The sequence below is a fragment of the Rhineura floridana genome, chromosome 3 (genome assembly GCF_030035675.1).
Source record: "Rhineura floridana isolate rRhiFlo1 chromosome 3, rRhiFlo1.hap2, whole genome shotgun sequence".
Classification (NCBI taxonomy): Eukaryota; Metazoa; Chordata; class Lepidosauria; order Squamata; family Rhineuridae; genus Rhineura; species Rhineura floridana.
Window position 1 is genome coordinate 165,816,646 of NC_084482.1, and position 1,153,433 is coordinate 166,970,078.

Consider the following 1,153,433-nt stretch of genomic DNA (forward strand, 5'->3'; position numbering starts at 1 on the left):
AAATGTACTAAGATGCTGTAAGGTAAGGAAATTATTTTGCTGAGTTTCCCTTCTTGGTTGTCATACTAAGACTCAGATTAACTGCATTTGGCCAGAGCCCATGAGTTTTAGGAGGAAACCTAAGCATGGAAATTCCTGATCCTATCCTCTGGTATTGGCTGCACCTCACACACATACACTCTTAGGCATATTCATTTGCATTTCCCCATACCATGCACAACACATACACACATACAGAACATCTTTAAAAGCTGAAACACCATCACACACATACACACTTTCTCTCCCCTCTTGCCTTGAAAGAATTTTTTCTCTTTCACTCTTCCTCCCCTATTACTCCTGGATACTACTCCCCCCCTTTCTTTCTTTTGCTGCTGGATTGATAATAAAGTCCCTGTTAAAAAACAAACTAGAGGTTATGCAGCAGAGAGAGAGAGAGAGAGAGAGAGAGAGAGAGAGACCTTCAGCCTAAGTATTTCCCTCCCCAATGTCCTTTTTCACTTTCCCTTGCTTGCTTGCTCTCTGTTGTCATATCCACACACCTCAGTCCTTCCCACTCATGCCTTCTCCCATAGCAATAAATGCACCTAGGGGCCAATCAGCATGAAAGGGGAGTGTGTTAGCTACTAAGAAGAGTCTTCTCAGTGGCTAACTTGCCCCCTTTCACTGTGATTCATTCCAATCATCAGGAAAGAACTCTGGAGACATAGGGACCCTGCTTCCAAAAAAATTAAGGGTCTAAGACATACACACCCCAGACCCTTGGCAACTACATCCCTCCAGGAAGGTGCTCATTACTGAAGCCAGAGCAGATCCATATGCACATGTCAGACAAGCTTTATGGCACAAGTCTCATTTGAAAACACATGGAAAGACCTTGATGTCTTGCTTATGACTTTAGACCAACTTTTGGATAGGTGGAGCAAACTCAATTCCATGCATTATAAGAGGAATTTGGTTTAGCAAACACAACTAATCGACACCTCAGATCCATTTTTGGGCCAACTGCCTGGGCAGCATCTGCGGCTCCAGAGCTCCTGGGAAATCTGAGTGGATTACCTGGTCTACCAAGGCCAATAGCCTGCTTATATAGGTGGTTCTCAGATAGATTTAAGATGCATAAAACATATCTCTGTAAGGAATGGAATAGGGAGTTGGGCTGGCCCACTCAACCCAAGCAGTGGTCCATAGCACTCCCATCCAGTCAAAGATACTCTCTTGATCCAATGATCAATCTTATTCAACAAAAATGAATGGTATAGGCTTATTGTTGCCCTAGGCTCCTTTGGGAGGAAAGGCAGGACACAAATTTAATTTAAAAATATTTTTAGATGCTGCAGAAGCTGTAGCACAAATTGCTATCTCCTAGAGGTGTTGACAAGATCCTCCATGGTGCAGAGTGGTAAGTGGCAGTAACGCAGCTGAAGCTCTGCTCACGGCCGGAGTTCGATTCCAACGAAAGGAGGAAGTCGAATCTCCGGTAAAAGGGATCGAGGTCCACTCAGCCTTCCATCCATCTGTGGTCAGTAAAATGAGTACCTGGCATATGCTGGGGGGTAAAGAAAGGCCGGGGACGGAACTGGCAATCCCACCCCATATATACGGTCTGCCTAGTAAACGTCGTAAGACATCACCCTAAGAGTCGGAAATGACTTGCACTACAAGTGCGGGGACACCTTTACCTTTTTAGAGGTGTTGGCAATGTGGAATAGAAATTGGATCCCTTGTTTTGGTAATTAATCAGTCATCGAATCCTCACTACAGTTCAAAGAAGTACATGAATTGCATCCCCAATGCTTGGAATTTACCACTGGGCCATGAACAGTCATGCATGCACCAGGGTAATCAAACACATGGTGCTTCAACACTGGAAGGAGAAGTCGCTGTCTTCCATACAACAATGGATTAACAATTTGCACTCCCTGTCCTTATTTCAGCTTGCAATGAATCAACTGGAGTGCAAATGAGAGAAATACAAGAATATTTGGTCAGCATTTCTTGAGACTTAATGTATCATAGTTGGCAGTCTGTATATTTATATTAATTTATATTGTCAAAACACCTTAACCCAGCTCCCTCTTTCCTATTTTGACTTTCCCTTTTTATTTTTTGCTGTGTATTGCCACAATTTCATTGTTTAATAACTGTAATAAAATCTTTGTTGAAAAAAAGTGTGAGGAGATTATAGCTTATCAGTTCTAAAAAGGTGGGGAGAGTGTTTTTGTTAAAATTTAATCCAGGTCCATTTTCTACAAAAGCTAAATTTAGCAACTGAATGGATAAATCTCCTTTTGTATATTAAATAAAAGATTGCCTTATGGGACATTAAAGGTGATTGCATAGCACTGCAAATTGAATCACAACTGATCTTTGGCTATTTATTTTGCTAAAGACAATTCAATTAACAAGAGAAATGTAGAAGTTTAAGTTTTGGAAGGTGATGATTCACTTTTATTTTCATCTCCTTTTTTCTGTTCATGGTGGTGGGAAGAACAAATTGCATTGCTGATTTGATGGCTATGAATAATAGCAAGCAGCTGTGCTCCTATGTTTGGAGCAGACGAGATCACAGGCAGGGACATTTTGACAGGACCTTGTCATACCTTTTAAAACTTATGGAAGGAAGAAGCCTACTGTTATTCTTACTTGATCTCTCAGCGGCTTTTGGTATCAGATACTTATCGGGACATAGTATGTAGAAATATTTTTTATACCAAATTTCATCAGCATTTTAGTGTGAATTTCTCCTAATATACATATTTACATGCAATTTTGCCTAATGTAGGCATGTTTGAAAGGCATTTTCCCCAATATCATTCATTTTTGTCTGTCACTTTCACTAATACATGCATTTTTGTCCACATTATTTGGATGGAGAACTGCATTGCAAAATTCAGAGACGTGCAAATTTCAAAACAAGTTTTGGTTCTCAGATTATTTCAGAAAATGTAAATTAGGTAGATTTGCCTTTAAATGCAAACTGAATCAAATCCTCCCCCATCCCAAGTGATGGGTATCTAATCTGTTTTAGGTAATCAAATCTGACCTTTGAAAAATGTCCTGTCTGTAACTGTATTCTTAGAACCTGACTTCTTTTACAGTCCTGTGTAAGACCTAATGTTTCTCAAAGATTGGGTGTTTGGAAATAAAAATGGAGGACCTTTTAATGTATGCTGCTCAAGATCAACCATGTAATGGTTGTATCCTTTCCTTCCTAAACAAAAGTGGCCCCATATGTATGAGAGAAGTGGCTTAAAAGATTTGCTCTGGTGACTTTCTTGTAACAGAAATGTTAATTCTAGCCACAAACTCCATGGTCATTTTTCAAAGATTTATCATTCATCTTCAAAAGCTATTCCCAAGTGTATGATCTCACCAGGTAGCCAAGAAGCAAGGATGTTTATCATTTTAAAAGATTAAATGAGCAAGAGTGAAAAGTGTTTGCCTTTGCTAACAAATAATTTCATTTATGGGTTGCACCAGTGGTGGCAAACAATCCTGATTTTAAGCTATAATTGTCTTTCTATTATAAGCTTCTCACTAACACCCACAGAGAGATGTACCTACAGTGCACTCGCACTACCTCCAACTTCCATGAGAGTCATTGTTTTTCAAAGACTGAATTTCTTCTTAGCTCACATTGGTCTTTAACGGCAATGAAGTTCCATTTTTGCCTTTGGAAATTTCCCCCTGAGGAGGATGAACGCCTTGGACTTTCAGAAGACTGAAGCAGTAATCCTCATACAATCTATTCAAGTTGTTTCACTGGTGCAAACAGACTCCATTTGTTCCAGGAAGCTTGAACTCACATAGAAGAGAGAACTTCTGTGTAAACATATGCAGAAGCTGCAAGTTAATCAACTGCTTAAAGTTTACAAACAGAGCTTCGACACTGAGCAGGGGGCTGGATTTCCAACTCTACTATTCTATGATTCTACAAGCTTTCCCCCCTAAAAAAAGACATGCACATAGAGGTTTCCCAGACAAACTGCTGTGCCCAAGGCCAGCACAAGAGCCTACACTCCCTGAGCTATTATTGCCACTGCCACTAACTCCCCTTCCGTACATCTCTCCCCTGCATCTGCCACCCTTCCTTCTCTTTACTGTGGTGGTGGATGCCCCCCCGCTTATTTATTTATTATTTATTTATTATTTCAATTTATATACCGCCCTTAGCGAAATAGCTCTCAGGGCGGTGAACAAACACTTACTTTTATTTTGTTTACTTTGGTGGTGGCAAGGTCCTCCATCTCCTCCCTGACTCACTGTAAGGAGGAGGGGAGGTCCTTCCCTCAGAGTGCTGACTTCTGGGTGGGGTGGCTATAAAGTGTCCACACTGCTGCAGTAGCAAATGATTCCTAAAATAAGGGCAGGGGGAGCTTAAAGTTAAAGCAAAGTTAACCCTGCCCCATTTTAGACATAATTAGCCACTGCAGCAAACTACAGCAGTGGCACAGGCACTTTAGTAGCTACCCTATCCGGAATGCCTTGTTCTGAGGGAAGGATACTCCCCCAGGTCCTTCTTAGGGTGACACAGGGAAAGATGAGGCAAAAAGTAGGGCTGGCCAGCAGAGGCAAGTGGCAGGCCTGGAAGGTGCCAATTCACTGTCTTAGGGTTGCCAGATCAGAAGCATCCCAAACCCTGAGATTTTGGGGGCAGGCCCTAGTGATGTCATAGGGACATGTCTGAGTGATGTTATAAGGCAAGCCTCAGTGATGTCATTAAGCATGATACATAAAGCATCAACCACAGTTGCTTGGAGCATACAATTCAAACAAAAACATTTCTCTGATTAGAAATGAAGATAGAAATCTTAGCTAAAAGATGGAGCCTGGGTAGGGGACATTTAATCTAGTCAACTTGCTTCTGGCAAAAAGGGTTTAAGTGCCCTCAGGCCAGCCCAGTCACCAAAAGGCCATTGTAGGAGCCTAGTGTTGTGGAGATGATAGATGGGAGCACTCAGGAGTAAAGGTGGATGCAATTCTAAACACATGTACTAAGGGACTAATCCCCATAGAACTCAATAGGACATACTTGTCAGTAGATATGGTTTGGATTCTGTTGTTGGTAAAGCTTGACTGGGGATTATCTGCAAAGATATCCATATTCAAGCAGGGTTGGCAATCCCCTGCCTGAAATACCCTGCCCCTACCTTTTAACATGGCTGCTCCAAATTTCTTTACAGATTTGACCCTTCACTTCAAAAAGAGATCTGAGAAATGAGTAAGAGTAAGAAGAGTTTCTACTCTTTTCTTTTCTAACTTCCCTGTGGCCTGCTATAAACTCACTTTGACCAGCAACCCAGTTCCAGTGAATAATAATCTACAGAGAGAAAACACACATGGTTTGGTCTACCTTCATAGGCAACGGCTTGGGAAAAACAACAATTGCAGCTACGCTGCCCAGTATGTGAATTCTCTTTTACCACTACTTTGCAAGAAACAAACCATCATGCAAACAACAAGGTGCATCATCAGTGGGTTTAAGGGGGTTGAGCCGAGTGCATGGAACCACTGTTGTTGCTTCTATGGATGAAAAGGAGTGAGGATAAACGTAAATGAAATGCAAACAGAAAAAGAAAAATGAAATACAGTGATGATTTCCTAAATGCAATACCATACCAACCACAACAAGATCCCTATGAGTGAAGCAGAAAACTCAGCATCCCACAACCTGTCAGGATTCCTAACCAAAAACCAAAACTAAAAAAATCCTGGCAGCCAGTCAGCCAAAGTCACAGAAATCCCCATGCACCACAACCTGACCCGGGGGCTGCAGTTAGTGCAGAATGCTGTGGCATGATTTTGACATGTGTGAGACCCTCTCAGCACATAATATCTCTGCTCTGAAATCTGCACTGGTTGCTGATTTGCTACCAGGCCAAGTTCAAGGTGTTTTCAATGTTATGAGTGCCATATAGTACTTGTTCTGCTCTTATAAGAAATCAGCCCTTTAGTGTGGCAGCACCTATGCTTTGGAACCCTCTGTCTTTTGACATTAGCAGGTGCCTTCATTGTAATCTTTTTGACACCTGCTAAAAACATTTTTGTTTAGGCAAGTCTACCCAGGCATGTGAAGCTATTATGTTTTTATCTATTTTTAACTCATTCTTGGTTTTATTATTTTGAATATTTTAAAATAACAGTCTAACTGTTTTTGCCAATAATTTTATTGTTTTAATTCTTTTTTACAATAATTTTTTACAATAAAGTGGCATATAAATGTTGTAATCAAAATACATAAATAGATTTTAGAGTCACTGTGGCCCTTGGGTCTCTATCCATTTTTAGGAACAAAGGAATCTGCTGTAGGCTACTGGACAGTGTAGTATGCTAGCTTTTCCAGAAAGACAGGAAAGGGTTAACATGTGCAGCAGCTCAAGGACAGCTCACAGGAGAAGCTGCAGCTGGCACAGAGCGAACCGTGTGTATAAAGCCTTGGAAAAAGAAACCGCAAGGTGTGGGGGGTGTTGATAGAAGTAAGAGAGTTGAATCATTGAGTACTTTGCCTAAAGAAACAGTAAAGATCCTTTCTACATGACTCGCTGTAGTCTGTCTTTATTCTGTTCGGCTGTGGTCATAAGGGTACACTGGACACCGGGCATTTAGCTTCGGTATTAACATGCTACGCAACAAGGGTTATGGGCCCAGAGTGCCCAGAGTGAGACAAGAGTGCCTAACTGGATTAACAAACGACCAGAGTCAAGGAGGGCTGCTGGAGAGGACGTATCCGGAGAACTTGTCTGCAAGGATGGCAGTTTTGCTTTCAGCCGGGATGCCTCTCGAATGGCTGACAGAAACAAATTACTTGAGTTGGCGTTTGAGAATGCAAGCATTTCTGACAAAGGAGGATTTATGGCAAGTGGTGATACACGAACCCCCATCTGTTCCACAACCAGAGCAGTGGATTCAACTGGAAGAAAAGGCAAGGTCATATCTAATCTTAGCAGTAGATGATTCCCAGTTACTGCACATACAAGATAAGCCGACAGCAAGGCTTATTTGGACTGCTCTGAACGAGGTGCACGTAAGGAAAACAGCCAGTAGTAAAATTCATTTAGCGAGAAAGCTCTACCAAATGAGGCTAACCGATCATGTAAAAATGTCAGCACATTTATTAGAAATAAAGAAACTGTTTGCTGACTTGCAAGAAAGGAACATGGTTCACTCGCAATTGCAACAAGTGTATATCATTCTGTCTTCATTGAACACTTCCTGGGACCCGGTGGTCTGTTCTTTGGAAGCCGTTCCAGATGAAGCACTGACTGTCCAATACGTATCAGGAAAGCTGATTCAAGAATGGGAGAGGCGAAAGGAAGCAGAGGATGGAAATCGAGAATCTGAGACAAAAGAAAGGAGAGAAAGAAGAACAGAAAGAACCGAGACGAGTACAAGGATTTTTGGGATAAAAGCATGTTATATCTGTGGTTCACATGCACATCTACAAAGGGACTGTGAGTTGAGACAAAGGGGGCGAGGAAGAAAGCCGTCACAAGTACAGCTAGTGAGCTCCGACATATACAAGGACAAAAGCAGTGGAAACAGAGACAATATTGAGTGGGTAGTAGACTCAGGGGCTACCCACAGTATGATCACAGACAGAACATTGTTCAAAACCATGATTCCCACGAAAGAGGATGTGGTTCTTGCAGATGGTACACACAAACAGGTACAGGGAAGGGGAACCATACAATTATGTGAATTAAATACTGTAATGACTGATGTATTATATGTACCTGAATTGGAAAATCATATATTGTCTGTTACGAAATTGAATTCCATGGGTTATGGAGTAATATTTGAACATGGAATATGTACGATAAGAAAAGGGGATAGAGTTTGTTTACAAGGTTATTTAAAGAATTCACTGTTTTATGTAACTTTGAGACCCAAAAGGGATAGTAAGAGGGTGGAAGAGGAAGTAAAACCACACAAGGCTAACAGCAAGAGCCCAGACCGTGCAACGATGATGTGCCCGGTGATAGAGCCATCTCTGGCATTCACCGCTGCCATAAGCACACCTGATGCGATACAGGAGGAACCCTCCTGCATCGATGATATCAGGCGGTTGCCTGAAACCGAGCAGGCCAAATGGCAGGAAGCCATGCAAGAGGAGCTAAAGGCCATAGATAAGAACGGTACATGGATGCTAGGGAGCCTTCCCACAGGAAAGAAAGCGATTGGCTGCAAGTGGATGTTCAAGAGAAAAAGAACTGATTCAGGAAAGGTGCAAAAATACAGAGCACGCCTGGTAGCAAAGGGGTTTAAACAGCAATACGGTATTGACTATGATGCTGTCTTTGCCCCTGTTATAAAGCATGAGTCCATTAGAATACTGCTAAAGATAGCTGCAATGAAACACATGACGGTATATCATTATGATATAGGGACTGCGTTCCTGCATGGAGACCTGCAGGAAGAGATATACATGGAGCAACCTCCAGGGTTTATATCAAAACCAGGCCTAGTGTGCAGGTTGCACAAATCTTTATACGGTCTCCGCCAGAGTGCGAGGTGCTGGAACACGAAGTTGGACGAAGTCTTAAGGTCTATGGGTTTTAGACGATGCATTGGAGACACATGTGTGTATGTGAAAAAACATGGAACAAAAACCATGTATTGTTCTGTGTATGTGGATGATATACTATATGTATTCCAAGATGAGAAAGATGAGGTTGACTTCCATGATAGCCTATGACAACTCGTAGATATGAAATGTTTGGGGCCAGTGAAGCATTACTTAGGGACTGATATCATACGTAGTGACGATGGTAGCTTTATGTTGCGACAGGAAATAAAAATAAAGCAGCTACTAGCTGAATGTGGGATGTCAGATTGTAAACCAGTAAGGACACCCATGACTGTCTCGTTCCAACAAGAAACACACGAGACACAATGTGTAGACCCAAACCTATACAGACACATCTTAGGCAAACTACAATACTTAGTAAAGGTAACACGCCCGGATGTATGTAACGCAGTCAGTATCCTAAGCAGGAAGGTGGAGAAACCCACAGAAAAAGACTGGCAAGGGGTCAAGAGAGTGCTCAGATACCTCAAGGGCTCCAGCAAGAAGGGGTTGATTCTTTCCGTGCAGGGAAAGGGTGGCATGGAATGTTTTGTTGATGCAGACCATGCGGGTGAACCAATGAGCCGAAAGTCAACCACTGGACTGGTTATGCTATTACACGGGTCAGTGATTGACTGGTGTAGCAGAACATCCAGCTCAGAAGCTGAGTACATTGGTTTGTCAACCGCGTGCAACGAACTGCAATGGTTCGAGCACCTAACACAAGAAGTAGGTATAGAGGTCAAAAAGCCTATAAGGGTATATGAAGACAATCAAACATGCATACAAATGGCGACGTCTGAAGCAAGCACCAAGCAAACAAAACATATTAGCGTTAGATATCACCATGTCAGAGAATGCATACAGCAAGGGTTCATCACTTTGATTTACTGTAACACTGCTGACATGTTGGCGGACGTCATGACCAAACCACTATGTGAAGAGAAATACAGTAAAATGATTACCATGCTTGGCATGTTTGACTGTATTGACAACTGTATAAAACCATACCATTGAAAGTGCATTATGTAACATGAACAAACGTGTAATGATATGTCTTTATGGAAAAGGTGGGAGCTGTAGGCTACTGGACAGTGTAGTATGCTAGCTTTTCCAGAAAGACAGGGAAGGGTTAACATGTGCAGCAGCTCAAGGACAGCTCACAGGAGAAGCTGCAGCTGGCACAGAGCGAACCGTGTGTATAAAGCCTTGGAAAAAGAAACCGCAAGGTGTGGGGGTGTTGATAGAAGTAAGAGAGTTGAATCATTGAGTACTTTGCCTAAAGAAACAGTAAAGATCCTTGCTACATGACTCGCTGTAGTCCGTCTTTATTCTGTTTGGCTGTGGTCATAAGGGTACGCTGGACACCGGGCATTTAGCTTAGGCATTAACACGCTACGCAACATCTGCCTTATACCAACTCAGGCCATTTTGTGCCTTCTAGCTGAGTACTGGTGACATAGACTAGCATTGGCTTTCCAGGATTCCAGACAATAGTCTTTTCCAGAAATTGAATTTTGGACCTTTGCATGCAAAGCATATGACCTACCACTGAGCTACAGCCCTTCCCCTGTTTAAATGTTTTAATTTTTTTTCAATTCATTAATGAATGCACATCATACCTAGTGCAGATCCACATCATTCATTTAAAGCATATTCAACACATATTTGAAGCACATGAGTCACACTACAGAATCATGAGAACTGTAGTTTGTTAAGGGTGGTGGGAACTATAACTGTGATGGTGAAACTGCACTTCCCAGGATTGTTTAGGGGAGGTCATATTCTTTAAATGCAGGTTGGATGTGCCTTAAATGTATTATGTGGATCTACTCAATAAACGTTGCCTGCATGTAAATTGTTTTAATTAATTTTTTTAAATGGAAATGAGATATAAAGTTTACCGGGCAACCATGGGCTACTCACCATCTCTCAGCCTAATCTGCCCCTCAGGATGAAAATCACAGAGGGGAACCATGACCACCCCAGGGAAGAAGGGCATACTTAAAATGTAGAGGTAATAATAATGTATAACCATAGAGTGAAATCAGGTACTTATTGGGACAGAGTATGAAGAAATATTTATATAAGCATGACTGTCAAAGATGTTTATTGTTTACACAACCTGTAAAGATATTTATATGCAACCCTATGTTTGTTTACTCAGAAGCAAGTCCCAATGTATTTAATGGGGCTTATTCAAACAAGGAAGTGAGCAGAGAACTGTAACCTCAAGTGATAAGGAGCTTCACTCACCCAACCCAACATTCATCATGTCTCTTTAAGCTGTTTTGCAACTGTTTATGCTTTTTTTAATGCATTTTAAAGGGATTTATTTCTTGTTATGAGCTGTCTTGGTTTCCAGTCAGCAACCTACTTCATAGGGTTGTTGCAAAAACTCCATATACACACACACTGGAGATTAAAAAAAAATGCATTCACCCCATATAGTAGTTTATTGTCAAAACCAGTTGGTCATTGCAGAACATTTGTTAAAAAAAATAAATATTAGTTTCCTACATAATAAAAGCAGTGATACCTAAGTAAGCCCTCCCAGCTTTAAAAAATAGGATTGGAGAGGGAGAGAAAGATTTACAACATAAAGACAATTCTTTGCTATGTTCACTCAAAAGTCCCATTAATTTATAGCACAATTCCAACCATGTCTACTCAAAAGTAAGTCCTATTGAATTCAGTGTGGTTTACTTTGGGTATGTGGGATTAGCATTGCAGCTTTACTCCCAGAAAAATGAGTATAGGTGTAAAGCTTCATATTGGGAAGGTTTTCAAAACAGTGCCCCCTTCAACAGCCCAGGAAAATTAAACTTGTTTGACTCCTGCACACAAGAGAGGAAAAGACTGAATGCTATATACTTACTCAATTGATGAGATTTTCAGAAAAGCAGGAAAAAGCATTTTTCTGACTTGAAAAGGGCTCTAGTTACTGCCTTGTCAAGTAGCATATACCCTGACTTCACTTAGTGGCTACAAACCTGAAAGGGCAGGATTAGAGCAGCCAGCTACATGCTCATTTAACGGAAGTTGCAGGGGCAGCTGATGTTTTGATGCATATCTCGGGAACCAGACCACCTAGAAAGTTTAAAAAAAAAAATGAAAGCTGAGAGTCAGGAGATTAAGGTGACTCACCTGGAGACCTGGAGAGCACCCCAAAAATCTGGAGTCTCCCGACAAAAACTGGAGACCTGTCAGCCCTATGTTCCATGCATGTACAAACTGAAGAACTTGCCTCAGTTTGCCTAATAGAAGTGCTGGCCCTACCTACACTGGGAGAAAGAGGGTCCACACTTTTTCTTGGGAGAGAATTGTGGCTGAGTGCTTTGCTGCAGAAGGTCCCAGTGTTGTGACCCAGGACAGGGAGGAGGACTCTGACCTTGAGGACTTGACTGAGGATTTGAGGGAGGAGGGCTTGCAGCATCCCCAACTCCCCACTCTCCCTGTGGAAGCACAAAGAGAGCTGTCAGCAGTCGCTGCCGAGAGCACGCCCCCTTCTCCAGTGGTGCAGGAACCACCTGAATAACTGGTAGATTCCCATCCGGGTGCCCAGCAGATTCCCACATCTGCCCAGGCTACCAGCCCCTCTCAGTCAGAGGGGGAAGTCAAGGTCCAGCCCTTCTCCCCTCGCTCTCGCAGAATCCAGAGGTGCAAAGAGCAATGGCCGGCAGTTTGAAGGAGCAAACATTTGCGCATGAAAGAGAAACCAACTTAAGTGGGTGGTGACAAGGAGGGGGTGCTGAGTCAACATCTGTGACTGGAGAGAAGTTTAGACAGCATCAGTCAGGGAAATAGTTCCTAGAAAGTGTAGTTAGTTGATTGAGTCATAAGGCTTTTAAGATTGATGTAACATTAAGGGAAAACATTACTGAACTGTGTGTGTCTGCGTTGCTCAGCTACAAATGGGACAGTTTGACTCAGCCAACGTCTTCTCCCTCCGGCGCCCCCATGACCGAAAGGATGGAAGCAAATGGAGGAGCAGGGGAGGACTTTCAGCAAGCCATGCAAACCATCCTAACAAACTTTCAAAGCCTTAAGACAGAAACCCAGTCTCTTTGAGCCAAGAATCAAGCCTTGCGCTCCCAGATGACTCAGCTGGCTGCTCAGGGACTCCCTATGCAACAGCCAGCGCCCAGGAGCAAACCCCCAGTCAGAATGCCAGCCCGTTATGGGGGGAAAGTCGAGCTTGCCTAGTGTGAACTGTATATGTGTGTATGACAGTTGGAATTCCTCAATGACGATGTGAAGGTGGCATTCATCATCAGTCTACTAGAGGGGGAGGCTGCTCAGTGGGAACCCCGCTACTGCTTTGAAATGATCCTGTCCTGACCAAGCATACTGCCTTTGTTAATGCCATGGCCGAGATTTTCAAGGACCCCCAGTGCAAGGAAACGGTGTCCAGCCAGTTGGGGTGCCTGAGACAAGGAAAAAATTCAGTGGGAACTTACACCAACTGTTTTCGCATCCTGGCTCAGGAGACAGATTTCAATGACTTTGGACTGATATTTTTATACCTCCAGGGACTCAGCTCAGAGGTTTTGGATGAGTTGGCTCGAGCCCCTCCACCAAGCACTTTTGCAGAACTCATGCAGCTTTGTTTCCAGATCAACAGCCAGCTAGAGGGTTGCTGCCAGGAACATAGAGCAAAGGCGGCTTGATCCTTGCCCCCTTTAACGCTTCCCCACATCAGCAATCCACCTAGCGTGGGAACCCCCTTACAATCAGGGGGGAGAGACCATGCAAATTGGAGGGGTGCAGCCTCATTTGTCAGAAGAAGAGAAAGAGAAGAGATGCAAGGAGGACTTATGTCTGTACTGCAGGAGGTCGTGCCATATGACCAGGTCCTGCCCCTCCAAAATGGAAAGGGTGTTGTTGCAGGAAAACTACAAACCCCAGCCCTTGTAGAGGTCCAAGAACTGGGATCGACTGTCAGCCAACAACCTCAAGTTAAGCCACTCCCTTCTAGATCTGCCTTTCTACTACCTGTCTGCTTGGGTTAGCCTGCTGGGGAGGACCTTCAGGTGCTTGCCATGGTTGATTCGGGGACTTCCGCAAGTTTATAGACCTGGACTATGCTCATAAGCACAAAGTGCCTATTACTAAGCTCCAGACTCCCCTCCTGGTGGAAACCATAGACAGAAAGCCACTGAAGTCAGGAGTGGTAGCCAAGGCTACTGTACTGTTGAGGGTAGAAGTGCCTGGGCATGTAGAATGAATGGCTTTTTATCTAGCTGCTTTACCCCATTTCCCAGTGGTGCTGGGTATGCCCTGGCTGGTTAAACACAGCCCTGTCATTTCCTGGAAGGAGGCAACTGTGATGTTTCAGTCAGATTATTGTGAGCAGCATTGCCAGCCCCCTGAGAGTTCTGCGCCTCTGTTACTTTCTGCCACGATGCTGTTGGCAGAGACACCCCTGCCTACAAAGTATCAGGAGTTCAGGGATGTGTTTGACAAGAAAGAAGCTGACCAACTGCCCCCTCACTGCCCCTATGACTGTGCCATAGACTTGGTGCTGGGGGCATGCATCCCATCGGGGCATATCTACTCCCTGTCAGAGCCAGAGTTAGCAGCACTGTGAGAGTTTCTGGATACCAATCTACAGCGAGGCTTCATCCGGCCATCTAAATCCCCCGTGGGGGCGTTGCTGTTGTTTGTCAACAAAAAAGTGGGGAGCTTCATCCATGTAAGGATTACCGGGAACTCAATAAAATCACCATTCCCAACCGGTACCCTCTCCCTTTGATTGGGGAGATGCTGGAACGTCTGAACTCTGCAAAAATTTACACCAAATTGGATTTACGTGGAATTTACAATTTGGTCCGAATTAAGGAAGGCGATGAGTGGAAGACGGCTTTCAAGACATGCTATGGGCACTTTCAGTACTTAGTAATGCCATTTGGACTTTCGAATGCTCCTAGTGTCTTTAATGAACAACATATTTTGGGACTATCTGGACCATTTCGTGATAGTTTATTTAGATGACATCGTCATTTTTTCAGACTCCTGCAAGCAGCATGAAGCACATGTAAAGGAGGTGTTACAGAGACTCCAAGAGCATCATCTGTACGCCAAGCTAGAGAAGTGCGAGTTTTATTTGACCACTTTGGACTTTTTGGGTTACCACATTTCCCCCGCTGGAGTCGAGATGGATCCAGAGAAAGTGTTTTGTGTGCTTTCATGGCACCCCCCCTAAAACCAAGAAGGACCTTCAGTGTTTTTTGGGCTTTGCCAACTACTATTGATGTTTCACCACAGCTTTTTCCCACAAGACAGCCCTCCTTACGGACTGCCTAAAGGGCCAGGGCCATTTCACTGGTCTGAAGCAGCGCAGAAAGTGTTTGAGGAGTCGAAACAGTTGTTCACCTCAGAGCCAGTACTCCAACATGCAGACCCTCACCAGCCTTTCATGGTAGAAAGCAATACGTCAGACGTAGCCATTGGAGCAGTGTTGTTGCAGCCAGCTCAGAGTGGGGGGGTGTCCCTGCGCCTACTTTTCTAGAAAGCTGTGAAGTGCTAAGGGCAATTACACTGTGGGAGAAAGGGCTCCTGGCTATTTGGGATGCTTTTGAGACTTGGTGATATCTGTTGGAGGGAGCGCAGCACGAAGTGGAGGTTCGCCCAGTCTCTAATCTTCCATTCTTGGGCAAGGTGATTGAGCGAGTGGTGGCCAAACAGTTACAGACACACTTGGATGAAGCAGATTATTTAGATCCATTCCAATTGGGCTTCAGGACTGGTCATGGAACTGAAACAGCCTTGGTCGCTCTGGTGGATGATTTGAGGAGGGCGTTGGATAGGGGAGAACACACATTCCTCGTCCTCCTGGATCTCTCAGCGGCTTTCGATACCGTCGACCACGGTATCCTTTTAGATTGCCTGGAGGGAATGGGAATAGGGGGCACTGTTTTACGGTGGTTCCATTCCTATCTCTCAGAAAGGCATCAAAGGGTAGCATTGGGAGATGAGGTTTCAGACCCTTGGCCTCTCAACTGTGGTGTGCCACAGGGATCTATCCTCTCCCCCATGCTATTTAACATCTATGTAAAGCCGCTGGGAGCCATCATCAGGAGATTTGGGTTGCAGTGTCACCAATATGCGGATGACACTCAGCTCTATCTCTCGTTTAAGTCCTTACCAGAGGTGGCTGTGGATACCATTTCCAAGTGCCTGAAGTCCGTAAGTGAATGGATGGGAGGTAATAGGCTGAAGCTGAACCCTGACAAGACCGAGGTGCTGCTTGTGGGAGACAAGAGAAGGCTAGGAGATATAGACCTGGTGTTTAATGGGGTAAGATTACCCCTGAAGGACCAGGTCTGCAGCCTCGGAGTCATTCTTGACTCCCAGCTGTCCATGGAGGCTCAGGTCTTGGCAGTGAGCCGGGAAGCTTGGTATCAATTACATCTTATACAGAGACTGCGACCCTACCTTCCTGTCCATCTGCTCCCACAGGTGGTACATGCCCTGGTCTCCTCTCGCTTGGACTACTGTAATGCGCTCTATATTGGGTTACCCTTGAAAACGGTCCGGAAATTACAGCTGGTGCACAATGCGGCGGCACGTTTGATTAAGAACTGCCATCGCTGGGATCACATCACTCCGGTGTTAGAAGATCTTCACTGGTTACCAGTTGTTTACCGGGCCCGATTCAAGGTGTTGGTACTGACCTTTAAAGCCCTAAATGGTTTTGGCCCAGTTTATCTGAAGGAGCACCTCCGGCATCACCAAATATGCCACCTGACGAGATCAGCCTCACAAGACCTTCTCTCGGTCCCACCAGTTAAAACAGCTAGGCTGGTGCGGACCAGAGAGAGGGCGTTTTCGATCGTGGCCCCTACCCTTTGGAATTCCCTGCCCTATGACCTTCGCCATGCCCCCTCCCTGCCAAGTTTTCGTCGAGCCTTAAAAACCTGGCTATTCAGGCAGGCATACAAGATTCCTGGGCTGGACTAGTTTTATTGTGATACAGTTGCGGATGGTTTTGATTAATTATAGTCTGAGGTTTATGACTTATGTTGTATTTTATATGTTGTATTTTTATCTTATTTTGTACGTCGCCTAGAGTGGCCGTTAATTCGGCCAGATAGGCGACTCAAAAATAAATTATTATTATTATTATTATTATTATTATTATTATTATTATTATTATTATTATGGACCATTGGAATTTGGACAGCCTTCAGATGGCCCATTAGTTGAATCAGCATCAGGTGCATTGGGCGTAGTTCTTTGCCAGGTTTCACTTTCGTATCCACTACATCCCATAAGCACAAAACAATCAAGCGGATGCCTTGTCTCACAAGCCTGAGTTCAGGGAGGATCAACCTGTTGATATGTTATGTCACATTATTCGGCTGGAGAAAATGGTGATTGCAGGTTGCCCCGATTCTTGGGTGAAGGAGTTGCACAGTGCTCAGGAAAAAGACCAGTTCGCACAGGAGTGTGTAAATGGAGCCCGAAATGGAGCAAGCTGCACAGAATTCCCCCCACCCCCAGATACTCCAAGAGGGGAAGGTCTGCTCTATCACTATGAGGCATTGAATGTGCCTCCCAGAGAACTGCGATCTAAGGTCCTCCACCAATGTCATGACATCCCTACTGCTGGTCATTTTGGGGTCTTTAAAACCTTGCAGACTGTCGCATGAGACTTTTGGTGGCCTAAAGTCAAACATGATGTGGAGAGGTACACCCAGTCCTGCCCAACTTGCATGAGGGCTAAGCACCCACCATGCCTGAGGGACCGTGGCAAATGGTGACTCTCAACTTCATCGCAGACCTTTCCACTTCAAGGGGAAAGATGACAATTTGGTGGTTGTGGATGCCTTTAGTAAAATGGCTCACTTTATCCCTTGCTTAGGCCTGAGAGACCACCCTACTCTTTGTAGAGCACATTTTCCAGCTCTATGGACTCCCCTCTAGTTTGGTCTCAGATCAAGAATCTCAGTTTACAGCCCAATTTTGGCAAGCATTATGGCATTTGTTGGGAAATGAGTTAAGACTGTCATCTGCACATCATCCTCAGACAGATGGTCAGACAGAGAAGGCGAATGCTACTCTAGAACAGTATCTCCATTGTTATGTAAACTCTCAGTAAGATGACTGGGTAAAACTGCTACCTTTGGTGGAGTTTGCTTACAACAATTCTGTACATGCTTCAACGCAATAGACTCCCTTCTTTGCTAACATGGGGTACCATCCATGCACTTTTGGACATCCCAGGGCCACCCCGATTGTACCAGCGGTAGCTGAGTTTGTGCAGGAGCTGCAGGCTATGCGTAGAAAAAGGGGTCAAAGACCAGAATGCTGAGGTTTTTTTGGGAAACTGGTTTTATTGCAAAAAAACCTCAGCATTCTGGTCTTTGACCCCTTTTTCTACACGTTGTATTGGATGCTCACCACTCCTTATCGACGCTGCAGGCTATGCAACAGCTGCTACAGAAACAGCTAATGTGGATGAAAGTGGCAGGCAAATCGGCACCACCAGCCTGGCCCAGAGATTCAGGTGGGGGACAAGGTGTCGCTGTCCACATGATATTTGCCCACATGGGTTCCTAGCCAAAAGCTGCAATCCCGAAGATTGGGATCTTTTGAAGTGGAAGCCCAGATTAACCCAGTGGTGTTTTGTTTACGTCTTCCCCCCTCATTGAGGGTTCATCCTGTCTTTCACCGCTCTTTGTTTCCTTCCAAGCAGCCGCCAGATGCACATTGCACAGTGGAAGCACCACCCCCACTGGTGTTGGTGAATGATCAGGAAGAGTATGAAGTGGAGCAGATCCTGGACTCCCGACAGCATCGGGGAAAACTACAGTACTTAATTCAGTGGTTGGGGTATGCACCAGAGGATCATTGTTGGGAGTCGACGACTAATGTACACTCACTGGATTTGGTGAGAGAATTTCATGAAAACTACCCAAACAAGCCCAGGCCATCAGGGTGGGGGGAGTCTGGGCATGAAGGGGGGATGATGTTGTGACCCAGGACAGGGAGGAGGGCTCTGACTTTGATGACTTGACTGAGGGTTTGAGGGAGGAGGGCTTGCAGCATCCCCAACTTTGCACTCTCCCTGTGGAAGCGCAGTGGCGCAGGAACCACCTGACCAACTGGTAGATTCCCATCTGGGCACACAGCAGATTCCCACACCTGCCCAGGCTACCAGCCCCCCTCAGTCGGAGGAGGAAGTTGAGGTGCAGCCCTTCTCCCTCTGCTCTCGCAGAATCCAGAGGCACAAAGAGCAAAGGCTGGCAGTTCGATGGAGCAAATGTTTGCATGCAAAAGTGGGTGGTGACAAGGAGGGGGTGCTGAGTCAACGTCTATGACCAGAGAGAAGTTTAGACAGCATCAGTCAGGGAAATAGTTCCTAGAAAGTGTAGTTAGTTGAGTGTGTGGTAAGGCTTTTAACATTGATGTAATGTTAATAAAAAGGGAAAACCTTACTGAACTGTGTGTGCCTGCATTCCTCAGCTCCAAACATGGCACCCAGGTTCATTGCCCAACTGCCCATCCTCTCACATAGGACTGGGAAAATACTCCAATCTGAAACCCTGGAAAGCTGCTGCCAGTCAGTGTAGACAATCCTGAGCTTCGTGGACCAAAGTTCTGACTCATTATAAGGCAACATCCTATATTCCCCCACTCAAGGTTTGGCACTCCAACACAAAGTTATTTTGAAAAAACAACTGCCACCAATTCCTGGGGCTAAGAAGACTGGAAAACTGTTGCCCAACACATGTGGTTGGGCCCCACCATTGGCCATGCTAGCTAGGGCTGATGGGAGTTGGAATCCAGCAACCTCTGGAGAGGTGCAGGTTCTCCATCCCTGATTTAAAGTATCCAGTTCTGATAAAGACTGAAGAGTCATGCTGCATTCCTATCTTCCATGCCAGCTATGACACCACAGCATGGGGCTGTGCTTGGATTCCAACCAACATTCAGATATAGTGAACAGGACCTCTCCTCCATATCCTAAGATTTCTGGACTGCTTTTCACCTTTGTATCAAGCCCACAAGCTTTAATAAGTTAACTTGCCACCTGATCCTATGTAAGTTTACACTTCTTCTCCACTCCTCCAATTTCAATGGGTCTTGGCAAGCATCTAATTACCACTTAAAATATTAATATCTGTGACTGATAACAATAAAAGACTGAGATTTGGGAGTCATAAATGGATTCCTACTGTACAGGCTGAGTAGATATGCGGGTCCCTTCTTCCGTGCACCAAATGTAATTAAGTTAAAGTGTGCTTTTTCTTTCAGAGCTAGCACATCGTTGAACAAAGCTTTGGCTTCCTTTGAACAATAAGGATTACACTGAAGCAGATGATGCTCAGTTGAAGTCAATGTCAATGCATATTTTTATCTGGCTCTTCCACACTACTGGTGACTGTTAACATTTATTTTAAGCCATTCTGGTGTGTTACTGTAATGGGGATATTATCTATACTCCCAATTTTGATGAAGGAAATTATAAAGTTTACCGGTCCACATAGCAATGCAGGAGCATTTCCATATTAAACTGGAAAATAACTGAGACTCAAGAACAATTGATCCTTTCTCTCTGGATCCATTATAAGATTATCAGATACCCTTTATAAATTTATCCAGCTTATTTTTTGAATTTTGTAAGGTTATTTGCCCCAACAATTGTTCCAGATAAACCATTTTACCTTTTTAGTACCATATTCCGACTTCCAAGCAATATTTTGGAAGTCCAGTATACCATTCTTAGATTATGATTATTTCTCACCTGCCCTTCTCCACAAGGTCCCATGGTGGGTTACATTCATTTTAAAATTATTTAAAACAAATGCAATCAAGAGAATAGTGTGGGTCCTAAAATATCTCTCTCTCAGGTGTCAAAGGCTAGGGTTAAAAGGTGAGTCTTCATCATGTGATATAAACTACAAAATGAAGGTGCCAGGAACATCTCTGTGGCCATGATACCAATAGCCTTCTGTAAGCTAAATAGGTCTTCCACCTCTCCTATACAGGCATACCCCACTTAATGTCGCTTCACTTAACATCGCCTCACTATAACGTACATGCTTCATATGCCTGTATTTCTCCAGAAACGCAGCGCAGCAGCAGAGGCTTTAGCGCGCAGGGGTGGAAATAGACGCAATCGTGTTGGATGTTGTATCTGGCGCAAGCAGATGCCCAGGATGCAGAACAGTATAGTGACAGGCTGGATGCCAGTTGAAGCAATGAGCCGGACAAGCAATAAGTTTTAAGAGTCACTTTACTGACAATATATCACAAGCTCTCTCTGTACAAACTCCTCGACCCCCACACCGACTGGCCAGATCTGCTAAGTCTTATAGATAAGGCCAGCTGGTTGCCTTGGATACTTGTCCTTGAGATCTGCACGGACTCTGTGCTTCTTGGCCTTGTAACTCTGCTGTGGAAAAATACATTCAGGCACTCTTTCTTTGCCAACACCCCCCACCTATTTTTCCATAGCATAAACCTTTATCATTTACATTACATCTTTCATGTTTCTTCCAACTTTTGTTATCACAATTACAGTTACATTTCTTGCAGTCACTTAAATTACATTTCTCCACATGATACATTTCTTTTCTTCAGTTTACATCAGCATCATTTGTAATACAGTTACTCCATTGCAATCTCAGCATCATTTTTATTACATTTATTTCAGCAATTATTTTTCATGATTCCCATCATCCCACTTTTTTCAGTTACTGAAGTCTATATGTTTAATGGAATTTATTTTAAATCTAACAGGTGGAATACCTTTGGTTGTTCTCTCTGATCTGCGTGGTTGTATTTCTGCCTTAGTGTCTGTGTCTGTGTCAGGCGATTCCTCTGTTTCTCTCTCAGAGCTAGAACTTGATTCACTACTGCTACCTGTTTCTTCTTGTTTTATTGGTACTGTGTCTGCCTGTTCTTGTTCATTACTACCTTCAGTGTTTCCCAACTCCACATATGTTTTCTCTTCCCAATCCTGCTCTATTGCTTGCACGCTTCTGCTTAACACTACAGACCTTTGTTTTGGCAGCCATATTCTGTAATATGTGTTTTCAAATCCCAGCATGTACCCTTTGTCTGCTCTCCTTTGCAGCTTCCCTGTCCTTTTATTTTTGGGAACATGTACCCAGCATTCTGCTCCAAACCTAATCAAATGGTTTAATCTGGGTTTTCTGTCATACAATTTCTGGTAAGGAGACATTCCAGTGGCCTTATGGAATATTCTGTTTTGAATGTAAGCTGAATACAGAACACACTCTCCCCAGAAACCTTGTGTTAAAGAGGAGTCACATAGCATTGATCTTATTGAGTCCTGAAGCAACCTGTTCCAGCGTTCAGCTAACCTGTTCTGATGAGGACTATAAGGGGCTGTTAACTCCTGTTTTATTCCTCTTTTATCCAAGTATTCAGTAAAAGAGTGTCCTAAGAACTCTCCTCCTTGATCTGATCTTATTCTCTGTATTTTGACACCAAACTGCACTTCAATTTTTGTAATAAATCTTTTCCGTTTCTCTGCAGCTTCACTTTTAGCTTTTAGTAAATAAACAGTGCAGAATTTTGAAAAATCATCAACTATTGTCAGGAAATATCTTGCACCCCCCTGAGTAGGTTGAAATGGCCCCACTAAGTCCACATGTATTAATTGATAAGGTGCATTTGTACTGGGCATGGCTTCTTTGTTCTTTGCAGCCACAACTGCCTTAGTTTGTTTACACACGTGGCAGTCTACATATTTTTCACAGTTTCTCAATGTCACATCATTACTGTTCTCTGTTGTTTTCACCACATTTTCATATCCTATATGGCCTAGTTTTCTGTGCCATAAATGAACACAATTATTATGGGGTTTCTTATTAGCACACATGAGTACATGATTTGTTTGTTTCACATGTAAGAAGAACAATGAGTCCCTCACTATTCCTTTCATGAATATTTTTTCTCCTCTCATTACATGCACTGAACCCCTTTTGAACATTACTGTGAACCCCATTTCATTGAGTTTCGACACAGCCATAATGTTACATTTGATATCAGGAACAAACAGCACATCTGTCATAATGGTATTGAAACCTGCTAATTTCACTGTACCCCTATTTTTTATCTGTTTCTTAGATCCATCAGCCATTATTACATGATCCTCTTCATCACAAAATGTATGAAACATAGATTTATCTTTGATTATACTATTTGTTGCCCCACTGTCAATTGCCCATAAATCTTTACAGTTATTTCCCTGCTTATTGTTAATACATTGCTTATTCTTACTAGCATAGATCACCTGTACACATGGTTTTCTTCCTCTTTCTCTTCTTCTTGCTTCACAATTCCTTTGAAGATGTTGTTTGGAACCACAAAAGTAACATGCTTTTTGTCCATACAGTCTCTCTTGTGCAGCTTTGTTGTTCTGTTTTTCCACGTTGTCTTTAGACTCAGTCTTTTCCTGCTTTGCCATTTCCTGTCTCCTTTGGAATTCTTGTAAAAGTTTGCCTTCTATATAATCCATATTGAGATTTGCATCGTCCATTGCTTCCAAAGAGCTCACCAGACTATCATAACTTGAATCTAGGGAAGCTAATGTGATATACACTTTTTGCGTTTGAGAATGTTCAATTTCACGTTCTGACAACTCAGTAAACAGTCTGTTTATTTCCAACAAATGCTCTGACATGGTTGTATCTCCAGATAAGCGCATCTGATACAATCTTCTGGCAAGATATATTTTAGAACTGGCAGTCTTTTTCACATGAATATTTCTTAAAGTTTCCCAGGTTTCTTTTGCCGTTGTTGCATCACGCACGTGCAGTAGTTGAGAATCATCAATAGCAAGAACAATTAACGCCTTTGCCCTCTCATCCAGCCTTCTCCAATCTGCTGGAATAGGCACCCCGGCGGGTGGGTCTTCTGCGATAGCTTTCCACAGGTCTTCTTTCACTAGAAAAGCCTGCATTCTCTGTTTCCAAGTGCCATAATTTTTCCCTGTCAGCCTTTCCAAGGGAATCCCGGCTGATAATGTAACAGACATACTTTCACTTTTCACAGTTCACCGCCTTTGTAATTAGAGCTTCTCACCTCTGTCCTTCAGTCAGGTTTTTTTTTTCCCCACGGCTCTCTCACAGCTTTCAGCTCAGCTTTCGGTTTCTCCGTCTCTCTGCTGTTTTACTCGCTGGTCTGCAGTTCTGGCTTTTCTCTGCCGTTTTTCTGCAATCCTCCACTCCAGGTAATCCTCAGCACCAGGTAATCCTCAGCACCAGGTAACCCTCAGCACCAGGTAACCATCAGCACCAGGTAACCATCAGCACCAGGTAACCATCAGCACCAGGTAACCATCCTCTGCTACCACTTGTTGGATGTTGTATCTGGCGCAAGCAGATGCCCAGGATGCAGAACAGTATAGTGACAGGCTGGATGCCAGTTGAAGCAATGAGCCGGACAAGCAATAAGTTTTAAGAGTCACTTTACTGACAATATATCACAAGCTCTCTCTGTACAAACTCCTCGACCCCCACACCGACTGGCCAGATCTGCTAAGTCTTATAGATAAGGCCAGCTGGTTGCCTTGGATACTTGTCCTTGAGATCTGCACGGACTCTGAGCGTCTTGGCCTTGTAACTCTGCCATGGAAAAAATACTCTCAGGAACCCTTTACTTGCCAACAAATCGCACCACCACAAATCAGCTGGGAGGCGCGGCAGCGCAGCAGCAGAGGCTTTAGCGTGCGGCTTTGAGGCTCCACATGAAGGAGAGGGAGAAAAAGTTTTAAAAGGTAGTGCTTCGCTTTAATAACATTTTCAGTTTACGTACTCGCTCTGGTCCCATTGAGTACGTTAATGTGAGGTATTACTGTATCGTATCTTTTGATATTTATAAACAGATATCGAATCCTCTCTCATATTACTTATTTTCAAGTTTAACTGGAAAAATGACTCCTGTTTTAAGTACCTGTAATTGTTCTTTTTGAATCAACTCAAAAAGTGAATAAATTTTAACCTGGATATAGGTCCAACAAGCATTAAAAAAGAGCAGGGCCTGGTGTGATTTTTCCCAATGAGAGGATTCTTTGGACATATGCCTAGGTTCTTGGGAAACCACATTTCTTTTTATGATCTTGTGAGGGATGAGATCTTTATTTTGGATAAAGTGGCTGAATGAGGTTTCAGCACTTAGGGTAGGTCCAGAGTCTGTCGCTATTTTGTGGGAGGGATTCAAGCACATACCAGAGGTTTTGCACAATGAAAATGTTCTGTCATCCTAACACAACAAAAAAATTTTTAAAAATACTTTTTGTGGTTATGAAAGTGATGGGGTAATGCCAGAGCTTGGAAGTAACTCGTTATTTTTAACGAGTTACTTGTAATTAGTTACAATTTTAAATAATGAGTGGGTAATTCCATTACATTTGGCAAGTAACGGAATGACTAGTAATTTCCCTACTTTTCAGCTGCAACTTTAACATTTCCACGTTAGGTTGGACGTTACTTGGGGGCGGGAACAAGGGGAAGTCAGCTCCTGGCTGTGATTGGTTAACACAAGACATGTGCCTCACACTGATTGGACCTCTGCGCAGACTGTCTCTTCCCTCGTGATCTGTGTTAGGAGGCACGAGGGAAGAGGTGAATAGGCAGGGCCTGCTAGCATCTGAGAGGAAAAAATGGATGCCGGAGGAAAAAGCCAGGGCAAGGACAACGGAGGAGAAGGCAGCAGCAGAATGGCGAAGAGCTGTGGAGGTGAGTGACGATGATTTGTGTGTGTGTGTGTGTGCCCCCTGTGGCCCCTTCCGCCACTCCGTGGCATTTTTGCCCCCCTGCCCCCCCACGGCCCCTTCTGCCCCTCCCACTGCCTCTCCTTGCCTTGCTGCCACCCCCCCATCAATCACAAGGCACTTCTGAAACTTCGGCCTACAGCTTGGAAAAGTTACTTTTTTGAACTACAACTCCCATCAGCCATAGGCAACATGGCCACTGGATTAGGCTGATGGGAGCTGTAGTTCAAAAAAGTAACTTTTCCAAGCTCTGGCCTACTTCTCTTCCTTCCCCCCCTTTTTGAACTCTCCCCCTTGTTCCGATGCATACCTGTGTGCTGTATTTATCCAGACAGAGCACTCCTGCCTTTTAAAATGCCGGCTAGCTTTTTATTGTATATTTATTTGAACTCCATCTTTCTTTTTATTTGTATTTTTGTCCTGTTTAATCACAAGACTGAATTGTATGTGGGACAAAAACTGTCTCAGTAATAATAATAAAAATAATAAATCATTAGGCGTATAATAAATGGCTTAAGGCTGATTTTTTGTTCTTGGCAGAGATGAGGTGAGAAGTAGGGTCCTTGCAGCTCCTCCTCTCAGTCCCCCAGCTCTCAAACTCATGTTCTGTGAGAAAGAGAGAGATTCCCAGTCCCAGAGAGAGATAGACTGTTGACAATCTCTGCTAATATCTATACAAATGTACATAACATGCATCACCTGAACTCACATGATCTAGAGTTACCTTAGATCTTGCAAGATTTGCAAATGAGAAGCAATAGGGTTTTATATTAGTTCTGATTGTCTATTGGGCTATCATAGGTTATATGTTTTTTTCATTTTCTATGGCAAAAACTCCAACTTCAGTGGAATTTATGTGATGTGTTCTAATCATTTGAATTTGGCTAATGAATGCTTTATTCTTTCATCAGAACTTTAGCAGTAGTACTAAAATATTAATAAAAAAGAAAAGGGAAAGAAAAAATACTTTACATACATCATTCAGCTGTATTGCTAATTATAAATATAGATATAAAAGATAAATGGCATTTTGTCAAAAGTATTTTTGTCTACATTTTATACCTCATCCTTGGTTTTCCAAGCTTGGCATGGAATGCTTCTCATACAGAATTAATTTGAAATGCTGCATATTTATTATCATAATCATCATATTCAAAATAAAAAATATATGTACCGCCTTCAAGTTGATTCCAACTTATGGTGACCATATGAATAGGGTTTTCATGAGGCTGAGAGGCAGTGACTGGCCCAAGGTCACCCAGTGAGCTTCATGGCTATGTGGGGATTTGAACCCTAGTCTCATTTTGTTCTCACAACAACCCTGTGAGATAGTAGGTTAGACTGGCCCAGCCAGGGTTATTCAGTGAGCAAAAATGATGCAAATAGGATCTCTTTTAATTGTGCTATCGACCTGCTTACTTCCACTCTGACTGGGGCATCTTGCAGCATGGGGAAGAGATGGGGGCACATCACAGCTGAAGTTCACCCATATAGGAGCATTATCTCTTGTTTATTACAGAGACGCCTGTTGCAGGTTTTGCTGCTGAGAGCAGCAGTCAGTTAGTGCGGCCACTTGAGTCACAGCTTGTTGATCCTGAGGAGGCAAAACTAGAAAGTGAGGTTCAGAAAGGAGGCCCTGTGCATGAGGAGGAGGAGGGCATGAAGCAGTGCCAGTTGCCCACAGCCACATCTGCAGAACAGCAAGTACCATGGTTTGGCTTTGAGAAAGCTTGTACATTTGTGAGCCAGAGTGGGAAAAATGTTGTTGTACGATGCAATCACTGCCTTCCAAGGATCAAAAATCTGAGATCAGCTGTTTCCTCCTCATCCAATGTGAAGAAACATTTTGAGGTAAGCCTTTGTCATGCTGGTCCTCAAAGAGTGTCCATTGTCTATTTATGTTTAAATTGTGAAGTTCCTCTTCCATTTTTTCTTGGATTCATGCTTTGTTCGTCCTCAGAGGGCACTGTGAGGCGTCCTTCCATGGCTCTCCTTGTCAGGGTCCTACCTGCGCGTGGTTACTGCCTGTCTCTAGGCACCACCAGGGACTCCACCAGTCCGGACCGCACTCTCTTCTGGTTTACCTATCCGCTCTAGCACAGATCTCAACAGATCCCCCTGCTAGGCGATCACCAGTCACGTCCCAATACTAGTATTCCCAGAGACTCTGAATACTGGTATTGTTATTCTCTTCACCACTGCCACCATTTGTTACAGTTCCCCTTCAGCCTTGGTCATTACCTTACCCTCCCTTCTGGTCTGTGAAACCCCAGCCAAGGATCAGGCCTTTGGTAAACCAAATTAAGTATTTATTAAAGATAACAAAGCTAACAAGATTAACAAGATTTCTTCTTAAGGCACATAAGCATATGGTTTTACTCAATACTAATCCGAACTCCACCCCCCTCCTGGTAAACAACTCTCTAAACCCCACCAAGCAATCCACTCTTTCTCTTCTCCCCCCCGATTCCACTCTCACTTGTCCTTTTATACATTCAGCCATTTTAAACACTCAGCCAATCATCTCGCACTCTACTGCCCATTCACTCCCCCTCCTCTTTCACTCCACTTACCATGTATCTTCTAAAACAACAACACTTACCATATATACATTAATATAGGAACATCACATTTCCCCCCCCCTTAAACAACAGCAGAGTATTATTCCTGTTCCAGGATTTATACGTCGCGTTAACAAATAAAAGTCTCTATGGGGAAAATGTCTTTCTTTGTTCCTCTGTCTGGTCACGTCACTGCAGTCCCAGCCACTTGCCTGGAAAGTCCATCGGCCAGTACATTGTCCTTGCCTTTGATGAACTGGAAGTCCACTTGATAGTCCTGTAGGGCCCAGGACCACCTCTGCAGCATAGTGTTATGGTTTTTCATAGTCTGCAACCATAACAAGGCCCGATGATCCGTAGTCACTGTGAATCTTCGTCCCCACACGTATGGGCGCAACTTGTTCAGTCCCCACACGACCGCTAGGCACTCCTTCTGGACCGACGAATAGTTTTTCTCCGTCGGCGTCAGCTTGCGACTCAGGTACGCCACTGGATGTCTGGTGCCTTCTCTCTCCTGCAGCAAGACGACTCCCAGTGCCAGGTCCGATGCATCTGTAGCCACGATGAATGGTTTCTCATAGTCTGGTGCTATTAATATGGGTCCTTGGCACAAGGCTTGCTTCAGTAGATCAAAAGCCTTCTGACATTCATCCGTCCATACCACACGCTCAGAATACTTCTTCTTTGTTAATTCATGCAAGGGGGTTGCTATTTCCCCAAAATTTCTCACAAACTTCCTATAAAATCCAGCCACACCCAGAAATGCCCTTACTTGTTTTTTGGTTAAGGGGATTGGCCATGCTTGTATTGCCTCCACCTTGCTCCATAAGGGGGTGATTTTCCCACTCCCCACCTTATGTCCTAAATAGATTACTTCCTTTAGTCCAAACTGGCATTTCTTAGCTTTTATTGTGAGGCCTGCTTTTCTTAAGGCCTCCAATACTGTTGTCAGGTGTTGGACATGCTCAGGCACCGACTTGCTAAAAATGGCCACGTCATCGATATAGGCCACTGCAAAATCTGACATGCCTCGCAACACAGTATTGATTAGCCTCTGAAATGAACTTGGTGAGTTCCTTAGTCCCATGGGTAAGGTCACAAACTCATATAACCCATCTGGTGTACTGAAGGCAGTTTTGGCTCTGGATTGCTCGTCTAGTTCCATTTGCCAAAATCCTTTACAGACATCTAGTGTAGAGATAATGGTTGCTGCCCCCAATAACTCTAACATAGCGTCTACCCTAGGCATAGGATACGCATCTGAGACAGTAATTTTATTGATTAGCCGATAATCAATGCAAAACCTTGTCGTTCCATCTTTTTTCGGAACCAGGACAATACTTGAGGCCAAGGGACTGATGGATTCCCTGATCACTCCTAATTCCAGCATATCTTCCACCTCCTTTTTGATCTCATTCAAAACTTTCCCATTCACATGGTACGGAACAGATCTGATTGGGGCATGATCTCCAGTATCAATGGAATGTATGACTATACTGGTTCGGCCAGGTTTGTTGCTAAAGAGATTCCTATAGGTTTTCAAAACTCTCAGAATCTCCTCTTTTACTTCCTCCTTCACCTCCTCTGACCATTCCACTTGATCTACCCCTCCTTTGTCTTTGCTTTCCTGTACCAAATGTGGAAGTTCAGGCCCACTTCCCTCAGGGAATAAGGTAACTTGCAACACCTGTGCATCCCTGGTATGGTAGGGCTTCAACATATTTACATGAACCACTTTGCTTTTGTTTAATTGGTCTGTGGTAATTACATACATCACTGTGTCAAGCCTTTCTCTGATGGTATATGGTCCTTCCCAGTTAGCCTGTAATTTTTCATGTTTCCTGGGTATGAACGCCATAACCATATCTCCCACATCATACACACGTTCTCTGGCTGTTCTGTCATACCAGTAACTTTGCTTCTCCTGTGCATGACTCAAATTCTCTTTCACTACTTCCATCATTGATGTTAATTTATTGCAGAATTCCAATACAAAATCTACTACAGAAGTTTTGTACTCTCCCAGAGTTCCTTCCCATGAATTTTTTAGCAGTTTCAAAGGTCACCTCACTTTTCTAGTAAACATTAGTTCAAAGGGTGAGAAGCCTGTTGACTCCTGAGGGACTTCTCTGTATGCAAATAAGAAGCATCCCAAACGTTCATCCCAGTCTTGTGGGTGATCTTGAACATAGCTTCTGATCATGCCCTTCAAAACTCCATTGAATCTCTCAGTTAGCCCATTAGTGGCGGGATGGTAAGTAGTGGTCTTTAGATGTTTTAGACCACAACATTTCCACATACATTGCATCACTTCTCCCATGAATACACTGCCTTGATCTGTCAGCACTTCATGAGGGAAACCCAGCCTCATAAAGATTTTTAATAAAGCCTCTGCCACTACAGGGGCTTCTACAGATCTCAGTGCTTCTGCGTCTGGGTACCTGGTGGCAAAATCCACCACCACCAATAGATATTTCTTGCCATGCCTTGTGGGTTTGGAAAAAGGGCCCACCAAATCTATTCCCACTCTATAAAAGGGTTGTCCAATTATAGGAAGGGGCTTTAAGGGTGCCTTGGTCTTTACTCCACTCTTTCCCACCTTTTGGCATATTCCACAAGATAGACAATGTTGTTTTACATCCTTGGAGATATTTGGCCAATAATAATGTGTAGCCAATCTCCTCTTGGTCTTTTTTATTCCCAGATGTCCTGCACATGGGACATCGTGGGCTACCTCTAGCAATCTGGTTCTGTATTTGCTAGGTACTATCAATTGCTTCACTGGTTCACATTCATCCTTTCTCTCAGCAGGCATCCACAGTCTATATAAAATCCCATTCTCACACACAACTTGATTCCTCAGTTTGTCAGTGAAAGGAATCTGTTGGGTCAGGGCTTGTTCCTTTATCTGCTTCAAATTTATATCTTTATGCAGCTCTTCCCTGAATTGATCTGCTTCTTCCCCAGAGACCACTTGATACAGTTTGTCTTCTTCAGCAGGCCTGCTAGTGGTTGCTATGGTGACCTGAGGCTGGTTAACAGATTCCACCCTGTTTGTTTCAGCCCCCCTTAATATGGCTTCTTTTTCTCTGCCAATTTGCTGTCTGGTCACTACACATATTTTCCCCTGTGCCCCCATAACATCTCTTCCCAGTATTACTGGTTCTTGTTGCTGGGCATTAATACCAACTTTATATTGGCCCTTTCGGCCTCTCCATTCCATTTTCACTAGGGCCACAGGCAAACTCTCTGGTTGACCCCTCACTCCTTGGATAGTCACTGTTTCCTGAGGTAATATTTCTTCAGATTTTATTAAATCTGGCCTCAGTAACGTCTGAGCGGCACCAGTGTCAAGCAATGCCCAATAATTTGCCCCTTGTACACTCACTTCCTCTCTCAGACTTGAATCAAGGTCTGTTACTTCTGTCCAGTTTATCTGGCAAAACTGAACCTTTTTCGCTGTTTCTAAAGCCTTGGGCTCTGTTTTCACTGCCCTTGTCTGAGCAGGATTACTAATGGGGTTGGCAACCTCACATTGAAAACATAGGTGCCCCTGTCTACCACATTTGTAGCATAATTTCTCCTCACTTTTAGGGTACACAGATCCACTCTGGGGTGTCCTGTGCCCTTCAGATTTTAATGGAGGACTCACTCGCTGTGGTACCACATCCCTTCTGCCAGCACTATATGGTCTGGGTTTAAACTCTCTTGATGTTTTCCCCACCCAGCCAGTTCTATTGGAGGCGAAGTGATCCGCCATCTCTGCGGCCTCCTGCACAGATGTAGGGGAACGGTCTTTGACCAGGAGCCTTATTTCTGGTGGTAACTGATGGTATAATTGATCCAGTATCATGAGGCTTTTCACCTCTTCCACTGACTGAGCTTTGGCACTACTCATCCACTTTCCAAATATATCCATCAACTTTGCTCCCAGTTCCACAAAAGACCTCCCTGTCTGTATCTGGCAGTTTCTGAAAAGCTTTCTAAAATAATCAGGCCCCAGTCTGAATCTTTTAAACACTGCTTCTTTGAATTCAGCATAGGTGACGGGCCTGTCTGAGGGGAAATATTGGTATACCTCAGCCAACTCCCCTTTAATCAGGTTTGATAAATACTGCATGTATTTATCTTCAGGTAGCCCCCACAACTGAGCTGCTTTTTCAAAGGTGCTGAGGTAAATTTCAGGATCTTGACCAGGCTCATAGACAGCAAAGTCCTTTGGAGTAATTTTTATTTTTGCTCCATCTCTGTCCTTTCTTGTTTCATCAGAATGAAACTTCTCTCTTTCAAATTTTAACTTTTCTACTTGTAATTTGGCATCCACTGCTCATTGCTTCTCCCTCTCCTCAAACCCCAATCTCATTCTCTCAGCTTCCATCTTCAATCTCTCAGCTTCCAACTCCCTCTGCTTGTCTTTTTCCTCAGCCTCCCATCTTAACTTCTCTCTCAAGTACTCTATATAAGCGGGATTGCTTAAATATCCTTCTGGGGTCTCTTCTCTGACAGGTTGTTTTTGCTGGGCAGTTGCAAATCCTATAAGTGCTACCCTCAATTCATCTACCCCTTTACCCTCGTGAGGTAAATTGAATGTTATGCACTTCTCCACCAGCTCCTCTCTTTTCATTTTTATGTATTCAGCCATGGTGTTTGAGTTCACTCACTCTTTGCCACACACTCTTTGCCAGTCACTCTCACAAGTAATCTTGTTTTGTTATTTCTGTTTGCCACACCACTGTATCTGGATTCTCTGTTGTTCATATCCCACCGCTAGGAACATCACAGGCACACCCTGAGAAGCTGAGAGCAATTGAAGAAGCAATAAAGGCAAGGAGACGTGGCCTTCCTGAACCAATGCATGACACCCCTCCTCCCAAAATGCTGAAGCAGCAGCAGACAACCCTTGAGAGGTGGGGATCTGGCAGGGAGCTTGTCACCCAGAGCAATCTCGACAGGAGAATCATTGATTTCATTGTAGAGGAGACATTACCACTTCAGACTGTGGACAAACCATCATTCATTAATCTGGTTCGCATTGGACTCCCCAAAGATCTCACCATCATATGTGCCAAGACTCTGAGAGACAGAATTGAGAAGAGAGCATGCCACATGAGAGAAACTCTTGCAAACCGAATGGGTGCTGTGGCATATATAGCAACCACTGCAGATTGTTGGACCAATGGCAAGAAGCGTTACTTTGGGGTAACAGCCCACTGGATCAACCCAACTACCCTGAAACGTGAGGTCGGGGCCTTGGCTTGTAAGCATCTGAAGGGGCGCCATACATACGATGTCCTTTCAAAAGCACTGCATGATGTACATGTGCAGTACAGGATCCACAACAAAGTTATGTGCACTACTACAGACAATGGCTCCAACTTTGTGACAGCGTTCAGAGTTTTCATGGCCAAAGAACCAGTGGAAGCTGCAGGCACCAGTGACGATGATGGTGATAACCAGGAGGAGGAGGAGGCTGAGGTGGAGTTTGTGCCTATCTGTGAGATCCTGGACACAGGATCTGAGGCAGAGGAAGAAGCTGCAGACTCAGGAGAGGATTTTGTTTTACCACCACACCAGAGATGTGCTAGCCACACCCTCAACCTTGTGGCAACACAAGACATAGAGGCCATGCTTTCTGACTCCTCCAAAAGTAGTCTTCTTGGTCCTTTCAAGAAACAGTTTCGTTCCTTGATGGGAAAGTGCAGCAAGTTGTGGTTCAAGCAGAACCAGTCAGCACAGATTGCTGAGTATATCCGTGCGCAATGTGGTGTGTATCTGAAGGTACCGAATAAGACCAGGTGGAATTCCACCTTTGATGCGTTGAAGCAACTACATGAGCTCCTGTCAACTGTGCCACTAAAAATGCATGCCATAATGGACCGCTGCTCCTTGTCCAGGATCACAGCTGCTGAGATTGAAGTGGTACAGGAATACACAGAGATTATGGAGCCACTAGCCCAGTCCCTAGATATCCTGCAATGGGAGAACGGTATGTTCATGGGGTATTTGCTACCAACGCTCTGCAATCTGGACCGCAAGTTAGAAGGACTGGAAAACAAACCTGAGAGGTACACATACTGTTTTCAGCTGCTGAGAGGTGTGCGCGAAGTCCTAAGAAAGTGGTTTGCAGCTATCTGGGAGGACAAGAGGCTTCTTCTGGCAGCCTGCCTACACCCTCGCTTCAAACTAGATTGGCTGCAATTGTGTCAGGTCACCACCCATACCAACAAGTAAGAACACTAGGGAAGCCCTTTGGGTGGATTACTCCAAGGGAAATGTTGTCTCAAGGGAGGCATCAGAGGGCTTAAGGTGGTAGGCAGGGGCTGGGCCTTTTCTTCCTGGGGCTCCTCATCACAACCTTGGGTTGCTGCAGGTAATCCTTAAGGGTCTGCTGTGCTGCCCCATGAGTGTGGTGACTTCGTCACCTTCCTACCTTCCATGTCATCATCCACAGGCTCAGGCTGGACCCTGAACCAGGGGACATGACAAGCATCAGGAAATGAAGAGCAGATGATGGTTTCCTAACATATATGTGTTAACATATCCTCTCTCTTTCTTAGATACACAATGGAAGCCTTGTTGAAAGCTGAAATAAAGATGGGTGTACTTAATGAGGACAGTGATCAGTCTTCAGATAAAGACCAGGAAGGAGATGACTTAGAAGATGACTTCTTTAACTTTCTGCCCCAGGGCAAGAAGTCAGCAGTGGACACTGCTGAGGAGGAACTGGTGAGGTACCTGAGGTCTCCCAGCAGGGAAGTGTCATCACTCCATGGCTTTCCACGTGTGCTGCGGTGTTTTTTGCAGCACAACACAGGCATGCCTTCAAGCGCCGCAGTGGAACGCCTGTTCAGTACTGGTGGCAACGTAATGACTGTAAAAAGACATTCCTTGTCTGACATGCTCTTTGAGCATCTTGTTCTTTTGAGACATAACAGAAACATATTATAAAAGCATTTCAAGTGTAAAATTTGATTTCAAGAGTTGGGGTATCTTCATTGCTTGGGGGGATGTGAGATTCTGTTATGCCATTATGTTAATCTTATGGATAAAATTTTTTATTGTACTACCCCCTGTGTGTGTGTGTTTATTTTTAATATTGTTTTAGGCTTCTTAGATGTGCAGCAGCCAAGGCCAGCACCTTGTAGGAGTTTTTTTAAAAAAGTAACTGAAATGTAATTGTAGTGATTACTTTTGAGAAAAAGTAAAGTAATCAGTTACTTTCAGAGCAATTGTAATTGTAACGGTAATTACTACTTTTTGGGCCAAGTAATTGTAACTGTAATTTATTACTTTTTAAAAGTAATCTTCCAAGCTCTGGGAAATGCACTCAATGAATGAAGAATGTGAAGCTATGAAAACATCCTGCAAGGAAAATGCTAAATAAAGATCTTAAACTTAGTAAGAAAGAAATGAATCGCAATGGGCTTTTAAATGAAGGCTTTAAAATATTTTAATCCATGAAATGTATGATGTAATAGGTGAACTTTTTTTGATGTTTTAAAGTGTTTTTAGCATTTCTGTTTGCTGCCCTGGGCTCCTGCTGGGAGGAAGGGCAGGATATAAATCAAATAATAAATAAAATAAATAAATAAACTTAAAGACTGCTCACAAACAAGATTTTGGATTCTTTGAAAGTAGCCTTTAGCAAATGGATGCAGTCATTTCTATGGTTATGCCACTTCAAGAGACAGGAAAAGACTACACAAATTCTGCCAAAGTCAATAAAATCATTTAATGTTGCAGTAATTATTAGGAGTCTCATTAAAATGCAGTTTAGCGACAAACCAAGATATTTAATGCTATTGTGACATCATCAAAGCAACGCAAATCCAGATAAAGCCAGTTTTCTAATTTGACTTCTGTGCTTTGAAATAAATCTTCAGAGCCTCAGTTATTTTATCTGTGTTAGAACAATTACAATCAGCTTCCATCATTTTCCCTTTTACACATTTAAATTGAGTTATTAATTCTTCATTTAAATGTGAGGATAAGGGTTTTACTGACTCACTCCTCCCATTCAGTAATTTGTTTTAGAAAAAGATTCAAAATGATCTATAAAACGAGTACTTGCATTCTCTCTTAAGCAAGTTTTTAGACTGGTGTATAATCAAGCACAGCATTTGGGAGACAGATTAACAGGTTGTTAATTCCTAGTGGTCATTACTGAAAGGAAATTTAATCTGGAGAGTTCATTTAAAATTTTGACTATGTGCTGGTATCCTGGGTTTTAAAAAGGAATGCAGGAAGACAACTTGATATACTAGTTTCTAATTTCCCTTGGACCTCTAGGCAGTACAAACATAGCCCACATCTACTATTTAATTGAAAAATTGATTTTATAGATCATAAACATTTAGTCAACACATTCAGAATTTTCTTCTGTTCCCAGTAGCTTTTTCTTGGAATAATATTGCTCACTTAAGTATCTTAAAAGAACAGACAGAAGAGTGAATTCATTCTATCCTGGTAATACAACCATCCAGGAATACAGTAGGGCCCCACTCATATGGCAGGTTACATTCCGGACCCCCACTGAAAAGCGAAAACCTCTGAAAAGCAGAACTCATCTAATAGAATGGTGTGCGATGCCCGAAAACCGCCATAAAAGCAGAACAAGTGCTATATGAGTGGGGCTTTAGTCTAATTGCGTCTAATTGAGACTGCTGCATTAGCGAACCGCCGTAAAGCGAAGCGCTGTAAAGCGGGGCCCTACTGTACATGAATAGGCCCCAGGTCTCCTCCTGGGCCAATCAGGGTGAGGAACTCCTTTCACATGGCTGCCAAATGTGTGGCCTGTGCACATGGCAGTGGGGAGTGGGTTTATACAGTGCAACCCCCTCATGTGTTCAAATGAAAGGGTGTGAGAGGTTGTGTATACATCCCTATCATGTACCACAGTATGCTATGAGATGAAATAGAGAAAAAGAAAGAAATTCTGTAAAAGTTCTTTTTATTACTTTTTGTTTTCCCCAATGTGTAACTGAGGAAGTACTTCTTCATATAATGCATAGCTAGACTGTGGAATTTGCTCCTACAGGATGTAGTGGTGCTGACCTACTTAGATGGCTTTAAAATTGGTTTAGACATATTCATGGAAGATTAGGCTATCAAAGACTGGTATTCAATGTCTCTGAATACCAGTTGCTAAGAACAGTGGGTAGAACTCTGTTACACTCATGTCCTGCTTGGGGGCTTCCCATGGGCAGCTGGTTGGCCACTATGAGAACAGGATGATGGGCTAGTTGGGCCTTTGGTCTGATCCACCCAGGCTCTTCTTATGCTCTTAATTCTGGCATAACAACTTTCAGTAAGGATCAGTGATTTGTTTGTATAAGAGCTGTAACAAACATCACAGCATTGATTTCTAGGCAAAGTAGGATAATTTATGAAAGATGTTGCTTTAATTTTCAATAGTTTTGATGGCTGGGTCTAACTAATCACCATATGTAAGGTCAGGAGGGTCCTGTCCTTCAGACAGCTTGGCTACCAGCCTGTAGCAAAAAGTCAGGAGACTTTTTGTGGGTGGATATCTTTGCATCCAATATTTAGAATAAGGAGACATTCCAGATCCTTTGACACTGTGCATCTGTTATCTTGTTTGCTCTTGCTCTCTGCTTGTGCCATGCTACCATTTGAATGACACAGATTCATCTAAGGCAGGTAGTGGGAAATGATTTGTGGATAGAGTTGCCAGCTCTCCAGGTTTTGCCTGGAGACTTCAGATTTTTGGGTTCCTCTCTGGGTTTCTGAGTGAGTCACCTTAATCCCCAGACTTTCAGCTTTCATTTTGTTAAAAAATTAAGTTTCTAGGTGGTCTGGTTCAAGATATATACACCAAAATGTAAGCCCCCCCCCAACTTCTGTAAAATGAGTTCATAGCTGGCTGTTCTAACCCCACACTTTCAGGTTTGTAGCCAATAAGTGAAGTCAGGGCTGTGATTGACAAGGCAATAGCTAGACCCCATTGCAAGGTCAGAAAACTGTTGTTGTTTTTCCTGCTTATCTGAAAATCTCATAAACTGAATAAGCATATAGCTTTCAGTCTTTTTCTCTCTTGTGTGCATGAGTCAAACAAATTTAAAATTTCCTCAGCTGTTGAAGAGGGCACTGTTTTGAAAACCTTCCCAATATGAAGCTTTAAACCTATACTTGCTTTTCTGGGAGTAAAGCTGCAATACTAATCCCACATACCCAAAGTAAACCACACTGAATTCAATAGGACTTACTTTTGAGTAGACATGGTTGGGATTGTGCTGTAAATTAATGGGACTTTTGAGTGAACATAGCAAAGAATTGTCTTTAAGTTGTAAATCTTTCTCTCCCTCCACCAGTCCTATTTTTTCAAGCAATTAGGCAGGACTTACTTAGGTATCACTACTTTTATTTTGTAGGAAGCTAATACTGATTTTATTTATTTTTAAAAATGTTCTGCAATGACCAACTGGTTTTGACAATATACTATTATATGGGTCGTATATATTTTTACATCTTGAATGTGTGTGTGTATATATATGGAGTCTTTCCAACAACCCTATGAGGTAGGGTTGCTGACTGGAAACCAAGGCAGCTCACAATACAAAATAAATCTCTTTAAAATCCAATAACCATAAAACAAGTATAAACAGTTGCAAAACTGCTTAAAGAGACATAATTCTGAATTTTGGGTTGGGTGAATGAAGTTTCTTATCCCTTGAGGTTGCAGTTCTCTGCACACTTCCCTATTTGAATAAACCCCATTGAATACATTGGGACTTGCTTCTATGTAAACATGTATAGGATTGCACTATAAATATCTTTACAAGTTGTGTAAATAATAAATATCTTTGACAGCTTATATAAATATTTCTTCACACTATGTTTTGATAACAATCTGATTTCATACTATGGTTGTACATGATTATTTCCTCTACATTTTAAGTGTGCCCTTCTTCCTTGCAGCGGTCATGGTTCCCATCTGTTGTTTTTATCCTGAGGGGTCCATTAGGCTGAGAGATGGTGAGTAGTCCATGGTCACCCAGTAAACTTTATAGCTTATTTCCATTTTTAAAAATTAATTAAATAATATACATGCAGGCAAAGTTTATTAAGGAGATCTACACAATACATTTAAAGCACATCCAACTGCCATTTCAAGCATATGACTTCCCCTAAAGAATCCTGGGAAGTATAGTTTCTCCATCACAGTTATAGTTCCCACCACCCTTAACAAACTACAGTTCTCATGATTCTGTAGTGTGATTTGTGTGCGTCAAATATGTGTTGAATGTGCTTTAAGTGAATAGTGTGGATCTGCACTAGGTATGATGTGCATTCATTAGTGAATTGAAAAAAACTTAAACAATTTTTTTAAACAGGGGAAGGGCTGTAGCAGTGTGCTTTAAATGAATGTGCTTTAATTGAATGGTGTGGATCTGCCCTTGGTATGATGTGCATTCCTTAGTGAATGAATACTCCATGTATTGAGCTAGATGGTACTAAATGACTGTCTGTATAAGGCAGATTCCTTTGTTCCTAAAAATGGAAAGAGACGCAAGGGCCACAGTGACTCTAAAATGTATTTATGTATTTTATTTACAACATTTATATACTGCTTTATTGTAAAAAATCTCAAAGCAGTTTACAGAAAAAATTGAAACAATAAAATTATTGGCAAAAACAGTTAGACAGGTATTTAAAAACATTCAAATAATAAAACCAACAATGAGTTAAAAACAGATTAAAAACACAATAGCTTCTACATCCCTGGGTAGGTTAAACAAACATGTTTTTAGCAGGTGCCAAAAAGAGTACAATGAAGGCATCTGATGTCACTAGGGAGGGAGTTCCAAAGCATAAGAGCTACCACACTAAAGGACTGATTTCTTACAAGAGCAGAACAAGTACTATGTGGCACCTGTAACATGGAAAGCACATCTTGAACTTGGTCTGGTAGCAAATCAGCAACCAGTGCAGATTTCAGAGCAGAGGTATTATGTGCTGAGACGGTCTCTCTCATGTCAGCAATCGTGCGACAGCAGTCTGCACTAACTGCAGCCCCAGGGTCAGGTTGTGCTGCATGGGGATTTCTGTGACCTTGGCTGGCTAGCTGCGTGGATTTTTTTTAGTTTTGGTTTTTGGTTAGGACTCCTGACTGGTTTTGGGATGCTGAGTTTTCTGCCTTACTCATAGGAATCTTGTTGTGGTTGGTTTGGTATTGCATTTATGAAATCATCACTGTCATTTCTTTTTCTATTTGCATTTCATTTACCTTTAACTTCACTTCCTTTCATCCATAGAAGCAACAACAGTGGTTCCATGTGATCTGCTCAACCCCCTTAAACCACTGATGATGCACCTTGTTGGTTGTGTGGCAGATTTGTTTGTTGCCCAGTAGTGGTAAAAGAGAATTCACACACGGGGCAGCATGGCTGCAATTGTTGTTCCCAAGCTGTTGCCTATGAAGGTAGACCAAACCATGTGTGCTTTCTTTCTGTAGATTATTATTCACTGGAATTGGGTTGGCTGTCAAAGTAATCTTAGGGTAGACAGAAAAGAGTAGAGAATCCTCTGTTCTTACTGATTTCTCACACCTCTTTCTCAAGTCAAGGGTCAAATCTGTAAAGAAATTTGAAGCAGCCATGTTAAAAGGTAGGGGCAGGAGCTTGCCAACCCTGCTTGGATATGGATAGTCAAGCTTTACCAACAACCAGGGCCAGCTCCAGGAATGCTGGGGCCATTGGGCATCAGCTTGCCCTGCCCCCCCACACATGCGCACGTGCATGCACGCACACACATGGCCCCCCACCTACCTGTCGGCTGTCTTTTACCATTGCCCTTAATGAAGATGGAGGCCACAGTTTCCCTAAGGCGTGCTACATGTGTGCATCTCTGCCATCAACTAAAATGGAGGCAGGTGCTTCAGTACCTTAGGGAAACCGCAGCCACCATCTTCGTTAAGGGCAATGGTAAAAGACAGCAGACAGGTAGGTGGGGTGCATGGGGGGTGGATCACGGAAGGGGAGCGGAGGGGTGGCTGAGGGCCCTCTGTAGCTCCAGGGGCCGTCGGGCCAGTGCCCCACCTGGCCACCCTTTAGAACCTGCCCTGCTAACAACACAATCCAAACCATATTTACTGAGAAGTAAGTCCTATTGAGTTCTATGGGGCTTAGTCCCTTAGTAAGTGTGTTCAGAATTGCAGCCTTGGGGGGGGATCCATTGTTACTCCTGAGTGTTCCCATCTAACATCTCCACACTAGGCTCCTTTCTTCCTACTATGGCCTTCTGGTGACTGGCCTGGCCTGAAGGCACTTAAACCCTTGCCAGAAGCAAGTTGCCTAGATTAAATGTTCCCTATCCAGGCTCCATCTTTTAGCTAAGATTTCTGTCTTCTCCATTCAGATAAATGTTTTTGTTTGAATTGTATGCTCCAAGCAACTGTGGTTGATGCTTAATGTATAATACTTAATGAGATCACTTGGACCCAACCCCTGACATCACTCGGGCCCACCCAATGACATCACTCAAGCCCACCCCCAAAATATCAGGTTTTGGGATGCTTTTGACCTGGCAACCCCATGTGTGGAAGATAACATCTAGGGCAAGGGTTTGAGGTACATGACTTGCAGTCTCCTTGCAGTCTTATGATTCTATTTTGCTTTTGTCTATTAATTTTTTTACCAAAAGATATGAAAAATGAAACAAAAATTGCAAACAGAGAAGCTGTCTGGCATGTGCATGGGTGTAATGTTACCAAATAAGAGACAATGAATGGGAAGTGGGGTGGGTGAGTGTGGGTTGACAAATTATATTCATTTTTGTAGTGCTTTGTTGAGCAACAGACAATTGTTACTAAGAGAATAATAAGAGATTTCCAACCATGCTTTCTAGAGTCTCACACATAATAAATGGTAAATTCTCAAACACTCTTGAGACCCAGCAGGGCAGGAAACAGGATGGACAAGCCCCAGAATTGAATGCTGATAGTTAAAGCTGGCTCCAGTTTTTGAGCAGGTCCTTGTTAGACTGCCTTTCATGGACACTCCTGCAATGTAAGCCCCTCCCTTTTTGCCACCTTTTAAATGTTCTTTAAAAATATTTTGCTGCAGACACTGAAGGCAAATGCAGTGGCAGAGCTCTTGGTGGTCTCCAGATGGCTTTCTTCCATTGTTCCCCCTCCCCCAGCTTTGAACGTTTTGCTATTAGTGGTTATGGTGGAGGGTTCTGCAGTGGCAGCAACAAAGCAGAGGTCTCTGACCTGCCATGCTGGTTTCCCCACAATGCACCAGGAATCCAACCCTGTGCATTGTGGGGAAACCAACATGGTGGCTAGAAGCAGGCAAAACAAGAACTCTGCTTCTGCCTTTGGCAGTGGCAGCAAAAAGTTCACAAAGGGGTCAGATGTGATAGAAAGCTATATGAGGCTGCTGAGAATTGTGGCAGCACCAAAGGTTTTTTTTTTTTTTTTAAGAAAAGGAAAGAGTGGCTTTTGGCAAACATCACTAGGATCACCTCAGGGTGCTGAGTCCCTGGCATCTGCCCAAAGAAGGGAATCCAGGAGGCACCAAGAATAAGTGTGACCAGGCCTTTTCCCAGACCTGATCTGGATGTGTTGTTTGTTGAACCTTGACTGGAGAATTCAGATTGTGCACGGATATTGGCAACTTAACTGTTTTATTTACAAGATTGTATACAGCTCTCTTCAAGGCACCTGGTTGGCCACTGTGAGAACAGGATGCTGGACTAGATGGGCCACTGGCCTGATCCAGCAGGCTCTTCTTATGTTCTTATGTTCTTAAGGCATCTGCACACTAGAATTTCTCCTAACCTATAGAAAGGAGGAGGAGGAAAACTGAGAGTCTGTGCTTAAGGAGACATGCACAATTAATATATTGGCCTGAAAACAACACGGAATCTTTTATAGTTCTACCAGTTCCATTCAGTTTTGTCAGCAGAGGAACACTGAGTTTATTGTTAAAGTGATAGCATTCTGTTTGCCTGGACCTCTTTTTGTCTCTTCTTTCAACCATAGAATTTGCCATATCATGGTGATTAGCTCCAAAAGGCAGCAGAACAGAGTAACAGAACCCAGATAAGTCCTTATTTCTCAGTATAGTACCTGAACACTATTCCATACCTCACCACTCAGTGGAGAGAGGTGTACCCTCACTTTTTTGGAATTCTATGGGTTGTTTCTATGCAGATCTGCTGGCATCTCAAACAAGGATTTATTGGGCACTGCAGAGTCTTGGGCAGTTAATTAATTGCTTTTCCAGAGTCCCTTAGCCATATAACTAGGATAAAGGTCTGGATTCAACACTAGGTATTCTACCTTGAAGCATATTCCATCATATTATCCTCAGATAATACCATTTGTTTCCCTCGGAACTTGCAAGTTTCCTGATGTTGCCTTCTTGGGCTCATTTTCCAACTTGCTGCTCAAGGAGGAAGTCAAGATAGACTGCCAGTATTATTTGCCTATTACCCATGCTAGCATCAGCAGCCTGGTAGAGGGGATACTGACATGGGTAAAACCTGTATGACCCATCCACTCAATTCCAGGGGGCAAATGCTAGCAGCCACAAGAAAACAGTGATACTTTAATTGGACTATACTCTGACATATTTATTACTACTTGTGCTGACAGCACTTTCCATGAATAAAATATATATTGTTGTACAATCCCAACTTCTCCAAAGGTGAAAGGTTCCGGGGTGAATCAATCACTTGGGAGTTTTTCTAATATTTGCTTTATTTATCAACATACATGACAAACATACATAGAAGCAAAGAGCAACTGCTACAAGGCAGCAGATCCACTACCCAGAAATCATTTGTTTGTTTATTATGTACTTTTATAATTAACTTATTCCTCTAAGTGGCATACAATGATTTAGTCAACAAAAACTGAAGCAAAATCAAATTAGGCAAAATACACTAACAGCTGTGGTGCTTCCAGCCATTAGCTACCTTCAGGTCCCTCACTCTAAATCTTTTTCCGTCTTCCAAAAGGATCGGCTATTCTTCTCTCTCTCTCTCTCTCTCTCTCTCTCTCTCTCTCTCTTTCTCTTTCTCTCTCTCTCTCTCTCTCTCTCTCTCTCTCTCTCTCTCACACACACACACACACACACACACACACTTTTCTCTCTCTCTCACACACACACACACTCCTGCCCTTCCCTTTTGCTGTGGGCTTACCTTCTCCAGATCCTGATGGCTTTGTCTTTCAAAACACACAAGGGATCTCCAGCTATCAAAAGATCATCTAACACTCAGGCCCCATCTGCACTATACACTGAAAGCAGTATTATACCACTTTAAACAATCATGGCTTCTCCCAAAGAATCCTGGGGACAGTAGTTTGTTAAGGGTGCTGAGAGTTGTTAAGAGACTCCAGTTCCCATCACAGAGCTACAGTTCCCCAAGTGGTCTAACAACCAATCCCTCTTCCCAGGGAACTCTTGGGAATTGTAAGTGAATTGTATACTTTAGAATAATATACTTTTTTCCTTTATATATATACCTTTGGGAAAGGCTGTAGCTCAGTGGTAGAGCATCTGTTTTACTTGCAGAAGATCACAGGCTCAATCCCCGTCATTTCCTGGAAGAGCTGGGAATCTCCTAGTCAAGTGTAGACAGTACAGAGATAGCTTCCTATTCCTTCCTAAAAAACCTCTTGGAGATTTTATTCCTCAGAAAGAAGCTGTATGAAACCTCACATGAAGCAGTTAGACTTTGTTGCCAAAAGAGATAAAGAACCTTATAACCATACACTAAAAACTAAAAGCTAATCAAGGAATAGATAGAAATGGATGAAGATCTAAATCCCTGACATTGGTGTTGAAGGAAAAAATATCCCAGAGGTACTTTGTGTGATATTTAATCTGTTGGGTTTTTTTAACCAAACAAATAGAATTTGTAGCATGCAAACTAAATTAAACACTCTTTCAGTTAGTGGGGGAAAGAGTTTGAAGTGTGAGCAAGCATGAAATGAAATGCTACTAATGAGTTTCCATTTAGGAGCTAAATACATAATCAAATCATTTTTTACCTGATACACAGAAGCAAGAAAATCAATTTTTTCATCATAAGTGTTACTTTGTGTATTGATGTTCTCTATGTGTCTAAAACTGGCTACACTGAATGAACAGTTTCATTTTTGCTTATACACTAATGTTTGCTTAATAATTTTCTTAGAAACCAGTGGTGATTGTTGCTGAACTGAAAAATTGTATCTGCTGAAATGTGTTGTTTTCTAAATATGCAAAATGCCCAAAGCTAGTTTTTGGAGGTACATACAAATGTTGTCCTACTTTCAATCCTTCTGGGTTATAAGAACATACAAAGAACCTGCTGGACCAGGCCAATGGCCCATCTAATCCAGCATCGTGTTCTCATAGAAACCAACCAGATGCCTATGTGAAGCCCGCAATCAGGACTAGAGTACAACAGCACACTACCTCACCATAGATTTGTAAAATGGCATTATGATATTGGCAGTTTTATTTTCTATTCTTTTCCTAATGATTCTTAGCATGGAATTTGCCTTTTTAGCTGCTGCACACTCGCTCAACTACACTGAACTATCCATTCCACGATGACCCCAAGGTCTTGTTCCTGGTTATTTCTAGGGTTGCCAGGTGTCTGGTTTTCACCCAGAGATGACAGATTTTGGGGTGGTGTCTGGGTCTCCAGGTGAGTCATCTTAATCTCTGGACTCTCAGCTTTCATTTTTTAAAAAAAGTTTCTAGGTGGTCCGGTTCCCGAGATATACACCAAAATGTCAGCCCCCCCCCAAATTCAGTTAAATAAGCTCTTAGCTGGCTACTCTAATCCTGCCCTTTCAGGTTTGTAGTCACTAAGTGAAGTCAGGGTTGTGATTGACAAGGCAGTAACTAGAGCCCTTTGCAAGTCAGAAAACTTATTTTTTTCCCTGCTTTTCTGAAAATATCATCAATTGGGTAAGTATATAGCTTTCAGTCTTTTTCTCTCTTGTGTGCAGGAGTCAAACAAGTTTAAATTTTGCTGGGCTATTGAAAAGGGCACTGTTTTGAAAACCTTCCCAATATGAAGCTTTAATTCAGTACTTGCTTTTCTGGGAGTAAAGCTACAATGCTAATCCCACATATCCAGAGTAAACCCCATTGAAATCAATAGGACTTACTTTTGAGTAGACATGATTGGGATTGTGCTGTAAATTGATGGGACTTTTGAGAGGACATAGCAAAGAATTGTCTTTGTGTTGTAAATCTTTCTCTTCCACTCCAATCCTATTTTTAAAGCAGTTAGGGAGGGCTTACTTAGGTATCACTGCTTTTATTATGTAGGAAACTAATACTGATTTTATTTATTTTTAAAAATGTTCTGCAATGACCAACTGGTTTTGACAATAAACTATTATATGGGGTGCATGTATTTTTACATCTCCAGAGTGGGTGTGTATATGGAGTCTTTCCAACAACCCTATGAGTAGGGTTGCAGACTAGAAGCTAAGGCAGCTCACAATAAGAAATACATCCATTTAAAATCCAATAACCATAAAACAAGTATAAACAGTTGCAAAACAGCTTAAAGTGGCATGATTCTGAATGCTGGGTTGGGTGAATGAGTTCCTTATCACTTGAGGTTGCAGGTCTGTGCATGCTTCCCTGTTTGAGTAAGCCCCACTGAATACATTGGGGCTTGCTTCTGAGTAAACAAACATAGGATTGCAGTATAAATATCTTTACAGGTTGTGTAAATAATAAACATTTGATACTCATGCTTTTACAAATATTTCTTCATACTATGTCCCAATAAGTATCTGCTTCAACACCATGGTTGTACATCATTATTTACTCTACATTTTAAGCATGCCCTTCTTCTTTGGGGTGGTCATGGTTCCCCTCTGTTGTTTATATCCTGAGAGGTAGATTAGGCTGAGAGATGGTGAGTAGCCCATGGTTACTGTTGTGGAATTTATGACTAGGTTCTTTTTGAAGGAGACTTAAGAATGAAGCCAAAGCCTGTTTTAACGTTGTTTATTCAGCCAAGCGCTTAGCTGGAGCAAAGTACAGGACACAACTAAAATGGTGGTCAGTTACAGACATATATATACCCCCATATTAGTCATGACAATGGCAACAGTTTCATCCGATTGTTCTATGCTACAGTGCTACTCTGGCAGCTGCCCTCCTCTATGCATTTCTGCAATATCAGTATCCTTGGCACATATTCATTCTGTTACAGCAGTGCTATTCATTATTGTCTACGTGATTCCCCTGCTTGCAGGGAATGGAAGTCAGAATCAATCAGAATCCTCCTCATTACCCAGTAAACCTTATAGTACATTTCAATTTTTAAAAAATAATTAAAATGATTCACATGCAGGCAAAGTTTATTAAGTAGATTCACACAATACATTTAAGGCACATCCAACTTGCATTTAAAGCACATGACTTCCCCTAAAGAATCCTGGGAAATGTAGTTTCCCCATCACAGTTAAAGTTCCCACCACCCTTAACAAACTACAGTTCCCATGATCGTGTGGTGTGATTCAGGTGCTTCAAATATGTGTTGAATGTGCTTTAAATGAATGGTGTGGATCTGCACTAGGTATGATGTGCATTCATTAGTGAATTGGGAAGAACAATTGTAAAAGATTTTTTTAAAAACGGGAAGGGTTGTAGCTCAGTGGTAGGTCATATGCTTTGCACGCAAAGGTCCAAAATTCAATTTCTGGAAAAGCCTATTGCCTAGAATCGTGGAGAGCCAATGCTAGTCCATGTCATCAGTGCTAGTCCATGTCATCAGTACTCAGCTAGATGGCACCAAATGGCCTGAGTTGGTATAAGACAGATTCCTTTGACCCTAAAAATGGAGAGACCCAAGGGCCACAGGGACTTTAAAATTTATTTATGTATTTTAATTACATTTATATGCCACTTTATTGTCAAAAATCTCAAAGCAGTTTACAGAAAGAATTAAATTGTTGGCAAAAACAGTTTAAAGACAGGTATTTAAAACATTCAAAATAATAAAGACAAAAATGAGTTAAAAACATATAAAAACACAATAGTTTCTACATGCCTGGGTAGGCTTGCCTAAACAAAAATGTTTTTAGCAGGTGCCAAAAAGAGTACAATGAAGGTCCCTGCCTAATGTCAATAGGAAGGGAGTTCCAAAGTGTAAGTGCTGCCACACTAAAGGACTAATTTCTTACAAGAGCAGAACAAGTACTATGTGGCAAACACAATTTGGGTTCGTCTTTCATAGTCCAATCTACTTCTTGTATAGGTTGGAAGAATTTGGTAACATGTGCCTCTGAGCATATGGTGAGTGGTGGCAACACCTGCAGTCAGCCCCAATAACAGAAACAAGACATGTGCTGTGTTGATCTTGTTTTAGTAGGGAGGAAGCAACTATATTAGATATTGTTCAGATAGTCACTTTAAATAGGTTTGACTTACTTTGCAATTTTAGTGAAGTTTCCTATAGTAAATCATTCTCTTTTGCTTCTGTTTCTATGAATATGTGAACTATAGCAACACTTTGCAACACACACACACAAAGTCCAAAAACAATTGAATAATGGCACTGGCTGTTCTGCAGAATAGTTTCCAATGGACATGAGGAGTGTCTCAGTTTGCACAAGATAAAACAGTGGGAGGTGAAATATATTCTAGCAAAATTGGAAGGGGGGAGGGGTGAAGGAAGGGAGAGGGAAGGGGCAAAAGGGAGGTGATGGGAGGGAGGAGGAGGGGAGGGCAGGGTTGATCATTTGCATGCTTATTGAGTTCAGTGGGATTTACTCCGGTGCAATCATGCTTGAAAATTAAATGGACTGCCTTCAAGTAGATTCCGACTTATGGCGACCCTATGAATAGGGTTTTCAGGGTAAGCGGTATTCAGAGGTGGTTTACCATTGCCTTCCTCTGAGGCTGAGAGGCAGTGACTGGCCCAAGGTCACCCAGTGAGCATCATGGTTGTGTGGTGTTTTGAACCCTGGTCTCCCAGGTCATAGACCTAGGATAGGTAAAACTGACCATGGGGGAGCTGGGAGGAGGGTGGAGGGGAGGGGGGAAGAAGGGGAGGGTAAGGGAGGGGTGAAGGAAGGGAGAGGCAAGGGGCAAGAGGGAGGGGATAGAAGGGAGGGAGGAGGGGAGGGCAGGTTTGATAATTTGCATGCTTTTTGAGTTCAGTGGGATTGACTCCTGTGCGATGATGCTTAGGAGAGGTGAAACTGACCTGGGGGAGGGGTGGGGAGGAAGAGGAGGGGAGGAGATTGGATGGGTGGGCACTGGGCAGAGGGGAAGCCTCTTTCCAAAAGGAAAACATTGTGAATAGTATCATTGCTTTTCAGCAATTCCCCCACCTTTTTATTCTACAGCAGGCACATATAGCCTCCCACCCAAATGTAAACCAAAGCTGTCCCTGGCCACATCCACACCAGACTGTTATTTCTCTTTAGGCAGTCACAGCTTCTCCCAAAGAATCCTGGGAAGCGCAGTTAGTGAAGGGTGCTGAGAGTTGTTAGGAAATGCTAACACTCACAGAGCTTCAATCAGAGTGGCTGACTGTTAAACCACTCTGACTACTGGAGCTCTCTCAGGGGAATAGGTGTCTACTCTCAGCACCCTTCACAAACTATACTTCCCAGGATTCCCTGGGGGAAGCCATGACTGTTGCCTCTACCCTTTCTACATCCAGGTTAGACATCTGGCCTTTCTCACTCTATATATGGTAAGAGCCTTTGTTGTAGAATCTTGAGCATTACTTTACTTGCATGGGATATTAAGGCAATAGTTTGATAATTACTTCATTCCCTGGGATCCCCTTTCTTTGGAATTGGGATATTGAACTCTTCCAGTCTGTGGGCCATTGTTTTCTTTTCCATGTTTGTTGACAATGTTTTGTCAAAATTTGGATAGATTCCATCTCAGTAACTTGTAGCAACTCTATTGTAAAAGAATAAGAATTACTGCACCTCTCATACTATGATTAAAAAAACTAGGGAGGCCAAAATGCAGAGAAAAATATTCATGTCTTAGTGCAAATTTTAAGTCAGTCTATATGTTTAAAATGGTAAGAGTTTCCTCCTAGAGAGGGAGCACAGCTCAGTAGCAGGGTATGTGCTTTGCATGTAGAAGGTTTCAGGCTCAATGTATGGGATCTTCACTGAAAAGTTTGGATAGGGGTAAGTCTCTGTACCATCCTGCCACCACCATGCCCTCAGAAAACCCCATTCTGGGGAACCTAACTCCAACCTCTGCTTAGCCGGCTCATCTCTTGAGAATTTTTCCATTGTCACATATCTGTAGTTAATTCCATAGATTTTTTCTATGTCAAGCTCCATCACATCATTCCAGTCCAGAAAATTATCCAAGACATTGATAACTTTATCTCTAATATCTTCATTAATTTCTTCAGAGACAACGTTGAATTCCAAACAGTAAACTTTGTTTCTAATATCCATAAACTGTTTCTAATATCCATAGCCGAGATTTTCTCAATCATTAAGCATTATTTTAAAACTTTCAGTTCCTACAACATCTACCTTATACCATCTTGTCTGTCCATATGGTGATATAATTTTGTTTTGTGTACTGCCTGCTCCTGAAGAAAAACAGGAAGTCCTGTGGATTTCTCTTCTTGGCCAATCCTTAAGAAGGAAACACCTGGTTGCCCATCTGGCTAAGTCAATCTGTTTCTTCACTTCACTGGGTGGGTGTTGTAATTTGAGGAAAGCCGAATGTAAACTTTTTCTGGTGTGAATTATGGCCAAAGGAACTGGAACAGATGCCTTTGTATCATAGAGCTTGATTATATTGTTTTATTTTTTAAGGTTATAAGCTGTTCTGAGGAAATTGGTGGAAGAGCAGGGTACAAGTAATACATTATTGTTACTACTACTACTACTATTAATAGTAGCAGCAGTAGCAGTGGATGATAATGCACTTTGCTCTGACAGAGGAGATACATGTAATCTCACTAGGGCCACATCTGCACCATGCATTTTGTTGTTGTTATGTTCCTTCAAGTCAATTATGATTTATGGCGACCCTATGAATCAGCGACCTCCAGTAGCATCTGTCATGAACCACCCTGTTCAGATCTTGTAAATTCAGGTCTGTGGCTTCCATGCATTTAAAACATAATTATACTACTTTAACACTTATGGCTTCCACCAACTAATCCTGGGTGTAGTTTGTTAAAGGTGCTGAGAGTTGTTAGGAGACCCCTATTCCCCTCACAGATCTGCAAATCTCAGAGTTCCTTGGGAAGAAGGATTGATTGTTAAACCACTCTGAAAATTATAGCTCTGTGAGGACAAAAAAGGTCTTCTAACAACTCTCAGCACCCATACAAACTATAGTTCCCTGGATTTTGGGGGGTGAGTAAGCCATCACTATTAAAGTAGTATTATAATGTATGGTGTGGAGGTGGCCTGGGTTTCTAGTATAATGTGGTGTTTGTGTATCCATTGCATAGATACACTGTGGTGTCTAGAAAGTAAATCTACTGCTTGGTCTGTCATTATAAGTCATACTGAGACCCTGCAATTTATCTGAGCATGCCATGTGCAGACTTCAGGCCAGCAATATGGTTCCTAGGTTTGCCCGGTTTGTATTTCGGATAGTGGCAAGAGAATCTTGCTCATGATTCACCTGGTGTATATGTGCAAACTCCTTGTTGTTGGCTTTAATGAAACAGACCAGTATCTTTCTGGAATTATGTATGGCAGTTTATACCTTCCCCCCCCCATATTCATTACAGTGAAAACTGTGTTTTACTCTCATCTGTTTATATAATCTTTCCTGAAGTTCTGAACAGACTCTCTTCCAGTTTAGCTTGTCAAAATTGATGAAATCCCCAGCACGGATGATTTGATTATAGAGTATAATTGAATCCCATGCAAAACACACACATACACACAAATAAACCCACAAGTATCACCCATGTACTATGCTCTGATATAGGCTTGGATTTTTGTGAACTATATATATATATTTCAGTACATGTATTAACTGATCTACAGAGAAGAAAGCTTCCCTTACTGCCTGCCTGCCACCCACTGGAAAACTCCAAGTGAAATGGTTGTGAATAGGATCGTACTAGTGAAATATAGCTTCATAGAAAAATGTTTTAGCAATATTATCTTTGTTAAGGAACGTCACACAGAATATGCATTCTAGACGTGTTCTCAATGTGATTTTCTTTGATATTGGCACCATAAGACAATATAAATGTGGGAAAATTCAGTGTAGTTTATTTCATCATAAAAATGTCAAGTGTGTAGTTATATAAATCACAGTTTTATATTAGCAGCTGCCTACTTTGGCTGTAATTCAATTTTAATAAAGATTTTTGATCTATGAAACTCAATTTTTTACATTTTGTTTGTGTATTGGAATACTTTGAAGAAAAGAATTCTGTGACAGCATTCAATGAATATTTTGAAAGCTCTGTATTTGATCAACTGTTGATGCAATTTGTGTTTTCACCAAATCCTCCTTGCAATTATAGCCAGTCAGATTTCATTCCCTTCAGTAAAATGGTTGGATGAATCAAAAGCATGAATCAATCCCAGCAGCAGTTAGACTTTCAGTGTTCCTTCTATTGCTGTTTAAACTTTCACTGTATTTTTAATCAACAGCAATCACTTGGCGCATTTTAAATAACAGTTCAGAACTTTGAATTATGTAGGTTTCCCCCCCAGCAATACTACTTTGTCTTCCTCCAGAGAATAGTATCATAAATGGGAGTATTTTGTATAATTCCTGCACCTATTTAGGCTAATAAATTTCCTACTGACTTGAACTATATGCAGAGGAGGGACTGTAGCTCATTGTTAGGCTAGGTGTCTTGTATGCAGAAGGTCAAAGGTACAATCCCTGGTGCATCTAGATTTTTAAAAAAATCAGATAGTAAATGTTGTGAAAGACTTCTGCCTAGTGCCTAGAGGTACTAGGCTTAAATCTATAGCCAGTCAGAACAGACAGTATTTATTTATAAATATATTTGTATACCACTATTTCGTTAAAAACATCAAAGCGGTTTACAAGTTTAAAAAACTACAACCATACAATAAAAACATTAACAATGCAATAAAAACAAAGGTCAACTATTGCAAAAAGACATCTTATTATTATTATTACTACATTTATCTCCCACCTTCCCTTCAAAGAGCTCAAAGTAGCCTACATGGTTCTCCTCCCTGTCCTTTTTATCCTTACAATAACCCTGAGAGGTTAGTCTGAGAGTCTGTGATTGGCCTAAGGTCAGCTAGGAAACTTCATGGCTGCATGGGGATTTGAACCTAGTCCAATACTCTAACCACTGGCTCTCTTCATTGCCTGCATAAGCCTGGCAGAACAGAAGGGTTTTCAGCAGGCGTTAAAAAGTTAAAAGAGAAGGTGCCTGCTGAATCTCTGTTGGCAGAGCATGACACTGGGCCACATGATGCTGAAGGCTTAAATTTGTGTGTTAAATGAGCCTTGCCAACTTGGGGAATGGCCAAAGCAGCTCCTGAAGATATCTCAGTGATCGAGCTGTGATATGAGGGGTCAGGAGGTCCCTAAGTACTGGACTATAGGGATGAATAGTCTGATTTGGGCAACTTCTTCTGTTTAAGATGGCTACCTTGGAAAATATCCTTCTTTATAAATTGCTTGATAATATACAATGGTGTGAAACATGCACTATGTCCACTCACCAATTAACACTCTACCCCGCCCCAGCCAATCCTTTATAAATACATGGCGTGCACTTACTGGATTATAGACTTGCTCCGTTTGCACAGCAGATGTGACTCCAAATGTGCTTCTAACTTAAATTTGCTGAATAAAGAGCTTAAGCTGCCAATAAAGAAGCAAGAATCTCTCATTAGTATTTTATTGTACTCCCTGTTTTTCTTTGCCTGAAGAGGGAGATAAACTGCAATTCTCAGCAAAGGGAGAGTAATTGGGAGAAACCTTAATAGATGAACCATGTTTTTCCTTGGGGATCTCATTGATCAATTTAGCAGGAACGTTTTTTTCTTGTCATCCCAAATGGGCTGAAATTAATTTAAAAAGACTACTTGGACTGAGGCCTATTTCTAGCTACTGATGCCCCATTGTGGTTAATGGGATGCAGTTGACTTAATAATGCATACAAAACAGCTGTAAAGAACTTTAAAGCTGAACTTCTGATATATTATTTTGCTATCATCTTCAAACCAAGCCTGTAGGGAATGCCAGTACTGTTATCCCCATATTGCAGATAGGAGGTTGCCTGAGACTGAAAGAACAGTGGCCAGTGCACCTAGTGAATTCATGGAAGATTCAGCCGAATAACCTTCTCATTTATAGGCTCAAGATCACAGCTCTTACTAGTTGTACCAAAGCACTGCAGGTGAAGCAAGTCTTGAGTCTCACACTCAGCCTGACCCCCCCCCCAATTCTCACCGCTGTCATTGGCATTTGCGTTTGCCACCCAATTTTTAATGGTTGGTATCCAGCGAGCTTGTTCTGAAAGTGCAAGGATATTTTCTTGTGCAATGGAACTTCCCCCTCCTCCCCAAATCTGCTCTGGACAATTGAGGGAACCCCCAGAAGAGATTTAAGGAGCACATGGAGAGAGGAGAAGGGGGAAGTGGCTTAAGCAGAAATCCTTGTGCTGGCAGAACAAGTTATCTAGATATTGCACAATGTTGGTGAATTGGGGAAGGGCATTTTCTGTTGCCTGCTGCTTGGCCCCCAAATGATGTCTGCATTTTTCATAGATCTGGAGGCAGTTCTTCCTTCCCTACCCCTCTTTAACCAAGGAGGAAAGAAATATAGCAGGCAGAGCTTAATTCTGGTTGCTACAGTCCAACAGGCTGTTAAATAGATATTTTTAGTTTTAAAAAAGAGAAAAGAGCTACTTCAGCCCACCCAGCCCCAGAGTAAGCACCTTCTTCCCTCCCAGCCATCCCAAAATGGTTTGGGGGGCAATACCCCCTGAAATCACACCCCTCCATTTTCCATGGGCTGAAATAAACCCTCACATATTTGGCCAAAACAATAGTTTCAGTCAAGTTCAGTACAGGCCTACTTCATACACTGCTAGTTCAATTTATCATTAAACCAGAAAGGCACTAATCCGTACTAAGGGAATAACCTCATTTGGACTGTGATGACTATTGTGTGCCCCTTAAAGGTTCAATCAAATACTGAAGATCCACCCATTAAGGGGCTATAGGATTTAGTGTAAGCCCTATCCAACTCTAACCCTCTCTTGCTTAAAACGTCGTCCTTAGCTGGTATGATCACTAAAAGTAAGGATGGGATGTAAATGAAAATAAAATTTGTTAACATTAATAAGGGTCATCACAAAATTAGTACAGGACAGGAAAGGTGAGTGGATGGTATATCATCCTCATACCTGAGGCTTCTTTTCCCTGGTGGCAGACTACTCATCTTAGGTTGGGTCAGGTTGATATACAAAGCTCTAAACCAGGGCTGTGGAGTCGGTACGCCAAACCTTCGACTCCGACTCCTCTATTTTTCTACTGTCCGACTCCTACTCCACCCAAAGTTGCTTCCAACTCCACAGCCCTGCAAAGGGCTGTAAAAGTCTTTTTAAATTGGAAGTTCTCATAGGAGCATTTTTATCGCTGCCTGAATATGCGCTGATCTTGGCATCACAGCATTTGTCTTCATCTGGGTCCTGTGTCATACACTGACACACAAAATGTTTTCCATCTTGAGTTATGGTGAAATGCTCAACTACAGCTGACTTAATGGGAAGCTTCTTTGACATTTTGAATTTATATTTTAAAAAATTTGTCAGTCAAAATTTATTTTAAAGCCGGAGTCGGAGTTGGTACATTTCTACCGACTCCGACTCCACCCAAAATTGTTTCCGACTCCGACTCTCCGACTCCACAGCCCTGCTCTAAACACCAATATCTGAAGGAGTGCCTCTTCCCATGATCTTCAGGTCAACAGGGGAAATCCTATTAGTGGTACCACCACCACCCCTGTCTGGTTTGAGGAGTGATCGTACAGGAGGTGCCCTCTCTGTGGTGGTCCCCTGGTTGTGGAATGCCCTTGTTTCCAAGGTGCACCTTGTGCCATCATTGTATACCTTTCAGTGACAGATCAAGATTAATTTATTTACCCAGGCCTTTGGGTGAATGGATATGTTCAGTTCTGCTATACTGTTGTATTATTGCTCTGGTGATTTTTGTCAGTTCTGAGATCTTTGAATTTAATAGTTTTAATGAAAGTTGCATGTTGTTTTAAACTATGATAGTTTATGTAACCCACCCTGGGACCATGCATGAAAGGTGGGCTATAAGTAAATGATAAATAAATAACTTTATTTAGTTATTTATTTAAGTATAAACCAGCTTTTAACCTCATCATTTATTGCAATGTCTCTATTTGCTTAATGGCCATAGAAATTATATATAATCGTTATCTACTTTGGTAGAAAATAGGGGGAAATATCTTGTATCACAATTTAATTCTGAAGACATATACTTGCAGTTTATCAGCAGTGCAACTTGATCAAGGACATTCCCAAGACATTATGTTTCTACACTGAACTTAAGACTGATGATTTCTGCCAAGATGCAGCAAAGTGAAGGGGATAAAAAGTATATAGAGAGCTGTAAACTGGAAAGGAATTGACTGGATAAATAACATCATTTGCACTTTGGGGTGCCATGAGAAATGGAGTAATAAGCACTCTCTTCTGCCAGACAGAGCAAAATATATTGAGTGATAGTATATTCCACTAAACCTATTCATTCACAGTTTTTAAAATGTTATTACCTTTAAATGAGGAAAGAAACACAATATGTACTCTTGATAAATAATCAATATGGCACTTTCATTTGCTTTACAGATGTGAAAAATTTATCTGACATTCTTAGTGTCACTTGTGGTGGAAAATCCCACTGATTTTTATTAGTCCCTACCAGGGAAAAATCAACCTGCTGATTATTCTCAGACCTTTCCAGCTGTTTTCTGAGAACTTAGAGGTAGACTGTCAGTCTATATCTTTTGTTACACATATTGGGTGGAGTTTATGGGAGATTTATAGCAAATTCAGGCAAAGTAAAGCACCTTCATCAACAATAGTAACAATCTATTCTCTTTCTCACCAACCTCTTTTCAAGCAACGTTTATGAATATTATTAATATTTAGGATGGTATCCAACACACTCATTCTGTTAGCACAGGAAGTTATGCTTACACAATGGAACTTTGGAGTTCCGCCCCTTCTCCTCCCCCTGCGCATATCATGCACCCTCCCAAAGCTGCTCTGGAGGGTTGGGGGGAAACCCAGAACAGACGCAGGGTCGTGCAGGGGAGGAGAGGAGGGAAAGTTCCTTCATGCAAGTATAAATCTATGTCCTAATGGAACAAATTACTCAGTGCTATATTGGATACAAGCCTTAATGTATCAGTTCAGATCATGTTTTAACCATAATACGTGTAAGAAAAACTGATATTCACATGGTGGTATGTTTTTATCTTTAAGGAATCATTTAAAAACTCTCTTTTAAAATGCCCAAAATGGTTGTGCACATCAGGTCCATGTCCTTTAGTTACCTCTTTTTTGTTGTTATAACTTAGAAACCAGCTACTTTTCCCCAGTGCCGTTAAATACGATTGCAAAGAACTATAAATAGTTAGTGTATAGAAAATGATAAACAACCTGCTGTGGAGAAGGATTAAGAGATCAACAGCAGAAAGGAGACTGAAACAAAGATGAGATGTCATATACTGGCAACACAGGCTGCTGATAAAGCCAGTTTCCAGTGTGGTTTTAAGAGGCTGTAGGTAACTTTATTAACACCATTGGCTCTCTGGTCAGATTGCAAAAGATTTGGGATAGCCCTGAAGCAGAGAAAATATATTTTTGCTGCCTAGAAAAGAAACTGTCACCGTGTCTTGAAGAAAAAAGATGAGAAAAGTAAAAATAATTCCAGCACAAATATCAGTAAACGTTAAGAATCCACTACAGAACTTTGGCCTTAAGGCAGCAAAATAAAGGTGTTACCCTGTTTTGACAAAAGAATAGTATACCCCAGAAAAGGCTAGAAGGGCAGATGATACAGAAGAATCCAAGGGATAAGAAAAGATTAGTCTTCCAAACATCCCTGCCTCAGCTTGATTCAGATGATCATGTTTGCCATTGTACATTGGCCATATGTTGCATTATGTGCAGGGATTCAGCATTATTTGAATTGTTTGAATCTGTCCATTTTCCAGTGTATTCAAACTATTCTGACTCTTGCCAGATTCACCTTGGAAAAAGAGAGAGAATGTGTTTGTGGTCAGACATGTTTTTCAACTATTGTACCTAGGTTATCATTACGAAAAAAATCTAGGTAAATGAATGCATGTATGCTAGGATAGAATATTTCACAACTGACAAAGCTGAATGTGCGCATATGGTGGGGTCTGTTCTTGCAGCCAAGGAATTCCTTTGATGCTTCTACTGGATTTCAACATTTAACCTGAAAGGTTGCTTGTGTGTTCATCATAATATCATAGAAATTTCCATTATGTTCTTGGGGGTGCTCTAAATATGCACTAGGGACCACCACTATACTGTTTCAGTATACAAAAAACTATAAATTTACAAAGATTGGACACATACTTTACATAAACAAGACTATAAGAGAGTCATTGCACAAAGTAACAAAAATAGTCAAAGTTGTGGTCTCCAGTTGTTTCTACATGGAAAAGTTGAGCTTCCTGGCAGAATCTTTTTTAAAATCAGGACAGGCTGATCTAGGAAAAATAGGGAGGAGAATAATTTAGAACAATTTGGAAATCTACAGTTGTGAACTTTATATTGCTGGATCCTGCGTTAAACATGCAAAAGCATTGCTTCCTACATGCAGAAATTGGTCTTTCTTCTTGATTGCTCTCTAAAATGCATTTATTTATTTATTATTTGATTTATATCCCACCCTTCCTCCCAGCAGCAGCCCAGGACAACAAACAAAAGCACCAAACACACTTTAAAACATCATAAAAACAGACCTTAAAATACATTAAAACAAAACAACTTTAAAAACATTTTTAAAAAGCTTTGAAGACATCTTTAAAGAAAAGGTTAAAAAACATATTGTTTTTAAAAAAACATATTAAAAGCAATTCCAACACATACACAGACTGGGATAGGTCTTAACTTAAAAGGCTTGTTGAAAGAGGAAAGTCTTCAAAAGGCGCCGACAAGATAACAAAGATGGTGCCTGCCTAATATTTAAGGGGAGGGAATTCCACAGGATAGGTGCTGCCACACTAAAGGTCCATCTCCTATGTTGTGCGGAACGGACCTTCTGATAAGATGGTATCTGCAGGAGGCCCTCACCTGCAGAGTGCAGTGATTGACTGGGTATATAAGGGGTAAGACGGTCTTTCAGGTATCCTGGTCCTGAGCTGTATAGGGCTTTGTACACCAAAACTAGAACCTTGAACTTGGCCCGGTAGCAAATGGGCAGCCAGTGCAATTCTTTCAGCAGTGGCCTGCCCCAGTGAGCAGTCTCTGGGCACATCTGGGCAGTCTCGCTGCCACATTTTGCACCAGCAGCAGCTTCTGGACCAACCTCAAGGGCAGCCCCACAGTAATTACAGTAATCCAGCCTGGAGGTTACCAGTGCATGGACAACAGTGGCCAGGCTATCCCGGTCACCATCTTTGAGACACAGTTCAACAGCCATATCCTGCCTAGTGGGGACTACTACAATGATGACCATTTGTAATGCAAACAGCGATAGTCTATAGTTTTTCCTGGCTTGGATTTGCTTCTCTTGGCTTGAAATCGAGCAAATATCACTAAGATGACATCCTGAAGTTGCCTCAGTCAAGATGATGATCGACATAGTAGGTTGCTGATTGTTGCACCTAAACTGTTGAATTCCCAATAAAAGATCTGGGGAAGGAAAGAGCTGGGGTGTGGTGGCTTCAAAACTAGGAGAATATGAAACCTGGGAAATTTCACTCATCTTCAAGATGCCCTTTTGGGTTCCCTGATTTTTTCTCAAATATGTAGAACCTTCCAATCTTCTTCAGATTTCATTTCAGGTGAAGAATTGCCTGCCTCTACATCAGTTAGCCTTGTACAAGATCATCACTGGATAGGCGCCCCCACTGAATAGAGTAAGGCCACTGGTTGTGTCCCTTCTAGGGAATGCTTGCACCCACAGAGACTTTCCTGGAGCCTGCATTCTCATCTTTTGGGTGCCAGCATGACTTTTCTATTTCCCCAGGTTTTTTATCTTGCAGGCATGGAAGATATGGCTATCAATTGCTGCTAGCCATTGTGGCTATGTTCTGCCTCCACAGTCAGTGGCAGTATGCTTCTGAAAACAAGTTTCCAGTAGCCACAGGAGGGCAGAGTGCTCTTGCACTCAGGTCCCACTTGTGGGCTTCCCATAGGCATCTGTCTGGCCACTGTGAGGACAGGATGTTGGACTAGATGGGCCACTGGCCTGATCCAGCAAGCTCTTCTTGGGTTCCTATGGTTTGTTTTTTAAACACCAAACACATTTTAGATGTGAAAGTTTTTCTGCTGGCTTACCTTTTAATTGTTGCAATTTAGTATTTTGTTTTATTGATATTTGTAAGCTGTCTTACCAGCCAAAGCTGGTGGTAAAAGGCACTCCTAGCCACTGAGGTCATCCGGGCCTTTAGTGACAAACATGGATCCAGGAGCACCTCCAGACTATGGACCTGCTTTTTCAGAGGGAGTACGACCCCATCCAAAGCAGGCAACCGACCAATTATCCAAACTTGGGAATCACCAACCCACAGCATCTCCATCTTGCTAGAATTCAGACTCAGTTTATTGGCCCTCATCCAGCCCACCAACGAGTCCAGGCAGTGGTCCAGGGCTTGCACGGCCTCTCCCGATTCAGATGTTAAAGAGAAATAGAGCTGGGTATCGTCAATGTAGTGCTGACACCTCACCCCCAATGTCCTGATGATCGCTCCCAAGGGCTTCATATAGATGTTAAACAGCATGGGGGACAAGACGATACCCTGCAGCACCCCACAGCTCAACTGCCAGGAGGCCAAAAGACAGTCATCCAATGCTATTCTCTGAAAATGACCTTGGAGATAGGATTGGAACCACTGTAAAACAGTGCCTCCGGTACCCATCTCACCAAGCTGGCCCATAAGGATACCATGGTCAATGGTATCAAAAGCTACTGAGAGATCAAGTAAGAGTGACAGGGTTGTACTCCCTTTGTCCTTCTCCCAATAAAGGTCATCCATCTGGGCGACCAAGGCCGATTCAGTCCCATAACCATTGGATCTGTATCTTTAAAAGTTGTGCAGGGGGAAGGGAGAATTTCACCTTGTGGTTCTTCCCATTACAGTGTTGCAAGAAAACCTGCACTTGGCTGAATTTTCTCTTCTCTTAAAGGTACAGAATAATTCTCAGGCCCTGAGCCTAGCAACCCGTGACTAGTGTGTTTACAGCCTGATATGCAACACTGTAGAAATTTACCGGCATTCTTCTGAGAGCTGCAGTAACAGATAGTAGGCAGGGGGGGCAATGCAATTATTTGTCAGGGGCATGATTTTTTTTTTTTACACATACTTTTGTAAATGCTTCTGTTTGAAATGTTTTTGGCATAGTACTTCTCTAAATAAGTTGGGAGCTATTCACAGTCTCCCGAAACTAAGTGAAGAAGCAAGGGCACCATCTGGTGGTAAATGTTTGGGTGCAATACCTTTACATTTTTAGATTTTGCAAAGACTGTAAACCTCTGCAATTAAAACAATGCAGCTTCAGTTTCCCAGGGTCTCATACATCAATAGCAAAATGCCAGTCAACTTCGAAGATGCAGAATTTGGTCTGTATAGAATACCACCGTGCCACAGTGTTGCATCAATTTTCCATTCCCATATTCTCAAATTGTGAATCCAAATTCTCCTGTATATGTTCTGTATTCTAATTTTTTTGGGAATCATTCCAGATTATTTCTTTATAATTCACCATAAATCACTTTTGTTCTCACATGAGTTGTTCCCACACCAGGATACCACACACAACTAGGTTATGTATTTTAAGCATTTATATCTCACTTTTCAATAAAAAATATTCCAAGGTGTTACAATAAAAGATATAAATAAAAATAGTAAAAAGTCATAAAAGAACAATATCATCAATAAAACAGTAAGATTGATTAGGATTTAAAACCTTGAACCTGCAGTCATACACACTTACTTGGGAGTAAGATCTATTGAATACACTGGGACCTTATTTTGAGTAATCATCCACAGGATCACTCTGCGTATTTCCATTGTTATTTTCTCTGCAAAATTACTCACTATATTGCCAATGTTTTAATCATATCATCTTAGGTTCTTTCTCCCAGAAAGTTAAGCCATCCTTTGAGGAAAGTGTGAGAGTTACAAGCACATATATTCTGTGGAACTCCACTGTCACTGCCCCAAAGAAGTGTGGTCTAAATGTTGCACAAAGTTCCCCCTCTTCCCAGCCTTCCAGTATCATGAAGCCCAAATGTGGCATAAACATTTGTGGACCACAACTCTCTTCAGATTCAAGTGACTAATGAAAACTTGTGCCACAATAAATCTTAGAGAATACCCACGGAGTGTTCCCTGGGAAGAAGGATTGATTTTTAAACCACTCTGAAAACTGCAGTGAGGGGAGTAGGGATCTCCGAACAACTCTCAGTGTTCTTAACAAACTACAGCTCCCAGGACTATTTGGGTGAAGTCACAAGTGCTTAAACTGGTATGATACTGCTTAAAATGCGTAATGCAGATTGTGCCTTATAGAGTTGGAAGGGATCTTAGGGTCATCAAGTCCAGTGGTTCCCAACCTGGGGACTGTGACCCCCAGAGGGGCCGTGAAGTAATCCTGAGGGGGCTGTGAACAGTAAAGAAATGAATTATATATTAATTTTGTTTAAAAAGTCTTCATTCCCTGGACACTGTCTGCTCCCCACTGCCACTGGAGACGATACCTCTCCCTTGCTCCAAACTAGAGGGGAGGACCTTTGCTGAAGCGCCAGAGTGTGTTCCAGGCGCACTGAGGGCAGGCATGTGCCTATAAAACATGTGGCAGATGCCAAAGGAGGCTGAGGGTGGAGCTACCAGGTAGAAGAGGGGATTACTATCACCGACTCCCATTTCCTCACACTGCTGCTGCTGCTAACACTGCTGCCCTTGCACAGAATGAGAGGAGAGGGCTTTTTATGAAGCAAAAAGAAGCAAGGCTGTGAGGAAAGGCTGCTTTTTCCCTTCCTTCCTGGCAGCTACTCTGCCTGCTTTCTTGGCTCCTGATTCACTGCCATCTCCTTTTAAAAATTATTCTTATTTGCGAGGCTGCCCAGATTATTTATTTATTTATTTAATTCAATTTTTATACCGCCCATAGCAAAGCTCTCTGGGCGGTGTACATTGATCTTGCCTTCAGCCCAGACAAAGCCAAGAAACAGCGAGGAAGCTCAGGACTTCCTCACCCCCCCATCTCTGAGGCTAAGTATGTGTGTCAGCATCCCCCCTTTCTTCCACCTCTGTTTCCCCATCTTGCAAGATGCTTCGGCAATTGAGGGCTTCCCCCCTCCCATATGCCCAGAATGCATGCATGCCTGCAGATGCTTGCAGGAGGGGCAGATGTGTTTGTGTGTGCATGTGCGCTGATCTGTCTTCTGCTCCACTCTCATTCCCCAAGTGCACGCTAACCAAATCATCAGTTCTGATGTTCATCCCAAGGCCTAAAAGCACTAACCCCCTCCTCAGTCTATCTACCTTTTTGTCTTCACAATCTAGCATCCCCACTACTACTACATTTCTGCTTCATTATTATTATTATTATTATTAAAACAGCAGGGTGGCTGAGGCTGGGGTCCACATACTGCAGCTGAAATGTATTTATTTATTTAATTATTATTACATTTATATCCCACCTTTCCTCCAAGTTGCTCAAGGTGGTGCACATAGTCCCCCAACTTTCCATTTTATCCTTACAACAACCCTGTGAGATAGGTGAGACTGAGAGACTGTGTCTGTCCCAAGTTCACGCAGTGGGTTTCAAGGCTGGGTGGGGATCTGAGCCTGGATCTTAGTTCAGCACTGTAACACATTAGTAAGTAAGTAAGTAAGTAAAGTTTTTATTACAGTCATAGACCAAACAACATTAATATAATTATACAAACGTCATTTATCATTAAAATACAACTTTAAAAGACCAAGTACTTCTATAAAAAAAGAATTCTTTTTTTTTTTAATCTTAAAATTATGTTTGACGTTTCAGCAAAAGTAAGGATTTATAGTCTGGCTAGAAGCAACAGCACCAAGAGGCACATTGGTTTCGCTAAGATAATTTAGAGGGCAGGCATCGCCAGGAACAGTTTAGGAAGATTACACTCTATAGATGGAAAGGCCAGTGAAAATCTTAAGTGAGTTAAGAGGCTACCAAAGACTTTCTGGAACGGATGGCGGCAGCACAAAAGCTGGCTACCTTAGCTGTTACAAAAGAAATACGGTCAGACAGGAGATGATCCACATAAAAGGTTTCATCTCTAGCAGAAATTCTTTGCAAAATTGGAGTAATTAAAGCAGCTCGGAGGTCATGATAAAAAGGGCAATAGAGTAGAACATGACTAACTGACTCCGCTGCATCATTATCACAAGGACATAACCGCTCAGCGTATTTGGTTTTTTTAAACCTACCCTCCAGAAGTGCAGATAGTAATATATTAAATTTTGCAAGGGTAAACGCCATCCTAAGTTTAGGGACAGTCAGATTAAACAAATAACAAGCCGGAGCAAATAACCTTGTATTATACCTGAAGTCGGGATATGCTATCACTCTGGTTAAATGGGTTTGTAATTCCATGTCGTAAATTCGTTGGAAAATAAGGGATTTTGCTTTGGAAAAGCCCAGTGTCAAGATCATAGGGAGGGAGAACCCTAGAGATAATAATTTAGTTGTTAAGGACTTTTTCCATTTTGAGCAGAAAATATCGGTTAGCGTTAATGGGGCCAAACCCACAAGTACAAACAGCAGTTTTAACCATAGTCTAAGTTTGGGCAACCATATGTGGGCCTCCATCGTAATGAGCCTCGCTTCTAGGCGTAGAACGGAATTGGGGACACAAGATGGAATGCCGAAAATCGATCTCAAAAATTTTGTCTGAACTATTTCGAAGGGTGTGTAATTATTATAAGTACCTATTTGGGCACCATATAATAGTTGGGCAATTACTTTGTCCACAAAAATCTGAATAGCAGAAGGAACATGCTGTCCTCCTTTGTTGTAATAAAAAGAAAGGAGCACCTTTGCAGTTCTATGTGCGTTGGCAGTAGCATTTTTTATTTGGGGTCGCCATGATCCTGAGGAATGAAATATCATCCCAAGGTATCTAAAAGATGAGACCTGCTCTATAGGATGATCAATGATCTGCCAGCAATGTTTTAATCTTCTCCTGGTAAAAACCATGACTTTCGATTTGTCATAGTTAATTTCCAGGAGCTCTTTTTTGCAGTAGGTAGCAAGGGCGCTCAATAGTCGTCTCAACCCAACGGAAGTCAGCAAAAGAAGGACAACATCATTGGCATATAAGAGGATGGATAGAGGCCTCTTAGACAAACTGGGATAATGAGTTCCTATAGGTGATAAAATTTTAACCAGGGAGTTGAGGTATTAATTAAACAACATGGGTGGCAAAATGCATCCCTGTTTAACACCTTTAAAGGTTGGGATGGACTTGGATAGATGACCAGCTCTATTGCATCTAATACGTAGATAGGTGGATTCATATAAACAGAGTATTAGGGCAAGCAGGCATCTATCAATATTAGTGGACTCTAATTTTTCCCAAAGTTTGTGTATGGGTATCAAATCAAAGGCTGATTTAAAATTGATAAATGCTGTATAGAGGGCTCCACCAGGGGATGTTGTATATTTTTCTATCAAATGGTATAAAACAAGACCATGATCCATCATAGAACGGCCAGTTCTAAATCCTGCCTGCTCTTCTACTAGAATGTTTTCTTGTTCCATCCAAGTTTGGAGTTTATCACTTAGGTGGCTGGCATAAATCTTGCTGATAGTATTTAACAAGCTAATCGGTCTATAATTGGCCGGGTCAGATCTAGTACCTTTTTTAAAAATTGGAATAATTATTGCCAGTCCCAAATCATCTGGAATAACAATGTCAGAATCAATACATGTAAATAAGGTAGCTAGAACCGGCGCTCATGTCAGCTCTACACTGAGTCAGCAGTGCCGGTGGGGGCTGGAAATTCCTGGGTCGTTAGCAGGGAAGGGAAGCCCTTAGCCGGCAGTCTGGTTGTAAATCTGCCAGGCCAACGAGGAGGGAACCTGATAAGGGCCAGGCCTGTCTGAAGCTTACTTGCCAAGTCAGAAGTCCAGAAGCGAGGTCAGTAGAGATCCGGGATCAATTGCCAAGGGGTCAGTCCAAGAGATGCTGCAGGGAAACTAGGAATACACGAAGCCACGCCTGACGTTGCAGTCAGCAACAAGCTGAAGCCAAGGTGTGCCATATAAGGAGCAGGTTTGACAGCAGGTGTGAGCCCTCAGCATTTTGGCCTTAAGGGGACAGGCCTGCCTCTCTTCTGCCTGACCTTCTGCTGTCTACGTTCTGCAGGTGAGGGGGGAGTATCCTGTTCACTGTCTGCATCTGGCTGCAGGGCCTCCGCTGTATCTGGGGTGCTCTGCAGCTGAGGGGGAGAAGGAGCTGGATTCTCAGGAGTCTCCTCCGTGTCTCCTTCTGGGTCTGCTGCTCCTGGGTCTGCTGCTGTTACTCCCGAGTCGTCCTCATCTGAGGAGTCCTCTGACGGGGCCATGACAGCTCACCAGTCAACATTAGTTTTAAAGACCTCGGATGGAATATTATCCGACCCAGGTGCTTTACCTATTTTCAATTTGGCAATTAGACTGATGATTTCCTTAGGAGTAACAGGCGGCCATTCAGGAAAATTATGACCCTGAGACTTAGTTGGTTGATGGTATATCTGTTCTCTTGCATAAATTTTAGTAAAATGATATTCCCAAGTAGACACAGATATATGGTAATCCAGGTTGAGTGAAGGATTGGGTCATCCCTTTGTGACCATTTTCCAAAAAGTAGATGAATCCTTTGCTCTAGATGCTTTTAACAGGCATTGCCAGTCTTCTTTTTGTGCTAGAGATTTTTTTACTTTAATTAAATGTTTGTATCGTTTCTTCTCCTCCAGCCATTGTAGGAATAGTGGAGGGGAGTTAGTATCTCTATAAGCTCTATACTTTGCAATAAGAAGTTTCTTCTGAGCTACACAATCGTGATCAAACCAAGATTTGGAATGAAAAGTAGATCTAGAGAGCTTGGGTGCCGATTTGGATAATAAACTCTTCTGAAGAACCAAAATCAATTGTTGGAATATATCTAAAGCAAAATCAGTGGAGGTTGCGTCTATAAGTGCTTTGTGCAATAAAAGGCAACAATCAGAGTTTAGTAGCCCTTTTAGATCAATTTCCAAATTGGCCGACCATCTGATACGTGCTGCTCGTACTTCAAATTCTTCGTCAAGAGTTGGTCTTTGGTCAGTATAGGTGGTTTGGTTGCCACAAGACAGGGCAAGAACTAGTGGTAAATGGTCGCTTTCAGGGCGATTATCCACAAAACAGGTAGATACAGCATGGAAGAGCTCCTGGGAGACGGTAAAAAAATCAATAGTAGAGACTCTAGCTCCAGATAGAAAGGTAAGTTCGCCATTGTTATCTCCATTGGCTTGCCCATTTACCAGAGTCAGGTTCAAATTATTCAGCATCTGCATCAGGCAAAGCCCGGGATAGTTGATGCCTTTTCCTTTAGAGTGTCTAACCGGGATATCAAACATTCCCACTGTTATTGGCAGGAGTTCTTTAAAGCGGGAATAAAGGGCTTCATCAGTCGAGCCTATCCTTGCATTAAAATCTCCCGCTAGAATCACCATAGCAGCCGGGAATAGGGTTGACAACTTGGCAATATAGTCCTCTACTCTTAGCATCGCTGTCTTCGCAGGGTTTTTTTGACGGCATGGAGGTAAATAGACGTTTACGATCAATATCAGAGCCCACGTAAAATTGAGAACTATTGAGACGACCAACCCCCGAGGGGGTCTGGGTTGATGGTGAAAGCTCGTAGGGTGGTAGAAATGAGCAAACACAGGCCTCCTTTGGGACGTCCGCCTTTAATACTTGGGGTTGCAGCCAGCGAATAAGACGCATACCCATTCAGGTGGATTTCCCTACATGACCATGTCTCCTGTAACAGGATGATATCATGTTTTTTGAGATAGTCCAGAAAATTTGGATCAGAGGATTTGTTCTTCCAACCAGAGATATTCCATGACAAGAATACCAATTTTGCAGTAAGTTGCTTAGCTGATTGTCAAGTTAAAGTGGATTGAATAAGTGGGTAATACAGCCTTGTTGTTGAAGCAGATGGTAATTCCAACAAGGACTCAATAGGGGTAATTTTCTCTAAAGATGGATCAATCCTACTTATGTTAGATATTACTGGCTTCCAAGTAGTTGGTAAGCAGTTCCTAAGGCTGCCTACCTTCTGTGGAGAACCCACTTCATTATCGTCAAGCCTTCTCATATCCGTCCATGAAGGAGGAACAGCTTCCACATTGGCAGGAGAAAGCAATTTCCATTTAAGTTGGGGCCGTATCGTATTTAGGGCAGTTAGGTTCATTTCAGCGGAGATCAAAATAGGGCGGACACTTTTTTAACTTCAGTTGATCCAAATGCTCCGTCCTTTAGATCTTTAGGGTGATCAGCATGAAGATTTACGGCGTCCTCCTTCTTGGTATGTACTATCTTGTTATTAACCTCGTTCATCGGAGGGGTCATTCTGCTTTCCAGAAGGGATTTTAAAGTGTTAAGTCTTGTTATGATTTCAGTTTGATCTACTGAAGGCAAGCTAGAAAAAGAGTTAAGTAGCATTTTCTCCTCATCAATGAGAGGTATCATCACCTTTTGGTTTGCTGACCCAGATTGTATCTTTAAGAGCCGTGGGCTATGGAGTTTGGTGAGGGGGCAGCATTCCTCCGTTTCAAGATCAATTAAATTTATATCCGAAATTTTATGAGGGTTTGTCGTTATTCCAGTCTTACCAGTTGGTGAATGAATAAATAGCGCTTGGGGTGGTGTGAGGTTCACAAACATTCTCGATATTAGTATGCTTCTGGCATCTCTATTGTCAAAAAGCATTTTGGCTTTGCTCGATTCATTAAAAGTCACCACCATACGAGCATTGATAGTTGTAAAATAAATATTCTATTTGAGATATATCTTCGATGGTGATTGAACCCAAAGTAGTGCTTTCTTTTTTTTTTTTCAATTAATTTTTATTCTAATTTTCAAAACCAAAATAATACAAAAAGAAAACAACACAAATCAATAACTAATACAATACAAAAAAAATACATAAATATAAATATATTGACTTCCAATTTGTCATAGTTCAGCTATAAATATATAATATATAACAAACCTATCTCTTAATAGATTATAAAATCACCTTCCTCCAGCGGTTATCTTAGTTGGTTTCAAATCTCATTAACATCATATCATTTTAATATTCCACAAAAAGTCAAAGAGAAGTTTCCAATCCTTGAGATATATATCAATCAATTTTTTTTCTAAATAAACATGCCAATTAATCCAGCTCATCAAATCTACTAAATCCAGTAATTTCAAAACACTATAATTCAACTATAAATCTATAATATATAACAGACCTATCTCTTAATAGATTATAAAATCACCTTCCTCCAGCAGTTATCTTAGTTGGTTTCAAATCTCATTAACAACATACCATTTTAATCTTCCACAAAAAGTCAAAGAGAAGTTTCCAATCCTTGAGATATATGTCAATCATTTTTTTTTCTAAATAAACATGTCAATTAATCCAACTCATCAAATCTACTGAGTCCAGTAGTTTCAAATCGCTCTTCTGTCATTATCCATACTGGGTCCATCTTCCATCTTTACGCACCCAAAAATCTTGCTGTCATAGTCATATAATAAAGGTCTGATAGGAATTTCCTCCATCACAGATATTTTCTTACCATCAAATCCAAACGTAACACTGAAGTATTGTTTCAAAGCCGCATCTCTGCTCCTCTTTTCCACATGATACACTAGTACATTTCTTGAAGGTTTTTCCATTGACACAAAACAGGGATTAATTCTATTAACTTTCTCCATTTCAAGTTCCATCAAATCCTTCCAGTCCAGGAATTTTTTTGAACCAATAATATCTTTATCTCCAATCTCTTCAATTCCTTCAGAGACAGCGCTGTATTCCAAACTGTAATATTTATCTCCAGGATCCGTCACAACCAGGAAATCCAAATCTTTTTTCATGTCCATATTTAAGCCAATCTCCATAGATTGAACCTTGCCTTTAATTTCTCTTTCATCCTTTTTTTGTTTTCCAGATCTATCTTTATTCTCCTTTCTCATAGAATCCTGAGTTTCTTTCAGCTCCTGTCTCATTTCATGAAATTCAGTTCTCCATGCTTGTCTATTATTTCTCAGTTCTTGTTTTATTGAGTTAATCCCATCCATTATTTTCTGAAGCATGTCTAGAAATAAAGTCCCTTCTTGTACATCCATGATCTTCTTAATTGCCATTCTTAAAACCAAAAGAACAAAACTCCTTCAATTTTCAATGTCCCAAGCAAAGAGCAGTTTATTTCTTTATCCAGTTACAAAGGAGTTAATCTTTCCAACCAACTAACGTCACACGCTAGACAGTCCTTATCTCTTAAATGTCCAGAAGTGCAAAAACAGCTTTTAGTTCACAGCATTCAAATAACTAGTAGCAGAGAGAATGAGCAGATTCGTCAACAACAACAACAACAAAAAGTAGATCAGAAAAAATAGTCCCTTATATATATTACACAAAAGTCTTGTAAATCAAAAAGATTTCTTATCTCTCCCAATCAGAAAGCTCTCATCCGTTGTAATCTTTAAAAAGCAATTTTCCATGTCAGCTTTTTGCAATTAAAAAAAAAGATAAGCTATTTATATTTTCTTCCCCCTTAGTTCCGTAAATAAAGAAGGAAAGTCTTACCTCATCTAGGTTATCTTAATTGCTGTTACTTTGACAAATCTCTTTAGCTATATAGATAAGAAAATGATAAATGTAGACAGGAGGTTTGCCTGCTAGTCCGTTAAAAAAAAAGGGTCACTTATCCAGCTGAGCTAGCATAAAATCCTCGCTCTGTCTGAACTGCTGGAAGACAGACAATTCTGACGAATTCCAGGCTCCAACAATCGAAACAAAACTATGTGGCAGATCTCACGCTTCTTCCTTATCCGGAATAAATCATCCCCAGTCAGAAAAAACCCTTCTGACTGAATTTAAAACTGGATAAGTTTCATCCAAGACGGGAGCCCGTCTCAGAGGCAGCACAGGCGGAGGGATCCTCCTGGGAAGTCTCGAACCCAAAGTAGTGCTTCCGATGATTTGTAAAAGGTGGATTTTACGCTCTTTTTGGGATAAAAACCCTTTAGGTTTAGGGTAGTTCGATAGGACCAATTTGCATTTATTAAGTACAAGACACCAATTTGGGTCTTTCCTCGACTTCTGAGTTATTTTCAATTCTGACGGTATAGACGTCCAAGGGTCCTGTTGATCCGATGCCCATGACAGAGGCTTGGTATTGATAATAGGAGGTGGCGGGGGGGCTACAGAGTTGTCACAAGGCGTATTATTATATCCATCCTTACTTAAATTAGACTTAGTTCGTTTAGGCTTAACTGCGTTCTTAGAGGCCAACTTCTTGTTTATTTTATTATTTATTTATTTATTGTACTTTTAGACCGCCCTTTAGCGACAAGCTCTCAGGGCGGTGTACAACAGAATAAAACCACATTAAAATACAGGTGAATGAGGGTACAATACAACTATAAAAACATTTTAAAAGCAAGGTGAAGACAAAGATTAAAATAAGATTACAATTAAAATTAAAATTAAGATTAAAATGTCTGTGCAAAGAGGTAGGTCTTTACCTGGCGCCGAAAAGATAACAAAGAAGGCGCCAGGCGTATCTCGTCAGGGAGGGCGTTCCATAATTCGGGGGCCACCACTGAGAAGGCCCTAGATCTAGTTATTGCTCTCCGGGCCTCCCTATGAGTTGGAACCCGGAGAAGGGCCTTCGACGTTGAGCGTAGCGAACGGGTAGGTACATAGCGGGAGAGGCATTCCACCAGGTATTGCGGTCCGATGCCATTAAGGGCTTTATAGGTAAGAACCAACACTTTGAATCTGGCCCGGAAACATATTGGTAGCCAGTGCAGTTGGGCCAGGACAGGTGTTATATGGTCAGATTTTTTAGTCCAAGTAAGAACTCTGGCCGCAGCATTCTGCACCAGCTGAAGTTTCCGAACCGTCTTCAAAGGTAACCCAACGTAGAGTGCATTACAGTAGTCCAATCTAGAGGTTACCAGAGCATGGATAACTGTGGCGAGGTTCTCCCTGTCCAGATAGGGTCGTAGTTGGGCTACCAGCCGAAGCTGGTAGAACGCATTCCGTGCCACCGAGGCTACCTGAGCCTCCAGTGACAGGAGCGGATCTAATAAGACCCCCAAACTATGGACCTGCTCCTTTAGGGGGAGTGTAACCCCATCTAGGGTAGGTTGGACATCAACCATCTGGGCAGAGAGCCCCCCGACCAACAGCATCTCAGTCTTGTCAGGATTGAGTCTCAGTTTATTAGCTCTCATCCAGTCCATTATCGTGGCCAGGCAGCGGTTTAGTACATTAACAGCCTCACCTGAAGAAGATGAAAAGGAGAAGTAGAGTTGCGTATCATCAGCATATTGCTGGAAACGCACTCCAAATCTCCTAATGACCTCACCCAGCGGCTTCATATAGATATTAAAGAGCATGGGGGACAGAACTGAACCCTGCGGGACCCCATATTGGAGTACCCAGGAATTCGAGTAATGCTCCCCAAGCACCACCTTCTGGAGACGATTCTCGAGGTAGGAGCACAGCCACTGCCAAGCAGTGCCTCCAACTCCTAAGTCCGCAAGTCGCCCCAGAAGGATACCATGGTCGATGGTATCAAAAGCCATTTTAGAGCAGTATCTATTACTTTATACAACTTCTGAAAGAATAATTTATTGGTATTATGCTGGATTTTTATACGTTTAACGTTTTTACTCTTCTTATGGGACTTTGAATGGCTACTCTGGTTCGTTATAATTTTTCTCTTGGGTTTTTTATTATCTCTCAGTGCTGAATTTTTAATTTGTCCAGATTGCAAAGGGACAACGGTAGAGACTGACCTTGAGTTCACATCCTCACTCATTCGCCCAAACTTAATATACGCCTTGGCCACAGTAGTTAAAAGTTGGCTGGTCCTTTCAGCTAGGAATGTTTTAATACTTTCTATTTCCCTTGCAATCATGAGTATCCACAGTTCCATTAAAGGGGCTGTTCCTTCATGTGGAGCAATTGTGACCTTGGGAGGCTCACTATAAGGAGAGGGATTGATGCTTGGGTTCATTTCGCAACCAAAATGATCCAAGGCTTTTGGGAATTGATTAGGACTCCTGCCCAATTCTTCAGTTTCTTCCACTGGACTGCCATTCTTGGGTAAGTTAGTTGAACCATGCAGATCAGTACGTTCCGCCCACGCTATATCTTGTGCCAAATTTGTGGGAGCCAGGGCATAGACATCAGTTTGCAGACCCCCAAAGTTGTCCAATGACCAGTCCAGTACTGGGGTTGAATGATGGGAATTTTCTCCAACTAGCTCTATAGCTTTCTTTCTTACTTACTTACTTTCAAAACTCTCCTTAGGGAAATAAAAATGAGTAATTTTCAACTGCTCAGGTTGTCCCTTTTGAGAAGTAAGTTCAAGTGAGAGAACAATCCCCAGGTTCTTATAATCATTTCTGGTGAACACCATCTTGCAGCCTTACCACCTTAAGAATTACTTTAGAGGCAGCTCTGGAGGCCGTTACAACAGCACGACAACAAGCTAGATCTAATGAGAAGGCACTCATAAATATCAGGCTGCGTCAGCTTGTAATCTTAACAATGTTGTCAACATCCAGTAGCAGGAGAGATAATTTATGCTGATAACTTACTTAGAGTGGCTCTAGAAGACACTGGTCAAGACGGAGAGAGCTGATAGCAGTAAAGCGTTATCATAAAGAAAACATAAAGTAAACAATCTTTCAGGGCAGCAGTTTCGTGTAAGTATGTGGTTGTTATAAAATTCTCCGACGAAGATAAACTAAAGGAGCTTGGTCTTGAAGTAAAAGTCCTTGGTCAATAAAATGCAGAGCTCCAAACTTAACGTCCTTCTAGCTTGCCATCTTGGCCGTAACACATTAGTTTACAGTGTACATCTTCAGACTGTGTGTATGTGGGGGGGAGGGGATACCAATTTGATGAACCTTTGCATTAAGAAAAGAAAGCAATCTGCAGGGAGCTTTTTATGGAAGGCGATATCTGGAGATGTGATTTTGCCATGCACCACTTTTTCAATTAAGAGAGGCTAAAATTACAATTAGTGTGGGGGGTGTCACAAAAATGTTTGAGATTAAAAAGGGGGTCCCATACTCATGAGGGTTGGGAACCACTGATCTAGTCTAAATCCCTGCACAGTATTGGATCTGCAATGCAGGGTGCAACTATAGCATCCCTGACAGATAGCCATCCACCTGTGCTTTAATATCTCCAGTGAAGGACAACCCACCAACACTTGAGGCAGTCAGTTGCACTGTCAAACAGCCCTTGCTATTTCTCCTAAGGTTTGATGGCAATCTGCTTCCCTGCAATTTCCACCCATCATGCAGTGGCAGGAGGGCCAGCTTGGAATCTAACAGATCCCAGGGCAGTTTAGCCCCTGCCCTCCTCTCCCCTGAAAAGCCCCTTTTGGTGGGCAGAAGCTCCATGTCTGCTGAGTGACACTGATGCCACTCTGTAGGCAGTGGCCAGCAGGAGGCTTACAGAGTTTGAAGGGCTGGGCAGATGGATACCTTCGCCCAATCCAACCCATGCTCCAGCTCAGCACAAAGGTTTTGTTTATTGCTGTGCCAACTTTTCTTTAATCCCCCCCCCAACACTGCTTCATTCTGCTTTGGACTTTCTGAGGCTGTGGGCACACTAGTCGCTTCAAAAGCAGCCAAAATGGTTTTTCTGGCAGCACTTTGCAGTGACTCTTCCCTTCCCCACTGCTGACTTCAGACCTTTCAGGACCACCCATAGCAAAGTGTCAGGCCAATCACTGTCTCTGCCTGAGCCTACAGCAAAATGTTTCTATTGGCTACACCTGAAAGGCAAATGGGTTGATCTACCAATCATTTGTGAAATATGCCTGAAGCTGAATTAAAAATAAAAGTACTCAAGCTGATCCAACCAGAATTTTAGAGTAAAACAAGGCGCAGTTTGACTAGGGTTTTGTGCCCATTTTCTGAAAAGAGAGGTGGAGGCGCACTAGAACAGGCACAACAGTAAGTGTGCCTCTATTCTAAAAGTAATCTGATTAATGTCTATTGATAGTAGATGGATATTTCTGAAATCCCTGAAATAGTTAGTTGCAAGAGCCTAACCTGCACTGTATAAAGTCTCATTAGGGTTATTTCCCAGATAACACAAATAACTATTATTTGTAGGGTTTATTAAATTCATTATTTATTTCCCCCCCTAACCACCCTTCAGCCTAATAGAATCCAAGATGGTGTATAATAATAATAATAATAATAATGAAATAACAACACAACATTATTCATGCAACAATAAATCTGAGAGGCAACAAATGATAAAACTTGTGGAAGACAAGAGGAAGCTGGGGGATGTTGACCTGGTGCTCAATGGGGTACAATTGCCCCTGAAAGACCAGGGCCGCGGCCTGGGGGTCATTCATGACTCCCAGCTGTCCATGCAGGCTCAGGTCTCGGCTCTGAGCCGGGCGGCGCTGTATCAACTCCATCTGATATGGAGGCTGTGCCCCTACCTACCTTCCCAACCATCTGCTCCCAGTGGTGGTACATGCCCTGGTCTCCTCTCACCTAGTCTCCTGCAATGCGCTCTACGTGGGGTTACCCTTGAAAACGGTCCAGAAGCTGCAACTGGTACAGAATGCGGTGGCTCGCCTGATTAAGGGCAGCCGCCTGCGAGATCACATTACTCCAGTGCTGAAGGAGTTGCACTGGTTACCAGTTGCTTTCCGGGCCCAATTCAAGGTGTTGGTTTTGACCTTTAAAACCCTGCACGGTTTCGGCCCAGTCTATCTGAAAGAGTGCCTCCAGCATCATCAGCGATGCCGCTCAATAAGATCAGCCTCAAAAGACCTTCACTCTATCCCACCAGTTAAAACAGCTAGATTGGTGAGGACCGAGAGGGCTTTTTCAATTGTGGCCCCCACTCTGTGGAATTCCATCCCAAATGATCTCCACCATGCCCCCTCTATGATGAGCTTCCGCCGGGCCTGCCTGTTCTTTAAGATCAGCAAAGAAGGCCTTTTAATTGTGCCCCCGTTGAGGATAATAGTGGCATCTCTGAAACTCTGGAGATGTGTCTTGCTCCATCATTGCTTTCATTTAGATGGAAACCCTTTTCTGCCAGACCTTTGGTAGAGAAGTGTGATATTGAATATAGGTGTGTAGATATTGTGGAATTATATACTGTAATTGTTGGAACTGCAGGTGTTTCACTTATGTTCTTGTCATTTCAGTTTGCTGTGTTGTTTTAATGTTTTATCTTGTATTGTTATGACATTTTTAATTTGTAAACTATCTTGTACCCATTTGAGAAATCCATAAAAAAGGACGTGTCTCCCTCCCCCCCAAAAAGAACACTCAAGATGGGTGTGTGTGAATAGTAGCCACTGATAGCCTTAACCTCCATGAATTTTTCTTGGTCCTTTTTAAAGCCATCCAAACTAGTCATCATGACTATATCTTGTGGCACTGATTTGTGTAGTTTAATTATGTGTTATATAAAGAAATACTTATTTTCTGAAGCTGTAATTCTTGTATCAGGCAGCCAAAATAAAATATTGAAATATTGAAAGATGCTTTAGAAGACAGTTTTATTTCTTGAAGACCGAGAACAAGTTCTTTTTGTTAACTTGCTTTTTGTCTCTACTAGAAAGTAAGTGAACAAAGGAACCTGATTTTCTCTAGAAAAGAGTAACAAAGTACTCTGAAGAAGGAAAAGGCATACAACAGCAATTCTCTGAAAATAATTGCAGCCTTCTATATCACTTTAGGTTATTTTCCTATTGTTTTTAACTGGGGAAGGCAAAAGTGCCATAGGTAAAAACCTTCTAACGGTTCATTAACATCATTGGCCTTCTCATGTTCAACACTACAAGTCATTCATAATTTGAAATATTCAAGCAACCAGTGTGTTGAGATAAGAAGCTATTTAAGATGTATTATTTCAACTGTCATCAGCTATTATTAAACATAGATCATTCAGTAAACCAAGCTGTGATAAAAGTCTTTTTGGTGATTTAAAATATTTGAGTTAGAATTAAAAACAGTGAAAGTAAGAAGTATTAGAGTAATTTTTACATAAAGTGTCTTATTCACAAATGTGATCTAGAGATAGATGAAAATGGAAATGGATTGCCTTCTAGTCGATTCTGACTTATGGCGACCCTATGAATAGGCTTTTCATAGTAAGCGGCATTCAGAGGTGGTTTACCATTGCCTTCCTCTGAGGCTGAAAGGCAGTGACTGGCCCAAGGGCACCCAGTGAGCTTCATGGCTGTGTGGGGATTTGAACCCTGGTCTTCCAGGTCGTAGTCCAACACTCTAACCACTACACCACACTGGCTCTCTGGATATAATTGTCTGTTGTCTTTTTGGTGCCTACTGAAGATGTGCCTCTTTCAACAATCCTTTTAAGTAGAGATGTTATCCCAGTTTGCATCTGTGTTGGAATTTTTTGGTCAATTTGACCAATATGCTAAGGTCAGGAGTCACTACAGCTAATCAGCAGTCAGTATGAATCCCCTTGCAAGCTAATTGGCTCCCACCATCTATTGTTGTGGGGAGGACAGAAACATGAGGAGGGAGAGAGTCAACAGGAGTCAAGAGAGGGAAGATTACTGAGGAGAGGAGGGACAGCCAAGCCTGATTTAAGATGGGGTTTGCATCAGAATCTTACTAAAAGGAAGGGCTTTCAAAGAGTCTTATGCAGAACCATAGCAGCCAATGCAGAGGGTAGGCGAAGACAGCCACACTGGGGGGGAAGGGAGGATGGGGCTAAGAGTGAGGCAAAGCAGCATTTTCTCACAGAGAAGGGGGATGAAGGAAGGAAGGGTGAAAGAAGGAAGGCTGCTTGCAAAATACAAGGTACATTGCTTGTAAAGCATTTTTCCCCTCAGTGGTGCTTTTTGCAGAGTGTCTGGGAGAAAGTGGAGGGTGAGGGGAGAGAAACAAAGGGCTCAGAAGAGTGGGGGTATTTTACAGACATCACTGCATAAGACAGAACTCCATCTCACAGCAGATCTACAAAAAACAGGTTTCTTCCCCTTGTAAAATATACAGAGCCTCATTCTTCCTGGCCCTTTGCTGTTTCTGTCTCACCCTCTGTGAGGCTCGCTGTCTCCCCCCTCCCCTTTCTCACCGACAATCTGCAAAAAGCACAATCGAGGGGGAAAACTGCTTAACAAGCAATTCCCCTTGTATTTTGCAGGCATCCTCCCTTTCCTCAGCCTTCCTTTGTCCCCTTCTTTGTAAGGAAATGCTACCTCACCTTGCTCTCCACTCACTCTTCTTAGCCCTCTTTCTCTCTCTCCCCATGCACCCTCCATTTTGGCTTCAGTGAGTCTCTGCAAGGAGAAAGAAACATTTGTCAAGCAATGCTTGTATTTTACAGGTATCATGTACAAGAGAGAAATCCTTCTCTCAGCTGATATGCAAAACTCAGGGGGAAGAAACCTGCTTTTTGCAGATCAGCTGGGAGAGGTGCCTTCCTTGCAGGCAGCAATTCCTGTAAAATACCAGCTTTTCTGTAAAATACCAGCTTCTTTGTCCCCACCTTCATGGGGAGGGGAGAAACAACCACTTTTCTATGTCTATGGTTTTTTGGGAAGCACCGAGCACAGAACTATCAACGTCCCATGTACAGTGATTTCCAAGCACCTGATTGCCAGCAGGATATTGTGGCTTGGGAACCCCCTGCAAGGGATTTTGATAAGTGCATTGGATAATGATGTTATGTGATTGACAGATGGGTGCCCCCAGTAAGTTGTCAAATTTGGCCTGTGAGGCCGATCCTGCTGACTCATGAAAGGACCCTGGACTTCTAAATTTGCCACTACACTGCTGATTATCAGCACGAGTACGTGACGGACAGCATTTAAAAAGCATTCATTCACAGAATTAAAGAAGTCCATATGCTAGTTTTCCCCAATTCTATTGTAACTTCTCCCATCTTTGCTTGACAGTTGAAATTGCCAAGTGCCAACAACTACTGTAGAGAAGTACATGAAATGATTCAACCCTAAGACCTTTAATATATAACACACCAGATTTACTGTGAAATTCCGTGGAGGATTACAGCAAATAATAGAAGCTTTGGAAGTAATCAATACTTTCCAGTTGCATTGACATACAAGTTGACATAAGAAGGCATTTAATATCTTTCTTTATTATAGTCATCTTCTAGATTTAACCACTTCAACTTGAATCAATAATGATAACAGAAAACAATGCAAGTTTTTAAAATGCACAAAGCTTTTGATAAGACTTAACTTGCATCTTGCAGCTAATATTAGATTGCACTTAAATATGGAAGACAGAAGTTCAAATTAGAATCAAAAGAAATTACTAACTTGATGTAAAAGTGCCAAAAACTGTGATCTTGTCAGCTGAGTTTGAAGCAAGATTGGCCCTGCTTTTGTTTATAATAAAAGCTCAAAATGGAAAGAAAGAAAGAAAGAAAGAAAGAAAGAAAGAAAGAAAGAAAGAAAGAAAGAAAGAAAGAAAATCTGGGGGCCTGATTGTAACTGTGCCATGTAAGTATTTCAGCAGGACTCATTCATAATGTTGTTATATGCCTTCAATTATGACTTATGGCGACCCTATGAATCAGCAACCTCCAATAGCATCTGTTATAAACCACCCTGTTCAGATATTGTAAGTTCAGGTCAGGGCCAGCTCCAAAGGGCGGACAAGTGGGGCCCTGGCTGAGGGCCCCGTGGCCCACAGGAGCCCCTGAAGGGCCCCTCATTATGGTGGGGGAGTAGTGCAGGATTCCTGCCGCGGATCGCAGGGAGGGAGCTGCCTTCCGTCTCGCTTGCTCTCCCCCACCCGCCTGCCCACTCTGTCTCTCCGCCCCACCTGCTCGCTTGCTTGCTTGCTCTCCTCCCTCCCCCCACCTGCTCTCCCTTCCCTGGCCGCTCGCTCTCCTTCCCCCTACCCACTCCCCCTCCCCCTGCCCACTCACCCTCCCTCTGCCCACTTGCCCTCCCCCTGCCTACTCACTCACCCTCTCCCCCTGCTCACTCACCCTCCACACCTCCCCTGCCCCCCACTCATTTGCCATCCCACTTCCCCACTTGTCCACTGTCCCACCCCCACCTGGTAGGTAGGTAAGTAGGTAGGTAGGTGGGGTGTGTGGGTGTGCAGGTGCCAGGGTCCAGGGCAGGCTGGTGCCCAAGGGCCCCGGTTTAGGTCTGTGGCTTCCTTTATGGAATCAATCCATCTCTTGTTTGGCCTTCCTCTTTTTCTACTTCCTTCTGTTTTTCCTAGAATTATTGTCTTTTCTAGTGAATCATGTCTTCTCATTATGTGTCCAAAGTATGATAACCTCAGTTTCATCATTTTAGCTTCTAGTTATAGTTCTGGTTTAATATGTCCTAACACCCAATTATTTGTCTTTTTTGCAGTCCTTGGTATGTGCAAAACTCACCTCCAATACCACTTTTCAAATGAGTTGATTTTTCTCTTATCTGCTTGTTTCACTGTCCAACTTTCACATCCATACATAGACATTGGGAATACCATGGTCTGAATGATCCTGACTTCAGTGTTCAGCAATACATCTTTGCATTTGAGGACCTTTTCTAGTTCTCTCATAGCTGCCCTCCCCAGTCCTAGCCTTCTTCTGATTTCTTGACTATTGTCTTCCTTTTGGTTAATGACTGTGCCAAGGTATTGATAATCCTTGACAAGTTCAATGTCCTCATTGTCAACTTTAAAGTTACATAAATCTTCTGTTGTCATTACTTTAGTCTTCTTGATGTTCAGCTGTAGTCCTGCTTCTGTGCTTTCCTCTTTAACTTTCATCAGCATTCGGTACAAACCATTACTGGTTTCTGCTAAGAGTATGGTATCGTCTGCGTATCTTAAATTATTGATGTTTCTCCCTCTAACTTTCACACCTCCTTCATCTTGGTCCAATCCCGCTTTCCGTATGATATGTTCTGCGTACAGATTAAACAAATAGGGTGATAACATACACCCATGTCTCACATCCTTTCCGATGGGGAACCAATCAGCTTCCCCTTATTCTGTCCTTACAGTAGCCTCTTGTCCAGAGTATAGGTTGCACATCAGGACAATCAGATGCTGTGGCACCCCCATTTCTTTTAAAGCATTCCATAGTTTTTCATGATCTACATAGTCAAAGGCTTTTCTGTAATCTATAAAGCACAAGATGATATTCTTCTGAAATGCCTTGGTCCTTTCCATTATCCAACGTATGTTTGCAATATGATCTCTGGTTCCCCTTGCCTTTCTAAATCCACCTTGGTCATCAGCATTTCTCGCTCCATATATGGTAAGAGCCTTTGTTGTAGAATCTTGAGCAGGGCACTCACGCCAAGTATTCTAATGTTGATATGTTCCATTTCTTGCTTGACAATTTTTAACTTTCCCTGGTTCATGCTTCTCACATTCCATGTTCCTATTGTGTACGTCATACAACTCCTGACTCTCCTTTTGCATCTGTGCACATCAGCCTTTGAGCTTCCTTTTGGCTTTGACCCAGATGTGTCATTAGTCACAGCGCTATTCATACTTGTCCTTTGTTCTTCCTCAGTAGCTGGGTGAGCGCCTTCTGACCTGGGGGTCTCATCTTCCAGCACTATCTCGTGTTGCATTTTGGATACTCTTTTCATAAAGTTTTCATGGTAAGTTGCCTTCCTCTGAGTTTGGATGCATCTTAGTCTGGTGTCTCAGCTTTGACCATTACTCCTTGGGTGCCCCTGCCAGGAGTCTAGCTTTTAGTCTAGTCTCCTGACAGCATTGCTCTCAGCTTCTTCAACATTCTCAACCACGTTAAGGTGTACATCCCAGAGGGGGCTCATTCATAATATGGGGAAAAAATTATAAGCACCTAACCATCATGTGCTACTTTCTTTCTTGTAATATATGAAAAGTGGCAGAGAGGTTAGCCAGCTAGGAAATTCAGAATTATGCTGAGATTCTAGCAGATCTTATGTACAAATGTAACCCACTCATATATGCTACTTGAGAGGAGAAGCACTGACAAATCTAGCAGCTTTGTTACACAGTTTTAAGTCAGTCAGTAAAGCATCAGGGATACCTTATGTCTGATAATGCAATCTGTTATCGTTAGGTCTGCTTACTGCTGCAATTTGCTTCATGTTTGAACACATGCACATGTTCAAACAATTGATGCTAATTAGCTATAGAGCATATTATCTATCCGATGATTGCTGGAATTCTTACTAAATGAAAACAAGTGTTGAAAGTGTGTCTCAGGTTCATGTACTAATTGTCATTGCCCTCTTACTGAGATCCAATTAAAAAAATGATTCCATCATAGTTGTTGTGATAGTAAGTACTTTTATTTTACTATATATTAATATATATTATGTAGTAAAATAAAAGTACTTTCTGTTACAACTATGATGGAATCATTTTTTAAATTGAATCTCAGTAAGACGGCAATGACATTTAATATATATTAAAGAGCCAGTGTGGCATAGTGGTTAAGGTGTTGGGCTACGACCTGGGAGACCAGGGTTCAAATCCCCACACAACCATGCAGCTCACTGGGTGACCCTGGGCCAGTCACTGCCTCTCAGCCTCATAGGAAGGCAATGGTAAACCACCACTGAATATCCTTACCATGAAAGCCCTATTCGTAGGGTCGCCATAAGTCAGAATTGACTTGAAGGTAGTCCATTTCCATCAATATATATTAGCAAAATGACTGTTGTTACTAAGGGAGAATATACTGAAGGTTTTAGTGGGCACACAGAGACAATTTGAATCCTGTCCCACTGTGGAATCACTCTCAGTACAAGCCAGACCACCTAATCTTAGGGGTAGCCCCAGTTATGTTCCCAAGTGTACTGCTATTATTAGAGAATTTCCTCTTTTGGATGCCTCCTTGATTTCATTTTCCATCTCAATATCATCCTGAGAATTGTGGTGATTTCTAACTTGTTTAACTCTATGTCCTGTTTGACACACACCACCCCCAGTATCTGCTTCCCTGTCTTTCCTATAGAGTTTGTATCCAGAGATAACGGTGCCCAACTGGTTCTCTCCTGTCCACCAGGTTTCCTTTATGCCCACTATATGTATGGTCGCATTGTGTGGCCCCAGCACACCTTCTTTCGACATGAACATTTATTTATGTATTTATAAAAGTATTTAAAAAGTGTTTATACACCACCAATTCACATAATACAAAATGGTGGTATACAACAGTATATACAATAAAAGTATATATATTATATATACACTTTAAAAACAGTAAAAATGATACTTAAAATGACTGGGTGATGTACACAGTTACAGAGACCTATCTACATAAAAAAAAGTCTTCAAGAGATGCCTGAAAATCAAAAGAGTGGGTGGCTGCTGAATCACTGCTGGAAGAGTGCTCCATGGCACAGGAGCGGCAACATTAAATGCCCGACTTCTAGTGAAGGCTAGTTGGGCAAAGTGCTCTTCAGATGATCTCAGTGATTAAACTGGCATATACTATCCATTGGCACCCTCTGGAAATCAAATAGCTTTGTTCCCCACTGTCATTGCTCAGCACCAGCAGCTCAGTACTCAATGCCCTTCCATGTGCAAACATGAATACATTCAGAAATTGCAATGATCTGCAAATACCAGACATCAAATTGATGCTTACATCTACAGAGCAGTTAGCTAAATATCCAGCTACTATTTGACTAGGCAATTATTTGTGTAAAATGCAGATATATTTATATCTGCCAATCATATCTCCTTGATCTCGATAGCACACAGAAAATGATGACACATTTTTCATATGTTATTTTAGAAAAGGGATGCAAAGCTGTCTTTCAAGTGACAAATGACAGAGGAACTTCAGGGAAAAGAAAAGAGGAAGGAAGGAAGACCCACATGTTTAGAAAAGCCAATGTGACAGGCAGATAAATACTTATACTAATCTGTATTATCCTATAAAGTGGCAATAGAAAACATTACCAGTTGTATTCAACAAAGTTATTCTGTTACATTAGGATTCTTCTAAAGAATGCTGGACTAGGTGAAGGCTGGTCAACTCAACAAGGCACTTTTTGTGTTCTTAAACAAGAGTGCCTATTCAGGACTACTGTTCAGTTATGTTATGCCTTAACTGTTTATAAATCCCAAGTATGTCCTCCTGTTTGGTAAATTTAAAACACAGTAGTGGACCATGGTTTTCTCTGAAAAGAAAGATCACACAAGATCAAAGTCAGCCCAGCCCTTATATTCATATTGTAATAATATTGGGGTCAGACTAAATGGACTCTTGAGTTCCTGCCACTCCTGTGATCTTGTAGCTCTAAGAAAAAGAGGTATCAGAAAAAGAGGTCAAACTGCATGGACAAGCTTAGCTTGGCAGATACCCTTTTGTTGGGAGAGTGGACGTTTATATAACTAAAGAGTTTCACAAGTACACATGATTTGTTGTCACAGGAACTAATGGTTGGAGATCCTTCTGGAAGGGGGTATGCCTTTCTTCATTCATCACTTGCTGGAGGTGATATCATTAAAGTTTCTATGTGTGCAAGAAAGAGAACAAAAAACTGGCAGCCTTGTAGACTAGATGGAAAAAGACAGAGGCCTGATTTGTTCTCTGTGCAGAATCCTATGGCTTTGGTGACGCTTCTCCCACTCAAAAAAACAAACAAAAAGAAACCTATTGGGAAAGCAGGATGTGGTGGAGTATTAATGCTGTAAAACTTTCATCTTATGCTTAGCCTGTATAAATGTAAACCATATATTAAAGAAATACCATCATTCTCCAGGAACCTTCATCTGAAGAAAGCAAAGTCCTGGGTATGCACTAGAACCCTTGAAACTTCTCACCATTCAGCAATAGCAGTGTGCAAAGCAATATTCAGCATTACTCATCCCCAAATAACCACAGAAGTGAAGAAAATGTTTCCCTTTATGCAGAAAACGTTTTCTTTGCTCTTAGCTCATCTCAGCTTCATATTTTATTTACTTTTTCATTGTGTAAATTATAGGTTGAAGCAAGTTATGGGGCTGACAGCTCATGATAAGAGATTATTAACATGTTTTAAAATATATTTTGTTTAAATGTATTTTAAAGTCTGCTTTTATGCTATTTTAGAATGTTTTTAGTGTTTCTGTTTGCCGCCCTGGGAGGAAGGGAGCAATATAAATTAAATAAAAAATAAAATAATTTAAATGAACTCTGAATTTTTTTACCATTGTTCCACATGTCTGTAACTGTGTGTCTGTCTATTTTCTCCTTTGCTGCTGAGAGAGACAATAGCTGTCATGGTTCCCTTTGAGCCCTCGAATTCAGATCTGGAGTTGGAGGCACTTGAGCGTGAGGACGAGGACTCAAAATGGAGGAGGGGGGATGCAGCAGGACCTGCTTGATAAGCCCTTCCTCCAGACGCACCAGGGCATGATGAGGTGGGAGACCCTCAGATCCAGGGGCTGCCCCTTCTCAACCTGTGGAGGACGAGTGGAGCTCAGGGGTGTGGCCTGCTGTGACAGAGTGAGAAAGCTGAGAGGAGGAGGCACATCCAGCGATGTCTCTCAGGGAGAGGTGCCACATGTAGAGAAGGAAGGAGACTTGTGACCCTAGGAGAAGCGCTCACCTTCTGGTGAGAAATTTCCATAAGTATAGGGAATCTTGCGAGTAGCTGAGCCTTCTCTGCCTCTGCTTAAAAGCTTGGCAGGAGGCAGGGAAAATTGTTGGAACAACTTTGCAGCCCTCTTGTGCAGTCTTGCAACTCTTGCTACTAATCTTAGATTCTTGACCATGGCCTTTGCTCTTAGAATGGACTTATTGTTGCTACTCCTTTGCCTGGTGAGAGCACCTAAGAAGATAAGAAGAGCCTGCTGAATCAGGCCAGTGACCCATCAAGTCCAGGATCCTGTTCTCACAGGGCCAACCAGATGTCCATGGAAAACCTGCAAGCAGGACCTGAGTGCAAGAGCACTCTCCTCTCCTGTGGCTTCTGGCAATTGGTTTTCAAAAACATACTGTCTCTGACTATGGTGCCAGAGCACAGCACAGATTCTGCTCTTTCCTAGACATTGAGTTTGTACCGCTAGACTGCTATAATAAACATTTACTTCTTTATTTAATTGAAGTAAAACAGCTCAGAGCAATAACTAATAAGGGCAGCCCAAGGTCACCCTGAGCTAGGAGCCAAATCCTGAAAGAACCTATATCTTAGGAGACAGATCCTAGGAGAAGGAAGCGTATAGAAAGCTAGTTTTCAACACCACCCTAGCAGAAAAGCTTCAGGGGACACTGTAAACAAGGCTAAATTCCAGTCGGAGAGAAGGGGGAAAAGGAAACTCCACCGATACATACAGGGAGAGAGTCAGCTCAGTCCTTGCTAAAAAGGGCAGCTTCAGCCTTCCTGAAACACAACCACAAGCTCTGTTTCCCTAGGTTAAAGAAAGGTCAGGCTGTTCTAGGTGGGAAAACAACAAACACAAAAGACTTGCCTGGAAGGCGCAGCCCCTTGCTGAGATTAAAAGCAGCCAAAAGCTTAAACAGCCCCGCCCCTCGCTCAGGAAGGAAGCCTGAGAGAATACTAAAGAGTTAAGCCCTAGCTGATAGCCATCAGCCTCAAGTAACACTGGCAGCAGTAGCTGGGAGGAACCAGCCACACATATAAAGTCAGAGCACCCTAGCGAGGGAGCCTGCTCCACGAGCTAGAGGGAGCCCCAGCTGACGAAGCGTCAAGGCGAGTTAAGCAGCAGAGCGAGTTCGGCAGCAGGGCGAGGAGGCCAGGGCCCCCCACTCTGCCCGTCTGTTCCCTGACCTCAACTAAACCGCAGTCTCCAACCCATTGATGTAATAAACCTTAAACAAAACTATGCAGGTAAGAAGCCAGCAGGGGTGTGGGGGCTTTCCAGTGTTTTGCACCGCCTGCAGCATGTACGACTATCTGCCTGTTGGACAGAAGTCGTGGGTGTGCTCTCGGTGCAATGAGCTCCTGGCTCTCCGGGAACGACTTCATTTCCTTGAGGCCAAGGTGGCGAACCTGGAAAAGCTGAGAGAGGCAGAGAGGTGTGTGGAGGAGGCCTTCAGGGACGTTATAGCTGTGTCCCACTCCAACGATGATAGCTCTCCTGCTATCATGGAGAACGATGGTCTCGGGGAAGGAGAGCATCCAGCTGAGGAAGAGGGAAACGATCCCTTAGAAGGGACCCATTCCTTGGGGGATGAGCAGCTATCCTCTTGTGCCGAGGATATATCTCCAGGGGGTGGAGGGATCCTTGTAGTGGGTGATTCGATCATTAGGAACATAGACAGTGGGGTGTGTGATGGGCGTGTAGACCGCAAGGTGTTTTGCCTGCCTGGTGCGAAGGTTGCGGATATCGCCCATCGTTTAGATAGTTTGGTAGACAGTGCTGGGAAGGAGTCAGTGGTCGTGGTGCACGTTGGCACCAACGACATGGGGAAATGCAGCCGTGAGGTCCTGGAAGCAAAATTTAGGTTGCTAGGTAGGAGGCTGAAAGCCAGGACCTCCAAGGTGGCTTTCTCTGAAATGCTACCAGTTCCACGCGCAGGACCAGCCAGACAGGCCCAGCTTCGCAGTCTCAATGCGTGGATGAGACGATGGTGTCGGGTGGAAGGGTTTGGATTTGTTAGGCACTGGGGAACATTTTGGGACAAGCCGGGCCTGTACAAAAGGGATGGGCTCCACTTGAACCAAAATGGAACCAGACTGCTGGCACTTAAAATTAAAAAGGTGGCAGAGCAGCTTTTAAACTGACTGAGGGGGGAAACCCGACAGGAGCTGAGAAAGATCCGGTTCGGAATAAACCTCCCCCCTGGGATAAAAACCAAAGAAATGATGAAATTTTAAAAGGGGTAGGCCTAGAAGTAGGCATTGTGAGAGCAGGGGCACAGGATATAAATTCAGAAGAGCAAAATTACCACAGGCCTAACCACAAGTGCCAAAGACACTTGAAGAGAGACACTGCTTACAAGTGCCTGTACGCTAATGCTAGGAGCCTGCGAACCAAGATGGGAGAACTGGAGTGCTTGGTCTTAGAGGAGAGCATTGATATAGTGAGCATAACCGAGACCTGGTGGAATGGAGAAAACCAGTGGGATACGGTTATCCCTGGATATAAACTATATCGGAAGGACAGGGAAGGACGTATTGGTGGCGGAGTCGCTCTATACGTGAAAGAAGGCATTGAATCCAGCAAGCTCGAAAACCCCAAAGAGGCAGACTCCTCCACAGAATCGTTGTGGGTGGTGATACCGTGCCCCAGGAGGGACTTAATACTGGGAACGATCTATCGTCCCCCTGATCAAAATGCTCAGGGAGACCTTGAGATGAGATATGAAATTGAGGAAGCACCCAAACTAGGAAATGTGGTAGTAATGGGTGACTTCAACTACCCGGACATAGACTGGCTGCATATGTGTTCCAGTCATGACAAAGAAGCAAAGTTTCTAGATATTCTAAATGACTATTCCCTAGATCAGTTGGTCATGGAACCGACCAGAGGGACGGCAACCCTGGACTTAATCCTCAGTGGGGACCGGGACCTGGTGCGAGATGTAAGTGTTGTTGAACCGATTGGGAGCAGTGACCACAGTGCTATTAAATTAAACATACATGTAACTGGCCAATTGCCAAGAAAATCCAACACGGTCACATTTGACTTCAAAAGAGGAAACTTCACAAAAATGAGGGGATTGGTAAAAAGAAAGCTGAAAAACAAAGTCCAGAGGGTCACATCACTCGAAAATGCTTGGAAGTTGTTTAAAAACACTATATTAGAAGCTCAACTGGAGTGCATACCGCAGATCAGAAAAGGTACCGCCACGGCCAAGAAGATGCCAGCATGGTTAACGAACAAAGTCAAGGAAGCTCTTAGAGGCAAAAAGTCTTCCTTCAAAAAATGGAAGTCTTGTCCGAATGAAGAAAATAAAAAAGAACACAAACTCTGGCAAAAGAAATGCAAGAAGACAATAAGGGATGCTAAAAAAGAATTTGAGGAGCACATTGCTAAGAACATAAAAACCAACAACAAAAAATTCTATAAATACATTCAAAGCAGGAGACCATCTAGGGAGACGATTGGACCCTTGGATGATAAGGGAGTCAAAGGTGTACTAAAGAACGATAAGGAGATTGCAGAGAAGCTAAATGAATTCTTTGCATCTGTCTTCACAGTGGAAGATATAGGGCAGATCCCTGAACCTGAACTAACATTTGCAGGAAGGGATTCTGAGGAACTGAGACAAATAGTGGTAACGAGAGAGGAAGTTCTAAGCTTAATGGACAATATAAAAACTGACAAATCACCGGGCCCGGATGGCATCCACCCGAGAGTTCTCAAAGAACTCAAATGTGAAATTGCTGATCTCCTAACTAAAATATGTAACTTGTCCCTTGGGTCCTCCTCCGTGCCTGAGGACTGGAAAGTGGCAAATGTAACGCCAATCTTCAAAAAGGGATCCAGAGGGGATCCCGGAAATTACAGGCCAGTTAGCTTAACTTCTGTCCCTGGAAAACTGGTAGAAAGTATGATTAAAGCTATATTAACTAAGCACATAGAAGAACAAGCCTTGCTGAAGCAGAGCCAGCATGGCTTCTGCAAGGAAAAGTCCTGTCTCAGTAACCTATTAGAATTCTTTGAGAGTGTCAACAAGCATATAGATAGAGGTGATCCAGTGGACATAGTGTACTTAGACTTTCAAAAAGCGTTTGACAAGGTACCTCACCAAAGGCTTCTGAGGAAGCTTAGAGTCATGGAATAAGAGGAGAGGTCCTCTTGTGGATAAGGAATTGGTTAAGAAGCAGAAAGCAGAGAGTAGGAATAAACGGACAGTTCTCCCAATGGAGGGCTGTAGAAAGTGGAGTCCCTCAAGGGTCGGTATTGGGACCTGTACTTTTCAACTTGTTCATTAATGACCTAGAATTAGGAGTGAGCAGTGAAGTGGCCAAGTTTGCTGACGACACCAAATTGTTCAGGGTTGTTAAAACAAAAAGGGATTGCGAACAGCTCCAAAAAGACCTCTCCAAACTGAGTGAATGGGCAGAAAAATGGCAAATGCAATTCAATATAAACAAGTGTAAAATTATGCATATTGGAGCAAAAAATCTTAATTTCACATATACGCTCATGGGGTCTGAACTGGCGGTGACCGACCAGGAGAGAGACCTCGGGGTTGTAGTGGACAGCACAATGAAAATGTCGACCCAGTGTGTGGCAGCTGTGAAAAAGGCAAATTCCATGCTAGCGATAATTAGGAAAGGTATTGAAAATAAAACAGCCGATATCATAATGCCGTTGTATAAATCTATGGTGCGGCCGCATTTGGAATACTGTGTACAGTTCTGGTCGCCTCATCTCAAAAAGGATATTATAGAGTTGGAAAAGGTTCAGAAGAGGGCAACCAGAATGATCAAGGGGATGGAGCGACTCCCTTACGAGGAAAGGTTGCAGCATTTGGGGCTTTTTAGTTTAGAGAAAAGGCGGGTCAGAGGAGACATGATAGAAGTGTATAAAATGATGCATGGCATTGAGAAAGTGGATAGAGAAAAGTTCTTCTCCCTCTCTCATAATACTAGAACTCGTGGACATTCAAAGAAGCTGAATGTTGGAAGATTCAGGACAGACAAAAGGAAGTACTTCTTTACTCAGTGCATAGTGAAACTATGGAATTTGCTCCCACAAGATGCAGTAATGGCCACCAGCTTGGATGGCTTTAAAAGAAGATTAGACAAATTCATGGAGGACAGGACTATCAATGGCTACTAGCTGTGATGGCTGTGCTCTGCCACCCTAGTCAGAGGCAGCATGCTTCTGAAAACCAGTTGCTGGAAGCCTCAGGAGGGGAGAGTGTTCTTGCACTTGGGTCCTGCTTGCGGGCTTCCCCCAGGCACCTGGTTGGCCACTGTGAGAACAGGATGCTGGACTAGATGGGCCACTGGCCTGATCCAGCAGGCTCTTCTTATGTTCTTATGTTCTTATTTACAAGTAAACTTATCTGTTGTTTGGTTTTGGGCGGGAGCCAGGACAGAGCAATACGTACATTGTTTCAGGAGCCCTCAGCTGCCCTTTCTATTTTTCTAAATGCCCAAGGTATTAAAATACTGTTATGAGCATGGGGGTTGGGATGGATGATTCCTGTGGGTTTCCTTTGCAGCCTCTGATTTGGAATCCTATGCCCTGGGGGCTGGCTCTGCTAGCCAGATGAATTTCCTTTGTTAATCAAATAGAGTGGCCAGGTAAGATAATGGCCTCTATCAGTTGCCCAGCAACGGAGAATAGGCCAGGAAGACCCTTTTGTCATTTAAACTCTGCAGGAGAGCCTCCCCCCCCACTCCTGGCAGCTAGCAGAATTGTGCTTGTAGTTTTAGTGTGCCTAGAGAGTTGCTGGGAACTGGAAGGCAGTCAGAGAGACTGGTTCTCTGCACCATGGCCTTTGGGGTGCCTCTTTCAACCCAGATGAAAAAGCTGGATATTGGACTGCTGATGCCTTGAACCCCTCCATCCTTGAGCTCAGGTTGGAATGTGTGTAAATAAATAAACCATATTTCATAAAGACACCGCAGTCTCCACTGACCTTCTTCCCAAAGGAAACCAAACCCTGGAGGAGCGCAGGGACCCCCGAAATCTCACCACTCAAAGATTGGGGGAGGACCGCAACACTACACAATAAAAACAATCCAAGGCAACTAGAATAAGGTAAACATTGGATTTAAAAACCGCTGCAGCAGTTATGTCTCTACCTTACACTGAAGATCTGCCAGTTGGGTCTATAGGATTCATCAGAAGCTCTGCAAGGCTGGTGGAATCCCTGATATGATAACGCTGTGACAAATAAGTTGGTGGAATGCTCCCCAAACACTGTGGAACCATTCTACTTGCAGAACAACTGAAATGGGTCAGAATTGTGATGGCACAGGGGAAGACCACACTTATACCACAGTCTGTACAACTTCAATCCATATCTACACCTCCCATACAGGAAATGGAGTGGAGCAATTGAAAAAAAGCTTCCCACATTGATGACTGCCTCACCAATGTTGCCACAACAGAGTATAGGATATTTTGTAACTCAATATCTAGTCACACCAGCACCAGTGTATAAACTCCACACAAGGAGACCACAGCTCAGATGATTGGGCAAATAGCAACATATGGAGTGTCTTCTCAGGTATGAACCCCATGACAACTGAAATCTTCTGGGGAGGTGGTGCTCCAAAGGCTGTATCTTTAAAGGTTTTACAGTTGTAACTTGTCCTGGGGACTAAAAAAAAGATAAAAAATATATGTATCTGGCCTCAGGTCACACACAGGACTGTAGCCAGCCTTCCTTATTAGGCAGGGCAGCCACATATCTAGGTGGGGTATTTGGGGGGGGGGAGGCACATAGCACTAGTCAGTGCCTGGCTGCAACAATGGACTGGATGAGGGCTAATAAACTGAGGCTCAATCAAGACAAGACTGAGATGCTGCTAGTGGGTGGTTCTTCTGACCAGATGGTGGATGTCCAACCTGTCCTGGATGGGGTTGCACTCCCCCTGAAGGAGCAGGTTCGTAGCTTGAGGGTTCTCCTAGAACCGTCTCTGTCACTTGAGGCTCAGGTAGCCTCGGTGGCACGGAGTGCCTTCTACCAACTTTGGTTGATGGCCCAACTACGTCCCTATCTGGACAGAGATAACCTGGCTTCAGTTGTCCATGCTCTGGTAACCTCCAAATTAGATTACTGCAATGCACTCTACATGGGGCTGCCTTTGAAGATGGTTTGGAAACTGCAGCTTGTGCAAAATGCAGCAGCCAGATTGGTAACAGGGACCAGATGGTCCGAACATATAAAACTGATTCTGGCCAGCTTGCGTTGGCAGCCTGTATATTTCCGAGCTTGATTCAAGGTGCTGGTTTTGACCTATAAAGCCTTACATGGCTTGGGACCACAATACTTGATGGAACGCCTCTCCTGATACGAACCCACCCGTACACTATGTTCAAGATCAAAGGCCCTCCTCCGGGTGCCTACTCCGAGGGAAGCTGGGAGTCTGGCAACAAGGGAGAGGGCCTTCTCAGTGGTGGCCCCAAAATTATGGAATGATCTCCCTGATGAGGTACGCCTGGTGCCAACACTGTTATCTTTTCGGCACCAGGTCAAGACTTTTTAAATTGTGTTATAAATTGTTCTTAAAAGATGTGTTTTTAAATTTGTATATTTGTTTTAATGTTTTTAGTTACTGTAAACCACCCAGAGAGATTCGGCTGTGGGGCGGTATATAAATACAATAAATAAATAAATTCCTCCTCCCACTTACTGGTGGAGAGAATGTGGCCAGGCCACGGGAAGAGAAAGGCGGTGACCTTTCCCCTTACTCCTCCTTCATGAAGAGAGTATGTTAATGCATAATGGACTATGTAAAGGTCAGGTTAACAGTAAATTTAGTATGAATCAAATGACTGGCATATTTTTTGTTTCATAAGAAAAAGGATGTTAAGGATATAGTGAACAAAGGGATATTAAAAGGTGTCCACTCCTCGAGGGTCCCTCCTTCTAGCCTTATTTTATATATATATATACATACACACACACACACACACACACCGCCCCATAGCCGAAGCTCTCTGGGCAGTTTACAGCAATTAAAAACATTAAAAACAAATATACAAATTTTAAAACACAAAAAACAATTTAAAAACACAATTTTAAAAATTGCACCGGATCTGTACACAGACGGCCAGGCTGTTTTTTTAGGATCACTTAAGTAATTATAGGGTGACTGTGATAATGAAAAATCCACCTTCAGTCAGGGAACGTCTTGAGTGAACAGACTTTAGGGGGCTCTTCCAGATGAGATTTTTGTTGTGTACTTGCCCTGCCTTATTCACTGAATTTTTCCGAGGGTCCTATTCTTACAATGTTTGTCTTCTTAAAACAAGCTATAATTCTTTTAATGGAGGCTGTCATTGTCTGTCATGTGGCAAATTAAAAGAAAATTTAAAAAAAAAATCAAAAGGGGGAAAAGCAGAGCTCTAGTGGGTGGTGCACCCATTTGCCCCACCCTGGCCACAGGGCTAGTCACACATACAAGGGCCTTCTATCACAGTTGGTTTAAACCACAGTTTTGTGTTATCTTTGAACTGAAAACTGTGGTTCAGTCTCAACTTACTAACCATATGAAACCAGGATTTGAGCTATGGTTTATTAAGCTGAGATTGTCATGTCTGAACAGCATTTTCAAAAGCCTGACAGAACTGAACAGGTTTTTCATGTTTTTCTATAACTTGAGGCCCGTTCACAGGCCTTGAATTCTTGTGATGTGGTTCTCTGGATGGAGAAGAAGCCTGAGGGCTTCATTCTCTTCTGGGTGACTTTCTGGGGGCCTCATGCCAGTGGTGGGCAGGGCCAAAGGCAACACTGGGCAGAACAACGAATGTAAAGTTTGTCTTTGTACAGTAGGCATATTCGCTCATCCCTTTCTATTCTCCATCCAGGCAAGGAGAGTATTATCAGAGTTCAAGGGCACAGTCCAGCCAAAAACATGGAATGCGACTGTGATATAGAGGCAGTAGGGGTATGACCTGGTGAGAGTCCCGAAGCCCAGAGAGAACAGCTTCGAGGGCCACATTTGGTTTCTGGGCCTGAAGTTACCCACTCATGCCTGACCGAGATTAGCAGGGAGGATTAATGAAACAACTACTGTAAATCATTTTGCATGCTTCAACAATTCTGTTGGAACTAATGAAATATCCTGTTTAGGATTTCCACGTATGTCCATCTGTCCTCCCCTCCCCTACCGACTCGTATGCCTCCACGGAGTTCTAAGAATTCAATGGTAAATTACCTGATACTAGAAGTATCAGCAACGTGAAAGGCTTCACTGATTGGATTTCTGTCTGTGATGCAGACCTTAAAGATATAGAAGTGACGTGCTGGAGGTGGAGTGATAACATTCCTTCCACTACAAGCAGAAAAGGGTGCTGAGACTCTAATGCTATAAATTTCTGTTGATTAAAGCCCACTTCCTTAGTTAGATGCCTGAAGTCTTACCCGCACTTCCAAGGTAAGTGCGCGCACACTCAGCATCCATACGAATACACGAATGCAGAGGAAGAAAGGGCTACGAAACAGAAGAAAAGTGGTTTTTGCAAATACAAAGCAGCGCAAAGTTGAATCGTACTCAAGTGCCTTTTTTGCAGTCCCTGTACCGCTCCCATTCCAGGAAGAAGCAGTTTTCAGAGAGGCTGCAGAGTTCCCTCAGGCCCCTAGAAGCCGCTGTGGGGCAGCTGTCGCCGCCGGAACAGAGACTCTTCAAAGTGCCACCTCCTTCGCTTCCCTCCCCACCTCACGGCGCCTTCCCAGGCTCCTCTGCGGGTAAACAGCGATGGCCGCAGATGAAGGAGGCGGAGAACAAGATAACAACATGGGGAACCACTTGCAGCTCATTCCTGGTAATGGCCGGTCCTACGGCGTGCCTCAGGGAGGGAAAGAGGGAGGAAGCAGGGGACGTCAGATCTCCTCAGTCGGCGGCGAAGACGGGGAAGGCAGGGAAGACAGGAGGGCGGAGGGGGTCTCCCTGGGCTATGTGGGGCATTTGGTGGGCGCGCGACAGAGAGGAAGCGGGCCGCCGGTGGTTGTAGAGACGGGGAGACGCCTAGGAAATAAGCTACTGGTGGGTTAAGATCCCGAAGCGCTGAAGGGAGAGGCGTGGGTTAGGGAGAGGGGGACAGGGATTTGTGACGCTGGAGTGTGGGAGGGGGCGGGACATGGGTAGTACGTGGGGTCGAGAGGAATAGGGGCGTCTGGAGCATAGGAAGGAAAGGAATGGGAGCGGGGACTTTTCAGAAAATAAAACATGGGGAGGGACTGTTAAGGAAGAGAAACTGGGTTTGGTGGTCGTGGGGTGGGAGTGAGAAGGGTATGGATGCGGGAAGCAGTTTCAGGGGTGTGGGGAAAAGGTGCATGATGCACTCAGCGGGGGGGGGGGGGAGAAGTAGGGCCGAGACACTGAGAGTTCCCGACACTGGAGCCCTGGACGTACGAGGGAAGAGGGACTAGGATTTGTGGCTTGGAGGTGGAAAGGTGGGATGTGTCTGGAGCATGTTAGATTTGGTGACAAGAGAAAGCCTGACACCGTAAAAGGCGGGAACGGGATGAGGTGGGACGACTTTGAAGATGTTAGCTAATGTTGTTGTCTGTCCATATAAATGGAATGGCTCCTGACCTCATTATAAATAACACTGTTGACAGGTAGAAAACCAAAGATACAATGTTTTTATTGTATCTTATTGTATAAGGATGCAGTGATGTGGTAAAATTTACCGGTTAAGTTTCTGTCCACCTCCAGTGTTGTTCAAGGCATAAGAGCTGTGCTAGGAAACCCAGGTGGCAGTGGTTTCAAAGGTGAGGGTGGCAGTGGAGACAGTGGTCTGGAAAAAAAACACCAAGAAATGAAAAGGAAAGTGTCCGCAATGCAACAAGGAACTGGGGTGTAGGGACACAAAGGGAGATGTAGGGATTTGTGGCACTGAGAGTGTGGGAGATGAGAGGTGGGAAGGAAGGAAAGGGGAAATATTTTGGGGTACTGATTAAGAGGGCCACAGGAACCTGTGGTAACAGGAACAAGAGTGGAATGTGATGTTTTGGAACTGAAACTAATGGTGGGAACACTGGTGGAGTTTGTGACATTGGGGTGGAGAGGCATCTGGGACATGGAACATTGGAGTCAGGAAGGGGATATTGTATCACTTGGGGTAGAAAGGGAATAAGGGGTATGGTACTGCAAAGCTGATGGAGGTGCTGAGGATAAGAACTAAAATAGGGGCCTGAGGCATAGGTCATTGAGATATAAGGAACTGGGATAAGGAAGAAACATATGGAGACTTGTGGCAAGTATTCACTAATATGCTACTGCTGCTATATAAATGTGTTATAGTAGTAGTAAGGATTTGCAAGGTAACGGCATTAAAATGTGATTTTTTTTTGTCAAACAATAGCTAGCCAAATGTCTCCATATCTGCCTCCAAAAGGTTACTTGGAATGAAGAGGTGCTTTTTTTAAGCTATCATAATTAATCCTTGTTATGTTTGTCAGTGATTGAGAAGTCCAAGTAATACTAGTGACAGTCGCAATATCCTGTGGCTAACAAGGACAGAATGATGAACTAGATGGGCCTTAGTCTGATCAAACAGGATGATTCTTATATTCTTAAGGAGAGCCTAGACCAACCTTGAAAATAGGTTAATCTATTTACTAGAATTTACTAGCCTGCTAAGAGAATAGTGTCAAGTACTGTCCTAGTGTATATGCAGTTAAATGGGTGTTTTTTACTTTATGTAATGTATGTTGAAGTCCATTTGTTCTTTTGTCCATTTAACCAGTTTGGCCTCTTGGAGCTTTTTAGTCTACTTGGATTTTCATCATCCTAAATAAAAAATCTTGGGTGCCTCACTGCTCTCTTCAGATATGTTTGAAAAAGTCAAATAGCACTGATTCCAGTTGTTTTGTTTTGTTATATGCCTTCAAGACAATTACAACTTATGGCGACCCTCTGAATCAGTGACCTCCAGTAGCATATGTTATAAACCACCCTGTTCAGATCTTGTAAATTCAGGTCGGTAGCTTCCTTTATGGAATCAATCCATCTCTTATTTGGTCTTCCTCTTTTTCTACTCCCTTCTGTTTTTCCCAGCATTATTGTCTTTTCTAGTGAATCATGTCTTCTCATTATGTGTCCAAAGTATGAAAACCTCAGTTTCATCATTTTAGCTTCTAGTGATAGTTCTGGTTTAATATGTCCTAACACCCAATTATTTGTCTTTTTTGCAGTCCATGATATGCACAAAGCTCTCCTCCAATACCACATTTCAAATGAGTTGATTTTTCTCTTACCCGTTTTTTTCACTGTCCAACTTTCACATCCATAGATAGAGATCAGGAATACCATGGTCTGAATGATCTTGACTTTAGTGTTTAGTGCCACATGTTTGAATTTGAGGACCTTTTCTAATTCTCTCATAGCTGCCCTCCCCAGTCCTAGCCTTGAGCCTGGTAGTGGGGACACTACTTCCTTCCATAAATGCAGATACTTGTATGATACAACCTTCATGTATACTTTAAAATGTACTTTCAGTAGCAGAATCTCTCCATTTGAAAAATGCACATCAGGAGGAAGGCTTTTGGTGTAGGAAGAGACGTGCATAACTGTGACATGGGGGCTTTGGACATTGGAACAATAACGGCTTAGACCTGTGTCTGCATGGTTGTGTGCTAGCATTTCTGAAGTAGAGAGAGGGACTACAGCAGTAGGAAGTACGGTTGTTCTGTTGCCATTTCTATAATAACTTGAAGGTAGTTGTATGTAAAGTTAGGAAAAAGACCCCTGATAATGCTAGGCCCTTTTAATGTGGTCACTGTTTTCTTTTGGTATTTTGCCATGCCAATTGATTATTCTCACATAATGGAAGTAGGAGGATAGATTGCTTTGCTAGACATGTAGGAGATAGTGTGTGCTCGCAGGCTACAAAGAAAAAAGAGGAAAGCTGTTTACATTCAAAATGGCACAGACAGGTGTGGAAATCATTGTAATGTGCCTTGCGAAGGTGTCGCAGGCACTAATGAATAAGTGCTTGTAACACTAATTTAAGTGCCAACCCCACAACAGGCACCATTTCTAGTTGGGCTTGCTAGGGCACAAATCGCATGTTATGAGCAATTGAACTTACTTTTTTTATTACATTTATATCCTGCCTTTCCCTCCATAGAGTTCAGTGTGGATGCATAGGTTTCCCTTGTCCAAACTCAGAGCAGACCCAGGGCTGCTTAGCTTTAATATGATGCCTGACTGATGTACGTGCCCAGTTTGATTGATTTGAGCACTGATATAGTGATTGTTTCCTGCCTCTGCCATCGCATGCAGCAGGTGTGCTTGCTGGGGCTATGCCATTTGACAGTTATTTGATGATTGTGCCGCTCTCATGGCTAGGGCTTCTACTTGAACAAGATGCTTAAGGGAACAGAGGATACATGAGGAGAATAATGTATGGATATGTCATGGCTCAGGAGTTATGGAAGGATAGGATAGTTGCCTGGGTGGTGGGGTAAATACGGGGATCTTTGGAGGAATTGAGTATTGGGAAGAAAATACATTTCTTATGGGAAGATTGATTATATATGTTAACAACATAGAGAATTTCTAATTGCTGTTAATCATTTTATGTTGTTATATGCCTTCAAGTCAATTATGACTTATGGTGATCCTATGAATTAGTGACCTCCAATAGCATCTGTTATAAACCACCCTGTTCTGATCTTGTAAGTTCTTAATCATTTATACATCTAAAATGTTCTAGGCACTACAGAGATTTAAGAACAAGAGTTCTGACCCACAGGCTCACAATCAAATAGACATAGTAAAAATGGAAAAAGGAATGGGAAGCAAAAGTAAAACAAAAAAATTAATATGCTATTTCTTGAAGTTAAAATAAGCTACATAATTTTTCTTTTAGTGATCAGCTGAAGTGGCTGCTGAGGAGATAGATTAAGATGGCTGTTCAGTGAGAAACGAGGAGAGAAAATGAGGTGCTATGAATTTGGCTATAATGAATATGGGTGTTCTGTAGTCATAGCTTAGTATACATTTTGATTCTTTAAAAAAAAAAAAACCCAAACAATTAAAAGCCAAGAACGTTTAAAATGTCTGTAGCAAGCCATGTATAGTTGATATGAATGGCTTTTGGTTAGATGTGCTGCAGTGGTAAGCTAGCCTAGGGTAATAATTGCTGGCTTACTTTGGTAAGAGAAGCCATATCTGCTGTCTACATTCATTTTTATGTTCCGTTGACTGAACCTTTAATGTTATATGTGCATGATTTTGTGGCTGTTGGATGGGTGGTTCTGTCACCCAGGGCAATGCAAGCATGGTATGTCTCTGGATGAATGCACACACTAATAGCAAAATGTCAAGTGAGCCTCCATTAGAAGTAGGGAGGAGTTAAATTTCTGAATGTTTCAAACTGAGCAATGACTAAAAGGCCAAAGTTCTGGCCACCTCTAACTGGAAAAAGCAGAGCATTATCTCTTTTATTTTTGTGCAAATAGTAGAAAGGTGGGGCTGGCTGGAAAAAGTGAGATTCATGTACTGTGCCATCAGAGGTACTAGCAAAGCAGTTTATAAGTTTATGACATGCATCTTGGCATGTTTCAGTAAATGCCCCCTTCCTCCCCTTCATGGCATAACTGGCAAGCTATTCCTTGACACCCATACTGCATCATATGCAATAGGGGTGGGGCTTGCTACTTACTATGATGCCCTGTTTTGCAGGGCCTGCCAGCTTTCAGCTAAAAGCTCCACCCATTTACCCCAGTTGTATCCTGTCACAATAGGTAGTGGGGTGACGGCTGAGTCACTCTAATGCTGCTTCAGTTGTAAGCATCTGCTCATCCTTTCAGACTTTCATTTATTTTGGTTTTATGTAAGGGATGTTTTCTCTGCCTGTCATCAGATTTCCAGGGAGACTTTCAGGCTTGCAAAAAAACAGACCAACCCCAAATTATTAATTATTAGCAGTAAAGTGTGCGTTTTTGATGCAGGACAAATCTTACTGCCTTCTCCTAGGCAGACTATAAAAAAATACAAAACCTTTTCTATATGTGGAATTAGTTACGAGATATTGAACACAGTCAAATTTAACATACAGATCACAATAAAACCAAGATTAAAATAATTTTCTTCAGTGGGTTGGAAATCAACATTGTTTCTAGAACAGAGTGATTCCTTATTGTATTTTAAAAGCCGGCTAGCAATAGTAGTATATGTTCTTTTGTTGAATGGTCTCATTTCCTGAAAAACTTTCACTTGGAATATACTACAGAGAAGGAAACAAACAAGGTGAACAGCTGGGCATATTGAGATGGTTGCGAGCATTGTGGGTTGCAAATGTTTTTGGAGAGGAAATGAGGAAGGATGTAGGTAGGAAACAGTGTACTGTGCTTAGTCATGAGCAATAGGCTGGTTGCATGGACATTGTGGGAGATGTAACCCTTAAAACAGTGGTTCCTAAACTTTTTTCCCCACAGGTCACTTGAATATTGCTGAGGGTGTTGGCAGACCACTTAATGATTTTTCTGATGTAACAATTGTAATGCACTGTGCTAGATGTGGTATGATTTTTAATTTTATTTTTTAATTTCTTTTATTGCACTCAGATTGTAATACAATAAAATACAGTCTAAAGAAGCAATAAAAATGCAATTAAAATTAATATGAATATTTAACGTGGACATGCCATGGACCACCTGAATGAAGCTTGTGTAAAGAATTAAACTGAAAGCAAATATCGTGACTACAAAGATATTTTTCCAACTGTTTTCTGGTAGTATGTTGGTTGCAAGAATTAGGATGTCTTATGTTAATAAGATTCATTAGTCCAGTGTTCAGGGAGGAATGCTCAGTTCATATACTATATGCATATAGAGAAGGTGGATTGCTTTTGTATAAGACATGGGTGGAAATAGGGATAACTTGGCTTTCTCTGCAGTATGTAGTTTGACTTTAGGCTTTATTCCTTGAACTATTTGTATTACTAAACTATTTTTGGCTACCAGCATCCCTGGCATGGTAGAGTTTGCTTTCCTCCTGATCTCTTCTAATTTGGATGTTTTGGTTAATCTCTGTACAGTTGATATGTGGGGATTTAGCCATAGGGAAGATGATTTACTTTGTATCGGTGTTTTAAGATCTGGGATCCACTTTTTTGCTCAACTGAAAGCATGAGGTCGTTTAGTTGTTTTTCTATACATATCTATCACTGTTCTTTTCTAATACTTTCTCATTCACAATAAAAGAAAAGAAAATGTTTTAATCATTTTGCTGGCTCTACCCACCTGAGATTGGTATGTTACCCAGTTACAGGTCATGCATCAAACTTAAAAACCTACTACCAAAAATGTTCAGGACCTTTGGATCCCTGTTCTGTGTTTAGAGATGTACAATCAAATCCTGTATCTGTGGCCTTGCTATAAGCTGTGACTCTCACAGGTGTCCAACTTAAAATTGCTATTCCCCAGAAGTAAAAAGGAGATCTTTAGGATCACAAGATGGTTGACAAATTAACATCTTAATCCAGATCCCAATGTTTCAAATATAATTAAAATACCTTATTTTGGAAAACCACAACAAAGAGCGTGGATCTGAAAGACTAACAAACTTAGTTTTTGCTGCAATGACTAACTACTCCTCTAGAAATTATCTTGGATGTTTGCCTTAATTTGATATATTTAAATGTATGATAGATGATAGAAAGCAAGATGTTATCTTCATCCATCTATATTTGTCTTGCGAATAAGAAAGAAGATTGAAGTGATAGTTTTTTCCAGTGTGCTACTGCAGTAAAATGAGTCATCACTCTTCACAGGCTTTAGGCTCCCTTAGCCAAAATGCAGCATGGTTAGGCTGCCGCTTCTTTTCTTGTAAAAATAAATGAAAATGAGGAAACAGAGCAAAACATAAGGCAGACTTAAGAATGAAACACAACTTAATGCTAAAAGTAAATGGCAACTTACTTTAAAATGTTGCATCCACTATAAGATCAAGTATGGAGAGAAAAGGGTAAGTTTCAAAATGGAATGCAGATAAAATTGCCTCCTCCAAATGAACATTTTGCCTGAAAATATAGTGAAAGGTGACACAGCTTGATAAAGTATTTATGAAATGTGAAAGTTGATGATGATGTTGCACTGTGTTCAGACAGTATTAAAAGTATATTAGAGCAACATTTTCAGATTTTGAAAGCATTAAGTGTATGGCTGTAGCTGCAGCAGTGTAGTGAAGAAGCACCAGTTCGATGGTCTTGCAATTTCAACACCATGCTAACATTGTGTGTAGGATATACCACAATACTGTTCATATTGTTTATGGATATAGGAGTGTTAAGGCAAAGTGGACTCATTCATCACCATCCTCATGATCCTAGATGAGGGGTAGCCAGTGTGCTGTTCTTCCAGTGTTATTGGACTTCCAGCATGGCCAGTGGTCAGAGATGATGGAAGCTGTAGCCCAGCATTATCTGGAGGGTACTGAGTTGCCTATCCCTGATCTAGATATCTCTTTGTGTTTGGGGGATGGTACAAGAACTGTACCCAGAGTGGTAAATTGCAGCATGATCTATATTTTGAAGAATGTGACTGTTTTAAAGGGTATGGATTGACCTATGCTTCATGTTATAGCATTGTCCACTTTAGTAAAAAAAAATGCCATCCATGTTTCATGATGCACTCCTACTGCACCACACAGCTATACCTGCCCTTGTACTATTATGAACTGTACTTTTTGTGTAATAATTTGCCTGTTTACCTAATAGCTGAGCAAGTGTGTATTTTTGAAAGTAATTGTACTGAGGGATTGTTTACATCATGTTAATTTGCTGTAACCCAAGGGATTACATTGCAAGTAACAACATGAATTGCAACTAAATAAGCCTTTCAAATGAAATACTGAGCAATGAAGAGATTGTTTTCCTATTTGTCTCCCCATCACCTGAAGTAAGTTGGGCGGGCACAAGGGATGTTGGAATGCCCCGCTTTAGAAAATGTTCTATGGGATAGGTAATCCTTTTCACCCTAAGGGTTTTTTAAATAAGTGAGGAATCCCCAGTTATAGAGGCGGCTCCCTGCTCCAGACTTTTCCTTCATACTTATGGAGGTGGCATAGGTGACACAATGGAGTGGGCAGGGCTTGGCATCAACACCCATTCTTGTGTGTGTTACATGTGAGTAGAACTAACACCAGAATAGAACTAGTACAAAGAGGAAATGTGTTAATTCACCCTACAAATAAAGTTCAGAGTCCATAAATCAGCTGCAAATATTGTAGTTTCTGTACTTCAGGATATTCAGGCTTGCTGATTTATTTATTTATTTTGAAAGGGACATACAATTACAGGAAGCTTTAGAAAAAGTTGTATAAACATATTAAATAAAAATGAAGAGATGTAAATCTTCATTGATTTCTACTCCCTAGTAATAATGCATGAATGGATGTAAGTGCATTGACTAGTCAAGCTACAACCACTCCAGGGCTTGTTGTGTAAATCTATATAGATATTAGCAGAGATTGTCAGTGGTCTGAGATGCTGTGTGCCAATGTGTGTGTTTACCTAAGAAAGCAGGCTTTTACACTGCATTGAGATCACTGAGACTTAAGACTTAGTAAAATAAGAAAAGCTACTTTATTTATAGAAATACATAGTATTAATAAAAGCATAGTAAAGGCATAGTAAAGGCATACCTAGTTCTAACTAACTAAGTTGGAGGTGCAACGCCCAGGTTTGGGAGTTGCCCTCATGGCTCAGGAGGGAGAGAGCAGAGACAAAGGGATGTCTCCTCTCTCTTGGACAGTCGAAGAAGAGAAGAGAGGAAGGACGGAAGGAGGAGGAGCAGATAAGCTTCCCTAAGCATATCAGTCTAACGACGGAAGGAAGTCAGTCAGAGCATCACAGGTAAAGGTAGTCAAGCCTAGCCATCTGAAGGACCCTAACTCTATCTCCCTTCTGGAACATAAATAAAAGAACCCGAACAGGAGTTGCTCTTGCACTATTTCCAACAGGTCTGAGGGCCAAACTAGATGTGATTTTTATCATTCAGTTTGGCATTTCATAAACCAAATGGAGCTTCTGATCAGAACCATGATGGAAGTAAAAGGTTAAATCTTTTCTCACCTACATGCAGTGATCCTAAGCTGGCATGCCTGTTGTGCCAGCTATATGCTAAACAAAAAATAGGCACACAACACCAAACTACACAATAAAAGGCATGTCTAAGTTTGGCCCTGGTCATCTTTCCATATCTGTCTTATTCACCTGATTTTGGACTCTGATTTCTGTCAGAAACTGAAAATCATCTGCATGGCACATTTTTCTAACTCTAGAAAACGAACTCTAAAAACTAAAGTGATACGGTTAGTAAAGTATTGTTACAACAACAAGGTGACTTTGAAGGCGAGACATTAGTGTGGGAAATGTCTAACTTTTGTTTTAAGAGTCCATTGTGTATAAAAAATCATGAAAACATATTTATGAATGGAGGTTCAAAGAAAATCTTTTGACTAAACATCATACAGGCCAGAGTTCCACTATCCTGTTATATGTATTTGCTTAGATCTTCTTTTAGAAACTGAAAGTTGCTTTTAATATGGTTTTGATACTGTTTTTTGTAGGAATCAAAATATGGATAATTATCATCACCTTTTCATATAACTGTAACATTTATAAACATGGCAGATGCAAAATAGCACTCTGCAGATATGTTGTTTATTCAGCAACATGAGTGGTCCTTTTTTTGTGCTATCTCTTTCATTTCTTGCTGAAAAACGTGAAGACAATTCATGAAAGCTTAAATATATCTGATTTGGGCTTATGTACTTGTTTCTTTTATATATTAGCATTTTGAGTCCGTCGTTCAGAGGTCTGTATTTTTTATGGGCCAGCCTCTTTTTCCTGTAAAAATAGCAGTATTTCCCCTGTGAATGTGTGTCATAGGTGCTTACAAGCCTAGCAGCTGTAGGAGTTAAGTTTCTTTCACTCCTTCCTCCTCCCTTTCTGAAGACTGGGTGATCTCCCACCCCTCTCTCTTTACCTAGCTGTTAGAAGACTGCTACTGAGTCTGGGAAGACAGCCAAGAGGGAGAGGAGAAAAATGCGGAGATGAGGTCTTTTTAAATATCTACAGCTCATGCCCTGTCGCTTTTTAAAAGTGACAGGAACTAAATTAGTCAAGCCTTAGTGGGAGCCCACACCTCAGGTGCAGCCTTGAGACTGCCTATAAAAAAGCCACAACAGAACTGTTCATGGCCAGTCTACAGAACTGTGCTGAAGACACGAGAAGAAGCAAGACTGCTGAATGAAGGATATTGAAGTAAGTCCCTTTAAGAGGCTGAAGATAAGTTTGCAAAGCCACAGAAGCACAGAAGAAAAGTAATGAAGGCTATTGAAGTAAGTCTGCTAATGACAGCTGAAGATAACGAAGCCAGTCCTTGAGATGAAAGCAAAGACATTGCCTGATGTTGAAGCCCAGCAACCTGTGCCATTTTATAGAATTGCATAAAGAAGTTAGAGCATTCCTTTTAGTAGGTATTTAACACAGTAAAGAGAATATTAAGTAAAGTTTCCAAAATCCTTTAACTGAGGCTAAAGAGGAGCATTAAGTAAAGTTTAAGACTCTTTTTCCAAAGCCCAGAAAGAGAATATAAGTATTGAAGTTTAGCAGGTACTTAGCACCGCAAAGAGAATTGAAATAGAGAATATTATGCAAAGAATGTAAGAAATATATATATCCCCGTGTGTGGTGGATAATTTCAAACTCCTTTTTCTGAAATAAAAAAGCGAATATTATATAAAGTTTAAAACCCTTTGGATAAGGCCAAAGAGAGTCTTGTTTATACTACTAAGAAACATCTAAGGATGTTTGTATGAATAAGAAATGCATAAAACTGTTGGCATAAAGTTGTTTGCATAAAGCTATTTATCATTAGACAAATGTTTAAAGAATAAGGCTGCTTGTTTGAATAACAATCTTGTATAAGATTGTTTTTAGTAATTAATGTTTGCATATATAAGGCACCTTCTATTTGCCTTGAAGCCAGTCACTGCTATAGTGCACTATTGTGTTATTTGTCAGCCGCAATAAGGCACTGTATAATTTCCTCACAAATATAGGAATTACTGTAAATTCATTAAAGCCAGCTATGAGTTTTAACCCTTTTGTTACCAGTTTAACCCTTACAAGTTAATGCTAGCTCTATGTGCCCATTAACTTATGCTGTGTGCCTGTCTAACCCATGTAATGTAAGATAGAGCTTGTTTAAACAATGCATGGCCTGCCTACAGCTAGCAATACATTTCTATTTAACTGTTAAGTTACTGGCTAAGGGCAGAGTTTCTCTACAATTATGTATACATAATTTCTGTACTGGCTGAGGCCAGCTATTTGTATTTCTAGTCTAAACCAGACTTTAGTATAGAAATAAAGAAATATATTTGTATTTTCTGCTGTGGAATTCTACTTTTATATTTCCTGATATATCCTCAGCCCCAAGGAGTCTCTTGGGTAGGATTTATTTTTCTTGGTTTACCTAGCCAGTTGTCTGCTTTAGATAACTTCATCATTAGATGAGGACATTTTACATATAAATCTCTAACTAGATATACATCTAGAAAGAATGTGTAGAACCCTTATCTTTATGCATCCATGAGACAAGAGTCTGGCTAGTGACATACTGTGTGTGTACGACTCTGTACACAGAACTTCTGTTCTATTCAGGGGGTTGGATCCAGACTTTTTTTATTGCCGTTTACAGAAGGAACCAGGATACTACAGAGGCTCCCTGTGGGTGAAGAGAGGGCAGTGATTTTCATCAATTCCTTCTTCCCCTAGTGCCACTTTCCACACTGCTTCAGAAGTCGCCCAACTCTGTGGAATAGTTTTTTCAGTTAGCATGGGGGGAGGGGGAGTTGTCAATTCCTTCCATCCACAGGAGTCTAGTTTGTGGAATTCGGCTCCACATAACTCTGGACCCAGCCCTGTGAAACAGCAAGTGAATGTGTAAAGGGAAAAAAATGCCCATGTGCACGTGGAACATCCTTTACCATCTTAAGGGGTTGTATATCGTGCTGGTACAAGTTCAAAGTATTGTACATTCATTCTCGATCATCTTATTTAACAGATCTTGGAAAGACATTTACTTGAGTTGGACAGTTGTTGCCAGACAGTGCGGCTTATATTAGCCCAACTGCTTATATTCTGCCAAAAGAAAATTAAAGTTCTGCCATATATATATCTTAATCTGTCAGTGTACAGTGCAAGTGGAAAACTTCTTGTCATCTTGTTCTCAAAACTTTTCCTAACATTTAGTATTTCAGACATTTTAACATTCTGTTTTTTGTTAACTTGTGTTTTTGGACTTGTTAGCAGAGAGTGAAGAAGATGATGACGTTGAAATGGAAGTTGAAGATCAAGACAGCAAGGAGGCTGAAAAGCCAAACATTAATTTTGATACCAGTCTGCCAACTTCACATATGGTATGTGTGAAGTGTTGCTCTTCTCCTCAGCATCTTTGTTCCATGTTGGATATTTAGAGCACCAGGGAGATGATCTTTGTGTTTAGAACTAGTGCATGGAGATTTTAATACCCTACTGTAATAGTGTAGACACCCTATATTTGGGATATAATATAACATACAGTCTCAACTAGTTGGAATTGTTCTTACTGCTAGTACTTACTATATAATTTGGCTGAATCTGAATATATAAGTAGGTAAGGAATATAAATTCTATCTAGGCTAACGCTATACAGGCATACCCCGCTTAACGTTGCTTCACTTAATGTTTCCTCGCTATAACGTACATGCTCCATACGTCCCCATACCCAGCTTAACGTTTGCGCGCTTTGCAATAACGTACATTTTATTGGCATGACGCCGCTGCCATCTAGTGGTGATTGCGTGCAGTACAAGTGAAGACAATTGCTTCACTTAAAGTAGATTTTCACTTAAAGTATACTCTCCGGTCCCATTGCGAACTTTAAAGCGGGGTATGCCTGTACTGTAACCTACCCTACTCCTGCTCCAAGTATTTAATCCATGTGAGGTCTTCATTTGCCTTCTCATGTATGCAGGATGGGTGCAACACCACCTTCCTACCCACCACTTTTTAGCACCTGGTAGAAAAAGGGCAAATCCTGCAGGAGACATGTGGAATAGATTTATAATTTACATCTGGCTCTCTTTCCAGAAACTGGAAAAATTGGAGAGCTGGCTTAAAGCTAATTGCTTAAGGCATTCACAAATTAAAAGCAAAAACATTTTGTTTTTGGAAGAACCCAGAGCCTTCATTAAACATTCTAAATCTATTGGCCTAATCACAAATTGTGAGAATTCTAACCATTGAGTCTGATCAAAAGGTATCTTCCACTCACAAAGAGGCAGCAATTTTACCTGCGATTTGTAATTTTATCTTATGATAGTAACAAAGTGAAGCTAAATCCAGTCATGTTCTCCTTGTGCAAACTTTTGCATAATCGTGACATCTGTTACAGGAAAATATCTTACTATAGGATTGTGCACACTTTTCCACTTTGGAAAACGCTAGTGGCTATTCTTGTTTCTATTAGGGTTCCTTAGATCTAGCCCATTCATTCCAGAGCTGCTATTGTAATTTTTTTCATTTCTTAATTGTGAACAAATCCAAAAGTTCTCTCACTGAATTGTGACTTTAGCATTTATTTACTTATTATTTTGGAAAGTATTTAGGATCTGACATGGAAGAGTTTCATGGAAGGACTGTCCATGATGATGACAGTTGTCAAACAATTCCAGTCTTACCCCATGTGATGGTAATGCTGATTCCTGGACAAACACTGCCTCTTCAGCTCTTTCGCCCCCAAGAAGTTAGCATGGTGCGAAATTTAATACAGAAAGACAGAACCTTTGCTGTTCTTGCATACAGGTAAATACATAAATAGATTTGCAGTTCTGTGAAATTTATGCTGTAGTTGTAGAAACTGTAAATAGAATGTTATGACTTGCTGTTATGACTAGCATTGCTGTTTCATTTTGTAAGGCTCATTGTTTATAATTCACAGCTCCTTGGGGAGCAGCCACACTTATTCTGAACTGCACCCGAACAGGAGTTGCCTGTTCTCTTAAGTATCGGGAAGTGATTTGAACAGCTAGTCAGTTTACATACATAAATAATTACCAAAAGCTAAAGTGAGTAGGCAGTCCCTACTTTTGCAGAACACTCAGGGCACCAGAGCAGCTGAAACCATGGGTCACTTTTTCCCATATAAAAAAAATGTTGGTTGTGTCTACACATCATCTTTCAAATCAATTAAGTCACAGTAAAATAGATAACATGCTGTGCATTCCTAAATGTTTTGATTAACACACTGGCCATAGTTTCACATTATTGGATCCTGAATGTTATATGAACACTTTGTATTTCTTTTAAGACTGCATATTGAATAGCACAGCAGGATAAATTTTTCAGATGGTAAAGATAAGGAAATTTGGGTTTTGGGGAAAACTGATTGAGGATTATTGGTGGCAGTTGCAGTAGGTAACAAGCTGTAAGATAGCTTTTTATGTTTCTGTTTTCTCCTAGCGATATACTTGAAAGAGAAGCACATTTTGGAACAACAGCTGAAATTTATGCCTATCGAGAAGAACAGGAGTATGGAATTGAAACAGTTAAAGTAAAGGCAGTGGGAAGGCAGAGGTTTAAGGTTCTTGAAATAAGGACACAATCAGATGGGTAAGAAAATAAGGAATATGTGCTATTGTTGAACAGGAGTATCTGTTCATATCCAGCAGTATGAAATTCTCTTCTTTCTTTTCACAATTTTGTGTTACAGCAGTGCAAGGTCTTTAGGTCCCTGACTGACTCTGTGTGGTTGTTACATTTGCTGCTGTATCTAAATATTTGGTAATAAGCAATGTAAATATCCTAACATAATTTTTTAAAATTTTGCTTTGTTCTGCAGCTGATTGACGTCACTATTCACAGCTTTGTGAGCAAGGCAAGAACGGTTAGTGAGAGACTAGACTACACTGCTGCTTTTATTTGAGATTCACCTGGGCACATTTCAAATTTGGAGAGTGCTGGGGGCACCAGTCACAAAATGTCTGCCATGGAGTGTGGCACAATACAAAATTAGAGAGTAGTCATGGTGAACTTTTCCCATAATTGTATTTCTATTATGGCTTGAACTTTTGAATTTCTGCCTGCCATACACCTGTTAAAGCCACAAGAACCCGATTTTTCCCAGTGTCAACCTTAAACCAAAGCCTAGTCTGCCATTCTGTACCCGCTTACCTGGAAGTAAGCCCCATTAAACACAAACTGAGTAGACATGCATTCCATTGTGCTGTAAGCTAACTAGACAGTAAAAGTGAATTCTTATTGAGTATCTCTTTGCAAAGTTTTCACATTTGCTTTTTGGGGGGTGGGGGATCCTTTAATATTCATCCCCACTTATTGTGTAGTAATATTTGCAAAAATAACTTCTAGGCAGTACCTGATCTCAGGTGAATCCAGCACAGGAAAGATGCATCCTGGTTGCTAGGGAAAAAGGAATGCCAAACTATGGAAATTCCAAGGAATGGGGGGGGAGAGAGACATAAGCAGGAAAAGTACATTAAAAAGGAGGGCAAAACAGCAGCTCTTTAGGACCACAGCAATTGCTGTAGACACGTGTCCAAACAACTCACTTATCGATCACAGCTCTGACTTCACTAATTGGCTAGTAACACTGACAGGCAAGAATAGTCAGGCTGGTTCATTTCACAGGGTGCCTGCACATTTCGCTCAGTAACCTTTTTTTCTAGGAGGGCAAGAGACGTGATTTTTTTTTTTTTAAAGTAAGCTCAGATTCTGGGCTGCTTGCTGGGGGTACCACTTGGCACTCATAGGGATGCATTGGAGACCCTTGATCTAGACTGACCTAGATAATTGGTATGCTGAAATTTTATCTCTGTGTATACAATACCTTTTTCTCATGACAGAAAAACCTCTGTATTCTCTCTGTTTTGGAGATCATCAGGAAGTGTCTGGCCGTTCTGAAAATACTACTTTACTTTAATGATTCAATTTAGTCAGGGGTGGGGAACTTTTTTCACATTGACAGCCACATTGCATCATTGGCAATCTTTGGGGGTGGGAACATGCTGGTGATCAGGACCAGAGGCAAAAAGCAGGCAGGGTCAGAAGCAAAAGCGGGCAAAGCAATAGATGTGACTTACCTTTTAGAACCATTAGATCAAATTAAAATCCATTCTAGATGATGTATCTACCGATCTCAAAACCAGTCCAGATAAAATAGTAGACTGTTGAACAGTTCCTGAATACAAAACCTCTACCTCCTTTGCCTCCTGCATGCTTGTTTACACACTCAAAACTGCCAAAAATCTCTTGCATGGCAATCGACCAATGTCAAGCCCCATCCAGTGAGCATTGTAATTTGTGTTGCAAATGCTCTGTACATACATCCAGTTTGTGCAATTCTCTCCAAATTGAAGACCATGTTACCTTGTGTGTGTAGAAGTGTATGGTATGCAGTTGCTTCTTTGTCATGTGAAGATGATTTTGCTGGTCATTGTGTGAACTAGTCCAGAGTGTGTTTTAATATGCTAAATAAATTCAAACCTCTAAAATCATGTAATATGTCTTTATGCAGCAGTCCATTTTTTCTCTTCAGCAATTTTAAAAAACTGTTGCTACTTTGTGGTACAACTGATATATTTTGCGTTAGGGATTTTGTTAACTAATTTACTTATGGTAGTGTTAAAACAGATTTATTACTACATGTATCTCTTCACACTACAGACGTATGGGAGAATGAACAGTAATAAAATATTTATATTGAACAGATGATGATTCATCTACAGGGAGCAACGTGATGAATAGTTAGTAACAGGCTACTTAGTTAATGTGGAAGTAATGTTAAAAACTGTCTTCCAATTTCAAGCAACAAACTCCAGAATAAAGTTCTTGCAGTGCTAACATTTATGGCCACCTGTAACTCCTTGGTTCTGCTAGCTCATAGGGTGGCATGGGGAATGTTGCGTAAGTGGGGCTGCTTTTTTTTCTTTGCTAGAGAATTGTTTTCTCTGAATTTTTAAGGGAATCATTGTATCGGATGGCTGGAACTGATCATCTAATGGGATTCCTGCCATTTCCAGGATTGTCCTGGTATCAGGCCTTACCTGTTACACAAATCCCCTCTACTTTAGTCTGGATAATTGCCACAGTATTTAGCAGGACTGAATAAGGTGCCCTGTGCTAAAGGTGCCTGGTTAGTTCAAGGTATAATTTAGTTACCAATCAACACTGTGCATGTGACACAGCAAGGAGACCTCATTGAATGTGTAATATGAGAATAATCTGATAAACACATTTCCTGCCTCGATGGCATATTATTTGGGATGTACTTTTAGCTTCAGTGAAGGTTCATTTTTCTGAAGTTCTTTGTTGTGAGGAGTAGAAAATCTAACAGCCTCAGTAAGACAGCTGGAGGAGCCAATAACAGGTTTCTTATTAGGTTTCTACAGCTTAGATAGGGGGTCTCCTTTGGGTTCCACATCAGTAGTCCTGGGGGATGATAAGAACATAAGAACAGCCTGCTGGATTAGGCCAGTGGCCCATCTAATCCAACTAGTTGCCCATGGGAAACCCACATGAGTAACAGTACTCTGAGTAACAAGTCTTACTTGCAGGGGAAAGATAAGAGGTGGATGTTAAGCAAGTAGAGCAAAGCATGAAAACACTTCTCGGACCTAACTATATGCCAACACACACACGCTTCTACCAGATTTAGATATTTTGCAGTTATTTCATTGATAGCTGGAATATTTTTCTTAAAATTGGCTAAAACAATTTTTAAAAGCTACCATTTGGGAGGTACTGTTGCTTTTCTGGCACTCCAGAACTGTTGTTCAGAACTGAAGAACAGCAGTTTACAAACGTTGGCCTATCCATAACAAAAAAAAAATGCATGGCTTGACTTTAATTCAGGAACCTTTTCCTGCATAATTGTTATCTTGTCCTTTGGCAAATTTCCCTCACCCACAGTGAATCCCATTGTTTGTTAGGAGCCTTAGTTTTCAGGGTCAGTTAGAGATACACACACACATACACAACATCACCAGACTTTCATACCCTCCTTGGCAGGAGGGGGAGAGAGGAAAAAAGTATTTTAAAACCAAGGCTTGAAGGTTAAAAAAAAGGGAAGAGAGGAAGAAAGAGGAAGGGGGGCTGAGGAACATCAGAGCTCCGACACACATGTACTAGGCTCTCAAGGAACGCATCAAGGACTGCAGGGACAGAACCGGGGAGACTCTGGGTCTCGGTGCAAAAAAACCTTGAGACCAAGAGATTCCTTCCTGGTTTTGGATCAGAGCTCTTCCACATAGCTTCAGCTGTATTCAACCGCCCACTCCGGGCATAGGATAGGTAATCTCTCTCTTACCTTTCACCTCTTATAGTAATAGGGTCCTTTGATTTCTTAACTTTAAAGTTATGAATGGGTTAGGATATTAATGATAAATGCTGCCACACACCCAAGTAATTCTGTAATGCTTTCCTACTCTTTCAATAAAATCAAGCTTTTCTTTATTTTGGTTTGGACCTGCATTTCTTGGGTTGTGAAAGCAGTTCAGTCTTTATTAGGGTAATATCCAAACAGAGGCTGCGCCTTCTCATGAAGGAACACAGTACACGTGTCCAGCGACATGCAAGAGAGTTGACAGAACGAGGAATTCCTGCCCCCCCTTATCCTTATAAAGGGGGCTTTTTGGCGCGAATTCTCTCACTCCGCCTTAGAGTGCTCTCTTCCCCACCCCTCCTCTTTGCTTGTTTTTGTTTTCTCCGGGTTCTTGGTGAAGGGGGAGGCTCTGCCCCCTCCTCTTCTGATGATTTTACCTCTGGTATTGGGGAGAGAGGGGGGTGAACGTCATGCCCATCAGGCGGGCTTTTCTCTGGCTGTTGAGGGAGTTGAATCCCCCCTCCTTCTTGTTCTAACTGCTCTGACTCGGGAAGGGGGGCTAGTGTGGGAAATTCCTGAGAAGAGTCTGTATCTGTGTCTGACGGAGTTCCAAGGCCACTGCTGCTGGGCAACACTATCTCAGAGTTCTCCCTCCCCCTCTTCACACAACTCTGGGAAAATGATCTCATCCTCTGAAGTGCCAGGGTCCCAATCCTGCATCCTGACACCTAGACTTGATCCAACTGCATACAGCTGAAGGATTCTGAAGTTTCCCCCCTTTAACTTTTAGTATTTATATATATATATTTCATATTATAACTTCCTGGTATTCAGTTGTGTTTGTGATTCTTTACCCGGAGTTATCACAAATTGCTTACACAGTGACTTTGAGCAGGAATTTCATCATGTATGAAGTGGTTCTAAATGTTAAAGATGTGTTTTAAGTTCTCTAGAATCATTATGACATTAGGAGAAAAACAGGCTGCCCCAGGGAATAGGTCTCCTAAAATCAGCACTTGAGTCCTTCTACACTAGTCTTCCCCAACTTTGTACTCTCCAAATATTATGGAGTACAATTTATGTTATCCCTAACCATCAACAACCAATGCAGGCTGAGGCTCATGAACATAAAAAATAACCTCCTCAATCAGGCCAAGGGCCCATCTAGTAAAGCATCCTGTTCACACCGTGGCCAACCAGATACCTATGGGAAGCCTGAAAGCAGGACCGGAGCACAACAGTGCTCTCCCCACTTGCTAATAGCCATGATAGCCTTATTCTCAATGAATCTGTCTAATAATACTCTTTTAAAGCCATCCAGGGAGTTCTAGTCAAGACATCTGGAGGGCATCAGGTTGGGAAGGCTGTTCTACACTGATCCCAGGCCAGATACGAATTTTAGTGGAATTCTTAAGTCATTTCCAGGATGCATTAGAGACTGAAAAGATTCTTTGAAATTTGCTTTTCATGCTAATTTCTGCTGTAAAAGCTGCTATTTTAAAAAAGGCATCTAGTTATACATCAGGCATGGCCCTGCCAGACACACCGCCATTCAGGGCTCCCCAATGACTTAGTTCATTCATGCCTTACTTTAAGTACACACAAACGTCCCATTTTTTCCCCTGATTACTTTTTTTTTTAACCTGGAATAGTTTTGATCTGAAGGTGTGAGCTGATGGGGCATCTTCTGGAAAGGAAACTTGGGGGAAAATATGCTATGTGAGTTTCTGTCTTTTTTGCAGAAAGTGGTGTGCATATAATGAAAATGATTGAAAGGTGGTTGTTCATGTTTGAGTAATAAATTCAAATTCTCTACTTGGAAAGTAGCAGTTTGAACACAAGATGGCAGCACAATTAATATCAGCAGCTGCATGTATTATGAAAATATTTTGAAACAATAAAAACATTTATTCTATAACTGTGCCATGACATTTGTAATCGGTCCACTATGGGCTAGAATAAGTGCAACCAGGAAAAAAGAGGAATATTAAGGAATAAAGTTCTCTATCTAGACCTATCTGATATTTGGCATGTTTTCCTTTGAAGTATGCAAAATGTGCTGCTCCGTTTCTTGAATTGAACATTACAATATGGACAATATCCCATTGGCCCTGGAAATCCCCCAACCCTCTGGAGATTTTTGGAGCACATGGGGGCAGTGGGGGGGGGATGAGAGGAAGGGAAAGTCCCAAGGGCCGACTGTTCAATGCCATCCTATAGATTTTGTGAACTCAGTTATGGAAAGATTACTGGCTGTGTTCTCTTCTGATTCTGAGTTAAGGCTAATCTTATAACACTTTGTGGTTTACTGGTACTGCTATTCAGCTAAAATGCGTTTTCTTCTGATTGAATATTATTTGCAGAGTGTTGGCTGAATAACAAAAACAAACAAACAGGATGAAAGAAGCTTTAAAGTCTAGTTCTGTGATGACAAAAAATGTTGCTTAAGGCTTGAAAGTTTCTGTCCTTTTTGACTTTAGTGTCGTTCCTATTTTAAAAGAACAGGTTGATATTCAAAAGCATGTCTGTGGAACCTTTGGGTTTAATTAGTGTTGGGAGGGGGGAATCCAAACACAGAGGTATTTATAGACTGACTGCAAAAGTAAAATGCAAAATTGAGATTTAAAAATCCACTAAAAACTTGAAACCTTTTTGGTAGTGCTCTCTTTTCAGACATTTATGCAGCTAAAGGGGATGAGTAAATAATCATGTTTACGTAGCCCATAGAAGCCACACGAGCACTATTTTCATACCTATATGAAATCTCTTTATCAGAATACAACAGGCAAAAGTACAAATCCTTCCTGAGCGAGTGCTGCCTTCAACTATGTCAGCAGTGCAACTGGAGTCCCGCAGCAGATGCCACGTATTTCCTTCTTCCAAGCCTGCAGCATGGCAGGATCAACATATACATCAATGGCGGCAGAAATATCAAAAGGTTGGAAGCTAATTGTATTATTATTTTTGCTATGACATTTCAAAAATCAGTATGAATTCCATCTGCGTGTCTCTTTTTAAAGAAAGATGTGCGAAATGGGGTTGTGTCTTGTCAACCCCCTGCTGCTGCAGATTGTTTGTGTGGCTTATCAGTTCACTACAGTGGGCAGCTACACATTTTATATTAAATAAGTTATAATTGATTCCAATTAACTTTTATCTACTTTTTTTTTTGAAGGACAAATGCTTTTTTCTTTGAGAAGGAAGGAAGGGGTGAGAGATTAATTTGAGAGGATTGAGTCAAAATGTGTGTGAAGGTATATGCTACTGGTTACATACCTTCTGGAAATGGAACATGCTGGCACCATGAAGACATATGTAATCAGTGGGATAATGCAGGATCAATCCTTGCTGTCTGTTTTTCCTACATACTAATAGCAAACTCCATGTATGGATCTTTATGTAGTCAAAATTGCACCATCCATGCACAAGGAGGAAGTTTCGACAAGCTTAGGGAGGCCCTGAGGTTTGTAGAAGTTCAAAAAATTGTCGGGGGGACAAATCCTAAAGGCAGGGATGTGGGTGTGTGCGAAATAGCCTAATGAGAACTATGCATGTTCGGTTGGCATAGATAGCAGACTGACTTTAGATAGAAAAGGAATACTGGTGGTGGGTAGAGAGAATATCTCACATGGTTAGGTAGCTGAAGCCATGCCAAGGAGCACTCCGTACTGCAACACTTAGTTGCAGGTTCCACTTGTGTAATTGTATCGGTGACCATGGAGAAAGTTTAGATAAGTCAGATTAGCTAGTGGCCTTAATGCATAAGAACATAAGAAGAGCCCTGCTGGATCAGTACAAAGATCCATCAGTCTATTCTCAAGGTGGCCAACTAGATGTCCAAGTGCAGTCAGAGGTGCTGTTAGTGCAGGAACTTGCTCAGCAGAACACCCCCAAAACATGCTGATCTCTTTTTCCAAGTGACTTGTTTGGGAAAAGAGTGCTTTTAATCTCTCTGTAGAAACTCAGGACTAACTAAAGAGGAGTGGTAGAAGCTAATGACCCAACCCTTTTCAAATAATTAGTGATTTGGGACAAATCTTCCAGTTACTCATCATTGCCGTGATAAACGGAATTCACTGGAATGCTCTTGCCCTGCGGACTTTGTAAATAATAATAATAAAATGGCCATATCCTACTGTATTGAAAAAGTTGTTCCCAGACGATCACCATAACTTCCTCAACTTAATGCTAAAGCATGTTTAAGCCTTAGCAAGTTCCTGACTCTTGCCAGTCTTCAAAGCAAGGTAGTTCATGGGAAAATATTTTTAAAAGATTCATTCAATCTGATGAATGGATGCAAGGAGAATTAAGTTTAAAAGTGGTATGAAGACTTGAAGGTGATTGATCTTTGGTCAGAAGAAGGTTGATTCTATTCTTGCTAGGTCCAGTTCAGGTTCTCTGTTTGAATTCATTGTGATACTTGTGTGCCATTCTTTGGCATTTTGTGACCACACAGCTCACAATTACATATATACTCTCTCTGGTTCTAACTGATCTCTTTACACCTCTTACAGACGCACAGTGACTACTGCCTAGCTATTTGCCTAGCTAAGCTTCTTTCTGCTATCCTTTCCATTGCTAGCCAGGCTACTCCCAAATTTGTTTCACCCTCAGTGTAAAGCAGTCACATCCTTCTTGTAAAGAAATGTGTTTATATTAAACTTCACTTGTTTGGGTAGCTGCTGTGATAACCTCTTTCAGTGTGGAGCACAGGTTTATTTATCATGAAACACAATTTTACCCACAAGCCCTTGTTTAACAAAACTTTTTTAAAAGTCTCAGAATTATTTCCCAACACTAAACTTCTTCAGTGCTTAGCTTATTATTAAAAAGTCTGTATTAAGCCACTCATATTTATCACTTGGTACTGACTTGCTAGCCTTGGGACTGGGTTGAAGGGCCGGTTCATCCATGTAGCACTATCACCGAGATTTCCATGTCCTTGGAGTTCCACCTATCACAGGACCACAAATTTACAATTATGTGGAGGCACTACTTCGAATTGCCATTCAGAGGCAATGTGTGTCTGAATACTAGTTACAGGGGGACAAAAGGCACACAGCTATTGCCTCCATGTCCTACTTATGGGCTTCCCAGAACTATCTGGCTGGCCATCAGTAGAAAATGGGCTAATAAGGAAAGAACAGTTAACACTCCAAATAAAATGTGGTGCATTATAGAAAATGAAAATGGGTACTGGCATCAGCCTTTGTACCACTGTTTAGAGTCAATCTGGTAATTCTAAAATGGCCTTAGGTGAATGTTTAGAAGATTGTAACTATAGTCCCTAATTTTTAGGGTAACTTAAAATGACTGTTGTATCTTCAAGGAATATTGTTAGCTTTCCTTCTCTTTTGTGATCTCTTGCATCCTTTTTAACCTTTGAGGTCTAGTTTTTCTTCATAAATGCTGTTTCAGTTAATAACTTTTATAGAGATCAAACACTAGAGTTCTGAAACGGTTGTGACTGGTCGGATTTATACAAGCATTTTGCAGCACTGTAAGCGGTGTGCAGCAGTGTAGGCACAGCTTCACTGACCAAGCCATTGTTTAAAGTGGTTTTCTGTGTGCTGCAGCAGTTTGAAGCACATCAGTGCAAATGCTAGGCCAAGGTTGCTTTGGCATGGGCAAAATGAGGGCCCTCTGCATAAATGCTAAACTCTTTACTACTTTCAAAATGTGTTTATTATAATTCAGGCGTATATTACACTAGCTACTTAGGGCAGTATGCAACTAACATGTTCATTCAGTGCAAGGATTTATGCTTGAGCAATGGAACTTTCTGCCATGCCCCCTAAATCTGTTCTTGGTTTTCCCCAACCCTCTGGAGCAGAGGGTGTGGGGCACACATGAGTGTGGAGAGGGGAAGTTGCATTGCACAAGTGTCAGTCCTTGCACTGACAGAACAAGTTAGTTGGATACTGCCCTTAAGTTGGAGTAATATATTTCAACAAATTTGACAGGTATTGTTGAGACACTGATATGCTGGAAGAAACAAGCAGGAAGCATTTTTTTAAAAAATATTGGCTTGTATCCTTGGGAGGTATTGTGCTAAACTGCTCATGCAAAGGATAAATTCCTCATTGTGCTAAAATACTCATGCAACTCAGTTTTTGCTGATTTCGCTCAACATCCCCTTGCAATTTCTGAAAAGTTGCTTCTGAGGGTTGGGGCACAGTATGGGCTATGACCCAGAGATTTGCAGTAGGTAGGAGCATTGGCAAAAAATGGGTGCCCCACCTTTCTCAGCATAAGCTCTTTTCACTAGTGCAAAGTCATTTTTGGATAGAACCATAGGGTTTAGTTTAATTAGTTTTATCAGTCTAATCTGTAATTGATTATGCTGCCTTTAAGGAGTGGGAGTTATACAGGAACCTTCAGGGGTGATAGTAGTACAGGCTACCTTCAGGACCATTCAAATTATATAAGTGAGGCTACACTTTTGAACTACTGAGTTGACAGGCAGCACATTCAGGAAACCAGTTGTAGTCGGCTATTTGAATTTAAGCTAATGTTTCCATTACTGAAAATGGAAATGGACTGCCTTCAAGTCGATCTGGACTTACGGCAACCCTATGAATAGGGTTTTCATGGTAAGCGGTATTCAGAGGGGGTTTACCATTGCCTCCCTCTGAGGCTACTCCTCCCCAGCTGGCTAGGGCCTGCTCAGCTTGCCATAGCTGCACAAGCCAGCCCCTTCCTTGTCCGCAACTGCCAGCTAGGGGGCAACCGGGCTTCTTGGGACTATGCAGCTTGCCCACGGCTGCACAGGTGGCAGGGCACGTAACCCCTGTGGGGCTGATCTTTAGCTGGCCCTTGACACCCAGGAGACACAAGCGGGGATTTGAACTCACAGGCTCTGGACTTCTAGCCAGGCTCTCCCCACTGTGCTATACCAGCCTCTTCCATTACTGAAGTCGGTGTGATAAATAAACTTAAAAATGTTTGATATAAAACACATTTCTCTTTACTCACCTTAGCATTTGTTCTGAGGTTCAAAGGTGTGTATTGTACCTTGATCATAATAATGCTAGTGAGGAATGTATTGGGAAGGAGTAGGGAGATTTACTTGATCAAATATTGAGAGCGGTGTCTAGTATCTGAAAAACAGCATTTATTCCTTAGCATTTTTAAAAATATATATATCTTGTTTTGTGTTGCAGCGCAAGTTTCACTGTGCTAGTCTGACCTCCTGGCCATCTTGGTTGTATTCTTTATATGATGCTGTAAGTATTATTAAGGTCATGATCTTGGTTTTATGTTGCTCTCAACTTTGTATGCTCTTTGTATCCAAGGGAACAATCTGTTTTATAATAACACACAGTGTTATAACTGTACTTTTCAGTGTTATAACTGTACTTTTCAATTCACTTCCTGCTTTATTGTTCCCCAGTGAAGTGTTTCTGGTATGCATTTTTTCATTACACATATGTTTTATGACCAGTGTCTTTTGACACTGGATTTTAAGATGATTTCATATTCACTTCATTTTGAATTTAACTAACGTGATCTTGTGTCAGATAAGCTGTGCAGATGTTGCCTATGGACTTGGCATTGTGATTGCACCATGCCATTAAATAATGAACATATAGATGAATGTATTTGTGGGATTGGAATGTTAACTTCTATAAATTTCAGACAGCTATGTTGGTATTTGTTTTAATTATTCTTCTGGCCCCTGACTTCATTGGAGTGAAAAATTACACAAGCAAAATTCATGTTTTGTTTCATTGCTATATTATGTTTAATAGTTCTGCCATACACTTTACTCTTAATATACTCTTTAATTTTTTTCTGTTGACTACCTGTGTGGGATATTTTCTTACAACACAGGACCAATTTTAACATTTGTTCGCAAAACTAGATATATAACCAGTTTTGTGTGTATGAACCAATCCACTTACATCATAGAACCTTGCTGTAGACAACTATTTCTAGTACACAAAGCTAGTAATCCTCCGTCTTTCATGAAAATAACTAGTATGAATTCACATGTTTGTTAACTAACAACTGAAGCTTCATTGGGCATTATTTGCTAAATGTAGGAGATCTGTGGTGATTGATAACCATTCCACATCTTTATGCTATCAACTGATAAGTGTTAAGATCGCTAAATGGATTGTATCTAAGGATGATTCCTTTCTGTGAGTGAAAGTGCCTTCTGTTAATAAAGTGAGAACATAAGATGCATTCTATTTTAAGTTGCCATCCCTCCCTCCCTGCCCTCTCTTCAGCGACTTACAGAGAATAAATTAGTTGCCATACATACATTTTGTAGAAGAAAAGTATACTATATGCCCATCTTACCCATGGAAAAAGTATTCTAATTCATATTTGTACACTGTATAATATGGGTCAATGTTGAGAATATTGCACTTTCTTTTAATGAATTACTGCAAAGAATATAGTCAGATAACCTTTCTACTTTATTCCTCATTCTTATTTTATAAAGAAAAAGGAGTTTTTATGTTTAAATTAGGTTTTTCTTCTAACACAAGGAAACCCTGATGGACAGAGTCAAGCAGCAACTGCATGAGTGGGATGAAAATCTTAAAGATGAATCACTTCCATCAAATCCAATAGGTATTCTGATAAATAACTATCCCTTGAATCTTGTTTTTGTATGCTCCTCTCTGCACTTTCTTTAACCAATATTGCATAACTTGGAAGAATAGTTAAATTTGCCTAACAGACTAAGCTCTGACCCATGAAACCTGATGGCTTCATTACAACAAGCACATTTTCTACTTCTCCAAACTATGGTATAGAGGATTGGGAATGAATTGTGTGTATACACTAGAGGCATCCACAGACCACAAGATTCAGTTCAGATTTCAGTTCAGACAGATTCAGAGTCTGCCTCGTGTGGAAAACTTGAAACTTTGTTTATACACTATTATTCAGATTTTTTCTTCAAAAGAAACCAGTGAACCTTTTTCTGTGTGACAGAATTGGATGGAATTTGTAGCCCCTTCTGAATGGATGAAATTTGCAGGCATAGTAGCCCTTTTAAAGGGATGAATACTGCCAAAATTGAGAAGGATAACTGCAGTGGTTTTCCTGCGAGATGAGCCTTTGCAGTTTTGAATCAGTGCAGAAATGATCAGCAAATCCACCCTATTGTTTAATGAGAAATTTGTCCCAAAATAGCATAGAACAGAGAGGTGTCCCTAGGTAAGAAACTGACATTTTCCTTATATAGGTAGCTTTGGGGAAAAGGTTTTGCTTTTGGCAGGCACACTGTTCGCAGTATTGTTCACTGTCTGAATCTCAATGCATAAAATGCTTTGGTGATCCCTCACGTCAGCGCATTTTGAAGAGATCCTGCTTTGGTACTGAAAAATCCCAAATCTTTATAAAGCAATCTGCTTTGATTCAAGTTTCAACTTTGAATCCAAAGCATCCCCTTCACCCCGTCCCCTCTGCACTTAGTATAAAAGACTATGTTCTGGTTTACTAAACCGCAGTTTGTTGTGAAATCTCAACCAACAAACTGTGGCTTTGGGAATCCCTCCAAACTGGAATTGTAAACCAAGGTCAAGCTATGGCTTACAGGAGGACCTCTGAATGCAGGTAATGCTGCATAATTTTTTTTTAGTCGTTAAGGTGCCACCCAACTCTGTTGTTTTCCTTTTAAGTCCACTGAGGTTTTAAACATCACTTAAGAGTGTCTCCTCTCTACATTGTAGAATTTCTGTGAGGAATCCACTTGAAATGGCTTATCTGTGGCTTTAGCATGTTGAGTAACACACAATGTGGATTACCACCATCATGTGGAGCCCCAGCAGCACAACATGCATCAAGCAGAAACTTTCATGACTATACAGATGAGCAAGCATGCAGAGAGAAGGGAAAAGAGCCCCTGTTGCTGTGGGGATGGATTTGCTCTATGTGTGTTAAACACTGTCTTGGTTCTTCCCGTAATTTACTGATTGAGTAACGCAAGCTGAGATTGTTGCATTTAAAAAAATCCCACCAAAATTGTATTCCTCTTAAAGTCATACCTTTTCTGTAATATTAGTAGGTATATTGTTTACCATGCCACTAGTGCAGTTAGAGCACACAAACTCCAGTGAATGAAATATAGTTTAATAAGAGCATAGTTATATGCATCTGCTAAAAAGCATGTGGAAGAAATAGTCACTTCATTCCAACTGAGTTAACACAAAAAAGTTGCTGGTAGAGTGTAACTGATTCCTTTTCATGGTAATGCACTGATTAACTGGGAACTAATAAGGTGGCATGTATCTGATTCACCTTCTTCTAAATACATGAAATTGAATTTCATTCTTCAGATTTTTCATACAGAGTTGCCGCTTGTCTGCCCATTGATGATACATTGCGAATTCAGCTGCTCAAAATTGGTAGCGCTGTTCAGAGACTGCGATGTGAACTAGATATAATGAACAAAGTAAGTATACAGAACTTCTTTACTAAGCCTTTGAATCGTATATCGCTTACCTAGGAGCAAGTCCCCAGTTAAGGCTTTTGAGTAGACACAAGGCTACCAATGGCTTCTAGTTACGAGTGCTATATATGCTACCTCCAGGATCAGAAACAGAATACCTCTGGATATAGTTGCTTGGACACAATGGTAGAGTGCTATTGTGTTCATATCCTGCTTTTGAACATCCCATAGCCATTAGGTTGGCAATTGTGGGAAACAGGATTCTAACTAAGTAGGCCTGTTGTCTGATCCAGTGTGACTCTTTTGCTCTTACTTGCATAGGATTGCAGTTGAGCTGATCATCCTAATACTAATAGCCAAAATAGTACTTTCTGTGCAGAAGGTGGGGTGGGTATTGGCAGACTTGGGAGAACCCCAAGGTTTGCAGAAGTGTAAATAACTTTATTTTTTAAAAAAACTATGAAGGGGGAGGGAACCCAAACACAGCACATTGAGGACTCTTGAGTATTTAGAGGGAGGGGAGAGAAAATTGGGGTGTGAAGTGGATAGAATGGTGTCTCCTGAAGATGGCATGGCTGACTGGCTGAAACCCTGAACAGGAGCATTTAGCATGGCAAACCTAGCAGCAGTGTAGGTTTAATCAAGGATAAAACCTCTTCATCTTAAACAGTTTTCTTGGGGCTTTTTTAATAGTCAGATCAAGAATCATTTTTTTGAGAGAAGATGGGTTAATGCTCTTGTTCAACATGGTAGTTTCAGCAGCCGTTTCCAGTACTCTTTCCTAACATTGGGTGTTATAGCATCATAACATTATATGGTTGGGTTATGATTAGCAAAAAGGCTTCCTGTTTTGCTATAGTTTTTAATATAATGGCTACAAACCAGAGAGATTGTGTGCTACCCACATGTGTAACTTAATTTTTTTTCTCAGAATTTTGCTGAAGAAGACCTTTCTCCTGAGCTGCATAACCAGGCAGGGATAGCATGTGGAGCCTGAGGAGTGGACACAGGGTGGGCCATATCAGCAGAGCAGACAGGCCCCTGGCTGACTGAGGAAAGAATGGGCATGAAGCCAGGCTTTTTAAACAGGCCCCACCCCAGTGATTGGCAATTGGATCTTTTTATCAAGCTGCACTCCATCTCCTTTGATTGTGTACATTTCCCTGAGAATAACTGGCTGCCTTTTGGGGACCAGGAAGGAATCGTGCACCTTTTGCTAGATTGGCAGAGCAGGACATGATTTTCACCTTCACCTTGGCAATGGGCTGGAGTGGGGAGGCATATTGGCTAATCTGGTTTCTGTTTTTGTCACAACTTGGCAGGTGTACCAGAAAAGTGTCAATAGGGCAGGTATTAGAGGTAGGGCAGAGGAAATGTACAATCAGGACACAGCAGCCGTTGTTTTAGGATTGTGTGGTTATCTGGATGGCAGATGCCTGGACAGGGAATATTCAGTGCTGAGATTGCCTCTGTGGTTAACTCATGAGGCAGTCATGTTAGGCCCCAGGAGCATCAGGGTATCTGTGGCTCTCCTCCATCAGTTTCCAGTTTTGCAAGTTTTAGGTGTTTATTGCTTTTCAATAAAACTATAGTCAATTTTTATTCCAGTTAATATGTATATTTCTTCATTGCCCTTGCATACTAGGTTTTCCAGAAAGCATTTCTGGAACTCAGCGTGACAACTTCTTAAAGGGAAAATCAGTGTATGATTTAAAAAGCTCCAATGTTAAATCTTCCATGCTTGCTACTTAAAGTTTTAAAATAAACATGTCTGTGCATTCGCCTTTGTGCTAGTTGAAAATAAGTTCATTTTCCCCTTTGATGTTTGCTTTATTACTTTTATAGTGTACATCTCTATGTTGTAAGCATTGTCAAGACACAGAAATAACTACTAAAAATGAAATATTCAGGTGAGTTTGTAAAGGGCTTAAATTGTGAGAACTTGACTTAAAATAAGAGATTTATATCCTCTTAGCTTCTAAACTGCATTTGTACATTTTATTACTTTAGCAAGCAATTGGTTGGTACAGATTGCATTGTAGGTAAAGATTGATCCCAAAACTAATTTACGTTTAAAATTTATATTGCTGTAGGACTACAAATGTTTGGCACTAGATAGATTTCGCAGATACACGTGAAAGCATCAGAAACTGCCCTTGTGTTCTCTTGTATAATTTTTGAAGTCTTTAAAACTTTAACAAAATCATGTTAATGGTAAAAGCAGTGACCGGTTATGTGGCTAATTGGCTGAAGAGTCACAGCAGTCCAGGCTCCCCATCGCTGTTTAGCATGTTCCTGCATTTCCATGTTTCTGTGCGTTCCCCCTTCCAGTGATGAATAGAAATGTTTTTTTAAATTAAATATTCACCGTGTCAAATTTCTTACCAGGCACCGGTGTCAGTTTGCTCAGTAAAGTCATGCATGTGTGAAATACACACAGCCTAGTTTCATATCACAAACACTCTTGGATTCTTCATCTTTTTCAAAATTGACTTTTTTTGTAGTTTATCCCTTGGAGGGCCTATGGCTGCATATGTGAATCCTCATGGATATGTGCATGAGACCCTTACTGTGTACAAAGCTTGCAACCTGAATCTGAATGGCAGATCTTCCACAGAGCACAGCTGGTTTCCTGGGTAATAAAATGTATCTGATTAACACTTGTAGGTTCAGGTATTAATATGCTGCTTGAGTGCCTTGCTTTTTTACTGTACCAAAGTTCCACTGGGTGTGTACAACTCTGAAATAGTTGAATAAAAGTAACTTGGAAGTTTTTTGTTCCAGGAGGCATTTTAAGTTAGTGTTTGGTTTTATGATGCTTCTATTGTTTTATGTATGATTTCTTTTTATGTACACTGCTTAGAAATGCAAATGATTAAGCAGTATATAAATGTTTTAAATGACAATAAATAATAATAAAAAAATCCAGACCCCGAAGTCTGAGTTGAGCTGAAGGGAGGCACAAACTGCCAAGACACCTTTACCAGATGCACAAGGTATTTATTCCATATTCATCACAAAGATCCTTGTGACTCAGGCATTTCTTTGATTTATACACACCATTCCTAGTTGCAAATAACTAATTTTGATAACTCTGGGGCGTAGAATACAGTTGTTTCTGCTGGTGTGGTACCTCCAAATGCATACTGGATTGTTACTTTTTTGGAAACATTCATATGGACTTTATTTGTCAGGGGAAGGATTCTACCCAAACCATTTGAATAACCTCTAAGCAAATGTCTTAACTTGTATGCTAAAAGTCACTACTGTAATTTTAGTTCATTATACTTCACACTCTTAGTATAAATTTGTGATTTATGATATTCTATCTGGGCTCATGCAAATGATTCCTCTTACTGAAGTACTGTAATGATTTTGCTACTCTGAGCTTCAGTGACAATAAGGGCTGTTGTAAGGTGGTGCTCTCTTAGTGAGTTTTTAGTTAAGTCTTGCTCATAAAGGCTGATGTGATGCTGTTAACTTCTAGGTACGCATGGACTATAGCCCAGTGCAGAATCTGTGGAAGCCATATGGGCTGGAAGTTTACTTCAACAAAGAAGGATATGTCACCTCAAAAATTCTGGGGATTAACTCGTTCTGCCCTATTGCCAAGGATTCCAGAAACAGAGAATGAATCTGGTAAAAGATCACTATTGCTTTGCCTGTGATCTGATAACCTTACTTTTGGATGAACTAGATGCAGGTGATGTCTTCTTTTTTTTTAATCTACTAAGTCCTGCATCTGATGTCTGATTATATAAAAGATCAGTATGTCTGAGCTTTGTGCAGTGAAAAGGCACCATTGCTTCCCAGAGCCCTGAAAAAATGCTTTAAATTTAGACTTCTGGAGGAAGATACCAAATGTGAGATGGAGACCAGGAAAAGGAGATTTTTTTCAGATTATCTTACAAACACTGAAACAAACAGCTCAAACTTGGAGCTATCCTGTAATAATGTAATAACACATGTACTATTGTTGGGGAGATAAAACTGTTGAGTAGGAATGAAGACTGAGTATAACTCAACTTGTGCATAATGATAGACAGAACCTGTTGCCTGTTGTTTTAATATATTTGCCTGTAGAATGTTGTGAATTTGTAAGAAGCCCTGTTTTCTAACTGTGTGAAATAAGCTTACAGGTATTAGTATTTGCTTGAATAAGCCTTAAAAGAGGACAAGGATTAAACCTGATATGATGATGGTAAGACGCAAGTCACAAGGTTGTTGCTGGCAGAAGAGAGCGCTGAAGCCTGATATTAACATTTTTATGTGTAAATCCTTTGTAAAGAATCCCTATAGAATTGTTTTGTTCTATCATTTTTACCTGCTTTCACTCCAGTTGGCAAGTTCTGATGCTTGGAAACATAAATTATTCATATTAATTACAGGACTATGATAAAATATAATTTTCTCCGTTAATATCTTAAGTATGTTTGAGTCTATCATATTACAAATGTATGTACTTGACAATTTAAATCTTCTGATACATAGTGTACCTTTTTACATGTCTAAAATTCTGTAGGGTCCTTGGCAGTGCAGTTGCTCATAAACTGTATCCTTGGCATTGGAAAGTAGCAGCTGTCATAATTTGAAAGGCTGTGATGTAATTATCACTTGTTCTTAAGAACAACGCTTCCCATTGGGACAGGGTTTTTTTTATGAGATTGTCTCGGTTACAGAAATAAGACTAGAAACAGGCTTTCTGTCTTGTTTTCCCAGAATGCACTTTGGTAAGCAAAATCTGCAGATGACAGACTTCTTATATATATTGATATTTTTCCCCTCAAGACCATTTTTGTCCGCACTTGTTCAGAGTATATTGTAGTGTGGCTGGCTAGTTAGTTGAAGTAACATTGCTGATTTTGTAAACACCAATGTATTTATTTGTTGTGTGAGTTGCTTTAAAAAAGCAAGCCCCTAAGTTTAGTGATACTGCCATGGCTTCTTCGCTTTGCAGTGCTGGCAATAAATGGCATTAGACACAGAAAGGATGTTAGGAACTCAGTGTGCTAGATAGCTAGGAACAATCAGCTCTGTAATCCAGGGTTAGTTCCTTGAAGTCTTCTACCTCTGTAGTACTATGTTTTTATTTTTCATTCTAGTCACAATTGAATGATCACCTTTATTGTGTGCTGCAACACTATCTTTGCTGAGCTGTGAAAAGCAATATTAGCTAAAACCTCGTCTTGAACAAAGTGAGATGGAGGTCATTTTATTAGAGAGAGCATTTTAGCTTTTTGCTTTTTATTTTTTCCAAAAGGAGGTTGCACTATTAAAACATAAATATGAAAGCACAGGACTGTAATGACTTGCCTGCACTAAACTGAGTTGGGAAACGAGAGCTTTTCCCTAAGTGAGTAAAATGTTGTGGCCTCAGTTTTTTAAGGGGCTGGATTCTTCCAGTTTGCCATCAGTGGGATTTGTGGATGAGAAGAATTTAAAAAAGAAAGGACATTAGTTTGTGTGTAAAGCTGGCATGTGGGTTGAGGGGATGAGTTTTAAACATTTGGTAGCTATGGAATAATGCTACTGTGACTTAACCAGCACATTCTAAAATCCCATCCTTTCGTCTCTTATATGATGAACTTTACTATGTGCCCATCCGCAGGACCAGTCTACATTCCACTTCTGTCTCTTCACCTCCTAATCCTGATGAGATCCAGGAGCAGGTCTGACTTGCCCTATGTGCCATAAGTAAAAGCTAATGATTGTAACAGGAGACAACTTTTTTTTAAAAAAAGGATCTCTTTACTACCTCTGCCCAACCATCAACCCACCATATAACTTTTCTATCTACCACAGTGTCATGGGATCAAGGAGGCCCCACATCTTAAAAAATAATTAAAAAGATCTTTTTGCTAAATTAAACAGACCCAGTACATACAGAATGTATATGCCAAGACTTATTCCTGATCTTCCTTGCAAAGAGGTGAAGGAACAGAATCACCAGCCACATCCTTTCTTAATATCAACTATGTTTCTGTGCAGGACCATTTCCAAGAAATAAGAGGCTGTGCAACAGTGGAGCTTGATGAATTGTTCCCAACATATTTTATTGGCTCTGTTATGCAGTTGGCACAACAAAATAGTTATGAGATGACACCAAGCTTGAAATATGTCCTATTTGGGTATGGTGGAAGTGTATGTAAACAAAAAGCTCTGTGTTTTTTAAAAATTGAGAAACCAATATAATCAAGTGAAATCAGCAAGAAACAAATGTTCCACTATTTTCTTTTAATATTGACTATTGTTTCTCCCTTCTGCCCTACTCTTGATATTATCAAGCTCATAGCATTTTCTGACTTAAAAATCAGTGTGATTTTAAGTAATTGCTAAAATCATATGTTCTGCTGCTGTGCAACTGGCTATTGTGCTCTCAATGAAAATTCTTTATGTAGAATATATACTTCATAGCTCTGGTATAAAACCATTAATGCTTCTCTGTGTTGGCTTGGTTTTTCTGTGCTCATATACTGTGGACATCCAGCAACTGGAGAAAAGGGAAACTCAGGGAGTTAAGGTCTATAACTTAATGCTTAAACAGATGATAAAATGATGGAATCAGTTTTTCCATCTCAGTACCAAACACTAGAAAACTAAATTTGTCACAGTGCAAACCTATACATAGGACCGGCACCAAAGGGCGGCCAGGTTGGGCCCTGGCTGAGGGCCCCTGTGGCCCAGAGGGACCCCTGAAGGGCCCCTTGTTAGGGTGGGAATAGTGCTCCCCTACTGCAGATTGCAAGGGCAGAGTTTCCAGGCTGCCTGTCCGTTCACTCACTCCACCTACCTCCTGTCTTCTGCTGCTGCACGTGCTGTATGTGCAGGGATACCATCAACCAAGATGGCAGCGGAGGCTTCTTTAAGGGGCTGATGCCATCTTGGTTGATGGCAGGCATGTGCTGGCACGTAGCATACCATGTATGCATGCCATCAACCAAGATGGTGGCAGGGGCACGAGCCCCTTAGAGAAGCCTCTGCAGCCATCTTGGTTGATGGCAACCCTGTACATGCAGCGCGCACAGCAGCAAAAGACAAGAGAGAGGTAGGTGGAACAGGCAGGTGCCGTGCATCCGGAGCAGGCAGGTGCCCAAGGGCCCAATCATGCCTGTCGCTGGCCCTGTCAGAAACAAGCCCCACTGAATTGAATGAGACTTATTACCTGGTAAGTGTGTAAGATTGCAGCCTTGATTTTCTAACATTAATACACATACCGCTACATATTTGAAATCTTTATTTTCACACACAGCCATACAAAACATTTTTTTTGCTTGTCATCATTTATGTGGAAGTGCATTTTAGTTTGTGTGTCTAGCCTTTTTAGTAATGCTGTTTACAGAGAAAACTTTGTTCATCCAGAGGTGGTTTTTACCCAGCTGTTCAAACAGCTTTGTGAAAGCTGCAGTAAGGAAAGCACACTGTGCCTGTAACCGCTCCTTTGTTTGCCTTTTGCAAAAATCTTGATCTTCCATTGGGAAAAACTTACGTGAAGAATAAAATATATTTCTACTATATTTCAAAACAAGGCTCAATTTAGACAAATGGTAAGAACAAAAAGAGAAGTGCTTTTGGTTTGGTATACTTGCAAGTTCCTATTGTCGTGTCATAATGTGTCAGATCTGAAGAAAAAGTAATTGTACAACATATGCCAGTTCAACCTTCTGCAATATCCTGATTCCTCACAGTTAAACAATTTGCAGGCAGTTGAACTTCTGATTTCCACTAAATCCTCTCCTGCCCCCCCACCCCCAAAAAATTAAGCAGATCTCTGCAGCTTTCTTGATTAGGCTTGCAGGACAGCTCAGCTGTTCCTTGGAATCTAAACTGAACCAGTTCCCCTACTGTTTGAGCAAGGTCGTTTTATAATAGTCCTTCTACTGGGAGGGTGGGATATACATAATTTCTATTAAACCAATGCATCAGCCGTTATTAGAAATGGCTAACTGATGGATTTTGAATTCCCACCACCATAATAGCAATCCCTATCAGAATCAGCTAGTTTATCTTTTATTTTTCAGTCATAAATCTCTGAATATTCTTCTTGGAACATAGTGACTAAGTCCATACCAAGTCAAAGCTCACCAAGACAAGACACTGGGCTGCTATAACTATCCTATGTCTTGTGTATAGTACTTCTGTTTGTCCATGACAATGGGGAAGGCAAATAGCATTTTTGCAGAGCACCACATTGCTGGCTCATACTTTGACTGTAACTCAAATTTAAAAGTTTCTTCCCACTTCGTATTTCTACTGTAGTTTTCTTATTCCCATTACTTTACAGTTGGCTTTTTGAATTTCAATTTTGTTTTGAAAATGTTCACTATTTCTTTTTCAAGGTTCTCCACAGATTTTGGGCTCCTCCAAAGGAACGTATTGCTTACTTTAAATTTTGTGTCTGAGCTTGACATATGGTCTCATTCAGAGAAAAGAAAGAAATCACAAGTGAGGTGACAAAATAGTATTCTTAGGTTTCCTTTTTTAAATGTTTGGAATGTCTTTTTTTAATGCATGTTGAAAAACATTTTTAAATATAACTTTGGAAGTTAAAAAGTTCTGCAAAATATTTTTTCAACTTGACAAATTTTGATTTGATTAGAACTTTATATTGGTTACTTTAAGCATTTCATATTAAAGACAAAGTGCATTCAAGAGCAAAGAAAGCAGTGCCTTCATTCTAAGAAAATTTCGGTTATGCTAAATATTCTTCAAAAGGCCAAACTTCTATGTATTTTAGAGTGTTTTATGCATTTGTATGAGAAAATGTTAAACACAGCCTATTGTAAGGTGGGTAACCTTTTTGGCTCCACAGACCAGATACTTACCAGGATTGGGCTTGTGGGACAAATGTAACCCTCATGGGCCAGAGGTTCCCCACTTCTGCCCTATTGTATACTGCAAATACGGAAATGTTTACTGCTTGATGAATAGTAGTCTTTATTTTAATGGGGTCTTCTGCTACATGAGACCTCCTAAAATAAATAGAAATGGCATATTAAACTTGCAGTAACAAAACTTTTGTCTAAAGTCTCTCTTGAAAAACATTGTCCTGGTTGGTCAATAGAAATTTTTTAAAAATGAACTGGTATCATTATGTGCATACTATGTTGCAGCCAATTGAAATATCAGCTACTTGTCCAAACAGAGATCAACAAGTTCCTACGGGCTCAAGGAAAAGTTGATAAAAATGAATCTAGGACCCCAGTATATAGGATCCAGAATTATGTCAGGTCAAAATAGCTTTTTTTTTTAAAAAAAATGGAAGAATGAAATAAAATCAAAATAAAAAAAACTGCCATCTATTCAAAACTGTTAACGAGCCTAGGCTCAAAAAGACTGGCTTTGGGGGAAATGGGCACAAGCAACCTCAAAAACGGATGGACAAGGGCTAGGTAAGAAATCCCTTCTCTCAAAGAGAAGGCAAAAAGGCAAGGTGGGCTGCAAAAGACTCAGAACAAGCAAAGACGTGATAGCACAACTGGCCCTAGTGCACTGAAGAAGTGAGTTTTACAACTGAGATGCTGACTCTTTTTCTAAGAACATAAGAAGGGCCTGTTGTATCAGGCCATTAACACATCTAGTTCAGCATCCCATTCTCACAGTGGCCAACCAGATGCCTGTGGGAAACCCGCAAACAGGACTTAAGCACAAGAACAGATGGTACAAAATTGGGCGGCATAGCTAATACCATGGAAGACTGAAACAAAATTCAAAGGGACCTTGATAGGCTGGAGCATTGCGCTGAAAACATCAGAATGAAATTCAACAGGGATAAATGCAAAGTTCTACACTTAGGAAAAAGAAACCAAATGCACAGTTATAAGATGGGGGATACTTGGCTCAGCAATATGACATGAGAGAAGGATCTTGGAATTGTCGTTGATCACAAGCTGAATATGAGCCAACAGTGTGATGTGGCTGCAAAAAAGGCAAATGCTATTTTAGGCTGCATTAATAGAAGTATAGTTTCCAAATCACATGAAGTATTAGTTCCCCTCGATTCAGCACTGGTTAGGCCTCATCTTGAGTACTGCATCCAGTTCTGGTCTTCGCACTTCAAGAAGGATGCAGACAAACAAACAGGTTCAGAGGAGGGCAACAAGGATGATCAGGGGACTGGAAACCAAGACCTATGAGGAGAGACTGAAAGAACTGGGCATGTTTAGCCTGGAGAAAAGAAGACTGAGGGGAGATATGATAGCACTCTTCAAGTACATGAAAGGTTGTCACATAGAGGAGGTCCAAGATCTCTTCTCGATTGTCCCAGAGTGCAGGACATGGAATAATGGGCTCAAGTTGCAGGCAGACAGATTTCGACTGGACATCAGGAAAAACGGCCTAACTGTTGAAGCCATATGACAATGGAATCAATTACCTAGAGAGGTAGTGGGCTCTCCAACACTGGAGGCATTTAAGAGGCAGCTGGACAGCCATCTGTCGGGAATGCTTTGATTTGGATTCCTGCATTGAGCAGGGGGTTGGACTTGATGGCCTTATAGGCCCCTTCCAACTCTACTATTCTATGATTCTATGAACACTCCCTTCCTGCAGTTTCCAGCAACTAGTATTCAGAAGCATACTACCTCCGAAAATTGAGGCAGGGCATAGCCATAATGGCTAGTAGCCTTTGATAGTCTTATTCTCCATGAATTTGTCTAATCGTTTTTTTAAGTCCTCCAAATTGGTGGCCTTCACTGCCTCCTCTGGGAGCGAGTTCCATAGTTTTAACTATGTGCTGTGTGAAGAAGTACTTGCTTTTATCTGTCCTGAATCTTGCAGCATGTAGCTTCATTGGATGTCCATGAGTTCTATTGTTATGAGAGGGAGAAAAACTCTCTATCCACTCTCTCCATGCCATGCATGATTTTATAAACTTGTATCATGTCACCTCTTACTTGCTTTCAAACTAGCCACTGAGAAGAGTCTTCTAGCATGCTGCCTTGTCATTTCCTGCTGATTGGAGCCAATTGGGGTGAAAGGAGGTGAGTCAGCCACTGAGAAAACTCTTCTGAGAAGTTAACACACTCCCTTTCATGCTCATTGGTTTCTAGGGACGTATGTTGTGAGAGAAGGCATTAACAAGGACAGAGACGCAGAAAGCAGTATTCAGACCCTGCCAGGTTATTCTATAATACTAGGTTACAGGTTGCATATCTTAGAAGGGATGTGGCCACGAGGGGTTTGTAGCTGTGATTATCATGAAGGCACCCTGCACTTCTGAATTTGCCACTACTGTACACTACTGGAATGGAGTAACAAATTCTGCATCTTCACACTGGTACATTGTCTTGAAAAGGCCTTAGTCAAGCTATATGCTTCTCACCTTCCAAAGCCCAGATTAGTTGATGTTTCTGCCCTTGGAAAGGCATAGACCAGTTTAAACCATGAACCACAAAATTTCTTGACCAAAGTTTGCTTCAGTTGCACTCTAGCTCTCTAGGGCTTATTGCCTTCCCTATGCACACAGATCTCTCTCCACCGTCCCACCACTGAGAAATGCATAGCTCTCCAGCCATTTTAACTTGATGAGAAAATATTAAATGGACTCCTGACCTCTCATCTGAAAGGGCTTGTACAGCACAAGGTGTTCTTTGAATTACGCAAATCACAAGCCAGGAATGGCTTTCAGAATCAGTGCCAGTAGTTAAAATTGGGCCTGTGCCACAGTTGTGGGAGATGCCTCTTCTGCCTTAGGAAGTAGAATTTAGAAGGTAAAATGCTCTTACCGTTTTAGCAATGGCATGGCTATTAACACAATATGTTGCCCTTTCAGCTTCTCAGGTTGAACAGTAAAAGTATTAGAAAACTCCAAACCCTCCCACTACATCCAAAAAAAGATATTCCCTCAACTGCTACATCTACATCATTCTTTTAGGCCAAAATAAAAAGTAAACCCTCTACATAACTGCATTTGATTTAATTTGGACTTGACACTGCTTGTTGAACAGCAATCCTACTGGCAATATTTGCTTATCAAATTTATTTCAAGGATATTACACAGAAATGTAACTCTTTGGGAGTGCATGTTGAATAGGAACAACAAAAGTCACTTTCCTTACCCCCTGTGCATGGATAACTGAACCTTAAAAAATAGCTGCCAGTAGACCTTTTACTCAGTTTGAACTGTATCAAAGAGGGATTTTTTGCTTGGATTGTGACTGGAGAAGGAAGGGTAAAACTTCCCATGTACTGCTTCCTGTTAAAATGTGGAGTGCAGTGTACCTGCTATATTAAATAATTTTAAAATTCTGATGTGATTTCTAATTACATGTTTTAAGTTCATCATCCGCAGGCAGTAAGGTAACATCACACAATCTAAATGTGCATAGATGCAGGAACTGTTATCTTCCTGCTGTTACCAGTAACCATGCTGGCTAGAGCTGATGGGAATTGTCCGCTAGCATCTGGACAAACAGTCATTCTGATGATGTGGAGTCTGCACAGGCACTTCTCCAGAAATCACAGCTGTGGCACCTATGGCCCTCTGACTGCTGTTGGCTTTCAACTCCCTTGGTTAACATGGCCATTGATCAGCCATGATGGGAGCTGTAATCCAACAACATCTGGAGGGCAACTATTTTCCTGTCTGTGCCCTGGTGAAGGGTGTTCCTGCACTTGAAGTGCAGCACTGAACAGCTTAACAGTCAAGTCAACTCTGTTCACTGAGGAAACATTCTTTTTTTGCTTTCCCTGACTAAAAGTGCTACTGGCCCAGTCATCTTTTTGGAAACACATAATGCAGCCTGCAAGATATCCATGGACCAGGCATGTGCATTTTCATCAGCTGTAATGCATGTAGAAAGTAGTAAATAACTACTTGAAATTAACCTTTGCTGATTCTTCACTCTGGAAGTGGTAAAGAATGAAAAATATGAATGCAGAGCCATGTTCATTGTGGAAATGAAAAAGGACTCTGTGATGTTCCTGTATCTCTGGGATTACCACATCCTGATTCCCAAATGCTTGGATCAGGAAATCCCCAGCAACTCTGCCTCAACCTTGGTCCAATATGTCCTCTGAACCACAAGCTTCAGCTGCACCATCTTTTCCCCAAAAGGTGACTACTGTTGTAATCTGTCTGTAAAATTGGTATAGGTATAGGTACAGAATAGGACCTTAATATGGTAGCAGTCTTGACCAAACTGACATACGGGGTTTTGGATCAAATTTTAATATATACAAGATGCTAAATGTGCTAATAAATGAGTCAGTTGTCCCCATCCTACCTACATGCCCTACCTCACTAATCCCAATGAAATCCTCCCCCAAAGCCACAGCCCTTCCAACTAGATGTTCTCTTCTTGATCCCTAATCCTATCTAATTCTAACTTAAACCCCAACGGTTTTTCTCTTCAAAACTCCCCTTGGAATTCTCACTCATCCCCCCCCCCAACTGTCAGTCATACCTCATCTGCGTCTAACATTCTACTAACACTTTCTTACCTGAACACAATTTCAAAACAGTTTTAAACATATAAATCTGATTTTGTTACAGGGTCTAATACTCAATGCAGCTTGAGGACAGAGATAATCTCACCAGAGAAATTAGATTTAGTTTCTATGCAAGACAGAGCTAACAGCTGCAGCACTGGGGGACTGAAGAAGACCTGCCCTGGGAGTGAATATCAGAGCATCTAGTTGCCTGCTGCTCACTCCTTTGGGTTGCTGTCCCTTGAGACAGCTGAAGTCCCTGGTAAGTGCTGCAAGGACTGGGACCCCCTGCCTGACTCTGATTCCAGAGAGAGACTGCAGTCAATCTTGCAGCTTCTTGCATCAGCTGCTGGCTGGGCCAGAAGGCATAAAAGCCCAGCTGCCCTTGGGCGGCGGGTCTGCTGCCGGGGGGGGGGGTTCACCATCGAAGGAGTGACACCAAAGGGGTTTCCCCTTGGGGAGTCGTGACGGTGCTACCCCCCCTTCTATTACCTTTTTCTTTTTAATTTGTTTCCTGTTAAACTAATCTAGAGGAGATTGGTGGTGGGGAGGGTGTGTGGTGCATGTGTAGTTCCTACACAGGGTGAGAGCATGTGCAATGAACTGAATGATAGAAAAAAGTCACCACATGCCTTCAGAGTGAGAGTCTGTAAATGGCAGAAGACTGGCCCTCCCTCAGTGTGAGACAGGAGTAGATGGGCCCTGTGTGAAAAAGTTTGAATGGGTTTAACAGTTCCCAATTCTCACAGAGGCCTGCTGGAATAATTGGCTCTGAAAGGTTTTGTTGGTGGGCTCGTGTTGGGTCCATATTAAGAGTTTAGGAGGAGTCTTAGTATGGAGGAACATGGGTGATGCCACCCCAATTTCAGTGATCACGGGTAGACGGAAATATAGCCATGGGGATGTGGTGAATTACCATAGAAGATGAGGGCAAGGCTGTCTGCACCTTGTTCCTTGCTGCCACTCCTCTCATGGATGGGTTCCTGTTGCTCATCTGCTTTGCCCACTGGCCTGTGTGTGTTGTTGTTTAACACCAGATTGGTACACAATATGACCACTCTCATCAATGATTTGATCGTAGATGAAGGTGCTGATTTGGTGTGCATTACCGAGACCTGGGTAGGTGAGCTGGGAGGAGTTGATCTGACCCAGCTTTACCCATGTGAATATTTGGTGCAACACCAGTACAGGCTGCAGGAATGGGGGGGGGAGTTGCTGTGGTCTACAGAACTTCCATCTCTGTCATCAGGAAACCACTCTGTCTTGGAGCTGGCTGTGAGGGTCTGCACCTGGGGTCGGGCTGAGGAGACAGAAAACTAGGTTGCTGCTGGTGTACCATCCACCCTGCTGCCCGCCAGCTTCTCTGACTGAGCTGGGGGAGGCTGTCTCAGCTGTGGGAGGAGCTCAGAACGATAGTGCTGGGTGATTTCAATGTCCATGCGGAGACTGCCTCAAGTGTTCTGGCTCAGGACTTCATGGCCTTCATGACGACCATGGGGCTGTCACAAGTTGTCACTGGCCCAACTCATAGGCAGGGCACACCCTCGATTTGGTTTTTGCTCCAGATGGAGGAATGGGTGGTCTGGGGATGGGGGAGTGTATGTCACCCCATTGTCATGGTCAGATCAATTCTTGGTGAAGTTTAGACTTATGGCTCCAATCCTTCCCTGCAGGGGTGATGGACAGATTAAGATGGTCCGCCCCTGGAGACTAATGGATTCTTGAATGCCCTGAGGGAGTTCCCAGTAGATAGAGCAAGTGACCCTGTTGAAGCCCTGGTCACGCTGTGAAAAAGCAAGGCGCTTTGGGCTCTTGACACGGTTGCCCCCAAGTTCCCTCTCCGGCATTGTGGAGCCGGGTTTGCACCTTGGTACACCAGTGAGCTAAGGGCAATGAAACAGGCTGGACGACGGCTAGAGTGCAAGTGGTGAAAGACATGCTGTGAGGCTGATTAGGCACAAGTAAAACATCATAAACGTGCCTACTGTGTGGTGGTGAGGGCGTCGAAGAAGGCCCACTTCTGTGCCTCCATCGCATCCTCAAGTAGCCATCCAGTGGAGCTTTTCCGTATTGTCAGGGGTCTGTTGACATCATCTCCAGGAAATGGAGTTTTAGACCCATCGGAGGCCTACTGTGAATTGTTTGCAAGGCACTTTGAGGGTAAAGTTGCTCACCTCTGTAGCAGTCTTTTTTTTTTTTTTTTTTCAATAATTTTTATTCAGATTTTCATAAAACATACAAGACGAAATCATAAAACATTCAAAGACAAAAAACAAAATCAAAAATAATTAAACAAAAAAAAAAAGAAAAAAAAAACAAAAATAAAAAATAAAGAGTAAAATATTGACTTCCCATTTGTCAAAGATCAAATCAGTTATAAGTCTATAATATATAACAATCCTGTCTCTTAAGTCATATTATAAAATCACTTTCCTCCAGTAGTTATCTTACTTAATCATCAAATCTCATAAACATTACTTTATTCTTTCCACAAAAAGTCAAAGAGAGGTTTCAATTCTTTAAGAAATATATCTATCAATTTTTTTTTCCAGATAAGCATATCGATTAATCCATCTCATTACTAATTATGATAATCTTATTGTCATAACCATAGTCAAAATAAACATTTCAATTAATCCATCACATCAGAATCTGTTAGGTTCAGTAATTTCAGTAGCCATTGTTCTATTATCCCTATTAGTTCCATTTTCCATCTTCCATCTTCAGTAGTCTTGTTAAGTCCAGTAATTTCAGTATCCAATCTTCCATTATCAGTATTCCATAATAATCTTGCTGTCAAAGCCATAGTCATATAGTAAGAGTCTGATGGGAATTACCTCTATCCCAAATATTTTCTTGCCATCCATTCTGAATAGGTTGCTGAAATACTGCTGTAAAATCATATCTCTGTTCTTTTTTTCAAAATACACTGGGTCATCTCTTGAAAGTTTTTCCATTGTCACATGGCTGCAGTTAATTCCATAGATTTTCTCTATATTGGGCTCCATCACATCAATCCAGTCCAGAAGATTATCCATGCCATTGATAACTTTATCTCTAGAATCTTCATTAATTTCTTCAGAGATAACATTGAGTTCCAAACAATAGATTTTATTTCTAAAGTCCATAGACTCCAAATCTTGTTCCTGTTCCACGTTTGTTCCAATCTCCGGGATCTCCTCTCTCACAGGGACCCCTGTTCCAGTCTCCAGGGTCTCCTCTCTCACAGGGACCCCTGTTCCAGTCTCCAGGGTCTCCTCTCTCACAAGGACCCCTATGTCTTTAATCTCCTGTGTCTCCAAACAATAGATTTTGTTTCTAAAGTCCATAGACTCCAAATCTTTTTCCTGTTCCACGTTTGTTCCAATCTCCGGGGTCTCCTCTCTCACAGGGACCCCTTCCAGGGTCACCTCTCTCACAGGGACCCCTATATCTTTAATCTCCTGCTTCATTTTACTCAATTCAATTTTCAGCTCCTTACAACCCTGTCGCAGGTTTTGTTTCGTTATCTCAATCTCATCCATTATTTTCTGAAACATAGTTATTTCCAGATTCTCAGCCACTTTCTTAATTGCCATTTTAAAAGAAAAATATAGGAAAACCACTTCTTATTTCAGCAACAATTGGGTTAATACTCCAAACTTGGTGACATCACAGTATAAACAGAGCAGACAGCCTTATCTCTCCATGCTTAAGTAAACAAAATGCAGTTCCCAGGATCGAAACAATTAATGGCGGTCGTCAGGAAACAGATTCGTCAAAATAAAATAGACCAAAAAGAGAGTAGTCTCAGACAATATAATATTCTTCAAAATAAAAATCTGGAATAGAAATCCCTCTTCTGTGTATATCTTTAGAATGCAAATCCAGGACAGCTTTTTGCAACAAAAACAGAGATAAGCTATTAATTAGTGAGTAGCAGAGAGAAGTTATGGCTCCCCAGTGAGATGTCAAAAACCGATCAATCTGGCAAATCTCTTTTAAACAGCAACAATTTAAGTCAAGTAAAAGAAAAATATAGAAAGAAGGGTGCTTGCCTGTTAGTGCGTTCTCTCTTAGAAGGTAAGATGAACGTTCGCTTTATCAGATAGAGCTTGTTGTTGAAAATCCGTCCCACCTTCGTCGGCTGGACCTCGTCCCATAAATTAATGAGATCTGGTCGTCCCAACAAAAATAGGCTTTGAGGTTAATCTCTTCGTTTCTCCCTACCCGGGAGAAGTTTAATCAGTCAAAAAAAAAAAAAAATCTGACTGATATATCTGAATAAGCTTCTTTTGAGGCAGGAGCCCGTCTCAAAAGCAGGCACAGGCTAAGTCACCCTTCCCGGAAGTCACCTCTGTAGCAGTCTTGATGCCCCATCCACATGTACTGTAGACCCCAATGAAGTGTCCACTGCAACGTCTGCTGCAATTTCTTGGGAACGGTTTCAGTTGATGTGGCCTGATGACATAGACAAGGTGCTTGCGATGATGTGGCCAACTCTTGACCTTTGCCCTTATTAAAGCTTGCCGAGGGGATTTGACCGAGTAGGTCCAGGGGGTGGTCAATGCATCATTGCGGGTGGGAGTAGTTCCAGCAGCCTTGAAAGAGGCGGTGATCCGACCACTCCTGAAAAAGCCCACTCTGGACCCATTGGTTTGTGACATTTACCGACTGGTTGCAAATACCCCCTTTTTAGGGAAGGTGATTGAGAGGGTTGTGGTAAACAGTTGCAGTACTCTTGGATGAAACAGATTATCTTGACCCATTCCAGTCTGGGTTCAGGCCTCCTTATGGGACTGAATTGGCCTTGGTCGCCCTGATGGATGACATTTATCGGGAGAAGGACAGGGGGAGTGCGACCCTGTTATTCTTACTTGATCTCTCAGCGGCTTTTGATACCATTGACCATGGTATCCTGCTGGGCTGACTTGGTGAGATGGGTATTGGAGGCACTGTTTTACGGTGGTTCCAGTCCTATCTCCTAGGTCACTCTCAGAGTGACAGTCTTTCAGCCCCCTGGCAATTGTTCTGTGGGGTGCCACAGGGTACCGTCTTGTCCCCCATGCTGTTTAACATCTATATGAAGCCCTTGGGAGCGGTCATCAGGAGATTTGGGGCGAGGTGTCAGCAGTACGCTGATGATACCCAGCTCTATTTCTTTGTAACATCTGAATCGAGAAAGGCCATGCAAGCCCTTGACTGCTGCCTGGACTCGGTGGTGGGCTGGATGAGGGCCAATAAACTGAGCCTGAATCCTAGCAAGATGGAGGCACTGTGGGTTGGTGGTTCCTGAGTTCGGATAATTGGTCAGTTGCCTGCTTTGGATGGGGTCGTACTCCTTCTGAAAGAGCAGGTCCGTAGCCTGGGGGTGCTTCTGGATCCATGTTTGTCGCTAGTAGGCCCAGGTGACCTCAGTGGCTAGGAGTACCTTTTACCAACTTCAGCAGATAAGACAACTGTGGCCGTTTCTGGACTGGGAAAGCCTGTCTATGCACTGGTAACCTCCAGGTTGGATTACTGTAATGTGCTCTATGTGGGGCTGCCCTTGAGGTTGGTCCAGAAGCTGCAGCTGATGCAAAATGTAGTGGCGAGACTGCTCACTGGGGCAGGGTATCACCGACATGTCACCCCGCTACTGAAAGAATTCCACTGGCTGCCCATTTGCTACCGGGCCAAGTTCAAGTTCTAGTTTTGGTGTACAAAGCCCTATACAGCTTGGGACCAGGATACCTGAAAGACCGTCTTACTCCTTATATACCCACTCGATCACTGCGCTCTGCAGGTGAGGAGCTCCTGCAGATACCATCTTATCAGGAGGTATGTTCCACACAACATAGGAAATGGACCTTTAGTGTGGTGGCACCTACCCTGTGGAATTCCCTCCCCTTAAATATTAGGCAGGCGCCATCTCTGTTATCTTTTCAGCGCCTTTTGAAGACTTTACTCTTTCAACAAGCCTTTTGAGACCTATCGCGGTCTGTGTTTGTGTTGGAATTGCTTTTTAATATGTTTTTTAAAAAACAATATTTTTTTAACCCTGTTTTAAAGATGTTTTTAAAGCTTTTTAAAAAAATGTTTTTAAAGTTGTTTTGTTTTGGTGTATTTTAGGGTCTGTTTTTATGATGTTTTGATGTGTTTTTAGTGCTTTTGCTTGCCACCCTGGGCTCCTGCTGGGAAGAAGGGCGGGATATAAATCAAATAAATAAATAAATAAATAAACATTGTTGTCATCTTCATATTAGCTGACACAAGTTCAGGTTGGGAGTTAACCTATAGGGAAAACTGCTCTCTTGCAGGTTGCATTTCAGATTTAATCTGTTGCCTGAATTACTTAATAATGAAATGTATGTATAGCCTTCCCATTCCGGGCCCCTATTATAATTAAATTTACAAACCATTATAAAATGCTACTTCGTGCAGGATGGCTATCATATAAACCAGTCAGTTCCATTGACTTTCAGAGTTTCATGTTTTTTTGCTGATCCCGAAGGAGATAAATTATTTATTATCTTTTAATATGCAAGTAGCTAATTAATATTCTAACAGCTCTGTCCTTGCCAATATGAACAGTCAAACTGGCAGGGAAGCGAATCTTCCTGGATGGCTTGCAACAGTTGTAGCTGGTTGGCACTTCAACCAAAAAACTAGTAAGTGGGTTTTAAAAAAACTTATTTTTGCCCCTGGAAAAGGCAAAACACCAACACATTTTTCTGCTCCCAATATATTGTTTCACTTACTGTGGACATATAAGCATGCCTGGAATGAATGACCAAAATATAGAACAATTTTTTTATTCCTGAAGGTGATACACAGTGGACAGCTGTCTTTTTCATTAGTTTTTTTCTCCTGTCATTGCATTGCTCAAGCTTCACCTTTCTTCTTTGGTTTCAAATTTCCTTGGTGCTAAGCCCTTTTTTCCTACTTGTCCTTCAAAACCAAACCATGTCTTTAAAACTGAAAACATACATGGGATGGTAAGAGAGGTTATGTTACAAAAGGTTGCCAGTGCAGTTTCTGCAGGGATACAGACTACTGCAGACTGTGGCATCTAAGATGGGGTAACTTACCTTTTGGGGTACATTTGCAAACTGAAGACATTGTCATGGGCACCAGCCAACCCCACCCCCCGCCAGCAATTAGGATTAGAAAGAGAGAGAGAGAGTGGGTGGGTGGCCTCCCCAGATGCATTTTCCAGGAAGATCACTCCCCTCCCTGCAACCATTAAGACTTGGGGGCGGGGCTCCCTTCTATTGGATCAAACAAAAGAATTTTTTGCAAGCCTTTATTTGTTTGATTTATATCCTGCCCTTCGTCCCAGCAGGAGCCCAGGGTGGGGGGCTACAGCCAGGGAAAGATACCTTCAATCACCCCTTCTCCTCAGCAATTAGGCTATAATAGAAGTATCTTTTCAAGCCTAATTTCAGCAGGAGGGGGCAGGGTTAATTCAGCAGCTTGGAGAAGGCAAAGTGAGTTCTTAAAAAAAAAAAAAAAACCGCCACAAACTTTTATGGTTCAGGGTTGGTGACAAAGAGGTTTGGGGAAGAATGCAGCATTTGGGGCTTCTGTTTGCTGCACCTTGTGATGTTCTTATATATTAGTGTATATATGGTAAGTGCTGGTTGTTTAGAGTATACATGGTAAGTAGTGAAAGAGGAGGGGGAGTGAATGGGCAATAGAATGCTTGATGATTGGCTGAATGTTTAAAATGGCTGACAGTATAAATGAAAGGATGACAGGTAAATCTGGGTGAATGTGAGGTGGTGAATTGTGGAATCTGTGGGGAGAAGAGAAAGTGGATTGCTTGGTGGGGTTTAGAGAGTTGTTTACCAGGAAGGAGGTGGAGTTCGGATTAGTATTGAGTAAAACCATATGCTTATGTGCCTTAAGAAGAAATCTTGTTAATCTTGTTAGCTTTGTTATCTGTAATAAATACTTAATTTGGTTTACCAAAGGCCTGATCCTTGGCTGGGGTTTCACAGACCAGAAGGGAGGGTAAGGTAATGACCAAGGCTGAAGGGGAACTGTAACAAATGGTGGCAGCGGTGAAGAGAATAACAATACCAGTATTCAGAGTCTCTGGGAATACTAGTATTGGGACGTTACTGGTGGTTGCCTAGCAGGGGGATCTGTTGAGATCTGTGCTAGAGCGGGGAGAGAAATCATAAGAGAGAGCGGTCCGGACTGGTGGAGTCCCTGGTGGTGCCTAGAGACAGGCAGTAACCACGAGCCAGGGAAGGACTCCTCACACACCTCTTAATTATGTTTGGCCCACATCAGTACTTCCCTTTCCCATGAAATGGCATGTTCATAAAAGCATATATTTACAGTAAATAAAAATAAGATAGAAGGGCACAATTTCTACAGTGAAGAGTACAGGAACTTGCAACTTGCCCTGCAACGTTGTCTCCTAATTTACAGCAATGAATATTAAATAAATTTGATCAATGTTGTTGCATAGAAAGAGACAGCTGTGTGTATATGTTAACGAAACTACTGCCCTATGACGTTTCCAAAAGGAAATGGAAGTAGAAAATGTTCTTAATGATTAGCAACGCAGAAGCCACGCTCAGCAAAATTGTTTTTGCCATACAGAGAATACTAGGCTAGTTTTATGGTACATTGGGAAAGAAAGGAACCACACTAGCTTGAGCAGCCCCTTAAATCCATCGAAGTAGTAGGCCACCATCTTGACATACTGTATGTTAATATTCTTCAAGGAACACTGCAGGCTCTGTACAATACAGCAAACTATCAAAAAACAGAGGCCACAATTTTGGAACTCCCTTCAAGCTTGGAGCTTGTTAAAAAGTCTTAAGTGTACATCAGAAATATTCTAAACGTATAATAGAGTTCAGTGTCCCGGATTAAATTTATACACTTATTAGCATTGTTATCAAACTAAATAATATCTTGGCCTGCTTAACACTATCAAATCTTGACTTGTATAATAACACTGTCTACATTGCAGCAGAAGCTAATCAGAATTTCTCTCCCCAGATTTACTGTATACATAAAAGTCAAAAGCCATACAATATTGTGTGCAGCTATAAATGGTTCCTATGTACTGCCACCTAGCGAGCAGATGCTATTCTCATACCACTATTCAAACTTGAACTAAACCTAAAAGGGAACATTTATATATACTACTCCCCATTAAAGGACAGAGAAAAGGGAGAGGTAGACCAGAGATGTACATGAGAAGTGAGGTGAACAGGCTTGTATTTATTATGTGGCATATTTCAGTCACCCATCCTGTCCCCGTAGTTTACATATGCCATTTCTTAATTTAAAAAAATTAGCAGAGCAAGCTAGTTAACATAGTGCCTGTGTGAACATTTCCTAGTGGCTACATTCTGAAAATGCCGTGAAGGAAGAATTGAGCAAATAGGACGAAATGGGTGTAACAGCAGTGAGCAACAGCAGATGCTTCTTGCATCCTCTGGAATCGATCCATCGACACCTTGGGTCTGGAGACTTCCCAATCTGAGTCTCACCCTTCTAAAGGAAGTAGGAAGAGCAACCCAAGTTAGGGATAATCTCCACTATAGGAATATTAAGCGGGAAGCTCGCACGTTACAGCTGAGTAGGGCCCCACTTTCTGGCGGTTTTAGCTTTTCAAAGGGGGACCGGAACGGAACCTGCCGTATGAGTGGGGCGCTACTGTATTGTTAGAAGCTGGGTGGGGGAGATACAAAGGGGAAGAAAGATAGTGCCAAGAAGTAACAGGCAGTTGTGGCTAAATGCCACAAAAGGTTTTTGAGGCAAGAGGCAGGGTGCTATTGGGAGAAAAGGAACAAGAAATTCAGTTCTGCAGGGGGGAGGGATGGGGAAGCCAGGGAAAAAACAGGGAGAGGGATTGGAAGGAGAGGTAGATGGGCTGGCCAAATCTCAGGCTGAAAAATACAGTTCAAGTTTATACCTAGTTACCACACCAAAAAGACGTATGAGAAGTCTCCAGCTAAACAAAAATATTGAGTAGTATTTTACTCAAGCTTGTTTTATAATTAAATATTAAGTGTTTAAACCTTTAGAAGTTGCAGGTTGCTGTCCATAATGTAGGTGGTTTGTGAATCAGTAAAGTGACCATTTCTACTGATACTCAACTCTATTCAACAATAATTTTAGATCTTTGTCTCCCCTAGAGGTTTACATCCCAAGGTAAAGTGAGAGCATGAAAAACATTTTTATTTGTAATCAGTAGTGTAGTGGCACATTGAGAAGTGCAGAGTCCCTTCATGATAGTCACAGCCATACCATCTTCTAGGATTATACAATCTTCTAAGATTATAGAATATGGCCAGGCCGGAATACTGCTTTCTGCTTCTCTATCGCCGTCACTTTTTAATGTCCTTTCTCACTGTCAGAGATATTGCTTGAATTACTGAATTCAATGTCTACATGTTTTTCTCTTGCTGCTAGCAAACTGCTTGATGATGTAGATGGGATGTTGTCATCAGGATTCAATGTCTCTTCTACAATTACAGAATTTTCACTCTCCACAACTTGGCTTGGCATTTTGAAGTAGGAGCTAATAAAGGCTTGCATGCAATTGATACTCATTGGGAGTCTTCTAAAATGTTTATACACTTCCCTTTGGCTCATAGGACACTGTAGACATAGGGACCCTGCTGGGACCTGGCTCCCATAAATGTAAGGGGTCTAAGACCCACCAGGACCCTAGATGACTACACCCATTTGTAAATTGGAAGTTAATCCCCGCTTACTCTACAGGAGCGTTACCCAACCTTTTTTGACCCAACACCCCTTTGCAAAATCTTTTTGTGCCCAACGCCCCCTCAGATTAAGTATATGCCAATGCTTCCTATTCTTCCCTTAAAATATGAGTAATGCATAAAAAGTATTTTCAATTATTATTACTCATCATTTTTATCATGCCTTTTTATTGCACTTAGATTACACATTGAATTCCTAGTATGATTTATTAATATACATACATAGTTATAGAAAAGTAAATAAAATGAGATTTATTATAAAATACTAGTGTGATCCTTGAGCTCGATGAGTTTTGGCTAACTTCACAATATCTGGAGTATACTTGTATAGTAATAGTCTTAAGTCACCACGACTAACAATATCCAAACGGTTTCGATTCTTCACTAGTATGCAATCAGTTTACCGGCATTGTTTCGTTAAACAAATTCATTTAAACATCACAGAAACAACAGGTAGCAAGTGTGTCCCATTCCTGAAGAAAACCAGCGAATAACTGATTGCGTCACCCGTTTGCACACGGCACTCATCCGTTGGAAGAATGCGCCCTCCACCAATACACCCAGCTTATCAAACACTCTCTCGTGATTGGTTCCAACATCCCTCAAGACAGCATGGGAACATTACCTAGTGCCAGGGCATGGCTAATATCCCCATTCCTTGATATGACACTGGACGCTATTCAGAATTTCTTTACTAAAGAGCACACACTATTTATAGTGTTATTTCCATGAATTGAGACTATTAAATACATTCTAACGGGGGACAAAACAGTTTAAAAATTAATGATTTGTGTATTAAATAAAATTAAACTTAAATGCTTCAACTGTTGCATCAGACCACCAAATGCCAACGCCCCCCTAAAGTTTGTAGTCATGCCAACGCCCCCCTGAAAGGCTGTAATGCCCCTCAGGAGGGCACTACCACCCACGTTAGGAATCACTGCTCTACAGCAAAATAAATAAATCTGTAGGTCATCACAACTTGAACTTAGCACCACGCTATCTTTAATAGTTCAGTAAAAATATACAGAATACATTCCTTGACTTGGTAAACATAATTATACATTACCACAAGGACACAAAGAGTTGCTTGTGAAACATTTTGCATTTTAATTGTAAAAAAATAAGAATCACCAAAAATAATAATCCTGATGGATTTCAAAAAACCTTGAAAACAGATTACCATGGTGAGTAAAATAATTACATGCAGAGTTTGATACAATTTTATGCACTAAATTTACATTTTTAATCACAATTGTTATACCTTGTTTACATAGCTTAATAGTTCTTCCTTATCCATTTGGTATCCACTGTTTTTCCATTTATCCCGTAACTGCTGTAAGAGTATTCCAATTTCTTTCCCAGATGAAATTCCCATTTTCCTTAGGTCATGGCCACTTACAGGAAAAGTAGGAACAGACCACTGTTGCATTTCTTTCAGAAGAAGTTCTTCCCCTTGGTACTTCAGAAGCTCACAGATTCTGGATGCTGTGTCAACCTCCCTTGACTTCACACACACACAAAATCATAACATGAGAAATCTGAACAAAAAACATCCACAGCATCACAGCAGAGTGGGCCTATGCGGCTCACCAGAACTTTGTCTAGCTGAGTCCCTGCAGCAGGACAGAGAGTGGGGAGAAGCATGTTGACACCATGCAAACATGCTGGCAGGAGTGCCCATGTAGCTATGGTGATGCACTTTCACCATGCCAACCTCACCATTCCATCCTGGAATGCTTCAGTGATTCAACTGGACAGAGTTCAGGTGAGCACTGCAATCCCACGCCATCCACTGCTGATCCACAGCAATTCTTACTAAACAGGTACAAATTTCAAACACACCACCACCACAAACATCAGTCTTCCTGGCAGTGCAAGCATTACTGGTTTCATTTCCTTAATACGGTGCACAAGCCAACATTCTTCTTAGTGCTTAGCCAAGGACAGGGAAGGAAAAGAGTAAATTAAATGTGGAAAAAGTAAGTTTGCCTTCAGTAAATGTGTATTTCGACATGGTATTCCTGCTTCCAACAACTTGCAATAAAACTTTGGCTCATTGACAGTGGATAGATAACTGTCACAACCTATCCCTAAATATGTTAACTATGTAGAATCTCAGTGTGTTTTATGGGGTTTACTTCCTAGCAAAAGATGTATAGGATGACAGCTTTTCAATCATCTTTTTGGAACAGCTACTTTACCTACAACAAAGTCTATTCTGAAAACATCTTTAGACTACTGAGTTTCTGACTCTACAGGCAATATTTATTGCATGACCAAAAGTGTGCTGTCTAAAATTAGCTTTACATTAGCTACTTGATGTAACAGAAAACTGAAGAACTGGGCATTATCAAAAAAAAAACCCTCTGGTGCAATAACAGCATAATATATATAATATAGCACTTACATCTATAATGAAGTCTTGATATGGTTTGAGTGGTTCTGCGGTATCAGTAGCTTTGACCAAGTCTCTCCTGTGCTTCAGTAAAAACAACCCAAGGTTTTTTTCATCTTTTGAAATTTTCAGCCTTAAATCCACTTTCAAGATGTCATCTGGCACCTTTAATAGTGATGTTAGAACGGTCATTGGATTTGGAAAGAGATTCTGAACATTTTTACAGACTGTGTCAAACTCCTGTAAGCTCCCATTTATAGGTAATCCTGAGGGAGAGAACAATGAAACCAGGAAATCAGAAAACTATTTAGAAGACAACAGACAGGGATGCAGTAGCAGTGGCAACATTAATTCCAAACCACAACTGGTCTCCTTGCACCAGCACAATTTTTGGCCTTCCAGATGCTGGTGAACTACAACTCCCATCATCCCTGGCCATTGACCATGCTTGCTGGGGCTGATGGGAACTGTAGTTCAGCAACATCTCGAGGGCTAAGCGTTCCCGACACATGTACTACAGCATGAATGATGGTCCACAATCAATAAACAGCAGGGTTATCAACACAAGGGATTTGGCTTACATCTGGCAAGCAAAGCTAGCCTCTTCTGCATTGTCTTAAGAGCTATCAGAGCAGCTTCAGAGCAAAACGCCTTTTAGAACAGTTACTGGTATGTCCCCACATGAGTGCCATTATGTTCACGTCCTGATTGTGGGCTTCCCTCAAGCATCTGGCTGGCTACTGCAGAACAGAATGCTGACTAGATATGTCTTTGGCCTGATCCAGCAGGGCTCTTTTTGTGTTCAAACAAAAGTTGCAGATGTTCACTGCAGGTGGTGTCAATGAAATGACAATTTCCTCACTGCTAGTGTTATGCTCTAGAGAAATACTACTGCTATATAAACGTTGCACTTCACCTATATAGCCAGCCACATCAAGCTCATACATAAGCCGGATGAGGTTATTAACATGGTTCCCAACGAGAATTTTTTTCAGCTCCATCCAGATCCTCTCGCCCGATATTCCAGCCAAACCTTTGGCATTTTCTTTGATTGCTTCCAGAGTTTTAGAGTCATGGTCACCAGGCTTTTCTGCAATACGCCCATAAAATCTAGGGAGGGGAATACCAGTTTTAGTACACACAGCAAATTGGTTTTTAGTAAATGTCAAGTTGTAAATGTACTTTGAAATACTGATTGCCATCCTTTTGAGAGTGTAGGCATTTGATATGCAAGTGCCAGGCATGGATACTGAGGACCTCAACGACAGAGTAAGGGACAGCTATATGAAGAATGTGTTGGTGAGTGAAGAAACGGGACTGTGCTGAAGTATATGGCAATCTGTCCATGTGGTATCAGATCATGCCCTATTTAGAAATATTATTCAGTTTCTTATCCACCTTTCACCATAAGGTCCCAGAGTGGGTTATAGCAATTTAAAAATATAACATTAAAAACAGTTTAAAATAATTTACACTCACAAGAATGGGGTGGGTCCCAAAAATATGGATTTCAGGTGTCAAAGGCCAGGGTAAAGAGATGCCTCTTCAGTATACAATAGAAACTACATAATGAAGTTACCAGATGCACCTCTGTGGGGAGGGAATTCCACAACTTAGGAGTTGCCATAGGGCCACACACACCCCTCAAATTTCAAAGGGCAGTGGTACTACCAAGAAGGCCCCATCTACCTTAGAGGGTCTGAGGGGAATGAGGTGATCTTTCAGATATTTGGAGCATGAATTGTTTAGGGCTTTGGATGCCAATGTGAGCACCTTAAATTGTGCCTGGAAACAAACTGGCACTCAGTGAAGCTGTTTTAAGAAAGGGGTTAATAGGAGTTCTAAGTGGAACCCCAGCCAGTAATCTGGCTGCTACATTTTGGGACAGATGAAGTTTTGAGTTGTCTTCAAGGGCACTCCCATGTACAGTGCACTGCAATAATCCAGTCTGGAAGTTGCCCAAACTACCTGAAGTATCGTAGAATTCTTAAGTAATCCTCTTGTATTCTCTGGTTTGCATGTCCTACAAATCTGACCCTGTTGTTTTTTAAATCATCATAGCCATTGAAATAATCATAAAGTGTTCCATCCAAGCCTATAAAGCAAATAGACATTTTAGCAAAAATCACCCAGATTTTCATTTAAGGGCATACTTTCATATGAATATGGCAAGCATAAGTTCGACATCCATTCTGCCACCTGTTCACATTCCAGCATCCACTTTGTAAGATATAATCATATCTTAGTTTTACTTTCTATCACACTGTAACTGTTGATGGCAAGTGCAATTTTAAAGTGCAGAACATTGTAATACATCCCTCACATCTGCCTTAATCGAGATAAACATCCTTAATGCAAGCAGATTTTTATTTACCATTAGTCTTACTAAGGCATGAAAACAACTTCTTCCCTTCTTTGCTCCACAGAGGAGGATCACAGGAAAAAGGGAAGGAACAATGCCTATGGGAAAAGGGGCTTGCACATTTTGTTTCCCACACTGGCAATCAATGCAAAAAAAGTCACAGTCTCCAGCATTGTATCGACTGGGAAAGGCTGAAGTCAGTGGGAAAAGACAAAATACGAAGGAGTCGCAATGAAGTTTACAAGTGTGTTAGCATCTGCCCACCACATCCAGGGAACTGACATAGGCTGCCATCCTACACACACACTTTTCTGGGAATATGTCACTTTAAATTCAGTGAGGCTACTTCTCAATAGACCTGTGAAACATGACACTGATAGTTCTTAACTTTACTTCAGTCAAGGATTTTGATAGTGGTAGGATGCTAGAATGATCTACTATAGTTAGGTACATGCCACAGTGTTGTGGGGCCAAAAACAGCTCAATGAGAATTGAGCATGCTCAGTGGCCACAGAACACCAAGTGTTTGTTGTGGGGAATAAGACAATAGGGAAGCAGAGCTGGGGAATGGAGTGGAGTCTCCTGGAAAAGGGCAAGGCTGATAGCTAAAACTCTCAATGGGAGCACTCCACACTAAAGCTTTTGTGGCAGATGACAATTGCACATGTCAAACAATCTAGTCAAAGAAATATTCCTATATATTGTTGATATATTACATTTGTATCACACCTCCCCACCACATATATGTGGGTCCCAAGCAGTTTCCAATCCATTCACTGACCAAGGAAAGTCCAGGTGAAAAGCAGTGGGAATGGTCTGGATTTAAACCAAATGCTACTTCAGAGCGTGGGCTGGGGGAGTTACCTAAGAACATAGAATTGATTGTGAGATCTCTCCTCTCAGCATCTTTTTCCCAGTCAGTTGTGAATTCCACTTCTGCATGTCTCCCATCAGTAACCAGGTCAATTCTAAGTGTGGTAATTTCAAAGTTCTCCTGATGGAGCTAGAAGAGAGTTTTTGTGAAAGTGTTAATTCATCTTTTGATAATTCCCCATGGGAAAAAAACTAAATTTCTATGCCCCACCAGATTGCATGCAAAAAGAAAAAAAATCATATCTAAAAGATGGTTTCCTTGGGGAAGAATTCCTTGCCCTGTCTCCAGCTTTCCTGTTCATAGCACACATGCCTCCTATAAACATGATTTCCCCATTCAGATACCCTAGCTAGTCTCTAATTACCTGCTTTTTTTGTTCCCATTTTCCATAAACTTCTGCTCCTCAATTCATTGATTTCTTAGGTCCCTATTTTATAATGAATTGCCTATTCTCCCCTCACCCTTTGGCTTCCCTGCTTCCTGGGTTCTGTTCCCACTCAGTATCCTAGCTGTATGGACTCCCATCTCTGTCATTTCCCACCAACAGCACACACTCCTTCCTGCCTCCAGCTGAATGGTGACCAACCTACTCAGCAGGTGTGCCATGGTCAAGTAAAAAATATGCAATATAGTGCATGCTACAGTTTACACGCAGTTTCCCAGTGCACTGGGCTAGATTTGCCTCTAAGTCTTTTGAGGCAAGGAGCAGGTAGCACAGGGCTAGAGAGGCAAGAGGGAGTCCAGGACTGACTCAACATCACAGCCAGTCCTGCAGGTATAGTTCTACTCTTGCCCAGTCCACCAGAAATTCCTGCTGCATTTAACATTTACAGCACTTGTACAGCAGGTCGGCCTCCTATGCTCTAGGCCAGGATGGAAAAATTTCAGGCTTGTCAGACCTATTTTGATTTTTACTATAACCCCATGATCTACCAATCAGGAACAGGTGCGAGATATTATTAGAATGAAAGAACAGCATGCCTCTGAGCACCTTCTGAGCCTAGGAATTTGTGTTCAGTACCTGCTATGAGCTCACAATCCTTTCACACAAAAGCCCACCCTTAGGCTACTGAAATGAAGAAACTTAACTAACAAAAAGATATTTGGTGCTCCTATTGTGAAACAATTAAGAGTCAGTAACCCTTTCTGAGCTATTGCAAATCACCTAGAGATCTACTAGCAGATCCCAGTCTACCTTCTCCCAGCCTCTGCTCTAAGAATTTTGCAGGATTCTATTTTCCAGTCAAAATATCCCTTTCACGACAGGCAAGCATCTTCACAGAACCTGAACTATTTATCAACTTTTGCTTTACATTTATAGAAAGAATTATACATTTATAGAAAGAATTTAAAAGGAAAATAAATATCTATATCTTTGAGAACACAGGTTATAGAGCAGGCTTCCCTAGCTTGGCTGTTGGAAGTGGGGCAAGAGCAACTCGTTTGGGTTCGTTTGTATTCCAGAAGGAAGATAGAGTTAGGGTCTGTTGGCTATTAAACCGAGGAAGCAGAGGTTAAATTTCCACAAGTGAGCTACGTGGATTAGAAGCGAAAGTTGGCAGAGCTCGAGCCATCTTCAAGGACACGTTGCTATGCAACCTAGGCTCGGGCAGCTGGCCTTATCTATATAGAGGGCCAGCAGACACTTGCAGAGTGTGGGGGTCGAGGAGTTTGTACAGAGAGAGCTTGTGATATATTGTCAGTAAAGTGACTCTTAAAACTTATTGCTTGTCCGGCTCATGGCTTCAACTGGCATCTAGCCTGTCACTATACTGTTCTGCATCCTGGGCATGTGCTTGCGCCAGATACAACATCCAACAGGGTCCTCCAGCTGGCTAGGCTTGCTTACCTTTACCTGTGCTCTTCTCTACCTAACTTCCTTATGCTGTAAACTGATATGCTCAGGGAAGCTTATCTGGCCCTCCTTCCTTTGGCTTTTTCTTCAACTGTCCGAGGACAGAGGAGACATCTCTGTCTTTGCTCTCTCTCCTGAGCCATGAGGGCAATACCCACGTATGGGCTTTGCGCTTCCAACTTAGTTAGTGAGAACTAGGCATGCCTTTCCTATCTACTATGTATTTCTATAAATAAAGTAGCTTTTCTTATATCACTAAGTCTTAAGTCTCAGTGATCTCAATGCAGGGTAAATGCACACACTGGCACACATGCAGCTCAGATGCTGAAGATCTCTGCATATATACAAATTTCCATAACACTGGCATCCTCCACATGTTTTGAAATACAATTCTCATTGCCCTTGATGACTGGCCATGCTGGCTGGATCTGATGGGAGCTGTAGTCCAACTATCTGGTGGACTGGGTTGGGGAAGGCTGGTATGGAGGAAGGGATCCTCTCCAACACACTTGTCCAGATCTTTTTACCCTGGCAGTGATGGTTCCATGTTTTTCTCCTCTGCTGTTGATCATTCGGACACCTGCAGCCTGGAGCATTTCCTTCATCTGAATAGGAGTGGCAGTGGTGGCAAAGTCAATATCCTGTGGTTTCATTCCACTGAGTAAGTCTCTAACAGCACCACCTGCTATTCTTAGTTCATACTTTGCTTTGTCAAATAATTCTGGGCGGGGGGGAGAAAATACATAATTAGATAAACTTTTTTAAAAAAAATCTTGAGAGTATGAATTGCCACTTGTACCAATTCAGTCCCACTTAAGTTAATGTGACTTTAGTAGTAGAAATGGTAAATGAAGGCACTCAAGTTGGGAAAATAATTAGGTAGTCTAATAACTGCAAGATAACCTAAAATGATTTACTGTGGATTTAGCAGACCACATTTGGCTGACATGACTAACATTCCAAACCTAAACATTACTTCCTGAATGCTCCATTTATTTTGGTAGTGCTTGCTTCCAAGTAGTTGTCATAGAATGGGAGTTTATTCTTTAACCTATTTTAGATACACGGATTCTAAGACCGCATAAATAAGCCTTGGCATTATTAAGGCAGCTGAATGCCTAACTGATCACAGAAGGATGCAAATAATCCCAAACACATTGGAAAATAAAAAAGCATGCAATTGCATGTCTGGATGGACCAAAGCTTGCATGCTTCTGAACATCTCTCTTGGGTTATCATGGCCAAGGCCATGACAACTTAAGTTCTACTGAAATCAATAAGCCCTGCTTTCATGAAATGCATTTAGAGATGGGCTTTTAGAGCAGCACGTATATCATCCTTTGGACTGTGCACACTGATGTTTAGTTTGGAAAGATACACATATTTTTCCAAGCTGAACAAAATACTAACACAGGTATAAAATAACATCTCTCAAGTGAGACCAAGGGAAGAATTAAATTTGACTTCCAAGTGAACAGTTACTTTGGTAGTTAAAATTATTCTACTTGAACATTTATCATAATCCGTTTAAAATACAGTAATCTAATTCCTTGCAGGTTCCATTCTGTTTTCACAGATCTTTCTCAGTCAGAGTGAAATATATGTTCTTTGCACCAAGATAAAAAAGAAAAAGAAACTGGAGAAATCACACTCACACAAGAAGTTTTCTTCATTCAACAAAACAAGCCAAGATATCTTGGGTGCATTTGTACCCTCTCAGAACAGAAATAGCTTACTTCTGCTCTAAAGGATATCTCGTGTACTGACCATGCTGCCAATGCAGTGAGGAATAACCTATCTGGTTCACTTTGGTGCATGCTCACTTCCTGCTGAAGTCACTACTGGAGTAAACCAATGCTACTGAGAGGGCTGGTTCAAACACAATCCCTCCCTCAACAAAATCCCCATTAGAGGAATACTCCAAATATGTTTATTAATGTCAATTAACACTCTTGCTAGGTGTTTTTCTACATGCTGCTGCTATCCAGAGTCCTGAACCATCTCAAAAGAGAGAGAGAGAGAGAGAGAGAGAGAGAGAGAGAGAGAGAGAGAGAGAGAGAGAGAGAGAGAGAGAGAGAGAGAGAGAGAGAGAGAAAAGAAGTATTCATACCTGCAATGCTGTTCAGTCCTGGCGTGAAGAGGGACTGGAATTCTGAAGATTCAAGTTTCATTGTAAATAAAGATTGCCACAGGATTTTAACCCCTGTGCTGTGGCGGGGGGAGAGGGGAAAACCTGCCTTATAGCCCAAAAGGAACAGATGACTCCACATCTAAAGAAAAAGGCACAGGTGAATGGTATATTTTTTATTTATTTAATAATATTTATATGCTGCTTACATTAAAAGAAATCTCAAAGTGGTTTACAAAAGTAAAAAAAACCCAACAATTTAAAAGAGAGAAAACAAATCACATATAATTGGGCAGAAATATACAAGGATCAGGTTTTTACTAAATGAAAGGGAAAAAATAGCAACAGAAGGTGGTAGAAATGGCATTCCAGATAGTAATAAACCCCAAATGTTTTATCCTGTTGATAAATGAGACAAATGACAGAAAACCTCATCATCCTAGCGCATCTCAACAAGGGAGAAAAACTACTGCAAAATGAATCTTGTGTTTGAATGCTTCAGAAACAGGAATGACATGTAGGATCTAGACATGAACCCATCACATTCTAAAATGTGTCAAACAGCTCAAATAGTTTGTTTTTGGACACATTTCTCTCTCTTGTGACTTTCATCCCCACACAAACAGTACTCGTCAATGGGAAAGGAATTTGGCATGTGATCGTCCCCAGTGGAAATAGTTGGTTTAATCAATCCAATGGGTACATTATGACTACTCAAAGCACTATTTAAATCAGCGTGCATAGTGGTATCCTACCCATCCGCAGGTGCCACCATATACAGCAGGAAGGGGGAACCTGTGGCCCTTCAGATATTGTTGGACTCCTACTCTCATCAGCTCCAGCCAGCATGGTTACTAGGGATAACAGAAATTGCAGTCAACATCTGGAGGACCATACTTTCCCTGTTCATGACCTACAGCTGGTTTGTGTCACGTCATCTCAACCCACACTAAATATGGGTTTAGTAGGATTTGGTAACTGGTCCTTGCTAATTATTCCCCCCCCCCTCTAAACTAGAAACGTTTGTGGCCTTATTTACAAGGCTAGAAAAATAATACTGACTTACTTTACAAGGTTGTTGGCAGGATTAAAACTAGCTAACGTGTGAGGTGCACTGAATACAGTATTTGAAAACACCATACAAGTAGTAAGTATTATTATTATCATCATTAAATCTAAGAAATGCACAGAAACATCTCAGTCAGCCTCCTGCATTATTATGCAATGTGCCCCCATCCCAAAGATAAGATACAGCTTCAGCCAGCTGGAAAGACAAACTGCAGCCAAGGAGTGATTGTAGGTCAACAGCAGAGCATGTGTTTTGTATGCAGAAGGTCTCAGATTCAATTCCCAGTGCTGGCTCTGTGTTTTGGAAGGTCTTTTGGCAAGATGCCCCTTTCCTAAGCGGCCATCCTCCTCTTCACTGATGTTGCCACTGCTCATCTTTCGTTCTCTCTGGTATCTGGTGTCCTGTAGTAGTTGTAGACTACTCCCATCATCTCTGACCATGCAGGCTGGGTCTGATGGGAGCTGTAGTCCAACATCTCGAGGGCGCCGGGTTGAGGAAACCCGACCTAGAGGAAGAACGCATGTGACGGCATGGAGGCTGCTGCATCTTCTCACTCGCTTGCATCCTCAGAAAAGGCAGCGCCAGCGAGGGCAGGGAACGGTAGAGCCAGGAGACTCTGAGGGTCTGCAGTGGACCCTCTGAAGAGGCGTAGGCAGGTGCCTAACGGATGCCTATTTCTAATTTCCGCCCCATATCCCTAATTAAACGCTAGGACGACTGGGAAAGGGCTTTGCCACCGGCCTGGATCACGGGTCACTGTGCGGGACCGAGGAACGACCTGACGCCGCGTAAGCCAGCTACGCTTCGGCAAAGGTTGGCTGAGAGAAGGGACGAGAACCAGCACTGGGCGCACTCACGAGGCTTTGAACCCAGCGCCTAGGTAAGCTCTGCGTTCGGACCGCTTCCTTTTCTCCAACATGCCCAGCAAGAGGAAGACGGAAGGTGCTCCTGGGAAGAAGAAACGGCCACACTCACCCAGGTATTCGCTGCTTGCACCGGCTAGCGCCTTCTGTCGTCACAGCTTCCAGGACAAGGCGCCCTGTGAGCTCAAAATAACGCGACGGCGGCGGCAGGGTTCAGGGCGAGCTCCTCCCTGGAGGCGGGCGAGGGAGTGGGTTATCCCTCGCTGGTGCTCTGAGTGTTGTCCAGGGAGGGGCGGTGTTTTGGCGTGTGGTCTCTTTCTCGCTGACCAAGGCTTGGTTTGTGTTTGGGCCCCTCCGCTCTTCTTTGGCGCGCTTTTGTCTCCACCCACCGCGACATCATTACTCTTCTGAAACCTGTAGCTTCCCATTTTAGGATTTTGCTTTCCAAAAAGGCTAGCTGGGATTGCCTGCATGTATTCCTTTCGATATGGGCCGTATTTAATAAGGTTAATTCTCCCAGATTCTGGGAGCGGCTTCGTATGCGATCTCTTGATCTTCAATTCTGTCTGTATTAGACAGCCACGAGAGTGGCTATATACTATGGCCAGGGTGGATTTTTCGCATTCTGAAATGTAAAACTGAAAATACCCCCCTATGCCATTCTGCTGCTCCCATAAGCACATTTCAGAACAAAACCTTACAAAATGATAGTCCTGAACTCAGAAACGCTTGCTTAACAACCCTGTTAAGTTTTCGTCGTGATACAAAACACTCAGCACTGAGAATTCAAAGTTTTACTTTGGGGGGGAAATCCAGACCCCTGTTGGACTTGTATATGTAATTCACTAATAGGCAAAAAACCTTGCGCTTTAAGAATGTACCTATAGCCCACAGCTATTTCTATCAAACTTTAAAAAGCAGGGAAATTGGGCAGCTATAGTGAATGCACCAGGGAAGCAGGAGACCTGACCTCCTGTCTGAGATACTGTACTGCCCTACAAATTGGTCAAAATGCAAACACCATTTGAGTTGGTCTTTCACAGTCCAGTCCACTTCCTGTGTACCTTGGAAGAATTTGGCAACATGTGCCTCTGAGCATATGGTGAGTGGTGGCAACACCTGCCATCTCCAAAGATGGAGAATTATATTCTTGTATGTTTGTTGCTGTTCTTCTTACTTTGCTTCTTTCCTGTGTTACTAATGTTTCTACAGAGAATCTAAACCAGAAATTTCACCCCCTCCTTATTAATCCTAGAAATCTGTGTCAAATGTATTTTTATTAATTTCATTGGTCATTGTTATGTGATGGTGATCTACAGAGAATATAAACCAGAAAAATTTCCCCCTCATTCATCCTAGAAATCTGTGTCAAATGTATTTTTATTAATTTCAAAGCCTTTTTATTGGTCAATGTAATATGATGGTGAAGACAGCCTTTTGTGTTTTATATTGAAGGTTATGTTCTATTTCTATTTTGGATGCATTAATAATTGAATCTGAAACTGCAGTTTGATGTAAAATCAGACTGATTACAATATGTTGCTGCTTCAGCAATGACTAGCTGTTGGAAAAAAGAGAATGCATGTTTTCAGCCTGCTGTGTTTAAACCACTCTATTTAAGGCAAGGTGTTCACGGTCAATTAAAAACATAGAGCACATCTACCATTTTGCTAGAATATATTTCACCTCCCACTGTTTTATCATGTGCAAATTGAGACACTCCTGAGGTCCACTGGAGACTATTCTGCAGAAGTTAGTGCCATTATTATGTTTGGAGTTTTTTTAGTGTAAATTTTGCAAAGTGTTGCTGTACTTCACATATTCACAGAAATAGAAACAAAACAAAATGATTTCCTATAGGAAACTTCACTAAAATTGCAAAGGAAATCAGACATATTCAAAGTGACCATCTGAACTATATCAACTGTCTTCATGTTGGTTCCTCTCTGCTAAAACAAGATCAACACAGCACATGTCTTGTTTCTGTTATTTGGGCTGGTTGCAGGTGTTGCCACCACTCACCATATGCTCAGAGGCACATGTTACCAAATTCTTCCAAGCTACACAGGAAGTGGACTGGACTGTGAAAGACCCAACTCAAATGGTGTTTGCATTTTGACCAATTTGTAGGGCAGTACAGTATCTCAGAGAGGAGGTCAGGTCTCCTGCTCCCCTGGTGCATTCACTATAGCTGCCCAATTTCCCTTCTTTTTAAAGTTTGATAGAAATAGCTGTGGGCTATAGGTACATTCTTAAACCACAAGGTTTTTTTTGCCTATTAGTGAATTTCCCTGCTTTTTAATCCGGGAGGTAAGAAATGGGATCCGGTCCTGTCCAAGTTTGCTGAGAATGGATTGATCATTTGCATGCTTATTGAGTTCAATGGGATTTACTCCCCTGCAATCATGCTTAGGATAGGTGAAACTGACCACACAGGATGGGGAGGGAAGGAGAAGGGAGGGGAGGAAACGCAGAGGGGAGGAGGGGGATGGGAGCAGGAAGGAGGGGGAGGGGTGGAGAAAGACAGGTTTGATCATTTGCATGTTTATTGAATTTAGTGTGATTTACTCCCGTGCAATCATGCTTAAGATAGGTAAAACTCACCAGGGGGGGAGGGAGGGAGCCCTGGAGTGGGCAGGGGAGGAAGAAGGAGGAGGAGGGGAGGGGAGAAGGAAGGGAGAGGAGAGGGGAAGGAGAGAAAAAGCAGGTCTGATCATTTGCATGCTTATTGAGTTCAATGGGATTTACTCCTATGCAACGATGGTTAGGGTAGGAAAAACTGACCATGGGGGAAAAGGGGGGGAAGGAGTATATTGGAGGGGGGCAAAGGAAGGGGGAGAGGAGGGCAGGTTTAATCATTCACATGCTTATATAGTTCAATTGTATTTACTTCCATGCAGTCATGCTTAAGATAGGTAAAACTGACCATGGGGAGGAGGAAGGGGAGGGGGAGGAGAGGATTGGAAGGGGATGGGAATGGGGAAGGAGGGGCAAAGGAAAGGGGAGCAAAGGGGCAAGTGGGAGAGGATAGGAGGGAGAATGGAGGTTGGGTTTGATCATTTGCATACTTTTTGAGTTCAATGGGATTTATTTCTATGCAATCACATTTGAAAATGGAAATGGACTGCCTTCAAGTCAACCAGACTTATGGTGACCCTTTGAATAGGGTTTTCATGGTAAATGTTATTCAGATGTGGTTTTACCATTGCCTTCCTCTGATGCTGAGAGGCAGTGACTGGCCCAAGGTCACCCAGTCAGCTTAATGGCTGTGTGGGGATTTGAACCCTGGTCTCCCAGGTCATAATCCAACACTTACCCAGGGGAGGGGCAGGGAGGGGAAGAGGAGGGGGAGGAGAGGATATTGGATGGGTGGGCACTGGGCAGAGGGGAAGCCCCTTTCCTTTCCAAATGGAAAACCTTGGGAAAACCTTGTGAATACCGTGGAAGACAAACAAAATTCAAAGGGACCTTGATAGGCTGGAGCATTGGGCTGAAAACAACAGAATGAAATTCAACCAGGATAAATGCAAAGTTCTACACTTGGGAAAAAGAAATCAAATGCACAGTTATAAGATAGGGAATAGTTGCAAGAAGGATCTTGGAATTGTCATTGATCACAAGCGGAATATGAGCCAATAGTGTGATGTGGCTGCAAAAAACACAAATGCTATTTTAGGCTGCATTAACAGAAGTATAGTTTCCAAATCGCATAAAGTATTAGTTCCCCTCTATTCAGCACTGGTTAGGCCTCATCTTGAATATCGCATCCAGTTCTGGTCTCCGCACTTCAAGAAGGATGCAGACAAACTGGAACGTTCATTACATTCATTACATGCCCCAGGGGGTTTGGAGCAAGTTTAAAGCAGACTTTTTGGAATCTATTTGTGGCACTATCCTTTTTTTTTTTTTTTTTTCAATAATTTTTATTCAGATTTTCATAAAACATACAAGACAAAATCATAAAACATTCAAAGACAAAAAACAAAATCAAAAATAGTTAAACAAAAAGAGAAAAAGAAAAGAAGAAAGAAAAAAAAAAAACAAAAATAAAAAATAAAGAGTAAAATATTGACTTCCCATTTGTCAAAGATCAAATCAGTTATAAGTCTATAATATATAGCAATCCTGTCTCTTAAGTCATATTATAAAATCACTTTCCTCCAGTAGTTATCTTACTTAATCATCAAATCTCATAAACATTACTTTATTCTTTCCACAAAAAGTCAGAGAGGTTTCAATTCTTTAAGAAATATATCTATCAATTTTTTTTTCCAGATAAGCATATCGATTAATCCATCTCATTACTAATTATGATAATCTTATTGTCATAACCATAGTCAAAATAAACATTTCAATTAATCCATCACATCAGAATCTGTTAGGTTCAGTAATTTCAGTAGCCATTGTTCTATTATCTCTATTAGTTCCATTTTCCATCTTCCATCTTCAGTAGTCTTGTTAAGTCCAGTAATTTCAATATCCAATCTTCCATTATCAGTATTCCATAATAATCTTGCTGTCAAAGCCATAGTCATATAATAAGAGTCTGATGGGAATTACCTCTATCCCAAATATTTTCTTGCCATCCATTCTGAATAAGTTGCTGAAATACTGCTGTAAAATCATATCTCTGTTCTTTTTTTCAAAATACACTGGGTCATCTCTTAAAAGTTTTTCCATTGTCACATGGCTGCAGTTAATTCCATAGATTTTCTCTATATTGGGCTCCATCACATCATTCCAGTCCAGAAGATAATCCATGCCATTGATAACTTTATCTCTAGAATCTTCATTAATTTCTTCAGAGATAACATTGAGTTCCAAACAATAGATTTTATTTCTAAAGTCCATAGACTCCAAATCTTGTTCCTGTTCCACGTTTGTTCCAATCTCCGGGATCTCCTCTCTCACAGGGACCCCTATTCCAGTCTCCAGGGTCTCCTCTCTCACAGGGACCCCTATTCCAATCTCCGGGGTCTCCTCTCTCACAGGGACCCCTTCCAGGGTCACCTCTCTCACAGGGACCCTTATATCTTTAATCTCCTGCTTCATTTTACTCAATTCAATTTTCGTTATCTCAATCTCATTCATTATTCTCTGAAACATAGTTATTTCCAGATTCTCAGCCACTTTCTTAATTGCCATTTTAAAAGAAAAATATAGGAAAACCACTTCTTATTTCAGCAACAATTGGGTTAATACTCCAAACTTGGTGACGTCACAGTATAAACAGAGCAGACAGCCTTATCTCTCCAATAGTTAAGTAAACAAAATGCAGTTCCCAGGATCGAAGCAATTAATGGCAATCGTCAAGAAACAGATTCGTCAAAATAAAATAGACCAAAAAGAGAGTAGTCTCAAAACAGTATAATATTTTTCAAAATAAAAATCTGGAATAGAAATCCCTCTTCTGTGTGTATCTTTAGAATGCAAATCCAGGACAGCTTTTTGCAACAAAAACAGAGATAAGCTATTAATTAGTGCGTAGCAGAGAGAAGTTACGGCTCCCCAGTGAGATGTCAAAAACCGATCAATCTGGCAAATCTCTTTTAAACAGCAACAATTTAAATCAAGTAAAAGAAAAATATAGAAAGAAGGGTGCTTGCCTGTTAGTGCGTTCTCTCTTAGAAGATAAGATGAACGTTCGCTTTAACAGATAGAGCTTGCTGTTGAAAATCCGTCCCACCTTCGTCGGCTGGACCTCGTCCCATAAATTAATGAGATCTGGTCGTCCCAACAAAAATAGGCTTTGAGGTTAATCTCTTCGTTTCTCCCTACCCGGGAGAAGTTTAATCAGTCAAAAAAAAAAGAAAAAACTGACTGATATATCTGAATAAGCTTCTTTTGAGGCAGGAGCCCGTCTCAAAAGCAGGCACAGGCTAAGTCACCCTTCCCGGAAGTCTATTTGTGGCACTATCCTGAAGAGCAGGTGTTTAACAAGCAACAATAAGAGTCACATGATGACACACTGAACATTTAACAGACATAAATTTTATAATATTTATTGATAAATCACCTAGTATTTAAAGGAAAGGACTGAATTTAGAAGTTAAAGGCTGTAATTCTATGTTCACTTTCACTTCAGGAATAAGCCGCAATAAACTCAGTGAAACTTACTTCTGATTAAACATGGTTAGGACTGCACTGTAACTTCAGATTCCTAAGTCTTTCTCCCCATGCCCTTTACTAGAATGCTGGTACATTCTCCCACCTTCTCTCAAGATAGCAATTTTCACTTGTCTCAGCCCCCAGGGACCACACAAGTTCTGCTTCAGTCTTAGGGTCCCCCCCTGCAAGCCTTTTCTCTCTTCATTACCTCTGTTGTTCTTTCACCTCTTCCTACATTCCCCTCAAAATGATGCTGCAATCCTATCCCAACCCCACTTACCTGGGAGTAAGTTCCACTGAGCTCAGTGGGATTCACTTCTGACCATGGGAGACCAGGGTTCGAATCCTCACACAGACATGAAGCTCACTGGGTGACCTTGGGCCAGTCACTGCCTCTCAGCCGCAGAGGAAGGCAATGATAAACCCCCTCTGAATACTGCTTACCATGAAAACCCTATTCATAGGGTTGCCATAAGTCTGGATCAATTTGAAGGCAGTCCAACACAACAACATGAGCAGACACATAGGCAAACTCCCCTCCTTTTCTCTGCCCCCCCCAACTGTTTCTTCTAAGGGGCTGGAATCCTAATCCTTCTTACCTGGGACTAAGTCCCACCGAACTGAATCGGATTTACTTTAGACTAGGTTTGGGGTTAGGATTGTACTATGAATGTAATCAAATTTAATTTTGTAAAAATTGATTGGGTGTTAGAAGAAATTAAACCAGAACTGTCACTAGAAGCTCAAATGAGGAAACTGAGGTGATCATACTTTGGACACAAAATGAGAAGACATCACTAAAAAAAGACAATAATGCTGGGAAAAACAGAAGGGAGTAGAAAAAGAGGAAGGCCAAACAAGAGATGGATTGATTTCATGAAGGAAGCCACAGACCTGAACTTACACGATCTGAAGAGGGTGGTTCATGACAGATGCTGTTGGAGGTCACTGACTTGAAGGCACATAACAACAACAAGCCCCATTGAATAAGTGAGATTTACTTCTGAGTAGACATTTTTAGAATTACAGTGCGAGCCCTCAATCTTTCCCCCTTCTCTCTCTTCTGCCCTTCTCTCAAAATAGCACTCCACTTACCTGGGAGTAAGCCCCACTGAATTCAGTGTGATTTACTTCTGAGTAGACATTTTCCTCCTTCCCTTCAAAAGCATTGCATGCATACAGAAGCTCTGCTCCACTTACCTGGGAGTAAGCCCCACTGAACTCAATGGGATTTACTTCTGAGTAGACAATTTTCCTCCTTCCTTCCCTGAAGCTCATTGCTAGCACACAGAAGCACCGCTCCACTTACCTGGGAGTAAGCCCCACTGCACTCAATGGGACTTACTTCTGAGTAGACTTTTAAAAAATTGCAGAGTCCTTCAAAGCTCCCCCCCCATTTTTTGACTCTTTCCTTCCCTCAAGCTTGATTGAGCGAGTGGGGAAGGCAGGCAGTGGGAGAGAGTGCGGGTGGGGGAAGGGCAATTGAGCCAATGGAAAGGGCAGGCTGTGGGAAATTCCCTTTTCAGCACGGCAATGATCCCAAGCACAAGGCCAATGCAACATTGGAGTGGCTCAAGAATATAAAGGTGAATGTCCTACAGTGGCCCAGTCAAAGTCCTGATCTCAGTCCCATAGAGAATCTGTGGCGCTCTTTGAAAATTGCTGTCCACAGGCCAAAAAGAATGGGCCAAACCCCTCCGACATTGTGCAAACCTAGTACATACCCACCCCAAAAGACTTAAAGCTGTTATTGTAGCAAAAGGTGTCTCTACCAAATATTAATGTGTGTGGGTTGAAAACTTATGCAAGCAAACGTTTCCCAACATAAAACCAATGTCACCTTACAATAACTGATTTTGAGTTTTAGTGTTCAAAATAAAATATACAGAACGAAATTACAATGTACCATTTCTAATTCAGTAATATGAGAGCATTGGTCAGGGGTCTGATTACTTTTGCAAGGCACTGTATGTTTTGCTGAGTCTTACATTCTGCATTCAGATTGCCCCAACATGCTGTTGATGTTTAGTATTGGTAGTTGTTGAGGCAGCTACAATTTCAAGCAAGTCAAGATATTGGAGGAGGCTTTGAAGATGCTGTCTGTTGGGTATGAACTTAAAAGCAACAAAGCAAAGAGGAATCAAGCAGCAGTAAAGTTTTTCGTTGAATTACCTGATCTGAAAGGAGAACCGGATAAAGAGAGCTCAGTAAATACAGAGTGTTTTTGAAAAAGGCACATGATTGCTAATGTTATAGCTGAACTAACCAGCTATGCATTGGAACACAAATCATAAGACAAATTGATTAATACTTTAATTAGATATTAAATTATACAGCCAAAAAAAAAAAGACAAATTGATTAATACTTTAATGAGCATTATCCTGAGAATGGTCCCATGGCTTTACAGCAAATAATGAAGATAGATAGATATAAAAGCAATTTCTCAGCTTTATCTGGTTTAGAATAGTTGGTTGTAAAATCTAAGGGCATTGACTAACAGTGTAAACAGTTTTACAAGAGATAGAGTCATCAGTTAGGATGTACTGTCATAAAAATAAATGTCAAAGAAAGAAAAATTGGTCTGCATTCTCTGTGACTAGACCATCTCTCTCTCATTGATGCTATTTTTGTCTGGGTGAGCAAACACAACTGCTTTGTTGTGATCCTTTGGAGTACACGTGACTGTTTCTTGCATTGTTCCAGTAACATTAGAAGGACAGAGATCATATAGGCAACCATTTTGATACTTCTTTGTAAACCCTGCATCCTGTTCTTCCTATTACTTATATCCGAAAGCACTTCTGCTTGCAAAGACAGGTCCTCCAATTTCCACCCATCCTTCAAGAGCAGTAGACACAAGGCTGTAATGAGAAGGCAGCACCGGCAAAATATGAGAACCCCACCATGCTCCAGTAGACATGTTTTCTGTTTGAACAAAAGCACCTTTGCATACAAACCAGTACTTCTGTGCTCCTATTATAAAATGAAATGTTCCTGTACTTTTTCAGATTCCAGGGCTGTAGTTGACGGTGTTAGAAGATGGTCTACTCTCACTCTGCCTTTTCTCTAGATTCTGGCATTGACTCTCCTGTTAAATGCGGCATGAATGTAGCAAGAATCAGAGTCTGAAGAGGTTTAAGCACTAGTGAATAATGTAAAGAAATCAAAAGCAATGCTGAAGATTTTAGAAGATAGTTTGAAAAGCTCTGCTCTATTGCCTTTGAAAATTCTTCAGTCTGATATTAATGTAGATTAGTACAATGTTGAAACTGATATAAAAATAAACTACTAAATTAAAGAACGTCAGCATTGCTTAATATTGTGCAGTTGTACAAATCGGTATTTTCAAATATGCCCCTTTCAGCTAAATTCTGTCAAGAACGATTTTAAAGATATGTTACCATTGTGGACAGAAACAGTACAAGATGAGCAAAACCATCACAAAGGTTCATTGTTCCTAATGTTGCATTCTTGCAAGCAAATCATGGAGGCAAAGCAAATCATTGAAACTGATTGGCAGGAAATAAGCCCAAAAGAAAGTACTCCCCCCTGCCTCAGAATAACGTAATTGATTTGTAGAATGCACTGTCACAAAGCTGTGGTCGTCACTACTTAAATATCTTTAACAATTTGATTATAGCTCCATAACAAAAGATTTGAAAAAAATGTGATTTAGCACAGAATCTGGCATGCTGAAGCTTAATAAGTTCAATCATGGCCTTGATTGGTTTCCATTAAAAACGTAACTCCCAAAACCAAAAGAATAAAGCCATGCTAGATCAGACCAAAGGTCCATCTAGCGCTGCATCCTGCTCTACATAGTGGTCAGTTTGATGACTCCAGGAAGTCCACAAATAAGGCACGACAGCAATTGTCTTTTCCCATGTTTGTTTCCAAACTCCAGATGCTCAGTGGCATTCTACTTCTGAAATGTGGATGTTCCATAAAGTTAAAATGGAAAAAAAAAACTTTCCTCTTGTAATTTGTTGAATTAGTATTTAAAGCTATTGTGGTCTTTCACCTCTTTTATCATGTTGAAAAAAATGGAAATGGACTACCTTCAAGTCGATCCCAACTTATGGCTACCCTCTGAATAGGGTTTTCATGGTAAGCAGTATTCAGAGGGCCTTTACCATTGCTAGTCTTCCCCAGCTGGCTAGGGCCTGCTCAGCTTGCCACAGCTGCATAAGCCAGCTCCTTCCTTGTTGCAACTGGGAAGCAACTGGGCTCCTTGGGACTATGCAGCTTGCCCACGGCTGCACAGGTGGCAGGGCACGTAACCTCTGAGCCACTCTCTGTGGGGGTGATCTTTACACCCAGGAGACACAGGGGGGGTTGAACTCACAGACTCTGGACTCCGGACTCCCAGCCAGGCTCTCCTACCCACTGTGCTATATCATGTTAAGTATGGCATAAGAAATAATATCCATGAAGGTCCCCCTGTGCTGTAGAAAAGATGGCAAATCACAGTGCATGAATGAAGAGCAACAGTCCAGTTTCCACCTTTACACAAAACTTTTTTAAAAATGGAATATATTCTTTTTATTTTATACTGAAAACATTTTTATTTCACTCTTCATCCTCTGTCAATTTCAGGGCACTTTACAATAATAGCAGCAATAATAAAACAATAAATAAAATTCATAACATTAATTTATAGCAGATTAAAATTTCTGCATAAACAATTTTTGTTTCCTGCTGCTGCAGCAAAACACCAAAAACACCTTCCACAATTCATCACAGTATAAGAACAACAGCACATGTATTGCAAAGTACTGAAAATATTCATGCCAGGGTCTTTGGGTCTATAATGCTAAAGCAGGGCAACCAGTGGTCTGTTTTGTTGGTTTCTGAGAAAAAATCTTGGGTACTGCTCTGTTTATTCTTTTAATACAGCCTTTAACATTCTGTATATTTTAAACTTTATTTTATTTGACCTATGGTGGTACTTGGATTCCATGCCATGGTCATCATCTGTTTCCCCTTTGTATAATCCATAGATCCCGCTATGATTCGAATGACCTAAACGGCTACATTTGAGGATTTGTGCTGCTATTTTAACATCTGGCAGCAACTGAATTCTTTCCCACACTGTTCTAGTGATAGTGTTGCTGTTTTATTTGCAAGTGATAGATACTATGTGCAAATTATCTACAATTCCAGAATCACCATCCACACATTTAGGCACCAGAATATAGTGTGAGCCCTTCCCTTCTACCATGCAGATATAAACCAGATTCTCTCCTTTTTTTTCAAGAAGGAAAAATAATGTAACCTGGGTCTCTGTGCAAAAGGACATTCACATGAAGGGCAAGTTATAGGTAACACTTCTCTTGTGCTAAAAGCAATACAGGAATAGAGCAGAGCTGATGCTATGGATGCATCTTCATTTTGTTTTGTGCCTCAAATACTTTGTATGAGCACGCTAATCCATGTTTCAGCTGTAGACGAGCTTTAATTGAGTGAGTGCATGTGAGCATGTGTAGTCACACGCATATACATGACACTGCATTACATCAGCCTTAATGATTAGAAACTCTATTCACTTATAGGCAAAAAACCTTGTGGTTTAAGAATGTACCTATAGCCCACAGATATTTCTATCAAACTTTAAAAAGCAGGGAAATTGGACAGCTATAGTGAATGCACCAGGGGAGCAGGAGACCTGACCTCCTCTCTGAGATATTGTACTGCCCTACAAACTTGTCAAAATGCAAACACAATTTGGGTTGGTCTTTCACAGTCCAATCCACTTGCTGTGTAGCTTGGAAGAATTTAGTAACATCACGTGCCTCTGAGCATATAGTGAGTGGTGGCAACACCTGCCATCTCAAAAGATAATTATATTTTTGTATGTGTGTTGGTGTTCTTATTTTGCTTCTTTCCTGTGTTACTGATGTTTCTACAGAGAATCTAAACTAGAAAATTTTATTTCCCTCATTATTCATCCTAGAAATCTGTGACAAATGTATTTTTATTAATTTCAAAGCCTTTTTATTGGTCAATGTAATATGATGGTGAAGACAGCCTTTTTTGTTTTATATTGAAGTTTATGTTCTATTTCTATTTTGGGTGCATTAATAGTTGAATCTGAAACTGCAGTTTGATGTAAAATCAGACTGATTACAATATGTTGCTACTTCAGCAATGACTCTAGCTGTTGGGAAAAAGAGGATGCATGTTTTCAGCCTGCTATGTTTAAACCACTTCATTTAAAGCAAGGTGGGCACAGTCAATTAAAAACAGAAAGCAAACCTAGAAGTTTGCTGGAATATATTTCACTGCCCACTTTTTTATCTTGTGCAAATTGAGACACTCCTGAGGTCCACTGGACACTATTCTGCAGACGCCAGTGCCATTATTCCACAATTATGTTTAGAGTTTTTTTAGTGTAAATTTTGCAAAGTGTTGCTGTACTTCACATATTCACAGAAATAGAAACAAAAGAAAATGATTTCCTATAGGAAACTTCACTAAAATTGCAAAGGAAATCAGACATATTTAAAGTGACCATCTGGACTATATCAACTGTCTTAATAATGTTGCTACCTCCCTGCTAAAACAAGATCAGCACAGCACATGTCTTCTTTCTGTTATTTGGGCGGATTGCAGGTGTTGCCACCACTCACCATATGCTCAGAGGCACATGTTACCAAATTCTTCCAAGCTACACAGCAAGTGGATTGGACTGTGAAAGATCAAGCCAAATTGTTTGCATTTTGACAAATTTGTAGGGCAGTCCAATATCTCAGAGAGGAGGTCAGGTCTCCTGCTCCCCTTGTGCATTCACTATAGCTGCCCAATTTCCCTTCTTTTTAAAGTTTGATAGAAATATCTGTGGGCTATAGGTACGTTCTTAAACTGCAAGGTTTTTTTTGCCTATTAGTGAATTTCCCTGCTTTTTAATCCGGGAGGTAAGAAATGTTATCCTGTGCAAGTTTGCTGTACATGGTTACTCTCCTTTTCAAATTATGACTGGTAGACAAATAAGAATGCCAGAATCCTGGTGGTTGGGTACAGAATTACCTAGCTCCTGGGAAACGAAGGTGGTCTCAGATGCATGGGTTCAGTCTTTGCTTGAGGAATTGGCACAACTCCACAAGCAAGCAGCAATTAATTTGAAACAAATACAACAGGCTATGGACAAAAGGCTTGGCTGGGTATGCAATCCTTGTGTGTGGGAAATAGGACAGCCAGTGATGTACAGGAAATTTTCTCTGAAGGAGCATGCATTGACTCATAAGTGGGAAGGACCTATACTAATCGTAGACAGAGTTAGCCCAGGAGGTAAGCGGGGAAATACTTTCATTGTTCTCAGTTGAAGGAATGGAAGGGAATTCCTCCAACTATGTGCCAGTCAAAGAGTTAAATTAAGTAGTATCCTATGTTTGCATTACAGAATGGAGCGATCCAGACCCCCAATCGGAGGAGTTATTCCCCTAGGTTCATTAAAGGAGAAGGTGTTGAATCACAGTAAAGTAAGAATTATAGTTTCCCTTTTTCTTCAAGAATTAAACCCTAGGATGTTTTATTATCACCCATATGAAGACAGTAGATATCCAGGGAAAAGAATAAGACACCCTATATTGATTGGGAAAGCTACTTGGGGTGTGAAGGATCCCAAGAGTTTGACTCAGTCGATGTAAAGTTCTATTGGGACAGATCTTCAGCATGGCGAGTTACTTTTCAGGATGGCTCTGTTTGGGAGTTCTGCACAGGATGAGCAAGTCTCCACTATGAAGGGGGTTCAATCTTCCTAGTATTGTTGCAGGAAACCCCTCAAAGTGCTAACTGGGTTATTCGTAATCCAGCAGACTTTGATGTTTTAATTGGTTATGTAAATAATGAGGATTAAATTTGTATATAGATTTGCCCTCACTTGAGAACCTGTCTAAGCTACTTTTCATGTAAGAACTCTGTGTATGGTCAGGAGCCATGGAGGTCTCAAGGTTTTAGAATGTATGTTAAATGTATGTATATATGTTGTTTGTTTATCTATTGTTTACCAAAAAGGGCGGATCCTGAAGGACCTCTGGAAGAGAGAAATACAAAAGGCAATCTAGTCGAGTTACCTCTAGAGGGCTCCAGTAATAGCGGCAAATGCTTTCTGGATTCCAAGGTAGAAGCCTTGGAGGATACCCAATTGGAGTAAAATGGGGTCAGGCTTATGAATGGGTTACCCTTTGCCTTTTAAGGCAATCTAAATTTTAAGTTGGCTTAATTGGAAACATTTGTGTAAAATCCTAAAATTTTGGAAGGTGAGGGTGCATGAGAGCAGATAAAAACTGGGGTAAAGAACGAACCCAGAAGGCTTCGCTGCATGGGTATTTGCAAGTACAAAGAAATGCATTTTTACTCTAGGCTGGGTGCGTGCTTGATTAACATATGACAGAGGTCACAAAGGCATGAAGCACTAGCTTCTGAAAGAGAATACGCCATTTACAGATGTTGCATAAGCGTGTGGGGTTTGAAGTCCTGGAAATGGTGGAACTCATTTGCAGTGCTAATGAAGTAGCTATGCAAATGAAGGAAGCTGAAAAATACAGTTTTGGGGCAGGGGTAGGGTGTTTTTAATATATCCTTGTCACTTTATTATGCACAGACGATGCTCATCATATGGCTAGTATTGATAGGAGGAGCAGTATGAGGAAACGCTGAATGGGTCGCCAGCATACCAGACAATTCACATTCAGGGCTCGCTGTGATGGGGAATCCATGGATGTGCCAGGAGGGTCGAGACACAGATTCAATGCTGATGTGTTACATCTCATCGATAATGGGTAGTGCTCCAAGGTTAATAGGGAGGAACCCTCCCTATTTGTTCCCAATTAAGAACACCACATCCTGTGATTCAAACCAAGTTATTTCCTGTACAGTTGACAACAGCACAGATACCCGTACCTTTTGTCATGCTCCAATTTATGATGCCCTGGGACTACTAATTTTCTGCACCCCAAGATTGGGATTTTTGTTTGATAAAGACGTGGTACAAGAAACATCATGCAATATACTGAGGATCTCAGCAGTCACATGGACACCTGGCTCTCCACTGCATTTTCAACTGTTTTTGTTTAGTGAGACTGAAAAAAGCTCCACAAATGGGTTTTCTTTTACTTTCATTTCAGCAGAAGGACAAGAATATCCAAGAATTATTAAGGAATGGAAGAAGTTTGATGGATTAATAAAGAAGGACAAAGTGGGGGGAAGGACCATCTAACTGGATATTTCCGATAAGGGAAGCATTTTGTAAATCTGGGGATATTCAATACCAATCATTTGGATCAGTGTCAATATGGAAAAAATTAGTGCTGAAGGACCTTATATACTGGAAATGGGTATGCTGTCTAAAATTCGAGTAGAATTGGATCTTTTATTTAATTTGTCCAATATTAAGGATACAGAATACCCAATAGTAGGTTCTCATATATTGAAATATAACCAACCCCAACAATTAATAATCCAACTGAAAACCTCATTAAAGGAAGTCTTAGTCTCTCTGGAAAAATTGAATATATCCCAGGAATTTCTTCAATGTGCACCTTATTTAAAAACTAGTCAGCAGGGATGGTACCAATGGATTGGTTTATGGAATGTGAAAAAGAATACTGTGAGGAGAAGAAGGGATGTGTCAGGATAGTTAGGAACAGGGATTTCATTTTTAGATGCCACCAATATAGAGATTTTGGCCAATAAATTGCACTATGTAACTGAGGAGTTGGATAGGATGGCAGAGCCTATTACCAAGGCTTTGGCTAAAACTGTAGATACAGTACTGCGCAAATGATTTCAGCTATATTGCCATCATGGGAAAGCCTGATAGAAAAAGACAATCAGGCTATAGTGAGTGTGGCACAGACATTACAACAAAACATATCCCTGGTTATGGCATGTTCTCAGGCTCAAAATATAGCACAAATGATTACATTTAATTTAATACAAATGACTGACAATGGGATAATACCAAGAGAAGTTAGGAATTTATTAAAGGATAAGGTTACAATATGAGAATACATCTTAAAGGACTGGTGGGTTCTGGTAAATGCTACATATGATATTGAACAGAATTCACTGAAAATGTATATTGCGATGATGGAAGCAGTGGAGTTAAAAGCAATCTTTCCAGTAGTGCCTTTAGGTATTGCTATAGATCAAAACTTGGTTATGTGCGCACAAGAGGTCTAACACTGGGCACATTTGAAAAGGAAAAGGGGATGGGAAACTATAAATGTGGAAGGATGTACACACTATAAAAATTTGGGGTTTGCATGTGAAGATTATAGTTTTGAATCATATCAGGATTGCCTGTCATATAAAATGAGTAATGTTTCTTATTGTTCTTTTATAGTTAGAAATGAGTCTAGTTCAGTAGTGGTTTAAATAGGGGACGGATGTGTATGTAAGAACTATTTGTGATTATGTTGTAATAAATGGACAATTATACAGCCTTTTAAAAATATATTAATAGGTGTTTTTGTAGGATTAATAGAGTAGTTGGATGTGACTTTTCAAGTCCCTCTTTGGACACTTCAAAAGATTCAGTTACGCCCAGAGTTTTACAATAGAATCATTCCAGTGTCTCTAGGATATGGCCTTAAAGGTTTACAGGGGTTGCTGTCACACCCTACATTTCAGACACAATTGGACACAGTTAAAAAGATGGGGGAGCAAGCTACATTACAGGTAAAGCATGAAAATCAAGCTGTTACTGGAATGGCAGCCACAATTAAAGATATAGGAGATGCTGGGATGCATTGTTTGGATGGAGATAAGATTCTTCTGGGGCTTTGACTATTATGATGCATCTAATTGTGGTCATATTAATTGGACAATGTGTGGCAATAATTGGAATGCTATTTTTGATCAAATCGATGATATCGTAGGCTCGAAATCTGAGGAAGTTGGAGGAATGTATCAAGTTCTGGTACAAGTTAAGAGAGTGTTAATTAAGCGTGATTGAACACGCTCATTAACGGGGGGAGCTGTAATGAGAAATCAAATATTGGGGATTTTAAATCTTTGATTCACCTCAGTGAACCAGAGTTTGGAAAGCCTGCAACAGCAAAGATTCCTGGGAGACAGCCCCTCTGTGACCCCTGAGTACATATCTTGAAAGCCTGAAGGTATAGACTACCTGACTCCTATGGAAATTTGGGGAATGTCACCCAGTAAGAACAGGCGCTCCTTTCAAACAAGGAAATGTTTATGATAATCTAAGTCTTTAGGAGGAGGCAGAATAGCTCAAACTAAGAAATGTTATGCATATCTAAGCCTTTAGAGGAGACAGGATAGCTCCTTTCAAACTAGGAAATGGTCTGCATAACCGTTATGATAATCTTAAAGGAAGAGACAGAATATTAGGAGTTCACAGGTAGGAGATTGCAGTCATTATCTGGGAATTCCACAAAGAATGGTTTCTGGAAAAACAACAAATTCCTTGACTGATGATCCTAAATTCTGTCATTGTTCTTATTTGTCACATCGACATCTTCCTGGAGACATTTACATTGGGTTTACATTGGGGTCAGTTTAGTTAGGAAAAGGTATAAAACATGAGGGGTTGGAAGGGGTTGGCAGCAGTTCCTCTTCTGGAGGGCTCCAACAGCTGCTTTTCTTATCAACGCCCCCTAGCATCTTCAGGACAATTGCACAGCTTCAGAGCTAAGGATTTGGGTGAGAACTTTCAAATCTAGCGCTGGTTACAAAGGGCGGAGCTTTGGCTCATTGGGCTAGATACGAAAGTCTCTCTCTCTCAGCCTTAGTCTTGCAGCATTTCTCCAGGAAAGGTATATGCAACTTCTGGGCCTTTTCTTTCCTTTTTCTTTCTGTGTGGGTGAGCTTAATATGAAAGTGTTCATAGGGTTAGTCTCTTTGCTTTAGTCTATCCAGTGTTGCTGAATGAATGAATAATAGTTAGAAAGCTGCTCATTGTTAACTGTAATTGTAAACTGCAATATTTTTCCTTGTTTCTTCTCTTAATAAAACCACTCTTTATTTTACTTTCAGTGTATGTGTCATTGGGTTAAGGGTAAAATTATACATCCTCTGGGGTGATGTGCGGGTAACTCCAGCCAAAGATACTGCTGCACTCCTGATAGGGGAACTTGAAGTTCAAGGTCCATTTGTAACATTTACTCCTGTGCAATCATGCTTAGGATATGTAAAACTGATGGGGGAGAGAGGGAGGGAGGGCTGGAGTGGGCAGGGGAGGAGGAAGAAGGAACAGGGGAGGGGAGGAAGAAGATAGAGGAGAGGGGAAGGAGGGGAAAGGCAGGTCTGATCATTTGCATGCTTATTGAGTTCAATGGGATTTACTCCTATGCAATCATGGTTAGGATAGGAAAAACTGACCATGGGGGAGGAGGAGGGGGAGGGGGAAGGGGAAGGAGCATATTAGAGGGGGCAAAGGAAGGGGGAGAGGAGGGCAAGTTTGGTCATTTGCATGCTTATAGATTTCAGTGGTATTTACTTCCGTGCAACCATGCTTAAAATAGGTAAAACTGACCATGGGGAGGAGGGGAGGAGGGGATTGGAAGGGGAGGAGCAGGGGATTGGAAGGGGAGGGGGAGGGGCAAAGGAAGGGGCAAGAGGGAGGGGATAGGAAGGAGAAGGGAGGGTAGGTTTGACCATTTGCATACTTTTTGTATTCAATGGGATTTATTTCTGTGCAATCATGTTTGAAAATGGAAATGGACTGCCTTCAAGTCTATCCCAACTTATGGCGACCCTATGAATAGGGTTTTCATGGTAAACGGTATTCAGAGGAGGTTTACCACTGCCTTCCTCTGAGGCTGAGAGGCAGTTACTGGCCCAAGGTTACCCAGTCAGCTTCATGGCTGTGTGGGGATTTGAACCCTGGTGCCCAGGTTGTAGTCCAACACTGACCCGGGGGAGGGAGAGGGAGGTGAGGGGGAGGGAGAGGGGAGGAGATTGGGTGGGTGGGTACGGGGCAGAGGCAAAAACCCTTTCCGTTCCAAAAGGAAAACATTGTGAGCAGTATCATTGCTTTTCAGGGTTTCCCTACCTTTTTATTCTACAGCAGGCACCCAAATTTAAACCAAACCTGTCCCTGTCCACATCCACACCAGGCCTTTGTTTCACTTTGGACAGTCATGGCTTCTCTCAAAGAATCCTGGGAAGTGTAGTTAGTGAAGGGTGCTGAGAGTTGCTAGGAGACGCCCTGTTCCTCTCACAGACCTTCACTCAGAGTGGCTGACTGTTAAACCAGTCTGGTCACTGGAGCTCTTTCAGGGGAATAGGAGTTTCCTCTCAGCACCCTTCACAAACGACACTTCCCAGGATTCTCTGAGAGAAGCCAAGACTGTCTCAAGTGAAACCAAGGGGTGGTGAGGGTGTGGCCCCGATTATGGCAATGAGCTTATGGGAAGCATCAGAATGGCATGGGTGTCTTTTCCATTTAACTTTGCAGAATGTGAAAAATCCATACTGGCTATAGTATAGAGCCACTCTTGTGGCTCTATAATAACGCTTAGCACTTAACTGTCATGCTGGCTGCATAACCACAGAATATGATAAAATATGAAATATAATGTATAATAGCTTGGTTCAGTTAGTCAAATGCTTGTGCTTCTGATTTTTGTTGTTGTTACAAGCTTTCAAGTCGATTACGACTTACGGCAACCCTATGAATCTTTTGGATGTATTCATAGGGTTTTCATAGTAAGAGGTGTTCAGAGGTAGTTTACCATTGCCTTCCTCTAAGCCTATGGCACCTGGTTTTCCCAGGCGGTCTCCCATCCAAGTACTAACCAGGCCTGACCCTGCTTAGCTTGCAAGATCAGACGAGATCGGGGATGTTCAGGGTAGTATGGTCATAGCCAACGTGCTTTTGATTAATGTCTCACAAATATAAATGAAAGACAGTCACTGACAACAGCCAGATGGACATTGACTCAGCAGGAAATTATCTAAACAGTTACCACAACTTTTTTGTGTGTGATGGCGGCACTCTAAAGGATAGTAGCAGTGCAGACGTGCATTTTGAACAGGAAGGGTTATTGACAGTTTGAAGGCTTATTCTTGGTATTGCTATGTTTACAAACTAGTGCTTCTGATGGTGATCATCAGTGGCCATACTCTGCCAGTACAAAGTAATGTTTTACAGAGACCCCAAGATGATACAATAGTGCAACAGTGCTACTTCCGCAGGCACGGAATCTTGAATCTTGTAAGGGACAAAGTAACATTGCACAAAGCTGTGAGGTGGCTTAGATGAGGATGGAAAGGGGGCGTGTTTGGATCATGGAGAGAGAACTGGGAAAAACACAAGTGTCTGCCATTCTCAAGGCATTTTGGTCAAACATATTGGAGGGAAAGGACATATTGTTTCATAACTTGCTATCCTCACAGCTCCTTCCTTTCCCAACCTCACACCTAGTAGATACATTCCGTACCCCTCCCCCCATTTTTATTACAGTAGGTCTGATAATGGTGAGTTTCCATGGTCTGATAATCTTTTGCTTAAGAAATCTCATATCACACAGTAAACCATTTTGTCTCTAGAGAGTGACATTCCAGGTATGTTGGCTGCAATGTACACACATGGAGCTTAGCATAAGAAATGGCCACTTCCATCAGTGCATTCCTTTCTGGATATGTTCTCTATTTAAATGAATGGGAAACCATTATGAATGGAAGGTGAAATTGTTTAGGGCATTATCTGCTAATAGATATTGAGAATCCACAATCTTTTTCCAGATATCTTTCAATGGGCATTGAATCAGGTTGCTAGATTTCATGCCTTGGAGCAAATTTAAAAGATGCTCTTCACTTTGCACCCTAAAGATAGTTAGAAGGGAGGAAAAATGAAGCAGCATGTAACCAATTGATCCACTTGCAGTGCAATCCTATACTCGTCTACTCAGAATCTTAATGGGTCTTGCTCCTAGATAAGTGGGGATATGATGTATCATTTATGTATCACCAGGTAAGTTGCTCAGCCAACCAAACAAATGGTGTATCTTGGCTAGCGAGGGGCTGAAGTCTGAAATAGGGCACAGTTCAGGTTCAGCTCTTTTTGAGCCACTGCTTGAACTTTTGCAGCTGCTCCTTTTTATCATTCCATAACTTACTTGATGAGGAGAGCTAACAGTGAGTCTCTGCCTGGCCCCTGAGGATTGCTACAAGCATATACAGAAGCATCCATGGATATCAAGAATACTTGGAAATGTAGTTCATAGGGTTTCTGACATCCCCAGAAGGGGTACCAGGATCACTGGGAATGGTCACTGGGAACCTTACAGATGTCAGGAAATATGGAAGTACATTTCCAATAGTTGTTATGGCCCTGAAGGTCCAGAGAGTTTCAGCTGCCATCAATAGTTAAGTTTGGGAATGAGGAAGGAGTGTGTGTGTGTGTGTGTGGGGGGCTTGCAGTGAAGATCTCATGGGAGGGGTTGAGGAGGGGAAGCCTCTAGATCCTGCCACAATTTCAGTTATGACCTTGGCATCGGCTTTTAATTAGAAATTAAAATAAATTATTTTTGAGTTATTTTAAAATAATGAATTTTAATTGGGTTTGTGGAAATTTGTCCACCATCAATCCTGGGTGTTTCATAATCCATGCTATAATTGAAACAGATGCTGTGCCACAGAAATGTTGGAGATTAAGAATGTCATGGAGCTATTTTTCACAAAGAACCACCAGTGATGCAGGAAAAATGCCCCTAAAGACAGAAATCTTTACAAATAACAGAATATTTATTACCAATAACTTTAAAAAAGATTACATCTGCTAGATCACTGATAAATATCATTTACACCGGGGAGAAAAACTACAAAGGCTTTTTTTCTTTCATTTTTTTACTTTTGTGGGTTTTTTTGTTTTGTTTTTGTTTTTACATAGAAGTAACCATATCAAACTAAGAAAGGAACACAGCTTGAAATACTGACAATATTTCTCTGGTTAACACCCCTGACTTACACAAGTGGAATCCTGATTACGACTTAAGAAATATATTTTGTAAGGTTTAAAAGTTAGCTTGTATTGTTCTGGAAGCAAAAAAGACAAGTTACAGGCAAATGTAAGCTATCAGGAAGAACAAATTATAAACTTCTGCTGTGCATTTTTAAACTTTGGGGAAAAGTAACAGAAAGTTTCATGGGCATTTTAATTATTTTTCCATCTGAGCATATTTACAAAATCTTACCACAGTAACAAACAAACCTTTTGTATTAATATATGTTTTTCTTTGAAACGTTGGGCATGGTCCAGTACTCTCCTACACACTGGTGAACACATGGAGCAAAGCATGTATGGAGCTCTGCATGAGCAGAGAACTTCACACGTGCATTGAAGCCCTGTATGCACACCCAAGTCAATGGATGGAGCATTCACCAAACTGCTCGGCACAAACTTTAATGGAATGAATGACAGCTTCATGAGAAAATGGCATGGCACTCACTGTCATATTTGAATGGGATTTTATGAGTGTGCCAGATATGCATAAAGAGCTTGTCAAGAAAATTAAACCTTGATCTTCACAACACTCTTAAGATTGTAGGTTCTATTCACTTGTGCTAGCAGAAAGCCAAGAGGATTTGAAATGTTAAAATAAAGGCGCTAGTTAGAAGTGCATAGAGACACCCAGACATACATACAAACTTTTAATGATAGAAGCCTTTTTACAGAAGTCTTAACTAAACATAGATAAATTTGTAATTCAATTTATGAAACCATTCTATAGAGAGAATTACAGTTAACATGTACCTGACAAAAGAAATATATGTTCAAACACAGAAATCAACATAATTATGTTTCATTTAAAGTCTCAGAAACTTCCTGATTAAAATGGTGCAAATCCAGAATTAGCTAAATAGTTCAATGTCAGATTTTCACCACATTCAGCATCTTGTCCTTTGCTATAGCAAAGTCTGTTCTACATTACTATAGAGTGATGACAACCTAATGGAATTAATGCCAACTTAATATTTTTTAAATTTTAGAGAAATATGAATTAATACATTCAAATAAAAATCTTGCTATGAATCATTAAAATATTAACCAGATGATACTATGCAGTTGACTTACACAAACCTGACAGTAAATGCATTAAAAGTTAATTTAGATTTGTGTTTGTAATTTGATAAGTGAAATATTTTATGTCAAAAGTACTGGATTAAAGCAAAACTGTTCTACCTGCTTTAGCAGCATGATCCATCCTCTTTTAAACATATCAGTGGTTTTTTGGGGGGAGGGGAGGAATCCTCAAAGGTATTCTAATGAACCTTCCTCTTCCTGTCCCAGACCCCCAGATGGTTGTACTGCTGATACCAGATTCCTTTCCCCTGTGCCACATGTATTTTTTTTTCCTATCAGCCCACCTCTATCTCTTCCTGTTCATCAGGGGTCTGGAAAGGAATGAGCCAATAGATAAGGTCCTCATTTTATCGGCAATGTCCATGAGCACTGGTCAGTGTGCTGTGCAAGGCAGCAGCAAACCTGACTTAGAGCCAGCAGGGGGGGGTGCAGGGAAGGGAAGATTTCATATAATGCCTGTAGGGATCCTTCCTGTGCTCAGTACACCCAGATGCCTTGAAGGAAGGATCAAGGTCAAAAGAGTTCTGCCAGAGTGCACTCTTGTAAAACTATACAATCAATTTGAAACTGATGTACTGCAAACTTTGACCTTCTGGCCATAAAATATTCCAAAATAATGGTTGGGTTCTTTTTGCAATGATAATGTCATCAATAGCATTTTATAGCAGAGGGAAAAACAAATTAATATCTACATCATATGTTAACTTTAAAAAAGTCTATAAAACACTAAATATATAATAAAAATATGCATATAAGGACATATGTAAACTGCTTTGGTAACATCATATTACAGATGTTTTCAGTGCATTGCAGAGTTTCCAAAGAAACTTCAGACAAAGCTATATTTGCTTTGAGGAAGTACTGTATAATGCCATTCCTAGAGAAGCATAAAACATTTTTTTCCAGTAGTAAGATGTACTTGAACAACAATATTACTTAGTACTGGGTGTCTTCAAACAACTAGCTAAATGTTGCTTAGTTATATTATAAACAGGAAGTCCTTTAGATATTTTTTGTCATAAACTTGATCTAGCTGTGAGGGAAATCATTATTGTGCTGATAGCTGACAACGTACAAGCATTTGAAGTAGAAGCGCCTGACCCTCTCGCATAGGCATCTAGGAGAAGAAAAAAGAAGTCACAGGGTTTATTATTTTGCAGTTTCACATACATGAACAAGCCATCATATTCGCCTTAAATTAATGCTCATCCTACATTCAATAACATGAAAAATTTCTTTGGTGTTGATTCAAATAAAACTATTTTATATTAAGACAGAAATTCTAAATATCAGGCCAGAAAGGCATGGGGAGGAGATGGCTCTAGTCCAGAGTTCCAGTGCCCATGCAGAAATTCTGCATAAAAAGACTTTCCATTTTCACTGACTTGACTTGACTTGACTGTAATGGAAGGGTATCTCCATTACACAGAACGTTTTATATTTAATATGTTTATTTCCTACTCAAGGTGGCATACATGGTTCCCCTCTGCTATTTTTATTCTCACAACCTTGTGAGGTAGGTTAGGCTGAGAGACTGCGACTAGCTCAAGATCATACCCAGTGAGCTTCATAGCCAAGCAGGGATTTGAACCCTGGTCTTCAAGGTCTGAAGTCCAACACTCTAACCATTATACCACACTGACTCATTGAGTTCTCCCATCTACCAAAGTGCTTTATTTTATGGATTACATAAAGTGCTTTGTTTTTCTAGAGCTTAACAACAACAACAAGTCCTAGAAAAGTAGCTGTGCTAGTCTGTTGTGGCAAAAGCAACAAAAAGCACCTTACTCATATTGATTTATTATGACACAAACTTCATCACATCCACTTTATTGGATACATGAAGTATTATCCTCAGGGGTAATTATTGGCAGGGGCAGAGAAAAAAGTAAACATTAGGATTAATATAGCAAAAAACCCCAAGGAGTACAGTCTGTGACAATTCAATTATAGCTTATGACACCAGCCACAAATTCAGGGGCTCATTCACCTTTTCCTCTTCCATTGGGGTATATGCTACTGCCTGCAAAGGACAAACAGGACACTCTCTACACAAAATAATAAAATGGACACAAATCTGACATCAAAAAAAGAGAACATTTCAGTCTCTCTGGAAACTCTGGTGAGTGTTGACCTGAAAATTGTCCATGTCCAATAGAGGAATTTAAGAGGAAGACTTAGGGCTTAGGATAGGTGAAACTGACCACGGGAGGAGGGGGAGGAGAAGGGGGAGGATAGGGCTGGAGTGGGGAGGATAGGAGCAGGAGGGGAGAGGGGAAGGAAAAGAGGAGGGGGAGGAAGAAGAGGAGAGGGGAAGGAGAGAGAGAGGGGAGGGAAAAGGGTTGATCATTTGCATGTTTATTGAGTTCAGTGGGATTTACTCTTGTTTAAGATAGGTGAAATTGACCACAGGGGAGGAGAAGAAGGGAGGAGGGAGCTCTGGAGTGGGGAGGGGAAAAGAAGGAAGGTAGAGGAGGGGAGGGGGGACAGGAGGGGAGGGGAAAGGGGAGGGAGGGGGGGAGAGGTGGAGGGGGAAGGAAGGGGGAAGGAAGGGGGAAGGGAGGGACAAGAGGGAGGGGATAGGAAAGAGGAGGGGGGTAGGTTAGGTTTGATCATTGGCAGGCTTATTGAGTTCAATGGGATTTACTCCTGTGCAATAATGGTTAGGATAGGTGAAACTGACCTGGGGGAAGGGACGAGATTGGGTGGGTTGGCACTGGCAGAGGGAAAGCCCCTTTCCTTTCCAAAAACCTAATTAACAGTATCACTATTTTTCAGGTGTCCCCCCACCTTTTTATTCTACAGCAGACACATGTAGTCTGCCATCCAAATTTAAACCAAAGCTGTCCCTGGCCACATCCACACCAGACATTTATTTCACTTTAAACAGTCACGTCTCCCCAAAGAATCCTGGGAAGTGTAGTTTGTGATGAGTGCTGAGAGTTGTTAGGAGACGCTTTATTTCCCTCACAGAGCTACAGTCACCAGAAGAGGGGCTGACTGTTAAACCATTCTGGCCACAGGAGCTCTGTCAGGGAAATAGAAATCTCCTAACAGTTCTCAGTACCCTTCACAAACTATACTTTTCAGGATTCTCTGTGGGAAGCCATTACTGTTTAATGTGAAATCAATGTCTGGCGTGGGTGTGGTCTTCTCATTAGTCAAGCTAAACTGCTGTTAGTCTGGCTTTTAGAACACTGACAGCTGTTTCTTACCAAGCATGCCTGCACTATCATGGACTTCAATGTTAAATTTCTTAAATTAATTAAAAATCAGCCAGGCATTTTTTAAACTTTTAAACTGCAGAAGATGAAGGTCAGAATATGGGGCACGGTCAGTAACAGGAATACAGGTACTCTGTGAACATGGCTGATTTTAAATCAATTTCAACAAATTATGAGACAACTGACAGAAAAAATTCTAACGGGTCTGGATTATTTTACTCTGGTTTTAGACTCTGAACTCTAGATTTTCTCTGAGTGTTTTGTGTATCACCATGAAAACTCAGAGGGTTGTTAAGCAAGCATTTCTGAGTTCAGGACTCTAAGTTTTGTAAGATTTTGTTTTGTTTGTAGCTGTATAATCAAGGTAATTAAAACCTTCATTATGATTTTAAATCATTAAGAAGATGGGGACTTTTTGCCAAACCTTATTCAAAGTGATTATTGTAAAATTGAGAGGGACATCTCCTGTTCTAACTGTAGCAAGTTGCTCTGGCTAAAACTCATGAGTGCATGTAGTGCATGAAGTATATAATGAGTGCATCAAGTATACGATTTACAAAACTGAGGAATTATGAATCAAGCCACTTGGATGACAGATTCATTAAGAAACTTTATGTAAAATAAAATCTAACAAGAATACTTTTCTGTTGTTATTTGTTAAATTTTTAAAGCACTCTACGGGAAAGCTGTATAAATGGAGACAGAGATTTAGGTCTGAGTCATTCATGACCAGAGACTGAAGCACCTTCACATGGAAGAGAACAATACTGGCTCTTACTTGATATCTTTGGAATTCGGATCTGCTCGCTGCTACTGCCATCTCCTCCGTCACTAAATGGCTTTATTTCTATGAGATAATCTTCATCAAAAGGCAGTGAAAGCTCCACAGATGTTTTATTAGTTTCTATAACTGACATGCTGCTTTGTCTATTCCATCTGTATAAAACCTAGGCCATATATTTAACCGAGGTGGGAGGGGGAGAGAGAGAGAAAAAAAAGAGAAAAAAGAAGAGCTTTAGATTGTTTATAGAAACAGCTTCTATTTCTAGGCCTACAATAATAGCTAATCAACCCTTATAGTTCCTAGAGAGAATATATGCTTTCTTATCAAAAGTCAAGAGGCTTCTTGTCTTACTCTACCTAAGTTGTGTATGCATTAGGAGGCATTACTTTCATTTTCTCATTGGCTTTATGAAGTCAGAGCTATTCATGCAGCTATTCATCCCTGAGCTCAAAATATTTGCTGGAATTTCACCAAATGAATGATGTCCTTCACACTGAGGAGGCCTGGCTCTCATTCTTTCCATTTCAGTTCTGAACCGAGTTTTGAAATCTGATCTTAAAGCTCTGTCCTGGAGCAAGACAAAGGATCTTATTAGGTGCAAATGCCTCTACATCTGGCATTGTTGTGAGGTGTACAGTTGTACTAACATCACAACGGCTACAACTCAGCCTCTTGAAAGACCTTGCCTGTACTAGATGAGGGTGGAGAGGCAGCCAGACAAGGTGGCGGACTGAAATATTAAGCAAAACTAAGTCAACAGGATACCCCCCTCCTTGCCAATGCAGTACTGCAGACATTGTTAATATCTTATGAGACTAAGTAGCAAAGTATGAAGCTCACACTTCATACAGGCATAGGATACTGAGTAGTAGTAGGAAGCTAGGTAGCTTGCACTGGTACGAGTGCTAATGCTGCATTTTGCCCTGGAATCAGGGCAATAGTTATACAATATTTTGTGTAAATTAGACTTGCATTATTTAGGCTTTAGAGAACCATTGTTAATTCTTGATCAGATGTGAATGCTCTAATGCCATTGTAGCCACAGATGAAACACAGTTATTAGATCATCACCTTCATCCTATACACTGTATAGTACACATATTTAGGCAATGACACATTTCTACAGAACATTACTAAGGTTGCTTTAGATCACAGCCCAAGTGAAATTTATCTCAGTTTCTGATCACGTACAATTTAAATTTTTCATAATTCCTTTGGTGATTATTTAATTCAATATTGTGGTACTGCTCAATGCCTCATAACAATGACAAATAATGGCATTCATTGGTGTCCATTACATACTTTGTATCCTTTCACCTCTGATTCATTGTTCTGTGCTTTTACTTGATCCCAGTTCAATATAATCTTAGAGTCCGATGAATTCCATATGATGTTTCCAGGCGGTTGACTTGGTGCTAAATTCAAAACATAGGAAGGTGAATGTTAAGTAGCAATATTTTCCTTCTTCAGGTGCTAACACGCCTTCTATCATAGTTTCTGAGGAGCTCACTGTGAACTCTTATTTTTGGTAAGTTAATGAGCTGCTGGGCAAGCATGCATCTTCAAAGTCAGCAGCAGATCTGACATGACAAAATGCTATAGGTGAAAAGGGAATTGAATTCAGTATGCTAGTGACTAGTACAGGAAGACCCTGCTTTGAACAGAAATACAAATCTTTCTTGGCCAGCTAGGGTTTAAATTTTCTGTGCAATGATTAATAAGATTAGGGATGTTGGAACATTTGAATAGGGGTAATCAGAGATTTTATTATTGATTGATTGATTGATTGATTGATTGATTGATTTCTATCCCGCTCTTCCTCCCAGCAGGAGCCCAAGGTGGCACAGAGTAGTGATACATAGTAGAATAAAAGAAGTGCTCCTCCCCAACTCACGTGGCTTTTTGGTTGTCACATTGACTACTGAACTAGAAGGTCCCATCCCTGCTGTGTTGTAAGCTTTGACAGCCAAGTGGTACAAAGCATTGCCTTTCAAGCTGGTGAGTTCTGCAGAGGTCTGATTGGTAATAGTTTTCATTCTTCCAGCCTGTTCTTCCTTATCCCCATGTTTCCAGTATCTAACCTGCACAAATAAAATGTATGCTTATGGATTAAAGTTCACATCTGAATTTCTACTTTCTTTAGAATTCCAAGTGGCTGAAAATAGCCTTTGAGGAAACCTCATACATTCCCACCAAAGGGTAAGATTTGCACCTGGAAAAATGACAAAAGCATTCCTTAAGTAATTGCCCCATATTCCTATCATCCAGTTTTCCATTCCATTCCATGTTTGTTTTTTACCATGTAAATAGTGGACAAATCTCTCCTTGGGGCAATCCTGCTTTGGGCCAATCAGGTGCCATAGCTGAATTCATTGAGGTTCTTCCCAGGTGGAGGCAGGATTCTAACCTGCCAAAGTCACATGGCATCTGATGAATGACTTTTGCCCAAAATTGTATTGGTTAAAATGAGTGGTAAGCTGAGGACCTAGGATTTTTTTGCTGGATTAGTGTTGTCACATTACACTTCTATGTGAAATGAGATACACTGATATCAATATGACCTTGACTGTAGAAAAAAACATTAAGGTGACTTAGTTCCTGGAGGAGCTTGTCTCTGTAGGATTTTTGGATCAGCACCTCTCCATAAATCCTGCCACTGCCTTCATTTCAAGGGACTGCAGTAATTCAAAATAGTCCTTCCATGCATGAAACCAGCAGTCAGCACATCTAACAACTGTAGCAATCTTTTTGATGGGCATCTTTATAGCCCTTAACATTCCACTTAACTCACTGATTGCAGGATATGCTATCTACAGACCCGTAAGAGAGGAAGATTCCTCTAACAGGAGCCTTTTCCCATTTTTATTTCTAAGTCTATGACTTTTAAAAATTGGTATGAAACTTTTTGTTGTACTGTGTGTGAGAAAGAACATTCACATCTAAAACACAGTATATGGTAAATTGGCATTTTGACTTGCCCTGTGGCTGGCTACCATAGATTTCTATTATATGGTTGGAGTAAATATCTGATAGTTTGTGGAATTTGCTCAAATCTAGGCCTGCATGAGGATTTCCACCTTGTAGTAAAATTATAATCAAATGTTCTTAATGCTCATTGATACCAAGTGGATTTGGCATGTCCTCAAGTGCATTGTTATACATATATAAAAAAGAGGCAGATTTTCAGCTGTCGATTTAAAACAAATTCTTTATGCATGCAAGACCATTGAGACTAAACATGACAAACAGTGTGAACAATTAGGTTGCAGAACAGAGCTGTCTGTTTCAGGTTAGTGATGCCTCTTAACACTCCTACCTCATAGCCCTGTATCCTTCCTTTGCTCTGGGTCTCTGGCAAAGACCAAAATACTTGTACTTCTGACGCAGAAAGGCTTTTGGCGGAGACATTGGTTGGAGCTCTGGTGGGTTCTAAAAAGGAGCAACAGTGGTTAGCTGTAGGTTCATCTTTATGGTCACACCTTATCCATTGGTTAGAATGAAGAAAAAGTCAGCTTTGGCTTTCAAAGCTGTGGATGAATTTAGGCAAGTCACCCTTCATCTCTCACCTTTTGATAAGAGCTAGACATTACGGCAGGTGTTGGTCTGCCATCAGAAACAACAGTCCCATCTGGCCATTTACAGACTGCCACTATTTTGCAGGTATGTGCCAATCATATCCTGGCAAATTGAGGTTGCACAGTTAAAGTGGATTTGATGCTCTTGTGCAATAAACACACTTTTAAAAAATCCCTTCAAGTTTTGTGGGGACAGAAAAATGTAGTGGAAAGTGTGGGGAAATTGTGTCATATAACCTCTGTGTGAACAAAACAGCACTGTAATACCTCTGTGCAAATTTTGTGCCAACAAATCAGGATGAATGCTCAATAAGCATTCATTTCTGGAAGAAATTTTAAGTTCCAGGTCCACAACAAATCTGCAGCTGTTAGAGACAGCCCAGGGATAGGATAGAAAGGTGTAGCTTGCATGTGTTCGTATACATCAGGGGTGGGGAACTTTTCTAGCCCTGTGGGCTAGATTGTTTTTTCTCCCACTCCTCATTGGCCAAATTTGACAGATGGGTGAAGCAGCTCACCTGTCTATCACATGATCTCAGGTGACCCTTTTTGCCTGTTGTTTCCTCAGGGCTTTGAATGGGGCTTTTGAAGATCTGACAAAGCACTATGCAAAATAGTGCTATGAGACGGGCCTCTGAAGACATCTTCAGAAGCCCCTTTCAAAGTGCTGTCTTACCCTGCACTTTGCAAATGCCCTTTCAGCCTTGCTTTTACCTATACATGATGTCATATATGCAGGTGGGCATGGCTTGGCTGAAATGGCTTTGAAGGTCAAATGGGGAGGCCTGGCAGGCCTAATTAGACCTGTGGGATGGTATACAGGTTAAAGAAACTCTATTCAGATCTTTGAAAAACTGGGTACAATCAACAGATGAAGGGAGAATCAGAATTGTGGTGGCAGATCTGAATTGGAAGTTCTTTGTGCACAGAGGCTAACTGTGTGCATTCTGTACATAGGCTCGTGTGCACAATATTGTACCCTACAAAATGGAGATATAGTTTACATTGCAGAGTCAATGTGCATATACCTTGTATTGATGTAGCCTGTCAGGGCTGGCAACAAGCTTAACTGGGTCCTTGGGCACCAGCCTGCCCCGGGCCCGCAGTGCTGTAAGGCTGAACACCCACCCCATCTACCATAACCTGTTGCATCATCACACAGCCCCCACGTGCTCTGTGCATGCACCTGCCATCACCCAGGATGGCGGCGGGGGTGTCACCCCTTTAGGGGTGCTCATGCCGCCATCTTTGGTGATAGCAGACATGCACGCACACACCCCTGCTTTGCAGTCCACAGCAGCATCTGGTAGCTGATTCCAGCAACTTGACGCTATCAGGGGCCCAGCAGAAGCTTCACCGTCCAACCCTCAAGTAGGACCCCTTAGGGACCCCTCTGAGCTACAGGGGCCCTCAGCCAGCATCTGGCATTGGACCTGTAGCCCCTGCTCATGGAAGAAATATCAAGATGTGAAAGAGTTAGCAAGTGCTGACGGGATCCAGTTTTTGGAACATGTAAATACAGCTATAACCAGCCTGTGAAGCTCAAGATTTACAAACTTGCCTGGCAGCAGCTCTCCAGGGACTTAGTCAAAGGCCTTTCCTAACCATTGTAACCAAAAATCATTTAATTAGAGGCAGAAGTAACTAGATTTGGGTCTTTGCAGTTGAAACCTGCAAATTTATGTATTTATAAATATATTTGTATACCACTACTGCCTTAAAAACATCAAAGCATTTTGCAAGTTTAAAAAAAGTCATGCTTTTTAACTGAGTCATGACCATTCCCTTTGTGTGGAATATCAGTTTTATTACAAATAATGCATAAAAAGACATCTTTGCTAAATTTTATCAGGTACCATGTACTGATAACACTAAGATAAAATAGAGCAATTTGCAATGAAAGGATATTCATTCATGCTAAATATTAATACAGTTCTTCAGAGAATACATGCTACGGAGAGAGAGAGAGTCAAATGACTTTTTATATAATGTAAACATACAAGATATGTTACTACAATTCTAATATAATCTCAGAACAGACTTAAACTCAATATATAAACCTGCTACTGGGCATATTGCCGATCCTGGTAGAATTCCAAGTGCCCTGTGAGGAAGAAAAGGAGCCACAGGCAGTGAGGGACTGCCACCTCCCCTCGCTGCTGCTCTCAACAACTGGGCCAGGTCCTTCCTCTCCCTCACAGAGGATTTCAGCTCCAACTGCTCTGTGACCAAATGCAGCAGACCGTTGCTCTGAGGGCGAGAGTATCAACCTGTGAGACTATCTGCTGTAGCAAAAAAGCTGGCAGATTCACCTAGGCCCCAGAAGGCCAAGTTTCCTCCCTAAAGGTTATCAGTATCTGGCTGCATTACAGGTGCTTCAAGGAAGAGCTGGATATAAATGGTTTGAATGAATGAATAAATAAAGTAGCATGGTGCCATTAAACATCAAAATCAGAAATTAAATTTCAAAGGATTTAGACATAAATAGTCTTCTTCAGCTGCTTAAATGAATGACCTCATTCTTCTTGATGCACAATATAATGTCAACATGTTACTAATTTACTAAACCTGGACACATGCCATTTATTACAAGCAGGCCTGGACATTAGCAGAATGTGCCAATAATATACAGATGCACATCTCTTCCAGAAACAGTCAGGTTGTGACATGCAAGAGATTACTAAGATGTGCTCAATCAGGACACTACCTTCATCAGCCGAATAAACAATTGTAACGGGGCTGAAAGAACCTTCTCCTTTGTTGTTGTACACCCCCACTCTGACTTCATAAGGTGAAAATGGTGGTAAACTCTCATTCCGGAACACATATTTGGAGGCGTCAGGAGAAACCACTACAGTCTGCATCCAACTTATTGTACCAACTGGACGGAAGGCAACCACATAACCAAACCCACCTCCATTTTGTAATTCTTCAGGCACTGTCTGTAAACAAGAGAAGACACATGGAAACAGCCTGATAGGTAAGGCAAATTTACAAAGAGTAAATTTGTGTCTGAGAAATTTAATGGATCCATATAATCTGATTTGGAAACACGCTGTCTGGCAAAAGAAATTAAGCACTCAACTTGAAAAGCATTTTATGTTTCAATGCTAATTTGTTTCAGAGATCTGACATGCTTTTTATAGTCTATTTGCTCTTTTGAAAACATCTAGTCTTAAAAATAGCACAAGTCAGAAAAGGAACCAACTACAGCTCTAAATATCATGGACAGCTAGTAATCAAGGCTGAAGCATGCAAGGCAGCTCCTAGAATCTGAATCTCTCTAACAGACACATAGATTGTGATCTAAATAAGGGATATGTTCCTGCAGGAGAGAATTGCACATTTGGAACTTTAAAAAAATGTAAATGTACTGCCTTCAAGTCGATTCCGACTTATGGTGACCCTATGAATAGGGTTTTCATGAGGCTGAGAGGCTGTGACTGGCCCAAGGTCACCCAGTGAGCTTCATGGCTATGTGGGGATTTGAACCCTGGTCTCCCAGGTCATAGTCCAACACCTTAACCACTACACCACACTGGCTCTCTATTTGGAACTTTACTTTCTGTTTTTTGCTGCAGCAATTCCCACTGATTCCCGAAGAAGCCACTTTATAAGCTGTGTATGTCGTTTCTTTACATCTGGATCATAAACATGTTGTGAGTGAGATGTTGCAATATTTGTGTAGTGGAAAAGGAAAAGTGCTTTAACAACTTTGGGTGGATCAGTATAGGCGGGTGGTCCACAGGCAGACTTTTTTTCTTTCTGAAAGCTTCTTTGCAGAGCTTTAAAAAGGTTTCTGATTTCTAGAACCATCACACTTTAGAAAATCACAGGTCTTGAGATTTTTCAGTCCTGCCCCTTTGTATTCTGTCACATTACAGTGTTAAAACTATCTACATTCAGGAAACTTACCTGTTGCACTTTCAGTTGCAAGGGGGGGATGTCTCCCAGTCTTGCCCAAAATGAGAATATACTATAGAATGTTCAGAACAACTCACCAATTGTACTGCAAGCAAAGACTAAAAATGGTGGACAAATTGTCTCCTTGTCAACCATTACCAATTAAGAAAACAAGGAACATCTGCTAAGTTTCCTGGAACTCCAGAGTGATCTAGAGCAGAGTTAAAAAAACACTGTTGAAGCATGTGGTGGATAATGGGAAGCTTGACCAATATAAAACATAATTATTAAGACTATCTAATGCTTTGTTGGCACTAGTGCCTGCTGAACTTTCCAACTGTGAAATTTTAGTGCAAATTGGGCAGGGGTTCCTGGGTAAAATCTCACTTCTCTTTGCATTTTTTGAGGGGGTGAATTATAGCGGGTGGGACTTACCAGAATTCTCTCACTCTTCTGTGAATAGTAGTAGCAGTAGTAGTAATAATAATAATAATAACTTTATTACCTGTCCTTCACCAGTAGGTCCCAGGGTGGGTCACAACATACACATTTTAAAACAAATTACATTAACAGCTAAAATGGGTCCTAACAATATTTCTCTTGTGTCAAAAGCTAGGATGAAGAAGCGCATCTTCAGCATATGACGAAAGATGTTCAGTGGAGATGTCAGATGTACCTCTGTGGGGAAGGAATTTCACAACTTGGGGGCTGCCACAGAGAATGCTCTCTTCTGGGCCACCACCACCTGAACTTCTGTGGGTGGTGGAACTACCAAGAGGGCCCTTTCTGCCAATCTCAACACCTGAGAGGGTCTGTAGGGAAGGAGACAGTCTTGCAACATTTGGGGCCTAAGTCGTTTAGTGCTTGAAACAAACTTGAGCGCCTGGAATTGTACCCGGAAATGAATTGGCAACCAATTGTGCATCTCATCCCCAGAAATAGTTGGAATGTGGTCCCAGCTATGAAATGGGCCACAAAATTGTGAGGGCCATTTCAGCCCAGCCTTAGCTGGCACATACCAATAAATAGAAATTTGCTATGATGAGACTGAAGGAAAGTTTAATACACTGGGGTCCTGCTTTTTGGCGGCCTGCTTTTCAGAGTTCCACTAATGTGGCGGTCTCAGTTAGACTAAATTAGAGTAAGGCCCCACTCATACGGTGCTTGTCCCGCTTTTACGGCGTTTTTCGGGTGTCAGGCACCATTTTATTGATGGAGTTCCGCTTTTTGGCGGGTTTCACTTTTCGGCAGGGGTCTGGATCATAACCTGCCATATGAGTGGCGCCCTACTGTATTAATTTCTTATCCTCCACATGCATACAACAGCACTCTTACTTCTGATCTACACCAATGTTTCATAGGACCTGGTTCCAGGAGCACACGATTGAGCTGTGCAAAGAAGTCACACAAAGATAGGAAGGATAAAGGTAGCAGTGGCACAAGGGTCACTGTTGTATCTTTTCTGCTCTAATCTGATATGTTAGGAAGAAGACTAACAACTCCATGGAACTCCTGTTCCCTCCCCCTCTTCTCAGCACTCTCACCTTAAACCTGTATTTATTTCATATCAACACCTGGTTCCTCTTTTTAGAGGCAGTTAATGCTATGGTTTTAAAGTGATTCAGACTGCTAGCTCACAAAGGCTCTCCATGGCTTTGACCAATGTCCCACTCTGTTCCCTTCTATGCTGTTTCTACCTTACCAGGCACAGTAAGTAGCTAGTTTTGAAGCAAAGGGCATGGCCTACTTTAAGTATGGTATGAACTTCAACATGGCAGGGAGTGCACTTTGAAGGGTGATACAGATGTGCTGTCTGATGCCTGAAACAGTCACATCACATTCAGGTCACTGGTGCACATACTCCAATTATCTAGTTTCAACATATTTGGAGCATTAGTAAGGAAGCTGAAGAAATGATAACCCTCATTCCAGGGAATATCCATATTCAGACTGCCACTTAAGCATGTCCTTAGGTTTCACTGAAGCCAATTGGATTAGCATGTGCTCAAGTGCTATCTTTGAACTGGAAGAGCAACCTGACTCTATTTCTAATGGATTTTAGTGGGGGGGGGGCAGGGAGATATTTTTGTGCATTTGTAGTCAGATTAAAAAACTCTGAATTTTACTTCTTGAAAATTAGGGATTACAGATAAGACACTGCATTTTAAACAGATTTGTGGAAGGCATGGAGTGAAACTAATTCTAGGCAGGGTGAAATTCAGCACACTAAAAATGAGGCAAATAGTGAAAAACAAAATACTGCCTTCTATTAAGTCTCAGTAAGGGAGTTGAAGAAGCAAGAATGTACTTATAAAGCAATCATGCAACTTTCCTTCTGTAAGGATGTAGAAAATATAAGTCAGAAATGAGGATCCTTTTCCTGGCTGCAGTCCATAGGGTCAGTTTGAAATTGTTCCAAATTGTTCCACAGGTATTTATTTATTTAACAGCGTTTATATGTGGCTTAATATTTCAAAATTCTCAAAGCAGCATATGCCAAACATGAATGTATGCATGCTTTCTCTTCCATAGAGACAGCTACAAACAAACTGCCAGATTCGTGTTTTATGCTACAGATACAGATTCTGCTACTTTGAAAGGCAACAAAATACTAGAGCCAGATTCCTTTATGCCATGACTGCCAGAGGGCTCCTGTTTGGTTGGAGGGTCATTGAAACATGTGATTGTGTAAAGTAGATTGTCAGCAAGTGCTGTGTCTTGAGATTTTGATAACTGGGTAGTTTGGCTCTGAGCTGTAGCAAAGCAGTTTTTCACCACTGTTCTTTTCCCCCATCCCTCCTATTTTATTATCATGTGGAAAAGGTTAGACTGAAAAAGGATGGCTGGCCAAAGGTCACCCAGTTAGTTTAAGGAAGAGTGGAGATTTGAAGATGGGCTTCCCCACTCCTAGCTCAACCACCAGTAGTGGCTGAGATGCTACTGGTGTACTGGGATGGAGAGGGGGAAGTGACATCGTCCCCGCTTGTTCCTCCCAATCTTCACTCCAGTATGCAGCAGTAACTCAGCTGGAGGGAGGTCAGGTGAGCAGCGCAGCCCCACCATGCCATCACTTACTGCTAACCACTACACTACATCACACTGTGCCTCCCATTCTCCTCTGCACTCCTGCAGAGCTGACGATTACACTTCATGTACTAATACTCACTGGCATTTTGTGCTGGCACCTACAGCACTTTTATCAAGATATGAGTACTAGCACCTCATATTTTTTTTACCAAAAAAGCAATGTGCATGTGTGTGTCTTTAAGGTTCCACAAGATTCGGCTGCTTTAGCTCAGGGAAAGTCTGTGGCCTCTAATCCTCATCAGCCCCAACCAGCATGGACATTGGTTAAGGATGATGGGCATTGTAGTCGATCAACATGTGGAAGGCCACAGGTTCCCCATCCCTGCTTTAGCTTCTCCCAGTTAATCCTCTGAACTGTAGTTTGGTGACATGTAGAGAATTACCAGAGCTTGAAAGTAATTAGGGCTTATCTACACAGGAGCCTAACTTCGTACTAAAGACGCTGCTTTTACCAGCATAACAGATTTTCAAGGTCCACACTTCTTGCTCAATGGTAGCTTCCAATCCACTGTTTTCCATTCACACAAGTAGGATGCAGTTGTTCCAGCTTCAAGGCTGAAGCAGGGAGAGTGCCTCAGTGTGCAATTGAATAGAAACATGACACTGACTAGAGATCAACCTCAAAAGCCTGTTTTTGTTGGGAGGACTGGATTTCATTAATTTATGAGATAAGGTCCAGCCAACAATGCCGGACGGACTTTCGAACAAGCTCTATCTGTTTAAGCGATACGTTTATCTTTTCTTTAAAGAGAGAACGGACTAACAGGCAAGCACCCTTCTTTCTATTATTTTTTTTACTTGGTTTAAATTGTTGCAGCCAAAGGAGATTTGTCAGATTGATCGGCTTTGGACAACTTCTGGGTGAGCTATAACTCTTCTCTGTTATTCACGAAATTAACAGCTTATCTCTGTTTCTGTCGCAAAAAGCTGTCCTGGAAGTGCATTCTAAAGATATAAACAGAAGAGGGATTTCTATTCCTGATTTCTGTTCCGAGGAATATTATATTGTCTGGGACTATTCTCTTTTTGGTCTATTTTATTTTGACGAATCTGCTTCTTCACGACGCCACTAAGCTGTTTTGATGCTGGGAACTAAATTTGTTTTGCATTCTTGAACATAGAGAGATAAGGCAGGCTGCTCTGTTTATACTGTGATGTCATCAAGCCTGGAATATTAACCCAATTGTTGCTGAAATAAGAAGTGGTTTTTCTTTATTTTTGTTTTGCTTTGTTTTCGTGGTTTTAAAAATGGCAATCAAGAAAGTGGCTGAGAATCTGGAAGTAACTATGTTTCAGAAAATAATGGATGAGATTGAGATAACGAAACAAACCCTGCGACAGGGTAGTAAGGAGCTGAAAATTGAACTGAGCAAAATGACGCAGGAGCTTAAAGAAATAGGGGATCCTGTGAGAGAGGAGAATGAGATCAGAGATGAGAAAAGAAAAAATAAAGGGAAGATACAAGCCCTGGAGATTGGAACAAATGTGGAATTAGAAAAAGATCTGGAGTTTATGGATTTTAGAAATAAAATCTACTGTTTGGAATTTAACGTTATCTCTGAAGAAATTAATGAAGATATTAGAGATAAAGTTATCAATAGCTTGGATAATCTTTTGGACTGGAATGACGTGATGGAGTTTGATATAGAGAAAATCTATGGAATCAACTGCAGCCATGTGACAATGGAAAAACTCTCAAGAGATGAGCCAGTGCATTTTGTAAAAAAGAAGAACACAGATATGACTTTACAACAGTATTTCAGCAACTTATTCAGAATGGATGGCAAGAAAATATTTGGGATAGAGGAAATTCCCATCAGACTCTTATTATATGACTATGGCTACGACAGCAAGATTATTATGGAATACTGATAATGGAAGATTGGACACTGAAATTACTGGACTTAACAGGACTATTGAAGATGGAAGATGGAACTAATAGGGATAATGGAATAATGGCTATTGAAATTATTGAACCTAACAGATTCTGATGAGATGGATTAATCGAAATGTTTATTTGGACTATGGTTATGACAATAAGATTATTATAATTATTAACGAGATGGATTAATTGACATGTTTATTTGGAGAAAAATTGATAGATATATTTCTTAAAGAATTGAAACCTCTCTTTGACTTTTTGTGGAAAGAATAAAGTAATGTTTATGAGATTTGATGATTAATTAAGATAACTACTGGAGGAAAGTGATTTTATAATATGATTTAAGAGACAGGATTGTTATATATTGTAGACCTATAACTGATTTGATCTGTGACAAATGGGAAGTCAATATTTTATTTTTTTTGTTTAATTATTTTTGTTTTGTTTTGTTTTTTGTCTTTGAATGTTTTATGATTTTGTTTTGTATGTTTTATGAAAATTTGAATAAAAATTATTGTAAAAAAAAAAAAAAAGAAACATGACACTGACTAGACCTCCCCTCCTCTTCTCTCAATGAAAGCATCCCGGGGAAAAGGCTGGGGGAGAAAGGGGGATTAGATACTCTGGAAACAGAGCCCATCATTTGCAAATAATAAACTCACTTGATCAAAATAATAATGAGGAGACAGGGATGGAGGGTTTTTTTTTTTAAAGTGGCTCTTGCTGTGAATGATTTAGACTTTAATTCCCCCCCCCCAGACATTCTTTCTCCACCCCACCCCTCTTTCTTGTCTGGGACGTTGCTCTTCAGCCCAGAGGATATGAAATGAATGAAGGGAGGAGGAGGGAGTGGGTATGGAGAGGGGAACAATTGACACATCCACCTAACAGCATCAGAGCAAAGTATCTGCAAGCCCTACAGATATGAAATGCAGACATTTTTTCCTTCCTTTTCGGATTATATCAGGATTGGGTTAATATGGGTTTAAAGGGGAAAACTGCATGATAGCTTCTACTTGCCTGCAACATCATGTGAACCATGCAATTTAAAAGAGGATGCAAGTAGCACCAGATACACAGCAAATCGCCATGTGGATAAGCCCCAAGTTAGGAAAAAATAATTACTTGTAATTTATTAAGTTTTTGAGGAACAAGTGGGTAATTTCTTTACATTTTGATTGTAATGGAACGAGGAGTAATTTTATTAATTTGGAGGTGTAATTGTAATGTTTCCAGCATTACCTTTGGGCATTACTCGGGTGGGGAGCAGAGGAAGTCTTCTGCTCTTCTGATTTATGGATGAAAATCATGTGCCTCAAACTGGGCTTCTGTGCAGCGTCGCTCTTCCCTCGTGCTCTGTGGGTATTTAGGAGGCGACGAGGGAGGAGGTGGAGAGAGAGATGGGGTGGAGTGGAGAGAGAAAAAATGTTAAAATGGATGATGGTGGAGAAGAATGGAGTGGAGGGAGAAAGCAGCCGGAGGGCAAGAATGTGTATGTTGGAGGCACAAGTGGAATGGAGATGAAGAACTGTGGAGGTGAGAGACGATGATGTTTGTGCGTGTTAATATTGTGTTTTCACTTTGTGCACAAAGTGACCTCCGCTGCCCTCCCTGGCTACTTTGCTGTATTTGCAGTGTTTTACCTTTTTTGCAACTCAGGGGAAAATGTTTGCTTGGGCGGATGTGCCTTAGTTGATGGCAAAGCAGGTTCTGGGGGATGCTTGAGTGAGAGAGACAAGGCTTGCTGGCTTGTGTGGGGGGGGGGTTGCACTTGATTTGGTGTGTGAAGCTCTGAGTGATGGCCTCTGCTTCCCTCCCTACTTCCCTTAGAGAAGTGGAGAGACCACCACTGCTATCTTAAGCATTAAAAAAAAGATTCTACTATCCTCTCTGTGTGTGCATGTATGTGTTTATTTTTAATGTTGTTTTAGGTGACTTAGGGGTGCAGCAGGCAAGGCCAGCACCTTGTGGGCACTCTAGTGTTTTTTTTAAACGTAACGTAACTGTAACTGTAGTAATTTCTTTTGAGTAACAGTAAAGTAATCAATTCCTTTCAGAATAATTGTGATTGTAATGGTAATTTCCCCCTTTTTGGGGCCATGTAACAGTAATTGTAATTTATTCCTTTTTAAAAGTAATCTTCCAAGCTTTGAGAATTACCTGTTGGGGAACCCTCCCTAACCCCATTTGCCACCTCAGAAGAACAGTTCCTAGCTACTGGAATGTTGGAAGAGAATGTTGGGCAAGATGGGCTTTTTGTCTAATCCTGCAAGGGTCTTCCAATGTTCTTACACTGGGAAGAGAAAATGACTGTGAAACCAGTTGGGGTATGTAGCAAGGGTATGTTTCCTTTCCCCTTGCTTCTCCTTATTTGCCATGTTTCAAAGCTGCAGCCCCTTCAAAGGTGGCCATCTGTTTTCACCTTCAAATTCAGAAGCACAGGAAGGGGTGACATCATTTTAAAAATTGCCACTCCCTTTGCAAAATGCCGCCTGATGCAATAGCCTTAAGTTTGTGGCAGGTTTGGCACAAAAAGAGAACAATTAATTCCCCCCTCCCCAAATTCACAGGTCACTTACCTCCCAGGTTATGACCAACTCACTCTTAGTACCACCACCTCCACTGACATTAGCTGGGGTGACTTCAGGAACTGCAGAAAAGAGAAGAAAAATGTGGTGACTAATCCAAGGTAGAAACAGCTGGTCTGATGTTTATACCAGGGAACTTATCTTGGTGAGTTTGAACTTTTAGGAATATATCAGCAAACATTTCAGACAAAAACAATTTCTGAGTTTCAGGGAAGTAATATTTGCATAAGAAAAGTTGCTGTTGCTAGATGTTTCTTTCCAGTTTGAGAATGTTTTTAAGTTTTTGCACCTTTTATTAAGATGGATATGCCATTTTTTATGTATCGTTTCCTTTTATTTGCTGTGATTTTTCTACATAACTTTGTCTTGTCATTGAGATTTCAAAGCAAATCTTTTTCTTTTTGAAACACCATTTTAAAAAATGGAGAGTGGAGGAATCCCAAAGATCTCAATGTCTGCATTGTAATGCAAAATAGAAGTATTAATCAGAATATTGATTAAAATGCTTTGCAGCAGGTTTTTATGAGGCACTTTGAGAGCACATAATACATAATTTTGAAAATGAGATGGCCAAACAGCATATTTATGAGCTAATTACCTGTTGCAAATAGTTTTTAAAATTATTTCTACAACAGGTTTCATTTATTTATAATCATGAAACTGACTGCTACTAACAAAGGTCTACAGCATTCAGTAAATATGCAAGTGAATAATAAGACTGAGTCAACAGTAGCTAATTTAATGAACTGGATACTTTATATGTCTTGTGGTTCCTTTGCAGATATTAGACAAATTAAGGTCACAAGACCACAAGAGTTACCTATTTCTTTAGACTCAATTAAAAAATGCTTGAACATCCTTTTTTCATATTAAGACGTGCACATCCAAATGCACATTAAAGGAAATTCATTAATACAAGAATATGTGTGTGTGATCTTCCTACCATGGAAGATCACTTAGTACTGAAATTGTGACCTTTGTCCCTGCCCCCAGCCCTACAGAGCACATTGGGGCATGTGTAATGGGAGGAGAGGAGGGGAAGTTCCTTTGCACAGGCAGAAGTCAGTCTGCTTGCACAATCACTTTGTTGGATTCAAGCCTGAGTAATGTACCAGATGTAGTATGTGAGATTCCAAGTAGTGCATGTAGGAACTTATTTTGGACTATATTCAGTTTGTTTCTACTAGCGCAACCCCAGATTGCTGTACCACATAATAAACAAAATACATTTTTAGCAACAAAAACTTTTGTCATTGGTTCTAACAAATGAAGACTTTTAGTATAATAGAATCTTTATAACTCGCAATGAATGGGCAGATTTTATTGCATCCAAATGGGCATGCCATAGGGTGTTTTCACAAAATGAAGCCCTTAGGTGAGTGGAACTGTTAGATTAAATAACCATGCAGGATCCATTTATGCCACTTCTGCCTTTTGGCAAACACCACCACCATTTTGGTCATATAGTACTTTAAATAAGTTGTTTACAATAAGTTCCCAATTTAGAGAGTAATCGTCTCGTACCTACTTGGAATACTAAAGTAAGAGCCATATCTGCATAAAGTAGCACCCCAATTGAGAAGATTCTTTTCATGTGCTGTGGGATAGGATATGGCAGTCCCAACAGTGCCCTTCAGAAGTTTTGGACTATAAGCCTCAGTCATTGAGGCCAGTAGTTAGGGGTTATGAAAGTTGTAGGCCCAAACTGTAGGAGGGCAATAGGTTGGGGAAGGCTGGGGTATGGTGTCAACACAACAGCACTCAGAATCATGTTGATCTGTATGGCACGAATCATTGGTCATGCCTCCACACTTCCTGTTTCAACAGGAGGAGGTGCTATTTAATTGAAAGGCTTCAATTAAATGCATTTCTCTCTTACACATACAAACTATATTTACCCAGTAAAAGTTGTTATTCAACAAAAGTGTCAAATATTGATTGAAATGCCAAAATGGAGGGTTTCAGTTTCTACTACTTACGAGCCTCTTCAGTTCTCCGTTTGTCTGATGGTTTGCTTGGCTCTCCAATCCCAATAAGGCTGGCAGCAACTACCCGGAATTCATACTCAACCCATGGGTTTAAACCCACCACTGTTGCTGTAAATGTATTTCCATCTATGACATCAGGTACTAGGGGGGAAAGTGTAGATTAAGAAAGTAAGAGTTGTCTGAAGCTTTAGGTTAAAGCAAAACATATGGCAGCAGGACAGAATACAGACTACGAATATGAGCCTTTAGCTGGCTACTCTTTCTTTTGGGTGTTTTTTTTTTGGGGGGGGGTGACAAATCATGCTTCATTCAGTCATAAGAACACAAGAACTGGATCAGACCAGGGCCGGATTAAGCTGAGGAGGACCCCTACGGCTGATTGGTGTTTGGGCCCCCTTCTCCTCTTAGGCAATATCAGGAGGGATCGCAGGACAGGAGCTTCTGAGCCACCCGCCGTCCCATCCCATTCCACCCCCCCGCCCCGCTTCACCTACCTTTTCACTTTTTTTTGCGGCTGCGCGCACTGCGTGCACAGGTTTGCCATCAATCAAGATGGCTGCCGAGGTTTCCCTAAGGGGCTTAAGCCTCTGCCACCATCTTCATTGATGGCAGCAATGCGCGCGTGTAGTACGCATGCGTGCCATCAACCAAGATGGCGGCAGAGGCTTCAGCCCCTTAGGGAAACCTTGGCTGCCATCTTGATTGATGGCAAACCGCAAAAAAACAGCGGAGAAAAAGGTAAGTGAAGCGGCGGGATGGCAGGCGGTATTGTAATTTTTTTTAGCTTATGCACAGGCCCCCAAGAGCTCCAGGCCCCTAGGCTTCAGCCTACTAAGCCTAATGGATAATCCAGCCCTGGATCAGACCACCTCTTTCTTCCTTTGTCCCATACCTGGGCTGGTGCAGTAGTGGTGGGGCCAGCAGCAGATCTCCACATGCTCCCTTCACCTAAATACGATTAAGGCAACAACATGTAGATCTCCCATCCTTCCTTCCATCCTTCCTTTGTGCTATAGTGATCCATATACAAATGTCTTCTTTTTAATATTGTAACAATGACAACAACAATAATATAGCAGTGACCCAGGCAACATGGATCCTGAGAAATGAAATTTGCTGAGGGACCTGATTTTGATGAAAGCCAAAAGCAACATATACAACAACACACACTCCATTGTGGGATCATTGCATTTAAACACAAATCCCATGGGTTCAAGGGAAACTCTTTAAGAAAACTGCAAGTTCTAGGATATCTATTTACCTGTGTTAACTGCTTGCCATCCTACAGAAAATGGTGTCCTTGCTTGAACAACATACATTGTAATGGGACTGCGATTATCTGCTCCTGGCCTCCAAGACACCTGAGCAGTAGTGTCTGTGATTTCATCAATTGTCACAGCTTCAGGTGGACCTGGTGGACCTGTTAAGAAACAGACACAATACTTGTTTCAAATCTTATCAATGAGACATAACCAATATATAAGATTCTGCAGAAATATCTCACATTTAAGATTAAGAAGTCATCTGACATTACCTTTCAGCTCAAGGTATAAGTAAATAGCTTTCAGGATACAGGGAAGTCATATAAAACAGATTAAACACTGAAATCAATGGGCTACTTGGGACAATATGTTTTGAATTTAGATCACCTATAGCTTCCTCTACCACAAATGAATTTCCATCATGTGCAAAAAAAATTCTAAGTTTATCATTGCACTACAATGGCTAAAGTTACATTTTCCATTTTTAGAGGGTTATAAACTTGCATAATTGCTTTAACACATGGAACATGCTCTTGGAAGCTCACATTTATTTCATTTAGATTATGAGTTGCTTGCGACTCCTTGCACATTAAAAAAAACCTTTAGGAAATTAACAGAAAATGACCCCAAATGCACAGTGAATTCTAAGGAAAGTCCTAGAAGATTTGTGAGATGTCTGCTTCAGGATTATGTTAAATAAATGCTTGTGTTTCAGTGCAATCCTATGCATGTTCATTCTGAAATAAGCCCCATTATGTTCAACACTTGCAATTAAGCATTTTACTGTTATATGGGTTTCAGAAAGCAGCATGCTTATCAATCTAGTCACCTATTTTTACTGCCTAAATAGTTCAATAAAAAAACATCACAGCCTGCTTGGCAACCCTAGAGTAAATTAAGTCATTTTAAAACCATAATTTGAAATGCAACCACTCTGGTATAACCTCAGCACACTATGAAATCAGTTCTGAATAATGTTGTACTGTGCGCCTCCAGCAAGAATACTTAGAAATACTCACTTTCACTTCTAGTCAGTCTTCCTAAAGCTGCCAGTTCAAAGGCAGCATGGTGTAATATTATAGTGTTACCTAGCATGATATACTTTAAAACAATGAGATCTTCCTAAGGGTCAGTAGAAGGAACTGTTACAGGGAAAGATGAGGCACCTCAAACTAAAATTTACTAATACTTTCATTTCAGAGTCTTCTCATTGAATTCTCACTGGAATTAAATTGGATAAGTTTACCTTGTTCTGCAGTGGATGGTCCAACTTATTTATTTAACTGCTAGCCAGAACAATATTTCAGGATGACATTGCCAAAATATGCTTTTATTGAACAACCTAGACAACTATATTACATCTAAAATGGCCGTCTTTGCAGCAACAGCCAGAAACATCAGAACATTTTGTGAAACTGTATGCAGTTTGCAGCAACAGACACTCTCTGATCAAAAGCTCTACATTCTGTGACAGCCCTATTAATACTTGGCTTGTCTATTCTGTATTTTGTATATTAAGCAGTGTTGCCAGCCTACACAACCCATTGTATAAAACAAATAAAAATTGACTGACTGAGACTGCAGTCTTAAGCATACTTACTAGGGAGTAAGCCCATTAGAGACAGTGGTACTTCTCAGAGCTTGGAAGTAATTTGTTACAAGTAATTACTTGTAATTTATTACTTTTTTGAGGACCAAGTGGGTAATTCCTTTACATCTTGATTGTAATAGGAGTAATTTTATTACTTTTGTGGAGTAACTGTAATGTTTCCCGAATTACTTTGGGGCATTACTGGGGGGGAAGAAAGGGCAGTCTTCTGGTCCTCTGATTTGTGGATGAAAATCATGTGCCTCAAACTGGGCTTCTGTGCAGCATCATTCTTCCCTCATGCTCTGTGGGTGGGTAGGAGGCGATGAGGGAGGAGGTGGAGAGCAAAACGGGTAGAATGGAGAAAACAATAGATGGAGGTAGAGAAGAATAGAGTGGAGGGAGAAAGGAGCCAGAGGGCAAGAACATGGATAAAGGAGAAGGAGACAGCATCAGAACGGAGATAAAGAACTGTGGAGGTTAAAGATGACGTGTGTGTGGGTATGGATGTGTGGATGTGTGAGTACTGTGTTTATACTTGGTACACAAAGTGACCTCCACCACCCTTTCTGGCTACTGTGCTGCATCTGCAGTATTTTAACTTTTTTGCATCTCGGGAAAATGCTTGCTTGGGTGAGTGTGCCTTAGTTGATGGCAGGGCAGGGTCCGGGAGGTGGTCGAGTGAAAGAGATTATGCTTGCTGGCTGAGTGGGGGGGTTGCACTTGGTTTGACGTGCAAAGATCTGAGTAGTGGCCTCTGCCTCCCTCCCCACCTCTCTTACCAACAGAGAGACCACCATTGCTATCTTATGGATAAAAAAGAATTATTCTACTACCTCTGTATGTGTGTTTATTTTTAATGTTGTTTTAGGCTACTTAGATGTGCAGCAACCAAGGCCAGAACCTTGTAGGCATTTTTTTTTAAAAAACTGAAATGTAATTGTAATGATTACTTTTGAGAAAAAGTAAAGTACTTTCAGAGCAATTGTCATTTTAATGGTAATTACTACTTTTTTGGGCCATGTAATTGTAACTGCAATTTATTACTTTTTAAAAGTAATCTTCCAAGCTCTGGTACTTCTGAATAAATTTGTATAGAATTATGCTGTGAATGATGCAGTCTTATTCACACTGACCTGGGAGTAAGTCCCATTGTACGTGCATAGGATTGCACTGTTTTGGCATATTTGTTTTTAAGCCTGTTTATAATTAAAGGTTAAAAGGAGGTTTCAAAACACACCTCAGAATATTTTTAATAATAGCAGCTTAAAAAAAAATCATTGGCTTGGATTTTAACTACCATGAGCAGAACAGAGTTTTCTCACCTTGTTTTTCCTGCTACAGTGATGGATAATCTCCCCAAAACAAGTCAATTCAGATTGGGTCCAAATTCATTTGGGTCTATTTTGGAAGAGGCACCATCTCTTCCCTGTTGCTCAAACTCCACTGAAAGCCCCCTTCCCTTTACAAATTTCCTTTCTTGTTAGTCTGACTAATTAAGCATGACTAACTAAGTGAGCATGTTTAGATATTACTGTTTAAAATGGACATAAATAAAAAAAATAAAGTATTTACTATTCAATGATTTTCAGTGTGTGAAAAAAATATATGCTTTTCGGTTGTTACAGTCTTGCTGGAGCCTCAATTCCACATAATAGCCAGGCATCTAAGAGGAAAACCACATATTTCCTTTAAACCTTCAGTGCAGCTCCGCTGGCATTGTTATGGGATTGAGGGATGAGATAGATGATATCTTTGTGTCTCCTTCAAGCCTGTAATCTTGTATCTAAAGTTGGGATATGTGTGTTACGTGCCTTCAGGTAGATGACGACATATGGCGACCCTATGGATCAGCAATATCCAGTAGCATCTGTTGTAAACCACCCTGTTCAGATCTTGTAAGTTCAGGTTTGTGGCTTCCTTTATGGAATCAATCCATCTCTTGTTTGGTCTTCCTCTTTTTCTACTCCCTTCTGTCTTTCCCAGCATTATTGTCTTTTCTAGTGAATCATGTCTTCTCATGATGTGTCCAAAGTATGATAACCTCAGTTTCATCATTTCAGCTTCTAGTGATAGTTCTGGTTTAATTTGTTCTAACACCCAATTATTTGTCTTTTTCGTGCTCCATGGCATCCGCAAAGCTCTCCTCCAACATCACATTTCAAATGAGTGGATTTTTCTCTTATCCACCTTTTTCACTGTCCAACTTTCACATCCATACATAGAGATCAGGAATACCATGGTCTGAATGATCCTGACTTTAGTGTTCAGTGACACATCTTTGCATTTGAGGAACTTTTCTAGTTCTCTCATAGCTACCCTCCCCAGTCCTAGCCTTCTTCTGATTTCTTGACTATTGTCCCCATTTTGGTTAATGACTGCACCAAGGTATTGATAATCCTTGATAAGTTCAATGTCCTCATTATTAACTTTGAATTTACCTAAATCTTCTGTTATTATTTTAGTCTTCTTCATGTTCAGCTGTAGTCCTGCTTTTGTGCTTTCCTCTTTAACTTTCATCAGGATTCATTTCAGATCATGACTGGTTTCTGCTAGTAGTGTGGTATCATCTGCATACCTTAAATTATTGATATTTCTCCCTCCAATTCTTAAAACTTCCTTCGTCTTGGTCTAACCCCACTTTCCGTATGATATGTTCTGCATATAGATTAAACAAATAGGGTGATAAAATACACCCCTGTCTCACCCCTTTTCCGATGGAGAACCAGTTGGTTTTGTCATGAACCTGTATATGTTCATGAGTTATTAAAAATCTCATAAGTAATATCTTGGCTCAAGCAAGGGACTCTGGGAGATTCTACAGTTAGGAAAAGTCAGGCCTCTGACAAAGCAAAATCCTGAGTTTCACTTTCCAGCTGAGGACAGTTAAGAAGAAGCCTAAACATGAACACCTGGCTATCTGTGCTGATTAGCAAGTGCCTAGCACCCAAGGTCATTCATGGCCTGTGAAGTTTGAAACACAGTTGGGAGGGGGGCCTGAAGGTGCGCAAAAGGGAGAAACATCTAGAAAGGGGTTACATCAGCCCATTCCTGATTGGATAATTAATCTGGGACCGTTAGGATCTTTTCCCTTAAGTATAGGGCTGGAATCTCAAAGCTTTTGTTCCCTGAAGTTGACCTAAAGGGTTCCTGGTTCCCTAAGAGTTGCCTATGGGAGGCAACTACGCAGGGTTCCATTCTTGTTGTTCTGATGCCAACCTCTCTTAGGAGAGTAGTCATTGCAACCATCTACCTCATGTGTAAGTATTAGGCTAGAAAAGGTTGTTATTTTCTTGTTGTGTCTGTGAATCCTCTTGTTTGTACCAAAATCCCTGTTTGGGTGTATGGTCTTAAAGGATTACTTGCTGCTATATAGGTGATGTGCACTTATATATTTTAATAAAGCTACTTCTATTTAACCTGGTGTGTTCATTGAGAGAAAGGGTGGTTCTGAATTCAGCACCTTGACCATCTCAGTCACGTAACTACCAAAGAGGGAGAAAGAAGTTAAAAGCTTAACTCTAAATTGAGGTATTAAACCAGAGGTTCCTGGCAAGGAGTGTAACTGTGGCTCTTGCCTCATAGGATCTTGGTTTTACCTATTGCCTGGGCTCAGAGATCCCCTGGCTCTGAGTGGACCAGTAACAGGGGTGGTGGCAGCCTACCTTCTACCTTTCAGGGTTGGTGTTGGATTGCACAGCCTTGGCAGGGGTGAATTGGTATTTTTCAGTTCCAGTCCCATTTCCTTAAGGGTGGGGTTTGGGTCTGATGCATGGTCCCTGTGCCTTGACGGTAGGGATTCATGACATGGTTGGCAGTGGTTGGGATCAAGACCATTCTTGCTCTTAGTGAACACACTGCATGAGATAAGTGCCTTGCAGCAAGCTATAAATTAAAAAGAGACTTCTGACACAACCGTTTATTACTTTGGGTAGTGAGGCTAGTGCAGAATGTCGCAGAAAATTCAAACCAGATCCCAAAAGAATGGGGCTACTGAAGTCACAGAAGTGGCAGAGAGGGCAGAAAGAGAGCTACCTCGACGGCTTGAACAGCTGGAGGAAGGCGCGTCTGCTCCGATAGTTACAGCTCAGCCTCCTGCGTATGAGGAGGATACCGTGATTAAACAAGTTGAGGAAAGTGAGGAGGAGGAAGAAGCCTCTGATGAGGAAGAGGAAGAACTGCCCAAAAGTCTGCAACGTTATCTAGCAAAACAAATGCAGTTGCTGACTCTACAATTTAAGGTTATGAAGGAAGACCGCCTGAGTCGAGAGAGTTTTGCTCGTGAGCAGAGACAACCGCGAGATGGGAGACCAGACCTCTATAAAAAGGCTTTTCCGACCTTCCGTGAGACGGATGACATCTTTACCTATTTTCAAGTTTTTACCCATGCTTGCAGAGATCAAGGCATAGCAAAAAGGCATTGGATGAGCGCATTAAGAATTAATGCTGAAGGTGAGCTTCGCGAACTTTTAAATTCCGTTCCTGAGGAATTTGCTGATGACTTTGATCATTTTTACACCTTAGCTAGATCACATTTTGCTATGACTACTGAAGACTGCTTTCGGCGCTTGGAAGCAGACCAGAAGAAGCCCAAGGAGAGCTTTGCAGCATTTTCAGCCAGGATGGGCAGAAATGCAGAGCGCTGGGCTAATACTGCAGACGCTATGACCCGAGGCCAAGTTTTAGACCTGTTTGCTAAAGAAATGTTTTTTAAACGACTTCCTCGAGAGCTGGCAGCTTTGGTCAGGGATCAGCAATATAAGAACATAAGAACATAAGAAGAGCCTGCTGGATCAGGCCAGTGGCCCATCTAGTCCAGCATCCTGTTCTCACAGTGGCCAACCAGGTGCCTGGGGGAAGCCCGCAAGCAGGACCCGAGTGCAAGAACACTCTCCCCTCCTGAGGCTTCCGGCAACTGGTTTTCAGAAGCATGCTGCCTCTGACTAGGGTGGCAGAGCACAGCCATCATGGCTAGTAGCCATTGATAGTCCTGTCCTCCATGAACGCTTGCTGAAGCTGGCACCTTAGCGGACAGAATGTTTAAAAACAGAGCGGGAGGTGAGCAGTTTGCTCCATTTCGGAAACCTGAGAATGTTCCTGCCAAGCCGCTTGGGCGAGAGACTTCAGGAATGCAGAAACCATGGCAACCATCAGGAGGGGCGAGATTCCCCAAAGCAGCCTCTACCTTGTCGGTGCCTGGATTACAAAAGAACTCTTTAGAGGTAATAAAGTGCTTTAAATACGGAAAAGAGGTACATCAAGCTAATTTCTGTGCTGAGGTTTTGCCTAAACCTAACCCCACTGTGAGGAAGAATCCAAAGGTTGCGCCGGTCGTACGTGTGAGAGACTTGGACGCACCTGGGGAAGAGCCTCCAGAAATTTCATCTTGGTCATCAGTGGAAGAGAATGATGGGGAAGAGTCAGACTTTGTATTCTTCGCCCCAAGCTCACAAGACCGCCCTGAAACTCCTCGGGGACCAGTGGTCAAAACCATCTCGGTGAGTGTTGTTCGAAATACAGACATGGGAATGGAGGGAGGAGCAAATAATAGCTCTTCTCCTGAGAAAAACTCCACCAGCTTCCTTTCCCCTGAATGTAAAGAATGGGCTCAAACGCAGTTCTCAGAGCCCATATATGTTAATTGTATTAAGGTCATGGGGAGAGTGGACACGGGGAGTGAGATAACAAGCGTGGCTGAACATTTAATAAAGCCAGAACAATATGTTCCTGGACTTAAATTGACTGTTACCACTTATGGTCAAAAGACAGTTCAAGTTCCCGTGGCTGATGTGGTGCTCTCATATAAGAATTGGACTGGGCGCCATAGAGTTATAGTCCATTCGGACAATCAGTTATGGGACACTTTGATAGGAGTTGACCTACTTTTTCTGAGTCAGCAAGAGACTGCACGTAGGGCTGAAATAAATGCTCTTACCAGGTCTCAAACTCTTTTGAAACCCTTGGAGTACAATGTGGAGAAATTGCCCCAGGATGGGAAAGAAGTAGGAGCTTCAGAAGAGAGAGATGTGAGCCTGCCTGAGCAACAGGAAAAAAGTTCCCCTTTGCAGCCCAGAGCGGGGGGGGCAGTGGAATGTAAGCTACCGGTGGCCAGCTCTCAGGAATTTAAGACAGCTTTGATGTGAGTTTGCAAAGCTGCAGGGAAGAAGCTGAAAGAAGCCCTCCTGCTTTATCAGAGACTGTAAAAGTGAGATTTTATTGGGACAAAGGTTTGCTCTACCAAGAACATATTCCCCGTGGGAACTCCATGGACTGGCAACCGGCTAGCCAGCTGGTTGTCCCAAAGCCATTTCGATTGGATGTATTGCGGCTGGCCCATGATGTTGTGACTGCAGGTCACTTAGGGGTTAAACGAACCTTGTTTTCTGTTACCCAACACTTCTATTGGCCCTCAGTCGCTAAAACTGTCAAGGAATACGTGAAATCCTGTCATATTTGTCAGTATGTAGGGTTTGCGCGTGATCACCCCAAAGCACCCCTACAAGTGTCCCAGATTGTGGCAGACCCCTTTGCTTGAGTGGCCGTGGATGTGATCGGCCCTTTCAATCCGACCAAGACTGGGAGAAGATTTATTCTGACAGTAATTGACTTTGCCACGAGATTTGCTGAAGCTATTCCTTTAAGCTCCATCACTGCTCCAGTTATCGCCAAAACTCTGCTGGAGTTATTTTCTCGTTGGGGTTTCCCTAAGACTATCCTGTCTGACCAAGGACCTGGCTTTGTTGCCAAGTTAATTAAAAAACTTTGGGAACTTGCTGGCATGGAGCACCACGTCACGACTGCTGGAAATCATGCCTCGAATGGTTTATGTGAAAAAATTAATTCCACCATTAATAGGATGTTAAGAGCTTATGTGTTAGAACATCCTAAAGATTGGGATGTAGCTTTACCTTTTCTGATGTTTGCCTATAGGGCTACACCTTCTGCCAGCTTGGGCTACAGTCCCAACCAACTAGTTTTTGGGAGGGATTTGGTGGGGCCTTTGTCGTTGCTCAAGACTGAGTGGGAGGGAAGGTTGGAGTCTGTATCTGTGCCTGTGGTGTCCTACCTGCAAAATCTGCAGAATATTCTGAGGGATGTTTTGGCCGTTGCTCATGAGAATTTGGGGGAGGCTCAACAACAACAGAAGGCCCATTATGATACCCAGGCAAAGGCAAGGCAATTTGCTGAGGGGTGAGAAGTTCTGGTATTGAAGGCCCAAGTGGACAATAAGTTATCTGTGGCCTGGGAAGGTCCCCTTATTGTCAAGGCCCAGTTGAGTGACACCAATTATCTGCTTGTTGACCCTAACTCCCATAAGAAACCTAAGGTTTATCATGTCAATATGATGAAGCAGTATTTTTCTAGGAAACACCTGGTTCTGACTTGCACTCATGCTCATGAGACTGCTGAGGATGCCTTATCTTGTCTATCTGTTCCAGTTGACTGATATTCCTGTTTATACCTATCCCACTGACTGATTCCCGGCTATGATGACCTTTGGACTGTTTTTAGACGTTGTTTTACTCTTTTATGCTTTTAACATGGCTTTTTGGTTCCCTATTTGATTTTATGGCTTATGACCTTTTTTGGATTTTGGACCAGCTTCTGGATTACCCCATTTTTTATCTTATCTCTTTATTCATTTAATAAAGTCTTCTTTTTTACTGTCTCACATTTTTGGGTATTTTAAGGGTCCCTTAATTTTTCTCTTAGGTGTTATTTTGTACTATTTTCTTTATAGCTTTTGAAACCTATGTAGAAGGCATAAGTCAAGAAGTAGCTCACTTGCTTTATTGTATTATTGATATATTTTTCTTTTAATGATGTATATTGTGCATTTTGATGTATTGATTGTAAATTTCTGATGCTTTTTTTTTTATCCCTGGTTGCTGTGGCGATGAAGCAGAACTGTTCAGAGTTCTGACATCATCTTCCCGAAAAGGGGCGTGTCATGAACCTGTATATGTTCATGAGTTATTAAAAATCTCATAAGTAATATCTTGGCTCTAGCAAGGGACTCTGGGAGATTCTACAGTTAGGAAAAGTCAGGCCTCTGACAAAGCAAAATCCTGAGTTTCACTTTCCAGCTGAGGACAGTTAAAAAGAAGCCTAAACATGAACACCTGGCTATCTGTGCTGATTAGCAAGTGCCTAGCACCCAAGGTCATTCTTGGCCTGTGAAGTTTGAAACACAGTTGGGAGGGGGGCCTGAAGGCACGCAAAAGGGAGAAACATCTAGAAAGGGGTTACATCAGCCCATTCCTGATTGGATAATTAATCTGGGACCATTAGGATCTTTTCCCTTAAGTATAGGGCTGGAATCCCAAAGCTTTTGTTCCCTGAAGTTGACCTAAAGGGTTCCTGGTTCCCTAAGAGTTGCCTATGGGAGGCAACTATGCAGAGTTCCATTCTTGTTGTTCTGATGCCAACCTCTCTTAGGAGAGTAGTCATTGCAACCATCTACCTCATGTGTAAGTATTAGGCTAGAAAAGGTTGTTATTTTCTTGTTGTGTCTGTGAATCCTCTTGTTTGTACCAAAATCCCTGTTTGGGTGTATGGTCTTAAAGGATTACTTGCTGCTATATAGGTGATGTGCACTTATATATTTTAATAAAGCTACTTCTATTTAACCTGGTGTGTTCATTGAGAGAAAGGGTGGTTCTGAATTCAGCACCTTGACCATCTCAGTCACGTAACTACCAAAGAGGGAGAAAGAAGTTAAAAGCTTAACTCTAAATTGAGGTATTAAACCAGAGGTTCCTGGCAAGGAGTGTAACTGTGGCTCTTGCCTCATAGGATCTTGGTTTTACCTATTGCCTGGGCTCAGAGATCCCCTGGCTCTGAGTGGACCAGTAACAGGGGTGGTGGCAGCCTACCTTCTACCTTTCAGGGTTGGTGTTGGATTGCACAGCCTTGGCAGGGGTGAATTGGTATTTTTCGGTTCCAGTCCCATTTCCTTAAGGGTGGGGTTTGGGTCTGACGCATGGTCCCTGTGCCTTGACGGTAGGGATTCATGACAGGTTTGTCCATATTTTGTCCTTAAAGTTGGGATATGCAAGCAAAAGACCGGCTCTACTGGTCAGGCTAGTTTATTTCTTAAGCTAGCCTGTGAATTAATGGCTTATTGAGTGGTCCTGTAGATCCTATAGATCTTGGAACTCTTTTCAGTAGGGGGCTCCTCCTTTCCCCATCCTAGAGCCAAGGCTGTGAAAGACCACCCCAAATTGTGTTTGCTTTTTTACAGATTTGTAGGGCACTACAATATCTCAAAGATTTCTCTGCTGTTTAATCTGGGAGGTAAGAAATAGCAAGTTTGCTGAGAATTGATCATTTGCATGCTTATTGAGTTCAATGGGATTTACTCCCCTGCAATCATGCTTAGGATAGGTGAAACTGACCACAGGGGATGGGGAGGGGAGGAGGGTGGGGAGGAAGGGCAGAGGGGAGGAGGGGGATGGGAGCAGGCACAAGTAGGAGGGGAGGAGGACAGGTTTGATCATTTGCATGTTTATTGAGTTCAGTGGTATTTTCTCCTGTGCAATCATGCTTAGGATCAGTAAAACTGACCAGGGGGGAGGGAGGGATGGCTGGAGTAGGCAGGGGAGGAGTAAGAGGGGAGGGGAGGAGTAAGGGAGAGGAGAGGGGAAGGAGGGGAAAGGCAGGTATGATCATTTGCATGCTTATTGAGATCTATGGGATTTACTCCTATGCAATCATGGTTAGGATACGTAAAACTGACCATGGGAAGGTGGAAGGGGAGGGGGAGGAGGGGGAAGGAGGGGATTGGAAGCGGATGGGGAAGGAGGGGCAAAGAAAGGGGAAAGTAAGGGGCAAGAGGGAGGGGATAGGAGGGAGGAGAAGGGAGGGTGGGTTTGATCATTTGCATACTTTTTGAGTTCAATGGAATTTATTTCTGTGCAATCATGTTTGAAAATGGAAATGGACTGCCTTCAAGTCAATCTCGACTTATGGTGACTGTATGAATAGTGTTTTCATGGTAAATGGTATTCAGAGGTGGTTTTACCATTGCCTTCCACTGACGCTGAGAGGCAGTGACTGGCCCAAGGTCACCCTGTGAGCTTCATGGCTCTGTGGGGATTCAAACCCTGGTCTCCCAGGTCCAACACTGACCCAGGGGAGGGGCAGGGGGTAGGAGGAGGGGAAAGGGAGGAGATTGGGTGGGTGGGCACTGAGCAGAGGGGATGCCCCTTTCCTTTCCAAAAGGAAAATATTGTGAACAGTATCATTGCTTTTCAGGGTTTCCCCCACCTTTTTATTCTACAGCAGACACATGAAGCCTCCCACCCAAATTTAAATGAAAGCTGTCCCTGGCCACATCCACACCAGGCCTTTATTTCACTTTGGATAGCCATGACTTCTCTCAAAGAATCCTGGGAAGTATAGTTAGTGAAGGGTGCTGACAGTTGCTAGGAGAGGCCCTGTTTCTCTCACAGAGCTTCAGTCAGAGTGGCTGACTGTTAAACCAGTCTGGCCACTGGAGCTCTGTCAGGGGAATAGGAGTCTCCTCTCAGCACCCTTCACTAACTACACTTCCCAGGATTCATTGGGGGAAGCCATGACTGTCTGAAGTGAAATCAAAGTCTGGTGTGATTGTGACCCCCCGATTAGCCGAGCCCAGCAGCTGTGACTCTGGCTTTTAGAACACTGACAGTTGGTTCTTACTGATCATGCCCAACACTATCATTGGGTTCAAGCCAAAAGTTCTTAAATTAATGAAAAATCAGCCAGGCATTTTTTTTTACTTTTAAACTGCAGAAGATTAAGATCAGAGTATGGGGCAAGGCCAGTAATAGAATTACAGGTACTCTGTGAACATGGCTGATTTTTATTGAATTTCAACAGATTATGAGAACTCTGACAGAAAAAAGTCCAAAAGGGCTCTGGGTGTTTTCTCCTCTCTTTTTAGACTTTGAACTCTCTATTCTCTCTGTTTTGTGTATCGCCATGAAAATTTAGAGGGTTGTTAAGCAAGCGTTTCTGAGTTCAGGACTAAACGTTTTGTAAGGTTTTGTTTTGAAATGAGCTTATGCAATGAGCATCAGAATGGGATGGGAGGTATTTTCAATTTAACATTGAGGAATGCAAAAAGTCCATGCTGACTATAGTATACAGCCACTCTTGTGGCTGCATAGTAACGTAAGCAAGGGCTAAAGAAGCAAGCATGCTAGTTTTAAAGAAAATATTGGCCTGTGATCTCAAGACAAAACCTCCAGAAAACCTTGGTGGCCATATTAAGAAAAGTTATAGAAAGGTGGCTTTCTAACTGACCCTGCTTTAAAACTGTTTCAAAGCAGGGTAGTGGCTCAGATTTTGTGTATGTGGCTGGGATGATTCTTAAATTGTTAATTTGGAACCTGTTCTTTTGAAAAAAAGAAAAAAAAAGAGGCTGGTTCTGCCCCCAGTACTTCATCAGCTTGAATTCATACAGAAGTTGGATTTTCTTCAATTATGAGTCAAGCCCACATGCTATATAATTATATTAACTATTTTTTAAAACAAACCTAGAAAACTGCTCTTTCTAAATTGTGTCATCTCAGGTTACAGAATTGTAAGGACTGGGGCTCCAGATATAATAAGATACTTGGATCTCTGTACACACTTTGGTCATCCCAAACGCACATGTTATATTTAGAGAGAGGATTTTTAAGGAAAGCACATTATCTGATAAAATTACAGCTCTAAGTTCAACATTTTCTAGGTGGTTTTTGCTATATAAAAATTATTAGCATAGCATAGTTTATTAATTGCAGGGCCATAGGCCAACGCAATATACACAAAGATATAATATTTGATACAAAAAATACAATGAATATACTTACATATGTATATGTATATATATGTGCAAAAAAAAGGAATAAGCTAAAATGTTTATAACAGCAGGTCAGTAAATAACAGTAACAATAATCATGTTCTTATATTATCATTTATTATATTCGTAGCATTTATGGAAGATGATTCTGCGATAAATTTAACTCTCAGTTTCTGAGCTATTAAAGCAAATAAAGCTACCTTACATGTTATTTGAAAATTTTGATCTGACATTAAAAAGACTATTTTTTCCTCATCCGTAATCAACCCATCTACATCCAACAATTCCTGCAAAAGGTGAAGCCTAAGATTCTAATATATTGGGCAATATAGCAAAATGTGCGGGAGATCTTCCTTCACGTTTAAATCGCATACACATTTTCTCAAATTCTTAGGAACGTTTGCTATTGAGCCCAGTCTGTCAGCATTAGGAAGAGTGAAAAATCGAAGTGCAGTGAATGCATGTCTTAAATTAATGTGAAGCGGGTGCAGAAGATATTGGGAACAAATAGGGTCCGTTTTAAATCTCCAATACCATGGGGCTGCATGAGAATTAAGTAAAGTAAGTCTGTCTAAATATTTACAATGGTTAAAAATCGTTTCTCGAAGCGTCTTATTTGAGCCTATAGTATAAAATTGCTGAGGAGTTAGGTGGTATCTGTGCAATAATTCTTCTATTTTGCTGCCCCAGATTTTGTTTGAGAAGGGGTGGCAAAAACAACATTTTAGTAATTCTTTACCTTGTATCGCGGTAAAGGTTCTTGCAAATCTCAGAAGAGCTAGGTGTATGTGGGCGCTGAGCGGAGGGATACCGATCTCTGCCCGAAGCATAGCTGCAGAAGTTCCAGGAGGGAGAAATAATAGGCGCTTAAGAAAGTTTGTCTGGATGGTCTCTAGGGTTGTGATAGATGCAGCTTCCCATCCCCAGAACGGTGCGCCATATATAACATGTGAAATTACTTTGGCCTCGAATATCTTTAAGGCTGGCAGAATCAGGTTGCCCCCGGGGGATCGGTAGAATTTTAAGATTGCCCCCACAGTTTTTATTGCTAGTTGCTTTATGGAGTAAAGGTGGTGTTTCCAGGAGAGGCTGTCTGAGAAGGTCACCCCCAGATACTTAAAGTTTCGGCACTGTTCTAGATTGTGATTTTCCAGAGACCAGCGATGAATCACGGGTCTTTTGCCGAAAACCATAATTTTTGTTTTTCCATAATTTATATTCAATCTTTCTGTTTTGCAAAGAGCATGTAGGCTTTTTATCATCTTTCTCATGCCAGTAGGGGCCAAAGAGAGCAAAACCATGTCATCAGCATAGAATAATGTAGCTACTTTCCTTTGCCCGATAGAGGGAGGGAAGTATTGCTGATCTGAAAGATTTAGAATTATTTTATTTACGAACAGATTGAATAATAAGGGAGCTAATGGGCAACCCTGCTTGACACCCCTCTCTGCCACTATCGGGGGGGGTCATGTTTCCCTGATGGTCAATCCTGACCTGAGCATTAGTATCATTATATAAGGCTCTTATAAGAAATAACAGCCGTCGGTCAATTCCCATGTTAAATAGTTTTAACCATAAGGTATTTCTATCCACTGAATCGAATGCTGCAGCCAGGTCTACGAAAGCTGCATAAAGATGTTTTACTGGGCCCATAATATTCTTTTTTGCCAGAAAATATAATGTGAGACAATGGTCTATCGCTGAAGACCCTTTCCTGAATCCAATCTGTTCAGGGGATATGAGCTGGTTTGTTTCCGCCCACTGTTCTAGTTTCTGGAGAAGGAATTTACCGTACATCTTGGCTATCACATTTATTAAACTGATGGGATGATAGATGCTGAGGTAGAAGATCTTCTGCATTACATCTTATTTTGTATCCCTGTTTTAAGTTTCTGGATACAATTTTATTTGGAATTATACTCAAAAATTGTCTCAGAAAAGATATTTGTTGTCAGATATTGGTCTCTGCACTGGGTGTTGCAAGGATCCATACAAACATGCTTTCAGACATAGCTATAAATTGTCATGGTCATGACATGACTTTAGGATAATTTTACTATCTATTTTATTCGTTGTTTTTCTTATCCCTTGTTTTATTTTTTAAAAACTTGATTCTGGATTTTATTTAGTCTGTTTTACGTACCTAGTATATTTGTATTTGCAAATGTGATTTGTTGTATACCTTTGAGCCTATCTGAATTTTTGCAATGGCCATTGGCCTCGAGCAGTAAAAGTTTGACCTGAGCTGATCTTGGATGTTGCAAGACTTTCTGCCTCCTTAATCCACCACTAACTGTGTGTAGTTATGAAAGACTACTGGCAAACGTTTGGGAGTGCCCATCCAAATGTGTGTCCCATTGAAAGTAATTCAGTACAGATAGAGGGCACACTTGTTTGGACACATATCTGAATGCAGATATTCACTCACATTATTTTAGTTTCATTGGATGGGCATTTGGATATTTATTCAAACACATATGACATTCAGAATCCAAAAGAGTGTTAAAAATGATGGAGCTAAAAGGCTGTGGTAGCTAAAACCTAACTGATTTATTTGGTGGTGAGTTTCTACAGGCAACAACACAACATATTGCTTGCCATCCTGGGCTTTTGTTTGCCGCCCTGGGCTCCTGCTGGGAGGAAGGGCAGGATATAAATCAAATAATAAAAAACGAATTCAGAAAGCTTATGCTAAACTAAAGATCCGAGTTAATAAGGTGTCACAGACTTATTTGCTTTTTTATCATCTGCAGGTTTATTTCAGTCATATGTAATGGTGCCGTGAAGGCGATATACTTAAAATGTATGCAGTCAGTATAACAGAAAGGAAATTTTAGTGACAACTAGTTTTTCTGCTCAAGTCAAGTTCTACGATAGAATATTTGACTGAACAGGCCATATGCCTTTCCATCACTAGCTGTCACCAGCAAGTGAGGAAAAAGCTCAAATGTTGCTTTCTTCTATCCAGTAGATGGTGCCATGGGCTAGGAATATGCCTTTTGAAAGAAGGGCGGGGGGGGAGGAAATTCAAAATGCAGGAATAAAGTCATTAACCGAATTCACTGGCTTCTTGCAATACATTTTCTTCTAACACACTCCTTGTAAAATTTAAGATTTCCTATAAAATGATGCATATACTTTCAGTTAAGAACTTCAAGTATTACAGATTTTAAATATTTAGCAGCCTAATTTATTGGTATTTAAACTGCTCATTGGGTCTTGTCCTCATTAAATTGAGTGTGCATTTAGTGCAGCAACAATATATCTTGCTCCCATGAGGGAACAGCTGATAAACCACTGCTGTCTTCTTAAATGGACAATGATCACATTTCCCATTCTCCCTCCTCCTCTCTCCTGGCTAGAGTTGGATGGCTTCTTCTCTGAATTTCTGGAGGTTAAGAACGGACCACAGCATTCATAATCCAAAAGCATAACATTTTAGACAAAAAGCATAGGACAATGAAATAACAGTGATGTTAGCAATTTCAGTCTACTTAAGACAGTAAACTGGGAATAAAAACAAAGTGACCAAACTCTCCTTGCCTAAAGGTAAAAGGGCTCAATTTGGCCATCATATTATTATACATTAGATAACTAGTCCTTCCTCTAATGTGAGTGGAATTCCCAGGCAATCATCTATTCCGGAAAAAAAACAGCAAACCTAAACTGAATGTACTTAATTCAGGCATATCCAAACCACTCCCTGGTCCCCCATCATTTTCAAGACTGTCTCTTTCTATATGAGCTCACCTGGGCACTGTGATTAACACAGAGGCTCTGTTATCTGTTGCTCTGTCATTTGAAGTATAGTCAGAGGGGGAAAGAGACACCGCTTTCTGGTTGTGGTGCCTAAGCTGTGGAACACCAAATGGTTCTGTCTACCTGTTTCACTGTTTGCCTTGCAGCATGAAGCATATGGGGTTTTGGACAGGGACTTGGACTGTGGTCATTGAAATTCTCTATACTGATTTTGCCTTGCCCCCTGCTGGTGCTCTATCTCTTGCTTTATGTAATATCTCTGTGGTGAGGAACCTCCTGTAGATCTAATTAGGCCTACAAGGCTTTACCACTTGGCCCGTAAGGCTGTTTCAGCCAAGCCATGCCACCTGTCCTACACCTGATATCCTATATTGTTCCATGCCAAAAGTGAGGCTTGTTAGTGCTTGCAAAGCCCTGTGGCTTTGGAAGTGCCACCATGATAATCAGTGCTGCAAAGACACAGGGCTTTGCCAGCACCACCAATCAGCTGATTGTCAGCACTGGCAAAGCCCTGTGCCTTTGCCCACACAGTTTGATTTCAAAATAAGTCACCTAATTTCACTGTGACATCAGGTGATTTATGGTATTGGTGGCCCCACCCAACTGTCAAAGTTGGGTTGTGGGGGTGGGTAAGTACTGGGCGACTGGCAGGATCCAGCTGTAACTACTGTGCTTATGCTTATTTGCCTTGAAGGTCTCAATTATAAAAGGTTGCATAAAAATGCTTAAATAAGTGAATATTGTCACAGTGCAGACTGGGGGGAAAAGGTTTTCTAATAGATGGCAGTTAAGAAAGTTAGGTTCTAAGCACATGACAAATATAGCATTATGGTTGTCATAGCATCTGCCAAAGAATCCTGGGATCTATAATTTAATGAGTAATAAAGATTCTGTGTTGGATATCTTTACCCTTTCTCACAGCACCACACTTCCCTGAGTTCTATGGGTGGTGGGAATGATCATTAAACCAGCTTAAGTTTGTACTGTGGTTATGCCCTAGTTTATGTCTTTGTAAGCCACCTTGAGGACCTTTTTGGCTGAAAGGTGGGCTAGAAATAAACTCTAACTAAAATAAATAAATCTTGTAACAACCAACATGAAAACCAACAAAAGCAGGAAATATGTAGGGACACACTATATCCTGAAATCTGACATTCTTTTTAGTGAACTAACATCTCACTGTCCCTAGTCAATAGTGCCATAACATTTTCTGGACAGAGCAAAATGTCAGAAAACAGAATTTAGTCTACTAGCACTGGACTATGACAAAATCACTGCAAATTTAGTGTTCAGCTCTCAACTACAAATCCATCTATATATTGATCAGCTTTAACTCTACCAGCAACCAGTTACAATTTGATTGAGCTTGGCTACTTGAATAATCCAGGCATGACCACCCTTAGACAACTGTTTAGCTGAAGTAGCCAATGTATGGCACAAAGGTTACTGGTTTTCAATTTTCTGTGTAAGCCATTATTTGCACATTACACCATCTGTACATTTAAGAAGCACTGACTGAAGTGGCCATTGCATGGGACAAAAATCATTAGTTTCTGTTGACATTTATTTCCTATGATGAGCCATCATTTGTACATTATAGCAGATATACATTCACGGAAGAATGCTTAAACTAGGGAAAGCAGAAGAACAGAGTCTTTATCCCTACCCCCCTTTGCTCAATAAAGTGACCCACTGAAGTGCCATAAAAAGTCTGATGAAGGCAGTATGTGCACATACACATGCAAATATGTGAAAGCGCAAAGCCTGCAAGGAAATTGTTGCTGCCTGACTCTTCCACAACCCCAGCTGAAATCACATAAGGGGAAACTCTGTGTTCACATGAAGCATGGATGTCAAAGTTTCCTTCCCACGGGTGAGTATAGGCAACCTCAGGATTTCTGAGAAAGCATATTGTTACATAAAAAGCTGCTTCTGTATACATCAAAATTCAGCAGATTAATGCTGACATCAATACTTAAATTGCCTACATAATTAATAAATTATTAATTATGCATATTGTTACAATTCTAGGTTGACTGTAAGACACACACCCCCTTGTAGTTTGTACAGTGGTACTTTGCGGTTTACTAGTTAGAGTGACAGTGAACTCTTTCAATTGGTACTTTATGTTATTATTATCCACAGCAGCAGTTGATGAACAGTAGTTTTGCAACAACAGCAACAAAATTCAAATACCTCTTACAATCAGGTCTGCAGCAGCTGATAGCTTGTCCACACTTGTTTGCACCATGCAGACATATTTTCCAGCATGATTCAGCTGGATACTTCTGATCATCAAATCACCAGCTGAATCCTGCTGATAAAGTAGTGGAAAGTGGTTACAATTACTTTTTAATGAGCTCTAAACATCATTATCACATGAAGGACACTGTGACTAATGGATTTATTTTACATCAACTGATGAAAACGATCACAATGAATACCATGGCCTATTTAGTATATGTGAACTTTCCTTGAAGATAAGAGCTGAAAGGATGGTTGCCTGTAAGGGACACAGGAACTTCAGCTCAGTCAAACTGTTACTGCAAATGTGTTTTGACAAAATGTAGGCTTTGCTGTGCCATGCTCCAGACTCCAATTTATAGCCTTCATTGGTATTCAGATGTCTGTATTCCTCCTATGTCCATTTAACAAGTGAACACCAGCCAAAATTAGGAGCATTGGCAGTTGCTTCCACAGCCAGCATTTCGATTGCCTGGTTTTTGTATTAAAAGGTCGTGAGGGCAGTGCTCTCTGAGGATACTTGCACCACCTAGCATGGAACAAGGATAATTTGTTTCTCCAAATGCCAAATGCTCATGTCTGATTGCCAATTGTATGTAACTAATTATGGTTCTGCATGATTGTGTGCCTCCAAAAATGTTTCCTCAGTCCACTAGGCACTGTGCTTAACAAGTCAGAAATCTTAGCATAAGATTGCAGTTGCAGTCTTTTAATTGAAGAATATTAATACAGAACACATTTCTGGGTTTGGGGATACAATTATGTGTAATTGCAAGTAACAGCTGTCGTTGCTGCTGCTATGCCCCCTGCAGGGCAGAACTTTTAAGTGATTCATTTTATCTTCCACAGCTTTTAGCTTTTCAACACCTGTCTTGACAGTCAAGGGATGGCAGCTAATGTTTGCAACTACAATTTCCTCTCCTGCTTACAGGATGAAAATCAGTCTGGCCCAGTGGGTACAGAATTTATCATGGATCTGGGATGGCTGAGTTCAAGTAACACCTGTTTTACATGGTAGCTTTAGGCAAATTACAAGCTCTCAGTCTCAGCTCATCTTAAAATGGCTGATGACCATTCAACATGAGGACTGTGAGGTTTAAAAAAAACACCCTGCAGGTGGTAAAGCTTTTTGCCAAAAAATAGTGCTTTATAAGTAATTGCCAACAACAGTGACAGCTGACATCTAGCTGATATTTGTTTTCTCACAATATTACAGAAATGCAGGTACAACTCTTGACCCCTTTCTTTTGGCAAATTCTACTGGGGCAGGTTAGAGGATGAGAAAGGGGAAAGGATTACAAGGTTTCTGCTGGAACCTTTTTATTTCTTATTTTCTGTTTTTAGCCTGAACATTTCTTATATGTGGGCTTTTTTTTTTTAACTTTCTGAAATCTACACATTTTCTACGAAGTTAAATGTTTGTGAAATTTTTTTTAAGAAAAGCTTTAAAATGAATAATATAGATTTAAAATATTTGACCAGCAAGACATTAAAGGCAAGAAAAACAGCCTGCTGTGGTCCAGCTGTATTATACCCATTTCCTATTTACATGCACATATAATTTAACATAGGCAAACAGAATAGAAAGATAGTTCAGATCTAACCTAAACCATAGTTTACTGCCACATGCCTGTGCTTCAGTAAGCCTCAAACTCATGTTCTCTCGCCTCCTTTCTTCTCTGATGCAGTAGCAAGGAGATCAGAAGCTTTCATTTCTTCTTTTAAACAAATCAGTTTCTCATCATGCACAAATTCAAGGAACTCTGGTTAGCTCAAATCATGGTTTGAGAACAAGCCATGATCATAAACCAAAGTTTGATTATGGCCTTTTCTCAGTAACCATAGTTCCCCTGAGTTCAGATGTAACAAGGAATTCTGGTTAGTTTAAAAAGGAAGTGAATGCTTCTGATCTCATGGTTGTGCCAGAGAAGAGATATTGGAGGAAGCATGCAAGCACATAGGGCTATAACTATAGTAAACTCAAACAGCATTGCATAATGTGGAGTAGGATAAACTAGATAGTGGCTAGGTTCCAAAAAGCTTCTTAGGATCAGGAAAGGTCCTTGTACTAGACCAGTGAAAGTTTTGACTTTCTGCCATTTCAACAGCTGTGTCTTTGGTTAAAAAGCAGTTTGCCATGCATGGAAAGCAGAGAGACGGTAGCTGATTGATGAGTGTAAAATCTCTTTGTAGTTCTATAACTAGCTCTACAGTTCTTTAAATTCTGGCCCAAGTTTCTCAAATGTTTCTGAATCCCCCATTCCCTTAGGAGACAGGAGTAAGGGATGGTGAAGAGAACGGCTTGGCTCTTCAGTGGAACCACAAGCATGGCTGAAAGTCTGCATCTGACAGACAGCTACAACAGAAGCAGGGGTTAAAACAGAGCCCAGTTATGTGGGCAAGCTTGATTATTCTGTGTTCTGATGAGAAGGGTAAAGACAAGGTGATGAGCAGTGGGCTCTCATGTATCTCCTATTACGCCATGAGAGCAACACATTTCCATATAGTAGTGACATGCCTTTTATGTGATATAGAACATTTCAACTTCAAAGAACAGCTTGCCATGTGCCATTTGTGATTATTGTAGTATATTATCCTAAATATAGTTGATCTCCATGATACAGAAGAGGTGGCAATCTGCCTCTCAGTCACCATCTTTGACTTCATGCTTAGCAAAAATATTTTTTTTAAACTGGAGAATGTGATGATGACAAATAACACAGTATACCGACAAATGATAAAGACAACTTCCCATTTGTTTCTATGTGAGTGCAAAGGCTAACATTTGTTACATTTTGCTAATGAGCTGCTTCTTCTGAAAAGCAAAGATTTCTGAGAAATTACTCTTTGAACAATGCAACTAACATGCAAAAATTGTCAGCCAAGTGAACCAACTAGAAAGAACCTTTCTAAAGAATTAGGCTGCAATCCTATCCCCCACCTCGACATTGCCTGGGGTGCAGTGTAGGATGTGCATACTATCTCCTCCATTGGTCTATACTAGTGGAGAGGAGTACTGGTGTTGGATTCCATTGCAGCAGAAGGCCCCAGCTGCAGCCAAATAGGTGGTATGCTACTACTGGCAGTCTTCCAGCAGTCAGTAGAAAGGCCCTAACACAGGATGTTTTGAAGGAGAGCATTGGAAGGTTGGGATCTGCTTGATCCTAAGCTCCATGGATTGCCCAAAGGATATGACCTATAGGGTCCTCAGCTACACCAGCCTGGAACTGGTGTTGCAAAAAACCTCTCCCACCTTCCATCCTGGTGGTAGCAGCTGGCAGGGTTTTGGATGCAGCAGAGGATCCACTGATCCATGCCTCCCTGGCCTCTCATTAGGATTGGTCAGTTAAATATATGTTTGTTTTCACAAAAGGCTGCTCTGTTCAATGCATGCATTCACATACATTCTTGAACAACTGTCAGCTTAAGGGAAAGAACTAAAATGGCACTATAAGCAATACAAAAGTGAACTATCTTACTGCTGAAGTTATTCTGTTGCAAACTACTACAGTTTGATGGTATAGGTATGTACAAACCCAGTGATGGACCCTGTCAAGACAGATAACAGAGTTGTGAATGCATAACTATTTCCATAAGCATATCTTGCTCACTGCTGAAATGCTCAGCATTCATGAAGAATAGCCTTGGTGGATTACTAATAGTGATACTTACCCCGCCAACTCTTTCAAAGTGATCCCCATCTTTTTCAAAGTCTATCTGGTGTCCATTAAATGACCAAGTAAACATAATATCTAGCGGGTGATCATGAGATACCTGGCAAGGCAGAAGAATACTTTCGCCAGCAGTAACATCCATGCTGTTAGGCGCCACCATAAACCGTGTTGGATCTGTAAATAATGAAGGATACCAAAGAGAATAACTCGCCTGATACAGCATTGATTACAGATTTTAAGTAAAACTCTTACACTGCTTTGAAGCTGGGTCAATGTAATATGATTTTAAGTCCTATTAATGACATCTGTCTTAACTGGTCCTTAACTGGAACAGTTGTAGTAGGAATAAAGTTTTGTATACTTAGTTTACCCCAGCAGTACGGGCATTAATAAAGTTTCTCCATACTGTACTGTCCACATTGGCAAGTAGAGAATAAACTGAGCCAGTAGTTTGGGCACCACAGAGATAAAAACGGAAATTCCTACTGTGAATTTCTATTCCCCTGTGGTTTCTGGAGGACAATCATTGGCCTTGGGAATGGCGCCTCCCTCTGGATCAGTGGGCTGGATCCACTTCAGATGGCTTCACCCTGGGGGAGGGGCCATCTCGCTCTCTCCAGACAAGCAAGATCACCCCTTCACACAAACCCGGATCACCTGACTCGAGTATTGGAGTGCATCCTTCTGATGTTCCCTGACTTGAACATAAATTGAAGGAGTAGAAAATTGCCAGGAAATCCCCTGGTGGCCATAACTACCACCCCACGTGTAAGGCGCTGGCAGAAGCTGCTAGCCCCTGACCTGCATTGCCTGAAAAACCCTGGAATGAAGCGGCGGGGGCTGTCCTCCAGGAACCCTCAGGAATAGAAATTCACAGTAAGAATGTCCGTTTTTCCCTGGAGGTTCGTGGAGACCAGACATTGGCCTTGGGATATATCAGAGCCCTTAACTAGAGTGGGATTCCGGGAGTACAGGTCACATCCTAATCACCCTCTGCAGTACTTTCCGCCCAAAGGCTGCATCAGCAGAGGCCTGTCTAGCAAACATGTGAACTGAAGCCCATGTGGCTGCCCTACAAATGTCTAGTATGGGGAAGCTACCCTTATATGCTGCTGAGGTAGAAGCCCCCCTCAAAGAATGTGATGTTAAACCCCCCAGGGGAGATTTTCCCAATGACTGGTAGGCCTGAACTATTGCCTCCTTAAGCCAGCAGGAAATCAAGGATGGGGAAGCCTTACATCCTTGGGAGGTCCCTCCAAAGGATACAAACAGTGCCTCTGATTTTCTGAACCCTGACGTCCTGTCCAGGTATAAACGGAGAGCCCTATCTAGGGTGTGCCATGCCTTCTCCCTACGGGAAGGATTCGGGCAAAATGATGGCAAAACCACCTCCTGAGCCCTGTGAAAAAGCGAATTGATCTTGGAAACGAAGGAGGGGTCTGTCCTCAAAATCACTCTATCTGCATGAAAAATACACAGCTGAGAATCAGAAGAGAGAGCCCCGAGCTCTGAGACTCATCGATCTGAGGTAATTGCCACCAGGAAAACCGTCTTCAGGGTTAGTAATTTTAAGCTGCATGTGGCTACTGGTTCAAAAGGACCCGCCCTGAAAGCTATAAGGACCCAGTTGAGGTTCCACAAGGGGAAACAATGGACCACCGGAGGGTTCCTCAGGCCCATCCCTCTGATAAACCATTAAAGAGTGGGTGTGAAGAAACAGAGAAATCTCCCCTGCATCCTAGTACACTGCAAAGGGCTGATGCCTGTTGTTTAATTGTGCTGGTGCTAAGACCCTTGTCCAAACCTGACTGCAGAAATCTCTGCAGATATCTGCCATGTTCCTGGAAGATGGGTCCCTCCTCTTCACCTGACATCAGATAAGAAAGGCCCTCCATGTGGAACTATATGCCATGTTAGTTGAAGCCTTTCTGGAGGCTAGTAAGGTGTCCAACACAGCCCCTAGGAAAATCCAGCTCCTTCAACCAGAACCGCTCAACCACCATGCTGTCAGTCGAAAGAGTTCTGGCCTGCGATGAACCACTAGGCCTTGCCTCAACAGGTCCTTCCTGTGAGGCAGTGTCCATGGCTTCCTTGAGGCCAAATGCATTAGTTCTGGGAACCATAGCCTCCTTGGCCAAAAGGGTGCTATCAGGATCACCTCTGCCCTCAACATCCTGATCCTCTTGCTAGTTTGTAGTAAGAGATTGAAGGGGGGAAAGGCATACAATAGGCCCTCCGGCCAATCCACTAGTAAGGCATCCACTCCTTGTATCCCTTGGGTCTGATACCAAGAGAAAAAACAGGTTGACCTGAGCATTGTGTCTACGAAGAGGCTGATGACTGGACAACCAAATCATTCGGTCACCTAATGAAAAACCTCCGGATGCAACTACCACTCCGAGTCGGAGATCCTGGTCTGACTCAGCCAGTCCGCCTTCACATTCCAAAGCCCCGCCATGTGTTCCACCTGCAGGGACAGCAAGTCCAGTTGAAAATGCGCTGTGCCGCTTCCATCAGGGTCCTTGACCTGGTCCCTCCCTGAGATATGCTTTCAATGAAATGTTGGTCCGAACAAGGACGTGGCAACCCCTGATGTGCGGTGCAAAGGTCAGCAATGCTAGCTGCACTGCCCAAAGCTCTAGCCAGTTGATGCTCTGCTTGGTTTCGTTGGTAGACCACATCCCTTGAGCCACATGCGTATCCAAGTGTGCTCCCCAGCCGAACATGCTTGCATCCATCATCACTATTTTGCGAACTGGGGATTGTAGACTCACCCCCTGTGCCAATCGATGGGAGTCCAGCCACCATCTCAATTGTTGGCGTAGGTTCTGAGGAACTGGTATCAACATGTGTTTTGACTGGGAGATCTGGAGTTGAAATGGAATTAGCCTTTGAAGTAACAGGCAGGAGTGGAACCAGGACCAGCTTACTAAGTCCTGACAGGACACCAGCATGCCATGTAGCTTGGCCAAGGTCCTCAGATTTATCGACTCTGAGGCGACCACCTTCTGTGTTAGAGTCTGAATCTTGGAGACCCTCTCTTTGGTGAGCCGGTTCTGGAAGTTCTTTGAGTCTATCAACACCCCTAGAAACGAAATCACCTGCAACGGTACCAACATGGTCTTGTCCATGTTTACGACGAACCCGTGCATCTGAAGGCACTCCAGAGTGGTTTCCACATTCTTGTGGCACTGAACTCGTGATGGTGCCGTGATCAATAGGTCATCTAGGTAAGGGTGTAGCCTCACCCCAAGAGTTCTCAGATGCACCACCAGAGCCACCAGGAGCTTTGTGAAAACCCTGGGGGAAGAGGTGAGCCCAAAGGGGAGTGCTCTGTATTGAAAATGGTTCTGACCATAGCAGAAGCACAGGTATTTTCTGTGTTCCCTGTGGATAGGAATATGAAGATAGGCCTCTGACAAGTCTATGGACGCCATCCAGTCGTTCTGCGTGATGGCCTCCAAGATGGACTTGACCGTTTCCATCTGGAAGCGTTTGTAAGCCACTTTCTTGTTGAGCCACTTGAGGTCAAGTATTGCCCTGGTACTCCCATTTTTCTTCAAAACTAGAAAGAAAATGGTATACACTCCTTTCCCGTTCCTGACTTAGGATAGGTTCTATTGCTTGGTTCACCAATAGGTGACTGATGTCCACTGTGAAGTTCTGGTGCTTGTGTGGATTCCTGGACCTTGGTGTGGCTATAAATTTTTCCCTTGGTTGTTTGGAAAACTCTAGGGAGTATCCGTAGGAAACAGTTTTGAGGACCGATCTGTCTGTTGTTGTTTCTGCCCCCAATGGTGCCCTGAACTGAAGACGTGACTTCATGCCGAGGGGTCTTTCTTTGCTCCTTTCTGGAACTTGCTTCCAGTGGAGTAGGTGGATGTGTGTTGGGTGAGTGAGAATGATGCTCCTGAAGGTTTATCCGACTTCCCCCAGCATTACTTGTAGCCTCCAGATGAACACTGTTTGCTATAAGACTTGAAGCTCCAAAAGGACTGCTGATGCCTGTGCTTGCAGTAGTCCTTCTTGGTGCTCAGGTGAGCTTTCTGCTTGTCTTTAGTTTCAACCAGCACCCTATCCAGAGGGTCCCTGAATAGCCTGGACCCATTAAAGGGGTAACTTGCCAAACAACTCTGGGAGCCCTGATCCACCTCCCAGCTTCGTAGCTAGATGTTGTGTCGTGCTACTATGCTGGCTGCCATTGCTCTAGCATTAAACTATAGGGCATCCCTAGAGGCATCTGCTTGAAAAGCTGATGCTATTGAGAGCTTCTTCAGCCCATCCTTGATGTCCTTGGGAACATCCTCTCTGGACGCAAAGTATGCAGGCCCGAGCCATCACTGATGTAGCTGCAGAAGCTCGGAACACAGCTGCCTCCGCTTTGAAGCCCCTTCTCAGTACCACTTCCACACGCTTGTCACAAGAGTCTCTGGGACCCCCTTCTCTCTCCGACGGGATGACCAATGAAGATGATAAGGCAGCCACAGGTAAGTCCACCACTGGAGTTCTCAACTGTTCCATCACTTTGACTGGAAAGGAGTAGTGCTTGTTGACAAGCCTGTGTGTCGGTTTATGTTTAGTGGGGTTTACCCATTCCTGTTTCCACAAATCATGAAAGGAATCTGGAAAAGCAGATCTTGAGCCTTTTGAAGTAGAGCGTGTTGAAGTTTCCAGGTTCTTCTCATTTTCTTCTGGGAGTTCCAGTATCCGCCTAGCCTTAGCCATTAAAGGTGGGTAAAATTCAGCTTCGAACAGCCTGCCCTTGCAAGGTGGTGCTTCCAGCTCTTCCTCTGAACGTTTCCCCTCCTCCCTGTCGTCAGAAGAATACTGCCCCTCTGAATCTGATAGTCCCAAAGCAGTGACCACTGCCTTACTATGTCCCCTTTTCCTAATCATTTTCCCCTTGGTTGTATGTTTGGTCTCAGAAGAGCACTTCTGGCCTTTGCCATGGCTCTTCATTGGCTCTGGGGATGACTGAGAAGAATGGGGGAATGGGGCGAAGGGTAAGCTGATGAGGAAGAGGAGGAGGAAACTTGAGAAGGGGACCTAGTTTGCCTCCTCTTCACCTGAACCCTCTTCTTTGAAGGCTTCCTCTTTTTCTTTTCATGAGGAGGGGCACTGGGCCATAAGGAATCTACTCCCTGTACTTCCTTGGCCACTATGCCCTTAATCCAGTGTAGGAATTTAGGGAACTCCTGTTCCCCTGGAAAAGGCAAAAAATAATTACTCACCCCCTCCATTTGCATTTTGCACATGTTTGGCGCTGAAACCTGTCCACGTCCCTCTTCGATAAGTCTGTGGTTAGAGGCCTCAGGCTCCTCCGAGAGGCAGCCTAGATCTGTCTCCTCCATGGCACCTCTGTGCATTGCAACCCACCTGATCCTATGGTGAGGGTTGGGGGGAATGGGGTCGATAAAGCTGCTCTTCCCTCTTCAGCTGAGAAATAGAGCTCCTCTGCGCTATGCGCAGTGGCGGGAAAAATCTCGGCGGCACAGCAGCTGCTTGTCTGGGGAGCAGTCACGCCTCTGCGAGGGTAGAGACATGACCTGCTACAGAAAACCTCCCTCCTTGCGCTGACCCGCCTAAGTGGTTTCCAGCCCCCACATTCAGCTAAGTATGGCGGGCGGGGAGGGGGAGAAAGGGAGGGCAAAAAGAAAAAAACTGAAAGGAAAAGAAAAACAAAGAAAGGAGGGGGAAAGGGTGAAGTTTTAAACACTGAAACTGCTGAGCTCTTATGGAGCACAGCAAGACCCAACCTAATGCGGCAGCACGCAGGGCTGGTCTAGAGAGAGCAGGATGGCCCCTCCCCCAGGGTGAAGCTTTACTTTGGCTGGTTGCTGTTGAGCAGATTTCTTGTTGCATAAGCTTTGGTAATCATAATTAGATGTATGAAGTGAACTAAGAATATACATACTTATATACATATACTGGGGTGAAGTACAATTGCAGTTAAATTAAATTAACAAGATAAGAATGAAATATAAAGAGTATTTTCAGTTGTTCTGAAGTTTAGTTTGTTGCTAGTGGCAACACAGTAAAGGTTAAAAAAGGCAGATTTGCTCAACTTTAATTTGCATGGTTATAAACAGAGCTTGGAAAAGTTACTTTTTTGAACTACAACTCCCATCAGCCCAATCCAGTGGCCATGCTGGCTGGGGCCGATGGGAGTTGTAGTTTAAAAAAAGTAACTTTTCCAAGCTCTGGTTATAAAGTATGGGCAGTATCTTTTTGAAACTGCTCACATGCACACATACTCTCTATATGTTTTATTATATTTTACTGGTTTTTTTTAAAAAAAACTTGCCGAAGTGGAATGAACCTTCTACAGCCCAGAAACATGTTACCAGATCGGAAAAAAATTAATGTCCTGCCAATATACAGTAAATGGTGGATTATTACAAAGACTGCCAGAGGCTCAAAACCTAAAACAGACCACACTGCCATGGCTTCTCCAATAATAACTCCATGGAATTTATTAATTTATTTTATTAACATATACTATTGACATCTAGCCAATAGACACACAATCCAGGCAGCCTACTCAGAAGCTATATTTTCAAAGCATAGGCAACAGCATACAGTGACTTCATTTAGCACCTAGTGGAATAATACTTTATTAACAGTGAAATCTTTTACAAGTAACTGAGTTTTCCATTTATCGTCTTGTTCCCATAGTACAAGCAAAATGATGGTGTAGAGGGATGAGCGATGGTCATATTATGCAAGCTCCAAACTCCCCATCTGTGCCTAAGAACTCTCAATGCTTTCCAAGTTGCCATTTCATTTTAATTTCAGTTGATGAAAATATAGTAAATTTTGTTAACATGTTATCAAGAGGAAAAAATGGTGTTAACCAGTGAGCCCAATAGGTGTAAAACTAAATTTATTTTGAAGTCCTTTCCACAGAGCAGTGGTAGGGAAAAAAATAGTACCAAAGCTATTGTTGATTCAGCCAGCTATACAGAATACAAACAAAGCAGTACAGCTCAACCCAGTGATACTTTATAAAAACAAATAATACAAGCTAGGCTAAAATATAAGGGTGGAACTGCATAATAAAAGAAAACTAGATCCATTTGCCCAAATGGAAGCTTCATGGCAAATTCTCCCTTCTATAATGTGTAGTGCAATACACCTCATGGCTTAGTGTCATGAAACTGAGAATCTCCCCATCTTCCCAGCGACAGGCAAGTTGTACTACACATTTCAGACATGGATACATGACAAGAGCTGCCACTTCAGCAATATCCCAAGTCTCTTCTAACACATAATCTTCACCCAGGGAAAGGAAGGAATCAACAAGTATTTTATGCTATATGTCAGTCCTTCAACCCTCCTATCATATGTTTACTCGTTACAACAACCACTTCTTGGTTTGATGATAACTTGCAATATAGATGGTGACATACTACCTCCAGTATAAGAGGCAATATGTTCATATAGAAACACAGCATGCTGCCTTATACCAAATCAGACAATTGGTCCATCTAGCTCAGTATTGTCTACATTGACTGACTGTGGTTCTCCAACATTTCATTTACAGGTCCCTCCCAGCCCTACCAGGAGATGCCAAGGATTAAATCCGGGGACTTCTGCAAGCAAAATATGTGCTCTACCACTCAGTCACTGTGGGCTATTGTGAGAACAGAAAGCTGAGCTAGATAGGTTGTTGGTCTATATAGAAGAGCCCAATAGGACTCTTCTTGGAATCATGCCATTTCTGAATATGTTCTGATTTTCCCACTTCTAACAGGTTCTATTTGTTTCCCTACCATCTCTTTTTTAAGGAAGTACAAGTGGATTCAGATAAAATTAGGCCTTTTAAACCTTGGAAGAGGTAAGTAACTGTGTTCTACTGAAGTCTGAAAACTGATTACAAATAATTTAATGAGTTTCACTATATTTACAGAGGAAAAGTACACAAAGGAAAGATGGATCTCAGGAGGCAAGAGATGCTTTCTTATCAAGGTCTCTCTTGTCTATAAGGGCCTCATCTAAGCTAAGGGAAGTTTAAGGGCAAGTCTTCTGATGAATTCCGAGTGATTTGTTGTATTGCTTGCAGCAAGTAAGTTAATTGCAATTTTCCTCAGTTTCTCCTGCAGCACAAGGAAGCTGCATTTATCCACTTGACATGATTTAATGAGACTTAGTTAACAAATATGAACAGGGTAATAAGTTTCTCTAATGATTTTAGAAAACAGAAATGGCCTAGGTGAGGCACCCAGTAGAGAAGAGGTCCAGAATTCATCACTCAGCACATGGATTCCAGATGTAGATTGTTTGTCATTACAGAAATAATTCCACTTCTTCTCCTACTCCTGTCACTTTCCAGCAGTTTCAACTCTTTTCTTAGTCAATACCAAAAGAACAGCAATGGCAACACACTACAGATTCTTAATATAAGGAACAATTGTGCTAATTACATTACCAATTAGCATCAAGTACCATTGTGAACATTTTTTGTGGTTTATATATTTTGCTCCTATCCTTTGTGGTTCTATTACAGCCAGCCATTTTTACTCAGAATTAAACATGAAGTAAAAGTAAAAATATGTTTTTGATATTTAAAATATTGCTTTGGAACATTTTATTTCATTTATTTAAAGTGTGCAACAATCTAGATTTAGACTGAGCTGCATTCTTAAATTAGTTCTTTAAGATCGATCTAAAACATTTATTTGCAAATATGTCTGTATCACCAAACATTTAAAAAATCAAGATGGTAAAATAAAATCATCAATAAAATTACATCAATTTGTTTTTAAAAAAATACCAGTAGCAAATCAATGAATCAGATTAATAACTCAGCTGGATCATCCCTCAGCGAAAGCTGGGTTTTAAGCAGGCACCTTAACACCAGTACTATAGGGCACCTGTGTGATATTTACTGGGAGCACATTTCAAATGACCGTACTAATAAAACTACTAAGAGTGTCTGTCCTGAGGAACTCATTGACTGGGGAGGTGTATAAGGTGGTCTTGAAATGATTGTTCAGGAATATCTCAAACCTGGCCTGGTACCATATTGGCAGCCAATGCATTCATTCATTCAACATGTTGTCAAAAGGACATCCCCCCCATTCACCAACCTTGCTAGATCATTCTGCAACTTCCAGAGCAGCTTTTAACGACCCCCCCCACACACAGAGTGTGTTGCAATAATCCAATCTGGAGGTTACCAATGCCTGAACTACTGTGGCCAAGATATCCCAATCCAAGAATGGTCATAACTGTTACAGCAGCTGAATCTGGCAGAAGCTGCTACTAGTCACTGAAGCCTGTCCAGAACAGGAAACTGAGATATTTTTCTTGATCTGGGAACTGCTCATCCAACTGGGAATGTTCTTCAGAATATATGTTTGTATACTGTTCCTTGTACTGACCAGATCGTACATAACACCAAGCCAAACTATGTCTTAGTGAGAACAAGCAAGTGTGCAGGTAAATAGCAGCAGCAGCAGCAACAACAACTTTGCTGATCCCCTGGTCCTGCTGCTGCACTACCCAGATCTAAATCAGTGTTATGTGCAAACCTGGACTCACCATTTGTCTCACTCCCAATCAACCATGAGGTATAATCAAGGTTTGTTCTTGGTTTACTATTCATGTTTTTTTTGGAGGGGGGGCACAAACCATATACTATGACTTAGAACAGTGGCATCAGGTTTTGCCCTAGGTACCCACATGCTTGCTTAAAAAAATCATTCTTTATTAATTTTACAACATTATTAAACATAATCAAAACATCATATATAAATCATATAACATTAACAAACTTAAATACTCAAAATTAATGTTTTAAATAAATTCATATTGGTTGGTGTTACACTGCATGTCCAATTCATGTCAAATTTTCAGTATACTGTATATTTTACTGGTGCTTAAACTTTCCCTTTTCTTTTTGGGTATGGGATAAACCAGAAAAGAGTGGGGAAAAGACCCACTTAAAGAAACCATATCTATTTACATTCTGGCAAAGGAACTTGATCATGTTCTTCCTGGTGTGTGTATTGTACAAAATCATACAAAGTAAAAATAAATGTATCTTTTACTGTTACCAATAGAGACTCTGAGTTTTTGTGTTAGTTTATCTAACAAGGCTTCATTCCAGACCAGCTTATATTAGTGTGTTAGTTCTGGATAGATTCTTCCAAAAGCATGCCACTGTGAAATGTGGCATGTGTAACTAATGCTTTATTTTGCAGATCTGAATCATAATCTATGAACAAATTTAGGATAGCCAATTGTGGAGTAGCATTAGTTTGTTGATTTGTTATTTTGTTTATTTCCTGGACTACTTACGAATAGTCGCCGCCGAGATCACATCACACCAGTGTTGTTCGACCTACACTGGCTTCCAGTTGTTTTCCGAGCCCAATTCAAGGTGTTGGTATTGACCTTTAAATCCCTATACGGTTTTGGCCCAGTTTATCTCACGGAGCGCCTTCAACGCCACCAATTATGCCGCCCGACAAGATCGGCCACACAGGGCCTTCTCTCAATCCCGCCAACAAAAACAGCCAGATTGGCGGGTACAAGAGAGAGGGCATTCTCAGTGGCGGCCCCCACTCTTTGGAACTCCCTCCCACAAGATCTCCGGCATGCCTCTTCCCTAAATGTATTTCGGAAAGCCTTAAAGACCTGGCTTTTTCAGCAGGCCTTCGGGGTATCCGGGGAGGGTTAATTGATATAATTGTAATGCCTCCTGCCCAGTTTTAATATTGTTGTTGCAGATCTATTGTTTTATATTGTATTACTGTATTTTATTAATTGTATTTTAATAATTTTGTAAGTCGCCTAGAGTGGCCATTGGCCAGATAGGCGACGAAGAAATTAAATTTTATTATTATTATTATTACATTGGTCCAAAATATTTGTACTCTAGGGCATTCCCACCACAGACGTAAATATGTACTCATCATATTACAGCCCTTCCAACAATATGACAATGAGCTTGAGTTAATTAATGATAATTTTTGTGGGGTCAAATGTAACTGGTACATTATTTTTTAGGAAAAGTTCCTTATTTCTAACTGAAATTGACCTGTATGGGAGTTTTACCCACTGCACCCTCCAGTCATCTGGATCTATTTTGATTTGTAATTCAAGTTCCCAATTTTTTTTGAAACTTTCTGTTGAGTTGTAGGATGCATTTAACATTATTTTATGTACTGCTAAAGTTTACCCTTTTGAGTCACCCTCTGTGAACACTAATTCCTCAGAGCGTACTTGTTCTCACTAAGTTATGGTTTGGCTTAGAAGCCACAGAAAATATATTTCATATTCTCCTGGAGTCTTTAACCTCTCTCTCCCAGAAACAAAATATAAGTTCATTGTTGTACTGGTAATTATTCTCTACAAAATGCTGTCTGTCCAGTTAAGACATTTTGTAAAAGTCTTGGACAATCTCTCAATGGGGCAGTAACTTTTCCATTATATCTAATGATCACTGCCTTTCCCACACTTGAAATGTCTGCCTCAACATTAGGGATTTGTGAACAAGCATATTGTGAGCTCCAGCTGCACTGTCAGTCTTAGCTTCTTCAGTTGTAACATACCAGTGCAACACTGATATAATTCCATAGATTCCTGGTGTACTAATGTTACACGTGTAGGGCCTTGTTGCTCAATTTAAACAGGAAGCCAGTAACCTGCAGGCTGAAGCACAGAATAAATAAGGGATTTTCTGGCAACCTGCTTCATATGGAAATCAGGCCCTAGATGTAGGCAGGTAGGTGGGAGGGTAAGGTTCTGTAAACATTCCTCACTGTAACTGAAATATTACTGTTTGGAGCAGAGAACAAGCAGCTCAAGACCAAAACCTGTGGGGGCAAATTATTTGTGATAATGCAGAGAACTATGGAAGAAGCACATGGGTACATCAGAGTGAAAGTCAAGAACCAGCAGCAGAACTCATGCTAAGAAAAGCTTCAGATAGCCAGTGCTTTTATTTTTCATCTATCCCACTTGTAGGATGGCATTTTGTAGATGACTGAGTTGATTTATGGACACAACATACGTTAAGACATGTGATAAGGTAGCCAATTTGGCTTGCAAAATGACTGTCATTAAAAGGATACCAAAATATGGGTGGAATCCAATTGTACTCTTCTAAAAATGGAATGGTTTTTGATTCACTGGATGCCTCCACTAACTGAGGAGCCCTCCCCACCCTGAACATCTGCTCCAGAAGGGTGGGAGAAGATGGTGCAGGGAGTTGCAGGGGAGAGCTGGAATCACAAAAACACACTTCCCATCCACTCCCATTAGTGTAGACCTCCACTAGATCAGACTATTCTAGGAATGGAAGGACACAATTGGATATAACCCTTCAGCTTTAAGTAGCTAATTGTGAATCATGCAAAGATGAAAATGTACATACAAAATGCAACCACTGATTTAGCTAAAATGATTTAGCTTTTTTTGAAATATTATGTTATAGTAGAATTTATTTTCACTACAGTTTCATCTCAGACATTTGAACACCTCATCCAGCTGAACTCAAGAAATGCCTAATGTATGCAAAATTGCTAAATGTTTTGTAAAAGCCAGGCAGGGATATAGTTTGACATGTTGTATTTCTGTGAATGGCTGAAACAACCTGATGAAAAATGACATCTGAGTGTAACTCTGATGAAACTTTTTCTAGTTGTATTTACCATGAGCTTAAGCCTTCTGCAAAGCAATTTACAAATCACCCCCAAGGAGAATGCTTACCAATCTGTTTTCAAGGACTTGGGGGGGATTAAAAGACCTATTTAATGACCTTACTGTAGCAGCAAATGAAAAGTGCAATAGAGAAACCAAATAAGGGTAGCCAAGTGTGCCTGGATATAATGAAGCCAAATTACAATCACACATATTAGATCTTCATTGTCAAAAGTCTTAGTCAGAACCAAATATTTAATTACGGAGGTGCCTTTTATAGAATCCAACATTGTTCTGGCTATCTTCCATATTTCAAAATTGGTTACAAATACCAATCAAGGATGATTATTTTTAGAAGTTCACCATTAAATTATAAAGAGACCTGGATCATCCACTTAAGAGTCTTAGACATTCTCTATTGGTTCAGAATATCTGTGAAAGAATCTTCAGAGAGTAACTTAAATTTCTTCTCGACATGAAAGACGGTACATAAATTATTTTAATAATCGAAAATAAGTAAATGGTGACTGCATCACAGAACATTTTTAACTACACTTTTAGTATACATTCTGTTCTGAAATCTTCACGTGGGCTAGCGAACAGTACCCTCTCCACCCAAAATTATTTGAATGCATAAATGAAAATAACTAGTCTTACCCTTTTATCCCCCTTTTGTACATAGGACGTTTCCAAAACCCCTCCTCATCTCTCCCAGCTGCCTTAAACTGCTTTAAACTGAGGATATAACTAAAGAAATAGTATTTCCTCTATTCCTCCTCCTTCCAAAACAATCCTTGCAAGGGGGCTGCACAGCCAGCTGTAGCTATAACCTATCAAATTGTAAGCTAAGCAGGTTTTGCAGCTGGCAAAGTTGGATTGCACCTGCTCATAACGATGATTAGATATCGAGCCTGTTTACACAATGGGTTACCTAGGGAAAACAACTGTTTAGCTCATTTCAGACTTTGATTTTTTTTTTGGAAATCAGAGTAAGTAATGGTTCAAGAGATAAAATGAAAGAGAGTTAAAAACTTCTGGCAAAATAAGGGACTGTTGAATTACTTATCTTTCATCCCACATAAATTATGTAAACAATAATAAGTTTGGTTAGGCAAAGCTGTGGAGTCTAGAATTTCTTAGAAGCACAGAGTGACCTAAGTGATTCATAAATCATCAATATTGTGTGTGGTTGAAATACAGTGAAATTCCTTGAATTTATGGGCATATATATATACACACACACATATACACACACACACATATACACACACACACACACACACACACATTAGACTATTAAGTCTGGTGCAGGGGTGGGGTGGGGAAATCTGAATCCTTGATTATGGAATTAAACTTGTTTGTGTATTAATGTCGTTTTAAAAAATAGAATATATTTATTTTATTATTTATAAAAGTATGTATATGCTGTCTTTGGGCATAGCCCACCCAAAGTAGCAGACTATATTAAATATGTTAACATCCATAGAACTAAGTGCACCAATAGCAGCAATCTAACATCCAATTTAAAAGATTTAAAAAACATATTATTTATTTATTTATTAGATTTATATCCCGCCCTTCCTCCCAGTATAGGACAGTTGAAACAATTAAAAGCAGTACATTTGACATCACTATCGGGACTCTCTCTGTCAAAACCGGTTCCTAGAAAGGCATTAATTATCAAAAGCAATCCCAAAGAGATGTGTTTTTATCATCCACTGAAAACTTTGTTGCATTGGAGAGTTACACAACATTTGTAGGAAGGGAATTACACAATATTGAAAAGCTTACAAAACTACTTTTAAGTATGACATTGCGTTTTATTGCATTCAGTAGTACATGTTAGGATGTCATCTTAGCCATGTCTACTCAGAAGTAAGTACCACTGAATTTAATGAGGCTTCAGAACCAAATTGATTTATAATATGGCCTTTCAGTTTTTACTCTCCATAAGAGACTGTAGCTCTCTTAACTGTAGGTGTCACTGGAACATCATAAGAATTTTACTTCTGCCTCTGTCAGCAATTTCCTGTACTGCAGCTGTAACTCTTATCCAAAGAAGAAAACAACAGTGGTTTTTTTTGTGTTGCATATCAACAAAAGCAACAACAGGGAACCTACTAGGTAAATTTTAACTCTCTCTTGGAATCTGAACTGTTCCAAACTGACAATAGACAAACAGATTCATCTTGCTAGCAAGAGAACCATTTCTCTGCTGGTATAAATAAGCACATATACAAGACAAAGAAGACAGGTAACACTGGCAAATGCTGGTCCTCTGCATCACCAGGCTTGATTTGTTTTATCCATTTATTATTTAAATATTTATAAACTGCACTTTCATATAAAATATCACTAGGCAGTATACAGCCTAAAACCTCAGTATTACAACAAAAACATTAAAAGCATCAGGAAGAGCTGCTTCCTGCCTCTTCTTTTTCAGCACCCTCCCAGATCTGTGATTTATTTATTTATTTATTACATTTATACCCCACCTTTCTTTTCATGATAGAAACCCAAAGCGGCTTACTTATGGTTCCCAGGTGGTCTCCCATCCAGCACTGACCAGACCTGACCCGAAGCTGGCCTTATGTGCCTTCAGAGACATACTTAATTCCAGTACCTGTTCCCTTCACCAACACTTCACTCAGTTCTATCTTCAGACAAACTGCTATATTAGGAGCCTCAAAGCTGTGTTAAATTCACTGAAAGAAGAACATGAAATTTTCCTAATCTGTTCAGTTTTGCTGTCTCTTCAATCTGTGTGCTCTGGCAGGGCTGTTGTCAGGAGTAAGCACTGTTGGGCACCTGTTCAGGCACATACCCCTGCAAGGGGCTGACTGCTGACCTCTGGAGCTGCCTGGCTCTCCCCTTCCTCCTTGCTTCACTGCTTGTTCATCTGCAGTCTCTGAGGCTGTGACAAGAATAAGGAAGAACAGCATCCTCCACTTGCCTTGCACTTTCTTTCTAGATGGCTGTGTGGACTGAGGGAGGGGAAAGTGAATGGTCAGCAGTCCACAGTTGACCCCCCCCCAAAACTTCAGCCAGCACTGTGTTCTACTTTGATGTTTCCCATTCTAGCCAACGTACAAGTATATTCAAACTTCAGGAGTTACACCTGTCCTGCATCTTCTTCCTTTCTAGAGACCATCATGGGGTTAGGACAGTTGGAGTCACATTATTCTTGCTTGTAAGAGAAGCAAATTCCATAGTGACTATTACTCTCTCTTTCAGAAGAATTCAGCTGCAAACAGGAATTAATTATCCAGAGGTGCAGATTACTTGGATTTGCTTCCTATGTTTATTTTACTCAAGGTTTTCCTTTCCAAAGTGAAAAGAGTTGGAATAGGTGACAATTGCTATCAGTATGAACACTGCGGTTGTCAGGAAGCTGCAATGATTTCTTTAGAATTACAAGCTATTTAGCTGCCTAACTCTGGGAGTAACAAATTATCAAATCTGAAAACAAAAACCACCCTGGTTTTATATTGATTGTGTGTCCATTAGGAAGCATTGTTTAGAATAAGCAGCTCTGCATTGTCTTATTTACTTGTTGTAGATCATGCAGAGCAGTGTTGTGTCATGTTAATCTAGAGTACATGACACAGTGAGACACTTATCTGCTCGGGACTGAAACCAACCAACAGAAAATAAATCACAAGTAACTCAAATCACTCAATAAATCACTCAAGAGGCAGACGCCTTTTCAACCCTGGCTTGAAATGTAATAAAAAAAGCTACAGAATGAAGAGTAGGAAGCAAATGAGCAATTTCAGAGGAAACAAAAGATCCACCATGAAGTTATTGTAGATAGTTTTAAGGTAAATCGAGAATGAGTTCCTATCAAGAACTGGGTTGCTTTCCTCATTTGTCATCCAGCTAAGTATAATTCACTGGAGAAAAACATGCCTGACAATTTAAATGTCTAATATGATGTTTGAAAAGCATATCAACACAAAATGAATTTGAAATTGAAAAGTAACTCTATTGCATTGTGTCTAGAACTTTTTGATTGTTAAATATTTAGGGCATAATTAAAGCACTTTATTTATTTATTATTTTATTTATACCCCACCTTTCCTTCCAGCAGGAGCCCAGGGCTGCAAACAGAAACGCTAAAAACACTTTAAAACATCATTAAAAGACCTTAAAATACATTAAAACAAAACAATGTTAAAAACATTAAAAAAACTTTAAAAACATCTTTTTAAAAAAGGGTTAAATATATTAAAAGACATATTAAAAGCAATTCTAACACAGACACAGACCGGGATAGGTCTCAACTTAAAAGCCTTGTTGGAAGAGGAAAGTCTTCAAAAGATGTCAGAAAGATAGCAGAGATGGCTCCTGCCTAATATTTAAGGGGAGGGAATTCCACAGGGTAGGTGCTGCCACACTAAAGGTCCATTTCCTATATAGTACAGAAGGAGCCTCCTGATAAGATGGTATCTGCAGGAGGCCCTCACCTGCAGAACGCAGTGATCGGCTGGGTATATAAGGGGTAAGACGGTCTTTCAGGTATCCTGGTCCTGAGCTGTATAGGGCTTTGTACACCAAAACTAGAACCTTGAACTTGGCCCGGTAGCAAATGGGCAGCCAGTGCAGTTCTTTCAGCAGTGGGGTGACATATTGGCAATACCCTGCTCCAGTGAGCAGTCTCGCTGCCGCATTTTGCACCAGCTGCAGCTTTCGGACCAACCTCAAGGGAAGCCCCACACAGAGAGCATTACAGTAATCCAGCCTGGAGGTTACCAGTGCATGGACAACAGTGGTCAGGCTATCCCGGTCCAGAAACGGCCGCAGCTGCTTTTAAAATCCTATCGATTTTACTGGTAGATCTGATCATCATAGACTCCAACTGTCCCATTTCAGCTGGTCTCCTGTCCTAGGGAAAACCTTGTCCTAACTCTCGCAGTCTTGTTTCCATGGACTTTTAGTTCTCACTTTCTACTTGTGGCACACTTGTAGTCTCACTATTGTCTACCAGGACATGCTGTTGGCTGATCAGACTCTGCCATACCCCCACCCACACATGGACAAGAACGTCTTTGTTTTCAGTGTAAATATTGGAAGGCATAAAGGACACACTTCAGTCTCTGACTGACATCAGTGGGACATAAAAGTACTACAGTGTGAGGTCTATTCACACAACCACCAAGGGCATGATGGACACATGGAAATTATTTTAGATCTACACTTGGTTGCCAACAATCTTTTGTGAGATGGCAGTTTGTAAGCAGACTTTGCCAACCTGATGCCTTCCAGAAGTTTTGGTCAACTTCCATCAGCTCCAGCCAGCAAAACCACAGAAAAGTATTGTGAAATATTTCTTTGGAGGAATCTTTAGGCTGAAACACATACCTGACAAGTACTTCATGTTTCTAAACTACCAGTATTGTTAGGTGTTTCAAAGAAGAATTCGACAGATGGCACCAGAATGGCCGAAGGCCATATGATCTACGATTTGAATCTAGACCTCTTCAATCCAGCCACAACAGATTTAGCATTCATGCTTGCTTCCAGAAGAACTCAATTTCTCCTAAAGGAGTAATTTTCCATTCCCCCAACATCCACAATGGAATTAGTATTCCTTGAAAGGATCTCTCTCTCTCTCTCTCTTTCACACACACACACACACACACACACACGAGTTAGAGAAGCATTAAAGAAGTTCAAGGGGGGATGCAATATGGTCAGACAGGAGGACGTCATGTAAATAGAGTATTAAGGGTGAACAGCAGGAAATATATTAGGGCAAAATATCAGGGATTTTTTTAGAAAAACACTTAATGCTCTCTAACATTTGACAGTTTTATGTGTGTATGCTTTTTAAATGGTCAGAGCCTTCACATATGCCTCAATTTCCATCTTCTTGCAGCTGTATTAGTTTTTTCTTATAAAAGAGTTTCTGTACTGCTTCAATTTTGTTGTTGTTAATGGAAGCTAATAGAATTGCTAAGAAGGGCTCTATTTCCACTCTAACAAAGCATTGTAGGTATCTATATGGCTTGAGGGAATAACAAACCCAAGTTAATTGTCAAGTGGCTGATGGGGGTGGAAAGAGGGCTTGCCTATGGAACTGAAAGAAAAGACAAAAGTGCATATACATTTCCTTCTGGACAATTGGTTCAATTTGAATTAACATAATGTATATGGCCCTTCAGCAACACTGGGATAAATGAAAGGCTAAGCCAAAGCTACTCACTGGTTTTAAAGAATTGGGGGGGATGGGGGACAGTTGCAATACCACATATTTTAGCTAAGCCTGCAAAAATATTCAGCTAGTCATTTATATTAGGGATGCAGAACCTCAGGCCTGGGGACAAATGCAACCTACCAGGCCTCTCTGTCTGGTCCTTGGAATTCTCCCTAGGTGATATTCCCTTCCCAGCCACACACTCTTTCCCTAGGCCACACCTTTGCCAGCCTTGCTTCACAACTTCCACGGGTGCTTTTGCCTGGCTGGAATGTGTCTTTGAACTTTGAGCATGATTCTTGTATGAATATATATATATGGGGGGGGTGAGTTTGTGCGCAGAAAATAGCTTACTATACAAAGATAAATGTATATTCATTGCTCTACCCACTTTTCTTCTGGTCCCACCTACCACTGCCATGTGGCACCTGAAAGTTTGTACAGAAAATAATGTGGCCCCAAAGCTGAAAAGGTTCCCCATCTCTGATTTACAGTGACTTTTTCTGCTCTTTGTCTCAATTGGCTTTACTGTCAGTGACATTGCCGTATAATGTGGCATCATCTAGTTCACTACATGATCTCTAGTTGACTGGGATCACCTATGTAACTGATCCAGGATGCCATCACCCTGAATTGACTTTTTTTGTCCTTACAGATGTCATCACATAGCTAAAACTGATTGATTTTATAATGTTGAGACATAATCTTATTTACTACATGGTCCTCTATTGCCTGTGATTGCCCATGTGACTAATCAAGGAAAAAGACAGAAGTGGTAACCACCACCACTAACAAAAAAGGCACAGAAGCAGCAGCTAACAGGAGAATCAATGGCACCAAACAGAATTAAAAAAAAAAAAAGATAAATCCTCTTACAGTCAAAGGGATTTTCAGAAAATATTTTTGTCTCTCACCTCCAAAAATCACTATTTTTGATCTAGAAAATAAATGGAAAAATATCCAGGTAGAATGTTCTTCATATTATTCTTCTTGGAAATTTAAACGGGCATTCAATAATAGGCAAAAAAACCTTGCGGTTTAAGAATGTATCTATAGCCAACAGATATTTCTATCAATCTTTTCTATCAAAAGCAGGGAAACTGGGCAGCTATAGTGAAAGGACCAGGAGAGCAGGAGACCCGACTTCCTCTCTGAGATATTGCCGGGCCTGGCAACCAAGAGGTCTTCTGTATCTTTAAAAGGTGTGCAGGGGGAAGGGAGAATTCCACCTTGTGGTTTGTAATGTGTTGCAAGAACACCTGCACTTGGCTGACTTTCTGTTCTCCTAAAGATACAGGAAGGAAAAGTGGGCATGGTCAACTAAAAACCGAGCACACCTAGAATTTTGCAAGAATATATTTCACCTCCCACTGTTTTATCTTGTGCAAACTGAGACACACTTCATGTCCATTGGAAACTACTCTGCAGAACAGTCAGTGCCATTATTCCACAATTGTTTTTGGATCTTTTTTTAGCGTTGCAAAGTGTTGCTGTAGTTCACATATTCACAGAAACAGAAACAAAAGAAAATGATTTACTATAGGAAAGTTCACTAAAATTGCAAAGTAAATCAAATAGATTTAAAGTGACAATCTGAACAATATCAACTATTTTAATATTGTTGCTTCCTCTGCTACAAGATCAGCACAGCACATACCTTATTTCTGTTATTTGGGCTGACTGCAAGTATTGCCACCACTCACCATATGCTCAGAGGCACATGTTACCAAATTCTTCCAAGCTACACAGCAAGTGGATTGGACTGTGAAAGACCAACCCAAACTGTATTTTCATTTTTACAGATTTGTAGGGCAGTACAATGTCTCAGAGAGGAGTTCAGGTCTCCTGCTCCCCTGGGGCATTCACTATAGCTGCCCAATTTCCCTGCTTTTTAAAGTTTGATAGCAATATCTGTTGACTATAGGTATATTCTTAAACCGCAAGTGAATTTCCCTGCTTTTTAGTCCAGGAGGTAAGAAATGGGATCCTGTGCAAGTTTGCTGAGAATGGAATGATCATTTGCATGCTTATTGAGTTCAGTGGGATTTACTCCCCTGTAATCATGCTTAGGATAGGTAAAACTGACTGGGGTGGAGGGAGGGCTGGAGTGGGCAGAGGAGGAGGAAGAAGGAAGAGGGGAGGGGAGGGGAGGAGGAAGGGAGAGGAGAGGAGAAGGAGGGAAAAGGCAGGTCTGATTATTTGCATGCTTGTTGAGTTCAATGGGATTTCCTCCTGTGCAATCGTGACTAGAGTAGGTAAAACTGACCATGAGGGAGGAGGAGAGGGAGGAGGAGAGGGAGGGGAGAGTAAAGGAAGAAGGGGGAGAGGGGAGCAGAAGGAGTGGGAGGGGTGAAGGAAGGGGGAAGGAAGGAGTAAAAGGGAGGTGATGGGAGGGAGGAGGAGGGGAGATTTAATCATTTGCATACTAATTTAATTCAGTGGGATTTACTCCCATGCAATCATGCTTGAAAATGTAATGGACTGCCTTCAAGTTGATTCCAACTTATGGCGACCCTATGAATAGGGTTTTTAATGGTAAGCGGTATTCAGAGGTGGTTTACCATTGCCTTCCTCTGAGGCTGAGAGGCAGTGAATGGCCCAAGGTCACCCAGCCAGCTTCATAGCTATGTGGGGTTTTGAACCCTGGTCTCCAAGTTCGTAGTCCTAGGATAGGTAAAATTGACCATAGGGGAGGAGGGGGGAGGGTGGATGGGAGGGGGAGGAGGAGGAGGAGGGGAAAAAGATGGGATTGAAATGGGATGGGGAGGGGAATAGAGGGAGAGGGAAGGGGCAAGAGGGAGGCGATAGGAGGGAGGAGGGAGGAGGAAGGGAGGGCAGGTTTGATTATTTGCATGTTTTTTTAGTTCAGTGGGATTTACTCCTGTGCAATGATGCTTAGAAGAGATGAAACTGACATGGGGAAGGGGTGGGGGGAGGAGGAAGGCAGGAAGGAGATGGGAGGGGGATGGGAAGATTGGGTGGGTAGGCACTGGGCCAGAGCTTGGAAAAGTTACTTTTTTGAACTACAGCTCCCATCAGCCTAATCCAGTGGCCATGTTGCCTAGGGCTGATGGGAGTTGTAGTTCAAAAAAGTAACTTTTCCAAGCTCTGCACTGGGCAGAGGGGAAGCCCCTTTCCTTTCCACCAGGAAAACATTGTGAACAGTATTATTCTTTTTCAGCGCCTCCCCCACCTTTTTATTCTACAGCAGGCACATGTAGCCTTCCATCCAAATTTAAACCAAAGCTGTCCCTGGCCACATCCACATCAGACCTTTATTTCACTTTAGACAGTGATGGCTTCTCCCAAAGAATCCTGGGAAGTGTAGTTAGTGAAGGGTGCTGAGATTTGCTAGGAGACGCTCTATTCCCCTCACAGAGCTACAATCAGAGCAGCTGACTATTAAACCCCTCTGGACACTGGAGCTCTGTCAGGGGAATAGGAGTCTCCTCTCAGCACCCTTCACAACCTATACTTCCCATGATTCTCTGGGGGAAGCCATGACTGTCTCACGTGAAATCAAAGTCTGGTGTGGGTGTGGCCCCCTGATTAGGCAAGCCCAGCAGCTGTGAGTCTGGCTTTTAGAACACTGACAGTTGTTCTTACTGAGCATGCCTGACATTATCATTGAGTTCAATGCAAAATTTCTTAAATTAATGAAAGATCAGCCAGGCATTTTTTAAACTTTTAAACTGCAGACAGTGAAGGCCAGAGTATTGGGCAAGGGCAGTAATAGGATTACTGGTACTCTGTGAACATGGCTGATTTTTAATTAATTTCAAGAGATTATGAGAACTCTTGACAGAAAAACAGTCCAAAAAGGGCTGGTTTTTCTCTCTCTTTTTACACTTTGAACTCTGTATTCTCTCTGACTGTTTTGTGTATCGCCATGAAAATTGAGAGGGTTGTTAAGCAAGCGTTTCTGAGTTCAGGACTATAATTGTTGTAAGGTTTTGTTTTGAAATGAGCTTATGGGAAGCATCAGAATGGCATTGGGGGTATTTTCAATTTAACATTGGGGAATGCAAAACCCCCCATGATGACTATAGTATACAGCCACTCTTGTGGCTGTCTAATACTGTAATATTTTAAGCTGACTATGCCTTCTCTATTCACACTGCAGCCATGAGACTGGTATCACACAGAGATCCCAGTATTCCTATTTATCTCCACCATATTTAGCATAATAATTAATCCAATTTTGATTTTGAGCATTAGCTGGGGAAGCAACATTCAGACAGACAAAGGGAAGACTTTTTGCTGGCAAACACAACACCGAAGCCACTTATTCTGAGCTGGAAAGAAAGGAACCATGTAGTCCAAAGCCATTTCAGCACACGAGGGGGAAAATGGCGTTCTGCACCATGTGGTGCAGCTGAAACCAGAAAGGATGAGAAGGTACTTTCAGGTTAAGCATGAATGGTTGGGTGGAGAGGTTTATGTTTACCAGATGCTTCAGACAAGCAAACAGAACAAAAGGAAGCAAATGCCAAACACAGAAGGCTTGTCAGTGAAAAGGGACAGCACGTTCTTTTGCCCAAAGATAAAGGAACCTTACCAAGGCAGTATACGTATATGGCAACTTTTATTTGGATTTGTGGCTGTAAAAAGAAGGCGGTGAGTAGAAGATATAGATAGTATCATGCATGTGAATTCTGTTTGCTAAGTTTTTCATATATTTTTAAAAATATTTCCTTGACATAGTGGTATATGAAATAAGTGCCGTTAAAATGGCTAGGTTTTGGATTTTGGTGATTTAGAGGAGAGAATGGGCACGCTGAATTAAAAATACTAGAAGACCAGGAGGATTCACTTTGCGGTTAGTTGAGACGTTTGTAGAGAGAAGTCCTTGAAATTACCTATTGTCAAGGCTTTTATTTGTTTGTTTGGTAGTTTGCTGCCCATGGCAACCATTTTGTGCTGGCATCCAGAATAATATTATCAAGGTATGAGTACAAGCACCTTGAGTTTTACACACACACACACACACACACACACACACACACACACACACACACACACACACACACAAACAGTGTGTATCATTATTCCTATACTTGCACCTTTTTTGTGCTTTTGCCCATTTGTGCTTGTGCTGCTATACCTATATTGACTTGCAACCATGACCATGCATATGCCAGATAAAACAGATTGTTATTTTATATCATCATAGTGAACAGATGAAGTTAGGCTGCAATAGAGGGAGCAAGGCCCATATAACTCAATGGTGCTTACTTCTAGATGGTTGGTTAGTTAGTTAGTTAGCTAGCTACAAAAAGTGGGATGAGCAAGCCGTTCCCATGGGTTCTATTGATTGGAACAAGTGTTTTGCTTTAAAAACTCATTTTGCTTTTTTTAAATAAAAGGATCAACTTTTGCTCCATATTTCTGTTTTGCACATATTTTAACATTTATAAAACACACCTTAAAATGATGTCACACAATTCTTCATCCAAGATATTATAGTTTTTAGAATTTCACAATGCGTTAGCAAAGTTGTAGATTTTATATAAATTCAATACGAACTTAAAACAGAAATCCAGGAGGTCACTTACGTGAGGCCTATCATTATACATAAATTACACTGGAGCCATTATCTCAAGCAATTTTAGTGTTCTTAAAGGCCAGCACCAGGAATGACTGGACGCTTAGCGCTAGCCTGCCCTGGGCCCACAGCTCCCGCCTGCCTGGCCCACCTACCTTTTGCATTGCTTCGAATGCTGTGCATGCTCTATGTGCATACCTACCATCAACCAAGATGGCGGTGGGGACGTCAGCCCCTTAGGGAAGCCCCTGCCACCTTCTTAGCTGATGGTAGGCATGCAAGCGCAGCACACATGACATTCACAATGACAGAAGAGGTAGGTGGGGCATGTGTGAGGGCTTTTTGAAGTCTGCACTATCTGTATGCTGGAAGTGTCTGGGAGCTCCCTCTCCTCAATATGCAGCAGGGTTGGGAGCCACCACTGCCACAGATTGCGGAATGAGAGCACTATCCTCTCACCCTCAGGAAGGGCCTTCAGGGGCCCTTCTGGGCCACAGGGGCCATTGGCCAGGGCCCAACCTGGCCACCCTCTGGCACCAGCCCTGCTCATAGCCATAACGTTATGTAGTGTAGAGGGAAGTGGATACTAGATGTGAAGGACTGAAACTGAAAATGTGGCACTTGACACAGGTTTCTTCATCTACTGTAGTTTCACGTGGAACCTCCACCAAATCTGGATTAACAGAAGCCTCTGTAAGAGCATCAGGTAAGGTGATGGGCTGGGGGAAATTGCTTGGACCCTTCACCAAGCCAAGTGGATGAATAGCTACAGTATGAATACAGTAGGGCCCTGCTTCTCGGCGTCCCACGGCTTTCCGCTAATACGGTACCAGGAGGGCAATCAGCTAGAGCAGGGGCTGGAGCTGCCTGCACTCCAGCTGATCTCGCTGGAGGAGAGGAAGATCAGCTGTAGCGCGCTCCAGCTGATCTTCTCCTCTTCCTGCGGGATCAGACCCCCATGCTACAGCTGATCCCACTGAAGAAGGGGAAGATCAGGTATGGCGCAGTACAGCTGATCTTCTCCTCTGGTGCGATCAGCGGGTTAGGTTCCAGACCCCCACAATATAGCTGATCTCCTCCTCCCGTGCGATCAGCAGGTTAGGTTCCAGACCCCCACACTACAGCTGATCTGCTTTTCGGGAGGGGTCTGGAACCTAACCTGCTGTATGAGTGGGGTCCTACTGTACTCAGATTGGGCGGGAAGATTGGATATAAATAATATTTCTTGGGTAGGGTGACACACAGATGATTCAATGGTTCAAAGTGGTGAGCTGTTTTGTGCAGCATGACCATGATATGGAAAGGAAAAGTGGGCTGCTGGCTGGAGAGAATTGCATGGTGTTATAATAGTCTGTGTTGTAATGATTGACCCCAAAGTGGCTTGTAATTTATCAAAGACCACATATGATTTCTTTTGAATCTGATTAACCTTTTCTGTAAGATGCCCATCATTTCTGCAATGGCGGTAGATTAATCTTTTATTGAAGAGATGAATATTGGCTGTAAATGATGACACCTTGAATTTGTTGGATTATCCATAAAGCCTACAATAGATACTGCTTTGATTTGCCATCATGCCAATTTAATTTAAGACACCCCTGAAATGATATGTGCTCTGTTTTGCTGCTAAACACACAGTGACACAGAACAGTAAAACTGCATGCTTTGTTTTCATAGAATAATCAGGCAGTAGTGCGGATGCTATAAAATGACAATAAATCATCTGACAATAAATCAAATGACAATAAATCAGAAAATAAAAGTTTTGTCGAATGACAGATTTTTATTGTCATTTTCAGACCCCATTTCATATTATTCTTTTTGTCATATTTATATGCGGAAAAACTTGACTTAATAAGATGGCAATCCATTCTATAAAGTGGTGGTTAAAATATATCATTAAGCCGCTGTTACTGTTTACAGGAGGAGCACCGGCACCCCCTTTTTCTTTTCTTTTGACCTCCTAGGTTTTCATTTGTTTAGTCTTCACTGCAATCTCTGTGAGTATCCTTCCCTGGCACCCTTTGATGCTATTCCATTTCCTAATAAGTTTTCAGATTTAAATTAACCTTCATTTATTATTCAGCCATGAAACAAACACCTATTTCAGCATGCAGGATTGCTGTCTAGTGACTGAATGCCTTGTCCCTTTGTTCGGAGATAGGACCTGTTGATTTATGGGAAGGAGGCTCTTACATCAAGGGTTGGCTTCAGTATATACTGCAAAACAGTATATTAATGGATGAGAGTGGTTTTATTATAAACTGACCTGGTGTTCAAAAGAAGGACCACTAGACTGGCAGGCTGAATGACAGGGAACCCCAAATCTTGCCAGGTGCAGCAAGGACCAAGAACAATAAATTTCAACGATCTGAACCCTCTTCTCCTTATCTAGGCTATCTCTTGTCCAGTGCCATATCTCCCTTTGCCCATGATTGCTGTAATACAATTGCTTAGGCACATAGTAACAACCATGTGCATAAAACACACACCCTCTGCTGCTCTGTAACACAAATGCAGGCCGTTGGACTAATCAAATACTACTCAGAAGTCAGGACCCAAAGTGCACAATAGGCATGGTATATACAGGTAGTGCTCAACAATCATAATTACAAGGAAAGGCCATGGCTCAGTGGTAGAGCATTTGCACTGCAGGCAGGAAGTCCCAGATTCAATGTCTGGCATCTCCAGGTAGGGCTGGGAAAGCTCCTGATATGACACCATGGAGAACTACTGCCAGGCAGTATGGATAATACCAAACTAGATGGACCAATGGTCTGATTTCGTATAAGGCAGTTTCCTATGTTTTCAGCTGGCCAAACAACTTATAGATAGTACAACTTCACTCCTACTATCCACAATAGATCTTATACATCCTGTCTCTCATGCAGCTAACAATGTTCAGCACCTTCACCATCCCCTCTCACTTGGGGGGCTGTTACGAGTAACATCAAGGCTCCCCATGGGCACAGAGAAAGGCTACACCTAAACCTATGAAGAAGGAGGGGATGAGAGAAAACAGGAGGGAGGGAGGTGGGACAGCCTCACTCATGTGGTAGCCCTAGGCAGTAGCTGAGTGAAGTGCTGGTGTCCATTTTGCTGCAAACATGTATGCTTCTACATGTGCCTGTAAGTGCATCCCTGTGCTGCTGTATTGTGCACACAGGTCTTTCTGTACTTTATCACCAGAGTGACTGAATTTGGAACCTAGGCATTGGCTCTTTGTTTAGGATATGAGTTCCTAGCCAACAAAATCAAAGCAGATCCTAAGGTGTTTAAATGTAGCAGAATTTGTGTTTAAAACCTCCACAATACTGTCCAGAAAAATAAGAGTCTTTACCAAATAAGGATAAATCAGTCAATTTGCACAACCCTTTGGCAGGGCAGTGTGAGGATACAATACTTAACCTCTGCTTGGTTCACAACTCTGCTTTACCATGTTTCTGCAAAACTCCCTAAGTGGCTGAATGGTTGCTTAGTATATTCATATAAACCCAGAGCTTGGAAGTAATTCGTTACAAGTAACAAATTACCTGTAATTCATTACTTTTTTGAGGAATGAGTGGGTAATTCCTTTACATTTTGATTGTAATAGAACCAGGAGTAACTTTATTACTTTCGTGGAGTAATTGTAATGTTTCCAGCATTACTTTTGGGGATTGCTTCGGAGTGGGGGAAGCAGGGGAAGTCTTCTGCTCCTCTGATTTGTGGATGAAAATCATGTGCATTAAACTGGGCTTCTGTGCAGCATCGCTCTTGTTCTGTGGGTGGGTAGGAGGCGACGAGGGAGGAGGTGGAGAGTGAGACGGGGTGGAGTGGAGAAAACAATTGTTTTAAAAATGGATGGTGGTGGTGAAGAATGGAGTGGAGGGCAAAAGGAGCTGGAGGGCAAGAGCATGGATAAAGGAGAAGGAGGCAGCAGCAGAATGGAGATAAAGAACTATGGAGGTGAAAGATGACAATGTGTGTGTGTGTGTGTGAATATTGTGTTTGCACTTGGCACACAAAGTGGCCTCCACCACCCTCTGGCTACTGTGCTGCATTTGCAGTATTTTAACTTTTGCATCTCAGGGGGAAATGTTTGCTTGGTCAGTGTCCCTTAGTTGGTGGCAGGGCAGGGTCCAGGAGGTGGTTAAGTGAGAGAGATTATGCTTGCTGGCTGAGTGGGGGGTGGGGTTGTACTTGGTTTGATGTACAAAGATCTGAGTAGTGGCCTCCATCTCCCTCTCCACCTCCCTTACCAGCGGAGAGACCACCATTGCTATCTTATGGATAAAAAGAATTATTCTACCTTTGTATGTGTGTATTTTTAATGTTGTTTTAGGCTACTTAGATGTGCAGCAGCCAAGGCCAGCACCTTTTAGGCATTGTTTTTTAAAAAAGTAACTGAAATATAATTGTATTTGAGAATTATTGTATTGTATTTGAAAATTATATTTGAAAATTGAGAAAAAGTAACGTAGAGCAATTGCAATTGTAACGGTAATTACTACTTTTGGGGGGCCATGTAATTGTAACTGTAATTTATTACTTTTAAAAAGTAATCTTCCAAGCTCTGTATAAACAAATACATGCCGATATTACACCCATTTTCTGAATGGCTAGGGGAAAGATATAACAAACATGCAAATATCCATGTAATACATTCTGAATATTAGAAAAAAAACATGGAGATTCTATTGTGCCTGAGATATTCAAGCGTCTCTCCTTTTGAAAAACACAACTAAACTTTGTTTTGGCCTCTTCCTCACTCTGTACTAAATGAGTTTTGGTTATGCCCCATAAATTACTCAAACAATCCATTAAAATACCTTCAGAAATTAGAACAGCACAGTACATGGGTGACTTTAGTTATTCATCGGCTATTAATTTCAGCTCAGGGTCATGATTTCCTATCTTCAGCATTTTTCAGTGCCTCTTGTTGTCCAAAATAACAGAGGCCCCAGAAACTATGACAGTAGTTAAACTACATGCATTTAAAAAAATAATTTTGTACAATCATCATTCTTTGTTATTGTTTCATTGAAACAGCCTTGGTCACCCTGTATGATGACCTCTGTTGGGAGAAAGACAGGGGGAGTGTGACTCTGTTGATTCCCCTTGATCTTTCAGCGGCTTTCGATACCATCAACCATGGTATCCTTCTGGGGAGACTAGCTGAGTTGGGAGTGGGAGGGACTGCATGGTGGTGGTTCCGCTCCTACTTGGCAGGCAGGCTCCAAAAGGTGGTGCTTGGGGAACATTGTTCGGCACCCTGGAATCTCCAGTATGGGGTTCCAAAGGGGTCAGTTCTGTCCCCCATGCTGTTCAACATCTACATGAAACTGTTGGGTTCGGTCATCCGGCGCTTTGGAGTGCATTGCCATCAGTATGCTGATGACACACAGCTCTATTTCTCCTTTTCATCTTCTTCAGGTGAGGCTGTCAATGTGCTGAACCGGTGCCTGGCTGCGACAATGGACTGGATGAGGGCTAATAAACTGAGGCTCAATCCAGACAGGACTGAGATGCTGCTAGTGGGTGGTTCTTCTGACCAGATGGTGGATGTCCAACCTGTCCTGGATGGGGTTGCACTCCCCCTGAAGGAGCAGGTTCGTAGCTTAGGGGTTCTCCTAGAATCATCTACTTGGGGCTGGCTTTGAAGACGGTTTGGAAGCTGCAGGTTGTGCAAAATGCAGCGGCCAGATTGGTAACAGGGACCAGACGGTTCGCACATATAACACCGATTCTGGCCCGCTTGCATTGGCTGCCTGTATGTTTCCGAACTTGATTCAAGGTGCTAGTTTTAACCTATAAAGCCTTACATGGCTTAGGACCACAATACCTGATGGAACGCCTCTCCTGACATGAACCCACCCATCCACTATGCTCAACATCCAAGGCCCTCCTCCGGGTGCCTACTGGAAGGGAATCTGGGAGGGTGGCAACAAGGGAGAGGGCCTTCTCAGTGGTGGCCCCCAAATTATGGAATGATTTTTATGATGAGGTGCACCTGGTGCCAACACTGTTATCTTTTAGGTGCCAGGTCAAGACTTTCCTCTTCTCCCAGGCATTTTACCATGTGTTTTTAAAATTGTTTTTAAATTGTGTTTTTAAATGGTTTTTTGTGTTTTAAAATTTGTATATTTCTTTTTAAAGTTTTTAATTGCTGTAAACCGCCCAGAGAGCTTCGGCTATGGGACGGTATATAAATGTAATAAATAAATAAATATTTGGAATTCTTTAAGTATTACTCTCAAAAATAAGAAAAGAATTTGAATATCTGCATGTGTCTCAGGAAAGTTAAAATTTATCATAGCCAGTGAATGGTGCACTAAGTATCATTGATGTAATTGAGTATCACTGACATAAATGCATGTAACTTCCTCAACAGTGGACAACAGGATCCACTTTATATGTTACACTTTGTTCAAAGTAACATATACACTTTGAAACAAATTACTTTAAAAGTAATTTAGTTTGATTTTATTCAAATGTCACCAAAATAGTAAGATTTCCTTTAATATTCATACACTATGAGTGTAAATAACTACAATTTGTCATGATCCAGAAGGTTCATGAGCAAGATCCATTTCTGATTGCTACATTAAAAAGAAAGCATTTGGAAGCATGTTTTTCCATTGTAGTACTACAATGCTGCACCTGGAGAAATTCTCCCTTCTGTACAGTTAAAACCTGATCGCATGGTAACAGTAGAATGTTTCTAACTCTAAAATGTTACCTTATTTATATAGACTTTAAAAACAATTCAGTACAAGTGCTCGTAACTCCCATTCTGGAACAAAATAATAATCTGAAGACAAGGACAAATCCTTTTCATGTCTAGCAGCATCACTTTTTTGCCTTTTGTTGAACACTCAGCCTGAGAAAAACTACTATTTTAAATCAAAAGTTTCAATGCTAAAGTTTGAATACTATTAGTCCTATTATTATTTTACTAGCTTTGTGCTCTTTATTCTGTTGGAAAAAGCTAGAATGTTAATACTCTTTTGTTTTGCTGTCGTGGTTCTGCCTTATATTGACAGGCCTATGCTACTAGCATTCAAAACAACTCTTGAAATACTAGTACTTACACAGGACCAGAGAAAGAACTGGAAGAAATCTGGCAGCTTCTGGTGTGTGGAGCTGAGTACAAAAACTTACCTGCCACCAGGCATACCATCCTCCTAGAGATGATAACATAATAGAAACTACAGCTGTACCATAATCAGAAAACAGAAACTAATAATGTGCTTGCCTCTTTCTATCTAGTATGCAAACAGTAACTCCAGCAAATGGCCAGAACATTGAAAAACAAAAGCAAGTCAAACAGGAGTGGGAGAAGCTTCTCAATGGCTGGGAACTTCAATTCCATCCACATACTCAGACCTCCCTTCCCTCCAGTCCTATGTATATCTACCCAGAAATGTCAACTGAGTTCAACGGGATTTACTCCGAGTCCCAGGTAAGTATGTTTAGAATTCCAGCCTGCAAGTAAATACCACTTAACATCCTTTCTGAGCAGATATACACAGGATTGTGCTATGCATCTTTTTCCTTCTTAGTTTGACACAACTCTTTAGCAACTACAGCTGATTTTAGAATATCATTTTTCATAAATATAAAAGCCATTAGTTAAATTTCATCTAGGCTAATCTATGCTTGAATTTTGGAAGACAATCTCACCATGGTGAATTAAAAACTACTACAGTTGTCCTCTCACCCATTAAAAGTTATGTATCAAACCCACTGTTAAAGCCAATGATCACTAAACATTTAAAAATAAATGTTATCTTTAGGGATGCTAGAAACCTGCAGGTAGAATTCCACTTTCAGTTGGGTTCTATCATCCCAAAACAACAGATTCATATAACAGAAAACTATCCACTTCTAAAAGAAATATGTAGCTGTTATGGACTGTCCCCATATATTCATATATTTAGTGCATTTACTGTGAATTTGCACTCCAAGTATCCTGAAAATGTATATATTAATCCTTATGTTAAAGTCGGAGGCTCTCCTTTTGTAGCATAATGCAAAAAACATATTTTTAAAAGATTTCTTTCTTTTTGCTTCCCCTCCCTTTTTGGATATTCTGGGAAGACACCCAGGTTTCTCTCTGTTCTAGATACAAAAGTTGATAACACATAGCTGCCAGCTACAGTTGCCCTTATATGGAATTCCAGATCTGTAACACCTGTTTATAACTAACTAGTTTTACTAGGTTATCAGTTGCCATCCAGGATGGAGCTCAGAGATGGTTCTCAGGGAGGGAGCTCAGACAGTTATTGAGCAAGGTCATAGCCTTGGACACTCCTATAAAAGGAGGTGATTTTGTACAGGAAGTGGCCAGTCCTTCTGGAGATTTGGTCAAAGATACATTGTTGCTATGCTTGCTGTTGCTGATAGCCAGAGGTCTGCTCCCACAACATAGGTAAAGTAACTCAGTTTTCTTTCTGTATAAGAGATAAAAGTTATTGAAATGTACTAACAGGAAAATGTAACTTGTTTGCTGTTGATTACTTGCAATATAACATCACAAATATTGCAGTGTAACTTGTATAATGTATAAGTCTGAATTATTAGAATATTATACTTTAAGATATGTTAATTGTATACTGTAATGTATACCGATGTATAAGCCTGATATGTAATCCTCAGCTATAACAAATAAGAGACATATGGGCTAAGGCCAAGTATATAATTTCGAACTACTGGCTAAGGCCGCTGTAAGCATTATGTATGCTATTATGTGCTTGTAACCAGTCAGGACTTTGATCCTGACTTATGTGATTCTGTTCTACTGGCTGAGGCCAGACATATTTATAATTTGTTAAATCATGAAATAAATGTTGAAAGAATAAATATGAGAATTATAAAGACAATTCACTGTTGAACTCCCAGTTATTTTTTCCTGATATTTCCTACACACCAAGAAGTCTTGGGTGGGAGCTCCAACCTTAGCCTGCCTGTTCAGATGACTGCTGTTGGAGACTATAAGATCAGGGGTACACAACTTTTGACACAAAAGGACTCTGAATCGCCAAAGGGCAATGGGGAAAACATAAAACCCCCTCAATCCTATGCATTCATAAGAAAAAGACTGTCTTGCCGGTTTCATAGCAGATGCAAAATTAAAATTATCAATATTTTATGCATTTCTAGCAAAAACATGCTCTTTATGATGGCTTATTTAGTTTAGACAAAATGTCTTGATCCAGCCATAACTGCATAGCTCATGCATAAAGGTTATTTGTGTTTTTGTCTGTTGACTATGCAAGACAACCCTTGGGAAATCTCTCTGTTCAAATATTGTCCTCAAGTTTAAATTGTTTAATTTAACAAGTCTAAATTGTCCTCAAGTTTTAGCAACATGTTTCATGGTGATGGTAGGAAAGTTTTTAAAAAGTAGCATTATTGTGTTGTATCACTATAACAATCTTTAATTGAAGTGTATTTCATTTTTAATACTTTTAAAAATAGATAAGTGTTTTACTACAATTTAAATATTGATTAAGCAAGTAAACAGAGTAATAAATTGTTTTAAAGTTTTAAATTGTGTTTTAAATTGTTTTTAAAAGATGTGTTTTTAAATTTGTATATTTGTTTTAATGTTTTTAGTTACTGTAAACCGCCCAGAGAGCTTTGGCTATGGGGCGGTATATAAGTACAATAAATAAATAAATAAATAAATAATAAAATAGTGCTTACCATAGAAGTTACAATAAGTATGTGCAGAGCTTCAAATGGCCATGCAGGTCACTCCCCTTCCTCACTCACAACAACTATGTCACACCCACTGGCATGAGCAAAAAATAGTGGGATGAACATGCAGGAAAAGTGCAATATTCCCAATAGTGTTTAAACGTCAACTGCAATTCTATTTGTCATTTACTGTGGAAGAACAATGATTAGCAGTCACCTTTATGAAAGCAGCCTACATTTATTATCTACTTACCTGTTTGTCAGTCAGTCAGTCTCTCCATTCTTTACAATCTAGTGTGACCAAGAAACAACCCCAAGAAGGAGCTATGCAGACAAGAGGAGACTTGATTCAGTGGGGTCCCCAGGAGCAGGTAGTGCATTTAGTGCCACCCCAATGATGTTCACAGTTGGACCCAGAGCTTGGAAATAACTCGTTATTTTTAACGAGTTACTTGTAATTAGTTACAATTTTAAATAATGAGTGGGTAATTCCATTACATTTGGCAAGTAACGGAACGACTAGTAATTTCCCTACTTTTCAGCTGCAACTTTAATGTTTCCACATTAGGTTGGACGTTACTAAGGGGCGGGAACAAGGGGAAGTCAGCTCCTGGCTGTGATTGGTTAACACAAGACATGTGCCTCACACTGATTGGACCTCTGCGCAGACTGTCTCTTCCCTCGTGATCTGTGTTAGGAGGCACGAGGGAAGAGGTGAATAGGCAGGGCCTGCTAGCGTCTGAGAGGAAAAAATGGACGCCGGAGGAAAAAGCCAGGGCAAGGACAACGGAGAAGGCAGCAGCAGAATGGCGAAGAGCTGTGGAGGTGAGTGATGATGATTTTTGTGTGTGTGTGTGTGTGTGTGTGCCCCCCCGTGGCCCCTTCCACCCCAATGGCATTTTTGCCCCCCCGCCCCCCCATGGCCCCTTCTGCCCCCCCACTGCCTCTCCTTGCCTCATTGCCACCCCCTCCATCAATCACAAGGCACTTCTGAAACTTCGGCCTACTCAGAGCTTGGAAAAGTTACTTTTTTGAACTACAACTCCCATCAGCCCTAGGCAACATGGCCACTGGATTAGGCTGATGGGAGCTGTAGTTCAAAAAAGTAACTTTTCCAAGCTCTGGCCTACTTCTCTTCCTTCCCCCCCTTTTTGAACTCTCCCCCTTGTTTCCATGCATACTGTGCTGTATTTATCCAGACAGAGCACTCCTGCCTTTTAAAATGCCGGCTAGCTTTTTATTGTATATTTATTTGAACTCCATCTTTCTTTTTATTTGTATTTTTGTCCTGTTTAATCACAAGACTGAATTGTATGTGGGACAAAAACTGTCTCAGTAATAATAATAATAAAAATAAAAAATCATTAGGCGTATAATAAATGGCTTAAGGCTGATTTTTTTGTTCTTGGCAGAGATGAGGTGAAAAGTAGGGTCCTTGCAGCTCCTCCTCTCAGTCCCCCAGCTCTCAAACTCATGTTCTGTGAGAAAGAGAGAGATTCCCAGTCCCAGAGAGAGATAGACTGTTGACAATCTCTGCTAATATCTATACAAATGTACATAACATGCATCACCTGAACTCACATGATCTAGAGTTACCTTAGATCTTGCAAGATTTGCAAATGAGAAGCAATAGGGTTTTATATTAGTTCTGATTGTCTATTGGGCTATCATAGGTTATATGTTTTTTTCATTTTCTATGGCAAAAACTCCAACTTCAGTGGAATTTATGTGATGTGTTCTAATCATTTGAATTTGGCTAATGAATGCTTTATTCTTTCATCAGAACTTTAGCAGTAGTACTAAAATATTAATAAAAAAGAAAAGGGAAAGAAAAAATACTTTACATACATCATTCAGCTGTATTGCTAATTATAGATATAGATATAAAAGATAAACGGCATTTTGTCAAAAGTATTTTTGTCTACATTTTATACCTCATCCTTGGTTTTCCAAGCTTGGCATGGAATGCTTCTCATACAGAATTAATTTGAAATGCTGCATATTTATTATAATCATCACATTCAAAATAAAAAATATATGTACCGCCTTCAAGTTGATTCCAACTTATGGTGACCCTATGAATAGGGTTTTCATGAGGCTGAGAGGCAGTGACTGGCCCAAGGTCACCCAGTGAGCTTCATGGCTATGTGGGGATTTGAACCCTAGTCTCATTTTGTTCTCACAACGACCCTGTGAGATAGTAGGTTAGACTGGCCCAGGCAGGGTTATTCAGTGAGCAAAAATGATGCAAACAGGATCTCTTTTAATTGTGCTATCGACCTGCTTACTTCCACTCTGACTGGGGGATCTTGCAGCATGGGGAAGAGATGGGGGCACATCACAGCTGAAGTTCACCCATATAGGAGCATTATCTCTTGTTTATTACAGAGACGCCTGTTGCAGGTTTTGCTGCTGAGAGCAGCAGTCAGTTAGTGCGGCCACTTGAGTCACAGCTTGTTGATCTTGAGGAGGCAAAACTAGAAAGTGAGGTTCAGAAAGGAGGCCCTGTGCATGAGGAGGAGGAAGGCATGAAGCAGTGCCAGTTGCCCACAGCCACATCTGCAGAACAGCAAGTACCATGGTTTGGCTTTGAGAAAGCTTGTACATTTGTGAGCCAGAGTGGGAAAAATGTTGTTGTACGATGCAATTACTGCCTTCCAAGGATCAAAAATCTGAGATCAGCTGTTTCCTCCTCATCCAATGTGAAGAAACATTTTGAAGTAAGCCTTTGTCATGCTGGTCCTCAAAGAGTGTCCATTGTCTATTTATGTTTAAATTGTGAAGTTCCTCTTCCATTTTTTCTTGGATTCATGCTTTGTTCTTCTTCCTCAGAGGGCACACTCTGAGAAGCTGAGAGCAATTGAAGAAGCAATAAAGGCAAGGAGACGTGGCCTTCCTGAACCAATGCATGACACCCCTCCTCCCAAAATGCTGAAGCAGCAGCAGACAACCCTTGAGAGGTGGGGATCTGGCAGGGAGCCTGTCACCCAGAGCAATCTCGACAGGAGAATCATTGATTTCATTGTAGAGGAGACATTACCACTTCAGACTGTGGACAAACCATCATTCATTAATCTGGTTCGCATTGGACTCCCCAAAGATCTCACCATCATATGTGCCAAGACTCTGAGAGACAGAATTGAGAAGAGAGCGTGCCACATGAGAGAAACTCTTGCAAACCGAATGGGTGCTGTGGCATATATAGCAACCACTGCAGATTGTTGGACCAATGGCAAGAAGCGTTACTTTGGGGTAACAGCCCACTGGATCAACCCAACTACCCTGAAACGTGAGGTCGGGGCCTTGGCTTGTAAGCGTCTGAAGGGGCGCCATACATACGATGTCCTTTCAAAAGCACTGCATGATGTACATGTGCAGTACAGGATCCACAACAAAGTTATGTGCACTACTACAGACAATGGCTCCAACTTTGTGAAAGCGTTCAGAGTTTTCATGGCCAAAGAACCAGTGGAAGCTGCAGGCACCAGTGACGATGATGGTGATAACCAGGAGGAGGAGGAGGCTGAGGTGGAGTTTGTGCCTATTTGTGAGATCCTGGACACAGGATCTGAGGCAGAGGAAGAAGCTGCAGACTCAGGAGAGGATTTTGTTTTACCACCACACCAGAGATGTGCTAGCCACACCCTCAACCTTGTGGCAACACAAGACATAGAGGCCATGCTTTCTGACTCCTCCAAAAGTAGTCTTCTTGGTCCTTTCAAGAAACAGTTTTGTTCCTTGATGGGAAAGTGCAGCAAGTTGTGGTCCAAGCAGAACCAGTCAGCACAGATTGCTGAGTATATCCGTGCGCAATGTGGTGTGTATCTGAAGGTACCGAATAAGACCAGGTGGAATTCCACCTTTGATGCATTGAAGCAACTACATGAGCTCCTGTCAACTGTGCCACTAAAAATGCATGCCATAATGGACCGCTGCTCCTTGTCCAGGATCACAGCTGCTGAGATTGAAGTGGTACAGGAATACACAGAGATTATGGAGCCACTAGCCCAGTCCCTAGATATCCTGCAACGGGAGAACGGTATGTTCATGGGGTATTTGCTACCAATGCTCTGCAATCTGGACCGCAAGTTAGAAGGACTGGAAAACAAACCTGAGAGGTACACATACTGTTTTCAGCTGCTGAGAGGTGTGCGCGAAGCCCTAAGAAAGCGGTTTGCAGCTATCTGGGAGGACAAGAGGCTTCTTCTGGCAGCCTGCCTACACCCTCGCTTCAAACTAGATTGGCTGGAATCGTGTCAGGCCACCACCCATACCAACAAGTAAGAACATTAGGGAAGCCCTTTGGGTGGATTACTCCAAGGGAAATGTTGTCTCAAGGGAGGCATCAGAGGGCTTAAGGTGGTAGGCAGGGGCTGGGCCTTTTCTTCCTGGGGCTCCTCATCACAACCTTGGGTTGCTGCAGGTAATCCTTAAGGGTCTGCTGTGCTGCCCCATGAGTGTGGTGACTTCGTCACCTTCCTACCTTCCATGTCATCATCCACAGGCTTAGGCTGGACCCTGAACCAGGGGACATGACAAGCATCAGGAAATGAAGAGCAGATGATGGTTTCCTAACATATATGTGTTAACATATCCTCTCTCTTTCTTAGATACACAATGGAAGCCTTGTTGAAAGCTGAAATAAAGATGGGTGTACTTAATGAGGACAGTGATCAGTCTTCAGATAAAGACCAGGAAGGAGATGACTTAGAAGATGACTTCTTTAACTTTCTGCCTCAGGGCAAGAAGTCAGCAGTGGACACTGCTGAGGAGGAACTGGTGAGGTACCTGAGGTCTCCCAGCAGGGAAGTGTCATCACTCCATGGCTTTCCACGTGTGCTGCGGTGTTTTTTGCAGCACAACACAGGCATGCCTTCAAGCGCCGCAGTAGAACGCCTGTTCAGTACTGGTGGCAACGTAATGACTGTAAAAAGACATTCCTTGTCTGACATGCTCTTTGAGCATCTTGTTCTTTTGAGACATAACAGAAACATATTATAAAAGCATTTCAAGTGTAAAATTTGATTTCAAGTGTTGGGGTATCTTCATTGCTTGGGGGGATGTGAGATTCTGTTATGCCATTATGTTAATCTTAAGGATAATTTTTTTTATTCTACTACCCCCTGTCTGTGTGTGTTTATTTTTAATATTGTTTTAGGCTTCTTAGATGTGCAGCAGCCAAGGCCAGCACCTTGTAGGAGTTTTTTTAAAAAAGTAACTGAAATGTAACTGTAGTGATTACTTTTGAGAAAAAGTAAAGTAATCAGTTACTTTCAGAGCAATTGTGATTGTAACGGTAATTACTACATTTTTGGGCCAAGTAATTGTAACTGTAATTTATTACTTTTTAAAAGTAATCTTCCAAGCTCTGGTTGGACCCCTCTACATTCTGCCATATAAGAGAATGGCTGCTAGTCATTTCTATGAAACGTGCAGCATTTAGGAATAACACTGTGGTTAGGGTCTCCTCTATTCTTGACACTGGATTGCCTGGCTGGTTTGGGGGGAGGTTAAAAGACAACACAAATTATCATGAAGACATACATTTTGTTAACATTTAAGAATGATGAAAGATGTGTCAGAAACACATAGAGCGTCCTCATTCTTAGGGGCCAAATTAGATAGTTAATTGCCCCAAATGGACTTCCTATCTCCTGTCCTGCCCTTGCTGTCAATAGTGTATAGGTTTATATGCCTCTAACTTAATATTATCATATAATGTATTTCCTCACCCTAATAATGTAGAGGAGGCAAGAAAATACACAACAAGCAATGTCACTTGAGGGCTAAGTGAAACTACACATTATGGGGAGAATGCAACAGGGGAAAATTATTTTGGGAACCATCCCATGTCTGCCATAATGTGTAGATTGGCCCAAATAATACCTTCCATGCATAGGCAAAAACTAACATGCATCACAGTTTTTATCCAGCAACTCCAGACTTAGATCCTGACATAAAGTGGCATAAGGTACCACGGTGATAAGAGCAATAAAGTAACTAAAAGTCTGCTGGAAACTTAAATAACCACCTGCAAAGGAGGTTGCCTGTTGTGTCTCTGCATGATTCGCTGGCCTGGCTTAACATCCTTTCAATTAGCCTGGTTGGGAGCATGTAAATATTTGGGGTTGTATCCAGGCCTCTGTCTACAGAAGGCCTTGAAAGGGGGGGTGCCTTTTGCCCTTTGCCCCTCCACCTTTAGCCCCCAGTGCTATTCCCACACTGTTCCAGCAGGCTTTTGAACCCTCCAGAGATTTGACAACAGTTGTCTCCCCTCTTCTGCGGGCAGGAATGAGTCTGGAAACAAGCCATAGCATCTCTGTATATGATTAGATAATTCATGATGCAGAGACTCAGCAGAAAACATGCCATGCCCTCAGAAGAGGTTGTTCACTATATCACTACATTTGCCACTGCTCTGGGGCTGACTCCTTGGGATGTAAGGGTAAAGTATTTCTCCAATTTTAATTCTGAGAAAAAGTGTGTCATCATTCAGCAGTATGACCAGCATTATCCTCTGATCATGCAATTTTCATGTATCTGCCATTTTAACAATTTCAGATATCTTGCAAGCCAAAATCTATAGCATCTTATAAGATGACAATCATGCTGAATGAGGAACATTATATTATGATTTACAGCTTTAACATGAATTGTATGAAAATGTGAACATTCCAGTTTTTGGAAGTGTTTGTAAAACACTTCAAACAATAAGTGGACAATTAGGTTTCATTGATTTTTACTGCAAACCAAATTCTACATGTTGTTAAACAGCTTGAAGCTACAAAGAAATACACCAGACGGAGTGGATAAGGAGAAATCAAACCATTTAACATAGAGAGGTCCGCACAGTTATTTCTCGTCAGGAGAAAAAATTACTAACTTCATTTTCAGCACAGACGGCTGTTCATGGGGACATTTTGCCTTCTGGCTGGCTGTTCCTCTAAAAGCAACAGCTGCCCCTCTGTTTTATTGCCCACCCTTCAGACCAGGTCTCAGGATGGGTTACAGCAGTCTAAAATTAAGTACTAAAAGAAAAATTTAAAAATATAGTCACAAGAGTAGGGTGGGTCCTGAAAACACACATCTCAAGTGCCAAAGTCCAGGGTAAAGAGGTACATCTTTAGCATTTGCCGAAAAATGTAGAGTGAAGGTGCCAGGTGCACCTCTATGGGGAGGCAACTTAGAGGATGCCATAGAGAATGCCCTCTCCCATGACATCACCCCCTGAACCTCTGAGGGTGGTGGAGCTACTAAGAAGGCCCCCTTTGCTGATCTTACACCTGAGGGTCTCTCAGATATTTGGGGCCTGAGTCATTTAGGGCTTTATACACAAGCGTAAGTACCTTAAATTGGGCCCAGAAATGAACTGGCACCAATGCAACTATTTTAGAACAGGAATTATATGAATTCTAAAAGCAAACCCAACCAGTAATCTGGTCGCTGCATTTTGGATCAGTTGAAGTTTCTGACTCATCTTCAAGGGCAGCCCCACAAATAATGCATTACAATAATCCAACCTGGAATACTGTGACCAAGTTGTCTCTGACCAAACGGGGCCATAGCTGGTTAATCAGCAGGAGCTGGGAATAGGCACTCCAAGCCACCGAGGCCACCTGGGCAAGTGACAATGTTGGATCGAGAAGTATATTCCGGCGTATAAGACGACTGGGCGTATAAGACGACCCCCAACTTTTCCAGTTAAAATATAGAGTTTGGGATATACTCGCCGTATAAGACTACCCCTACTTATGACATGCAGGTACTTAGCAGGAAAACTGTCACTTATAAACATAAGGTGCTGGTGCTGTACTGTATGTGGTACCCAGTATACAACAACCAGCCAATCACGGCAAGCGATGTACCTTACTGATGATTGGCTGGTTGTTGTATACAAAGCCTGCTTGGATTGGTCATCTCTCCCTCCCTGCCCAGCCCTCCCTGTCTCCAAGACTATCAGAGCGGTAGTGCAAACACGCCTCTTTCACCCGTCTGGCCTGCCCTTGTATCCTATTACCTCCTTCTCTGCCTCTCAGATCTCGCACATGCGCGCCTGCGCCGCTTCACTGCAGTCCTCAGGAGTCATCGGGACTGCGTTAAGTCACTTCTTTCCACAAATCCTGGTGAGTGGATTTTCTTCTACCGTACTTGTACAGCGCCGCCCTTGCTGCTTTCATACGGTCGCCGCATACGGCGGGGATGCGGCCGCGGCCGTTTTTGAGCTCCCCCCACCATATGCGGTGACCGCAGATTCTCCAGTCCGGCTCGGAAGTTTCAGCACCCGCCCTATAAGACGACACCCGGCGTATAAGACGACCCCCGACTTTTGAGAAGATTTTCCTGGGTTAAAAAGTCGCCTTATACGCCGGAAAATACGGTACTCTCAAGCTATGAACCTGCTCCTTCCAGGGGAGTGCAGCCCAATCCTGAACACGCCATTTCCCCATCTCCTACAATTGAGAACCTGGAACACATAACACCTATGTCTTTTTAGGATCCATATCCAGTCCATCACTGCCTCAGTTTATTGGCCCATATCCAGCCCATCACTGCCTCCAAACTCCTGCCTAGCACCTCAGATACCTCCGCCGATTCAGATGCAACAACAGCGATAGAGCTGGGTGTTATCTGCATATTGATGACACTTCAAAACTCCTGATTATAGCTCCCAACAGCTTCATACAGATATTAAATAGCATGGGGGACAGAATGAAACTTTGTGGAACACCACATGAAAGCTCCCATGGTGTTGAATAGTAGCCTCCCATAGTTTCTTCCTGGAAACATCCCTGTGGGTAGGAGCAGAACCACTGAAGCACAGTCCCCCCAACCCTACCTCCCCGAGCCACTCCATAATGGTACCATGGTTGATGGGATCAAAAGCCTGAGAATCACTGTAAACTTCTAAGTCTTTTTTTTTTTAAATGGGGGAGGTTGTAAGAGCAGAGCCTTCACATCTACAAAAAGCATTTGCTCTTGAGCCCACATGAAACATACCAGTAAATGAAAATATGAAATACACAGAATGAAGCACTTCTCTCTTTTTGTGCAGTGTATTTGGTTGTGAGGGCTCACCTCTTTTAAAAAGAACATGTTTTGTCATGTTTTAACCTAGTGAAACAAATATTTAGGAACATCAGACACTTTGTTCTGTCTTCCTTTCCTTATTTATGTGAGCAATTACATCTTTTAAAACCACTTAACTGACTGAAACAGTAAACAGCAAGGGAAATAAAATGTGTTGAATGTAACATTTTATACTGTATTTCAGAGTATCCAGTTTCTCATTTAATCAGTTTTCTATAGGCAAGTTAACAAATGCAACTGAAGTAGATGTGCACAGCCAGCAGATCCATTTTAATCTCTCTCTCCACAAACACACACACACACACACACACACACACACACACACACACACCCCTCTTTAATACAGCGAGAGGTAAGCTCTGAAACGTCCAAGAATTGTAGGTCAGAGATCTATGCTTTTTAATATCTAGCTGTTCTTCAGTAAGCCTTTCATCACATTAATGACTAAGTCATACTGATTGTAATGCAGTTGTAATGAGGCAATTAGTAAGGCCAATGACAACCATGGAGAATGAAATGAACAAGGCTTTCAACACAAACCAGATGGATATCTTCAATATATTTCTTGTTATCAGCTTGTAGTGTTATGCTAAATTACATTGAATCAGTACTCAAGAAGACCATTTGAATTGGCTAATAAACAACATAAACAAAAACAAGATGTCTGTTCCAAATTTAAAGAAGCAAAATGGTCATATTATGAACATATGCATTGTTCTATATGGTCAGAACATCTTTTGGGGCGATCGTTAATTACTTTATCGACAACACAATTCTATGCATAGGAATATAGCTAGTTACCTTATAGTAAATCAGACCATTGGCCTATCTAGCTCAGGATTGTCTGCACTGACTGGCAGAAACTCTCCAGGGTTTCAGATGGTCTTTCACAGCCCTGCTTGGAGATACCAAGGTTTGCACCTAGGACCTTTTGCATGTAACACATGCTCTACCACCGAGCAATGGCCCTTCTCGTTCCACACGTATGCATGTTTACATAGAAATAGGTTCCACTGTGTTCAGATAGACTAACCCCCTTGTAATTGTGCAGAGGGCTGCAGCCTCATCAATATTTTTCTAAGTTCCAACGACCTGTGTCTTTTTGCAGTGTGCTCCATTTGGTATTTTCCGAAGTTTAACCAAAAATCCCTGTGTAGTCTTCTAAGTAGCTAAGGTCTCATAAAAGGAAGGGGGTCCTGCTGACGTTAGATGGATGAAAGTGGGTTACCAGGTTCAGCAGCCCCAGAAAATAAGTCCTGATAGTGAAAGGTCATCTGTGCTGTAATGGTTGTTGACACTGCTTTGAAACTGAAAGCTATGCTATCTAGGTGGAAATGAGTTGCTACTACTTTTTTTTAATAGGGTCTCTATTAAATATTCAGATTAGTATAAATTAGTCTTCTTGTCACCTGCTACTATACTTATGGCTTTATTCACTAACTGGGGGAAAAAAGCCTTTGCGGTTTAAGAACACATCTATAGCAACGGATATGTCTATCAAACTTCAAAAAGCAGGGAAATTGGGCAGCTATGGTGAATGCACCAGGGGAACAGGAGACCTGACCTCCTCTCTGAGATATTGGACTGCAAAGATGCAAACAACATTTGGGTTGTTCTTTCACAGTCCAATCCACTTCCTGTGTAGCTTGAAAGAATTTGGTAACATGTGCCTCTGAGCATATAGTGAGTGATGTAAGTTCAGGATTTTGTTTTGAAATGAGGTCATGGGAAGCAGCAGAATGGCATGGGGGTATTTTCAATTTAACATGGCGGAGTGTGAAAAATCCATGCTTGCTATAGTATATAGCCACTCTTGTGGTTGTATAATAAAATACAATTTAGCAGGCATTCAACAGCATATAGCTAATAATTCTTACATTATTTTCTATGGAAGGATTTTTATTTATTTACTTTTCACCATGGAAGAAATTGAACACTTTGCTTGAGGTACTGTAAAAATGGAGAAATGACTGGCAAATTAGTTTTTAAATGCTATATGCAAAAACTGCTTATGTTCTACATGTCACCTCATACTTTTTGCTGTTTTGCCTCATTTTTCAAATGTAATTTCTTGTAATTTAACAGATAGGTATAAATTTTATAACAATAAAAGATGATATGATGATATGATGAAAAGATAGCCCATGATGTCTAATCTCTTGACACTGTTGACGTTTTGCTTTAAAAGTTAAAATCAACAATTAGATTTGAAAAACTCACATTGTTAATGCAAGAACATTTAAATTAGGATAAAAATCTCTTCTGATGCATGACTTTCATGGCATTTTAATCAATGACATATATCAAGATCTAAAAGAAATATATCTTATGGTCAGAGAAACCTTCATATGCTAAATTAGTCTTTTTGTAGTCCACAAAACTGAATAATAATATGACACCCAGTTATCATTCTATGGTTCCCCCCAAACTAATATACATCTCAGTTAAGACACTGACATATCCATGCAAAATAGAGTACTTCCACAGTTCATTTAGAGTTCACAACAGTTTTCTGCATTTTATATCTTTCATTATGGGACAGAATTTTAACACTGTGATTCTCAGGTTGCAGTTAATATATGCCTTAGCCCTACAGGGTATATTCTCTGCTTCATGCACACATGTAGCTCCCATTAATGCTAATGGGATTGAGTCAAAACTGAGCACGGGGGAAAATAAAAGTACTTTTTAATATCCTCCTGACCTTATCTCAAAGTGAAGGAAATCTTACGCCATGTGAACAAACCATGAAGTGAAGTTTATATCAACTATTGTAATTGGTAGGAAACAGAGTTCTTAAAAAAATCTGAGATCAGCCAGACACTGAAATGTCAATTTAGTAGATGCTAATATTGCAAAGGTGCACATTTTCCAATGGCTGTGCAACACTTGTGAACAACAGGCCAGTATGCAAGATGCACAGTCCATTATACTTATACTAAAGATCAAAGAGAAGATCTTCCTATCACCTGCAATAGATTTGCTTCTTTTCATTTTTACAGGGTACATCAAAGGGTCCCAGGTTTGTTTGTTTTTTAAAAAAAGCTGTGTAAAATAGCTAAGACATGACAATGAAGACCCAGAGTTTTAATTCGCAACAGCTCTTGATGTGTTCACTAGAGAATACTAAAAAAAAGTTGTCAACCTTTACAGCAATAGAAATGAAATGACTTTCTTTCTAATAAATCCTTACAAATGAACATATATGTGCATTATATGCTTTCTTTATCAGATTTCCTAAATTTGGCCTTGTTTGCTTCACTCTTACAGTTGATGAAAATTGTTATTTAAATATGTGGCAAGCCACTTCAGAAAGCCTTTGAAAAAAATATTGGCCAGGAAAGGCTGAAAACTGGGTCCATCCATCTATGCTGGTGTTTGCCAGAATTAAACTGACAGGGTTAGTATGCTGTGATTGATTACAAAGCAATAAATCCACCTCTTTTGATCTATTCTTCAATAGAGGATTTTCCCGCCACCAATAAGAGAGAGCGAGAGAGATGAACAATGTTTATCAATGTGATAATCTATGTCTCTGTTGAGTAAAAAATCATCAGATGCAAGACTACTCATAAAAAGTGCATAATTTAATTTAAAACATTTGTTAGTGTCAGCACATAGAATCATAGAGTTGGAAGGGACCCATAAGGCCATCGCGTCCAACCCCTTGCTCAATGCAGGAATCCAAATTAAAGCATATCTGACAGGTGGCTGTCCAGCTGCCTCTTGAATGCCTCGGAGAGCTCACCAACTCTATAGGTAGTTGGACCCATTGTTGTACCACTTTAATAGTTAGGAAGTTTTTCCTGATGTTCAGCCGAAATCTGGCTTCCTGCAACTTGAGTCCATTATTCTGTGTCCTTCACACTGGGATGATCAAGAAGAGATCCTGGCCCTCCTCTGTGTGGCAATCTCTCAAGTACTTGAAGAGTGCTATCATATCTCAGTCTTCTGTTCTGAAGGCTAAACATGCCCAATTCTTTCAGTCTCTCCTCACAAAGCTGTTTCCAGTCCCCTGATCCTCCTCCTTGCCCTTCTCTGAACCTGTTCCAGTTTGTCTGCATCCTTCTTAAAGTGTGGTGTCCAGAACTGGATGCAGCACTCAAGATGAGGCCTAACCAGTGCCAAATAGAGGGGAACTAATACTTCACGCGATTTGGAAGTGATACTTCTGTTAAGGCAGCCTAAAATAGCACTTGCCTTTTTTTGCAGCCACATCACATTGTGGGCTCATATTCAGCTTGTGATCAATTGCAATCCCAAGATCCTTCTTGCATGTAGTATTGCTGAGCCAAGTATCTCCCATCTAATAACTGTGCGCTTGGTTTCTTTTTCCTAGGTGCAGAACTTTGCACTTACCCCTGTTAAATTTCATTCTGTTGTTTTCCGCCCAATGCTCCAGCCTATCCAGTTCCCTTTGAATTTTGTTTCTGTCTTCCAAGGTATTAGCTATTCCTCCCAATTTTGTATCATTCACAAATTTGATAAGCATTCCCTGCACCTCCTCACCAAGTCATTATTGAAAATGTTGAAGAGGCCTGGGCCCAGGAATGAGCCCTGTGGTACTCTGCTCTTACCTCCCTCCAGTTTGAGAAGGAACCATTGAGAAGTCCTCATTGAGAAGCACATCTAACAAATTACAACACCAAATGTTGCTGCTGACGTTTTATTATTACGTTTAGTCTGGTGATAGAGAATTTCTGGGCATACACTGAGATATTTTTTTTAAATGAACAGTGTGTAAAAGTATTAAATCATGCACTGATTATATCTTGGGGAAAATAAGACTGGTGTTGCAAGGGCAACAAGAATTAAGGGCACAATCCAACTCATATTTCTGCTGGACTGGGGGGAGTTGGATGCAGCGGACCCTTGGCTGAGCTGGCAGGCTCCCGTAAGCCACCTGCAGTAGCTGAGCCGTGGTACAGCCAGAACCTTACTGGGGTGTTCCAAGGGCATGGCAAGGGAGGAACCACAGGTGGGAACTTGTGTGATTTCCAAGTCCCCCTCAGAGCGCTCCCCCGGTTCCCAATCCCCACAATAATTCCACCGGCTAATACGCTGGCACAGTAAAAAAACAACAATGGTGGTGTATGGGATTGCTTACTCCCCGGTAGGCCTGTTTATGGGAGCCAGCTCTTCTCTTCCGGCTCCTGTGCGCAGCTCCAACGGAGCTGGCGCTCACCTGGGTTGGCAACTCCCAAGTAGCAAGTGGATGCCGCAGAGCTTTCTGCCAGCTCCTCCTCTACCATACCCCATCCGCCGGATTCCCATCATTTGAATTGCTCTGTAAGACACTAATTTTCTCTGAACATGACAAATTATACTGAAGCACTTAACAGAATTTTTAATATAGTCATTGAGACAAGAGCAAGTATATCCACTGCTGGGACAGGAAAGTCAGAGATCCAGTACTGCTTGGCAGACTGCTGGATCTAGGCTGAAATTACACATTATGTTAATTGTGTGGCTAGTAATTTTTGTTTTGAATTTACACTTTTAAATTGTATTTTTATTATTTTAACTTTTGTGAGCTGAACAAGGAAAGTATGTTACTGTGTGGCCATACAACCATAATTAATAAATGAATTATAAAATAATTCTAGGCAGTGTGTGTGTGTGTGTGTGTGTGTGCATCATTTTCATCAGGCCACACACTGCTAGCCATACAATTAATGTAACATGTTGTTTGACTCACTGCTTGCATTTCACTAGTGCTCTTTGCCTTACAACATTGATCTAATGATTAATGGAGGTGGGGAAAATTATTGTACAGCACTTCTGCCTGCCAAAGTCACAATCCTAAAACAGTTCAGCTGTGTACAGGATTGGAGCCTTTACCTTTTAAAGACTATTCTTTCTGAAGAAGAACACAAGAAGTGATTCCCCCTCTTATTATTGTAATGGCACTATCCCAGCACCAGTAGCTTGGTAAATGTATCTGCGTAATGGAGGGAAAAAAGGAGAGGGAACCTCATAGTAGGAGGGGGAGGGAAATCCACAGTGTTCACTCTGTTTTCTTAACTGCAGCAATTTCCCCTGGTAGTTCCATAAAAAGAAAACAAATGAATTGGTGAAACCGATTAAACTGCATGTAGCCCTTGGTTAGTTATTCTCATAAAGGAAACTTTGCACTTTTGTCTATAAAGTGCTACATAAGCACATATGTGAATATACAAGGTGAAGGCACATGATGGAGTATGTTTGCTGAAGCTGTGTCAGGCTGAGCACCAACCCCAGCTTTTATAATGTTTCTGAATACACGAAAGAGGCAGGCTGCGTCCAGACGACCTGTTTATTCAGTATTCATCCTGACTGGCTTGCACAAAGTTTGTGGGGAGGTTAGATTACATTGGCTATTTACTGAACATTCATTTTTATTTGTTTGCAGGGAGGTTAGATGATGATGAATCAAACAACTGGTATCCCAGTTTCCAGACAAGTAAGTTTGTTGCGCAAGAGTGCCAATCAACTTTAATTGCACAACCTGAACTTACCAGTACAGCAACAGTCTGGAAGTAGCCACATTTTCCCACTGATGTGCTCAGGGAAGGTACTCACCACAGAGAGCAAAGCAAGGCCCCATGGTAAGCACCTGGGCTCAAACAGCCCAGCAGATCCACTATGGCAAGGCATACTCACCACAAAATGAGCCCCTCTTTGAGCAAAGGAGTTAGGTGTACAATCTCTTGCTTCTATAGGCAAAAGATCAGGACTAGGTTCTAACAGTGGAACCACTGACGCAGTGGTGGATAACCTTTTTTGCCACAGCAGGTACTTATATGGTCTATTTCCATGGGACAGCTTTGACAGGTAGGTGGGACAACCCACCTGTCAATCACCTGTCATTATGATGTCAGATGACTGACAGACAGGCTGTTCCACCCTTCTGTCAACATTTGTTGCACAGTACTTGGGAACAAAGTGCAAGGGCTTGGCTGCTCCAATAGTAGTAAGCGATTTTGATGGAAACCACTTGGTGCTAATGAAGCAAGGTGTGCTTCCTTATCCATCAGCTGGTGGTGATGGGAGGTGGTGGGAGTAGAGCTTGGAAGATTCCTTTTAAAAAGTAATAAAGTACCATTACTGTTACATGGCCCCAAAAAGGAATACATTATCATTACAATTACAATTGTTCTGAAAGGAATTGATTACTTTACCATTACTTAATTTTTTTTTAATGCTGTACCAACTACAGCTGCCAATTGCTGCTTATGTACATATATTGTCTCAGCCTAAGCTACCTCACAGGGTTCTTACAAAGATAAACAGGGGGAGGAAATGGCAATGGTCATGGCATTCACAAATCAAAATTAAATCGGGGGAGTGGGGCGCACACAGGTAATAAGATGTCTGATAGACAGAATGTTAACAGATGAAGCTTTCCCCATAATTGTATTTCCATACAAAAAAAGGTTACTCCATTTAATTTCTACCTGCCCCACAGCTGTCCACAAGAGCCTGATCTCCTGCAATGCCATCCCTAAACCATGCAAAGAACTCAAGTAAAAAAAAACAGCCACCACAGAATTTGGGCAATGTTTTTTAAAAAAAACAACATCTGTAACTGTATGAAATACGACATTCCCAGGCAAAAAGTGATGAGACAGTAGACATAACACACACAAAGCCTTGACAAACAGCAACAAAAATACTCTAAGCATGAGCATTTTCATATTTTAAATTTTAACTCATCATTGTTTTTGATCTTATTTACTGCCTTGGGCCAGTCCCTAATTCTCAGCCTAACCTACCTCACAGAAGGCAGAATTAAAATGGCTACAATCCAATACATGTCTCCTCAGAAGTAAGTTCCATTGGGTTCAATGAGACTTACTCCAAGGTAAGTGTGTACCAATACACACTTCCCTGGGAGTAAGTCCCATTAAACCCAATGGAACTTACTTCTGAGGAGACATGTACTGGATTGGACGTTAGTCCTTGTATTATGTGTGTGTGCATGTTACGTGCCTTCAAGTCCTGCTTTTGTGCTTTCCTTTTTAACTTTCATCAGCATTTGTTTCAAATAATTACTGATTTCTGCTAGTAGTGTGGTATTGTCTCCATATCTTAAATCATTGAAATTTCTTGCTCCAGTTTTCACACCTCCTTCATCTTGGTCCAATCCCACTTTCCTTATGATATGTTCTGTGTATAGATTAAACAAGTAGGATGATAAAATACACCCATCTCACACCTTTTCTGTTGGGTAACCAATTGGTTTTCCATATTCTGTCCTTATAGTAGCCTCTTCTCCAGCATATATGTTGCACATCAGGACCATCAGGTGCTGTGGCACCCCCATTTCTTTTACACCATTCCATAGTTTTTCATGATCTACACCAGCCTTTCCCAACCAGTGTGCCTCCAGATGTTGTTGAACCACAACTCCCATCAGCCTCAGCCTGCATTGCCAATGGCTGAGGCTGATGGGAGTTGTGGTCCAACAACATCTGCAGGCACACTGGTTGGGAAAGGCTGATCTACACAGTCACAGGCTTTGCTGTAATCTATAAAGCACAGAGTGATTTTGTTCTAAAATTCCTTGGTCTGCTCCATTATCCAACGTATGTTTGCAATATAATCTCTGGTGCCTATTCCCTTTCTAAATCCAGCTTGGACATCTGGCACTTCTCGCTCATCACCTTGCTCATCCCGAAGCCAAGGCTGTGGGAGGCTTTTGGCTCTGCTCATTGCTCACTCAGCAACTAGTGACTAGTCAGTGGCGGAAGCTAGATAGCAGCGGTGGTAAGACTGAGAAGGGGAGGAAGGCAGAGGTCACTGCTCAGAGCTTTGAGCGCCAGACCACATGCAACCCCCCCACTCTCTCTCAGCCAGCAAGTATAGTCTCTCTCACTCAACCACCTCCCAGACGCTGCCATGCCACAAAGTAAACATTTTCCCCTAGGGTGCAAAAAGTTAAAACATTGCAAATGCAGCAAAGAAGCCAGGGAGGGCTTCTCCCTCGTACCAAGTAGAAACACAATATCCTCTCTCTCTCTCTCTCTCACACACACACAATTGTTTCTCACCTCCTTCATGTCCATTCTGCTGCTGCCTCCTTACCCTCCAGCTCCTTTCTCCCTCCATTCCATTCTTTTCCACCACTGTCCATTTTTTAAACAATTGTTTTCTCCATTCCACCCCATCTTGCTCTCCACCTCCTCTCTCATCACCTCCTAAATAACCCCAGTGCACGAGGGAAGAGCAATGCTGCGCAGAAGCCCAATTTGAGGCATATGATTTTCATCCACGAATCAGAGGAGCAGAATGCTTCCTATACTCCTTCCCCCTCGGTATCACTCAAAAATAATGCTGGAAACATTACAGTTACAGCTCAAAAGTAATACAATTACTGCTCGTTTTATTACAATCAGAATGTAAAGAAATTACCCACTCGTTCCTTAAAAAAGTAATAAATTACAAGTAATTCATTTTTCCTAATGAATTACTTCCAAGCTCTGGGTGGAAGCAGGGCTTGCTCTGGCAAAATAACCATCGGGAGCTCACTTTAAGTTTCCAATTGTTCCTTTGTAGCCATGTCAGCACCTGCCCCATCGTTGATGTCCCAGGGGGGCATAATTTAGGGACAAAATAGGAGGGCTGGTGGGCCAAACGCAGCCCATGGGCTAAGGATTCTCTACTCCTGCACTAAACTAAACATAGGCATGTAGAAAATCAAATATGAATGGAACAACACAATGTTTTGAGTTACAGGTTTCATGCCTCAGATAATATAGTTTGTATTGAGTAGTTTGCTGGAGATGTTTGTGGTGCCAAAATGTGCTTTGCTGCTAAAACAAACCTTCCAGCCATTTTGTTAGCATGGTTCAATTTAGCAATTTCGAATATGAAAATCTGGCTCATTTTTCATTTCAGCACTTTTATGTAGGGTCAGAAAGAAATTTCACACCTGGATATGCTAATTTTAAGGGAAAAACTTAATATGCACAACAACAAATGTGAGCTCAGGGATTTTGCTTTAGGGAACCATATAACAAACTGCAATGGCATTTTTTCTGAAGAATCGCTTGCCTATATTTATTTATATGTTTCAGTATAGTAGTTAAATGGAAATGGACTGCCTTCAAGTCAATTCTGACTTATGGTGACCCTATGAATAGGGTTTTCAGGGTAAGTGGTATTCAGAGAAGGTTTACCATTGCCTTCCTCTGAGGCTGAGAGGCAGTGACTGGCCCAAGGTCACCCAGTGAGCTTCATGGTTGTGTGGGGATTCGAACCCTGGTCTCCCAGGTCATAGTCCAACACTCTAACCACTATGCCACACTGGCTCTCCAGTAGCTAAATATAATTTTAAAAAAAATCTTACATCCTGATCTTAAGCATACTCTGGAAAAAAAAAACACCCTCGCCCTCCAGGAAGATCATTATGGGAGACCAACCTGGCCCCATCCATCAACTGCATCAGCTGCAGGAAACTGTACCTTCCTCCTGCATGAAGTAACACATTGTTTCAATTGCCATTTACCTGGGACTGCAGAGCTGAAAGGAGGCATATTCTGGCCTCTGCCACTAGTCAGGTGACTTATGCCAGTCAGTTGATCTATGCTCCCTCCCCTCTCTCCCAGTAAGAACATCATAGTAAGGGAGAAAGGCCATAGCTCAGTGGCCAAGCATCTGCTTTGCATGCAGAAGGCCCCAGGTTCAATCCCTGGCATCTCCAGGTGGGGTTGGGAGAAACCCTGGCCTGAAGCCCTGGAGAGCTGCTGCCAGTCAGTGTAGACAATACAGAGTTAGATGGACCAATGATCTGACTTTCTGTATGTCTTATCTGCCATGGAAAAAAACGTATTAATCAAAATGTGTTTGGCTACAGATACTGGCTTTGGGTAATGTTTGATTTGTGCAAAGGAACATGTTATTTTATTTTGATTAGTATTGTATTCTTTACAACAGATGCTATTGGAGGTCGCTGATTCATAGGGTCACCATAGGTCATGATCGTCTTGAAAGCACATAACAACAGTATTGTATTCAGTTTGTCAATGTTACTGCATGTAACTGGAGATGAATATATTGGCCATAGGGCTATGATACTGTTTTTATGAAGTTATTATTTTAAAGGTGTTTTATGTATGTAATTGATGTGTATTTAATTCAGAGGCTACCTTGACTATTGTATCTATATACTATTGGTCAAGGAGCATATTCTCTTGTTTGTTCTTGATTACTGAGAGGCAAATACCATTGGGTTCAAATGGGAATTCTCCCAGGTAAGTGGCCTTAAGAATCCAGCCTAAATTGTCTATTTTTCCCCAGCAGCAACTACTTCATATTAAACTTGCCCAAGATCTAAAATGCAAGACACCTGCCCCGTTAGAGCTGATGCATCAGAACTGTGTGGGAAGAAATGCATTACCTTTCACCACCAGGTTTCCAGTGCTGCTGGCTGCCCCGAAAAGATTTGTTGCTATGCACGTGTAACTTCCAGCATCAGCTTTAGTAACATTGGTAATCTTCAGAGTTCCATCTTCCAAAATAGTGTATCTGAGGAACATAATGGAGAAATACAGGTTAGAAGACAAAGAAGAACAAGTAGTGTTACACTCAACATTTATTATTTACAATTTGAACATCTGAGAAACCACTGCCAGCTCTAACAGAAGGGGACTTGAGATACTGAATAATATGGTATGGAATAATGAGGATAATGAAATACATTAATACAAAATGGACAATTTGCCTGACTTCTCAATGTCTCTTCTGGAGGATAACTCTACATAACACAATGAGAAATGGACAGGCTTTGTGGGAATGTTTCTTTGCTACCCAGTGTTCACTGTGATATGGCACATTCATTTTTTTTTAAATATTTTCTTTCCAATTGGGAGAAATTCCTTAGTGTTGTTTAATTTTTGGTCTACTGGATTCAGGTAGTGGCACTAAGAGATATTTGAATTTTAGCTTTGGACAGACATGATAGTTGACCATGGCATATAAGAACATGTAGCCAAAAGCCCATCTTATTTAGCTCTCTATCCTCAAGAATGGCCACCAGCAAGGTGCCCCTAAGAATCTCACAAACAGGAATAGAGACTCTTGTTTTCTTATATATATACTGCCTTTTTTCTGTCATGGGACCCAAGGAAGTGTGTTCCCCGGCAATCACCCATCCAGGCACTGACCTAACCCAGACTTGCTTAGCTTCAGCAAGGTGGTGGCCTCATGAGCTTTCAAACCATACCCTGGGACCACCTGGGAGATTACCACCCACTATAGGTTGTCTCTGGGAAGCAAAATTGCACTAGCTCAGAAGAATATTTTCTTCTCAGATTCTCAAACTGCGTAAGTTTTCACTAACAGAGAAGATGCAACTAGAGATATTATAATACACTGCCAGAGCTATATCAAGCATTCTTCTCATACTATACATTGTTGAGGGAAGATATTGCTTATTACTGGTGTTCGGGACAATAAGGCTTTCTAGATGCTAATGTAGATATTTATTCCTATTTTACATTTTGTTGTCTGATATCTTTATAGTACACTGCTTTGGAAATATTTGTTGGGGATCGGCTTATACATTCTTACACAAATAAATAAATAAAATGGCATAATTCTGAAGTAACCTTTATTGGTACTAGAATCCCACTTATTGTACTTTTTACAAAAAGAATATATAGCATTCATCTTGTTATTTCAATCTAATTAATCATCTAACCTTTTAAGTTATCATTTGGTGATCCACAGGCTTAGGTCATTTGCATGGTTACCTTATGGAAGATATGTGTGGTGAAAAGAACATCTATATCCAATTCATTTCTATCTGATTCTATACAATTCATTGATGTATAAAAGCAGGCCATTACTATGCCTTTTGAGTCATTGTGGAAATTCTGTAACATAGTTTTCCTATAAAAGAATGATTAACAGACAATGATACCCTGCCAAGGTAGGGCCATTTACCATGTCTTCTTGTATAACTAAAACTTTCTAATATGTTCTGAAGTGTGATCTCTGTAAAAGGTTGACCTGAGTGTTTCAACATACATCCTTCAAGTGGTTTTCTAATATTGAACTCAGATGATGATGATGATGATTTTATGTAGTTTCTGCTAGCATGTGCCTAAATACTTTCCATTGAGTTACTTTGTTCCAGTCAATCACCTGTGTTTTGTTTGTGACTGTAATTCCAATATCCACAGATGCTGTTGTGTAGAGATTATCACCTACAATTTGGGCTGTACCACTTTAGAGTATGGGTGCTTGCATATTCCTCCTGCTAAAAATTATATCTATGTAGAATACTAACATGCAATGGAGAAGGCAAGGTTAGGACCCTTCTCCCTGCATACAGTTTCCTATGTGGATTAGAGGGTTGTTTTTTTATAAGGAAGTATTCATTTACATGAGCCCGCCTGCACTGTGAAGTAGTAAAACTAAAAGAAGTTTTTTCATCTCAGTGAGAAACAGGTCTAAAAAGTTAAATAGGTTTGTAGAATGCTATGAGCTACGGCCATACTACCAACATGCCCAAGCTCGTCTGATCTCAGAAGCTAAGAAGGGTCAGGCCTCGTTAGAGCGTGGATGGGAGACCGCCTGGGAATACCAGGTGCTGTATGCTTAGAGGAAGGCAATGGTAAACCACCTCTGAATACCTCTTGCCATGAAAACCCTATGGATATATCCAAAAGATTCATAGGGTCACCATAAGTAGTAATCGACATGAAGGCATATAACAAAAACAATGCTATGTGAGTCTGAGTGTTTAACAAAGTAAACATATATTCAGATATCAATCGAGAACATAAGCTTAGTCCTGTATGGCCAGAGAGCAAGATTCTGTCACAGAGAACCTTGTTGACTTAAACTGTTTTCCTTTTCAATGTGAGCTAGAAGAGATATAGCTATGTGGGGTAAATAAAGTTGCGAGCCCTCTTTTGATTGACACAGACAAGGATGTGGCCCACCCACTATTCAACTAGTATGGGACCTCCTAAGATCATTATTTATTTATTATTTGATTTATATCCCGCCCTTTCTCCCAGCAGGAGCCAACCATTCATCTTGTTCTAATCTAATACATGTTGCACTGTTGAATTGGCCACTGGGAGCCCTAAAAAATAGAGAAAATCCTCTGCAATCTAGACATCTTCTACAACAGACCTTCCAGAACCATGATTTGATAAGCCTTTCAGCACTCAAACCTATAACTGGGTTGGAACATCAGCTGTTGGACTACAACCTGGGAGACCAGGGTTCAAATCCCCACATAGCCATGAAGCTCACTGGGTGACCTTGGGCCAGTCACTGCCTCTCAACTTCAGAGGAAGGCAATGGTAAACCACCTCTGAATACTGCTTATCATGAAAACCCTATTCATAGGGTCGCCATAAGTCGGAATCGACCTGAAGGTAGTCTATTTCCATTTACATGAGTCTCTGATTTCTGTCTCCTGAGTTTGTGGGTGACCTTCATAGAGTTCCCTTCACCCTTTAAGAAGTTGTTGTTTCCTGCATCTTACATCCCATGGCTGGATGTCCATGCTTGGACCCTTGGATTGTCACCCATTTTGTGGTGTTCAAAAAAAATACAAAGAAGGATCAGCAATAATTTTATTTCCTTTAAAATCTCTTTTTTTTGCTTCTCTAAAGCTCTGTTTGGGCATCCAAGGGCATTCAAGTATGAGGGGTACAGGTGCACACACAGTAGACTCATTGCACAAGTTCCTGATTACATGGAGGCTTCTAATCACATCCAGCTGAATGGCTCTTCCAACCTTCATGCTCAGTGTACAAAGAACTCCCAGGGGGATTGAGGGTGGGACTTGTACATGTGACCACTTTGCCCTCTTCATGTGTTCAAAGAGGGTGTAAGTACTACTGCAAATTCCACCATTCCTCCTCAGAAGCCAATGTCACACTGCACAACTGTATCACAAACTCACCTTCAGCCCCCACTTCTCTTCCTGAAAAGCCTTCAGTAATTAACAATTTAATTACTATTGTGTTACATTCTCTTAACAAGCCTTTATTTCTGGAAAAAAGCTCTGGTATTGTCTCTATTGCTCCCTAAATACCTTACATGACGGTGGGTGATATTCAATGCCAGTCCTAAGAGTAGACCCATTGAAGTTAAGAGACATGACTGACTTAGGTACATTAATTTCAATGCGTCTACTTTGAGTAGGGCTTAATTGCATACAACCCTAAATGTTCCAAAGTTACATGCTTGGCTCCTTTATATTCTGGTTAACATGTTCTTAGTCTACTGGGCCAGCTCTACAAGACAGACAGCAGCCTGTCCTTTGGCAGAAGCCAGGGTTACAATGGGAATTGGTTTCCCTAGCATACATCTGAGCTAACTTTTCCCCAAGCATTCATGTTTGTTCCTAGAAATTTATGTCCCAAGTAAGCATGGTAACACCTGCTTACAGCACAATCATAAGCATGCTTACTTAGAAGGAAGTCCAACTGTGTTCAATGAACTCTTTTCCAAGGAAGTGCGTACAGGATTGCAATCTTAAGCATGTTGGGCACAAAAAGCTATGGAAAATAAAAAGTGCTGTTGATATTGCTTCATGAATGTGACTATCAGCATAGATGCCTTTCCTCCTCCATCCTCCCAGATATTTTCAGACGGCTGAAATTAGAATTATTTTGTTTTTTTGCAGAGTTCCTTTGCCTGAAGATGAAGGGAAATTGGCAAGCACTGCTACTGAACAATCTCCATTTTTCTTAATGGGGTTCTCACAGACTTCATTCTGACATGAATGAACACAGCCTTTGGTGTTCGTAGGGCTGCAAACCTAACAGCTCAATTTTCTACATGCTTACTCAGAAGTAAGTCATTAATTTCAATGAGGCTTTCTCCCAGATAAGTGGGTATAGGATTGCAGCCAAGGTATTGCAATTTAAGAGTAAACTCCATTAAAATAAATGACCCTCTCCCACAATGAGATGAATCAATATGTAAATGATTATTTGCTAAAAAGTGGTATACAAATACTTGATAAATAATACCATCCAAGATCTGTGCTTCTTTATTTTGGTAACACTTGCTGAATACTGGTTAATGAAATCTTATTTTACCCAGGTTTTATTTTAAATAGTTTCTGGCATGTCTTTTTCCTCAATATCCAAATGCCCCTGCATTTTCTATCATTTTTACTTTGTGATGTAGGGTTAGGCTGTTGATTACTTTAAAGGATTTCAGGATTTCCAATTCCAAGGACGTGATGCTGGTAATTCTGGTATCAGAATTCTGTGAGCCTCAGGGTGTGTGTGTTAGCATTACTGTACAGAATACAAATCTGGCTTGCTTGTGTCCGTGAACTTGAAGTGTGAATCTAGATCTCAATACCGAGTGGATGTCAGTATGTATCTTATGGCAGATATTAAGGCTGTGAACAGGCAACCAGATCATTTCATGAATCTGCAACCATATTCTAGAACTTAATCTTCATTTAAGCTGAAGGATTTGCAATAAAACTGACAAATACCTGCCTAAAACAGCTGCCATTTTTTATCTATCTATCTATCTATCTATCTATCTATCTATCTATCTATCTATCTATCTATCTATCTATCTATCTATCTATCTATCTATCTATCTATCTATCTATCTGAGCCTTGATTTTCCTCTTTGAACTATGACTCACTGATGAAAGGGCTTCAGGGTCACTGATCTAACCATTCATTTTTGCTGACGGTACTTTTTTAAAGCTATACTTACATTTTGAAGCTGATGAGGCAGATGTTAACATAAGTAATTATTTTAGCACTTTGAAATCTGGTGAAAGGGAGTTCAGGAAACAGGAATAGCGTGTACTCATTTGCATTGCCTCAGAAATTTCCTCTGTTAAACTTAAAGCAGGGGGAAAGGCCATATGAGGCTACTGAATTGCTAACTGAGTTGAAAGAGAACATCCCTTGATCAACCCATGTCAAGTGGCTGCATGAAAAATGGTTTTTTAAGGTGAGAAGTTCAAACAAATTAAATTAAGAATTATCCAGTTTACTGAGAATCATATTTTTCAACTGGCAGACTGTAAGCAATTTCATTGGGTCAATCCAAGAAACAGTGCTGTTGCAGCGTTTATGTTAAAATCCCAAAATTGGGAAATCCAGTATCTTGTGCGTTACAACTAGATGGATAATAGTGTGGATTGATAATCTCCATTAGACTTAGTGCTCATTTACTTCTAATGCTCTGGAGGAAAATTCTCAGTTATGATGTCAAGTCATTAGCAGCAGCATTAGAAAATGTGAAGATTTTTCTGAAATGTCTCCTTGTTTACCATAATCAGTGTGATTAGTTTTTCAGTTGCCATCAGTTATTTCCAAAATTGCCATAAATAATAAGCAATACATAAATATTAGTCTTAAAAATACCACCCATTAAAAAAACCCTGCTACATTTTTGCACAGCTAATTTTCAGTAAAAGATATTAATTTTGTTATCTTTCCATCTTCTACTTTCTTCTTATTTTAAAGGCATAAATAGATGCTTTTAAAAATTTGCTTCAGTTTTTAAACCAGTTTTCTCATTCCAGCTGTAAATCCATTTCCTTGGGACTAATACTGGTTACCCAGAGCCAAATCTTACTGTTTTATCCACTACAAGTTATTTCTCTCTCACTTCATGTCTATATATCTGCCGGTCTTGTTAATTTTTCAATATGTATACAGTTACCACAAGAATCTAGATTTGTAATGTCTGATGATAAGACATTAACCATTAAGAAAAGTGGGGCACTTGCAGATATCAATCATAGGGTGAATTAAAAATCAACTTGTAGCAGAAAACTGGCATACTGTATTAATGTTTGGGGCCTCCTTCTAAGTACATGTGCTAAGGATGGCAGCTTTTAGCAGGATTTTCTGAAGTCTGGATTAATAGTACAGATATATATATATAGGAGTAACTTTACTATCTTGCAATGCAATCCTATACAGAAATAAGCCTCACTGAACTTACCGCAGATATGGGTGTATAGGATTGCAGCCTTAATCTAGAATTCAACAATGTGGCTTTTTAGAGGAATTAAGAAATTAGAAAAAATACAAGTTTATTTGCATGGTTTATAATTTTCAGTGATAGATAACAAATTCCATAAAGGAAGTAATAGACGGTATGATATGCTACTCTTATAGCAAACTAATATATTTTAATGGATTTTAAGGATAGTGTTTGTTTAAGAATAGTAAACTAGTAAGCATGCCTATTGGTTGGTACAGTCAGTAAGAATATTTCCAATGAATTCTGGCTCAGGATATTACAGCACAATCCTAACCCTCTTCTGAGCACAGCTGGAAAGGATTAGGAGTAAGCAAAGGTATTGTTGTGCCAGGCTCCACCCCCTGCTGCACCCACTGCATGTGTGAATAATGAAGAAGCCACCACCAGCAGTGTTCTTGCCAGTGATCAGGGCCGGCACCAAAGGGCAGCCAGGGCAAGCCCTGGCCAAGGGCCGCTACAGCCCAGAGGGGGCCCTGAAGGGCTCCTCCTTAGGGTGTGGAGTTTGCACTCCCCTTCAACTTCCGACCCTGACACAGATCACAGAGAAGGAGCTCGCAGGCCCCTCCCCTACAGACCGTGCAGACCGATGGCACCTGCCCACTCCATCTACCTCTCCTCCCTTTTTGTGAATGCCCTGCTTGCTGCATGCGCAATTGCCATCAACCAAGATGGCAACAGAAGCTTCTCTAAGGGGCTGATTCCCCTACCGCCATCTTGATTGATCGCAGGCATATGCACGCACACAGCGTAGCACACACGTGTGCCATCAATCAAGATGGCTGCAGGGGTATCAGCCCCTTAGAGAAGCCTCTGCCGCCATCGTCGGAGGAGGAGGAATATCAAGGAGAGCTGCTATTGCCGACGTTGCACAGAGTACAGGACTATGTCTGATGTGTTGGTTTGAATTGGAGGAGTGAGTGTGCATATGAGTGTGTGTTGTGAATGAGTGTGTATGTTTGCATTTATAAATTGTTTGCACATATAAGTGGATAGTTTGTGATTTAAACTATTTCATTTTTACTGCAGTCCTAAAGGAGTGGCTGGTAGTCTCCGGGGTATATGGGGTGGGTCTTGCTTTTATTATTGTCTTAGGTAGGCCTGTCCATTAGGCTGCAGGGATAGGGGCATGTGTAAACCAAGGGGGGATGGAACAGAGAAGGATGGGGGCCAAGTTATACCAAGATTGGGCGGCAGGCGCTGGACTGATGCTAAGGGCAAACCACGTCAATCCAGAAGAACAGGGGATAGATGCATAATACCCATCCCCTGTTCTGGGTCCGCCCAAAACTAGAAGTTAACTGGGGGATGCAGGATTCCTACTGACCTTCGACTGCTGCTATGTAATGCCAGGTCTGTGACACAAAAAACATCTGTCATCCATGATATGATACTGGATGAGTGCGCAGACCTGGTATGTATTACGGAGACCTGGCTGGACGAGGCCTCAGCTCCCACTCTTGAGGCCATGTGTCCGCCAGGTTTCCGCTATGCACAGCAACCGAGGGTGGGAAGGCGGGGAGGGGGAGTGGCAGTCATCTATCGGGAGTCCTTGATGTTCACCAGGCCTCCACTCCCAAGGACCAAGTTTGTTGACTGCATGTACTGGAGGTTGGGCCCAAAGGGCAGTCTGGGGATCCTGCTTGTGTACTGCCCGCCCCGCTGCACGGCAGACTCCCTGACCGAGGTGCTGGAGGTGGTCTCGGATGTGCGAACGTTGACCCCAGAACTGTTAGTACTGGGGGATTTTAACGTACACGCTGAGACCACTCTCATTGCAGCCCCTCGGGATTTCCTGGAAACCATGGCTTCCTGGGAACTGCACCTTAGTAACACTGAGCCCACCCATGTAGCCGGTCATGCTCTCGACCTTGTATTTGTCCTGGGAGTGGTGGGGAGTGTTCTGAAGTTGGGGGCCATTTCTTTTACCCCCGTGTCATGGTCAGATCACTATCTGGTGAATTTTGACTTCTCGATGCCACACACCCTCCGCAGGGGTAAAGGACCTATTAGAATGGTCCGCCCCAGGCGCCTGATGGATCCGGATGGATTCCTGACTGCGCTGGGGGAATTGGAACCTGCTGAAGGTCGTCCGGTCGAAACCCTGGTGACGGAGTGGAACGAGGGAATCACCAGGGCATTAGACCGGGTGGCTCCGAAACGTCCTCTCCCCCTGAACAGAACTCAGACAGCACCGTGGTATACACCTCGGTTGCGAAGTCTGAGACAGGAGGTGAGACGACTAGAACACCGGTGGCGGAAATCCCGCTCTGAAGATGCTCGAACACAGGTTAGAGCAGCAATAGCTGCCTACCAGGTGGCAATAAAGGCAACAAAGAAAGATTTCTTTGCTGCTTCTATTGCATCCGCAGAGTGCTGTCCCAGGAAGCTGTTCCAAGTGGTCCGAAGCCTGGTCGGTCCAGTCGCTCAGGAACCCTTGGAGCATTCAAAGGCTTCCTGTGACAAATTGGCAAGGCACTTTGCCGATAAAGTCGAACACCTGAAGAACTCGATTCCGTATGCTGTGGATGCAGTAGATGATCCAGAGTTAACCAGTTGCAATCCGGTTCAGTGGGATCGGTTCCGGCCTCTTCCTTCTGAGGATGTGGACAAGGTACTTTCAACGGTGAAGCCTGTCTGACTGATCCTTGCCCATCATGGTTCCTTATGAACTGCAAGGAGAAATTGGGCGAAGGGATCAGGGCGGTGGTAAATGCATCCTTGAAGGAGGGTGTAATGCCACCGGCCCTCAAGGAGGCAATTATAAAACCCATTCTAAAAAAGTCCTCCTTGGATCCCCAAGTTTTGAACAACTTTCGCCCCATTTCGAATTTGCCATTTTTAGGCAAGATCATTGAGCGAGTGGTGGCTAACCAGTTGTCAGCACACTTGGATGAAACGGATTATTTAGATCCATACCAATCGGGTTTCAGGACTGGACATGGTACTGAAACAGCCTTGGTCGCTCTGGTAGATGATATGAGGAGGGCATTAGACAGGGGAGAATTCACCTTTCTTGTCCTCCTGGATCTCTCAGCGGCTTTTAATACCGTCGACCACGGTATCCTGTTAGATCACCTGGGGGAATTAGGAATAGGAGGCACTGTTTTACAGTGGTTCCGTTCCTTTCTCTCTGACAGGCATCAACAGGTAGCATTGGGAGATGAGGTTTCAGACCCTTGGCCCCTCACTTGTGGAGTACCACAGGGTTCTATCCTCTCTCCCATGCTATTTAACATCTATGTAAAACCGCTGGGAGCTATCATCAGGGGTTTTGGACTGCGGTGTCACCAATATGCTGATGACACGCAGCTCTATCTCTCCTTTAAATCTTCACCGGAGTTGGCTGTAGAGACCTTGTCCAAGTGCCTTGAATCCGTGAGTGAGTGGATGGGAAGAAACAGGCTGAAGCTCAATCCTGATAAGACCGAGGTGCTACTTGTGGGTGACAGGGGAAGGTTGGGTGTTGCTGACCTGAATCTTAATGGGGTAAAATTGCCCCTGAAGGATCAGGTCTGCAGCCTCGGGGTTGTTCTTGATTCCAAGCTGTCCATGGAGGCTCAGATTTCGGCAGTGAGCCGGGCAGCTTGGTATCAACTACACCTCATACGGAGGTTGCAACCCTACCTTCCTATTCATCAGCTCCCACTGGTGGTACATGCCCTGGTCACCTCTCGATTAGACTACTGCAATGCGCTCTACGTGGGGTTACCATTGAAAACGGTCCGGAAACTACAACTGGTGCAGAATGCGGTGGCATGCCTGCTTACAAACAGCCGCCGCAGTGATCACATCCCGCCGGTGTTATTTCATCTACATTGGCTTCCAGTTGTTTTCCGGGCCCAATTCAAGGTGTTGGTCTTAACCTTTAAATCCCTATACGGTCTCGGCCCAGTTTACCTGAAGGAGCACCTCCAGTACCACCAACTAAGCCGCCCGACCAGATCAGCCACACAGGGCCTTCTCTCCATCCCACCAACGAAAACAGCTAGGTTGGTGGGGACTAGAGAGAGGGCATTCTCAGTGGCGGCCCCCACTCTCTGGAACTCCCTCCCGTTCGATCTTCGCCATGCCCCTTCCCTAGATACATTTCGCCGAGCCTTAAAAACATGGCTCTTTGGACAGGCCTTTGGGGTCCCCGGGGTGGGCTAATTTCTTTATATTGTTTTAAAATTGTCTATTGATGGCCCTGTACTGCCGCTTTTTAAAATGGTTATTGTTGACTGCATTGTATTTTATTATGTATTGTATTATTATGTATTGTTGAATTTAATGTTGTACGTCGCCTAGAGTGGTTTTGGCCAGATAGGCGACACAAAAATTAAATTTATTATTATTATTATTATTATTATTATCTTGGTTGATTGCAGTGACCTGCGTCTCCAGTGCTCAGGGCATTCACAGAAAGAGGGAAGAGGTAGGTGGAGAGGTCCCACACGGTCTGTAGGGAGGGCTGGGAATAGGGGGCCCAGGGCAGGCTGGCACTCAAGGGCCCAGTCATGCTTGGTGCCAGCCCTGCCAGTGATAGCCAGTATAGACCCCCGAAACAGCATTATGCAGGCAGAGGGTGAAACAGAGCCAGCCATGGATATGCCAGATGAAAAGCTGCTCCACCCCCCAGAGAGGAACCCAATGTGGGCTCCTCTGCTGTACCAGACTGGTATATGTGCAATAACAAATAAAAAAAGAAAACACCTTTATGATTTTGAATCCATAAGGTGAACCGTTAGATAATTTTATGCAGATTAGCATACTGGAGTATTTGGAATCAAATCACTATAAAATACCAACATGAAAAACTGCATATACTGTCTTTTATTTAATAAAAAGTTAAACTGCTTTTGTTACAATGGGTATTGGAGGCTTTTTTTTTAAGTATACATTTTCAAAGTAAGAAATCAGGTAGTAAATGTTTAAATTTTAAACCTTTTTCCAAATAACGTTTTCCTCCGGTGAGCTAAATATACAATTCTGCTAATTGAAACAAAGAGAAAAACTAATTTAGTCAGCAAAAACATGGATGGTTTGTCTGATGGAATGTTTTGTGAAGGAACTGCCCACAGGATTCTTCTGGGTGAACTCATGGGGGAAAAAGTAGTTTATATATAACCTCTAATAGTTATGAGGCATCTGCTTTTTAGTAACTTACATCCTTGTGTCCAAACCAAAAAACAACAAAACAAAAGTTTTCTTCAGTGTAAATTCCTACAGTTCATTCCACATTTTTAGAATCTGTTATCATGGATGTCACTTGTACAAAATATTCAAAGGAGACATAGCAGACATGTTAAATGCTTTTCTAATAAAAGTAGCCTTTCAGGCCAATTCACATGAGGACAATACAGGATGTTGTATTCTGTTCTTTCAGCCTTTTGGAATTTTCTAAAAATTGTAACTATTACCTATCTCAGCATGAGGGCCCCATATGCCCTCTTCATCCTGAGTGACAAGAAATCTGGTTTTTTTAAAAAAAGGAATAGACCAACATGACCTTGGTGGCATTCAGATTCCACAAATGTCAGTTATCTACCTTATTGGTAGGGTGACTTCACACATTATCTGATGTGGCAGAAAGCAAAAGCCTTAGTGCAATTGGGCATTTGCTTGTCAGTGAATTATTATGCAAAGTAGCCCTTAAAACCCTTTTCTTTTGACGCACGCTTATTATACTGGTTCACTTTTCCAGGCTCCACTGTCAAAATGTGTCAGAATTTACTTATGTTAGCTATTTATCTATCATTGAACATGGGGTCCTCTGCTAATAGCTATGATTTTTGACAAAACTTGATAAGAACTGAAGATGTAAATCTGCTCATTCTACTTAGGCTTGCACAAATGAGCTCCATTTGGGCTTCTTTTTTATCAGCAGAGAGAGAGAGAGAGTTACATTGAAAAAAATAAAGGTAATAAAAGACATTGCTACATCCCTATAGAGATAGGTCATCTTATCTACCATGTGCTACATTATCTATAACATACAGCAGCTGTTGATCTTTGCTGTGAACAGATCCACAGAGACTAAGAACGCATCTGGGTTTTACAGATACTGAAACACTTTCTTTTTAAAAGTTTTTTATGTCTGGGTCTTCAAAATGGTTGGGCACCTCATTTCTGGAGACCTGTAATGCTGAATCTGACTTTTAAAAAGTTGTATGTATAATTATGTCTGGTTTCAGTTTTAAAATATAAACACTTCTAAAACTCTTCCCTTATATTGCTGAGCAAAGAAACTGTTTTGTCTTTGAAAAAATGTAATGCATGAAAGCATTTTCTGATTGTCTATCACTTTCTATTTTGCCATTTGCAAAATGGAATATACAAAACACCTACAGAGGTTGGTCAGTCAGTAGCTAAAATGGCAATATGACTTGGACTTACGGTTTATCATCCATAAACATCAACACAGTTTCACGAAACAATCTTAAAGTTGGTTCAGTGATTCCCCTTCCCCATAAACTTCCATAGATCTACCAAGACTGCTTTCACTCCATGCTTTTAAACTTAAATTGACTTTGATCTAGTCTTGTTTGTCTCTGACCTTTGATTCACTTTGAAATATTTACTTTCACCTGTTTACTGTGTATGTTCAGCTATAAGAAGAATGATAAAAAGAAAACACCTTTAAATCTGCAGTAAGGTGGTGCATTGGAAGAACACAAACCCACCCTAGAACCGGCTAGTTTCTTTCTTTTAGGCAAGGAATGGTCTAGCCACAATAATCCATTCTTTGGTGACATTAAGACTGGATTACTTTAATGTACTCAATGTGGGTCTCCTTTTGATAAATTATCAGAAGCCATAACTGGTTCAGAATGTGGCCACCAGAGTTTTGTCTGGGGCCGGCCACAGGGAACATATCCCCAGTGTCTCCAGGTAGGGCTGGGAGGGATTCTTTACCTGAAACCCTGGAGAGCTGCTGCCAGTCAGTGTAGACAACACTGAGCTAGATGGACCAAGGTTCTGACTCAGTAGAAGGCAGCTTCCAATGTTCCTACGTTGTTCCATATAATGCCACTTTTAAAACAACTTCACTGGCTTCTAGTTGCTTTCTGGGCTGAAATCCTATTATTGATTTTGAGCTTTAAAGTTCTATGCTATCTTGGCCCAGGGTATTTAAGAGCTACCTTTATCCATACAAGAGTATCCATAAGACAGGAATGTGATACCTGTGGCCCTCCAGATGGGTAAAGGTCAGGGATGATGGGAGTTATAGTCCAACAATATCTGGAGGGTGACAGATCCCTGTCCTTGCTTTTAAGAGGTTCCTAAAGCTCCTGCTCTAGGTTCCTCTGCCATCAAAATATAACCATTTTGATAGTAGCACCAAAGTTACTCTCTCCCAGCAGAAGTTCATTTCATTCCCACTTCTAGTTTCAGGTGGTTGATGAAGGTGACTCTTGATTTATTATTGTTTTGGTTGGAATCGTTTACTTGTTTTTATAACTGTAAGCATCTTAATCTGTTTTTATAACTGTGTATTATGTTGTTGTAACTTGCCTTGGAACTTTATGGTGAAGAGCGAGTAAGAAATCTTATAAAGTAAACATATTTTAACAAATAAATTGAAGTACCGTTCAAACACCATAGTTACAATAGTGTGAAAAATAATAGTGTTATAAATGTGCAAATTAGTGCTAACATACTTTGTAAATGCTGCTTCCTTTGTAATTTATAAGGTAAGTATTCCTGATAAAAATTGGCTTTGTGTGATAGCACTGCATATGTTAGTAGAAGCAACATGTGTTGGCACCTGGACTGAGAAAAGCTAAATAGTATCCTTCTGCCAACATCAGAGTTTTATATAGTAAATGTCTGTAATCTTGAAAATTAGCCTTCAAAAGATTAGAAATCATATCATTTATCTCATCAAAATTCTGAGCACATATACGTGGATAAATCTCCCTAACATCTAATGACAACATGCTGGTGACTCATATCTATGGAGGTAGACAGATACAGAATTTATAGAACAGATTCATCACATTTAACTCAGGCAAACCTTTTCTTCAGTGAAATTGCCCATTCTGCTTTGCAGAGGCAAAAGAGGGAAGGGGAATTCATCCAATTCATTCTCCTCCCTCCCCTGAGAATGGTACTTTCTCCTAGGTAATGATGGAGGAAATTCAATGCAGCTAGGAAATTCTAGAGAAGAGTAAGAGTGAGAGGCTAAATGAAACCAGCGAGACTGAATCTGAGCAGAGCATTCTCAGTCTTATTCTCTCTGTCCCTCACCATATAGACACACAAAAGATTTAGTTTCCTGCTGGAGGAAGAATGGGAGATACCTGTCAGGGGAGAAAAAATCTATACATGAGTATATGGAATATGGGGGCAGAGTGAACAGAAGGAATTTCTAGTCTTCAGTGTGGAGGCAGGTGAGAGAGAGCAGCATTTTGAAATGTTAAGGTGCTTTCCATCACCTTTAACAAAAGTGTAAGTCTGTGATGGCAGGATTCTGTGTCTGATAAGCCAAGCTAAAGGACTTGTTTCAGTACTTTTTAAAAAAATTACATCTGTTTTACACTAAGTGTTCAGACTGCTCACATTTACATATCTTGTCACTGGCAGAAGCCCTTGGTGAGTTGGTCTCATGCAATTGACAACTCTAGCCATCTGGATCTCCCACCGCAGCTGAGTTTCAGTGGCAGCCATATATATTGTTGTGGGCCCTTCTGTGAAATACATTTTGGGGGACCTCTTCCAGTTTAGTCTGATGATACACCAGTATTGAATTGTACACCTCCTGATGGGAGATGAAGTATTAATTTGAGAATAATTTTATTTAAATATTCAGAAAGTATATATTTGTAGATGCATCTTGAGACATAATATTAATTACTGGATTTGGTGGGCTCTTATGCATCACATGCTAATTCACAAATAGCTGTTTTTGTCTACAAATAGCCCTTTTTATATGAAGCACACTCCTAAGAGGTTTTTCAAGTTTTGGTCACATACCTAGTTAATATTAATATATTAGCCACATTTAATATCCTTATAAAATAGCTCTTTGAGGCAAAATATAGTATGTCTTTGACTACATCATTGGTGGGGAACCTGTGGCTTTCCCGATATTGCTGAACTCTAATTCCCATCAATCCTAGCCATCATGGCCAACAGCCAGGGGTGATGGGAACCATAGTCCAACAACATCTGGAGGATTACAGATTCCCCATCACTGGCCTACATCTCCAGAAGTAAATATTATTATGGTGCAGATTACACTATGCTGAAGCCGAATATCTATCAGCAATACAATAAATTATGCCACTACATACCTGATATTAACAATTTACTAGATGCAAACAAATCTAACAGATTTTGACAGTTGATTAGGCATACAAGTCAGAAATATTTCATGCTTAGCTGAGCAACTTTTTTAATTTTCATTTTCCAGGAAAGCTTCTTAATGTCTGATGTTTTATAAGTAAAATATCTTAAAACCAAGAAGTTAAATGCCATTTGTGAAAGTTTCAGAATTTTTCTCTGCAAATTTTATGTAGCCATTGTTATGACTGGTGAAAAGGGTATGCACTGATTCTGAATATCTACCAAGAATTAATATTTCTTCTGTGAGAAAATACAGGTTAACCGTACTGGCAAATGCAATACTCATTATAGCTGTTACCATTGCCACCATTTGCTATTTCTTAAAAAAAAGACACATAAGCACGATATGGAAAAATGCCAATGCTTAACGGATCATTTCTTGTAATCTTCTTTACAGATAATGGCCAGTTATTTTTCTCTACTACACAAGCTTATTCAGTGATTGGCAAACAATCTGGAGACAGCTGTGAAATCAACCAGGTAATATGCTGTAATGACTGATTCATCTGCAGGAGCTGATGAAACTTTTTGCTCAAGAGATTAATCTTCTGAATGAATGCAAATGTTTTATAATGACAAATATTTAAGGGAAGTGGAGAATGAACGATTCAATTCCGATTATTATAAAGAAATTACCACGATATAGGAAGTAACAAATCTAAGTCTTTTGTTCATTCCAATATTATCTGTGTGCATGAACTGCATGCATGATTTCCAACACAGGATTGCAATTATGCACATAGTGCCCAAAACACAAAATCGATACAGTTGAATCAAAATGTCCACCAACACATATGGTCCCTATCAGCATTACATAGCACTGATGGAAATGAATCATGTTATCAATTATCTGGAGAAATGGAATATATTTCTAGTCACATCTTGCTACCTGCAAGTATCGCAGGATATAGGACATGCTGTTCCTAAGTTTATTCCTTCTAACTTGTTTCTTTTTCTTCTTCAAAGTAACAGGGTCTCAGGAGAAGTATATGGTCAGTCACAAAACTAGTTTAATATTACCAATTTACAAACACAACTGATTCTAAAAACTTTGGGTGGTATTCAATGCTAGTCCTACTCAGAGTAGACCAATTGAAGTTAATGGACATGGCTAACTTAGGTTAGTGAGTCTACTCTGCATAGGACTTATTTGAATACAACCCTGTGATCTATAGAAATGAATGATTTTAAAAAAGCAACTGTATTTTTGGAACAAGCAGTAATAAATCTCTAACAGGCAAAAACTTTTGTGGTTTAAGAACGTACCTATAGACCACAGACAGGGCTGTCTCCAGGCATGACGGGGCCCTTGGGCATCAGCCATTCCTCCACTCTACTCACCTTTCTCTGTGCTGTTTTTGCGGCGGTGCGCCTACATGCGCAGGTTTGCCATCAATCAAGATGGTGGCCGAGGTTTCCTTAAGGGGCTGAAGCCTCTGCCGCCATCTTGGTTGATGGCACACATGCATGCTACACGCACACATTGCTGCCATCAACCAAGATGATGGCAGAGGCTTCAGCCCCTTAGGGAAACTTTGGCAGCCATCTTGACTGATGGCAAACCTGAATGCGCAGTGCGCACAGCCACAAAAAGCAGCAGAGAGAAAGGTAGGTGAAGCAGGGAATGGTGGGTGGCTCTGAAGCTCTTGCCCTGCTATCCGCAGCAGCAATCCTGCTGTGGATTGTGGAAGGGGAGCGCAGGGGCCCCCAGGGGACCCTGTACCCCAGGGGCCCTCGGGCAGTGCCCCACCTGGCTGCCGTTTACAACTGGCCCTGCCCACAGATATTTTTATCAAACTTTAAAAAGCATGGAAATTGGGCAGCTATAGTGAATGCACCAAGGAGCAGGAGACCTGACCTCCTCTCTGAGATACTGTACTGCCCTACAAATTTGTCAAAATGCAAAGGCAAATTGGGTTCATCTTTCATAGTCCAATCCACTTCCTGTGTAGCTGGGAAGAATTTGGTAACATGTGCCTCTGAGGATATGGTGAGTGGTGGCAAGTTTGACAGAAATAGCTGTTGGCTATGGGTACATTCTTAACCGCAATGGATTTTTGCCTATTAGTGCATTTTTCTGTTTTTTTTATCTGGGAGGTAAGAAATGTGATCCTGTGCAAGTTTGCTGAGAATGGATTGATTATTTGCATATTGATTGAGTTCAATGGGCTTACTCCCCTGCAATCATGCTTAGGATAGGTAAAACTCACAATGGGAGAAGAGAAGGGGGAGGGGAGAGGAGAGGGAAGGAAGGGGGAATTCAAAGGGGTGGGGGAGGGGTGAAGGAAGGGAGGGGGAAGGGACAAGAGGGAGGGGATAGGAGGAGGGGAGGGCAGGTTTGATCATTTGCATGCCTAGGATAGGTGAAACTGACCTGGGGGAGGGGCAGGGAGGGGAAGGGGAGGAGATTGGGTGGGCGGGCACTGGGCAGAGGGAAAGCCCCTTTACTTTCCAAAAGGAAAACACTGTGAACAATATCATGGTTTTTCAGGGTTTTCCCCACCTTTTTATTCAACCACAGGAAATATGACTTCATAGGGATAACAGAGACTTGGTGGGATGACTCCCATGATTGGAATATAGCCATTCAAGGATATAAACTCTACAGAAAGAATAGAAGCAACAGAAAAGGAGGGGGAGTAGCGTTATACGTCAAAGACAAATACACCTCTATGGAAATCCAAGAGAGCGAACAAAGTGGTCCGGTAGAGACCATTTGGGTAAAAATAAATGGAGAAACAAACAAAACCGACATGGTAGTAGGTGTCTACTACAGACCCCCTGGCCAAGAAGAGGTGGTAGATGAGGCCTTCCTCAAACAAATCTCTGAAATCTCAAGGAGGCAAGAAGTAGTAGTGACGGGGGACTTCAACTACCCGGATATCTGCTGGGAGACAAACTCTGCGAAGCACAAAGCCTCCAACAAATTCCTGATGGGCCTTGCTGATAATTTCCTCTTTCAAAAAGTAGAAGAAGGAACAAGGGGGTCGGCAATCCTGGACCTGATCTTAACTAACAGGGACGAATTGGTCACGGGAATTAAAGCAGTCGGTACCATGGGGGAAAGTGACCATGTAATGCTGGAATTCGTGATTCTGGGGAAAGTCAAATATGGACCTTGGATTTCAGGAAAGCCGATTTTAGCAAGCTCAGGGAAATGATGGGTAGGATCCCATGGCTAGATAGACTAAAGAAAAAAGGAGCCCAAGAAGCGTGGGAGTTCATGAAGAACGTATTACGAAAAGCGCAATCGCAAACAATTCCAAAGAGGAAGAGAAACGGAAGACATCGGAAAAAGCCAATGTGGCTACACGGAAGACTGGTGGAGGAGGTAAAAATAAAAAAGAGCATGTATAAAGAATGGAAGGAAGGACGCATCACCAAGGAAGAGTACCGACGAGCGGCTCGGCCTTGCAGGAATAGCGTAAGGAAAGCTAAAACCCAGAATGAGCTAAGGCTGGCGAGGGAAGCGAGGAACAACAAAAAGGGGTTTTTCAGATATGTTCAAAGCAAGAGAAAGACCAAGGACATGGTGGGACTGCTGCTCAATGAGGATGGCAAAATGTTGACAGATAACAAGGAAAAGGCAGAACTGCTCAACGCCTATTTTGCCTCCGTTTTCTCCCAAAAAGGGAACAGTGTGCAACCTTGCATCGGTAGCAATCTCAGGAAGGGGTCGGGATTGCAGTTCAAGATTGATAAGGAGATAGTCAGGAAATACCTAGTTAACCTAAATGAGTTCAAATCTCCAGGGCCTGATGAACTGCATCCCAGAGTATTGAAGGAACTTGCAGATGTACTCTCGGAACCTCTTGCCATCATCTTTGAGAAATCCTGGAGAACGGGAGAGGTGCTGGACGATTGGAGACGGGCAAACGTCGTCCCGCTCTTTAAAAAGGGTAAAAAAGAAGATCCGGGGAATTACAGGTCGGTCAGTCTGACTTCAATACCGGGAAAGATATTAGAACGGATAATAAAAGAGTCCATTGGCAACTATCTAGATGACAATGCTCTGATTAGTAGGAGCCAGCATGGGTTTGTCAAGAAAAAATCCTGTCAAACTAATCTCATCCCTTTTTTTGATCCGGTCACTAGCTTAGTAGATGGTGGAAATGCTGTAGATGTCATCTATCTAGATTTCAGCAAAGCATTTGACAAAGTCCCTCACGACCTTCCGATTAGCAAACTGGTCAAATGCGGACTAGATGGAAATACTGTCAGGTGGATTCACAACTGGTTGGAAAACCGTACTCAAAGAGTGGTCGTCGGTGGCTCTGCTTCGGACTGGAAGGAGGTTTTGAGTGGAGTGCCACAGGGTTCTGTCCTGGGGCCAATACTCTTCAACATTTTTATCAATGACTTAGATGATGGGGTGGAGGGAAGCCTTATGAAGTTTGCGGATGATACGAAACTGGGAGGGATAGCTAACACAATGGAAGACAGGAATAAAATCCAAAGGGACCTGGATAGACTAGGAAATTGGGCTGAAATTAATAAAATGACATTCAATAAAGACAAATGCAAGATTCTGCATTTAGGCCACAAAAACAAAATGCACGGGTACAGGATGGGAAATACCCGGCTTAGCAGTAGTGCGTGTGAGAAGGACCTTGGAATTGTAGTGGATCGCAAGTTGAACATGACCCAGCAGTGTGATGCTGCGGCAAAAAAAGGCAAACGCGGTTTTGGGCTGCATAAACAGAGCTATAGTTTCCAGGTCGAGGGAAGTAATAGTCCCACTATATTCTGCATTAGTCAGGCCTCATCTGGAATACTGTGTTCAGTTCTGGGCGACTCATTTTAAGAAAGATATAGACAAGTAAGAGCGAGTTCAGAAGAGGGCGATGAGGATGATAGCCGGTATGGAGAACAAGTCTTATGAGGAAAGGTTGAGGGAACTTGGCATGTTCAGTCTGGTGAAGAGAAAGCTGAGGGGTGACATGATTGCACTCTTTAAGTACCTGAAGGGCTGTCACATAGTGGAGGGTACAGATTTGTTCTCTGCTGCCCCAGAGGGTAGGACTAGGTCTAATGGTTTTAAGTTGCAGGAGCGTAGATTCAGATTGGACATTAGAAGGAACTTCTTGACAGTAAGGGCAGTTCGGCAATGGAACCGACTGCCTAGGGAGGTGGTGGGATCCCCTTTGCTGGATGTCTTCAAGCAGAGGCTGGACAGCTATCCGCGGGAGATGCTCTAGCTGTGGATTTCCTGCTGTGAGCAAGGGGTTGGACTCGATGGCCTACAAGGCCCCTTCCAACTCTATGATTCTAGGAATATGTAGTCTCCCACCCAAATTTAAACCAAAGCTGTCCCTGGCCACATCCACACCAGACCTTTATTTCACTTCAGACAGTCATGGCTTCCCCTAAAGAATCCTGGGAAGTGTAGTTTGTGATGGGCGCTGAGAGTTGCCAGGAGATGCCCTGTTCCCCTCACAGAGCTACAATCCCCGGAAGAGGGGCTGCCTGTTAAGCCTCTCTGGCCACTGGAGCTCTGTCAGGGGAAGAGGAGTCTCCTAACAACTCTCAGCACCCTTCACAAAGTACACTTCCCAGAATTCTTTGGGGGAAGCCATGACTGTCTCAAGTGAAATCCAAGTCTGGTGTGGGTGTGGCCCCCTGATTAGGCAAGCCCAGCAGCTGTGAGTGTGGCTTTTAGAACACTGACAATTGGTTCTTATTGAGCATGCCCATGCTTTTCTTTGACTTCAATGTTAAATTTCTTTAATTAATTAAAAATCAGCCAGGCATTTTTTAAACTTCTAAACTGCAGAATATCAAAGTCAGAGTATGGGGCAAGAACAGTAATAGGATTACAGGTACTCTGTTAACATGGCTGATTTTTAATTAATTTCAATAAATTATGAGACCACTGACAAAAAAATCCAATAGGGGTCTGGATTTTTTTCTCTTGCTTTACACTTTGAATTCTCGATTGTCTCTGGGTGTTTTGTGTATTGCCATGTAAGCCAAAGGGTTGTTAAGCAAGCATATCTGAGTTCAGGCCTATACATTTTGTAAGGTTTTGTTTTGAAATGAGCTTATGGGAAGCAGCAGAATTCTGGACATGGGTGTGTGTGCCTTAGAACGTTTTGTGATTATATTGTTATTGATAAGTATTATATGCAACCTATGCTAAGATATATTAATAGATTCTTTTGTGGTATTGAGGAATTAGTAGGATGTGATTTTTCATTTAAGGTCCCAGTGTAACCATTCAGAGAATATTAGTTAATCCAAATTTATTTCAAAATCTCTGATCCATTGCATTAGGCTACGGCCTCGCTGATCTCCAACAGTTACTTTCTCACCCTATGTTACAGAAAAATTAGAAGCAGTGAAACACATGGGAGAGCAACCCACGCTCCAGATAACACATGAATGCCATGCCATCACCAACAGAGCAGCCAAGATTAAACAGACAGGGACACACAGGTGGTGGGACGGACTACTCAGCTGGAGTGAAGGAACAAAAGGAAGTTTATACCTTTTTTAATACACCCCATTGTGGTGATTGTAAAGTTTCAAGTGATTCTGGTCATTGTCTTAATGGCGCTTTTAAGATGGATCCGGTCCCAAATGGCACAGTGATGCCAGATAGAAGTTAGCATGAGAGCCCAAGGGTAAGACAGTGAAGTCTGAGGTGTGAAAAGACATCCGTATATGCATATTCAGATGTTTTTCAATGGGGGGAGTGTTTATTTATTTATTTATTTATTTATTTGTTAAATTTTTATACCGCCCCACTAGCATAGCTCTCTGGGTGGTGTACAACAGAAAGCATATACAATAAAATCACATAAATCGGTACAAAAACATATATATAAAAATCCACAGATCTAAAACCAATTTGAACATATTAAACTAAAATTTGAACATATTAAACTAAAATGATTTATTTAGCACAGAATTCTGTCTAGCAAGAGATTCTTTCAGATAATTAGGCAAAATTATGCCAGATTTTTCTGGGGCATTGGAGTCGTCCTATTGTTGACTCCACTTAAAAGCTTTCAGGGGCTGGGTGGCCATAGAACACACAATGGTACCCTCTGATCATTCCTGGTCTGTCATCTATAGATTTTGTCTTCCGTGGCTGGTCCTGCTGTCAAACCCTCTTTCACACAAAGAAAATGAATCATTTGTTCAAGGTCACAGAGGATATCAATAGAAAAGCTTATGTTATGACTGCTTGGCTAACCCCATTTTGGTTCAAGTGGAATCAAGGAGGTGCAAGGCCCTGGAGCATAATTCCTACCCCACACCTCCTTGTCTTGATGGTTATGTGTTCCTGAGGTACTGTGAGAGGACAGCACAAGGCCATCCTGTGAGCAACAAAAATAACCAAGAGAAACTGAAATAAAGGTTATCTACTTCCTTGGCAGACTGCCCTCAAGCCCAGCAGAACGATCCCATTGTTCAAAGAAATCTGAGTTTTCTCAGTGTCAGCTAGAAACACACACACACACACACACACACACACACACACACACATACAAAGTCACCTCATACCCAGACCCCTCCTTTTTCAGGAGAGTTGGAAGAGGAAAAGTGTATTTAAAAAGCAAGGCTTGAGATGCAAAAGGGGGGTTCATGGTGATCTGAGCTCCAACACGTGTAACTACGCTCTCAAAGAACTCAACGAGGGACTGCAGGGACAAAACAGGCAGGGATTCTGTCTTGGCACAAGCCTTGAGGCAAACAGATTCTTTCCTGGTTTGGGGCCAGAGATCCTTCACATCACTTCCACTGCCCACTCCTGGGCCTAGGATAGGTAATCTCTCCTATCTGTCACTCCTTATAGTAATAGGGTCCTTTGATCTCTTTAGTTTAAAGTCATGAATGGGGTAGGATATTAATGATTAATGCTGCCACGCACCCAGTAATTCTGTAATGCTATTCTTCTCTTCTCTCTCAATAAAAGAAAGCTTTGCTTTAGTCTGGTTTGGACATGCATTTCTTGGGTTATACATGCACCATTTAGGCACATTTCAGGGCAAAGCACTTGTTTTATCCCTAGCAAAAGATCCCCCTCCTCTCAAGGAGGTGTATTTCATGGGACATGTGGGTGGCAGGTTCACACACTCAGGTTCCCAAGAACACATGTTATAACAGTAGCTTCCTGCTTCATTTCTGATATCCTGGGTTGAAACAAATATATTTGTTATATGCAAAATTGAAATAAAGCTCCCATGACTGGAAAAAAAAATCTATGTGTGATCCTGTTCATGGTGGTATCTGGTAATCAGGAAGCTTATACATTTTGTTTTGCATTCTTTTTGGAACTAAGCCTTTCCTTTCCTGACAGCACCAAAAATAAAATAAAAACGATTGCTCTTCTTCTCAATTTCAACGGGGGATGGGATTAACTTTGATACCAAATACAGAAATATAATTATTACAGAGGAATCCATTATCACAAGAAATGATCATAAATGACAGTCTAAAGGGAAGAACTGGCCTTCTATAATTAGCAACTGTGAGCCACTATCACTTGGAAGAGTGATTCAATTTTGTAAGAAGTAAATTGCTTATAAAACTCAGAGGTAGATGGAATCCTGTGTGACTGGAAGAAAGGTGGCTTTGGGAATGCATCACATCCGCAGGAGAAGAACAAAGTTAAAATAAAATGAAACCTCAGGAGGTCTTTATAATTGCCAATCACATTGAGCTGCATTTAAAAAAATGGGCAATTAGATTTTTTCATCTCACTACTTCATAGCTAATTCTTAATATTAATCTCATATAGAATGTTAAATGTACTCCATTCAAAGAAGCAAATTGCTGTCTGCTACCTGTTTCCAGTATTCTCACCAGGGACCTTCTAACCAAGTCTGAGATAGGCACAAATTAGTTTTTTGGAAGACTACAAAATGCTAATTAGTACCATAAAACAAAATGCACAATTTGTTCTACTAAAAATGTACTTCTTTCAGCTATTTCTTTTGTATTAAGAGTTGTCCGAGTGGGTATGCTTCCTAATAGTGTTTATTATACAGCCACAAGAATAACTGTATACTACAGTCAGCATGGATTTTTTTCATTCCGCAATGTTAAATTGAAAATATCCCCCCATGCCATTCTGATGCTTCCCATAAGCTCAGTTCAAAACAAAACCTTACAAAACTGAACTCAGGAACGCTTGCTTAATGACCCTCTAAATTTTCATGGCAATACACAAAGCAGTCAGAGAATTGAGAGTTCAAAGTGTTAAAAAAAGAGAGAGAGAAACCAGGCTCCTTTTGGACTTTTTTCTGTCAGAGTTCTCATAACCTGTTGAAATTCATTAAAAATCAGCCATGTTCACAGAGTACCTGTAATCCTATTACTGACCTTGCTCCACACTCTGACCTTCATCTTCTGTAGTTTAAAAGTTAAAAAATAATGCATGGCTGATGTTTAATTCATTAAAGAAATTTAGCATTGAACTGAATGATAAGGATGGGCATGTTCAGCAAGAACCAACTGTCAGTGTTCTAAAAGTCAGACTCACAGCTGCTAGGCTAATTGGGGACACACCCACATCAGACCTTTATTTCACTTTAGACAGTCATGGCTTTCCCCAAAGAATCCTGGGAAGTGTAGTTTGTGAAGGGTGCTGAGAGGAGACTACTCTTCCCCTGACAGAGCTCCAGTGGCCAAAGTGGTTTAACAGTCAGCCACTCTGATTGAAGCTCTGTGAAGAGAACAGGACATCTCCTAGCAACTCCTGCCTCTGAGCATATGGTGAGTGGTGGTTACACCTGCAATCAGCTCAAATAACAGAAACAAGACATGTGCTGTGCTAATCCTGTTTTAGCATGGAGGAAGCAACAATATTAAAAGAGTTGATATAGTTCAGATAGTCATTTTAAATATGTTAGATTTACTTTGCAATTTTAGTGACGTTTCCTTTAGTAAATGTGAAGTTTGAAAAATCTAAAGGTCACAGTATTGCCTATATGCGTAAATACTGCTTGTATCTGTCTGTTTGCTTAAAAGCTTAAGGCTTGCATTTTGAAATAAGCATGGTCAGTAGACTGTGACCCACTGTTTAACATATGCTTGCAAAAGTAAGGATTAACCATTTGACCTTAGGAAAGAGTAACTATACTATTGATTAAGCAGAGCATAATAAATGATGGGTGTAAAATGAACCTGTTTTTGGGGGTTTGGGGCTCTCTCATGCCTCACCCCTTGTGTGAAGTGTATGGTTTGCCTTTACTGCAGTAAATAAATAAGGAGCCTTGAACTCGATTTTACCCCCGTGTGTGTTATTATTCTCCACCTGGGAGTACTTGTAGCATTTTTGCTACAACAGTAAATCATTCTCTTTTGCTTCTGTTTGTATGGATATGTGAATATGTGAAGGACAGCAACACTTTGCAACACTAATATATATATATATATTCTAGCAAAATTCTAGGTGTGCTCTATGTTTTTAATTGACCACGCCCACCTTTCCTTAAGTAGAGTAGTTTAAGCATAGCAGGCTGAAAACATGTATCTTAGGCAGGCCAAGTTTGTTTTTTCCAACAGCTAGAGTCATTGCTGAAGTAGCAACATATTGTAATAAGTCTGATTTTACATCAAACTGCAGTTTCAGATTCCACTGTTAATGCACCCAAAATAGAAATAGAGCATAGCCTCCAGTTTGAAACACAAAAGGCTGTCTTCACCATCATATGACATTGACCAATAAAAAGGCTTTGAAATTAATAAAAATAAGTTTGACACAGATTTCTAAGATGAATAACAAGAGAAATATAATTTTCTAGGTTAGATTCTCTGTAGAAACAGTAGTAACACAGGAAAGAAGCAAAGTAAGAACACCAACAAACATACAGAAATGTAATTCTCCATCTTTGGAGATGGCAGGTGTTGCCACCACTCATCATATGCTCAGAGGCACATGTTACCAAATTCTTCCAAGCTACACAGCAAGTGGATTGGATTGTGAAAGACCAACCCAAATTGTGTTTGCATTTTGACAAATTTGTAGGGCAGCACAATATCTCAGAGAGGAGGTCAGGTCTCCTGCTCCCCTGTGCATTCACTATAGCTGCCCAACTTTCCTGCTTTTTAAAATTTGATAGAAATATCTGTGGGCTAGAGCTATGTTCTTAAACTGCAATGTTTTTTGCCTATTAGTGAATTAATATCTGTGCACCAAGGAAAACTATGTGAGATCTTCATTTGAACTTTTATTCCACAGTACAATTTCATATTTTCAAGGTAAGCGTGAAACTGATGGAACATCATCTTGAAAGGGCTGAGGGGAAGCATTTATAGTTATTAATGATTTTCATGTAGTTACAAGATTATTGAGGTCAAACTTGTATAAATATCTCTGGGTTATATTGGAGGAGGTAACTGCAAATATATTGTTTTTTACAGGTTACTGATAACTAAGGTAAAAACAGGTCAAATCATTCTGGGAACCACAAAGAAAAAGAAATTGATGCTATGATTGGGGCAGCAGGGGAGGGTAGAACAGCTCTGTTGACTTTGTTCACACAATGCATTGTACAAATGAAAGCAAATTAGCTTTGTGGAAACTGACCGCAAATTACTCTTTTAGTGCCCTTTCATTGATCACTGTTGCCATGTCCAAACTGTGTCTAATCGTCCAAGCCTTATATACTAGCTGTACACAATAGGCATCATTATCTCCACAGGTTTTATCTGTGCTATTCTTCCATCACTTTTCTATAGAAACTGAGATAGAAAATAGTATTTTCAGGGGTGTAGTGACAGGGGTGTGTGAGAGAGAATGCCTCCCAAATGATAATTCTGCCCTCCAAATCAGTCCCCAAATGTCTAGTATTACAGTAACTTAAAACTTCACTTGAGCTTTTAGAAATACAGTTGATGCATCCAAAGAAAGGGGCAGGGCAAAGTTACCAAGGGAATGTGAACACAGCAAATACGAGAGTTAAAAGTGTGGCTGAACACAAATCTTGATGGATGGGGGAGTTGGCAAGCATAAGGATTTGCAACTGAAGGAAGTAAAGGCAGGAAGGACAGTATAGTTATGTACTGCAGAACATCTCCCCCTCCCCTGTTGTGCTCAGCCAGCCTCTGTAGGTGGTTGGTGTTATTAATGCATCTGGTGGGTGTGCCTAGGCTTTGGGGGCTAGACTGTGCAGCAGCCAAGCCTAGTCCTGGGCAGGACCTGAGAAGAAGCAGAGAGGTGAATGAGCTGGCTCTCCAAGGCCCAGGAAGCCCAATGAGACCTTACTAATGTAGTCCAGGCAATGGGGAGCTGGAATATTGTTGGGGGGCATTTTTTCCTAGTTTGTTGAAAAAGTTGAAAAAATATCCTGCTGATTCTTTCAAGCTGGTTCCATTTCAAAATGGTTTTGAAGAGTATAACATAGCTAGCGCCTTAGTTGCAACAGTTTTTTTTACCTCCACCCAACTGTGCAAATGATCATTATAAATAATTCACCTTATTTAACTTTTCTCATGCGAACCTATGTACTACCAAAATAAGGTGTGTGAGATTTGCTGGTAGAGCCATAAGAAACAGTTTTAGTTGGCTGACCCAGGGCCTTTCTGTAGAACAGAGATTGTGTGCTTGTACAGTTGATTTTAGCACCCATAGTTCAGAGAGATGTATAGTTCCTATATGACATGGTGTCAAGCATTTCTTTATGAAAAATAATGTTTACAGACCTTAATTTAATTTTGAAGGTGAAACTTCTCTTAATTGCTTTGCTGGTATTGTTGGCAGGCTGGCTACAAGCCTATAAACCTGGAAGACACTCCACCCCAACATGGCCTATATGATTTTTAAAATGGTTTCAGTCTGGTGGTTCACTTTGAAAAGAGGCTGCTTGAGACCTCTCATTTGAGAGAATGTTGCCAGTCATATGTACAGGACATGCCTTTGGCAATCCAATCAATGCAATCTCAAAAGCAATTGTAAATGTTTGGCCCTCAGGAGGGGAGCCCATTGTTCTAATCTTATCAAGTTAGCTAAAAAGTGAATGCCACCACCTGTCTTCACAAAAAAAAAGCCCATTTCTTAACCATATGACTCATAATTCTATGCTAGGCATTCTCTGGTTTGTGATTGGACAAATCAGGCCAATGGACTCACAGAGGAAAGCAGGACTTGTATAGGCCAGGGAGGATGGGGCAGTTTGCAATGACACCGCCTGAGCGCAAGATAGGAGATTATCCAATGAGATAGCAGGAACTTATTTATTTATTTATTTTATTATTTAATTATTATTCTGCCCTTTCTCCCAGCAGGAGCCCAGTGTGGCAAACAAAAACACTACAAACACTTTAAAAACATCATAAAAACAGACCTTAAAATACATTAAACTGAACCAATTTTAAAAACATTTTTAAAAAAGCTTTAAAAACATCTTCAATAAAAAGGTTAAAAAACATATCGTTAGACAAATTTAAAAAAAAAAAAAATTAAAAAGCAATTCCAACACAGACACAGACTGGGATAGGTCTCAACTTAAAAGTCTTGTTGAAAGAGGAAAGTCTTCAATAGGTGTCAAAAAGATAGCAGAGATGGCGTCTGTCTAATATTTAAGGGAGGGAATTCCACAGGGTAGGTGCTGCCACACTAAAGGTCCATTTCCTATATTGTGCAGAACGGACCTCCTGATAAGATGGTATCTGCAGGAGGCCCTCACCTGTAGAGCGCAGTGATCGACTGGGTATATAAGGGATAAGCTACTTGCCGTAGCTGCTTTGATTTTAGGTTTGTTTCTTCCTTGGAACATCTTAAAGAGTTGATGCTGCACGGTATGCCTTTAGTGTAATATGGCAGCGGCATGAGGAACGGTGTGAATGGGTTCCTTCAGGGTTCCTGCAAGGTTGCAAGAAGATAGAGGAGAGAGAGCAGCACGCAAGCTTCTGGTGCTTTATTTTGAACACCATTGCCACTTGGGACCTGTTCAGAGCAGAGTTACTGGGAGAGGTGCAGTTGTGCCATGTTTATTTTCGAAAAGCTCCAGAACTATTGAACACTGCCCTCTCATCTCCACCTCTGCGCCTTCCTTGCCGCCGCCCTCCCTGCTGGGCTTTTTGTTGTCAAGTTCGGTTGTGCCATTTTGAAAGCCCCAGAGCCACCAAGCACCGCCTGCCCGTCTTAGCCACCACATCTTTTTTTGCTGCTGCCCTCCATGCTAGGCCTCTCGTCATCCAGCCTGGCCGTGATGGCAGACCCATAGGCAGATCCATCTACTATATATTTTCCACTACCTGATCAAGATTGATGCAATAATATTTATACAGAACACAGCTAAGAAAATGGTCAACTCCATAAACTAGCTACACAAGATCAACAGCTTGAGGCTCAGATCTCCTCGGTGGCATGGGGTGCTTTTTACCAACTCCGGCTGGTGGCCCAGCTACGCCCCTATCTGGACAGAGAGAACCTCGCCTCCGTAGTTCATGCGCTGGTAACCTCGAAACTAGACTACTGCAATGCGCTCTACGTGGGGCTGCCTTTGAAGACGGTTCGGAAACTGCAACTTGTGCAGAATGCAGCGGCCAGATTGTTAACGGGGACTAGACGGTCCGACCACATTACACCGGTTCTGGCCCACCTGCATTGGCTGCCTATATGTTTCTGGGCCCGGTTCAAAGTGCTGGTTTTAACCTACAAAGCCTTACACGGCACAGGACCACAATACCTGTTGGAACGCCTCTCCCGATATGAACCTGCCCGTACACTACGCTCATCATCGAAGACCCTCCTCCGAGTCCCTACTTATAGGGAAGCTCGGAGGGCGGCAACACAGAAAAGGGCCTTTTCAGTGGTGGCCCCCGAATTGTGGAACAACCTCCCAGAGTAGATACGCCTGGCGCCAACGTTACTATCTTTTCGGCGCCAGGTTAAAACTTTCCTCTTCGCCCAGGCATTTTAATTATTTTAATCATTTTAACCATGCTTGTATGTATGTATTGGAATTGTTTTAATTTAATATTTTGAATTTAATTGCATTTTAATGTGTTATATGGTATTGTGTTCTTATGTTGTTCTTGTTCTTGTTAACCGCCCAGAGAGCTTCAGCTATGGGGCGGTCTATAAGTTTAATGAAATAAATAAATAAATAAATAAACAGTTGCTTCCTGACAACAACCATATAGTTTATCTTGATCAGGGAAGGCTATTTTCACCTGCCTTGCCTCACCCTCCAGCCCTGGAAGCCTTCAAAAGGGAGCTGCCTTCTGGAGAAGGACTATGAGGGGAGAGACTCGGTTTGTCATTACGGGAGGCTATTCCCATTTGCCTTGTCCACTCTCCAGCCCTAGAAGCCTTCAAACTCAGCTTCTCTCAGAAGACTTTCTGGCCCTTTGAGTTGAGCTATGGGGGTCGGGGGGATAGAAGAGATTTTTGTATCAGCTTGGGGTTTCGTTTTTAAATATTTTTGACTTGGCTTTGTTGTTGAGCTTTATGCTCATTTATACTTTGACGTATATATATATTTTCTTAATATTGTAGTGATTATACTTTTTATTATGTGTTGTTCTACAGCGTTTGGATTGTTTGTGTGAACCGCTTTGAGCACATGTGTATTTATGGAAAATGTGGTATATAAACAACAACAACAACAACAATACTCTGGCAACAACCTAGTCTCCTGATGTTATTTTCAGCAGCCTAGCCAAGGTCCACAATAAAAATCATTTTTCCTGCCCAAAATTCTCCAATGTTTTATGGTGGTCTCTGTTACTGTGTACTGACTGTGTCTAGGTAACCAAATCACACAAAGGAGAAGGCTATGATTTTAATCCTAAATCTACTAATTCTGTGACAATCTTTTCAGTTTGAATTTTCTTCACATGTAGTGCGAGTGTCCAGCAATCAGACTTGTTTGGAAGATGGGTCTGAAGTGTATTATACCAGTGGTTCCCAACCTGGGGGCCATGACCCCCAGGAAGGCCGTGAAGTAATCCAGAGGGGGCCGCGAACAGTAAAAAAAAAATGATTTATTAATTTTTTTTTAAAAAGTCTTCACTCCCTGAACACTGCCTGCTCCCCACTGCCACAGCAGACGAGCCCTCCCCTTGCTCCAAATGAGAGAGGAGAACTTTTGCTGAAGCACTAGAGCATTTTTCAGGCATCTGCCTATAAAACACGTGGCAGACTGCAAAGGAGGCTGAGGGTGGAGCTACCAGGAAGAAGAGGGGATTACTATCACTGATTCCTGTCTCCTTGCACTGCCACTACTGGCAACGTCCTTACTTAGAATGAGAAGAGACGGGTTTTTGTGAAGCAAAAAGAAGCAAGGCTGCAAGGAAAGGTTGCTTTTCCCCTTCCTGGCAGACAGCCCACCTGCCTTTCTTGGCTTCTGATTTACTGCTATTTCTTATTTAAAAATATTCTAATTTGCAAAGCTGCCCAGATCTCACCTTTGGCCCAGACACAGCCAAGTAGCAGTGAGGAATCTCAGGACTTGCTCGCCCCCCATTTCTGAGGCTAAGTGTGTGTGCCAGCCTCTCTCCTTTCTTCCACCTACTTTCTGTCTCCCCCAATCTCTCTCTCCAAGATGCTGCGGCAGTTGAGGGCTTCCCCCCTCCCAGGTGCCCAAATGCATGCACCCTTGCAGATGCACGCTGGAGGGGCAGGTGGTTGTGTAGGTGCATGCACTGATCTGTCTTCTGCTCCACTCTCATTCCCCCAGCGCACGCTAACCAAGTCATCAGTTCTGATGATCATCCCAAATCCTGAAAGCACTAACCCTCCTCCTCAATCTATCCACCCTTTTGTCTTCACAATCTAGCATCCCCACCACTACCACACTGCTGCCTCTTTATTATTGTTGTTGTTGTTGTTATAAAAAATCTCAGCAGGTTGGCTGAGGCTGGGGTCCACATACTGCAGCTGAAATGTATTTAATTATTTCATTTGTATCCCACCTTTCCTCCAAGTCGCTCAAGGTTGTGCACATGGTTCCCCCCTCCTTTCCATTTTATCCTTACACTAACTCTGTGAGATAGGTCAGGAGGAGAGACTGTGTCTGGCCCAAGGTCAGCCAGTGGGCTTCATGGCTGGGTGGCGATTTGAACCTGGATCTTAGTCTCACACTGTAACCCATTGGTGTTGGGAGACAGGACTGTACATCTTTAGACTGTGTGAGTGGGAGAGGGGGTACCAAATTGATGAACCTTTGCATTAAGAAAAGAAATCAACAGCAGGGAACTTTTTATGGAAAGGGATATTTGGAGATGTGATATTGCCACGCACCGTTTTTTCACTTAACAGAGGCTAAAATTACAATTAGTGTGGGAGGGGGTCACAAATATTTTTGAGCTTTTAATGGGGGTCCCGTACTCATAAAGGTTGGCAACCACTGTATTAAACAATTGGTGTCCCTCCACCAACAGAAGTGGAGCCTTCTGCCAGTGAAACAGGGAGTGATGACCTCTTTAAGCAATTCCCCTTTCCCTCTCGGCAGCCCCCTGTGCCACTTCCTGCACTGAACTGGTAAAGATTGCCTTGGTCCCTCTTCTACTGATGGAAGGCTCAGATGGATCAAAGAGCCTTTCGTCAGCAGAGGCCAATTGAATAAAGCTCCATGTAAGTAATTGCTAAAATTGTCAAGAGGTCTTTGAGTTTTGATCCTGTGGTGACTTTACTTGGATATTTAGTTCAGTATGTTGACTGAAAATACCAAGAGATCATGAGGAGTATGTTGGTGGCTGGTAAAATCTTGGTGGCAGAAAATGCCATAACTCTGAGTCTCATGCCCTAAACCAGGATATGGACTTCCCCCCCCCCAATGGACCACTTTGATAGGTGGGTGGTGACACCCACCTGTCAATCACCTGATGTCACCACAACATGATAAAACTTCAAATGAAAGAATTGGCAGCACACTCCAAGTGCATTCTTGATTCTCCCTTTGGAAGCACAACTTGATTTCCAGCTGCACCTGAAAATGATGGTTTTTCCATTGCAGTCCACCTTAAATTTTCACCAGGTCAGAGTGGTTTGCTCTAAACAGCACACGATGAGACTAATTAGGACAGTGGACCACAGGTTACCCATCATTCTTCTAAAGCAATGTATCCACAGTTGGCTACAGAATTTTACTCAGAGTTCTTATCAGTGGTTCCTTCTCAGACTTGGGGGGAGGTAACAAGTAGGTACCACAGGGCTCAGTCCAGGGCCTAGTGCTCTTCAACATTTTTATTAATGACTTGGATGAGGAAGTGCAGGGAATGCTTATCAAATCTTCAGATGATACAAAATTGAGAGGGCTAACTATTACCCTGGAGCAGTGGTTCCCAACCTGGGGGCCGTGACCCCCAGGGGGGCCACAAAGTAATCAGAGGGGGCCACAAATAGTAAAGAAATGCATTATTGCTTTTTTAGTCTTCACTCCCTGGACACTTTCTGCTTCCCACTGCAGCTGCAGATGACACCTCCCCCTTGCCCCAAACAAGAGGGGAGGATTTTTGCTGAAGTGCCAGAGTGTCTTTCAGTCACACCAAGGGCAGGCATCTGCCTTTAGAACACATGTTAGATGCCAAAGGGGGCTGAGGGTGGAGCTACCAGGAAGAAGAGGGGAATACTATCACTGACTCCCATCTCCTTGCACTGCTGCTGCTGACGACACCCTTACTCAGAATGAGAGAAGACGGCTTTTTTGTGAAGCAAAAAGAAGCAAGGCTGCAAGGAAAGGCTGCTTTCCCCCTTCCTTCCTGGCAGCCAGCCCGCCTCCCTGGGGGGAGGGGGTCACAAAAGGTTTTAAGCTTATAAGGGGGGTCCCATACTCATAAAGGTTGGGAACCACTGCCCTGGAGGACAGAAACAAAACTGAAAGTGATCTTGATAGGCTGGAACATTGTGTTGAAAACAACAGCATAACATTTAACAGGGATAAGTGCAAAGTTCTACACCTAGGAAAAAGAAACCAAATGCACAATTATAAGATGGGGGATACTTGGCTCATCAATACTATATGCAAGAAGGACCTTGGGATTGTTGTTGATCACAAACTGAATATAAGCCAACAGTGAGATGTGGCTGCAAAAATAGCAAATGCTATTTTAGGCTGCATTAACAGAGTATAGTTTCCAAATCGCACGAAGTACTAGTTCCCCTCTATTCAGCACTGGTTAGGTCTCATCTTGAGCACTGTGTCCAGTTCTGGACACTGCACTTTAAGAAGGATGCAGACAAACTGCAACAGAAAGGCAACAAGAATGATTAGGGGACTGGAAACAAAACCCTGTGAGGAAAGACTGAAAGAACAGGGCATAGTTAGCCTTGAGAAGAGGTGAGATATGATAGCACTCTTCAAGTACTTGAAAGGTTGTCACAGAAAGGAGGACTAGGATATCTTCTCCATTGTCCCAGTGCTCAGGACACTGAATAGTGGGCTCAAGTTACAGGAAGCTAGATTTTGGCTGAACATCAGGAAAACTTCCTAGCTGTTAGAGTGGTATGACAATGAAACCAATTGCCTAGGGAGGTGGTGGAATCTTCAGCACTAAAGGCATTCAAGAGGCAGCTGGACATCCACCTGTCAAGTATGTTTTAATTTGGATTCCTACATTGAGCAGGGGGTTGGGCTCGATGGCCTTATAGGCCCCTTCCAACTCTACTATTCTATGATTCTATGACTAGATGGGCTATTGGCCTGATCCAGCAGGCTCTTCTTACATTCTTATGTGGAGGTAGAATATAGCTAATGTGACATTTGGGGTAATATTTTAAAATTAAACTGTAAGTACATTTCTTATCTTTATAGTGAAATTCTGTTTGTGTGGGTATATATGTGTGTATTATATAAATACAAGTATACATATATACATTTATTTGTAATGCTGTGGAGAGTTACAATGGCTAGATATTCTTATCGCTTGTGGAAGGCAGTTCTGACATTGCTCAAAGAAAGCCACACAATAAATTAAGTGATATTGATATGGAAAATTGGGAAGTTACATTTCTGGCCTTACACTGAATTAACTTAATTAATTTAATGAAAATGCTAGTTTTCCTCTCCATTCCCTCTCTAGCCAGGGGGCTAAAAGTAGTGGTTGGAAAATGACACCTGAGATTCCCAGGAATCTAAATCCTGTTCCTTGGAAGTGGGTGGGGAGCAGTTTCGATATGGTGCAGCTTACATAAAGACCTGAGTAATGTGAACACCTCACTCTATGATTTCATGTTTTGTTAGCATAGGAGACAAAATTACACCTGGCGTACTCACTGAAGAACTGAGCAGTGATTCCTGAACACTGCCTTCCTCAATAAGCCATCCAAGTTAAGAACAGAAGCACTGTAAGATGGTACCTCCAATTCTCAAGCCAGATGGCCTATTCAGAAAGTTATAACGGTTGATTAACTGCTCAGAGGTCCAGGAAAATAAACAGAGTTTCATTCTCTCATCTCTTTTCTAGCATGGGTTAGAATGACCAAGGCAATTTCTGTAACAGAACCTGCCCTAAGGGTTTGTTGAAATGGATTGAGAAAATTAGTGTCAGCCAAGAGTGCACCCAAGTGCTTGAGCACGTTGCTCAGGAACGGGAAGTTGGCAATTGGCTGGTAGTTCTTTAAATCTTTTAGATCCAAGGTAGGCTTCTTCAGGAGAGTTTTATCACTGACTCTGTTAAGGTGGCTGAGACCTCTCTAGAAGAATATGATACCTCCTTGACACAGTCAATGAGACCTTTCTAGTTCAATGTAAGCTGAGAAGGGAAAGGGTCAAGAATACATGTGGTAAACCAGACTTCTCCAAGCACCTAGTCAACATTCTCAGACCTCAGCAACTGAAACTTAACAATCAATATAGGACCATAGGGGTCTCTGGATACCTCCACAGACTGCCCACCAGTTGTAGCATCCACATCACAGTAGATTATTCTCAAAATGCCTTGCAAACATGTTACAGCATGCTTTTGAAGGTTTCTTCAAATTCCAAAATGAGCATGATTGCAAAAGACCCTGGACAAAGGGTGGCAAAGAAAAATCACTTAGTGACATCACTGACACGGATGAGTGTCTGGTCACTTGCAATGAGTTTTCTGCCACTTGTATTCCACCCACATCTCTTCCTGCTTTATTGTCAACTGAGCTCGGCAGGAAGGGAGAGGGTGCTTAATATCCAAGTCATCTCTGTATTCTACAGCATGACCAGAGCATTGACAGGAGTGTCAGTCATGCCAAACAGAAACCCTCCAAAGACTCTCTGGAATCCCTCAAATTCCCTAAGCCACCAGGGATGGACCATTTCAATGCCTGCAGAGGATATAGCCGCTGTCATCCTGAACCTGAACAGGACTTGGATCCAACCATAAAGGATTAGAGAAAAGTCTCCCTGTACTGCACTATTATCTTGAGAAAACCAGAGTGTATCCTGTCATGTGCATTGGAACAATAACATTTTTGTCCAATGGCTGTCATAGGGGCTATGATGTTCTGAGCTGCTCCAGTCAAGGCACCCAGGACCATTATTGAAGGACAATACAAAATCTGAGAACACTGCAGTCAGCATGGAAGGAGACTTGATTTTCAGTGTGGTGGGCAGTGTACCATCAGTGTTGGAAATGTGATAGTGCAATTCAGTTTAAAGCCTAGGAGGGCATTGTATGCTACATGGGGAGTGGAGAGATAGAGAGAAGTTCTCCTAGATTCCTGGACTGTTCTGTTCATTCTCACCTAAGCTGACCTTTCCTTCCAGGTGGAAACTGATATTCTCAGGGGGAAACTGATCTCCTTCCCTGTTCCTTCTCTGATCTCAGTCGTCCTTTGTTCTTCTGACCAGCATGGCTTCCTGAGGAGGCACATAGATGCAGCAGATGTTTCTTCTGCAGCATCTCCTATCTAGTCAGTCAGATGTAGGTCTTTTCTGTCTAAATGTATTTCCTACAATAAACTTAGTTTATTTTATCTTTTCCTATACTAGAGCCTCAGTGTAATTTCTACCAAGCTAAAGTGTAGCTACTGCTTAGTGGTTACTGCACATAATTCTGCAAAACACCATTATAATCCATAGATCCTAATAATCAGAACCCCAAATCTGTCTGAATTGTCTGGCACCAGGTACAAACATCCCAAAACAGCACTCACCTGGACAGGAAGCCTGCAATGGGAGAGGGTATCCCTAAAAAACCCTTATTCCCCAGTCCTCAAATCTATGTTGGTGCTGAACCAAATACCTGGGCAGACATAGCTAGGAGAGATTAGTTCCATTATTTCATTTTCATATTTTCAGTTCCTGGTTGGACTTACAGTATAAAAGTTACTTTTTAAAACTACAACTCCCATCCGCCCCAGCCAGAATGGCCAATGGATTGGGCTGATGGCAGTTGTAGTTCAAAAAAGTAACTTTTCCGAGCTCTGATCCTATCCATGTTGACATGTTTTGATGTGTTTTTAGTGGTTTTGTTTGCCGCCCTAGGCTCCTGCTGGGAGGAAGGACAGGATATAAGTCTAATAATAAATAAATAAATAAATAAAATAAGTCCCATTCTATTCAGTGGGGTTTCCTCCCAAATAACTACGAACAGGATCACAGCTTTAGTTCATTTCAACTCTGTTCTGCTCTAAAATAGTTAAAATAACTTGGCACTCAAGTTATTTCAGATGTCCAAACAAAAGCAAAAATGCTCCATTTAATAAGTTGTGTCTTCAAGAACAAAGATAATACTGCAATGCCACTTCAGACTTCAGATAGCATTTTACATGTGGTGATTATTCACTCCACCAAGGCAGGAAGTAATGATGAAAATGATGTTATTGATGAGTTGACTGTATCTCTTCCTGAAAGAAATGGCAAAATCAAGTCCTATATTCTTTAAAAAAAGAATTAATACAACAATCCTTTTAGGGTCTAAATGTTTCATTCTGTGGAACCTTAAAAAAAATCTGTCAGTATAATTCCATTAATGTAGATTGGAATTAACAAAGAGCACCCCAAGTATTTTTTTCTGATTGATGTCCTCTTTTACAAAACAATTAATCTGAGGACACACACACACACACACACACACACACACACACACACACACACACACACACACACACACACACACACACACACACACACACACACACACACACACACACACACACACACACACACACACACACACACACACACACACACACACACACACACACACACACACACACACACACACACACACACACACACACACACACACACACACACACACACACACACACACACACACACACACACACACACACACACACACACACACACACACACACACACACACACACACACACACACACACACACACACACACACACACACACACACACACACACACACACACACACACACACACACACACACACACACACACACACACACACACGGAGGAGGAAGAGGAACCATGCTCTTGATCTTCATATATCCCCTGGCCCAGCCTCTGGTCTCCAAATTCTTGTGCTTGGCATCTCTTTCTGATGCTCTGCTAAGGGTGCAGAGGAATGGGTGAGGCTGAGGTCATGTTGAAGGTGGGATCAGTGACAGCAACCCCACTTGATCCTCTATACATAAGGCAACTTTCCTCAATCTAGTGACCTCCAAATGTTGTTGGACATCAGTCCCACTCAGAATGGCCAGTAGTCAAGTAGGGTAGAGGACTCCAGGTTGGGGAAGGTTGTGTTAGGTAGCCTGATCAAGCAGTGTGCGAACAGCCCTTGCGTGGGGGTTCAAATGGCCATGTTTCAAAATAACATATGACCATGATAGCTCTAGTTACCTGAAACGCCCATGAAGTGTCAGTTGTGAATACCAGCTCATTGGACGGGAGACAGGGAAAATGTGATAAACCTATGGTGAGATCATTACCATCATTACTGTGAGACCTACATTCAGACTAAGATCTATTCTATGGTACAAATTATTTAGCGCAAGAAGTTCAAGTATCAGTGTTCACACTGTGCCCTTCTTTTAATGTTCTCTGCCTCTATAGGTAAAGAAATAAAACCAGCAAATTGTATTCTTGTTCTGTAATAACTAGGTAGAGGGAAGGAGGCATCAACCCTAAAAGCTTGCCTTCCTATTGGTTTTCATGTATAACTTGTCTCAGCTCAAAACAGTCTAGGTCCATGCAAGAAAAAAATACCTATATACCAAGAAGCTTGTAAGCTGTACAGTACAATGGTGTGTGTGTGTGTGTGGGGGGGGGTTCTCATGAAGTGAGTGAAAGCATCTAGCATATCTAGGTCAAACTGTACTGCAACCAAGAGGATGACATATGTCTCCTTATATAGGGACTTGCTATTATACAAGTTCAGCTGTGTAGTAGTATACCTTTATAATCTTCAAATGTAGGAGGTGAAATTCATTAATGGCCTTAAAAAGAGTTAAACAAAACAAACAATACAGACACTGTGCAAGAGTGCAAAAGAGACCCTTGCAGTACAAGAGCTGAAGATGAGCGAGAATGGAAGAAACATTTGAAAGACATTTTTATCCCCTTTGTTACAACAGTATCACACATCTGGCAGGAGATACCGGCTGAGAAATATGAAGAAATGAGATTCTTTTGAGTGTGTATTTTAAACAGTCATTACTTTATGAAAATGGCCTGGAGAGGAGGAAGCAATGGCTTTTGATGGCAAAGGAGATAACTGGCAGCAAACTCCAGGGCTGAACAGAAATGATGCGATATAAGGAGGGAAGAGATGAATGGCAATGTTGAGACAAGACTTAGCATGGGGCCTTGTCATTTCTTCCACATAATGCACAGTTGGATATACTGCAAATGAAGACAGTATTTTTCACTTGTCTGAACTTCAACAAATACATTTTATCTGAAGCAGCTTTGGGAACAGTTTTTGCAGTACCCTGTGTGGGCCAAATATTCTCTAAACTTAATTGTTATGAAAATAAGACCATATCTGTTAAGATCATTAATTTATTTCTGTATATTTGCTATACTGAAGCCATTTCAGAAGGTCTCATTTGGAACACAGGCTTGGGTGATTTGGTCTAGTTCCAGTCTATGCCACTTTCAAATATGTTCATCCATAAATCCATTCTGTCATATTTGTGCACAGATTTTTTTTTATTAATCTGCCTGAAAATTTGCATTCAGATGCATATTTTTAAATGTAATGTCTCTCAAAATTTGAATTTTTCATTTAAAAATGTATTTTGAGCCACAAGGACAAGTGCAAAAGCCAGTGGATAACTGTGTTCCAATTTGCACATTAGTCAGATAGGTATGGATCTGAGTTTGCATCAAAATCTATAAAAGTCAAATTCCTATTAGAAAAGAAGCCCTTTTCAAAGGCAGTCAGTGTATACATCAAAGTGTTGATTTCTTGTCCTAAAGAAATAACACAAAATCTCTTTACTGAGAAATCTTCTGAAAGCTAAAAGGGTGATTGTTACGTGTCATCTAGCTTCTTTTCCTGCCATTACTGTGACGGATCCTTTAAGGGACACATGTATCAACCATTTTCATATATTGAAAAGGATATTAAAAAAAAGAAAAATAAGGTAGGGTGAGCAGCAATGAATTTAATTTGCAGAAAAGCAAAATCTAAAGGAAGGTTAACAATTGAATAATCTGCATATGGAGAGATTTCTAGAGGAATGGAGTTCTGAAGAGGGGAAGTGGCCATAGACAGAATTTCCATGCATTCTTAGAATCCACATGGACAACACCACCAAGAAGACTCCCTAAACTGACTGACTCTCTCTCTCCCTGTATGCAATACATATACACATACACACCACCCATCTCCATTTAATAGCTATAGAAAATCAATGCAACACAATGGCCCTCTTCACTTGCAAAAAGAGTCCTGCTGTAACAAACACTGTTTTACTGCAAGGAAAATAAAATATAGATTATCCTTTGGGAAAGAAAGAAAAATGTGTAGTTTAGGCAGAAAATTAATAATAATATTAATTATTGGCTACTCTGAAGGTGAATGCAATTTGAAAGTCAGTAGGAATTTATTAGGGAGGAGCCAAAGCTAAGTGGTACAACTATGCAGACAGTCCCAGGTTCAGTTTGTATCATATCCAGTTAAAAACAGAGCAGGTAGTGTAAAAGAACGTTCCTGAGGCCCTGAAGAGCTGCTGCCAGTCAGAATAGAAAATACAGGGTGAGATGGAAAAATAGTCGAACTTTGTATTATAAAACAGGTTCCTATTTTTATGCTCAATTAAGTACTCTGAATGGGAAGAAAGACAGGTGGAACTTGTGGCATATAAGTAGACAACAGCAGAGGAAAGGGACTGAGGTGTCATGGCCCCTTCGGAGGACTCGTCAGACAAGCACGACTCAGGAGTAACAGCCACAGACCCAGAAGGGGAAACAGAGGAAACTCCTGAAAATGCAGCTTCTACTCCCCCTCAGCTGGAGAGCGTCCAAGATACAGCTGAAGCTCTTCAGCCCGAATCAGGCAGTGACCAGGAGGCTCCCCTCCCACCTGCAGAGCGGAGGCGACAGAAAGTCAGGCAGCAGAGGGGCTGGCCTGTCTGTTTAAGGCTGGCACGCTTGCAGAAGCCAGAGGGATGATTGTTCCCACCTGTCTGCAGAGGTGTTCTTTAAAAGACAGACCCTGGCTTCAGCGTGTTGCTGACTACAACATCGGGCGTGACCTCCATGTGAAACGTAGTTCGCAGACTCCAGACCCTTCGGACTGAACCCCTGGCTTTCTGAACCTAGCTTCCCCACCTTGACGACGCTTACGGACACTGCTACTGGTACAGTTGCTAGAGGCATTCCTTTCTCCAGCCGGCTCCTGTTATCTGCTGGCCTTGGCAGATTTGTGACCTAGCTAGCTGCCGGCTGCTTAGTTAAAGCCCAGCTCCCAGCCCCGAAGCTGACATGAGGAGAAGCAGAGAATGTAAAAGTGTGAAAGAGACCTCAAAATCCAGAAGGCCATCAAAGTCTTCAGCAGACATTGTTTCAAATTTTGATTAATCTTCAAAGCTTGACAGTTATCAGGTTTTAAAAAAAGGTTTTTTAAAGAAAGCTTGTGTTCTCAAGTTATTATGTATGTGATAAAAGGAAGATTATGCAATTCACACCTAGAGTCCATTTCTTTGATTAACCAAAAAAAGTGTTGGGTTTGAATATTGAAGACCTGGGTTCACATCATTGCTTGATCCTGAAGATGTTTGTGTAGACTAGACCAAGTCACTATCTGCTTGGTGGTGCTTATCATTTATATATAGTTTGTTCAATCTCCAATCAGATAAGAATGGTAAAGTACATTATACGATGGCTCAACATCATGATCATGTGATTCCAGACAAACATATGAACATAACAGCCTGCTGGATCAGGCCATTGGCCCATTGGTCCAGCATCCTGTTCTCACAGTGGCCAACCAGTTGCCCATGGGAAATGCACAAGCAGGACTTGAGTGAAAAAGGACTCTGCCCTTCTGCGGTTTTCAGCAACTGGCATTCGGAAGCATACTGCCTCCTACTATGGAGGCAGAGCATCACCATAATGGCTAATAGCTACTGATAATCTTATCCTTCATGAATTTGTCTAATTCCCTTTTAAAGCCATCCAAGTTGGTGGCCATCACTGCCTCTTGTTTGAGCAAATTCCACAGTTTAACTGTGCACTGTGTGAAGAAGTACTTGCTTTTATCTGTCCTGAATCTTCCAGCATTTAGCTTCATTGGATGTCCACAAGTTCTAGTATTATGCGAGAGGAAGAAAAACTTCTCTTTGTCCACTTTCTCCACGCCCTGCATAATTTTACACACCTCTATCATGTCACCTCTTATTCACCTTTTCTCTAAACTAAAAGCCCCATATGCTGCAACTTCTCCTCATAGGGGAGTCATTCCCTTAATCATTTTGCTTAATCATTTTGTCTGAACCTTTTTCAACTCTACAATATCCTTTTTGAAGTGAGACAACCAGAACTGTACACAGCATACCAAAGGTGGTCTCACCATAGATTTGTATAACGGCATTATGATATCCGCAGTTTTATTTTCAAGTCTTTTCCTAAGGATGCCTAGCATGGATTTTGCCATTTTCACACCTGCCACACACTGGTCAACATCTTCATCGAGCTACCCACTATGACTTCAAGGTCTCATTTCTGGTCAGTCACCACCAGTTCAGAACCTATGAACATATATGTGAAATTATTTTTTTTGCCCCAAAATTCATAACTTTACACTTGTTTAAATTGAATTGCATTTGCCATTTTACTGCCCGGTCACTCAGTTTAGAGAGGTCCTTTTTGGAGCTCTTCGCAATCCCTTTTTGTTTTAACAACGCTGAGCAATTTAGTATCATCAGCAAACCTGGCCACTTCACTGCTCCCTCCAACTCTAGATCATTAAAAAGCACAGGTCCCAACACCGATACTTGGGGGACTTCACTTTCTACAGTCTTCCACTGGGAAAACTGTCCATTTATTCCTACTCTCTGCTTCCTGTTCCTTAACCATTTCCTGATCCACAAAAGGACCTATCTGCACATGGCCTAAAACTGAGCTCTGAGATGTGAAACTTCAGATTACTTGTATGCCACAATCAAGGCCATGAATTTAAACCGGAATGAACCACAGTCCTACTTCTATGTTGCATTTTCCCAGCATGGAAGAATGTGCACTTGATTCTGAATGAATGCCAATGGGATTTTCCTTTTGGTCCAAGGTACACGTACTGGGAAGCCCGCATACTTTAATTTGTGCATCACACAATAAAAGGCACTGTTTTTCCAACATGGAAATTAATTAATGTATGGTCACAAGTCTAGAAGTGCTTGTCAAAGGAGTTCCAGAACACAAAAATCTCTGGGGTCTGCATACCAGCGGTGGGTGGGCTACTTTATAAACTAGATATATGCTCTCATATGCACATGCACACACGACAGATAGATTCATACAAGACACACAAGACACATACATAAATGATAGACGCAGGACACACACAAACAAGCTTGGTGAAGTTGGCCAGACATGAGCAAAGCTTTTGTTCTCAGTCGGCGTCTGTGCTTATGCTTAACAAAAATATAAAGACAGGTGAAATATGACAGCCATGTTGCTAATAACATCAATGCCGACTAGTTTATATTTTTGTAAAGACAGGTGAAATACGACAGCCATGCTGCTGATAGCATCAATGCTGACTAGTTGATATTTCAACTAAATTAAGAAAGGTCATGCAAAGTTGGCAGAACTTGGAATGAACAAAAGGAAGAAATACCATGTGTGTGTGCACGTGTGTGTGTGTATGTGAAGTGTCAAGAGAACAATGGGGGATATGCAAGCTAGATGGTCAGGGCTATTTGGAGATTAAGGATCAAGGTTTTTTTCCATATTTGAGGGAGATTTCTTTGACACGCATGTTTATACAGAGATCATAACATGTAGGAAGCAGCTGAAGAAATAATACAAAGATATAATGAGGTCCTCAGTCAAGTCTTGCAAGCACAGGAGATGGAAAATTCTAGTATAAGGAGAAAAGAAGGTATAAAGAGGGGTCAGAAAAAGAGAAAGCTAAGTGGATTTGAACATCTAATACAATTAGTTCCAGCTGCATTGACTGCAGATGGGCTTTGACAACAGATTGCAGGATGGTCTGCCCATTCCATTGGTGAAACCTTGTATTGGACTGACTAGAAATGGTCCAATACTTGTTTCAGCCTGAAAATATGAGGACTGAACATCCACCTTTGCTGAAGGTGCAATTTTGATTTCAGTGAGCCATCTTTGATTAGTAATTATATGTCTTGTTGTGGTTGAAGCATTGTGGGCATTTGCTTTTGTTCTGTACTCAATAAAATCAAACTGTTCCTTTTCCCTTTTGTGGTCTATATTTTTCTTCCTGATACACTGTCTGTAGAACCCTGGTAAAATGTTACACTGACTTGTGTTACTGCACACACACACAAAGGCACATACACAACCTCCCCTTCTCAGCAGATCTGTGTAGATCAGATCAGAAGGGGACTGTTATCCTCCCCTCGTCCTCATTTAATGATTGCTCTGATCAGTGGGGATCCGTCATTGCTGTGATTTGTGATGAAAATCACATCCTCTCGAATAAAGTGATTTTCTTCCATCCCCATTGTGAAGGAGCAGATCAGAGCAGCCGGCAAGCGACAGAGAGGTGTTGAGCCGCTCTTGGAGTGCCCAGGGGCAATATACTGCTCCCTCCTCCCTATGAGGAAAAGCACTCCGGAATGGAAACTGTCATAAATGAGCACTCTGGAAGCACTTCTTCAAAAAGTAGCAAATGCTCAAGAAGATAGAAGTGGTAGCATATTCAACCTGGAGATGCTGCTATGATCACCTTATCAAAGACTCCCAAAACTGATCCCTCAGGGATGATCCTTAGACCTCCACACACCTTCAGGGCCCTGATGCACTTCATGAACTGTTCCCCCTTGTGCTACTGTCAGGAAATACTGGGGGAGGGCACAGAAAAATCACTGGTGGGGGAACAACAACCTTCTGGGGCAGAGGTTCACCATTCCTGCTTAGATCATTGCTATGGGCTAAGAAAGGGGTTTCAATAAGTTGAGAAATTTTATTATGTAGGATGATATGCCCTTGAATGTAAACACTGACAGCCCAGAGACCTGCTGGGGAGCTTTCCACAGTTGTATTCTAGCATATAATATATCTAAATCTATTCCATGGCAATACATAATTTACCTTCTGGAGCGAGGCTTCTAAGCTTCACTTTGATGCAGTTATGCCTCCAAGAGAGGATTTCCATTATTATGGAGATGAAGTATCTTTAATGACTGCAATAACGTAATTGTACCCCAGGGCAACATTCCTAATAATGCAATTGTACAGCTTTCAAGCACCAGGAAGAGACACCTTCAGGGCAGGTTATTCATTAAGGGTGCAGTCTACAGTAGCTCTGCTTCACTAGAAGAATAAGAAAGCTAAAGCAATAAAACTCTTTTTTTCAAGATAGGCTTTGTCTCCTGGGCAAGCATCTAACATCACACTTGGTTCTGCTTCACTGTCAGTGGCAGCCTGCAGAGGAAGATCCCCAGCAGCACAATAAGATTCACCTTATTACTTCTCTAGCCACTCTGTACAAATATAACCCATGACTGTATGTATCCCAAAGAAGATGCTGACAAGTTTTTCACAAAACAGCTACATCCCTAAGACTTAGGTCTAACGTAAGTCCCCCCAAATACTGGGATGCATATGTATGTTGTTTTGTTTGGCATGATTGCTTTAAAAACATAAATAAACCCTTTCTGGATCAGACCAAAGACCCATCTAGTCTAGTGTCCAGTTCTCACAACGGCCACCAAAATGCCTATGGGAAGCTTGTGATGTTCCTGTATTAATGTATATATGGTAAGTGCTGTTTGTATAGAAGATACATGGTAAGTGGAATGAAAGAGGAGGGGGGAGTAAATGAGCAGTAGAATGCTGGATGATTGGCTGAGTGTTTGGATGGCTGACAGTATAAATGGAAGGATGACAGTTGAATCTGGGTGGACGTTGGTGGGTTTTAGAGGTGTTTGAGAGGTGTTTGGAGCTGGGTGTTTGGAGGTGGATGTGGGGAGAGTGTGGAGTTCGGATTAATACTAAGACAAGTATCACAGGAATAGATGAAACCATATGCTTATGTGCCTTTATAAAGTAATCTTGTTATTTCTAATATTTAATAAACACTATTTTGGTTTACCGGAGGCCTGATCCTTGGCTGGGGAATATACAGACCAGAGGGGAGGGCAAGGTACTTACCAAGGCTGAAGGGAAACTGTAACAATTGGTGGCAGCGGTGAAGGGAAGAATATAACACCACAAGTATCCAGAACAACCCAGAATTATATGCATTCTATATAGATCAAAGGGATTGGGACAGCTTAAGCACGCAGTCACAGAGGTAACCTGATTGAGAGAGACTCAGGCAGAGTCTCTGGGAATACTGGTTATAGGACGTAACTGGTGGTGCTGCCTAGCAGGGGGATCTGGTGAGGTCTGTGCTAGAGCGGAGAGAGAAACCATAAGAAAGGACAGTCCGGACTGGTGGAGTCCCTGGTGGTGCCTAGTGACGAGCGGGTAGGAACCTGACAGGGAGAGCCAGGGAAGGGCGTCACAAAGCCCACAAGCAGGACCTGAGTGCACAATAGAACTCTTCCCACTTGTGCTCCTTAGCAACTGGTATTCAGTGGTATACTGCCTTCAGTGCTGGAGGTGGTACACAGCCATCATGGCTAGCAGCTACAGAGCTTTCTGCAATGGACCTTGACAACTCTGGATACAATATTCAGGTGCCTTTTAAAGATCCAATGAGCTTTAAATTCTGATGAAATGTTAAGTGTTACTGAGACCTTCCAGTACTTTACATATGGGAGTTTAGCACTGACATACCTTCCAGAAAAAGATAGCAATAGAGGAATCAGATAAGAAGATAACTTTTTTGCCTTTTTAAAAGGAAAATCTTTCATCTGATATCGTTTTATTATGAACCTTCATACAGTGAGCCCGATATCCTCACCCCCACCCCTTGATAGAGATAAACTTCTCACCAATACCAATTGCCATGGACATTTGCAGGATTTTTTCTAGGGAGTGGGGCAAAGCAAATACTTCCCCACAAAAAATAAAGTGGCAGACATATGTAACTACAACCAAAGAACAGGTCTGCCATTCCTGGTGACTGAGCACTGCCAAGGCCAGGGTTGATATGACCTCTGAAAAACATATTTCCTAGTTCTATCCTTGCTGTCCGTCTACCTGGAACCCAGACATTTTTCCACCCACAGCTGAAAGCCTGCATTCTTTCTCTGGCTCCCCTCACCTTTTCCAGCCCTTAATTAATTACACTGCTCCTACCATCTACACACATCTCTGCATTCCTCCATCTCCTCAAAATGCCCCAACATGGCAGGTTAAGAACACCACACAACACTGCAAGGTTGTCATACACTACTCTAACTCAGCCACCACCACCACCCCTGCTGCCACGGCAAAATGACAAGCCAAGCATTGCAATTGCCCAATTGATTCCTAAATAAGTTGTTTACCCAGACTCTTAAGAATTACAATGATGGGAAGGTTTCCCTAAAATGGCATTTTGTCTTGAACATATTCAAAGCAAAAATACTGCTGTCTGTGAAGAGGGCGGAACAGGGTGTAGTGAGTTCAGGAATCTACCTTCAGACTGAACACCTGTACTTTTCACATTCATTTTCAACCCAGTAGTCATGGAAAGGATAAAAACTTCACTAGTCACAAAATGCAAGCAATAGTTATTTTCAGATATTACCTCTCATTTTCTTTTAGGATCTCTTTTGCTTTCTTCCAAGTAAAGGTAGGCCTCGGGGAAGCTTTAGGCTTACACTCGATAGTTGCATCACCACCAACTTTAACAAAAGTCAATCTTTTCAAGAAGTTTTTTGAAAAATCTGGACCCACAGCTGAAAGACAACAGGGAAGAGGGCTTAGAACAAATGAGAACCATCGTCAAACTTCTTTTTTTAAAAAGGTTGAATTTTTAGCTGAATCCCCTCACTATTAAACATACATACAAGCAAATGTCATAGTTGTCATGGCCCCGTCAGAGGACTCCTCAGATGAGGATGACTCGGGAGTAACAGCAGCAGACCCAGGAGCAGCAGGAGACACGGAGGAGCCTCCTGAGAATCCAGCTCCTTCTGCCCCTCAGCTGCAGAGCACCCCAGGGACAGCAGAGGCCCTGCAGCCAGACACAGACAGTGAACAGGATACTCCCCCCTCACCTGCAGAACGTAGACAGCAGAAGGTCAGGCAGAAGAGAGGCAGGCCTGTCTCCTTAAGGCCCAAACGCTGAGGGCTCACACCTGCTGTCCATCCTGCTCTTTATAAGGCACACCTTGGCTGCAGCTTGTTGCTGACTGCAATGTCAGGCGTGGCTTTGTGTAGACCTAGTTTCCCTGCAGCATCTCTTTGACTGACCTCCTTGGCAATTGATCCCGGACCTCCACTGACCTCGCTTCTGGACTTCTGACTTGGCAAGTACGCTTCGGATAGGCCTGGCAGATTTACAACCCGACTGCTGGCTAAGGACTTTCCTTCCCTGCCAAAGACCCAGGAATTTCCAGCCCCCCCTGACACTGCTGATGCAGTGTAGAGCTGACAATAGTGCCTCTATATGAGTGATAGCCAACGGGGCCCTCCAGACTCTCAGCAGCCCCAGACAGCATGGTCAGTGGTTGGTCAATTGTAGTCCAACAATATCTGGAGGGTGCCACATTGGAGACCACCATGTTGGCTACCAGTGAGGAGGGCAGACGTGCCAAATAAACACATGAATGAAACAATGGCTTTCATCCAAATATGTCATTGCACAAATGCAAAGTTCTTGTGTTCCTGAGGGAGGCCTCTGGAATGGCATGAAAATGTGGGGAGAGCTGAACCAAGAAGGGAGACTCCGTGAAAATCTGGTCCCCTTTCTTGCATAAGAAGCAGTATTTTCCATTCACATAACGAACCCTCTGGATCCCAGCCAGATCTACACTATGATTGAAATGATGCTACAGATATTGGATTTTATGTAAGTGCTCTCATCCAGACTGATCTGGCTATGGTGACACATGCCTTAGTTACATCCCGCTTAGACTACTGTAACACGCTCTACGTGGGGCTGCCTTTGAAGACTGTTCGGAAACTTCAGTTGGTGCAACGAGCTGCAGCCAGAATGTTAACTGGGGCTGGTTACAGGGACCATACAACTCCCCTGCTGCAACAGTTCCACTGGGTGCCAGTGTGTTTCCGGACACAATTCAAAGTGCTGGTTATGACCTTTAAAGCCCTATATGGCTTAGGTCCAGGCTATTTGTCAGACCGTATCTCCTTATATGAACCTGCCCGCGCCCTGAGATCTTCAGGAGAGACCCTTCTCACGATCCCAGCACCTTCACAAGTGCGACTGGTGGGGACACGAGATAGGGCCTTTTCGGTGGCTGCCCCTAGGCTCTGGAACTCCCTCCCTAGGGAGGCAAGAATGGCCTCCTCTGTGCAGTCCTTCCACCGACAGCTAAAGACTTTTTTCTTCCGGCAGGCCTTTGGAACTGAAGGCTTTAAGGGTAGTGACTGAAGAGGATGCTGTATGTTGTTGTTTTACTTGTATGCTCCTAAACTGGGTTGCAGTATTTTAAGTGTATATCTAATTGGTTTTAACATCTTAATAGTTTAATCCTGTTTTAATGCTGATTTTATATGTTTAGATGTTTTATATGTTTATAGGTTCTTAATGATATGTACTTATTTTTATCTGGAAGCCGCCTTGAGTTCCAGTTTGGAAAAAGCGCGGGGTATAAATAAAGACAATAATAATAATGTGCCACTCTTCTCACAAACTGATACTATCTGTATGTCAGCCTGAACAACTAGAGTGCATCTATACTGGAGGTCTTAGTTTGCAGGATTGTTACAAAGGCACTATAAGTCTCAAGTCCCCTGTCCTCTAAAGGAGACCTATACTGTGAAGGCTAACTTGAACTCTCTGTCATGCTTAGGAAAGGTGGAGCATGAAACAATGTGGCTCTCCCTAGAAGCTGAATGGCTTCCATTAATGCTCATCATACCATGTCTGCAACATTAAGTGATATCTTGCATGTGTAAAACTGCTATCCCTAATAAAATCCCAAAGCCAGACCTTCCATCTCACCTGACATCTCCTCATACATGCTATTTTCAATAGAGGCAGCGTACACATATACTTGAGAGTCACTGAAGGATAAGTCTTCAAATGATGAGACAGAAAAAAGGTGCACGTGTATGTGTGAATCAGCACTAACGTAAATGGCGACTTCTTGAGAATAAAGTCTGTCTGCAAATCGATTAAAGTATGAGGATTCTACTATATTGTCTCCACACAATTTACATATATGTATAATTCAAAGTCAAGCATACTGTTACAGAGCAAGACTGAAACTGTGCCACCCTTTACTAGACTATCCACATCCTTCTCTGTTGTAGAAAATCTTGGGTTTTTACAGCCCCTTGTGCCACTTCTCCCACATCCAGTGTATATCTTCTAGCACTTCACTCATCTTCATTTATTTATTTATTTATTATTTGATTTATATCCCGCCCTTCCTCCCGGCAGAAGCCCAGGGCAGTCAACAACATGGAAAAGCTCCACTGGACGGCTACTTGAGGATGTGATGGAGGCAGAGAAGTGGGCATTCTTCGCTGCCCTCACCGCTGCACAGTAGGCACGGTTCTAATGTTTTACTCATGCCCAATCAGCCTCACAGCACGTCTTTTGCCACTTGCACTCTAGCCATCACCCAGTCTGTTTCATTGCTCTTAGTTCACTGGTGTACCAAGGAGCAAACAGGGCCCCACAATGCTGGAGAGGGTGCTCAGGGGCAACTGTGTCAAGAGCCCGACACATCTCACTGTTCCACAGTGTGACAAGGGCTTCAACAGGGTCACCTGCTCTATCTACTGGGAACTCCCCCAGGGCAGTCTTCATACCTAGACTGGCCTCACAACTGAGCAACCTTAGATCAGTGCCTGCAGAAGAGAGGTCTTGAGTGGATACCAGGCCCTGTGATGTTCAGCATTTTTATCTATGATTTGGATGACAGTGTAGAGGGATGTTTCTCAAATTTGACACAAAAAACGAAGTTGAGAATGCTAGCCAACAGGAATATGAATTGACTCTGTATGAAGGCTAAATAATGACGTGAATCAGGGTGAATCACGGTCTCCCTCTCCAAATTAAAGTGCAATAAATCTGTCAAGTCAGATCAGGCCCTCCACAAAGCCTCATGTTACTCTATTGTTTCTGCCCTTTTTTTGTACCTTATGTTTCTATGTTTTTCTTTATCACCTCTTAATTGTTTTAAGGTAAGAGAGAGCAAGAGACCAATATGCACTCTCCATTCAGCAAAAAGGATTATGGAAGAAAGTGAATCATTTTGACTTCCTCCACAAAAGCCCCTAGACCTTTTTGTCTCCAATTTTGCAAGTTTAGTTTGTAGAGGACCCCTGTGCCTGAAATTTTTATCTACTTTGGCCAAAAGGCATAAACCGTATAGCTATTTTAGGTTCCCCATTATATTGAGCTTTGTTTTATACAGAGCAGCTCAGAACCTGAAACACATATGGAAGCAAACAGAGCACAGAGAAACTCAGAAACATTTTTTTAAATTGCAAGGCACCCCCCCCCAATAGCTAACACCACAGAAGAAAAGTCAAGCCAGATTCAAAATGATCTTAATAGTCTGGAACCCTGGGCTGAAACCAAAAAGATGAAATTCAGCAGAGAAAAATGTAAAGGCCCACATTTACTTACACCCCCACCCCCAGACATAAGTTCAGGGTGGGGGAGACCTGGGCTTGACAGCTGTAGATGAAAAAGGATCTAGATGTCTTAGTGGATCACAAGCTAAACATGAGCCAGCAATGTGATGTGGCTACAAAATCTTAGGCAGCATTAACAGAAGCAAAATGTCTAGATCAAAGGATGTTCCACTCTATTCTGTGCTGATCAGACCACATCTGCAGTACTGTGTTCAGTTCTGAGAGCCACATGTTAAGAAATGCACCGTCAAACTGGAGTGTGTCCACAGAAGGGTGACAATAATGGTGAGGGGTCTGGATACCGTGTCCTATAAAGAATGGTTGAAAGAGCTGACTATGTTTAGCCTGGATAAGAGAAAATTAAGGTCTTCAAATATCTGAAGGATTATCATGCAAGATGGAGGAGACTTATTCTCTGTTACTCTGAAGGCAGGACTAGGACCAATGGGTGGAAATTGCAGGGAATCAGATTTTCAGCTAAAAGTTAGGGCACATTTCGTTATGGTAATAATTGTTCAATATGGGATCAGACTGCTTCAGAAGATGGTGGGCTCTCCTATTTAAGGAGAAGCTGGACAACCACATGTCAAGGATGCTGTTATTGCATCCAGCATTGCAGATCCTGCATTGAGCAAGGATTTGGAGTAGATTACCTCCAAGGCCCCTTCCAACTCTATTTGCTATTGCAATAGACAGGACAGCCCTTTCATCTGTAGTACTATTTCTCCTACTGCAAGAAAGGGCGGAATATAAACAAATAATATTATCTGATATTCTACAACAGCTGGGGAGGGGAGAAGAGGAATCTAATGCTAGAGGAGAGAAAGGAATAGGCAACACATGGCAGAATTCCTTCAGCTGTGGAAGAGGTGGGAAAGGAGTCCAGCTTCAGGAGGCAAGGAGAGATGGCACTGACATTTGTCAAGATGTGAGAGACATGGAGAAGCAACTGTTCCTCAAAATGAGCAGAAATGGGATAGGAAGAATCAAGGTGGTTCCCTAAGGGCTCAAAAGACACAAGGCCAATAGTGATGAGTGAAGGGGTGCCATAACTAAGCTTTCCAGGGTAAGGGTAAAACCAAAATAAAATCTTATCCTTACTGGATTGCAAGAATAAATAATCATAATAAGATCCAATAAAAAATCCATTACAAAACTTGAAATCAACTCTGTTTTCCATCTAACTCACTTCCCCATACGGCAAGTAATCTGTCTGACCATCATAGTATTGCTTAGTACTCTAGAAAACATATAGTGACTGAACTCAAGTGGCAAACGTGAGGTTTGTGAATAATAGGATGAAAGAACATAATATAAAAGAATTATAATTAAGTCTTTCTTTCCTGCCTGCATTAAAAATTATCAGTAAAAGGCAGGTACCAGTATTCCTAGTAGGGAATATAGCTGTTTAATTCAAAGTAAAGGAGAGTGTATTATTATATGAGAGCTCTAATTAAAGAATGTTCTAATTATAGCAGACTTAGCAATGAATTTGTTGGACAGCAATACTTCATGTTTCACTTTTAATATATTTTGGACATCTATTCATTCCACATTCAGTATCGTCTCTTGGCACTGTGGCAACTTTTTGGAGGAACAAAACATACTACTTTAAAATAAAATAAAATAAATGTAGCTAAACATAACAAGGGCTCATTTTTTGAAGTTTTCTGCAGATTAGAAAGACACCACCATCTTGAACAAAGGAATCAAGCCCTACTTCTGGATCAGCACTTCCCTTGCAACAGTGGCTTGGATTTGTCAACAAACAGTGCTCCTTCCACTCATGAAAGGTCCTTTGATCCAGTGAAGATAGAAGGGGGGGGAGGAAAGGCATTTCCCCCCAATTCCTCCTTCCCCTTACAACTGCCCACTCCACTTCCCATGCTACTCCAGAGTGTTCCCCAACATCTTGACTACTCTTTAAGGGGTCACAAGATGCAGAGGAACCCCATTGCCATTCTGTCTGGGGGACTATCCCATGAATGGAACTCAACTCCTAGGATTTCTTGATCCAAGTCAATGTTTCCTTCCAATTCACTCAAGAATAATACATATTCAAACATATTTTCTTGATCAATCCCCAGAACAATGGACAACGGAACATCTTTTGGGGGGATAGCCAACTAATAGTGCCTCTCCTTTTAGCCAACCAACCAGGGCTCATTGTCCATTCTTTCTTGGACAATGGCTATGCTTCTGAGAGTCCCCCACATCTGCTAGCGCTTAAGTTTGACCATGTTAGGAAATCCTGGTGCGTCTGTATGCCTTCTTTTGCGAAATACCTTTCCACAGGCCTTTTAAATGGAGCTGTGTATTGAAACTATTTGAACTCTTTTATATATGGAGCTGTTTTTAATTGTTGTTGCACTTTTCTTGTTTAATGGTTGTAACTGTTTTATTTGCATTATAATTGTATATTTTATTGTAGCTCATCCTGGGACCTTATGGCAAAGGGCAGGTAAGAAATCTAATAGATTAATGCTACATAAGTAACTGATGTTCTGGTCATGTTGACACTGACAGGGGGCAGAATCGATGCTGCATAGAAACTATCTGCTCTGATAGGTATATAGTGGTGGATGAATCTAATGTGTGGGCTCATTTTTTCAAATTTCATCCCAATTCTAGCCCTGGCACAAATTAGTGAAATTGACCATCACCCGCTGTCTTGAGAATATACTTCCTTAGTACAGTGGCTAGAGAGAAAGGCTTGAATTTTAGTCACAAGTCACTGTCCCTGACAGATGCCTGCACAAAATACCTCCACTGCCTAGTGATCCTTCGGGAATTATAGATGTTTGGCAGCCTGAGATGGAAACACAACAAGATTTCACCCAGACCCTGGAGAGAATTGGTGCTATAGGACATGGCCAGAAACTGTTCAGAGAAGACAAGGTGCACAGCATGTTATGCAGTCCTTACACTGTAAAAGAATACCAAACATAAGATTTGGCAAATCCAAACCTGCAGTTCCTCAAGGGCTTAGGATATAGCCAGCACATCCATTACAAGGTATTAAGTCAGTCCTTAGCAGGCACAATTCACATTCATCCTGGCTTCACACTGATCCCATGAGCAAAGCAGCAACTTCCTTATCCATTTTGGTGTAATAATTCACAGCTATAAGTGAGCTCTTGATTCTACTAGGAACTCACTGTTCCCCGCAACCTCAGCACAGCAATGCGAGGGAACGTTCCATGGCTCATATGTGATCGCAAACATAGCTGAAGCTATAAGGCCTACAAGATCCCTGGGGCAGCCTAATTTCATCGGCTATAGCTGTAGGTGGTTTTAGTTTAATTTTATATCAAAGTTCTTGGGTTATATGTGTATTTTATATGTTGTATTTTACTTGATTTTGTACGCCGCCTAGAGTGCCCGCTGACACGGCCAGATAGGCGGCCTAGAAATAAAATTTATTATTATTATTATTATTTTGGCCTTTCATTATGACAATGCTAAAATGAAATAATTTCTTTTGTGGAAGTGTGTACAAAACTGTCAATGACAGATTCAGAAATGAAAGAAAAAATAAGAGAAAAGCAAAAAATTAAGAAGGCTTGTTTCAGAAGATGCAGATAGACAAGGATTCAATGTATTTATACCTTCTTTTCCTACACTCTTTTAAAATAGCGGTGCTGTGAAGGTTGCAGTCTTTTGATGAGTACTGAACAAAGACACTGGCTCAAAAATCAAATAATAATGATAGATTCTCACAACAAAACAATGTTGCTACTTCATTGCTCACTTTTCTTTGTTATGGCATATAGATAAATCAGAAATGGAAAAAGATAATATTAGCTCTTGCTTATAGATGCCCAGTGGACAGCTCTTAATTTTGTTGGGGTTTGTTATATGTTTGGTCTGTTATTGTTTATTGAAGAGGTGTGTTTTTTTCTTTTTAACCACAGAATAAGCCATCTCATGTGCAGATAAAAATACATTTTAATGTATTATTGTTATTATTATTATTACCACCGACACCAGTACATCTCCCCTCCTGTACATATACTTGTTTAAAATGTAAAACACAGAATTCCCCATTCTCTCTTTTTAAATGTTCATCCCACTGAATTTATTTTTACAGCTATGGGAAAACTTTCAATAAATATATAGTTATAGAAATGATCACAGGGACTTGAATAGCTGCTGCACAAAAGACAAAGAATAAAACAGATGGAAATGTTCTAACGTGTTTTGGAAATTGCTTCTTTATCAAGGGAACATTTTGCATGGAGAACCACACTGAAATACACAAACGTGTTGAGCTTTTTTATGTATGTATAAAATCATTATTCGCTTCCCATGCAAAATGCCTTGATTTGTTTTTATAGACAAACCTTTGGTTGAGTGGCTTTTCCCCCCTTCTGCTGCACTGATGTGCTGCACTGATGTTTCATAGAATCATAGAATAGTAGAGTTGGAAAGGGTCTACAAGGCCATCGGGTCCAACCCCCTGCTCAATGCAGGAATCCTGCATTGTTAATGTTTTATTAACTTTATTATTGGTTAGTTTTAATTGTGATATTTTACCTGACCTGGGACCATTTGGTGAAAGATGAGCTATAAATACAAGTAATAAACAAAACATTCCCTGAATAAATAAATGTTTGGTCATGGCTAGAGCCTAGTTACTGTGGAGTTGTGGTTGCCCATTGATTTGTTGTGATCATACATGCCCCTCTCTACAGCCATACACAACCTCCTCCAAGACCCATCTCCTTATTGCTAGCATCTGGATGAGATATGAGGGGTTTCATTCATTTAGTAGATATACTCGGCTAGATGGAACTCAAAACCAGTCAGAAGGTCACATTTCCTCTGACAGCACGTTAAGTGCTTCCTCCACTCTTGCCCTTATCTATTCAGAGACCTTCAGGTATTCTGGGTACAAGTAATATTCTTTAGATGTTCTATGATCAGTCTAGTACAAGACAAAATAGAAGTCCTTGATTTTATGCTATAATTTGCAATCAGTGCAAGGCAAACTTGTACAGTAGCTGCTGAGCAGCGTGAAGAAGAATCTATGGCTTTACTCGGATTTCTTTTATATGAAAGGTAACATGTCTAATAGATCTTGACGCGATGGATTCTAATTTGTTGAACATTACTTTTCTTTCCTCCAATAGCAACAATGGCAAGATGACCTCCCTCTCTCTCTCTCTCTCTCTCTCTCTGTGTGTGTGTGTGTATGTGTGTAAGCATCTAACCTTATTAATAAAAGATGCCTAACAAAGAAAACTAAAAAAAAAACAACAAAAAACTCCCACCTTAAACCCTTTTCTTCAGATGAGATCAGAATTACACTATGGAACATTCTCTTTGAAATATATCAAAAACAACACTATCTAATCACAAATTGTATTCACTCTTTTGAAAAGAAACCTGTGTATTGATTCTCAGTTTTGTTTCATATAAGAGGTTTCTTACAGTAGTACAAGTGAGCAGAACATCTGATAGCAGCAGAAAGAAAGATGGTTTGGCAAGGAAGGCCAGGGGAAGGGGCAATTGGATATATTATTCTTGATCCAGAAAAGCATTATGCTGACAACAATTTTGTGGAGAATTCTTTAGCACCGATTCACCAACAAACAATCCAAGTGTGTACATTTGATATGTGTGAATGTGTAGAAGCAAGATTTGTGCTCGCACAGTACATTTAGCATGTGTATTTAGCACTTAGCATTTAGCACTAAACCCTACACGTGCTTGATTCCTTCCCTTATTTTATGTCAACATCAGACACGTTATCAGAGTTTCAGTTCATGAGGAAGTGTATGCAGATTTTCTCCAACATGCCCCTTCACCATGAGAAGCACCTTCAGACTGGATGGGGATGAAGCACGACTGCAAATTGTGGGTGGGGGAGGAATTGCTGAAAGCAGGAGGGACACAACTAACCACAGGAGTCATTTTCTGTGGCAAGCACCATTTATCCCCCAGAATGCCCTGGAATAACACTACATCCCAGGCATTAGTGGTGGGGGGTGAGATTACATCTTTCAGCTTGTGGTTGCTAAACTGAGTCATGCCACTGCCTTTGGCAGTGGCACTTTAGAAACTATTAAAGAAAGCTCCACTACATCCACTACAAACCTCTCAGCAATTTCCCCCTCTCCCCCCCCAAAATACTCCTGCAATTGCTGCCTGCAAATGGAGTGGTAAAATTGTGTGTATGTACTATTTTCATTCAGCAGCCTTTGCAGAAATATAGGCTAGCGTAGAAAGTGGTGGAGGACAAGCTCTTAACTATGGAGGTCTCACAGAGGTCAAGTAACACCAAATGAAGCCTGGGGAAACGTGCACAAAGGATTATTACACCTTTTTCTGAATCCTTCCTTAGTAGCAATATACAACTCATTCTGCACATAGGTTATTTATGCTATAATTTTACTTCAGAGGAATCAGAATTTTTGTGAACATCCAGTGAAATCACTATAGCGGCTAAGGCATGAATTATCATTTTAGAAAAACATAAGCTAGAACTCTGGCACCTTAAATCTGCATACTTCTGTGATATCAGAGCAGTTCAGTCAGTAGCTAAAGAGTTCACAGTGGTAGATAACAGCTAGCTTGCATTTTCCCACACTTTTTGCAAGCTCCTGTGAGGGTGTGTGTGTGTATGTGCTGCTAATTGGAAAGAACTGCTATTTTTTCAGGGAAGGCATATAGGTTCTGCGCTCTAATCTGAGATCTTATTCTTCTCTGTTGGAGGAAGCTCCTCTGGATTCTACCCATAGTTTACCCATTTGACTACTTCTTAAAACCTATGTAAGCAAGTGGCAATCACTACATCATGTGGTGGTGAATTCTGGAAGCTGGTTATGCACCATGTTTAGATGGTCAGTAAATGAATGCCACATCCACATTTTTGCTAGTGAATGTTTCAGAAAATCCCAGTTGAAAGACACACCAACAGATCAGGATTATGTCATACTCCCTGCTTTTCCAAGCTTCCAAGGCAACTTCACAGGGCTAGATTCCGTGTGAGGAGAGACTACTAGAGACATTGGGTGTTTTATAATACTTTTTTATTTACCAATATACAGATTGGCCAGGAGGGAAGCAAGAAGCACAGACAGTACCAGACCGAAAGCAGCATTAGTTTCCAGAAGATATAGCAGCATTCTAGCAGCTTCCCATGACTGCTTCTTGCTAGCCAGTTCCAGAAACAAACTGCATGGACTGCTTCTTTCAGCCCCCACGATGCCCCCACCATGCATGCACGTGTGTCTTTCGCATATTCCCTAAAAGGTTATTAAAAACAAATGAACAGCCATAAGTGGCCATCAAGGAAATACCTACAGCTTACTATCTAGAAAGAGAAGGGCATCTTCTCACTTTGGTCTAGTAGAACAGCATGGTCCATAACAGGGGGAAAAAAATTGCTGTGGGACATTCACTTTTTTTAAAAGCAGGGTAATTAGTCTTATGATCATGCTCATTTTCATCACCTATTGTTCAAGAAAGATTCAATCACAGCCAGGAGATACTAAGACACCAAAGGCTATTTTCTTCCTTCTGAAAAAAATGTCACGAAATGGTACCCGCTACATTTAGGAATATAGGAAGCTGCCTCACATTGAGCCCATCTAGCTCAGTATAGTGTACACAACTGGCAGCAGCTTTCTAGGATTTCAGACAGGAGATTTTCAGAGTACTACCGGAGATGTCAAGGATTGAACATGGGACCTTCTGCATGCAAAGCATATGCTCTGCCAGTGAGCTACAGCCCTTGCCTGAGTCTAAAGTTCCATCTGGTCCAAACAGCTTAGATACAGATGCTCAGGAGAAAATAAGAAGCAGCTCTACCAACCCAGGAAACCTTAGTCACTTGTACATCACTTAGAGAACTTTTTGATCAAGTGGTTTATGTATTTTCTAAATAAATAAAATGCAAAATCCTATATTTATACCATACACAGTTACTACAGAGTGCTGTTTCTACTGCACAAAACTGGAAACTGGTTGAATCAATTAAAGCTCAAGGGCCAAGTTCAAGGTTCTAGTTTTGGTGTACAAAGCCCTATACAGCTCAGGACCAGGATACCTGAAAGACCGTCTTACTCCTTATATACCCAGTTGATCACTGCACTCTGCAGGTGAGGGCCTCCTGCAGATACCATCTTATCAGGAGGTCCGTTCTGCACAATATAGGAAATGGACCTTTAGTGTGGCAGCACCTACCCTGTGGAATTCCCTCCTCTTAAATATTAGACAGGCGCCATCTGTTATCTTTTCAGTGCCTTTTGAAGACTTTCCTCTTTCAGCAAGCCTTTTAAGTTGAGAGCTATCACAGTCTGTGTCTGTGTCAGAATTGCTTAATACGTTTTTAATAATGTTTTTAACCCTTTTTAAAAAGTTTTTAAAATGTTTTTAACGCTGTTTTGTCTTAATGTATTTTAAGATTTGTTTTTATGACGTTTTAAAGTGTTTTAGTGCCTTGTTTGCCGCCCTGCGCTCCTGCTGGGAGGACGGGCAGGAGACAAATTAAATAAATAATAATAATAATAAAGCTACTGTTTATATTAGTGGTTTTCAGACTGTGTTCTTGGAACTCTGGAGTTCTTCAGTGAGACGATCAGTAATGGCAGACAAGACAGAAAGTTTGTTCAACACTCTCATGTCTTCCTGCATAGAGGTCCACTGTGAGGCCCCAAAGGTCCAGTTAGCATTCTGGGAGAAGTGAGTGTGTACCTTAGACAGGGACAGGCAGAAGGATCTGGTGGTTGATCTCTGAGTGATTTGCAATACATCTTTAAAAGTTCCTGACTGCCAACAGTTTAAGAAGAGCAATTAACACAAAGGGCTTTCTCCTTTCCAAAATTAGGCTGCTGAAATGAATAAATGAGTGGGGATGGAGGGAAGCCAGTAGATTTTTATATGTGAAAGGACTGTGAGCTGAGTTTTGGTAAAGAAAACAATTTCCTGGGCAGAACATGTGCCCCTCCAGTGTTTGCTCCCCACCCAACCTCAAAGTTTCTATTGCACCTGAATTTGACTACTGGGCCTCAAGGTTTTACTAAAAAAAGATCTTGTAGAAGTGAAACATGTCAGTCCCTGTCCTACAACATTTCCCCAGAATATGCAATATGCCTGGATTTCCTGATGGTGGGAAGTTCAGAACCTTTCCTGCTTTACATCAACTATTTCTTATACTAGACAACGTACATTTACATGGTCATCTGTCTCCCCCACCCCTCCAAAAAGGTATATATTTGAACAGGTAAAGCAAAACAACACCAATGGCAGCAAATATGTTGTATTTATGACTTGTTCATATATGTGGACAATTAGTATGATATGAACACAGCAAGAGCTCAAGCTGCTCTGAGTGAGCCTTGTGCCTAGACTGGTGGGATATAAATGTTGATAAAAAGTAATATTAATTGTTTGTGGACTTCATTAGAGATAGCAAAAACACTTAGGCTAACAGAGGTTTTTCAATAATTGTTAAGAAAAAGGAGCCCACCAATTACGCTCAGTTCTGCGCTGACATAAATGGTCCCATGCCTATTTTCTGCCACGCACTGATACATGCCGGTGTCTGACAGGTTCACGCTGGTTATGGTGAGTGTTCCATGTTCTATCAGAATTCTTTCCTGTAAAATGGCAAATGAGTAACAGTCATTAAAAAACCCTTCGTAATTCAGAATTTATTCATTGCTGTAATCATATCAATATTTTAACATGGTAGGCAGAATCAATATCAAAGTTTTAAAAAAGCAAAGTTATGAACTGCCTTTCCCAACCTATGGGTCCCCAGATGTTGCTAGTCTACAGTTCCTATAACTCTTGACAATTGGACATGCTGGCTGGGGCTGATGAATGTTGTAGTCTAGCAACATGTGGGGGCAGGGGAGGCCTGTCCATATAGGCAAACTAGGTAGTTGCCTAAGGTGCCAAGTTAAGGGGAGGGCCAAATTTGAGGAAAAAACACAAATGTGTAAAAATACAAGTAAAATAATGAAGATGTCATTCTTTCAATTCTATGTAGCCCTAATGAGATCATTCTGCCAGCACAAACATTTTTGCTTGCCTGATGGAGTAATCTCCACTCTCTTCCCCTGTGCGCTGTGGGGCCAATGGTCAAGGTGAGGGGGGAAGCCATGTTCCACTAGCAGGAATCCTTCCAATGGCTCCTGCTAGCTGGATGGTTAGTTGAATCTGTCATTATTCTAATTCCCATGTGTCTACAGAAGGAACATGAATTACAATAATAATAAATAAGGTGGTCCATAAGAGCCTTTTAAAGGGGGGCACAGAGGACAATTGCCCTGGGCCTTACATATGAGGGGGCTCATGCATGTAGGGGTCCACATGAATGTTGGCACTGCTGTATTGCTGCCAACTCTTTTCTTTCAGAATTCCACCAACTCGAGCATCATAAACCTTATGGAAAAAAATCACAAAACAAACTCTACTGGTGGTAGAGTCCTTTTGTCAAGTCAGTGTGGTTGCAGCCACAGGCAGGGTAGTAATAGCAACCCAGCCCAACCATAATCAGACTTTTTTAAAAAAAAATAGTGTTATGAGCATGGGGGTGGGGATGGATGATTCCTGTGGGTCCTCTTTCCAGCCTCTGATTTGGAATCCTGTGCCTTGGAATGAGGAACTCTCTGCTGGTCAAATGAGTCTTTTGTTAACCAAGTAGAATGGCCAGGTTAGATAATGGGCCGGTCAGTTGCCTAGCAACGGTGAATGGGCCAGGGAGATCCTTTTGTCATTGAAACTCTTCAGGAGAGCCTCCTTCCCCCCCTCCTGGAGCCCAGGAGAGTTTTATGTTTTTAGTATGTCTAGAGAATTGCTGGGAACTGGAAGGCAGGGCAGGGAGAGACTGGCTCTCTGCCCCATGGCCCTTGGGGTGCCTCCTGCAACCCAGATGGAAAGACTGGATATTAGACTGCTGATGCCTTGAACCCCTCCATCCTTGAGCTCAGGTTGGAATGTGTGTAAATAAACAAACCATATTTCATAAAGACACAGCAGTCTCCGCTGACCTTCTTCCCAAAGGAAACCAAACCCTGGATGGGCGCAGGGACCCCTGAAATCTCACCGCTCGGAGATTGGGGGAGGCGTGCAACACTGGTGTCAGAAGCGGGACTGAGTTTCCTGGGAGAAGCATTAGGAGCAAGGTGTGCCTGAATCAAGATGGAAGAGATAACAGCAACTCTCCTTGAACAGATGAGATTGATGTTCCAGCAGCAAGCAGAGCTAAGGTGACAAGAGCGCCAGGAGCATTGGCAATGAATGGGAGAGATATCTGAAAGCATCTTTGGAGAGGAAAAGGAGACCCCATGTGAGGAGATGAGAGCCCTGCATGATCAGCCGCTACAAGCGGTCGAGAGTGACCTAGGAGTTTAGCTGCAGAGCACCCAGACTGGGGTGGCTAAACAGATCCAGAAAGTAGATGGGCAGCTGGAGGGTTTGGACTGTAAAGAGTTGCAGTCAGTAGCGGAGAAGGAAGAAGCTTTGATTGTCCAGGAGCCTGCCAGGGGGGAAGATAGTAGAAAGCTGGAAATAAAGCCCCAAGAGTTGAAGGAGGACAGGTTGGAAAGTGAAGAGGAAGAGGCCTCGGAAGAAAGTGAGGTAGAGCCTGGAGAAGAGATGCTGCTGATAGATTTCTCTGCTCCCTGTGTGCCTGTTAAGGAAGTAGTGCAGGAGGACGAAAAAGCCTTGGAGAAAGATGAACTAGAGGCTGGAGAAAAACAGCTGTTAATGGATTTCTTCATTCCATGTGTGCCAGCTGTGGAAGTGAAAGTGCAGGAGAGCCCTGAGGTGGGCGTACAAGTCCAAGAGGAGCTCACAGCGCCTGGAGAGATGGGTGAGATAAAATCCCCAATTGACTTTGCCCCTTGGGTGCCCCATGATGGTCTTATGGGGTGGGATGTGGCTCCTATGATGGGTGCAGTCCCTGGGCAAATTACAGCAGTGAGAGGCACCCAGCGCCTGTGGGTTTGGAGGGCAAGAGACACTGGGAGGGTTACCTGCCTCTGTTTGGGCCCATGATTTACACTGGAGATTGTGAGGGAGAACAGAGATTCCTTTCTGCCAACCTGGGTGGGCTAGGCCAGCTAATCCTGAAGAAGATCCCCCAAGATAAAGACTTGTGGCAGAACTTTGATTTGGAGTTTGGGGCAGGAGACCAAGTGGACTGGCTTACAGACTTCTCCCAGGGCAGAGAGTGGAAAGAAAATGGCTACAGTCTGCCATGTGCTGATGAGGAAACAAATCTGTTCCTGGAGATGAGTCCCAACCCCCTGCAGGCAGCAGCAGGGATCAGCCTGGACTGGGAACTCCATGAAGCCCCAAGACAAAGCACCATGTGGCCGACCGCATGGTTTGGGGGTAGGCTTTGTGCTTATGGGACTGTGTACTGATGGGACTGTGTGCTGATTTGCTGTAGAAATTCTTCTGATGGGTTTAGTATTGCCTTTTGAAATGCTGTTGATTTGTGCTTTTTGCATGAGTGTGGGGATATGAGCTGTTTAATGATTTTTTAGGAATTATGTTGATAGGTTTTTGCAATAAGGTTTTAATGTTAAGGTTTACTATTCTGTGATTGTTGCATTGTGGGTTTATGTACCACTGTTTAGGGGAGCAAGGAAAAATGTGCGTGTGCTTGAGGGCATGCTTAAACATGCCAGGAACTCAGTATCTTGGCCACTGCCGAATTATGAGGACTGGGTAAGCTGTTGGATGCAGAACTGTGACTGGGAGCTCCAAGAAAGAAGAGGAAGCCTAAAGAGAGAGCAGTTAATTGAAGATGTGCTGTAAGGGAATGGACTGTTTTTGTACTTTTGTGGAAATGAGACTGTAATATGACTATGCTTTTAATGATGTATATTTCAATGTCTATTTATTTAATCTATACACAGAACATATCATACGGAAAGCGGGATTGGACCAAGCTGAAGGAGGTGTGAAAATTGGAGGGAGAAATATCAATAATTTAAGATATGCAGACGATACCATGCTACTAGCAGAAACCAGTAATGATTTGAAACAAATGCTGATGAAAGTTAAAGAGGAAAGCACAAAAGCAGGACTACAGCTGAACATCAAAAAGACTAAAGTAATGACAACAGAAGATTTATGCAACTTTACAGTTGACAATGAGGACATTGAACTTGTCAAGGATTATCAATACCTTGGCACAATCATTAACCAAAATGGAGACAATAGTCAAGAAATCAGAAGAAGGCTAGGACTGGGGACGGCAGCTGTGAGAGAACTACAAAAGGTCCTCAAATGCAAAGATGTATCACTGAACACTAAAGTCAGATCATTCAGACCATGGTATTCCCGATCTCTATGTATGGATGTGAAAGTTGGACAGTGAAAAAAGTGGATAAGAGAAAAATCAATGCATTTGAAATGTGGTGTTGGAGAAGAGCTTTGTGCATACCATGGACTGCAAAAAAGACAAATAATTGGATGTTAGAACAAATCAAACCAGAACTATCACTAGAAGCTAAAATGATGAAACTGAGGTTATCATACTTTGGACACATAATGAGAAGACATGATTCATTAGAAAATATAATAATGCTTGGAAAAACAGAAGGAAGTAGAAAAAGAGGAAGGCCAAACAAGAGATGGATTGATTCCATAAAGGAAGCCACAGACCTGAACTTACAAGATCTGAACAGGGTGGTTCATGACAGATGCTCTTGGAGGTCACTGATTCATTGGGTTGCCATAAGTCGTCATCGACTTGGAGGCACATAACAACAACTAACCTGTACCTGTTATTTCTTTGTAGGAAAAGCGGTTATTCTGTTGTTTGTTTGCAGGTCTGGGACAGACCTTTTTCAGAGAAGGGTGTTGTGTTATGAGCATGGGGGTGGGGATGGATGATTCCTGTGGGTCCCCTTTCCAGCCTCTGATTTGGAATCCTGTGCCTTGGAATGAGGAACTCTCTGCTGGTCAAATGAGTCTTTTGTTAACCAAGTAGAATGGCCAGGTTAGATAATGGGCCGGTCAGTTGCCTAGCAACGGTGAATGGGCCAGGGAGATCCTTTTGTCATTGAAACTCTTCAGGAGAGCCTCCTTCCCCCCTCCTGGAGCCCAGGAGAGTTTTGTGTTTTTAGTGTGTCCAGAGAATTGCTGGGAACTGGAAGGCAGGGCAGGGAGAGACTGTCTCTCTGCCCCATGGTCCTTGGGGTGCCTCCTGCAACCTAGATGGAAAGACTGGATATTGAACTGCTGATGCCTTGAACCCCTCCATCCTTAAGCTCAGGTTGGGATGTGTGTAAATAAACAAACCATATTTCATAAAGACACTGCAGTCTCCACTGACCTTCTTCCCAAAGGAAACCAAACCCTGGATGGGCACAGGGACCCCCGAAATCTCACCGCTCGGAGATTAGGGGAGGCGCGCAACAATATTGTTTACATCTTACATTTTTCCTCCAAGGAACCCAAGGCAGCCTACATAATCCTTCTCCTCCTCGATTTTATCCTCACAATAACCTGTGAGGTAGGTCAGGTTGAGAGTCAGTGACTGACCCAAAGTCAGCCAGTGAGCAGGGACTAGAATCTGGATTTCCCCAGTCCAGCACTCTTAACTACTATACCACACTGACCCAGCATACACTACAGGTCCAGAGTCCTCAATACACAGCCTAAAGGCACTGGTGTGCTCACAGTAGGGTTGCCAGGCTCAGGGCCTGAGACTGATCCTGTATCTTTAGGAGAAGAGAAAGTCAGCCAAGTGCAGGTGTTCTTGCAACACTGTAGTGAGAAAAACCACAAGGTGGAATTCTCCCTCCCCCCTGCACATTTAAAGATACAGAAGACCTCTTGGTTGCCAGGTACAAGGTGACGAGGTGCGCCTGGCACCAACACTGTTATCTTTTCGGCACCAGGTCAAGACTTTCCTCTTCTCCCAGGCATTTTAGCATGTGTTTTTTAAATTGTTTTTATATTGTTTTGAATTTTAAAATTGTATTTTAAATTGTTTTTAAAATATGTTTTTAAATTGTTTATTTGTTTTAATGTTTTTGATTGCTGTAAACCGCCAAGAGAGCTTCGGCTATGGGGCGGTATACAAGTGCAATAAATAAATAAATAAATATAGTGTTGCAAGAACACCTGCAATTGGCTGACTTTCTCTTCTCCTAAAGATACAGGATCAGTCTCAGGCCCTGAACCTGGCAACCCTAGCTCACAGAGGTCTTCCAGAGTGCCCTCCGTGGTCTCTGCTCCCTTCATTGCACAATTATAAATTATAATGGGCACCAGCTTTTCTCAACTGTCACTGACACAGTTTTCTTAGGCCCTCTACCATTATAATTGGTCACAGGATCAGAAATGTACACTACCAGCAGAGAGACCAGTTAAAACTATGCCTTTCTTCTCCAATGAGTACACTAATTAGAATTGAGAGAACAGTTCTAATTGGACAGGACCAGCAGAGAGAAGGGAGAGAATAGTTCAAACTGGACACTGCCAGCAGAAGAACATGTGGATTCCAAGGTGAGGAAAGGAGAGGTATGGAGATGGTAAATTAGCAGCTGTACCTGTGCCTCAGTGGACAAAGGAAAGGTAATTACTATGGATGATCTAAGCCACGGTCTGGGGGAGGAATAAAAAATGGAGGACCCAGGGCCTGTGTGGAAGGGAAAGGGTGTGCATGATGGTATAGGTGGTGTATTTTATTTAGTTTGGGGAAATGACTTGCCTTCTGTAAAATAGATGTTATGTTGGAACAGAAGACTGTGGATTGAAAGGAATGGCTTTATGTTTGGGGGTTCATATGCCCCACCTCAGCCTTTTACTAAGGTTCTTGGGCAAGTTACTTGTCTTTAAGCCTTCTGTGAAATGAATGTTTTGTTTGCAGTAGGGATTGTATTTGCAGTAGGGATTGTATTTACATGGCAGCCATTTCATGACTGGTTCTGCCCTGTCCTGCCTATGGCAGCCCTTTTGTGGCAGTGCCCATGACACTTTCTCAAAAGTTGTCTGTGGGCCCAAGAGGGTGGAGACCCCATACATAGTTGTTTATTTAAGTATTGCTTTTACTGTTTTAAAGGCACACATAGAATTCAACTTCCCACCCACCTTGTAAGTCACTCTCTCTGTAAATGTGTGACTTTAAGAGAGATGGTTGATTAATACTGAAGAAGTAATGAAGTTTGTTTGTGAAAATAAACTCCCAGACAGTTTTCCAAACATTTTTATAGCTCTATGGATTCTTTTAACTTTGATCAAGTTAAAATTGATAAAAACATATCTGTGCTCAACAAGAGAGGCTTGTTGGACTTGCTACAATGTTAACAGAACAGTGACTGAACTTTCAAAACTTAAAGCAAGAAAAGTCCTAATTTAAGAGCACAGAGTGTTTTTTATCCAGAGTAGTTTGAAATTACAGGTTAAAGTTCATTGAAGAGTTTTCTTAGTTCTTTCTGTATTGGATGTAATGGCAGTTAAAGCAGGATAGTTTAATGGACGATTTTGGATTTGTAATCAAACATTTATAATTAATTTTTAATCCATTTTTATTTGAAATTGGACTGAAATATCATCTAGCTGTTGTGTAAAAATCTATTCAGAAAATTTTGTGTCTCTATTTTATCTGGTCTCAGAAATATTGGTTGGACAGATGGATGGATGGCCAAACTGAATAATTATGCCTCAGTTTAAATAAATATGCTTTAAACACATTAAACAGAATATAAAGGGCAAAATGTTTCTCACTTTACCAAAAACCTCATCTAAGATCTGCCCTTGGGGTTTGGGGTTTGGATCATCGATTGCACTATTTGCCTAGGGCGCCAGTTGCTGGCAGCCAGTGTAGGGTTGCCCCTATCTGGAGACCCAAAGATTGGGAAAAGATAATTTACATGATGCAATCTATTTATTAAGTACTTTTTTATAATAAATTCTGAATGGAAAAACCAACACCAGAATTGATATATGCCATTTAAGCAGGATCCCCCCCCCACTCTCTCCCATTCTTACTGAGTGAACATCTAAACCATTTGGATTAATAATCTCTTCAAGCAGATAAACTTGCATCTAAAACTACTTCTATACTGCATTATAGTCTAAAACAGCCAGGAAAGTCCTTTAGAACATTTGGAACAGCAGAACTATTAGCTTTCAGCTCCCTTGAAGGTTAATGGGAACAATCACATTCAGTGGTGGTGCAAAGCAATTGTATGCAGTTCATCCCACCAGAATAAAGAGAAAAAAAACCCTAAAGATGTAAATCATTTAACAATCCTTACTTTAGTCTGATACAATTTAAGTTCAAGACCATCTGCTAGTGACCAGCATGAAGCCAGTGAAATTAGCATGTGGAACAAAGGACCCTGAAATCATTTGTCAGCCTACGGATATCGAACTCATGTTATCAGTTTTAATAAGTACAGCAATGTGTTTCCCTGCTCAGTAGGAGTTTGGCTATATTTTAACAGCCAAACATATATCACTAATATAATATAACAAGTGACTGGCTTTCTCCTTGTCTGTGAGGTTGCAATTTGATGTGTGCAGAATCTTTATTAGAGTTTGATTGAAACTAAGCAACTAGACACTGTCAAAGTGGAGGTAAGAAATGCTGGTCACTATAATGGAGAGTGAATAATGTGCTCAGTTTGCCTACATAATTGAAACATTCAAAGCCTGAAAGGATCTCCTCTAGTGAGACATGGAATGGAAAGGGTGCTAATGAGATTTCCTTCTTTTCCATAGATCATTAATCTTTAGGCAGTTTATTCTGCCACTGCTAATGGTAGGTCAACTCCCTTGTTGTCGGTTCTAGCAGAGATCTAAAGAAGTGGAATGGAGTTACAATTACAAGCCAAAGGGCTTGTTTACCTCCCATTAAGTTCAATTAAAAATTAGAAGCTAAAAAATGGAATGCAGGGAACATGTTTTATAGCCTGAATATTCCTATTTACTCTTTTCAAAGTTCACACTTAACTAGTGTTTCTATTATTAGTTATACTTTTCTTCCTCTGGAGAGTTGTAAAAAAATATACAGCCATTTTATGTACCCTTCTTATAATAAATGTCCTCTGGAAATGAGTCCCACAGCTTCTAACTTCCACTCGATTCAGAGAAATGCTTGTCAAAGGCAGAAAACGGCACTTAAATGCCTAACTTTCATTGAACGTTTGGTTGGGAATTAGATGCCTGAGGGTCATTTCTCCCTTTGAAAAGTATGGCTTGAAGTGTCATTGTTTTAACTACAAGGAAAGCTCAAGGTGATTCTGTGACATTCACTCAGCAGGGAAGTAAGTCTGCAATGGGACAGATGGAATTTTAAGGCCATGTGGTTTCATCAATTTCTGTTTTCAACCACAACAAACTATACAGAGGTGAGAGGGGTCACATCGGAACAAATCCTGTCACCAAATTCAAAGCACCAAGGACAAAGCCTGAACATTACTCATACCTGAGGGAGAAGCAGTTCACCATCCTTCAGCCAGCTGTAAGAAGGCTTTGGTCTCCCATTTGCCTTACACTCCCAGTGGATGCTTTCCTCTATAGCCACATGAGCATCACTTATTTTCTGAATCCAGTTTGGAGGAGCTGCAAGGAGGACAGCAACACTTGCTAAGTAAGAGTTTATTTTCTGTGTGCCTTTAACCTTCAAATGCCTTTCCTCTTACACATACTTTTTTTTTGAATGAATGCAAGGTATCATATTGTTGTGTTTTTTTAAAAGGGGATCATATCTATTCTCTAAACATTAAAAACATAGCAATAAAAATAAGGAAAGATGTTTTCCTTTTGCATATTCTATTTGTATCAGGTAACAAGAATATTTAGCTTGAGGACTTCCCCACCGTATTCATCAAGTATATGCATTTGTTTAAATGAACTGGACATATCTAGGCTGCTAACTAATAGTTATTCCCTTCCCCCTGGAAACCCTGAAATTCAGAGGTCTAGGGGTCAGTAAAAATGAGAATTCCTGGCACCAGCACCAAATTGAAACTCCCAACTCCTTTGGAAAAGTTATGACATGCAATCTAGTTAACTAATATTTGTGTTCATGGATTCACTGTTTCGAAGGATAGTAATATGTGTCTGAAATAGGGTTGTCAGGTTCATGGCCTGAGACTGATCCTGTATCTTTAGGAGAAGAGAAAGTCAGCCAAATGCAGGTGTTTTTGCAACACTCTAATGGGAAAAACCACAAGGTGGAATTCTCCCTTCCCCCTGCACAACTTTTAAAGATACAGAAGACCTCTTGGTTGCCAGGCCCAGACTCCAAAAGGTCTTCTGTATCTTTAAAAGTTGAGCAGGGGGAAGAGAGAATTCCACCTTGTGGTTTTTCCCATTATAGTGTTGCAAGAACACCTGCACTTGGCTGACTTTCTCTTCTCCTAAAGATACAGGATCAGTCTCAGGCCATGAATCTGGCAAGCCTAGTCTGAAATGACCTGCCAACATAGAGAATCAAAAAGAAGCCCAGTCCACATGTTAAATATGTTAATATCTAAAAACAAACAACAAAAAGACAAAGGCCCCACTGCAATTTATCATACGTTTGCACACTACATGTATCAAATTCCAGAAGAGTTTAACTGTCAACCTGCAGAAACCACAAGACAGACATTGAACCACTTCTTTAACTTTCTCACTGAAATCAGTGAGATTTGGATGGTACCCCAGGAATGTTTTTTGTAGCTTCCAACAAGATGTATTTCAAGTTTACAACATTGGTATCACCAGTGCTTTTTTGGTAAAAAATGAGGTGCCAGTACTCATACCTTGATAAAAGTACCATGTGTACCAGCACAAAATGGCTGGCATGGCCAGAAAAAAAAGAGGCGCTGGTACTACTGTCACAAAAAAAGCCATGGGTGTTACCTTCTTTTCAGGTAACAAACACATGCTTTACTGAATGGTCTGGGGACATCTCAGGCTGCCACATCAGAGAAGCTAGACAGCTAAACCATCCCTGGGATGGGAAACCACTGGTAGCCCCATACAAGAGCTTTGAGTATAACAAATAACTGAATATAACAAATAATGAGTGAAAATTACATACACAATTGCCCAAAGTTTAAAGTATCTGTATATACCAGCAGAGGTCTCTATGAACCGGTGTATTTTACAATACTCTGCCTCTATATAATAAGATAAAACAATTTCAGATTTCTTCAACAAAGGACAACCACTTTTAAAATCCCTCAGGGATTTAGATGAGATCAGAGGAAGGTTTGCAAGGGTAAAATTAAACAGAAAAGGCTTGATAAACAAGAAGTGTCAGCTTGAATATCAACAAGATGCTGCTACTTTTAAATCCATCTCTGCTATCAGCATTTCTTTCTGATAAACCTAACAAGGCACAAGTAGCAAGGATATATTTGAATAGTTCAGACTCTTTTGTGTGAATTAATCATAACAAGAATTAATGTTAATGGCAGATGAACACCCAATTCCAAATGTTTGGTACAAATTCTCCCACATCCAGAAGCAAGAAAAAGAAAGATAAGTTGAAGGTCTTTAGCTCAGAATCTTAAATATGTCAAGGAAGTAGAATAAGAGGTTTCATGACAAACATAATGAAAAATGAATAGGGTTTTTAAATAAGAAAGCAGCACACTGCAATGGATAGATTTAGCATCATAGAAGGCTTATTATCACCTCATCTCTTATGTATTATAAAAAGAACAATTCTTGAGACAACATAAAGATCTGCATTAAACAAAGCATTACATGGATTCAAAGATATGTCTGAAGATGCTTGTTAAAACAATCACTTCTACATTCAAGATTATCTCCCAGCTACTGCTAAGTGTACAACAGTAGCCATGCTTGTCTGTGAAAGCACTGTTACAACCTGATGTCCTTGGATGTAAAAATAACTTTTTTGAAAAAATACACATTCTCAGCTTCAGAAATCTTCCCCCACAACTAGTGACAACACCTATGCCTTTGAGTCATGTATCTAAATTTGTTCTATATTTAAACAGAAGGAAAAAATGAAAGTAATTCCAGTATACAAAGGAAACATACAATCAAAATAGGATGCTTTTTGATAGTAATACTAACATAAATGTCAAACCATATGAAACCATCCATTTATTTTTATTTTTTATTTGACTTATTTGTCATTCACTACAGAGAAGTCTCTAAGCGATTTAAAAAAGGTTAAGAGAACAAAAAATTCATTTCATTTATTAAATTTGTATCATGCATAGCATAAAAACAACAACATTCCAGTAAAACCACATTTCAATAACCCATAAAGGAAGCCAGAAAAAAGAACAAAAACTCCAGCAGCAAGAACATTTCCTTAAAACTATCAGCCAACTTAATCATACTCTGTCAAATGCTTGGAAGAAGAGATAAGTTTTAACCTCACACCAAAAAGATGTTAATGGTGGTGCCTGGTGGACCTCACTAGGGAGAGTATTCCACAGATGGGATCCACAGCTGAGAAACATTTCTTTTGTCATCACCGTCCCAAACATCCCTCAGAGGGCTACTTGAACCTCATATGAAAACCAAAGGGTCTGGGTAGGATCATATTGGGAGAGATACTCCAAAACATATTGGGGACCTGAGCCATAAAGGGCTTTATAGGTTAAAACCAGCACTTTGAATTGGGCCCAGAAACATACAAGAAGCCAGTGCAACTGTGCCAGGATCATAGTGTTGGTTGGTGAGGCACACTCTCCCCCCCTCTGTAACCAGCAGTGACACATGGTATTGGGAAGCCAGATTAGCAATGGAGCCCTACCTTCACCCCCCCTGCCACTTACACCAGGACTCATGTTATGTGATCGGCTTGCCTCAAGCCTATCAGCAATTGAGCAGACACATTTTGAACTCACTGCAGTACATTGAGCAGGGATACAACATGGATCAATTAATTAACCTGATTAATTTATAAAAAATTAGGTTTCAATTAAACATGTGGTCTGATTAATTGCTTCCTCTCCACCAAACCTGCTCACAACAGTCAACATCCTTTTTCTTTATTCCCTCTTGGTTCTGTAGCTCTGCTGGCCCAGCCAGAAGCAGCAAGGCACCACAGAGTTCTCCTCTTTAAACAACAAAGAATCTGGTAGAGGGTGTAGAATATTCACAAAATTGGATTTGGTATCAAATTCTGGGAAAATCTGCATGTTCGTTTCATTGTCAACCAGGCTCTCACTCTTTGTGTGTGTTCAAGGCGGTTAGCAACACCATATTTTTTAAAAAAAATCTGTGGTGAGAATTACATAATTATTTTTGTAATCTGCTGCTGCTGTATACATTATATAAATATACAACAGCATAAAGAATAATGGAGAAAATTACATATTTTTTTTGGAAAAAATAACAAAAAAGGGAGAACTGGGAATTGCAATAACTAGTGGAACAAAATTTATAGCAGATAGGAATTGGCAGCCCATTTGATGAAATGAAAAATAACAGAATCAGATACTAAACCCCAACCCTACTGGTAGTGTTTATTTTAAAAACTAACACATTTATGATGGCATGAGCTTTCATGGACTACATACAGACATCAGATCTTCTGTTTAAAGTTTGGTTTGAGTTTCTCTCTTCCTGGCTAAACACAGAACCAACAAATTGTCTCTAGGATCTCTTGCCTGTTTAAACAGACTATGGATCCCTTGGAAGAGTGACAATGCTGTCTTTGTAGGGAAGTGTGTGTTTGTGTGGGGGAGAGGAGAAGTGTGGCAACATTAAAGAGTGAAGCAAGGTCCCATACTTGCTCTGTGTCTGGGCACTGGTAGGAAATGAAGCCTCACTCACCGTGTAACTGATGAGTGGGGCCTAGTTGCAGTCGGAGGCGAAGCTACTACCTCCATCTTCTGTAAGGGCAAAGTCGCGCGTCGCATCTATTACGCACGCACGACGTGCAGCGTGAGGGGGTGGGGCTTAAGGGCCTATTTAAGCCCAGCCGCCCTATCCTACCCCCTCTTTGCTCGTGCGACGTGGACGGCGAGGGACAGAGCAGCTGGGAGACGGAGCTGCAGAACAGCAGTTTTTTTGCGGCGCAAGGAGCCTTTTGCGGGCCGATTTTGGCCTCCTTATTTCCCCATTAGGGGTGTGGGCTGCAGGCAGGGTGGTCGCGTGCCTGGAGGAGCAGCTGCGGCTGGAGTAGGCCTTGTTAAAGGGGCCTACTCAGCCAAACGTGGCTGGCACACGCACACACGGCTGGTGGGGGAGGGAGACGCCTGTACTCTCCAGCAGCACCACCTCAAGGCTGCCTTGGCAGCCAGTTAAACAAGAACTCAACACAATTATAATCTGAATTACATGATTAGATTCTGTTGAATATAAATAAATTATAGGTGCTGCATGGCTTATGATTAGGGGTTTTATACATTAAGCAGTGTCTTTAGTTTAATAATAATAATATTGGTATTGGTAATTGCCAGGGACGGAGTGTAACCTTTCTGGAATTCTTCCCTATAGTGGTGGCTGTTTATTTATTGGCCGAGAGGCTGAGGAACTCTACGGTCCATTTTTGGTGTGATAACATGGCCACGGTCCATGTTATCAACTCCCTTACATCTAGGAACGCCAGGGTTATGAGCCTTGTCTGGGCTTTTGTTCTCCAGTGCCTGCGTTTCAATATGCTTTTTTGGGCACGGCATGTTCCTGGCATTGACAATAGTTAGACAGCCACAAAAACGCCCTCCCACGGCACCTGGCTCCTCGGATTTGGAGACGGCGCCGCCATGGGCTGCCATCTTGACGCGCCTGGAGGCTTTAGAACAGCTGACTCACTTGCTATCACTGATCAGCTCCAATCAGCAGGAAAGGTCAACGAAGCAAGTTATAAGACTCTTCTCAGTGGCTAACACACTCCCCTTTCATGCTGATTGGCTTATATGATGCTGGAGATAGGGTCCCTGCTGGGAAAGGACTTCCCTGGACTGGTAACCCATGGGCCTTGAAAAGTCCACCCCCAGCCTGGCGACCCAGTGGCCAGAGCAGGCCTGGCAGACTCACCTGTTCTCACCAGCGGCGCAGCCAAACCAGCAACGGGGCAGTCCACCATAGCTGTTGATGTCACTCCAGTCTGGGGTGTCGCTGTGACGCCCTTCCCTGGCTCTCCCTGTCAGGTTCCTACCTGCCCGTGGTTACTGCCTGTCACTAGGCACCACCAGGGACTCCACCAGTCCGGACTGTCCTTTTTTATGGTTTCTCTCCCCGCTCTAGCACAGATCTCAACAGATCCCCCTGCTAGGCAGCACCACCAGTCACGTCCTATAACCAGTATTCCCAGAGACTCTGCCTGAGTCTCTCTATCAGGTTACCTCTGTGACTGAGTGCTTAAGCTGTCCCCAATCCCTTTGTATCAATGCAGATAATCCTGGTTTGCTCTGAATACTTGTGGTGTTATTCTTCCCTTCCCCGCTGCCACCATTTGTCACTCTTCAGCCTTGGTATTTACCTTACCCTCCCTTCTGGTCTGTGAAACCCCAGCCAAGGATCAGGCCTTTGGTAAACCAAATATATTTATTAAATAACAAAGATAACAAGATTTCTTTATAAAGGCACTTAAGCATATGGTTTCATCTATTCCTGAGGTACTGGTCTTAGTATAAATCCGAACTCCACCCTCTCCTCACATCCACCAACTCTCCACACAATCTCCTCTCAAAAACCCACCAAAACAACCCACAACGTCCACCCAGATTCAACTGTCATCCTTCCATTTATACTCTCAGCCATCCAAACACTCAGCCAATCATCCAGCATTCTACTGCCCATTTACTCCCCCTCCTCTTTCATTCCACTTACCATGTATCTCCTATCCAAACAGCACTTACCATATATACATTAATACAGGAACATCACAGTCGCCACATCTCCTCCAGTCCCTATTGCCGCTATTGGCACAGGGGGAGCCACTGGCCCATCACTCACCATCTGGGTAGAGTCAGGGCAGGTCTCAAGAGCGTCAAGCCTCGCTAAACTCAAAGCAAGGATATTACTGTGAGCCCCTTGCCGCTGCCCCACATTTGAGCCACCTGGAGCCTTTGCTTTTGTTTGCTTTGGCCTGGTAGTCCCCCCAGTGGAAGTCCCCGGAGTGGCTTCCTGCTCTGAAACTGGCCATGATAACCCAGGAGCCGGGGTTGGTGTCACCCTCCTCCGCTGTCATTCTTAGCAAAGGCAGGTGGTTTTCAGGATTATGCAGGGGACTTTAGGGTCTGCCGCATGTTGGCAGGGTGGGCTAGGGAGCATCCTGCCACGCCTGATTCCCGTCGACCTATTTCAGTTGACATTTTAATAGCCTTGAGTGGCCAGTGGGACAAACTTTGCTCCTCCAACTATGAAGCCTTACTATTTCAGGCAGTGGCCCTCACACTGTTTTTTGGTGCCTTTCGAATTGGAGAAGTGGTAGCTGGCTCCAAGCGAGACTTATCTCGTCGTGCCCTTCATTTGGCAGATATTACCATGGAAGGGGGTTGTGCTTGCATAAATCTGAGAAGGTCTAAGATGGACCAGAAGTGTAAGGGACGACGCGTCAGGCTGGCCCCATCCACAGTGCCTACCCTCTGCCCAGTGCGGGCTTTACAAGCATTTTTGGCAGATTGGGGACCGGGGGATGGATATTTATTTACCCTCACAAAATACCAGTTTTGGGCATTAACAAAGCAAGCATTGCATAAGCTGGGGTTTGACCCCTCACAGTTTGGAACCCATTCATTCAGAATTGGAGCTGCTTCTCCGGCAGCAGGTATTGGTTTTCCCCAAACAAGAGTACAGGCAGTTGGACGTTGGTCCTCTGGTGCCTTTAAGGGCTACATTCGCCCCTTTTAGAGGGCTTGGGAATGCGGAAGCCTAATAAGTTTTATTTGTTTTGACAGGTTGCTGGACGGGGAGGGAGCAGACGCGCATCCTCATATGCGGCCACAGCATGATCTTCTGGGCAGCCCGGAGGGCAGCAAGGTCGAGCATGGGCTCGCAGCTGGGCCTCAGTCATTGGGCTACGGTACAGTGGCTTGGCCGGCGAGGAATGCATTGGGAGGGGCTCCTACCAACTCTGTTCCAGCAGGATGTAGTGCGGACGGCCCCGCAAGTGGTGGTCATTCACCTGGGTGGTAATGACCTTGGTTTGCTGCAGGGCAAGGCCCTCAGGGTTCAGGCATGTAAGGACATGCAGGTGATAAGGCAAAGGTGGCCTTCGGTACATCTGCTATGGTCAGACTTGCTCCCACATAGGGTGTGGTGTGGGGTATGGAATCCATGGGCGCTCGATAGAGCACGGAAGAAGGTCAACCGGCATATTTGGTTGGCTCTTCTTGGGCATGGGGATTTAGCCATTCCGCATCCCCATATTCAGCATTCAGAGGTTGAACTATACAGGGCCGATGGCGTTCACCTGTCTGATGCAGGTAACGACTTCTTCCTGAAAGACTTGCAGAGGTGTCTGTGACAGGTTCTTCTCGGCAGTGGGGTAAAGGGGGACTAAATAGAGATTTGTCCCCCTTTTTGTGGCAGGAAGGTGCGGGAAGGGAAATAGGTAAGGACAGCTAGGTGGCCCCCTTAGGCACCTTTGGAGGTGATTGGCGGTTTTGGAGGCCTGTCTGTCAGGGCTTTTCCGGCTCGAGGACAGGATATGGGCTGCCTCTGGGGCCAACTTATCTCATCTACCCAAGGGTTATCCGGCCCTGGGTGGGGATGACGTAGGAAGGCCCCCCTACTCACCTACTAGGTGTGGCTGGGTAAAGGGTAAGCAGATGGGCTTGCCCTTCCTCCGGCAGGGGCTGGTCGCCCGAGAGCTGTATGGCAAGATACTTGCTTATAGACAGTTCCCGCACCTAGGTTTTCCTTCTGTAGGTCACTTTAAATTGAGTTTTTGTTTAATGTAATTTAATAAAGTGGCCCTTGTTCAACCCAAGCTGACGTCTCTGTGTTTTATTTCGCCCCTCGACTGCAACAGGCTCTACAAAGTACCCTCCTCAAGTTAATATATGTTGGGATCAAGACTATTCTTGCATTTGTTGGAATGACACCTATCTGGCCATAGCGGGAACAGGAATCTATACCATGTGGTTTTGTGTGTGCCTTTGTGTGCATTCATGGAACCTGGATGTGTGTGCTTCCCAATGTTAGCTGGGGGCGAACGGATGAGCCATGTCTTGACAGCCCACTGGTTTCTTGTGCAGGAGAATGGTTACTTGAAGTGCCTGGTGCCACTGAAGGGATGCTATACCAGATTCATATTTGCTTTCATATAGCAAAGGAGTTCTTATGCTCTTTAATAACCTTGATAGTAAACAATAAGACAGTGTATCTCTGAATACTAGATCCTGGAGATAAAAATAGGGAGTCATGGCCATTATATCTTAATCCTTCCTTGATGCATAACATTAGCGTGTGGAGAGAAATGTAGTACAATGAATGTTGATTCTCTTTCTATTTCTCTCAAACCTTAGTTTTATGTAAATGCAAAGAATGGATAGAGTTTTTGTTAATCAAATAAATCAAATAAATAATGATTCACTGATTGAAATTTCTTTAGTTGGATTGCAGAGCAACTACTGACTGAAAGGGATGCTAGCTTCACTAGGCTCCATGGATGTCATCAGGAAAACTTTAGTACTGCCAAAGAATGTAGCTACTTCAGTAGGAATAAGTCTGCCAACAATGTAAACCTATTAAAAACATGCTGATTTTTGACTGCTTCTCAATTTATATGCATCTATGCACAAAGGGTAGGAAATTTCATTACACCAGTCACACTTCATAATGTTGCATACTCTCATCACATATGTGTGAGCTATACTGACTTTTGTGAAACTGTAGCCAGAGATATAACCAGTTCTTTCCCCCTTTGGAATATATATTTTAAATCACAGCAGTTCAAATGACTTCATTACTCTGATGCTGTTTTGCAAGATCGGGATCAGCTCTTTTTGAATTAGCTCAGATAGTTCCCATAAGCCTAATAAGGGGTCCCATTGTACTTCTAAATGAGATACAAACCTTTGCTTTATTGCACAGGATCACCAAGGTTAAATTTTGTGTTCAGGCCGACTAAAAATAGAGTTGAGGTTAGAGTATGTTTTTCAGAAATATGGTGTAGATGAAAATTCAAGGCTTTGCCTACTTGGAGGAACCTTCCTTTTTCAGACCAGAAGAATATATAAAAGTGAAGACAATATAAAACCATATAATTTGACAGTAATGGATTCCTATTATTTCAGAACATTAGATTTAGTAATAGCCTTAACTTTGAAGAGCTAGAAAGCTTAAGAGGAAAAGACTCTTACATAGAATCTCCATGAGCAGAAATACCAGTCTCAAAAAGCAATTTAGTATTAGGGACATATCTGACCAAAATGCTGAGGGTGATCTTAAGATGGAGAAAGAAACCAGAGAGATATCCAGAATAGAAAATGTTGTAACGATAGGTGACTTCACAATTTCCTTCATACAGACTAACGCATGCTCCAGTCACGAGAAAGAGGTAAAACTCCTAGACACCCTAAAAGATGGTGCCCTAGAACAGAGGGTTATGGAAATATTCCACTCCATTCTCCCTTCCCCCAGGGTTTCTGCTGTTTCTACCAACAGCCAGTCTTAATTCTGTACCACTAATCATGCTCAGTCTTTGTTGGCTGTTTTGCAGGCAGCAACATTCCTGAGGATGCTTAATCACTGCTGCTAAGTGATCAGAGGAAGGAATGCTGACCATCCCCATGTGGGACTTGGGACAGGGGACTCTCAGAGAAGCAGAACAAAACAAGAAAAACTTGTTGCTGCTGCTGCTAGCTTGACGCTGTATGAAAATAGAGGCTCTGACTGTTTAAGCACTGTCTTTTGTGTCCATGTTATCTCACACATTCTCCAAATGTGCTGCCTTTACAGTGTAAAAACACAATCAGCTGGCTTTGGTATGTTTTACTTTGAAGTAACTACCTTGAAATAAATGAGGTGTCCTTCCTTCCTATGAAGGCAAAAATGTGATACTGTAATGTCCCCCCCCCCAATTCCATGTCCCTCACATAGCCACAACTGGTCTGCTTGTTGTCACTGGGCTTTTATATATTAATATTTACTAACAGGCAAAAGACCTTGCGGTTTAAGAATGTACCCATAGCCCACAGCTATTTCTATCAAACTTTAAAAAGCAGGGAAATTGGGCAGCTATAGTGAATGCACCAGGGGAGCAGGAGACCTGACCTCCTCTCTGACATATTTTACTGCTCTACAAATTTATCAAAATGCAAACACAATTTGGGTTGGTCTTTCACAGTCCAATCCACTTGCTGTGTAGCTTGGAAGAATTTGGTAACATGTGCCTTTGAGCATATGGTGAGTGGTGGCAATACCTGCCATCTCCAGAGATGGAGAATTACATTTTTGTATGTTTGTTGGTGTTCTTCTTACTTTGCTTCATTCCTGTGGGCCCTCTTTGTCGCCCTCATCACCGCACAGCAGGCCTGGTTATGATGTTTTACTTGTGCCTGATCAGTCTCACAGCACGTCTTGTGCCACTTCTGCTCTAGCTGTCATTCAACCTGCTTCACTGCCCTGAGTTTACTAGTGAACAAGGTGCAAACCGGGCTCCACAATGCTGGAGAGGCTGCTCAGAGGCAACAGTGTTAAGAGCCTGACATGCCTCATTGTTTCATAGTGCAACAAGGGCTTCAACAGGGCCATTTGCTCTATCTTCTGGAAACTCCCCCAGGGCATGCAGGAATCCAGTGGATTCCATTAATCCCCACGTGCAGACCATCTTAATCTTTCCACCACCCCTGCAGGGAAGAATTGGAACCATAAGTCTAAATTTCATCAGGAAGTGGTCTGACCACTACAATATTCATTCCCCTATTTTCAGACCACCCCTTCATCTGGAGCAAAAACCAAACCGAGGTTATGCCCTGCCTTATGTGTCTGACTGGTGACAACTTGAGACAGTGCCATGGTTGTCATGGAGGCCATGAAGTCCCGAGCCAGGACGCTAGAGGCAGCCTCAGCATGGACACTGAAATCACCCAGGACTATTGTTCTGGGCTCCTCCAATACGACAGCTGAGATGGCTTCTACCAGCTCAGTCAAAGAAGCTGCTGGGCAGAAGGGTGGACAGTACACCAGCAGCAATCCTATGTGTTTGTTTCCTTGCTCCAACATCAGATGCAGGCCCTCACAGCCAGCTCCAAAACAGAGTGGTTTCCTGGTGACAGAGATGGAAGTTCTGTAGATCACAGCAACTTCTCCCCCCCCGCCCCCCATCCCTGCAGCCTGTGCTAATATTGCACCGAGTATCCAGGTGGGCAAAGCTGGGTCAGATCAACTCCTCTCAGCTCACCCACCCAGGTCTCAGTAACGCACACCAAATTGGAACCTTCATCCACAATCAAATCATGAATGAGAGTGGTCTTATTGTGTACCAATCTGCTGTTAAACAACATCACACACAGATCAGTGGTCACTGCAGATGAACAACGAGGAACCTGTGCATGGGTGGGCGTGAGGAAAAAGGCGCAGATAGCCTTGCTCTCATCTTCCATGGTAGCTGATCCCCTCCCCATGGCTATACCTTCCTCTACCCATGATCACTATAATTGGGGTGACATCACACGTACCCTTCCTTTTCAAGACTCCTCCTAAGTACATGATATAGATACAAGAGCCCACCAACAAAACCTACCAGAACCAGTTATCCCAGTATGCCTCTGAGAGAATAGATAGATAGATAGAGGTGATCCAGTGGACATAGTGTACTTAGACTTTCAAAAAGCGTTTGACAAGGTACCTCACCAAAGACTTCTGAGGAAGCTTAGCAGTCATGGAATAAGAGGAGAGGTCCTCTTGTGGATAAGGAATTGGTTAAGAAGCAGAAAGCAGAGAGTAGGAATAAACGGACAGTTCTCCCAATGGAGGGCTGTAGAAAGTGGAGTCCCTCAAGGATTGGTATTGGGACCTGTACTTTTCAACTTGTTCATTAATGACCTAGAATTAGGAGTGAGCAGTGAAGTGGCCAAGTTTGCTGACGACACTAAATTGTTCAGGGTTGTTAAAACAAAAAGGGATTGTGAAGAGCTCCAAAAAGACCTCTCCAAACTGAGTGAATGGGCGGAAAAATGGCAAATGCAATTCAATATAAACAAGTGTAAAATTATGCATATTGGAGCAAAAAATCTGAATTTCACATATACGCTCATGGGGTCTGAACTGGCGGTGACCGACCAGGAGAGAGACCTCGGGGTTGTAGTGGACAGCACGATGAAAATGTCGACCCAGTGTGCGGCAGCTATGAAAAAGGCAAATTCCATGCTAGCGATCATTAGGAAAGGTATTGAAAATAAAACAGCCGATATCATAATGCCGTTGTATAAATCTATGGTGCGGCCGCATTTGGAATACTGTGTACAGTTCTGGTCGCCTCATCTCAAAAAGGATATTCTAGAGTTGGAAAAGGTTCAGAAGAGCGCAACCAGAATGATCAAGGGGATGGAGCGACTCCCTTACGAGGAAAGGTTGCAGCATTTGGGGCTTTTTAGTTTAGAGAAAAGGCGGGTCAGAGGAGACATGATAGAAGTGTATAAAATTATGCATGGCACTGAGAAAGTGGATAGAGAAAAGTTTTTCTCCCTCTCTCATAATACTAGAACTTGTGGACATTCAAAGAAGCTGAATGTTGGAAGATTCAGGACAGACAAAAGGAAGTACTTCTTTACTCAGTGCATAGTTAAACTATGGAATTTGCTCCCACAAGATGCAGTAATGGCCACCAGCTTGGACGGCTTTAAAAGAAGATTAGACAAATTCATGGAGGACAGGGCTATCAATGGCTACTAGCCGTGATGGCTGTGCTGTGCCACCCTAGTCAGAGGCAGCATGCTTCTGAAAACCAGTTGCCGGAAGCCTCAGGAGGGGAGAGTGTTCTTGCACTCGGGTCCTGCTTGCGGGCTTCCCCCAGGCACCTGGTTGGCCACTGTGAGAACAGGATGCTGGACTAGATGGGCCACTGGCCTGATCCAGCAGGCTCTTCTTATGTTCTTATGTTCTTATGAGAATTGGGAACAACCATACCCACCCAATAACTTTCACACAGGGCACATCTACCCCCCTGTCTCACGCCCAGGGAGGGCCAGCCTTCTGCCAGTTGTAGATTCTCATTCTGAAAGTATCTGGTGACTTTCCCCTTTCACACAGTTCACTGCACAGGCTCTCATCCTGCACAGGAGCCACACATGCACCTTATACTCTCCCCACTACCAATCTCATGTAGATTGGTTTAAATATAATATAAAATAATAAAAATAGAAGAGGGTAGTACCCTTGCCCTCAGGACTCCCTAAGGCGCTCTCCAAGGTGTTGCCTCTTCAGTGGCGACCCCACTGGTGGCAGACCTGCTGCCCAAGGGCAGCTGGTCTTTTATGTCCCCTGACCCAGGCAGGAGCTGATGCAAGATGCAAGTTTGAGTGCAGCCTCTCCCTGGATTCTGGGTCAGGCAGGGGATCCCAGTCTTTACAGCCCTTACCAGGGATTCAGCTGTCCCAAGAGACAGAAACCCGGGGGAGCAAGCAAACAAGCACCCAGATGTTCGAATACTGACTTCCAGGGCAGGTCTTCTCCAGTGCCCCAGGGCTGCAGCTGTTCCCCTTGCCAAATGAAATCTCTTTGCCACCTACTGAAATGTGAAATGGTACCTTTGCTCATGATTTTAAACAGAGGACATGAAATAACTCTCAGATCTGTCATAAGTACCACAGTTCTTTCTGACTTTTGAGTGTTCCTTCCAGGTGTACCATTTGCGAGACAATCACAGATGGTAAGCCAAACAGATTGCTACATTTCAGTCAGTTCCAGGCCCTCTTATGGCTTTTAAGGCAGGAGAAGCAAATAGGAATTTCCTGCCATGCCTCAAGCAGAAGAATCCTAACCAGTCTTAAAGAGTCTATGCCCTCCTTTCTCAAACCATCCTGAAATGTTAAAGTATCCCAGTGTTATAACCTAACTTGATTTGCCTTTACATAATGCTACTTAGAATGGAGTCTGTGGCTCTTCTTTTAAGTACCTTATTTCTGGGTGGGTTGTGACATTGTACAACTGAGGTGGGAGAAGAGAGGTTAAATTGTCTACCCCTGATTTAACCTGTTTAATAGTACTGAACATGAAGCATGTTGATGCCACTGATACTACAGCAGAGGGTTTATTTTTTTAAAAAAAAATAAAAAGCACAAAAGGAAACTAGAGTCAGCATAACAGCAATAAACAAACAAAGCAAACCTCTTTTAACAACTTTACCAAGTGCTGAATAATATGGTTGGTGACAAAAAGAAGATGCCCTGGTTTATCCGCAGCAAGCAGGCAAATTTGAATTTAATTTTTCTTTGCTTTCTTTGCTATTCACAGAGGCAGATAACTCAGTTTAAAACAGTAACACTGTTAGGGCCAGATTTTAATCTTTGGGGATGCATTATGATAGAACATTTCACAGAGAAAGGCTGCAAGTAAGTGACAAGTTTGATTTTCCATATCAAATACTTTAGACTGTTCCTTTCTTTGGTTGTGAACTTTTGACTCAGTAGAAACAACTTGGAAAAACAATGCCAGCACTGCAGTTTTTCCCCCTAACAAAGATAAATTTCACACATTAAAAAAAGATTACAGATGTTACCATTCAGCTTTTGTTGCTATTACAAGATATTATATGTATATATTATAACAAACTGCTTTCATAATAATAGATTTGGAATGGCTATTTTGATGAAACTCAGGGGCTATTTTCATGGTTTATATTTTCAAAACAAATGCCCATTTCACATTTAAAAGGCAGCCAAAGTAAAGTTATTCATGTGATGGGACACTCCAAATCACAAGTTTATCATCTTGAACAATATACTAGTGAGACATCACCTCTAGACAAGGTTAACTTTTAAAAATATGACACAGGAATATAGTCGTAGTTGAGATGACAATAGAAACTTATTTGCCCATTTAGCCAATGCTAATGTACATAGCCAATGTGATTCTGTTTTGGTCTACATTATTTTATTTTGTTACATTTAAAATTGCCTACAAGCTCAAACCAACTTATTAATGTAAAAATATAATCAACTTTATTAAGAAACTGTTCATCCCGAGATCTGCTTCTAATTAGCCTTCCCAAACCTTGGGTTCTCTGATGTTTGTTGGACCACAACCCCCATCATCCTCAGCCAGCATGGCCAATGGTGAAGGATGATGGGATTGTAATCTAGCAACATCTGGAGACACAAAGTTGGGAAAGGCTGGTCTAAAGGAAACACACTGATATTCTTCAAACCACTCACATGGCCAGTATCCATTGGAGTTAAAAAGAGTCTTATGCTATTTCACATGTGAATGTTTATCTCTTCATTGCCATAATTTATTGTTTCTATAATGCTTAACATGTGCTAAACACTTTATATATTTTTCTTAAATCACAACAGGCACTGCCCAGAAAACTTAATCTAGTAAAATGAAGACTTGCAATCTAATAAAATGGAGGATGTGGGAGAGTGAGAGAATAAGAAGAAGCTATATATCAACCTTGGGTAAAGAAGGATAACATCAGAAAGAAGCACAATCTATCAATAAACTTCCCAAGAAAAATCATACTGGAGGGAGGGAAGAAGTCAAATAAAAGATGGAAGAGAATTCGATAGGAATGGAACAGGACATCAAGACTGATGTGTGAGAGCACACACAAAAAAGAAAGGTTGCAACCCTACATCCACTTACCTGGGAGTAAGCACCATTGAGAAGTAATGGGACTTACAAGTATACATGTATAGGACTGCATTGTAACATAGTACTGGAAGACTGAAGGTTATATGGAGGAAATTACAGGGAAAGAGGAGTTCCACAGCTAGAAGACAAGAGCAAAGGGACATATACATGAAGAACATAAGGTAGTTTGTATGGAAGCCCATACCAGGACATTAATACCACTGATTTTTGAAAAGAGGATGGTACAGCATCTTCTCTTTCTTCCCTAGGTATACCTGGGTGCCCTGAGAGGGTAGAAGGGGAGAGGCCAGGTCAGCAACCTCCCATCAAGTCCTAAAAATACTATCCATGACCTGAGAAAATTCTGCCATATTTATTGTTTTATCTTCTTTAGTTATTTAAAATTGAACACTGCTCTGAATAGAAAGACAGAAAGGCAGTATTCAAATGCAATAACTAAGTAAATGCATCTAACTCAAGAAGGAACATCTAGAATAAAAGGTGAAATTCAGGATATGGCAAACAACACATGTTCAGATATCAGAGAGTAAGGGTGCCTCCGGACTGGCGGTATTTTTTGGGAGTGATTCAGCTGCATACCAGAACTTCAGGTTTGCATATTTCAAGTGGATTATAGCATTCTGTCAACCTAGCGCAACAAATCCACTTAAAAACAACAACCCCAAAACAGACTTTTTGCTGTTGGGAAAGTGATGATAATATGGATTGAAAAGTTTCAGCTGAATGAATGAATGACTAACGGGAAGACATGTAAATACCCCATAAACAAATCAGGATGAATGCAGGATGAATGTTGATTGTTGTATAATAGGCCCACAAACAACTCAGAACTAATGCTTAATAAAGATGGGATTCAATCTAACCTAAGCTTTGTGCAAGCAAAACAGGATGAATGCTCAATAAATAGAATTTCCTGGAAGGACCCTTAGACTAAAAGAGAAGAAATGGTTGAGGGATCCAAAAGCTGTAATCCCATAGGAATGCTTATCTGGAAGCAATCCCCATTGAACACGGTTTGATATACTTCTGAGGAAATAATGTTTACACAAAATGGAACAAATGAGGAAAGAAAAAGAGTAAGCCATGATTCAGAAAGTATAACAGGAAACAAGATGATAAATAACAGTACTATTTAAACTAAATTGAGAATAAAGACAGTTCACAAGACTGTCAAAGATAGAAAATACATGAAATAGAGGTAAAACCAATCTTAATATGCTTTCCATCCCCCACCCCCTGACTGGAATATATGCTAATCTGCCATAGGATGTGGAGAAAAAAGTAAGTGATCCATTTGAGAAATAAACAATATTAGTGATATGAAAGGAAAGATAACCAAGTTTCTGTGAATATGAATAAAGAAAAAGTATAAAAAAGGAAAAGGTCACAAATCACAACAGATTTGGTAACTGCTACTAATAAGCAAACCAAACATTATCAAAACAGCAAGGGAGACAGTGAAAAGGAACAGTATGATGTTAGGATTTGGAGAAATGATTGAAAGTCAGAAGATGAAAAGAACAAGCAGCATGATTGACAACAATCAGAGCAGCCCAGCAATGACCAATAGATTTTACACCACTTCTGAAAAGATGGGGGCCTGATGGCATGACAGTCTCTCCTTCCAAAGTTGAAGGCAGGTAGGTCTATGTCCTGCCTATGAGGAAGTGGAAGCAGGGGTTGGAGCAAAGGTCTTAGGTTTGATAGTACATCAATCTCTCTCTCCAAAGTTCAAGGCAGATATTTCTTTGCTGTAGTGCCTCTGGAAAGTTGTAAGCCTGCAGCAGCTGTGGCTCTTCAAGTTTGATGGTATACCAGCTTCCAGTGCTGGCCTGAGCAGAGTCCAAATGGTGTCCTCTCTCTGCTAGGGCCAATACTTTAAAAAGGTCTTCCTGCACATTCAGGCACTTCATTCATTGCTATTTCATGTGATCACTTGAAATGGGTACTTCACCCTATTGCATGGCTGGGCTGGCTCTGACAGCCTCTCACTCCAAGTCCAAGACAGGGAGTTATTTGACAGTGCATTACTGCACACACTTTTGTGAATCTGGATGACCTACAACAGGGATAGCCAATGTGGTGCTTTCCAGATGTTGTGGGACTCATGAGCCCTAGCCAGCATGGCCAAAGGTCAGGGAGTTGTAGTCCAGAAACATCTAAAGGCTAGCTTTGACCTAGAATAAACCTAGATGAGCAGAAATGAAACATACTCCTGGTGTTGTTGGGGTATTTTTGGATGGGACTTCCTTCAGAACAAGAACATAACATGGTGCTGGAAATAGTCTAGCTATCCAACACGTTATTGAGAAAGAATATTCTCTTCAAATCATTAAAAGTAGCACAAACCCTTCTAATTGTAAACATAATTCATTTTCAAAAGTGTAGTGTAATTTGAAAGATGGTGCTAAATTTGCAATAGAACATGGACTTTAAATGGTTCTGTCAGGATCAGTGGTACTGATAACACACTTCATAGGAGTCCCACACATATGTGATTTTATGTTCTATCTTGTACCTGAATGTACTCACCCATAAGAGTTTTAGAAAGGATCTGATATGATATGGAAATAGTACGATATGATCTAATGTAGGGTCAAAATGGACGTAACATTAATTGTGTTGCTGAAATTAACATGCATGTGTTTTGTTATGTAAATAGCAGTTATGGACAAGCCTCAGCAGCCTTAAGGCTGAGGGTGAATGTGGGATAAAGAAGTGTAACCCTTTGTCTCTCTCTCCCATGGTCTCAACAAAAACCACCCCTCTGAAACTGCTGTCTGCATTTCAAGGGAAGCATCCCTTGATGTGAATGGGAACTTCTCTTGAAATGAAAACAGCATCTGGAAAAGAGATCTTTGTTGAGATGGGGGCAGGGAGAAATAGAGTTAAGCTGTTTCACCCATGGTCCTGAGGATGTTCAGGTTTCCCTGTAGTTCTTATTTACATAACAAAACACATACACATGGATTGTGTTTATGAGTTTGGTACTTATACAGTATTTTTCAGACGTATTTCCAAAGATATTAGCATGAGAAGAGTGTGGCAACCATTTCTTCAGCATTATCACATCTGAAGTACAGTTACCACCTATCTCTTCTGCAGAACTTGGTGTAACCCAGAATTTAACATTGTTTACTCAATGCCAATATTGGGCAAGTGTGTTCACAAATTCCAGACAACCTTCAATGACTTGACCCAGGAATAGCCTAGCCCTAGCCATTCTCATATGGCTACCGGATGTTCAAGAGGACACTGGTGGCCCTGAGTTGTACTGGCCACAGGCTACTATCCCAACAATTTAAAGGAGTCTTGGAACTGGCTAAGTCCAAAGGAACTTGGAACACACCTACTTACCTTTTTTCTGGGCCCACTCCAACTAATTCACATTTATATGGGGGGAGGGAACCTGGAGGTCTGAATCTTCACATGTAGTGCTTAGAAATGCATATCCAGATGTTCAAATTTGCAGTAGACTTGCACTGAATTTTTGTGGGGCTTTGTTGGGCTTTTTGCAGCGACATACTGTGTGTGTGCATAGAACAGTTTTTGTGAAAAAAAGCAGCATATTCCTTGAACTAAATATTACCTTTAGTAAAAAATCAAGATCACTCCCTTCTCTTGTTAGGAGAAGTGAAGGGTTTATGCTATGAATTTCAACCTTTAAAGTAGCTGCAACAGCCACTTCAGGGGAGGCAATGCAATAGGGTGAAGCACCCCATTTCAAATGATCACATGAAATGGCAATGAATGAAGTGTCTGAATGTGCAGGAAGACTTTTTTAAAGTATTGACCCTAGCAGAAAGGGCAAGGGCCAGGCTACATATACTGGTGTAGATTGCCTTCTCTAAAGTGGCTGATGCACTGTTATTCTCAATAAGTTCCTTCCTCTCTTTTCAACAGAGGAAGAGGACCACTCTTTACAGATTGTTTACTTCATATGCAAACATTTTCACCCCTGTTCATATCATTTGCAGGCAGATATACAGATAAAGCCCATAATTATTTTTGCACAAGAACTACTCTTTGGCTAATGATAAAACTTCCTGAATTCAGTATAAGTGGACACTGAGACAAAAGGTTGTCCAGATTAAATGCTAGCCAGAAATGAGAACTCTACTTATTAAGGAACAATCAGTCCTAAAATGAAATCATAGGCCAAAACAGTCAAAGTTTTTCAGAAGAGCATGTGGTTTTCCACCAGATGTAGGAGAAAGACAGATAAATTGCTTTACAACTGCTTTTTATATCTTACCAGACCAATCTCCTTCTTCCAACATACATTTTTATTTCTCCCTCACTTCCCAGCCTCAATCAATATGCCTGTCTCAGAGGTTTTTATTTTATATAAAATTACACTTGCTGAACAGTCCTATTTGCAAGACAAATATGAAGAGAAAAATCAACATTGACACTGCAACAAAGCATTTACCAATTTTGGCCTCAGTTATAATGAAAAACAGGTGAGTAAATAATCTGGGTACCATAAAACGTCAGCTGGCCTCTGGCCACGTTCTTCCCTCTCACATTTTCAGCCACACACTCATATAGGCCAGCATCTTCCTGTTGAAAGTTTGGGATTTCAAGAATGCTGCTTGATTTGTGCCTCCGAGTTTTTCTGGGGATTTGTTTTCCATCTGCTCTTCTCCAGCTGATTGTAGGAACTGGGCTGTTTATCAACAACAAAAGGGGGGGGAGCCTGATGGTAAAGGCTACATTCTTTGAACTAGGCTGCTATTGATAGATAATTTATTTTCTTTAAAACATGCAATCTATCATTTCAAATATGTTCATAAAACAACTAGCCCACAAAGTTTCTAGCAAAAAATATATGTAATATCTGTGGTATAAGAGGAACCCAACATTTGTAAAGTTTTTCAGCCTAATTACTTGGACCTCAAGAGAATTACAGAGTAATCCAAATGGTTTCCAAATTGTGGAAAGCTGGCAGGGCAATGGTGGAGGAGGAGCCAGTGGAGAGCTCCATAGCATCCACTTCCTACTTGGGAGCCACTGGCCTGATGGGGCACCAGCTTCATCAGGAGCTGCATGCACGAGCGGGAAGGAAAAAGCCAGCTCCACGAATCAGCCTCCTGAGCAGTTAAGCATTCCCTATAGATGGCCATTACAATTGTTTTTTTACTGTGCTAGTATTTTGGCGGGTGGAGTTTCCAGGGACATCAGGACCGGGGGGGCTCCAAACGCAAGGCTCTTGCATAAGTTCCCCCCCATGGCTCTGCCATGCCACACCCTCATCTCCAACACCGGCCCTCCACCTGCCAGGCTGGCCATCCCTGGCAGGCATTCAGTAGTGCCGGGAGCCTGCCAGCACAGCTGGGGGGCTGTGGCATCCAACTCCCCCCAGCCTAGCAGAAAGGTCTGTTGGATTGCTCCCTTAGTTCAAATTCCCCTGAAATACTTTATCCACACACATTTTCTAGTTAAAACTGCTCTTATTATCTGATATTCAGAACCTATGCCTTCAGTTAGCTGCCTCCGAACTCAGGTCTTTACTGCTTATGGCTATGGTTATTCTTCTCAGAAGAACTGTGTTGCTTATTCTCTGGAATAAAACTAAGATCCTGTATGACCTAAGGCATGTTCATAGGTGTGTATGATTAGCTGAAATAGCAAACATTTATTTATAATAAGTGGTACCTGCCAACTATATAATCAATTCTATAGTGATTTTTAACTGCTGTCTAAATCAGTCTTGTAGATCCTTTGTCTTCCTCCAATCTCCACCCTTTCACTTGGAGTTAATTTAACTTTGCCTTACGCAAAAGCCTCCCAGAATAACAAGTTTGGCAAATCTGGGCAGTTCGGCCCTTGGACGATAGACATTTCCTCCCTTGTTCAAGCAGAAGTACTTTTAATTTGAATAAAGATACATGTTTCATGTTTCTCCCAGCAATAATTTGTCACTGGCCTAATGTAAAAGTCACAGTATGTGGAGCCTACCCAGCAGTTGCTTCAGGAATAAACCACTGCCAAGCTGTCGGTGCAAATGTACCCAAAATAAGGAGGGAGTTCCTCACGAATGAGCACCAAGCAACTTCTAAGATTGGACAATCAGGGGTCTGGGAAATGCTGCTAAAGAATTTTGGAATGTAATACAGATATTAAAGCAAATACATTGTTCATCATTATATGCTCCTCCACTTCTTAAATATTAGTTTTTAAATACTCTAAATTTCAGAATTAGGCATATGCCAACAAACTTGTAACATCTGTAATGTCTAAATCATGTAATTTTATAATTGCATTTAACTTAAGAAATATATATTAACAACATAGGAATAAGCTTTCTGGATCAAAACAAAGGTCTGTCCACTCCATCTAGTTCAGCAGCCAGTTTGATGTCTCTGGGAGATCACAGGCAAGGTATAAGGTAAAGGCTTACTCTATTATTTACTCACATCAGCTTATACCTGAAGGTCAACTTTTTGGATCAGTTTACTATAATTATACCCTGTAATCCAAATCTATAACACAGATTTATATAATGGAATTATGATACCTCATTTATATTAAGTACCGAACACTTATTTTTTTTCAATTGAATAACTTACCATGACATCAATTTTTATTTCTTGAGTGGCTGCAGCCAATATAGATATTATCAATTTATATGTTAAGGTGTTTTTTTTTTCTCAAGGGGCAGGGAGAGAAATTGTCTTGACTTACCTCACATGCATGCACCAAACCGCATCAGTAACTTTTCTTACTAAACACACAGCAGACAAAACTAAGCCAAGTGATCTTAATTTGGAGTAACAATGTACATGTACATTTGTATAGCACTGCAAAATGAACAGTCCACAGAGCATGGCTATTCATTTAAAAGGGGTGTGAGTGAGTGCCTTAAGCTAAGAGAAATAATGGAGGTTGTGTAAAACGGAAAATCCACATTTTAGTTAATTGTGCCCTAACTCTCTGGAAACTGTTTTATTTCAGCTGAATAAGTGAAAAGCAAAAACTTACTTTCCCAATGCAAAACATTCCAGTCTCACAGTTGTTCCTTTTGCAGATGGAACCATTTCTGGGAATTGCACTTCTATTTTTGGCTCGTATTCACCCATCACTCCTGTGAACATATAATAGATGCTAAATTGGCTTGAATTGTGCATTACATACCCTCAAGTATTCCTGAGTTAACCCAGGGCAGTTTTATACATCATTATGTCCCCAATTAATCTGTTCATTTCAAACAGGACCTCATCTCCAACAGCCGCACACAGTGAGCTCCTTTTCCCATTTACTGCCAGAGGAAAATTTGTTTTTCAGCTCTCAGCCATCTGCCTAAGATTACATCTCATCATGGCTCCTTGCTTTTTTCATTTTTCTGCATTCTTCTTGTGAAAAGGAAAGCACTAATAAAGTACAATCAATGCCTTTTGGAGAAAGTAATGCAGAGCAAACAACTGTTGCAAAAACTGTTGATAAAGCACTGCGGGCTAATCAAAGCTCCTATTAACTATACGGTGCAATATCCTCTGCGCTGCTATACTGGTTGAGTGGTTTCCTTAACTTTTACTGTGTCAGTAAATCATCATCATTCATTGTGTTTTTTTTTAAATTATATTAAAGAAATGGTACACATAAAACAATTATATTTATGCTAAATCAACACATTTCTTACAAACCAAGCAGCTTCCAAAACTGTGTAAATAATATTTCTTGAAGATCAGTTACAGTCAAATACATGAGCATGGTTTCATGATCCAGTCCCTTTTTTTGAGCATTTGTTTATTCTCAGCTCAAGTAAGACTAAAAGTTTAAATACAGTAGGAGTTGGGCAAGCCTGTAGCTATCAGAAAGCAGTAATTATATGTAAATTAGATCCAAAATGACAACCTTCGGGAATGTAGTTGAGGAGCTAGATGGCTATACTGTGCCTGGGATTGCAGCCCACTATTTAGACAATGTACTGTCATGGATTTTGCATGATTATTCCTGTCTTTGCTGGATGACTGGCTTATATACCAGGTCGTCAGTTGAAGCTAATGACAGGAGCGAAGATGATAGCTGGGAATTGTTTTCATCTTTTGAAACAAACTACCAGTTCAGGTTTCCAGAAGACAACACTCCTCTGGCAGAAGAAGGGGACCGCTAAATACAGTTTGAATAGAGAGAAGCACATAGAGAGGGCCCAGAGTTTTAAAGATAGAATTAGCTAGAAACTGTGGCACAGAGGGATCTACAGAAGTTGCATTCTGCAATTCTAATGCACACTGTGCTATCTGCTTATTGAAGTATATTTGATTTCATGATGCTTTGCTTTTATATTTGTAACTAAAGCAAATTTGATAAAGACAAAATGAATCACTGATGCTATAGCATCCAAGGAAAATGAATACCAGGAGTATTGCCCCCTTTCACTGTTTATGGAAACGTGGCACACATAATAGTACTTTCAGAATTAAGCCATGGTCCCACACTCAACAGATACTTATAGCTGTTCCTACTGTCCCTTTCTTGCTATGTACATAGAAGAGAGTTCACTCCAAATCCAATACCAGAGGCACTATAACATGGTTTGTAGTTTTCTTCTGCTGCAAGTATTTCTGCAACAATGACAATGGAAATGACAATAACAAACTCTTACTACTGGTACTACCAGTATTAAATATTTATAACAACAATGAACTAGATCCTCAACTGAACAGAGAATGGCATATAAAACAAGGATGGGAATGAAAAGAGAACAGAGGCATCAAGTAGTAGCAGATGAGCAAGCAAGATGAAACTAGTGTGCTTAAGGACGTGAAGGAGAAAAGGCAAGGGGTATAATGAATTGGAGAAGAAAACACTCTTTTCTGAATCTATTGTATATGGTAGCCTCCCTTTCTCACCCCCAAATAAGCTTTTGGAACATTTTCCAAAAATGCATTTAGAGAATCTCATTAACAGGTGTGTGCAGTCTCCTCCTGCTGCACACAAGGATTTATATACTGGAGTAAGTAAAATCTATATTTGGGGAAGGAAGAGAAATAGGACATACCTGATCTCCTCTGAAAAAATGCACAGAACATAAGCACCAGCTTTTCCTGAGCTTCTGAAATCTGGTTGGGATTGGACATGTGCATACCTATGCAGGCACCTCTCCAATTCAATGTAGTTCAAGATTTTCTACCATGGGGCATTCAACCTATCTAGGTCTTCACTGGTTAGGGAATGAAGATTTCTCCTGCCTCAGGATCTCTTCCTTTCCTTGAACTTTGGGTAACTCAGGTATCCTGTGCTGCCTAAGGTAAGGCCACCCCAAAGTTTGAGAATTGTCATTATTGCTGAAGAGATTTCCTACAACTTTGAAAAAATAAAATACAATATGATACATATTTAGATATAACAACAAAAATATATCTAGATACCTCTTTACTTTTTTCTTGTCCTCATACCCCTGGTTAGGTAAGTCCTTTTATAGGCATAGATTTCTCAGAATGAATGTAAGTTAATGCTTATATCAGTTTTACTTTCTGTTCTGCTTCAGCATAATAACAGTTTGCATCTTTTTTTAATTCAATTTGCTTCAAAGACACTCCGTCTGTATGATATAAAGTGCAACTGCCACATAAAGTCAGTCATCCAAACAAAATGTGCTAAAGATACTTGTGTGGATTGCATCCTAAACAGCCAGAAAACACCAGTCACTGTTAGTATTCTATTTCTGTCAACGGGCTATCTAAAGGGAGCATATGTTTCTCCAAGCTTTTTAGCATTCATCACCTCAAAGTATTTTTTAAAAAGTGCTGTAAGCAAAACATGTGCTAGCTCCACACAGACCTGGCCTCTTGGACTCTGCAGACTGAGGGTGCTAGCACACAGGCCATGTGGTTGTGATGGAAGTCTACAAAAGGATGGGATACAAAAGGACTGCAGTTCACCTACCCATGTGGCAGAATTACTCATGTTATGGGAGTGTGAATGATGAGACCCTAATGATCTCTCCAAACTGGTTGAATGGGCAGTAAAATGGCAAGCACAATTCAATGTAAGCAAGTCTAACGTGATGCACATTGGGGCAAAAAATCTTACGGGGTCTGAAATGGCAGCGACTAATCAGGAACAAGACCTTTGGGTCATCATGGATAGCTCAATGAAGATATTGACCTACTGTGCTGTGAAAATGATAAATTCCACATCAGGGAACATTAGGAAAGTGATTGAAAATAAAACTGCCAATATCATAATGCTGTTATACAAATCTATGGTGAGATCGCACTTGGAGTACTATGTACAGTTCTGGCTGCCTCCCCTCAAAAAGGATATTGCAGAGCTGGAAAAGGGCGATCAAAATGATCAAGGGGATAGAGCAATTCCCCTATGAGGAAAGTGGCTTTTTAGATTAGGGAAATGGTAAGAGGGGACATGATTAAGGTTTATAAAATTATGCATGATGTGGATAAAGTAGATAGGGAGTTTTTCTCCCTCTCCCATACTAGAACTTGGGGCCACCTGCTGAAGCTGAATGTTGGAAGATTCAGGGTAGACCAAAGAAAGTACTTCTTTGCACAGTGTCGTGTTAACCCCTGGAATTAATAGATTCTATGTTCCTCATAGGAAAAAGACCCAAGGCACAATGGCAGGAAAGTCCAAGAAAAGTCTGAAGAAAACACTGCGTCTGGGAGAGCTGGACAGTGCCATTACGCCCTTCAGTGTGAGAGGTACAGGCTCACAGGAAGCAGACTGCATAGCTTACCATTCCAGACCAATTATCTGGAACCTCCTTGTTTCAGGCTCTAGGACTGGATAGATTCCACAGGTAATGTAAGATGATAAACAAACAGGTCATGGCACCCAAGATATTTTGCTGCCTGAGGCAAAGGACAAGATGCCACCTTCCTCCCACAATTTCACATACAGAAGCCGACTGGGGGTTGAATTTTACTTCCATACTGGCAATAGGACAGCATCCTCTACTGCACCTGAGTGGAGCTGAGGGAATCCCACTTGCTTTGGAGGTCATCACAGATGAAAGTGGCCAAGGGGCTCAGTAGAAATGGCTGGGGTGAGGGGTGTTTCCCCAGGTCACCTGAGGTGATTGCCTCACTCTGCCTAATGGTAGGACATGTCCTGATGATGCCTGTAGAAGAGTCTGCCACCAGCACTGAATAAGAGATCTATGTAAAAATCAGCAGTAATACTGGCAACCAATCAAGAAAAAGCAGCGTACAGCCAGGCCAAGGCTTTTTGCTCCCTGGCTAGTTGCTAGAAAAGCAAGAGAACAAGGACATTTTCCACTTCTCTCCTTCCCCATTTTAATATTGTATATCTAAAGTTTGTCCCATTTGTGCTAGGCTTCACCCTAGAGTTGACTATCAAAAATGCCAGCTCTGCCTTTGGAAGGAATTAATGTATTGATGGACAAATTAAAAGAATTTGGACCGTTAGCAGGATTTAAGATCAACAATCAAAAAACAAAGATGTTGGTGAAAAATTTAACTTTAAGGGAACAGAAAGAGTTAATGGACAAGACAGATTTTACAATAGAGAAAAAGTTGAAATATTTAGGTATCATTATGACAAATAAAAATTCAAAGTTGTTTCATAATAATTATGAAAAATTATGGACAGAGATTAAGAAAGATCTGCTAAGATGGGATAAACTACAATTGTCATTAATGGGTAGAATATCTGTGATAAAAATGAATGTATTACCGAGAATGATGTTTTTGTTTCAAACAATACCTGTAATATCCTCTGATTTACCTTTTAAACAATGGCAAAAAGAAATCTCTAAATTTGTATGGCAAGGAAAAAAACCAAGAGTTAAATTTAAATTACTACAAGACGCCAAAAAAAGAGGAGGACTGGGATTACCAAATCTGAGACTTTATTTTGCTGCCTGCTGTTTAGTCTGGATAAAGGAATGGATTTTATTGAGGAATAAAAGACTATTGGATTTGGAGGGCCATAACCTGAAGTGGGGATGGCATGGATATCTATGGTATGACAAAGTAAAAGTAAATGTAGACTTTAATAATCATTTTATAAGACGTCCTCTGTTGAAAATATGGAATAGATATAAACCAAGGTTCTATTCGAAAATACCATTATGTGTCTCAAGTCAAGAAGCGTTTTACAGAAGAGAAATGGCTGGAAAAGAGAAATGGTTAACTTATCAAGAACTATTAGAAAATGTACATGGAGAATATATAATGAAAGAGAGAGAACAACTGATAAAGGAAGGATATAGTTCTCAATGGTTTGCCTATTTACAATTGTTAGAAAGATATAAAATGGACAAGAAAATGTATGGGTTTGAAATAAGTAAATCTGATTTTGAAATAGGTTTGTGTACAAATGATGAAAATATAATTGCGAAAATGTATAAACTCTTACTGAAAATGGATATGGAAGAAGAACAAGTAAAAGAGTGTATGGTAAAGTGGGCAAAAATTTTTGGTTATAACATACAAATGGATCAATGGGAAAATATGTGGAAAAAAGGCTTGAGATTTACATTATGCTATAATTTTAAAGAAAATTTCTATAAAATGATGTACCGTTGGTACATGACTCCAGAAAAGTTGTCAAAAATGTATAGTAATGTTTCTAATGTTTGTTGGAAATGTAAACAACAAGAAGGATCATTTTATCATATGTGGTGGCTGTGTAAAAAGGCAAAACCATTTTGGGCACAGATAGGTAGGATGATGCAAAAAATTCTAAAGATAAATATTCAGTCAAAACCAGAATTTTTTTTACTGGGTTTTATGGATAAACAAATAGAAAAGAAATATGGAAGAATAATATTATATATGATTACGGCAGCAAGATTATTATATGCACAAAAGTGGAAAATGGAATCAACACCAACAACGGAAGAATGGCTATTGAAATTAATGGACTTAGTAGAGATGGATAAATTGACATGTCTACTTAGAGAAAAATCGACAGACACATTTCTTAAGGAATGGAAGCCTCTCTTAGACTTTTTGTTGAAAGATCAAAATAAAATGATGATATTGGGATTTGACGATTAACTAAGATAGCCTATGGAGAAAAGTGATCCTGTATGTATATATTAAGGGACAGGTTTGATGTATATTATATACTTATAGCTGATCTGCGACAAATCGGAAGTCAACTATTTTATTTTTATTTTTTTTGTTGTTATGTTTTTTGACTTTGTTTTGTTTGTCTTTTGAAAAATTTGAATAAAAATTATTAAAAAAAAAAAGCCAGCTCTGCCCCAAGATTTGCCATTCAGGGAAGCTTGGCTAAACATATATGCTTGAAAGAGGTGTTTAGAGGTCACCACTGTCATTGTCTCACAAATTATCTGGGGGATGGCATTCCAGAGAGTGGATGCTATCACTGAGAAAGCCCACTTCTCCCTTATCACCAAGTGACACTCCACTGGTCAGATCAGCAGGGTCTCTTTGGAAGTTTGATCTGTACTAGGGGAAGCAGTCTGCTAGGTAACCTCATCCTGAATGTCATTACCAAACCTGGAACTTGGCTCGGTAGCTGATATGCAGCCAGAGCAGGTCTTTATAATATGTATAAAGCTGGGTGTCCCACTAAGCAGTCTAGCAACTGCATTTTGCAATAGCTGCAGCTTCTGAACCAGGCACTACATAGCCTCATATACAACATATTACTGTGAAGTTACCAATGTATGGACTACTGCCAAGGCTATCTTTGGTCATAGTAGGTACACTAACCAAATTTGGTAATGGGTGCTCCAAGCTACTGAGGTCACCTGAGCTTCTAGGGACAGCAAAGGAACTAGGAACACCAGCTCTTTAAGAGAGAGTGCAACCTCACTCGCTGTTGGTGCACAACCCAATTCCTCGACCTGGGAACCACTCATCCATATGGTCTCCAACTTGTCAGGATTCAGATGCAGTTTTGTTTATTTGTAAAAATATTTATATGCCACCAACTCATATAAAATATCAAGGCAGTGTGCAACAATATCTACAAGTACAATAAAACATAAAAAATAATACACTACAAAATAAGCTTTAAAATGATTGTTTATATCCCACTCTTCCTCCTAAAGGAGCCCAGGGTGGCAAACACACAAATGACAAAACAATGAACACACAAATGACAAATCTGTTTTTAAACAGTTACAGTAGGGCCCCACTCACACGGCAGAGGTTCCAGATCCCTGCCAAAAAGAGAAAATCGCCGAAAAGTGGAACATAGCCGCGGGGGGGGGAGACACGTCAAGGAAAAGATGCTGCTGCAGCCTCTCTCTGTTCCCTGGGTAGGCCTTGGGATCTGGGGCGGCACATCATTTGCTGTTGGTTGCCCTTCTTATGTCTCGTTTGTGGGGGGGAAGAACTTTCCTGAGGCAGCAAGTATGGGTGAAGCTGGAGGGAGAGGATCCCACAGGGCTTTGAGCCCAGGCGATTCCATTTAGAAGCTTACTTTGCTGAGGCAGTCGGGATATCCTCGGCCCCGTGCCGCCTCTCGTTCCTGTAGCAGCAGGACTGTGCCTGGGAGGCCGAAGGGCACAGCTGCTGGACCCTCATGCTCAGGCCGGTGCAGAATGCATCTCTGGTAAGGCACCCTCAGCTTTATGCAGGCACCAAGTCCTTGCAAGACCTGAGACCACCTAGCAGCTCATGTTTAGTCAAGTCTTTCTTCAGCTCCTTGTAAATAAGCTCAGTTGAAATACTTAGTCCTCCTGCAGGCCTCCGGAGTTTCCCTCCGTGCGGCCCAGTGCACCCGAGGGGGCGTAGGCAGAGGCTGGGCCCTCCCAGCGTCCATCGAGGAACGGCGGTGAGACCTTGGCAAGAAGGCCCCATGAACACTGGCCAGTCACATTTGCTTGCCTGGGCCCCGGCCCTGGGACAACAAAACGCAACCACCCGCGACTGCTCGGTGGTCAAGTCTGAGGGCCGCACTGCATGAGCCCCACCGGTCCCATGGGGGGGAACCTGGCCGCTTCCCATGCGTCGGCACATCCGTCCTCCCCGCCGTATTAGCGGAGTGCTGAGAAGTGGGACCCTACTGTATAATACAGATGCAGACTGTTTAAACAGCAAACAGCTGTATAGGCCAATCAGCATAAAAAGGTCTTCAAGAAACACCTGAAAGTTAACAGTGAGGATGTCTGTTGAATCTCCCAAAGAGTATTCAACAAAATGGGACCTGCAACACTAAATGCCTGATTCTACTTGAAGATACTCAAGCCTCTGTAATATGAGGACAACTAACAGCACTCCTCTGGATTATCACAATGATCGAGCTGGGATATAAGGGCTCAGGTGGTTCTTAAGATCCTTATTAGCCTTCATCCAGTCTATCACTGCAACCAGACATCAGTTTAGGAAATGCAGAACCTCTCCTGATTCAGATATTACAGAGAAATAGAGCTGGGTATCAGCATACTGGTGGTATCTTGTGCCAAATCTTAAATAGTACTAGGACCAAGAAATATTGTGGGCAAATATATATATTAAACAGCACTGCGGCCTTGCATAATATGAGCCTAGAGCAAGCACTCTAGACCCAGAGTCCCAGTTTACAACTCTGTTTTTCCCTTTTCTCAGAATGGGTGAAAAATGAACAGCTTTGCTATCTGCATGCCCAGAATGAACACATACAGGAAATCAAGAGAGAAGCACTGCCAACAGGTTTTGTGCAGTGAAAGGTAAGAAGGGTACTTTGACTGAAGAGAACAGACTACAAGTTGTAAACTCTTTTTAAAGCTATAACTCCCACTCCCATTTTTAGGGACAGGTTGTAGAAGAGAAGTCCAAACATGAAGACAATTCTTACTATGGAAAGACAAGAGCAAAGGTTATTTTAAAAAAGGTTTTATACCACACAGATTGCCTTTTTATATTCTTCTTGTCACAATGAAATAAATACAGTTTCTACAAAGCAGTAACAAACTGGTCTTATATTGATCCAGGGAACTGCTTAAACAAAGTCTACTTTTACCATTGCTTGGCTGTCCCTGTTTTTGATATGTTTTAGTTCCCTGAGGAGAACATGCTACCTGGTATTGAAAACACTTGACCAATGGGTTAAAGAGCACTTTCTGATTGTACCATGCAATAGAAACAGCCCAATTTAAGTTAACAAGAGAATGAACTATTGCTTTCAGAAAGTACTAAAGCATCTGAAGTTTTACATTTTAGCAGCCTTGAGAGGCAGGTTAGGGTGCAGAATTAAAAGGAAAATGAAACATGCAGGTATGCAATACAACTTTTTGTAGATGTCTTGTCTTGCAGAGAGGCCGAGGAAGGAAGGGGCGAAGAGGGGGCAGGCATTTAACAGACTTAAAAATACTGATATTTTAAACAACTTCCCATTGCTTTCTCTAGACGTCAAGTACCTACTTTTCAAGTATTCCAAAGAAAAATGTCTACGTATCTAAAATGTCTACAACCTCTATTTGTTTAGCATTTATTTTTGACATTTTCTCCAAGGAGTTTAAGGTGGCATATGACATTCTCCCTCTCCATTTTAACCTCAAAACAACATGTGAGAAGGTTAGACTGGGAGACTGTGACTGGCCAAAGTCACCCACTGAGCTTCATGGCTGAGTGGGGATCTAAACCCTGGCCTTCCAGGTTCTACTCCAACACTCCAACCATTACACCACACTGACTCTCATTATGCTGACATTACATGGTCCAACACACACCAATTCTGTTTTGTATATCTTTGGGCCAAGTTAGACGTATTAACTGTGTAGTTTGACCTTCCATGTCAGTTTCCACCACCCCCATTTAAAACAGCACCTCTGGCTTATAATCATGACTATGGTGCATAGGGAGGAGGGTTACTCATTTGTCCACAGATGCAGTCCCAACAAAAAAATCTTCCCTTCCCCAGCTGCTATTTGACAGGGGTCAAAAGCTGCCATGACCACCAATGGCATCTTCCCTCCACTGTCAAATCACACCTTTGGGGGGAGCAATTTCCACTAGGGCCATGGTGTGGAAGGAAAGGGTTTTCAAAAGCTTCTCCTTGGGCTATGCCCCCAATCTTGGATAGCTCCCCCATCAAGCTGCTTTTTTAAAAGGACAAACAAAAATTCAAAAGGAAAAACTGGGCATGTAGCACTCATACAAATTTGTGGGATACTTTTGGACCCCAGGTGCACTATTCATTGTATAATTTACACATATGTAGACCTACAGAGATGTCCTTCTAGGCCATTGTCACAAAGTTTAATACATTTCAGCCAGTTACCACATTTCCTTCTGGAAACAAAAAACCACTGGGGGCCAAAAATAACCCAGCAAAAAGCCTTAGGGGAAAATTTCTGCCTCACACACACTTTTATTGTGTAATTTATACATGAGTAGACCTGCAGAGTTGTTCTTCTAGGACATTTCCACAAACCTGTACGACTTCCCCAAATTTCATCCAGTTACTACTTTCCATTTTGCTTCTGGAAACAAAACAAAAACCCATTGGGGTCAAAATATACCCCCAAACTGTGTTGTTTACTCAATATGCATGGGGAAGGGATTAACATATACTACTTAGAACAAGTCTACCTCCTCTGAATAAGGTGTTGTTGTTTTTGGCTCAAGGTTCTTGGTATTGTTAAGCACACTTGTGCTGATGACACAGACAAAAATGGTCTCTGGGGGACAAAGTTACCTCATCCTTCCACTGGAAATCTTATGGGGGTCCAAATATACCCCAGTCAGCCAGTTTTTGCCTGGTCATGTGGTTTTGCTCTTATTTGTTGGGTAATAAGGAAACATCTACCTACTGCCAGACCAATGAAAAATAACTAATTTTTTGATACTTAAAAAGTTTCCAAATATTTGTATTGTGCATGGAACATAGGGATAGGAAAGGATGATTCCCCGCCAATAGTGTAATTTCATCAACAAGAATGCATTTTTGTTATTGTCTCCCTTGCTACACCTGTCACAACTATTTTATATTTTACATTGTTTTAAATTTTTAAATTGTGTTCTAAATTGTTTTTTAAAAGATGTATCTTAAAATGTATTTGTTTTTAGTTACTGTAAACCGCCCAGAGAGCTTCGGCTATGGGGTGGTGTACAAGTATAATAAATAAATAAAATAAATAAACTAAGAGATGAAAACAATTCTAAGCTGCCATGACTAGCATCAAAGTGATGGATTACACCATTAATGTATATTTTACATTAAATTAGAGAAGAACATTATGAAATTTCTCTATGTAACACTTATTCATGTAATTGGAACATTAAATGTTGATGAATTTGCCTGTTAGTGTGCTAATTGAATGATGAAATGCTCTAATGAAAATAATCTGTCATATATATTGAGATGTACTGGACATGCCAAACTCAATTTTTTAAAAAGAGAATCCAGATGTTTCTATCAGCCTCTTAGAACATGCATGCTTTGCAATTTACACATTTGATTGCAAGAAATGCAAGCTGCAATTCACTTCTGAAAGAGCAACTCTTGCCAGTTAGCCTCTCAATATACTAGAGTGTATGAACAGTCAAGAGTAAATTGCATTTAAACATGTGAGTTATCAGAAACGGAGAGTTGTAATATGAAAATTATAAATAGAGGTCTCAGGCTGTTTTGTGACAAGCCTAATACAAATTTAACATGTCTTCAGCTATATTAACTCTTTAACCCCAGAGAAACCTGATCATCTTGTGCTTAAATGAATGTTGTTGATCTTTCCTGTTGAACTCAGCAATGTCTTCCACATACCTATAATAAACACTAGTATGCACTTTAAGTGCATTTCCAATACATTTTATGTGAATGACTTCGGTAAGGTAACTGTAAATATGCTAGAATTGATACAAAGCAAGAATTCATCAGAGACACACTCATGGTAACATACTTTATAGTCACCACCATCACCAATCATTATATTAAAGCATTATATCAAGCCTTTCATCAAGTATGAGACCCAGGGCTTATCCAAACGGAGCGGGATAATCCACGGTTTCCATATTCGGTTTGTCATCTGATAGTCCTCACTTTGCCTATTAGTTCGCTCTTTCCCAATTAAAAAAATGCTTTTTTGCACCCGCACCGGTAAGACCCCTACATTCTTTTTGCTTTTTCAAAGATCCACCTCTAAAACCTCCCCCTATCAACCAATTGGTCAGCAAAAACATTACGTACGCTCCTCTCCCCCTTTGCAATGAAGCACAATATGGCTGTAAAGGAGTTCTCGCCTCGGAAGGGAAGGCTGCTGGTCGGTTTCACGCCTGCCTTGTTTGTATTTGCGATATTATGCTTAAATGAATGTATGCTTTTCTGCCTTTATTGATATTTAAGGAGATACACACGCTGGCAATTGCACTTATTTCTCCAAAAAAGCAAGAAACGTGTCACACACACCCTTCTCCCTTTCCTTCCCACGGAGAATGAAATTGACAAAGCTTTCCGGAGCAGGCTTGAAACCAACCAGCAGCCCTTTTCTTGTTTGTATTTGCGATATTACACTTAAACGAATGTATGCTTTTCTGCCTTTATTGATATTTAAGGAGATACACACGCTGGCAATTGCACTTATTTCTCCAAAAAAGCAAGAAACGTGTCACACACCCCTCCTTCTCCCTTTCCTTCCCACGGAGAATGAAATTGACAAAGCTTTCAGGAGCAGGCCTGAAACCGACCAGCAGCCCTTTTCTTGTTTGTATTTGCGATATTACACTTAAACAAATGTATGCTTTTCTGATTTGAAGCAAAAACCCCAGCAAGTAGAATGAAATTGACAAAGCTTTCGGGAGGCATGCTGAAACCGACCACCACCCCCTTTCTCGCTTGCTGTGCATTGCAGATCTCACCCAGAGTGGCCGCCCAGTTTGCAGGCTGGCAAAAAATAAAATGCATCTGCGCAGTAGTTGCAGACCCCCCCAACACCCCACCATTGCAATGATTGGTTCAATATTCCCTGGCTTATTCTCGCACATGCAAAAGTGCAGATATGTGATTGGCTGGAATGTGGAGAAGGGGCAAGGGGAAACGCCCAAGAACCGCTCATCAGCTGTTAAGTCCACGGTATTGCATCCTAACTCCTGAAGGCACAGCAGATGATTCCCGATTTTAAACAGCAAATCACATTTTTGCCAGCATTGCAAGGAGCGGATTTAACCCGCGAAAATGCGTAACAGCGCGAGATGTCATCTTGGATGACCGAAAAATAATGAACACACAGTGGGCGTGTCACACATTTTGCAGTCGTCTGGATGAACTCCCAGTGTGGCTGTCTTAGAAATAAATACTTAGATTCACAGAAATGCAAGGGGAGAAAGTGATTCAGGCCCATACTTATAAAACTATACACCAACCACAATTCAAATTCTCCACTGTGCCATTAGACTCCAGTGCACATTCAGAGATCCATAAGCAGATATCCATAAAACACATTTTTTCTGAATATTGAGATAATGTATGCCCAGAACTGTGGGGTCAGGGTGGTTCTGAAGCTATTAGGAACTCATGTCTGGTTTTGAAGAGGGTAGGTGTGACCAAAAAAGAGAAGCAGCAGTGAGTGGAGGAAATGGAAATTCAGAATGAAAGTTTCAATAAGTTTGGAACAAAAATTCTCTGCCAGTTCCTTGTGACATCTCATAATGCCAAGAGGCCTGTGTTTAATTTTTTTTAAGGAAATTGTTTATATATTATAATGCTATTCTAGTTCAGATTCCTTTTTTCATGCCAGAGAGTGCCAGAGCTGTTGCTGTCACTGCCCTCTGTACACATGACCGCTATGGAGAGTGGCACCTCCCTGCTCCCCTCATTATTTGAAGTAATCAATGGATTTGTCTGCAGTGATTATCCTTTTCCTTTTGCATATTGCAAGTAGATTCCAGTTCTTGTGTATGATATAGAATAGCAGTCTCTGGGTCAAAATCACTCCAGTTCTTTCTTTCTAAGCCTGTCTGGTACCGCTTTCCTTTGGTGGATGATAAGACAGTGTTTGCAAGGGACTCAGATGACACTCTACATTATAGTCCTTTGGTCACTGAGCTCATCATGGACGGGCTGCTGCTCAACGGGACTCCAAGAAGAAATAATCCCCAGCTTCAGGATACCCCTTGTCTAGCTTGTAAACCTTGAGAAGCTTGGTTGGTCACTTCCTGGAGGAGCTGTTTCACTGCTCTTGGAAACCCAAACAGCAAGCCATTCCCCCTGAAATTTCACTTCTGCAGTCTTACTGACTGCTTGTGGCAGTTTCAAGACTCCCGTTGGTCTCATATATAAATGATACACCTTGCTGGTTCTGGAAGATGTCACCAAATATCTGTTGATTTCTCTAGATCAGTGGCTCATCCTGAACAGGAATGTTGATAACACCTTGCATATATGTTTGTTAGGTAAATATACCTCCTCTAAGATGCACACCTTAACGTGGTGAGGGAGTTTGAGAGTGTTGACGAAGCTGAGAGAAATGCTGACAGGAGTCTAGACAAAGAGGCTAGACTCCCAAGGCAGAATGGTCAAAGCTGAGACACCAGACTAAGATGCATCCAAACTCAGAGGAAGGCAATGGTAAACCATCTCTGAACACCTCTTACCATGAAAGCCCTATGAACGGAGTATCCAAAATGCAACACGAGATGGTGCTAGAAGATGAGACCCCCAGGGCAGAAGGCACTCATTGAGTTACTGGGGAAGAACAATGGACAAGTACGAGTAGCACTGTGACTAATGATGCAACCAGGTCAAAGCTGAAAGGAAGCCCGGAGGCTGATGTGCACAGATGTGAAACTAGCGTTTGGAGTTGTACGACATACACAACAGGAACGTGGAATATGAGAAGCATGAACCAGGGAAAGTGAGAAATTGTCAAGCAAGAAATGGAATGCATCAACATTACAATACTTGGTGTGAGTGAAATGGATGGGAATGGGACATTTTCAATCACGCAACTACAAGATATTTTATGCAGGAAATGAGAAAGTAAGAAGAAACGGGGTTGCTTTAAAAGTGAGAAGTGATGTAGCAAAAGCAATTAGGAGCTATAATGCAAGGTCTGAGCAAGTGATATCAATGAGATTTAACGGGAAACCTATTAACATAACCATCATCCAAGTCTACGCTCCAATAGCAAACACAGAAGAAGATTTACACAGAAGTACAGGAAGAAATTGATCACACACCAAAACAAGATGTGCTGATAATCATGGGGGACTGGAATGCAAAAGCAGGGAACAGAGAAGAAATAGAAATTGTGGGAAAATGGGGCTTAGGAGATAAAAATGAAGCAGGAGAGAGACTCATTGAATTCTGTGAAGCCAATAATTTGTTTCTCGCAAACACATTTTTTGAGCAACTGAAAAGATGACTGTACATGTGGACATCACCAAATGGTCAATATAGAAATCAAATCAATTATATAATTGGTAGCAGAGGATCGAGAAGTGCCATACTTTCTGTGAAAACAAGACCAAGAGCAAACTGCGGTACAGATCATGAGCTGGTAATATCAAAAATCAGAGTAAAGCTAAAGAAGAACAACAAAGCAATCATAATGCCAAAATACAATTTAAAAAACATCCCAGAAGAACATAAAGGTCAAATAAGGAACAGATTTCAGGCTTTAAACTTAGTTAATAGAGAACCAGAAGAACTATGGAGTGAAGTCAGAGACATTATCAGGGAAGAATGCAAAAAGACAATACCACTAGTTAAAAAGAGAGAAAGACCTCAATGGATGACTGAAGAAACTCTTAAAACTCTTAAAATGGTTAAAGAGGGAAAGAAAAGCAAAAGCAAAAGGAGAAAGAAACACAGCCACAACCCTACAGGCAATAATACAGTGACTAGTAGGGACAAGGAGAAGTATTACAATAGTTATTGTACAGAAATAGAAGAGGACAACAAAAAAGGAAGAACAAGAACCCTATTCCAAAAGATTAGAGAAATTAAAGGGAAATTTAAACCAAGAGTAGGGATGTTGAATTATCAACAGGGGAACACACTGACTGACCGTGATGAAATAAAAGGAAGATGGAAGCAATACACTGAAGAACTCTATAAAAGAGATGCAAAAATGACAGATTCATTCATGGAGGAACCGTATGATGAACCAGGAATTTTAGAAAGGTGAAAGCTGCTCGTAAAATGTTTGGAGAAACAAATCACCAGGAACAGATGGCATATCAGTAGAGTACCTACAAGTTACTAAGACTGAATCTGTCCACATTTTGACAAAAAGTTTTCAACAAATATGGAAAACTAAACAATGGCCCACAGACTGGAAGCGTTCAATATATATCCTAATTCCAAATAAAGGGGATCCCAGGGAATGCAGTAATTATTGAACTATTGCCTTAATCTCCCATGCAAGTAAATTAACGCTTAAGATTCTACAACAAAGGCTCTTACCATACATGGAGTGAGATATGCCAGATGTCCAAGCTGGATTTAGAAAAGGAAGAGGTACCAGAGATCATTATTGCAAACATACGTTTGATAATGGAACAGACAGAGGAATTTCAGAAGGAAATCAGCCTCTGCTTTATAGATTACAGCAAAACCTTTGATTGTGTAGATCATGAAAAACTATGGAATGGTTTAAAAGAAATGGGGGTGCCACAGCATCTGATTGTCCTGATGTGCAACTTATACTCTGGACAAGAGGCTACTGCAAGGACAGAATATGGACAAATCAATTGGTTCCCAATCAGAAAGGGTGTGAGATGGGTGTATTTTATCACCTTGTTTGTTTAATTTATATGCAGAACATACCATACGGAAAGCAGGATTGGACCAAGATGAAGGAGGTGTGAAAATTGGAGGGAGAAATATCAATAATTTAAGATATGCAGATGATACCATACTCTTAGCAGAAACCAGTAATGATTTGAAAAGAATGCTGATGAAAGTTAAAGAGGAAAGCACAAAAGCAGGACTATAACTGAACATCAAGAAGAACTAAAGTAATGACAACAGAAGATTTATGTAACTTTAAAGCTGACAATGAGGACATTGAACTTGTCAAGGATTATCAATACCATGGCACAGTCATTAACCAAAATGGAGACAATAGTCAGGAAATCAGAAGAAGTCTAGGACTGGGGAGGGCAGCTGTGAGAGAACTAGAAAAGGTCCTCAAATGCAAAGATGTATCACTGAACACTAAAGTCAGGATCTTTCAGACCATGGTATTCCCGATCTCTATGTATGGATGTGAAAGTTGGACGGTGAAAAAAACAGATAAGAGAAAAATCAACTTATTTGAAATGTGGTGTTTGAGGAGAGCTTTCAGATACCATGGACAGCGAAAAAGACAAATTGGGTGTTAGAACAGATTAAAGCAGAAGTATCATTAGAAGCTAAAATGATGAAACTGAGGTTATCATATTTTGGACACATAATGAGAAGACATGATTCACTAGAAAATATAATCATGCTGGGAAAAGCAGAAGGGGGTAGAAAAAGAAGAGGACCAAAGAAGAGATTGATTGTTTCCATAAAGGAAGCCACAGACTTGAACGTACAATATCTGAACAGGGTGGTTTATGCTAATGGAGGTTGCTTATTCATAGGGTCGTCATAAGTTGGAATTGACCTGAAGGCACATAACAACAACAACAGGTAGATATAAAGGCTCAACTATAGCTCTTCTACAGTCACTGCGGTCAGATTCCCATTCTGGGTTATAATGCTGGCAGTGTATGTGAACACTAATGGGCCCTGCTAAACTTGCATCATGGTCAGCCTCTGCTAAAACCTGCGAGTTGGAAAAGGTTTCCTGACACAAAATATTTCATTGTGGATACAGGGACTTTGGAAAGGTGGCTGGAGGCTAGACCTGCACTTTGCAGAAGAGGTCAAATATAAGGAAAGAGAGGAGGACAAATAAGAGAACAATGACAGAAACAGAAAAGGGCTTTGCACAGTTTTGCTGAGGATCTCTTTAATTTGCTTGCATATCTATATATGAGGCTTCACATTCAAAGTACCATGTGTGCAGTCCCATAATACACATATTTTTGAATAATGAGATGATGTAAGTGAAGTTCTCTGGGTAGTCTGACATGCTATATAAATGCAAGGCATTATCATCATAAAGCATGACTGATCCATATTACTCATTGAGTTTCATGGTGAGTGAGGATTTGAACTCAGCTCTGCCATTCCATGGACAAAATTCTGATCACTACACCCCATTGACTCTTTATAGCATATAACTATATTATAGTTGAGTTTGGAAAGACCAGCTTTTATAATTACCTCCATTTCCCTTTTCCTACATGGAAGCCAACTCTACACAGAACAACAGGAAATCTTACCATCATTTCTCAGGATTAAAGGTGTAGGGGGTCCCAGGACTCTGTTGTTGGTTACAGTGTTTGTCACAACACATGTGTAATTCCCCACATCAGATTTCTCCACTTTTGCTATGTACAAATTTCCAGTCTCTTGAGAAACAAAACGGCGATCCTCCTGATGCACAAAAGATGGATATTCATTGAAGATCCAGGCATAAATCAGTTCTGAGAATAATAATAAAAGATTTTTAATATCATTGTTACAAATATTGTAAAACTATAATTGTGCATGCGAAAGTAGCTGCAAACCTCTGGCTGACATTTGGAAACACATAGTCATTTGAAGTAGTTGCCAAGCGGCCCAAGATAATGTGAATCAACTTTGAGCTTTTCCAAATCATATCAGTTTAGATGCTTGAAAAGGTTAAATGTTTAAGCAGGGAGAAACAAGACATTTAAGAATATAAGAGCATTGCCAGATCAAACAAATATAGTCTAGCATCCTGGTCTCAGTGACCAACCAGATGCCTATAGGAAGCTTGCAAGCAGAGACTGAATGCAAGACCTCTGTCCCCAGGTGCTTCCCAGCAACTGGTATTCAGCAGCTGGCAGTCACAAATATCCTTCAGAAATTTGTATGATCTCCTTTTAAAGCTGTGATAGGAGGTGGTCATCATTATATCTTGTAGAAGCAAATTCCATAGTTTAACAATGTGCTGTGAAAAGAAATACTTTCTCTCCTGAATCTTCCCACATTCAGGTTCACTGGATGGCCCCAAGTTCTATTATTATGAGGGAGGGAGAAAAGCTTCTGTTTCTTCATAAAAATGAAAACTGAAACCAAGACTTAAGGTTCAACACACACACACACACACACACACACACACACACACACACACACACACACACACACACACACACACACACACACACACACACACACACACACTGCAACTGTTCTCAAAGATGTTCAGGCTTCTGAGTTACCATCCACCTGGATAGTGCAAACCTGTACAAATTGAGTTCACTAAATTTCCAAGCATCTGAATGAAGAAAACAAGTTGGACGCATTGCCAGAGACCAGTTGTGATTATGCCTCATACTGAATTAAAAGCTCTTGGATAGAAGAGTAGCTGATTTACAATTCTTTGCTCCTCCCACTCCAACAGTCAGCCAAGTCAGCTATTTGTGATATGGCTGAGGTCCTACCAGCCCCATGCCTTCTGAAATGGATGGGGCAAAGCTGTCCCCACCCCATTCCCACTCATAATGATTGGGCAAACTTCTGTAGTCTGTTCATGAATGGGAGAAGATGCATCTGCTCAGTCTCTTTCTCCAGGTCTATAATCAGTTCCTTGCCCACTTTTTTTCCTCCCTGGTGCTCCAGAGACTTGCTACAATGATTGTAGGAAAAGTGTGAGCATAATAAGCAGTGGTTCTACTGCATTCTTTCCTCTGCACCAGAACACATAACTGGTGCAGAATTACTTACAGAAACCAACTGAACTGGCCACATCCAGTTTTGAAAGCCAACATTTAAAACATCCACCATTTCCCTAAACACACATGGAAAGTGTTTTGAGTATACAGACATTTGTTGTGTAGGCATCTATTGACTGTTTGGAAATTTACGTATTTCAGAGATAATGCACCTGGTTTTCTATGGTTAAAATCACCAACTGATTGTCCTATGCAGCTCATCTTCTTGGATTAAAAAATAAACAGTCTTTAGGGCATATATTTATTTATATATGGTTCGGTTCGGAAACTGCAGCTTGTGCAAAAGGCAGCAGCCAGATTGGTAACAGGGACCAGACGGTCTGAACATATAAAACCGATTCTGGTCCGCTTGCACTGGCTGCCTGTATGTTTCTGAGCTCGATTCAAGGTGCTGGTTTTGACCTATAAAGCCTTACATGGCTTGGGACCACAATACCTGATGGAACGCCTCTCCCGATACGAGCCCACCCGTACACTACGTTCAAGATCAAAGGCACTCCTCCGGTGCCTACTCCAAGGGAAACTTGGAGGATGGCAACAAGGGAGAGGGCCTTCTCAGTGGTGGCCCCCAAATTATGGAATGATGTTACTGACGAGGTGTGCCTGGCGCCAACACTGTTATTTTTTTGGTGCCATGTCAAGACTTTCCTCTTCTCCCAGGCATTTTAGCATGTGTTTTATACTGTTTAAATTTTTAAATTGTGTTTTAAATTGTTTTTATAAGATCTGTTTTAAATTGTATTGTTTTAATGTTTTTAGTTACTGTAAACCGCCCAGAGAGCTTTGGGTATGGGGCGGTATACAAGTACAATAAAATAAATAAATAAATAAATTTATTTCCCCTCTACTAACAAGGCTTCTTGTACAGATTTGACTTGGCATACTCTGGAGGACAAGGCAAAAACAAACCTGTATAGTAAATGATGTCATAATCAACCGCATTATGTATGACAAATTAGATAATACTCCCAAATTTATAAAACATCTTTGGAAAATATCCAAGAACAAATCGGAAGTCAACTATTTTATTTTCATTTTTTGTTGTTGTATTGTTATGTTTTTTTGACTTTGTTTTGTTTGTTTTTGGAAAAATTTGAATAAAAATTATATATAATAAAAAAAAAGGAAAATATCCAAGAAGGAATAAGAGGGACAAATTTTGCAAGCAGATGGTGTAGCACTTAGGATATTTTACTATATTACCTCATTGTATGAATATAAAACTAACACCCCAAACACCCTGGAAATAGTAAAGAAATTAGAGAAAAACAAGATGATGCTTCTTGTAGGAGGAACACTAATTATAGTGAAAAAATGTATTTTTACTTTAATACTCTCTAATGAGCCATCATTTTAATGGACCTCAGCTATTGTGATGCAATTTAGGAATATACTGGGCTCAATCCACCATACTAATTTGCTGCACAACCGCCATTCATTTCATTGTGACTTGTGTGGGACCATTATGATCTAATGTTCCATTGTTTACCAACATAAGATTAAGGCATGTAGATCGTTGGGCTTTTATAATAACAAAAACCCCACAGGGCTAGAGACCCTCTTCATAGACATTTTTGGAAGATATTATAATTATGTTTATGTGGGACTATCTAATCATTGTATTTACACATGTGCATCTAATTATCAGTAACCTCATGCTGATGTCAAGAGGATACTCAGAGTAAACAAGGTAACACTTCTCAGCAGGCTTATATTTTTCAGCAAGTAATTAGCATTCATTTTTGTTTTAATTTACACTAGCCAAACAATTAACTTGTTTCCCTATAATGCAGGCAACAGTAGGCAGCTATTCCTACGTTAGCATGCATAGAGGATTTTTTTAGCTTTCAGTTAAAAAACAGACCCTATGCTTCCCATCACAAAACAAGGAAGAATCAAGCAACATAAACCTCTTCTCTAAAACAAGAGAATTCATCACCCTCCTTCACATGCATGTCCTGTCGCACTGGGGAGGCACTTTAATGTGGTGCAGTGGTTAGAGTGTTGGACTACGAACTGGGAGACCAGGGTTCGAATCCCCACACAGCCATGAAGCTCACTGGGTGACCTTGGGCCAGTCACTGCCTCTCAGCCTCAGAGGGAGGCAATGGTAAAACCACCTCTGAATACCACTTACCATGAAAATCCTTTTCACAGGGTCGCCATAAGTCGGAAACGACTTGAAGGCAGTCCATTTCCATTTCAATCCCATACAGCAACAGAACTTAGTCATATGGATTTTACCCATGGAATTGGCATCCCACTGGGAATTAGGGTGCTTACTCTGTGGGGTGCATGCAACTGGTGCCACCTATGCAGTTCCTTTTTTCACACATGTGCTCTTGCAAAGTTGGAACAAACTGCACTGAAATATATCCCATGCTGGAGGACATTTTGTATGACATTCTGCTTCTGAAATGCAAATATTTACGGTTTTGCTTGGGCACCACATTAAGCTGAGCACAAGATATTTGTTGGAGAATAGGTGCTGCATGAAAGCTATTTCAACAGTGAATTCACATGTTCACATTGAGAGCATCACCCACATGCAACATAGTGAGTCACTGCAGATCATTGCCTTTTATCATCTCTCATTTACATTCCTCTTTTAGAGTTTTTATCAATAAGATAACACAAGTTCTGCTGCAATGGTGACTCAGTGCATAGTGACTGATACAGGAAGTGATAAGTGTACATACCACATGGATTACTGTTGTGTGAATGTCTCATGTAAACTGTGTTCTTTTTAAAATTGGCACTAATTGGGGTGGACATCAATACTGTCTATTATAACTAATTATTCAAAATCTGATGTGGAATTTGTAAACGAACATGAATAAAAATCAACACACTTACCTTGCCCTAATAGAGATTTTATAAATGGTTTTCTTTTGTCTCAGTTAACACAACATCACACTATTTAAAAGCAAAAAACTGAAGCAACCAAGTATCCTATGCTACTGATTTCTATTTTTATATACATATCTAGATTGTTTACATTTTAATTAGCACAATATGAAGCCAGCAATATTTTCCTAGATACTGTATAATCTGTATAGGACCAGGGTACCAAAATGATAAATATTTATATTATTCAATCAAGAGGAATGCATGAATGTGTATGGTAAAATATGACTCAATGCAGTAACAGCAGCATGTAAATATATACTGCAAAATACTCATTTTGATTTCCTTAGAGATCCCAATGTGCTATTTGTGTCTGTTCAGACTTGACGGATTTCTTTTGATAAGACTTCACATACTAATTGCTCTGGAAGTGACAGGCAGCTCCTGTCCCATAGGCAATTTGTAACAACTGAGTAAACAGACACTTAAAATACAGCATGAAATGGCTTTTGGCAAGTCTTGTGAACAACTGAAACACTATTAGAACTTATAACAACAAGGTGTCTGCCAGCGCTGAGGATGTATGCACTGCAGAAAGGCGATTTATGGCTTCTCAAATAGAAAGCACCAGATGTGCTGTAAAACTCCCAGAAAAAAATCTGGGAATTTAGCCTAGTAGAAACTTATGGCGTCGGTTTTTTAGCAAATAAAAAGTGTGCTTGTTGGAACTAGCTGTTTCATTCCTGAAATAACATTTATGTATTATTTTTTATATGTGCCACTTGTTCAGCTAGTCACATCGTTGTTGTCATATCCTTGTCCTATAAACTTCCCTTGCCCTAGCCATTGAACATTTAAGTCTATATTTAATCAACCCTCCCTTTCAGTCCTATGCCTTAAGAATCCAAATTCTACATGCAAAATTATATTAATCCTGAAGAAGGGCCACAGTTCATTGCTGGCAGACACCCTTTTATACACAATATACTTGGTTCAATCCCTTGAACATCCAGTTACAACAGTGGTGGTGAACATCCCTTCTACAAGCCTAATTAGGCCCACCAGGCCTCCACATTTGGTCTGCAACATACCTTGATCCAAACCATGTCCAACTCTCAATCAACTTTCAGTAAATGTCATTCAACACAGAACACTGACACTCTTAAGTGTACTCCTTATGCTTTCTTTCAAGCTGCTGGTACAATTCAGCACCTGTTGAATTTGGTGTCAAATTCAAAAGGCACCAAATTACAGCTTGGTTCAAGCTGTGCCAGCAAAGGAAGAAAGGAATTATTGGGAGCATACCTAGAGTGAGCTCTTGATTCTTCCTTTAAAGTCAAATGACCTGTGATTCACAGGTGGACAGCCCTGCCCACCTATTAAAAGTCACCCAAGGGAGTAGGGAACTTTTGGATTTGGCCCCCCAACCCAATCCCATGCCTGATCATAAGGGATACCAGTATGGTATGCCCCTAGATTGAAGAAACCTACTCAAATCTCTGCTCAGCCATGGAGCTCATTGGGTGGTCTTGGCCAACCATCATTAGGCCTGCTTAATCTGCCAGGAGAGTGGCCATTTACCTGTTCTGGACAGGGTGTTCTCCCTCTTAAAGAACAAGTTCATTGCCTGGGGGTGCTCCTGGATCCATCTCTGTCTCTTGAGGCTCAGGTAGCCTCACTAGCTATAGGTGCCTTTTACCTGCTATGGGTGGCATGCCAACTGTGGGCATTCTTGGGCAGGGATTGCCTGGCCACAGTGATTCATGGATTGATAATCGCAATACTTGATTATTGGATTATTCTGTGTGGGGCTAACCTTGGAAAGCTCCATCTGGTGCAAAATGCTGTGGCTACACTATTGGTGGGGACAGACCACCGCCAGCACATTTCTGGTGCTTAAAAGCTTTCACTGGCTGCCCATATGTTCAGAATTCTTCTTTTAATTTACAAGACTCTTAATAACTTGGGTCCAGGATACCTTAAGGACTGTCTGTTCCCTTATATCCCTACCTGGTCCCCGAGATCTTTGGGGGAGTGTCTGCTAGTGGTCCCCCATGGCTCATATGCATTGTGGGCCTGATTCTGTAGAAGTCTTTCCCAGTTGTGATCAGACAGGCACCCAATAAAGACTTTTATTTTTCAGGAGACATTTTAAGGAGGTTTTCTGGTATTTATGACTAATTTTGATTGACTTTATCTATTGTATGCTTTTTATAATTGTTATGTACACTGCTTAGAAACTTCACTAATTATGAATAATCAAGTGATTTATGTTGGCAAGAGAAAACTGGGGAAAACAGAACTATTTTTAGTTTAGAGTAAAGGCGAGTAAGAGGTGATATGATAAAAGTGTATAAAATTATTCATGGCATGGAGAAAGTAGATAGAGGAAAAATTTTCTCCCTCTCTCATAACACTAGAACTCATGGAGATTCAATGAATATGAACGTTGGAAGATTCAGAACAAACAAAAGAAAATACTTCTTCATGCAGTGCATCGGTAAACTATGGAATTCACTCTGACAGGAGGCAGTTATGGCCACCAACTGGAATGGCTTTAAAAAAGGATTAGACATTGAGGAAAAGGCTTTCAGTGGCTGCTAGTTATGTTGACCATGCTCAGAGGCAGCATGTTTCTGATACCAGTTGCTGGAAACTGCAGGAGGGGAGAGTGCTGTTGCACTCAGGTTCTGCCTGTGGGCTTCCCATGGGCATCTGGTTGGCCACTGTGAGAAAAGGAAGCTGAACTAGATAGGCCAACGGCCTGATCTAACAGGCTCTTTTTATGTTATTATATACACTACCTTGTGCTCTTTGTTCGGTAACATTGGACACTAAGCAAAATTATACCCTCAATTAAAAGCAAAATGAAATAAATCATGTAGGGTCTGCCTAAACCATAAAAAGAGGGGGGAATAATATTTCCCAAGGGAAGGAGTTCCACAGTTGTGGGGCCACCATTGAAAAAAACCTCCTCTCTTGTGTCTGCCAACGTAACCTTCCCTTCCTGGCAGGTACAGGAGAAGGGCCTTTGCAGTTAATCACAATGCTTTGGCAGGTTCATAGGTTTAAGTGGACCTTTAAGTAACCATTAAGGCAGGGGTAACGAATCTCATTCAACCTGACAGCCACATTTCATCTGAGGTTCCTCGCAATGAGAACCCTTGATTCTCCAGGGGAAGGAAATTCATCCAGATTTCATTTACATACAGGGACACACACACAATGCACATGCACACGCACACAGACGTGTGTGTGTATGCACTGATATTCTTAAATAAAGATTTATCATCTGTCTTTGTTTCTTCCCTTTGAGTCTATCTTCTTCCATATATCTCTCAGGACATCCATTCCTTTTTATAAATCTTATACCCAAGCATGATACAAAGGACATGTATAGCTTTGGTTGGTTGGAGGAATTTAGATTTCATCATTTTTGTTAATTAAAAGATGAGAATCTGCATTCATTTGAATGTAGGTGCTCTCTGAATATACTCCCAAAACAATACTGTGGCATATTTCTGCATAAGTTGAAGGTTTCATTTTAAAGAAAGTAAAATTGAATTTTGAAGCAATAGATATCACTTGTGGCATGCAACAAACTGAGAAGGAAATGTTTAACCTAAGATATTATTTTAAATAGATGATTTGTTAAAGTAATGTTCTTGGAGACCTCTGAGTCTCATATATTCCTTTACTGTTTTTTCTTAAGAAAAGTAGTGTACACACATGTACTTTTTTCCCCTGTGGAACTAACAGCATCTTTTAACATCTTGTTGCTATATGCCTTCAAGCTGATTACGACTTATGATGACCCTATGAATCTTTTGGATATATTCATAGTTTTCATGTTAAGAGATATTCAGAGGTGGTTTACCATTGCCTCCCTCTAAGCCAGCCTTTCCCAACCAGTGTGTCTCCAGATGCTGTTGGACCACAACTCCCATCAGCCTCAGCCAGCATTGCCAATGGCCAGGAAAGATGGGAACTGTGGTCCAACAACATCTGGAGGCACACTGGTTGGGAAAGGCTGCTCTAAGCCTATGGCACCTGGTATTCCTAGGCGGTCTTCCATTCAAGTACTAACCAGGCCTGACCCTGCTTAGCTTTCGAGATCAGACGAGATGGGGAGTGTTTAGGGTAACATGGCTGTAGGCTTATAACGTCTAGTAAAATAATAAATTTTCCATAAAAATGGAACTGCCACTAAGCACATTTGTTAGGATATGAAAAGCTATTAAAACATCATGATTAAATTCATTATAAACTAAATGGAAGATTGAAAATGTAAAAATTAATATCATCAACAAAAAGGAAGCATTCATACTTTTTATTAAAAATGAAATATTGCAATATGTAATTTTGGGTTTTACAAGGTTTCTTGAAGCAAAAAAAAATCAGCTCATTAATAACACCTTTAATCTGTAGATTATCATCCATTAATATTTTACCCTTCAACAAGTACAAAAAAGTGATGCCATTTAAAGAGAGAAGTTTTAGTTTTATAAAATACCAAATGTAAGATGAAGCATAGCAAAAGCATACACATAAAATTAATCAATTAACCCTATTCTGTACCTACCAATTGCCAGTCTTGAATAACGTCTGATTATGTTGAGACTATATTATCTCTCTCTTTGTCTATAGCAGAAAAGAAATTTGTTGTGCAATGTCAGCTCTTACAAGATCCAACACTGTTGTAATATTTTATTAGAATAAGATATGAATAACAATGTATTGCAAATAGAAAAGTAACCCCTTACAGATTTATTCTAAGAACCACATAGAGAAGTTTGAGCCCCACCACCCAACCATATGTGGGCTTCCCCAATCTCCTTTTGCATAAAGGAGTACATATTGTTACAGCTTCAAGCTGCACATACACCATAGCGGAATACATAAACAACCAGCCTGTTTCTTATAACATCTATTGCAACCACAACCATGAAATAAAGAGACATAACTAGGGTTGCCAGGTGTCTGGTTGTTGCCTGGAGACTCTAGTTTTTGGGGGTCCTCTCCAGGTCTCCAGATGACTCACCTTAATCTCTGGACTCTTAGCTTTCATTAAAAAATGTTTCTAGGTGGTCTGGTTCAAAAGATATAACCCAAAATGTCAGGCGGGTCCCCTCTCCTGCAACTTCTGTTATTACCGGCTGCTCTAATCCCTGTCCTTTCAGGTTTTTAGCCAATAAGTGAAGTCAGAGTTGTGATTGACAAAATTTGTTGACCCAAGGCAATAGCTAAACTAACAGTTTTCTTTTCCTGCTTGTCTCACATCAGGAATTCAGTAAATATATAGGTTTCAGCACCATAAAGACAGAGCTTGGAAAGGTTACTTTTTTGAACTACAACTCCCATCAGCCCCAGCCAGCATGGCCACTGGATTGGGCTGATGGGAGCTGTAGTTCAAAAAAGTAACTTTTCCAAGCTCTGCATAAAGAGTACTTTCTCTGTACAGGATTGGGACTTGCTTCTGAGTAAACACGCACAGGATTGCACTACAACAGCCATCATAGCAGGATCTTGGTAGGCATAAAAGTGCACATGCAGGATTTTCTGAATTACGTGCAAAAATGGCATATATATATTTTATCTTCCAAATAATTTTTGAACAGAAGTTTTAAAAAGTGTACATGATGCAGCATTATATTTTTCTAATTAAGGAATCAAACAAGTTTAAATTTAACTGGAACAGGGCAATTTATTTGTCTTATTCATAACCTGTTTTGAAACCTTTTCAATACGAAGCTTTTCTGGGAGTAAAGCTGCAATGCTAATGCCACATACCTGGGAGCTAACCCCATTGAATTCAGTAGGACTTACTTATGAGTAGACATGGTTAGGATTGTTCTGAAAATCAGTGGGACTTTTGAGTGAACATAAAAAAGGATTGTGTTGTAAATCCTTCTCTCCCCCTCTGATCCTTTTGTTTTAAGCAGTTAGGCAGGGCTTACTTAGGTGTCACTGCTTTTATTTGGCAGGAAACTAATACTTATTTTTTTTTAAAAAAAAAGTTCTGCAATGGCCAACTGGTTTTAACAACAAACTGTTATATGGGGTGCATGTATTTTTACATCTCCAGTGTGTGTGTGTGTGTGTGTGTGTGTGTGTGTGTGTGTGTGTGTGCAGTCTTTCCAACAACCCTGTGAGGTAGGGTTGGAAACCAAGGCAGCTCACAACAAGAAATAAAGCCATGTAAAACCCAATAACCATAAAACAAGTGTAAAACAGTTGCAAAACAGCTTAACGTGGCATGATTCTGAATTTTGGATTGGGTGAGTGAAGTTCATTATCATTGAGTGGCAGTCCTGTGCATGCTTCCCTGTCTAAGTAAGCCCCATTAAATACATTGGGACTTGCTTCTCTGTAAACATGCATAGGATTGCACCTTGTGGTGGTCATGGTCCCCCTCTGGTGTTTTTACCCTGAGGGGCAGATTAGGCTGAGAGATGGTGAGTAGCCCATGGTCACCCAGTAAACTTTGTATCTTATTTCCATTTTAAAATTTAATTGAAATGATCTATATGCAGGCAAAGTGCAGTGTCCAGAACTGGACGCACAGCTCAAGATAAGAGACCTAACCAGTGCTGAATAGAGGGGAACTAGTACTTCGTGCGATTTGGAAACTATACTCTGTTAATGCAGCCTAAAATAGCATTTGCTATTTTTGCAGCCACATCACACTGCTGGCTTATATTCAGCTTGTGATCAACAACAATCCCAAGGTCCTTCTTGCATATAGTATTGCTGAGCCAAGTATCCCCCATCTTATAATTGTGCATTTGGTTTCTGTTTCCTAGGTGTAGAACCTTGCACTTATGACTGTTAAATTTCATTCTGTTGTTTTCAGCCCACTGCTCCAGCCTATCAACATCTGTTTGAATTTTGTTTCTGCCTTCCAAGGTATTGGTTATCCCTCCCAATTTTGTATCATTTGCAAATTTGATAAGCATTCCCTGCACTTCCTCATCCAAGTCATTACTAAAAATGTTGAAGAGCACTGGGCCCAGACTGAGCCCTGCGGTACCCTATTCGTTACCTCCCCCTGGTCTGAGAACGAACCACTGATAAGCACTCTTTGAGTACGATTCCATGGGTAACAGTGGATTTTGACAATCTTAGTTTTTTAAAAAATTGTTGGGTGAATAATTTAAGAGTTTATTTATTTATTATTTATTAATTGTGCTTTTATACCACCCTTTAGCAATAAGCTCTCAGGGCGGTGTACAACAATAAAAACAGGTTAAAATACAAGTGAGTATAAATAAAATGTACTATAAAACATATGTGAAAACAAGATTGCAACCAAAAAAAAATTAAAATTAACATTTGAAATTTAAAATTTAAATTTAAAAAGCCTGGGCAAAGAGGTAGGTCTTTACCTGGCGCCGAAAAGATAACAAAGAAGGCGCCAGGCGTATCTCGTCAGGGAGGTCGTTCCATAATTCGGGGGCCACTACTGAGAAGGCCCTAGTTCTAGTTAGATCAGCCACGTTGGTAACTAAATACTCGAAAAGCGGAAAACTGGCATAATTTGACAAATGGTGTAGGAACCTCTAGCATATCATGATTATGTTGAAGATTTTGAAACTGGCTGCCATTTCGAAGGCACATGACGACCAGAACAAAGCCACTATTTCTGTTTTAAAAACTTTGGAAGAAGTTTGTGCTCTTCTGGAATAATAGGTATTGACAAGATACATTTTGTTCGGGCAGAACAATCCTATGGACGTCCGCCGGTGGCAGGGGGGGGGCAGTTTGAAAGTCTATGGCTTAGAAAACATCACTTCCTAGGCTGTGTCAGATTTGAGCTGGGCCCAAAGGTGGAAGGCAGCTTCCTATTGCCTTTTTTTTGGTACATAATTGTTAGTTTTTCACCTCCTATTGGTTTTAATAAGGGGTGAAATAACTAAGCTCCAGGATGGATGTAATCTTTCTTCCTTGTTGGGAGTGTATCAGGGGCAAAGAGGGTTTTGTATCTTGTGGATCCAAGATCTCCCCCAATTCACTACAACTTGCCCGTACCACTGTCTGAGCAATGGCAGCAGAGCTTTCTGTAGCTGCAACAAGGAAGCCATTGGTAGCACAACTGGTAGGAGAACCCACTACAGTAGGCAAAGCAATACTTTGGACCTTCAGCAACAGGAGGACTCCGTTTCACTGAACTGCCTCTCATGGGATTCTCTCTTATTCCACAGCCATTATGATGACAAAATCAAAGGTGTATACACACCATACTATTACAGTACATTTCCCCTGCCTCCAAGAATCTTGGGAAGTATAGTTTGTTAAGGATGCTGGGAATGATAGCTCTGTGCAGGGGGAAATACAGTTTCCAGAATTCTTGGGTTGGGTTGGGGATATGCTTTGCATGTGCTTTAAAAGTATGGTATGTACGCAGCCCAAGCCTCAGCACACACCTCTCACTTGGGGATAAGCTGACGTGTTTATTTTAAAATATCAACCTCTCTTTCACTAAGGGTGCAATCCAACTTACCTTTCTGCTGGGCGGGGGGGGGAATTGGATGCCGTGGCACCCTGGCTGTGCTAGCAGGCTCTTGGTGCTGCAGCCCTCTACTGCAGCTCAAAACAGTTAGCCCACTGGATGGAGAGCCAGTGGAAGCCGGCTGAAGCCCTGAAAGCAGTGCATTCTGGGGCCATTGTAGGGGCAGAACCGCAGGTGGAGGACTTACATGAGATTGTTCTAGCATTCGGAGCTTTCTCTCAGGTCGCAATCTACCCAGAATCTACACTGGCCAAAAGGCCAGCACAGTAAAAAAAATGTAACGGATGTCTACAGGGAGTGCTTACTCCCTGGGGGGGGCAATTCATGGGAGCTGGCTTCTTTCTTCCTACTTGTGCGTGCAGCTCCCAACAGAGCTGGCACTCAACTGGGCCAGTGGCTCCCGAGCAGGAAGTGGATGCCACTGAGCTTTCTGCCAGCTCCTCCTCTGCTGGCTTCCCACTATTTGGATTGCTCTGTTACTCTGCTAAATCCTGCTTATTCAGACCTCTAAACCATCTCAGCTTCACAGTACTTGGAGAGGAGATGGGGTTTTGACAGATATATGTTATACATTCTAACAGTTTCTGGGGGGGGTTGTTCCTAAATACAGAGGGAAAATAAGGTCTTGGCCCAGTTTGACAACAGAAAAGAATTCTGGTAGCAGCTCCAAATGGAGGTATACTATTGAACTAGAGGGTATGGGAAATAATGCTGACGTTGTAAGATATGAATTTTATTTATTAATTAATTTTATTTTAATTACATTTTTAAACCGCCCTATAGCAACAAGCTCTCAGGGCGGTGTACAAAAGATAAAAACAGGTTAAAACACAAATAAACATGAAAACAATACAGTATAAAAATATATAAACAAAATTAAGACAAAGACAAATTAAAGTAGAATGTTCCTTTCTTATATTAGAATGGAAGTTGATATACACCATGGATGAGAGAGCAATGTAGTTCTACAGAGCACAAATAAGGTCGGTAGTACAATGGCTTTATAAATAAGCATTTTGGTCTCCCTGTGGATATCTGGATCCTCAAACACTCTATGCTTCATTTGGGAGAATGTGGCACTCGCAGAGCTCAGACGATGTTGAATTCCAGCATCGATGTCAGCTTTTACAGAGAGATGGCTGCTGAGATAGGGAAAGTGATAAACGTTCTCCAATGTCACACCATTAAGCTGGATTGATGGTGCTACAGAGGGACTAGTTCACACCTGTTGATGAAGCACTTTGGTTTTTTTAATATTAAGCAAGAGCCCAAGCTTGCCATATGCTTCTGCGAAGACATTTGGGATAGTTTGAAGATCTTTGAATGTGCAGAGACTATCATCGGCATATTGAAGTTCTACGACAGAGGTTGACATTACCTTACTTTTAGCTTTCAGCCTACTGAGATTAAAAAGCTTTCCATCTGTTCAATATATTATTTCTACACCAGTAGGAAGTTTCCCCTCAATAAGGTGTAGAAACATAGCAATGAAGATAGCAAGTAAGGTAGGATCAATGTCACACCCCTGTTTTATGCCTGATCTGACTCTGAATGGATTGCTCTGAAAGCCATTGTTGTCCAAAATTGTTGCTGTCATGTTGTCATGAAGGAGTCACAAAATATTCACAAATTTATCAGGGCATGCAGTTTTCAGAAGGATGGTCCAGAGAGCGGTTTGATTCACAGTGTCAAAAGCCTTAGTCAGATTAATAAATGCCATATATAAAGGTTGATTCTGCTCCCAGCATTTTTCTTGAAGCTGTCGTGCAGTGAAGATCGTGTCCACTGTCCCCCTGGAAGGGCAGAAACCATTTTGAGATTCGGGGAGGACATCCTCTGAGATCAGCAGGAGGCGATTTGCGAGGATCGTTGAAAGGATTTTACCTGTGGTAGCAAGAAGAGAGATACCTCGATAGTTCCAGCAATCTGTTTTATCACCCTTCTTAAAAAGGGTGATAATTATGGCATCCCTAAAGTCTTCCGGGATCTCCTCCCTCATCCAGATTTTTTCGATGAGCTTATGAAGTTGTTGTGTAAGTTCAGGCCCACCTTCTTTAAAGACTTCAGCAGGAATTTTATCAGGTCCACTAGCTTCGTTGTTCTTCATTTGATTGATGGCTTACTTTTTTTTTTTTTTGAGCTAAAGCCACCAAATCTTTATTTCCTTAGGCTCAGCCTTTGAGAAGTTGGCTGAGTATTTAAAATGAATAAGCTACCAAATATATTGATACTGAGACATTTCTCCACAAGATCTCACATACATAAATGAGCATTTCACTGCTTACTGCTATTACTTTTCTGCAAAATGAGAATTTGAGACAGAATGGCTGTGGGCTACATTGCCCTGTGTGTTTTTTTTTTTTGATATAAATTTTTTATTCAGATTTCTAAAACAAAACAAAACAAAAACAAAAAAAGAACAAATTAATAACTAATACAATAAAAATATTGACTTCCGATTTGTCTTAAATCAGCTATAGGTCTATAGTATATAACAAATCTGTCCCTTAATATATTACAAAATCACTTTCCTCCAGTGGTTATCTTGGTTAATCATTATATCTCATTAACATCATATCATTTTATTCTTTCCACAAAAAGTCAAAGAGAGGTTTCCAGTTCTTGAGAAATATTTCTATCGATTTTTCTCCAAGTAGACATGTCAATTAATCCATCTATTCAAGTCTAATAAATCCAGTAGTTTCAACAGCTATTCTTCCATTATCAATGTTAGTTCCATCTTCCATCGTCCATCCTTGCACACATAATTCTGCTGTCATAGTCATATATTAAGAGTCTAATAGGAATTTCCTTCATCACAAACATTTTCTTGCCATCAATTCTGACTGTGTTACTGAAATATTGTTGTAAAGTCATATCTCTGTTCTTTTTTACGGGGTGCACTAGCACATCTCTTGAGAGTTTTTCCATTGTCACATATCTGGAATTAATTCTATAAACTTTCTCTATCTCAGGTTCCATCAAATCATTCCAGTGATCATTCCATCTCGCTTAGTCAGTTTGAGCTTGCTTGAATTCCCTGACTCCGTCAGACGCTGCTGGCTACACCTTCGTTCATAGGCGATCCTGATGAATTCCAGTCCCCAACAAACACAACGAAGCTTCTGTGGGTGATCTCTTCGTTTCTCCCTTGCCTGGGAGAAAGTTTTTACCAGTCAAAAAATTCTTCTGACTGGTTTTAAAACTGAAAAAGCTTCCTCTGAGATGGGAGCTCGTCTCAGAGGCAGTCACAGGCGGAGCAATCCTCCTGGGAAGGCCTATGATGGCTTACTGACTTCATCCAAATTAGGGGATAGTGCAAGCTTGTCTCTAGTTTGTTGTTGTGGAATTTATGAGAAGACCTCATCAGCCACAATAGAGTTATGATTAAGGAGGTCATGGTAATGCTCTTTCCAGCACAGTGCAATAGACTCTTTACCCTTAAGAAGTTTGCTACCATCCATTGAACGTAAGGGATTTGTACCATAATTTGTTGGTCGATAGATGACCTTTGTGACATTAAAAAAGCCCCATGCATCGTAAGCGTCTGCAAAGTGCTGGATTTCTTGATCTTTCTTTATCCACGAGGTGTTCTTAAGTTCTCTAGTTCTTCTTTGGACCTCAGCCTTTGCACTGTTATAGATTTTTTTCTTAGCAGCACAGTTAGTGTCTTTCTGCCATATCTGGAAGGCTTTCCTTTTCTTGTCAATGATATGTTCAATCTCACTATCATTCTCATCAAACCAATCCTGATGTTTCTTACTTTGGTATCCAATAGTTCGTGCACATGCTGCAATAATGGATGTCTTCAGTTTAATCCAGTGTTCCTCGACATTTTCAGGGAGTTCCATAGGTAGATGTTTCTTGAGAGTTGTTTGAAAGCAGGCTCGCTTAATAGGATCTTGAAGGACATGGATGTTCATTTTATGCCTTGGTTTTCTTCCTTGGAGCCTACATTGAGGAACAATATTAATAGCCATAGTGGATCAAATTAATCGGTGATCTTGTCCAGCAGTCATCAGCACTCATCATGGCCCTAGCGAAGAGTAAATCACAATGATCTCTGGCATGGACAATTACATAATCCAGGAGATGCCAGTGTTTTGACCGAGGGTGCTTCCATGATGTTTTAAATTTATTTTTCTGATGAAAGAGTGTGTTTGTAATAACAAGATTATGTTCTGCATATTTAGTCAGAAGTAGAATGCCATTCAGGTTGCTATTGCCAACTCCTTTCCCAATGGTTTCTGGCCATAAATCGAAATCACGCCCAGCTCTTGGATTGAAATCACCCAAGAGGATAATGTTATCCTCCTTAGGTATCTCTGATAAAATGGTGTCCAGCCGCTTAAAAAAACTTTCCTTGATGTCTTCATTTTATTTATTTATTTATTTATTAAACTTGTATACTGCCCCATAGCCAAAGCTCTCTGGGCGGTTTACAATAACTAAAAACAAATACAATTTAAAATACATCTTTTAAAAAACAATTTAAAACACAATTAAAAAATTTAAAACAATATAGAACACATGCTAAAATGCCGGGAGAAGAGGAAAGTCTTGACCTGGCACTGAAAAGATAACAGTGTTGGCACCAGGCGCACCTCATCACAAATGTCATTTCATAATATGGGGGCCACCACTGAGAAGGCCCTCTCCCTTGTTGCCAGACTTCCAGCTTCCCTCGGAGTAGGACCCAGACGAGGGCCTTTGATCTTGAACATAGTGTACAGGTGGGTTCGTATCGTGAGAGGCGTTCCATCAGGTATTGTGGTCCCAAGCCGTGTAAAGCTTTATAGGTCAATACCAGCATCTTGAATCGAGCTTGGAAACATAAAGGCAGCCAGTGCAAGCGGGCCAGAATCGGTTTTATTTGTTCGGACCATCTGGTCCCTGTTACCAATCTGTCCACTGCATTTTGCACAAGCTGCAGTTTCTGAACCGTCTTCAAAGGCAGCCCCACGTAGAGTGCATTGCAGTAATCTAATTTAGAGGTTACCAGAGCATGGACAACTGAAGCCAGGTTATCCCTGTCCAGATAGGGACATAGTTGGGCCATCAACCGAAGTTGGTAGAAGGCACTCCGTGCCACCGAGGCTGCCTGAGCCTCAAGTGACAGAGATGATTCTAGGAGAACCTCCAAGCTACGAACCTGCTCCTTCAGGGGGAGTGCAACCCCATCCAGGACAGGTTGGACATCCACCATCTGGTCAGAAGAACCACCCACTAGCAGCATCTCAGTCTTGTCAAATGTTGGTGCATAAGCACTTAGAATAATTGCCTGCTGGTTTTTGGCAAGTTTTAACTGGAGAATTGAGAGTCACTCATTAATGCCAATAGGAACTTCTGACAAGAGCTTCATAAGATTATTGTTAATAGCAAAGCCTACTCCATATATTCATCATTCTTGTTCAGGCAGTCCTTTCCAGAAGAAGGTATGACCTCCTTTTTCTTCCTTCAGTTGTCCTTCTCCTGCTCTTTGAGTTTCTTGGAGTGCTGCTCTGTCAATATTAAAACGTCTCAACTCCCTTGCGATGATGGCAGTCCTGCATTCAAGACGTTCACTATCTGTATTGTCCAGCAATGTCCATATATTTGCAACCGCTAAGTGGTGACCCCACTGGATGCGGTAATCCAGTCAGGGAGAGAGATGAGGTAGACTATGTTTAGGGCACCTTTTCTAGCCCCCTCCCCATACGGGGTGAGCAGAGTGGATCCTGAATTGGACAGCTCAGTCATGGATATAGCTACCGAACTACTCAACTGCCTCGGTCCTTGAGCCAGGATGACTGAGTCTGTATCCACCGCTGATGTGCCGGTCCATGACTAGGGGCTTTCGGATTTCACAGTCCTGCCCCTGTTGCCATTCGCCGATCGCCATGGGACTTTTGGTTTGGTTTGGTTTGGTTTGCTTGGAAGATGCCTGTGCGTGAGTTTGTTTTATGTGAGGAGATCGGTGCACAACGATCAACACACAATCTTGACAGAAAAAGGCTTTGATCCATTGGCATTGGATACCATGACGATTGGAAGTCTTTTATCTGCTGCAGCCTTCATCCGCCTTCACAGCAGCTGTAACGTACACATTGTTATCCTCCACCCGTTCTGCTGTTGAGGACTTTCTTGGATCGTTCTTTGTCTGGTTCCTCTCCCTTGACCTTACTGCCATGGGTGACCCTGCTGGGAGTACATGACTCCCGACGCCATCGTTCACAGGGTTCATTAGAACACGCAAGCCCACTCACCACTACAAGGTGACAATCCAGCGAGGGGTTGCATTATCTACCCGCAAAAGTATATACTGTATGCATTTTAGGTGACTTCCATAGCACCCACTTACTTTTCCTCTCTCAAGTGCTGTTATTCTTCACTTTTATTTCTTTACACTACAATCCATTTTGTTAGGGTATTTAAAAAAAGAGGATTGACAAGGGCCCCAAAGCAGAATGGAATAACCATCTGTCAACTGCTAGAGATTTGCTGAAAAAGTCTGCTTGTAAGAAACTACTTCCTCCAAAATAGTGCCATTAAAGTTTAGAACTATGATTGACTGCCAACATGATTCAGAACAAAGAAAGTGGGGAAGAGCCCAAACCCAAACCATCACAAAAACATAAAAAAGGGGTGGGCATAAGTCTCTAGGTGATTTGCAGTAGATTGACTCCCAGCTTGTTAACCATAGAAGCAGCAAAATGACCCTTCCCCCAAATTATAATGCTGAAATGAAGGGGGGGTATAACCAGGGATGTTGCGTGTGTGGAAGGAGTGTGTACACCTTTTAATCACAGTATCCAAAACAAATTCCTGAGTTCAGAAGTCTTTACCTCTATATTTTTGCACCAGACTCCAGTTTGTGGATCTTAGAGTTCTAATAAAATCAAAGAAATATCCTGCAAGCCTGACATCTGCCCACTCTTGGTCTTTATAGATTCCTATAAAAATGTTATGTGGAAGGAAGGATAATTCCAACCTGCTATTATAGAGCTGCATCTTTCAATTATTCAATTTCTATAATGTTTTAACCTAAAAGATTTGGAACTTGTTATACTTATTCAAAAGCAGCCCCTCCCCCCAAAAAGGTAAAACCATGAAAGTAAAATGATAAATTCGGGTTTGCACATCACATTAAGGTTTGGCTGACATGCTAAACCAAACCTTGGCCTACTAAGGCCGCAAAAATGTTCAGACTCCGGTAGGGGCAGAAAGCTCCTCTCTGGGAGCCTGCACATTTGTGTGGCATGCTAAACCAAACTTTGGTGTCGTATGTCATGTGAACGAGGCCAATATCATGGTTTAGTGAGAGGTTCATGAGTAGGAAGGAGCTGCAAAAGGTCTTGAGCTTCTGCACTTCCTCCTCCCCTCTTTCCTTCCGCACAGCCAGTAAGATAAATTTGGCACCTTTTCTCTCTCCGCTCTCTTTCCCTGCTAGGGCTGCCAGGTCAGAAGCATCCCAAACCCTGAGATATCAGGGGTGGATCCTAGTGATATCATAGGGGGTGTGCCCTGGTGATGTCATATGGACAGGCCCTAGTGATGCCATAGGGGCGGGCCCTAGTGATATCATGGGCTGGGCCCTAGTGACATCATTAAGCATGATACATTAAGCATCAACCACACTTGCTTGGAGCATAGCACGTGAACAAAAAAAAATCTCTGATTGGAAATTAAGAAATCTTAGCTAAATGAAGGTGTTCCCAGGTGCAGCTGAAGTGATGGGATCATTCCTTCTTACGTGCTTAGAGATCAAGGGTAAGGAACATTTAATCTAGCCTACTTGCTTCTAGCAAGAAAGGTTTAAGTACTCTTGGGCCACACCAGTAACCAGAAGGCCATTGTAGGAAGAAAGTCTAGTGTTGTGGAGATGTTAGATGGGAGCACTCAGGAGTAAGGATGGATGCCCCTGAATGGTGCAATTCTAAACACATTTACTAAGAGACTAAGCCCCACAGAATTCAACAGGATTTACTTCTTGGTAGACATCGTTAGGATTGTGCTGTTGGTAAGTCTTGATTAGGGATCCTCTGCAACAATATCCATATCAAAGCAGGATTGGTAATCCCCTGCCTGGAATGCCCTGCCTACCTTTTAATGTTGCTGCTCCAAACTTCTTTACAGACTTGACCCTTCACTGCAGAGAGGGGTTTGAGAAATGAGTAAGCGTTAAGAAGATTCTCTACTCTTTCCTGCCTACTCTGCGGGTTGCTATAAACTCACTTTGACAGCCAACCCAATTCCAGTGAGTAATAATTGACAGAGAGAAAAAACACATGGCTTGGTTGACCTTCACAGGCAATAGATGAGGAACAACAGCAATTGCAGCCACACTTCCCAGTATGTGAATTCTCTTTTACCACTATTGGGCAAGAAACAAACCATTATGCAAATAACAAGGTGCATCATCAGTGAGTTTAAGAGGGTTGAGCTGACCACATGGAACCACTGTTGTCGCTTCTATGGATGTAAGGGAGTAAGGTCAGAGGTAAATGAAATGCAAATAGGAAAAGAAAAAGAACAGACAGTGATGATTTCTTAAATGACCAACCACAAGATTCCTATGTGCAAGACAAAAAAGTCAGCATCCCACAACCAGTCAGGGTTCCTAACCAAAACTAAAAAAATCCTGGCAGCCAGACAGCCAAGGTCACAGAAATCCTCATGCAGCACAGCCTGACCCCGGGGCTGCAATTAGTGCAGAATGCTGCAGCATGACTGCTGACATGAGTGAGACCTTATCAGCACATAATACCTCTGCACTGAAATCTGCACTGCTTGCTGATATGCTACCAAGCCAAGTTCAAGGTGTACTTTCCATGTTACAGGTTCCACATAGTACTTGTTCTCTCTTGTAAGAAATTGATCCTTTAGTTTGGCAGTATCTATGCTTTGGAACTCCCTGCCTATTTGCAGTAGGCAGGCACCTTCAGTGTACTCATTTTGGCACCTCCTAAAACATGTTTGTTTAGGCAAGCCTAGTGGTTAAGGTCTAGGACCTGGGAGACCAAGGTTTGAATCCCCACACAGCCATGAAGCTCACTGGGTGACCTTGGGCCAGTCACTGCCTCAGCCTCAGAGGAAGGCAATGGTAAACCACCTCTGAATATCGCTTACCATGAAAACCCTATTCATAGGGTCGCCATAAGTCGGGATCGACTTGAAGGCAGTCTATTTCTATTTTACCCAGGCATGTAGAAGCTATTTTTCCCCAGCTTTTAACTCAGTGTTGGTTTTATTACTTTGAATGTTTTTAAATTGTGCCAAAGACACTTGAAGAGAGACACTGCTTACAAGTGCCTGTACGCTAATGCTAGGAGCCTCCGAACCAAGATGGGAGAACTGGAGTGCTTGGTCTTAGAGAAGAGCATTGATATAGTGAGCATAACCGAGACCTGGTGGAATGGAGAAAACCAGTGGGATACGGTTATTCCTGGATATAAACTATATCGGAAGGACAGGGAAGGACGTATTGGTGGCGGAGTCGCTCTATACGTGAAAGAAGGCATTGAATCCAGCAAGCTCAAAACCCCAAAAGAGGCAGACTCCTCCACAGAATCGTTGTGGGTGGTGATACCGTGCCCCAGGAGGGACTTAATACTGGGAACGATCTATCGTCCCCCTGATCAAAATGCTCAGGGAGACCTTGAGATGAGATATGAAATTGAGGAAGCATCCAAACTAGGAAATGTGGTAGTAATGGGTGACTTCAACTACCTGGACATAGACTGGCTGCATATGTGTTCCAGTCATGACAAAGAAGCAAAGTTTCTAGATATTCTAAATGACTATTCCCTAGATCAGTTGGTCATGGAACCGACCAGAGGGATGGCAACCCTGGACTTAATCCTCAGTGGGGACCGGGACCTGGTGCGAGATGTAAGTGTTGTTGAACCGATTGGGAGCAGTGACCACAGTGCTATTAAATTAAACATACATGTAACTGGCCAATTGCCACGAAAATCCAACACGGTCACATTTGACTTCAAAAGAGGAAACTTCACAAAAATGAGGGGATTGGTAAAAAGAAAGCTGAAAAACAAAGTCCAGAGGGTCACATCACTCGAAAATGCTTGGAAGTTGTTTAAAAACACTATATTAGAAGCTCAACTGGAGTGCATACCGCAGATCAGAAAAGGTACCGCCAGGGCCAAGAAGATGCCAGCATGGTTAACGAGCAAAGTCAAGGAAGCTCTTAGAGGCAAAAAGTCTTCCTTCAGAAAATGGAAGTCTTGTCCAAATGAAGAAAATAAAAAAGAACACAAACTCTGGCAAAAGAAATGCAAGAAGACAATAAGGGATGCTAAAAAAGAATTTGAGGAGCACATTGCTAAGAACATAAAAACCAACAACAAAAAATTCTATAAATACATTCAAAGCAGGAGACCATCTAGGGAGACAATTGGACCCTTGGATGATAAGGGAGTCAAAGGTGTCCTAAAGAACGATAAGGAGATTGCAGAGAAGCTAAATGAATTCTTTGCATCTGTCTTCACAGTGGAAGATATAGGGCAGATCCCTGAACCTGAACTAACATTTGCAGGAGGGGATTCTGAGGAACTAAGACAAATAGTGGTAACGAGAGAGGAAGTTCTAAGCTTAACGGACAATATAAAAACTGACAAATCACCGGGCCCGGATGGCATCCACCCGAGAGTTCTCAAAGAACTCAAAGGTGAAATTGCTGATCTGCTAACTAAAATATGTAACTTGTCCCTCGGGTCCTCCTCCGTGCCTGAGGACTGGAAAGTGGCAAATGTAACGCCAATCTTCAAAAAGGGATCCAGAGGGGATCCTGGAAATTACAGGCCAGTTAGCTTAACTTCTGTCCCTGGAAAACTGGTAGAAAGTATTATTAAAGCTAGATTAACTAAGCACATAGAAGAACAAGCCTTGCTGAAGCAGAGCCAGCATGGCTTCTGCAAGGGAAAGTCCTGTCTCAGTAACCTATTAGAATTCTTTGAGAGTGTCAACAAGCATATAGATAGAGGTGATCCAGTGGACATAGTGTACTTAGACTTTCAAAAAGCGTTTGACAAGGTACCTCACCAAAGGCTTCTGAGGAAGCTTAGCAGTCATGGAATAAGAGGAGAGGTCCTCTTGTGGATAAGGAATTGGTTAAGAAGCAGAAAGCAGAGAGTAGGAATAAACGGACAGTTCTCCCAATGGAGGGCTGTAGAAAGTGGAGTCCCTCAAGGATCGGTATTGGGACCTGTACTTTTCAACTTGTTCATTAATGACCTAGAATTAGGAGTGAGCAGTGAAGTGGCCAAGTTTGCTGACGACACTAAATTGTTCAGGGTTGTTAAAACAAAAAGGGATTGCGAAGAGCTCCAAAAAGACCTCTCCAAACTGAGTGAATGGGCAGAAAAATGGCAAATGCAATTCAATATAAACAAGTGTAAAATTATGCATATTGGAGCAAAAAATCTGAATTTCACATATACGCTCATGGGGTCTGAACTGGCAGTGACCGACCAGGAGAGAGACCTCGGGGTTGTGGTGGACAGCACGATGAAAATGTTGACCCAGTGTGCGGCAGCTGTGAAAAAGGCGAATTCCATGCTAGCAATAATTAGGAAAGGTATTGAAAATAAAACAGCCGATATCATAATGCCGTTGTATAAATCTATGGTGCGACCGCATTTGGAATACTGTGTACAGTTCTGGTCACCTCATCTCAGAAAGGATATTATAGAGTTGGAAAAGGTTCAGAAGAGGGCAACCAGAATGATCAAGGGGATGGAGCGACTCCCTTACGAGGAAAGGTTGCAGCATTTGGGGCTTTTTATTTTAGAGAAAAGGCGGGTCAGAGGAGACATGATAGAAGTGTATAAAATTATGCATGGCATTGAGAAAGTGGATAGAGAAAAGTTCTTCTCCCTCTCTCATAATACTAGAACTCGTGGACATTCAAAGAAGCTGAATGTTGGACGATTCAGGACAGACAAAAGGAAGTACTTCTTTACTCAGCGCATAGTTAAACTATGGAATTTGCTCCCACAAGATGCAGTAATGGCCACCAGCTTGGATGGCTTTAAAAGAAGATTAGACAAATTCATGGAGGACAGGGCTATCAATGGCTACTAGCCATGATGGCTGTGCTCTGCCACCCTAGTTAGAGGCAGCATGCTTCTGAAAACCAGTTGCCGGAAGCCTCAGGAGGGGAGAGTGTTCTTGCACTCGGGTCCTGCTTGCGGGCTTCCCCCAGGCACCTGGTAGGCCACTGTGAGAACAGGATGCTGGACTAGATGGGCCACTGGCCTGATCCAGCAGGCTCTTCTTATGTTCTTATGTTCTTAAATACCTGTCTTTAACTGTTTTTGCCAATAATTTTATTGTTTTAATTCCTTCTATAAACCACTCTGAGGGTTTTTTTTTTTTACAATAAAGCAGTATATAAATATAAAATATATTAAAAAAATTCTGAGTCACTGTGGCCCTTGGGTCTCTTTATTCTTTTATACTGAGTTGGGCCATTTGGTACCATCTAGCTTAGTACTGCTGATATGGATTAGCATTGGCTGTCCAGGATTCCAGGCAATAGTCTCTTCCAGAGACTAAAGTTTGGACCTTTGCATGGAAAGCGTATGCCCTACCACTGAGCTACAGCCCTGTTTTAAAAAGTATATTTTTAAATTGTTCTTTTTATTTCACTAATGAATGCATAGCATACTAGGGCAGATCCACATAATACATTTAAAGCACATGAATCCTACCACAGAATCCTGGGGATTGCAGTTTGTTAAGGGTGATGGGAACTATAACTGTAAGGAGGAAACTGCACTTCCCAGGATTCTTTGGGGGAAGTCATGCTCTTTATATGTGGGTTGGATGTGCTTTCAATGCATTATGCATTACTTCATAAATGTTGCCTGCATATAGATCATTTCAATTAAATTTTAAAATGGAAATAAGATACAAAGTTTACTGGTGACCATGGGCTACGTACCATCTCTCAGCCTAATCTGCCCCTCAGGATGAAAACACCAGAGGGGAACCATGACCTCCACAAGGTGCAATCTTATGCATGTTTTCTCAGAAGCAAGTCCCAGTGTATTTTATAGGGCTTACTCAGACAGGGAAGCATGCACAGGACTGCAATTCAGTGATAAGGAACTTCATTCACCCAATCCAAAATTTGGATCCATGCCACGTTAAGCTGTTTTGCAACTGTTTTCTACTTGTTTTGTGGTTATTGGATTTTACATGACTTTATTTCTTGTTGTGAGCTGCCTTGGTTTCCAACCCTACCTTACAGGGTTGTTGGAAAGACTCCACACACACACATACAAACACACACATGCACGCGTGCACACACACATACACTGGAGATGTAAAAATTCATACACCCCATATAATAGTTTATTGTCAAAACCAGTTGGCCACTGCAGAACATTTTTTTAAAAAAATATTAGTTTTCTGCCAAATAAAAGCAGTGACACCTAAGTAAGCCCTGCCTAACTGCTTAAAACAAAAGGATCAGAGGGGGAGAGAAAGATTTACAACACAATCCTTTTCTATGTTCACTCAAAAGTCCCACTGATTTTCAGAACAATCCTAACCATGTCTACTCATAAGTAAGTCCTACTCAATTCAATGGGGTTAGCTCCCAGGTATGTGGCATTAGCATTGCAGCTTTACTCCCAGAAAAGCTTCATAATTTAATAGGTTATGAATAAGACAAATGAATTTCCCTCTTCCAGTAAAATTTAGACTTGATTGACCCCTTAATTAGAAAAGTATAACACTGCAGCATGTACACTTTTTAAAACTTCTGTTCAAAAATTATTTGAAATATAAAATATATATGCCATTTTTGCAAGGAATTAAAAAAACCCTGCATGTACACTTTTATGCCTACCAAGATCCTGCTGTGATCTTCTGTTGTAGTGCAATCCTATGTATGTTTACTCAGAATCAAGTCCCAATCCTGTACAGAGAAAGTACTCTTTATGGTGCTGAAATCTATATATTTACTGAATTCCTGATGTGAGACAAGAAGGAAAACAAAATTGTGAGTTTAGCTATTGCGAAAAAATCTTGTCAATCACAACTCTGACTTCACTTATTGGCTAAAAACCTGAAAGGGCAGGGATTAGAGCATAAGTTGTCGGGGGCGGTGGCTGACATTTTGGTTTATATCTTTTGAACCAGACCACCTACAATTTTTTTAAAAAATTAAACCTAAGAGTCCAGAGATCAAGATGAGCCACCTAGAGAGGACCTGAAAAAACAGAGTCTCCGGGTGAAAACCGGACACCTGGCAACCCTATTCCCTGCACTTGTTATGTGGTCTACATTAGGGATCATGTTTTATAACTAGCTCTGGTCAGTTTCAAAACAAGCTAACTTCAAACCCAGTCAACTTTAAATCAGAAGTTTATTGAGCTGATTTGTAGAGTTTATAATCCCTAGTCTCAGCAACATAACAAGCTGAGCTTCAGGGAACATACAGGCAAAACATTCCTTCCGGCTGTGCTGGAAGGATGAGTGGGGAGCACATGATTCTAAGGCTGGCTATGGCTCTTTCCTGTTCATACGTGCATAGCTAAACTGTGGTTTAGTGTGACATACAAACTGGGCCACTAACAAGATTACTGTGCATTGCATTTCACAACCAAGCAGTCACTACTGAAAAGGCCTTCTTGCTAGTAACCACCCGCCTCATCTCATTTGGTTGGGGCCCCTGGAGAAAGGCCTCTGACAATGATCTTAGGATCTTGGCAGGTACGTATGGGAGGATGCAATCTGTCAACTAATGTGGCCCCAAGCCATTTAGGGCTGTAAAGGTTAATAACAGGACTTTGATTTGGGTCTGGAAACACAATGGGAACCAAGGATGATGGCCAAGAAGTGGCCATACATGTGTTCAGAATTTTGAGCAATATAACCAGGTCTAAAAATGCAATCCTAAAAAAACCTTCCTTGGGAGTAAGCTGCAATGAGCACAGTGGGACTTGCATCTAAATAAGGATGCAAAGGATTGTGCTGCATGGCTGTAATCCTATGCACACTTACTTTGGAATAAGTACCGCTGAGCACACTATGATTTATTTCTGAGTAAGCATGCATCGGACTGGGCTGCAAGTCATGAACAGACATAAATAAAATAATTATAATGCTATTATTTTTGAAACAGAGTGACTAGCGGGTGATTTGTGTTATACCAGACTAGCACTTCACCCAACAGTTTCATTATTGTCCACAACAGCAACTGAGGCCCGTTTTGGTGTATGTACGTATACCCACGATGACACAGAACAATGTAAATGTGAGCCAGGATTATATAGAGCCAATGCGAATAAACAGGGCAAGATTGATCTTCCAACATCTCAAGCTCTGAACATATTTATATATTTATTTGATTTATATCCCACCATTCCTCCCAGCAGGAGCCCTTTTATGAAAAAGCAGATCACAAATTGAACTGAATATTGGCAATTTTGACAGCAGATTGTGTTGAAAACACATCAGAGAGAGCATTAGATGCCTCAGGGCAAAGACATTCTAAAGTGTGATGGAAGTGGTTTGAAGAAAACACAGGGGCAACATTCCAAGACATTCATTTCCAAAGTAATATGTGTTCAAATCACTTCCACAGTACTTTAAAATGGCTGTCTGTCTTAACCCTTTGTCCTGCCAGATGGAAACTGGCAGGACCCACCAGGATATTCATCACCCAGAAAAGCTTCCCTGGATGACAAGTGAGGCGGCAGTAGAGAAGAAGGATTTCACTGGCAGAACTGCAGCCAGGGCAAAATCTTTTAGAAATGCTTTATGCAGTGACTAGTCAGCTTCAATGAAAATGCCTTGGTTAGGTTTCTGTCCTATAAACTGAAACATTTTAGTTGTGATCAATGTAGTTCAGACAGCATTTTTTCCTGTTTATCTGCAGTCTTGATAGCTACTTTTCAGCTGAGGGATGCATTTCTCTAGACTCCTGAGAGCCCCACAGTTTCCTCATTATCTCTCATGTGAATATTGTGGTGGGAGTGCATAATAATGTAAATTATTCATTACGTCTAATATTCGGTGTGATCTTGCTTAGCTCATTTCTTTCTTCACAAATCATGCAAGAGCTGTTCCTAGCATCTAAAACCTTTTTTTTTTTTTTAAATGCTCTTAAATATACAATAAATAATTTAGCAGAACAAACTGAATTCACCAAGCTACTTTCCTTGCCTTTTTATTTCACAGAATAAGACATGGGATCCAAGAAGCCCATGAAAGTTGTTTCCAATTTCTCTTTCCAAGGACATGGAAAGTAAAGTGTAAATAATAATCAGCAAAATTGTATTCTCAAAAGAATAGTTTCATGTGATAAAAATTCTGAATATCTAGAAATAATGCTAAATTAGATGTACTTTACACATTCTTCAGCTGTGCAGGAGCCTGCGGTCCATGAACCCATGTAGTTGGGATAACTTTTAAATAAACCAGCTACATGGGTGGGTTCTGGTAGCATGGTATATTCCTGTGGAATTGGCACTGCTCCAGCTAGATGATGTGAGGCACCCATAACCCCCTCCCCCCACTTTCCACTTTCCACTGAGTGCCAGTGTATGTGTTTGGGTAGGACTACACTCTATTACATCCCAGGAGGGGATCCCTCCAGGTAATTATGGAAATAACTTTGTTTAGGTGTACATGAGTGCATGATTAAGTTTTTTTTTTAAAAAAATACTGCAGTACAAAGAAACATGTCTATAAGAAACATGTTCAAATCTCTAATTGTATGGGTATCTCATCAGGCACCATTTAATGCACCAAAGAGTAATTAACCACAGCCACAAAGCTGAACCATAGTCTGGGAGACAAGCCTTGTGAACTCACTGGACGATGTATTTTTGTATATAGCAATTCTATATTCAATTACATGGAAGTAAGTCCTACTGAACTCAGAGAGTTGACCATGGCACAATGCGGCCCTCAGACCAAACAGAGATTAGCTACTCCCAGCCTACACAAACCTTATATTGCTTACCCTATGAAATACACCACCTACAACAGAATTTCAATATGCCAATGATAATGTAGTCTCTGCACATTCAGATCTTCAAACTATCCTAAATGTCTTCGCAGAGGCATATGGAAAGCTTGACCTCTCACTTAATTTTAGAAAAACCAAAATGCTTCATCAACAGGTGCAAACTAGTCCCTCTGTAGCACCATTGATCCAGCTTAATGGTGTGATGCTGGAGAACATTGATCACTTTCCCTATCTCGGCAGCCATCTCTCCGTAAAAGCTGACATGGATGCTGAAATTCAACATCGTCTGAGCTCTGCGAGTGCCGCATTCTCCCAAATGAAGCATAGAGTGTTCGAGGATCAGGATATTCGCAGGGAGATCAAAATGCTTATTTATAAAGCCATTGTACTACCGACCTTACTGTATGCCTGTGAAACATGGCCGATTATAAACACCACTCCCAACTTCTTGAAAGATTCCACCAACGCTGCCTCCAGAAAATTCTGCAAATTACTTGGGAAGACAGATGGATTAATGTTAGCGTTTTGGAAGAATCAAAGACTACCAGTGTTGAAACAAAGATCCTTCAACATCAACTTTGCTGGACCGGCCATGTTGTTCGATTGCCTGATCACTGTCTTCCAAAGCAGCTACTTTACTCCCAACTTAAGGATGGAAAACAGAATATTGGAGGACAGCAAAAGAGGTTTAAAAATGTTCTTAAAGCGAGTCTAAAAATATGTAACATGAGCATTGAGAACTGTGAAGTCTTGCCCCATGAATGTCCCAAATGGAGGTCGGCTATTATCAAAGGCGCTATGGACTTTGAAGAAGCACGAATACAGGGCGAATAGGACAAACGAGCTAAGTGGAAGGCACTTATCATGACCATCTTCCATCTGGAAACCTATGTCCTCACTGTGGGAGGCTGCGTGGATCCAGAATTGGCTTCCACAGTCACTTATGGACCCACTGTTAAAGACCTGATCTTGGAAGACAATATTGCTCGGCCATGAGTGATCACCAATGAATGAATTGCACAATAGTGCTTAAATTGTAACAAAACTAATAAATAATCACTGATAGGCAAAAAATCTTTTGCAGTTTAAGACCGTACCTATAGCCCACAGATATTTCTATCAAATTTTAAAAAGCAGGGAAATTAGGCAGCTATAGTGAATGCACCAGGGGAGCAGGAGACCGGACATCCTCTCTGAGATATTGTACTGCCCTACAAATTTGTCAAAATGCAAACACCCTTTGAGTTAGTCTTTCACAGTCCAATCCACTTTTTAACACTGACTGTAGGTACTTACTGAGAATGCCCCATGTTATCAATTGATTCAAGCCAAAATTTCTTAAATTAATTAAAAATCAGCCAGGCATTTTTTTAACTTTTAAACTGCAGAAGATGAAGTTCAGAGTATGGGGCAAGGTCAGTAATAGGATTACAGGTACTCTGTGAACATGGCTGATTTTTAATGAATTTCAACAGCTTATGAGAACTCTGAGAGAGAAAAGTCCAAAAGGGCTTTGAACTCTCTATTCTCTCTGAGTGTTTTGTGTATCACCATGAAAATTTAGAGGGTTGTTAAGTTCAGGACTATAAGTTTTGTAAGGTTTTGTTTTGAAACGAGCTTATGGGAAGCAGAAGAATGGCATGGGGGTATTTTCAATTTAACATTGCGGAATGTGAAAAATCCACGCTGGCTATAGTATACAGCCACTCTTGTGGCTGTATAATCGCCATAGATTATGATGGCCTATGTTACTAATCACATTACCCAATCCTCATGCCAGACAAAATATGCTTGCATCAATGAATATGAGTGCACTCTCTACCAATTACTTTTTAAAAAAAAAATAAAGCTACTATTATTGTATTTGGACCATTGTATGCTGGTGGATTGAAATAAGCACTCCCTCTCTCTCTCTGCCTCTATTTTTAAAACTGTTAAAGATTTGACAGCTGTTCAATAATTGCCCCAGCTTATCTCCTACAAACAGATTCCTTTTCCAGTCAATTGCTAGCTATCATAGTTGCTATAGCAACTGTAAACATTAATGATTACCCCAACATGCTATTGGGAATTTCAGCACATTCTTAACTTAAATTGCCTTGGGGAAGAAATAGCAGCAGCAGCTTCTATCTGTGACAGAAGGAGATACTGCAAGACTGAAATCCCACTGTTTCGGTATATATGGCAGTTAAACCAAAACCTGTCTCAGAGGTGTTGGAAGGAAGCAGCCAATTGAGTTTTGTTTGAATTAAATGTTTACAAATTTTGTTAGTTATGGGAAATAAAAGATTGCTTCCTGCTAGCGGTGGAAAGATCTGTCAGTTTCAGTTCTCTCAGTTTCTCATTTTTCCAATCTTAAATTCAGCTATCCACATTTCTGCAGCGATGTGCAATTTTTTTAAAAAAAAATCCTCATGAAAATTCTCCAACATTTTAATGCAAACATCTCTTAATAAACACATTTTAGGCAGTTTTGACTAATGTATATACCTTTTTTATGAGCGATATGTTGTCGTATAATGCATTTTTGTATGTTTTTTTCACTCATATATTCATTTTTATGCACACTTTCCCCTAACATATGCATGTTTGTAAACATTGTTTAGTTGGTAAACTGCACTGCAAAATTCAAATCAATGTGAATTCGAAGGTTGGCTCTGGTTTGGCTCTCATATTGTTTCCAAAAGTGAAGATTTGATAGATTCAACTTGAAATGTGAACTGAATCAAATTTTCACCCATCCCTGCCCATAATAGAACAATTAGGAAATTATGGGAATGGGCACAGCATAGTAGCTAAGAGATTGGGCTATGAATCGGGAAGTCCTTCATTCAAGTCTTTCACCTGCTATGATCTCATTAGGTGACCATAGGAAAGCCACTCTTCCTTGCCCACTCCCATCTGCAAGGGCTGTGAAATAAGATAATGCATATGAAGAGTTTTGAAAGCACCATATAAATGCAAAGCATTTTAATTAAGGCTGCAAAACTATACTTCAGTGGTGGAATGTGCTGTATGATTGGCATACCTAAGGTCCCAGGTTCATTCCTCCCTCATCTACAGTTAGGCTGGGGAATGCCCTCTCTCTGAAACACTGGAGGGCTGGTACAGTCAGTGTAAACAATAGAGCTAGATGGACCAATGGTCTGACACAGTATAAGGCAGCTTCCTATGTCCCAATTAATCAAGCTCTTTGCATAAGGAGATGGCCAGTTGTCAAGGTCTGCAGCCATTGCCTGGTCAACTACGCAGGTGGAAGAAGCAAATGCCAGTGTTGCTAATGCTAGGAGATGTGATGTCTAGTAGGAGATAGTTCTCTATCTGTCCCTCTCTCCAGGTGCCACTATATTGGGTGCAAAGCCAAAGGAGACAGAACTTTCCATGCAAATAGAGGACTTCCTGGTGTTACTAAAGTGGCATAGGGGAGCAGCTGCTATCTAAGGAGGCTGCCTGGTGGTAGATATGGATGATCATGGGACTTGGTGGAGGATCATACAAGAGTATATGTGAGGGAGGAGAAACGGAAGGGAGATAGCTATGTTTCTGAGCTCCCATTAAACACAAAGGTTGCTGTCATATCCATCGCTGTTCAGGGAAGGAGAGCCATCTGCTGCTGCTGTTTGCCAGCCTGCCTGCTGGCTTTCTACTGCTGCTGCTGCTGCTTGGCTACCACCACCCTCTCCCTGTTGGACTTCTGCTTGGCCGGTGTCACGCCCTGCAGGACCAGGCCTGAAGTACTCAGCCACCTGCTGATGATGATTTCTTCCACCTGTCCCTTCTTTGGAGGGGATACATAAGCTGGCTGGCTGAGGTGGCTCCTGCTTTGTCTGCCTTTTTCTGGGTCTTGAGTCATGTGCCTGGGAGAGAGGACTCAGAGCCAAGTGGGGAGATTTGAGGGGGTCCCAATTAGCGTAGTGACGGGTAGAGGGAGATATGGCATTGTGAGGAGGACTTGCCAGGTAAGGGGAACGCAGCCCAGGCACTTAATGACTGTGCCTTGTTCTGGTCCTCCCCACACCCACAGGTTTGTTGGTTGCCCTATCAGCCAGCTCTCAGGCCTCTGTATGCTGCTCCTAAATGCGAGATCGGTGCATAATAAGATCTTCCTCGTTCACTATTTAATAGTGGATGAGGCAGCCGACCCGGCATGTATAAACGAGACCTGGCTGGGTGAGCAGGGCGGAGTCAGTCTCTCCCGGCTATGCCCGCCAGGGTACCTGGTCCAGCATCAGGGTAGACCTGAGGGCCGGGGAGGGGGGGTTGCTGTGGTCTATAGGAGCTCCATCTCCCTTTGCAATCACCCTGTTCATGTGACTACTGGTCTGGAGTATCTGCACCTTATGTTGGGTCAGCGGGACAGACTGGGGATTCTGTTGGTGTACCGCCCACCCCACTGCCCAACCGACTCCCTAGCTGAGCTGACAGAGGTGGTCTCGGGTGTACTGTTAAGATCCCCCAGACTGTTGGTTCTGGAGGATGTCAACATCCATGCCAAGGCCACCTTATCCGGGATGGTTCAGGATTTCATGGTCTGCATGACAACCACGGGACTGTCCCAATATACCATTGGCACAACACATGTAGCAGGGCATACTCTAGATTTGGTTTTTGCAACTGGACATGGAGTTGGTGATCTGAATGTGGGGGGCCTTGCATCAGTCCCTCTGTAATGGACAGATCACTGCTTGCTGAAGTTTAGACTTACAGTGGCTTTTCCTCTCTGCAAGGGTGGGGGACCTGTTAAGTTGGTCTGCCCCCAGAGACTAATGGATCCGGATGGTTTCCAAAGGGCTCTGGGGAGTTTTCTGGCTGACAGGGCTGGCGCTTCTGTCAAAACCCTGGTTGAACTGTGGAATACAGAAATGACCCGGGAGGTTGACATGATTGCTCCTGAGCGCCCTCTCCTGTGTAGAGCTCATACGGCTCCATGGTATACCCCAGCGCTGAGAGTGATGAAACAATATAGAAGACAGCTTGAGTGTAGATGGAGACGAACTCCTAGTGGATGCAATTACACACTGGTAAGTGCCTATGGTAAGCTGTATTTAGGGGCAGTGAGGGCAGCAAAAAAACAATATTTTGCTGCCACTATCAAATCATCAATCTGCCGCCCAGTGGAGCTCTTCAGAATTGTCCGGGGGCTATTACACTCTGGCCCCAGGGACATGGTAGAACCATCTGAGGCCCGCTGTAATGAATTTGCTAGGCACTTCCAGGATAAAATCTTTAGCATCCGCCAGGACTTAGACTCCAGTGTTATAGCAGGTGAATCAAGCGAGGTATCCAGAGCACAGCCTTGTCCCGATTTCTTGGATGAGTTTCAGTTGGTACAGTTTGAGGACGTTGACAAGGGGCTTGGACAGGTTCGTGCAACCACTTCTGTGCTGGATACTTGCCCTTCTTGGCTAATAAAAGCTAGCAGGGATGGAACAGGAGGCTGGGCCAGGGAAGTGATTAATGCCTCTCTGTGGGAGGGAGTGGTCCCTGGCTGCCTGAAAGAGCCAGTAGTGAGACCACTCCTGAAGAGACCCTCCTTGGACCCAGAAAATCTTAATAACTATAGGCTGGTAGCAAATGTTCCATTCCTGGGCAAGGTCCTTGAACGAGTGGTTGCGGGCCAGCTCAAGACACTCCTGGATGAGACCGATTATCTGGATCCATTTCAGTCGGGTTTCAGGCCTAGTTTTGGCACAGAAACAGCCTTGGTCGCCCTGTAAGATGACCTTTGTCGGGAGAGATACAGGGGGAGTGTGACTCTGTTGATTCTTCTTGATCTCTCAGCAGCTTTCAATACCATTGACCATGGTATCCTTCTGGGAAGACTGGCTGAGTTGGGAGTGGGAGGGACTGCATGGTGATGGTTCCGCTCCTACTTGGCAGGTCACCTCCAGAAGGTGGTGGTTGGGGAACATTGCTCGGCACCCTGGATTCTCCAGTATGGGGTTCCACAGAGGTCAGTTCTGTCCCCCATGCTGTACAACATCTACATGAAACCGTTGGGTTCGGTCATCCAGAGCTCTGGAGTGCGTTGCCATCAGTATGCTGATGACACGCAGCTCTATTTCTCCTTTTCATCTTCTTCAGGTGAGGCTGTCAATGTGCTGAACCTGTGCCTGGCTGCGACAATGGACTGGATGAGGGCTAATAAACTGAGGCTCAATCCAGACAAGACTGAGATGCTGCTAGTGGGTGGTTCTTCTGACCAGATGGTGGATGTCCAACCTGTCCTGGATGGGGTTGCACTCCCCCTGAAGGAGCAGGTTCGTAGCTTGGGGGTTCTCCTAGAACCATCTCTGTCACTTGAGGCTCAGGTAGCCTCGGTGGCATGGAGTGCCTTCTACCAACTTCAGTTGATGGCCCAACTACGTCCCTATCTGGACAGGGATAACCTGGCTTCAGTTGTCCATGCTCTGGTAACCTCCAAATTAGATTACTGCAATGCATTCTACATGGGGCTGCCTTTGAAGACGGTTTGGAAACTGCAGCTTGTGCAAAATGCAGCGGCCAGATTGGTAACAGGGACCAGATGGTCCGAACATATAAAACCGATTCTGGCCAGCTTGCATTGGCAGTCTGTATGTTTCCGAGCTTGATTCAAGGTGCTGGTTTTGACCTATAGAGCCTTACATGGCTTGGGACCACAATACCTGATGGAACACCTCTCACGATACGAACCCACCCGTACACTATGTTCAAGATCAAAGGCCCTCCTCCGGGTGCCTACTCAGAGGGAAGCTGGGAGTCTGGCAACAAGGGAGAGGGCCTTCTCAGTGGTGGCCCCCAAATTATGGAATGATCTCCCTGATGAGGTACGCCTGGTGCCAACACTGTTATCTTTTTGGCACCAGGTCAAGACTTTCCTCTTCTCCCAGGCATTTTAGCATGTGTTTTAAATTTTTTAATTGTGTTATAAATTGTTCTTAAAAGATGTGTTTTTAAATTTGCATATTTGTTTTAATGTTTTTAGTTACTATAAACCGCTCAGAGAGCTTCAGCTATGGGGCAGTATACAAATACAATAAATACAAAAAAATAATTAATAATAAAGAAGATAAGGGCCAGTGGCCCACCTGTTCAGCATCCTGTCCTCACACTGGCCAACTAGTTGCCTGTGAGAAATCCAGCAGCAGGACCTGAGTGCAAAGAGCCCTCTCTCTTCCTGCAGTTTCCAGCAACTAGAATTTGGAAGTATACTGTCACCGCCTATGGAGCCAGAGAATAGCCATCATGGCTAGTAGCCATTGATAGCCTTTTCCTCCATGAATTTGTCTTTTAAATCCATCCAAGTTGGTGGCTATCACTGCCTCCTGTGGGAGTGAATTCTATAGTTTAAGTATGCACTATGTGAAGGAGTACACAGTATTCCTGAATCTTCAAACATTTAGCTTCATTGGATGACCACAGGTTCTTCTAGTGTTATGAAAGAGGGAGAAAACTTATCTCTATCCACTTTCTCCATGTGAGGCATAGTTTTATATACTTCTATCATGTCATCTCTTTTTCGCTTTTTCTCAAACCTAAAAAGCTCCACATGCTGCAACCTTTCCTTACAGGGGAGTTGCTCCATCTCCGTGATCATTTTGGTTGTCCTTTTCTGAACCTTTTCCAATTCTACAACATCGTTTTTGAAGCGAGGCAACCAAAAGTGTACACAGTGCACTACACAGTGGAGTAGTGTCATACACACATTTAGCTTATGCAAATTCAACTATGCTCGGCAAAAAAAAATGGTATTACTGACTAAGGGGCCATTATTCTCTGATGAAAATCCATGCTGCCTGCACCCAGAAATCACTTTCAGCTGATTGGAGAGAGAAGCCTGTTAGGGCCACAGTACCAAAGCTCGATTTTTGCCTTACTAGGTGACTTTAGAATATAAGATGCAACTCCACCGTATTCCTAATGCGGACACACCATAGATTTATATAACAGCATTATGATATCAGCAGTTTTATTTTCAATACTTTTCCTAATGATTCCTAGCAGGGAATTTGCCTTTTTCACAGCTGCTGCGCACTGGGTCAACATCTTCATCGCGCTTTCCACTATGACCCTTGGCTCTAATTCCTGGTCAGTCACTGCCAGCTCGGACCCCATGAGCGTACATGTGAAATTATTATTTTTTGCTCCAATATGCATAACATGATACTTGTTTACATTGAATTACATTTGCATTTTATCACCCATTCACTCAGTTTTAAGAGGCCCTTTTAGAGCTCTTCACAATCAATTTTTGTTTTAAACAATCCTGAACAATTTAATATCATCAGCAGACTTGGGCACCTTACTGCTCACCCCTAACTCTAGAACATTTATGAACAAGTTAAAAAACACAGGTCCCAATACGAATCCTTAGCAGACTCCACTTTCTACATCCCTCCATTAGGAGAACTGTCCATTAATTCCTGATCCAGTTCCTGATCCACAAGAGGACTGCTCCTCTTCTTCCATGACTGCTAAGCTTACTCAGGAGTCTTTGGTGAAGTACCTTATTGAAAACTTTTTGAAAGTCCAAGTACACTATGTCAACCACATCACCTCTATCTACATGTTTGTTGACACTCTCAAATACTCTATTAGGCTACTAAAACAGGACTTACCCTTACAGAAGCCATGCTGGTTCTGCTTCAGCAAGGCTCATTCTTCTATATGCTTGGTTATTTTATCTTTAACAATCCTTCCTACCAGTTTTCCCAGGACAGATGTTAAGGTAATGAACCTGTAATTTCCAGGATCTCCCCAGATCTCATTTTAAAGATTGGTGTTACATTGCCTGCTTTCTAGTCCTCAGATATGGAAGCGCATCTGAGGGACAAGTTACATATTTTCGTTAGAAGATTAACAATCTCACATTATTAGAGAACTCTTGGGTGGATGCCATTCGGACCTGGTGATCTGTCAGGATTGATTTGAGGAAGGGCTATAACTCAGTGGCACAGCATCTGCCTTAGATACAGAAGGTTCCAGGTTCAATCCCCGGAATTTCTAGATAGAGCTCAAAGTGACTGCTGCCTGAAACCCTGGAGAGCTGCTGCCAGCCAGTGTGAACAAAACTGAGCTAGATGGTCTGACTCAGTATAAGACATCTTCCTATGTTTCTATTTTGTCTATTAAGCACAGAACTTCATCTATCGTCACTACTGTTTGCCTCAGTTCTTTAGACTCCCTTTCTGCACAAATTAGTTCAGGCGCAGGGATCTGCCCTATATCCTCCATTGTGAAGACAGATGCAAAAAATTCATTTAGCTTCTCTGCAATCTCATCCTTCTTTAGCACAAATTTAACTCCCTTGTTATCCAAGGGCCCAACTATCTCCCTAGATGGTCTCCTGCTTTGAATATATAAAGATTTCTTTCCTTGGTTTTTATGTTTTTAGCAATGAGCTCTTCAAATTCTTTTTTAGCATCTCTTATTTTATGCTTGCATTTCTTTTGCAACTTTTTATTTTTATTTTCCTCATTTGGACAAGACTTTCATTTTTTGAAGGAAGCTTCTTGTCTGTTATAGCTTCTTTGACTATACTCTTTAACCATAATGTCATTCTCTTGGCTCTGGTGCTACCTTTCATGATCTACAGTGTACACTCCAGTTGAGCTTATAATATTGTGCTTTTTAACAACTCTCAATCATTTTGGAGTGATTTGACTCTCTGGACTTTGCCTTTCAACTTTGTTTTCTCATTTTGGGGAAGTTATCTCATTTGAACTCAAATGTGACTGTGTTGGATTTTCTTGGCAATTGGCCATTTACATGTATGTTTAATTTAATAGAACTATGGTCATGGTTAAAGAAGAAAAGCAAAGCAAAAGGAGATAGAAACACGGTCAGAACGCTAAATGCAATAATACAGCGACTAGTATGTCGACACAAAGAGAACTATTACAATAGTTATTGTATATATATAGAAGAGGACAACAAAAAAGGTAGAACAAGAGCCCTATTCCAAAAGATTAGAGAAATGAAAGGGAAATTTAAACCAAGAGTAGGGATGTTGAATAATCAACGGGGGAACACACTGACTGACCGAGATGAAATAAAAGGAAGATGGAAGCAATACACTGAAGAACTCTATAAAAGAGATCCAAAGATGACAGATTCATTCACGGAGGAACCAGAAATTTTAGAATGTGAGGTGAAAGCTGCTCTTAAAATTCTTGGAAGAAACAAATCAGGAACGGATGGCATACCAATAGAGTTGCTACAAGCTACTGAGACTCAATCTGTCCAAATTTTGAAAAAAATTGTCAACAAATATGGAACAGTAAACAATGGCCCACAGACTGGAAGTGTTCAATATATATCCCAATTCCAAAGAAAGGGGATCCCAGGGAATGAAGTAATTATCAAACGATTGCTTTAATATCTCATGTAATGCTCAAGATTCTACAACAAAGGCTGTTACCATATATGGAGCAAGAAGTGCCAGACGTTCAAGCTCGATTTAGAAAGGGAAGAGGCACCAGAGATCATATCGCAAACATACATTGGATAATGGAATGGACCAAGGAATTTCAGAAGAAAATCACCCTGTGCTTTATAGATTACAGCAAAGTATTTGATTGTGTAAAACATGAAAACTATCGAATGCTTTAAAAGAAAAGGAGTGCCACAGCATCTGATTGTCCTGATGCGCAACCTATATTCTGCACAAGAGGCTCCTGTAAGAACAGAATACGGAGAAACCAATTGGTTCCCCACTGGAAAGGGTGTGAGACAGGGGTGTATTTTATCACCCAATTTGTTTAATTTATATGCAGAACATATCATACAGAAAGCAGGATTGGACCAAGATGAAGGAGTTGTGAAAATTGGAGGGAGAAATATCAATAATTTAAGATATGCAGATGATACCATACTACTAGCAGAAAACAGTAATGATTTAAAACAAATGCTGATGAAAGTTAAAGAAGAAAGCACAAAAGCAGGACTGTGGCTGAATGTCAAGAACACTAAACCAGCCTTTCCCAACCAGTGTGCCTCCAGATGTTGCTGGACTACAATTCTCATCTTTCCTGACCATTGGCAATGCTGGCTGAGGCTGATGGGAGTTGTGGTCCAACAACATCTGGAGGCACACTAAAAGGCTGCACTAAACTAATGACAACAGAAGATTTATGTAACTTTAAAGCTGACAATGAGGATATTGAACTTGTTGAGGATTATCAATACCTCGGCATAGTCATTAACCAAAAGAGAGACAATAGGCAAGAAATTAGAAGAAGGCCAGGACTGGCGAGGGCAGCTATGAGAGAATGAGAAAAGGTCCTCAAATGCAAAGATTTATCACTGAATACTAAAGTCAGGATCATTCAGACCATCGTATTCCCAATCTCTAGGTATAGATGTGAAAGTTGGACAGTGAAAATAGTGGATTAAGAGAAAAATCATCTCATTTGAAATGTAGTGTTGGAGGAGCACTTTGTGCATACTATGGCCTGCAAAAAAGACAAATAATTGGGTGTTAGAACAAATTAAACCAGAACTATCACTAGAAGTTAAAATGATGAAACTGAGGTTATCATATTTTGGACACATCATGAGAAGACATGATTTACTAGAAAAAACAATAATGCTGGGGAAAAAACAGAAGGAAGTAGAAAAAGAGGAAGGCCAAACAAGAGATGGATTGATTCCATAAAGGAAGCCACAGACCTGAGCTTACAAGATCTGAACAGGGTGGTCATGACAGATGCTATTGGAGGTTGCTGATTCATAGGGTCGCCATAAGTCATAATCGACTTGAAGGCACACAACCCAATCAGTTTAACAACCTTTATATTTTGTATCAGGTGCTGGAACCCACTTAAGATTATGTCTAGGGTGCTGGCTCTCTAAGGCACACTTATTTAAAGTATCTAGAAATTTCACCTCTTTGTCACGGCTGGAATGGATATGTAGCCATTCTATGTCAGAGTTGTTGGAGTCACCCACTGCTACAACATTCCCTAGTTTGGATGCTTCCTTGATTACATTTTTCATCTCAAGATCTCCCTCAGCATTTTGGTCAGGGGGACAATAAAATGTCCCCAGTACTAAATTACTCTTGTGGCTTGATATCACCATCCACAACTATTCCGTGGGAGGAGTCTGCCTCTTTTGGGGCTTCTAATTTGTGGAGTCGATGCCCTCTTTCACATATAGAGCAAAACCACCTGTAATACATCCCTCCAATGCAGTTTATATCCAGGGATAACTGTGTCCCACTGTTTTTCTCTGTTCCATCAGATTTCCATTACACTCATTTTACTTATTTATTTATTTGATTTATATCCCTCCCTTCCTCCCAGTAGGAGCCCAGGGTGGCAAATTATATTAATGCTGTCCTGTAAGACCAAGCACTCTACTTCTCCATCTTGGCTCAGAGGCTTCTAGCATTAGTGTATGAACACTGGTATCAGTGTCTCTCTTCAACTGTCTTTGAAGGAGGGTGTGAGTTGGAACAAATCTCCCCCTGGCCTGTGGTACTTGGCCTCTCTAATTTGCTATCCTCTGCCCCTGCCCTCTCAATGCCTAGTTCTGGGCTTACCCATTTAAATTTTCATCTTTTTTGTTTGTTTGTTTTTATCCCAGGAGGGAGATTTGTTTCAACCTGGACCCTTCTCAGCTCCTGTCAGCTTTCCTTTTTTGTTACCTTTTTGCTTTAAAGCACCAGCAGTCTGGTTCTATCCCAGTTCAAGTGGATCCTATCACTTTTGTAAAGGCCTGGCTTGTCCCAAAATGTTTCCCAGTGCCTCCCGACACCATCGTCTCATCCACACATTGAGACTACAAAGCTATGCCTATCTAGCTGGCTCTGCATGTGGAACTCCAAGTAAGCTGCCTTGGAGGTCCTGGCTTTCAGCATCCCGCCTAGCAACCTAAATTTTACTTCCAGGACCTCACAACTACATTTTCCCATGACATTGGTGCCAATGAGCACCATGGCCACTGACTCCTCCCTGGCACTATATACCAAGCTATCTAGATGATGTGTGACATCTGTAATTTTCACACCAGGCAAGCTAATCACCCTGCGGTGGGCATGCCCATCACATACCTTGTCCCAGTGATTCAAAGCAAGGTAAACACATGCTTTCTCTCATGTAGACCACAGAATGCTGAGAGAGTGACACTCGGCTAAACTGCTAATTTTACCAATACTCCAACATTTTCTACCCCATGGACAAATATCCTTGGCATGAAAAGCTATCTGTTTGTTCCCCAAGGAATGGGCCCCTTGTAAGGAAACATTTCCCTCTTCCTCAGATAGATGCTCTCCTTCCTTGAGGATCCCATTCTCCATGATAGCAGGAAAGCTATCCTCCTGGGAGATACAGCTATAATGTCCCCAAAGACCTCATCCACAAACCTCTTTGTCTCTTTCAGCTTCTCCAGATGAGCCATCTTGACCTCAAGGAAGCAAATTTGTTCCTGGAGAGCCAGGAGCTCACTGTATCAAGGGCAGACCCATGACTTCTGTCCGGCAGATAGTCATACATTTTATTTATTTATTTAATATCTCAGCCTTTCTCCCAGAAGGAGCTCAGGGCAGCAAACAAAAACACTAATAACACTTTAAAACATCTTAAAAACAAAATACTATAAAACATATTGGGACAGACTGGGATAAGGTGTCTACTTAAAAGGCTTATTGAAAGAGGAAGGTCTTCTATAGGCACCAAAAAGATAACAGAGCTGGTGCCTGTCTAATATTTAAGGGGAAGGAATTCCAAAGTGTCAGTGCCACAACTCTAACAGACCTCCTGATAAGATGGTGTTTGCAGGAGGCCCACACCTGCAGAGCGCAATGATTGACTGGGCATATAAGGGGTAAGACGGTCTTTCAGTATCCTGGTACCAAACTGCAAAGGGCTTTGTACACCAAAACTGGAACCTTGAACTTGGCCTGGTAGCTAATGAACAACCAGTGCAATTCTTTCAGCAGTGAGGCAACGTGCGGCAATCCCCTGCCCCAGTAAGTAGTCACACTGCCGCATTTTGTTGGGATAAGCAAGCTTACATGCTTTTAATAGGGAGATGTCCCTTCTAGCCAGAATTTGAGGACACCTCTATGCTTGTTTACTGTGATATAACTTCCTATTGACCATGTGTATTTTTTATCCTCTTCCTCTTTCTTTGTTAAGAGAGTTGTTGTTCTATTTTGCATAATCTCAATTAAGGCACAGGTGAGAGAAGCCTCCACAGGTTTCTATCCCAGACTATCCCAGCTATGGACTAAAATCTACTACAAACTTCTATCTTTTTCTCTCTAAGCTAGAGCCTATGTTTCCTGAACATATGAAAGGGCGTAAGTAAACATTCTTAATACTTTTTATCAAAGAAGACTGTCTCTGTTGCTTTTGTTCAGCTAGTCTGTATGAGGGGAAGGTGGGCTGGTTAATATATATTCTGATAAGAGATGGAACTACTAAACTGTTCCTATTTCCTTTAAACCAAACACATTTTGCAAAATATATATTCTGTTAAGAGATGGAACTACTAAACTGTTCCTATTTCATTTAAACCAAACACATTTTGCACCAGCTGCAACTTCTGGACCAACCTCAAAGGCAGCCTCACATGGATCACATTACAATAATCCAGCCTGGAGCTTAACAACACATGGACAACAGTCATGCTATTCCTGTCCAGAAACTGCTGCTGGCTTCCTACCTGCATAATTGTTTTCATAGTATACCGAGTTAATTTATTGAAAGCTTAGGTTTGGTTTTGTTGAGAACAGGAAACAGACGGGCAGCGTGGGGTGCCATGGCCTTCTCGCCCTGCTGCCAAACTTGCCCTGCTGCTTATCTCACCTTGACATTTTGTCAGCTGGGGCCATGGGGCAGGCTCCCTTGCTAGGCTGTTCTGATACAAATAAGTTAAGGCTGCAGTTCTAAACACACTGACCTGGGAGTGAGTTCCACTGAACTCAATAAGTCTGACTTCCAAGGAGACGTGCCTGGGGATTGCAGTGTCAGCCTGTGGTTCCCTATGAATGAGTTGTCTTCCACTTTCACACTTGAGAGTAAGTTTGCTCAAACCCTGTAAATTGTTTCAAACAAAACTATGAGGAGCTGCAGAGGGTATTTGAAACTGACTGGCAGTTCGTGGGAATAGGATGCTATCAGCGCTGGGCAGTTGCAAGTGGGGAGAGAAAGAATAAACCTAATGGCTGGGACCAAGACAGACTGCAACTTTCTTGTGGGAATGTAGGTCTCCATCAGCCAAGAACAGTGTGGAGGAACTGGTTCTAATCCATCCTGAAGAGTTGTTCAGGAAGCCTAGCATAGCTAGCCAGCTACAATGTCTGCCTGACATTGAGGTTTTATCCTGAACTATACCTGAATTGGTGGTAACCCATTGTCTTTGTATGGTGACACAGTTGTGAGCAATCTAAAACTCAGCTTGTTGGACCCTAGCTTTACAGAACCACTTCTCAGCCACTCCAACCTTGTCAGGGACCTGCTATCCCATATCTCAACCAACATCTATCTCACAGGCTCTTTCCTACTCTCATTATAGTGGTCCTTCTGCCAATGTTGTGACAAATAAGAAGCAATGTAGAAAGTCAAATTTAACCAAAACTCATAAACCATACCTAGAAGAAGTAACATCCAAGGGAAGGCAAAAACAGAAACAGAAACAGAAACAGCACCCTGAAAGTCAACCTGGGCTTAAACATTCCTTCTTGTCTCCCACAGAGTAACTAGCCACAGTCTAGTGATTTCCTCTGCCCACATGAGTGGATTTGTGGGCTGCCTATCTGCTCCAACAGACTAGACTAGAAAGGGACATTTACAAGAGACATTCCTGCCTCTTATTCAGTGTGAAAGCTTGGGCCCAAATTGGCATTTTTGCTATACTTCAGCCCTACAAATGAGATGCAGCTGAAGCGAGCTGCCTTTCCTTCTGGCTCAGGGCAAAGTTCCCTCCAGGGTTTGCCTTTTAGAGGAGGGGTAATTAGTCTTACATTTTTATCAGCACCTAAACCCCACTGATTAGCTTCTTTTACTTTCCTGAAGAATATGCCTACATTTTTTTTAAAAAAAACTCAACTTTCCTTATAAATCAAGAACAGTGGCTCCCAACCTTTATGAGTACAGGACCCCTCTATGAAACCTCAAAAAACTGCATGACCCCTACATGTTAATTGTTGCTCCTCCTGCTACTCTGGCTATCACCATGATTTGCATGCAGGTAGAAAAACAGAGGTGGAAGAGAGAGAGGATTTCTGTCTGGCAGGAAATTAGAGCCCAATAAATATATAATAAATTCAAACACACAGTTCGTGCAAGACTACAGTATATGCAAAATCAAAACAGGAGAAAACTTGGACACCAGAGGTGGGGGCAGCAAGTGTAAATGGCCAGAGAAAGAAGAAAAAGAGAGACAGACATAATGTGAAGGACGGGGGCAGAGTTAAAGGCAGGAAAGACATGTCAAGTTGTGGGTAGGGGAGAGGTTCAGTGGGTCAAAAGAAGGCAGCAAGTAAGAGGTGGCAGAAGCTGGAAGTGAAGAGGAGCAGCCATGTGGGGGCAGTCGGGACATGAGGACAGGGAGGGGAGGGAGGGTTGGAGTAAAGTGGGCTGTGTATCCATTCTAGGTGCTTCCTGTTTTTTGAGTGACCTGTGGTGGCAGTGAGACCTCAAAACACTCACTCCCCTGCCTGTCTCCTTACACCAAAAGGAGGGTGTCCCACAAGAGGGGGAAGAGGGAATTAGACACTGAGTGTGAGGGTGGAATCCTCCTCAACCGCCACCTTCCTCTCCCCCTCTTTCTGAGGCAATGGGATGAGGGGTGACCTCCCCTTCTTTTCTCTCCCTCACCCCCCTCTGTAACCACCACCTTCCCCTTAGCCTGGTAATTGCCCTGTGGGACTACATGAAAATGCACAGGGAGCGGAGAGTGTGTTGTCACTGCTACGTGCCTCTTTCTGTGTCGTTCGCATTGCAGGAGTCTGGTGGCACATACACACACACACACACCCCTCCCACTCAGTATATGTTCACCGCCATATCTGCGCTCTCCTTCTGCTATTGCTGCTGCAGCCGTCTGTCCATGCACCATGCAAAGGCTGGGACTACTTTTCTCTAACCTGGGAGCTCAGGGAGAACAATCAGCAGCTGGTCTCCTTGAGGAGCAGGGTGAGGAACCAGGAATGAAAGTCACTCGCACTAGCGCAGTCTGTTTTAGCTGTCCTGAAGACTTTTTAAAAGACAAATTAATAAATAATTCCTCTCTTGGCTCTTTTCGGCCCCCTCAGGATGACTTCCCGCCCCCTCTGGTTGAGAACTATTGATCTAGAATATATTCCCATACAAATGTAATTGATTAATCATCTAAAACACTGAGATTTCTGTTATATAGATCTTCAGAATAAACTGGTCTTTGGCACCACCAAATAAGAGGATTTGCATTACCAGACAAGAGGACAAAAGATTATACAAATTTACACAAAATTTGCATATACTATTAGATATGTATAAATACCAATTACAAATAATTGCTAGAATTAAAAAAATATTAATTTGGGGAAAAGCCATAGGTCAAGGGCAGAGCATCTGCTTTGCATGTAGAAGGTCCCAAATTCAGTCCCCAGCATCTCCAGGTAGAGCTAGGAGAGATCCCTGTCTGAAACCCTGGAGAGCTGCTGCTAGTCATTGAACACAATACTGATCTAGATGGACAAATGGTCTGACTCATTATAAGGCAGATTTTGCAAAATGTATTATTTAAGTTTTTTAAAAATTGTATTTTGAATGCCAAGGTGAACAAAACTGACACTGGAAGCCCTGACATGAATTTTGTGTCTAAAATTTCATTTGACTTTGAAAACAAATACATTTCTGCAAACAACTTCTTTAAATTTGGCATGTTTACTAATGTTTCCATTGACATAGTTAAAGTGAACCTTGTTTCTTCATGTTGATATAATAGGGTTGCCTAATGACTTCTGAAATTATACAACACTTTCACCAAAGCATATTATGCCATCAATTTTCAGGTCATTCATCACTTCTGATTTCAGAGGAGAGTTCTCTTTTAAAACAAAAATACCCTAGGCTGACACTATCCAAGGAACAACATTGACAGGTTTATAAAATCTACTCAGCTCAAACTGTAAAGCTGAGATAAGGTACCTCAGTGGCAGATGTTATCAGCAGAAAATAAAAAGGAGATGCAACAGTGAAAAGACAGCACAGAACAAAATATTATGTTGACCAGATATTAGTGCTAATTACTTGCATTCAACCTCCAGATACTTATGCATATCATACTGAAGCTGATTTCCCCTTTTAAAATACCTATCCTATTATTCTGTTCTATTAATTTAAGAATTATTTACAATACTAACATTTTAATGCATATTAATATCATATTAAGGGACAGAGATTTAATCTAGCTGGTTGCTTTTTGTTTAAAAGTCAAGCCAAGTTAGCCTAAAAGCCTTCTGTTATGTTTGCTTCAACAAAGCTAAAATACCCTGTGATTGTTTGGAAAAGTATTTTGGTGTGACCCAGCTAATCCTTTAATACCATGCTTTTACTAACTTTGATCAACCTTTTACTATACCTAAAAGAGATTAGATCAAACTGGGTTTTCTTTAAATAGTGTTTGTGAACTTCCTTTCTGAAGTGCATTAAGATTATGTAGTCATCTCTAAAGAAGGAATGTCATCGAAGCCAAGATGTCCCTTTGAGGCATAACGGAGCATGAATAAATATTTAGTGTTCCTGTCTGTAACTATGTCATTACTATTATAATACAGTGTTCACGGAAACTGAATTTTATAGCCAACAGAATAAAAAAGTGAGATATTATTTAAGTAACTTCCAGGAATCAAAGTTTATTATCAAGTGATAATGTGTATTCAAGTCTCAGTATGAAACATTAAATAAATAAATAAATATACTTAGAAAGTATAGAGATGAAAGCAGAAAGGTGTTGTAAGTTTTTTTATCATTAATTTTTATTCAAATTTTCAAAAACAAAACAAAACAAAACAAAAACACAAACTAAACAACAAAATAAAATGTTGACTTCCGATTTGTCACAAATCAGTTATAGGTCTACAATATATAACAAACCTGTCTCTTAAATTATATTACAAAATCACTTTCCTCCAGTAGTTATCTTAATTAATCATCAAATCTCATAAACATCACTTTATTCTTTCCACAAAAAGTCAAAGAGAGGTTTCAACTCCTTGAGAAATATATCTATCACTTTTTCTCCAAATAAGCATGTCAATTAATCCATCTCATCAAATCTATTGTCCAATAATTTCAATAGCCATTCTTCCATTATCAGTGTTAATTCCATCTTCCATCTTCCATCCTTGCATCCATAATAATCCTGTTAAGTCCAGTAATTTCAATAGCCATTCTTCCATTATCAGTGTCCCATAGGTCCCGTAATTTCAGTAGCCATTCTTCCATTATCAGTGTCCCATAATAATCTTGCTGTCATAGCCATAGTCATATAATAAGAGTCTGATGGGAATTTCCTTCATCACAAATAATTCCTTGCCATCAATTCTGAATGTGTTGCTGAAATATTGTTGTAAAATCATATATCTGTTCTTCTTTTTTACAAAATGCACTGGCACATCTCTTGAGAGTTTTTCCATTGTCACATATCTGTAATTAATTCTGTAGATTTTTTCTATGTCAAGCTCCATCACATCATTCCAGTCCAGAGGTTTATCCAAGACATTGATAACTTTATTTCTGATATCTTCATTAATTTCTTCAAGGACAACGCTGAATTCCAAACAGTAAACTTTATCTCTAATATCCATAAACTCCAAATCTTTTTCCAGTTCCACATTTGATCCAATCTCCAGGGCTTGCATCTTCCCTTTAATTTTTCTTTTTTCATTTTCTGATGCTTGTCCAGTTATATCTCTGATCTCATCAACCTCCCCTTTCACAAAATCCTCTATTTGTTTAAGCTCCTGCTTTATTATGCCAAATTCAATTTTCATCTCCTGTCTACCCTGTCTCAGGGTTTGTTTCATTATCTCAATCTCATCCATTATTTTCTGAAACATATTTACTTCCAGGCTCTCAGCTTTCTTGATTGCCATTTTTAAAACCACGAAGAAAAAAAACCCCACTTCTTATTCCAGCAACAAAGGGGTTAATATTCCAAGCTTGATGACATCATAGTGTAGACAGCACAGCCTGCCTTATCTCTTATATGTTCAGGAACGCAAAACAAATTTAGTTCACAGCATCAAAACAGCTAGTGGCGTCGAGAACAAGCAGATTCGTCAAAATGAAATAAAATAGTCCCAGACATATAATATTCAAAAGTTCATAAATCAGATTTATTTATTTTTTTTCTCCTCGGAATAAAAATCCCTCATCCATTTATATCTTTAAAATGCACATTCCAGGCCAGCTTTTTGCAATAAAAACAAAGATAAGCTGTTTCGATTTCTTTCCTCCTTAATTTCGTGAACGAAAGAGAAGAGTTATAACTCGAAAGGTGTTGTAAGTTAAATGTGAATGTGGCATATACAAACTTGAACCAAATAGAAATTTTGCAGTAATCAGAGTTTTAAGGCCCAAACCTCTACTCAGATTCCACTGATTTAAGTGAGCTTTATTTCTTGGTAAGTGCATATAGAACTGTTGCCTTTGGCAGAATGGGGCTGAAACATCACAATCCTAACCCACAGTACATACCTGACAATAAATCCCATTGAGTTTGGTGAAGCTTACTTCTCTCTCTTTCTCTCTGTCGCTATATGACACATGTAAAATGACTGAGAAAAGAAGTATTAAATGTTTACAAAATTGGGGATTGATTAGTCAATCAGAAATATTGTAATCAATTACTCTAACTGATTCATCACCTAAATGTTACAACCCGTTTCTTGTGGAAGTATTTTATAGCTACATGCCACTGATATTGCCTTACTGCCCATAATGATTTAAACTCATGATTTATTATGTATTAGTGCAAAAAGAAAGAAAGAAAAAGCTTTCAAATGTGCTACCTATATGATGATACTGAGAAATTAATATGTGGATTGATGTATAAATAGTCAATACAATTATTCTTACATATCAAGTTTCTTGATATTATAAAAACATAAGGTTGTATCCAATAGTGTCCTTCCACTCATGGAAGACTTCTTGATCCAGCAGAGGGTTCCATAAATGGAAGAGGGAGAGACAATTTTCACTAAATCTCCCTTCCCTCTGCACCCTACAAAATCTGCTCCAGAGAACTGGAAAACCCTACAAAATGGCATGGGAGGTGATGTGGTGGGCTGTAGAAACAGGGGAGAATTTGTAAAATTGCACTCTTCCTTCCATTTGCAGAAGCCTCTGCTGGATCAAACAGCCATCTGTGCATGGAAGTACAGCACTGAACACAACTCATAAGATATGGCTTGCTGGCTCAGACCAATGCCCATTTTGTCCAGCAAGATCCCTCCAAAACCTCACAATTATGGATGAAAGTGAGAACTATCCCGTTTATCTGGGAGACACTGTATCTGGAGGAGCCACTGTTTAGCGATCATGGCTAAAATCCATTGACAAAACAAATTCTTATTGTAATGATGAGATCTGGGAAAAGGGGGGAATGATGTGTTATTAGCTATAGAGCTCCCACTTTAGTTTCACTATTCTGAAATACCATATTTGCCAGTGGTTAAGAAGTTGTAGATTTCCAAAAATAACAATTATAAGTAGAAATACAGATACCACATGATGCTTGAGTACATGCCTTATTTAAAAAATTATTTGCATGCCACAAACTGTCAGTCAGGAAAGCAACATAATTAATGACATATTTCAAATACTTTCAGTATTCCCAGGGTCTCTTCAGAGTGAGGATACTATTAAAATTCTGATTCCATGAATGAAGCATGAGTTACAAATGTCAGATGACTTTCCCTTGACTGTCTATCATGCGGCAGCCCAACTGGCATCTAAAGGTAAAATAGTAGGTGGTTGCTTGGAAACTTGCAGTTTTCAAAGATTTAGTCAGGTATTAATGGGGAAAGTCTCTGAGTACTTAATGCACACATGTCAGGGTTTCAAATTTTAGTGCAAATCCCTAGGGAAAGCCACAGTGACAGATGTGTTCTAAGACAGAATTGCAAGTGGGCTAAGCAGTCAGATGGAGATCATTAGTCAGTGTGAAAAGTCACAATTCTTGAGTGATTAAGTGACAACAATCACCAGTAATAATATATAAGTTATATATGGTTTGGTTAGCACACCATACATTTTCATATATAAAAATATATATATACATACATATTTGTATGCTACATGCAAAGGTAAATAAAAAATTGTGAGAAGGAATACTGGAAGAATTGCTTAACCATCTTACTGATAGAACTGCTTAGCCATCTCAGCTGCATAAATAGGTTTTAAGGTAAGCAACTTCTCTGAAGGGCCTGGTGGCTTAGAGAAGCATTGGTGGCCAAATTATATTCTCACTGGAATATGGATTATTAAAGAATGTGACTGTTCTGGAACTATGACTTGCAGAAGCCCCATATCATTGCCATGTGCAGAGATTGCAAAACTGTTTCAAGGATTTAAATTCTAGTGGTATACAACATATTGCATAAACACTGCAGAAAGACTGACAACCTCCATGATTTCATAGATTCTTTTATTTACACTCTAAATAAATCTTGTGCCAACTTAATAGAACACAAGGCATTCCCTCCTGCCCCATTTGAACTGCCTGATCACCTTCATCAGACATCCTACTCACAGATTAGACAGTTGGGAGACAACTGTCTTTTGTTTAATAAGCATTGGATGAGGACTACCATATTCTCCTAGGCTTTCACCTGACTGCATTTTTTTTCCAATTAATTTTTATTCTAATTTTCAAAACCAAAATAATACAAAAAGAAAACAACACAAATCAATAACTAATACAATACAAAAAAAATACATATATATAAAAATATTGACTTCCAATTTGTCATAGTTCAGCTATAAATCTATAATATATAACAAACCTATCTCTTAATAGATTATAAAATCACCTTCCTCCAGCGGTTATCTTAGTTGGTTTCAAATCTCATTAACATCATATCATTTTAATATTCCACAAAAAGTCAAAGAGAAGTTTCCAATCCTTGAGATATATATCAATCAATTTTTTTTCTAAATAAACATGCCAATTAATCCAGCTCATCAAATCTACTAAATCCAGTAATTTCAAAACACTATAATTCAACTATAAATCTATAATATATAACAGACCTATCTCTTAATAGATTATAAAATCACCTTCCTCCAGCAGTTATCTTAGTTGGTTTCAAATCTCATTAACATCATATCATTTTAATCTTCCACAAAAAGTCAAAGAGAAGTTTCCAATCCTTGAGATATATGTCAATCAATTTTTTTTCTAAATAAACATGTCAATTAATCCAACTCATCAAATCTACTGAGTCCAGTAGTTTCAAATCGCTCTTCTGTCATTATCCATATTGGGTCCATCTTCCATCTTTACGCACCCAAAAATCTTGCTGTCATAGTCATATAATAAAAGTCTGATAGGAATTTCCTCCATCACAGATATTTTCTTACCATCAAATCCAAACGTAACACTGAAGTATTGTTTCAAAGCCGTATCTCTGCTCCTCTTTTCCACATGATACACTAGTACATTTCTTGAAGGTTTTTCCATTGACACAAAACAGGGATTAATTCTATTAACTTTCTCCATTTCAAGTTCCATCAAATCCTTCCAGTCCAGGAATTTTTTTGAACCGATAATATCTTTATCTCCAATCTCTTCAATTCCTTCAGAGACAGCGCTGTATTCCAAACTGTAATATTTATCTCCAGGATCCGTCACAACCAGGAAATCCAAATCTTTTTTCATGTCCATATTTAAGCCAATCTCCATAGATTGAACCTTGCCTTTAATTTCTCTTTCATCCTTTTTTTGTTTTCCAGATCTATCTTTATTCTCCTTTCTCATAGAATCCTGAGTTTCTTTCAGCTCCTGTCTCATTTCATGAAATTCAGTTCTCCACGCTTGTCTATTATTTCTCAGTTCTTGTTTTATTGAGTTAATCCCATCCATTATTTTCTGAAGCATGTCTAGAAATAAAGTCCCTTCTTGTACATCCATGATCTTCTTAATTGCCATTCTTAAAACCAAAAGAACAAAACTCCTTCAATTTTCAATGTCCCAAGCAAAGAGCAGTTTATTTCTTTATCCAGTTACAAAGGAGTTAATCTTTCCAACCAACTAACGTCACACGCTAGACAGTCCTTATCTCTTAAATGTCCAGAAGTGCAAAAACAGCTTTTAGTTCACAGTGTTCAAATAACTAGTAGCAGAGAGAATGAGCAGATTCGTCAACAACAACCAAAAAAAAGTAGATCAGAAAAAATAGTCCCTTATATATATTACACAAAAGTCTTGTAAATCAAAAAGATTTCTTATCTCTCCCAATCAGAAAGCTCTCATCCGTTGTAATCTTTCAAACGCAATTTTCCATGTCAGCTTTTTGCAATAATAAAAAAAAAAGATAAGCTATTTATATTTTCTTCCCCCTTAGTTCCGTAAATAAAGAAGGAAAGTCTTACCTCATCTAGGTTATCTTAATTGCTGTTACTTTGACAAATCTCTTTAGCTATATAGATAAGAAAATGATAAATGTAGACAGGAGGTTTGCCTGCTAGTCCGTTAAAAAAAAACGGGTCACTTATCCAGCTGAGCTAGCATAAAATCCTCGCTCTGTCTGAACTGCTGGAAGACAGACAATTCTGATGAATTCCAGGCTCCAACAATCAAAACAAAACTATGCGGCAGATCTCACGCTTCTTCCTTATCCGGAAGAAATCATCCCCAGTCAGAAAAATCCCTTCTGACTGAATTTAAAACTGGATAAGTTTCATCCAAGACGGGAGCCCGTCTCAGAGGCAGCACAGGCGGAGGGATCCTCCTGGGAAGTCCCACCTGACTGCATTTTCACTGCTTCTGTGTGTGCATAACTTTGATAGTGGTTTGTTTTTGTTTGTAATTTTTCTTACTATTCTCAGGGCTGCTGGCAGCAAAGGCGGTCAAGAAGAGCCACCTGCCACTAGTCCCTTGGGTTCAGAGGGCCCACTACTGCCAACTTGTCAAAGCTGCATGTCTCTCTGGGACCATTCCAAGTTCCTTCTCCTTTGCAGCAAAGGAAGTACTTAAGATAGTGTGTTCGCGGCTTATGTATTTACACTTGCTTTCCATTTTCAAGACTGGATGTGTAAGCACAGCTCAGGCTGTATCTGTACACAGCATGCCAAGCTAATCCTGCATGTGCATCACAATGAAATCTAGAGACAGCAGTAGAACAGCAGGAAGAGCATCATCACTTTGACCACACAAACAGCAAGAGCATGCTGACCAAAGCTAAAGGGTGAAGTGGAAGGAGGGGAAGGGAGGCTGAGTGCTAGTTGGCCCATGCAAGACAGCAACACAGGTTCAGTGGCTACAGCTACTGCCACACTGAGCACATGCCAATAGCCATTCATCAAGCCGCACTGCAGTGCCTGCATGAGGAAGTGCACCAGTGGCTGATAAGCTGCCCATAATCTGTGCCTTAACAGGCTGCTACATCAAACTGTGAATGCCAAGAGGCAAGGGAGAGGAGAGGACAGCATCATCATCAGGATATCAAAGAAAGTTAAGTTGCAAGTAGAGTGTTGCATGCCTCCCCAATCTCCGAGCAGTGAGATTTCCAGGGTCCCTGTGCTCATCCAGGGTTGGGAAGCAGGTCAGCGGAGACTGTGGTGACTTTATGAAATATGGTTTATTTATTTACACACATTCCAACCTGAGCTTAAGATGGAGGGGTTCAAGCCATCAGCAGTCCAATATGCAGCTTTTCCATCAGTGTTACAGGGGGCACCCCAAATGCCATGGTGCAGAGAGCCAGTCTCTTTGCTGCCTCCAGTCCCCAGCAATTCTTCCTCACAACTAAAACTACAAGCCTCTCCTGGGCTCCAGGAAAGGGGGGGGATGCTCTCCTGAAGAGTTTCAATGACAAAAGGGACTTCCTGACCCATTCACCAGTTGCTGGGCAACCAATAATCCCATCATCCTCTCTGGCTACTCTGTTTAACAAAGGAGAGACACATCTGACCAGCAGAGAGAGTTTCTTTTCCCCCAGGCACAAGTCTCCAAATCAGAGGCTGGAAAGGGGACCCACAGAGATAATCCATTCCAACCCCCCAAACTCATAACAAGAGTAAGTGATGTATTTTTAACACCACATTTTCCAACCCTTTTTGTACAAGGTCTATGTCTGGCATTTAATTATTCTTTACACTTTTACTATACTGTAATATCTGAGCAGGTCCTAAGGGATTTAAATGACAAACATTTAAAGATATGGAATCAAGATTAAAAATATCAATATCTATCAGATATGAAGATCAAGAATGAGCTCATACAAACAAGTCTGTGCTAAGGGAAGAACAGATCTGGTTTCCACTTTTCTTTTCTTGTGTAATACTGTTAAGAAAAGTTGGAAATAGCCTTTCTGTGAGTAGAAGAGGACATTCATGACTGAAAGGCAGTACTGTAGTGATCAGTTTTGAAGTTCATTACAGCTGCCATAACCATATCACCAAAGAGTCCTAGAGCTGTGCTCCCCCATGCTTCCCCTCCACTGCATCACTTGTGAAACAGAACTTCTGTATCAAAACCCATAGTATCCTGGCTCCCAACCAGAGAAGCAGACACAGGACTTGAAGACTGGGTATAAGACTTTATTGGGCATAAGACTTTATTACAGAAATCAGAACAGGGACAAAGCATCAAAACATATGAGGCATATCCAGATGCATAACAGGTGCAAAGTGGGCATGAAAGTAGCAACGAAGAGTTGTTGCAACAATCTTTATCACACCCAGACACTCTAAATAAAAGAGAGATGGGTAGACACTTTATTTGCCTGAGTTAAATCTAGCATTTTCCAATCTTAAAAGCGAGGCAGGGACTTCTCCTGGGAAGACCTACAAATTTCTTTAACTGAATCCACCTTTTCTCCAGTCTGCGTGATCTTGGAGAAACTCTTATTTCAGGCTCTGTTAAACTATCCTCATTGTTATCTCTCTGGAAAAGTCCAGTTGGTTCATTAGAGTCTATCTGTTCAAAGGCTAAGTCTGACCTGGATGCCAGTGAGGGTTCCTCATGCTCTGTCACAGGCGAAGGGTAGATTACTGACATTCAGACTCACTAGGCACAAATCAACGGGGGAACACACTGACTGACTGAGATTAAATAAAAGGAAGATGGAAGAAATACACTGAAGAACTCTACAAAAGAGATGCCTGGATGAAAGATTCATTCATGGAGGAACCGTATGATGAAGAACCAGAAATTTTAGAATGCGAGGTGAAAGCTGCTCTTAAAATTCTTGGAAGAAACAAATCAGGAATAGATGGCATACCAATAGGGTTGCTACAAGCTACTGAGACTGAATCTGTCCAAATTTTGACAAAAATCTGTCAAGAAATATGGAAAACTAAACAATGCCCCACAGACTGGAAGCGTTCCATATACATCCCAATTCCAAAGAAAGGATACCCCAGGGAGTGCAGTAATTATCGAACTATTGCCTTAATATCCCATGCAAGTGAAGTAATGCTCAAGATTCTACAACAAAGGCTCTTACCATGTATGGAGCGAGAAATGCCAGACATCCAAGCTCGATTTAGAAAGGGAAGAGGCACCAGAGATCACATCACAAACATGCATTGGATAATGGAATGGGCCAAGGAATTTCAGAAGAAAATCACCCTGTGCTTTATGGATTACAGCAAAGTATTTGATTGTGTAAAACATGAAAACTATTGAATGCTTTAAAAGAAAAGGAGTGCCACAGCACTTAGCAACACAGCAATTAGTTGTAATTGACTTGAAGGCACATAACAACAAACAACAATATATTTTACACAATTCTTTTTCTAACTGTTCACCATGCTTTAAGAGGTGGTGGTCTGACCACCCCTGAAAAAGCCCAATATGGACCCATTGGTTTGTGACAACTACCGCCTAGTTAAAAATACCCCCTTTTTTAGGGAAGGTGATTGAGAGTGTTGCAAGCATTCTTGGATGAAACAAATCTTTGACCCATTCCAATCTGGGTTCAGGCCTGTTTATGGAACCAAATCAGCTTAGTCACCCTGATGGGCCATCTTTATAGGGAGAAGGACAGGGCAAGTGTATCCCATTTATTCTTACTTGATCTTTCAGTGGCTTTTGATATCATTGACTATAGTATCCTTCTGAGCCAACTTAGTGAGATGGGTATCGGAGGCAGTGTTTAACAGTGGTTCTGATCCTACATCCAGGGTTCATTTCAGAGAACAGCAGTGAGTGATTGTCTTTCAGTTCCCTGGCAGTTGTGCTGTGTGGTGCTGTAGGCTATCATATTCTCCCCAATGCTGTTTAACATCTACATGAAGCCATTGGGAGTAGTCATTAGGGGATTTGGGACAAGGTATCAGCAAAACACTGATGACACCTAGCTCTATTTCTCGGTAGCCAATAATCTCAATCTGAATCCTAGCAAGATGGGGATGGGTAGGTATTTCCGAGTCAACTGCCTGCTTTGGATGGGGTTGTATTCCTTCTGAAAAAGCAGGATTGTAGTCTGAGGCTGTTTCTAGATCTATCTTTGTCTCTAGAGGCCCAGGTGACTTCAGTGGCTAGGAGTGCCTTTTTCCAGCTTTGACTGGTAAGACAGCTGCAGCTGTTTCTGGACTGGGATAGCATGACCACTGTTGGCCATGCACTGGTAACTAATTTATTTATTTATTTATACCCTGCATATATGTGGTTCCCAGGCAGTTTCCTATCCAGGCACTGACCAGACCCAGACCTGCTTAGCTTCAGCAAGGTGGTGGCCTCATGTGCCTTCAGACCATAGCCTGGGACCTAATGTGCTCTATGTGAGGCTGCACTTGAAGTTGGTCTGGAAGCTGCAGTTGGTGCAAAATGTAACAGTGTGACTGCTCATTGGAGCAGGACGTCACCAATATGTTATCCCACTGCTGAAAGAATTACACTGATTGTTCATTAGCTACTGGGCTAAGTTCAAGGTGCTGGTTTTAGTGTATCAGGCCAATACAGTTTGGGACTGGGGTACCTGAAATATTGTGCTACCCCTTATATACCCAGTTGATCACTGTGCTCTGAAGGTGAAGGCCTCCTGCTGATACCATCTCATCAGGAGGGCTGTTCCATACAGCATAGGAAGTGGACCTTTAGTGTAGTGGCACCTACCCTTTGGAATTGCCTCTCCTTAGGCACCATCTCTGTTATCTTTTTGGAGCCTACTGAATACAGTCCTCTTTCAACAAGCCTTTTAAGTAGAGACCTTATCCCAGTCTGCTTCTGTGATTGAATTGTTCTTAAGATATTTTAAAAGATGTTTTAAAAGATATGTTTAGTGTTTTATCACTTGTTTGCCACCTAGGGCTCCTTCTCAAAGGATGGATGGATGGATGGATAAATACATAAATAAATAAAGTAAGTAAGTAAGTAAGTAAATGCAGCATCTCAGTAACTGTCACTACCACCTGGTAGGACAGACTGTTATTATTACCATATTACAAATACCATACACATGGCTCAGGGATCATATCTTGTCTAGGTTATTTGCTTAACTAGTTGCCATCCTGTGCAAGGTTATGCGGTGGGGAGAGGGATTCCCTCTGTATGAGTGTCAGTATATTGAATTTATGGGAGTTGCCTTTTTTTTAGGGGAGAAGGAGAAGTTTATATTGTAATAATTTGGCTGATGATTTTGATCTAGTGTTCCTGAAAACATTCAACTCGAAACATTTCAAGGAACTGTAATGTGTACCTTTGTCATTAATATATATATATAAAACTTAAAGTTGCCTGAGTTTCAGATGTGATAAAAACTGAATGATTAAGGAAGCAATCCTAACTCCTGATCCACACTGCTGGAAGGGGTAGGGTTCAGTGGAGGTAGCCCTGCCCTGTGTTCCCACAACAGGAGCATCAGGCTATTTTGGAGCTCCTGCAAGTGCATTTTGTAAGCAAGGCAAGACAGAGTAGAGCCAGCCAAGGTATACTGAATCCTAATCTATCTCATTTGTTAGAGAAGGAGCCAACATAGGCCTTCTGCTTTGCCAGTCTGGAACTGCTACCTCTTTTCACCTTGACAGGCAGTACACAGCAGGGCTTCTGATGTGGTGGTGGTTCTGCCACTCTGATTGATCCCAGGATACAGTTAGGATTGCTCTGCTCAGAATGGAATAATAATAACAGTAGAAATATTATTGTGGTACATGCATTACCAATGAACCCTGAGCTGCTGGTTGAAACTATTGAATTCAGACTCCACATGAGTATTGGTAAATTAAATAGCTTATTTACAAGGTTAAGTATAGCTACCCGTTAGAGGTTTTAGTACAACCCTAAAGCAGGACTTCTCCCAGGCAAAGCCAACCAGTGGTGGGAAGTCTGGAGCTCGGTTATACATTAGATAACAGTGCACAGTTAATTCCCTGTTCAATGCAACACACATATAACAACCACTTTCTCTAATCTTCCTCTGAATTCCCAAGACATTTCCTGGTATACTGAACTCATGAAAGAGGCTCATATGAAATATATAGATGCTTGCTCAGTTGTTCTTGAAATGCTCACTTGCTGGTAGGTTAATAACAGGAGTATATTTGTTACGAATCTCTCAGGACATTGTTTTATAAACCACATTTCCCTATTCAGATGTGATTATGTGAACAGAAAACAAGCTATCAGCATCTCTTCAATATCAGCAACGTAATTACACTGAAATAGTCCAGTAGGGAAAGTAAAATGCAAAACCAAGGAACTTTTGCTTAAAAATGAAAGCCTGGAATGAATAGATGAATATTCTGACCATATGGTAAACATAAGTGGCTAAATACATCCAAATCTGGGGGTTAAAACTGAATGTCTGAGAAAACTGGAAATTCTTACCGTGAATTTCTATTTCTGGGGGGTTCCTGGAGGCCAGTCATTGGCCTTGGGATGGTGCCTCCTCTGGGTCAAAAGGCAGGGTCCACTTCAGATGACCTCATCCTGGGGGGAGGGCCCATCCTACTCTCTCCAGACTAGCTAGATGAGCCAGGATCACCCCTCAACCCCCTCAACAGCTCCATCCATGCCTGGCAGACCAACTACTCATCGTTCCCCCACAATGACAGAGCTGAATAAAAAACAGGGCAAAAACAGCCCGTGTGGCCCATAGGAGATGCCTGGTTCTAGAAAACATGAAAAACAATAACAAATAATAAACTGCCAGGAAATCCCCAGATGGCCCTAACTACCACCCCACATGTATGGTGCTGGCAGAAGACACTCAGACAGAGAGAGATGACCAGACACCCGGAATGAAGAGGAAGGGACTGTCCTCCTGTAACCCCTGGGAATAGAAATTAATGGTAAGAATTTCCAGTTCCCCCCAGAGGTTCCTGAAGGCCAATCATTGGCCTCGGGACATACCAACGCTCCTACAACTGGGTGGGATTCCAGAATACCGGCCAAGTCCGAGCCACCCTCTGTAGGAACTTCTGACTGAAAGCTGCATCAGCAAAAGTCTAAAATTCAACCTTATAATGTTTAAAGAAGGTGTGCATGGATGCTCAAGTAGCCCTACAGATGTCTAGGATAGGGAAGTTTCCCTTGCACGACGGTGAAGTAGAAACCCCCCTCAACAAATGAGCAGTTAAGTGCCCAGGTGGGAGTTTCCCAGAGCCTGGTAAGCCTGAACTATGGTCTCCATAAGCCGATGAGAAATTGAGGAGGATGAAGCCTTCCACCCTGGGACTGTCCCCCCAAATGACACATAGAAAGCTTCAGACTTCCTAAAACAGATGTCCTATCCAAGTATATCCGAAGTATGCCAGGCCTTATGCTAGGAGAAGAAGGATTCAGACAAAAAGGTGGTAGAACCTCCTCCTGTGACCTATAAAACAGGGAGTTAACCTTGGGAATGAAAGAAGGATCTCTTTTAAGAACCACTTTATCTTTATGAAAGACACACAAATGAGCATCCAAGGAGAGAGCCCCGAGCTCAGACACGTGACAAACTGATACAATTGCCACCAGAAAAAACCTCTTCAGTGTGAGAAACTTTAGTTCAAACATAGCCAAGGGCTCACAACTGATGAGTCTTCTAAAAAGTGGGTGTGAAGCTACTTAGAAATCTCCCTTACACCCCAAGACACTGCCTAAGGCTGCTGCTTGATGTTTAATTAGTGTATTAGTGCTCAGGCTCTTGTCTAACCCAAACTGAAGAAACCTAAGAACATTTGCCATGGCCCTAGAAGAAGGGTCCCTCCCCTGACACCACAAAAGAAAGGCCCTCCATATAGAACAGTATTTATTTATTTATTATTTGATTTATATCCCACCCTTCCTCTCAGCAGGAGCCCACTAAAGGGGTAGATAGCCAGACAACTCTAGGACCTGGGCTCCACATCCTAGCTGCGCAACCTAATGCTGTGGCATCCCACTGTACTCTAGTGCTGAACTGCATGGTATCCCTGGATGTGTCTACTTGGAAAGACGATGCTAAAGAAAGCTTATTCAACCCTTCCTTAATGTGCTTAGGAACATCCTCCTTGGAAGCAAGCTCTGCTGCCCAAAGAATGCAGGTAAGTGCCCTCATTGAGGTAGCTGCCGAGGCCCTAAAGCCTGATGCCTCTGCCTCAAAATCCCTTCATAGAGCCACTTCTACATGTTTGTTGCATACATCTCTTGGACCCCCCTCTCCTTCTGATGGAATGACTGCTGACAATAAGGCTGCCACAAATGGATCCACTGCTGGCATCCTCAGTTGCTCCATCACTTTGACAGGGAAGGAATAGCGCTTGTTGACGAGTCTGTGTTACCAGTGAGTAAATGTTTTAGATCCTCCAGGAAAACAGGAGAGGAATGAGTTAACGGGAAGGCTGAGCGATTAACCTTGGCACGTTACAGACACAGCTGCGGGAGATTAGCTCTTCACACTTTAGCCCATAAAGCCGAGAGCTAGAGAGCAGCCTGTGTGGGGGTGTAAAAGGAGACAAAGGTGTTGATGCGGAGCGGTATGCTGGTAACTTTGTTGGTGACTTGTGCTAGTGAGTGTTTGAACTCTACTAATAGGACCTGTTGGTGCTACTTGCCAATAAAAAGTCCTTCTTACTTGAAGTGCTTCTGTGTGTGACTGGCATTTACTCTACATTACTGGTACTTGGCTATAGACCTCATAAATACACGCTAACATTTAGGGTTATGGGCCCAGAATTTGAGGGCTAACCCACAGTACCAGTAAGCCAGAACACGCTGGAAGAAAGGAAGAACCAGCAGGACGACCGTGGTCAAGCTAAACACCTGGAGAAACCAATATGGCAATGTCCTACACCTCAGGTATGCCATTGGAGCGTCTAAATGACACGAATTACACAAGCTGGCGGATAAAGATGCAGATGCTGCTAATCCGAGAGGACCTGTGGAACGTCATTGAGGCAGATGCACCTTCTAACCCCATGGAGGAATGGCTACGCCAAGACCAGAAGGCAAGAGCTACTATTATACTTGGTGTACAAGACTCTCAGCTACTGTACGTAAGAGAAACAGAAACTGCAAGAGAGGTCTGGGAGGAGCTGCGGAGTGCTCATATTAAAACCACAGCTGGAAGTAAAGTTCTACTCGCGAGAAAGCTATTCCAAACGTGCTTAACAGAGGGAATAAGCATGCGTGAACACATACAAACTATTCGAGGCTTGTTTGTACAGTTACAAGAAAGAAATGTGGAATACTCGGACTTACAGCAAGTTTTTGTGTTACTTTCCTCATTGGATAAATCCTACGATGCTCTCATTTGCACGTTGGAAGCTATGTCCGAATGCGAGCTCACAATGAGTTATGTCTCTGATAAACTTTTGCGTGAGGTGGAACGTCGCACAGAAAGTTTGCAACATTCCACAAAAGGCACAGCACAGAGGAGAGAAGACACCAGAGAAACATCGGTAAAGAAATGTTTCAGATGCGGTTCTGAGAAACATTTACGCAAAGACTGCAAGTCACAAAGAAAAGCCAAGCGAGGTAAAGAGACTATGTTTGTACGAGTCGTAACAGCAAAAGACAAAGAAGAAGGAGAGAACGAAAATGCGGAATGGACTATCGATTCTGGATCATCTCATTTTTTATGCAACAACAAAGCTATGTTTAGAGAGCTTAATGCCACTTCTGAACAAGTTTACTTAGCGGATGGAAAAACGCGTGAGGTACTTGGGAGGGGTGTTATATATCTACACTGTCTTAAAACGTTAGTCACAAACGTATTATATGCTCCTACTATTTCATCAAATTTAATGTCAGTTTCTAAACTGAATGCAATGCAATATGATGTATTATTTTCTAATGGAGTGTGTGAAATAAGGAAACAAGGGAAAGTATTAGTAAAGGGATATCTAAAGAACTCACTTTACGTAATAGAGCAAATCCCTAAGGTGTCTGTTAATGTAACAAGAAACAAACCTAAACATGAAGGATGCATTCATGATTTAAAATGGGTAGAAGCTAAGCACAATGTTAAGGTAGTGCAGCTTCATTCTGATAGAGGAGGTGAATTCCTTTCAGGATCATTTCAGAGATACCTTAAAGAAAGGGGCGTTAAGCATTCCTTAACGGCTCCAGGCTCACCACACCAGAACGGATCGGCGGAACGCTGTAACCAGAGCCTTCAGGATATGATGCGTGCTATGATGCATGGCTGTAATCTATCATCCGGGTTTTGGGGTGAAGCAATTATGTATGCGAATTATGTTTTAAATCGACTGTATTCAAGCCCTATAATGAAAACACCCTACGAAATGCTGTATGGTAAAATGCCGAAACATGCACACATAAAAGAATTCGGCGCAACATGCTGGGCTCACGTGCAGGAGGCACGAGATGAAGATGAATGTGAACCATGTAAATGGGTTAAAGGGAACATTCTGGGATGTGAAAGAGCAGCATACAGAGTGTGGGTAGCAGGCTCACATAGAGTAGTACTAAGCAGGAAAGTAAGTAACAAACCACTCAGAGGTGGTGCATACAGAAAGGAAATTAATGTAACCACTGAAGTTCACAGGATGACATAGTGATTTTTCATAATGGAACGCTGACACACAGTCATGATGCTAACCAGATGCAGCACGCACGCGTAAATGAATCTGAGTCTGATTCAGAAACAGAGACCGACACAGAGAATAGCAATAATGAGGAAGAGAGTATAGAACAAGTACAGAGTACAGAGCATGACAGAACGTTGATAAAACAAGAAACAGTTAATGTAAAGGTAGAAGGGGAAATGGAAAGCCAGACAGAAACAGAAACAGAAACCGAGCCGAGTCAGTCAGAAACTGAGCCCCGAAGATCACAAAGGGCAACCCGGGGTAAGCCACCTGACAGGTTTACGGTAGCTAAAGTAAATACCCAGACAACCGTAGAACCGGCACAGTCCGATGAAGAAGAGGATGATTGGACTGCGCAGGATTATAAACTGTGGTTTGCTATGTTAGACGGGGGGAGAAATTGGATGGATCATATGGATGAAAATGTACCTTGATTGATTTACTGTATGTAACAATGTAACAGAAATGTATCTGGATCAAAATGTATGTTAAAAATGTATGTTAAAAATGTGACAAACAAAAGAAGTTATTATGTAACAAAACCTGTATTTCCTTGTGAATCCAAAAGTGGGGGAATGTTACCAGTGAGTAAATGTTTTAGATCCTCCAGGAAAACAGGAGAGGAATGAGTTAACGGGAAGGCTGAGTGATTAACCTTGGCACGTTACAGACACAGCTGCGGGAGATTAGCTCTTCACACTTTAGCCCATAAAGCCGAGAGCTAGAGAGCAGCCTGTGTGGGGGTGTAAAAGGAGACAAAGGTGTTGATGCGGAGCGGTATGCTGGTAACTTTGTTGGTGACTTGTGCTAGTGAGTGTTTGAACTCTACTAATAGGACCTGTTGGTGCTACTTGCCAATAAAAAGTCCTTCTTACTTGAAGTGCTTCTGTGTGTGACTGGCATTTACTCTACATTACTGGTACTTGGCTATAGACCTCATAAATACACGCTAACAGTCTGTGTGCTGCTTGTGTTTTGTGGGGGTTGCCCATTCTTGTCTCCAAAGGTCATGTAAAGAATCTGGTAAAGGAAGATAGCCAGACGTGGTTGACCATCTGGAGAAGCTGACTTAGAGCCCTTTGAAGTAGAAGGTGTTGAAGCTTCCATGTCCTCCTGTTCTTCTGGAAGTTCCAGAATGCGTCATCCTTTAGCCACTAATGCTGGAGAGAATTCTGCCTGGAACAGCCTGCCCTTGGGGGGTGGGGCCTCTAGTTCTTCTTTGGAGAGCTTCCGCTCCTCCCTGTCCACAGAGGGTGACCAGCACTCTGAGTCAGACAGTAAGCCCAGAGCCATGGCCACCGCCTTACTATGTTACCCCTGCCCTGTGAGCTTTTCCCCTTGGCAGGCTGCTTACCCTTTGCCCTGTGCTTATGCCTCCTACTCCATCTGCTACCCCTCTTGGGCTTGGGGGATGAACAGGAGGGAGATGAGGAATGGGAGGAAGAAGAGGGTGAAGAAGAGGAGGAGGAAATGGGTGGAGGAGACCTAGTCCGCCTCCTCTTAGCATGGATACTCTTTTGGGAATGCTTCCTCTTCCCGCTGTTCTCCCATGAGGGAGGGCATGGGGGGAACGCATAGTGGAGGAAGGACCTGGTGCCTGTATAGATTCTACTCCCTGTACTTCCCGGACTACTATGCCTTTAATCCACTGAAAAAACTTAGGAAACTTAGGAAAGGTTAGGAGCTGAAGCCTCTCGTTCCTCTGAAAGACAGCCTAGGTCTGAAGAGGCGGCCTCATCTGCCATAGCACCTCCACAGGTTGCAGCCCCACCTGATCCTATGGGGGGCTGGGGGGGCTGAAAAAACTACTGAGATACTCCGTGGCTGATGTAAGATCCTCTTCTTCCCACTCAGTGCAAAGGTGGGAAAAGGCACAATATTGCAGCTGCTGCCATTTGATCTAAGAGCGGCTGCATTTTTGCTGAGGAGAAGATGCAGACTCCAGCACCAGTGCCTAAGTGGAATCCCCTCCCCATTCTTAACTAGGAAGAGCTGGACAGGAAGTGTAGGGAGGAGGAAGCAAAAGAAAGAAATTAAAATAAAAAATGGTAAGGTTTGAAAACTGAGAAGCAGCTGAGCTCTTAAAGAGCTCAGCAGGACCTGACTGACTGCTGCAGCAGGCAGAGCCAGTCTGGAGAGAGTGGGATGCCCCCTCCCCCCAGGGTGAGGTCATCTGAAGTAGACTCTGCCTGCTGACCCAGAAGAGGGCACCATCCTGAGACCAATGACTGGCCTCCAGGAACCTCCAGGGAGTGATCACTTCTTCATACAGTAATTCGTGAATGATTTGGAAAGAAAAAAAATACTGTACAGACAAAGGGAGCCAAAGACTTTCATAGGAAAGGGAGAAACATGTTTTTGGAAGGAAATTTGGATATATGTTGCATCCTGTGTTATAGCTTAGGTACTTCAGAACAAAGAGAATCCATTTCCCCCTGTATTCTCTAATCACCTAAATGGTGTTTTCTTACAAATGCAGAATGAATATAGGTTCTTCCATGGTTCAGAGTCTTCTTTCATTAAGGGCATCTTGTCACATATTAGAGATGAGGTTGCCACCATGCCCTTTACCAGCAGTCATTTAACATCCAGTGTAAGGATTCTTTACGCTATGAAATGTGAAAGCTAGCCTAGTGCTCTGTGTTGTAACTTTAAGTGGTACCCATAATGAAAAGTAATGCTGCTGCTGTTTGGATTTCCCAATGGACAAATATAGCTACCTATATTTTGTATCCATTTTTTAAAATGAAAAATAAATGGGAAGAGAGCTATAATATCCCTGAAATGAGCAGAGTCCTGCAAGAGTCTTATCATCTTGGCAACAATACTCAGTAGACCTTGATTAAGAATGTAATCTCTGCTGCAATCTAAAATTTAAAGTTGAACATAGGGCCAGAGATTGGTCCATGAAATTTAGTGTTGTCTACTCTGACTGGGAGTGGCTCTCCAAGGCCTCAGGAATAGTTATTTCGTAGCCCCCTTATCTAAGATCAGGTAACTCATGTCATGCTTGTGGGCCTCCATAGGAATCTATTTGGCCATTGTGGGAACAAAATGCTGTACTAGATTAGCCTCTGGGCATAATCCTACAGCCATTTTCTTATGCTCTTATCTGGTGATGCCAAAGTTTAATGCAGACCTTTCTGTATGATTTCACAGCCATTTTATGTGTTCCCAAGCACCTTGACTCCAAAAGGTTCTCTTTTACCTGAGGAGTCAGCAAAGCAGAGGCTTGGCTGCACAGGAAAAATCAAGCTGTGAGTTTCCTGCTGAAAATTTTCTACTGGCATGGACAAGGAATTGGTCCCCACCAACTATTCAGCTAATGAGGCACCTCCTGACATAGGAAATGCCCCAATTTTCCTCTGGTTCTAATCTAATCAAGCATCACTAGAGTGACTTTTAATAGGCTACTTAGAACCCCGAGAAGTAAAGGGCACTGTACAAGAAGTACTATAAAATCTACTGTAAAATTCAACAAAAAATCTGTCACCTCTTTGTTAAATAAGAAGATAATAATCTTTCTTTGTGGGCTTGGAAACCCCCCTTCCAGGACCACCCTTGTTTTAAATCAAACCTTTTCCAACCCAAGTTGGACATTTCTGTCAGGCCAGAGTTTCCCTCAGTACCTGACTTTGCATTTGCTCTCTACAGAGTCCCCCTACCTGCTGAAACTCTCCTTCCCTTCTGGAATTCAAGTCCTTTCCCCTAATATCTTCCTCTGAGCTCCAGATCTCCTCCTTCCCTTTTCTTCCTTCCCATTTCTCCTTCAATTCCAAACTCACAAACTCCCAGTTGGTTTCTGATATTGCACCACTGAATAAAAGTCCCCTTCTCCAAATCCCAGGCAGAACAAGAGCTCACCTGTCCTACTCTCATCTTGCTTCCTCCAAGTCCCACCGGAATCTCCCCCTTCCCACCACCTCATCTGAAGCCAAAAGCTGCACCAATCAGTTGCATGACTCAGCCCACAACCCCTTCTTCTTTCCCCATCTGTCTCTTTCTAGGAAACTCTCGTTTACTTACTATTTGTTATATATATTTCCAATAAAAACTCATGTTTGGAAAGGTCTCCATAATCTTCCATGGGTACCTTATGTGGACTCGCCTCTCTCTATAGGCCATAGCTATCTGCCATAAACCACATGGAAACAGTCTACACATGAAGCAGCTTGAAGGAGCCACCATGTACTTGCTGTTGATAGTTGCTCAAGCTAGTTATGGTAGCATTTCCATTAGGTATTTTTGCAATATTGATATAGATAATTTGAACTCTGCGTTAACATAATGACAACATTTCACATTATATTTAGGCAACAGAGAACATTGTTTTGTTATGCTCTTAGCTATAATTGTTTTTGCAGAAAATCCTCTTTGAAACATGATCATTTTGTTTGTCTATTCATATTGCCATCTGTCACTAAGAAAACATTGACTTTTTGACTGCTGCTAAAGCAACTTCCTTGTTAACTTCATTTTCTGAGCGCCAGCATCAATGAAGTTGACTCCAGTTACAGAACAGGTTTTGATAAACATCCCGTATCCGCAGAAGACACATTTTACATTGTGCACAGTGATTGGTTCCTTTGAATAAGAGTCCTGGTTGTATTTAGGATCTAGAAGACATTAAATACTAGGTATGTGAATCAGTCTATTTTTTTCCAGTTCTGTCAACCACAGAACATCCTTTTATGGCTTAAAGAAAAAATCAGAGTTTAACAAAACAATATGACCGCCTCTTAAAGAGAAACTCACAGAAATACAGGAACCTTCATACACAAATGGAGTCAAGAAGACACAGGAATAAAAATACAACTTATTAGGAATCTGCCAAATAAAAGCTGTGTGAATAGGTAAATTAGGAAGATTTTTTTATAGTCACTAGGTACAAATTTGAGAGATCAAGCACTGAGCTGCCTGAAATAATAATTTTACTACAACAAAGAAATCATTGGACGTGTGCTGCCCAATCCATCTGATTAATATGATAATTCTCAAGACCATTATTTATTATACTTATTTTGAGGGCTTTTTTTGTGATGGCACACACTGGCATGGAGTACCGGCACCTCTTTTGTTGCTGCCCAAGGGAACCATTGGGTGCTGGCACCCATCCATATTTATCAATGAAACATCATTTTTTACCTAAAAAAAACACTGCTTATTTTATACAACCCTTCAATCATATTTTCAGGGCAGTTTACAAGAAGATAGTGCTCAATTTGCCTCAGGAATTGGGAAGCTCTCCAGAAGTTGCTGGACTACAACTTCCATTGTTCCTAACCATTGGACATACTGACTGGGACTGATGAGAGTTGGAGTCCAACAATATATGGATGGTCACAGACCTTAAAGACTGGGTCAGGGAAATAGAGAGAAGGTACTGTCTAAACTATTTATTGTCTGATCTTTTCTAATGTGAACTGTCTTTTATTAGCTTGTCCAGAATAAACTTTAAGTATCCTCACACTTAGATGTGAGCACTGAAAAATATTTGCTCCTGCTCTTCATTTTTATCATGAGGCAGTTGTTAAAATTATTATTAAACATACATGAAATATATGCAAGATTTTGTTACAAAAAGTACCACCCAATAAAGGCAAAAATTTGCATCAATGCCCAAAGCAGCAGATTTGTCATGATTCAGTTTGGCAGCATGTCTAGTTGACAGATCATTGACAGTATTTACTCGTATTTAAATCCCATTCCTTATAGTTGGGCTTACATGCATTTTACTAGTATGAAGAACTGCTGAATTTATTTGCTTTCCAAACAGCAAGGAAGTTTAGACTGATGTCATTTATACTACTCACCGCCAGAATGTGGTGGTGGTCCACACAGCAGCACCATTCCCTGTCCTTGTCGTACTGACACTGTACTTCTTGTCCTAGTTTTGAAACTTTCAAGATCTGTTGGGAGTAGATAAATAAATTATAATTACATGTCATGGTGTTCACTTTCCTAATAAGAAGGGATAGAATATCAATCTGTTAGCTTTACTAGAAGAAATTAAAGAATGCCATGCAAGAGAACAACTGATGGGCAGGAAAGCCTACCCAGCCCCATAAAAGTCTGAAATCCAACAAAGCAGTCAATCACCACATGTGGCAAAATGGCTATTGACCTATGGGGAATTGGTGCTTTATTTTTACTACCTATTTTTTAAAATAACACTTTTAACAAAATTTGTTTATACATGTGCCAGTTGAAAAAAGTCTGATTCTGATTTTATGCCTGATTTCCCTGCATTACATAATAAAAACATACATCAGATTTCTTACCAATTCTTTCAAAACATTACTGTGTATTTTTCTATCCTCAAAAACACAGGGTTTTTGTCATGTGCCAAAAATGTCAACACATTCACCACAATTTTGGCAAGTATGACAAACTGTTGGATACCACTGCCATAAAGAAACCTCTTCCCTCAAGGGGATGGTTTTTTCCCCACTAGTCATGTTCAGGTTGCAGGCTGCTTACCTCAGTGCTTGGCACAACCAGAATTCATCTGTGTGAAGCAGTGTGTGTGTGTGCGTGTGCGCGTGTGCGTGTGTGAACTGAAAACATAAACTTGGAAGGGGCCTTGTAAACTGTCTAGTCCACTCACCTTGCTCAGTGGGAGATCCAGAGCTAGAGCATCCTCAAGAGATGACTGTCCAGTCTCTGCTTAAGACATCCAGCAGTGGATACCACCACCCCTTTAGGAAATTGGTTCCATTGTTAAACCATCTTACCATCAAGACGTTTCTCCTAATGATTAATTGAAATCTACTCATCAGTAACCTAAGAACCTAAGAACAGTCTGCCTGATCAGGCCAGTAGCCCATCTAGTCAAGCAACCTGTTCTCACAGCGGCCAACCAGATGCCCATGGGAAGTTTCCAGCAACTGGTATTCAGAAGCATACTGCCTCCAACTGTCCTGTAATTTATGGGACCTCCCTGGATCCCTTTCTAAAGATTGATGTTACATTGGCCACTTTCCAGTCCTCAGGTATGGAGGAAGACCTAAGGGACAAGCTCTTGGAAAATCAGCTATCTCACGTTTGAGTTCTTTGAAAACTCTCAAGTGAATGTCATCTGGACCCAATGATTTGTCAGTTTTATTTTTTCTATTAAGCCTAGGACTTCATCTCTTGTCACCATTATCTACCTATTGGACTCAGACTCCCTTCCTGCATAAGTAAGTTCAGGTACAGGGATCTGCCCTGTATCCTCCCATGTGAAGACAGATGCAAATAATTCATTTAGCTTCTCTGCAATCTCCTTATCCTGCTTGAGTACGCCTTTGACTCTCTTTTCCTCCAAGGGTCCAACCACCTCCCTAGATCATATCCTGATTTGAATGCATTAAATAATGTTTTGTTATTGGTTTTTATGTTTTTAGGAATGTGCTCCTCAAGTTCTTTTTTTAGCATCCTTTATTATCCTTGAAGTTCTTTTGCCAAAGTTTTTTATTTTTATTTTCCTCATACGGACAAGACTTCCATTTTTTGAAGGAAGCCTTCTTGTCTCGAATAGTTTCTTTGACTATACTCTTTAACCATAATGGCATTCTCTTGGCCCTCATGGTATCTTTCATGATCTGCAGTGTACACTTTGGTTGAGCGTCTAATATTGTGTTTTTAAACAATTCCCAATCATTTTGGAGTGATTTGACCCTCTGGACTTTGCCTTTTAACTTTCTTTTTACCAATCCTCTAATTTTAGGGAAGTTACCTCTTTTGAACTCTAATGTGACTGTGTTGGATTTTCTTGGCAATTGGCCATTTACATGTAAGTTTAATTTAGTAGCACTGTGGTCACCAGGGCTGTGAAGTCGGAGTCGTGGAGTCAGAAGCAATTTTGGGTGGAGTCGGACTCGGTAGAAATGTACCGACTCCAACTTCAAAATAAATTTTGATTGATAAATTTTTTAAAATATAAATTCAAAATGTCAAAGAAGCTTCCCATGAAGTCAGCTGTAGTTGAGCATTTCACCATAACTCAAGATGGAAAACATTTTGTGTGTCAGTGTATGACACAGGACCCAGATGAAGACAAATGCTGTGATGCCAAGATCAGCGCATATTCAGGCAGCAATAAAAATGCTCCTATGAGAGCTTCCAATTTAAAAAGACATTTACAGCCCTTTCCAGGGCTGTGGAGTTGGAAGCAATTTTGGGTGGAGTTGGAGTCGGACAGTAGAAAAATAGAGGAGTCGGAGTCGGAGTAGGAGTCGAAGGTTTGGTGTACTGACTCCACAGCCCTGGTGGTCACTGCTTCCAGTTGGCTCAACAACACTTGCACCTCTCACCAGGACTTAAGTCCAGAGTCATTACCCCCCCCCCCGGTTCATTCAATGACACAGTCATTCAAGGGCACAGTCATTTAGGGTATCTAGAAATGTCACCTCTTTATCATGACTGGAACACATACGTATGCAGTCTATATCAGGGTAGTTGAAGTCACCCATTGCTACAATATTTCCTAGTTTGGATGCTTCCTCTATTTCATTTTTTATCTCAAAATCTTCCTGATCATTTTGATCAGGGGACAATAGAACATCCCCAATACTAAGTTACTCTTGGGGCCCAGTATCACCACCCACAACCATTTTGTAGAGGAGTCTGCCCCTTTGGTTTTTTTTTTTTTGGCATACTGGATTCTATGCCCTTTTTCACATATAGAGCAATACCATCTCCGATGTTTCCTTCTCTGTCCTTCCAATACAGTTTATTTCCAGGGATAACCATTCCTACTGGTTTTCTCCATTTCACCAGTTTTCCATTATGATCACTATATCAATTTTGTCCTCTATGACCAAACACTCCAGTCTCCCTTCTTGGCTTGGAGGCTTTTAGCATTAGCATATAAACACTTGTATAGAGTGTCTCTCTTCAAGTGTCTTTAGCACTTTTGGTTTGGCCTTTGGTCTCTCTGAATTGCTATCCTGTTCCCCTGCCCTCACAATGCCTAGTTGAGACCTTATCCTAGTCTGCATCTGTGTTTAAATTGCTTTTTTTTTTTAACCTTATTAATGTATATTAAAGTCTGTTTTAAAGTGTTTTTAGTGCTTTTGTTTGCTGTCTTGGGCTTCTGCTGGGAGGAAGGGCAGGATATAAATAAATAAATAACATAGTTACAAGTCTGTCCAATTTAAGTTTTCAGCATATTTTTGTCTTTATCCCAGGGAGAGATTTGTTCCGAACCAGACCCTCATCAGCTCCTGTCAGCTTTTCCCCCTCTAGCCGCCATTGCCCGCAGGAAAAAGTTGGCCTAGTGATTTTAAAAGGTTTTATTAGTTTTGGTGGACTGCCATTTTGTAATTATACATTTTATGATTATGTTGTCTACTTTCTATTTGCTGGTCTTTGACCGAAATAAACTTATTTACATTTACATTTGCTTTCCCCCCCTCTATCAGTTTAAAAAGCTGCTCTGCCAACTTTTTGATTTTAAGTGCCAGCAGCCTGGTTCTATCCTGGTTCAAGTGGAGCCCATCAATTTTGAACAGGCCCAGCTTGTCCCAAAATGTTCCCCAGTGTCTAACAAATCCAAACATCTCCCCGTGACATCATCGTCTCATCTATATCATTATTTTAAGTTGGCTTTTATCCTCTTTTAGCTATCAGTTTGAATGGTTTTAATATTGGATATAGTTTAATTCTGTTTTAATATAGATTTTGTATGTTTTAATTATATGTGTTTTTATCTGGAAGCCGCCACGAGTTCCAGTGTTGGAAGGATGGTGGGATATAAATAAATAAATAAATAAATAAATAATCCATGCATTGAGACCTCAAATCTGTGCCTGTCTAGCTGGCCCTGCATGTGGAACTGGTAGCATTTCAGAGAAAGCCCCCTTGGAGGTCCTGGCTTTCAGCATCCTACCAAGCAATTTTGGTTCCAGGACCTCATGACTGCATTTCTCCATGTCATTGGTGCCACCATGCACCATGGCCACTGACTCCTCCCGGCATTATCTACCAAGCAATCAAGATGATGGGTGTCATCTGGAATCTTCGTGCCAGGCAGGCAAATCATCCTGCTGTCTGTACACCCACTTCACATCCCCCTATTTATGTTCCCAATGATAGAATTACCATTACCAGGATCCTTTCATCCCCAGAAAAGTATCATCAACACAAGAGGATATCTGCTGATTTTCCAAGGAACAGGTCCCTTCTAAGGGATTGCTTCCCTTCTCCTTCCCTGAGGCCCTCATTTTCCATGATAGCAAGGGAGCTATCGCCCTGGGGGTGGGACACAACTATAATGTTCCAGAAGGCCTCATCCACAAACCTCTCTGCCTCTCCTTTTTTCCAGGTCAGCCACCTTGGCCTAAAGGAAACAAACTTATTACTGGACAGCCAGAAGCTCATTGCACCCAGGGCCCACCCAAGACTTCTGTCCAATAGGCAGATCATCATGCATGTTACAGACAGTGAAAACACTGGAAATCCCCCACACCCCTGCTGGCATCCTACCTGCATACTGTTGAATGAACTTATTGAAAGCTAATGTTTTGTTTAGCTCCAGGGACAATCAGGCAGAATGGTGTGTCCTGGACTCCTCACTCTGCTGCTTAACTTTCCTTGATAGTTTGTCGGCTATGGCAAAGATGCTTTGTAGCTTGTAGCTTGTAGATGCCTTAGCTTGTAGAGAAGGCTTCCTTGCTAGGCTATTGTAGACCTAGTTCCATTCTATCTAGTCATGACTTCTGGGGCAGCAGGAAACAAAACACTGCCGCCTCCTATGTGTTCGCCCTTCTTGTATTTGAAGAGTGCTATCGTGTCGCCCCTCAGTCTTTTCACTAGGCTTAACATACCCATGTCATCCATCCTTTATTTTTAAGACTTGTTTTCCATACTACTGACCATGTTCATTGCTCTCATCTAAACTTGATCCAATTTTTTATTTCGTTCTTAACGGGTGGTACGTAGAACAGAATGAGATACTTAAGATTAGTCTGACTAATGCAAAATAAAGTGAAAATTCATTATTGCCAAATGGTAGATGTGCATGTGTGTGCAGAATCTGGGTTGGCCCATAATCCAAGTCACTCTCCCAAAAGCAAGAAATAGCATATTTCTGAGTCAATCCACCATGAGTCATGGGCAGCTCTTTATCCCTTATTATCCAAGTATCTCTCCTCCCCCCCACCTGAATGTAAAAGGCAGACTGGATGAAGCAGAAGGGATTCTCAGGAAATTGTACTTTTAGGAAACAAAGGGAGGAAATGCTCTTCCACACACATAAGCTTGCACAAACACACACAAGAAGCTGATGATCATAGATAGGAAGTTTAACATACTTCAGCTATACTGTGCTTTTTGAACTCAAAAGTTGGTGTTCCATTTCTCAGAAATTCAGTTCATATACTATCTGAATAAGTTCTCTGATGAGTTTAACTGCTTCCATGAGTAGTCTACCCTGCATGAGCGGGAAAGCACTGGAGGGCAGATCTCACAGAAAATTACACACTGATGATGGGTAGCTGACCAATAAATGGGTGTTTTTGTGTGTACTGCAGAAATGGAAAAATTCATTCATGGAAACTGAACTGCAATATTACAGTAATTGTGTGAACAGATATTTCACACACACAATTAAATGCATAAAAGTGGTGACTCAGATTAACGCTTGAACTACTTTGTGCACTAAACTTTCTCATCACAAAAGGGCCCCCAACAAGTCACTGTCATGATAAAAATGAAAAGATGCCGAGGACTTATACTTGTGTCTCCTTGTAACTTGGACATGGATATACTGAGCTCATGAACTGATGCAACTAAAAATCCTTTTTGTGTATTGTATTTATCATCCCAACAGTAAGTTGCAATAATAATCGTATGAAGAAAAACTGCAAAATAGTAAATCCTGTCTCCACCAACACCAGGCACTCGGAAACATTCCTTCTTTTTCTCTGCCTTGTACAATAAGCTGAAGTTTATTAATCGCCAAGGTTACTTTTGATGACCCAGCCAATGGCACCAGTTATTGATCAGCAACTTCAGCTGTCAAGGGAATTCAGTGCAAATGCTCCAACAGCATAGAGTCACCTCAGTGGCCTTTATCTCATATAGTTGTTTGCTTTTACATTCTCAGATTGTTTTATTTTTAGGTTTTTTGGAGGAAAAAACTTTTACAGCAGCTGAGCCTTTGTTTGCTGAACTCAAAATTGTTGTTCAGCACAGCTAAAAACCCAGAAAATACCAAGAAGATAAATGTATCGAACAGCTGGAAAGTAATTATATTGTTATAAAAGTGATAAATTAGACTTTGATTTTTATCCTTCTTTGATTTCTTGTTCCTATTAAAAGTTAAGAACATAGTTGCACTGACAAGACTTCTTAGCTGTACCTCCCACATGTCTCTCTCACACCCCACCCTCATTAAGCTAAACTGTTCTTTGGTCCGATAAAACAAAAAACTACAGACACCAAAGTCACACACCAATATGACACAAAGTTAGGATCTGTGTACTTTCTCACCTTCCTTTGCTCCCTCACAGGCTTAGGAAGAATTTACATACTATGTTAAATGTGTGGTTTATATTCCACCCTTTTTTTTTAACCGTGGGGGGAGCAGAATTTACTTCCATGTAGCCCCATGCCACTCTCCCAGTTTTCCTTAACTTGCTATTTCCCCCAATATGTAAGATCAACAGCATATATATATATTCAGGACAGTTCCATAGGGAAAAGGGATTACCCTACCCGTAATCCCCACATTGGTGCCTCTTTTTTTTTCTTTTTTTAAGACACAAGTACACGCTATGCATTTAATGTGGTTTGGTTCTTATAAAGGAATGTCTGAACTAGCAGATATATTTATTTAAATACAGCTTTTCCTTTATCTGGACATTAAATTTGCTTTCTGCATGTGGTGAAAGAAGCAGGACAGCAAAGAAAGGAAGTAGTACATAACCCTGAAGATCACTCATGATCCCATTTCATGTGTGAGTGGCAAGACAGAAAAGCTGAAACAGTCCCAATATATGGACAAAGCATAGTCTCATTTTCATTCTTCATGTGATCCCTTTTTTCTCCCTCTCTCATAACACTGGAATTTGGAAAAACCCAATACAGCTGAATGTTGAAAAATTAAGGACAAACAAAAGAAAGTACTTCTTCATGTACCATATAGTTAAACTACGGAGTTCACCCCCACAAGAAGTAGTGATGACCACCAACTAGGACAGCTTTAAAAGAGGATTAGACAAATTCATAGAGGATAAGGTTACTTCCACTGTCAATGACTACTTCCACTGACGAAGGCAGTGTGCCTCTGAATACCAGTTGGTGGGACCTGCCAGTGGGGAAAGCACTGTTGCACTCAGTTCCCTCTATTTTTCTCATTTCACAGGTGGTGCACTGAGGAAGAGTTCAATGTTTCCATAGAAGAAGTGAAAACTAGCTCTTCCAAACCCAAGTCCAATTGGGCACTGCAAACATATCTTTAGGTATCTGAACAAAAAGCTCACGATATAGAGAGACATGAAATGCAGGAAAGTAAAATAATGGCATGTATCACAAAAGATTGATGTTACCTTTTTAGTAAGGAAAAAAAGAGAAAGGGAGGGGAGATGAGAGACGGAGCAAGAAATCTGAGGCCAAGTACAGGAAGAGTGAACAGCACTCAGTGGAATGTACTAAGAAATCAGAGGCAACATATAAAGAGCAGCCAGGCTATTCAAGGCTTTCAAAGTAAGAAGGAAAAGATTAAACTAGATAATAAAAGATAATAGTACAGAAAAGACTGATATGATCAAAGCTCCATGACAGGTTAATTATGCTGGCAGCAGAATTCTGAAGAGAAATTAAGGCTGCAATCCAATCCCCATTTACCTGGAGTAAGAGCCATTGAACTCAGTTGGAATTACTTCTAACTAGACATGTATGCAATTGTGCTGTAAAAGATTTGAAGTTGAAACCAGGGCGCGCGGGCGGGCTCTACAATAGCCAAACAAATACAAATAAAAGCCTTAACCAGTATCTGAGCAGCAACTTAAAACAACAACTAAGTTAGTTAGTTAGTTAGTTAGTTAGTTAGTTAGTTAAGATAGATAGATAGATAGATAGATAGATAGATAGATAGATAGATAGATAGATAGATAGATAGATAGATAGATAGATAGATAGATAGATAGATAGATAGATAGATAGATAGATAGATAGATAGATAGATAGATAGGCCTGGAGAAATCTGCATGAAAGAATGAAGTACAAATGTTTGTTGGTATTGGCTTGAAGTATGGTCCAACATCTCCTCTCAACAAGCCCCTGGATATATTGGCTGAATCTGGAGATGGGGACAGTACAGGACTCATGGCCATCAAGTTTCCTTGGCATATGTGGAACTATCTGAAATCTGAGAAGGAAGTGGTGGATAGCTGCTCACACCAAACAGGTAAAAACACAACGATGATGTTAGGTTACACATCCAAAAATCAAAGCATCATTAGCTGGAGTAAAGGGCAAGTGTCATAATGCCATTAGAATACTCTGTGAAGTTCTAATCGCTCCATCACAAACAGGATACTATAATGTTTTAGCTTGTATAGAAAAGCATAATTTAAATTATCAACAGGTTGGAGTATCTTCAAATAAAGAAAACTTTCCTAATTTGAGGAAGCAGGACAAGTACGACATAAAAGGAAGACAGAGGGAGGGGACTAAATAAGGAGAAAGGATCTACCATCTAAAAAACGATGCAAGAACTCAGGAACCTCCCCCCTTCAAGAAAGTGATTAACTGTAGTTTCAGGGGGAAAACAAATTGAAATATTTCTTCATCAAATACAGAATAAGCTAAAGGGACTTGTTTAACTAAATGTGAGTGAAAGCAGTTTGGATACCTTCAAAAATGTTTAGACAAATCAGGTCTATCAATGGTTGTAAGCCATGGAAGCTCAGCTGAAACATCCACATTCATAGTACATCTGTGATTACCAAATGCTGGTGGCAATGTGAGTTTCCCAGGTGAAAGCACTAGACTAGCGGGAGAGATCTTTCTTTTGATACAGAAAATAACATATGAGCTACCTTCACTTCCATTCAGGGATGTAGCCATCCAGGGTGGAGGGTTGTTGTACATCCTTTACTTTTTGGAAGAAGACTCCCAACGGACTCCCTATGTATGAACCAATCAGCATAAAAGGTGTCGTGAAATTTATGACCGGGTTCTTTTTGGAGGAGACTCAAAGATGAAGCTAAAGCCTGTTTTAAGGTGATTTATTCAGCAAAGTGCTTCGCTGGAGCAAAGTACAAAACTCAACTAAGAAAATGGTGGTTAGGTACACATATATATACCCCTACATACTTCATTGCCATAGCAACAGTCTTATTCAATCAGTCTATGCCACCACAATCGTTTGTCCCAATACTAACTATGCCCCCCTAAGCATTCTCACAAGACTTATGTCTCTGCACATGCTCAGTCTGCTAGAGAAGCTCTAATTACTACTGCCTACGTGTCTTCCCTGCTTAGAAGGAATGGCAGCCAGAATCCGCATCAAAGGGAAGCATGTTAGTCACTGAGAAGAGTCTTAGGGCTCATTCACACAGGAACTGACCACTGTATTAAAGACACAGCTTTTCCCATCGTGACAGAGTTGCAAGGTTCACACTTCCTACCTTCAGATCCACTGTTTTCCATTCACATTAGTCAGCATTCCTCTAGGAAGGATGTTTACTCTCTCTGGAGTATGGCTATTGCTAATGGAGAAGGGGATGGGTTTTTTTTGTCAGTTTCATTGTTTCTTGTCAATTGCACACCTCTCCCAGCTGAAGGGTGGTGGTGCAATTGACACAAAACTGATTAGAGGGGGGAGTGAAGTAGGCAAACAGAACTCGGATGAGAGAGGACAGAGTGAGGCAGAAGTGGCTGGTTAAGCCACTTTTCAAATTATCAGTGAAATGGGTTGATACGAATTTAAAGGGGAAAACTTCGTTATAGCTTCTCCTTGCCCGCAACGTCATGTGAACCATGCAAATTAAACAGGGATTCATGATTTAAATCTGGTAAACTAATTTCATTCAAAAGTAGATCACAGGGTGTAAATTAAAATGTTTCCCATAATGTTTCATATAGTTCCCATTAATGAAAGTCAGTAGTCTCAAATTATGATCAAACAACTATTTTAAAAGTTGTATCTTGACTGTTCATAGCTACATTTAATATCACATTTGATTGTTGTCAGAGACTGATATAGTTGCATTAACAGAAAGTATTGATTTCTTCAACCGATTTGTTGTGTGACCTCGGGTAAGTCATTTAGCTCCTCTGTGTCAAAGTTTGCTCATTTGAAATGGTAAGTTCAATGATGCTTGAACTATTTCTGCCTCTGAAGAGGCCCAGTTAATTAATTTATGCTAAGAGTTTTGACACTCTAAAATGAAAGGTACTAGATAAGTGCAAAGTATCACATGCATCTGAGCCAAAATTCTCTTTCTGGTATGAACTTTGTTTTCTCTCTAGTTCTGTGTTAACTTTTTAAAGTCACCTTCATTATGAAGTCAACAATTCTTAACTTGCACAACAGCAACTTCTAAGGAACATGTCAGCCTGAAATAGATCAGCCCCGATTAAAATCTCTGTATATTTTCTAAGGCAAGAGTGATTGCCAGCAGCTCTATCCAACAGAATACGTCTCATATTTTCTCTAACTTGTAATCTTTTGTGTAGGATGTTCTATGACTCTCTTCTGGAATATGTCACATCAGATATAGAAAATCAAAAAAAGTAAAATCCTGACAATCCACCAGTCACGGCAGAGTGCTAAATATGAACATTGTAACCTGCAGCATATGGCATTTAATGTTAGCAATCATCCATGTTTAGCTTGAATAAGCAATGCTTTTCACACATTTTAAAATTAACAAGAAATGCAAACATCAATATTTTACAGTCCATGAACATTGAATTATATGGCAAACTGGGGCTGCGTTATTCCTCCTTCTCAATTATGGCTCATATTTCCAGGGATGAAAGAACATAAGAACATAAGAAGAGCCTGCTGGATCAGGCCAGTGGCCCATCTAGTCCAGCATCCTGTTCTCACAGTGGCCTACCAGGTGCCTGGGGGAAGCCCGCAAGCAGGACCCGAGTGCAAGAACACTCTCCCCTCCTGAGGTTTCCGGCAACTGGTTTTCAGAAGCATGCTGCCTCTAACTAGGGTGGCAGAGCACAGACATCATGGCTAGTAGCCATTGATAGCCCTGTCCTCCATGAATTTGTCTAATCTTCTTTTAAAGCCATCCAAGCTCGTGGCCATTACTGCATCTTGTGGGAGCAAATTCCATAGTTTAACTATGCGCTGAGTAAAGAAGTACTTCCTTTTGTCTGTCCTGAATCTTCCAACATTCAGCTTCTTTGAATGTCCACGAGTTCTAGTATTATGAGAGAGGGAGAAGAACTTTTCTCTATCCACTTTCTCAATGCCATGCATAATTTTATACACTTCTATCATGTCTCCTCTGACCCGCCTTTTCTCTAAACTAAAAAGCCCCAAATGCTGCAACCTTTCCTCGTAAGGGAGTCGCTCCATCCCCTTGATCATTCTGGTTGCCCTCTTCTGAACCTTTTCCAACTCTATAATATCCTTTCTGAGATGAGGTGACCAGAACTGTACACAGTATTCCAAATGCGGTCGCACCATAGATTTATACAACGGCATTATGATATCGGCTGTTTTATTTTCAATACCTTTCCTAATTATTGCTAGCATGGAATTTGCCTTTTTCACAGCTGCTGCACACTGGGTCAACATTTTCATCGTGCTGTCCACCACAACCCCGAGGTCTCTCTCCTGGTCGGTCACTGCCAGTTCAGACCCCATGAGCGTATATGTGAAATTAAGATTTTTTGCTCCAATATGCATAATTTTACACTTGTTTATATTGAATTGCATTTGCCATTTTTCTGCCCATTCACTCAGTTTGGAGAGGTCTTTTTGGAGCTCTTCGCAATCCCTTTTTGTTTTAACAACCCTGAACAATTTAGTGTCGTCAGCAAACTTGGCCACTTCATTGCTCACTCCTAATTCTAGGTCATTAATGAACAAGTTGAAAAGTACAGGTCCCAATACCGATCCTTGAGGGACTCCACTTTCTACAGCCCTCCATTGGGAGAACTGTCCGTTTATTCCTACTCTCTGCTTTCTGCTTCTTAACCAATTCCTTATCCACAAGAGGACCTCTCCTCTTATTCCATGACTGCTAAGCTTCCTCAGAAGCCTTTGGTGAGGTACCTTGTCAAACGCTTTTTGAAAGTCTAAGTACACTATGTCCACTGGATCACCTCTATCTATATGCTTGTTGACACTCTCAAAGAATTCTAATAGGTTACTGAGACAGGACTTTCCCTTGCAGAAGCCATGCTGGCTCTGCTTCAGCAAGGCTTGTTCTTCTATGTGCTTAGTTAATCTAGCTTTAATAATACTTTCTACCAGTTTTCCAGGGACAGAAGTTAAGCTAACTGGCCTGTAATTTCCGGGATCCCCTCTGGATCCCTTTTTGAAGATTGGCGTTACATTTGCCACTTTCCAGTCCTCAGGCACGGAGGAGGACCCGAGGGACAAGTTACATATTTTAGTTAGCAGATCAGCAATTTCACCTTTGAGTTCTTTGAGAACTCTCGGGTGGATGCCATCTGGGCCCGGTGATTTGTCAGTTTTTATATTGTCCATTAAGCTTAGAACTTCCTCTCTCGTTACCACTATTTGTCTCAGTTCCTCAGAATCCCTTCCTGCAAATGTTAGTTCAGGTTCAGGGATCTGCCCTATATCTTCCACTGTGAAGACAGATGCAAAGAATTCATTTAGCTTCTCTGCAATCTCCTTATCGTTCTTTAGTACACCTTTGACTCCCTTATCATCCAAGGGTCCAATCGTCTCCCTAGATGGTCTCCTGCTTTGAATGTATTTATAGAATTTTTTGTTGTTGGTTTTTATGTTCTTTGCAATGTGCTCCTCAAATTCTTTTTTAGCATCCCTTATTGTCTTCTTGCATTTCTTTTGCCAGAGTTTGTGTTCTTTTTTATTTTCTTCATTTGGACAAGACTTCCATTTTCTGAAGGAAGACTTTTTGCCTCTAAGAGCTTCCTTGACTTTGCTCGTTAACCATGCTGGTATCTTCTTGGCCCTGGCGGTACCTTTTCTGATCTGCGGTATGCACTCCAGTTGAGCTTCTAATATAGTGTTTTTAAACAACTTCCAAGCATTTTCGAGTGATGTGACCCTCTGGACTTTGTTTTTCAGCTTTCTTTTTACCAATCCCCTCATTTTTGTGAAGTTTCCTCTTTTGAAGTCAAATGTGACCGTGTTGGATTTTCTTGGCAATTGGCCAGTTACATGTATGTTTAATTTAATAGCACTATGGTCACTGCTCCCAATCGGTTCAACAACACTTACATCTCGCACCAGGTCCTGGTCCCCACTGAGGATTAAGTCCAGGGTTGCCGTTCCTCTGGTCGGTTCCATGACCAACTGATCTAGGGAATAGTCATTTAGAATATCTAGAAACTTTGCTTCTTTGTCATGACTGGAACACATATGCAGCCAGTCTATGTCCGGGTAGTTGAAGTCACCCATTACTACCACATTTCCTAGTTTGGATGCTTCCTCAATTTCATATCTCATCTCAAGGTCTCCCTGAGCATTTTGATCAGGGGGACAATAGATCGTTCCCAGTATTAAGTCCCTCCTGGGGCACGGTATCACCACCCACAACGATTCTGTGGAGGAGTCTGCCTCTTTTGGGGTTTCGAGCTTGCTGGATTCAATGCCTTCTTTCACGTATAGAGCGACTCCACCACCAATACGTCCTTCCCTGTCCTTCCGATATAGTTTATATCCAGGGATAACCGTATCCCACTGGTTTTCTCCATTCCACCAGGTCTCGGTTATGCTCACTATATCAATGCTCTTCTCTAAGACCAAGCACTCCAGTTCTCCCATCTTGGTTCGGAGACTCCTAGCATTAGCGTACAGGCACTTGTAAGCAGTGTCTCTCTTCAAGTGTCTTTGGCACTTGTGGTTAGGCCTGTGGTAATTTTGCTCTTCTGAATTTATATCCTGTGCCCCTGCTCTCACAATGCCTACTTCTAGGCCTACCCCTTTTAAAATTTCATCATTTCTTTGGTTTTTATCCCAGGGGGGAGGTTTATTCCGAACCGGACCTTTCTCAGCTCCTGTCGGGAGTTCAATTTATAAATTGGGACAGGCTGAAAGTAACATGCAAACGTTACAAGAACTCTTGGACCAACAAAACCTTCTCTCCTTAAATACATGGGTTTGATTTGTATTGTGTTGATTATGTCTCTATTCACTAATAGGCAAAAAAAACCTTGCGGTTTAAGAATGTACCTATAGCCCATAGATATTTCTATCAAACTTTAAAAAGCAGGGAAATTGGGCAGCTATAGTGAATGCACCAGGGGAGCAGGAGACCTGACCTTCTCTCTGAGATATTGGACTGCCCTACAAAGTTGTCAAAATGCAAACACTATTTGGGTTGGTCTTTCACAGTCCAATCCACTTGCTGTGTAGCTTGGAAGAATTTGGTAACATGTGCCTCTGAGCATATGGTGAGTGGTGGCAATACCTGCCATCTTCAAAGATGGAGAATTATATTTTTGTATGTTTGTTGGTGTTCTTACTTTGCTTCATTCTTGTGTTACTATTTCTACAGAGAATCTAACATAGAAAATGTCATTTCTCTCATTATTCATTCTAGAAACCTGTGTCAAACTTATTTTTATTAATTTCAAAGCCTTTTTATTGGTCAGGGTCATATGATGGTGAAGACAGCCTTTTGTGTTTCAAATTGGAGGTTATTTCTCTTTCTATTTTGGGTGCATTAACAGTTGAATCTGACAGGCACAGGACAAAGATGGCGGCCGAGCCTGTAGAATTATCAAGCTTTCTCATGTAAGCGACTATTCTTGTTTTCCCTGGACTAATAATTTTTCTCACCCTGACGGGTTTATCTTTAGAGAACCTTTGGGAGTAGTTAACCTTCACTTTTAAACTCAGCTGGACTGATAAGCCTAATTTATTACCTTCTTTCCAGCAGGCATTCCCAGTCCAAATCTTTTTTCAGCAAAATATTAGCCTCTTTCACTGAGAAACCCTGGTTAAGGGAAAGTATTTATCTGTCTGAAACAGGAACGCCGAAGTCAAATATATAAACAAACAGCTTCAGCAGTTTTTCAGCTAAGGCTTATAAATTGAGTCTTTTATTCACCTTTTGAGCGGGACTGGTAAAATGGTATTGACAAGGCAAAGATGTAGAGAGTTGGCAGAGAGCCAACAGGAAAAGCTTCACTCTCAACGAGCCTTTCAGACAAAAATCACCACCTTCTTTTCCCAAGAGCTGGCGACCGGCACACAGAAGCAGGGAAGTTTACCGAGGGACCCAAGCAATGTGACGTCACCTTTAGTTATGGATTGGTCAATAAATTACATTAGTGACTTTATTCTCCTGAGAGAGGACACTCATTCTACTCCTCTTAATGTCGAGTTGGCAGAGGCAGACTTATTAACCAGAGGAAACTCGTCAAACAGTCTTCTACCACAGCGATCTCAGACTCCTCAGGCATCTCCCATTGTAACTTCCTTTTTAAATAAGAGTGTGGAGAAGGAGGATACTGCACCATCTTTACTTCCGACCAGCAACATGGGACTATTACTTATGGTCCTTGACGAACTTAATTCAATGAAGCTTTTTTTTGCGGAATGTAATGCTTTATTGGAGACTTTGACTCTAATTGCAAAAAAAACTCGTGACAAATAATTCAACTTATTTAGCGGCTAATTCTAATACACACAGTGAAGTGGATCGGGTAACGAACGAGGACCTTGTTATTCAATCAATGCAACAAAAGAAACGTAAGAAGCGTAAGAAAGAAGGAAAGAAACCTAAGAAATCAAAGAATGTTAAAAAATTTAAGCATTCTTCCTATAAGAAATTAAATTTTAAACCTTTATTTGAAATTTTGAAAGCAATAGATTCTATAGTATGGCACTCTTCAACTAAGTTACCCCCCCTGGAACCCACTATAAGTAATGCTAGTAGAAGGTTGGAATGTTTGCAAAAATGTGTTTCCCCTTCTTCCCAGAAGCCCCAAACTTCTCATCCTAATGTAAATTTGGGGGCTGACCTACCAGTAAGAAATAATTTAACAGCCTTGCCACCTAGGCAATTTATATGCCAAAAGGCTTGTGAAACTGATCTTTCGAAGTGCCACGCGAATTTAGTAATAGAACAGAATAAAGTGGTTCTCCTCAATTATCCCAACTTTTTGAGGAAACGTGGACACTACCCTAATAAATCTCAGTTTTGTGAGTTTTTAAGCCCATTTTTACCAACACAATTTGCCTTAACGGATATAAGAAGCATTTTATTTCTTTATAGTAACCAACGAACGACTAGAGCAGTAATTTCTTTCAGAAGTTGGGAGGTATCAAAGAAGTTTTATTCTTTAAAATCATACCTGGCTGGTCATGGTTTATTTATAGTTCACTGTTTTAAAAATATGGCACCCCCGATACCTTTTGTTACCAGGTCACCCTTATCAAGAATATCTATAAGTGAGTCTTTTAATCTGCCAATTGATCCAGCTGCTTCTGTACAACCCCTAGACTCAGAGCATAAATACACTCCAAAAAGTATAAATAATGAATCTCAGGAGTCAGAAGACCTTCAATTGATAGAAGTGTTTTCTGACCTACCCCTAGAAGAACAAACTAAAATAATTAATAGGCTTGATCATTTGAAGGCTGATCTACACCAACAATAAAAGCTGACCTTTTCTTCTTTTCTTTGACCTAATTTGATTTCCAACTCTGACTGTATATTAGTACAGACAGGAGCAGCAGCTCCAACCTCTCCTTCTTGGACGGAAAGGCGTTATTTGGCCCCAAACGAGATAGAATTAACTTCTCAGCCTACTCGGTTGCCCCGTTCCCCTTTTCGGACAGGGCAACTACCTATTTCTAATGTTAGTGTGATAAGGCCAAAACTTGATCAAATTCACTCTTTAAATGATTCAAAAAATTGAAAATCTAGGACCCGGGATGACGGAATTTCAATACAGTCAGGCCTAACAGATTCTTTAGCACCTCTTATTCCACCTTTCGCTAGCATTGTATATTGGAACATAGCTGGTTGGAATAATGCCACAGATTCAGAGCTTTTAACCTTTTTTCGGCAGTTTGATATCTTATGCCTCCAAGAGACCTGGCTAACAGAAGAACATAAGTTGTTAGTAGATGGATTTAAATGCTGGACTAAGCATGCAAAACGCTTGGCCTTGAAAGGGTGTGGTAGTGGAGGTCTGGCCATCCTAATCTCTACTGAACTTAATGTTTCAGTTTCTGAGGTACTGTGTTCAATTCCAGAGACTTGTCAAGCCTTAATTATAACACCTAAACCACCACACCACCCTCTCATATGCATTAATGTCTACTTTCCTCCTTATGGCCCTAGACTAAGAACCCAAGCCTGGCAGGACTACGATGAATTTATTGAGTCAATTTATCAAAAATACCCCATGTATAGTTTAATTATTGGAGGAGATTTTAATGCCAGGATGGGCTCTAGTTTCCCTCGATCTCCTGACTTTTCAGATCTATTTACAGGGGATTTGATATCACTTCCTCGTATTTCTCGAGATAAAGTGATAAATAAAAATGGACATGCCTTATACAGGAGCTTGATCAGCGCACATTTGTTATGTTTAAACGGATCAAGTTTTGACTCTTCAAATGGATTTTATACTTTTATTTCAAAACGAGGAGCCAGTGTGGTGGATTATATTTTGATCTCCCCACAAATCTTGGATTTTGTAAAAGGGTTTTCCGTAGCTGATAGGCCCGATAGTGACCACCTACCCTTGATTCTGAAACTGTCAATTCCAACTCTACAGTCGACTCAATCCTTGATAGTACCAGATTTAGCGGTATATCAAGGGCTGAGACGCCGAAGATGGTCTTCTCTATTACTGGAAGACGTCAAAATGATTTTAATGTCCCCCGGGATGTTGGAGCTGCGCCACAAAGCCTCTCTTTCGATTAATGATATACGGAAGGTATTTGAACAGATTATCATTCGGCTCCAATCGGCAGTTACTACATCTAACTCCAAGTTACCTAGTTTTCGACCTGGCTCTAAGCCATGGTTTGATAAGTTTTGTTTGGCTAAAAAGAAGCAAATTTGCTTCCAAACCAGATTCGCTAGACGCCATTTCTCGGAAACAGCAATTGCTAAACTCCTAAAACTAAAAAAAGAATATAATAATCTTTTGAAACAAAAAAAATTATATATTACCACATTTTGGCAATGCCTTGGTCAGGCAGTGCTTCAAGGGAAACATGGGGAGTTTTGGAGCCTGGTCCATGGTAATTTAGCTGAAAGACTGTTTATTTCAATTCCCCCAATACTTCCAGAAACGTGGGTCACGTATTTTCAAACCATCTTTGGGGATTTATCCCCACTGCGACATTGCTCATTATGGCCCCCGGTCACAGGTGTGGAAATTGACAATTTAATCAAGTCATTACGTCCGGGGAAAGCCCCTGGTCAAGACATGATTCCACCAGATTTATATCAAGCGTTCTCCTTATGGTGGCGCCCTATCTTAGCAGTTTTATTTACTAAAACCAATGAAACAGGCTGCATTCCCCAAGGTTGGAGAACAAGTATAGTGATTCCTATCTTTAAAAAATGTGATACGTCCAATTATAGACCTATTAGTCTTTTGGATGTAGCTGCAAAGCTTTATAGACGATACCTCTTAAATAAACTTCTAGATTGGGAAAGGGAACAAGCCATTATAACTGATGTTCAGGCAGGATTCAGGGAAGGGACTAGCACGATTGACCAAATGTTTATTTTACAGCATTTTATAAGGAAAATAAAAAAGGTCCGCTTCAATCACTTTATCTAGCGTTTATCGACTTTGCGGCGGCATTTGATTCGATAGACCACCCTCTCCTTTGGAAGAAACTCAATAAGGCAGGCATTGATAAGAGACTACTATGGCTTCTTCAAATATTACATCATGATACTGTTATAAGAGTTCGTTTAGGTTTAAATGGCTCTCTGTCTCAAAAGATCACAGTGAGAACAGGAGTCAAACAAGGGTGTATTTTGGCCACTTTTTATTTAATTTTTTTATTAATGATATTGTCTCAGCAATGGCCTCGCCTGCTTTTTTTCCACCGTCGATTAAGGAGAGGAAGATCCCGGTCCTTCTTTATGCAGATGATCTAGTCCTGCTATCCCAGAATAAGATAGGTCTTAAACGAATGCTCCTCTGCCTTCAAGAATATAGCGATTCACAACTCCTACAAATTAATTATACAAAATCTAAAATAATGGTCTGTGGGAAATACAGCAGATCCAAAACATCTTGGTATTTAAATGGCCATAGTATAGAACAGGTACACACTTTTAAATATGTAGGAATACACATTAATAATAGATTGATTTGGTCTCAGCATTTAGCTTATATTAAAATACAAGCTCTTAGGGCCCTGGGGCAATTGAAAAAATTGGTGAGACCTATGTCCAAACTTTATGCAGTTAAAATACTCCCTACAATTATGTATGGTTATGAGATCTGGGGCCCTTCCTTACGTTTAGCTCTTGAGCCACTTCAAAACAAAATTTTTAAACAAATTTTAGGCCTACCTAAGGGTACCCCCGCGACCCATCTGACAGCTGAACTCAATTTTCCTTCTATAACAGCTAGGATAGATCTAGCGTTTCTACGTTATTGGAAGAAATTTTTAGTAGCTGAGTCTCTCTCGCTGGCTAAATTATGTTGGGAAGATCAGATGGAAAATGGGGTTGGGCTGCAAATTTTTCTGTTTTAGGTTCTCTCTACCATTTAACCCCCAATTTGCTTAGAAACCTTAATTCAAAGGCTTTGCGTAATCGGATCTTTGATTACGATGCACAATATGATAGAGCAACAATTGTCACATCGCATTTTTCCAGCTGGTTTTCTTCTATTAAACCTAACCATGCATGGCCTTTATATTTGGATGTATTGACGAAGGCCCCTCTCCGCAGAGCCTATACAGAATTAAGATTTCATGTCATACCTCAGCGTATCTACAAGGCAGATATTTGTGTATCCCCTTTGCTGAACGTCTATGTATAGCAGGTTGTAAGGTGCCTGAAGACTTGATTCATTATATGTTAGATTGCCCATTGTTTCATCTTCCGAGAATAAAATTTTTACTTCCATTGACTCACAAGAATAAAGACCTAAGCAGGGCCCAGACAGTGATTTTCCTATTATCATCTGATCATCCATACACAATAATGTCCACCGCTAACTTTGCGCTGGCAGCAAAGAAGATTAGAGCTAGTCATGTCAAAGATTGTTGATGTATATAATGTTTTAAAATTGTTCTATTTTAATCCTGAGTGGTTATTCTTTTATGATATTATGCATATACGTTTGTAATGTTTTTGTAATGCTTTTGTAACAGCCAATGGCTATATACAGATTACTAATGAACAAACAAACAAACAGTTGAATCTGAAACTGCAGTTTGATGTAAATCAGATGGATTACAATATGTTGCTACTTCAGGAATGACTCTAGCTGTTGGAAAAAAACAAACTTAGCCTGCCCAAGATGCATGTTTTCAACCTGCTATGCTTAAACAACTTTATTTAAGGAAAGGTGGGCATCATCAATTAAAAATATAGAGCACACCTAGAATTTTGCTAGAACATATTTCACCTCCCATTGTTTTATCTAATGCAAACTGAGACACTCCTGATGTCCACTGGACACTATTCTGCAGAACAGTCAGTGCAATCATTCCACAAATATTTTTGGAGTTTTCTTAGTGTAAATTTTGCAAACTGTTGTTGTACTTCACATATTCACAGAAATGTGAATCAATATTAGCACAATGATGAACTTTGTAGTATGTCATGGCCCCCTCAGAGGACTCCTCTGATGAGGACGACTTGGGAGTAACAGCAGAAGACCCAGGAGCAGCAGACCCAGAAGGAGACACGGAAGAGACTCCTGAGAATCCAGCTCCTCCCCCTCAGCTGCAGAGCACCCCAGATACAGCGGAGGCCCTGCAGCCAGATGCAGACAGTGAACAGGATACTCCCCCCTCACCTGCAGAACGTAGACAGCAGAAGGTCAGGCAGAAGAGAGGCAGGCCTGTCCCCTTAAGGCCCAAATGCTGAGGGCTCACACCTGCTGTCAACCCTGCTCTTTATAAGGCACACCTTGGCTGCAGCTTGTTGCTGACTGCAACGTCAGGCGTGGCTTCGTGTATTCCCAGTTTCCCTGCAGCATCTCTTGGACTGACCCCTTGGCAATTGATCCCGGACCTCTACTGACCTCGCTTCTGGACTTGTGACTTGGCAAGTAAGCTTCAGACAGGCCTGGCCCTTATCAGGTTCCCTCCTCGTTGGCCTGGCAGATTTACAACCAGTCTGCCGGCTAAGGACTTCCCTTCCCTGCTAACGACCCAGGAATTTCCAACCCCCACTGCTGACTCAGTGCAGAGCTGACATAGTACCTGCCTAATTGCATGTGCAAACATGAATGGTTCTCTTCTGGATTTCATGGCCCATATGCTTTCTAGCTATTGCACATTCTTATCTTGGCAGCAACATCTTGAGACCACTCAAGATAAAATGGAACCATGACAGAGTAAAGAAAAACAAAAGAACTTGATTTAAGTTGAAATATGAAACCTGTGAGAATTCAGTCTGCCCTACTTTTACTCCCTATGACAGATGGACAGTCATTTCTCCCCCAAATATTCTTCAGAAGCAACCTCTGAGATACACCAGACCTAACTGCTTTCAATTTATGTCAGCAATATCCAGCAATAAGAAATAGCAGCAAATAGAGTCCTTCTGCTTCTCATACTGAACGGCAAGCTCAGTAATTCTTCTTAGAGGTCAGACCTTATCACTTGATGTGATATGAATGTGAAAGGGTCATCTTTCATTAGCTAGACTGGTAGTTGTGTTGATTTTATTGTTTGACGAGAGGCCTTTTGGCAGCACACAACCTCAATTCCTGTCTAATATATCCGAGGCCCAGATTCAAGGACCAAATGTACATTCACATTGTGACATAATAGGCCATTCTCTGATCTTTCTTCATACTATTCACATGAGCTGCAATTGATGCAAGAACACACATTGTTGCTAGGTTAGAACTTTTCTCCCTGACCTCACATTGTCTATGTGGAAGGGTTTCTGTATCATCATAATCATCATAAACATTCAGCCATAACTGAAGTCCTGATCACCAGCTCCCACAAGTGGTACACGCCCTGGTCACCTCTCGTTTGGACTACTGTAATGCGCTCTATGTGGGGTTACCCTTGAAAACGGTACGGAAATTACAACTTATACAAAATGCGGCGGCTCGATTACTTACGAATAGTCGCTGCTGGGATCACATCACACCAGTGTTGTTCGATCTACACTGGCTTCCAGTTGTTTTCTGAGCCCAATTCAAGGTGTTGGTATTGACCTTTAAATCCCTACACGGTTTCGGCCCAGTTTATCTCATGGAGCGCCTTCAACGCCACCAATTATGCCGCCCGACAAGATCAGCCACACAGGGCCTTCTCTCAATCCCGCCAACAAAAACAGCCAGATTGGCGGGTACTAGAGAGAGGGCATTCTCAGTGGCGGCCCCCACTCTTTGGAACTCCCTCCCACAAGATCTCCGGCACGCCTCTTCCCTAAATGTATTTCGGAAAGCCTTAAAGACCTGGCTCTTTCAACAGGCCTTCGGGGTTTCTGGGGAGGGTTAACTGCTATAACTGTAATGCCTCCTGCCCTCTTTTAATACTGTTGTTGCAGATTTATTGATTTTACACTGTTTTATATTGTATCACTGTATTTTATTAATTGTATTTTAATGATTTTGTACGTCGCCTAGAGTGGCCATTGGCCAGATAGGCGACACAGAAATTAAATTTATTTATTTATTTATTTAACGTGAGTTTTCTTATTAAATTTAACTGGTAGCTACAAAATGAAACTCCATTTAGGATACACACATTAACATGGAGAAGGAGTTTGAGAGTGTTGAAGAAGCTAAGAGCAATGCCATCAGGAGTCTAGACCAAGAGGCTAGACTCCTAGCAGGGGCACCCAAGGAGGAATGGTCAAAGCTGAGACACCAGACTAAAATGTATCCAACCTCAGAGGAAGGCAATGGTAAACTACCTCTGAATACCTCTTACCACGAAAACCCTATGAACAGAGTATCCAAAATGCAACATGAGATAGTGCTGGAAGATGAGACCCCCAGGTCAGAAGACATTCACCGAGCTACTGGGGAAGAACAAAGGACAAGTATGAGTAGCGCTGTGACTAATGACACAGCTGGGTCAAAGCCAAAAGGAATCCCAGAGGCTGACGCACACAGATGTGAAAGAAGAGTCCAGAGTTGTACGACGCACACAATAGGATCATGGAATGTGAGAAGCATGAAACAGGGAAAGTTAGAAATTGTCAAGCAAGAAATGGAACATATCAACATACTTGGCGTGAGTGAATTAAAATGCATGGGAATTTTCAATCAGACAACTACAAAATATTTTATGAAGGAAATGAGAAATTAAGAAGAAACAGGGCTGTTTTAATAGTGAGAAGTGATATAGCAAAAGCAATTAGGAGCTACAACGCAAGGTCTGAGCAAGTGATATCAATGAGATTAAACGGGAAACCTATTAACATAACCACCCTCCAAGTCTATGCTTCAATGGGAAATGCAGAAGAAGAGGAATTGGAGAAATTTTATCCAGAAGTACAGGAGGAAATTGATCACACACCAAAACAAGATGTCCTGATAATCATGGGAGATTGGAATGCAAAAATAGGGAACAGAGAAGAAGTAGGAATTGTGGGGAAATGGGGCTAAGGAGACAGAAATGAAGCAGGAGAAAGACTTATTGAATTCTGTGAAGCCAATAATTTGTTTCTTGCAAACACATTTTTTGAATAATCGAAAAGAGGACTGTACACATGGACATCATCAAATGGTCAGTATAGGAATCAAATTGATTATATAATTGGTAGAGGAAGATGGAGAAGTTCCATACTTTCTGTGAAAACAAGACCAGGCACAGACTGCAGTACAGATCACAAACTGGTTGTATCGAAAATCAGAGTTCAGCTAAAGAAGAACAACAAAGCAATCATAATGCCAAAATACAATTTAAATAACATCCCAGAAGAATATAAAGATCAAATAAGGAACAGATTTGAGGCTTTAAACTTAGTTGATAGAGAACCAGAAGAACAATGGAGTGAAGTCAGAGAAATTATCAAGGAAGAAAGCAAAAAGACAATACCTATACTTAAAAAGAGAGAAAGCGTTCAATGGATGACTGACGAATCTCTTAAAATGGTTAAAGAGAGAAGGAAAGTAAAAGCAAGAGGAGATAGCAACACAGTCAGAATCATAAATGCAATAAGACAGCGACTAGTACAAAGGGACAAAGAGAACTATTACAATAATTATTGTATAGAAATAGAAGAGGACAACAAAAAGGGAAGAACAAGAGCCCTATTCCAAAAGATTAGAGAAATGAAAGGGAAATTTAAACCAAGAGTAGGGATGTTGAATAATCAACAGGGGAACACACTGACTGACCGAGATGAAATAAAAGGAAGAAGGAAGCAATACACTGAAGAACTCTATAAAAGAGATGCAAGGATGACAGATTCATTCATTGAGGAACCATATGATGAAGAACCAGAAATTTTAGAATCTGAGGTGAAAGCTGCTCTTAAAATACTTGAAAGAAACAAATCACCAGGAACAGATGGCATACCAACAGAGTTGCTATAATCTACTGAGAGTGAATCTGTCCAAATTGTGACAAAAATTTGTCAAGAAATATGGAAAACAATAATGGCCCACAGACTGGAAATGTTCAATATATATCCCAATTCCAAAGAAAGGGGATCCCAGGGAATGAAGTAATTATCGAACTATTGCCTTAATATCCCATACAAGTAAATTAATGCTGAAGATTCTACAACAAAGGCTCTTACCATATATGGAGCGAGAAATGCCAGACATCCAAGCTGGATTTACAAAAGGGAAGAGGCACCAGAGATCATATCACAAACATACGTTGGATAATGGAACAGACCAAGGAATTTCAGAGGAAAATCACCCTGTGCTTTATAGATTACAGCAAAGCCTTTGACTGTGTAGATCATGAAAAACTATGGAATGCTTTAAAAGAAATGGGGTACCACAGCATCTAATTGTCCTGATGCACAACCTATACTCTGGACAAGAGGCTACTGTAAGGACAGAATATGGACAAATCAATTGGTTCCAAATCGGAAAGGGCTTGAGACAGGAGTGTATTTTATCACCCTATTTGTTTAATATATATGCAGAACATATACAAAAAGCGGGATTGGACCAAGATGAAGGAGGTGTGAAAATTGGAGGGAGAAATATCAATAATTTAAGATATGCAGACGATACCATACTACTAGTAGAAACCAGTAATGATTTGAAACGAATGCTGATAAAAGTTCAAGAGGAAAGTGCAAAAGCAGGACTACAGCTGAACGTCAAGAAGACTAAAGTAATGACAACAGTTATGTAACTTTAAAGTTGACAATGACTTGTCAAGGATTATCAGTACCTTGGCACAGTCATTAACCAAAATGGAAAGAATAGTCAAGAAATCAGAACAAGGCTAGGACTGGCGAGGACAGCTACGAGAGAACTAGAAAATGCAAAGATGTATCACTGAACACCAAAGTCAGGATCATTCAGACCATGGTATTCCCTATCTCTATCTATGGATATGAAAGTTGGACAGTGAAAAAAGCGGATAAGAGAAAAATCAACTCATTCAAAATGTGGTGTTGGAGGAGAGATTTGTGCATACCATGGACTGTGAAAAAGACAAATGATTGGGTGTTAGAACAAATTAAACCAGAACTGTTACTAGAGGTTAAAATGAGGAAACTGAGGTTATCATACTTTGGACATATAATGAGAAGGCAGGATTCACTAGAAAAGACCATAATGCTGGGAAAAACAGGAAATAGAAAAAGAGGAAGGCCAAACAACAGATGGATTGTTTCCATAAAGGAAGCCACAGACCTGAACTTACAAGATCTGAACAGGGTGGTCCATGACAGATGCTCTTGGAGGTCACTCATTCATAGGGTCGCCATAAGTCGTAATCGACTTGAAGGCACATAACAACAACAACAACAACAACAACAACAAATGAAAGGGAAAAGTGATCCATGTGCTGCCTGTTAACTATCAGTTTGTTACCAATGTTGGTAAGAGCTGAGGATGATAAAGGGCCATGTCTGTAATATCTACTCATGTGATCTCTGGTATCAGTTATATGTGTTCAGATTAGTAAGTGCAGTAGTCCTATTAATAATGGTCATGACATAGATTCTTCCATGGCTTTATTTCTTTAAGTTTTCTGTGTATAGTAATGTACAAATGATGACCACTAGCTGATAATCAACTGAGTATTCACATCAGGATCTCAGAAACTAAGGGTTCCAAGTGGAAAGAATAAAAAAGAGAGACAGAAAAGGAGAGATGAACTATCTTATGATGATATGAACCATTGCAGGTCACATACAGAGTATTGCCCCAATGTACAGAGGGATTTGTATTGCATTTTATATGCACTGAAGTCTATTAATTGATCAACTCATATTCTCCCACCGTCCTCTCTGGATTTTCACTCAGGCATAATGTTTGCACATTTTGTAGAGAATGGCTGTTTTCCTCTTGTTGTTAGCTACAGTGTGGAAACAATTCAGTTAGTGAACTCAATGCACCCTCAAAACAATAATGAATACAGTAAAACATCCCAAAGGAGGCTGCATGTCTCAACCCATTGGCAATTTGACAGAGACCCTTATCTTTTATGAAAGCTAAGCTCTGTTTTACATTTTCTTGTTTAACAGGTGAAAATTTTCATAGCTGTTTTTCTTTACGCTTATTTTTAAAAATAAAAAATGACTAAACATATTTTTAGAATCAGAAAGCTTTATCAGAATTAAGACTGGTGTATCAAACATAAAATGCTTCCCTGGTCTCATCAGCTCTGACCATAGCCTTCAATTGCCTTCTGTGTCCCCACATTTCTTTCTAATTTGTGATGTTATAGATTGATTGATTGAAACTTTTTTGCTGCCCAAGAAGGCTTGTGACCCCTGTCCTACACTGTTCCAAAGGATTGGAGGACCATCCAAGACTGTGTGGGAGGTGACAGTAGAAGTGGCATTGGAGGTTGCAGGTAGAGAAGAAATTGGCAAAAGCATCCTCTAATGGAACATTTGTAAGAGAACACTCCTGCCCATGGGAGTGTAGTCTGGATCCAACCCTAAAATTATTCATTTATCTATTGCTTCAATTTCTAGCCCACTGTTCATTCATTCATGTTTTCAGGATGGGACACAACATAAAACATTCACAATAAACTGAAATCACACACATACACACACACACAAACTTAAAATATCAAATAAATTTTTAAAACAATTATAATACTAATGAATTATAATTAGTAGAATTTAGAATTAGGGTAGAATTAAGAATTAAGTTCCAGAGCAGAGAGTTATGTAAATTGTAAGTTATCCAAAATAAGTGGCCACTGTTATATTTAGATCTGTTACAATATTGTATACTCTTATTAAATATTTTCAAATATTTCAGTGGCTCTGATCCAGATACGCATGTGGAAGATATGTATAATTCAAAGAAGCTTGTATTGCAGTCTGGGGAAACTACTGTTTTGCAAAAGCAAAGCAAAGGCCGCATTTTATGCACAATCTTTTCTATACACTAATACCTCAGTTAACAAAGCAGAGTCATAGAATCATAGAATTAGAAGGGGGCTATAACATCATCGAGTCCAACCCCCTGCTCAATGCAGGAATTCATATTAAAGCACACCTGACAGGTGCCTGTCCAGCTGGCTCTTGAATGCCTCCAGTGTTGGAGAGTCCACTACCTCCCTAGGTAATTGGTTCCATTGTTGTACTGCTCTAACTGTTATAAAGTTTTTCATGATGTACAGTTGAAATCAGGATTCCTGCAGCTTGAGCCCATTATCTGATGTCCTGCACTTTGGGACTATTGAGAAGAGATCCTGGCCCTCCTCTGTGCAGCAACCTTTCAAGTACTTGAAGAGTGCTATCATATCTCCCCTCAGTCTTCTCTTCTCAAGGCTAACCGTGCCCAGTTCTTTCAGTCTCTCCTCATAGGGCTTGGTTTCCAGTCCCCTGATCATCCTTGTAGCCCTTCTCTGAACCTGTTCCAGTTTGCCTGCATCCTTCTTAAAGTGTGGTGTCCAGGCAAAGTACTCAAGATGAGGCCTAATCATTGTCAAATTGAGGAGAACCAATACATCACACGATTTGGAAACTATGCTTCTGTTAATGCAACCTTAAATAGCATTTGCCTTTTTTGCAGCCACATCACACTGTTGCCTCATATTCAGCTTGTGATCAACTACAATTCCAAGATCCTTCTCACATGCAATATTGCTGAGCCAAGTATCCCTCATTTTATATCTGTGCGTATTTGTTTTCTTTTTCCTAGATGTAGAACACCGTGCTTACCCCTGTTAAATCTCATTCTGTTGTTTTCAGCCCAATGCTCCAGCCTATCAAGATTCCTTTGAAATTTCGTTCAGTTTTCTAGGGTATTAGCTATCCCTCCCAATTTTGTATCATCTGCAAATTTGATAAGCATTCCCTGCTCCTCCTCATCTAAGTCGTTAATAAAAATGTTGAAGAGCACTGGGCCCAGATCTGAGACCTGTGGTACCCCGCTTGTTATCTCCCCCACCCCCAGTTTGTGAAGGAACCATTGATAAGCACTCTTTGTGTACAATTCTGTAGCAAACTGTGGAGCCACCTGATAGCTGTTCCATTTAGCCCACATTTAGCTAGCTTGCTAATCAGAATGTCATGGGGCACTTTGTCAAAAGCTTTGCTGAAATCGAGATATATTATGTCTATAGCATTCCCACAGTCTACAAGGGAGGTTATCTGATCAAAAATGAGATAACATAAGAACATAAGAAGAGCCTGCTGGATCAGGCCAGTGGCCCATCTAGTCCAGCATCCTGTTCTCACAGTGGCCAACCAGGTGCCTGGGGGAAGCCCGCAAGCAGGACCCGAGTGCAAGAACACTCTCCCCTCCTGAGGCTTCCGGCAACTGGTTTTCAGAAGCATGCTGCCTCTGACTAGGGTGGCAGAGCACAGCCATCACAGCTAGTAGCCATTGATAGTCCTGTCCTCCATGAATTTGTCTAATCTTCTTTTAAAGCCATCCAAGCTGGTGGCCATTACTGCATCTTGTGGGAGCAAATTCCATAGTTTAACTATGCGCTGAGTAAAGAAGTACTTCCTTTTGTCTGTCCTGAATCTTCCAACATTCAGCTTCTTTGAATGTCCACGAGTTCTAGTATTATGAGAGAGGGAGAAGAACTTTTCTCTATCCACTTTCTCAATGCCATGCATAATTTTATACACTTCTATCATGTCTCCTCTGACCCGCCTTTTGTCCTGAATCTTCCAACATTCAGCTTCTTTGAATTAAAATTAAAAAGAAATAATAAATAATAATAAAATAATAATAATAAATAAATAATAATAAAATTAGTCTGGCAGGATTATTCTTGATAAATCCATGTTGGCTTGAGTAATCAGTGCATTGTTTTCAAGGTGCTTATAGACTGATTGCTTTAGAATCTGCTCCAGAATTTTCTCAGGGACTGATGTCAGGCTGACTGATCTGTAGTTCCCCGGTTCCTCCTTTTTACCCTTTTTGAAGATAGGGACAATATTAACCCTCCTCCAGTCATCCGGCACTTCACCCATCCGCCACAATTTCACAAAGATAATAGAGAGTGGTTCCGAGAGACCTTTAGACAGTTCCTTCAATACTCTAGGATGCAGTTTGTTGGGCCCTGCAGATCTGAACTCATTCAAAGTGATTAGGTATCCCTTGACCATTTCTCTGTCAATTTCAAGTTGCAATCCTACCCCTTCAACTTCATATTTTTCAGGAGGGTCATAGACCCTCTTTTGGGAGCCAAAGTAGGAATTGAGAACTTCTGCCTTTTCTTTGTCAGCTGTTTTCATTTTGTCATCCTCACTGAGTAGCTGTACATATTTCTTTTCTGTCTTTTACTATGGATAGAAAACTTTTGTATTGCTTTTGGCATCTCTCGCTAACCTCAGCTTTAGCCTCGTTCTCAGCTTTAGCCTTCCTGACACCATCCCTGCAGTTCTGTGCTAGCTGTCTGTACTCTTCCTTTGTGGTCTGGCCAGAGCTTGAAAAAGTTAGTTTTTTGAACTACAACTCCCATCAGCCCACTCCAGTGGCCATGCCGGCTGGGGCTGATGGGAGTTGTAGTTTAACAAAAGTAACTTTTCCAAGCTCTGGATCTGGCCTTTTTTCCAGGTCATCTCTAATCTAAGCTTTCTGTGAAGCAACATTGGCTTCTTCTGCTGCCCCAAAGTCCTTGAGTTTCCTTCCAAGATCTTCAAAGTCTGATGTGATTTCTTTGTAGCTCCGCTGATTCTCAAGTGCCTGGAAGGGGTTCCATAGTTCCACCAATGATGGGTGTATTCTAGCTCTTCTACTCCTAACTGTCACCCTTTTCCAAGGAGTTTCCACTACTTTGTTGTTGCTCTCCACAACAGTCTTCTGTTCTGCTTCAACATGCGATTGTTCTTCCACCTCCTGTACTTCCCTCTGCCGCTGTTGTTCCAGTGTCATATTCTTTGTCATCCCTTCTACTCTTCAGTGTGGCCACCCACAGTTCCAGGCCCCTTATTTTTTTCTTCCAACAGCATCATTAGCTTGCACTTGTTGCACATAAGTTTCTGGACATTACTTCTTTAAGAGAAACTTTGGTACCAGAGGTAGGGATAATATGGAAAGAATAGGAATAGATTCCTATAACACGAAAAACAGCAGTTTATATTTCAGCAAACTTTTCCCCCCCAAAACTAACAATATATATGTCTGAAATGAAACAAACAGGTCAGGTAAGTCTTACATACAGACCACTTGAAGGCTTCTTCCAAAATGCACCCAAGGATGCCTGCCTTGCCTTTTTTCTTTTATCATGTAGGGTCTTTAGCAGTCTAAAGCTTTGAGCACAGTTCTCCTTTCCGTACACTCAAGCAGGCAGGCAAGGGGCAGCCGCCGCCACCACCCTGTGCTTGATGTTTCTCTCTCTCTCTGCCTTCCTCCCCTACACTTGAGCAGTTGCATCTGCAGTTAACAGTGCTTCCAAGGCACCCAAAACACTGTTTACTGAGGAGGCACCTGTGCCACCTGACAAGGAGTGCCATTCTAGCCACACATGAGAGAGCTGCCTGCAGCAGCTGCAATCCAGTAGAGAAGGAGCCACATTCTATGTCAAAGTGTGCCCCCCCCAAAGACTTTATTAAAATGAGCTTCTTTCCTTGAGGATTTGTTAACTGAGGTATTACTATACACATAAAGAGGCTTGCTGCATTGGGACCAATGTGTTAATTCAATTTAATCTTACTTATGTTTGTGTATGTTAAAATTTGGAACTTATATTTCTTATATATTTAACAAGGAGATAATTGTGCATTGTTCTATAACCTAAGAGGAAATCTGAGATCATTCAATTCTTTATACATTGTTAAATCCAGATTTATGTAAACAAACATGACTAATTTTTTGGCTTACAACAAAAATATTAGATGTAATTACACTGTGATTTCTGACTGAAAACCTGTCTCTTAAAGCACAAGTGGTTTATAATTGGTATGACGTGCAAAGAAACTGTAAGAGAGAAATAGCTATGGTTTTACTTTCTCAGGATATTCTTCATTACCAGAGGCCTTTGACTCTATGATATTTGAAAATCTGTCATAAAAGATTTAGGGACGTAAGAAGGCATCATTTTCCTTTCCGCCCTGAATTCATCACAACCAGCACTGTTCCCATTTCCCTGAAGCTCATCTTCTGTCAAAAACTATATTGTTTGACTCAATGTCCACTGTGGCAAAATTATGCAAGTTAAACCATTAATTACATAAATTACATGTTACATTGTCATTCCCTTATACCATCCCATTCATTTGCAAAGGAAATGCAATGCAAACCGGCGATGGGTGGGAGAATAATTAACTGCATGGACTAAAAGCAACAACAGTGAAGACTGTTCATATTAATTGGATTGATTTCCATTCTGGACAAGGGATGAGTAAGCAAACATTGGCAATTTCTGCTCTCATTTCTGTTTCATTGGAATTCAATTAAAGGTAAAGGTGTCCCCGCACTTATAGTGCGAGTTGTTTCCAACTCGTAGGGTGACGTCTTGCAACGTTTACTAGGCAGACCGTATATATGGGGTGGGTTTGCCAGTTTCTTCCCCGGCCTTTCTTTGCACCCCAGCGTATGCCAAGTACTCATTTTACCGACCACGGACGGATGGAAGGCTGAGTGGACCTTGACCCCTTTTACCGGAGATTCGACTTCCTCCTTCCGTTGGAATCGAACTCCAGCAGAGAGCAGAGCTTCGGCTGCATTACTGCCGCTTACCACTCTGAGCCATGGAGGAATTCAATTATATTCCTAGAAAAAAATATCCCTAAAAAGACTAGACTTTCATCCTGATACTGAGAAGTGGAAGGACATATCAAGGTGGGAACAGTATACATGCAAGCATGTAGTCTTACCACATAGAGGTGATTGGTAGTGGTACATGATTTTAACTGTTGTGAATTGAATTTTGCAAATTCAATATGAACAGCAAAACAAGTAGCACAGAAATCCAGCATTTTCATGGTATTCTTCTAAAATTCTAGACACTAATCACAGCTCAGACGGAGCTCTGCAAATGTGTCTAAAGCCTGATTTTAATGCTTCTGGGAACTTTGTACAACTCTGGAAAGCGCTTGAACCTTGGCAGCAGCAATCCTTAGTTTCGTCTGACCAAACTCAGGGAATCTTATAGAACTAAAGTTTGTGCCTTTTATATACACTGTAATCCAGAGGTAGAGAACCTTTTCCAGCCCAAGGACCCCATTTTCTCCTGAACAACCTTTAAGAGACCACATGTCAGTGGTGGGCACAGCTAGAGGCAAAACATGGATGGAGCAAGGGATGTGATTCTTATTTTTGTACAGCAGACTACATTCCAGCCATGCAAACATTAAGAGGTTCCCCCCCCCACATACCACTCTCTTTCCAGGCAAGCAAGATGCATGACCTTATCCCGCATTCCAGCCAGACAAAAACACTTAAAGACATTAAGCAGGACCATTGATGGGTGTGTCCTGGGAAAAGAGTTCCAAGGGCCAGACAGAGAGGCCTAGAGAGGTGCATTTGGCCCCTGGACCTGTGGTTCCCCACAACTGCTCTAAACCCATGGGACTAGGATGGAATTAACAAAAGTTCACCTTATCTAATGATCATGACAGCTAGTCATGACAGCTAGTCACTTCTGTTTTATTTGATTTATACAATTAAATCAGATTTAGTATTGTAAATAAAAATAAATAAATAAAAGTGTTTAATCATTATTTACCCAGCAACATTATGATTTAAGAGGGGAGGGGTGACAAAATGCTTAAGCAACAGCAAAATATCTACGGCTGGACCTGAATGGATGTCATGATGCTGTCAGTCCCTCTATACATCATTATCTTTACAGTGCATCACCATATTTGCAGCAGAAACAGGTTTGTATCCTGGACACGTAACAGACCTGGCTGCATATCAAACAATAAGGTGCCCTTTATTGGCTCAGCTTATTCATTGGCAATCACTCGTGGCCAAGTAAGATTGTCTTCCAAGATAAGGTCTTTAACAGTGGGTCCATAAGTGACTGTGGAGGCCAATTCTGGATCTACACAGCCTCCCACAGTGAGGACATAGGTTTCCAGATGGAAGATGGTCATGATGAGGATTTGTTTGACGTGCCTTCTGCTTAGCTCGTTTGTCCCGTTCACCCTGTATTTGTGCTTCTTCAAAGTCCACAGCACCTTTGATAATAGCCAACCTCCAATTGGGATGTTCATGGGCCAAGACTTCCCAGTTGTCGATGTTCATGTCAATTTTTTTTAGATTTGCTTTAAGAACATCTTTAAACCTCTTTTGCTGTCCACTGATGTTCCATTTTCCATCCTTAAGTTGAGTAAAGTAGCTGCTTTGGAAGACGGCTGTGCGTGAATTTGTTTTCGGCGCATGACGATCAACACACAATCTTGACAGAAAAAGGCTTTGATCCAATGGCATGGATACCACGATGACTGGAAGCCTTTTATCTGCTGCAGCCTTCATCCGCCTTCACAGCCATGGTAATGTACACATTGTTATCCTCCACCTGTTCTGCCATTGAGGACTTTCTTGGATCATTCTTTGTCTGGTTCCTCTCTCTTGACCTTACAGCCATGGGTGACCCTACTGGGAGTACATTCCTCATCCCAGAACTGTCACTATCAGCAGCCATACCACATACCTGGCTGCATTGAACAGATGAGGCTGTAAAGCCCACTGCCTCATCCTCACTAGGGCCAACTACCATTAGGCTAATTCATCTCACAGACCTGACTCCACCAGTATCTGTTCTAACTGGCGGTGCCAGATAGAAAGGTAGAACAGCATGCCCCTTCATTACTTAAACTGGCATCAACCGTGATTTGACCCTTCCACATCCAGAACTGTCTGCAACACTGCCATTCCATCTGCTCATCACATAACTTCATTATGTAAAGCATGAATGTGGTGGAACTTGGGTGCTGTTTACTTTCCTCTTCCCTCCTTTTGAACCATGCCTATTAGATTGTAAGCCGTTATTTTGATCAGTAAGCTGCCTCGAGAGCTTAAGGAAAGGTGGAATATAAGTGTTAAAAGCAGATAAATAAAACTCATTTGCATTATATACTGTTTCGGCATGTGAAAACAAGAAACTCTTTCATTGTAGACTTATAAATTAATTTTACTATTCTGCAGCTGTTTCCACTGTTTTGCTGTTTAAATATGGTTTCATTGACACTGCAACTTTTTATTATAGTTTTCATACAATTTTGTTTTTAGTAAAATAAATATTCAGCCTCTAAAATAGTCTCAGTAGAGAGGTGGATAGAAGCAATAATTGCCTGCCTGTAGGAAAGTGATCCAAAATCAGTTCATTTGACAACTAGCAACCACAGAAGCATAAAAGCTTTTAATTTTCTGAAACACTTGACAAGAGTTGCATTCTGATATTTATGATACTCCCTCTATGTAACACATTGCTGAGTTATTAAAAGCAGGATTTTATACAACAGGTTTTGCACAAATACATAAATATTAAGGGTGCAATCCAACTCACCCTTCTGTTGAGCTGGGGTGAGTTGGATGCTGAGGGATCCCCGGCAGTGCTGGGAGGCTCCTGGCTGTGCCAGCCTCTGCTGGTCTCCACTAGCAGCAGCCCTCCACTGTGGCTGAGATGTGGCTCTGCCAGCAGCCTCCTGGCACTGCTAGGGGTCTGCTGGAAATGGCCAGTATGATGGATGGAGGCTTGGTGGAAGGCCTGAAAATGGGGTGTTTGGGAGGTGTGATGAAGAAGGAGCTGCGGGGGGGGGATTTACATGACATCCTTCTCATGTTCAGCTCCCTCCCCTGAGTCCCAATCCACCTTCAAATTCCACCAGCCAAAATGCCGGCAGATACACAGCCTGTTGGCTGGAGCCGGCACTTTCCAGCTGACTTGTTTGAACAGCTCCTAATGGAACTGATGGCTCCCAAGCAGGAGGAGGATTCCATGGAGCTTTCTGCCAGTGCCCCCTCTGCTCGCTGCCCAGCATGTGGATTGCTTTGTAAGTTCTCCTGGCTGTGTTCTTGGTGTCAGGTCTATCAAGATTTTATTTATTTATTTATTTATATCCTGCTCTTCCTCCCATTAAGAGCCCAGATGTTGCTTAGGTGGCTCAAAATAAAACAAAAAAGCTCCTTTGATGCTGCAGAATTAATAGTATTTTAATGTAAGGTCTAGTGTGCTAATGAATAATTTGAAAAGTCAGAGATTTGAGAAATTTAACATGTCTTGGGATGAATGCTGTCTAGCTCGCCTTTTTGTAATAGAGCATTCACTAGAATTTCAGTATAACTGTTTACCTTTTTAAGTAACAAGAAGTAGGCATGCTTGAAAACAGTGTCATGTGCTTATTCAGTGAAAACAACCACTCCTGAGTAGCATTAAAGAACAAAGATAGGAAAATATAAATAGCAGGGGGGAAACTTGCCTCTGATGAACTGGACTTTATTCCATGAAAGCATATACCATAACATATTTATTATTCTTTAAAATGTTGTAAGACAGTTTGTGTGTGTGTGTGTGTTTGGTGCAAGAGACTGGGCTGAGGGGCTGCTGGATGTGGCATTTGGGGGGGATGTTGGGGGCAGAACCAAGAGGGAGGGAGCCTTTCACCGCATCCTGAGCCCATTTGGCTTGGTCCTGCGGTCCTCCATCCTGGTGGCCAATATGCCAGGAAAAGGGGTAGTGGAAACATGCATTTCGTTTCCTTGCACTGCACCCAGCCTGCACAACCAGCATCCTCCCCTCTGAGTGGCTCCTGAAGGGCAGTTGGATGTGGCGGCCCCTTCTGCCAAGTCCGGTTCTGCTGGCTTCACTCCTGCTGGCCTCCTCTGAGTTGGATTGCTCTGTAACACAGCTATCATTCTGGACAGAAGCTTGGATCCAGCCTTAGTTAGTCACAGTTAGGTCCCATTGGCAGAAAGGTGGTATATAATGAATAAATAAATGTGAAAAGTTATCCATGATTAACTTAACTTTTCACATTGATTTCAATGGCACCAAAGTACAACTAACTTACATGCCTAGATCCCAACCACTGTCTTCATGAACAATTCTGGGTTTGAGGGATGGAAGAGATTTTTGTATCAGCTTGGGGGTTCGTTTCTAAATATTTTTGCTTTGGCTTTGTTGTTGAGCTTTATGCTCATTTATGCTTTGATGTATATATTTTTTTCTTAATGTAGTGATTATACTTTTTATTATGTGTTGTGCTATTGCATTTGGACTATTTGTGTGAACCACTTTGAGCACACGTGCATTTGTGGAAATGCGGTATATAAATAAATTTAATAATAATAATCATAATTGCATACGTTGTGAATGTGTAGCCAACCAATAAATGTATTCAAGATTTCATACATTTCTGCAAAAATAAGGAAGCTGGTCAGACTTGCTAGGAAACAACTTGAAAGGAGAGAGAAATGAAGAGGAGAAATCCTGTTCTTAGTGATGTATTCTGATAATTCTCTCCTTCCCTTCCCACCTTCCAAACAGTGCTTAATTGAGATATGTCAAGGTGAAAGCCTAATGGAAGTTACAGAATCACAGAATCATAGAAGAGTAAAGTTGGAAGGTACCTATAAGGCCATCGAGTCTGAACCCCTGCTCAGTGAAGGCTCTTTCCCAGCCCTACCTGGACAGTCCAGGGATTGAACATGGGACCTTCTGCATGTAAGGCAGATGCTCTTCCACTGAGCTACATCCCTTCAAAAGAGCTCTTATTTTAATGAAGCCTTCAAGCAACCAGGTGCTCTCCAGATGTTTTGGACTATATCTCCCATCATCCCTTAGCAATCACAACTAGTGATGGATGGAGCTAATGGAAGTTGTAGTTCAAAACATTTGGAGTGTACCAGATTGGTGAACACTGCTCTAATCATAAGCTGCTGCTTGAAGTTTCTCAGTGGCAAAGAAAAAGCCATCTACATATGTTCACAGCACACCTCTTATTACAACTACTTTATATCTTTAGAGCGTGCTTTGCCTATCAAAGCAAAATATCCTGGAGCAGTGTCCTACGAAATCCTGGCATAAATTAAAGAACTTAATTTATGAATTTGAGAAAAATAAATTGAAAGGCCAGGGAAAGAGATGAAGAGGGTTCTGGAAGTCTAAACATGAGGTGAGTGGAGAAGAAAAACATGAGTCTAAAGGAAAGGAAAGGAACAGAGGGGGAACTTGGGGGTTGGGTCTAAGAACGAAGTATAAGAGGAGCTACAAAAAAAGTTGTGGATAAAATAATTGTAAAGTGGTGGAATGAGAAGATGACATGATGTCCTGCCTGTTGTTAAAGGACTCAGTTGCAGACGTGTCTGCGGTTTTTTCTCTTTTTATTACGTCATAGCTACATCAAAAGCTTTGCGGCTCATTAACCTCTCTATGCTTTCAAGGAACTTTTGCCCTGAACTAACACTGATTAAACATGACTTCGTAGCTCTCAGACGTTGACTCAGCAACTAGCCCCTCCCTTAGGTAGGCTTGACTTTTGCATGTAAACAAAGACTCTTCCTCAACTCGGTCCATTGAACTTCCCACCTCTGAAGCCTCTGAGCGCAGGTTGCGGGGCGCTCGGCTGGGGAATGTCAGGTTGACAAGGCAGCGTCTCTGATGTGGGTGAAGGGAGCATGTCTAAATGGAGCAGTCTCTAATGGGTCAATCTCTGATAGTTCAGGTTGCACTTCAGCAGGGAGGGCAGGATTGGGGGGAGTTGAACTGACAGTGACAGGGGTCTGGGCATGCTGTGAGCTCTCCTCACTGCTAGTCCCTTCCCCTAGCTCGTTGCCCCAGTCCTCAAAGTCGGTGTTGCCCTCGTTGATACCTCTTCTCCCAACCTAGGTCACAACACATGGGGAAGAACTGTGCAGTAAAAGAAGATTGCAAGAGCTTGTGGCCATAAAGCAGTGTAATTGGGGGTGGAGACACCTGCTTTCTACCTTGTTCTACAATTCCACGGTCAGTTGTGAGTCTTAATCTTCCAAGGGTGGAGTTTTGCATCCATGCTTGTTTGAGACATCTGACTTTACATATGTCTGAACCTATTTCCCAGGTTTAGTGAATAAATGGATAATTGGTGGTGGTGGGATTTAGTCTGGTGCTACAGTAACCTCTTCCCTCTGGCCCCTGGCTATATTCCTCACCTCAAAACTGTACAAGGTATCACACAAGCATATCTGGATTCTCTAATAATGCAGGACTGAGCAGCCAAATGGTCTATGAAGTGGAACTAACTTGACTGTAATACAGAGAAGGTATAAAAGCTTCAGGGTTGGGATATAAGTTGGGAGTAGAAAATGTCACTGATAAATGATATATGTTGGGCAGTTATTTCAAAGGCTGTGCTTAGCAGGCAAGACAAATACACATATTGGACTTACCTTTTCTTAACATCATCACAGAAGTTTAGCATTATCTTTCTCATAAGGAAGTTAACAGTGTGGGTGGGTGGGTGGATGTGAGCATGCATAAAATAGCTTGAAAGGTTAACAGCTTGACCCTAAAACTTGCTGCATCTGTGCTAAGTAAATATTTAGGAAAATGGAAAGTAATAATTGCACCAATCCATTTAACAGCATATAACATGACATTACACAGCTGCTCATGCCATCATAATGTCTGAGAACTAAGTACCAGTCAAACTGGCTAAGAGGTGAATCAGACATCCAAGGTCACATACTGGCCTCTCATATGATGTACCACCTCAGAATGCATAAGGGACTGCATATTTGAAAACCCTACCAGAGGAACAGATTGCTGGACAAAAATGGCATACATGCCACAGAAACAAGGACTCAGAACCTCTGTTAAGACTAAGAATTTATGGCTTCACCTTTGTAGTAGGTTAGTTTCTACACACACTTCTCTATCCTCCATCCAGTAGAGATGTGCAAGAAACTTGATTCAGCTCACATTTCAAGCAGAACCAATGCACAGCCTCCTTTGAAATTCACACTTATTTGAATTTTGCAGTGCGGTTTGCCAACCAAGCAATGTTTACAGAAATGCATTTGTAAGGGAAAAGTGTGCATAAAAATGAAGATATGAGTGAAAATAACATATAAACATACATTATATTACGAGAAATTGCTTGCAAAATGTGTACATTATTGCCGACAAAATTGCCTACAAAAATGTGTTTATTAAGGAGAAATTCTCACTAAACTACTGGAGAATTTTCATGAGGATTTTCTTTTTTTTAAAAAAAATGGCAAATTGCTGCAGAAATGTGGCGAACTGAATTTAAGATTGAGAAACTGAGAAAACAGAAATTGACACATCTTTCCATTCTTACCACACAGGCAAGCAAAAGCCACTATTAGAATTCAAGGACACATTCCAGCCAGGCAAATATACTCAATGAGGGTGTGAAGCAGGGCAAGTGAGGAGTTTTTAAATTGCTTTTTATTTATTTTTTTAAAAAATGTGTATTTGTTTTTAATGTGTTTAATTGTTGTAAAATGCCCAGAGAGCTTCGGCTATGGGGCAGTATATAAATGTAATAAACAAGCAAGCAAGCAAGCAAACAAACAAAGTGAGGAGTGTGGCCTGAGGAGTCCTGAGAGGCTTGGAGGGCGACATTTGGTCTCCAGGCCCAGTATTACAGTATTGCACAGAACCAGTCTAAGTAAATAAATAAGAGTACAGTTCTTCGGACCCCTTTATTATAATTTTTGCTATTACCAGTTAAAAGCTTTTACTGATTAATCTAGCAATTAAAAATGATAGTTGATATTAGTTTAGTAGAATATATTTCAAATAATGAAAAAAAAGGCAAAGGTGTCCCCACACTTATAGTGTGAGTCATTTCCGACTCTTAGGGTGACATTTACTAGGCAGACCGTATATATGGGGTGGGATTACCAGTTCCTTCCCCGGCCATTCTTTACCCCCCAGCATATGCCAGGTACTCATTTTACCGACCACAGATGGATGGAAGGCTGAGTGGACCTTGACCCCTTTTACCGGAGATTCGACTTCCTCCTTCCATTGGAATCGAACTCCGGCCGTGAGCAGAGCTTCGGCTGTGTTACCACTGCTTACCACTCTGTGCCACGAAGGGTCTTCAAATAATGAAAGATGTGCTTTCATGGTTGAAGGATCTATTTTTCCTGCTTTTCATGGTAGCCCTCTTCAGCTGCTGAGAAAGGACCCAGAAACAGGCTTGCAGCTGGAAGTGGAGAACGGAGAGAGAGACAGAAACACTGTTGGGGATGTCTAGCTAGAGTTAGCAGAAACTGTGGTACAGTCTTGGAAAGAAAAGAAGCTTCAAAAGTTCTTCTTGTGGAATCTGATGCAGAGTTAACACATTGGCCACTAAAGAGTGTCTACTTTTTTCTCACTATGCATACCTTCCCTGCTGATAAATAAAATAAATATTGCAAAGACTCCATAAGTCTTCAACGTTCTTTCATCCAAAATGAACTCAGGCCTGTAGCTATTGTTCCTTGGGAAGTAAGTGCTTGACAGTATTATTCAGGTTTTCTGTTCACTTTATTTTGTTTTGGTTCTACAACTGAAATAGTTTTAAATTTTTCAGGCCTTGCCAGGAGACCTTGTGGTCTAAGATCAGGTCAAACAACTCACTCTCAGCCCACTAACTGATTCCTAAATTTCATAAGATAAGAAATATTTTTAATGTCATCAATCATATCAATGAAACTCCTCTCAATCATATCTTAATTGCATTTTGACTCCTTTAAATTGAAGGCTCAGCAACCCACTTTCTACTGACTATCCTGACTATGCTTATTGTTGGATCAAGCAACTATTTCTCACCAAAGCAAAAATAACCAGGTTTTTTTTTTACTTTAAAATGATAAAAGCTGGCTCTGAATTTTGAGACTGCCACAGCCAGGGAGGCTGTTGGGCAGCAGGATATGCATAGGGTTGCCATATTGTCCGGTTAGCCCGGTTTTACCCGGATTCTGTCTATGCCACCCAGCAACCGTTTAGCCCCTTAGGTGGCCCGGATTCTCAGCTTTATTTTTTTTAAAAAATTAAGTTTCTAGGTAGTCCGGTTCTCGAGATATACATAAAAACGTCAGCCGCCCCTCTGACTGTTAAATCTTTTTTTAAAACAAATCTGTACTGTACTGTATAGCACTTCGTAGCTTTAACCCCGCCAGTTCAGGATTGCAGCCAATCAGTGAAGCCAGGGTTGTGTTTCAGTTTGGTTGACCTGAGGCAGTGTCTAGAAAACCTCATTGCAATGCCTTTGCATAGGGACAGATAGGCAGACTTGCTGGCAGGGTAGTTGGTGAGAGGTGTGCGCGCGCACACACGGCTCCTTCCCTTCTTTGGCGGCAAAGCATCCTCATCTTTTCTCCAGGCCTGGGAAAGGCAAACGGTGGCGAGAGCAGCCTCTGTTGCCCGCTGGAGCTGGCAGTCTGGCGGGGTGCGACCATTGCATGAGGGCAGCAGGCAGAAGTGGCTGAAGAACACAGAGGAGGAGGGTGAGTCCCGCCTGCCCTAGGTGGACAATGGGCTGGCTCACTCCTGGCAGTGACTATTGTATTATTTAACATTAATTGTCAGCCAAATACTTTTAAAATCAACCAGTGATATTCCTGGTTTGCTTTTTGTTATTGCTGTTGTTGATGTTGATGTTTTTATTACACATTTAAGGTCTCTTCACCTCCCCCCCTTTTTTATTTGTATTTCTTTTATATTTCCCCAATATCTTCCCCTGGCTGTTTTTATGTATTTTAAATATTTTTAGATTAAATAAATAGGAAATCATAATTGTGAACCTCTCTAAAAGCAATTTACCAGCCATGCTGGTAGAACAAGAGACCATGTTTGAGGCATGTTATAAGGTACTTGAGGTCTGTGTCACACATTGCTTTTAGATGTTAGAAAGAACACGTGCACATATTGAATGGGGGCTTGGGTGCTGTTTTTCAGTCTACGCTGCATGCGTAGGGAATGTGATACATCATCTGGAAGCTAGCTTCATAACGTGAGAATGAAAAACATTTGGATCACCATTCACTTGTTCACTTTTCTCACTATTGAGACCACTTCATATATTACTCTTTCATACACAGAAATTTAATATTTGTATAGGAAAAAGTATTTTCTATATAGGAAAAAGTATTGTAAAATATGAAGGACAGTGGCTGCCCAGTCAGTATAACCACTGTATAAGATCTACTCAGCCACTGTAATTACCTTTTTGTTTTCAGTGCCCTGTTGTCTGGGTGTTGGTTCAGGTGTGTATCCAACTTTGATGTGCTTATGGAAGGGGTGTGCAAGTAGTGCCCCCCCCCAAGCGTGGAGGCTTGGATGAACATTGTGTTATGGAAAACCAAAGTCTGTGTGAAAGTACATATTTGGGAATGCCATCAGTGTGATCCTAAGCACACTTAATAAATAATGTCATATCGAACTTGCACGTCACAAAATATTTTAGGATCATGTCCATAAGCACCAGGAGGGTAGTCGCCCAGGGGGTCTTAGTCCCTCTGCTTTTTGGGGAGCAGGGTCTCTATGTCTCCAAGCATCCTACAATCAGCATGAAAAGGGAGTGTGTTAGTCACTGAGAAGAGTCTTCTAATATGCTTCCTTGCCTTTCCTGCTGATTGGAGCCAATCAGAGTGAAAGGAGGTGAGTCAGCCACTGAGAAGATTCTTCTCAGTGGCTGACGCTCTCCATTTACATGCTGATTAGCTCCTAGAGATGTTTGTTGTGAGAGAATACATTAACAAATATCTCATTCTTAATCCAGGAGCAAAAAAGGGTGTATGTGGCGGCAGCTATCATGAAGGGACTCTGCACTTCTGAATTTTCCACTAAACTACTGATAAACACCTATGTAACTTTGAGTCTGGAGACTTATTATTAAGAATCACTTTCCATAATTGTAAGGAGGTATGTCCACATGCATGCATCCCAGGCACCTAAATGAGGGGTGAGAGCAGCATAGGGACATATAGTCTTATACTAGGGGTTCCCAAACTGTTCTTCAACATAGACCACTTGAAAATTGCTGAGGGTCTGAAAGTATTGGAAAATTTACTATGGGCATATGCAAGATAATTAACTCCCATTAGTGATAGGAGCAAGAATTTATAATTATTATTTTAATTAAAACAAGAGGCTTATCAGTACTTTGAAGAGGTGGTTGTTGTTATGTGTCTCCAAGTCGACTATGACTTACGCACCCTATGAATCAGTGACCTCCAACAGCATCTGTCATGAACCACCCTGTTCAGATCTTGTAAGGAAGTCTGTGGCTTCTTTTGTGGAATCAATCCATCTCTTGTTTGGCCTTCCTCTTTTTCTACTCCCTGCTGTTTTTCCCAGCATTATTGTCTTTTGTAGTGAATCAGGTCTTCTCATTATGTGTTCAAAGTATGATAAGCTCAGTTTCATCATTTTAGCTTCTAGTGACAGTTCTGGTTTAATTTGTTCTAACACCCAATTATTGGTCTTTTTTGCAGTCCATGGTATGCACAAAACTCTCCTCCAACACCACATTTCAAATGAGTGGATTTTTCTCTTATCTGCTTTTTTCACTGGGTCTTTCATGATGCCCAGTGAGGGGGGGGGAGCAGGAGAGTAGTCGATAAGACAGACATCCTGGCATTGGTAATCTAATTAGCAAGGTATGTGTGGGGTTGTTGCACACTTCCAGGCCCAGTTTCATTTTGAGTAGGGAGGTGGAACCTGTGTAGATGTGGTTGATCAAAGGGAGAAGAAATTTTGAGTTAAGCAAAGCTCTGCTTTTATAAAACCTAAGAAACTTACAGATACGTTGAATGTCTGAGTGCCTGCATCAGTGGAATACTGGAGGAACTTGAAAAGCTTGCTGCTACAGTATTTAGAACTGAGCATGTGGTGTGAAAGACTCCTTTTTCTAACATTTTGGCTTCTTCTTTTTCTCCACCCACCACATCTCTGGAATATATTGTATGTAATGGTTAAAAGTACTGCTGCCCTGACTTACTTTATGCTTGTTGCTATTTTGTGTTTTTATTATGTTTTTATATTGATTGTGTATTTTTATTGTTTTTATTATATTTGTAAGCTGTGCTTTAACAGCAGAAGGGCAGGATATAAATCCTCTTAATCAATCATTAAATACTCCATAGTGTTGGAAACTAGAGTCTAGGGCATTTAAGGCTGAAAATGTAAATTTTTTTTAAAAAAGATTTCTCATATCTTTCCCCAGTTTTTGGTGCTAATTCCTAGGCACAAAAACAAAACAACTGGACAATCCAAATATTAATATGCAAATATTTGCATAATATGCAAATTAGTCTGCCCAGATTTGTGGAACTGGAATATGGCAACCATAGATATGCATGACACCGGTAGCATCCTTGATCTTTCTCTCTGGCCCAACAACAGATGCAGGCCCTCCAGTTCAGTTCTCCTCTGACACTCTTTTCTGACAACAGAGATGGAAGTCCAGTGGACCACAGTGACCCCCCCCCCAGTTTCTCTGGTCTACTGTGATGCTGTACCGAGTGGGCAGAGCTAGGTAAAATCAGGCACACACCCCTTACTCACCCAGACCTTGGTGATGCATGCCAGGTTGGCTCCCTCATCTATGATTAAATCATGAATGAATGAGGTTTTATTGTGAACCGGCCAGTCATTCAACAACATCACAATTAGATCAGAATACTTAGTGTATAATATGAATGTTCTCTAGCCAACCAATATCACTCACCAATGACATGTGATTTAGAAAGAATTTTTACATGAAACATTACTTGGCCCACACCCTCAGTTTCCACCTGGGAATGTATAAGACATCAAAACTAGAAATCTCTCTCCCTGGCTCTCTTAATTATGTAATTCTCGCAGTGGATTTTTAAACAAAATTATGGTGTCGCTAACAGCCACAAATGCATGCAGAATGGGAGCCTGTTTGACAATGAGACAAACTTGCGGATTATCCCAGAATTCGATACCAAATCCGATTTTGAAAATATTCTGCACCATCCCTAATCTCTACAACAGGCCTGTGAGGTAGGTGAGGCTGAGAGATGGTGAATGGCTCAAGGTAACCCACTGAACTTCATGACTAGGTGGGGATCTGACGAGCCCTAGTTTGACACTCTAGAACCACTAAGCCACATTGGCATGATTAACCACAAGATCTTTTTCAAAGCACCCAGTAATAGACATGCTTAGGGGTAAAAGAACATCAACCACATGACAGTAGGTATTAGGGTAATAAATGGTTGTAGCTCAGTGGTAGGGGCACATTCCTTGCATGCAAAAGGTTCCAGGCTTGATCCCTGACAACTCTTGGAAAGATTCTGAAACATTGGCAGCTGTTGCTAGTCATCGTGTACAATTCTGAGCAAGATGGAACAATGATTTGATTTGGTATAAGTCAGCTTCCTATGTTCCTAGAGTTACATCTAGTATCCCTGACTTTTTCAGTGTCTTAAGTGATATTGAATGCAAACATTTTGGATTGCCAAGTTATTTATTGACTTTACTGTCATTTAAAATAAGAGTGACTTGCAACATATAGTATTTTTATTTATTTATTTTATTTGTATCCCGCCCTTCCTCCCAGCAGGAGCCCAGGGCAGCATAGTATAGTATAGCTAACACACTTCAAAAATTGTGTTTAATTCAAATTAAACAAAAAATGAGAGATGAGAGACAACCATAATTATTTCGAAATCATGTCCCTGTGATTATCTTGTGATAATCTCACTTTTATCTCTGTATGGTATATGGAAAAAAATTGATGGCAGTGGTCTAGTAGTGGTAGAGTATCTACTTTTGTGACAACTATTTGAAACTATCATCATATTAAGAACACATTTCCTTGTGCACTGATTTGCTGATTTAAAAGTAGCTTCTTTGAGTGATATAAACAAAATACATCTCCTGAATATCAGTGGGACTTCACATCGCAAGACTCCCATCAAGTCTTTAAGTAATAATGTGTTCTTATTTATAACTTTCAGGTGGAAACAAATGGATAAAAATCCCAATCCCCTCTGCTTCTTTAAAATTAAGAGCCCTTCAATCACACTTGCAAATACAGGATGTTAGAGATATCACATATTTCATGCAATGTCCTATAGTGGTTCATCTCAGATCCCATATTTGTAGTTGCGCAGAGACTGTGTGCTGATGTCAAACATATCTGATCAAAGGAGTAAAAATTAAAATATTTGGATGCATAGGAATTTTAATTTCAAAATCTCTGTAAAGCACATACCCCCAAACAAAATCCAAATAAGGTAAATAGAAATAGAAAACTCTAGACTATTCAAGAAGATGCTCACATCTGCTAAAGAGGCAACTTTATTTCTAGCCACAGTTCTACGTGCTCTGATTATCTCCCAATTTAGACTACTCCAATGGACTTTATTCAGGGCTGCCCTTCAATATGACCCAAAAACTGCTGCTAGTGGAGAATGTAGCCCGGCTGGTGCTTCTGATTTATATTATATAACACAGGTTTTGTGGAATCTGCACTGGCTGCCTATATGTTACCAGATCCAATTCAAAGTGCTAATGTATAAAGACTTTTAACATCTTAGGACCTAGATATTTGCCAGAATGCCTCTCCCCATACTGACCAGCCTGAAACCTGAGATCTGTGGGTGGTGGCAGCTGTTGACAATCCCACTGCTGAGTAGGAATGTGCTAGAATTCTGGACAATTCAGATTTGGCATAAAATTTTCATTTAATTCACTTATTCGCTATCACTGTGGATCAGACTTTTACGTAGTGACTTTCTACAAGTGTTTTTGGAAATGGCCTTTAAAATAAACCTGCATCTAAAATATTGATATTAATATTGATATTTTTATTTCCTTTAATTTATTGATATTTCATTCATTTTTTCAACATTTCCCTTAATTTATCAACATTTCCTTTAAAAATATCAATATTTCCTTTAAAATATCAATATTTTTTCTGAGGGGGAAAACGGATTGGTAAAAGCCGCTTTTTATGGACATGGAACAGGCTTGAATTGATACCAGCCTGTTCGGTTAATGGAATGCTTTCTAACTGGCGCCGGCCAACAAATCCATCCCTATTGCAGAGTATAACTCATTGCACAGAGATCTAAAACAGGGCCACTGCACCTGTTATGGAACTCCTTTCTCCAGCTTTGACACTCTTGGGATTTTGCTGCATGTGAAGACACTTTTATTTTCCAAGCTTTGGGTGACCATATTTAGATTACTTCGGTTCTGGTCTCTTTTTGGTGTTGTTTTGTTGATTTTAATTCTTTCATTGCTGTGGTTTTAAACTGTATTTTAGGATTTGTATTTATATTGTTTTAATTGCTCTGCATAGCACTAGGCTCCTACTGAGAGGAAGGGCGGGATATAAATCTAATAAATAAAATAAGATAAATAGACTGCTTTGAGGTCACTTTGACAGAAAGCAGTATATATAAGTGTCCAATGAATAAATATAAATGAATAAATGAGTCAAGGTAACCATCCAGTTACATTGGCATCTCCCTCTCCCTCTCTGTAACATAATATTCCACTGTTCAGCTAGCAAGACTCCTGAAGTAGCTTATATAAAGTTAAAATATAATATAAAATACAATCAAGTAATAATAATAAAAAACCATGATGCAGCAGGGCACATATCTCAACGTTTAAACCCAATTAAACTGATAAATCTAAAAGATATGGGCAAATACCTTCACCTTGCACTTAAAATAAAACAAAGTTGGTGGCTCTGAGAAGGATTCAGGAACAAGTCCCCTAACTGCTTCGCCTACTTTAGCTTCACTCTACAGGGGGCTCTGTAAACCAGGAATCTTTGACAAGCATAAGAGAGGAGTGAACCTTAGTGTACACTAGTTATTCTCATTAGTAAGAAACAACCTTGCCCTTTGTGTATAAGAGGGGCAAGAGCTCTGGACACATGCTAATGCCTAACTGTGCACCTGTACCAACCATCAATACAACCGTGCACCTCTATTTGGACATTGTTTAGCCCTGGAGAGGACAGTGGAAACTTTATTTATTTATTTATTTAGCCTTGTGATGTTTTGCTTCCATCTCATCATCCTGTGGAAATTTCAGTGGTCCAATTATCTTGGGACTGCTCCTTGGATGGATAGCTCCAATGCCAGATACCGTTCTTCCTTGCTCTTCTGTGCCATTCCTTTCTCTCTTTTTTCAAGTTAGTCAGGAACCTTAAGAGGATATGAAGCTGTATGTTCTCTTTAAGGAAACCCTTATTTTGGAACCCTACTGGGAGTCTTCTAGAGAACCCAAGTGGTTCTTTAAGCCACTGTGCAGGGCTTAAGGGTGACCTACAAAGGCATATTCACCTTAAATTCTTCCATCATGTTTTTCAATATCTGCAGACTGTGCCCTGAATCTGACAGACTAGCGCATAATGCATAGCCATTGGAAGAGTCTTGGTGTCTAGTCTAAGCTCTCAATTAACTGGTCACTGTGAAACTTAGGAAATTCACCCCTCCTCCTTTCCTTGAAACATGTAATTATTAGAATTTCAACCCTTTCATTTCTGACCTCCATTTCCTAACTCTCACAGTCTTTTCTGCCCTCACATGACCCAAACCCATGCTATTTGCATTCAAGCTTTCTGTGGTGCATATAGGCTTCCACTGTAGTCTGCTGGATCCCTAGCAACACTTCCTTGGGTCCCTAGGAACACTTCCTGTTCCTCATATAACAACAGTAAGGTATTTCCTTCTTCTTTCATTGATATTGACCATAGAATCAAGTAAAGTGTAAGCTGTTGATCTAGGCAAAGTGAATTTAAAACCAGTATAACTTTTACTTGAACTAAACATGTTACTCTTCTGTAATTATTGCATTTTGGTAGTTCAAGCTGCATAACTATTTTCTTCTTCAGTGCCATTTCAGTGCCACTCAGAGCTTGGAAAAGTTACTTTTTTGAACTCCCATCAGCCCTAGCCAGCATGGCCACTGGATTGGGCTGATGGGAGTTGTAGTTCAAAAAAGTAACTTTTCCAAGCTCTGGCCATTAACAATAAACAACTTTCATTTAAACTCAAATTGGCAGTTGTGCTTGTCAATTCCCCCAAGAAATACAGGTAGTTAATGCAGCTTCATCATGATGCACCATTTGGGATAAATATGAACTCTGCAGGGTCATTTTCTTAAATTAAACACTGTATATAGATATGCATATTAGCATATAGCATGTTATTAGGGACATACCTAGAATTAATAACAATGTCATCCTTGATCGTTGAACATGCTGGATGGGAATGATGGGGATTTTAGTCCAACAACCTCTGGAGGCCAAAGGCTCCTGAAGGCTGATCTACAATATGTCCAGTAAAAATATCACTGAAGGGGAAAAACATTTGCTTAAGACCTTGGGAAGCAGCTACCATTCAAGATTGACAGTACTACATGGAGTATGGGGTATGGGGTCTTAAACCCCCCCACAAAGCAGACCCTTATTTTATAGTATCCTTTGAATGCTATATAACACAATCAAATTTACCAGTTAAAACATATGATTTAACAAAACCACAAACAAAGATTAGAAAGCAGACAAATATTAAATATAAAAACACCACTATTCTGAGCACTTCTGAAAAGCTAACAGTTACAGCCACCATGTTTGAGTAGGAAAATGTGTGAAGTGTATGTGTATTTTAATAATAATAAAAAACACCCACACAGACCAATTTAGTACATTCACTTTAGCAGAAAATTTGTTCTCCAGAAAGATTTATAGGCACTCCAGGGAGTAGAATTAAATAGTTTTGACACAGGAAGAAGAGCTCTGTCTACATGACTTAAGCAACACTGGTTTTTTTTGCAATATTCTTAATTCTCCACACAAGGATTACAAGAAGGAAAGGCAGAAAGTTCCAGAACTATACAGGCTGAAGTTCCTTTTCAGCAAAACATTAGGCAGGGTGCTCGTAGACATTATACTCAACATACTCCCCCACAAAAACAGCAATCCAGTGTTGAGTTACCACCTTCTTTAATTATTTTCATTTTTTAAAATAATTATATACTACTTTATATCAGTTGATTTCAGGGTGGATTATAATCACATAAGATATAATAATAATAAAAACTCCAGTAAAACTACATTAAATCAGTAGACTATGAAAAATGAATGAGGAGGGTACACATGGACTGCAAGTACTGTTGGCCCTACTTCCATGAACCGTTGGGATTATTTTTCCCACAATGCTTAAATCATGTTGTAACTTCATCATATCAGACACCTTTATCAAATCAGGCCCCCACCCTCTGGAACTCCCTTCCTTTCGATCTTCGCCACACCCCCTCCCTGACAGGTTTCCGCCAGGCCTTAAAGACCAGGCTATTCAGGCAGGCCTTTGGGGTCTCCGGGGATGGGTCAGTTTCTAATGTTGTTTAATGCCGTTTAATTTTAATTATTATATTTTTGGTTATATTGTATTTTATCATGATATTGTACGTCACCTAGAGTGGCCGTTTATTCGGCCAGATAGGCGACTCAAAAATAAAATTTTATTATTTATTATTATTTTATTATTCCTGTCCCTCCTACTGCCACATCACTGGCTGGTGGGAAAATGCAGTGGTGTTTATGTAATAACGTTTTATTCTAGCCTTCCTTAAGCTGGTGCCCTTCAGTTGTAGACTGAAACAACTGTAGAGCACCAGGCCATGGAAGACTGTTTTACATTGTAGTTACTCTGGGGACAACACCTGAGATGCATATTTTAGGACCCACCCTATTTGTTGTGATATTGTGATTTTAGGTTGTTTTTAACTGTTTTTAATGATGTATTTGATATATTTCAAAACTGTTGTAACCAGCCCTGGGATCTGTGGATGAAGAGTGGGTAGTAGTAGTAGTAGTAGTAGTAGTAGTAGTAGTAGTAGTAGTGGGGTGGGTTAGATTTTATCATTATCGCTTTTAGATTTTAATGGTATTGTATTGGTGTGTCATTTTGTGTTATTTTGTTCATTTTGTACGTCGCCCAGAGTGGCTGGATGGCCAGCCAGATGGGCGACTAAGAAATCCAATAAATTAAATTAAATTAGTAGCAGTAATAGTAGTACACTTGGTACAGAGTAGCCAAACTAAATATTACAAAATACTCTATTAACATGCAGACAATGACTTAAGATACACAGTTCTTCCATTTGCTTAATATAGCAGTGGACATCTCTGCTACATATTGAGATATAATTACTATTAATAATAATGATAAATTTATAATTTCCTGATGATGGAAAGAAAATTGCATTGTGTTACAAATGTAACAAATTTGTTTCAGTAAAAGATATCCAGTAAATATATCTGGGTCCATACTCTCATTTGTAGTGGAAAGGAAAGGGAAAAAAAGTAATCAAATTACGGTCTGATTAAGACTTTATCCAGTGAGATTGAAAACAAATATAATGATTTCACAAGTTGATGAATAATGACAATAGAGTTGCCTGTCAACCCTGTAAGTTAAAAGCGAAATATATTTTCATTCTCCCCAGTGAGAAGTATTTGTGTTTGTAATATCTTTTGAATGTTTAGGAGTTGCTGGTATTAACATATCAATTTAGTACCAGCATGTATTCTCTGACCATTTAACTTCCATTCCTGTACCTTTGCACAAAGGATATGGCAATTCTGAACTCATCAAAATCTGAGGCACTATTAGTTGTTGTTTTTAAAGGGGGGTGGAAACTCAGCTTCACTGTTGGGGAATGATAGAAGAAGAATTAATAGTAAAATCCTAGGCTATGAGCACACTTCTTCTTCTTCTTAATTACATTAGTATACCGCCCCATAGCCAAAGCACTTTAAAAAAAACACACACGTTAAAATGCCTGGGAGAAGAGAAAAGCCTAGTCACCTAGAGCAAAGAATTTCCATTGGTCACACATGGAGGGGAAATGGGTTGCCAATCAGTTGCGAAATCTCTTTGAAGCAATTTTTTAAAAAACACACTCAAGTTTCTCCCACCAGGTTTTATAGTAACAAGGGGTGGGGTTTAACTAGCCCCCATTTTTAGAAAAGAGAGGTGGAGACACACTGGAACTAGGAGAACAGTAAGTGTGTCTCTATTCTTATCCATGTCTACCCACCTATAAGTCCCATTAAATTCAATGGGGCTTATTCCCAGGTAAGTGGGTATAGGATTACACCCCAAATGTGCAAGTCGCCAAACCTTGGAGGAAAGAAAGGCTTTATTATTTGAGCTAAGAGAATGTAATCAAAAGCAGGAAAAGGCAATGAAATTAAATAGTGAAATGGTGGGAAGTTTTGAAAATAGATTTGAAATTATAATTAGAAAATATTATTTTATTTTATTTATTTATTATTTGATTTATATGCTGCTCTTGATCCCGGCAGGAGCCCAGGGTGGCAAATATATGTAAATGTTATACAACACAGTTGTTCAGTAGCCTTTAACAGTTGAAATATCCATGTGTTGGTTACATGATTAGAGCTAAGCCAGTCTCAGCATGGCAAATTGTTTGGGAGTCCCACATAAGCCATTTTGAGGTTAACAAATAAATAAATAAAACATTGGCTTGCATTAAAAGTAGTGTTAAGGTGAACATTGCATCAGCACAAGGGTTTATACTTGTGCAACATAATTTTCTCCCCGTCTCCTCCCCCCACATACCCCCTTAATCTGTTCTAGGTTCCCCTCCAACCCTTGGGTGCAGATAGGGGGGTGGTGTGGGGTGCGTGTGGAGGGAGGAGAGGGGAGAAATCCCATAGCACTAATGCTAATCTTTGCACTAGTACAAGGAATTAGTTGAATACTACCCAATGTTTTTATTCTACAGGGTTTATATAACACAGTAGACGTGGCAGATAATTCATACTGTTGCTTTGTGAGATGGCCTAGAACCATCTCTATCTCATGAATGAATGGGACTGAGGGTTCTTGCATCTCCCCTTGGTCCGTATCTACCCAGATAGTCACCTATGTGGTCACCTGAGTTTGCACGGTTTTTGCCAGCAGTTAAGTTTGACTAGGCAAACCAATTGGGCAGAAATCCCACCTAACAGTCTTCTTAGGTCAAGGGATATCTCAGGTAAATAATGGAAGATCATCAACAAAGAAATCCTTATTGCTTATATTTATTATAAACACATCTAATTTACTATATATTTTATGCTACATGTCAACATAGCCAGGGCTGGCGCCAGGCATGCCAGGGCTGGCGCCAGGCATGCCAGGGCCCTTGGGCACCAGCCTGCCCTGGGCCCTGACACCCTCATGCATGCACGCACACCCCACCTACCTACCTTTCCCTTCGTGAAGGCTGCATGCACATGCATGCCATCAACCAAGATGGCAGATGAGGCTTTCCTAAGGGGCTGATGCCTCCACTGCCATCTTGGTTGATGGCATGTGTGCATACTACATGTGAGCATCCCTGCCATCAACCAAGATGGTGGCAGGGACATCAGCCCCTTAGGAAAACCTTGGCCGCCATCTTGGTTGATGGCAGGCTTGCACCCACAGTGCAATCAGCATTTACATCAAGGAAGAGGCAGGTGGGGCATGCATGTGGTCATTGCAGGCATGCATGTCAGTAGGAGAGGTGCCTGGAAGCTCCCTCTTGCAATCTGAGGTAGGGTCAGGAGCCAACACTGCAGCGGATCATGGAAGGGAGCACCACCCACTCTCCTTAAGGAGGGCCCCTTCAGGGACCCCTTGGGACCTGAGGCCCTCAGCCAGGACCCGACCTCTGGCGCTGGCCCTGAACATAGCCATATATCAGAACACAGGTCTTACACAGCACATGCACTGCAGATGTACACTAACATATAACATTTCAAAGTACAGCATACATCCCATTACATTTCCATCAGTAAAGGAGTAATTTCATCCTCATTTTGTTTGGGCCTCAACACTCTGAGTAGATGTCCTCTTCGGCTAGTGTCAGAGACAACTCGTAAAAATCCCTAAGGCTGTCTTTGTCTGTATCTATCTATACTTTGTCAGTGCATACTTATATTCATCATATATTCTTATTTCTATCCTTTAACTTTTATTTAAAAAAAGAAGAGACACCAGAGATCATATTGCAAACATACGTTGGATGAGAGCTTGGAAAAGTTACTTTTTTAAACTACAACTCCCATCAGCCCCAGGCAGCATGGTCACTGGATTGGGCTGATGGGAGTTGTAGTTCAAAAAAGTAACTTTTCCAAGCTCTGCGTTGGATAATGGAATGGACCAAGGAGTTTCAGAAGGAAATCACCCTGTGCTTTATAGATTACAGCAAAGCCTTTGACTGTGTAGATCATGAAAAACTATGGAATGCTTTAAAAGAAATGGGGGTGCCACAGCATTTGATTGTCCTGATGCGCAACCTATACTCTGCACAAGAGGCTACTGTAAGAACAGAATATGGAGAAACCGATTGGTTCCCAATAGGAAAGGGTGTGAGACAGGGGTGTATTTTATCACCCTATTTGATCTATACGCAGAACATATCATACGGAAAGCAGGATTGGACCAAGATGAAGGAGGTGTGAAAACTGGAGGGAGAAATATCAATAATTTAAGATACCATACTACTAGCAGAAACCAGTAATGATTTGAAACAAATGCTGATGAAAGTTAAAGAAGAAAGCACAAAAGCAGGACTACGGCTGAATGTCAAGAACACTAAACTAATGACAACAGAACTTTAAAGTTGACAATGAGGACATTGAACTTGTCAAGGATTATCAATACCTTGGCACAGTCATTAACCAAAATGGAGACAATAGTCAAGAAATCAGACTAGGACTGGGGAGGGCAGCTATGAGAGAACTAGAAAAGGTTCTCAAATGCAAAGATGTATCACTGAACACTAAAGTCAGGATCATTCAGACCATGGTATTCCCCATCTCTGTGTATGGATGTGAAAGTTGGATAGTGAAAAAAGCAGATAAGAGAAAAATCAACTCATTTGAAATGTGGGGTTGGAGGAGAGCTTTGCGCATACCATGGAATGCGAAAAAGGCTAATAATTGGGTGTTAGAACAAATTAAACCAGAACTATCACTAGAAGCTAAAATGATGAAACTACGGTTATCATACTTTGGACACATAATGAGAAGACATGATTCATTAGAAAAGATAATAATGCTGGGGAAAACAGAAGGGAGTAGAAAAAGAGGAAGGCCAAACAAGAGATGGATTGATTCCATAAAAGAAGCCACAGACCTGAACTTACAAGATCTGAACAGGGTGGTTCATGACAAATGCTCTTGGATGTCGCTGATTCATAGGGTCGCCATAAGTCGTGGTCGACTTGGAGGCACATAACAACAACAACGTAAGTCATAATTGACTTGAAGGCACATAACAACATCATCTTTTTACCTTACATTTGAACTCTCATCCTAACCCTGCATCTTGATGCTGATGTTGTATTCTGATACATTCTCCTTACCCCTTAACAGCTTCAGCCATACATAGACACAATCACTGGCTGAATGCCCAGATTCCTTATCAAATGTTAATACTTTACAGGGAACATTGACTTAGAATTAAAGTAAACAAAACTCAAAGGAAAAAAAAGGCTCTTTAACTAGTGGTTTATCTTTTTACTCTCATTTTGGCTTGTATTTCTTTGCAATTCTGTTGCACATAATTGTATATAAACCAAATTTAAAGAACTTGAGATGGCCTATTTCTATAAATAGAGGCAACCAATGACATTGGCTTCACAGTTTTTGCTTTAAACTGCTAAAGGTAATTGTCTGACACAGGAGTAATCAAGGATGGAAAAAAGGCAAAGGAGATTTGTTTGTCAGTTCCAACACCATGGCTGCACTAGCACCTCTGGGACTGCATGGGTGCAAACTAAGGACATTTTCAGTGACGTACATACAGGAGCAATATATAATGGGGATCAACTTGGCTCTCCTCCCTGGTTTACCTTTTCCACTCTTCCAACTTGTTTTCTGCAGCCTCAAACTTTGCTGTTGATTACTGCAGTATGTTCCATGGAAGTTTTCTTAGTGAGGAGAGTGTAACCATGAATCCCAGTTTCGATGACACACTAAGCCAAAGCTCAGCTTAGCTCAGTAAGGCAGTAAAAAGGATTAGGGAGCAGCAAAGTGGCTGTAACGTCCTCTCTGAGAGGCTACACATGAACCAGCCTGCTACGGGGGAACTGTAGACATGATCGAAATACCTATTTGGGCTCATATATCACATATATTTTGAATAGCAATAAATTTCCAGACAGAACAACATCAAAATCTCCCCGTCAAGATAGCAATTTAGACCTCCTCCCCCCCAAACCCCATAGTTGAAGTCCATATGGTAATATGGAGGTTATGCCTTCAAACCAGGCTACTGCTTAGAAGCTAGGATGAAAGTGACAATCAGAAAAACTTGATGATGTCCTAAATTCTGGTGGTTTGGACATTCTAGAAAACATACAAGAAAGCAAGCAAGTGGGCAACATGTATTTAGTCAGCCCCCTAACTTATCAGAGACAACCCCCTCACTTTGCAATTAGCACAGTGACAATTGTCTTTTCTAGAAGTATATGCTGGTTCCTAAGGAAATCATCCCAGTTTAGCATAGGTTTTACTTACTCCCTGAATAATAGAAATGATTTTGGGGGACGTGCTTTCAAGCCGAGTTGACATGGTATTTATCCAGAGCATTAAAACACACCCACACCCACCAGGTGGAAACCTGATGAAAACCTCCCCAGGTAAAAACAAAACACAATGAACTAGTGAGACCAGGGCAATAACGTTTCCAGTTATACCACACCGAAGTGGATTATAGTTCAGTTTTAGTTACACATTAAAATTATGATTATATAAAACAGCAGTTTCAGCAGTTTAACCTTTTATGGTTGAGCAAATAAAACATAGCACTCCATCATTTCTGCCAATGTGCATTGTTTAATTCTAAACACTCAGTATCTGTGTCTGTATATAAATTTGGGATTGACTGTTTTTAAGAAGTTATAAAATATTTAAGATTGTTATCTCTTATGATATCTATAAAGAAAATTAAAGTTATTACTCCACAATCTGGTTTGGAAGACTAGAGAGATGGTAATCTGTCCCTTTTGCATGATTATGTCCCATAATACTAGCATGATTACACTGAAATAGTCTTAAAAGACAATATGCACAAACAATCCCTACTGCAATTGATGAGCCTTGAAAGCAACTTCCAGAGACAGCAAAATTATCATTCTGATATCAAATAGACCCTAAAAAGCTATTGGGGAAAGTGATGAAAAGTCTGGGAAATTGAAGTCTGATGTGGTCAGCCAATATGTCACAGCTGTAAGAGATAAGAGAATATGATAGAGATACTGGAGGTATTTGATGTTTTCAAACTGTGATGCCAACTGACCTGATTCACATCTCCCAGACTAACGTGCAGATTGGAACTTAATTATCCACTGACTTTTTCACTTCCTAACACAGTTCTCAGTAAAAAAACAACATCAAAGTGTTTAGAAATATATGCTGAGTAATGCATGTTTTGAAATAAAATATAAATTAGAATTTTCATGTAGTTTTTTTTAATCACCTCAGATTCTTGCAGAATGGACTTCTCTGTGAACACATATGAAAGAGATATGAACTAGAAATACACTGATTTGTCCAATGCTGTCATTAATACAGGAGTGTAGGAAACAATTTTCATTGGGTGGATAGAGACAAAAATTGGGGGGGGCAGAAGGGTTGGGGCATCGGTCACTATAAAAGAGGTTTCTGGGGGGAAATGTTTTAGGTAATGCCAAAAATAAATCCCAATTTATGCGTTGTAATTAGGAACTATGACTTGTGGATTTACAAAAAAGTAAATCAATTTAAAATACAATATTTTCCACATGCAAACTAGAGGTGTAAATTAAATAAGAGTGTCTAGGAAATCAATGTATATTGGACTTCCCAGGAGGATCCCTCCGCCTGTGCTGCCTCTGAGACGGGCTCCCGTCTTGGATGAAACTTATCCAGTTTTAAATTCAGTCAGAAGGGTTTTTTCTGACTGGGGATGATTTCTTCCGGATAAGGAAGAAGCGTGAGATCTGCCACATAGTTTTGTTTTGATTGTTGGAGCCTGGAATTCGTCAGAATTGTCTGTCTTCCAGCAGTTCAGACAGAGCGAGGATTTTATGCTAGCTCAGCTGGATAAGTGACCCGTTTATTTTTAACGGACTAGCAGGCAAACCTCCTGTCTACATTTATCATTTTCTTATCTATATAGCTAAAGAGATTTGTCAAAGTAACAGCAATTAAGATAACCTAGATGAGGTAAGACTTTCCTTCTTTATTTACGGAACTAAGGGGGAAGAAAATATAAATAGCTTATCTTTTTTTTTTATTGCAAAAAGCTGACATGGAAAATTGCGTTTGAAAGATTACAACGGATGAGACCTTTCTGATTGGGAGAGATAAGAAATCTTTTTGATTTACAAGACTTTTGTGTAATATATATAAGGGACTATTTTTTCTGATCTACTTTTTTTTGTTGTTGACGAATCTGCTCATTCTCTCTGCTACTAGTTATTTGAATGCTGTGAACTAAAAGCTGTTTTTGCACTTCTGGACATTTAAGAGATAAGGACTGTCTAGCGTGTGACGTTAGTTGGTTGGAAAGATTAACTCCTTTGTAACTGGATAAAGAAATAAACTGCTCTTTGCTTGGGACATTGAAAATTGAAGGAGTTTTGTTCTTTTGGTTTTAAGAATGGCAATTAAGAAGATCATGGATGTACAAGAAGGGACTTTATTTCTAGACATGCTTCAGAAAATAATGGATGGGATTAACTCAATAAAACAAGAACTGAGAAATAATAGACAAGCGTGGAGAACTGAATTTCATGAAATGAGACAGGAGCTGAAAGAAACTCAGGATTCTATGAGAAAGGAGAATAAAGATAGATCTGGAAAACAAAAAAAGGATGAAAGAGAAATTAAAGGCAAGGTTCAATCTATGGAGATTGGCTTAAATATGGACATGAAAAAAGATTTGGATTTCCTGGTTGTGACGGATCCTGGAGATAAATATTACAGTTTGGAATACAGCGCTGTCTCTGAAGGAATTGAAGAGATTGGAGATAAAGATATTATCGGTTCAAAAAAATTCCTGGACTGGAAGGATTTGATGGAACTTGAAATGGAGAAAGTTAATAGAATTAATCCCTGTTTTGTGTCAATGGAAAAACCTTCAAGAAATGTACTAGTGTATCATGTGGAAAAGAGGAGCAGAGATGCGGCTTTGAAACAATACTTCAGTGTTACGTTTGGATTTGATGGTAAGAAAATATCTGTGATGGAGGAAATTCCTATCAGACTTTTATTATATGACTATGACAGCAAGATTTTTGGGTGCGTAAAGATGGAAGATGGACCCAATATGGATAATGACAGAAGAGCGATTTGAAACTACTGGACTCAGTAGATTTGATGAGTTGGATTAATTGACATGTTTATTTAGATAAAAAATTGATTGACATATATCTCAAGGATTGAAAACTTCTCTTTGACTTTTTGTGGAAGATTAAAATGATATGATGTTAATGAGATTTGAAACCAACTAAGATAACTGCTGGAGTAAGGTGATTTTATAATCTATTAAGAGATAGGTCTGTTATATATTATAGATTTATAGTTGAATTATAGTGTTTTGAAATTACTGGATTTAGTAGATTTGATGAGCTGGATTAATTGGCATGTTTATTTAGAAAAAAAATTGATTGATATATATCTCAAGGATTGGAAACTTCTCTTTGACTTTTTGTGGAATATTAAAATGATATGATGTTAATGAGATTTGAAACCAACTAAGATAACCGCTGGAGGAAGGTGATTTTATAATCTATTAAGAGATAGGTTTGTTATATATTATAGATTTATAGCTGAACTATGACAAATTGGAAGTCAATATTTTTATATATATGTATTTTTTTTGTATTGTATTAGTTATTGATTTGTGTTGTTTTCTTTTTGTATTATTTTGGTTTTGAAAATTAGAATAAAAATTAATTGAAAAAAAAAAGAAATCAATGTATATTGTGCAAGTCATCCTACCATAATAGGGTTGCCAAGTCAGAAGCATCCCAAACCCTGAGATTTTGGAGGTATGCCCGAGTGATGTCATGGGGCGGGTCCAAGTGATGTCATGGGGGTCCAAGTGACATCACAGGGTGGGTCCAAGTGATGTCATTAAGAATGATACATTAAGCATTAACCACAGTTGCTTGGGCGTACAATTCATACAAAAACATCTATCTGATTGGAAAGTAAGATAGAAATCTTAGCTAAAAGATGCCTGGGTAGGGAACATTTAATCTAGCCAATTCACTTCTGGAAAAAAGTTGAATTGCCCTCAGGCCAGGCCAGGCCAGCCACCAGAAGGCCATTGCAGAAAGAAAGGAGTGCTGTGGAGATATTAGATGGGAGCACTGAGAAGTAAAGATGGATGCAACCGAACAGCTGCAATTCTAAACACACTTACTAAGGGACTAAGCCCCATAGAACTCAATAGGACTTACTTCTCAGTAGATATGGTTTGGATAGTGCTGTTGGTAAAGCTTGACTAGAGACCTCTGCAAAGATATCCATATCCAAGTAGGGTTGGCAACCCTACCTTTTAACATCCAAATTTCTTTACAAATTTTACCCTTCCCTTCAGAAAGAGGTCTGAACAATGAGTAAGAAGGTTCTTTACCCTTTCCTGTCTCCCCTGTGGGCTGCTATAAACTCACTTTATCAGCCAACCCAATTCCAGTGAATATAATTGACAGAGAGAAAGCACACATGATTTGGTCTACATTCATAGGCAGTAGCTTAGGAACAACACCAATTGCAGCCCCACTGCCCAGTATGTGAATTCTCTTTTACCACTATTGGGCAAGAAACAAACAACAAGGTGAATCATCAGTGGGTTTAAGAAGGTTGAGCGGAGCACATGGAACCACTGTTGTTGCTTCTATGGATGAAAGGAGTGAGGATAAAGATAAATGAAATGCAAACAGAAAAAGAAAAAGAAAAGACAGTGATGATTTCTTAAATGCAATACCATACCAACCACAATAAGATTCCTATGAGTAAGGCAGAAAACTAAGCATCTCACAACCAGTCAGGATTCCTAACCAAAAACCAAAAATATGAAAAATAAAGAAATATTTGTATGAGCATGACTATCAAATATGTTTATTATTTACACAACCTGTAAATATATTTATAGTGCAACCCTACGTTTATTTATTCAGAAGCAAGTCCCAGTGTATTCAGTGGGGCTTACTCAAACAGGGACAGAACTGCAACCTCAAGTGATAAGCATCTTCATTCACTCAACCCAAAATTCAGAATCATGCCACTTTCAGCTGTTTTGCAACTGTTTATACTTGTTTTTATGGTTATTGGATTTTTAAGGGATTTATTTCTTACTGTGAGCTGCCTGGGTTTCCAGATTGCAACCCTACCTAACAAGGTTGTTGGAAAGATTTCCATATACACATACACACACAGGAGATGTAAAAATCCATACACCCCATATAATAATTTATTGTCAAAACCAGTTGATCATTGCAGAACATTAAAAAAAATAAAATCAGTGTTTGTTTCCTACATAATAAAAACAGTGATACCTAAGTAAGCCCTGCCTAATTGCTTTAAAAATAGGATTGGAGGGGGAGAGAAAGATATACAACACAAGGACAATTCTTTCCTATGTTCACTCAAAAATTCCATCAATTTACAGCACAATCCTAACAATGTCTACTCAAAAGGAAGCCCTATTGAATTACTCTGGAAAAGCAAGTACTGGATTAAAGCTTCATATTGGGAAGTTTGCAAAACACTTCCTTCTTCAAAATTTAAACCTGTCTTGACTCCTACACACAAGAGAGAAAAAGTCTGAAAGCATACTTATTCAATCTGTGAGATGTTCAGAAAAGCAGGAAAAAACATGTTTTCTGAGCCTTCGGCCAGTCACTGCCTCTCAGCCTCAGAGGAAGGCAATAGTAAACCCCCTCTGAATACTGCTTACCATGAAAACTGTTTATAGGGTCGCCATAAGCCAGAATCAACTTGAAGACAGACAATTCAATTTGACTTCATCATTTTGGCTCTATAATTCCTTGTCAATCACAACCCTGACTTCTTATTGGCTAAAAACATGAAAGGGCAGGGATTAGAGCATAACTCAGAGCAACTAAGAAGTTGTGGGGGGTGACTGATGTTTTGGTGTATATCTTTGGAACCAGACCACCTAGAAACTTAATTTATTTTTTAAATGAAAGCCGATGAGTCACTCGCAGACCCAGAGGGGACTCCCAAAAACCTGAGTCTCTGGCTGAAAAGCAGAGCATCCTATACCATAATGATCTGAAATGTTAATAAAGTCTAACACACCATGATTTCTCTGCAAACTTGCAGAGGAACTGTTCACTTGAAATTCCTTCAAATATGTTACTTTCAATTCTATTGTTTCCCATAAAATTTGCTTTGTTTCTGATGAAACACTGAATACCTATATGGTGTCAGCACATGAGTCAAAGTTGAGACTGTATTTTCACACACAGCTGTAGATGCACCAAAGATGAGTCCTGCAGCATACAAAGTGTACATGTGTAGAAAGGCTCACAAACTGTGAGTTCAGTTCTCTTGAGGCAACTGCTTCCTGGAACTAACAACCCTGGTCTTCTTTGTCATGCCAGGAAAGCAATTAAGAGAAGTTTCACTTTAAAAATTAAATTAATACCTGTTTGTTGTTGTTATGTGCCTTCAAGTCAATTATGGTGACCCTATGAATTAGCGTCCTCCAGTAGCATCTGTCATGAACCACCCTGTTGAGATTTGAAAGTTCAGGTCTGTGGCTTCCTTGATGGAATCAATCCATCTCTTGTTTGGCCTTCCTCTTTTTCTGCTCCCTTCTGTTTTTCCCAGCATTATGGTCTTTCCTAGTCAATCATGTCTTCTCATGATGTGTCCAAAGTATGATAACCTCAATTTCATCATTTTAGCTTCTAGAGATAGTTCTGGTTTAATTTGTTCTAACACCCAATTATTTGTCTTTTTCGCAGTCCATGGTATGCGCAAAGCTCTCCTTCAACATCACATTTCAAATGAGTTGATTTTTCTCTTATCCGCTTTTTTCACTGTCCAACTTTCACATCCATACATAGAGATCGGGAGTACCATGGTCTGAATGATCCTGACTTTAGCGTTCAGTGATACATCTTTGCATCTGAGAACCTTTTCAAGTTTTCTCATAGCTGCCCTCCCCAGTCCTAGCCTTCTTCTGATTTCTTGACTATTGTCTCCATTTTGATTAATGACTGTGCTGAGGAATTGATAATCCTTGACAAGTTCATTGTCCTCATTGTCAGCTTTAAAGCTACATACCTGTAATACCTGTAAACATCACTTTTCATAGGGTAATGCTTGACAGCATGCCACATAGGAACTATACGTCTCTCTGAACTACAGGTGCTAGAATCAACTGTACAAGCACACAATCTCTGTTCTATAGAAAGGCCCTGGGCCAGCCAGGTAACACTGCTTCTGATGGCTCTACCAGCAAATCTCACAAACCCTATTTTCATAGTACATAGGTTCACATGGGAAAAGTTAAATAAGGTGAATTATTCATAATGACCATTTCCATAGTTGGGTGGAGGTCTAAAACTGTTGCAACTAAGGCTCTAGCCACATTATACTCTTCAAAACCATTTTGAAATGGAACCTGTTTGAAAGGATGTATTTTTCAACTTTTTAAACAAACTAGGGAAGAAATGCCCCCCAGACTTGCATGCACATACAATATTCCAACTCCCCATTGCCTGGGCTAAGTTAGTAAGGTCTCATTAAGCTTCATGGGCTTCTCACTCACCTCTCAGCTTCTTCTTAGGTCCTGCCCTGGACTACGCTAGAGCTTTGCACAGTCTAAGCCCAAAAGCCTAGGCACACCCATTAGATGCATTAATAACACCCACCACCTACAGAAGCTGGCTGAGCACAACAGGAAGGAAGAGATGCTCTCCACTGCAAAATAATACAATCCTTAGGTTTTCCAACTCCCTCCCCCATCCATCAAGATTTGTGTTCACTTCATCCACACTTTTCACTCTTGTATTTACTGTGTGCATCTTCCCTTGGTAACTTTGTCCTCCCTTTCTTTCAATGCCTAAACCGTATTCTAAAAGCTCAACTGAATTTTTAAGTTACTGCAATGCCAGAAATTTGGGGACTGAAGGAAAATTTCATTTCAGGGGGGCAGAATTACCATTTGGAGGGGCAATGCCCTCATTTGCCCTGCCTGTCACTACATCCCTGCATTTATATAAAGCATATATATATATATATATATAGGGTAGAGGCCCAAAGTGAGGCTGAGGCAATGATAGTTTGCCCTAGTGAGATTGTGGGTGAGGTGAGATTTACTGGTCTAATATATAGGACTTGAATTACAGCCCTTCCTTCTGTGAACTACATTTTTTCAGAACCGGGGGAGAATCTTTGCATGTCAGAGTTAGTGAGACATACTACTGGCAGTGGAGTTGAGATAAATTTCCTCTCTTTTCTGCCCTTTAATAAAACAGACCAAAGGGTCTCAAATGCTAATTTTAGTTTAGGTGTCCCCCCCAGCTTGCTTTGTTTCCAATTGCCTATTACTTTTAACAGTCTTCAACAGCAGAATAAAACTTCATTTTGCCTGTCTGTTTGCATCCAGCATGTTTGCAATTGCACATGGTCCCTGAAGCCACACACTGCTAGCTATGCAGGTCTCTCTTGGCATATGCTATTAACTAAGTGTTAGTTTTAGACTCCTGGTATTCCCAATGCAACAGATCTTTCCAAACACAATTCATTCTCGCATGCTCTTTACAACTCCTTTGCTGTACACATTTCACCTGTACCATCTGTGCTATCATGAGCTTTGCCTTTCCCCACACTTAATCTTCAAGATGCTTGTGTGACGATACATGAATAATGAATAAATTTTAAAAGAATGTCTCCTGGACAACTTCCTGGGGAAAAACCTTATTGTAAAAAAGACATTCCTAAAAACTTGTTTTCTTGCTACCATTTGCAGTAAGCATATTTGAAGAGTAACTATTCAGCAGGTACTTGGTCTTTGGTCTGGTTTACAAAAGTACCCTGATATCACAAGACACAAACCTGTATTTTAGGGGTTCTATCATATTTTTATATTTTGATGAAGGTTATAGGACATAATTAAACTACAAGATAATGCATAAGCATCTGGGAGACTATTCTTGCACAGCTTACATGAGCATGTGATGCACTTACTTGCATTTATTCATTTACTTGAGTCAGATTCACTCAGCTCTCCTGATATTGCCATGAGTTGGGTGAAGTGCAATAGGTGACCAAATTCTTTTTTCCTATTCTAAAGGTGCCCATGTGAGTCCAAGCTGAATGTCATTAGGTACCCGATATTACAAAATATTCTAACTAGATCTGAAGTTTACTTACATCAGTTAATCAAGAGCAGTAGAATCTCCCAGCATGTAAAAGACAGAAGCTACCATTTGATTTTTTTTTTTAAAAAAAATCAGAAATGTCTTTAAATGTCTGGCAGGATACATTCAGGAACCCGAAGATTTGGAACAGAGTAGCTTTCACCACTTCAAAATCCTTAGGGGAAATGTTACATATTTACAGAGCTTGGAAGCAATTAGTTACAAGTAACAAAATATTTGTAATTCATTACTTTTTTGAGGAACGAGTGGGTAATTCCTTTACATTTTGATTGTAATAGAACTAGGAGTAATTGTATTACTTTTGTGAAGTAATTGTAATGTTTCCAGCATTGCTTTTGGGCATTACTTGGGAGGGGGGGAAGCAGGGGAGGTCTTCTGCTCCTCTGATTTGTGGATGAAAATCATGTGTCTCAAACTGGGTTTCTGTGCAACATTGCTCTTCCCTCATGCTCTGTGGGTGGGTAGGAGGCGACAAGGGAGGAGGTGGAGAGTGAGACGGGGTGAAGTAGAGAAATAAATGGAAATTCTTACTGTGAATTTCTCTTCCCGGGGTTCCTAGAGGGCATTCAGATTCTCGAGATGGCACCTCCCCCAGGCATGACAGGCAGGGTCCTATCTTCTAATTACCTCACCCAGGGGGAGGACCCATCCCATCCTCCAGACCAACTGGAAGAGCAAGGACGGCCCTTCAACCCTCAGTGGAAAAACTCTTGTGTGTCCAAACTCATTAAAAGAAAAAATGCCATGGAACTAGGCAGAAAAAAATGTCAGAACGTTAGTAAAAAGATAGATTAGAGATAATGCCATGAAATCCCCAGGGAGGTCCTAACTACCTCCCCCACATGTAGGGCACTGACGGAAGCCACTATGAACTAGCGTAAGTAGACTAATGGCATCGGAATGAAGAGGTGGGGAAATGCTCTCCAGGAACCTCTGGTAAGAGAAATTCACGGTAAGAATTTCCATTTATTCCCCAGTGGTTCCTGGAGGGCATTCAGATTCTCGGGATGTACCAGAGCCCAACCTCCTGGGCAGGATTCCGGGTGCCAACAAGTCATGCACAAACTACCCTTTGCAACACCCTCCTCCTGAAGGTTGTGTCCGCTGAAGTCCAGGAAACAATTTTATAGTGTTTGGAGAACATATGCAGTGAGGCCCATGTGGCTGCTCTACATATGTCCTCAATTGGGAAACTTCCCTTAAAGGCAGCGGAAGTGGATGCCCCCCTCAATGAATGGGCTGTGAATCTCCCCTGTGGTGATTTCCCTAGAGTCTGGTAGGCCTGAACAATTGCCTCCTTGAGCCAACTGGAGATGGAAGAAGATGAAACCTTCTTTCCCCTGGTAATCCTGCCAAAAGAAATGAACAGACTCTGTTTTCCTAAACCCAGAAGTCCTATCTAAGTAAAAACAGAGGGCTCTGCACACATCCAGAGAATGCCAGGCCCTTTCCTTGGAAGAAGTGGGATTAAGACAGAATAATGGGAGAACCATCTCCTGCTCCCTATGAAAAACGGAGTTAACCTTAGGAATAAAGGATGGATCTGGCCTCAGGAAAACCTTGTCCTGATGAAAAATACATAGTTGTGGATCGGACAACAGGACTCCCAGTTTTGAGACCCTGCGTGCTGATGTGATAGCCACTAGAAAAAACTAGAAGCAAACTCTCTGGGTATTTTACTGTTTTTTTTTTTTTAAAGTTGTTATACCAAATCCTCCAGTTTCATATTCTAGATAGCTAGTTGGCATTTCATTGGGTCAAGGAAAATTTGGTCAATTGACTGATGAAATATTATCAAACAATTGTTATATATGTAAAGCATTAATTTACTGAACAACCATATTAAAAACGGTTTCCACTAATTAAAAAAAACCCCAGTCTCCAGAGTTTAGTCCTGCCCAGTCTCTTCTAGAGTCCAGGACCTTTACAGTATGATGCTGGTTCACAGGTAGGTATGATGCTACATCACACAGAGATCTCCACTCCACAGCAAATGCAGGGCTTGGTGATAGTTGTTGGTCAGTGACGCAGGTTGTGAGACTCACAGACAAGGTTTTTAGCAGAGAGAGAGAAACCTGAAGCAGAAGGGTTGAGCTGTGAGAACAGAGTTCCAGATAATCAAGGTCAGAGCGGCTGGCTGAGAGTGTGATAAGCTGGGAACTGGCAGGAACTCAGAGTGTGGGGGAAGAAATGTCAATGGAGGAAGATGTCTCTAATGTCTTTGCCTAGTAAAGACTCTTACATGAAACTTGCCTGGCCTGTCTTATTCCTGTTCTAAACGGCTTTTGGATTCAATACCACGTCTGACCTACACACGCAACTTGCAACAGGGGTTATGGGCCCAGATTATGAGGCGTGGTAGCGGGTTCGAGAGCTGGTGAAGTGGCGTTGTTGCAGAGAGAAACAAAGCGCAAGTGAGAGGCAAGTAAGAGTGGGCAACATGGCTGTAAATCTATTATCCGGGATGCCGATGGAGAGGCTGAATGCTGTAAATTACTCCAGCTGGAAGTGGAGGATGAGAGCTGTTCTGATTAAAGAGGATTTGAATGATGTCGTAGAAAACCCCCCTCCGGCAGCTCCTTCAGCAGCGTGGCTGAAGAAAGACGAGAAAGCGAAGGCTTTTATTACTCTGGGGCTATCAGATTCACAACTCTTGCTGGTGAGTAATGAGCCGACTGCTAATCAGATGTGGGAAAAGTTAAGAGCCGCGCATGTACAGCAAACTGCGGGAAGCAGGCTGTGTTTAGCACGCAAGCTATATCAGATGCGTTTTACAGATGATGTGACTATGGAAGAGCATTTGGCTGAATTTCGTAGATTAAATGCTGAGCTGCAAGATCGAGGCGTTCATCATAATGACTTACAGATGGTGTATCTCCTGTTATCTTCATTTGATCAAAAATGGGACGTGCTGGTCGCTGGTCTGGAAAGCCAACCTGACGGGACTCTAACTTTGGACTTTGTGGAACAGAAACTTCAACAAGAGTGGTGTAGGAGACAAGAAAATAAGAAAATAGACTTAAAAGAGGCTGAGACTGTGTCTGTACAACAACAAAATCAAAGAAGCAGGGAAGAGACTAAAACATGTTATTTTTGTGGATCACGTGGGCATATACAGAGACATTGTTTAAAGAAGAGGAATTACAGAAACTTTGAAAGTCAAAGAGCAAGCGTGAACTTTGTTTCTAAGGAGAGCAATAAACTGATTAACTCTAAATGGCTTCTTGACAGTGGAGCGTCTAATTGCCTAATCACAGACTCTAGTTTATTTTACACTTCAAAGCCGATGCAGGAGAAGATTTATCTGGCTGACGGATCAACTCAGGACGCTACTGCGAGAGGAACGCTGAAGATGGGTAATTTGGGAATTTTAACAGATGTATTATTGATTTCTGGTTTAAAATATAACATTCTATCAGTGAGAAAATTGGCTCAAATAGGTTGTAAAGTTACATTTGAAGGGGATAGATGTTTTGTGAGAAAAGATGGTGAAATATGCATGCAAGGGAAATTACAGAACAATATGTTTATGGTTGAATGCAAGCTTGATAAAGACATGTGTGCTTGGATAGCAGTAAATAAAGAGAAACATGATAATTGTGTCCATGAATGGCACAGAAAACTAGCACACGCCCATTTTCAAAAGATACAAAACACCCCAAAGTATAGTCAAGATTTGAAGTTAAAACACTGTGAGCATGTGGATGAGTGTGAGGTATGTTATAAAACAAAAATGACTGTGAATCCAGTAAATAAGAGCTGTGAAAGCACGACTTCAGAACCCTATCAGCTTATACATGTGGATTTAGCTGGACCTTTTCAGTGCTCAAAAGGTGGAGCAAGGTTTTATTTAGTGATTGTGGATGATTTCTCCAGATTTACACATGTGTTCTTATTGAAAAAGAAAAGTGATGCAGAAGAGAAATTAAAGGCATTCATACAGAGAACAGAAACACAACATGGGGTTGTTATCAAGAATATCAGATCAGATAGAGGTGGTGAATTTACCAGTAATTCATTTCAAACATATTTGGAAAAGAAGGGGATAATTCAAAGTCTAACTGCTCCCTTCAGCCCATCCTCCAACGGAACGGCAGAGAGGAGGAACCGGTCATTGCAGGATTCATTGAGAGCAATGCTAGCAGATGCTGATATGAATAACACTTATTGGGGTGAATGTATTCTGTACACTGTTTATATTCAGAACCGCCTAATGCACAGAACAATAGGCATGTCTCCCTATGAGAAACTGACTGGAAGAAAACCCAGGGTGAAACACATAGAACGTTTTGGGGCAAAATGCTGGGTACATGTTGCAAAACACTCAAGAGAGCAGGCAGGACGCATTTTGGGATTTCAGAATTCATATTATAGAGTTTGGTTACCTGAAAAACAACAAGTAGTGTTAAGCAGAAACATAAAGGTGATAGATAAACCTTGGAGAGACAGTCAAACAGTGATTCTAGAGAGTGAAAGCAAACAGGAAGCTGCGGATGTTCCTTTCGGGCAGCAAATTCCATTAAAAACTGCATTAAAAGATTTAATTTGTAGTGGCAAACGTACTGTGAAAAGACTGAGAAGTGAAGACATAACAACACATGATACAGAAATACCTAGTACTAGTGGTGCTGGTCCGAGTAAAATTGAAAGTGAAGAAGAAATGGAAATAGATACGGTCAGGAAATCAGAGAGAAAAACGAAAGGTCAACCTCCTCAGAGATTTGCATTTAATGTTACACAACAGAATAATGAAACAGATGAAATTCCAGTAGAATGGGAAAAAGAGGGACCAATAGATAAAGAAACAATGGATCTAATGTGGAAGTATTGTGTTGAAGAATGAAATGTAATTGTATCATCAAATAAAAGCAAACATGAATCTGTGAAACTTGTGTAAATAAAGAATAAAGAGAAACTGAACTGAACTGAAACTGTAAATAAAAACTGTAACAAACCATGTACTGATATGTATTTGTAATGAAAAGTTAATGTTGTAGAAATGTAATAATTGTAACATGATGTTTTGAAGTCTGTAAGTCTCAGGTGGGGGCTGTTGGTCAGAGACGCAGGTTGTGAGACTCACAGACAAGGTTTTTAGCAGAGAGAGAGAAACCTGAAGCAGAAGGGTTAAGCTGTGAGAACAGAGTTCCAGACAATCAAGGTCAGAGTGGCTGGCTGAGAGTGTGATAAGCCGGGAACTGGCAGGAACTCAGAGTGTGGGGGAAGAAATGTCAATGGAGGAAGATGTCTCTAATGTCTTTGCCTAGTAAAGACTCTTACATGAAACTTGCCTGGCCTGTCTTATTCCTGTTCTAAACGGCTTTTGGATTCAATACCACGTCTGACCTACACACGCAACTCGCAACAATAGTTCCAACTTCTGGGCACTTGCAGCCTGTGTCTCTTTAATTGCTGCATGTGCATTTGTTACATGCTTTCTCCCAAACCCTGTTGTGATGTACAGTACGTGAAAAGCAGAAAAAACTTTATGCAGGTAGGGAGAAGTTCTTTGGAAATTTACGTTTGTGAACGTTTTGTATCTGTTCTGTGTGTGACCTTGACTTATGGAGGACAGGGAACAAGCCCTATCATTACTATCATCATTGCCATGATGGAATAGCAAAGGTTGCCTGTCACTTATGCAAGGGTGTTCTTAACCAGTCTTTCAACCCTACATAACAAATATTTTTAAAGGCTACTTCATTCACCTTTTTGTATGTGAGCATTGACATTGCACTGAAGCTTTAGTCTGTTGGAAATGAAAAATGAATGGAAACGAAAGCATCTCATCTTCCTCCTCCTTCCTCCAACACTTTATTTCCCTGCTATCCCACTCACACTGGGGTTGGATCAGTCAGCATGGGAAAAAAGCAACCAAGGAAGATGATGAATCTGTGTCAGTGAACCAAGTCACATCAGCTTTCACAATTTCTTTCTAGATAATGGGAGAACGTCAACAGGCTTCAGGGACACTCTAGACAATGCTTTGACATGAGACAATGGGACTCAAACAGGGAAAAAATGGCTGCTCCACAGGGTGAGCTAATAAGATATATGCTGCAGTATTTTTCTAGGCAGATTAGTACTCTTGGGCCCTGGATGAGAACCACCCACCTAAGGCTGTCACTGGGTTCTTCTAGATAGGAAAGCTTCATATTCCGGTTAAGCCTTGCCCAACCAACAAGGTTCTCCTGAACTCCAATGTGTTCCTGCATTCTTTGATTGTCTTTTGGTTCTGACTTCTGGTTTGTTTCTCAATCCTGCCTTCTGATTGGTACTTCAGTCCTGACTTGCTCTTTGGTCCTGACTTCTGGCTTGCTTCTGAATCAGCTCCTAGTTTGTCCTTTTGTTATGTCTTATCCTTCATTCCTTATTACTAATTTTCAGTGCTTCTAGATTGATAGATTGATTGACTGATTTGGTTTATTTATATGCCACCTTTCCACAGTGACCTGTGCCCAAAGTGGCTTACAACAAACACTCAAAATAAAAAAACACTGGGGTAGGGGAGAGAAGTCAGTTTACAAAACATAGTGAGGAAGGATTTCTGATCTTTGGATCTTTAAACTACTGAAAGGGGGAATTTTCTTTATGATTGGCATCTATTGAAATCTTTATTTTGGCTATTTGAAGCTACAAACCTAATCTACACTGCTTTTGAATGTATCTCAACATTTATCATTTTAACAAAGTATGCTTGCCTGGAAACGAAAGTACGAAATGTTGTAACCTTGTGAAGGTCTGTGGTTAAGCTAGAATGATAACAGAAGGACACCAAAGGCCAACTTCAAGTTAGAAGAATAAGCGAGGTTTTTGGTCCAGTTTATGAACACTGAATGTAACCTTTTAGTGTAACATCAGGGACTTCCCTTCATTGACACATGGATGGGCAATACCGGAATGTGCCAGGGTGACCACCTGGGTGGGAGGGCACGGGCATAACGAATGGTAAATTGTATCTTAATTATTAATGTATGTATGATGTAATCACAGTATAAAAAGCTATGAACAACCTGATTTTCTTGAGAGTTAGTTCTATGGAACTTCTCTCCCAATGCATTGGTGTTTGTTATCTGTTCTTTTTATTTTGTTATCTTTTTTTCAATAAACTCTGTCCTTTGGAGCACAATAAATCGACTGGAAAGTTTTCCTTCCACAATTTGATTCCGTGACTCGGATTGGACAGAACCGGGAATAGGGCCTTTGGCCTCCTGGGCTCTCCCAACTTTCCCTAGGCGCCAATCTAGGAGTTTGGAGATCTCAATTGCAAAACTCCAATAGGGCATGGTGGAGAGACACTTGGGAGCTCAGTGCGCCCACCCGACTGCTCCATTCTGAACAGTCTGGTTGCTGCAACAGCTCCAGGGGACAGAGCCGTTTCTTTGTGGCTGTCTGTTTGTTTGTAAAGTTTTTGTGTGCCGGGTTCGGGTGATTGGCCGGTACTCTTCCTGACTGCAAATAAAATCTTCATGCTCAAAAGCTCGAGTGGGTGGACGCACCCTTGGGTAAGTATGCATTTCTTTATGGGAATTTTACTTTACTGGGTTGTGCCAATTGTTGTAGGACATTGGAACTTGTGAGTTCTATGACTGTTTGTGGGTAAAGGGGTCCCTGGTATGTGAACTTTCAAGACTCTTCCCCTCCCCCAGCCCTTAATTGCCACTGGAAACGGGGCTTTTAATCTGAGGTGGGGCCGATTGAATCAGCGGTCAGCAAGTTTGTATACTGGCATCTACCACCTTTGCCCTGAATGATGGAGTTCGTGGACACCTCAGCTGTCATACGACCCTGCATGCATGTGATGTGTCTATATTTACCCTACCCCCATTATTATTCTGTGAGTAGGGAGGACTTTTCCTGCAGCAGGGGACCTGGGCCCCATCTCGTAAGCACCTTTGGGCTTTAAGCCAGCAGAGACTGCGAGATGTGGAGGGCAAAGTAGCCCTGAAAAGCCAACAGAGCCCCGCTGGGAAATTGCCTTCTCTCAGACTGCGTGAGTGTGTAGCTCCTTGGCAAATCCAGGCTTAAGGTTTCTCTTGCCTAGTATAATTGGCTCATGAGATAACATTGCTATCTCTAAAAACGAACAACGCCCTATAATGGAAGCCCAGAGAAGTCCTGCAACACAAAATCTATATACTAATATAATTATAATCATAATTTGATTACATTCAAATAAGACAAAAGTAAACAATTTAACAAACATAAAATAAATTCAATATTACAAAATAAATAATCTAAACTTAAATACTTAAGTACAATCCATCTCTTTGGCCTTTATCACTTAAGATGAGGGCTTAATATTGCAAAAGCACTATTCAGATATGGCAAAGAGGTTGATGGCAACAGGTGTTATTTTTAACTTACTGGATTTTCTGTGAAAAGTGCTGATCCTGATTAAATGATGTTGGCCTTTTGATACCAATGATATCGTGGATGTTGTAAAAAAATGCATATAGGAGCTGCACTGACCCACTCCCAACACACCAAAAATTCATCTGGAAGCACCCTTCATCCCATGGCTTCTGATTTATGTCCTACAGCTCAGCTCAGATGGCTTCCCACACCCCACACCTGACACAATTATTGCTACAACTGAGGGTGAAGCTTTCTCCTTTATGTTATTCTGCTTTAGTTGTTGGCAGTGGTGGTGATGGTGGCTTTTGTTCTGTCTTTTGGTGTTTGTGCATGTACATTCATAAAAACATGCCTCAAAGTGCAAGCAACAAAGAACAATGTAAATGATTATGTTTTTGTCCATGTCTTACAAATGTTCAATATTGTCCGGAACATTAATCAATCCAGCTTTTTAGCATTTAAGCAGAGGTTTTCCCAACTCATGTTATGTGGGCAAACTCAACTGAAGATGCTTTGAAAATAAGGGCCTCAGTTCATTCAAAGCAATGTTTGAATACATTGGTTTTTAATCTATCACCTTTGTTACAGTCAGTTGAAGACTGACTGCTTCAGATTGACTATTGATCTAACCAACTAAGATTATCCTTATATTTAAAAGCTCAGAAGACAGGAGGATCATTTCATTTTGGGTTTTTGAAGAAGCGGAACAAGAAGGAACACATACTTTGCAGAGCTACTCTATCCAACTTGCATAGTGATAACGCATAAGGCACAGAGAGAGAGAAATGAAACACATGCATTATTAAGACAATTTTACACTGTACGCTCCTCCTAGAGGAGGAACGGGCATAATCAGAGATGTCATTAGTCTGCAATAGCTTAGGAACAAGCTGCCCTTTGAATGGAATTCACAATGAAGCTATAGCTCAGGGGTTGCAGAGATTAAAAATAAAATGTATGTGCTAAGGGTGTAAATGGATATTCTGTGTATATAGCTGGTAAATGAAATCTATGCAAGAGAAGATGCTGACTTTGCTGTCATGTTGCAAAGAGTCTCGTCAGTCTATCAATGGTCACTGTTATGCATGCCTAACAACTCACATGAATGGCCTACTTCCATAAGCAGTGTAACATATGCAGAGAACTCACACAGTGCACAAATCAACTTCAGTGAACAAGACTGTCAAATTTATGAGCTCTCCTTGTTCACAGAAATGTATCTTGGTAGTGTTGCATCATCTCATTGTACACTACACTGCTCACATAAGATCACTCCCTTTGGCAGTATCAACTGCTGAACATAATATATAAATGAACCCTAATGGTTTTTGGAAGTAAATTATGAGAGAGAGAGAGAGGGAGAAAGAGACAGAGAAAGAGAGAGAAAGAGACTGCCCTTCAATGTAAATACTTTCTAAAATCTTTTCTAGAGAGGTATAGGAAATAATTTAAAGGAACTAAATTATTGTTGTTGTTGTTGTTGTTGTTATTGTAGTGGTTAGCAGTAGCTGGTCTATAAATATGCCCTTCCTTTGGAGACTCACTAAACTCAAAGCCATGCTAATCTTTTGCTAGTACAGCAAGAGCTTATTGCCAGGACCGGGTTTTAGTGATGGGGCTAAGTAGATGTGGCTGCGTATCTGTGCTAGATTTTATTTATATTTTCTTTCATATTTAAGAACATAAGAAGAGCCCTGCTGGATCAGACCAAAGGCCTGTCTAGTCCGGCATTCTGTTCCCTCAGTGGTAAGCCAGATGCCTATAGGAAAGCCACCAGAAAAATGTGAGCCCAGCAGCATTAACTCATGTTCCCCAGCAACTGGGATTCAGAGGCATATTGCCTCTGATAATGGGAATAATATATAGTTATCATATGACTAGTAACTATTGATCACCTTGGCCTCCATGACATAATTTGTAGTTAGCTATATTATTTTACGCACCATCTCTAAGCAGGTCACCTTTTTCAGGGCTAGTAGGCTTTGCAGGTAAAAGCACTGGAAACTTTATATCTCTACAAAAGTATTTCAGTATAAATGTACATGCTGAACAGGTATTTTAAGGATGCAACAAGTATAAAGATAGTGCTAGTCTCATAGCAGTCTTACTGCAAGCAAATCCAAACTTTTCTGTCTCTTCACCCACCCAACCTCCCTTCTCCCCAACAAAACCCGTCCACTTCTGATTTAGACCAGGTTGTGGGAATAACCTCTAGGTACTTTCCAGCTGATCTGGGATGCAATCATCAAGGTAGTGTACCCAGTCTAATAACAACAAAGAAAACAAATGGGCTCCTGCTAGGAGGAAGGGGCAGGATATAAAGCAAGTAAATGTATTTATTTATATCCTGCCCTTCTTCCCAGCAGGAGCCCAGGGCAGCAAACAGAAACACTAAAAACACTTTAAAATGTCATAAAACAGACCTTAAAATATATTAAAACAAAACAACGTTAAAAAACATTTTTAAAAAAAGCTTTAAAAACATGTTTAAAAAGGGTTAAAATATTAAAAACACATCTTAACAAGCAATTCTAACACAGACACAGATAGGGATAGCTCTCAACTTAAAATAAATAAATAAATAAATATCAGAAATGCAATTAGGACAAGAAATAAATCCAGCAAACCAAACATTAGCTCTAGAATGGGGAAATCAGGGTTTTCTGTTGGCAGGGTTCATTGCCTGTAATCTACATTAAATATTGTTTGTTGTGTTTATAGCACAGAGCTTGGAAAAGTTACTTTTTTGAACTACAGCTCCCATCAGCCCTAGGCAACATGGCCACTGGATTAGGCTGATGGGAGCTGTAGTTCAAAAAAGTAACTTTTCCAAGCTCTGTTATAGCATATATAACGAGATCCACTGCATACCTTCAAATACTATTCAGTTAATTGTTACAGCAAAATGTTCCCCATTAAGCTCAAGGGTGCTTTGATATACATTCAGTTAAAGCAGGGATGAGGAACCTGTGGCCCTCTAGATGTTGTTGGACTCCAACTCCCATCAGTTCCAGCCAGCATAGTCAAGGATGATTGGAGCTGTAGTCCTGCAACACCTAGAGAGACAGAGGTTCCCCATTCCTGGCTAAAGCTTTGCACCCAACAATTTGAGGATCTGGACTAAAGTGTTGTCAATCTGGGGATGGTATTGTATTTGGCCAGGTCTCGCTATGGAGAGGTTCTATCTTTCACACTAACACAAAGAAAGTTATAAAAGGGCACAGAGAATAAAGTCAATGGGTGAAAAGTAATTATAAAATGCCATTTTGTTTTTATTAGGTTTGGATACAAGATTGGATTGTCAACATCATTTGTATATACAATGTACTCCATGTTTGTTGATTAACTGTTCATTTTTCTGAATATCCTGAAAAATAAAATAAAAGATAATTATATAAATAAAATTTGGGGATGGCTTTCAGGCTCTATTTATCTTTTCCATCTTAGACTGCTGAGGTTGTGCAGGTGCTGAACAGATGAATGGATTCAGTAATGGGCTGGAAGAGGACTAATTAAGATAAACTGTATCATGTTAAGATGGAAACTTAAAAGGTCCCTGGGTCCAGCGAATTGGGGTTCAACCTTTTTTTGTTTGGGTTATACTCCCCATGAAAAATCAGGTTCACATCTTAGGGGTGCTCCTAGATTCAGCTTTGTAATGCAAGGCCCAAGTAGCAAGGAGTGCTTTTTACCAGCTCCAACTTGTTTGCCACCCATGGCCATTCCTGAATAGGGTTAGCCTGTCCATGATGATCTATGCTCTAATAACCTCCTTGGTTTCGTTATTATGTATTATATGTGGGGCTGCCCTTAAAGATGAGTCAGACATTAGTGCAGAATATGGCTGCCAGAATTTTAATTGGTACAGCTAGGTTTGTTCAACAGCTAGGTTTGTTCATATTACACGAGTCTTAAAATAATTGCACTGGCTGACTGTTCACTCCCAGGCCCAATTCCAGGACTGGTACATATTTTGATTTCCTCAGGTATTTCAATCGGTGTAATGTTGACCATTGAACCGCACTGTCACTGAGTTTGTTTTCCATCAAGTCTGAAAAACTGTAACTAGGGGGAGTTATGTCTTCGCCAAGTCTGGGAACAGACTGCCAAGGCCGTTGCTATGGTAGCCATCGCGATAAACTGGGAAAAGTTCTAGCAGCTATCTGTGTTAAGCTGTGTCTTCTGTGTATTGCCTCTGAACTGAGAGGTTGTCTTCTGTGTTTACCTTTAGAGAGAGAGAGGTACTAGAAGGGGGGTGAAGAAACTCTACATGTATTTACTCTTAAGCCTTTGGCCATAATGTCTTAATAAAGACTCTTAAGATGCTCTAATGCTCTGAAGAAGTTTGTTGCTCAACTTAACTCCAACGTAATGTATGCTGTTTCACGCAACAACGCACACGCCTCAACAAGGGTTATGGGCCCAGATCCACAGCGCATTACACAGGAGTAAGTTGCTGGTCTGAATGGCAGACGGAGTTCCAGAGGGCAGCTTGATTGATTGTACCAGACGGAGGTGAGCAACATGGCTGTAAACCTGTCTGGGGGAGGCTTGCCAATGGAAAGATTGACGGAAAAGAATTATGGCAGCTGGAAGCCGAGGATGCGGGCTTTGCTGATAAAAGATGATTTATGGGACATTATAGATGGACCACCCCCGGTGATATTGACCGCGGCCTGGAAGCGCAAAGATCAGAGGGCGCAGGCATTTATTATCTTGGCTCTATCGGATTCTCAACTGATGTGTGTGAGAGATGAGCCATCGGCCAAACAGATGTGGGACGCGTTGCAGGATTTGTCCCAGGAATGGCAGCGGAGGCAGAAGGCGCAGAGAGCCGAGCTGATGGAAGCTGTCAGAAGCAAGGAGGAGAAAAGTGCCGAACCAGAGGAGGCAGCCGAAAGCAAACAGGATTACAAGCAGCAGCTGTTAAAGGCTTGTTATGCCTGTGGGGCTCGTGGGCATCTCCGAAAAGACTATACAGTCAAGCAAAACTCCAGGGACGGAGGCTTGAAGCAGGGAAGTGTGAACTTCGTTTGTAAACAGAAGCCACAAACTTTAGCACCTATTGACTGGCTTGTTGACAGCGGGGCAAGCCATATATTAATCAAAGACAGAAGTTTGTTTTATGCTTCAGAAGAAGTGCAGGATTTTGTGCAACTTGCGGATGGATCACAGAAACGGGTGGAAGCCAGAGGACTGGTGAGATTTAATAAACTTGGGATAATGTCAGAATGTTTGTTTGTTCCAGAATTGGCTCATAATATTTTATCAGTTCAAAAACTGGTGAATTCTGGGTATTGTGTAACATTTGATAGAGGAAAATGTTTTATGCAGAGAAGAGGCAAAGTTGTCTGTCAGGGATTCATGACACAGGGGCAGTTTAGAATGTCCATGGGTGTGAAGTGTGCTGATGCCTTGAGTTTAATGGGGCGGAAAGAGAATGACAGTCAGGGCTGTAAACAGACTGCTGTTGTGACACCATCGGCACCCATTCAAATGAAGCACGTGGAATGTGCGGAACCAACCTCATTTAATGAAATTAGGCTGATGCCTGAGGCAGAGAAAAATAAGTGGCAACAGGCCATGCAGGAAGAATTGAAAGCCATGGAACAGAATGGCACGTGGACATTAGTAAATTTACCTATGGGGGAAAAGGCCATAGGTTGCAGATGGGTGTTTAAGAAGAAGAAAGCAAGTTCCGGGGAAGTACAGAGGTACAGGGCATGTTTGGTTGCCAAGGGATTCACCCAGCAGCATGGGACAGATTATGATGCTGTTTTCGCCCCGGTTGTGAAACATGAGTCCATTCGTGTGCTGCTGAAGCTGGCAGCGGTGCAGAACATGAGTGTAAATCACTACGATATAGGGACGGCATTCCTACATGGTGATTTAAGAGAGGAGATATATATGGAACTGCCTCCGGGTTCTGTGTCAAAGGAAGGGTTCATGTGTAAACTGCATAAATCAATATATGGACTGCGGCAAAGTGCACGCTGCTGGAATGAGAAATTGGACAGAGTGTTGCATGGAATGGGATTCCAAAGATGCAAGGCAGATCCATGTGTGTATATAAAGAGACAGGGGATGAAAACCACGTTCTGTGCAGTTTACGTTGATGACATCATGAGCAGCAAGAGGAACGAGAATTTAATGAGCAACTGGGCAGGCTGGTGGACACAAAGAATTTGGGGCCTGTCACACACTATTTAGGCACGGATATTGTGCGTGCAGAAGACGGACGCATAACTTTGAGTCAGAAAAGTAAAATAAATCAGATCATAGAAGAATGCAACATGACAGAATGTAATGTTGTGAAGACTCCAATGGTTGTGGCTTTCCAACAGAATGTGCAGGAGACGCCCTGTACAGAACCTGAGAAGTACAGGCGCATAATAGGGAAATTGCAATATTTGGTGAAGGTGTCTCGCCCAGACATATGTAATGCAGTCAGCATTTTAAGCCGGAAGGTAGAACATCCTTTAGAGGCTGACTGGCAAGGGATTAAAAGGATAGTGCGTTATCTGAAAGGCACGAAGACAAAGAGTCTGGTTTTGTCAGGAGCAAAGACAGGAGGTCTTGAATGTTTTGTGGATGCAGATCATGCAGGGGAGCTGAGCAGTCGTAAGTCAACCTCTGGCATAGTTGTGATGAGGCACGGGTCATGCATTGACTGGAGCAGCAAGAAACAAAATGTGGTGGCAACCTCAAGTGCAGAAGCAGAGTATGTGGCTCTATCACAGGCCTGTAATGAACTACAATGGTTCGCAATGCTCATGCAGGAGATAGGCATTGATATGCAATTTCCGATTACTGTATATGAAGACAATCAGACCTGCATCAAGATAGCCACATCAGAAGCTCATACCAAAAGAACAAAACATATTAGTGTCAGATACTTTCACGTAAGGGATTGTGTGCAGCAGGGGTTTGTTAACCTAACATTTTGTGACACTAACAACATGGTGGCTGACATAATGACCAAGCCTTTGTGTGAGGAGAAATTTGGCAAACTGGTGACAAGGCTTGGAATGAGTTGAAATTTGATTGAATAAAGTTCTAGCTAAATGTACAGAGATGTTCTGAAATGTACTGTAATGTACTGAGATATAATTTGGAACTGTATTGCAAGATGTATTGGAAAAATGTATTGTTGTTATTGTTGTAATGAGTTACAGACATGATGGGAAAAAAAAGGGGGAATTGTTGACCATTGAACCGCACTGTCACTGAGTTTGTTTTCCATCAAGTCTGAAAAACTGTAACTAGGGGGAGTTATGTCTTCGCCCAGTCTGGGAATGGACTGCCAAGGCCGTTGCTATGGTAGCCATCGCAATAAACTGGGAAAAGTTCTAGCAGCTATCTGTGTTAAGCTGTGTCTTCTGTGTATTGCCTCTGAACTGAGAGGTTGTCTTCTGTGTTTACCTTTAGAGAGAGAGGTACCAGAAGGGGGGTGAAGAAACTCTACATGTATTTACTCTTAAGCCTTTGGCCATAATGTCTTAATAAAGACTCTTAACATGCTCTAATGCTCTGAAGAAGTTTCTTCCTCAACTTAACTCCAACGTAATGTATGCTGTTTCACGCAACAACGCACACGCCTCAACATGTAATGCCTTAGCCTGCTGTATATTATTAGCTGCCACCTCATATTTTTGGTGTTATTGTGCATATTGGTGTTTTATGATAAAAATAATGTATTAATTACCCTTGTTGTTCACCTCTCTGGAAACTATTGGATAAAGGACAATATACAAAAAGTTTAAATAAATAAACAAAACTAACTAATTAAAAATTGGCCTGGGTAAAAAATAAAGAGGATTGATGTATGTGTGTGAAGTACTGCATGTGACCTTTGTATGCTTCCTCCAATCCATCACTGAGTTCAGAGATACAGTCCAAATTGCCTGAATCAAGATTCCACCATCACCCTAAAATGCAATGGGATTATTAAGAGTCATCTAAGGGCATTTCTGAGGATCACTTCATACATCTCTACAAAGGAAAACAACAACAGCACTCTATAAAGTGTGATGTAACATTTTTTTTCTGCCACCACAAATGTATAGATTGCAAAGCCAATAAGTGTAGCTGCTGTGCTTATCAACTCTCCTGATCCATGTAGTCTGAGATTAATTTTTGTGCCTCTAAAGCACAATAGTTCCAAAACTGTAAAAAGTCCAGTGGCTTTTTCAATCAATCAGTCCATCAAATTCTGGCAGCTCAATAATATTGCTATGAACAACTGTCAGTTTACAGCGGCAACATTCATCAAATAAAATGAAGGAACCAATGTCAATCATTCAGGATAATAAAGTTGTTTCAAAGGTATCATTACATGGGATCAATATTTGCTGCATATCAAATACATTTCACTTTTCTTCTCTGAGTATGTAATACATTGTCTGTGCACCAGGATACCTCTTCTTCAGTATTATATATACGGCATACAAATTTTATCCACAGAGCAAAGGGCATAGTTAGCACTTATTCTTTTTCTCTGTGTGAACTGGAAGTTGTCTGTTAACAATAGTGATGGCATTTGTAACTAGGACTGTGACCGTCCCCCTAGGGACCACCATCCCTGCACAATCGCCACCTCCACTGAACAGCTGATCAGCAGAGGGGGCAATCCTGCACTGGTGATGCTCTGCAAATACTTTCTTAAAGGAAAGCCATTTGTGGAGCATCACCTGCACCACACGGAACTGAACCCTCTGCTCAACAGCTGATCAGTGGGGGGGGTGAATTCTGTGCTGGTGATGCTGAGCAAGCAACTTTCCTTTAGGAAAGCCACTTGCACAGCATCCCCTTTACCTTGCAGAACACTAGTAACAACAGCAGTCCAATAAAATCAACCAATCTTTCAGTTAAAATTAAATACTGATATTTTTAAATTGTAAAAGACTAATAATTTAAAGCTAAAGAAAACTCCCAGCATAGAGTACCCAACTAGTAGAAGTTTTTTGGTTGGGTTGAATGGCAAATATTTGTGCTTGGATAAGAAACCATAACCAGTGTTTAGTAAAGACTATGTCCTTTGATACATCAGCATAAACGCACATGCAACCATCAAACTCTATGTGTAACCTTATGATGATTAAAAAATTGAAGTGTGCCATGCTACCTTGCAGGGTTGTTGTGAATGATGTGTGATGGCTTCTGGATGCTTAAGAAGTAGTGAATGTGTGTCACTTACTCATAATCAGATGCATGGGAAACTTTTTCACACTCTAAAAGTCAGGTCAGAAGAACACAGTGAATGGATTGCAATCCAAACATTGAACATAGTATTTAGGAAATCATAAAAACACAATAAAACAGTTCACGAGGGCACTGTCCTTTCATCATTCATCTCTCAGACAGACAATAACCTAGCTGGCAGATAGCTTCTTGATGAGCAGTTAGGTGGCTCATTGATTTGTGGATAGTAACAATCAATAAACATATTGAGTTCATGAGCAGTAGTGGAAGTTATGACATTTCCTATGTAAGAGGCCACTAAACTATCATTAGATGAGACATAAGCAGTAACATTAAATTCTGCCACTGTAACTCAGTGGATGGTATAGATGTAGCTTTACAGATCACAAACAGCCACAGAGCAGGAAATGTAAATAGTCTATCAGCATGCAGGATGAAAACATATGGCAAACTACATCCCTATCCATGACTGAGCTCTAGCACTCAGAAATGCACGACATTCATAATCTGAACCCCCTGCTTCTTTCCTTAAATATATTCCTAAATCTGACTTAGTTTTGTACTGACATGAAACAATTTCCACTGAAACACTAATGAACTTCAGGCAACTATACGTGCCCTCATATAGCTTTAAAAATGCAAAACACTATTTTCTGATGAATCATCACCAGGCACAGTAAGGCACACAATTATAGGGTTCCTGACAGATCCTGGTGCAATATTGCCACAATATATTCATTGCCAAGATATCTTCCTCTAACAGTTAAGAGGTCAAGACAGAGCAAAACAGAATGGTACTCCAATTTAAAAGGCACCGGACAGCACGGGATGATCAAAGTGGCCTAGAGCTCTCCCTTAACTCAAAAGCAATCTATCAACAGAGCCCCAGAATAAACTGGAATAAGCTCTTGTGCAATGCAGCCAAGCAGGATCTTCCATACTAAACAAAAGTTAAAAAGTTAACCCATATACAAGAAATTATAATTTATGACCATGCAGATTATCATTTGTCACAAGCACAAAGCAGAGGGATCAAAGTGTACCAACCAACACCACAGGTGCCTGTAAGACAAGAAATAAATTTAATAAACCAGAAGGAGAGGAGGCTGCACAGCACTTTACAAGATCAATTATTTATTTTGCTACTCAGTTATGTGTTAATAATTTATAGTTGCAAAGATCATCTTTCAAAATAGGATGAACAGCATATAGGCTCCTTATCTAGATTTAGTTCCTCGTTGGTTTAGTCTGCATGCAGAGAAGCTGCAAATGGCAATGTGTAAGATGGAATTGTCCTGATTACCGGAAAACCAAACAATTCCATTCTGTGCAGCGCTGGTTGCACCTGCCTGCTCCCAGTGGGTAGGGGGTAAGGAGACATAGCATCTCCTTCTTCCCCCAGCTATATTTTTAATATATAAGTTCATGGTTCTGGTTTTAGTGTAAAGCCCTATACAGTTTGGGATCAGAATACCTAAAAGATTGTCTTACCCCTTTTATACCCAGTCAATCACTACGTTCTGAAGGAGAGGGCCTCCTGCAGTTACCATCTTATCAGGAGGTCCGTTCCACACACCATAGGAAGCAGACCTTTAGTGTAGTGGCACTGACGCTTTGGAATTCCCTGCTCTTAAATATTAGACAGGTACCATTTCTGTTATCTTTTCGTCGCCGACTGAAGACCTTTTGCTTTCAACAAGCCTTTTAAGTAGAGATCTTATCTCAGTCTGCATCTATGTTGGAATTGCTTTTCAAGATGTTTTTTAAGCTTTTTTAAAAAAATATGTTTTTAAAGATGTTTTGTTTTAATATATTTTAATATCTGTTTTCATTGTTTTATAGCATTAGTGTTTTTGTTAACAGCACTGGGCTCCTATTGGGAGGAAGGGTGAGATAACAACAACAACAACAACAATAACAACAATAATAAATTCCCTTAGCCTGCCACTGAATAACTTCTGGGATGGATCCAGAGTGAGGAGGGTGGTCACATCTTTGGGACAGGGCAGACTGGCCCTCCTCGGGGTCCACAGATCAGGGCCATGGGGTGGATAGGGAGGGCTGTACACAGCCCTAATCCTTACCACTACAAGCAAAGGTGTTTTTTTAAAAATATTATCAATCTACATCTCATTAGTGTGATATAGGATATTCCTTGCTTTTGTAAATTTTATTTTAAAAAATGTCAAGAAACAATGAGCAAATTTGAAACGTTAATGATGTATAACATATCAAGTATTTGAGGGCAGATATATATCACTTTCACCAAAATTATTTTGTAACCTATATACATATTTCAGGAATAAATTGCTGATCCACTCTGACCTCTTCAAGAGCTTAAACAGCTACTTCAGAGTTTAATCTGCAGGGAATAAGCTACATGTAAAATAATTTAGCCCTTAACTAGGAGACAGAGAAGGAACATATTTTAATGATGCCCCTGTGTTCATATTTAACCCTTGAGTATAATGACAGTCTTTTATCTCCAAACTAGATGGCTGTAATTTGGCATAGAAGTTAAAATGGGGCGTCAAAGAGAATAAAGGAGATGCCATTCAGCAACAGAATGGATGGCACAGATTAAAGGGGAAAAGATGCTGACTGTCAAGACAAACTGAACCTCCAACATTCAAGCAATATGTTTTTCCAAGCTATAAATATCTCAACCTGTGGTAGAAACAATCCATGAGAGACCGCTGGATCTACAGGTAGGTCAGGGACTGCCAGTGTAAGAACAGTCAATACAGAGGTCCCTGAGTAGCAGAAGAAGATTCAGGATATATAGCATTGTAAATGGTAGAAATAAAAACCCATAGAGAGTTATTGAAAACAAAGCAGCTGTTTAAATGGTGCTTCAGATGGCTAGAAGAAAATATTTTGAGATTCCTTCTTCATACAAAGCCAGAAAAAAGCTATTCTGCAAAGAAAGACCCTCTGAGCTTGGAAATCAGCTTGGATTTCCAGTGACTTCCATAAAATGTCCATTATTGTTGAATTACAAATGTGTCAGGATTAAAAATAATGCATTGTTAAAATTGATGCACACCTTTATTGATTTTTAGAAGCACAGCCTGTGTAATAAACTTAATCCACCAACAATATTTCAAAATTTAGACAGTTCTGTTTGCAATCTTCTTACTCAGACACAATAAGATGACATGTTTTTGAGGGGGAAAAATCAAAATCAAAATCCACCAAACACTGACTTTTATTATTTTTTTGCCTTTCATCCTATTTCAGATCAAAATATGAGGGATGTGTCTGACATTTACTTGAAAAAATATTAAGAATGTGGTGGTTATGAGAGTCACCATTTGCCACTTCATTGCTAAGGAACAAACTTTGCTTATTAAGGCAACCTACTTAATAAAAAATCAGTAAACCAAGGTTATGCTTGCTCATCTATCAAAGCTTTTATTATAGTTCAGATGTGTTCTTGGGTCTACAATGGCATACCAATTAATTAAACATTATTGCCCAATACTGTACAGTCCTCCTTAGATCTCACACTAAGTAAAAAACAAACAAAAAAGCACTAGTTGTTATGAGTGTTTCAGTTTTGAAATTCTGAAATGTAAACATATGTTGAAAACTAATACATTTAGTATGCAGTCTGGGAGACAAAATTTCGATGACAGAGAGGAAGATGATCCAGTGTCAGATCCCCTCCTCCTGCTGCCCATGGACACATCTAATGGCCTGGCTCAAGACCAACATAAGCACTGATGTTGGTAGGGCCAAAAGGAAGGGATGGCAATGGCAGCTCTGAAGGATCTAAATCCACCTTGGGAGAGATCTAGATGAGTTCAGGAGATATTAAGACAAGCTCTTTTGCTCTTCTTTCCTGCCCATTGTTTTCAATGGGAGGGAAAACTATTTACCCTGCAAAATAGAGGAGTGTGCAAATATTCTTCTGACCTCATTTCTGCCCTGCCAAGATGAGCCTTGATAGTTAAACCATCTTCAGATCCTTGCTCCCCAGCCTTAAGATTGCATCCTTCTTCTATTAATAATTTGTTTATTATAGACCATATACCCCCTTTCTTCCTTTTTATTCATTTCATTTTCATTTATTTCGGTTCTTTATGAGAACAAATCTGTTAAAATGTTGGAACTTCCAAACAGATTGAATAGCTTATTCTACAAATCAAGATACATTCTAAATTGAATAGTGCATATATAAGCTTTTTAAAAGCCATCAGTTTTATAGCTATTTTCACAACATTATGTTATGACAAAGTAATATCTGCCATATAATATCATTATTACTTACATGCAAATTGTAGTTTAGCTTCTCGGCTAACAATTGTTCCAAATGAGTTTGTTGCTAGGCACTGGTATGTTCCAGCATCTTGAGTTTTATTGGGATTATTGATCAACAAGCTGCCTTCAACCACACTGTAGTGGTAATCCATATCAATGTCAACAATGGTTCCATTTAACTTCCACCTATGGTGCAAAAGTGGTAGCGGTTGAAGTTTGCTAACAATAAAGGAATATATATAAATACAACAAAAGACCTCTTTTTTCCCTAAGAACCATGGAAACATATTTTCGGGAATAAAACTGAAATGATATCCAATGTTTAACCTGCTAAGTAATCTTTCTAGTCAGTCACAAATACGATTATTGTTTTCATCACAGCTGTGGTGCTGCTTCTCCTGAAGTTGATTCTCAGTGTAATTAATTATTTTACAGACTCTTACGGCTCTAGAGCTACATAATCTATGCCAACACCCCATGCTAAGGCAGGGTCCTCTGAACCCAACACCCTCATGGATTAGCTCATCTCATTCAGATTATAACGTATAATCAGCAAAGAAAAGGAAACATCATATAACAAGATCAGAGACATCCATACAAGATAAGAAAAGGACCACCAAATAGATTTTGCAAGGACAAATTTCAGGTTGGTTTGTTTTTTAATTTCTCACGTCCACAGCAGGTTTATTTTCTATTTTTGCTCTAGATGTATTTTTGATTGTTTGTTTAAAGTACTGACAGTAACATTTATTTCACTGACATTTTCTCTGGGTTAAAACATTGTCATCTTTGAAGTCTGTGATGGAACATTTATATTACTTATAACAGCATATTTTTAAAGCAAATTTAATTCAAAGTTACACACACACCATTTAAAATGTGTTATTAGATGCTACTATTTTGGTGTTACAGATCTGCTGAGCATGCGTTAACTTCCCTATTTATATAGATGCTTTAAGCTCCTATATTATGTCTCAAAATAGACTACTCAGAATGTCAATCAATTAGAAGTCCTTGTTTCTCAATAAGCAAGACTACTTCTCTTTTTGGACACAATACTATATTCATCTTTCTTTAAGAAAGCACCAAAAGAAGAATGCTAATATTGCATCAGCCCAGAGCTTGGAAAAGTTACTTTTTTGAACTACAACTCCCATCAGCCCAATCCAGTGGCCATGTTGGCTGGGGCTGATGGGAGTTGTAGTTCAAAAAAGTAACTTTTCCAAGCTCTGCATCAGCCACCTCTTTGTTCCCCATGTTCAGAGATCTGAATGGCCTCAACCAGGAGTTGGGCATTCAGTGTTGTCAGTCCTGTGCTGTGGAACACTCTTCCAGCAGAGATTTGGCAGGCATCTTTGCTTTTGACTTTGAGAAGTCTCTTTTTGTGCCAACAGGCCTTTGCAGGTGCTTAAAACTTTTTTTTAAGTAGTAGTGAATCTTTTTAATTATAGTTTTGTATTGCTTTTAAATGCTTTTATATTGCTGTAGATTGCCCTTATGTATTGCCAGACTACTACATTCTTCTTTTTAAAAGTCTTTCAGCCTGGTCACTTTTCTCTTCCAGAGTTTGGCTATAAAGCAGTATATACATTAAACAAATGAAGTAAATGATAATAAAAGTCCTTTATTTCTTTCCTGTAACTACGATCGGGTCACTCTTCTAGTTAACTCTCTGCATTGGCACCTGTCACTTTCATAAATCTCTCTCCATTCTTGTTTATGGGTTCAGTTCTGACAATCCTTTGCAAGATGACTTTGGGGAGTAAAAGACCACACAAAATGGGATGTATTGGCAAACTGTTTTTAACAAGTTGTCTTAGGAACCTATTCACAGTGTGGCAAGTTGTCGCAAATTCAAAACTGTCAGGCATGCTGGTAACTATGAGTATTTTGGCACCTTAAAGGCTATCATTTATTGTGGTGTAAGCTTTTGTGTGCCAGATCCTTCATCAAACACATGAAGTGGTAATCTGCCAAAGTGGGCCCTAGTCTATGAAATCATCTGTCACAATAAATATGACAGTCTTTAGATGCCACAAGTCTCTGGTATTTGTGGACCTGGGTGTACTGAGAGGCTGAAGATGGAGCGTGGGGAAATAACCAGACACAAAGACTCAGCTGGGATGAACAAGGCCACAACTTTTTATTGAGAAACAATAGCTTAAAGGTTTGGCTTGGCATAGGTCAAGGATCAGTTCTTATCAGACAGTCTGTATGTGTGATGTGTAAGCTCCACCCCCTAGCCTGTGTGCTGGGGAGCGTGTTTGGGAAATGGCCCAAGTGAAGAGCCCACTGTAGTGTGGACCAATACAACTGGGCTGCCTACACCTAACTAGCTCTCTGGGCTAGAGCTGGTGAGGCTGTGCTCTCACTCCCTTAAAGGGATCACCCTATGATGGAAAGCTGAGAGTCTGTACCCTGCTTCCCCACCTGGAGATCCTGCCCAATGCCAATTGCCACTAAATACAATTATAACACATAAAATTAAAAATTAAACAAGAACCATAAAACCTTGCTATGAGGAAGGCAAAAACCATACAGGAAAGTCCCATCATCTAGCAGGTAAAATTCCTAACCATCCCTGATGAAACAGAGGTTGACAAATGTCTACAGCAAGGATGAATAAGAACACTGAGCGAAGAAGCAATTAACTTAACTTGATAACACAGGAAGGGTGACAAATTGTATGAGGAGGAAGGGGCAAGCCTGCTTAAATTGTGTGCAAATGGACAAGAGCAAGCCCAGTCTTCTCACAGGCCCCACCTTCCCAGGAGCCACCCTGGGAGACAAATGGCTCCTGTAGAGACCTTCTCCTCCATGTGCCAATGCATCTGTGCTTGGTGGAGCCCATTGGATCAACATGGCACACTCCTTCACCTATCCATCACCACCTGCCCACTGAGCCACAAAGGGGAGGGGGATCCCAGGTAAGACGGGGGCCCTGATTTGCTAAGGGTGAATATGGCCAGTCCTCTGGAAGTGAATACGATAATGCAGACCTGATGATCTGTTTTAATTTTGCTGGTCTTCACTCTGAAATCTATTAAAGATCTATATCTATCATTTATGTCTCTTTCTTTATTGCCACAGAACATTGCCCCAAACCCTTGATAAATATGCAACTAACCTCATAGTTGGTTTAGGATTTCCCTTAACTTCACAGCTGAGTTTGACTTTCTTTTCCTCAGAATCCAGGGCAAAAATGACACTGCTTGGTTCCTGGATGAATACTGGTCCATGCAGCGTGTTATCATCTGTTGTATAAAGAATAATTAATTTCATGTGTATTTCATGTAACTCAAACCATCACACTATTGCTACAGTGAAGACAATTTGGTAGTTAAAAGTGTAGCATACAAGTTGCATTCAGTAAACAGATGAAAATAAGAATGAATCAAAGTGCTTGGTCCAAAAATACCAGACCCTTAAGTATGGCCCAATATGTCCAAAATGTACACCACTGATGAAGGTATACGAAGACCAAGAAGTTAGCAGTATCATTAACAATAAGAGTTAAGAAAACTACAAAAAGCAAGAAAGTTTTCTTTAAAATGTTGAAGACTTTCTCAAACTAGAAAAAAATAAAAGAACACAAATTCTGGGAAAACAAATATAAGCTGATAATAAGGAACTGAAAAGAAAATGGCTAGCATCTCTTCAACTGTGCAACAAAATCTAAATCATAGTTACAACACAAGCCAATAAAATAAAAGATCCCCAATATTAATTCTCAACAAAGGGCCTCTTCCAGACTAGGCAGCAATTAACTGGGAAAAACTTATGTGATTGGCCTTACCTAAGTAGTTGCTTTATTCACACAGTCCCAAAGTGATGTGAGATCACAGCATCGGAAATATATGTGTGAATGGGTCCAATGTTATAGTCAAGCTACAGAGCTGAAGTTCCAAATAGCAGTACAAAAAAGGAATGGAATGGAAAGTTTGGCTCTCTCAATTTCTAATTTTTCCAATCTTAAATTTAAAAAGTAATTGAGTCCATAAAGTAGACACCTGAGAACTCTAAAACAGCTTAAATTTGAAATTCTTGAGGTTTTAAAATATGCAGTTTATCCCTAATTTTGGTCCGTTTAATATTACAGGATTGGAAAACAGCCAATATCGCACTGATCAGGGGAGCCAGGAAACTACACATCATAACATAAAACTCAGGTGCAATTGTTGGTTGTTCTATGGCTGCAGAGGGAAGGAGAGAGAGGCAACATTTTTAGCTTAGAAAAAAGTGAGAGGGACATTATAGAGATATATAAAATCGTTCATGGTGTGGACAAAGTAGATAGGGAGAAGTTTTTTCTCCACTCAAAATACTAGAATTCAGTGAAGCTGAATGTCTCTGAATACTAGTTGCTGGGAATCACTGTGCAACCAGGATGCTGAACTAGATGGCCCTTTGACCTGATTTAGCTGGGCTCTTCTTATGTTCTTATGAGGAAAATTCCTTTAGATGGGCACAGGAGTATCAAGGTTTGTCATTGATACTTTCGGCATATTAACGTGGGTAAGGAACAAGAAGGTAGAAGTTGCATAATATAGTGCAACACTTCAGTGTAAACCATGCAGGAGAATTATGGTTTCTGATACATCAATATATGTGTTTTAATCCCCTAAAGAAACAGTGGAAACAATTTCAAGACTTGCATGCCATGTTTCATGTTGCTATCAAAGGAGTCACTCATAAAGAATTTGGGATTAAAAAATCTTTTGTTATAGACAGTTTATTTGTCAAACCTGTGCCAAACATATAGATCAGGTGTGGGGAACCTCCAGATGTTGCTGAACTACAGCTCCCATCTTCCCTGGCCATTGGCCATGCTGGCTACAGCTGATGGGAGTTCAGCAACATCTGGAGAGCTAAAGGTTCCCCACTTGTGGTGTACATGGTCAGGGAGGAAAAAGAAATCACAACAAAATGATGATGACTGTTCAGCAGTTCAGTTTACTATCTATATTTGAAATGCCAGCAACAGGCATCTTTTAATATTTGTCTTTTAGGGAAGTTCATTCTCTAAGCAGGACAAAAAGAACCCATTAAAATATGACTTGGTTTGAAGAAAATTAATTACACAGGCTAAAGAAAATGAGAAATTCTGGAAGCAGCTGTCAGAATAAAAGCAGAACAAAGAGCGAAAGGAGGAAAATGACAACAAGGCATAATGAGCATTATTTAACTGGTCATTCTTCTCCCCGTTTCCCCAGCCCCTTTAATTACTACTACTGCATAGTGGAGATAACAAAGTTCATAATCTGTTTAGTCGGCAGCCCATACAGTCTTTTTGAAAGAAAAAAGCTTGCACATTATTCTATCCATTTTAGGGTTAAATTCTCAGATGGTGCGAATCAGCACTAAATACAATAGTCTTACACAGGGTGCACCTGTTGGCCATCTGGAGCAAAGAAATATAACATACACAGCTATGAATGAATGATATAAAATTGTTCTCTGGATGCCACATCGAGACAGAGGATGGAAAGAACTGCAATTGTGTCTGCTTTGTGTTTAAGTTCCTTAAATATTAAAATTGGCAACTATGAAATGAATTGAGACAGTTTCAAGGAAGTAATGAAGATGACAACAAAGTAGCATACAACATACTGTGCTATGGTACTTTCCTAGAGTAATTCAGTAAACATGAAAAGCAAAAACGTATCTACGCATCACTGTATTTTAATCATGCAAACCACCCGTATAACCTCCCCCTCTCCTTCTAGTCATTAAGGGGAAAAATTACTACCAACTCCGTGCACTGTACCCCCCTACAGGACTCTTAGAGCACCTCTGCACCTTTTTTGGGCTTTGAGCAGCTATCATAGGAGAGAGAAGGATTGGCAGTCTCAGGAGATTGCAGAGGTAATTCTAAAGAGATTCTGAAGAGAGGGGAGAGATGGAGGAGATCTGGAGGATAGAAAACGACTGGAAAGAGTTTGGTGTTGCACAACTTTCTTTCAGTTTTTTACTTTTAGTAGCAGCTGCAAAGGTACCCCAGACAGGATCAGACTGTGGTGCACGAGGAGACAGGAGTTTAGTTTCTTCCCTCTCAGACTATTGTCCTGATTAACATCACCTCCCCCCCATCCTTTGAAGCTGCTGTTTGACAAGGGAGATAAGCTGCCATTGACATAGAATCCCTGAGAAAATAGCAGATTTGGGAGAGTGATTTAGGGAAGGGCTGTAGCTCACTGGTAGAATATCTGCTTTGCATGCAGTAGGTCTTAGGTTTGATCCTCCAAACAGGAATTGGGTGTGTCTCCTATCTGAAACCCTGGGAAACTGCTGCCACACAGTGTTGACAACACTGAGCTAGATGGACCTATGGTCTGACTCAGTATAAGGCAGCTTCCTATGTTCCTGTGATTTGGGACCATGACACAGGGCAAAGGAGTTAATCCTTTCTCCATGTTGCATATTCCCAATCCTGATTAAGCTCCCTGAAAGTTATAATTTCTAAGTGAAACACAGCCATAAAATACCGAACTATGCATTTATATGTGGCTTGGCACTTATTCTCATTTGGATAAAATGTGCCACTAGATAATACAATTATATTCAGCTTACAGTGTAATGTAAACTGATCACTTTGGAAAGAAGATAAACCAGGCATGGGGCACCTGTAACCATCCAGATTCTGCTTGCTTATAACTCCCATAATTCCTGACCATTGACCATGCTTGCTGGAACTGACTGGAGTTGGAATCTGACAATATCAGGAGAGTCACAGTTTACCCATCCCTCAGGCAAATTGTGGCATTCTCTTCCTGTGTCAACTACAAATAAAAATAGTTTTTGAAATTGCATCCCTTTAATTCCCATTCAGTCTTGAGCACACAGTAAACAAGTACATTGTGTGTGAAATGGGAAGATTGATAGAAGTAACAAGACTTAATACATGCAAAGGGAGAACAGCATGCAGAGTGTCAAATGGCTTTGGAATTCCAAAGGGTAGGTGCCACAACACTAAAGATCCACTTTCTATGTTGTGCAGGATGAACCTTCTGATAAGATGTATCTACAGGAGGCCATCACCTTCAGAGCGCAGTGATTGGCTGGGCATATAAGGGGTAAGACAATATTTCAGGTATCCTGGTCCTAAGTGGTGGATGGTTTTGTACACCAAAACCAGCACCTTGAACTTGGTCCGGTAGCTAAAGGGCAGCCAATGCAATTCTTTCAGCAGTGGGGTAACATGTTGGCAATATCCTGCCCCAATGAGCCGTTGCACTGCTGCATTTTGCATCAGCTGCAGCTTCCAGATGAACCTCAAGGGTAGCCCCTCATACAGCACAATATAGTAATCTAGCCTGGAGGTTGCCAGTGCATGGACAACAGTGGTCAGGCTATCCTGGTCCAGAAACTGCTGCAGCTGTCTTACCAGTTGAAGCTCATAAAATATACTCCTAGCCACAGAGGTCACTTGGACCTCTAGTGACAAAGATGGATTCACGAGGCCCTCACATTATGAAGCTGCACTTTCAGAGGGAGTACAACCCCATCCAAAACAGGCAATTGACCAATAATCTGAATTTGGGAACCACCCACCCACAGTGCCTCCATCTAGCGAGGATTCAGACTCACTTTATTGGCATCATCCAGCCCACCAAGTCCAGGCACTGGCCCAGGGCTTGCATGGCTTCTCCTGATGCAGATGTTACAGAGAAACAGAGCTGGGTATCATCAGCGTTCTGCTGACACCTTGCCCCAAATCTCTGATGACCGCTTCCAATGGCTTCATATACATATTAGACAGCATTGGGGACAAGATGGCACCCTGCAGGCTGCAGCACCCCACAGCACAACTGCCATGGGGTTGAAAGACAATCATCCAGTGCTATTATCTGAAACTGACCCTGGAGATACAATCAGACTTACAGAAAAACAGTGCCTCTGATACCCATCTCCCCAAGTCGGTTCAGAAGTATACTATGGTCAATGGTATCAGAAGCCACAGAGAGCTCAAGTAAGAATAACAGGGTCACACTCTTCCAGTGATTCTCCCAATAAAGGTCATCAATCAAGGCAACCAAGGCTGATTCAGTCCCATAACCAGGCCTGAACCCAGATTGGTTATAGGTCAAGATAACCTGTTTCATCCAAGAGTACTTGGAATTGCTGAGCCACAACCGTCTCAATTGCCTTCCATAAAAAGGGGGTATTCGTGACAGGCAATAGTATTTATGACTGGGCAGTAGTTGTCACAAACAAATGGGTCCAGGGTGGGCTTTTTCAGGAGGAGTCAGATTATAGCCTCTTTCAGAGTGGCTGCGATCATTCCCTTCCAAAAAAGACATACCCCAGATCCACTTGGTCATATCCCTTCGGCAAGCTTAAATAAGGCAAGAAGGGCAAGGGTTGAGAGGACATGTTGCTGGCCACATCTTCACAAGCACTTTGTCAATGTCATCAGGCTGCATCAACTGAAACTGATCCCAGGAAGTGCACTAGACACCTCACTGGGGTTACAGTATATGTGGATGAGGCAGTAAGATTGCTACCAATTTTCTTGATTGACAAAAATAAAAATAAATAAAAATAGAACTGCATTTGCCATTTTACTGCCCATTCATTCAGTTTGGAGAGGTCCTTGTGGAGCTCTTCACAATCTCTTTTTGTTTTATTTAATCTGAACAATTTAGTATCATCAGCAAACTTGGGCTATTTCACTGCTCACCCCAACTCTAGATTGTTTATAAACAAGTTAAAAAACACACGTCCCAATGCCGAGCCTTATACATCTCTCCATTGGAAGAACTGTCCCTTTATTCCTACTCTTTGTTTCCTGCTGCTTAAAGCAGTTCCTGATCCAGAAGAGGACCTCTCTTTTTATTGCATGACTGCTAGGCTCACTTAGGAGTCTTTGGTGAGGTAACTCATACAGTGTATAGTGGCTACAAGCTATGTGAGCTATTTGCTTCAAAACTCTTCTCAGGTCTAAATTCATTTCAGCACCCACCGATCTGTAATATGGGAATAATTGGGTCTACCTTACACACATGTTATAAGGATTACTGAGACAGTCAATATGAAGTCAAGGCAAGCACTGGAGACCAGCATCACTGGATTCTTGCACCTGCAGAGCCCCGGTTGCTGTTTACCAAAGTCTCATGGCCCAGGTGCCCCTTCTGCTCCTGGGAGAGAGTGGGTGAGTGAGCAGCAATGGTAGTGAGGATGAACGGATGCCACCATCTATCGGCTTGTCTACCTGACTGGCTCCTTCTCCTTTACACCATCACCACCATCACTCATTCACTCACTCAGTTCCCTAGTCATTCTCCTGCATTCTACAAAGACTGGGAGGCTGAATACTAAAAGTGAGAAGGTGAAAGCCACCTCTTATATGGAATATCTTTGCCCTCCCCACATGAACAGGGACAAAAGCACTTGGGGCAATATTGCATGGGGAAAAAATTGCTGCTGGGGAAAAGGTTTAAGTAGCCAACTGTACTGCCATTCCTGGTCTTTCATTCGGCTCATCCTATGGCTGCTTGCCATTGAAAAGGAAAAAAGGCAAGGGACATTTAAAATATATCTCCCCAAAAAGAATTCTGGAAACTCTAGTTTGTCCCACACAGATCTACAATTCCCAGCACCCTTAACAAACTATAGCTCCCAGCAGTGTGTGTGTGTGTGTTTTTGGGGGGGAAGGAATGTGCTTTAAATTCATGGTGTGTATGCAACCTATGACATATCTTTATCTGATGATGTCAAATTTAGTCATAAGAGTTTATTTTCTCTGGGGTAGGACTATAAAGTGGACCTCTTTAAGAGTAAGAAATTCTTGCATATATGCTTAAGACAGAGCAAATGGCCTTATACATTTTGTTTATAGGGTCGCCATAAGTCGTAGTCGACTTGGAGGCACATAACAACAACACAGCTGGGGGCAGGAGGGAACAGTAAGGCTCAGCCTTTTAATGAAGTGAACAGGTGAACCATTTCTGCTATAATTCTTTGTCAGATGTGTTGATTAATATTGTTAGCAAAATGAAACTTGTATTTTGTTTTTAATTGAATGTTATGGCCAATTTGAGGGAAGATTTAATTGAATATTTGTCACTGTGGGGAAAAGCTAATAATTAAACTGAATAATATTTTTGGATTATATCCAGGGTAAATGATTTTTTAAAGATGTCCTTGTTTTCTGCTCAGGGAATTTATTTTAGCTACCTTTTATAACACAAATGGAAAGGCATACTTTGTTGAGATCAGATTTCTGAGAGATAAAAATAAACCTTGGAAAGAACAACTCTTTTCAGGAAACTAAAAAGCCAAATAGATAGGACAACATAATGGCATCATGGATTAAAACTATATGCCACTCTTTGAGACTAGTCAGTTATGTTAAGACTTCCAAAATCAGGGCTGGGGGTGAGATCTAAGGGTGAACAGTCCCTAAGCATTCTCTGTGGCAGCCCCTAAGCTGTGGAATTCTTTCCCCACAGAGATTCACAACAACAAAATAATAACAATGACAGTGATCACAGTAGAACTGAGATCAGATGATACCATTCTTGCACAGGACACATGTCTCTAGACACATCTACAGACTACTTTTTCATGTTCAGGGAATAAGACCTTCCAGAACACAAATAACCCTAGGGATGGGATATGTGGATTTAGCTCAAATGTTGGAATCAGGTGGTAGCGGAGAATAAATAAGTAGGATAAATATGGTTTGAATTAACAAAGAGAAACAAAGTGTGAACTACACAGTTCCATATATGTCCAACTAGATGGTGAACAACAATGATTTGCAGAAATGTTGAACTCCACCTTCCAAGAAAAAAACTCTTGAAATAATGACTTTGAGGATAACATATATGTTTTGTTTCCAAGTTGGAACTATGTTTAGATTCTTGTCAGAAGTAATCACCAATGGTCTACCCTGCTATTTAAAGAAGGGTTTAGGCAAGGGAATCAATGTGAAAATATTTGCGAATAAGAAAATAGTTGTTGGTAATTCTGTAGGTAAATTGATGTTTCTGCTGGATAGAAGAAGGTTGCAAACAATCAGTCTAGCGATTTTCTCTAAACAAATGGTCTGGAAACTAATTTAAGTGACAACAGAGAATGGGAAAAAGAATTGCATTTTATTATGCTGTTTAATATGCTTCTTAAAAAGCTTAATACTTGTGATACCTGTGTATTTTTCAAGCTAGATTAAAAAAAAAAACACCCAACATAGTGTTGTGATATCTATGCTGATATTCTGCAATGAAATGCTGCGAATAAGTCAAGCCTGGTTTTACTTTCTTCACAGACAGAACTATTTAATCCTTAAAAAAAAACACAGCTAAAGCAGTAGTGAGTTGATGTTTATTGTTGAGGGCCACATTCTTCTTCTTCTTCTTAATTTACATAGCACAATCACATGCACATGGTACTGCACATAAAATCAAAGAACAAAAAACAAGCCCTTCCCCGAAAAAGGTGTTTCACTACTAGGCAAAAAACCTTGCAGTTTAAGAATGTACCTATAGCCAAGCAACATTTCTATCAAATGTTTAAAAGCAGGGAAATTGGGCAGCTATAGTGAATGCACCCGGGGAACAGGAGACCTGACCTCCTCTCTGAGATATTGGACAGCCCTACAAATTGGTAAATGCAAAGACCATGTGTAGCTTGGAAGAATTTGGTAACATGTGCCTCTAAGCATATGGTGAGTGGTGGCAACACCTGCCATCAGCTCAAATAACAGAAACAAGACACATGCTGTGCTGATCTTCCCAATCGGAAAGGGTGTGAGACAGGGGTGTATTTTATCACCCTATTTGTTTAATCTGTATGCAGAACATATCATACAGAAAGCGGGATTGGACCAAGATGAAGGAGGTGTGAAAATTGGAGAGAGAAGTATCAATAATTTAAGATATGCAAATGATACCATTTTATTAGCAGAAACCAGTAACGATTTGAAATGAATGCTGATGAAAGTGAAAGAGGAAAGCACAAAAGCACGACTAAAGCTCAATGTCAAAAAGACTAAAGTAATGACAACAGAAGATTTATGTAACTTTACAGGTGACAATGAGGACATTGAACTTGTCAAGGATTATCAATACCTTGGCACAGTCATTGACCAAAATGGAGACAATAGTCAAGAAATCAGAAGAAGGCTAGGACTGGGGAGGGCCACTATAAGAGAACTAGAAAAGGTCCTCAAATGCAAAGATATATCACTTAATAACAAAGTCAGGATCATTCAGACCAGGGTATTCCCGATTTCTATGTATGGATGTGAAAGTTGGACAGTGAAAAAAGTGGATAAGAGAAAAATCAACTCATTAGAAATGTGGTGTTGGAGGAGAGCTTTGCACATATCATGGACTGCTAAAAAGAAAATAATAATTGGATGATAGAACAAATTAAACCAGAACTGTCACTAGAAGCTAAAATGAGGAATCATACTTTGGACACATAATGAGAAGACCTGATTCACTAGAAAAGACAATAATGCTGGGAAAAACAGAAGGGAGTAGAAAAAGAGGAAGGCCAAAGAAGAGATGGATTGATTCCATAAAGGAAGCCACAGACCTGAACTTACAAGATCTGAACAGGGTGGTTCATGACAGATGCTCTTGGAGGTCACTGATTCATAGGGTTGCAATAAATTGTAATCAACTTGAAGGCACATAACAACAACAACAACAGAGTTCAATGGTATTTACTCTCATGCAATCATTCTTAAGACAGGTAAAACTGACCATGGGGAGGAGGAAGGGGATGGGGAGCAGGAGGAAGGGGAAGGAGGGGATTGGAAGGTGATGTGGATGGGAATGAGGAGGGAAGGGGCAAAGGAGAGGGAATAGGAGGGAGGAGAAGGGGGTGGGTTTGATCATTTGCATACTTTTTGAGTTCAATTGGATTTATTTCTGTGCAATCATGTTTGAAAATGGAAATGGACTGCCTTCAAGTCAATCCTGACTTATGGCAACCCCATGAATAAGGTTTTCATGGTAAACAGTATTCAGAAGTGGTTTTACCATTGCCTTCCTCTGAGGCTGAAAGGCAGTGACTGGCCCATGGACACCCAGTGAGCTTCATGGCTGTGTGGGGATTTGAACCCTGGTCTCCCAGGTCGTAGTCCAACACTGACCCGGGGGGGAGCAGGGAGATTGAGTGGGTGGGCACTGGGCATAGGGGAAGACCCTTTCCTTTCCAAAAGGAAAACATTGTGAACAGTATCATTGCTTTTCAGGGTTTCCCCCACCTTTATATTCTACAGCAGGTACATGTAGCCTCTCACCAAAATTTAAAACAATGCTGTCCCTGGCTGCATCCACACCAGACCTTTATATCACTTGAGGAAGTCATGGCTTCTCTCAAAGAATCCTGGGAAGTGTAGTTAGTGAAGGGTGCTAAGAGTTGCTAGGAGACACCCTGTTCCCCTCACAGACCTTAAATTAGAATGGCTGACTGTTAAACCAGTATGGCCACTGGATTTCTGTCAGGGGAATATGAGTCTTCTCTCAGCACCCTTCACAAACTACACTTCCCATAATTCTTTCAGGAAAGCCATGATTATCTCAAGTGAAATCAAAGTCTGGTGTGGGTGTGGCCCCCTGATTAGGCAAGCCCAGCAGTTGTTTTTTTTTTTTTTTTTTCAATAATTTTTATTCAGATTTTCATAAAACATACAAGACAAAATCATAAAACATTCAAAGACAAAAAACAAAATCAAAAATAGTTAAACAAAAAGAAAAAAAGAAAAGAAGAAAAAAAAAAACAAAAATAAAAAATAAAGAGTAAAATATTGACTTCCCATTTGTCAAAGATCAAATCAGTTATAAGTCTATAATATATAGCAATCCTGTCTCTTAAGTCATATTATAAAATCACTTTCCTCCAGTAGTTATCTTACTTAATCATCAAATCTCATAAACATTACTTTATTCTTTCCACAAAAAGTCAAAGAGAGGTTTCAATTCTTTAAGAAATATATCTATCAATTTTTTTTTCCAGATAAGCATATCGATTAATCCATCTCATTACTAATTATGATAATCTTATTGTCATAACCATAGTCAAAATAAACATTTCAATTAATCCATCACATCAGAATCTGTTAGGTTCAGTAATTTCAGTAGCCATTGTTCTATTATCTCTATTAGTTCCATTTTCCATCTTCCATCTTCAGTAGTCTTGTTAAGTCCAGTAATTTCAATATCCAATCTTCCATTATCAGTATTCCATAATAATCTTGCTGTCAAAGCCATAGTCATATAATAAGAGTCTGATGGGAATTACCTCTATCCCAAATATTTTCTTGTCATCCATTCTGAATAAGTTGCTGAAATACTGCTGTAAAATCATATCTCTGTTCTTTTTTTCAAAATACACTGGGTCATCTCTTAAAAGTTTTTCCATTGTCACATGGCTGCAGTTAATTCCATAGATTTTCTCTATATTGGGCTCCATCACATCATTCCAGTCCAGAAGATAATCCATGCCATTGATAACTTTATCTCTAGAATCTTCATTAATTTCTTCAGAGATAACATTGAGTTCCAAACAATAGATTTTATTTCTAAAGTCCATAGACTCCAAATCTTGTTCCTGTTCCACGTTTGTTCCAATCTCCGGGATCTCCTCTCTCACAGGGACCCCTATTCCAGTCTCCAGGGTCTCCTCTCTCACAGGGACCCCTATTCCAATCTCCGGGGTCTCCTCTCTCACAGGGACCCCTTCCAGGGTCACCTCTCTCACAGGGACCCTTATATCTTTAATCTCCTGCTTCATTTTACTCAATTCAATTTTCGTTATCTCAATCTCATTCATTATTCTCTGAAACATAGTTATTTCCAGATTCTCAGCCACTTTCTTAATTGCCATTTTAAAAGAAAAATATAGGAAAACCACTTCTTATTTCAGCAACAATTGGGTTAATACTCCAAACTTGGTGACATCACAGTATAAACAGAGCAGACAGCCTTATCTCTCCAATAGTTAAGTAAACAAAATGCAGTTCCCAGGATCGAAGCAATTAATGGCAATCGTCAAGAAACAGATTCGTCAAAATAAAATAGACCAAAAAGAGAGTAGTCTCAAAACAGTATAATATTTTTCAAAATAAAAATCTGGAATAGAAATCCCTCTTCTGTGTGTATCTTTAGAATGCAAATCCAGGACAGCTTTTTGCAACAAAAACAGAGATAAGCTATTAATTAGTGCGTAGCAGAGAGAAGTTACGGCTCCCCAGTGAGATGTCAAAAACCGATCAATCTGGCAAATCTCTTTTAAACAGCAACAATTTAAGTCAAGTAAAAGAAAAATATAGAAAGAAGGGTGCTTGCCTGTTAGTGCGTTCTCTCTTAGAAGATAAGATGAACGTTCGCTTTAACAGATAGAGCTTGCTGTTGAAAATCCGTCCCACCTTCGTCGGCTGGACCTCGTCCCATAAATTAATGAGATCTGGTCGTCCCAACAAAAATAGGCTTTGAGGTTAATCTCTTCGTTTCTCCCTACCCGGGAGAAGTTTAATCAGTCAAAAAAAAAAGAAAAAACTGACTGATATATCTGAATAAGCTTCTTTTGAGGCAGGAGCCCGTCTCAAAAGCAGGCACAGGCTAAGTCACCCTTCCCGGAAGTCCGCAAGCCCAGCAGTTGTGAATCTGGCTTTTTGAACACTGACAGTTGGTTTCAGTTCAATGCAAAATTTCTTAAATTAATTAAAAATCAGCCAGACATTTTTTTAACTTTTAAACTGCAGAAGATGAAGGTCAGAGTATGGGGCAAGGTCAGTAATATGATTACAGGTAATCTGTGAACATGGCTGATTTTTAACAGTCCAAAAGGGCTCTGGGTTTTTTTCCTCTCTTTTTAGACGTTGAACTCTTGATTCTCTCTGACTGTTTTGTGTATCGACATGAAAATTGAGAGGGTTGTTAAGCAAGCGTTTCTGAGTTCAGGACTATAAGTTTTGTAAGGTTTTGTTTTGAAATGAGCTTATGAGAAGCATCAGAATGGCATGGGGGTATAAATATCAATTTAACATTGCGGAATGTGAAAAATCCACGCTGGCTACAGTATACAGCCACTCTCGTGGCTGTATAATAAAATAAGGCCAACAAAGGAAGGGAGGGTAAGAAATAAAGGACAAAGTAAGGACTTCAAATACACCTAGGTATCCTAATAATAATAATAATAATAATAATAATAATAATAATAATAATATAAACCCCTAAGCTGAAATTCCAAAAGCTTTGTAAAAAAGGAAGGTTTTTAAATAAGATTTAAAAACTGAAACTGAAGGAGCAATCTGCAAGTGCTCTGGGAGACAATTCCAGGAATAGAGAGCAGCAAGAGAAAATGGACAAAGTTGAGCTAAAGAGCAAACAACTCTGCGATGAGTAAGAAGCACAGAATTTGAGGAGCAGAGATCATTCTCTTGGGTGTAATCTGTTAAGAACCAAGTGTAGGGAATTTTTGGCCCTCCAGATATTGCTGAACTACAACTCCCATCTGCTAGGATTGATGGGAGCTGCAGTTTCAGCAACATCTGGAGAGTCAAGGTTTCCTCACTCCTGTGTTAGAGGCTGCATGATAGGGATGGAAAAAGACCAAACATGGGCTGAGCCATTCCTTTTCTCCCCTTTTTCTCTTTCTGCCATTCACCCTCTGTGTGCACCCCCCTCTCTCTTTTCCTCTTCCTCCACAACCAATAAGCTGCTGGGGAAGGGAAAGATTCCTCTTGAAAGAGGTCTGAACTGATAGATTGCAAAAGACTTTCTCCTTTCTACTGTTACTTCATCTGTTTTCTCCTGCTTTCCCCCTCCCATCCCCTTATCTCCTTCCAGGCTCCCCCCCCCTCACTACCACCACCACTTTCTTGGGAAAGGGCCATAGCTCACTGGAACAGTACATGCTTTACATCCAGAAGGTCCCAGATTAAAACCTTAAGAGAGCCACTGTTATCAACTATACTGATTGACTTAGTCTAAGGCAGCGTACTATGTTCTGATGAAATAACTCCAAGGGCTACATGCAGCCCTTAGCCCAGAGGTTTCCCATCCCTGTTTTAAGTTTTAAAGGGTAAATGACTTGGTATACTTCGTTGAGCATTTCATCTTCCATTTATTTCTACCTCCATAGTTTCCTTAAGTATCATAACGGGATGATAGTTGAGCAACTGTGCTGACATTTCATCTGATCTACTTGTCAAAACAGAAGTGTACTCCTGTGCTTCACTTCACAATTAAAGAAGCAAGCTCTATTGATTTATTGATTTAGTCCCTTTATTTATATGCTTGCTATTTAGTTCCCAAATTTGTCTGCAGCTGCAGGAGGCTCAGCTTCATAAAGTGATTTTTGCAGATGTGGCAATTTAAAGCCAGGCAACAATCTTACAATAGTGCTAGTGCACATGAATAGTTATTTCACTCTGCTGTCAAGTTAATAAGCCACCACAATCACAAACGCTTTTGTGTTGCTTTGATGTCGTAATGTTTCTAAATATATGCAGCTTACTTTGGACACAGGATTTTACTCTTCAGTGTTCTGGTGTGGCTATGATCTGTTTTCATATTAACATAAATGGTGTAGTGGTTAGAGTGTTGGACTACAACCTGGGTGACCAGGGTTTGAAACCCCACATAGCCATGAATCTCACTGAGTGACCTTGGGCCTGTCACTGCCTCTCAGCCTCAGAGGAAGGCAATGGTAAACCGCTTACCATGAAAACCCTATTCATAGGGTCACCATAAGTTGGGATCGATTTGAAGGCAGTCCATTTCATTTTTCAATAAAGTAAACAAAAGTCTTGTTCACACTTGTAGCTTAATCTCAAAAGAACAACAAAAGAACAACATTGCAGCTGAGGTGTGAAAATAGAGGTAATTGAAGCTTTTTTAGTGAAATGTAAATTAACTTTCAGTCGGAAAGGCAAAAGAGAGAAGTCCTTAACCCTCATATTTCATTTTTAATGAAATTATGCCTGTATTGTAGGGCAACACACCAATTTTATACACTGGGAAACTGTTAGGTAATCAGAGAAAAAGGACATTTTGTCTCACTGAGGGATCTCATTTCTAGGTATGAGTACAGAGACTCCCCTCTTTGGGATCAGAGGCAGGAACCTGAAACTGATTTTTTATTTGAACTAAGGGGCTCCCTCTTCTTACTCTGGAACATTAATGGCATAGACAAGGGCTTCCCAAACTAGGGTCCATGGACCACCAGTGGTTGATGAGCATCATCCAGGTGGTCCATGGTGTGTCTGCAGATTTGTGGTTGAAAATGGGAATGGCTCATATTGATTTTTCATTGCATTTTATTGCTTCATTTATTTCTTATATTGTATTTTATTGTAGTACAATTTGAATTATATTGAATTACAATTTCTACAATAGGCAGAAAAATAATTAAGGGATACACCAAGATGCTCAGCCATTTTTAGGCAGTGTGTGCGGGGGAAAAAAGTTTGGGAACCATTGTCATAGACCACTGAATGCAAAGTACAAAAAGAACAAAATGCACAGCAGGTGAAAGGACAGGATGGGAATGTCCTTCTGGTTGTAACAGAAAAAGAATACGCCAGGAAGAAATTTTCCTGGCTGCTCTGTCCCTAGACATGTCTCACCTACCAAATGACACCATATTGTGGCTTGGTTCAGGGGTAGAGTTCAGTAAAGCTGATCTGACAACTACCTCTTATTGATCTGCTTCCTGGGACAGCATGATCAGGGACAGCCTGAGTATATACATACAACAATATCAGTGAATTCTATGAGAGGGGCTCCTTAAAAAAGGTTCAGGGGCTTTGGAAGTCTGAATCTGTTCTAGAACAGAAGAGTTAAGAGCCCCAATTCTGGGGAAAGCAAAGTGTATCAATCATCAACCTGTGCCAACTTCTGCTTTGTACCACTATCCTCCCTTTAACTGATAGATAGTATTCACTGTCTTGATCCCCCAATCTTCCCCGCACACTACCAAAAGGAGATAAGGACAAAATACAAGGGGTGTGTGTGTGTGTGTGTGTGTGTGAGAGAGAGAGAGAGAGAGAGAGTGAGTGTGAGTGTGTGTGTGTGTGAGAGAGAGCATATTTTGCTGTGTCCTCCCAGCCTCAGCATGCATCTCTCCCGCATTCCCCAGACTCAAACAATAAGTCCCCAATGATATTCCCTCCTCTCCCACAGAACAAGCATCAAACTTAACCTGTTTCTTGCTTCCACTTTCCCTACGAGCCCCAAGAGTTGTGCATGTGGTGGCACAGCTGGCCTCCCAACAGTGGTGTTGCTGCCACTTACCAGACATGTGAAGGTGGCACAGTGTGGTGGTGAGGTCAAGGTGGCACAGGAAGCACTGATTGGCTCCACTGGTGTCCCCACACTAGCCCACCCTTGTGGGTACCCTTCTCTGTTAAGTGGCAGAAATTCTGCTGCCTGGGTGCCATCTTTGAGACTGTAGCCCACCAGCTGCTCCATCCCAGTCAAAAAGGATACCCACCAGTTTCCAAACTGTACTGATAACAACGTTGTGGCTCCTTTTTCCATTCCAGCTCTTTCTGTTGGCTCTCCTTCCTCTCCATTCCCACTGCAGGCACAACATATTTCCTCATTACCAGAACTGAATAGATTACTGCTCACACTGGTCTTTACTGAATGACCAAAGCTATCGATTGGAGTGGGGAGAACATCTTTTTTTGTTTTATTTTGGAATGTTGAAGAAATACAAGTTCAGAGGAAGAAATAGTTAGGGATTCCCCTGTGCCTTGGAACAATCAGGCAGCATTTCTAACTAACGTGAAACAAGTCCATTGTGTGTGTTGAGCACGTGTAGTGATGAAAGCATCCTAGATCCAATTTACAATATGTCAGCTTGAAATAAAGCCTGTACTAGAATTACAGTTCATAGGGCTACAGTAATGATTTCAGTGTGCCTGATAGGGCACATTAAGATCTGACTTTATCCCCTCATTCTACGCTAGTTCTTGGGACTAACAATTATATAATTTTATATTAGAAACATCCTTATTGATCAAAAATAGTTATGACTTTGAAGTTCCAACTATAAATCATGCACTGTACATTGAAATAATTGAGAGAAACTGACCTATTTTCAGATCTTCCTGTCGCAGATCATATATGAATAGACTTGTTTTAAAGGTATTTTAAAAGCTATTCTCTGATCTTTCAGGGTATGGACAAAAGAAAGAGGTCAGAGAAAAAGCAGGAAAGTTTTTGATATATAAATCAATGACAACAGTCTATTTCCACTAGAACATATTTATGGATTATTGGAGGGGGGACCTAAATGTAGTCTTTCTGCATTTAAACCAGTGGTAGCTAACATGATGCCCTCCGGATGTTGTAGCCTACAACTCCCATTAGCCTCAGCCAGCACAGTCAATAGTCAGGGATGATGGGAGTTGTAGTCCACAACATCTGGAGGGCACCATGTTGGGTTCCCCTTGTTTTAGACAGACTAAGCAACAGAGTTGCCAAAGCCTTCAATTTATTCACCAGAGTGGATCAGTTAAATCAGCTAAAAGCAGAACAACCACTGATCAAACTGGGTGATTACCAACTACACTACCTTTATAGAGCCTACTAGGCAATAGAAATAACTCCACAGAACTGTATCAAGTCCCACTAAGCACAACAGAACAGTTATCAACAATGCAGGTTTGGTGGAGACATAATTATTTCAGTCCAATAAATTATGATTTATGTGATTAAGAAAAAGCCCATGAGCTTCCTCTTGGCCCCTCTTCCTCACTTCCTGATCCCATTGCATGCCTAAATTATTATTATTATTTATTAAATTTATACCCCGCCTTATGGCCAAAAGGCCCTCAAGGCGGCTTACAAAAAAAGGGAATATAACAATACATCAATAAAATAATACGATTCTCAAAATTAAATAACAAATAACACTATTAAAAGCAAAAGTAAAAGTAAATCTGATGGTCATTAGTCCTACACAGGCATTTTCTTGAATATGTGTGGGCTCCAAGTGGGAAGCAGGCATAGCCAAGCACACAAATCCCAATCATGAGGAGGAGTTTTAGTAGGTTCAGTTGAATAGGTCGTCTCCTAGCAATGCTCAGGACCCTTTACAAATTAAACTTCCCAGGATTCTTTGGGGGAAGCCATGGCTGTTCAAAGTGGAATCAGTGTCTTGTGTGGATGTGGTCAGGGACAGCTTTGGTTTAAATTTGAGTGGGAGACTACATATGTCTGCTGTAGAATAAAAAGTTGGGGGTAACCCCGCAAAATAATGATCCTGTTGAAAATGTTTTCTTTTTGGAAAGGAAAGGGGCTTTCCCTCTGACCAGTGTCCACCCACCCAATCACCTCCGTCCCTCCCCCTACTCCTCCTCATTCCTTCTCCCCTCCACCTTCCTCCCTCCCCTCCCTCCCCTTCCCTCTCCCTGCCTCTCCCCCAGGTGAGTTTCACTTATCCTAAGCATGATTGCACAGGAATAAATACCACTGAACTCAATAAGAATGCAAATGATCTAACCTGCCCTCCCCCTCCTCTCCAAATTGGCAAGAAAAGTTTGCTAGTGACTTCAAGCTGCATAGTTCCAAGGACCCCAGTTGTCCCCCAGCTGGCAGTTGCGGACAAGGAAGGGGCTGGCTTGTGCAGCTGTGGCAAGCTGAGCAGGCCCTAGCCAGCTGGGGAGGAGTAGCCTCAGAGGGAGGCAATGCCAAACCCCCTCTGAATACCGCTTACTATGAAAACCCTATTCATAGGGTAGCCATAAGTCAGGATCGACTTGAAGGCAGTCCATTTCCATTTTTCTAAGAACTCCTTTTCACAAAGTTTCCATCCCCTGAAGATTGTTTTAAACTAGCATTGCTCATATGCAGCACCTCAGTAGCTCTCTGTTCATCTCTAAATCCAGCTTAAAATTACTGCTTTGATTTACAAAACTCTCCATAGACTCCCTATAGTCTGCCTTCTCAGAGCCACCCATCTTCCTGTTATGCATTCCTGTATTATTGTACTTTACAAGTACCACTTCACATCAGCAGCTCCATCTATCTAAAGCTTTTTCTCTGAGCCCCTGGATCATTTCTCTTCTCTTTAGTTTATGACTGACGATAGCATTAATCTTTCATTTGGGGCACTGCTCAACGTTTCATCTGCATGCTATTGCAACAAGCAGAGGAGTGTATCTGCAAATGTAATGCTTCTGTGACATATGTTTTATGAATTCATTAGCAGAATAAGGTGGTTCAATCCAAATCTAGTGTCTGGATAAATCCTTTCTCAGTCAGCCTGTCTCCTTTATGTAAGTGCTGAAACATGTGCTGCTCTTTCTGACTTTTACTATAAATTATATTTAAAAAATGTATATTAATTACATACATAGTGACATAGAACAGTCTATGAAGGAAGAATATACTTTAATAATGCACAGTTTGACAATTAATTCTACAACCTTATCACATTTTACGAAGGTGACCAAGTTAGTCTTACAGCAAAACCAACAAAATGTCCTACCTACCAGAGATTACGTTTTCCTAGATCTATCTATCCACATCTGTGGGCTTCTCGACATCTAGCAATTGACTGAGCAATCCTGTGTAGGACTACTCAGAAATTAGTCTCACTAAGTTAAATGCCCAGGTAAGTATGCAGTAGAACTGAAGCCTGAATCTTGATTAACGTAAATTGATCAATATGCACATGGTATCTCTGTGTTCAGCATATGTATCCATACATTTTCATGGGATGCCATAATCACAGCAGGAGGGTGCTGGTGGGGGCAGTAGCCAGTGGAAGGATCCAAAATGTGGCATTCTGGAGGCTGGGAGAAGCTGCTCTTGCTTAATGGCATTGGGTCCAATCACTGCCCCAGCTCCAGGCAGCACAGCAATCTTACTGTCCCAACCTTGCATAACAGGGCTGCAGATATGGTGTTGACCCCATTGTTCCATAAAGCCCTGCCAGTGAGGGAGGGGGGAGGTTTGGATTACAGCCTAAATCTTTAAGCAAGGCGAGGAGCCACAATTAGTAGTAGGGTCCATGATTTGCAAGCAAATGCTCCCATAAACAGATCTCAGGGAAGAGGGTGGGAATGCTGCTAGTCAGAGCCTTCAGAGTATCACAAAAATCTGTGTTGTATTTTTAAACTGTTTTGAATCCATTTGAGATCACACAATTACATCCATCTTCCCTAGTATTTACGGCTACAGCTGCATATAAATTTTGAGGGCTTTTACATTCAGTAAAGTTCAAGGTAGAATTCTGCTCAGCACAGCTAGCTAACAATCAAGGTTATCAATGTGTGATGCAAGTCTGCATTCATTACTATTTACATCAGTAACAAACAAAGAGGTGATTATGTCTGGTTGACCAGAGAGAACCTCCTGCATCATCACACCCCTGGGGCATAAAGGATAAGCACAAACTAATTGTATCTCAGGAGATGAAATGCAGCTAGTTGTTCCCTTGAGGAGAAGCTTGTTTTGACGTTATGATGAAGGATGTTAAGTTGGGAAAAGCTCAGAAGATAGATGTGCTGGTAAACAAAAACAATGACAGAGACTAGATCATACATTAATGAGGAAGCATGTTAGCAGATCCTGTGTGCATATTTCTTTAGAAAATAATTTCCAATCAGAGAAGCTTATTGTGTTAAAATAACAATGCCTTTTTCATTGCAATTGTAAGAAGTGTTCATGTTTTTGTTTCTACACACAGTGGACTTGGCCCTTGTGAACTAAACTAGCAGCTAAATAATGTATACATGGAGGTAAATCAGCAGGTCTCCAGTTTCTCAGGAGAAGTCATGGACTTGAATTTCAATAGAGAGTAATAAATGTTATCCTTTGATGTATTTGAGTAGAATTAGCACAGGGGGGGAAACATTAACATGGAAATAAAGTAGGAGAATCTTAATACACCAGTGTTTCTGGTCTGAATATTTATGCCTCTCTGCAGTGCTTACCAGGTGAGCATAAGACAATTCAACAACAACGTCTTGTAAAAAAGATAGTATTGTGCTTTTAGCCCCTTTCAAATTACAAATCACAAGAAGCTAAGAAAATGACTACAGAAAGGAAAAGAATATTATTCCCCCCCCACCTACTTTGCAAGGAAAAAAAGTGGGTAATCAAAATCTGTGTCCTGCTTCAGCAATCTTATTGCTATTAAAACAGTGGGTTTCACATATTAAATGTTAAGGATTATGCTTAATTTAGTGACACACTACAAAGAGTTTGTAGATTAATTTCTAAAAATGCCTCAAATACGTATATCTCTTTTGGGTATAGGTCATACGTAGCTGCAAAGGTGTGGTGTGTTCCCTTACATAGTGACTTACTGTATAAATAAACTGATACATAATGTTCTCTCCAGGCAGCACATTAGTTAAAAATACTTTTTGGATGACAATTAGGAATGCAATTATTAATGTATGTATTCTGTAAAATTTAAAGGCAGCAAGATTTTATAGCAGACAGATTGGAGGAAGTGGGAGGAAAAAAACATAAACACACCAGTGAGAGAAGGTGTGCATGATCCTTTCTCATGAGAGTAGGGAAATTGTATATGATTATATCTTGAGCTGCTTCAAGCTACCAGGGCTGGCACGACGCATGACTGGGCCCTTGGGCATCCACCTGCCCACCCCACTTACCTCTCTATCACTTCATGAGAATGCCCTGCGTGCTGTGCGTGCATACCTGCCATCAACCAAGAAGGCAACAGGGGCTTCCCTAAGGGTCTATTGTCTCCACTGCCATCTTGGTTTATGGCACGCATGTGTGCTACACTACATGCGTGCACATACCTACCATCAATCAAGATAGCGATGGGGTTTCAGCCTCTTGGAAAAGTCTCCGCTGCCATCTTGGTTGATGGGAGGTATTTATCTATTTAATTATTTATTTAATTGTATCCCGCCCTTCCTCCAAGCAGGAGCCCAGGGCCACAAACAAATCACTAAAACACTTTAAAACATCATAAAAACAGATCTTAAAATACATTAAAACAAAACAGCATTAAAAACATTTTAAAAAACAACTTTAAAAAGGGTTAAAACATTATTAAAAACATATTAAACAATTCTGACACAGATGCAGACTGAGATAGGTCTCAAAAGGCTTGTTGAAAGAGGAAAGTCTTCAAAAGGTGCCAAAAAGATAGCAGAGATGGCGCCTGCCTAATATTCAAGGGGAGGGAATTCCACAGGGTAGGTGCTACCACACTAAAGGTCCATTTCTTATATTGTACAGAACGAACCTCCTGATAAGATGGTATCTGCAGGAGGCCCTCACCTGCAGAGTGCAGTGATCGACCAGGTATGTAAGGGATAAGATGGTCTTTCAGATATCCTGGTGCCGAGCTGTATAGGGCTTTGTACGGTAAAACTAGAACCTTGAACTTGGCCCGGTAGCAAATGGGCAGCCAGTGCAATTCTTTCAGCAGTGGGGTGACATGTTGGCGATACCCTGCCCCAGTGAGCAGTCTCGCTGCCGCATTTTGCACCAGCTGCAGCTTCCGGACCAACCTCAAGGGCAGCCCCACATAGAGCGCATTACAGTAATCCAGCCTGGAGGTTACCAGTGCGTGGAGAACAGTGGTGAGGCTATCCTGGTCCAGAAACGGCCACAGCTGTCTCACCAGCCGAAGCTGGTAAAAGGCACTCCTAGCCACTGAGGTCACCTGGGCCTCTAGCGACAAAGATGGATCCAGGAGCACCCCGAGGCTACGGACCTGATCTTCCAGAGGGAGTACAACCCCATCCAAAGCAGGCAACTGACCAATTATCCGAACTTGGAAACCACCAACCCACAGTGCCTCCAACTTGCTAAGGGGCTCCGCAAGGGCAGCTGGGCTTTTATGCCTCCTGGCCCAGCCAGCAGCTGTTGCAAGGGGCTGCGAGATTAACTGCAGCCTCTCTCTGGAGCAAGGGCCAGGCAAGGGATCCCAGTCCTTGCAGCACTTACCAGGGACTTCAGCTGTCTGGACAGACAGCAGCCCAGAGGAGCTAGTACAGCCTTTCCCAACCAGTGTGCCTCCAGCTGTTGAACCACAACTCTCATCAGCCTCAGCCAGCATTGCTAATGGTCAGGAAAGATGGGAATTGTGGTCCAACAACTTCTGGAGGCACACTGGTTGGGAAAGGCTGAGCTAGTAGCAAGCACCCAGATGCCAGATACTCACTCCCAGGGCAGGTCTTCCTCAGTCCCCTCGTACTGCACATAGCATTCACAGCAACAGTAGGTGGGGCATGCAGACAGGTATTGTGGGCTCGCATGGTTGTATGGGGGGACTGGGAGCTCCCTTTCTGTGATCTGTGGCAGGATCAGAAGTCAATACTGCCACAGAAGATACACTCCCATCCTAATGAGGGGCCCTTCAGGGGCCTCTCTTGGCCACAGAAGCCTTAGGCCGGGACCCTACCTGGCCGTCCTCTGGTGTTGGCCCTGCAAGCTACACTAAAAGTTCAGTGAAGCTGAGGGGGCTAATGCAGCTTGGAAAAGGAACATAGTATGAAGTAAGAGGAAGCAACAGCACAGTCCGATAAACAATATTATACATCAAAGTACAAGAGAGCTTCTTGTCCTCTTGCCAGATCTAGGCTTTTAGATGACAATGACTATTGAAAACCTGGATTTTAGTATTCATGGTGATCTTTCCAGATAAGGGTCCACTTTTATATTATGATTCTGCACAGATGTGGCAGTGCTAGCTACTGCTAGTATGGTATTTTATTTATTTCCTCCATTTATATCCAGTTCTTTCTCCAGGAAACTAGGGGAAGCATACATAGCGTTTTGCCAGCCTCTTTGCAGGTTAAAGTCCAAGTGCTGGTTTTGACCTTTAAAGTCCTTCATGACATAGAACTGGGGTATCTGAAAGATCACAAGTTTCCCCATAGGTTAAGATTTTCAGCTAATGCTCTCTTCCAGGTTCATTCATTCATTCATTTATTATTTCATTTATATCCCATGCTTTCTCCCAGCAGGAGCCCAGGGCGGGTTCTTTGTCAATCCTAGGTGTGCTGGGAGGCCACTGGAAAGAGGGACTTTCTTATTGGTGACCCCTGACTTTGGAATGATCTCTTAATAGAAGCTCACCTGGAGTCTGCATTGTTACTTCAGCACCAGGGGAAGACCTTTTTATTTTCCCAGGATTTTATGTTTTTTGCGGGGTGGTGATGATTAATATTGCTTGCTTTAGAACTACTGGGTTGTATTCAGCTAAGTTCAACTCAGTGTAGGCCCACTGAAATTAATACACCTAAGTTAGTCATGCCCATTAATTTTAATGGGTCTACTCCGAGCATGACTGACACTGGGTATAAGCCACTATTTCTAACTCAATTTAATATTTTATGTTATTTTATTATATAAATGTGTAAGAAGAGAACAAGTTGAGGTATAGGGCAAAATTGCTCATAATAAATGGTTCTTTCCCACCCCACCATTTTATATTTAGGAAAACCCTGGGAGTGAGGTAGGTTAGGCTGAGAAATAGTACATACAGACAGCCAACATCACCCAGTAAACTTCAGAACCAATTTGAATCTGAATATTCCTAATTGTAGTGTGACAGTCTCCTATACCATGCCGGCTGGGATGCCAATCACACTGCTCTGTCAGAGTTACAGTCTGAATCAGTTTGTGTAGCTCATGCAAAACCTTAGAAGATGGGGAAATGCATTCATTATACCCCAGCCTGCAATCATTACACTCCAACCTGAGTTTATGGGCTAGTATTATTATTTAAAATGGAATCAGGTAGGTCAGTAATTTTACTTTTTCTTATTAAAGTAACCTTATTAAAGCCAGAACAGCTTTAACAAGTGTGCATATGTGTGCATTTAAAATAAAAAAATACCAGAGCTATTAATTGATTTTAGAAGCAGGAAATGAGTCACTTTGATTTTTTTTTTAATGTTGACCAAAACTTGTTTTGTGTGAAATGAATGGACAGTTTGAGCTGCTCTGTATTCTTCTAAAGATAACTTGTGAAATGAATGAACTGAAAATATAATTAGATTCTAATGGGGCTATCGGTGAGCCATGTTATGGGCAGCCATTGTAAATACAACAACAAAAGCATTGTTGCCACCAGTTGTTTATCATGTTCAGGTGAGCAAACGATGGGTTTCTTGCTTTGGAAGATACAGGAGGAAGAAGATGAACTGCATCAAAGAGCCAATAGTCTCCATCACTGACATAACTGGACAGGTCTAGATGTGCCCAATGCTGGGTGAATAGCAAAGGAGGAAAAACAATGTACGGAGTTCTTGTTTTACTGTGTGTGAATGTGGGTATAAATATACACACAATATTATTTTATTTTTAATCATTAATTACTTAAAAGATTAATTAATCATTAATGAATCAAAAGGAATCAAAAAGCACTCCTAGCACTTTAGGTCACTTGAGCCTTTAGCAACAAAGATGGATCCAGGAGCACCCCCAGAATACAGACCTGCTCTTTCAGAGGGAGTACGACCCTACCCAAAGCAAGCAACTGACCAATTATCTGAACTCAGGAACCACCAACCCACAGCGCCTCTGTCTTGCTAGGGTTGAGAGTTAGTTTATTGGCCCTCAGCCAGCCCACCACCGAGTCCAGGCAGCAGTCCAGGGCTTGCATGGCCTCTTCCAATTCATATGTTACAGTGAAATAGAGCTGGGTATTGTCAGCGTACTGCTGACACCATGCCCCAAATCTTTGATGACCGCTCCCAAGGGATTCACATAGATATTAAACAGCATGGAGGATCAGATAGTAATCCTGCAGCACTCCACAGCACAACTGCCAGGGAGCAAAAGAACAATCACCCAATGCTATTCTCTGAAAATGAGCTTGGAGATAGGATCGGGACCACTGCAAAACAGTGCCTCTGATACCCATATCACCAAGTTGGCTCAGAAGGATATTGTAGTTAGTGTTATAATAATAATAATAAAATTGTATTTGTTAGTCGCCTATCTGTCCGAACTAATAGACACTTTAGGCGATGTACAATAATATAAAATACAATATACAAATCAAAAGCTGCAATCATCAATTAATCTAAAACCATCCTTCAATTAATACATCATAAAAACTAATCCACCCCAGAAATCCCATAGGCCTGCCTGAATAACCAGGTCTTTAAGGCTCGGTGAAAAACCATCAGGGAGGAGGCATATCGAAGGTCAAAAGGAAGTGAATTCCAGAGGGTGGGGGCCACAATCGAAAATGCCCTCTCTCTGGTCCACACCAGCCTAGCTGTTTTGACTGGTGGGACCGAGAGAAGGTCTTGTGAGGCTGATCTTGTCTGGCGGCATAATTGGTGATACTGGAGGCGTTCCTTCAGATAAACTGGGCCGCAACTGTATAGGGTTTTAAAGGTCAACACCAACACCTTGAATTGGGCCCGGTAAACAACTGGTAACCAGTGCAGGTCTACCAACACTGGAGTGATATGGTCCCGGCGACAGCTATGCTTTATCAAGCGTGCCCCACATTCTGTACCAGCTGCAATTTCCGGACCGTTTTATTTTATTTATTTATTTATTTATTTATTTGTTAAGTTTCTATACCGCCCGAGTAGCATAGCTCTCTGGGCGGTGTACAACAGAGAAATATAGATATACACAATAAAATCCAATAAATCAGTGCAAGGGACATGTATATAAAAATCCACAAATCTAAAATCAGTTTTCAAGGGTAACCCCACGTAGAGCGCATTACAGTAGTCTAAGCGAGAGGAGACCAGGGCATGTATCACTCGTGGGAGCAGATGCACAGGAAGGTAGGGTCGCAGCCTCCGTATTCGATGTAATTGATACCAAGCTGCCCGGCTCACTGCCAAGACCTGAGCCTCCATGGACAGCTTGGAGTCGAGAATGACCCCTAGGCTGCGGACCTGGTCCTTCAGGGGTAATCTCACCCCATTAAGCACCAAGTCTAAATCTCCCAACCTTTCCTTGTCACCCACAAGCAACACCTCGGTCTTGTTGGGGTTTAGCTTCAGCCTGTTCTCTCCCATCCATCCACTTACGGACTCCAGGCACTTGGACAAGGTATTCACAGCCAACTCTGGTGAGGACTTAAGTGAGAGATAGAGCTGAGTGTCATCCGCATATTGGTGACACTGCAGCCCAAAACTACTGATGATGGCTCCCAGCGGTTTCACATAGATGTTGAATAGCATGGGGGAGAGGATAGAACCCTGTGGCACTCCACAATTGAAACTAGTATCAAAACTAGCTGAGAGATGAAGTAAGAATAACAGGGTCACACTCCCCCTGTCCTTCTCCCGATAAAAGTCATCCATCAGGGTGACCAAGGCCAATTCAGTCTCATAACCAGGCCTGAACCCAGACTGGAATGGGTCATGATAATCTGTTTCATCGAAGAGTACTTGCAATTGCTGCGCCACAAACCTCTCAATCACCTGTGGGTATTTGCAACCGGGGGGTAGTTGTCGCAAACCAATGAGTCCAGGGTGGGCTTTTTCAGGAATGGTTGGATCACTGCCTCTTTCAGGATGGTTGGAACCACTCCCTCCTGCAACGATGCATTGACCACACCCTGGATATACTTGGTTAACCCCCCTTGGCAAGCTTTTGTAAGATAAGAAAGTCAAAAATCGACAGGACATGTTGCTGGCCACATCATCACAAGCACCTTGTCCATGTCATCAGGCTGCATCAACTGAAACTGATCCCAAGACGTTGCAGCAGATGTTGTACTGGACACCTCATTGGGGACTACAGTAGATGTGGATGGGGTATCAAGATTGCTGTGGAGGCGAGCAACTTTACCCTCAAAGTGCCTTGCAAACAATTCACAGTGGGTCTCCAAAGGGTCTAAAACTCCATTTCCTGTATATGATGTCAACAGATCCCTGACAATCCAGAAAAGCTCCACTGGACAGCTACTTCAGGCTGTGAAGGTGGCAGAGAAGTGGGCTTCCTTCACTGCCCTCACCACTGCACAGTAGGCAGGATTATGATATTTTATTTGTGCCCAACCAGCCTCACAGCACTTCTTTCACCACTTGCACTCTAGCCGTTGTCCAGCCTGTTTCATTGCCCTTAGTTCACTGGTATACCAAAGTGCAAACCAGGCTCCACAATGCTGGAGAGGGTGCTCGGAGGCAACTGTGTCAGGAGCCCGACGCACCTCACTGTTCCACGGCATGACACAGGGTTACCTGTTCTATCTACTGGGAACTCCCCCAGGACATTCAGGAATCCAGTGGATTCCATTAGTATCTGGGGGTGGGCCATCTTAATCTGTCCATCACTCCTGCAGGGGAGGATTGGAGTCATCAGTGTAAACTTCACCAGGAAGTGGTCTGACCATGACAGTGGGATGACATCCACCCCACCATCTCCAGACCACTCCTTCCTGCATCTGGAGCAAAAAACAAGTCAAGGGTGTGTCCTGCCCTATGCGTCGGGCCAGGGACAACTTGAGACAGCCCCATGGTCATCATGGAGGCCATGAAGTCCTGAGCCGGAACACTAGAGGCAGCCTCAGCATGGACATTGAAATCACCCAGCGCTATCGTTCTGGGCTACTCCAATAACACAGCCAAGATGGCCTCCACCAGCTCGGTCAGAGAAGCTGTTGGGCAGCAGGGTGGATGTTACACCAGCAGCAACCCTAGTTTCCTATCTCCTTGGCCCGACATCAGGTGCACCTCACAGCCAGCTCCAACACAGAGTAGTTTCCTGGTAACAGAGATTGAAGTTTTGTAGACCACAGCAACTCCCCCCCCACATCCCTGCAGCCTGTGGTGGTGTTGCACAGAGTATCCACGTGGACAAAGCTGGGTCAGATCAACTCCTCCCAGCTCACCCACCCAGGTTTTGGTAATGCACACTAAATTGGCAACTTCGTCCACAATCAAATCATGGATGAGTGTGGTCTTATCGTGTATCGATCTGGCGTTCAACAACAGAACACACAGGGCAGTGGGCACAGCAGATAAGCAATGAGGAACCCATCCATGAGAGGAGTGGAAGGGAGGAACAAGGCAGAGATAGCATTGCCCTCATCTTCTATGGTAGTTTACCACCTCCCCAAGGCCATACCTCCCTCTGCCCAAGATCACTGAAATTGGGGTGGCATCACCCATGTTCCTCCTTACTAAGAGTCCTCCTAAACACCTGTTATGGACCCAACAAGAGCCTACCAACAAAACCTACCTGAGCCAATTATCCCAATAGTCCTCTAAAAGAAATGGGAACAGTCAGACCCACTCAATATCTTTTACACAGGGCATATCTACTCCCTCCCCATCTCACACCCAAGGAGGGCCAGCATTTTGCCAGTTGCAGACTCTCACTCTGAAGGCATCTGGTGACTTTCTGCTACTGTTCAGTTCACTGCACAGGCTCTCACCCTGCTCAGGAACTACACATGTGCCATACACCCTCCCTGCTACCAATCTCTTCTAGACAGGTTAAAAAAAGCGGGTAGTGCCCTCACCCTCAGGACTCCCCAAGGGGTGCCCCCTCTGGTGTCACCCTTTTGGTAGTAACTATGCCAGCGGCAGACCCACTGCCCAAGGGCAGCCAGGCTTTTATGCCCCCTGACCTAGCCAGGAGCTGATGCAAGAGGCTGCAAGATTGACTGCAGCCTCTCTCTGGAGTCAGGGTCAGGCAGAGGGTCCCAGTTCTTGCAGTACGTACAGGGGACTTCAGCTGTCTCAAGACACAGCAACACAGGGGGTGAGCAAACAAGCATCAGATGCTCTGATACTCACTCCCAGGGCAGGTCTTCTCCAGTCCCCCAATGCTGCAGCTGTTCCCCTTATAAGTTCCCCTTACGGAACTTATTCTTGTTGCTTTTCCCTGACCAACAGTAGGGGTGGGTCTTCCAAGTGTTTGTGACTCTGGCTAGAACAACAGAAGTGCTTTTAAATGAGACTGAGAAGCTGCAGTTTATGAGAGAAGCAGAGACTGAGCTGAAGGGGAAAGGCACCTTTTTGGAGGGTGAGCTACCTTTCTTAAGAATCTGATGTGGCACAGCAGAAATGCTGTTTGTAGAATTGCTATATTGCCTCTCTCCACCTATTTTCGCCTTGCTTTTTGTTAAATAAAGGCAAATATTACTAGGTGAGTATTTCTTGAAATATTCCCTAGTGGTGCCACAATCACAGAAAAGGCCCTGTCTTTCAAAACCACTTGTCTACCACTTGATAGAGGGGCAACTTGAGGTTGCCCAGCAATGATTATTTTTTCTTAATTTATACCCCAAGGAGCTCAAGGTAGTATACATGATTCTCCTCTCCCTGTTTTATCCTCACAACAGCACTATGAGGTAGGTTAGGCTAAGAGATAGTGACTGGCCCAAGGTCACCCAGTGAGTGAGGATCCAAACCCTGGTCTCCAAGCTCATAGTCCAACACCTTAACCATTACACCACACTGGCTCACTGATGATCTGAGCTACCAGACTGGTTTATATAGGGCAAGAACAGAAAATGTGTGACCATCCGGACATTATGGGACTACAACTTCCATCATCCCCGACCACCCATTAGGCTGGCTGGGTCTCATGGGAGATGTGGTTGCACATCTAGGAGGCCACAAGTAACCCATAGCTGGTATAGAAGGCAGTTATCCTGATCCTTTAAAAAAAAATTATTATTATTATTATTATTATTATTATTATTATTGCTATTGCTACTGCTACTGCTACTACTTAGATTTCTTACTTGTGTTTCACCAGAAGCTCCCAGGATGGGTTACAACAATGTAAAAATACAATATTAAATTCACTTAAAACAATTTACAATCAGAAGAATATGGAGAGTTCTATTAATATATACTTGAGTTGTCAAAGGCCAGAGCAAAGAAGTGTGTCTTCAACATATGATAACAGCTATACAATGAAGGTGCTACACACACCTCTGTGGGGAGGGAATTCCACAGCGTAGGGGCTGCCAGAAATACTGCCCTTTCCTGATCCACCACACCTAAACTTCAAGTAAAGTAAAAAAGACAGGGGTGGCATTCAGTCCTAGTCCTACACAGAGTAAACCCACTGAAGTTAATAGACATATTTAACTTAGGTTCATTAATTTCAGTGGGTTGCTCTGAACAGGAGTCTTAGCTGAATACAACCCAGGATATAAATGACTAACTTCCTCCTGGTCTTCAGATGTAAAGGGATTCACAAACACGTCCCAGGACCTGAATTAGGGAAAATGTTTATCTGTTTATTACTGGGACTTAATAAATCTGTAGTTTTATGAAACATGACACTGGAGAAGCATTAAGGACCTGCCCTGCCAGCTGGTGTTTGCTTACATTTTAGGCTTTGCCGTGAAAGGACATTACGCTTGATCTCTTTTAATTAAGTGTGTCTTCACTGCATATTTGCATACATAAGAAATAAAATGAGAAAGCATCTTGAAATAAGAAAGGAATTAGATTGGATAGGAAAAAATACTTTAACACTTTCATATACTACAGTTCACTTTGTCACCTACATTAGCATCACCTGGAGAAAAGGAATACATGAACAGACTTCAAATGAATTCAAATGACAGAAGGCATTCAGAAGAAGGGATAATACAATGCAATATAACATGCAGCTGGCAAACTATGATTCGGACACTTGGCCTATAGACTTTTTTTTTTAGTAAGGGTCCAGATATGAATTGGAAATAAATCTGTTTCCAGACAGAGAAACTCCATTTCACTTTTATTTATTTATTTATTTATTTATTTATTTATTTATTTATTTATTTATAGAATTTATTAGTCGCCCATCTGGCTGGCTGTCCAGCCACTCTGGGCGACGTACAACATAGGCATATAATACCTAGACATTGAAAATCTAAAAACAATGAAGATAAAATCTAGCCCACCCCAAAAGCCTGCCTGAAGAGCCAGGTCTTCAAGGCCCGGCGGAAACTCATCATAGAAGGGGCATGGCGGAGATCATTTGGGAGGGAGTTCCACAGGGTGGGGGCCACAATTGAAAAAGCCCTCTCTCTAGTCCTCACCAGTTTGGCTGTTTGATGGGATGGAGAGAAGGTCTTTTGAGGCTGATCTTGTTGGGCGGCATAGCTGATGATGCTGGAGGTGCTCCTTTAGATAGACTGGGCTGAAACTGTATAGGGTTTTAAAGGTCAAAACCAACACCTTGAATTGCTAGACAGGAACACCTGATTTGGGCGTCTAAACAGCAGCTTGTTTGCTCCTCTTTCTTATTGAAATGCAGATAATTTCTAAAATGTGATGTAGCTCATCATTATCCTTACCAAAAACAGAAACACAACAATGGTGACAACATAAGAAGATAAGAAATGTCTGCTGGATCAGGCCAGTGGCCCATTTCGTCCAGCATCCTGTTTTTACAGTGGCCAACCAGTTGTCTATGGGAAGCCCACAAGCAGTATCTGAGCACAAAAGCACTGTCCCCTTCTGTGGTTTCCAGCAACTGGTATTCAAAAACATACTGCCTCCGACCATGGAAGGAGAATATTGCCATAATGACTAGTAGCCCTTGATAACCTTAAATGTAAATGTACTGCCTTCAAGTCAATTCCGACTTATGGCGACCCTACGAATAGGGTTTTCATGAGGCTGAGAGGCAGTGACTGGCCCAAGGTCACCCAGTGAGCTTCATGGCTGTGTGGGGATTCGAACCCTGGTCTCCAAGCTAAGTTGGTGGCCATCACCACCTCTTGCGGGAGCAAATTCCACAGTTTAACAATCTGCTGTGTGAATAAGTGCTTTTTTCCCTATTATTTTGTTATTTATTAAACTTTTATCCAACCCTTCCTCCCAGAAGGAGCCCCAGGCGGCAAACAAAGAACAACACACTGAAAACATCTTAAAACATCCCAAATACAAAACATATTAAAAAACATATTTTAAAAAAAATATTTTAAAACTTCTTAAAAAGCAATTCCAGAACAGTCATAAAGTGGGATAAGGTCTCTACTTAAAAGTCTTGTTGAAAGAGGAAGTATTTCCTGAAACTTCCAACATGCTACTTCATCAGATGTCCATGAGTTCTAGTGTTATAAGTATTTCTCCATGTCACACATAATTTTATACACTTTTATTATGTCACTTCTTACATTTTCTCTAAACTAAAAAAACAACCCAAATGGTGTACCCTTTCCCCACAGAGGAGTCACTCCATCCACTTGATCATTTTGGTTGCCCTTTTCGACACCTTTTCTGAACTCTACAATATCCTTTTTGAGGTGAGGTGATCAGAACTATATACAGTATTCAAAATGCAGTTGCACCATAGATTTGTATAATGGTGTCATGATATCAGCAGGTTTATTTTCAATTCCTTTCCTAATGATCCCTAGCATAAAATCTGCCTTTTTTCACAGCTGCCACATACTGGGTTGACATCTTCATCAAGCTATCCAACTACAACCCCAAGGTCTCATGCCTGGTCAGTCACTGATAGCTCAGACCTCATTAGCATATATATGAAATTAAGATTTTTTTTGCCCCAACATGCATCACTTTACACTTGTTGACACTTAATTACATTTACTATTTTACCACTCATTAACTCAGTTTAGAGAGGTCCTTTTGGAGCTCTGTGCAATCCTTTTTTTTTAACCATCCTGAATATGGCAGGGAAATGGTTTCATTCTCTCTGGTAATAAATGAATAGTGTAAGTGCTCTGCTAGACTGGTGCCACAAGTGATCACAATTTTATATGCTAAATATATTAGTCTATTCTAGATTCACCATCCCAACCACATAACTATCCCATAAACATTGAAGACTACGGGTGCTTCCACACAATGGTTTAATGTGGACTCAGCAGTGCTCATGCATGCAAGTTTAGCAGAGCATCTACAGGACGCCATACTCATCAAAATGCCATGTCATATTACTTTCCTATTTCTACTGTTTACATGGAAAGCTTGATAAGTAAAAAAGACCCATATGGAAATGGTAAATTTTTGCATTTTATATGCATTTTAATCGAAAGCACAACTGCCAGGCAGTAAAATCCATTGATCTGAATCTTTCTTCTGAGTAATCATGATTTGTTTACTTATGCATGATTAAAACTGATGGCCTCTGATTGGTTGCCGATGCTTACCAGGTGGGGGGCAAGGTGCTGGTGAGACTGGTGCAGTGCATACACACCAGTGGGGCCAATCCAGGGCTCCCAGCAGAGCATTTGCACCATACCAAACTCACCGTTGTCCTACCCTTCCCCCTCTATTTCTGAGTAAGCAGTAACAATGCGACCAATCAGAGGTCAGGTGAGCAGTGGTGCCCCAACACCATTAAGAACATAAGAACATAAGAAGAGCCTGCTGGATCAGGCCAGTGGCCCATCTAGTCCAGCATCCTGTTCTCACAGTGGCCAACCAGGTGCCTGTGAGAACAGGATGCTGGACTAGATGGGCCACTGGCCTGATCCAGCAGGCTCTTCTTATGTTCTTATGTTCTTATGTTCTTAATGGTGTTGGGGCACCACTGCTCACCTGACCTCTGATTGGTCGCATTGTTACTGCTTACTCAGAAATAGAGGGGGAAGGGTAGGACAACGGTGAGTTTGGTATGGTGCAAATACCATTAACTCAGTTAGTTAGTTGTCACCACTAACAAGTTAGTTGTCACCACTAACTTTAGTGCAGTGTTTTTCAACCTTGGGTGCCCAGATGTAGATGAACTACAACTCCCAACATCCCTGACCATTGGCCATGCTGTCTGGGGATGATGGAAGTTGTAGCCCAACAACAACTGGGCACCCAAGGTTGAAAAACAGTGCTTTAGTGGGATCAGGACAAGAACAGGGAAATATCACTGCTAGTCTGATAAAAATACATCTATTGTGATCCATCAATAAATAAAATATAATCTACATAATTAGGAGTGGGCAACTGTGCTTGATATTTTTGCAGCAACTCTATATATCTCACTATAACCATTCTAGACTGCTCTTTATCAAGGAATAGCCACCTCTACAGTTCACCACACTGGCCCCATGTTGGGTTGATTTAATGGTGTATGAAAGTACCGTTAGAAAACTAATTTACTTCCTGTATTCCCCATAGTTGTTCCCCTGCCCTTTTTATGCAGCTGATCCAAGTTCCCAGTCACAAAAGCAAAACCTCTTTAAAACCAAAACAAATACTAATCTTAAATTCAATGTACCCTGACAGCAAATAAGTTCGCTGTGCTTATTTCAGCATGAATAAAAAGCCTGCAAGGAGACTCCTATATAAGAGTATATTTACAAGTTCCATTACCCACTGGAGAGATTGATGTTATAATAAAAAGCCTTATGTATGGATTTCTCTAATGTTTCTTATCAAACAGCTTGTACTATCTTGGCTTATGTATTCAATTTAAAATAACTTTTCAATAAATGCTTGGGAGCTAGAGGTCATTTTTGCTTACTTTCTTTTTTTTGTACATGAGTATGTTTACACTCTTCCCTAACCTTGGAATTATCAAGACATGTTTGTAGTTTAGATGTGCTTTATAGTATTAACCTATATTAAATACACACCTAATCAGCATCAAAAACTAACAGTTTGTTGGCTCCATTATGCAATTAATTTTTATTACTATACAGGGTAGCAATATTCCTACTAATCTCTGTAAACATAACCACCACAACCACCACTGAGAGGTCCCTGAAACTATTTTCACTATTTATATTCTTTATTAACTCGCTGCTTGTTTGTATTTCATGTTTTTCAACTAAAGCACAAATAAGGCATTTCTTATTATGGCTTAAAAAGAACGTTGACAGGTTCCCTTTTGGGGACACACCTGTTTTATTGCAAACAAGGCAGAACACTCCTAGAAAATGCAGAAACGGAATAGTTATATAGCTTAGTATATGTATGTATGTATGTATGTATATGTGTATATATATACACACACACATACATACATATACTAAGCTATATAACTATTCCCTGTTCTATGTATGTATGTATGTGTGTGTGTATATATATATACATATACATACATACATACATAAAGAATGCCTACAAAAACAAAGGGGACAAGTCACAATTTTAAACATTATTTCTGAGCAATTAATGGAGATAACAATTTCTGTTTTGGCTGAACTGCTAATTAGTAGACTGCAGTTCATGCCAGAAACTATTTAGAATTAATTCAACACTGCAGAAGTAATTATAAAATTATTCAGGTTCAGAAGGTGAATAAATTGAAGTAATAGTTGTAAATTAGCCCTGTGGTCTGGAATTGCTTTTTACAAGTTGGAACTTCTGCAAGGCATGGGAGAGATAGAGGAAGGGAACATGTCTACCCAGCAGGTAGCTGTGACTCTGTTGGAGCTGCCCAGTAGTGTAGTGGCAAATTTAGAAGTCCAAGGTCCCTTCATGAGTCATCTGGAGTGGCCTCACAGACCAAATCTGACAGGTTGGTGCTTTGGAAAGCGCAGAGCACAGGGCTAGCAAAGTGGTTGTTTTTCCTCTCCCCATGGAGGGTGGGGACAAAGAAGGTGGTATTTTACAGGCCTTGCTGCCTGCAAGAAAGGCACCTCTCCCAGCTGATCTGCAAAAAGCAGGTTTCTTCCCCCTGCCTTTTGCATATCAGCTGAGAGAAGGCCTGCTCTCACACCGGATGCCTGTAAAATGCAAGGGGCATTGCGTGACAAGTGTTTCTTTCTCTTTACACAGACTCACTGCAGCCAAAACTGAGGGTGCACAGGGGGAGGGAGGAAGGGGGCTAAGAAGAGTGAGTGGAGAGCGAGGTGAGGTGGCACTTCCTCACAAAGAAGGGGGCAGAGGAAGGCTGAAGAAAGGGAGAAGGAAGGCTGCCTGTAAAATACAAGGGGAATTGCTTGTCAAACAGTTCTTTTTCCCTCAGTTGTGCTTTTTGCAGATTGTCTGTGAGAAAGTGGGAAGGGGGAGAGAGCGAGAGCCTCATGGAGGGTGAGGGAAGACAGAAAGAGCAAAGGGCTAAGAAGAATGAGGCTGCCTGTATTTTACAAGGGGAAGAAACCTGCTTTTTGTAGATCAGCTGTGCGAAGTAGTTCTGTCTTGCATAGTGATATCTGTAAAATATCCCCTTTTCTTAGTCCTTTGTCTCTCTCCCCCCACCCTCCACTTTCTCCCAATCTTCAAAAAGCACCACTGAGGGAGAAAAAAATGCTTTACAAGCAATGCACCTTATATTTTGCAAGCACCCTTCCTTCTTTCAGCCTCTCTGTGAGAAAACGCTGCTTTGCCTCACTCTTTGCCTCATCCTCCCCCCCCCCCCAGTGTGGCTGTCTTCACGTACCCTCCACGTTGGCTGCTATGGGTCTGGTGGGGCTCTTTGAAAGCCCTTCCTTTTAGTAAGATTCTGATGCAAACCCCATCTTAAATCAGGCTTAGCTGTCCCTCCTCTTCTCAGTAAACTTCTCTCTCTTAACTCCTGCTGACTCCCTATGTTTCTCTCCTCTCCACAAGAGCATACAAGGAAATTCATACAGACTGCTGACTAGCTGTAGTGAGTCCTGACTTTGCTGGATTCTCCAGCTCTCCTAAGGCACGAAAATGTTCAGGAAAACCAGGTTATGTAGGGGAAATCAGAAATATATGATTCTCAGTGCTTAGACAAATTACACCCTATGCTTTTTCAGAATATGTGAATTGTTAACTTTTAGAGCAGAAAAAGTTTCCTCTAAGATGCATGGAGAAAGCAAAGCACAGGTAACACAAAATTCTAAAGCTATAATACAAAGGAACCCTGCACTCCTAATATAACAGCATTGCAATGGAAATCTGGAAATTCTTACTGTGAATTTCTATTCCCAGGGATTCCTGGAGGACAGTCATTGGCCTCAGGATGGTGCCTCCCTCTGGGTCAGCAGATAGGGTCCACTTCAGATGACCTCACCCTGGGGGGCCATCCCATTGTCTCCATACTGGGTAGATGAGCCAGGATCAGCCCTCAACCCCCTTGACAGCTCCATCCACGGCTAGCAGACCAACTACTGGTTCCCCCATAATGACAGAGTTGAATAAAAAACAGGACAGAAACAGCCCATATAGCTCATAGGAACCGCCTGGTTCTAGAAAACATGAAAAACAACAGTAACAAATAAACTGCCAGGAAATCCCTTGGTGGCCCAACTACCAACCCACATGAATGGCGCTGGCAGAAGACACTCAGACAGATAGACATGACCAGACACCTGGAATGAAGAGGTGGGGACTGTCCTCCTGGAACCCCTGGGAATAGAAATTCATGAGAAGAATTTCCGGTTTTCCCCAGAGTATCCTAAAGGCCAGTCATTGGCCTCAGGACATACCAGAGCCCCTACAACTGGGTGGAATTCCAGAGTACCAGCCATGTCTGAACCAACCTCTGTAGGAACTTCCAACTGAAAGCTGCATCAGCAAAAGCCCAAAAGTCAACCTTATAATGTTTAGAGAAGGTGTGCATGGATGCTCAAGTAGCAGCCCTACAGATGTCCAGGATAGGGAAGTTTCCCTCCACACCACTGAAATTGAAGCTTCTTTCAACAAGTAAGCAGTTAAATGTCCAGATAGGAGTTTCCCCAGAGCCTGGTAGGATCAGAAATTGAGGAGGATAAAGCTTTCCGCCCCAGGACTGTCCCCCCAAAGGATACACACAAAGCCTCAGCTTCCTAAAAAGAGATGTCTTACCCAAATAGAACCAAAGAGCTCTACACACATCTAAAGTATGCCAGGCCTTCTGCCTAGAAGAAGGATTCAGACAAAAAGACAGTAGAACCACCTCCTGTGACCTATGAAACGGAGAACTTTGGGAATGAAAGAAGGATCTGTTCTAAGAACCACTTTATCCTTATGAAAGACACATAAGTGAGCATGCAAGGAGAGAGCCCCGAGCTCAGACACCTGACGAGCTAACGTGATTGCCACCAGAAAAAACCCTCTTCAGTGTGAGAAACCTCAGTTCAAACGTAGCCAAGGGCTCAAAGGAGGGGGGGGCATGAGCACTGTCAAGATCCAATTGAGGTCCCAAGTGGAAAAGCAATGAACCACCAGGGGATTCTTCAGGCTTACACTCCTGATGAACCTTCTAAAAAGTGAGTGTGAAGCTATTGAGAAATCTCCCTTACACCCCAAGACACTGCCGATGTTCACTGCTGCTTCATGTTTAAGTGTTATTAGTGCTCAGGCCCTTGTCTAACCCAGACTGAAGGAACCCAAGAACATCTGCCATGGCCCTAAAAGAAGGGTCCCTCCCCCTAGCCTGACACCATGAAAGAAAGGCCCTCCATGTAGAACAGTATGCCTGGTTAGTGGAAGCCATTTGAGAAGCTAGAATTGTGTCCAGTACTGCTCTCAAATATCCCAACTCTGTCAACCAGAGCTGCTCAGCCACCAAGCTATCAGTCAGAAGAGTTCTGGCCTGGGGTGAACCACAGGTTCCTGCCTCAGCAAGTCCTTTTGAGGAGGCAGGAATCAGGGATATCCCAGGGTCAGATGCAGGAGTTCTGGGAACCACTGTCTCCTTGGCCAGTAGGGGCTATTAGAATCACCTCTGCCCTCAACAGCCTGATCCTCCTGACCAGTTGTAGCAGGACACTGAAGGGTGGAAAGGCACAGAGCAGACCCACCGGCCAAACCGCCAACAGGGCATCCACCCCTTGTGTCCCCTGAGACTGGTAATGAGAAAAGAACCGGTCATCTTGGGTATTGTGTGGATTCTCAAAGAGGTCAATGACTGGAACCTCGAACCACCTGGTCACCTGGTGGAATACCTACAGATGTAACTGTCACGCCAAGCCACACACTATAGTCCAGCTGAGCCAATCTGCTGTCACATTCTGGAGCCCTACCATGTGCTCTGCTCTCAGGGATGCCAAGTGTGACTCTGCCCAGTGGAGGAGGCAATGACCCCCCCCATCAGGGACCTCAATCTTGTATCTCCCTGATGGTTGATATAGGCTTTGGTAGAAATGTTGTCCTCCGTGGCGAGAGTGGTAAGCGGCGGTAACGCAGCCAAAGCTCTGCTCACGGCCGGAGTTCGATTCCAACAGAAGGAGGAAGTTGTATCTCCAGTAAAAGGGGTCGAGGTCTATGCAGCCTTCCATCCATCCGTGGTCGGTAAAATGAGTACCTGGCATATGCTGGGAGGTAAAGAAAGGCTGGGGAAGGAACTGGCAATCCCACCTCATATATACGGTCTGCCTAGTAAACGTCGCAAGACGTCACCCTAAGAGTCGGAAACGACTCGCACTATAAGTGCAGGGACACCTTTACCTTTACCCTTAGAAATGTTGTCAGTCCTCAGAAGGCATGGCAATGCTTGATGTGCAGTGCAAATGCCAACAGTGCCAGTCTCACTGCCCACAACTTCAGCTAACTGATACTCTGCTTTGTCTTGCTGACAGACCACACTCCCTAAAACACGTGAGTTTCCAAGTGTGCTCCCCAGGTGAACATGCTGGTATCCTTCATGTAAACTCTGCATACTGGAACGCGCCAGCTAACCCCTTGTACCAGCTGCTGGGAGGCTAGCCATTACTTCAATTGCCGATGGAAGTCCAGTGAAATTGGAATCATCATGTGCCTTGCCTTGGAAATCTGAGTTCACCAGGTCCTGACAGGAGATCATCATGCTCTGCAGTTTGGACAAGGTCATCAGGCCCATCAATTCTGAGGTGATCACTTGCTTGAATCTTGGAAATGTGTCCGTCAGTAAGCCTTCGTTGAAATGTCCTTGAATCTACCTGTACCCCAAAATGAGTAATCACCTGTGTTGGATCCAAAGCACTCTTGTTCATGTTCACTACAAACCCCATATCTCTGAAGACATGCTAGTGTGGTGTCCACATCCTCCTTGCACTGATTCTTTGATGGTGGCCTGATGAGCAGATTGTCAAGATAAAGATGTACCTTCGTCCTCAGGTGTTCCACCAGAACAACTAAGACCTTGGTGAAAACCCTGGGGGAGGTGGTGAGCCTGAAAGGGAGAGCGCTATACTGGTAGTGGCCTTGACCATAGCTAAATGGCGAGTACTGTCTGTGTTTCTTTTGGATGGGGATGTGAATTTAGGCTTCTGAAAGATGTATGGATGCCATCCAATCATTCTGATTGATGACCTCTGAAATGGACCTCAGTGTTTCCATCCAGAAACATTTGTAGGCCAACTTCCTGTTTAGCCATTTGAGATTGAGGATGGCCCTGTTAACCCCATTTTTCTTCGGGACCAGGAAGAAAATGGCCGAAAGTATCCAGTATGTCCTTCAACACTTCTAGGTTAGACACCCAAGCACTATCTGGCTTTCTAAGAGGCCAATGAAAAATGGTTATACTACATACCACCTTAGTAGGAAACAAGTTCTCCTGTCAAGTCAAACCAACACCAGATGTTTGCTGTCCTGAATATTGTTTCTTAATTTCATCTCCCAGCAAATTTCTTTCGTGCAGTGCTGGTTCTGGATTGGATTGTTGGCTGGATTCTCACTGGAGGGCGTCATACCGTTCATCCAGGAGAATTAGATCTGGGTTTGATAGAGTCAAGTTACAGTCCTCAGTGATATTTCCAAAAACATCTTCTCTAGGTTAGTTGGCTATTATAGTCTCTGCGTTGGGCCCCTATCCAGCATTATCTCTTCCAAATGCCAAGAAGCCTGAACTTTAAAAAGGGGGGAATCAGTAGAAGCTCTTCTGGCACCCCAAAACTCAGAATCAGCAGCTTGAAGATCAGCTGGGCTGCCTGAAAATGCATTGGGTGGAGCCGCTCTTATTATTCCCAATTCTATCAGGGCAGCTATTGATTGAAGTATAGCTTTCAGACCAGAAATTTCTTGTTTAATGGAAGATAAATTGCTGAAAATATTTTGATTAGTTTGAGCAGAAAGGAAACACTGGTCTCTTAAATATTTGAATATATTCTGTACCTGTTCACAACTTAGCTTGCCTGCGTCCTTTGTGGGTCTTTCCTGAGGACTTGTGATATACCTGGATGGAGTAAACTTTACATTTTCTTGCAGCAAGCCCGTTTAAGTCCTTTTCCAGAAAATCTGGGTCCAGTGACCAATTGTCAATCTCCTGTGGATCCTCCTTGGAATCCCAAGGCATGTTGTTCAATAAAGTTCTTTCACTACCTTCACCCAGGTTAACAGGATTATTGGGAAAGCCCAAAGTCTAAGGCTGTTCAGAGAGATCCTTTCACTGCTTTCACCCATGATTATCAGGGTTATTGGGAGAACTCAAAGCCCAATCACATCATGTGGAGCAGTTGGGGCTCAATTGCTGAAGATCTCTAGCTGGGATACAGTAATCCATAATCTATTTCTGTGTCTGTCCCTTTAATGCTGAATTAGCCAAAACCCAAGCTTTTTGTGCACGAGTATGAACCATTGTAACAAACTTATCAAGCTCAGCACCCGCTGACTAATTAAACACAGAGGATAACAATGGCTTTATAAAAGATCATACAAAGTTCATACAAGATTATACAAGACCTGAAGCCAAAGTTCTTCCAATGCCTGCTGTGCTCTGAAAGTTTAAACAGCTCTGTTAGCAGCATTCAGTCTGGGAGCACCATAACTGCTCCAAAAGTCTGTAGTCATCCCCCGACATCAAACAGCAGATATCTAATCCAATAAGAAACAAGCAGCCTTGAAGAAAAGCAGAGGGAAATCCCCACAAAAGTGTAGCTGAAATTTCAACTAATGAAAACATTTAAACTGTAAAAGTAGTAAGCGTAGGGAAATTTAAACAAAGCTCATGACTCAGAGCTTCGAAAACAATTATCACTCCGTTTGCCATCTTGTTCAGGGATCGGATTGGGGTGGGGATGTGGTTTGGCTGTTGTTGTTATGTGTCTTCAAGTCAATTTTATTTTATTTATTATTTGATTTATATCCTGCCCTTCCTCCCAGCAAGAGACCAGGGTGGCAAACAAAAGCACTAGAAACATTTAAAACATGATAAAAACAGACTTTAAAATATATTAAAACAAAACATGGTTAAAAACATTATTTAAAAAAAAACACTTTCAAGACATCTTTTAAAAAGGTTCAAAACATTTTTTTTAAAAAGGTTTAAAAACATATTAAAAAGCAATTCCAACACAGACACACACTGGGATAAGGTCTTAAAAGGCTTGTTGAAAGAGGAAGGTCTTCAATAGGCGCCGAAAAGATAACAGAGATGGCACCTGTCTAATATTTGAGGGGAGGGAATTCCACAGAGTAGGTGCTGCCACACTAAAGGTCCATTTCCTATGTTGTGCAGAACAAACCTCCTGATAAGATGGCATCTGCAGGAGGCCCACACCTGCAGAGCGCAGTGATCAACTGGGTATATATGGGATAAGATGCTCTTTCATGTATCCTGGTCCCAAGCTGTATAGGGCTTTGTACACCAAAACTAGAACCTGGCCTGGTAGCAAATGGGCAGCCAATGCAATTCTTTCAGCAGCAGGGTGACATGTTGGCGATACCCTGCCCTAGTGAGCAGTCTCACCGCCACATTTTGCACCAGCTACAACTTGCGGACCAACCTCAAGGGCAGCCCCACATAGAGTGCATTACAGTAATCCAGCCTGGAGGTTACCAGTGCATGGTCAAGCTATCCCAGTCCAGAAACGGCTGCAGATGTCTTACCAGCCAAAGCTGGAAAAAGGCACTCCTAGCCACTGAGGTCACCTGAACCTCTAGCGACAAAGATGGATCCAGGAGCGCCCCCAGAGTATGGACCTGCTCTTTCAGAGGCAGTACAACCCCATCCAAAGCAGACAACTGACCAATTATCTGAACTCGGGAACCACCAACCCACAGCGCCTATGTCTTCCTCGGATTCAGACTCAGTTTATTGGCCCTCATGCAGCCTTCCACTGAATCTAGGTAGCAGTCCAGGGCTTGCAAGGCCTCTCCTGATTCAGATGTTATAGAGAAATAGAGCTGGGTATCATCAGCGTACTGCTGACACCTCACCCCAAATCTCCTGATGACCACTCCCAAGAGCTTCATATAGATGTTAAACAGCATGGGGGACAAGATGGTACCCTGTGGCACCCCACAGCACAGCTGCCAGGGGGCCGAAAGACAATCACACAAAGCTATTCTCTGAAATCGACCTTGGAAATAGGATCGGAAACATTGCAAAACAGTGCCTCCAATACCCATCTCCGAAGGATACCATGGTCAATGGTACCAAAAGCCGCTGAGAGATCAAGTAAGAGTAACAGGGTTGCACTGTCCCTGTCCTTCTTCTGTTAAATGTCATCCATCAGGGTGACCAAAGCCGATTCAGTCCCATAACCAGGCCTGAACCCAGACTGGGATGGGTCAAGATAATCTGTTTCATCCAAGAGTACTTGCAATTGCTGTGCCACAACCCTCTCATTCACCTTCCCTAAGAAGGGGGTATTTGCGACCAGTCAGTATTTGTCACAGATCAATGGGTCCAGGGTGGGCTTTTTCAGGAGCGGTCGGATCACTTCCTCTTTCAGTGTGTCTGGAACTACTCCCTCCTGCAATGATGCAGTGACCTCACCCTGGATCCACATGGTCAAACTTCCTCTGCAAGCTTTAGTAAGCCAAGAAGGGCAAGGGTCGAGAGGACACGTTGCTGCCCGCATCCTCGCAAGCACCTTGTCTACGTCACCAGGCTGCATGAACTGAAACTGTTCCCAAGAAGTTGCAGCAGACGTAGTACTGGACACCTCATTGGGGACTACAGTAGATATGGATGGGGCATCAAGACTGCTACAGAGGCAAGAAACATTACCCTCATAGTGCCTTGCAAACAATTCACAATGGGCCTCTGAAGGGTCTAAAACTCCATTTACTGGAGTTGATTTTGACTTATGGCAACCTTATTTATTTATTTATTTATTTATTATTTCAATTTATATACCGCCCTTAGCAGAATAACTCTCAGGGCGGTGAACAAACAAGGTAAAATACAATATATCATGGTAAAAAATCACAAAAACATGTACAAACAAACAACAGAAAGCACAACAAAAACAAATACAACACAAATTAAGAAGGATACATATTAAAAATAGAAAGATTAAGAAAATTAAAAGATTAAAATGCCTGGGAGCATAAAAAGGTTATGAATTAACGACCTCCAACAGCATCTGTTATAAAGGCACTTGTGGACAACAAAGGAGTCAAAGGTATGCTAAAGGAGAAAAGGGAGATTGCAAAGATTATGAATGAATTCTTTGCATCTGTCTTCAGAGCGGAAGGTTTAGGACAGATCCATGTGCTTGAATTAACTATCACAGGAAGAGAGTCTGAGGAACTGGGGTGCATAAAACTTCTAGGTCTTCCTGTCAAATTTCTTGTTGTTGCTATGTGCCTTTAAGCCGATTACAACTTATGGTGACCCTATGAATCAGTGACCTCCAAGAGCATCTGTCATGAACCACCCTGTTCAGATCTTGTAAGTTCAGGTCTGTGTCTTCCTTTATGGAATCAATCCATCTCTTGTTTGGCCTTCCTCTTTTTCTACTCCCTTCTGTTTTTTCCCAGCATTGTCTTTTCTTCTCATTATGTGTCTAAAGTATGATAACCTCAGTTTCATCATTTTAGCTTCTAATCATAGTTCTGGTTAAATTCGTTCTAACATTCAATTATTTGTCTTTTTTGCAGTCCATGGTATCCACAAAGCTCTCCTCCAACACCACATTTCAAAATGACTGATTTTTTCTTTTATCCATTTTTTTAACTGCCCACGTTTCACATCCATACCATGGATTGGGAATACCATGGCCTGAATGATCCTGATTTTAGTGTTCAGTGATCCATATTTGCATTTGAGAATCTCTTGTAGTTCTCTCATAGCTGCCCTCCCCAGTCCTAGCCTTCTTCTGATTTCTTGACTATTGTCTCCATTTTGGTTAATGACTGTGCCAAGGTACTGATAATCCTTGACAAGTTCAATGTCCTCAACATCAACTTTAACGTTACATAAATCTTCTGTTGTCATTACTTTAGTCTTTTTGACGTTCAACTTTTGTGCTTTCCTCTTTAACTTTCATCAGCATTCATTTCAAATCATTACTGGTTTCTGCTAGTAGTATGGTATTGTCTGCATATCTTAAATTATTGATATTTCTCCCTCCAATTTTCACACCTCCTTCATCTTGGTTCAATCCCGCTTTCCTGATATGTTTTATATAGATTAAACAAATAGGGTGATAAAATACACCCCTGTCTCAAGCCCTTTCTGATTGGGAACCAATTAGTTTCTCCATATTCTGTCCTTGCAGTAGCCTCTTGTCCAGAGTATAGGTTGCACATCAGGACAATCAGATGCTTTTAGAGCATTCCATAGTTTTTCATGATCTACATAATCAAAGGCTTTGCTGTAATCTATAAAGCACAGAGTGATTTTATTCTGAAATTCCTTGGTCTGTTCCATTATCCAACGTTTGTTTGCAATATGATATCTGGTGCTTCTTCCCTTTCTAAATCCACTTGGATGTCTGACATTTCTCTCTCCATGTATGGCAGGAGCCTTTGTTGTAGAATCTTCAGCATTAATTTAATTGCATCAGATATTAAGGCAATAGTTTGATAATTACTGCATTCCTTGGGATATCACTTTGGAATTGGGATGTATATTCAATGCTTCCAGTTTGTTGGCCATTGTTTTATATTTCATATTTGTTGACAAACTTGTCAAAATTTGGGCAGATTCAGTCTCAATAACTTGTAGCAACTCTATTGATTTGCCATTTGTTCCTGGTGATTTGTTTCTTCCAAGTATTTTAAAATATTCCAGCTCTGGCCTGGAGATAGTTCCAAATGAAAAACAACAACAACTCAGGCTTTGCTCCTTAGTTACAATGGCAAAGTTATTATAATGACCAGCTGAAACAGAAGCAAAAGAAAATGGAGTACACTCCTCTTCCATGTTCCCAACTCTGCACTGGTTCGAATGCTCGAATCACCAGGAGATGACTGATGGACAAGGACAAATTCCGGTGTTTCTCTGGATTCTTGAACTGTGGTATGGCCATAAATTTCTCTTGGCTGTCTGGAGAACTCGAAGAAGTAGCCGGAGGAAACAGTTCTGAGGACCCACTTGTCTTTTACGTTTCCAGCCCACACATGGGCTAACAGGAGAAGCCTGCCCCCTATGGCTCCCAGGGCAACCGGGAACCTGGTGTCATGTGGGCTGATCCTTCTTGGGTCCTTTCTGGAATTTGCTTCCTGAAGAATAGGAGGAATTGTGTTGAGATCATGAAGAGGATGATCCAGATGATCTCTCTGACTTCCCCCAGCAAGATTTGTCACCTCCAGAACAGTGCTGTCTGTTGTAGGGACTGAGGTCCTGAAAGGACTGATGCTACTTTTATTTGAGATCAACCTTTCTGGATCGCAGGAGAGACTTCTGCTTGTCCTTTGTTTCCATGAGAACCTTGTCCAGAGGATCCCCAAACATACTGGAACCAGTAAATGGGTAGATAGCCAGACGACTCTGGGACCTGGAGTCCACATCCGAGCTGCACAACTATATGTTGTGGCATGCCACTGTAGTGGCCGCCATCGTTCTAGTGGTGAACTGCATGACATTCCTGGATGTGTCTGCTTGGAAAGATGATGCTAAAGAAAGCTTATTCAGCCCTTCCTTAATGTGCTTAGGAACATCCTCCTTGGAAGCAAGCTCTGCTGCCCACAGAATGCAGGTAAGTGCCCTCATTGAGGTAGCTGCCGAGGCCCTAAAGGCTGATGCCTCTGCCTCAAAATCCCTTCATAGAGCCACTTCTACATGTTCGTTGCATACATCTCTTGGACCCCCCTCTCCTTCTGATGGAATGACTACTGACAATAAGGCTGCCACAAATGGATCCACTGCTGGCATCCTCAGTTGCTCCATCACTTTGACAGGGAAGGAATAGCACTTGTTGACGAGTCTGTGTGCTGCTTGTGTTTTGTGGGGGTTGCCCATTCTTGTCTCCAAAGGTCATGTAAAGAATCTGGCAAAGGAAGATAGCCAGACGTGATTGACCATCTGGACAAGCAGAGCCCTTTGAAGTAGAAGGTGTTGAAGCTTCCATGTCCTCCTGTTCTTCTGGAAGTTCCAGAATGCGTCATCCTTTAGCCACTAATGCTGGAGAGAATTGTGGCTGGAACAGCCTGCCCTTGGGGGGTGGGGCCTCTAGTTCTTCTTTGGAGAGCTCCCGCTCCTCCCTGTCCACAGAGGGTGACCAGCACTCTGAGTCAGACAGTAAGCCCAGAGCCATGGCCACCGCCTTACTATGTTGCCTTTTACTGCCCTGCGAGCTTTTCCCCTTGGCAGGCTGCTTATCCTTTGCCCTGTGCTTATGGCTCCTACTCCACCTGCCACCCCTCTTGGGCTTGGGGATGAACGGGAGGGAGAGGAGGAATGGGAGGAAGAAGAGGGTGAAGGAGGAGGAAATGGGTGGAGGAGACCTAGTCCGCCTCCTCTTAGCATGGATACTCTTTTGGGAATGCTTCCTCTTCCCACTGTTCTCCCATGAGGGAGGGCATGGGGGGAGCGCATAGTGGAGGAAGGACCTGGTGCCTGTATAGATTCTACTCCCTGTACTTCCCGGACTACTATGCCTTTAATCCACTGAAAAAAAATAGGAAACTCCTGTTTCCCCGGGAAGGATCTGTTCACTGATCATGTGTATTTGGTGCCAAAACCTGGGCAAGATCCTCCTCCTGAAGGTTAGGAAATGAAGCATTTAGTTCCTCTGAAGGACAGCCCAGATCTGAAGAGGCTGCCTCATCTGCCATAGCGCCTCCACACGTCAAAGCCTCACATCCTATGGAGAGGGTTGGGGGGGCTGAAAAAACTATTGAGATACTGTGCAGCTGATGTAAGCTCCTCTTCTTCCTGCTCTGTGCAATGGTGGGAAAAGGTGCGATACTGCAGCTGCTACCATTTAATGTAAGAGCAGCTGCATCTCTGCTGAGAATACATGGATTGCTGAAACTCCTTCCTGGCACCTCCAGTAACAGCACCTAAGTGGAATCCTCTCCCCGTCTTGTACTAGGGACACAGAAGCAGAATAAATAAATTAAAATAAAAAATGGTAAGGTTTCAAAACTGAGAAGCTGTTGAGCTCTTAAGCAGCTCAGCAGGACCCAACTGACTGCTGCAGCAGACAGAGCCAGTCTGGAGAGAGTGGGATGGCCCCTCCCCCCAAGGTGAGGTCATCTGAAGTGGACCCTGCCCTGCTGACCCTGAAGGAGGCACCATCCAGAGACCAATGACTGGCCTCCAGGAACCTCTGGGGAAAGAAGCCTTTGGAGGATAACTGGTTTGACTGTGAAAGCATATGCTGTCTTGCAAAGGCATCTGAAAGTGTCCATAGTAACAATCTACTTATATTATTATCAGAAAAAGTGAAAAGCTGAATGCAGTATTCCTTAAACAAAATGAGTCACTACATTCACCTGTGCTGTAATTACATAAAACAGTATGGTTTAAATAACATAATTCATGATGCATTAGTGTTGGTCAGATTAAATGAGACCTTTCATGTTTTTATAATAGAGGTCCTTGTTTAGTGTGTAATAGCTTTCAAGATTTAAAAAGAAAGGAAAAAACGATAGTCAGAAGCACCTTTTAATGAAACATCTTGAATGAATTACAGCAAAAGATAAGTTGAGTCCTTGATAATTTAAATGTTATTTTTACCACTAATGTGAATTCAACCTTAGCAAATTAAAACAGGAAGAATTAATTGGATATGCAAATGAGATTCATTCAGTATATAAATCTAATTACATCCCAATTTGCTTTAACAGCATGGAAAAAAGAATAAATTGTTCTTTGTAAATTGATTGTCTTAAATAACCACCTGTAGCACAAGGAAATAGCATAGCAAAGCTATATGTTAAAGCAGTCATTTTGTTGGCATTAATAACACAATGCTTTTCAAATATGTCTTACAATATTATATTATTAGGTGTCAAGTATGTACTAAAAGACAGTTACAGAGGCTTCCCTTTTTCTAACATCAACTCAACTGAAGAAAATCTTGTAACACAATACGCTGATCTTTAAATCTCATAGTGCTCTAGTAGATAAATCCTGGTATTCAGCTCACAGATTTTTTTTAAAAAAGAACTTTGTATTTTTTGAAAAAAATCAGTAAGGCACATAATACTGTTGTGGGTGGTGATCTGAAATATTGACCTAGCATACAAGGTTGTTGGCAAGGATTACCAAAATAATATGAAGAACTCAGGATACATAGAAAAAAGGAGTATGGATTCTGAAAAGAACTGTTAAGTGAAAAGAACTGTAGGTGAAAGGATGCACATGGAAATGATTTAGAGTTGCTCAATGCCTTCCTTTTGCTAGTGAGATGAGGTTATTGCTCTCAACAGCTGGCATTCTAAATGGCTAGGAAATACCTGGAAGAACTACTACAGCTAAGCATGATACGGTCTATGTGTGTGAAGACAAATTGCTGATAAAGTCATACAGATACTAAGAAAGACATGGAGCCAGAGCTGAGTTTGGACTCTATAAGGCAGCCTTTCCCAACCAGTGTGCCTCCAGATGTTGTTGGACCACAACTCCCATCTTCCTGACCATTGGCAATGCTGGCTGAGGCCAATGGGAGTTGTGGTCCAACAACATCTGGAGGCACACTGGTTGGGAAAGGCTGCTGTAAGGTAAACAACATTGGCGCGTGGAACTTTTTTGGCTCTACATGCCAGATTCTTATCAGGATTTGCTTTGTGAGGCAAATTTGACAGGTGGGCAGCCTCACCACCTGTCAATCACACAACTCAATTATGACATATGATTGACAGGTGGGTGGCCCTGCCCACATGTCCAAATCCCTTCTGCTTCCTTTAAGTCTCTGAGAGAGGGGACTAAAAGGGGAGAATTGCAAAAGCCTTTTCCAAGTCTCCCTGTGCTTCCTTTTATATCTCTGAGATCAAGGACTTAAAGGGGATGGGGGAGACCTGTGAAAGGTTTTAAGACCATTCCCATGCTCCCATTTGAGCACAGGAGCTCTCTTAAAGCCTTTGCAAAAACCTCTTTGAAGTAATGTGTATTTTTGCACAGGGCTTTAATCCCCATTTAGCTGATGAGAGAGATTAAATCCTATTGCCTTGGCTGTGCGATCTTATTCCCTGCTGGGAACAGGATCACACAGCTAATGCAGGATTAAACCCTGTCCTCCTGCCCATCAGCAGACATCACTAGTGATTTCAGCTGATGGCTGGGTGAGCATGGTTTGGGGAAAACAGGCTCACAGACCAAATTGGACCCCTTGTGGGGCCATGAGTGGGATGGAGGCTGGAGGTTCCCCACTTCTGCCCTAGAATTCTGATGTGGGACCAGTGGACTTTTGGCTGTAAGTAGGAGTTTTATGCTGTGCCTCCACCTATACTTAACCTGTTTATTTGTAAATAAATAATCACAAATATTACAAAATGCAAATAAATCTGCAGTGGCCTCCTTCCCAAGGACACCAGTTAGATGTTTACCTTCCCCCAATCCTATATATATACACATACACAATCTTTATGGTCACACACAGTTCAGAGGAATCAAACAAAAGTGCTGCATTGCCTTTACTAGCTATCATAGTTAAACATATCCATGAATAGCCAATTAAAATATTGTTTTTTTGCAGAAGAAATAATTTGATCTTCTCGATGAGATGGCTAAGTTACCATGCCAAGAAAGGAAATGTACACATGACAGAAATTTTCTAAAATATAATTATAATCCACCCACCCACCCATGCATCCAGTCTATAGCTAAAACACAGGGACCATAAGGCTAATGAATAGAAGACTACTGTCAACTGAAATTTCATCTGAGATGCCCTAGAAAAATCATAATCAGGTTTGGGGTGGGAGGAGGCTGTGGGGGATATTTCACATTCAACTTTTGCATTTTTAGTTTTATCCTTAAAACATCTTCCTTACAATCCTTCACCAACCTGGATTCTCCAAATGTTTTGGACTACAGATCCCATCTGCCCCATACAGTACTTGTGGACAGCACAAGGCTGGTAAAGGCTGCTCTATAGACTCTTAAAATGTGATGTGTACATTCATACATCAAAGGTACCCAAGCATAGGTACAAAGGAAAGTGGGGTGGAATGCCATCTAAGGGCAAAATTACTTGTTTCATTAGCTATGTATCTGTGCTTTTAAGTGCAGGAATTTGTTTTATTTTTTTACTTAAATTGCCGGCACAGGTAGGCTGATAGTGTGCATGTGTGTGTGAAGGTAGTGAGCTTTAATCCTTTGCCATCTGCTAAGGTCCCAAGCTGTTCCCCTATGCCAGCAATTTCCACAGAAAAAAAGCTCTTATTGAAGCAAACAGGACTTTATTTTTCAATGCAAGTTGCAGAAGGGGGGGGAGGGTCATGGACCAGAGTTTGACCACACAGGGGGTAAGGAGTTAAAGCTTCCTAACCTCCACACTAGGGTGCCAACCAGGTTCAAGCCCCCTGCACTGGGATTTTTTTCTTTTAAAAAACACCCTGCATTTAAAGGCACAGGTATATAGCTAACTTAACATGTAGTTTGGTCCTAAGATTCTATAATCAACTAGTAATCTACTGAATAACAAAACAGAATGAACACTCTCACTCCTTGTCTCCTTACTAAAACCAGAAGATGTTTTACATTTACTAAGCTGTCAGACCTGCTAGAGACACGACCTTCATCTTAGAATGACTGCAAAGCAGACTGCCAAAGTATCTAAAAGTGCCCTGCAAAGAAACAACTTTAAACTTTCATCCTATTTCCCTAAGGAGAATTTCATTTTATCCAAATTAACTAAAATGAAGTTTCACTATAAATGGTGTTTATTATCAATGGGAAAGATGGCTTAGTGTCACCTGATACAGGGCCAGTTCCAAAGGGCGGCCAGGTTGGGCACTGGCCCGAGGGCCCCACAGCTCTAAGAGCCCCTGGGGGGCCCCTGAGGGGCCCTCCGCTCCCCTTCCGCAATCCCGCGGATCGCAAGACGAGCTTCCAAGCCGCCCGCCATCCCCCATGCTTCACCTACCTTTCTCTGCTGTTCGCGCAGGATTGCCATCAATAAAGATGGTGGCTGAGGTTTCCGTAAGGGACTGAAGCGTCTGCCACCATCTTGGTTGATGGCAGCAATGCCCGCGCTGCATGCCATCAACCAAGATGGCAGCAAAGGCTTCAGTCCCTTATGGAAACCTCGGCCGCCAACTTTATTGATGGCAACCCTGTGTAAACAACAGAGAAAGGTAGGTGAAGCGCGGGGGATGGTGGGCGGTTCGGAAGCTTGTCTTGCGATCCATGGGATCGCGGAAGGGAAGCAGAGGGGCCCGGGGCAGGCTAATGCCCAAGGGCCCCCACATTCCTGGAGCCGGCCCTGATCTGATACATGTGGATTTTGAAGTCATCAGCTGTGCCTAATATCACATTTTACCTCTTTCATCTCGGTGGACAAGATGTTAGCATACACAATGCTGAAAAATTAATCAGTCTAGACGCTGCAGCATTATTTGAGAAGGAATCTAACATAATCTTAAACGTTGCTGATGCTTCGGGAAAAGATAAGAGAAGTTGTGATTTAGGTAGAATGATTAAAGCACAGCTGGTTAAGTGTGATGCCAACCCATTTACTTACCAACCTACCTACCTACCTACCCTTTTGAGTGTAGCATATACATTGAATATACATTGAATGCTGGGAAAAACAGAAGGGAGTAGAAATGGAGGAAGGACAAACAAGAGATGGATTGATTCCATAAAGGAAGCCACAGACCTGAACTTACAAGATCTGAATAGGGCAGTTCACGACAGATGCTCTTGGAGGTCACTAATTCATAGGGTCGCCATAAGTCATAATTGACTTGAAGGCACATAACAACAACAACAAATATATTGAATATAAACACTTAACCCTGAGTCACATGAGCTGTCAGGTAGATTGTGGATTTAAACTTATCTTTCTTCTGCTATTTCTGACTATTTCTGTTAGCTTTGTAATGTGATAAAATGTTGGGCATTAACACAGTTCTCTTACTTCACATTTTCCTCCTTGGCTTATTTCAAATGGAAAGAACCATTCTTAAATGCTTCATGTTGCTAAATATAAATTCTCAGATGTTAATAATTTCCAGAGGAGTTAGTCTCTTGCAGCAATAACAATAGAGTCTTGTGAGTCTAAAAAATTTAGATATGTGCTTTGCCCATGCAAATATATAATAAATAAATGTAAATTTTGCCAATGCAAACAAACCCCTACAGATTTTTTTACATATGCACAATATCAACATTGATATACATAGAGAGAAATATGCATACAATGCATGTAAACATCACAATAATATTGTGTTTGCTGAGTCATGAAAAGGTATGTATTTTGAGAGAAAAATCAGTGGTTAACAATGAGAGACATTAGGATGGACAAAGTCCAAACCCTGCAGAGAGTGTGGGCAGCTTGATCCTGCTCAGTTGTAATCTCCTTGCAACCCTGGAGACCAACTGTCAAAGGTGGCCTGTGGGGTAGGGGGAGTCCACTGTGCCAAAATAGTTCCCCATCACTGTTATATCCATCCCTATGTAGGGATTTTATCCATCCCTGATGTCATGAGTCCTGTGGAATGTCCATGAAATGATGATGAAGAAGAGCAGGAGACAGACTGGGATTTGGGAGAGGGCCCTAGTGTCTCACAGTCAGAGGGTGTTGAAGCCAAACACTACAGCTCCATTGACAACTCCACCCATTGCTCCAGTTACAGCTGACGAGATATTGCCCAATCAAGACACTGACCTTCCACCTCCCTTTCAACCCCCTTCCCTGTGCACTTTGCTGCCACCGCACACAACTTAACTTGAGAAGGAGCTCGCAGATGTATCTCCGTCGCCCTCACTTCGGACTGAGAGCCAACTGTGCTGGGAGGCTCAAAAACTTACCACAGTCTTGTTAAAGAAGAGTGCTTGTGTGCGCACGTGCTCCCATTCAGTGACACTTTCCTCACACAAGTAGATGAAACCACCCATACTTACTTAAGGATGGTAAGGGGGCATCTCTAATTGCTGCAACAATGTTCTAGCTTTGTGTAGTCATGCCTAGTTATGCTGAGTAGAGTTGCAGTATCCTGTGAGCTGATCTATGAAGCATTCTGAGCTGAAATTTTCTATTAAACCTATTAAAGAAAAGCACACCTTCATGTCTGAGTCTGACTTTAGCAGCCTAGGGCAGGATACCTATGCAGTTTTGAAAGTGAACCGAACCAAACCACACCAGTAGGAAAACTAAACCGAGTCCATGTGATCTCCAGCTTGCAGAACAGATACTTCAGGCTTGTGCAGTTGGCTTTGTTTTTTACTAGAATCTTGAAGTTCACAACTCAGAGCAAAATAACTTCCAGACAAGTAGCTGTAGTAGGGTAGAGACACAATTACTGTTCTGCCAGTTCCAGTACATCTCCACCTCTCTCTTCTGAAAACAGGCGCACATGATGCTAGTCCAACCCTGTCCCTCTTTACTGTAATACTTGGTGGGATCAGCTTGAGTGCATTTTTCTAAAAAATCACTTCAAAGAGATTTTTCAGCTGATCAGCAGATTAACCTGTTTGCCCTCCAGGTGTGGCCAATGGAAACATTTTGCTGTAGGTGACTAGTGTGCTCACAGCCTTAGTTTGCTTTGGGGAAAAAAAGATTCTTGTAGCACCTTCAAGATCAATAGATTCATTATCATATAAGCTTTTGTGGATATAACAGCTTATGATTGTTAGTGTTGAGCCCCAGGCGACCCAGAGGGGCCTGGATCAGGAGGTGGAGGAGCCCCAGGGTCCCTTCCTGGTGCAGAGTGACTCTGGGGGGGGGGAACTGTTCGAAGGCACACCCCCAGCTCTGCAGATGGGAGAGACGTCAGATGTGGAGGATGCTCCTGAAGATCTGGGGGGAGGAGACACAACCAACCACTCTCTGATTCCCATGGGAAATTTGCCCACTCATGTGGAGACTCCTCCCTTGCCAAGCACCACAGGAGAGCCACTGGAGCAAGACCTTGCACGTGCGCCAACTCCCCCCCTCCAGGATTCCTTGTCTGGCCCTTCAAATGCTTTCCCGCCAGAAATGTCTCCGCCCCTTCAATGGAGCCGGCACCTGAGGAGTCTAGACTGTCTGATGAGCAGACATGTGCGCACCCTCTGCCACCTCATGTACGCCACTGAGAAAAGAGGCTTGCTTGGCCAGAGGGAGGTCCTGCACAGGAGTCAGAGATTACGGGTGAAAATCTTTCCTACTTAAGCCCGCACCCCCCTGATGAGGGTGCTGAGTCAACTCCCCTGACATGCTGCAGAGTAAGCCTGAGTTTAGTTAGGGATTACAGTGAGCTAGTTAGCTAAATCTATGAGATGCCTTGCCTTCAATGTTACTCTAATAAAACAGGAATTAATTCCAGTCTTGCCTCTGTTTCATGATTCTCACTCTGGGCAGGACAGTTTGACTCAACCCACATCCCTCTTCACCAACGCTCCCGTGACTGAAGACATGGAGATCAGTGGTGGGGCTGAAGGGGGAGCTGCAGTGACTCTATAAACTTTGTACGCCGAGGTCAAAAACCTGCAAGCAGAGACCCAGAATCTCTGAGCAGAAAACCTCCAGACCTTGATTGCCCAGGAGGGAGTGCCAGCGGCAGCGCGGCCTGCCTCCATTAAGTCTTCTGTCGTGATGCCCTCCCACTATGGTGGGCAGAGTGATCAGTTTACCATGTTCTAGGCCCAGTGTGAATTGTATATATGCATACGTCAAGCCGAGTTTCCAACTGATGACTCCAAGGTGGCATTCCTTATCAGCCTTTTGCAAGGAGAGGCAGCCAAGTGAGCCACCCTGTATCTAATCAGGAATGACCCTGTTCTGGGATAGTATCCAGCCTTCATCGCAGCCATAGAAGGGATGTTTCAGGATCCCCAAAGGAAGGAGATAGTGGCCTGTCAACTCAGAACTCTGAAACGGGAGGGGTTCCATGGGAGCCTACACCAACACCTTCTGTGTCTTGGCCCAAGAGACTGAATACAATGATCCAGCTTTAACGTACTTTTATAGGAATGGTCTGAATTCAGAGATGTTGGATGAGTTGGTGCGCACCTCTCCACCCTGCACTTTGGCTGAGTTGATCCAATTATGCTTACAAATAGACAGCCGACTTGAGGGGCGACAACTGGAGCGAAGAGCGGACCTGAGTTGCTCCCAGGCACCGTTGCCTCTCCCCCACAACCGCCATCCAGCCGGCGTGGGAACACTGGCTTCATTGGGGTGGAGCCCATGCAAATTGGCAGGGCCCGGCCATGCCTATCGGAGGAGAAGAAGAAGCGCAAACGGGAAGGGTTATGTCTGTACTGTGGAAAGTTTGGGTACCTGGCCCGCGGCTGCCCAGCCAAAACAGAAGGTCCAGGCGCCGGTAAACTACAAATCTCAGCTCTCGTAGAGGCCAAAGAGTTGGGAGCCAAGCCTTTGAAGCGGCCTCAAAACCAGCCCCTGCCATCACAGACCACCCTGCTTTTGCCAGTGTGGTTAGTTCTGCCTTTGGGGCAGAGCCTTCAAGTCAAAGACTTGATTGATAGTGGGCCATCATCAAGTTTCATGGACTATACCATTGCCCGCAAACACGGCATCCCTATTCAGACACTGGAGCAACCCTTGTCAGTTGAGACCATTGATGGGCATCCCCTAAAGTCAGGGACTGTAACCAGAGTGACCGAAATGCTACAAATGGAGATCCTGAGACACGTGGAGGAGTTGTCATTTTACCTGGCGGCCCTGCCCCGCTTTCTGGTGGTGCTAGGTATGCCTTGGTTGGTGCAACACAATCCAACCATCTTCTGGGAAGAGGCGGTGGTGGCATTCGCCTTGTGATATTGTCAACCTCACTGTCAACCTCTTAAAGACACCGACGCGGAGGTTGTAGCAGGGACCACGCTTCAGGAAGACACACCTTTACCAGAGAAGTATGCGGAATTCCGTGATGTGTTTGATAAGAAGGAAACTGACCAATTGCCCCCCCCACGGCCCTATGACCGTGCCATTAATTTAATTCCCGGAGCGTCCATACCGGCAGGGCGCATCTACTCCCTATTTGAACCAGAGTTGCCGGCATTGAGGGAGTTTCTGGATACGAACCTGAAGAGAGGCTTCATCCGCCCTTCTCAGTCCCCAGCTGGGGCACCTTTGCTGTGTGACAAAAAGAAAAATGGGGAATTACACCCATGTAATGATTATAAAGCCCTGAACCAGATCAATCCCCAACAGTTACCCCTTGCTGCTCATCCCAGAGATGCTGGAGCATTTGTGGACCACCAAGATTTACACCAAACTGAATTTGCGAGGGGCATACAATCTCGTGCACTTAAGAGAAGGGGACGAGTGGAAAACAACCTTCAAGACCCATTATGGCCAGTTCAAGTATCTAGTAATGCCATTTGGCTTGTCTGGAGCTCCTGGAATCTTCCAAAATTTCATGAACAACATCTTTTGGGACTATGTGGATCGCTTTATGATTGTGTATTTGGATGATATCCTGGTTTACTCGGATACTCCCAAGCAGAGCTTGGAAAAGTTACTTTTTTGAACTACAGCTCCCATCAGCCTAATCCAGTGGCCATGTTGCCTAGGGCTGATGGGAGTTGTAGTTCAAAAAAGTAACTTTTCCAAGCTCTGCTCCCGAGCAGCATGCAGAACATGTGAAGGCTGTGCTGCAGCGCCTTAAGAAGCATTAGCTTTATGCCAAACTGGAAAAGTGTGAGTTCAACGTGACCAAGTTGGACTTCTTGGGATACCGTATCTCACCTGGTGGGGTGGAGATGGATCCGAGCAAGGTCCATTGTGTCCTCACGTGGCAACCCCCCCACACCAAGATGGGCTTACAGCGCTTCCTGTGGTTTGCTATTACCATCGCTTCATTGCTAACTACTCGGACAAGACGGTGCCCCTCACAGACTGCCTAAAGGGAAACGGACCTTCCCATTGGACCGAAGCCGCACAGCAAGCCTTTGAAGAGTTGAAGGGGTGGTTTGCCTCGGAGCCGATCCTACAACAAGCTGATCCCACACATCCTTTTGTGGTGGAGTCAGATGCATCAGACATAGCTATTGGAGTGGTGCTTTTACAACCAGCATTAAAAAGGTGAGGGTTGAGACCCTGCACCTACTTCTCATGGAAGTTGACCAGTTCAGAGCAAAACTATGCCGTGTGGGAGGAGTTGCTGGCGATCCGAGACACCTTCAAAAACTGGCGGCACCTGTTAGAGGGACCACAGCATGAGATAGAATTGTGGACTGACCACCGGAATCCGGAGAGTCTCCAAACTGTGCGTAAGTTGAACTAGTGACAGGTGCGGGGGCCCAGTTCTTTGCGCGTTTCCATTTCAAAATTCACTACATTCCACAAGCGCAGAACAAGAGGGCAGATGTGTTGTCCCGTAAGCCAGAGTACTTAGGAAACTGAAGTCCCAAGTTGGCCCAATTGATCATCCCTCCCGTGAAAATCATTGTGGGAGCTTTCCAAGAGTCCTGGGTGGCAGAGATGAAGGCAGGCAGGCCAAGAACAAGATGCATTTGCAAAGGAGAGGTGCTCTGAATTGCTCAGGACACTGGGAGACTGAAGAGCTTTGTGTTGAATGAAGGGGTGCTGTATCATCACAGGGCTGTGTATGTGCCTTCAGGGGAGGTAAGGGCTAATGTGCTGCGCCAGTGTCATGATTCACCTTCTGCCGGGCATTTTGGAGTGTATAAGACCTTACAGGCCATCAGCAGGGATTTCTGGTGGCCTCGGATGAAAGGCGAAGTGGAGCACTATGTCCGTTCCTGTCCTGTTTGTGCCCAAGCCAAGCATGCCCTGGGATGACCTGCAGGCTTATTGGATCCCCTTCCAACCCCCCAGGGGCCCTGGCAGATGGTCACCATGGACCATCACTGACCTCCCCTTGTCACAGGGGAAGACCACAGTGTTAGTAGTCGTGGATGCTCTCACGAAAATGGCGCACTTCATTCCGTGTGTAGGGCTTCCAAATGCCCAAGAAACGGTTCGCCTGTATGTACAGCATATTTACCGTCTGCACGGATTGCCAGACAGCCTAGTCTCTGATTGAAGAACTCAGTTCACAGTCCGCTTCTGGTGGGCCATATGGCAAATTTTACAGAGTGAACTGAGGCTCTCTTCAGCCCATCATCCGCAGACGGATGGGCAAACCAAGAGAATTAATGCCACCCTGGAACAGAACTTACGTTGCTATGTCAACTAACTGGGTGTCCTTCCTACCCTTGGCGGAGTTTGCCTATAATAATGCTGTGCATGTCAACACGCAACAAACCCCTTTTGTCACCAAGCTAGGTTATCACCCTTGAGCTTTTGCTGCCCCACATGCCACTCCCTCCGTTCCAGCAGCCGAGGAATTTGTGCAAGAGCTACAAGCCATGCAACAGCTATTGAAAGAGCAGTTGGACCAGGCCAAGCAGGACTATAAGAAAGACGCGGACCAACATCGGCAGGAGGGCCCTCCCCTTCGAGTGGGTGACAGGGTATGGCTGTCCACACGCTATTTGCCCTCCCAGGGTAGCTGTCATAAGCTGGAAGATCAAAGAGTGGGCCCTTTCAAAATAGAGGCAACAATTAACCTGGTGTCTTTTCGCCTAAAATTGCCTCACAACTTCAAGATACACCCTGTATTCCACTGCTCCCTATTAACTCTAGAACACCTCCCCGATCCCCATTAAACCTCCGTGGAGCCACTGCCTCCTATCATGGTGCACGGGCAGGAGGAATATGAAGTGGAGCAGGTCTTGGACTCACGGAGACGCAGGGGGCGTCTGCAGTATCTAATCCATCAGAAACGCTATGACGCTTCCAAGTGGTCATGGGAAGTGGAAGAGTACATCCACGCTCCAGAGTTGGTGAGAGAGTTCCATGAAGCCTACCCAAGTAAACCCAAACCGCAGGGGTGGAGGGGAATGGAGCATGGAGGGGGGGATGATGTCGAGCCCCAGGTGACCCAGAGGGGCCTGGATCAGGAGGTGGGGGAGCCCCAGGGTCCCTTCCTGGTGCAGAGTGACTCAGGGGGGAGCTGTTCGAGGGCGCACCCCCAGCTCTGCAGATGGGAGAGAAGTCAGATGTGGAGGATGCTCCTGAAGATCTGGGTGGGAGGAGACATGACCAACCACTCTCTGATTTCCATGGGAAATTCGCCCTCTCATGTGGAGACTCCTCCTTGCCAAGCACCCCAGGAGAGCCGTTGGAGCAAGACCTCACCCGCGTGCCAACTCCACCCCCCCCCGGATTCCTTTTCTGGCCCTTCAAACACTTCCCCACCAGAAATATCTCCGCCCCTTCAATGGAGCCGGCACCTGAGGAGTCTAGACTGTCCAATGAGCAGACGTGTGCACACCCTCTGTCACCTCGTGTGTGCCACTGAGGAAAGAGGCTTGGCCAGAGGGAGGTCCCCCACAGGAGTCAGATATTACGGGCGAAAACATTTCCTAATTAAGCCCGCACCCCCCTGATGAGGGTGGTGAGTCAACTCCCCTTACATGCTGCAGAGTAAGACTGAGTAGTTTAGTTAGGGATTACAGTGAGCTAGTTAGCTAAATCTATGAGACGCCTTGACTTCGATGTTACTCTAATAAAACAGGAATTAATTCCAGTCTTGCCTCCATTTCATGATTCTCACTCTGGGCAGGACAGTTAGTCTTCAAGGTGCTACAAACATCTTTCTTTTAAGTGCAAAATATTGCCTTGGGCATGGTGATAAAATACAACATTAGGAATCCAGAAGTATTTGGTGAAACTTAATTCCCCCATCTCATTGGTTTTATTTTCTATATTCCTGTCCCACTCCTCACCCCACATCTTGAAAGGGTTGTGTGTTGGCTGTGAGGTCTTTGTCTGCAACTGGTAATATAGGATATTTGTTTCAAGCCTCACGCTGATTCCTTTAAAATGGTTGTTCAAATAAAGTGAAAGGCAGGAGGAGAAACATCCAACAAGAAGTCTTTTTGTGTAAGAAACTTGTATTCATGGATATGAACTTGCACTTATCCTAAATTTATATCTTGTATAACTTTTTTTATATTGCAAAGCAGAAGGTGAGTAAGCTACCAAAAAGCTACATAGCACAGAAGTTCTATTACTATGACAACCAGGGAGCACAGAGACAATATCGTCTGAGCTTTATTTCTTTTGTCACTTTCATGAGAATGACCTCCTAGTGCCATTGCATCATTTTAGTTGTTAAAAGTTAAAACATAAATGGTTGTCCATTCACAAGCTGGTTAGCCACTATAAACCTTCCCTTTGACACAAACACCAATAATGCTTTATTACAGAAATTCTAAAAACTGATTTAGGAACCTAAGAAGAGCCTGCTGGATCAGGCTAACGGCCCATCTGGTCCAGCATCCTGTTCTCACAGTGGCCAAACAGTTGCCCACGGGAAACCCACAAGCTGGATCTGAGTGCAAACAGCACTCTCCCCTCCTACAGTTCCCAGCAACTGGTATTTGGAACCATACTGTGCTAGTAGCCATTGATAGTATTTTCCTCCATGAATTGGTCTAATACTCCTTGAAAGCAATCCAGATTGGTGGCCATCACTGCCTCTTGTGGAAGTGAGTTTAACTATGTACTGTGTGAAATTCTTTCTTTTGTTTGTCCTGAATCTTCAACATTTGCCTTCATTGGCGGCCCACAAGTTCTAGTGTTATAAGAAAGGGAGAGAAGTTTTTCTCTATCCACTTTTCCTATCCCGTACATAATTTTATACACTTCTATCATGTCACCTCTGATTCACCTTTTCTCAACACAAAAAAGCCCCAAATTCTGCAACCTTTCCTCATAGGGGAGTCACTCCATCCCCTTGATCATATTGGATGCCCTCTTCTGAATTTTTTCCTGCTCTACAATATCCTTTTTGAGGTGAGATGAAAAGAACTGTACACAGTCTTCCAAATGCAGCTGCACATACATTTATATAATGGTAGTTTTATTTTCTTTACTGTAAACTGCCCAGAGAGCTTCGGCTATGGGGCGGTATACAAGCACAATAAATAAATAAATAAATTTTCAATACCTTTCCTAATGATCGCTAGCATAGAATTTCCTTTTTCACAACTGGCACACACTGGGTCAACATTTCATCAAGCTATCCACTACAACCCCAAGTTCTCATTCCTGGTCAGTCCCCGTCAGTTCAGACCCCATCAGTATATATGTGAAACTAAGATGTTTTGCTCCAATTGGCATACATTGTTTACATTGAATTGCATTTGCCATTTTACTGCCCATTCACTCAGTTTGGAGAGACCTTTTTAGAGCTCTTCACTATCCTTGCTTGTTTTAACAACCCTGAACAATTTAGTATTCACTAATAGGCAAAAAAACCTTGCGGTTTAAGAAAGTACCTATAGCCCACAGATATTTCTATCAGACTTTAAAAAGCAGGGAAATTGGGCACCTATAGTGAATGCACTAGGGGAGCAGGAGACCTGACTTCCTTTCTGAGATATTGTACTGCCCTACAAATTTGGCAAAATACAACACAATTTGGGTTGGTCTTTCACAGTCCAATCTACTTCCTGTGTAGCTTGGAAGAATTTGGTAACATGTGCCTCTGGGCATATGGTGAGTGGTGGCAACACCTGCTATCTCCAAAGACGGAGAATTTTATTTTTATGTTTGTTGGTGTTCTTCTTACTTTGCTTCTTTCCTGTGTTATTAAAGTTTCTACAGAGAATCTAATATAGAAAATTTTATTTCTCTCATTATTCATCCTAGAAATCTGTGTCCAATTTATTTTTATTAATTTCAAAGCCTTTTTATTGGTCAATGTCATATGATGGTGAAGACAGCCTTCTGTGTTTCAAATTGGAGGTTATGTTCTATTTCTATGTTGGGTGCATTAACAGTTGAATCTGAAACTGCAGTTTAATATAAAATCAGACTGGTGTAGTGGTTAGAGTGCTGAACCACACAGCCATGAAGCTCACTGGGTGACCGTGGGCCAGTCACTGCCTCTCAGCCTCAGAGGAAGGCAATGGTAAACCCCCTCTGAATACCACTTACCATGAAAACCTTATTCATAGGGTCGCCATAAGTCAGAATTGACTTGAAGGCAGTCCATTACAATACGTTGCTACTTCAGCAATGACTCTAGCTGTTGCTATGTTTAAACCATTTCATTTAAGGCAAGGTGGGCACGGTCAATTAAAAATATAGAGCACACCTAGAATTTTGCTAGAATATATTTCACCTCCCACTGTTTTATCTTGTGAAATTTGAAACACTCTTGATGTCCACTGGAGACTATTCTGCAGAATAGTCAGTGCCATTATTCCACAATTATTTTTGGAGTTTTTTTAGTGTACATTTTGCAAAATGTTGCTGTACACATATTCACAGAAACAAAATAAAATGATTTCCTTTAGTAAATCATATTTAAAGTGACCATCAGAACTATATCAATTGTCTTAATAACGTTGTTTCATCCCTGCTAAAACCAGATCAGCACAGCACGTCTTCTTTCTGTTATTTGGGCTGATTGCAGGTGTTGCCAATACTCACCATATGCTCAGAGGCACATGTTACCAAATTCTTCCAAGGTACACAAGAAGTGGATTGGACTGTGAAAGACCAACCCAAATGGTGTTTGCATTTTGACAACTTTGTAGGGCAGTCCAATATCTCAGAGAGGAAGTCAGGTCTCCTGTTCCCCTGCTGCATTCACTATAGCTGCCCAATTTCCCTGCTTTCTAAAGTTGGATAGAAATATATGTGGGCTATAGGTACATTATTAAACCACAAGGTTTTTTGCCTATTAGTGAATTTCTCTGCTTTTTAAACCGGGAGGTAAGAAATGGGATCTTGTCCAAGTTTGCTGAGAATGGATTGATCACTTGCATGCTTATTGAGTTCAGTGGGATTTACTCCCCTGCAATCATGCTTAGGATAAGTGAAACTGACCAGAGGGGATGGGGAGGGGAGAAGGAGGGAGGGGAGGAATGGTAGAGGGGAGGAGGGGACAGGAGAAGGAGGGAGGGGAGGAATGGTAGAGGGGAGGAGGGGAGGGGAGCTGGAAGGAGGGAGAGGGGAGGAGAAGGACAGGTTTGATCATTTGCATGTTTATTGAGTTCAGTGGGATTTACTCCTGTGCAATCATGCTTAGGATAAGTAAAACTGACCGGGTAGGAGGGAAGGCAGGAGTGAGCAGGGAAGGAGGAAGAAGGGAGGGGAGGAGGGAGAGGAGAGGGGAAGGAGGGGAAAGGCAGGTCTGATCATTTGCATGATTATTGAGTTCAATGGGGTTTACTCCGATGCAATCATGGTCAGGATCGGTAAAACTGACCATGGGGGAAGAGGAGGGGGAAGGAGCGGATTGGAGGGGGCAAGGGAAGGGGCAGGGGAGGGCAGGTTTGATCATTCACATGCTTATAGAGTTCAGTGGTATTTACTCCTGTGCAATCATGCTTAGGGTAGGTAAAACTGATCATGGGAAGGCGAAAGGGGATGGGGAAGGGGAAGGAGGGGATTGGAAGGGGAAGGGGAAGGAGGGGATTGGAAGGGGATGGGGATGAGGAGGGAGGGGCAAAGGAAGAGGGAGGGAAGGGGCAAGAGGGAGGGGATAGGAGAAAGGAGAAGGGAGGGTGGGTTTGATCATTTGCATACTTTTTGAGTTCAATGGGATTTATTTCTGTGCAATCATGTTTGAAAATGGAAAAGGACTGCCTTCATCTATCCAGACTTATGGCAACCCTATGAATAGGGCTCTCATGGTAAACGGTATTCAGAGGTGGTTTTACCATTGCCTTCCTCTGAGGCTGAGAGGCAGTGACTGGCCCAAGATCACCCAGTGAGCTTCATGGCTGAGTGGGGATTCAAACCCTGGTCTCCCAGGTCATAGTCCAACACTGAAGTGGGGGAGGGGCAGGGAAGGTAGGAGGAGGGGGAGGGTATGCGATAGGGTGGGTGGGTACTGGGCAGAAGGGAAGCCCCTTCCCTTTCCAAAAGGAAAACATTGTGAATGAATGAATGAATGAATGAAACTTTATTTTTACCCCGCCCTTTTTCCAAACTGGAACTCAGGGCGGCTTACAAATAAAACTACATGTAGTTAAAAGCATACAAAAACATACAATTAAAATACAATTAAACTATACACAACCTTAAAACCATGAAACAGGCACTTAAAATACTAAAGAACAATTTAAAATAATACAAATAATAGCATAAAACAATAAAAGAAACATTGTAGAGCCCAATCCTAAACACCTGTGAACAGTATCATTGCTTTCCAGTGTTTCCCTCACCTTTTTATTCTACAACAGGCACATGTAGCCTCCCACCCAAATTGAAACCAAAGCTGTCCCTGGCCACATCCACACCAGGCCTTTATTTCACTTTGGAGAGTCATGGATTCTCTGAAAGAATCCTGGGAAGTGTAGTTAGTGAAGGGTGCTGAGAGTTGCTAGGAGACATTCCCCTCACAGACCTTCAATCAGAGTGGCTGACTGTTAAACCACTGTGGCCACTGAAGCTCTGTTAGCTCCTCTCCTCTCAGCACCCTTCACAAACTATACTTCCCAGGAAATCAAAGTCTGGTGTGGGTGTGGCCCCCTGATTAGCCAAACCAAGCAGCTGTGAGACTGGCTTTTGGAACATTGACAGTTGGTTCTTAATGAGCAAGCCCGACATTATCATTCAGTTCAATGCAAAATTTATTAAATTAATTAAAAATTAGCCAGGCATTTTTTAAACTTTTAAACTGCAGAAGATGAAAGTCAGGGTATGGGGCAAGGTCAGTAATAGGATTACAGGTATTCTGTGAACATGGCTGATTTTTAATTAATTTCAACAAATTATGAGAACTCTGAGAGAAAAAAGTCCAAAAGGGCTCTGGGTTTTTTCCTCTCTTTTTACACTTTGAACTGTCTATTCTCTCTGACTGTTTTGTGTATCACCATGAAGATTTACAGGGTTATTAAACAAACATTTCTGAGTTCAGGACTATAAGTTTTGTAAGGTTTTGCTTATGGGAAGCATGAGAATGGCATGGGGGTATTTTCAATTTAACACTGAGGAATGTGAAAAATCCACTCTGGGTATAGTATACAGCCACGAGAGTGGCTGTATAATCATCAGCAAATTTGGCCATTTCAATGCTCACCTCTAACTCTAGATCATTTATAAACAAGTTAAAAAGCACAGGTCCCAATATCAATCCTTAGCAGACTCCACTTTCTACATCTCTCCTTTGGAGAAGTCAATTTATTCCAACTCTTTGCTTCTTGCTACTTAACCAGTTCCTGATCCACAAGAGGACCTCTCCTCTTCTTCCATGCCTGCTAAGCATACTCAGAAGTCTTTGGTGAGATAATTTGTTGAAAACTTTTTGCAAGTCCAAGTACACTATGTCCACTGGATCACCTCTATCTATATGCTTATTGACACTCTCAATGCACTCTAATAAGTTAGTGAGACAGGACTTACCCTTGCAGAAGCCATGGTGGTTCTGCTAGGAATTCTAAGCAAGACCAGTCTATCAATCATAAAAAATGTTCAAGCCTTCCAAGTATATATGGTGTTTTCTTTTTTTATAAAAATACTTTAAAGCTAGATTACTATTTTTATATATTAAACAAAATGTGACAATTCTGAGAACAATTTTATACTGATAGCTTGAATAAGAAACCCAGTGATTTTTTGTTGAATGCAATTATATTATTCTTAAACCTGTTGACATGCACTAGGAAGTGTGCAATCAAGGTCGGGTGCAAGCTAAGACAGATGGTTAATTTCCACCAAAGGCATTTTGTCTCCTTTACCCTTCTGCTGGTTCCCCCCTCCCCAATTCATTTTTTTGTGTGTTTTCTTTACTAAATCCAATTTTAAAACATGCAAAAATCTGGGGTTTTGCTCCCAGCCTCAGACTGAGGTTTGTTGTGCTCAGCTTTGAGAAAATTGCATCAGCCCTTATTATGCATATGTATTATTTATGCATAAACATACTCAACTCTTCCGTTGCTTAAGAAAACTGTGGTACACATGTGGGCTTTTTCCTTATGTGGTCATGTTCATTTTAAGGAAATTTCAGTATAACCATTGGAAGCTATATCCATGTATGTATTTATATCTATTGATTAATCAGAAACATGTGAATGTTTCAAGAGTTTTAAATTGCATCCACAAATATAGATCTCAAAACTACTGTGACATTGGTAAAGTGACTTAATTTTCTTGTATTTTTAAACTAACATGGGAATAGTCTAAAGCAGGGGCAGGCAGAAGGTAGAATGTGATCTCTTAGTAGATCGCTAAGTGTTTTGCAATAGATCAGAAAGGTTTCTGACTTCAAATGGTTACAAAATTGATCACATTTGTGTTGCTGCTTTTTATATTATTATTAATTACATTTTGCAGGCCTTTATCAGGCAGACCCAAGGTGACTTCCAGCAATACAAAATTATACAGGATATAGAAACAAGTGAAAAACAGTTAATTCTCCATATAATATATGAACTTTAAAACAAAGCAACACCAACAAAACAGTTGATTTTCCAGAAATCAATCAGAATTAAAAATTACTGCAGTAGCCTATCACCTGCCATTCAGTATCATCAAATACCTGGGAAAAGAGGAAGGTTTTAATAATTTATTTATTTAATTTATTTATTAGACGTAAACTTGGTGGTAACGACTGATGAAGGCTTATGCACAGTAGCGGGACCAAAGATATTGGCTCTAATAGGGCCCAGTAACAGCCCTCAGAAAAATGTAGTAAGGAAGTCAAACCATAAATCACATGGTCTTCAATGCCTGTATACTAATGCGCAGAGCATGGGAAACAAGCAGGACGAACTTGAACTCTTAATACAGGAGGGCAATTATGACTTGATAGGTATAACTGAAATTTGGTGGGATGACTCCCATGACTGGAATACAGCAATTGAAGGATACAACTTTTTGAAGAAGAACAGAAGGAATAAAAAGGGAGGTGGAGTTGCACTATATGTTAAATATATATATCTCCCTGCACAGAAATACAGGAAGATGAGCTTGGTAGCTCCACCGAGAGTATCTGGATTAAAATTAATGGAGCAAGTAACAAAAGGAATGTGGTGCTTGGAGTCTACTACTGACCACCCAATCAAGGAGAAGATGAGAATGTAAATTTTGAAAAGCAAATTGCCAATATCTTGAGGAGGTATGATATAGTAGTAATGGGGGATTTCAATTATCCCGATATCTGTTGGGAGACAAATTCTGCCAAACACGGCCCCTCCATGAAATTTGTGTTGCAGATAACTTCCTCCTACAGAAAGTGGAGGAAGCAACCAGAGGATCAGCTATTCTGGACTTGATTCTAACCAATAGAGATGATTTGGTGGATGAAGTGGCAGTTACGGAAACTCTGGGGGAAACTGACCACACCATACTTGAATTCTTGATTTTATTATTATTTATTATTTATTATTTAGTTGCATTTCTAAACCGCCCTATAGCTAGCAGCTCCCAGGGCGGTGTATAATTTTGTATTGCTGGAAGTCACCTTGGGTCTGCTTGTTTTTTAACAGAAGCAAAAGCTGAGAGTAGCCATATGCGCACCCTGGACTTCAGGAAAGCTGATTTTAATAAACTCAGAACAATTGTAGGTACAGTTCCATGGCAAGCGACCCTAATCAGAAAAGCAGACCAAGATGGGTGAGGGTTTCTAAAAAAGGAAATTCTAAAAGCGCAATGGCAAGCAATTCCAACAATGAAAAAAGGGGGGAAACAGCCAGTGTGGTTTCACAAAAAGCTTAGAGATGACCTGAAAACAAAAAAGGAAGTGGAAAGAAGGCCAGGCCACAAAGGAAGAGTACAGGCAGGTATCACGGAATTGCCAGGATGGTGTCAGAAAGGCGAAAGCTGAGAATGAGCTGAATCAAGCAAGGGATGCTAAAAGCAACAAAAAAGCTTTCTTCAGGTATGTCCATAGTAAAAGACAGAGAAAAGAAATGGTGGCACAGCTATTCAATGAGGATGGCAAAATGATAACAGATGACAAAGAAAAGGCAGAAGTTCCTACTTTGGCTCATTCTTCTCCCAAAAAAAGGGCCTATGACGCTACCGGGAAACATGAAGTAGAAGGGTCAGGTTTGGACCTTCAGATGAATAGACAAATGGTCAAGGAATACCTAATCACTTTGAATGGCTTCAAATCGGCAGGGCCCGATAAACTGCATCCTACAGTATTGAAGGAACTGGCTGAAGAACTCTCAGAACTGCTGCTGATTATCTTTGCAAAATCATGGAGGACCGGTGAAGTGCTGGATGACTGGAGGAGAGCTAATGTTGTCCCTATCTTCAAAAAGGGCAAGAAGGAGGAACCGGGAAACTACAGACTAGTCAGCCTAACATCAATCCCTGGAAAAATTCTGGAGCAGATGATAAAGCAGTCAATCTGTGCGCACCTTGAAAGCAATGCAGTGATTACTAGGAGCCAACATGGATTTATGAAGAACAAATCCTGCCAAACTAATCTCATCTCATTTTTTGATCGGGTAACCTCCCTTGTAGACTGTGAGAATGCTGTGGACATAATATATCTCGACTTCAGCAAAGCTTTTGAAAAAGTGTCCCATGATATTCTGATTAGCAAACTAGCTAAATGTGGGCTGGATGGAACAACTATCAGGTGGATCCACAGTTGGCTCCAGAATTGTACTCAAAGAGTGCTTATCAATGGTTCCTTCTCAAACTGGGCAGAAGTAACGAGTGGGGTACCACAGGGCTCAGTCCTGGGCACAGTGCTCTCCAACATTTTTATTAACGACTTGGATGAGGAGGTACAGAGCATGCTTATCAAATTTGCAGATGATAACAAATTGGGGGGGCATAGCTAATATCATGGAAGACAGAAACAAAATTCAAAGGGACCTTGATAGGCTGGAGCATTGGGCTGAAAACAACAGAATGAAATTCAACAGGGATAAATGCAAAGTTCTATACTTAGGAAAAAGAAACCAAATGCACAGTTATAAGATGGGGGATACTTTGCTCAGCAATACCACATGTGAGAAGGATCTTGGAATTGTCGTTGATCACAAGCTGAATATGAGTCAACAGTGTGATGTGGCTGCAAAAAAAGCAAATGCTATATTAAGCTGCATTAACAGAAGTATAGTTTCCAAATTGTGTGAAGTACTAGTTCCCCTCTATTCAGCACTGGTTAGGCCTCATCTTGAATACTGCATCCAGTTCTGGTCTCCGCACTTCAAGAAGGATGCAGACAAACTGGAACAGGTTCAGAGGAGGGCAATAAGGATGATCAGGGGACTGGAAACAAAGCCCTATGAGGAAAGACTAAAAGAACTGGGCATGTTTAGCCTGGAGAAGAGAAGACTGAGAGGAGATATGATAGCACTCTTCAAGTACATGAAAGGTTGTCACATAGAGGAGGGCCAGGATCTCTTCTCGATCATCCCAGAGTGTAGGACACGGAATAATGGGCTCAAGTTGCAGGAAGCCAGATTTCGACTGGACATCAGGAAAAACTTCCTAACTGTGAGAGCCATATGACAATGGAACCAATTACCTAGAGAGGTAGTGGGCTCTCCAACACTGGAGGCATTCAAGAGGCAGGTGGACAGCCATCTGTTGGGAATGCTTTGATTTGGATTCCTGCATTGAGCAGGGGGTTGGACTCGATGACCTTGTAGGCCCCTTCCAACTCTACTATTCTATGATTCCATGATTCTATGATTATTTGATTTATATCCCACCCTTCCTCCCAGCAGGAGCCCAGGGTGGCAAACAGAAGTGCTAAAAACACTTTAAAACATCATAAAAACAGACCTTAAAATACATTAAAACAAAACATTTTTTTAAAAAAGCTTTAAAAACATCTTTTAAAAAAGGGTGAAAAACATTATTAAAAAAACATATTAACAAACAATTCTAATACAGACAGAGACTGGAATAGGTCTCAGCTTAAAAGGCTTGTTGAAAGAGGAAAGTCTTCAAAAGGCACCGAAAAGATAGCAGAGATGGTGCCTGCCTAATATTTAAAGGGAGGGAATTCCACAGGGTAGGTGCCGCCACACTAAAGGTCCGTTTCCTATATTGTACAGAATGAACTTCCTGATAAGATGGTATCTGCAGGAGGCCCTCGCCTGCACAGCGCAGTGATCGACTGGGCATATAAGGGGTAAGACGGTCTTTCAGGTATCCTGGTCCCAACCTGTATAGGACTTTGTACACCAACGTGTGTATGATTAAGTCAAGTTTAAATAAGAAAAAAATAACTCATTTTGTGTATGACCATTTTTTAGGATCACAATTTCAAAGTCTAATGATTGCATTTGAGATTGGGAAGCAATTCCTTCCCAGGTTAGCTTGGACAAAAGCCATAAAGAGATGAGAAGGAACAGAAAATAATATATTAATAATGTGCAATACTCTAAGGCCTATAAACAAGCAAACACTAATATAGGCTGATAGCATCAACATTAATTAAACTCTGATGCTACCATCAGGTGGTGATGGGGATTCTAGGCATGCTTTTCAAGCCATATTTCAAACAATATTTGCATTAAAGAAAAAGGCTTGTGTGACACATTGTATCAATATGACTTGAGGAGATGAGGAAATGATCACTTCAAATGAGCAAAAATGTTTCAAATAAAATGTGGTCTCCTTTGCCCATATTTATTTATTTAAACCTGCATGCCACCTTTCCATATAAACCTGCCCAAAGCAGCTCACAACAGAACAAATACGCAAATCACTTCATCATTACAATGACAATGCTAAATCATTTCAAAGCATAGCATGACAATCCAACAAATAACTCTGTTTGATTATATTAATATTTTAACGTTTTAGTCATAAAACAAATGATTGTTAAAACGTTTCAATTAATTACAAATTTCATAAATGTTTCAGTGCAATCACTTGCCACCAATAATATAACCAGCAGCCACTGCATAGTAGTACTATACCAAATGGTACAAAAACTAATAAAATGTATAAAATTTTCCAGAGGCTAAAAATTTAAAGTGTGCACAGTTCCTAGCTGCTTGATCATATATTATAAAATACATAGCAATTAACATTCTATTTTATAAAGCACATAAACAATTTACAGAGGGTAAAACTTAAAGTGCATACCTCTTCACCCATCTTCACAAGGAATCACTCTTTTGTCAACAATAGATGGCTTTGATCATCTCCTTCACTCTAGCCTCTCACTCCAGATACCCATTAAAGCCACCAGATAACCACAAAAAATGTAACAGTGTATATATAAAACTAATCCTCTGCTCACACAGGAGAGCCCACTAAACACTCCTTCCTTCCCTGGCTCTTATTCAGAGGCAGATCTATAGTAATACAACCAAGACAGTGCCCATCCCTTGCTTCTCCTGTAATGTATTACATAAAGGGACAATCCCCTTAAGTGTTGTCTCTTCAGGGTTGCTCCCCGAGCGGTTTGGCCCACCATCCACAGTGGCTCCCCCTTTTATCCCTGACCCAAACGCAAGACCGAGCCCTCTCAGAGGAGTACCCAGAGCTGACTGGGTGTTACTGAGAAGGAGATCAAAGTTTATGTCACCTCCTTTCACCTGCACTCTTGAGCTGCCAGAAGAAAAGTTCCCACTGCACCACTAGCCCTGAGTGGGGCAGATGTTTCATGAGCAAGGGGAAAAACAGAAGAAAACAGTCTCCCACCCCAGTTCAGATGTTACTTCCTCTGTTAGTTGCCATCAGAATTGCTGCTGCTGTTGCCAATGTAGGCAGGAATCAATGATGGTGAGAAATATGGCATGCAAACTCACCATCCACACTTCTTTTCACCATTTTCAAGTAAGAACGGTATGCAGTTCTCTGCTATAGCAAAAGATACCTGTTAGAACATGGACCTTGAACATGTGCATTCTAATTCACAGTGGCTTAATGTTAATCCCATATTGTGATAATGAATGCATCAGGTTAACAGGTTTATAGACTTTTCATAACACCAATTTCTGTTCAATTTTGATAACAATATGACTGTGCAGAAAGTTCATCTGAGGATGTGTTCAGGGTGAAGGGTATGATTCCACAAAGGAGATGAAATCCCCTCCCTCATGTAACTTTGTACCTATTGGGGTGCTATTCACAATGATGAGAAGCCCATGTTTCCCCTTACTACTTCTGCTGCTTAAGCACCATTTTTAAGATCTTCTTGACAGGACCAAACTCAGCCTATTAGGAAATACAAGTGTGACTGTGACATGATGGTGATGAAAAACTTCCTGAATAAATCTCCACAGTTTCATAACACTCTAGATATATGTGGAAGGAGGAAGGGGGACACAGAGAGATAGGAGAAAGGAGGGGAAAAATCTCTTCTTACTTTCTAGAAAGTGGCAAAATTCAAAAGGTTACACATTCCTATGCAAAACTAGCAGCCTGCTTAGAAAATGTGAATTTCTTCATTTACGAAGAACAGGCTTTGTCTTAACCTCTCTCTCTCTCTCTCTCTCTCTCTCTCTCTCTCTCTCTCTCTGTGTGTGTGTGTGTGTGTGTGTGTGTGTGTGTGAGAGAGAGAGAGAGAGAGAGAGAGAGAGAGAGTAGCCTTTATTGCTGTAGGGCTTTCTGAATCAGTTGTGCAGACCGCAATGAGCATTAATTGCAAGCAACACTTTAATAGTTTATACTTCAAAAAGCCAAACTGTGGAGAATGTGAATTGTGTAAACTCAGAAAAGACAGTGAATCCTGATGATAGCATCCTATCTATATAACTGAGCACTTTGGCAGCAGCAGGAGATAAATGTGTAGACACGGAATTCATTAATTCAAGCAATATCCCTGACAAGGTCAGTCAAATGGCAAGTGATAGAAAAGCAGAAAGCAGTGTTCAAGCCTGGCCAGATTATTCTATAATCTTAGAACATTGTATTATCGTAGAAGGGGGCATGGCTGTGATTACTATGAAGGGGCCATGCACTTCTGAATCTGCCACCACACTACTAAGCTTCTACATAGCCAATCAGATTTTGATTATATGATTACATCACTGAAGACAATTGTCCTCAATTTAAAAAGCAATCATCCCAAACAGTGTTCTTTTTTCTTTTAGAGTCCTCACCCTCCACTGCCTAAAGTTGAGGGGTTGCCTCTGCTTAAAGTGTTTGTGAAAAGTATTTTCCACTTTTCGTTTACCATAGATAAAAGTGCTCAGGTCCAGGTTATTTGACAGATTGTATCTCCCTACATGAATCTGTCTGGGATTTGAGATCTTCAGGTGAGGCCCTTCTTGTGCTCTCCACACCTTCGCAAGTACATATGACGCGGACACGAGATAGGGACTTTTTGGTGGCCGCCCCTAGGTTATGGAACTCCCTTCCGAGTGAGGTGCGATTAGCTCCCTCCTTGCCGTCCTTCCGGCGACAAGTAAAGACTGTTTAATTTCAATGGGCATTTGGGATAGAGAACGACCAGGATTAAGTGTCATAGGATTGGTGACTATATTAATGATTTTATTATTTTAAATTGTCCGCTGTTTTTAAAGTATGTTTTATGGTTTTAATTTTTCTCATAGTTTAATTTAAGATATGTGTAGACCAGGAGGGGATACTATGAGAAGGGTGGGGAGCCATGATATTGAAAGGCTGGGCGGCAGATCCTGGAGAGGCACAAGTGGCAGGCCACGCCAGCATAGGGGAACAAGGGATAGATGCATAATATCCATCCCTTGTTCCGGACCTGTCCACAACCAGAAGATAACTGGGGGATGCAGTACTCCATCCAATCTTCGACTGCTGTTGTGTAATGGCAGGTCTGTGGTACAAAAAACAGCACTCATCCATGACATGATCTTGGATGAGAACGCAGACCTGGTATGTATTATGGAGACCTGGCTAGATGAGGCCTCAGCTCCTATACTTGAGGCCATGTGTCCAGCCGGTTTCCGATACGCACAGCAGCCGAGAATTGGTAGGCAGGGAGGGGGAGTGGCAGTCATCTATCGGGGATCTCTGGTTTTCACCAGACCCCCTCTCCATGAGACCAAGTTTGTTGATTGCATGTACTGGAGGTTGGGCCCAAAAGGGCAGTTTAGGGATTCTACTTGTGTACCGCCCACCCCGCTGCACAGCAGACTCCCTGACCGAGGTGCTCAAGGTGATCTCGAGCGTGCGGTTGCTTTCCCCCAACCTATTGGTTGTAGGGGATTTGAACGTACACGCCGAGACTGCCCTTACGGGAGCCCCTCGGGATTTCATTGAAACCATGACTTCTTGGGATCTGCACCTTAGTAATACGGGGCCCACCCATGTAGCCGGTCATGCTATTGACCTTGTGTTTGTCTCGGGAGGGGAGGGAAGTGTTCTGAAAATGGGGGCTGTTTCTTCTAACCCTGTGTCATGGTCAGATCACTACCTGGTGAATATAGATCTCTCGATGCCGCACACCCTCTGCAGGGGACAAGGACCTATTAGGATGGTCCGCCCCAGATGCCTGATGGAACCGCAGGGATTCCTGAATGCGCTGGATGATTTGGAGCTGACTGAAGGACGCCTGGCCGAAGCCCTGGTGATGGAGTAGAACAGGGAGATCACTGGGGCTTTGGATAGGGTGGCTCCGAAATGTCCTCTCCCCCTGAATAGAACTCAGACAGCACCCTGGTATACACCACGGTTGCGGGGTCTGAGACAGGAGGTGAGACGACTTGAGCGCCAGTGGCGGAAATCTCGCACTGAAGACGATCGGACACTGGTTAGAGCGGCAATAGCTGCCTACCAGGTGGCAACAAAGGCAACAAAGAGGGAATTCTTTGCTGCCTCTATTGCGTCAGCAGAGTGTTGTCCCAGGAGATTGTTCCAGGTGGTCTGAAGCCTGGTTGGTCCAGTTGCTCAGGAACCCATGGAGCAATCTAAAATCTCCTGTGACATTTTTGCTAAACACTTTGCTGGTATTCTTGAAAGAGGGTGCAATGCCATCAGCCCTCAAGGAGGCGGTGATAAATACCATCTTAAAAAACCCCTCCTTGGATCCCCAAGAGCTGAATAACTTCCGCCCAGTTTCTAATTTACCATTCTTAGGCAAGGTAATTGAGCGAGTGGTGGCCAGACAGTTACAGACACACTTGGAGGAAACGGATTATTTAGATCCATTCCAATCGGGTTTCAGGACTGGACATGGAACTGAAACAGCCTTGGTCGCTCTGGTGGATGATATGAGGAGGGCGTTGGATAGGGGAGAATATACCTTCCTCGTCCTCCTAGATCTCTCAGCGGCTTTCGATACCGTTGACCACGGTATCCTGTTGGATCGCCTAGGGGGATTAGGAATAGGAGGCACTGTTTTACAGTGGTTCCATTCCTATCTCTCAGATAGGCACCAACGGGTAGCTTTGGGAGATGAGGTATCAGACCTTTGGCCTCTTAATTGTGGGGTGTCACAGGGCTCTATCCTCTCTCCCATGCTGTTTAACATCTATGTGAAACCGCTGGGGGCCATCATCAGGAGTTTTGGGCTGCAGTGCCACCAATATGCGGATGACACTCAGCTCTATCTCTCATTTAAGTCCTCACCAGAGTTGGCTGTGGATACCATGTCCAAGTGCCTGGAATCCATAAGTGGATGGATGGGAGAGAACAGGCTGAAGCTGAATCCCGACAAGACCGAGGTGTTGCTTGTGGGAGACAGAGGCACGCTGGGTATTACGGACCTGATGCTTAATGGGGTGAGATTACCCCTGAAGGACCAGGTCCGCAGCCTCGGGGTCATTCTTGACTCCAGGCTGTCCATGGAGGCTCAGGTCTCGGCGGTGAGTCGGGCAGCTTGGTATCTGTTACATCTGATACGGAGGCTGCGACCCTACCTTCCTGTTCATCTGCTCCCATGGGTGATACATGCCCTGGTCTCCTCTCGCTTAGACTACTGTAATGCGCTCTACGTGGGGTTACCCTTGAACACGGTCTGGAAGTTACAGCTGGTACAGAATGCGGCGGCATGCTTGATTAAGCACAGCCATCGCCATGACCATATCACGCCAGTGTTAATAGATCTTCACTGGTTACCAGTTGTTTACCGGGCCCAATTCGAGGTGTTGGTGCTGACCTTTAAAACCCTATACGGTTTCGGCCCAGTCTATCTGAAGGAGCGCCTACAGAATCACCAATTATGCCGCCTGACAAGATCAGCCTCACAAGACCTTCTCTTGGTCCCACCGGTTAAAACAGCTAGGCTGGTGCGGACCAGAGAGAGGGCATTTTCGATTGTGGCCCCCACCCTCTGGAATTCCCTTCCGTTTGATCTCCGACATGCTCCCTCCCTGATGGGTTTTCGCCAAGCCTTAAAAACCTGGCTATTCAGGCGGGCCTATGGGATTGGGGAGGATTAATTTTATAAGGTTTTAATTAGAAATTGGTTTTAAATTGATTATGATTGTGTTGCTTGTATTTTATTTTGTATTATGTACTGCTCTCTATTATTGTAAGTCGCCTAGAGTGTCCACTAACCTGGACAGATAGGCGACCAACAAATACAATTTATTTATTATTATTATTATTTTTTAATTGTATACTTCTGTATGTTTTAATGGTGTTGTTTTTAGTTGTAAGCCGCTCTGAGTCCTATTGGAAAAAGGGCGGGGTAGAAATAAAGTTTATTATTATTATTTATTATTATTATTAAGTATTTATGCAGCCTACTTTTGCCCACAAAGCCAATAATTTTTGTAGCATCAATGAGCAGCATGTGACATTACAATCATGGTTGTCCAGTCACATTACTGGTAAAGACTTAAGAGTCTTGGTGAATATGCCACAAAACCAGCACAGGTTATTATAACAATCATTTCCCAAATAATGTCACACATAATTCAATTTGGTGGTAGGTCTCCCATGGAAGCATCACAGTGTGACAAGCTGAAAAAGATCTGCGTTGTCTTAAAAAAGCAAAAATTAGTACTATTTAATGTCTCTTAGTAAAATTTTTAATTGTCACAACTATTAAAAGTGCAACAACCACAACTAAAGTGCTTTCTTCTCACCCTATACTTTTATTAAAGTTTAAATACAAAAATATTGTTCTATTTTATTCTCTAGTTAAAAAGCACACACATTTTCTACTGTGAATGCATCTTCCAGTTATTTACAACCAGAGACAGCATTTTTGAAATATTTTACATGCCACAGCATCACTGCATTCCTATGAGGAAGACAGCCACAGCTTGAGGTAGATTTTACAAGTAACTGGGTGGGTGCTGCTTCAAAACCATATATATACATATTGTGCTGAAAGCCTGTGTTGCTTTTAACTTAACATATGTTTAACAAACGGCTGCTGACTCAAATGTGTAAGACCTAACAGAAGGCTAATAACCTTTCGCACATCAATTCTGAATCACCTTTGGTAGACATCCAACTTTGTGTGTCACAGAGGGAGGAAAAGTGAAGCTTTCAGAATGTTTTATGCTTAGTGAAGTTATTTTAAAAGCAGCTTAAAAGGTAAAACACTACCTGATTCTGAAGACTATTAGAAAAGATAGAAACAAACAAAACAATCAGAAGGTTTTTTTTAAAAAAATCCAATTCAACAGGACTTAAAATAAGTTGTTAGGAGATAAAATAGTAAAATGTGTATGGAAATTAACTCAAAATTTATTACCATCTATGTAAGCTTTTGCTTTGCCCACTTCTGCGGCAATCTGTCTGTAAACATCATTAATCTCACCATGACATTTGTGTCCTGCTTTGTTAAATCAGAATTGAGGGGAAGTGGAAGCACAAGTCACATTTGTGCACTTTCTTGTTTTATCCCCATAAGTAACATCTGAGTTTCCTGAAGATATTTTTTTTAAAAAAAAGAAGCAGCAAAAACAAGGACATGGACATAATCCCTGGTGGTTGTAGTTTACAGATGTTTGTGAATGATGTAAGATATGCAGCAATATCATGACTTTGTTCCTTATGTATAGACAAGGATTACCAATTGCTCAGGATAACAAAACTGAGATAATAAACCAAATTCTTAATGGTGCACAAGAAGCCTTCCTTGTATACATAAAGGCTGTGGAAAACCCTGTTTTAGGGAGTGCAATCTTAATGTGATAACATGAATGTAAATCTTCTATTACAGTCTTCCATGACACATGTAAGAGTCATTATTCACTGGTAGACCTGAAACAAATCCTTCTGAGAGTTGGTCTGGAACTTCCTTAAATCACTGTTCCTTGGTAGAAAATTATATTTTCTTTTTTAATTTTTCCTTGCTGCATCCCAGTCCATGGTGATTAGTTACTGCCTTTTCCTATTGCTATATAAAATTCCTGTTCCTACTCAAACTAAACTCATTGAAATGAATGAACAAAAGTTAGTAATGTCTATTAACTTTCATGGGTCTACTCTGAGTAGAATTAGCACTGAATATCACCCAATGTTAGCAATAAGGATTGTACAAGTAATCAAAAGGGGGGGGGACAATTGAAAACTGATAGAAAGTGTTGTTAAAGACAAAGCCAATCATATAGAAGAACAAGCCTTGCTGAAGCAGAAACAACATGACGTCTGCAAGGATACTCTTGTCTCACCAACCTATTGGAATTCTTTGAGAGTGTCAACAAGCATGTAGATAGGGATGATACGGTTCACATAGTGTACTTGGACTTTCAAAAAGCTTTTGACATGGTACCTCACCAAAGACTCTTGAACAAGCTTAGCAGTCATGGAATAAGAGAAAAGGTCCTCTAGTTGATCAGGAACTTGTTAAGCAGCAGGAAGCAAAAGTAGGAATAAATGGACAGTTATCCCAATGGAGGGATGTAGAAATGGAGTCTCCCAAGGATCAGTACTGGGACCTGTGCTTTTTAACTTGTTCATAAATGTTCTTGAGTCCGGGATGAGCAATGAGGTGGCAAAGTTTGCTGATGATACTAAATTGGTCAGGGTCATTAAAAGAAAGAGATTGTAAAGAGTTCCAAAAGGACCTCTCCAAACTGAGTGAATGGGCGGTAAAATGGCAAATGCAATTCAATATGAGCAAGTGTAAAGTGATGCACATTGGGGCAAAAAATCAAATAATATCACATATACTCTCATGGGGTCCGAACTGGCAACGACTGACCAGGAATGAGATCTTGGGTCATAGTGGATCGCTCAATGAAGATGTTGAACCAGTGTGTAGAAGCTGAGAAAAAAGGCAAATTCATTGGTAGGTATCATTAGGAGAGAATGAAAATAAAAGCGCCAATATTGTAATTATACCAATCTGTGGTGTGATCACACAAAGAGTGCTGTGTATGGTTCTGATTGTCTCATCGCAAACAGGATATTGTAGAGTTGGGAAAGTTTCAAAAAAAGGGCAACCAAAATAATCAAAGGGATGGAGTAATTCCCCTATAAAGAAAGGTTGAAGCATTTGAGGCTTTTTAGTTTAGAGAAAAGGTGAGATGATAGAAGTTTATAAAATTATGCAAGGCATGGAGAGGGTGGACAGAGCGTTTTTCTCCCTCTCTGATAACACTAGAACTTGTGGACATCCAATGAAGCTGAATGCTGGAAGATTCAAGACAGACAAAAGAAAGTACTTCTTCACATGGCACATAGTTAAGCTATGGATCTTGCTCCCAGAGGAGGCAGTGATGGCTACCAACTTGGATAGCTTTAAAAGAGAATTAGACAAATTCATGGAGGATAACAGTATCAAAGGCTTCTAGCCACAATGGCTGTGTTCTACCTCCACAGTCAGAGGCGGTATGCTTCTTAATTTCAGTTGCTGGAAACTGCAGCGGGGAAGAGTGCTTTTGGGCTCAGGTCCGGCTTGTGGGTTTCCCATGGACATCTGATTGGCCACTGTGAGAATAGGATGCTGGACTAGATGGGCCACTGGCCTGATCTAGCAGACTCTTCTTATGTTCTTATGATAGGGATAGGTTAGCCACAGTGATCCATACTCTGGTAACTTCTGGTTTGGGATACTGTCTTGTGCTCTATGTGTGGCTGCCCTTGAAATGGATCAAAAGCAACAACTAGTGCAGAATACAGTAGCAAGGCTGCTAGCAGGAGCCTCTGGCCAGACACATATTGCACTGATATTAAGAAATCTGCATTGGTTGCAAATTCACTACAGAGCCCAAATTAAGCTGTTTATACTGACATATGAAGCCCTAAATGACTTGGGCCCCAAATATCTGAAGGAGCACCTGCGCCCATCTCGACTTGCTCAGGTTAAGATCAGCAGGGGAGGCCCTGCTGGTAGTGCACCCCCCCCATGTGGCAGCACATGAGAGGGCCTTCTCTGTGGTGGCCCCAGGTTGTGGTATGACCACTCATCACCATATGCTTTTCAACAATTAGTCAAGACATAGCTCTTTACCCAGGCTTCTGTTTGAGCTTATGTCTTTCCTCTTCCTGCACTGCCATGCACTGCTGTTCTGTTACTGTCTTTTCTGTAGTTTTATTGAATGATGTCAATATACACTGTATTTATTTTAATTGTGATATTTTTTGTAACCTGCTCTGGGACCATTTGAGGGAGTGCTACAAATACAAATAATAAACTAAACTTTAAAAAGCTTTTTAAAATGTAGAGGAAAGGTTAACTGCCCCTCTCGATCTCAGTCCAGCTTGGCCATCAACCTTCATGACTATAATTTTGAAAATAAAGCCAGACAGGTTAAATACTTTTTCCTCCATTTAATGTAATTTCTGATTTGTCCCTATGTTTTAAGACAGCAAAGAAGGAGGTTAAAAAAAATGAAGTGGGCAGGGAGAGAGAGTCAGCTATAGAAATATAGCTCCTTATGTCTTCTCTTGGCCCCTTTAACAAGCTCCTTTCATCCATGGAGAAGGAAGGCACAACAGGAGCTGCAGCCATACTGTAGGGGCTAAGCACTTCAGGACAATGACCTCTGCTGGGACCTACTGCCCAATCAGTCAACAAAGCTCAGGACCATGATTAGTGGGAGTCAGTGGTGTTGATATGGCTGCTGGGGTAGCTGGCAGAGTTGCTATGTTGCCATATTTTTTCAAGTGTTATTGTTTTCTACATAGCACCCAACTATGCCATCTTGATATTAATCTGGTGTGAACAGGCCATTGGCATTGTTGGCCATAATATTTTTTAACATTTTTAAGCCAACCTTATTCCAAGGAGCACAGGGTACTTGCAAAGTTCCCCTTTCTCCACTACATGCACACACACACTTTATCCTCCTAACAACCCTGTGGGTTAGGTGAGGCTGAAAAAAAGTAAACAGCCCAATGCCACCCAGTAGGTTTTATGGCCTAGTAGATGTTAATGGTCTTAATCAAGTACTCTAATACCTATGGCACTCAAGACTGATTTGTAAAGTATTTAAAATTACATGACTAACACAAGCCTTTCCCCAGAGTTAGTTGTTTACTTAATAATGGTTTGAATTACCTGTGAGCTATAATTACCCTTTTTTTAAAAAAAGGGCAGGTTGTGAGCTACTGGACAAAGGAAGAGGGGATTTCTTTCATGTTTGGGCAGGGATACAATACACTCCAGCAAATATTTCAGTACACCACTGGGCATTCACTACTCATCAACAGATTTGTAACGTTTATTTAAAAAGACTGAAAAATCCACAAGTGTGAGCTTAGAAAATACAGCATAATGCTGTATAATTAGGCTTTACTTTATTTCAAGATAAAAAGCAGAACTCTTTCAAATCTGTCTTGTTTACAATTTTTAAAACTGACATAATGGGTATGGTGAATAGACAAAACAGCTTAGAAGTAATTCCAACTGTAGGTTATAAGAACAGAGTACATACTAAAGGGAAACTTTGACAAAAAGCCAACAATACTAGAAATTTTAATTGTTAAGAAATTTGTTTTCAGATACTATTATGCATTATAACAAGTATAATGCCATACTTATCTATGCATACATTTTCATTCAAAGCACAGTGGGTGAAGGTTTCTCATTTTATGTGCTTTTCAAAAAGGATTTCCAGAGAACCTAAGTTGCATAGTAACTTTCTATTTCCATTTTTCACCCCTCTGTCCCCAAAAGCACTTGGTCTTACTTCTCAATTCACACTTCTCTTTTAGTCTTCTTGAATCTCATGCCCTACACCTAAAATAGTCTTGTTTTCAGTATGCCAGATGTTCAGCCTTCCCTTCTTTAAGGATCATATTCAGCTCTACTCACAAATCAAACCTGGGAAGAGAGTGAATACATTCCTACCAACACACTCTCGTTCTCTCCCACAAAATAATTCAGGAAGAGCGGGCACAGTATTGCTACTGTAATAATCTTGTTAATTCCAGAAAAGAGGCTAGAGTTTAACATGCTCACCAGGAAAATAAGGCCAGAGTTTATAGAGCTGTCAGGGACTAAGAATCAACCAGTGGTTTTTACCTAACTGGTTTATAGTTCCAGACTACATCTAAATGCACCACTAGCGTGCATTAAGGGCTCATCTGGTGGAAATACATTCTTCCACATTCATTTATTTATTCATTGAATTTATTAGTCACCCATCTGGCTGGCTGTCCAGCCACTCTGGGCGACGTACAAAATAGGCATAAAATACCTAGACATTAAAAATATAAAAACAATGAAAATAAAATCTAGCCCACCCCAAAAGCCTGCGTGAAGAGCCAGGTCTTCAAGGCCCGGCAGAAACTCATCATGGAAGGGGCATGGCGGAGATCATTTGGGTGGGAGTTCCACAGGGTGGGGGCCACAACTGAAAAAGCCCTCTCTCTAGCCCTCACCCGTTTGGCTGTTTTGACTGATGGGATGGAGAGAAGGTCTTTTGAGGCTGATCTTGTTGGGCGGCATAGCTGATGATGCTGGAGGCATTCCTTTAGATAGACTGGGCCAAAACCGTATAGGGATTAAAAGGTCAAAACCAACATCTTGAATTGGGCCCAGTAAGCAACTGGTAACCAGTGCAACTCTTTTAGCACTGGAGTGATATGATCTCGCCGGCGGCTGCCTTTAATCAGGCGCGCCACCGTGTTCTGTACCAGTTGCAGCTTCCGGACTGTTTTCAAGGGTACCCCCATGTAGAGCACATTACAGTAGTCTAGGCGAGAGGAGACCAGGGCATGTACCACCGATGGGAGCAGATGATTGGGAAGGTAGGGGCATAGCCTCTGTATCAGATGGAGTTGATACAGTGCTGCCTGGCTCACAGCCGAAACCTGAGCTTCCATGGACAGTTGGGAGTCAAGAATGACCCCAAGGCTATGGACCTGGTCTTTCAGAGGCAATTGTACCCCATTGAGCACCAGGTCCAAATCCCCTAAACTTCCCTTGTCTCCCACAAACAGTACCTTGGTTTTGTCAGGGTTCAGCTTCAGCTTATTCCTTCCCATCCAGCCACTCACCAATTCCAGGCACTTGGATAGGGTTTCTACAGCCAACCTCGGTGAAGATTTAAATGAGAGATAGAGCTGCGTGACATCCACATATTGGTGACACTGCAGCCCAAATCTCCTGATGATAGTCCCCAGCAGCTTTATATAGATGTTAAATAGCATTGGGGAGAGGAGGGAACCCTGTGGCACCCCACAAGTGAGAGGCCAAGGGTCCGAAACCTTATCCCCCAATGCTACTCTTTGGTGTCTATCAGAGAGGAAGGAATGGAACCACTGCAATACAGTGACCCCTATGCCTAACCTCTCCAGGCGATACCGTGGTCAATGGTATCAAAAGCTGCTGAGAGGTCCAGGAGGATGAGGAAGGTGCACTCACCCCTATCCAATGCTCTCCTCATATCATCCACCAAGGCGACCAAGGCTGTTTCAGTCCCATGTCCAGGCCTGAAGCCCGTCTGAAATGGATCCAGATAATCTGCTTCCTCCAATTGCGCTTGCAACTGCTTTGCCACCACCCACTCAACCGCCTTGCCCAAGAATGGTAAGTTTGAGATTGGGCGAAAGTTGTTCAAATCTTGGGGATCCAAGGAAGGCTTCTTTAAAATTGGTTTTATTACTGCCTCCTTGAGGGCTGATGGCATTATGCCCTCTTCCAAGGACGCATTTACCACCACCTTGATCCCCTCGCCCAGACTGTCCTTGCAGCTCATAATGAGCCATGAAGGGCAAGGGTCGAGTAAGCAGGTGGTTGGCCTTAAGGTTGAAAGCACCTTGTCCACTTCATCAGAAGGAAGAAGCTGGAACCGATCCCACACCACCAGAGAACCACTGGCCGACTCTGGCTCACTCACTGTGTCCATAGAGTGCGGAATCACACTCTTTAGACGATTGATTTTATCTGCAAAGTGCTTTGCAAACTATCACAGGAGGTCTTACAATGTTCCATAGATTCTGAAGCAACTGGACCGACCAGGCTTCGGACCACTTGGAACAGCCTCCTGGGACAGCACTCTGCGGACGCAATAGAGGCAGCATAAAAATCCTTTTTGCTGCCCTTATCACCACATGGTAGGCTGCTGCAGCTGCTCTGCCCATGTTCAATCGTTATCAGAGCGAGATTTCCACCACCCGTGCTCTAGCCGTCTCACCTCCTGCCTCAGAGTTCGCAACCGTAGAGTATACCATAGTGCTGTCTGAGCTCTATTCAGGGGGAGAGGGTGTTTCGGAGCCACCCGGTCTAATGCCCCGGTGATCGCCTTATTCCACTCCTCCACCAGGGTCTCAACCGAGTGCCTGTCTGCAGGCTCCATAATGTCCCCAAGCACATTCAGGAATCCATCAGGATCCATCAAGCGCCTGGGGCGGACCATCCTAATGGGTCCTTTACCCCCGCGGAGGGTGCGTGGCATCGAAAGGTCTACTCTCACCAAGTAGTGATCTGACCATGATGAGGGTAAGAGATGTAGCCCCCATTTTCAGATCACTCTCCTCCTCTCCGGAGACAAATACAAGGTCAAGTGCATGACCAGCTACATGGGTGGGCCCCGTGGGAATAAGGTGCAGCTCCCAGAAGCCATAGTTTCCATGAAATCCCAAGGTGCCCCTGTGAGGATGGCCTCAGCATGTATGCTGAAATCCCCCAGCACCAGCAAGCTTGGGGATTGCACCCGCACATCCGAGACCACCTCCAGCACCTCAGCCAGGGAGTCTGTCATGCAGCGGGATGGGCGGTACATGAGCAGAATCCCTAAGCTGCCCTTTGGGCCCAACCTCTAGTACATGCAATCAACAACCTTGGTCTCATGGAGAGGAGGTCTGGTGAGAACCAGGGACCCCCGATAGATAACCGCCACTCCCACTCCCCGACTTCCAACCCTCGGCTGCTGCACATATAGGAACCCAGCTGGACACATGGCCTCAAGGATGGGAGCTGCAGCCTCATCCAGCCAGGTTTCCGTAATGCATGCCAGGTCCGCGCTCTCATCCAATATCATGTCATGGATGAGAGATGTTTTTTGGGCAACAGACCTGGCATTGCACAGCAGCAACCGAAGGTTAGAACATGGAGTCCTGCATCCCCCAGCTATCTTTCAGTCTTGGGCAGCCCGGAACAAGGGGCAGATATTACGTATCTCTCCCTAGTTCCTTTTACCTGACGTGGCCTGCCTCTAGCACTCCACCAGCATCTGCCTCCCAGCCTCGTTATATCTTGGCCTCCCACCCTTCCCCCATTACTTCCCCCTGATTTACACATGCCCCTGACGCTGGAGTCCGCAACTCAGGCAGGCCACCCAGCCTTAAAACCACTCAGAACACCCTAAAATCCCACTACCACACCAGAGACCCACCCCCAACAACAATTAATTTAAAATCAAAGCAAAATTATTTAAAACTAACCCCCAAGCCCAACCCAAGACCAGAAAGTCCTTCAAAAGAAGCTGCGTTTGAAGGCTGTCGAGAATAATAATGTTCTATTATTGTTCAAATCTACAACCACTGCAAGGTGGTCTGTAGCTTTTGGCAGGTATCTGCTTGCCAAGAGACTGTGGCTCAAATAAGTATGCATAGTCTAAGCAGAAAAACTGAAATCCTCTTCAGAAGTGTATGGAGAATCATAATCTGTAAAATTAGGGACAAACTAGGTGAGATGCAGATATCCATGATGAAGGTCTCCCAGAACAACAGTACTATTAACACATTCTTCCCCGGCCTGGTGACTCCCCGGATATCTTGGACTACAACTTTCATCTGTTTCAGTCAACATGGCCAGTGGTTAAGGATGAAGGGAGCTGTAGTACAAAACATCAGATGGCTCCAGGTTGGGAAAGACTGCCTTTAACTCTTTATTTTCATGTCATTTCCACAATTTCAATCTTCCCATCATAAGTTATTTGACCTACAGAGGAAAACATATAGATAATCTCTGAGTGTTAAGTTTTATATACTTATTGGCCTTGCACTTCACAGCAAGATGTCGATGGTCACCATCTCCCAAGATGTTGATGGTCAATGGTGAGGGATGATGGGAATTGTAGTCTACCAACAATGGGGAGGGCACAGATTCCTCATGTATAAAAATAGCCATGAATGCATAATGTCAGTCATTTAAAAAATACAAAATAAACGAAGATTGACTAGCAGTGCAATCCAATACATGTTGGGTTCAATGGGATTTACTCCCAGGTAAGTGTGCACTGGATTGCAGCCTAAGTTATTAAAATGTAACACAAGAATCATTTTTAAACCATGGGACCAGTGATTAGTACTTATACTAAGGAAATAATGTGGTCTGGATGCATACAGTGCCTTGCAAAAGTAATCAGACCCCTGACCAATGCTCTGATATTACTCAATTACAAATGGTACACTGTAATTTCATTCTGTATCGTATTTTATTTTGAAATACTGACACTCAAAATCAATTATTGTAAAGTGATATTGGTTTTATGTTGGGAAATGTTTGTAAGAAACATAAAAATGAAAACATGTTGCTTGTATAAGTATTCAGCCTACACACATTCATATTTGATAGAGACACCTTTTGCTGCAATAACAACTTTAAGTCTTTTGGGGTAGATATGTACCAGCTTTGCACACAGAGAGGGATTTTGGCCCATTCTTCTTGGCAGATTTGCTCCAGGTTGTTAAGGTTGGTTGGATGTTGCTTGGGGATCGCACTTTTCAAAGAGCGCCACAGATTCTCAATGGGATTCAGATCAGGACTTTGACTGGACCACTGTAGGACATTCACCTTTTTGTTCTTGAGCCACTCCAATGTTGCTTTGCCCTTGTGCTTGGGACCATTGTCCTGCTGAAAAGCGAATTTCCTCCCAAGCTTGTTTTTTAATGGACTGAAGCAAGTTCTCTTGCAGTATTTCCCTGTATTCTTCCTTCGATTTTAACAAGATGCCCAGTCGCTGCTGATGAGAAGCATCCCCACAGCATGATGCTGCCACCACCATATTTCACTGTAGGGATGGTGTTTTGAGACATGGGCAGTGTTAGTTTTGCACCACACATAGCTCTTTTGAGTTTTGGCCAAAAAGTTTTATCTTGGTCTCATCTGACCACAAAACCTTTACCCATATCACAGCTGGGGCACTCTCATGCTTTCTGGCCAACTCCAGACGTGCTTTCAGATGGTGCTGTTTGAGTAATAGCTTCTTTCTTGCCCTCCCATACAGGCCAGTGTTATACACAGCTCTTGATACGATTGACTGGTGCACCATTACTCCACTCCCAGCCACTGAATTTTATAGCAACTTTAAAAGGATCATTGGCCTCTCTGTGGCTTCTCTCACAAGTCTCCTTGTTCAAGCGCTGAGTTTTGAGGGACAGCCTTTTCTTGGCAGTGCCTGGGTGGTGTGGTGCAGCTTCCACTTCCTGATTATTGATCCAACTTTACTCACTGGGATATCCAAACACTTGGATATTATTTTGTACCCTTTTCCTAATTTATGCATTGGTATTACATTATCTCTCACTTCTGTAGAATGCTCTTTGGTCTTCATTTTCCTTCAGATCCACAGCCTGACCAATGATCCTTCAACAGTGGGGTTTTTATCCTGACAATGTGACAGCAACTTTAATGGTTCACAGGTGGAGGCCAATGGTAAGGTAATTGTGTCCCCGAAAGGGCAATTTCTTTCATCTGTGTAAACTGGGAGCTTCCATAGCACAGAGGTTGAATACTTATGCAAGAACATGTTTCAGTTTTTTTATGTATCTTACAAACATTTCCCAACATAAAACCAATGTCACAATAATTGATTTTCAGTTTCAGTGTTTCAAAATAAAATATCATACAGAACAAAATTACAATGTACCATTTGTAATTCAGTAATATGAGAGCATTGGTCAGGGGTCTGATTACTTTTGCAAGGCACTGTATATGAGAATTATTAATTTTTTAAATAAAATTAGCATAGCGTCCTAGCAAACCAAATAGTGCTACCATGTAAGCAGTATATATCACCCAATAGTTGCAAACAAACACCTCAGGATAAGGTATTTGCATGGAGAATGTATGATATGATTTCTATCTCCTCTGGTTCAGATATAAGGGACAGAACAACAAGTAGTGTACAAGATCTTTGATCTGGTTGCAACTAAAAATACATTTTTGTTCTGCTGGTAGAATTCCTATATATCTTCCCTAGGGATATGCTAGAATTCTGCCCAATTCAGATTTGGTACCAAAGTTTCCATTAATTTGTTTATTCTCCACGGCTATTTTCAAAAACATTTTTTTAAAAAAAAAATCTGCCTCTAAAATATCAATATTAAAGACTATAATTTGATCAATATTTCCTTTCAAAATATCATTATTAGTATCAATATTTTTGTGAGGGGAAAAAAAGGATTGGTAAAAGCAGCTGCTAATGAACAAAGAATGAAGTCAACTCGATACCAGCCTATTAGGCTGATAGAATGCTTTTGAACTGACACCAGCCAATGGTTCCCATCCCTAATCTTCCCTCAAGGTAGGCAGAAGGATCACCTGGAACCTGAGGTCTATAAAAGTGCTATGAGGTTGTATCCAACTAATTCCTACTCAAAGTAAACTCACTGAAATTAATAAACCTAAGTTAGCCATAATGATTAACTTCAATGGGTCTACTCTGCATAGAACGAGCACTGAATACCGCCCATGGATCTGTTTGAAGATCAGTCTGAAGATAATATACCATAAAATGATTCACCTTGAGCTGGGCATAAGAGGCAGAGACACACATATCATTTCCCTTTCCCCACTGACATCATAATAAAAAATCAAATTTCTGAAGCATGGTGACCCCCTGACAGATACTTCTTGGGGAGATATGATAGCACTCTTCAAGTACATGAAAGGTTGTCACATAGAGGAGGGCCGGGATCTCTTCTCGATCGTCCCAGAGTGCAGGACACAGAATAATGGGCTCAAGTTGCAGGAAGCCAGATTTCGACTGGACATCAGGAAGAACTTCCTAACTGCTAGAGCCATCCGACAATGGAACCAATTACCTAGAGAGGTAGTCAGCTCTCTGACACTGGAAACATTCAAGAGGCAGGTGGACAGCCATCTGTCGGGAATGCTTTGATTTGGATTCCTGCACTGAGCAGGGGGTTGGACTTGATGGCCTTATAGGCCCCTTCCAACTCTACTATTCTATGATTCTACTTCACCATAGATAAATTATAAATTCAGGACACTATGTACTTTAATGTACATGAAAGGCAAAAACTCCCATTTACAACTCCACATGTAAAAATATGAGGCATCCCTTCTATTGCCATATTTTGGACGCTTCAGTACACACTGGCTTTCAGACACATAAACAGAGCAACTCCATGCATGTGTACTCAGAGGCAAGTCAACATGCATGGAGTTGTGGTGTGAATTGCTGCAAAATAGACTGCTGATCAATCTTCAAACATCACACAGGTATGCCTGTTTTTATTTACATTCAGATTCTCTGTGTAAGAGAGGCACATACATTGAAGTGAGATGTCTTAGGAACACCAGATAAAAATCAATACACATAATTTCTGAGACACTGTAATGAGAACATTTTAATGTAGCTTCGTTATGCATAGTTCAAATATGATTTAACATTGTTTTCAAAACAACATGAATCAGGAATGCAAAGCACATAATGTTTCTTTGAAGAAACAAAACCTTTCATAATTTTAAAACATAAAAGAAAAATGATGGTACTTCACCACAGAAGATTTTTCAGCTTAGACACCTTAGATGTTTAATTAAGTTGGAAATCACCAACTTCTTCTCAAGATGCTGACTGCTGGCTTGTTAATTAGTTCTCTCTTTTATTGATTAGCAACTTAAGCAGTACTCAGTTATAAATGGCTGTAATGGCCTGCCTTGTTTCAGAGTCTAATTAATATGATATAGACTGTTTAACAATTGGTGCCTGCAAGTAATTTATGGTTCTAAATCTGTATATTTTATTGCTAATCAACAATAATAGGGCACAATGAAAATTTAAAAAAATTCTGAAGCACTATGGTAATGATTTGTGGCTTTTGTTTTTTAATTTATAGCAAAACCTTTCAAAACTTGCTATAGCTATGAGCCAGCATTATATATGAAAATCTATTGCTTCAATTCCAGAAGAGTGGATGCCAGGTCTGTGGCCGGGGAGGGGGATAGGAACACAACCCCCTCCTCCAGAGCTGTGCCAGCCTGCCCTCTAGAATTTTTTGGGAGAAACTGTCTTCTATTTAATTTGTGACATGACAGACAACGACAACTTTCATTTAAAGAATGACAGCTTGTTCTAAGAACAGGAGCAATTTAAGAATAGGAACCTCTGTAAAACTCAATGAATCAGGCAAGATGAGTGTACAACAAAAGCCTCATCTGGGAGATCCCCCCTCCCTGTCAAAGTCTGCTCACTCAAGACTTTCCTTGACTGCGGGTGGATTTTTCATGATCACAGTCACCCTATAATTACTTTAAGTGATTCTGAAAAAGCAAAACAAAAGCAAAAAGCCTATATAGTGAAATGACCCTTGAACAAATATTAGAAATTTGTATTATGGGCTAGAGTTAGAATCCACACATTGGACTTTCCTTTGCTTTTCCTTTTCCTTTTCAGTTGTGTTCTCTACCCAGCCAGCAATAAAGAAGCATGTTTGTTTGCCTGGAATAAGAAGTGAGAGTTTGTTTATTTTGCAGTTATTATAATGAATAGAGCAGGATCGGCTGCTTATTGCTAAAGGTTGAAATAAGGAGATAACTTAAAGTGATCTGAATAAGTGGCAACCCTAAGTTACTATTTACTCTTTTAAAGCACTTGCTGTATTCACAGTCATAGTGGCTATTTTTAGTTCTTTTTCTTGAGTACTTGATGGCAGAGGATGAAAACAGCCCTGAAGAAACAGAAATATTGCTGTGTATGTAACAGTTAGCTAGCCAGCTAGCCGGCTGGCCATCTAGGCTGTAACTCAGACCTAATTTCTGATTTTCCCAATATGTGCAGCTGAGCATGAGACCTTTTCAGGGTTTCTGGACATAAAAACCAACACATCGACTAGTAAAAAATTCCAATTGCTTTCCACAATTAGTTTCCACGTGCTTATTAGTCCTTTATACAGCAGTCAGTTAAAACATTTTTCTTTGATTGCTCAACAGGAAGGAAAATCTAAAGGTCAGGGACAAGACTAGAAGGAGGGACTCTCAAGGAGGATTTAACAAGCACATCCAAATTATTTATTTAATATCTGCCCTTCCCTAAATCTGTAGCATGGGCAAGTTTGATTTCTGGGCAAAATCTAAACCCGAGAAACATAATGCAGCGTCAAAGCCAAGCTCAGAAGCTCGCTGTCATTACCAAAGTAGTTCAGTTCATGAAGAATCAGAACACAGGGACAAACCACAGGTGAAAGAGGACTGTAGGTACTCATACTCTCCAAAGAGCTGCTTCGAAGGGCAGGGACACTCTCCAGAACAGCATGAGAAGTGGTGCAGGGGTCTGAGACACTAAGGGTGAATCAGCAAAAATTGCCCCTCTCACCTTCCACCAGCAAGAACCTGCACTGGATTGAAGAACATTCTGAGAATGGAAGGAGTTGCTTACATTTCCTGAAGAGCAAAGCCACATTCACATCATACATGTTTTCCACTATTGTTTTACTTTAACTAGTAATGGAACATCCCCCAAATAATCCTGGGAAGTGTAGTTTGTGAAGGGTGGTGAGCATTGTTAGGAAACTCCTATTCTCCTCACTGAACTGTAATTACCCAAGTGGTTTAACAGTCAATCCCTCTTCCTAAGGAACTCTGGGAATTGTAGCTCAATGAGAGGAATGGGCATTTCCTAACAACTCTCAGCACACTTCACAAACTACACTTCCCAAAATTCTTTAGGGTAAGCCATGACTAGTTAGTGGAACAGATGTATGGTGTGAATGTGGTCCAAGTCTAAAACTAAGTGTTTAATAATGATTGGAAAGAGTTCTCAGTGTGGTTATAAACATAAATGGAGTACACTTAGGCCTTGCAGAGCAATCCTATACATGTCTACTTGTATAGTAAGTCCCACTGAGTTTTCTATGTTAAAGCCATGATTTAAATCCCTGGAAAGGGGGGGGAGTGGAAGATCAGTTTAAATTATTCATTTAAATCAGGCTTTCCCTTTTTAAATTCACATATTTTGTGAACCAACTGGCTGCTATTAAAATTAAAATATATTGATTTGCAACTAAAGGCTTGATACAACCTAGAACTATAATCCAAAACCTCTGGCTATGTAGCCCTCATACACTGCACAACAGTGAGAGGCGAACAGTTCTCTGCATATTGGCTCAGAATAACACAAACTATTTCTCCCCAAATCCCTGTAGGTGTTTGCATTTGAGGGTAGCATTTAACAGTTGCCAAGGTTCATTTCCAAGCAAAGGGATTATGAAGCTGAACATCCCTACTGCAGAATTATGTCTTCTTACAGCAAGGCTCACTCTGTGCACATATTAAAGATACTAAGCAACATTTCTTACTTGAAGACTAGGGCAATCCAATCCATGTGTATTCAGAAGTAAGGTCCACTGGGTTTAACAGGACTTACTCCAAGGTAAGTGTATTGGATTGCAGCCCAAGGCGTCAATTCTATACAAATTTCTTTTGAAGTCAACTCCATTCAATAAAATGGAATTTTTTTCTGAGTAAAGTTGTCAAACTTAGCAAGTGTAACCAAAGAGTACTGGTTACTTGGTAAAATATCATTTGCTTATAAGAAACAAATATTTACCATATTTACATAAGGATGCCCAATAACACTTTGCTTTTAAATGGCATTCTCAGAAGAATTAATATTTTTGCGGTTAATATTTCAGATTTAATTTCAAGATTAACATTTGGATTTCAAAGTATGTGTATGTTTCTTAGGCTCTTCTGATATTCTAAGCACTTTAAATATTTGTATGGCTGCATGTGCCCAGAGTTAGACATATAGATGGAACCCAAGAACTTTAGTGAGAAAATATATATTTTGTCACATTTTATGCATCTGCCAGTTAGGTTTAGGGTTGGGTGGAAGAACTCTAAGGTTGCATTCACACCATACATCTAAAGTTCATTTAAGTCACATTATTTCCTCCAAATAATCCTGGGACCTATAGTTTATTATACAGTGCTGGGAATTGTAGCTCTGTGAGGAGTAAACTACAGCTACCAGGATTCTTTGGGTGAAGTCATGTACTTTAAATGTGTTTTAAATGTATGGTGTGTGCGCAGTTCAGAATTCTTTATTTATTGATAGATGTATTAGCCAATTGAACAAACACAAATTTCAATAGCTTAAAGGAACCCTTCTGTTTAGTTTGTAAGTCCAGCCACACTGACTACCTATTAACATCATCTTATTTTTAAAACATGAAAGCATTAAAGTCACACACTCCACCTTCACTGCAGTAGCAAATACTGAATGCATTTTTATATTTTGTTCCAGTTTTAAACAGAGATATGTCAAATAGCAGGATTCAAACTGGCTCCTTGAAAACTGAAAGATATAGTGATTAGAATTTTAAAGGGCATTTGGAGATGCTTTAATTTTTATACTTCACATTCATAGGGACAGATTTAATAAGCAATAAGACACAACCATGACTTCGTGGAAAAACAAGGCAGGCTATTTGTTTGTTGTTTAAATCATCTGTGTAAATAGGTTTCTGGCAGTGAAGGCCTAGCAGATGAATTAAGGGAGGGACCATAGTTGTATAGCACATGTTTTGCATGTAGAAGGGTTCAGATTCAGGCCCTTGCATTAAAGTTAGAAAGATTAAATAGCAGGTAATAGAAAAAAAGCTGTCTGAGAATATCTGCCAGTCAATATACAAAATACTGGTCTCGGTGGACCAACTGGATAATCTTGTATAACACAAAATAGATTTAGAAAGCCAGGGCAGGAGCTAACTATACTCTACCCACTCTAAGCAAAACCTTGGAATAGGCTTGGTGGGAAGATTGTGTTGGTAAGAGTGGAAAGTTTCAAAATAATAAGTTTTTCTTACTGTGTTCATATTATCAGCAGCTTTTCATGTGATGTGTCTACTGCTGCATTTGGACATCACAATAAGCCAGGAACATGACCAACCATGTTTTATCATGATGGGACTAAGCCTGAGCCTTGGACCTGTGCCCCCTCTTCTCTTGCACAGCAATACTATGCCTGAATCCCAAATTGCAATTAATTTTAATTTATTAAATTAATAAATTATTTTATTTTATTTAGCAGAGGTCGCTGATTCATAGGGTTGGCATAAGTCATAACAGACTTGAAGGCACATAACACACACAGTTTGTTGAAACAAGATAGCTTCATAACCCATGGGTTTGAAGTTGGCTTGTTTCAAACAAAGCATAGTTAAGATTAACTTAACTTAACAAGCAAACTGTGGTTAATCTAAAATGGAAATCAAACTTTGAAACTCTTCCTTGAATCCATGCCAGTGAAGGAGATGGCATGGGAGCATGAAGCTCACACATCCTCATACCCATCATGGTTTATTGTGACATCCAAATGCAGCCATCGTCACATGATAGGTTTTATTGCTAATTAGAACTTCATTTCCAGGCAAAAGTTTGCATCGTGCTCAAGGAGGACTGCAGTGTTCCTCATAATATGTATCTGTTATAGTTTTCTTAGCTATTGTGCTACAGTCTTAGGTCTACTCCTCAAACACTTCAGCTGAATCGGTGAACCTGTGTCTCTAGCACTTTAGACTGCAGGTGGGACGTCAGATTATTAAATGTTCTTATAAATAAATAACATCTCTACACATTAGGAATTAGATATCAACAGGCAGTGGTGGCTGGTGCCTACTAGACCTGATGGGGCTGCTGGGGACATGGCCAGTGAAAGGTCATGAGGGTATGAGCAAGTTATTCTTGTTTTCTCCCCATCCCTCCTTGCAAAGACACTGTAGACTCTTAAGAATTGTTTTTTTTACAAATAGTTATCACCTAACTTAGCTGAAAAATGTCTTACTTTGATTCAGAAGGGGTCTCTGCTGTCATAGTTGCTTCTCTGCTGCTGCAAAAAAAGTTATGTAGCCTCCACCTGTTCTAGTTCTCTCCCTATCTTCCTCCTTTGCAAAGAAGCAATGCACCATTAAAAATTGTGTCTTATCTTAGTTGAGAAGGGGTCCCTGCTATCACAAGTTCTGGTGTGAATTCATGCCACAATAACTATACCTTACTCAGAGGTAAGGCCCCATCAAATTCCATGGGGACTGCATGTAAAGTAGCTGTAGTGGTATAATCAATCCTGGTTCTCATCCTTGTTATTCCGAACGCTGTATCACCTGTGTGTACCTCAGGGAGACTGCTACTTTCACAAGCACTAGGACAGGCAGGACCTATTACATCAAACAGAACATCACCTGCAGGTCCTACAATATAATGTATCTCATCAAATGCAAAAGACCAGGATGTTATATCCAATACATAGGAAAAACCACAAATGACCTACACACATGCTTCAGAAACCACAAATCGGCAATCTTAACAAAAAAAGTGGAGCAACCAGTTGCAAAACATTTCAACATCCAGGGTAACAGCCTGTTGGACTTTTCTATAACAGCTATAAAGATGCCAACAGATCCAGCAGCATTGACTAAAAGGGAGAACTTTTGGATTTACTCCCTGGACACATTGGCACCACATGGCCTGAACCTGGAGGACAGTACCACCACTACTTAGCTTCTGCAAATGAAGCCCCTCTGAGCATTCCATCCTCAAAGCTCTATAACTGCCACCTTGGTAATACCATTTGTATGTTAGCAGCTGATGAAGGTGGAAGCCAAAATGTTTTGGTAATACAATAAAAACCTCTGTTTTGTTAGGTGATTAACAGAATCTGCGCTACACTGTAGGCAGAGATCTGAAAAGAACAATGAAGGTGGTCAAATTCGCAGTTTACAGTGTAATCCTAACCATGTGTACTCAAATGGATGTCCAAAGGGACTTACTCCCAGTAAAATGGGATAAGGATTGCAGCCTTAGCAAGGGGAACAAAAACTGCATAAGAACAATGATTCAGCACATCCTTCCAACTTTCCATTGGCTCTCCTGGGCAAACAAACTTGCAGGGGAGAAAGGCAGCCACAACACCCCCTCCCTAAACAAAGACAACCTCACGGGCAAACAAACTTTCTGAAGACGAAGGTGTGGGGACATGGAAGAGTAGAGATTTATGACCACAATATTCTCCTATTTCCAACATTCTAAAAGCCTCTGTGAGCAAACAAACTTGCAGAAAGAGTTGTCTGGGTGGGATTTCAGATGATGAAAACAAATTTATATCCTGCCCTTCCTCCCAGAAGGTACCCAGGGCAGCAAATAAGAGGCAAATTCCTATAAACATCCTAAAACATCTTAAAAACATTTAAAATCCTTAAAAACACCTTAAAAAGCAATTCCAACACAGACACAGACTGGGATAAGGTCTCTACTTAAAAGGTTTCTTGAAAGAGGAAAGACTTCAGTAGGAGCTGAAAAAATAACAAAGATGATACCTGTCTAATATTTCAGGGAAGGAATTCCAAAGAGTAGGTGCCACTACACTAAAGGTCCACTTCCTATTTTGTGCAGTATGGACGTCCTCATAAGACAATATCTGCAGGAGGCCCTCAGCTGCAGAGCACAGTGATCAACATGGTATATAAGGGGTAAGATGATATTTCAAGTATCCCAATCCAAAGCCATATAAGGCTTCGTATACCAAAACCAGCACCTTGAACTTACGCCAGTAACTAATGGGTAGCCAGTGCAATTCTTTCAGCAGTGGAGTAACATGTTAGTGATATCCTACCCAGAGCTTGGAAGATTACTTTTAAAAAGTAATAAATTACAGTTATAGTTACATGGCTAAAAAAGTAGTAATTACCGTTACAATTACAATTGCTCTGAAAGTAACTGATTACTTTACTTTTCCTCCAAAGTAATCACTACAATTACATTTCAGTTACTTTTTAAAAAAAACGCCTAAAAGGTGCTGGCCTTGGCTGCTGCACATCTAAGTAGCCTAAAACAACATTAAAAATAAACACACACATACAGAGGTAGTAGAATAATTATTTTTATTCATAAGATAGCAATGGTGGTCTCTCCGCTGGTAATTGTGGTGGGGAGGCTGAGGCCACTACTCAGATGTTTGCACATCAAACCAAGTACAACCCCCCCGCCAGCCAGCCAGCATAATCTCTCTCACTTAACCGCCTCCCAGACCCTGCCCTGCCACCAACTAAGGGACATTCACTCAAGCAAAAGTTTTCCCCTGAGATGCAAAAAAAGTTAAAATACTGCAAATGCAGCACAGTAGTCAGAGAGGGTGGTGGAGGCCACTTTGTGTGCCAAGTGCAAACACAGTATTCATACACACACACACGTTATCATCTTTCACCTCCACATTTCTTTATTTCTATTCTGCCTCCTTCTCCTCCTTTATCCATGTTCTTGCCCTCCAGATTAGGGTTGCCAGGTTCAGGGCCTAAGACTGATCCTGTATCTTTAGGAGAAAAGAAAGTCAGCCAAGTGCAGGTGTTCTTGCAACCCTGTAATGGGAAAAACCACAAGGTGGAATTCACCCTCCCCCCGCACAATGTTTAAAGATACAAAAGACCTCTTGGAGGCTGGGCCTGGCAACCAAGAGGTCTTTTGTATCTTTAAAAATTGTGCAGGGGGGAGGGAGAATTCCACCTTGTGGTTTTTCCTGTTACAGGGTTGCAAGAACACCTGCACTTGGCTGACTTTCTCCTAAAGATACAGGATCAGTCTCAGGGATTGAACCTGGCAACCCTACTCCGGATCCTTTTCCCCTCCACTCCATTCTTCACCACCACTATCCGTTTTTTTAAATAATTGTTTTCTCCACTCCACCCCGTCTCACTCTCCACCTCCTCCCTCATCGCCTCCTACCCATCCACAGAGCATGAGGAAAGAGCGACACTGCACAGAAGCCCAGTTTGAGGCACATGATTTTCATCCACAAATCAGAGGAGCAGAAGACTTCCCCTGCTCCCCCCTCCCCCCAAGTAATGCCCAAAAGTAATTCTGGAAATGTTACAATTACTCCACAAAAGTAGTAAAATTACTCCTAGTTCTATTACAATCAAAATGTAAAGGAATTACCAACTCGTTACTCAAAAAAGTAATGAATTACAAGTAATTCGTTACTTGTAACTAGTTACTTCCAAGCTCTGATCCTGCCCTAGTGAGCACTCATGACACTGCATTTTGCACCAGCAGCATCTTTCGGACCAACCTCAAGGTAAGCCCCACATACAGCACATTACAGTAATCCAGCCTGGTGGTCAGGCTATCCAAGTCCAGAAAGGCCATAGCTGAAGCTGGTAAAGATATGTACTTACTGCAGCCTCCTCCTAACTTTCCAAAAGTGTTTGTGAGCAAACTTACAGAAGAGGCTTTAATTAAGCAAATCAACACCTTACAATGAAATCCTAACTATTTAGAACTAGAGATGTGTATTTGCTATTTTGTGTGTGTGTCCTCACAGATTGGGTTTTATTATTTTATTTATTGGGTTTTCTGCAGCTGAAGAGGATTTTTTAAAAAATTGCCTCAAAAATATTGGTATTAATATTGATATTTCCCTCAAAATATCAATATTAATATTTATATTTTGAGGGAAATTGATATTTTTTAAAAATCTATGAAAATTATATTTTTTAAAATATAAGTATTAATAGTGATATTTTTGTGGAAAACAACCTGAATTGGCATTTACATTCAACATTCATCTCTGATGAAGCAATACTGGAAGGACATTCGATGGAGTGAAAATCAAAGTGGCACTGAAATGCAGATTCCATCCCTACTTAGAAGTAAGTCCTATTGAATTCAGTAGGGCTTACTTCATGTAAGTGTGGTTCAGATTGAAACTTTAGCAAAGGAGCAAAAGCTGGATTGAAGCAATGATTCACCACCTCCTACCAACTTTCTGACAGTAATCTTGTGGGCTTAGAGAATAAAAAGGTGGGTGGGACATTAGGAGAGTGGAGAATTACTGCAGCCTTCTGCACCCAACTTTCCAAAAGCCATCAGAAGTAAACACACTTACAGAAGAAGAGGACAACTGTCAAGCACCTGGAAGGTGAGCATGCAGGGAAACTGGAAAATAACTCATTTTCTCCAGCTACCCTCCTCCCAATAGTCAATCAAGCACAGAGACACAGACCACAGACCACCATTTCTCCCAGTCTTCCTATAGTATCCCCAGTACTTTCACAAAAATAAATACAAATAGCTTAAAAAGGAAAAAAATAGATAAACCTTTAGTATTGAAAGAGACTTATACTGACTAAAAAAAACCCTCACTCACTCATTCCCCACCCCAAATCTGTTGCAGCAAAACACAAACAGAGGCAGGCAGACATTTCTTCTCTCAATTGCTTCCCAATCCATTCCCAAAAATGAATGCAAAAATGTCTCATTATTACAGAAAGACAAGCCAGAGACTCACACTATGTCCGGTGTTTTACTTTCGCAGCTCTGAGTATGCTCAGAACTTTTGTATGATTGTGATATAGGCTAAGACTACCAAATGGAACTACAGGAATACCCCGCATTAACGTATGCAATGGGTCCAGAGCGAGTACGTGAACCGAAAATGTACTTAAAGTGAAGCACTACCTTTTCACTTATCGATGCATATATTGCACTGCAATCATCATATATGAGCATAACTGATGTAATTAATTAATTAATGCATTTTTAACTAAAAATACATACATAAGTAGGCCTTATTTTAAGAAAAAGTTTGTAGTTGGAAACTGATCCGGCAGTGGTGTCCGTTCTTTCGAAGCGAGCGTATGTAAACAGGGGAATGGTGCTACTGTAAATATGTCCGTACTCCCGAGTGTCAGTAAAGTGAAGGTCTGTACAGAGGGGTATTCCTGTATTCTTGAAGCAGCCTAGTCTCCACCCTGACTCCTCCCTATTTTGCTATAGTGCCTGTGTTAGATAGGCCTCATAACAACAGATGGAGTAGGTGTCTTCCTAAAAGGGCTGACAATCAGGCAGTTCAAGGGGAGGGACCTCTTTACCATAGCTACATAATTGGATTAGGATTGGCTGAGTGGTACACAGGACTGATTGACCAGAGAAAAAGAAGCTGGTTGGCCACAGAGCAGTAGAATGACAAAAAATATTTGCAGAGCTTCTTTAAGTTCAAATAGTCGTATAAAATGTGTGTGTGGAACAAAAAAGAGTGTGTGGATTTGAGATTTTTGGGAAATTTTAAAATTGCTTGACATTTTCATTGGGAGGGCTGTGCCCCAATAGCTCCAGTGGACCAGCCTCCACTGTCAGCAGAAAAGGTTTTAGCCTAGCCCTCTCCCTGGAGCTCTAGTTTCCTATGTGCAGTAATATTTTGAGTTTGGAAATATTTTGCCCTGTGTGTCCTCATCTGCATTCTGAAATGGTACAAAGTGGACTCAGATTTGCACCTGCTTCTTGTGAGAACGTAAGAGTCTTGCTAGACCAGATTAACAATATTTTCCTGCCACTATCAAATCATGAATGTGCCGCACAGTGGAGCTCTTCAGAATTGTCCGGGGGCTATTACACTCTGGCCCCAGGGATATGGTAAAACCATCTGAGGCCCGCTGTAATGAATTTTCTAGGCACTTCCAGGGTAAAATCTTTAGCATCCGCCAGGACATAGACTCCAGTGTTATAGCAGGTGAATCAAGCGAGGTATCCAGAGCACAGCCTTGTCCCGATTTCTTGGATGAGTTTCAGTTGGTGCAGCTTGAGGACGTTGACAAGGTGCTTGGACAGGTTCGTGCAACCACTTCTGTGCTGGATCCTTGCCCTTCTTGGCTAATAAAAGCTAGCAGGGATGGAACAGCCGGCTGGGCCAGGGAAGTGATTAATGCCTCTCTGTGAGAGGGGGTGGTCCCTGGCTGCCTGAAAGAGCCAGTAGTGAGACCACTCCTGAAGAGGCCCTCCCTGGACTCAGAAAATCTTAATAACTATAGGCAGGTAGCAGATGTTCCATTCCTGGGCAAGGTCCTGGAACAAGTGGTTGCAGGCCAGCTCCAGACACTATTGGATGAGACCGATTATCTGGATCCATTTCAGTCGGGTTTCAGGCCTGGTTTTGGCACACAAACAGCCTTGGTCGCCCTGTATGATGACCTTTGTCGGGAGAGAGACAGGGGAAGTGTGACTGTGTTAATTCTCCTTGATCTCTCAGCAGCTTTCGATACCATCGACCATGGTATCCTTCTGGGGAGACTAGCTGAGTTGGGAGTGGGAGGTACTGCATTGCAGTGGTTCCACTCCTACATGGCAGGTCGCCTCCAGAAGGTGGTGCTTAGGAAACATTGCTTGGCACCCTGGTCTCTCCAGTATGGGGTTCCGTAGGGGTCAGTTCTGTCCCCCATGCTGTTCAACATCTACATGAAACCATTGGGTGCGGTCATCCGGAGCTTTGGAGTGTGTTGCCATCAGTATGCTGATGACACGCAGCTCTATTTCTCCTTTTCATCTTCTTCAGGTGAGGCTGTCAATGTGCTGAACCGGTGCCTGGCTGGGACAAGGGACTGGATGAGGGCTAATAAACTGAGGCTCAATCCAGACAAGACTGAGATGCTGCTAGTGGGTGGCTCTTCTGACCAGATGGTGGATGTCCAACCTGTTCTGGATGGGGTTGCACTCCCCCTGAAGGAGGAGGTTCGTAGCTTGGGGGTTCTCCTAGAACCATCTCTGTCACTTGAGGCTCAGGTAGCCTTAGTAGCACGTAGTGCCTTCTACCAACTTCGGTTGGTGGCCCAACTACGTCCCTATCTGGACAGGGATAACCTGGCTTCAGTTGTCCATGCTCTGGTAACCTCTAAATTAGATTACTGCAATGCACTCTACGTGGGGCTGCCTTTGAAGATGGTTCGGAAACTGCAGTTTGTGCAAAATGCAGCGGCCAGATTGGTAACAGGGACCAGACAGTCCGAACATATAAAACCGATTCTGGTCTGCTTGCATTGGCTGTCTGTATGTTTCCGAGCTCGATTCAAGGTGCTGGTTTTGACCTATAAAGCCTTACATGGCTTGGGACCACAATACCTGATGGAACGCCTCTCCCGATACGAACCTACCCGTATACTACGGTCAAGATCAAAGGCTCTCCTCCGGGTGCCTACTCCAAGGGAATCTGGGAGGGTGGCAACAAGGGATAGGGCCTTCTCAGTGGTGGCCCCCAAATTATGGAATGATCTGCCTGACAAGGTGCGCGTGGAGCCAACACTGTTATCCTTTCGGCGCCAGGTCAATGCTTTCCTCTTCTCCCAGGCATTTTAGCATGTGTTTTTATATTGTTTTAAATTTTAAAATTGTGTTTTAAATTGTTTTTAAAATATGTGTTTTAAATTGTATATTTGTTTTAATGTTTTTGATTGCTGTAAACTGCCCAGAGAGCTTCGGCTATGGGGCGGTATACAAGTGCAATCAATCAATCAATCAATAAACATTGGAACTGACCTATCTAGTCAAGCATCCTTTTCTCACTGTGGATGGCCATATACCAGTGGGAAGCCCACAAACTAGATCATGGAGTCCAGTCCCTACTTGGTATGTCTTGTAAAGAAGGAACAAATTCCAAAACATAGCTATATTATTCTGTAGTGTCAGGCCCAGGATGTGACTCAGGAACCAGACCAACGATTGTAGTTAATTCGTGTTTTATTAGGGTAACGTCCAAACAAAGACTGCGTTTTCTCATGAATCAATACAGGGATACAGGTCCTGCGGCATTGGGAGAAAGTTGACAGAGCAACTTTCCCGCCTGTTCTTTAAGAAGGGGCCAAACGGGCGCGCAATCTTTCGCTCCTCCTTAACTGCCCCTCAGGTACTGCCCGCCTTCCCCCCTTCTCTCCTGTCTTTTCAGCTGTCTGCGTGTGCGCGGTGAGGGGGGAAGCATCACCCCCTCCTCTTCTGAAGTTTCCGATTCCAGGATGGGGGATAGGGGAGGGGCTGATGGTAAACTGCCTCCCCGCTTTTCGGCTGTGAGCAGCCCTCCCTCTTCCCCCTCTTGCTCTGAGCCTGAAAGAGGGGGAGGCGTGAGAATGTCCAGGGAGGGCTCAGGCTCCCCGTTGCTAAGCGACCTTATCACTGGCAGTTCCTCTGTTTCATCTTCGCTCCAAAGGGGGGAAGTTCCTCCCCCTTCCCTCTGCCATCCATCCGAATACTCTTCTCCCAACTCTCCAGGATCCAGCTCCCCGGGATTGGGACCCCAGCTCTGCCTTCCGACACCATCCCCCCTCCCAGGCTGTGCCCCCCTCCCCTTGTCTGGCTTGGGACGGTGGGGAAAACGTTGATGGAAAAGTTTTACCAATTCTGGAGCATGCACATCAGCTGCATCTTCCCATGATCTGTCAGCCACCCCATAGCCTTTCCAGTGAATCAAGTACTGCAGCTTGTGGTGTCTGATCCTGGAATCTAAGATCTCCTCAACTTCAAACTCAAGCTGCTCATTTACCAGGAGTGGAGCTCCGGGAGGTTTCTCCGGCTGTAACTCACTGGGAGGGGCGGCTTTCGTTAAGAGGGATCGATGGAACACAGGATGTATTTTAAACGTGTCAGGCAGCTTCAGTCGGTACGCCACGGGATTGATTTGAGTTTCTATTTCAAAAGGACCCACCCTCTTGTCTTGTAATTTTCTACATTTGCCCGGCATCTGGAGGAAGCGGGTGGACAGCCATACCTGGTCTCCCGGTTGAAGGGGGGGCCCCTCCTTCCTGTGCAGGTCAGCAACTCGCTTGTACTCCGTTTTGGCTTTGTTTAACTGCTGTTTCAGTGTCTGTTGCGCCGCTTGCAATTCCTTAAGGAAGTTCTCAGTCCTTCTGAGCTGCTTGGAAAGACTTTAGGATGGAATCCATAATTAGCGAAGAACGGGGTTTGTTGAGTGCTGGAGTGCAGAGAATTGTTGTAGGCGAACTCTGCAAAATGCAAATATGATACCCAGTCAGTCTGTTGATAGGACACATAACTTCGTAAATATCTTTCCAAAACGGCGTTCAAGCGTTCCGTCTGCCCATCTGTCTGGGGGTGATGGGCGGAGGAGAGTTTTAATTCTGTCTGCAACTGTTTCCACATTGCTCTCCAAAATTTGGCTGTGAACTGAGTTCCTCGGTCTGAGACTACGCTGTTTGGCAATCCATGCAGCCGGTAGACTTCTTTTATGAATAACTTGGCCGTTTCTTTAGCCTCTAAGGCCCCTGCACAAGGAAGAAAGTGTGCCATTTTGGTAAGTAGATCCATCACTACTAAGATAGCTGTCATTCCTTGGGACTTGGGTAGATCAGTTATAAAATCCATGGAGAGGTCCTTCCAGGGTTCGTGTGGGACAGGCAACGGTTGTAACAGTCCTGCTGGTGTCCCTGTTTGTGTTTTTGTCCGCAGACAGACAGAGCAGGACTTTACATAACTCTCAATATCCCGATGCATTTTAGGCCACCAGAAGTCCTTGGCCACGTTCTGAATGGTCTTGTAAATCCCAAAGTGTCCCGCTGTGATGGAATCATGACACTGGCGTAGGATTCTGAGCCTTAATTCCCCTTCTGGCACATATCTGGCGGTTTTGAACCATAACAGTCCATTTCTCCAGTGAAAGGTTACTTCTGAGTCTTGACCTTGTCCCGTCTCCTGCTGATATTTTAGCATGTCTGCATCTTCTTGTTGTGCCTTTTTGAGTTCCTCTTCCCATGAAGGCTGGCATACTCCCAACGTTAATTTCTCTGGCGGGATTACGTACTGAGGCTGGTCCTCGGATTCACTTTCTTTGTATTGTGGCTGTCTGGATAAGGCATCCGCTCTCTGGTTTTTGGCTTGGGCATGGTAAGTAATCTGGAAGTTAAACCTAGTGAAGAACTGGGACCATCTTATCTGTCTCTGGTTCAGCTTTCTGGCGGTTTGGAGGCTTTCAAGATTCTTGTGGTCGGAGCGCACTTCAATTCGATGAGAGGTCCCCTCTAGGTATTGTCTCCAGTTTTCAAAAGAGTCCTTGATGGCCAGCAGCTCCTTCTCCCAAACTGTGTAGTTCTTCTCTGCAGGCTTTAACTTCCGAGAGAAGTACACACAGGGGTGCAGCTCCTTCCCTTCTTGGTCTAATTGTAGCAGGAGCCCCCCGATGGCAAAATCTGAAGCATCTGCTTCCACTACGAAAGGGCGGTTCGGATCAGCAAAGCGCAGAATGGGCTCAGTAGCAAACCTTCTCTTCAGCTCCTCAAAGGCCTCGGTGGCGTTCTCTGTCCATTGAAACTTCTTCTTCCCCCTTAAACAGTCAGTCAGAGGAGCTGTTAATTTGGAAAACCCTGGAATGAACTTTCTGTAATAATTGGCAAACCCCAAAAACCGTTGTACATCCTTTTTGGTGACAGGTTGGCCCCAGTCCAATATGCAGCTTACTTTCCCTGGGTCCATCTCCACGCCTTCCACTGAGATTCATATCCAAGGAAGTCTAGAGACTTGAGGTCAAATCCACATTTCTCTAATTTAGCATACAGGTGATTTTCTCTCAGTCTCTTCAACACCGTCTTCACATGCTGGTCGTGGTCTTCCTGGTTCTTTGAGAACACCAGGATATCATCTAAGTAACAGATTACATACGTGTCCAACAAGTCTCTAAACACGTCGTTCATGAATTTTTGAAAAATTCCTGGACTTCCACAAAGCCCAAACGGCATGACCAGGTATTCATACTGTCCGTAAGCGGTCAAGAATCCTGTTTTCCATTCATCTCCCTCCTTCATTCTGATCAGATTGTACGCTCCTCTCAAATCCAACTTCGTGAAGATTTTTGCAGAGCGCAGTCGGTCCAGCAACTCTGAGATCAGGGGCAGCGGGTAGCTGTTGGGGATGGTGATCTGGTTCAATGCGCGATAGTCGTTACAGGGTCTGAGTTCCCCCCCTTCTTTTTCACAAACAATAGTGGCGCTCCAGCAGGGGATTGTGAGGGGCGTATGAATCCTCGCCTCAGGTTTTTATCCAGGAATTCCTTCAGGGCCTCCCTCTCATTCTCTGTGAGAGAGTAGATTCTCCCTGATGGGATGCTGGCTCCTGGCACTAGATCAATCGCACAGTCGTAAGGGCGATGGGGGGGTAAAGTCTCTGCCTCTTTTTCATCAAACACATCTTTGAATTCTTCATACTTTGGCGGCAGGGTCACTTGCTCGATCTCTTGCACTGCCCCCGCTAAGGTGTTCTTGATTCCTTCAGGTTGACAGTTCTCCTGGCAATACTGTGAGGTGAACCACACCACCGCCTCCTTCCAACTTATTTTGGGTTCATGCTTTGCTAGCCAGGGCATTCCCAGAATCACCTCAAAGTTCGAGAGATCTGACACGTATAGCGAAATGAACTCTTCGTGCCCAGGGATTTGAAGTTTCACTTCCTCCGTGGCTTGTGTCACCCCTCCTGACTTCAGGGGTCTCCCATCGATAGTCTCCACAGCTAGGGGAGCGTCCAGTTTCCACCGGGAAATTCCATGACGCTTGACTAACTTTGCATCAATAAAATTTGTGGAGGCTCCACTGTCAATTAAGGCAGTGGAATTAAACACCACTCCTCTGGAAGTTGTAATCCGAATAGGCAAGACCAACACCCCCTTTGAGGGAGGTTGGATCGTTGGGGGGCCTTTATACAACGCTGCCCCCAGTCCACCGGCCTGCACATGGACTGAGTGTTCTAGTTTCCCGACGGCTCGGCTTTCCCCCCTTTCAGTCCACAGTCTCTGGCCACATGGCCCGGCTTTGAACAATAAAAGCATAAACGTTCCCGGCGTCATCTTTCCTTTTCTTCTTCCGACAGTCTTGGCCTAGCCCCTCCCTGTCCCTCAGTTGCATTACCTGCCATCCCTGTAGTGGGAAGGGTCTTGTTGCGGGATGCTGAGGCTGAGTATCTCGGGACCTCCTGCTTCCTTTCCAGGCACCTTCCTTCCATCCGGTGATCTATCTGTGTCGGAAGGCAGAGCTGGGGTCCCAATCCCGGGGAGCTGGATCCCGGAGAGTTGGGAGAAGAGTATTTGGATGGATGGCAGAGGGTAGGGGGAGGAACTTCCCCCCTTTGGAGCGAAGACGAAACAGAGGAACTGCCAGTGATAAGGTCGCTTAGCAATGGGGAGCCTGAGCCCTCCCTGGACATTCTCATGCCTCCCCCTCTTTCAGGCTCAGAGCAAGAGGGGAAAGAGGGAGGGCTGCTCACAGCCGAAAAGCGGGGAGGCAGTTTACCATCAGCCCCTCCCCTATCCCCCATCCTGGAATCGGAAACTTCAGAAGAGGAGGGGGTGATGCTTCCCCCCTCACCGCGCACATGCAGACAGCTGAAAAGACAGGAGAGAAGGGGGGAAAGGTGGGCAGTACCTGAGGGGCAGTTAAGGAGGAGCGAAAGATTGCACGCCCGTTTGGCCCCTTCTTAACAGGCGAGAAGAAGTCCCTTGCTCTGTCAACTTTCTCCCAATGCCGCAGGACCTGTATCCCTGTATTGCTTCATGAGAAAACGCAGTCTTTGTTTGGACATTACCCTAATAAAACACAAATTAACTACAGCCGTTGGTCTGGTTCCTGAGTCACATCCTGGGCCTGACAATCTGTAGGCATAGCCGGATGAGCCCTGGTAGGTCAGCGGGGGGGGGAGGTCCTGGTCAACTCATCCAGGATTTCAGCATTTAATCCACTCTGGTACATAAACATCAGGGCTGCGTCATTGTAACCAGTTTCCTGGGACAGAATTTTAAAAGCGTTAGTGTACTCGGAAACAGTCCCTTTAGCTTTGCGGGTCTTGAAACATCTCGGTCATCTCCTGTATAAATCCTCTGTACCTTCCTAAGACAGTATCCTTTCTCACGAGATACGGAGTCACCCATTTTGCAGCTTCTCCCTCCAGGAGGATAATCACGAAAGCTACTTTAGCCCCATCGTCTGGAAATTCCGTGTGCCTGGACTTCCCAGGAGGATCCCTACGCCTGTGCAGCCTCTGAGACAAGCTCCGTCTTGGATGAAACTTATTCAGTTTAAATTCAGTCAGAAGGCTCTTTTCTGACTGGGAATAATTTCTTCCGGTTAAAGAAGAAACGTGAGATCTCCCACATAGCTTTGTTTTGATTGTTGGAGTCTGGAATTCGTCAGAATTGTCTGTCTTCCAGCAGCTCAGACGGAGCGAGGATTTTTATGCTAGCTCAGCTGGATAAGTGACCCGTGTTTTTTTATACGGATTAACAGGCAAACATCCTCCTGTCTACATTCATCATTTTCTTATCTATATAGCTAAAGAGATTTGTCAAAGTAACAGCAATTAAGATAACCTAGGTGAGGTAAGACTTTCCTTTTTTTATTCACGGAACTAAGGGGGAAGAAAATATAAATAGCTTATCTTTTTTTTTTATTGCAAAAAGCTGACATGGAAAATAGCATTCTAAAGATTACAACGGACAAGAGATTTCTGATTGGGAGAGATAAGAAATCTTTTTGATGTATGGCTGGGATTATTTTTCCTGATCTACTTTTTTTTTGATGAATCTGCTCATTCTGTCTGCTACTAGCTATTTTGACGCTGTGAATTAAAGCCGTTCTTACACTTCCGGGCAGATAAGAGATAAGGGCTGTCTAGAGTGTGACGTTAGTTTGTTGGAAAGATTAACTCCTTTGTAACTGGTTAAAGAAATAAGCTGCTCTTTGTTTGGGACATTGAAAATTGAAGGAGTTTTGTTCCTTTGGCTTTAAGAATGACAATTAAGAAGATCATGGATGTACAAGAAGGGACTTTATCTCTAGACATGTTTCAGAAAATAATGAATGGGATTAACTCAATAAAACAAGAACTGAGAAATAATAGACAAGCGTGGAGAATTGAATTTCACGAAATGAGACAGGAGCTGAAAGAAACTCAGGATTCTATGAGAAAGGAGAATAAAGATAGATCTGGAAAACAAAAAAAGGATGAAAGAGAAATTAAAGGCAAGGTTCAAACTATGGAGATTGGCTTAATTATGGACATGAAAAAAGATTTGTATTTCCTGGCTCTGATGGATCCTGGAGACAAATATTATAGTTTGGAATTCAGCGCTGTCCCTGAAGGAATTGAAGAGATTGGAGATAAAGATATTATCGGTTCAAAAAAATTCCTGGACTGGAAGGATTTGATGGAATTTGAAATGGAGAAAGTTAACAGAATTAATCCCTGTTTTGTGTCAATGGAAAAATCTTCAAGAGATGTACTAGTGTATCATGTGGAAAAGAGGAACAGAGATGCGGCTTTGCAGCAATACTTCCGTGATATGTTCGGAATTCATGGCAAGAAAATATCTGTGATGGAGGAAATTCCTATCAGACTTTTATTATATGACTATGACAGCAAGATTTTTGGATGCGTGGAGATGGAAGATGGAAGATGGACCTAATACGGATAAAGACAGAAGAGCGATTTGAAATTACTGGACTTAGTAGACTTGATGAGTTGGATTAATTGACATGTTTATTTAGGGGGGAAAATTGATTGATATATATCTCAAGGATTGGAAACTTCTCTTTGACTTTTTGTAGAAGATTAAAATGATATGATGTTAATGAGATTTGAAACCAATTAAGATAACCGCTGGAGGAAGGTGATTTTATAATCTATTAAGAGATAGGTTTGTTATATATTATAGATTTATAGCTGAACTATGACAAATCGGAAGTCAATATTTTTATATATTTTTTTTCTCTTCTTTTCTTTTTTTATTGTATTAGTTATTGATTTGTGTTTTTTTTGTATTGTTTTGGTTTTGAAAATTTGAATAAAAATTAATTGAAAAAAAAAAAGAAATTCCGTGTGCCTGACATCCAGATATAACTCACATTGAGCCACGAAGGTTGCCAACTGATCACTTTGTCCCGCGTATTTTGGGGGCAATCCAATGGGAACCTTTACTACGGCAGCTGGAGGGGCTGTTCGCATCTGGTCTATCGTGGCCTTCAAGGTTTGATTATCCATCTTCAGCGCCTTGACTGCTGCTAGCAGGGCTTGAACATCCGTCTGCAAATCAGCTACCTTAGTCCTCAGGAGTTCCACTTCTTCCGTCTCAGAAGTGGGGTTCGTCCCCCCCGCTGCTCCCTTTGACATCTTGTCCCAGTCAAGTGAAGAGAGCGTTGAGGGTGATTTAGGTGGCTCTGTCAAGCTGTCAGGCCCAGGATGTGACTCAGGAACCAGACCAACGATTGTAGTTAATTCGTGTTTTATTAGGGTAATGTCCAAACAAAGACTGCGTTTTCTCATGAATCAATACAGGGATACAGGTCCTGCGGCATTGGGAGAAAGTTGACAGAGCAAGGGACTTCTTCCCGCCTGTTCTTTAAGAAGGGGCCAAACGGGCGCGCAATCTTTCGCTCCTTCTTAACTGCCCCTCAGGTACTGCCCGCCTTCCCCCCTTCTCTCCTGTCTTTTCAGCTGTCTGCGTGTGCGCGGTGAGGGGGGAAGCATCACCCCCTCCTCTTCTGAAGTTTCCGATTCCAGGATGGGGGATAGGGGAGGGGCTGATGGTAAACTGCCTCCCCGCTTTTCGGCTGTGAGCAGCCCTCCCTCTTCCCCCTCTTGCTCTGAGCCTGAAAGAGGGGGAGGCGTGAGAATGTCCAGGGAGGGCTCAGGCTCCCCGTTGCTAAGCGACCTTATCACTGGCAGTTCCTCTGTTTCGTCTTCGCTCCAAAGGGGGGAAGTTCCTCCCCCTTCCCTCTGCCATCCATCCAAATACTCTTCTCCCAACTCTCCGGGATCCAGCTCCCCGGGATTGGGACCCCAGCTCTGCCTTCCGACATGTAGTGACTCCTGTGGCACTTTAAGAAAAACAAACTTAGTGTGAAATGAGTTTTTGTAACCAGAGTCCACAATTAATCTCTTACCCGTTAAAAGGCTCCTACCATATATGGAGGGAGAAATGCCAGATGTCCAAGCTGGATTTAGAAACGGAAGAGGTACCAGAGATCATATTGCAAACATATGTTGGATAATGGAACAGACCAAGGAATTTCAGAAGAAAATCACCCTGTGCTTTATAGATTACAGCAAAGCTTTTGATTATGTAGATCACAAAAAACTATGGAATGCTTCAAAAGAAATAGGGGTGCCACAGCATCTGATACTCCTGATGGCACAACCTGTACTCTAGACAAAAGGCTACTGTAAGGACAGAATACGGAGAAACCAACTGGTTCCCAATCGGAAAGGCTATTAGAGGGGTGTATTTTATCACCCTATTTGTTTAATCTATATGCAGAACATATCATACAGAAAGCAGGATTGGACCAAGATGAAGGAGGTGTGAAAATTGGAGGGAGGAACATCAATAATTTAAGATATGCAGATGATACCATACTACTAGTAGAAACCAGTAATGATCTGAAACGCTCCCTGATAAACGTTAAAAAAGAAAGCACAAAAGCAGGACTACAGCTGAACATCAAGAAGACTAAACTAATGACAACAGAAGGTTTATGTAAATTCAAAGTTGATAATGAAGACATTGTACTTCTCAAGGATTATCAATACCTTTACAAAGTCATTAACCAAAATGGAGACAATAGTCAAGAAATCAGAAGAAGGCTAGGATTAGGCGGGGTAGTTATGAGAGAACAAAAAGGATTTCCAAATGCAAAGATGTATCACTGAACACCAAAGTCAGGATCATTCAAACCATGGTATTCCCAATCTCTATGTATGGATCTGAAAGTTGGACTGTGAAAAAAGTGGATAAGAGCAAAATCAACTCATTTGAAATGTGGTGTTGGAGGAGAGTTTTGAGAATACGATGGACCACAAAAAAAGAGTTAATCTTGTCCCTATCTTCAAAAAGCGCAAGAAGGAGGAGGAACTGGGGAACTACAAACCAGTCAGCCTAACATCAATGCCTGAAAAAACTCTGGAGCAGATTATAAAGCAGTCAATCTGTAAGCACCTTGAAAACAATGCAGTGATTACTAGAAGCCAACATGGATTTATGAAGAACAAATCCTGCCAAACTAATCTCATCTCATTTTTTGATCGGGTAACCTCCCTTGTAGACTGTGAGAATGCTGTGGACATATTATATCTTGACTTCAGCAAAGCTTTTGAAAAAGTGTCCCATGATATTCTGATTAGCAAACTAGCTAAATGTGGGCTGGATGGAACAACTATCAGGTGGATCCACAGTTGGCTCCAGAATTGTACTCAAAGAGTGCTTATCAATGGTTCCTTCTCAAACTGGGCGGAAGAAATGAGTGGGGTACCACAGGGCTCGGTCCTGGACCAGTGCTCTCCAACATTTTTATTAACGACTTGGATGAGGAGGTACAGAGCATGCTTATCAAATTTGCAGATGATAACAAATTGGGGGGCATAGCTAATACCATGGAAGACAGAACAAAATTCAAAGGGACCTTGATAGGCTGGAGCATTGGGCTGAAAACAACAGAATGAAATTCAACAGGGATAAATGCAAAGTTCTATACTTAGGAAAAAGAAACCAAATACACAGTTATAAGATGGGGCATACTTTGCTCAGCAATACCACATGTGAGAAGGATCTTGGAATTGTCGTTGATTGCAAGCTGAATATGAGCCAACAGTGTGATGTGGCTGCAAAAAAAGCAAATGCTATATTAAGCTGCATTAACAGAAGTATAGTTTCCAAATTGTGTAAAGTACTAGTTCCCCTCTATTCAGCACTGGTTAGGCCTCATCTTGAATACTGCATCCAGTTCTGGTCTCCGCACTTCAAGAAGGATGCAGACAAACTGGAACAGGTTCAGAGGAGGGCAATAAGGATGATCAGGGGACTGGAAACCAAGCCCTATGAGGAGAGACTGAAAGAACTGGGCATGTTTAGCCTGGAGAAAAGAAGACTGAGGGGAGATATGATAGCACTCTTCAAGTACATGAAAGGTTGTCACATAGAGGAGGGCCAGGATCTCTTCTCGATCGTCCCAGAGTGCAGGACACGGAATAATGGGCTCAAGTTGCAGGAAGCCAGATTTCGACTGGACATCAGGAAAAACATCCTAACTGTTAGAACCATACGACAATGGAACCAATTACCTAGAGAGGTAGTGGGCTGTCCGACACTGGAGGCATTCAAGAGGCAGGTGGACAGCCATTTGTGGGGAATGCTTTGATTTGGATTCCTGCATTAAGCAGGGGGTTGGACTTGATGACCTTGTATGCCCCTTCCAACTCTACTATTCTATGATTCTACGATTCTATGAAAAGACAAATAATATGGTGTTAGAACAAATTAAACCTGAACTATTGATGGGGATTTTTTTAATACAAAAAATAAGCAAAATACATTCTTTTAAAACACTACAAAGGTTTATAATATTTTAATAGTTTAGTAACCAGCCAGAACCTTTTTCTTTTCAGAGCTGTCTTCCCTGACTGTGCTTTTAGTGTGGTACAGCTTGAACTTTATAAGATAACACTGTACAGACACTGAACATGCCTGTACTCACATAGCTCCCCTGGTGCATTCACTATATTGTTAAATATATTTAATTTTTAACAAAAGCCCAACATGTTTTGGCCAGTATATGTTTAGGCCTTCGTCAGGGGCTGTAAATAAAATAGCAAGGGCACTCTACATTAATATGCATATAAAATAAAATCATACACAACATAATGAATCTGTGTTTAAAAATATTTTCACTTACAACAGCTGGTGTGAAATATCCTTCTGTGAGCAGAATTGCTTGCACTAGTACAAAGAAGAATTCACTAGGTGTGCTCATATATACCTCCCCAGGGGTCATGGTATTGGTGTACCTGCTAGAAGATTGGATGGTTACAAACAACTGAGGAAAAATAATGTGGAAGGGATCCTGGATATTTTTTAAAATTCACGAGAGAGGAAGAAATTCTAACTCATTGAGTCCACCAGGGGTCAGTGTTTTTAGATCCAAAATCCAATCTGTTTCACTCCTTAACAGAACATGACTTCTCTCCCCACTTACTTTTTTTAGAACGCAAAATTTAAACTCGGCAAGAGAGTGATGACATCTAGTAAAATGCTCCACTAAGGGGTCCTCAGATCTCTTATTTTTGATGTTGCTGAGGTGTTCCCTTTATACGTAGTTTGACAATCCTGGATGTCTGACCTATGTAAAATTCACTAATAGGCAAAAAACCTTGCAGTTTAAGAACGTACCTATAGCCCACAGATATTTCTATCCAACTTTAAAAAGCAGGGAAATTGGGCAGCTATAGTGAATGCACCAGGGGAGCAGGAGACCTGAACTCCTCTCTGAGATATTGGACTGCCCTACAAATTTGTCAAATGCAAACACAATTTGGGTTGGTCTTTCACAGTCCAATCCACTTGCTGTGTAGCTTGCAAGAATTTGGTAACATGTGCCTCTGAGCATATGGTGAGTGGTGGCAACACCTGCCATTTCCAAAGATAGAGAGTTATATTTTTGTATGTTTGTTGGTGTTCTTCTTACTTTGCTTCTTTCCTGTGTTACTAATGTTTCTACAGAGAATATAACTAGAAGATTTTATTTCCCTCATTATTCATCCTACAAATCTGTGTCAAATTTATTTTAAATAATTTCAAAGCCTTTTAATTGATCAATGTCATATGATGGTGAAGACACCCTTTGGTGTTTCAAATTGGAGGTTATGTTCTATTTTTATTTTGGGTGCATTAACAGTTGAATCTGAAACTGCAGTTTGATGTAAAATCAGACTGATTACAATATGTTGCTACTTCAGCAATGACTCTTAGCTGTTGGATGCATGTTTTGAGCCTGCTATGTTTAAACCACTTTATTTAAGGCAAGGTGGACACGGTCAATTAAAAACATAGAGCACACCTAGAATTTTGCTAGAATATATTTCGCCTCCCACTGTTTTATCTTGTGCAAATTGAGACACTCCTGAGGTCCACTGGAGACTATTCTGCAGAAGTCAGTGCCATTATTCCACAATTATGTTTGGAGTGTTTTTAGTGTAAATTTTGCAAAGTGTTGCTGTACTTCACATACTCACAGAAATAGAAACAAATGAAAATGATTTCCTATAGGAAGCTAAAATTGCAAAGGAAATCAGACATATTCAAAGTGACCATCTGAACTATATCAACTGTCTTAATAATGTTGCTTCCTCCCTGCTAAAACAAGATCAGCACAGCACATATCTTCTTTCTATTCTTTGGGCTGAATGCAGGTGTTGCCACCACTCACCATATGCTCAGAGGCACATGTTACTAAATTCTTCCAAGCTACACAGCAAGTGGATTGGACTGTGAAAGACCAACCCAAATTGTGTTTCCATGTGACAAATGTGTAGGGCAGTACAATATCTCAGAGAGGAGGTCAGGTGTTCTGCTCCCCTGGTGCATTCACTATAGCTGCGCAATTTCCCTGCTTTTTAAAGTTTGATAGAAATATCTGCGGGCTATAGGTACATTCTTAAACCGCAAGGTTTTTTGCCTATTAGTGAATATTTATTGTATTATTGAGCATAACTGATATGCATTGTGCTTTAAGGAATTGATTATCTAACCATTGCTATCTTTCATTACATATTCCAGGTGTTATAGAAACAGATTTTGCTTTCAAATCCCAAGGAAAGTGATGTTCTTTGGTTTTCTTAACAAAGTCTTAACAAATGTTTTTTAGCATTGGTCTATGTGGGTAAAGAATGTTTGTATATGACAACCAGTTGTCAGTACAAGCTTGTCAAATAAGCTCATCAATATGGGTGTGTCAGCATGTGCTTGTCAATAGGAGTGAATGGCATGACCGCTTTTCCTAGCTGAGGCTTTTGCAATGTTTCAGCTATTTGTTTTAAAATGTTTATGAAATCTTGAACCTGTTGTATTGTCATATAGGCTCTCTGATCTTTCTCACCCTAGATTTCAGAAACACTTAGAAATAGTTAAGCAAAAGAGAGAACAAGTCACTTTACAGGTAAAGCATAAACACCATAATATAAACAATATTGCAGCTAATATGAGAAATATAGGTACACAGAGGTGATGGGACGGACTGCTTGGCTGGAGTGAAGTGGTAAAAGGAGGTTTATCCATTTTCCATACACCCCATTGTGGTGATTTTAATGTTTCAAGTGATTCTGGTCATCGTCTTAATAGTCCTGTTAACAACAACAAGATGGATCCTGTCCCAAATGACACAGTTATGCAAGACGGAAATAAGCGGAACAGAGGAGTCTAAGGTGTGAAAAGACATCTGTATAAATAAATTCAGATATTTTTCAAAGGGAGGGTTTTTTACGAGTGCTCAGCTAACCCCCACTTTGGTTAATTTGGAGTCGAAGGGGGACAAGACCCTGGAGTCTTCTGAATTATAATTCCCACCCCACACCCCCTGTGTTAGGGCTTGTTGTGCATTCCTGAGGTACTGTGAAAGAGGGCAGCAGCAAGGCCATTCCGTTGGCAACTAAAATAATAAAGAAAAACTGATATAAATGTTATCTTCTTCCTTGGCTGGCTTCCCTCAAGCTCAGCAAAACGATCCCATTGTTTAAAAGACAAAGTAGCCTGAGTTCTCTCTCTCTCTCTCTCTCTCTCTCTCTCTCTCTCTCTCTCTCTCTCTTCTTTTTGGAGTGTCAGCAAGACGCACACACATATGAGATCACCTCATACTGAGACCCCTCCTTTTCACATTGATAAGTAAGAGGGAAAGTATATTTAAAAAGCAGGGTTTCAGACCTAGGCAGGCAGTGATGGCAATCTGAGCTCCAACAAGTGTAACTACGCTCTTAAGGAATGCAACATGGGACTGCAGGCCACAGAACAGGAAGGGAGTCTGGAACTCGGTGCAAGCCTTGAGGCAAACAGATTCCTTCATGCCTTTTGTCTGGAGCTCCTTCACACCACTTCAACTATATTCCACTGCTCACTCCTGGGCCTAGGATAGGTAATCTCTGCTATCTGTCATTCCTTATAGCAAAAGGACCTTTTATTTCTTTAATTTAAAGTTAAGAACGGGTTGAGATATTAATGATTAATGTTGCCACGCACCCAATAATTTTGTAACACTATTCTTCTCTTTTCTTCACCAAATCCTTTAGGATAAATAAATAAAATATAATGTGACATTGTGTGAAGCTAGTATTCTAGCTAGCTTCAGAGCAGGGAGCTGATGAGGATTTTTTATATACAAACAATAAACAAAATATATTCTTTCATAAAACTATAAAGGTTTATAATATTTTCATAGTTTAGTAGCCAGACAGAACCTTTTTCTTTTTAGAACTGTCTTCGCTGACTGTGCTTTTAATGTGGTACAGCTTGAACTCTATAAGATAAGGTAACACTGAACAGACACTGAACATGCCTGTACTCTCCAAGATGAAGGAAGGATTTCATTAAATGAAATGCTTAGCTCATAGCGAAAATATACTGGCATGTGAAGCGCTGAACATTGCCAAATTGACTAGAACATTCACTAATAGGCAAAAAACCTTGCAGTTTAAGAACGTACCTATAGCCCACATATATTTCTATCAAACTTTAAAAAGTAGGGAAATTGGGGACCTATAGTGAATGCACTAGGGGAGCAGGAGACCTGACCTCCTCTCTGAGATATTGGACTGCCCTACACATTTGTCAAAATGCAAACACAATTTGGGTTGGTCTTTCACAGTCCAATCCACTTGCTGTGTAGCTTGCAAGAATTTGGTAACATGTGCCTCTGAGCATATGGACCTGGGGTGTACTTTCTGGGAAGAAGTAGTATCAGATGCTTTGTGCTATGCCTCCCTAGTTTCCACAGTTTCTTATTTCCTTCCCTCCCCCCCCCGCCCCGGTATTATATTGTCTGTATAATTTTTAAACAAACTATAAAGCTTTAAAGTCCTTTTTGCAGTGGTAGTGGGGAAACACTGAATCAGCTTTGAATGAGAACACACTACTGGCAGTCTCTTATTACAGAACTACACCCCCTTTCACTAGTTTTCATGATAAATCTCCTCTGGCATTTGCTGGTTTTGAAAGATGTTGAAGCCAGTAGCTTCACCTATCTTCAACCCACCTGCCAGAGTTCTCCACCATAATTCTTCTTCCTTCAATGCCTGAGCTCAAATCTATCCATTTAACAACTCACCCTGAGCAATATCCCATTTCACCTTCCTGAACTGAAACCAATCATGGACTATACATTATGGTTGCAGCTGTCACATTTCTCACAGCTTGCTTGATGACTTCCCTTTCTCTGCTCTGTGTCTGTCCTGTCCTGTCACCTCTTTGTGACAGGACTTTGCTTCTTTTTTCATATGGTTCCCAGCAGAATGGAGTATCAGTTATCAAACCTGGTAATATAGGCAATTAAGTTCTATTCAAGTGTGTGTGAGACAGATATAAGAAAAGGAATAATTTGGATTAGGCAGGGGGAACGTCTCCCAGCCCAAGGGCCACATTCTTTCTAGGCAACCTAATGGGGGCCACATGCCAGTGGTGGGCAGGCCTAGAAGCAAAAGTGGTTTGAGCAACTAATGCAAGTTTTACCTTTGTACAGTAGGCTTGTTTGTACACACACCTCTCACTATCCAGCCAAACACAGACATTATCAGAGGCAAAAACCACTTAAGGAGGGTGCAAACCATGGCTGGTAAATGGTGTGGTCTGGGGAGAAGGGATGTGTGGAGGAGTCAGTGTGGCCTGTGAAAAATCCAGAGGGCCAGATAGAGAGGTCTGGATGAATGATTTCAGCCCCCAGGTCTGAGGCTCCCCATCCCTGATATAGTTTGTCGTAGATAAATATTTTTTCTTGATTTATATAAGAGACTAATTTCAATAAAAAGTACTGTTTGGGCTCAAGTATGCCTGGAAAACAAATAGACCAATCAGGATGATTCAATGAGGAGAAAGGCATTCTACATATTACCCAAAATATGGTAATTGTTTATCTCCTGCCCCCTCATGTCCCAGTGTTTGATTATTACAAGAGAAATGCTGCTCTGCTCACCTACAAGCAGCCTGGATGGGTGGAGCATAGTTGAGGCTGGGGTTGAAGCCGCAGTCGCCATCTTTAAGGTGGGCAGCATTGAGCACCGCACGTAATATGCATGTGCAACATGCGGCGTGGGGGGGATGGAGAGTCAGGGGCTTATATAAGCCCACACCACCCCTCCTATTCCTCCTCTCGTGCAACGGCCAATCGAGGAGGATGGAGCGGCACGGGACCAGGAGCAGCGGCAGCCATTTTTGTGGTGGCTGCATGGAGGGTGCCATTTTGGGCCCTTGTTGTTTACACGATGGCATACAGGCCATGTTGGTGGGGGCCTAGCTGGCCTGATTGCAACTCCCCCACTGCAAGAGAGAGAGCAATGGCTGCTGCCGCGGGCTGTTTTTGAACGGCAGCGGCGGCAGCTGAGTGGGCCTCATTGGTGAGGCTGGTGTTCTCTTCCCCCCCCCGAGGTGGAGGCCGGTGCCGCACGCAAGTGGCACCATGGTTTAAGCAAAAACACATGCGGCGACAGGACATTCCTCAGCGGCGGGCGATCTGCTGCTCGTAGGGGTGGTTGAAGCAGGCTGCAGTAGCCACCCCCCCTCAGCTGTGACAGCACACAGGGCTGTTTTGGCGGGGCCCACAGCAGCGGGGTGCAGGCATTGCCCACCCCCACCAAGTGCAGGCTTCCTGAGCTGCAGGCCTGGCACCTCCTTTTTTCTAGTTTAAGTTCCCTCTAAGCACTCCCCACACACACAGGGTTAATAGGTGGGGATATAGGGGAGGGGACAGACTACATCTGTGGGTGGTCCAGTCTTACCACCCCCTCATATATACATAGGTTGGTTCTTAATCCTGGTTTATATTAGATTTGAGGTACTTTATTATATTTATTACAGGGTGGCTGCATTGTGGGGTGGCGGAGCTCTTTGGTTATGCTTATGACCTCTTGCTAGGCCCGGGCATATATGAAGTTTGAGGTGATTAATTCCTATGATTATTATATTACACTGTGGTCTATTGGTGGGGACTGGTGAGCCTTTTGGGCCTTTGGGCCTTTCATAATTGGATAATAATGGTGTGCAGAGATAACGGTTTGCTAGAAAATATCTAAATCACCATATCTTAAGTGACAGCAATACTTTTGCATTCCAAGTGTCAATTTCACATTACTTGTTAACTCTGAGACAGAAGTATTTATCTGAATTTGGTTATATTTAATGGAACCACTTGCAAGCTTCTGAAAGGAATAGAAGGTCTGGCAGATTATAATGTGGCTTGATGGGAGGATAGGAATCAAGAGAAAAGCCAGATTTGCCTATTAGGCTCTTATCCTCATTTTACAAGATCTTAGACTCTTATTGACAGAGGCTGCCTTTTAAGGTCCAGGCAGAATCTTCACCCCTTTCCTGAGGATTTTTACAACAATAACAAAACCTTCTTAGTTAGGACTTCTGATATCATTTACCTGAAATTACATATAGCATGCAACTTTTGCATTGGCACGCCTATTTTGATATGTGCTGGAAAACCCACAATGAGTAATCTGCTATAGTGCGGCCACATATTGGTGACAGCAACACATCCTCAGCATCTGTTGCTCTAGGAATTATGATTCATTTACTGGGAATCGATATAGCATGCTAATTTTGCATTTGAACATCTGTTCTGATAGGTGTTTGGAAGTCCGCAAGGAGGAAGTCACTGCAGTGGGCCAAATGCCGGTGACAGCAACATATCCTCAGTATCTGTGCTTTAAGGGAACTGGGTTAGCTGCAATGAAATGGTGGCTGGTAAAGTGTACTTACTCATAAATTATCTATTTTCTTTTTTTACAGAAGGATATGTGAAACAGTGAGATACGAGGCCAGTAGCCCTGAAAGTGGTAAGAAGCAGCACCCAGCAGAAGATGCTCAGGGAAAAGTGTCCTTCCCCTGTTAAGCTCAAGGTACTATGGACCTTGCTTGCAGACTGCCCAGTTTCTGGGGAGGCTCATTTTTGTTATGGGGTTTTCTTTTAGTTTCCAGATCCTGTGTTGTAGCCTCTTGGCTTGCCTTCATGGCCCACATTTTTCTTGGGCATAGACGCAATGGTCCAGAGAAAGATTGATAGACATACAGTTGGGCGGGGTTTCCCATCATCCCCTACCTCTACTCTCAGGATGCCCCCCCCGGTATAGTGCCCAAAGTGAAAGCTGGCGAAGTCCACCTAATTCACCACCTGTCATACCCATGTGGTCAGTCAGTAATGGCTTCATACCATTCATACCAGTCAATGCACTGTGTGCTATACTTCCTTTAACATGGTGTGCACCTGTAGTAGAGGTGCCTTATGGGAAAGTGTGACATCTAATCTGTCTTTCATCTCCTGCTGGTACACATGAGGATTTTGAGCTGCTGGGATTTGCCTTTTTGGTCAATTCTATGGGCTGCTCTATTTCTCGCATGGAGTGCTTCAGCTCCTTTTGGGAAGGGTCAGTCAGGGGATGAGAGGGCTCAGAAGCAGTGGGGCACAATCTGTATGATTTGCGGTTCACGGGTAGGGCAGATTTTTGGGTGCACATTAATACCTGATGTCAGAGTTTATAGAATGGCTATGTAACTGGGGGTTCCCAGCCCTGTGCTGGCCACCCCTGATCATCATCCCCCTTTTTCACCGGAAACACCTGGGATTATTAGTCAGAGGGGTGCCCTGTAGTCATCACCTTTCAAAGTTCAGCAGTTACCTACAGCGGCCCCCACACTAATTTTGGAGCCTTTTGGATGGGGGTGGGGATTGCTGGGTCCAGGTCAGACTCTTCCCTATGAGCCTTCCTGTAGTTCGAGGTTAGTTTTCAGGTAGACCTCTGGTGCAAGGGCCACACCATCATTTTATCCTGCCCCAGGTCTGGGCACCTGCCCTGTGAGGATGTTATAGTTTTTTGGGATACTTGAGGCTCCAGGCCTGTTTGTCTGATAGTCAGGAGAAGAGATCTCCCCTCACAAAGTTTCGGTTTAGTATTGCAAGGCCTGGGAGTGGCCCCCATGGGGGTTTCGGACATGCTCCTCTGGAATTTGAGTTGCCTACATGGTGACACCTACCTGGCACAGTGTATATTGGGTTGTAAACACAGGTGCAGACCATTGGAAGGTGGAATTATGGGGCATATAGAATACATTTCACCTGGGGCGAGCCTGGAGGTCCAGGACCCAACTGTTCACAATTGTTTCTGTTTAGGCAGGTTGTTGGATGGGGACGGAGTGGGTACACAGCCTACTCTGCAGCCATGGCATGATCTTATGGGCTGGCTTTGTGGCAGCAAACTTACATTGGTACACAGCTGGGCCTCAGATGGTGGGCTATGGTTCGATGGCTGGGTTGACAGAGTATGTGCTGGGATGGGCTCCTATCCACATTGTTCCAGCATGGTTCAGTGTGGATGGTTCCTCAGCTGGTGGTCATTCCCCTGGGTGGGAATGACCTCGGTTACTTGAGGCAAGGCCCTCAGTTGGCAGGCATGTGGGACATGCAGTTTTGGAGGCAACGAGGGCCTCGGTTACTTAAGGGCAAGGCCCTCAATTGACAGGCATGTGAGGAGATGCAGTTGATAAGGCAAAGTTGGCCTTTGGTACGTCTGCTGTGGTCAGACATTCTCCCAAGCAGGGTTGGGTGTGGTGTATAGGGCCCAAAGGGGATAGATTGGGCATGAAAGAAGGTCAACAGGCAGATTTGGTTGGCTCTTCTTGAGCAAGGGGGGTTAGCTATTCCGCATCCTCACGTACAGCATTCGAGGGTTGAGCTTTATAGGGCCGATGGCGTTCACCTGTGAGATGCAGGGAACAACATTTTCTTGGAAGACCTACAGAGGTGTTTGCGAGGTGCTTCTCGGCAATGGGGTAAAGGGGGACTAAACAGAGATTTGTCCCCCTTTTGTGGCAGGAAGGTGTGGGAAGGGAAGTAGGTAAGGACAGCTAGGTGGCCCCCTTAGGCACCTTGGGAGGTGATTGGCAGTTCCAGAGGTCTGTCTGTCAGGGCTTTACGGCTCGAGGACAGGATATGGGCCGCTTCTGGGCCAACTTACCTCATCCACCTGGAGTTTCACGGCCCCGGGTGGTGGTGATGTGGGAAGGCCCCCCTACTCACCTACAGGGTGTGGCCAGGGTAAGGGGTAAGCAGATGGGCTTGCCCCAATAGGGGCTGGTCACCCAAGAGCTGTATGGCAAGATGCTTGCTTATAGACAAGTTCCCACACCTAAGTTTTCCCTCTGCAGGTCACTTTAAAGGGGTTTTCGTTATAGTTTAATAAAGTGGCCCTTTGTTCATTTGCTTAAATATAGCATAAATTTTAAAGCACAATTGTACCAAACAATTGTACTACTCTGATTTTAGGTTTTAAGACATCTAAGCTTGAAGGAAATCAAGAAGGCTCTCAAACAGTAATAGCACTACTAATGGAGGCTCTGTACATTACCAAGATAATATATGAAACTTGAATTTCAGGACATTTCGGCCATTATTCCTTCAAGGCTATCAAAGGACATTCAATAATTTTTTGTTTCTAATATACAGAACTGTGAACTCCACCCACCAGAGAAATCTCATTATAGGATTATACATGATAGGATAATTCATCCTGTGATGAAACAGAGATGAGTAAAGAGCCTCGGATTTATCAGCATCAATAACTCTTTCTGTTACCTTCAAACTCAGAATTATCACTTGAGAGAGAGAGAGAGAGAGAGAGAGAGAGAGAGCACATATATATTTACTCAGTGGGAGCTACTAATATACCTGTATAGAATTGCACCCTGAAGTGTGATAAAATGTTATGATAGGATAATTTATTTCCAGTTCTTAGAGGATCTCAAATGTCTCAAATCAGAATTACCTCAGATAGGTCAAACAATTTTCTTTACCTTTTTTTTTACCAGGGAAAATGATGGGTGTCCCTTACTTTCATTCCATCATGGACTACATGGACTACAGGCAGCATTATGCCAAAGTAAGGGACTTCACCAATCCTTCTGTCAAGAAACACTTTTGTCAAACTTCTGTATAACTATTGAGACCACTACGGATCAGTTCCAAAAGTGACTTGGTGACTAAGGAAAACTCACTTTGGATTCAGGGTGACAAGTAAGGAACTATAGATGGATAATGCAGTGGCATTTTTCATCTGTAGAGATGCATCTGGAGGAAAAGGTTCCATAATGTGCCTTAAAGGTAAACATATGCATAAACAGCAAGACAAGCATCTTGCAAAGAAAATGCCTGTGTGAGCAACATGCTACTTGGAAGCATAGTGGATAAAGAAAGCAACAACAACACTTCACTGCTGCTGCATACTGCTGAAAAGGAGTCAAGGTGTAACACAGTGGAATTCTCGTTTATACATCACTACTTGATACACTTTTCTTTTTTATCTTCATTCATTGCAGTGTAGCATGAACTTTCCACCTTTCCACTCACTTTATTTTTCATTCATTGTGATTTTTTTAAATATACACTAGCACTAAAAACCTTTAAGCTACATTCAGCAGTGATAACAAAAAAATTGTTATATGTCCACATTTCTCTCTCAGTCTCCTTCCACCGCTTCTCTCACACATACCCAGACAGCTTGCTTACACAATATGAGATCCCCCAAGATTATTTCAGGCACTGTTAAATTTCAAACCAATAATTCTGACTCAGATGCATCTATATGGACAGGGACCAGCAGAACCATTTTAGCATATTCACTCCATTGATTTGGACTCTGTTCAGCTCACCAAACAGTTGTGCAGCAAACTCCTATGCATGTTTACTCAGAAGTAATTCCCATTACTCAGAAAGTAGCTCCTGTTATGCTCAGTAGGGTTAACTTCAGGTAAATATACATAAGATCACAACAGTAGTATATTAGAAACCCCATTTGGTTCTGAAAAATGGAAATAATAGAAGTAGAGAAAGAGACCATGATTATCCAAAGCAGTATCTTCCTCAATTGCAATGAGCTTCAACCTCAAGTTATCAACTTGAACCATAAAACTTCCAAGTGAAGAGGTAAGCTAAGAACTCTGGTTTGAGTCCTTTGAGCAAATTGTTGCTGAGGTACTGCCTCACCATCTATATGACTCCCTGAGGTACTTAATACATCTCCAGGCTACTAGCCCTGACGCTAGAGGGAAACAGGATCTGCATAACCACTAGTCTGCTGCCCTATGTTTATACATTCCTCATGTTCAACTGTGAAAACAGCAGCATGAAAACAGTTATAATTCTCAGATATTCAAAGTCAGAATTCACAAAAAACATAGTGTAACCTGAAACAGGAAGAAGACTATGAAATGTGTGTGTGTAAACATGAACAGCAGGAAATATCATAAGTTGTCTCTCAGGTGGAAACTGTCCAAAATAGAGGCAAGTATGTATGTCTCTAGAACACTGTCTCTATTTCTTTTTTTGCACCTATGAAGACCATATTTTTTAACAATGAGATTTTTATCCCACTCTGTATCTGTTTTATATATGAAATTGTTCTTATATATATTTTAATGGTGTTTTTATTGTGAATCACTTCAGGATGTTTCATGAGAAGTGATCAATAAATAAAACAAAATATATAAATAATAAATGTACATATTTTCTTTATTTATAAGATTTATATTCCATCCTACATCTCAAGAAATCTCAGAGTGGGTAACTTACATACACACATACACAACATACAATTACATCACTCATTTAAAGTATAAAACTATGACAGACCTAAATCACTTAATCTAGTTGTTTCATATAGATGTGAAAAGGCTTGAGGGACAAGATGAACTCCTGAGGGACCCTACAGCATAATTCTCAGGGGGCCAAACAGCAGTCCCCCATTGCCATTCACTGGAAACAACCCTGTAGGTAGAAGTGGAGCCACCATATCACCATAGCTCTAACTCACAATTCACAGAGCCACTCCAGGAGTATACCAAGGCTGATGGTATCAAAAGTTGTCAAGAGATCCAGCAGAATTAATACAGTCAGATACTCCTTTATCCTGCTCTTGATGCAGGTCATCAGTCAGGATGACCAAGACTGTTCTAGTGCTAAAACCAAACCTAAAGCCAGAGCATCTTCCAAGCATCCGAAGCTGGATGGCCACTATCTTCTCAAGGGCCTTACCCAAAAAGAATTATTCTTCTACTTAGATTTATATCCCTAAATGCCAGAACTTATCCTTGACCTGGTGAGGGGAGAACAATAGAAAGGGAAGGAAAAACAAGGCAGCATTTGTCTGTGGAACATTTTTATATTAAATCCTATATACTCATTATAAACATTATCTGAGTGCTGGTCTTTATGTAACCAAAATGAAACCATCCACACATGCAAATCTGGGAGTGAGGGTGTCATAAAAATATGCAAATATTAGTTCTATCTGAATAACTACTCAGATATATCCCTATGAATCTGCTTCCACCCCTCATGTCCACCATCAACCCCAGTTTTACACATTGAGAATACTTGTTTCATAGGATGCTTGATTTATTGGGACTTAAATACAGAGCTTGGAAGATTACTTTTAAAAAGTAATAAATTACAGTTACATGGCCCAAAAAAGTAGTAATTACTGTTACAATTACAATTGCTCTGAAAGTAACTGATTGCTTTACTTTTCCTCCAAAGTAAGCACTACAATCACGTTTCAGTTACTTTTTTAAAAAAAAGCCTACAAGGTGCTGGCCTTGGCTGCTGCCTAAAACAACATTAAAAATAAACACATACAGAGGTAGCAGAATAATTATTTTTATTCATAAGATAGCAATGGTGGTCTCCCCACTGGTAAGGGTGGAGGGGAGAGAGGCTGAGGCCACTACTCAGATCTTTGCATGTCAAACCAAGTGCAACCCCCCCACACTTAGCCAGCCAGCCAGCATCATCTCTCTCACTTAACCACCTCTCAGACCCTGCCCTGCCACCAACTAAGGAACACTCACCCAAGCACACATTTTCCCCTGAGATGCAAAAAAGTTAAAATACTGCAAATGCAGCGCAGTAGCCAGAGAGGGTGGTGGAGGCCAGTTTGCCAAGTGCAAACACAGTACTCTGTCTCTCTGTCTCTGTCTCTCTCTCTCACACACACGCACGCACGCACGCACACACACACTTTGTCATCTTTATCTCCATTCTGCTGCTACCTCCTCCTCCTTTATCCATGTTCTTCACCTCCGGCTCCTTTTTCCCTCCACTCCATTCTTCACCACCACTATCCGTTTTTTAAATAATTGTTTTCTCCACTCCACCCCGTCTCACTCTCCGCCTTCTCCCTCGTTGCCTCCTACTCATCCACAGAGCATGAGGAAAGAGCAACACTGCACAGAAGCCCAGTTTGAGGCACATGATTTTCATCCACAAATCAGAGGAGCAGAAGACTTCCCCTCCTCCCCCCCAAGTAATGCCCAAAAGTAATTCTGGAAACGTTACAATTACTTCACAAAAGTAGTAAAATTACTCCTAGTTCTATTACAATCAAAATGTAAAGGAATTACCCACTCATTACTCAAAAATGTAATGAATTACAAGTAATTCGTTACTTGTAACTAGTTACTTCCAAGCTCTGCTTAAATATTATGCCTATGTCATGGAAATAATCCAACCAAAATTGTCCAGGGTTCTGCAGAACAGGGCAAACATAACCACAGGGACCACGTGCAGCCACTATGGGACTGGCTAGCGCTGTTGATTATGATGTGCTCAAGCCTGCAGGCACTGTGTGGATGTTCAAAGGCCTACCTTAAAGGTCACTGAGCACCACTGACAGTATGAATAAGAATGTGAATGTTATTGATTATAAATAAGATCCAGAATATCCACAAAATTCAAACTTAATCTCACAAATTGAGTTTTTTTAAAAATGACGTCTAGTTGTAAGGAAAGATACCCATTTTTTCCTTCCAAGATTATTTCTCCCACATGGGTTAGCAGTTTCAGAAGCAGAACTTATGATAAGGGGAAAACAAACAATAACAATTCAACACTAATATTGTGGTTTATCATTACTGATATTCCTCAGTTTCATCTGTGTGCTCTGTCATTAGATAGTAAAATCATATATTTCTGTATTTTAATCAGTTCTGTATTATGCAGTTTAATGAAAATATGTACTGTGTCTAACCTGTACACTTTTCATTTTATGGCCTCTATAATTTCTTAAGAAATCACTTAGACTATGCAGATAAGTCCTTAAAAGCCTTTTCATTTTCAAGAAAATGAACTTACTAAAAACAAAAGCATTATTTATTTATTTATTTATATCCTGCCCTTCCTCCGAGCAGAAGCCCAGGGCGGCAAACAAAAGCACTAAAAACACTTTAAAACATCATAAAAACAGACCTTAAAATACATTAAAACAAAACAAATTAAAAACATTTTTTTAAAAAGCTTTAAAAATCTTTTTTAAAGGGTTAAAAGCATTATTAAAAAACATATTAACAAGCAATTCTAACACAGACACAGACTGGATAGGGCTCAACTTATTTATTTATTTATTATTTAATTTGTATGCTGCTCTTCCTCCCAGCAGGAGCCCAGGGTGGCAAACAAAGTGCTAAAAACACTTTAAAACATCATAAAAACAGATCTTAAAATACATTAAAACAAAACAGTGTTAAAAACATTAAAAAACAACTTTAAAAAAGGGTTAAAACATTATTAAAAACATATTAAGCTTAAATTTAAAAGGCTTGTTAAAATTATATGACAAACTATAGCTCAGGGATCTATTTCCTTGGTTTTCATTATGAACAAAAGTCCTACTCTGCTGGCTGAGCACAGCCTGGCCGGGTGGGGGATATTTGTGGATTGGGGTTGAAGCCCCAGTTGCCATGTTGGAGGAGGGCAGCAGTTCTGTGTCACACACTTAGTGCATGCACAGCATGCTGCACAAGGGGGTGGGACATCAGGGCTATTTAAGCCCATGCTGCCCCCTAATCCTCCTTGTGGCGCATGATGATGAAGAGGACAGATGGATCGGACATGCGGCAGGAGCAGTGGCCAGTTTGTGTGCCGCTCGCGGATGGCGATATTTTGATTGGGCACCATGGGAATTTGCACATTTAGCAGCAGCACATTTGAGCAGACCTGGGTTTGGATGGAGTGTTCTGGGCCATCCTAAGGCTGGGGGCAGGCCTGGATTAGGGCTTCCTTGGCTGGTGGCGGCCAGGGGGGGGCACAGCCAACATGTGGCAGGAGCAGCCGCCATTTTGTGTGCCGTATGTGGACTGCACCATTTTGTGCACGAGAATTCAGGCCTTTAATGGCAGTGCATTCCAGGCCGTCCTAGGGCTTGGAGCAGGCCTGTGGTTTAGGCCTCCCTTAGCTGGTGACAACCAGGGGATGTGGCCAATGTTTGGGGGAGCTTTGGACTGTGGATTAGCAATCCCAGGAGGCACCCGCTTGGAAGAGGCAGGAATGATGGTGGCAGAGATGAAGGTTTTTCCTCTTCCCAAAAGCATCAGCAGGAAGAGGATAACAAATTCCCAGCCTGGTATCCTCCAAAGGTTTGGATGCAGACTCCCAGTTTGGCAGGTTGCTGCCTTGGAAGACCTTTCAGCTCGGCTCTCAGGCATGGGGCGAGGGAGCCGCAACAGCATCAAACTTCAGGCTGCCTGAGAGAACCGTGATGGCCATGGTAGACAGAGGGCGATGGTGACAAATGGGATGGGGCGGCAGACAGGGTGGTGTCTGTGGCAGCCCCAGCAGCAGGGGAAGGCACCCCGGACACCGCTCCCAAGCACACAGCTGGAGCTGCCTCGGTGCAGTTTGATCGATGGCTGAGGAGGTCCTGTGCCGCTTCGGCGTGCAGGAGAGCTGCGGCCTCAGTGTGGAGCAGACAGCTCCAGGAGAAGTACGGAGCCAACGGAAACAAACACCTGCACAAGCTGTATTGAAAAAAGCATCTCTTCTCCACCCCCACACCTTTAACAGTGGTATTAAAAAGGGGGTTGAGGTTGCAATTTTATCAACATGGCAAGTTCTCTGAAAGATAGGACTTGTCTGAGCTACCGTGCATAAAATCATGAACGTGGTATTTCCAGCTACCCCACTACCTCCGGCCTTTGGAGGGCTTGCAAGAAGTGGCTGCAGGAATGAGACGGCGAGTAACATCATGGGTAGGGTGTTTCTAGGAGCAAAGCTGAAACTGTCTTAATTTTCTTTTATTTTTGCCATATTGCCAAGAGGTGTAATGTGGCCTTCTAAAGAATGTAATGTTATACTTAAAGTATTGAAAAGGGTTTTGTGTTTGCTGTGACATTTGTTATTGTTTTATTACTGCTGTTGTATTATTTTATTATGAAATTGTTTTTGTAATTGTTGTTTGCTTTTGTTGTAAGCCAGTGGCATCACTAGGGTTGGTGTCACCCAGTGCGGTAACTCATGGTGTCACCCCGATGGACCTCCTCCCATACCAGACCATACAGAATCCTTAGTAATGTTTTTTGTACTCATGTTACTCGTAAATCGTAATTCCCATATATCACTGGCATCCACTTGGCCTCATTGATTTATGCACTCCGTGTGGCATGATAGAATATCCCTGCACAATAAAAAAGGTTGTTGGAAAGACTCCACACACACACACACACACACACACACACACACACACACACACACACACACAGAGAGAGAGAGAGACAGCTGTGGGATCATCACACAAACAACCTAGAATATTTTTTCCCTTTCACAAGGACATGCGAAAGATTGAACCCAGGACCTTCTGCATGCAAAGCACATGCTCAGCCTCCCACTAAGATATAGGGTAGAAAAGCACTCACTGTTCTGCTGGTTCTAATGCTTCTCCACCACTTTCTTCTGCAAATAAGAACATAAGAACAGCCTGCTGGATCAGGCCAGTGGCCCATCTAGTCCAGCATCCTGTTCTCACAGTGGCCAACCAGGTGCCTGGGGGAAGCCCACAAGCAGGATCTGAGTGCAAGAACACTCTCCCCTCCTGAGGCTTCCTGCAACTGCCTGCACCTCCTTAGTGACGCCACTGGATACACAATATAATTGTAATAAATAAATAAGTCAAAAGCCCAAACCATGTCCTTCTTACCACCTGGTCATTCACTCTACTTAAGTCTCATAGTTTCTCAGTTCTAGAAGACTGGCTATTGCAAACTTTGGAAAGATAAAATAACATTCTCTTTCTAAGCATAGAGGTAGTGATGCAGGTCAGATCAACCTGGATTGCTGGACATAAAAACATTACTGGTGATAGCTACTGTAAGTGCCTTTCTTGTTCCTTCAAAAAGATTATTTTCTGCTTTCCTGTTTTTTTCTATTTCTATTAATTTATGTTATCTCTTCTTTAAAAAAAAAGCTCTACTTCTTCCCTTAACAAATAACTTCCATCTCCTTAAAAAAAAAAAAAAAGCATGGTGATACTTAGGAAATTACAATCCTATCTTACTTCTGCCTCCAAAATTCTCAAAGGCAGAATAGTTTTCAGGGGGGGAAAGGTGTTCATAAGGAACATATCCAGACTATAATACTTAGGCTGTTCCTATTATTATTTACAGTCAGAAATTATCCCCCGGTTACTCATTGCTAGTTCATCCTTCCCCAGTCTGGTGTTCTCCAAATGTTTTTGGACCCTCACTCCATTCAGGCCCAGCCAACATGGCCTATGGTTAGGGAAAACAGGAGTTCTAAGAATTTATGTCAGAACCCATGTCTAGATGGATTCTATGCATAATAATGCACACATTGATATAGTACATTAGAATATTAGAATACAGTGCTGCACATATTTTCTTAGTAATTGTTACAAGCTAGATAAGTAGTATTATCCCCATAATGGAAGTGGGCAGACACAACAAGCAGAGTGGCTTACTGACGACCTCGACCGAGTTCATGGTGATTTTAATTACATGTGGATTGAGGATTTGCAGATTCCCTTAGGCTACAGTCTTATAAACATTTACCTGAGATAGGGTTGCCAGGCTCAGGGCCTGAGACTGATCCTGTATCTTTAGGAGAAGAGAAAGTCAGCCAAGTGCAGATGTTCTTGCAACACTTTAATGGGAAAAACCGCAAGGTGGAATTCTTCCTTCCCCCTGCACAACTTTTAAAGTTGCCAGGCCCAGCCTCCAAGAGGTCTTCTCCTAAAGATACAGGATCAGTCTCAGGCCCTGAGCCTGGCAACCCTAACCCGAGAGTAAGAATTATTGAATTCAGTGGGACTTACTTCTGGACATACGATTATGCTATTAGCCACTATACATCTCTAGGTTACCAAATATTATCAAAAGCACACTCAGAGGAAAATTTAGAGGGGTTCTGCTTAGGAAGGCCTTCCCCAGCTTGATGCCCTCCAAATGTGGTTGAACTACTATTATCTGTGGCCATGGGCCATGCTGTATGAAACTGATGAGAGTTGTAGTTCAATACACCTGCAGGGCACCAGGTTGGGTGCTGATCTATAATTCCTGTCAGCCCTAGTCAACATGGTCAATGATCAAGGATGCTGGGAGTTGCAGTCCAACAGCATCTGGAGAGCTTCCCATTCCGTATTTGGCCATCAGACTAGGACTACTTTTAAATAGCATTCTCAGGAGGACAGCTCCATGGCTTTGCTATCATTTCAACACCAGGGAAAGACCATTCTATTTGCCTGAATATTTGAGCAAGGAATGCATGTCATGTAGTTTCATCCATTCTCCTAATTCTATGGCTTTGTTTCAGTTGCTGCTTCTGCTCTCTTCCGTTTTTTACAGTTTTAACTGAAGAGTGGCAAAATAAATAATTTTCTATCTAAAAATATGAATAAATGAACTCCAGAACTGGAGTACTCTGAAAACTGATCCACAGGATTTCAGCCTTTTTACTAGGACTGCTTCTCTGTGTTAGTTAGGTGAAGCTTTGCCCATCACTTTGTCTCTATGCTTGGACAATTTTCATCTGGATCATTTCTGCATCTGAGGCTGCTCTTAAAGCAGGGGTGGCTAGCACCCTGATGCAACCCCCCTGTCCCAAAAGACCCCACCAATTTTGATGATGGCAGCAAAAATAAAAATAAAGAAGACATCTCTCTGTTCAGCCCAGCACCTGGACAGGGAAGCAACTCATCCCCTCCCCAGTCTTCAGATCAAGCATTTGATGAGCAGGGAGGTGGCAATAACTCCAGATGATCTGCATAGTGCAGCTGGAGTGGAGTGCTGTACCTGTGTATGAATCCTGTGTTCCTACATTTATTTATTTATTTATTTATTTTATTTTATTTATATACCGCCCTAAGCCCGAAGGCTCTCTGGGCGGTGTACATACATGCAAGGGGGAGGCTGCACCCACAACTGGCATGCAGTCCTGGAGGGCTGGCCATGGGTGAATATAGTCTTCGTGCCACGCTTGTCTTAAATGTACAGGAAAAGTAAAAATCTGACAATCAAACTCTACCATTGGGATGATCAAATTGTGATGAAGCAAAGGTTTAGTTCAATGTATACATTAAACATTAAATTGATCTGAGGAGCCACACAGAAGGGAGGAGGCAACACTCAAGGATAAAGAAGAAGAAATAGCCTCTGAGCAAAATTAAGAACAAGCACTCATTTGTGTGTTCAAGCCCATTTAAGAAAATGATTAAAAGTGCAGAGATTTTGCAGAGAGGCTTACAAAACAGATTAAACCTGAAAGGCACAGTTAAAGAGAGGCTGGTATAAAATGAAGGCAAATGGAGCCTGGGAGTCAATCGGAAAGTAGATATATCAATAACTTTATAGATAAAGTGACAGAAGATAAGCACACTGCCAGGGGAGGATACTTGAAAATGCAGAATATTTAGCTGCTGGTGCCTCAAAAATTAAACTGGCAGTATCTCTAACCTTCCTCCAAAGAAATATCTGCTTGCTCACTGCTTAGGAAAAGTGAAGCAGAAATGTTTTTTTCCCAGGAATTTGAAGAACATCAGAAATATCTAGGGGCACAGCACAGGCATAGCCAGCTCTTAACAGAGAGCAGTTTGTGTGATTCCAACTCCAGCTGAGCAGCTCTGCTGCTGAAACCTCTGCTTATTGTGGTTGGATTCTCACCCTTTAAAACTGGCTGCACCCAAGGTAAAATCCTCCTGAGAGGGAAACGACCGGCCGGCTCCAAAACTCGCCTTTCCCTTCCACATGGTGCGCAAAACAGTCACCCCTGGTGGTGGTGGTAGTGGTGCAGCAGCCTCAGGCTCTAGCCTAGCCTGCCTGGTAATGGCTGCAACATCACTCGAGGCCCTGCACCGTGGGAGATCCAGCCGGTGCGGCGGCGGCGGCCTTCCCTGCTCTTCCCCCATGCCTCACATGTTAGTGCGGGCAGGGCAGCTCTCCGCCTGCCCCGCTTCCTGGTGCCTTGCCTAGGGGCAGCTCTGGGTGTCACCCCCCTCATGGTGTCACCTGGGTGCAGCCCGCACCACCAGCACCCCCTTAGTGATGCCGCTGTTGTAAGCCACTTTGAGCACAAAGGCGACGTACAAGTAGGCAATTAAAATAAATACAAAAATACAATATAAACAATGCAGCAGCAAAAACAATACTAATACAGGGTACAAGGCATTCCAATCATAGTGAATATATGGATAACTTTCATGGCTCATAACCTTAAATCTGCCCTTGGCATAGAAGCAATTGTAAAGGGCAAGATCAATAATGAAGTGCAGGCTGACAGGGTGCTGGTCCCGTTCCCATCACCCCCTACCTCTTCTCTATGGGTGTCCCTCCTTCTCATAGTGCCCAAGAAAGCTCCCGGGGAATCTAGATTGATCCATCACCTGTCTTATCAGTGGGGGCACTCCGTGAATGATTTCATACCAGATAGTTTTTGCATGGTGCATTATACCTTTTTCAATTCGGCAATGTGCATGGTGTGCACATGTGGCAGAGGTCCCCTTATGTGCATATGTGACATCAAGTCTGCCTTTCGTCTCTTGCCCGTCTACCTGGAGGATTTTGAGCTGCTGGGATTTGCCTTTTTGGGCCAATTCTACATAGACAGGGCATTGCCTATGGGCTGCTCCATTTCCTGTGTGCTATTTCAGCACTTCAGCTCATTCTTGGAGTGGGCGGTTAAGAGGCGGACAGGCTTGGATGCAGTGGTGCAATATCTGGATGATTTCTTGTTTGCAGGTGCGCTAGATTCTGGTGAACGCCAGCACCTGATGTCCCAGTTTTATGACATGACTAGGGAGTTGGGGGTTCCCTTAGCTACAGAGAGGATGGGAGGCCCAGCCCCTGTGCTAATCTTTCTAGGTATCAAGATTGACTCTGTGGTCCAGTGCTGCAGGCTGCCCAGGGATAAGCTCGACCTACTGCAGAACAAGATCCAGGAAGTTTCTGAAGCCAAGGTTTCCCCTTCGGTCCTCCAGGAGCTGGCAGGACATTTAAACTTTGTGTGTAGGGTCGTCGCACTGGGCCAGGTGTTCCTAAGGTGGGTGTATGATGCCATGGTGGGACTTTCCTGGCCTTACTACAGATACAGGGTTATGGCAGCGTTACATGCCGACCTGGGTGTGTGGTCTTCTCTTTTGTGGGAGTTCAATGGGGTTGTGTTCTGGAGAGAGGACCTGCTCCTGGAAGCAGAGCTACAAGTACAATCAGATGCATTGGGGGTGTTTGGTTTTGGGGTTGTGTTAGGGACTTCCTAGTGTAATGGGTGCTGGCCGCAGACCTGGATTCAGGAGAGGTTAACCAGGGATTTAGCTTGTCTTGAATTCTTTCCTATAGTGGTCACGGCCTGCTTGAGGGCAGAGAGGCTACAGAACTCTACTGTCCATTTCTGGTGTGATAACATGGCCACGATCCAGGTTATCAACTCTGATCTGTTGCAGCAAAAACAACAGAGTTGTGATACCTTAAAGAAGCGTAGTTTAAAGGAAACATGACTGAATGCTCCCTCTGCACAAACAAACTATCCTCTGCATTTATTTATTACATTTACACCTTTCCTCCAAAGAATGTGGCAAGAAAATTAGATGTTAGGGAGAAGGAGTTTCAGCCTACCCTCCTCCCACTCTGACACATTAGTTTTCTATAAGGAAGGAATTGTTTGTATGAAGAACCACTCAGTCGTGGGAATCACCCTATGCAGTCACAGTGAGAACTTGGCTAAAGATTAAGTGACAGAAAAAATATTCTAACTCTACACAAAAAAGTCTACATTATTTATTGAACTTCAAGTGACCTGCAACAGGTTGTAGCCTCACATATCTATCTGTCTCCAACGTGATGTCATATCAGACTGAGGTAGAAAAGCTTTCCTCCTTTTACCTCAACATCTGGGCCAGTGGCTACTTTCCCCCCCACCTATGTCTCATTCACATCAATGTGCCAACAAGTAAGGCCTTCCACATCACCACCACTCAGGCCTCAAAACTTTGTGTGAATGAATCAGGCAAGCAACAAGTGGTTTGTTGCAGCCAGACCACTCTTTTCCTGTCTCCTGAGGGGCTGGGTGCAAACCCATGCTCACCCAAAAAGTGTGTGTATGGGGTAAAATTACAAAAATTGTTTAACAAAAATATAAGCAGATAATACTGGGAACAAGCAAACTACTAAAGCATGCAGAAGAACTGCTTATCCTGCATTAAATTTCAAAGGAGTAACACTTGGGATGTATCCTGAAGTCCAGATTAAACTCCCACATATTAGAATTTTTGTGGGGGTTTTTTTTTTTTGGCTATTAAGGACCATAGCACACATTTTTTTAAACTTCTAATCATCCATTGACTTTATGCAAAACCTAATGATAGACCTATCTGTAATAATCAAGACAGTTAAACTTGTCACTTTCACATTTGACAGTTGTATGCAGAGAAAATAAAATAAAGAACTTAAAAATAAAAATAAAAGTCTACAAAAAAACCCCTCCATTATGTTAAAGCATAATTTAAAAACAAGAAAGATGTGGTCATAGGATTGCAAAGCTTATTCCTTCTTTTAAAAGCAATGTAGTAAAAATGCAATGGCACAGGTCCTTTGCCCCCACACTCGCCAAAGAAAACTCGTGAGACGTGGCATTGGTTTAAATGTTATATTTAATAAATATAACATAATTTGAATCCAAATTCAAACATATCCAATCGTAATTAATAACTACTTATAACCCACGGGCAGGTGAGGAATTGCACTATTCTGGTGGGGATGGAATCCCCCCAGTCTCCTGGGCATGTATCACAGCTGATAGCTGTGGTCTCTGATGCAAGGATATGGGCCAAGACTCCCTCCTTGCCCAGTGAATCTTGGGAGTGGTCTGCCATGCGCATCCTGGCCCCGCTGTACACGCATTCACCCCAATGCACATGACAACCCACAAGGGCACCTGCCAGTTATCTGCAGACCGGAGTCCTGCAAGATTCCTGAGGGGTGTCCTTACCCAAAAATGCCTCAGAATACCTACCTCTCCCTCCACCAAATTCCTCACCTGCCCAAACTCAATGCCAAAACTGGCTGTCACCACACCACTCCCCTAAAAGCCAAAGGAATCGTCCCCACAGTATAAAGTAGGCCAAACGTGAAGGGCTCCAAAAAGTGGGGCCCAACCAAAAAATTCCTACTTGGCCCCATTGGCGACCAGCAAAGCCCATACTGCCATAGGGAGGGAGGGCGGGCATGAACAAACACGAGGACAAGAGTTAGGGAGGGGGAGCGGTATTAAATTCTACCCCCTACTGAGGCATGACGTGGCCTCATGCTACTCCCTCACCCAATTGGGAGTAGACCTCCCGAGCCTTCTCTACCCATATGGGGTGAAGGCAAACCCGCCCCCACTCTAAGGTGGGAATGCCATTTCAGCACAACATTTGCCTGAGTTCATCAGTTAGCACTTTGGTCCCAAATCAAAATTTAGATATGTTGTGTAGTGGCCATTCAAAATCACTTCACCATGAACAAAGAAAAGTTACACAGTATCCACACTTTTACAAATTTGTTAGCAAACTTTATGCCCTTCAGAAAGCAGACGGATAGAGGGAGGTTTAGGCACATAAGAAGTGAAATGAAGGCCCAAGGCAACTATAAATCCAAAGTTAACAAAAGGCAGTGATACTAGGACTTGAGTTCACATTTCTATAATTTGAGTCACTTCTTAAGTGCACTCAGTTTACAACTCTACCACTTCTCCCGTATGTGTGTGTGTGGGCAGGCTGCCACCACACTAGGGTGCTTAACATGAAAGAAAAGGAAAACAATGGTGCAAAAAACCATTCCAAATGAAAAATGCTGCAGAATAGAATGGGATGAAGTAGCTTGAACCCAGCTATGGAAGATACTAACAACATTGAAAGAGAAACTTAAAAACATCAGCATAGCCTAGTTAAAAGCAAGCAAAGAAGGGCTGTTTTATTTGCTGCTTTATCATTGGCATATTAAAGTCAATGCTCTTTTGAATTCATGTATATTACAGTGGCATTTTAAAATTAGAAATAAAGGAGGGGGAAAACTTTTAAAAATGACACTTTACCTGCAAGGCACAACATGAATGATTGCAGTATGAGCAGTTCCCATAGCAACCTCATTTTCAGTTTCCGAGGTCAAAGGAGGACCAACTCCAATATGTAGTGATTAGAATGCTGCTTCGTTTAAGTTTTATACAAGCTTTATTCTGTATGGATACAAAGAGGGAAAATATTATTACAATGAGATTTAGGATAACAGCTCCTTATGATCTTTGAGATTCTCTGCCTCTCCATGTGATCTAAAGTAAATTTACACCTGAAAGAAAACAGGAAAGCCATTACTTTTAACTTATTCAAATGGGGAGAGGGGGAATCATACCCTTTTGAAATAAGACTCAATTTTTAAAAATAGTGAGTGCGTAAGTGAGAGTAGCTGAATAGGGATGTGTGTGTATGAGAGAGAGATGGAGATAAAGGGAAGCCTAGCATGTAGAATAAAGAATGTTATCTCATTATGAGAAACCTAGTAACTCTTATGAGTTAGATATTATATTTTCCCACTTGTCATCTCCTTTCTGTGGCTTTACACAAGCCATATTAACCTCCCTGCCAGCTCACTGATCCAGTAATTATTATTTAGTTAATTGTATAAAACACCTTGAAGCCTGAAGCCTGCTAAGTGTTTGTCATCCACCATTTTATCCGCTGACAACTCTGAACTTGCTTGTATCTCAGCAAGTGAAATGGTAATAAGGGCAGCCTACAGGTCCCTGTGGAGATGATAAATGTCCTTCTGTATACAAAGTCAGGATGAACCATTACAGAAGGCAAGATATCCCTTTTTGCCTAGGGAGCTAAGGCACAGTATCCCCATTGCTCACGGCCATCCAGCAGCACAGATAGCCCAAGATTAATTGCTGCGCTGTGACTCAAATCTCCCACATGACAGTGTGTTGTCTTCCTAGAAGACCTCTGAAGCAGCTGGGGGAGGCGGTCACGAAGTTGGCAAACCACTTAAACTCTTTTAGCCATTTGACTGGAGGTAATTTATTTTCAGCAAAGCACGACTCCATTCTGTACCCAAGTATTTTTTTAAAGCAACTTCCCTGTTATTCAAGCTTCAACAAGAGTGCCTGCTACAATGGGACTTGCTTCAGTATACTCTAATATAAATTCAGAAAGCCTCCCTCCATCTATGAACTTAAAGTGGTTCCAGAGGATCCTTCACAATATTCCATAACATTTTGTATTTGTGTTTTGGTGGCAGTGTGTGTATTATTTGTGCCTAAGAACATACTCGTCTCTTGAAGTATCCATGCTAGGCATTTTTAGATTAAAAATAAGTAAAGCCATATAATCATATGTTCTCATAATTTATTCATCTTTCTGATGTTTGGAAGTTAAGGACCCTTCATGTTTACAAGACAAACAGCATGTCTAATAGAAAGTGAAGTGGTATCATTAGAGGTCCTTACTTACTTTTGTAAGTTCAAATTGTTCAGATTCTAATTAACTAATAGGCAAAAAAACCCTTGTGGTTTAAGAATGTACCTATAGCCCACAGATATTTCTATCAAACTGTAAAAAGTAGGGAAATTGGGCAACTACAGTGAATGCACTGGGGGAGCAGGAGATCTGACCTCCTCTCTGAGATACTGGAATGCCCAACAAATTTGTCAACATGCAAAGACAATTTGGGTTGGTCTTTCACAGTCCAATCTACTTTCTGTGTATCTTGGAAGAATTTGGTAACGTGTACCTCTGAGCATATGGTGAATGGTGGCAACACCTGCCATCTCCAAAGATGGAGAATTACATTTTTGTATGTTTATTGGTGTTCTTCTTAGTTTGCTTTTCTGTGTTACTACAGTTTCTACAGAGAACCTAACCAGGAAAATTATATTTCTCTCATTATTGATCGTAGAAATCTGTCAAATTTATTTTTATTAATTTCAAAGCCTTTTTATTCACCAATGTCATATGATAGTGAACACAGCCTTTTGTGTTTCAAACTGGAGGTTATGCTCTATTTCTATTTTGGGTGCATTAGCAGTTGAATCTGAAACTGAAGATTGATGTAAAATCAGACTGATTACAATATGTTGCTACGTAAGCAATGGCTCTAGCTGTTGGAAAAAACAAACTTGGCCTGCACAAGATGCGTGTCTTCAGCCTGCTGTGCTTAAACTACTCCACTAAAGGAACAGTGGGCATGGTCAATTAAAAACAATTTCCCTGTTTTTTTTAAGTTTGCCCAGTTTCCCTGCTTTTTAAAGTTTGATAGAAATATCTGTTGGCTATAGGTATGTTCTTAAACCACAAGATTTTCCCCCGTATTAGTTAATTTATCTGATTTTTAATCCAGGAGGTAAGAAATGGGATCCTGTGCAAATTTGCTGAGAATGGATTGATCATTTGCATGCTTACTGAGTTCAGTGGGATTTACTCCACTGCAATCATGCTTACGATAGGTGAAACTCACTACAGGGGATGGGAAGGAGAGGAGGGGGATGGGAGGAGGCAGGAGGGGGAGGAGGAAGGCAGGTTTGATCATTTGCATGTTTATTGAGTCCAGTGGGATTTACTCCCATGCAATCATGCTTTGGATAGGTAAAACTGACCATGGGAAGGGAGGCCTGGAGTGGGCAGAGGAGGAGGAAAAAGGAAGAGGGGAGGAGAGGAGGAAGGGAGGAGAGGAGGAAGGGAGGAGGGGAGGAAAGGAGAGGAGAGGGATGGGAAAGGCAGGTCTGATAATTTGCATGCTTATTGAGTTCAGTGGGATTTACTCCCGTGCAATCATGGGTGGGATAGGTAAAACTGACCATGGGGGAGGAGGAGGGGAGAGGAGAGGGAAGGAGGAAGGTGTGGAGAGGAGAGCAGGGGGAGGGGGAAGGAGTGAATTGGGAGAGGAGGGGAGGGGTGAAGGAAGGGGGAGGGAAGGGGCAAAAGGGAGGTGATGGCAGGGAGGAGTGGGGGAGGTTTGATTATTTGCATTCTTATTGAGTTCAATGGGATTTACTCCCATGCAATCATGCTTAGGATAGGTGAAACTGACCGGGGGAAGGGGCAGGGAGGGGAGGATGACAGCAGGGAGGGGAGAGAGAAGCAGGGAGGGGGAGGGGGATGGGAGGAGCTTGGATGGGTGGGCACTGGGCAGAGGGGAAGCCCCTTTCCTTTCCAAAAGGAAAACATTGTGAACAGTATCATTCTTTTTCAGGGTTTCCTCTACCTTTTTATTCTACAGCAGGTACATGTAGCCTGCCACCCAAAGTTAAATCAAAGCTGTCCCTGGCCACATCCATTCCAGCAGCAAAAAGTGGCTAGCATGCAAAAACCAGGAAAAGAAAAGGGGGAAACCCCAAGATGAATCTGTGTTTAAAAATATTTTCACTTACAACAGCTGGTGTGCAATATCCTTCTGTGAGCAGAATTGCTTGCACTAGTACAAAGAAGAATTCACTAGGTGTGCTCATATATACCTCCCCAGAGGTCATGATATTGGTGTACCCACTAGAAGATTGGATGGTTACAAACAACTGAGGAAAAATAATGTGGAAGGGATCCTGGATATTTTTTTAAAATTCACAAGAGAGGAAGAAATTCTAACTCATTGAGTCCACCAGGGGTCAGCGTTTTTAGATCCAAAATCCAAGCTGTTTCACTCCTTAACAGAACATGACTTCTCTCCCCGCTTACTTTTTTTAGAACGCAAAACTTAAACTCGGCAACAGAGTGATGACATCTAGTAAAATGCTCCACTAAGGGGCCCCCAGATCTCTTATTTTTGATGTTGCTGAGGTGTTCCCTTTATACATCTTTTGACAATCCTGGATGTTTGACCTATGTAAAATTCACTAATAGGCAAAGAACCTTGCAGTTTAAGAACGTAGCTTAATTGCATAAATGACATTGGCAGTGTTACATCTGGAAAAATGATTCAGAGCAATTTTCATGATTGATGGGATTAACAAACTCTGTTATCTTGCATGTGCATCTATAATAGGCACAATGCCCACAGGGATGATGACCCATAAGTGCACTAGCGCCCGGTAAGGTGTTTGAAATGGGATGAGTATTATCCCTAAATTCACTTGTAAACAAAATATCCCTCAAATTCCTGGTTCTCTTAAAGGAAATCATTAGTTGTTGATGACATTCAGGAATATGACTTATAACATGTCAATGCCTTTTAATGCTGCTTTGTAATTTATTAGTGCCATGATCAAAAGTCAAACTGCAATTTAAACTATCAGAAGCTTTCTGTATTATTGGTTGCAAAAGTACAGTGTGTTCTATAAGGGAAACTTCCTTAAAATTATTCTCAACAATACTCTTGGGATAACCGCTCTTGTATAAATGATTTTTCAAACTGTAGGATTGCTGTAAAAAATCCCTTTCAGAAGAACAATTATGTTTAATCCTTAAAAACTGACTATACGGCAAGTTCTGTCTTCGTGGTTTAGGATGGGAGCTGTCAAACCTTAGATAAGTGTTTCTGTCTGTGGGCTTCCTATATATGGAAGTGCACAAATGTTCTCCTTGTTTCCTAATTAATACATCCAGAAAATTGACTTCCTCCAGTCTATGGTGGAAATCAAATTGGATATTGGCACTCCTGCTGTTTACCCATTCAAAAAACCTGCAAAGATGTTCAACTGATCCCCTCCAAATCAGAAACACATCATCTATAAACCTCCACCAACACACAAGCTGTTCAAAAAAAGGACTTGAGGCCACAGTGACGTCTTTTTCAAAGGATTCCATATACAAATTGGCTATTTCAGGGGCCATAGGACATCCCATGGCCATCCCTTTAATCTGCCAGTAGAATGAATTGCCAAATTTAAAATAATTTTTACACATTGCTATTTCTGCCAATGTGTAAAGAAAATGTGTGCGAGGATGTCTATCAGTTCTTGTCCAATGTGTACTGAATGATGTCTACAGCTTGTTCATGAGGTATATTAGTGTAAAGTGATTTCACGTCCATAGTTACCAAGATGTCCAAGGGTTCTATAGACGTAGACTGTACCTTATTCATAAAATCTGTAGAATCCCGTACAAAAGATGGAATGGCAGGTATAAAGAGTTTCAAAAAATAATCAACAAACAAGGACAGAGGCTCTAAAATAAAATTGCATCCAGATCTACATCCACACCAGACCTTTATTTCACTTTAGACAGTAAAGACTTTACCTAAAGAATCCTGGGAAGTGTAGTTAGTGAAGGGTGCTGAGAGTTGCGAGAAAATGCCCTGTTCCCCTCACAGAGTTTCAGTCAGAGTGGCTGACTGTTCAACCACTCTGGCCACTGGAGCTCTGTCAGGGGAATAGGAGTCTCCTCTCAGCACCCTTCACAAACTACACTTCCCAGGATTATTTGGGGGAAGCCATGACTGTTTAAAGTGGAATAAAGGTCTGGAATGGGTGTGGCCCCAATTAGCCAAGCCAAGCAGCTGTGAGTCTGGCTCTTAGAACACTGACAGTTGGTTCTTACTAGGCATGCCCAGCCTTATCATTGAGTTCAATGCTAAATTTCTTAAATTAATGAAAAATCAGCCAGGCATTTTTAAACTTTTAAACTACAGAAGATGAAGGTCAGAGTATGGGGCAAGGTCAGTAATATGATTACAGGTACCCTATGAACATGGCTGATTTTTAATTAATTTCATATGAGAACTGTGACAGAAAAAAGTCCAAAAGCGGTCTTTCTCTCTCTCTCTTTTTTTACACTTTGAACTCTCGGTTCTCTCTGACTGTTTTGTGTATCACCATGAAAATTTAGAGGGTTGTTAAGCAAGCGTTTCTGAAGTCAGGATTATAAGTGTTGTTCGGTTTTGTTTTGAAATGAGCTTATGGGAAGCATAAAATGGCATGGGTTGTATTTTCAATTTAACATTGTAGAATGTGAAAAATCCATGCTGACTATAGTATACAGCCACTCTTGTAGCTGTATAATGAAGTCCGGTTCAATGTGCTGAAAAGACATAGAATTCCTATCATCTGATCTGCAGATGTTACTTGAAGGGAGCAAAGACTAACTGAATATATTCCACTATTCTGACATGTATGGTGATCAAGCTGGCTGTAGATAAACAGAAAAATGTTGATCAATCAAACAGAGTAACATTCTAAAGTGAAAGTGAATTATTGCAGCATACATTATTAATTGGACAAAGAGCATGTCACAATCTCTGTGACTGTAATGATAAGCAGCCTCTGCATTGCATCTTTAAAGGATAGCCCAAGAATGTTCCAGATTTTGGGGGCATATACATTGTGTCAATGAAATTAATGTTTACTTTAAAAAAAATGTAAGTAGCAACTGTGTGGGAGCATGAGCACCATAGAAACCATGTGGGGAGTTTAATTCTTTCTCCTCTCATGATCCCAATGAACACCCCCACCTATTTATATCAAGTAGGGAAGCCCAATGGAGGATAGTTCCAATGTTGTTCAACTCCACACACAGTTGCGAAGTACTTAAAAGAAAAACCCTATGCACATAAATAGGATCCATGGAATTAACATCACATCTAGTGATCCAGCAGTGCTTAGGATCAGTAGAGGTCCTACTTTTCTACCTAAGGGAGCTCTATGTGTAATAGTTTATCTGCTATGAAAACCTTATTTCTCAGGGCCTGCCAGATCTCAGAACCTGAGTCAAATGGAACCTCATTGGAAGAAGGAAGCTATTTCCCCACAAACCCCAGTATAAAGAGAAGATATTTGCTAATGCATATGCTGAAGCAGCTACTAGGAGTTAACATCTCACCCCTAGACTCCACTGAATATAGGGATTTGAGCATATTCCTGGTCACATATCATGTGGTCCCCATGCCACAGGAACTCCAAAAATCACCTACTGGAACCACAAAGGACAATGCCAAACCTGCACAGAAGCTGCCAATGGAAGACAGAGTGCTCTCCTGGTGACATGAGGCCTTTTTCACCAATCTCTTTTCTTGAGAATGAGACCCAAAGTTAAGTGTCTCCAAGATCAAGGCCCTCGTGATGTATTGGAAAGGGTGGGGCTACAAGACTCTCAGAGGTGGGACCTGGAGAAGGGCCTCAGAGGAAGATCTAAGGGTCCGAGTAGGTTCATTTGGGAGAGGCATTCCAAACCAGAAGATATTGGGGTCCTGAGCCGTAAAGAGATTTATAGGTCAAAACCCAATTCAAAAACACTTTGAATTAGGCTCAGAAGCATCCAGGCATCCAGTGCAATTGGAACAGGATAGATGTTATATACTCTGTTTGTCCTGAACCCATCAACCATGAGGCAGCTGCATTCTGCATTAATTGAAGCTTCTGAACAATTTTCAAAGGCAGCCCTATGTAAAGCGCATTACAGTAATCTAACCTTGAGGTTACTTGAGCATAGATTACTGTAGCCAGGTTATCCCTGTCCAGATAGGGTCACAGTTGGGCCACCTGCCTAAACTGATGGAAGGTACTCCACTGCTCAGGCCACCTGTGCTTCAAGCAACAGCAATGGATCCAGCAGAACCCGAAACTATGAACCCACTCCTTTAGAGGGAGTTTGATCCCATAAAGAACAGGCTGCATACCACTCAGCCGGTCAGAGGAACCACCCATCAACAGCATCTCAGTGTTGTCTTGATTAAGATTCATTTATTGTCCCTCATCCAGCCTATTATCACAACTAAGCACTGATTCAGTACATCTAGTGCTTCACCTGCAGAAGATGAAAAAGAGAAATAGAGCTGTGTGTTATCAGCATACTGATGACTACACACTCCAAAACTTCGTATGAACCCATCCAGCAGTTTCATGTAGATGTTAAACAACATGGGGGACAGAACTGACCCCTGTGGGACCTTATATTGGAGAACCCATGGAGCCAAGCAATACTCTCCAAGAACCACCTTCTGGAGCTGGCCATCCAAGTAAGAACGGAACCACCACAATGTGGTGCCCCCAGTATCCAACTCAGACAGTTGCCCCAGAAGAATACCATGGTCAATGGTATCAAAAGGCACTGAAATATCAAGAAGGATCAACAGAGTCAACACTCTCCCTGTCTCTCTCCCAATACAGGTCATAGTACAGGGCAACCAAGGAAGTTTCTGTACCAAACCCAGGCCTGAATTCCGATTGAAAATCTGTCTCCTTCAAGAGTACCTGGATTTGGTTGGCAACCACCCTCTCAATCAATCAATCAATCTTTATTGTGGCCAAAGGCCCATATAATAGGATTAATTACAAAAAGAAGGGTTATAAAATACATATTTGGAATTCCGACATACTAGGACCTTAAAAATCTTCAAGATTAAAATGCATAACAAACGTGAAGTTATGTCTCGCATAGTACTTTTCCCGCTGGCTATATTTCATAATCATATGGAGAAAGGGGGTCCTTCATCATGATAAATGTGGGATTAGGGCTAAACCCAGGGCTGGGTTAAATAATAAGCTGTTTGTTTTAGTGGTTACGTCTAAGAGGAATCATAACGTAGAGTGATGATATGAATTATTGGAGTTAATGCACTAACATTGGAGGATACTCCAGTAGCTTGTATTGAACCTGGGGAAGGATTTAAATTTATTGTTTGGCTTTTAGTTGGGGAACCCAATTCTTCAGGATATAGATAACGCATCGCGAGGCCAAGAGGCACTGGTTGTTTGCTTAGCTGTACCCGGAATCGGGTCGTAATTTTGGGGTCTAAGTAGCTTGCTTTCCTTAGCATCAGTTATAGACCTGTTTTTATTACATGGGAGGGGGTCAGCTCTGTTCGGATCAGAACAGTGCTTTGTTAGGAGGGGGAGGGGGAGGTCTTCGTAGTCTGGAGCCTCCGACCCACAAGACTGAAATTGGGCTTGGGCCAGGGGGTTAGTAGGGGTGGAGTATTTCTGGTTACTCTTTCTACGGGTGTATGACTGAGATCGAAATCTATCTTTCTTTGAATGTGAAGAGGGATGATTAAGGGATGAATTAAGAGAGGCCTTATTTACTTGAGTACTCTGTCTAGCGGGGGATAGCTGAGACCGGGATGTTTCTTTCCTTAATTGTGAAAAGGAATGGTTAAAAAGTGAATTAGGGGAAGCCATATTTACAAAATAGTGTTGTATCCAGATACCATGAGTGTAAAAGTCTTCTCTGATTTTGTAAATCCACTCAGCAATGTGTGTCGATTGAAAGGTAATGGTGCGTCTTTCCGGAAAATGCGAATAGAAGTGAGACACATGCTTGACGCAGTTGTTAGATGAGATGTTCGGGAGATAAAGTTTAAGGTAAGATTCATTTTTTTTTCAATTAATTTTTATTCAAATTTTCAAAACCAAAACAATACAAAAAGAAAAAACACAAATCAATAACTAATACAATAAAAAGAAAAATATATATAAAAAAATTGACTTCTGATTTGTTGTAGTTCAGCTATAAGTCTATAATATATAACAAGCCTGTATCTTGATAGATTATAAAATCACCTTCCTCCAGCGGTTATCTTAATTGGTTACAAATCTCATTAACATCATATCATTTTATTCTTCCACAAAAAGTCAAAGAGAAGTTTCCAATCCTTGAGATATATGTCCATCAATTTTTTTTCTAGATAAACATGTCAATTAATCCAACTCATCAAGTCTACTGAGTCCAGTAATTTCAAATTGCTCTTCTTCCATTATCCGTATTGGTTCCATCTTCCATCTTCCATCTTTACGCGCCCAATAATCTTGCTGTCATAGTCATATAATAAGAGTCTGATAGGAATTTCCTTTTTCACAGATATTTTCTTGCCATCAGTTCCGAACGTATCACTGAAATATTGTTGCAAAGCCGCATCTCTGTTCCTCTTTTTTATATGATACACTAACACATCTCTTGAAGATTTTTCCATTGACACAAAACAGGGATTAATTCTGTTAGCTTTCTCCATTTCAAGTTCCATCAAATCCTTCCAGTCCAGGAATTTTTTTGAAGCGATAATATCTTTATCTCCAATCTCTTCAATTCCTTCAGGGACAGCGCTGAGTTCCAAACTGTAATATTTGTCTCCAGGATCCATCACAGCCAGGAAATCCAAATCTTTTTCCATATCCATATTTAATCCAATCTCCATAGTTTGAACCTTGCCTTTAATTTCTCTTTCATCCTTTTTTGGTTTTCCAGATCCATCTTTATTCTCCTTTCTCATAGAATCCTGAATTTCTTTCAGCTCCTGTCTCATTTCGTCAAATTCAATTCTCAACGCTTGACTATTATTTCTCAGTTCTTGTTTTATTGAGTTAATCCCATTCATTATTTTCTGAAACATGTCTAAAGATAAAGTCCCTTCTTGTACATCCATGATCTTCTTAATTGTCATTCTTAAAGCCAAAGGAACAAAACTCCTTCAATTTTCAATGTCCCAAGCAAAGAGCAGTTTATTTCTTTATCCAGTTACAAAGGAGTTAATCTTTCAAACCAGCTGGCGTCACACTCTAGACAGCCCTTATCTCTTATATGCCCAGAAGTGCAAAAACAGCTTTAGTTCACAGCGTCCAAATAACTAGTAGCAGAAAAAATGAGCAGATTCGTCAAAAAAAAGTAGATCAGAAAAAATAGTCCCAGACATATATTACACAAAAGTCTTATAAATCAAAAAGAAAACCCTCATCCGTTGTAATCTTTATAATGCTATTTTCCATGTCAGCTTTTTGCAATAAAAAAAGATAGGCTATTTTTATTTCCTTCCCCCTTAGTTCCGTGAGTAAAAGAGAAGGAAAGTTTTGGCTCACCCAGGTTTTCTTAATTGCTGGTTCTTTGACAAATCTCTTTAGCTGTGTAGATAAGAAAGTAATAAGCGTAGACAGGAGAATGCTTGCCTGTTAGACCGTTTTTCTTTAAAGAAAAAAAACGGGTCACTTTTTCAGCTGAGCTAGCTAGAAATCCTCGCTCCGTCCGAGCTGCTGGAAGACCTTCTTTCACAGACAATTCTGACGAATTCCAGTCTCCAACAATCACAACAAAGCTGTGTGGGAAATCTCACGTTTCTTCCTTATCCGGAAGAAATTGTCCCCAGTCAAAAAAGACCCTTCTGACTGGATTTAAAACTGAAAAAGTTTCATCCAAGACGGGAGCCGTCTCAGAGGCTGCACAGGCGGAGGGATCCTCCTGGGAAGTCCAAGTTTAAGGTAAGATTCAAAAAGTTGTTTTATCGATGTAGTTGGCCTCTGCTCCAACGATGAAGTTAGAAAGGTTACTGCTAGTTTGTCTCTTGTGAGTTGTAAATTCCAATTTGAAACGTTACAGTGGTTGTCCGAAAGTCTGTGAGCGCCTAGGGGTTTGTTAATATCCGGGCTCCTGATTCCATATTTGGACTTTTCAGAACAAGGCTATCTTAGAAAATTTGCATTCCCCAGTAAGGGGCTAGACTTATTTAAATGGAGAGAAGTATTTTTTGTAACTGTTTTTGTTTTACAATCTTGCGGAAGGGAATGCTGAGATTTAGTTGAAGCGTCTAGTAGCTTATATAAGGGGTTAAAATTCATTTTCTTTGTTAGGGCAGGCTTTAAGTTCTTTATGTTCTTTGTTTTCTTCATTTTGTTAACTCTCCGAGCAGTCTGGTGTGATGAGTTAGTGTTTTTAACTTTCGATTTTGGTTTCCTTATCAAGACGTTTTGAGAATCTTGGGTGACTGAGGTGGAGTTGGGGGAGATTTGTTTCTCCATCAGGAATAGTCCCATAGATTTAGTCAGAGTGGTAAGTAGATGGTTCGTTTCGGTTATGTAAGCTTTTATCAAATTAAGTTCTTCTGTTACAGCTATTTCCCATCCTAACGACAGCAAGTTCAAGCCTTCCAGGCTCTGCTGTGTTGAAGGATTAATTTTGGGGTAGTTCTCTGAAGAGGCAGTCCTGGAATCTTGTGGCACATTAGTGTCATCTATAGTTAAAATTTCAGAGGGAAGCTCTTTGTCCTTGTGTGTTGGGATGTAGCCAAAGCCTGCATCCTGAAGTTCTTCAGCGAGGCTTTTAGTGCCGATATCCTCCTTAAGTGGGTTGATGGTTAATTGGTGGTCTAATGACCAGTCATGAAGGTTAGTCGGCTGTGGATGGTCATTTGAGTTATTTATTGATATATCCGGAGGGTAAGGAGAAGTAGAATTTGGTAGGCAAGGTTGGATTATTTTGGGTTGAGCTGGTTCAGGGGGGATTTTCCCTTCCCCCAAGGAGATGCCTAACTCCTGGCATTTTTTCCTGGTAAAGATCATTGTGTAATCATCAGCATAAGCCTTAAAATGGACGGCAGTAGCACAGTTCGGTCCGTTTGGATGGCTGCGTTAATCACAAGGTAAGTAAATAAACTTTCCGCTCTGCTAGTAAAGGGGTTTATGAATTAGTCCTAAGTATATAGCGTTTATTTAGATGTTCTAAGGCATGGACATAGATATTTCACTTCAGTGTCCCATTTTTCTTGCTCCTTAGTTATACATTCTGCTTAAGGAAGTCAGTTTGATATCTTAAATACAGCTATGTTTAGGCTTTGAAGTGAAGATTATAGTGTTGGGGAAATCGCCAAGTCTTTAAACTTCATGCCGTCTCTATTTCCATGAAGCTACTAGAGTTAAAGGGTTTGAAAATTATGAGCTAAGGGAGGAAAGATATCGAGCTGGAGAAAAAGCGTCTTACCGGGACCGGAACCAGAAACATGCCCTCGAACTTTTCCAACCACCCTCTCGATAACCTTGCCCAGAACCTTTGTGGCATTTGTATGTCACATCATAGCACAAATTTCTCCGGGCAACATACATTTAAAACAAACAAAAAACAAACAAATACTCCATGTACATATAAAATAAAGCATAAGAGCATAAATAAAATCAACACTACATAAATACAACAGAAACAGAGCACATAATGCCTTCAAGATTAAAAACATTTTAAAATGGAGAGTTCTAGTTAATAATCTTGCAGCCCTGTTTTGGACCAACTGCAGTTTCCAGACCATTTTTAAAGGCAGCCCCACTTACAAAGCATTGCAATAGTGTAAGTGGGAAGTAACCAGAGCATGGGCAATTGTGGCAAAGCTATCTCCCTCTAGGAAAGATCGCAGCAAGCATATGAGCCAATACTAATAAGAGATACTTTGAGTCACAGGGTCACTTGTGCCTTGAAGGGAGTCTGAAAAAACTCTGCCCAAATTGACATTTATAAGAAAAGAGTTTGGGGAACTGAAGCAAACAGTGACAGCAAGAGATGAAGTTCTAGACTTTATTCACAAACTGAAAATGGACAAATCACCAGATGCAGATGATTTCCATGAACCACGTCATGGGGGACATGATAGAGGTATATAAAATTATGTGTGATGTGGGGAAAAATGGATAGAAGTTTTTCTTCCTCTCATATAATACTAGAAACTGGAATCATCCAATGAAGCTGAATGTTGGAAGATTCAAGATAGACAAAAGAAGATAGTTCTTGATACAGCTACGAAATTAATTCTCACAAGGTATACTGAAGACTAGCAAATTGGACAGCTTTAAAAGGGGACTAGAAACAAATCATGAAGGATAAAGGCTCTCAGTGGCTAGTAGTCATGAACTCAAACAGAACAAGGCTATTGTGTTCATAATCTGCATGTGGGCTTCCTGGAGGCATCTGATTAGCCACTATGGGAAGAGAATGTTGGACTACAGGACCTTTGGTCTGATCCAGCAGGGTTTTTCTGATGGTGCAACATCCTGCTAATCTTGTTTTGAACCCGTTTCCCAGGGAGCTCCACAGCTGTTTCAGCAAGCACAGTTGTGAACCTGGCTCCAGTGTGATTCTTCCTACCTACTTGAAAGCACACTCCCTCCTGATCCTGTTTACAAGCTTGTGACTCACTATGACAGTATCTCCAGATTGTGGTGCTTATGTATTATGTTGTTGTTGTTAATGTTCCTAGGACAACTTTCCTCCATCTGTAACCAGTTATTATTGTTGTTATTAATATTTTTAAAATTTGTGATTAACAGTTTTCTGTTATTAGACAAGATAAATATTTGAAAGTTGCAAAGATGATTTCAAGCCTTCCTGATATTGTCATGCAATGAAAAAACGGCTAGTTTGCATATCACTTAAAACCATAGTTTTAACTATGGTTTAAATTGAAAGAGGTTTTCTTGGCTTACTGCTAATGGTTCATCTGGGGGAAAGGCAGTCATGAGCACTGGCCCACAGTAACATAAACTCGATCTCTGGTTCCCCCCCCAAGGCCCAGGACAGGCAGGAGCGGGGGAGGAATGAAACATCCCTGATTTCAGGCAACTTGCTTGTGATAATCAGCAGAAGATGTCCTGATTGTAGTCCCATCATTGCTATAAGATAGAAGGGTGGTGGCATGAAACAGGGCATTCTTGGTGGTGACACCCCATTTATGGAACTCCCACCTAAGGATATGTGGTCTGTCCCTATGGTGAACATATTTAAACATCAATTTAAAATGTTTTTGTTTATCCAGGTCTTTGGTTTGTAATTTGTTTTATGTTGGGGGTATGGTCCGTTTAAGATTTTAATTTTTTTAAAAATTGACTATTATACTAAAGTAGCTTACTTATAGCAGTGGAAAAGCAATTTTGCAGTTAATATTCCTTCTCTTATTCTAATAGTTTCTAAAAGGCTACCACACTTGCTCAAATCTCTTATCTGTTCTCTTTCCTATTTTAGCTTTAGATCATTCCTTGAAGTTGCTCTTAAACAAAGGTGTCTTAAATCCAGTTTATAATCCAGTCCGGTTCAGAATAAACCTTCCCCCCCTGGGATAAAAACCAAAGAAATGATGAAATTTTAAAAGGGGTAGGCCTAGAAGTAGGCATTGTGAGAGCAGGGGCACAGGATATAAATTCAGAAAAGCAAAATTACCACAGGCCAAACCACAAGTGCCAAAGTCACTTGAAGAGAGACGCTGCTTACAACTGCCTGTACGCTAATGCTAGGAGCCTCCGAACCAAGATGGGAGAACTGGAGTGCTTGGTCTTAGAGGAGAGCATTGATATAGTGAGCATAACCGAGACCTGGTGGAATGGAGAAAACCAGTGGGATATGGTTATCCCTGGATATAAACTATATCGGAAGGACAGGGAAAGATGTATTGGTGGCGGAGTCGCTCTATACGTGAAAGAAGGCATTGAATCCAGCAAGCTCAAAACCCCAAAAGAGGCAGACTCCTCCACAGAATTGTTGTGGGTGGTGATACCATGCCCCAGGAGGGACTTAATACTGGGAATGATCTATCGTCCCCCTGATCAAAATGCTCAGGGAGACCTTGAGATGAGATATGAAATTGAGGAAGCATCCAAACTAGGAAATGTGGTAGTAATGGGTGACTTCAACTACCCGGACATAGACTGGCCACATATGTGTTCCAGTCATGACAAAGAAACAAAGTTTCTAGATATTCTAAATGACTATTCCCTAGACCAGTTGGTCATGGAACCGACCAGAGGGACGGCAACCCTGGACTTAATCCTCAGTGGGGACCGGGACCTGGTGCGAGATGTAAGTGTTGTTGAACCGATTGGGAGCAGTGACCATAGTGCTATTAAATTAAACATACATGTAACTGGCCAATTGCCAAGAAAATCCAGCACGGTCACATTTGACTTCAAAAGAGGAAACTTCACAAAAATGAGGGGATTGGTAAAAAGAAAGCTGAAAAACAAAGTCCAGAGGGTCACATCACTCGAAAATGCTTAGAAGTTGTTTAAAAACACTATATTAGAAGCTCAACTGGAGTGCATACCGCAGATCAGAAAAGGTACCACCAGGGCCAAGAAGATGCCAGAATGGTTAACCAGCAAAGTCAAAGAAGCTCTTAGAGGCAAAAAGTCTTCCTTCAGAAAATGGAAGTCTTGTCCGAATGAAGAAAATGAAAAAGAACACAAACTCTGGGAAAAGAAATGCAAGAAGACAATAAGGGATGCTAAAAAAGAATTTGAGGAGCACATTGCTAAGAACATAAAAACCAACAACAAAAAATTCTATAAATACATTCAAAGCAGGAGACCATCTAGGGAGGCGATTGGACCCTTGGATGATAAGGGAGTCAAAGGTGTACTAAAGAACGATAAGGAGATTGCAGAGAAGCTAAATGAATTCTTTGCATCTGTCTTCACAGTGGAAGATATAGGGCAGATCCCTGAACCTGAACTAACATTTGCAGGAAGGGATTCTGAGGAACTGAGACAAATAGTGGTAACGAGAGAGGAAGTTCTAGGCTTAATGGACAATATAAAAACTGACAAATCACCAGGCCCGGATGGCATCCACCCGAGAGTTCTCAAAGAACTCAAATGTGAAATTGCTGATCTGCTAACTAAAATATGTAACTTGTCCCTCGGGTCCTCCTCCGTGCCTGAGGACTGGAAAGTGGCAAATGTAACACCAATCTTCAAAAAGGGATCCAGAGGGGATCCCGGAAATTACAGGCCAGTTAGCTAACTTCTGTCCCTGGAAAACTGGTAGAAAGTATTATTAAAGCTAGATTAACTAAGCACATAGAAGAACAAGCCTTGCTGAAGCAGAGCCAGCATGGCTTCTGCAAGGGAAAGTCCTGTCTCAGTAACCTATTAGAATTCTTTGAGAGTGTCAACAAGCATACAGATAGAGGTGATCCAGTGGACATAGTGTACTTAGACTTTCAAAAAGCGTTTGACAAGGTACCTCACCAAAGACTTCTGAGGAAGCTTAGCAGTCATGGAATAAGAGGAGAGGTCCTCTTGTGGATAAGGAATTGGTTAAGAAGCAGAAAGCAGAGAGTAGGAATAAACAGACAGTTCTCCCAATGGAGGGCTGTAGAAAGTGGAGTCCCTCAAGGATCGGTATTGGGACCTGTACTTTTCAACTTGTTCATTAATGACCTAGAATTAGGAGTGAGCAGTGAAGTGGCCAAGTTTGCTGACGACACTAAATTGTTCAGGGTTGTTAAAACAAAAAGGGATTGCGAAGAGCTTCAAAAAGACCTCTCCAAACTGAGTGAATGGGCAGGAAAATGGCAAATGCAATTCAATATAAACAAGTGTAAAATTATGCATATTGGAGCAAAAAATCTGAATTTCACATATACGCTCATGGGGTCTGAACTGGCGGTGACCGACCAGGAGAGAGACCTCGGGGTTGTAGTGGACAGCACGATGAAAATGTCGACCCAGTGTGCGGCAGCTGTGAAAAAGGCAAATTCCATGCTAGCGATAATTAGGAAAGGTATTGAAAATAAAACAGCCGATATCATAATGCCGTTGTATAAATCTATGGTGCAGCTGCATTTGGAATACTGTGTACAGTTCTGGTCGCCTCATCTCAAAAAGGATATTATAGAGTTGGAAAAGGTTCAGAAGAGGGCAACCAGAATGATCAAGGGGATGGAGCAACTCCCTTACGAGGAAAGGTTGCAGCATTTGGGGCTTTTTAGTTTAGAGAAAAGGCGGGTCAGAGGAGACATGATAGAAGTGTATAAAATTATGCATGGCATTGAGAAAGTGGATAGAGAAAAGTTCTTCTCCCTCTCTCATAATACTAGAACTCGTGGACATTCAAAGAAGCTGAATGTTGGAAGATTCAGGACAGACAAAAGGAAGTACTTCTTTACTCAGCGCATAGTTAAACTATGGAATTTGCTCCCACAAGATGCAGTAATGGCCACCAGCTTGGATGGCTTTAAAAGAAGATTAGACAAATTCATGGAGGACAGGGCTATCAATGGCTACTAGCCATGATGGCTGTGCTCTGCCACCCTAGTCAGAGGCAGCATGCTTCTGAAAACCAGTTGCCGGAAGCCTCAGGAGCAGAGAGTGTTCTTGCACTCGGGTCCTGCTTGCGGGCTTCCCCCAGGCACCTGGTTGGCCACTGTGAGAACAGGATGCTGGACTAGATGGGCCACTGGTCTGATCCAGCAGGCTCTTCTTATGTTCTTATGTTCTTAATCTCCATGTCAGCATTTCCCAAAACACAAGTTCCTAGAAACAAGACACTTGATGGTAGGCCAGAAATAAGTTCTCTACCTGAGACCCCCAATATAATTTATTTAAGATGTCAAATATAATTCCACCATGTGGTTATTGTAGCATGTTAGCAAATAATACTAGCTGAAACAAAATTCCTTCCTCTTAAGTACCTTAAAGATCTTCAGGAGTAAAGTGCATGAGTACATAACTTTCACTAATATTTCTTGTATTTCAAATACTGTTTAACCTAAACATACTGGTTCTAGTTACTAAAACCATTACACATGCCAGTAAGCTCACAGTAAGTTCTATTATAAGGTTGCATCCAACAAAGTTGTCATATTGCCGCAAGGATTTCTGCCTATGGAATGGATTTTCCTCTCCCTCATCTCTTCCGGTGTTCCATCACAAAATCGGCCATGGAGGGTAGTGATAAAATCCCAGAGCAGTTTGGGGGAGGGGCGGGGAAGAGGAGAGGAAGTCCCACTACACAGGCAGAAGTCCTCGCACTAATGGGACAGCTTTATTGGATACAACCCATAGTTATAATTTTCTGTTCAATAATTTGCACACAGCCACAAATCAGTTAAAAGAGATAAATATACAATTTAATACAAGTTTTCTGCCATTCTTCTAATGTCTGTAATTTATAAGTACAGTAGGGCCCTGCTTTAAGGCGCTTCGCTTTACAGCGCTTCGCTAATGCGGTGGTCTCAATTAGACGCAATTAAACTAAAGCCCCTTATATGGTTGCGCACCATTCTATTCAATGTGTTCTGCTTTTTGGCGGTTTTCACTTTTCGGCGGGGGTCCGGAACATAACCCGCAGTATGAGTGGGGCCCTACTGTACAAAAAAATTAGAATCTAACTGAGGGGACTATAAATAGCAGCAAACATATTAAGTAGATTTTCATCTCTCTCTTTTTAAAAAAGGACTGAATATCTGCATAGTTACGAGCAGCTTGAAGAGATGAAAAATCATATATAACTACAATTTGAATCTAATGTTGTTCTTGCATTTGTGTTGATGGTTTTCAAAGCTTACTTTTTGGTGATTCAATCCAGCTGTGGTAAATTGTTTTGAAATGCACCTTTGTTTGTAATTGGATTTTTATAAGAAAAGTTGACTGCAAGAGCTTTGAGCATGATAAGGCAGCGGATGAAGCAACGTGGGCATTGTTGAAAAAGAATTTAGGGGTTCTTTTTCAGAGGGTCTCAGCAAATGAAAAACAGTTATGGGAACTTAAAATCTTTGGAAAACAAATTGTTAAACCTATATGTTACTTTGATGACTAAAAAGCAATTCCATTTTTGCCATTCAAAAGTAAAACAAAGTCTGTCATGAAGGTGTTTGCATAGAAAGTCCTATTGCTTGTACTGTCAGTTTTTGCTGGCATCTCATAAAGTATGTTTTGTAAAATGACACATAGTTATATCAAAAGAATTGGGAACAAGAATGGGATTCTTTAGGAGTTGTCTCACATTTGTTTTCTTCTGCCCACTGGTGTGCTACAGTGTGCCAATTCTTTTAAATGCCAAAATAAATCACCATTAATGATCTATGTTATACGTGCCAGGGAACAACTGGCATTTTAATCACCTAAATAAAAGACAAAAGGTAAGCATAAAAACAACTCTAAAACTGAGTGCAATGACTGTCAGAGTAACATTGAGATGCTTTGCACTCTTTCTTGGGAGTAACCCAGTGGAAATTATGTATAGGACTAAGCTGAATGTATACAATTCTAAACATGCATGCACGGAACAAAGTCCCAATAACAGAACTAACTTCAAAGTAACCCTAGGGTGTGATTAAACACTGATATATCCAATAATTTCAACAGGAGAGTATGAGTTCAAATAATGGGACTTAATTATTAATTAATTTTAATGAGACAAAATTATTAATTTTGTTGAATCATGTCCCTAGTGAATATTGCAAAATTATAACAAGGGCACATATAGGAGATCACAAAAGTAGGATTAGTTATAATTGGCTTTAATAACCTTGCTGTTGTCATAATATGGAATTCTCCTATACAGTAGGGCCCCGCTTTATAGCGCTTTGCTTTACAGCGTTCTGCTAATACAGCGGTTGTGAATTGTAGAAAGGCCCCACTTTACAGCGCTTGTTCTGCTTTTACGGCGGTTTTTTGCTGCCGGGTGCCATTTTGGTCAATGTAAGTCAATGGGATTCACTTTACAGCAGGGGTCCGGAACGTAACCCGCTGTATGAGTGGGGCCCTACTGTACTGAGGTGCTTGGTTCAGCTAGTACTCTGCACATGTTCCTGAATTCCTTGACTCCTTAAAGCTTCACTCTACAGGTGACTGTGCAAGGAGTACAAATCTTTGTAAGCGCAACAGAGGAAGCAAACTTTAGTGTACCTGACCCCATTGAAAGGTAACAACTAGCAGGGATGGGTGAACATGTCAGTTGTACTTTCTCTCAGTTTCTCATTTTCCAGTCTTAAATTAAGTTCCCCACATTTCCACACCAGCTTTAAAAAAAAAGTTTCCACAAAAAAATATCAGAATTGTGTGATTTCCCCTTAAATTCCTTGGTATGAATTTTTGCCTAATATATACATTTTTGCAAAATGGTTTTCACTAACATATGCATTTTAATGTGCACTTTACCATAGTATGTGTATAGTGTACATTTTTAGCTACAGAACTGGATTTCAAAATTCAGAGAAGTGCAAAATTTGATGGATATCTATGTTTCAGTTCATATATTGCTTTGGAAAATGTGAATTGGGTAGATTTGCCTTTAAATACAAACTGAATCTGTTAACAACAGCAACAACATTTATTATCTTTCCCTCACCCAGAGGTCCCATGGTGTGTTACAATAATTTTAAAATCATTAAAGCAATTAAAACAACCTAAAATCACATCTCAAAAAAAATGTGAGTCCTAAAAATATACATCTCAGGTGTCAAAAGCCAGTGATGTTTTGTACTATCTGTCAAGGCAACTCCATGTAAAATGCATTGCAACAATTCAGACAGGATGGGCAGGCCACCAGCAGCAAACACTGAGAGGTAGTTCATGTCACTAAGGCAATGTGGGTTTCCAGAGATAGATCTAATAGCACCCCAGTCTGCAGACCTGATCCTTAACTGCAGGTGAGTGCATCTCTGTCCACAAGACCACAAATCTCCTGAGTCAGACAACCATCATATCAACATCTTCTCAATTTTGTTGCTTTAATTTGGGTTCCTGCATTGAGCAGGGGGTTAGACATGATGACCTTATAGCCCCCTTGCAACTCTATTGTTCTGTGAACCTCAGTTTATTAGTCATCATCCAGTCCATCACCATTCTAGTTCAGCACCTCCACAACCTCAACTGAATCTGATAAAAAGAATTAGAGTTGGGTGTCATCAACATACTGATGACAATGTGCTCCAAACCCACAGATGACCTTCACAAAGAGAGAAAGAGGAGCATGATCTCTCTGTCTCTCAGAACTTTGTTTGGACACCCAGAGTCTGTCTGGGTAGCTGATACAGCATGCCTCCAATGAGAATATTTCAGTATGCTCAATTCTAGGGGCAAAGGAGCAAAGATCTGTAGTATGCGATGATGCCAGAGTGACTGAAAGAAGCAATATTTTAAGTATTTTAAGGTCTTTTTTTGATGATTTAAAGTGTTTTTAGTGTTTCTGTTTGATGCCCTGGGCTCCTGCTGGAAGGAAGGGCGGAGTATAAATAAAATAATAAATAAATAAATAAATAAAATAAAGCAACACTGAAAAAGAAGGAAAAAGGAAAAGAGGCATGCCACCATCAGCTTGTGTGCTCTATAGCCACAGTTGGCTTTTCACATCACATATATTTTAGAAAAACAAATATAATTTGTGCCCTTAATTTAGAACTTCCTTTCAGTAGTAACTGACTTACAACAGTCCTTGGATAATCAGGGCTGTCCCAATCATATCAGAACTCTTAGAACATGTGTGCGCACATGATGCCACCCCCTTGAGAATTTTGCATAAGTGCGTCTGGCAGCCCTTTGTGTTGATTTTTCTTTACTAGATAGTGCAACCAAGGGAGTTATGATCCCAGAACTGTTGCATCCTTTGTATAGCACTTTTTTGAGTAGGAGAAATGTCCTTGCTAAAAGCGTTTCCTTTTATGAAGCACCAAATGGGTTAAATTCTCTTAAGTTGATTAGACATGATTAGTCCACTATTTGGAATGAAGGATAATCTCTTTTATCCTTTTATTGGGGTAGGGTTGACATGAATGTGATCAGCAGAATGAATGTTAATCATTTCACTTATTTATTTTGTAAAATGAATGGACTGCTTATCGCCATCAAAGTGTTCCTGTTTACAACAAGAATAAAAAACGTGAGTAAAACAAACTAAGAAATTATGTAAGAAACAAGGTAAGAATTAAGTCATTACAATCAGCAGCAATACAATAATACTGATTTAGTACTAAAACTGCAGAATATACTCTACCAACCTGGGAAAACATTTTATTAGGCAATGAAAGGCCATCAGTGATGTGGCCGTCCATGCTTCCAAGGGGATGGAATTCCTGCCAGGGTGTAATAACCACAAACACTCTATTCTGTGTCCTTATACAGTGAACAATATTCATCAATGGGACAAGAGGGCTCCCTCAGCTGCTCTAAGAGCCAGGGATAGCGGATATGGGGATGAGTGGTCCATCAAGTATCTGGGTCCCAAGCCATTCATGTCATTATAATGACGAAGATGTACTAAATGATAATTTTTCAGTTATGCTGAAAGATAAGCTCCATCAGGCTCCTCCCACAACTTGTATTTTACAGCAGCCATTCTAACAGACTATAGGAGAGGGACTGCAGGGCTTCTCCATCAGTTCTACTTTTGGCTCCTTCTGTCCTTGAAATGTTTTGATTCCAGGTGATCATTATAAGAATTCTGTGACTAAAAAATTATTACAAGTTTTTTTTCCCCTTTCTCCCTCTCAAACATTTTTAATTTTGTGTTGCATCTTTTAGATTGTAAGATTGGGACTGTCTCATCATTCACATATGTAATCTAGTCTAGAACCTATATTTTTTTTTACGCTGAAGAGAGGGATAAAAATGCTTTAAAAATAAATGCTGTACAAAATTTAAAAACAGACATGGCCCAAAGGCTTACAACCTAAATTAGGTTTTTAGGGCTGAGTGTACTATTAAATCAGGCATGGGGAACTTCAGGCTTGGAGGCCAAATGTACCCCCAAAGCTTCTCTATTCAGACCTCTGGACTTTTCCCACACCATGCACCTTCACAAGCCACTCCCCCTCTTCCCACATCATGCTCCTCACGGTCCCTACTTCATACCCTCCTTGAGTATTTTGCCTGGCTGGAATGTGTCACTGAAGTCTGACAATCACTTTTGCTTGCCTGGATGGACGATAGAGAGGTGTGTGTGAGTGTGTGTGGAAACCAGCCTACTCTATAAAGGTACAATTTACAGTTATTGCGCTCTGCCTACTTTTACATCTGGCCCCACCCACCACTGGAATGTGGTCCTTGGAATGTGGTCCAGAAGATAGTGTGGCTTTGGGCTGAGCATCCTTGTATTAAATATGTGAAATAACTGCTGATGTAAATAAATAATGTAGGATTTCCAGATTCTGGGCTGTTAATAGAGAAGATTTAACAATACATACATTTTAGTTTATTTCTGTTTTTATCACCCCTGTTCTCAATGGCTCTGGGCCAGGTTACTAGTTAAATACCCCTCGCAAATGTCCAGTTAAAGTCACGCAATATATACTTAACATTGACCATTTAATTCTGTCCTAAAACTACTGTTATCTAAATTTTCTCACTAAGGGAGGAACTATGGACTTAATTCTGCACAACTGTTTTCCAAGTTCTCTTACTGGAGTCATGGGAAAATTGGCTGCCCAGTTTACACTGAGTTTCTTGGGAAACACCATATATGTTATCCATTTAAACAATAAGTTAAACAGGTGTCCTTAGTAAGAAACTGTACTAATAGTAGTAACCTTTCTTGCACACTTCTGAAAGAAACATCGATCTCCATTTTCAGCTGTTTTTGAGTGACACACTCTGAAAGATTGGTACTTGCAGAGTTGTTGTGGCACATGCATGGGTATCTTCACAAAAATATATTATACTTTATATAGCACCCAATTTCTGTAAAATTAATTATCTGACATTAATTTTGTCTTCAAAGAACTATTCATGATATCCTACTGATAAAACTTATGCAAATATAAAGAAAATGATTTCTGAAATATATTTGCATATGTTTCATTGGTAAGATATATCAGGAAACTGAGAAAAGAAAAGAGAGGAGGCAGTGCAAGAGAAAGAGTTATAGAGGCATGACAGTGGGATCAACAAATAAACTCTACTCGCACTCATTCCTCCAGAAAACATGTCAGGATCATGAAATTTCTTACATCTTCCTCCCCTTTATATGTCATGAAAATGATGTATTATAAAAGCATTTGACATAATAAATGCCATGCAGCATAGTTATATGCAAGCAGCCTACCGTTCAACACTGCTGTGTCAAATGAGGCTATTATGCATAATATTCACAGTGTGGGATAAGTGGAATTTAAGTAGCTGAAATACATATTGAGTTATCAGGTATCTCCTTGTCAGACTAGGAAGTGATTTCATTTTGCTGCTACACTGAAATCACACACCGCCACAAACAAAACAAGTGCCCAACTCAACCTAGTCATTCATACTTGTCAGACCTCTTCTCTCTCTGGTGAATAGAAAGTCCCATCTCACTATAACACATCTGCCATCAACTGTCATGAAATTCAATCATAATCTAAACAAAACAAGAGACTACCATTCACAGAAGAGACAGTAGGCTCCGTACGTGTATTTTTAGTGTTCTGTCTCTTCCAAATTCTTCACTGACAAGTCTGACAATTTCAGAACTGCTTTGTCTACAACAGGGTCCCATATCATTTGGTTATGGATACTCTAGATCAGATGTTCTTAACTGTGGTCCATGGATAGGCTTCAGGGGGTCCATGAACTGGGCACACACACAAAAAAAGTTGATTTCCAATGCAATAAAATCAGTTGTATACAAAATTATGTGTATATGTGTTTATGTGTATTTTCCTGGGGAGGGGATCCACAGGTTTCATCAGATTCTCAAAGGTATCCATGACCCACAAAAGGTCAAGAACCACTGCAGTAGATTATAAATACAACCCTTCCATAAAGTCTCAAATTATTTTGTTATGGACAGTCTTTAAATTACAAAGCCTACTCATCTAGCCCTGTCATTATAAGGAAGAATCCAGGGTTGCTTGAGATTACTCTCCTCCCACTGAAGCCCCCAAGTCTTTAAAGGCTGCTCCAGAGAGTCCCCCAACCCTCCAGGGCAGACTTTAAGGGTGTAAAAACTAGAGGGGAGAAGACTACAGTGAAGTCCTGTTGCATTAAGATATTTCTATTCCAATTCATGGACAGCATGAATGAGAATTATTTCGTATGAGAATTCTATTTTCTCAAGTAACTTCTGGGCTACTTGCAAATTAATTCACTAAAAAGCACTAACAACAATATTTTGCAAGTTATGTGGCAGTGATGTTAGAAGCAGGAGTTGCAGCAGCAGTATTGCTATTTGCTATGGGTGGCATCAAAGGGGAGAATGAGGCAAGAAAGTACCCTACATCCAATTTGCTTGGTGCTGTACACTCCCCCATATATTGTTTATTTCTTCCAGAAAAATAACATGTGGGACAAAGTTCATCCTAACCCAGAAATGCACTTTCCCACTTCTGTTCCTCCCAATATTTGTTCTGGGGCTATCACTACTACTTCCACTCGGTGAGCAAGTTAAATAAAGAATATATATACCACCTTTCAAAAAGAAATACTGAGGCGGTTCACAAAGAAACGAAAATCAATAGCAGCATGACAAGAATAAAATCAATTTTTGCATATGCACACTCACACAGATTGATTCAGCTTAGGTTCTGTGGTACATTTAATATAATCTGTAATTTTATTTTAGTCATTTCATTATTTATAGGCCACCTTTCAGGGTAACCTGTTCCAAATTACACACATAAATGTTTTCATGTAGTGCTTAAATTTGCTTTCCATTAGTCACTTAATGTAGAACATCCAGGAAAGTTCTTCTGTGTCTTATAAACTTTCTTTCAATTTAAGCCTCCTTGGAAAAACTAGTGTACTTATTGAAACAAAAATGTATTTTCTCATTGGACCTTAAAACAAATTCCATTTTAAAAATAAGCTTCTCCTAACTTGGTATCTTTTACAAGTTCACTTCTACCAAATGAATGTACAGGGCTAACTGCCACAAATCTGACAGTGATAGACTGAAATATTTACTCTATCATACATTGTGTTATTGGATTGTCTAAAAATTTTCATCCAACAGACAAAATGCAACTTTTTATTTCACATCATAGTCCAAGGCTATGGTCTGAAGGCACATAACTCCAGCTCCTCGCTGATGTTAAACAGGGTCAGGTCTGGTCAGTGCCTGGATGGGAGACCACCTGGGAACCATATGTAAGCCACCTAGGGTTTCTCTCATGAAAAGAAAGGCAGGGTATAAACGTAATAAATAAATAAATTGTGGCCCTCTAAACCAGAGATTTCAATGATGCATATGCTGTGTGTCAGCCACTTCCAGAATTCCTACTGATGGTATGGCTCAGGACAGGACAACAAAATGAAGCATAGAAAGCAGACTCAGCAATAAAAATATTTTCTCTAAACTTATCTAAACCTGAAAAGGGCATATTCAATACAATTCCTCCTTCCCTCCCACCCCACTTTCCAATCAATCTGGACTATATACCAATTAGTTGCTGCCCAGGGAAATATCACTTTGTGTTTTGTTTTTAAATACTTTTAATCTGGAGGTACTGTTTCAGCTTTTGTGGAAAGTTTGTGAAAGGGACCAAGACCCAGATGTTGGATTCTTTAAAGTGCAAGAGTGCTCTGGTAACCTCCAACTTAGATTACTGCAATGCACTCTGCGTGGGGCTGCCTTTGAAGACAGTTCAGAAACTGCAGCTTGTGCAAAATGCAGCAGCCAGGTTGGTAACAGGAACCAGATGGTTCGAACATATAAAACTGATTCTGGCCCGCTTCCATTGGCTGCCTGTATGCTCGATTCAAAGTGCTGGTTTTAACCTATAAAGCCTTACACGGCTTGGGACCACAATGCCCTATGGAACACCTCTCCCAACACAAACCCACCCATACACTACACTCAACATCAAAGGTCCTCCTCCAGGTGCCTACTCTGAGGGAAGCTCGGAAGATGAAAACAAGGGAGAGGGCTTTCTCAGTGGTGGCCCCCAAATTATCGTACGATCTCCCTGACGAGGTGCAGCTGGTGCCAACCTGGTGCCAACCTTTTCGGTGCCAGGTCAAGACTTTTCTCTTCTCCAAACGCATCTTAGCATGTGTTTTTAATTTTTTTAAAGTGTTTTTAAATTTGTATATTTGTGTGTTTGTTTTTAATGTTTTTAATTGTTGTAAACCGTCCAGACAGCTTGCGCTATGGGGCGGTATACAAATGTTACTACTACTACTACTACTACTGCTGCTGCTGCTGCTGTTACTACTACCACTACTAATTTCTAGAAGAATTTGTTGTAGTAAATTAGATTCTATATTGTAATAAATTGTATCAAAAAGACAATAAAATTATAAGCATAGGACAATTAGTTTCCACAGTAATTTCCTTTAATTGTGCAGCTTTACCTGTGTGTGTGTTATATACCTTCAAGTCAATTACAACTTATTCCCGTCATCATCAGACCCAAGGGGCTCTTGCGATGGTGGGCTTTTGCAGCCATGTCGGGAAAGACCTGGCATGGCTTCAAAAACCCCTCTCTCTCAGGTGCGACGTGGCCACACACGCCTGTGCATAGGGGCAGGAGCAGGGTCGCCATCTAAGCCCTGCTTTGTCTGCCCTCGGCCTCTTTCTGGCCTTATGCGACACCTGCCCATCCTCCCTTCAGAGCAGTACAAGTTTAAATGGTCACCTCGGGGTTGGGTAGGAATTTTTTAGCTTGCCAGCCTTCATTTGCTGGCAAGTTTTTTACCTACCCTGTATTGTTCTCCTAATTCAGCTGATTCACTCAATTTTCTTAGGCTTAATTTGATTTGACTGATTTGTTACCTGGCCTTGTAGTTTAATCTGTAATAGGTTATTTGGTCACGTTTGGCGGATATGTGCGGAATTTCACAAGGCCTCCCTAACCACCCTGCGGGGATGGGGCCCAGAGAACAGGACTGAGCTTGGACCACCCCCTTTCCCATGGCAGGGTGTCCTTGCCCGATTGGGTAAGAGATAGGTTCCGCACTTGTCTCCGCAGATCATTTTATTATGCAATCAAGCATGTAATTGGCTTTATTCTAATAAACATGGCCCTTGATTTACCCACACTTCTTCTTGTCTTGCCTCTTCATTTCCTGGCTATGCGCTGCAATGGCAACCCTATGAATCAGTGACCTCTAATAGCATTTGTTATAAACCACCCTGTTCAGATCTTCTAAGTTCAGGTCTGTGGCTTCCTTTATGGAATCAATCCATCTCTTGTTTGGTCTTCCTCTTTTTCTACTCTCTTCTATTTTCCCCAGCATTATTGTCTTTTCTAGTGAATCATGTCTTCTCATGATGTGTCCAAAACATGATAACCTCAGTTTCATCATTTTGGCTTTTAGTGATAGTTCTGGTTTAATTTGTTCTAACACCCAATTATTTGTCTTTTTCGTGCTCCATGGCATCCGCAAAGCTCTTCTCCAACACCACATTTCAAATGAGTTGATTTTTCTCTTGTCTGCTTTTTCACTGTCAAACTTTCACACCCATACATAGAGATCAGGAATACCATGGTCTGAATAATCCGGACTTTGGTGTTCAGTGATACATCTTTGCATTTGAGGACCTTTTCTAGTTCTCTCATATCTACCCTCCCCAGTCCTAGCCTTCTTCTGATTTCTTGACTATTGTCTCCATTTTGATTAATGACTGTGCCAAGGTATTGATAATCCTTGACAAGTTCAATGTCTTCATTATCGACTTTGAAGTTACATAAATATTCTGTTGTCATTACTTTTTGCCATTCAGCTGTAGTCCTGCTTTTGTGCTTTCCTCTTTAACTTTCATCAGCATTCGTTTCAAATCATTACTAGTTTCTGCTAGTAGTAATGGTATTGTCTGCATATCTTAAATAGTTGGCATTTCGCCCTCCAGTTTTCACACCTCCTTCATCTTGGTCCAATCCTGATTTCTGTATGGTATGTTCTGGACTACGACCTGGGAGACCAGGGTTCGAATCCCCACACAGCCATGAAGCTCACTAGGTGACCTTGGGCCAGTCACTGCCTCTTGGCCTCAGAGGAAGACAATGGCAAAACCACCCCTGAATACTGCTTACCTCTCTCACACCCTTTCTGATGGGGAACCAATTGGTATCTCCATATTCTGACCTTATACTAGTCTCTTGTCCAGTGTATAGGTTGCATATCAGAACAATCAGATGTTGTGGCACCCCCATCTCTTTTAAAGCATTCCATATTTTTTGTGATCTACACAATCAAATGTTTGCTGTGTTCTATAAAGCACAGCATGATTTTCTTCTGAAATTCCTTGGTCCTTTCCATTATCCAACATATGTTTGCGATATGACCTCTGGTACCTTTCCCCTTTCTAAATCCAATTTGGACATCTGGCATTTCTTGCTCCATATATGGTAAGATCCTTTGGGATATTAAAGCAATAGTTCAATAATTTCTGCACTCCCTGGGAGACCCTTTATTTGGTATTGGGATGCATATTGAACACTTCCAGTCTGTGGGCCATGGCTTTATTTTCCATATTTGTTGACAATTTTTTTGTTAAAATTTGGACTGGTTTAATCTTAGTAACTTGTACCAACTCTGTTGGTATTCTTTCTATTCGTGGTGATTTGTTTCTTCTAAGTATTTTAAGAGCAGCTTCAACCTCACATTCGAAAATCTGTGGTTTTTCATCATACGATTCCTCCATGAATGAATCTGTCATCTTTACATCTCTTTTATAGAGTTTTTCAGTGTATTGCTTTCATCTTCCTTTTATTTCATCTTGGTCAGTCAGTGTGTTCCCCTGTTAATTATTCAACATCCCTACTCTTGGTTTAAATTTCCCTGTCATTTCTCTAATCTTTTGGAATAGGGCTCTTGTTCTACCTTTTTTATTATCCTGTTCTATTTCTATACAATAACTATTGTAATCGTTCTTTGTCCCTACGCACTAGTCGCTGTATTATTGCATTTAGTGTTCTAACCATGTTTCTATCTCCTTTTGCTTTTGCTTTCCTTCTCTCTGTAACCATTTTAAGAGTTTCTTCAATCATCCATTGAGGTATTTCTCTCTTTTTAACAAGAGGTATTGTCTTTTTGCATTCTTCCCTGATAATGTTTCTGACTTCACTCCATATTTCTTCTGGTTCTCTATCAGCTAAGTTTAAAGCCTCATATCTGTTCTTTATTTGATCTTTATATTCTTCTGGGGTGTTATTTAAATTGTATTTTGGCATTATGATTGCTCTGTTGTTCTTCTTTAGCTTTACTCTGATTTTCAATATTACCAGTTCATGGTCTGTACCGCAGTCTGCTAATGGTTTTGTTTTCACAGAAAGCATGGAACTTCTCCATCTTCTGCTAGCAATTATATAACCAATTTGACTGACCATTAGGTGATGTTCACATCTACAGTTGTCTTTTCGATTGCTCAAAAAATGTGTTTGCAAGAAACAAATTATTGGCTTCACAGAATTCAATAAGTCTTTCTTCTGCTTCATTTCTATCTCCTAAGCCGCATTTTCTGACAATTTCTAATTCTTATCTGTTTCCTACTTTTGCATTCCAGCCCCCCATTATTATCAGAACAGTTTGTTTTGGTGTGTGATCAATTTCTTCCTGTACTTTTGCATAAAATCTCTCCAATTCCTCTTCTTCTGCATTTTTCATTGGAGCATAAACTTGGATGATGGTTATGTTGATAGCTTTCCTGTTAAATCTCACTTATATCACTCGTTCAGATCTTGCGTTATAGCTCCCAACTGCTTTTGCTACATCACTTCTCACTATTAAGCAACCCCATTTCTATTTAATTTCTCATTTACTGCATAAAATATTTTGTAGTTGCCTGATTGAAAATGTCCCATTCGCATGCCCAATTTTAATTCACTGACACCAAATATTAATCCTCAGTGGGGACCGGGACCTGGTGCGAGATGTAAGTGTTGTTGAACCGATTGGGAGCAGTGACCACAGTGCTATTAAATTAAACATACATGTAAATGGCCAATTTCCAAGAAAATCCAACACGGTCACATTTGACTTCAAAAGAGGAAACTTCACAAAAATGAGGGGATTGGTAAAAAGAAAGCTGAAAAACAAAGTCCAGAGGGTCACATCACTCGAAAATGCTTGGAAGTTGTTTAAAAACACTATATTAGAAGCTCAACTGGAGTGCATATCGCAGATCAGAAAAGGTACCGCCAGGGCCAAGAAGATGCCAGCATGGTTAACGAGCAAAGTCAAGGAAGCTCTTAGAGGCAAAAAGTCTTCCTTCAAAAAATGGAAGTCTTGTCTGAATGAAGAAAATAAAAAAGAACACAAACTCTGGCAAAAGAAATGCAAGAAGACAATAAGGGATGCTAAAAAAGAATTTGAGGAGCACATTGCTAAGAACATAAAAACCAACAACAAAAAATTCTATAAATACATTCAAAGCAGGAGACCATCTAGGGAGACGATTGGACCCTTGGATGATAAGGGAGTCAAAGGTGTACTAAAGAACGATAAGGAGACTGCAGAGAAGCTAAATGAATTCTTTGCATCTGTCTACACAGTGGAAGATATAGGGCAGATCCCTGAACCTGAACTAACATTTGCAGGAAGGGATTCTGAGGAACTGAGACAAATAGTGGTAACGAGAGAGAAAGTTCTAAGCTTAATGGACAATATAAAAACTGACAAATCACCGGGCCCAGATGGCATCCACCCGAGAGTTCTCAAAGAACTCAAATGTGAAATTGCTGATCTGCTAACTAAAATATGTAACTTGTCCCTTGGGTCCTCCTCCGTGCCTGAGGACTGGAAAGTGGCAAATGTAACGCCAATCTTCAAAAAGGGATCCAGAGGGGATCCCGGAAATTACAGGCCAGTTAGCTTAACTTCTGTCCCTGGAAAACTGATAGAAAGTATTATTAAAGCTAGATTAACTAAGCACATAGAAGAACAAGCCTTGCTGAAGCAGAGCCAGCATGGCTTCTGCAAGGGAAAGTCATAAGAACATAAGAACATAAGAAGAGCCTGCTGGATCAGGCCAGTGGCCCATCTAGTCCAGCATCCTGTTCTCACAGTGGCCAACCAGGTGCCTGGGGGAAGCCCGCAAGCAGGACCCGAGTGCAGAAGCAGAGCTTGGAAGATTACTTTTAAAAAGTAATAAATTACAGTTACAATTACATGGCCCCAAAAACAGTAATTACCGTTACAATTACAATTGCTCTGAAAGTAACTTACTTTGCTTTTTCTCAAAAGTAATCACTACAATTACATTTCAGTTACTTTTGTAAAACAATGCCTACAAGGTGCTAGCCTTGGCTGCTGCACATCTAAGTAGCCTAAAACAACATTAAAAATAAACACACATACAGAGGTAGTAGAATAACTCTTTATATCCATAAGATAGCAATGGTGGTCTCTCTGCTGGTAAGGGAGATAGAGAAGGAGGCAGAGGCCACTACTCAGATCTTTGCTCATCAAACCAAGTGCAACCCCCCCTCAGCCAGCAAGCATAATCTCTCTCACTTAACCACCTCCTGAACCCTGCCCTGCCACCAACTAAGGCACACTCACCCAAGCAAACATTTTCCTGAGATACAAAAGTTAAAATACTGAAAATGCAGCACAGTAGCCAGAGACGGTGGTGGAGGCCACTTTGTGTGCCAAGTGCAAACACAGTACACACACACACACACACACATGTTGTTATCTTTCACCCCCACAGTTCTTTATCTCCATTCTGCTGCTGCCTCCTTCTCCTCCTTTATCCATGTTCTTGCCCTCTGGCTCCTTTTTCCCTCCACTCCATTCTTCACCACCACCATCCATTTTTTAAACAATTGTTTTCTCCACTCCACCCGTCTCACTCTCCACCTCCTCCCTCGTCGCCTTCTACCCACCCACAGAGCATGAGGGAAGAGCGACACTGCACAGAAGCCCAGTTTGAGGCACATATTTTCATCCACAAATCAGAGGAGCAGAAGACCTCCCCTGCTCCTCCCCCAAGTAATGCCCAAAAGTAATGCTGTAAAAATTACCATTACTCCACAAAAGTAATAAAATTACTCCTACTTCTATTACAATCAAAATGTAAAGGAATTACCCACTCATTCCTCAAAAAAGTAACTCATTGCAAGTAATTCATTACTTGTAACAAATTACTTCCAAGCTCTGAAGTGAAGTAATATCCATTGTCATCTGAAAACTTCACCAATAAAATAATTAAGTACAGAGTCTCATTACCTAGATTTTGCAACACTGTTTTCAATCTGGTAAGAAGGTGCCAGTTCAGAAAGACTAGGCTAGAATGTATAGATTATGTGCTGCCTCCGCAGGGTTAGAATTGTATATAGAGATATTCTTTCTGTTGTGTTAAATAAGGCATTTATTAGGTTAAGTTATGGAACTCTAGAGGGCTGTCTCTATGCTTCCTTAGCCTCATAGTAACTTCCTGCCAGGTGACATCACCCCTCTCTTTAATTGGTTAGTTATTTTTTCCCTCCAAAAACCTGCCTCAGTTTGTTCCAGTCATCAGTGAAGCTAGCAGCAGGCCTAGTAGCACCAGAGGACAATACTCCTTTTTTACCTATCTCTCTCTCAGAAGCTCTCTCTCTCTCAAAAGATACTTCTCTACCAGAATTGCCTCTTGCAGAAGCTCTTCCTCAGAAGGTAACTCTCCTCCATTTAATCTACCTCATCAACAATCCTACAATATAATTTACCTGCTACCAATCTTCTTCATCATCATCACCCTCCTCAGTTCATCATCCCCAGAGACTGTATGCTTTCTTTGAAATTTTTGTATACCTTTGTGTTTCCTGGTTTAATAAAATAGTTAAGAACATAAGAACATAAGAAGAGCCTGCTGGATCAGGCCAGTGGCCCATCTAGTCCAGCATCCTGTTCTCACAGTGGCCAACCAGGTGCCTGGGGGAAGCCCGCAAGCAGGACCCGAGTGCAAGAACACTCTCCCCTCCTGAGGCTTCCGGCAACTGGTTTTCAGAAGCATGCTGCCTCTGACTAGGGTGGCAGAGCACAGCCATCACAGCTAGTAGTTTAGAGAAAAGGCGGGTCAGAGGAGACATGATAGAAGTGTATAAAATTATGCATGGCATTGAGAAAGTGGATAGAGAAAAGTTCTTCTCCCTCTCTCATAATACTAGAACTTGTGGACATTCAAAGAAGCTGAATGTTGGAAGATTTAGGACAGACAAAAGGAAGTACTTCTTTACTCAGCGCATAGTTAAACTATGGAATTTGCTCCCACAAGATGCAGTAATGGCCACCAGCTTGGATGGCTTTAAAAGAAGATTAGACAAATTCATGGAGGACAGGGCTATCAATGGCTACTAGCTGTGATGGCTGTGCTCTGCCACCCTAGTCAGAGGCAGCATGCTTCTGAAAACCAGTTGCCGGAAGCCTCAGGAGGGGAGAGTGTTCTTGCACTCGGGTCCTGCTTGCGGGCTTCCCCCAGGCACCTGGTTGGCCACTGTGAGAACAGGATGCTGGACTAGATGGGCCACTGGCCTGATCCAGCAGGCTCTTCTTATGTTCTTATGTTCTTATGTAATGTTGATACGTTCCATTTCTTGTTTGACAATTTCTAACTTTCTCTGGTTCATGCTTCTCCCATTCCATGTTCCTATTGTGTACATCGTACAGCTCTAGACTCTGCTTTCACATCTGTGTGCATCAGCCTCTGGGCTTCCTTTCAGCTTTTACCCAGTAGCGTCATTAGTCACAGCGCTACTGGTACTTGTCCATTGTTCTTTCCCAGTAGCTTGCTGAATGCCATCTGACCTGGGGGTCTCATCTTCCAGCACTATCTTATGTTGAATTTCTCTTCATAGGGTTTTCGTGGTAAGAGGTATTCAGAGGTAGTTAACCATTGCCTTCCTCTGAGTCTAGATGCATCTTATTCTGGTGTCTCAGCTTTGACCACTCCACCATGGGTGTTCCTGCTAGGAGTCTAGACTTTTGGTCTAGACTGCTGACACAGCTTCTTCCACACTCTCAAACCCCCTCACCACGTTAAGATGTGCATCCAGAAGTCTTAAGTTTTTTTCTGGTCCCACTAGCCATGCAATGTTTTGTATTGCTTTTAAATGCTTTTATTGATGATACCATTCTAATCCCAAGAGGGATTAATATACAGCCACGAGAGTGGCTGTATACTATAGCCAGCATGGATTTTTCATTTTCCACAATGTTAAATTGAAAATACCCCCCAAGCCATTCTGATGCTTCCCATAGCTCATTTCAAAACAAAACCCTACAAAATGTATAGTCCTGAACTCAGAAACATTTGCTTAACAAAACTCTCAATTTTCATGGTGATATATAAAACAGTCAGAGAGAATCAAGAGTTCAAAGTCTAAAAAGAGAGAAAAACACCCAGAGCCCTTTTGGACTTTTCCTCTCTAAGAGTTCTCATAATCTGTTGAAATTCATTAAAAATCAGCCATGTCCACAGAGTACCTGTAATCCTAATACTGATCTTGCCTCATACTCTGACCTTCATCTTCTGCAATTTAAAAGTTTAAAAAAATGTCTGGTTGATTTTTAATTAGTTTAAGAAATTTCGGCTGGCAGCCTAGGATGACGCGGGGCATGCTCACTAAGAACCAACTGTCAGTGTTCTAAAAGCCTCACAGCTGCTGGGCTTGCCTAATCAAGGGGCCCACCCACACCAGACTTTGATTTTACTTGAGACAGTCATGACTTCCCTCAGAGAATCCTGGGAAATGTAGTTTGTGAAGGGTGTTGAGAGGAGACTCCTGTTCCACTGAGTGCTTCAGTGGCCAGACTGGTTTAACCGTCAGCCACTCTCATTGAAGGTCTGTGAGGGGAACAGGGTATCTCCTAGCAACTCTCAGCACCCTTCACTAACTACACTTCCCAGGATTCTTTGAGAGAAGCCATAACTCTCCTAAGTGAACTAAAGGCCTGGTGTGGATGTGGCCAGGGACAGCTTTGGTTTCAATTTTGGTGGGAGGCTACATCTTCCTGCTGTAGAATAAAAAGGTGGGGGAAATGCTGAAAAACAATGATACTGTTCACAATGGTTTCCTTTTGGAAAGGGGCTTCCCTTCTGCCCAGTGCCCACCCACCCAATCTCCTCCCCCTCCCCTCCCTGTCCCTCCCCCAGGTCAGTGTTGGACTATGACCTGGTAGACCAGGGTTCAAATCCCCACACAGCCATGAAGCTCCCTGGGTGATCTTGGGCCAGTCACTGCCTCTCAGCCTCAAAGAAAGGCAATGGTAAAACCACCTTTGAATACTGTTTACCATGAAAACCTTATTCAAAGGGTCAACATAAGTCGGGATCGACTTGAAGGCAGTCCATTTCAATTTTCAAACATGATTGCACAGAAATAAATCCCATTGAACTCAAAAAAGTATGCAAACAATCAAACCCATCCTCCCTTCTCCTCCCTCCTATCCCCTCCCTCTTGCCTCTTCCCTCCCACTTCCTTTGCCCCTCCTTGCCCATCCCCATCCCCTTCCAACACTCTCTTTCCCCTTCCCCTTCCTCCTCCCCCATGGTCAGTTATTCCTGTCCCATTGAACTCAAAAAGTATGCAAATGATCAGACCTGCTTTTTCCTTCCTTCCACTCTCCCCTCCCTTCCCCTCTTCCATCTTCCTCCTCCCTTGTCCACTCCAGTCCTCCCCCCTCCCCCCCGGTCAGTTTTATCTACCCTAAGCATGATTGCACAGGAGTAAATCGCACTGAACTCAATAAACATGCAAATGATCAAACCAGTCCTTCTCTTCTCCTCCCCATCCAGCCTGCTCCCATCCCAATCCTCCCTTCTGCATTTCCTCTCCTTCCTCCTCCTCCTCCTCCCCCCATCCCCTGTGGTCAATTTCCCCTATCCTAAGCAAGATTGCAGGGGAGTAAATCCCACTGAACTCAATAAGCATGCAAATGATCAATCCATTCTCAGCAAACTTGCACAGGATCCCATTTCTTACTTCCCAGATTAAAATGCAGGGAAACTCACTAATAGGCAAAAAACCTTGCGGTTTAAGAACGTAGCTATAGCCCACAGATATTTCTATCAAACTTTTAAAAGCAGGGAAATTGTGCAGCTATAGTGAATGCACCAGGGGAGCAGGACACATGACCTTCTCTCTGAGATATTGTACTGCCCTACAAATTGGTCAAAATGCAAACACCATTTGGGTTGGTCTTTCACAGTCCAATCCACTTGCTGTGCATCTTGGTAGAATTTGGAAACATGTGCCTCTGAGCATATGGTGAGTGGTGGCAACACCTGCATTCAGCCCAAAGAATAGAAAGAAGACATGTGCTGTGCTGATCTTGTTTTACCAGGGAGGAAGCAACATTATTAAGATGGTTGATATAGTTCATAGAAACACAGAATCATAGAATAGTAGAGTTGGAAGGGGCCTACAAGGCCATCGAGTCCAACCCCTTGCTCAATACACGAATCCAAATCAAAGCATTTCCGACAGATGGCTATCCACCTGCCTCTTGAATGCCTTCAGTGTCAGAGAGCCCACTACCTCTCTAGGTAATTCGTTCCATTGTCGTATAGCTCTAACAGTTAGGAAGTTTTTCCTGATGTCCAGTCAAAATCTGGCTTCCCGCAACTTGAGCCCATTATTCCATGTCCTGCACTCTGGGACAATTGAGAAGAGATCCTGGCCCTCCTCTATGTGACAACCTTTCACGTACTTGAAGAGTGCTATCATATCTCCCCTCAGTCTTCTCTTCTCCAGGCGAAACACGCCCAGTTCTTTCAGTCTCTCCTCATAGGGCTTGGTTTCCACTCCCCTGATCATCCTTATTGCCCTCCTCTGAACCTGTTCCAGTTTGTCTGCATCCTTCTTGAAGTGTGGAGACCAGAACTGGAAGCAGTACTCAAGATGAGGCCTAACCATTGCTGAATAGAGGGGAACTAGTACTTCACGTGATTTGGAAACTATACTTCTGTTAATGCAGCCTAATATAGCATTTGCCTTTTTTGCAGCCACATCCCACTGTTAGCTGATATTCAGCTTGTGATCAATGACAATTCCAAGATCTTTCTCACATGTCGTACTGCTGAGCCAAGTATCTTATAACTGTGCATTCGGTTTCTTTTTCCTAAGTGTAGAACTTTGCATTTATCCCTGTTGAATTTCATTCTGTTGTTTTCAGCCCAATGCTCCAGCCTATCAAAGTCCCTTTGAATTTTCTTTCTGTCTTCCACGGTATTAGCTATGCCCCCCAATTTGTTATCATCTGCAAATTTGATAAGCATGCTCTGTGCCTCCTCATCCAAGTCGTTAATAAAAATGTTGAAGAGCACTGGGCCCAGGACTGATCCCTGTGATACCCCATTCATTACTTCCGCCCAGTTTGAGAAGGAACCATTGATAAGCACTCTTTGAGTACGATTCTGGAGCCAACTGTGGATCCATCTAATAGTTGTTCCATCCAGCCCACATTTAGCTAGCTTGCTAATCAGAACATCATGGGGCACTTTGTGAAAAGCTTTGCTGAAGTCGAGAGATATTATGTCCACAGCATTCCCACGGTCTACAAGGGAGGTTACCCGATCAAAAAATGAGATGAGATTAGTTTCGCAGGATTTGTTCTTCATAAATCCATGTTGGCTCCTAGTAATCACTGCATTGCTTTCAAGGTGCGCACAGATTGACTGCTTTATCATCTGCTCCAGAATTTTTCCAGGGATCAATGTTAGGCTGACTGGTCTGTAGTTTCCCAGTTCCTCCTTCTTGCCCTTTTTGAAGATAGGGACAACATTAGCTCTCCTCCAGTCATCCAGCACTTCACCAGTCCTCCATGATTTCGCAAAGATCATAGAGAGCGGTTCTGAGAGTTCTTCAGCCAGTTCCTTCAAAACTCTAGGATGCAGTTTATCAGGCCCTGCCAATTTGAACTCATTCAAAGTGATTAAGTTTTTTTTGACAATTTGTCTATCAGTCTCAAGGTCCAATCCTGACCCTTCTACTTCATGTTTCCCAGGAGGATCATATGCCCTTTTTTGGGAGAAGACTGAGCCAAAGTAGGAATTGAGGACTTCTGCCTTTTCTTTCTCATCTGTTATCATTTTGCCATCCTCATTGAGTAACTGTGCCACCATTTCTTTTCTCTGTCTTTTACTATGGACATACCTGAAGAAAGCTTTTTTGTTGCTTTTAGCATCCCTCGCTAGCCTCAGCTCATTCTCAGCTTTAGCCTCCCTGACACCATCCCGGCAATTCCGTGATACCTGCCTATACTCTTTCTTTGTGGCCTGACCTTCTTTCCACTTCCTCTATGTGTCCTTTTTTGTTTTCAGGTCATCTCTAAGCTTTTTGTGAAGCCACATTGGCTTCTTCTGCTGTTTCCCCCCTTTTTTTCCTTGTTGGAATTGCTTGCCATTGCGTTTTTAGAATTTCCTTTTTTAGAAACTCCCACCCATCTTCAACTCCTTTTCTCCTTAGGGTGGCTTGCCATGGAACTGTACTTACAATTGTTCAGAGTTTATTGAAATCAGCTTTCCTGAAGTCCAGGGTGCGCGTATGGCTACTCTCAGCTTTTGCTTCTGTTAAAATCAAGAATTCAAGTATGGTGTGGTCACTTTCCCCCAGAGTTCCCGTAACTGCCACTTCATCCACCAAATCATCTCTATTGGTTAGAATCAACTCCAGATTAGCTGATCCTCTGGCTGCTTCCTCCACTTTCTGTATGAGGAAGTTATCTGCAACACAAGTCACAAATTTCTTGGAAGGGCCGTGTTTGGCAGAATTTGTCTCCCAACAGATATTGGGATAATTGAAATCCCCCATTACTACTACATCATGCCTCCTCGAAACATTGGCAATTTGCTTTTCAAAAGTTACATTCTCATCTTCTCCTTGATTGGATGGTCGGTAGTAGACTCCAAGCACCACATTCCTTTTGTTAACTTGCCCCATTAATCTTAATCCAGATACTCTCGGTGGAGCTACCAAGCTCATCTTCCTGTATTTCTGTGCAGGGATATATATTTTTAACATATAGCACAACTCCACCTCCCTTTTTATTCCTTCTGTTCTTCTTGAACAAGTTGTATCCTTCAATTGCTGTATTCCAGTCATGGGAGTCATCCCACCAAGTTTCAGTTATGCCTATCAAGTCGTAATTCAGATGGTCACTTTAAATATGTCTGATTTACTTTGCAATTTTAATGAAGTTTCCTATAGGAAATAATTTTCTTTTGTTTCTATTTCTGTGAGTATGTGAAGTACAGCAACACTTTGCAAAATTTACACTAAAAACAATCCAAACATAACTGTGGAATAATGGCACTGACTTCTGCAGAATTGTCTCCAGTGGAGCTCAGGAGTGTCTCAACTTGCACAAGATAAAACAGTGGGAGGTGAAATATATTCTAGCAAAATTCTAGGTGTGCTCTATGTTTTTAATTGACTGTGTCCACCTTGCCTTAAATAAAGTGGTTTAAACATAGCAGGCTGAAAACATGCATCCTCTTTTTTCCAACAGCTAAGAGTCATTGCTGAAGTAGCAACATATTGTAATCAGTCTGATTTTACATCACACTGCAGTTTCAGATTCAACTGTTAATGCACCCAAAATAGAAATAGAAGATAACCTCCAATTTGAAACACAAAAGGCTGTCTTTACCATCATATGACATTGATCAATTAAAAGGCTTTGAAATTAATAAAAATAAAGTTGACACAAATTTGTAGGATGAATAATGAGGGAAATAAAATGTTCTAGTTTAGTTTCTCTGTAGAAACATTAGTAACACAGGAAAGAAGCAAAGAAAGAAGAACTCCAACAAACATACAAAAATATAATTCTCTATCTTTGGAGATGGCAGATGTTGCCACCACTCACCATATGCTCAGAGGCACATGCTACCAAATTCTTCCAAGCTACACAGGAAGTGGACTGGACTGTGAAAGACCCAACTCAAATGGTGTTTGCATTTTGACCAATTTGTAGGGCAGTACAATATCTCAGGGAGGAGTTCAGGTCTCCTGCTCCCCTGGTGCATTCACTATAGCTGCCCAATTTCCCTGCTGTTTAAAGTTTGATAGAAATATCTGTGGGCTATAGCTACGTTCTTAAACCGCAAGGTTTTTTTGCCTGTTAGTGAATATACATAGTTTTTATAAATAGAAATAAATAAATGTTGCATCTGGGAGCACTGTTGCAGCTGGCCGGGGCATGACCACAGGTTACATGGGCCTTGGCTGTGCCTCTATATGGCCTTTTTTGCACCCACCCATTCGACTCTCTGTTCCAGCATAGGATTTCCAGGAGTTTGGGGATGAATAGGAATTTTTTGCCTGCCCACAAATTAACACCATAACAATTTTCCAAATCATAATAACCAATATGTTTTAAATGATTTATATTTGATTTTCTTGCACTGTGTGTTCTTTCAACCTACATGTAGGTTATAAATTTAGGAACTATGCTAGTAAGTAACTGAATACATTTCTCACCACCTACTAATTCCATATCATTATTTGCCTGCATTGGATTTCTAACTTAGTAGTCTAAATATTTTTCATTGTTTGGTTAAGGGTTCACATTTCTACAAAGACTGAAAGTTCCATTTCACTGTGGCTCGTATTATCTGATTATTTAACTGCCTTTTCCCTAGCTCACAGACACCATCTTTCAAGTCTACTTCAAACTCTCCACTCTTTAAGTGGGCAGTTTTGCCTTCACCCCCAGACTTTTCAAACATAAGGCTATGAGCTTAGTTCTTTATTACTTCTGTGATGCCATTAATGTTCCATTTGCCTCACACAAAAAGACATCCTCCCTTAATTTTTCAAACTAATGGCATCTAGAAAGCCATATATTTTCTCTTACTGAGAAAATAGGCTTCCCAGAGCAATTGGGACTAGAAGTAAATTGTTGGAATTTATCTCCCAGCACCCTTTGGCACATCCATTGAGCAATATTTAGCTGTGGAAGAATTTTTGAAACATCAACTTTAATTCCTTTTGGCTGGACAAATGCTGGTTGAACACAGTCTGCTAATATATGTCATCAAACAAATCTACATTTGAAAACATACCATTACTATGATGACAAAATGGTTCAGTGTCAGGAGTATTATTTGACTCAGCAGTTTCTAATTTAGGCAAATGTCAAGGCATTCAGTACAAAATGTATAGTTTAATGCAAAGTCCTGCTGTGGTCTATTGTCACTGAAAACATGTAACAATAAATTACAGAATTGTGCTTTTTAAATCAGAAAACAATTATTATCAGTTGTTCAGTGAATGAAAACAAGTCAAATATCAGAATCCTAGCAGAAAACAATGCACACAGACACGTTTAGCAAATTTTGAATTACATAAATGATCTCTCTCTAAAAGCTATCTCCAACATATATAGTTAGACTTGAACGCAAGGTCGTATCTTTTTCTACTAAGGAGAGACATATGGTTGACATTATTTTACATGTTCATAGTAAATCTTGCTTAACACCATATCCTCTGGAAAGATGCAAGCTTCAAGCATGAATATAATGGTAGAAAACACTACATTTCAGTTACTTTTTATTTCTATGGTGAAACTTTAGCATGAAGACCTCTTGTGTTTTTTTGTTTTTAAGATGTTCAATATGCCAGCTTAGAATGTATTAAATTCATTTATTTAACCACTAATCAATACATTTCTCTAAGCAGTTTACAGATAAAATACAAAATGTAGCAAGTATTTAATCTGTGGTTTAACTTCAATGTGACTATTTGCAGGACAGGAGACAGAGGGCTTATTCACACGGTGATTTACTGTGTGTCTGGTGCTACTTGCATCCCCTTTTAATTTGCATGGTTCTCATGACGTTACTGGAAAACAGAAGCTACCACACACTTTCCCCCCTGTAAATCCGTACTAACCCAATCCTCTGATAATCCAAAAAGGGACTGAACAAATGTCTTCACTTACAGTTGCTTTGCTCCTATGCCTTTAGGTGGGTGTGTCAATCGTTCCCTTCTCCACACCCACTCCCACTTCCTCCCTTCACTCATTTTATTTCCTGCAACCTACAGCTGCTCTCCCCCGTTCTGCAATGATTTTTTTTTTATGTTGCTGCAAACGGTGCTTAATTTTATTTCCCCTCCTAACTTGTGCACAAAGCATAACGCTGCTCAAACAAATATTTGTATTTCAGCTGTATTGTACCAGTGAAAATACAAATAATCACACTTCTGACTTGTTGTTTTTTAAATGAAACTGGTAGAACAAACTAAGCATGCTTGGTTGCCAGGTAACGAGAGGGAGTGGGGAATGTTAAATTAGAGGTTATGGTCTTTAGGAAACTGTGTGATTGATGCTTCCCTTCAAGTGTGCCTAGAAAACACTGCGTTTGCAGCTGGCATTGATCCCTTCCTGTAGATGGTGCAAACAGAAAACGGAGGTAAAAACAGCATCTTTAGCAGAAAGCTATGCTCCCACGTGGATAAGCCTAAACTATCAAAGGTGGTATAAAGATACTTCAGATCTAAGACGACAGTTCTATACATGCTTACCTGGGAGTATGACTGAACTCAAACTTACTTTGAACAGGTATGTGGACAAGTGTGCTACATGTGACTTAAAGTCAGCTCATACTTGTGATCTGATGGCTTGTTTTCTTCACACACTTTTTTCTGTCCATGTCCCACATGGGGAACTACATGAAAAAATCTGAAGAGTAGGCTGATACTGCTACTCTGTCCATTTATAGCTTAGTGATGTATCAATTTACAGCCTAGTTCTCATATGCTTTTATTTATTTCATAGAATCATAGAAAGGTAGAATTGGAAGGAGCGTATAAGGCCATTGAGTCCAACTCCCTGGTCAATGCAGGATCCAACTTAAAGCATATCCGACAGGTGCCTCTCCAACACTGGTGGCATTCAAGAGGCAGCTGGAGAGCCCACCACCTCCCTAGACAATTTATTTATTTGTCTATTCATTTATTGAAATATTTATAATCTGCTTCATAAAAATATATAAAGGCAGTATATGACATACAAAATTATACTAAAATCAGTAAATGCAGCCATAAAAACATTATTAAAACTTCAGTAAATATTGGCTGGTTAAAAAGAGAAATTCATATTGTGAAGGCCTGACTACACAATACAGTTTTCAGAAGACATCTAAAAGAAGGCAGAGATAGTTCATGCTGAACCTATACTGGAAGGCAGTTTCACAGGCCAGGACATACCATACTAAAGGCTTGGTCCATGGTGAAGGTCAGTTGAACATTGGGGGAATAGGGAACCACCAGAAGTCCGTATCAGATGAACTCAGTGATTGAGGTGGAGCATAAGGGATCAGATGGTACTTAAGGTACTTTGGGCTCAAGTTGTTTAGGGCTTTGTGAATTAATTCAAGTATTTTGAATCTGGCCTGGTACCAAAGTTACTCCATGAGACTCCATACACGGGGAAGGATCTCACAGCAAAAATAAGTAGCCAGCTTAAACACATAAAGCACCTCTTGAATGATATATGCTTGAGAAGAAAGCTGGCAAGTTATTCCACTACTATATTACCTAAATGTGGACCAATTAAATCATATATACATATAGTCAAATCACACACAGTAACATTTCTCATACCATTATTTCCTAGAACTCATACATTTGAACTTCAGTTCTCACATGGGCTTTTTTTAAAAGGTGCAACACTAACATACGATTTAGTATTATGTGACCAAGCCTTGAGCTCTTAAGTTCCGCTTCCTCTCTGATTTACTCCTTTGGTTTTTTCTTTCATTTTTAGCTAATTACAGTTAATATTATTTTCACAGCACATCAATGACTGAGACTGTTAGCTGGCATCCAAGTTAATCTCCTTTGGGATTTGTTTTATTTCTTTCAAGCAACATCTGGTCTGAAATCAAAGTCTTTATTAAAAAGATATACCCTAACCCAAATATTCAGTTTGTCCTTTTACCATGAGAGAGAGAGATCAAATAATACCAATCAGTCAATACAGGGAACAGTCAAACAAAAGTCAGAGGTTTAAGATAATACAAATGATCAACTAAATTGAATTTTAGGCTCTATTCCAGCCCTACAAATAGGTACTGCTCATTTACTATACAGTAAACCAAACTACAAAGCTACTGATATTTCCACTTTGAAAATGCAAAACCAATTATCTACAGATGCTGAGTAGTAGGCTCTGCTTGTTTTGAAAAGAAACAGCCCACCTGATGTCAATGCCAAACCCTGAGATTTGAGGGGCAGCTCCTAGTGATGTCATAGGAGCAGGCCCTAATGATGCCATGGGGCAGGCCTTAGTGATAATTAAACATGATACATTAAGCATCAACCACAGTTGTTTGAGGTATACCACTCAATAAAAGAAATTCTCTGACTGGAAATTAAGATAGAAATCTTAGCTAAATTAGGGTGTTCCCAGGTCCAGTTGAAGCATCAGGATCATTCATTCTCACCTGATTAGGGAGCCTGGGTAGGGAACATTTAATCTAGCGTACTTGCTTCTGGCAAGGAAGGTTTAAGTGTCCTCAGGCCAGGCCAGTCACAGGAAAGCCATTGTAAGAAAAATATGGCCTAGTGTTGTGGAGATATTAGATAGGACCACTTAGGAGTAAAGGTGGATGCCCCTGAAGGCTGCAATTCTAAGCACACTTATTAGGAGACTAAGCCCCATAGAACTCAACAGGACTTACTTCAGACTGATCATTTAATAACCATCACCCTAGCTATGAACAGTGGAGAAACCAAGATAATGGGATACAGATATGGAAATAAACTCAACAACACGAGGATTCTGTTATGACCACTACAGAAAATTGAAAGTAAGCATATATGTGGCGTGTATGTATGTATGTACATATAGACAGACAGACAGACAGACAGATGTAATTTGGGTCATGTGACTAGTCACTTCTATCATTCCACAGCAATCTTATTTGCAACCAATTATGGTTATTACAGTTGACTTGACAGTCATTGTTTTAAACAGCATGGAATGAAGGATACATTTCTGTTAAGCTTTCAATTAAGAGTCAAAGTGCTCTCGATTGCTCTTTAAAAGAGAAAGCAAGAGTGAAGAGAAGGGACATACCCCACATAATAAACCATGTGTTTGTATGCAGAAGGTTACAGGTTCGATCCATTATTATTACTATCCTGCCCTTCCTCCCAAAGAAGCCCAGAGCGGCAAATGTAAAACAATTTAACAACAACAACAAAACTAAACATAATTAAAAACATCAAAAACACATTCTATAACACAGTTAAAAATATTGTAAAACATAGTTTAAACATTCTTTCATCAGCTATGTTCAGGTTGCCAGCAATAGTCCCCTTCAGCCATCAAACAGGAATGTTTTCAAATTCCTCCTGAAAGTCAATACAATAGGGCCCCACTCGTACGGTGGGTTATGTTCCAGACCCCCGCTGAAAAGCGAAAACCGCTGAAAAGTGGAACTCATTGAATAGAATGGCACGCGACACCTAAAAACCGCCGTAAAAGCGGAACAAGCGCCGTATGAGTGGGGCTTTAGTCTAATTGCGTCTAATTGAGACTGCCGCATTAGCGAAGCGCCGTAAAGAGGGGCCGTGCTGTAGAGATAGAGACAGACGGATCACACTGGGGAGGGCATTCCTTAAATGGGGAGCTACTACTGAAAAGGCCCTGTCACAGGTCACCCTGTCGTAGTGCCTTCTAAAAGTGAGTTTCTAGCAACTCACTCACTTGTGTGTGTGTGTGTGTGTGTGTGTGTTTAAACAGGATTGGGAGAGTGTCACTGGATGAGAAGAGATCTAGGTTTCTGTTTATTACTGAGGAGGTATGGCTTAGCTGTGTGCACACTCAATGAGAGCAAGCATAAGAATAAAGCTTTGTTAGATGCTCAGTATTATTAAAACTGCATTTTTTCAGTGTCCACTGTTTCTTTGCAGAGAAGGAGAATAGGGAAAGAACCAGAACAGGTGGAGGCCACACAATTTTTCTGCCATCTAAGAAGTTACCGCAACAGCAGGGACCCTTTCTGAACCAAAGTAAGACTCTTTACAGTTTAGTTAGGCACTATCTGTAAAACTTCAATGCTTAAGTATGTGCAGTATGCTTTCAAGGGAGGATAGGGGGGAAAACAGAACTTGCCCCCATAGCAACCTATCAACTCTAGTAAGCACCAGCCACCACTGACCTGTACACTTCAAGCCAATGCTCTCAAAATCAAAACTACACTGATAGAAACTCTGATCTATAACTCCTCCCCTGCAAAAAAAAAAAGGCCACATGCAAAGGCATGGAGGGCTCTTTGATATTAAAATAAGGAATAAAGTTAAAAATATAATTAAGCACCAGGAGATCTCTTTGCTTGTAGAACATGCAATAATGTTAAGAAATAATTAAACAAACAAGCCCAGGTACCCAACGGCTAGAGAGAGAGAGAGAGAGAGAGAGAGAGAGAGAGAGAGAGAGAGAGAGAGAGAGAGAGAGAGAGAGAGAGAGTGTGTAAGGGAAGTGAATTAATTTGATTTAGATTAATCTGAGGAAATTCCTCCTACCTCCACACAAGTTGATTAGGCAGACCTTGGGTATGCAGAAAGTTCTATTCATCACATTATTCCATGCATCCCTGGAAGCCAGCTTCCCTAGCCCTTTAAGCTACAGTCCACTGTGACCAGGGCCGCCTCCAGGCATGCAGGGGCCCTTGGGCATCAGCTTGCCCTGGCCCCCTGGTGGGTGGGTAGGTGTGCGTGCATGTGCATATGCGCATGCACGCAGCCCTCCATGTGCCCCCACGCCCCCTACCCATCTAGTATTTACCATTGCCCTTAACGAAGATGGCAGCCACAGTTTCCCCTAGGGGAATGAAGCCTCCGCCACCATCTTTGTTGATGGCACACGTGCGTGCTATGCGCGCACATCTCTAAGGGCAATGCTAAAAAGCTGGCTGACAGGTAAGTGGGGGGCATGGTGCGTGTAGATCGTGGAAGGGGAGCAGAGGGCCCCTCAGGGGCTCCTGTAGCTCCACGGCCCTTGGGCCAGTGTCCAACCTGGCCGCCCTTTAGAACTGGCCCTGACTGTGACCAATATCCCTGGAGCCATCTTTGAGGGCTAGTGTTTCTCTTCCTTACAGGATTACAAATAGTTCTTCCTGACTTCAATGGGCGTTACTTGTATCTGCCAGGGGAGAATCATGATGGAGCGTGCAAGGAAGCATTCTGCCCTTAAAAATGTAAAAAATCATTAGGAGTGACTGGGCAGCATGAGCAGGAATCAATATTAGAGAAGACAGGAGTAAGCAAATGAGACAGGAAGTGGAGACTGTTATAGGGAAACCTAGAAGCAAAATAGAAACCTGCAGGAGAAATAAATATATTGGCCCCGTGATAAAAATATGCACAAGGGAAGAAGGAAGGAAAACAAAACAAAAAGAAATGAGATGCATGAAGTCTCAGCAGCAGCAGCAAAATAAGAAGAAAATATGGTCTTTGTAAGGGATTAAACAGAAAGAACACATTTTGGATTATAATTTTTGATGTTGATTATAATTTTTGAAGCTATGTTGCAGTGAAGCCAATGTGATTAAGGTTTTAATTTCTGTTCTTGTATTAAAGTACAGCTGTTCAAGTATTGTAATTACTGTAGGTAATGTATATTTACCATGTCTCGTATTTACAAGTGAAAACGTAAAGTTGCATTAACTATACATTGTATAGGAAACATATAGTGCGAAAGTTTGTCAGCTAAAGACATTTACATGTATATTTGATTTTTACTTGAGATAAATTAGTCCAGTTCAAGTAGCTTTTAACCATTAACTAGAAAACACAGTCTCCATATGCACATTTCCATTTGATACCTCAGAATTTAATACCTCTCACTTGAAATAGTTTATATTGTTTCCACTGAAAAGCACTGAGCTATAAGATGTTATGAAAACACTGTGGTGTTTGATCCGTATTGGCTAAGAGGACTATTTAGCAAATGGAAGTAATCACTTGACGTTGTAACTTTATGTGATGAGCATACACCATGTTCTCACATAATATTAAACTAGGAACATAGGAACCTGAATCAGATCATTGGCTCATCTAGCTCAGTACTGTCTACACTGCCTGACAGCAGCATTCCAGAATTTCAGGCAGGAGTCTCTCCCAGACCTACCTGCAGATGTCAGGGATTGAACTTTGGACCTTTGCATGCAAGGCAGATGCTCTACCCTGATCTACAGCCCTTCCCCAACCATTAGCTAATATTTAGTAAATCCCAGGGTGACTTGATTGTTTTACAATTAGCAATGCCATCAGGGCAGGACTTCCAGAAGCCCCACTTAGGGGAATGAGCAGGAGTGCCCCCAAATGTAGCAAGGGTGGGTTATTTCATATTGAAGTAAGTGAAGCAGAGCTTGGAAGATTACTTTTAAAAAGTAATAAATTACAGTTACAATTACATGGCCCCAAAAACAGTAATTACCGTTACAATTACAATTGCTCTGAAAGTAACTTACTTTGCTTTTTCTCAAAAGTAATCACTACAATTACATTTCAGTTACTTTTGTAAAACAATGCCTACAAGGTGCTAGCCTTGGCTGCTGCACATCTAAGTAGCCTAAAACAACATTAAAAATAAACACACATACAGAGGTAGTAGAATAACTCTTTATATCCATAAGATAGCAATGGTGGTCTCTCTGCTGGTAAGGGAGATAGAGAAGGAGGCAGAGGCCACTACTCAGATCTTTGCTCATCAAACCAAGTGCAACCCCCCCTCAGCCAGCAAGCATAATCTCTCTCACTTAACCACCTCCTGAACCCTGCCCTGCCACCAACTAAGGCACACTCACCCAAGCAAACATTTTCCTGAGATACAAAAGTTAAAATACTGAAAATGCAGCACAGTAGCCAGAGACGGTGGTGGAGGCCACTTTGTGTGCCAAGTGCAAACACAGTACACACACACACACACACACATGTTGTTATCTTTCACCCCCACAGTTCTTTATCTCCATTCTGCTGCTGCCTCCTTCTCCTCCTTTATCCATGTTCTTGCCCTCTGGCTCCTTTTTCCCTCCACTCCATTCTTCACCACCACCATCCATTTTTTAAACAATTGTTTTCTCCACTCCACCCGTCTCACTCTCCACCTCCTCCCTCGTCGCCTTCTACCCACCCACAGAGCATGAGGGAAGAGCGACACTGCACAGAAGCCCAGTTTGAGGCACATATTTTCATCCACAAATCAGAGGAGCAGAAGACCTCCCCTGCTCCTCCCCCAAGTAATGCCCAAAAGTAATGCTGTAAAAATTACCATTACTCCACAAAAGTAATAAAATTACTCCTACTTCTATTACAATCAAAATGTAAAGGAATTACCCACTCATTCCTCAAAAAAGTAACTCATTGCAAGTAATTCATTACTTGTAACAAATTACTTCCAAGCTCTGAAGTGAAGTAATATCCATTGTCATCTGAAAACTTCACCAATAAAATAATTAAGTACAGAGTCTCATTACCTAGATTTTGCAACACTGTTTTCAATCTGGTAAGAAGGTGCCAGTTCAGAAAGACTAGGCTAGAATGTATAGATTATGTGCTGCCTCCGCAGGGTTAGAATTGTATATAGAGATATTCTTTCTGTTGTGTTAAATAAGGCATTTATTAGGTTAAGTTATGGAACTCTAGAGGGCTGTCTCTATGCTTCCTTAGCCTCATAGTAACTTCCTGTCAGGTGACATCACCCCTCTCTTTAATTGGTTAGTTATTTTTTCCCTCCAAAAACCTGCCTCAGTTTGTTCCAGTCATCAGTGAAGCTAGCAGCAGACCTAGTAGCACCAGAGGACAACACTCCTTTTTTACCTCTCTCTCTCTCAGAAGCTCTCTCTCTCTCAAAAGATACTTCTCTACCAGAATTGCCTCTTGCAGAAGCTCTTCCTCAGAAGGTAACTCTCCTCCATTTAATCTACCTCATCAACAATCCTACAATATAATTTACCTGCTACCAATCTTCTTCATCATCATCACCCTCCTCAGTTCATCATCCCCAGAGACTGTATGCTTTCTTTGAAGTTTTTGTATACCTTTGTGTTTCCTGGTTTAATAAAATAGTTAAGAACATAAGAACATAAGAAGAGCCTGCTGGATCAGGCCAGTGGCCCATCTAGTCCAGCATCCTGTTCTCACAGTGGCCAACCAGGTGCCTGGGGGAAGCCCGCAAGCAGGACCCGAGTGCAAGAACACTCTCCCCTCCTGAGGCTTCCGGCAACTGGTTTTCAGAAGCATGCTGCCTCTGACTAGGGTGGCAGAGCACAGCCATCACAGCTAGTAGCCATTGATAGCCCTGTCCTCCATGAATTTGTCTAATCTTCTTTTAAAGCCGTCCAAGCTGGTGGCCATTACTGCATCTTGTGGGAGCAAATTCCATAGTTTAACTATGCGCTGAGTAAAGAAGTACTTCCTTTTGTCTGTCCTGAATCTTCCAACATTCAGCTTCTTTGAATGTCCACGAGTTCTAGTATTATGAGAGAGGGAGAAGAACTTTTCTCTATCCACTTTCTCAATGCCATGCATAATTTTATACACTTCTATCATGTCTCCTCTGACCCGCCTTTTCTCTAAACTAAAAAGCCCCAAATGCTGCAACCTTTCCTCGTAAGGGAGTAGCTCCATCCCCTTGATCATTCTGGTTGCCCTCTTCTGAACCTCTTCCAACTCTATAATATCCTTTTTGAGATGAGGCGACCAGAACTGTACACAGTATTCCAAATGCGGCCGCACCATAGATTTATACAACGGCATTATGATATCGGCTGTTTTATTTTCAATACCTTTCCTAATTATCGCTAGCATGGAATTTGCTTTTTTCACAGCTGCCGCACACTGGGTCGACATTTTCATCGTGCTGTCCACTACAACCCCGAGGTCTCTCTCCTGGTCGGTCACCGCCAGTTCAGACCCCATGAGCGTATATGTGAAATTCAGATTTTTTGCTCCAATATGCATAATTTTACACTTGTTTATATTGAATTGCATTTGCCATTTTTCCGCCCATTCACTCAGTTTGGAGAGGTCTTTTTGGAGCTCTTCACAATCCCTTTTTGTTTTAACAACCCTGAACAATTTAGTGTCATCAGCAAACTTGGCCACTTCACTGCTCACTCCTAATTCTAGGTCATTAATGAACAAGTTGAAAAGTACAGGTCCCAATACCGATCCTTGAGGGACTCCACTTTCTACAGCCCTCCATTGGGAGAACTGTCCGTTTATTCCTACTCTCTGCTTTCTGCTTCTTAACCAATTTCTTATCCACAAGAGGACCTCTCCTCTTATTCCATGACTGCTAAGCTTCCTCAGAAGCCTTTGGTGAGGTACCTTGTCAAACGCTTTTTGAAAGTCTAAGTACACTATGTCCACTGGATCACCTCTATCTATATGCTTGTTGACACTCTCAAAGAATTCTAATAGGTTACTGAGACAGGACTTTCCTTTGCAGAAGCCATGCTGGCTCTGCTTCAGCAAGGCTTGTTCTTCTATGTGCTTAGTTAATCTAGCTTGAATAATACTTTCTACCAGTTTTCCAGGGATAGAAGTTAAGCTAACTGGCCTGTAATTTCCGGGATCCCCTCTGGATCCCTTTTTGAAGATTGGCGTTACATTTGCCACTTTCCAGTCCTCAGGCACGGAGGAGGACCTGAGGGACAAGTTACATATTTTAGTTAACAGATCAGCAATTTCACCTTTGAGTTCTTTGAGAACTCTCGGGTGGATGCCATCTGGGCCCGGTGATTTGTCAGTTTTTATATTGTCCGTTAAGCTTAGAACTTCCTCTCTCGTTACCACTATTTGTCTCAGTTCCTCAGAATCCCTTCCTGCAAATGTTAGTTCAGGTTCAGGGATCTGCCCTATATCTTCCACTGTGAAGACAGATGCAAAGAATTCATTTAGCTTCTCTGCAATCTCCTTATCGTTCTTTAGTACACCTTTGACTCCCTTAACATCCAAGGGTCCAATTGTCTCCCTAGATGGTCTCCTGCTTTGAATGTATTTATAGAATTTTTTGTTGGTGGTTTTTATGTTCTTAGCAATGTGCTCCTCAAATTCTTTTTCAGCATCCCTTATTGTCTTCTTGCATTTCTTTTGCCAGAGTTTGTGTTCTTTTTTATTTTCTTCATTCGGACAAGACTTCCATTTTCTGAAGGAAGACTTTTTGCCTCTGAGAGCTTCCTTGACTGCTCGTTAACCATGCTGGCATCTTCTTGGCCCTTGCGGTACCTTTTCTGATCTGCGGTATGCACTCCAGTTGAGCTTCTAATATAGTGTTTTTAAACAACTTCCAAGCATTTTCGAGTGATGTGACCCTCTGGACTTTGTTTTTCAGCTTCCTTTTTACCAATCCCCTCATTTTTGTGAAGTTTCCTCTTTTGAAGTCAAATGTGACCGTGTTGGATTTTCTTGGCAATTGGCCAGTTACATGTATGTTTAATTTAATAGCACTGTGGTCACTGCTCCCAATCGGTTCAACAACACTTACATCTCGCACCAGGTCCCGGTCCCCACTGAGGATTAAGTCCAGGGTTGCCGTCCCTCTGGTCGGTTCCATGACCAACTGGTCTAGGGAATAGTCATTTAGAATATCTAGAAACTTTGCTTCTTTGTCATGACTGGAACACATATGCAGCCAGTCTATGTCCGGGTAGTTGAAGTCACCCATTACTACCACATTTCCTAGTTTGGATGCTTCCTCAATTTCATATCTCATCTCAAGGTCTCCCTGAGCATTTTGATCAGGGGGACGATAGATTGTTCCCAGTATTAAGTCCCTCCTGGGGCATGGTATCACCACCCACAACGATTCTGTGGAGGAGTCTGCCTCTTTTGGGGTTTCGAGCTTGCTGGATTCAATGCCTTCTTTCACGTATAGAGCGACTCCGCCACCAATACGTCCTTCCCTGTCCTTCCGATATAGTTTATATCCAGGGATAACCGTATCCCACTGGTTTTCTCCATTCCACCAGGTCTCGGTTATGCTCACTATATCAATGCTCTCCTCTAAGACCAAGCACTCCAGTTCTCCCATCTTGGTTCGCAGGCTCCTAGCATTAGCGTACAGGCACTTGTAAGCAGTGTCTCTCTTCAAGTGTCTTTGGCACTTGTGGTTAGGCCTGTGGTAATTTTGCTCTTCTGAATTTATATCCTGTGCCCCTGCTCTCACAATGCCTACTTCTAGGCCTACCCCTTTTAAAATTTCATCATTTCTTTGGTTTTTATCCCAGGGGGGAGGTTTATTCCGAACCGGACCTTTCTCAGCTCCTGTCGGGTTTCCCCCCTCAGTCAGTTTAAAAGCTGCTCTGCCACCTTTTTAATTTTAAGTGCCAGCAGTCTGGTTCCATTCTGGTTCAACTGCAGCCTGTCCCTTTTGTACAGGCCCGGCTTGTCCCAAAATGTTCCCCAGTGCCTAACAAATCCAAACCCTTCCACCCGACACCATTGTCTCATCCACGCATTGAGACTGCAAAGCTGGGCCTGTCTGGCTGGTCCTGCGCGTGGAACCGGTAGCATTTCAGAGAAAGCCACCTTGGAGGTCCTGGCTTTCAGCCTCCTACCTAGCAACCTAAATTTTGCTTCTAGGACCTCACGGCTGCATTTCCCCATGTCGTTGGTGCCAACGTGCACCACGACCACTTACTCCTTCCCAGCACTGTCTACCAAACTATCTGAACGACGGGCGATATCCGCAACCTTCGCACCAGGCAGGCAAAACACCTTGCGGTCTACACGGCCATCACACACCCCACTGTCTATGTTCCTAATGATCGAATCACCCACTACAAGGATCCCTCCACCCCCTGGAGATATATCCTCGGCACGAGAGGATAGCTGCTCATCCCCCAAGGAATGGGTCCCTTCTAAGGGATCGTTTCCCTCTTCCTCAGCTGGATGCTCTCCTTCCCCGAGACCATCGTTGTCCATGATAGCAGGTGAGCTATCATCGTTGGAGTGGGACACAGCTATAACGTCCCTGAAGGCCTCCTCCACGCACCTCTCTGCCTGTCTCAGCTTTTCCAGGTCCGCCACCTTGGCCTCAAGGAAATGAAGTCATTCCCGGAGAGCCAGGAGCTCATTGCACCAGGAGCATACCCACAACTTCTGTCCAACAGGCAGATAGTCGTACATGCTGCAGGCGGTGCAAAACACTGGAAAGCCCCCACACCCCTGCTGGCTTCTTACCTGCATAGTTTTGTTTAAGGTTTATTATGTCAATGGGTTGGAGACTGCGGTTTAGTTGAGCTCAGGGAACAGACGGGCAGAGTGGGGGGCCCTGGCCTCCTCGCCCTGCTGCCAAACTCGCTCTGCTGCTTAACTCGCCTTGACGCTTTGTCAGCTGGGGCTCCCTCTAGCTCGTGGAGCAGGCTCCCTCGCTAGGGTGCTCTGACTTTATATGTGTGGCTGGTTCCTCCCAGCTACTGCTGCCAGCCAATGATGTGTTACTTGAGGCTGATGGCTATCAGCTGGGGCTTAACTCTTTAGTATTCTCTCAGGCTTCCTTCCTGAGTGAGGGGCGGGCTATTTAAGCTTTTGGCTGCTTTTAATCTCAGCAAGGGGCTGCGCCTTCCAGGCAAGTCTTTTGTGTTTGTTGTTTTCCCACCTAGAACAGCCTGACCTTTCTTTAACCTAGGGAAACAGAGCTTGTGGTTGTGTTTCAGGAAGGCTGAAGCTGCCCTTTTTAGCAAGGACTGAGCTGACTCTCTCCCTGTACGTATCGGTGGAGTTTCGTTTTCCCCCTTCTCTCTGACTGGAATTTAGCCTTGTTTACAGTGTCCCCTGAAGCTTTCCTGCTAGGGTAGTGTTGAAAACTAGCTTTCTATACGCTTCCTTCTCCTAGGATCTGTCTCCTAAGATATAGGTTCTTTCAGGATTTGGCTCCTAGCTCAGGGTGACCTTGGGCTGCCCTTATTAGTTATTGCTCTGAGCTGTTTTACTTCAATTAAATAATGGAATAAATGGGAGCTACTTACCCTCTTTTCGCTCTGCTGCTTAACTCGCCTTGACGCTTTGTCAGCTGGGGCCTTGATGCTCCATCAGCTGGGGCTCCCTCTAGCTCGTGGAGCAGGCTCCCTCGCTAGGGTGCTCTGACTTTATATGTGTGGCTGGTTCCTCCCAGCTACTGCTGCCAGCCAATGATGTGTTACTTGAGGCTGATGGCTATCAGCTGGGGCTTAACTCTTTAGGATTCTCTCAGGCTTCCTTCCTGAGCGAGGGGCGGGGCTGTTTAAGCTTTTGGCTGCTTTTAATCTCAGCAAGGGGCTGCGCCTTCCAGGCAAGTCTTTTGTGTTTGTTGTTTTCCCACCTAGAACAGCCTGACCTTTCTTTAACCTAGGGAAACAGAGCTTGTGGTTGTGTTTCAGGAAGGCTGCAGCTGCCCTTTTTAGCAAGGACTGAGCTGACTCTCTCCCTGTATGTATCGGTGGAGTTTCGTTTTCCCCCTTCTCTCTGACTGGAATTTAGCCTTGTTTACAGTGTCCCCTGAAGCTTTCCTGCTAGGGTAGTGTTGAAAACTAGCTTTCTATACGCTTCCTTCTCCTAGGATCTGTCTCCTAAGATATAGGTTCTTTCAGGATTTGGCTCCTAGCTCAGGGTGACCTTGGGCTGCCCTTATTAGTTATTGCTCTGAGCTGTTTTACTTCAATTAAATAATGGAATAAATGGGAGCTACTTACCCTCTTTTCGCTCTGCTGCTTAACTTGCCTTGATGCTTTGTCAGCTGGGGCCTTGACGCTCCGTCAGCTGGGGCTCCCTCTAGCTCGTGGAGCAGGCTCCCTCGCTAGGGTGCTCTGACTTTATATGTGTGGCTGGTTCCTCCCAGCTACTGCTGCCAGCCAATGATGTGTTACTTGAGGCTGATGGCTATCAGCTGGGGCTTAACTCTTTAGGATTTTCTCAGGCTTCCTTCCTTCCTGAGCGAGGGGCGGGGCTGTTTAAGCTTTTGGCTGCTTTTAATCTAATCAAGGGGCTGCGCCTTCCAGGCAAGTCTTTTGTGTTTGTTGTTTTCCCACCTAGAACAGCCTGACCTTTCTTTAACCTAGGGAAACAGAGCTTGTGGTTGTGTTTCAGGAAGGCTGAAGCTGCCCTTTTTAGCAAGGACTGAGCTGACTCTCTCCCTGTATGTATCGGTGGAGTTTCCTTTTCCCCCTTCTCTCCGACTGGAATTTAGCCTGATTAATTAATTAGTTCTGATTAAAAGAGAGATTGAGTTGACTGTCTGGCAAAGTGGGTTTCAGAACCACAGGCTCAGAACAGCTTACTTGCTGCAAAGTAGTTGTAATACTGGTAGAGCACTTCTCTTTATTCTAAATAAGAAATATGTATTAGAGAAATATGAACTACTGCATGGTAACGATCCTTACTGTATAAAGAAAATATTAATGAAGCAGTCTGAATTTAAAATCCTGTTCATGGTGTAGGAATTAGTTCATAGAACAGAAGTAGGTAGGAATGACAGGAGATCTCTCCCCCACACACACATGTCCAAGACACCTATATACACTGGCACATATTCTTTTCCTTAGGTATTTTGAGTACTGAATTATTTAATCTGCAACAACTGTCTTTTGAAATATAGAGCGCAAACTGCGTATCAGTTCTGTCAACATCATTTTGCAAGTATATGATTCTTTGCTAGTGACAAAAATTGCTATGAAAAAACAAAACACCCCTCCGGTAACCTTGGAAGAAGAAATGTGAGGGAGGATAAGGATATTACACTGGATGCTCCATTTCATTGAATTGCTATATAATGTGTTACAAGGCTGAGGGCCACAGGCTTGAAAAAATAAAGGAGAACAGAACATATTTGACTTGAATTATGTGTCTTTCCCCCTTTTTATTCTTTGTTTTCGGTATATTTATTATCATTGTAAAAGGGACCAACCAATTTAGCATCCCCTAACATTGATTCCAAATAAATATCCCTTTGAGACTCCAACTGTCACACTGTTTTTCTCTTCTCAAGAGGCAATAATTCCCCCCCTCCTGCACCTCCTTTTTTCTACTGGCTAATTTTTAGCTTAAGGTAGTAGAATCAAAGCTAGCTCCTTCAGTCTTAAACTACAGTTCTGAAAAGCCAGTAAGGAAGAGAGATCTGCTTCTGCTGAGCCTATGGAAACTGAACTAAACAATCTGCAGTCACATAATATACTACGTATTTTTTAAAATAGTAGTACCTGCTTTCCCCAATAATTACACTGTTCTGTCCTCTTCTCTTTTACTGAAACTTATTATTTGCTTGGGTCAGTTCCTAGTTTCCATCTGCAGCAGACCCATCCCACAATTTTTGTTAAACACAAGCAGACAGAAAACATTGCAAGGAATGTATCACACTTAAAAGGGCCCTTGGAACATTCCTTTGTAATAGTTTTACAGGTTTTTTTTTCCAAACATGAGTAGCTATAACTACCAAGTAATGGGAACATGCCCTCAAATTCTCCCCCAGTCCACTCTAATCTTCCAAGTTATGCAGTGGCTTTATCTTGCTTGCCTTAGGTTCATTTCTAATGTAACTGTGACTATCCACAAATCTCATGTTGCCTGGAGATATCACCACAATGTTCCTGACTGTAGATGGTCCTCATGAAAGAGCATGTGCAGAACATATTTTAAAAAGTGTTTACCTACTGCACCCATACTTCCATAAAACTCTATCAGAGCATTGCTCTCGATGTACTCAGGGTCAAGCTTGTGTATAATGCTTAATGCTACATGTCTTCTTTTTTTTTTTGTTAAATTAATTATGCATTAATGCTCCTGCACCTGAATGAAGACATGACAACCATGTGGGACTAAAAGGATCTTCACTTTAATAATAACAAATCTGCAAAGCACAGATAAGCTGCAGCTTAGAAATGCAAACACTACAAGTTGAGCCAATCCATGTAAACTGCCAACCAGCCAATTAAGGGCAAAGCCAAATGGCTTGGGTCATGAGCCAGCCAATCAGCTGAGCCATGCCCTTCCTTGCCAGCTCCTGAAGAGGAGCCAAGGGGAACCACAGCTGGCTGTGCTCAATAGGATCTGTTCAACAGACCCAAGGACCATCCCCTTGCAAATCTAACTCAAGCTATCCCCCTCCAGTACTGTGGCCTCAAAGTACTTGGCATTAATTGAGCCTGCTTGTAATTTCCTGCCCACACTTCCCAAAAGCCATGACCTATCACAAAAATTACAGATGAAACAGACAGCATGAAATAGATGAAAAAATAAGGGATCACAAAGCCAGTCAGGGACACCCCCCCATGCTGTTTAACATCTACATGAAGCCCTTGCGAGCAGTCATCAGGAGATTTGGGGTGAGGTGCCAGCAGTACGCTGACAATACCCAGCTCTATTTCTCTGTAACATCTGAATCAGGAGAGGCTGTGCAAGCCCTGGACTTGGTAGGCTGGACAATGGCAAAAAATGAGTCTGAATCCTAGAAAGATGGAGGTGCTGCGGGGTACTGGGTTCTGAGTTCAGATAATTGGTCATTGCCTGCTTTGGATGGGGTCGTACTCCCTCTGAAAGAGCAGGTCCATAGTCTGGGGGTGCTCCTGGATCCATCTTTGTCACTAGAGGCCCAGGTGACCTCAGTGGCTAGAAGTGCTTTTTACCAGCTTCCGTTGGTAAGACAGCTGCAGATGTTTCTGGACCTGGATAGCCTGACCACTGTTGTTCAAGCACCCAAGCTGGACTACTCTAATGTGCTGTATCTGGAGCTGCCCTTGAGGTAAGTCCAAAAGCTTCAGTTGGTGCAAAATGTGATGGCGTGACTGCTCACTGGGGCAAGGTATTGCCAACATGTCAACCCGCTGCTAAAATAATGGCACTGGTTACCTATTAGCTATCAGAGTAAGTTCAAGGTTCTGGTTTTGGTGTACAAAGCCCTATACTGTTTGGGACCAGGATACCCGAAAGACCGTCTTACCCCTTATTTATTGTACTTATATACCGCCCCATAGCCGAACCTCTCTGGGTGGTTTACAGTAAATAAAAACATTAAATCAAATATACAAATTTAAAAACACATCTTTTAAAAACAATTTAAAACACAATTTAATTTTTTTAAAAAAATTAAAACACATGCTAAAATGCCTGGGAGAAGAGGAAAGTCTTGACCTGGCACCAAGAAGATAACAATGTTGGCGCCAGGCGCACCTCGTCAAAAACATCATTCCACAATTTGGGGGCCACCACTGAGAAGGCCCTCTCCCTTGTTGCCAGACTCCCAGCTTCCCTCAGAGTAGGCACCCGGAGGAGGGCCTTTGATCTTGAACGCAGTGGACGGGTGGGTTCATATCGGGAGAGGCATTCCCTCAGGTATTGTGGTCCCAAGCCATATGTCCAGTCGATCACTACCCAGTGCAGGTGAAAGCCTCCTGCAGGTACCATCTTATCAGGAGGTCTGTTCCGCACAATATAGAAAGTGGACCTTCAGTGTAGTGGCACCTACCCTTTGGAATTCCCTCCCCTTAAATATTAGATGAGCACTATCTCCGTTATCTCTTTGGTGCCTACTGAAGACCTTCCTCCTTCAACAACCCTTTTAAGTAGAGACCTTATCTCAATCTGTGTCTGTGTTAGAATTGCTTTTTAATATGTTTTTAAAGTTTTTTTTAAAAAAAATATGTTTTTAAAGCTTTATTTTTTAAAAAAGATGTTTTTAAAGATGTTTTGTTTTAATAAGTTTTTAGGGATGTTTTGTTGTAATATATTTTAAAGTCTGTTTTTATAATGTTTTAGAGTGGTTTTTAATGCTTTTGTTTGCCATCCTGGGCTCCTGCTGGGAGGAAGGGCAGGATATAAATCAAATAAATAAAATGCAAAGTCCTTCTTTGCCAAAGACACATCATACCCACTCATCAAATAACCTGTTAACACCCTTATTATAAATATCTGATTATGCAAAATGTGCTTTATGAATAATAAGCAAAACTTATAATAAGAGTGTTCAGAAAACAAACAAACGATTCTCTCTGTGGTCTATACACTGGGAAAGTTTATGAAATTAGAACTGAAAAGAAAAAGTAAAAGTAAAATATCAGTGTATATTCACTCATCCCCGAGATGCTTTCTAGCAACTTATAGCTCTCTGGAAGGCCCTGTTTTAGGATGTCAGTTGGCACAGATCTCCAGAGCGTTGGTCTCATTCTTCACTTGCCAGTCTCCACTCTGCCAGAGCCTGTGGCTGTTCTACAAGAAGTATGATACACTCAAAAGGGCCAAGCTGCTAGATAGCCAAGGGAAGAGTGTGGATGGCCTTTGTCTTGCTTTGCTAGTCTGGCTACATCCATGGCTTGGGCCAGGTTTATGAGCAAGCCTCATCTGATTTGGACAGAGACACACATGGGGCTTCTGCACATTGCCTTTTGCGTGCACCTTGTGGTGGGTTTGAATGTGAGTACTGTGTGAGATAATGACTATTGTATCAGAATAAAATTATTTATACCACATCTGAATCTTGGTAAAGATTTAAATTTAAATAAATAAATTCATAGGCTTGATGAACAGGTGTCTGAAGTAAAATGTCAGGACTAAAAATTCACCTGGTAGAAAGAGAGATCACCATAAAAATAATTCATTTACTATAACAACACAATCACTGTTCATCCTTCATACATTATAAACACATAACTCTTACCCAAATCTAAACACTTCATAGCAGTAAATCTTCACAGGCAGGATCACAGAAATAACAACTATTTCCCTTATTATAATGCTATCTTTATCAAAAGTTTACAGAAAAATTAATTTTGTCAAGCATAGAAAGCACACAATTTGTTGACTCAAACTACTTAGTGGTCCAGAGTTTTCAATAGGATATGATTTCCATTAAGCTGTAAAAGTGAGTATGCCTTTATTGAAAGAATTTTAATCGTATCTTTCTCCTTCCTATGGCAGCTGTCATTATGTCACCTTAGCAAGAAGTGTCACTCCCCAGCTTCCAAGTTGTCACTAAGAGCAATAAAATATGCATTGCTGCGGAAAGGGAAAGTAAACAGTTTTACCAGGAGTCTCAGTATGCATACAAACAGTTTAGCAAGCTCTGGGCACTTCAGATATGATTCAGAATAGGAACAATTAAGAATTTCACAATAATTAAAGTCAGACATCAGATTTCGGATTGCATCCAATGATGCACAAGCATCATTCTGCTCATGCGAAGTGACTTTACCTTCCTCTCCTCTCCTAGCCCCCAAATGTGCTTCAAAGGGTTCCCCAACCCTTTGCACCTTTGGGAGCCAGCGGTAACAACTCTGTGAGGCACTTTAGGGACAAAATCACTCAGATTCAGACCAGGTTGAATGACACAGTTAGAGCAAGTCCAGGAGAGGTGTCCAGTAGATGTGTCTGCTCCATCTACTCTGTACTGGATCAGTTTTGATTATTGTGGCCTGAGGATGTGGACAACTGCTTGGAGAAATGTGGCTGACCACCTGCCGCCTTGACCACTTTGGCTTCTTAGAGCTACCTGTGAGGGGTTGATTGGGTGGGTCCAGGGAGTGATTAATTCTTCACTGGAAGAGGGTAGAGTACCATTCACCTTGAAGGAGGCAGTGGCACATCCCCTCCTTAAGAAGTCCTCCTTGGACTCAGAAGTGTTCAATAACTATTGCCCAGTGGAAAATATCCCTTTTTGGGGCAAGGTAGATAGTGGCGGTCCAACTTCAGGCATGCTTGGAGGAGACTGAATATCTGGATCCATTTCAGTCTAGCTTTAGGCCCAATCATGGCACTCAAACTGCCTTGGTCACTTTGATTGATGACATTTGTTGACAGAGAGATGGGGGGAATGCAACCCTGATCATTCTTCTTGATCTCTCAGCTGCTTTTGATACCATTTATCAGGGTATCCTTCTGGAGCAGCTCAGGGAAGTGCGGGTTGGGGGTACTGTACTTCAGTGGTTCTGCCCATACCTCCAGGGATGTTTCCAGAAAGTAGTTATGGGAGGCTTCTGGGAGTTTTTCTGTGATATCTTCTGTGAAGGTTCCATCTTGAACGCCATGTTATTTAACATCTATATGAAGCTGCTGGGACCAGTCATCAGGAGTTTTGAAGTGAAATGTCACTAATATGCGGATTTCTCTGTGTCATCTGAATCAAGAGAGGTAGTTGAGGTGCTAAACAGGTGTCTGGAGGCAATGGTGGGCTGGATGAGGGCCAACACACTGAAGCTGAATCCGGAAAAGATAGAAGTGTTATGTGTTCCAAGTTTTCAAGTCCATGAGATGAGAAGATGTCCTTTTTCTGGATGGAGTTGCACTTCCATGGAAAAAGCAGGTTCATCGCTTGGAGGTACTCCTCAATCCAGCATTGTCACTGGAGTCTTAAGTGGCCTTGGAGGCTAGGACTACCTATTTCCAGCTCCAACTGGTTTTCTACCTATGGTCCCTTTTGTACAGAGATGACTGGGCAATAGTACTCCATGTTCTGGTAACTTCCAGACTGCATTATTGCAATGCACCCTACGTGGGGCTGCCTTTGAAGATGACTCAGACATTTCAACTGTTCCAAAATGCAGCAGCAGATTATGGGCTGGGGTTCCCTTTAGATCTCTAATAAACCCTGTCCTAAAACAGTTGCATTGGTTGCCAGTTCATTTCTGGGCCCAATTCAAGGTGTTCAGATTGGCATTTAAAGCCCTAAACAACTTATGCCCTAAATATCTCAGTTTGTCTCCTTTTCTACAGACCCTCTAGGGTGTTAAGTTCCTCAAAAGTTCAGGGGATGGTGCCTTGGGATGAAGCTTTGTCTGTGGCAACTCCTAAATTGTGAAATTCCCTCCATACAGAAGTGTATCTGGCAGCTTTGCTATACAGTTTTTGGCAACTTCTAACAACACTCTTCTTTACCCTGGCCTTTCGGTGCTGAGATGTATGTTTTCAGAACCCACCCTATTCTTGTGATTGAAATGTTTAATTCTTTTTAATGTGGTATTTTAGATTTTAGAGTGGGAAAAGCTAGGGGCATGTACATATACCAGCAGCTTCGCCCCTCCCCATGTGGGATGTGTCCCATAATACACCAGGAATACCTGGTGCAGTTTATGCTTCAGTCTAAGTAGTATTCTAAAACCCACTTCTGTGTTTGTCATAGAACTGGAAATATTCTGATCCAAAGGTCTTCAAGTCCTACTTCTTCCACAATACAGGAAGCAACTACAGCATCCAAATAAAGATAGTTGTCCACCCTAGCAAAGGAGAGACCATCTCCTGCCGAGGCAGTTTGTTCCATGGCTGAACAGCTCTGTTAATGTCATTGAACCATGTGACACAACAGAACAGTATATTTCAACAGTTTATAGGCAGCTATCAGTGATTAACCTGTGCTCTGCCACTTCTGAGTAATCAATTCACTTTAATGTTACAAATAAACCTCTATATTACAGGGAACTATTTTATTTTGCATGGGCAATTGATCCGTGAATTAGTGGAATTGTATTATTTCATGTTGTCTGATTTCTGCAGTGTTATGTTTATTGAGGTGGACTGACAACTTTTCAGGTTTAGTTCAAACGGTGTGCCATGCATTCAGAAGGTGCCATTAAGGTCTCTGCACTGCATGTGGGTGCTGGTAAGGTTTGGAAGCTGTGTACCACTTGATTTGCAAGGAGAATGTAAGAAGAGCCTGAAGGATCAGGTCAATGGTCTATCTGTCCATAATCCTATGGGAAGCAAAAAACAAAAAAACAAAACAGGACCTGACTGCAAGGGTATTCTCCCAGTGCAAGATCACTAGCTTCCAGCAACTGGTATTCAGAAGCATACTGATTCCAACCATAGAGACAGAGCATAGCCCTCATGGCTAGTAACTATTGAGAGTTTTATACTCCATGAACTTGTCTAATCCTCCTGGAAAGCCATCCTAGTTGGTGGCAATCACTAATTCTGGGGAAAACAAATGTGCTGTATGATGAAGTACTTTCCTTTTTTTGTCCTGAATCTTTCATCATTCAGCTTCATTGGACATCCATGAGTTCTAGGGTTATGAGAGATGGAGAAAAACATTTTTGTCCACTTTCTGTACACCATTCTTAAGTTATTATGAGATAGATGACCAATGATCTGAATATAGCAACTTCCTACATTCCTATTAGCGATGGCATGCCAAGGGATCTCTTCTCAATCATTCTCAAACATGCAGAGGCAGAAAAGTGTCAACAATTAAAGATGCAAGATGAGCCATCTTAATTTAACCCACAAGACTCATAAAGTATGCTCGGCTCAACAAACATTTATGGCTAACTAGCTAAACTATCACTGTGCAAAAAAGATGTTCTAGAAATCTTGCAAGAAATAATGTATGTGCTGGCTGAAATAAAGGCTGCATTTGCATGTGATGTTAAACCATAGTTGAATGTGAACAAGCCACAGCAAACTTTGAGCTCATCTATTTCCTTCTCCACCTCTACCACAGCCATGAGGAGTTTAGAAGACTTTGCTTCTATTTTAGGTTATCTCCAGCTTGTTGTGGCATCTGAACACAGAAAAAAAAATGTTAACCATAATTAATGAAACAAGCCTGCTTTTTTATTAACCATATTTAAGATTAACCAGTTGGATAGTATTTGGATGTGATATTAAACTGTGATTAATCTAAAATGGGAGCTTACAGTGGAGGAAAGGGAAGGGGAAACATATGAGTCCAAGCTTGCTGTAGCTCACCTTCATAGTACTAAACTATGGTTTAGAATTTTGTGCAAACTGGGCCACTGTGTAAACTTTCCAGAGCTACAGTTCCTGGTAACTGTATTCTCTATATAAGCAATATAAATGATGTAATAGCTTGCAAAACAAGTCATCTACATAGAAAGCATATTGATTTTTACATGCTGTCACTCACATATGACCAACATTTTTTTTAATGTGCTGATGTCAACCCAGTAGATTATGTATTCATGTGTTTTCTGAAAAACCCAACATGTGTCCAGATTATAACTTAACCTCATTCTCTATCTACCCGCTTTTTGACAGGTTGTGATAAATCACAGTTTGTGTTACAATGTTCACAAGAGCAGTATGGTTCACTCATACATAATTCATGTTTATTGACCATTACCTTAATAATTACCATGCTGGTTGGACTACTGCCTCCAGTAAATATCTGTCAGTTTATATGTTTTCTCCTTAATAAGTTAGCACATAAATACAGCATTCTAGATGCCACTAGATGCCATTGGCTGAGACAGTCAATACAGGGACATGCTGCAGGAGTGTCTGCTTCCAATCTTCCCTTCCTCCACATTCCCTACATAGGAATGAGCCACTGCTCACTGCTATTGCATCACTTGATCTTGCTAGACTCAATTAGTCCCTGCCCAGTCTTTTCCGCTTCCTGTTCTCTCATTTGCTTTTGCCTTCACTGGGAGAGGGTGAAAAAACAAGTGGCCCCAAATAGAGAACACAAGGCAGGCAACGAGTTCATCAGAAATTAAGTCTGAGTAATTAGTGTTTTATAAATGGGGAAGGGAGAATAAGGTATTGTGACTTGCTCAAAGCTACCAATTATGTCTGTGGCCTCAATGGGACATAAACATAGGTCCAAGTTTAATTCTTGAAGAAGACAGTGTTGGTTCTAAATGTGGGCATCCACGGAAAGAAACCCAAGCTACTTTGTGAGATGGTGACTAAACAACAGAAATATATGTGGCTTTAGGCAAACAAAAAGTGGCTAGAAGCACTTAGTTTCCCATTTTATTTATTTATTTCCTGCCCTTCCTCCAAGCAGGAGCCCAGGGCGGCAAACAAAGTGCTAAAACACTTTAAAACATCATAAAAACAGATCTTAAAAATACATTAAAACAAAACAGCATTAAAAACATTTTAAAAAACCTTTAAAAAAGGGTTAAAAACATTATTAAAAAATATTAAACAATTCTAACACAGACACAGACTGGGATAGGTCTCAATCTAAAAGGCTTGTTGAAAGAGGGAAGTCTTCAAAAGGTGCCAAAAAGGTAACAGAGATGCAGCCTGCCTAATATTTAAGGGGGGGATTCCAGAGGGTAGGTGCTGCCACACTAAAGGTCCGTTTCCTGTATTGTGCAGAACGAACCTTCTGATAAGATGGTATCTGCAGGAGGCCCTCACCTGCAGAGCGCAGTGATCGACAGGGTATATAAGGGGTAAAACTATCTTTCAGGTATCCTGGTCCTGAGCTGTATAGGGCTTTGTACAGCAAAACTAGAACCTTGAACTTGGCCCAGTAGCAAATGGGTAGCCAGTGCAATTCTTTCAGCAGCGGGGTAACATGATGGTGTTACCCTGCCCCAGTGAGCAGTCTCACTGCCGCATTTTGCACCAGCTGCAGCTTCCAGACCAACCTCAAGGGCAGCCCCACACAGAGTGCTTTACAGTAATCCAACCTGGAAGTTACCAGTGCATGGACAACAGTGGTCAGGCTATCCTGGTCCAGAAACAGCTGCAGCTGTCTCACCAGCCGAAGCTGGTAAAAGGCACTCCTAGCCACTGAAGTCACCTGGGCTTCTAGTGACAAAGATGGATCCAGGAGCACCCCCAGGGTACAGACGGGCTCTTTCAGAGGGAGTACGACCCCATCCAAAGCAGGCAACTGACCAATTATCTGAACTCGGGAACCACCAACCCACAGCACCTCAGTCTTGCTAGGATTCAGACTCAGTTTATTGGGCCTCATCCAGTCCACCATTGAGTCCAGGCACCGGTTCAGGGCTTGCATGGCCTCTCCCGATTCAGATGTTAAGGAGAAATAGAGCTGGGTATCATCAGCATACTGCTGATACCTCGCCCCAAATCTCCTGATGACTGTTCCTAAGGGCTTCATATAGATGTTAAACAGCACTAGGGACAAGATGGTACCCTGCGGCACCCCACAGCACAGCTGCCAGAGGCCGAAAGACAGTCACCCAATGCTATTCGCTGAGAGCGACCTTGGAGATAGGATCGGAAACACTGTAAAACAGTGCCTCCAATACCCAGCTCACCAAGTCGGCCCAGAATGATACCATGGTCACTGGTATCAAAAGCCGCTGAGAGATCAAGTAAGAATAACAGGGTCACACTCCCCCTGTCCTCCTCCTGATAAAGGTCATCCATCAGGGCGACCAAGGCCGATTCAGTCCCATAACCAGACCTGAACCCAGACTGGGATGGGTCAAGATAATCTGTTCCATCCAAGAGTACTTGCTGCGCCACAACACTCTCAATCAGAAGGGGGTATTTGCAACCGGTCGGTAGTTGTCATAAACCAATGGGTCCAGGGTGGGCTTTTTCAGGAGTGATCAGATGACTGCCTCCTTCAAGGCGGCTAGAACCACTCCCTCCCACAAAGATGCATTGACCACACCCTGGAGCCACTCGGTCAGACCCCCTCGGCAAGCTTTAATAAGCCAAGAAGGGCAAGGGTTGAGAGGACACGTTGCTGGCCACATCATCGGAAGCACCTTGTCTATGTCATCAGGCCACATCAACTGAAACCATTCCCAAGAAGTTGCAGGAGACGTTGCACAGGACACCGCATTGGGGGCTACAGTACATGTGGAGGGGGCATCAAGACTGCTATGGAGGCGAGCAACTTCACCCTCAAAGTGCCTTGCAAACAATTCACAGTAGGCCTCCGAAGGGTCTAAAACTCCATTTCCTGGAGTTGATGTCAACAGACTCCTGACCATATGGAAAAGCTCCACCAGATGGCTACTTGAGGATGCGATGGAGGCAGAGAAGTGGGCCTTCTTCACCACCCTCACTGCCACACAGTAGGCACAGTTATTATGTTTTACTCATGCCCGATCATCCTCAAAGCACGTCTTTCGCCACTTGCATTCTAGCTGTCATCCAGCCAAGGTGCAAGCCAGGCTCCATAGTGCCAGAAAGGGCTCTCGGTGGCAACCATGTCAAGAGCCCCATCTGCCTCGCTGTTCCACAGCATGACAAGGGCTTCAACAGGGTCACCTGCTCTATCTACTGGGATCTCCCCCAGGGCATTCAGGAATCCAGTGGATTCCATTAGGCTCCGGGGGTGGACCATCCTAATCTACCCACCACCCCTGCAGGGAAGGATCAGAGTCATAAGTCTAAACTTCACGAGGAAGTGATCTGACCATGACAATGGGGTGACATTCACTCCCCTATCTCCAGACCACCCTTTCCTCCATCTGGAGCAAAAACGGAGTCGAGGGTGTGCCCTGCCCTATGTGTTGGTCCAATAACAACTTGAGACAGCCCCATGGTCGTCATGGAGGCCATGAAGTCCCGTGCCGGAACACAAGAGGCAGCCTCAGTATGGACATTGAAATCACTCAGCACTATCGTTCTGGGCTCCTCCAACGCCACAGCTGAGATTATCTCCACCAGCTCGGTCAGAGAAGCTGCCGGGCAGCAGGGTGGATGGTACACCAGCAGCAATGTTAGTTTACAGTCTCTGTGGCCCAACACCAGGTGCAGGCCCTCACAGCCAGCTCCAAGACAGAGTGGTTTCCTGGTGACAGAGATGGAAGTTCTGTAGACCCCAGCAACCTTTCCCCCCAGTCCCTGCAGCCTGTGCTGGTGTTGCACAGAGTATCATGTGGACAAAGCTGGGTCAGATCAACTCCTACAAGCTCACCCACCCAGGTCTTGATAATGCACACCAAATTGGCACCTTCATCCACAATCAAGTCATGGATGAGAGTGGCTTTATTATGTACCGATCTGCTGTTAAACAACAACACACATAGGCCAGTGGGCACAGCAGATGAGCAATAAGGAACCCATCCATGAGAGGAGTGGCAGCAAGGAACAAGGCGCAGATATCCTTGCCTTCACCTTCTATGGTAATTGTCCTGCCCAGAGTGAGAATCATGAAACGGAGATGAGACTAGAATTAATTCCTGTTTTATTAGAGTAACATCGAAGGCAAGGCGTCTCATAGATTTAGCTAACTAGCTCACTGTAATCCCTAACTAGACTACTCAAGCTTACATTGCAGCATGTAACTCAGCACCCTCATCAGGGGGCGCAGGCTTAAGTAGGAAAGGTTTTTGCTCGTAATCTCTGACTCCTGCTTGGACCTCCCTCTGGCCAAGCTTGTTTTCTCGGCAGCGTGCACAAGGTGACAGAGGGCATGCACACGTCTGCTCAACAGACAGTCTAGACTCCTTGGGTGCTGGCTCCATTGAAGGGGGAGGAGGCGTTTCTGGCAGGGAGGCATTTGAAGGGCCAGACAAGGAATCCTGGGGTGAAGTTGGCGCACGTGCGAGGTCTTGCTCCAATGGCTCTCCTGGGGCGCTTGGCAAGGGAGGGGTCTCCACATGAGCGGGCAAATTTCCAAAGAGTGGTTGGTCGTGTCTCCTCCTCCCAGATCTTCAGAAGCATCCTCCACATCTGACAACTCTCCCACCTGCAGAGCTGGGGGTGCGCCCTCGAAGAGCTCCCCCCCGAGTCACTCTGCACTGGAAAAGGGCCCTGGGGGTCACCCACCTCCTGATTCAGGCCCCCCTGGGGCTCGACTGTAATTCATCACATCCCCATGGCTATACTTCCCTCTGCCCATAATCACTGAAATTGGGGTGGCATCACCCATGTTCCTCCATACTAACACTCCTCCTAAACACCTAATATGGGCCCAACACGAGCCCACCAACAAAGCCTGCCGGAGCAAATTATCCCAATAGGCCTCTGCGAGGATTGGGAACAGTCACACCAATTCAAACTTTTTCACACAGGGCCCATCTACTCCCCCGCCTGTCTCACACCCAGGGAGGGCCAGCCTTCTGCCAGTTAGAGACTCTCACTCTGAAGGCATCTGGTGACTTTCTCCTATCAATCAGTTCACTGCACAGGCTCCCACCCTGTGCAGGAACTACACACGCACCACACGCCCTCCCCACCACCAGTCTCCTCTAGACTGGTTTAACAGAGAACACATTAAAAAACAAGAACAAGTAATAGAAGGGGGTAGCGCCCTCGCCCTCGGGACTCCCTAAGGGGCTCCCCTTTGGTGGCGACCCCACTGTCGGTGGACCCACCGCCCAAGGACAGCTGGGCTTTTATGCCTTCTGGCCCAGCCAGTGTCAGCTCTACACTGCATCAGCAGTGTCAGGGGGGGCTGGAAATTCCTGGGTCTTTGGCAGGGAAGGAAAGTCCTTAGCCAGCAGTCGGGTTGTAAATCTGCCAGGCCTATCCGAAGCGTACTTGCCAAGTCAGAAGTCCAGAAGCGAGGTCAGTGGAGGTCCGGGATCAATTGCCAAGGAGGTCAGTCAAAGAGATGCTGCAGGGAAACTAGGTCTACACAAAGCCACGCCTGACGTTGCAGTCAGCAACAAGCTGCAGCCAAGGTGTGCCTTATAAAGAGCAAGGTTGACAGCAGGTGTGAGTCCTCAGCGTTTGGGCCTTAAGGAGACAGGCCTGCCTCTCTTCTGCCTGACCTTCTGCTGTCTACGTTCTGCAGGTGAGGGGGGAGTATCCTGTTCACTGTCTGTGTCTGGCTGCAGGGACTCTGCTGTATCTGGGGTGCTCTGCAGCTGAGGGGGAGAAGGAGCTGGATTCTCAGGAGGCTCCTCCGTGTCTCCTTCTGAGTCTGCTGCTCCTGGGTCTGCTGCTGTTACTCCCGAGTCGTCCTCATCTGAGGAGTCCTCTGACAGGGCCATGACAGCCAGCAGCTGTTGCAAGAGGCTGTGAGATTAACTGCAGCCTCTCTCTGGAGCAACGGGTAAGCAGGGGGTCCCAGTCCTTGCAGCACTTACCAGGGACTTCAGCTGTCTGGACAGACAGCAGCCCAAAGGAGCTAATAGCAAGCACCCAGATGCCAGATACTCACTCCCAGGGCAGGTCTTCTTCAGTCCCCTAGTGCTGCAGCTATTCCCTGTTTTCTAACCAAGATTCCAGAATCACATTATCTTGTGAATCACTCTAACCCCTTTTCTCTGTGTATTCAAGTGTCACATGCTGAGATTTTAAATCCATGGGTTGTATTCAACTAAGTTGAACATTCCATTAGTGCAAGGATTTTTCTTTGTGCAACAGAACATTCTGCCCCTGTCCTCTCCCTGCATGCCACCCTAAATCTATTCTGGGGATTCCCTCAACCCGCTGGAGCAGATTTGGAGATGGAGTGGGAAATCTCCTTGTGCTAGCACTAATCCTTGCACTAGCACAACTATGTAGTTGAACCTATATTAGTTGAACTATTTAGTTGAGCCAACCTATATTTCTATCATTTTCTAAAATTCATGAGCTTGATCAAAATGTTTATTTTTTAAATTTGCTTTCAGTGTGCACAAACACAATAATGTACATCAAGAGAACAAAGCATAATGAAGAAAACAATATCCAGCGATTTCAAATTTGACCATTCTTTGGCAGTCTTCCAAGGATGTTATAAGTGCATAGAAAACTATGACAACATTGGAATCTCCAGTCCAATATAAGTATAAAACAGATTACTACTCTTGACCAAATTTCCAAGTTTCCTAACTCCTCTATCTGATGTAAGTCCATACAGAACAATTTCTACCTTCACCCTCTCTTCCAAAGCTTTCAAAAGGCAGGTGCAAGTGTCAAATCAAAGTTTTGTTGTCTGGTGTACTGGATGAAGAAAAACCATTCTGAGTAGAAATCAAGTATGTTACCCTTGCCACATTTTTCTGCCTTAGCAATTTGCCAGAGTCTGCTGTACCAGTTCTCCACTGTCAACCTGCTTGTATTCCAGGTTTTGTGCATGGTTCCCTCTGAGCACTCTGATTCAGACCAGGAGTGGGAGGCACTTAAGGACAAGGACTTGGAATGGGAGTATGTGGGGATGAGACTATGCTGCAGAGACCTCTTGACACAGCCCCCCCTCCTGCAATCCCTGGAGGGGACCAGATCTGCTGATGAGGCGGGAGACCCAGGGGCTGTTCCTTCCTCACCCGTGGAGCTGGAGGAGGGCTCAGGAGCATGACCTGCTTTAACACAGTGGGAGGATTCAGAGGGGGAGGTGGGTCTGCTGTCTCCCAAGGAAAAGTAGCACAACAAGAGAAAATAGAAGATTTGACCCCCTGGGTGGAGCTCCCTCCTACATACTAGTAATTTTCTCAGGGACAGGGATTCTCGCAGGTAGGTAGGCATTCTCTACCTCTGTTTAAAAGCTTGGTGGGTAGGCGGGATGTAAATGAATGAATGAATGAATGAATGAATGAATGATAAAACCTTGGCTCTTGCTCCTTTGCAATTCCTTTGCCTGGTAAGTGTTGGAAGTGGGGCAAGAGCAACTCCAGTTTGGGTTCTTTTGTTTGTATTTCAGAAGCAAGATAGAGTTAGGGTCCTTCAGCTGGCTAGGCTTGCCTATCTTTCCTTGTGCTGTTCTCTACGTAACTTCCTTCCATTGTAAACTGATATGTTCAGGAAAACTTATCTGCCCCTCCTTCCTTTTGTCTTCTTCTTCGACTGTCCGAGGAGAGGAGACATCTTTGTCTTTGCTCTCTCTCCTGAGCCATGAGGCAATACCCACGTCTGGGCATTGCACCTCCAACTTAGTTAGTTAGAACTAGGCATGCCTTTCCTGTCTACTATGTATTTCTATAAATAAAGCAGCTTTTCTTATTTTACTAAGTCTTAAGTCTCAGTTATCTAAATGCAGCTCAGACTGTTGAGTATCTCTGCTTACATATACATAGTTCCATAACAGTAAGAATATCTCGCCTGAACAGACTGAATTGGGGGGCTTCTGCAAAATGCAAAGGCAGCCACCAACTCAAAAGAAGGATTAGACAAATTCATGGGGAAGACTATCAATGCCTTCTATAGTCATGATGGCCATACATTACCTCCAGTATCAGAGCCATTAGGCAGCCTGTCTCTGAATACCAGTTGCTGAGAAACATGAACTGGAGAGTGCTATTGCACCAAAGTCCTGTTTGTGGGCTTCCCATATTCAGCTGGTAGCCACAGGATGCTGGCCTTGCTAAGCCATTGGTCTGATCCAGTAAAGCTGTCTTCATGTTTTTTAAATGGGATAGAACACAGAATCAGGCCAGGCTAAGACACGGGGCTGTGTTCAAAGTTTAGGCACAAGAGCAGATAGCCCTGAAGGTAGCTTCTGCACTTTTCTAGCAGGTACTTTTCTTCACAGCTCATCAGGGCACACTCCTCTCTTAGACTCACTATGCAGAAACTGTGAAAGTCAGTACAACATGTGCTGATTTTTGTTTTGTTTTTGTAGTAAGAGAGCATGAGGTAACTGAAAGAGACTCACGTCATCCTGCTTCACTTTGGGTTTGGAATGCAGCGGCTTAAACCCATATTTAGGAACAAGTTCCTGGTCAAAAGCCCTTGAACCTCTAGCCCTAGTGATAAACATCTTACACAGAATTCTAACATTTGTTTTGAAATTGGCCTTTCTATTCAATAACCAGATAAATGATTGAAACCTACATAATGATGCCAGTAAACTGTTATCTTAAGTGAGAGGATATGACAACAAAAGTCTGTGTGACTTCTTCACTTTTTTGGTAACTTATTCTACCATTGAATACAGATAATTATTTCATTTATAGCCCTAGCTATGCAATACCTCACTTTAAATGTGTAGAAACAGTGAAGAACGTATATGGTTATGCCAGATTTTTCGTTACATTTGGCTGGTTTGTTTTCTTCCTTCGATGAACTTGTACAGACAAGCAATAACTGCACTATTTCTATATTTAGTGCAGAACAACACTGGCTATTCTGACCTATTCAGCAAGGCAATTCCTCCCCCACCCCCCAGATAACCTTTAATGTCATTCTATCACTGTATTGTTGGCTCAACATTCCCTGGCAGATGTGGGATGACCCACCAGCTCTTCATTAACTGCAGCTGCAGCTTCTTTCTTTTTGTTTGAGCAAAGTATCCAGAGAGCAGTTTATAGTCCTTAACCAGTCCTTCAAGTTGAATATCAATGCCACGTTGTGAAACATTCATGAGGATGTAGTCAGACTTGGTGGGGCAAGCATTTTATAATACACAACTTGCAAAGGGTATGTTTCCAGAAGTCCCTGGCTCTTTTGCACAGCTCTAAAGCACTTCTGACTTGCAGGAAACTGTATGATGTACATAATTGTGATGTTGTAGCATCTATATCTATATGTGCAGTCTCTGAGTTGCATTTTGTGCTAAATAGTTTTGAAAATGCTGCATTATACTCTGACTAATTTTTGTTTTTATATACTGTTCTCTGCTTAGTTTCAAGAGCAAACAATATTACACGAGAGGTTAAGTACTATAATAAATTGGATTTGCCTCAGCAAGTCCTGGGTTGTGTCATGACAGGAACAGTACTCTCTTTTGAACTCTGAAACATACACATGCAGCTGAACAAAACAAATTATTTATGATATTTAAATAATATATTATATAGCATAAATAAATACAACAGAAGCTGACTTCAGTCCCCAGAAAGGTCTCCTATGTAAACTCAACTGAAATTAATGTGAAAACTTCTCAAAGAATGATGTTCCCTTTCACACATGATTTGTGCTGATTCGATGAGGATCCTCCACAATAATAATAATATTTTAAAGGAAGCTCTCATGAAATAGAATTCTTTGAGTCTGAAAGGTACACATACAAAAAAAACCTCTAAATGAAAGAGCTTTCCATTTACTAAACTAATTAGTTACCTTGTTCATAAATAATCACACACCTAGTGACAAAAGTTGTTTTGATAAATCTCTGTGACATATTTATTTATTTATTTATTTTATTTCATTTTTAAACCGCCCATAGCGAATAGCTCTCTGGGCGGTGTACAAAAGATTAAAAGTACAGAAATACAAAATATCACAATAAATAAACTGAAACAAAGAGATTTAAAATTGTAACATTAAACGCATTAAAATGCCTGGGAGCATAGCCAGGTCTTAACCTGGCGCCGAAAAGATAGAAGCGTCGCGCCAGGCGTATTTCTTCGGGGAGGCTATTCCACAATTCGGGGGCCACTACAGAAAAGGCCCTAGATCGAGTAACTGTCCTCCGGGCTTCCCGATGGGTTGGTACCCGGAGGAGGGCCTTAGACGCTGAGCGAAGTGTCCGGGTCAGTTCATAGCAGGAGAGGCGTTCCACAAGATACTGCGGTCCCACGCCGTGTAAGGCTTTATAGGTCAAAACCAGCACCTTGAATCTGGCTCAGAAGCAAATAGGTAGCCAGTGCAAACGGGCCAGAACAGGTGTTATATGCGCTGACCGGCTGGTCCTCGATAATGGACTGGATGAGAGCTAATAAACTGAGACTCAATCCAGACAAGACTGAGACACTGTTGGTGAATGCCTTCCCTGCCCAGATGGTGGATGCTTACCCTGTTCTGGATATGGATGTATTATTTTCATTTGAACTGTCTGAACTAATACAGGTTCATATATATGGATTAAAATAATTTTAATAGAGCATCTCATCTCTCTGAGATCCTCCAAGGGGATTAATTCCCTTTATAAGTATTGTGAATTTTGTTTATAGTAGTATACACATAAATGCAATTAGCTACTTTCCTAACTACCCTTCACTAGTTTCTTATTTTTAAATAAAAGCTATCAAGTAAGCATTTGCCTCACACAGCACTAGAAAGAGTGGCTTATTCTAGTATTTCCAGTATGATTCTAAATACTATCTCCAGAACTGGGTTTGTTTTAAAGCTTGGTCAGTGATGCTATTAACGTGTTCAGTCATAAAAAGTTGCTAGAGGCAACAACATCTCTAAACATCTTTTTCACACTACAAGCTATTCAAGTTTCATAGTAATTTATTCGGCCACTTACCTGCAAACATGACAGCTGCTCCTGAATTTGTCCCAGTGTTGTTGATATTTTCCCCACTCATACACATCTCTCCCATCCTCCTCTGGAAACTATTTCCCTGCATTTCATTTGGCCCTAATGAGATAAGGCTTCTTTTGCCTTATTTACATTTTCTTTCCAATGTCAATACACTTTACTGGACAGCAGCAAGCATTCTGCCAGGCATTTGAATGTCTTTCCACTGATATAAGGGCTTCTGCCTGGTGAGCCTTAAATCTGTCTTCTTGACTCTCCTTTGCCAACAGCCTGAGATAGCATGCTTCTGTAAATTATGCCATTTCCTCTAAAATCACAGTAAGAGATACTTTATTTCTTTGTAGCCCCTTTAATATTTTCTTCTCAGCATTAAATCACAAACTTCTCTTTACTAAAAAACCAACTGATGCAAGAACAACTTCTTATCTGGGACAAACATCACTTTCAGTCCTCAGACAGCAAGCATGTGAATTGCAAGTCAGAGGGGTCTAGCCTCCTTCTCAAATCCTTGCACATATGTTATATTTGAGATGCCTACCATTGGCTTATACCATCCAATACAACCATTTGGCACACAATCAGAATAATCCTCTAAACAATACTGAATATCAAAAATTGCCAGAGTTGCTAATTTAAAAGCATAATTTGAGGTTGGTGTAATCAATATGGAGATGCAAGACACGGAAATCAACAATTTAAAAGCAATCAAAGATTCAGGTGATATAATCTGAACAACCAAAAGGCTGTCTGTATAAAGGTATATTTCCTTTTAATTTAGAAATGCATTTCCAAGATAGATAGAAAGAAAGCAAATGAGGGGGAGGGGTCTTACTAGGTTAACCTGCATCAATGCTTCCACTTAATAGGTTTGCTACTGTCAAGCAAATATATTGATACTAAGGAAATAAAAGCAAATGATTTTCATATACTGCATCAATGCACATAAAATATTTAACTGTCTCCTGGCTCAATAGGCTGCGGTGTGGATACTTAATCAGGGGCAACATTAGCCTCCTATTCTCATCAAACAGTAAGGGGGAGAACTAGCTCTAATTATTTTGGTAGAGATAATCACATGGCACAGCATCATTCTAGAAATGTAAACTATCAAAAGAAATTAACATTCTGTTCTTTTACAATACTGCTGCATTAACACTAACTGCAAGCAAGCACACGCATAGAGAATAAGATGCATCACAAATACATTCCCTGAACGTTATTTGAAGTACAATCTTAAACACATTTACTTTCAACGTGTGTCCCATGAATTTCTGGAGGTTTAATTCCAAGTAAGTGTGCTTCGGAGCACAGCCTAAGGACATATATCATCATTTCCACATGTAATGCATCAAGAAATAGGTCAGATATAAATATGTGTAAAGTAAGGTCTTATAAGAACCAGAGACTTCAAAGAATGTGCAGGAAGTTTCAAAATCAATGTAACATGTAAAATGCTTCCTTAACATTTTGACTGAGGACAAAAATAGTGTGCCAAATTTGCTAAAAATAAGGGGTTGTATCCAATGTTAGTTCTACTCAGAGTAGACCCATTGAAATAACTAGCATGATTAACTTGGGTCAATTAATTTCAACGGCTGCACTCTGAGTATAATTTAGTTGGATATAATCCAAGAGCTCTACCGAATTAGGGATGCACAAGCATTCCCTAATTCACCCTCCACGAGGCTGGATTCCAGCTGAGTGTGTGCAAAACCAGGACAGATTCACTCAGTGTGGTGGAGATACAGCAATAGTCTCTTGGCAGACGTGTTGTTGCTGCTTGTCTTTCAGCAACAAGATGGGAGTTGTGGGGTGCACCGGTAAGAGTGCCAGATTGCGTCCACCAGTGCAGCTGCATAACCCTGACCTCGCAGCTGCCCCCCTGCCTGCCCCAGTAAGTGGCAGTGATACTTCTACTGAGAGGCTATTGCTGTAGCTCTGCCCCACCTGGTGAGCCACTCCTATGCAAAACACTTCTGGGTGCCTGAGCACCTGCCTCTGAAGCCACATCTTTCACCAACCCAGCCTCCCAAGGGTCTGCCACACTTAATTAGAAATAAGAAGAGGGAGGCGATGGAGACAGCTTAAGTTCCTGGGTGATGAGGAGTCCCGGTGCCCTCACTGCAGGGAAAGCATCTTCTGTTGAGGAGCTGGATCTCTTCCACCACCTCTCCTTCTCCTGATCCATGCAGTATGATGAACTCTTAGGAAAGGAGATAGAGGGAGTATCTGTGCTGGTGTTAAGACACAGGTTGACCAAGGTCTTTCTTAACCCAAAATGACTTGTGATTAATTGTAAAAGGGTGCTCCTTTTTACAAACTCATCTAAGAACATAAGAACATAAGAAGAGCCTGCTGGATCAGGCCAGTGGCCCATCTAGTCCAGCATCCTGTTCTCACAGTGGCCAACCAGGTGCCTGGGGAAAGCCCGCAAGCAGGACCCGAGTGCAAGAACACTCTCCCCTCCTGAGGCTTCGGGCAACTGGTTTTCAGAAGCATGCTGCCTCTGACTAGGGTGGCAGAGCACAGCCATCATGGCTAGTAGCCATTGATAGCCCCGTCCTCCATGAATTTGTCTAATCTTCTTTTAAAGCCATCCAAGTTGGTGGCCATTACTGCATCTTGTGGGAGCAAATTCCATAGTTTAACTATGCGCTGAGTAAAGAAGTACTTCCTTTTGTCTGTCCTGAATCTTCCAACATTCAGCTTCTTTGAATGTCCACGAGTTCTAGTATTATGAGAGAGGGAGAAGAACTTTTCTCTATCCACTTTCTCAATGCCATGCATAATTTTATACACTTCTATCATGTCTCCTCTGACCCTCCTTTTCTCTAAACTAAAAAGCCCCAAATGCTGCAACCTTTCCTCGTAAGGGAGTCGCTCCATCCCCTTGATCATTCTGGTTGCCCTCCTCTGAACCTTTTCCAACTCTATAATATCCTTTTTGAGATGAGGCGACCAGAACTGTACACAGTATTCCAAATGCGGCCGCACCATAGATTTATACAACGGCATTATGATATCGGCTGTTTTATTTTCAATACCTTTCCTAATTATCACTAGCATGGAATTTGCCTTTTTCACAGCTGCCGCACACTGGGTCGACATTTTCATCGTGCTGTCCACTACAACCCCGAGGTCTCTCTCCTGGTCGGTCACCACCAGTTCAGACCCCATGAGCGTATATGTGAAATTAAGATTTTTTGCTCCAATATGCATAATTTTACACTTGTTTATATTGAATTGCATTTGCCATTTTTCCGCCCATTCACTCAGTTTGGAGAGGTCTTTTTGGAGCTCTTCGCAATCCCTTTTTGTTTTAACAACCCTGAACAATTTAGTGTCGTCAGCAAACTTGGCCACTTCACTGCTCACTCCTAATTCTAGGTCATTAATGAACAAGTTGAAAAGTACAGGTCCCAATACCGATCCTTGAGGGACTCCACTTTCTACAGCCCTCCATTGGGAGAACTGTCCTATTCCTACTCTCTGCTTTCTGCTTCTTAACCAATTCCTTATCCACAAGAGGACCTCTCCTCTTATTCCATGACTGCTAAGCTTCCTCAGAAGCCTTTGGTGAGGTACCTTGTCAAACGCTTTTTGAAAGTCTAAGTACACTATGTCCACTGGATCACCTCTATCTATATGCTTGTTGACACTCTCAAAGAATTCTAATAGGTTACTGAGACAGGACTTTCCCTTGCAGAAGCCATGCTGGCTCTGCTTCAGCAAGGCTTGTTCTTCTATGTGCTTAGTTAATCTAGCTTTAATAATACTTTCTACCAGTTTTCCAGGGACAGAAGTTAAGCTAACTGGCCTGTTATTTCCGGGATCCCCTCTGGATCCCTTTTTGAAGATTGGCGTTACATTTGCCACTTTCCAGTCCTCAGGCACGGAGGAGGACCCGAGGGACAAGTTACATATTTTAGTTAGCAGATCAGCAATTTCACCTTTGAGTTCTTTGAGAACTCTCGGGTGGATGCCATCCGGGCCCGGTGATTTGTCAGTTTTTATATTGTCCATTAAGCTTAGAACTTCCTCTCCAGACCAAATGTCCACCTAGTCCAGCATCTTGATTCCCACAGTGGATAACCACATGTTTCCAGTTAGCCACAAAGTGGGACATGCGGGCAACATCCCTTTCTTGTTGCTGTTTCCCAGAGAGGTTCCATACAAACAGCAATCCCTCAAATAGTAAACTCAGATGACTGAGTCCCAACAGAACTGGAGTAAAAATTGGGCCAATGAGAATAAATGGGAGCTATTCACATTATTAGGTAATGACCAGGCCATGCAGAAATCCAAAACATTTTTAAAAACCCAAAAGAGAGAAAACTTCCTCCCTCTCTCACACACACACTATCCCAGAGATGGGGGAGAGAAGGTAAGTAAACTGTTCTGCTTGAACCTTATACAACTTATCCTGGAGGGAGCATGACTGACTGGAATCTTTAACTAGTAGCAGGCTCCTCTAGTCATGAATAATAGCCACTGTTAAACCATGTCTAATTTATCTTAGGCCATCACTACATAATGCATTGCATGAAGAAAGATTTTCTTTTTGTGAGATAACTGTGTGCATGAAAGAACAAGGTAGATGGCCTATGTTTTTACCCAACTGTATTTGTTAGAGATCTATATTTTGATGGACATATTTATCTTTCCCCCTTTGAGACATATTCACTTTGTGAGCCATCTGAAACTTTTTTGCCATTCATTGGTGAATCATTACCCATTGTGAAAGTTTATCTCCAGAACATAAGTTGAAGGCTAGTAACTAAGTAGAAGGCTAGGAATATTTCTGAGTTTTGGAGGAGGAAGCAACACATTTAATCATAACATTCATTCCTTGCCTTCTGCTTCTGTTGTAAATGGAGCCTAGTCATCCTGGCCTGAGTGAGAAATCCCTTTTTTCTCCTCCTACCTAGATTTCACAAGAAATAATACCATATCTTGTGACATTTTAGGGCTCTCCAACACTATAGGGTCCCTGTTCACCTAGCTGGAATACAAAAGATAGTTTCTCTTCTACAGAATTATCTTATTTTTAGATGTTGTAAATTGTAGAATATCAAAGCATGAACATGTCCTCATTACGGTTGACAGGTCAGAAGCATCCCAATGTCATGGGGCGGGCCTGAGTGATGTCACAGGGCGGGCCCCAGTGATGTCACGGGGCAGGCCCAAGTGATGTCATTAAGCATGATACATTAAGCATCAATCACAGTTGCTTGGAGCATACAATTAAAAAAAAAATCTGACTGGAAATTAAGCTAGACATCTTAGCTAAAAGATGGAGCCTGGGTAGGGAACATTTAATCTAGCCTACAGTAGGGCCTCGCTTATATGGCGGGTTAGGGACCAGGCCCCCGCCATAAAGCGGAAATCGCCATAAAGCGGAACCCATAGACTATAATGGGGCCGTCATGCGAAAATGATGTGGAAACGTCGCAAAACATCGCAAAAGAGCAAAAATCGGCTTTAAAATAAAAAACGAAAGCCACCACATTAGCAGAAAGCCGGGAAGCGAAGGGCCGGGAAGCGGAGCCCTACTGTACTTGCTTTCGGCAAGAAGCATTTAAGTGCCTTCAGGCCAGGCCAGTCACCAGAAGGTCACTGCAGATTTTGGGGTGGGCACCCCCCAATTACTTATTTTTCCTGTATGACTTTTTCTGCATTGTATAGATGTCCTCTTCTGTGCCCTGCGCCCAGCAGAAGCTCTTAGCCAGGTGGGACGCAGTGGCATTTTGTAGAGGACACCCTCCCCTTTCCTGGGGTACATGATTTGTGCTGTCCCAGAGCAGATTTTGAGGTGGGCACCCCCAGTTACTTATTTTTTTCTATGTGTTTTTGTCCATTTTGATTTTGCATTGATGCACCCGTGCATGCCCGTTGCCCAGCAGAAGCTCTGGGCCGGACAGGATGCACTGGCATCTCATAGAGGACACCCTCCCCTTTCCTGGGGTATATGATTTGTCCTGGCCCAGAACAGAGTTTGGGGTGGGCACCCCCAGTTACTTACTTTTTATGATTTTATGACATCATTATGTATTTATAATATCAGAAGCCTGATGATTTTGATTGCATAAATGTATTGTTATTCTTGATGGGGAGAGTCCACTGATCACAGTGATATATCATACAGGGTACCCCAACATATATTTTGGGGTTCAGAGACATGTTAAGTTTGGTTTGAAGTTGCTGTAGTTGTCAACTCTTCTTTTTTAATGTTTTGAACTTTCAAGCAAATAAGGAACTGGGAACTAGGAACCAACTTCAGCATTGTATCAGTTAAATAGATTAAACAGTCACGGGGGGCGGCTAACGTTTTGGTGTATATCTCGGGAACCAGACCACCTAGAAACTTAATTTGTTTTTTAAAATTGAAGCTGAGAGTCCGGAGATTAAGGGGTGCTAGCCGGAGAGCCGGAGGGTCCCCCCAAAAACCAGAGACTCTGGCCGAAAACCGGAGACCTGGTAACTCTAGTCATGCTACTGTTTGTGCTCTGAAGTCCCATGGACTCTATGAAAGGTAAGGAGGGTCTACTTTTGCCAGCCATGCATGTTCATAATGCTGGGAGGGAGGGGAACAAGAAAGGAAGCACTGGATATTTTTCCAGCCAATCTGCACTTCTCCCACCGGTGCAGAATCCAAGTTTTGTTTTGAAAACTAGCAGGTACTTTTCAGGGGAACTTCCAAAGGGTTGTGGATAATTATTTCCTTCTATAGCACACACTGTACAGAATTTGGTCATTTAAATGGCAACCCGATTAGTATTAAATAGGTGACTAAGCACAAACTGTCACTTCTCACATTCTCTCACTTTAAGTTTGTATGGTGTTACTGAGGATCTTGGTTCAGTTGCCATGCTGCACAAGCCCCAGAACTATATGCAATGGGTGTGGACTTGCTGCAAGTGCACAGAGGAAGAAAACTTCAGCATACACTGGCTGCCCTCATTGAAAAGAGATCACTTGTATGTGCACAAATCCCAAATGTATGCTAAGGCCTAATTAGGTACCCACACTTTTTGCAAACTGCCAGCACAAGCACAAGCCTCTATTTGGTCCTCATTAGCCCTGACTGACACTACCCCATTGGGTATACTAATTTGCAACTTCTTAGAGTAAGCCCTGTTCCCACATGGGACACTTATTTTATTTATTTAAAATATTTCTATCCCACCCTTCTACCAGGACACTCAGGGCGGCTACAATAAAATAGCACACATATATAGTAAAATACACAATAAAAACACAAACATTACAGTAAATTAAAATGCATAAAATACAATTAAAATACATAAAATGCATTATGCATACACATACACACACATACAAACATGTATATATGTTCATACACATATAAGAGAGTGAGAATAAAAGAACTTAAAAGATAAAAATAAAAGATAAAAAAACTTTAAACATTGTCAGGCTCACCTGTCAGTTCCACTTCCATCAATAAAAGTGTAGATATGATGTTCTAATGAGCTCTTGCCCCTCACCTTTGCCACCCAGGATTGCCAAACCAGTCTGCAGCAGGAATTTTATTCTGTTATACCGGCAGTAACATAGCAAATCCACATATTGTTTTCCAGTGTCCCTTCTGCCCAGCCTCATCCTTCGTTTAATCACAATTTGTTTCAGGTGGCCTCTCCCCTCAGGAACCCAGGTCTTTAACTGTGTGTCCCCACAACACTATTGTGTCCAGTTTGTTCATATTATCCAGGCTTTTTCACAGTTCAGTCTTCATGGGCTCATGCCTCAAAGAGACTGTTCCAAACTGATCCCCACGAGTACAAGTGTGCCAGGTACTCACCTCATGTCTCCTACACCATTCCCTTGCCTATTTTCCATGTTTGTTATTTTCCTCAGGTTAGTCTGGAATCTTAACGGGGCTCAAATCTTGCATTCCCTTTTAAATAGCTCTCTACTTTTTGAACTGCATTGGGGATGTTCTAAATAACCCAGGTTGTTTGTTTGTATGGAGCCGGCATACCTCCAATCTCCCAATGATGGCCACTGTCCTGAATGATCCACAATCTACTTTTTAACATTAGCAGACTGTGACATATATCTACAAGATTTGTGCTTCAAGAAAAACTCACCTATACAGCCATGACCTTTCTGGTTACAAATCAGGAAACCAGCTCCCTTCTCTCAACTCAGAAAATACTTTTTTAGTGTTTCATTCCTTCATTTTCTCTGTTTCCTCCATTTCATAAATCTCACTATTCTTCTGCCTTCATATGGTCCAAGCTCATGTCATTTGCATGTCAGCATACCTTCTGATGTGTCTAGATCTTTACTTCAACACCTGGGTCCCTAGTACCATACCCAATTCCTTATATGGCAACTGTTGATTCTCCACCTCTGTCTATCAGAGAAACAACTTACTTATAAATTATTGTTCCTAGCAACATAGGCTGGATAGCCTATGCATATTTCTACTTAATCTATCCATCAAGTCATTCTGTAAACATTGTATTTATCACCTTGAGCCACAAAGTCTTTTTATTCTATTGATTGCCATTTTGTCTCTGTACATTTTATTTGAACCCAGATTATTAAGCAATAGTGGTGTAGTGCAATTTCTCTCTGTGGCATACAACATTCTCCTGATTAAAGACCCCAACACACCTTCATGATCATACATATAATTTATGTGTTAGGTTAATGTCCAGCGCCGCTTGTCTGCGAAGCCTGGCTGGGTGGTGCTTAGTTGCGGCTAGTTGGTGAAGCCGCAGCTGCCATTTTGAAGATGGGCAGCATCACACGTCGCACACAATACACGAGCGTGACGTGCTGCGTGAAGGGGCAGAGTGACAAGAGGCTATTTAAGCCCATGCTGCCCCTCCTTCCTCCTCTTTGCCTTCGAGACACCCACCCTGCCCGCCCTCTTTTATTGGTGTGATCATGGTCACTTCGGGACTGAGTAGAAATTTTTATCCTGCCCACCCTAGTTGGCGGGCAGGTTTTTTGCCTACTCCACACTATGAGAGGAGGAGGGAATCGGGTTAGGGGGAGTCTCGATTAATAGGTGAATTTTGCTAATTTGGCTAATCTGATGAGCTAAAAGGAATACTCCAAATGAGGACAAGTTGAGTTTTGGATGCGGTAAGGTGCGGTAAGGAAATTAGGTAAAGATCAGCTAGGTGGCCCCCTTAGGCACCCTTGGAGGTGATTGGTAGTTCCAGAGGCCTGTTTCTCTGTTTCCCGAGGGCAGGATATGGGCTGCTTTTGGGGCCAACTTACCTCATCCACCACAGGGTTGTGCGGCCCCAGGGGGTGGTGATGCGGGAAGGCCCCCCTACTCACCTACAAGGTGTGGCCAGGGCAAGGGGTAAGCAAAAAGGGGGGCTTGCCCTTTGCCCCAGCAGGGGCTGGTCACCCAAGAGCTGTGGGGCAAGCTGCTTGCCTAAGGTTTAGTCCCGCACCTAGGTTTACCCTCTGCAGGTTGCTTTAATGGGTTTTGTTATATTTTAATAAAGTGGCCCTTTGTTTCAACCATAACTGCTGTTGTCTGTGCTTTATTTCACACATCGGCCACAAGTGTGGTAACAACGGGCATGATATGTGGGGGTAGTTTAATTAAAATTTCTTCTTTTTTCTGGTTACATTGACAGATTTCAGTGTGATAAAAACAGAGAAAAATATTAATGTCACTGTTTTAAACACAGGATTATAGGAGGCAGTTTTCAGTACTATTACACTGAAGAATTGTCTGGAGTTTATGTAACCAATGACACTGATGAAATCAAGAGAAACAAAATTGCTACCCTGAATAAATGAGCAGGGGAGTTTAAAGACACAGAATGGAAAGTCAAAACACAAGTTTAAAGACACATGATGCAAGTATCATAAATATCTGTATTCCTAATCTTCCTCTCAAAAAACTTCAATAAGGCTCTGCTTGTGTCAACATTGTTCTTCACCAAATATTATCTCTTTGCTATTCCCAAAGCTATTCACATTTGATATTACAACCTGAACCAAAAACAAGAAGGTCTTAAGGAACCTCAAAGACTAGCAAATTTAGCACATTTTATCAGCTATTCCATTTTGTTAGATGCATTAAGAGGACTCTAATCTACAAATGCTTATACTCCAATAAGCCTTTCAGGTGCCACAAGATTCTTTGTTGTCTTTTTACTGCAACAGACTAACATGACTACCCTTTTGAATGTTGTCATCTGAATCAAATTCCAACTACAAAATAGCATTACCCATTGCTGTTATGACAGTGGTTTACACCAGTACACTTGACAATATGACTGTGCTGTTGCTGGGGCATGTTCTGAAGCACTGATTTAACAGTTTTCTTTTTAATTCCTTTTTTTACAAATTTCTGAACCTGTGGATCCAATTCAATTTTTGTTTTGTTTTATCTGACAATAAGGTTTTGCTGGCACTCTCTAATGTCAGCTATTTTATACACAATATGTAACATAAGCATAGCTTTTAATCCCATCAGGGCCATTCAATACTATCTTGGACTGTTTTTTACAGCTGTCACCTATATCAGATTTTCATTCATATAAAAACAGAGGCATTAAGAAGCTCTGATCTTCAAATTGTTTCAAACAATTGGAAACCAATGTAAGCTTACTAAGACCACAGAACTACAAATATTTAAAGTCTTAACAATGACTGTGAAAGTTGCAATGTAAGTCATAAAAACCATCAGCTCAGGTTACCGTCCTCTCTTCTTTTCTCATTTAAAAGAGAATTAAAGTATGTGACCTGGATAAATCATGTTCCATGCAGTGGCTTTAGAAAAAGTTGTTATTTTGCTCGATTTCTGCTGCCTAAATATGGTTTATTAGGAGATCAACTATGATCACCATTACCCCTACCCACACCTTCATCCACCCACACACTGTAAAAGAAGACAAATAGAATTGTCTTATATTTTTAGTGTATAAGTGTGTGCATATATTTGCAAAAGGTTTGACAAGATAACTAAGCATGTTAGTTTCATTAAAATGATGTCTAACAGAGCAGTATCATATTTCACACTATATTTGCTTCTAATTGTTATACAAATGCTTAAATTACAAATTTGCCGGGAAAATAAATTACTGTAATATTACTGTAAGCTTTCTATAAAACAAATATTCAATGAAAGAGCTTTTTTGTTTTGAAACAAAGGCTGACCCTTCTTTCAATTAGAAGAAAGTGCTTACGGAAGCAGTTGCTGAAAACAATCAGCTTAAAAAAATACATTTATTTATGCATATTTAATTCAGACAAACCCTTTCCATGGAGCCAGCCACTATTAAACGGAAATATTACCATACATCTGGAAGCCAGAATAACTCAGGTACATTTGGGCTGGGGTGAGTGGGCAGTCAGAAATGGAGAAAGAAGAGAGGCTACAATCATTTTTTCCAGTTAGTTTCTTTAGTTTGCTCCCAAGCCCCCCAGGATGTTTTCTGTACTACCGCAACCATCTATTGTGACACTCTTCTTTTCCTTCCGCAATTCACATCAACCAAACCTAATGAGAACATACTCTGTCCTCGACAGTGAGACACTTCCATACTTTACAGCCTGTGGTTCTGCTCTGCTTTGAAACTTATTGCCTATTCAGGAATATACATTTATATATTTGCATTCCAGTAGGTGCCTTCTGCACCACATGGTTTCATTCAACTTGTGTAGTATACCAGCTTTCAAACAGAGATGGCTTAAAATTACTTGTCCCGAAACAGGCTTGAACCCTAGAACAATAGGCTTCAGGCTACCACAATTTGTATATTTTAAGGTCAACTATCACTGGAAAACAAGGGAGCCCCAAAACATATGTTATGGCTACGCACCATTCTTTCCCATTCAGCACTGAATATGAAATATCACAACTTGCTACAACCTGTCATTTATAAGACAGTTGCAAAACTCATGCTGCACTGCTATTTTAATGCAGTTGTACTTTTATGCCTATAATAAACAAAATGAGCCAAGCCATGTAAGTATTAGGGATTAAGATGCTGTTAAGTGTTTTGTAAGAAGAAGAATTCTATTTAAAAATACAGTATGTTGAAACAAAACCCAAAGCAGATAAATGCATCCCAAAATTGCATAATAGTTCTCATATTTGAACTCAAAATTCAAATCATAAACAAAATATACCACTTATTGATTTATATATAAAACACCTCAACATTATAAGTAATATTATTATGCCTATTCTGCACACTGTTATAGTCTACATTTTGTCAGAACAACTAGTCTGCCACTACACTGTTTTCCCCTCTCCTATTATGGCATTAATTGAAATTTTAATAGGCATAACTAGAAACTGTAAGACCATATCAAATGAAAGATAGATGCTTTCTGATGACCCCTAGAAAATGCTGATTTGAAGAAATGGCATTTCCCCCTTTACTTTGTTCACTAATATAGAAATAATAGTTTATAGAACACATCCAAGCCACACTTCAAAGCAAAACATCAAGCGATGTAAGTAGATTTTGTTAAAGTCACAAAAGAAACCCCAGCCTAAAAAGTCAAGTTATTTGTTTACTTGAAACAATAATCAGTTGCCTGTATTTTACATGGCCAAAGGAATCTGCACTCTGTACACAGTGCTGCCTGCTAAATTCAACAAAGAGCACTAGAACAGAAATTTTTATGTAGCTGGCAAAGTCACACTCACTCACATGCAGCTATGGAGGAAAAACTGGTACTTACAGAACTGTAAAATAAAATGTCCCAGTTTCTCTTTTACATGTTACAGCAAATCAAACAAAGATCTCAGCTCTCATCAAGTCAGTACTTCCACTGCACTGATCAGCCAGGCAGAACAGGCCCTTATGGATTGTGTATGCAGCTGGGAGATAATGGAACCATATTCTCAGCTGGGACTGGAGATGCCTAACTGCTATCTACAGAGCTCTGTATGCCTGCTCCCTGGCATTAATCAGGAAGTACAGTGCTACACTGCTTTATGCCTCCCCCTCCCCCAAGGACCTGCACAATTAACACATGAATCAAAGATGCACACATTCAGAGACCTTGTACACATAAGGATATATAATCCCAGTTCAGGGATATATGAACACTAGTTAATTTTGTTCACTGATCAAGAATATCAGACTTCTTCTTAATTAAAAGCATACACAAGGCAAACACACACACCTGCACACACACATGTATATGGTTCCTGGACTTCAGTAACACTGTAATCCTGCTATGACCACATAATAGACCATTACATAAATATCTGTAATTAAACTGAATACTTTCTACATACAGCAGGTGCTGCTGCTACAAAACCAGATGTCTGTGTCAGGTCTTTCCTGCAGCCCTGTTTTAACTGTTGCAGGGAACTCTTCATGGTACATCATTTTCCGCCTTTGTGGTAATATTTGTACTCCTTCCAAACTTAATAATTTGCAAGCTAAAAGTGGGGGTGTCCATTTAGTAAGAGGTTGGTCAATGACCAAAATAAGTAAATCTGAATCTAGCCTATTTTGTTGTATAAAGTAAGAAAATTATTCTTCATGCATTTTAATATAATAGTGCCATATTATTTGCATGTGTGTGGTGTAGTGGTTAAGGTGCTGCACTACGACCTGGGAGACCAGGGTTTGAATCCCCACACAGCCATGAAGCACACTGGGTGACCTTGGGCCAGTCACTGCCTCTGAGCCTCAGAGGAAGGCAATGGTAAACCCCCTCTAAATACCTCTAACCATGAAAGCCATATTCATTGGATCGATTTGAAGGCAGTCCATTTCCATTTTTTTACTCAAGCTCAAAATATTGTCGCCAATGTGTGACATGTTGGGATTGTCTACATGTCCTGTCCCTTAAGATAATTTTAATTTTTTAAATATGAAGCATAGTGCATTATAATCTAAAGCACAAATAAATTATATAACATATTCTGGCCCGCTTGCATTGGCTGCCTGTATGTTTCCGAGCTCGCTTCAAGGTGCTGGTTTTAACCTATAAAGCCTTACACGGCTTAGGACCACAATACCAGATGGAACGCCTCTCCCGGTACAAACCCACCCATCCACCACGCTCAACATTAAAGGCCCTCCTCCGGGTGCCTACTCCCAGGGAACCTGGGAGTCTGGCAACAAGGGGGAGGGCCTTCTCAGTGGTGGCCCCCAAATTATGGAATGATCTTCCTGACATGGTGTGCCTGGCACCAACACTGTTATCTTTTTGGCACCAGGTCAAGACTTTCCTCTTCTCCCAGGCATTTTAGCAGAGAGCTTCAGCTATGGGGCTGTATACAAATGCAATAAATAAATAAATAAATAAATAAATAAAATAGAACATGAATGTTCTCCAACATTGTGAAGCCCTGTTTGCACCTTGGTACTAAGGACAATAAAATAGGCTGGTCGACAGCTACAGTGCAAGTGGTGAAAGACATGCTGTGAGGCTGATCGGGCATGAGTAAAACGTCATAACACTACCTACTGTGTGATTATGAGGACAGTGAAGAAGGCCCACTTCTCTGCCTCAATCGCATTCAATGGAGCTTTTTCATATTGTCAGGGATCTGCTGACATCAGCTCCAGGAAATGAGTTGTAGACCATTCAGAGGCCCATTATACATGGTTTGCAAGGCAACTTGAGGGTAAAGTTGCTCACCTCTGTAGCAATCTTGGTGCCTCATTCAAATCTATGGTAGACCCCAGTTAGCTGTCTAGTGCAATGTTTGTTGCTACTTCTTGGAATCAGTTTCAGGATGTGGCCTAATGACGAGGACAAGGTGCTTATGACAATGCAGCCAGCAACATGTCCTCTTGACTCTTGCCCTTCTTGGTTTATTAAAGCTTACCAAGGCGGTATGACCAAGTAGATCCAGGGTGTGATCAATGCATCTTTGCGGTAGGGAATGATCCCAGCCGCCCTGAAAGAGGCGGTGATCTGACTGCTCCTAAAAAAAAAGCCCACCCTGGACTCAGGGTTGTGGTGCAGCTATTGCAAGTACTCTTGGATGAAACAGGTTATCTTGGCCCATCTCAATCTGGGTTCAAGCTTGGTTATGGGACTGAATTGGCCTTGGTTGCCCTGATAGATGACCTTCATCGGGAGAAGGACAGGGGGAGTATGACCCTGTTATTCTTACTTGATCTTTCAGCAATTTTTGATACCATTGACCATGGTATCCTTCTGAGCTGACTTGGTGAGATAGGTATCACAAGCACTGTTTTACAGTGGTTCCGTTCCCATCTGCAGGGTCGTTTTCAGAGAATAGCATTGGGTGATTGTCTTTCGGCCCTCTGGCTGTTGTTATTCTGGGTGTGCTCTTGGATCCATTTTTGTCACTAGAGGCTCAGGTGACCTCAGTGGCTAGTAGTGCCTTTTTCTAGTTTTGGCTGGTAAGACAGCTGCGGCCGATTCTGGACTGGGATAGCCTGACCACTGTTGTATATGTACTGGTACCTTCTGTATAGATTACTGTAATGTGCTCTATCTGGAACTACCCTTGAAGTTGGTCCGGAAGCTTCAGCTGGTGCAAAATGTGATGGCGTGTCTGCTCACTTGGGCAGGGTATCACCAACATGTTACCCTGCTGCTGACAGAATTGCACTGGCTGCCCTTTAGCTACCGGGCAAAGTTCAAGATTCTAGTTTTGGTGTACAAAGCCCTATGTAGCTTGGGATCAGAATACCTGAAAGACCACTTTATCCCTTATATATCCAGTCGATCATTGCACTCTGCAGGTGAGGTCTTATCAGCAGTTCCACACAACATAGAAAGAGGAACTTTAGTGTTGTGGCACTGACACATTGGAATTCCCTCTCCTTAAATATTAAACAGGCACCATTTCTGTTAGCTTTTTGAGGCCTGCTGGAGATGTTGCTCTTTCACCAAGCCTTTTAAGTAGAGGCATTATCCCAGTCTGCAGCTGTGCTGGAATTGTTTTTTAAAGTTTTTTTTTTTTAAGGTTTTTTTAAGATGTTTTGTTTGGGGTCCTTCTGGGAGGAAGGATGGGAGATTAGACAAACAGACAGAAAGAAAGAAAGGCCACACTCACAATGTCAGCAGATAGAATGCTGGGTCTGGTACATCTTGGTTTAAATTCAGACATGGGACACTGATTGGTTTTAGGTCTTAGGTATTTATTCCTCAGACTTAATTTCCATCTATCAGATTAATATTTGACCAATGACTTGGGACTGTCAAGGACAAACAATGATGGTTACTTGGTGATTATATTATAAATGCTTGACATATAATCAAGAACAGTAAGTAAAATAATTTAAAAATATAATGGATGGTATTCAATGCTAGACCTACTCAGAATAAACCCAATGAAGTTAATAGCCACAACTAATTTGGGTTTATTAATTTCACTAAGGTTGCAATCCAATACACCCTTACCTGGGAGTAACTCCCATTGAACCCAATGGAGCTTTCTTCTGAGTAGACATGTATTAGATTGCACCCTAAGTCTACTTTGAGTAGGACTTAGCTGGAAACAACCCAATGTAAGGAAGCCAAACAATAATTTTACATTGATTCTTGAACTGGGCTCACAAGGATAAAAATATATGGATTTACTACTACTATTACTAATGATAATAATTATCTCATGTTTTAAATATTCTACTGTGTAAACATGAAGTTAAATAAAACTGCCAGTGAGCACATTATCACTATGAAAGATGTGTGAATGGGAATTGGACCAGTAATCATCACCATGAGGACAACTTTCATAGAGGCAGCCCTGTTGTGTGTTGCAGAAAAATAGAGTGGGGGGGAGTCTGGTGGCACCTTAAAGACTTACAAATTAATTATGGTTAAGCTGCCATAAATAAGAGTCCATTTTATCTGATTAAGTGTTATCCTCAATTGGCACACACATACGCATGTGCATGTATAGAGCAAAAGAAAATTAGAAACAATGCAGTTAAACTGCAATAAAATGCAATTTTATGAAAAGTTAAAGAGAAGCAAAGTTATCTTTCACAAAAGCAGTAATTGGTGATAACATCCTAGCATTGCCAAGTCAATTAATACCTGCAGTGTGACAGGACGCTCAAGAAGAATCAGTTAACATGGGGCTATTGCAAACTAATGTTGAAATATCAAACGATTCACACTTCAGGTACTTCATGATTACTTGGCTGACAAGCTGCAAGACCATTAACTCGTCTAGTTAATGACCTGTAATTTACTTGAAACAGGTTTTTTAAATTATCCTGTTTGCCCAGATGGATTTGTTCCAATTGGTTTTGCTGACCCAGCCATGTTCTGTGTCACAGCCATGGATGTATATTTGGGATCCCCCAAGATAGAAGGAGAGGGTGATACCAATCGACCAATGTCATAGTTTTCCTGGATGTTTGTTATGTTATAGTTTATTTAAATGCCACTTTTGGGGCCCAAAGATACCTTAAGAGACAAACAATATATTAATACAAAATAAATTTACAATGAAAATACAGTTAATCAATCAATCTGTGGTGCTTTATCCATTTCCTGAATACAATGGTGTTTTTTTAATGCTGCCATAGACTTTTTGCCTGTTTTGTTATGAGGAGTGTGTCAAGTATTTTAGAAATAAATCTTCAGCACAGTCCATCATAATCTACAGAGCGCTCTGGAAGCTGAACCTGAGTTAGTAAACTTGCAAAGGTTGAAGAGGCCATGCCTTTTTATGTATATTTAAATGCCCATTTTTAGTATTTTGGTTACTTATAGGAAACAAAGTACTGGGCACTTTGTTCAGTTCTATAGGTCTGATTTACACATGCATGCAAGTCACTTTATGTCTTTCTACTGGACTATTGGCTGCTAAACCGCTTTATACTGGACTATTGGCTCCATCTCTCTGTGTGGAATTGACCCCTCTTCAGCCTCCTACAAAGTGGCCCTGCTTCAGGCAGCTGGAGATGGCTCCAGAGGAAGGCTCTGAAGGGGAGCCTCACCACCAGCCCCTGGTGGAAATGGATGAGGAAGAGTGCTGTCTTTGAGGGTGGAGGGAAGAGAGCTACCCGCTTTTGCTGCTAGACTGTCCTTCAGTCTAGATGGGCTTGTGTTCAAGGTGCAGAGCTGGCCAGGCAGGAATCTCCCCCCAACATTTTTTTTAAAAAAGTGTTTTTAAATTTGTATATTTGTATATTTGTTTTTAATGTTTTTAATTGTTGTAAACTGCCCAGAGAGCTTTGGCTATGGGGCAGTATACAAATGTAAATAATAATAATAATAATAAATGTGTGCAATGACTCCACTGAAAAGTGTTCCAGCAATGAGGTGATATTAAACTTCTCAGTGTTGTTTTTGAACTGAAGTGGTTTGTTAATACCTGCAAGTCACAACTTGGTATAACAGTCATCAAGTGATGAATACACGTGTGAACCAGGGCTGTGGAGTCAGTACGCCAAACCTTCGACTCCGACTCCTCTATTTTTCTACTGTCCGACTCCGACTCTGACTCCACCCAAAATTGCTTCATGTCAATCAAAATTTATTTGGAAGTTGGCGTCGGTACATCTCTACTGACTCCGACTCCTCCCAAAATTGCTCCCGACTCTGACTCTGACTCCATGACTCCGACTCCACAGCCCTGGTGTGAACCAGATATTAACATAGGAGAGCAAATTAAAAAGCATAGTTAATAAACAACAGGGAAGTGTTCTAAAAATTAAAGACAATCCTTCTAGTTACTAGGACATACTGGAGTTGGTTCTGGATACTAAAACAACAACAAAAATATCTTAGTCTAGTTTTGTCTGTGTGTTGGTTGTGCAATGATTGCAATACAAATGCAATGCAACACAGGCAACTATTTTCTCAATTCATTTTTTTATTGCCAATTATGTGAGACAGGGTAGGTTTTATCTTTTAAAAATTACCTGCTGTCAAGATCTTTAAACCATGCTGAAGTGTGGAACTGAGCCATTCCTTTTTATTTAAGGTGGCCATTCCTGTACCTGCAACCAAAGTGAGAACCAATAAACCAAGATATATTTACTCATTTTGTCTTAGTGCTTCTGTAGATCTGTGGTTTTTTATTTCCCTGTTTTAAGCTAATGAAAAATGCTGGCACACACCCCAAGAAATAAGGTTTCTCTACCTGCAAGGGAGAGGAGGGGGAAATGAACTGGGGTACTGCTAAGGGAAACAAAGTATAGGGAACAAAACAAGCTTATTTGTGAAAAGAGGAACAAAACTGCTATCAACCAGAGAAAGGAAACAAGAAAGAGAAAGAAGCATTCAATCATGTAAGTCTGCTCTGAAGTGAATCTGAAGAGATATAGCCCAAACACAGATTTCCCAGCTCAGTGACAATTAGCTCCACATATTACAGTCTTTCCTTTACCATTTACTTTTCTCTGAAGAACACAGAAAAGGAGACTACCACCAGGATATACCACAAAAGGACAGATCCCACCATTCCCACCAGATGTAACATAAAAAGAGCCCTGTTGAATAAACAACAGGGGTACACACTGACTGACAAAGATGAAATGAAAGGAAGATGGAAGCAATACACTGAAGAACTCTATAAAAGAGATGCAAGGATGACAGATTCATTTATGGAGGCAGGGCCGGTGCTATCATTAGGCCAACTAGGCAGCCGCCTAGGGCGCAGACCTCAAAGGGGCACAGTACTGACCTTTGAGGGGCACCGTTTTATACAGATTAGTTTTTTTAACCCTTGAAAAAAATGCAACTGACAATTTATATTTTTTATTTTAAGATAAATACCACAACAGTGCTATGGAATATAATTAATTATAACAACTTATGAAAATTTTCTATATTCTGTTTTCTGTATTTATCCTTTTTATATGTATTTTTATTTTTGAAATTTAGTGATATTTTTGGCTAAGAAAAAAATCTCTAATTCTTCTTAGTTGGCAACATCTGTTGTTTACAGCTAGATATGTTGTGTCATATGACTCATGTCGTCAATCATCATCGAGTGAGTAACAGCGTGTTTGTACAATTTTCGTGTAATTTTTGTTATATCTTATAAATTTCTGATATTTTACTTTTATTTTATATTTTGAATTACATAAAATACATAAAAAGTGAAAATGCACTTAATTTTTAATCTTTCAGTCACATCTTAATCTTATTCAAGATTATTTACATTTACATTTTTATTTAGAAAATGTATTCATTTTTCTAGTGAGCTATGGCTGATAAAAAAAAAGACCATCTGGAGCTCAGTACCGCAAATGAAAGGCAGAAAAAGCTAAGGAGCAAGCAAAGCAAGAGGGGTTCTTCCTGAAATACCTTTGTACACAGAAAGCAATTGAAGAACAAGAATATGACTATACTCTTGTTGAAACTAGCACTGAGGGAGCTGAATGTGGTGCTCCTACTACAAATGATGTAAACTCTAAGACAGAAGTTTCACAAATTGGAGATATTTCTGGAAAACACTCAGAGGAAAAAGAGGATGTCAAGAAAAGTGAGAGTACTGCAAAGTCTGCAAAAGAAGATGGTATTGTGCCTGACTTGAATTACAGTGACCCTGCTAACTGGCCTAACTATTGCAGTGATAATTTGCGACAGCTTATAATACAACATGGACCACAGCAGGTTGTATCACATGATTTCCCCAAAGACTCAAAAAACAGAAGATTTTATCCTATACATGAGACTAGCAAATGGTGAAGAAGTTTGCTGTCAATGGTTGATATATTCAACCTCAAAAGATGTGTTTTTTTGTTTTTGCTGTAAGTTGTTCAGCAAACAAAATGGAGCATCAACCCTACAAGAAACAGGTTCAAAAGACTGGAAGAATATTGGAGCAATTCTGTCTTCACATAAGAGGAATACTGACCATTTAGAAAACTATCAGACCTGGAGAGAACTTTAATTGCGCTCATCTAAAGGAAAAACAATTGATGACATGATATTAACCAGCAGAAAATTAGGCAAGAAGAACAATATTGGTGACAAATCTTGGAACGACTGATTGCTTTGGTCATAGTTCTCGGCATGCAAAACTTGGCATTCCATGGTACAACTGAAAAGTTGTACAGTGCTAGCAATGGAATTTTTTTGAAGTTTGTAGAATATCTAGCCCTTTTTTGATCCTATCATGAATGAACATTTGCACAGAGTTAAAGATCAAGAAACAATGGCTCACTACCTAGGAAAAGATATCCAAAATGAGCTTATACAGCTTCTAGCAGGTGCTATAAAGCAGAAAATTTTAGCACATGCAAACTCAGCCAAATACTACTCAATTATTCTGGACTGCACTCCTGATGTTAGTCATATTGAACAAATGACAATGATTGTATGTTATGTTGATGTAATCAAACCATCAGATAATGAGATGTCTGAGCCTGAGCTTATCATAAGAGAACATTTCTTGGGAGTTGTTCCACTAAAGGAGACTACAGGTGTCTTTATGACAGAAACTCTTCTTAGATAGTTTGAGCAAATGGGATTACCAATTGAAAATCTGCGTGGTCAAGGTTATGATAATGGGAGTAACATGAAAGGCAAAGAAAATGGCATACAAAAGAGAGTCCTGGACATAAACCCATGTGCCTTTTTTGTGCCCTGCAATGCATACTCTTTAAACTTGGTAGTCAATGATGCCACTAAGTGTTGTCTAGAAGCAACTAGTTTCTTCAGTTTGGTTCAACAGATCTATAATTATTTCTCTGCATCGACTCAGCGTTGGCAAATTCTAACTAGCCATGTATCAGACTTAGGCATAACTGTTAAGCCATTGAGCGAAACAAGACGGGAGAGTTGGATCGATGCTTTGAAACCACTGAGATGTCATCTTGGTAGTATATATGATGCTTTAATAGAGATTTTTGATGACACAAGCCTAAAAGGTTTATCTGGAAATACTTCCCAAATTGAAGCTAAGGCCCTTGCTGACGCAATTTGTAAGTTCAAGTTTTTGGTATCTCTTATTACATGGTACAACATCCTTTTTGAAGTCAATGTTACAAGCAAGCTTCTACAAAATAAGGAAGCTGATTTAAATTCAGCTACAAGCCAATTGCAAGTGACCAAGAATTACCTTGTGGACTGCAGGTGTGATGAGGGTTTTCAACAAGTTTTGATAGATGCTATTGAGATTGCAAAAGAGCTAGAAATACTACCAAACTTTGAGACAGAACAGGTTAGAAAAAGGAGAAAGAAAAAGCAGTCTGAGTATGAGGCCCAAGAAAAGGCATCGCAAGATCCAAAGCAGAAATTCAAAGTAGGTTTCTACTATGCTGTCTTAGACATGGTCATACAATCTGTAGAAGAGAGATTCCAACAGCTACAACAATATAATTCCCTATTTGGCTTCCTGTATGAGATATATACAGTATCAACAAAAAATCTACTGAAGATGCACTTAAGGCCTGCAAGAATTTGGAAAAATCATTGATGCACAATGAAAATAAATATATTGATGCTGAAGATCTGTGCTGTGAACTTATAGAAATAGCTCTAAAGACTTCCAAAGTCTACGCCGCCACAAGGAGTACTTCTCTTCATACTACAACAAAAATTCCTGGATAATGTGCCTAATGTTTCTGTTGCTCTAAGGATCCTTCTCACACTTCTAGTGTCAGTGGCAAGTGGTGAACACAGTTTCTCAAAGCTCAAACTTATAAAAACTTACATACGCTCAACAATGTTGCAAAAGAGACTAGTTGGCTTGGCAACTATATCAATTGAACATGGCCAAGCATCAACACTTGACCTGAAGGAATTGGTGACAAAATTTGCAAAGGAAAAGGCACGCAAAGTGATATTTTGATGTGCCTGAAATTGAAACTTTTAAATTTTAACATCACAATTCACAAGATTATTCAAAATGATTTGTGTGCTAAAACATTTTCTTTTGTATTTGAAAAAGATAATCAAAGATTGTTGTATTACTTATTCTTGCAATTTAAAATAAATTTAGCAGTTTCAAGTTTTGTGCTTTTCATGTTTTCTACAAGATATCTGTTTTTGAAAATTGATGTTAGCAATTTTTTTTGGGGGGTGCAAGTAGCTAGCCTTGGCTAGGGTGCAAAATAGCCTGGCACTGGCACTGCAAGGAGGAACTGTATGATGAAGAACCAGATATTTTATAATGTGAGGTGAAAGCTGCTCTTAAAATACTTGGAAGAAACAAATCAGGAACGGATGGCATACCAGTAGAGTTGCTACAAGTTACTGAGACTGAATTTGTCCAAATTTTGACAAAAAAATTGTCAAGAAATATGGAAAACTAAACAATGGCCAACAAACTGGAAGCATTCAATATATATCCCAATTCCAAAGAAAGGGGATCCCAGGGAATGCAGTAATTATCTAACTATTGCCTTAATATTCCATGCAAGTAAACTAATGCTCAAGATTCTACAACAAAGGCTCTTACCATATATGAAGCGAGAAGTGCTAGATGTCCAAGCTGGATTTATAAAAGGAAGATGTACCAGAGATTATACTGCAAACATATGTTGGAGAATGGAACAGACCAAGGAATTTCAGAAGGATATCACGCCGTGCTTTATAGATTACAGCAAAGCCTTTGATTGTGTAGATCATGAAACACTATGGAATGCTTTAAAAGAAACAGGGGTGCCACAGCATCTGATTGTCCTGATGCACAACCTATATTCTGGACAAGAGGCTACTGTACGGACAGAATATGGAGAAACCAATTGATTCCCAATCGGAAAGGGTGTGAGACAGGGGTATATTTTATCACCCTATTTGTTTAATTTATATGAAGAACACATCATACGGAAAGTAGGATTGGACTAAGATGAAGAGGTGTGAAAATTGGAGGGAGAAATATCAATAATTTGAGATATGCAGACAATACCATACACCATAGCAGAAACCAGTAATGATTTGAAATGAATGATGTTGAAAGTTAAAGGCGAAAGCACAGAAGCAGGACTACAGCTGAACATCAAGAAGACTAAAGTAATGACAACAGAAAATGTATGTAACTTTAAAGTTGACATTGAATTTGTCAAGGATTATCAGTACCCCGGCTCAGTCATTAACCAAAATGGAGACAACAGTCAAGAAATCAGAAGCAGGCTAGGACTGGGGAGGGCAGCTATGAGAGAACTAAGAAAGGTCCTCAAATAAAGATGTATCACTGAACACTAAAGTCAGGATAATTCAGATCATGGTATCCCCAATCTCTATGTATGGATGTGAAAGTTGCACAGTGAAAAAAGCAGATAAGAGAAAAATCAACATTTGAAATGTGGTGTTGGAGGAGAGCTTTGCATATACCATTTGTTGTTGTTATGTGCCTTCAAGTTGATTACGACTTATGGCGATCCTATGAATCTTTTTTAGATATATCCATAGGGTTTTCATGGTAAGAGGTATTCAGAGGTGGTTTACCATTGCCTTCCTCTAAGTCTACAGCACCTGCTATTCCCAAGTGGTCTCCCATCCAAATACTAACCAGGCCTGACCCTACTTAGCTTCCCAGATCAGACAAGATTGGGTGTGTTCAGGTTAATATGGCTGTAGGCCTGCAGATACCATGGACCATAAAAAAGACAAATAATTGGGTGTTACAACAAATTAAACCAGAACTATTGTTAGAGAAGCTAAAATGATGAAACTGAGGTCATCAGACTTTGGACACATCATGAAAAGACATGATTCACTAGAAAAGACAATAATGCTGGGGAAAACAGAAGAGAGTAGAAAAAGAGGAAGGCCAAACAAGAGATGGATTGATTTCATAAAGGAAGTCAAAGACCTGAACTTGCAAGACGTGAACAGGGTGGTTTATAAAAGGTGTTATTGGAGGTTGTCGATTCATAGGGTTGCCATAAGTTGTAATCGACTTGAAGGCACATAACAACTACAACAAATTTGTCAGGAAGACCGAGAAGTTTTATTTTGTCACCACTATTTGCTGCAGTTCCTCAGACTCTGCCTGTGAAAGTTACTTCAGGCACATGGATCTGTCCTAAACCTTCTTCTCTGAAGACAGATGCAAAGAATTCATTCATCATCTCTGCAATCTCCTTTTCCTCCTTTAGCATATATTTTACTCCCTTATTGTCCACAAGTGCCTCCCTAGCTGGTCTACTGCTATTAATATACTTAAGGATTTTTGTTGTTGATCTGTTATGGTTTTTAGCAATGTGCTCCTCAACTTCTGTTCCCAATCAGTTCAGCAACATCCTCCACAAGGTCCTGAGCACTACTTAAAATTTATTCCAGGATTGACACCACTCTGGTTGGTTCCATGACCTAGATGGACAAATGATTTTATATAAGGGTACACAGTGCAATCCTATACTCAAAAGTCTAGGATTTATTCTAGACCTTATTTTTATGTTAGTGGACATAGGATTACACTCTAGGTATTGTTTTATATAAAAAAGCAATGTATTATAGAGTGAGCAATATTGCAGTTATAATTTTTTAGACTTTCAGGGGTGTATGTAACTGAGTTAGGAAACAAGGATAGCAAGCTATATAAATGTTCCCTTACTAGTTACCACAACAAGAATTAGAATCCTGTTCAGTTATTGAATGAATGAGATATATAAGACTTTAGGAGGAAGTGGCAAATAAATAATAACAGCATAATCCTGTGCATGTCTGTTCTCAGATAAGTCTCACATAGTTCAATCAGACTTAAACCTAGGTAAATGTGAGTAAATAGGATTCTTAAAGTGAATAAAACAGAGAGACAATGGAGTATTACTAAGCTATCACCTTGCACACTGTTTAATGCACTATGAATGACATAACTGAACCATTCATGGTGTAACACAATTCACTTTTGAAAATTACTGGTGTTTTGAAAGTATTTCACAGTGTGGGTCCTGTTGGGACAGGGCAAAGGCTGCTGTGACAAGAATGACCCACACACCCAAAATCCAAGTACTTGCATTCCACATGGACTCTGAATCACAGCCGTGTCTCTTCATTACCAACTACAAAAACAAACAAAAAAGAGGGGAAACAGAAAAGGGAAGTTAGATGCACAACCTTGCCTATTACATTGTAAATGTGCCATCTTCAGAGGCTGTTGAAACAATCACATTAAAAAGAAACCCAAGCGTACTTACATAAGCAGTGTGCCTCATTTCCTGTTCTAAAATACAAGGCTATTAATCTCTTTCTGTCTCACATACAAATGGTTATAGCAATGATAATTACCTACTCCACAGGGGTGTATTGAGGCTTAGTTAATATTTAAAAAGCAATTTGGTATTTGTGGACAAATGGCACTAAATATAGGTGCAGTTTATTATTGCAATTATTATTACTGTCATTTCTGAATGTATTTCATTTTGTACGCTCTGCACAACACATCCCATGTTTAATTTTGTGAAGTTTATTCTAGACATATAGAGATAATATTGTTCTCATAGCGGTGCACAACTACAGCAATTTGCTTTAACTCAGCCAATTAGAGGCATAATTCTACCACTGGTTTTCATCAACTTTGGATGAGGTCCCAAGTTAACTGAAACCCTTGGCTCTGGAAAAAAAATAGTATGTACCAAGTACAAAATACTTTTATTTGACATTCCTAGCAGGGTACAAAATGAACACTGGACCCAGGAATATTACCAAATGGTTAAATAAAATAGTTCCTTTCCTGGAAGAGGTAGATAGAAGGAGTATGGAATACATGCAAAATATACTGTAACAAAATAATCTTGTAAGTACTCCATGCTCTGGTAACTTCCAGATTGGCTTATTGCAATGTGATGTACGTTTGGGCTGCCCTTGAAGACGACTCGGAAACTTCAACTGGTCCAAAATTCAGCAGCCAGATTACTGGCTGAAGTTCCCTATAGATCTCATATAGCCCCTGTTTTAAAACAGATGCATTGCTTACCAGTTTGTTTCCAGGCCCAATTTAAGGTGCTCACACTAGCATTTAAAGCACTAAATGACTTAGGCCCCAAATATATGAAATACTTCCTCCTTCCCTACAGACCCTCTCTTATCACTTACAATGCAGGCTGGCAAGAAGTATCCTCAAATGAGCAATCAGCTTTCATCAATGTAAACGCCTCAGCGAGAAGTTCATTAGGCATGTACATGTATATATAACCAAAAATCATGATGCCGGTGGAAACACTTAACAATTATTACTTTACTCTATGACAACCACCTGAATGTGGAAAGCATGTAAGGAAACCTGGATATTTTCTGAATTTCATAGGAGCGGATAAGTGATAAGATTGTTTTATAGATTTTATATGTATGATTTCTTATGTTCTTGAAAGTAAATTTGTTCCTGCCTTTTTATCTACAGCCCCTGATGAAGGCCTAAAAACTAACAGGCTGAAAAGCGTCAGGCTTTGATTATATAATAAATACATATTTTTCTAGCATCTTGGGTTCCGTCCCTCTTTCTCCCCTGGTTTTGGATGCTAGCCACTTCCTGTTGTTGCCTAATAGAGTATGAAAAAGATAGATTACAAGATAGGATCCTCCCCAAAAATGTGCAGGGAGGGAAGAAAAATTATATTTGTTATTTTACCTCTCCTCCTGCTGAGTCTCTCTCTCTCTCTCTCTCTCTCTCTCTCTCTCTTTCACACACACACACAGACACACACAAATCTGTTCCATCCAAGAGCCCCTTCCACTACCTCCATCTCCCCAATTTCCAACATAAATAGTGGCAGAAAGCAAGACAGCAGGAGCTCATATACACTATTTTTTATGCTAACAGGCCTATAGAGTCACTTAAAAATTCTTCAGTAGCCAGTCATTTTAATGACTGTTCTGTACCGCTGATGAAAGTTAAAGAGGAAAGCACAAAAGTATGACTACAGCTAAATGTCAAGAAGACTACAAGTAATGACAACAGAATATTTATGTAACATTAAAGTTGACAAAGAGGACATTGAACTTGTCAAGGATTATCAATACCTTGACAGTCATTCACCAAAAAAGAAATCAGAAGAATGCTGGGACTGGGCAGGGTAGCTATGAGAGAACTAGAAAAGGTCCTCAAGGGTGGGATACTAAATAAATAAATAAATAAATAAATAAATAAATAAGACACCCTTCACCAGTGGAGCTATGGAACCGCTTTCAACCACTCGAGGAGGAGACTGGAGGACAGCCTGTGGTGGAAGAATTACAGGAGAACCCATGCAACAACAAGCAACAGGCTGAAGCTCAATCATGCAGGGACAATGAAACCAAGCCCCACAACAAGAAGAGTAGAGTACTAGTAGTGGGAGACTACTGTGTGGGATCGAAACCCAAGTATGCTGAGAAGATCCGTGGACTCGCTTGGTATGCTGTCTACCAGGAGGACGGATTAGAGATGTGACAAAAAGGTTGCCATCACTCATCAAGCCCACCGACAGGTATCCCTTTCTCTTCTTCCATGTGGGAACAAATGATACTGCCACACAGAGCTATGAAGAAATCACATCAGACTTTGAAGCTCTGGGAAGGAAACTCAATGACTTTGAGGCCCAGATAGTTTTTTTCATCCTTCCTTCCAGTACTTAGAAGAGGAGTAGAAAGGGAAAGAAAAATACTCCATGTGAATAAATGGCTAAGAAGGTGGTGCAGATGTGAGAGATTTGGATTCTGGAACCATGGGCTATGGTTCCTGGAAGATGGACTGCTGGCAAGTGATGGGTTGCATCTCACAAGGACTGGGAAGAATGTGTTTGGCCACAGCATGGAGAAGTTCATCAGGAGGGCTTTGAACTGAATCCTAAAGGGGAGGGAGATGTAAACTTGGTGGTAACGACTGATGAAGGCTTATGCACAGTAGTGGAACCAGAGAGTTTGGCTCTAATAATGCCCAGTAACAGTCCTCAGAAAAATGTAGTAAGGAACCAGGCCATAAATCACATGGTCTTCGATGTCTGTATACTAATGCACAGAGCATGGGAAACAAGCACGACAAACTTGAACTCTTAATACAGGAGGGTATAACTGATAGGTATAACTGAAACCTGGTGGGATGACTCCCACGACTGGAATACAGCAATTGAAGGACACAACTTGTTCAAGAAGAACAGAAGGAATAAAAAGGGAGGTGGAGTTGCGCTATATGTTGAAAATATATATCCCTGCACAGAAATACAGGAAGATGAGCTTGGTAGCTCCACCGAGACTATCTGGATTAAAATTAAGGGGGCAAGTAACAAAAGGAATGTGGTGCTTGGAGTCTACTACCGATCACCCAATCAAGGAGAAGATGAGAATGTTACTTTTGAAAAGCAAATTGCCAATATCTTGAGGAGGCATGATGTAGTAGTAATGGGGGAGTTCAATTATCCCGATATCTGTTGGGAGACAAATTCTGCCAAACACGGCCCCTCCAAGAAATTTCTGACTTGTGTTACAGATAACTTCCTCCTACAGAAAGTGGAGGAAGCAACCAGAGGATCAGCCATCCTGGACTTGATTCTAACCAATAGAGATGATTTGGTGGATGAAGTGGCAGTTACGGGAACTCTGGGGGAAACTGACCACACCATACTTGAATTCTTGATTTTAACAGAAGGAAAAGCTGAGAGGAGCCATACAGGCACCCTGGACTTCAGGAAAGCTGATTTTAATAAACTCTGAACAATTGTAAGTACAGTTCCATGGCAAGCCACCCTAAGGAGAAAAGGAGACCAAGATGGGTGGGAGTTTCTAAAAAAGGAAATTCTAAAAGCACAATGGCAAGCAATTCCAACAAGGAAAAATGGGGGGAAACAGCAGAAGAAGCCAATGTGGCTTCACAAAAAGCTTAGAGATGACCTGAAAACAAAAAAGGACACATACAGGAAGTGGAAAGAAGGCCAGGCCACAAAGGAAGAGTACAGGCAGGTATCACACAATTGCAGGGATGGTGTCAGGAAGGCTAAAGCTGAGAATGAGCTGAGGTTAGCCAGAGATGCTAAAAGCAACAAAAAAGCTTTCTTCAGGTACGTCCACAGTAAAAGACAGAGAAAAGAAATGGTGGCACAGCTACTCAATGAGGATGGTAAAATGATAACAGATGACAAAGAAAAGGCAGAAGTGCTTAATTCCTACTTTGGCTCAGTCTTCTCCCAAAAAAGGGTCTATGACCCTTCCAGGAAAGATGAAGTAGAAGGGGCAGGATTGGAGCTTGAGACTGATAGACAAATGGTCAAGGAAAACCTCATCACTTTGAACGAGTTCAAATCTCCAGGGCTCCTTAAACTGCATCCTAGAGTAGTGAAGGAACTGGCTGAAGAACTCTCAGAACTGCTGTCCATTATCTTTGCGAAATCATGGAGGAGTAGTGAAGTGCCAGATGACTGGAGGAGAGCCGATGTTGTTCCTATCTTCAAACAGGGCAAGAAGGAGGAACCAGGGAACTACAGACCAGTCAACCTAACACCAATCCCCGGAAAAACTCTGAATCATATTATAAAGCAGTCAATCTGTAAGCACCTTGAAAGCAATGCAGTGATTACTAGGAGCCAACATGGATTTATGAAGAACAAATCCTGCCAAACTAACCTCATCTCATTTTTTGATTGGGTAGCCTCCCTTGTAGACTGTGGGAATGCTGTGGACATAATATATCTCTACTTCAGCAAAGCTTTTCACAAAGTGCTCCATGATATTCTGATTAGCAAGCTAGCTAGATGTGGGCTGGATGGAGCAACTATCAGGTGGATCCACAGTTGGCTCCAGAATTGTACTCAAAGAGTGCTTATCAATGGTTCCTTCTCAAACTGGGCGGAAGTAATGAGTGGGGTACTACAGGGCTCGGTCCTGGGCCCAGTGCTCTTTAACATTTTTATTAACAACTTGGATGAGGAGGTACAAAGCATGCTTATTAAATTTGCAGATGATGCAAAGTTGGGGGGCATAACTAATACCGTGGAAGACAGAAACAAATTTCAAAGGGACCTTGATAAGCTGGAGCATTGGGCCGAAAACAACAGAATGAAATTCAACAGGGATAAATGCAAAGTTCTACACTTAGGAAAAAGAAACCAAATGCACAGTTATAAGATGGGGAATACTTGGCTCAGCAATACCACATGTGAGAAGGATCTTGGAATTGTCATTGATCACAAGCTGAATATGAGTCAACAGTGGGATGTGGCTGCAAAAAAGGCAAATGCTATATTAGGCTGCATTAACAGAAGTATAGTTTCCAAATTGCGTGAAGTACTAGTTCCCCTCTATTCAACACTGGTTAGGCCTCATCTTGAATACTGCATCCAGTTCTGGTCTCCGCACTTCAAGAAGGATGCAGACAAACTGGAACAGTTTCAGAGAAGGGCAACAAAGATGATCAGGGGACTGGAAACAAAGCCCTATGAGGAGAGACTGAAAGAACTGGGCATGTTTAGCCTGAAGAAGAGAAGACTAAGGGGAGATATGATAGCACTCTTCAAGTACATGAAAGGTTGTCACATAGAGGAAGGCGGGAATCTCTTCTCGATCGTCCCAGAGTGCAGGACACGGAATAATGGGCTCAAGTTGCAGGAAGCCAGATTTTGACTGGACATCAGAAAAAACCTCCTAACTGTTAGAGCCATACGACAATGGAACCAATTACCTAAAGTGGTAGTGGGCTCTCCGACACTGGAAGCATTCAAGAGGCAGCTGAACAGCCATCTGTCAGGAATGCTTTGATTTGGATTCCTGCAATGAGCAGGGGGGTGGACTCGACCCCTTCCAACTCTACTATTCTATGATTCTCCTCACATATGATTCTTCAGATGTTCATTAGTACAACAAATTAATAATGTTTTTGAGGTTAGAACTATCACAACATATTGTTAGCTGAACATTGCCCTGTACAGAGACAAATTTGCTTGAAGGATGTTCTCGCAAGCCAAGTGCTAGAGGCTATATTTTCAACATTCTGCTTTCCCATCACCCTAGATCTTATATCTAGTACATCTCATATGACCCATCATCTTCTTAGAAGATCACAAAGACAAAGAGCATCTGAAGAAACAGCAGCAGCCAAATTCATGCTGCAAGCCCCCGAAGCAATAGCAACAGTGAATAAAGGCTCTATAACGTTCTTCTCTGGAAGAGAAGACTATGTTCTATTAATATTTCTTGATAGAATTCTCCAGAGAGAATCGGGCAAAGAAAAAGTCTTCTTTTCCCCAGGCCAGCTTAGATTCTGGGAGTTTCTTTCAATAACAAAACCCCCACCTCCTCAATCTCTTCGAATCCCAGATGACTAGATATATTATATAAAACAGATACAATTTATTAAAGGATACAGTTGTGGGAGAGATGTGCAAGAGAAATAATAATAAAAAAACTTGTTTCAAGTTAACACAATCTTTTAAAATTGACAATCTGAATAAAAATCCTCACCACAACAATCAGCATTTTAAAAAGCTCCCATTGGCAGCAGTGGGAGCTTTTTTCTAATGCTAATTGTCACATTTGAAATGTGGTATTGGAGGAGAGCTTTGCGGATACCATGGACTGTGAAAAAGACCAATAATTGGGTGTTAGAACAAATTAAACCAGAATTATCACTAGAAGCTAAAATGATGAATCTGAGGTTATTATACTTTGGACACGTAATGAGAAGACATGATTCATTAGAAAAGATAATAATGCTGGGGAAAACAGAAGGGAGTAGAAAAAGAGGAAGGCCAAAGAAGAGATGGATTGATTCCATGAAGGAAGCCACAGACCTGAACTTACAAGATCTAAACAGGGTGGTTCATGACAGATGCTCTTGGATGTCGCTGATTCACAGGGTCGCCATAAGTCACAGTCGGCTTGGAGGCACATAACAACAACAACAAATTGTCACATGTGATGGGAGGATTTTTGTCATGATTGCATCAATAAGGATTGAATCTCCACTTCCTCTAGGTGATCCCAATGAAAAATGGGAGAGGGGCATCATGTCTTACATTAAAGGAAAATAACCTCAGTTGTGGCTGCTCACAATAAACGTAATGTCTAGTTTGGTCCCAAGATATCTCCTCCTGTTCTTCACCTTGGTTTTTTCCTTCTCCTTGTTCAATTGTGAAATGGCCTGTTGGGTTATCTCATATGCTTCTTTAACAATTAGATATTTGATGCAGACTAGGAAGGCTGGATCCTGAAAAGGTCCATGAGGTGTAAAGGTCCATGCGCAAGAATCACCCAAGCCTACTTGGAGTACTTACACTGTCTGTTTATTGGTCAAATGTAGACACTCGGTGTTTGGTACACAGGGGTCTGGACAATATGAATGGTGGTCAGTGCAATTAGAGGGATTTGTGCCAACCTGTCCCTTGGTGCCCTCTCTGCTGCCTGTGAGGTACTTGTGTTCCATTTCTTGCTACTGGAGTGAGGAAGAAAGGGTTGTAGTGAAAGTATCAGTTAAGCACAGTGATTCTACCATGCCCTGTCACTGAGATTGGGGAAACATTAGCCTGCAATGTGCTGCCTGACACTCAACTGTTGCCAGCTCACCCCAAGGAGAGGGGGAAAGGGGAAGCACTGTTGTTCCTTTCCTGGAATAAAATTAACTCTAGGATCTCACAACTAAAGCATATTCATCTTCCCTAGCCTTCTGAAAAATGTTATTTGGAGGAAGAAAAGTATTTTAATTATCTGGATTACTAACTGGGAGCCTCTTTTTTGGGAACTCCCATGAATCCTCTGCCACTATGATCAGCCAATTTTTGGCAACCAGAGGCCCTCCTTTTGGATGACATAATTGTTTTAAGGATCCTTCTTGGTACCAGAAAGAGGTGCAAACTAGAATTAACTACTGATACTAGGAAGACAATTCCTGGATGATAATTGAACTGTTTGAAACATCTAACTTCACTTTTCACAGTGTGACTCCACTTATCAGTAATGGGGGGGGATCCTTAAGGATCTGAATTATAATAACAATCCTCCTTTCATCAAATCTCCCATACATAATTAAGACTTCTTTGAAGGCCTTCATAATGGATGTTCCATCAAGTATCTTCCCCTTCTGAATGCTGCACTGTCAGGATAGTCAATAAGCCATTTAAATTGTTGCTCCTCTGCACTTCCATCACAACTCAACCATTCCACATGCCATGTCAGAGGAAGAAAATAAGCTCAAGAAAGAAAAAAAAATAATCTGTTTCTAGATGCTTGATACCTTTGGCACTCTGTGATCCTTTATAGCTTTTCAAATGAGCTTTTCAGAGGGCTCCCTCAGGAGATCAATAGCTCATCATGTCTTCAATATGGCTTGCACTCCCTTGTGTCTCATGCCCACTTGCATTAGTTTTTTCCCTCATCTTCAAGATTTTGTCAGGAAGAAAAGACTTCTCTTTAGATTCTGGACTTTTTCTTTTCCATTCAGAAAATCAGCTTTCTAGTCATACTGATGGGACAGTCCCTGATTCTAGCTGAGTGTAATGGTTATGCCTAAAAATTAAAATACCGACAAAATATTGAAAGGAAGACATATTCTTGTTTATGACAATTAGCATTTATGCACAGAAAAAAAGTATTCATTCCAAATGGACAAAGTTTTCAATACCCAAAGGCAATGTTTATGTCAATTCAATTAAAGATCTACAGATCATCATGTACATTTGTTGTACTTTTCAGGAGTCTTTTTTCTTGTAAAATTTTTATTGGGAAGAACAGAAAAAGATTCCACATGTCATTATTATCACAATTGCACAGCATGATTATATATGGAATAATAATAATATATTGAGTTTATCTTGCAAAGTCCAAACAACATATACCAAACTATTAGCTGGAGTTTATTTTTAAAAAAATGTGTGTCACATATTATGTTATATGGGCCTATACAATAATAGCTGATACGACCTGATGTTATACTAAGTACCTTGTTGAGAAAAAGGTCTGACACACAGTAATACAATTAAAACGAAGTAAGTCCAACCCTGTAATATATCAAGATAAAACACCACTTCGAAACCATATGTAAGCTGTGCTGTACTCCAAATCTCATCAGCCCCAGTCAGCATAACCAATGGACAAGTATGATGGAAGTAACATCTGGACACCTGGTTCCAACTTCTGGAGGTCATAGTTTAGCTACTCTGAAGCAGGGCAGGGCAGTAATTTATACAAATAAAACATTTTAGTTTCACTAACATGCACATTAGTTCTTCCTCATGTAGCCATACATACACAAGTGCGAAACAGAAAAAATCATTAGAAAGATATCTGAGTATTTATTTCAATGTTTTTTCATCAGTATAATTAAAATGTCTGCAATGAGTCATATAACTTCATTCAGTTGAACTTTTTTCCAATTAACATTACAAAGTGTTTGAATACCATCAGTGGATAATATCCAAGGTTGTCTATAATTTAGACAACTCTAAAAAATAATTGTAACATTTTCTTGTTTACATATCTTCTATGACAACAAAGATTATGTCTGTTCCGTCGCAGCACCAGAAAAAAAATTGGGGAAGTGGGCACAGAAAGGGCAAGGTATATTTTTAGGTTGGCAATTTATGCCCCTAATGTTAAGGTACCTGGGATCAAAATAACGCTATATTTCCTACTAAAACTGCCATCCTAAATATTTTTCTGAAATAAGTCATATATTGATGAATTCTTATCTTTCATTGATATAGAAATATATTTACAAACGACTATTCATTAAAAAAACAAAGTGGTTTATAAACCCATCATATACACACACAATAAAACCATGTGAAAAATCAGAAATCACTAACAGATTATTTCAGAAAGGTATCTTCTCGAATACCTCGCAGCATATATATAGCATATAAATTTGTAAGGGGAAAGGGTTTCAAAAAAGGTAGAGTTGCTACACAAGCATTTCCTTTATATACAAATTGGACAGCCAGAACACTTTTTTAAAAAAACAGTTACTTTTGAACCAGTGCAGGCAGAACTAGGAACGTAGACTCTCAATGCAAGGAAAGAAGCACCAAATTGAGACACCTGGGCCCTGTAAACCTAAGAAACCCAATATATGTAGTGTATCTAAATAGCCATCTCTGATGGAAGAAAAGCATACTTTTTAATGCCTGTTCCCTTTTGGCCTTTTCCAATTACAGACCAACTTTAAATTACCTGCTTTATTTTTGATCCACCGGAGAGACTTCTGGTCCTGTCAAGGCATTTGTTTCAGGGAGAAAATCATCCTATGTTTTGGGTCTCCTTCCCATGTAGATATTCACCAATAGGCAAAAAATCTTATGGTTTAAGAATGTATCTATAGCCAACAGTTACTTCTATCAAACTTTAAAAAGCAGGGAAATTGGGCACCTATAGTGAATGCACCAGGGGAGCAGGAGACTTGACCTCCTCTCTGAGATATTGGACTGCCCTACAAATTTGTCAAAGTGCAAACACAATTTGGGTTGGTCTTTCACAGTCCAATCTACTTTCTGCGTAGCAAAGCTCTCCTCCAACACCACATTTCAAATGAATTGATCTTTCTCTTACCCACTTTTTTCACTGGAGGAGGAGGGGGGAGGACATTGGAAGGGGATGGGGAGGGGAAGGCAGGGGAAAAGGAAGGCAGAGGGAAGGGGCAAGAGGGAGGGGATAGTAGGGAGGAGAAGGGCAGGTTTGATCATTTGTATGCTTTTTGAGTTCAGTGGGATTTACTCCTGTGCAATCATGCTTCAGATAGGTGAAATTGACCTGGTGGAGGGGCAGGGAGTGGAGGAGAAAGGCAGGGAGGGCCGAGTGGAGGAGATTTGATGGGTGGGCACTGGGCAGAAGGGAAGCCCCTTTCCTTTCCAAAAGGAAAACATTGTGAACAGTATCATTCTTTTTCATGATCTCCTCCACCTTTTATTTCTTCAGCAGGCACATGTAGCCTCCCACTCAAATTTAAACCAAAGCTGTCCCTGGCCACATCGACACCAGACCTGTATTTCACTTTAGACAGTCATGGCTTCTCTCAAAGAATCCTGGGAAGTGTAGTAAGTGACGGGTGCTGAGAGTTGCTAGGAGATGCCCTGCATACTTAGAAGAATTTGGTAACATATGCCTGGCTTAAGTACAGTTCAGAGGGGAGGGGTCCCTTCACCAGGCTAGAGGGCTTATAGCTGGCTCTATACTTAACAAACTTTCATGGAGAAACAAGACTGTCTTCTAGTCTTACAAGGGCCATATTTATAGAATAGCATTTCACAAGCTTCAAGGATTTCCCTTGCTCCCAAACGCAAGGTATCAACTTTAAAAAACATATAACCCCCTTTGTCCAAGCAGTAGTTGTCCTTGCACTCACATTTCAACAGAAGCCTCCATATGTTTGTACCACCTCCATCCCCAAGTGAGGAAAAATGTTCCTCAGAGGCCCCTGGCCAAGAGATTGCAAAGGAAGCCATGCTGCCAAACTGAGGCCCTCCATTTCTCTTGTTCCACCCTTACAAGACATAAGAAAAAGGTCTCCTGCTCTGCAGCTGCTATCTTCTTTCCACATTCCCCCCTAGCCTCCTTAGAAAACAGCCAAGAAGGAACACCGCTTCCCCCATGCAAACAGTAAGCATCCCCTTTGCCACACACTCTACCTTAGCCACAACATTTCTCTCACCCACCATTCCTTCCAAGTTTTACAATACTAAAAGGCTTTACAAGAAAATGAAACAGCTTACCTCCTCAACCAAGAAAACCTGTACAGAGCTATTTTCCTGTTGTCTCAGAGTCCGTTCCTTCCTTCGCCTTGTACAGTAGGGCCCCGCTTATACAGCGGGTTCTGTTCCGGACCCCTGCCGTAAAGCGGAAATTGACATAAAGCGGAACCCCATTGACTTTATTGGGGCGCGTTGCGTGAAAATGCCGCAAAAGCGGCAAAATCGCCTTTAAAAGAGGGGAGGAAAGCTGCCGCATTAGCAGAACGCCGGTAAGTGGGGCCCTACTGTAGTCATAAAATAAAGAGGGGAAGACAAACTGACACTTCCTTACACACCCTCTGTTTACTAGCTACAAGTGTTCTGAAAGGGAGGAACTGACCTGCACAGACTAAGGAAGAGCAACACTCACAGGAAATATGCACAGTTCTGATTGGCTGGGATAGGTATGTGCCCATATTCTCTGTTAGATGAGTGGCTAAGAAGGGAGGATATGGACAGAAGCATTTCTCCTTCCATGTGCCTCCCTTCCTACCAGGCCAGCCCCAGTCTGCACACAAGAGTTTGAAAACCTTGAATCTCCTTAAGGTACACATCTAATTAAACCACATGGATTACATATGTGTGCAGGTTTTGCTTAGCACAGGATGGCAAATCCTCAATCACAGACTCTAAAGGAAAATATGAACAGCATCTAGTAATGTAATGACAGGAGTCCAGCAATGGGGTGGCAAGTGGGGGGTGAGCTCCTTGTTTGGGGGGCACTTCCCCCCTGCCTTTGTCTAGGCTATGTTCAGTGTTTCATTCTGACCATTGGGCATGCTCGCTGGCACTGAAGGGAACAGCATCTGGAGGGCTGCAGGTTACCCATCCCTTCAACAGAGTGAAGAACTGTATTGAGTTACAGATGTTTTACAGAATATAATCAGGTGAGAACAGCAGATAAAAGAAACAAGGCCATTGCCACAATCTACTTATATTTGCATTCTGGTTGTTCACAATTTAGCAGGAATATTTTCTCCATAAAAGCCTGGATGTGTGGAGCTGCGGGTTTGAAAAAGTATCATTTAAGCTATGTTTTATATTACTTTCATGGTTCATCTTTTGTTGTGGAGATCATTAATGCATTACTTGCCTAGAACAATAGGCAGTGAAAGCCATTCACACAAAGTCCTATGATTATTTATTGCCTTGCAGGAATCTGCTGAAGCATCAAAATAAATATGAAAGGTCAGGAACAAAATCCACTACTAACCTTCGGTAAGCAAGCCCTTCCACAAAAGATGATGAAAATGACCTATTTGCATGAGTATTCAGCATAACCCTTCAGAGATAACATACAAAAATATGCTCATTCTCATAATATTATGTATTATTATATTTATTGATCACTTTTCACACAGAGAAGTGTCCCAAAGCAACTTACAGCATAAAATACATTAACACTCTGTACAAAACAATTATAAAACACAATACCTAAACAGAACAGATTTATTTATTATTTATTTACTAAATTTATTAGTTACCCATCTGGCTGGTTGTCCAGCCACTCTGGGTGACGCACAACATAAAAACATACAATTCACATTAGAACCTTAAAATTCCAACAATAACACTAAAATCTAACCCACCCCAAAGGCCTGCCTGAAGAGCCAGGTTTTCAAGGTCTGGCGGAAGCTCATCATAGAGGGGGCATGGCGGAGATCATTTGGGAGGGAATTCCACAAAGTGGGGGCCACAATTGAAGACGCCCTCTCCCTAGTTCTCACCAGTCTAGCTGTTTTAACTGGTGGGATAGAGAGAAGGCCTTTTGAGGCTGATCTTGTTGAGCGGCATCCCTGATGATGCTGGAGGCGCTCTTTCAGATAGACTGGGCCAAAACCGTACAGGGTTCTAAAGGTCAAAACCAACACCTTGAATTGGGCTCGGAAAGCAACTGGTAACCAGTGCAACTCCTTCAGCGCTGGTGTAATGTGGTCTCACCGGCGGCAACCCTTAATCAGGCGAGCTGCCGCATTCTGTACCAGTTGCAGCTTCTGGACTGTTTTCAAGGGTAACCCCACGTACAGTGCATTACAGTAGTCTAGGCAAGAGGAGACCTTACAAAAATTATCCAGGTTTTGAACTCCTTGGTCTAAAGCTTGGTCATCAGGATCCTATTGTAATCTAATTAATTTATCGTCCTCCTCACTCCCCAACTGATTCAATGTCGGAACTGTTTGATTTAATCTCAGGACTGATGTTGGAATCCCCCAAACTTTTAATATTGGGAGATTTCAACATTCATGTGGACTCCCCTTCTCTTCGATCAGTACAAGATTTCTTGACTATGATGTCCACTCTGGGGTTACAACAATTAGTACAGGCCTCAACTCACACTGCAGGCCATACTCTTGATCTCATTTTTCAATCACACCTAGACTTAAACGATTTTCGTATAGATAACATTACGATCTCTCCACTACTATGGTCTGATCATCATCTGATTCGATTTAAATTATCAGCATCATTTTCGTCTCCCAGGATTACGCCCCCTACTAAACTATACCGCCCAAAAAGATTATTAGACCCTGATATGTTTATAACCAAGCTTAAAAATTATACAAGCCCCTCTTCGGGAGTGCACATTGATATCTTGACCAACTCGTGGAACAATATGATGACTGAGATAGTGGATGCAATAGCTCCTCTCCGTCCACTGAAAACAACCAGATCTAAATCCGCCCCTTGGTTTTCGAGTGATCTTTTGAAAATAAAACGTTCTTATCGTTGTCTAGAAAGGCGTTGGCAAAAGACAAAAAGTCCATCTGATCCAATACATGCAAAGAAATTTGCCAAATTCTACGCCTCGGCTAGATTGACAGCCCAAAGACGCTTTTATTCGACAGTAATTGCCTCAGCGGGAAACCAACCAAAAGAACTTTATCACATAGTAAATGGTCTTCTGCATCCGCCTCAATCTGCTTCCCACTCAGTTTATTCCCAGGTCCGTTGCCAGGAATTTGCCACATTCTTTGAGGCAAAGGTCGAACAGATCCGATCTACCTTAGATCATACTGAGGTGACAGACGCAAATATCGTCATATCAGAAACGGTCTGCCCTCCCGTCTTCTCCACATTCCAACCTGTTCTTCCGGATGACATCCTTCAGTTTCTCAGTAGAATGAATCCAACTACCTGTTTACTTGATCCATGCCCCTCCTGGCTTATAAAAACATCAAAAGCTGAATTGGCAAATTGGCTTAGTATAATTGTTAATTCTTCTTTACAACAAGGCCGCTTACCTGAATGCCTGAAAGAAGCTATTGTTATACCACTATTAAAAAAACCCTCTCTTGATCCCACAGTGCTTAATAATTTCCGCCCGGTGTCCAACTTGCCTTTCCTGAGTAAAGTCATCGAAAGAGTCGTAGCTACACAGTTACAAACGTTCATTGACACCATCGACTGCTACGACTCCTTACAATCAGGTTTCAGGCCAAATCATAGGACAGAAACAGCCTTAGTCGCATTAATTGACGACCTTCGGCTAGAATTAGATAAGGGTAATTTGTCACTACTAGTTCTATTAGATTTATCAGCCGCTTTTGACACTATCGATCATGACATCTTGCTAGATCGTCTCTCGGAAATTGGACTTAAAGGCTTGATCCTACAGTGGCTCCGCTCCTTCTTAGAAGGCAGACTTCAAAAAGTTGCCCTCGGGATTATTGTTCAGAACCCTGGCCTTTAAGATATGGCGTTCCGCAGGGCTCTGTCCTATCCCCGATGTTATTTAACATTTATATGAGGCCTCTAGGCAAGATCATTCAAAAATTTGGAATTCATTACCATCAGTATGTGGACGATACACAGCTTTATTGCTCTTTTCCACCAAATGACAAAGAGGCCATCCTTCCTCTTAACCTATGTCTCACGGCAATTCAGAATTGGATGACCAGAAACAAACTGAAGTTAAATCCAGAAAAGACAGAGGTCATCCTTATTGGAAAAAGTTCTCCTCAAGAAACCGAATTTTTACCATCACTGAATGGAATACTACTCCCTCTGAAGACTCAAGTCCGTAGCTTGGATTCAAATTTGACCTTAGAACCTCAAGTTGCGGCTGTCTCAAGAGCTGCATTTGCCAAATTAAAGCTGGTCCGCCAACTGCAACCATTTTTAGGAATGGCTGATCTAAGAAAAGTAACCCAAGCCTTGGTAACTTCGCGGCTAGATTATTGTAATTCCTTGTATGTTGGACTCCCGATTAGATCGCTTCAACCGCTCAAGTTGGTACAAAGAGCAGCAGCAAGGATGATCACAAGAACTGGCCCTCAGGCCCATACCATGCCTCTTCTATATCATCTACATTGGCTCCCCATAGAATTTCGACACCAGTTTAAGTTACTGGTTCTAACGTTTAAAGCCCTACATGGATTAGCACTGACGTATTTAGCGAACCGTCTCTTTAAATTTAAAACCCATCGGCCCATGAGATCAAGTGCTGAATACACCCTTAGGGTTCCATCAACTTTTACCATCTGCCAAATGGCCATTAGAAAACAAGCTTTTTCTGTCGCAGCACCTACCTTTTGGAACAATCTACCACTTGAGATACGGCTCTCTCCCTCTCTTACGGACTTTCGTCGCCGGACCAAAACTTTTTTATTTTATCAAGCTTTTAATTTTTAAAGGGAAACGTCTCCAACTTTTTAGCTATTATTGTTATACTTTGTATGATTCTGTACTAGTGAATTATTTACTTTGTTCACCGCTCTGAATTTGGATTCTCTGAACTAGAGCGGGATATAAATCTGCAAAATAAATAAATAAAATAAATAAATGTACCACCAATGGGAGCAGATGGTTTGGAAGGTAGGGGCGCAGCCTTCGTATCAAATAGAGTTGATACAACGCCACCCGGCTCACAGCCAAGACCTGAGCCTCCATGGGCAACTGGGAGTCAAGAATGACCCCCAGGCTGCGGACTTGGTCTTTCAGGGGCAGTTGTACCCCATTAAGCACCAAGTTAACATCCCCCAACCTTCCCTTGTCTCCCACGAACAGTACATCGGTTTTGTCAGGGTTCAGCTTATCCCTTCCCATCCAGCCACTCGCCGACTCCAGGCACTTGGACAGGGTTTCCACAGCCAACCCCGGTGAAGACTTGAATGAGAGATAGAGCTGTGTGTCATCAGCATACTGATGACATTGCAGCCCCCATCTCCTGATGATAGCTCCCAGCGGTTTTATATAGATGTTAAATAGCATCAGGGAGAGGATGGAACCCTGTGGTACCCCACAAGTGAGAGGCCATGGGTCCAAGACCTCATCCCCCAGTGCCACCCTCTGGTACCTATCAGAGAGGAAGGAACGGAACCACTGCATTACAGTGCCCCCTATGCCCAGCCTCTCCAGGCGGTCCAGGAGGATACTGTGGTCAAAAGTATCAAAAGCCGCTGAGAGATCTAGGAGGATGAGGAAGGTGCATTCACCCCTATCCAACGCCCTCTTCATATCATCCACCAAGGCGACCAAGGCCGTTTCAGTCCTATATCCAGGCCTGAAGATGGACTGAAATAGATCAAGATAATCTGCTTCCTCCAAGTGTGCTTGCAACTGCTTTGCCACCACCAGCTCCACCAACTTGACCAGAAATGGTAAGGGCGAGACTGGGTGAAAGTTGTTCAAATCTTGGGGATCGAAGGAGGGCTTCTTTAGAATTGGTTTTATTATTGCCTCCTTGAGGGCTGATGGCATTATTCCCTCTTCCAGGGACATGTTTACCACCGCCTTGATCCCCTCGCTCAGTCTATCTTTACAGCTCATAATGAGCCATGACGGGCAAGGGTCAAGTAAACAGGTGGTAGGCTTTAAGGTTGAAAGCACCTTGTCTGCTTCCTCGGATGGAAGAAGCTGGAACCAATCCCAACCTGCGGAGATGCCCCTGGCCGACTCTGGCTCACTCACTGTATCCATGGCGCACAGAATAGCACTCTGTATACAATTGATTTTATCCACAAAGTGCATTGCCATTTTATCACAGGAGGTCTTAGACGGTTCCATCGGATCTGGGGCAACTGGACCAACCAGGCTCCGGACCACTTGGAACAACCTCCTAGGACAGCACTTTGCAGAAGCAATAGAGGCAGCATAAAAATCCTTTTTTGCTGCCCCTATCGCTACATGGTAGGCCGCTGCAGCTGCTCTAACCTGTGTTCGGTTGTCCTCAGAGCGATATTTCCGCCACCGGTGCTCTAGCAGTCTCACCTCCTGCCTCAGAGTTCTCAGCTGTGAAGTGTACCATGGCACCGTCTGAACTCTATTCAGGGGGAGAGGGTGTTTTGAAGCCACCCAGTCTATTGCCCCAGTGATTGCAGTCTTCCACCTCTCCACCAGAGTCTCAACCAAGTGCTCATGTGCATGCTCCAAGGACTCTCCAAGCGCATTCATGAATCCATCTGGATTCATCAGATGCCTGGGGCGGACCATCCTAGTGGGTCCTCTACCCCCGTGGAGGGCTTGTGGCATCGAGAGGTCCACTCTTACCAAGTAATGATCTGACCATGACAAGGAGGTGATGGATGTACCCCCCCACTTTCAGATCATTCCCCTCCTCTCCCAAGATGTAGACAAGGTCGAGTGCACATGGGTGGGCCCGGATGGAATAAGGTGCAGCTCCCAGGAAGCCATGGCTTCAAAGAAGTCCCGAGGCGCCTCTGTGAGAGTGGCCTCTGAATGTACATTGAAGTCTCCCAGCACCACCAGACTTGGGGACTGCACACGTACATCGGAGACCACCTCCAGCACCTTAACCAGGAAGTCCACTGTGCAGCAGGGTGGACAGTACACGAGCAGAATCCCTAGACTGCCCTTCCGGCCCAACGTCCAGTACATGCTCTATTCTAGATGTTCTATTTAATGTGTACATGGATGGTTTTCTAGGGCTGCAGCCATGCAGCTATAGACCATTTGTGCATGGTGCTGCACAACATGATGTTGCAGTAGTCAGAGGTGGTATGCTTCAGAATACCAGTTGCTGGAAACCACAGGAGAGGAGAGCGCTCTTGTGTTTAGGTCCTGCTTGCAGGCTTCCCATAGGCATCTGACTGGCCACTGTGAGAACAGGATGCTAGACTAGATGGGGCACTGACCTGATCCAGTAGGCACTTTTTAAGTTCTTAGTGCAATTGTGCAATAAATCACAATAGTCCTCTACTGATGTTCTTGTTCTTTGTTGCTCCAGGGGCCAGTCTAGAACCACTAGGTAGAAATTACTGGGAAGCAGATTTTGGCAAAACATTAGGAGAAACTTCCTAATGGTCTGTTCAGCAGTGGGACAGATTGGCTTGGGAGGTAGACTCTCTCTTGGTGCCATTTAAGCAGAGGCTGGCTAACCATGTCAGGGATGTATAGATGCATCCTGCATAGCAGATCCTGTATTGAGCATGGATTTAGACTAGTAAACCTACAAAGTTCCTTGCATCTCTTTGATTCCATGTGCTTTCAAATCTTTCCAAATATATATATATATATATATATATATATATATTTAAAATTTTAATCAGTAAATAATACAAAAATAGTTCAGTTTCATAACTAATAGGAATATAATTTGCAAAAACCAGATCTGGCTGTGTGCCTAATGAAATCTAATGCAAGTCAGCAACTCTCCATGGGGACATGGGAAGATGAATGATTTGATCCCTTCTGTATTATTCATCATGCCTTTTTATCTATGAATTTTAAACTATCCATTACCAGAAATGGTGCCTATTTAAATAATATTATGACAGGGACTTTTTTCTCTCTTTCCTAAAAGCTCTTTCCATCGAATCTCAAGTTAATACCATAGAAGTTAAGCCTCTGTGCTACTTGCACTTGTTGTCTAGCTATATAATAGTCTCTGCACTGTATGGAATTATTTGCTTACTTGCCACAGCAAGCAGGAATGTGAATTGCTAATTGGTATCCAATGCATTTTAAATAACTAGTGATGATTGCTGTATTTGAAGTGTAAGCAATTGTAGAAATGTGCTGTTTGGCAAAAGTCCAGAAAACTAACTCAGTATTTGGGATATTATAGACAGTTAAATTGCTTTGGGTGTATTAATTGACAATGTACATGAAGGGTGAAAGAGGAGGAAAGTAAAGATTATGTGTAGGTCCACAGATTTGCTTCTCAGGCTCTTATACCATCTGGACTTCTGAATAACTTGAGGCCTACAATTATTCTTTAATTTAAGGTATTTATTTATTTTTAAATTTAATAGTTGCTTTTCTTCACAAAAAGTGAACCCAAAACAACTTACAATTAATATTTCGCCTTTACATATTATTTGCAATATTTTTAAAATATATATATGGATGTATTATTATTATTATTATTATTACAAAATCAACAATAAGATTACATTAGTAAAACAAGAACAAAATACATCACATTGTTTCAAATGCACACATCTGAATAAGGTGTAATAATCAAGTCTTCGCCATTAGTCAACAAAGTCAGTTATGTGTAGTTAGAGGCTATTATAAGTTGCTCTCAGAACTGCACTGTAATAGTAGCAGCCCAGTGATATCACTGTACTTCATTAGAGCCAAAACACAGCCTTGAGGAAGATGTATACAAGAGCACCTACAAGTCATCAAAAATAGAATAGATCTCCTTGTCTTAGGGTGCAATCCAACTTGTATTTGCACAGGGCTGGGGGAAGTTGGATGTGGCAGACCTCTGGCTGAGCCAGTGGGCTCCATTGGCAAAAGCCCTCATCCCAGCTGAGCCGTGCCAGCACCAGGACCCTGCTGGCTCAGCCAGGGGACCACCGGGGAAGCCCAGCCCAGCGGATGGAGAGCTGGTGGAAGGCCCCCAAACAGGGCATTCTGGGGGCATGGTGGAGGTGGAGTTGAGGGGAGAAGCCTTCTGCTATATCCAATTCCCCTTCAGAGCACTCCCGAGGGTCCTGATCCAGCCAAAATCTCCACCGGCAAAAAGTCAGCATAGGTAAATAATTACAATGGCGGTCAATGGGGAGTTTTTACTCCTCAGTAGGAGTATTCTTCAGAGCTGGCTTTTACCTCCCGGCCTCTGTGTGCAGCTCCTGACTGAACCGGCATTGAGCTGGCCCAGTGGCTCCTGAAAGGCAAGTGGATACCGCAGAACTTCCTGCCAGCTCCTCCTCCATCCCCCTTCCCAAAGCTTTCCATAATTTAGATTGCTCTGCCTGCCACTTTCCTTATGATTTGATAGGAATGCCATGAACATCATGATTAGGGTTAAGCAGAAACGTGTTGGTTTTCATTTGACATATATCTATCTCAGTAACATTTCATTTATTTCATTACTTTTATTGTATTCATATGAGAGCCAGTGTGATGTAGTGGTTAAGGTGTTGGACTAGGACCTGGGAGACCAGGGTTCAAATCCCCACATAGCCATGAAGCTCACTGGGCCAGTCACTGCCTCTCAGCCTCATTAAAGCCCTATTCATAGGGTCGCCATACCTCGGAATCGACTTGAAGGCAGTACATTTACATTTTATTGTATTTATATAGTGCCTTTCTGCAGTTATCCAAGATTTGTCTGTATTTTATCCTATATTTATACTTGCCTAAAATATTGTTATTTGCCCAGATTCACTGGTGTAGAAATAACTAAAATAAATATGAATAAATACTTGCAATATAGATTATTTTAAAAGTGATCTCACCTATTCTGTGAGAATATTTCTATCAGACTTATTATTCATGGTAGTTTAATGGAAACTCCGGATTCAGAGGCAGTAAGCTGGAGAAAAAATACTTCCTGGTTCTTACATGCTTATAGAAATTTGTAAGACAGAAAGTATATTTACTTGTGTTATATCCTTGAAAGTTATGTAGCTGAACTAGTGTGAAGGGCCATTAAAAACATTTGACGTGGAACTTTTTTTTTGTAAGGTGTTCAGTTTGATTAATGTTCAATCACTTCTAAATGCTAATCTAAAAATTCTGGCAGACACTCAGACAGCTGACATGTTTTTGAAAAAATTGGTTGCAAGTCACACTTACATTAACAAATACTATGCATTCTTATGAGTATTCTTGTAATATTGCAACCTTTATGTGCTAAAGAATGTGCATTAAAACAACAACTATTTTCATCCAACACAGGTTCTTAAAACATTTGTGCCATCTGTATTCTCTCCCTCACTAGAATCTGAAAGTGAGGATAATGAACTGTAAAGGCAGATTTCATCATTCATGGGTGTGTGTGACACATGTACTTAGCCCAATGTGTCACACAGGAATACATATAATCCTCCTAGGAACTGCTTAGGGATTCTTTCCCTGCTCCCAGTTATTCCTTTTAGAACTGATTTAAATGTGCCATTTAAACTGAGTCACCATTACTTACACCTAAAGCATTAGCATACTATGAACGCATGGTTGCATACAGGTGCAGTGACTAAGTAGAGATGTGATGCTAGCCATATGAAACATCACTCAGTGTAAGGTCACAGAAGGTTATTCAGTGCAGGTTTAGTGAGAAGTGCAACATTCCTTTGTAATGGGAAGATCCATAAAATGGCTTAAAATATGCATATAATGTGCTGAAATCATTTACACGTGCTTAGATTTTCTTAAAATATGCTTAAAACTTATTGAACTAGTGTATAAAGTTTGCTATAGGTACAAGAGCCAAACAGTAAAACAGGAGTAGTTTGAAAATGTCCCCCTTCAGAGCTGGAGAAAAAGCATTTTTAAAAAAGGAAAGCAGCTCATTTACCCATTCTCCCCCTCAAGGAAGTTTGGGCATTCAGCCAAGATAGTAATTCTAACATTAATTCTGGTTTAATGAAAGACACCAACTGCAGTCCTTGGTTACAATAGACCATAGCTTAACAATAACCATAGATTAGGGTTCCAACATTAAACTGTGGTACAAGGTTGTCCTGATCCTGAAAATATGCAGATACAGAGCAACTGGGCAGTACCAGTTATCAGATATAACTGATGAAAGATATAGACCATGAGTCATGTGTAATGGGAAGATCCAGATGTTTTAAAATATGCATATAATGTGCTGAAATCATTAAAATATGCTTAGATTTGCTTAGAAGATGTTTAAGACATTGAATTAGCATATAAAGTTTGATATAGGTACAAGAGCAAACAGTAAAACAGGAGTAGTTTGAAATTGCCCCCTTTCAGAGTTGGGGGAAAAGCATTTTTAAAAAGACAAACATTTTACCCATTTCTCCCCTTCCAGGAAGTCTGGGCGTACAGCCAAGATAGTAGATTTAAAATAAACAAGTCTGGGTTAGAAGGTAAACAATGAAGAGAACAGGAAATATCTTAGTAAGATTTTCTGAATGGTTGGCAGTAACCTGGCCAATTCACCTATGAATTGATATTAATCTCTGAGAACATCTATGTTTATAAAACAGAAATCTATGAGAATGGAAAGGTATTTGTAAGACTGTCCCATAAGAATGTTTATGACAAATCTGTGGGAATGAATTCATGAGAAAAGATCATGGGAACATGCTTTCCCATAGAAATGAAAGTGTATAAAAAGCCAGGTTTCATAGCACTCAGGGCTCCCTCAGTTCGTCTGGAGTGGGAGGGGGCGAAGAAAGCAGGAGAACCATCCATAACATTTAATGGCATGTATTCCTATGTCCTTTGTACTTTGGCTCTGTGATATGATTTAGAGTTTATCTCAGTCCTTCAACTATTGTTGTAACTTGTTTTATTAAGATGTGCCTTCAGAGTTTTATAGTTGGATGTTAAATGGATATTCAGCAATTTATTTTATGCTGATATATATATTTCTATTTTTCTGTTTTCTGTTTTGGCAATGATGGCTAAGGCCACACAGAATGAATTGTATTAGTTGTAGTGTGCAAGATATGAATAAATAGCATATATTATAAAGACTGTTCTGCTATCTTATGTCAGACCCCCAAATAGAAAATTTCTGGTACCTCTCAAGACTCAAGAATTATTTAGTGGGGTGTCCTCTATTATATTATCCACCTACACTAGACGACTGCTGTTGATAACCAGTTAGCTTAGGTGATGTAACATTCGACATAACAAGGACTCTGTGTAGATACATGGGAACGGAGAAAGCAAGAACCCTTGACCCTATGCATACAATGGCAAGGGAGTAGACTTATAAGCATGCATTCATGGGTAAATAAACACCTCTAAATAGAGGCCTGAAACCATGCTCATTGGCAAGCCATTATATTGAGGCTTTCAATAGAATTAGTATTACAAGATCAATACTTCTTACAGTCCTTTGATGTTGGCAAAGCTGTGAGGTGCAGCATGAAAATGTCAGGACATAGTACAAAAACAATAGGTGTTTGTGGGCTGTTTATTATCTATAGAACTGGGGCCTGAGAAAGCTGCAGGTAAATAGTCTAAGGATACTTGCTCAATGAGGGAGCAACATCTTTTGGCCAATTAAAAGCACTGATCAGGGAATGACTCAGAAAAATAGGACATCCATTGAGGCCCTGTGCAGCACCTGGAACTAGGGAGACAACAGACTGGCTCAGAAGGCCTAGAGGGCATGGTCGAGTTCACCCAGAAGAGATTAGCACAGCTGTTACTAGATGTCTGGATGGCAGCCAAGGGCTGTAAATATCAGCTGTTTCTTAACCCTGTCTTTTAACAAATATCTTGTTAGACTTCATCAAGCTGATGTCTTTATTTGCCTCACCAGTATCAAATGCAAACTCTGGCCCTGGCTTTAATGGGCATAATGGACAGTCAAAATGCTTTTTGTTTCTGACGTGTTACATCAGTTTCAAAATAGGCTTAGTGTTGTGGTACAGGAGCTCTATAGAAAGAAAATGAAGACTATTATTAGATGATTTCTTCTAAAATTATGTGTCATTGTATGTATTTATACATTCTTATCTGTGAATACGCATGCGTTTGTATGACACTTATTATATATAGGAACCAAATATTCCCTTGACTGCACCGAAGGGTCTAACAAATTGTCAAGCAGTTTTGTTGTTGTTGAAAGGGCATTTCTTGTGAAATTCCTCTCTTGTGCAGGGTTTGTTTCAGTTTAATAAAGTGGCCCTTTGTTCAACCCAAACTGCTGTTGCCTGTGTTTTATTTCACCCATTGGCCGCAACTATTTATTTTATTTATTTATTTATTTAAAATATTTATACCCTGCCCTTTTCCCAAGGAACTCAGGGAGGCTTACAAATAAAAACCATAATCAATTAAAAACAAGCAATATACAGTTTAAAACAATTAAAAATAGATTAAATCAGTAAAAGTTAAAAAAGACAATATTAGTTAAAAGCCCATCTGAATAAAATAGTCTTAACCTGGGCACGAAAGGATGAAAGTGAGGCAGCCAGTCGAACCTCGCTAGGGAGGGAATTCCACAATCTAGGGGCAGCCACTGAAAAGGCCCTATTCTGTGTTTTTACAAAGCAAGCTTGTGAGAAAGATGGAATATTGAGCAGGGTCTCACCAGATGATCTCAAAGCTCGGACAGGGTCATAGAGGGAGACACGATCTAACAGATAGACTGGACCTAAGCCGTATAGGGCTTTATAGGTTAAAACCAGCACTTTGAATTGTGCTCGGAAACAGATTGGAAGCCAGTGGAGCTGGTACAACAGCGGGGTTGTATGTTCTCTGAGCCCAGCTCCAGTTAACATCCTGGCTGCAGCTCTTTGTACCAGTTTAAGTTTCTGAGCAGTCTTCAAGGGCAGCCCTACGTAGAGCGCATTATAGTAGTCCAATCGGGATGTAACTAAGGCATGTGTCACCATAGTCAAGTCTGACAGGTCAAGGAACAGGCGCAGTTGGCGTACCAATCTTAGTTGAGCAAAGGCACTCCTTGCCACAGCCGAGATCTGTGCCTCCAGGTTCAAGGCCGAGTCCAGGAGAACTCCCAAACTGCGAACCTGTGATTTCAGGGGGAGTGTAACCCCATCCAGCACAAGTTGGATCCCTATTCCCTGATCCGCCCTTTGACTGACAAGGAGCACCTCTGTCTTGTCAGGATTTAATTTCAGCTTGTTCGCTCCCATCCAATCCATCACTGATACCAGGCAACGGTTCAGAACCTTGATGGCTTCCTTAGTTTCGTTAGATGGAAAAGGAAAGTAGAGTTGGGTGTCATCCACATATTGGTGACTTCGAACCCCAAAACTATGGATAACCTCTCCCAGCGGCTTCATATATATATTAAATAACAAGGGGGACAGAACAGAGCCCTGGGGGACTCCATAGGTCAAAGGCCAAGGGGTCGAACAGACATCCCCCATAATCACCTTCTGGGTTTGTTCCTCTAGGAAGGACCGGAGCCACTGTAAAACCATGCCTCCAAGTCCCATCCCAGCTAGGCAACCCAAAAGGATACCATGGTCGATGGTATCAAAAGCAGCTGAGAGGTCCAGCAAAATTAACAGGGACACACTCCCCCTGTCCATTTCCCTGCGTAGGTCATCCACCAAGGCGACCAAAGCCGTCTCAGTCCCATAGCCAGGCCTGAAACCAGACTGAAAGGGATCTAGATAATCCGTGTCATCCAAAAATCTCTGGAGTTGGGTCGCCACCACCCGCTCTATTATCTTGCCCAAAAAAGGTATATTAGAAACTGGGCGATAATTACCTAATAATGAGAGGTCCAGGGAGGATTTTTTCAATAAGGGTCTTATTACTGCCTCCTTTAAGCAGGACGGTATTCTGCCCTGAAGTAAGGAGGCATTAATCACTTCCCTGACCCATTCAATTAGTCCTCCTCGGGCATTTTTTATAAGCCAGGAGGGGCAAGGATCTAATATGCAGGTGGTAGGATGCACCTCTCCAAGGAGTTTATCCACATCCTTGGATTGAACAAGCTGAAAAGAATCCATTCTAATCGAGCAAGTAGAGGCCAAAGTTACATCCACAGAGACTGTATTAACGTTGGTGTCTAAGTCAGAGCGAATCTGAGTGACTTTATCTGCAAAATGTCGTGCGAATTCATCACAGAGGACAATCATCCCAAAATATCCACACTATGTGATTTTCCTGATTGTGTAGTGTCACTAAACATGTTCTTTTTATAAATTTAATCTTTTTATTAAATAAAATAAAATACTAAGAGTTACTTCGGCAAAAGTATTTTTTACAAACGTAAGTAGTTTGATTAATAGGCTTCAAAAATGGTTACATTCAAATTCATCCTTATTCAGGAGTCAGAAAGTAAGAACATGTTGTAATATGGGATTTATGGAGAGATGTGAATCCTTCAGAAGATTTTGGAATTACAGACATGGGAATATTACTTTGGAAAGGTTTTTGTTTCAGTGAGGCAATTTAATGACACAATGTGGAACAATATAGATATAATTATTGATTTATCTTCATTTTTCATTCTCAATTTGGCATTTTATTTTTAATTTAATTTAATTTAGATATATAATGTTATATAATCTGGGCTGGATGTCTTTGTTCTTGATTTTGTACTTATATTTAGCAAATTTGGGGGTGAGGGTTGAGTTTGATTAATAGAATATGCTTCAAAAATAGTTAGAGTGATATTGATACAATAAATTCTGAGTAATTTATTAGTATAGTATAAGTTTATTCCAGGGCCAAAGGCCTACAGATATCAAAACAACAACAACAAAAACAAATAACAGTAAAATCAGTATAACATTTGCACAAAGTTGCAAAACTAGGCAGAAAGTAATAAATAAAATACAATCTGAATAAAATTTAATAACTAACTTAAAATAGAAAAGGTTAAAATTTAGTTATAAATTAGCTCCATTATTAGCAGTATCCAATGAGAGCGTGCTTTTAAAATTGGCCCTTAAATTTTGGGTGGCTAAAGTAAACAGCGAGACATTATAAGTGACCTCGGGTTCAAGATCAGACATTAAAATAATTATGTTTCCCTGGATTGAGATTAGCCTATCGTAATGCTGCACAGACCTAAGAAATCTAGCTCGGGGATTATTATAGATGGGACAGAAAAATAGTATGTGAGGAAGATCTTCTGGCTCCGGTGCACCACAGATACAAAACTTTTGGACATTAGGAGTATCAGAGAGCCAGCCTTCTCTAGCTGCATTAGGCAGCGAGAAAAAACGTAGAGCTGTAAAGGCATGTCTTAAGGCTAACGGGAGGGGTGATAAAAGGTAAAATGAGCAGTCAAAATCTGACTTGAATCTCCAAAACCATGGGGCAACCTTTGAGTTCATAAGTGATAGTCTATCTACACTGTGAGAGTGATGAAAAATGACTTCTTGAAGGTGAGTAGAATTTGAGATCGAGTTAAATTCTCGTGGAAAAATATGATAGATACGTAGTAAATCCTCTAGCTTACTAAGCCACAATTTAGAGGCCAAAGGATGTGCAAAACATGCACTTAAAAGTTTTCCATCCGGAAGAGAATCAAACGATCTCAAAAACTTCAAAAGAGCATAGTGAATGCGGGCAGATAGTGGGGGAAAACCAGTCTCCGAACGCAACATTGCTGCTGAAGTGCCCTTTGGTAGTAACAGAATACGTCTAAGGAAGTCATTTTGGGAAGATTCTAAGATCTTTATAATATTCCTATCCCATCCCCAAACCGTTACGCCATAAAGTAATTGAGGGATCACTTTAGCTTTATAAATTTTCAAAATTGGTAAGATCAAGTTGCCTCCTGACGTACGATAGAATTTTAGTATAGCTCCTACTGTTTTTGCCACCATAGCTTTAATATGGTGTATATGGGGTTTCCAGGATAAAGTGTCTGAAAATAAAATTCCTAAGTATTTATATGTTCGTGACTGTATAAGCTGAGTGTCTGCCATCTGCCAACGGTGGCTCTTAAATCTCTTTCCAAAAACTAGAATATTTGTTTTATCATAGTTTACTTTTAGGTTTTCATTGGTACAGTAAATTAGTAGCCTCCGAAGACCAAGAGGTGTTAAGGAAAGAAGAACCATATCGTCAGCGTAAAGTAACACAGAAATTTTCCTACACCCAACGGACGGTGGAAAAAATTGCGGGCCCGATAATGCAGAGATAACATTATTCAAAAATAAATTAAAGAGAAGGGGGGCCAACAGGCAACCCTGTTTAACTCCCTTCTCCACCAATATTGGGTCAGATAAAGCTCCTGTTTTGCTGTCTCTCACCAGGGCAAAGGTGTTGGTATAGAGTGCTCTAATGAGAAAGAGCAGGCGCGGGTCGATGTTTAAGTCATGCAACTTGGACCACAGTAGATTCCTATCTATCGAATCAAAGGCTGCAGCGAGGTCCACAAAAGCCGCATACAGATGTTTTGTTGGAACTGCAGTACTCTGTTTCGCTAGAAAATGAAGGGTCAGGCAGTGATCTATAGGTGAAGACCCTTTACCAAAACCTATTTGTTCTGGGTGAATTAACTGGTGGAAATCTACCCAGTCAATCAGCTTATTGAGCAGATATTTGCTATATAATTTAGCAGCTACATTCAATAAGCTAATGGGTCTATAGTTAGAAGGGACCAAGGGATCGCCTTTCTTATAAATAGGGACGATTATGCTATTTTTCCATCCTTCTGGGATCAAGCCAGAGTCATTAATTCTAGTAAATAGGCGGGCCAGGAGGGGAGCCCACCACTCCGGGAAATGTCTAAAAATCTCAGGAGGGAGAAGATCTTCTCCAGGGGCTTTCCCATTTTTTAAGGAGTCTATTAAAGCTTTTATTTCGTTAGTTGTTACGGGGGGCCAAGAAGTCATAATGCCATTATTTAACATATTAGGGTAGGTATTAGTGACTGTATTTGCATAGTAAAGATTAGTAAAGTGAGAATGCCATATTGCCAGCGGAATCTGCGCAGCGTTAGAATTATTGGCAGAGAAGGATCCAGATTTGACTATTTGCCAAAATTTACGATCCTGATGTTCAGAGATTGCTAAGGATAAGCGCTGCCAACTTAATTCAGCAAACTTAGCTTTTTTCCCTTTTAATAGGCTTTTATAAGATGCCTTAGTTGTTTTAAAAACCAGATAGGTATACTGTGTCTTAAATTTCAAAAAAAGAGAGAGGGATGACTTGAGATTTCTTTTCGCGACTCTACAGTCCTGATCAAACCAGGAAGATGCCTTAGATATGTGGGTCGGACCATTATTATAACAAGTTAAATAAGGTCTAAGATAAGGTCTAGAGAGAATAGTTTGAAAGGTCAGGATGGGATCTTGAGAGTCGTCTATAATTGACTTACGTAATGATTGGAAAGAGCTACTATGGAATAGGGAATTACAAATAAAGTTAAGATTTTCCGACCAAGGAGTTCTTTTCACAGATTTTTGATGGGCTTGAAATGGGGGAATAGATGTAGTGTTATTGTTAGAAGTCTTCAATCTTAGGAGTAGTGGAAAATGATCACTCTCGACACGGTGGTCCACAGACAGTTCAATAACATCCTCACAGAGTTTATAAGAAACCAGAAAGTAATCTATCAAGCTGGCACCATGCTGTGTCCAGTAGGTGAAAGAGCCTTTAGAAGAATCAAAGTGAGTTCCATTTAAAATTACCAACAAATGAATTGAGGCAAAATCAATTAACAAAGGGCCCTGGAGATTTGACTTTTGATCTTGAATACCAACAGATAAATAGTAATCATGAATTATTAAGTTATCAGAACAGGATACAGATTTATAAGGCCAGGAGTTACCAATTCTGGCGTTCAAATCACCACAAAGAATTATTCTATCATTAGGAAATTTAATCTCCAAAAGGGATAAAACCTCATCCAGCCTTGACCAACGATCAAAAGCATCATCAACAGGACTAATAATAAGGGGGAAGTAAACATTAATGCAAATCAAATAATCAGGCCATGGACCTTTTATCCTCAACACCAGCATATTGAATGGGAGGATTGTGGGGATTAAATCAATTCTTAAATTTTGAGCTTTTGATATAAAAGTTGTGAGGCCCCCACTAGGGCGGCCCTTTCCCAAAGGTTTTACCGCTAAGATAGAATAGGAAAAATAGTCTGTCAGGTGCATAGTTGTTAATGATAAAGCCCACGTTTCCTGCAAACAAATAATCAAAAAGGAATTTAAATATTCAATAAGGTCGCTATCATAACATTTGTTCTCCCAACCGTTAATATTCCAAGAAAGGAAGGAAAACGATCAGGAGGAACTGATTTCGTCAAAGGAACATGAGGGAACAATGCATCCATTTAGAGCTGAAGGTTTTGAAAATTTTCTCGGGGGATCTACTAAATTTGTTACTACGGACTGTGGTTCTAAGGGATTTGATTGTGAACAAGAATTAGGAATAGATTTAACAGTCTCTAGAATAAATGTATTAACATCATTGTTGACTTCCAACATTGAGGAAGAGAAGACTTTAGCTTCTGAGTTCTTAACGTTCATCCGCTGATCGGTCTTATGTTCAGGAGGTCTCTTCCTTGCGTCCATATGTATAGCATCATTACTCTCCCGAGAGGGAAACGCTCCTGGTCTATGCAATTGAGATGTTGACTCCAGCAATTGGGAGGAACTAGAACTTTCTTTTGCAGAGTGGGTTAAGGAACCAGTTTTAACAAGGATAAGAAAGGTTTTCAGAGAATCAAGTCTTTCTATAATCTCAAGTTGGTTTGGCTCCGGTAGAGAGATGAAATTGCCAATAAGTTGACGCTCTTCTGGAGAAAGGGAATTTGGCATTGCATGTAGTGATGAAGGAGGGTCAAACAGAGATTCTGAGATGATAAGCGGCCCCTGGCTGGGGAGGTCAGATGACAAATCGATTAAAAGATCATCAGGAGGTAACGAAATCAGATTGGTATGCGCCGTAGTTTTAGAATACAGGGAGATAGTGAGAAGCGGTTTAGGCGATACTTTGTTAACAAAAAATCTGTGAATAGACATTCCATAGGATGCTATAATTGGTCTTGCAAATAAAATTTTATGAACTGTAGATAGTGAATGAAACCGGACCAATGTCCGTGCTGTTTGTCCATTAAAGTAGAGATATTGTACTTGGGAAATTTCAGGAAAAAAAAAAACATCAAGTCAGGAGCAAAAAGATTACAAAAATGATGAATACGTTCTGATTGAGATAAAAGGCCTGGTGGTTTCGGAAAGTTTGCAAAAATCAATTGGAAGGGGTCCAAAACAAGTTTCCATTGATTGAGCCCCTGGGAGAGGGATGTTAAAGGTCTTTGAAGGACATCAGACCAAGGGTCTTGCAGGTGGTCCTTACACACAGCTTCATTGAGGCAGCCGATGAGAGGCACTTGTACAGGTATAGATAAAGGGAGTTGAGATTCAGGCACTAAAAGAGTTTGTTGATCAAATTGGAGATTTTCTTTAACTTTTCCCCCTTGGTATTGTAGAAACTGCCGAGAGTCATTGTTTTCACTGACAAAGACATCCAAAGGGATGTTTGAATTTAAGGGTTCAGGAACATTTTCAGTTTGAACCACATGCGCTGTAAAATTCTTGGTGATCATTTTCCCCCTAGAGAGGTGTTCAATAGATTTCTGAATGTTCATTCTCTTCCCTTTACAACGATGCATAAGTTTACATTTACGATTTATTTTTTTGGATTTTATCTTGTTTACATTCTTGCGGGATTTAAAAGTCCTTTGCGAGACAAGTTTTGTTGGTAAAGGAGGTTGCAGGGAACTATACTGCTTATCCGGCAGGGGATCCAAAGGTTTATGCTTGAATATGTTGACAAGTTCATTTAATAAGTTCTTTGATTCCAATACAGATGACTTAATTGAGACAAGATCGGACGCCAACATAAACAGCCAGCCTAAGAAAGTTGGGCTAATTTCTGTTGAAGAGGGTAAACAGTCTTTCAGAATTGAGGCATCATGGGGACCGACCATTACGTTGGGAGGAGGAGCCTCCTGTAACAGCCCAACACTGCCCCTTACTGATTTGAACAAATTATGCAAGTCACTTTCATTAGAGAGATTAAATATAGACATTGTGTCGTTTTGAACTAGAGAGGAATCCAATTGGTTGTCAATACACGATTCCAGTCCCAGAAGCTCACAAGACCTATCCAAAGGAGGGTCAACCTTGTTTTCCCCAACCACTGGAGAAAATGAGTCAGATTTATCGTTCCTAGTTCTCTCCGAAGCTTTAAAAGGAGACTGTGCAAGATGTCTTGGCTTTTTATCAAAACTTAGGCCTTGGGAATCCTCCCACCGTTGGCTAGTTAAAATTGAGCTAGGTAGAGAAAAATTGAATTCAGATTTCCCAAGTTCAGGCTTTGGAGAGGAACACAGAGAAGGGTCGTTAGATTCCTTTCCATTACTGCCTCTGTTCTCTGCCTTATAAAATTGGGTGATTTCCAACTGTCTGAATCTACGTTGCTCTTTCCTAGCTTCAGCTGAGAGCATTTGAGATGAAAGGGAAATGCCCAGCTTCTAGCAGGCATTCCTGGTAAGTACCATATCTAATTACTGTACTTGACCGCAAATGTTATTATTTTCTTCTAGTAGCTAACTCCAGATACGAAAGTAGGGAGTAGGAGCAGAATAATATCCAAGATAACTTCGAGAAGATGGGGCTTGGAGCTGATTAAAAACCCTTAATTAGGGCGGCTTCAACAACCCTGAAATGCAGCGTTCTTTCCAGAGAATGTAATTTCTAACAGGGAGGAGTAATTTACTTGATAAATCCGAGTACTGTTTAGATACCAGAAGGCAAAAGAGCACAACAAAAAACTAATAGTAGAAACATACGCTGATATTACCAGTTTAACAAAAGGATTTGGAGGAACTCCGAAACATAACGTCTGACTCGGTCGCCATCTTGTTATTCAGTCCCGAGTAATTTATTGGAAACTCCATCAATACATACAGGGAGAGAGTCAGCTCAGTCTTTGCTAAAAACGGCAGCTTTAGCCTTCCTTAAACACAACCACAAGCTCTGTTTCCCTAGGTTAAAGAAAGGTCAGGCTGTTCTAGGTGGGAAAACAACAACAAAAAAAGACTCGCCTGGAAGTCGCAGCCCCTTGCTTAAATGAAAAGCAGCCAAAAGCTAGTCTAGTTTGTCCAGGCCAGAGAGCAAGGCACCACTTAAAACTACAGGGGAACTTGCACTGATAAAAGTGGTTGTTGTCAGCAAATAAAATAAAAATAGAGTAAAAGCTAGTTAACCTTTCTTAGTACCACTCGTCAAAGTCCTTAAACAGCCCCGCCCCTCGCTAAGGAAGGAAGCCTGCCTTCCTGCCTTCAAAGGAAGGAAGCCTGAGATAATCCTAAGGAGTTAAGCCCCAGCTGATAGTTAAGCCATCAGCCTCAATTAACACATCATTGGCTGGCAGCAGTAGCTGGGAGGGACCAGCCACACATATAAATTCAGAGCACCCTAGCAAGGGAGCCTGCTCCACGAGCTAGAGGGAGCCCCAGCTGACAAAGCATCAAGGCCCCAGCTGACAAAGCGTCAAGGCGAGTTAAGCAGCAGAGCAAGTTCGGCAGCAGGGCGAGGAGGCCAGGGCCCCCACTCTGCCTGTCTGTTCCCTGACCTCAACTAAACCGCAGTTTCCAAACCATTGACGTAATAAACCTTAAGAACATAAGAACATAAGAAGAGCCTGCTGGATCAGGCCAGTGGCCCATCTAGTCCAGCATCCTGTTCTCACAGTGGCCAACCAGGTGCCTGGGGGAAGCCCGCAAGCAGGACCCGAGTGCAAGAACACTCTCCCCTCCTGAGGCTTCCGGCAACTGGTTTTCAGAAGCATGCTGCCTCTGACTAGGGTGGCAGAGCACAGCCATCACAGCTAGTAGCCATTGATAGCCCTGTCCTCCATGAATTTGTCTAATCTTCTTTTAAAGCCATCCAAGCTGGTGGCCATTACTGCATCTTGTGGGAGCAAATTCCATAGTTTAACTATGCGCTGAGTAAAGAAGTACTTCCTTTTGTCTGTCCTGAATCTTCCAACATTCAGCTTCTTTGAATGTCCACGAATTCTAGTATTATGAGAGAGGGAGAAGAACTTTTCTCTATCCACTTTCTCAATGCCATGCATAATTGTATACACTTCTATCATGTCTCCTCTGACCCGCCTTTTCTCTAAACTAAAAAGCCCCAAATGCTGCAACCTTTCCTCATAAGGGAGTCGCTCCATCCCCTTGATCATTCTGGTTGCCCTCTTCTGAACCTTTTCCAACTCTAGAATATCCTTTTTGAGATGAGGCGACCAGAACTGTACACAGTAGTCCAAATGCGGCCGCACCATAGATTTATACAACGGCATTATGATATCGGCTGTTTTATTTTCAATACCTTTCCTAATTATCGCTAGCATGGAATTTGCCTTTTTCACAGCTGCCGCACACTGGGTCGACATTTTCATCGTGCTGTCCACTACAACCCCGAGGTCTCTCTCCTGGTCGGTCACCGCCAGTTCAGACCCCATGAGCGTATATGTGAAATTCAGATTTTTAAACAAAACTATGCAGGTAAGAAGCCAGCAGGGGTGTGGGGGCTTTCCAGTGTTTTGCACTGCCTGCAGCATGTACGACTATCTGCCTGTTGGACAGAAGTCGTGGGTGTGCTCTCGGTGCAATGAGCTCCTGGCTCTCCGGGAACGACTTCATTTCCTTGAGCCCAAGGTGGCTGACCTGGAAAAGCTGAGACAGGCAGAGAGGTGTGTGGAGGAGGCCTTCAGGGACGTTATAGCTGTGTCTCACTTCAAGGATGATAGCTCTTCTGCTATCATGGAGAACAATGGTCTCAGGGAAGGAGAGCATCCAGCTGAGGAAGCGGGAAACGATCCCTTAGAAGGGACCCATTCCTTGGGGGATGAGCAGCTATCCTCTCGTGCCGAGGATATATCTCCAGGGGGTGGAGGGATCCTTGCAGTGGGTGATTTGATCATTAGGAACATAGACAGTGGGGTGTGTGATGGGCGTGTAGACCGCAAGGTGTTTTGCCTGCCTAGTGCGAAGGTTGCGGATATCGCCCGTCGTTTAGATAGTTTGGTAGACAGTGCTGGGGAGGAGTCAGTGGTCGTGGTGCACGTTGGCACCAACGACATGGGGAAATGCAGCCATGAGGTCCTGGAAGCAAAATTTAGGTTGCTAGGTAGGATGCTGAAAGCCAGGACCTCCAAGGTGGCTTTCTCTGAAATGCTACTAGTTCCACACGCAGGACCAGCCAGAGAGGCACAGCTTTGCAGTCTCAATGTGTGGATAAGATGATGGTGTCGGGTGGAAGGGTTTGGATTTGTTAGGCACTAGGGAACATTTTGGGACAAGCTGGGCCTGTACAAAAGGGATGGGCTCCACTTGAACCAGAATGGAACCAGACTGCTGGCACTTAAAATTAAAAAGGTAGCAGAGCAGCTTTTAAACTGACTGAGGGGGAAAACCCAACAGGAGCTGAGGAAGGTCTGGTTCGGAATAAACCTCTCCCCTGGGATAAAGACCAAAGAAATGATGAAATTGTAAAAGGGGCAGGCCTAGAAGTAGGCATTGTGACAGCAGGGGCACAGGATATAAATTCAGAAGGGCAAAATTACCACAGGCCAAACGACAAGTGCCAAAGACAGTTGAAGAGAGACACTGCTTACAAGTGCCTGTACGCTAATGCTAGGAGCCTGCGAACCAAGATGGGAGAACTGGAGTGCTTGGTCTTAGAGGAGAGCATTGATATAGTGAGCATAACGGAGACCTGGTGGAATGGAGAAAACCAGTGGGATAAGGTTATCCCTGGATATAAACTATATCGGAAGGACAGGGAAGGACGTATTGGTGGCGGAGTCGCTCTATACGTGAAAGAAGGCATTGAATCCAGCAAGCTCGAAACCCCAAAAGAGGCAGACTCCTCCACAGAATCGTTGTGGGTGGTGATACCATGCCCCAGGAGGGATTTAATACTGGGAACGATCTATCCTCCCCCTGATCAAAATGCTCAGGGAGACCTTGAGATGAGATATAAAATTGAGGAAGCATCCAAACTAGGAAATGTGGTAGTAATGGGTGACTTTAACTACCCAGACATAGACTGGCCGCATATGTGTTCCAGTCATGACAAAGAAGCAAAATTTCTAGATATTCTAAAAGACTATTCCCTAGACCAGTTGGTCATGGAACCGACCAGAGGGACGGCAACCCTGGACTTAATCCTCAGTGGGGACTGGGACCTGGTGCGAGATGTAAGTGTTGTTGAACCGATTGGGAGCAGTGACCACAGTGCTATTAAATTAAACATACGTGTAAATGGCCAATTGCCAAGAAAATCCAACACGGTCACATTTGACTTCAAAAGAGAAAACTTCACAAAAATGAGGGGATTGGTAAAAAGAAAGCTGAAAAACAAAGTCCAGAGGGTCACATCACTCGAAAATGCTTGGAAGTTGTTTAAAAACACTATATTAGAAGCTCAACTGGAGTGCATACCGCAGATCAGAAAAGGTACCGCCAGGGCCAAGAAGATGCCAGCATAGTTAACGAACAAAGTCAAGGAAGCTCTTAGAGGCAAAAAGTCTTCCTTCAGAAAATGGAAGTCTTGTCCGAATGAAGAAAATAAAAAAGAACACAAACTCTGGCAAAAGAAATGCAAGAAGACAACAAGGGATGCTAAAAAAGAATTTGAGGAGCACATTGCTAAGAACATAAAAACCAACAACAAATAATTCTATAAATACATTCAAAGCAAGAGACCATCTAGGGAGGCAATTGGACCCTTGGACGATAAGGGAGTCAAAAGTGTACTAAAGAACGATAAGGAGATTGCAGAGAAGCTAAATGAATTCTTTGCATCTGTCTTCACAGTGGAAGATATAGGGCAGATCCCTGAACCTGAACTAACATTTGCAGGAAGGGATTCTGAGGAACTGAGACAAATAGTGGTAACATGAGAGGATGTTCTAGGCTTAATGGACAATATAAAAACTGACAAATCACCGGGCCCGGATGGCATCCACCCAAGAGTTCTCAAAGAACTCAAAGGTGAAATTGCTGATCTGCTAACTAAAATATGTAACTTAACTTGTCCCTCGGGTCGTCCTCCGTGCCTGAGGACTGGAAAGTGGCAAATGTAACGCCAATCTTCAAAAAGGGATCCAGAGGGGATCCCGGAAATTACAGGCCAGTTAGCTTAACTTCTGTCCCTGGAAAACTGGTAGAAAGTATGATTAAAGCTAGATTAACTAAGCACATAGAAGAACAAGCCTTGCTGAAGCAGAGCCACCATGGCTTCTGCAAGGGAAAGTCCTGTCTCAGTGACCTATTAGAATTCTTTGAGAGTGTCAACAAGCATATAGATAGAGGTGATCCAGTGGACATAGTGTACTTAGACTTTCAAAAAGTGTTTGACAAGGTACCTCACCAAAGACTTCTGAGGAAGCTTAGCAGTCATGGAATAAGAGGAGAGGTCCTCTTGTGGATAAGGAATTGGTTAAGAAGCAGAAAGCAGAGAGTAGGGATAAACGGACCGTTCTCCCAATGGAGGGCTGTAGAAAGTGGAGTCCCTCAAGGATCAGTACTGGGACCTGTACTTTTCAACTTGTTCATTAATGACCTAGAATTAGGAGTGAGCAGTGAAGTGGCCAAGTTTGCTGATGACACTAAATTGTTCAGGGTTGTTAAAACAAAAAGGGATTGCGAAGAGCTCCAAAAAGACCTCTCCAAACTGAGTGAATGGGCGGAAAAATAGCAAATGCAATTTTATATAAACAAGTGTAAAATTATGCATATTGGAGCAAAAAATCTTAATTTCACATATATGCTCATGGGGTCTGAACTGGCGGTGACCGACCAGGAGAGAGACCTCGGGGTTGTAGTGGACAGCATGATGAAAATGTCGACCCAGTGTTTGGCAGCTGTGAAAAAGGCAAATTCCATGCTAGGGATAATTAGGAAAGGTATTGAAAATAAAACAGCCGATATCATAATGCTGTTGTATAAATCTATGGTGCAGCCGCATTTGGAATACTGTGTACAGTTCTGGTCGCCTCATCTCAAAAAGGATATTCTAGAGTTGGAAAAGGTTCAGAAGAGGGCAACCAGAATGATCAAGGGGATGGAGCGACTCCCTTACGAGGAAAGGTTGCAGCATTTGGGGCTTTTTAGTTTAGAGAAAAGGAGGGTCAGAGGAGACATGATAGAAGTGTATAAAATTATGCATGGCATTGAGAAAGTGGATAGAGAAAAGTTCTTCTCCCTCTCATAATACTAGAACTCGTGGACATTCAAAGAAGCTGAATGTTGGAAGATTCAGGACAGACAAAAGGAAGTACTTCTTTACTCAGCACATAGTTAAACTATGGAATTTGCTCCCATAAGATGCAGTAATGGCCACCAGCTTGGATGGCTTTAAAAGAAGATTAGACAAATTCATGGAGGACAGGGCTATCAATGGCTACTAGCTGTGATGGCTGTGCTCTGCCACCCTAGTCAGAGGCAGCATGCTTCTGAAAACCAGTTGCCGGAAGCCTCAGGAGGGGAGAGTGTTCTTGCACTCGGGTCCTGCTTGCGGGCTTCCCCCAGGCACCTGGTTGGCCACTGTGAGAACAGGATGCTGGACTAGGTGGGCCACTGGCCTGATCCAGGAGGCTCTTCTTATGTTCTTATGTTAATCGAAGTTTAAGATAATATGCACTTCACTGATATATGCAATTATTCCAGTAAAATGGCATTTTTCAGTAATAAATGACAGCATTTGTTCACATTAATATACTACAGTCTTTCTTCCATCTTTTGACCTACTGCACCAGAAGGCACAGGAAACGAGCTTTAATTTATGACAAATCAAGTTCTGCCTACAGCTGAATAACACTGCAATAATTCATTGTACACTCATGAAGTAATTGTTATAAAGCTGAAAATTGGTGTTCAGTTAGAGAAGAATGGAGTATCAATAACACAGGCTTTATCCCTCTCATATGATTAGTGGAAATGTTTATGCCCAAGGAGTACCTAACCATTCACTCACACACTTGGCAGTAGCCAAAATAATCTTCCACTGGATTGAAATTGCTGATGCCATAGAACAACCCTAAACAGTTGTGCACTGATATGACAAACAACAATAATTCACTGAGAGATGCTGCTGGATCTGTGGCATTGATTAATAAAAATGATATCACAATAGCAGACACTGATTAATCAAAATGACATCAAAACAGCAGACTGCAATACTGTCCTCGGGGAATGTTTGTGAAATAATACAACAGAACAGGGTGCGTACTAGCATAGAGGTCAAAGGCAAGATGTAGTTCTGCACACAGAGGATGTTATTATCTTCAGAAGAGGAGCATACAAGGCTTTATTGCTTGTGAATTGCTGCTTGCCTTGTTTTGGTGATTGTTGCTTTGGTTTGGAGATGCTAAATACAAGTACCTTGAATCTGTTGTCCTTCTGAATTGGCCTTTCCACTTTTGGTAACCTCAAAAGGTTGACAAACAGGCACACTACTGCAAAACTAAGGCATTTATATTTTTGAGGCTACATTCCTGTGCAATGTTACCTGTGAGTAAGCTCTATAAACATAGACAATCTTACTTCTAAGCAAAGATAGGATTGCTCTGTAAATTTCATAACTTTGCTAAATAGTACAATTTTAGCTTATTTATGAAATTTACGCATCTAGCCTATGAATGTTTACTCAGAAGTAAAACCCACTCTGAGCTTACTCTTTAATGGAGTGCAATGCTAAAACTCTCATGTTGGTGGCTGGGAGGGGCAGGGGATTAGGAGCATTGTTGGAAGGGTGTTCTGCCTTTCCCATCCTCAGGAAGAAAGGCAGCAGATATATTGGATGAATCTCTATTAACATCTGTGGGGGTTTTAGTTTGAAGTTTAGGACACTTAGGACACAATCCAACTCACCTTTCCGCTGGGCTGGGGTGAGTTGGATGCCACGGATAGTCAGCTGTGTTGGCAGCAGTCCTCCACTGCGGCTGAGCTGTGGTGCTTCCAGGAGTCTGCCTGCACTGCCAGCGGCCCACCAGTGACAGCCAGCCCGGGGGACAGATGGTTGATGGAAGCCCCAAAAATGAGTTTTCCAGGGGCATGGTGGGGAGGCCATGAGGGAGGGGCATACGTGAGATCCTCCATGCTTTCAGAGCCCTCCTGTGGGTCCTGCTCCACCTAGGACTATAATGGGCCTCTACAGGAAGCACTTGCTCCCCGGGAGGCCGATTCATGGGAGCTGGCACTTCCCAGCCGGTTTGTGTGTGTGGCTCCTGACGGAGCCAGTGTTCGGCTGGGCCACTGACTCCCGAGCAGGAGAAGGATCCTGTGGAGCTTTCTGCAGGCTGCTTGCGGGCTTCCCCAGGCACCTGGTTGGGCACTGTGAGAACAGGATGCTGGACTAGATGGGCCAATGGCCTGATCCAGCAGGCTCTTCTTATGTTATGTTCTTATGTTAAAAATTAAATAAAAATAAAAATAATCACTTTCTAAATCACTTTTCTAAGACAAATTATCCTATGCAAATTAGGGTAATTTCCATTCAAAATTTTCCAGAAAACCCACATCACTGTTTATATCTTTTGCTCCACAAATGAAACTGTTTCCATAATGGAATGGGAAAATGTGATATTATTATAGTAGCAAGTCCCAAAGACAGCTAAAATCATGAGCTGATCAAGATTGAAAGTATTTGATATTGAATTAAAAGGCTGGTTATTTCAGAAACAAATTATACCACAATGTCAAAAAGTTCACTGCCAGACTTCAAGTGGAGCATATTTTAAAGTAACATAGGTGATATATCTGATTCTTTAAAAGATTTCATGTACCCCCTCCCCTCAAGGTGCTTAATTTGTATTGACTTGTCTATTCTTCAGCTGAGGGGGGAGGAAACAGACCCTGCCATCATCTACAAATCCTGTCATTGCATATCTTCAGTCACTTCCTTCTGCTTTGTCTCAACAGCTCTACATTAATTCACTGGGCCTCAAAGTGAAAATTAGGACTCTCCAAGCAAAAGAAAGCAATTACTAGAAAGAAACTCATTCCTGAAAGCCTGTCAACCTCAGTGGTGAAGAGATATTTATTAATTTATTTATTACATTTATATACAGCCCCATAGCCGAAGCTCTCTGGGCGGTTTACTGGGCTAGGCGGGAACCTATTCTTTTCCATTCTGATCAAGAGCAGCTATATACATGTTTTGGCCTTTTCCAACACAGCCACCTTGGCATATCATCTTCATATCTACAGAAGATGGGAGTTATAGTCAGGCCCGTGGCTATAGTTTCCAAAGCTTGTTGTTGTTGTTATGTGCCTTCAAGTCGATTACGACCCTATGAATTAGCAACCTCCAAGAGCATCTGTCCTGAACCACCCTGTTCAGATCTTGTAAGTTCAGGTCTGTGGCTTCCTTTATGGAATCAATCCATCTCTTGTTTGGCCTTCCTCTTTTTCTACTCCCTTCTGTTCTCCCCAGCATTGTCTTTTCTAGTGAATCATGTCTTCTCATGATGTGTCCAAAGTATGATAACCTTAGTTTCATCATTTTAGCTTCTAGTGATAGTTCTGCTTTAATTTGTTCTAACACCCAATTATTTGTCTTTTTCGCTGTCCATGGAGGGGGACTTTCCTAAGCACTAATCCAAAAAAAATCCTTACTTTGGGATAGAAATTCTTCACAGGAATCTGTGGCTGTCCAACAAAGCTTGGTGTGAAACCCAGAGGATGAGAATTCATAAGGTTCATGACATGGAGAATTTGCAATTAATTTGTAGCATAAATAGCTTATTAGCTTATGACATGTCAATATTTTCAGTTTAGGGCATAAATTTCATAAAGTATCCTACCTTTGGCTTTTTTAAATAATTTTTTTTTTTACCAATTACCTTTCCAATAGCTGCTCTATGAATGAATGTTAGTATATTAACTTCATATGTTATTTATCTTCACTTAATTTTGGGAATAGGGATTGTTTCACTTGTTGAATTCCTCATTTAGAAACAGAGGGTGTCTCAGGGCAAAAAATGGAAAAAAGTAAGCAACCCTAAACTACAGTTGCCATATTGTCCAGTTAGCAGGTTTTATCCAGATTCTAGCCATGTTACCTGGTGTCCACTTAACCCATGATGGGACCCATCTTTCTTTCTTTCTTTCTTTCTTTCTTTCTTTCTTTCTTTCTTTCTTTCTTTCTTTCTTTCTTTCTTTCTTTCTTTCTTTCTTTCTTTCTTTCTTAAAAAAGCAAGTATCTAGCCCTTGTGGATCAAGAGATACAAGGCAAAATGTGGAGGCAGTTTTCTGCCCATTCTGTGAAAAATCAGCCTACTCCTGCCTTCCATGGTTCTTAGCCAGTGAGGGACACTACCGGTGTACTGGGAAAATAATAAATTTTGGTCTTCCTACCAGAAACTGCACATGCTCACTAGATCCACGCATGAGCTCTACCCCTCATACATAGACTTTCTGGTTGAGTCAGCAAGGACAAGCAGCCTTGATCTGAATTGCCTTTATGTCTCAGGGTATGCGCCTTAAATGGTGAATGCAATGGAAGTGTTTGCCTGCCATAATGGAATAAAGTGGTTTGAATCCACCAAACCCTCCTTACACTGAACAAATACAAGATATAAGAGCAAACCTCTCTGCTATTAGTATTTGCTTTTTTCGGCCTTGCCCCCACACTGTTAAATGGTGCTTATTCTCAAATAAATTTTGTCTATCTATCTATCTATCTATCTATCTATCTATCTATCTATCTATCTATCTATCTATCTATCTATCTATCTATCTATCTATCTATCTATCTATCTATCTATCTATCTATCTATCTATCTATCTATCTATCAGTAGGGCCCCACTTATACAGCGGGTTAGGGACCAGTCCCCCACCGTAAAGCGGAAATCGCTGTAAAGCGGAACCCATTGATTATAATGGGTGGCGTCACGCGAAAATGCTGCAAAATGCTGCAAAAACACAAAATCAGGTCTAAAATGGGGAATTTCCCCTAATTGAAAGCCGCCGCATCAGCGGAACACTGGAAAACGGAACACCGTAAAGCAGGGCCCTAATGTATCTATCTATCTATCTATCTATCTATCTATCTATCTATCTATCTATCTATCTATCTATCTATCTATCTATCTATCTATCTATCTATCTATCTATCTATCTATCTATCTATCTATCTATCTCCAACCCTTTCTCCCAGCAGGAGCCCAGGATAAGAACATAAGAAGAGCCTGCTGGATCAGGCCAGTGACCCATCTAGTCCAGCATCCTGTTCTCACAGTGGCCAACCAGGTGCCTGGGGGAAGCCCGCAAGCAGGACCTGAGTGCAAGAACACTCTCCCCTCCTGAGGCTTCCGGCAACTGGTTTTCAGAAGCATGCTGTCTCTGACTAGGGTGGCAGAGCACAGCCATCATAGCTAGTAGCCATTGATAGCCCTGTCCTCCATGAATTTGTCTAATTTTCTTTTAAAGCCATCCAAGCTGGTGGCCATTACTGCATCTTGTGGGAGCAAATTCCATAGTTTAACTATGTGCTGAGTAAAGAAGTACTTCCTTTTGTCTGTCCTGAATCAGCTTCTTTGAATGTCCACGAGTTCTAGTATTATGAGAGGGAGAAGAACTTTTCTCTATCCACTTTCTCAATGCCATGCATAATTTTATACACTTCTATCATGTCTCCTCTGACCCTCCTTTTCTCTAAACTAAAAAGCCCCAAATGCTGCAACCTTTCCTCGTAAGGGAGTCGCTCCATCCCCTTGATCATTCTGGTTGCCCTCTTCTGAACCTTTTCCAACTCTAGAATATCCTTTTTGAGATGAGGCGACCAGAACTGTACACAGTATTCCAAATGCGGCTGCACCATAGATTTATACAACAGCATTATGATATCGGCTGTTTTATTTTCAATACCTTTCCTAATTATCCCTAGCATGGAATTTGCCTTTTTCACAGCTGCCAAACACTGGGTCGACATTTTCATCATGCTGTCCACTACAACCCCGAGGTCTCTCTCCTGGTCGGTCACCGCCAGTTCAGACCCCATGAGCATATATGTGAAATTAAGATTGTTTGCTCCAATATGCATAATTTTACACTTGTTTATATTGAATTGCATTTGCCATTTTCTGCCCGTTCACTCAGTTTGGAGAGGTCTTTTTGGAGCTCTTCGCAATCCCTTTTTGTTTTAACAACCCTGAACAATTTAGTATCGTCAGCAAACTTGGCCACTTCACTGCTCACTCCTAATTCTAGGTCATTAATGATAACAAAGGAAAATACCAAAAACACTTTAAGACGTCATAAAACAGACTTTAGAATATATTAAAACAAAACATCTTTTTTTAAAAAAGCTTTAAAAACATCTTAAAAAGCAATTCCAACACAGACACAGACTGGAATAAAATATCTACTTAAAAGACTAATTGAAAAGACTAATTGAAAAAGGAAGGTCTTCAGTAGGCACCAAAAAGATAAGACATGGCACCTGCCTTATATTTAAGGGGAGGGAATTCCACAGGGTAGGTGCCACTACATTAAAGGTCCACTTCCTATGTTGTGTGGAATGGACCTGATCAGATGGTATCTGCCGGAGGACCTCATCTGCAGAGTGCAGTGGTTGACTGGGTATATAAGGGGTAAGACATTCTTTCAGGTATCCTGGTCCCAAGCTGTATGGGGCTTTGTACACCAAAACTAGAACCTTGACCTTAGCCAAGTTCCTAATGGGTAGCAAGTGCAATTCTTAGAGCAGTGGTGTGACATGTTGGCAATACCCTGCCCCAGTCAGCCGCCACATTTTACACCAGCTGCAGCTTCTGCACCAACCTCAAGGGCAGCCCCACATAGAGCACATTACAGTAATCCAGTCTGGAGGTTACCAGTGCATGCATGGATAACAGTGGTCAGGCTATGCCAGTCCAGAAACGGCTGTAACTATCTTACCAGCTGAAGCTGGTAAAAGGCACTCCTAGCACCTGAGGTCACCTGGGTCTCTAGCAACAAAGATGGATCCAGGAGCATCCCCCAGACTACAAACCTGCTCTTTCAAAGGGATTACAATCCTATTCAAAGGAGGTAACTGAACAATTATCCAAACTCAGGAACCACCAACCCACAGCGCCTCCATCTTGTTAGAATTCAGACTAAGTTTATTGGCCCTCATCCAGCCCAACCGAGTCCAGGCACCGGTCCAGGGCTTGCACAGCCTCTCATGATTCAGATGTTACAGAGAAATAGAGCAGGGTATCATCAATATACTGCTGACACCTCATCCCAAAGCTCCTGATGACTGCTTCATACAGTTGTTAAACAGCACTGGGGACAAGATGGTACCCTGCAGTAACCACGGCACAACTGCCAGGGGGCCAAAAGAGAATCCCACAATACTATTCTCTGAAAACAATCCTGGTGGTGGGATCAGAACCACTGTAAAACAGTTCCTCTGATACACATCTCACAAAGTCAGCTCAGAAGGATAGCATGGTCAACAGTATCAAAAGCTGCTGAGAGATCAAGTAAGAATAACAGGGTCACACTCCCCCTGTCCTTCTCCCGATAAAGGTCATCCATCAGGACAACCAAGATCAATTCAGTCCCATAATCTGTTTCATCCAAGAATACTTGCAATTGCTAAAAAGGAGGTATTTGCAACAGGGTGGTAGTTGTCACAATCCAATGGGCCCAGGGTGAGCTTTTTCAGGAGCGGTCAGATCACCTCCTCTTTCAAGGTGGCTGGAACCACCCCCTCTCGCAATGATGCGTTGACCACACCCTGGATCCACTCGGTCTATCCCCCTAGGCAAGCTTTAATAAGCCAAGAAGGGCAAGGATCAAGAGGACATGTTGCTGGCCGCATTGCTGCAAGCACCTTGTCCATGTCATCAGGCTGCATCAACTGAAACCGATCCCAAGACGTTGCAGCAGATGCTGCACTGGACACCTCACTGAGGACTACAGTAGATGTGAATGGGGCATCAATATTGTTATGGAGATGAGCAACTTCAAAGTGCCTTGAAAATAACTCACAGTGGGCCTCTGAAGGCTGTAAAACTCAATTTCCTGGAGTTGATGTCAACAGACCCCTGACAGTACGGAAAAGCTCCACTGGTTGGCTACTTAAGGATGCAATGGTGGCAGAGAAATGGGCCTTCTTTGCCTCCCTCCCCACCACATAGTAGGCACAGTTATGTTTTACTCATGCCCAATCAGCGTCACAGCACATCTTTCACCACTTGCTCTAGCCATCATCCAGCCTGTTTCATTGTCCTTAGTTCACTCGTGTACCAAGGGGCAAACCAGGCTCCACAATGCCAGAGAGGGCGCTCAGGGGCAACTGTGCTAAGAACCTGGCACACCTCACTGTTCCACAGTGTGACGGGCTTCAACAGGATTGAATTGGAATGGAATTAGCCTTCCTGGATTTGTGGAACTGGAATATGGCAACCCTACCCTAAACACTTAATTTTTGACAAAATTAAGTACTGATATTTAGATGAGAAAGACAGCCAAGGGATATGTCAGCAGGGGAGCTCATATGGATCAAGAATTAGATGTGTTCCAAGGAAAGATGAGCGTAAAGCCAGATATATGAAGAATGCAGAAAATGGAGTGCAGAAAGTGAGGAGTGAGAATGCAGAAAGTTGGCAGGATATGAGATGGAACAAGCAGGGACAAGCAGAAACACATCAGTAGAAAAAAGCATCACAACAGGAGAAAGAACTGAAAAGGTTCTGCATTATTAGACGGTAAGGAGACTCACCCAAATAATCACTCACAGCTATTGTATAAGTCAGACAGACACATAACCTAACTGGGATAGCAGGTAACAAAAATGCTTTCACCAAAGATCTATGTATGGTACCCTAATTAAAATTATTACTTGCATTTTTAAAATGTTATCAAAATATTGCTACATGGCCATTAATGATATTAATCACATTGCTGAAAGCAGTTATAACTGGTAACCTTCCAGAGTAAGATTTTTACCAGGGAAAAATCAGAGTGCATAATGAGGAGAAAGGCAATAAGACATAATAGAAGAACTCGGCAATTTTAAGCTGAGCAGGTTTTTATGGTTCACTGGCACCAGTCTGCCAACTACTTTATACCTATTGTCAAATGTATTTTTACTCTTTCTGCTACAGATTCTTTTTTTAAAACATACTATTTTTAAAAAATTTCTATGACTCCAAAATCTGGTGAAGTCCTTACTTTCTACACTTTTGTTCCCTTCAGTCACTGTGGGGCTCAGGCAGGTCCCTGGTTTCCTGGGGAACTCCAAGCAATGAAACAGGTCAGGAGACGGCTGGAGCCCAAGTGGTGCAATCCTATTGTGAGAGCAACTGGAGTTGTGTAAGAGCATGTAATTGTGCCTACTATGTGGCACTGGGCACTCAAGAAGGCCTACTTTTCAGCCTCCATCATACCCATGAGTACATGCAGCAGAGCTTTTCCAAGTAATATGACGGTTATTTTGACCTACCCCTGTGAACCCAGTTTTGGACCCTTTGGAGGCCTACAGTGACAATTTTGCAAAGCATTTTGAGGATAAAATGGACTGAATATTGATGTTGATAACAGTGCTTGTTGAGGTGTCTAATGTACCATCTTGTCATATTACATGGGATCAGTTTCAGTTATTGATGCCTGAGGATGTGGACAACCATATGCTTTCTCCATCTCTTTCCCTCCTGGCTGGTTTGGTTCAGTCATGGCAGGTTGACTGCACACAACATATAGTTTTATTCTGTTTTTGGTTAGCTTTTCAATAGTGTTTACTTGATTGTTGCATTTCTCCATTAACTTTTTTAAAAAATCAAGTTTAATGTAAACTGCTTAGAGATTTATTTTTATTTTATGAGGTATATACATTTTATAAATAAATAAATAAATACTGTACCGATTGCCTATAATTATGACTCAGAAAAATACAGGCAGTCTAAAATATATCACATCAATGCACTACCCTTCAGTCATCTGAAATAGCTTTTTGATAACAAAATCCACATTTTTAAAAATCACTATTTTCTACTCAGTTTTTTAAAAAATATTCAGAGACGCCTATTATGTCTTCAGAACCCAAAGTAAGAGCAGTTGAGTCAAATCTATAGCACAAATACAAGACAAAGAGAATGTAGGAAGCCACTGATAATTTAATTGAATCCCAGTAATGAGATAGTATCAATGAAATAAGGTTACCAGGAGGAGGAACACATGTATGAAGGACAACTCACATATTAAATACTTCAGTCTCTATAAAGGGACCCATTTAACTTATGCTCAGAGGCACGTTACCAAATTTTTCCAAGCTACACAGGAAGTGGATTGGACTGTGAAAGACCAACCCAAATTGTCTTTGCATTTTGACAGATTTGTAGGGCAGTACAATATCTCAGAGAAGAGGTCAGGTTCCTGCTCCTCTGGTGCATTCACTATAGCTGCCCAACTTCCCTGCTTTTTAAAGTTTGATAGAAATATCTGTTGGCTATAGGTACGTTCTTAAATAGCAAGGTTTTTTGCCTATTAGTGAATCATCATATACTCAATGGAACATTGCACTCTGTGAGAGAGGGAATCACACAGATACCAACTTATCAGGAAGTCTATACTGCATCATGCCAGAATTGGCCTTTCCTGTGGTGGCCCTTTACTTTGGAACTCCCTTGTTATATGTCAGACAGATGCTGCCTCTATTATTTTTTTTTGGCACCTGTTGAAGACTTTCCTCCTTCACCAAGCCTTCTAAGTGATTTTACTGCAGTCAGTTTCTGTATTGGATTTGAAATTGTTTTTTACATATGTAATTGTTTAACTGATTTTTATATATGTATTATGAAATCACTTTGAGATGCTTCATAGGAAGTGACTCATAAATGAAATAATAATATTAATAAATGGTCCATTGTGCTGGAGTATAGTTCATTTAAGAAAACAGTCAATGCAAGCTATTTTATTTATAGCCCAACACAATAGTTGTATCCAGTGCAATTACTGCACGAGCGGAACAACTTCTGCTAACACAACAGAACTTCCCCTCCCAATTTGCCCCCCATGTGCCCCCCCACCCTCCAAATCTGCTTTGGGGTTTCCCCTAACTCTCCAGAGCAGATCTGAGAATACTGGGTAAGCTTAAAGGAAGAAGAAAGAAGTTAATTTGTACAAAAGGGAACCATTATGCTTCAGCAATAACTTTGTTGGTTTCAGCCCAATAACAGCCTTTCTGGAGGGCCTTCATGTGAAGGCTGTGACTTCCTGAAGTCTTGAATGGGATCTGTGGAATTAAAATTCCAAAACTGCAAAGGGACTGAAACAAGGAGGCTCGCACTGTGGAAGAATGTTCCATCAGTATGCTAGCCAGAATGAAGTGGCTGATTCTAGCCTTTAGGAATGGCCCATTCCTGTCAAAAGGCATACACTGGTATGTCCACCAACTGAGGATGATCCCATAGTATATTTCCCTGCCCAAATCCTACTTCTTTGTCTAATCAGCCACATGGAATATGTATGAGCTTTTCAATGTAAAAGTAAGCAGCAAAATATTATGTATTAATTGGAGCAAAATGCAACAGGATAATCCTTTGCTTTAAACCCAAGATAAAGATGCCACAACATTTATCATTGCTATAGCATGTTATTTGCAGTACAATCCCATACATACATATCTGTAAGTAAGTTTATATAGGATTGCAACCTGAGAATATGTTTTATATCAGTAATGCTGCAAAGCTGATAACCTGACTGTCTACCCCAATGTTAATGTAATTTTTGTAATGTAATTTTTATTGTTAATAACAATCACAAATATACTGCACATGCACAATGAGTGAAGTGGAAAAATTAGAAACTTCAAGAATAGTTTGACTTAACACAAATTTAAAATAAGCTGTGTCCAAAGGTCTATAAACTACGGATAAAACTGTTATTAATGGAATGTTTTTCAGGTTGCTGTTCGCAATAATACAAACATTTAGAAAAATCTGAGCACAAGAACAAAGCATATCAGAACCTCAAATCTCTAAACTTTAACAAATGAAGGTGATTCTACTAAATTTATAATTCTGAAATTTTCAATCGTCTGAATCTTCTTCCATCGGTCCTGTGGCTGAATGGTTTGCACAATCCCCTGCTTATCATGGAAGGTTGTCATATGGCAGAGCATGAAAGGAAATCTTTCTCGTGTAACCCATTCTCTTGCTTCATTTGTATAAAATTTAAATACATATTCCCCACTCACATAATTTGTCATGCTGGAATTTGTGTATGAGAGGTGGCTAAATCACACACACAAGACAAATATGCATCAATACCCTACTAAACAAAGTTTTAGACTGAGGAGAGGGATGTGTACACTAAGTCAGGATGTGCAGAAGGTAGACTGTAATGTTCTAGTAGATCGCTGGGTGAATTGCAATAGATCAGCAAGGGTATATCTTTTGACCTGACTTTGGTTGGTAGATTTTTGGGAATCTGATACAAAATAAAGGAAACCTGACAAGCCTGAAGTCTGCCCACCCCTGCATTAAGCATTACTCCCACACTACACAATGAGTACAACACATAGGTAATAACCTAACAGCAAAAAACCCACAACAACCTGAAAGTATGATGAAATATATGATAATGCGGCTAGTCCCTGATGATTTTGTGTATTTTGAAGTTTTACTGCACTTAAACAACTAGAATGGCAGTGCCCAGTTTGTTTATACCAATGATTTATTTGGGTTCTTTGACATTGTCAGAATCCTAGGTCCCTACTTCAGGAAAGACTAGGATTGTGTGGTCTAATGTGGCAGCTTAAGTCAGGCAGCTTAGAGACAACAAACCTGTTTGGTGGGGGGAGCGACCACAATGTGATGCCGTAAGTAGGAGTGCTGCAACCCAGCTGATTGTGGCTATATGTGTTCACATGCCTCTTAAAAGGCTGGCAAAGGGTCTATGAGGTAATGTGTGGCCTACAAGGCCTTATTTAGCCCAGGAACTCTGCATCCCTGCTGAAGGATGTACATTTAAAGCAGTATCATACCACTTTAAACAGTCATGGCTTCCCCCAAACAATCCCGGGAACTGTAGGTTGCAATGGGTGCTGAACATTATTTGGAGACCCCCTATTCCCCTCAGAGAGTTACAGTTCCCAGAGTTCCCTGGAAGAGGAATTGACGGTTAACTATCCAGGTTAACTGTATGGGCTAGAAAAGCCAGCATCACCACTGCTGCATTATTTTACCTTGCCTCCTCTTCCTCCTTCCAATTTAAAACTGAGCATGAATCGTTATCTCACCACTCTGCCTCCTCCCAAGAAAGGAGCAGCAGTACAGTGGTGGTGACAATTAGCCAGCAAAGAATGGTGGTATATTGGGACAGCATGATGTGGTGTGGCAGCTGCAGTGTATCTGTCTGCCCACATGCACTAAACCGCATGCTGGGCTGGCTGCTTACTCTGGCCTTTGGCTCCCAGAGCTGTACTGGTTACAGTTATGGTCAATCCTTGTGAAGGGAGACTGGAGACATGCTGACTAGCTCTGCATCCCTCCATCACATCACTGTCACTGTCACACATTGGACGGTGAGCATCTATAGCAGGGAGCATGCTGTACTTGTGAAGAAGGATCTGATTATGTACAATCCTCCCTGAGTAGAGCAGGCTTCCTGCTGCAGACCTTTGCCTCCCCATGTGTAGAGGGCTGTGGGGTCAGGGTCAGGGACATGACAGAGGGAGCAGAGGAAGATAATGCATCCCTTATCTTCCCCTCATTGTGTGAGAAGAATGCCTAAACACGGCTACAATTTCATCTGAAAAATAAGGACTAACTATGAAAACAAATAATAGGAGAACAGACTATACTTGCTTATTATGATAATACTAGGGGCTCTGCCCCTGCTTGCTTTGCTTGCCAACCCTACCTACTGTTGCCAGTGCGCCCTCTCCCTCCCCTCCCCTCCCCCCCATGGGTCACTAGAACTCCCCCTCTCTCCCTCAGCTTACAGGTTGCCAGCGCTCCTCCCCCTCATGGGTTGCCAGCACTCCCCCTCCCTTTCTCATAGGTTGCCAATGCTCCCCCTCCTTCCCCCTCACAAGACTCCTTTCCTCCTTCTATGGGTCACCAGCGCTCCTCCTTCCATGGGCCACCAGCGCTCTTCCCCCCACAGTTGCCAGCGCTCCTTCCCCCATGGGTCACAAGCCCTTCCTCTCCCTCTCTCCTGTCCCATACAGGCCTCCCTCCCTCCCTCCCCCTACAAGCCTCCCACCCAACCCACTCACCAAGGGACAAGCCCAGCCAAGCCTAACCACCAGTGGACCTCCACCACCGCCACACTTACTTGCTCACCTGCGCACTGGCACGGCTTGACAACTCACATAACAACAATGATGGGTACCTCAAACGTGCAGCAGTGCCACCACCACCTTGCCTCAGCTTCTGCGCAGAAGCATGTAACATCACACTTAGAAAAATATTATATAGGAAGGCACAATTATCTCCAAACTGACCGACCTTGGTGCTTTGTGCATGGATATATATTAGAAACTACAAGGTAAAACAGTAGCTTGCTGTGATGTGTGTGGCTTTTAAAAAAGAAAACACATGGAAATGTAGATCACAATTCAGCTTTTTAGATGACAGACAGACAGACAGACAGACAGACAGACAGACAGACAGACAGACAGACAGACAGACAGACAGACAGACAGACAGACAGACAGACAGACAGACAGACAGACAGATAGATAGATAGATAGATAGATAGATAGATAGATAGATAGATAGATAGATAGATAGATAGATAGATAGATAGATAGATAGATAGATAGATAGATAGATAGATAGATAGCATGGTCCTTAATACTGATGAAGGCTTGGGATTCTTTTTATGAAATATACAAAACAATAACTATATTTTAAAGCACATCAGACAATGGATGCCTGTCTTGTGCTACTGGCACACCTGCAATAATTATTACAGAGAGATTAGTGAGTCCATTCTATGCTCTGATAGCTCTACGTAGTGTTAGTTTAGTGCACTGAAGTGCATGTAATAGACTGAATTCCCTGGTGCTTTGAACAGACAGCTAATTACAAAGTACTTGCACACTTTGTGTTTCTGACCTTGCCCATAACAAAATCTGAAAAAGATGTACCAAATCACTTTAAAACTGTGGAAAGTTAGTCATAAACAAAATGCAACAACATCCCTAGAAATATTTTATATTTAAGAGTAGCCATAAGTGTATTAAGTATGTACAGAATAATGAACAATATATCTAGCTAAAAAGAATGTACAATGACCATAATGTATTAAATCTAATGCCAGGGCCACAATATAGAAAATTATGTGCATGCAGGGCCATCAGCAGACTGCAGTGGGCCCTCAAAAATAGCATAAGAACATAAGAAGAGCCTGCTGGATCAGGCCAGTGGCCCATCTAGTCCAGCATCCTGTTCACACAGTGGCCAACCAGGTGCCTGGGGGAAGCCCACAAGCAGGACCTGAGTGCAAGAACACTCTCCCCTCCTGAGGCTTCCGGGAACTGGTTTTCAGAAGCATACTGCCACTAGGGTGGCAGAGCACAGCCATCATGGCTAGTAGCCATTGATAGCCCTGTCCTCCATGAATTTGTCTAATCGTCTTTTAAAGCCATCCAAGCTGGTGGCCATTACTGTGTCAGCATTGGCAACAACATGGCAGCACCAGAGATATGGGCTTAAATAGGCCCAGCTATGTCAGCTCATTAACGCATATATGGCTGTGTGATGTTCCTGTATGTGAATGTAATGTAAATATGGTGTGCAGCTTTATTATAGGAAATATGGTAAGTGGAGTGAGTGAGAAGGGGGAGTACATGGGCTGTAGAATGCTGGATGATGATTGGCTGTGTGTTTGAATGGCTGAAGGTATAAATTAGAGGATGACAGTTGAGTCGTGGTGGGGGTTGGACAGGGTGGTTGTGGACAGGGAGGTTGATGTGGAGAGTAAGAGGTGGCTGTTGAGAGATTGGATTGGGAGTTCTGAGGCAAATAGTAGTAATTAGGAACATAGGAGAAACATATATGAAACCACATGCTTGTCAATGAAATCTATAAGTAATCTTGTTATTCTTAGTATTATCAATAAATATTTTCTTGGTTTACTTAAAGCCTGATTCCTCAGCTGGGGTGCACAGACCAGGGGGGAGGCAGAGTAACCAAGGCTGAAGAAGAAATAGTATTGAACGGTGGCAGCGGTGAAGGAAGAGATATTGTATCAACATCCAGTACCACAGAGCAACCCAGAGCTGTGAGCTTCATAGGCAAGAGGCTTCAGCGGGTTTGGGAATTACCTATACACACAGACACAAGGTATCAAAATAACCAGGAAGAGACTAAGGCACAGTCTAGCGGTTATATTGGATACACAGAGTGTTGGGTAGTGTGGTCTAGCAGGGAGATCTTTTGAGATCTGTGCTAGAGCGGAGAGAGGTAAAAATAAACACGACGATCCTGACTGCTGGTAGCCACGAGTGAGAGCAACACAGGTGGTGCCAGGGAAGGATGTCACAGCCTGCCATTACCCAAGATGGCAGTGGGGGCATGTTGATGCTCCCAATACCTTCTTGGGTGAAGGCAAGCATGTGCATGCAGCCTGGTGATGCGGTAACACAAGAAGTGGCACAGCCACCCCATGCTGGCACCAAAGAGGTTGTTGCCTGCAAGGGTGGCTCCCACCATGATCCACACTAGCATTGGGTCATGGAGCAAACACTCTGCAACCCAATGCTAGCACAGATCACAGAGCAGGACTACACCAGCCCAGCCCCAGCTGAAGGCCCACCTGTCAGTCACAGGGATCCTCAGCCAGTAATCAACTTGGCTGCCCACTGGCACTGGGGTCTGTGTGCATGCATATATAGGGCAGTACACACAGAAAAGTGATGGCAGATTTTTACTTCAGGCATTAATGCTCTGCACTTGGTAGGATGCTGGTCAAGAAGGCTGTTGCTGGGATTCTTGACTCCTGTGACATTCATAGTAAATGATTGGCAATCAGTTTCCTTCTTGAAATTGCCCATGAATACATACATACAGGAAGTAATATTTCACTTTGGATGCTATCAGGAAAGCATTAACATTCCCCTTGGCAGCTACAAGACACAATGTAATTATTTAAGCTTATGCTGAGAATGCAATTCACTTGCTTCAGGTATTAAGTATGTGTAATTTTCTTAACCATGGGATATTCATTTATCAGATGTGATACTCAGAAGGGGAAAAAATTGTGCTGACACCCTATAGTTGATTCAATGCTCCAAAATGGCATTACAAAAAAATAAGAGTGGAAAGGGAGGAATTGGTATGTGCACTGTGCTTCCCTTCCAATTTAAAGAATTGTTCAAAAGGGTTAAAGTAATAGAATGTAAAGTGCATTTCTGTCCCTGACAAAGCTTCCTCTGTTGAATGTGCACCTACAAATTCCTGTTCTGCCATTATCTGCTGACAACAATGTACAATATAAAATTAATCTAACCTCTCTCTCTCTCTCTCTCTCTCTCTCTCTCTTATATAGTGCGTGTAGGGAGAATAAAAAAAATATGGAGGCATTCATTTCAATATTTCGGTTTCTAATGGACTAGAGCCCACTTTGTCAGAAACAAGGAGCAGTGACCTAAATTGGAAAGCTATATATCACCTGTGTGGGCATTTTAGGGAACCTCTTTTTTTATTAACAAACATACAAATGTCTTTTGTCTCTTGATGTGTAATGCCCATTATTAGCCATAAAATGCAAAAAGTGCCATTGCTGACCAAATTTTGACAATATAATAAAAAAGAACTTGTTTCAAGTAGAAATTTCACCCTAACCCTGAGGCCTTTCCTTGCACTCAAGGGATCATACCTCGAACTGCTGCCAGCTCCAAATAATGATAACCAGGGCTGTGGAGTCGGTACGCCAAACCTTTGACTCTGACTCCTCTATTTTTCTACTGTCCGACTCCGACTCCACCCAAAATTGCTTCCGACTCCACAGCCCTGGAAAGCGCTGTAAATGTCTTTTTAAATTTGAAGCTCTCGTAGGAGGATTTTTATCGCTGCCTGAATATGCTCTGATCTTGGCATCACAGCATTTGTCTTCATCTGGGTCCTGTGTCATACACTGTCACACAAAATGTTTTCCATCTTGAGTTATAGTGAAATGCTCAACTACAGCTGACTTCATGGGAAGCTTCTTTGACATTTTGAATTTATATTTTAAAAAAATTGTCAATCAAAATTTATTTTGAAGCTGGAGTCAGAGTTGGTACATTTCTAGCAACTCCGACTCCACCCAACATTGCTCCCTACTCCAACTCACGACTCCAACTCCACAGCCCTGGTGATAACATTATTGCACTATAATGAATATCATGGTTTGAGAGCAGGAGTGTGGAATCTGTAACCTTCCAGATGTTGGACTCCATCAGCCTCAACCAGCAATGACTAATGTTCCAAGACTGTGAAAATTGTCACTGAACAGCCTCTGGAGGGCTGCAGAGATTCCCCATACCTGTCCTGATGAGTGAAAAAGGTGAGTTCCCTCCTTTCCTTCTTCCTGAATTAACCCACACAGTGTGGGCTGTAGAGTGGTTGTTGTTGCTTTTAACCTCCTGGCATACATTCTCCTGACCCTTGCTCTATGGCTAACCTATAGTCCTACAGATCCCATTAGCCCCAGCCAGCATAGCCAATAGACAGGAATTAGAACTGCAGTCCAACTTCATATGGAAGGCCACAGGTTAGTCATCCCTCTATGCCCTCAGTGCTGGATGTTCACAGATCCTTGTGCCAGTTTATAGTGCTTTATTTTTTTTGTTTTATTTTAATTTTAAGTGAATGAAAAAAAAGAGAAAGATCATGAGCACTGACAGACAGGTGTCAAAATGGAGTGAAGAAAGGGAGCAGGCAGGACGTCCACAGAGCCATATGCCTCAACCTGCAATAGTTCCTTTCTTTACTGTGCAGCGTGGATGCTGCTCTTGAGACCAATGAGTTACAGGAAAAGAGGTTTCTTCAGTCACTTGGTGTTAGCAGTAGCAGTGCTTTCAAAATTGACTTAGGCAGTGCAGAAGGCATCTGAAGAATAACCCTTTCTTTGAAATTAGTAAGTTTCGTCCTGTTATACAAGTTTTAAATAAGTGTTGTCTATTCACATTCCAGTACCGATCCACAAAAGCACTCCCAGGTTTTACTTTCATCTCTTCCACAGCACTTTAGACATTTTAAGCTGGTTAATACAGTTATTTCTGGTTTATGGCCCTCTCAGCAGAGTCAGCCTTCAGACAGAATTATACAATAACCTCTCATTAGGCAAGTTATTGTTGTCCTCTGTAAAAATCAATAACATGGAATGATGAACAATGGTTATCAACAGCTGATGACTTTTCCTTACTGATAATTAGCTTGTTGTTTCCTGACCTATTTGTTGAGTTCTGCCCATTCTTCACAATATTCAGCACAATGAAAATTGAACACTTTTCTTGAAACAGAAAGAATACAAGGCCAGCAGCTTTACAGTCTGCTAGATATAATTTCCTAATTGCCCCATGATTTGTTTCTTCCATATTGTAATTACAAGCTTTATTTTTGTCTCTGTTGTGGTGACAGATGTAACATATTCAATGTGTTTTAGCTGTTGCACTTAGACATCCCTTGGTAAGAAACACAACAATCTGTCAGTTTGCCTTGGGATGACATATTTAACTACAGGATTAAAATATTGTGCTTGGGATATTTCTTTAGGGTTTTTGATCCTGTTTCTAGAGCAGTAACTTGAAAGGCAAAGTTGTTTCTGATTAGGGATGAGCCAAAAAAGGAGTTATTTTTGTAATCACTTTCACAAGCATGAAGACAAGCTACAAGATCCTACAAAGCACGAAAAATGTCCTCATTTTTCCACTCATCCTTATTATCTTCATTTAAAAAGGGAATAGAATATTGTGTGTGTGTGTGTATGGTCTACATACCAATACAGTATTTCAGAAAACTATGACCACTGTGCACAAAATTCAAGTGTACATTAATATACAAGGACTTCCTCTAAGACTCAGCACTCAAAACTGATGAACCTCTGATTTTCAGTTGTGTTCAGGAGAACTGTGGGACTCCCTGGGAAGTTATCAGTAGTTCCTGAATGATAAGCTTCACTGAAAAACAAATATTACTCAACAACAACTGATCTTCACTTGCAAAAACAAGGAACTATTGAGTGTGTTTTAGCTTATGTCAAACCAGATGTGAAAGACAACAGGCCTGACTTGTGCCCTGAGTCAACTGAGTATACATGATAGGCTACCCAGACCATGCAGGGGCATCAATGTCAGAAAACTGGTGAATCCATGGCAGACAAGCTGATATGTAGGGGTCTACAATTTCACTTTCCATGATTGCTATGGTTAGAAGTACTTCCAGTGACTGGGACAAGTCCCAGTCTTCCTCCCAAACTTGGTAGTGGAGGTGAAATAATTCCAGCAGTTGATTGGTACTTTGGTCATGTGTTTTGAGTTCCAGTAGGCATGACAAAGCTTTAGAAACAATCTCCTCCCTCTCTCTCCATCTGCAAGCTGAGAAAGAGGCCTGGAGGCTCATTACATTTACAAGACAACAGAGGAATGTTTCCTGTAACAGCATGGTGCAGTACATTTGCCAAGAAGGAAAGGAAAAAAGCTTGTTATGCTCTTTGGCAGGGTGGGGACTACTACTAACTACTACTACTACTACTACTACTACTACTAATAATAATAATAAAGGTCCAATCATAGCCAAAAAATTGATTGGTTCTTCTAAAAGAAGGAAGAGATATCATGGTTGCCACCAATAAGGTAATGAAAATTTAAAATGCTCCTCTCAAATACAGTTATGTGTGTACATCATACACATATAATTCCACAGATGATTAATTCACACAAGTTACCACTTTACCACTACCATCCCCCCCAAAAAAAATTATCATCAGTGGAGACTCCAAAATATGTTACTTCTCAATGGGAGTTTTAATCCTGTTTCAAAGAACATTCGGAGGAGGAGAGATCCAGCTCAGGACCACAGCAGAGGGAAGGGGAAAGCAATGTTCTTTCCCTCTAGCCAAGGGTAGTATCCAGACTGCCTGCAGTTGCTATTTACTTTAAAAAACCAACCAACCACAAATTATACAGCCATGAGAGTGGCTGTATATTATAGTCAGCATGGATTTTTCACATTCCACAACGTTAAATTGAAAATACCCCCACATGCCATCTGAACCTTCCCATAAGCTCATTTCAAACAAAACCTTACAGAACTTATAGTCCTGAATACAGAAACACTTTCTTGACAACCCTTTAAATTTTCATGGTGATACACAAAACAATCAGGGAGAATCGAGAGTTCAAAGTGTAAAAAGAGAAAGAAAAAACAGACCCCTTTTGGACTTTTTTCTGTCAGAGTTCTCATAATTTGTTGAAATTAATTAAAAAATCAGCCGTGTTCAATAGTACCTGTAATCCTATTACTGACTTTGCCCCATACTCTGACCTTCATTCTGGCAGGTTGCATATTTTGGGGGTTGAATGTCTGAGTTTTAATTTCATTTCTAATTTTTAGGATTTTAGTATTCTGATTGTCTATATGGATTGTACTTGTGAAATATATTCTAACAAAATTCTAGGTGTGCTCTATGTTTTTAATTGACCATGCCCACCTTACCTTAAGTTGAGTAGTTTAAGAGCATAACCTCCAGTTTGAAATAAAAAAGACTATCTTCACCATCATATGACATCGACAAATAAAAAGGCTTTGAAATTAATAAAAATAAATTTGACACAGATTTCTACAATGAATAATGAGAGAAATAATATTCTAGGTTAGATTCTCTGTAGAAACAGTAGTAACAGAAAAGAAGCAAAGTCAGAAGAACACCAACAAAATTACAAAAATGTAATTCTCCATCTTTGGAGATGGCAGGTGTTGCCACCACTCACCATATGCTCAGAGGCATATGTTACCAAATTCTTCAAAGCTACACAGGATAAATTTGTAGGGCACTACAATATCTCAGAGAGGAGGCCAGGTATCCTGCTCCCCTGGGGCATTCACTATAGCTGCCCAATTTTCCTGCTTTTTAAAGTTTGATAGAAATATCTGTTGGCTACAGGTACATTCTTAAACTGCAAGGTTTTTTGCCTATTAGTGAATTTATGGAATTGGTAATTGCCTGAATAACGTAAATGTGGCCTGAAACAGCAGGTTCTGGATTCAACTGGAAGGAGTAAGGGAGGCTGGGCATTATCCAGTACTGATATTATAATGTCATCTCAAACCAATCTTAGACAGTCTAAATATATATGTAGTCTGTCTGCACACCATGTATAAAAGATTCCACAAAGGTATGCCCATGGCCTTGATTGTTGATCTTAAAGCTGAAAGGAACTGTAAACCAAATATTACATTTCACTTTCTTTTCAAAACATAATGAAATGAAACAGATGCAGTTTACTAGTATTGCCTTCAAATTACACAATCTTAGAAAAGGCATTAATGGCTGCTCTAAAAACTAATTAAATTTTAGAGTGCTAGTAATACAGCCAGAAGGCCTGTGTAAGCCATTTTCTGCATTAATAAAAATTAAAGTCAAAAATTAAAGTCAAACACTATCTACACAGTAATAACATACCTGGATTCAAGGTCACTTTAATTCGCTCATTATGTTATTTTTTGTTTAGAGTTGCCATAAATATTATTGATTATTTAATCAAGTTTTCAAATGCATGTTCATTTTTTTCAATTATGTTGTCTTCCAAATTCACATTGAGTCAGATATTATGAGGATAATTATTTCTTTGTTTTTTCATTTAATTACTGTAACAGAGCATGAATTCTGTGAATTGTCTTGAAACACACAGAGAGAGAAAGAGAGAGAGAATCCACAGAGATGCTTAGAAAAGAAAAGAAAGAGAAGGGGGGGAAAGGAAATAAAATAAATAATTTTAAGATGTGCTTGTCTTTACATAATGTAGTGGTACAGAAAATAAAGAAAAGCATCACCAGTTAGGTGAGTACGTAAACATAGGGTACTAAGCAGTTAGATTCAATATTACTACATGGTTCTGTAGAATAATATAGTAATGAATGGAAGGCATGTTTAGTGTGTGAGAGATAATGTTCTTATGGAGGTTTTCATATTCATTTAAAAGGGTCAGGCAAGCAGGTGTTGTAAAAGACCTATATCTGATACCTTGCAGGGCCACTGCCAGTCAGAGCAGACAATACTGGGCTAGATGATAATCTGATCTCGTAAAGACAGCATTCTGTGGGTTGTATTCAACATCGCTGATAGAAATGGAGCAATCCCCTTCCCTGCCACTTGCATGCTCTAAATCTGTTCTGGGAGTTCCCTCAACCCTCCAGGGCAGATTTGGCGATGGCAAGGGGCTCACACAAGGAGAGGAGGGAAAATGTGCTAGCATTGTTTTGCTATTCTGTTCCTGCCAAAAAAAGTTGGATTATTTGAGTTCTCAAAATAAATGGAAAAAACGTGACATAAGCTAAGAAGAATCACTGCTTTAATTCTGCACAGCAATCCTGAACCAATATGAATGGGTACTTTTTCAGCTTTACAGGATTTTGGGGTATAGCCAAAAGTATGGTGGCAAGTTCAAGTATCCATCACCTCATAGACATGCTTTTGAGATATCAGGCATAGTAATTTAGCATGCCTACACTGGCTCTGAAAGCCATGCAAGGTTTGCCACAATCTATATAGTAGTCCAGGAACTTTGGGTCAGCAAAATTCAAAAGAGTGGCTGTGCTGATAAAACACCATGCTAGCTGGTGTTTCCTTCTAACTTCCAGTTTAGCATTGCAACTTTTAATACAGTAATTCCCAAATATAGAATAGTTCTTTCCTGAGATATGTAATAACTGCAAGGAAACATTGTTGGAAAATAATAAGCTTCGACTTCCGGGAAGGGTGACTTAGCCTGTGCCTGCTTTTGAGACGGGCTCCTGCCTCAAAAGAAGCTTATTCAGATATATCAGTCAGATTTTTTTTTTTTTTTGACTGATTAAACTTCTCCCGGGTAGGGAGAAACGAAGAGATTAACCTCAAAGCCTATTTTTGTTGGGACGACCAGATCTCATTAATTTATGGGACGAGGTCCAGCCGACGAAGGTGGGACGGATTTTCAACAACAAGCTCTATCTGATAAAGCGAACGTTCATCTTATCTTCTAAGAGAGAACGCACTAACAGGCAAGCACCCTTCTTTCTATATTTTTCTTTTACTTGACTTAAATTGTTGCTGTTTAAAAGAGATTTGCCAGATTGATCGGTTTTTGACATCTCACTGGGGAGCCATAACTTCTCTCTGCTACTCACTAATTAATAGCTTATCTCTGTTTTTGTTGCAAAAAGCTGTCCTGGATTTGCATTCTAAAGATATACACAGAAGAGGGATTTCTATTCCAGATTTTTATTTTGAAGAATATTATATTGTCTGAGACTACTCTCTTTTTGGTCTATTTTATTTTGACGAATCTGTTTCCTGACGACCGCCATTAATTGTTTCGATCCTGGGAACTGCATTTTGTTTACTTAAGCATGGAGAGATAAGGCTGTCTGCTCTGTTTATACTGTGATGTCACCAAGTTTGGAGTATTAACCCAATTGTTGCTGAAATAAGAAGTGGTTTTCCTATATTTTTCTTTTAAAATGGCAATTAAGAAAGTGGCTGAGAATCTGGAAATAACTATGTTTCAGAAAATAATGGATGAGATTGAGATAACGAAACAAAACCTGCGACAGGGTTGTAAGGAGCTGAAAATTGAATTGAGTAAAATGAAGCAGGAGATTAAAGATATAGGGGTCCCTGTGAGAGAGGTGACCCTGGAAGGGGTCCCTGTGAGAGAGGAGACCCCGGAGATTGGAACAAACGTGGAACAGGAAAAAGATTTGGAGTCTATGGACTTTAGAAACAAAATCTATTGTTTGGAGACACAGGAGATTAAAGACATAGGGGTCCTTGTGAGAGAGGAGACCCTGGAGACTGGAACAGGGGTCCCTGTGAGAGAGGAGACCCTGGAGACTGGAACAGGGGTCCCTGTGAGAGAGGAGATCCCGGAGATTGGAACAAACGTGGAACAGGAACAAGATTTGGAGTCTATGGACTTTAGAAATAAAATCTATTGTTTGGAACTCAATGTTATCTCTGAAGAAATTAATGAAGATTCTAGAGATAAAGTTATCAATGGCATGGATAATCTTCTGGACTGGAATGATGTGATGGAGCCCAATATAGAGAAAATCTATGGAATTAACTGCAGCCATGTGACAATGGAAAAACTTTCAAGAGATGACCCAGTGTATTTTGAAAAAAAGAACAGAGATATGATTTTACAGCAGTATTTCAGCAACCTATTCAGAATGGATGGCAAGAAAATATTTGGGATAGAGGTAATTCCCATCAGACTCTTACTATATGACTATGGCTTTGACAGCAAGATTATTATGGAATACTGATAATGGAAGATTGGATACTGAAATTACTGGACTTAACAAGACTACTGAAGATGGAAGATGGAAAATGGAACTAATAGGGATAATAGAACAATGGCTACTGAAATTACTGAACCTAACAGATTCTGATGTGATGGATTAATTGAAATGTTTATTTTGACTATGGTTATGACAATAAGATTATCATAATTAGTAATGAGATGGATTAATCGATATGCTTATCTGGGAAAAAAATTGATAGATATATTTCTTAAAGAATTGAAACCTCTCTTTGACTTTTTGTGGAAAGAATAAAGTAATGTTTATGAGATTTGATGATTAAGTAAGATAACTACTGGAGGAAAGTGATTTTATAATATGACTTAAGAGACAGGATTGTTATATATTATAGACTTATAACTGATTTGATCTTTGACAAATGGGAAGTCAATATTTTACTCTTTATTTTTTATTTTTGTTTTTTTTTTTTCTTTTTTTCTTTTTGTTTAACTATTTTTGATTTTGTTTTTTGTCTTTGAATGTTTTATGATTTCGTCTTGTATGTTTTATGAAAATCTGAATAAAAATTATTGAAAAAAAAAAAAAAAGGAAAATAATAAGCTTCATACTAGGCTGGTGGGGGAAACTGGCATCAAACAGCTGAAGCAATATAGTAAAATGTGTGTTTCAAGCACAAGAGAAACTATAATAGACTTTTTCATTTTTAGCTTAAGATTCAAACACAATATTAAATGGAAATGGTACTGAAAGCACTTAGTAGTACCAACTACACCTTATACGTAGGCTGCAACCCTACCTTCCTGTTCATCAGCTCCCACTGGTAGTACATGCCCTGGTCACCTCTCGATTAGATTACTGTAATGCGCTGTACGTGGGGTTACCCTTGAAAACGGTCCGGAAACTACAACTTATTCAAAATGCGGCGGCTCGATTACTCACAAACAGTCATCGCCGGGACCACATCACGCCAGTGTTGTTCGATCTACACTGGCTTCCAGTTGTTTTCCGGGCCCAATTCAAGGTGTTGGTTTTAACCTTTAAATCCCTACACGGTCTCGGCCCAGTTTATCTAAAGGAGCGCCTACAACGCCACCAATCATGCCGCCTGACAAGATCGGTCACACAAGGCCTTCTCTCAGTCCCGCCAACCAAAGCAGCTAGGTTGGCGGGCACTAGAGAGAAGGCCTTTTCAGTGGCGGCCCCCACCCTCTGGAACTCCCTCCCACAAGATCTTCGGCACATCTCTTCCCTGAATATGTTCCGCAAGGCCTTAAAGACCTGGCTTTTTCAGCAGGCTTTCGGGACTTCTGAGGAGGCTTAATATTCTTCTGTTTTAAATGCCTCCTATTATGTATTGTTTGCTCTTATAATTTATATATTTCACTGTATTTTTATATTGTATTCTGCCATATTTATTGTATGTACGTCGCCTAGAGTGGCCACTGGCCAGATAGGCGACACATAAATTAAATTTATTATTATTATTAATTTATTATTATTATTTTAGAGAAAAAACCAACAAAAGGCGAGTGATCTCACTGGCTGAAAGTAGTTCAGGGCAGCATACTGATTTCTCTTCCACAAACAATATGGGATCCATGCCAAGAGCAAGAGTGAACATTCAGGTTTAAAAACAAACCTGGATTTTCAGTTTCTTTTTAATAAACACAACACAAAAGCAAATATGTTGTATTTGCTAACAGAAAAACTAAAAATTCAAGAAAATAAAGACTTGGTAACAGGTGAACAACTGGCATAGGCAATCCACTTGAAACTGTTTCCCATAATCACCATCAGGGGTGTAGTTATGCAGGGTCTCAGAGGAGTCTTAGAACTTTTAGTTTTTTGGGAGCAGGGTCCCAGCAGGGTCCCCGTGTCTCCAGCATCCTACAAGCCAATCAGCATGACAAGGGAGTGTGTTAGGCACTAAGAGTCTTCTAACATGCTTCCTTGTCCTTTTCTGCTGATTGGAGCTGATTCTCAAGCCCACCAAAAAAAAAAAAAAAAAGCAGGGAGGGTGCATGGCTGTGATTAACATGTAGGGACCCTGCACTTCTGAATTTGCCACTACACTACTGATCACCATCTCCATACAGTAAACCATGGACAGGGAACCTCTGAACCTCAGGGACCAAATGCAGCCCTTGACGCCTCTGTAACTGGCGACTGAGATTCTCCCCAGGCTGCATGCCCTCCTGAACAATACCCTTCACTAACTCTTGTTTTGTGCCCTCGAGGATTTGTTTTGTTTGGCTGGAATGTGTCCTGATAATGCTGCTTGCTTGCTTGGAAAGAAGATAGTGAGAGAGACTCTGCTGCTACCAAGGGAGGCTGTTTCCATCTGCCTGTCCCACCCTCCAGCATTCAAACACAGCTTTTTTGGAGGACTTTCTGGTTTTGGGTTAGGCTTGGGGGTTAGTTCTTAAATATTCTTGTTGTGATTTTAAATTAATTGTTGTTAGGGGGTGGGTCTCTGGTGTGGTTGTGGGATTTTAGGGTGTTCTGGGTGGTTTTAAGGGTGGGTTCTGGGTGGTTTTAAGGGTGGGTGGCCTGCCTGAGTTGCGGACTCCAGCATCAGGGGCATGTGTAAATCGGGGGGAAGTAATGGGGGAAGGGTGGGAGGCCAAGATATAACGAGGCTGGGAGGCAGATGCTGGTGGGGTGCTAGTGGCAGGCCACATCAGGTAAGAGGAACTAGGGAGAGATACGTAATATCTGTTATTTGTTCTGGGCCTGCCCAAGACCAAAAGATAGCTGAGGGATGCAGGACTCCATGTTCTAACCTTCGGTTGCTGCTGTGCAATGCCAGGTCTGTTGCCCAAAAAACATCTCTCATCCATGACATGATATTGGATGAGGGCGTGGACCTGGCATGCATCACGGAAACCTGGCTGGATGAGGCCGCGGCTCCTATCCTTGAGGCCATGTGTCCGGCTGGGTTCCTATATGCGCAGCAGCCAAGGGTTGGAAGTCGGGGAGTGGGAGTGGCGGTTATCTATCGGGGGTCCCTGGTGCTCACCAGACCTCCTTTTCATGAGACCAAGGTTGCTGATTGCATGTACTGGAGGTTGGGCCCAAAGGGCAGCTTAGGGATTCTGCTCGTGTACCGCCCACCCCGCTGCACGACTGACTCCTTGGCCGAGGTGCTGGAGGTGGTCTCGGATGTGTGGGTGCAATCCCCAAACTTGCTGGTACTGGGGGATTTCAACGTACAAGCTGAGGCCATCCTCACAGGGGCACCTTGGGATTTCATGGAAACCATGGCTTCCTGGGAGCTGCACCTTATTCCCACGGGGCCCACCCATGTAGCTGGTCATGCACTTGACCTTGTATTTGTCACGGGAGAGGAGGGGAGTGAACTGAAAATGGGGGCTACATCTCTTACCCCCTTGTCATGGTCAGACCACTACTTAGTGAGAGTAGACCTTTCGATGCCACACACCCTCCGTGGGGGTAAAGGACCCATTAGGATGGTCCACCCCAGGCACTTGATGGATCCTGATGGATTCCTGAATGCGCTTGGGGACTTTATGGAGCCTGCAGACGGGCACTCGGTCGAGACCCTGGTGGAGGAGTGGAATAAGGAGATCACCGGGACATTAGACTGGGTGGCTCCGAAATGCCCTCTCCCCCTGAATAGAGCTCAGACAGCACTATGGTATACTCTACGGTTGCGAACTCTGAGGCAGGAGGTGAGACGGCTAGAGCGCGGGTGGTGGAAATCTCGCTCTGATGATGATCGGACACAGGTTAGAGCAGCTGCAGCAGCGTACCATGTGGCGATAAGGGCAGCAAAAAAGGATTTTTATGCTGCCTCTATTGTGTCCGCAGAGTGCTGTCCCAGGAGGCTGTTCCAAGTGGTCCGAAGCCTGATCGGTCCAGTTGCTTTGGAACCTGTGGAACATTCTAAGATCTCCTGTGATAGTTTGCAAAGCACTTTGCAGATAAAATCGATCATCTAAAGAGTGCGATTCTGCACGCCATGGATACAGAGAGCGAGCCAGAGTCGGCCAGTGGTTCTCTGGTGGTGTGGGATCGGTTCCAGCTTCTTCCTTCTGATGAAGTGGACAAGGTGCTTTCAACCTTAAGGCAAACCACCTGCTTACTCGACCCTTGCCCATTGTGGCTCATTATGAGCTGCAAGAACAGACTGGTCGAGGGGATCAAGGCGGTGGTAAATGCATCCTTGGACATAATGCCATCAGCTCTCAAGGAGGCAGTAATAAAACCAATTTTAAAGAAGCCCTCCTTGGATCCCCAAGATTTGAACAACTTTTGCCCAATCTCAAACTTACCATTCTTGGGCAAGGCAGTTGAGCAGGTGGCGGTGAAGCAGTTGCAAGTGCATTTGGAGGAAGCGGATTATCTGGATCCATTTCAGTTGGGCTTCAGGCCTGGATATGGGACTGAAACAGCCTTGGTCACCTTGGTGGATGATATGAGGAGAGTGTTGGATAGGGGTGAGTGCACCTTCCTTGTCCTCCTGGACCTCTCAGCAGCTTTTGATACCGTTGACCACGGTATCCTTCTGGATTGCCTGGAGGGGTTAGGCATAGGGGGCACTGTATTGCAGTGGTTCCATTCCTTCCTCTCTGATAGGCACCAAAGAGTAGCATTGGGGGATGAGGTTTCGGACCCTTGGCCTCTCACTTGTGGGGTGCCACAGGGCTCCATCCTCTCCCCGATGCTATTTAATATCTATATAATGCCGCTGGGGACTATCATCAGGAGATTTGGGCTGCAGTGTCACCAATATGGGGATGACACGCAGCTCTATCTCTCATTTAAATCTTCACCGAGGTTGGCTGTAGAAACCCTATCCAAGTGCCTGGAATCGGTGAGTGGCTGGATGGGAAGGAATAAGCTGAAGTTGAACCCTGACAAAACTGAGGTACTGTTCGTGGGAGATAAGGGAAGGTTAGGGGATTTGGACTTGGTGCTCAATGGGGTACAATTGCCCCTAAAAGACCAGGTCTGTAGCCTTGGGGTCATTCTTGACTCCCAACTGTCCATGGAAGCTCAAGGTTCGGCTGTGAGCCAGGCAGCGCTGTATCAACTCCATCTGATACGGAGGCTGCGTCCCTACCTTCCTAACCATCTCCTCCCATCTGTGGTACATGCCCTGGTCTCCTCTCGCCTAGACTACTGTAATGCGCTCTACATGGGGCTACCCTTGAAAACGGTCTGGAAGCTGCAACTGGTACAGAACGCGGCGGCGTGCCTGATTAAAGGCAGCCGCCGGCGAGATCATATCACTCCAGTGCTAAAAGAGCTGCACTGGTTACCAGTTGCTTACCGGGCCCAATTCAAGGTGTTGGTTTTGACCTTTAAATCCCTATACGGTTTCAGCCCAGTCTATCTAAAGGAGCGCCTCCAGCATCATCAGCTATGCCGCCCAACAAAATCAGCCTCAAAAGACCTTCTCTCCATCCCATCAGTCAAAACAGCGAAACTGGTGAGGACTAGAGAGAGGGCTTTTTCAATTGTGGCCCCCACCCTGTGGAACTCCCTCCCAAATGATCTCTGCCATGCCCCTTCCATGATGAGTTTCCATCGGGCCTTGAAGACCTGGCTTTTCAGGCAGGCTTTTGGGGTGGGCTAGATTTTATCTTCATTATTTTTAGATTTTCAGTGTCTAGGTATTATATGCCTATGTTGTATGCCGTCCAGAGTGGCTGGACAGCCAGCCAGATGGGCGACTAATAAATTCTATAAATAAATAAAAATATATGTACATGTGTACATAGAAACTAGCTTATTGTACAAAGGTTAAATTCACATTGGTTACTCCACTCACTTTTGTCTCTTGCCTCACCCACCTCTGGCATGTAACCCTCCTCCAAGGTTGCCCAGAAGGGAATGTGAGCCTCAGGCTAAAAAAGGTTCTCCACTCCTGCAATAAAAAGTGCTTTCTACATTTTTTTTGGGGGGGGGGGAACCCACTACCCAGCCTTGCCTGCTCAACTCTTTTGACATGTTGACACATTAACAATTGCAATCTAACTATCCCCATATTGTAGGTTCATCCAGAGAATACTTTCAGCATGAAAAGGTTTCCTAAATCATAGCAAGTGAATGATAAATGAAAAAAGATATATTACCTACTCCTTATTTGTGACTGGTGCAGCAATGAGCCCATGTTTTATGGAACTAAAAGACTTTGTATCTAACTGGGGAGAGTAGTGCTGAAATGTGCTTGTTACTTAAAAGTGTATTATGTAACATGCCAGTTCTTAAGAAATAATGAATAACGAAAATGTTGGATATATAGTACTAGCCTTTTTTCAAAAAAGAAAAGAAAAATGTATAAAGTATTATTTAGTAAATAACATTGAGCTTTCTGCCACTGCTAATAAAACTCAGTCTTTATGGCTTGTTCTCAAAATATATGAGCTTAACGTAAACCCATAAAAAAGTACTTGAAGGATGGTTTAGGCTGCCATGCTTTCTTGTTTAAGCCTTTTAATTGTGATCTTAGTATTCCACTTTTAAGTTATTATGTGTTGGATCCAGAGTGTTCCTTCTGTGAATAGATGGGCTCCTTCCATTTTTGGAAGGTATTGAGATCCTAGTGGAGGCTCCTACAATAATTTCTGCTTCCTCCTGCAACCTCCAGCATCACCACCCATGCTGTTCCAGATGGTCTGCCAATCCTCCAGAGCAGATTTAGGAGGGGAGGCTGCAGGAGGGAGGGAGAACTGTAAGAAATTGCTTCCCTCCCCATTATGCTGATGGATCCCTTCATTCAGCAGAGGGAATACTCTTGGATACTACCCTGTATTTTCATAGCATGCTACTAAAAAAAAAATTCAACATACCTCATTAGTTTGTGATTGTCCCATATCAACTTTATATACTATTTTGGTTGTTGCTATTTGAAAATATTTTCAATGTCTTCCAAAACTCCAGTGCTACTCCAATATCCACTTTTTTAGTGCAACGGTAAACAACCTGTGGCCCTCCAGATGTAATTTGACTCCAACTCCCATCAACCCCAGCCAGCATAAAGAATAGTCTGGACAGGAATAACTTGGCTTCAATTGTCCATGCTCTGGTAACCTCCAAGTTAGATTACTGCAATGTGCTCCATGTGGGGCTGCCTTTGAAGATGGTTCGGAAGCTGCAGCTTCTGCAAAATGCAGCAGCCAGATTGGTAACAGGGACCAGACGGTTCGGACATGTAAAACCGATTCTGGCCCACTTGCATTGGCTGCCTGTATGTTTCCGAGCTCGATTCAAGGTGCTGATACAAAGCTATACATGGCTTAGGACCACAATACTTGATGGAATGCCTCTCCCGACATGAACCCACCCATATACTATGGTCAACATCAAAGGCCCTCCTCCAGGTGCCTATTCCAAGGGAAGCTCGGAGGATGGCAACAAGGTAGAGGACCTTCTCAGTGGTGGTCCCCAAATTATAGAATGATATCCCTGAGAAGGTTGCCTGGCGCCAACACTGTAAGGAAAATACAACAGCATTTAAGGACAACAGCAATAAGGAAAATACCAGAAAAAGGTTGTCTTAATACTTTACTGAAGAGTTTAATTTTCCACTGATGAAGGCTTGACTACACAGGCTGAAACGCGTTGGGCTTTAACATATTTTATACAGAAATTTCTCTTTTTTTATATACAAAAAATTATTGGTGCCACTGTGCACAGAATAAAGCCACATCTTTCCAGCATTCTGGTTTTTGACCTCCTTCTTGTGCTTCCAGTGAATGCTTCACACTTTTTATCTTGTTATTCATCGAGTCCAACCCCCTGCTCAGTGCAGGAATCCAAATCAAAGCATTCCCAACAGATGGCTGTCCAGCTGCCTCTTGAATGCCTCCCGTGTCAGAGAGGCCACTACCTCTCTAGGTAATTGGTTCCATTGTCGTATGGCTCTAACAGTTAGGAAGTTTTCCTGATGTCCAGTCGAAATCTGGCTTCCTGAAACTTGAGCCCATTATTCCGTGTCCTGCACTCTGGGATGATTGAGAAGAGATCCCAGCCCTCCTCTATGTGACAACCTTTCATGTACTTGAAGAGTGCTATCATATCTCCCCTCAGTCTTCTTCAGGCTAAACATGCCCAGTTCTTTCAGTCTCTTCTCATAGGGCTTTATTTCCAGTCCCCTGATCATCTTTGTTGCCCTCCTCTGAACCTGTTCCAGTTTGTCTGCATCCTTCTTGAAGTGCGGAGACCAGAACTGGACGCAGTATTCAAGATGAGGCCTAACCAGTGCTGAATGGAGGGGAACTAGTACTTCACGCGATTTGGAAACTACACTTCTGTTAATGCAGCCTAATATAGCATTTGCCTTTTTTTGCAGCCACATCACACTGTTGGCTCATATTCAGCTTGTGATCAACGACAATTCCAAGATCCTTCTCACGTGTCGTACTGCTGAATATCCCCCATCTTATAACTGTGCATTCAGTTTCTTTTTCCTAAGTGTATAACTTTGCATTTATCCCTGTTGAATTTCATTCTGTTTGTCAAAAGCTTTGCTGAAGTCGAGATATATTATGTCCACAGCATTCCCACAGTCTACAAGGGAGGTTACCTGATCAAACAATGAGATGAGATTAGTTTGGCAGAATTTGTTCTTCATAAATCCATGTTGGCTCCTATTAATCACTGCATTGATTTCAAGGTGCTTACAGATTGACTGCTTTATAATCTGCTCCAGAATTTTTCCCGGGATTGATGGTAGGCTGACTGGTCTGTAGTTCCCAGGTTCTTCCTTCTTGTCCTTTTTGAAGATAGGGACAACATTAGCTTTCCTCCAGTCATCTGGCACTTCACCGGTCCTCCATGATTTAACAAAGATCATAGACAGCGGTTCTGAGAGTTATTAAGAGCATAAGAACAGCCTGCTGGATCAGGCCAGTGGCCCATCTAGTCCAGCATCCTGTTCTCACAATGGCCAACCAGGTCACTGGTAATGCTGTAAAAATTACAATTACTCCACAAAAGTAATAAAATTACTCCTACTTCTATTACAATCAAAATGTAAAGGAATTACCCACTCATTCCTCAAAAAAGTAACTCATTGCAAGTAATTCATTACTTGTAACAAATTACTTCCAAGCTCTGAAGTGAAGTAATATCCATTGTCATCTGAAAACTTCACCAATAAAATAATTAAGTACAGAGTCTCATTACCTAGTTTTTGCAACACTGTTTTCAATCTGGTAAGAAGGTGCCAGTTCAGAAGGACTAGGCTAGAATGTATAGATTATGTGCTGCCTCCGCAGGGTTAGAATTGTATATAGAGATATTCTTTCTGTTGTGTTAAATAAGGCATTTATTAGGTTAAGTTATGGAACTCTAGAAGGCTGTCTCTATGCTTCCTTAGCCTCATAGTAACTTCCTGTCAGGTGACATCACCCCTCTCTTTAATTGGTTTGTTATTTTTTCCCTCCAAAAACCTGCCTCAGTTTGTTCCAGTCATCAGTGAAGCTAGCAGCAGGCCTAGTAGCACCAGAGGACAACACTCCTTTTTTACCTATCTCTCTCTCAGAAGCTCTCTCTCTCTCAAAAGATACTTCTCTACCAGAATTGCCTCTTGCAGAAGCTCTTCCTCAGAAGGTAACTCTCCTCCATTTAATCTACCTCATCAACAATCCTACAATATAATTTACCTGCTACCAATCTTCTTCATCATCATCACCCTCCTCAGTTCATCATCCCCAGAGACTGTATGCTTTCTTTGAAGTTTTTGTATACCTTTGTGTTTCCTGGTTTAATAAAATAGTTAAGAACATAAGAACATAAGAAGAGCCTGCTGGATCAGGCCAGTGGCCCATCTAGTCCAGCATCCTGTTCTCACAGTGGCCAACCAGGTGCCTGGGGGAAGCCCGCAAGCAGGACCCGAGTGCAAGAACACTCTCCCCTCCTGAGGCTTCCGGCAACTGGTTTTCAGAAGCATGCTGCCTCTGACTAGGGTGGCACAGCACAGCCATCATGACTAGTAGCCATTGATAGCCCTGTCCTCCATGAATTTGTCTAATCTTCTTTTAAAGCCATCCAAGCTGGTGGCCATTACTGCATCTTGTGGGAGCAAATTCCATAGTTTAACTATGCGCTGAGTAGAGAAGTACTTCCTTTTGTCTGTCCTGAATCTTCCAACATTCAGCTTCTTTGAATGTCCACGAGTTCTAGTATTATGAGAGAGGGAGAAGAACTTTTTTCTATCCACTTTCTGAATGCCATGCATAATTTTATACACTTCTATCATGTCTCCTCTGACCCGCCTTTTCTCTAAACTAAAAAGCCCCAAATGCTGCAACCTTTCCTTGTAAGGAAGTCGCTCCATCCCCTTGATCAATCTGGTTGCCCTCTTCTGAACCTTTTCCAACTCTAGAATATCCTTTTTGAGATGAGGCAACCAGAACTGTACACAGTATTCAAAATGCGGCCGCACCATAGATTTATACAACGGCATTATGATATCGGCTGTTTTATTTTCAATACCTTTCCTAGTTATCCCTAGCATGAAATTTGCCTTTTTCACAGCTGCCGCACACTGGGTCGACATCTTCATCGTGCTGTCCACTACAACCCCAAGGTCTCTGTCCTGGTTGGTCACCGCCAGTTCAGACCCCATGAGCGTATATGTGAAATTAAGATTTTTTGCTCCAATATGCATAATTTTACACTTGTTTATATTGAATTGCATTTGCCATTTTTCCGCCCATTCCCTCAGTTTGGAGAGGTCTTTTTGGAGCTCTTCGCAATCCCTTTTTGTTTTAACAACCCTGAACAATTTAGTGTCGTCAGCAAACTTGGCCACTTCACTGCTCACTCCTAATTCTAGGTCATTAATGAACAAGTTGAAAAGTACAGGTCCCAATACTGATCCTTGAGGGACTCCACTTTCTACAGCCCTCCATTGGGATAATTATCCATTTATTCCTACTCTCTGCTTTCTGCTTCTTAACCAATTCCTTATCCACAAGAGGACCTCTCTTCTTATTCCATGACTGCTAAGCTTCCTCAGACATCTTTGGTGAGGTACCTTGTCAAATGCTTTTTGAAAGTCTAAGTACGCTATGTCCACTGGATCACCTCTATCTATATGCTTGTTGACACTCTCAAATAATTCTAATAGGTCACTGAGACAGGACTTTCCCTTGCAGAAGCCATGCTGGCTCTGCTTCAGCAAGGCTTGTTCTTCTATGTGCTTAGTTAATCTAGCTTGAATAATACTTTCTACCAGTTTTCCAGGGACAGAAGTTAAGATAACTGGCCTGTAATTTCTGGGATCCACTCTGGATCCCTTTGTGAAGATTGGCGTTACATTTGCCACTTTCCAGTCCTCAGGCATGGAGGAGGACCCGAGGGACAAGTTACATATTTTAGTTAGCAGATCAGCAATTTCACCTTTGAGTTCTTTGAGAACTCTCGGGTGGATGCCATCCGGACCCGGTGATTTGTCAGTTTTTATATTGTCCATTAAGCCTAGAACTATTTGTCTCAGTTCCTCAGAATCCCTTCCTGCAAATGTTAGTTCAGGTTCAGGGATCTGTCCTATATCTTCCACTGTGAAGACAGATGCAAAGAATTCATTTAGCTTCTCTGCAATCTCCTTATCGTTCTTTAGTACACCTTTGACTCCCTTATTGTCCAAGGGTCCAATCGCCTCCCTAGATGGTCTCTTGCTTTGAATGTATTTATAGAATTTTTTGTTGTTGGTTTTTATGTTCTTAGCAATGTGCTCCTCAAATTCTTTTTTAGCATCCCTTATTGTCTTCTTGCATTTCTTTTGCCAGAGTTTGTGTTCTTTTTTATTTTCTTCATTCGAACAAGACTTCCATTTTCTGAAGGAAGACTTTTTGCCTCTAAGAGCTTCCTTGACTTTGTTTGTTAACTATGCTGGCATCTTCTTGGCCCTGGCGGTACCTTTTCTGATCTGCGGTATGCACTCCAGTTGAGCTTCTAATATAGTGTTTTTAAACAACTTCCAAGCATTTTCGAGTGATGTGACCTTCTGGACTTTGTTTTTCAGCTTTCTTTTTACCAATCCCCTCATTTTTGTGAAGTTTCCTCTTTTGAAGTCAGATGTGACCGTGTTGCATTTTCTTGGCAATTGGCCAGTTACATGTATGTTTAATTTAATAGCACTATGGTCACTGCTCCCAATCGGTTCAACAACACTTACATTTCACACCAGGTTCCGGTCCCCACTGAGGATTAAGTCCAGGGTTGCCATCCCTCTGGTCGGTTCCATGACCAACTGGTCTAGGGAATAGTCATTTAGAATATCTAGAAATCTTGCTTCTTTGTCATGACTGGAATACATATGCGGCCAGTCTATGTCTGGGTAGTTGAAGTCACCCATTACTACCACATTTCCTTGTTTGGATGCTTCTTCAATTTCATATCTCATCTCCAGGTCTCCCTGAGCATTTTGATCAGGGGGACGATAGATCATTCCTAGTATTAAATCCCTTCTGGGGCATGGTATCACCACCCACAACGATTCTGTGGAGGAGTCTGCCTCTTTTGGGGTTTCGAGCTTGCTGGATTCAATGCCTTCTTTCACGTATAGAGCGACTCCGCCACCAGTACGTCCTTCCCTGTCCTTCCGATATAGTTTATATCCAGGGATAACCGTATCCCACTGGTTCCTTCAATACTCTAGGATGCAGTTTATCGCGCCCTGCCGATTTCATTCAAAGTGATTAGGTATTCCTTGATTCAAAGTGATTAGGTATTTGTCTATCAATCTCAAGGTCCAATCCTGACCTTTCTACTTCATGTTTCCCGGGAGGGTCATAGGCCCTTTTTTGGGAGAAGAATGAGTGAAAGTAGAAATTGAGCACTTCTGCCTTTTCTTTGTCATCTGTTATCATTTTACCATCCTGATTGAGTAGCTTTGCCACCATTTCTTTTCTCTGTCTTTTACTGTGGACGTACCTGAAGAAAGCTTTTTTGTTGCTTTTAGCATCCCCCATTAACCTGAGCTCATTCTCAGATTTAGCCTTCCTGACACCATCCTGGCAATTTCGTGATACCTGCCCGTACTCTTCCTTTGTGGCCTGGCCTTCTTTCCACTTCCTGTATGTGTTCTTCTTTGTTTTCAGGTCATCTCTAAGCTTTTTGTGAAGCCACATTGGCATCTTCTGCTGATTCCCCCATTTTTTTCTTGTTGGAATTGCTTGCCATTGAGCTTTTAGAATTTTCTTTTTTAGAAACCCCCACCCATCTTGGTCTGCTTTTCTCATTAGGGTGGCTTGCCATGGAACTGTACTTACAATTGTTCTGAGTTTATTAAAATCAGCTTTCCTGAAGTCCAGGGTGCGCATATGGCTCCTCACAGCTTTTGTTTCTGTTAAAATCAAGAATTCAAGTATGATGTGGTCACTTTCCCCCAGAGTTCCCGTAATTGCCACTTCATCCACCAAATCATCTCTATTGGTTAGAATCAAGTCCAGGATGGCTGATCCTCTGGTTGCTTCCTCCACTTTCTGTAGGAGGAAGTTATCTGTAACACAAGTCAGAAATTTCTTGGAGGGGCCATGTTTGGCAGAATTTGTCTCCCAACAGATATGGGATAATTGAAATCCCCCATTACTACTACATCATGCCTCCTCGAAACATTGGCAATTTGGTTTTCCAAAGTTACATTCTCATCTTCTCCTTGTTTGGGTGGTCAGTAGTAGACTCCAAGCACCACATTCCTTTGGTTATTTGCCCCATTAATTTTAATCCAGATACTCTCGGTGGAGCTACCAAGCTCATCTTCCTGTATTTAACATAACATAACATATAGCACAACTCCACCTCCCTTTTTATTCCTTCTGTTCTTCTTGAACAAGTTGTATCCTTCAATTGCTGTATTCCAGTCATGAGAGTCATCCCACCAGGTTTCAGTTATACCTATCAAGTTGTAATTACCCTCCTGTATTAAGAGTTCAAGTTCGTCCTGCTTGTTTCCCATGCTCTGCGCATTAGTATACAGACATCGAAGACCATGTGATTTATGGCTTGGCTTCCTTACTTCATTTTTCTGAGAGCTGTTACTGGGCCCTATTAGCGCCAATCCCTTTGGTTCCACTATAGTGCATAAGCCTTCATCAGTCGTTACCACCAAGTTTACATCTCCCTCCCCTTTAATATTCAGTTTAAAGCCCTCCTGATGAACTTTTCCATGCTGTGGCCAAACACATTCTTCCTAGTCCTTGTGAAATGCAACCCATCACTTGCCAGCAGTCCATCTTCCAGGAACTATAGCTCATGGTTCCAGAATCCATATCTCTCACGTCTGCACCACCTTCTTAACCATTTATTCACATGGAGTATTTTTCTTTCCCTTTCTACTCCTCTTCTAAGTACTGGAAGGATGGATGAAAAAAACTATCTGGGCCTCAAAGTCATTGAGTTTCCTTCCCAGAGCTTCAAAGTTTTCATAGCTCCGTTTGGCAGTGTCATTTTTTCCCACATGGATGAGGAGAAAGGGATACCTGTCGGTGGGCTTGATGAGTGACATCTCTAATTCGTCCTCCTGGTAGACAGCATACCTAGCGAGTCCACGGATCTTCTTGGCATACTTGGGTTTCGATCCTACACAGTAGGTAGTCTCCCACTACTAGTACTCTTCTATTCTTGTTGTGGGGCGTGGTTTCATTGTCCCTGCTTGATTGAGCTTCAGCCTCTTGCTCATTGTCGCATGGGGTCTCCTGTAATTCTTCCTCCACAGGCTGTCCTCCAGTCTCATCCTCGAGTAGTTGAAAGCGGTTCCATAGTTCCACTGGTGAAGGGTGTCTTCTAGCTCTTCTGCTCCTGTCACCCTTTCCCACGGAGTTTCCTCCACTTCGCTGTTCCTCTCTAAAGCAGTCTCCTCTTCTGCTACCACATGCTGTTGTTCCTCCACCTCCGCATCTCTTTGCTGCTGTTGTTCCAGTGTTCTGTCTAAGAACTCCTCATCTTCTCTTATAGTCCTCAGTGTGGCCACCTGCTGTTCCAGGCCTCTCACATTTTCTTTCAACAGTGCCACGAGCTTGCACTTGTTGCAGGTGTACATCATGTTGTTTTCAGGCAAGAAAACAAATATGGCACACACCTTGCAGGTCACAACCACTGGAGAATCTTTCCTGTCCATACTCTCTTCTACCTTTTGTTTCTTTCTAACTCCTTTTTTTGGAGTGACCTGTGCTTTGTCCTGTCCTACTTCAGGGTAAACTTGGGAGTCCCACTAGTATGCAGTGCGCTGTACAAAGAGAATTAGTAAAAAATATTATGGACCTCCCCCTTGACCTCTCCTGTCGAACTCCTTTGTCAAACTCCTGTTCGCTCGCTCTCTGAAAGCTGGCTTGCTTATATGTTCTCACCTATAGATCAACTGAGACAGCTCCCTCTGCTCTGATCTGCTCTGTTAGGAGTCAGGAAGCAGAATGTTTAATGTTTTTAATTGTTGTAAACCGCCCAAACAACTTCGGTTATGGGGCGGTATACAAATGGAATGAATGAATGAATGAATGAATGAATGAATGAATAAATAAATAAATAAATAAATAAATAAATACAATGATTCTTCCAAATGTAGTATATAAAGCCCTAACACCCATCTTAGCTCTCTATTTCCAAATTGCTTATCCTGCTAAAAACCCAACTTTTAAAAGATGCATGTACATATTTGTTTATAAGTGGCTTCTGCCAGCACAGAACATGTAGGCCGGTAGCCAGCCCCCCCCCCCTGGATTTCCTGGATCATTTATTCTTTCTTTTAACTGCCCACATGGTCCTCCTTGGCTGTATGGGTTTTTTTTTCTGTTTATAAGTTTCAGCTCTGTCAGATGGTGAGTTTGCCATGCTATGGGATATTATCACATTGATGGAGTCATCCTGGGGGTTGAGGGGTAATCTCTGCTTTGACAGCTGGTCCGGAAAGCAGGATAGCCCCTCCCCCTAGGGTAAAGACATCTGAAGAAGATCCTGCCTGCACCCAGAAGGAGGTGCCATCCTGAGTACAAGGACTGTCCTCCAGGAACCTCTGGGTAAAGAATTGTTAATTGCCTACTGGCTTGAAGAAAAAACAGATTCTACATAATAAGAGCACTCTGCATGTGGTGTTAACTATAGAAAAAGGTCTGTTCAGGTGGTACAAGGATCATTTCTAGATCCAAATACAAGCAGTAATATGACCTAAACTAGATTTAGAAGAAAATGTAAAGTGAGTTCACCACTGTGAAAACCAACCAATAGCAAAACACACTATTCAAAAGCACAGGCAACCTCTATGATTTGGAAAATATTTTGTGGAAAATTCAGCTTGTCCAATGTTTTTTATTGTGTGTTGTATCTAAAACTTTCAAAAAGAGTTCCACTAGTAGATATATCCAGTTTCTTTTTCATTTTCTCATTTAAAATTACTGCTTTAAGAGCTTCACCCAAGACTTAAAGTGAATGGATGAATGGATAGTCTTAAGGCACTATTAAAAAGGCAGCCACACTGCTGCAGTTAATGAAGGAAAGGCAGCTAAAGAGAAGAGGATGGTTTTTGTGGATGTGTAAAATGGAATAAGGGGATAGGGAGAGTTTATCAAGCATGATCACAAGAAGCAGGTGGTTTTGGATGACAAATTAGACAGCAATACCTAATACCCTTTCTGTGCCTTCAGAATGGATAGCTAGTAATGGAGCAAAGAGACCTCACAAAATATTTTTTCTTCTTTTGCTAGTGTACAGGATGATGTTTTCAGATCTATCAATTAGCTGAACAAGATGTGTTTGTTAAAACAAAATATTTGCCTCACACAGTGCCCTCTTTTTAGTTGTTTTAGCAATACCCTAACAAGAAAACTTCCACAGGAGCGGAAAACTTTAAATTTCAAGAAGAATCCTCAACCAGGATACCAGATGGATCTTCCTCATGGTTCTTCCTGAAAATCTTCCTTGGAAACTCTTCCCCCCCCCCAATCAACATGTGATTCCAAACTGTGTAAGAGAGACTATCCAGTATAAGGGTATTTAGTATTAGGAGAACTTAACGAAAACCCAGCCATTGTTACAGGATTTTTGCTGGACATAGGCCAAGGGTGAAAATGGAAAGGTGGGGGAGGTAAGGTCAGATACAGCCTAGTTAGGATTGGTTCTAGTTAATCTCTGACAAATACTATATTAAAATATTAATTAGGCCATGCAGCTCAATTCTCACAATTTTATTATCTTAAATGCATGATGGGAACTGATTGTATGAATGTACTTCCACATACAAGCTTCCCTACATATGAAAATATAGGGCCATCAGAAAAGCAAGGAAAGTATATCAAGGAAATGTATGTGGGATAATATTAAAACAAGCAGTTCCTTTCTAAATGCATGATTTGTCCTTGGCTACAATCTTACTCCAGCCTCAGCCCCTCAAAAATGCCAAACCAGAGTTGCCAACCCTTTGGGGCCATTGGGCACTTTTGGAATTTTGAGAAAGTGTTCTCGGCCCTAGTTTTAAAATTTCTGCCATGGGAGGCATGGCTCAACACAAAATGGCTGCCATGGAGTGTGGCTTAACAGAGACAGAACCACAAAATGATGCAGGCACGCACACGCACACACGCACACACACACACCAGTGGGAAAAGAGCACCTACATCAGTTACCACTATGGCACTCATTCAAACAAAGAAGTTATTTGTGCCTTTCCTCTGTTCAGAATGGCTGGGAGAGTAGATGTCCACAAAGGTTTATCATGTTTAGACAGAACTAATAGACCACACACCATAATAGGAAGAGGTATAAAGTGTTATTTTCAAATCAGAAAACAAGCTATTGCTATATGGGGTAGCCAGTGTGATCTCCTCCAGATGTTGTGAGAGAACAACTCCAACTAAACCATCAACATGGTTAATGGTCAGGAATGATGGAAGTTTTAACCCCACAACATTTGGAAGACACCACATTGGTTCCTCTACCATACTTCATATTTTCACAGCATATTCAAAAAAGTTTACTTTTTAAAAATCTGCAGAAGATAAATTAATTTACAAGTCAACATTCATCTTGGAACTCACCATGAATTTTAAGAAAGCTACCACTCTATCTATAAATCAGTCAGTTTATTTACTTTTACTTGTTTCCCAAAGTTTTCACAAGATATTTCCCACTGTCAACTTAGCATGGAGAAAAATAATATGAAGGCACCTCAGTATTGAAACAGCTGATGTTTACTGTGACAGAGAAAAGACTAATGAGCTTCCTAATATGGTACATCTTTCTCAAAGGCACACCATTTTTTTTTGTTTAAATTAAACTCATGGTATCATTGAAATTCCATAGAATGGTAAGAGGATGGTTTATTATTGTATCAACTCACTTTTCCTTTCCCAGTGTTTCACTGAGCAAGCATCTTGCTTATCAAGAAAGTATGCAAAAGATTTTCCTTTTAAAAGCACCTGCTCATAACATGATGAAACATACATAGGAGCAAATGAGCACATCCCACAGTATTCTGGATGACAATCAGGTGGCTATAAACTGAATTTGCAATTGCACACCTGTGAAGCAAGCATGCTTAATATTTGGTACTTAAGATTTTTGATTATCTGTCATCTGATCATTTTAGTTACTGCCAGAAGCTCTTCCCATTAGTGTCTTTTTTGGCATTTCCTCTGACACCTACACTTTTAAATAAAAGGTTCTATATGAGTGTGTATATATTTTAATATAAGTTTTTTTTCCTCATAGGAAAGGTTATATTGTGTTAGAATGAATGCAAAAAAGGTCTCACAGCATCGTATGCTTAGCCCACAGAGGATCTGTGAGCCTCAGGCAGAAGAAATTGCAGATTACTAGCCGATAAGAATCAATTTTAAAAAATATATTTTTGGTATGCTGTATTGCTTTTTCACTTGCTTGACAGTTTCACCTACCCATTGCCATCGGCTATCCTCATCAGTAACTGATCTCTTTTCCCTCTCCTGTCCAACAATGCAGGAACATTTGAATTGGAAGACAGACTACAAACCTTTATTTCATATAATAATAATTGTTAATGTAAATGTGACTGCTGCACACTGAATATTCTGTATCTCACTTGACTCATATTTACCCACTGGCTTAAAACACTACTTAAAAAAAACACTGTGCTAATTTTTCTCTTATTGTCAGCCACTTTGGAGGTATATTATCAAGCAGAAACATAAGATATATTTTAAACATGCAAAGGAACAAACATATAGCAAAGCTTTTAAAAGGCACTTTATGTACCTTAAGCCTTTTAGTGGAGCATATAGTAGCTTTGCAGTAGTGTAGTGGCAAATTCAGAAGTGCAGGGTCCTTTCATGATAGCCAAAGCCATACCCTCTTCTAAAATTATACAACCTTCTAAGATTATAGAATAATCTGGCCAGGCTTGAATCCTGCTTTAGAAGACTCTTCTCAGAGGCTAACACACTCCTTGTTCATGCTGACTGGCTCATAGGACACTAGAGTCATAGGGACCCTGCTGGGACCTGGCTCCCAAAAAGACCCCTGAGACCCTGGATAACTACACCCCTGAGGTTGAGACAGCAATTCATATTCATTCTCTCTCTTTCTCTCTCTCTCTTTCTCTCTCCCCCCCCTCTCTCACACACACATATTTGCAGGCACACACAAATAGCTAACATACTTCAATATACAATTTATATAAAATATTATCTACCGAGTAACCTCATGCAACAAAGAATCATTGCTGCAGACATGTTATGTTATGTTACGGTTTATTTCTATGCCGCCTTTTGGCCAAAAAGGCCCCCAAGGCGGCTTACACACAAATAAAGACAATACAATTTACAAAAAAAATCAAACTAACAAAATTGTAGCATTTCTAAAAAGCTAGCCAAAAGCATTCATCTTCCTGGTAAAGGACAGTCCCCAGAAAAATGTCACTAAGAGCAGGGGTGAGGGAGCAAAGCAGGTAGAAAAGTGTGCCCCTTGATGGTCCCAGCAGTCTCACCCCTGCAGCAGTACCTCTCAGTCTGCAGCTCCTCCTGATAAAGTCCAGGCAGAGAGGTGGAGCAAGGCAGGTGAAAAAACTTGCCCCTTGATGGTCCCAGCAGTCTCACCCCTGCAGCAGTACCTCTCAGTTTGCAGCTCTTCCTGATAAATCCAGACAGAGGAGCAGGGCCAGGCAGGTGGAAAAACTTGTCCCTTGATTGTCCCAGCAGTCTCACCCCTGCACCATACGTCTTATTTCTATTACCCAGTACAGAATTATTTCAAGTTATGATATGAAAGTTGCAGGCAGCTGTACTGAGAGCTGGTGCAGCATCATGGCTAACATCACAATCCTGTGCACGCTTATCCAGAAGATATAATTAGGTGGGGTTTACTCCCAACAAAGTGTGCACATGATTGTCTCTTTATTTTTTAATGTCTTCTACCAGAAATGTAAAACTCTCGTTTCCCCAGGTTTCCAATGTGTAGTTTGTTGCTGCTGCATATTTTAATGTTAAGCTACATTATATACTTCTATTTATTTATTTATTTATTATACTTGTATACCACCTCATAGCCAAAGCTCTCTGGGCGGTTTACAGTAACTAAAAACAAATACTATTTAAAATCTTTAAAAAAACAATTTAACAATATTGATTATTTTGACTTTCTACAGGGTATCTTATGATATTTTATTGTTGTTGTTGTTGTTCAAATGCATTATTTTAAGTCACTGTGGGTATGAATGTAAAAGAGTGGGATAGAAATAACAAGCTGTTTTGTGTAGGGAATGTTTCTGGGTAAACACATGTACAGTATCAAGCTGCAGGCATAAGCTCCCTTTTTAAACCACTGTTCAGCTACAAACTCAGTAGGTATCATTACAAAAGCTTCAGCACCCCATCCCCTCTGCAAACAGAAAACATTGTTTTCCTTTGAAGTTCTGTTATAACTATTGTAAAGGTAATCACTCATTTCAAACTTCACAGCTGTTCTATGCTTTGGAAACTGACAGTCTAATGAGTTTCCTCTTCCCCCACCCCCTTCATGCTCCAATTCCTTTCTCTACTTTCTGGTTCATATCAACCATTGCTTGTTGTGATGTCCAAGCTGGGTAAACTAAGATTACTTTATAGCCAAAGTTTGCTTCAGTTCTGATTTGCAGGCAAAACAATGGAGCATTTTTCCCAGGGAGCCATGCCTGGTGCCTTCTTTATCCATCATTAAGTGCCAGGCAAAGACCTTCCTTTTCATTGAGGTCTTTGGCCCTTGAAGTGTGCTATCTTAGTTTTTTTCATTTGGGGTTTTTTATATGGTATGTTTTCAAATCTGTTGTACGTCACCTGGAGACCGTTGGGTATACAGAGACCAACAGATAAAATAAATAAATAATAACAGTAGCAACTAAAGTTTTCCTGATTTTGACATCATAGCAAACATTGGTTACTGCAATCCAAGAAGTGAAGGAGGTCATTGTTGTGCATCTAGTCAAAGGGAAGATGTAGCACATATACCTTTAAGCATAGTCCTGGAAACAAAATATACTATGTGAATGCCAAGTGTTCCTTTAGTATTGTCTTGTTGTTCACAATGCATCTATCCTTTAACATACCTTTGTAAATGACTGAGAAAACAAGTACAAGAGAAACACATTACTTTTAAATTCTGTTTGAGTGGTAAACAGTCTATATGGAATTGCTAGTTAGATGTGTGACATTTTACTTTGTTCTATGAAGCCCAGTTCAAGGATAAAAAGCGTATTGGCTCTAAACAAAAAAAAATATTATTCTTTTTAACAATACAACATATGTAATCCATGAAGTGCATATATAATCTATGAAATAAACTACATAAAAAGATGCAAATCATGCTGTTAAAGGCCTGAAGTCATGTGGCATGTCCTATTCTTTTAAAAAACAACAAAGTTTATTGTTTATATATCCAACAAAACAGTGTTTCCCAAACTTTCAACATGTGCGTACCCCTTTTGAGACATTGATTTTACCGGCGTACCCAACTTTCACAAAAATAATTGGGAGAGGGGTAAGGTATTATAACACATTTGTAATTCCTATAATTTTATATGAAATGTTTGTAAAAAAATAAATACAAAGTAATAAACATTTTAATAATAGAAATAATATTTATATAACAAATATATATATTCAAAAATATAGAAATAATTCATATACTAATAATTAAAATAACTACTATTCAAACAAAAAAAACATTCTGGAAATAAAGAGTAATACTTTTTTGGTATTAAAATTGTCAATACAAAACAACTGTGGCGATATTCGGTTCGATATTTGTGATCTTAAGACAAAGATGGGGCTCCACATTAATAATTCGGTTTTGGTTTTTTTGTTTTGATGTTCACAAGCGCAGAGAATCCTACCTCACACAAATACAACTAAACAGTGGCCCACAGACTGGAAGTGTTCAATATATATCCCAATTCCAAACAAAGGGGATCCCAGGGAATGCAGTAATTATCAAACTATCTATTTATTTATTGAAGTATTTTTATCCTGCCCTTCTACCCTATAATAGGGCACTCAGGGAGGCTTACAAAAATAAAATTAAACACATACTAAATAAAACTGTAAATAATAAAATCACAAAAACATTAAAATAAATTAAAATACATAAAATATGATTAGATGAGAGAGAGAGAGAGAGAGAGAGAGAGAGAGAGAGAGAGAGAGAGAGAGTGGTACTAAAGGGGACTACAAGGGTAAAATTTAACGTAGAAGGCATAACATCATAAAATCAGTGTCAGGCTCTACCTTCAGTACCTCCCAAAGGCTCACTGGAACAAGATCATTTTCAGAAGTCTCCAGAAAACCATCAGGGAGGGAGCAGAGTGGACTTCTTGGGGTAGGGTGTTCCAAACCTTGGGTACCACAGCTGAAAAAGCTCTCTCCCCCATGCCTGTCAATCGAACAGGAGACCAGAGGCGAATGATCTTAAATCCCGGGCAGGTACATATGGGCATAAGCAGTCCCTCAGGTACATTGGTCCAAGGCCGTTTAGGGCTTTAAAGGTCAGAACCAGCAATTTGAATTGGGCTCGGAAGCAAATTGAGAGCCAGTGGAGACGATAAAGCACAGGGCTGATATGCTCCCTGCACCATGCTCCAGTTAACATTCTGGCTGCTGCATTTTGAACCAACTGCAATTTCTGAACCATTTTCAAAGGCAGCCCCACATAGAGTGTGTTACAGTAATCAAGCCTTGATGTCACCAATGCATGTGTCACTGTGGCCAAGTCAACTGCCTCCAGGAACAGACACAACTGGTAGACCAGTTTGAGTTGGACAAAAGCACTCCTGGCTACCGCAGCCACCTGATATTCAAGCAGCAGGGCAGGATCCAGGAGGACTCCCAAACTGTGGACCTGCTCCTTCAAGGGGAGTGCAACCCCATCCAGAACAGGTTGCAACCCCGTCCCTGGTGCAGTTTTTTCCCTTCAGCAGCAGTACTTCTGTCTTGTCTGGATTAAGTTTCAGTTTGTTAGCCCACATCCAGCCCTTCACAGCCTCCAGGCACCGATTTAGGATGAGCACTCCCTCTCTGCAATCAGGTGGTTAGGGAGAGATAGAGCTGAGTGTCATCAGCATATTGATGACATTGTACTCCAAATCTCCTGATGACCTCTCCCAGCAGTTTCATATAAATGTTAAAGAGCATGGGAGACAGAATGGAACCTTGCGGTACCCCATAGGCCAACGGAAAACTAGGAAAACTAGGAGCTGAGCAGCCACTACCCTTTCAATCACCTTGCCCAGAAAGGGGAGATTAGAGACTGGGCGGAAGTTGTTAAGATCCGCAGGGTCTAATGAAGGCTTTTTAAACAAAGGTCTTATCACCGCCTCCTTCAACAATGCTGGCATAGAACCTTTCCTTAGGGAGGTATTAATTAAATATGACAACCAGTCAGCCCCTCCCACTCTGGCAGATTTGATTAACCAGGATGGGCAAAGGTCAAGGGAACAAGTAGTGGCCCTCAATTCTCTCAGAATCCTGTCCACATCCTCAGGCTTTACAAGCTGAAAAGTATCCACAGAAAATGACCAGAGGAAGCTTCGAGGACATCTGGCACAACTGTAGTTAAAGAGGAGTCCAAGTCAGTCCGAATGCGAGCAATTTTATCTGCAAAGTGCCTAGCAAACATATCACAGCAAGCGACTGAGGGCTCAGGGTCTAATGTAGGGCCAGAGTCCAAAAGACTCTAGGCCACCCAGAAAAGCATCACAGGATGATGCTGAGCAGACACAATGGTGGTAGAGAACTGCACTTTATCCGCTGCCATCACCGCCACATGATAGGCTCAAAAATGAGCTCTAGCCTGTGTTCCATCAGAAGGGGACTGAGTTTTTCTCCATCGTCACTCTAGCTGTCGTCCCTGCTGTTTCATGAGGCCCAAGGTTTGAGTAAACCAAGGTGTATTATGGGCCTTTCCTGATGGGAGAGGGCACTTTGGAGCAATAGTGTCCACCACCCGGGTCACCTCCGTATTCCAGAGATTGACCAAGGCTTCGGCAGGATTGCCAGCCATGCTGGGAATATCACCCAGAGCATTGAGAAAACCATCTAGATCCATGAGTCTCTGGGGTCAGGCCATCTTAATTGCCCCTTCACCCCTGCGAAGGTTACCAGGAGCACAAAGTCTAAACCTTGTCAGGTGGTGATCTGTCCATGGCAATGGAGTCACTAAGAACCCCTCCACCCTCAGATAACCTTCTTCCTGCCCCAAACAGAACACAAGATCAAGTGTGTGTCCTGCGACATGAGTTGGTCCAGATAATATTAGAGACAGCAACCATGGAGTCCTGAGCTGGACCTGTGAGTCTAATCTTGGCATGTATGTTGAAGTCACCCAGGACCATCAGCCTAAGGAACTACAACACCAACACCAAGCCCAGCTCCACCACCTCAGGGAGGGAGACTGTTGGGCAGAAGGGTGGATGGTACCCTAACAGAATCCCCATTCTGTCACCCTGACCCAATGCCAGGCACACACACTCAAAACTGGAGGTGTTAGGGACAGGATACCTGACGGGGGACATAGATTCCCTGCAGACAATTGTGACCCCACCTCCCCGTCCCTTGGATCTAGGCTGTTGGAGTGCCACAAAACCTGGTGGGCAGAGCTGGGAGAGACCTACTCCACATTGGTCATTTAGCCAGGTTTCAGTAATACAAGCAAGGTCAGCACATTCATCTATTGCCTTAATCTCCCATGCAAGTAAAGTAATGCTTAAAATTCTGCAACAAAGGCTCTTACCATATATGGAGCGAGAAATGCCAGATGTCCAAGCTGGATTTAGAAAGGAAAGAGGCACCAGAGATCATATTGCAAACATATGTTGGATAATGGAATGGACCAAGGAATTTCAGAAGAAAATCACCCTGTGCTTTATAGATTACAGCAAAGCCTTTGACTGTGTAGATCATGAAAAACTATGGAATACTTTAAAAGAAATGGGGGTGCCACAGCATCCAATTCTCCTGAGGTGCAACCTATACTCTGGACAAGAGGCTATTGTAAGGACAGACTATGGAGAAACCGATTGGTTCCCAACAGAAAATGGTGTGAGACAGGGGTGTATTTTATCACCCTATTTGTTTAATCTGTACGCAGAACATATCATATGGAAAGCGGGATTGGACCAAGACGAAGGAGGTGTGAAAATTGGAGGGAGAAATATCAATAATTTAAGATATGCAGATGATACCATACTACTAGCAGAAACCAGTAATGATTTAAAATGAATGCTGATGAAAGTGAAAGAGGAAAGCACAAAAGCAGGACTACAGCTGGACGTCAAAAAGACTAAAGTAATGACAACAGAAGATTTATGTAACTTTAAGGTTGACAACGAGGACATTAAACATAAGAACATAAGAACATAAGAAGAGCCTGCTGGATCAGGCCAGTGGCCCATCTAGTCCAGCATCCTGTTCTCACAGTGGCCAACCAGGTGCCTGGGGGAAGCCCGCAAGCAGGACCCGAGTGCAAGAACACTCTCCCCTCCTGAGGCTTCCGGCAACTGGTTTTCAGAAGCATGCTGCCTCTGACTAGGGTGGCACAGCACAGCCATCATGGCTAGTAGCCATTGATAGCCCTGTCCTCCATGAATTTGTCTAATCTTCTTTTAAAGCCATCCAAGCTGGTGGCCATTACTGCATCTTGTGGGAGCAAATTCCATAGTTTAACTATGCGCTGAGTAAAGAAGTACTTCCTTTTGTCTGTCCTGAATCTTCCAACATTCAGCTTCTTTGAATGTCCACGAGTTCTAGTATTATGAGAGAGGGAGAAGAACTTTTCTCTATCCACTTTCTCAATGCCATGCATAATTTTATACACTTCTATCATGTCTCCTCTGACCCGCCTTTTCTCTAAACTAAAAAGCCCCAAATGCTGCAACCTTTCCTCGTAAGGGAGTCGCTCCATCCCCTTGATCATTCTGGTTGCCCTCTTCTGAACCTTTTCCAACTCTAGAATATCCTTTTTGAGATGAGGCGACCAGAACTGTACACAGTATTCCAAATGCGGCCGCACCATAGATTTATACAACGGCATTATGATATTGGCTGTTTTATTTTCAATACCTTTCCTAATTATTGCTACCATGGAATTTGCCTTTTTCACAGCTGCCGCACACTGGGTCGACATTTTCATCGTGCTGTCCACTACAACCCCGAGGTCTCTCTCCTGGTCGGTCACCGCCAGTTCAGACCCCATGAGCGTATATGTGAAATTAAGATTTTTTGCTCCAATATGCATAATTTTACACTTGTTTATATTGAATTGCATTTGCCATTTTTCCGCCGATTCACTCAGTTTGGAGAGGTCTTTTTGGAGCTCTTCGCAATCCCTTTTTGTTTTAACAACCCTGAACAATTTAGTGTCGTCAGCAAACTTGGCCACCTCACTGCTCACTCCTAATTCTAGGTCATTAATGAACAAGTTGAAAAGTACAGGTCCCAATACCGATCCTTGAGGGACTCCACTTTCTACAGCCCTCCATTGGGAGAACTGTCCGTTTATTCCTACTCTCTGCTTTCTGCTTCTTAACCAATTCCTTATCCACAAGAGGACCTCTCCTCTTATTCCACGACTGCTAAGCTTCCTCAGAAGTCTTTGGTGAGGTACCTTGTCAAACGCTTTTTGAAAGTCTAAGTACACTATGTCCACTGGATCACCTCTATCTATATGCTTGTTGACACTCTCAAAGAATTCTAATAGGTTACTGAGACAGGACTTTCCCTTGCAGAAGCCATGCTGGCTCTGCTTCAGCAAGGCTTGTTCTTCTATGTGCTTAGTTAATCTAGCTTGAATAATACTTTCTACCAGTTTTCCAGGGACAGAAGTTAAGCTAACTGGCCTGTAATTCCGGGATCCCCTCTGGATCCCTTTTTGAAGATTGGCGTTACATTTGCCACTTTCCAGTCCTCAGGCATGGAGGAGAACCCGAGGGACAAGTTAGCAGATCAGCAATTTCACCTTTGAGTTCTTTGAGAACTCTTGGGTGGATGCCATCCGGGCCCGGTGATTTGTCAGTTTTTATATTGTCCATTAAGCTTAGAACTTCCTCTCTCGTTACCACTATTTGTCTTAGTTCCTCAGAATCCCTTCCTGCAAATGTTAGTTCAGGTTCAGGGATCTGCCCTATATCTTCCACTGTGAAGACAGATGCAAAGAATTCATTTAGCTTCTCTTCAATCTCCTTATCGTTCTTTAGTACACCTTTGACTCCCTTATCATCCAAGGGTCCAATTGTCTCCCTAGATGGTCTCCTGCTTTGAATGTATTTATAGAATTTTTTGTTGTTGGTTTTTATGTTCTTAGCAATGTGCTCCTCAAATTCTTTTTTAGCATCCCTTATTGTCTTCTTGCATTTCTTTTGCCAGAGTTTGTGTTCTTTTTTATTTTCTTCATTCAGACAAGACTTCCATTTTTTGAAGGAAGACTTTTTGCCTCTAACAGCTTCCTTGACTTTGCTCGTTAACCATGCTGGCATCTTCTTGGCCCTGGCGGTACCTTTTCTGATCTGCGGTATGCACTCCAGTTGAGCTTCTAATATAGTGTTTTTAAACAACTCCCAAGCATTTTCGAGTGATGTGACCCTCTGGACTTTGTTTTTCAGCTTTCTTTTTACCAATCCCCTCATTTTTGTGAAGTTTCCTCTTTTGAAGTCAAATGTGACCGTGTTGGATTTTCTTGGCAATTGGCCAGTTACATGTATGTTTAATTTACTAGCACTGTGGTCACTGCTCCCAATCGGTTCAACAACACTTTCATCTCGCACCAGGTCCCAGTCCCCACTGAGGATTAAGTGCAGGGTTGCCGTCCCTCTGGTCGGTTCCATGACCAACTGATCTAGGGAATAGTCATTTAGAATATCTAGAAACTTTGCTTCTTTGTCATGACTGGAACACATATGCGGCCAGTCTATGTCCGGGTAGTTGAAGTCACCCATTACTACCACATTTCCTAGTTTGGATGCTTCCTCAATTTCATATCTCATCTCAAGGTCTCCCTGAGCATTTTGATCAGGGGGACGATAGATCGTTCTCAGTATTAAGTCCCTCCGGGGGCACGGTATCACCACCCACAACGATTCTGTGGAGGAGTCTGCCTCTTTTGGGGTTTCGAGCTTGCTGGATTCAATGCCTTCTTTCACGTATAGAGCGACTCCGCCACCAATACGTCCTTCCCTGTCCTTCCGATATAGTTTATATCCAGGGATAACCATATCCCACTGGTTTTCTCCATTCCACCAGGTCTCGGTTATGCTCACTATATCAATGCTCTTCTCTAAGACCAAGCACTCCAGTTCTCCCATCTTGGTTCGGAGGCTCCTAGCATTAGCGTACAGGCACTTGTAAGCAGTGTCTCTCTTCAAGTGTCTTTGGCACTTGTGGTTAGGCCTGTGGTAATTTTGCTCTTCTGAATTTATATCCTGTGCCCCTGCTCTCACAATGCCTACTTCTAGGCCTACCCCTTTTAACATTTCATCATTTCTTTGGTTTTTATCCCAGGGGGGAGGTTTATTCCGAACCGGACCTTTCTCAGCTCCTGTCGGGTTTCCCCCCTCAGTCAGTTTAAAAGCTGCTCTGCTACCTTTTTAATTTTAAGTGCCAGCAGTCTGGTTCCATTCTGGTTCAAGTGGAGCCCGTCCCTTTTGTACAGGCCCGGCTTGTCCCAAAATGTTCCCCAGTGCCTAACAAATCCAAACCCTTCCACCCGACACCATCGTCTCATCCACGCATTGAGACTGCGAAGCTGGGCCTGTCTGGCTGGTCCTGCGCGTGGAACTGGTAGCATTTCAGAGAAAGCCACCTTGGAGGTCCTGGCTTTCAGCATCCTACCTAGCAACCTAAATTTTGCTTCCAGGACCTCACGGCTGCATTTCCCCATGTCGTTGGTGCCAACGTGCACCACGACCACTGACTCCTCCCCAGCACTGTCTACCAAACTATCTAAACGACGGGTGATATCCGCAACCTTCGCACCAGGCAGGCAAAACACCTTGCGGTCTACACGCCCATCACACACCCCACTGTCTATGTTCCTAATGATCGAATCACCCACTACAAGGATCCCTCCACCCCCTGGAGATATATCCTTGGCACGAGAGGATAGCTGCTCATCCCCCAAGGAATGGGTCCCTTCTAAGGGATCGTTTCCCTCTTCCTCAGCTGGATGCTCTCCTTCCCCGAGACCATCGTTCTCCATGATAGCAGGAGAGCTATCATCGTTGGAGTGGGACACAGCTATAACGTCCCTGAAGGCCTCCTCCACACACCTCTCTGCCTCTCTCAGCTTGTCTTGAACTTGTCAAGGATTATCAATAGCACAGTCATTAACCAAAATGGAGATAATAGTCAAGAAATCAGAAGAAGACTAGGACTGGGGAGGGCAGCTATGAGAAAACTAGAAAAGATCCTCAAATGCAAAGATGCATCACTGAACACCAAAGTCAGGATCATTCAGACCATGGTATTTCCCCATCTATATGTATGGATGTGAAAGTTGGACAGTGAAAAAAGAGGATAAGAGAAAAATCACTTCATTTGAAATGTGGTGTTAGAGGAGAGCTTTGCTCATACTATGGACTGTGAAAAAGACAAATAATTGAGTGTTAGAACAAATTGAACCAGAATTGTCACTACAAGCTACAATGATGAAACTGAGGTTATCGTACTTTGGACACATCATGAGAACACATGATTCACTGGAAAAGACAATGCTGGGAAAAACAGCAGGGAGTAGAAAAAGAGGAAGGCCAAACAAGAGATGGATTGATTCCATAAAGGAAGCCACAGACCTGAACTTACAAGATCTGAACAGGGTGGTTCATGACAGATGCTCTTGGCGGTCACTGATTCATAGGGTCGCCATAAGTCATAATCAACTTGAAGGCACATAACAACAACAACAGTGTGAGGGGGTTGCAGTTTTTCGGTGACATATTTCAAAATCTTAATGAATTTATACCCAGGAATAAATATGTGTATCACAGTTCCCACACAAAACAGTTTAAATGTCAGTGAAGTTCCCTAAAAATTGTTTATCTGTGAAAATTCTAATGGTGTTATAAAAAACACCTCTAAAGTATTCCACATTACATTAAACATAGCTAAACAACGTATAAGACAGACAATATGGATTTTGTCAAATAATACATGGAACATTTTTTTCTCTCTGAAATCTATTTATACTTGCTCAACTAGTGACAAGAATGAAGAGACAAGATGACTAATTAAGCATTTTCATTCTAATTATTATTTTTCCCTTCAGACATGACAGCCCAGAAAGACTCATTCCAAAGAGTCCAACTGGGCACTTTTAAGTGATTCTCTCCCCTGGAAGCGTAATGTTTCCCATTCCACGTTTTTCAATGTGTGTGTGAATGTTTATGTGGGGGTGCTGAGCCCTCCCGGGAGGCATTTAAGGGGCACAGGTGGCTGCAGAGGGGTGGCGGAGATGGAACATTTCTTTCTGTGAACTTCCTTAGGATCCAGGACTATTTTTTTTTTACTTAAAATACTTTTGAAGAAACAAATGAAACATTCAATTCAATGGAATTTGTCATTATGAATATTTTTAAGTGAGACTACCCCCTTAGCAATATGTAAAATCGTAAAGACTGCAATTGAGAATGAAGGGATACTTTTCCTGATCCTCCATTAAAACCACTGTCCCACTTCTGTGTTTCTCCCCAGAGAAGGGCTGCACAAAAGGTTGAAGATGTTCACAGCATAGCTACTTCCCCATCACCCATTCAGGCTGAAGGCAATGATTCCTACCCTTACTCTGAATTGGCTTTGAGTCTCTGTTATATAGTGAGATCTGACTGACCAAATGGCAATCCAGGGGAGGAAATATCACCAAAGCAGAGGAAGAACAGAAAAAAACTACTGCAAGATGAGAGAGGGGTGAAATATGCAAACATTTCACCCTGAAACATTTCATTCTGAAACTTTTTGCAAGTCAATATTCAGCAGAGTCCTATGAAGAACACTTATTATTATATATCTTTTTTTTTGTGATGGTCTGAATAAATTACTTTCTCATCAACCCTTTTACAAGGAAAGTTAAATGATGGGAATGAAAAAAATCAGCCTTGAATAATTTCTGAAAAGAAATATGCCAAAATTAATCAGACAAATGATTTGCAATGAATAATTTGGCCAGCTCAATTAGGCTAAAATGTCAGCATTAGCCATTGTCAGAAAGAGGTTAGTTAATCAGGTAAGATCATCTGACTGTTCTGTTGAACAAATCTTAATGATACAACAACCTTCAATGAAACTCTGTAAGATACTTGCTTCAATAGTCCACAATAAAACCTCAAATATAGATTTATAGTTTTCAACAAGCAAGCCTCCCAAAAATCCTTCTCAACAACATCCTGTCCCCATTTACCCACAATCCTTATTGAAGAAACATTAAGTTCTGTGACCTCACAGATCAAGACCAGTATTTCATATACCAATAAAGAGGTTAAATATGATAAAACAAACCATCATAAAATGAACCCCTGAATCTGCCTTATAGTTAAACAGTCCAGTGATGACTCTCCATCTTGACTCTTCAGATGTTGCTAGAATATAACTCCCATCAGTCCCAGCCAGCATCACCAACAATATCTGGGCAGTCACGGGTTCTGCATCCCTGATCTGATCCAATACTACCTGCTTTTCTAGCAGTCAGCTTATAAGCAGAGGTCTTTCCCAGTCTTAATGCCTTAGATTTTAAAGGTAAATTATATGGATTGCCCCTGAAACCTTGTAAGTGCAAATTGGTGATCTATGGCACTTCTCAGAGTGTATTGTTGCAACTATATTGCAGGTATATTGCAGGTAGAAATACTGCCATAAGTGTTTAGGAACACAGTGATGGAAAAATTGTTGTTGTCATACGCCTTCAAGTCGATTACGACTTATGGCGACCCTATGAATCACTGACCTCCAATAGCATCTGTTATAAACCACCCTCTTACAAAAGACTATGGATAATTGGAGACTCTTTTGTTCTTTTCAGTACTGGAATACAATGCATGAATATCTGTAATACCAAATACCATATAACAGTTTTGCTAGTTTTAACCTTCTTTCTGGTGGAATATTGTCTGCATATGTGATATTACACATATATATTATTTACTGTTTATGAAAATAAACATGGTTAACAGTAAAAAAAAAGTTTAGGAATGCCAAGAATCATTCACATCCTGATATTAGAGAAACAGGACCAATGACTAGAAGAGATGTATTAGTCCCAAATTCTAATCCTGGCCAAGCCCAACATATTTGATCAGTCTTGTTCCAGTCTCAGGTTAGAACAAAAACATGCTGATGATAACTCTAGCTAGAAACTACTTGCAAACTTTGATCAGGGTTATGAGACAGGCAGTAAATAGTTTGAAGGAAACATAACCTGCAAATAGAAAAGTCTTTTCCTCTTCACAGTATTTGAAAAATTGCAAGCCTTTAATATGTCTCTTATTCAGCAATGACTCTCACCGTTTTTGGAACTACTTCTTAAACCGTCCATGAGATAGCTCTTGCTCTGGTATCTATGACGAAGGGTCTCAAATGTGTGACATGCACCTATATAAAAAGAGAGTTCACACTTAGACAAGTGAAACTGTTATGTAGGAAGGGTTGTGCTGGGAAGCAGCAAGATGACCAAGGGTGGAGAAATATGATTAACTCAATGAAAATACACAATACTGCATTAGGGACAGAATGTAATTCTTGAATTACATTTAATTATTGAATTAAAATAGTAAAACTGCAAAATGAAATTAAATGAAAGCAACAGACTGAAAAATGCAAGATAATTAACATACATGTTTTAGGGCTTTTTTGGGCTCCTTAAACCATGATTGAAAGAAGATATGCAGAATGTATGGGTCTCCAGATGTTGCCAGAGTACAATTCCATGCTAATGGTTTATCCTACTTCTCATGAAATAAAGATTTAAATTAGGATTTAACAACAACATAACTTTAGGAGGCTACCCTCAAATATCACTAGGAAGAATGAAAGGCTCTCAGTATTTACCATCAGCTATAGTCAGTGACACAACCTATGTATTCTAACACATACATATACTAGGAATGTGCATTGCCCCCATGAGTCACCTCGTGTGTGTGTGTGTTAAGCAATTCTGATCTGTTTCTGAGATGCTCTGTGTCTCTCTTCTTCAATCTCTAAGTTTTTGAGCTGCTGTATAAAATGAAACATTGCATTCCCCATTCGTAGCAACAGAGAATTTAACAACCTTTTCACCTTTGGATAAGTGGATGAAATTTACAGTCACAGGAGTAGGGATGTGTTTGAATTTCACAAAATTTGAATTTGACACCCCATTTCCTATTTATTCACGCTTTTTTGTCCTCACAGATCAGGTTTTTTTCTAGCAGTTTTCCGCAGCTCATGAAGACTATTTTTTTAAAAAATCACCTTAAAAAACCCATTAATATTGATATCTTTCTCAAAATATCAATATTAATATTGATATTTCATTTAAAACATCAATATTTTTTAAAATACAAATATAAAAATAACAATTTTAATATTGATATTTTTGCAGGGAAAAAATGAATCAGTATTTTTAGAAATAGTGAACATTGATCCCTGACAAAGAGGTACCGGAAGGAAGTTTGACAGAGTGAAAATCGAACCAACACCAAAATGCAGATTCCATCCCTACACAGGAGCTCCTAAAGAGTGGATTAATCCTACTAACATGCAGATACAACAGATCCTGGGGCTTTTTGTGGGTGGAGTAAAAAGGATTCACTTTCCTCCATAATTCCTTGGGGGGCAAGAGGGGGGAGTTGTGTGTTGTTTTTTCTTATCTTAAAATAATTAATAGGTGGCTATGTGGTCCATAGTTGTAGATTTAAAAAAAAACCTTTGCACTTCACATCCACTTTTCCAGTGCTTGTTTGTGCCCTCCAATACGACTTATGTGCCTCTGGACAGCCTCACATTGCAAGGCCTGTCAGAGTTCTGAACAGCTGTGATTTTCTGTTGTTGCTAAAGCATAATAACTTAAATTAAATTTAAATTAAGCTTTTAACTCCTAAAAAAAATCCTTCACTGCTATGTTCTAACAATAAAATCCAGAGCTTTTCAGAGCTCCGCAAGCAATATTTTATATAGTCTCACTTCTTGCCAAGTCCATGGACCTATAGAAACAAAGAGATGGAGGACAACAAAGAGCTATGATGTACAAAAAAGTCAGAAACAGCAGGGTGACATGAGACTTTGTGGGGATGCTGATCTGACTCGTGGAGCTGTTACTAACATTGGGCTTTGACTCAGATGGGAGGGAGATCCCTGAATCACTCAAATTTACCTCATTATTCACCCCACACACAGAGCTTATGCACATCTCTAAAATACAATCTCAAGCGTAGGAATTCTTTTAAAATTGTGTGTGTGTGTGTGTGTGTAAAAGTAAATATGGCTAGAGATTTCATACACAGCACAAGGAATGGAAAGGAAGCCTGTCTGCTGGTGAACTGAGGCTAGCTTCTTCTCTGCAAAACAAAAGGGGGGAAACATAGGGAGAGGGAGATCTCAAGAAGAAATCTTACCCAAGCTGGCTTTTTCCCCACCACAGGGGTTGGGCAACAAGGATAAAAAACCAGCAAAACCCTATTACCTACAAGCTAGACAGGACTAAGCTAGCTCTGCCCCCTAATTATACCTAGTCATTTGACAATGTCTGCAGTGAAAAGGAGATGCTGACTCACATGTGATTATGGCTACCCTCTGGAGGAACTTCAGGACAAACTGTGTACTGCCTTCAAGTCGATTCTGACTTATGGCAACCCTATGAATAGGGTTTTCATGAGGCTGAGAGGCAGTGACTGGCCCAAGGTCACCCAGTGAGCTTCATGGCTGTGTGGGGATTCGAACCCTGGTCTCCCAGGTCATAGTCAAACACCTTAACCACTACACCACACCCGCTCCACTCATCCAAGTGAAGCCTGAGAAGGCAAGGCGCACTTGCGGCCAGGGATTGAAGCCCTGGTCACCATCTTAGAGGAGGGAAGGAGTCGTGCGTCTCACATAAAGTGTGTGTGCTGTGTGGGGGCATCAGGGCTTATGTAAGCCTGCGCCGCCCCCTCAATACTCCTCTAGGCATCAGACACTTCAGAGATGGAGCGGCAGACTGGCGGCCAGAGCAGCAGCAGCACCGCAATTTTTTGGCACCATGAGTCAAGAAGGCTAGGCCTTCAGTAGCAGGGCAGGCTACTGGCTTGCAGCTCCCCCTTTTTTTACAGAGTTCTGGTGGGAGGATCAGCCACTGTGGGCGTGGTGCCAGGCCTTCCGCCCACACCTTTGCTGTGCTGGCGGCTGGCTTTTCGGCCTCTCCCCGCCTCAAGTATAAAATGCCTGGAGTCGGGCCTGACACTATGTTACTTCGAGGCCAACTAGGAATTTTTATCCTGTCCATCCTTGTTGGTGGGCAGGTTTTTTGCCTACTCCACACTGTGGCAGTCAGACGGAACTGGGTTAGGGGGTATTGTGGTTACTAGGTTATTTCAGCTAATTTGGCTAATTCAACAATTTTAAGGTTAATTCCCAGAGTTGGGTTATTTATTTATTGCATTTGTATACCGTCCCATAGCCAAAGCTTTCTGGGCAGTTTACAACAATTAAAAACAATTTTAAAAACACATTTTTAAAAAAGCAATTTAAAAACATATGCTAAAATGCCTGGGAGAAGAGGAAAGTCTTGACCTGGTGCCGAAAACATAACAGGGTTGGCGCCAGTTGCACCTCGTCAGGGAAATCATTCCATAATTTGGGGGCCATCACTGAGAAGGCCCTCTCCCTTGTTGTCAGGCTCCCAGCTTCCCTCGGAGGAGACACCCAGAGGAGGGCCTTCGATGTTGACCACAGTGTATGGGTGGGTTCGTGTCAGGAGAGGCGTTCTATCAGGTATTGTGGTCCCAAGCCATGTAAGGCTTTATAGGTTAAAACCAGCACCTTGAATCAAGCTCGGAAACATACAGGCAGCCAATGCAAGCGGGCTAAAATCAGTTTCATATGTTCAAACCATCTGGTCCCTGTTACCAATCTGGCCGCTGCATTTTTCATAAGCTGTAGCTTCCAAACCATCTTCAAAGGCAGCCCCACATACAGCGCATTGCAGTAATGTAACTTGGAGGTTACCAGAGCATGGACAATTGAAGCCAGGTTATCCCTGTCCAGATAGGGGTGTAGCTGGGCCACCAACCAAAGTTGGTAGAAGGCATTCCATGCCACTGAGGCTACCTGAGCCTCAAGTGACAGAGATGGTTCTAGGAGAACCCCCAAGCTACGAACCTGCTCCTTCAGGGGCAGTGCAACCCCATTCAGAACAGGTTGGACATCCCCCATCTGGTCAGAAGAACCACCCACTAGCAGTATCTCAGTCTTGTGTTGATTGAACCTCAGTTTATTTTTATTTATTTATTTATTTATTATTTGATTTATATCCCGCCCTTCCTCCCAGCAGGAGCCCTCATCCAGTCCATTGTCACAGCCAGGCACTGGTTCAGCACATTGACAGCATCACCTGAAGAAGATGAAAAGGAGAAACAGAGCTGCGTGTCATCAGCATACTAATGGCAATGCACTCCAAAGCTCTGGATGACCGCACCCAACTGTTTCATGTAGATGTTGAACAGCATGGGGGCCAGAACTGACCCCTGTGGAACCCCATACTTGAGAGTCCAGGGTGCCAAGCAATGTTCCCCAAGCACCACCTTCTGTAGCCAACCAGCCAAGTAGGAGCAGGCCCACCGCCATGCATTCCCTCCCACTCCCAACTCAGCCAGTATTCCCAGAAGGATACCATGGTTGATGGTATTGAAAGCCATTGAGAAATCGAGGAAAATCAACAAAATCACACTCCCTCTGTCTCTCTCCCGACAGAGGTCATCATACAGGGCAACCAAGGCTGTTTCCATGCCCAAACCAGGCCTGAAACCCAACTGAAATGGATCCAGATAATCGGTCTCATCCAAGAGTGTCTGGAGCTGGCCTGCCACCACTCATTCAAGGACCTTGCCCAGGAATGGAACATTTGCCACCGGCCTATATTTATCAAGATTTTCTGGGCCCATGGAGGGCCTCTTCAGGAGTGGTCTCACTACCGCCTCTTTCAGGCAGCCAGGGACCATCCCCTCTCACTGGGAGGCATTAATCAGTTCCCTGGCCCAGCTGGCTGTTCCACGCCTGCTAGCTTTTATTAGCCAAGAAGGGCAAAGATCCAGCACAGAATTGGTTGCACGAACCTGTCCAAGCACCTTGTCAACATCCTCAAACTGTACGAACTGAAACTCATCCAAGAAATCAGGACACGGCTGTGCTCTGGATTCACCTGCTATAACACTGGAGTCTAAGTCCTGGCGGATGCTAAAGATTTTATCCTGGAAGTGCCTAGCAAATTCATTACAGCGGGCCTCAGATGGTTCTACCATGTCCTTGGGGCCAGCGTGTAATAGTCCCTGGACAATTCTGAAGAGCTCCGCTGGGCGGTACATTGATGATTTGATAGTGGCAGCAAAATATTGTTTTTTTGCTGCCTTCACTGCCCCTAAATACAGCTTACCACAGGCACTTACCAGGCGTTAGGTTGTCTGGTCACTTATGCAGCAAGATGCGGGAAGGGAAGTAGGCAAGGACAGCTAGGTGGCCCCCTTAGACACCTTAGAAACGGCTTTAGGGCCTGAGGACAGGATATGGGCTGCTTCTGGGGGCAACTTACCTCATCCACCCGGAGTTGTAGGGCCCTGAGGAGTGGTGACATGGGAAGCCCCCTGCTCACCTACAGGGTGTGGCGGAGGTAAGTGGTAAACAGAATGGCTTGCCCTTGCCCCAGCAGGGGCTGGTCGCCTGATAGCTGTATTGCAACAGCTTGCTTATAGACAGTTCTCGCACCTATGTTTCCCCTCTGCAGGTTAGTTTAAGGGGTTTGTTTATAGTTTAATACAGTGGCCCTTTGTTCAACCCAGCTTGCTGTGTGGCTATGTATTATTTCAACTCTTGGCTGCAATACAGAGTTTGTAAAATGTAATTTTACTCCCATTTAAGTAAATTTCTAGAATCATAGAATCTCTAGTTCCATAAATGTTCCTGTTCAAAGGTTTGATGTCCTGCTCTGAGGAGCAATGAAGCCAGATGTTTTATTTACAAACAATATCACAACATAATATTTTTGTGCAAGAATCTCCACATGTGCAGGAGCAAGAAAGGATAGTCAGAACAGCATGTCTTCAAATTTCAAGAAAGATTTTACCTCTCTCTGTCATTTTCCCCTATAAGGAGACATCAAAATAACAACTTTGAATCCAAGTGGCTCATATTAAAGTTGTGCTCTTCATAAACCCATCTAAAAGAAATGTGTTGCTATTAAGGGGTACACTTTTTGAAAGCCAAAGAAAATATGTACCCACATAGTATCTATCAAAATATCTGTACTTGTCTGTGAACTGCTGGCTCAACATTTAAGATATCACTTCTTTGGTAACAAATCTCTACCATGAAGTAACACCATTGGATTATAACCATATTTATACACTACAGTACTAGATAAATCACAGGATAAAAGCTTTTGAGGGTAATTTCAGGAGGAACTGGAATGTTCTGTGCTGACCTATTTCTCAAACTGTTAATAACTTTCCTACGAGTGGATCATGTTTTATTGGGATTAATATTGACTTAAGGTGTACTGAAATGGAAAACTGTCTTTCCAGGTGCATCCTGGGGCTCTTTCCAATATTATTCAGAGAAACAAGTTGCTACAATGTTTTGAGAAAGCACTTCTATTTGCTTAATTCAAATATATGTCTGGGTGAACGTGATCAATGTTCATTAAGAAACTGCCAAAGTGGCAGGTTCACAAAACAGCACTGGATGTTTGTGCATTTAAGCTTTCAGAGTTATAATGAATAAATGGAGCATATGCTTCCAAATGCAGGGGGGCACCATCTATAACTTGATATATTTGACACTTGAATACTCTTAGGAAGATCTGGTTTGTGTGCTTCAAAGCTTGCAAAGATGTTGCTCTTTTTTAAAAAAAACTGCAGTAATATAACCTTTTAAAAGACAATGAAAAAGAAAGTAGTATTATTTTGGTGAAATCATATATGTATTATCTTGAAGCTTGCCACTACCTAATTTAATATAAAGTTTAGCTCAAAATGAAGATTATCTTCACACTCTTTATAAGCTGCTACTCCCTCTACCCACCCCAAATAATATATATTTCTGAGTCATCTCCAATATGTGGGAACTGATTCCAAGCAAGTAAATTGGACTCTTCTTAAAAATTAAACAGATAACAGCACAAGTCACAAGAACCCACTTCAGTTACAATTTAGCATGTGAAATAAAGGGTGTAAAATTACTGCTCATTTCGCAGAAGGGGACTTGCTCCTGGCAGCTACAATCTAAATGGAGGAGGGGGAGGGACAGAAAGAAAGAAAGGTTCTCACACCCCAAAGCTTGTACAATGAGCACAAAGGTTTGCAATAAGGCAGACAAGCAGAAATTTACAGACCAAGTTTGCAAAGCAACAGAAGAAAAAGAACATTTTTCTTGAAAAATGGGTTCAGAACGTAGAGATCACGAAGAGAAAATAGACTAATCTTAAATCCAACCAGATGAATATAGAGTTATCTATATGCTGTAAATACTGTTGCTAAGGAATGTGTGAAGGGAAGATGACAACAACCACACTTGAGTTCAGGGTGGGAGGGAATTGTGTTTCAAATACGTAACTTGCACAGTGTTTTTCATTTCATTTTCCTGAGAAGGGATCCTTGCATAGTGTTGGAAATATCTTAGCTATGGGAATGATTCAGTTGCCACTTGCAATCGTCTTCTATGTGCATTGGTGCACAGATGAACATTTCCACCTGCCAGTCTCGTCCCTACCAGTTCTCCCACAAACACATTGATGCTCTTGTGGGATTGGATGTCCTGTGGCATGCATAAATGCATAAAGATCAGGCCTCATATTATTTTTTATTGGCACATTACTGTATTTCTAGAAATATCATTCAGACTTGTAACATCTTTCTCTCTCTCATTCTGATGCAAGTGAAACAAACCAGCCCTCTAATACACTACCTATCCAGTCAAGTCCCAGAGCAAAACTTACATTTGTGATCATTATAATGATGATGGTCCTACTAACAACAGCTACACACCACTTTTAGACACTTACAACAGTGCACAATTTTAAGAAAGGTACTATAAATGAGCACTTTCTGTTTTCATGAGCATTCAGTTTTGGCATGGTAATTGCATATTATTTATTTATAAATATATTTGTATACCACTATTTTGTTTAAAAAAATCAAACCAATTACCAGCAAATAAATCATTCAGTAAAAACCATTAAAATATGGTAAAAACAAAGGTCAACTGGTGTAAAAAGACATACATAAATCTGGAGAAACAGAAAGATTTTCAGCTGGCATATAAAGGTTAAAAAAGAAGGTGCCTACTGAGTCTCTGTTGGCAAAGCATTCCAGAGAACTGGGCCAATGACACTGAATGCTCAATTTCATGTTGATGTTAAATGAGCTTTGCCAACTTGGGCATGACCAGCACCACTCCTGCAGATGATCTCAGTGATCAAGCTGGGATATAAGGGTTCAGGCAGTCCCTAAGCCACCTTGGACGTAAGTTGTTTAGGACTTTGAACCTGGCTCAGTAGTGGACAGACAGCCAGTGCAGATATTTTAAGAGTGGTGTCACATGTTGTCGGCCATGTGCTCCATCAGCAATCTGGCTGCCACATCTTGCAGCAGCTGGAGATTTTAAACAGGGCCAAGGGCAGCCCCACACAGAATGCATTGCAATAATCCAGCCTCATGGTTACCAATGCATGGACTACAGTAGTCAGGCTATCCTTGTCCAGGAATGGCCATAGCTGACAAACCAGACAAAGCTGGTAAAAGACACTCCTAACCACAGAATATAATTGGGCCACTAGTGACAAAGTTGAATCCAGGAGTGCCCTTAAGCTATGGACCTATTCCGTTAGTGGGAGTGCAACCCCATCCAGAACAGGTAACTTCCTATCTCCTGGATACAAAACCACCTACCCAAAGAGCCTCCGCCTTTCCAGGATTCAAGCAGTTTATTGGCCCTCATCCAGTCCACTACAGCATTCAGACACTGATTCGGAGCATTCACAGTCTCTCTTGATTCAGACGTTATGAAGAAATAGAGCTGCATTTCATCAGCCACCCACCTGTACACAACGCTCAACATCAAATGCCCTCCTCCAGGTGCCTACTCCGAGGGAAGTTCGGAGGATGGCAACAAGGTAGAGGGCCTTCTCAGTGGTGGCCCCAAATTATGGAATGATATTTCTGATGAGGTGTGCCTAGCACCAACACTGTTATCTTTTTGGCGCCAGGTCATGACTTTCCTCTTCTCCCAGGCATTATAGCATGTGTTTTTAAATTGCTTTTTTAAAATGTGCTTTTAAATTTGTATATTTGATTTTAATGTTTTTAATTGTTGTAAATCGCCCAGAGAGCTTCGGCTATGGGGTGGTATACAAATGCAATAAATAAATAAATAAATAAATAAATAAATAAATAAATAAATAAATAGATCAGCAGAGTGATGACACCTTGCTCCAAAACTCCTAATGAACACTCCCAACGGCATCATATAGGCACAGGGGGGATAATAGTGCCCTGCAGAACCCCATAGCACAAGTGCCAGGGGGCTGAACAACACTCACCCAGTGCTACCTTCTGGACACAGCCCTGAAGGCAAGAGCAGAACCACCATAATATGTTGCCTCCAATACCCATCCTGGTCCAGGAGGATCCCGTGGTCAATGGTATCAAATGCGGCTGAGAGATCAAGCAGAAGCAACAGGATGCATCCCCCTTGTCTTTCTCATGATAAAGGTCATCTATCAGGGTGACAAAGGCTGATTCTGTTCCACAACCAAGTCTGAAACCAGGTTGCAACGGATCTAGATAATCACTCTCATCCAGGAATACCTGCAGTTGTTGTACACGTGCTCCACTGCCTTTGCCAATAAAGGGCTGTTGGTGACTGATCTATAGTATTGGATCCAGTGTGGACTTTTTGACAAGTGGATGCACCACCGCCTCTTGAAGGGCAGTAGGCATCACACAAAGATGCATTTACCACACCTGTGACCCATTCAGTCACCCCACACCGGCTAGCTTTAATAAGCTCCTCCAGCATCATCAACTATGCCGCCTAAGAAGATCAGCCTCAGAAGACCTTCTCTCTATCCCACCAGTCAAAACAGCTAGACTGGTGAGGACTAGAGAAAGGGCTTTTTCAATTGTGGCCCCCACCCTATGGAACGCCCTTCCAAATGATCTCCACCAGGCCCCCTCTAAAATGAGTTTCTGCCGGGCTGTGAAGACCTGGCTCTTCAGGCAGGCCTTTGGGGTGGGTTAGATTTTAACATCATTGCTTTTAGATTGTAATGTTATTGTATTGATGTGTCATTTTGTGCTATTTTGCTTATTTTGTACGTCTCCCAGAGTGGCTGGTTAGCCAGCCAGCTGGGCGACTAAGAAATCAAATAAATAAATAAATAAATAAATAAATATGGATGGACAAGAATCTAATGAGCAGGTGGTTGGATGCATCACTGCAAGCATCTTTTCCACATCATCAGGCCACATTAACTGGAATTGATTCCACAACACTGTGTTTGATGTTGCACTGGACACCTCAGCTGGAACTACAATAGTAGTGTCTAAATCATTGTGGAGCAGAGCAACTTTATCATTGAAATGTTTAGCCAGCAGGTTACAGCTGGACACCATATGCTCCAGAGGTCCACACCCCTGGTCAGTTGTGAGCAATCTCTAGACCACACGGAACAACTCAGCCAGGTGGCTCTTCAATAATGCAATGAAGACAGCAAGGTTGGATTTCTTTGCTGCCCTCACCACCATGTGGTAGGCCTGATTATGAGCCTGTACACTTACTCAGTCGACTCCAGAGTGAGATTTATGTCATTTACACTCTAGCAGTCACCTGGTGGATTTCATCGGCCACAGATCCACAGTACACCAAGGTGGTGGGCTCCACAGCACCAGAGAGGGCCCTCATGAGAGATCATATCAATGGCCCTATGAGTCTCACCATTCCAGACTAGGGCCTCAACAGGATCCCCTTCTCTGTCCACTGGCTCCCCCCCCCCCAGGTCTCGGTCATACACACCAGGTCAGACCATTCATCCATGGTTGAATCCATTCATTCATCAAATCATGGTTCAGCATGGTTTTATTGTGGAACAACCTAGTGTTCAGCAGTAGAACTGTTATAAAAATATAGATTATTGATTGATAGAAAGAATGGATTTTAGTTTCCTGCCTGCTTTAAGAAGAGACGCTCGGTTCTCAGTTTTGTTCATTGTTTAAAAGCGACCTTGTATAGTAAGCACAAAACAGTCAGTTAGCAGAACACAGTATAATTCAGGGAGTAAGGGAGTGTTCCTTATCTTTACCGTGAAGCACAGTGGAACTGAGTAGAACTCCCTCCCACCTTTGGAATGTTCATGTATTGCCAACTGCTTGAAACTCAGAATGTATAACTGCCTGTAAGAATCATGAATGCTTTAGACCTCACAGACTGACATGAGTCTACTGTGAGCTCTCCGCTTTGCAAACGTATAGTTAATAAAAGGCCTTGGTTGGCAATTCTGAGTCTCCGTTGTTTGATATTGGACCTCAACCAGCGGGAACGAACCTTAATTCTGGTGTAACAGAACCACTAGACTGCTGCAGACAGAGGTACAATATCTATTAGTATCAGGGATAGGGGAGACCCCAGAGAGAGATATCAGGCACAAGCACTTATCATCACCCTCCAGTGTCTCCTTCTACCATGTGTACATGTACCTGTATGTATAATCACCCAAGAGGCTGTAGCTGTTCCTGCTTTTAATAGTTTCCAAGTAAGATCAAATCCAATCAGTTAAAGTTAATATTCAAGTTGCTGATTGCAAGGTGTGCTTAATGGGAAAACTTCTCCCTGCAGGAAAGGTATGAGGAAATCAGCCATTAACAGCAGCTGATTTTAATAAGACATCAGAAGCAGCAGCTACCTATTTTTTCATTATTATTAGCCTGCAACTTACGTTGGGACTAAAACAAGACATAAGCACTTATATATTGTAGCCTGCATATGTCTTATTTTGCTGTTCTGGCTAGGGCCACCACTGCTGCAACCAAAACTGCTAGAAACCTATAAAGAGTTATTGCCTGAAGTGGTTTCTACATCTGCACAGCTCCTCTGTTTTTTGTTTGTTTATTTTTCCTGCGTGGCATTATTTTGCCAGATTCCATGCCTTTAGGCAAACAGCATGCTGCTCTACTGCTTTTTTGATGAGAAAAAAAGCTATGAATGGGTTTGGGTGTTTTTGTTTGCTGTCCTCATCCTCATGACTGTTCTGGTTAAAACTACTACATGTTCTTCTCTGTAATTTAATAATGTTCTAAATTCTTAAAAAACATTGTGTTGTACCCTTCATTTTTTCTCTCAAGAAGGACCTGGTATATCTTCCTGTAATGTATTGTCATGACTGCTGGACTTGTGCTCAGGAACAGTTGACTAAGACTGGGGCTGATATACCACCAGCTGGGTAGTTGGACCAGGCGCCTATGACAGGTGGTTCAGAGTCCATAGAACCCAGGTTTTGTACTCCAAACCCTGCAGAGCCTGAGTTCGGACTCATACAGATGCTGTACCTCAAGCCTGACTTGCTGGAGTAATTCAGTATCTCCCACTACCACGGGAAAAGGGAGGCCACAAAAAGGCAAAGAAGTGCCCATCTTCATGCCAGGAGATTGACTCATTAAGATAGAATGTCTTCAAGCCAAGCGGGTGGACCTTAGAAAAGGTAGACTGTAGGAACAGATTCATAAGGTCCCAGTTCACCTCCAGTCAGAACCCTGTGTGAAATCCTGGAGATCCACTGCCAGTCAGCGACGTCAGAGCTTGGAAAAGTTACTTTTTTGAACTACAACTCCCATCAGCCCCAGCCAGCATGGCCACTGAATTGGGCTGATGGGAGTTGTAGTTCAAAAAAGTAACTTTTCCAAGCTCTGGTCAGCATAGACAATATTGAGCTAGATGAACCAATGATCTGACTCAGAAGGCAACTCCTTGTGTTCCCATGCTCACTTGGAACCATCCATGGTTCTGCAAGACTGGCTTGGCTTGCTCCAGTGGCTACTTGATAAGGGTGGGTCAGAATAGGCATATACCAGCCTTTCCCAACCAGTGTGCCTCCAGATGTTGTTGGACCATAACTCCCATCAGCCTCAGCCAGCATTGCCAATGGTCAGGAAAGATGGGAATTGTGGTCCAACAACATCTGGAGGCACACTGGTTGGAAAAGGCTGGCATATACATTTGAAAGTATTCATCCATTACCTAAATGCAGAAAACATAGGTGTATCTTTAAGCAGTCTCAAACTTTCATGCACTGAACTACGTCTTAACTCAGACAACCCAACAGAGCATTTATTGAAATAAATTGCTGTCCAAGACGTCACAGTCAAGACTATTTATGGTTTCAGGCTTTTAAATAGCCACTCACAGAGTTCCCTATGGCAAGAACAATAATCTCCAAACAGGGAAGATTTTGTAAATTGGAAACACATTGATCCTTTTTAAAAAAAAAAAAATCTTTTAGATATCTTGGTGTGTCAGCACAGCTAACACATGAGATGGTAGACAGTATAAAAAAGTGGGCTAATATAATAACTGCTGAAAACTTCTTTGGATCTGGATTACCTCACTGAAATGTATAGATTTAACTTGTCACACTGGAAGATCGTCACTGATATGTCCACCTATAACCCACAAAGACACCCTTTTGGTTGTGATGGACCTATTCAAAAGACATCTGACAGCTATGTATTGTGGCTTCATGAGTGCTTGACTTTGCTTCTGTTATAGGGAAGCACAGTGCTGGAAATATAACATCCCAAACACACAAGAAAGGTAACATGTTTCACTATACATATTGTTATAGGATTGAGGGATGAGATAGATGATTTCTTTGTGTACCCTTCAAGCCTGTAATATTGTATCTGAAGTTGTTTCTTTGGTTAAGCTAGCCTGTGAGTTAATAAACTTATTGAATAGTCAATCTGCATATCCAAAGGGAGCTACTGGAATTCTTTCAGGTGAGGAGCGCTCCTCCCCCCCCATCCTGGAGCCAAGGAAAGGCTTGTGGTTTTAGTCTAATCTGGAGAAGCTGGGAACTGGAGACAAATATAGAACCTTGTTTGCTCTCTGGACTCCCAAAGCTATGGGCAGTGAGGAGGAAGATCTGGTGGACTGTTAATTCTGTGAACCCTTCGCTCAGGTTGAAATGTGTGTAAATAAAAACCATATATCTTATAAGACACCACTGTCTCCACTGACCTTCTTTCCAAGGAAACCAGACCCTGGGTAAGTGTAGGAACCCCTGGAATTCTCACACTGCTCAGAGATTGGGGTGGCACGCAACAATACATTTGTTGCATAAACAGGATAAACTGTGTATGCTTCAAAGTAGTCACAATTGAATTTACTCCCTGAGTTTTGCAATCAAGTTGTCAAGGTAGGTTGAAGGCAGAGCAACAATCTCAGACTATCTCTGCTTCACAATTGCACATGATACACCAGTTAATCTTCATTTCTGCTGAACCCAGAACCACATGAAAATGGACTGTGAATGTAATTTAATCTGGCACAGTCCCACCCCAATTCCTGGTACTTCTTTACTACAATACCACATATGCTTCTTGCCACATACACAGAGTCTAGGACATAGACCACTGTAGTACAATAACTTCATGCTGTGCAAATGATCAGGGCTGATGGTCTGCACAGAAACAGATTGATAAGCAAGGTTGATGGCTGTGCTCTGCCACCCTAGTCAGAGGCAGTATGCTTCTGAAAACCAGTTGCCGGAAGCCTCAGGAGGGGAGAGTGTTCTTGCACTCGGGTCCTGCTTGCGGGCTTCCCCCAGGCACCTGGTTGGCCACTGTGAGAACAGGATGCTGGACTAGATGGGCCACTGGCCTGATCCAGCAGGCTCTTCTTATGTTCTTAATCAGGTCAGGCATGTAGTGTTGGATAGTCTGGGAGCAGCTCAGAGGGTGGTATCCAACTTAACAGTTCTGCTAGCACAACAACTTTTGGCTGAGCAACAGAACTTCCTTTCCCTCTCTTCTCCCCATGTGCCTCTTAAATATATTTTGGGGTTTGCCCCAACCCTACATAGCAGATTTAGGGAGCATATGGGGAATACTGGGGAGAAGATGGGAATTTCTACTGCACAGCCAAAAGTACTTATGCTGGTGGAACTCTTTAGTTGGATACCACCCATTATATTCACAGACATACCCACTCATCTGAGTGATGGAACCAGGCCTGAATGATGAGGCTGAGACGCCACCCCAGAACCACCAGCTTAAAGAATCAGGGGAACCCCCTGGGCCCATTGGATCCCCTCATAGTTGGGTAGCTACAATGCCCCTCTCCAACTATGACCACAAATACCCCCGCTAGAGTTTGAATCAAGGGTCTGCCCCTCAATTGCTGTACTGCACTGGGCCACCTTGCCTGCTGCTTCTAATGTAGTTTCCTAACTTAATTTGCTTGTGAGATTCCACAAAAGACCTGCTTTAAATTCCTGGAAAAGGCAGAAAAGTGGGAAAGATTTTTAAAACAACAACATAAACCTTTTTTTTTACAGTTGTATTAAAAACAAGGAGGGCAGAAGCTACAGTTTTATCACTGTCTTAGATATAGTTATACTCAAATCTTTATTCTATTCTAGATTTATATTTGAATCAATGAATATACCTCAATTAAAATAACCAGCATAATTAAATGAGCATGTCACTTTGCTCATACAGCCACATTGTGTTTATTTTGGTTGAATATCTACTATCTGAAGGATATATGGGCATCATGGATGCATAATGACTCAATCATACACCTACTCTGAATATGATAATGCAATCAAACATGTTCCTTTGAAAACAGCTCCACAGAAGGATAAATATTTACTAAAATGGAAAATATAGCAAATCACAGAATACTACCCATTTATATCACTTACAACACAGACAAAGGAATAAAAATACTAGAAGCAAGGGAACCCTTCAAACTTTGAGAGGATTATTTTGTATAATTTTCTATTTTCAATGCATTATAAGGGGAAGCTGGATAAGTTTCAAACCATGTAAACAAAACACTATTTAAAAAGGTAGTTTTATGTATGTGTGTTTGCATTCTGTCACAAATTTCCCAAATCTTTGATGGTTAACTATGATTTTGTGTTGTGTTCTTCTCATAATATAAAGCATTTTATTAGTCTGGACTGATTGGGAACCTCTTATGATCTCTCTATGCATTTATTTCCTCACAACAAAAAGATTTATCACAGCTGTTCTGTTTTATTTGTCTTAGGGCAACATCTGTGAGAGCAACTCTATTCCAAATAATAAAATAGCAAGAGTTAAGTGGCTAAATATATGCACTGTAATGCCTCCTTCCAGCTATTATTTAACAAGAATTGGTTGATGTTATTGTAATTTCTCAGTTATTCATAAGCATGGCTCAGTACAGTAGATGCTTATGATGACCTTTACAGTTCTGCTTCACAATTAAGAGACCAGTCAGTCATTTTTCATCATCATAGTGTAGGGCAGCTGTAGAAGTCACCAGTGAATGGCGGGAGGGGGATACAGCACTATGCCTCATTGTCAGCAGGACCACATATTAGCACAAACCAGGAGTGTTTGCCTTTGGACAGAGAGGGCTAACTAGAGATCATTTCCATACAAACACCTGAATGTGTATTTCTGCACACAAAAATGGAGAAGACTTAAAATGCTTTTACACTGATAAATTATGAGGTCTTAAATTTATTAAATGGCTTTTGGTGTAATTAACACACAGCTTCAATGGATGCACAATTGATTGATGTCTTTCTTCATTAGCAGAAAGGAGGAGTTGGGATTACAGTACATATTGTCTCACAGAGAAGGGCCATGATCTCTTCTCAATTGTCCCTGAGTGGGAATAATGGGCTCAAGTACAGGAAGCCAGATTTCAACTGAAACCAGGAAAGTGTGTATACGTGTGCAGTCTAAATTGGTTAGTGTTAAAGGTGCTATGCCCCTCCAGCTTGTTGTCTTTGACAACTTCTTTTCAAGAATGTGAAATAAGATGGAAGGATATCAAGTGGACGTGGGAGACAAGGGTTCAAACCCCACTTGGCCATGAAGATCACTGGGTGACCTTGGACTAGTCAGTGTCTCTCAGCTTAAACTACCTCACAAGATTGTTGTGAGGATAAAATGAGGAACAGAACTATGAATTCTGCCTTGAGCTCCTTTGTGGAAAAGGAGATATAAATATTATAAACAAATAATGATACAAAATTTATATCCTGCTTGTCCAACTCCAATTATTAATTTATGAAAGGGTGGGTGTGTGCAAATAAGAGACTGGGTGTGAAATTAGGAAATAAAATGGACAAGGGGAAGAGGTTGTCAGGTCAAAGGGCTTGACTTTGATTTCAATCTGCAAGAAAAGTACAAAGGCGAGGAGAAACGCAGGGAGAGAAATATGATTTATGATTGTTTTGCAAAATAATGTCATTGGAATGGAAAATAAAAATTGCTTAGAGAAGGAATACCACAATCCTATTATTTTGGTATTGTTGCCTGGGCTCCTTTTGGGAGGAAGGGTAGGATACAAATTTGATAAATAAATAAAATGTATAGCGCACTGAACCCACGAGGGACACACGAGGCATGAACAAATTAATTATTTTTGATTATATATATGTTTACTTCTCTCATCCAAAAAACAAAGAAACCCACTGGATCCTATTGATCCATTGGCAAGGATCCACATTCTCCCCTCCTACACCTTAGTTGGGGTCAGTGTGTCTGAACTCTCACCTTTCTCTTTCTCATCCTCTGCACTATTATTTTATGCAATAAAAATGTTCATTATATCCTGCTCTTTTTCAGATGTACTATTTTTACTGAAGGCACAAAAGCAATGATTGTAGAGAGGGGGGAAAGAGAGAAAGCAAACAAGAAGCAAATGAAACATAAACCAGAATTTGTTCTTGGAGGGAGGTGGGGAGTGGGGGCAACCAGAGACCAGGGATGGAAAGATCTGTCTGTTTTCGTTCTCTCAGTTTCTCATTTTTCCAATGTTAAATTCAGTTCTCCACAATTCTGCAGCAATCTGCATTTTTTTAAAAAAAAATCCTCATGAAAATTCTCCATCATTTTAGTGCAAATTTCTCCAAATAAACACATTTTGTACAGTTTTGACAAAGATACACATTTTTGCAAGCCCTTTCTCATCATTTTGTGCCTTTTTGCATTTTATTTTCACTCATGTATTCATTTTTATGCACGCTTTCCCCTAATATATGCATTTTTGTAAATGTTGTTTAGTTGGCGAACTGCATCCCAAAATTCTAATTAATGCAAATTTCGAAGGATGGCTGTGTTTCGGTTCTCATATTGTTTCAGAAATTGTGGATTTGATAAATTCTGCTTAAAATGCGAACTGAATCAAAATTCTCACCCATCCCTACCAGAGTCACACCATAATCCCGCAGCAGAACGGAGTGAGTGTGTTTTATTTGACCCTAGCAGGAGAGGCAACCAAAAATACTGAACAGGTAAATACTTATTATACAAAGGGACTCACACTGTATCCACCACTGTGCACTCCCTCACACACAAAAGGCCACAAACCAAATACTAAACAAAAAGGGCAAAGTACCAAATACTGCCTGCTTCTTTCCTGGAACACGTTAAGAGCTGTGTGGAGGTATGACCTTAAAGGAAACAGCTCTCAACATGCTCAGAACACATACCTGTGATTCAGATGGGTCTACCAGGTTATTAGGTCTACCCTGAGTCAGACCTATAAATGTTGTACTTTGGCTGTGTGTGTATGCTATGGCTGTATACTAATTCCTGTGTCCTGATTGGATGGATTGCTCTCATGACAACAGGTGGGAACCTATGAACCTGCTAGGGCTAACACTAGTAAAATGCTAATTTTTGGGGTGGTCCTTCTGCCTGCAGACAGATGGAAGGGATCTCCTGACCACAACAATAATGTTGTATTAGGATTGGCTGTACAATGCAGAGAACTGATTAGCCAGAAAAGGGGAGATTCACATAAATGTTTCCAAGACTCTTTGTAAGCTGAAATGGAAGGACATAATTGTGTGTGGGAAGAAATAATGTAGTCTTGAATTTGGGGGAAACCTTTTACTTTGCTTTGGTCTAATCAACCTAATACACAAGCCTCCAGAGCTTACATGGACTCAAAGGAACCCATGGTCTTTCTCAGGTGTGGGGAACCTTTGGCCAGATGGTGCTAAACTACAATTCCCATTATCCTAGGCCATTGACCATGCTTCCTACAACCATGTTGTACTTCAGCAACATCTGGATGGCCAAAGGATCCCCACCTCTGGTTCATCTGGATATTTTCAGAGGAAAACCCAATGTCATGACAAAAACCGACTATTGGAAAAATAAGCAAAATAACAGTCAGCACTCCTTGAAGGTTTTACTCAGACAGTAAGGAAATTACTTTAGGGCAGTACACCCAGTGATTGACAAATGACTGTGTTAAAGGATGGATTGGATTGTCTACTACAGAATAGACTGTGGAAATAGGTCTTATGACAGTGTGTACTGGAGAATGAACTGCCAAAATAGAGAAGGTTCCACAAAACAAATGCAAAAAGAGACATCACTACTCAGGGTAATGGATGGCAAAAAATGGGAAATGACAGGCACTAGGGCACATCACTATAATGCAATGCTAAGAAATGTACCAATAGCCAAAATACAATGCAAATCACAGCAGACAACAAATAACACTACAGATACCAAAAATGACAAAGCATAATGCTGTAACACAATGATGCAATAGAGACAAATTTAACAAATGGCCTAAATACAATACAATTCACAACAAACAGTAAAATACACCACAATAGCCAAAACAATGAAATATACACTGTGATAATATTACAATAACCAAAAGCAGTGAGGAATAACACTACAATAACAGCTATTCTGGATGGTAAAAGCTGTTTCAATAATTCTTCAAATACCACTGCTACTTAAATGACAGGTACTTGAATCAGCAGCAAGCCTTGATTCTCCCACAAAAATAATCAATATTCTGTTGAAAACATAAAGTAAAATACCAACATGTGAATATATGAATGTAAAAGTGTTAGAACTGAAATGAATTAAAAGTGAAAGTAAATAAACAGAAGAAAATACAAAATATTCCCAGGAGAAATTAATCTTCAAGAGGCTGGCTCAAACACCATCTTCTTATATGGGGTAATTATCACTTCAGTTCCACAAACCAATTGGTTTAATATCAGGAAATCCAAATTGCTAAGATGGCCAATTAAATATATTATGAACAATCTTACTCTTACCGTGCTTCATAAAGGTTGAACAAACTCTTATCAGGAGAAAGACTAAACACTGCTCTAAACCCCGCTAGAACTTCAACTGTATTTATGGTTTAATCAAAGTCATCTCCCAGCAAAAATTAAATCGATAAAGTAAATAATCCAAACTGGTATAGGTGACTACAATAGAAACCCAAACTAAATCAAGAAACAAACAATATGCTATTCCATCGCAGATGTAAAAGAAAATAATTATTTATTAAATCTAATATAAGGTTCTTTGCAGTGATTTATATAACAAATTGGTACAATTTTTACAAAAATGCTAACAAATCCAACTGGCCCCTGAGGCTCTCAGGAAATATGGATTTTAATGTATGTATCAAAAAAGCTTCTCTTTTTAATATGTCTGCCAATAAAACCAGTTTGAAGGGGCAGTTGTAGACATTTCATAGCAAAAAAAGGTAACTCTTCAGGTCACACAAAATGCATGGTAATACTGCCTGGGGCAACCATTTTGTGATGGCAACCAAAGAACCTTTATCAAGTTATGGCTACCAGAACCTCTTTTCTTTTTCGCTTTTTTTACCAAAAAACCCTCTGTATAATCTAATGTTGGTAAGGAACTAGACCTCTCCTGTGTTGCTCAACCCATCTGTAAAATCAGTTTCTGAACAAACTTAAAAAAAAAAAAGCTTCACGCTAACCCTACTGCATGCTATTTAAGTTTCCCCAAGACCTTATGTCCTGTCAACTCCTCCTGCTGAGAGGAAGGGCGGGATATAAATCAAATAATAAATAAATTAAATAATAAATAAACAAACTCATTATAGTTTGTAATTTTACCTAGTGTAAATAAACACTAGTCAGTGAACTCCAGTTTTGTTCTGATTTGTAAACTTCTTGTTGCTTTCAAACATTTTCAAGCATTGTTTGTTCAGGTGAGCAAACAAAATAATGTTCACTGCTGTATAAGCAGGTGGCATTAGCACTTCGTACATAGGCAAAAACTGTCATCTGTCGGTGACTATCTTAATTTTTAAAATATTATGAAATTTCTCACCAAATTTGTACCACAATTGTGTATCATCCTAAATTGTGCAGAGAACCTCCACATGAAGAAGAGACTCCCACTTCAGATGTTTGCCCTCAATCTTGTGGAAGGCTGCAAACCAAATAAAAGTGATACACTGGAGAACTCTCTCTCATACGTTTCTTTATATGTGATTAAAATGAATGCCCAAACACTGACATTTGAAAGCACTTGGGCTATAACCAAATATTTATTTATTAGAGCTGTACACTGGATTTTCCCAAATCCTGAACTGAACTGGGGCAATTTATTTCTTTTCCAGATCAAGTCAAGACAGCTACAAATCGCTACCGAGCAGGTTGGGTTTACCTGAATTGATTTGTTTTTATTTGTGCCATTCTGTAGCCCAAAACAGTTTCAGAAAGCCAGACAGCAAACGAATGTGTTTATTAATCACAACACTATATAAGGAGAACACCAGGATAGCCAGAAGGAAGATAGAAGCTGAACTTTGTTTACTGAGAGTTGCAGGGCTAGCATCTCATCCCACCCAACACTCTCAAATCACAGTGCTTAAGGAAGGGATAGTGAAGTCTTAAAATGCAAAACTCTTTTGTAAGTTCTGACTGTTAAGAGTTTGGTGGAGTGTGGTGACATTTGTTCAGCTTGTGTTTTGTTTCCTTCACAGTACCCAATTTAAACTTATACCTTTCCCCCACATCGTTTCCTAATCAATCCCAGTCACATTCTTATTTTTATTTTTTTTAAAATTGTCTGTGTCTTAGTTAGGGCTGCCAGATCAGATGCATCCCAAACCTGAGATTTCAGGGGCGGGTCCTAGTGATGTCATGGGGATGGGCTCTAGTGATTAAGCATCATCCACAGTTGCTTGGAGCATACCACTCAAACAAAAAAAATCTGATTAGAAATTAAGAGAAATCTTGGCTAAATGAGGGTGTTTCCAGGACCATCTTGAAGAGACGGGATTATTCCTTCTCACCTGATTAGGGAGCCATTTAATCTAGTCTACTTGCTTCTGGCAAGAAGAGTTTAAGTGTTCTCAGGTCAGTCCAGTCACCAGAAGGTCATTGAAGGAAAAAGGGAGCCTAATGTTGTGGAGATGTTAGATAGGAGCACTCAGGAGTAAAGATGGATGCCCCTGAAGGCTGCAATTCTAAACACACTTACTAAGGAACTAAGCCCTATAGAACTCAACAGGATTTACTTCTGAGTATTGTTAGGACTGTGCTGTTGGTAAGACTTGCCCAACGATCCTCTGCAAAGATATTGATATCATACCAAGATAGGCAAACCACTGTCTGGAATGCTCTGCTTGTTTTTTAATATGGCTGCTCCAAACTTCTTTACAAACTTGACCCTTCAGGGTAGGGAGAGGTTTGAGAAATTAGTAAGAGTTAAGAAAATTCTCTATCCTTTTCTGCCTATTCTGTGGGCTGCTATAAACTCACTTTGACAGCCAACCCAATTCCAGTGAGTAATAATTGACAGAGAGAAAACCCACATGGTTTGGTCTACTTTCACAGGAGGTAGCTAGGTAAAAACAACAACTTCAGCTGCACTTCCCAGTATGTTAATTCTCTTTTACCACTATTGGGCAAGAAACAAACAGTCATGCAACCAACAAGGTGCATCATCAGTGGGTATAAGGGGCTTGAAGTGAGTGCATGGAACCACTGTTATTGCTTCTGTGGATGTAAGGGAGTGATGTCAGAGGTAAATGAAACGCAAATAGAAAAAGAAAAACAAAAGACAGTGATATTTCCTAAATGCAATGCCATACCAACCATAACAAGATTCCTATAAATAAGACAAAACTCAGCATCCCACAACTAGTCAGAGTTCCCTAGCCAAAAGTAAAAAAAAATCTGGTAGCCAGTCAGCCAAGATCACACAGAAATCCCCATGCATTTCAACTTGACCTGGGGACAGCAATTACTGCAGAATGATGTGGCATTATTGCTCACATGACTGAGACCCAATCAGCACATAATATCTGAAATCTGTATTGGTTGCCAATATGCTACCAGGCCAAGTTCAAGGTGTGATTTCCATGTTACGGATTCCGCATAGTACTTGTTCTGCTCTTGTAAGAAATCAGTCCTTTAGTGTGGCAGAACCTATGCTTTGGAACTTCCTGCCTACTGACATTAGGCAGGAACCTTCTTTATACTCTTTCTGGCACCTGGTAAAGACATTTTTGTTTAGGTAAGACTACCCAGGCACGTAGAAGCTAGTATGTTTTTTACTTGTTTTTAACTCACTGTTCGTTTTCTTGTTTTGAATGTTTTTAAATACCTGTCTTTTAACTGTTTTGCCAATAATTTTATTGTTTTAATTCCTTCTGTAAAATGTTTTCAGATTTTTCACAATAAAGTAGTATATAGATGTTGTAAATAAAATACATAAATAAATTTTAGTGTCACTGTGGCCCTTGAGTCTCTTTCCTCTTTTAGGCACAAAGGAATCTCCTTATACAGGGCAGCACAGGCCATTTGGTACCATCTAGCTTAGTACTGATGACATGAACTAGCATTGGCGCTACAGGATTCCAGGCAATAGTCTTTTCCAGAGATTGAATTTTGGACCTTTGCATGCAAAGCATGTGCCTTACCAATGAGCTACAGCCTTTCCCGTTTAAAAATATATATTTTAAAATGGTTCTTTTCAAGTCACTCATGAATGCACATCATACCTTGGGGAGATATCATTCATTTAAAGCACATTGAACAGACCTTTAAAGTACATGAATCCCACCATAGAATCATGGGAACTGTAGTTTGTTAAGGGTTGTGGGAACTATAACTGTGAGGGGAAAACTACACTTCCCAGGATTCACTGGGGGAAGTCATGCACTTTAAATGTGAGTTGGATGTCCTTTAAATGTATTATGTGGATCTGCATTACTTCATAAACGTTGCCTGCATATAAATCATTTTAATTAAATTTTAAAATTGAAATCAGCTACAAAGTTTACTGGGTAAAGTTTACTCACCTTCTCTCAGCCTATTCAGCCCCTCAGGGTGAAAACAACAGAGAGAGGCCATGACAACCCGAAGGAAGAAGGGCACTCTTAAGGTGTAGAGAAAAGAATAATGTACAACAATAGTGTGAAATCAGATACTTTTCGGGTCATTGTATGAAGAAATATCTATATAAGCATGACTGCCAAAGATGTTTATTATTTAAACAACCTGTAAAGATAATTATAGTGTAATCCTATGCATGTTTACTCAGAAGCAAGTCCCAATGTATTCAATGGAGTTTACTCGAGCAGGGAAGCGGGCACAGGACTGTAACCTCACATGATAAGGAACTTCACTCACCCAACCCAAAATTCAGAATTATGCCACTTTAAGCAGTTTTGCAACTGTTTTATATTTGTTTTATGGTTATTGGATTTTAAATACATTTATTTTTTGTTATATGGATGTGAAAGTTGGACAGTGAAATAAGGGGATAAGAGAAAAAAATAACTCATTTGAAATGTGGTGTTGGAAGAGAGCTTTGAGCATACCATGGACTGCGAAAAAGACAAAAAATTGGGTGTTAGAACAAATTAAACCAGAACTATCACTAGAAGCTAAAATGATGAAAATGAGGTTATCATACTTTGGACACATCATGAGAAGACCTGATTCACTAGAAAAGACAATAATGCTGGGGGGAAACAGGAGGGAGTAGAAAAAGAGGAAGACCAAGAGATGGATTGATTCCATAAAGGAAACCACAGAAATGAACTTACAAGATCTGAACAGGGTGATTTACAACAGATGCTATTGGGAGTCACTGACTCATAGGGTTGCCATAAATTGTAATCGACTTGAAGGCATATAACAACAACATCATTTCTTGTTGTGAGTTGCCATGGTTTCCAACCCTACCTCACAGGGTTGTTGGAAAGATTCCATATATACACACACACTGAAGATGTAAAAATACATCCATCCCATACAATAGTGTGTTGTTAAAACCAGTTGGTCATTGCAGAACTTTTTTTTAAAAAAAATAGTATTAGTTTCCTACAAAATAAAAGCAGTGACACCTAGGTAAGCCCTGCCTAATTGCTTTAAAAAAATAGGATTGGAGAGGATAGGATTTTGTTCTACATCTCCTAACCTGCACACAATTTATGACATTTTCAGGCAAGCAGGAAAAGACAACCATTTTCTGTACTTCCAACCGGTTGTAGTTATTGCCTGGAGGTCAACAAATCCCTTGTCAATCACAAATCTGACTTCACTTATTGGCTACAAACCTGAAAGCGTGGGGTTAGGGCAGACAGCTATGAGCTCATTTAACAGAAGTTACGGGGGGTGACGTTTTGGTGTATATCTATTGAATCAGACCACCTAGAAACTTTTTTAAAAAAATGAAAGCTGAGAGTCCAGAGACTGGGGTGACTCACCAGAGGCGACATAAAAAATCTGGAGTATCTGAGTGAAAACTGGAGACATGGCAATCCTAGTCTTAGTACAGTCCCCCCTCAATTTTGCCTCTAGCATTTAGGTGAGGTTTATTTACAACTGTGTTACTTTTTCTGTGTTTGTCTTTATTAGTATGTATTATTTATTTATTTATTTAATTTTTATCCCACCCTTCCTCCCAGAAGGAGCCCAGGGTGGCAAACAAATCACTAGTACTTTGTCTTGTATGTCAGTAAGTCTTATGAGTGCATTGTACACAGTCAGTTTACAAGCAGTACACATACACTGTAACATTACATACAACAATGCACTACAATCTTTTTTTAAACATGTCTTTGAAAAAAATCAAACTTTAAAGATGGCTGGCATAAAATTCCTTGGAGCTGCCTGTCTGCATTTTGGCATGGTTAAGCCTCTCTTGAGGGGCTAGCAAGTCTGCACATGTCACTGCCCTGTGTGAATACACAAGAAAATTGTGGTTGGTTTGGTTTCTCAATGCAAGTCAATGGGATTTCAGAAGATCTGTATTTTCCAGAACTCAATCCAGATCTAGGGTGGTCCCGATAGGTCCAAACCAAATCAGGTTGACTCCAGATTTACAAATTGAATTGAGGAGTCTGTGCATTGTCCTAATATTTAAATTGCTATTTTAACAAAAAAAGATGGTGTTCTTGAAATGCTACCTTCACTGTCTCTCCAGTCTTCCCAGTACGCAGCTGTGTCACCTAGGTTGTCCAGCCTATCTGTACCATCCACATGTGTTAAGACAATGACAAACAGTAGACTTGTGATCCCTTTCCCAACACAGCCTCACTGTGGCAGAAGAATATACTGTTGCCAGGAAGCAAATTACTAATCTCAGCTGGTGTACTCTGAACATACTGGCACTTAAGTTATCTACAGAGAATTCTAAACAAAGATTAGCACTTTTGTAATCATAATATGTTAAAACAAACCAGAAGGATAGATATCTGTGTACTAAAATACCCCTTTTGCAATATTTATTAAATAAAGCCATAAAGCATTTTAAAGAGCAATTTTCAAACCATTTCCATTAGCAAGTAACATGAATTTTCTACCCCAGATGAGAATTATAAATGATAACCCTCAACTACTTCTATTTTGTAAAGTTAAATTTTCCTAATATTTAATTTATAAATCAGTTCCCAGATAGATCAGTAATAAAGATTTGAAGGCAGCAGACAGGAATACAAGCAAATATGTTTGCTGATTACTAAGAGGCTTCAGTAAAAACACATAAAGAGAAAGAAAAATAAAAACAACCCTGTGAATTGTTGTAATTGGTCTCAAGGGAAATGTAACGTTAAGGACATCAATGTAGTCTCAGTTTGATCAAACACCCCGAAAATGAAACACAACATTTTATAGCCTTTCAGTATTACTTCTTGCAATGTCAGTTATTTTTAGGGTTTTTTATTATTATTTCCATTGTGAACCCCTGCACAGCTATAAACCAGTTTCTAAATGAGAAACCTACAATTAAGATTTTGCAGTGAAATAAAACAGGGGTGGGCTAACTTCAGTCTTGCAGAATTGATCTTGTTTGTTACTAGCATGGTAAGATCCTCCTACCAGAGCCAGGTGCATACACTTTTGATTAAAGAATTCTGAGCCCAGAAAATTGAATTCACAGGGCTTTAAAACATACACACACTTCACTCCTGTTTACCACACCCCCAAGTTGTCTTCTTTTAAGGAGTTTAATTAGGGGAAGTTGTTTTATTGTTGCCATAGTTAAGCAATTAGGAATCAGAAATTATTGCTGATCTTTCAAATCACCCAGAGATGTACCAGTAAATCCCAATTGACCTTCTGCCCATTTCTAAAATAAAGTACAGCTTGTTCTTTATCTTTAGAAATTAGTTATCTAGCAATGTTAATAGAGACCATATTTAAGTTCAATAAGCCTTTGTCAAAGACAAATGATTAATTAGGGTGAGTATTGTGTTGTTGTTTTTGTTATGTGTCTTCAAGTCGATCACGACTTATGGCGACCCTCTGAATCAGTGACCTCCAAGAGCATCTGTCATGAGCCACCCTGTTCAGATCTTGCAAGTTCAGGTCTGTGGCTTCCTTTATGGAATCAATCCATCTCTTGTTTGGCCTTCCTCTTTTTCTACTCCACTCTGTTTTTCCCAGCATTATGGTCTTTTCTAGTGAATCATGTCTTCTCATGATGTGTCCAAAGTATGATAACCTCATTTTCATCATTTTAGCTTCTAGTGATAGTTCTGGTTTAATTTGTTCTAACACCCAATTATTTGTCTTTTTCGCAGTCCATGGCATCTGCAAAGCTCTCCTGCAACACCACATTTCAAATGAGTTGATTTTTCTCTTACCTGCTTTTTTCACTGTTCAACTTTCACATCCATACATAGAGATCGGGAATACCGTGGTCTGAATGATCTTGACGTTCATGTTCAGTGATACATCTTTGCATTACACAAATATTATATCAGATACTTCCTACACAATATATTGTTAGGGGCTATGTACATACCCTCTGATTTGATTTGAGGCTCCAATGTGTAAATATCCAGTCTGGACAGATTCAGATTCAATCAGACCCCATTTCAATCTGAATCTGTATCACATTCCAGAAAATACAAATCTCCAGAAATCCCACTGATTTACACTGCAAAACCGAAACAAATACAATGTTCTTGTTTTTTTACCTAGAGACATGACATTTGGAGACACAATAGCTGCTGTATACGGGGTTAACCATACCAAGTGGCAGGTGAAGAGCCCAAAGGGTTTTCATGTAAAATTTTAAAGTGGATAGCATTAGGCAGGCACAGGCTGGAGGTAAAATGCTGCCCTGGATGCCTAATGGGAGGCAGGGTGGGATGTAAATCTAATAAATTAATAAATAAATAAAATGTTTTAAAATTTAAACAGACATAATGGCTTTCTTTTTTTCACACAGAGACATGAAATTTGGTGACATGGTAGCCCCTATAGAGGAAATTAACCCTCACAAATTTCAGTTCAGTTGCTCTAGGGGTTTTCATGCTAGACATCTTTAAATTTAGCTTTTTCCCAAAATTTTTTGTTTAAGACTGTGAATGCTCAGTTATGCCAATTCTCATGCTCCTGTGTTCCCCATTCTTTTCTTCAAATTCTTAAAAAAAGAATGTGGGCTTTTAAAAATTAGGTTTGTGATACTAGATACGAGTGGATAGCATTAGGCAGGCACAGGCTGGAGGTAATATACATATATGGACATGACACTTGAGGACATGGTAGCTCCTATGGAGGAGATTAACTCTGCCAAACTTCAAGTGGGTAGCTTCAAGGGATTTCATGCTAACCGTGCTATGCTGTCTGAGCTGGGACTCAGCTGGTAGAACTGAAGCTGGAGGAATTTACGCCAGGATAAGTCTCAAAAGGAGGCATTCCAGGGGCAGGCAGGGGGAGACTTAGATCTAAATTGCCTTCAACTCGGTCACATGACCTTGCAACCCAGCAGAAGCTGAACTGGCAAAACGGGTGATGTAAATCCAACACTATTTTAAAGGCTTGTTTTCCTCTGCCAGGTTCAGGGGACAGCTATGCTGGCAATAGAAACTCTTTGCCCTGGCTCCCAACCAGAGCAGAAGGCATATGACTGAGAGACTGGGTTTTTTCTGCATAAAGCTTTGTTCCAGAAATCCTAATAGGGATCTAGCATCTCATGCTAGCCTAAATCAGGATTCAAACAGGAATGGGAACACTAGAAGGAAGCAACAGCAGACAAGTTGTCGCAACAGTAAATCCAAATGGTGCAATTTATTTATTTATTTATTATTTGATTTATATCCTGCCCTTCCTCCCAGTTTTTAAAAACTTTTTTAAAAAGCTTTCAAAACATATTTTCTTCAAAACAAGGTTAAAAACATCTTTTTTTAAAAAAAGGTTTAAAAACATCTTCTTAAAAAAGAAAAAGAAAAGAAGAAGGTTTAAAGACATATTAAAAAGCAATTCCAACACAGACACAGACTGGGATAAGGTCTCAACTTATTTCTAATATACAGTAAAAAAAAAAAGTGGGAAATTAACAGTATGAATTAATTCAGGTTCTTTCCATCATGAGCTGCAAGGCAGGGACTATGATGGGGGGGGGAGGCCATGGCAATCACTGCCTCTGCTGAATTACTTTCATTTTCTGCTGCCCAAGACATTCCAAAATATTCGTTAGGGCTTATCTCTTCCTTGTGACTGGGCTTGATGCCAGCAGAAAGTACCCAGCAGCTGGCTGAGATGAGGAAAGGCTGGCTGAACCTTCCTCAGCCACTTTAGCAGCCAGATTTAAGGCTTCTGGAGACGCCCCCTCTGTAACCCTCTCAGTTTCTAACATCAGTGCTGGCAATGTTCTCTCTAACGTCTGTATCCCACTTTCCATTCTCCCAACCTTGCCAGGGGTTCTCCTTGCAGCCCATTACACTCTCTGAGTGGAGTTTGGAATAGGGGTAACTTAAGCTGGCTTAATTTAAACCAGTGTAAATTCCGCTGGCTGCCTGTATTTAGGATTGTTTTGTAAGACTGCAATGCTATACTCACATACCTAGAAGTAAGTCCCATTGAAAGCTGTGGTTACTTCTGAATAGACATGTATAGCATTATACTGTGTAAATTATATGTCAGTTGGGAATAAAAGGGGGCATGGTGACAAGTTTGACTCCAATTCAGCCGTACATCTCCTGCTCCTCCTCCAGCACTCCTCACCACCGCCACCGCTCAGTGCGGGGCCTCCTGCTCAACAACAACAACAGCTGCCGCCGTGTGCGCCTCCTTCTTCAGGCAAGGTCCAGGCCCCCGCGCCCGAGCTGCCGCAGCCACCACCCAACATGAACTACCACCACCACCAGCAACAGCAGCAGAAGCCCAGGGAGCAGCAGCTAAGGACGTGGAGATAGAAGCAAACATATATGGACACTGGGGGAAGACACTGCTACCAAGGAATCTGTTACAGCCTTCTTTGAAGGATATGGACTGTTATACATTGATGGGACTTTACTGTATATTCTCTCTCTCTCTCTCTTTCTCGGCCTCTTTTGCAGACTAGACTGATTTGAGATTTCAGCCTGTTTTGTAATATTCTGTGGTGTTATTTATTGATACACTTGTAGTTTTTATTATCAGCAGCAGCAGCAGCAGCAGCAGCAGCAGCATACTGTTTTGTTCTTCCTATGGAAGCCACTTTGAGGTCACCTGGTGATGAAAAGCAGCATACAAATATACTCAATAAATAAATAAATAAATATACTTTTTAATACTCGCCCAATGATATGAACAGGGTTAACCAGTCACATTATTTTGACAGCTGCCCAAATGCTTTTTCTTTCCTTTGGTAGCTCCCTGCTTTCCTTTTATTAAATGTAAACAGATGCCACTTGCTAGCCTTTACTTTTTCCCCAACCACATATAGCATTCCACTTCATACTGAACAGACTGCAAAATTCATACTTAAACCCAGCAGGTCCCAAGGGCTCTTTTCAGATACTTCTGGTCTTCCCAGAAGACTCCTGGAACTTGATTAAACTAAAAATTGCATTTCATTTTCCTGTTTTATTTTGCATTTAAATGTAGAAAGTTACAGCTGCATAATAGCCATTCATTTTTTTATCTGTTTCTATTCTAGCAATGAGCATTTATATAACATTCTCAGATGCTTAAAGTCTGTATTTTACCCATGTTCTGGGCAATAACACAAAACAAGGAACTTTTCCAACATTGTAATTTCATGCACACAAACTAAGAATAAGGCAGCTTAAGTTGATTTAATTAGGGATGTTTTTTAAAAAATACAATAAATTGTTAAAATCTTGGTTTATTAATGTGCTTAATGGCTAGGAAAACAGAATATTCAAAGTTTTTTTCCTTTCTTTTAAAAAAACCTTAACTCTGGCTTGGTGATTTTACCATGGAGTACTGATATTCTTATCTTTGTTACGTTTAGTTTCTGTGTCCCACTGTTAATAGCATTTCCACTATCGGTGACAGTCAAGCACATTAACCTTTAATAACACCATCTTCTTACATTTAAGTATAAACAGTGGAATCATTATAGCAGACATGAACACACACACAAACCCCAGTCCACCGACAGCATACTTAAAAAAAATGAAAGTTGTAGTGCAGCAACATTTCTTGCCCAACAAAATCTTGCCATACCTGCAAAATAACTACTCTTCCATTCCCTCTGAATTCTTCTCTCTCTCTCTCCAGTTTCCACCACTTCCACTCCTTCTTTCCTCCCAAATGCTAACACATTGTGGCACAGCCATTCTTGACTCACTGTTATCTTCCATTCTCTCTCCCCCCACCATCTCTCTCACACTCTGTTTTGAGACAAGCCTTCAGTAATTCACCTAGAAATCTGCCTTTGATTCTAGATTCTCAATAAAACTCTTTTTTCAAAAAGTTCTGGACTCATCTATTATTTCCTCCCCGGTACCTTACAAAGATGCTCCCACTCATGGAAGACATCTCTGCTCACAGTTAAGCCTATCAATTCCTACTACTCATGATGGTTGTGCATTACATCCAATACTGGAGGTGCTATGCCTCTGAACACCATTTGCTGAGGATCACAAGCAAGAGAATGCTTTTGCATTCATGCCCCACTTGTGGGCTTCCTATACACATCTGGTTGATGACTTTGGATAAAAATAATACTGGCCAAGATGGGCCTTTGCTCTGACCCAGCAGGGCTCTTCTTATGTTCTTAATTAGTTTTCATTGCTGGACCTGATCTAAGATAAATATGAACATGAGTTTTCAGTTTCTAAACCTTCTAGATAGCATCCCAGAATTACATACTATTCCATAAGGTTAAACAAATCACCTTTTACAAAATCAATTGCAGGTGCTCACTAAATTTGTTTCAGATATACCGAATCAAGGCAGAAACATAAGAAGCAACTACGGAGTTCACGTCTCCAAAGTTTAAGTTATTGCATTAAATAGTAATTGTTAAGTATAGGAAGTCTGAGGAAGTTACAGCAGCTTAAATTAAGCCGGGATAATTTACACATATTCCAAACTCCATTCAGGAATGTGGCTATTGGTGTACCGTCCATCCTGCTGCCAAGCAGGTTCTCTGACTAAGCCAGTGTTTCGGCTATGGTATTGGACAAGTCCAGAACAATAGTGCTGTGTGATTTCAATGTCCATGCTGAGGCTGCCTCTAGTGTTGCGGCTCGAGAATTCATGGCCTCCATGACGACCATGGGGCTGTCTCAAGGTGTCACCGGCCTGACGCATGGGGCAGGACACACCCTCAACTTGGGTTTTGCTCCAGATGGAGGAAGGAGTGTTCTGGAAATGGGAGGGGGGAGATGTCACCCCATTCTCATGGTCAGACCACTTCCTGGTGAAGTTTACACTGATGGCTCCAATCCTCCCCTGTAGGAGTGATGGACAGATTAAGATGATCCGGCCCCAGAAACTAATGGAATCCACTGGATTCCTGAATGCCCTGGGGGAGTTCCCAGTAGATAGAGCAGGTGACGTTGTTGAAGACTTTTTCAAGCTGTGGAACAGCGAGGCACATTGGGTTCTTGACACAGTTGCCCCTGAGCACCCTCTCTGGCATTGTGGACACCAGTTTGCACCTTGGTACACCAGTAAATTAAGGGCAATGAAACAGGCTGGATGATGGCTAGAGTGCAAGTGGCAAAAGACGTGTTGTAAGGCTGACTGGGCATGAGTAAAACATCATAACTGTACCTACTGTGCAGCGGTGAGGGCAGCGAAGAAGGACCACTTCTCTGCCACCATCTCACCCTTAAGTAGCTATCCAGTGGAGCTTTCCATATTGTCAGAGGTCTGCTGTCATCAACTCTTGGAAATGGAGTTTTAGACCCTTTGGAGGCCCACTGTGAATTGTTTGCAAGGCACTTTGAAAGTAAAGTTGCTCACCTCCATAGCAATCTTGATGCCTCATCCGCATCTACTGTAGTTCCCAGTGAGGTGTCCAGTGCAACATTGCTGCAACTTCTTGGGAATGGTTTCAGTTGATGCAGCCTGATGACGTGGACAAGGTGCTTGCGACAATACAACCAGCAATGTGTCCTCTCGACCCTTGCCCTTCTTCGCTTATTAAAGCTTGCTAAGGGGGATTGAGCAAGTGGATCCAGGGTGTGGTCAACATGTCATTGTGGGAGGGAGTGGTTCCAGCCACCCCGAAAGAAGCAGTGATTCGACCACTCTTGAAAAGCCCACCCTGGACCCATCGGTTTGTGACAACTACCACCCAGTCTCAAGTACACCCTTCTTAGGGAAGGTGATTGGGAGGGTTGTGGCGCAGCGATTGCAAGTACTCTTGCATGAAACAGATTATCCTGACCCATTCCAGTCTGGGTTCAGGCCTGGTTATGGGACTGAATCGGACTTGGTCACCCTGATCGATGACCTTTATTGGGAGAAGGACAGGGACAGTGCAACCCTGTTATCCTTACTTGATCTCTCAGCTGCTTTTGATACCATTGACCATGTTAGCCTTCTGGGCCAAATCAGTGAGATGGGTATTGGAGGCACTGTTTTACAGTGGTTCTGATGCTATCTCCAGGGTCGTTTTCAGAGAATAGCATTGGTTGATCCCCTGGCAGTTGTGCTGTGGGGTGCCTCAGGGCACCATCTTGTTCCCAATGCTGTTTAACACACTATACAAAGCCCTTGAGAGCAGTCATCAGGAGATTTGGGGCAAGATGTCAGCAGTACACCGATGATACCCAGCTCTGTTTCTCTATAACATCTGAATCTGGAGAGGCCATGCAAGCCCTGGACCGGTGCCTGGACTCTGTGATGGGCTGGTTGAGGGCTAATGAACTGAGTCTGAATCCTAGCAAGACAGAGGCGCTGTGGGTTGGTGGTTCCTGAATTCGGATAATTGGTCAGTTGCCTACTATGGATGGGGTCGTACTCCCTCTCAAAGAGGTCTGTAGTCTGGGGGTGCTCCTGGTTCCTGGCCCAGGTGACCTCAGTGGCTAGGAGTGCCTTTCACCAAGAACGGATGGTAAGACAGCAGCTGTTTTGGGACAGGGATAGCCTGACTACTGTTGTCCGTGTACTGGCAACCTCCTGGTAGAATTACCGTGATGCGCTCTATCTGGGGCTACCCTTGAGGTTGGTCTGGAAGCTGCAGCTGGTGCAAAATGCGGCAGTGAGACTGCTCACTGGAGCAGGTTACTGCCAATATGTCACTCCGCTGCTGAAAGAATTGCACTGGCTACCTATTAGTCACTGAGCTAAGTTCAAGGTGTACAAAGCCCTACACAGCTTGGGACCAAGATACATGAAAGACCATCTTACCCCTTATATACCCAGTTGATCACTGCGCTCTGCGGGTGAGGGCCTCCTGCAGATACCATCTTATCAGGACGTCTGCTACACAACATAGGAAATGGACCTTTAGTGTAGCGGCATCAACCCTTTGGAATTCCCTCCCCTTAAATATTAGACAGGCACCATCTCTGTTATTTTTTCAGCACCTACTGAAGACCTCCCTCTTTCAACAAGCCTTTTAAGCAGAGATCTTATCCCAGTCTGCATCTGTGTTGGAATTTTTTTAATTAAATTTTAAAACCTTCTTTTAAAAATGTTTTAAAAACGCTTTAAAATGTTTTTAAAGATGTTTCATTTTTAATGCTTGTTTTGTTTTAATATATTTAAAAGTCTGTTTTTATTATGTTTTGAAGTGTTTTTAGTGCTTTTGTTTACCACCTTGAGCTCCCACTGGGAGAAAGGGCAGGATATAAATCAAATCAAATCAATCAATCAATATTGCTGACTGAACTGGTCCAAGCCTAGCAGAGGTAGAACTTGCCTTTATTTTAAAGTTTGACTTACACTACCCTTTGAGTTGGTGTAAATTCTGTCAGGTTATGAGACCACATGACTGAGCTGAAAAAGGTTTGGAGTAAGTGTAAGTCTCCTTGCCTGATTCCGCCCCCAGAACATCTCTTTTTTAGGGACCTATGGCAGAGTAAGTTCCATCAGCTTAAGTTTCACCAGCTGAGCTAGCTCAGTCTGGTTGAGGGAGTTATGCTGGTGTATCACTGGCTGAGTCAGGATGCAGGAGTTAAACCTGCCTAGCCCAAGCTGAACCAGGACAACCCAATAGCTGTCTATTCCAAACTCACTCATCCCAGATTTTGATTGTTACTTGCAACCTCATCTCCTACCTCCCGTTCAGTTCCCACAAAAATTGAATACACTTGGGAGTACTTTCTTCTAAATGCCAAACAAGGTGTGTTGCCTTTTCTAAAAAAAATAAAATAAAAACGAGGTGCTATTACTCATATCTTGACAGTGCCATGGGTCCCAGCAAAATGGCTGACATGGGCATCCAAAAAAGAGGTGATGGTTCTCTGCACTGGTGAGCACCATCACAAAAAGCACTAGAGAGAGAGAGATTGAGATAAATATTTTATTAATAACTGTTTTTAGAATATCCCATTATCATATTGAAAGCATCATCTCCTCAAAATGTCAATGATCTGCAGAGCAAACTAAAGAGGAACACATGCCTCTTTACTTATGGTGTGTAGGCCAGCATAAGTGACATTAGCTGTTCAACTGAATGGGTGATAGGAGTTCAAATGAAGAAAATGCTGCAGAAAGGTGACAGTTGCCCTTCCAATTTATTCTGGTTGCTACATGTCTGTCCCTTTTAGCAGCATGTCTTGAAATAAAATGCTGCGACTCTGCAGGTGTGGTTACAACCAGCTGACATGTCAAAGACCTCATTTCCACTTGCTTCACTCTTATTAGATTAAAGTCAGGCAGATGTTCACTGCTCCAAGAAGCTCTAACACTTTAGAGTCAAAGCTTGTTGTCTCTCCAAAAATGGGGAGGGGGACAGAGAGAGGGGGAGGGGCAACAGAGAGAGAGAGAGAGAGAGAGAGAGAGATACAAAACCTACCAGACAGAGAACCTTTCTTTCTCCTTATACCATCATGTAACAGACACAGTTCTGTATCTGTAAACCCATTTTACAGCCTTAAAAATCCTTTCCTAGGATCAAAATTTTAATTCTCTTGGGATTTCCATGGATATCTCCTAAGCTAAACTAAACTGTCAGGTGTTATGTACACCCCTTCAAGTGTGAGAAAGGAGCAATCTTGAAAAATCTCTGCTGTACCAATATATCTTAAAATATTTTACCAAAAGTAATGTTAATCAGTAATTGAAATAATATACAGCCACAAGAGTGGCTGTATACTATAGTCAGCATGGATTTTTCGCATTCCGCAATGTTAAATTGAAAATACCCCTAATGTCATTCTGATGCTTCCCATAAGCTCATTTCAAAACAAAACCTATAGTTCTGAACTCAGAAACACTTGCTTAACAACGCTCTAAAGTTTCATAGTGATACACAAAACAGAGAGAATAGAGAGTTCAAATTGTAGAAAGAGAGAGAGAAAAAACATCCAAACCACCCTTTGGACTTTTTTTCTGTCAGAGTTCTCATAATTTGTTGAAATTAATTAAAACTCAGCCATGTTCACAGAGTACTTGTAATTCTATTACTGACCTTGCCCCATACTCTGGCCTTCATCTTCTACAGTTTTAAAAGTTTAAAAAAATGCCTGGCTGATTTTTCATTAATTTAAGAAATTTAGTATTGAACTCAATGATAATGCCAGGCATGCTCACTAAGAACCAACTGTCAGTATTCTAAAAGCAGGACTCACAGCTGCTAAGCTTGCGTAATCGGTGGGCCACACCCACACCACAACTTAATTTCACTTTAAACAGTCATGGCTTCCCCCAAAGAATCCTGGGAAGTGTACTTTGTGAAGGGTGCTGGGAGGAGACTCCTATTCCCCTTACAGATCTCCAGCAGCCAGAGTGGATTAACAGTCATCCACTCTGACTGAAGCTCTATGAGGAGAACAGAGCGTGTCCTGGAAACTCTCAGCACCCATCACTAACTACACTTCCCAGGATTCTTTGGGAGAAGCCATCACTGTCTAAAGTGAAACAAAGGTCTGGTGTGGGTGTGGCCAGGGACAGCTTTGGTTTAAATTTGGGTGGGAGGCTGCATATGTCTGATATAGAATGTTTTCCTTTTGGAAAGGGGCTTCCCCTCTGCCCAGTGCCCAAGCAACCAATCTCTCCCTCCCCCTTCCTGTCCTCCTCCACCCCGCCCTGCCCCTCCCCCAGGTCAGTTTCACCTATCCCTAAGCATGATTGCACAGCAGTAAATACACTGAACTCAGAAAGCATGCAAAAGATCAAACCTGCCCTTCCCCCCTCCTCCCTACCATCACCTCCCTCTTGTCCCTTCCCCCCCTTCCTTCCTCTCCCCCATCCCTTCCAATCCCCTCCTCCTCCTTCCCCTCCCATTTGGCTCATGTTACCAAATTCTTCCAAGCTACACAGGAAGTGAATTAGACTGTGAAAGACCAACCCAAATTGTCTTTGCATTTTGACAAATTTGTAGGGCAGTCCAATATCTCAGAGAGGAGGTCGGGTCTCCTGCTCCCCGGTGCATTCAGTATAGCTGCCCAATTTCCCTGTTTTTTAAAGTTTGATAGAAATATCTGTGGGCTATAGGTATGTTCTTAAACTGAAAGATTTTTTTTGCCTATTACTGAATAATCCCTGCAGTTGTCAAAAGACTGCTAGGCACTTTTGTATAAACCTAAAATGTGCACATACACCTTGGGCATTATGCAGATTGCTTACTGATTGCTGAGGATTTTAACAAAAGTACATTTGTGTTCTCGTCATAAATATAATCACTATACAATTTATTACCATTTGAGTTTTATATTCCAAATCTGACATATTTCAGTTTTGGACTGCAAAAACTAGAAGGCAATCAAAGTGATTACACCAATTTCCCCCCTCCGTAACCCTGTTAATTTTGGTTTGCATGTGTTGAGGATGTTGGTAGCCTCTTTCAGAAGTTTTAACAGTTCCTATTGAAAACATTATGTTACACCGTCCTCCTGAAAATATATATGGTGTGATTTTTGTTATAGATATGAACAGAGTAACTCAGCAGTCTGAACTGTGTGTGCCAGTGTGTGTATTTACCTAAGAAGCAGGCTTTTACCCTGTATTTAAAACACTGAGACTTAAGACTAAGTAAAACAAGAAAAGCTACTTTACTTATAGACATACATAGTAGATAAGAAAGGCATACCTAGTTCTAACTAACTAAGTTGGAGGTTCAACGCCCAGACTTGGGTATTGCTCTCATGGTTCAGGAGAGAGAATAAAGTCAAAGATGTCTCCTCTCTCCTCAGACAGTCGAAGAAGAAGTCAAAGGAAGGAGAGGCGGGTCAGCTTCCCTAAGCATATCAGTATACAACGGAAGGAAGTTGGGTAGAGAAGAGCACAGGTAAAGGTAGGCAAGCCTAGCCAGCTGGAGGACCCTAACTCTATCTTTCTTCTGGAATACAAACAAAAGAACCCAAACAGGAGTTGCTCTTGCCCCACTTCCAACAATTTTATCATCAGATATTGTACTCCTAGATCACAGATAGTTCCTCTACATAACAACATATATTGTCTTGCCTCGAAATAGCTTTATACAGTGTTGTCTTATTCTGGTTGTTGTTGTTATGTGCCTTCAAGTCGATTACAACTTATGGTGACCCTATGAATCAGAGACCTCCAAGAGCATCTGTCATGAACCACCCTGTTCAGATCTTGTAAGTTCAGGTCTGTAGCTTCCTTTATGAAATCAATCCATCTCTTGTTTGGCCTTCCTCTTTTTCTACTCCCTTCTGTTTTTCCCAGCATTATTGTCTTTTCTAGTGAATCATGTCTTCTCATGATGAGTCCAAAGTATGATAACCTCAGTTTCATCATTTTAGCTTCTAGTGACAGTTCTGGTTTAATTTGTTCTAACACCCAATTATTTGTCTTTGTTGCAGTCCATGGTATGTGCAAAGCTGTCCTCCAGCACCACATTCCAAATGAGTTGATTTTTCTCTTATCTGCCTTTTTCACTGTCCAACTTTCACATCCATACATAGAGATCAGGAATACCATGGTCTGAATGATCCTGACTTTGGTGTTCAGTGATACATCTTTGCATTTGAGGACCTTTTCTAGTTCTCTCACAGCTGCCCTACCCAGTCCTAGCCTTCTTCTGATTTCTTGACTATGGTCTCCATTTTGGTGAATGACTGTCAAGGTATTGATAATCCTTGACAAGTTTAATGTCCTCATTGTCAACTGTAAAGTTACATAAATCTTCTGTTGTCATTACTTTAGACTTTTTGCCATTCAGCTGTAGTCCTGCTTTTGTGCTTTCCTCTTTAACTTTCATCAGCATTCGTTTCAAATCATTACTGGTTTCTGCTAAGAGTATGGTATCGATTGAATATCTTAAATTATTGATGTTTCTCCCTCCAGTTTTCACACATTCTTCATCTTGGTCCAATCCCGCTTTCCGTATGATATGTTCTGTGTACAGATTAAACAAATAGGGTAATAAAATACACCCCTGTCTCTCACCCTTTCCGATGGAGAACCAATCGTTTTCTCCATATTCTGTCCTTACAGTAGCCTCTTGTCCAGAGTATAGGTTGTGCATCAGGACAATCAGATGCTGTGGCACCCCCATTTCTTTCAAAGCATTCCATAGTTTTTCATGATCTACACAGTCAAAGGCTTTGCTGTAGTCTATAAAGCACAGGGTGATTTTCTTCTGAAATCCCTTGCTTCGTTCCATTATCCAACATATGTTTGGGATATGATTTCTTCCCTTTTTAAATCCACCTTGGATATCTGGCATTTCTCGCTCCATATATGGGAAGAGCCTTTGTTGTAGAATCTTAAGCGTTAATTTACTTGCATGGGATATTAAGGCAATAGTTCGATAATTACTGCATTCCCTGGGATCCCCTTTCTTTGGAATTGGGATATATATTGAACGCTTCCAGTCTGTGGGCCATTGTTTACTTTTCCATATTTGTTGACAAAATTTGGACAGATTCAGTCTCAGTAGCTTGTAGCAACTCTATTGGTATGCCATCTGTTCCTGGTGATTTGTTTCTTCCAAGAATTTTAAGAGCAGCTTTCACCTCACATTCTAAAATTTCTGGTTCTTCATCATATGGTTCCTCCGTGAATGAATCTGTCATCCTGTCATCTCTTTTATAGAGTACTTCAGTTTATTGCTTCCATCTTCCTTTTATTTCATCTCAGTCAGTCAGTGTGTTCCCCAGTTGATTATTCAACATCCCTACTCTTGGTTTAAATTTCCCTTTCATTTCTCTAATCTTTTGGAATAGGGCTCTTGTTCTTCCCATTTTGTTGTCCTCTTCTATTTCTATACAATAACTATTGTAATAGTTTTTTTTGTCCCTACGTACCAGTCGTTGTATAGCTGCATTTAGGATTCTGATTGTGTTTCTATCCCCTTTTGCTTTTGCTTTCCTTTTCTCTTTAACCATTTTAAGTTTCTTCAGTCATCCATTGAGTTCTTTCTCTCTTTTTAACTAGAGGTATTGTCTTTTTGCATTCTTCCCTGACTTCAGTCCATAGGTCTTCTGGTTCTCTGTCAACTAAGTTTAAAGCCTCAAATCTGTTCCTTATTTGATCTTTATATTCTTCTGGGATGTTATTTAAATTGTATTTTGGCATTATGATTGCTTTGTTGTTCTTCTTTAGCTTTACTCTGATTTTCGATAAGACCAGTTAATGATCTGTACCGCTTTCTGCTCCTGGTCTCGTTTTTGCAGAAAGTATGGAACTTCTCCATCTTCTGTTTCCAATTATATAATCAATTTGATTCCTATACTGACCATCTGGTGATGTCCACGTGTACCATCACCTTTTTGGTTGCTCAAAAATGTGTTTGCAAGAAACAAATTGGCTTCACAGAATTCAATAAGTCTTTCTCCTGCTTGAACAAATCCATGGCCCCAGTGAAGAGCTCCTCATGCAAAGGCACAAGGTGCACATATGTATACTGCTTTAACCAAGGATCACCTCTACTGAACACATGGTCAGCACTGCTCAGCTGTTGAAGCAGAAGAAGAAAGTGAGCAATCCATCAAAAATAGTGACAAGTGGACTTCCTATTCATTTTGTGGGATGCATGCACCCAAATACTAGACAGAGAGCTTTTCTCTCTCCTTATAGCATCATATGACAAGTCTTTATCTGGAAAGTCAATATTCATTTTCAAGCTATTTCCACATCCAGTTATCTCTTTTTTTTTTTAATAATTTTTATTCAAATTTTTCCAAAAACAAACAAAACAAAGACAAAAAGACATAACAATACATCAACAAAAAATGAAAATAAAATAGTTGACTTCCGATTTGTCGCAGATCAGCTATAAGTATATAATATACATCAAACCTGTCCCTTAATGTATACATACAGAGTCCCTTTTCTCCATAGGCTGTCTTAATTAATCGTCAAATCCCAGTATCATCATTTTATTTTGATCTTTCAACAAAAAGTCTAAGAGAGGCTTCCATTCCTTAAGAAATGTATCTGTCGATTTTTCTCTAAGTAAACATGTCAATTTATCCATTTCTACTAAGTCCATTAATTTCAATAACCATTCTTCCATTGTTGGTGTTGATTCCATTTTCCACTTTTGTGCATATAATAATCTTGCTGCCGTAATCATATATAATATTATTCTTCCATATTTCTTTTCTATTTGTTTATCCATAAAATTCTGGTTTTGACTGAATATTTATCTTTAGAATTTTTTGCATCTTCCTACCTATCTGTGCCCAAAATGATTTTGCCTTTTTACATAACCACCACATATGATAAAATGATCCTTCTTGTTGTTTACATTTCCAACAAACATTAGAAACATTACTATACATTTTTGACAACTTTTCTGGAGTCATGTACCAACGGTACATCATTTTATAAAAATTTTCTTTAAGATTATAGCATAGTGTAAATTTCAAACCTTTTTTCCACATATTTTCCCATTGATCCATTTGTATGTTATGACCAAAATTTTTTGCCCACTTTACCATACACTCTTTTACTTGTTCTTCTTCCATATCCATTTTCAATAAAAGTTTATACATTTTCGCAATTATATTTTCATCATTTGTACACAATCCTATTTCAAAATCAGATTTACTTATTTCAAACCCATACATTTTCTTGTCCATTTTATATCTTTCTAACAATTGTAAATAGGCAAACCATTGAAAACTATATCCTTCCTTTGTCAGTTGTTCTCTCTCTTTCATTGTATATTCTCCATGTACATTTTCTAATAGTTCTTGATAAGTTAACCATTTCTCTTTTCCAGCCATTTCTCTTCTATAAAACGCTTCTTGACTTGAGACACATAATGGTATTTTCGAATAAAACCTTGGTTTATATCTATTCCATATTTTCAACAGAGGACGTTTTATGAAATGATTGTTAAAGTCTACATTTACTTTTACTTTGTCATACCATAGATATCCATGCCATCCCCACTTCAAATTATGGCCCTCCAAATCCAATAGTCTTTTATTCCTCAATAAAATCCATTCCTTTATCCAGACTAGACAGCAGGCAGCAAAATAAAGTCTCAGATTTGGTAATCCCAGTCCTCCTCTTTCTTTGGCATCTTGTAGTAGTTTAAATTTAACTCTTGGTTTTTTTCCTTGCCATACAAATTTAGAGATATCTTTTTGCCATTGTTTAAAAGGTAAATCAGAGGATATTACAGGTATTGTTTGAAACAAAAACATCATTCTCGGTAATACATTCATTTTTATCACAGATATTCTACCCATTAATGACAATTGTAGTTTATCCCATCTTAGCAAATCTTTCTTAATCTCTGTCCATAATTTTTCATAATTATTATGAAACAACTTTGAATTTTTATTTGTCATAATGATACCTAAATATTTCAACTTTTTCTCTATTGTAAAATCTGTCTTGTCCATTAACTCTTTCTGTTCCCTTAAAGTTAAATTTTTCACCAACATCTTTGTTTTTTGATTGTTGATCTTAAATCCTGCTAACGGTCCAAATTCTTTTAATTTGTCCATCAATACATTAATTCCTTCCAAAGGATTTTCTAGTACAATTATCAAATCATCAGCAAATGCTCTCAATTTATATTCTTCTTTTTTTATCTTTAATCCCGAAATTCTTTTATCTTGCCTTATATCTCTAAGCAGCACTTCTAAGACCAAAATAAATAAAAGGGGAGATAAAGGACATCCTTGTCTTGTACCCTTTTGTATTTCACATGAATCCGTTAAATCTCCGTTAACAATTATCTGAGCCTTCTGAGATGTATAAATCGATCTAATCCATTTTATAAAATTGTCTCCAAAATCCATTTGCTCCAAAACCTGAAACATAAATTTCCAATTCAAATTATCAAATGCTTTTTCAGCATCTAAAAAAATCAAAGCTGCTTGTTTATCATTTCGTTGTTCTAAATATTCCAAGACATTCAAGACATTCCTGACGTTGTCACGTAATTGTCTTTTAGGTAAAAACCCTGATTGATCTTCCTGAATAAATTGTTGCAATATTATTTTCAATCTTTCTGCCAAGATCATTGTAAAAATTTTATAGTCATTATTCAATAGAGATATTGGTCGATAATTTTTTGTTTTAGTTAAATCTTGCTCCTCTTTAGGTATTAATGTTATATTAGCATTTTTCCAACTATCCGGTATCTTTCCCTCTTGCAGAATAAGATTCATTGTAGACTGTAAAGGTAGTAAGAGTTCTTCCTCCAAACATTTATAATACATTGCAGATAACCCATCTGGTCCTGGTGCCTTTCCTAATTTAATTTTGTTTATAGCTTCAGATATCTCTCTTGACGTAATAGGACCATTAATAGCTTGTCTCTGAAAGTCTGTAATTCTAGGCAAATTCTGTTTAGATATATACTCTTCTATTTTTTCAGATGGAATTTCCTGACATTTGTACAATGTTGAATAATATTGATGAAAAATCTTTTTAATTTTTACATTATCTGTCAACGTCTCATCTCCTTCTTGTATCTTTAAAATGATATTTTTTTGGCGTTCTTTTCTTAATTTATATGCTAACCATTTCCCAGGTTTATTTGCAAATTCAAAAGTCCTTTGTTTAGCAAAATTTAGTTTTCTTTCAATTTCTCTAACTGTCAGCATTGATACTTGCTTCTGTAACATTTTGATTTCATTTACAATAGAAACTTTAGTTGGATTCTTTTTCAATTCTTCCTCTTTTTGTTTTATTTCTTCCAAGATTAATTGCATTTTCTGTTGTTTCTTTTTTTTTAATTCAGAGTTACATTTAATAAGATATCCCCTCATAAATGCCTTACTTGTATCCCAAACAATATTTTCACTTGTTCCTTTATGTAAATTATGTTCAAAAAACTCTTTTAATTTCTTCTTACATTCTTGTACTACTTTGTCATTCTGTAATAAAGATTCATTTAGTCTCCATCTAAATCCAAGATTTTTCTTTTTTAAAGTTAATATCACAGGGTTATGATCTGAAAAAGTTTTTGGTAATATATCCATTTTAAAAGTGTCCTTCGCTAAAATTTTAGACATCCAAATCATATCAATCCTCGAGAATGTTTTGTGTCTTTCTGAAAAATAAGTAAATTCCTTTGCGTTATCATTTATATATCTCCAGGTATCCACCAATTCTAAATGTTCCATCAGTTCAAAGCAAATCTTCGGTAATTTACCCTGTGTCTCTTTGATATTTTTTTCAGAAAGCCTATCAATTTTTGGTGAGATTACCCCATTCCAATCACCCATAACGCACCAATGGTCATATGAAAACTCTGACAATTTTTCCATAAGTCCTGTGTAAAACCTTGTTTTATCTTCATTGGGGGCATAGATACCCACTATCAAAATGTTTGTACCCTGTAGAGTAATTTCGACCCCCACAAATCTACCACTATCATCCAGTAATACCAATTTAGGAAGCAATTGTGGGTTAATGTAGAGAACAACTCCATTTTTTTTTTTTGGTCCAGCCGAAATAAATTCTTCACCCAAATTTTTACAAATCAAATATTTGGAATCTTTCTTCTTAATATGAGTTTCTTGTAAACAAATTATATCCAATTTTAATTTTTTCAAATACTGAAACACTTTCTTTCTCTTCTGCGCCGTATTGGCTCCATTTATATTCCAAGTTAGATATTTGTAATCCATCTTTAAGAGTGTATTTTAAAATGTGCCTGATGCTCCTTTTAGTCCATCATCTTCCTTCCCTTCCTCTGCATATTTTGTTGATTTTGTTCCCCAGGAATTATATCCATATCTTTGAGTTTATCTTCATCCATATCTTTTGAAGCTTTTCTCAAGAAGTCCCTTGCTTTTTGAACAGTATTCAATCTATATTTCTGTTGTCTGAATGTAAAGATCACTCCTTCTGGAACATCCCATCTAAATCGAATTTTGCGTTGCTTAAGTTTATCTGTAAAGAAAGCATATTCTTTTCTCTTACGTAAAAGTCTAATAGGAATTTCTTTCATCACCAGTATTTCCTTACCATCAATTTTAAAGGTATTTTTAAAGTGTTGCTGTAATACCATATCTCTGGTCGTCTTCTTTATAAAATGAACAAGCACATCTCTTGGAATTTTATTCATTGTTGCATATCTGGAATTAATTCTATACACTTTATCTATTTCAAATTCCATCTGATCTTCATTCAAATCCAGAAATTTTACTAGAGCATTAACAATTTTATCTCTGATGTCTTCACCTGTTTCCTCAGGAATTGCACGGAATCTCAAACAATGTTCTTTATTTTTCATTTCAGTCACAGCCATATAGTCCAAGTTTTTTTCTAATTCCAGATTTAATATATCTGTTCTATTCTCCAAGATTTGTACCTTTTCTTTAGTGTTTTTTGCATCCTCCTTTATTTGCCCAATTGTCCCTTTAATCTCATCCACTTGTGTTTTAATATCGTCTTTTATATCTGTCAATTCAGTTTTCATTTCCTGTTTTATATCATTAATCCCTTCCATTATTTTTTGAAACATATCTGGGGGTATAACCCCTTCCTGTGGATCAGTAGAACTTCTTCTTCACTCCTGGGTCTTAGTTGCTTTTTTAGTTGTCATTTTCAAGAAAAGCCTTTAATTTCTGATATTAATCACTGTTCCAAAACCTAGAGGCAGTCTATTTCTTTTTTTTTCCTCCACCAACAAAAAAGTTAATATTCCAGGCCTGTTATTGAAGTCCAGCCAGCACAGCACAGTTCTTATCTACATCCAAGAATGCAAAACAATTCTGGTTGCCAACACCAAACAATTAGTAACATATACGAGCAGCAGATTCGTCCAAAAAGAAATAGTCCAAAGAGAAAAATAGTCCAAAATATAATAATTACCTCTCATCCGTTTTTAAACTTTAAAACTCCAAATTCAGGCCAGCTTTTTGTTGTAAAAAAAGTATATAAGTTGTTTACATTTTCTTTCTTCCTTAATTATATTTAAAAGAGAAAAAGTATGACTCACCCAGGTTTCTCAGTTGCTGATTCGTAAACAAATCCCTTTTATTGTAGTAATTTAAGCCAAATGATAAGATTTAGACAGAAGTAGGCTCGCTGGTTAAGAACGTTTTTTTTTAAGAAAAAAAAGAACGCTTCGCTTTTTTCCAGTACAGCTTGCGTGGAAATCCTGACTCCGTCTTCAGCCGATCGGCATGCCTTCTTATCTCAGGAATTTCCTGATCAATTCCAGCCGCCGACAGCTCAACGAAGTCTTGTGGAAAATCTGATCGGTTCTCCTATACCTTGGAGAACATTTAAGCCAGTCCAAGATTCCTCTTGGCTGGCTTTTAACCTGAAAAAAGCTTCCTCTGAGGCAGAGCTCCCTCAGAGACAACCACCAGCCAGCACTCCTTCCGGGAAGTTCCCACATCCAGTTATCTCAAACTGGGGGGGATAATCAGTGCCTAATTCTGAGATTTGTGGATGGATGTTGGATATCAAATTTGCAAAGTACACTGCTATGGTAATTATAATTTTTGTTGGCATCAAAAGTGGCAGAGCAATCCAAACTATTAATCCAGTCTAAATTAATCCCAAGTAAATGACCCCTATTCCAAATGCCTTTCAGGGCCAGGGCTAATCTGAGCTGAGCTGGCCCTTGAACCTGACAGATGGAAAACAAGCAGGTCCAGTGCCAGTGGGCAGCCAGGTCAGGCAAAGGCCGAGGGCTCCTGTGGCTACCCGAGGGCCCCTTCCACTGGTGCTGGGAGGGTGGAGCTCCCACTCCATGATTCCCATCAGCATCAGATCACAGGCCACAACTGGACAGTGGCACAGATTGTGGAGTGGGAGTGTCACTCTCCCACCTGACATCATCCTCGCCCGAGCTTAAATACACCCAGTTTTGCCACCTTGCACATCAGTATGCACATGGCACACATACATGCTGATATGGGAGGCAGAGCAACCAGGTGTATTAAAGTATGCATGTATTTATTATTTGATTTATTTATTTGATTTATATCTTGCCCTTCCTCCCAGTAGGAGCACAGGGTAGCAAACAAAAGCCCTAAAACAGACTTTAAAATATATTAAAACAAAACACCCTTAAAAACATATTTTAAAAAAAATATTTAAAAACATTTTTAATAGCTTTAAAAACATATTTCTTTTTTTAAAAAAGAGCTTTAAAAACATATTAAAATGTAATTCCACCACAGACACAAACTGGGATAAGGTCCCTACTTAAAAGGCTTGTTGAAAGATGAAGGTGTCCAGTAGGCACCAAAAAGGTAACAGAGATGGCACCTGTCTAAGGTTTAAGGGGAGGGAATTCCAAAGGATAGGCGCCATTACATGAAAGGTCTGTTTCCTATGTTGTGCAGAACGGACCTCCTGATAAGATGGTATCTGCAGGAGGCCCTCACCTGCAGAGCAGTGATCAACTGGGTATATAAGGGGTACACATGCATGCACACACAAGGGGGAGGCAAGGACCCACAGCAGGCTGGAGACAGCTCTGAAAACAGAGTTTGAGTTACACCAACCTGTTTGCCAGTGTAATGTCCAGTGGGTTGCTAGATACAAGTGACCATGCTGAAAGGAGTTTGGAATAGGGGTAAATCTCCCCCTACCGAGTAAGGAGCTATTGATCTGTAAACAAGTCACTCATGTATGTGACCTAGTCTTCCAACACATTGGGCAAGCAATCATCTTTGTATCCCTTATCTTGGTAGACAAATCAAACTCTTAGCTTGTTTTTCTACTCTTTGGGATATAGCAGAACCATGGTGGCACATGTCCCCTTTCCCAGCTAAGCTATTCCAAGACCCCCTCATCCTGGCAGTTTGGACTGCCCACTATTTATATTAATCAATTAAAATAATAGCATCTTACCCTTTAAAAAAGGATTTTCTTTGAGTTAATCATGTGTAAAAAGGGTGGCAGAAGCTGTCCCTGCCCCGTCCTTTCTACAGCAGTCCCCCCAACCCCTCCAAAAATGCTGCACTCCCTGCAGTAGTTGCCTCCACCCAAATTTTAGGGATGCCTTCTTCCTCACCCTTTCACACTACAGTCCACTCCATCCAGCAGGTCCTTTGACCCTTGGCAGAGCCCTTTTGGGGAGCTGCATGTGGATGCTGTGGAGAATAGAGGGTGGAGAATTCAGCTTCTGCCTGTTCCATTATGCATGCTTTAACTGTGGATCCAGCCCATAGATTCTGAATGTAGATTAATTACAAAAAAAACAGAAATTAACAGTGAAAACCTAGACACGTCTACTCAGAAGAAGTGCGTAACAACAACGTTTACTCCCAGGTAAATGGGCATAGGATTGCAACATTAACGTTATTATTATTATTATTATTTATTATTATTTATTAAATTTATATACCGCCCGACTAGCGATAGCTCTCTGGGCGGTGAACATAAAATAGTATAAAAATACAATGAATAACAAAATAATATTAAAATACAATCAACAATACAATAAACATTATTAAAATTAGATCAATGTAACTTAAAATGCTTCAGAGAATAGGAAGGTTTTGACCTGGCGCCGGAAGGAAAGCAGAGTCGGCGCCAGGCGTACTTCCTCAGGGAGACTGTTCCATAGTTCGGGGGCCACCACTGAGAAGGCCCTAGATCTTGTCATCACCCTCCGGGCCTCCCTGTGAGTTGGAACCCGGAGGAGGGCCTTCGTAGCAGAACGTAGTGCACGGGCCGGTTCATATCGGAAGAGGCGTTCCGCAAGGTATCGTGGTCCCGCACCGTATAAGGCTTTATAGGTTAATACCAACACTTTGAATCTACCCCGGAAACATATTGGCAACCAGTGCAAGCTGGCCAGAACAGGTGTTATATGCTCGGACCGCTTGGTCCTTGTCAGCAATCTGGCCGCCGCATTTTGCACGTTCCATTGCTTAGGCCAGGGGTGGCTAACCTGTAGCCCTCTAGACTATAATTCTCATCATCCCTGACCATTGACCAAGCTGATTGAGGCTGACGGGTTGATATTTAGGGACATCTGAAGGACCACAGAATACAAGGTGGCTGTAGACAGACACTAAATAGGCTCTTCTGAAAGGTCAGCACCAGGCTACTTTATGTAATTGTTTCAGAATGTTTTTATTTGATTTTAAATCGTACTATTTTAACATTTTGCTATTTGCTGCCCTGGACTCCTTTGGGAAGAAGGGTGGGAAACAAATTTGATAATAACTTACTACAGGCATACCCCGCTTAATGTTGCTTCACTTAACGTCGCCTCGCTATAACGTACATGCTCCATACGCCACCATACCCCGCTTAACGTATGCGCACTTTGTAATTATGGACACTTAATGGCATGACGCCACTGCCATCTAGTGGCGACTGCAGTGCAGTACATGCTTCACTTTAAGTACATTTTCACTTTACATACACGCTCCGGTCCCATTGCGTATGTTAAAGCGGGGTATGCCTATAAATAAAAACAATTCTGTTGCAGTGTTTGTCAGAGTTCACCGTGCAAAACTGCTATTAAGGAAATTTTAAAATTTGTGAGTGACCCAAAGTGAATATGTCTAGGTGAATATTACTGACTGCTTGTTGACAATCCAGTAAGACATATGCAAAGCTGATTTTTCTTTCACATGTTTTCTCCATAATTGTCTCAAGCATGAAATAAATTTTGAAACAAGCAACTCAGTAACCACAGAAACGTTTATTTCAGTACAGAACATGATGAATTATAATATTTATATTCTGCCAGAAGTGACAGAAAGTAATCAGAACAAATGCTCTTGGCTTGATCAGTTTTAAATGTATTTTGTAAAACATTTCAAGGACTTTCTTTCTGATTCTTTGAGGAACTTGACAGTGTTTGTCAACAGAGATCTAAAGGTCAAGGAAAAATAGTAAGGAAAAAAAAATCCCACCACCACCACCACACCAAAAATGCCTGAAATGGAAAAAAAAAATTAACATTGAAGGGAAATTGAGACGTTGAGAGGAAAAGTCTCGCTGAAATATTTTCTATTTATGAATAATCAGTTTAATATTTTTTAAAACAGTGTTTTAAAGCAATATTATTACATCCAGTTAATGGTACTGCAAATCTTTAGATCCAAGATTCAAACATACTGAGGTAAATGATGATAACAACACTATTGCATTTGACTGGATTATTGAACAAGAAAAAACACTGTTATGACCTGATTTTGTTTTAACCATACAAATGTTAAGCCATAAATAGGGGTTCAGAATTGCTAATTTTTTGTTACGTTAACATGTTTGGTATATAATGAAGTTAATCTACTAAAGAGTTCAATCATACAAAAGTAACTCAATATCCAAAGTAATTGCAACTTTATAAATTACTTTTGGTGGCATCCAATGGTGTCTGTCCCCTCTGCTGCTGGAAGATATGTTAGTGGAATTGGGAGGGAGGGACTTTTCACCAATTTCTAGACCCAGAACTCCTGCACGTCTAGTGCAGATTTGGGGGAGAACGGGGGCTGCATGGAAGAATAATAGCTGACAATTGCTTCTTTGCATGTTCCACTGATAGATTCCTTCCATCAGTAGAGGGAACATTATTGGTTACCACCAAATATAGGGATGTATATTTTCTCAAGTTTTTTCTTCCCTATAAAATATGCATTTCCCATCACACCCAAGAAGATGACACAGAGACCAGGCATTGGATTGAATTTTATACTAATGAAAATATAACAATATTTGAATAAGAATCAAACATCTCCAATTAACCAAATTAGCACATATGGACAGGTGAGAAATTCAACTACTTCTGGTAGGGAGGTCTCCCCCCAGACACCTGGGCATGTCCTCTGGCTTGTAACTGTGACCCACCACCAAGGATGTGGAATAACTTTCCCTCCTTGCTAGGTGAGCCTTGGCCATGGATTCCCCATGCGCACTCTGGCCCCACTGTACTCGCGTTCACCCTGATGTGCATGATGGTCCACAAAGTGGGCACCCCCCAGACCGAAGGCTTGTTGGATCCCTGAAGGGTGTCCCTTACCCAATAATGCCTCATCATACCTAATTGCAACTCCCAATTTCCTCACCTGCCCAAATTCAATGCCATAACAGGCCATCAGCCACATCTCTCCTAAAAGCCAAACAAATTAAACCCAACTGTATGAAGCAGGGAAAACCCGAAGGGCCCCAACAAAGGGGCCCCAACTAAAAAACATACTTAGCCCCAAACAGGCAACTGGCATAACCCATACTGCATGTAGGGAGGGAGGGAGGGAGCAAACAAACACAAGAAGGAGGTTTGGAGGGGCGCAGCAGGTTTTAAAGCTCTGCTGCATCCCTCCCCCATAGGCAAGAAGACATCTCTTATCCCCTCTACTCACTTCTCTCCTCCGGAGAAACTAGCACTGGCTTCTTTCTGGGGAGAGGGTGAGGGCAAACCTACCCACACTGAACGTCATTCTTCCATTTATACCTAATAATGCCATACTGATCCAAAGTTGCCCTTTCACAAATGGAAGTTCTTCAATTTGCAGAAGAGAAAGATGCAGCAGTAGCTCCCACTGGAGGAAGTAGGGGGAGACAACTTATCATTAATTCCCCTTCCTCAGGTTGCCCCCAGCTCCATCCCCCCCACTGCTGTTCTGGAGAATCCCTCAACTCTCTGGAGTAGTTTTTCAGGGGGATACAGCAGAAAAGGGGAATCAGTGAAAACTGCCCATCTTCCTCCAGCAGGAACATCCCATGAGATGAGTTCTGCTCATATGAATTCTGAATGCAGCCTATGTCTCTGCACCCAAATAATACAAACTTTTTTATTTGCTATGATATTGGAGGCTTCTATTTTTAATTTTAATTTTCCCCTTTGTTTCCTGTTTTCAGAAAAAAGAAACTAAAATTATTCTACCAAAGAGTATAATTTTATTTGCACTTCATGTGGTGGCAGCAACAGCATCCTCAGCAGGAGGCCAGTAAGAGGCTTAGCTCTGCTTGGCAGTATCATTTGTTCCCACATGGATAAGAAGAAAAGGATATCTGTCAGCGGGCTTAATGAGTGATGGCAACCCTTCCATCACGTCTCTCATCTGTCCTTCAAGGAGACAGCATACCTGGAAATCATCCATGTGCGGGAAACGCCCAGCAGCTGCCACTGCCGCCCCAAGAGGAGCCCGCCAAACCGCCCGAGCCCGCCTGCACCACGCTGAAGACAGGAAAGCAACTGTTCGACCAGCAGTAACAAATGGAACATCAGAAAAACTTCAGAAGGTGTGGGGAGAGGGAAGTGCCCCTCACCGCCGCTTTCCAGCAACAGCCACTGCCATCGCATTCTTCTCCTCCTCCTGCTTTAAGCAGGACCCAGGTCCTTGCCGCTGCTTCTTCAACAACAGACTGGTGCGGAGCTTCCTGCATGGGGTCTCCTTGTGGGGGGGTCTCCTGCTCAACAACAGCTTGGCATCTCCTACCCAACAACAGCCTGGCACGGGGCCTCTTGTGCAGAGCCTCCCGGCACAGGGCCTCCCACTTGACAACAGCAGCCTCCTCCACGTCCTTCTCCCCCTCCTGCTCCAGGCACGGCTCAGATCCCCGAGCCGGAGCTCCTGCAGCTGCCGTCTGACATAAACTGCCAGCAGCAGCAGCAGCAGCAGCAGAAGCTCAGGGAGCAGCAGCTGAGTGAGCCTGAGGACATGGAGAGGAAGACAACACTGAAACAGCAAACAGCTTCGCTGTAATAAATGCCAGTCGCCCTTCTGCCTCTCAGGAGCTGCCGCCCCCGCTAACACCACCTCCTCTTTCTGGCGGTGCAGATAATGATAATGTTGTTTCCATTTAATTTAATTTTTTATATTGTATTGTTTATATTGTATATTATTGTATTTTTATACCTGTGTTTATTTTTCTTGTAAGCCGCCTTGAGGGCCTGTGGCCAAAAGGCGGGGTATAAATAAACTTATAATAATTATAATATTTTGCAAAGTTATACATAATGGGCAAGATCTGCTGTTCTGTTCTTGCACGTGAGGGCTTACCACCATTCTTTTTTCCCAAAAGTCTTCTTCAGGCATCGGGTTGCTACAGAGTTACACATCATGAAATACAAGGGGTTGCCACAAGAAGGAAATATTGCCTCCCACGCATAGATTCATACAAGGCTTTCTGTTTTGTTTCGTGTATGCATACACACAATGGAATTTGCATCCCAGACAATGCATTTCATGTTCTAAAAGTTTAGGTTCCTAAGAAAGTAAGTACTGCATTTATTTTAGTTTCTCAAAATATTTTTTTCTAAAAATACCTCTTGTAAAAATTTCCTCCCAAACCTTCAGAATTTCTAGAAATGCAACATCTCTAGTTGTTAATAATGGAGACTGACAACTTTGTTTATGCATTTTCAAAATAGCATGTATGGTATCCTTACATTTTTAGTTTTAGTAAAGAAGGCTTACTTGATCCAGTAAGACCCACATTCCACTCTTCCCTGCATGGATTATCTTGCTAGGTGTAGTCTTTGCATGCATGAGAGTGTCTCTTAAGTTTAAAAAAAGAAGCCTCAATTACCCCATCCTGCCCATGCAGTAATCCTTTCTAGACTGGGTCTCTATATTCTTAGCATTCTTACAGATTTTAAGCAATATAAGATGGTCCAAATGGTTGGGGATTTAACAAACTTTCAAACTTCTGCTAAGTAATATAGGAGGCAGCATAAAAAAGTTGTCTCTGTGCATAACCAGATGTTCTCTCCACAATATTTAGAACACTGCACATAACACTGTGGCTTGTGGTTTGTTTCCCCCCCGCCTTTGTTGTGGTGTTCAGGGAGGGAGGAGTTCCTAACTGAAGTATTTTCTAATTCCTTCTGTCATATTAAATTATGAAACACACCCATACACCCTAGAAATGAACCCTGACTTGAAAAAAATTCATTATTAATAAAACATCCACCTCTAATGATTATCTTCAGAAGAAATAACCTGGAGGTACTTTATTGTGTTGGTCCTGTCTGCCCCATGAACATGTAGTAAGTTCACAATGACAGCCTTGTTTCTTATGCTGGTTGAAATGTACTTCTCTCACTCACTCACTCAGATTCAGCATGCCACGATTGCCAGTTTCCTTAGCAAGATCAAAGTGCTAAAAATGACTCCAAAAACCTTGCCTATTCTTTTAGCAGAAAAATGGCATTTTAGCTTGTACACATGTAGAGGAAGAATCGACAATATACAGTATGCCCCAAAAGGCTCAAGAAACAGAAATAATAATGCAGAATGTTTGAAAGAGTAATTATTTTTCAGAATAAGCTCATGACGTGATAGGAGAATAGTTCAATGTTTGCTTTAATATTTTAGGCTGACAATCTTGAACAATTATTTCCATGTTATAGATGAACAATGTAGTTAATAGATTTAGTTTTTCTTCAAAACAGAGTGAAATATTTCAGAGACAGGGCTTAGAAAAGAGAATATGGCGGTAATCTTATATGCGCTTACTTGGGAAGAAGTTCCACTGAATTCATGGGGCTTATTTATTTATTTATATCTCAACTTTCCTCCAACAAGCTTAAGGTGGCATACAAATATGGTTTTCCCCCTCCAATTTTATCCTCACAACAACCTGTGACTTACTTCTATGTAGATATTTATCAGATTGCACTTCAAATTGCAATAAAAACAGTAATAAATTGAAAACCAGAAAATAGTACACTAAAGCAAGCAGAGATTACAAAGCAAAGAAAGACTGATTATTCAGGTTCACAGGTTGTTTCCCAAATTAAATAAATTGATATATAACCCAAGCATTCACTAATGCAGAGTAACCTGCCTCAATCTTCAACATTCATGAAATCAGTAATTTTAAAATTATTGTTTTGGTCTTTTGCTGATGTTAGTTGGAAAAGTTAATGTGTAAATCTTTGAAAAATTATGATCAGAGGGCCACTTTGAAAATTCAAGAAGCAAGGTGAAAAACTGGACTGATCTATGCACACTTCTGGCTAAGGACATCCATTAACTGAAACATATATATGGTATTCTTTGCTGCCTGTGTGCATACAGCTAGATATGCTCATAAAGTGACATGTTGAGTGATAGTGCTAATTAAATGAAGAAATAATATACTAGCATCACTATCAGTGATTATATAGTTCCAGAACTGAAATGTGATGCTGGAAAAAAGCACTCCTTAGATGTTACATTCTAAATAGAATGCTAACTGGCAGAGAGAATCTGATCATGGCCCTGAGAATTGCCGCTGACCCTATCTGCCTGTATTCTAAGGGCACAAACTAGTTAAATTAGCATTTGGAGGCCATTGATTTAAGTGGGACAGTTTAGTATGTACTTAAATCTCTCCCATTCAAATCAGTGGAACTCATGAGCATTTAATTTTGGATCTGTTGCTTCCTAAATATTTCATCCTCTAATGAGACAATCTTTTTTACCATATAGATAACAAGAGTTGTGGGATTTGTTCTCCTACAAAAACAAACTTCAACTATTAAGCAGCCAGCCATATTACTAATATAAACTTATCTCAGTCAGGACAGTGTCATATCTCCCCACCAAACTGCCCTGCATAATGGAGGAAAAAACATGTGATAACCGATGAAAGAGACACTTACTTTCCACGATATGGTATTAATAATTCTACCATTTTGTGTAAAATAATATAGATTCTATTACAATGTAAATTGTTCATGCTTCATTGCTAGCTTATTGCATTTTATGTATAATATATAAGATAGGCAAGAAAGGTTTTATTTTGTAGCAATAATTTTAAAATATTGCTGCAATTGCAAAATAAATGTGTTTGTTTCCTCACAGTACAATTCTATATATGTTTAAGTCCCAGTGTAATCAAGGGGTTTACTTCCAGGAAAGTGGATATAGGATTAGCACTTATGTTCTAATTCATGTGAGAAGGCGATTGACTATGCATAAACCCTCATATTAAATAGAAACAACCTTCTACAGTACAAGACTCTTTCTTTTAGAGCACTGCACAGGTAAGCACAACATCTCACAGCATAATCCTGTACATGCCTTCTCAGAAGTAAGCGCTACTAAGTTCAATGAGACTTGCTCCCAGGTATGTGAATACAGGATTGCAGAGTCAGACAGCTAAATGTATGTAAGTTAGACTATTTATACCAAATCATTTGAAACTTTAAGCTGACTAATGAGCTAACCAAAGATTGATTCCAACAAAATTCTTATGTAAAAGCATCCCATGACAAAATTGATTGATTGATTGATTGATAGAAACTGCCCAGATAACTACAAAAATACAGATATTTACCACTAGAAAGTTAAATAACAAAATGGTCATATTAGATATTTAGAATGAACTTCTAACCAAATTTGTCAGTGATAAAAACTTTACTTACATTGACATTTTACTGTCAGCAGTGTCCTTGCGCTTCACAGCATGTTTGGAGTTCACATTGACTATATCTTCTTTTTCCTTCTAAATATTACAAAGCACTTTCAGCTCTTCCCTTTGGAACTTGTTCCTCATGCAAGCTCACTCATTCCTTGATGCTAACCTTATCACAAATTGAAAAACTTTCACCTTTTAAAACCCAGATGAAATCCATGCAAATTCGTCTCTTTTTACAGCATTTCGCAGATGAGAGGAAAAAATATACTTCCTTACTATATTTCGGAAAGTTTAGTGGATGAATATCCTATTCCTTCTCTGCATGCCACAAAGTGCTAAATGGTAAGAATTGCATTACTGCTGCTTCTTAGATTATGACTGATAAGGTGAGCCTTTTACATTTATATTGAGTTCCAAAGAGCTGATGCTATACTGGTCAAATAATTAATAATTCATGGCACCAAATTGCAACCCAGAAGGATGTAGCCACTTTTACTAGTTCTTTCATATTGTACTGATTTATATATGACAATGTGGAGGAACTGGAACAAAGCAGGGGGAAGGGTTAGGCTTAAGGTTTAGATTTTAAATTAAACATCTTTTAGCAAATAATGTGAGCTCAATCCAACTGGTGTGTTTCTACTGATGGAAGACTTTAGGGTGGTGGTATTCTGTGCTAGTCTTACTCAGAGTAGACCCATTAAAGTTAATGGGCATGACTAACTTGTGTTCATTAATTTCAATTCTACTCTGAATAGGACTTAGTTGAATACAACCCATTCTCAGTAGCAACCCCCACAGCTCCCTTTCCCCCAAATCTCCACAGGGTGGGGTACCCTCCAGAACAATGTAGAAAGAACCATGAAACCTGAAATATGTGCTTCTGTAATTTGTATAGATGGAGGTCCAAGTAGAAAAGTGGAAGTTGCTCAGCCAGTGGGACATGAAGGGTGGTCCCTCACCTTGGAATGGTTTCTCCCTCTGGCTGAGAAAGACAGGATCCAGAATCTTCTGTCCTCCTCGGGGGGGGAGGGGCCATTCCAACATCCAGACTTTCTGGCAGAGCAAGACAGACCCCTCCACCCACAACAATGATTCCAACACCAATTTAACAGAAGTGAATCGCCCATACCGGGGAGCCCAGATAAACTGTGGAAAATACTGAAGAACCAGCAAGGTGAGAACAACGTATGGGGGAGAATTCTGCTTCTCTCAGATTCATTTACATTTGCAGACTTGGAGGGTAGGGGTTTGGTAGCTTCTGTGATTCCTTGCTGCATATGACAGCCATGCAAAGCCAAGGACAGTCCCAAAGCAACTGCTTTTAAGCTGTATAGAGCAGCCTCCAGATGCCCCTGCTATCTGAGGTGCAATAGGTGTTACTCAAAAGAGGTTGTAGAATGCCCTTCCCAGAAAGGTTCACCTGGTACCCACATCATGGTCCTTTTTGCTCCAGGTGAAGACCTTCATATTTTCCCATGCAGTTAAAAATGTTAAGATATTTTAGTGCCTTTTAATGCTGTTTTGAAGAATTTATTACTAGCAGTTCCATTGTTTATTATGTTGGTTTGTGATTGCTTGCTTTTAATTTTTCTATGGCTTTTAAACTGTAGTGTCCACCACCCAGAGAATGTTAGTTCTAGGGCAATATATAAATGTTGTTAATAAATAACGAAATAAATAAAATTAACATTTTGAGGAAGACAAGGAACAATGTGTTTACATTAACTCTTCTACATCCTTTATTTCTGAGCAAGATTTGTATGAACATGCTCTGAAAAAAAGTAGTTTTGCACGAATTATAACATATTGGGATAATGAAATTAGAGTAACCTTATAGATATTATTGTCTATGAACTCCCCCCCCTCTGTTCTGTTCTATTATTATTGCAATTTTTTGGGTAAAAGATAATGTAGCTTTGAGGATTCAAATTGATGCTTTCAGTTCCGTTAAATCAAATATCAGCAAACAAGCATCTACTACGTTTTAAGTCATTCCAAAGCTTTTTCTTTATCACATTTGTTATTTTTCTTAAATAAAATGTTTACCTCAGCAAAGTCCGATAATAAAAAGCAAACTACAAATGGTCTCAGTGGAATGCTTCAGGGGAAAAAAGATGTGAACAAGTTGGATGCAAACAAGATGCGTTGGATGCAAAGAAAATATCCATATTTATGAAGAGGCTATCCAAGGTTTACTAACATATAAAGATGATTTTAGCCTATTCCACAATGTTATAAAGAGATGCAAGAACTGGAAAGAATAAGACATCCCAGATGGAACACAGGTGCTCAAGTTGGTGTACAAACATGATTCTCCCCCTCCTAATTTTATCCTCACAACAACTCTATGAGGTAGATTAGGCTGAGAGATAGTGACTGCCCAAGGTAACCGGATATTTCAGAAGTTCTCATGCCCATTCTGTGTATGAAGTGAACATGCTTGCTAGAACCTCAGCAGATTTTTGTCATGCCTCCATTGGATAAGTCCTCAGAGGATGAGGATCAGTAGATCAGCACAGCAAAACTAGGAGAGGGAACAAGCAGACTCGCCCAAGCTGCAGCTCCAGACTTCCCACTACTGGAAGATGTTCAGGACACAGCTGATGCCCCTCAGTCAGATTCAGAGAGTGGACTCCCCTCTGCTCCCTGCAGACAGAAGATGCCTGCAAATAGCAGAGCAATGCAGGTGTTCTAGCCGTTTGAGGTTACAAGCTCCCCGGGAGTCGTAGGGCTGATTGCCACCACCTGAACCAGGGAGGGGAGCTTAAAAGGCACTGAGAGGCCTTTTTGCCTCCCAATGGAAGCAATGTCAGATGCCAGTGTCAGACCCTTGCCAGCCATGCCAGGCCCTGTTGAGTCTTGAAACCCAGATTGCTTTGATGAATGATTGAACCTTTTATTTGCTATTGACCTTGCCTTTGGAAGATGAACTGGTATGTGAACTGAGACCCCTTGACCCCCTCCCGTGCTTATCCACATTGTCTTCAAGCCTTTAACAGTGTCATTAATCACCTCAGTGCAGCCGGCAGAGACTAACCATTTTCTCCACCAGTGGATTTCCCCGACAGTGGATTGTGTGGCAGGGAGAGCATGTGTGCATGCAGAGGGAGGGGAAGACAGAAGAGGAGGAGGCAGGAATTGTGGGGGGTACAAGTATGGGATACCTCCCTTGGGTCCTATCTGGAATGTGGACACCAGTGGGGGAGTAAGAAGAGCTGGAGGATGAAGCAGGTCTAAAGGTGTTTGCTCCTGATTGTCTACCTGGTTGGTGTGATCTAGATTCGAACCTGCCTGAATTCTGCTATTGGGAAAAATAATGTAGAGCTCTGAAAGGGCTGAGTATGTTTGAATTTGTGGTCCTTCTCATAGATTAACAGCAAAAAACAAAGCAGAAAAAAGGACTCTAAAGAATACCAATTGGCTAGGGACTTAATGAGTTTTAGCTGATCCAAATGATCTCAGCAACAGGCAGGATTGCTCTGGATGCTGGGATGGCCCCTCCCTCTCCATTGAGCAGGACAAAAGTTTCTGGATCCTGCCTGTCTCAGCCAGTGGCACATGGAAGGACTGCCCTCCATATGCCACTGGGGAACATTTACTTTTCATATTATTATATTTGAAACCCACTACGTGTAGGCTCATTGAAACCAATGGATTTAAGTTAGTCTAAGGACCCCTCCATATGTCCATTTTATAGTGCATTTGTAATAATTTTTGCACATGATGCTATCAGGGCAGTCATACCCAATCCCACTTTCCCACTTAGGGCAATCACACTGCTTCATTTCTAATCACTGCATATCCAATAACTTCCTGTTTTTGTTGCACTCTAGCCTCTCTGGATATTAATAATGTGATAGCATTGGGGAAGCATCACAGAACAGACTAAAGCAGAATAAACCCACCATTAATGCACTGTTAATTGTGTCAAGAACATATTAGAGAATACACCTACCAGAAAACACCAGTCTGGAGGAGCCCTAATTTATTGACTTCAGTTGGTCTACTGTTGCGCTGCAGCCAACTCAGAAGGGACAGGAAGGGGGGAGGCATGAGTTTCAGGCGCCTCCGCAGCCAGAAGAAGCAGAGTTGGGGATTGTTGTGTCTGAGCAGGATCATGCGGGAGGGGGGCAGCCTGCTCTCCAGCCAGTTCCCACGAGTAACGCCCTTTCCGAGGAGTTGAGCACACCACCCCCAGTTGATGCAGAGGACTTGTGGGGGGAAGCTTCAGAGTCAGTGCCAGCTCCTCCTTTACCAAGCAGCTCCCAGGAGGATTCCAGTGTGGCACCACCCCCTGACGTCGAGCCCGTTGCTCGGGAGCAGGTGTCTTCAGATGAGCTGTTGGATGCGCGTCCCCTGTCTCCTCGCTCCTTTTGCCGCGAAAAACAGACGGGGCAAAGACAGGAATTGCGAAGGAGTCAGAGATTACGTTCAAAAACATTTCCTATATAAGCCTGCCGCTCCCAGGGGGGGGTCGTTGAGTCAACTTCCTTCACACGCTGCAGAGCATGTCTAGAGTATAGTTAGGGGCTCTAGTGAGTTAGCGTAGGGTTTCCTATGAAGCACAATGCCTTCGATGTATCCATTTAATAAAACGAGATTTACTTGCACACACACTCCAGCCTCATTCTTTCGGCTCTGGACGGGACATCTACTCTCAGTATGACTTAGTAGGACACAACTATTTATTTTTAAATCTAGAAATGAGTCTTGTCTTAACTTCCTACATTTGTATCTTTTCCACTCTAAGGAGGCTGAAAAACTGAACTTCGAATAGCTCAGTTAAAGCCTCTACAGAAGGTCTCAGAATGAACCACTAGCACGCCCAGTAAAAGGATGTTGGGCAGCAGGATTGCTCAGACAGCTGTTCAGAGCACACAATATTGGGCTTCTTCATAAACCAACGATCTGACAATATAAGGAAAATGTTATATTGGGGAAAGGGTTGTAGCTCAGTGGCAGAGCATATGCTTTGCATGCAGAAGGTCCCATATCCAAACCCCAGCACTTCCAGGGTTGAGCTGGGAATGTCCCATCTGAAGCACAGGAGAGCCATTGCCAGTCAGTGTAGATAGTATTGAACTAAACAGACCAATTGTCAGACTCAATATAATTTATTCATTCATTTTATTATTTACTTTATTCATTAAATTTATCTCCCACCCTTCTTCCCAGTAGGAGCCCAGGGCAGCATATATAAGGCAGGTTCCAACGTTCCTAAGTTCATAAAGAAGAAAATTCTTCCATGTAAGTAAATGTTAAACAGAAATCCTCAGCCATTTTTCTCAAAAGTGTAAGGTTTTTAACTCAATGTCTTTTTAATTTTCTGTTTGCAGTTACATCCTTTCTAATTTTGAACTTCACCATTAAGGCAACAAATTATTTTCCTTGTATCTAGTATACTGAGATTCTGAGCAAGAATATGAGGAAGTAAATTCCACTTAAATCAACAGAAGCTAAATCCAAGTATTTTTAGGACAAAAGTTTAAAATGTTTTGGTTTAGATATATATATATATTTAAACCCAATGCTTCTGTTTTATCTACTGCCTCGTGTTCTTTTTTATTATATTGAATTTTTTGAATATTGTATTTGATAGTTGGTTTTAACTGGTGTCAGCTGCCCTGAAAGGTGTGTAAGCCCTAGAAGGCCAGAATATAAACCTTTGTCTAAATTAAATAAATGACAGTGCAGGAATGGATGTACATGACATTACTTCCATCATAGTGACAGCTGCATTTCAATACTGTTAAAATTCTTAAACTGCAGGTTCTAGCCTATTGTATTTTCATTCCTTCTTTAATCACACCCTTAAACCACTGAGTTTTTTTTAAATTGTTTTAACATTGCAGTAAAAATGCAGCAACTCAGTGCCGACAAGGTGGGAAAAAGACATAGAAAAAAATTCCTACTATGGTATTCATCATGTCTATCTAGAGAATAATAATAAATTAGCAACATTTTGTTGTTGTTGTTATGTGCCTCCAAGTCAACTGCGACTTAAGGCGACCCTATGAATCAGCAACCTCCAGGAGCATCTGTCACTAACCACCCTGTTCAGATCCTGTAAGTTCAGGTCTGTGGCTTCCTTTATGGAATCAATCCATCTCTTGTTTGGCCTTCCTCTTTTTCTACTCCCTTCTGTTTTTCCCAGCATTATTATCTTTTCTAATGAATCCTGTCTTCTCATGATGTGTCCAAAGTATGATAACCTCAATTTCATCATTTTAGCTTCTAGTGATAGTTCTGGTTCAATTTGTTCTAACACCCAATTATTTGTCTTTGTCGCAGTCCATGGTATCTGCAAAGCTCTCCACATTTCAAATGAGTTTATTTTTCTCTTGTCCGCTTTTTTCACTGTTCAACATAGCAGTTACAAAGATGTTCACCTTGAGAATTGGCTTACTTTTCTACGTACGCTCTGTTGTCTAAATTTAAGGTGGGGGAGGGGAGGGAGAATTTTGTTTTTCTTTGCAGGAAGTTTTACTCTTTTTGAAGAATCTCCTAAGCCTAAATCCTTTTCAGCTGACTTGCAACAGAATAATGCAAAATGGGAATGCAAGGGAAGGATTGCTGTAGCAGGTCCTACTTCAACCTCCAAACACACAGTATGACACAGAAGCTATGTCTATTATCTTTGAGGAATCATGGAGGATCGGTGAAATGTAGGGTTGCCAGACCTCCATTTTTCAGCCTGACACTCTGGCTTTTGGGGGTCCCCTCCAGCTCTCTGGCTGACTCACCTTAATCTCCGGACTTTCAGCTTTCATATATAAAACAAATAAGTTTCTAGGTGGTCTGGATCCAGAGATACACACAAAAACGTCAGCCGCCGCCCCCACAACTTCTTCATTGCTTTACGTTCTGCTCTAATCCCTGCCCTTTCAGGTTTTTAGCCAATAAGAAATCAGGGTCGTGATTGACAAGGAATGATGAAGCCAAAATGTAGAGTTAAATTGAACTGTCTGCCTTCAAGTAGATTCTGACTTATGACAACCCTATGAACAGTGTTTTCATGGTAAGAGGTATTCAGAGGGGGTTTACCATTGCCTCCCTCTGAGGCTGAGAGGCAGTGACTGGCCCAAGACTCAGAAACATGCTTTTTCCTGCTTTTCTGAACATCACACAGACTGAATAAGTAAGCTTTCAGTCTTTTTCTCTCCTGTGTGTAGGAGTCAGACAGGTTTAAATTTTGAAGAGGGCAGTGTTTTGCAAACTTCCCAAATTGAAGCTTTAACCCTCTTTTCTCTTCTCCCAGGCATTTTAACAGCATTTGAATAACGTGTTTTTAACTTGCTTATCTGTTTTTATGGGTTTTAATAGTTTAAATTTGTATACTTGTTTTTAATGTTTTTAATTGTTGTAAACCGACCAGAGAGCTTTGGCTATGGGGCAGTATATAAATGCAATAAATCATCATCATTGTCATCATCATCATCATCATCTAGTACTTGATTTTCCAGAGTAAACATACCCAGAGTAAACCCCATTTAATTCAACAGGACTTCCTTTTGAGTAGACATGGGTAGGATTGTGCTGTAAATTGATGGGACTTTTGAGTGAACATAGGAAAGAATTGTGTTTGTGTTGTATATCTTTCTCTGCCTCTCCAATTCTATTTTTAAAGCAATTAGGCAGGGCTTACTTAGGTATCACTGTTTTTATTATGCAGGAGACTAATACTGATTTTATTTTTTTAATGTTCTGCAATGATCGACTGGTTTTGACAATAAACTATTATATGGGCTGTATGTATTTTTACATCTCCATTGTGTATGTGTATATGGGAATCTTTCCAACAACCCTGTGAGGTAGGGTTGCAGTCTGGAAACCAAGGCAGCTCACAATAAGAAATAAATCCCTTTAAAATCCAATAACCATAAAAACAAGTATAAACAGTTGCAAAACAGCTGAAAGTGGCATGATTCTGAATTTTGGGTTGGGTGAATGAAGTTGCTTATCACTTGAGGTTGCAGTTCTGTCCCTGTTTGAGTAAGTCCCACTGAATACATTGGGACTTGCTTCTGAATAAATAAACGTAGGATTGCACTATAAGTATCTTTACAGGTTGTGTAAATAATAAATATATTTGATAGTCATGCTTATACAAATATTTCTTCATTTATCATATTTTTGGTTTTTGGTTAGGAATCCTGACTGGTTGTGAGATGCTTAGTTTTCTGCCTTACTTGTAGGAATCTTGTTGTGGTTGGTATGGTATTGCATTTAAGAAATCATCACTGTCTTTTGTTCTTTTTCTATTTGCATTTCATTTATCTTTATCCTCACCCCCTTTCATCCATAGAAGCAACAACAGTGGTTCCATGTGGTCCGCTCAACCTTCTTAAAGCCACTGATGATGCACCTTGTTGTTTGTTTCTTGTCCAATAGTGGTAAAAAAGAATTCACATACTGGGCAGTGTAGCTGCTATTGGTGTTGTTCCGAAGCTACTGCCTATGAAGGTAGACAAAATCATGTGTACTTTCTCTCTGTCAATTATATTCACTGGAATTGGGTTGGCTGATAAAGTGAGTTTATAGCAGCCAACAGGGGAGGCAGAAAAGGGTAGAGAACCTTCTTACTCATTACTCAGACCTCTTTCTGAAGGGAAGGGTCAAATCTGTAAGAAATTTGGATGTTAAAAGGTAGGGGCAGGGCATTCCAGGCAGAGGGTTGCCAACCCTACTTGGATATGGTTATCTTTGCAGAGGATCCCTTGTCAAGCTTTACCAACAACACAATCTAAACTATATCTACTGAGAAGTAAGTCCTATTGAGTTCTATGGGGCTTAGTCCCTTAATAAGTGTGTTTAGAATTGCAGCTCTTCGGGGGCATCCATCTTTACTCCTGAGTGTTCCCATCTAACATTTTCACAACACTAGGCTCCTTTCTTCCTACAATGGCCTTCTGGTGACTGGTCTGGCCTGAGGGCACTTGAACCCTTTTTGCCAGAAACTAATTGGCTAGATTAAATGTTCCCTACCCAGGCTCCATCTTTTAGCTATGATTTCTATCTTAATTTCCAATCAGATAAATGTTTTTGTATGAATTGTATATGCCGAGCAACTGTGGTTAATGCTTAATGTATCATGCTTAATGACATCACTTGGACCCGCCCCATGACATCACTTGGACCCGCCCCATGATGTCATTTGGACCCACCCTGTGACATCACTTGGACCCGCCCCATGATGTCACTTGGACCTGCCCCATGACATCACTTGGACCCGCCCCCAAAATCTCAGGGTTTGGGATGCTTCTGACCTGGCAACCCTAAAGTGCTGGATAACTGGAGGAAGGCTGATATTGTCCCTATCTTCAAAAAGGAGGAACCTAGAAACTACAGACCAGTCAGCCTGACATTAGTCCCCGGGAAAATTCTGGAGCACATTATAAAGCAGTCAGTCTGTAAGCACCTCGAAAACAATGCAGTGATTACTAGAAGCCAACATAGATTGATCAAGAACAAATCCTGCCAGATTAATCACATTTGAGGAGTGCTTTGAAGACAAATATTTTTAGCCCTTTCCAATCCCTTATACAGATTATTGGCCTTTTCCAACCAATCCTACTTACACACACAAATCCCTCAGTAAATTCCTCCCATTTCTGTTCCATATGCACCCATCACATTAAATATTAATGTTGACTTTAATTTTATGTTATTGCTTTTTTTATATTGCACTACAATATAAACAAAAGACACAATAAAAATACAATTATAATCATACAGCAGCGTGTTGCAATTGCTACAAGAAGCAAAAAATCATTCAGTAGTCCACCAAGACCCTCAGCAGTTTTCAATTGGTTCATGGGGAAAAAGTTTGGGAGCCACTGTTTTACAAAGTGGCCAACAGCTTGAAGAGAGCTTCTGTGTGTATCACTTTTCCCTCATGGTCTATACAACAGGCACAGTCTATACATGGGGCTTGAGGGGAACAGCTACAGCACGATGGGACTGAGGAAGACCTGCCCTGGGAGTGAGTATCTGGCATCTGGGTGCTTGCTACTAGCTCCTTTGGGCTGCTGTCTGTCCAGACAGCTGAAGTCCCTGGTAAGTACTGCAAGGACTGGGACCCCCTGCCTGGCCCTTGCTCCAGAGAGAGGCTGCAGTTAATCTCGCAGCCCCTTGCAACAGCTGCTGGCTGGGCCAGGAGGCATAAAAGCCCAGCTGCCCTTGGGGAGCCCGTTAGGGAGTCCCAAGGGTGGGGGCACTACCCCCTTCTATTACCTTTTCTTCTTGTTGTTTTTTTAATTTGTTTTCTGTTAAACCATTCTAGAGGAGATTGGTGGTGGAGAGGGTGTGTGGTGCATGTGTAGTTCTTGCACAGGGTGGGAGCCTGTGCAGTGAACTGAATGAGAGGAGAAAGTCACCAGATGCCTTCGGAGTGAGAGTCTGTAACTGGCAGAAGCCTGGCCCTCCCTGTGTGTGAGACGGGCGGGGGAGTAGATGGGCCCTGTGTGAAAAAGTTTGAATGGGTGTGACTGTTCCCAATCCTCGCAGAGGCCTATTGGGATTATTCGCTCCAGCAGGCTTTGTTGGTGGGCTCGTGTTGGGCCCATATCAGGTGTTTAGGAGGAGTCTTAGTACAGAGGAACATGGATGATGCCACCCCAATTTCAGTGATTATGGGCAGAGGACAATATAGCCATGGTTTTCTCCATTCCACCAGGTCTCCGTTATGCTCACTAGATCAATGCTCTCCTCTTGGCCAACTAGTGTTCTGGCTCGGGGCTTCATGGACTCCATGACGACCATGGGGCTGTCTCAAGTTGTTATTTGCCCAGCACATAGGGCAGGGCACACCCTCGACTTGGTTTCTGCTGCAGATGGAGGAAGAGATGGCCTTTCTTAGCCAGACAACACCACAGAAAGGACAAAGGCTGAACCTCTAGAAAGTCACAGTGCCATCACACTCCATGTGTGTGTGTGTGTGTGTGTGTGTGTGTGTGTATGTGTGCACACACACCCCCATGCACAAAATGGAGATAAAGATAAAGAAGAAGAGGCACATACAGTCAAGAAGGCATTGTGGAGCAGCCTATTAATGAGCTCTACATTAAGGCACAACTAGGTATTTATATTACAGATGCTCAGATAATGAACTACTCACTCCATTTGGAACCTATCAGATAGCAGTGCTATCAGGATAAAAAATCTTTATCTGCTGCATGTAAAAACCACTGGATACAGTATCTGGAACTCAAGCACTACAGCACTACATTTTTTTCCATTTTAGTAACAGCAGTAAGAGGACATTCTATCTGCATTATTCTCAGGAACGGATGGACAGCCAACAGAGTAACAGCCATAATGTATATCAGTTCAACAAGCAGGAACTGAAGAAGCCACATGACTAATTCTGAGGAAGCTGTCATGACACCAACAGTGGCTAAACAGCAAGTGCTTCAAACCATAAGAAATTTTCAAGTGTGGTACAACTGTTATGACTAAATTATGATGTATAGCAGGTTCCTCCCCCGACAAAGGATCTTGTTCTGCAACATATGCTTTCCCCACATTTCATTTTTTTTTCTCTTGGCCAGCCATTTTGTTCACCAATAGTGCCCAAGGAATAGTATGCCAAGAAACTACAGGCAGCTTGTGGAAGTGCTTGCTGAAGTGGCAAAGCTATTGCAAAACAGGGGTGGGCAAAGGCAAACCTTTTCTGACAGTTTTATAAACATGTCTGGCCCTGAAAATACTGATTTTATTTATTTATGTTATTTATTTTATAAGATTTATATCCTGCACTTTCTTCAAAGAAGCCTACCTTTAAACCCCCTGAAAAAAATATCACTACACTTTTACAACCTGAGAATGAAGCCATAAAACCAAGGATGGATTTTCAGGTCAGGCATAGTATTGCTTTTGATCCTAAAATCACATCTCAAAATTTATTTATTTAAAATATTTATATCCCATCTTTCCTTAACAGTGCTCAAGGCAACCAACAACAATAAAATACAAAACAACCAAAGCACAAAAAACCACCCTACAACATTTAAAAGTCTAGAAAAGTAAAAGCAGAGTAAAACTATTTCTATTAAAATAGCATCCAGAAAATTAAAACTCATTAGCAGAACTTAACATTATTTATAAAGCTTTGCTAGAAAGCAATTTTTTCACAGCACAGTAGGGGGCAAGGTAAGCCTCTCCTTGAAGGAAATTTCAGAGCCTGGCTAATACTACTGAAATGGTTCTCTCTTGGTCCCAACTAGACATACTTCTAGGATACTGAGATACACAAGAGTCTCCATTGAACAGATGTTCAAATGAGAATAGATGGTTCTTCAGAAATCCTGATCCCCAACCATGAAGGGCTTTAGAGGTCACCAACAGCACTTTGAATTGGGCTTATAAATAATTTGGAAACTGGTTCAGTTATTTTACTAATGAAGCCACATGCTCCCAAAATTCAACCCTCCTTAACCTTCTGGGCATCCCATTTTGGATCACTTGCCACTTTTAAAACACAGGCTCATGTTGAGTACCTTGCAGTAATCCATATATGATGTTACTAAAGCATATGACACCATTTAATTATAAGTCACTTTGAGACAAAAAAGGTAGTTCGTGGCAAATAAATATGGCAAACAAATAAATAATAATAATAATGGCCAGCCAAATCTACTCTCTCTAGGGATTGGTGCCATTTGCACCAGCCTAAGCTAGGCAAAGCTGTACCTGGCCACATCTGACACCTCATTAGCAAGGATCTAAGGCTTGGTTCACATCAACCCCAGACAGTGGAATATTAGGGCTCCCCATCCAATACAGGTTGAATCCCTATAACTGTATCAGCTCTCCTGACCTCTGCCTTGTTTGGAATACATTTCAATTTCTTTGCTGACATCCAGTCCATAGTTTTCATCCTATACTGAACACACACCTCATTACTCTGGCTTTTGACACTTGAGGTGTACATTTTTAGTACCTCTGTAGTTGTGAATGTAATTTGTTTTTAAAACTGTTTTTAATAATGTATTTTATATTGTTGTGATCCGCCCAGGGACCTACTGGTGAAGGGCAGGTAATAAATTAACAACAACAACCTCCATAGGAAGCCTCTTCTAGCAGCAAAAACACACTACTAGAATATCAACGGTATTAAAATGACATGGTTAATGTGTTACACATGGACGGTTACTCTTCTCATGCTCTATAGAGAGAGGGAAATGAAGTATGGCACAGAATCTGCAAAACTTAGTACAGGCATGTCAAATTCACAGCTCACTAGTTGTGCTATGTATAGCAGCCATATATTTCAGCCTGCCAGGTGTGCAATAAGCCCCCTGTTTTGGTGGTTTGTCTCATACTGTAAAAACAGGGATTTATCATGCCTGGTTTATGGACTGATCTACTTGGCTGTGTGCTGTGTACAAACAAGTGGGTCACAATTTGAGAGGTATTATTTAGTATAATTTTTGCAGATCATTTGTCTTCTAGAAACAAGACTGCCTGAACATCTAAAATCTGTGGATTTGTTGAAAAGTGGAATATAAAGTAAAGATAAATAAACAACTAAAAATGCAAAATGGCTTATTACAAAGTGTGGTTAAGACTTTTTTTTTGTTTAAAAATTAAATGATAAAACAAAACCAGTAGAATACACATTATTATTATTATTTCTCAGGAAATTGTTACTCAAAGCTCGAACAACAAAATAATGCATTTGTATCCTTTCTGAAAATGCCAACAGGGTAAATCCAGTTAAGTTTCCACTTAAGAAACCAATTCAAAGCCAGTTACCTCACTGCCTATCATCCTATTAGCATTCTTTTCCTTTTGTATTAATTTACTGATTTTATTTGAAATATTTCTATCACATCCTTCTGCTCTACAATAGGGTACTCAGGGCGGCTCACAATAAAATCATGTACAATAAAAAACACAAATATTAAAATAGATAAAATGCATAAAATACAGTTAAGAAATCTAGGGGAGAGATAGATAAAGGAGACTAAAATGGTAAAACTAAAAGGGGGGAATAAAATCAATTTTAGGATATATCTTCAGTCCCTCCCAAAGGATCTCCGGAACAAGATGGTTTTCAGAAGTCTCCTGTACACCATCAAGGAGGGAGCAAAGCAGGCTTCTTCGGTAGGTTATTCCAGAGGTTGGGGGCCATGAATTAAAAGGCTCTCCTGTACTTCTGCAAGTCTAGCTTCTTTCATTCCAGGCACACAGAGGACCAGAGGCAGCTAATCTTAAATAGGGATGGGGTTCGGTAACTGGTCCTATCCATTTGAATTCAGACAACCCGGCTTTCAGTATCGATCCACCATTTTTTTGTTCCCTATTGTTTTCGCAATTGTCAATTTGTGGATTTTTTTCCAGTGAAAAAAATAACGTAATTGCTAACATAAATGCTAATACTATAGGTACCTGTTCCACCATTTTTTCTATTTAAATATCAATTAGGCAGCTAGTTGCCCATTAATTTTGTGTTTTCCTCCAGTCTAACTGCTGTGCTGCTTAATGAGGACTGTCCTCCCTCATTTTGCTATTTTTATTGTTTTGCAGCCCCCTCTAGGATGCACACCTTAACGTGGTGAGGGGGTTTGAGAGTGTTGAAGAAGCAAAGAGCAATGCTGTCAGGAGTCTAGACCAAGAGGCTAGACTCCTAGCAGGGGCACCCAAGGCAGAATGGTCAAACCTGAGACACCAAACTAAGATGCATCCAAACTCAGAGGAAGGCAAGGGTAAACTACCTCTGAATATCTCTTACCACAAAAACCCTATGAACAGAGTATCCAAAATGCAACATGAGATAGTGCTGGAAGATGAGACCCCGAGGTCAGAAGGCACTCACCGAGCTACTGGGGAAGAACAAAGGACAAGTATGAGTAGCGCTGTGACTAATGACGCAGCTGGGTCAAAGCCAAAAGGAAGCCCAGAGGCTGATGCGCCCAGATGTGAAAGGAGTCTGGAGTTGTACGACGCACACAATAGGAACATGGAATGTGAGAAGCATGAACTAGGGAAAGTTAGAAATTGTCAAACAAGAAATGGAACGCATCAACAATACAATAATTGGCGTGAGCGAACTACAATGGATAGTAATGGAACATTTTCAATCAGGCAACTACAAAATATTTTATGCAGGAAATGAGAAATTAAGAAGAAATGGGGTTGCTTTAATAGTGAGAAGTGATGTAGCAAGAGCAATTAGGAGCTACAACGCAAGGTCTGAGCGAGTGATATCAATGAGATTAAATGAGAAACCTATCAATATAACCATCATCCAAGTCTATGCTCCAACGGCAAATGCAGAAGAAGAGGACTTGGAGAGATTTTACACAGAAGTACAGGAAGAAATTGATCACACACCAAAACAAGATGTGGTGATAATCATGGGGAATTGGAATGCAAAAGTAGGAAACAGAGAAGAATTAGGAATTGTGGGGAAATGAGGCCTAGGAGACAGAAATGAAGCAGGAGAAAGACTTATTGAATTATGTGAAGCCAATAATTTGTTTCTTGCTAACACATTTTTTGAGCAACTGAAAAGACAACTGTATACATGGACATCACCAAATGGTCAATATAGGAATCAAATTGATTATATAATTGGTAGCAGAAGATGGAGAAGTTCCATACTTTCTGCGAAAACAAGTCCAGGAGCAGACTGCGGTACAGGTCATGAACTGGTCTTATCGAAAATCAGAGTAAAGCTAAAGAAGAAGAACAAAGCAATCATAATGCCAAAATACAATTTAAATAACATCCCAGAATCATATAAAGATCAAATAAGGAACAGGTTTGAGGCTTTAAACTTAGTTGACAGAGAACCAGAAGAACTATGGAATGAAGTCAGAGACGTTATCAGGGAAGAATGCAAAAAGACAATCCCTCTTGTTAAAAAGAGAGAAAGACCTCAATGGATGACTGAAGAAACTCTTAAAATGGTTAAAGAGAGAAGGAAAGCAAAAGCAAAAGGAGACAGAAACACAGTCAGAACCTTAATACAACAATACAGTGACTAATACGCAGGGGAAAAGAGAACTATTACAATAGTTACTGTATAGAAATAGAAGAGGACAACAAAAAGGGTAGAAGAAGAGCCCTATTCCAAAAGATTAGAGAAATGAAAGGGAAATTTAAACCAAGAGTAGGGATATTGAATAATCAACAGGGGAACACACTGACTGACCGAGATGAAATAAAAGGAAGTTGGAAGCAATACACTGAAGAACTCTATAAAAGAGATGACAGGATGACAGATTCATTCACGGAGGAACCATATGATGAAGAACCAGAAATTTTAGAATGCGAGGTGAAAGCTGCTCTTCAAATACTTGGAAGAAACAACTCACCAGGAACAGATGGCATACCAATAGAGTTGCTACAAGCTACTGAGATGGAATCTGTCCAAATTTTGACAAAAATCTGTCAAGAAATATGGAAAACTAAATGGCTGACAGACTGGAAGCGTTCCATATACATGCCAATTCCAAAGAAAGGGGATCCCAGGGAATGCAGTAATTATCAAATTATTGCCTTAATATCCCATGCAAATAAAGTAATGTTCAAGATTCTACAAAAAAGGCTCTTCCCATATATGGAGCGAGAAATGCCAGATGTCCAAGCTGGATTTAGAAAGGGTACAGGCACCAGAGATTATATCGCAAACATATATTGGATAAAATGGAACGGATCAAGGAATTTCAGAAGAAAATCACCCTGTGCTTTATAGATTACAGCAATGTCTTTGTCGGAAGGCAGAGCTGGGGTCCCAATCCCGGGGAGCTGGATCCCGGAGAGTTGGGAGAAGAGTATTCGGATGGATGGCAGAGGGAAGGGGGAGGAACTTCCCCCCTTTGGAGCGAAGACAAAACAGAGGAACTGCCAGTGATAAGGTCGCTTAGCAACGGGGAGCCTGAGCCCTCCCTGGACATTCTCACGCCTCCCCCTCTTTCAGGCTCAGAGCAAGAGGGGGAAGAGGGAGGGCTGCTCACAGCAGAAAAGCGGGGAGGCAGTTTACCATCAGCCCCTCCCCTATCCCCCATCCTGGAATCGGAAACTTCAGAAGAGGAGGGGGTGATGCTTCCCCCCTCACCACGCACACACAGACAGCTGAAAAAACAGGAGAGAAGGGGGGGAAGGCGGGCAGTACCTGAGGGGCAGTTAAGGAGGAGCGAAAGATTGCGCGCCCGTTTGGCCCCTTCTTAAAGAACAGGCGGGAAGAAGTCCCTTGCTCTGTCAACTTTCTCCCAATGCCGCAGGACCTGTATCCCTGTATTGCTTCATGAGAAAATGCAGTCTTTGTTTGGACATTACCCTAATAAAACACAAATTAACTACAACCGCTGGTCTGGTTCCTGAGTCACATCCTGGGCCTGACAGTCTTTGACTGTGCAGATCAGCCTTTCCCAACTAGTGGGCCACCAGATGTTGTTGGACCACAACTCCCATCAGCCTCAGCCAGCATTGCCAATGGTCAGGAAAGATGGGAATTGTAGTCCAACAACACCTGGTGGCCCACTAGTTGGGAAAGGCTGGTGTAGATCATGAAAAACTATGGAATGCTTTAAAAGAAATGGAGGTGCCACAGCATCTGATTGTCCTGATGCGCAACCTATACTCTGGACAAGAGGCTACTGTAAGGACAGAATATGGAGAAACCAATTGGTTCCCCATTGGAAAGGGTGTGAGACAGGGGTGTATTTTATCACCCTATTTATTTAATCTATATGCAGAACATATCATATAGAAAGCGGGATTGGACCAAGATGAAGGAGGTGTAAAAATTGGAGGGAGAAATATCAATAATTTAAGATATGCAGATGATACCATACTACTAGCAGAAACCAGTAATGATTTGAAACGAATTCTGATGAGAGTTAAAGAGGAAAACACAAAAGCAGGACTACAGCTGTACGTCAAAAAGACTAAAGTAATGACAACGAAGATTTATGTAACTTTAAAGTTGACAATGAGGACATTGAACTTGTCAAGGATTATCAATACCTCGGCACAGTCATTAACCATCTCTGCTATCTTTTTGGTGCCTTTTGAAGACTTTCCTCTTTCAACAAGCCTTTTAGGTTGAGACCTATCACAGTGTGTGTCTGTGTTAGAATTGCTTAATATGTTTTTTAGATGTTTTTAACCCTTTTTAAAAGTTTTTTTAAAAAAATGTTTTTAACGCTGTTTTGTTTTAAATGTATTTTAAGATCTGTTTTATGATGTTTTAAAGTGTTTTTAGCACTTTGTTTGCCGCCCTAGGCTTCTGCTGGGAGGAAGAGCGGGATAAAAATTACATAATAATTAAATAAATAAATAAACAAAACAGTGCCCCCCATTCCTATCCCAGCTAGATGACCCAGAAGGATACCATGGTTAATGGTATAAAAAGTCACCAAGAAGTCCAACAACACCAACAGGGATGCACTCCCCCTGTGTGATACCTGCATAGGACATCAAGCAGGGTGACTAAAGCAGTCTCTGTTCCATGACCAGGCCTGGCGCCTGAGTGGAACGGGTCTAGATATTCAAATTCATCCAGGAAAACTTGGAGCTGAATAGCCACTACCTTCTCAATTAACTTGCCCCAAAAGAGAAGATTACAGATTGAGTGGAACTTGCTAAGATCTGCAGAGTCTAACAAAGGTTTCTTTATCAAAGATCTTATCACACCCTCCTTCAACAATGTTGGCATAGAGCTTTCACTTACGGAGGCATTAATTAAATATGCCAAACAGCCAGCTACTTCCACTCAGGCAGATTTGATTGATCAGCATGGGCAAGAGAGCAAGTAGTGGCCCTCGTTTTTCTCAGAATCCTGTCCACATCCTCAGGATGAAAAAGTATCTTACGCTGAAAAGTATCCATAGAAAAATGACCAGAGGAAGCCTTGGAGACAGGGATGGGATCTGCATTTCGGTGCACTTCAATTTTTTCTCAGACGAGCTTCCTTCAAGTACCACTTCATCAGGGATCAATGTTTGCTATTTGCTATAAATATCAGTTCTTGTTTCCACAAAATATTGATATTAATATTGATATTCTTAAAAATATCAATTTTTCATATATTTTAAATGCTGATATTTTGAGGGAAATATCAATGTTAATATGGATATTTTGTGGGAATATATATTTATATCAATATCTTTGAGGCATTTTTTGTAAAAAAAAATCTACTTCAGCTGTGGAAAGCCACTAGAAAAAAATCCCAATCCACAAGGACAAAAGCAAATAGGAAATTGGGTGTCAAATTCAAATTTTGCAGAATTCAGGCACATCCATACTTGGAGACATCTGGCACAACTGTAGTTAATGAAGACTCCAAATCAGTCCGAATGTGGGCTATTTTATCTGCAAAGGGCCTTGCAAACATGTCACAGTGGTGACTGACGGCTCAGGATCCAGTGTGGGGCCAGAACCCAAAAGACCCCAGGTCACCCGGAAAAGCATCACCAGATAACACTGAGTGGATGCAATGGTGGCAGAGAAGTGAGTTCTCTTCACTACCATCACTGGCACATGATAGGCTCAATAATGAACCCTAGCCTGTGTTTTGTCGGAAGCAGATTGAGGTTTTCTCCATCGTTGCTCTAGCCATCATCCCTGCCATTTCATCAGGCCCAAGAGTTGAGTAAACCAAGGTGCGTTACAAGCCCTCTCTGGTGGAAGAGGGCACTTTGGAGTGATAGTTTCCACCACCCAGGTCACCTCTGTATTCCAGAGATTAATAGGGATTAGGCAGTATCACCAGCCATGCTGGAAACATCCCCCCAGAGCACTGAGGAAACCATCCAGATCCATAAGTCTCTGATGGCGGACCATCTTAATTGGCCCTCCACCCCTGTGGAGGATACCCAGGGCACAAAACCTAAACCTTGTCAGGTAGTGATCTATCCATGACAACGGAGTCACTAAGAACTCCTCTGCCCTCAGATCACCCTTTTCCTGCCCCGAACAAAACACCAGATCAAGTGTATGCCTGGCCACATGTGCTTATCCAAATGATATTAGAGACAGCCCCATGGTTGTCATTGCAGCCATGAAGTCCTGAGCCAGATATGTGAGCCCAACATCGACGTCCATGTTGAAGTCACCCAGGACAACCAGTCTGGGGGATTCCAACACCAATGCCAAGGCCAGCTCCACCAGCTCAGGGATAAAGTTTTGGTGATACAGGCAAGGTTGGAATGTTCATCCAAGATTAGATCCTGAATGATAATGGTTTTATTAGTCACTGGCCTTGCATTCATCAGCAAGACAGTAAGATTCAGGGGATTTGCAGCATAGCTACCAGTGTCTCAGAGATTGGAAGGGGGATTGGAAAGGATGTAAGCACAAAGATGCCTTGCATCCCTTTCCCTGTAATGGCTGGTCTGCCTCCCACTGGTCTTACGTCCCCTGTCCAATAATGTCTCAATGACAGGTCCCCGACTACTCCTACGCAGACACATATTGCAGGTAGCACTAGCATCTGTGTGATGGAAAGGAAGAGCCCATACCACTTCACCACCATGCTATTTTGGTATCATCCCCGGCTGGCTCAATTAATGAATGGGAGATTTTCCTCAAGTCTTCTGACAATTTTGGACTGAGTTTGCATCTCAGATAGGCAGCATATAGGACAGCATTTAACCCCTCTTCCTGGCTATACGGTCTCTCTATAGGTTGGTAGGGTATCCATATCCATATTAGGGACAGTGCTAGAATTCTGCCCAATTTGGATTTGGTACCTAGTTTTCCATTAATTTGCTTATTTGCCATCAGATTTGTATGTAGTGATTTTCCACTGCTATTTTCAAAAACAGATTTTTTTTAAAAAATCCACGTCTAAAATATTTATATTAACATTGATATTTACACTGATATTTCCTTCAATTTATTGCTATTTCCTTTGATTTATCAACATTTATTTTCGAAACATCAATATTAATATTTTCTCCAAGGGAAAAAAAGGATCAGTAAAAGCAGCAGCTTGCAGACACAGAATGAACTCGAATTGATACCAGCCTGTTAGGTCGACAGAATGCTTTCGAACTGGCACTGGCTGATGGACCCCATTCCTGATCCATACAAATAAAATAATACCAAGGTGCATGAGATTCAGATAAAATCATAATTGCACTTTCATGTTAAAGCATTGCCATAATAGAAAGCCCCATAGGACAGACAGTCCAAACTTGGACAACACATCAGTGGGATATTACTGACCTTGATGGAAGAAACTCACTGAAATATTTGACAGCTAATCACAGCAGATCCCTTGTAATAAACTCTTTAAATCCAGAAATCCATGAGCACATGAAGCTCTTTCCTTTACCACAGCCAGCAATCCAAACTGCACTTCAAGCTTCAGATGCTCTACTAAACTGAGGTCATGTGCTTTAATAACTGTACTTACAAATAAGGTTGGGTAAAGGTGAATTGCATTTTAAGTAATGAGGTGTACCATGATTCATTTGCATGAAAACTGATTGTGGGTGTTACTGAAGTTTTTATGCATGTCTGTGCGAAAGAGAATGTATGCAAATATGTTTAGCTCACTTCTGCATGCCACAAAAAATAGGTTAACAGCAGGGGGGAGAGTACTGAGCAATAGGCTGAGAGGCTAGATGTGTGGGGACCAGCTGTTCATTTTCAGTTGATGTATCTAGGTCAGACATAATTAGGACTAGGTGAACATGTGGACCAAACAAAAAGTATATATTATTCCCAGGAAACACAGTAGCTCAGATTTTTTATTATTTGCATGTTTACAGTGTCTCATTTTCCAAAATATTTACAATGCAAAATTTATGTGTTCTTCAATGCACAAACTTATACTCAAGAGTCTTACTCTAAGGTAAGTGAGTATAGGATTATTTATGGTCTCATCTTCCAGCACTATCTCGTGTTGCATTTTGGATACTCTGTTCATAGGGTTTTCGTGGTAAGAGTTATCCAGAGGTGGTTTACCATTGCCTTCCTCTGAGTTTGGATGCATCTTAGTCTGGTGTCTCAGGTTTGACCATTCCACCTTGGGTGCCCCTGCTAGGAGTCTAGCCTCTTGGTCTAGACTCCTGACGGCATTGCTCTCAGCTTCTTCAACACTCTCAAACCCCCTCTCCGTGTTAAGGTGTGAATCATAGAGGGGGAAGACCTGGTTAGATATGATTAAAATTATCCACCCTGCTGTAATATTGATAATCTGAATTTGCAGAATGGTAATCAAGTTTCTAGGCCTCAGCATTCCACAGATCTTTAAAGGAGTGGGAGGGAAGAATGGGGAAAAGAGAAAAGAGCAACAAGCAATTTACAGGAGCCTAAATAAAATGGTGAAGAATTAATTTGGACATATGAATGTGAGTATTAGGAAAGGGGTTGAAAATAAAACCACCAGTATCACAATGATCTTACATGAATCTATGGTACAACTGCATTTGGAATACTGTGTACAGTTCTGGTCAACTTGTCTCCAAAGGGTTGTTATTCACTAATAGGCAAAAAACCATGTGGTTTAAGAACGTACCTATAGCCCACAGCTATTTCTATCAAACTTTAAAAAGCAGGGAAATTAGGCAGCTATAGTGAATGCACCAGGGAAGCAGGAGACCTGACCTCCTCTCTGAGATATTGGACTGCCCTACAAATTTGTCAGAAAGCAAACACAATTTGGGCTGGTCTTTCACAGTCCAATCTACTTGCTGTGTAGCTTGCAAGAATTTGGTAACATGTGCCTCTGAGTATATGGTGAGTGGGATGGGAACAGGCAGGACGGGGAAGGGGAGAAGGACTGGTTTGATCATTTGCATGTTTATTGAATTCAGTGCGATTTACTCCCGTGCAATCATGCTTAGGATAGGTAAAACTGACCAGGGGGGAGGGAGGGAGGGCTGGAGTGGGCAGGGGAGGAGGAAGAAGGAAGAGGGGAGGGGAGGAGGAAGAAGGAAGAGGGGTGCAGAAAGGTAGAGGAGAAGGAGGGGAAAAAGCAGGTCTGATCATATGCATGCTTATTGAATTCAATGGGATTTACTCCTATGCAATCACGGTTAGGATAGGAAAAACTGACCATGGGGGAGGAGGAGGGGAAGGGGGAAGGACCGTATTGGAGGGGGCAAAGGAAGGGGGAGGGGATGGCAGGTTTGATCATTTGCAGGCTTATAGAGTTCAATGGTATTTACTTCTGTGCAATCGTGCTTAAGATAGGTAAAACTGACCATGGGGAGCAGGAAGGGGAGGGGGAGGAGGGGGAAGGTGGAGATTGGAAGGGGATGGGGAGGGAGGAGCGAAGGAAGGGGGAGGGAAGAGGCAAGGGGGAGGGAATAGGAGGGAGGAGAAGGGAGGGTGGGTTTGATTCTTTGCATACTTTTTGAGTTCAATGAGATTTACTTCTGTGCAATCATGTTTGAAAATGAAAATGGACTGCTTTCAAGTCAATCCTGACTTATGTTGACCCTATGAATAGGGTTTTCATGGTAAACGGTATTCAGAGGTGGTTTTACCATTGCCTTCCTCTGAGGCTGAGAGGCAGTGACTGGCCCAAGATCACTCAGTGAGATTCATGGCTGTGTGGGGATTATAACCCTGGTCTCCTAGGTCATAGTCCAATGCTGACCTGGAGGAGGGGCAGGGATGGGAGGGGGAGGACATTGGGTGGGTGGGTACTGGGCAGAAGGGAAGCTCTTTTCCTTTATTTATTTATTATTTCATTTTTATCCCGCCCTTCCAGCAGTAGCCCAGGGCAGCAAACAGAAACAATAAAAACACTTTAAAACATCATAAAAAGACCTTAAAATACATTAAAACAAAACAACGTTAAAAACATTGTTAAAAAAGCTTTAAAAACATCTTTTTTTAAAAAGGGTTAAAACATTACTAAAGAAAACATTAAAGGCAATTCTAACACAGTCGCAGACTGGGATAGGTCTCAACTTAAAAGGCTTGTTAAAAGAGGGAAAGTATTCATAAGGTACCAAAAAGATAGCAGAGAACAAAAGGAAAACATTGGGAACAGTATCATTGTTTTTCAGCGTTTCCCCCACCTTTTACATTCTAGAGCAGACACATGTAGCCTCCCACCCAAATTTAAATCAAAGCTGTCCCTGGCCACATCCACATCAGGCCTTTATTTCACTTTGGAGAGTCATGGCTTCTCTCAAAGAATCCTGGGAAGTGTAGTTAGTGAAGGGTGCCGAGAGTTGCTAGGAGACACCCTGTTCCCCTCACAGACCCTCAATCAGAGTGGCTGACTGTTAAACCAGTCTGGCCACTGAAGCTCTGTCAGTGGAACAGCAGTCTCCTCTCAGCACCCTTCACAAACTACACTTCCCAGGATTCTTTGAGGGAAGCCATGACTGTCTCAAGTGAAATCAAGTCTGGTGTGGGTGTGGCCCCGATTAGGCAAGCCCAGAAGCTGTGAGGCTTTTAGAACACTGACAGTTGGTTCTTACTGAGCATGCCCTGGGTTATCATAGGCTTCCAGCTGAACTTTCTTAAATTAATTAAAAATCAGCCAGGCATTTTTTAAACTTTTAAACTGCAGAAGATGAAGGTCAGAGTATGGGGCAAGGTCAGTATTAGGATTACAGGTACTCTGTAAACATGGCTGATTTTTAATGAATTTCAACAGATTATGAGAACTCTCAGAGAAAAAGGTTCAAAAGGGGTCTGTTTTCCCCCTCTCTTTTTAGACTTTGAACTGTCTATTCTCTCTGACTGTTTTGTGTATCGCCATGAAAATTGAGAGGTTTGTTAAGCAAGCATTTCTAAGTTCAGGACTATAAGTTTTGTAAGGTTTTGTTTTGAAATGAGCTTATGGGAAGCATCAGAATGGCATGCGGGTGGTATTTTCAATTTAACATTGCGGAATGTGGTGGATGAGCACCATCCCCTAAGAGGAAAAGGGTCTGGGGCTTTTTGAGTCAGGAGTGTATAAGGAAGAGAGAACATGACTGAGGTTTATAAAATTATTCAAGGTGGGGAGAAAGTGCAGACATATGGGGCCTCACTCACCGCGTAGCTGATGGGTGAGACCTAATTGCAGCCAGAGGTGAAGCTGCTGTCTCCATCTGCCGCTCGGGCAGAGTCGTGCATCGCGTCTATTAAGTGCGTGCGATGTGCAGCGTGAAGGGGCGGGGTTTAAGGGTCCTATTTAACCCCAGCCGCCCCTTCCTACCTCCTCTTTGCTCGCGCGATGGAGACAAGGAAGGAGCGTTCCGGCAGAGCAGAGAGGAGTGTTGTGGCGGTGGCCATTTTGTTGCTGCGTCGAGGGACAGCGCAGAGAGCATTTGGGCTGCTGCGTAGTTGCGGCGGCCATTTTGGGCATGGCCGCATGGTCGGCGCCATTTTAGGTGCTCGACTCTCAGGGCACGGAGCCAATTTCGGGCCGATTTAGGCCTCTTTCATTCCCTCTTTTGAGGGTGGGCTGCTGGCAAGGGTGATCGCGGGCCTGGAAGAGCAGCCGCGGCTGCCGTGGGCCTCGTTAAAGGGGCCTGCTCAGCCAAACTCAGCGGGCACCCATCCACCCCCCTCAACTAGCAGGGGAGGGAGACACAGGGTGCACTCCAGCAGCACTACCTCAAGGCTGCCTGCCAGCCAGTTAGCAAGAACACAGCACACTTATATTGAATTTATACAATTGGATAGATTATATTGTTTATGAATACATTATAGGTGTTACAAGTTTTATATATTAATCAGTTTCTTCTAGTTACTATTGATATTGTTTGATGCTGTTACTGTTTGTGTGTTTATAGTGGTTGGCTAAGGATAGCAATAGGCTAATTACACCAGATAGTCAGTGACTTGTAATAATAAGCCTACTTTGGCTGTGGTGATTATTGATAAGTAAAGGCCTTCACTAAGTGTTTTGCATCATATGGGCAGTGGCCTTTAAAAATAACATTAAAATTGTCATTACTATTCTTGTTGACTGGGGTGGTATTAAGTAGTTATGCCATCCAAAAAAGGAAAAGGGGGGTCAAAAGGTAAGGGCAAGGCTGTTAGGCAGCCACAAAAACGCCCTCCCCCGGCGCCTGGCTCTTCGGATGAAGAGGAGGCGCCGCCATGGGCTGCCATCCTGGCACGCCTTGAGGCTTTAGAGCAGCGGGGGAGGCTGACACCAACCCCGGCTCCTGGGTTACAGCCTGTTTCAGAGCAGACGGCCACTCCAGGGACTTCCACTGGGGGGGTTACCAGGCCAAAGCGCATGAAAGCAAGGGCTCCAGGTGGCTCAAATATGGGGCAGCGGCAGGGGGCTGACAGTAATATCCTTGCTTTAATTTTAGCGAGGCTTGATGCTCTCGAGACCCGCCCTGACGCTACCCAGACGCTGAGTGATGGGCCAGCGGCTCCCCCTGTGCCGACAGCGGCATTAGGGACTGGAGGAGAGGTGGCGACACCCCAGACTGGAGTGACATCAACAGCTGTGGTGGATGGCTCTGTTGCTGGTTTGGCTGCACCGCTGATGGGAACAGGTGAGTCTGCCAGGCCTGCTCTGGCTACTGGGTCACCAGGCTGGGGGTGGACTTTTCAAGGCCCATGGGTTACCAGTCCAGGGACGGTGTCTACTCCTCCTTCTAGATGGAAGTAGGTAGTACTGCTCAACCACCGCTCCAAGCTGCATGTAGCCAAATTTGGCAACATGCAGGCAGTGGCCAAGTGCCGGCACCTGCTGTGTCACCTGGCAGGCCGGCTCTATCAGGCACCCGGGTTGAGGAGCAGCGGCTGTCCACTGCAATGGTAAGCCAGGGCGATTTGTCTGACCCTTTGGAGGCTATTGCAGCTGATGATATACCCTTTGGGGACACATCCATCACCTTAGGCTTCCACCTGCTCCCTTCAACGAAAGAAAAAATTTGGCGAGGGGAGTTTGTCGATGTCTTTTCCCTTTTATATAGAGAACAACCTAAGAGGGATAAAGACAAGGATGTTGGAGGCGATGTGGAGAGGCCCAGACGTAGGAGGGTGGACCGCACATGGGCCAACTGGTTGCCAGCGTATTTAATATACGCTGGAGTGCTGATGGAAAGACAGCCCCAAAAGGGTCTGTCTCTCCTAAAGTACTTAGATATAATCTACAGGGCTTATGTGGAGTTCTCAGGACTGGACTGGCTGTCCTATGATGAGGCATTTCATATGCGCGGGGCATGCGATGGGTCTCTGCCATGGGACAAAAAGGAACCAGAGCTGTGGCTGCAGTTTATGACTGCGGCCTGTGCCATGACGGGCGACAGGTGTGATAGTGGGCACCTAATGAGGAGGCAGTTGACAGCTACCCTTCCCCACGCTAATGCGGGGCAAGGGGTTCAACAACGGCTGCTGTGCTGGGATTTTAGTTCCCGGGGAGTCTGCTCATGAAACCTGTGTCGTTTCCGCCACGAATGTTCCATTTGTGGGGCAGCACACCCTTGTACTGCCTGCCCCAGGGGCAGGTTTTATAGAGGAGGTAACAGGGATCAACAGGGAGGTAGAAAACAACCCCCACCTGGGGCTGCTCAGGGAAAAGGGCCCCTCCCCAATTAAATTACAAGTTCTGCAGAACTGGCTTGCTGGTTACCCAGCGGTTGGTGATGCGCGTTTTCTTTCCCAGGGGTTTTTGTTAGGCTTCCGAATTCCTTATGGTGGGCCAAGGGCCGCCTTCATGTCACAAAATCTAAAATCAGTTATAGGCATGGAGGCAATTGTACAAATTAAATTGACAAAGAAGTACAGGCAGGGCAGGTGCTTGGCCCATTCCAGTCACCCCCACTGCCTACCCTTAGGATATCCCCACTAGGTATTGTGCCCAAGAAAGTGGTGGGTGAGTTTAGGCTGATTCATCACTTGTCCTATCCGCATAGACTGTCTGTTAATGATTTCATTCCTGACAGTCTTTGTACAGTCCATTACACCTCCTTTTGACGCTGCAGTGCGCATGGTGCGTGCTTGTGGCCGAGGTGCACTTATGGGCAAGTGTGACATTAAATCAGCTTTCCGCCTTCTGCCCGTCCACCCTGCAGACTTCGAGCTGCTGGGTTTCGCCTTTGCCAATAAATTTTATATGGATCGAGCATTTCCCATGGGATGCTCGATCTCTTGCACAGTTTTTGAGCGCTTTAGCACTTTTTTGGAATGGGCTATTAAGCAAAGGACGGGTCTGAATTCGGTGGTACATTATCTGGATGATTTTTCATTTGCCGGGGGGGCTGGCACTGATGAATGCCTATATTTAATGACACGTTTCCAGGACCTAGCAACGGAACTTGGGGTTCCGCTGGCCCTGGAAAAAACCGAAGGTCCAGCCCCCATTCTGACTTTCTTGGGTATTGAAATTGACACTAGCAGGCAATGCTGCAGGCTGCCCCAAGAGAAGCTTATAATCCTCCATAGGAAGATTACAGAAGTTACTGGTGCAAGGAAGGTTTCCCTTTCCACCCTCCAAGAGTTGGCAGGACACCTAAATTTCGCCTGCAGGGTAGTGGCACCTGGCAGGGCATTTTTAAGGCATGTTTATAAAGCCATGGTCGGGCTCTCATGACCCCGCCATAGGTTTCGGGTTACAGCAGCTTTGCGCACTGACCTGGCGGTGTGGTCCTCCTTCTTACGGGATTTCAACGGAATATCCTTTTGGAGGCAGGACTGACTCTTGGAGGCTGAGTTATAGGTTCAGTCCGACGTGTCTGGAGGTTATGGCTTCGGGGTAGTCTTTGGGTCTTCCTGGTGTAAGGGTCAATGGCCACAGACATGGGTTCAAGACGGTTTAGACAAGGATCTAACCTTTCTGGAATTCTTCCCTATAGTGGTGGCTGTTTATTTATGGGCCGAGAGGCTGAGGAACTCTACGGTCCATTTTTGGTGTGATAACATGGCCACGGTCCATGTTATCAACTCCCTTACATCTAGGAACGCCAGGGTTATGAGCCTTGTCCGGGCTTTTGTTCTCCAGTGCCTGCGTTTCAATGTTCTTTTTCGGGCACGGCATGTTCCTGGCATTGACAATAGCGTTGCTGATGCTCTGTCATGGAACCAGATGGACCGTTTCCGTCAGCTGGCGTAGTTGGCCAGGGCTCAGCCGGAAGCCGTGCCCCCTATGATTTGGGAGATTGGAGAACAGAGTCGGAGAGGGCCATAAGCCTATCCATTGCCCCCAACACGCTCGCCAGCTACCAGAGAGCAGGTAGGGCGCTTCAGGAATTCTGGGCTGGCAAGGGCTACACACCAGAATGGCCTATTCCAGTGAGTCATTTGCTGGAATTCCTGGTGGACGGCAGGAGATGTGGCCTGTCAGTCCGGGCACTGCAAGGTAAGCTGGCGGGGCTTTCATTCTTAGTAAAGGCAGGTGGTTTTCAGGATTATGCATTGGGTTTATGTTTAATGTAATTTAATAAAGTGGCCCTTGTTCAACCCAAACTGACGTCTCTGTGTTTTATTTTATTTGGGTGATGAGGTTTCAGACCCTTGGCCTCTCAATTGTGGTGTGCCACAGGGTTCTATCCTCTCTCCCATGCTATTTAACATCTATGTAAAGCCGCTGGGAGCGATCATCAGGAGATTTGGGCTGCAGTGTCACCAATATACGGATGACACTCAGCTCTATCTCTCATTTAAATCTTCACTGGAGAGGGCTGTGGAGACCATGTCCAAGTGCCTGGAATCCGTGAGTGGATGGATGGGCAGGAACAGGTTGAAGTTGAACCCTGATAAGACCAAGGTACTACTTGTGGGAGACAAGGGAAGGTTAGGAGATGTTGACCTGGTGTTTGGTGGGGTGAAGTTGCCCCTACAGGACCAGGTCCGCAGCCTCGAGGTTGTTCTTGATTCCAGGCTGTCCATGGAGGCTCAGATTTCGGCCGTGAGCCGGGCAGCTTGGTATCAATTACACCTTATACGTAGGCTGCAACCCTACCTCCCTGTTCAACAGCTCCCACTCATGGTACATGCCCTGGTCACCTCTCGATTGGACTACTGTAATGCGCTCTATGTGGGGTTACCCTTGAAAACGACCCGGAAATTACAACTTATACAGAATGCAGCAGCGCGCTTACTTACCAACAGCCGCCGCCGGGACCACATTACACCAGTATTATTTGATCGTCACTGGCTGCCGGTTGTTTTCCGGGCCCGATTCAAGGTGTTGGTATTAACCTTTAAAACCCTGTACGGTTTCGGCCCAGTTTACCTGAAAGAGCGCCTCCACTGCCACCAATTATGCCGCCCAACTAGATCAGCCACACAAGGCTTTCTCTCAATCCCGCCAACCAAAACAGCTAGGTTGGTGGGTACTAGGGAGAGAGCCTTTTCTGTGGTGGCCCCCACTCTCTGGAACTCCCTCCCATGTGATCTTCGACATGCCCCTTCCCTAGATGTATTCCACAAGGCCCTGAAGACGTGGCTATTCCAACAGGCCTTTGAGGTCCTTGGGATGGGTAAATCTCCATGATTTTGTCATCTATCGTATGCTGCTAAAATAATTGTTTTATATATGTATTGATGACTGTCCAGTATTTATTTTATCTACTGTTATTAATGTGACCGCATTTGATATTATTGTATTTTATTTCATTTTAATGTACGTCGCCTAGAGTGGCTAATTGCCAGATAGGCGACACACAAATTTTATTATTATTATTATTATTATTATTATTATTATTATTATTATTTCGCCCCTTGACTGCAAATGGGGCCTCACTCACCGCGTAGCTGATGGGTGAGGCCTAATTGCAGCCGGAGGTGAAGCTGCTGCCTCCATCTGCCACTTGGGCAGAGTCGTGCGTCGTGTCTATTACACGCGCGTGACGTGCAGCATGAAGGGGCGGGGTTTAAGGGGCCTATTTAACCCCAGCCGCCCCTTCCTACCTCCTCTTTGCTCGCGCGATGCCCACCCCGCCCTCCCTCTTTCATGGTGTGCCTAGGGGTTGCTTCGGGGCCGAGTAGGAATTTTTATCCTGCCCACCCTCGTTGGCGGTCGCCTGAGAGCCATATGGCAAGATACTTGCTTAGAGACAGTTCCCGCACCTAGGTTCTCCTTCTGCAGGTCACTTTAAATTGGGTTTATGTTTAATGTAATTTAATAAACTGGCCCTTGTTCAACCCACGCTGACGTCTCTGTGTTTTATTTCGCCCCTCGACTGCAAATAGATTTTTCTCATTTGCCCTTAATAGCAGAACTTGAGGTCACCCAATGCAATTGATTGCCAGTAGATTCAAAACAGATAAAACAAGCTATTTTTTTTCAAATGACACATAATTAATTTATGGAATTCACTACCAAAAGATGTGGTGATACATATTGTCCTAGAAAAAAATTATATATAGATCTATGAATTATTATAGATTATTATCAATAATTACTACATTTATTATTCACTTTTTTTTACAAAAGGTGACCTAAAGTGATTTTCACAATAATACAAACATTAAGACCAAATATAAAAACCAGAACAAAATAAAAGCCTTAAAACTCATCCATGACATAAATAAAAAGGCATGTCTAATACAACTAGGGTTGCCAGGTTCTTGGCCTGAGACTGATCCTGTATCTTTAGAAGAGAAAGTCAGCCAAGTGCAGGTGTTCTTGCAACTCTGTAATAAGAAAAACCACAAGGTGGAATTCTCCCTTCCCCCTGCACAACTGTTAAAGATACAGAAGACCTCTTGGTTGCCAGGCCCAGCCTCCAAGAGGTCTTCTGTATCTTTAAAAGTTGTGGAGGGAGTAGGGAGAATTCCACCTTGTGGTTTTTCCCATTATAAAGTTGCAAGAACACCTGCACTTGGCTGACCTTCTCTTCTCCTAAAGATACAGGATCAGTCTCAGGCCATGGACCTGGCAACCCTAAATACAACCTACCCCGCTAAAAAGTAGGCAAGGAAGAGTCCACAAATATACCCAAAACATTCAAATTAAGGGCCAAATGCCTGGATAAAAACAAACATTTTTTTGCTGGACACCTAAAAAAGACAATGATAGCACAAGGCATGCCTCCCTGGGGACAGCCTATGAGTGCTCACCTGGTCCTTATCCCCATTAACTTTTCCCACACCTTCCTGCCAAACAAGATTACCAAACCAAATTAACCGATTTAACATCACCCACCCCTAAACCCCTACTGTTCCCAATTTTCAGTACAGAGTAGGAGTAAAAACCTGGCCAGTTTGTGGGCAGCCCCAAACTGTGGGTGGACTCTGCAGGTGCGAGAAAAGCCCAAAAGGCCTATAGGAGCACAGAGCAGATCTATAAATCCTGTGGCCATGCCCCCAGACACCAACGTGCATGGACATGCATGGTGCCACTAGATTTTCTCCCCCTCACTAAGCCAGTTGCAACAGCTCTCCCAGATATAATGTTGTGTAGCTGAAGAGAGTGAACTTAGTCTTGGTAGCATACAGGCAACCAGTGCCTGTTTATATGGTTATGATAATTCACAGCACTCAGCACTGATGGCCACATTCTGCGCTATTGCAGCTTCTGAACCCTCCTCAAAGGTGGCCCATGCAGAGTGGATTACATTCCATTGGCAGGGAGCTACCACTGAAAAGACCTTAAATGGAAGGTTATCAAAGAATGGGGGCCAAGCTATATCAAGATGGAGCTGGAAACAGGCACTCCATGCTGCTGGTGCCACCTGGTCATCAAGTGACAACGTTGGATCTAAGTGTACCCCCAGACTATGAACCTACTCATTCAAGGGAAATACAAACCTTTCTACAACCGGTGGTCTGCCTATTCTCCGGACATGTAAACTTCCTACCCACAACTTGTCCATTTTATCAAGATTTTTCTGTTTATTGGTTTGATAAAGCAGGAATCTTATGTTCTTAAAATCCCCCCCAGTTTGAATTCTGCTCACTATAAAATATTCCGTATTTACGTCTTTCTATTTTCAACACTATGTAGATTATTGTTTGATTACTCTTACCCGATTTGTATCTGCAAGACTAAGAGTTTTCTAAATCATGCTCAAAATCATTTTTATTGATTTAAAATATTGTTGCAGAAAGGCAACTAGGAAATGTTCCTCTTTCCACATTACACTTTCAAACTTTAAATTGTAAGCACAATGCCATATATTGAATTGCAATGAGTCTCCAATAATAGCATCTATTTTCTCTTGGTACAAAGTTTGTCTTAATTAGGTTGACCTTTAAAGAGTGTTTTAAGTATTAGAGGTCATTAAAGGCTTTCAGATACAATTCACTCAGTGCTTTCTGCACCAACAGAAGGATAAAAGCTTCAATGCACATTGAAAACTAGAGACAATGAAGAATACATGAAAGCACAAGAAATATTTTTACTATTCTGTGTATCCATTTCATTGTGTGCATATAAGGATCATATTTCATATCTAAATACATTAGTTTTAACATGGGGAAACTAGGATGCCTCACATTTCTACTGTTTAAGTATTGAACAATGTAGAAACAGCTCCAACTTAACCTTTTTCATTGTTTCTCCAAATGATTCCTGGAAGGACAAATTCAAATTAGATGTTGGTTGATGTTCCCAACCAACCAGGGTTCCCAACCAAGTGGAAAATCTCTGTACAAGTTTGTTCACACAAAAGAAATACAGTTAAGGAATCCTCCAGGAACAAACCTCCTTTTAAAGAAGTCTTTTTTTTAGACAAAACTGACGAGCTTTGCTTTGCTATAAAGGTTCAAGCCTATGCCTTTGCTTCAAGATGAAACTGACCAGCCTGTGTAAGCAGTGGCGTCACTAGGGTTTGTGTCACCCTGTGCGGTAACTCATGGTGTCATCCCCATGGACCTCCTCCCGTACCAGACCTAGGGTGCCTAGGAGCGGGGCAGCTCTGGGTTAGGGTTGCCATATTCCAGTTCCACAAATCCGGTGGGCTAATTTGTATATTATGCAAATTATTTGCATATTATTTGCATATCATGCAAATATTTGCATATTAACATTTGGATTGTCCAGTTGTTTTGTTTTTGTGCCTAGGAATTACCACCAAAAACTGGGGAAAGATGTGAGAAATCTTTTTTAAACAAAATTTAACATTTTCAGCCTTAAATGCCTAGACTCTAGTTTCCAACACTATGGAATGTTGATTCATTGATTAAGAGGATTTATATCCTGCCCTTCTGCTGTTAAAAACAGAGCTCAGGACAGCTTACAAATATAATAAAAACAATAAAAATGCACAATCAATATAAAAATATAATAAAAACACAAAATAGCAACAAACATAAAGTAAGTCAGGGCAGCAGTATGGTTAACCATTACATATACGATATATTTCAGAGATGTGGTGGGTGGAGAAAAACAAGAAGCCAAAATGTTAGGAAAAGGAGTCTTTCACACCACATGCTCAGTTCTAAATACTGTAGCAGCAAGTTTTACAAGTTCCTCCAGTATTCCACTGGTGCAGGCACTCAGACATTCAAAGTATCTGTATGTTTCTTAAGTTTTATAAAAGCAGAGCTTTGCTTAACTTAAAATTTCTTCTCCCTTTGATCAACCACATCTACACAGGTTCCACCTCCCTACTCAAAATGAAACTGGGCCTGGAAGTGTGCAACAACCCCACACATACCTTGCTAATTAGATTACCAATGCCAGGATGTCTGTCTTATCGACTACTCTCCTGATCCCCTCCCCCCCACCGGGCATCATGAAAGAACCAGTCCTGGGCTCAGAAAGAAAATAAATATCTGGTCCTCTTCAAAGTACTGATAAGCCTCTTGTTTTAATTAAAATAATAATTATAAGTTCTTGCTCTTATCACTAATGGGAGTTAATTATCTTGCATATGCTGCTGTTGCTTCTATGGCTGTAATGGAGTGAGGTTAAAGATAAGTGAAATGCAAATAGGAAAAAAAAAAAACCAGAAGGCAGTAACACTTTCCTAAATGTAATACCATACCAACCACAACAAGATTCCTATGAGTAAGGCAGAAAACTAAGCATCTCACAACCAGTCAGGATTCCTAACCAAAACCCAAAAATATGATAAATGAAATGTTTATGTAAGCATGAATATCAAATATATTTATTATTTACACAAACTGTAAAGATATTTATAGTGCAATCCTAGGTTTATTTATTCAGAAGCAAGTCCCAGTGTCTTTAGTGGAACTTACTCAAACAGGGACAGAACTGCAACCTCAAGTGATAAGCAACTTCATTCACACAACCCAAAATTCTGAATCATGCCACTTTCAGCTGTTTTGCAACTGTTTATACTTGTTTTTATGGTTATTGGATTTTAAATGGCTTTATTTCTTGTTGTGAGCTGCCTTGGTTTCCAACCCTACCTCACAGGGTTGGTGGAAAGACTACACACACACACACACTGCAGATGTATAAATACATACAGCCCATATAATAGTTTATTGTCAAACCAGTTGGTCATTGCAGAAAAATTAGTATTAGTTTTTAAAAAATAAGTATTACTTTCCTACAGAATAAAAACTGTAATACCTAAGTAAGCCCTGCCTACTGGCTTTAAAATAGGACTGAATAGGGGAGGGGGACAGAAAGAGAACCCAAACACAATTCTTTTTTACATTCACTCCAAAGTCCCATTGATTTTCAGCACATTCATAACCATGTCTACTCAAAAATAAATCCTATTGAATTCAATGGGATTTACTCTGGACATATGGGATCAGCAATGCTTTTACCCCCACAAAAGCAAGTATTGGGAAGGTTTTGAAAACACTGCCCAGGATCTGACTCCTACACACAAGAGGGGAAAAAACTGAAATGTATATACTTACCCAATTTATGAGATTTTCAGATAAACGGGGGGAAACCACCATTTTCTGGCCTTGCAGTGAGGTTTACTAGACACTGCCACAGGTCAAACAAACACTTCACTGATTGGCTGCAATCCTGAATGGGTGGGGTTAAAGCTACGAAGTGCTATACAGTAGTTTAAAAAAAAGATTTAACGGGGGGGCTGACGTTTTTATGTATATCTCGAGAACCGGACCACCTAGAAACTCAATTTTTTTAAAAAAATTAAGCTGAGGATCTGGGCCAGCTAAGCGGCTAAACGGGCGCCGGGTGGCATGCACAGAATCCGGGTAAAACCTGGCTAACTGGGCAATATGGCAACCCTACTCTGGGTGACACCCCCCTCTCATGGTGTCACCCTGGTGCGGTCTGCACTCCCCTCACCCGGCTAGTGATGCCGCTGTGTGTAAGAGGTCTCTCACTTTCTCCCACGGCTGGGGAGTGAAGGATCCAATACAATTCGGAGGAGGAGGAGAAGGGGAGGGGGAACAGGTGGGTGTCGAGTAGGCACCCTTTAAAGCCCCTGTTGAAGCTGTCCCCACCATCTATGAGCAGGTGTAGGAACCTATCCCTACTCTTTCCATGCTATTCCTACCTCTGGTACCATAGTTTCTGTTAAAAAAGTAATGTTCAGGACTGTTAACTGAGGTATTACTGCACCCACATGTTAAGTACATAGAAATTGGAAACACGGATAGTGCCTGTGATTCTGCTGCTCCTCCATGTGTTCAATTTACTGTATGAGGAGGACTTAGGCAATACTTGATCACAGCTCTCAGGCCTCCAGATGCTGCTCCTAAATGCCAGATTGCTGCATAATAAGATCCCCCTCATTCACGATTTAATTGTGGATGAGGTAGCCTATCTGGCATGTATAACTGAGACCTAGGTGGGTGAGCAGGGAGGAGTCAGTCTCTCCCAGCTATGTCTGCCAGGGTACCTAGTTCAACAGCAGGGTAAACCTGAGGATTAGGGAGGGGGGTTGATGTGGTCTATAAGAGCTCCATCTTCCTCTGCAAGCACCCTGTCCATGTGACTACTGGTCTGGAGTGTTTGCACCTTGTGTTGGGTTAGCGGGACAGATTGGTGATTCTGTTGGTGTACCACCCACTTCGCTGCCCAACAGACTCCCTAGTTGAGCCAACAGAGGTGATCTCAGGTGTATTGTTGAGATCCCCCAGACTGTTACCTTATCAGGGGCAGCTCAGGATTTTATGGTCTCCATGACAACACATGTAGCAGGGCATACTCTAGACTTGTTTTTTGCAACTGGACATGGAGATGGTGATCTGAAAGTGGGGGGCCTTACATCAGTGCCTTTCTTATGAAAAGGTAACTGCTTGCTGAAGTTTAGACTTACAGCAGCTTTTCCCCTCTGCAAGGGTGGGGGACCTATTAAGTTGGTCCGCCCCCAGAGACTATTGGATCTGGATGGTTTCCAAAGGGCTCTGGGGAGTTTTCTGGCTGATAAGGCTGGCGCTCCTGTCGAAACCCTGGTTGAACTGTGGAATACAGAAATGACCCGGGTGGTTGACATGATTGCTCCTGAGTACCCTCTCCTGTGTAGAGCTCGTACGGCTCCATGGTATACCACAGAGCTGACAGCGATGAAACAACATAGGAGACAGCTTGAGACAAACTCCTGGTGGATGCAATCATACACTGGTAAGTGCCTATGGTAAGCTGTATTTAGGGGCAGTGAGGGAAGCAAAAAACCAATACTTTGCTGCCACTATCAAATCATCACTCTCTTGCCTAGCAGAGCTCTTCAGAATTGTCCAGGGACTACTACATGCTGGCCGCAAGGACATGGTAGAACCATCTGAGGCCTGATGTAATGAATTTGCTAGGCACTTCCAGGAAAAAATCTTTAGCATCTGCCAGGATTTAGACTCCAATGTTATAGCAGGTGAATCAAGCGGGGTATCCAGAGCACAGCCTTGTCCCAATTTCTTGGATGAGTTTCATTTGGTACAGCTTGAGGATGTTGACAAGGTGCTTGGACAGGTTCGTGCAACTACTTCTATGCTGGATCCTTGCCCTTCTTGGCTAATAAAAGCTAGCAGGGATGGAAAAGCCGGCTGGGCTAGGGAAGTGATTAATGCCTTTCTGTGGGAGGGGGTGGTCCTGGCCACCTAAAAGAGGTGGTAGTGAGACCACTCCTGAAGCGACCCTCCCTGGACCCAGAAAATCTTAACTATAGGCTGGTGGCAAATGTTCCATTCCTGGGCAAGAGAACGAATGGTGGCAGCAGAGCTGGCTCCAGGCATGTGGGGGCCCTTGGGCATCCGCTTGCCCTGGCCCCCTGGTGGGTGGGTGTGCATGTACATGCACCTCCCACAGCCCCCTACCTGTCTAGCCTTTACCATTGCCCTTAATGAAGATAGCGGCCGCAGTTTCCCTAAGGGGAATCAAGCCTCCGCTGCCATCTTTGTTGATGGCACATGTGCTTGCTACGCGCACACATCTCTGCCATCAACTAAGATGGCAGCTTCAGTACCTTAGGGAAGCTGCGGCCGCCATCTTCATTAAGGGCAATGCTAAAAAACCGGCTGACAGGTAAGTTGGGGGCGTGGAGTGACGTGGATCGTGGAAGCGGAGGGCCTGTCAGAGGCTCCTGTAGCTCCGGGGCCCTCGGGCCAGTGCCCAACCTGGCCGCCCTTTAGAACCAGCCCTGGGTGGCAGGCCAGCTCCAGACACTCTTGGTTGAGACCGATTATCTGGAGCCATTTCAGGCCTGGTTTTGGCACGGAAACAGCCTTGGTCGCCCTGTATGATGATCTCTGTCAGGAGAGAGACAGGGGGAGTGTGACTCTGTTGATTCTCCTTGATCTCTCAGAGGCTTTCGATACCATCAACCATGGTGTCTTTCTGGGACAAATGGCTGAGTTGGGACTGGGAAGGACTGAATGGCAGTGGTTCCAAACCTACTTGGTGGGTCAGCTCCAGAAGGTAGTGCTTGGGGAACATTGCTCAGCCTCATGGATTCTCCAGTATGGGGTTCCCTGCTGTTCAACATCTACATGAAGCCATTGGGTGCAGTCATCTGGAGTTTTGGAATGTGTTGCCATCAGTATGCTGATGACACACAGCTCTATTTCTTCTTCTCATCCTCTTCAGGTGAGGCTGTCAATGTGCTGAACCGGTGCCTGGCTGTGACAATGGACTGGATGAGGGCTAACAAACTGAGGCTCAATCCAGACAAGACTGAGATGCTGTTAGTGGGTGGTTCACCTGACCGGATGGTAATGTCCAACCTGTTCTGGATGGGGTTGCACTCCCCCTGAAGGACCAGGTTTATAGCTAGGGGGTTCTCCTAGAAGCATCTCTTTAATTTGGTATAGTTTTAAATTTGTATACTTGTTTTTAATGTTTTTAATTGTAGTAAACCACCCAGAGAGCTTCGGCTATGAGGCAGCATATAAATGCAATGCAATGCAATGCAATGCAATGCAATGCAATGCAATAAATAAATAAATAAATAAATAAATAAATAAATATTATAATAGCTATTTATTCACAAGTCTCTGTTGGTATCACTCTTTATTCTGAACTCTGTAATTATTGCCTGTTTCAAGTGCATTGCAGAGCAGATTAAGGCATATGATCAAGTCAGTGTCTTCCTCCCTGCTGCTTACATTCAACACCCCATTCCTCCCTACTGCTTTCTGTCTGCTAGTTATAATCAACACCTCATTCCCCCCTGCTGCTTTCTCTCTGCCAGTTACAATACTTCATTGACACCAGTGAAAGGGAATACACATTTGAAGAGCTCACATAGAAAGTAGATCAATAAAATTATAAGACACTATTAATGATTTCAAAGTGAATTAAAGAAAAAATAAAAACAACAAGAAGGATGAATTGGAAACCAGGCACGGAGAGTTGCTACTTCAAAATTCTCTCTGCAAAGATAGAGAATATCACAAAAAACAATTTGATTATTGCAGAAATGGATCCATCGCTAGTCTGATGGCACAAGCCTAAATAAAGCACTGGGCTTGTACCCTTACCCTGTCCTCATGAGCAGGCAGGTGGACTTCTGCTGAGCATATTTTTACTTTTAAAGAATCTCCATTTAGTATTACAGATAAATCAGTGACCCTTCTTTAAATCAGACTCTGATCAACTACATATAATAAGCCAATTTCAAATCATGGGTTATGAAGATGATTGATTAAACTAACCAGTTTTCAATCTGGATCTCTGGTTCTTATACAGTGTTAAAGTGAGAAAGCTAAACTGGGAATCTCAACTCAGCAGGAATCCTCTTACTGGCCACACAAGAAGAGGAGAGGGAATGTGAAGCCAAGGGCCTTAATGCTTTGCTTGGGTTCATGGAGGCCAACCCATATAGCAATATACTACGAATTATTGTTACAGGAAGACTGGAATGTGAGTGTTGAAGATAACCTTTAATCAAGAAATAAGGAATTCACAATCCTTGAGGTGACTAGGATATGTTTGTCAAAATGAAATGAAAAAGACCCACAGCAAAACTGGTCTCTAGCATACAATTTGCCAGCCTGCTTATTTGAGTTAATCAATTTTTACACTATGTATTTTAGATTAATCTCGTGCTGAAGGAGCACTACAGAACTCCATGAAGTAGGCTGAAGTCTGAAACTAGAATTCCTGTACTTGTACACAATTTGCTAGTGAGCACATTTTTAAAAAGCCAAAACTTATTCTTAAGCACTTTCAGCACAGTTAACAAACCTTAACTTTAATTAAAATGCTTTCACCATATTATTGTAATTATCATTATTTGTGCCTACTCAAGTTTCATCTGAAATGCTCTCAAACAGATTTTAAAGCACAAGGTATCCTGTCCCATTATATAAAGCCCTAGACAACTTGGGGCCTGGATACCTGAAGGAATGTCTGCTCCCATATAGACCTTCCTGTTCATTAAGATAATTGGAGGAGGCCTAGTGGTACTAATGTTAGCTGAGGAATGATACGAAGCAACCCAAGAGAGGGCCTTTTGTGTAATGGTGCCTCTTTTGAAACTCTGTTCCTTATAAAATAAGGTACGCTCTGACTGTGGTGAGCTTCTGATGACTGATTAAGGTGTTCCTCTTTATCCAGACCCTTGCTGGCTAATAAATTCCCAGCTTGAAATAACAACAGAATAATCTCCCCATCTGTGCCCTCTAAATCTAGCCTGGGGGATCTCCAAATGAATGAAACTTTATTTATTTATCTATCCAAACCCTCCAAAGTAAATTTGGGTATGGTGTGGGGTGGGCATGGGGGAGAGGTGAGGGGGGAATTCACTTGTGCTAGTGCAAATCCTTGCTCTAGCACAAAAATATAGTTGAATACTGCCCTATGTTTCTTTTCTGAAGTTTAACACAAATTGTTTTTTTTTGTCTACATACATGTTACATAGTATTTATTTCAAATTCTCATCATAAAGAACTTCTGCTCCAGATAAATTAATAGGGTTGATAGAAATGAAGAAGCAGAAAGAGGGTATAAACTTAGAATAATAAGAAGCAGTAACATGTAACTGAGCAACTGATGCACCAGGTAAAAGTAAATAAGCAAACCAAGTTTTTAGAATGTGAAAGAAATGGCCTGAACATTTTCAGTCTGAAGAATAGGTTATCATCTAATCAGCATTCAGTATCATTGAGGAGGAAACCTGAGCTGAAGCCTCATTCTCACTTAGCTACCTGCCCACCAATGATAATATTTATTTATTTATTTATTTATTAAATTTATTAGTCGCCCATCTGGCTGGCTGTCCAGCCACTCTGGGCGACGTATAAAATAAAAACATACAAATACATTAAAACATTAAAAATCTCAACAATAATAATAAAACCTAACCCACCCCAAAAGCCTGCCTGAAGAGCCAGGTCTTCAAGGCCCAGTGGAAGCTCATCATAGAGGGGGCATGGCGGAGAATATTTGGGAGGGAATTCCACAAAGGGGGGGCCACAATTGAAAACGCCCTCTCCCTAGTTCTCACCAGTCTAGCTGTTTTAACTGGTGGGATAGAGAGAAGGCCTTTTGAGGCTGATCTTGTTGAGCGGCATCCCTGATGATGTTGGAGGCACTCCTTCAGATATAAAACCGTATAGGGTTTTAAAGGTCAGAACCAACACCTTGAATTGGGCCCAGAAAACAACCAGTAACCAGTGCAACTCCTTCAGCACTGGAGTGATGTGATCTCGCCGGTGGCTGCCTTTAATCAGGCGAGCTGTCGCATTCTGTACCAGTTGCAGCTTCCAGACCATTTTCAAGGGTAACCCCATGTAGAGTGCATTACAGTAGTCTAGGCGAGAGGAGACCAGGGCATGTACCACATATGGGAGCAGATGGTTGGGAAGGTAGGGGCGCAGCCTCCGTATCAGATGGAGCTGATACAGCACCGCCCGGCTCACAGCCGAGACCTGAGCCTCCATGGACAGCTGGGAGTCAAGAATGACCCCCAGGCTGAGGACCTGGTCTTTCAGGGGCAATTGTACTCCATTGGGCACCAGGTCAACATCCCCCAACCTTCCTTTGTCTCCCACAAACAGTACCTCGGTTTTGTCAGGGTTCAGCTTCAGCTTATTCCTTCCAATCCAGCCACTCACCGACTCCAGGCACTTGGATAGGGTTTCTACAGTCAACCTCGGTGAAGATTTGAATGAGAGATAGAGCTGTGTGTCATCAGCATACTGGTGACACTGCAGCCCAAATCTTCTGATGATAGCCCCCAGCGGCTTTATATAGATGTTGAACAGCATCGGGGAGAGGATGGAGCCCTGTGGCACCCCACAAGTGAGAAGCCAAGGATCCGAAACCTCATCCCCCAATGCCACTCTCTGATACCTTCCAGAGAGGAAGGAACGGAACCACTGCAATACAGTGCCCCCTATGCCTAACCTCTTCAGGCGGTCCAGAAGGATACCGTGGTCAATGGTATCAAAAGCCGCTGAGAGATCCAGGAGGACAAGGAAGGTGCATTCGCCCCTATCCAACGCCCTCTTCATATCATCCACCAAGGTGACCAAGGCCATTTCAGTCCCATGTCCAGGCCTGAAGCCTGATTGATCTTAACTTCTTTGAAGGAATATACTGATGTCTCCACTGTTGATATGGGCAAGCCAGGAGATTAACTCCATTTTCTTTTCCTGTTCAAAAAGCCTGTTTGAAGGATATTGAAATGATATAGATAAAAGAAAGTCCATTTTTTCTCTTTCCCAGGTACTGTATCTAACAATTGTGTCTGGTAAGAGCATGAGCCTTTGACATGAGCCAAATGATGAGTGCAGAATGACTCTCATCCTGCAGCTCTTAGCCAAGGGTGAACAGCTGAAGTATAAGATGGAGAGGACACAGACTGATGGCCAGGCAATGTCCACAGCAGCCCAATGGAGCCCATGAACGTGCAGGGCTAGTGCCTTGAGTAGCTGCCTTTGGAAAGATACTGAGAGGACAGCCTTTTGGAGGAGGGACCATGAGGGATCTGGGTCAGGGTCCGGGAGCCTCTGCTCCAGTGAGGATAGCAAGAGGAACAACAGCTGGAATATATTATTTTCTTAATATTTTAGTATTGAATATGTACTTTTCCTATCTTGTATTTTATCTTTTTTCATTGTATTCCATATTTTACATTGTATATTGCATTTTGTTTTGTATTGTAAGCTGCTTTGAGTATTATTTTAATGGAAAAGTTAGGTATAAATATTCAATATAATGTAAATTTTAATTCCAGAAGCTGGAATTAAAGCAAGTCTTGCAGTTGTTGTAGTTTTAATGTATCAGTTGATGTATTGAGGAGAGCATTTACAGTTTTGTGATTTCAAAGTATGCCCACAGCATATTTGGATGGGAAATAGTCCAGAATACCTGTAATTGTCATTTGTGTATCTCCAGCTAGGAAGAGATGGAAAATATTGTTCATTATGCTCTGTATTGTTCCCTGTATTGTTCCCTAGAGACAGATTTCTCAAAGGAATTCTCCAGAGAGTTTCCTTTCTGAATAATAAGGAGAAAATATGTTAACTCGTTGATGGATGGAGTTAAATACACTACATATAATTTTCTAGCACAAGAGTGGGGAATCTTTGGTTCTCCAGATGTCACTGAACTACAATTCTCATTACCCCTAGCAAGCATTGTCAGTGACCCGGGTTGATGGAAGTTGTAGTTCAGAAACATTTGGAGGACCAAAGGTTACTCACACCAGGCTTAACAGGTCAAAGAAACAGTCAGAATGTCATTATACAACATGGGTTCCCATGTGCTGGGGACCATCTGTGCTAAAATGTACTTCCATATTGGTTGTATTTTTGTGAAAACCAATGGTTTCTAACAAATAAATTCAACTGATGGACTACTTATCAAGAGCCCTTAATATTTGTCAGTCATTGCAGCATTTTTAACTCTTTTTTATAACTCATCCCATGAGAAGGGCAAGAGCAGAACAAAATCTGGTTCTCATGTTGCTTGAGCTGGATCTACTACCTTCTCATTGCTCACTATCCAGCTCAGCAATGGATTGTAAATACATGTGATATTGCACATTATTATTATTTTTTTTTTTCAATAATTTTTATTCAGATTTTCATAAAACATACAAGACAAAATCATAAAACATTCAAAGACAAAAAACAAAATCAAAAATAGTTAAACAAAAAGAAAAAAAGAAAAAAAAAACAAAAATAAAAAATAAAGAGTAAAATATTGACTTCCCATTTGTCAAAGATCAAATCAGTTATAAGTCTATAATATATAACAATCCTGTCTCTTAAGTCATATTATAAAATCACTTTCCTCCAGTAGTTATCTTACTTAATCATCAAATCTCATAAACATTACTTTATTCTTTCCACAAAAAGTCAAAGAGAGGTTTCAATTCTTTAAGAAATATATCTATCAATTTTTTTTTCCAGATAAGCATATCGATTAATCCATCTCATTACTAATTATGATAATCTTATTGTCATAACCATAGTCAAAATAAACATTTCAATTAATCCATCACATCAGAATCTGTTAGGTTCAATAATTTCAGTAGCCATTGTTCTATTATCTCTATTAGTTCCATTTTCCATCTTCCATCTTCAGTAGTCTTGTTAAGTCCAGTAATTTCAATATCCAATCTTCCATTATCAGTATTCCATAATAATCTTGCTGTCAAAGCCATAGTCATATAGTAAGAGTCTGATGGGAATTACCTCTATCCCAAATATTTTCTTGCCATCCATTCTGAATAGGTTGCTGAAATACTGCTGTAAAATCATATCTCTGTTCTTTTTTTCAAAATACACTGGGTCATCTCTTAAAAGTTTTTCCATTGTCACATGGCTGCAGTTAATTCCATAGATTTTCTCTATATTGGGCTCCATCACATCATTCCAGTCCAGAAGATTATCCATGCCATTGATAACTTTATCTCTAGAATCTTCATTCATTTCTTCAGAGATAACATTGAGTTCCAAACAATAGATTTTATTTCTAAAGTCCATAGACTCCAAATCTTGTTCCTGTTCCACGTTGGTTCCAATCTCCGGGATCTCCTCTCTCACAGGGACCCCTATTCCAGTCTCCAGGGTCTCCTCTCTCACAGGGACCCCTGTTCCAATCTCCGGGGTCTCCTCTCTCACAGGGACCCCTTCCAGGGTCACCTCTCTCACAGGGACCCTTATATCTTTAATCTCCTGCTTCATTTTACTCAATTCAATTTTCATTATCTCAATCTCATCCATTATTTTCTGAAACATAGTTATTTCCAGATTTTCAGCCACTTTCTTAATTGCCATTTTAAAAGAAAAATATAGGAAAACCACTTCTTATTTCAGCAACAATTGGGTTAATTCTCCAAACTTGGTGACATCACAGTATAAACAGAGCAGACAGCCTTATCTCTCCAATAGTTAAGTAAACAAAATGCAGTTCCCAGGATCGAAACAATTAATGGCAATCGTCAAGAAACAGATTCGTCAAAATAAAATAGACCAAAAAGAGAGTAGTCTCAAAACAGTATAATATTTTTCAAAATAAAAATCTGGAATAGAAATCCCTCTTCTGTGTATATCTTTAGAATGCAAATCCAGGACAGCTTTTTGCAACAAAAACAGAGATAAGCTATTAATTAGTGCGTAGCAGAGAGAAGTTATGGCTCCCCAGTGAGATGTCAAAAACTGATCAATCTGGCAAATCTCTTTTAAACAGCAACAATTTAAGTCAAGTAAAAGAAAAATATAGAAAGAAGGGTGCTTGCCTGTTAGTGCGTTCTCTCTTAGAAGATAAGATGAACGTTCGCTTTAACAGATAGAGCTTGCTGTTGAAAATCCGTCCCACCTTCGTCGGCTGGACCTCGTCCCATAAATTAATGAGATCTGGTCGTCCCAACAAAAATAGGCTTTGAGGTTAATCTCTTCGTTTCTCCCTACCCGGGAGAAGTTTAATCAGTCAAAAAAAAAAGAAAAAACTGACTGATATATCTGAATAAGCTTCTTTTGAGGCAGGAGCCCGTCTCAAAAGCAGGCACAGGCTAAGTCACCCTTCCCGGAAGTGTGATATTGCACATTAAAACATTAGTTCAATCAGCTGCACATGCATACACATGTAAAATATTACCTGCTAATGTATAAAAATGATCACTATATGTAAATTTGGTGTAAATTAATTCTTTTATATAAAAACAAGTGCATAATTGATTGGCAATGCCACTGAATTTTGGTAAGATAAACAAAGGAAGAAAATACAAATTAAAAAATTGAGCTCTTAATGAATTGTTAAAATTCACATCAAATTCTCTCACTGCCTGAAGCTTTACACTCACTTTAGAACTAGGTATAAGTCAGCATGATTGCAAAAATGATTCACACACATAATGCAAGAGTTGGGAATTGCCTCTCAAAACTGGCTGTTCTTTGGGGTCCTTGTTTTCAGGAAAAATATACTTTCTTAGTCTTGAATGGGTGATCTGCTTACACCGAGCACTGGTGGATACTTTTAAGTTGATGTACTATCAAATTATCTATTTCCTTTTGAAATCATGCTTATGAAGATGCTTGTCTTGCAAATGAAGGAGACAGGTTTTTGTCTGTTTGCAAGAAATATAGATATAAAACACTCTGGAATCAAATATTTCCATCAGGCAGGATTTCCTTCTACTTTGCTAAGATTAAACATGAATGAAAGCAATAGGAAGCAAACCCCATACCTTTACTGCCATATGCCTCCTCTTACCTACTCTCAGACCAGTTAGCTCTCTCAAATGTCATCAAAACTGACTACCAGGGAAAATATCATAAGATCACTGCAGCTGAACTGTTCCTGACCCCATGATATTTATGTTTATAAAAGGATTCTTCAAAGAAGACATAAAAGGGGATTTCTTCAGCTTGCCTAAGCTTACAGAGCTCAGTTCTGTTATTTGAAGAGTGACGTCAACTCTCATTGACTGCAGACAACTGATAGCACCAAGCTATTCAGAGGATCATGAACATAACATATAGGTTTCAGTTCCAAGGATTGTTTTCTTGAAGAAACACATAAATGGACTCTCTCCAAAGCCTGAACATGATGGAAGGGAGAGCTAAGGACTCCAGAAACAAACACGTGTTTCGCATGTTATAAAATGCAAATTAATACATCCTCTTTTGCACAGAGTCCTAATAAGAGCATTAAAATATAGCCAACAACAAAAACCAAGTTCACATTAGTGTGGGAAAAGGGAAAAGCAAGCCAGACACTTCATCTTCAAAAATATAATTGGAGAAATGTAAAATGTAAATGTAAATTTAATTTTTAGGTCGCCTATCTGGCTGAAGCCACTCTAGGCGACGTACATATCGAATTTCAATAAAATACAATAAAATACAGTAAATACAATAAAATACAATATAATCAGCAGTAATAAAAATAACAGCATATGCAGTACACAACAACGGGCATTCAGTATGTAATTAGCCCATCCCGGCAGTCCCAAAGGCCTGTCCAAACAGCCAAGTTTTTAAGGCTCGGCGGAAGGTATCCAGGGAAGGGGCATGCCGAAGATCAGATGGGAGGGAATTCCAGAGAGTGGGGGCCGCCACCGAAAAAGCCCTCTCTCTAGTCGCCACCAACCTAGCTGCTTTTGTTGGTGGGATTGAGAGAAGGCCCTGCGTGGCTGATCTTGTTGGGCGGCATAGTTGGTGATGCTGGAGGTGCTCCTTCAGATAAACTGGGCTGAGACCGTATAGGGATTTAAAGGTTAACACCAACACCTTGAATTGGGCCCGGAAAACTACTGGAAGCCAGTGTAGATTAAATAATACTGGCGTAATATGATCACGGCGACGACTGTTTGTAAGTAAACGAGCCGCCGCATTCTGTACCAGTTGAAGTTTCCGGACCGTTTTCAAGGGTAACCCCACGAAGAGCGCGTTGCAGTAGTCTAATCGAGAGGTGACCAGGGCATGTACTACCAGTGGGAGCTGATGAACAGGGAGGTAGGGTTGCAGCCTACATATGAGGTGTAATTGGTACCAGGCTGCCCGGCTCACTGCCGAAATCTGAGCCTCCATGGACAGCCTGGAGTCAAGAACAACCCCGAGGCTGCAGACCTGGTCCTTCAGGGGTAATTGTACCCCATTAAACCTCAGGTCAACAGGACCCAACCTTCCCCCATCTCCCACAAGCAGCACCTCGGTCTTGTCAGGATTTAGCTTCAGCCTGTTCCTTCCCATCCATCCACTCACGGATTCCAGGCACTTGGACATGGTCTCCACAGCCAACTCTGGTGAGGACTTAAACGAGAGATAGAGCTGAGTATCATCCGCATATTGGTGACACCGCAGAACAAATCTCCTGATTATGGATCCCAGCGGCTTCATATAGATGTTAAATAGCATGGGAGAGAGGATAGAACCCTGTGGCACTCCACAAGTGAGAGGCCAAGGGTCTGAAACCTCATCTCCCAATGCTACCTGTTGACGCCTGTCAGAGAGAAAGGAACAGAACCACCGTAGAACAGTGCCTCCAATTCCCAATCCTTCCAGGTGATCCAACAGGATACCGTGGTCAACGGTATCAAAAGCCGCTGAAAGATCCAGGAGGACAAGAAAGGTGAATTCTCCCCTATCTAATGCCCTCCTCATATCATCCACCAGAGCGACCAAGGCTATTTCAGTTCCATGTCCAGTCCTGAAACATCCATAATTTCTAAAAGCAAGTAACACAATTTTAGAAATGCAAAGGCTCATGTTCACCTATAGACATATTGTTCAACATGAGACAGACATGTTTCTCAGAGCTATTTACTAATTTGGGGAAAGGGGTCTGTGATGTTCCTATATTAATGTATATATGGTAAGTGTTGTTGTTTTAGAAGATACATGGTAAGTGGAGTGAAAGAGGGGGAGTGAATGGGCAGTAGAATGCGAGATGATTGGCTGAGTGTTTAAAATGGCTGAATGTATAAAAGGAAGAGTGAGAGTGGAATCGGGGGGGAGAAGAGAAAGAGTGGATTGCTTGGTGGGGTTTGAGAGAGTTGTTTGCCAGGAGAGAGTGGAGAAGGGGGGAGGTGGAGTTCGGATTAGTATTGAGTAAAACCATATGCTTATGTGCCTTAAGAAGAAATCTTGTTAATCTTGTTAGCTTTGTTATCTTTAATAAATACTTAATTTGGTTTACCAAAGGCCTGATCCTTGACTGGGGTTTCACAGACCAGAAGGGAGGGTAAGGTAATGACCAAGGCTGAAGGGGAACTGTAACAAATGGTGGCAGCGGTGAAGAGAATAACAATACCAGTATTCAGAGTCTCTGGGAATACTAGTATTGGGACGTTACTGGTGGTTGCCTAGCAGGGGGATCTGTTGAGATCTGTGCTAGAGCGGAGAGGGAAACCATAAGAGAGTGCGGTCCGGACTGGTGGAGTCCCTGGTGGTGCCTAGAGACAGGCAGTAACCACGAGCAGGTAGGAACCTGACAGGGAGAGCCAGGGAAGGACGCATCACATGTGGTGGCAGTAGCGGTGGGATACGAACAACAGAGAATCCAGATATGAACCAAAGAGAGTCCCAAAGACACGTGGTGACAAAGGAGACTACGTCACAGGTGTTGGCTGTAGCAGTGAGATACGAATACTAGACAATCCCTAATAGTTGTGTGGCAAACAGAAATAACAAAACAAGATTACTTGTGAGAGTGACTGGCAAAGAGTGTGTGGCAAAGAGTGAGTGAACTCAAACACCATGGCTGAATACATAAAAATGAAAAGAGAGGAGCTGGTGGAGAAGTGCATAACATTCAATTTACCACACGAGGGTAAAGGGGTAGATGAATTGAGGGTAGCACTTATAGGATTTGCAACTGCCCAGCAAAAACAACCTGTCAGGGAAGAGACCCCAGAAGGATATTTAAGCAATCCCGCTTATATAGAGTACTTGAGAGAGAAGTTAAGATGGGAAGCTGAGGAAAAAGACAAGCAGAGGGAGTTGGAAGCTGAGAGATTGAGGAGGGAGGCTGATGAGAAAGAAAAGCAGCGGGTCTTTGAGGCTGAGGAAAAAGATAAACAGCGGGAGTTGGAAGCTGAGAGATTGAGGATGGAAGCTGAGAGATTGAGGATGGATGGTGCAGAGAAGGAAAAACAGAGGGAGTTGGAAATTGAGAGAATGAGACTTCCGGGAAGGGTGACTTAGCCTGTGCCTGCTTTTGAGACGGGCTCCTGCCTCAAAAGAAGCTTATTCAGATATATCAGTCAGATTTTTTTTTTTTTGACTGATTAAACTTCTCCCGGGTAGGGAGAAACGAAGAGATTAACCTCAAAGCCTATTTTTGTTGGGACGACCAGATCTCATTAATTTATGGGACGAGGTCCAGCCGACGAAGGTGGGACGGATTTTCAACAACAAGCTCTATCTGATAAAGCGAACGTTCATCTTATCTTCTAAGAGAGAACGCACTAACAGGCAAGCACCCTTCTTTCTATATTTTTCTTTTACTTGACTTAAATTGTTGCTGTTTAAAAGAGATTTGCCAGATTGATCGGTTTTTGACATCTCACTGGGGAGCCATAACTTCTCTCTGCTACTCACTAATTAATAGCTTATCTCTGTTTTTGTTGCAAAAAGCTGTCCTGGATTTGCATTCTAAAGATATACACAGAAGAGGGATTTCTATTCCAGATTTTTATTTTGAAGAATATTATATTGTCTGAGACTACTCTCTTTTTGGTCTATTTTATTTTGACGAATCTGTTTCCTGACGACCGCCATTAATTGTTTCGATCCTGGGAACTGCATTTTGTTTACTTAAGCATGGAGAGATAAGGCTGTCTGCTCTGTTTATACTGTGATGTCACCAAGTTTGGAGTATTAACCCAATTGTTGCTGAAATAAGAAGTGGTTTTCCTATATTTTTCTTTTAAAATGGCAATTAAGAAAGTGGCTGAGAATCTGGAAATAACTATGTTTCAGAAAATAATGGATGAGATTGAGATAACGAAACAAAACCTGCGACAGGGTTGTAAGGAGCTGAAAATTGAATTGAGTAAAATGAAGCAGGAGATTAAAGATATAGGGGTCCCTGTGAGAGAGGTGACCCTGGAAGGGGTCCCTGTGAGAGAGGAGACCCCGGAGATTGGAACAAACGTGGAACAGGAAAAAGATTTGGAGTCTATGGACTTTAGAAACAAAATCTATTGTTTGGAGACACAGGAGATTAAAGACATAGGGGTCCTTGTGAGAGAGGAGACCCTGGAGACTGGAACAGGGGTCCCTGTGAGAGAGGAGACCCTGGAGACTGGAACAGGGGTCCCTGTGAGAGAGGAGATCCCGGAGATTGGAACAAACGTGGAACAGGAACAAGATTTGGAGTCTATGGACTTTAGAAATAAAATCTATTGTTTGGAACTCAATGTTATCTCTGAAGAAATTAATGAAGATTCTAGAGATAAAGTTATCAATGGCATGGATAATCTTCTGGACTGGATTGATGTGATGGAGCCCAATATAGAGAAAATCTATGGAATTAACTGCAGCCATGTGACAATGGAAAAACTTTCAAGAGATGACCCAGTGTATTTTGAAAAAAAGAACAGAGATATGATTTTACAGCAGTATTTCAGCAACCTATTCAGAATGGATGGCAAGAAAATATTTGGGATAGAGGTAATTCCCATCAGACTCTTACTATATGACTATGGCTTTGACAGCAAGATTATTATGGAATACTGATAATGGAAGATTGGATACTGAAATTACTGGACTTAACAAGACTACTGAAGATGGAAGATGGAAAATGGAACTAATAGGGATAATAGAACAATGGCTACTGAAATTACTGAACCTAACAGATTCTGATGTGATGGATTAATTGAAATGTTTATTTTGACTATGGTTATGACAATAAGATTATCATAATTAGTAATGAGATGGATTAATCGATATGCTTATCTGGAAAAAAAAATTGATAGATATATTTCTTAAAGAATTGAAACCTCTCTTTGACTTTTTGTGGAAAGAATAAAGTAATGTTTATGAGATTTGATGATTAAGTAAGATAACTACTGGAGGAAAGTGATTTTATAATATGACTTAAGAGACAGGATTGTTATATATTATAGACTTATAACTGATTTGATCTTTGACAAATGGGAAGTCAATATTTTACTCTTTATTTTTTATTTTTGTTTTTTTTTCTTTCTTTTTTTTTTTTTTGTTTAACTATTTTTGATTTTGTTTTTTGTCTTTGAATGTTTTATGATTTCGTCTTGTATGTTTTATGAAAATCTGAATAAAAATTATTGAAAAAAAAAAAAAAAAAAAAAGGAAATTGAGAGAATGAGATTGGGGTTTGAGGAGAGGGAGAAGCAACGAGCAGTGGATGCTGAATTACAAGTAGAAAAGTTAAAATTTGATAGAGAGAAATTTCACTCTGAGACAAGGAAAGACAGAGATGGAGCAAAAATAAAAATTACTCCAAAGGACTTTGCTATCTATGAGCCTGGTCAAGATCCTCAAATTTACCTCAGCACCTTTGAAAAAGCAGCTCAGTTGTGGGGGCTACCTGAAGATAAATACATGCAGTATTTATCAAACCTGATTAAAGGGGAATTGGCTGAGGTATACCAATATTTCCCCTCAGACAGGCCCGTCACCTATGCTGAATTCAAAGAAGCAGTGTTTAAAAGATTCAGACTGGGGCCTGATTATTTTAGAAAGCTTTTCAGAAACTGCCAGATACAGACAGGGAGGTATTTTGTGGAACTGGGAGCAAAGTTGATGGATATATTTGGAAAGTGGATGAGTAGTGCCAAAGCTCAGTCAGTGGAAGAGGTGAAAAGCCTCATGATACTGGATCAATTATTCCATCAGTTACCACCAGAAATAAGGCTCCTGGTGAAAGACCATTCCCCTACATCTGTGCAGGAGGCTGCAGAGATGGCGGATCACTTCTCCTCCAATAGAACTGGCTGGGTGGGGAAAACATCAAGAGATTTTAAACCCAGACCATATAGTGCTGGCAGAAGGGATGTGGTACCACAGCGAGTGAGTCCTCCATTAAAATCTGAAGGGCACAGGACACCCCAGAGTGGATCTGTGTACCCTAAAAGTGAGGAGAAATTATGCTACAAATGTGGTAGACCGGGGCACCTACGTTTTCAATGTGAGGTTGCCAACCCCATTAGTAATCCTGCTCAGACAAGGACAGTGAAAACAGAGCCCAAGGCTTTAGAAACAGCGAAAAAGGTTCAGTTCTGCCAGATAAACTGGACAGAAGTAACAGACCTTGATTCAAGTCTGAGAGAGGAAGTGAGTGTACAAGGGGCAAATTATTGGGCATTGCTTGATACTGGTGCCGCTCAGACATTACTGAGGCCAGATTTAATAAAATCTGAGGTAATATTACCTCAGGAAACTGTGACTATCCAAGGAGTGAGGGGTCAACCAGAAAGTTTGCAAGTGGCCCTGGTGGATATGACTTGGAGAGGCCGAGAGGGCCGATATAAAGTAGGCATTAATGCCCAGCAACAAGAACCAGTAATACTGGGAAGGAATGTAATGGGCGCCCAAGGAAAGATCTATGTAGTGACCAGACAGCAAATTGGCAGAGAAAAAGAAGCCATATTAAGGGGGGCTGAAACAAACAGGGTGGAATCTGTTAACCAGCCTCAGGTCACCATAGCAACCACTAGCAGGCCTGCTGAAGGAGACAAATTGTATCACCTGGTCTCTGGAGAAGAGACAGAGCCCTTCAGAGAAGAACTGAATAAGGATACCAGTTTGGATCAAATAAAAGAGCAAGCCCTGACCCAACAGATTCCTTTCACTGACAAACTGAGGAATCAAGTTGTGTGGGAGAATGGGATTTTATATAGACTGTGGATGCCTGCTGAGAGAAAGGATGAATGTGAACCAGTGAAGCAATTGATAGTACCTAGCAAATACAGAACCAGATTGCTAGAGGTAGCCCACGATGTCCCATGTGCAGGACATCTGGGAATAAAAAAGACCAAGAGGAGATTGGCTGCACATTATTATTGGCCAAATATCTCCAAGGATGTAAAACAACATTGTCTATCTTCTGGAATATGCCAAAAGGTGGGAAAGAGTGGAGTAAAGACCAAGGCACCCTTAAAGCCCCTTCCTATAATTGGACAACCCTTTTATAGAGTGGGAATAGATTTGGTGGGCCCTTTTTCCAAACCCACAAGGCATGGCAAGAAATATCTAGTGGTGGTGGTGGATTTTGCCACCAGGTACCCAGACGCAGAAGCACTGAGATCTGTAGAAGCCCCTGTAGTGGCAGAGGCTTTATTAAAAATCTTTATGAGGCTGGGTTTCCCTCATGAAGTGCTGACGGATCAAGGCAGTGTATTCATGGGAGAAGTGATGCAATGTATGTGGAAATGTTGTGGTCTAAAACATCTAAAGACCACTACTTACCATCCCACCACTAATGGGTTAACAGAGAGATTCAATGGTGTTTTGAAGGGCATGATCAGAAGCTATGTTCAAGATCACCCACAAGACTGGGATGAACGTTTGGGATGCTTCTTATTTGCATATAGAGAAGTCCCTCAAGAGTCAACAGGCTTCTCACCCTTTGAACTCATGTTCACTAGAAAAGTGAGGGGACCTTTGGAATTATTAAAAAATTCATGGGAAGGAACTCTGGGAGAGTACAAAACTTCTGTAGTAGATTTTGTATTGGAATTCCGCAATAAATTAACATCAATGATGGAAGTAGTGAAAGAGAATTTGAGTCATGCACAGGAGAAGCAAAGTTACTGGTATGACAGAACAGCCAGAGAACGTGTGTATGATGTGGGAGATATGGTTATGGCGTTCATACCCAGGAAACATGACAAATTACAGGCTAACTGGGAAGGACCATATACCATCAGAGAAAGGCTTGACACAGTGACATATGTAATCACCACAGACCAATTAAACAAAAGCAAAGTGGTTCATGTAAATATGTTAAAGCCTTACCATACCAGGGATGCAAAGGTGTTGCAAGTTACCTTATTCCCTGAGGGAAGTGGGCCTGAACTTCCAGATTTGGTACAGGAAAGCAAAGACAAAGGAGGGGTAGATCAAGTGGAATGGTCAGAGGAGATGAAGGAGGAAGTAAAAGAAGAGATTCTGAGAGTTTTGAAAACCTATAGGAATCTCTTTAGCAACAAACCTGGCCGAACCAGTATAGTTATACATTCCATTGATACTGGAGATCATGCCCCAATGAGATCTGTTCCGTACCGTGTGAATGCGAAAGTTTTGAATGAGATCAAAAAGGAGGTGGAAGATATGCTGGAATTAGGAGTGATCAGGGAATCCATCAGTCCCTGGGCCTCAAGTATTGTCCTTGTTCCGAAAAAAGATGGAACAACAAGGTTTTGCATTGGTTATCGGCTAATCAATAAAATTACTGTCCCAGATGCGTATCCTATGCCTAGGGTAGACGCAATGTTAGAGTTATTGGGGGCAGCAACCATTATCTCTACACTAGATCTCTGTAAAGAATTTTGGCAAATGGAACTAGACGAGCAATCCAGAGCCAAAACTGCCTTCAGTACACCAGATGGGTTATATGAGTTTGTGACCTTACCCATGGGACTAAGGAACTCACCAAGTTCATTTCAGAGGCTAATCAATACTGTGTTGCGAGGCATGTCAGATTTTGCAGTGGCCTATATCGATGACGTGGCCATTTTTAGCAAGTCGGTGCCTGAGCATGTCCAACACCTGACAACAGTATTGGAGGCCTTAAGAAAAGCAGGCCTCACAATAAAAGCTAAGAAATGCCAGTTTGGACTAAAGGAAGTAATTTATTTAGGACATAAGGTGGGGAGTGGGAAAATCACCCCCTTATGGAGCAAGGTGGAGGCAATACAAGCGTGGCCGATCCCCTTAACCAAAAAACAAGTAAGGGCATTTCTGGGTGTGGCTGGATTTTATAGGAAGTTTGTGAGAAATTTTGGGGAAATAGCAACCCCCTTGCATGAATTAACAAAGAAGAAGTGTTCTGAGCGTGTGGTATGGACGGATGAATGTCAGAAGGCTTTTGATCTACTGAAGCAAGCCTTGTGCCAAGGACCCATATTAATAGCACCAGACTATGAGAAACCATTCATCGTGGCTACAGATGCGTCAGACCTCGCGCTGGGAGTCGTCTTGCTGCAGGAGAGAGAAGGCACCAGACATCCAGTGGCGTACCTGAGTCGCAAGCTGACGCTGAGGGAGAAAAACTATTTGTCGGTCCAGAAGGAGTGCCTAGCGGTCGTGTGGGGACTGAACAAGTTGCGCCCATACGTGTGGGGACGAAGATTCACAGTGACTACGGATCATCGGGCCTTGTTATGGTTGCAGACTATGAAAAACCATAACACTATGCTGCAGAGGTGGTCCTGGGCCCTACAAGACTATCAAGTGGACTTCCAGTTCATCAAAGGCAAGGACAATGTACTGGCCGATGGACTTTCCAGGCAAGTGGCTGGGACTGCAGTAACGTGACCAGACAGAGGAACAAAGAAAGACATTTTCCCCATAGAGACTTTTATTTGTTAACGCGACGCATAAATCCTGGAACAGGAATAATACTCTGCTGTTGTTTAAGGGGGGGGAAATGTGATGTTCCTATATTAATGTATATATGGTAAGTGTTGTTGTTTTAGAAGACACATGGTAAGTGGAGTGAAAGAGGGGGAGTGAATGGGCAGTAGAATGCGAGATGATTGGCTGAGTGTTTAAAATGGCTGAATGTATAAAAGGAAGAGTGAGAGTGGAATCGGGGGGGAGAAGAGAAAGAGTGGATTGCTTGGTAGGGTTTGAGAGAGTTGTTTGCCAGGAGAGAGTGGAGAAGGAGGGAGGTGGAGTTCGGATTAGTATTGAGTAAAACCATATGCTTATGTGCCTTAAGAAGAAATCTTGTTAATCTTGTTAGCTTTGTTATCTTTAATAAATACTTAATTTGGTTTACCAAAGGCCTGATCCTTGACTGGGGTTTCACAGACCAGAAGGGAGGGTAAGGTAATGACCAAGGCTGAAGGGGAACTGTAACAAATGGTGGCAGCGGTGAAGAGAATAACAATACCAGTATTCAGAGTCTCTGGGAATACTAGTATTGGGACGTTACTGGTGGTTGCCTAGCAGGGGGATCTGTTGAGATCTGTGCTAGAGCGGAGAGGGAAACCATAAGAGAGTGCGGTCCGGACTGGTGGAGTCCCTGGTGGTGCCTAGAGACAGGCAGTAACCACGAGCAGGTAGGAACCTGACAGGGAGAGCCAGGGAAGGACGCATCACAGGGTCAGACTTGAATTGTTCATTGTGTGGTATCTTCAACCCTACTTTGATCAATCATGGCTGCCTCTGGGTTGCATTTGTTGACATTTTGCCACAACACCATACTCAATATATTTTGTATTTATTTGTATGCTTCCTTACACGTCAATAAAATAATAATTACAAATGAGCGAGAGATAAAGTGGGGAAGCAGAAGATTTGTTTTAAAAGAGAAAACTGACTGAATTCTGTATTGTCTCTCCCACTATTCTGAGCAGTGTATTAAGACCATTTGTTTTATTTCAAAACAATCCATTGATTTTTAATATAAAATAGCCACTGATCTCTACAGCAAACGCACTGATTTGTACACCTATCTAAACTGAAAATCCTGCCATTAATTATATAAAGAAAAACACTGTGTATAGCTGAGCTCTGAGAATCAAGCATATTTGCAACAATGAAGATAAATACCAGAGAAGGATGTTAACTTAAAGAACACCTTCTTCTGAGAGGATATCCTCCAAGTATTATCGATTGCAACATCCACCAGGCCTCCATTCTGTCCAGAGAAAACCTTCTCCATCATAATGGTGTTTAAAAGAACAAGAAACAATGGATTCCATTTGTGGTAGATTTCCATCCAGCACCTCCTAACTATCACCTAGCAATCAGGGAGAGCTACCCCTTGCTAGCAAACCCTGAGCATCTTGCTAGAGCCATCAATAAGCCTCCTGCTGTAGCATTTCACCAGCCTCCTAATTTATGGAAACTGTTAGTGAGAACTGTGCTTAAGTAATCCTAGATCTCATCCTTGTCACTCCAAATGCTGTATCACCTGTGTGTACCTCATGGAGATAGCTGCTTTCAAAAGCACTACGATGGGCAGAACATATGACATCAAACAGAACATCACCTACAAGTCCTGCAATATAATTTATGTCATAGAATGCAAAAAAACCCAAAAAACACCAGCATGTCACATCCAATGTGTAAGAAAAACTACAACTGACCTACGCACATGCTTCAGAAACAAGAAATCTGAAATCTTGACAAAAAAAGTGGAGCAACCAGTTTCAAAACATTTTAACACTGAGGGCCACAGACTTGGACTTTTCCAAAACAGCGATGGAGATGCCAACAGATTCAGCAGCATTGACTAAGAGGGAGAACTTTTGGATATACTCTCTGGACACATTGGCACCACATGGCCTGAACCTGGAGGACAGTACCACCACTACTTAGCTTCTGCAAATGAAACTCCTCTGAGCATTCTATCCTCAAAGCTCTATAACTGCCACCTTGGTAACAGCATTTGTATGTTAGCAGCTGATGAAGATGGAAGCTGAAATGTTTTGCCAATAAAATAAAAACCTGTTTTGTTAATCACAATTATCTATCTATCTATCTATAAATGATGAAAGGAATCAGTCTAAGAATATTGATGCAGTTCATTCTGCACAAGTATTTATTTGCCATCCTGAAGTGGGAACAGCATGGAAATGCATCCTTATGCTCATGTCTTCTTGTCAGTGTGGACCATGACAACACAGAGACCTAACATACTCTAACCAGGTATCACAAAACATAGATATTGAAGAGAATTTGACAGCAAAACTAACTATTTATGAGCTACCTGATTTAATTATTCCCTCACCCTAAGTGGAGTGGAGGACCTTACACCAAGTCTATTATTTATTTACTTGCTTACTTACAGTGTGATTCCTACAAATGCATATGTGATATCGAATATTAGTTCTACTCAAATTAATGCAACTAAGTAACAAAAATCTACTGCTTGGGTATCTCTCAAAAAATGGAATGGGCTTACTCCTACTCTAGGATTACAGTCTTATTCATGTATTTACACTTTCTCTACACATCATTTAGTTATTATTATTATTATATAATCATATTAAAAAAATTTTTAAAAATCATAAAAACAAAACATTTGAAAATATATTTTAAAAACATTTTTAAAAAATGGTTAAAACAAAACACCTTAAAAACAATTCCAACACAGATGCAGACTGGGATAAGGTCTCTTTTTAAAAGGATTGTTGAAAGAGGAAGGTCTTTAGCAGGTATCAAAAAGACAACAGAGACAGGTTTTTTTTAGCTTAAAATTTGATTATATTGATGTATATGTATTGTTTTTATTCTTGTTGTTCGTCGCCTAGAGTGTCCCTAACCCGGACAGATAGGCGGCTGAAAAATAAAATTATTATTATTATTATTATTATTATTATTATTATTATTATTATTATTATTATTATTATTATTATTATTATTATTATTATTAATAATAATAATAATAATAATAATAATAATAATAATAATAATAATATTTAAGGGGAGGGAATTCCAAAGAGTAGCTGTCACAACACTAAAGGCCCAATTCCTATGTTGTGTGGAATGGATCTCCTGATGAGATGGTATCTGCAAGAGGCCCTCACCTGCAGAGTGCAGTGATCGACTGGGTATATAATCGGTAAGGTGATCTTTTAGGTATCTTTTAGAACATTGTGAAAGAAAATGTCAGAAAGCTACCATTATTATGTAGGTAAACCATATCTTTAGATCAATGACTTAAATGTGAAAGAAAAGTAGGGACATGATTTTCATTTCAAAACCCATTGCCAGTTTTTCTATAATTCCAGGAGTAATAAAAAATCAAAGACATGCCTGCTAATATCAGCTAGAGAACTGATCATATCCAGATTCCCTAGGTCATGCATAACTATTACATAAACACATTAATCTCACTGAAAAATCAGACTTAATGTACTGTAGATTTGCCTCCTCAACCCAGAGGAATCATGTGTTTGAAGGAACTGCAGAATATTTGAAGATGCTAAAGGCAATTATGTAGTAAGAAATCAATGAAATGTGCATTTTTTTTTAACAAAAACAACCTCAAAAGTATGGGTATTTTCCTCTGAAACATATTACAAGCACTTGCATTATCAAGTTCTATTGATTCAGCTTCTGCCAGAATACACACACACACACACATAATGGCTTGGATCCAAACACAGTATTGTGTGAGCAGAAGGGTCACCTGCTTGAATGGGGTGGGAGAAACTCCTATTTTCAGAAAATCCCTTTCTTACTGTGAAACACCCACTCTATATCTCATGCCATTCTGGGGTGTTTCCCCAATCCTCAGGAACAGCTTGTCAGGAAATGAGAAGGAAGGCACAGATGTGGAATTCCCATCTAGGAGTTAAAACTGACTCATGGAACTTAGGATCCACGTAATTAATACACAAAAACTATCTAGCAAAGGACTTTGGTGGGCAGAAAAATATATTCTATTATGCCCAAGGCGAGTAATGAATGGACAGTCTGACATCACACCTGATTGCTAAGGGAAGGCTATTGTACTGATGAGTGAAGTGAGACTTGTACAACTAACTCAATGTGTGCATTATAATACTATATTTTAATGTTTGATGTTTACTGTATATGGTTTTGGGCATCATCCACCATGGAAAGATGGCATACCAAGATGGAACAGGGGTGGTGCTCCTCAGGTGCACTGCAGGATTGCTGACCTCATTGTCATGCCCCAATCCAGTGAGTGGCAGCAACACTACTATCAGGACCAGGCTCTCCATGCTGGTTGCTCCTGGAAAGTCTCACTGATTTCCATAATGCTTGCTTTTAGGACTCCTTGTGTTGTATCCAATGTTAAGTCCTATTCGGAGTAGGCCCACTGAAGTTAATAGACATTTCAATGTGTCTACCCTGAGAAGAACAATTGGTTACAACCCCTTATGATGTTACTTTAATGCCATGGAAGCCAATGCAGTGTATGCCTCTTCTATGCACCTCAAGTAAGACAGGCCACATTTGAGAAACCTACAACACTGTTCCTTCCTGTGACAGAAGTGAGTGAAGACTTATCTACACAGAGCCTTGCAATCCTATTAATCTATGCAGAAGTAAGTTATTCAATGGCTTGTGTCCAATTGTGTTCCTCTGCTGACGGAAGGCTCTTTGATCCAGAACAAGCTTCTGTGAGCCAAAAAGGGGGTGGGGTGGAGAAAGTTATTAATTGTTACTGCAAATTTTCCCTTTCTCCTGCAGTAGTAACACCACCTACCATGCCAAAGAGTTCCGCAACCCTCTTGAGCACACTGCGTGGTTCTCGGGGTATTCAGAGGGAGGGAGAAGTCAGTGAAAGTTACTCCCTCTTTCTGCTAACAGATGCTCCACCAGATCCATGAGGCTTCCACTGGATCAATGAGCTGATCCAGCTGTTTCATACAACCTACAGGTACTTACTACATAGGCAAGTATATATGTTGTATTGCAGTTTTGAATTGGTCTCATAATTATTCCATCCATCTCTCAAGAGGCTTTAGTTTTGTTAGAGCTGGCCATAGGCAACTGAAGACATGTGTGAGTCTTATATTAGGTCCGGTGTAAAAACTGATATGGTTCACAGAGCAGACTGCAGACAGATGATCAAAAATTTCAAATGATGCAGAGGTACCCAGAGTTGTGCCCAGGCCTGTACAAATCTAAGTGACCCTCTGGCAACTCCCACCATCCCTTTTCAGGATTTCACTGAAATTGGAAGAAGGAAAGAAGTATTTCCTGCTGTTTTAAAACTTTCTCTAGATTTGAAGACAAATAAGGAAAGAGCCCACATTTTTCTTAGGAGACAGACAGAGTGAGGGAAGTTTCTCCTGTTTTCAATGCAGTCTATGCTGCATCCCAAGTGAGATGATGATGATTTCTTGAATTCATATCCCACCTTTTCTCCCAAAAGAACTCAGTACACTCTCAAGCCTGCTTGAGAGATAAACCACTCTGAACCCCTCAAAGAGTAGATACAGTCTTCTTTCGCTTATGCTTCTTCTGGGAAGAAAATTTTGAGACGTTTTAAGGTATTTTTAGTGTTTGGTTCTTTGTTTACTGTCCTGGCTCCTCCTCAGAGGAAGGGCAGGACAGAAGTGTAAGTACTACTAGTGGTAGTAACAATAACAACAATAAAACACAGCAAGAATTTATCCTGCTATTGATAACAAACTGCATAAATGAGAGAAGGCAGTACGTCTAGCCAATATTTGTGACTACCCAGTTATATGTATTGTAAAATAATTCATTTTAAAGTAGCTGACAGAGTTGGTAAGAATGTTGCAAACTTCATGTGATAAGCAGTGTTCAAGGGGTATTTGTAACAGATGCATAAATTCATAAACATTAATCAATCTACACTAATTAAAATTAGTATTTAATGACATCCTTCTCCCCTCTATGACGCAGTATAAAATAATTAAAATACATTTAAAAAAAACTATTAAAGACTCCTTTCCTAAATGAAACCAAGTAAGAACAACTTGATGAGGTGTACGCTGCTATTTGTCAAAACAACAGAGCCTTTCTGTAAATTACCATTACTGAGTCAAATGGTACAGAACTGATTGCTTCTGGATGTGTGGCATCAAACATTACAAGTCAACTATCAACTCATTTTCACTGTTTGACTTGTTACCCCACATGCTGCCAGGGAAAACAAGAAAATTCTGACCCTTAAGAAAATGAAATATGTGCATTTGTTATGATGGGAATGTAAGAAAAGCATCCACCACTCTAGATATTGTTTCTTATAGTAAGTAATTATTAGGAAAGTGATTCAGAAGTGCAAGGTATCCACATAAACTAACTCTCCGGTCCCAGTTTTCCCAGAGAAGCAGAGTTGTGAGATCCTGGTGCTTACTCCCAAGTAAGTGGTGTTAGGATTGCACCCTGTGACAGAACCAAATCTTCCTTCAAGAGTCTCATATGCTTAAGGGCTACCTTGGCTGCTTAAAAACCAGTTTGCACTTGCTACAATCATACACACATAATATAAATGCACACAAAGGAACTGTATGGACTTGTTTGTATATGTATATTGTTAATTCATTATACCTTGACACATAGATGCTTAAAGATGCAATTCCATTAACAATTACTTGAGTGTGAGTGTCATTACACACAATGATACTTTTGTCCAAGAAAACAGACATAGGATTGATCTGTGAATATCTAACAGAAATATTATCAACTGGATTTTTGAGTGAGATTTTTTCCTTTTGTGAAACTCCAAAATCAATAGACATCCTTCAGACCTGCAAGACTATTCTATTTGGGCTGATTTGAGGGTTTCTATTGCACCAGAGGATACTATCCTACTAAGGTTAAGTGATTTTAAATTAGATTGACCTAGTGGAAGTGTTACACTTGTTGTAAATCCATCATCTTGAAGCCAATTGGATTTAAACACACAAATCACATTATCAGTGTACTTATTTTTATTAAATATATTCCCTGACTGGCTTAAAACAAACCAGCTTACAAACAAAACAGTAAACAACAATTAAAATCAGCAAAAAGCAAAAAAAGACAGCAAAAAAAAAAATCCTTGTAACAAAAACAGCATCAGTACATGAGGGGGTAGAATGGCAGCCTCCTGACAGTAGTGGTGCTGGTGTCTGCCAGAATAGGTATGGGATGAGATGAGGTAGCAGCGAGGTCTGGGGAGATTCTGATTGGTGGCATTAGTATCTGCAGATATCAATGCTACTGCTGCCAACCTGGAGTTCCCCTACCCTCACTACTGCTTCACTCTGCCCCATTCTAATAAACACAGTGCCACCAGCACTGAAAGGGCACCACTGCTAAGTCATACACACCCACGAACTGCTGCTGGACAACATAAAGTCTTTACAGCTCAGTTTAAAACCATAGCAGCTCAAGGCTAATTCAAGATGCAATTTAAAACTTGGGTAACAAACGGTCTGCAGTGGTGCTAAAAACCCCAGAGACGGTGCCAAGCAAGGCTGTGGGAAGGTGATTCAATAGCTGGCATACCATCACCAAAAAGGTCCTCTCTTTTGTAGCCCTCTCCCCACACCTAACTCCACTTAGTGGAGGCACACAAACCAGGGCCTCTGAATATTATCTTAAGGTTTTATTTCATATAGGCAGCAGGAAGAGATAGTTCAGGTAACCTGGTCCAAAAATGATTACAGCTTTGTAGGTTAAGAACTTGTATTTGTTTTACAAATATTTTTATCTGTATTTGTTTTAACTTTTGTAAGCCATCTTGAGTCTCAGTTTTTTGGGGGAAAGCAGTAATGTAATTCTAATGGCAATGTTGTTGTTATGTGCCTTCAAGTAGAATTGAATTGAATGGGAGCAGAATTGATGGACATATTTGGAAAGTGGATGGGAAGTGCCAAAGCTCAGTCAGTGGAAGAGGTGAAAAGCCTCATGATACTGGATCAATTATACCATCAGTTACCACCAGAAATAAGGCTCCTTGTCAAAGACGATCCACTCAGGGGTGTCCTGTGCCCTTCAGACTTTATTGGAGGACTCACTCGCTGTGGTACCACATCCTTTCTGCCACCATTATATGGTCTGGGTTTAAACTCTCTTGATGTTTCCCCACCCAGCCAGTTCTATTGGAGGCAAAGTGATCTGCGAACTCTGCGGCCTCTTGAACAGATGTAGGGGAACGGTCTTTGACAAGGAGCCTTATTTCTGGTGGTAACTGATGGTATAATTGATCCAGTATCTCCCACCCTAATGAAGGCCCCTTGAGGGGCCCCTCTGGGCCATAGGGGCCTTAGGTCAGGGCCTGACCTAGCTGACCTTTGGCAACAGCCCTGTTTGCAAGCAGTATTTTTTTTCCATAACTTAAGGCTCAATTCTGTAGAATATGGCAACTCATGCAAAGCACATAAAAATGAATAGAAGGGCATTCCCACTGACTTTAATGAATCTTGGGGTCAGGCATTATGTTAAGCTGACTGATAAATCTTGCTTTATAAGAATTTTTGCTATTCTCCATTTTGCTACACATCCGAGCAACAGATTAAAGAAAAAAACACGTAGCTCATCTCATGAAGGATTAAGAAAGTTTTGCAGATTATGATATTATTACTGGCATGCCTGACTTTTCTCCCTATTTCGGTTCATCTTCCTTTGCTAATGTTATCTCAATCCATTATCACAGACCAAAGATTAATTTTGAATTTCTGCTGATTTTATTATCTTGAGACAAAAATGTTTTATGGTCTGCATTAATATTCCCCATGACATTCCTGAACATCTACTTTCTACATCTCTTGATTTTATTACAGCGAACTGTATTTAAGGAAACAGCTTGTAGTTTGGCTTGGGAATATATCATTTATCCTTGGTCAAGCCTTATTCATCATTGATTCAATTATATTTACTCAAAGCAACAATGAAGAGTATACAAGTGAAACATTTATCTGTGTTAAATTTTCCTTCTGGATGTTTTTAATTTCAAAATGCCAGTTACATTATGGTGTCATGTATTAGCTTATGTTTATATTGAAAAGGTTTTCATCTTGCTAACCATGATGTTCCATTCCATTCCAGTTTTACATTCATTCATTATAGCAATGTTTTCATCTTTTCTACTTTTGGATCAATAAACCAGAAAGGATAATTCATCAGATGAGTCCTACCTGCCATTTGACTGATCCTTGGATTCTCTTGGCTTTTACATGATGTATACATAGAAAGGGATCATTTATTTGCATTGCTATTAATCCTCACTTCCCTGAGGACAGTTTCTGCCTTGTTTGAAGATTACTGTAATTAATGATCTTCCCAAAAGGCCTCTTTTAACAAGAAATCAACTAACTTTCATGTTCTCATTTCAAAGACCAAGGTAAAGGTTCAAAAGCAGTAATTCCATTTCTGGAATGCCATCAAGGCCTTGTCCATTCAACTATACTTATTTTGAACTTCCCTATAGATCAAGCAGCTTAATCACAAGTCTAACTCTGTGGTATAGAGCCCAAAGCATTATTCAAAAGTCACCATGGGGTAACGTTTTAATTATTTGTCCCTGAAAACACTATTTACTATACATAAAGAAATTTTCTTAGGTTGGTGCTGATCCTGACAGACTCAGATATTATTACACTTGTGCAATACCTTTAGTCTACACCAGTGGTCCCCAAACCTTTTCCCCATAGACCACTTGAATATTGTGGAGGGGCTTGGGAGACCACTTAATGATTTTTCTGCCTGTTGTAGTAAGTGTGATGCACTGTGCTAGGTCCTCTATGATTTTTAATTGTATGTTTACAGACATGCCACAGACCACGTGAATGAAGCTCACAGACCACTGCTTGGGAATCCCTGGTCTACATATCGTACTTAAATGTTTCAAGAAAGAAGTCAAGATGACAGATCCAATAACCCAAGTGGCCATTCTACATCATAACACTATCCAATCTGCTTGATTTGTACTCAAACAAAATAATCCAATCAACTCCCATTTACTCCCATGTAAGCATATTTAGGATTGCAGTCTCAGTTAACACATTACTTATGAGGAAGCAAAATAAAAGTTTCTCTGCTTTCAGTGTACAACCTTCCCAGAAATTACAACCTTTTTTTCATCTATCTATAACATCCATATAGTGATAGACTAAATTCTAAAGCCTAGGTTACGAGTTTATCCATCCAATGCAGATGCAACCCCAATACTGCACTATTTTCATAAGATATACATTCAAATATGCATGCCATTAAAGTGTGTGTGTGAGAGAGAGAGCTTTGCACTCAACATTTGATCACTCACAAAAAAACAAGAAACAAAAAAATAGTAGTAAGTAAAGTTTAAAGGGAGAAAATACTTTAAAAATGTATATTCATAAGCCTAGAAATCTCCAATTTTGTGTCTGTAACCTGACTGCAGTCAAACTGGGTCATAAAAGTACTGTATTATTCACAGATATCAACTATTTTTAAAAAGTTCCAGTGTGTTTAAAAAGCCTCTTTTCTTCTGTGAACTGAATGTGCCAAAATGAGAAGGATCATACGCTCTGTCAATTCCAACATTGCCCTTATGTTGTGCTAATGGTATTCTCGCAATGCAGTTAATATAGCCCACAGTTCTTAAATCACTTGTTTCTGAGAGGCTTCAATAATGTTGGTGAAACTACTCTGAAGGATTTCAGTCAACTGCATCTCAATAAGAAATATATCTCATATTTTATCTCTGTGTGTATGCGCACAAGCCTATATTTTTTAAAAAAAACTTTTTGAAGTTTCTCTGTTCAATAAAAAGTCTTTGGGGTTTTGATAAGCTAATTAAGAAGATGCAGAAAATCCAACAGCAGTTTCCACCTTAAAATGTCTAGCAGAGTAAAATATAAGTCAACTTAAGGAACTCATACTGCCAAAAGTCCAAAGCTGGGACAAAGGGTAATCTCAAAAGTCTCTTTTATCATTCACCCTTTGGTTTGCCCCAGGGATCTTCTTACTCTCTAAATGCCAACTTAATTAATATAACACTCCATCGGAGCATCAAGCATTCAACCCCAGGGAAAAAGGACAGGGTACGAATTCATAAATCTAAAGCGTTCATATGACTGAACAAGAAAGTAATAATAATTATAGAAATGAAATGGGTTGACATTTGAAAAAGTAGAATTATCTGTGTAAACAGATAATTGGAAGGAAGCAGAATCCCATATGAAGGGTATGTTGAGAATAATAGAGTTTCTCTGCTTTCAGTGTGCAACCTTCTTAGAAATTACAACCTTTTTTTCATCTATCTATAACATCCAAATAGTGACAGACTAAATTCTAAAACCTAGGTTATGAGTTTATCCATCCAATGCAGATGCAATCCCAATACTGCACTATTTTCATAAGATATACATTCAAATATGAATGCCATTAAAGTAAATGCACTGCAAACTAGGGATGGAATGATCTGTCAGTTTTAGTTCCCTTAGTTTCTCATTTGTAATCTTAAATTCAGTTCTCCACATTTCTGCAGCAATGTGCATTTTTTTTTAAAAAATCCCCATACAAATTCTTCAGCAACATAGTGTAAATTTCTCCTAACAAATACATTTTTGTATGCATTTTTGACTAATGTACCCATTTTTGCAAGCAATGTATCCTATTAGGCATTTTTGTATATTTTCACCAATATATTTATTTTCTGCACATTTTACCCTGATAAAATTGCTTGGTTGGAGAACTGTGTCGCAAAATTCAGATAAGTGCAAATTTCCATGGATGGCTGTGTTTCAGTTCTCATATAGTTTTGGAAAGTGTGAATTTTATAAATTTGGCTTTAATGTGAACTGAATCAAATTTCTCCCCCATCCCTAGTGCTGACAGAAAGCCTAATTGACTAGGAGGGCCTTTAACCAGCTTCAGCTGGTACACCCACTGCCACCATTCCCAGAAAGATTCCTTAATCACAGTGAGTCATGCCTGGGTAACCTCAAGACTGGATTATTGCAATGTGCTCTATGCACGGCTGCCCTTAGGTTTGGTTTGGAAGCTGCAGTTGATAAAAAATGGAACAGCTAGATTGCTAAGTGGAACAGTTAGTGATGTTGGTTAACTTCAGAGGGTCTATTCTGAGTAGGACTAGCACTGAATACCACCCCATATCACACATGCGAATCTGCAGGAATTGCACTGGCTGCCAATTTGCCACTGAGAAAAGTTTAAAATACTACTGGTGACTTATAGGGCTCAACACAGTTTGGGATCAGGCTATCCAAAAGAACACCTCCCACTGTATATATCTACTGCCTGCCATAGTCATAAGAAGAAGCCTTCCTGCTTGTGCTGCATCCTGCAGATATTCTTAAAGCCACTTGGAGACAGGCTCTCTCTCTGCACTCACCTTGTAGAATGGTTTTCCCCGGATATCTTGCAGAAGCCAACAATACTGATATTTCACTGGTTAGTAAAAACTTACCTATTCACACAAGCCTTCCTGGGCCTTTGAATTTCTATTATTCCTTATATATGGCAGATGTAAATTATTGGTGTTTAATGTATTTTAGTGGATTGTCTTTAATTATGTTGCATAACACCTTGGTACCTAATGAATAAGTTGGTTGTAATGGTATCACATAGACAAATCTGATTGATCATAAGGTGTTGTCATGAAACCAAATCCTGCCAGCAAGAAAAAGTATGGTGTGAGCAGTAGAGGAGTATTTGATCACCGTAACTTCTACCAACAGAACTTCCACCAGTAAAGATGGTTGAGGACAGAATCCTACATATTCCTAGCCTAAACTGAGTTTTAAAATTTGCAGTAAGCTTGATGGAAGAGACATTAAGACTTCTGTGCTGTTTCCTGCTGTCCTCTGGTTTGGAACAACCAGAAACATGGGGGGGGTGAATGGGGGACTATAGACTAATCAAATATATCTGATAAAAAATAATAATATAATTAGTATAGATCCATTATGTAAATCTGAACTTTTGTATTTCATTCTGTAACTTTTGTATTTTGATTTGGCATAGAGTCGCACATGACAAAATGAACAAACCCTTACAACAACATCTGCTAAAATATTTTATAGATGTGTACAAGGAATAGATTAGGGGAACAAGTCATGCGTTAATAGCAGTGGGCTATCTCCTGGGCAACATCTGAAACCCAAGCCAACCTGCTTTCTTGTATTATTGCAGAAGAAGCTTGAAGCAGTACCTGTGCATCACTGACAATGCCAAAACAAAGCAAAAAGAGCTTTCTGAAATCTTGTCTTCTGATATTTATTTTTACAATAATAATTTTCAGGTCCCTCATGATAAATAACAGACAAACAGATGGATTACATAGGACGCTGTATCAGCCAGAAGATAAAGGTCATCAAGTCTTCCAGGAGTTTGTAGCCAGGTAGATTTCCTGAGAAATTTTATAAGGAAAGTGTGAGTTGGATAACAACAATTCACTGGAATGCTTTCAACTCACTGCTGTTACAAAATAATGAAGTTTAACTTTGGTACTAGTGTCAACACTAGTTGAGGGGAAGCTAGCTTCTAAACCATAGTTTAATGCAACATGAAAACACCAGAAGAATATGCAGCAAGCATCAGGCTCAGGTGCTCTATCGTCCCTCTCCTCCACCTGCACAGCAGGGAGAAGTGTGGAAGCTTTAACTTCCACTTTTGTTTTACTGCAGTTGATTAACATTTACTATTGTTATTTTTTAAAAAGACAATAATAATAATAATAATAAAATTTAATTTATGTGTCGCCTATCTGGCCGATGGCCACTCTAGGCTACGTACATGTAAACAGTTAAAACACAATGTGATAAAATACATTAATACAATATATAAACAATACAGCAGCAACAACAATATTAGTGCAGGGTAAGAGGCATTTCAGTCATAAAAGTTAACCCTCCCCGGAAATCCCAAAGGCCTGTTGAAAGAGCCAGGTCTTTAAGGCTTTACGAAATACATTTAGGGAAGAGGCGTGCCATAGATCTTGTGGGAGGGAGTTCCAAAGGGTGGGGGGCGCCACTGAGAATGCCCTCTCTCTAGTTCCCGCCAAGCTGTTTTTGTCGGCGGGATTGAGAGAAGGCCCTGTGTGGCTGATCTTGTCGGGTGGCATAATTGGTGGCGTTGAAGGCGCTCCTTTAGATAAACTGGGCCGAGACCGTATAGGGATTTAAAGGTTAATACCAACACCTTGAATTGGGCCCGGAAGACAACTGGAAGCCAGTGTAGATCGAACAACACTGGTGTGATGTGATCCCAGCGGCGACTATTCGTAAGTAGTCGAGCCGCCGCGTTTTGTATAAGTTGTAGTTTCTGGACCGTTTTCAAGGGTAACCCCACGTACAGCGCATTACAGTAATCCAATCGAGAGGTGACCATGGCGTGTACTACCAGTGGGAGCTGATGAACAGGAAGGTAGGGTTGCAGCCTTCGTATGAGGTGTAGTTGATACCAGGCTGCCCGGCTCACTGCCGAAATCTGAGCCTCCATGGACAGCCTGGAATCAAGCACAACCCCAAGGCTGTGGACCTGGTCCTTCAGGGGTAGACTCACCCCATTGAACTTCAGGTCAACATCTCCCAACCTTCCCCTGTCACCCACAAGTAGCACCTCGGTCTTATCGGGGTTCAACTTCAGCTTGTTCCTTCCCATCCATCCACTCACGGATTCCAGGCACTTGGACAAGGTCTCCACAGCCAACTCTGGTGAAGATTTAAACGAGAGATAGAGCTGAGTGTCATCCATGTATTGGTGACACTGCAGCCCAAATCTCCTAATGATTGTCCCCAGCGGCTTCATATAAATGTTAAATAGCATGGGAGAGAGGACAGAGCCCTGTGGCACACCACAGTTGAGAGGCCAAGGGTCTAAAACCTCCTCCCCCAATGCTACCTGTTGGTACCTATCGGAGAGAAAGGAACGGAACCACTGTAATACAGTGCCTCCAATTCCCAATCCCTCCAGGCGCTGTAAAAGGATACTGTGGTCGACAGTATCAAAAGCCGCTGAGAGATCGAGGAGGACAAGAAAGGGGAATTCTCCCCTATCTAATGCCCTCCTCATATCATCTACCAGAGCGACCAAGGCTGTTTCAGTTCCGTGACCAGTCCTGAAACCCGATTGGTATGGATCCAAGTAATCCGTTTCATCCAACTTGAAACCATGGTTACAACTTCTCCCAGTTGAACTGGAGGGGAAGAGAGGAATGCACAACCCTGAGGCTCACTGTTGCACTAAACTATGTTTAACATGAAGGTGATGCTTTTTTTTTTTCTATTAAAGCCCACTGACACACAGGAAAAAAACCTCAAAGGTCCACAGCCATGAAAAAGCAACCATAGTATTTTGCAACAATATTCATCTTTTGCTACAGGAACCAGAAATAAAGAGGCAAGACACAGATGTATGTGATTAACTTAGGACCACTATATTAACTACTCTTGAAACACTGTAAATCTAACTAAGCTCTATAGGGGAATGATACCTTGTGCAGAAAATGTGTGAAGCCTGTTCATCTTGGGCAACATTACCCTGCAGGGAGATTCAAGCGGGACTTAATTCCAACTCTTCCCCCGCCACACCTTTAATGTGAGGAGGGAGGTCTCTCCGACCCACTCCCCCTCCAGCCACAAGACCTTGACTGAGTGCCACAAGTTAACCTTAATAGTGATCCATACCCCACCCCATTGATCTCTCAGCCCTGTGTGCAAGTTTCTGAAATCACTGTTCATTTTAAAGCATTCTGGGTACTCACCATTCATCTCCAACACCTCCCTTTTTCCCACACACATCTGCCAGTGACCAAAGTCAATCAATCAAGCCAAATCAACTTAAGCCAAATCAACTTAAGCCAAATCAGCATTACTAAGCTGCCCAACCCAGAAATCCAGTAGAGTAGGCGAAACAATCCCCTTCCACCAAAACAATTGCAGAACAGAAAACACCTATTCAGTCCCAACTAAGGTAACCAGAAAATCTTAATACTGAAAACAGGGAGGGCAGGCTATGTGCTGCAAACTCCTGACAGTGAATGAGAGATGGTGACCAGCAGGACCTTTATGTCCTCGGCCTGATTCTCCCACCTCCTGGCAACAGGACTGGAAGCAGCTTCTTGCCAATCTTCTGATCCTACCTCGAATGTGTTCCCTGCCAGACAGCTTTCAGCACTGGGTGGGGGGAGTGGAGTTCTAATTAGAAAGCTGCTACTTAATTTTTCCATAAATGCTTTAAAAATAATTGATTGTTTTTTTAAAAAAAATAACTTTCCTGTACCATTTAGTTTTCCTATTCTATGATGTGTCTTGGAAAATAATAGTAAGAAGTACTATACAAAATACTATATTAGAAACGACAAAGAAATAATACATTCCGATTCTGGGTGCAATTCTGCTTTCAATTCTGCACAACATAACTAGCAAACTAATTTAATATTTAGGCATGGATAACAAGGCTCAGAATTGCAGCATTCAAATTCAATTCATCCTGCCCCTTCTACTTCATGTTTCCCGGGAGGGTCATAGACCCTTTTTGGGGAGAAGACTGAGCCAAAGTAGGAATTAAGCAGTTCTGCCATTTCTTTGTTATCTGTTATCATTTTGCCAACCTCATTGAGTAGCTGTGCCACCATTTCCTTTCTCTGTCTTTTATTATGGACGTACATGAAGAAAGCTTTTTTGTTCCTTTTAGCATCCCTCACTAACCTCAGCTCATTCTCAGCTTTAGGCTTCCTGACACCATCCCTGCAATTCCGTGATACCTGCCTGTACTCTTCCTTTGTGGCCTGCCCTTCTTTCCACTTCCTGTATGTGTCCTTTTTTGTTTTCAGGTCAGCTCTAAGCTTTTTGTGAAACCACATTGGCTTCTTCTGCTGTTTCCCCCCTTTTTTTCCTTGTTGGAATTGCTTGCCATTGCGCTTTTAGAATTTCCTTTTTTAGAAACCCCCCCACCATCTTGGACTCCTTTTCTCATTAGGGTGGCTTGCCATGGAACCATACTTACAATTGTTCTGAGTTCATTAAAATCGGCTTTCCTGAAGTCCAGGTTGCGTGTATGGCTACTCTCAGCTTTTGTTTCTGTTAAAATCAAGAATTCAAGTAAGGGGTGGTCACTTTCCCCCAGAGTTCCCGTAACTGCCACTTCATCCACCAAATCTTCTCTATTGGTTAGAATCAAGTACAGGATAGCTGATCCTCTGGTTGCTTCCTCCACTTTCTGTAGGAGAAAGTTATCTCCAAAACAAGTCAGAAATTTCTTGGAGGGGCGTGTTTGGCAGAATTTGTCTCCCAACAGATATCGGGATAATTGAAACCTCCCATTACGACTACATCATGCCTCCTCGAAACATTGGCAATTTGCTTTTCAAAAGTTACATTCTCATCTTCTCCTTGATTGGGTAGTCGGCAGTAGACTCCAAGCACCACATTCCTTTGGTTACTTGCCCCATTAATTTTAATCCAGATACTCTGGGTGGAGCTACCAAGCTGATCTTCCTGTATTTCTGTGCAGGGATATATATATTTTTAACATATAGTGCGAGTCCACCTCTCTTTTTATTGCTTCTGTTCTTTTTGAACAAGTTATATCCTTCCATTGCTGTATTCCAGTCAACTTCTCTTCAGCTGATGTGGAATCTGATTGTTTATAATCCCCCCAAGGGAAATCCACTCTAATCCACTTGCCCAGAACAACAGAACTGAATTTCTCTTAGGATTTTTGGATTTGTTTCGGATATTGGAAGATGTGGGTAAATTTTGTCATGTGGAACCACTTTATCATGTGAAAACATTGAACCACTGTACTCTATTTTGATATTGCAAACATTCCTGAAAAGGAAAGATCTGGCAACAGTTATACATCCTTTTATGTAATAATTTGGTGCTTGATTACTGTAATACATTATTACAAGGGACTACCTTTTGAAATTTCTTCAAAACATAAGAAGCTGCCTTACATCAGTTCAGACCCTTGGTCCATGAAGCTTAGTTTTTTCTACATTGACAAGAAGCAGATCTTCTCTCATTCAGACAGGAATCTTTTCCAGCTTTACTTAAAGATGCTGGGAATTTAACAAGAGACCTCTGGCATGCAAAGCATGTGTTCTACCCAAACTTTAGCAGTCCCACAAAATGGCAATCACGTACAGCTACATTTCACAACCTTTAGCAGTCATACAAAATGGCAATCAGGTAATTGTCAGGAACTGGCTGATTGAATCACATTGCAACTAAACTTAAAGAGCTCTCAGTTTGTTGATTATTATTAGCATAGTTCAAACTTCTAAAATGTACTTTAAAGCCCTACAACAGAAATGGGGAACCTGTGATCTACAACATGCTCCGATCCTCCCCTGCAGAGGTGGTGGACAGATGGTCCGCCCCCAGAGACTAATGGAATCCACTGGATTCCTGAATGTCCTGGGGGAGCTCACAGTAAAAAGAATAGGGGACCCTGTTGATGCCGTTGTCATGCTGAGGAACAGTGAGAAGCATCAGGCCCTTAGCATGGTTGCCCCTGAGTGCCCTCTCCTGCATTGTAGTGCCCGGTTGCACCTTAGTTTGAACTAAGGGCAATGAAACAGAATGGAGAACAGCTAGAGTGCAAGTGGCAAAAGACATACTGTGAGGCTGATCGGGCATGAGTAAAACATCATAACCATCACAGTCTTGTCCTGTTTTGTTGGATGAGCTTCAGTTGGTTCAACTCGAGGACGTGGACAAGGTGCTTGGACAGGTACGTGCAACCACTTCGGTACTGGATCCTTGCCCCTCCTGGCTGATAAAAACTAGCAGGAATGGAACAGGTAGCTGGGCCAAGGAAGTGATAAATGCCTCTTTACGAGAGGGAGTGGTCCCGGGCTGTCTGAAAGAGGCAGTGGTGAGACCACTCCTGAAAAAGCCTTCCTTGGACCCAGACAATTTTAACAGCTACAGGCCAGTGGCGAATGTTCCATTCCTGGGCAAGGTCTTGGAACGGGTGGTTGCTGGCCAGCTCCAGGCGCTATTGGATGAAACTGATTATCTAGATCCATTTCAATCGGGTTTTAGGCCCGGTTTTGGCACTGAGACAGCCTTGGTCGCCCTGTACGATGACCTATGTCGGGAAAGAGACAGAGGGAGTGTAACTCTGTTGATTCTCCTTGATCTCTCAGCGGCTTTTGATACCATCGACCATGGTATCCTTCTGGAGAGGCTCGCGGAGTTGGGAGTTGGAGGTACTGCTTGGCAGTGGTTCCGCTCCTACTTGGCGGGTCGTCTCCAGAAGGTAGTGCTTGGGGAACATTGCTCGACACCACGGGCTCTCCAATATGGGGTCCCACAGGGGTCAGTTTTGTCCCCCCTGCTTTTTAATATCTACATGAAGCCGTTGGGAGAGGTCATCAGGAGTTTTGGAGTGTGTTGTCATCAGTATGCTGATGACACGCAGCTCTACTTCTCCTTTTCATCTTCTTCAGGTGAGGCTGTCGATTTGCTGAACCGTTGCCTGGCTGCGACAATGGACTGGATGAGAGTTAACAAACTGAAGCTCAATCCAGACAAGACTGAGATGCTGTTGGTGGACGGGTTCTCTGATCAGATGGTGGATATATACCCTGTCCTGGATGGGGTTACACTCCCCCTAAAGGACCGGGTTCGTAGTCTGGGAGTCTTTTTAGACTCTTCCCTCTCACTTGAGGCTCAAGTAGCCTCGGTGGTTAGGAATGCGTTTTACCAACTTCGGTTGGTAGCCCAGCTACGTCCCTATTTGAGTAAAGAGGACCTTACATCAGTGGTACATGCTCTGGTAACCTCACGTTTGGATTACTGTAATGCGCTTTACGTAGGGCTACCTTTGAAGACAGTTCGGAAGCTACAACTAGTGCAAAATGCGGCGGCCAGATTGCTGACAAGGACCAAGCGGTCCGAGCATATAACACCTGTTCTGGCCAGCTTGCACTGGTTGCTAATATGTTTCCGGGCTAGATTCAAAGTGTTGATATTAACATATAAAGCCTTATACGGTGCGGGACCACAATACCTTGCGGAACGCCTCTTCCGATATGAACCGGCCCGTGCACTACGTTCTGCTACGAAGGCCCTCCTCCGGGTTCCAATTCACAGGGAGGCCCGGAGGGTGATGACAAGATCTAGGGCCTTCTCAGTGGTGGCCCCCGAACTATGGAACAGTCTCCCCGAGGAAGTACGCCTGGCGCCAACTCTGCTCTCCTTCCGGCGCCAGGTCAAAACCTTCCTATTCTCTGAAGCATTTTAAGTTACACTGATTTACTTTTTAAAATGTTTATTGTATTGGATTGATGATTGTATTTTAGCATTATTTTGTTATTCATTGTATTTTTATGCTATTTTATGTTCACCGCCCAGAGAGCTATTGCTAGTCGGGCGGTATATAAATTTAATAAATAAATAAATAAATAAATAAACCATGGTAACTGTGTGGTGTCAAGAGAGGTGAAGAAGGCCCACTTCTCTTCCACCATCGCATCCTCAAGTAGCCGTCCAGTGGAGGTTTTCCATATTGTCAGGGCTCTGCTGAAATGGAGTTTTAGAGACTTTGGAGGCCCACTTTGAATTATTTGCAAGACACTGTGAGGGTAAAGTCGCTCACCTCCATAGCAATCTTGATGCCCCATATACATCTACTGTAGTCCCTGGTGAGGAGTCCAGTGCAACGTCTGCTGCAATTTCTTGGTGATTTCAATGTCCATGCTGAGGCTGCTTCTAGTGTTCTGGCTTCGGACTTCATGGCCTCCATGACAACCATGGGGTTGTCTCAAGTTGTCACCAACCTGATGCACAGGGCAGGGCAAACCCTCAACTTGGGTTTTGCTCCAGATGGAGGAAGAGGTGGTCTGGAGATGGGGGGGTGGATGTCACCCCATTGTCATGGTCAGACCACTTCCTGGTGAAGTTTAGACTTGTAGCTCTGATCCTTCACTACAGGAGTGGTGGACAGATTAAGGTGGTCCACCCCCAGAGACAAATAAAATCCACTGGATTCCTGAATGCCCTGGGGGAGTTCCCAGTAGATAAAGCAGGTGACCCTGTTGAAGCCCTTGTCACGCTATGGACCAGCGAGGCGCATCGGGCTTTTGATACGGTTACTTCCAAGCTCTGGGCAATAAGGTATAAAAAGGAGAACAATCTAAAGAGGCATGAAAGAAAAAGGGATCTTTATTGTGGGCAAGCATGAACTTGGGTGGGGAAGACAGAATTCAAGGGGGATTTTGGCCTGCCAGAGCTGTTATACCTTGTATTAAAAACAGTTTACAAGCAGTGGTGTTATCCTGAAAGAGCAACTTCTAGAGACCCAAAATAATTGGTTGCTTAACAAGAGGCATTTGGATTTAACAAAGCAGCGTACTGTTTAGACGAGGCACATGAAATCTCAGGACTCATTATAGACAGTTACTAGATGGCACAATAAGCCTTGATTAGAGCTCTCTGGGGCAGATGGGAGTTAGAATCCAAAACATCTGGAGGGCACCAGGCTGGTGAAGGCTGTACTATGCAGATGTTAAAATCTCCATGAAAAATCATCAGCTAACTTCCCCTAATATGCAAATTTTATATGCAATTTTGCCTAATACACATGTTTTTGCAAAACAATTTCCCCCAATACAATTCATATTTGTATGTTAGTTTCATATGTATTTTTATGCACACTTTACCCAAGCATATTAATTTTTGAACACATTAATTGCCAGGAGAAGTGCATTACATAATTCAGAGAAGTGTAAATTTCAAATGAAAGCATTGTTTCAGTTTGTATAATGTTTTGAAAAAAGTGAATTAGGTAAGTTCCCCTTTAAATGCCAACCTGAATCATATGGATCTGTTTGTTCTGTACATAAACCCTACCTATGAGAGTACACTATCTGTTTTCTAATGGTTACTGCTCATTTATAGTCTATGGTATCTTTAGGAAAAATACTTATTTTATATATAAAAGAAGGTTTCATTTTGTTATAATTCAACAGAAAGTCTGGGCAGACTTAACATTCTTTCACGCCATCTTTTTTTATATGTCTGCAGAATCTAATCTCATTTTCTAAGCTGCCCATATCTTTTATCTAAAGAGAAATGGTTTTCAGCTGACACACAGAAACCAGGAGCAAAAGCATTATCTCCCAAGCTTGCCTTCATGAGTTACTTTGCTAAATTAACTAGGCCATGTTGTACAGCCATAAGAGTGGCTGTATACTATAGCCAACATGGATTTTTCTCATTCCGCAATGTTAAATTGAAAATACCCCCATGCCATTCTGATGCTTTCCATAAGCTCATTTCAAAAGAAAACCTTATGAAACTTATAGTCCTGAACTAAGAAATGTTTGCTTAACAACCCTCTAAATTTTCATGGTGATGCACAAAACAGTTAGAGAGAATCTAGAGTTCAAAGTTGAAAACAAGAGAAAAACCTCAGAGCCCTTTTGGACTTTTTTCTACCAAAGTTCTCATAATCTGTTGAAATTCATTAAAAACCAGCCATGTTCACAGAGTACCTGTAATCCTAATACTGACCTTGCCTGATACTCTGACCTTCATCTACTGCAGTTTAAAAATTAAAAAAATGCCTAACTGATTTTTAATTAAAGAAATTTAACATTGAAGTCCAATATGGTCAGTAAGAATTGTCAATATTCTAAAAGCCAGACTCACAGCTGTTTGGCTTGGCTAATCAGGTGGCCACACCCAACTCAGACATTTATTTCACTTTAGACAGTCACGGCTTTCCCCAAGGAATCCTGGGAAGTGAAGTTTGTGAAGGGTACTGAGAGTTGTTAGGAGACTCCTATTTCCCTGACAAAACTCCAGTGTACAGAGTGGTATAACAGTCAGCCACTCTTCTGCGGATTGGCTTTGGTTTAAATTTGGGTGGGAGGCTACAGGTGCCGCCTGTAGAATAAAATGCTGAAAAACAATTATACTGTTCACAATGCTTTCCTTTTGGAAAAGAAAGGGGCTTTTCCTCTGCCCAGTCCCCACCCACCCAATCTCCTCCCCTCCCTCTCCCCTCCCCCTTCCTCCCTCCCCCTACTCTTCCTCCCCCTTCCCCCTGCTCCCCCTCCCTTGGTTAGTTTCACCTTTCCTAAGCATGATTATACAGGAGTAAATGCTACTGAATCCAAAAAGCATGCAAATAATCAAACCTGCCCTCCCCTCCTCCCCCTCCTATCCCCTCCCTTTTGCCACTTCTCTCCCCCTTTCTTCACCCCTCCCTCCCCATCCCCTTAAAAAGGGTTAAAACATTATTAAAGAAAACATATTAAAAACAATTCTAACACAGACTCAGACTGGGATGTCTCAACTTAAAAGGCTTGTTAAAAGAGGAAAGTCTTCAAAAGGCACCAAAAAGATAGCAGAGAGCAAAAGGAAAACATTGGGAACAGTATCATTGCTTTTCAGCATTCCCCCCACCTTTTTATTCTACAGCAGGCACATGTAGCCTCCCACCCAAATTTAAACCAAAGCTGACCCTGGTCACATCCACACCAGGCCTTTATTTCACTTTGGACAGTCATGGCTTCTCTCAAAGAATCCTGGGAAGTGTAGTTAGTGAAGGGTGCTGAGAGATGCTAGAGAATGCCCTGTTCCCCTCACAGACCTTCAATCAGAGTGGCTGACTGTTAAACCACTCTGGCCACTGGAGCTCTGTCAGGGAAATATGAGTCTCCTCTCAGCACCCTTCACAAACTACACTTCCCAGGATTCTTTAGGAGAAGCCATGACTGTCTCATGTGAAATCTGTCTAGTGTGGGTGTGGCCCCCTGATTAGCCAAGCCCAGCAACTGCGAGTCTGGCTTTTAGAACACTGACAGTTCTTACTGAGGATGCCCGACACTATAATTGGGTTCAAGCCAAAATTTCTTAAATTAATTAAAAATCAGCCAGGCATTTTTTTTAACTTTTAAACTGCAGAAGATGAAGGTCAGAGTATGGGGCAAGGTCATTAACAGGATTACAGGTACTTTGTGAACATGAGTGATTTTTAATGGATTTCAACAGATTATGACAACTCTGATGGAAAGAAGTCCAAAAGGGCTCTGGGGTTTTTTTCCTCTCTTTTTAGACTTTGAACGTTTCTGAGTTCAGGACTGTAAGTTTTGTAAGGTTTTGTTTTGAAATGAGTTTATGGAAAACATCAGAATGGCATGGGGGTATATTCAATTTAACATTGCAGAATGTGAAAAATCCATGCTAGCTATAGTATACAGCCACTCTCATGGCTGTATAATAAACTGAGGATTGTTGACCTTAAACGTAAGAAAGTCAAATGTCAATGTAAGCCAAAGCTCTGTGCATATTATCTGTAAACTGAGACTGTGGTCACGGCTTAATGAGAAACAGTTACTGTCAGCTCAGGCGATGCTATCCAATCCATATGAGTAAGCACTTGCTGTAATATTTCTAGAAATATGTTTCCCTCAGACAACAGCCTACAAAGAATGGAAGTAAGATAGCAAAAGCAACAAGAGAGCATAAGCTACACCATTCATCTTATATTACTTTCAGGATTGGCATTAATTGCTGTCTTTCTAGTGACATCTAATCTCCAAGTGATGTTTGCATATACTATTTGTTAGGTACTCAACAGCTTGGTTTTGCAACATAATGATGGAATAGAACACATAAAACCTCATCATATAATGATTTAATTAAATTGATAGGTTAGATAAAAATCAAATGACAGTTGAGTAGTTGTAAGTTGTGTTATACGTTGTAAATTGTGTCCCAATAGAGTTGCTACAAGCTACTGAGACTGAATCTGTCCAAATTTTGACAAACATCTGTCAAGAAATATGGAAAACTAAACAATGGCCCACAGACTGGAAGCGTTCCATATACATGCCAATTCCAAAGAAAGGGGATCCCAGGGAATGCAGTAATTATCGAACTATTGCCTTAATATCCCATGCAAGTAAAGTAATGCTCAAGCTTCTACAACAAAGGCTCTTACCATATATGGAGCGAGAAATGCCAGATGTCCAAGCTGGATTTAGAAACGGAAGAGTCACCAGAGATCACATCGCAAACATACTTTGGATAATGGAACGGACCAAGGAATTTAGAAGAAAATCACCCTGTGCTGTATAGATTACAGCAAAGCCTTTGACTGTGTAGATCATGAAAAATTATAGAATGCTTTAAAAGAAATGGGGGTGCCACAGCATCTGATTGTCCTGATGCGCAACATATACTCTGCACAAGAGGCTACTGTAAGGACAGAATATGGACAGAATATGGAGAAACTGATTGGTTCCCCATCGGAAAGGTTGTGCAACAGGGGTGCATTTTATCACACTACTTGTTTAATTTGTACGCAGAACATATCATATGGAAAGTGGGATTGAAACAAGATGAAGGAGATATGAAAATTGGAGGGAGAAATATCAATAATTTAAGATATGCAGACAATACAATACTACTAGCAGAAACCAGTAATGATTTGAAATGAATGCTGATGACAGTTAAAGAGGAAAGCACAGAAACAGGACTACAGCTGAACGTCAAAAAGTCTAAAGTAATGACAACAGATTATTTATGTAACTTTAAAGTTGACAATGAGGACATTGAACTTGTCAAGAATTATCAATATGATGGCACAGTCATTAACCAAACTGGAGACAATAGTCAAGAAATTAGAAGAAGGTTGACTGGTGAGGGCAGCTATGAGAGAACTAGAAAAGGTCCTCAAATGCAAAGATGTATCACTGAACACTAAAGTCAGGATCATTGAGACCATGGTATTCCCGATCTCTATGTATGGATGAGAAAGTTGGACAGTGAAAAAAGCGGGTAAGAAAAAAATCAACTCATTTGAAATGTGGTGTTGGAGGAGATGTTTGTGCATACCATGGACTGAGAAAATGACAAATAATTGGGTGTTAGAACAAATTAACCCAGAACTATCACTAGAAGCTAAAATGATGAAACTGAGGTTATCATACATTGGACACATAATGAGATAACATGATTCACTAGAAAAGACAATAATGCTTGGGAAAACAGAAGGGAGTAGAAAAAGAGGAAGACCCAACAAGAGATGGATAGATTCCATAAAGGAAGCCACAGACCTGAACTTACAAGTTCTGAACAGGGTGGTTCATGACAGATGCTCTTAGAGGTCACTAATACATTGGGTCTCCATAAGTCATAATTATGTTATGGACCTCTGCCTCCTTAGGGGTTGTGTTGTGTTATGCAAGATATAATTCAAAGTAAGTTGACTTACATCATGGATAATAAAATGGATATTGGAAATCAAAACTATTATGTAGATCTCTTCTGAAACATCTAGCCTTCTAACAAAAGAATAATATTGTCTCTACTAAAAACAATGGCAAAACCTTCAAAGATTGCCATTTGCAGGTCTGGCTTCTGGCATAGACAACTGAAGCCAAATATCTATTTATTCAGAATCTTCATGCCCCGAACACACTGATGGTAGCTTACATTGGGGAGAACTTTCTTGGCTAGAAAGCAGGATATAAATGCAAATAATAAATACTGTAGCTTAAAATAATAAAAAATTATTATAAGGAATCAATTAAACAGCCCATTCATATGGTAGTGGTGTGGTCGTAGCCAAAAAATATTCCCTCATGGTACAGAATTGAACATAACCTCAGTTATGCATTGTACAATCTTATTATGGGGTCACTGTTATTCCATGAATGTACAAGCTCCATTTCGTCTTCTGTGCTGCTGATGTTGCATTTGGGATGGCACTGATCCAGGCAGTAAGTCTTTAATGTATATCGAGGGTCGGTTCTAAAGGGCGGCCAGGTTGGGCACTGGCCCAATGGCCCCTGGAGCTACAGGGGGCCCTCAGCCGCCCCTCCGCTCCCCTTCTGTGATCCGTGCCCCTGCACATCCCCCCACGTCTTCCCACTTACCTGTCTGCTGTCTTTTGCCATTGCCCTTAACGAAGATGCCGGCCGCGGTTTCCCTAAGGTACTGAAGTCCCTGCCGCCATCTTAGTTGATGGCAGAGATGCATGCGCGTAGCATGCACGCATGCCATCAACAAAGATGGTGGCGGAGGCTTCATCCCCTTAGGGAAACCGCAGCCGACATATTCGTTAAGGGCAACGGTAAAAGACAGCAGACAGGTAGGTGGGGGGGATCCGCACACGCACGAACACAAAGGCAAAAGTGCACACACGCTGGGACCCAGGGCAAGCTGATGCCCAAGGGCCCCGGCATTCCTGGAGCCGGCCCTGTGTATACCAACACACAACACGCACACACACCAGGAAAACATTATTTAGTGTCAACCACACCATCAACTCAAAATATGAATGAATTTTCAATTGCTTGCTGAAAAATACACTTTTACAAATAAGCAAATTAATGTATAACTGCATAAACTGTTCGAGGCAGAAGTGATAGCTCAAATGATGTATAAAATATAAAATAATAGGTTTGTCAGCAGCAAAATAATAATGGCATATTCTGAAAGTAAACATGGAAACTGGCTTATAAGAATTTTCTCTTGTCTCATCTTTACACATACATTGTTGGGGTCTTTCATGTTAGTCACCCTCTACTCCTTTTACTTCTGTACTTCTTAAAGGTGTAATATTGCAATTTATGTTGCTGTGATTAGTGTTTTTAGCATTTTTATCGTACTGTTGTATTGACTGGTTGGTGTAAACTATTTGAACTTGATTTCTGATCTGAATTTGTATCAGCCTATGTCACAGATACTTGAAGACTGACTTGAAAAAGAAAATGCAGTAATATCTCTGTGCACTACATTAGATGCTTGCAAACACTGAATGAGCAACACTTCATTAAGCTCTATTCTAGGAATAATTGTTAATGTTTTCTGTCCTAGTCTATCTGGGTTGTTGATTTTGTAGAAGAGAGATCTTCATAAACTGCCTGAAAACAATGTCTCCCACCTTTACAATCCTAAAAGATCCTTCCACCTGACACAGGCATGTGCATTTCTGGTTGTAAAACTTACAAGGCATAAATTAGACTAGCTAAGTAGTTCTTGTCTCCTTCCCAAACCAAAGCACACTAAAAAGGTTAGATTAAAGCAGAGCTTGGAAGTAATTCATTACTTTTTTGAGGAACAAGTGGGTAATTCCTTTACATTTTGATTGTAATAGAACTAGGATTAATTTTATTACTTTTGAGTAGTAATTGTAATGTTTCCAGCATTACATTTGGGCATTACTTGGGAGGGGGGAAGCAGGAGAAGTCTTGTGTTCTGTGTGTGTGTGTGTGTGTGTGAGAGAGAGAGAGAGAGAGAAAGAGAAAGAGAAAGAGAGAGAGAGAGAGAGAGAGAGAGAGAGAGAGAGAGGGGGGGGAATATACTGTGTTTGCACTTGGCACATAAAGCAGTCTCCACCACCCTCTCTGGCTACTGTGCTGCATTTGCAGTATTTTAACATTTTGCATCTCAGGAAAATGTTTGCTTGAGTGAGTGTCCCTTAGCTGGTGGCAGGGCAGGGTCCGGGAGGTGGTGGAGAGAGATTATGCTTGCTGGCTGAGGGGGGGTTGCATTTGGTTTGATGTGCAAAGATCTGAGTAGTGGCCTCTGCCTCCCTCCCCACCTCCCTTACCAGTGAAGAGACCACCGTTGCTATCTTATGGATATAAAGAATTATTCTACTACCTCTGTATGTGTGTGTTTATTTTTAATGTTGTTTTAAGCTACTTAGATGTGTAGCAGCCAAGGCCAGCACCTTGTAGGTGTTTTTTTTTTTTAAAGTAACTGAAATGTAGTGATTAATTTTGAGAAAAAGTAAAGTAATCAGTTACTTTCAGAGCAATTGTAATTGTAATGGTAATTACTACCTTTTGGGCCATGTAATTGTAACTGTAATTTATTGCTTTTTAAAAGTAATCTTCCAAGCTCTGGATTAAAGAAAAAGATAGTAAGCATGAGAATACAGTACTGTTCAAGCTATGGTTACTTGATGCATATGCTCCTATAAAGGGGAACGTGGCCCATGTTGGCAGCATGTGTAACCCAGTAACCCAGAGTAACGAAGTAAGACGCCAGATAGACTGCCACAGCTTTAGTTAGGAAGAAGCTTTACTTGCAACGTACAAATAAAGTTCTCAGGATACACAGGAATACAAATATACACGATAGCACCTCTCTCATACAACTCCTTCACTCCCCCATGCCACGCTGCAGCCTCCCTCCTTCTTTTATGGGCCTCTCTTAATTAGGCTGAATTCCTGCAGCTGTGTAGCTGTTGCAACCAGAGCCTGGATAGTTTTCTCTGTTAACCATTTCCTCCCCTGTAATACCTGCCATCCTTAGGGATCACAATAAATGCAAGTCATCCTGACTGTAACATTCCCCACCCTTGTATTTCTTGATGATTTCTTAGAGATGCAGGTTATACAGTGTACACACGTTGTTGCATACATTAGTACATGTTACATATGTTACACATATTGTTTTCTTTATTCTTCCTAATACATTCTTAGACCAATACTAGAACATCCTGCTGTTCCATCCAGTCTCTATCTCCTTCCAACATTTTGAACCACATTTCATAATCTTGAGCAGTCCATTCATCATCATCCTCCTCAGTATATTCCTTTGTAGGTTCGTTATTGTTATGGTTTGTTTTTACTGTAGCTATTTTGAATCTATCTGGAGGTTTCCCCAGATTAGATCTCTGTGACCTTCGCAGTGCAGTAACTGTTGTCTGACCCATCTCATCCCCTTCTACTATTTCAGCAGCCTCTTGTTTTACTTGTGGAGTAGGTGGGTCGGTAGGCATTGCTGTAACCTCTATGCTATGCTAAAAATAACGGCAGAGTATTATTCCTGCTCTAGGATTCATATGCCGCATTAACAATAAAACCAAGTCTTTATGGGGCAAATGTCTTTTTTGTTTCTACGTCTGCGTCACGTCACTGCAGTCCCAGCCACCTGCCTTGACAGTCCATCGGCCAATACATTGTCCTTGCCTTTTATGAACTGGAAGTCCACTTGATAGTCTTGTAGGGCCCAGGACCACCTCTGCAGCATAGTGTTATGGTTTTTCATAGTCTGTAACCATAACAAGGCCCGATGATCCGTCGTCACCGTAAATCTTCATCCCCACACGTATGGGCGCAACTTGTTCAGTCCCCACACGACCGCTAGGCACTCCTTTTGGACCGACGAATAGTTTTTCTCCCTCGACGTCAGCTTGTGACTCAGATACACCACTGGATGTCTGGTGCCTTCTGTCTCCTGCAGCAAGACAACTCCCAGCACGAGGTCCGACGCATCCGTAGCCACGATGAATGGTTTCTCATAGTCTGATGCTATTAATATAGGTCCTTGGCACAAGGCTTGCTTCAGCAGATCAAAAGCCTTCTGACATTCATCCGTCCATACCACACGCTCAGAACACTTTTTCTTTGTCAACTCATGCAAGGGGGTTGCTATTTCCCCAAAATCTTTCACAAACTTTTGGTAAAATCCAGCCACACCTAGAAATGCCCTAACTTGTTTTTTAGTTAAGGGGATAGGCCACGATTGTATTGCCTCCACCTTGCTCCATAAGGGGGTGATTTTCCCACTCCCCACCTTATGTCCTAAATAGATTACTTCACTCACAACTTTCCCATTCACACGGTACGGCACAGATCTGATTGGGGCATGATTTCCAGTATCAATGGAATGTCTGGCTATTCTGGTTCGGCCAGGTTTATTACTAAAGAGATCTCCATAGTTTTTCAAAACTCTCAGGATCTCTTCCTTTACTTCTTCTTTCACCTCCTCCGACCATTCCAATTGATCTACCCCTCCCTTGTCTTTGCTTTCCTGTACCAAATCTGGAAGTTCAGGCCCACTTCCCTCAGGGAATAAGGTAACTTGCAACACCTTTGCATCCCTGGTATGGTAAGGCTTTAACATATTTACATGAACCACTTTGTTTTTGTTTAATTGGTCTGTGGTAATTACATACGTCACTGTGTCAAGCTTTTCTCTTATGGTATATGGTCCCTCCCAGTTAGCCTGTAATTTATCGTGTTTCCTGGGTATGAATGCCATAACCATATCTCCCACATCATACACACGTTCCCTGGCTGTTCTGTCATACCAGTAACTTTGCTTCTCCTGTACTTGACTCAAATTCTTTTGCACAACTTCCATCATTGATGTTAATTTGCTGCAGAAGTCTAATACAAAATTAACTACAGATGTTTTGTACTCTCCCAGAGTTCCTTCCCATGAATTTTTTAACAGTTCCAAAGGTCCCCTCACTTTTCTAGTGAACATCAGTTCAAAGGGTGAGAAGCCTGTTGACTCCTGAGGGACTTCTCTGTACGTGAATAAGATGCACCCCAAACGTTCATCCCAGTCTTGTGGGTGATCTTGAACATAACTTCTTATCATGCCCTTCAGAACCCCATTGAATCTGGTTCTGTATTTGCTAGGTACTATCAATTGCTTCACTGGTTCGCATTCACTCTCTCTCTCAGCAGGCATCCACAGTCTATATAAAATCCCATTCTCACACACAATTTGATTCCTCAGCTTGCCAGTAAAGGGAATCTTTTGTGTCAGGGCTTGGTCCTTTATTTGCTTCAAACTTGTATCCCTATTCAGTTCTTTCCTGAACTGCTCTGCTTCTTCACTAGAGACCATTTGATACAAGTTGTTTCTTTCAGCAGGCCTTCCAGGGGTTGCTATGGTGACCGTAGGCTCGAAAACAGGTTCCACCCTGTTTCCTTCAGCCCTTTTTAACATGGCTTCTGTTTCTCTGCCAAGTTGTTGTCTGGTTACCACATATATTTTTCCTTGTGCCCCCATTACATCTCTTCCCAGTATCACTGGCTCTTGTTGTTGGGCATTAATACCCACTTTATATTTTCCCTCTCTGCCTCTCCACTGCATTTTCACTAGGGCCATGGGTAAGCTTTCTGGTTGACCCCTCACTCCTTGGATAGTCACCGTTTCCTGAGGTAATATTTCCTCAGATTTTATTAAATCTGGCCTCAGTAACGTCTGAGCAGCACCAGTATCAAGCAATGCCCAATAATTTGCCCCTTGTACACTCACTTCTTCTCTTAGACTCGAATCCAAGTCTTTTACTTCTGTCCAGTTTATCTGGCAGAACTGAACCTTTTTCATTGTTAGATCTTTTGGTTCTGTTTTTACTGCCCTTGCCTGAGCAGGATTACTAATGGGGTTGGCAACCTCACATTGAAAACGTAGGTGCCCCAGTCTACCACATTTATAGCATAATTTCTCCTCCATTTTAGGGTACACAGATCCACTCTGGGGTGTCCTGTGCCCTTCAGATTTTACTGGAGGACTCCCTCGCTGTGGTACCACATCCTTTTTGCCGCCATTATATGGTCTGGGTTTAAACTCTCTTGATGTTTTCCCCACCCAGCCAGTTCTGTTGGAGGCAAAGTGATCCGCCATCTCTGCGGCCTCCTGCACCAATGTAGGGGAACAGTCTTTGACAAGGAGCCTTATTTCTGGTGGTAACTGATGGAATAATTGATCCAGTATCATGAGGCTTTTCACCTCTTCCACTGACTGAGCTTTGGCACTACTCATCCACTTTCCAAATATATCCATCAACTTTGCTCCCAGTTCAACAAAAGACCTCCCTGCTTGGATCTGACAGTTTCGGAATAACTTTCTAAAATAGTCAGGTCCCAGTCTGAACCTTTTGTATACTGCCTCTTTAAACTCAGCATATGTGACGGGCCTGTCTGAGGGGAAATATTGGTATACCTCTGCCAATTCCCCTTTGATCAGGTTTGATAAATATTGCATATATTTATCCTCCGGTAGCCCCCACAATTGAGCTGCCTTTTCAAAAGTGCTGAGGTAAATCTGTGGATCTTGTCCAGGCTCAAACACTGCAAAATCTTTCGGTGTAACCTTTATCTTTGTTTCATTTCTGTCCTTTCTTGTTTCATCAGAATGAAACTTCTCTCTTTCAAATTTTAACTTTTCCACCTGTATCTCAGCATCCAATGCTCGTTGCTTCTCCCTCTCCTCAAACTCCATTCTCATTCACTCAATTTCCAACTCCCTCTGCTTTTCTTTCTCATCCGCTTCAAAGACCCTCTGCTTGTCTTTCTCCTCAGCCTCCCTCCTCAATCTCTCAGTTTCCAACTCCCTCTGCTTGTCTTTTTCCTCAGCCTCCCATCTTAACTTCTCTCTCAAATACTCTATATAAGCGGGATTGCTTAAGTATCCTTCTGGGGTCTCTTCCCTGACAGGTTGTTTTTGCTGGACAGTTGTAAATCCTATTAGTGCTACCCTCAATTCATCTACCCCTTTACCCTCGTGAGGTAAATTGAATGTTATGCACTTCTCCACCAGCTCCTCTGTTTTCATCTTTATATATTCAGCCATGGTGTTTGAGTTCACTCACTCTTTGCCAGTCACTCTTTGCCAGTCACAAGTAATCTTTATTTGTTATTTCTGTTTGCCACACCACTGTTAGGGACTCTCTTGTATTCGAATCTGGATTCTCTGTTGTTCATATCCCACCGCTACCACCACCTGTGACGCCCTTCCCTGGCTCTCCCAGTCAGGTTCCTACCTGCTCGTGGCTACTGCCTTTCACTAGGCACCACCAGGGACTCCACCAGTCCGGACTGTCCTTTTTTATGGTTTCTCTCTCCGCTCTAGCACAGATCTCAATAGATCCCCCTGCTAGGCAGCACCACCAGTCATGTTCTACAACCAATGTTCCCAGAGACCTTGCCTGAGTCTCTCTATCTGGTTACATTTGTGACTGCGTGCCTATGCTGTTCCCAACACCCTTGTATCAATGCAGATAACTCATAACTCGGGGTTGCTCTGGATACTTATGTTATCTTCTCCTCTTCACCGCTGCCACCATTTGTTACTGTTTCCCTTCAGCCTTGGTCATTACCTTACCCTCCCTTCTGGTCTGTGAAACCCCAGCCAAGGATCAGGCCTTCGGTAAACCAAAATAGTATTTATTAAATAACATTAATAACAAGATAATTTTGATAATGATCTACAAGCTTATGGTTTCATCTATTACTGTGATATTTGACTTATTACTAATCCGAACTCCACCTCCCTCTTTCTCCACACTCTCCTGACATACACCAACTCACACCCACCTCCCAGCTCCACCAAAACAACCCACTCATGTCCACACAGATTCAACTGTCCTCCTTCCATTTATACTCTCAGCCATCCTAACACTCAGCCAATCATCCAGCATTCTACTGCTCATTTACTCCCCCCTCCTCTTTCATTCCACTTACTATGTATCTTCTATACAAACAGCACTTACCATATATACATTAATACAGGAACATCACAGGAACATCACAATCCTCACCCGGCATTCATCACTTGACAGAACTCCAAACAAATTATGAGACTCAAAGTTCATTTTATTGTATAAACTTAGAAAGTTGTATCATCTTAGAAGGGGGTGTGGCTGTGATGGGGCATGATGTGACTATCAAGAAGGGACCCTGAACTTCTAAATTTGCCACAATACTACAGGAGACAGGGAATGGTGACGATCCTTAATAACAAAGGTCTCATTGACATCAATGGAGCCTTTCTTTGAAATTACAGATATCCGCTTCAAAGAGACATTTTTTGTTAGGAATGTAGCATGGGTGGAAAAAAAAGTTAAACTGCTGTTCCCCACTTCTCATTGTCCCGGAGCTCCTATTCACATAACAGATAAATATGCATGTTAAAATAATTTTATTATTACAGTTTATTTGTATACCACTGTTTGACTCAAAGCCCCCAAAGTGATGAACAACAAGATGTACAATAAAATACAATAAAATGGCATAAACCAACGAGTAAGCAAGGTATCACAAGACAGCAAAATCACAACATAGGCAGGCCAAAAGAAAGCCTGCTCAAACTGGAGGATTGAAGTGACTCTCATCAATTTGACTTCCCATACTCTTAGCAGGCTAGAAACCTGACAAGAAATACTAACTACCAAAAAAAAAAAAAAAACCTTACCCCAACTAGAAAAAAAGGGTATACTAGCCGCCACCACACTTTTCTGCCTATTCAAGGATTTAGGGGAACAAGTAATCTATTTAAATAACTTCCAAAACATTTTTAATAAAAGTTAAAAATAAAATTAGTAATACTTACAGTATTCATAGTTGCCACATAAAGAAAGAGTCCAAACCCCAAACCCTGCTTCCTAAGCTAGTGCAGACCCCCAAAAAGCTTAGGATAAAAAGGATGTGGCCCTTGCCCTTTGAATGGCTCAATGAGACCTTTGAGAATGAGCCACCCTGATGCCTGCTGGAGCCCTCTCAGGTAAATGTCGGCTTGTCTCTACACATGGTGCAAACGTAAACTTGTTCCTCAGTCTTGCAGCTGCTACACCTCAAGCTGTGAGTTATTAATACCACATCTAGTTTGGCCCTTTGTCAGATACTTGGTTGCAGCATCTTTCTGCCATGAATTTTCCACAGAATATCCTAATCTACAAAGAGATATTCCTGTGCCAACAAAAATGCTGAAAATAAATTGATGCTGTGGGGATATGCAGCCTGCCATGGCAGTACAACCCCATAGTAGCTTCCCATAATTATGTAAAAGTAATTAAATAAATGTATTCAGACATGATATATCCATACTTAGCTAGAGATAACAGATATTCCCATCTAATTAGTTGAAGGATGCCTTTCTCAAACTTAGAGAAAAGAGCAGTACTTGGGATGTGTTCTTACTTATTTACTTCCCTACCCACCTGCCATACTGGGTGTAGGGTGAAGGACTCATACATATTAACATATAAACAATGTTTTTACTGAGTCAGACTGTTGGTGTAGCCTAGTATTGCCTACTCTGACTTGGAGTAGCTCTCCAGGGCCTCAGAGAGGGTCCTTTCCTGTTACCCTACTATCTGATCCTTTTTAAACAGGATAGGCTAGGGACTGAATCTTCATTTTGCTGCGTACAAAGAATGTGCCTTTCTACTGAGCTATGTCCCGTACATGAACCATATAGCACTGTGACTTTAGGAAGATATAAATGTTCTACTGGTGGTGAGCACAAATTATAGCTGCAACAGTTAACTTATTTTTTCCACTTCTGACATAAAAGCAAAACATAAACTCATACGAATGCACCGAGAGAAAGAAACAGTACATCTTTTAAAAAATAGGATTTATCTTACTTGAGGCTGAATTTTATGTGATTGTTTCATTAACCAGAAAGGTATTTTCTACTCCAACTAAACATAGTATTTCTCATAGAAGAAAAATAGGGAAATATGCCAACCTTTGAGGGGGTTTTTACAATTTGGTTGAAGAAAATGGATTTTTCTGGTTTTACCAACTGGAGATTTTCTGGCATTAGTTTAATGCAAAACTGTCATTCTACATCTTCTGGTTTCTATCATGCCAGTTTATGTTATATAACAGTTGATTAATGTGTCAGCTTATATGATGTGGTATAACATTATATTGAAAATTTGAAATAACCTCCAGGTACATGTATCTATCACAAACAGCAAGAAAACTAATCAAATTTAGCACAGTTAAAAAGAGACTAAGATTTAATTGTTTACATTGGTCACAGAGTCTCCTTTCATGTAGATGCAACCTTGAACTACTTTGTTCAATGCATCCTTCATTTGACTGAAGTTTTAGTTAAGCATGAGTGAACAACTCTTTTAAATCAGAGTACCTTGCACATCCAAGCATATATCTTAAATTTTCAAGCAGTATAAACAGTTGATCCTATATGTCTGTCTGCCCCCCCCTCTCTCTCTCTCACACACACACTATCATACACATAATGAGAGCCTGAAAAAAGACCTTGCTTTCATTTTTTTTCTTTTGTGAGCGGGCAAAGAAAGCCAGTGCTATTCATCTAGTTCAGCAAATTATACCAATCTAGAAAATACTTCAAGTTTACATTCATTTTAACAAGCCTATTAGAACTCCATAGAGAGTTTTATCTTTCTTAAGAGTCAACTACCATGCATGAAATATGTATTTAATCAGAAATAAGTCCCTGTGAGGTCACTGAGACTGAATCATTGGTAGTGAGTGTGTTTATGATTGCAACATTTGAACATTATGATTATGACTGATATTAATGATAAATTTAATTACTGTCCTCTGTCAATGTGTAGTCTTCCCTCTTCACAGCCCTGTGGATATTGAAATGGTGTCTTTGAAATGAAATTCACTAATCAGTATGGGGTACTGGCACCTCTTTTGTTTGCTGCCCATGGTAGCCATTTTGTGGTGGCACCCACAGCCCTTTTATGAAGATACGAGTACAGGCACTTAATTTTTTTACCAAAAAAGCACTGAATATAGTTATTGAGTAACAAACATATAAAGGCATACATAAAGACAAAGAAAACAACCCAGAGACACTGACATAATATATATTGAGATATAACTCTAAAAAAAATCTTTAGAGCAATGGTTCCCAACCTACGGGCCTTGACTCCCAGGTGGGCCATTGTTGTTTTTTAAAGTCTTCACTCCCTGGATGCTGTCTCCTCCCCACTGCCACTGCCAACGACACCTCCCCCTTGCTCCAAACAAGAGGGGAGGCCTTTTGTTGAAGCGGCAGAACATTTTTCAGGCTCGCTGAGAGCAGGTATCTGCCTATAAGGAGGCTAAAGGTGGAGCTACCAGGAAGAAGAGGGGATTACTATTGCCAACTCCCATCTCCTTGCACTACCACTGCTGACGATGCCCTTGCCCTGAATGAGAGGTATTTTCGTGAAGAAAGGCTGCAAAGAAAGGCTGCTTTTCCCCCTTCCATCCTGGCAGCCAGCCTGCCTGCCTTTCTTGGCTCCTGCTTCGCTCCACCTCCTTTAAAAAATTATTGTTATTTGTGAGGCTGCCCAGATCTCACCTTCGGCCCAGACAGAGCCAAGAAGCAATAAGGAAGCTCAGGACTAAGTGTGTGGGCCAGCACCCCCTTTCTTCCACCTACACCACCACAGTCTCTCTCTCCAATATGCTACAGCAGTTGAGGGATTCCCTCCCACGTGCCCAAATGCATGCACACCTGCAGATGTTTGCAGGAGGAGCAAAAGTGTCTGTGTGCGTGCGTGCGCTGATCTGTCTTCTGTCCCACTCCCATTCCCCAAGTGCATGCTAACCAAGTCATCAGTTCTGAGGATCATCCTAAGGCCTAAAAGCATAACCCCACCTCCTTAATCTATCCACCCTGTTGTCTCCAATGCACTATCTAGCATCCCCATCATCACCACCACATTGCTGCTTCTTGATTATTATTATTATTATTTTTTAAAAAAGCTCAGAAGGTTGGCTGAGGCTGGAGTCCTGGCATGGCAGTAGAAATGTATTTGTTTATTTAATTATTACTGCAGAGATAGGTCAGGCTGAGAGAGTGTGTCTGGTCCAAAGTCCAAGGTCACCCAGTGGGCTTCATGGTTAGGTTGGGATTTGAATCTGGATCTTAGTCCAACACTGTAACCCACTGGTGTTACAAGACAGGACTGTACATCTTCAGACTGGGGGGGGGAGGGAGATACCAATTTGATTGGACCTTTGTACTAAGAAAAGAAAGCAACACCTCCCTGTCTGCAGGGAGCTTTTTATGGGAAGAAATATTTGGAGATGTGATTTTGCCATGCACCATTTTTTCAATTAACAGAGAATGAAATTACAGTTAGCGTGGGGGGAGGTTCACAAATATTTTTGAGCTTACAAAGGGGGTCCCATACTCGTAAAGGTTGGTACTACTGCTTTAGAGGCCATTCTTCCTTTTCCTCTCTATGATGATTTTTTTTTAGTATTTAATATTTTATGTTGAATTGTTTTTGTATTTAGTAACTGTTTTATTTTTTTTTAGTGTTATTGTTGGTTTCCAGTTTCATCCAGTAGTTTTTCTTGCTTGCTTCCTAATAGGTACATATCATTTTTTTGGTACCGTTAGCACTACCTTTTTCAAGGGCTCCTACTGGGCGGAAGGGCGTGATATAAATCATATAAATAAATAAACAAATAATGTGTCATATTTGGTTTAACTAGGGGTTGTTGGGGGCTTTTTATTTTACCAGTTAAAAATATCATATAAAGTTTCCCAAAACTTCAGTGACCAGCTCAAGGCTTAACTCCGCTTTTCTGTGATGGGTCTCCTGTCATAATCACTCTGCAAACCTTCCCCTGAGGATGGCTGAACACTAACCTGGAAGAACAAGTGATGTGTTATTTTGGAGTTCAGATGAAACCAAGACTTCTGAAGAAACCTGAAGGGAGAGTGGATTAAGAGGATCTGTCTAAAAATGATCTTTAACGAGGCAGAGGTCCATTACATTTATGGATAATAGGCTATATTCATCTATATACTCATATTAACTTATGGTCACTGGATGACAAGAAAACAAGTTAAACTGAGGAGGAAAAAAAACAAGTGCCATTATTGTAAGAACATGATGTTCGTAGCTGCGAAGTCACAACACTATTGTGAGAGAGCACACCAGTTCCCAGAAACATAACTGTTCCTTTTGTAAAACATTAATTTCAGCTCAATCAATGCAAATATATTCTCTAACCGTACTACTTTTCCCCTGCAGGGTATCATGGGACATGTGGCATTTAACTAGGTCTATCACTGAGCAAATGAACAATTTTTTAACCAAACGAGATGGAATGAGAAGAAAATTAATTGAAATAGCTGTCATTATACTATCAAAAATTTTACTGTTACTATTTTTTTAAAAAAAAGCATCTATGGTATGCAGAATTGCAATTCAATTTAAGCGTCTCATGAAATGTTCAGAAAACTTAGACACGGCAAGGGGACACTTACCTGTGTTGCTTTTCTGCACAAGCAATTTCCCATCCATGGGACTGCACAGAACTCAGAAAGTACACCAAATTGTGACTAATATAAAATCTATTTTTTTAAAAAAGAGATCAGAACACAAAACTGGTGTATAGCTGTGAAATGGCTATAAATCAAAACAGTGTAACCCTAAGCATGTCTACTCAGAAGTAAGTCCTACTGAGTTGAGTAGGACTTACCACTAGGTTATGTTCAAATATGACAGGAGTGGAGTACCTGTGGCTCCCCAGTTGCTGGACTCCACATCCCATCAGCCCAGCCAGCACGCCAGTGGTCAAGGATAATGGGAATTGTACTCCAGTAACATCTGGAGAGCCACAGAAACTACATCCCTGATACAGGAGTTGCAATTTAAGTGAATTAATAGTACTATATCCAACATACTGAAAGTAACAGGTAGTCTCAGAGAATGAGAAGGAAGAACACACAAATGTCAGTTGTATCCAGAACACACCACTGAAAAGCAATGCATGCATATGGGTTTTGGAAGTGCCCTTAATCAGCCAAGCATCAAAGTGCTAGCCATATTGTCCATATGACAGTTTTCCAGTTGCAAAATGAAGAAAATGATAAAACCTTTAATGACTGAACATTCCTGCATACTTTCCATCTGAAGACTACACTGAAAGCCTCATGTGTAAATGTACCCAAAGACATGTGTCAGGGAAGATATGAATGCCAAACAAGTTAGCACTGAGAAAAAAACATCTGAAATCAACCACCATGCAGTGACTGATTGTAGAGGTCTGAATGTGTGCATTTATCCTCAGAACCAAATCAATGCAGGATGAATGCAGATGTCCAAATTGCCCTCACATCAGTCAATACATGGCGGTCCATTACAGATCATTTTCATTGGCCCTCTACAATCATGCTCTTGAATTCATATTTTTCCAATTACATATTTTGGACCCACCGATGGAAGGCTTGCCTGATACAGATCATTCTGCTTTTCCTTGATAAACCTATTGAAGAAATCTAAAGCAATACTTCAGAGATGGCTCCTTGAGAGGGACACTAAGGAGTCTCTAAATCTGATCTAATCACAGTCATCCTGATAACAATTATTTATTTTTATTATACAGCCATAAGAGTGACTGTGTACTATAGTCAGTATGGATTTTTCACATTCTGGAATATTAAATTGAAAATATCCCCCATGCCATTTTGATGCTTCCCATAAGCTCATTTCAAAACAAAACCTTAGAACATTTACAGTCCTGAACTCAGAAACGCTTGATTAACAACGCTCTCAATTTTCATGGTGATACACACAACAGTCAGAGAGAACAGAGAGTTCAAAGTCTAAAAAGAGAGGGAAAAAACCCAGAGCCCTTTTGGACTTGTTTCTTTCAGAGTTCTCATAATCTGTTGAAATTCATTAAAAATCACTCCTGTTCACAGAGTACCTGTAATCTTGTTAATGACCTTGCCCCATACTCTGACTTTCATCTTCTGCAGTTTAAAAGTTAAAAAAAATGCCTGATTGATTTCTAATTAATTTAAGAAATTTAACAATGAACAGAATGATGGTGTCGGGCATGCTCAGTAAGAAGCCAATGTTCTAAAAGCCAGACACACAGATGAGTGACTTGCCTAATCAGGGGCCCACACCCACACCAGACCTTTATTTGACTTGAGACAATCATGGCTTCCCCCAAAGAATCCTGGGAAGTGTAGTTTGTGAAGGGTACTGAGAGGAGATGCATATTCCCCTGACAGAGCTCCAGTGGCCAGAGTGGTTTAACAGTCAGCCACTCTGATTGAAGGTCGGTGAGGGGAACAGGGCATTCCCTAGTAACTCTCAGCACCCTTCACTAAATACACTTCCCAGGATTCTTTGACAGAAGCCATGACTGTCCAAACTAAAATAAAGGCCTGGTGTGGATGTGGCCAGGGACAGCTCTGGTTTAAATTTGGGTGGGAGGCTACATGTGCCTGCTGTTGAATAAAAAGGTGGGGAAAACACTGAAAACAGGGCTGTAGAGATGGAGTCGGAAGCAATTTTGGGTGGAGTCGGAGTCGGTAAAAATGTACCGACTCTGACTCCAGCTTCAAAATAAAAGCTTTCATAGGAATTTAGGAAAGTTTTCTTGTTCAGAAATTTTAATCAAATAAATATATTTATGTTCTATCAATCTAGCATGCTGATTCACATGGTGGTGATGAAATGCCTTGTGCTACCATTTTACTACAGTAAATTTGTTATTACTAGTTAATATACATTAGCCATTTATGAAGGAGTTGGAGTCAGAGCCGGAGTCGGACAGTAGAAAAATAGAGGAGTTGGAGTTGGAGTTGGAGTCAAAGGTTTGGCGTACTGACTCCACAGCCCTGGCTGAAAACCAATGATACTGTTCACAAAGTTTTCATTATCGAAAGGAAAAGGGCTCCCCCTCTACTCAGTGCTCACCCACCCAAATTCCTCCCCTCCCCCTCCTCCAAACCTCCCAGTTCCTCCCCCGGGTCATTGTTGGACTACGACCTGGGAGACCAGGGTTAAAATCCCCACAAAGCCATGAAGCTCACTTGGACCAGCAACCATGAAGTGACCTTGCGCCAGTCACTGCCTCTCAGACTCAGAGGAAGGCAATGGTAGAACCACCTCTGAATACCCTATTCATAGGCTCACCATAAGTCGGGATCAAGTTGGAGGCACTCCAATTCCATTTTCAAACATGATTGCACAGAAATAAGTCCAATGGAAATAAAAAGTATGCAAATGATCAAACCCAACCTCCCTTCTCCTCCCTCCTATCCCCTCCCTCTTGCCCCTTCTCTCCCCATCCCCATCACTTTCCAATCCCCTCCTTCCCCCTCCCCATGGTCAGTTTTACCTATCTTAAGCATGATTGCTTAAAGTAAAGTAAAGTAATACTCAAGATTCTACAACAAAGACTCTTACCATGTATGGAGTAAGAAATGCCAGACGTCCAAGCTGGATTTAGAAAGGGAACAGGCACCAGAGATCATATCGCAAACATACTTTGGATAATGGAACACACCAAGGAATTTCAGAAGAAAATCAACCTGTGCTGTATAGATTACAGCAAAGCCTTTGACTGTGTAGATCATGAAAAACTATGGAATGCTTTAAAAGAAATGGGGGTGCCACAGCATCTGATTGTCCTGACGCACAACCTATACTCTAGACAAGAGGCAACTGTAAGGACAGACTATGGAGAAACTGATTGGTTCCCAATCAGAAAGGGTGTAAGACAGGGGTGTCTTTTATCACCCTATTTGTTTAATCTATACGCAGAACATATCATAGGGAAAGGGGGACTGTACCAAGATGAAGGAGGTGTGAAAATTGGAGGGAGAAATATCAATAATTTAAGACATGCAGACGATACCATACTAATAGCAGAAACCAGTAATGATTTGAAACAAATGCTGATGAAAGTTCAAGAGGAAAGCACAAAAGCAGGACATTGAACTTGCCAAGGATTATCAATACCTTGGCACAGTCATTAACAAAATGGAGAAAACAGTCAAGAAATCAGAAGAAAGCTAGGACTGGGGAGGGCAACTATGAGAGAACTACAAAAGGTCCTCAAATGCAAAGATGTATCACTGAACACTAAAGTCAGGATCATTCAGAATACGGTATTCCTGATCTCTATGGATAGATGTGAAAGTTGGACAGTGAAAAAAGCGGGTAACAGAAAAATCAACTCATTTGAAATGTGGTGTTGGAGGACAGCTTTACGCGTACCATGGACTGCAAAAAGGACAAATAACTGGATATTAGAACAAATTAACCCAGAACTGTCACTAGAAGCTAAAATGATGAAACTGAGGTTATCATACTTTGGACACATCATGAGAAGACATGATTCACTAGAAAAGACCATAATGCTGGGAAAAACAGAAGGGAGTAGAAAAAGAGGAAGGCCAAACAAGAGATGGATTGGTTCCATAAAGGAAGCCACAGACCTGAACTTACAAGATCTGAAACAGGGTGGTTCATGACAAATGCTCTTGGAGGTCACTGATTCATAGGGTCACCATAAGTTGTAATCGACTCGAAGGCACATAACAAAAACAACAACCATGATTGCATGGGAGTAAATACCATTGAACTCTATAAGCATGCAGAAGATCAAATCTGCCCTCCCCCTTCCATTGCCCTCCTCCCATCCACTCCTTCCCCTTCCCCTTCCCCCTCCCGCTCCCCATGGTCAGTTTTACTTATCCTAACCATGATTGCATAGGAGTAAATCCCATTGAACTCAATAAGCATGCAAAGGATCAGACCTGCCTTCCCCTCCTTCCCCTCCCCTCTCCATTCCTCCTCCCCTCCCCTCTTCCTTCTTCTTCCTCCCCTGCCCACTCCAGCCCTCCCTCCCCCTGGTCAGTTTTACCCATCCTAAGTATGATTTGATGCAAGTAAATCCCACTGAACTCAATACACATGCAAATGATCAAACATACTCTTCTCTTCCCCTCCCCCTCCTGCCTGCTAACATCCTCCTCCTCCACTCTGCATTTCCCTCCTCCTCCTCCCTTCCCCATCCCCTGTGGTCAGTTTCACCTATCCTAAGCATGATTGCAGGGGAGTAAATCCCACTGAACTCAATAAGCATGCAAATGATCAATCCATTCTCAGCAAACTTGCACAGGATCCCATTTCTTACCTCCCAGATTGAAAAGCAGAGAAATTCACTAATAGGCAAAAAACCTTGCTGTTTAAGAATGTACCTATAGCCCACAGATATATCTATCAATCTTGAAAAAGCAGGGAAATTGGGCAGCAATAGGGAATGCCGCAGGGGAGCAGGAGACCTGACCTCCTCTCTGATATTCTACTGCCCTACAATTTGTCAAAATGCAAACAGAATTTGGGTTGGTCTTTCACAGTCCAATCCACTTCCTGTGTAGCTTGGAAGGATTTGGTAATGTGCCTCTGAGCATATGGTGAATGGGGGCAACACCTGCAATCAGCCCAAATAATAGAAATAACACATGTGCTGTGCTGAACTTGTTTTAGCAGGGAGGAAGCAACATTACTAAGACAGTTGATATAGTTCAGATGGTCACTTTAAATATGTCTGCTTTACTTTGCAATTTTAGTGAAGTTTCCTATAGGAAATCATTTTCTTTTGTTTCTATTCCTGGGAATATGTGAAGTAGAGCAGCACTTTGCAAAATTTACACTAAAAAAGTCCAAAAATAAATGTGGAATAATGGCACTGACTAAAACAGTGGGAGGTGAAATATAGTCTAGCAAAATTCTAGATGTGCTCTATGTTTTTAATTGACCATGCCCACCTTGCCTTAAATAAAGTGGTTTAAACATAGCAGGCTGAAAACATGCATCCTCTTTTTTCCAACAGCTAGAGTCATTGCTGAAGTAGCAACATATTGGAATCAGTCTGATTTTACATCAAACTGCAGTTTCAGATTCAACAGTTAATGCACCCAAAATAGGACCTCCTGCAGAGCACAGTGATCGAGTATAAAGGATACGACGGTCTTTCAGGTAACCTGGTCCTGAGCTGTATAGGGCTTTGTACACCAAAAGTAGAACGTTAAACCTGGCCCAGTAGCAAATCAGCAACCAGTGCAATTCTTTCAGCAGCTGGTTACATGTTGGCGATACCCTGCCCCAGTGAGCAGTCTCACCACATTTTGCACCAGCTGCAGCTTCCACACCAACTTCAAGGGCAGCCCCACATAGAGCACATTATAATAATCCAGCCTGGAGGTCACCAGTGCATGGACAACAGTGGTCAGGCTATCCCGGTCCAGAAACAGCCACAGCTGTCTTACCAGCCAAAGCTGGTAAAACACACTCCTACCCAGGTCACCTGGACTCTAGCGACAAAGATGGATCCAGAAGCACCCCCAGATTATGGACCTGCTCTTTCAGAGGGAGTACGACCCCATCCAAAGCAGGCAACTGACCAGCTATCTGAACTTGGGAACCACCCACCAACAGTGCCTCCATCTTCCTAGGATTCTGACTCAGTTTATTGGTCCTCATCCAGCCCACCAACAAGTCCAGGCAGCAATCCAGGGCTTGCATTGCCTGTTCCAATTCAGATGTCACAGAGAAATAGAGCTGGGTATCATCAGTGTACTGCTGACACCTTGCCCCAAATCTCCTGATGACTGCTCCCAAGGGCTTCATATAGATGTTAAACAGCATGGGGGACAAGATGGTACCCTGAGGCACCCCATAGCACAACCGCCAGGGGATTGAAAGACAATCACCCAAAGCAATTCCCTGAAAATGACCTTGGAGATAGGATCAGAACCACTATAAAAAGTGCCTCTGATATCCATCTCACAAAGTCAGCCCAGGAGGATACCATGGTCAATGGTATCAAAAGCTGCTGACAGATCAAGAGTACAGTAGGGCCCCACTCATACGGCAGGTTATGTTCCGGACCCCCGCTGTAAAGTGGAACCCATTGAATAGAATGGCGCGCAATGCCCGAAAACCACCGTAAAAGCAGAACAAGTGCCGTGTGAGTGAGGCTTTAGTCTAATTGCGTCTAATTGAGACTGCTCTATTAGTGAAGCGCTGTAAAGCGAAGAGCTGTAAAGCAGGGCCCTACTGTAACAGGGTTGCACTGTCCCTTGTCCTTCTCCCGATAAAGGTCATCCATCAGGGAGACTAAGGCCGATTCAGTCCCATAACTAGGCCTGAACACAGACTGGAACGGGTCAAGATAATCTGTTTCATCCAAGAGTACTTGCAATTGCTGTGCCATAACATTCTCAATCACCTTCCCTAAAAAGGGGGTATTTGCGATCGGTCGGTAATTGTCGCAGACCAGTGGGTCCAGGGTGGGCTTCTTCAGGAGCAGTCAGATCACTGCCTCTTTCAGGGTTGCTGGAACCACTCCCTCCTGCAATGATGCACTGACCACACCCTGATCCACTTGGTCAAACCCCCTCGGCAAGCTTTAATAAGCCAAGAAGGGCAAGGGTCGAGAGGACACGTTGCTGGCTGCATCATCACAAGTACCTTGTCTACGTCATCAGGCCGCATGAACTGAAACTGTTTCCAAGAAGTCGCAGCAGATGTTGCACTGGACATCTCACTGGGGACTACAGCAGATGTGGAGGGGGCATCAAGACTGCTATGGAGGCAAACAACTTTACCCTCAAAACAACTGAAAACAATTCACAGTGGACCTCCGAAGGGTCTAAAACCTTTCACCAACTTCATTTCCTGGACAATACGGAAAAGCTCCACTGGACAGCTACTTGAGGATGCAATGGAGGCAGAGAAGTGGCCCTCACCATCACACAGTAGGCATGGTTATATTTTGTTCATGCCTGATCAGCCTCACAGCACGTCTTTCACCGCTTGAGCTCTAGCCATCATCCAGACTGTTTCATTGTCCTTAGCTCACTGGTGTACCAGTGGTTATTATTGATTCTGCTGTTGGTGTTTCCTTTTATTTGATGGTTTTGTTTTAATGACATGGGAAGCCTCCTTGAAAAACCACGTAGACATAACTATTATTTATTTATTTATTTATTTATTATATTTATATCCCACGTTTCTTTTAATAATAATAATAATAATAAATTTAATTTTTGTGTCGCCTATCTGGCCGAAGCCACTCTAGGCGATGTACATATTAAAATTCAATAAAATACAATATAATTGCAGAATCAAATACAATGCAGTCAACACTAATGCAGGCGTAAAACTATATAGGGCAATCAGTAAACAATTTTCACAGAAACAATAAACAATCACAGAAAAATTAGCCCACCCCGGAGATCCCAAAGGCCTGTCCAAAGAGCCAAGTTTTTAAGGCTCGGCGAAATGTATCCAGGGAAGGGGCATGGCGAAGATCAAACGGGAGGGAGTTCTAGAGAGTGGGGGCCGCCACTGAGAATGCCCTCTCTCTAGTCCCCACCAATTTAGCTGTTTTCGTTGGCGGGACTGAGAGAAGGCCCTGTGTGGCTGATCTAGTCGGGCGGCTTAATTTGTGGTACTGTAGGTGCTCCTTCAGATAAACTGGGCCGAGACCGTATAGGGATTTAAAGGTTAACACCAACACCTTGAATTGGGCCCAGAAAACAACTGGAAGCCAATGTAGATGAAATAACACTGGTGTGATGTGATCGCAGCGGCGGCTGTTTGTAAGCATGAAAGAAACAAACAAATTAAACAAATAAACAAACTAGGGGACCTACAGCTGATTATGTGGAGAAAGGTACTAAGATCAGTTCCTCTACCAGTGTCTGAGGGAGATCTCCCTCTTTTGTTAGGCCTGGATTCCCAGAATTGGGTCTGGTTCCTGCTTTGGTACCTGAATCCAGATTTGTGCTTCTTTCATTTGATAAACATGTGGGGGCTCGATTTCCTCTTTCCCCTTTTTTGAGCAAGAACGAAACCAGTTTACACATCGTTGGGCTACACAAGCCTTCTTTGTAATGTCTTTTCCTAGCCCAATAAGAAAGACTGGATCAAATGGGATCACAATGGATCCCCCCAGGCTTTGTGAGGTTATTTGCATTCTCCTTTGATGAAGGGATTGTGAAAAATTGAGAGTTGTATCCAACTAAGTGATTGGACTCACAGAACAACCTTCCACTTGCACAATGAAACTTTTCCCCACTCACTCCTCTCCTGCATTCCCAAATATGTTCTGGATGGATGGGGGTGCAGAAACGCACAGGTGGAGGACAGGGTGGGGAAGTTCTGTTGCATGAGCAGAATTCATTCCATAAGTGTAATTACTTCCATTGGATACAACCGTAAGCTGCTTCCAGTGATAAGGTTTTTTTCCTCCTTTTGGAGAAAGGCTCCACCAACTTTTCTTTTGTCAATTTCTGTTCCTAGTTTTCAGTCCATGCTCATGCTGGCTCAGAATTAGTGAATGGCACTGTCCATCCCAAGGCCAAGGAAAGGACGTGGACTTGAGCGAGGCAAATTCTGAGGCCCAACCGCCCTGAAGTGAAGATCTCATAATATTTTGGCATGGAAACACCACAGTGTGACTGTGGTCAGGACTGTCACTTGTCCCTACAGGAAAAGGAGAAAGGTTAATGTGTAAGCAGAAGCCCTCCAATCCTTTTTATAATTGATTGTAGCTAGGGTTAAGGGAGGGAAATCCCCTCCACATACACACAAAATCTAGGTAAAGCTTCTTTTCTTCCCTTTTTATTTGCAATGGTCACTTTACAGGAACCATCACAACAAGCTTGCTCCCTGTTGTTAAGAGAGGGCAAGTCTGGATATGTGGGGAGCCTTTCATGCAAGAGAAAGAACGGACTGGAAGAGGCCCCTGTCTGTGATCCTGAGTGGATGCAATCCTAATGAGCAGACTTCCTTTTAGCCATGAAGGGAAGCTGTCTAGGTCATCTTCAATTCCATTAAAATGTATAAGCTGGCTTCCACTGAGTTTGGCACTAAAGATTGACGCACCTACCGCATAACTGGCAGATACTGGTTTGGCAAGCTTATACATCCTAGCTGACACTTGCATTGTAGAAAAGTCATTTGATTTGACACTGTTAGAGGCAATTACTGCTATGGGATGGAACAATCTATAATCATTATTATGTAAAGATATTGGATTATTTTTACATTGTCTGATATATTTCAGTTTTTCATTCTTCAGTATATATTTTCAGGTAATTGGTGCTTAGATGAAGTAATCTCTTAGAGACAGGTATCCTTTTTATGTAAATACTGACTTAGGTGTTTTCCATCTAAAGTGACTTCAATGTGATCTAGAAAGATCTTATTAAGATATGTCAGGTGATATCAAGATTCTCAAAGTGATCATTACTAGAAAGGAAGTGCCAATAAAGTTTCTCTTGAGACATCTCTCACAGAGTCATTGAAAAGCTGAAAAATGAAAAAAATAAAATCTTCAAGGATATAAATCCTGGAGGAGGTGACAAATTCCACCTTGGATACTGACAGAGATAATCTTTCTCACTACCGACATACCTACCAGCCTAGCTGCTCTATATTCCTCCAGACAATCATTATTGCTGCTCTGCAGTAAGGACTGTTAGACTGAATTACGATTTTGGCAGAATAATTTGGAGGAAAACCATAGAACACAACTTAAACAAAACTTACCTGAATGATTGGAACATTTACTCACAAGTAAAGAAGTAAGTCCTACTGGAATAAAATACTGCTTTAACATGAAGGATGATAGAAAAGCAGTACTGTATAATTTAGAAATGATTATGCAAACCAACTATGATTATCTCTTCTGTCCAAAATTTTAAACTCTGAATATGGCATATTGTTATCATTGCAAACCTCATAGCAGGATATACATTAGGGCCCCGCTTTACAGCGCTTCGCTTTACAGTGCTTCGCTAATACAGCGGTCACAATTAGACGCAATTAGACTAAAGCCCACTCATATGGCGCTTGTTCTGCTTTTACGGCCGTTTTCATGCATCCCACACCATTCTATTCAATGGGTTCTGCTTTACAGCAGTTTTTGCTTTACAGCGGGAGTCTGGAACGTAACCCACCGTATGAGTGGGGCCCTGCTGTAGATTTTTAAAATAAATAAACAAAAGTTTTTTTTCAAAATTATGGTGTACATAGATGTGTACACCAGTTTGGATGCTAACCATAGTTCTATGAATGAAGCAGACTTCTATTCACAGGGGAAGGCTTTCCCTATTCTACCACAGTCCCTAAAAAAATCCATTACTCAAGGTTTGGAGAGTATCTGGAACAGCATGGTGTGCAGTGAGGGAGTCTGCAGGAAAGAGACTCAACCAAAATTGGGAATGTCTCCTCGGCACAAGCATAAGTACCTTCTACTCACTCAACTATACCTTTGAATCAAGCCAGAGAGAGAGGAGAAGGCATGAAGTCTGACATAAATATTCAAACACTTCAGTCTATGTGCAAAAATGAAACACTTTAATGATACTGTCTCCTTTGCAGTGAAAAGCAATGACATATCACTAAAACATGGGTTCAAAGCACTAGAATATCAACAGTTTTTAGAGAAATCACTAGCATGCTGTGTTTGGTTTACCATCTTCCGTTTTTCAACTGTATCAAACGGTAACCACTCCAATTTCTTTCACAGTAACTATGCTGGGTGAGAAAAATGGTTAGGGATTAAACAGAATGAAATATCCACAGCAAATGTAAAGTAAAGCTACCAGTAGTACCAAATGATATTGCTGAGCATAGCATGAAAAGAATTGTTCTGGCAAGCGCAAGGAACATAGGTTTATGTCAAAACAATGCACTGTGGAGCAACATTACACATGCACCCAACAAGAACAAACTCAAAGTCTTGCATCTGATATTCAAGTGTCTGCAGATTAAAACCACTGTTCTGGAGCAACACTAAATGTACTGTTTATTTTCTAACTAGGCATAACGTTTTATTCTGATGAACCAAAAATATTCCCCATTTCAAGCTAAAATAAAAACTAAATTTCTATAATCTTTACAGAAACAAATGACACTAAGCAAAATAATAGCTGAATGCTTCATTGAAAGAGGAGGTGATCCGAACACTCCTGAAAAAGCCCACCCCGGACCATCCGGTTGCAAATACCCCCCTTTAGATAAGGAGTTTGAGAAAGTTGTGGCACAATTGCAAGTACTCTTGGATGAAACAGATTATCTTGACTCATTCCAGTCTGAGTTCAGGCCTGGTTATGGGACTGAATTGTCCTTGGTCAGCCTGCTGGATGACCTTTATCAGGAAGGACAGGGGAAGTGCAATCCTGTTATTTTTACTTGATCTCTCAGCAGCTCTTGATACCACTGACCTTAGTATCCTTCTGAGCTGACTTGGTGAGATGGGTATCGGAAGCACGGATTTACAGTGGTTACAATCCTATCTCCAGGGTTGTTTTCAGAGAATAGCTTTGAGTGATTGTCTTTCGGTCCCCTGGCAGTTGTGGTCTCGGGTGCCGCAGGATACCATCTTGTCCCCCAGCATTTTAACATCAATATGAATCCCTTGAGAGCGGTCATCAGGAGATTGGAGGCAAGCTGTCAGCACTGCACTTATGAAACCCAGCTCTATTTCTCTGTAACATCTGAATCAGTAAAGGCCATGCAAGCCCTGGACTTAAGTCTGGAGTTGGTGGTGGGCTGGTTGAGGGCCAATAAAGTAAGTGTGAATCCTAGCAAGACAGAAGAGTTGTGGGTTGGTGGTTTCCAAGTTCAGATAACTGGACAATTGCCTGCTTTGGATGGGATCATACTTAGGGTTGTCATATTCCAGTTCCACAAATCTGGGCAGGCCAATTTGCATATTATGCAAATTATTTGCATATTAATATTTGGATTGTCCAGTTGTTTTTGTGCCTAGGAATTACCACCAAAAACTGGGGAAAGATGTGAGAATTTTTTTTAAAAAAAATTACATTTTCAGCCTTAAATGCCTAGACTCTAGTTTCCAACACTATGGAATATTTATTGATTGATTAAGAGGATTTATATCCTGCCCTTCTGCTGTTAAAAACAGAGCTCAGGACAGCTTACAAATAAAAACAATAAAAATACACAATCAATATGAAAACATAATAAAAACACAAAATAGCAACAAGCATAAAGTAAGTCAGGGCAGCAGTACAGTTAACCATTACATATACAATATATTTCAGAGATGTGGTGGATGGAGAAAAACAAGAAGCCAAAATGTTAGAAGAAGGAGTCCTTCATACCACATGCTCAGTTCTAAATATTGTAGCAGCAAGTTTTACAAGTTCCTCCAGTATTCCACTGGTGCAGGCACTCAGACATTCAAAGTATCTGTATGTTTCTTAGGTTTTATAAAAGCAGAGCTTTGCTTAACTCAAAATTTCTTCTCCCTTTGATCAACCACATCTACACAGGTTCCACCTCCCTACTCAAAATGAAACTGGGCCTGAAAGTGTGCAACAACCCCACACATACCTTGCTAATTAGATTACCAATGCCAGGATGTCTGTCTTATTGACTACTCTCCTGCTCCCCCCCTCCCACTGGGCATCATGAAAGACCCAGTCTTGGGCTCAGAAAGAAAATAAATATCTGGTCCTCTTCAAAGTACTGATAAGCCTCTTGTTTTAATTAAAATAATAATTATACATTCTTGCTCTTATCACTAATGGGAGTTAATTATCTTGCATATGCCCATAGTAAATTTTCAGATACTTTCAGACCCTCAGCAATTTTCAAGTGGTCTATGTAGAAGAACAGTTTGGGAACCCCTGGTGTAAGACATCTGCTTATGTCCCTATGCTGCTCTCACCCCTCATTTATGTGCCTGGGATGCTTGTGTGTGGACATACCTCCTTACAATTATGGAAAGTGATTCTTAATAATAAGTCTCCAGACTCAAAGTTACATAGGTGTTTATCAGTAGTTTAGTAGAAAATTCAGAAGTGCAAGGTTCCTTCATGATAGTTACAGCCACATACACCCTTTTTTGTTCCTGGATTAAGAATGAGATCTTTGTTAATGCATTCTCTCACAACAACAAACATCTCTAAGGAGCCAATCAGCATGTAAGTGGAGAGCGTTAGCAACTGAGAAGAATCTTCTCAGTGGCTGACTCACCTCCTTTCATTCTGATTGGCTCCAATCAGCAGGAAAGGCAAGGAAGCATATTAGAAGACTCTTCTCAGTGACTAACACACTCCCTTTTCATGTTGATTGTAGGATGCTTGGAGACTTAGGGACCCTGCTCCCAAAAAATCAGGGGGACTAAGACCTCCTGGGTGACTACACTCCTGGTGCTTATGGACATGACCGTAAAATATTTTGTGACACGCAAGTTTGATATGACATTATTTATTAAATATGCTTACGATCACACTGATGGCATTCCCAAATATGTACTTTCACACAGACTTTGGTTTTCCATAACACAATGTTCGCCCAAGCCTCCACACTTGGGGGGGCACTACTTGCACACCCCTTCCATAAGCACATCAAAGTTGGATACACACATGAACCAAGACCCAAACAACAGGGCACTCAAAACAAAAAGGTAATTACAGTGGCTGAGTAGATCTTGTACAGTGGTTATACTGACTGGGCAGCCACTGTCCTTCATATTTTACAAAATACTTTTTCCTATATAGAAAATACTTTTTCCTATACAAAGATTAAATTTCTGTGTATGAAAAAGTAATATATGAAGTGGTCTCAATAGTGAGAAAAGTAAACAAGTGAATGGTGATCCAAATGTTTTTCATTATGAAGCTGGCTGCCAGATGATGTATCACATTCCCTACGCATGCAGTGTAGACTGAAAAAACAGCACCCAAGCCACCATTCAATATGTGCATGTGTTCTTTCCAACATGAATCTACAGGTCTCAAAAAGTAATGTGTGACAAAGTCCTCAAACACCTTATAACATGCTTCAAACATGGTCTCTTGTTCTACCAGCATGCCTTCACACCATCACTTTGCCAAAACATAAGGATAGGTAAACTGCTTTTAGGGAGGTTCACAATTATGATTTCCTATTTATCTAATCTAAAAATATTTAAAATACATAAAAACAGCCAGGGGAAGATATTGGGGAAATATAAAATAAATACAAATAAAATGGGTGTGTGTGTGTGTGTGAAGAGACTTTAAATGTGTAATAAAAACAGCATCATCATCAACAACAGCAATAACAAAAAGCAAACCAGGAATATCATTGCTTGATTTTAAAAGTATTTGGCTGACACTTAATGTTAAACAATACAATAGTCACTGCCAGGAGTGAGCCAGTGTCCACCTAGGGCAGGCAGGACTCACCCTCCTCCTCTGTCTTTTTCAGCCACCTCTGCCCACTGCCCTCATGCAATGGTCACGCCCCACCAGACTGCCGGCTCCAGCAGGCAACAGGGGCTGCAGCTCTCGCCACCGTTTGCCTTTCCCAGGCCTGGAGAAGAGATGAGGCTGCTTTGCCGCCAAAGAAGGGAAGGAGCTGTGTGTGTACGTGCGCGCCTCTCAGCAACTACCCTGCCGGCGCGTCTGCCTATCTACTTGGGCACCACCAGCAACAGTCCCTATGCAAAGGCATGCATAGGCACATGTTGCGCAGGCAGACACGCTGGGGCGTACAGCCGGGGCTGAGGAAGAGATGAGAGTGGCCAGCAGCGTGTTTACACTGTGGCTCCGGGAGAAAGTGGCTGGAGACTTTTTTTTTAATGAAGACTGGGAATCCGGGCCAGCCAGTCAGCTAAGTGGGCGCCGGGTTGCATGATTAGAATCCGGGTAAAACCCAGCTAACTGGACAAAATGGCAACCCTAGTTGTATGCCCTCTGAAAGAGCAGGTTCATAGTCTGGGTGTCCTTCTGGACCCATCTTTGTCACTAGAGGTCCAGGTGACCTCAGTGGCTAGGAGTGCCTTTTACCAATTTCGGCTGGTAAGACAGCTGTGGCCATTTGTGGACCGGGATAGCTTGAATACCATTGTCCAGCCACTAATAACCTCCAGGCTGGATTACTGTACTGCACTCTATCTGGGGCTGCCCTTGAGGTTGGTGTGGAAGCTGCAGTTGGTGCAAAATGCAGCAGCAAGATTGCTCATTGGGGCAGGGTATCGACAACATGTTAGCATGCTGTTAAAAGAATTTCATTAGCTGCCCATTAGCTACTGGGCTAAGTTCAAGGTTCTGGTTTTGGTGTAGAAAACCCTATGCAGCTTGGGACCAGGATACCTGAACGATCAACTTGCCCATTTATATATCCAGTCGATGACTGCACTCTGCAGATGAGGGCCTCCTGCAGATTCCATCTTATCAGGAGGTTCATTCCACACAACACAGGATGCAAACCCTTAGTGTTGTGGCACTAACACTTTGGAATTCCCTCCCCTTAAATATGAGGCAGGCACCACTTCTGTTATCTTTTCAAAGTCTACTGAAGACCCTCCTCTTTCAACAAGCCTTTTAAGTAGAGACCTCATCCCAGTGTGCATCTGTGTTGGAACGGCTTTTTAAGATGATTTTGCAGCTTTTTAAAAAATATGTTTTTTAAAAATATGTTTTTAAAGATGTTTTAATATATTTTAAAGTATTTTGTTTTTAAGATGTTTTAGAGTGCTTTTGGTATTTTTGTTTGCCACACCGGGCTCCTTCTGGGAGGAAGGGTAGAATATAAATTAAATAAATAAATAAATAATTTTGATCCGGTACATTAAAAATAGGATCAAGTGAATTATTTTAATAACATTCCTCGACATTTAATAACATTTATTAATAGCATCCATTATTTAACATTCAATGTTAAAATAACATTTTAGCCCATTAAGTAAGCAGCTAATTACACTTACATGAATTTGCATATAACCCAATCCTCAGAATGGATAAAAATATATTGAAGAAATATTGAAGGTAATGTACCTTATGATTTATCTTTTAGAAAATGTTCATTACTGAAGTATTACAGCAACACAACATAACCCAAATAGTCTTTATAAGAAAATACAAAGATTTAATTATGTTTTGCCCTTGCCAATAAAAACTGGGTTCTGCCAATTAATTAACTAATAATTTAAGTTGACTAATCTATTAATTTAACCAATTTTAGCCTGTGGTTTTAATCTACACATGTGGTCAAAATTGTGTCATTTTAAATTCCTGCTGTTTTTCAAAAGGCATAGTAGCAGAGCCAATACAAGGCTTTCCAACTTCAAAGGCCATTTATGAGGTTAGCTTCATTGGGCAGGCAAGACATGAAAAGGGTTTTATTCAACTGTTCGTTGCATGAACTGCCATCATATTATACTAGGCAATGATGCTTTAGTCAGGAATCTGTCAAAGATTCTATTACGAATTTCATTATTGAACACTTGATAATCCATCCATTCAAAGTAGCATTGAACTGAAGCTTGACACAGCTTGTTCCTGGCTTATATATGTACATTTTAAAAGGAAAATTCTTTAATGGTCTCAACCATAATCATTTAGATGGTTTCACATTATTATTTTTCTTTGCTGAGCACTTTTAGCAAGCAAGGGGGAAAACACTACGGGGCTATTTAGGGCACATGCAGAGAGTTATAATAGATACCTGCCATGAAACAGTTTTCATATTCAACCAACCCATTTGATATACTTAAATGAACAACCAATCTGTAGTTCCAAAGGTTGAGGGTCATTCTCATAAACCATTCCACGAACTCTGAAGCTCCAATATAGCCATCACTCATCTGCAAGCAGTCCACTTTGAAGGATATGCTACTGCTGCTAAATTATCCTGTGGGCGATCTAACATTAATAACTGAAGAAAGCATAAACTCCCTGTACTACTGTTAGGAGCAATAGAAGCATCTTTCCCTGGCAGCTTTTTCTCCATGATACAACATAAACTGACAAGCAGGGTGTCATCTAGCTGCTTAGTAAAGAGCAGTACAACTATAGAAAATGAAGTGTCCATTGTTTTCTGCAAACCCTGAATCTGCATTTCTGAGACTAATATAGGTGAAGACATGCATAGTAAAGTGTCAGGAAAGTGGTTTCACTGCATGGTTGCTAAATTCTGAGGATTTTGCTATCACGGCAGAGAATATATATCTTGAAACCCTACTTACAGCACAATCATATGCATGTTCGCTCAGAAGAAAGCGAGTCCAATGACTCCCAGGTATTTATATGTAGAATAGCAACACTGAAGTGTATATATGTGATTATTTCTTAGCACATATATACCCTTCAGCTTCAAATCCCATATTGCTATCTATATGCTTGTTCTCTACATTAGAAGCATTTCTGTTATTATCTACTGTTAAGTGTCATAGCTTTAGGGTAACCCACTTTGAAGCAACATTAAGGTATCAGCCCCTTTGTCTTCACTTTCATCTGGATCTGATCCTCCTAGAATCAGCACAAGATCATCTTGTGCAATGAGCAATAATGTACAACCAAAGTGGCCTATGGCCTGATATCATACAAAGTCTGCATCTGTGTTGGAATTGCTTTGTAATATTTTTTTAAAACAATATGTTTTTAACCCTTTTCTAGGGATGTTTTTAAATCTTTTTTAAAAAAAATGTTTTTAAAGTTGTTTTGTTTTGGTGAATTTTAAGGTCTGTTTTGATGTGTTTTTAGAGCTTTTCTTTGCTGCCCTGGGCTACTGCTGGGAGGAAGGGTGAGATCTAAATCAAATAATAAATAAATAAATAATAAAAGTCAAGGTAAAGAGCAGCTGGCTGGCACAGATGTAGGGCACAGGACCAAACCAGAGTGAAAAGACCCAGGGGTGGCTGCAAGACCCAGGAGAGGCTACAGAATCTGGTACCAGAGTGAATGTAATGCAGTTTAGCATTTTGCTTTGGTGCCTAATTATTAAAGGTGCATTGCTTTGAGATAGCCTTTCTCCTGTTTAACAATAGTTCAGACCTTGCTGGATGTGTAGCTTACATTTACTTATGTTTGATGATCTTGCAAAACACTGTTATGGCTGCCCCATTATATTATGTCATTTCTTATGTATTTTTGCCCCCCCAAGGACTCTCATTAGCAAGATAAATATTATTATGTATTATGTCTCAATGCGATTATGTATTTTGAGAAACCATTAATATGAAGTTTGGTGTTAAAACACTGTCTGGGAGGAAAAACCTTATATGGAGACATATGATATGTTAAGTTGCAGAAGCCCATTTTCCAGGCTGCCTGCCAAGTTGGAAGGAAACACAATATAAGGACAGCCAGAACTGAAATGGGAATGGACTGTCCTCCCTGAAACACCTGCAAGGTCACTAAACTGACACACTTCAGTCTGAGTTGTGACCTCATGCAGCCACCTGTCAGACTGAGTTGTGAACACAGCATAGCCTTGAACACTCCTATAAAAGGAGGAAAGTTTAGAAAGTAAACTCAGTCTTTCAGTCTGGTTCAACGTACTGCTATTCTTGCTTCTGCCGATAGCGAGTCCTTTGGACTTGATCAAAGAGAACTATTACTGCCAACATGCTGAGGGTGAGATAATGTTCATTTATTTTCTGGATCAGAACTGGAAGATAGTCTTAAGACATACTGCAATGCAACTTGTTTGATTCTGGTTCTGGCTTATTGGCGAAGGCCAACTATATGCTTTCATGTAAAATGTTTAAGAAGTGTTAAGATGTTTAAGAAATAAATGTTATAAAGATACTCTGCTGTCAGCCTCCCAATTATTTTCCTGTTATCTCCCAAGCAGCAAGAGGTCTTGGGTGGGACTCTGACTGTTGACCTGCCATTCAGATAACTGCTGCTGGAGACATGGTAAGCTCAGGTGAACACAATGTCTGACATATAAGCACTCTGAATAGCCAACAGGTAAAGGGAAAGAGCGTAAGAACCCGCAATCTTGTGCATTCACAAGATAGAGACTGTTTTGCCGGTTTCAACACACTGCAAGACAGACGACCCCCTCTACCCCCCCAAAAAAGAAAGCCAAAATACAGCCATCCTAGTCTCTGAGGAATTCAGGATATAGCAAGGACTAATCATATGTCACTGCATCCTTCCCTAAGAAGTTTGGGACTATTGTGTCCTATGTCTTGGAAACAAACTGCCTATAGTGGTGACAATTCTTCAATCATGATTATTATCTTGGGGAAAAAAGTATACCCTGCTTTCCCCCTCCACAAATGAGTTACTCAAAGTGACTTACAAATAAAAACATAGATGGTACAATAATCTAATACTTAAAACACAAATTAAAAAATGAAAATGTCACCTAAAAGCACAAAGAGCAATTCATCATTAAGCAGCTGCGTATAGCTGCTCAATATATGAAGCAGCAACTATATGCCTCTATATTGCAACTATGACTCAAAGCAATTTTTTCCTTCTGTCAAACTATAAAAATGTTAGAAACATAAGAAGCTGAGAAGTCTTTCCCATCACTATCTGGTCATTTTTAACAAGGAACACTATGTATTAAACCTGGATATTCTGCATGAAAGCCCATGATCTATCACATGGACCCTCCATCCATTTGCAAAGTGATTTTTTAAAACCACATCTTACAAAAACAAACCTATTAAAGTTCTTTGAGAGTGTCAACAAGCATATAGACTGAGGTGATCCAGTGGACATAGTGTACTTGGACTTTCAAAAAGCTTTTGACAAGATATCTTAGATATGGAGATATGATAGCACTCTTCAAGTACATGAAAGGTTGTCACACAGAGGAGGGCCGGGATCTCTTCTCCATCGTCCCAGAGTACAGGACATGGAATAATGGGCTCAAGTTGCAGGAAGCCAGATTTCGACTGGACATCAAGAAAAACTTCCTAACTGTTAGAGCTATACGACAATGGAACCAATTACCTAGAGAGGTAATGGGCTCTCAGACGCTAGAGGCATTCAAGGGGCAGCTGGACAGCCATCTGTTGGGAATGCTTTGATTTGGATTTCTGCATTGAGCAGGGAGTAGGACTTGATGGCCTTATAGGCTCCTTCCAACTCTACTATTTTATGATTCTATGACCTCACTAAAGATTCCTGAGTAAACTTAGCAATCATGGAATAAGAGAAGTCCTCTTGTGGATCAGGAACTGGCTAGGAAACAGAGAGAAGAGAGTAGGAGTAAATGGACAGTTCTCCCAACGGAATGTAGAAAGTGGAGTCCCCCAAGCATCAGTATGTGCTTTTTAATTTGTTCATAAACTATCTAGAGTTAGGAGTGAGCAGTAAGGTGGCAAAGTTTGCTGATGATACTAAATTGTTCAGGATTGTAAAAACTAAAAGTAAGAACTGCAAAGGGCCTCTCCAAAGTGAGTCAATAAGAGAGCCAGTGGGGTGTAGTGGTTAAGGTGTTGGACTACGACCTGGGAGACCAGGGTTTGAATCCCCACACAGCCATGAAGCTCACTGGGTAACCTTGGGCCAGTCACTGCCTCTCAGCCGCATGAAAACCCTATTCATAGGGTCGCCATAAGTTGGAATCGACTTGAAGGCAGTACATTTACATTTTTTAAAGTGAGTCAATAGAAAGTAAAATGACATATGCAATTCAATGTAATTCAATGCTCCTGCTGGAAGGAAGGGAGGGGTATAAATAAAATAATAAATAAATAAATGTAAACAAGTGTAAAGTTATGCATATTGAAGCAAAAAAATATTCCACATATACACTCATGGGATCTGAAACGTCAGTGATTGGCTAAGAATGAGACCTTGGGGTTGCAATGGATAGCTTGATGAAGATGCTGACCCCGTGTGGTAGCTATGAAAAAGGCAAATTCCATGCTAGGGTTCACTAGGAAAGGTACTGAAAACAAAACTGCCACTAGCATAATGCCTTAAAAAAGTCTATGGTGCAGCTGCATTTGGAATACTGTGTGCAGTTCTGGCTGTCTCACCTCAAAAAGATATTGTAGAGCTGGCAAAGGTTCAGAAAAGGGCAACCAAAATGATCAGTGGAATGGAGCAACTTCCCTATGAGGAAAGGTTGCAGTATTTGGGGCTTTTTAGATTAGAGAAAAGGCAATAAGAGGTGACATGATAGAAGTGTATAAAATTATGCATGACAGGGGAAATGTCTGTATGAAATCATCATTTAGAAGAGTCCATGGTTCCCACGGAAACTTCCAGTATCATGGAAAATATTTAGTGAAGCAATATAGACCAAATGTTAGTATTGGAAGATTCAGGACCTATTGAATTAAGCTACAGGATGCAGTGATGTCCACCAACTTGGGCTGCCTTAAAACAAGATTAGACAAATTCATGGAAAATAAGAATTTCAGTGGCTACTAGTCATGATGTTGGAACCAGTATTGAAGGTGGTTTGCCTCTGAGTATCAGTTGCTGAGGTAATGTGTTGCACTGATATCTTGACTGTGGATTTCCCATAGGCATCTGGTTGGCTACTGTGAGAACAGGATGCTAGAATAAATGGTCTGTTCCAGCAAGACTCTTCTTATGTTTTTATGTTCTACAAAATTGGTGGCTGCATAAAGCAGATAAAAATTATTTGCCACTGCTAACCACAAATGTTATGGTTTTATAGGCTGTAATGTATAGAAAGAACTCCCCATAGTTCCATGCACGTACTGTCGGTGCGTGCGTATAGAGATCATACAAGGAAGAAATCCAAGTGTCGCATAGAACACTAAATGAGCCAGGCCAGGCAAGTTTCTTGTAAGAGTCTTTACTAGGCAAAGACATTAGACACAGTTCTCTCAACAAACGACTTTTCCCCCACACAGAGCTTCTGCAAGAGTCCCTTCTTATCTGCTTGCCAGCCAGCTGCTGACCTTGGCAAACCTGGCGCTCTGTTCTTTCAGCTTAACCCTTCTGCTTCAGGTTTCACTCTCTCTGCTAAAAACCCTGTCTGTGAGTCTCACAGCATGCTTCACTGACCAACACGTACTTCTCTACCCTCTTCAGCCAAAATAATTTCATTATCCAAGTACCAAATATTTTACTGTCTTTCTATTCTTATACATCATAGTGAATCATTCTTCAATTTTCCTTTCATTAACTGATGTTTCTTTGAAATTTCTTTCAAATAATTGACAAAAATTAGCCAGTTCCACAATTCACCTACCAACTGTATTGGTATCCCCTTGCCGATTGTGCTATAGGTTATGTATCAAAGATTCTTCATTATGAGCCTCATTATGTAGCTGCTTAAAAAAACAACTACAAATTGGCATATTCAGTTCAGGCCTTGCATTAAAGGAGGGAGACATACAACGTAACATACAGAGGAAAACTGTAGATATCACGACACAGTGAGACACGGTGAGACCAGAGTTCAATTTCGGAGCCCCCCTCGTAATTCTGGTCTCCGCTTTTATTATTACCTCCGCCTGGAGGCGTGGATTATTTTTTCTCCATAAACAGCCTATGACCTTTAACTATTGTATAACATCACGTACATACATAGGACAACAGCATATCTACGTGGCAATATGCAGGCAGTTATTTAACCACTACAGATGTCAGTATCGTTTACAGCCATAAAGTTAACCACATCCTGTTTTTCCACTGGTCAGATCGCAATGTCTTGAGAGATAGTGTACTGAGAACAGCAGCGTGGTTTGCCAACGTATGCTGTTCATTCAGTCCACCCCACATCTCCCCCTTTTTTATTTTTTAGCAAAAAGTAATTACTACGTAATGGTCGCGGAGCAACAGGTGTACACGTCTGGAAAAGGTATTGTAAAAAACAGCATAAGCCTATACTTAAAATGAGTAAAAGAATAGCATATCTAAGAATCTGACTTAGCCATCCAGTGGGCAGCCAACTCCAAAGCCACTGCCACCAAGTTGTAGGGGCGTCCTGCAAAATGTTATTAGCTAGATCCTTCAAGTTTTTTACCTGTGCTCTGATTTCAAAACTGTTGTCAGTTAAATTAAAACAGCACATATTCTTTATAGTTTCGCACCCCAACTGATGTTGTAATAGCAGGTAATCTATAGCTGCACGATTATCCAAGATAGCTTGTCTTAATATACCCTGCTCTTCATTTAACAAAGCAATGGCTCGAGAGGTGGCATTTATCATCTTAACATAATTACAGGCTAATTTATGTAATTGATTGCTGTTACTTACTGCCAATGCAGGAAGTCCAACAAGGGAGATGGCTAGTGATACACTTTCTGCTTTATTAAGCAATTCCACCTTGTCATTACAATCAGCCGGCATGGCAACAGCTTCTCTTTTCCTACGTTGGGCTAGCAACTCCCTTTTATGAAGGAAAATGGGAACCAGTCGACTCAGGCAACAGATGGTATCAGAAATATTAGCGGGAACATAATTAAAAGTGGTTTCTCCACATGTCCAAAACCATCCACCTGGTAAAGGAATGTGTCCGTACATACTGGATATGTTAATGTGCTGTGTACAATTCCATGTGGGTCTCCCAACCTTTAGACATCCCTTCTGCACCTTATGTCGACTACAATTAACCATCCGAGCACACGTATTATTAATGGAATTTGCAACATGTGATGTAAATAATTGAAAAGCATTAACAGGCAGCTGGAAGGTTGGAGTTCCCCAATTCGAAACAGTATGATATTTAATCTCTGAAGTATTCATGAACCGCCCAAGTCCTGTAATGTTCCCAATATCCCCAGGTGCTTTGCATACGGGTATTAAACATGTTCCCAACATACCCATTTCCTGTACATGTTCAGTCATGCAAAAGTCACTCACATTTGTCATTCTTGCTAACTGAACCCAGATATTGTGTTGAAACCGCATCCCCAACTCCTGCCCCAACCTGTCAGCCCCGGCGCTTCCTAAAATCCAACAAATGCAAAGTACAAAAATAGAATTTGTATTTAAAGACGCAATTAAAGCAAGAATGGTATTCTCAGTTGTCTTGTCCACCCCGGCTTGTTCCATTGCTTTTTCTGCTTGTGTTGCTAAGTTCTTTATCTGGCCCCAAGTCACGGGAGGTTGCGGAACATTCCGACCACGCTTCCTGGAAGACATCCCAGTATCCTGAAGTTGCAGAGAAAAATTAGGGATGGGATTCTTAAGATTATCGTGCCAGGACATCGTCTTTCCAGGGCCGGATACACCTAGCAGGTACCCACACAGGACCGTCAGGCGTAGACACAGCCGCGTAACCTCGACCCCACGTTATAAGCGGAACTGGGCCTTTCCACTCTGGATTTGGTAGTTGCCGAAACTGCACCCGCGGGGCAGGTAGAGACTCCGACTGCTGAAAATGCCGCTGCGCTCGAGTAGAAAAGGAAAAATGAGTATTGGGAGATTGAGACAAATTTAAATGATTAATGGTAAACAACACTTGTGCCAGCCACTCCTCTTTGGTGGCCAATCCCAGTGGTACTCCTCCTTTTTGTTTTTGTTTAAGCAAATGCTCTTTAAGGGTACGATTGGTACGTTCGACGACAGCTTGACCTGTAGAATTATAAGGAATACCAAACAAATGTGTAATGGACCACTTAGTGCAAAACTGTGCAAATTGCTGTGAAACATATGCAGGGCCATTATCAGTTTTTATCGTCTGAGGTTGGCCCATGATGGCAATAGAACGAATGACATGATTAATAACATTCTTAGTTTTTTCCCCTTTCTGAGGAGTTACCCATATGTATCCGGAATATGTATCTACTGTAACATGCAAATACTTCCATGGGGAGAAAGTAGGAAAATGTGTAACATCCATTTGCCACAACTGGTTAACTATGAGACCTCGTGGGTTCACTCCTGGTTCTGGGGATAGAGTTAACTGTGTGCATTGGGGACATTGTTGAATAATGGCAGAGGCTTCCTGGGCAGTAAGATGGAATTGCTTCTGGAGTGCTTTAGCATTTTGATGATGAAGGGCATGACTTTCTATGGGTGTGCAAAGGAGGGCACGAAGAGCCTGATCAGCATATTGATTACCTTCTGTTAACAATCCTGGGAAAGGTTGATGACTGCGAATATGAAATATAGCAAATCGACAAGACCGAGTATGTATGAGTTTTTGAAGTGTAAGCATAAGAGCAAGTAGATTAGTGTCCAGCATGGGAGAGACATAACTACCGGGTAATGCAAGTACAACATTCTTAACATAAAGACTATCGGTAATAATGTTAACCTCCTGATTTGCAAAAGTCAACAGCGCCATACTAACAGCGGCCAACTCAGATCTCTGAGCGGAAGTTTGGGGTAAGGTGAAAATTGTCTTCCAAACCCCCTGCTCGTGCCATGCAACAACCCCTCTAGTTGGACTGCCATCAGTATAGACCGTGACCGCAGGTAAGGGTTGTAAACTGATTACAGATTGAAACTGGATAGGAATTTTTTGTGTAATTTGAAGCCGTGGATCTGATGAGGAACGACATGAAATTGTGCCCAAATAAGAGACTAAAGCCCATTGAAGGTCATCAGAAAGTGCAACAGCATTTTCCCATGTGTAAAGTTTAAGAGGCAACGAAATTTCAACCGGATCGATACCTAATAATTGCCTTGATCGTAATCGTGCTTTTTGGATTATTTCTGCTGCTTGCATTGGCAAAGTTGTGATAGATGACTTTGGTGTATGGGCTAAGTAAAGCCACTCTATTATATGTGTAGCATTGGAGCCTGACTCCTGAGTGAGTGCAGCAAAAAGTTGGCTTCCATCAAATAAAACAAATAAAATCAGTGGTTTATTCAATATTTGTCGATCCACCCAAATAGCTTTTAACGTTGTAGAAACTAATTCTAGGGATTGCCTTGCCTGTTCCGTTAAAGTAATAATATCTGCAGGTTGACGTCCTTGTTTTAAACATTCAAATAAAGGCCCCATGTCTTGAGTGGTAAGTTTACAATATGGTCGAATCCAATTAATAGAACCCAAGAATTGTTGTAGTTCTACATAAGTTGGCTTCATTGACAAAGTAAGACAGGGCAATACAGGAGTGGAGTAGGATTGCATTAATTTATGTCCTAAATACAGAAATGGTTCTTTGAGTTGTACCTTTTCAGGGGCAATCTGCAACCCTGACTGTGACAAATGATCAGTAAGGTGTTGTTGCCACATAGATGGGAGGGTTCTCCCAGCCACCAAGATGTCATCCATATAATGGTAGACCAATAATGTAGGGTATTGAGCCCGAAAGGGTCGCAGGGCCATGTCTACAAACTGTTGACATAGGGTTGGACTATTTAACATGCCCTGAGGTAGCACTTTCCATTGATATCGTTGCGCAGGGCCAGAGTTATTATATACGGGAACAGTAAACGCAAATTTCGGTGCGTCTTGCGCTTGTAACGGTATTGTGAAAAAGCAATCTTTCAGGTCTATAATAGCTAAGGAATAGTCATATGGAATTAAATTTGGATTAGGCGTCCCACATTGTAGCGGACCCATGGGCACAATTAATTTATTTATTTCTCGTAAATCATGTAAGAGCCTCCACTTTCCAGATTTCTTTTTAATCACAAACACTGGGGTGTTATAAGGGCTATTACTTTCTGCTATATGATCAGCTTCCAGTTGCTCCTTTACCAGTTGGTGCAGAGCTTCTAATTTTTCTTTGGGTAAGGGCCATTGTTCTACCCAAATGGGTATGTCTGTCTTCCATTGTAAAGGAAGAGCTGCCTTTTGTTGGCTAATCATTAATAACAATGGTGGTCTGGAATTGCTCCAGTAAATCCCTTCCCCACAGATTTACTGAAATGTCCAAAATACAAGGGCGAATGTGGGCTATACGATCACCATCAAGAGCAACAACTTGTATCCAATCCTTACTCCGTTTTGAATCCTGAGCTCCGCCCACTCCCCACACAGAAGGGGCCACTTCTACTGGCCAAGAGGATGGCCAGTTATGTTCAGCAATTACTGTGACATCTGCCCCAGAATCTATAATACCTTCAAAAAGAACATTGTTTAAACAATACTTACGAACCGGTTTCTCCCTGGTCACTTCTGCCAGTACTGCAGCTACCTGTGGATGGAAAGGATTACCTGAAATACTCACACTCGGCGATTTCGTCCTTGTAGATCCGAATCCACCAGTACGTTTTTGGGAGGAAGTGTTCGATGTGAAAAGACGATATGGCAATAACAATAGTTGCGCAAAAGAATCTCCCTTCTTCAACTGAAGGGGAAGGTGACTCCAATACTGAATATAAATAATTCCCTGATAATCAGAATCAATAACACCAGGTACCACCATTATATTATTCTTGGAAGCAGAGGATCGCGGTAGTACAAGGCCTACGGTGCCTTCTGGTAAAGGGCCAGTGAGTGTGGTAGGCATTAAAAGAACTGCTCCAGGCAAAGGAACATCTTTTGACTCTGCATGTATTAAATCAATTCCAGCGCTTCCTTGAGTAGCAGGGGTGGGTACACTTCCTTGAGATTCGGGGCTGGAAGCCTGCCCCAAGTTCAGTTTCCCTCAATAGGACGGGAAGACACATTGGTATTGGTAGTGGGAGCTGAACGACACTGATTAGCCCAATGATAACCCTTTTTACATTTCGGACAGATCTTCTTTGGCCGGTTTGTAACAGTGCCCCCACCTTTAAATGCTCCTCCGCCAGGAGCCCGACATTCCCTTCTGAAATGACCAGGCTTTTGACAATTAAAACAATTGCCTGTAGGTTTGTTACCCTGTCTTAATGCCCCAGCTAACAATGTCATGGCATGAACATGTGTACCTACCTCTGCACAAGCTTGAATCATGTCTCCCAATTCATATTGAGGTCTATGAATAATGTTTTTCAAAATCTTTTTACAGTCTGTGTTAGAATTCTCGTAAGCTAATTTTAACAATAATTCCCCTTGTGCCTGAGGGTTATCAACCTGCCGTGTCAGAGCCTCTTTCAAACGGTCAACAAACTGAAAATAGGGCTCTGTTGCTTGCTGCCGTACATTTGTAAAAGAACGTAAGGGTTCTTTCCCAGCAGGCACCTTTTTAAATGCTTTCTGTATACACTCAGCAGTTCGATGAAATGCGGCTTCAGGCAATACCCCTTGTTGTGCTATGGTAGCAAAATTACCTGACCCATAAATTTGCTCGGGAATGATATTAGCATCCCCAGCTGCTATAGCAGCATGTCTAAATTCTTGGTCCCAAACTACATATTGCGAAGGAGTCAAAATCATCCTAAAGAGATCCTTCCAATCTTGAGGGATCATGTTATATCCAGTAGCTACTCCTTCCAACATCCCTTGTACATAATTAGCCGTAATCCCATATTCTCTTACTGCCTTATTTATTTCTCTAATAACAGAAAACGGAAGAGCTGTCCAAGTTGCTATGCGATTATTAGCATTATTAGGATCTGGCTGATATGTAACGGGAAAAGCTGAAATTGTACCCTCCCAGTCTCCCATTTCTTCCATAGATAATAATCCTGAGGCTGCAGCCTGAGCTATGGCTGCTTTAACCTTCCCAGTAACCTGTTCTTGTTGGACTGGAGGGCTATATGGAGGAGCATTTACAAATTTCTCAATATCCTTTTCAGGTGTAGGTAAAGAAAGTTGGGGATAAAGAGGAGTTTTCTGGTCAGAATTGGCAAACAGCGATGTCTCTTTTATCCCTAAATGACTAATGGCCTCAGCACACTTTTGCCATAATAAGAGATGGTGAATAGGTGCTCTTGGTTCTTCATGTAATTTTCTCCCTATCTTTATCCAATCTGACTGACGTAGCGATCCTTGCTCTGGATACCATGGACATTGACATTGAATTGTTTTTAACAATGATTCAATGTGAGAACGACTTACAAAAGCTGAGGTATCCTGTTTTAAAATTTTTTGTAGCTCTTGTGCATGAACCTTCTGCTGAGCTGACAATTCCCCCCCCATACTCACGAATGGGAGCTGTACGCTGAGGTGCACCGTTGGCTGATCCTGCCAGTGGGTACGAGGGTGTTTTTTCTGAATCACGTCGGGGTCACCAGATGTAGATATCACGACACAGTGAGACACGGTGAGACCAGAGTTCAATTTCGGAGCCCCCCTCGTAATTCTGGTCTCCGCTTTTATTATTACCTCCGCCTGGAGGCGTGGATTATTTTTTCTCCATAAACAGCCTATGACCTTTAACTATTGTATAACATCACGTACATACATAGGACAACAGCATATCTACGTGGCAATATGCAGGCAGTTATTTAACCACTACAGATGTCAGTATCGTTTACAGCCATAAAGTTAACCACATCCTGTTTTTCCACTGGTCAGATCGCAATGTCTTGAGAGATAGTGTACTGAGAACAGCAGCGTGGTTTGCCAACGTATGCTGTTCATTCAGTCCACCCCACAGAAAACTCCCTCAGAACTACACAGCCAATAAGAGCACATGCTACCTCACTGTACATCATACCACTCTGCCTGGTTCCTAAGCAACACTTCCACCCATCAAATAGTTAACCTTAACACCAACAGAATTAACTCAAGTTACAAACTGAATGATCCCTGTAGTTCTACTTCCAATACATAAGACTATAAAAATCATAGAGATAACGGAAATTGACAATTCTCTGCACCACTGTGGTACTTCTTACAGTTTCAGATTGATTAGAAAACTTAAACATATTCTACTATCTGCTTTGTTCCAATAACATAACCTAATGTATACAGTGGAAGCCTAGGCCTTTTACTAGTCTATAACTGTGCATGACATAAAATAATTATTTAATCAAAAGCAGCTTATACTTTTTTTTTACTTCCGTTTATTTTATTCTGCATATAGTTAACAACAATAATAATAATAATTCTGGGAGTGAACCATTAGTCAGATGCATTTACAGTACGATTGCCAGGTCAGAAGCATCCCAAATCCGGAGATTTCAGGGGCAAAGATATCCATATCAAAGCAGGGTTGGAAACCCCCTGCCTGGAATGCCCTTCCCTTCCCTTTTAACATGGCTACTCCAAATGTCATTACAGATTTGACCCTTCACTTCAGAAAGAGGTCTGAGAAATGAATAAGAGTAATATGATTCTCTACCCTTTTCTGTCTAATCTGTGGGCTGCTGTAAACTCATTTTGACAGCCAACCCAATTCCAGTGAGTAATAACTGACAGAGAGAAAACACAAATGGTTTGGTTTACCTTCACAGGCAGCAGCTTGAGAACAACAATTGCAGCCACACTTCCCAGTATGTAAATTCTCTTTTATCACTATTGGGCAAAAAAAAAACCCATCATGCAACCAACAAGGTGCATCACCAGTTGGTTTAAGGGAGTTGAGCAGAGCGCATGGAACCACTATGGCTGCTTCTATGGATGAAACAGAGAAGTTAAAGTTAAATGAAATGCAAATAGAAAAACAGAAACAAAAGACAGTGATTATTTCCTAAATGCAATGCCACACCAACCACAACAAGATTCCTATGAATAATGCAGAAAACTCAGCATTTCACAACCAGTCAGGATTCCTAACCAAACACCAAAAATAAAAAATCCTGGTAGGCAGGCACCAAAAGCCACAGAAATCCCCATACAGTACAACCTGACCTGGGGGCTACAGTTTGCAGAATGCTGCAGCACAATTGCTGACATGAGTGAGATCCTATCAGTACATAAAACCTCTGCTCTGAAATCTGCATTAGTTGCTGATTTGCTACCATGCCAAGTTCAAGGTGTGCTTTCCATGTTATGGGTGCCACATAGTACTTGTTCTGCTCTTGTAAGAAATCAGTCCTTTAATGTGGCAGCAACTATGCTTTGGAACTCCTTGCCTATTGACATTAGGCAGACACCTCATTTCAGCACCTGCTAAAATAATTTTTGTTTAGGCAAGCCTACCCAGGCATGTAGAAGCTATTGTGTTTTTAAATCTGTTTTTAACTCATTGTTGGTTTTATTATTTTGAATGTTTTTAAATACCTGCCTTTAACTGTTTTTGCCAATAATTTATTGTTTTAATTTCTTCTGTAAACTGCTTTGAGATTTTTTTACAACAAAGCAGTATATAAATGTTATAAATAAAATACATAAATAAATTTTGGAGACACTGTGGCCCTTGGGTCTCTTCCCACTTTTAGGAACAAAGGAATCTGCCTTATACTGACTCAGGCCATTTGGTACAATCTAACTCAGTACTGATGACATGGACTAGCATTGGCTATCCAGGATTCCAGGCAATAGCCTTTTCCAGAAATTGAATGTTGAACATTTGGATTCAAAGAATATGCCCTACCAATGAGCTACAACCCTTCACCTGTTTAAAAAAAGGATCTTTTAAAATTCTTCTTTTCAATTTACTCTTGAATGCACATCATACCTAGGGCAGATCCACAGCATTCATTTAAAGCACATTCAACACACATTTGAAGCATATGAATCCCACCACAGAATCATGGGAACTGTAGTTTGTTAAGGGTGGAGAGAGCTATAATTGAGGGGTAAACTACACTTCCTGGGATTCGTTAGGGGAAGTCATGACCTTTAAATGTGTGTTGGATGTGCTGTAAATCTACTGTGTGGATCTACTTTGCCTGTATGTAAATCGTTTTAATTATTTTTTCAAAATGGAAATGAGCAATGAAGTGCACTGGGTGACTATGTCTCTTAGCCTATCTGCACCTCAGGTTGAAAACAATGAAGAACCATGACCACCCCAAGGAAGAAGGGCACACTTAAAATGTAGAAGAAATAATAGTGTGGAATCAAATACTTATTGGGACACAGTATGAAGAAATATTTATATAAGCATGACTATCAAATATGTTTATTATTTACACAACCTATACAGGTATTTATAGTGCAATCCTATGTTTGTTTACTCAGAAGCAAGTCACAATGTATTCAATGGGGCTTACTCAAACAGGGAAGTGTGCAGAAAACTGAAAGCTCAAGTGATAAGGAACTTATTATTTCAACAAGCCTTTTAAGCTGAGACCTTAACCCAGCCTGTGTCTGTGTTGCAATTGCTTTTTAATATGTTTTAACCCTTTTCTGTTTCAAAAAAGAACTTTTTAAAGCTTTTTTAAAAATGTTTTTAAAGATGTTTTGTTTTAATATATTTTAAAGTCTGTTTTTATGATGTTTTAAAGTGTTTTTAGTGTTTTTGTTTACAGCCCTGGGATCCTACTGGGAGGAAGGACAGGATATAAATCAATTAATAAATAAAAAATAAATGAACTTCATTCACCCAACCAAAAATTCAGAACCATGCCACTTTAAGCTGATTTGCAACTGTTTATACTTTTTATGGTTATTGAATTTTAAAGGGATTTATTTCTTATTGTGAGCTGCCTTGGTTTCCAATCACCAATCCTACCTTACAGGGTTGTTGGGAAGACTCCATATACAAACACACACTGGAGATGTAAAAATACATACACCCCATATAACAGTTTTTTGTCAAACCAGTTAGTCATTGCAGAATGTTTTTTTTAAAAAAAATCAGTATTAGTTTCCTACATAATAAAAACTGTGATACCTAAGTAAGCCCTACCTAATTGCTTTAAAAATAGGATTGGAGGGGGAGAGTAAGATTAACAACACAAACATAATTCTTTGTTATGTTCACTCAAAAGCCCCATTAATTTACAGCATAATCCTAATCATGTCTACTCAAAAGTAAGTCCTACTGAATTCAATGGGGTTTACTTTGGGTATGTGGGGTTAGCATTGCAGCTTTACTCCCAGAAAAGTGAGTACTGGGTTAAAGCTTCATATTGGAAAGATTTACAAAGCACTGCCTTCTTCAACACCCAGGGTTTGACTCCTGCACACAAGAGGAAAAAAAATGAAATCTATATACTTACTCAATTTATCAGATTTTCAGATAAAAAGGAAAGAAACATCCATTTTCTGGCATTGCAGTGAGGTCTAGGAACTGCCTGGAAGTCAACAAATCACAACCCTGACTTCACTTATTTGCAACAAACCTGAAAGGAAGGGGTTAGAGCAGCCAGCTAAGAGATCATTTCAAAGGAGAGGGGTGCGGCTGACATTTTGGTGTATATCTCGAGAACCAGACCACCTAGAAACTGTATTGATTGATTGATTGATAGTACTTATATACCGCCCCATAGCTGAAGCTCTCTGGGCAGTTTTGTTGTTGTTATGTGCCTCCAAGTCAACTGTGACATATGGCAACCCTATGACTCAGCAACCTCCAAGAGCATCTGTCATGAACCACACTGTTCAGAACTTGTAAGTTCAGGTCTGTGGCTTCCTTTATGGAATCAATCCATCTCTTGTTTGGCCTTCCTCTTTTTCTACTTCCTTCTGTTTTTCCCAGAATTATTATCTTTTCTAATTAATCATGTCTTCTCATTATATGTCCAAAGTATGATAACCTCAGTTTCATCATTTTAGCTTCTAGTGATAGTTCTGGTTTAATTTGTTCTGACACCCAATTATTTGTCTTTTTCGCAGTCCATACTCCTCTCCAAAACCACATTTCAAAGGAGTTGATTTTTCTCTTATCCACATTTTTCACTGTCCAACTTTCACATCCATGCATTGAGATTGGAAATATCATGGTCTGAATGATCCTGACTTTAGTATTCAGTGATACATCTTTGCATTTGAGGACCTTTTCTAGTTCTCTCACAGCTGCCCTCCCCAGTCCTAGTCTTCTTCTGATTTCTTGACTATTGTCTCCATTTTGGTGAATGACTGTCAAGGTATTGATAATCCTTGACAAGCATTCGTTTCAAATCATTACTGGTTTCTGCTAAGAGTATGGTATTGTCTGCATATCTTAAATTATTGATATTTCTCCCTCCAATTTTCACGTCTCCTTCATCTTGGTCCAATCCCACTCTCTGTATGATATGTTCTGTGTATAGATTAAATAAATAGGGTGATAAAATACACCCCTGTCTCACACCCTTTCTGATGGGGAACCAGTCAGTTTCTCCATATTCTGTCCTTACAGTAGCCTCTTGTGCAGAGTATAGGTTGCGCATCAGGACAATCAGATGCTGTGGCACCCCCATTTCTTTTAAAGCATTCCATAGTTTTTCATGATCTACACAGTCAAAGGCTTTGCTGTAATCTATACAGCACAGGGTGATTTTCTTCTGAAATTCCTTGGTCCGTTCCATTATCCAACATATGTTTGTGATGTGATCTCTGGTGCCTCTTCCATTTCTAAATCCAGCTTGGACATCTGGCATTTCTCGCTCCATATACGGTAAGAGCCTTTGTTGTAGAAGCTTGAGCATTACTTGACTTGCATGGGATATTAAGGCAATAGTTCGATAATTACTGCATTCCCTGGGATCCCCTTTCTTTGGAATTGGCATGTATATGGAATGCTTCCAGTCTGTGGGCCATTGTTTAGTTTTCCATATTTCTTGACAGATGTTTGTCAAAATTTGGACAGATTCAGTCTCAGTAGCTTGTAGCAACTCTATTGGTATGCCATCTGTTCCTGGTGATTTGTTTCTACCAAGTATTTTAAGAACAGCTTTCACCCTACATTCTAAAATTTCTGGTTCTTCATCATATGGTTCCTCTGTGAATGAATCTGTCATCCAGGCATATCTTTTATAGAGTTCTTCAGTGTATTGCTTCCATCTTCCTTTTATTTCATCTCGGTCAGTCAGTGTGTTCCCCTGTTGATTATTCAACATCCCTACTCATGGTTTAAATTTCCCTTTCATTTCTCTAATCTTTTGGAATAGGGCTCTTGTTCTACCCTTTTTGTTGTCCTCTTCTATTTCTATACAGTAACTATTATTATAGTTCTCTTTGTCCCTATGTACTAGTCGCTGTATTGTTGCATTCAAGGTTCTGGCTGTGTTTCTATCTCCTTTTGCTTTTGCTTTCCTTCTCTCTTTAACCATCTTAAGAGTTTCTGTAGTTATCCATTGAGGTCTTTCTCTCTTTTTAACTAGAGGTATTGTCTTTTTGCATTCTTCCTTGATAACGTCTCTGACTTCATTCCATAGTTCTTCTGGTTCTCTGTCAACTAAGTTTAAAGCCTCAAACCTGTTCCTTATTTGATCTTTACAGTAGGGCCCCACTCATACGGCGGGTTACGTTCCGGACCCCTGCTGTAAAGCGAAAACCGCTGTAAAGCGGAACTCATTGAATAGAATGGCGTGCAATGAGCAAAAACTGCCATAAAAGCAGAACAAGCGCCGTATGAGTGGGGCTTTAGTCTAATTGCGTCTAATTGAGACCGCTGTATTAGTGAATCGCCATAAAGCGAATCGCTGTAAAGCGGGGCCCTGCTGTATATGATTCTTGGATGTTATTTAAATTGTATTTTGGCATTATGATTGTTTTGTTCTTCTTCTTTACCTTTACTCGGATTTTCGATAACGACCAGTTCATGATCTGTACCGCAGTCTGCTCCTGGTCTTGATTTCGCAGAAAGTATGGAACTTCTCCATCTTCTGCTACAAATTATATAATCAATTTGATTCCTATATTGACCATTTGGTGATGTCCATGTGTACAGTCATCTTTTCGGTTGCTCAAACAATGTGTTCGCAAGAAACAAATTATTGGTTTCACAGAATTCAATAAGTCTTTCTCCTGCTTCATTTCTATCTCCTAGGCCCCATTTCCCCACAATTCCTAATTCTTCTCTGTTCCCTACTTTTGCATTCCAATTCCCCATGATTATCAGCACATCTTGTTTTGGTTTGTGATCAATTTCTTCCTGTACATCTGCGTAAAATCTCTCCAATTCCTCTTCTTCTGTGTTTGCCGTTGGAGCATAGACTTGGATGATGGTTATATTGATAGGTTTCCCGTTTAATCTCATTGATATCACTTGCTCAGACCTTGCGTTGTAGCTCCTAATTGCTCTTGCTACATCATTTCTCACTATTAAAGCAACTCCATTTCTTCTTAATTTCTCATTTCCTGCATAAAATATTTTGTAGTTGCCTGACTGAAAATGTCCCATTCCCGTCCATTTTAGTTCGCTCACACCAAGTATTGTAATGTTGATGTGTTCCATTTCTTGCTGGGCGGTTTACAGTATTTTAATTAAATTTTTAATTAAAGCTGAGAGCCCAGAGATAAAGGTGACTCACCCAGAGAGCCAGAGAGGGCTTCCATAAACCAGTGTATCCAGCCAAAAATGGGACATTTGGTAACCCTAATTTACAGTTCCTTGAACATGTTGATTTTGTCTAGTATTCAAAAGAGGAGCATTGTCAACCAATCACAGTTTAAGAGATGTTAATTGTACAACAAGGTAATGCAGTGTCCCGGACGTTGCATTTTGTGGGTCATATCACATAATGTCAGAAAGAGGCTGCCTTGTACACTTCATTATTTTTCTAATTACCAAGGCCAACCATGTGAGATCTAAATTATGATGGCAACTGAAGGAAAATTATTAGTGTGTTTGCTTGTCAATAAAGACAATGTCCCTTCCTATACACCACCTCCAGCAGCAAGGATATTTTTCTATATATACAGTGTCATTGAAGGAAACCAAGGAGAAACTATAGCTGCTGCTAAAATTTGCCAGTAGAGGAACTTGGGCCAAATATCCAATTTCTGCAGTCGGTGACTATAACACTCCCCAAATCCTGAAAATCTTGCCAAAATTTAACAGTATTTCAGCAAGTCTGATTTTGCCCTAGCAGCAATAAAAGACAGAATAAGTTAAACTGTGTGGTAAATGACACTAAAGCAGCCCTGGGCTCCTGCTAGGAGGAAGGGCGGGATATAAATCAAATAATAAATAAATAAATGCAGAAGTACTTGAAGCATCTTCCCACTGCAAGAAGGGCTGAAGGTCATTCTCTTTTTGGTCATGCAACTAAATGGATAAAATGGAACTATGCTGTGCCCTCACTCAATACCCTGAGGTCACCAGGGTCTGGCATGGGGTGGCAAATCAAGTTGTGGGAATGTTTATATATATTACAATATGAACTGCATTTTATATTAAATTGGCTTTCAAACCTCACTCTTGTGACTAGTGTTCAGGGCATATAATCAAATTTAACACAAATCAAAAAGAATAAAACATAAGGTGAAGCTGTTGAAACCAACCATCAACAAAAAGGTTGGGGCCTATGGCAATGAAAAGTGGGTGGATTACTCCCCAGTTTTCAAACAGATTTTTCTTGATAAAAAGGAACACCATTTATTGCAAGACAAAATTTTAAAACTGGTACTAAAGCATGTTACAAGCTTTCTTAATTTAATTTTCCCTGGCATTTATCATATTTAATAAAATACCCAAATGTCAACTGGATTTCTAAAAATGTATTTTATAGCCTAATAAAAAGTGTAAACTGGATTATTCAGGAATAGTGTATATGGTGTTCAAAGACCTAAAATTGATATAGGTTTTGTTTTGTTTTTCCATGCTAAAGGTAATTTCCCTTTACTTGCAAAGTTTTTATAGTAACTGGTACTTAAAGGGGAAACAATACTCTGTTTACATTGCAATTCCTTGCCATATAGTCATTGTTCAGCTTCCATTTGTCTTCTTTTCATCACACTCCACTTTTATTGGGAGAAGGAAGGTTGAGAAGGACATATGCATATCAATTCATTGCCTCAGAATATAACTGAGAATTCTACTATTGACATAACCTTCTAAACAATTACTCAAGTCAGGGCTCAAGTTGAGTGGACTAATGTGTCTACCTGGGAGGGTGAATACCATAATCTACAATATAGATTTTCATTTGTGCACTAAGCTTTAATGATCAAGGGGGGTTCAATAGAAAGAAGAATGTAAAATAAACAATACAAGTGCACTGATGGAAGCATGTCAGAAGCCAAAGCTTCTATTGACTTAATGAAACAGGAAGCTCTGTTGGTACTTGCTGAAGGAAAGTTTTGGAATCATGCATACAACCTTTAAAATAAATCATGGCTTGATTCAAGCCACACATAATGGGAAAAGAGACAGAAAATCATTATTTGTATTTTGGATGTTGTTTGGTTCTTTTATTGTTTGTTTGTTTTGTTTTCTTGATTTATTGTATTTATTGTATTTATACATTGCTTGTTTTTTATCTTTTTGTACACCGCCCAGAGAGCCTTCGGGCTTAGGGCGGTATATAAATTAAATTAAATTAAATTAAATAAATAAATAAATAAAATGGAAGAGTTTGGATGTCACCCACAACCTTAGTTTAAGTTCAAGGTGTGACTCTACAGATGTTGCTAGATATAACTCCCATGATCCCTGACCATTGGCCATGCTGGTGAGGCTGATGAGAGTTCGCATGCAACAATATCTGGAGAGCTGCTGTTTAACCACCTCTGGTTTTATGAGACATAAATAAGCCTAACCACATGCACACTGTCCCTCCTTCTCTCTGCCCACTCAGCCAGGAAAAGTTCAAAAGCTTTCACTTCCACTTTTTTTTAACCACCCTTTGCTGAGTTGCCTTAACTTGAAACTGTGGTTAACACTGACGACATTCACACCACTCATGTCTCCTCTCATACCATTCTGATAATATTTTTACGTTTGGTTAAGCATGCTTCGTAATGTTGTTCATACCTGACAAACTTTGGTTAACAATAACTATGGTTAGTTTCAACCAAGCCAAATTCAAATCATAGAATCATAGAATAGTAGAGTTGGAAGGAGCCTATAAGGCTATCAAGTCCCCTGCGCAATGCAGGAATCCAAATCAAAGTATTCCCGACACATGGTTGTCCAGCTGCTTCTTGAATGCCTCCAGTGTTGGACAGCCCACCGCCTCTCTAGGTAATTGGTTCCATTGTTGTATGGCTTGTTTCTGAAGCTCTCGTGTTTAGACTAGCCATAGTTAAAGGCCACATTCACACTATACATTTATTCCCCTATTATTCCACTTTAAATAGCCATGTTTTCCCCAAAAGAATCCTGGGAAGTGTATTTTGCTAAGGGTGCTGAGAGTCAGAGAACTCAGACAACAGTAATTCCCAGTGTTCTCTGGGAAGAGGGACACTGACTGTAAAACATCACTAGGGCCCACTCCCATAACATCACTAGAGCCTACCCATGAAATCTCAAGAGTTTGGGATGCTTCTGACCTCGCAACCTTAATTCAGATTCAGGTTGTCTATATATGTGTTGCCTCAAGGAACATTCCCCTTCTGAACGCAGCCTGCCGTGTCACCCATTAATCTGTATCTGAAGATGTAGAACACAATGCAGAAGAAGCCTGATGCAGCCAATGAGCAGGATATTTTTTTCTCCTTTACAATTTAGAGTTCAAGCTATATTCAGGAGAAAGAAAAATGCACTGTATGCACATTTTGTTTTATTTATCAAAATATATATCCTGTTTGATTGTTTAAAAAAACCCTCTAAGCAGTTACAAAAAAATTGCAAACTGATTGTGTGTGGTTAAATTATCCAACTTTCTCTCTCATTCTACATAGGTTGCTATGATAACAAAACCTTGTTAAGTATCAGGTTAATTTCCCATTTTGCAAAAGGACTTCTCTTAAATTTATGTTTTCAGAGGTATTTTTCAGTTTAAGTTTTGTATTTCAGTTTTCAGAGAACTATAATATCTGTATCACTGCATCTTATGTCAGCACTTCTAATAAATGTTAATGTTCTTTAGTGAGCTCCATGGTAAGGACAATGATGGGGAATAATCTATTCTTAACAAGCACAACCAAAGCTTTTATAAGTAATTAGCTCTACAAACTGAATTTGGGTACAATACCATTTCTATCTGAAATACATTTAGTGAACATTAAGACATGCCAGACTGCAGGACTGCATGTTTCAAAACTATTAATGAATATTTCATTTAAAAACTGTCTAAACTGCATCACTGAAAGCAATATCAACAAAAGTTAAAGCAACTGATTGTCCCAATTGACTTTTAATAGAGAAGGTCTCCCCCCCCCCTCAGCGTGCATCTCCTGAAGAACTGCAAAATATTTCTTATAGTTTAGCCCAAGTTAGTTTTTAATATAATGGGTTTCTTCAATACATGAAAGATCATAACTCTTCTAAAATTCTTTATTTAAAAATGAAGGTACTCCTGCAGGGGTGAGCAACCTCTTCTGCATCAAGGTACATATAAGAAACAGATAATTGATAACAGGATCCTATGTAGGCCCTACAAGGGTATAAGAAAATCACTGGAAATGTTCCTGGAAGAGGAGAGACGAAACCTGTATGTTGCAAACAGGAAGCAAACTGTATGGAGAACACAGATATACTGTTTGACTTGCATAGGGAAATGCATAGATCCACATGAAAAACAAACAGAATGGTTAATCTCCTCCCCAAGTCACTGTGATTTCAGTGCTCTGGGGAAATTATTCACTTTGATTAAAAGTTAGATCTGTCTTTCAAAACAAAAGTTTTTATCTATCTCTCCACCCCCTCCCCTCCTGAAATCTGGGTGCTTCCATAGTCAGCTTGGTCTTATTTCTTGGGCAGGGGTGGGGGATGCACACTAATAGTCATGCATTTTTTTTAAGAGCCAAAGCCACAGACCCAGTTGGAAGCTTAGGGAATTCCTGGTCCACCTCAAGACACCTTGTTAATGGAGTGATCTGTCTCAGAAACCTAAGAACCTTCCCCTAACCACCCTGATTCACCCCATAATTCAGGCTATACACAAACTGGGTTGTCATAGGATGTAGCAAAAGAGCAGTGTGGGTTGAGGGTTGTCATAGGATGTAGCAGAAGAGCCACTCCACTGATGGAAAGGGAAAACCAGCAGCAGAATGTTCAAAGGCTAGCACAGCTTCAGCATGTCCTGCTTACTAAAATGGGATGTCAAGATCTCCATTCTCAAGGAGCAAATCTGAGTCATTATTATATCAGCAGATTAACTGAGTACGATGCAAAGGGCATGGGAAGAAAGAGGAATAATTGGCCTTGGCCATGAAACTCATTCACAAGAGCTAACAGCCAAATTAGTGAAGTTGTACAGTAGGGCTCTGCTTTACACCACTTCGCTTTACGGCACTTCGCGAATGCAGCGGTCTCAGTTACATGCAATTAGACTAAAGCCTCACTCATACGGCGCTTGTTCCGCTTTTATGGTGGTTTTGGGGCATCACACGCCATTCTATTCAATGAGTTCCAATTTCCAGCGGTTCTCGCTTTTCAGCAGGGGTCCGGAACGTAACCCGCCATGAGTGTGGCCCTACTGTACATGTGCCAGTCATGCGACCTCATACATGTCTGTCCCTCTCATCCAGATGTAGGATAATATGGTAGATGGGTTTCAAAATCCCCCACTTCTTCAGGTTCAGGATTGGAGAACAAGACTGTGTACTTTGATATGGATATGGTTGCAGAGGATCTCTAGTCAAGCCTTACAAACAGCACAATCTTAACAATATCTACTCAGAAAACAACCCCAGGTTCTGAGTGTTCAGCAAATAACAGCAAATTCATATGCAGCAGGAAATATCCAGCATTCAAGATGGTTCTGAGGCTTATAAAATGTGGGTCTTAAATGCCATCTTTGGGATCCCCTGAGAACCCACTTTTTTGTGAGACTTTGGGGATATTTGTGTATGTTTGAGCCTGGGAGAGACCCAGGGTGGATGCGTGGAGTCCTGTGTGGGAGCCAGGAGGTTGAGAAATGTTGAGTGGGGAAGTGTGAAGGACTTTGTGTCGGTAATTATTTATTAATTATTTGTATTATGCATGTATTATTTTTATTATGGTTTTATTGTGCATTTTTATAACGCTTGTTGTAGTTGTTTCACTTTTCTGTACACCGCTTAGAGATCTTTTTATATATTAAGCAGTATAGAAATAGTCTAAATAAATGATAAATAAATATCACTAATATACAAGCCATTTAAAAGGAAGTTATGATAAAAATGGCCATGTGTCCATGTTCCACAATTATTCCAAACTAACTCAGAGCTTAGGAGATTACTTTTAAAAAGGTATAAATTACAATCATTGTTAAATGTAAATGTACTGTCTTCAAGTTGATTCCGACTTATGGCGACCCTATGAATAGGGTTTTCATGTATTCAGAGGGGGTTTACCATTGCCTCCCTCTGAGGCTGAGAGGCAGTGACTGGCCCAAGGTCACCCAGTGAGCTTGATGGCTGTGTGGGGATTTGAACCCTGGTCTCCCAGGTCGTAGTCCAACACCTTAATCACTACACCACACTGGCTCTCACAATTATTGTGCCTTACACGGCGTGGGACCTCAATACCTTGTGGAACGCCTCTCTCGCTATGAACCTACCCGTTCACTTCGTTCAGAATCTAAGGCCCTCCTCCGGGTACCAGCTCATCGGGAAGCCCGGAGGGTGGTTACTAGATCTAGGGCCTTTTCTGTGGTGGCCCCTGAGTTGTGGAACAGCCTCCCTGAAGAGGTACGCCTGCTGCCTACACTTCTATCTTTCCGGCGCCAGGTAAAGACCTTTTTATGCTCCCAGGCATTTTAATCTTTTAATTTTCTTAATCTTTCTACTTTTAACATGTATCCTTCTTAATTTGTGTTGTATTTCGTTTTTGTTGTGCTTTCTGTTGTTTGTTTGTACATGTTTTTGTGATTTTTTTACTATGATATATTGTATTTTATCTTGTTTGTTCACCGCCCTGAGAGCTATTCTGCTAAGGGCGGTATATAAATTGAAATAATAAATAATAATAAATAAATAATTGTTACATGGCTCTAAAAAGGAATAAATTACCATTAAAATTACAATTATTTTGAATGGTATTGATTACTTCACTGTTACTCAAAAGTAATCACTACAATTACATCTAAGTTACTTAAAAAAAACTAGTGCCTACAAGGTGCTGGCCTTGGCTGCTGCACACCTAAGTAGCCTAAAACAACATTAAAAATAAACACACACACACAGAGGTAGTACAATTCTTTTTATCCATAAGATAGCAGTGGTGGTCTCTCTGCTGGTGAGGGAGGCAGAGGCCACCACTCAGATCTTTACATGTCAAAGCAAGTGCAACCCTCCCACACACTCAGCCAGCAAGTGTCATCTCTCTCCACTTCCTGGACCCTGCCCTGCCAACAACTAAGGCACACCCGCCCAAGCAAACATTTTCCTCTGGGGTGCAAAAACGTTAAAACACTGCAAATGCAGCAAAGTAGCCAGGGAGGGCAGTGGAGGCTGCTTCACGCAACAAATGCACAGTATTAACACACACATATTGTTGTCTCTCACGTTCTCAGTTCTTTATTTCCATTCCGCTGCTGCCTCCTTCTCCTTCATCCACATCCTTGCCCTCCATCTCCTTTCTCCCTCCACTCCATTTACCACCACTATTCATTTTTTAAACAATTGTTTTCTCCACTCTACCCCCATCTCGCTCTCCACCTCCACCACAGAGCACGAGGAAAGAGAAATGCTGTGCAGAAGTCCAATTTGAGGCACGTTATTTTCATCCATGAACCAGAGGAGCAGAAGACTTCCCCTGTTCCTTCTCCAAGTGACAGCCAAAAGTAATGCTGGAAACATTACAATTACTCCTCAAAAGTAATAAAATTACTCCTTGTTCTATTACAATCAAAATGTAAAGGAATTATCGACTTGTTCCTCAAAAAAATAATAAATTACACGTAATTCATTTTTTGTAACTAATTATACTTCCAAGCTCTGCTCAGTAGTAGGCTTTCACTCTATCATGTAATCTATCCATATGAAGGGAAAGGGAACTATCCAGCTGGTTTCTAAAGTGGTATTGGCTCATCTGCTCTTTTGGAATATTTCTATCAGCTCATACTGTGCCCACCCTGCAAACAATGCAAACTTTCACTGAGGTTTCTGCATTTAATATTTCTCAAATATGACTGCAGAGGATTTAAAACTGCTTAATCAATATTTAATTACATTTTTTTAAAAATTGGAGTATCTCTACACCATTAAATAAATATTGGAAAAACCCTTCATTATAAATTACCAAAGATAATGATTAAAAGGGAAATGGTATTTATACTGCAATCCTATCCATGCCTATTAAGGAAGTCTCATTTAATTTAATTGGGTTTACTCTCTAGTAGGGATGGATGCATCATTGCATTTATAGTCCATGTCAACTTCCCATATGTTTATTCATAAGTCTGTTCCATTCTGTTTCCACATTAATCTGCGGATTTAAGAAATAATCCCCCCCAAAAATTGTATATAAATATGTACCTAAATACATATCACAAATACATATTTAAATATGCACTTTATCTCAGTGTATGCATTTTTAAATGCATTGTATCCTAAATTATTCACTTTTAAAATACATTTTGGTTTGGGGTTTTTTTTAGTAGAAATTGCTAAATCTGGAGAAATACAACATTCAAAGGATAATTGGGGTTCTAATCTTTATATTAATACAAGAAGTGCAAATTATGTCAGTTCACTCAGAAACGGGGACCAAATAAAATTCATCTCCATGCGCTCCTGGGTAACTGGGTACAGGATTGCAGCCTTAACATACTGAGATTTTTTTAAAATAAAATTAATGGGTGATATCCAACTAAGTCACACTCATATCCAACTAAGTATAAGTCATACACAAATTCAGAAGTACAGGGTCCCTTTTTGCTAATCATAGCCACGCTACACCCCCTGTTGTGTGGTTGAGAATGAGATCCTTGTTAATTCCTTCTCCCACAACAACAGACATCCCTAGGAGCCAAGCAGCATGAAAGAGGAGAGTGTTAACTGCTGAAAACAGCCTTCTCAGTGGCTGACTCGCCTTTCACTCTAATTGGCTCCAATCAACAGGAAAGGGTAAAGAAGCATGTTAGAAGACTCTTCTCGATGGCTAACATACTCCCATTTCATGCTTATTAGCTCATAGGATGATGGAAACATAGGGACTCTGCTGGGAGCCTGCTTCCGGAAAAGTTGAGGGGGTCTAAGACCCCCCAAGACCCCAGACAATTTCACCCCTGTTCATAGTAGACCCACTGAAACAAATGGACTTGAGTCTATTAATTTCAAACGGCCTACTCTGAATATGACTAACATTGGATATCACCTAATAAGACTTTAAATTTGGAGAATACATTTAAAGCATAATTTGTTTTAAAAGATGCAAATGTGTTTTGGTAAGCTGGGACAATAGCTGTTGTTATGTGCCTTCAAGTCGATTATGACTTATGGCGACCCTATGAATCAGTGACCTCCAAGAGCATCTGTCATGCTCCACCCTGTTCAGATCTTGTAAGTTCAGGTCTGTGGCTTCCTTTATGGAATCTATCCAACTCTTGTTGGGTCTTCCTCTTTTTCTACTCCCTTCTGTTTTTCCCAGCATTACTGTCTTTTCTAGTGAATCAGGTCTTCTTATGATGTGTCCAAAGTATGATAACCTCAGTTTCATCATTTTAGCTTCTAGTGACAGCTCTGGTTTAATTTGTTCTAACACCCAATTATTGGTCTTTTTCGCAGTCCATGGTATGTGCAAAGCTCTCCTCCAACACCACATTTCAAATGAGTTGATTTTTCTCTTATCCGAAAAATAAAACAGCTGACATATTTTAAAACATAACTATAAAAATCAGAAAATGTGGTCTTAAAAAAGGTACCTAAAGTCTCTACAGACATGTCAGAAGCAGCCCAATATAATTAATACCAATCTCCTGAATTAACATAAAATTCAAGTATGAGTTTGATTCTAGGGATGTTTACTCAGCATTAAGCCCCAAAGTGTTCCGTGGGGCTTATTCCCTACTAAGTGTGTTTATGATTTCAGCCTAAATGTTCATTAAAACTAGGGCTGGAGCAAGAATTAGAAGCAGTAGTGCTGAGCTATGTAAGCAGCCCTTCTTAAATTCTTGTGCATCGAAGTGAGGCAGGTACATCCTGCTGCAAGCAGGCATCCCACCACAACAGGGCTCAGTTTGTCCTCCTGCTGCATCTACTGATGCCCTCCCCAAGACAGCAAAACTTAATTCAGGAAGAGAGAGAGCTAAAGGAGGTAGCAGCAAGCACTCCTCTCCCATCTTGGAATTTCCTGGTAGAAAAGAAGCACCTTTATCTTGTTGATAAGGGTTAGGTCTGAGGATTTCAAAGGTGTAAAGTTGAAAGGTGGAGCTGAAACTAGTGCTATATTTGAATCAAATAAGTAATTCTTACCATTTAATATCCTTTGGCAGTAAAGTGGAATGGCACCTGAGCTTCTTTTGGGGGCCTGAAAATTGTATGCTGGAAGTACTGTATAGAAAATAATGATGTTTGTTTAATACAGTCTGTCCAAAACAAAATGCTAATTTTCAATCCTTTGCATGAAACATATTAACATAGTTATTAATGGCATCCATTGTTGCTCACAGTAGCATAGTGGCAAATTCAGAAGTAAAAGGTCCCTTCATAACAGTCACAGCCACCCAACCACCCCAAAACTATACAACCTTCTACGATGATAGAATAATATAGCTAAGCTTGAATACTGCCTTCTGCTTCTCTGTCACTGTCACTATTTGGCTGTAGTTTCTCACTGTCAAGAGATATTGCTTGAAGTACTGAATTCAGTGTCTACACATTTATCTCCTGCTGGTACCCAACTCTTAGATGATGTAGATGGGATACTATCATCAGGATCTTTTCTTCTGCACATACAGAATCCTCATTCTTCATAGCTTGGCTTTCTGAAGTAGGAACTAATAGGAACATATTTCACTCTGATTGGCTCCAATCAGCAAGAAATGACAAGGAAACAAGTCTGAAGAGTCTTCTCAGTGGCTAACACACTCCCCTTTCATACTGATTGGCTCATGGGATGCTGGAGGTACAACAACCCTGCTGAGACCTGCTCCCAAAAAAGTAAAGGGTCTAAGACTCCCTGAGACCCTGGACAAATACACCCCTGGTTGCTCATCCTCAATATATACTAGTCTCATTTATTTTTTATAGTTTCACACAGTTATCTTTTTAATGAATTTATGTCAAACCAATTTGGGTCTGTCACTGCTCAAAAACCTTTTATATTAAAAAAAGTCTGTGACAAATAATTCTTGCCCTTACTTTGCAGCTACCTTCCATGTTATACATCAGTAGACAATTAAAAGCACCAAGAGAAATGAATCATAGTGAAAATATAGAGTGGATGATGGATGGTTTTCAGCTGACTTTTTCTAACCTGACTGAAACTATTCCCGCCATCAGAAGACCCCAACAGTTCTGTCGATTGTGGGCCTTTCCAGCCATGTCAGGGAGGACCTGGCATGGCTTCAAAGCCCTCCCCCCGATTGCAGAGTGGCCACGCACACCGCGTCACACAGGGGGCGGGGCAGGGTGGCTATTTAAGCCCTGTTCTGCCCTGCCTTGGCCTCTTTCTGGCCTTGCATGACACAAAGCAGGTCACGGGTCCCCTTGGGCAACGTTGGGCCTGGGCTGGCTGGGGGCCTGTTTCATTGAGTGCGGGGTGGAGGAGACAGCTCGGCAGCGCAGCTTGCAGATCCAGCACTGGCAGCATTGGCAGGAAAGGAGAGGCTGCGGCAGCACAGCTTGCAGCATGCGAGCCAGTGGGAGTAACGGTGGAACAGCAGCAGCGGCAGTGTTGCAAGGCCAGTAACATCACTGGTGGGCTCTTGTAGGCCCACAGGGGTTTGAGCCATTAGGCCTTTCTTTGGCCCAGGGGGTTGAGTGGCTGGGCCTTTCTTTAGCCCAGTGGCTTTTCATGTACTTTCTTTGATAGGGCGGCCATTCTGCAGGCATTTTTGGTGAGGCAATCTTTCTGCTGCCTCGTGTGCGGCAGACATTTTGTGGCAGCCACTTTGCTGCCTTGTGGGTGGTGGGCTACTGCATGACTGGGCCTTGCTTTGGCCCGGCAGCCATTTTGTGGCCTGTTTTGGTGGGGTGGCCATTTTACTGCCTCATCTGCTGTGGCCATTTTGTGGCAGCCATTTGGGGAGATGACCATTTTGGGAGAGTTGTCTAGGTGGCCATTTTGGGTAGGTCATTAGTAGTGCAGCCATTTTGGGTAGGTCATTGGCAGGTGGCCATTTTGGGAAGGTTGTTTGCGGGTGGCCATCTTCGGAAGGCCATTTACAGGTGGCCATTTTGGGAGGTCTGTTCCAATGGTGGCCATTTTGGCCATTATCCCTTAAGGATAAGCCAGGTTGATGGCACCATGCCTTCCAAGAAGGGCCCAGGTGGCCTTGAAGCGGCCAGCTCAGCGACCACCTTCTCCACCCCAGGAGTCTTCTTCCTCAGGGGATGAGGGGCCTGATATGGCTTCAGTGTTGGTCCATACTGTGTCTCCAGACAGGTGGAACAGGCAACCTCAGGAGACTATGGGGAAGAAGGCTAAGGTGGCTAGAGGTAAACAGAATAAGAGAGGTCAGTATGATGATGATTGGAATTCTATTTTAGACCAATTAGCTGCACTGGAGGGCTCACTGGGCCAGTTTGCACCTGTGTATTCGCTGCCTGAGTCATGGCTGTAGGGAGTCCTGAAGTGGTGGCTGCTGTAGCTCAGTCAGGTTTTGATGACTCCACTCCTCCAAGTAATGTGTGGGTAATGTATGGGTGGCCTGGGATGGGACCTTCGGCTATGCCTTGGGAGCTGCTCAGGGATGACCTTTCCTGGCACATTCAGGGGCGGTACCTGCTGAATATGGATGGGGTGTTTCTCTTTCTGCCCAGCAGCAGCCTATGAGTGAGGCTTGTAGACAGGTCTGGACTTCCGTGGGCCCTCCTGCTGCAGGGGCAGCCCAGCTCACTGCTGATCCTTTGTCTTCTGTCTGGGCTGGCGCAGTGCCATTTGGGGAGATGTCAGCTCCTCTGGGGGCTCACTTGTTGTTGGAAACAAGGGAGCATATTTGCAAGGAAGAATACATAGATGTGTTTTCCTGGTTATACTGGGAGCCCGAGCAGAAGGCAAATTATAAGGAGGAGGAGAAAGACAATGAATAATTTAAAAGGAAAAAGGTGGATAGGACTTGGGGCAATTGGATGGCAAGATTTTTAATTTATATGGGAGTGGCGATTCATCACCAGCCTCTGAGGGCAGCAGCTTTGGTGAAATACCTGGACAAAATATTTAGGGCACATATGGAATTCATTGGGTCAGCATGGCTGGCCTATGATGAATCTTTTAGGATGAGAGTGGTGGTGGATGTGAACCTTCAGTGGGACAGAAAGGACCCAGAGTTGTGGTTGTAGTTCATGACTGCAGCTTGACCCGTGCAAGGGGATAGGGGAGATAGCGAGCATTTACTGGGTAAGTCTGCCACTTTGGTGCCTTCCCGTGGGTCCACGGGGCAGGGGGTTCAACCCTGCTTGCTCTGTTGGGAGTTCAGTGCTAAGGGCTTTTGCAATAAGAACCCGTGTAAATTCAGACATGAGTGTTCCATCTGCACTGTCTTCCACCCTTTTACAAGCTGCTCTAGAGCTCAGGGTTTAAGGGTTTTCAGAAGGGGAAAAAGCCCTGATCTGGAAGGCAGCCTTCAGGAACGGGGTCCCATCCCGATTAATATTCAGTGACTTTTGCATTTGCTCTCAGTAAACGGGCGGATGCAATTTACTTGGGGGAAGGTTTTAGTTTTGGTTTTAGGATTCCAGTTGTCAGGGAGCAAAGGCCCTACATGTCAGGGAATCTGAGGTCAGTAGTTGGAATGGAGACAGTGGTGCAGGAGAAAAGAGATAAGGAGGTAGCTGAAGGACGAGTTTTGGGTCCGTTTGCTTACCCTCCTATGCCCACTTTAAGGGTATCCCCTTTGGGCATCTTGCCTAAAAAAGATGGACAATATCGCCTTATTCATCACCTGTCTTACCCTAGGGGGCAGTCGGTGAATGATGCTATTCCCGAGCATTTGTGTTTGGTGTGTTATGCTTCCTTTGACAGTGCAGTTGTTATGGTTTGGCATTTCGGCTGAGGCGCTTGTGACGCCCTTCCCTGGCTCTCCTTGTCAGGTTCCTACCTGCTCGTGGTTACTGCCTGTCACTAGGCACCACCAGGGACTCCACCAGTCCGGACTGTCCTTTTTTATGGTTTCTCTCCCCGCTCTAGCACAGATCTCAACAGATCCCCCTGCTAGGCAGCACCACCAGTCACGTCCTATAACCAGTATTCCCAGAGACTCTGCCTGAGTCTGTCTATCAGGTTACCTCTGTGGCTGAGTGCTTAAGCTGTCCCACTCCCTTTGTATCAATGCAGATAATTCTGGTTTGCTCTGAATACTTGTGGTGTTATATTCTCCCCTTCACCGCTGTCACCATTTGTTTCCCTTCAAGCCTTGGTATTTACCTTACCCTCCCTTCTGGTCTGTGAAACCCCAGCTAAGGATCAGACCTTTGGTAAACCAAATATATTTATTAAATAACAGAGATAACAAGATTTCTTTATAAAGGCACTTAAGCATATGGTTTCATCTATTCCTGAGGTACTGATCTTAGTATTAATCCAAACTCCACACTCTCCTCACATCCACCAACTCTCCACCCAATCTCCTCTCAAAAACCCACCCAAACAACCCACTCACGATCACCGTCCACCCAGATTCAACTGTCATCCTTCCATTTATACTCTCAGCCATTCTAAACACTCAGCCAATCATCCAGCATTCTACTGCCCATTCACTCCCCCTCCTCTTTCATTCCACTTACCATGTATCTCCTATACAAACAGCACTTACCATATTTACACTAATACAGGATCATCACAGCGCTCCCATAGGTAAGTGTGATATTAAGTCGGCTTTCCACCTCCTGCCAGTCCACCCTTTGGACTTTGATCTATTGGGGTTCTCATTAAATGGTTTGTCTTTCATAGATCAAGCTCTGCCCATGGGATGTTTTATTTTGTTTTCAGCTTTTGAACACTTTAGTACATTCCTTGAGAAGGTGAGCTGCCTCTAATGCAGTAGTGCATTATCTTGCTGGTTTCCTTTTTGCTGGTGCCTTCCTGGTTCGCAGCAATGTAGTCAGCATTTGGGCAGGTGGCAGGGGAGTTAGGTGTGCCTTTGGCAGGAGAGAAAACTGAGGGCCCTTCGCCTGTGATTACCTTTTTGGGTATTGAGCTTGACTCAGTAGCACAGGTCTGCTGTTTACCGGTAGTCAAGTTAGAGGAGTTGAAACGTAGGGTTGATAGCATGAGGGAGGCTAAGAAGGTGACCCTCAGGGAGCTTCAGGAATTGGTAGGGCATTTACATCTTGTTCGTAGGATTATAGCACCTGGCAGGGCATTTTTGCGCAGGATTTGTGACCTGATGAGGGGCCTCAGTGGGCCTCACCATTGAGTGAGAATTACCAGGGGCATGACGGATGATTTGCTAGCTTGGTCACAATTTTTGGATCAGTTTAATGGGGTTTCTTTTTGGTATAGGGATTTATTATTGGAGGCTGAGTTACAAGTGGACTCTGATGCCTCTGGGGCATTGGGTTTTGGGGTTATTTTTCAGGATAGCTGATGTGCAGAAGCATGGCCGGTGTCCTGGGCTGAGGCTGCCATTACTAGGGATCTGATCTTTTTGGAGTCCCCCCCCAGATGTTGCAATACATCTGTTGGCAGCTGATTTTGCTAACTCTGTGGTGCATTTCTGGTGTGATAACCAGGCCACGGTGCCAGTTATCAACTTTCTTACAGTTGGGCCCCACTCATACGGCGGATTACATTCCAGACCTAAAAGCAAAACCTGTCGAAAAGCAGAACTCATTCAACAGAATGGTGCCTGACACCCTAAAAATGCTGTAAAAGCAGAACAAGCACCGTATGAGTGGGGCCTTACTCTAATTGAAAGCCGCCACATTAGCGGAACACCAAAAAGTGGGCCTCTGGAAAGCGGGGCCCTACTGTACTTCTAGGAATGCTAGAGTGATGGTTTTGGTACGTGCTTTTGTAACTCAGTGCCTTAAATTTGATTTTTTTTTCCTGGCTCGCCATGTTCCTGGCCTGGATAATGGCATGGCTGATGCCCTTTCGCATCATCAGATGTCACGTTTTCCAGAGTTGGCTCCTTTCGCCAGGCCTCTGCCAAAGCGAATGCTGGTGGTACTGTGGGAACTTGGCAGTTTGAAGCTGAGAAGGCCATACTGTTGTCCCTTGCCACCAGCACAAGAAACTCCTATCTAAGAGCAGGTAGGGAATTTGACTATTTTCGTTTGAGCAGGGGGTATTTGCTTCTTTGGCCTATCCCAGTGGATCAGCTGGTTGAATTTTGTGTGGGTCTTCACCAGCAGGGCCTTTCTGTGAAGACCATAAGGGGTAAGTTAGCGGGGATTGGATTTTTGGCCAAGGTTAGGGGTGTACCTGACTTATCAGGTGATTTCAGGATAAGAAAGATGTTCAAAGGGACTAGGGCCCATCCTCCTGCATCAGACACCCGTTGCCCTATCTCACCAGCAATTTTGTTGGATTTTCATGAGCTTTGGGTGTCTTTATGTAGTTCTAGCTATGAGGCAGTTCTGTTTCATGCAGCTGCTGTTATAGCGATTTGGGGGGGCTTTTGCATGGGAGAGTTGCTTGCTGCGTCTAGAAATGACAAGTCTGGTTAGGCTTTGGAGGTAGGTGATGTGATGGTGGATGGCAGTGGTGTGCGGGTTCGGCTGTGCAAGTCGAAGACTGACTAGAGAGGGTGAGGGGCTGCTATCACCTTGGCCTCTTCCTCTGTTGGTGGACTGTGTCCAGTCCGGGCCTTAGGGTCATTTTTGTGACTTAGGGGTATGTCTGGAGGCTTCCTATTTCAACACCAGGATGGTCAGCCTTTGACTAAGTTCCAGTTTTGGTCCATTACCAGATGGGCCTTCTCATGTTTGGGTTTGGATCCTGGGCTATTTGGTACGCATTCTTCCACGGCAGCTACTTTGGGAATTGAGAGTACAGTGATTCAGGCGGTGGGGCGCTGGCAATCGGGTGCCTTCCATGGTTATGTCAGGCCAATCAATGGCCCACGCTGATTGTTGCACTAATGACAGTATTGTTAATTGGGTTTTTTCTGTTTTAACAGGTTGGAGAGTGCTGGAGTGAGTCAAGGTAGTCATTTGTGGCCACACCATGGTGTTCTGGGCCAACAGGAGGGTGTTTCAGACCAGGCACGGAACCCAGTTGGCGCTCAGCCATTGTGCTTTCTTCCAGTGATTGGGTAGCCATGGCATGCTGTGGGAACGCCTCCCACCAATGCTCTTTGATGCTTCATTGTTTCAGCACCCTCCACAGGTTTTGGTTATTCATTTGGGAGGCAACGACCTGGGAATGTTGAAGGAAAAAGCCCTTATTATTCAGACTTGGACTTTGAGGCCATATGTAGAAGGTGGTGTGGGACCATAATTGTTTGGTCCAATATCCTCCCCAGGAGAATTTGGAGGGGTGGGTTTGACCCCAGGAGCCTGAACAAGGCTAGTAATAAAGAAAATAGGGAGGTCCAGCTTGCTGTTGCTGATAGGCAGGGTGAGGTAATACATCATCCGGAGGTGAAGTGTGGCAGGGCTGATGGTGTTCATATGTCTGACTTGGGTAATAATCTATTTTTGACTGATCTACAGAGTGCCCTGCATGTAATTATTTACTACAGGTATGAGGCTTGTCCTCTTTTGTGGTGGATATGTGCAGGAATTTCACAGGGTAGGGTTTGGTGAGCACCCTTAGATACCCTTTAAGGTGAGATCTGAGGCCTGCCTTCCAGGTTCTGTGGCCTGTTGGCAGGATAAGGCTCACCTTTGAGACTAACTGGTAACACCCACTCAGAGTTGTGCAGCCCTGGGGGGGGGCAGGAAGGCCTCTCAAACCACCCTGTGGGGATGGGACCCAGAGAAGGGGATTGGGCTTGGACCATGCCCTTTTCCATGGCAGGGTGTCCTCGCCCAATCGATTAAGAGTTTGGTCCCACACTTTTCTCTGCAGATCATTTATTATACAATCAAAGATTTAATTGGTTTTATTTAAATAAGTGTGGCCCTTGATTTACCCACACTTCGTCTTGTCTTGTCTCTTCATTTCCCAGCTATGGGCTGCAGTAGCACTTGGGGGGAATCTAACTGAAAATATCAAGAGTCATCCCAGTGGCTGTTTTCTGATAGCTATTGCCACTAATAGTTGTTTTATCATTTAAACTAATACAGGGAAATATAAATTTTCTCATGAGGCTATAACAAGTTAAGGACTCATTTATGGCTCAACCTATGCTCTAGGCATTAATGTGAATTTCTCTGTTATTTCTTTAATTTACGTGAACAAACAGCTCCTGACATTGCAGCTACTTACTCAAGCTTATGGTGAGGTGCTGTCACCAACACCACAAGCATATGCCGTCATCCTTACATCACCACTTCCACACAGAAACTTGACAATCTGCCACCAGTGGCACTCATGCTCACAAAACTCATGAGGAGAGACCCTTAGTCCCTGATAAATCTGATGTTTAAACAATCCAAGATGCAAGTTAATTAGGCTGCTCATCTAAGCATTAGATTCTAAGAACAATTTCTTACAGATCAAGCCTTTAATATGACAATTCAAAAACAGCATACCCTACAATATTCAAAATAATTTAGAAAGAAAACTTGGATATGTAGATATATATTTTATTGAGTTTTTTTAATTATCCTCAGGTGCCAACCATAATTATTTTGTATCCATATTTACACTAACTAGGCAGAGGATGTCACACTTCATAAGATAAATTTAGCAACTTCTGGGTTTGGGATCTCAAACTAAACAAAAAATCCTAAGGCCATATTACCTACTAGCAGATGTCCAGAGTATTTGATACAAGCCATTGGTGACCCACCATCTTAGCCAAACCAAGGCAAATGCCAAACTCAGAAAAGGGGACGTTCCGAGTCCCCAAGATGAATTAATCATTGATATGAAGACATGTGGTAGTAGAGCAATGGGCCCCAGGGAAATGTTGAAGTGTCTGATATGGCAGCCACAGTAATAATAGCATTTTTAGAAACACAAGCCTTTGTGTCTTTGATAATAATTAATCGAAGTCACTCCATAGTGCGATTGAACTATGGAAAGAAAGAAACAGTGCAGGATTTAAGCCTTCAGGAGATAAGAAAGATTTGCCTTTAATTTTAGAATATGTTCATTATGGTGATTCCGTCTTCTTTAACCTAGCCATAATGTATGTAGTGGTGGAAAATGCTAACAATAAACAAGATTTAAGGTTATCAATCACACACGAGAGCCATTCATTTTCTCATGAAGATTACCTTGCAAGTATGAAAATGATTATCCCTTAAATATCAAGCATCCATGGCTTCACTGTATTATTATTCCCATAAGTGCATTCTCTCTAAATTGGGTCTCTTTGGCATGACATCAGAGCCTTGAAAAATCAAGATCAGCATTACACTAATTATGCAGAAACGTGAGCAAACCACTGTTCAATTGTGATTTACTCTAAAAGTATTCCTATAAATTTGAACAGAAACTGTTGAAGTGAAAACATTAAACTGGAAACTAGGATCGAAATGTTATAAAAGATCTGCTTAAAGGAACAAATCTGGCATGTGAAATTAAAGCTAAGCTGTGATGGAAAAGTACTTCTTAGAAATATTGTCTTTCTTCACCAAAACCATATCCTTTCTGGACTTTGTGGACACCAAAAGCATATCCTTTCTGGACATGGTGAGACCACACTTCTGCCACCCTCAAGCTCAGATTTAGGCACCAACATATTTGGAGGGTGACACTCCAGAGTGAGCCTCCTCTGCAATCCCAATTTTCCACTGTTCCACTGTCATTTTTTAGTTAAAATTGGCTTCCTTCTTCCTCAGAAAAGTGAAGTTGTCATTTGACTGTGTGACAACATTACCAAAGGCAAACAAAGGTAATTCATAGAGAAGGCAATATCATACCGGAAATGTTAAGTTCACTCCAAATTAGCAATGTTTGTTATTCATTTATTTATTTATTGCATTTGTATACCGCCCCATAGTCTCAGGGTGGTTTACAACAATTAAAAACATTAAAAACAAATATACAAATTTAAAAACACATTTTTTAAAAGCACTTTAAAAACACATACTAAAATGCCTTGGAGAAGAGGAAAGTTGACCTGGCGGCAAAAAGATAACAGGGTTGGTGCCAGGCGCACCTCATCAGGGAAATCATTCCATAATTTGGGGGCCAGCACTCAGAAGGCTCTCTCCCTTGTTGCCAGACTCCCAGCTTTCCTCCGAGTAGGCACCCAGAGGAGGGCATTCGATGTTGAGCATAGTGGATGGGTGGGTTCGTGTTGGGAGAGGCATTCCATCAGGTATTGTGGTCTCAAGCCATGTAAGGCTTTATAGGTCAAAACCAGCACCTTGAATCGAGCTCGGAAACATACAGGCAGCCAATGCTACCAGGCCAGAATCGGTTTTATATGTTCGAACTGTCTGGTCCCTGTTATCAATCTGGCCACTGCATTTTGCACAAGCTGCAGTTTCCAAACCATCTTCAAAGGCAGCCCCACACAGAGCACATTGCAGTAATCTAACTTGGAGGTTACCAGAGCATGGAGAACTGAAGCCAGGTTATCCCGGTCCAGGTAGGGGCGTAGCTGGGCCACCAACCGAAGTTGGTAGAAGGCACTCCGAGCCACCGAGGCTACTTGAGCCTCAAGTGACAGAGATGGTTCTAGGAGAACCCCCAAGCTATGAACCTGCTCCTTCAGGGGGAGTGCAACCCCATCCAGGACAGGTTGGACATCCACCATCCGGTCAGAAGAACCACCCACTAGCAGCATCTCAGACTTGTCTGGATTGAGCCTCAGTTTATTAGCCCTCATCCAGTCCATTGTCGCAGCCAGGCTCCGGTTCAGCACATTGACAGCCTCACCTGAAGAAGATGAAATGGAGAAAGAGAGCTGTGTGTCATCAGCATACTGATGGCAACACACTCCAAAGCTCCGAATGACCGCACCCAAGGGTTTCATGTAGATGTTGAATAGCATGGGGGACAGAACTGACCCCTGCAGAGCCCCATACTGGAGAGTCCAGGGTGCCAAGCAATGTTCCCCAAGGACCACCTTCTGGAGCTGACCTACCAACTAGGAGCGGAACCACTGCCATGCAGTCCCTCCCACTCCCAACTCAGCCAGTCTTCCCAGAAGGATACCATGGTTGATGGTATCGGAAGCCGCTGAAAGATCAAGGAGAATTAACAGAGTCACACTCCCCCTGTCTCTCTCCCGACAGAGATCAACATACAGGGCAACCAAGGCTGTTTCCATGCCAAAGCTAGGCCTGAAACCCGACTGAAATGGATCCAGATAATCGGTCTCATCCAAGAGTGTCTGGAGCTGGCCTGCCACCACTCATTGAAGGACCTTGCCCAGGAATGGAACATTTGTTACTAGCCTATAGTTATTAAGATTTTCTGGGTCCAGGGAGGGCCTCTTCAGGAGTGGTTTCACTACTGCCTCTTTCAGGCAGCCAGGGACCTCCCCCTCTCGCAGAGAGGCATAAATCACTTTCCTGTCCCAGCCAGCTGTTCCATCCCTGCTAGCTTTTATTAGCCAAGAAGGGCAAGGATCCAGCACAGAAGTGGTTGCATGAACCTGTCCAGGCACCTTGTCAACATCCTCAAGCTGTACCAACTGAAACTCATCCAAGAAATCGGGACAAGGCTGTGCTCTGGATACCCTGCTTGATTCACTTGCTATAACACTGGAGTCTAAGTCCTGGCGGATACTAAAGATTTTACCCTGGAAGTGCCTAGCAAATTCATTACAGCAGGCCTCAAATAGTTCTACCATGTCCTTGGAGCCAGCGTGTAATAGGCCCCGGACAATTCTGAAGAGCTCCACTGGGCGGGAGATTGATGATTTGATAGTGGTAGCAAAATATTGTTTTTTTCCTGCCCTCACTGCCCCTAAATACAGCTTATCGTAGGCACTTACCAGTGTGTAATTGCATCCACCAGTTCGTCTCCATCTGCACTCAAGCTGTCTCCTATATTGTTTCATTGCTCTCAGCTCTGGGGTATACCATGGAGCTGTACGAGCTCTAGACAGGAGAGGGCGCTGAGGAGCAATATGCATAAAATTATGAACTGCATGCAACCAATAACCTTATTATTTAAAATATTATATGCTGTTATTTTATTGCATAATTCCGCCATTATAATATGCAGAGTTGAACTTCAGTTATATTTCATTCTGATATAATGCCAGTGAATTTTAATTAACTGTAATTCTAAACAAAATTTTAAAATCTCATAATTTTCTTAACCATTCATTTTTCCTGCTCCAAAAATTCTTTTGTAAGACATTGGGAAGCACTCTTGCTGCAACCAAAGTATATGCAGCACTAGATCATACAGACATATAAAGGATTCATTTTTACATTGTTCAACAATAGACCTGGAAAGGTAAATTAACCTTGATCATGTCGGTGATTAGTGTTTCCGTTACCACTTTTCAAAAAAGATTTAGTTCTATCATATGAGTAAGAACACCTTTGACATTTATGCAGAATCAGTATCTCCCTATTACTATGTTTATGAAGCATAGCTATTTTCCTTGATGCTAATGTCACTAATGCCCAAACTAAGAAATATTTGGAGAATAAAATAAGGCAAAAATCATCCCATCTATCTTTCTCAGTGTGTGTAGATCTTCTCACAGACACTGTAAGTAGTAAGCAGTCTTGATATAAATTGTTTAAGAATATATTTTTGAGTGATCAACGAACTGTCTTCAAGGTATTAGTTACCCAACTATCAAAAGAGATAAAGGATAGTTCTTATACTTGCCAGATTACAAGAATTGTCATTCTGACAGACCAAATAACCTGGCTGCCTAAAATATTTGGCTAATACCTAAAATGATCTGAAATTAAAGCATTTTAGGTTATTTTTGTGTGCTATTTTCCATGAAAAAGGAATAATGACAGGACATATGCATATAGCTTTTGCATTTTAAAAACCTTCAAGCACAAGACTTTTTTCTGACCTTTTCTACTCACATCTCTTTTCTAACAATTGCATGCAATTACTTCATTCTGACATAACACTTTTCATAGGTTCCTACATGGGTATTATTAAGTTGGTAACTTGATAGATCATTATTGAATGCACACACATAGTATAGAAAAGCCTAGTAGATATGAAAAATAAAGATAATTCTTAGGTTCTTTGAATTCTTTCCTTTCACTGACTCTTGACTATAATAAATCCAAAGAGTAGTCAAGTGAAGGATGACCATGAGACACAAAGCTGAATCATAAGTAGTCTAAACCATGGTTTGGTACTAAATAATAAACTGAATGCTCACATGCTATCTCTTGCTCCCTCATACTCTTACAAATTCTGCTTTATTAGTACAATCATCAAAACCAGCAAATTCAGTTGTGCAAACCTAGATTGTAAATCTTCTTCAAGCAATGCCTTGCCATTGTGGTTTAGTGGACAAGTTTCAACCATGACTGATTCAGATGTAAGGGGAAAAGTATGGTTTGCACCTAAAGAGTAAGTAAGGAAAGTAAGTAAGGAAAGAGGACAGACAGGAGGAAATGTGATGTCCCCATTTAAGGAAAGGCCATAGGTCAGATGTAGAGCATATGTTTTCCATGCAGGTTGTGGGTTTAATCCCTGGCATCTCCAAGTGGGGCTGAGAATGACCTCTGTGTAGAACCTTGTAGCTGCTACCAGTCAGTGTAGAGTCTACGCTGTAGACAATACTGTAGCCAGTCAGTGCCAACAGTACTGAGCTATATGGATCAATGGTCTGTTACAGTATAAGGCATCTTCCTATATGTTTCTACACTGCCAGGTTATGGCATGGAATAACTAGTCAACCAGCTCTGCATTTCAAAGTCAGCCTCCTGTTGATGATTATTACTGTACCTACTTTAGGAAATGAGTGAATTCCTTTATTTTTTTTCTCTGTGCAACTTTTGTATTTTTTACTATAATTATATTCCTTTTCATCATTCATCTATTTTTTTTTTAAAAAAAATGCATATCGAAATACATTTTATCTCAAAATATGCATTTAAATGTACATTTTTGTATCTTTAAACTACCAAGAAGTGCACTGGAAAAGTATAAGATCTGTTGGAGAGTTAAGTTCTTATATGCACATTAGTCCAAGACATACAGGTCAGTTCATTCTGCAATGGAATTCACAAACATCAAATTTCTCAAACATCCCTCAGTTAGATTGAGCCGAAATTTCTCTTCTTGTGTGTGACTGTGGTCACCAATAATAGACGAAGTTATAATGTTTAATCAAGAAACAGGCAGCAAGGGAGATGATTTTTCTTCCCAAGAATTTACTCCCAAGTACTTTACTTCAAATGTTTGTTGTTATTGACATCATATCTGTTTGATCCGAGAGAGATTCTAAGTGCATTAAAGAGGACAGAACACTGTGGAAAGGTACATTTTTTCAACCCTCCCCCAATAACTGAACAGACATAATGCAAAAAGGGTTTTGTTCATCTTTAACAATTTAGTGCTTAAATTGCCAAATAAGTGAATAGAAAAATGATACTTTGTAACCTGTAACTGGAATGGAAGGATCAGATAGAGGTATTAACTGTGCTTACTTAGGTAAAGCAAATTTTCCAGGCACCTCTGCTAATTCTCAGTTCTACTCACGTGGTAACTTCCATGTTGATTGCTTATATTCCATATTTACTAACATAGAAATTTCTAAAAAATAAAAAATGACTATTGTGTCATTTTTGCATATTTGCCTGGCAATTTGAGGGGTGTAATTTGAAACGGACAATATTTCTGATTATGAGGGCGAGTAGTTGTAGAACGAGTAGAAAGCAAACTTTCTGTAGACTAAGGGATTTAAGGAATAGTTTGTCTGATTCTTTAGTTAGGTTTTTTAGCAGTTTTTGAAAGACATGGGCTTCTGAAGGGCTCCCCTGCCCCGGGTGTTGTCTATTTCCTCTTCCCTTCTCAAGATAAGATGTCTAAGAAAGCTGTTGCTGGAGATGGACAAGCTTGCCACCACTCACCTCAGATGGATTAGGAAGTGGACTATTTCCAAAAAACATTGGAAGCACCATTTTCCAAGTTAACCTAAGACTATAGTAAGCAACCTCCTTGGAAAAGCAACCAAGGCATTAATTTGTTGCTTTGCTAGGGGGCTTCATTTAAATATCCTTTCAAAAACTCAACAAAACCAACCCCCCCCCCGAGACCCTCATAGGAGAAGGATTACAATCTACAGATTCTGCAAATGTTGTTGAACTACAGTTCTGATCATCATTGATCACGGGCATGCTGATGGAAGCTGGGAGTCAAACAACATCAGGATGGCCACAGAAGAGCTACCCCTGGGTTAAGATGATATCCTGTGAGTTCTGCACCCAGCCACACTTTTCAAAATAGTTTCCTAGCAAAGCAACTGACACATTTAATGCTCCACCAGGATATCTGAGGAATTCTATCAGCATATTTGTGAAGCTAGCAGATTCTGAGTATAGAATCTAAATAGCTGTCTAGATATGTGCATAAAATAGCACATATGCACTTTAAGGGCAAATTCTCAAGATATTGGGGATAAGGGAGGTAGTATCCATTAATAAAGTATCAGCAAAAAAAGGATCTTGAATTTTACTTAACTTTCATTCCTTACTAAAAGATTCTAGTCCATTAATCTTTCAATATATTGTGATATATTTTTCAACAAACTGTTTAAGAAATGAAATAAAAGCTTATTTACTAATAGGCAAAAAACCTTGCAGTTTAAGAATATACCTATAGCCCACAGATATTTCTATCAAACATTATAAAGCAGGAAAATTTCACAGCTATAGTGAATGCACCAGGGTAGCAGGAGACCTGACCTCCTCTCTGAGATATTGGATTGCCTTACAAATTGGTCAAAATGCAAACACCATTTGGGTTGGTCTTTCACAGTCCAATCCACTCCTGTGTCGCTTGGAAGAATTTGGTAACATGTGCCTCTGAGCATATGGTGAGTGGTGGCAACACTTGCCATCTCCAAAGATAATTATATTTTTGTATGTTTGTTGGTGTTCTTACTTTGCTTCTTTCCTGTGTTACTAATGTTTCTACAGAGAATCTAAACTAGAAAATTTTATTTCCCTCATTATTCATCCTAGAAATCTGTGTCAAATTTATTTTTATTAATTTCAAAGCCTTTTTATTGGTCCATGTCATATGATGGTGAAGACAGCCTTTTGTGTTTCAAATTGGAGGTTATGTTCTATTTCTATTTTGGGTGCATTAACAGTTGAATCTGAAACTGCAGTTTGATCTAAAATGAGACTGATTACAATATGTTGCTACTTCAGCAATGACTCTAGCTGTTGGAAAAAAAGAGGATGCATATTTTCAGCCTACTATGTTTAAACCACTTTATTTAAGGCAAGGTGGGCACCAGGGCCGGTTCCAAAGGGCAGTCAGGTGGGGCACTGGCCCGAGGGCCCCAGAGGCTGCAGCAGCCCCTGGGGGCCCCTCTGCTCCCCTTCAGTGATTTGCAGCAGGATCGCTGCAGCAGATCGCAGGGTGAGAGCTTTGGGGCTCCGCCATTCCCTTACATAACTTACCTTGTTCTGCGGTTGTGCACGCAGCGGTGCCCTTAAGAAAGATGGCAGCTGAGGTTTTCCTAAGGGGCTGAAGCCTCTGCCGCCATCTTGGCTGATGGCACACATGCATGCTGTGCACTCGCATCCCTGCCATGAACCAAGATGGCGGCAGGGCTTCAGCTCCTTAGGGAAAGCTCAGCGGCCATTTTTCTTAAGGGCACTGCTGCATACACAACCACAGAACAAGGTATGTTAAGGAAGGGAATGGCAGAGCCCCGAAGCTCTCACCGTGTGTGAGTTGCGGAAGAGGAGCACTGGGGCCTGGGGCAGGCTTTTGCCCAACGGCTCCAGCGTCTCTGGGAATGGCCCAGGGCATGCACACACATGTATGTGTGTGCGCGCACATACGTGCCAGGGCTCAGGGCAAGCTGGAGCCCAAGGGCCCCAGAATGTCTGGGGCCGGCCCTGGTGGGCACGGTCAATTAAAAACATAGAACACACCTAGAATTTTGCTAGAATATATTTCACCTCCCACTGTTTTATCTTGTGCAAATTGAGACACTCCTGAGATCCACTGAAGACTATTCTGCAGAAGTCAGTGCCATCATTTGTTGTAAATTGCCCAGAGAGCTTTGGCTATGGGGCGGTATACAAATGTAATCAATCAATCAATCAATCCACAATTATGTTTGGAGTTTTTTTAGTGTAAATTTTGCAAAGTGTTGCTGTACTTCATATCTTCACAGAAACAGAAACAAAAGAAAATGATTTCCTATAAGAAACATCACTAAAATTGCAAAGTAAAGCAGACATATTTAAAGTGACCATCTGAACTATATCAACTGTCTTTAATAATGTTGCTTCCTCCCTGCTAAAACAAGATCAGCACAGCACATGTCTTCTTTCTATTATTTCAGCTGGTTGCAGGTGTTGCCACCACTCACCATATGCTCAGAGGCATGTTACCAAATTCTTCCAAGCTACACAGCAAGTGGACCAACCCAAATTGTGTTTGCATTTTTACCAATTTGTAGGGCAGTCCAATATCTCAGAGAGGAGGTCAGGTCTCCTACTCCCCTGGTGCATTCACTATAGCTGCGCAATTTCCCTGCTTTTTAACGTTTGATAGAAATACCGCTTGGCTATACGTATGTTCTTAAACCACAAGGCTTTTTGCCTATTAATGAATTTCCCTGCTTTTTAATCCGGAAGGTAAGAAATGGGATCCTGTGCAAGTTTGCTGAGAGTGGATTGATCATTTGCATGCTTATTGAGTTCAGTGGGATTTACTCCCCTGCAATCATGCTTAGGATAGGTAAGACTGACCACAGGGGATGGGGAGGGGAAGAGGAGGAGGAGGGAGGGGAGGAAATGCAGAAGGGAGGACTGGGATGGGAGCAGGCAGGAGGGGAAGGGGAGGAGAAGGACAGGTTTGGTCATTTGCATGTTTATTGAATTCAATGTGATTTACTCCCGTGCAATCATGCGTAGGATAGGTAAAACTGACCAGGGGGAGAAGGAGGGAGGGCTGGAGTGGGTAGGGGAGGAGAAAGAAGGAAGAGGGGAGGGGGAGGAAGGGAGAGGAGAGGGGAAAAGCAGGCCTGATCACTTGCATGCTCATTGAATTCAATGGAATTTACTCCTATGCAATCATGGTTAGGATAGGAAAAACTGATCATTGGGAAGGAGGAGGGGGAGGGGAAGGAGTGTATTGGAGGGGGCAAAGGAAAGGGGGAGGGCAGGTTTGATCATTTGCATGCTTATAGAGTTCAATGGTATTTACCTCTGTGCAATCATGCTTAAGATAGGTAAAACTGACCATGGGGTTGAGGAAGGGGAGCAGGAGGAGGGGGAAGGGGTAGGAGGGGATTGGAAGGGGATGGGGATGGGTAGGGAGGGGCAAAGGAAGGGGGAGGGAAGACGCAAGAGGTATAGGAAGGAAAAGGGAGAGTAGGTTTGATCATTTGCATACTTTTTGAGTTCAATGGGATGTATTTCTGTGCAATCATGTTTGGAAATGGAAATGGACTGCCTTCAAGTCAATCCCAACTTATGTTGACCCTATGAATAAGGTTTTCATGGTAAATGGTATTGAGAGGTAGTTTTACCATTGCTTTCCTCTGAGGCTGAGACATAGTGACTGGCCCAAGGTCACCCAGTGTGCTTCATGGCTGCGTGGGGATTCAAATCCTGGTCTCCCAGGTCACAGTCCAACACTGACCTGGGGGAGGGGCAGGGAGAGGAGGAGATTGCGTGGGTGGGCACTGGGCAGAAGGGAAACCCCTTTCCTTTCCAAAAGGAAAACATTGGAAACAGTATCATTGCTTTTCAGCATTTCCCCACCTTTTTATTCTACAGCAGGCACATGTAGCCTCCCACCCAAATTTAAACCAAAGCTGTCCCTGGCCATATCCACACGAGGCCTTTGGTTAACTTTGGACAGTCATGGCTTCTCTCAAAGAATCCTGGGAAGTGTAGTTAGTGAATGGTGCAGAGAGTTGCTAGGAGACACCCTGTTCCCCTCACAGACCTTCAATCAGAGTGGCTGACTGTTAAACCACTCTGGCCACTGAAGCTCTCTCAGTGGAACATGAGTCTCCTCTCAGCACCCTTCACAAACTACACTTCCCAGGATTCCCTGAGGGAAGCCATGACTGTCTCACGTGATATCAAAGTCTGGTGTGGGTGTGATCCCCTGATTAGGCAAGCCCAACAGCTGTGAGTCCGGCTCTTAGAACTCTGACAGTTGGTTCTTAATGAGCATGCCCAATGTTATCATAGGATTCCAGCCAAACTTTCTTAAATTAATTAAAGATCAGTCAGACATTTTTTAAACTTTTAAATTGCAGACGATGAAGGTCAGAGTAGGGGGCAAGGTCAGTATTAGTATTACAGGTACTCTGTGAATGTGGCTGATTTTTAGTGAATTTCAACAGATTCTGAGAACTCTCAGAGAAAAAAGTCCAAAAGGGTTCTGATGTTTTTTTTCTCTCTTTTTACACTTTGAACTGTTTATTCTCTCTGACTGTTTTGTGTATCACCATGAAAATTGAGTGGGTTGTTAAGCAAGCGTTTCTGAGTTCAGGACTATAAGTTTTGTAAGGTTTTGTTTTGATATGAGCTTATGGGAAACATCAGAATGGCATGGGGGTATTTTCAGTTTAATATTGCGGAATGTGAAAAATCCATGCTGACTATAGTACACAGCCACTCTCGTGGCTGTAAAATACTACAAATTTTAGCACAGCATGCCTTGAACATGTAGTGTTACTCAGCATATTTGGGGTGTGTGTGAATCTGCATGCATGGTGAAAGTGATCACCCAACATGGAATGGAAGCAAACTTTGATCAACAGAACTGTGGCTCATCACTTAAGCAGGTCTAAATGCCTTATTTAAGGCTTCTGCCTGATTTAAGGGTAGAAATGTCTCTGTTTGCCTGGAACATGAAAAACAGAATGACTAGCAATATTTTAGTCAAACCATGACCACGTACCTATGCAAAGAAACAGCAGTCTTTGGGGGCTCAAACTTTGATTCATGGGCAATTATGAATATGGTTTCTAGTTCAGAAGCATCCCAAACCCTGAGATTTTGGGGGCGTGCCAGAGTGATGTCATGGGGTGGGTCCAAGTGATGTCACAGGGTGGGCCCAAGTGATGTCATTAAGCATGATACATTAAGCACCAAACTCATTGGAGCATGCAATTCATACAAAAACATTTATCTGATTGGAAATTAAGAAACCTTAGCCATAAGATGCAGCCTGAGTAGGGAACATTTAATCTAGCCAATTCACTTTTGGCAAAAAGGGTTCAATTGCCCTCAGGCCAGGCCAGGCCAGTCACCAGAAGGCCATTGTAGGAAGAAAGGAGCCTAGTGTTGTGGAGATGTTAGATGGGAGCACTCAGGAGTAAAGATGTATGCCCCCGAAGAACTGCAATTCTAAACACACTTACTAAGGGACTAAGCCCCATAGAACTCAACAGGACTTACTTCTCAGTAGATATGGTTTAGATTGTGTTGTTGGTAAAGCTTGACAAGGGATCCTCTGCAAAGATATCCATATCCAAGTAGGGTTGGCAACCCCCTGCCTGGAATGCCCTGCCTCTACCTTTTAACATCCAAATTTCTTTACAAATTTGACCCTTCCCTTCAGAAAGAGGTCTGAGTAATAAGGTTCTCTACCCTTTCCTGTCTCTCCTGTGGGCTGCTATAAACTCACTTTATCAGCCAACCCAATTCCAGTGAATATAATTGACAGAGAGAAAGCACACATGATTTGGTCTACCTTCATAGGCAGTAGCTTAGGAACAACACCAATTGCAGCCACACTGCCCAGTATGTGAATTCTCTTTTACACTATTGGACAAGAAACAAACAACAAGGTGAATCATTAGTGGGTTTAAGAAGGTTGAGCGGAGCGCATGGAACCACTGTTGTTGCTTCTATGGATGAAAGGGAGTGAGGATAAAGGTAAATGAAATGCAAATAGAAGAAGAAAAACAGAAGACAGATGTTTTCTTAAATGCAATACCATACCAACCACAAGATTCCTACAAGTACGGCAGAAAACTAAGCATCCCACAACCCGTCAGATTCCTAACCAAATACCAAAAATATGAAAAATGAAGAAATATTTGTATAAGCATGACCATAAAATATGTTTATTATTAACACAACCTGTAAAGGTATTTATAGTGCAATCCTACGTTTATTTATTCAGAGACAAGTCCCAATGTATTCAGTGGGTATTACTCAAGCAGGGACAGAACTGCAACCTCAAGTGAAAAGTAACTTCATTCACGCAACCCAAAATTCAGAATAATGCTACTTTAAGCTTTTTTGCAACTGTTTATACTTGTTTTTAAGGTTACTGGATTTTAAAGGGATTTATTTCTTATTGTGAGCTGCCTTGATTTCCAGACTGCAACCCTACCTCACAGGTTGTTGGAATGATTCCCCATATGCAGACACTCACTGGAGTTGTAAAAATACATACACCCCATATAATAGTTTATTGTCAAAACCAGTTGATCACTGCAGGATATTAAAAATAAAATAAAATCAGTAAGTAAGCCCTGACTAATTGCTTTAAAAATAGGATTGGAGGGGGAGAGAAAGATAGACAACACAAACACAGTTCTTTCCTATGTTCACTCAAAAGTCCCATCAATTTACAGCACAATCCTACCATGTCGACTCAAAAGGAAGTCCTACTGAATTCAATGGGGTTTACTCTAGGTCAGAGCTTGGAAGATTACTTTTAAAAAGTAATAAATTACAGTTACAGTTACATGGCTCAAAAAAGTAGTAATTACCGTTACAATTACAATTGCTCTGAAAGTAACTGATTATTTTACTTTTCCTCCAAAGTAATCACTACAATTACATTTCAGTTGCTTTAAAAAAAACGCCTACAAGGTGCTGGCCTTGGCTGCTGCACATCTAAGTAGGCCAAAACAACATTAAAAATAAACACACACATACAGAGGTAGTAGAATAATTATTTTTATTCATAAGATAGCAATGGTGGTCTCTCCGCTGGTAAGGGTGGTGGGGGAGGGAGGATGAGGCCACTACTCAGATCTTTGCACATCAAACCAAGTGCAACCCCCCCACTCAGCCAGCCAGCATAATCTCTCTCACTTAACCACCTCCCAGACCCTGCCCTGCCACCAACTAAGGGACACTCACTCAAGCAAACATTTTCCTCTGAGATGCAAAAAAATTAAAATACTACAAATGAAGCACAGTAGCCAGAGAGGGTGGTGGAGGCCACTTTGTGTGCCAAGTGCAAACACAGTATTCACGCACACACGTGCTCTCTCTCTCTCTCTCTCTCTCTCTCTCTCTCACACACACACACACACACACACGTTGTCATCTTTCACCTCCACAGTTCTTTATCTCCATTCTGCTGCTGCCTCCTTCTCCTCCTTTATCCATGTTCTAGACCTCTGGATCCTTTCCCCCTCCACTCCATTCTTCACCACCACCATCCATTTTTTAAACAATTGTTTTCTCCACTCCACCCGTCTCACTCTCCCCCTCCTCCCTCGTCACCTCCTCCCCACCCACAGAGCATGAGGAAAGAGCGACACTGCACAGAAGCCCAGTTTGAGGCACATGATTTTCATCCACAAATCAGAGGAGCAGAAGACTTCACCTGCTCCCCCCCCAAGCAATGCCCAAAAGTAATTCTGGAAACATTACAATTACTCCACAAAAGTAGTAAAATTACTCCTAGTTCTGTTACAATCAAAATGTAAAGGAATTACCCACTTGTTACTCAAAAAAGTAATGAATTACAAGTAATTCGTTACTTGTAACTAGTTACTTCCAAGCTCTGCTCTAGGTATGTTTACTCTGGAAAAACAAGTACTGGATTAAAACTACATATTGTGAAGTTTGCAAAACACTTCCCTCTTCAAAATTTAAACTTGTCTGTCTCCTACACACAAGAGAGAAAAAGACTGAAAGTGTACTTATTCAATCTTTGAGATGTTCAGAAAAGCAGGAAAAAGCATGTTTTCTGAGCCTTGGGCCAGTTACTGCCTCTCAGCCTCAGAGGGAAGCAATGGTAAACCCCCTCTGAATACTGCTTACCATGAAAACCCTGTTCATAGGGTCGCCATAAGCCAGAATCAACTTGAAGACAGACAATTCAATTTGACTTCATCATTTTGGCTCTATAATTCCTTGTCAATCACATCCTTGACTTCTTATTGGCTAAAAACCTGAAAGGGCAGGGATTAGAGCAGAAGTTACAGCAACTAAGAAGTTGTGGTGGGATGGATGACATTTTTGTGTATATCTCTGGAACCAGACCACCTAAAAACGTAATTATTTTTTTAAATGAAAGTCCGGAGATTAAGCTGAGTCACCCCGAGACCCAGAGGGGACCCCCAAAAACCAAAATCTTCAGCTGAAAAACAGAGATCTGGAAACCCTAATTATGAATTGATTGTTCTACTTCCCTTCTTTCTAGATAAAGTGATTTCACATGTGCTGTTTTATTTGTGGGGTCCCCAAAGTGGCACTCTTAAACATTTTCATGGTGCCTGCAAAGGCCCCTTACTTCTTCAATTTATTTGTTTTTAATTGAGTTTTGGGGGTTTGTGGGGGTTGTTTGGTTGGACATATGTCTTTTTTCAGAGGACACCTTTCTGTCAGGATGTGTGTAGGTTCTTGTCCATTGTTTCTTGGTGTTCTGAGCATCACTAGTTTTCCTTCTGTGAAATGGATATTTCATGGTGTCCATGATGTCCAAATGTACCCCCAGGTCCCAAAAGATTAGGAGCTCCTGCTTTTTTTTTCTAATGGGCTAGGAAAACCAACAGAGCCATATTACCTTGCTTCTCAGAGAAGCATCACTTTCAATAAATGCATCTAAGAGTACTTGAATTAGGACACTGCCTTGTTATGACAATAATGTAACATTTCATTGATTTTTTTAAAAAGTTAGAAAATAAAATACACAGAAATACTTAATTATCAACAATGAGAACTAATTTAGCCCTTTTATATAGCTGAATCTTTTTTCTTACATTTTTATTCAATTATAATAAGTGATATGGCAAACTAAATTTCCTTTTTTTTCTTAAACCATATGTCTGTTTTTCTTTAATAAATTGTAATGCACACCCCCCCGGCAAAATATTCATGTTTCTACAGAGAGGACCTCACGGATCTCTGATCAGTTCTCTTGGACTCCTGTTAAATTTTGTAAACTGAAGGTAAAATAGGAATTCATGGGAAAGCAGGACAAGACAGAAGGAAAAAGTCACATGAAAGAAACAGAGGGCTTGACACTTCTTTTATTTGTATCACAATGAAGCAATAACTCTGAAGGATACCGTATCATTGTCAGCTCACTCCAGGAAATTTGAACCAATTTATTACAACATATCAGATGTCTGCTTGACAGAATGCAGGGAATAGGCAAGATCACTGGGGTTCTATAAATACCATATAGACTGGAAATAGCTAGTGTGGGGAGGGAGTTACCAATACCTAAATTATCAAAATGGCAAAAGTTATCTCAAAGGATGTCTACTCAACCATCTTCCTGTGCTCCTGATTAGGAGCCGTGAAGATTACAGGGTAGAGGAAATGCACCTCAAGAGCCAGGGAATTTCACCTATTCAAAAAAGGGTGTCTCACACAGTTCAACCACATTTAAAGTGAATAGTACCACCAGAGATTGAAAGTTGTGTTTAATATCTGCAGGAATTAGAAATGGTGAAACAATGATACAGTAGAACTATGCAGATGTGCCCTTATGTAGCAGAAAACAGTTGCAAATACTACATTATGTGGCAATGAAGAGTAAATTGAACATCTCCCTGCAACACATGTGACAGGGTGCTCAAAGCTCTTTGCAGGGAACAAATGAAGCCCTTTCAAAACTCTAGTATGTTGTATATATTGACCTTTATGCGTTCACAGGCTATGAAGAAGAATTCAGGGTTCAGAGTTCAACACCTCTATGAATTAAACACAGCTTCTTTTTAATCTCAGAAATGTCATTTAAACCACACTGATAGGGTGAGAATCTCAATACAAATCAAGAGAAAAATATTTAACCTATGTTTTCTGACAAATAACAAAATATATAAATATATTATGAAGATACTGCCAAACCCACTTAACTAGTGTGGGTAGAGTACTAAGGCTGAATGAGATGAAAGGACAAACCTCTTCTCAACCACAAAATGTCAGTAGGTGGTCTTTGCTGGATCATTATCCACCATCCCAAACTAGTTACTAGAATGTTATGAAGAATTGCTTATTATTTTGAATGCTGAAGAGAATTATTAAAAGTTATCAAATCAATAGACCCACAGATTTTCTATAACACTTGGGAAAATTATATATTTATCATTTACCATTCATCATTACATTTATCCAACGTTATCTCAGCTCTGATGTGGCATTAGCCCTTTTTATCAATCTGTTCTAGCTCTTATCAAAGTTGTTGTATTAGGGTCTTAAACAAGAAACCACTTACAATTTTATGGCACAGTTTTATGGCTCACAGTGCCACTGAACTGTTGAAATTTCCTCTGCTGGGAGCATTCCTCATTCCAGGAACAGAAATTAATTAATCAGTGTATTATCCACTAATGTGCCTAGAAAACATATCTGATTAAATTAATGTAGTAAAGTTTTGCAATCACTGCCTACATTAACTATTGATTAAGTGAAAGCTTGGTAAGCACTCACTTATATTACAGGCTTGTTATATATTTCTCTACTAACTAATTTTGTTGCTGGTGTTGTTCCTTTAATTAACAAATACACTTCTGAAAATATTGCCATATATGAGATGAAAGATGGGCATTTTTCCTTGGAGTGTATCCAAAGGTGCCCTTCTGTCTTCTAGTCACAGGAAGGCTGCCTTAACTTCATATTAGAATGTTGCATAAGGTAAGTATATGCAAAGCTATATTATCACTTTTAGAAGCACAAAAATGGCTATAGAGCTAACATTATAAGTACTGCATGAACTCTTGTGCGGGTGTATGCCGAATAGTGCTATAGACTGTTCTGCTTATCTTCAGGTTTTTTGGCTCCAACCCAATAAATTTTAGAACTATAAACTTTGGTTGGCATATTAATCAACTCATTGGGTCCAATTTTTATTGCTAAATGTAATGTAAATTTTAATCAACATCTTGAGAATTACTTTTTTAAAAATCTATTCTGGTGTTTCGTACAACTGGAAATGAAAAAGGTAATAGTAATATCTCTAATCTACCAACAGCTTTGGGAAACATCATCTCCTAGGAAATCATCATCTCCTAGGAAAAAGGCTCTTCAGCTTCAGACTTCTTAACAGGACATATATTCAACAGTTTTTTCCAGCTTCTTGCCCTTTTCCCCCGTAGAGCCATATATCTGGACTTTCCTGCATGTCTGTCTCAGATATGTGTATGCCCATACATTTAAATCATTCTTATACCACTTTAACAGTCATGGAGAATCCAGGCAACTGTAATTAAGGGTGCTGGAAATTGTAGACCTGTGAGATCAGCACCCTTAACAAACTACAGTTTGCAGGATTCATTGGGGGAACTCATGACTATTAAAGTGGTATATGACTGCTTCAAATGTATGCTGTGAATATGACTTATTTTTACTTGTTTTATAATTGTAACTGTTCTATTTGTTTTTATAACTTATATTATTGTAATGTGTCCTGGACTTTATGGTAAAGGATAGGTAAGAAATCTGATAAATAAATTCATAAAAAATAAAAGCAAGTAGGAATCCATGAGTATTAGTATTCCTGAAGACAAGCCAGGATTTCTCTCAAGCCCCACTTTCCTAATCTAACCTGGCACTCCATTTTGAGGCAGAAAATATACTATCTTAATATATAGCCTAAGGCTGCAATCTTATACTCACTCACTTAGGAATAAAGCCCCACTGAACTCAGTAGACTTACTTCTGAGTAGACATATATAGGATTGCACTGAAAGTTATTTGCATCCTACTTTTGATGCACACTTTCTGATCCTCTAAGGTTGCAGTTGTAAGGGGTGTGGGGGAGTTAAATCCAAAGGTAGTTCAGCCACCTACAAGACAGTAGGATGTAAATGAGGGTGGAATGTTCTTGGGTCCGTTGCCTGGTGTGTGTGTGTGTGTATGTGTATGGACTCCTGCTAGGAGGAAGGGCTGGATATAAACGAAATAATAAATAAATAAATAAAATGTGTATATACACACACACAAGCACACTGCTCAGAAGGGTGTAGGACTGGGACTGCTTTGGATTCAATTTGCTTCCTGGTATATCCTTGTTTTGGCCATGCCAAAGTTGGAGCTCTGATGTTGATGAGCCAAGACTTTGGAGAAATTGATGGTGTCAGAGAGGGAGGTTTATTTATTTATTTTATTTATTTTATTAAGCTTATATACCGCCCGACTAGCAACAGCTCTCTGGGCGGTGAACATTAAAAATACAATAAAAATAACACAAAACTGTACACAAAACTGTACAGTCTAAAATCAAAATATAATAATTTACAATTAACAGGAATTAAAATGCCTCAGAGAAGAGAAAGGTTTTAACCTGGCGCCGAAAAGATGATAGTGTCGGCGCCAGGCGCACCTCCTCGGGGAGACCATTCCATAGTTCGGGGGCCACCACTGAGAAGGCCCTAGATCTTGTCACCACTCTCCGGGCTTCCCTATGAGCCGGAACCCGGAGGAGGGCCTTCGTAGTAGACCGTAGTGTACGGGCCGGTTCATATCGGGAGAGGCGTTCCAACAGATATCGTGGTCCCGCGCCATATAAGGCTTTATAGGTAAGTACCAACACTTTGAATCTGGCCCGGAAGCATATTGGAAGCCAGTGCAAACGGGCTAGCACAGGTGTTATATGCTCAGACCGCTCAGTTCTTGTTAGCAGTCTGGCTGCCGCATTTTGCACTAGCTGTAGCTTCCAAATCGTCTTCAAAGGTAGCCCTACGTAAAGCGCATTGCAGTAGTCCAGACGCGAGGTTACCATAGCATGTACCACTGATGAGAGGTCCTCCTTACTCAGATAGGGACGTAGCTGGGCTACCAACCGAAGTTGGTAGAACGCATTCCGGGCCACCGAGGCTACATGAGCCTCAAGTGTGAGGGAAGAGTCTAAGATGACTCCCAGACTACGCACCTGTTCCTTTAGGGGGAGTGTAACCCCATCCAGGACAGGGTATATATCCACCATCCGATCAGAGAAACCATCCACCAGCAGCATCTCAGTCTTGTCAGGATTGAGTCTCAGTTTGTTAGTTCTCATCCAGTCCATTGTCGCAGCCAGGCAACGGTTCAGCACGTCGACTGCCTCACCTGAAGAAGATGTAAAGGAGAAGTAGAGCTGCGTGTCATCAGCATACTGATGACAACGCACTCCAAAACTCCTGATGACCGCCCCCAGCGGCTTCATATAAATGTTAAAAAGCATGGGAGACAGAACCGAACCCTGCGGGACCCCACATTGGAGAACCCACGGTGTCGAGCAATGTTCCCCAAGCACTATCTTCTGGAGACGACCCGCTAAGTAGGAGCGGAACCACTGCCAAGCAGTGCCTCCAACTCCCAATTCCGCAAGCCTCTCCAGAAGGATACCATGGTCAATGGTATCAAAAGCCGCTGAGAGGTCAAGGAGAATCAACAGAGTTACACTCCCTCTGTCTCTCTCCCGACATAGGTCATCAAACAGGGCGACCAAGGCAGTCTCAGTGCCAAAACCAGGCCTGAAACCCGACAAGATTCCGACAAGAAATCTCTGTCTCCAGTATCAGAGATCAGATTAGATCTATGTTATGGCCTCTGGAATGCCCCCCCCAACCGGGCCAATAGGTTTCACCCCAAGACTGCCATTTGCATTCTACATTTAGCGAAGTTAAACTATTTTAACACCTACTTCTTTGCCACCAGGAAAGTCCAAATGACAAATGTTTACTGGCCTCAAGATTTGCAATTTTCCAAGACAAATATCAGATAGAAGCAAAAAATCCTAAGGATGCAAAATTAATCTTGGTGTATTGCAGGCTGAGATTTATTGTGCTCTGCTTTGATAATTGGCAAGAAAAAAATAAGAGTCTACTTTCCTATTAATTACCTGCTATACATTTCAACTACTTAAAACATGCAAAATCTAGTAATATTCATGCATCTGTTGGTAGGAGTGGGTAGCTGTGTAACCATAAAGATGTATTTTGCCAAAATTGCACATCTTCCCATCTGAGGAAGGTTAGAATATTTCTAAGAAAACTTGCAATGCATAAATTAGCAACACCACATAAGGATGCTCTAATTTACAAAGTCACTATGGACCCAATTATTTTCTTAATAGCAAAAAAGGAAAATAAAATTTAAAGAGAGAGAAAAAAGGAAAATGTTTTACCCTCCTCCAAAAGCAATAATGTATATTCGTGCATCCTAGATTTAACCCTTCATTTCAATAGGCTCAAAAACATTTTTTGTAAAGATTTATTAAGAGCTGCCTTTAAAAGGAAAAACTGTTTGCCCATTCTTACAGGTGACTGGCTGCAATAAAAACATTAAAAAATTATCTGGCTACACATGCACTTTTCCCTGAGTGACAATTCTTAATTCATAAGAAAATAATGACCAAGATAAACAAGAATCATATGAATTTGATGCTAAAAAATCCACTAGCCTGGGAAGACTCCATGATGAGAAAGTGAAAACAGACAAATGAACTATTTTTTTATCGAAGTGCTACATTGACTTGGAACCCCATGGAATGGGATAACAATTCAGTAAATTGTTATGCTCATATATTTGGGAGTAAGCCCCTTTTAAGCCAATGGAACTTACTTCTGAGTAAGCATGGCTAGGATTGTACCACAAATAAAATTTTTGTCTATGTTTTTGTAATTAAAATTCTGTCTTATTCAGTTATAAAAAAGAAATACTTCCCTTAAATAAAAAATAATGGTCTCTAGATGTTAAGTGCCAGCTTAGCTCGTGGGGGAAAATACTATCAGGAACATACATACAGATGACTAGATGTTATTTCTAATGCCATTGATAATATGTGAAAATGATAAAATTGTACCTACATAAAAATCCAGGGATCAAACAACCACCACCCCTTTTCACACTCCCCCCCAACAAGCTTTTATTTTTCCTTCATGAAAGATTTTCCATATGAGATAACCTGTACTGTTGCTGGACTACAATGTCCATTATCCCTGACCATTGGACATGCTGGCAGGAGCTGATAGGAGGCCAACATTCCCATCAATCGTATATGAAAAGATAAACTGCGTGATTCTCAAGCCACTGGTGCCAGATAGTAACATAGTATTTAAACAAACAAACAAATTTGCACAGTAGGATATTGTAGTAACCATCTTGCACAGCCTCCAGCATGCCTTTTTGATGATACAGATTTAATGACTTAGGGCCATCCTACTAGACATAACAGTCATGATGTGCTTGGGAGGGCTTGGTACAAACAACAACAAAAAAGAAAATATTTATATACAGGAATTGACTTGACCATCTTACTCTTTAAATTGTCCCAGATGAGCAGCAAATAATGATTTCACCCTTTGGCATTCATTTCAATAGCATTAATGATGATGAACCCATTTTGCAATTCATACAGATGTAAATTAGCTGATTTCTTATGCATGGTGACCTTTTGCAATCAAGATGTTCCTAACGGAATAATGATTACTTTATTTATTCTGGCACAAAGCCTGTATATAATACAATTATTTCATACATCTGTACTTCTGTCAAAAACCATGTGTGTGTTAGCAACAGGAAAAAACTCAGGTCAATTTCATTAAGAATCCTTCCTTCCGGCCTTTTCTTTGCGCCTCAGAACTATGATGCCTGAGTCCAGCATACAAGTTTCAGAAGATACCATATACGTAAACATCTCTTTTCTTCCCAATCTTTAAAAATATAATTTCTTTGAAGACATCTACTGACAACTATTCAATGAAGTTTGGCATTTTATTTATTTATTTATTTATATCCTGCCCTTCCTCCCAGCAGGAGCCCAGGGCGGCAAATAAAAGCCCTAAAAACACTTTAAAATATCATAAAAACAGACTTTAAAATATATTAAAACAAAACATCTTTAAAACCATTTTAAAAATGCTTTCAAGCTTTCATTTCTTATGCAGAGGGCAGTATTACTACAGAAAACAAATTAAGCTAGCTATAGATATGTGAAATTTCACCTTCATAGCATAAGGATCTTTAACATCATCATACAGCCATCATTATACAGCCACAAGAGTCGTACTCTGCAATGTTAAATTAAAAATAGCCCCCCATGCCATTCTTATGCTTCCCATAAGCTCATTTCAAAACAAAACCTTTCAAAAATTATAGTCCTGAACTCAGAAAAGCTTGCTTAACAAACCTCTAAATTTTCATGGTGATACACAGAACAGTCAGAGAGATCCAGAGTTCAAAGTCTAAAAAGAGAGAAAAAAACCCAGAGCCCTTTCGCACTTTTTTCTGTCAGAGTTCTCATAATTTGCTGAAATTCATTAAAAAATCAGCTGTGTTCACAGAGTACCTGTAATCATGTTACTGACCTTGCCCCATACTCTGACCTTCATCTTCTGCAGTTTAAAAGTTAAAAAAAATGCCTGGCTGATCTTTAATTAATTTAAGAAATTTTACATTGAACTCAATGATAACGCTGGGCATCCTCAGTAAGAACCAACAGCCAGTGTTCTAAAAGCCAGCCTCACAGCTGCTGGGCTTGCCTAATCAGGATAGGTGAAACTGACCTGGGGGAGGAGGAAGGGGAGGGGAGGAGGAAGGGGAGGGAAGGAGGAAGGGGAGGGGAGGAGGAAGGGGAGGGGAGGAGATTGTGTGGGTGGGCACTGGGGAGGGGGGAAGCCCCTTTCCAAAAGGAAAAGATTGTGAACTGTATCATTTTTTTCGGATTTCCCCCATCTTTTTATTCTACAGCAGGCACATGTAGCGTCCCACCCAAATTTAAACCAAAGCTGTCCACATCCACACCAGACCTTTATTTCACTTGAGACAGACATGGCTTCCCCCAAAGAATCCTGGGAAGTGTAGTTTGTGAAGGGTGCTGAGAGGAGACTCCTATTCCCCTGACAGAACACCAGTGGCCAGAGTGGGTGAACAGTCAGCCACTCTGACTGAAGCTCTGTGAGGGGAACAGGGCCTCTCCTAGCAATTCTCAGCACCTTTCACTAACTACACTTCCCAGGATTCTTTGGGAGAAGCCATGACTGTCTAAAGTTACATAAAGGTCTGGTGTGGATGTGGACAGCTTTGGTTTAAATTTGGGTGGGACGCTACATGTGCCTGCTGTAGAATAAAAAGATGGGGGAAATCCGAAAAAAATGATACAGTTCACAATCTTTTCCTTTTGGAAAGGGGCTTCCCCCCTCCCCAGTGCCCACCCACACAATCTCCTCCCCTCCCCTTCCTCCTCCCCTCCCCTTCCTCCTCCCCTCCCCTTCCTCCTCCCCTCCCCTTCCTCCTCCCCCAGGTCAGTTTCACCTATCCTAAACATGATTGCACAGAAACAAATCCTACTGAACTCAAAAAGTATGCAAATGATCAAACCCACCCTCCCTCCTACCCCCTACCTCTTGCCCCTTTCCTCCCCCTTCCTTTGCCCCTCCCCTTCCCCCTCCCCTCCCAATTCCCTCCTCCCTCTCCACCACTCACCATAAGCTCAGGGGCACATGTTACCAAATTCCTCCAAGCTACACAGCAAGTGGATTGCACTGTGAAAGACCTACCCAAATTGTGTTTGCATTTTGATAAATTTGTAGGGCAATGCAATATCTCAGAGAGGAGGTCAGGTCTCATGCTCCCCTGTTGCAATCACTATAGCTGCCCAAATTCCCTGCTTTTTTAAAGTTTGATAGAATTATCTGTTGGCTATAGGTATGTTCTTAAACCACAAGGTTTTTTGCCTGTTGGTGAATATTGACTTACAACATATTTTTAAACTGTATGAGAACTTGGATCTTCTCCTGACACTCGTATGCAACACCTATCATAAAACTGTATGACAGGGGAACAGCTGCATTACTACAGACTAGAAAAGCACTGCCCTGGGAATAAGTACCTGAGCATCTAGGTGCTTGCTTCCTCGCGCCTTTGGGCTGCTGTCTCTTGAGACAGCTGAGCTCCCAAGTAGGTGCTGCAAGGACTGGGACCCCCTGCCTGAGCCTGACTCCAGACAGAAGATGCAGTCAATCTTGTGGTCTCTTGCATCAGCTCCTGGCTGGGTCAGGGTGCAGAAAAGCCCAGCTGCCCTCGGAATCGTCCCTTGGGAAACCTTTTTGGGAGTCCCGAGGGCAAGGGCGCTATCCCCTTATATTTTTTTTAAAAAAAACCAATCTAGAGGAGATTGGTAGTGGGAAGGTCATATGGAACATGTGTAGTTCCTGCGCAGAGTGAGAGCCTGTACAGTGAACTGAGTCACAGGAAACAGTTGCCAGATGCTTTCACAGTGATAGTTGGCAACTGGCAGGAGGCTGGCCCTCCCTGGGTATGAGACAGGGAGAAGTAGATGTGTGCTGTGTGAAAGATATTGAGTAGGTCCCAATTCTCTCAAAAGCCTACTGGGATAACTGGTTCAAGTAGGTTTTGTTGTTGAGTTCTTGTTGGGTTCATATCAGGTGTCTAGGAGGAGTCTTACTAAGGAGGGACATGGGTGATGCCATTCCAATTTCAGTGATTTAAACTACAACTCCCATCAGCCCCAGGGATTGGGCTCGTTGGAGCTGTAGTTCAAAAAAGTAACTTTTCCAAGCTCTGGATTCACGTGATGGTAATGAAATGTCTTCTGCTACCATTTTACTACAGTAAATTTGTCATTACTAGTTAATATACATTTGCCATTTATGAAGGAGTCGGACAGTAGAAAAATAGAGGAGTCGGAGTCAAAGGTCTGGCGTATCGACTCCACAGCCCTGATTGGTTCAGATGTGTAGAAAGACATGTGCTTCTAGCAAATGTAGTATCAAGGAAGGTTTGGAGCACAAAGGGAAGGTTTAAGCAACTTTCTTCTATATCACTTCTCTGCTACAAATATCCCCTCCATTCCAATCCATTTTTCTTTTTTTAAAAACAAAAAAACTAGGGATCTATTACATGCATTGCTTGTAACATGTAATTAACCCCTCACTGTGATATGAATGTATGCATTCAAAGTCAGCAGCAAGAGAGATCACAAGCTTCCATTAAGTTTGACAATTCTTGAGTATTTTGTCTTTCTGACTTCTGTATTTTATTTATTTATTTGTTACATTTATACACCACCTTTCTTTCACCATGGAACCCAAGGTGGAATACATGTGAGTCCCAGGCGGTCTCCCATCCATGCACTGATCAGTCCCAGACCTGCTTAGCTTCAGCAAGGTGGTGGCCTCCTGTGCCTTCAGACCATAGCCTGGGTACTACTTCCTCAAGTAGGAAGGCTGGCACTTTTTTATCTTTCTTATCCAGAAAGTTGGAACTGAAAAGCCTGCTGGGAAATAACATTTAAAACCAAGACCTAAACCAAAACCTAAAACTTTCCCCAGTACCTTGACATTTCTGTAACATTCAGAGCCGATTTGCTCATCGCAGCAAGGATGATAATGCTGAAGCCATTCTGGGGGAATGCGTTATCAATTCCTAGCTGACATCTTTCACTAAATGGAACATTTAATTTGATCCTAGGCCAGTTCTGATTCTTTCTTCAGAAGAGTGCATGAAAATAAATGTGCTTCTTAAGGGTTTGGCACTCTTTACAGGCTGCATTCTCTTTTTAAAATGAACTTTAGCTGTTTTGCAGTGCAGTTACTGTCGAACTGCTGGTAGCAACACCTCATTAGTCAAAATACTCTACAGCCTAGGCTGGTTCAATGCTCAAATGGGTTTAGAATTCACATCTGCACAGTAAAGGTGGAACAGAAATGAAACTGAAAATCATCTAAAAATTGGTTCTGCACAAAGCAGGAGAACATAAAAGGGAAAATGTAGTCCTTTAGCACCATCTTTGTATTTATCTTTGCAAGTGATATTTTCCTTAACAATTGATTTGCATGTGTTGAATATGTGAATTATAGCAATACCTGAAACACCTATATAAGTAAGCATGGAGTAAACAAAAGTCATGTTATTTTTTAAAAAACCACATTTGTGCTTTATAATAGTAATTCAGATACTGAGTTTTCCAAGCTAGAAATGTGTCCAGCATAAGGCAGCCATAATGGTAACATTGGATGTAACCACATTTAAGCAAATCAGCCTGTAGATGAGTTGCTCACTTGCACAAGCAGCCCAAGTGTTCCCATTTCACTCTCCCTTTTTCCTGAGGAAAAGAAACAACACAGCAGCTGCCTTACTGTTACATCTGAACCAACACTCATGGTTTGTTTCTTCCAAACAAATTACTTTCAGAAGGCAGGAACAAACCTTGATTTCCAATGGTGGTTTAGACAGAAACAAACCATGTGCACTGGTCTGGATAATATTGCTAATCCAGGTAGTTCATGGATTCCACACTCACCTAAGAGATGAGTGAAGCAAGAACGTTTGGGCGGTGTGCATCAGCATGCACCTTATGCACAGGCTAAGTTGTAACTATGGCTTCACATTACATCCAAATTTACTTTTCCAAATCTTTGTACTTTATTTTCCAGATTTGTTCCTTCTCTCTCTGTGTGTGTGTTTTTGAACTGCAACAACAACAACAACAACAACAACAATAATAATATAAATGTATTATTCATATGGCAATCTAGTTAGCTCTTACATCTGTTATTTCTACCTTTTAGTCATAAACATTGCCCAATGCATATGTTCAATCCATTATCATCATCATCAATTACCTGCCCTTCACCTGAAGGTCCCAGGATGGGTTACAACAATTTTTACATACATTAATAACAACCTACAATCACAAAATAGGGTGGGTCCTAAAAATATACATCTCGGGTGACAAAGGGAATGGAAAAGGGATTTAGATCATCTTACCTGCTCCCCCCCCCGACAGGTAAGTATTTGAAAACACATTTGTTTAGGGGTCTAAACACACATACTTAATGCATGTAGACCCCTATGGGAAACCAAACTACATGGACATCTAGAGCAAGACATGCATGGAGAAATAATAGATAAATCGGAATAAACCAAATTGTTCACCACATGTTGGACTGATGTGTACACAGAGGAATTATCTAAACAAAAATGCCATAATCCAGTTTGTAGACATGCCATGTTTAAAGGAATTATCTAAACAAAAATGCCATAATCCAGTTTGTAGACATGCCATGTTTAAATCTGATTGTTTCATTGTATAGCTAACTGTTTACTCTGCAGATGGTGCCCAGCATGTATGATATTTCATGATAATGTTTAAACTGCAAACATAGAAACACCAAATCTGAATGGTGCCTATCATATGTTCATCACACAAAAGAGCTGCATCACTGTGGAAATAACATAATAAATAGAAGAAACATACTGGAAGGGTTCAAACATAAAATAAACTACAGTTTAACATTTTCAGTATGAGCTGCAGTGAGATATGAGTTCATGCACTCCCTCTTCCCTTCTCCACTTTTGATATGGTTGGAGATTGAAAGCTTGTACTTCAATTTTAGATCAACCACAGTTTAGCATTATATCCAAACCCTCATAGCCTTAACTAAGGTTTGTTGAAACAAGATATTTTCTTAAAGTATACAAGCTGCTATTAATTTTTAAAAAACTGAAAGTAAACCCTTCCTCATACGTGTGCTAGAGGAAGATAGGACAGCACACAAGACTTAGTGCAAGAGTGAAGAACTTTTGTCTTCCCAGGTTCTGTTGGACTCCGATCATACCTAGCCAGCATGGCCAATGGTCAAGGAGATGTTAATTGTAGTCGAGGAACATATGGAGGCCACATGTCCTCCACTCCTGGTATAGGATTACATCTGAATTAGCACGCTGTGTTTCAGCCTTTGTGGAGTAGAAATCAGGTACTCCTTATGTGTTATAAAGGACTCAATTTAACTGACTTCCTAATTTTGAACAGACAACTCAGTATAGCTATAGCTTGTGATTTGTGAAATAAATGAAGAGCTTGTAATACCAGCACTAAACATTATAATACACCACTATCAGTAGAACACAGGAAGCTGCCTTATACTGGGTCAGACCATATGTTCATCTAGGTCAGTACTGTCTACTCTGACTGGGAGCAGCTAAGTAGGGTTTCAGACAGAGGATATTCCCATCCCTATTGGAAGAAGTTGGGGATTAAAATTTGGGCCTTTTGCATGCAAAGAAAATCCTCTATGACTGAGCTATAGTCATTCCTCAAAAACTGACTTTGAAAACAACTCTTTTGAAAACAGCAAGGTTATACAAATTAGTGGACATATTTTCACAACCAAACTCAAAGTGGTTCCAGTGAACTCAGTGTATAGATTAGCAATAATCTATACACATTTGGCACAAAACATTTAGGAAAATAATATTAAGCATCTTCAAAAGCTAGCAGCAGTCTATAGACATTTGATTTTGATTTGATCTGATTTTAATATTTCTACCCCACCTTTCGGCCAAAAGGCCCTCAAGGCAGCTTACAAAAAAACACAAATATAGAGAGACATCAATCAGTAAAACATCAATAATACATCAGTAAAACATCAGTAAAACATCAATAAAACATAAAAACAATACAATTTGCAAAAATTAAATAGTTAACCTTCATTAGATATTGATGGTGGAAATCATACAAACAGCACATGCCGACCTTAGAAAAAAGAACAGCCTTGCGAGCCTTTCCTTTGGCACAAAAGGAAAATACTATACATCATCAAAAGCTAGAAATCTAGCAATAAAGCAAAGCCTTTTTCAGAACATAAAAGTGCATTTATAACCATTACATATTGTGTTCAGGAGCATAAGGTTAAAAACAAGAACAACAGTCTTGTTGAGCAATTTATCACAGACAACAACTCATGTCAAAGACCCTGAAGGCAAGATACTTATCTAAACCTATCTGGTTCAGAAAAAATCACAAGAAAAAAGCAGCAATTGTCATTTCATGGGATAAGGAGGGGAGTGGACAAAGGGAATTATCTGTAGATAACAGTTACAAAGCCAAAGCTAAAGCCAAAAAGAATGAGGTGTAATTCTGGAACAAATATCATACACGTACACACACCTTCCAACTCAGGAAATTTTAACTCACCGTTTTTGTTGGACAAAAAAGTCATCACAGAAACCACTGAACTGTGCCGAAGGTAACCTTGTATATCAAAGAGCAAGGAGATAGAGTCCAGGCAATTTTAGACTATGTATTAACAAACAAAATGAGATAATTGAGATTTCAGAAGTGCTGCAACATGGAATAGTGCTTAAATGGGCCATGAGGCTTGATCCCTCATTATACAAATTTAAGAGAGGTATTGAAAAATTAAATTTAACAATCTTGCTTCAAGACTAACAGAATTATTGTGGCATTAACTTTTGTAGCTTTATTACGGACAAGATATCACGGGGAATCCAGGTTGTCTCACAGGAACTTCACTTTATCTGCTCAAAGAAAAAGAATAACCTCATTTGGATGCCATGCTAAACTATGGTTTAGTAATATGCAAATGAGCCTAAGGGTTCATTATTTCCCCCTCAGCTCTCCTTCTTCAGCATGACTCTAAAAAGATTAGAAGGTTTTGCTTCCACATTTTAACTAATTGCAGTTATTTGTTGAATACATTTACATGTTATTTATTAATTTATTTATTATTTTATTTATATCCCGCCCATCCTCCCAGCAGGAGCCCAGGGCAGCAAACAAAAGCATTAAAAACACTTTAAAACATCATAAAAACAGACTTTAAAATACATTAAAACAAAACATCTTTAAAAACATTTTTTAAAAAGCTTTCAAAACATTTTTTTTAAATAAAAAGGTTAAAAAAAATTTTTTTAAAAAAAGGTTTAAAAACATATTAAAAAGCAATTCCAACACAGACACAGACTGGGAAAGGTCTCAACTTAAAAGGCTTGTTGTAAGAGGAAGGTCTTCAATAGGCGTCGAAATGATAACAGAGATGGTGCCTGCCTAACATTTAAGAGGAAGGAATTCCATAGGGCAGATGCTGCCACACTAAAGGTCCATTTACTATGTTGTGCAGAACAGACCTCCTAAGATGGTATCTGCAGGAGGCCCTCACCTGCAGAGCGCAGTGATCGACTGGGTATATAAGGGATAAGACGGTATCGTGGTCCCAAGCTGTATAGGGCTTTGTACACCAAAACTAGAACCTTGAACTTGGCCCGGTAACAAATGGGCAGCCAGTGCAATTCTTTCAGCAGTGGAGTGACATGTTAGCAATGCCCTCCCCCAGGGAGCAGTCTCACGGCCACATTTTGCACCAGCAGCAGCTTCCGGACCAACCTCAAGGGCAGCCCCACATTGAGTGCATTACAGTAATCCATCCTGGAGGTTACCAGTGCATGGACAACAGTGATCAAGCAATTCCAGTCCAGAAATGGCCACAGCTGTCTTACCAGCCAAAGCTGGTAAAACACACTCCTACCCAGGTCACCTGGACTCTAGCAACAAAGATGGATCCAGAAGCACCCCCAGATTATGGACCTGCTCTTTCAGAGGGAGTACGACCCCATCCAAAGCAGGCAACTGACCAGCTATCTGAACTTGGGAACCACCCACCAACAGTGCCTCCATCTTCCTAGGATTCAGACTCAGTTTATTGGCCCTCATCCAGCCCAACAATGAGTCCAGGCAGTGGTCCAGAGCTTGCACAGCCCCTTCCAATTCAGATGTTACAGAGAAATAGAGCTGGGTATCATCAACGTGCTGCTGACACCTCACCCCAAATATCCTGATGACCGCTCCCAAGTGCTTCATATAGAGGTTAAACAGCATGGGGGACAAGATGGTACCCTGTGGCACCCCACAGCACAACTGCCAGGGCTTCAAAAGACAATCACCCAATGCTATTTTTTTTAAAAACGAACTTGGCGATAGGATCGGAACCACTGTAAAACAGCACCTCCAATACCCATTGCACCAAGTTGGCCCAGAAGGATACCATGGTTAATGGTATCAAAAGCCGCTGACAGATTAAGTAAGAGTAACAGGGTTGCACTCCCCCTGTCCTTCTCCCAATGAATGCCATGCATCAGGGCAACCAAGGCCTGAACCCAGACTGGAATGGGTCAAGATAATCTATTTCATCCAAGAGTACTTGCAACTGCTGCACCACAGCCTTCTCAATCACTTTCCCTAAGAAGGGGGTATTTGCGACCGATCGGTAATTGTCGCAGACCAATGGGTCCAAGACGGGCTTTTTCAGGAGTGGTCGGATCATTACAGTGGCTGGAACCACTCCCTCCTGCAATGATGCATTGACCACACCCTGGATCCATGTTCTAATCCAGTGGTTCCCAACCTGGGGGCTGGGACCCCCAGGGGGGCCGCAAAGTAATCCAGAGGGGGCCGTGAACAGTAAAGAAATAAATTATTATTTTTTTTAAAAAAAGTCTTCACTCCCTCAACACTGTCTGCTTTCCACTGGTGCTGCAGATGACACCTCCCCCTTGCTCCAAACAAGAGGGGAGGCCTTTTGCTGAAGCTCCAGAGCGTCTTTCAGGTGCACTAAGGGCAGGCATCTGCCTATAAAATACATGGCAGATGCCAAAGGAGGCTGAGGGTGGGGCTACCAGGAAGAAGAGGGGATTACTATCACTGATTCCCATCTGCTTGCACTGCCGCTACTGACAACACCTTTACTTAGAATGAGAGGAGAGGGGTTTTTGTGAAGCTAAAAGAAGCAAGGCTGCAAAGAAAGGCTGCTTTCCTCCTTCCTTCCTGGCAGCCAGCCTGTCTCCCTGGGGGGAGGGGGTCACAAAAAAAATTCAGCTTATAAAGGGGGTCCCATGCTCATAAAGGTTGGGAACCACTGTTCTAATCTATAGCATAGTGCTACGTGCACAAGCAGGAAGGAGCTACCACAGGCCCAGGCTCCTGCCCTGCTAACAAGCCAACTTCACAACACATGCTTTCATAACAAGCCAACTTCAAAACATAGGTTACAAAGCTGGTGTCCTTGTCACCACCACTTTCTACCACTAAGTAGAGGCAACTTCCTATGTGATATGGTCAAAGGCAGGCCTGGATTTCTGGCTTGGTACTGAGGCAAGGTCAAGACATTGGATGAGAGTCAGGCTATGTTCAATGTTTCGTGGCAACTGTTCAGAACTATGATCAGTGATCCTGCAGCTGAGATAGAAGAAGCAAGTTCCCCCAGCACTAGCTTTCAGCAACTGCCAGAACTTTATGGTCTGTTCTACAGAGTCAATACTAAGGCTACATCCTCCAAGTGGTGCATTTGCCCAATTAATTTGTCTTATTTGACACAGCAAGGTTTTGAGTTGTAGGGGCTTGTCAGGGTTTTTCTGATTGTCCAATGAGGCAGAAACCTATTATTCATTGTCTGGTGGCCAAGGTACCCCTCATGATTCAGGGGACGTGTGTGGAGTCTGCTACTGGCAGATCGACTTAGCAAGTCCTGGGCAGCTGATCCATACCCTCTTCTGATGTACTAGTGCTCATGGATTCTACATCGAAGGACTCATGATCCACAGTCTGGGCAGTTGGCTTGTTAAACTAGCCACAATTAGTTCTAAACTATCACCTCCAGTTCTTACATAATGACAATCAGGCTTTGGGGAAACTGAAACTAAATTATGTCATAGGCTTCCTCCTGCCTGTACAGGAGGTGGAGCAAACAAGCCCAAAGTTCATGGCACCTCCTTCCTCCTTGTGCATGTAGTGCTAATTTAGTTTAACATTACCTGTGAATGTGGTCTTTATGGGCAGTATCCAACTAACTCGTTTGGTCAGCACAAGGATTTCCACATGCACAATGAAACATCCTCCCTCTCCTCTCCCTGCCCACACTCTACACCATCCCCAGATCTGGTCCAGAGGGTTTGGGGAATCCTCAGAACAAGTCTAATGGGTGAATGGGACACGAAGAGGGGAAGTTCCATTGTACAAGCAGAAATCCTTCCATTGACAGAATAACTTAAGACACTCCACCCCCATGTCCGAACAGGCAGATTTTGGTTAGCCTTAACTGTGGTTTAGGGGACCAAGTCAACTTCAAACCATGGTTTACAACCTTGTCTATCTCTCCTAAATTATACTCAAGATTAACCAAGCTTTCAGGGTCACACATAATAAACTGTTTAATTAAAATCAGAAGAGAAAACTTCTGAATTACTCCTTGCAGCCATAGGAGTGGGGAGGGAGGAGCACATTTGCCTAACACCCATGTATGGTTTAGGATTACATTCCAATCAGATTAATATGGACTTTTTAGTATTGCTTGTCACATTGCAAGTCACCTAAATGCAAATATACAAAGGAATATGTGTGCACCTCTAATAAATAAAGTTCACTACCATTATATAAACATAATGCTAGACTTAGGAAGATTTTATAAATCTGAGAAGTAGTGATGAGGTGTGTATAATTTCTCTGAAATACATGAGTAGTACCTGCATACACTTCTAGTCAGATAGATATCTTCCAAATGTGTTGTTCAATTTTGTTTTTTAAAAAAGTGAAGCTGTTTTTATTGCTACCATTTCATTGACAAATATCTGACAAACATGATTGACGAGTAATATGTTGTCTGTAGTAGTACTGTCTACTGTAGTATGTGGTCAAATAACAATCAAGTATTTAAAACGCTTATTAGAAATGCAATGCATGGAGAGTTGCCTTTGTACTAAAACAAAGACTATTTGTTTCATTTATATACTAGGTTCATATAAAATATCATATAAAAATAAATTCTAAACAATCACATCCTATGTCAATTCTAATCTAAAAGTTTTGTGTAAACATAAAATGAGTATGTATCATATTCAACATACAGAAATAACTCCTTCACTTGCAGACTAGGGTTCCAAGAATAGTTTAATTGCAAATTTTGTCTAACATAAAATTACACAAAGATCACACTGAAGAGAGATGTTTTCAAATGCAATTCTACTTATACTACATAGATGCCTTCTTCCCCAAAGCAGGAGTGGCAAAACTCAGGCTTGGGACCAAATGTGGTTCTTAAAACCTCTCTATCCAGCCCTTGAGATCCTCCCCATGCCACTGCCCCTCTCCCCAGGCCACACTCTTCACAGTTCCTGCTCCACACCATCCTTGAATGCTTTGCCTGGCATGTGTCCGTGAAGTGTAATTATGCTTCTTGTTTGCCTGGATGAAAGATGGAAGGCAAGACTGTATGTATAGAAACCTCTGACAACTTTTATGTGTGGTTGAAATGCAGTAGGCTACTATACAAAGGTATAGCATTGATCCACGAGTTTTTCCTCTGGCTCCACCCACCACTGCAATATGGCTGTCCAAAAGGTTGTCGACAACACAGCCCTCAGGCTCAAAAAGGTTCCCCACTCTTGTCCTAATGTGTGGGTGGGTTGGTGGATGTGCCTAGAGTTGACATTCTTACATATCTTATGGAATTTTCATAGAGTGGGGTGGGGGGAAGAGGAGATTGTGCAGAGTATAGCATTCCACACAACAGAAACAAGCCAATAAATATTTTACTGCAGATGCTGTAGTAAGCAACACAAAGGAAACTTCAGCTGAACGCAAGGAATGTGATAAAGCACTTTCATTCATTACCAACCACTACATACCCCTTGGGAAGTAAAGTAAAATGCTTAGAGAAAATGTAAACAAACATTTCAAAGAGAGACAGATGGGGTAAGTGGATTACTTTTGTTTCACTTACCGAGACTTTCATTATGCAACTATTGGTACGTTCAGCTCCGTTTTAATTGGTTTACCGTACATGAAGATAATTCATATTGCTATTACTGTGGAATCAGAACTGGGACTGTTTTATTCTACTTGATCCAATGCAAAATCAGTTTATTAAGAATCCTTTAGTTTAATGCTAACTGAAGCAATTATAAACTATGAAGACTCAAGACTCAAAAATTAGCAATTAGAGAGTGGACAGGACAACAATGCTCTACTAAGAAACTGGACTGAAAGGGCACATACAATTATTTATTTATTTGTTTTCTTACATTTATATCCTGTTTTTCTTTCATCAAGAAACCCAAGCCAACATACATTTATTGTTTCTTTGTTTATTGAATTTATATCCTGCCCTTCCTCTCAGAAGGAGCCCAGGGCAGCACATGTGGTTCCCAAGTGGTTTCCCATCTAGGTACTGACTAGACCAGACCTGCTTAGTTTCAGCAAGGTGGCAGCCTCATGTGCCTTCAGACCATAGCCTACAATTTTTTTAACATCCTGCAATTGTTCTTTGGGAATTGATAGGAAGATTTAATTCTTTGGAAGTTGGAAGTAGAAACCAGTTAATTGTGACACAAACATAATTTCTGTAAGTTGGATTTTGGGGAGAAGGAAATAGGACAGTTCAATTTTTGCATTGGTTTTCTGATATAAATTGCCCAGGATTTCAAACTTAATGCCTCCCTCACTGCCCACCTGACATGTTGCATTTGCAGTGGGCTTGGTTTTTCAGTATACTGCACGTCCACTCAACTTACTGAAACAGGTCTGATGTGCTCAAGCATGTTGCAAGGGATGTTACTTTGGAGACAGGGGAGCTGTTATTGCAAGAGGAGAAGGGAAGGGTGGGAAGAAATAATTCAAAAGAAGGAAAGAGGAGTCAAGGGAAAGAAGACCCCTCCCTTAGTGTATGAAAACTTGCAGGATTTTGTGTATAAAAGTGTGCACTGAGAGAGGTTTCCAAGGGGGTAGGAAAGTCTACAGCCCAAGTCCAGAATATGTTCTGTCATGCCCCTCCTACTAGTTTGCAATAATAATAACAATAACAGCAGCAGCAACAACAACAACAATAATAATATTATGCAGGATATCGATCAGGCAAAAAATATCATTAAAACCTGATAGCAATAAAACCAGCAAAACGTGTGCACACAGCCTCCTGTCTAGAAGCAGCCCTAGTTCAAGCAATGCTACTCATGCCCAGAATAGACCCATTGAAATAAATGGCCATGACTAACTCGGCTCCATTAATTCCAATGGGTCTACTCTGAGTAGAACTTAGATATAACACAATATTTTGGAGAAAAGCAACTTTCCTCATGATAAACCCAGCTTGCTCTAAATTTACTCTAAGGAGTGAACTGGTTTTGAGGTCTGCACAACTTAACTGTCCTTTTCCATCTGAGATGATCAATTGTATATTCACTCTCCAAGGTAAATACCTGCATGAGAACTGAATACACATTCACTCAGTATCTTCTGAGACATTTGTTTTCAACAGAGAATATAGGTTGAGACTGTTTTCATTAAGGGTTTTTTAAGCTGATCAATGCCTTTGACATTTGTAGAAATCCACCTTAGACAGTTTATGGAAAGGTGAAATAGAATGTTATCAATAAATAAATGCAATGCCGGCAGAGGACCAGATATGTTACTAAACAACAGTTTAGTGCAAGGATATCTGAAGAACCTCCTTATACCACTTGTGCTTAGTCAGACACTCCACTTTGTGTTCCCCACCTTCAGAAGAGAGTGAGCAGACAGAAGAGATTAGATCTTTTAAATTGCAGCACAGTGAAAGCCCTCCTGAGGGCCCAGTCTTGGCCCAATCACTGCTCACCTTCTGGCAAGCTGTGAATGCCAGCCTCTTCAAGACCAATTTTCTCTGATGGTACTATTTTGTTTTGTTTTTTCCACTTGCAAGGCAGTTACTAATTATGCTTTTTGTTGTTGCTTATACATTTGTATTCTACTGCTGTGATAGTTTTATTATTATTTATTGCTTTATTGTATGGTAGTTCTACTGTTTACTTTTTTATTGAGTTTTAATTCCTCCTGGGGGTCCTTTGGACCAAAACTACTGGGTAATAAAAATAATAAATAGTAATTATGAGGATTGATCAGATGTTTGAAAGCTTCTGCACATACTGGCAAGCTGGGAGAAAATCTAACCTAGAGATTGAAGTCAAACACACTAGTTTTAGATATGTAGATTTATATCATTTATTTATTCATTTATTCATTCATTTATTGATCTATTTATTTATTTAGTATCCTGCCCTTCCTCCCAGTAGAAGCCCAGGGCGACAAACAAAAACACTAAAATACTCTAAAATATCACAAAAACAGACTTTAAAATATATTAAAACAAAACGTCTTTAAAACCATATTCTCAAAAAATTATTTTTAAAAAGCTTTCAAAGGATCTTAAAAAGCAATTTGAACCAGAATCAGATTGGGATAAGGTCTTTACATAAAAGGCTTGTTGAAATAAGGTCTTCAGTAGGCACCGAAAACATAACACAGATGGTGCCTGTCTAATATTTAAGGAGAGGGAATTCCAAAGAGTAAATGCCACTACACTTAAAGGTCTGCTTCCTAAGTTGTGTGGAACGGACATCCTGACATTCGTGCCCATACAACCCCCCTGTTGCAACAACTCCACTGGTTGCCGATTTGCTTCCGGACTCAATTCAAGGTGCTGGTGTTGTCCTTTAAAGCCCTTCACGGCCTAGGCCTTGTCTATCTGTCCGATCGGTTGTCTTCCTATGAACCCCCCCCGTTCTCTCAGGTCCTCCGATAATTCGCTCCTTAGGATACCATCAACCTCACAAGTTCATCTTTCAGGAACCAGAGATAGGGCATTCTCTGTTATCGCCCCTAGACTCTGGAATTCCCTGCCAATAGAGGTCCGATCGGCCTCCTCGCTTCCGGCATTCCGTCGCCAGGTCAAGACGTTCCTTTTCTGTCTCGCATTTAACCTGGACTGAGAAATAGGAAATCTCTTGACCATGAGAGATTATGGAGTAATTATGTGTTTATTGTATTGTATACAGCCTTTTACTATTTTAATCTTATCTTATAAGTTGTATCTATGGTGTATGTCTTGTTTTTATAAGGTATTTTCGGTCTATGTTCTTTTATTATAGAGTTGTTCACTGCTCTGAGCTTTCCAGGAAGATAGAGCGGCATAGAAATGTTTTAAATAAATAAATAAATAAGATGGTATCTGCAGGAGGCCCTCACCTTCAGAGTGTAGTGATCGACTGGGTATATAAAGAATAAGACAGTATTTCAGGTAACCTGGCCCCAAGTTTTATAGGGCTTTGTACACCAAAACTAGAACCTTGAACTTAGCCTGGTAGCTAATAGGCAGCCAGTGCAATTCTTTCAGCAGTGGGGTGACATGGTGACAATACCCTGCACCAATGAGTTGTCATGCCGCTGCATTTTGCACAAGCTGCAACTTCCAGACCAACCTTAAGAGTAGCCCCACATAGAGTGCATTACAGTAATCCAGCCTGGAGGTTACCAGTGCATGGACAGTGGTCAGGCTATCCCAGTTCAGAAATGGCCACAGTTGTCTTACCAGCTGAAACTGAAACTGGTAAAAGGCACTCCTAGCCACTGAGGTCACTTGGGCCTCTAGCAACAGAGATGAATCAGGAGCACCCCCAGACTACGACCCTGCTCTTTCAGAGGGAATATGACCCCATCCAAAGCAGGCAACTAACAAATTATTCAAACTTGGGAACCACCAACCCACAGGGTCTCAGTCTTGCTACAATTCAGACAGTTTATTGGCCCTCATTCAGCCCACCACCAAGTCCAGGCACAGGTCCAGGGCTTGCACAGCCTCTGCCGATTCAGAGAAATAGAGCTGGGTATCATCAGCATAGTGCTGACACCCCGCAGAAAATCTCCTGATGACTTCATCTAGATGTTAAACAGCATTGAGGATAATATGGTACCCTGCAGCACCCCTACGCACAACTTTCATGGGGCCGAAATCACCCATTGCTGTTCTCTGAAAACGACCTGGAGGTAGGATCAGAACCACTGTAAAATAGTGCCTCTGTTACCTATTTCACTAAGTCGGTCAGAAAGATACCTTGGTTAATGGTATCAATAGCTGCCAAGAGATCAAATAAGAATAACAGGGTCGCACTCCCCCTGTCCTTTTCCCGATAAAAGTCATCCATTAGGAGACCAAGGCTAATTCATTCCCATAACCAGGCCTGAACCCAGATTGGAATGGGTCAAGATAATCTGTTTCATCCAAGAGTACTTGCAATTGCTGCACCACAACTGTCTCAATCACCTTCCCTAAAAAGGGGGTATTTGTAACCAGGCAGTAGTTGTCACAAATCAATGGATCTAAGGTGGGCTTTTTTAGGAGAGGTCAGATCACTGCCTCTTTCAGGGTGGCTGGAACCTATCCCACCTGCAACAACATGTCAATCATGCCCTGGATCAACTCAGTCAAACTCTCTCTGCAAGCTTTAATAAGCCAAGAAGGGCAAGGGTAGAGAGGAAACATTGCTGGCTGTATCATCACAAGCACCTTGTAGACATCATCAGGCCCAATCAACTGAAACTGTTCCCAAGAAGTTGCAGCAGACGTTGCACAGGACACCTCATTGGGGAATACAGTATATGTGGATGGGGCATCAAGACTGCTACGGAGGCGAGCAACTTTACCCTCAAAGTTCCTTGCAAACAATTCATAGTCAGCCTCCAAAGGGTATAAAACTCTTCCTAGAGTTGATGTCAACAGACCCTGACAATACAGAAAAGCTCCACAGGATGGCTACTTGAGGATATGATGGTGGCAGAGGAGTGAGCCTTCTTCACCACCCTTACCACCGCAGAGTAGACACGGTTGTGATGTTCTACTCATGCCCGATCAGCCTCACAGCATCTAGCCATCATCCAGCCTGTTTCATTGCCCATAGCTCACTCGTGTACCAAGGTGCAAACTGGGCTTCACAATGTCGGGGGTGCTCAGGGGCAATCATGTTAAAAGCCCAGTGTGCCTCACTGTTCCACAGTGTAACAAGGGCTTCAACAGAGTAACCTACTCTATCTACTGGGAACTCCCTCAGGGCATTCAGGAATCCAGTGGATTCCATTTGTCTCTGTGGGTGGACCATCTTAATCTGTCCACCATCACTCCACAGGAGAGGATCGGAAATCTAAAACTAAACTTCACCAGAAAGTGGTCTGCCCATGACAATGGGGTGACATCCATCCCCCCCTATCTCCAGACCACCCTTTCCTCTATCTCAAGCAAAAATCAAGCTGATGGTGTGCCCTACCTTATGTGTCGGGCTGGTCACAACATGAGAAAGCCCCATGGTGTCCCGTCCAGAGCTGGAACCATGAGACGGAGATGCGGGTGAAATTAAATCTTGCTTTATTAGAGTAATGGATACATCTAGGACATTGCGCTTCATATAGAAACCTGCCTTACTCACTAGAAACCCCTAACTACACTCTAGACATGCTCTGCGGCGCGTGAAGGAAGTTGACTCAGCAACTCCCCTCTTTGAGAGGCCAGCTTATGTAGGGAACATTTTCGATTGTAATCTCTGACTCCTTCGTAAGTCCTGTCTCTGCCCTGTCCGTTTCTCACGGCGGTGGGCACAAGGCGAGGAGGGGCATGTTTCCAACCACTCATCAGAAGACACCTGCTCTTGGGCTGCAGGCTCGAGGTCAGGAGGTGGCGTCATGCTGGTAGCGTCCTGGGAACTGCTTCGCAAGGGAGGAGTTGGTATAACCTCTGGGGCGTCCCCTGACAGGCCTTCGGGAACAACTGGGGATGGCGCACTCTCCTCTATGGAGCTCACGCCACCCGTGGGAATTGGCTGGAGTTCAAGTTCACTGCCCCCCCAAGGCCTCGAGCAGACTCAACAACTTCTGGGTATTCCGAACCTTCTGGCAGCTGAGGCGCCTGAAACTCATGCCTCTCCCCTCCCTGCTCCTTCAGGGAGAGCCAAGGCTCAACACATGGTCATCATGGAGGCCATGAAGTCCTGAGCCGGAACACTAGGGGGATCAGGGGACTGGAAACAAAGCCCTATGAGGAGAGACTGAAAGAACGGGGCATGTTTAGCCTGGAGAAGAGAAGGCTGAGGGAAAATATGATAGCACTATTCAAGTACATGAAAGGTTGTCACAGAGAAGGGCTGGGATCTCTTCTCAATCGTCTGAGTGCAGGACATGAAATAATGGGCTCAAGTTGCTGGAAGCCAGATTTCAACTGAACATCAGGAAAAACTTCCTAACTGTTGGAGCAATATGACAATGGAACCAATTACCTAGAGAGATAGTGGGCTCTCCGACACTGGAGGCATTCAAGAGGCAGCTGGACAGCCATCTGTCGGGAATGCTTTGATTTGGATTCCTGCATTGAGCAGGGGGTTGGACTTGATGGCCTTATAGGCCCCTTCCAACTCTACTATTCTATGATTCTATTATTCTATGACTAGAGGCAGCCTCAGCATGGACATTGGAACCACCCAGGACTATCGTTCTGGGCTCCTCCAATACCAATTATGCTTTTGCAAATAACCTCAGCGAAGACAAATTCTCCAGTATTTTCTCCACTAGGGGAATTGTAACACATCAGAACCCTGGCCAGTACTGCAAATATGTGAGTTTTTGTAACCACATTGTACAGAAAATACACATTATCTTCTGTCATGAAAAATAATGTAATGGGTAGTCTTGAGGGATGAAATCCATCTTCTCATCAGCAAACGACTTCTTTCCTTGAAATGCTTTTTATATCCAGTATCTTTCTCCTAGCATCCTAACATTTCATTTATCATCCAATGCACTTTTCATGACAGCAGCCCTCTTAACAGAAAACTCCTTACCCTCTTTTATTTAATAAAACTCAGTTTAGTTGAAGCAGATCACTTTATGTTTAAATTCTAGCCACTTTTGAACACATTAAAAGTCTTACTCCTTACTTTTAAGCAGTTTAAAAAGCTACTTCTCTTTGACTCTCTTAATATTTGATTGTAATAATACAGCAAGGAACAACCCTTAGGAAGCTCACTCCAAGTGCAGTGGAAGTACTCGGCTACCCTTACATGTAAGCAATTTGTGACTGAATAGCTTTGGTGTCAGGACAACGCATACTGATTCTTCCACTTAGCAGGTTTTCTCAACTGAAAATGTCAACTTGTTCACATTTTTTTATATTTTAGAGTGCTCGGTCCACAATGTCTAAAACAATGCAGTTTTTATTAACAGCTACAGGACAAACCTATTCATTAAAGAAACAGCACCTATGAAACTAGTAGAACTTTGGATTGATTGTCTTTAGTGAGAGGCTATCAAGAGGTTCCCGTTAACCATCATTCTGACTCTTGGGGTCAATTCCTCACCCAGGTGCACTTTTTATTCTGCAATTTACACAAAAGTAGACCTACCAGGTAGACCTTCTAGGATATTGTCACAAACTGTCAGACATGTGACAGCCCCAAATTTCAGCCAGTTACTACTTACCATTTTCCTTCTGGAAACAAAAAAACACCCGAGGTCAAAATATACCCCAGACATTCATTGGATTTGCCACTGGGATGCATTTTGACCTCAGCCAATGTTAGCAGATTACGGTCAAAAAAGACCCCATTGTTTTTTCATAGAAAGAAAGGTCAGGGCTAGTAAACAAAGTGAAACAGGAATCAAATTACCCTTTCCACCTTTGCAAGGGCAAGCAAGCTTGCATTCACATGACAAAGTTACATGACAAAGCAGTAAACAAACTTTCAATCACATCTCCAAGGTCTCTTTGTTGCAGAAGGACACATCTTTGGCTCCTGGAAAAATAAAATATGGCTTCAACAAGCAAAGTAAGTTTTATTTTAAAATCAGTGGGATTTGTAATCCCCCTTCTTTGCCCAAGCTCCCCCTCTCCACCCAATCTGCTGGGAAATGTAGGGTCCCCACCCTCTGTTTCATGCAATTCTAGCTGGGCATACCAAGCAGATTGCAGGCAGGCTGTCTCATTGCATTCAAAGTATGGTGTTTTCCCCCTTTTGCCAATCTAGCTGGGCATACCAGAGGAAGAAATGGAAGGACCTGGAGAGCATCCCCCAAAACAGTCCGTCACAGAACAGCCAGGGACATTATCAGAGAACACCTAAGGCCAACAGTTTTCTTGCAGGTTTATTTATGGGGTCAGAGAAGACAGCAGAAAACCATGAACATTAGTTTTCTGTTGTAATAAAGTTCTTTCTTAACTTTTTACTTTTTTTACTTTAAAACATAGTTTTTGTTATTTGTAATTGAAATAAAAATAACTTTTTAAAGGAGCAGAAATTTTGTTGTTTACTCAATATGCATAGGGAAGAGGCAAATGCTTGCTGCTCAAAAAAAAATCTACCTCCTCTGTATCAGTGTTTTCTGGCTCTGGGATGCACTCAAATTTTTGCAAAATTCAAGTTTGACCTTGGGTTTCCTATTTATTTGTCCTTTTTTTGTATTCATGGATCGGGTTTTCTTCTAACAGTTTTCTGCGGCTGAAGATTATTTTTTTTACAATTTGACTCAAAAATATCAATATTAATATCTATATGTTCCTCAAAATAAGAATATTAATATTGATATTTTGAGGAAAATAACAATATTTTTTTAAATCTATGAAAAATATTTTAAAAAATATCAATATTAATATCAATATTTTTGCAGAAAAAAATTGATCGGTATTTATCACAAATAGCGAACATTGATCCCCGACGAACCATTATCTGAAGGAAGTTCGATGGAGGGAAAATCAAACTGGCACTGAAATGTGGATCCCATCCCTACTCTGGGTGTTCGGTTGTCAAGCACACTTGTAGTGATACCCCCCCCAAAAAAACAAAGGTTTCTGAGGATAAGAAATTATCCCACCTTATCATTGGAAATCTTATTAGGGTCAAACTATACCCCCAAAACTGTGTGATTCCCCCCCCAAAATAGGGTTGAATGTTAAAATGTTTGTGTTCATTTCTCCCTCCTTGCAATGTTCTAACACATAGATTAAAACATTTTCCTTTGCCTAAGTGTATACAATATTATAGGATAAAAAACTAGTTCAAAAGGAAACTTAAAGGGTGGTATCCTTGGGCTGTGTCCAACTAATGTGTTGCACGAACACAGGGATTTCTGTTTGCACATCAGAACCATCCTCCCATGTTCCCCATAAAACTGTTCTAGGAATTCCCCCAATCCTGCACAGCAGATTTGGGGAGGGTGTGGGGTGCATGCAGGGAGAGCAGGGGAGGAGGGGGCAAGAAGTTCAGTTGTGCAAGTGGAAATACTTGTGCTGATAGAACACATTAGTTAGCCCAAGGTGTTTACAAATGTACAAATCTGCCCCAAAACATGCAAATTACAAGACACTCAGTCTCTCATATGGTGCTCACTTACAACATAGCCCTCATGCTTATACACCTTCTCTTGTTCTTCAGGACAAATTCTCATCCTCTGCAAATTGGAGGAATGCTGAAGCTAACTCTAAACTCTGATAAGCAATCATTTGCATATTTTACCTCAAACTGCCGAGCACAATCTTGTTCATGTTTGGCCAAACATAAAGCCAGCAAAGTATATTTGTTATACAAATATGTTTCTATATTTGTACCTGTACAAATTTATCAGAACATCAGACTTGCAGTTTTGCTCTCTTATAAATTCTAAGGATTCAATTAATTAATTTCAACAGAGCTAATCTGTTGCAAAGCCCAAGTCTATAGTATTTACTCATAAATACAGGGCTCATAATATTATAATGTAATATACATATTTACTTATAAATGTGAGGAAGGGCCACAGCTCACTGGCAGAACGTATGATTTGCACAACAAAGTCCAATGTTTCATTCCTGGTGTCTCCAGATAAGGTTGGGAAAGATTCCTACATGAAACGCTGGAGAGCTGCTGCCATCCAGTGTTGACAATACTGAGCACACAGACCAATTGTATGATTTGACAGAAAAAAGCTTTTGATGTCTTTATAACTCACCTCCTCTAAATGAAAGTTTAATGGGAAAGCAGATGGTCCTCTTTCACACATGGTGGGGAAGTTAAGGTCAGGTGGATTAATTTGCACTTTCCACATTTTTGGCACACTAAAGAATTTGCAAGTACTTTAACTCTTCTCTTAAACCAAGAAGGTGTTTGTTTTTCAAGAAACCTAGAATTTTATCATTTTTAAAAAAGTAATGTGAACCACTGGGGACCAAATTTTAACTGTACCGCAAATCTATAGTAGTTTTTTTTACAGGATTTTTCACACAAGGCCTTTCTTACCCTTCCCCATTTAAAAAAAGTTATTCTTTTTTGCCACTCTGTATCTTACAGTATTTTTTCCTCCTTTTATTTATTTATCTATTTTTTTGGTGCAAGGTTCTTTCTAGGGATGGGCAAATCTGACAATTCTGGTTTCTCTCAGTTTTTCATTTTTCCAATCAGTTCTCCACATTTCCACATCAGTTTGTGGATTTAATAATAAAAAGTCCTAATGAAAATTCATCAGCATTTTAATGTGAATTTCTCCTATACAAATTTTTGCAAAGCAATTTCCTCTTATATAATGCATTTTTGTATGTTACGTCCACTAATATAAGCATGGTTATTCACACTTTTCCCTAGTATATGCATTTTATACATATTAATTGGCTGGAGATCTTCACTGCAAAATTTGGAGAAATGTAAGTTTTGAAGGATGGCTGTGTTTCAGAAAGTGTGAATTAGGTAGGTTCACCTTTAATTGCGAACTGGATCAAATTTTTCTCCCATCCCTATTTCTCTCCCCTTTCTTACAAAGTTCTTTCTCTCCCACCCATCACAGAATGT

At 41.5% G+C, this 1,153,433-nt stretch overlaps 3 protein-coding genes, 1 long non-coding RNA gene and 3 pseudogenes across 11 annotated transcripts; 2 read left to right on the plus strand and 5 right to left on the minus strand.

The window, feature by feature from the left end:
* The first annotated feature begins 95,263 nt into the window (after window positions 1-95,263).
* Window positions 95,264-131,155, plus strand: CRBN (cereblon). 7 transcript variants are annotated; one of them, XM_061618563.1, is made up of 11 exons: window positions 95,264-95,728; window positions 108,242-108,348; window positions 109,572-109,774; window positions 110,432-110,581; window positions 117,084-117,246; window positions 121,472-121,534; window positions 122,807-122,891; window positions 124,604-124,719; window positions 126,562-126,626; window positions 127,221-127,352; window positions 128,204-131,155. In XM_061618563.1, exons 1-11 carry the CDS (start codon window positions 95,662-95,664, stop codon window positions 128,382-128,384), a joined length of 1,332 nt encoding a protein of 443 aa, XP_061474547.1. In that variant the 5' UTR covers window positions 95,264-95,661; the 3' UTR covers window positions 128,385-131,155. The 7 variants fall into 7 exon arrangements, with proteins under 7 accessions (XP_061474547.1, XP_061474546.1, XP_061474551.1 ...); XM_061618562.1 differs by having other exon boundaries at window positions 95,265-95,728; window positions 108,239-108,348; XM_061618567.1 differs by lacking the exon at window positions 95,264-95,728 and adding an exon at window positions 105,908-106,263.
* A 17,923-nt stretch (window positions 131,156-149,078) lies between these two features.
* On the minus strand, window positions 149,079-160,744 carry TRNT1 (tRNA nucleotidyl transferase 1). 2 transcript variants are annotated; one of them, XM_061618568.1, is made up of 9 exons: window positions 160,521-160,744; window positions 159,232-159,330; window positions 158,459-158,618; window positions 156,876-157,069; window positions 154,484-154,622; window positions 153,226-153,352; window positions 152,174-152,367; window positions 151,270-151,523; window positions 149,079-150,366 (listed from the first exon to the last, which is right to left on the minus strand). In XM_061618568.1, exons 2-9 carry the CDS (start codon window positions 159,307-159,309, stop codon window positions 150,118-150,120), a joined length of 1,395 nt encoding a protein of 464 aa, XP_061474552.1. In that variant the 5' UTR covers window positions 159,310-159,330; window positions 160,521-160,744; the 3' UTR covers window positions 149,079-150,117. The 2 variants fall into 2 exon arrangements, with proteins under 2 accessions (XP_061474552.1, XP_061474553.1); XM_061618569.1 differs by lacking the exon at window positions 159,232-159,330 and having other exon boundaries at window positions 149,082-150,366.
* Window positions 160,745-180,235: 19,491 nt separating this feature from the next.
* Window positions 180,236-180,354, minus strand: LOC133382705 (5S ribosomal RNA; annotated as a pseudogene).
* A 3,920-nt stretch (window positions 180,355-184,274) lies between these two features.
* Window positions 184,275-788,857, minus strand: LOC133380727 (contactin-4-like). Its single transcript, XM_061618571.1, has 23 exons — window positions 788,777-788,857; window positions 699,158-699,298; window positions 558,726-558,852; window positions 555,609-555,784; window positions 467,313-467,408; window positions 396,522-396,725; window positions 378,304-378,406; window positions 375,804-375,988; window positions 355,055-355,191; window positions 346,121-346,250; window positions 332,618-332,768; window positions 283,502-283,629; window positions 228,960-229,135; window positions 225,240-225,360; window positions 205,866-206,024; window positions 204,596-204,745; window positions 202,608-202,678; window positions 193,864-194,098; window positions 190,898-191,010; window positions 189,476-189,662; window positions 188,884-188,996; window positions 187,576-187,744; window positions 184,275-184,690 (listed from the first exon to the last, which is right to left on the minus strand). Exons 2-23 carry the CDS (start codon window positions 699,210-699,212, stop codon window positions 184,590-184,592), a joined length of 3,087 nt encoding a protein of 1,028 aa, XP_061474555.1. The 5' UTR covers window positions 699,213-699,298; window positions 788,777-788,857; the 3' UTR covers window positions 184,275-184,589.
* Window positions 404,886-405,004, minus strand: LOC133382546 (5S ribosomal RNA; annotated as a pseudogene).
* On the plus strand, window positions 594,896-600,539 carry LOC133382358 (uncharacterized). The gene is made up of 3 exons (XR_009761922.1): window positions 594,896-594,927; window positions 596,310-597,568; window positions 598,880-600,539. It is a non-coding gene; the product is annotated as an uncharacterized LOC133382358 (long non-coding RNA).
* Window positions 788,858-800,407: 11,550 nt separating the features above from the next.
* On the minus strand, window positions 800,408-800,526 carry LOC133382515 (5S ribosomal RNA; annotated as a pseudogene).
* Window positions 800,527-1,153,433: the final 352,907 nt, after the last annotated feature.

Coding starts and splice junctions, on each gene's coding strand:
- CRBN (XM_061618561.1), top strand. CDS start 106,332: ATGTTGAAGCCCAGCAACCTGTGCCATTTTATAGAATTGCATAAAGAA. Junction 126,627..127,220: donor ACTAAAAATGAAATATTCAG/GTGAGTTTGTAA, acceptor CTTTTTTTGTAG/TTTATCCCTTGGAGGGCCTA. Junction 127,353..128,203: donor GAGCACAGCTGGTTTCCTGG/GTAATAAAATGT, acceptor GTTAACTTCTAG/GTACGCATGGACTATAGCCC.
- TRNT1 (XM_061618568.1), bottom strand. CDS start 159,309: ATGAGAGTAGGAGTCCAACAATATCTGAAGGGCCACAGGTTCCCCCTT. Junction 152,368..153,225: donor AGAATTCTACGATACTTCAG/GTAGTTTGGGCA, acceptor TCCCCTCCCTAG/ATTTTATGGGCGTATTGCAG. Junction 150,367..151,269: donor ATCAAGACTTCATTATAGAT/GTAAGTGCTATA, acceptor GTGTGTGTGAAG/TCAAGGGAGGTTGACACAGC.
- LOC133380727 (XM_061618571.1), bottom strand. CDS start 699,212: ATGAGGTTGCTATGGGAACTGCTCATACTGCAATCATTCATGTTGTGC. Junction 467,409..555,608: donor AGCTAAACTACAATTTGCAT/GTAAGTAATAAT, acceptor TACTCCCAACAG/ATCTTGAAAGTTTCAAAACT. Junction 187,745..188,883: donor CAGAGGTGAAAGGATACAAA/GTATGTAATGGA, acceptor TATATGGCCTAG/GTTTTATACAGATGGAATAG.